Source organism: Balaenoptera ricei, chromosome 7, assembly GCF_028023285.1.
Source record: "Balaenoptera ricei isolate mBalRic1 chromosome 7, mBalRic1.hap2, whole genome shotgun sequence".
NCBI lineage: Eukaryota > Metazoa > Chordata > Mammalia > Artiodactyla > Balaenopteridae > Balaenoptera > Balaenoptera ricei.
This window is the reverse complement of record NC_082645.1, coordinates 1,513,443-2,631,736: the sequence shown is the minus strand read 5'-3', so window position 1 is coordinate 2,631,736 and position 1,118,294 is coordinate 1,513,443. Positions and strand designations below refer to the sequence as shown.

Below are 1,118,294 nucleotides of genomic sequence, written 5' to 3'. Positions count from 1 at the left end.
TGTACAGGAGGACCTGGTGGGCACTGGGAATGGAATCCCTTGCAAGCAATGATTTCACTTTGATGGGTAAATTAATGATGAATATAGCCATGACTATGACAACCATGTAAGCAATTATAATGTATAAAGGCAATATGAAAGAGTGGTATTTACTAGGTCAGAGCTATATAAATTCCAGGTAATAGCATAGAACGGGAATTGAACTTTCCCTAGATAGTCATCCAAAATAGACACCCATCCAACCCCAGGTCAAAGGAAAATTTGGCTAAGCTCACTAAGTGCACTGAGCTTCAAACGATACACCAGAACTCATTTATTGAAGTGCACTCGCAACTGACCCTACGTTAGACTCTTGACTAGATTTTCTGGTAAAAAGATCATAATCAAAATTCAAATATACAATTCTAATATTTTTATGAAATAACTTAAAAATTATTTTAAGGAATCTAAACACTGACTTGCACAAACTAAACTGCAGGCAAAAATCTCAGTTTACAGATAGCACTTACACTTTGAGGTAACATAAATTGGCAAATAAATCATTTATTGTCAGATCTTAATCTCTGCTCCATGTTACCAGGATATCTAGTTCAATTTGTTTCAGCAAATATTTACTGAGCATATAATACAGTCATCTTTTATGGTGAGAGAATAGTCCTATATCTTTTAAAACATTATCATTTGAAATAATTTTACATTTACAGAAAATCTGAAGAATTCTAATTTGTCTTCTCCTTCTTTTCTTACTCAGTCTGCTTAATAGTTTATCAATTCAATTTTACTGTTTTTGTTGCTGCTGTTTTCTCCCAAAGAATCAGCTTTGGGTTTCATGAAATTTTTTCTATTGTTTATCTGTTTTCAATTTTATCAATTTCTACTCTTTCACTTATTATTTCCTTCCTTCTGCTTGCTTTGGGTTTACTTTGTTTTTCTTCTCTAATTTCTTAAAATAGAAGTTTAGATTACCAGTTAGAGACCTTTCTTCTTTTCTAATATAAGCATGCAATGCTATAAAATTTCCTCTAAGTACTGACTTAGCTGCATCCCACAAATTTTTATATGTTGGATTTTCATTTAATTTCAAATTATTTTTAAATTTCTATTGAGATTTCCTCTTTAATACATTTGTCATTCAGAAATGTGTTAAATTTCCAAATATTTAAGAATTTTTCAAATACCTTTCTGCTATTGATATCTAGTTTAATTCTGTAATGGTCCAAGAGCCTACTTTCATGATTTCTATTCTTTTTAACTTTGTTAAGATTTGTTTTATGGCCTCAGATATGGTCTACATTGGTGAATTTTTTATGTGCACTTGAAAAGAATGTGTGGTCTAGAATGGTTGCTGGGTGGAATAGTCTGTAAATGTCAATTAGGTCAAGATTCAGAGTGTTATTCACTCTGTCATTCACTCTAGTGTTATTCAGAGTTTATATTCTTACTGCCCATCTGCTTGCTCTACTAAATACTCAGAATGTTAAAATCTCCAATTATTATTGTAAATTTGTCTACTTCTCCCTTCATTTCTATCAGTTTTTGCTTCATTTATTTTGAAGCTCTGTGGCTAGGTACATACACATTTATAACTATTATGTCTTCCTGGATGGTCAACCCTTTTATCTTTTTGCAATATCCCTCATTATCCCTGATAATACCCCTTGCCTGAAACCTACGTTGTTTAATATAGCTACTCCAACTTTTTTTATGGTTGGTGTTTACATAGCATATATTTTTTGATTCTTTTATTTTTAATTTATTGATGTCTCTATATTTAAAGTGGGTTTCTGGTAGACAGCATAGTTAGGTCTTGATTTCTTATTAATTCTGACAATCTGTGTTTTAACTGGTTTGTTTAAACTGATCACATTTAATGTGATTATTAACATGGTTGGATTAAAATCTACCACCTTGCTAACCTAGGATAAGAAGATACTTTTTTTTTTTTTTTTTGGCAGGATCTTAGTTCCCTGACCAGGGATCGAACCCCTGCAGTGAAAGCGCGGGGTCCTAACCACTGGACAGCCAGGGAATTGCCAAGAAGATACATTATTAATAAAGTATTTAAAGTATATAAATGGAGTGTATATGTCACTTTACAGTTGTGTCTGTGCTGTCTTGGGAATTAAGGAGTGATTTGACATGATAATCTGGCTAATTCACACACACACACACACACACACACACACAACAACAACAACAATTATGGAATGATTAAGCTTCAGGAAGTTGAGAGTAGGGCAGATGTTGATTTATGCAGATTGATCATTTAAGTAGATCAAACCCTGAGGACAATTATTCAGAATCAGTTTTAATCTGGTTAAAGATTATTTTCCTTTTCCTTTTTCCAAATGGGAGAAATTTTCCAGATGCAAGTAGAACAATTAAACAAGGTTTAATGCTGCCTTTTGCCTTCCATGAATCCTGTGGGGAGGAGCCAGGGAGGATCCCTACCCCAAGACAGAGTAGAAATCTCAGCTCTTGCCACTTTGGAAGAGGGAGCCATGCCAGTAGTCTATGGGGCCCTGAGACACTCTGGATCAGGAGAGATGAGGAATTCTTCAGCAGGTTCCAGTGGTGCAGGAGCAAAGACATGACCAGTCTACCCCAGAGAGACAGAAAGAGAGAGAAAGAAGAAAGCCAGAGAGGTCTTTCTATAGTGCTGTATTAGTTTCCTACTGCTGCCATAACAAATTACCACAAACTCAGTGGCTAGAAACAACACAAATTTATTACCTTGTAGTTCTGTAGGTTAGAAGTCCGTCATGCTTCTCACTAGGCTAAAGGCAAGGTGTCAGCAGATTGTGTTCCTTTCTTAACGCCCTAGAAAGGAACCCATTTTCTTGCCTTTTCCAGCATCTTGAGGCCACCCCATTTCTTGGGTCATGACCCTCTTCCATCTTTAAACCAGCAGCACTGTATCTCTCTGACCATTCTCCCACAGTCACATCTTCTGCTTCCTTCCAGTTCTAAGAACCCTGTGGTTACATTTTCCTCCTTCACTTTTAAGGGTCATGGGGATTGTATTAGCAATCACACCAGATGCCCATGCATCCAGAAAATTCAGAATAATCACCCTATGTCAAAGTTTTAATTTAATCACATCTGCAAGGTGCTTTTTGCCATGTAAGGTAACATATTCACAAGCTCTGGGAATTAGGACGCAAACATCTTTTGGGGGCCATTATTCTGCCTAGTACAGGGGTTAACTGGAATGTACTTTAGTCATGGCTATTACTAAGATGGTCATCTTCCATGGGGCCAAGCCACCTATGCATGAGTGAGCAACCAGTCCTTTCAAATTATATCATGGAAAACCAGCCACCCCTTACAATGTATATACAACACCTGCACTTAAATACAAACTACCAGGCTCAAATACTTCCTTAGGACTTTCTTGCTTAAAACTTATGTGAACAGCTTTAAATAGAGCTGTGCCTATTTAGAGAGCTGTCTGAGGTCCAAAGAGGGAAAGGCTCATGACAAAATGGCCTTTGCTAGAAGGACCTGCTGATATCATTTGCAAATGAAATGTAAGAAGAAAAGGGAAATAATTGTCTATCTCAGTGTTTCTTTACAGCTGGGGTCTATGAAGCAAAAGCCCTTTGAGATGCAACACACACACACACACACACACACACCCCACCCCCAAAGGCACACAGGATTCTGTGATCATTCAAGGAAATGCTGAATATTATCCACCTCTCAAGGATTCTCAATGCATGTTAATATTTTAAAGCTCTGAGGAAATATGTGTGTGATCAATCTTCAGCTTCTTGAAAAATATAAAGGGAGCTTCCAACTTTAACTTGACCTCTGTTTGGCCCTGTGGTGCCCTTACTGGTCCCATACCCTCATGGGTGAGAACAGTTTCCCATCTGCTTCCAGAATTCCTTTCTGCTGAGCTTTAGGGCAGACTGCAATAAGCTTGAAGGCTTCTATAAGAGTAGTCTCCAAATTTGTTCTGATCTGATTATCTACTTCCTCAGTAAAATTTTATATATCTATACACAGACATTCAAAATTTAATGTGTAAAATTTTTACATGTATTACTGTACTAATATATACCCACATCAAATAGGTAATTATAACAAAAATCACATAAGAATCATAAGAATTATCTTATATATTTTGATAATTATGGTTGCTTTATATCACCAATAGTTAATACCTCAAGAGAAAGTATACATTTGGGGTTAGGGTTGTCTTTACTAAACCTGGATGTAAATTCATTCTATCAGCTAGTTTTCTTGCAAATGATTTTCAATGCTTTGTCCCATTTCTTATCAGATCTTACAAGATTATTTTTCCTTCGCAATATCATTGAAGAAGTACTCATCCTAGAAGTAGAAGTATCAGCTGTTCTATTTTCTTGGACCTGATTAGGCTTGCTTTTATCATCTTGGATCTATGATAGGTTCATATGCTGGTTTGTTTTATGTGGTTGTGTTGCAGAACTCATTTCAACCCATTTGCCCATTTGGTGAAGATCAGTTTAGTTAAAGAGAGATAACGTGTAATTGTAGTGAACCCAGCCTGTGTAACATGGTATGCTGAAACCAAGTGTGGGCACTACAGATAAGCCCTCTTAGCTGTGGAACACCCTCCTTCATTCAGCACCTTGCCTGACTAAGAGAGCAGAGGACCTGCTGACATATAGCCCAAATCTATGTATCTATATACATGACATTAGTAAAGATTAATTCCTTTCTCCCACTTTTAGTAAAAATCAATAAAAGTTTGAACATTTTCCTCCTAAACCTTATTGGATTGTCTTGCTTACCCTCCAGGTGTTCTCCCCATATGCCATGACTACCCTTCTTTCCAAAACTGTGGCTGTGAATTTAGGGAGGTCAGAGTTTAATTCCAGATCTGCTGTTCTAACCCATTTCAGAGTTTCAAGGACAAAGTGCTCAGGAGTGCCCAGTAGCACTCTTGGGAGGACAAACACTGGATTTTTGTTTGGGGAGATCAGTCTCAGGCAGATGGGGACAGGCCTGCCCTGAGAGAGACTGATCTCCTTCCATGAGGGCTGGTGGACCACAGGCTTAATGGTTAACTGGATGTGCCAGGAGAGGAAAAAGGCCAGGAACTGTTGCAGGGAAGCTCTCTTCCCCAGGCAGTAGGTCTCACCTGGAAGAACACCCATTAGAGTAACATTCTTGGTCTTCCTTGGGGAGACAGAGTGAATTGTTGGATGGATATTTTCGAGCACGGAAGCTGGGTGTATGGAACTCAGCCCTTTCCCTTCTCTTGAGCATCTCCTTGGCCTGCACGTGGGACACTTGTGGGAGACAGACTCTACCCCTACCGGGGAGGCCTATGGGTCCTTGGGGTTGCCTCTGAGTGTGCACCCATTGTTGCCACATACCTAGGTCACATTCTTACAGATATTTCAATCCCTATGTGACTAGCTTCTTTGTTTACCTCTAAGTGGTTCCAAACTGGGTCAGGAAAACGAAATACTGGAAAACTGTGGGATCTGGTGCAAAGTTACTTTAACTCATTGAGTCTCTGTTTCTATGACACAAAATGATGCTAGTAACATCTGCCTTTTAGGTATTGCCTAGCCCACACCTTAACACCTATTGGCTATTTATTACATGCAGGCATGTGCTAGGTCCTTTTGTTACATTCCCTCATATAATCTTCACAATAACTACATAAGGTAGGAATTATTATTATCCTTATTTTAAGATGAGGACACTGATACTTAGAATGTGAACAAGATAACATGGACCATACCCTTAAGAGACTTACATTCTAACATACAAGCAAAGAAAGTATTCAGAACCTACAGCCCAGGTCTTGATTCCTTTTCCGAAGAGCGAACCAAATAGAAATGACAGAGGTTGAACCAAAAGTCAGCGATCTACCACCAGCCAATTTTTCTTATTCTCTAGTGGTTCTTGGGGTTCAGAGTCCTAAAGCCCTAGTCCCCCACCCCCAAACCTCTTTTTTGTAGCTAATGTGCTTCAAATGGCAAGTTATGGCCCATCAGTGAGTCATGAAATTAATTTGTGGTTCATGACCAACATTTTTTCTAAGGGAAGAGGAGGGCCGGGGAGAGTAGGGGAGGAAAGAGGAGGGAATAGCTTAGAAAAGGAAGTATCAGAGTGTACACCACATAAGGACCATATTATATTGTTTAGTGAAATGATTGCTGTGCGTGTGTGTGTGTGTGTGTGTGTTGCATGTACATGCTAGGTTGCAATGTCAAGTGTATTTTCTTACTGTGGATCATGACCCAAAATATTTTGAATTCTGTTTCCATCTTATTTGGCTTATAACAAGCTTGTTTTCATGGTGTTAAGGTTGGTTCTAACCTTGCTTAATGTTCTCCTTCTTCCCCTATGTTTCTAGGCTGCCTCTGGAAGAGAAAGGTGAAAGGGGCCCTGTGTGCATAAGATAGTAGAGAGAAGGAATGTGGCAGAAAGTGGAGATGGAAATGGAAGAGGTGAGTGGGGCCAGTCAGGCAGTCCTGGAATGACGTGTGTGGATTTTGTTCTTAAGTGTAAAGGAAAGCCTTGGAGGGCTTTTGATTTAGGGAAGTGATACAATTCCATTTATATCATAAAAAGAACCCTGTAATTATTGGGTAGAGAGTGAACAGTAGGAGGCCAGAGCAGAAAGAAATAAGAGACCAGTGGCATGTTCTAAGACAGTAGTCATCATTGAAATGAACAGGAGAGTATCGAGGCTTACGTGCCAGTCAGGATTTGCCCAGAGAATTAGAACTACTAGGAAATATACATGATAAGGATTGTACCTTACACAGCGGGGCAGCCAGTTACACAGACTATGTGGGCTGTTGTTTTGTGCCTGGTGCTAGAGCCCGAAGACCACAGGGAAGGGAAACAGCACAGGAAGTGTGGGAAGTAAGAACAGGTGGGAACCTGGGAGGCTGAGCTGGATGTCACCAGAAAAGACTGCCCCCTGCACTGGCTCTCACCACCTCCAGGCCTTCAACTTCAATGATGGCTCATTCCTGAGTGAAAAGCTGGCACCCGTCAAGGTGCTAAGATGTACCTAGTCCTGGATTCAGAGAGGCTGAAGTGAAAGATCAGAAGCAGCCGGAGGCCACCCCACACCAACTAGGTGTCACAGCAGATAAGCAACCACACAGGCGAGATGCAATAGCCTTTGTACACCACACCCTACCCTCTAAGCGTAAAAAATACCACCCCTTCAATCCCTCTTCCAACTCATGTGAAGTATGTTTCTTGAGGCCTGTGCCTAGTATGTGGATATGTTCACATGCTTGGAAGCTCCCTGACCCCTATTGATTAGGGATTTTTATAGAGGTTTCATTAGGTAGGCATGATTGATTAAATCATTGGCCATTGGTGGTTGAATTCACCCTCCAGCCCCTTTCCTCTTCCTGGAGGTCCAAGCGTAGGGCTAGAAATTTCAACTTTCTAATCACGGCTTGGTATTTTCTGAAACTATGTTGCCCCCCACTTCTACCCCCTTACCTCCCAACCCAGTCAACCTCCTACCATGAATAATCTCATTAGCATAAAAAAGACACTTTTATCACTCAGGAGATTCCAAGGGTTTTAGGAGCTCTGTGCCAGGAACTGAGCAGAAAGTTGAAAAAAAAAATTTTTTTTTATACTACAGGGTGTAAAGGTGTTATGACTAGGGGAGAAGACCCCAGAGCACGCAGTACTGCCCACAGTGCAAGGAGAGGGGGCAGAGGAAGCGTGCCACAGTACAAGCTGCTGGAGAGCTTGAGGACCATGGAATCCTGCCAGCAAGTACTAGAAAGGCAAAGGGGATGACTGATAGGTGAATGCAAAAGGACATTCTACCAAAGGTTGCCTAGAATGGAAAAGTTTGAAGGATTCAAATCCCTTCTTGAGCAATAATTAGCCATGTGTTCTACAACACATCAGAACTGAGCAGAGCAGAAATGAGAATTCCATGCATGTAAAACATCCCAAGTCTTTCAGGGAATAAAATATTTGAATCCTGTGTGCATTTCCTCAAAAGCAAGGAGCTTATTTTGGCTATTATCACTCTGAAGTGTAAATAATTAATATAAGCATTTATTTAAAAACTATACCAGAGGTCAGTGGACATCATGAGTCAAAGATGTGAGGAGTGTGCATGTATATATGTAGGAATGATACAGAAACAGAGAATGGTTATCTGGAATTAAAAATTGTAGAGAGTTTGGCATTTTCTAACTGATGGCGTTCCTGGGAGCTAGAACACTCTGCAGCTACTTGGGTGAGTGATACGGACAATTATCTTGAACTGAGTAACTAATTAGGGACTTTCATTTCAAATGCTATACAGCCATGAAGGCACTCCAGGAGAGCAAGGAAAAAAATTTTTCTTTTTTTTTTTTGCCTGTCCTCCAGACTCTGAGTAATAAGTGATAATGTCTAATGATGAAAACAAAAATGTTTTTAAAAGATGACACAAAGGAACTCAATAATATACAGACGATGTATTAGCTATTATTAAGTGAAAAGAAAAATGTTTCTTAGTTTTAGGTAAACATTTTTTCCTTGGGGACCAAGTGTTTGGGGTATTCTTGTGCTTTGTGCCCTACTTGGACCATGGTGGGCTTCACAAGCATAGGCAGGGGGTTGCCTGATTTGAGACATTCCAAGAAGTGTCACCTTCCCAAAATGTCTTTCCCAACCATCACTTAAAATTCACTTATCACCTTCTACTATCATCTCTAGGCCTATATAGATATATATATATATTTTTTAATTTATTTATTTATTTTTGGCTGTGTTGGGTCTCTGTTTCTGTGCGAGAGCTTTCTCTAGTTGCGGTGAGCGGGGGCCACTCTTCATCGCGGTGCGCGGGCCTCTCTCTGTCGCGGCCTCTCTTGTTGCAGAGCACAAGCTCCGGACGCACAGGCTCAGTAGTTGTGGCTCACGGGCCTAGTTGCTCCGCGGCACGTGGGATCTTCCCAGACCAGGGCTCGAACCCGTGTCCCCTGCATTGGCAGGCAGATTCTCAACCACTGCGCCACCAGGGAAGCCCTCTAGGCCTATATTTAAAATGCAAATACCTGTGGGACACAGCCACTTTTCAGGCCCCTCAGACTAATTACTACTAAAGAAGTGATTGGATGCCTTCCAGAGAAAGACGAGGGCCTCTTGGAACCTTTGATTATGGATTAAAAAACTAATCTGCTGAAACAAATGTAAGTCCTGATTCTTCTGCTCTGTTTCTTCCCTCTCCCAGGCTGAATCTGCCAAATATTCTTCATCACTGACTCTATCTTCACGCCTAGTTTCAGTTCTGCCTCCCTCTTCATCCCTGATCCTGACCTTGAGCCTGGTGAAATTGCTCCATGCCCTCAGGATCTCCTCCCAGATTTATATTCCTCTTGCAAGTCTATCAGTGGCTCAATTTTGTTTTCTTTCATGTACTCATAGGAAGGAGGGAACACTGGCCACATGTGACCGCATGAAGAGTTTTAGAACCTACACAAAGTAAATAAGGCTGGATCAAGAAATAAAAAAGATGTAGAGGATCGGAAATGTCTATGCGTTGCACCACACAGACCTGCAGAGGCACTCCCATTATGTTAATTTCTCATTATACAATATGGAGTTTTGCCTTAACATAGAAATAATACCAATAATGTCACAGGGTCTGCTTTCATGGGAAATGGAGTTGTCAGGAATTGGGTCACTACACTGTCCAATTCCCGGGGTGTCATTTTCATCACAGTTTAGGTGAGTGGTGCCCCTGGAGTTGCACAGGGCATAGCCTGTGTAGCTATACACAGCAACCATGACCAAGGGGATAAGACACCCATTTTATTTTTTTTGAATTTTTATTTATTTATTCGGTTGCACTGGGTCTTAGTTGAGGCTGGCGGGCTCCTTAGTTGTGGCTCGCTGACTCCTTAGTTGTGGCATGCATATGGGATCTACTTCCTTGACCAGGGATCGAACTCAGGCCCCCTGTATTGGGAGCGTGGAGTCCTTTTTTTATTTTTTATTTTTTTTCACACACACACACTGTATTTTATTTTTACAAAAGATAAATAGACTGACACCAAGCATTGTACATGGATGACCACAACAAAAGCAACAATGATTGCAATTACCAAACATGAAACACACTCATACTATGTCATAATATTGACATTCAGTCCAGTAATCCTCCACTGTAACAGCTCCTTTACTTTGCAGTGAAAATTGATTTGTATATTCTTTGCCTCTGAGTCCTTGTGGGATTTTTTTTTTTTTTTTAATTCAGACAGAAAGTCACAAAAATTATACTCATCCTCATCAGTTCCCTCAGTCCCATGTAATTAATTTTTTTTTTCATCTTGATCTTTTGTTAGCACTTTTATGAGTTCATCAGTTTTTCATTAGAGTTCTGAAAATGCTTGTTCATTCAGTTCAGCAGTACAGTCAGTTACCAGAAACCTGTACTTGTCAGAGTCTTTTCCATGAGGGAGCGTGGAGTCTTAACCACTGTGCCACCAGGGAAGTCCCAAGACATCCATTTTAGATGTAAATTTTATTAAGTTTTGAATCAAAAGACACAAGTAAAACTCATCCTCATATTCCGTCTAAAACTAAAGCGGCTTAGTGTCAGCTATAAGAGAGTGCCCCTTTCTAAACAACTAGCTGATTAACTCCAGGGATTTAGCCTGGTTCTGTCACAACTACCTTGTAAGATATGGAACACATTGCACATTCACTATATTCTGTTGATGAAAAATGTCTTAGAACTTCTGATGATTATTTAATCCCAATCTACCATCCAGTTGATCTCAGAGAGATGAAATGGCTTGCCTAACGTCACAATATTTAATAACTATGTCGGAACAAGAAGCCAGGTTGCCAGCACTCTGAAGTCATTCCTACTAGATACTAAAGTCTTTGAGGTCAGCTGACCACTTCTTTATTTTTGTTCTTCCAGGAAAAAGTGCAGTTGTTAAAGCTGCTAAGTAAATAAGAATAATATAAGAGAATGCGCAAAAGCACTTGCAAAGAATTAAATTATAAGCATGTATAGAGAATGTGCTAAAGCACTTGCAAAGAATTAAATCATAAGCATAAGATTACTATGTTGGGCATTATTGTGATGATCGGGCTCTGGTAGAAGTCCACCCCTTACTGGATATGTAACCATAAGCAAGTTACTTAAACTCGATGCTTCAGTTTCTTCATATGTAAGAGAGGATAATAATAGAAGCTTAGAACAGAATAGAAGCACTTAAAATAGAATCTTGTGTGCTCTACACATACAATCAGTGCTGGTTATTATCATTACTTTCCAAACATTAAGATGGTCTACAGAAAAGCCTAAGAGCTATTTGCATAAGAAAGAATGTGGTCACTACTGTATGGTCCCACCTTATAGGTAAGTAATTTTATTTACTGAAATGGATTCAAATCTTGCTTCAATTCAAACAACTATTTCTTTAAGCATGTACCACTGAGCAACCACTCAGCAAACTCACCGTTTAATAGGGGAGACAAAGAACTTATACACGGTAAATGCATCAACAGACATGAGCATAAGGGCATGTGACACAGAAGAGGGGCTACCTCACCCTAAAGTCAAGACTGGTGATATTGTAATTAATAATATGAAATATATATTTGGGCTTCTTGCACATTCCTAGCACAGAACTCCTAAAACCCTTGGCATTTGCTGAGTGATAAGGACAATAAAGGTGTATCGTTCCATTAATAGGTGACTTTTGGAAGGCACCTAAGGATAAGGGTAGGTTTCCAGAGGAACCAACCATGTTATTAGAGGGTTAGAACTTCCAGTTCCACCCCTACTGACTCCTTGGAGGGGACAGGGTCTGGAGATTGAATCAATCATCAGTAGCTGATAATTTAATCAAGTATGCCTATGTAATAAAGCCTCCATAAAAATCCAAGGGATGGGGGTTTGGAGAACTTCTGGGTTGATGAACACTTGGAGATTTGGGGAGAATGGTGTATTCAGAGAGGGCATGGAAGCTCTGTGCCCTTTCCTCATACCTTGCCCTATGCATTTCTTCCATCTGGCTCTTTCTGAGTTATATCCTTTTATAACAAACCAGTAATCTAGTAAGTAAAAGACTTTTCTGAGTTCTGTGAGCTGCTTTAGCAAATTAATCAAACCCAAGGAAAGGGGGTCATTGGAACCTCCCATCTGTAGCCAGTCAGTCAGAAGCACAGGTGACAACCTGGACTTACAATTGGCATCTGAAGGAAGGGGCACCCCCTTGTAGGACTGAGCCCTTAACCTGTGGGATCTAATGCTATCTCCATGTAGATAGTGTCAGAATTGAGTAGTGTTATAGGACACCAAGGTGGTGTCCAAGAATTTCTTGGTGTGAAGAAACAACCGCCCTCTCCCACACTGGAACTGGGTGCAGAATACATACACAGCCTAGTCCTACAAACAGCATAATTAAATTTACAAATCCACACTGCTACCTTTCCATGATTTTACATTCAAAAGTCAGCTGTGGTAAGGGCCTTATAGCTAACTATGCTTAGTTGTTTCTTTCACGTTCATGTTATTTTTGTAGGGGAGGAAAATGTTTTCCTTCCTCCATTCTAGGTTCTTTGGTTGGTCTAATAATTAATATGACATAAGAAAGATTAACAGGAGAATTAAACATATTTAATTTTGTACATACGGGAGTCTGTAAAAATATGAGACTCAAAGAAGTGACCAAAGCAGGTAGTATTTATACCTTTTAGACAAGAAAATAATAAATTTATGAAGAATTGACAAGACAAAGGGGTTTGGGCTTGGGATAGCAAATCAGTGAAGAAGTAACAAGGTTTGTTTATACAGCCTTCTTGGCCATAAATTGCCTATCTCTGGTGATAAGGATGCCTTCTACCTTCCTGATGTAGGGAGGGTACCTTTCATATGGAAGATGTATTTCCTGCTTTCAGGAGGACAAATGAGGCCAGAGTGTTCTTCTTGCACTGACTGTGTCTTAAGTAACTTTAATTCAAAAAAGTCAATATGCCAAAGTGACATATTTGGGGATGGCATATTCTGCTCCCCTTCATTTTGTTTGTTTAAAACCTTCCTTTCAGAGCAGAAAAAAAAAGAATAAAGAAAAGTGAAGATAGATTAAAGGACTTATGGGACAACATGAAATGGACTAACATTCATATCATAGGGCACCCAGAAGGAGAAGAGAGAGGGAAGGGGACAGAAATCTTATTTGAAGAAATAATGGCTGAAAACTTCTCTAACCTGAAGAAGGAAACAGACATCCAGATCCAGGAAGCCCAAAGAGTTCCAAATAAGAGGACCCCAAAGAGACCTACACCAGGACACATTACAATTAAAATGTCAAAAGTTAAAGACAAGGAGAGATAATTAAAAGAGGCAAGCTAAAAACAACTTCTTATGTACAAGGGAATCCCCATAAGACTAGCAGCAGATTTTTCACCAGAAACTTTGATGGACAAAAAGGAGCAATACAGAATGTTCAAACTGCTAACAGAAAGAAACTTCCAACCAAGAATACTCTACCTGGCAAAGTTATTACTCAAAAGTGAAGGAGAGATAAAGAGTTTTCCAGACAAGCAAAAGCTAAAGGAGTTCATCACCCCTAAATCGTCCTTACAAGAAACGTTAAAGGGGTTTCTTTAAGATAAAAAGAAAGGGTGCTAACTAGTAACAAGAATACATATGAAAAAACAAATCTCACTGGGAAGCTAAAAATATAGTAAATGTATTGAACCAGTCATTTATAAAGCTAGTAAGAAGGTTAAAAGACACAAGTAGTAAAAATAATTTGATTACAATAATTAGTTAAGAGATACACGAGAAAGAAGATGTAAAATGTGGCATCAAAAATATAAAAGGTGGGGTGGAAAGTGATAATGTTGAGCTTTACAATGGGATAAAACTTAAGTTGAAATAGACTGTTATAAACATAAGTTGTTGTATGTAAGCTCCTTGGTAACCACAAAGCAAAACCCTTTAGTAAATACACAAAAGATAAAGAGAAAGGAATATAACCATACCACTAAAGAAAGTCATCAAACCACAAAGGAAAAGAGCAAAAGAAGAAGAGAGGAACAAAGAGGTACTACAAAAACATCCAGAAAACAATTAACAAAATGGCAATAATCATATACCTATCAAGAATTATTTTAAATGTAAATGGACTAAATTCTCCAATCAAAAGACAGAGAGTGGCTGCATAAGTAAAAAAATAACAAGACCCATCTATATGAGGCCTATAAGAGACTCACTTTAGATAGACGGACATACACAAACTGAAAGCAAATGGATGAAAAAAGATATTCCATGCAAATGTAAACCAAAAGAAATTGGAGTAGCTATACTTATATCAGACATAATACACTTTAAAACAAAGACTGTAATAAGAGACAAAGAAGGGTCTTTGTCTCTTATTACCCATGGAACATTTTCCAACCTAGATCATATGTTATTAAGCCAGAAAATGAGTCTTAATAAATTTAAAGTGTTGAAATCAAATCAAGCATCTTTTCCAACTGCAATGGTATGAAACTAGAAATTAATTACACAAAGAAAACTGAAAAATTCACAAATATGAAAGATTAAACAACATGCTACTGAAAAACCAATAGGTCAAAGAAGAAATCAACAGAGAAATAAAAATTTGAGACAAATGAAAATGGAAATGTAACATACCACAGTTTATGGGATGCAGCAAAAGTAGTTCTAAGATGGAAGTTCATAGTGATAAATGCCTACCTCAAGAAACAAGAAAAGTTTAAAATAAATGACCTAACTTTACACCTCAAGGAACTAGAAAAAGAAGAACAAAGCCCAAAGTTAGTAGATGGAAGGAAATAACAAAGATTAGGGCAGAAATAAATAAAATAGAGACTAAGAAGACAATAAAAAGATCAATGGAGGTAAGAGCTGATTCTTTGAAAAGGTAAATAAAGTTAACAAATTTTAGCTGTACTCACCTAGAGAAAAAGAGAGAAGACTCAAATAAATAAAATCACAAATGAAAGAGGAGCTATTACAACTGATACCACAGAAATACAAAAGAGACCATTAAAAACAATTATACACTAAACAATTGGACAACCTATAAGAAATGGACAAGTCCTTAGAAACATACAACTTACTGAGACTGAGCCAAGATAAAATAGATAGTATAAATAGACCAATTAGTAGTAAGGAGATTGAATTAGTAAACAAAAACCTCTCAAAAAAGAAAAGTCCAGTATCAGACAGCTTTACTGGTAAATTCTACAGACATTCAAAGAAGAATTAATACCAATCCTTCTCAAACTCTTCCAAACAACAGAAGAGGAGGGAATTCTTCCAAACTCATTTTATGTAGTCAACATTACCCTGATACCAAAACCAGACAAGGATATCACGAGGAAAGAAAATTACAGGCCAATAACCCTAATCAACACAGAAGCAAAAATTCTCAATAAACTATTAGCAAATTGAATTCAGAAATACATTAAAAGGATCATATACCATAATCAAGTGGGATTTATTCCAGGAATGTAAGGCTGCAAGTCTGCAAACCAGTCAAGGTGATATATCACATTAACAAAATTAATGATAAAAATTATATGATCATCTCTGGGCTTCCCTGGTGGCGCAGTGGTTAAGAATCTGCCTGCCAATGCAGGGGACATGGGTTCGAGCCCTGGTCCGGGAAGATCCCACATGCCGCGGAGCAACTAAGCCCGTGCACCACAACTACTGAGCCTGCGCTCTAGAGCCCGCAAGCCACAACTACTGAAGCCTGTGTGCCACAACTACTGAAGCCCGCGCGCCTAGAGCCTGTGCTCTGCAACAAGAGAAGCCACCACAACGAGAAGCCTGCGCCCCGCAACAAAGAGTAGCCCCGGCTCACTGCAACTAGAGAAAGCCCGTGTGCAGCAGCAAAGACACAATGCAGCCAAAAATTAAATAAATGAATAAATAAATAAATTTATAAAAAAAAAAATTATATGATCATCTCAATAGATGCCAAAAAAAAAAGCATTTGACAAAATTCAACATCCATTTATGATAAAAAAAAATTCTCAACAAAATGGGTATAGAGGGAATGTACCTCAAAATAATAAAGGCCATATATGATAAGTCCACAGTTAACATCATACTCAATGGTGAAAAGTTGAAAGCTTTTCCTCTAAGATTAGGAACAAGACAAGGATGCCCACTCTTGCCACTGTTATTCAACATAGTATTGGAAATCCTAGACAGAGCAATTAGGCAAGAAAAAGAAATAAAAGACATTGAAATTGGAAGGAAAGAAGCAAAACTGTCACTATTTGCAGATGACATATTATATATGGAAAACCCTGAAGATTCCATTAAAAAATTGTTATAATTAATAGACAAACTCAGTAGAGTTACAGAATACAGAGTCAATACATAAATATCTGTTGAATTTCTATACACTAATAATGAATTATCAGAAAGAGAAATTAAGAAAACAATACCATTTAAACTTGCACTGAAAAGAATAAAATACCTAAGAATAAATTTAACCAAGGAGATGAAAGACCCATGTAATGAAAACTATCAGATATTAATGAAAGGAATTGAAGACACAAGTAAAACAAAAGATATTTTGTGCTCATGGATTGGAAGAATTAATCTGTTAAAATGACCATATGACCCAAAGCAATCTACAGATTCAATGCAATACCTATCAAAATTTCAACGGCATTTTCCACAGAAATAGAACAAACAATCCTAAAATTTGCATAAAACCATAAAAGACCCCGAATATCCAAAGCAATCTTAAGAAAGAAGAACAAAACTGGAGGCATTACTCTCCATGATTTCAAACTATATTACAAAGCTAAGTGATTAAAGTAGTATGGTATTGGCATAAAAAACAGACACATAGATCAGTGGAACAGAATAAAGAATCCAGAATTAATCCCCCAAATATATGTAAGTTAATTGAATATATACATAATAAGAACATGCAATGGGAAAAGGACAGACTCTTCAATAAATGGTGTTGGGAAAATTGGACAGCCACATGCAAAATAATGAAACTGTACCTCTATCTTATAGCATACAAAAAAATCACTCAAAGTGGATCAAAGACCTGAACGTAAGACCTGAAACCATAAAACCCTTAGAAGAAAACTTAGGTGGTAAGCTCCTTGACATAGGTCTTGGTGATGATTTTTTGAGTCTGACACCAAAAGTAAAAGCAACAGAAGGAAAAATAAACAAACATCAAACTAAAGGCTTCTACACAGCAAAGAACATCATCAACAAAATGAAATGTAACCTACTGAATGGGAAAAATATTTGTACATCATATATCTGATAAGAATAATAAAGAACTCATACAACTCAATAGCAAAAAACAAACAATCTGATTAAAAAAATGGACAGAAGATCTGAATAGACATTTTTCTAAAGAAGACATACATATTGCCAACAGGTACATGAAAAGATGCTCTACATCATTAATCATGAGGGAAATGCAAATTAAAACCACAATGAGATATCACCTCATACCTGTCAGTTGGCTGTTATCAAAAAGACAAGAAATAAAAAGTGTCGGCAAGGATGTGGAGAAAAGGGAACACTTGTGCACTGTTGGTGGGAATGTAAATTGGTGCAGCCACTATGGAAAACAGTACAGCACGTCCCCTACAGACAAACGAGTTCCATTCTGAGAACACGTTCGTAAGTCCAATTTGTTCGTAAGTCCCACAAAGTTAGTCTAGCTACCCAACAAACACAATTGGCTATATGGTACTGTACTGTAATAGGTTTATAATACTTTTCACACAAATAATGCATAAAAAACAAACAAACAAAAAATAAAGAAAGCATTTTTAACCTTACAATGCAGTACCTTAAAAAGTACAGTAGGACATTACAGCAGCTGGCATACAGGAGCTGGCATCGAGTGAACAGGCAAGAAAAGTTACTGACTGGAGGAGGGAGAGGAGGTGGGAGATGGTAGATCTGAAGGATCATCAGCAATAGGAGACAGAGGGCAAGCTGCACATGACAATGTATGCCAGTCACATGAACTAACTTACGTGATTGGACACGAGAATGCAAGTTCGCATCTTTGAAAGTTCACAACTTGAAGGTTCGTATGTAGGGGCTTACTGTATGGAGTTTCCTCAAAAAATTAAAAAATAGAATTACCATATGATCTAGCAATTCCACTTCTGGCTATTTGTCCAAAGAAAACAACAATACTAATTTGAAGACATATATGCACCCCCATATTCACTGCAGCACTATTTACAATAACCAAGCTATGGAAGTAAACTAAGTGTTCATCAATGGATGGATGGATAAAGAAGATGTGGTATACGTATGGTATATATATTCATTGGAACATTATTCAGACATAAAAAGAAACCTTGCCATTTGTGAGTGACAACAAAGATGGACCTTGAGGGCATTATGTTAAGTGAAATGAGTCAAACACAAAAATACAAATACCATATGATCTCTTTTACATATGGAATGTAAAAAAAAAACAAGACAAAAACTAAGCTCATAGCTCATAGATACAGAGAACAGATTGGTGGTTGCCAGAAGCGTAAATAGGGGTAAGAGAAATGAGTAAACTGTTCTGTTTTGTTTTGTTTTCAGTTTAAATACATTGAAAAAAATTAAACTTTTTCTCTCCATGAGTAGCCTCAGGGTTGAATAAAACAATAGCTTTATCTTTCCTATGATTCTTTAGAATTTTAGTAGTTAGTTATCTATTTCTTAAAAAGCATTCTGAGTCCTCCCTGAATGACTCTACTCTGTTAAAGAACCCTTGAGTGGAGAATTTCAGAAACTATAGCTTGGAATTATTGAACACATTTCCCCCCAGTATATAGCATCTGAAATTGCACCATGCATCTCCTGCAGCTAAACAAATATTCAATTCAGCAGGTATTTTCTTAGAGCTCATAAGACATTGTACTAGGTATCATGGAGCTAGCAAGATGGGGAAGGTCCATTTAAGGAACACGCAGAGTGGTTGAGGATATTGGGGGTGAAAATTTAACAGTTAACAAGGCAGAATGGGCTACGAACAGCAAGAGAAGTTCTACCAAGATTTGCAATCATGGAGGAAGTATGATTTATTCTTAGAGGATCAGAGGGAGTTTCAGGGAGATGGGGCTTTGGAGCCACCTTGAAGAGTAGGAAGGGTTTTGACAGATGGAGAAGGGAAGGAAAAGGCATTGCTGGCATTGCTGATAAAGGGAGCCATGTGCACAATGGCTTAGAGAGTGGATGAAAGGGAAAGTTGAGTAGTTCCACCTACTAGGTTAACTCAGTGCACAGAAGTGGAGCTGGAGCTTGGAAAGGTAACTGAGGCTCCGTTATGAAGCACCTTGAGAGCTTCACCCTATTCAGTAGGTCCTGAAAAGTTGTTACAAATGTTGAGAATAACAGAATCACCTGAGAAGTCTTATACATTTGTGGTTCTGAGGGTGGAAGCTGCAATCAAACAGACCTCACCTTGAACTCAGTTCCTCTGCTAGGTATTTAACTTAAGTCTTTATTTCTTCACCTGCAGAAGGGAATAATGGCACCTAATCACAGCGTTGTTAGGAGATGTAATTGAGATGAGACATGAGATAAGAAATTAACACAGTGGCTCCTATAGGATAAATTTTCAATAGATGCTGAGGAGGAAAAGGACTACTCTCATGACAAAAGAAGAGGAGGAGGACAAAAAGACAAAAGTTTACTGACAACAAAGATAATGTTTAAATTCATTTTTATATCGCAACACCTAGCCTAAAGCCTGGCACATTGCAGGCACTCCAACTGTTGAATTAAACTTCAGAACAAATTTATCCCAGGGAACTGTGGTATATTTTTCTTATATCTTCACCAGCCTTGGGGGAATGAGAGAAAAACAAATGTAGGGTGTCAGAAGCAGCCCGAAGAAGAAAAATGTAGGCTAGATAATTTGGGGTGCTTACTAGAAAAACACTAGGATGAGAATAATTACGCCAACGAAATTTATCATCTTTCTGTCACAACTGGGAGAAAAATGCCAAAGTCAGTGAAAACCACAGAGCTGAAATGGAAAACCTGGCACCCTTGAAAGGTAACTGAGTTTTCTTACTGGGTTCCCTCTCATTAGATTTGATGCGATTGTTTTAAAATGTCAAAACATAACGGCAAGTATGTACTTCAATATAACTTGGATGCAGTAATCAAAAGGGCATTTCAAATTCGCTGTACAATTACAGTCCCATTAAATCTAAGTTAACTGCCCATTTGAGTCACTAAATCTAATCTGTTACCTTGCAACATACATGCAGCGAGTTTCCATCATGACGGAATCATAACCAGATTTCGCTCATGGCTCTGGGAAAAGTTCTGCAATAACATTTTAACAAGGGCTGGATGATGCATACATGCAATAACAATCTGCCTTCAGATTCAGATGGGAGTCCAGTGCTCATATTAACACATCAGTCATGGAAAACAGGCAGGACCACTTGATTCATGCAAGCAACAGGCAGTCTGATGCATGCTGCTTGCTCTTCCTACTTAATCATGACAAGGGGAAATTCCAAAGCATCGCATGTCTTTGCACTAAAAACCCAACTTCAAGGCTCTCCCATTTTGTTGTGGACAACTTCTGAGGGATCAGCCAAGATGATCCCTGGTTTGTATTCCCCCCACCCAACACAATGCAAAAACTTCAAAAGAGTCCAAAACGGGGCTGGCCTCACAGCATTCAAAACGTTGTGCATAAGGGTCTTAAGAGGAAATAGCTTTGAAAAGACAGCCATCAAGTGCTCCTGGGGCAGGCAAGAGAAAGAAAAGATCCCTCAGGAGGCAGCTGGCGCATCCAGCTGCTGAGGGAAGCCACATGATGGATGGCTTCCACTGGGGACAATGGACGGCCATGAGGGACAGGTCTTTGTTTCGGGGTTCCTGCACCCTCTCCTTTGACCTGCCCCACTGACCTGTGTGCTTGTGCACATGGCAGGGACGCCCTGGTCCTCTGCAAGTTAAGGCCCAGCACGATCACTCCTGCAAAGGGCCTGCTGCCTGCAGCTCCCTGCTCCCCCAGCCCCCATTTCCACACAGTCTGGCCAGATGGTGACAGGGTTGGAGGTGGAATCCTGGACTCCGAAGGACAAGGCTTCCAATGTGCAAATTCGTTCCAGGATTAGCACAAATCAATTGCACAGAAAGATGAAGAGCTGGGGGACGGGGGTGGGCACTTGTTTTTCTCAGAAGGGGACAGCAAGTAAGCAATCACACCCAGGTGGTGACTTAAGGCATAATTAATTTGTGTTCCCAGGGATATTTTCCAATTCAAAGTAGAAAGAGGGCAGTTCTAAGAATCTGATGAAATTCAGCATATTCCTCCCGCAGCTGTAGATTTCTGGTCAGCTTTGTGGGTGTGAAGGGCAGGCCTGAGCCCATGGTGTCACTACACGCGTCACCCACTCTGGCCTCCAGATCCTCGTCCATAAAACATGTTAATATGTCCTACCGTGCCTGGTCACAAGAGCCTTACCAGAACACGTGAACTCAAAAATGCAGTGGAGAAAGAAAAATACTGCGTGACCTCACTTAAATGTGGAATCTAAAAAAGTTGAATTCATAGAAACAGAGAGTAGAGGTTTTTCTGTTTTGTTTTGTCTTATTTTATGGAAAATGTCAATAACTTATTTTATTATTATTAATATAAGCATCTGATGGTAAAGAAATGAAGGTAATTTTACAAACTGAGAATTTTGGCAAGTACATGAAATTTCCGTTTTACTGTAGTTTTATATCACATTAGTTCAAATGCATTTCTCTACAACTACTCCAAAATAGCTCTTCTGGAATTATTTCGGTCATCCTTAACATGAAACTTTTACCAAAGACTTTGAATCTAAAACAAACATATAAAATTTCAAATTAGCAACTTTTAAGTATGAATGGGATAAGAAATAAAGTCATCAGATGATGGCTGGGGCTGTTAGTTTCCAACAAGACACTGTTGAAATGTTTCTTTTTCTGATACATCAGGTATAAATCAGAACCTTTAAAAAATAAGGGCAGAACCAAAGTACAATAAAGAAGCCTCTGCAGCTTAAGCTCTCTGTTTGGGGGAAATGAGGAGACATTGGTCAAAGGTACAAAGCTGCAGTTATGTAGAATGAATACTTTCTAGAGATCTAATCTATAGCATGATGACTATAGTTAACAATACCAAACTGCACACTAGAAATTTGCTTAGAGAGTAAATTTCAGGTGTTCTCACTAAAAAATAAAAAGATACTTATGTGAGAGATGGCTATGTTAATTAGCTTAACTATAATAATCATTTCACAGTGTGTGTGTGTGTATATATATATATATATACATAAATATCACGGTGTACACATTAAAAATACACAATTTTTATTTTAAAATTTTAAATGGAATTAAATATTTAATTTTTAATTAGAAAATTACTGCATCCTTTTAAAAAGTTTTTATTGGATTATAATTCATTTACAATGTTGTGTTAGTTTCAGGTGTACAGTACCACATCTTCTTTATTCATTCATCTGGAACACTTAGTTTGCTTCCATATCTTGGCTATTGTAAATAATGCTGCTATGAACATTGGGGTGCATGTATCTTTTTGAATTACTGTAGTGTTTTTGTTTTTTTCAGATACAGACCAGGATTAGAACTGCTGGGTCATATGGTAGTTCTATTTTTAGTTTTTTGAGAAACAACCATACTGTTTTTCACAGTGGCTACACCAATTTACATTCCTACCAACAGAGTAGGAGGGTTCCCTCTTCTCCACATCCCCAGCAATATTTATAATTTGTGTTCTTTTTGATGATAGCCATTCTGGCAGGTGTGAGGTGATATCTCATTGTGGTTTTGATTTGCATTTCCCTGATGATCAGCCATGTTGAGCATCTTTTCATGTGCCTGTTGGCCATCTGCATTTCCTCTTTGGAAAAATGTCTATTCAGTTCCTCTGCTCATTTTTTAATCAAGTTGTTTGTTTTTTGATATTGAGTTGTATGAGCTATTTATCTATTTTGAGTATTAACCCCTTATTAGTCGTATTATTTGCAAATATTTTCTCCCATTATGTAGGTTGTCTTTTTGTTTTATCGGTAGTTTCCTTGGCTAAGCAAAAGCTTTTAAGTCTAATTAAGTCCCATTTGTTGGGGGGAGGTGCAATACAGAGGTAGGGGATTAAGAGGTACAAACTATTAGGTATAAATAAGCTACAAGGATATATTGTACAACACAGGGAATTTAGCAAATATTTTATAATAACCATAAATCGAGCATAACCTTTTAAAATTGTGAATCATTATACTGTACGCCTATAATTTATATAATATACATCAACTATACTTCAATTAAAAATGCTAAATAAGTAAATAAAGTAAAGGTAAGTGAGCGAGAAAGCAATGTAAAAACACAAGAGGGGGGCTTCCCTGGTGGCACAGTGGTTGAGAATCTGCCTGCCAATGCAGGGGACACAGGTTCGAGCCCTGGTCTGGGAAGATCCCACATGCCACGGAGCAGCTAGGCCCGTGAGCCACAATTACTGAGCCTGCGCGTCTGGAGCCTGTGCTCCGCAACAGGAGAGGCCACGATAGTGAGAGGCCCGCGCATCGCGATGAAGAGTGGCCCCCACTTGCCGCAACTAGAGAAAGCCCTTGCACAGAAACGAAGACCCAACACAGCCATAAAATAAAAATAAATAAATAAATAAGCAAATACGGTTAAAAAAAAAACAAACAAGAGGGACTCATCTAATGACTTCCCAAAATATCATAATCATTTGTGAACACCCAAGTCTGGTGATAATAATAGCTACAATTTACTACACACCTACTTTGTGGAAGGAAACATGGAAGCACTGAAATAAGCATCACTAAGCCTCACAACCCTGCCACAGAGCATTCTCATTAACCGAGTCAGGCAGCTCATAAGCAGGTGAGCTAGGTTTGAACTTAGTTCTTCTGCTGGAAAGCCTGTACTCCTTTTGCAGTGAGTGTCATCTGTGTCGGGCTCCAGAGCCCCCAAGGCTGTCCTGGAGCTCAAGTTCAGGTCTACACGGAGCACAAGGGTCTTTCGGCCCTCAGCACCTGAGCGGTGTCATGTCCCCACCAACAAACCTCCACGTTGACAAAGACTCCTCCTCCCGGGCTCCACACCTTCTTCTCAGTGACTTTGAATCACTCGTCACAGATGTGCCCTCTCTACTCGAAGTTTCCGTGTAAAAACCTAAAAGCACACATATCCTCCCTCCCTACCCTACCTGCCCAGCCAGCATATCCCATGAGTCAGCCCCACCCAGTCACTCAGGTGGAAACTCAACATCATGCCTTGCTCTTGTCGATGAAAATAATCGATGAACGATCAATAATAAGAATAGAAGAGTTTTGGTTGAGCCAAACTGAAGACTAGCCCAGAAGCCTGTTTCCCAGATGACTGTGAGAAACACCTCCGGAGAAGTAGGGTTTTCAGCACAGTTTTATATCTTGTCAAGAACGAAGAATATTAAAGTCAGGGATCCATTTCTTCAAGGTTCTGAAAAAACAGAACAGAACGTACACGTCCAGCATGTACAGTATGTCCTTGGCACCTGGGAAGGGAGTCTTATCATCAAAGGAGTCCCAGCACTGGTGTCCCAGAAGGAGGGGCATTTCATCTTTATTTTTAACATGGACATTATTTCTGGCCAGTGTGCCCTTTTTTTTTAATAATTAAAGCAGATGTACAACGTATGTGTGATAGGCCACAAACAGGCTGTTTTAGTTACCATCAAATTCAAGTTAACTCATGTACGAGCCAGAATGACTTTGCTATATCTCAATATGTGAAAATTCCTTTTATCACTCTTCTCTCACCTTCTTCCACCTCCACTCCTGCAGCCCCACCCTGGTTTAGGCCTTTAGTACGTTCCATCTGTATAGATACCACAATTTCCCATCCTATCTCTCCTAGAAATAGGTCTGCCATCACTTCCTGAAGTACAGCTAGGACCCTATCCTTACCTTGCTCAGAAAACAGTCACTCTCTGTTATCTCCACAATAAACGTAAACTCTTTCATAAACATTCAAAATCCTCCTTGATTTGATATCAACCTACATTCTGAGATGACACCCCCAGGTTTCTCCATCACATACATTAATCTACTATCAGAACCAGCCAGTCAGAAATTGACTGGGCGGGATTTGCTAGGGCGAGGACTAGATACCAGACAGATATTCCATAGCTGAGGGGGTCTGGCAGCTGTGACTGCAGACATCTGGGCTGGCACGTGGCCTAGAGCAGGTAGAGGGGTCTTACCAAAGAAGTCATACCAGGTACAAGACCCACATTCCATATCCACAAAAAACAAGGTACATTCCCAGGTCTTGGGAAACTTGTACACCAGACAGGATACAAGCCAGACAGAGGGGAATGAGACAGCAGCACGAGACAGGAATTGCCTTTCAAGGTAGGAGCTGAAGCACAAAGAACCAGGTAAGAGCTCGGGTATTCAAACAAGAATAACAGAGCAGAGCAGAGAAGAAGCAGGAGCAAGAAAGGCAGATGCAGGGCTGTTGGATAGCTTGCTTGGGTACACTGCATTTTTCTTAACTTAGCAGTATGGTGTCCACAGCTTTGTACTAGAGTGTTTTGTTTTTTTAATTACATAGGTGTAAGTTACCGTGGTAAATTAGAGGCATAATCAACCTCCCTTCCCCACATCAGAGATGAAGGATTTGTGACAGGAGAGGCACAAGCTGAGACAGCAGTGGTGGAGTCTTCCCATGATGTGTGGAAAATAGTTTATCCTGCTTTTTGTTGCCACCATGATGGAAAATTTGAGAAATGTACTATGTCCCCGAAAAAAAGCGAACCAAAAAGCCAGTTTCACAATTTGTGTAGCTGAGTTCATTCATTATTGTGTTTCATGGTTTCTGAGGTTCCTGGCAATTATTTTTTTTATTTTGTCCTAGTGTTGGGATGTTATATTTTGATATGGGGTTGGGGGAGTAGAGGAGGAAAACTGTAAACTGGGGAAAGAAACTGGGTGATTTGTACCTCTTCCCTCCCCATCCCACACTATGTGACTGATAAAACAGTCATTCTCATTTTGGAATTTGGTTTCAGTCACTCTCAACAAATTCTTTTGTCATTGTCATAAGCCTCAGAGTTACAGAGCCCTGCAGGCATAGTTACACACATGTTTCTGGGCTTGGGGTATCAGAGCCGACTGTTTTGTTTGATATTCTAGCATCTAGCTTCAGTAACACTGGGTAAGCCGATAGAGGCAAAACCACCTCTAACAGAACTGATGCCTGAAAAAGACTTAATTCTCTATGGATGTGATACAAGCACTCCAACATGGCCACAAAGAAGGAGACGGCTTCTGCCTTTTTGCAGAACTGATGTAAATTAGAACATTTCCTGAGACAGATCAGCCTAGAGTAAGTTTCCAGTTGACTTGCCATTTAACCGGGGGACAAGCTCCCACATCACAATGCAGTGCAGAGGAAAACCCCTTGTAATTTCTATCGGGTTTCCACATTTTTTCGTTCATGGCGTGGAAAATTGTCCGTGTGTGGCTCAAAGTTTAAGTAGGCTGGTGGGAATCCGTCCAAAGCTCGACCCGGCACATAGCTGGAGCTTAACAAATATCTGTTGATTACCACTGTGAAAATTGAATGGTCCTTCTGGTCACCCTACCCTCAAATACCCAGCAGATGCTTTCGAAATTTCAGCCACTCCAGCAGCTGCAGGAATCCCCCTATATGTAGATTCTCCTGCCAGATGGCCATGAATGTAAAACAATAGTTTGGGTCCATTTTCAAGAATTTTGAAAAAATAAATGAAGGCTTCTATTTTATGCTTTCAACATATATTTATTGTTTGGAATTTATCAGGCTTCGTGGCCTCCATCATTATTTAAACAGCCTTCCTATATTTGGAGAATGTGCTCCCTTATGAGCCCTGGCTCCCCACGGTGGAAACTAGAAATACTTGTCTTTTCCAGCCTTGGATTTCAAAAATCAGAGATTTGATTCACAAGAGATGTTGACGTCAAGGGAAGCGAAGAGGGCAGAACTGGGAGGAATGCTTTTCCAGCCAGCGGTGGTTGGGGAAATAATGCTGATAAGCGGCAGCAGTGGCAGAAGCCCTTGTCCTCCGCCAGGCTGGGATCTGAGGTATTTGTGCCCAGTGGTGGAAGCAGGGTCTTTACTGACCAGCCTCATGCGGTTGGGGGGAGGGGGTAGACATTGATCCTGACCAAGTGGTCTCCGATGATTATGCTGGTCCTTCCACAGACTCTGTGAACACTTGAACTAATATATTTCATTTATATATATTCTGTTTTAAGTAAAGGAGGTTCAGATGCTACCAGCTAAGAATGCTGGCTGCTGTGTTCGCACATTGCTAAATGCCATAGTAGGTGTGGGGATGCAAAGACAAGTAAGACGTGAACGCAGCTTCTAAGATTCCATGGCCTGGAGAGGGGAACAGGCTGAAGCCCATCGATGGGATACAGTGCGATCAGAGCTATGAAGTGGGCACACGAGTAGACCTGGGTGCGGAGGGCAGAAGGAAGGGAGAGCCTGCACGGAGAGTGCACGCCCCTCTGCGCCCGGGCAATGGACACTGATCGCTCCGCCCCCGGACCCTCCGGCCATGCCTGGACAGAGGGCTCCGCCCACCCCTGAAGTCTGGCTTGCTGATACGGCGATGCTGTTACCTAGTAGGGCTCAAAAATCGCACAGCTGCAAGCCCAGCCCGGCAATGCTGAAGTGCAGCCTCACCCACTGGGCTCCCGTGTCCTCCCCTCCCCTCTGTCTATCTTGCTGTTAACTGGATCTGGGACTTAGACTTCCCTCGTGTCATAGACAAGCTATGGCCATGAGGACCGACGCAGCCACCGGGAGCTCTGGTAGCTCAGGGGGGCGGAGTGTGCAGGGAAAGTGGAATTCCTCGGCACCACCAGTTCTGAACGCCAGAGGAGCAAGCCCGAGTTTGAATCCTTTGGCAGAAAGGAGCCTAGATTGTTGCTTGGTAGTGGGACCAGCCCCTGAAGGCACCACCCTTTCAACTCCTTATTCTCAAAGTCTGACCATCAATGCTGCAGTCGTGTTTTATTCTGCTTCCTTTAACATCTCTGTATGAGCATCTTAAACTCAGAGTCTCATGGGTTTTGTGGTCAGCACAGTAAGGAGGCAGGAGATAGCCAATAGCGGGCAGCCAGGGCGGAAGCTCAAATCATAGGCAGAGCAGGAAAGGTGGGTGTCAAGGGGCTGGGCAGAGAAGTGGAGGAAGCTGCAAGGCTGTGAGCCGGTGTGGTCCCCAGGCTGGGGTACACTCCCATCACCTGTGCAGCCTCTCATCTCTGCTTCCTCCCTCTCCCCAGCTCTGATTCGCCTCTGTGCTGCCCTCAGGTGCACATCCCATCCGGGCCTGAGGAGGGAGCTGTCGGCATGTTCCATCAAAGCACAGGAATCACCCGGCCGCCCACCCGGGAAGCCTGGCTCCGCCCATGAATTGACCTCCCGGCAGGCAATAGTTTCGCCTAAAGCACAACTGAACCGCTTTGTTCACTGTACCCAGCAACCCTCACCGGCAACAGCCTCCTAACGGTGACCGGTCCCCTAGTGTGCCTCTCCTAGCCAGGGCCTTTCTGCGGTGTGGTCCCTCCCAGGCCAGACATCAGGTTCCTTTAGGTTGTGTACACATCTGAGGGGGAAATAATCACAGCACAGCGACAACATTTCATCATTTCCCTTTCACTTCTCTTCCCATCCCTTCTTGCATCAGAGAAGCCTTCTCAGCTCGAGGCTGGTGTGGCTTGAAGGTTTCCACCACTTTTACTAACTTCCCTGTGTAACAAGACAACCAGTCGCAAGCTCGGGCAGCAACAGCTAGCCGAAAGCCATAATGTTGTTTTGTTTTCACTGTATTTCTACAATGCATACAAAGATATATATGTATCCATATATATGCTTTACTACTACCTATTTGCATTCAGGCTAATAATATTGACATTAATTTCCCTTCTAATTTTTAAATACCTTTTTTAAAAATAAATGAATGTAACCTAGAAAAAGTGAGTAAAATTTTAAAAAATGATAAGGACCTAGACACGGCAGAAATTGTGCCAGCCCCCAAACAACTGAAGTTTGGAGATCATGTCTCTAAGATATGGCCCTCCATCCTGTTCCCTTTTCTCCCGCTCAGGCTCAGCTCCTGGGGGGTTCCCATCACGGGCAGTCAGCCAAAGCTGGGGCACTTGAAGTCATTGGCATTTGATTCTTTGCCCTTTTTAAATTGTTTTCTTCTCTGTTTGTCTTTCACCCCATTTCCCCATTAGGGGGTGAGTTCCTTGAGGGCAAAGACAATGTCAGCACTTTCTTTCCAACTGGCTTGCAGCTGAGAGTCGTGGTATTAGGCGCACAGTGGGCGTTCAATAAACGCCGCTGCTCTGCATTTAACACTCAGGCAAAAACAACACTCACACTGGAAAAATAGGTCATCTCTTTGGCAAATGCAACAGGATTCACCAGGACAGACTCAGTGAACGCTGTAAATGAACAACAACAAACAAGAAACTCAGCCTCTTGGAAAAATCACATCTTTGTTGTGAAGATGCCAGAATGTCTGAAAATGGCTAAAACCTGGGGATTTTCCATAGATTAGTCATGTGGTTTAAATAATTAGAACTGAAGGCCTATGGGTATGAGATTGCCCCCAGTGAAACCTGAGCGGGTTCCAGGCGAAGTTTAGTCATATGTAAAGAGGAGAAGTACCTCATACTGACAGCAAGGAATTAAAAGAAGGGAGAAATCAAGAAGGGACCTGCAGCCTGGAGAGGAGAGAAAAGCCATGTTACATGGGCTGGGCCTAGAGAGAGGTGTGCAGAAAACTCAGGCAATGTGCTGAATATATTTGCAATTTTACAGAAAGAGTCCAGCCTAGATCACAGGCATTTGGGGTATGTGTTTTAATAACATTCTAAGTGAAAGCCGTCTCTCTGGTAACAGAATTTCTTTCCATTTTTATGAAGTCAAAGATGAAAAATAAGCTAAAGCAAAGGAATCTAATTTCCTATAATAAGGTTTTGTTTTGAGTCACTTATAAATGCGCAATCACGGGGCCTTAGACACCAGAAGGCATATGTTGATCATGGAAATGAAATAAGAAAAATAAAATCTAAGAAACCCACTCATAAATATTGACCTTTCCCCACCTCCACCTCTCACCTACAACTCCACACGTGTGCCCACACACACACTCACACACCCGGGGAGAAATAACAACACTGGCTTTCAGAGGCTATGTGAGACAGACTGTGAACGGACCTGTTCCCTAGATAGAACACATTTGTTCAATAAATTCATCACCTCTGGGTGGAAGTCCATGGAATTCAACACTGCTGCCAAACACACCCAAACTTAGAAGTGGTCAGGGATACCACGTGGTCCCGAGTAGCCCACTGGAGGCTGAGAGTCGTCAGGGGCCCCTTGAAGAGGGCCAGCAGAATTGTACACTATACCCTTTCTCAACCAGGTCAAACTCATCTTTCATCAGCGAAAGATTATGGTCTTATTGCAGGCTCCGAAGTCAGTGACACACCTTCTCAACGTCTATTCCATTTTGGCAGTTTCACCCAAGCCATGTACCTTGTAGCCATTTTAGCATATGCTTTGTCCGGAATATTGCCTACAAATGCTCGTGAATCTTTAGTTTCATCAATTCTCCCCAGTTTTTCTTGTTCCTGAAAGAGCAAAGGTGTGACCCCCACTTCCCATTTATCTGTATTTGGAATTGTTATCGTGAGCTATGAGCCAATGCCATCCCTCCCTTTGTTGCTCTCATTTTTGCATCTCTTTTAGACTTCCAGTCTCCCTGTTTCCAGGACATGAAACTAATTGCATCCTTATCCTATGAAGTCACATGCCTTCCTCTATACTAACTGCCAATCAGTCCTCCCTGCACCAGGACTAAATATCAGTTATGCAGATTGTGTCAGATCTGTGGTCCCACAGAGCGTCTTCTAGTTTTCCCTCGTTCTCTTGGCTAGACAACCTCTCCCTCTTCGACTGTCCCTCCATCGTTCTAGAGGTTCTCCTGCACCCAAACTTTGGACATGGTTCGTACACACATGAGGGAAACTTATCCTTGACCCCAGAAGCCTAGACTAAGTCTTTATAACTTTTTCTACTTTTCCCTGAATATACTCTTTTTGGTTTTTTTTTTTTCCTACGTGGGCCAATATTCATCCAGAACCACTTATTCAAATAAGAAGAACTGTCAATGGTGACTTAAAAACAATTTTTTTTGGAATCCAACTGCCCCTGGGAAAGAGTCACTGGAAGCTCTGAACAGAATATCAATATTGTTGTGTGTGTACATTCATGTTTATATGCATAGAGTGCCATAGAAATCATGGGAGTTAGCAGTCAACCAGACCTGGATTTGAATCCTAGCCCCACCAAGAACCTCAGGTACCATCATTGACCCTTATAAGTTTCAATTACCCGACCTGAAAAGAACAACAGAGATAATAGGAGCTACTTCAGTAAGTTGGTACAAGAATTAAATGAAATAAGGTCCTTTGCACAATATCTGGATCATATAAGCTTTCAATAAATGCGAGCAAAATGTAGAAATGATCATTTTATTGGTAGTAGTAGTAGTATTGCAATGACTAGTAGTAATTATGTCTAGTATTAAAGTAGTATTGCTATCATTTGAATTCAGAAGACCTGGTTTCCAAACTAGGTCAGAATTTCATGTCCTCCTCTGCAATAGCGATCAAGGATTAAGAATGTGAATTCAAATCCTAACTCCTCTGACTTCTTCATTTATTAGTTACACAGTGTAGAGCAAGTTACTCAATTGCTATGAGACTCAGCTTCTTCATCTGTAAAGTGCAGGTGATAATAGCAACTACTCCAAAGGGCCATTGTCATTATTAAATGAGTCGATGCATGTAAAATGTTTCAGAGTGCTTGGCACCTAGTAAGTACTCAAGAAATGTTTCTAAAATCTGCAATAGGGTATATTGACATCACCACGCAGGTTATGAAGAAGATTTGAGGTAATGCATGAAAAGCACCCATCCCATGACACTGTCTGGTTGGTATAAGTGATTCTTAAGCCAGGTTGTAGTTTAGGATTACCTGGAGAGACCTTTTTTTTCTTTTTATAAATTTATCTACTTATTTATTTTGGCTGCATTGGGTCTTCGTTGCAGCGCGTGGGCTTCCTCTAGTTGCGGAGAGTGGGGGCTACTCTTCGTTGTGGTGCGTGGGCTTCTCATTGCCATGGCTTCTCTTGTTGCGGAGCACGGGCTCTAGGAGCACAGGTTTCAGTAGCTGTGGCACGTGGGCTCAGTAGTTGTGGCTCGGGGGCTCTAGAGCGCAGGCTCGGTAGTTGTGGCACACGGGCTTAGGTGCTCCGCGGCATGTGGGATCTTCCTGGAGCAGGGCTTGAACCCGTGTCCCCTGCACTGGCAGGCAGATTCTTAACCACTGCGCCATCAGGGAAGTCCCTACCTGGAGATTTTTTTTTTTTCAATTTATTTAAGATAGATTCTTTTTTCTTTACTATACTTATTGATTTTTTTAAATATCTTTATTGGAGTATAATGGCTTTACAATGTTGTGTTAGTTTCTGCTGTATAACAAAGTGAATCAGCTATATGTAAACATATATTCCCATATCCCCTCCCTCTTGCATCTCCCTCCCACCCTCCTTATCCCACCCCTCTAGGTGGTCACAAAGCACCTAGCTGATCTCCCTGTGCTATGCGGCTGCTTCCCACTAGCTATCTATTTTACATTTGGTAGTGTATATATGTCAATGCTAGTCTCTCACTTCGTCCCAGCTTACCCTTCCCCCTCCCCGTGTCCTCAAGTCCTTTCTCTACGTCTGCGTCTTTATTCCTGTCCTGCCGCTATGCTCATCAGAACCTTTTTTTTTTTAGATTCCATATATATGTTAGCATATGATATTTGTTTTTCTCTTTCTGACTTACTTCACTCTGTATGACAGACTCTAGGTCCATCCACCTCACTACAAATAACTCAATTTTGTTTCTTTCTATGGCTGAGTAATATTCCATTGTATATATGTGCCACATCTTCTTTATCCATTCATCTGTCGATGGACACTTAGGTTGCTTCCATGTCCTGGCTATTGTAAATAGAGCTACAATAAACATTGTGGTACATGTCTCTTTTTGAATTATGGCTGTCTCAGAGTATATGCCCAGGAGTGGGATTGCTGGGTCATATGGTAGTTCTATTTTTAGTTTTTTAAGGAAACTCCATACTGTTCTCCATAGTGGCTGTAACAATTTACATTCCCACCAGCAGTGCAAGAGGGTTCCCTTTTCTCCACAACCTCTCCAGCATTTGTTGTTTGTAGATTTTCTGATGATGCCCATTCTGACTGGTGTGAGGTGATACCTCATTGTAGTTTTGATTTGCATTTCTCTAATGATTAGTGATGTTGAGCATCCTTTCATGTTTTTGTTGGCAATTTGTATATCTTCTTTGGAGCAATGTCTGTTTAGGTCTTCTGCCCATTTTCGGATTGCCTACCTGGAGATATTTTAATAAAACGAATGCATCTGTCTCACCCCAGACCAATTACACCAGTAATCTCTAGGAGCGGGGCCAGGGCATTTTCAAAACTCCTCCATATGATTTTAATGTGCAGCTAGGTTGAAAAATCCCTTGCCTAGCAACAAAGATAACTCGCTAAAAGATAGTCATTTTTACTCTCCATCTATATACACACATATCCAAACCCACACAAAAAAAAAGGAAGAAAAAAATGTTCCCTGATTTATAAAAAGATTAAGCACTTTATCAAAAACATTCTGAAATTATGCTGTCTACATCCATGCTCCAAACTACCAAATATTCATTTACTAAACAGGAGACAGCTGCCAGAGAACAGTGAGAAGCTGATAGACATGAGAGAAAGCCTTAGTAGCCAAGGCCAGACTATAGAGTTACACAATGCCTTGTACATTGGCAGGGCTCAACGGCTGTTTGCTGAACTGAGTTGATACTATGATGTAAGTCAATGGGAAAAGACTGATTAATAAATGACACTAAGGCTTAAGGCAAGATACACACATGCATGTATACATACACAGTCACACATACACACACACGCACATACACTTCTCGCTGCCCCTCTTCCCCTTACTGGAATTCTGCCCCCTCTGAACCCTTCTCAGTGACTCTAAACAGTATCACTATTGCCGCACAAATAATATGGGGGAGAAGTCATACTCTACCTTACATTTATAAGCCTTTATGCCTATTTATTATTATTTAACATAATCTTCTTCCACAAAACACTATAAAAATTGATGCTCTTAGAAATGAAAACTTATGTCCACACAAAACCATGAATACACATGTTCATAACAACATTATGCATAACAGCCAAAAAGTGAAAACGATCCAAACGTCCATCTACCGATAAACAAAATGTGGTATATCCATACCATGGAATGCTGTTGGGCAATAGAAATGAAGTGCTGATATATGCTACAATGTGAATGAACTTCAAAAACATTCTAAGTGAATGAAGTCACGCACAAAAGACCACGTATCCTGTGATCCCCTTTACCTGCAGCGTCCAGAGTAGGCAAATTCATAGGGACCAATAGCAGATGAGTGGTTGCCTAGGGCTGGGGCTGGGAGGCGGGGTGCATGGAGGAATGCGGGCGAGTGGGAACGGGGAGTGACTGCTAAGTATGGGGTTTCTTTTGGAGGTGATGAAAATGTTCCAGAATTAAATAGTGGTGATGGTTACACAACTCTATACGAAAAATCATTGAATTGTGCACTTAAACAGGTGAATTTTATGTCATGTAAATTAATCTTACTAAAGCTGTTAGGAAAATTGATATTCTTAAAGATGACTGTGATCTACCAAAAAAATAGCTTAAAAATTTTCGTACATTTTAGCAAAGAAGGCTGAATAATATATATTTTAGGAAAAGTCATTTAATACTTGAGCCTTTTAAGTTATGCGGACATTTGTTAACGTAGTCAATCTCATTTCCCAACAACACTAGATGAATGAGGCTGGTGGACATGGATTTTGCAGAGCAGTGGGTCCCTTGCAGCTTCACCCTGTTCCCACAGGAGGAAACTTGGGTGTGGAGGTCCTTGCCCCCGCATTATTTCTCAAGAACGTCCAGCCTGCTAGAATTCTCTGGCTTCCACTGGGCCAGCCTGGGAGTCAACTGTACCCTCCCTTGTGGGCAGAGGTGAGTCCCAGGAGGCCCTGCATACTGGTTGGTTCCATTAGGCTCAGTGCTCTTTAGCTGACCTGCTAATGCTATTTAAAATATCTCTTAGGAGAGTCTATTATGTTACCAATCCAGGAGCCATTTACTTCTCCCCTGGTTTACAGAATCTCAGTTTTGTTTACATTGCAAAGTGCACAATCTCAAGGGATAACTTGTATTTGCTTTTAAGTCAATCATGGTAATCCATTTCTTTGTTAGTGAGTGGTCTAGTGGTGGGCAAGATGTCCAGGTCTGGCAAATAAGGCGAAGTCCACCTGAGGGTATGTTGGAAATATATATTCCTTGATTATAAAAAAATTTAAAAATTAAAAAAATATATATATGGATGTTCAAAGATAGGTCAGCCTCTTTGCTGTCTTCCTGGAGTGTGATTGTGTGTAGATATCTTGAGATCAAGATGGGGAGGCATTTCTTAAATGTAGAGGTTGGAAAAGCAGAAGAAGGGCAAGAGCCTGGATCCATTGTGAGATCACCAACTTGTTGAATCAACTTTGAAACCACCTACCTTCTAACTTTCCATTATGTAAAATAAATATATTACTTAATCCACCATTACTTGAGTGTTCATTACATGCAATCAAAATGATGTTAACTGGAACATCTGCCAACCTAAAGATTCATAGTTCTTTCTAGACCTGGGCTTTCTGATAGCATCAGTCAGAATTTGGTTTGACTATATACAAGTACAGTTTAAACAAGAAGAAGTCAAAGAAGTTCAGAGGTAGGAATTCCAGGGCTAGCATGATGGTTCCACAGCCATCACGGATTCAGGTTTCTTCTATCAATCTGCATTATCATCCTTAAGCTGCCATCCTCAAGATCACCTCATGGTCCAAGGTGGCTGCTGAAGCTCCAGCCTTCACATTCACATTCCAGGACAAAGGAAAGGAAAAGTGTGGAAGGACAATAAGGGAGAATACCCTAGAACTGAATCTCCCATAAGGAATACCTCAGAAGTGCAATATGACACTGTTTATACCTCATTGACTAGAACTAGGTCATGTCATCTCATCTTATTGCAAAGAAGGCTGGGAAATGTCTTCTAGCTGGGTACCTTGTTGTGGGGTCCTATTTTTAGAAAGAAGCATAAAGTGGGTATTGCAAAGACAATGAGAAATCTCTGATACATAGAGGATAAGTCCTTGATTAATCTCAGTACACTCTTCCATTAACCAAAGGTAACAGAAGATGCTTTATGCAAAGTCTCTCCAAAGAAGTTAGGGTGGTAGACAGTAAAGTCAGCACATCAGATGTCTTCAGTGTGATAAGACATGTGTTTTTTAAGATGACACTTTGAAAATGGGTAATATATATTTAAATGAAATCAAATCAAATTCCTGGGTTACAGGGAACTCAGATTATTATTACTATTATTTTATTTTTTTGACCGCACCACACGGCTTGTGGGATCTTAGTTCCCTGACCAGGGACTGAACCCGGGCCCCTGGCAGTGAAAGTGTGGAGTCCTAACCACTGGACTGCCAGGAATTCCTAGAACTCAGATTAAATACCGTGAATTGCTGGATCACTAATGGCACCCAGGTTGTCCCAGAAGATTCTGGAACTACCCAAGAACAGGTGTAACTTAAGACAGGGCAACCATAAAGCAGAAAGAAATAGCACTGGATACTGCAACTATAACTAACCAAAGTAGCCATTTTTAAACTTTAATTTTAAAAAATTTAGCTAATGGGAAACAACTAGTATACTGACTTTTGTGCCAATGAAACTTATTCTGAGGGAAAACTTAGGATAAAATACCTTCTGCTACCTGTAGTTAATTAAAGAATATTCTTTTACTGCCCCTTTATGTGTAAACCCCATTGGTTTCTCAAATCTGTGGTAACAAGGAAAAAACATATGGAATAAATTGGATTCTGGAACTGATAAAAGACTGTGATATTAAGTTCTAATTTCAAATATCATTGCTCATCAAAACAGACCGACTTCTCTCCCTGATTAACTTTATATAAAAGAAATGTTATACATTCGAACTTACAAAATAAATTTATGCTGATAGACTGCGGCATTGTCTATTCAATATCATGGAATCCCAAATAAGATTTAATTCGAAGACAATTCTGCTCCTTAAAAAATATTTGGAGGCAAATTGCAAAAATTGTTTGAAAGCTACTATCTCATTCTAAAAGTGAAAGTCAGTCCAAATGTGGTTTGTACTTCTCTTCTGACTTCCAAACCAAAAACATTAAAAATAAGCATCACAAATCTTATAATTGGATGAAAACTTTACCCCCAGCCATATCCTAATTTATGACTGGATATGAATGCATCTCAGACCATATGCTTGGCTTATACATCCGACCCTCACAAATCACCAGCATTGCACAATTTCAGGCTGAATTGATAACAGGCATTTTTTCTTTAATTCCCCAAGCAAACACCCCAAGGAAGCAGATGTGTGTGTTTAAATCCATGACCATCATCTCTCCTCCTAATTCCATCTACCAGGCTGGCTGTGCCCTGGGCAGCATCTTTGCAGGCCTTTCTCCCGGGCTTTGCAGATACGGCCTCTTGGACGCTGTTCCTTCTTAACTTTCCCGTTCCCATGCCTATTACTCACTATCTTACTGTTTGATGACGGCTAAAGCTTCTCATGCCGCCTGATGCCCCAGGAATGTTACTGCGTCACAAGATTCAGAAAAGTTGCTTCCGTGCAGACACAGAACCCAACTTCTCCCTGTGGTTTTCAGTCCTGCTCTGTGAAGCTGCCTCAGAGGTTGCTGTAAACTGGGAGGCCCTCCCCTCTCCCACAGAAGTGCCTCTTGGATTTGTCTCATAAAATGTCATCTGAACCAAAGCTCCCCGTTTATCTGTAAGACCTTTGGAACCCACAGCTTCCCTCAGCAACGGCCTGAGGGAGGACAAAGTGCTTGCTTTTCCTGTTCTACAGAAAGCCCCCAGCACTTCTGCTACACCGCCAGCTGTGGGAAGCAACAAGACCCTCTTTCTGTCCTAGAACAAGAGGGGCCACCTGTTTCTCATCTTCTGAATTTGAAAGAATAAGCCTGTGTTCACATAGTCCATAACCCAGTGGTTACTTTTATGGACTTGGAATTATATTCCAAAGCTGTCTTTAATCTTTTTAACTGCAGATTATTTTTCAAAAATCCATTCTCAGGGGAAAACCCCTTGATCATTCCAGCTGCATCTCTCGTGACTCTCTGGGACTCGGAAACACCTACCTCACGGAATGGCATCAGCAGCCAGCTGTGGTCCCAGCACACTGGCCCTTCTGCTGCCTTTGGTGGCATCCCGGCCCAGCAGCACATTGCCCTGTACTCCCTCCCACATGTGAACTTCAGCAGTCCATGCTTCGCTTTAAAGACCTTCCGTGCCTCTTCACTTCCCAGGGAAGCAGCCAGATAGCCTAGCAATGGAGGACCTGAACCCTGGCATCAGACTGCCTGAGATTTTGCCACTTACCTGCTGTGTGATCTCGAGCAAATCGCTTAATGTTGCTAAACCTCAGCTGCGTCAGCGACAAAGCACAGATTGAAAATATCTCCTACTTCTTCATGGGGTGCTGTGAGAAGAAAGCATAGGAGAAGGCTCAGCCTGAGTCTAGCAATGCTTGGTCCACATTAGCTAATGTCACCAATGACATTAGTGTCTGTGCCTCTGCTAAAACACAGCTACCCAGAATCAAGGACCAGCTGGCTCACAGCAGTGTCTAATACTGAACAAACGGATGGATAGATCCGTGCAGTCTGGACTCTCCCAGTGAGCAGGAACCACCAGAAAGTGCAGGGGCTTGGCTGCCTGAGGGATCTGCCTCCACGTCCTGGTTCCCTCTGTTCCAATCGCCTGGGATGGCATCTTGTCTGCCTGAGATGATAACTGATGAACATAATCCATTGCGTGGTGACTATGAGGGTGGAATGGGGTCTCTCTGGAGTGTCAGAGTGGACTTGAGTGGGTCTCCTTCTCCTCAGGGAAGGTTACCTGGAGTGCAGGGAGCTGGGCCCAGCTCCCTTTGGGGTCCAGTAAACACAGGCTGCTTTGGGAAGGAAGCAGATGTGCTCCTAGCATAACACAGCCTGGGCTACAGTTCTCGGGAAACAGTGTTCAAACTATGTAAATGGGGTCTGTGGAAGAAAGTCATCTTTGAGTTGTGAGGTTTGCTGCCTTTTAAACATGTCAGCCAAGAACAAGCTGCAGCCAGTGTGGAAGTTCTCTTTGCGGCCCTCCCCATCCCCCAGATAACCAGCGCTCACGTTCTCCCCTCCCAGACCCCAAGATGGGAGATCCTAAAACAGTGCGTTGCCGTCCACACCCCATGGCAGCAGAAACTGCGAGAAGAGATGCCTCAGCCGTAAGTGGATAGCCAAGGCCAAGAAAAGTGTCAGATGCAAGAGAGGATGTGGAACTTGCTGGTCTGTGAGGGAGGGTAGATGGTCCCAGAAATCCAGTGGAGAGCTCTGGAGAGGGAGGGTTAAGTAAAGAGGAATGTGGGGAAGGGGCTGTGACAGCTATGGAGGTGTCCCTAAAATCCTTTCAAGAAGAATTGCTGTCCAGCTGTGAGAAGAGCAGTTAGCTGATGGCCTCCAGCTTTTAGCACCTTCAGGATTTCTGTCAGCTCTTTTGCTGAGGCCACACTCTTCCTGGGCATCCGCCAGCCAGTGACAGGGAGGGAATCTGACCATTTCGGCCCGAAGCAGGACTATACTGGGGCGGGCATCTTTGTTCCAAAGCTCTCTGTTGCATTGGCTGAGATTGGTCATCTCTCCCTGTGCCATCTTGCTCTTCTTTGCCCTTCCATCTTTCACAGATTTACTCCTTCCCCTTCCCTGCCCCCCTGCCCCAATCTCTTGTGCTCCTAACTCAGTCTCAGCATGGGCCTTCTGGAGGATCCAACTGACTTAGAAAGGAAGAGGGATCATTAGAAAAGGATAGAAGATGCTCCTGGAAGGCCCTTGAGAAGACCAGAGAGCACGGGCCCCCTAGAGCAGGTAGGTTCTGCTTCTCTGTTCTGGGCAAGGCACATAGGTGGCCAGATTTGGAGATTAGGGCCCAATGCTTAACTATAAATACCCTTCACACCCCACCATGGTTTTTTTTTTTTCTTGAACATATTGTGTGAAGCCCTGGGCAGAGAACCACTGAAATCTTCTGGTGTGTTGTTGGCACCAGGGAACAGCAGGGGAAGAGATGCCTACCACAATGTCACTGACAGGCAGAGAAGTATCACAGCTGAGAACTACAGGTTGTCAAGAGCATCCCCTCCCTGGAGAGATGGTACAATGCCAGTTTTATCAGCTCTGGTGGTGCCTCACCCTAGTAATAGCTAGAGACTCAATGGAGAGAAAAGGATAAGAGCTAGTTCAGAATGCCCACAATGTAAAGTGTATAGTTCAGTGCCCTGCAAACAACAGATGTTCAAAAATTTGTAGTGTCTTTTATCTTATCCATAAATTGACCTGACCCTATTTTTTTCCAAGTTAATCTCCTAACCTATGTTTGAGTTAGGTTCTCCTGCATGTAACAGGACTCCATATAACAGTGTCTTAATATAAAAGTTTATTTTCTTACTCTCATAAAAGAAGTCTAGAATTGGTATGGTAGCTCCATGGTCAGCAGGGCCCCAGGCACTGTATGCCTTTTTACTCTGTAATCTTTACCTTATAGTTGCCAATTTCAAGATGACCTCGTGGTCATAAGATGGCCACTATAGCTCCAGCCATCACATCAATGTTTTAAACAGCAGAAGCATAAAAAAGACAACACAACAACAAAAAAAGTTTACATTTACAACTGCATCAGGACCTTTTAAAGATCTATGCTGGGAGTACCAGTCTCCCCCAAAGACTTACAGTTACACATCACGGGCCATTTTTGCTGCAAAACATGCCGGGAAATGTAGTTTTACAAATGGCCATATTACTATATCCAATAAAGTGGGGATTTTCCTACGAAGGAAAAGGGAAAGGATAGTAATGTGTAGGCCACTAGCAGTCCCAGCACACTTGCCTTTAAGCTGCTTTTCTCGCAGATCCTCACGCAGAACAAGTCATCCCGACCTCAGAACTGCATAGTGACTCCTGCACCATCTTCTCCAACTGCCCAAATCCGATCCCCCCATCCAAGGTTCCCGGCATGTCTCCCTTTCTCCATGAAGCCATTCCTGACCACCCGAGCGCAGTGACCTCCCCTTCTCTTATTGAGAAGTTATTCAGTTGGTTATTATTTAACTTTTTCTTTATTAGTCGTATACCACCAATGAGAATATGATCATCTAAAAACCAAAACTAGTAGACTAGCATTATCTCTCAAATCAGTAGCACAGTGTTAAGTCATAAATGTAGCTGCTGCATGAACCATGTGCTGGATTCATTTAATTATAAAGTATTTCCCATTTCTTCTAAATAAAGTTTGGATTATTTTTTCCTTGCATTGCAATCAAATGACAGTTTCTTTATCTTCATGGAGTTTCATGAAGTCTTTCTACTGTTTATTCCCGTTCATTTGGCATTTCATCTCACCCAGGGACTTGGTGTAATATATAGCCTGGAGCTTATACTGTATGAAGTACATACTCTCCATCTAAGCAGCTGCCCTGATCAGACAGATTTCTAACCTTGGAGCAGGAGATGGGGAGGCCCTCTTCTTGTGCCTAACACTGCTAACTACCTACCCCATAGCTCTTCCTTTTCCACATTAATAGTACTCTGATTTGAAGTAGAGGTAGGATGGAAGGCAGTGATGTTCCCTGCTAAAAAAACCTACTTTCTCACCCCTTGCAGCCATAGGTAGCCATGTGACAGAGCTCTAGCCAATGAGATGGATAGGTGGCCATATGACACAGCCCTAGCCAATGAGATGGATAGGTGGCCATATGACACAGCTCTAGCCAATGAGATGGATGGGGGGCCATATGACACAGCCCTAGCCAATGAGATGGATGGGGGGCCATATGACACAGCTCTAGCCAATGAGATGGATGGGGGGCCATATGACACAGCCCTAGCCAATGAGATAGATAGGTGGCCATATGACACAGCTCTAGCCAATGAGATAGATAGGTGGCCATATGACACAGCTCTAGCCAATGAGATAGATAGGTGGCCATATGACACAGCTCTAGCCAATGAGATGGATGGGGGGACATATGACACAGCCCTAGCCAATGAGATAGATAGGTGGCCATATGACACAGCTCTAGCCAATGAGATGGATGGGGGGCCATATGACACAGCTCTAGCCAATGAGATGGATGGGGGGCCATATGACACAGCCCTAGCCAATGAGATGGATGGGGGGCCATATGACACAGCTCTAGCCAATGAGATACAAATAGGAACTGTTAGATAATGCCTCTGTGAAAGCTCTTTTAACTCCTTGGCACTGACATTTTTGCCTTTCACTCTTCCTTTCCTCCCTGACTGGAACAGAGACAAATGTAGGTGGTAAAGCAACCATCCTGGAACCACGAAATAAGCATAAGGACAAAAACCACGTGGTAAGAATGGATGAACAGAAAATTAGTAACTGGTCCCTGCTGGCACAGTGGAGCTGCAGTCCTGGACTGGCTACCTTTTGACTTCACTTCATGTAATAGAAATTAACTCCCTCACGAAGTTGAGCAACTCTTGCTCGGGTCCCTGTAACCCTCAGCAGAAAGCAATCCAAGGGAGTACCCCACGGAGAGGGGTGTCCCAGCAGCTAAATGTTCTACTTAAGCAAGAAGTCGCTTTTGGACTGGGGCACCCTCCTGGCCCGGAACTGTGTATGTAGATTTCCCAGAGCTCTGCTCCTTTCATTGGACTTTGTGGCTGCGTTGCTGCCAGACCTCTCTCAGACACTGTAATTTCTGTGCTCTTCAGTTTGGCATAATGGACAATAGGTCTTCAACAATAGTTGCCCAAAATGTCATCAACTTGCACGTTTTCATAAAATCTTTTAAGTCAATGGAGGGAGAACAGTAAACCATGCATCATTCAGAATGTAACGAAGGGAAAGCTGCTGAAAACGAGATGCCATCCTAATTACTTCCTATTTATCAAGACTCACATTTTCAACCTTGGTGTGACATACTTTTGAAAGTGGCTCTCTTTCATCACGTTTTTGTTTTTGTTTTTGTTTTGCAGTGTAATTGCTTTACAATGGTGTGTTAGTTTCTGCTGTATAACAAAGTGAATCAGCTATGCATATACATATATCCCCATATCTCCTCTTGCGTCTCCCTCCCACCCTCCCTATCCCACCCCTCTACGTGGTCACAAAGCACCGAGCTGATCTCTGTGCTACGCAGCTGCTTCCCACTAGCTATCTATTTTACATTTGGTAGTGTATATATGTCCATGCCATTCTCTCACTTCGTCTCATCTTACCCTTCCTCCTCCCCGTGTCTTCAAGTCCATTCTCTACATCTGCGTCTTTACTCCTGTCCTGCCCCTAGGTTCTTCAGAACCATTTTTTTTTTATATTCCATATATATGTGCTAGCATACGGTATTTGTTTTTCTCTTTCTGACTTACTTCACTCTGTATGACAGTCTCTAGGTCCATCCACCTCACTACAAATAACTCAATTTCATTTCTTTTTATGGCTGAGTAATATTCCATTGTATGTATGTGCCACATCTTCTTTATCCATTCATCTGTCGATGGACACTTAGGTTGTTTCCATGTCCTGGCTATTGTAAATAGTGTTGCAATGAACATTGTGGTACATGACTCTTTTTGAATTATGGTTTTCTCAGGGTATATGCCCAGTAGTGGGATTGCTGGGTCGTATGATACTTCTGTTTTTAGTTTTTTAAGGAACCTCCATACTGTTCTCCTTAGTGTCTGTATCAATTTATATTCCCACCAACAGTGCAAAAGGGTTCCCTTTTCTCCACACCCTCTCCAGCATTTATTGTTTGTAGATTTTTTGATGATGGCCATTCTGACTGGTGATACCTCATTGTAGTTTTGATTTGCATTTCTCTAATGATTAGTGATGTTGAGCATCCTTTCATGTGTTTGTTGGCAATCTGTATATCTTCTTTGGAGAAATGTCTATTTAGGTCTTCTGCCCATTTTTGGATTGGGTTGTTTGTGTTCTTTTTTTTTTTTTTAATTTTTATTTATTTATTTATTTATTTATGGCTGTGTTGGGTCTTCGTTTCTGTGCAAGGGCTTTCTCTAGTTGCGGCAAGCTGGGGCCACTCTTCGTCGCGGTGCACGGGCCTCTCACTATCGCAGTCTCTCTTGTTGCGGAGCACAGGCTCCAGATGCGCAGGCTCAGCAATTGTGGCTCACGGGCCTAGTTGCTCCGTGGCATGTGGGATCTTCCCAGACCAGGGCTCGAACCCATGTCCCCTGCATTGGCAGGCAGATTCTCAACCACTGCGCCACCAGGGAAGCCCCGTTGTTTGTTTTCTTGATATTGAGCTGCATGAGCTGCTTGTAAATTTTGGAGATTTATTCTTTGTCAGTTGCTTCATTTGTAAACATTTTCTCCCATTCTGAGGGTTGTCTTTTCATCTTGTTTATGGTTTCCTTTGCTGTGCAAAAGCTTTGAAGTTTCATTAGGTCCCATTTGTTTATTTTTGTTTTTATTTCCATTTCTCTAGGAGGTGGGTCAAAAAGGATCTTGCTGTGATTTATGTCATAGAGTGTTCTGCCTATGTTTTCCTTTAAGAGTTTTATAGTGTCTGGTCTTACATTTAGGTCTCTAATCCATTTTGAGTTTATTTTTGTGTATGGTGTTAGGGAGTGTTCTAATTTCATTCTTTTACATGTAGCTGTCCAGTTTTCCCAGCACCACTTATTGAAGAGACTGTCTTTTCTCCATTGTGTATTCTTGCCTCCTTTGTCAAAGATAAGGTGACCATACGTGCATGGGTTTATCTCTGGGCTTTCTATCCTGTTCCACTGATCTATATTTCTGTTTTCATCACATGTTATTTAATCCAGTTCTGGTCAGAATACAGCATACATCTTTCAGCCTCACTCAATTCTGAGAAATATTCTTTTTCTTAATCATTGTAAGGCAGTGCTAAGAAGACAGAGTTGGTCCTTCAACTATCAGAGAAATTCAACTCTTCCTTAATCGCCTCCCTGACCAGACCTGATGGGGTGACCAATCAGGGGTCTCCATTTGCCTGGGACTCAGAGGTTGTCAGAAGGCAAAAAGTTGCCAGGAAAGTCCCAGAGATGGGTTACTCACCTTGCCATTCCAAGCCTCTCAACAAAAGCCAGAGAGCAAGCAAAAAGGGTCATGCCCCTCTTAACTGCAATTCACCCTTTGGGCCCTTATTCTCAACATCTGTGAAAGTCATTTAAGGGGCATTTTTAACAAGCCCAGATGTCTGTTTTATCACTCATGTTCCAGGTACTAGTCTAGGCCCAGGGGATATAATGGCGAATAAGGGAGATGAGATCCTTGCCTTCCTGCAGTATCAGTTTTACTAGGGAAGAATGATAATAAACAAGGAAAAAATAAATAAACAAGATAACTCCAGAGTGAGAAGAGTGATGAAGAAACACTTGAACAGGAGAGGGACGTGCTGAAGAAGGCCCACCACCCTCAGCCTTGCTCTGGCTCTCAAATCCCTGGCCCTCCCCATGGTAGGTAGAGAAAGGAGGGTTAGGAGAATTCTGTGGGCCATGAGGACACACCCACTCTGGAGCCTACACCCTCTCTCCCTTCTAGACTGCATTCCAGGGACTTGGGAACCCCAATGCCCTGCCCACATGGCCCAAGCCTGCCTCTAGGGTCTGCCCCACGTGGTGAATCACTCCGAAGGTGGGTGCACCCCTAAGCCTGAGGAGTAGCCGGGGGCATGTGGAGGTGGAGGGAGTGGAGGGCCCTCGTAGTGTGGGACAGGGTTGGAGATGGAAGGAAAACCGGGGTGGCCTTTGGTCATGGGTCAGGGACTGGTTCTCCTTGTGCTGCCATGTTCTGACACAAAACCCCAATGAATCTGAAATTTCTAAACGTGAACCTGGCCCTCCTGCTTTGTCAGAGTATGAAGTTAGAATCTATTTTATTTAACAGTTTTGTAGCTTGCTACATACATCTATATATCAATATGTGTATGTACACCTACATGTAAACACACCCGCACACCTTAGAACAAAATGGTTAACACTTGATTCTGTGGTCATCCTCTAGCCTCAGGGATGCCTGAGGATCTGACCCTTAGTCAACATTACATCAGGGAATCGTTTGGGAGAATCCCTCTACTGGACCCAAGGGGAAGGAGAACCCAGCAGAGGACAGCGCACCATCCCAAGCGCCTGTACCTCATTATTGAGATTTTATTGGGACCTAAGGGGCTGCTATTCATGAGCTACAGCTGCAAGAGAGGAGGGTTTAGCCACCCGCCCCTGTGGATCCCTGCGTGGGTCCTGGAAAGGAGACTTTCAGAGGGAGATTTGCACGAAGGAAGTTTCTGGAGGCGGGCTCCCAGGATCGACACCTGTGAGGGAGTGAAAGCTAGGGGATAGGAAGGGGGAGAAAGTGAATTGCAATTTATTTGCAAAGGAGGCCTTGGCTGATCTCCTGGGAAGGGAGGTATGGCTATCCAGGGATTTCCCGTGCTGGGGTGACACCCGAAAGAGACTCAGCTGTAAGCCATCAGTGGCCAACATCCCCAGGATAAATGGAGAGGGGGGAAAATAAGCGCCTTGGTTCTCAAGTGAGGGATCTGGGCAGAGCTCCTCAAAAGCCCCCACAGGGGGATACATGATTAGCTACTTATAAAGCTAAAGGGACCCCAAGCTTATGGCTTTTCGTAGCTGAGGTCAGCCCTACCTTCGCAGGCCTGCTTTTTGTGACCACACACAGCATGCTGTGTTATTGCTTGTCCTCGATGCCCATAAAGCCAACTGAGGCTCGTGAGTTTGAATAGCAGTCTGAACCCAAGGCCACTGCTGCTGGCCCACCCTCAAGAACATCATGGGACTCTATCTGTACTCACACTCCAGGCCCAGAGAGCACAGCTCCGACCTGGACAGAGAAACATTCAATAGGGAGGGCTCTGTACGTCTCTCTGTGGAGGTTATAATAAGCGATATATTCAAATATTGCTTAAACAGGTCACAGAAAACATTTACCGTACAGAAAAGATTGCTAAATTTGACTTCAGAGCTTCTGTTTATCAAAAGATATTATTAAGAGAGTGAAAAGACAAGCTACAGACTAGAAGGAGATATTTGCAATACACATGTCTGAAAAAGAACTCATATCCAAAGTGTGTGTGTGTGTGTGTGTGTGTGTGTGTGTGTGTGTATATATATATATATATATATATATATATATATATATATATATAAAACTTCTAGATGTCAATGAGAAAAATACAGGCAATCAAATATTTTTTAAGTGGCAGAAAACTTGATCAATACTTCACCAAAGAGGCTATCTTAATGATCAATAAGCATATTAAATGTTGCTCAACATTATTAGTCATTAGAAAAATGCATATTAAAACGATGATGAGACACCACCATCCACCTGCAAGAATGGCTAAAATTAACCAGTCAATACCAAGTGTTGGCAAGGATGGCTCTTGTACGTGGATCAGAGCTCTCACACTCTGCTGCTGGGAGGGTACATTGGTACAACCACTTTGGAGAAACTGGCAGTATCTCCTAAAGCTAAACCAACCCCTTTCCCTATGGCCCAATAATTCCACTCTTGGGCATATACCCAACTGCTATAGTCTGTCTATAGCAGTGTTCGTCATAATAACCAGAAACTAGAAGCAAATGTCTTTCAACAGTAGAATGGATAAATAAACTCTAGTTTGTTCACACAATGGAATACTATGTAGCAAAAGCAACCAACTGCTGGTATAAGGAACAACATGGAAAAATCTCATAGATGCTAAGTTGAGCGTAAGAAGCCTGACCCAAAGAGTACATGTGGGATTGCATTTATATGACGTTCAAAAACAGGTCTATGGTGATAGAGCTTGAAATGCTTTTATACCTCGAGGAAGGGGACAGATATTGACTAGCCGGAGTACTGGGGTGCCTTCTGCGGGCCTGGAAATGCCTTATATCTTGATCAGGGTGGTTGTTTTATGGGTATATACACGTGTAAAAATTCACTGAGGTGTACACTTATAATTTGAACCTTTAGTGTATGATGTTATACCTCAAAAAAAGTGAGTTGCTTTTAATAGTAATAATGACAATGGGAAGGGGGAAGAAAGGGAAGGGGAGAGAAAAAGAGGAGGAGGAAAAGGAAAAGGAAGAAGAGATGGAAGAAGAAAACCACCAGCTTCAAGAGGGAACAGAAAGTATCAGGCAGAGGGAACAGAAAGTATCACGCTCCTGATGCAAGAACAAGTTTGGCATCACTGGTAACAGGAAGGCCAGCCTGTGGTGCACAAAGAAAGGAATGGTACCCGAAGAAGCTGGGAGAGGAGGCAGGGCTGCTCAAGTAGGGCCTGCAGTTAGGGAAGAGTCTGGATTTTCATCTAAGGGCAGTGGGTGGCATTTGGCCCTTTGTAAGCAGCAGGATGGAGGCAGGGAGCACATTATCTGCTTCATGGGCTTTTTCTAAAATCACTTTGGCTGCTGGGAAAGAAAAAGGGATTTTGTTATAAGGGGCAACAGTGCACGCAAGCAGGGAGACCATTCACGAGACGATCAGAGTTAAAAGTGGCAGGAAATGCTGTTAGAGACAGACATGCTAGCAACGATCAGAAGAGGCTATTATTCATCTACCCATTGCCGGTCCAGGGCCTCCTCACTCTTCTCACCTGCCCTACAGAGAGTGGCTATAGGGGCATCTTCAACAAGCCCTCCTACCCTCTAACTACAGGTTGGCTCAGCAGACTAGAGGGGGCAGGAGGAGAATGAGGTGGGTGTGTATTTGGCTGAAGGGAACAGCCCTCTCCTACAGCTACACAATCTTAGCTCTGGAAACTTCTCCCTGTCTCATTCCTTTGGACTTGCCTACACTTCCCTTTGTTTAATTCCCCCCAATTACTTCATTTGAGTGTGCCATTTTTTTCCTGCTGAGTATGAATTCCATACAGTATTAAAACTATAGACCATTCCTAGACCCAGAGGTCAAGGATAACATATATCCTACATGCCCCTAAGAAGGCAGAGAAGGTTCTAATATATTTTCAAAGGATTTTCATCCAAAATGGAAGTGTTATGTTTGAAGGGGCCAGACTCAACTATCTGGAATATTTGCTTATAGGCAACACTTTATTCTGAAACAAGGCTGAATAAATGAGCATGTTTATATACAGTAAGTCCCCTACATATGAACCTTCAAGTTGCGAGCTTTCAAAGATGTGAATGTATGTTCGCGTGTCCAACCATGTAAGTTAGTTCACGTGTCTGGTGTACATTGTCACGTGTGTGCACCCTCTACAAGTGGTTGTGCTTTTGTGTACTTTACTGTACAGTACTGTATAGAGTACAGTAGTACAGTATCTTTATTTCAAGCCCAGGATGTCTGGAAGCAAGCGTAAAAGCAGCAGTGATGTAGCTGGTACTGTGCTGTACTTTTCAAGGTGCTATACTGTAAGATTAAAAATGTTTTCTTTATTTTTTGTGTGTGTTTTTTATCTATTATTTGTGTAAAAAGTATAACCTATTATAAACCTATTACAGTACAGTACTATTTAGCCAATTGTGTTAGTTGGGTACCTAGGCTAACTTTGTTGGACTTATGAACACATGCTTGGAACAGACCTTGTTCGTATGTAGGGGACTTACTGTACTTTTAAAGGCCTTTTATATTTTTCCTCAGTAGCACTTCTCATAACTGAAATTATTTGTACTTTTTAATGTCCATCTTCTGTATTAGACTCCAAGCTCCACGGAGAAAATCCATGGAAATTGTCCATGAAGAGTCACATTGCCCACTGTATCTTCAAGACTTGGGACAATACCTGACATAGGATTTAATAAATAAATGTTGTTGAAGGACCAAACAAGAGGATGGAGGATAAGAGGAGAGAGGAAAGAGGAAAGAATTAGAACTGGAAGATAGAGATGGGGATCCCAGCTCCGCCAATTACCATCAGCTGTGTGTTTATAGCCACCTGATTTCTCAGTGCTTCCATACGTGTCTGTACATAAGATTAGGATAAGGACTCCTTTCTGATCTAATATTTGTGAAGATCAAATGAGATAACACTTATAAAAGTAAATGAAGCAGTAAATGAAGCAGCCGTCAAATATGAGATGTTATTACTACAGTAAAAGCATCAGTAAGATGGGGCCAGACCTGTTCCCTGCTTTTTTTATGCAGCACGCATCAGCTTTTGCAGAGCATGGAAAGATATTATGATTTTTAGTTTCATTTAAGAATAATTCAGCTCAACTGGCTGCAAACCTTGAAATCTGGTAATGTGCATCTAGGTGTTAAGGAATCCAGACAGCCACGCACAAAACATGACAAGATAACATGTGCCTTATTCTCCCTGGCTCCTGAAGCAGGAAAGTGAAGAGAGAGGCCAACAGATGCAATCATTTCAGGCAGCTTCTGGAGCATAGCACCGGGGCAGCACACCTTAACCCCATCATGTCCAAAACGCCACTGGTGGGGGGCCATGTAGGAGGGGGAAGGCTGAAAAACCCAAGAAACAGTGAGTGATAAAAACAGAGGCTGACTCCAGTAATGGGGTTAAGTCTCTTTTGAGGGACTCTGAAACTAATAGTGTATCCTGATACTGTGTATGGCCATAATTCATATCTAAATAGGAGCAAGTCCTCTCGATTTTCCATAAACTCTTAAATATGAATTTCATATCTGTATTAGTCAGGGTCTCCAGAGAAACAGAAACAATGTGTGTGCATATATGTATATATACACACACATACACACATATATAGGATATATATAGGATGTATATATGTGTGTGTATGTATAATAGGATGTGTGTTTGTGTATATAAATATATATACACATATATCTATATATCTCTATATCTATCTATCTATCTACCATCTATCGACCTATGAGAGAGAGAGATTGATTTAAGAAACTGGCTCTGGGGATATATGTATACATGTAGCTGATTCACTTTGTTATACAGCAGAAACTAACACAACATTGTAAAAAAAAAAAAAAAGAAACTGGCTCATACAGTTGCGGAAGCTGGCAACTCCAAAATCTGTACGTTGGGCCAGCAGGACCAGGGAAGAGCCAAGTTACAGTTCAAGCTCTGTGGGCATGTCCTATGCCACTGCATGTTTTCTTTTCTTTTCTCTTAATTTGGAGGGAGTATTTATTTGTTTGTTTGTTTATTTATTTATTTTTGGCTGTGTTGGGTCTTTGTTGCTGCACGCGGGCTTTCTCTAGTTGCGGTGAGTGGAGGCTACTCTTCGTTGCGGTGCGCGGGCTTCTCATTTTCATGGCTTTCTCTTGTTGTGGAGCGCGGGCTCTAGGCACGCAGGCTTCAGTAGTTGTGGCACGTGGGCTCAGTAGTTGCGGCACACGGGCTCTAGAGCTCAGGCTCAGTAGTTGTGGCGCACAGGCTTAGTTCCTCCGCGGCATGTGGGATCTTCCCGGGCCAGGGCTCGAAACTGCACTGCACCTTTTCTAATGCAATCTGCTCTTGCTGGGATGTTATTTCTTCTTCCACTTATCCAAATTCTGTTTATTCTTCAAGGTACTCAAATGTGATTTTTTTAAAATAAAGTTTTCCGTAGTATCTCATTGACTCCCCCCTTTCCCTTACCCTAACCAGAATGAATTACTCCCACCTTTGGGCTCCCAGGCACCGTCCATAATCCCATGTGGAGCAATCTAAACATGGTCTGATTCATTTTATAATTTGCTGTGTGCATCTCTCTTGCTCTCCCTTCTGCCCCAAATCATAAGCTCTTTGAGAATAGAAACTTGAATTTCCTTTTTAAAAAAATTCCCAGTAGATAACACAGTATCTAGTATAGAATAGGTACATTTACTTAGCATTTATTTTTTTGCATTTATTTGGTATACAATAGATACATTTACTTTTCATATAACAGGGGCATTTTTTAGCACCAACTTGGAGCTACGCACTGTACGAATTATATATGCAATATTTCTAATCCTTACAAAAGCCTGAGAGTTAGATATTATCCCTGTTCTACAGATGAAAAGACTGAGGCTCAAAGAGGTTAACTGATTTGCCTAAGACTACCCAGTAGCCTAAATTGTAGCCCAAATCTATCTGATTCCACCATAAGCTTCAAACAATCCAATGTCATATTCATGACAAGTACAGTGCATCTTTAAAACAAAAGAGAGTACACTCAAAAGAAGAAGGGCATTTACTATTTATCACTTTACAATCTTGGGGATTAAAAAGAATCATTCTCCCTCCCTTGCCAAAATAAGTGCAAACACAGGAATACAACTTTGCTTTAAAAATTACACTAAAAGAAAAAATATTGCATTTTTTTCCTTTGTATTATTGAATAGGAAATGTTTTACGGATTAATGAAATTGAGGGATGAGTAGCTATTGAATCTAGCCATAAAAGGAGACATTCTGGATCATAAAGCATATTTTATTCGTCTTGACAGTTGTAGTTTAATTTTAAGTATTTATGACATTACTTCATAGTAAATATGTCTAATTCATGAAAACTAGGCAATATGAGAACCAACTTTGGAAATCTGCTCAAGTTTTTTGGCCATTAAAACTACGTGTAAATGGATTTGCTGCTAAGAATTATGGGTTTTATATAGTAATGACATGAAATGAAAGTTATCCGTATTCCACTCTACTATAAAGGCAGTATTTCCACAACTGCTACCATTATTACTATTACCTAGACAGCTACACTTGATTTTGTGGAAGTAAATCACCTAACATATCCTCTACTATATATCACTTGAACTGAATATGAAAAATGCCACAATGGGGATTCATTGTTATATTTAAAAAAAAAAAAACACCATTTGAACTTACTTTAAAAAAGAATCATCACGTGGTATAGATTTTGTAACCTAAAGAATTACACATTCTTATGTCAACAGTGTTTTTACTTTTAAAAGAAATAGTAGATTCTTACAGAAAATCTTTTTGGTATTGTACATCTTCTTTACATTGGGGGCCAGGGGAAGAGCCCTGGGAGTTTAAGTGATTTAAATCTTAATAAAGACCACAGCTATGACTCTACCACCAGCTGTGAGGGGACCAGGTCTCTGGGTCCAATGTACCATGACATATTTACAAAAGAAATCAGAGAACATAACCTTTGGCTTCCTTGAAAATCCTCCCATGAAAACTTTGGCTGTGATTTAGGGAGAGGCAGTGAGGAATCGTCAAAGGGGTTTCTGACCTCACTCATATTTATGAGCAGCGGTTAGTCATACAGACCCTCTGAGACGCTCCACGTTACCCGTAATTCACATCTTAGATACCAAAGAGAAGAGCCTCAGAGCACAGAAGAACTCTATTTTGAAAACAAAACAAAAATTAAAATAAGAGAAATCTTTGAGATCACTGGGGGACAGGAGAAGAATACACACAAGGGTGCTGGTGTTCCCTTTCACATCATTTCATTTGAGAGCTTTTCTGCTCTAAAGTGCCTTGGAATTTCCAGTCAAGTCTCTCCATCAGTATCTTAGGAAGGCACCAAGCTTTTCCCAGTATTTCATTATTGATTTGCAAGACAGGCAAATTTCACATCTGGGTCCCACCCAGGGATTAAGGCAGTGAAGAGCTCTCTGCTCTCATCGGAAGGTCCTGGAGGCTGTTGGGGACTGTGGACAAAACTGTCCCCATGTGCAACCTAACAGGATAGAACATAGAGGGAACAGGCAGAGGGCCAGTGTGTGCACTAGAACTGAGACGTCCTACCCAAACCACAAAGTACACCCATGACATCTTCAGCAGATATCTTCTCAAATCAAAGAAAACAATTCACTATAGCTTGTAGCTGGGCCAGAAGAACCATTTGGGCCAAGTTTCACATTCTCGAGGGGCTTTCAAATCTAGACTTTGGAAGCCATGCTCAAAAGAGGCTGTTCATGTAGTTAGCTACAGAGATACATGGATGAGATTGGAAAGTGAAGATGAGCATCATACATTTTTTTTTAATATATATATATTTTTTTATTTGGTTGTGCCTGGTCTTAGTTGCAGCTCACGGGCTCCTTAGTTGTAGCTTGCCGGCTCCTTAGTTGCAGCACATGGGCTCCTTAGTTGTGGCATGCGAACTCTTAGTTGCGGCATGCGAACTCTTAGTTGCGTCATGCATGCTGGATCTAGTTCCCTGACCAGGGATCGAACCCAGGCCCCCTGCATTGGGAGCATGGAGTCTTAACCACTGTGCCACCAGGGAAGTCCCAAGCATCATACATCTTTAATTTCTTGTCCACTGCCTGGACGACACCAGCCAACTTTAGTGAACAATGAATTGATTCATGAAATAAGTCTCATGATTATCTTTTGTGTTTAAATATTTTTAATTTTGAAATGTTAAAAATATATCATTTTTAATATCTGAATTTCTTAATGTACGAGAAACTTCAAAAGATGAGAGTTGAGAGACCAAGAAAGGCCAAGACTGGAAAAGAAAGGGGGATAGGAAGCCACTTGTACGTCTGCTCAGACACTTTCTATTAGCACAGGATGTCTTTTCTCAATGCCACAAACCCTACTCACATTTCATGAGGTCCTGCCTATCTCTGAGATGAAACTGACCTCTTCCTCCTCAGAATTCCCATAGCTCTTCAGCACCCCTTTATTCTGGCCCTTAGCTGTCTTGATCCTTCAGTTGAGTCATAGAAACTTTGACCTCCATGTTCATCCCCTTCTTGCCCAGCAAACCCCTACTCAGGTTTTAAGACTCAGCTCAGGTATCACCTCCTCCGAGAACTCTTCTAATTCCCACCTCATTTTGCCCCCCCACTCCATTCATTCCCCCCAATCTTGGTGCTCCTTTAGCATTCTGGGGACCCCTCTATCTCTGCCCCATCACAGAAGAGAGATGACCTGCTTATGAGCCAGTCTCCCCAGGTGTGATCTACTCTGAGTCAGGGATTCCATTTGAAGCATCTTTGTCTCCCAGTGGCTGGCACAGTACACAGTGCAGAGCTGGGACTCAATAACTGTTCATTGAACTTCATGAACTACTTTGAATTAGATATTCCAATTTAAGTCTTATCTCCCTTGTCAGTCTCTATGCTCCACAAGGGTGGGTAAGATGTATATCTGATCGTATGAATACCTCCAACATTTGGTGCCTAAAAAGACTTCATAAATGTTTGTCGAATGAGTGAATAAATGTATCCTGACCTGCACCTTTCATTACAAATTGCAATGTGCAGCAGAAATGAGAACATAAAAATTCCATCTGTGAAAGGATTTTTCTTATTTACAACTGGTTTTTATTTCTAAATTCACTGTCAAGAGGATACCAAAGATATCCTTTCTTTGGTTTTTGCCAGAAGGGAACATCTGCTGGGGCCTAGAAGGGAAATATACCTGTGGTTAAGGGTGGGGCAGGAACTGCAGAGCTTTCCACATGTTTTCAAGCATCTAGGGAAAGTCATCCATGAGATGGAGCCCAGGTAGAATCAACTGTCCTCCTTCATTCATTCACAGTCTGTCAATAGCATTTATTGGGCATCTTCTCTGGGCCAGGTGAGGCTCTGTGCTAGCTATCAGGGACACAAAGACGGGTAACAGACAATCCCTTGCCATCCAAGACTTCAGAGCCTAGTGGGAAATTAACCAACAATTAAAGGAACAACTCCAATTCTGCTTGCTAAGTGCTGTGTTATCAGGAAACACAGGTTATGAATGCAGCAAAGGTTAGAGTTATTTGCTCTGGAAACTTCCCTTTACTTCCTGAATGGACAGGGCTGCATGTGAGAGGGTGGGCACCAGTGGCTGTGTGAGACTGATGATGACCTTGACGGAGAAGCTGATGGCATAAGGATGGCCCTGCGGCAGGAGTGAGAAGGTTACAGGGAGCTGTCTACATGAGGATTTTGCTCTCCCATCCACTGAGTATAGACCAGGGCCTTTCAAACTTTCGTGTACATATAAATCATCTGGGAAGCCTGCTAAAAAATGCAGATTGTCTTTCCACGGGATCAAGGAAAGGGCTTGAAATTCTGCGTTTCTAGCAAGCTCCAAGTTGATCCTGAGGCTGCTGGCACGCGGACCACACTTCGAGTAGCAAGAATACAGAAGAGAGAGCAGTGGCTTTCCAAGGCTAACAGACCTAGATATCCAATCCCAACTCTAGCATTCACTATCTGCGTGAATTACTTTTGCTTCCTCATCCTTCACTTACAGCATTTGAAAAAAAAAAAAAAAAAAAAGGATAATAAAGCCCACATCTTAAGATTGCCGTGAGGATTCCATGAGAACGTTTGGAATAGGTACTCGGTAATTACTAGCTATTACTCGAAGGATTTCCATTCTTTCCTCAAACGTGTCTGGAGATGATCAGGAAAAAACATCTATGTCTCCCATACTCAAGCAGAATCCTACTTACTTTTGGTCGGTAGCCTCCGTTTTCCTCCACATGGTCCCCTTGTCTGTCTGTTAAGGATTTCCTTTTTATTCCCAACACCTCTCAATGTAATCTCAGATGCTGTTCATGAACGAGGTGGCCTGTTTATCTGGGTTATTAATGAAGTTGTTAAGTGAGGCTGGAGCGGGAAGCCGGTGGCATCCTGCGCTCTCACTCCGCAGAAATCACCACCCCCGAGCTGAGACGGCTTCCGCCACGAGTCAGTTCCTATCACCCCCGCTCAACTCAATGAATGCGAATGAATTTCATGATGCAAGTTTTATGAGATGCCACATCCAACCCTCTCGAAACCTCAAGGTCTAACACTTCGACAGCGCTTGCTTTTGTTTTCTCATCCTCCAGGTTTATCACACAAAAGATGACGCCGCTGTACCTCGCAGGAGAGGATTTTTTTTTTTCCTTTAACACCGCCACTGCTGACTCCCCATCAAGCAGTTATCTCCTCCGTGGCGAGCGGCTTGCTTTCAGCTACAGCCCTCCACCTGACAGGTGAACAGCTGGCCCTGCACATAACCTATGCCTTCTACCTCGGTAGTAAATCTGGTGGCCAGATGCCTGACACCCTGCACGTGGTTCCAGTCACCTGCAGATTCAAGCTGCCTGACCCAGGGTGGCATTCCCCCCTCCTCCTCCCACACGCAACCTCCCTCCCGCTCCACGTACAGCCATATGTGCTCCCAGAACCACAGGAACAACCTTGCTGTGATTCTCACCAGCTTGGCTTCCCAACAGAGGAACGGGCCTATTTCCTTTTGCAAAATGGAAAGAAAATTTTCCCTGCCCAGAACCTGCAGGGCTTTCCACCATTCAAATACATCGGCCTGTTAATATCATCAAATGAATATTCCCTGGGACTCTCTAAACAATTCAGTAGCAAGTGAGTCAAGAGCCATGACCTCACACTGCTGAAACACTAAGGGGATCCTACAGAAAAGATCAAAGAGATTTTAGAATCCCTATCCAGAATGTTCCACATTTGGTATCCTCTTGGCTCATTTCTTAAAGGAAGCTCATCATTATCCACAGAAGGGAGAAACTAATAGAGAGGTAGGTCATTGTGATCTTGGGTGGCTTTGGCCTGCAGCAGCTTGAAGCAGGGTTTCGGATCCCCGCCAGTGATTGAGTTCGGGTCATGGCGGTGACAGCACCGACTCCTAGCTACTAGACCAGTGGTCGGTGACAAGGCCCTGGCCCTATGGCTTTGCAGAAAAAGAATTCCCATAAAGACAGAATGTAGTGAAGCAAGTAATTTATTAAGAGAAAAAAGAGTACGTGTGGATAGACACACGGGTGGACTCAGAGAGAGGGTCACACCCTCGTGGCAGTTTGAATCACTTTTATGGGGCATTGCTTCTGGGTTTCCTTTGGCCAATCATTTCGATTTGCCTGGTTCAAAGTCCATATTTGGTATATCTCAGGATTTTCCCATGTGTGCGCACGCATCTCTTAGCCAAGATGGATTCTACCAAAGAGGCCTATGGGTAATAAGCATTAGTTGCCATCACTTAGCATCACTCCCCTTCTGACCTCCAAGGAGGCTTTCTGCACATGTGTAGTCAGGGAGGTGCCCTGACTTCCAGAATGAGGGATATGCGGTCTCTTATCTTCTATCTGGGCAGGGCCCAGCCGCCTCTCTCAATTGTCCTGTTAGCCCCATTTCAGAGTATCGGTCCACAAGGAATGAAGTCAAACCGTTTGCCCCGAGGGCCCATCTGTCTCCTGCCTCAACTGGGTTTGTAGGTTTGCTATAGCCTTCTTGAAAAAAGAATTGTATGGGATGTAGAAAAGAGGTGGGGTCTGCAAAATTGAGGCAGAAATGCAGTTTAAAAACTTGAAAAAACAAAAGAAAGGGGGGCTATTAACAAGCAGACTTATTCTTTCCCATCTGGGGAGGCAGGAATCTCAAGGCCAAAAATGCATCTTATCTTTTGCCTGAACTTCCTTCTTTTTCCTATCCTTAAATCAGGAGATACCAAAATTGGACTTTTTCTAAAAGTTGACAGTTTCTAACAGAAAGCATTTGGCTATGCCTTTTGCATTCTTACATAACATTTTCCTTCTCTCTCTCAATACACACACACACACACACGCACACACACACACTTCTGTTTTTTCACCGTCATCTATAGCCTCACTGTCCGATATGATAATAAATAGCCAAAAGTAGCTCTTTACTTTAAATTTAAATAAATTTAAATTTAAAAATGAAATTTAAATTTTCATTTAAAATTCTTTGATCACATTAGCCATATTTCAATAGCCACATGTGGCTAGTTGCTGCTGCATTTAGTAGTACAGACAGAGAATATTTCCATTATCATAGAAAGTTCTATCGGTGGGTATTGATCTATACAGTACATGTCATAGGATAAATACTCAAGAAATATGTATTCAGGGACTTCCCTGGTGACGCAGTGGTTAAGAATCCACCTGCCTGGGCTTCCCTGGTGGCGCAGTGGTTGAGAATCTGCCTGTCAATGCAGGGGACACGGGTTCGAGCCCTGGTCTGGGAAGATCCCACATGCCGCGGGGCGGCTGGGCCCGTGAGCCACAGCTACTGAGCCTGCGCGTCTGGAGCCTGTGCTCCACAACAGGAGAGGCCGCGATAGTGAGAGGCCCGCGCACCGTGATGAAGAGTGGCCCCCGCTTGCCACAACCGGAGAAAGCCCTCGCACAGAAACGAAGACCCAACACACCCAAAAATAAATAAATAAATTTATAAAAAAAAAAAAAAAAAAAGAATCCACCTGCCAGTGCCGGGAACGTGGGTTCGAGCCCTGGTCTGAGAAGATCCCACATGCCGCGGAGCAACTAAGCCCATGCGCCACAACTACTGAGCCTGCGCTCTAGAGCCCGCGAGCCACAACTACTGAAGCTCACGCACCTAGAGCCCGTGGCCCTTAACAAGAGAAGCCACCGCAGTGAGAAGCCTGCACCGCAACCAAGAGTAGCCCCCGCTCGCCGCAACTAGAGAAAGCCCGTGTGCAGCAACCAAAACCCAATGCAGCCAAAAAAAAAAAAAAAAAGAAATATGTCTTTACTAATTGGCTAAATGAATGAATAAATATGTGCTATAGTTTTTCCAAATATACTTCTTCCTCTTTCTTCAACTTCTCTAAAAATTGCCCATTTATTTAGGGATAAATGAAGTTAAATTCCCCACCTCACACCATAGCACTCATAGGCCTTATCTTATTTTGGCACACATTTCAATATTTTAAAAAGCTGCTAAAAGAAAACATAGGAAAAAATAAAAAAAGAAAACATAGGACAATTATATAAATTTGAGACGCCAAAGAGCTTTCTAATCCAGAGAGGAAAAGATGCACAGATTTGTCTGTGTATAAATTTCCAATTTCTCTGAGGTAAAAAGAACAAATAAAAAACCAACAAATACATGGGAGCTTTTTAACATACGTGACTGATAAGGGATTAAAATTCTTAATTTATAAACATTTAAAAAATCAATTCAAAAAACACCCCAGTTGAAAAATAAGAACAGCCAATTCACAATGACTACTACAAATAGCCATTTTACTCATTAAAAAAGCTGAACCTTACTACTAATCAAAGAAATGCAATTAAAACAACAATAAGATCTTCACCTATTAGTCTGTTACAGATTGAAAAATACTTTCATAATTAGCATTGGCAGGGTTGTAAGGAAACAGACACATCCAATATTGATGTTCTGAACTGGAAATTGATATGGCCTTTGGGGAGGGCACTTTGGCAGTTTCAACCAAAATTTTAAAGGTGCATACATCTTTATCAGCAATCCCATTTCTAGAAATTTATCCTACAGCAGTCCTCAGACAAATGCAGAGATTTATGTACCTAGAACTTCATTACAGCATTGTTTATAAGAGTGAAACAGATGTATCTAAAAGTCTACTCACAGATTACATGTATGTGATGGAATATTGTAAATTAGGTTTTTTTAAAGTTTTATATTACTAAAATAGTAAGTTGTTAAGTCAAAAGTACAAGATGCAAAATAATTTAAACACTACCACCCCCATGTGTATTAAATATACATATATACACAAAGAGATAGAACACCTTGAGGGCTTATCTTGTACTGATCTCTGTTCTAACTGCTTTGTATATTCACTATATACATATGGCATCTTCACAGAAACCTATGATGTAGGTAATATTATTACCTCTATTTGACAGATAAGGAAACTGAAGCATGGGGAGATTGCTAGCACAAAATCGCTTAGCTAATAAATGGCAGAATCAGGATTTGAATACAGGGAATCTAGCCACAGTCTGTCCACTTAACACTGCCAAGCAGTGTGTCCGCTGAGGGCAGTGGGCAGGATAGAGATAGAGGAAGAACTAGCGATGGAGATAGAGATAAAGAGATAGATTTCAAATTCTTAACCTTGGTTACATCTGGTGAATGGAACTGGGCAGTGACAAGTTAAAAATGAAAAGCAAGTAAGAAAGAAAAGTTTCACTTATTATAATTTTTCTAATGTTTAAATTTTTATAATAAGCATTATCACCTTTACACTAAAAATTCTAATCTGGAAAAACATTCTATCTCTTTTTCTCCAGCAGGTTTAGAAATACTGGTTTTTATAAGAATGAAAAGAATGTAAATGGGATTCATGGACATCTTGGAAATTTCACACATACCCAGTAATCTGGAGAGAAATCACTCATCTCCTGGCAAAGAAATCACTCATCTCCTGGTTTCACGAGACTAGCAGCCCCCAAGAGCACACTGGCCAAGAGCCAAGCTCTAGCAACCGCTGCCCAGTTTGGCCACGCATGTGTCCTTGTTCCTGGGTCTTGCCTTGGCCATGCTAAGCTTTGGTTTCCTTACCCACATAAAGGGAATAATGATTGGTCCTGTGCTTTGTGCAATGCTTGGCGCCTTGTTAGTCTCTCCCAGCGTTGGCTACCAGAGTCATCATTACCACGTTGAACACTCATTGCCCCTTCTTCTGGCAATTTGGAATTAAGATTGCAAATTGATCAAATCATCTGAGGCAGCCAAGAGACCAAGACAATGAAGTTGGCATGCTGAATAAGAGGTGTGAGTATAAATGAGAGACTACGGCCAAGTACCTGCTGATAAGTATTGTAGGAAGGTGTCCACTGAAAAAAAAATGCACACCGTGAGAGTTGTGAGTTAACTTTTAACTACAAATGAGGACTATAGCCCGGGAGACAGCCTTTCAGATAGCTCTGAGAAGCTGCTCTGAAGAGGTAGCAGGGGAAGGTCAGTATATCTGTGATTTTGGTGAAGGGCGGGTACATGCAATCAAGCACACATTTTTGCAGAAGGTTGCTGCTAGTCACAAGGAACAGATGTCTCCGTTAATGATTTTAGTGCTTTTCTAGATATGAAGAGAAGCAAGGATTGGGACTCATAAAATCTTCTGAAAATATCTAACTATCTGAAGGCCTGTTCTGCCAGTTTTTCCCAGAGCACAGAGGGCCACATTCCAGATCTCCACCCTGAACTCCTTTCAGGGTGTGTTCAAGGTCAGCGGCTGCAGCAGCTTGTGACCTAATCCTTGTAGAGGCAGATGGCAAGTGACAATTTTTTAAATTGGCAAAGGCTTCACTGACGAACACAGTGATTACCCACTGAAGTGCTCCAGGCATGTGAGTCCTAGAAATCCAATCTCTGCCCATCAGCTCTCAGGATGAGGGGCCACTTCTTTCAAAAAGGTGTTGTCTACCATTGCTCTCTGTTTGCTCAGTAAGGATGAAAAGTTCCCAATAACCTTATAAACCCTTCTCATTTCCAAAGTTCTTGCTCTTATTCATAGCTCCTGCCTTTCACTTATAAGGAAAAAAAATATGTATTCAGGAAGTGCTCATGGCAAAATCTATTTAAACAATAAAAAAACAACCACCAAAAAACCCAGGAACTCCTTTTAAAGACAAGGGTCCAGAATGTGCCCATCCAAGACTTAATTGCCATATGATTGAAACGTATAGTTTTGAGAATGACTCTGTCAACAAACCACACACTCTGCCCTAATATCCACTGTGCTCCACACTGCTTCTATGTATTTGCACACACACACACACAGCTTGTCTCCCACATTTTCAGACTGTTTTAAAATACAAGGTACAACCAGGTTAATGAAACATGCTTGAGGCTGTGTTCTCTTTGTTCATTAAACTGTGAAGCATTTTAAACCTACAATTAATTTCAGGTAAATTAAAGACATGACACAGCCGCGGTACTCTTGCAAAAGCATTTGTGCTAATATCTTACATTTTTTACACTAAATCACGCTGCTGAAAAGTTTAACAGACCTTCATATTTATAACTGCTTTCTAGATTCTTTTTTTTTTTGCCTACCTCAGTTGTCAAAGCATGAACGAAGCTTGATTTTGGGAAGAATTCCAATTCAGAGTTATTTTTCCATGAGGTACTTAAGTCTCCACACAGCAGCTCGTGATTATGTTGGCAGTGGCTTTGCATAACTGTTGGTTTCCTGTAGTATAAATAAGTGAACAGCTAAGAATGCTAATGTTTTGCTTTGACCAAGAAAAAGCTCTCAGTAAATGACAAGGAATTACCCTCATTGGACTACTTAAGTTTTTTTTTTTTTTTCCATCCTTTAAAGGGGTAAGTTAAACCAAAACAGTAGAGATAAGTGATCACATAATACATGCTACCACTTTAAGATCATTCTCCAAGTTAAAAAAAAATTCAAATTGTTTCATTCCCAAAGTCCTTTCTAGTTGACAAACTGAACTGGAAGAAAGGCCATGAAGATCGCTGGAAAACCCCAAGGCAGGCAGTGTCCAACTGTGGCCGAATGCAGTGCAAAGAAAGTCAGAGCCTTTGTCCTCTTGAGATTTGGACCAAAAAGCAGGAAAAAGAAGCCTGGGCTAGGAGAGAGAGGACAGACCAGGAGGTTAGGAAGGAAAGGCTGCAGAGGAGAAAGCCTGGGGAGAAAGGAGGGTGTGGATGGAAATTTGAGGAGCAGCTCCTGAGAGAGAGAGGCTTTGCTTCGTGTCAGCTGTCGTGGCATGAGATGTTATGGGTCTTGCCCAGAGCAGCGTGTCTTTTGCTTATTCCACGTCCTCCAAAATATGGACCACTAAAGTGTCCCCGACCAGTCGCATCTGTTTTTGCTCTTCCCCTCGCACACAACAATCCCACTATATGGAGCAAAAGGCAGGTACACGTCCTCCCAGGGTGCCTTGCAGCTATCCCTGCCCTCCTACCTTCTCACCTGCTCCCCTGCCTCCTACCTACCCAAGGCTCAGCCTGCCATCCAGCATGCTTCTCTCCAGGCCAGGCGGCCTGCACTCCCTTGGTGGATGAGCGGTGGCTCACATGACTGCTCTTCTGTACTTCTGTGGTTTTCGCTTGTCTGTTTCACCCACTGGAAAATGAGTTTCTCCAGTGTAGGACCAGGACTTCGATGATTTATATCCTCAGAGCCTAGCCCAGTGCTGGCATGTAGGAGACTCTTGGGAAATGTTCTTCAAAAGAAAGAACAAATTAATCAGCGAGGCTTGTGTGTTCCCCCATGGTAATTGCCCTTGTTTACGTGCTACCTGCTAATGAAAGAGTAACGTGTATTACATTAAGCAAATCATTTTAAATGATTACTTATTTTTAAATCACTGAGATAACCTGGTGATTAACTAGTGCGTATTATAACCTAATGTTATAATATAAAAAACATTACATTATACATAAAACATTATTTCTTTATATAGCATAGGTTCCCATAGATGAGTTTCACAATAAATGATATATAGTCAAAGGTCACCTCTATCTGCCATTAAAAGAACTAGTTGAACGACCACTGTTCTTTTTGCCAAGATGGTCATTTAAATTTTTTTTTTGGAATGGACATGTCAGTCATCCATAAAGGTAGAGAGAACAGTATAACGAACCCTATGAACTCATTAACCAACAATTTTCAATTCACAACTAGTTTTGCTTCATCTAATATTCTCACCAAACCCTCTGCCCTCTATTACTGTAAAACAGATTCCAGACATCATATCATTTCATCTAAAATATTTCAGTAAGTATCTCTAAAAGGACTCTTTTAAAAATATAATATCAATATCACACCTACAAATTAACAATAATGCCTAATATCAAATATTTATTCAGTGTTCAAATTTCTAATTGAAACATAAATGTTAATAATTTGTTTACAGAATCAGGATGCAAATAAGATCCATACATTATGACTGGTTGATGTTTCTTAACTTTCCTTCAATCCACAGCTCCCCTTCATCTTCTCTTTCTTCCAATTTATTTGTTGAAGAAACAAGATCACTGATTTACAGAGCTTCCCAATGTGGATTTTGCCAACTGCACTCATGCGGTGTCTTCCACCCTGATCCACTGTCCTCTGCATTTTCTGTAAATTGCTAATTGTATCAGAGGCTTGATCAGATTCAAGTCTCATCTGTTGGCAAGACTGTTTCAAAGATGGTGGTGTGTTCTTTGATCAGGAGGCACGCACTGAGTGGTTGTCTTTTTTGTGATGTTAGCAGTCACTCATGCTCAATGCGGAGATTCACACATTCATTAGTGGTTCCATCATGGTGATATTCCAATACTGCCATCTCTTCTTCACTTACTATCTGGCTACCTCTATAAATTTCCCATTATCTACTATGTATTTGATTATTTAGTGGTACAGTTTATATAGGACAGAGGACATAAATGTTTAGTACTTCCTCTTTAGAGTTCATAATAATGAATTGGTTACCTAGTGTCCTCCAATGGTGAGCAATTCATTTTCTTTTTTTTCCCCAATGCCCTTTTGAACTTGTGGATTTCATTATAATTGATGAATATCAATCTATTGCAGTTAATTTCCTTATTTGTTACTCAAATTGTTTCACCTTTGACCAGTGGAACCTGGTTAAATTTGGTCTTGAGTCCTTTTTGTTTGACCATGGACAGTAGCCCATGACAGTTGTTTTAAGACAAATTAAAACATCCACAGAATAACGAGAATTTTATGCTGATAAGCACCTCTCTTCTCTTGCAGATGGCAGCCTATCTAGCAAAATGCCACACTACCCACTGAACTATGCTTGCTTCAGAGATCCATTGAGGAAAGCTCCAGGGAAAAGACTGGGACTCAGGGGCTAGAGCCATGACCTTTTATCTTGCAGATTTTTCTCCAAGCACTCAAGAAATAGTAGGGTTTTTATTATTATCATTAACTCTTATGAGACTTACATAACCGTTCTCTGGAGACCACAAAGCTCCATTTGACTTAATAACTAGATTGCAAGAGTATATAATTGCAGCAGTCAATTTTGTTGTTTTTTGTTTTGTTTTTTTTCAGTTGCCAGTAGTGTTGCCATTTATTTTGTTTGGAAAATGAACATTTATTTTAATGTAGATTAGAATTAATTTTCATTTCTGTTTTAGTCATCCATAAAGCCAAGTACGAAATATAGTAACAAAAACACAGTATCTCAATCTCATATAATCTATCTCAAGCAGATGCTATTTATTTAAGTATATTTTCGTTAGCATTGCCATTGGAACATAAGTCTGCCAAGACATAATTTTCCTCAAAATTTCATCATGGTTATTTCAAAACACCAAAGTTAAAAATAACTGCTATTTTTTGTATTCATTTAGACCTCACTGAATCCACATATCCATACTGACTATATGTAAATACATATATATATAATAAAAATCTGAAAAAGAAATAGACACACAAAATTGAAGATGTAGAGCAAAAGGTAAATTTAGTTCTGAGTCCTGCTCAATGTAAAATTTGAGCAACAAGGTTTTATTCTCTTCCTGTAAGCTTTTTTTTTTTTAAACATCTTTATTGGAGTATAATTGCTTTACAATGTTGTGTTAGCTTCTGCTGTATAACAAAGTGAATCAGCTATATGCATACGTATATCCCCATATCCCCTCCCTCTTGCATCTCCCTCCCACCCTCCCTATCCCACCCCTCTAGGTGGACACAAAGCACCGAGCTCCCTGTGCTATGCGGCTGCTTCTCACTAGCTATCTATTTTACATTTGGCAGTGTTTATATGTCCATGACACTTTCTCACTTCATCCCAGCTTACCCTTCCCCCCACCTGTGTCCTCAAGTCCATTCTCTATGCCTGCGTCTTTATTCCTGTTGCAGCAGTCAATTTTGTAATGATTCCTTCTAGAAATAAAAATAAATATAACGTAGGTAACCCCCAAGTTCCAAATAGCAAACAGGCTTAACTGAGAGGAACCCGTGGTCTTGATTTCCCTTTGCCTCCTTCCATCTCGCAGTGAGCAGTCTTCCCATCTCAGGGGCATGGCCCAGACGTCAGGGGCACAGCAACGAGACAGTCACAAGAGGACCAGGAAGGCACTAGGCCACCCCTGGTAAATATGCAATATCCATTCCTGGAAAAGTTTATAAACCATGGAGAGAAATATATGTGTTGGCTAACTTAGAGTGGGTTATAATCTGACATAACAGAGTGGGTAGATCAATGTGGATGTTTCTTCTAACTAACGTGGGACTAACGAACGTTCATTCTCTGGTCAGTTAAGCAGAAAGCACAAATATATGATTATTCTGTTTCCTATAGGTCACTAAGCATTTTCACTGTCTCATTCTTACCCCCACTTTCCTCACCATTTTTTCTCACCTGCATTCATTCACTCATTCATTCATTCATGTGATAACTAGTGATTGAACAGCTTCTATGTGCCAGGAGCTGGGGATACGCCATGATGAACAGAACAGAAAGCAAGATGTCTGCTTTCTTTCTGTTTGGAGGAAATAGTCAAAATACAAGTAAAAAACTCAACAAGATAGTTTAGATAATGACATGTGCTATGAAAGAGTAAAAGAAAATGAAGTGAGAGAGAGTCACCATGGGAAGGCCTAAAATGGCTGATTGGAGAAGGTTGCAGGTAAACTAGAATAGGGATTAGTAACTTTTTCTGTAAATTGCCAGAATCGATATTTTAGGCTTTATGGGCTATATAATAGCAGCTACTCAGCTCTGCCATTGCAGCATGAAAGCAGCCATAGATAATATGTGAGTGAATGGGTATGGCTGTGTTCCAATAAAACTTTATTTACAAACACAGGTGGATTTGGCCTGTGGGCTGTAGTTCGCTGACCACTGAACTAAAAAATCTGTTTCACTGATGACTTGATGGTCCTCCACAAGAGGTTCAGTTGTCTTTCCTGAATAACAGGCATACCCAAGCCAACCTATTATTTTAACCACCTTGCAGAGAAAGTTGGAGGTCTCAAACTCCACAGCCTTACTTGGCTCTAGTCTCACTACCCAAGTGTATAATAACTGAGGATTTAAGATAGTACCCTTAGGAAAAGAAAGGGGATAATTACAGCTTGACTTGAGCTCTTTATTGCAATGATTGAAGTACACCCCTTTAGGAAGCCTAGACGTTCCACCCAGTGTGTGCCCCTGTTCAGCAATACCTTATCCAAAGTCTTCTGGAACTCCTAATAGTTGAGGTCCACTGTCTCATAACCCTCTGCTTTCCACATTATCTCCTTCATTCTCTCTCTCCTTTTTTCCCACCACATTTGTCAAACTTACCCTTATGAAACCACAACGGCTAGTTTTTGTCAGTTCATATTTCTACAGATGTTTTGTGATCTCATTGCTTCTTAACGTCTCTCAGATCTGCCTACCTCTGAGGTTACGCTGGACGGTCTATAATTTCTCATCCCCTACCACTCTAAATGGGTCCCTAGCTAGGCAACAGCCCCCTTCCGGGAGGTCAGCCAGAGAAAGTCATACATATTGTAAACATGCTGCGAGCTATTCAACAATAACATTCAGTGGAGTTTGCTTTAGTTTGGAGGCCAAAGGGATTTGGTGGAAAAAAAGTCAACTGCTAAAGAAAACTAGAGCCACACTTTTGGCATCTAGAAAAGGAAGAAAAGATATCCTTCCCATCTAGTTCATTGAGGTCACCAGAATAAGAAAAAAGATATTATATGGGGTTGCCTGTACTTTCATTGTGATTTCACTCTTCTTGTTATTAAACGACAGTGACAAATCCAAGTTCAGCAGCGCCCTGACCCAGAAGTACAGGTTTACCTGCAAGAGGAACCACCTGCCCAGTCTTGGTGAATGGAGCTACCACATCTACACAAACTCGGATGGAAATGTGCAAAATCCAGGGCTGAGGGAACACGTACTGCCTAGGGATTACGCCATCTGTTCACTCCTGCTCACTATTTCTCATTGTCTTTTTTTTTTTAATTTAATTTTTATTTTATATTGGAGTAGAGTTGACTTACAATGTTGTGTTAGTTTCAGGTTTACAGCAAAGTAATTCAGTTATACGTATATATATATCCATTCTTTTTCAGATTCTTTCCCCATATAGCTTATTACATAACTCTGTGACACTAACCAAACAATACCCAGTGGCTCCTGAAATTTGCATCAGATCTCCTTGCTCTTACGACCCTGGTTCTGACCTTCACTTCTGATCCTATATGACACAGTTGTGGGCAAGGGATCCTCTCACTTTCCAACGCAACCTTGCAGAGCTGGCCAGCCAGGCTAGCCCCATCCAGTCTCCTTTGTAGAGATTGGAGGGGTGGGAAAATCAGTTACCAGAAGTTGAAACAGAGGGGCACAGGGATGAGTGGAAACGTGAGACCATAAGTGAACCCAATTTTAGAAGGTCGCATCAGGGCCAGAGCTGAAGGCTGGTGCCATTTCAAAGGACATCATTAAAATGGGTTAGAAGTCTGCTCTGGGGCTGGTCTAGGGCAGATAAAACCTGAAGAGACTGGATATCATTACTGGAAAACCAACCACAGGGACGTGGTGGCAGCAAGGTAAAAAAGGAATCATCACCTGAACTGAGTGTAGACAAACCCAGAGGTGTTGAAATGGAGCTCCTTCCATTGGCTGGATCCACAGCCAGGAAGGGGTCCTTGTGGATGCAGTACAGCAGGGAACACTTTGGACATGGTCTTCAGTTGTCCTTGGCCTTCTAGCCCAATGATCAAAAATCTTCTTGTTTCAGCTGCATGAAAATGTTTGAAGTCAAAAGCGTTTTGTCCATGCATTTTGGCCAAAGCATTCAACAGAAAGTAGCACCACCTCCCGTCCCTGCCCAAGATGAAGCCGGTGAGGAGGTGGTACTAGGAGGAGGGGAGGGAAGAGTGGAGGCAGCCCCTCAACTGCCTCCAGTGCTATCCTAGACCATCGCAGTTTTCTCTTTAAGAAAGAAAGCATTTCTTTCCCAGAGCAGGAGGAATGTGGGGTGGAGAGTCTCTGTCAGGGGAGCGTGTGAAATACATGACTTCACTGTGGAGACAAAGAGCTGTGTTGAGTCATTAGCATTCTGGTCCCATGTCCACCTCGTGGTGTTGCAAGCTGGCTGGTGGGGCTTGAAAGGATAGTCCAGAGTCAAGAAAGCAGTGTTGACAAGTTCACACCAAAACAGAGCCCACAAACGCTGGCCCACACCATTGAGCAACAATGACGAAAGGTGCCTGTACTCCATGATCTAAAATACAATGACTGTACCTACCTATTTTGGGGGGACTTGGTAAAAATCAGGTTGTTTATTGTTAGCAGCAAATAGAGGGGTGGTGAAGCCTAGAACAAGGCCCAGCTGTGTAAATCAAAAGCATGATTCTCTACTCAGCAGTTAGGCTTGGTCACGTGATAGAGATGAGCCATGTTCCAGAAAAGAACTTCATTGTTCATATTAGCCCTGGGTGGCCAGACATCTTTCTCTTCCTATAGGTAACTGGAACACCCTTAGCACAGGTAAGCACCCTCTACCTCCAGGACAGCAGGAGGACGCTAGCAGGGTGGGGCTGGGCATAGACCAATGTATTGATGTTTGGGAAACCCTCCCTTTTTGCTCAAAACTCTATGTTTTTACTGAGCCTGCGCTCTAGAGCCCGCGAGCCACAGCTGCTGAGCCTGTGAGCCACAACTACTGAAGCCCGCATGCCTAGAGCCCGTGCTCTGCAACAAGAGAAGCCACTGCAATGAGAAGCCCGTGCACTGCAAAGAAGAGTAGCCCCCGCTCACCATAACTAAAGTCCGCGTGCAGCAACGAAGATCCAACGCAGCCAAAAATTTTAAAAATAAATAAATTTAAAAAAAAAATCTATGTTTTAAGAACAATCTGAAAGTCAGAGTTGAGAGTTTCAGAGTTGATGATTTTTTTTAAATCGTCAGCCACAGTATTCTAGAGTGCCCTTTAGAAATGACTTTAATCAGCAGAATTTCCAGCAGCAGGAAAGTCATGAATTTAATTTAAAAAATTAGAACTAGAAAGCACTTTAGAGATAACTGAGACCAGCTTTAGGTCTATAAAGAGACTGGGGGAAAGAATGGCTAGAAGACTAGTGTCTGACTGCTAGTTACTGAAAGAATGGAAATTAAAAAGCAGGTCTCGGGCTTCCCTGGTGGCACAGTGGTTGAGAGTCTGCCTGCCGGTGCAGGGGACACGGGTTCGAGCCCTGGTCTGGGAAGATCCCACATGCCACGGAGCAGCTGGGCCCGTGAGCCGCAATTGCTGAGCCTGCGCGCCTGGAACCTGTGCTCCGCAACAAGAGAGGCCGCGACAGTGGGAGACCCACGCACCGCGATGAAGAGTGGCCCCCGCTTGCCACAACTAGAGGAAGCCCTCACACAGAAATGAAGACCTAACACAGCCATAAATAAATAAATAAATAAATTAAAAAAAAAAAAAAAAAAAGCAGGTCTCAGTACACCCAGGTTCCAAGATATTCTGCTGGCTTCTGCATTTTCTCAGGGAAAAAAAAAAGCAACCCTGAGCTCTTCCTCACTCACAAAAAAAGAGAGATTGGTACGGCAGAAAGAGCATGGCCTAAAAATTCAGCCTATGGAGTCCAAGACCCAACTCTGGCACCAGGCTGGATGACTTGATGGGCCAGGTAATATCAGCCATCTCCACGGCTGCGGTCAGAAGTCCCTTGGGCAGCTGCAGAGAGCCCTGGATCCTTTCCCTAGCTCCAGATATTACAGGCATGCGACTCTCCCCAGAAGAGCAATAGAACACCCATGGTGTGCTTGGCTAACAGACTCACTTCGAGTTCTTTTCCTCACTCTGTCCAAATAAAGGCAACCGTTCTCTGCCCATCTTTTGTCAATAGCATTTTTGTGCTATCATCCCCAGGGTCACTGGTTGCTTGTTCTTGGACTGCTTTCTGGGAAGCTTTTTACTGCCATGCTGAGCCTCTGCAGTGAGCTTAGAAGAGCCTCAATCACGCACGATGCCTCAGAGAGAACAAGAAGAAAAGCAAGAAGGAAAAAACAAAAAAAGAATTGCAATATTAAGCTGGTCTATCCGGAAATACATAGTGGCAAAACCAGGCAAATGGAATTGTGCCTTCCTTTGCCTCTGATATCTTCCCAGGAAGGCAGAAAAGAATGGGTCAAAAGCTCAAATCTTTGTTGGCTGAGACAAAAGAGTGAGTCTTTGGATTTAAATTCCTCTCTTTTTGCCATAAATTCAACTCAACCAATATCCAGTGAATGGCTTCTCTAAGCTAAGCTAGGCATTGTGCTGGGGGTGAAAAGAGAGGCAAAAGTGAGGAAGTTCCGCCTCTCCCCCAACCTTCAAGGAGATTGTGGCTGGTGAGACTGAAAGGAGATGAGAACACGATAGCAACCTAAAAACCATAACACCAAGCAGAATATAAATAATTCGTTTAGTCATCAGAACAGTTGTTCATTCTAAAGACATGTATTTGAGTATCTATTGTGTGTCAGGGGAAAATGCTCAGCCCTGGGAATTTAAAGAATAAATAAGCCAGGATCTCAGCTTTCTAGGAATTCATAGCCCCACTGAGGATATGTGTATGTCTGGTGCCATGAGACAGAGTCACAGGAATTCAGAGCAAGGATAACTTTCATTATGAGGTGATCACTCCAGGCCCCAAAGCAGAGGTGACACTTAAGGGAGGGCTTGTGCATTTCCTGTCCCAGACTTGGAATCAGCCATGTCTCCAAGAACATCTAAAAGCAGAGGTTTAGAGGACGGGTGGCCCAGGTGAATACATAGCATGAACCACAGCACAGAGGTGGGGAAATAGGAGACAGAAACATGAAACAGCTAGTGAGTCGGTTTGGCTGGTACGTGGCAGGGTACACAGGGGAGAAGCAGGGTTACAGCTAGGAGCTCAGGTTGGACCAGGCTGGGAAGGACGTTGGAATGCCCAGTTAGTGGATCTGATGGATCAGGGAGCCTCGTGAAATGGACACATGGAAGCAAGACACGACTAGTTCTGGGATGCAGGAGGATCTGGCAGCAGAAATGCAGCATAGTTGCGAAGTACACAGCAATCAGAAGTCGGTGGGTCAAGTTTGCCATAGCAGCTGAGATTAAAAGTCATGGACAACCCTAGTATCAATACATTTCCCACTACAAGAAACCAGGAGTCCTCAGGGATGTGGCTGGTTCCAAGTCTGGGGCAGGAGATTTACAGGATGGGTCTGGGGTACCTTATTATGTCAAATAACAAACAAGCTATCAAAGATGACTGGGTTGTATAAAGAGAACTCACGGGCTTCCCTGGTGGCGCAGTGGTTGAGAGTCTGCCTGCCAATGCAAGGGAACACGGGTTCGAGCCCTGGTCTGGGAAGATCCCACATGCTGCGGAGCAACTGGGCCCGTGAGCCACAACTACTGAGCCTGCGCGTCTGGAGCCTGTGCTCCGCAACAGGAGAGGCCGCGATAGTGAGAGGCCCGCGCACCGCGATGAAGAGCGGCCCCCGCTCGCCGCAACTAGAGAAAGCCCTCGCACAGAAACGAAGACCCAACACAGCCAAAAATAAATAAATAAATTAATTAATTAAAAAAAAAAAAAAAAAAAAGAACTCACAGCCAAGTTGAAGAAGCTACCACAAGCCAAACACAGAGCAATTTGAGCAGCCAATCAGAATCATAACTGAAGGGTAGTGAAACACATCACAGGTATTAAATCCACAATATCATAATGATATTTAAAAGAAAAACATTAACTGGTCGCTATTTGAAGATACTGGGAAACCAACCAGTAACTAAGGGAAAGAATCATGCATTGATCCTGTCTTTCCTCCATGAAATGTACCACTGGGAACCCACATGTTAAATGAAGGAAAGGTTATCTTCACAGAAGTATTTCTGCTGATAAATGAATAAGGAATGACAGGATTCAGAATATCACCCTTTTGCCATTTCTTATGAATGAACGCTCCTGAGTATCAATGATGTTAAAAGAGAGGCAAGTAGAAATTATGTACCTCCCATGCCGCTCTGAGGGAATCTTGTCAAAAATAATTTAATCTGTAGATCTACCAATCAATTCATAAGAAAATCAAGAGACAGAGGAACATTTCTAACGACATCACAGGGATACAATTAGCAAGATCCAGACCGTAGTAAAAATCTAAAGACAAAAGCCTTGGTTTCTTCAACAAATAAATTGCAAGGGAAAGAAAAAAATGGATGCAGAACCTATAGATTAAGAGAAATTTTAAAAAGTTATTGACCAGTCACAAATGTGCACTTTATATGGATTCTGGTAGAAACAAACTGAAAAATAAAACCATGTATGGTGTTTGAGTATATGATAAGGAACTATTGTTAATTTCTTTTTTGAGCTGTAATTAATAGGTTGCAGCTATGTTTCTTTAACATTCCTTATCTTTTAGGAGTGTTTGTGGATAAAATGAGATAATAATGTGTGAGACCCTTCATTATAATACAGATGGGAAGGATCTAGGTGAGAATACAGAGTTGATTATTGTTGAAACTGTGATGGGTGCATCAGAGGTTATTAGAGTATCTATTTTTGTATGCGTTTTAAATGTTTCATAAGAAAAGGTTAATAATAAAATCAAACCAATAATAAAGATGGAGGACTGAATAAGTAACTGGGGAAAGAGAGGCAAAGACAAAGGGCAGAGACATATCTCTGTAGGTCTGCAAGGAAACCCAGCCCAGGCAGAGTGCCTATAGCTGGGGAGGTGCTCAGGTCTTGACAGCTCTTGGTTGTTTCTCTTCTCTTGTCTTGGCTCAGGCTCTCCTTTGTTTGGACTTTCCTAGCTCTTTTTGAAAATACTCTCACCTGTGATATTCTGATCAAGCCTCACCTCCTCCTTGTATCTTTTTCTGAGCTCCAACCCCTCCCCAGGCATATCGGGCACTCCTTCCTCTGAGCCCTGCCCACACTCACCAAAGTCTCCCACCACCACGTCTCTCTCTCCCTAGCCCAAAGACTGTGTCAGATGCAGTTTTGCACTCTCATGCCTAGCAAAATGCTTGTCACACAATAGACACTGAAATAGTTGAATGAACCATGAGTGGATGACTCAGAACTTCAGGTGATCAGTGCAAGGGTGATGCCATTTGCAGAGGTAAGGAGACATGAGAAGTTCGATTGGAAGGTGGATTTTGTTTCAGATATTCTGAGTCTAAAACTCAAAGAACTTGAACTCAAAAGAAAAGTTGGACTCAGAACTACACATTGGAAGCCCCCTTCACAGAGATGAGAGTATACGCCATTGGAGAGGATTGACCTGTAAGGTGAGAGGAGCATTCGATGACAAGGCTGTTGAGGACAGACTTGGGAGCTGAGGACACAACAAAGGAAAAGCATGTTAAAAAGAAAAAAAAGAAAAGAAAAGCGTGATCCAAAATTTTTTAAAAGGAGTTGGGGCATAGAATGGAATTCCAATTGGATACTCAGAAGGATGAAGCCCTGTAGGCAGACAGAGCTACTCCAGAAGAGGAAGCACTCAGAGTCCGACAAGGAAGCGATTCTGGCAAAGAAGAGGAATAAGTGAAAATAGGCAGGAGGCTAGAAACCAAATCTGAAGGTCAATGGAGATGGAAGTTCTTAAAAATGAAAGTGTAACTGTGGTTCCCTTTTCATAAAGCTGGTGATAAAGAGATAGAAACTGGTAGTGGCAACATAGAAGGACATTTTTTTTTTTACATTGCAAGAAAGAAGAGACTATGATGCAAAACATCCCTGGGGGAGACGTGATGAACTCCTGACTTCCAACCTCTGAATGTTTGTTCTTGTTTTACTCCTGTGTCTGATGAAGATAGCAAAATGTTATTATTACTGGTTCTTAGAGCCATGAGCAAAACTACACAAAAAGAGATGACATGTATGCAGCAATTACTGTTGCCAGGTTGTTCTAAGTGATTTACTTACATCAGACCATTGAACACTCCCAGCCCAACCCTATGGGTGTGACATTGGTACTATCATCCCATTTTACAGATGAAGAACCCAAGGCACCAAGAGGTTAGGTAACTTGAGCAGGGTCAGCTTGTGAGAGGGAGATCTGGAACTTGAACCTGATGATCTGGCTTCAGAGACTACTCTTAACCACCACAACCTATGGCCTTTTAGGCGAGGCGAGGCGAGGTAAGTTTTATTATAACCCTTTTATAGAAGAGAAAACCAGTTCAGTGAATACAAGTAACTTGCCAACGCATCAGAGGCAAAGCCAAGATTCAAATTCACATCTTCCTGTGCCAAGTCCAGGATTCTTTCCACTACCTACTGTTACCTCTTCTTAGGAAAGGAGACGAGATGCTATCTATGAAAAGTGAGAAAAGCTTCCAGGGGAACTGGGCATCTGTAGAGAATTTTTAAAAAGAAAAAGGCTTGAAAGAGCTTTTGTGAATAATGTGATAATGAATCATTCATACATACAATTTCAATGCATATACTATAACCAAAAAAGCAAATTCCAACAGAAAGGAAGAAGAACTATCAATAAATACCTGTTGAATACATGAATGAATGGCTAAAACTGATAGAGACACACCTCCTCCTCTATCCATTGGCCTCCAAAACATCACCCCAAATAAACTGTATCAATAGAAATGACAGCTAGCATTTATTGAAGCTTATTATGTTCCTAGCACTGTGCCAGTGTATAATCTCATTTAATTTTCGTGACAACACTATCAAGTACTCTACTCTTATTATTACATCCAGTTTATAGAGATGGCATAGACACCTTACCTAAGGACACATGGTTAGTAAATTAGGGACAAAGATTCAGGCCCTACTTTGGAAAGCTCCAGAGTTTGTGTTCTTAATCATTAAAGATATTGGTCAGTGTTTACCCTGTCCACAAGGTTTCTAGGAGACTTGGCCCCAGCCATAGGTATTCACGTCTTAGGGCTCCTGTGGGAGACCATCTAATGCAAGCCCCTAACAGTGGCTGAAGGCTAGAGGTTGGGCATTTACCCCAAGTGTTTTCCACTAGAGGCTGAACCCCTACCTATGATTTGATGTAAAAAGATGAGCTGGAACAATCAGATTTTATCTTGCAGAAATTTAGAATTGGGTAAACAAGGCATCGAGCAGTTAGGAAGAGGAAATAAAGTCATATGAGCATGAGCAGGGTTGGACCAGAAAGCCCTGGTAGAACCATGCATGAGCCAATGGGTGGAATAAGAAGAGGAAGTCAATGAGTAAAACTAGTGGAGGGTGGAATGAATGTGCAGAAAGTAGCAGTGATGCCATAAGGAAAAGACCAAACAGCTCCTAAAAGAGTCAATAAAAAAGTAGATGTGGTACCTTATAGTCTTCCTGCCCTAGTTGCAATGAGGTCTGATGTTGTACAGTTCATTTCTCTGATAGCCAGTCTTGAAGATGGCACCCCATGATCCCCACCTCCTGGCATTCACACCTTTATGTAGCCCTCACCCACGGAGTTGGTGTGTTTAATAACAGAATATGGCAGAAGTAATAGTATATCACTTCTGGGATTAGATTATGAAAGACTATTTTTTTTATTGAGGTATAGTCGATTTACAATATTATATTAGTTTCAGGGATACAACAGTGATTCACAGTTTTCACAGATTACACTGCACTTAGTTATTATAAAATGTTATCTATATTTCCTGTGCTGTACAATACGCCCTTGTAGCTTATTTATTTTATACATAGTAGTTTGTACCTCTGAATCCCCTCTCCCCTTCCCTCTCCCCACTGCTAACCACTAGTTTGTTCCCTATGTCTGTGAATCTGTTTCTTTTTTGTTATATTCACTAGTTTGTTTTATTTTTTACATGCCACATATAAGTGATAACATATACAGTATTTGTCTTTCTCTGACTTATTTCACTAAGCATAATACTCTCCAGGTAATTCCATGTTGTTACAAATGGAAAAATTTCATTCTTTTTTATGTCTGAATAGTATTCTGTTGTATGTATATACACTACATCTTCTTTATCCATTCATTTGTTGATGGACACTTAGGTTGCTTCCGTACCTTGGCAATTGTAAACAGTGCTTCTATAAACACTAGAGTGCGTGTATCTTTTCAAATTAGTGTTTTCATTTTAAGATATATACCCAGAAGTGGGATTGCTGGATCATATGGCAGTTCTATTTTTAGTTATTTGAGGAAACTCCATACTGTTTTCCACAGCGGCTACACCAATTTACATTCCCACCAGCAGTGTGTGAGGGATCCCTTTTCTCCACGTCCTCACCAGCATTTGTTATTTGTGTTCTTTTTGATGTTAGCTATTCTGACAGGTGTGACATAATAACTCATTATGGTTTTGATTTGCGTTTCTCTGATGATTAAGGATGTTGAGCATCTTTTCATGTGCCTTTTGGCCATTTGTATGTCTTCTTTGGAAAAATGTCTATTCAGATCTTCTGCCCACTTCTTAATTAGGTTGTTTTCTTTGATACTGAGTTGTATGAGCTGTTTGTATATTTTGGATATTAACCCCTTATCAGTCATATCATTTGCAAATATTTTATCCCATTCAGTAGGTTGTCTTTTTGTTTTGTCCATGGTTTCCTTTACTGGGCAAATGCTTTTAAGTTTAATTAGATCCCATTTGTTTATTTTTGCTTCTCTTTCTTTTGCCTCAGGAGACAGGTCCAAAAACACATTGCTACAATTTATGTCAAAAATGTTCTGCCTATGTCTTTTTCTAGGAGTTCAGGACATCCCAGGGTTTGTGTCTGGCCACCAGTGGGTGATGCCAGGTCCTGGGTTCATTTCCAACCGACTGGCATGCAGGGCTGGGTTCTGGGGTTCCAGAGCTGGTGTCAGACCACTGGTGGGTGGGACTGGTTCCTGACACACCTGGCTGCAGGGTCTGGGGTATCCTGAAACTTGTGTTGGCCTGCTGGTGGGTGAGTGCAGGGCCCAGCCAGTCCCAGAGCTGGTGCTGGCCTGCTGGTGGGTGAGCTGAGTCCTGCCACTGCAAGCTGCAGGAGTGCAGATTTCCTGGGCCTGGTGTCTACCTATTGATGGGTGAGGCTGGTCCTGAGGCTAGAACAGGCTTCCTGGAGGCCAGGGCGGGGGCCAGGTGATTCTGGGGCTGGTGCCTGGCTCCTGGTGGGTGGACCTGGGTCCTGGGGTCTCTGGCTACGGGGCCCTTTGGGTCCCGGGTATAGTGCCTGCACACCAGTGTGTGGGGTCGTGTCCTTGGTCCTCTGGTGGACAATGCCATGTCCAGGGATGGCTGTGGGTTCAGGGGGTCTTAAGACAACCTATCTGCTGCTGGGTGAGGCTGTGTCCCTGCCCAGTTAGTTGTTGGCCTGAGGCGTCCCAGTCGTGGTGCCCATAGGCTGGTGGCAGAGGCAGGGCTGGGTCCTGAGGCTAATAAACTAGAGGGAGGATTCCAGAATGGTGCTGGCCAACACCAGCGTCCACATGGTAGAACAAACTCCCGCAAACGGCTGCCCCCAGTGTCTGTGTCCCCAGGGTAAGCTCCAGCTGCCTGCTGCCTCTTGCCTCTCCGGGAGACTCTCCAACATCAGCAGGTAGGTCTGACCCAGGCTCCTTTCACATTACTGTTCCTGCTCTGGGTCCCAGAGCACGTGAGATTTTGTGCGCGCCCTTTCAGAGTGGAGTCTCTCTTTTCCACAGTTCTCTATGTCTCCCGAAAGTAAGCCCCTCTGGCCTTGAATGCCAAACCTCTGGGGCCTCTTCTTCCCCTCCAGGCTGGGGAGCCTGATGTGGGGCTCAGACCCCTCACTCCTTGGGGAGAATCACTGCAATTGTAATTATTCTCCCATTTGTGGGTCACCCACCCAAGGGTATGGGCCTTGACTCTATACCCCGACTCCATTCCTCATACCCGTCTCATTGTGTTTCCTTCTTTACGTCTTTAGTTGTTGGGTTCCAGTCTTCTTCATCAATAGCTCCTCCCTAAATCGTTGTAGTTTTGGTGTGCCTGGGAGAGGAGGTGAGCTCAGGGTCTTTCTACTCCACCATCTTGGGAACTCCCCTCAAGACTATTAGGTTTTAAGACTGGGATTAGGTTGTAAAGGACTGAGGCTTCTGTCTTGGGCTTTCTTGGATCACCCACTTTGAGGGAGTCCAGCTGCCATGTCACGAGGACACTCAGGCAGCCCATGGAGAGGCTTGCCAGGAAGACCAGAGGTTTTCAGCCAGTGAGGAACTGCCAACAACCACACGAGTCAACTTGGAAGCCAATCCCACCTTGAGATGACTGCTAGACCGCAACTTTATAAGAGATCTTGAGCCAGAGCCACCCTATTAGGCTGAATTTCTGACCCACACAAACTATGATATATAAATGTTTGTAATTTTAAAATACTGAGTTTTGGAGTAATTTGTTATGTAGCAATAGATAACGAATACACTTTCTTAGCTCCTAGGAGATCTCTACTCCATGTATTACCCTATAAGCTTCTTTTCAAAAAGCACCCACTTCTTTGAAATAGTTTGAATATGACTTTTGTTTCTTCTGGCTGAAAAGACCAGACCTGAACCCAAGCCACTGCACTTGGTCCTTGGAGACAATTCTCCCTGGAGCCCTGACAACTCACCTTAACTCCTAACCCTATTTTCATCTCATCTGTTCTGCTCAAATAACTGCCTGGGTTTGGACTCCATGGGGTTCTAGGCCAGTTGCCTAACATTAACCTATTGACAGGCTGTGCTCTTGACTTCCAAGCCCCACCTAAGCTGAGCAGCTAGGTGACTCCCCTGGCCGGGCTGGATCTAAGGGTCACCTAGCTTTCCAGTCTTGTTTTTGAGTCTCACAGTACTAACTTCGAATATGTTTCTTCTTTCCACCACTGTCAAAATCTCAACACTGAGGAATACTTATACTTTAGTTCTCCACACTGACTTTCTAAAATTCACTGTCATGTTCACCATTAAATAAATCTTCCTCAGTACCTACAATATGGCAGGCATTATGCTAGTCATTGGGGATACAGAGATGAAGTAAGACACAGCCCTGGTCATCAGGGAATTTCAGTCTATTTAGAGAGATGGGTGCATAAATAAATAATAATTTAATGAGATATGAAGGTTTCCATAGACGTAGTAACATTCGAGTGGTTCAGAAAAGCTAACTAGGAATTCTCCAATTAAGGAGCATGAGAAGGGGGTTTCAGGCAAAGGGAACAGGGGAGAAAAAGTTTTGCATTTACCAATGAGTACAGGAAACTCTCCTTAGAGTATGCAGTGGCTAGTTACTTAGAAAGTAGCCATTTCATATGCATATACTTTGATCAGGTAATTCTAAAAATTTTATTTTACAGATATCTCAGAGCCTAACCAGAAATTTATCTTATGGAGAAATTCAAGATGTACATGAAGACATAGATACACAGATACTGTTGCAACATTTTTTTTTTCAACAGAGAAAAAATGGACACAACCTAAATACCCATTAGTAGTGGACTGGTAGAAATAGATTATGCACATTCCTACAATGGAATACAAGGCACCTGTTAACAGAATGAGGCAAATCTACAGGTGTAATTATAAAGTGTGTGAAACGTGCAGAGCAGTGTAAATAGTATAGTACCGATTGTGTGCGTGTTCCTGTGCTTGCATTCCTGCTTATTCATTTATTCATTCGACAAATATTTGATGAGATCCTGCACTATTCTGGAAGCTGGAGATACAGCAGTGAGCAAGACGAAATGTAGGACACAGAACTTGCCCTCTAATGCATTTTATATGCATAGACTATCTCTGCAATAACAACAAAGAACAGGTAACAGTTGCTGCCTGGGGCAGGTTCATTGCAGCCTTGAGGGTCAAGACTGTAAGTTTCACTTTCACTCTGTTTATCTTTTGGTACTATTTAAAGTTTTTACAATGTTCAAGAGCTATCTGCCCCCCCCCCAAATTTTTAATTAGAAAAAGACAATAGTCATTTCATATAAATAAGTCACTTGCATGAAATCAGATTCAATGTTGCTTCAAAGCACACTCATTCTATACTCCCTACTCATTCAATTCTTTCTACAGAGATAAACTCAAGCCAAGAAATGATCTTGGAAATATCTTTCAAACTGATGGTTTCTGGTCTGAATTTATTCTAGACAAGAGAAGGGTCAACTGTAATAAAAATGTGTGGTTTTTAAAGAAGAAATTCCTTCCTCAAGTCACAAAGAGAAATAAACGGATTTTGGGGAATAAGCTCTGAGTTGGTTACTAACACACAGTCCCTCGTGTGAAAGAAATAACATAGTTGGACATGATTAGTATCATTCGAGTACATTGCCACAACATAACTTTACAAATGATTCCCAGCAACGAGGCAGAAGGCAGAAAGAACGTGCCAAGATTCCAGTAGCAGCCCTGATGGCTGGGTGTTGCAATGGTTCTGGAAGGGGTGGGGGGCATTTGCTGAAATATTAGACATCGTGTTTTCATTCAGGTCCTATGGGAACACCCAGAGCTCCCTCCTCCAGCTGACTAGCCTGCTAACATATATTACCCTCATCCAAACCCACATAATTCACTAATAACATTGCAGGTCCAGAACTCAGTTCAGGCATGTATTTGGATTAGGCGTGATCTGTGATGACAAAGGTTTCAAGCTAAGCGCAAATAACAAGGATGAATTTATGCTGGCCAGGATGCTCACTGTGGTTATTTATCACAATTACATCACTTGGCATGGGGTGGGAAGCGAGGAGGAGGAATAAGACGCTAGTGAAAAGTGCCTCCAGATCCCTCGGATTGGTTCCAGCCGGCACAGAGGAAAGCACTGTTTGAGTGGCCCCCCTGTCCTTGTCAGGGCTCTCCTGACATCCTACATCATCCCGGCCGGTCCTGTCAGACATCTGTCTTTAAACAGAGGCTGCCATTCAGACCTGGTCAGATGAGAGTTTTGTGATACCTATCCTTGCCTCTCCAGAGCAAAATGAGGTCACTGAGTACCTGGGAGGGTCACCTCTGTGACTGGAGCAACCATCTGACCGAAGATTCCAGAATGTGAGCCTCTATCAGCCAGACTCCATTGAAACTCCCTCTGAGCTAGACTGACTTCAATGTCCCTTTTTGTTCTTTGGCACTGAGTTTTATGGGCAGCGGGTTTCCCTCCCTGCTGGAAATGAGGTGTTGTGGCCTCCCTGGGCTCACAGAAAGCTCACACTTGGCTTTCAGACAATCCTGGCAGCCACTGCCCACGACCTGGCTCAGAACTGGCTCTGCAGACTCTTTAAAATGCAACCAAAACAAGGAGACCTTAGAAGGCAATGGCTAAACATTGCGGGTTCAGTTCATCCAATGTAAAGGATGAGAGAAACATGGCAGTCAGTGTCAACTGCCTTACATGTATGCGTAATGTGCAATGACTCCAAAGGTCTGTGGCAGTTCAGACTCTTTCGCATCTTCCCCTGGGTTTCCCACAGTGCCTGAAGCACCCACAAGAGCCCTGACACCATAAGATGGACATCCTCTCTTACAGAGGAGAGACGGGTGGCCCTTGGCTGCGTCAGCCAACATTCCCAGCACAACCAGACTCAGGCTCTGAGAGGATACTGGCAGGGACAGGACGACGTACACTGTGTCACTCCTCACCGTGAGCGTGACCGTGGCTGAACAGGATGTGCAAAATATCACTTTCCCTCTCTTACAGATGAGAAGCTAAGAATAAGAGAAGATCAAAGGTTGACTCAAAGTCACAGAGTTACGACTCACAGAGGCAAGATTTGGACCTGCTCTCATGACCCCAGAGGAATGCTCCTCCCATTAGCTCCTGTGACACTCGGGTTTATAAAGCCCTTGTGTTTCTAATACACAGAGACACGTGCTCAGGAGAGAGGGCACAATGATACTCACAAACCCAGGCAATGAGTCCTTTATTTCCCCAGAATTCACTGATCAATGTGCTACCTCCATCCCACCAAGAAAAACCCAGGAAGGAAAATAAGGGAAATTTGGGGAAAAAAAGGGGATACAAAATAACTAGTGGAACAAAAGTTAGGGAAGCTAGGATGGTTTAATCCGGAAATAGAAAATGTTTCAATCATGTAGTAAGTAATTTTCAATTAAAGACTTAAGACATCTCTCACCTAAGGGTGATGGTGTACAAGTAATGAGAGTTGCCCAAAAGGTCCCTCCACTACAGATGTCTTCCTTAGAGAATCTGCCACTTGTGCCTAAAAATTCCATTTCCTGCAGCCCATGGTTGCCATTCATTTGTATCACCTTAATAACCTCTAATACAGATTAAAATCCACGATTCACATATAAAAGCAAGGCCACGCAGGCATAAGACACTGGCTAGATTTGTTTTACACAGAAAGGCAGGCAAGTCCAGTGAGACTGAGGGCATCTAGAGCAAGCAAGTGGGCAGTAGTGGGGTGACAAGGTCCTTGGCTTTTGCGGCAATAGCAAAGTGATAGTGATACCGTCAATGAGGGCAGTAGCAGGAAATTTGGTCGTCCGGGGCTAGTGTAAGCACCCCAGGGCACGTGGATACAGCATAAGTGGTGTGCGAGATGAGTATAAAGATAGAACTTTTTACTTTAATTTGTACGCATTCATTTGAATGCACATTAGAATATTTATTGAGACCAGGGCAAGCCTGTCAGTTCACAAATATTAGTGCTTACAACAAAGCTAGGTTTTTAAGAGACAATTTGATTTAAAATCGATTTGAGGGAAAATGCCAAATTACAAGGGGTCTTTCAGGCATGGCAAAAATTGTGAAGGTGGCATCAAGAGAACTGCGGTTTTGAAAACCCTGGTTTAGACGCCTTGGTATATTCTCAGCAAACACTGGGCTGAGAACCAAGCACCAATCTCTGCACCAAGCACCACTCCAGGCCAGGGGGCACCTGCCCTAGAGGAGTTCAGAGCCTAAAGGTGATGGGGCAAGTGAGACATTACTAAGGAATGCACCATGGCCCCTGCAGATGCACCAAGGCTAGGGACCAACCCAAGGAAGCTGCCTGGAAGAGGAAACATAGATGCTGAGTCCAGGAGCTTCGGTAGGCATTGGACAAGCATGGAATGAGCATGGAATCGTAGGCAGAGAATGTCTGCATCAAGCCTCGGACATCTGAAAGCGGCTTTTGCTTTCAACCTCCTCTACCTTCATGAAGAGTGGTTGGTGGAGGTGTCAGGTTGGAAGGAAGCCAAAAGTGGGAATTGACTTGCCAACCCAGGGGACCAGGTCCAGCACATACTGTTGGCCCACAGGGACCCTCTGTCAGCTGATCTAAGTCCCTGTACTGTTCTAGCCCCTGGGTCTGGGCTGTGAGCTTCCCCAGATGCTGACCTCCAGAGGCTTGACCCCCTTTCCTGCCATTCAGTGTGCTCCCCCAGAATCATCAACTCCAGCATTCCCAATGCCCCCAAGCCCCACTTCTAGGTTGCTTGTGTGTTTGATTATTCAGGCTTTTGTTCTTGACCCTGGACTGTACCACAAATCCAGCACCCTCCCCACTGCGGCTCAGAAGGGAGGTGCCAGGTCCCTTCCCTGAGCGCCTCTTAAAACCAGTGTGCTTCCCACCCATGGATAAAACCCCGCAGACTTGAACAGATAGTGGTTGATTTTCCTTTTCCAAAACGAGTGCCCTTCATTTCAGAAACCCTGAAAACTTGCACAATTAAAAAGCGAAGTTAATTAGAACACTTAAAATCCACCAGCGGCCACATTCAAAACAGCAGCAGCCAAATGTAAAGCAGCAGTCCCCGCCGCCCCGCCTCTGAAGGCTCCACTGGGCACTGCCAGCTTAAAGAGATAGGCCCCAGACAGCACCCAGGAGGCCAATAAAGGACCATGTGCAGCCTTGAGATGCTGTAGGAAACACACTGCAGTTATGGGCTGACTCACTCGGCAGTGATGTAATTGGATACCTTTAATAAGCACCCAAACACACTTTAAAAATTTACAGTCATGCCTTTCTTACGACCAACTTTCTAGATTTCTCTTTCTCCAACACTAAAAAGGAAAAAAAGAAATACAAAGTAATCATGTAGTAATAAAAAGATCGAAGAGCTTATTCAAGGATCTTCGCACCTCTTCTGCTCTTTGGTAAAAGAAAGGAGCCTTGAGCTGTGCATACTAAGTGCTCAATAAGTACAAATGTTATAAGGTTATGGATCCAAAGCATATAAAAATACTACATTTGATTCAAGGCTAAGATGAGCATTTTCCTATAGACGTTGTTAGGAGGCATTTAAATGAAGACATTGTCAATATCTATCACGGCTTTTTATAAATATGATATTCACCTTTGTTTTGCGTCCTCTTCCTCACTTTTCAGAGAGTTTTCACTTCTGTTTACCACTCCACAGCCACGTGGTCAGCAACATCAGGTAATATTCTTTCCGTTTCACAGATGAGGAAACTGAGGCCCAGAGAAGACGAGGCATCATGGTCTTGTAGCTTCTGAAACAGACGTTCCGCTGGTCTGATGGCTCCCCTCCTATACTTTCCTTCAAGTGCCTCCACCCCTGGTTTGCAATTGTGTGGAGACGCTTCATACTGATTTCCTAAATGGAAACAACCTGGAGAGGATAGAATTTGAAAAAAATTACCTTGAATCTCATTTCTAAAGAAAATCTATTTTACAAAAAGTCACTGAGCACTCCACCAATCAACTCAATATTCCATTCATACTGTGAAACTTTCCATCATTAAGCCTCTTTCCTTCTAATCAGGTCAATATGCAGCCTACAAGCAATTGATACATGCTATACTTTGCCCTAAACTGACATTTGCTTCTGTATATCTTACCAAATGACTCTTCATAGATGCGGTTTTATTTCTCCCCTTACTCTGAAAATTCTCAAAGGCAGAAATCAGAGATGCATCTTTTCTTTGTGGCTGCTTTTTCATTTCTCTGCTATTATATGTCTAATTCATTTGGCAATACTGTTGATTTATCCTTTCCATCTCTCATTGTGGTTATTTTTTCACCTGAACACAATTTTCCCTGGCAACTAACAAAATCACAATTCAATAAACAATTCCCACGTGTTCACTGAGACAAATGTAATTAAAGGTAGTATTAAAAGTTTAACCATACTTTATATTTTACAAATTACTTTCACATATGTGATCTTCTCGTTTGCAAATTCCAGGCGCTCTAACTAAAATGTCTATATCCAGAAGGGAACTCATGAAGGAAAGTAACTTTAATTTCTTAATTCATTTCAGCTATTGGGTATTAATTCAGCTATAGTGGGTATTAATCTAATCCACGCATTTTGTTGGTATCACTTAATAACATCTTGAAAAATAAGTTCAAAGTTCCATTTGCCCAGGTGAGAAGATTATATTTCAGGATTAAAAGGGGGAAGAAGGGTGCGGGAAGAAGGTGACTGCTGTTTCATTAAAAGAACTATTGCAGCAACTTCACCCTTTTCTGAGGACTTTCACCAATTTTCTGCTTGCTGGCTAATCATCTTACCAGGAATTAAGAAAACACCAAAAAGATTAAAATTGTTCCACCCACCAACTGTTTCTAAAAGCTCTTAATTTAATCCTGGGTGGTACCTTTTCACACCGAGTAATCGTGTTGAGAAACCTCTTTGTATGTTTTGTGAGCTGCTTTCATTTTTCCAAACCAATAATGAAGAATCTAAAACTATGGTCACAGCACTATCTAGTGGTGGGTATGGGTAGACCAGGAGCTTTGAATCAGGTCGCCTCCCAGCTGGCTTTTCTGCAGCTCAGCCCAGAAGCAGAAAAACTTAACTGTTCTCCTCCATTAAGATATACAATATTGTTAGGACATCCTGAACAGCAAATTCTTTTTTTTTTTGGACAAATAATTTGGATTTTATTTCAGAAGAACTAAGATTTTTTTTAACATCTTTATTGGAGTATAATTGCTTTACAATGGCATGTTAGTTTCTGCTGTATAACAAAGTGAATCAGCTATACATATACATATATCCTCATATCCCCTCCCACTTGCGTCTCCCTCCCACCCTCCCTATCCCACCCCTCTAGATGGACACAAAGCACTGAGCTGATCTGTCTGTGCTATGCAGCTGCTTCCCACTAGCTATCTATTTTACATTTGGTAGTGTATATATGTCCATGCCACTCTCTCACTTCGTCCCAGCTTACCCTTCCCCCTCCCAGTGTCCTCAAGTCCACTCTCTATGGCTGTGTCTTTATTCCTGTCCTGCCCCTAGGTTCTTCAGAACCATTTTCATTTTCTTTTTTAGATTCCATATATATGTGTTAGCATATGGTATTTGTTTTTCTCTTTCTGACTTCACTCTGTATGACAGACTCTAGGTCCATCCACCTCACTACAAATAACTCAGTTTCGTTTCTTTTTATGGCTGAGTAATATTCCATTGTATATATGTGCCACATCTTCTTTATCCATTCATCTGTCGATGGACACTTAGGTTGCGTCCATGTCCTGGCTACTGTAAATAGAGCTGCAATGAACATTTTGGTACATGACTCTTTTTGAATTATGGTTTTCTCAGGGTACATGCCCAGTAGTGGGATTGCTGGGTCATATGGTAGTTCTATTTTTAGTTTTTTAAGGAACATCCATACTGTTCTGCATAGCGGCTGTATCAATTTACACTCCCACCAACAGTGCAGGAGGGTTCCCTTTTCTCCACACCCTCTCCAGCATTTATTGTTTGTAGATTTTTTGATGATGGCCATTCTGACTGGTGTGAGGTGATACCTCATTGTAGCTTTGATTTGCATTTCTCTAATGATTAGTGATGTTGAGCATCCTTTCATGTGTTTGTTGGCAATCTGTACATCTTCTTTGGAAGAATGTCTGTGTAGGTCTTCTGCCCATTTTTGAATTGCATTGTTTGTTTTTTTGATATTGAGCTGCATGAGCTGCTTGTATATTTTGGAGATTAATCCTTTGTCAGTTGCTTTGTTTGCAAATATTTTCTCCCATTCTGAGGGTTGTCTTTTCGTCTTGTTTATGGTTTCTTTGCCATGCAAAAGCTTTTAAGTTTCATTAGGTCCCATTTGTTTATTTTTGTTTTTATTTCCATTTCTCTAGGAGGTGGATCAAAAAGGATCTTGCTGTGATTTACGTCATGGAGTCTGAAGAGCAAATTCTTAAAGACAAGAGTCTCTCCTATCAGCCCACCCCCTACTAAGGCTTTCTCTCCAATTACAGAGATAAGTCCTAACAGTATAGGTTGGGAGTTGCTCAGAAATGGACAATTAAGAATGGAGGAAGGAGAAACCAGGCCCTCACAATAAGATATGGTAAATTCATGAACAAGATAAAAACAACGTTAACCTGCTCAGTTCTTAGTAAACATGAATTGAGAGTGACGATGAAAATGATGGCGGTTTTGACAGTGATGGCTAACATTTATCGAACGCTAATCATGCACCAAGTCCTAAGTACCTGTAATAACCTGTAAATCCACCCAACAACCCTGGGCATTTCATTTCACTGATGCCGAAACGGAGGCAGAGAGAGGCTAAGTCATTTCCCCAGGGCCACACAGAGAGTAAGAGGCAGATGTAGGATTTGAACTCAAACAATTTAAATCTAGAGCATGTGCTCTTATTAATGATGTTCAAGACAAGTATAATTTTCAAATTTAGAAAAAAAGAATTACTTACTGAAGTAGCATACCACCTCTAAAGTTAGAACAGGAAGTGCAGTCCAGCAGCAACCAAGAACCACGGTATACTTTTGCAGATTTTATTCGGTTCAGGCTGGCCGCTTTCAAGTTTATCCTCTTACCACATGTGCACACATGCACACACACAGAATCATGCTGTACCAACTGAGCAGACTTGGTGTTGGAACATGGGACCGTGGGTTGACGTTGTTGGAAATGAAAGAGGTCTTGCAGGTGACTTTGGTATGGTTTGATCTCCATTTGACAGATGACAAAACAAGACAAAAAGATATGGTTATTTTTGCAAAATCAAATTTATTAAATATTTATTGAAGACTGGCCAACTACAAGGCCTCCTGACAATCATTTGGTGGGGGGAGGGCAAAGATGAACAAGTCCTGATGCTTGCCATCAAGAAAACTGTGGTCCAGCAGGAGAGAAGAGAGTTATCATATATATTATATATATAATATAATATTATCATATATTATGTTATTACATATAGTTAGTATATAACTATTGATATAATTCATGGAAGGATCTACAAAGGGCCATGGTGATAATAATACTTAATAATAATAATTACCAGTGTTGAATGTTCACTCAATGCCAGCATGTTACATATATTACAGCATTGATATGTGTAAAAAAAACTGGTATTATTATCATACCCATATTATAGACAAGGAAACAGGCTCAAAGAGGCTAAGTTGCTTCCATTCATCTACTGACAGGTAACAAGAGGCAGAGGTAAGATTTTTAACCTACCTCTAACAATCCAGCTATGTTGGATGGCAAGACTGATGGTTTCAACCTTATGAGAGAGGCACAGATTATAACACGAAAATAAAGAAGAGATAACTATCAGCTTGAGAGAGCAGGGAAGGCTGCGTGGAGGAGGGTACATTTGAGCTGGGCTGTTAAGGGTGAATAAGGTTTCAGTCAGTAAATGGGGTTCAATATATTAGTTTCTTATGGCTGCAATAACAAATTACCAAAAACTGGGTGACTTGAGACAACAGAAATTTATCTCTCAGCGTTCCAGAGGCCAGAAGTCTGCAATCAAGGTGTCAGCACAGCTGTACTCCCTCTAGATGCTTGAAAGGAGAACGCGTTCTTCGCCTTTTCCAGCTTCTGGTGGCTGTCAGCGTCCCTGGACTTGTGGTCAGCTCACTTCAATCTCCACCTTTGTGGTCACATTGCCTTCTCCCCTTCTGTTTGCCAAATCTCCCTGGGCTTCACTTTTCTAAGGACTTTTATTGGATTCAAGGCCCACCAGATAATACAGGATGATCTCCTTATCTCAAGATCATGAATTTAATTACATCTGAAATGACTCTTCTTTCAAATCAAGTAACATTCACAGATTCCAGGGATTAGGAGATGGACATATCTTTTTTTTCAGGGGGAGAGCACCATTCACTATACACAAGCAAAGGCAAGGGAGGCAAGAAAGCACAGGACAAGGCTTGGGATCCGAAAGCAATCCGACGGGGTTTCTAGCACAACTTGTAGTCAGGCAGCGTCAGTTCTCTAACTTTGTTCCTCTCCGTCAATATGGTGTCGGCTTTGGGGGATCTTTGGCCTCTCCATATAAACTTTAGAATCAGTTTGTTAATATCCACAAAATAACTTGCTGGGATTTTATTGGGATTGCGTTGCACCTATAGACTAAGTCAGAAAGAGCTGACATCTGGACAATATTGAGTCTTCCTATCTGTGAACTGACTGGGTTTCTGAAGGTGCAGTGGGAACCAAAGCGGAAAAGGCTGGGGGAGGCCAGATTTTGAGGGCCTTCCGGGAGGTGCTGAGGAGGGCACACTTTCTTCTGTGCAAGGGGAAAAACTGAAGAAATTTAGGCCAAGGAGTGACGTATTCAAGATTACGTCTGCAGTATTACGTGGGATATCCCTAGGGGAGGGGGGCCATTCAGGAAGAGGTGAAAGGGTCCAGTCCGGGTGAAACAAAGCAGCGGCCACGAGAACTAAAGGAAAGCAGAGGTGGCATCAAGATGGTAGTCATTCTGTTACCACATCTCCAGCTTCCAAGAGCAGCGATCGTCAGCAAAGCCCTCATATAGGAGGGGCAGAGAGGTCCAAGTTTACTCCCAAATGCCATTTCATTTATCCTTTCTGAGTGGAGATATATGCTCCCCTTTGTGGGAAAGCGGGAATGTTGCATTCCAACCTCATCTTTTCGAATCTGAGGGTGGGGAGTGTGTGTGGCAGGACGGGAGGTGTCTGTGTGCACAGCCGAGGAAGCCCCTTTCAGTCTGTCCCCATTATTTGAGTGCCTGGTCTGGGCTTAGCGATGTGCTATGTGCCCTGAGAAGTACCGAAGAAAAGAATAAGTCATTCTTATCCTCCGAGTATTTATAAACTCGTAACATAGGTAAAGAGGATTTACTTTCAAGGCACACTAATAAGTCAGGTGGCATGGAGTTGGGAGCCTGGGGGTGGCACCACAAAGCCCAGGACTGTATATTGCTCCACCACTGGCTGGCTGGGGCTGGCCTCACATTCCTTATTTGAAGCACAGATCTATGAATCCCTTCCTCGTAGGAGGCTTCTGAGGAGGAAAGGCAATAATTATTCGTGTATTTGGCACAATGCCTGGCACAGAGTGACCGCCCAGGAAAGCAGGGCTACCATTGAAAGTATAGGGGGAATTTATGTGAATTTGGGGGAGCTGGAGTAGTGGGGACCCCTGGCATGGGTCTGAGCTGTGCCCACAGGTAGGTGGGCTTTGGACAAGGAAAGAAAAATGAAATGATTTTTAGGTTAGGACAACCTGATTGAAGATGTATAGCTGGGGATGCAAAATATCCAGCTGTTTATGTAAAGGTTCCTACAAGAATAGCCCGTAAGCAGAATTGTAAAGGGAGCCTGTGTTGACATTGCCTCCTTTTCCTCTGGTGGGTCTTCTGTCCTTGCCGGATGGGTCAGAAGACTCCCGTTATGTCTCTCCACCCCTGCCCTGCTTGCCCAGTCTTGTGTTCGGTCTTCTTGGGACCTTTTCACCTGCTAGGAATGCTAAATTAACTCTTATTAAGATATCCATGGCTAATCCATGTAGGTGTATACATACATATATAAAAATCCATATATTACACAAATCCATATGTATTTTTATATATATTTTCAAATATAGGCATTCAAACGTACACATATGTACACAAACACACACAAACGCGTTTTCTTTTTAATGAAAGAATTTTTTTTTGCCTTAAATCAAAAGTGTGACTATAATGGTAGCAACTCCAGGTGTTTAGAGCACTCGATTTGAGCGGCCTTTGAAAATCTATTTAACATTCGACTGTATATATCTAAGGATACTCCAGTTACATCTGTAATAATCCAACTGAGGATAAGTTATTAACAGAGACATATATCAGAGACCTATTTTCCACAAAATAGTCCTCTTAGGCCTTTCAAAAAATGTCCCTGGGCTTCCCTGGTGGCGCAGTGGTTGAGAATCTGCCTGCCAGTGCAGGGGACACGGGTTCGATCCCTGGTCTGGGAAGATCCCACATGCCACAGAGCAACTGGGCCCGTGAGCCACAACTACTGAGCCTGCGCGTCTGGAGCCTGTGCTCCGCAACAAGAGAGGCCGCGATAGTGAGAGGCCCGCGCACCGCGATGAAGAGTGGCCCCCGCTTGCCACAACTAGAGAGAAAGCCCTCGCAAAGAAACGAAGACCCAACACAGCCATAAATTAAAAAAAAAAAAAAAAAAATGTCCCTGCGTAGTGAGAGACTTGAGTTCTGGTCTGAATCCTGCCTCTGGGTAGCATTGTGAAAATCCCTTGCCTTGGCGTCCTTGCCTTTTACCGTCTTCTCTGACTGGCAATGCCCTTTGTGCTGGATATCTCAATGTGCCCATCAGATCCACTCTTCCACGTCTCTGCCATTTTCCTTGCCCGGGCAGGCTGATTACATGCACTGAACCAAATGGTCTCCTTGCTCTCTGGATTCCAGCTGGGTTTGGGTCATGGGAGCCTTGGCAGGAGAGCAGAAGGGGAAGAGAGAGAAAGGTCAGGGCAACTAACTACCCCCCTGCTCTTGCCCGGAAGAGTCACCATAAGCAGAGTCCCACCTCCCAACCTACAGAGGGTAACAGCTTGGGGAATCCTCTCTGTCTCTGTCTCTCCACCTTCAGCCACAGCTGACTGGACCAAGTGTGGTCACCCAACAGACTCTCCCATCGCAGGCTGGCTGGTTACCTATGACTTGCAGGGCCTGATTCCAGCAGATGAGCCCAGCTAAGCCGATTCTTCTCTTAGGAACTGACAGAGTCCACAGGGCAGCAAGCTGTGATAAGCAACCAATGGAAGTCATGAGGCAAACGTGGGGAAATATTTAAGGCCATGTGCAAATACATGTTAGGAGGCAGCTATGGGGAGAAAGGAGAGAAATCAACAAATGCACAGAGAAGCACAGATTAGCTGGGAGAGAAAGGCACTCCTCCCCAGGGCTGCCTCAGTTTCTTAATTCTCATGGCATTTCACCTTCATGAAGCCCAGATAGAAACTGTTACTGAACTTGAACACCCATGAGACCACTGCATCTGTACAAAGACATCATTTTCCTTGAACCAACCTGAGTGCCTACCACGTGTCAGGTACTGTACTAGGCCCTGAAAATAGGGGTGAACAAATCAGACAAGGTCCCTGCCCGTAGGAGGCCTACCTCTTGTGAGTTGTTGGTGACAAAATGGTGTGGGACAAGGTAGTCTGTCCCGAAATGTAAAACCTGAGTTTAATTCTGAGGCAACATTAGAAACAGATTGAAAGACATTCTATACAACAAATTCCCTGTGTTCCTCAACTTGTCAAGATCATCAAAGATGGAATAAGTATTCCATGTTAAATAAGACTAAGGAAATATGACAACAAGGAGATATCACCTCATGCCCATTAGGCTGGCTATTATCAAAAAGATTAGATATAACAAGTGTTTCAAGGATGTGGAGAAAACAGAACCCTTGTGTACTATTGGTGGGAATGTAAATAGGTGAGGCTGCTATGTAATATAGTATGGAGGTGCCTCAGAAAATTAAGAATAAGAATTACCATATCATCCAGCAATTCCACTTCTGGATAGTTATCCAAAGAAAACAAAAACACTAATTCAAAAAGATATATGCACCCCTGTGCATATATTTATTGAAGCGTTATTTACAATAGCCAAGATATAGAAACAACCTAAGTGCCCATCAACAGATGAATAGATAAAGAAGATGTGATCTATATACACAATGGAATACTACTTAGCCATAAAAAGATGAAATCTTGCCCTTTTAGAAACATGGGTGGATCTTGAGAGTATCATGCTCAGTGAAGTAAGTCAGACGGAGAAAGACAAATACTGTATGATTTCATTCATAGGTGGAATAAAATAAATAAATAAAGCAAAACAAACAAAAACAAACACGTAAATACAGAGAACAGAGTAGTGGTTACCAGAGGGGAAGGGGGTGGGAGAAGGGTGAAATGGGTAAAGGAGGTCAGCTGTAATGTGACGGATGGAAACTAAACTTTCGGTGGTGAGCATACTGTGGTATATACAAAAATCAAAATATAATGTACATGTGAAACCAGTGTTACCTCAAAGAAAAGGAAAGAAAAGAAATATGACAACAAAATGCAAAGTGTGACCCTGAATTGAATCCTGCACGAGAAAACAATTTTTTTTCTCTTTGCTCAAAGGATACTTGGGACACTTACAGACGAGGAAAATGAGACCTAAAATACTTATGTAAAGACATGGGACCAGGTCCCAGATAAGCTGCTTCTCATGTCCACGAGCTTTCGAGTCCATCTGACTGTCTCCCAATAACTCTAAGTTTTGTTTCTAGTTTCATTATTATTTCTGTATTATCATCAGCTCACCCAAAGATGATCTGTAGAAATAAAATCTCATCAATGACTCTCCCTCTGGTCTCAGGTCTTCTGATGCCCAGGGAAAATTCTGGGCTGCTCAATATCCTTATCACAGAGCTAAACCTGGTAAGTTGGATGAATTTCCCATTTCTGTTCAAATCCACTGTCTGACGATGTTTCAAAAATAAAAACTCAGGCGATCAGTGGTTATATTGTGGCAGTAGCAGTTCTGGCTGAAAGGTCTATATTTTTGGGTTTAAAAGTATTTCAAGGGGCAGCGAATATTTTGAAAATTCTGGGAAACTGGAGAAGAGGTCTAGGTAACAAATGTCTATTCAGGAACTGAGTAGAAAGCCCAGATAGATGGCTTAGATTTGGTGCCCAGTAAAGATAAAGGAATAAAAGAAAAACCTTTAGCTTTCATTAGGCATGCATGATACAGTCATCTGCATTTTTCATGGCACCATGTCATGTGGAGCTTGTGCACCTAGGAACCTTGCCCTTGCTTTGCAGGATTCTATGGGAATTGAGATTTGATCAAGACTGCCTGTACTTAATAATATTTAAAAATAAATGCTCAATTCTGAAACGGGGCCTTAGTGCAAATTCTCCTCAGGGAATTTCAAAGGAAACCCAAATCATGTCTACAAGGCCCTAAATCACCTGGCTTTTGCCCACCTTCAGACCTCATCTCTGTCCCTTCCCTTTTTTACTCAGCTAGCCCCAGGACATTTGCACATGCTATTCTCTCTGCCTAGAGTCCTTTCTCCCCTGATCTTCACAAAGCTGACTCCTTTTAAGCATTGAAGCGTCAGCTGCAAGTTGAATTCTTCAGAGATCTCTTCCTTGACCAGTCAACCTAAATTAGCCCTCCACCACCCTATCACTCTGGGGTCCACTAACCTGATGTGTTTCATACACAAGCCTTATCACCGTTTGAGACTCTCTTATCAATAAATATGTTCACATGTTAATGGTTTGCTTCTTTCATTGGAATGTAAGCTCCAAAGAGCAAAGAATTTGTCTGACTTGTCCTCATTCTATCCTGACTGCCTAGATCAGCGGTTCCCAACCTTTTTGGCACCAGGGACTGGTTTCGTGGAAGACAATTTTCCACAGACTTGGCGGGGGTGTGGGTCAGGTGGTAATGCGAGCGATGGGGAGTGCTGGGGAGCGGCAGATAAAGCTTTGCTTGCTCGCTGCCACTCACCTCCTGCTGTGCGGCCCGGTTCCTAATGGGCTGCAGATCGGCAGGGGACCTCTGGCCTAGATCATCTGCTGACACAAAATTGGACATGCAGTAATTATTGTGGAATGAATTAATAAATGTGGACAGGGGCCAGATCTTCTAAGGACTTGCAGTCATGGTTTGGAGTTTATGCCAACCAATTAAATGATAAACAATCATGTATGAGTTCCCTAACTGGGCTTTCTTAGCCCAATCATGTCAATTCCAGGCCAGGGATCACCAGCCCAATCACCAGTTCTCAACCTTGGCTACGCTTTGAAATCAGCTGGGCCAAGGGGACAACTTTTTAAAAATCCTGCTGTCTGGGCCCCAACCCCCAGGAATTCTGATTTAATGGGTCTAGGCTGAGGCTGGGACATGAGAGCTTTAATGATCCTCAATACTCAGCCAAAATTAAAACCCACTGGTTTCAGTGGTACTGAAAGTATAGTGGGGATTCCAAAAATGCTTTTTGTCTCATTGAGTGTGGCTGATTTGAGCGTTTGGCTCCATTTTGACACTGCCTGACACGTAGTAGGTGCTCAATCATATTTGTTAACTGGCTTTCTAGTAAATATTTGATGAGTGAGTGAGTGAATGAATAATTGAAATTAAACTAAAGCCTATAGGAGATTAGCAAAGGCAGAGGTCAGCATGGATGGAAGGAGTTAGATGATGCTCTGTAACAGGCAGTGGGTAGGAACATGGCCTGACGTCCACTTCTCTTTGCTATAAAGTATTCCAGAATCCTGGAATATCCAGGCTGGAATGGGCCATGGAAAACATCCAATACAGTGGTTCATAATATTATTCTGGTCACAGACCCTTTAGAATTGGGTGAAAGTTTTGGACACTCTCCCTCCAAAAAATACATCCAACATCCATACTTATGAATCCAATTTGAGTGGGTTCAACAAGCTCCTAGACAAGGGTTCCCTAGCTAAAATCTTAACATCCAGTTCAAATTCCCCATTAGTAGAAAATGAAATGGAGACCCAGAGGGGGCGAGTGGCCTGCTGGAGACACAGCCAACACAAGGACAGCAGCTGGTTGGAACCTAGTTCCCACAGCAGTGAAACTAGTTGCCAATCTCAACTTGACGGACCCGCTGAGGACAAAGTTAAGAGGATGAACTTGTAACTAATTATTTTGTGTTTCCTCCTCCTTTCCCCTGATGTCTCAAATTTCACACGCCATAAAATTCCAACAGCTAATCTAATGCCATAGCTGTGCCACGTCATTAAAAAGTGGAAACTGAAATTCTAGAGCAACCAAGTCTTACAAATCTACCATGTCTTCACGCCAATCTCTGAAAATAGAGCAGTGGAAAATGGCCTCAAATAAAGCCAAGAAACCCTGAAATGAGCACCAGCTTGTGACTGGTCCCTAGAGCAGCCAACTCAACCAGTACACATCTGTGAACACACATAGCTAAGCTGATGAAGAATTCCATCATTCCAGATGTCAGGGTAAGCGACACCAAGAAGAGTCCTGGCAGACAGCTGGATAGCATCTGAATAAGATGTGAGCTCAGAAAGTAAGAGAAACAACCAAGATCAAATTGTTCATGGATCTTAGGAGTATGTTAAGAACACAGTGTCTCCTTGCCCTGGCTGGGAGTGGGTTTTCAAAGGTGTGTGGCAGAGCACAAGTGCTTAAGGATGGTTGCCAGCGCCTGAGGAAGACTTATTGAGGCCAGCCTCAATGAAGTCATTCTCAGTTCTATTTTAGGAAAGGACATGAATGCAACATACTGTCAATATTTCAAAGGATCCGGGAGTGAATCATCTAATATCTGTGTCTTTCTCCTTCTCCCTTGTTCTGCTACTTTTCTAGGGAGTCATCCTTGTTACCAGCACCTCCTCAGAGGCCAAGGAAAAGAACAAAACCCTAATTAATCACTAGGTTATGTGTAACAACCATGGGGAAAGAGCTGGTGACTTTGTCCAAAATAGCACTTGAGAATGTCACCTAAGCATGTCTTCTCCTAGTTACTAAGATGTCTTCTTAACCCTCTAGGTACAGCATTAAGACTCAAAATACAAAATGAAATGGTCAGACCTGTGGTCCATCCTGCACAAGAAAGGATCCATGGTACATTATGAAGGAATATGGCAGATGCCCTACTGATAAACTTCTCCTCCCAAACTCTCCTCACAACTCCATCATGCCATGAGTCTTAGATGTAAGATCTTTATTTACCATCCCCAAAACTTAAAAAAAATTTTTTTTTATTTTCAGTAAATTGTTTTCAATATGTGTACCTTTTGAATAATTAGTTCCACAAATTTGTTTCCCTGTCTCCTGTTTCCTTAATCCTGTGAAACTTGGGATTGGATTAATTAATACAACATAGTACTTAATACACTAGTGAACCCAATATAACATTAGGTGACTTGCAGCCACTCCACAGGGTAGACTGTGTGTCTGAGATTACATGTAAGTATACCCTTCATTTAAAATAGCTGAGCTCCTAAGCATGACACTTAGACAAAGTGTGTAGTATGTCATGAGTTTTAAGTACGAAAACTGTTTCTGTCAACCTGTTGAGGTATATAGACCAAACATGTTCATCCACTATGAGTATTGAGAGATCATGCAAAGATTCAAGAAGGAGAACAAGTGTGAGGGATGCTTGGTTAAGTGGAAAACCAGCAAATGTGAGTTTCAATCCACACTGTCTCTCTCAGCACCAAAACCTTATCCCATAACTTGGTAAATCTGTGGCACTTTATTAAGAGATGTTAAACAGTGAGCCTCCCCTGGTTTCTAAGGTTTCATTAATCACCTACCATGGTCAGAGGCAACCTCTCTCTAAAGGTTTAAGGCATCCAGGGAAATCCCGGCTTTGTAAACACTTGCTAAGGCTTTGGGGCCAGAGCATCAGCGTGATCTCTACCTGGTAAGCTGCGTAGGCAAGTGGGGCACGAGAAGGGGCTGTTCTACCTAAGCTAGAGGCAGGCGCCAGCTTCCACAGGTTACTCCACGCCTCCTTACCTCTGGGCTCCACCCCAGTTCGTTTTCAGCTTTGCAAAGGTAGATCATTGTTCCAGCGACATCAGAATGCACCCCAGGAAGAGAATTCCAAGAAAGCATGTGCCTAAGAGGGTCAGTCTTAAAAGTCCTCATCACAAGAAAAAACAATTGTAACTGCGCGTGGAGACGGATCTTAACTAGACTTACTGTGATGATCATTTCACGATATATACAAATTTCAAATCATTATGTTATACACCCGAAACTAATACAATTATATATGTCAATTATATGTCAATTTCTAAAAAAAAAAAAAAAAACCATTTGTCCCTCATCATTTCATGTAGATTTCCTTTCTTTCTCCTCCTCCTCCTAGAAGTTATTCCCCTAAAGAGATGTAACCTCATACACACCCCTGAGCTTGCAATTTGTTCTTAACCCGTATCAGAGCCCCTCTCCATGATGGAGCTTCTGGAAATGGGTTTCACCAATAATGACACTCCATATAAAGATTTGCAGTAGTGACTGGAGACAATAAAATTCGGTTCCCCCCAAACCTGAGTAGTAACTTCGCTTTTAAACCAACCCTCGTACATAAAACAATTGGTAGGTAGTGTAGAGCTTCCTGAGAACTATTGCTTTCCACGTACAGCCAAGTGATGATCCTTCTGGAAGGCACAGCAGAAAAAAACAAATCAGCAAACTAGCCACAATCATAGATTCCTCACATCCCTGCAAATTGACATCTAGCCCTCAGGCTGAGAAACATTCTGCAGAAGAGCAGCCGTTCTTATAATCTTCTTTGCAGAAAGAGTTCAGTTCATGCACAAAAGATAACAGGTGGGCATTTTCACTCTAATTTTCTCATTCATGGGAGACAGTTTCAAAACCCTTCTTGACCAAAGTGTTTCATCCTGATATTTATCTGATGTGAATGTCAGGAATAGATTAATTAACGTAGGAACCTCAAGGAGACCTCAAGGGACAACAGTATCTGAAATATCTGAGGCTCCCGCTGGCCACCCTGCCTGGTAAGGGTGCTGACGGCTCTGTTAGCGACAAGCATCATTAGACATTCCCTGTACACTTTGAATCATTTTCATTCAGGCAGAGGGAGAGGGCCTTTCAGAAGGACAGACCACTGATCCCCTGTAATTTAAAGGAGAGAGACACATTATGCAGCTCTCTCATTTGAATTATGACTCAGAGATAAGCATTTCCTCTCTGCGATAAGAGTGGAGGCCCATAATAGCCACAGAACTGTTTTCCTGAAAGAGCTCTCATTTGCATGCTTAGCAGCTGCTAGGAGAGACGTAAGCAGCTGGCTGTGGTCTAAAGTGAGCTGGACCCGCAAGCGTAAAGGGAAGACTTGGAGGTGCGGTCACTGGGGAAGCTGGCCACTGATGAGACGCCAACATCAGTTACGCTGTCAATCTCCACTAGTTCCAGGATCCTGCTGAGACCCAAATGAAGCCAGACTGGGAACATTGTTAAGCATGCCATCTGAGAGGGAGAGTCACAAATGGCGGCCGTTTAGGGGGACAACTTTTTCCTACTTGAAAACCAGAGCAGCCAGTGGAAAGGGAATTATTTTGTAATGACATCAGCTACGTGTAGACTTCAGACTTGAAAACAGAGTAGCTCTCTCACTCGTGTGTCCAGCCAGGACGTCAGAGTGAGTCCTGTGTACTCAGGTGCAGAGTGTCCCGAGAGAGCCTGAGGGCATGAGGGACCCAAGACACCCAGCATCACAGCTGCGTCGCTACCGTGAGTCCAATGTTGCCTTTTCTTCCTTTTTCTCCTGTCTGCCCTCCAGTGGGAAAAGGGCAGGATAGACCCCTGACCAAATAAAAAAGGGCAAGTGTGGACATTCAAGGAGTGAAGAGCCTGCCAAAATACTGGCTAGGAGGGTACTGGTCAGAGATGGGCTCATGGGAAATAAAAACACCAAAAGAACAAAGGGGTCATTATATAAAAATATCAAAATTCCTAAAACATATTAATGGAAAAGGTTTAGAATTATAAAGTAATCATGCATTATTCTACACAGTGGTTCCAAACCGATAGCTAGGTACTTTATGGTTTTACAAAGTGCTACAACATTAGTTATCCTATTTGATTCTCATAACAAAGGTCTATGTGAGAAGACAGTTGCGATGGTTAATTTCATGTGTCAACTTGACTGGGCCACAGGGTGCCCAGATATTTGGTCAAACATTATTCTGGGTGTTTCTTTCGGAGTGTTTTTGTCTGAGATTAACATTTACATTGGTAGACTGAGTAAAGCAGATTGCTCTCCCTAATGTGGGTGGGCCTCAACCAATCTGTTGAAGGCCTGAATAGAACAAAAATCCTACCTTGAATAAGAGAGTATACCTCCTGCCTGCCTGCTTTCAAACTGAGACATTGACTTTTTCCTGCCTCCAGATTTGGACTGAGACGTTGATCCTTCCTGGGTCTTGAACCTGCCGGGCTTCAGAATGAAACTACACCATCAGTTCACCTGGGTCTCCAGCTTGCTGTCTCACACTGAAGGCCTTGGGACTTGACATCCTCTATAACTGTATGAGCCAATTCCTTACACTATGACATATTATACAACCAATAGGATGTACTATATATATGTGTATGTGTATATGTATATATATGTACTATAGATGTGTATATATAATACATCATATTGGCTCTCTTTCTCTGAAGAACCCTGATGAATACAATAATATCACCACCATTTTATAAATAAATAAACTGAGCTCTAGAGAGATTTAATGACCATCACAAGGTCACAGGAGAGTTGACAGCAAAGAAGAGCTTGAACTCTGGTCTTCTAACTTGAAGCTCTGTCGACTTGTTCTTCCCTGCAGCTGGGATAAGATCATGGCTAAATATAGAATCCATAGCTTTATTTATTAATCAATAGACTTTACTTTTTGAAACAGTTTTAGATTTACAGAGGAATTGATCAGATAGTAATGAGAGTTCCCATCTACCTCTCACACCCAGTTTCCCCCATTATTAACATCTTACATTAGTATCTTACATGTGCTACAACTAATGAAGTAATAGTAACTTGTTGTTATTATTACCTAAAGTCCATACTTTATTCAAATTCCTTAGTTTTACCTACTGTGTTTTTTCTGTTCTTGGATCCCATCTAGGACACCACAATACATTTAGTCATTGTCTTATCCCTTAGGCTCCTTTAGACTGACAGTTTCTCAGACTATCCTTGTTTTAGATGACTTTGACAATTTTAGAAGTACCGGTCAGGGATTTTGTAGGATGTCTCTGGTGTTTCCTCATGATGAGATCGAGGTAATGGGTTTGAGGGAGGAAGATCACAGAGGTAAAGTGCCACTTTCAGCACATCGTATCGAGTGTGCATACTATCAACATGAGCTATACTGTTGATGTTGACCTTGATCACCTGGCTGAGGTAGTACTTGTCAGGTTTCTACACTGTAAAGTAACTCTTTTTTTCCCCCTCTTCCCGTACCGTATTCTTTGGAAGGAAGTCGCTAAGCACAATTAAGGAGTGGGGAGCTATGCTCCTATAGGGTGGAATATCTACATAATTTATTTGGAATTCTTATGCTCAGGAGAATGGTCTCTTCTCCCCATTTATTAATGCATCAGTGATTTGGGGGTGCATGGATATATATACATTATATATACATTATAGTATATAATATATATATTGTACTTTGGTTTTTGAGCCAATGTTACTTTATTTGGTCACTCAAATTGTTCTGGCTTTGGCCATTGGGAGCTCTTTCAGTTCCCTCCTGGGTCCCTTTAACATACTCCACAAATGGTACCCCAACAATGAGTTAACATTTTGTTTGGCTTTTACTTGTGCACGTCCTTACTTTCTGGCACTACAAGATGTTTCCAGTTCATTTGGATATTTCCCGTCCCAGTCCTAGAATCAGCCATTTCTCCAAGGAGCCCTGGTTCCTCTTACTGGAGAATGATATTAGAAACCAAAATCTGGGCACTTGGTGTGCTCATGGCTACTGGCCTTCTTAGAGGACAGAGCAAAGAAATATATGTGCATTTACTACTATGTACAAACATTTCTATATGTAAATATCTATAGCTACATCAAGTTAAACATTAGTTAAACATTAGTTCTAACTGATATCTCCAACTCTAATCTACATGGATTATTCTTCTTTTAAATTTTTAATAAGATATAATTGACAGGACTTCCCTGGTGGCGCAATGGTTGGAAATCTGCCTGCCAATGTGAGGGACACAGGTTTGAACCCTGGTCCGGGAAAATCCCACATGCAGTGGAGCAGCTAAGCCCATGCGCCACAACTACTGAGCCTGCGCTCTAGAGCCCACAAGCCACAACTACTGAAGCCCGCACGCCCTAGAGCCCACACGCCACAACTACTGAGCCCATGTGCCACAAATACTGAAGCATGCATGCTCTAGGGCCCATGTGCCACAACTACTGAGCCCACATGCTGCAACTACTGAAGCCTGTGTGCCTAGAGCCCATGCTCCGCAACAAGAGAAGCCACTGCAACGAGAAGCCCGCACACCACAACGAAGAGTAGCCCCAGCTCACCACAACTAGAGAAAGCCTGCAAGCAGCAACAAAGACCCAACACAGCCAAAAAAAAAAGATATAATTGACATATAACATTACCTTATTTTCAAGCGTACAACATAATGATTTGATATTTCTATATATTATGAAATGATCATCACAATAAATCCAGGTAACATCCATCACCACACAGTTACAATTTTTCTCTTGTGATGAGAACTTTTAAGATCCACTCTATTAGGTACTTTCAAATACACAATACAGTATTGTTAACTATGGTCACTTTGCTGTACATTATATCCCCAGGATTTATTTATTTTATAACCAGAATTTTGTACCTTTGGATCACCCCACATGGATCATTCTAACCTTCCCCACCCTTGTTTAGCTGTAAATTCCCATTCCAACAGTGAGAAACCTTGATCCCACCATCCACCATCCATTTTGCTTAATTGTTCCACTCCACTATACATGTATAGCAGTATCAGAATTGTTAACCTGTACCCTTGTGGAAAACAGCTTTATCAACTAGAATACATCTCTTATGTGCAGTTCCTTTTGCCTTTAGTCTTACAGACTCCATTGATTTCCAAAGTTTCTTAGTTCAGCATCTTCCCCCCATCCCCTTCAGTGAGTTGTTTCATATATTTGTAATATAATTACATTGTCTTTTATAGGATACATTCTTTCCTGGAATCCTCTAACATCCTGAACTAGTTTTAAATTTGTGTACATTATGGTTCACTCTTGTGCTGTAGATTTCTTTGGGTTTTGACAAATGCGTCATGTCGTATGCAATATTACAGTATCCTGCAGAACGTATCAACACCTTAAAATAGGTACTTCTTGCCTTCCTGGCTTGTCTTGCCCCCTGCTCCAGACTTGGAAGCCAGCAGTAGAGAGGAGAGACTGGATAAGAAGTTTACTATTCTCCCCATAACCTCCTTCCTTACCCACTGGGTGAGATATTTGGCCACTCTTGGGTTGGCCTGGGCTTGGGAGAAAAGGAAGGAACACAGTCTTCCGTGACCAGCACAGTTGTGATGGACATTGAGCCTTCTGGATGTGTCCCATTGCAAAAGTGCCAGCTCTCCCATGAGATACCGGGAAGGGTCTTCAGAGAACCAGTTCCATGCTGGGGGTGGGGTCCTCCTACCTGCTGTTCCCCTGCCACAAATGATGTCTCTTCCAACTGTCCACTTCTGATGCGCCCTCAGCTCTTGGTTTTCTAGGGTTCTTCTTCCTAGTGGGAGTTACCATACCCTTCCAAATGGTCCTCTTGAGTAGGATAAGAAGACAGATACCTGCTTCTTTTTCAAAGAATCCACAGTAGACCTACAGGAAATACATATGCACACAGCCTTGCGCACACCCCCCAAGACTGCAGGATGTTTCCAAGACCACCTTGACTTCGAGTTCACGTGGTACAACTCTAAGCTTTCCTGGGTATGAGTTAGATGCCTCACAGGTTATATAAGTTAGATGCCCTCATATCCCCTACTTCCAAGGGATGTACAGAAAGCTCTCTAATTGGTTTTCTTAAAGTTTGACCTAAGGTGAGGGAAATCTCCACATCCATCCCTGACTAACCTCCTCCCCTCCCCAGTCAAGATGCAGACAACATACAAGGCACATGGCCGGCTCCCTCCTCGGGAGGTCCTCGCTCCCCTTGCAGAGCCTGGAGGTGGGTGATGAGCTAATGGCAGCAGAAACTCCTTTCATGATCTCAGTGACATGGGTATCTCTCATCCCCAAACAGCCACTCTCCAAACCTCAGAAGTCAGACAAGAAGAAAAGGTGAGGAGAAGCCAAAAAAGACACCGAAGTGGAGGAGTGGTTTTCCCCTAAAGAATTGAATATTCTTACCATCAAGCTTCCTAGAAAGAAGTCCACCTTATGGCAGGACATAAAGACTCCTGTATGGGACTTCGATTCAGGGGAGAGGAAATCTTTTCTGTGTTCTCTGGTCTTCAGGGCTGTTGCGACCAGAACTTTGAAGTGCAGACACCACAGAGCGCTCCCAGGGAAGGGGCGAGCTGGGCCCTAATGTAGGATGCAGGGTGGCAGCCCGGCCGAGGAGGGCCCAGCTCCTTCGAGGGAAAGGTAGTTTGTGTTTAGGGACCCTCAGAGCGACGCTCATCTGATAAGAGCTCCTAGTTCTTACTGAGGGGAATGACCCTTCTCGTATACCTAAACCTCTAACTTGTTATCAAAAGGAGCCTGGCCTTGGCTGTGCAGTGGGGAATCCAAAGACCTGTCCCTCACTTGGAAAGGAGCAGTAACAGGGAGAGAAATGACCCCTCTCTGCCCACTGCCTCCATCTGAGGCAGGATTGGTGGTGGCAGCAGAGGGCACCAGCAGAGACATGGCCGGGCAGCAGGATGGGGAGGCGGGAGTGGAAGACACAAGCTGGCAGTGACCAGGTAACAAGTTCCCTTGAGACAACACCAGGAATGGCTTTCAGTCACAGGCTGGGGAGATGCAGGCTGGAGGTCAGTCTCCATCTGGGTACGATGAGTGGAATTGTAGCCTTGTTTAGAAACAAGTGCAGGGAGTCTCAGACCTACCAGTTATAGCAACAAAGCCATCAAGAACTTTAGGCCAGAGACCAAAGCTCTGTGGCCTCTATTAACCTTGCAAAAGTGAAATTGCTGTTGTCTTCTGGCTGTCTTCTCTATGATGATCAGCAGCAAACTCTTAAAGCAAAAAGGGTTTCTGAGTTTGTCTTTGGGGCAGCAAAACAAGCTGGAAGGAAAATTAAGGAGACAGACATCTCTGTCAATCAGTCTTTCAGGGAAAAGGATTCCAAGGTATAGGGAAGGTGCTGGTTTCATCAGAGAAGAGGGGAAAGTGGTTGTCCTTAAGACAGAAAAGAGAACAAGAAGAGGGGTCTGGACCTGAGAAGGCCCCTATCTCCTTCAAGAAGGATTTTTTTTTTAAGAACACCCTCACTGTGGAGAAAATGGAAACCTCCTACACTTTTGGTAGGAATGTAAATTTGTACAACCACTATGGCGAAAAGTATGGAGGTTCCTTTAAAAACTAAAAAGGTAGGGGCAAGATGGCGGAAGAGTAAGACGCAGAGATCACCTTCCTTCCCACAGATACAGTAGAAATACATCTACACGTGGAACTGCTCCTACAGAACACCCACTGAACGCTGGCAGAAGACGTCAGACCTCCCAAAAGGCAAGAAAATCCCCACGTACTTGGGTAGGGCAAAAGAAAAAAGAAATAACAGAGACAAAAGAATAGGGACGGGACCTGCGCCAGTGGGAGGGAGCCGTGAAGGAGGAAAGGTTTCCAGGCACTAGGAGCCCCTTTGCGGGCAGAGACTGCGGGTGGCAGAGGGGGGAAGCTTCGGAGCCGCGGAGGAGAGCGCAGCCACAGGGGTGCGGAGGGCAAAGCGGAGAGACTCCCGCACAGAGGCTCGGCGCCAACCAGCACTCACCAGCCCGAGAGGCTTGTCTGCTCACTCGCCGGGGCGGGCGGGGGCTGGGAGCTGAGGCTCGGGCTTTGGTGCTAGCCGGGAGGGAGTCCGGGAAAAAGTCTGCAGCAGCCGAAGAGGCAAAAGACTTTTTCTTGCCTCTTTGTTTCGCGGCGCGCAAGGAGAGGGGATTCAGAGCGCCGCCTAGACGAGCTCCAGAGGCGGGCGCGAGCCGCGGCTAACAGCGCGGACCCCAGAGACGGGCGCGAGCTGCGGCCATCAGCGCGGACCCCAGAGACTGGTAGGAGACGCTAAGGCTGCTGCTGCCACCACCAAGAAGCCTGTGTGTGAGCACAGGTCACTCTCCACACCGCCCCTCCCGGGAGCCGGTGCAGTTCGCCACTGCCAGCCTCCCGTGATCCGGGGACAACTTCCCGGGGAGAACGCACAGCGCACCTCAGGCTGCTGCAACGTCACGACGCCTCTGACGCCGCAGGCTCGCCCCGCCTCCTCCGTACCCCTCCCTCCCCGCGGCCTGAGTGAGCCAGAGCCCCCGAAGCAGCTGCGCCTTTAACCCCATTCTGTCTGGGCGGGGAACAGACGCCCTCAGGCGACCTACACGCAGAGGCGGGTCCAAATCCAAAGCTGAACCCCGGGAGCTGTGCAAACAAAGAAGAGAAAGGGAAATCTCTCCCAGCAGCCTCAGGAGCAGCGGATTAAAACTCCACAATCAACTTGATGTGCCTGCATCTGTGGAATTGCTGAATAGACAACGAATCATCCCAAATTCAGGAGTGGACTTTGGGAGCAGGATATATTAATTTTTCCCCTTTTCCTTTTTTTGTGAGTGTATATGTGTATGCTTCTGGGTGAGATTTTGTCTGTATAGCTTTGCTTTCACCATCAGTCCTAGGGTTAGGTCCGTCCATTTTTTTTTTTTTTTACTTAAAAAAAATTTTTTTTTCCTAATATATGCTTTCTTAATAATTTTTTCCGTATTTTCTATTTTTAGAAATTAAAAAATTTTTTAATAAGTTTTTTCATATTTTTTATTTTAAAAAATTAAAATTTTTTTTCTTAATAAATTTTTTTCTTAAAAATTTTTTTCTTATTTTTTACTATAAAAAATTAATAAATCTATTTTTAAAAATTAAAAAAAATTTTTTTCTGAATACATTTACTCTTAATAATTTTTTTTTCTTATTTTTTATTATAATAGCTTAATTTTATTTTATTTTATCCTCTTTTTATCTTTCTATTTTTTTCTCCCTTATATTCTGAGCTGTGTGGATGAAAGGCTCTTGGTGCTCCAGCCAGGCATCAGGGCTGTGCCTCTGAGGTGGGAGAGCCAACTTCAGGACACTGGTCCACAAAAGACCTACCAGCTCCACGTAATACCAAATGGCAAAAATCTCTCAGAGATCTCCATCTCAACATCAAGACCCAGCTTCACTCAACGACCAGCAAGCTACAGTGCTGGACACCCTATGCCAAACAACTAGCAAGACAGGAACACAGCCCCATCCATTAGCAGGGAGGCTGCCTAAAATCATAAGGCCACAGACACCCCAAAACACACCACCAGATGTGGACGTGCCCACCAGAAAGACAAGATTCAACCTCATCCACCAGAACACAGGCAATAGTCCCCTCCACCAGGAAGCCTACACAACCCACTGAACCAACCTTACCCACTGGGGACAGATACCAAAAACAACGGGAACTACGAACCTGCAGCCTGTGAAAAGGAGACCCCAAACACAGTAAGATAAGCAAAATGAGACGACAGAAAAACACACAGCAGATGAAGGAGCAGGGTCAAAACACACCAGACCTAACAAATGAAGAGGAAATAGGTAGTCTACCTGAAAAAGAATTCAGAATAATGATAGTAAGGATGATCCAAAATCTTGGAAATAGAATAGACAAAATGCAAGAAACATTTAACAAGGACGTAGAAGAACTAAAGAGGAACCAAGCAACGATGAAAAACACAATAAATGAAATTAAAAATACTCTAGATGGGATCAATAGCAGAATAACTGAGGCAGAAGAAAGGATAAGTGACCTGGAAGATAAAATGGTGGAAATAACTACTGCAGAGCAGGATAAAGAAAAAAGAATGAAAAGAACTGAGGACAGTCTCAGAGACCTCTGGGACAACATTAAACGCACCAACATTCGAATTATAGGGGTCCCAGAAGAAGAAGAGAAAAAGAAAGGGACTGAGAAAATATTTGAAGAGATTATAGTTGAAAACTTCCCTAATATGGGAAAGGAAATAGTTAATCAAGTCCAGGAAGCACAGAGAGTCCCATACAGGATAAACCCAAGGAGAAACACGCCAAGACACATATTAATCAAAATGTCAAAAATTAAATATAAAGAAAACATATTAAAAGCAGCAAGGGAAAAACAACAAATAACACACAAGGGAATCCCCATAAGGTTAACAGCTGATCTTTCAGCAGAAACTCTGCAAGCCAGAAGGGAGTGGCAGGATATACTTAAAGTGATGAAGGAGAAAAACCTACAACCAAGGTTACTCTACCCAGCAAGGATCTCATTCAGATGTGATGGAGAAATTAAAACCTTTACAGACAAGCAAAAGCTGAGAGAGTTCAGCACCACCAAACCAACTTTACAACAAATGCTAAAGGAACTTCTCTAGGCAAGAAACACAAGAGAAGGAAAACACCTACAATAACAAACCCAAAACATTTAAGAAAATGGGAATGGGAACATACATATCGATAATTACCTTGAATGTAAATGGATTAAATGCTCCCACCAAAAGACACAGACTGGCTGAATGGATACAAAAACAAGACCCATATATATGCTGTCTACAAGAGACCCACTTCAGACCTAGAGACACATACAGACTGAAAGTGAGGGGATGGAAAAAGATATTCCATGCAAATGGAAATCAAAAGAAAGCTGGAGTAGCAATTCTCATATCAGACAAAATAGACTTTAAAATAAAGAATATTATAAGAGACAAAGAAGGACACTATATAATGATCAAGGGATCGATCCAAGAGGAAGGTATAACAATTGTAAATATTTATGCACCCAACATAGGAGCACCTCAATACATAAGGCAAATACTAACAGCCATAAAAGGGGAAATCGACAGCAACACAATCATAGTAGGGGACTTTAACACCCCACTTTCACCAATGGACAGATCATCCAAAATGAAAATAAATAAGGAAACACAACCTTTAAATGATACATTAAACAAGATGGACTTAATTGATATTTATAGGACATTCCACCCAAAAACAACAGAATACACATTTTTCTCAAGTGCGCATGGAACATTCTCCAGGATAGATCATATCTTGGGTCACAAATCAAGCCTTGGTAAATTTAAGAAAATTGAAATCGTATCAAGTATCTTTTCCGACCACAACGCTATGAGACTAGATATCAATTACAGGAAAAGATGTGCAAAAAATACAAACACATGGAGGCTACACAATACACTACTTAATAACGAAGTGATCACTGGAGAAATCAAAGGGGAAATCAAAAAATACCTAGAAACAAATGACAATGGAGATACGACGACCCAAAACCTATGGGACGCAGCAAAAGCAGTGCTAAGAGGGAAGTTTATAGCAATACAAGCCTACCTCAAGAAACAGGAAACATCTCGAATAAACAACCTAACCTTGCACCTAAAGCAATTAGAGAAAGAAGAACAAAAAAACCCCAAAGCTAGCAGAAGGAAAGAAATCATAAAGATCAGGTCAGAAATAAATGAAAAAGAAATGAAGGAAACAATAGCAAAAATCAATAAAACTAAAAGCTGGTTCTTTGAGAAGATAAACAAAATTGATAAACCATTAGCCAGACTCACCAACAAAAAAAGGGAGAAGACTCAAATCAATAGAATTAGACATGAAAAAGGAGAAGTAACCACTGACACTGCAGAAATACAAAAGATCATGAGAGATTACTACAAGCAACTCTATGCTAATAAAATGGACAACCTGGAAGAAATGGACAGATTCTTAGAAATGCACAAACTGCCGAGACTGAACCAGGAAGAAATAGAAAATATGAACAGACCAATCACAAGCACTGAAATTGAAACTGTGATTAAAAACCTTCCAACAAACAAAAGCCCAGGACCAGATGGCTTCACAGGTGAATTCTATCAAACATTTAGAGAAGAGCTAACACCTATCCTTCTCAAACTCTTCCAAAATATTGCAGAGGGAGGAACACTCCCAAACTCATTCTACAAGGCCACCATCACCCTGATACCAAAACCAGACAAAGATGTCACAAAGAAAGAAAACTACAGGCCAATATCACTGATGAACATAGATGCAAAAATCCTCAACAAAATACTCGCAAACAGAATCCAACAGCACATTAAAAGGATCATACACCATGATCAAGTGGGGTTTATCCCAGGAATGCAAGGATTCTTCAATATACGTAAATCAATCAATGTGATACACCATATTAACAAATTGAAGGAGAAAAACCATATGATCATCTCAGTAGATGCAGAGAAAGCTTTCGACAAAATTCAACACCCATTTATGATAAAAGCCCTGCAGAAAGTAGGCATAGAGGGAACTTTCCTCAACATAATAAAGGCCATATATGACAAACCCACAGCCAACATTGTCCTCAATGGTGAAAAACTGAAACCATTTCCACTAAGATCAGGAACAAGACAAGGTTGCCCACTCTCACCACTATTATTCAACATAGTTTTGGAAGTGTTAGCCACAGCAATCAGAGAAGAAAAAGAAATAAAAGGAATCCAAATCGGAAAAGAAGAAGTAAAGCTGTCACTGTTTGCAGATGACATGATACTATACATAGAGAATCCTAAAGATGCTACCAGAAAACTCCTAGAGCTAATCAATGAATTTGGTAAAGTAGCAGGATACAAAATTAATGTACAGAAATCTCTTGCATTTCTATACACTAATGACGAAAAATCTGAAAGTGAAATTAAGAAAACACTCCCGTTTACCATTGCAACAAAAAGAATAAAATATCTAGGAATAAACCTACCTAAGGAGACAAAAGACCTGTATGCAGAAAATTATAAGACACTGATGAAAGAAATTAAAGATGATACAAATAGATGGAAAGATATACCATGTTCCTGGATTGGAAGAATCAACATTGTGAAAATGACTCTACTACCCAAAGCAATCTACAGATTCAATGCAATCCCTATCAAACTACCACTGGCATTTTTCACAGAACTAGAACAAAAAATTTCACAATTTGTATGGAAACACAAAAGACCCCGAATAGCCAAAGCAATCTTGAGAACGAAAAATGGAGCTGGGGGAATCAGGCTCCCTGACTTCAGACTATATTACAAAGCTACAGTAATCAAGACAGTTTGGTACTGGCACAAAAACAGAAATATTGATCAATGGAACAGGATAGAAAGCCCAGAGATAAACCCACGCACATATGGTCACCTTATCTTTGATTAAGGAGGCAAGCATATACAGTGGAGAAAAGACAGCCTCTTCAATAAGTGGTGCTGGGAAAATTGGACAGGTACATGTAAAAGTATGAAATTAGAACACTCCCTGACACCATGCACAAAAATAAACTCAAAATGGATTAAAGACCTAAGTGTAAGACCAGACACTATCAAACTCTTAGAGGAAAACATAGGCAGAACACTCTATGACATACATCACAGCAAGATTCTTTTTGACCCAGCTCCCAGAGAAATGGAAATAAGAACACAAATAAACAAATGGGACCTAATGAAACTTAAAAGCTTTTGCACAGCAAAGGAAACCATAAACAAGACCAAAAGACAACCATCAGAATGGGAGAAAATATTTGCAAATGAAGCAACTGACAAAGGATTAATCTCCAAGATTTACAAGCAGCTCATGCAGCTCAATAACAAAAAAACGAACAACCCAATCCAAAAATGGGCAGAAGACCTAAATAGACATTTCTCCAAAGAAGATATACAGATGGCCTACAGACACATGAAAGAATGCTCAACATCATTAATCATTAGAGAAATGCAAATCAAAACTACAATGAGATATCATCTCACACCGGTCAGAATGGCCATCATCAAAAAATCTAGAAACAATAAATGCTGGAGAGGGTGTGGAGGAAAGGGAACTCTCTTGCACTGTTGGTGGGAATGTAAATTGATACAGCCACTATGGAGAACAGTATGGAGGTTCCTTAAAAAACTACAAATAGAACTACCATACGACCCAGCAATCCCACTACTGGGCATATACCCTGAGAAAACCATAGTTCAAAAAGAGTCATGTACCAAAATGTTCATTGCAGCTCTATTTACAATAGCCAGGACATGGAAGCAACCTAAGTGTCCATCGACAGATGAATGGATAAAGAAGATGTGGCACATATATACAATGGAATATTACTCAGCCATAAAAAGAAATGAAATGGAGGTATTTGTAATGAGGTGGATGGAGTTAGAGTCTGTCATACAGAGTGAAGTAAGTCAGAAAGAGAAAAACAAATACAGTATGCTAACACATATATACGGAATCTAAGGAAAAAAAAAAAAAAAAGGCCATGAAGAACCTAGTGGCAAGACGGGAATAAAGACACAGACCTACTAGAGAATGGACTTGAGGATATGGGGAGGGGGTGGGGTGAGATGTGACAGGGTGAGAGAGTGTCATGGACATATATACACTACCAAATGTAAAATAGATAGCTAGTGGGAAGCAGTCGCATAGCACAGGGAGATCAGCTCGGTGCTTTGTGACCACCTAGAGGGGTGGGATGGGGAGGGTGGGAGGGAGGGAGATGCAAGAGGGAAGAGATATGGGAACATATTGTATATGTATAACTGATTAACTTTGTTATAAAGCAGAAGCTAACACACCATTGTAAGGCAATTATACTTCAATAAAGATTAAAAAAAAAAAAAAAACTAAAAATAAAACAACTATATGATCCAGCAATCCCAGCCCTGGACATATATATATCCAGAGAAAACCAAAATTTGAAAATATACATGCACCCTAATGTTCACTGAAGCACTATTTACAATAACCAAGACATGGAAGCAACCTAAATGTCCATCAAGAGATGAATGGATAAAGTAGATGTGATACATATATGCAATGGAATATTACTCAGCCATACAAAGAATGAAATAATGTCATTTGCAGCAACATGGATTGACCTAGAGATTATCATACTAAGTGAAGTAAGCCAGACAGAGAAAGACAAATATCATATGATATCACTTATAATTGGAATCTAAAATATGAACTTATTTACAAAACAGAAATAGACCCATAGACATAGAAAACAAACTTATGGTTACCAAAGGGGAAAGTGTGGGGAGGGATAAATTAGGAGTTTGGGATTAACATATACACACTACTGTATATAAAATAGATAAACAACAAGGACCTCCTTGTCCCTCCAAGCACAGGGAACTATACTCAATATTTTGTAATAACCTATAAGGGAAAAGAATCTGAAATATATATATATATATATATATATATAACTGAATCACTGTATTGTACACCTGAAACTAGCACAACATTGTAAATCAACTATACTTCAATTAAAAAAAAAAAAAAAGAACAATTTCACTCCCCACAAAAAAATCTGGGTTTTACAATCTGGCACTCCAGATTTAGCCACCTACCTCTGAGGCTTATTAGCTAGATGTCTTTGGGCAATTTGTCTTTGATCCTCAGTTTCCTCACCTTTAAAATGCAGCAAACACTGTGTCTACCTACCATTGGAGTATTGCAGAAATTAACTGAGACAAAACATGTAAAATACTTGGAACAGAGTAAGCACTCAATAAAAGGTAATTTTTAAAAAATGTTTTATTCTATTCAATATGCCCTAGGGATGACACTTACTTCCAGACAGATGCTCTTAATGAAGATCTGAGATATCAAGAAAGAGTTAAGCTTTAAAAGTTTGGCACTTGAAGTCTTCAGCAGTTTTCCAGAAAATTCATCTATTTAGAAGGTTTTTTAAATGACCATGAGCTCTTTGACAGCCTTCTCATCAAGAATTAGGGTCCCCATCCCCCTCTCCAGTGTCTTCTCAGGATTATAACTGCTTCCACAAATAGAGTATGACAGAAGTCATGCTCTAAGACTTGGATTGGGTCATCAAAACCTGTGAAGTTTACACCTACTTCTCTTGGGATGCTCTCTCTGGGGGAAGTCAGTGCCAGAAAAATCTGGAAATCTAGCTGTTCTGAAACCCCCATTCTGAGAGGTCACATTGTAGACCATCAATCAACAGCCATGGCTGAATGACCAGCCCACAGACAGCATTAAATGCCACCCTGTGATTGAGTCATCTTGGACACCCAGCCCCGTTGAGCCTTCAGATGACAGCAACTTCAGCCAACCTCTGTTGACAACCACATGAGAGGTCCCAAGTGAGAGCTTCTAAGCCAGAAATGCCTTGAATTTCTGACTCATAATTTGGTGAGCAAAGTAAAATGGTTGCCAGTTTACATCACTAAGTTTTGAGATAATTTTTAGACAAGCAATAGCAGCAAGAACCCTTGTGCGGAACACCCCATTATCCAATGATGGATAGACTTGATGTGACAGTAGTCTCATCAGACTGTAATGAAAATCCACTGACAAGATTAAGAACCCCACAAACACAGTGTTTCCAGATTCTTCCCAAGTTTCCCTAATGCCTATTTGGTCAGTGCAATCAGAACCCTAAAATTAAAACAAGCATCATTCTCTCCCTATTTCTGCTACCTGCCTGATCAGTTTGATGTTAATGAACAGTAATTCTGTGTTCCTTATGTTTCTCCCAGTGCGATGAACGGCTCTCATCCTGCAAAGCTGGACAGAGCACCGGTGTCCACTGCAGGTGGGACTGTAGTCAGCATGAGAGTCACAGACTGGCGGTCACAGCCCTTCCTTCATCAACGCGGCAGCCCCTCTGTCAGCGTCTGTCTGAGTGGAAAATAGACCATTGTTGGTGGAATTTGTGAACCACCAATTTGTCCGTAGGCACACCTTTGAAGGGAGGAGGGTGAGGGTGGAGAGAAGAAATATAAATCCTATTTTTTAATCCTCTGGGGTTGAATGTATGTTTCACTACTCTTAAGATTTTTGAGAGATAGAGCATGCCTGAGAAAAATACTATGACAAAGGGAGGCTGTACAAATTTGTTTCCATAGCAACTTCTCCGATGAGAGTAACGGTTCTACTCAGCCTAGAGGGGAAAGTAGTAAGACTAAAATATGCTCAAAACACTTTCATGATTTCATTTTTTTCCTTAAGTATTTAATTGTATGAAACTTGCCTGTTGCACATATTATAACTCTTACCAGTAGAGAGTGTTTCCCCGGGATCCCATTTCTGAGGAACTCATGAAATGCAGAACTACACTCTGATACATAATGACATATTGCACCCTATGAAAAGAAAAGAGTATAAAATGTATAATGTAAGTGAATCTTAGAGAGTCCAGCTCCAGGACCTAAAGTGATTCGTCCAATGTCATTCTTGATTGACTACTTGAAAGTTTACTTTGTACTCACTTTACTTACCTGAAAATGGGTCCACTGATGTCTTCCTATTTCATAGGGCTGTTGTGAAGATTGAGACAAAGTATATAAAACTTTTTGTGCCCATGTAAAATACAGAAGTAGTAGTAATAGTAGCAGCAACAGTACTAACAGTAGAAGGAAAAGTAATATCATTTTAAATACTGACAGAACTAGAAGCCACGTCTCCTGAGTATACCACTGGGTTTTTTCTACCATCCCACCTATATTGGAGTCAGATCCTCTTAATGAAGATTTAATCGCACAGAATACATCCAACCAAAGACTTTGTTTCCTCCCAGTCAGACCCAGTCAGGGCTTAGATAATGTAACAAAAGTTATAGGACTCAAAGTGTAGCGAGGTATCAACCCCATCTCCTGCAATTTGTTGGTTCTCAGAGTCTGCTCTATTGTTAGCAGTAATTATCTCTACTCATAGGGCATTTTAAACACTACAGTTGTTATGACCCAAGGAATGACAAATGGATTGGGACAAAAAAGAGAGAGAAGGTGAATTCCAATGAGGAAGAACAAGAAGTTGAGAAAGGATACTTTTGGCCAACACTGAAGACCTAAACTTTATATTTAAAGTAATTTTAAAATAAATAAATAAATAGATATATTTCAAATAAAATTTTTTTGTCTTAGGTTTTTATACTACAATAAATACAATATTGGGCTTCAAAGTACTCACCATGGTAGGCTGTGGTTTGAGGGTCAAACATTTTAGCGCTTGTACCTTGAAACTGACTTCAGAACTAGAAGTTAAGTTCTGTAATGTTAAAGTTTAGAACTCTTAATGACCAAAATTGTGTTCTCTCTCCTATTCCCCCAAATCATTCACCAAATGTGTCTACGAATTGCTTTCAGTTGTTTCCAAAAATCACAGTCGCCCTCCAAGGATAAAAAGTCATCACCACTGAAGATAAGTAAAAACATGTGCTCTGAATGCAGTTAATTCCTACGGGAGCTTGAACCGCCCAAGGCAATAAAGATATTGCAGGAATAAATCCAAGATGATTACTTTGAAGTAGAGAAAAACCTGGACTAAAAGTCCTAGTATATTTGCTTTAAAAAGTTAATTATACTACTTTGTAGTTAAAACTTGACTCATTCACTTACTTATCAAGTTGTTCATTCAACAAATGCTAATTTTCACCCCTGCTATATAGGTACTGGATTATTAAGCTAAATATAAGACAGTCTTATCTATATGCTTTCCAAACTTGAATTTCTATCCCCAAACTTTCCTTGTTTTTAGGCCCATATGTGTCTTCTGGAGCCTCCACCTTGATGTTCCATAGATTCTTCAGATTTTACATACGAAAAAAGCTTCTTTTTGTTTTTCCAGTTAACCACCAGTACACTAACCTGTTCTTACCAATAGGAAATCCAGACGTTCCTTCTTAAGACCCACATTTACTATGATTCTTTGATATCCTAGACCTTTTTTCAGACGCAAGGGGTCCATGTGACTTCCAAAAGCCAAATAGAGAGAGAACTAACTGTGAGGTGCAATTTGCCCACTGACACCATCACCTCAAATATAGTCACAGAATGAGTGCTGGGCCCATACAGGTCAGTGGTGACTTTGAGTGATGCTCTTGGACACCTAGACCATGTTCTATGCACCAAGGTGATGTTCCTGGCTTAGGTTAGAGTTACAGCTTGCTTTGCTGTACCCTCCCCTGCTCACCAAGTTTCTAAAGCAGGACACCACCCCAGCATGGCCTGCCAAGGTCTACTGGCCTCAGCTACACTCTGGTTCCCTCTCATGTACACCCTTAGGGGGCCCAGACTTCCCTTCTCTTGTGGTGTTTCTCTGTGCTGTGCTGTCTTTGAGTCTTTTACCTCTCTCTCCTTTGTATTAGAAGAGGGTCTGAAAAATGCTAGTATATCAGTACTCTGACCGACACACTTTAACACTGCAATGAATAAAGTCTAATCCCTATCATCAAGAAACCCAGAGTTTAGAGGACACCACTGACAATCAAAACGACAGGTGAACATGCCAGGTGCTTCAGCAAATAAGGGGTTGTGAGAATCAGAGGAAGGATATCTACTAGGATTTCTACCATTGAAGAATTTTCCGGAGGCCTGACTCTATATTGCTCTTTTTTTGGTTCAGACCTTTAGGCTTGTGGTCTTTGAACAAGGCAGTTTTAGGAAAATATTCTGATACATTAGAGTATTTCTCTAAGCCAGCAAACTTATAGAGATCCCTGCAGCGTCCGAAGAGAAAAAACCGGCTGCTGTCACCTTGCTCTTCCTTTTTCTGGAGCCCTCAGTGTTCCCATTTCTAGTTCTGTTCTTTCCTCTGTGAAATAATTTAATCCTACACGTGCAAAAATGACTTGTCAAAAACCTAGCACGGGTAGGGCTGAGAGCTGCTGTGGGGGATTATATACAAGAAGAGGAGCTACCAGTTATATACAGTGAGTGGATTAAAATTTCTGTAGCCTCCAATAAAGATGTTAAAAAAATTTAAAAATAAATTTAAAAAATTTCTGCAGCCATAAGCAGCCTCTGAATCAGCAAATTCTGAATGATCAGCTGTCAGGTGGCGGAACGCTGGTGAACTGCGGGAGCACAGACATCTGCAAAACTGACTCCTATCTGGGTAGACACCAACGTTGATACCACGTTAGAAAGGAAAGCACTCATTTTGTTTATTTTGATCTCCATGTGCTGAGCTTTACTCCTTGGGTCACAATCAGATTTTTAGAACATGAGTAGCTTAGGCTTAACACACACGCACAAATACACAAGGATCTCTCCCTCACCACCTTCCGAGATTCCAGAAGACCCCGTTCAGTATCTTTAGGAAGGTAGGAAACAGCAGCCTCCATTCACCCAGCCACAAGAAGGGAAGCTCAGTACAAAACTACCATGTCCCAGGTAGCTGTTACGGTTTGGGAAATGTTGTAGGGATAAGAAAGGTGGGGGAAGAGGGAAGATGGGCAATCAGAGTGAAGAGTCAACTCAAGAATGACCATGGGGCTTCCCTGGTGGCGCAGTGGTTGAGAATCTGCCTGCCAATGCAGGGGACACGGGTTCAAGCCCTGGTCTGGGAGGATCCCACATGCCGCAGAGCAACTGGGCCCGTGAGCCACAACTACTGAGCCTGCACGTCTGGAGCCTGTGCTCCGCAACAAGAGAGGCCACGATAGTGAGAGGCCCGCGCACCGCGATGAAGAGTGGCCCCCGCTTGCCACAACTAGAGAAAGCCCTCACACAGAAACGAAGATCCAACACAGCCAAAAATAAATAAATAAATTAATTAATTAAAAAAAAAAAAGAATGACCATAAGTTGGAAACACAGGTGGCCCATGGAGGCATGTCTCTTAGGAGACAATTACAAGTGCCCTTGACCAGAAACACTACAAAACAACTGGATGGTTGAAGAGGGCACATGGAGAAATCATTTCATGAGGATTAAGAAATAAAAACACTTGTCTACAAAACCAGTACAGGGAAACTCATAAGCCATTGTATCCACTATTTCATTGCCATGGTTTGGAATATCAAATTACATAGCCAGTCACACAGGAGGACCTTGAAGAAACAGTGAAACATATATGTAAGCTTTCATGACAGGGAGCAGACAGGTAAGAATTGGAACTAGAACACAGGGCAGAGATGGAGGTAATCCTAGGTGGGTCAACTCTCATTAGGTCATTTATTCATGCAACAAACATTTACCAATGTCTTATTATGTTCCAGGCATCACACATGGGAAAATGGAGATGAACAAAGCCCTCAAAGGAGGTATGGGTGTGTGTGTGTGTGTGTGTGTGTGTGAATGTGCACATGCTTGACTGTATAGACCCACAGACAACCGTATTACAAGGTGAAGGTGCCCTGACATGAGAATACACCGAGAGCAAAGGCCTCAAAGATGAAGAAACAATGAATTCTGCCTTGAGAAGAGGAAAGAGCCACCAGCCTGAATGTTGTTGAGAAAAAAAGTGGCTTCAGTGCTGGGAAGTTAGGGACATTGGACTGAGAAGACCAAACCCACTTTGCAATCATGGGACAGTCCCTTGATGTGTGTCCTCAGCCCCCTCCCCCCACACAGAAAAAGCCTTTTTTCTTGACAGATTTTCAACCAGAAACACATTTGCCAGCCCCTACCTTTATGTTCAGAGCTCTGCCTTCCAGGTGCAACAAGGTAGAAAACCTCAGGCTGCTGGAGGATGGAGAAGCCCCAGGGAAAGCGGTGCAATGGCCACCGAAGTTGCCCGGCCATCAGTCTGTGGGCAGGCCGTGGAGCCCCCTGTTCTGGGAACCCCATGCTGTGATGGTTTCCAGGCTCTTGGTCTCTGTTTTCACCCTGCTCCTCAGCCTCTATAGGCTGCTCTCCAGTTTGCTGTTTACACAGACTTTGAACAGCTGAACGCACTGAACCTAGCTAACGCACTCTGACTTTTGGTTACTTACTCCTCTCCTGACTGACTATTACCTAGAACCAAGGGGCTCCCTTCCAGCATCCCAGTAGTTCCCTTTGCTGGTGGCTAAACACAGCTATGCTTGATAAGGAAGATGAGTCTTCTGGGAACACAATAGGAGAGGTTTTATTTTTATTTAAAAAATTTTTTTAACATCTTTATTGGAATATAATTGCTTTCCAATGTTGTGTTAGTTTCTGCTGTATAACAAAGTGAATCAGCTATATGTATGCCTATATCCACATATCCCTTCCCTCCCACCCTCCCTATCCCACTTCTCTATGTGGTCATGAAGCACCCAGCTGATCTCCCTATGCTATGCAGCTGCTTCCCACTAGCTATCTATTTTACATTTGGTAATGTATGTATGTCAGTGCTACTCTCTCACTTCGTCCCAGCTTACCCTTCCCCCTCTCCATGTCCTCAAGTCCTTTCTCTACATCTGCGTCTTTATTAATAGGAGAGGTTTTATGCCGGTTGCTTTCCACTAATCCTCCAGAATCTGCACCAGACTCTGTACCCCAGGGGCTGACTTTACTGACCACATTAATGGGTTATTTTGTCTTCTGATTCCACTGGGTTTGATCAGCTTGGAGGTGAGGGCTGGAAATCAGAGCCTTTCCTCAGGTTGCCTGAGTCTCTCTTCCAAGGCCACAGTGCTGTTAAGCATTCCTCTGCAAGTAGCTGTGCTTTAGGATCTGGGAGAAGCTCCCTCCCTTTTTTTTTTTTTTAAATTTATTTATTTATTTATGGCTGTGTTGGGTCTTCGTTTCTGTGCGAGGGCTTTCTCTAGTTGCGGCAAGCAGGGGCCACTCTCCATCGCGGTGCGCGGGTCTCTCACTGTCGCGGCCTCTCTTGTTGCGGAGCACAGGCTCCAGACGTGCAGGCTCAGTAGTTGTGGCTCACGGGCCCAGCTGCTCCGCGGCATGTGGGATCTTCCCAGACCAGGGCTCGAACCCGTGTCCCCTGCATTAGCAGGCAGATTCTCAACCACTGCGCCACCAGGGAAGCCCAGCTCCCTCCCTTTGTTCCTTCCAGGTAGGAGTGGTAAGGCTGTTGCTAGTGTGGATGAAAAACGTTTCCTGCCATATCAGTAAACAAGGATGTTGTAACCATCAAGCCACCCCCAACTGTGCACTCTGAGGGGATTCAAGATGGAGAAAAACAGGATATTTGCCCTAGATAGTTAAAATGCATAACAAAGGAATGATTTCAATGAGTCCAGGCTCTTGCATCTTCTCATACATAGAAGAGCAATAAATTCATTAACCTGAGATGTCTGCTTTTCTTTCATTAGCAATAATCTTTCGATGTTCAACTACCTGGGTTTTTTGTTCAACCTCCGATGTATCCTGCTCCTCCCTGACCTCTTCGGAGCAGTTTCTCAGAGCGATCTCAGAGGCTGTCTCCCGGGCTTAAGTCCTCAGGAAGTCCACCAAATAAAACATATGTAATTCTCAACTTTTAGGTTGTACATTTTTTTTTCAGTCAACAGTAGTCCCAGGTTATACCTTGTTAATGTCCTTCGGCCCCACCTACACCTTTGAAAACAATACCCCTATGTGTAAACTCTCCACTTATCACCTAGCTTGGAGGGTGAGGTGTCTCACAGGGAAAGATGGTCTCCCTCTCTGCCCAGGATTCACTTACTCCACAAATCCTTACTGAGCCTAGTAAGGACTGCACTGGGATCTGGTAGTGAACAGAACCCCCAAATGTCTTGCATTCATGGGTTTCACATCTAACAGAGGGAGACAAACACTCCCTCCAAAGTATAAGATACACCATGTTAGATGGTGGTGCACGCTATGGAGAGGGGGACCAAAGGCAAAGGAAAGGAGGACGGAGAGCACTAGGGGTTCAATTGGATACACTGTACCCAAGGAAGGACTGGTGTATTTGTGCAAGGCATGGCTATCAGGCTACACAAGAACAAGGGAAATCCCAGCTTCAACAATGTGAGAAAACTTTTTATAAGAAGATTTTGGCTAACTGGTTGAAGGCAACAAGCAAGGATTTAACAAGCCATGAATTTAACGAGAACCAAGATAAAAGAATATTAAAATTAGTGAGGATAAATATTTAATAAAAAATTTTAAGTATTTTAAGAATTTTACTTCCCTGCATTTGTATCCCACCCAAAACAGCACTTTACCTCAATAAGATATCTGGATAACAGGAAAATGTTATTTCAAGAGGGTGAGGCTTGATGCTGTTATTTCAAGCAATAACTCAGGGCAAAATGGGTTTTTTTTTTCCCTAATAATATTTTTCTCCTGATGAACTCTTTCCCTCCTCTCCATTTAAGAAGATACAGTCTGTCCTGGGTTCACTGCTTCAAGGGTAGTAACGTGCCAGGAAGGAAGTGATTAGTGGATCTTAGAGGATTTGGACCACAAACAGGATGTAGTGGAGAAGTGCTCCCCCCAATGCTTCCAGGCACCGGGCAAGGGAGAGAAGGAGTGAAGAAAGAGGGCGGGGAGGGTGTGGTGAACCGGACAGCTAGGCCCTATGAGGGAGCAAATGACCCTCAGCTGCACCCAATCATGCAGAAACCAGAGCCGCCAGAAAACAGTCTTCATATGAAATCAAGTAATTTTCAGATGCTCGACCTAATTAAAAATTTTGTGTTCAACACTAGGCCAGCTAAACAATCTGTCTGTGGACTGCCTTTGTTTTCTGGCCAGATGTAGCTTGTTTACCAAAAGTTTGCCACCTCTTCTTTAAAGAGAGACAAAACCCACACTGTTGCATGGAGATGTAAAACCCTTCTTTGCCCCCGGTCCACCAGCACAAATAAAAACACTGTGCAAGAGGTGTTTGCCGAAGGAAGCCTGGGATGTGAGGGGCTGCAGTTTAGAACAGAAAAGGTGTAGGACTGTAAAAAGAGCCATCCTTTGAACAACACAGTGGACACAAAACTCAGAGTCCAATGGGAAAGCCAAAGCAACACTCACATCTAAAATCCACGATTGCAAAGTGAGTTTGGTCTTCTCAGTCCAATGTCCCTAACTTCCCAGCACTGAAGTCACTTTTTTTCTCAACAACATTCAGGCTGGTGGCTCTTTCCTCTTCTCAAGGCAGAATTCATTGTTTCTTCATCTTTGAGACCTTTGCTCTCAGTGTATTCTCATGTCAGGGCACCTTCACCTTGTAATAGAATCGGTTGTCCGTGGGTCTATACAGCCAAGCATGTGCACATTCACACACATACACACACACACACACACACACACACACACACCCATACCTCCTTTGAGGGCTTTGTTCATCTCCATTTTCCCATGCGTGATGCCTGGAACATAATAAGACATTGGTAAATGTTTGTTGCATGAATAAATGACCTAATGAGAGTTGACCCACCTAGGATTACCTCCATCTCTGCCCTGTGTTCTAGTTCCAATTCTTACCTGTCTGCTCCCTGTCATGAAAGCTTACATATATGTTTCACTGTTTCTTCAAGGTCCTCCTGTGTGACTGGCTATGTAATTTGATATTCCAAACCATGGCAATGAAATAGTGGATACAATGGCTTATGAGTTTCCCTGTACTGGTTTTGTAGACAAGTGTTTTTGTTTCTTAATCCACATGAAAAGCAAAGCAAAAAAGGGACATTTCATAAGGGAAGCAAAAAGAAAAAAAAAGACAAGAAAGAAAAGGGAAGCAAAATATGGAAATAAGAAAGGGAAGCAAAAAAGGTGAAACAATGAAGCAAAGGGAAGCCAGAGAAGAGAAGCAAGTTGGGGAGGAAGAAAAGGGAAGTGAGGAAAGAGCAGTGAAAACTACAGGCAAGGAGAATGAAATCGGGAAGTAAAAAGGGAAGAAAGAAATGATAAGAAAGAAAATGGAAGTGAGAAAGAGGAAGCCAGAAAAGGGAAGGAAGAAGGGAGAAGCGAGAAAAGAGAGAAAACAAAGCTACAAAGGAAAGCAAATAGGGAAGTAAGGAACAAAATCAAGAAAAGAGAAGCAAAAGGGGGTAAGAAAGATAAGGGAAGGGAAAAATGGAAGCAGAAAAAGGGAAGAAAAATAAGGAAGTAAGTGAAGGAAGTGAGAAGAGGAAAGCAAGAAAAGAGAAGTGAGAAAAGGGAAGAGAAAAGTGAAAGCAATAAAAGCAAAACATAACAGGGAGGCAAGAGGGGAGGGGGAAGAATCTTCAATCTACAGAGCTCCCAGAATAGTAATGTTGCCCCTGGAGTCCTTTAGGAAGTGAGAAGTCCTTCAATAAGGAAAATTGACTTCCAGCAGCAGGAGTAGCTTATATGGACTGACTCAGGACCAGCCAATCAGCTTCCAAGTTTGAAATCTCTGCCCCACCTCCTACCCGCCGCCACTCCTTACATTTCACACTGAACCCTGGATCCAGGAGACAGATTTGAGAGCTTTGCTTCCTATCTTCTTCCTGGTTGATCTCACAATAAAACTCTTCTCAAAAACCGGTGCCATAGTACTGGACTCTCTGGGCCTAGGGCAGGGAGCCCTTGCCTGGTAACAGGAGAGAAGGATGAAGGAAGAGGGAGGGAGGGAGGATATTTCCACTGCCATTTGCATGCTCACTTCTAAACGAGAGTTCTCCCCAGCTTCACAAGTTCCTGGGGCCCAAACTCAACTGCACAAGAATTAGACAGAAATCAGAGAGGAAGAGAGAGTACAAGGAAAGACAAAAGTGTGCTGTTTCCGTGCCCAGGGCAGTGTATAGAGTGGGCTTGTCCTGCCTGAGGCCAAAGAGAAATCCAGTTTAGAGAAGGATTTTTGTAAGGAGAGCCAGATCTAGCAACTCCATACAGTGGAATCTTTGTTATTCACAGCATGAAAGAATGAAGGAATTTACTGTGTCCATTCATGTTTCTCCAGGCCATCAAAGCTCTGGCCCCTTCCTCCCCCAACCTCAGAGGACACAAACGGGCCCAGCTATGCTTGGCAGACTTCGAGAGAAAATCATTTGTTGTTTACTCCAAAGCTGCGGTGGCTTATGAAGAGTTTTAAGGTGTTCCTCAAGATGTAAAAGATAAGTGTGGTATTACTTTTGCCCTACTATGAAGCCCCTGGTCACCCACAACCTCTTGCATTCCCATGAAAAGAAACTAAAAACACTTTTTACACAGTGCTAGCCCCCAAAGTGCTAGTGGAGTTGAGTGGGAATGTTACTCTCTTTCTAATGTGAAGGTCTGTGTTATCGAAGGATTCCAGCTGTGGTTTCTGGTAGCCTCTGGAATGTTCTGCCTCACTGTTTTCTGAGTCTCGGGTATGAGGGTACCATCTCTACCAAGTGGAGGGAAAGCAAACACACTATCGTCTGCTCATAAAAGAAACAGAAAGTGGTGCATGAAAAACCTTATTTCTTCAGTGCAGCACGGAGAGTTTTAATGACTTTATCCCCACAGATAAATGAGGGTCGCACCCTCCCCATCACACCTGAAACCTGGCACAGAATTGGGGGCTGCAGATGTCTGCTCTAAACTGAAGCAGTGCGGGGCATGGGAAAGCCCTCAGGACTGGCACATGTTTGCCCTCTGCTTTGACAATAAGCCAAGGTCAGTGACCAGGCAAGTCACTGAACGATGGTTGTCAGTTTCTTCATGGGTGAAATCAATGAACTGATTTCATTTGGGGTCTCAACATGAAGCTGAATCTGGCCAGCAGATTTGCCATGTTTGCTGCATGCCACGTGTGCTGCATCACACAAGCTCTGCCTGGCTTGTGACATCTCCTGGGCCGGCCCATCTGAAGGTTCTTACTGAGATCATGCAGTGCTCGTTCCCCCAATTGAGAAACAAGCAGGACAGCATCATGCCATTCCCCTTCCCACCTCTGTGACCTGTTTTCCCCAGTCTCCTTTGGGCACTTCACTTCTGTTCATCTCTTATATGTTGGGGTTCCTCATCCCAGTCTACACAACACATCCTGGGTGCTTGCTTCAACTCCCAATGCTTCCAGGGCTGAGTGGTCATGACTCTTCAGCCCACATTTTACCCTTAGTCTGCTCTATTTTTTCCCCGAGCATCTTTACTTAGATGCTCCAGAAGCATCTCAATCTCAATATGTCCAAAACGAACCCACATTTTCTCTCCTTGCTCTCGACCAGCTCCACACCTAGTTGCTCTCACTCACCACTCCTCTTCCAACCTCTGAACTTTGCCATCCCATTTGCTTGGGATACCCACTTCCAAACTCCTACTCATCCTTCAAATACCAGCTTGCTTTTGTTACTGAGCCAAACTTGAGTCTGCTCACCTGTGCACAGTAAAGCCAATCTACTGACACCAGGTTGTGGTGAAGGAAAGTGCAGCCTTTATTGCAGGGCACCCAGCAATGAGTCCAGGTAGCTAGGGCTCAAAAGGCCTGAACTCCCCAACGGCTTTCAGGGAAGGGTTTATAAAGACAGGGTGAGGGAGGGGGTGGTGTGTGGGGCATGTGATCAGCTCGTGGACCGTCTTCTCATTGGTGGATAGTGAGGTAATTGGAAGACAGCATCATCAACCTTCTGCTTCCAACCGGTCTGTGGGCCACATACACTTAACTTCTTCCACCTGGTAGGAGTTTCAGTATCTGCAAAACAGCTCAAAGAATATGGCTCAGAATATTATCTATAGCCCTTGAGGAGGGACTAAAGGTCCTTGACTTTGTTTAATGGCTACACTATTATTATTTTGTCTTGCTTGACTGTTTTCCTTTCTTTCTGCATTTTCTCACTTCTCTGATAAAATTTACTTTTTGGAACTCAGGGAAGGCCTAGGAAGCTAAAGTTTTTCTACAAATAAGAGGCAAGAATAGGACATGGGGGGTGGCGGTCTGTTACAGGAAGGCCCCATAGGGTCCTACTTGGTTACATTTCCTCAAAGAAGCTCTCTCTGCCCACCAAAACTGTGCTGCTCTGGGCTGTCACGGCACCCTGGATTTCTACCTCTCTCCCACCGCCTGTCAGCACATCTGAGCAGTCATAATGTATTCATCTGTTTACCCTCAGCTCCATAAAGCAAGCTCAGCATCTTGTCACCTTTGCTTCTCCTGTATTTAACACTGTACCTGGCCCAATGGATAACTGTGGAATAAGAAAACCGAATTAAAGGCAAATACTTGTGTCTCTCTCCTAAAAAATATATAATCTACCTCTAAGGATCCTTTTCCTCATTTCTTTCTCCTAAGCTTAGCCCTCAAATCAGTGACCTGCCGTGATACTTTCTTTTCCAGTTATTACCTGGTGATGTAATTTACGCACTGAAGCAAAAACTCTTGTCTGTGTGGATGCTTTTGCATAGAAGTCACTGCCTCTGTGACAGCAGGATGACCACTAAAAAAGAAATGTTGGCCTAGTAATGGAGTAAAAGTTTACCATTTAATTCAACACTGAGTAGATCTGGTAGAATTAAATTCCATGGGAAATCAGCCCTCCCTAGATGGACAGGACTTTCCTTGCCCAGGTAACACTCATATATTTCCAGTATTACGAAAAGCGGGCCACCTTGCATGTTTGCAGAAGGTGGGCCTCCCATCTCTCTCATCTCCAGCTTCTGAGCCCTCAACATTCATTGCCACTTCAAACAAAACTGGTGTGGGCACTGTGTTCTGTGTGCGCAAGGACATATTTGCAATTCACCTGCATCTTTGACCTTGGCAACAGGGCTAGGTGGTTGAGGTGAAGATTAATGAGACAATTACTTTTACAAGGAGTATAAACAACCTGACTCAGCTGTGTGAACAACAGCCATGACATCCATTGCTCCTTAGGGTCGAGATTTTGCTCCTTGAATTCTGAGCAATGGAAAGTCAATGCAAAGTGTTCTTTGAGGTAATCACTTCTAATGGAGAAAAGTAAATTAAGATAAAGCTTGATATCAGGACAACAAACACAGTTAACATTGAAGTCTCTTGTAAAACAGAAGGGTAGAGTAGAGAAACAAGGTCTCAGCACCACCGCTCCTAGCTCTGGTGTTCGTTTAAGTCTTTTATAGTCTCGGAACCTCAGTTTCCTCATCTGCAAAATGGAAATAGTTATTCATGAAAAGGAAAAGGAAAACCAGTACTTACTATAAAAATCAGCTGCAGCCACTTTTGTATAATCAGGAATTCAAATCTGGGGTGATAGTTCTTTATTTAGGAAAATTCCTTAATAAGCTTCTTTGAGAATCAAAGGTGAGAACTTCCAGAGCATGGTCTGAAAAGAGAAGGTTAAAAAAAGTGGAAAAAGGAATTGTTCTGCAAATCAAAGTAAGAGAAAATTTAAGCCCAGAATAAAGGGGTAGAGCGTCATCAGAAAGGAAAGATGGACACCTTGTAGGCAGCGAGAAGGCTCCGACAATACGGCAGCAAGTGAATAAGAAATCCCTTGCGGTGAAAAGTGCTTAGTAGCTTTCTAGGAACAAGAACATCTGAATGGAAGTTGAAGTGCTTTTCTACCTGCGGTGTAATTACCTTCCATTTCCCCCCAAACTTCAATAAATCGGCAGTACACATCAGTCTGGTATGAGTGGTAAATTGTCAGGATGAAGAAAGGCTGTTGACAGGATGACGAGGAGCTGGCCCACAGCACTCTTGTGGGTCATACAGCCTCCTGCAGGCAGACGGCAGCAGGGTGGGCTGACCAGGGGGCTGTAAACCTCCCTCACAAGGGCCCCTTCTGAGGCAGAACTCATCTCTCAAACTCCTCGGTCCCAAGCTTGTCTCCCCTGGAAATTCATGAAACCATTGGGTGGCCCCTTCTGCACCACACAGAAAGGAGACTTGAGTCCTCTTATTTGGATGTTCAAGTGAAATGTGACCCCAGAAGCGTGGCAGACCCAGATGCATCTGGGCTTCAGAGCTGTCATAACTACCTCAGAGAGATGCAGTGAGGACCATGAAATAAAAGATGTGAAAGTAGTTGGCAAATTTTGCAATAACATACAGAGTAGGGTACTATTAGATCTGAATTATTAGATCTCTAGTCTGTGACCCTTTTCTTCCAAGCAAATGCAAAGCCACCAGATTTATAGTTCACTGGGGTTCATTAGAAAGGGTTATAGTAAGTTATATCTGACAATTGTTATGATATTCAGATAACCATACAGCTGGCTTCCAAGTATACTTTATTAATCAAATGATCAGTAAGTATTTATTGAGAGATACCATGGAGGGATGGCTACAAAAGCAGTACTAGTATATAGTCACTGAGTGCAGAGATTATAATGAAGAATTAAATCAACAGAAACTTAAAGATCAAGAAAAGAATCTATCAAATCTGGGTTCCCAGCCCAACCCTAGCATAAATTAACCATAACCTTGAACAAATCACCTAGCCTCTTTGGGCTTCTCGTCCTCGACTGGAAAATAAAAATAAATATATGGGCTCTGTCCTATCTACCTTCCTGCACTGTTAAAAGGTTAGAAAGAGTTAATACATATGAAAACGCTTTAAAAACTATGAGATACTTGGAAAAATTAGTCATCGATGTGAAGAAGTCTTTTTTGAGTGTTTATTTCTTTGTCTGTTGTATACCTGTTTGGTGTCAGGCAAACTCTGCATTAGGCTGATTGTTCTGCATAAAATGTCTGATGTCTTGAAAAATACTCAAAGATAAATCATTCACCCAGCATCCTCCGAAGGGGTTGGTTCTGCTCCCTCCCATATGCTGGAAAACAGAAGGGCAGAGGGCAGCCTAGAGGGAGAAGTGATTCAGCTCAGGATCACCTCTGATTGTTTTTATGTGGATAAGAACAGGAAGAGAATACAAAATACCAGAAAACAGTAACTGCGTGGGTTAGCATAACGAGATCGTGAGTCCCTTTTTTATGTCTTCAATGTTTCCTTTTTGCAGCTGTAACAGTCTTGGGCCACATATAAAAATAAGGAAGAAAAATATATACTCTTTGTAACCCTTTTCAGTCTACAGAGCATTTCCACATATAGCAATTCGATTCTCACTACCACTCTGAGAAGCCAAGAGGGTGCTGTTAATGACAGCATTTTACAGTTGAGGAAACTGAGGCTTGGAGAGAGAACACAGGCTGCAGAATCAATATATTCTTTCCTTTACTGGGCTCTACCTCCCAGAAGAAAGAAAACGCTGCTCCAGGGAGGAACTAAGAGGAGAGGCAGGATCAAGCAAAGGGTTCATCAGAAGACTATTCTAGAAAGAACCAAGGTGAGGCTGTGACTCAAGACAAGATGGCTTCAGGCTCTGAAAGCAGTGGTGAAGATGGCCAGAGACATGTAAGATGATGTTGACCTTGCCTTTGAGAAGCAGTCTTTGTCTATTCATGAATGCAAAAGGGAGAGACCCTTTGTACGCCCTCAAGAGGAGAAACCAAGCCTCAGCACAAACAGACGTGGTAGGGGTGGGTGGACCACTGGGCTTTCCCAGGTAAACATTCCTGGAAGTCATGAGACTTTTTATTGTAATTTTGTAACCACGCAGAACTCTATGGGGCCTTCCCAGAACAGACCCCCTCCACCCATGTCCTCTGCCTGCCTCCTGTCTGTGAAAAACTTTAGCCTCCTAGGCCTTTCCTCAGCTCCAAAGAACAAATTTAATCAGAGAAGTGAGAAATGCAGATAGAAAGGAAAACCGTCAAGCAAGACAAAATGATAATAGTTTAGCCATTATACAAAGTCAAGGACCTTTAGTTCCTCCTCAAGGGCTATAGATAATATTCTCAGTCATGTCCTTTGAGCTGTTTTACAGATACTGAAACTCCCACCAGGTGGGAGAAGTTAACTGTATGCTCCCCACAAGCACGCAGACACCAGACCATTTGGAAGCAGAAGGTTGATGATGCTGACTCCCAATTACCTCACCACCAACCAATCAGAAGAATGTCCACGAGCTGATCACACGCCCCACAAACCCCCTCCCTCACCCCGTCTTTACAAACCTTTCCCTGAAAGCTTTTGGGGAATTGGGTCTTTTAAGCACTAGCTACGTGGACTCCTTGCCGGGTGCCCTGCAATAAACGCTGCACCGTCCTTCACCACAACCAAGCGTCAGTAGATTGGCTTTACTGTGCACGGGTGAGCAGATCCACGTTTGGTTTGATGACCTTAAAAGCAGTCAAGATTTTATAGACGAGAGTATCATCCTGGAAAAGTTATTTCCAGCCAATAATATTAACAAACAGCACCTTGGGGACAGCAGTTCTGCATGGCAGCTGAACGCTGTGTCCAGGCTGGGAGTGGGTCCTGGCCTGAGGACACGAAGAGCCTGGGACGTTACTGAGAAGCCAGACACTGAGCTAAGCCAGAGGTGCCAACTGTAGCCCCAGACCAAACCCGACCCTTGGATGTGCTATACGGAGTCCTTCCAGTTGTTAGCAGTGGCAGTGTTATTTCAACAGGAATTAGTTGCCAACATTTGCAGATTGTAGAATTTAACGCAAAAATCTAGGTTTCCAGCTTCTCTTGCAAATATCGAATGTTCTGGCTCCCTGGGCCCAGAATGCTTAGAAGAGGGCAGTTTGCCAGAGCCTTCGACCAGCACTCTCTGCTTCTCCCCAGGCACGCCCAGCCCAGGGCCTTCTTGTACTTTGTCTGGAGGGCCCCGTATGCAGTTAAGTTCGGGACCCCTCCTCTAGTGCTGAAACACAGACTTGGAGGGCGAGCCCAGACAGACCTGAGGCAGCTCCAACAGCCTAAGGGGGAGACAGCCAGGACACTTGCTCTGGTGTGTGTTGCTCAGACTCTGTTTTCTCGGGTCCTCGCCGGCCCTCCTGCCAGAGACACCCAGACAGAGAGGTTGACCGTCTCCCACCCTGAGGAGAAGCAGAGGCCAAGGCTGAGCAATGACACAGGAGTGCGGTTGGAACGGTGACCAAGAGACCCCCGGCAGAACAGATGGGCAGCCAGGGTCAGAAGCCGTCAAGAAGACACAAGAGGGCTTCTCTGGTGGCGCAGTGGTTAAGAATCTGCCTGCCAATGCAGGGGACACGGGTTCGAGCCCTGGTCCGGGAAGATCCCACATGCTGCGGAGCAACTAAGCCCGTGCGTCACAACTGCTGAGCCTGCGCTCTAGAGCCCGCGAGCCACAACTACTGAGCCCGTGTGACACAACTACTGAAGCCCACGTGCCTAGAGCCCGTGCTCCACAACAAGAGAAGCCACCACCATGAGAAGCCCGCGCACCGCAACAGAGTAGCCTCCGCTCGCCACAACTAGAGAAAGCCTACGTGCAACAACAAAGACCCAACGCAGCCAAAAATAAATAAATAAAATAAATAAATTAAAAAAAAAAAAGAAGCCACAAGAAGCAGCTGTGAGGGCTCAGAGCGGGAGGTCTGGGGTAAATCCCCTCAACCTGGGTGATTCACAGCCCTCCAGCATGGGGGCGCTTCCACGCATAAGACCAAAACTGGAGGTCTCTGAGTCCAGTGCTGACGGAGGGGAGGGAGGGGAAGGCTTTTCACCGGCCTGCTGCCTCCATCAGACTCAGCTCCGTGCCTGTCACACTGAAGACCCGAAATCTAAGTTATCTGAGATATGCATGACTGGATCAAGTCTGCATCTCAGAGGTTACTGGTAGGAGTGCACATTGGTACAACTTCCGGAGAGAGCAACTGGCCATAGCTAGCAAAACCGCTGAAGAATATAGACCTGCCCCATCGATCCCACTTCTTGGAATTTACTTTATAGACATACCTGCACAGGTACAAGATGACATGAGGTTATCCATTGCAGTTTTGTTTATACCAAAGATTGGAAATAATCCAACGTTTCTTAAGCGAAGACTAGTTAAATAGTTTATGGTTAAATCATTTGAATAGCTAACGACTAGTGAAATACCTAAAACAGCCAAAGAATGGAATACTGGGCAACCATTTTATTAAAAAAGAAGAAAAATATGGTGTTTTCTATGTACTAATATGGAAAATTTTCCAAAACCTGAAATGAAAAGAAGCGATGTACCAAACAGTCTGTGGAGTATATTACCTTTTCTGTGTGAAAGCAGGGAAGATAAAAATCTGTATTCATGTTTGCTCCATGTGCTTTCCAAACTCCCCTTCCCCCCCGCCCCACACACACTAAAAAACGATACAAATGGTTACCTATTTGGGACAGTGTGGGAAGATGAGGCAGATGGGGGATAAAGGCAGGGTGGAAGAAACCCTTTTCACAGTCACCTTTATTGTTCTGCATTTTGAACCAAGCGGACATGGTACCATTTAAAACAATCATTTCTTTTTAAATGTCAGGTCAGGAGGCGGAGGCATCAGTGGGCCTGGGTGTGAGAACAGCATGGGTAGAAGTGGGGAGCCCTGAAGGCTGACAGTACAGGATGCCGTATTCTCCTGAGACCTCATGGTCTCACACGTAAGAACCGTGAAATGTGCCGCCTAACACACAGCCCCAGTTCACTTGGAGGAGCCTGAGGGACAGGGGAGAGCCCAGAAGCAAATGTAACAAATTCCTTTAGGACACCCCTATCCCTCAGGGCTTGGAATATTTACACAAATAATTCCATTGAATTTGAGGGAAGCAAAAGATGTAGCATTGAAGGTATCGTGTTTGTGCATAAATATAATGTCGATATGTGACTTTTTTAAAGATAATTTCAAAGACATTTCTCACCTTGTGACCCTCCTTGTCCCTGGGACTTCCAGACCATGGGTCTCGGTGCTTCAGGGTGGGCTCCCAACAGAACAAAGTCACGTTGGATTTTGGTTTGGCAAGAAGCTGGAAAGCCAGCATTATTCAAAAAGAAAGACATATCTAGATGTTTTCAGCCTATCAGGAATGAAGACTGGAAGACCCAGATGATAGAATTTCTTCCGTGGTTGTGGGAAGGAAGAGAGAGAGACAAGGGTGGCGAAGTATCTTCATTTTTGATACTTCTCTGGAAGTTGCAGGCAGCCTGGAAACCTCCAGATGGGTGTAGAGGACACAGGGAGCAAGACGTGACAGCCAGTGGCAGCTCCTACAGGTGCAGTGGAAGAAGCATCCAAAAGAAGTCCCCTGTTATGGTCTGAATTGTGTTCCCCCCATAAATTCAGATGCTGAAGCCCTAACCGCCAATGTGACAGTATTTGGAATTAGGACCTTTAAGGGGGTAATTAAGCTCACTCCCAGAGTCCTTAAAAGAAGAGGAAGAGACCTCAGGGATGTACACACACAGAAAAGAGGTCATATGAGGACACAGTGAGAAGGTGGCCATCTGCAAGCCAAGGAGAGAGGTCTCACCAGGAACCAACCCTACCAGCACCTTGATCTTGGACTTCCAGCCTCCAGAACTCTGAAGAAATAAATGTCTGCCATTTAAGCCACTCAGTCTGAGGAATTTTGTTATGGCAGCCTGAGCTGACTAAGACACCCCCAGTAGCCCCTCAGACCACTGTTGGATGGGCTGCCCACCACTGACAGCAGGAGTTGGCTTCCTGTGTCTTTCTGAGGCCCTAGTGGGGGTCTTGGAGATGCTGCAAGCCCAGATGGCCCAGCAGAAGGCTGGGGTCCCTAAAGATGTGTTGGAGCTTTGAAAACAGATGCAAAAGGTGGGAGCCAATGACTGCAGCATGAACACCAGCCCATCAACCCATCTGGACAACCTCAACAGTTCCTTGTCGGTGGTACCAGCCCCACACATGCCAGTCCTGCCTCACTGTACCAGAGACCAGGGAGCCCCCTAGAGGATGCCCTGTGGATGCAAAAGTACCCATCTTCCCTCCACTGCCCTCAGGTCACCTAAGCCACACCCCTCTCTCCATATACCCAAAGGCCATGTGGGTCAAGGGAAGGGAAGAAGGTGGGGAGGGGCAGGAAAGGAAAGGCAACATTTACCCCACAGAAACAAAGTTACCTGGAGAGACTGTTCAAACTGTCAGCTCAGAATAAGACTACCAGGTTAGACTAAATTGAGTCCCTTCTGGGCTCCCCACCTCCCATAGGGAGGGGCCTCATAGGGAAATCCTATCAGTAACGGGCAGAATAAGGAAAACACATTTTTCTGCATCCCCGAGTGTGCTAAGAGTCATCCAATAAATATCTTTATGAGTACATACATCTATGTGTGTGTGTGCATGCACATATTTTATATAAGACCATCTAGTGCCTTACAACTGGGCGCTCCATTCAAAGGAAGGATTAAATGCTACCTAAATTTTAGAAAAAAATGTCTCCCTGATTAAGAATTGCCCTGGGAAGCCTCTGATAGCACTTTTCCATGTTATGTTCAAAGCATTGACCCTCTGGTCACATGTCTGATAAAATACAGCCCGAGGATACACTCACCCTTCCAACCTGGCGACACTACCCCTCTTATCTCCATGGACACCTTTCCTGACCCTTAACAGTGGAAAATCTCATTCCCTTGGGGCTACCCTGCCCATACACTGAAGACAAATGAATGGGATTCCTTATCTTACTTACGGTTTACCTTTCCCACAGCACGCTACACTATTGCTGGATACAAAGAACCTGATGGCTCAGGAACCTCACAGCAGGTCAACAGTAACAAAGCGGAGAAAGCAGATTGGGTGTTTAGATCCCCCCATGTTGCCATTTCTTTTGGTTTTGCTTTTTCAAAGCAACTGCGTGCGGTAAAACATGCAATCCAAAACAAAACAAAATAGAAAGGTCTTTTTAAAAAAGATTTTTGTCGTTTAAGGTCTCAGCAAGTATTTATGGGCCCCTCTATCAAATAGGGGAGGCAGACAACCCCAGAGTCCCAGGCACCTCGGCAGGGTCTGGCCCCGGCTCAGACCTCAGGAGGACACCTGTGTCCTCTGAAGGGGTCAGTTCCCAGTAAGCACAGTGGGAAATTCACAAGGTACCAGAAACTAGAGAGGTCCTAGCGTGGGAACTGAGGGGGAGGGTCAAAGCCAGGAGACAGTAATAGGAGAAAGGACGATGGGGTAAAAAACAAATGAGCTGCTAAAAAGCAAGGGGAAATAAATGTGGTGTAGGGAGGGAAGAGGGCACAAAGCAGGTCAAGATGAGTTCCGGATGAATTTCAAAAGCCCCGGCATGTGGTCTTTCTGCTTTGTTTTTGCCTGGGTTGGTTCTTCTCCCTGTACCGGGACAGGACCTTCCAGCGACTTTACAGTCTAGGGGGACACAGAGTGTAGACGTATAGGATGCAAGCTTGCTATGGGGACTTCCCTGGCCATCCAATGGACTCCGCGCTTCCAGTGCAGGGGGCACGGGTTCGATCCCTGGTCGGGGAACAAAGATCCCGCATGCCACACGGTGCGTCCAATAAGTAAGTAAGTAAGTAAATAAATAAATAAATAAAAGCTTGCTATGCAAGGCAACCTCTCAAGAGTACCAGGAAAGGGGCAGGGATGATGATTTACAGGTACCCAGAAGGGAGGAGCATCGCACTAGGGGTTGCAGGGAAGGCGTCAGGACTGTGAGACTTGGGCAAGGCTGGAGAGGTGGGAACCAGTAGGCACATTGCAACGCTGCTTCTCGTTCCTGACCCAGAGAGGCCGTGAGGCCCTTCTCCTTGACCTCAGTCAAGCTCAGAACACCCAGATCCTCTGACATCCCTCCCACGAACGCTCCAAACCTGCCCTGCCCAATAAAGTAGCTACCAGCCACATGTGCTGCTGAAATTGACATTTTAATAATTAAAATTAAACTAAAAATTAAGTTCTACATGTGGCTAGTTGCTAACGATTGGACAGCACAGAGAGTGAACATTGCTGTCACCACAGAAAGTTCTATTGGACGGGCTGATCCAAAAAAATACTTAGCAGGCGATAGCGATCCTGTAACTATCAGTTTGGGCTCAAAGAATATGGGAATTCGGGGTTGGGAAAATATAAAAGTCATTTTAATCTGAAAAATCTTAAAGTAAATATTTTAGATTACTGAGTAATTCACCTAAAGGATTATCTCAAGAAATTTCAAGGCCAGAACTCATGTATTAGCAAATGCAGGTAGTACTTAAGATTCCCACAAAACATAAAAAGCATTTCATTGATCTTCCTTGATTCTTTCCTACTAATATATATGACACATATGGGAAAATAATCATGCTCCGAATGGTTTACCGGAATCACAAAAATAGCATCCCAATCACCAGGGACATTTTGAAAATATATGCTTTTTTTCGTCTCTGCCCACACAGTCATGTTGTGTAAAGAACACAGCTGTTCATTTGTAAATGATTTGCAGTGTTTGGGTGACCTCGGGGGTGGTCTGCAGACACCATCCCCATTAGCAACCCTAAACGTTTTGATAGGTAACTGAGCGGGTTCATGCTTAAAGCAGACAGGGCCATCCTTTAGCCTCAAATAAGGACCTAGAATGCACCTGTCACATTTTGCATTCATAAATCAGCCAAAAAGGTTTCAAAACTTCCACCTGAGAGTTGGCAAAATATGTCATGGAGAATGATGAATGATCACATGACGGCTCTGAAAGCCACCTGCAGCTCACCAGCAGCCTCAGAAATCAGCTCTTCATAGAACAGCCCCGTTGATCTCAGATCAAAGAAGAAAAAGCAGAGGAAAAAATCCAGACAAATCTTTCACTCGATTGTCTGCTGACTTCCTCTTAAAAAAAAAAAAAAAAAACCACAATAATTTCCCCAATGTCACTGTGGCAATATATTATGTCCTCAGTCTCTTTCCGGACTCTCCTCTAGTCCTTCAATCATTCCGTCTCTGAGTAGTATGTGTTTCTTCCATGAATGAAATGATTTATCTTTTTGAATATGATTCTTTCCCTTTGTCATGAAGATATAGAATAGTGATGGATTCTCAACTCTGGGGTGGGGTCTGGGTTGGCGGGTTCTTTTTTGTTGTTGTAGTTCCCCAGAGGAAAAAAACAGTAAAAAAATAAAAATAAAAAAATAATGGAGACATTCATTTGGATTTTCCTACAGGATGGTAGTTATTATTAGTAGCTCACACTTATTTTTTTTTTAATTAATTCATTTATTTATTTATTTTTGGCTGTGTTGGGTCTTCGTTTCTGTGCCAGGGCTTTCTCTAGTTGCAGCGAGCGGGGGCCACTCTTCATCGCGGTGCGTGGGCCTCTCACTGTTGCGGCCTCTCTTGTTGCGGAGCACAGGCTCCAGACGTGCAGGCTCAGTAGTTGTGGCTCACGGGCTTAGTCGCTCCGCGGCATGTGGGACCTTCCCAGACCAGGGCTCGAACCCGTGTTCCCCACATTGGCAGGCAGACTCTCCACCACTGCGCCACCAGGGAAGGGAAGCCCGCTCACACTTATTGTTTACCATGCGCTGGCACTGGGCTGAGCACATCCCCGTGTGTTCTTATTTGATCTTCATAACAAAGCCAGGAGGAGATGCCATTTGGAGAAGGAGCCTGAGGCTTAGTGGGATGAAATACCAAAAGCCATACAAAGGGCAGAGCTGAGACTCAAACCAGGTCTATTGCATGCCACGCCTGGCCTGCCGTCAGTGAAGCTGGGAGATATCCTCCCAGAGAAGAGGAAGGGGAAAAGAATAAACGGAATGTAAACCACGCTGGATGTTCCCAGGAAGGTGCTGAGAGTACGCCTGGCAAGGGGACTGGAGAACTGAGACTAGCCACCTTTCCGTGTCAGCAGCGATGATGCCCATAGCTTCGGGGGTTTTCCTATCATTACATCATTTATCAAGTAGTTCACCTTTGGATTAACCCTTTTCTCTTTCTCTGTGGCATACAGAAATCCAAAAGGATTTTGTATTGTTTGGAAGGCAACAGACAGGAGAGAAAGAAAAATGTTGCCCTTCTCTGCTGGGATTTCATAGAGGGAGGGTGGGCCCCATGCCAGGGTCTACAAGAGAAAATAGGAGTGGACCCCTCAGAAGGGCCTGAGGGGCAAGGGAAGCTGTGTGGACTCTTACTTCCCCGTGATCCATCTCTGGGCAGAGCGGGTTTACCGAAGTGCCCGTCGATGTCTTATAGATCAAATTTCCTTTGGTGGATGGGTTCATCTCCTCATCTAACTTGTTCATGCCTGGAATGCCACTACAAAGGCTTTCCATTTAGTTTAAGACTTTACTTCCTATGAAAATGAAAATGTGATAGAGTCGAAAGATTTTAGGCCAGGAATAGTAAAAATTCTCTCTGATAAGCACTATGTCCGTGGAGAGAAAGATATGGAATAAAGCCAACCTGGGTACACATTTTGGCTCCACCACTTAACCAATGTGTGATTTGGGGCAGGTTATTTAGACTTTCAGGGCTTCAGGGCTCTCTCTCATCTGTAGCTGGAGATTCTACCCACACTTCATTTTATGGTGAGAATTAATGACCTGACATATTGAAAACACCTGGTCCACAGTAGGTGCTCTTATTGTTTTGGTAGGAGAAGAAACATGCAGTAATTGAAACCTACCATGTACCATATCCTCTCACAGAAGTTTTCTCCTTTAATTTCCACAACCCATTTTGCTAGGAAGGGTGCAGGATTAGAGAGGTTGGATGATTTGCCTAGGATCGTATAGTTAATCGGTGATGGAACCAAAATTCAAACCCCTATTTTGACCGTCAGTTGGATGTTCCTTCTACTTCAGCACATGATCTCTCAAGAAGGAAAAAGTAAAGGTGAAGGAGAGGTCCTTGCCTTAATCTTATCACACTACGCCACATCGGCAGCCATCTTCCCTGCCGCTGTGCAGAACGGATGCTGCTGGAAAACATTAGGATAAAGTCCCTTTGTCACGCTGCAGACTGGATGCCCTCTTAGTGTCTCTGCATCGTGTGGAACCTCTGCTCCATGCCAAGCGAACAGTATCGAGCACATTATTACAGGATAATGAGCAGATCCATGAAGCAAGCATCAGAACAAATTGGGCCTGGTTTGCTATAGATTCAAGTTTTCTGGCTGAGCAACCTGTGAATTGAATTAAAATAAAGATATGTGACATTTGTGGCTTCTTTTGGTCTTGGACATGGATGCGTTCTTTAACATCCTTTTCTGAGCATTCAGGGTCATGAACCAAAGAGCTGAAGTGCCCAGTGAACATTGCAAGGACCTTTCCTACTGACATAAGGGGGTAAAAGGGAGCCGGAGGACACTGATAGAGGAGAGGGAGAAGGGAATTAATGTTCATTTGATGCCAACCAGATGCTAGGCACGGCATTAGGCACTTCTTGTCTTTTATTTTATGATACCTTCTGCAGTAATTTTTATTATGCCCTTTTTACACAGCAAGTTAAAACACTGGTATTTATAATTTAGCCTTTGCACTTGTCAAGAGTCCACTTTTGTCAAATATAGAGGGGACTCAGAATGACTTTTAGCTGGGATTCGGACAGGTCTGACGACCTGGCAAGGGAGGCCTGCTGGAGTCTTTTTGCAAAAGTCTGAGGAGCCTTTTGGAAGAGAAGTCACACTAAGGGAGTCGAGGAAGAAAAGACACATGTTCGCTGAGTAGGTAAGATCCGTTCCTCACCTCTTTTGAATTAAAGGAACACAGATATTGGTAGGAGAATCAATACATCTAGCTGAACGTTTGTTTCCCCAGCTTTCCTTGAAGGTAGGAGGGGTCACATTCCTGAGTTCTGGCAAATAAGACACAAAGAGAAATCTACACAAAGGTTCAGGGAGCTTCCACTTTTCAAATGAAAAGGGAGCCATGGAGGTCATACCACCCTTCTCTCTTCCGTGTTCATTCTGTCTTAAATATGGATGTGATGTCTGGAGTGGCAGCAGCCACCTTATGACCATGAGGCAACAGTATGAAGGAAGAAGAATAAGCAACACCACGGGGTTGGCAGAGAAGTTGGACTGACATGATTACTCTCCTCATCTGCACCAACAACCACCTACCTACAGAATCCTTGTTATATGACAAGATTACATGTCCATTGGTTTAAGCCTCTCTTGTTGGATTTTTTCTAGTACCTAAAGCCAAACATATTTATAACTGATATACCCAGTAATAAAGCCTTCCTTGGATGGGGAAGGAGGTTCTCATTCAACATGGGTCTGTTGCTTTGATTTGTCTCCCTTTCCACACTGGACCATTGTCAAAGTATGGAGGCAAGCAGGGAACCCATAGAAAAAAATCAAGTTAACAGAGCTCCTCCCCTGCAAACTCTGTACCCCTCTAACAATCTAGCTTAAACGGGAAAGATATGTTATGAGTTAAAGCTCTTTAGGTTTAAAGTGATGGAAATGTACACAGACTGGTTTGAGCAAAATGAGGAACCAATTGTCTCAAGTAACTATTAATCTGGGGGTATTCAGGCTTCAGGCACTTGTGGATCCAGGGGCTCACACAAAGTCATCAGACCTGGCTTTGCCTCGATTTCTCTGCTTCACTCTACTGTGTGTTGGCATCTCTCTCAGAAAGGCTCTCTCTTCATGGCAGCCTGTTAATTCCATTCTTACAAATCCAGCAGACAGGAAATGCATCCTTCCTGGTCCTGCCACAAAAAGTTGAGCTTCATTTGCTTGGTCCTGTGACCTCCACATACCCAGAACTGGGGCAAGAGGGAAAATCAGGCCTACCCAAATGACATGGACTGATTATGGGTATTGGGGTGGTCTTTCATGGAAAATTTATTCCTAAAAGGCATAAGCGATTCTTGACAGGCAAAAGCAAAGCCATCCCAGCCCTATTACTTAGTATTAAAAGTTGGACACCAGGAAACCCCATAATTCAGCTATGGTGGGAACAGTGACGCTCCCTGAATACACAAACACCAGAAAATTCTAAGACAGATACCTCAGACAATAGCGGTGTCAGAAATAAGGTTTTAGGGGGAGCTCATGCAAGACACTGCCCAGGGTCATCACCATAGTCTGATCTCTTAAATCAGTAGATAGCGTCTAAAGCCTGAGTTGTCAGGGTTATCTGTTATTATAGTTCATTTGTCCCCAAAGTTCGGTAAAAACAATAAATTAAACCATCCTCCAACAACTCTAAGTGCCCATCATATGGAGGGTAATTAGTGGGCTAGCTAATTGTGAAGGAATCAAAGACCAGAAGATATACAAGCCTTCAAAGATTTTACAAATGTGTTTATTCAAACCTGGCTAATAATGCAAAGCAGAATATGCAAAGAACCGGTACTAGTTGTACAGAAAAAGAAAAATTAATGAAGGCTGAGCACATCAAGGAAGAATTCATCAAGAAAGAATGAATATCCAGGATGTGGAAAGAGATATTCCCTGGCTATGAAAAGACTAATGCTCTTTAAATCAAGATTTCTCTCTTGCAACTTTCCCAACATCTCAAGCCAGGAGTTCAAAGGCCATGTTTGACTTTCCAAAATTTACCTGCTCCTCAAGATTGACCCAAGGGAAGGCAGGTGGGAGTGGTCTTAGGGGGATTCTGCAGAGACTGAGCTAACTGCAGTGGGTGGGCTGAGATGGTCCCTCCAGGGCAGGTACAAAGACCCAAAGGTCACTCAGGGAGCAAACACAGAGCCAGTTCACAGACCGTCCCACTCTCATCTGATGTGATCAAATAAACTGCAGCTGTGGGAGAGGGCGGGGCCGTGTCAAGGGCACATGGGTCAAGGGGTGAGCAGGTGGTCTTCTTAGGATGGAGCATGCTTTTCTACTGAGGGAAAGAGTCCACATGAGAGGCAGATGTGTGTACACAGAGGGATAATTAATTAAAGCAGGATTCCTAAGGAGGTTGGAGGTTCCACCCAGATCCCAGAGGAGGACTGACCTCAGACAAAGGAGGGGATGTGTGAATAACTCTCTTGGAACAGAAAAGCAGCTTGGCTTGGCCCACTCAGAGACTCAGGGGTCAGGTATGAGACTTCCAAAGCCAAGCAGACTTGCGCTCAACTCCCAGGTTATCCCTTCGAAGCTGGGTAACCTTGAGCTCCATTTCTGCATCCAAAAAATAAGAATTTCATACTTCCATCAGAGAGTGTCTTAAAGGCTATATGAAATAATGTACACAAAAGGCTCAGCCTAATACAGAAGATTCTAATGTAACCCCTAAGACACATGTATAGAGTGTCACACTCAGTAGCAATGAAAAAGAATGAGGTAGATCTTTACATGCAAGAATGAAAAGATCTGCAAGACATACTTCAGAGTTTTTTAAACAGGAAATTACAAAGTAAAATATATAGTAGGATAATATTTACTTTTGAAAATTCATGTAACTGCAGTGGATTGAAAAGCATGATATATGGATTAAATCCCTGAGCTCATCATGATACAAAAAGAAATCTAATATAATAAGAAAACTTTCAAGGATACGAGGGAACCAACTCATTATTTTGAAAATAGGCAATTAAAGGATAAAATCAAACATTACTTCTTCGAATTCTCTATACAAATTGTACTTCAAAGTTACTAAATAGTTGATAAGGAAGGTTTCCCAGGATATTTGGGCTAATAAAAAGCGAAAATGAAATTTGAATATCACCATTTGGCAACCCCCAATGAATTAATATACCCAAGTATTGAGCGTCAGTGGACGCCAACATCACAAAGAGAAAAACAACCAGAAATTTAGCAATTTCTGATGGAAGAACGCAACACCTCTTATGAAGGAGTCTTGCCAAAAATCAAATCTGAATCAGATCCCGCAACTACCAATTTATAGGAAAAACAAGGACAGGGGAACATGTTAAATAAGATCAACGGAATGCCAGCATTCAAATCCAGACTGTGGAAAACTCTCAAGAAAGCAGACTCATTTCTCAAAAACAAAACAAAAACTGCAATGAGAAAGAAAAGAAAGGGAATCTAAAGATTAAAAGGGATTTTAAAAGTCACCTCATTGATATATGTGGATCATATATGAATCCTGATGTTAAAAAACACTGGTGAAATTTTCATGCAAACTGAATGTGTAAAATACTTAAGCACTGTTATTAATTTTTTAGTGCCTCTCTGGGTTTAGGATCCCTGGACCCAAACTCTGAGACAAGAATTCACAGGCCAGTGCTTTACTAAGGAGGTGTCCCCAGGAAAACCTGGTAAGAGAGCCAGGGCGGAAGATAGGGGAAGAGAAGTCGGGCAAGGGTGCAATTTTTTTTTTTTAATTATTTATTTTATTATTATTATTATTATTTTTGGCTCTGTTGGGTCTCCGTTTCTGTGCAAGGGCTTCCTCCAGCTGCGGCAAACGGGAGCCACTCTTCATCGCGGTGCGCGGGGCTCTCACTATCGCGGCCTCTCTTGTTGCGGAGCACAGGCTCCAGACGCGCAGGCTCAGCAGTTGTGGCTCACGGGCCCAGTTGCTCCACAGCATGTGGGATCTTCCCAGACCAGGGCTCGAACCCGTGTCCCCTGCACTAGCAGGCAGATTCTCAACCACTGCGCCACCAGGGAAGCCCAAGGGTGCAATTTAAGGCTAAGTCCTAGTCTCAGCCTGATTCTGTAGGGAGCTCTGGGATGGATATTACACTATAGAGTTTGTCCCACTGTCAGACAAGGGAGCTGGGCTTTCATAGCCAGGCACCAGTCACTGGCTGTGGGAAGAGGGTGGGATAGAAGGTACTTCCAGCTCTTGGTGGTCCTGGGATGGCGACATGCTCTACATCACCCCTTCAGGAGGGCACAGTCTTAATCTAAATGTGGGAAGGCCTGGTAGCAATTTCCCCAAAGCCTAGGGCCCTTTATGCAAATCAGCCCCTGGAGCAAGCCAGGAGTGTCCCAAGCTCCCTGAAGCACTTATGCAAATTTGTAGCTAAAACTGACATTTCCTTAAGCATGTTTAATAAAAATCTTTCTAAAATATATCACCTCACAGAACTAAGGTCAATGAAGAAAGTATACTGAATATAATTTAAACTTTTTTGAATGGCTTAAGGTGACCTAAAATAGGTCCCACAGAATACAAGTTCCAAAGGATGCCTAAGGAGCCACACAGAGAGGGCTCTCTGACGGACGAAGTCAGTCCGGGAGAAAAGAACTCAAAGTTAAGCAGGTGCCTCTACTCCAGGACTTCCTGGAGCTGTTACCATGCTGATGAGCAGAATAGATCTCCCAAAGGCAAGGATTTCTCAAACCAATAATGTATGTCATCAATTCCAAGTTGGATATATTTTTCTATTTTAATGTCTCTGAAATCCAGGTGCATCTTACAATGGATCTTAAGAAATAGAGATGAGTAACTATGAAACTAAAAGTTTTCAGTATACGGTCCAGCTCCTCTTGCCCCAGGTCCAAGTCCCTCTTACACAAGCTCAACGGGAACAGAAAGGGAACTAAAAGGACTACTATGTGCCCACTGAAGGCCTACTATGTGCCTGGCATCGTGTTGGGTTTTCCTAGTAGCTTCTACCAGACACAGAGGGGCTGATCTCTGCTCACCATAACGAATTTAGAGTTTTGTCGAATCAATCAGTGCCAGACATGGGATGAAAGTCTTAGTCAGGCATGCCACCACGTGCTTGGATAACAGGCAACTCCAGCCCAGAGGCTCCTGCTAGAACAGGGCCTTCACTGAAAGGCGGGCTCACACCGAAAACCCATCCGAGGGGCTCCAGGCAACCTCTCAGCTGGGTCCACGCAGCTTATGACTCTATACCAAAGTCGTCAGTGGTTTTGACTTCTGCCACCTTGTCAACTGTCCGTTTTCCTTCTGGATACCTTTTGTTCTGCTTCACAATTCATTGTTTTTCATCTGCCATCGGGCTGAGTCTGATAACCAAAGCTGCTAGAAGAGAGTATAAACTGCGACTCAAAAGATTCTGAGTAAAGTTCCGAGGTCATGATGAGAGGGTTCTAGACCTGCTTGGGCCTCGCAGGGTGGTCAGTGGGAAGGGAGAGTTTGGGATGGTGGAGTGGAAGCCAGGAGAGCCGATCTTGCTTTCAGGCTGAACCCTGAGGAATTGTCCATTCGCAGTGGTCACCCAAAGGGGTATCATGGAGTTGGTGTTAGTTCCGACAGATGTTTTTCTATGAGGAGCTCCTCCCTGGGGGTGGGGCTCAGGGGTAGGATAATCCAGACAATAGGGAATTCCTGAGGGCTTTCTGGGAGGCGCAGCAGGTTCTGAGGGATCAAGGACCCGGAGTCAGCCCATCGCTTTGGTGACCGAGGTGGAGAGTGTAAGGTGCCTCAGGCTGGGGGTCGGAGCAGAGAGCTGGGCCCTGCAGGGTGTCAGGCTAAGCAGGAGAGACAGAAACCACATCTTGTGGTCTGGGCCAGCTCGATTGCCACTCAGCGAGAATCACACAAGATTCAGGGTCTCTTCCACGTGAAAGTGGCAATCCCAAAGGCCCGTGGGAGCCAGCCAAGTGCCCTGGGGCTCAGGCAAGGGATCAGACCACGGGGAATGGCTGAGATAGTGCAGGCAACTCCCACCAATTACCCCCAGGGCATCCCGATTTGAATTTTTAAAATACATTCCGTCAGACACACAGAGCTCCTCTGGGGGCCAGCACTGCCTGAGGAAGGCAGGTTGCAGTATCCTCCAACCCCCAAGCACACCACACACCCCCCCCCAGCCTGTCCCCCACCCCAGGGTGACAGGAGGCCTCGCAGGAGAGAGCCACGGCCCTCACTGGGGTCCTTCTGTGCTCACCGTCTTTGGGTCTGATCCAAATGGCCAGCCTGAGGCTGACATTAGTGACAGGGACATTCCTGCTTAAAGTTCTCCAGGGACCCAACAACTCCTTCGCTTGAGGCCTGACCTGGGCCCAAGGACACCCAGGTGCCCTTAGATGAGGAGGGTGACGACAGCTGCAAGTCCCCATGGCTCTCCGATCAGTCTCACGTGGTAAGTCAGGAGGCCAACCTGTGATGCTCTGATCTCACCTGGACTTCTGGTTTCAAGTTTCTCTGGAAGAATCATCTCTGGAGTCGAAGTGACAGGGAGATAAGACGAGGTTGAGGTTTGATCAAGTCATCTGACCCTCGTCAGACTGGCAGAACTCCCTTCCAAAAGCTTTATTAAAACTCCCTCTTTCCTGCCCTTCTTCTTTCATTGAAAGACAGCACATGGACATGTATCCTCACCCACTCCTCCTCTATGTGTGCAGCTGGGGAAACCAGGGCTCCCCTCCAGTATCCTCCACTTGCGCTGTACAGAGACCCCTGACGGTGGGCCCCCTCCCCTAATCTTACCTCCTGCATGGCTATTACACTCCTATCCCCCCTCAGAATCAGAAGCCAACCCTTCAGTGAGAACACAGCCGGTACACCAGCATATTGGGTCAGCATTCACCTATTTAGTTAGGAAACAACTTACACTGCCCTTGCCACGTGCCAGGCTCTGGTCTAAGTACCAAACGTTAACCTATTTAATCCTCACAATAACTCTATGAGGTAGGTACAATTATTATCACCGATTTACAAATGAGGAAACTGAGGCACAAAGAGGTAAAGTGATCTGTCCAAATTTCCCCAGAAACTAAATCTTACATGCTGTTTGTCCTCATTAAGTATTGACCAGATTGAAATCTTACATATATGTACATGTGCGTGTGCGTGTATATGTGTAAGATGAGAGAGAGAGCTCAGATATGGTGTGCACATAACTGCTCCTTCATTATTCTAAACAGAACTTAGGTTGTGCACAGAGCTTCTCGTTGACAAGCAACGTCCAAGTGCATGCCCATATCTCTTCTTGAGGTCTTGCTCTTTTAAGAAGGGTCTCTATGTCTTGAGTAAGGGTTTGCTTAAGGTAGGAGACCAATCAGGTGACATATTGAGGGTTCTCTAAAAAGATATTTATTGAAATTACACGTTGTACCAAGCATATGCTAAATAAATACTTTATCTACATTCCTTTATTTAAACCCTCAGCAAACCAGTGATATAAATTTTTTTTTTATTGTGCCATTTTAGAGTTGACGAAACTGAGATTTATGGAGATCAAGTGACTTGCCCAGGGTCCTATAAACATGGTCTTTCTGACTGCAGACCCCAGGTTCTTAGCCCTTCATGTTAGATGGTGAGGTGGTAAAGGATTGGACTTTATTGAAACTGAGAATAGGGGGTTATTACCCCTATGGTATATTTGTTAAATGTACCTATCAAATTGGCCAAGATAAAGAAAATAATTCTCAGCTATTGGGGTGAGTTTGGGAAAATAGTTACTCAAATACCTCTTGGTAGTAAGTAAATTGGTATACACTTTCTGGAGTACAATTCAACTCAAAAGTTCTTAAAAAGTAACTGTGCTTTAATTCTGTAATCTCATTTCTAGGCATTTTGCCTAAGAATATAATTGGACAATTATACAGACATATGTTTATTATAGAAGTTATTACAATAGCAAAAATCTGGGAAAATCAACCAACGATAGGAAATTGCTTAAACAATGTAAGGCATGACACAATACTTATGCACCCATGGAAAGTGCTGCCATAAACCAATATACTGACAAAGAATGACACACATGATTTTCTTAGGTTGAAATATGCAGGTATGGCCCCCAAATAATTTTTTTCGTGAAAACAGTCCAGAAGCAATCCACCCAAAATGTTAGTAACAGTTATTTCTGATTAGTGAGATTTTAAATAAATGTTTCTCTCTTGATTAGCTGTATTTTCTCCTATAAAATAATAATTGTGCAATTTTCTAAAAAAGCAAAATACGTTTTTAAAAGGGAGTCCTAGAGCATAGAAAGAGGGGGTCACTGGCGTGATCTTGAGGGGTAAGCAGCAAGCCTTGTGTCCTGAGTCTCACCAGGAAATGCCACCACCCATGGCAACTAATGGCCACCAAGACCAGTCATGACCTGGAAGTCAAAATGGTTTGAGAAAGATAAAATAATCAACCCAGGAACCATAAAAATCCTTGATAGTCAACTAATTATAAAAGCAAATTTGGCAGGAATTATTTGAGAGGAAGCTTCTCCCCTCTCACTCCCCTAAATTGATTCTAAAGCAATAACTGCCCCTCCTGCAGAGTGATCTGAGCCAGGGGGTCCCAGCTGAGAGGGAAGGGGATGGACCATAAACAATGTCGCCTGCATGATATTAGGCCAGAGAAGCAGCACCCACGATGCGCAGGCCAGTGGGAGCCACCCCCTGCCTTCACCAGTCAGCCTGGGTTCTTAGGTGACTCCAACCTCCGTGAGCCGCCCACAGCCCTACGCCACCCCCTTGGGAGCCCCAGAGAGTATTCGCCACCTGGGATGCTTGGGGGCTAGATTCCAGGTACGCCAAGATCTTCAAGAGCTTTCAGGGAAAGGGTTCATTTCATCTCTAGCTGATGGAAATGTGAATTATGACGGCTTTTTTGTAAAGCTATCTGGAAACATCTATCAAAATTAACTGCATTAACATATCCCCCAGCCCAGCAGTTTTACTCCTGGAATCCATCCCACAGAAACAACAGCACCAGTTCAGGAAAATTCATCTCAGGGGGTCAGGTACAGTGCAGTATAGTCATATTCCTAAGTTCCAGATGTTGCTGGCCCTAGGATATCGAATAAAGTGATGATAAAAAATTACAAAATGTGTGTGGAAGGAAATAATTTCACGCTGGAAGGCAGGAAGGCAGGAGGTAGACCCACCCAGGACGGGAAGCCCCATGGAATATGGGCTCAAGGAGCATGACCCAATCCCAGTCTAGGGGTAGGAGGGATGGCGTTTGAAATTGTACCCCAGATCTGTTTTAATCAGGTATGGTGAGACATGCAGACAAACGGCTGTCATGGAGAAAGAAGCTTTTATACTCATAGTTCCCTAGAAACAAGAGATAGAGCATGCCAGGCTGGGCCACTCAGCGAAGCACCAGGGCCAGTCACGAGGCAGAGAGAGTGGAGAGAAGATGTGGGCAAGAGCCTTCATTGTGGTTTCCGTGGGAAGGAACTGGTAAATGTGGTAAACATCCAAGGATTGGCTGGCTTGAATGCTTTGGGCAGGCTGCGGGACATAGAGTCTGTCCCTAGTTGCCTAGTCCTTGGCTGGTATGTGATTAGGGCCAGAGGCTAGTGGCCAGAGCATAAAAGCCTGATGGAGGGGGTGGTGGGGTGTGGGTTCTGGATTGATTGGTTTGCATATGAAAGGTGAACTTCTAGGCAGGTGCCTTAGTGTCTCTAGGGATTTGCTAATCCTGGGAAGGCAGTCTCTCCAGAGTCCTCAAGCTCCCAGATGTCAAAACAAAGCACTCTTAACACAGTTGGCCAGGCCCTAGCCATCAATAGTTCAGATTCCCCCGCCTACATCCAGAGAACTAGGTAAACCAACCAACCAGGCTGCAGGGTCAGAGTCATTGCCAGGTCCCCGTCCTACAGGGACCAACACTCAAGGGGAGAGGAAACCAGAATTGATGGCTTGCTGGCTTCTGAAGTATCAGATTATACCTGGGAAACTCAGAGGCCCACAGAGGAGACTCAGACTGTGTCAGGAACCTTAACCTCTAGATTTGGGAATCTGACCAAATTTCAAGGCCCTGCATGCCAGACAGAGGCCCCGCATGGGACGTGCTGCCATTTGCCCTCAGGTCTGTATTTCTCTCTGGGTAACGTTCTGCAGAGAGAAACTGAAGCCTGATGAGTAACTGAGGGCCCCAGGGGGAAAAGGAAGCCAGTGAGAGACAGAGAGAGAGATTCTTTCCTCCTCTTGTGCCAAGATGAAATTCCAAGTGCTTGGGTGGCCTTGGAGACTCAGGGGTAGGTCAGGTAATGAAGCCTGCTCTGAATGGGCAGTCTGACTTCTAACGCCCTGTGCACATATGAAAAAGGAGTGGGTCTTTGCTTCCACCCAGGACCACGCGCCGGCACTCCTCTCCCTCACAATCTAGGTGAACCCGCCTTTCTGGTGGGTAACACCTGCTCCCTCACTTCAATTATTTCCTTAACAGTGGCAGTGAATATTGCTTTTACTTTAAAAGAAAAATCAGATTGGATTATATCCACTCGTCCGAGAATTTCATAGAAGGCGTTTGTCTTCATCCCTGGCAAAAGCTGGATCCTACTTTAAAAGCACTTGTAATACTTGCATAGTCACCGCTATTGATCTGCCTCTGCTACGTGATAGGCAGTTGTGATGGTCAGGAAAAGAATGGGAATGGCCCCTTTGGGCCCGCTAATGTTCTTATTTAGTAAGCACAAAAATCTCTTAACTGTGAGGGCTGCACTCTGTGTCTCCTCAGGTAGACGGTGTCTCCATCTGCCACCTAACAGACCACCAGATTGTCGCCCTCAGCACAGAGAGCTGCTGGGGACAGACCCTGGGCACAGTCTGAGGCAACACTAGGAGCCCCTTGGCCGTGGAAAATCTCTTGATCTTCCTGGGTTTTGCCCAAAAAGGCTGGGAGTTTCCAGGTCAGACTGCCCTCCCCACTGTCATCTAAGGAGGTGCCTTATGATTCCAGGTGGTCTTTGGCAGCCTGCCTTAACATGTCTGTGCTGAGATTCCCACTGTTTTCTTGCCCCTTCCTGCCACCTCTCTCTCCAGAACACTCTGTGCCCATTACTTGCCCATCAGAAGAGTTATCTTTCTCCATATGTCATTTATGCATACCCCATGCCTTAAATGGCACAGATATGTAGCCCTTGCCTATTATTATCTAATGCAATGCGCTGATACCCATCAATCAGCCTCTCTTCTCCTCAAACGGGACAACGAGAGAGAAAACACAGTCCCGGATGATTAATAATAATACAGGATATCCACCCCGGGAGGCAGAGCCCAGCTCTGGGGTCCTCCCCACCCTATTAGACTCTGAGAGTCAGCTTTAAAAAGAGTCTCATAGGGCTACATTTCTCAGACTTTAAAGCACATACACAGCCCCTGGGGTTCTTGTTAAAATGCAGATTCTGATGCAATAGTTTCCAAAATGGTGCATGTCTAACAAGCTCCCTGGTGATGTCGATGCTGCTGGTTCGTGGACCACACTTTGAGTAGCGAGGGCACAGGGAACGTACAACTCTGCGCTTCCAGCGCATGGATCCAGGTGCGGGCTCACTAAGGCAAACGGCCGTAAAGGGAGACACTTTAAAAGTGCTCTGTTTGTTTCCGAACTGGACCGCTTTCAAGATCTCTAAGTTTCCACATGGCTTCAAGGTGCTATCATTTTGATAATATATATAAACACATCCTCTAAAAAAAAATTCTTGTACCCATGCCAGATTCAAAATGCATTTAATAGGGAGAAATAAAAACATTGGAAGGAGGGGGCGTTCACTTTGGGCCCCCCGGGCAAATCCCCAGAGACTCAAGGCTGCAGATAAAATTGATTTGTGGATGTGGAAATTGAACCTGAAAGGGCTCCAGAAATAAGGGCAGGTGACTGACATCACCTAACAGCTCAGCTTCGGGGCTGACACAGGCCCTGCCTTGTGCTGCTTGTGGCTGGCTGCTCTCAACTTAATGGCAGGGAGAGCAAATGGTGAGGGGTCACCTGTAGTTTTGCAGATAGCCATTTTGGTGGGCAAACAATGTAATTTGACCCCCCCAAAAAATGTTTGGAGTTGGGTTTTAGTTTTGTTTTTTTCTCTTTTTTCCTCCAGTTTTGCCTCAAGAAGAAACCCCTGGGACGTGATACTTGTTTCCTGTCCTGTGGCTTTTGTAGCTCGTGGACCTCCCACTCCTCTTTGGATAGACTAAATATTTAGGTTACACATGATGAGATCCCCCGGGAGAGTTCACTGAGGGGTCCACCTCCTCACAGAATGAAGTTGGTTGTTTTGTTTCTTTCTGACTATCCAGAAGCCAACCTCTCCATTTTCAGAATCCAGCCTCACCTTTAAACGGTCTGCCCCCTTCCCAAACACTTCTCAGGTCACGAGATCAATTCTCAGAGGGCTGCACGTCTCGGACACCTCAGAACCAGGCCAGAGGTTCCTGAATAGACAGAGAATATTTAAATCCCGGCAGTGCTAGGTCTGTACTGAGATTCTTCCCCTTTGACAGGCACCTAAGCTGTTGGTCGGGTTCACTTTAATCCAGTTTAGCTCTCTCTGCAACTGATTCTAAGCTATCTGGTGCCATCTCCTGGAAAACTGCAAACATGGAGAAAGGGCAGATTTCCCACACAAATCCCAGTGAAGAAGAGAATATTTCAGGTCATTTGATGATTGTTGCTGTAATATTATAGTGCCTGTATTTCTACCTCTAGGAATGAACTTTATGTGCTAGATTTTTTTTTTGTGGTGCTAGATTTTTTTTTTAATTGAAATATAGTTGATTTACAATGTCATGTTAGTTTCAGGTATAAAGCACAGTGATTCAGTTATACGTATATATTTTTTTCTCCTATAGGTTATTAAAAATATTGAGTATAGTTCCCTGTGCTATACAGTAGGTCCTTGTTTGTTATCTATTTTATACATAGTAGTAGGTATGTGTTAATCCCAACTTCCTAATTTTTAATATCCTTGAGGCTGGTCAAGTACACAAGTCTTTTTAGAAGAAACATAGTTTACTTGTATAAAACTGATGAGTTCTGAGAGATAGTTAATGCCCTTAGAGTGGTTTTTGTAGATATGAAACAATTGGTGAGAAATTGAATTCGTTCCTCTTGTTATAATATTGAAATTAAGTCTGCTTAATGTATCAAGCCATAGCCATTATTTTATAGATGTGTATCCATCAATAAACATTTGTGATACTTGAACAAAGAAACCTACTCCTCTTTGCATGGAAAGGGTTAGCAGTGCCTTGTAGGGTTTGCATAGTGTGGTGGGAAGCACACAAGATGAGAAGCAGCTGAACTCAGCCCAACCACCCTGGTGTCCCAGGGCCAGCTGCTAAACCTAGTGTCCTCCGTTGTGCAAGGGCAATGACCAACTGCCTTGGAGGGTTGTTACCTGGATTAAACGTGTTAATGAGTATAGAGCTCCTGGATGGAATTGACCCCAAAGATGGGATAAAATCAATTATATGACTCTGTCATTCATGATTTTATTAAATTCGGTCTAAAATCTGGTTGCCATGAGGCTTGCACCACCTCAGAAACGACTAAGTTCTTTAACTACACATGTGGTTCACTTGCTTTTTTCTGTCCTGTAATTGTATCTCTACAGTATAAAGGATTTTCTCTCCACCCATATTCTAACCCCAATCTATGACTGTAGTAAAGACAGATAATGGTTCAACTGTCTCTAGATTGATCTATCCTATTTTGCATTTGCCCAGAGGCTGGGAAGTAAAAAGCACCACCTGGACATTTTCCATTCTTAACTGATACCCTAGGGATGTAAATGTCCTACTGGCCACTTGGAGGTCATACGGTATAGAAAGAACCTTTATTGCCTGGAGCCATCCACTCAGATACTCAGGGAGCTGTCAGTTTACAGGAGTTTGAGCTCTCAGATGAAGTATGATAAGAGTGGCAAGGTCATGAGAGGCCCAAAGATGCTGGTTCCAGCTTCTGTCACTACCTGACTGTATGACTTGGGCCTCTGAGCCTACCCAGTGTTCCTTAACCTATACCACGTAGGCAGCTATGAGTCTACTTGTGCCTGCACCCACCCTGCCCCCACTCCAAAAGTTACTAGAGTGACTATATAAGCCAGAAACAGTAAACCAAAGCTCAAAGATGCATGGCAAGTTTATATATCCCTTTCAAAAACATAACTAATTTTCTCAGCCACCTTTGCCTTTAGGAGTAAGTATGAAACACAAAGCTGGCCAATGAGAAGCAAGAGGAAGTTCATGGGTGAGCAATCTGGGAAAACTCCATTAAAGGAGAGCTCAACCAGCTGGCATATTCCTTCCACCCCTTGCCCATTGTCTTCTTCCTGCCAGGAATGCAAATAAGATGGCTGGAGGATGGCAATCATCTTGTGGCCATGAGACAAGCATGTACTAAGGATGACGGAGCAGAAAGGTTGTAGAATCTGCTGGGTCTCTGATTACATTATGGAGTTGCCCTTCCGGTCCTGGACTGACTATATCCAGACTTCACCTTATATGAGAAAAATAAAACCCTTCATTGGAATAAGCCATTATCTTTTTAACATCTGATATTTGCTGCTGAATGTAAGTCCTAAGTGATACAGGACAATTATTATTGAATAACTGAAACTGAGCAGGGCCCTGTGGGGCTCCTGGTCAAGGAATCCCTTCAAACAGTTGCTAATCAGGGAAGGGAGGGGATGCAGAGCCAAGGGAGGAATGGCTAAGAAACAACAGTGCAGCCCTGGGACAGGGTCCTGATTCTGCCTCAAGGGATACACATAACAATATCTTTGAGCTCTTTTACAGAACTAAGACCCCCAACAAATGGAAGATGTTAGCATTCTTCATTCCAGATTAAAGGAACCAGAGAAGCTCATTAGGAGGAGATCACCTGAGGCCAGATTAAAGGAGTGCAGGCCCTGCACACCCCCTAACCTATCAATAACCCCACCCTTGAACTATTGCTGTAAAACTCCTCACCACATCCCCCCAGGTTGGGACACACAGTTTTTGAGGGGCATGAGCCCACTGTGTCCCCCTTTGCCTGGCAAAGCAATAAAGCTATTCTTTTCTACTTCACCCGAAACTCTGTCTCTGAGATTTGTTTCGGCACCAGTGCATAAAGGCCGAGATTTCGGCATCATTAGCAGCTGCCTAGTCAGTCATGGAGGAAGGAAAGATTTTTTTTTTTTCTCATTTTCTTAATCAGTACAATTGCAGGTAGTCACTAAGAGTGTTTGGCACTAAAGAGGCACTCAGTTTTTGCCTACCAATTCTAAACCCACACAGAGAGTTCATGAGTTGTTTGGCTAAAACCTACATTTTATTACTTGGTTGCAATTTCAACCTTGCAGTTCCTAAGTTTGAATCTCGACAATTGAGTGAGATAAAATACGTAAAAAGATTAGGACAGAACATGGCACATAGCAGTTAGTACTGTGAATACTTCTGAAAACCTGACCTCTAAATCTGTAGTAAAGTGCCTTATATAACAGTCCCAATGGAGATGTGTTCCTGAAATCCTAACTCTTTATATATTACTAAGAATTATGGGTTTACTCGATTCTTTAAACTATAGTACAAGTAATAAGCAGATTAATAAAAATGTTATGTATTATAAAGTGCATACTAATAAAAGAAAATGAAATTCAGAAAGTTATGTATGTATCTGGGAACTGCACAGCCCCAGTGTGACAAATGCAGTCTCATGGGGAGAAGGTGTTGGCTATCATTTAATGATAGGTAATCATGGGGCTCAAGTTAGACTCTGTCAAAGCATGGTCCCCAGTAAGAGTGTGAAGTTGTCCTTGGTGACTTTACACCCGAATGCATTGTTCTTTTCTCAAGAGTCAAATGGCTCAGTAACACATACTTCCAATAAAGGCAAGGTTTATCCACAATGACGGCAAGCTGGGAGGGTTGATACCAGGCCTGTGGATCCTTGGGGCGCTGCGGAATCCAAACACAGCTTGCTGGTCAACACTGGCTCCCTCCTTAAACCTTTTACCCTTGTAGGTTTCTGCAGTGTTTGAATCTGTCGCATCAACCAGGTCTGGTTCCAGATATTTTTGTTCGTGGTTCTTTTCTTGGTGCTTAGAGATGATTGAAGAGTCTCTCTAATTTCTCCAAGTAAAGAACTGCTTATAGAATATTACACTTCAGAGCTGTGCTACTGAATGACATTGCTAGGTCTAGAGAACAACTTTGCCTGTCTTTTAAAATCCAACTTGATCCTCTACCTATTTCTTTGACGCAGGCTCAGGCCCTTAACTTATACATTTCTTTGGTCAGTAATTGTAGATTAAAATAATTTACTGGAACACGAAATAAATACCAGAAAGAGAGGCTACAGAGGCATTAACAGCCCTCTTTGTGGAATACACTCAACTCAAGAGACTGAGGGTATGGGAGTTCCCTGGTGGCCTAGTGGTTAGGATTCCAGGCTTTCACTCCCATGGCCCGGGTTCAATCCCTGGTCAAGGACCTGAGATCCCACAAACCACACAGTGGCCAAAAAAAAAAAGAGAGTGAGGGTAGAGGGCTCATTAGTTAAGAGTGTGCAAAACAGTTGCCATTCTCACTTTTTAAAATGTTATTTTGTTGAAGTAGAGCTGATTTACAATGTTGTGTTAATTTCTGCTGTACAGCAAAGTACTCCCCCTCGTCAACTACAAGTCTGTTCTCTATGTCTACACTCTCACTTTTTTTTAAGTGAAAATATACAAAGACACATTGGGGAAAATATGCAACGGTAAACTACAAAGGATTTTTCATGCACACACACATACACACATGTTTTTGCTAGGAAAATAAGTTCAGAGACAAATAACATAATAAACTAGCACCGCGTAGATTCCATTAAATGGAATATATGGGTACTGACTCCAAAAAATTATTCAGTCCTCTGTCTTCTTAACAAATAAGCTGTATATTCTTTCTTTCAAAAACATTTGTTAAAATTTTGCCTTATTCTATGCCCGGTCTTAGAAACTAGAAGTAAAAGATGAATAAAACATAAATGGTAAATTTAAGGGAGAGTGGCATAGCACAGTAGTTAAGATTCTGGAGCCAGACTGCCTAGTTATGAATACCAGCTCTGTCACTTATGAGATCTGTGGTCATGAGCAATTATATAACCTCCCTGTGACTCAGTCTTCTCATCTACAAAATGGGCATAATAATAATACCTACTCCACAGTGTTGTTATGAAGATTAAATGAGGAGAGTGAGATCATCAACATGGCGAAATAAAAGCTTTCTACCATCTTCCCCTCAACGAACACCAATTTTGACAATCACCTATGGACAAGAGGGGCTTTGCAGAAGTCTGGGATTCCAGCAGAGAAGTTCCAGCACACTGTTGGAGCAAAAACAAAAACAAACAAACAAAAAAACAAAATCTAAGATGGGACACATTGAAGAGAATAAGAGGAACTGTTTCACTTCACCAGTGTCACCCCTTCCCCCAAGATGGCACAGCTCAGTGTCAAGAGAGACCTTCTCAGCCCATGACTGCTCCCATGGGGAAAATGAGAGCGTGTAAGCGAGCTCCCAACTTCTACAGCGGAGCAGGTCACTGCCAAAGGGGTGCATTTGTTTCTCACCCCGTTCGGAAGGCTAAATCGTGAACTGCATGACTGGTGAGCAGCTAAGACATCAGCAGCCAGAGCTCAGAACAGAACTCATCAAAGGGGCACAGATCCTACTGACACATCAGAGGCTCCCCTGGGAGGCCCCTCATGAGCCACGGGGGATGCCTCACCTGTGAATCTCCCCAACACTCTGCATGCGTTACCCACAAACCCCTCACCCCATCCCCGGCCACATACCTGACAGAGGCAAGAGTGCACCTTTGCAAACAGCTTAGTTAGCACATGCGGAAAGCCGGCCTGCCTCTGCGGGACTGAAGATGGTCCTATCACTGAATCTACAGGGTGAGAAGGAGTTCTCCAGGGAGGCAAAGGAGGAAGGAGAGGCTCTGTAACATCCAGACATCTAAGTTGCCCTTCTTAGTTGGTCTGGTGTCTTCCCAGCCCTCCTGGAAGAGACAAGCCCCAGAGCAAGAAGTGCCCCTTGGCTCTGTATAGAGTTTGTCATACAGAGTGAAGTAAGTCAGAAAGAGAAAAACAAATACTGTACGCTAACACATATATATGGAATCTAAAAAAAGTGGTTCTGAAGAACCTAGGGGCAGGACAGGAATAAAGATGCAGACGTAGAGAATGGACTTGAGGACACGGGGAGGGGGGAAGGGTAAGCTGGGACGAAGTGAGAGAGTGGCATGGACATATATACACTACCAAACGTAAAATAGATAGCTAGTGGGAAGCAGCCGCATAGCACAGGAAGATCAGCTCGGTGCTTTGTGACTACCTAGAGGGGTGGGATAGGGAGGGTGGGAGGGAGACGCAAGAGGGAGGGGATATGGGGATATATGTATATGTATAGCTGATTCACTTTGTTATAAAGCAGAAACTAACACACCATTGTAAAGCAATTATACTCCAATAAAGATGTTAAAAAAAAAAAAAAAAAAGAAGTGCCCCTTGGCTGGGCTGCAAAAGGTGTGCTCAGGTGTTTTACTTTGAAAACCTGATCCCTGATTCGTCAGTCCTTGGATAATTGGTCAGCTTCACGCATGACCATCGTGATTGGGCCAATGCAAACCAGCTGCAGCGGTGCTGCCCCAGTGTTTCCTTGCGGAGCCATCAGAACATTGAAGAGATGAAGAGGAGAGCAGCGTGGGGAAGGGGCAGGGCAGAGGCGGCTCTCTGTAGATTCCAGCCTTCCTCCCTCCGCTGTCTCCGAAGAGCTCCCTCCCAAAGAACCCAAGCCCAGCCTGAAAGACAACCAAGTCCAATTTGTACGGGACGGTAGGGACCAGAAACCTCTCCTTTCCCCTACATCTTCCTAGCTGTGTGGCTGTGTGGAGAGAATTTTCAGGAGCAAGCAATAAAAGCAGGATCTCACTCCTGAATCCTCACAGGTAAGAAGACTCTAGCCTTCTTCCTTTACAGCTGATTTTTCAAAACAAGAACTCTTGTGGGCAACCTCCATCACATTCCCTATTCCGGGTCTGACTTTACCACCTACCATCTTTCTTTTTTATACCAAGTGGCTTCCTCTCCATCCCTACACCAATTAATCAATGTCCCAAAGGGGATATGGGGGCAAAGATGAGTAAGTATTTTAAAAAAAAGCCTGATTATGATTGCTTGGTCTCATTTCCCAAAGACTAGTTCCCAGAGCTCAGCAGTTGACACCCATTAGAAAGAAGTGATACCGGATGAATTTCAACATGTTCATCTGGAATTCAGTAATTATATAGCTACAAGATGATACCTGCTAACTGTACTTAAGGAGCATTTTACCTCAGGCACTAGAGATTTAGAGGATTCCCACATACCCACAAGTAGAGGAGTTGTTTAATAGCCAGCCTTATTCACGGGGTTCCCCAGATACATGCACACTATCTTCTGTACAGCCCTGGAATAGCCACTTTTTGCTTGTTTGTTTAACCAAGCCAAAGAGTCCTAGAGAAACAGGCATGCCCCCCCTTTCCTCGACTCTGTTCTGGAAACTGGAGAAGCGCCCTAGGCACAGCTGATGCCCATTCTGTTCCATTAGAATCTGTCTCATCAGCAGAGCTTGACAACAATAATTCCGAGTCTTGTGGTTCAGAAAAATGTGGTCCCCAGACAAGCAACATCAACATTACCTGGACGGGACCTGATAGATATACAGATTCATGGGCCCCACCCCAGACCTACTGAATTACAGGTAAAGTCCAGGAATCTGGATTTTAATAAGTCCACCATGTGATTCTAAGATGCTTGCTCAAGTTTGAGAACCACTGTTGCAGTCTTGGCTGTAAAGGACCAAATCCTACATCTGTTAAGCTTTGTGGGCCATAAATTCCTGTCACAACTATTCACCTCTGCCATTGTACTGTGAAAACAGCCATGAACATGTGTAAGATGGAGGAGCTTGACTTTTTTTTTTTTTTTTAGTAATTTAGGGAGATGCTTTTTTTAAAATAAATTTTTATTTATTTTTGGCTGCATTGGGTATTCGTTGCTGCGTGTGGGCTTTCTCTAACTGCGGTGAGAGGGGGCAACTCTTCGTTGCGGTGCGCAGGCTTCTCATTGCAGTGGCTTCTCTTGTTGCGGAGCACGGACTCTAGGTGCACGGCCTTCAGTAGTTGCGGCACGTGGGCTCAGCAGTTGTGGCTTGCGAGCTGTAGAGCGCAGGCTCAGTAGTTGTGGCGCACGGGCTTAGTTGCTCCGCGGCATGTGGGATCTTCCTGGACCAGGGCTTGAACCTGTGTCCCCTCCATTGGCAGGTGGATTCTTAATTCACTGCGCCACCAGGGAAGTCTGCTTGACTGTGTTTTAATGAAACTTTATTTACAGAAAATAATCAGGAGGCCAGATCTGGTCCCAGGGAGGTAGGGAGACAAGGTTAGTCCTCCAACCTACTAGATCCTGATACACCCCTGAGAGTTTTATAGGATGCTTTATCAGTCAGAATTTTGATTTCATCCATGTTTCTGATCCTGGGTTCTTTTGAAGTCCTTATTGTTTGTGGATTTTTTTTTTTTGAAATTTACCCACAGTAAAAAAGAAAAAGTACAACTATACAGTAAAGTACAAAGCATTGGGTCTTTTCTAGAGGTCTGGGAAGTATGTAGTAGCCCCATTTCACAGTGAGGGACTGAGGTGCAGATGGGACACATTCAGGCCCTGCCATGCTGTGCAGTTTCTTGAGCACAGAGACCCCATTTCCATCACACACAATAGGAACAGTGCCTTTGGGATCTGTGAACAGGGACCTAGACATAGGATTACATTTAACGACACTGCTCATCCCCGTCAAGCCTCCTCTAGAAACCCAGTTTCGCGGTCCGTCATGTACATAGCTACGCTATGCTACTTCCTCTTATTCGGGGCCACACAAACAAGAAACAATACAAATAGACAAAGTAGTTAATTATTGGTTCATGTATGTCTCTAGACTTTATCAATAAAAGATCCATCCGGAGATCGGACTCTGTTTACCAAGCAGCTCGTACACTTTCTTCACCATGAGCAAAAGAGAAATATTTTTCAGCAGGATAGGGATAGGTTTGGTCCAACCAGGGTGGCATCTAGTTCTCATCTTGAACAGTTTTGGTGAATATGATTCCTCCAAAATTAGGTGGGGGAGTGGAGAATACAGGAAAGGCTCCAGGCCAGAAACACAATTATCAAGAAAATTATAAACTGATGTGCCTGGGCTACTATACGAAAAGCACAGGCAGATAACCTACCGATGGTGGGAAAAGTGTGAAAAGACTTGTAATGTTTTCTCATTGATTTTTTTATTAGAATGAGCCAGGATATCTGACAGTCACAGACAGCCTCCAGATTTCATTGGCTTCATGCAACAAAGGATTTGGGGTGATACAGGTGGCTCTTTAAGGCAGCTTGCCTCACGGTGCAGCTCAGGGTCCAGGTCGTTTTGATCTTGCAGCTCTGCCCCTAAAACAGAGCCTCCTGCAGGATCACGTGCCTTCGGGAAGACAGAGAGAGCTGTGAGGGTTTTCCACTGCCTCTACTCACAGGTCACCCAGGACTAAGCTCAGGGTGCTGCCCAACTACAGGGGGCCTGTCGTCCATATGCCTGGAAGCGGAGGAAAACCCGACTGATACTAGTGTGATACCGGGACTCAGGATGTCTGCCGCATTACATGGTGTATCTCTCTATAGCACCAAAGGGAGGTTAGCTAATACAAGAGCCATGTGCAGCTTAGAGGACTGAACGAGGAGTGTATTTTAATAGCCCTGACATATCGTGTACACTAATAAGCGATGGCATTCTTAAACACCTATTAAACACAGATCCCTGGTGTCACAATTCCCAGCACAGGCTGATTCAGGTTTTATTGTCGGGCTCAGGTCCACTGATGTATACAGACAGAAAGGGTGCCCTGAAAGAGAGCAGACAGAGAATGAACACCATTAGAAACAAACACAGAAATGGAAACAAAGGCCAGACAGGTTGTGAAGTGCCTGCTGGGTCTGTCTTATCTCTTTCCATGTTCTTTGCTCTGTCCTTTCAGATAGGACACACCTACCCTCTAGATCCTCTTGCTTTATCCCACTTCAATAAATCAGGCTGAAAGATGATATTGGGTAAAATCCTGAAAGCTAAGGGCCCAGGACTCCTCTTCCTGTGCCCACCCACCCCTCATCTGTTCAGCACATGGTTCTCCCGCTAATAAATATCATTGTCTGAGAACCTATTTTGTGCCCAGTGATAGGAGCTTTATATGTATTATCTTAATAGCACAACAGTCCTATGAGGAAGATTCTGTTGTACCCATTTTGCAGATCAGAAACTGAGAATGAGCTGAGTTAAGTAATTCCTATACAAGGTTGCACATTTAACAAATGGCAAAACTGAGAACTACGCTCAAGTCTGATGACTCCAAGGCCAGGCTACATTACACCTGTTGTGCTATGTTGTCTTCATAACCGTTGCCTTTGTTTTCATTTATCAAACATTCAGAGAGTACCTACGGTGTGTCCTGCACTTTGACAAGGATCAACAAGGCAGAGAGACATGCCCTCCAGCCGTTGACAGTCTAAATCGATGCCACAAGTGTGGTGGTAAAGACGTGCTCAGGAAGCCCAGAAGCAAAAGCTGTAATCTGTCTAGAGAGGATGGAGAAGATTCCAGAGAAGAGGTAAGATTGACTGTTCTAAGGAGGAAAACTTGGGAGGGGGGTTGGGGAGCAGTAAGAGGGATATTTTCCACTAGGCACTCTCTTGTGCAATTTTTTTTTTAATATAATCAGCACATCATTTCTTTCTTTCTTTTTTTTTTTTTTAAGCCTGCATTTTATTTATTTATTTATTTTTGCCGTGTTGGGTCTTCGTTTCTGTGCGAGGGCTTGCTCTAGTTGCGGCAAGCGGGGGCCACTCTTCATCGCGGTGCGCGGGCCTCTCACTGTCGCGGCCTCTCTAGTTGCGGAGCACAGGCTCCAGACGCGCAGGCTCAGTAGTTGTGGTGCACGGGCCCAGTTGCTCCGCGACATGTGGGATCTTCCCAGACCAGGGCTCGAACCCACGTCCCCTGCATTGGCAGGCAGATTCTCAACCACTGTGCCACCAGGGAAGCCCTGTCTTGTGCATTTTGACATCAGGATCCCAATGGGAAAACACAAGGCCTGTGGAAGTGGAGATTGATGGGTTCCTAGCGGACATTGATCACATGCGCTCCTGGCCTGTCCATGGTCACCACCATACCACATCACACTCTGAGCAGCCCTTGGTTTCAGGCCAGCAAGACCAGCTGTTTAGAGTTTGTTCAGGATAAAATCTTCACACAAGTGCCCATGAAGAGGATGTGGCCAACACCACTGAGAATTGACTAGAACAGGCCCTGGGCCATGAGCCAGGAGCTCCCAGGTGAAATCGATCCATAGTAGTCTCCCCTCAAGTAGAGAAGGGCTGGCTCTAAAGACAGAGGAATAATGTGCTATGGTCTCAAGGTGTGGTACCCAGACAAACAGCAGCAGCGTCACCTGGAAAGCTGTTAGAAATGCAAATTCTCAGGATCCCCTCCAGACCTAGTGAATCAGAAACTCTATGTCAGTTTTTAATCTGTGGAGAAATTCCAGTCTATAAATTCTATTTCTTTCCCTAAAAGACTCTTGGGAACTTGAAGGGCCTACTGGGGTTGGTCATTAAACCCTTGTATGTGCCTATCCTCCCTGCCCCACTTTTTCCAGGACCAGCCTAAGGCGCCTCTTGAGAACCACAGATTCTCAATGCCGTCAGGGAAGCCAGCACATGGCATAGAACAATGTGAGAGAGAGCAAAAGCAGGAATGTTGGAAGTATTGACATGTAGAGTAAAGGGTGGTTTGTTTGGGGGAGAGGCTGGAAGGAGGTGAGTGAGCCCTGGATCTTGAAAGGGTGGAAGAAGGGGTACCGTGGAGCAGAAACTAGAAGAACACTTATGAATAGTGCCACAAGAGCACGACCATGCCCTGGGCATTGTCATAGGTGCCAAGAGGAGGGACAGGAGACAGAGCAAACAGGAAGCCCTCACCAGGGAGCAATTAGACCATAGCACCTTAATTTTGCATACTATTGTTGGAGCATCTACTCTGTGCCAGACACTCTGGCACAGGGTAGACCTGTGGACCCTGCAGCCATACTGCCCGGGTTTGAATCCCCACTTGGGGTGACGCTCAGCCAGCGGGACCTGTATAGCCACACCAGCTTTGTTTACAGGTAGCATCTGTTCTGAGTTGTCACAGCCTTGCCTCTGATTGGCCAGTGTCTGGACCATCCTAGTTGTTACGTCTTTTGAATATCACCCATGTTGTCACTTTCTGCAGAGTTGAATTTAAGTTATTAAGCATCTCCACACCTCGATTTCCTCATCTGTACCACAGGAATAGTAACATTACTTACCTCAAGTGTTAGGAGGAGTAAATGAGTCAACAGAAGGACTGTGCTTAGAATGATGACTGGTGCATAAATTCTCAAGAAATATTAGCTGTGATAATTCTTCTCTCCCAAAGTATGAACAGTGCCTGAGCAAAGGCCAGCCTCTCAGAGTTAAAATGTCCCGAGTGGCCTGAGTTGCTAAACGCAGAAGCTTGTTTCTTATAGGATATAAGTCCAGGGCTCGACACCCACCCAGCTCAGAGCAGGAAGAGGCAACTTGCTCGGTGGAGAGGGCTAGTGTGGCGGGGACATGACACCATCGCCTGTCTGCAGCTAGAGCAGGACCATTGCACACATAGACGAACTTGCTCCCCTCCGGAACATGCAGATCTTCTGGCCCAAATGTTGGAATAGACCCTTGGAGTCCATTCAAATGTGGAGAAATATTGAGATCCAATCAAAACCGCTCCAGCCTGTTGGCTCTTATTTTTGATAGGCAGGATAAGCAAACTCTGCCTAAATAAGAACTGGTAATAAATATTCTCTTTTCCTGCTTTTCTAATTCTTCCAAGTCAAATGCTCCAAGTCTAAATGTCTCACGGGGCATCTCTGAAGGTTTTCTGAAGTGTTTATTTGGCGAATAACAAAAATTCTTTATGTTATACAGACCTTTCACGTATATGTGATGTTCACAATCCAGCTGAGAGAAAAGCAGGACAACCGGCCTTAACTTCAGCCTAGATGGTTGGAGACTGAGGCCCAGTGAGTGTAGGTGGCTTGTCTGGAGGCTTATGGACATTTATGGTGGGGCAAAGGGCAGGAAACCATCACTCTAGAAATCTACAGCCTTTCCTATTCATTGGCTAATTGGAGCCCTCTTTTGGAACACTACTCCCCAAACTCTCACCCACCTCAGCTTATTTTGAAGATGCCCACATGCACAGACACACACATACATCAATAACAACCATTTGGCTTCAGGTGAGAAAGGAAGTGGCTCATCCTGGCAAAGACTGGAGACCCCTGGCCATTCACCTTCCACCACCACTTCCCTTCAGCACAAACCACTGAAAGCTGGTTCTATACATGTGCTCATGCTTTCTGGACACAAAAGAGAGAGTTAGGTACATATCTCCTGCATCCTAAAATAGGCATTTGAGGATGGGGCAGAATGAAATGTTGTTTTATTCCTAAGTATTTTATTGTTTTGATGCGATTTTAAAAGGGATTGTTTACATTCCCTTTCTGATATTTCATTGTTAGTGTGAAGAAGTGCAACTGATTTCTGCATGTTAATCTTGTATTCTGCTACCTTGCTGAATTTGTTTATCGGTTCTAGTAGTTTTTGTGTGGATTCTTTAGGGGAAATATTGTTTTAAATATTTAAAAGAACTACATATATCTCTATAGAGAGACAGTCAACTTCATACACAAAAAGCATGATATGCAAGTATTAAAATGTGAGAGAAATTGAAGTGGTAACTTGCGCCTTTTCCAGCAGACCTGGCAGGAAGTCATCACTTGCAACCATGGAGAAAAAGAACTATACAAAATAGCCTATATCATGTCATAGGTACAAACATGCAATATATTCAATATATATTTGCAGTTTCCAACTACCAAAATAATCTTCATATCCTTACAGAAGTATAATAAATAAACAAATAAAAGAAACCTTCCTTTCCATCATGAGAAACCGTGAAATCAGCTGAAATGCACCCAAGTAGTTTAATCCTATAACATTCTTCTAAATTTGGGCCCAAGAGGCACTGCCACAATTTTGTTAGTCAATTAGACAACGATTTCATGAGAGGTGCCTCATATGCATATCTATATATTGGTTCTTCTGTACTGGAGGCAAGGAGGGAAGGACCCAAACAAGGAGACAGCACGGTGCCTCTCCAGGAGCCATCTAATCAGGCATCCTATGACGATCCTTGTTCCTATGACGATGACACAGGAACAAGGAATATGAAGGACAATCCATTCTTCCTTCCAAATACATCCAACTCCTTTTTGGTCTTCTGACACTAATGAGAACCCTAATGCAGACCCTCCATCAGCCTTTCCTCCTATCCTGGCCAGCTGCCAGCCTTTCCTCTTGGGTTCCCTTGAATGGACCTTGGTCAGGTTAATTTTTCTAAACCAGGCACAAGCAAACCAGTGGTGGCAGCCTAGCTTCTCAGCCACAAGGAGTCACTGCACACTCTGGCCCCTCACCAGCCATTGCTCCCGAGCCGAATCTGCCACTGCAGCCGGAACAGCTTTGATGTGGCCACTCTCTCCACTTTAATCCACCTAAGAATCCCTTCCCCTCCTCCGCACCTTTTCCAAGTGCTTGGAAATCTAACTCAAATCCCATCACTTCCACAAAGTCTTCCTCGACTCCTCTAGTCTGTAGGGTTCTCCGTTTCCAAATTCTAACAGCAATAGAATTTGCTGTGGCTCTCTGTGCCACCAGGTGGAGAAAAAAAAATGATGCAAAAAGTGAAGCCACTGGACAGAGAGAAGCTGAGACAGGAGGGGTGTTTTATGCACAAGGCTAAGAATCTTTCCATCCTTTCTGAACTTAGGCAAGGGATAAATAATTTTTTATACCCTTCCAACCAGAATGGCCAAAATAAAAACCGTTTTAAAAAAAGACATACTAACGTTGGCAACAGTATTAAGCAAATGGAACATCATTTACTACTAATAGGAGGGTAAATTGGTCAATCACTTTGGGGAAATACTAGTAACCACTACAGTTTAGCATAAGCTTAATCCATGAGCCAGCAATTCCAACAAAATAAGTGCACATATGCACCAGGAGAGATGCACTGAAATGTGCACAGCTGCACTAATTGTAATAGCCAAATACTAGAAACAACCCAATTGTTCATCAACCGTAGAAGGAATAAATAACGTCAATGAATAAATACAATGACTTAAAATATAGCAAAGTGAATGAATGAACTCAGCCATGTACAACAACACAGATAAATCTCACAAAGACAGTTGAAGGAAAGACGCCAATCACAAAAGAAACAAGGTAATGGTTAGAAAGGAACACAAAGAGTTTTCTGAGATTCCGGTAACGTTCTGTTAAATGATGTGGTTACATAGATGTGTTTATTTTGTGGAAATCAATCAAGCTGTACACTGCTGATAAGTGCAATTTCTCTTATACATGTTATACATAAATTACATTTAAAGTGTGTGTGTATGTGTGTGTGTGTGTGTGTATGTGTGTGTGTCTCTCTGTGTGTGTGTCTCTCTGTGTATATGTGTGTGTGTGTGTGTGTCTCTCTGTGTATATGTGTCTGTGTGTGTGTGTGTGTGTGTGTGTGTGTGTGTGTGTGTGTAAAAGGGAGACAGACAGAGGTGCTCCTGACTGCAGAGCAGGAAGGGAAGGAAATAGCCCAGAGACCATATATAATACCTGTAAGCACTGAGGGCTAGCTTCACGGTGTGGGAGCTTTGCAGTTGCACCAGGCCTTGTATAGACAGGGTCCCAAACTTGGATCAATGCTATGCTGTCACTGTCTTACAATTCTTAATAACTTTGGAAACAAGGACCTGCATTTTCCCTTCAGCCTAGGCTCTGCAGATTATATAGCCAATGCTGAGTACAGGTTTATTGTCAGCTCCCAGTATGCAGAATCCATAATTCCTCTAGCAGATATGAGAGAAATTCACTGAATTGAATAGACTCAACCTCGGAAGCACTTTTGGATGCCTGTTCAAGGAAACTGGAACTGAAGCCGCCTTCCTTACTATAAAGTCCTAGAGAAGCCAGTTGATTTCAAAGCCCACAGTAGGTCTAAAGGGGATGGGGAAAGGAGAGGTAGAGGAAGCTGCTACCCTCTGAGTCCTGAGTTAGTTCCTAAATGAATCAGGAAAACCACTTGGTTCAGAGGAGGGTATTATTTCCTCATGCAGCTGGTACCTCATCCCATCAAGGACCAGACTGATAAGTTTGAGAACCACTGGGCCTGCTTGTCTCAGCCCCCCTTCTCTCCTCCAGCGAATGAGCTGTCCTTGGGGAGCGGGTAGTTTCTGGAACTGCTCCAGAGCACGGTCTTTCCAGCATGTGTGTGTGGCAGGGTACGAGCATACCTAGTTCTGGAGGCATTAACAGACCAAAGCTGTGCCCTCCATCCTGGCTTCTATCTGCCTCTCCTTTGTCTTCGTTCTCAAATCATTCAGAACCTGGGCAGGGAAAGGGGAGCCGACCAGGTTTCGAACCTTCTAGAAAATAACTGTGCATTGCCTTCTCTTTAAAACATGGCGGTAGAACTCTTGTGCAAGAGCCACCTACAAAGCGTTCCATGGCCGCATCCACGCTATAAAGGCCAGCCCCCAAGCTGCCCTTCGTGTGGTTGGCTTTTAGGCAGGAGGCCCTGCATCTCAGATAAAACAGCCCCTTGTCACCGGACAGCCAGACCACCAAAATTACTGACTCTGCTTCAGTCCTGGGTATCCAAATAGGTGGGCTTCTCACCCTGAAATCATTTTCTGCTGAATTAAATCCAATTCCATACCCTGGGTTCTACAGCTGATACCACAGCCTGCCCATCGCCTCTATTTTCTGCCTGAATTTTGCTCACAGTTCATCTGCTGAAAACCCAGGAGATTTTCAGGGGTTATTTCACATGAAAGGAAGAGCTCTCTGATTTTTAACTGAGATTAGATAAAATTCCCAGGGTACCCCTCAGTCAAACAACCGCTCCTGCTGACTCCAGGTAACCAGTCTGGTGGTGGCACTCAATTTCAGTTAGCCCCACGGACACCTTTTCTTCTCATGTGACTGTAGCAATAATAACTTTTTTTCTTTATCTGCTATCAGCCTACAGAGTTCCAAATTTTTGCGACTCATCTTTGGAGAAACCGTCTCTTGGTGGCTCATTCTATCCATAGGATCTTTCACTTGAATAATTTCACAGCACCTGCATTTATTCATTCATTTATTCATTCGTTATCTGCTTATTCTGCAACACAGAACTCAGTGGACATTTATTCCCCTTACCCTACTATCCCTTCACATTCTTTTCTTTATGTTCATCAATGCCTGGCTCATGGTACCCTTCCAAAGATGTCTTCCTTGATTAAGTCCATCCTCCTCTGACCAGAGTCCTCTGATCTTATCTCTTTCTTCTGTGTCCACTCAGTATTAACTGCTAAGTCTGACCCAAACTTCCCAATACTAACTCTCATAGCTCCCCATACATATTTCTTAAACCCAAGTAAAGTCTGATGATTTTCAAATGAGGAGGAAGATGATTGGCAGCGAATCAGAGTCTAAAGGGAGGGTCCTTAAATGTCCTTTGTATTTTATAAAAAGCATGTCCAATATTACACTGTATTTCAAATAATAAATATTTGTATCAATTTTTAATATAAACTACATGAAGTATATCTCAATAAAATATCCCTGATCTGGGGGAATACAATGAAAATATAGTGATTCTCAATGGGGACTTGTCCCTGTAGGGAATGATCAGACCCTGAGCCAGGAGAAGGCAAGGTTTTTCTGTCAATCTTCCCTAGAAGTACCAGATTCATCTCTATCCCTAGAACAAGGGACGTGTTTCATAAGCCTTTGTTCAAACTCTTTTCCCTACCTGGAGTGCCCTTCCCTCCTCTCTATGAAATCCCTTCTATACTTGATGAGCTATTACAAATATCACTTCATACTCTAAGCCTTTCTTGGTTCTACCAAGTGGTCTTTCCTTCTTCTGAATGCCCTGTAAGAGGCCTTATCTATGACACTAATTGCACTGTGGCAAATACAATATTAACACATTTTTATCCACCCATCCTCCTGACAGTAAGCTCCCTGAGGGTAGGAATCATGCACAGTATGATTTTTTTTTTTCCAGGAGATGGTGAGTTTTATTTTGTCTTGTCTGGATAGAGATTTGATTTGCTCTCGAATGTTCCAGGGTGGTGAGAGACTAGGAGAAAGCACAGAATGCAGAGGTCTATTCGGTGTAATCTTCTCCCTCATTTTCATCTTCACCATCAATGGCAAGAGCAGCATACTTGCTTGCAGAACTGAATTTAGAGGCTGGATTTTCTTCAGCTTTCTTTGGCTCAGGTGCAGACCTGGAGTCCTGATGCTTTTTGCCATTTTTCCTGTCTGACTCCTTGCAGTGGTCTTTGCTCCCTCCATCTCCCGGACCACGGCTGGAATTTCCACTTTGGCCTTCTGGGGCACTCAACCCATCTACTTTATTTTCATCTGCTTTCCTTACTGGTCCTTCCTCAGATGGTTGAGCTGGAACTACTTTCCCTCCACCACTTGTAGGGGACTGCTGCTCTGTGTCTGAACTCTGAGATCGAGCAGGAGGGTTAGAACTTCGTTTCACACAAGCATTCTCCTTTGGTGGAGGGGCTGGCATTACCTTTAGAGGCAGTTCAGGTTTGGGAGGCTTAGAGGCTGGAGACTGACAGTCTTCTTCTTTACTGGGTGTTTCATATTCTAGCGACTTCTCACTCTCTCTCCTTCGTGCATCCTGGTCTGACTTAGTTCTTCCAGATGTGGCTGAGGTCCCAGTCTGTGATGACTCACTTCCTGCCCTCGACCCTTCCCGTTCCTGAGTTTCTTCACTTCGCCAGCTTGGGTGTCTCTCCCGAGGCCGTCGTTCTAGCTTTGGCTCATCCAGCTGACGCTGCAGTTTCTCCTGTTCCTTCTGTAGCTGCTCTTCTATTTCTCGTTCTCTAGCAGCTGTGTCAACAGGCTTTGCTCCTCCAAAGATAGAGGCTGCCCGACGGCACTGGGAGGTGCTAGCAGAGGAATCATCTTCCTTAGGAGCACTCCGAGGCTTTGGGTTCAGTTTGGGTCCTTGCGGGGGACCTCTATCATCACACCTATAACCATCCCAAGAGTAATCATCTCTGGAGCTCCATGACCGGTCATCTTGTCATCATATCTGTCTTCATAGGGTCCCTGCCTCCTCTGTAGTCGTCATCCCTATGGTACCCACTACCAAATGCTCTTCTGCCACTGCCTATCCTGGAATCGTAGCCTCTATCATAGTCTCTGCTGCCTTGGTCATCAGAGCGATCTCGGCCCCTGTATCCATCCATGTCCCCGCGTGGGCCATCACGGTAACTGTCCCGATACTCATCACGATATCGGTCTGAATCATAACGATCTCGATACTTGTCTCCAAAGCTATCATCAGCTCTTCTAGGTGGGTAGTCATCAAAGCTGTCTGTAGCAGGACGGGCCCTCCAATCTGTATCTGTTTTGTCAGAATCCCGATTTCTATCTCTGCCAAAAGAACGATCATCCTGTCTTTATCCTGTGCTTGATCAGCAACGTCCACTCGAATTCTCCTGTTACCTAGAGACTCTTCATTGGGGCTCGGGGCATTGAGCAAGGAATCCAGGTCCTCAAACTCAGCGTAACCAAAACCTTTCAACCTCTCAGGATTGCTGGGTTCACGTTATAAACACACTGCACTGATATTTAAACCTCTGAAGGAATTCTAAAGAATTCCTTCATGGAGTCTTCTATCACATCACAGGGCAGGTTCCCTAGGAAAGCAGTGTAGGTGGCGATTTGGGAAGACGGCTCCAGTGGATATTGGATTCCTGAACAGCCCGTGGAGCAGTGGGCAGGATGGAACGGTCAATTGGAGGTCATCATCATTACTATGCCAAGTGGTTGAAACATCTCCTTCTAGGTCATCTGTTTCATCAGCCCAGCTGACTGGTTTGGGGACATAGGTGTTTCCTCCAGCAGTCCCTCCATCTTCAGGACGTCTGTTAGGGAGATAGTCTTCCCCTTCTTAGTCTTCATTTTTGCTGAGGCCGCCATGTTGGGAGAGGGAGAGAGAACGCAAAGGCCACAGTATGATTTTTATTCCAGAACCCTAAGATACATCAAATATCACTTCATTCGTTCTCTAAACCAAATTAAATTAGTTCTAAGCTCTATTACCTAGCCGGAGAAACATTAAATTTCAGCCTTTGGTGAGCTTCCTTCTCCCATCTGCCCTCCTACCATCACCACGAGACTATACAATATTGAGTATACAAGGGAGCATATTACATGAGCAGGGTGCCCTCCTTTGAGTAGGGTGGTGTCAGCTTTGGTGCTCACTGCCAAAGCCCACGTGGTCAAGTTGAAGCAGGTGGCTCCACCACCTCTTGCCTATTTCCAAAGTCCAGTCTAAGGCCCATTCTCAGCAAGATCTTCCCAACCTTTCTATCAGGACAGATCTCTGTCTCTTCTGAACCCCATCTCTTGACCCCCCATTTGATGTTGACTGCATTCTAGTATATGCCTTGGCATCTGTTTTGTACACACTTACTCCCTCCAATTTGCCCCGTCCCTAGTCTTCCCCTAGTCTTCCGAGGAAGAAATCATCGTAGTCACATTCGCCTCTTGTACTAGTAGCTAATGTAGTGCCTCAAATACTAAGGTATTGAGTGAACGGTTAATCTTCTGCTCTTTCATCTTCAGTCCCAGGAGACACTTCCTGAGACATAGGACCCATCCTGTAGAACTCAGCCCAGACATTCCTTCCTCAGTAAATTTCTTTACCTTTCACCACAGTTATTTGTGTCATTATGTAATCCTGTTTGTACCACTAGATTGTATATTCCATGAGGGCAAGAACAACATCTATTTTTTTTTAAAATTAATTTATTTATTTAGTTTTTGGCTGTGTTGGGTCTTCGCTTCTGTGCGAGGGCTCCCTCCAGTTGTGGCAAGCGGGGGCCACTCCTCACCGCGGTGCGCGGGTCTCTCACTGTCGCGGCCTCTCTTGTTGCGGAGCACAGGCTCCAGACGCGCAGGCTCAGTAGTTGTGGCTCACGGGCCCAGTCGCTCCGCGGCATGTGGGATCCTCCCAGACCAGGGCTCGAACCCGTGTCCCCTGCACTGGCAGGCAGACTCTCAACCGCTGCGCCACCAGGGAAGCCCTATTTTTAAAAATTTTTTAAATTGAAGTATACTTGATTTACAATATCATGTAAGTTTCAGGTGTACAGCACAGCAATTCAGTTTTATATATATGTATATCTATATCTTTATCTATCTATGTATCTATGTATCTATGTATCTATCTATATATTCTTTTTCAGATTATTTCCCCTTATAAGTTAATACATAATATTAAGTATACTTCCTTATGCTATACAGTAGGTCCTTGTTGGTTATCTATTTATACATAGTAGTGTGTATATGTTAATCCTAGCCTCCTAATTTATCCCTCCCACCACCCCCTTTCCCCTTTGGTAACCATAAGTTTCTTTTCTGTGTCTGTGAGTCTCTCTGTTTTTGAAATAAGTTCATTTGTGTCTTTTTTTTCTTAGATTCCACATATAAGCGATATCATATGATATTTGTCTTTCTCTTTCTGACTTAAACTTCACTTAGTATAATAATCTCTAGGTCCACCCATATTGCTGCAAATGGCATTATTTCACTCTTTTTTATGACTGAGTAATATTCCATTGTGTGTGTGTGTGTGTGTGTGTGTGTGTGTGGTGTGTGTATACATGCCACATCTTCTTTATCCATTCATCTCTTGATGGACACTTAGGTTGCTTCCATGTCTTAGCTATTGTAAATAGTGCTGCAATGAACATCGTGGTGCATGCATCCTTTCAAATTATGGTTTTCTCCAGATATATGCCTAGGAGTGGGATTGCTGGGTCATATGGTAGCTCTATTTTTAGATTTTTAAGGAACTTCCATACTGTTCTCCATAGTGGCTGTACCAATTTACATTCCCACCAACAGTGTAGGAGGATTCCTTTTTCTTCACACTCTCTTCAGTATTTATTATTTGTAGAATTTTTGATGATGGCCATTCTGACTGGTGTGAGGTGATACCTCATTGTAGTTTTGATTTGCATTTCTCTAATAATTAGAGATGTTGAACATCTTTTCATGTGCCTTTTGGCCATCTGTATGGCTTCTTTGGAGAAATGTCTGTTTAGGTCTTCTGCTCATTTTTTGGTTTGGCTGTTCGTTTTTTTGATATTGAGCTGCATGAGCTGTTTGTAAATTCTGGAGATTAATCTCTTGTCAGTTGCACTGTTTGCAAATATTTTTCCCATTGTATGGGTTGTCTTTTCATTTTGTTTATGGTTTCCTTTGCTGTGCAGAAGATTTTGAGTTTACTTAGGTCCCATTTATTTATTTTTGTTTTTATTTCCATTACTCTAGGAGACAAATCCAAAAAGATTTTGCTGAAATTTATGTCAAAGAATGTTCTGCCTATGTTTTCCTCTAAGAGTTTTATAGTATACAGTCTTACATTTAGGTCTTTAATACATTTTGAGTTTACTTTTGTGTATGGTGTTAAAGAATTTCATTCTTTTACATGTAGCTGTCCAGTTTCCCCAGCACCATTTATTGAAGAGACTGCCTTTTCTCCATTGTAGAGTCTCGCCTCCTTTGTCTTAGATTAATTGACCATAAGTGTGTGGGTTTATTTCTGGGCTTTCTATCCTGTTCCACTGATCTATATTTCTGTTTTTTGTGCCAGTGCCATACTGTTTTGATTACTGTAGCTTTGAAGTCAGGGAGCTTGATTCCTCCAGCTCCATTCTTCTTTCTCAGGATTGTTTTGGCTATTTGGGGTCTTTTCTGTTTCCATACCAATTTTGAAATTATTTTTTCTAGTTCTGTGAAAAATGCCATTGGTATTTTGATAGGAATTACATTGACTCTGTAGATTGACTTGGGTAGTATACTCATTTTGACAATATTGATTCTTCCAATCCAAAAGCATGGTATATCTTTCCATTTGTTTCTGTCATCTTCAATTTCTTTCATCACTGTCTTATAGTTTTCAGAGTACAGGTCTTTTGCCTCCTTAGGTAGATTTATTCCTATGTTTTTCTCTTTTTTTTTGGATGTGATGGTAAATGGGATTGTTTCCTTAATTTCCCTTTCTGATCTTTCATTGTTAGTGTACAGAAATGCAACAGATTTCTGTGTATTAATTTTGTATCCTGCAACTTTACCAAATTCATTGATGAGCTCTAGTAGTTTTCTGGTAGCATCTTTAGGATTTTCTATGTATAGTATCATGTCATTGAACAGCATCCTTTTTGCTCACTATATTCCCTACCTAGAGTCCTGATACCCAGCAGCCAGTCAAATAAATATTGACTTACATAATAAACACCTCCTCCTCCAACCATCAGCTCTTCCAGCTGGGCTTGTGTTTCTGACACACCAGGATATGTTGAAGCTGTGGGGTAACGATTCTCCTCTAAGGTTAAAGCAGAGGCCCCTCACCATGAGGACCTCCCTTGAGAAGCAAAGAGTGAGAATCCAGAACCCTCACCCATCTCTAAGCCATGTTTCACCATCTCTGCCTCACTTTCATGCCTCCAGTCCTGTTCAGAAAACTCCTTACCACTTTCAACTTTTCCTTCTTCACAGTAGAGATTCATCCAAACCTGAGCAGAGATGAAAATTCCCTCAAATAGCCAAATAAAAGCCTTTTAGGGGTCTTTCAGGCCATTCTTTAGATACTATTTTCTACCAGTAGAATGTGCAGCAATGGGGATTTTAACATGTCTGGTTGGAAATAGCAAAGGATTCAATTAACTTAATGTGCTGGGCGCTCAAGATCTGACATTGTGTAATTCTTAGTGACAGTGACATCGATGGCATTGTAGACTAGCTTAGGAGACTGCAAGGAACATGCTCCCCAGTGCTGATGGATGAAATCATATTTTAACTATTTCAAGTTTATTTTTATTTATTTTTTAAATTAATTAATTTATTTATTTATTTTACAGTAGGTCCTTGTTGGTCATCTATTTTAAGCATAGCTGTGTGTACATGTCAATCCCAAACTTGTGATTGCTGGGGGCTGGGGAGGGGAAGGTGGGAGGGAGGGATGGATTGGGAGTTGGGGATTGACATGTAACTATTTCAGGTTTAAATGGGCCTCTTCTAGTGGAGTCTAGATCTGTACTTTCCCATACAGTAGCTACTAGTATGGGCACCTGTGGCTATTTATATTTAAATTCAATAAAAATTTAAATTTCTCAGTCTCACTAGTCACACTTCAAGTGCTCAATAGCCACATGTGGCCCATGGCTACCATATTGAACAGCGCTACGTTACATTCCTATCAATACAGAAAGATCTATGGAACAGCATCACCCTAGATTCCTTGAACACACACCAAGGTGAAACATCGTCTCAGCAAGATGACTTGCACTTAGATAGGAAATGTTCAATAAACATCCACTCTCTTTACTACACACCAGATTCTGTTGTACACGCTTCACACACAGCCCATCATTAGATGGTCACAATTAGGGATATATGTAGTATATTATTATCCCCTGAACTAGTTTGCTGGTGCTGCCATTGCAAAATATTGCACACTTGGTGGCTGCATTTGATAGAAAATAGAAGACCAGAAAAATGAGCCAGATGAATGACTCTACTTACCTACTTCCTTTTTTTTCCTCTTTGCCCTCCTGACCATTTTGGTATAAAAGTCTCACAATGGGATGGGTTATAACTCCGAACTCAGAGAGATGGTAATGTGGGTAATAAATCCTGCCCAGGACCACGCCTGAGAAGACAGCCTCCCAGGCTGAGAATGAGCAGGGCCAACTCACTGCAGCATCTGGCTCAGATTGGTACAATTCAGGAATGTCACCATCACCCAATGGGATTTTTGCATTGTAATATGCTAATGACCAAGCCAGTATGCTGGGCAGGGAGTAAAAAGCACCAATTCTCCTCCACAAAAATAAAAATGACATGCGGCCAGCTCTCTGTTAACCACAGAAACTGGAGCAATAAGAGCAGAGGCAATTGCAGTTCACAGATAATTCCAAAGCTTTTCTCTAGCAAGTGACAGCAAGTGATCTCATTTTCAGAGGCTTCAAGGACAATTCTAATGTAATAAACAGAGAGACAAATTGTGTGAATGCAACACACACATACACACAGAGCTTGACGTGGGAGAAACGGAAGGGAACCAGAGACCAGATGCCCATTCAGGCTTGACATGTTCCTGCTGAACCCTTAGACTTTGTGTTCATAAACTCACCACTCATTCAGGACCTTTGGGCTTAATGCAAATTAATTAAACTGTCAGGTAGCTCATTTTATCATCATCGAGGTTTTAAAATAATTAAGAGTGAAGGCAACTGATTAAAGCCTTTCCAGGCTGCTGTAGCAGTTTATGAATTATAAAAGTTCCATATTAATGTGACTCCTCTGTGACTGCAGATTAGCTGGGGGATATTCATTAAGATGGAATAAAAAGGCAACAGGAGCTATGACATCCTTTGTTTCATGTTCCCTGACAGCTTTCCAGGGCACTCAGTGTGAAGGCATGAAAATAATACACTGTATTTCTATAGCATTTTACAAATAGGATAATATCGTTTATCCCATTTGATCTCCCCATTAGTCTTATGAGCTTGGCAAGGTTGGTGTTATTCTCTTTGTTTTACATGAAAAGAAACTAAAACTCAAAGAAGTTTAGTGCCTCGCACAGATAATAAGAGAGGAAACGTAGTCAAATACCCAGGCCTGCTAACTCCCAATCCAGTGGTCTTCCAGTATGCCATTGTGTCTCTCTTTCTTAAGAACCATGCTTCTCCAAAAACAGTCCCTCCATCCTCCTGTCTTAGGTGTCTGAAATTTCCAATGAGAAAGATTCATTACTTTCGTTTAAAGCAAGGATTCCCACATTAAAATAGAGGAGAAGAATTTTCACTGAGAGGTGGAAGAATAGAAGTGTTTTTCCTGTACTCTCTCCTTATGAATTGAGTAAAACTAAAAAAAGAAACAAAAGATAGAGCAATAACACCATTTTAAATAAAGTAAGGAAACAATTGTGTGCCCAAAGCATAAAGAAAGCAAACACTGCAAGATCTGAGTCTAGTCGAGGGAGTATGGTGAGAGTCAACTCATCTACCTCGGACTTCATGGAAGATGCAGATTTTCCCAAAGTCAAGTGTCACTAAGAAAGAAAGAACATCAATCTTCCATAAACACTTCCACAGATTTTTTTAAATGGGGAGTGCTTCCTAAATCATTTTTCGATGCCAGTATAACTTTGGTACCAAAACCTGATAAGGGACATTACAAGAAAGGAAAGTTACATACCAAACATGAATTCATGATTCATACACATGAATCCCAAACACAATACCAGGATTTAAAAATACTAAACAAAATATTATTAAAAAAAACCCAGCAATATATAGAGAAAGATAATACATTGTGAAAAAGTTGAGTTAATTCCAGAAATACAAGGGAGGTTTGAGTTTTGAAGCTCAAAGTTATTTGTTCCATTTACAGAAAAAGAAAAAGTACATGATTTTATTCAATAGGTGTAGAAAAAAGATTGATAAAATTTAATACTTATTTATAATAAAATCTTAGAACACTAAGAATAGAAGTGAACTTCCTAATCTGATAAATGAGGTCTACAATAATCTAAAAGCATATGTCATGTTTAATAGTGAAATAGTGGACACCTTCTCTCTAAATTGAGAATGAAACAATAATGGAACTTATTAATTTCTATTCAACATTGTACTGGAGGTCCTATCCAGTCTAATAAGGTAAGGGGAAAAAAGATTAAAAGTAGGGAAAACTGCCATAATTTGCGCAAGAGATAATTGTGTGCACAGAAACACAAACTATAGACAAAGTATTAGATTAAGAAGTGGGCTTAGCAATTATGCTGGACAAAAGGTAAATACACAAAAACAATTGTATTTCTACATACTAGGAAAAAAGAATTAGAAAATAAAAAAGTTTATACTATTTCTAATAACATTAAAAAATCAAAAGCCTAGGAAATAAATCTGACAGAGGATATGCAAGCTATCTACACAGAAAACTCTAAATCATTATTGAGAGAAATTAAATAAGACAACAGTATATACCATGTTCCTGAATTGGAAGTTTCAGTATTATAATTGTTTCAATTCTCCCCAAATTGATCTATAAATTCAACACAGTTCCAAACAACATCTCAGCAGGATATGTGTGTGGATGTGTGTGTGTGTAATTTGACAAAATACAAATTGATATGGCAGTGTAGAGTACCAAGAATATTCAAGACAAATTCAAAGATTTCTAAAAGATGTCAGGACTCATAATAAAGCTGTAGTAATTAAGTCAGTGTGGTACTGATGCAAGAAAACTGGATAGAAATTGGAAAATGGAACTGGATAGAAAGCCCAGAAAGAGACCCTTGCAGTATGAACACTTGATTTATGGCAAGTGTGGTATGGAAAGCAGCAGGGAAAAGACAGTCTTCTCATTAAGTATTGCTGATCAGTTAGATATCCATATGTAAAGAAACAAAACCCAATTCCTACCTAGTACCATGCAAAATAATCAATTTCAGATGAGTTGTTTATCTAAATGTGAAATATAAAACAATCTTCTACAAGATAAAAATAGTAGAATATCTTTATGACCTTGGAGCAGGCAAAGATTTCTGAAAAGAGCACAAAATGTACTAACCATAAAGGAAAAGATAATAAATTAGACTAAATTAAAAATAGCTGTTCACGAAAAGACTTCATTATGAGTGCAAAAAAACAAGCCACAAAATGGGAGATCTTACACTACATGTAACTAAAAGAGACACATATCCAGACTATATAAAGAAAGCCTACCAATAAATAAGAAAAAGCCACCAACTCAATATAGAAACTGCCAAGATACTCGACTGGGCACTTCACAAAAAGAATATTTACATGGCCAATAAACATATGAAAATGTTCCCATTTGCATACCTTCTTGGGTGTACGAAAAGATGCTCAAAATCACTAATCATCAGGGAAATGCAAATCAAAACCACAATGAGCTATCACTTCACACCTGTTAGGATGGCTATTATATATATATACTTTTTATATATGTAAAATTTATTTTATATATTTATATATTAAAGTGGATTTTTGTGTATATATATCTGTATATATATATTTGCGTGTATACATATTATACATATATATATTCGTTTATATATAAAATAAGTTTTGGTGAGGATATAGAGAAATTGCAACTCCTGTATGCTGCTGGTGGGAATGTGCATACAGCGGTGTGACCACTACAGAAATAATATGGAAGTTCCTCAAAAAATTAAAAATAGACTTACCATATGATGCAGCAATTCCACTTCTGTATATTTACCCCCCAAAATTAAAATCAGTATCTCAAAGAGATATGTGCACTCCCATGTTCATTGCAGCATTATTCATAATAGCCAAGATGTAGAAACAATCTAAACGTCCATTGACAGATGAGTAGATAAAGAAAGTGTAGCATATACATACAATAGAGTATTATTCGGTCTTTAAAAAGAAGGAAATCCTGCCATATGTAGCAACATGGATTAAACATTCAGGACCTCATGCTAAGTGAAGTAAGCCAGTCACAGAAGACCCGATATTGCATGATTCCACTTTTATATTTAAAATAGTCTGACTCTTAGAAGCAGAGAGTACGATGGTGATTGCCAGTGTCTGGTTGGGGGGGGGGGGGTAGGGGGATGGGAAGTTGCTGTTCAAAAAGTATAAAGTTTCAGTTACGCAAGATAAAGAAGTTCTAGGGCTCTTCTATACAACATTGTGCCTATAGTTAACAACACTGCACTGTACATTTAAAACATTGAGGGTAGATCTCAAATTAAGTGTTCTTACCACAATTTTTTTTCTAGAACACTGTATCTGTTCTTTTTTTAATTAATTAACTTATTTATTTATTTATTTATTTTTGGCTGCGTTGGGTCTTCGTTGCTGTGTGCGGGCTTTCTCTAGTTGCGGCGAGCTGGGGCTACTCTTCGTTGCGGTGCAGTGGCTTCTCATTGTGGTGGTTCCTCTTTGTTGCGGAGCGTGGGCTCTAGGCACACGGCTTCAGGAGTTGTGGCACAAGGGCTCAGTAGTTGTGGCCCACGGGCTCTAGAGCACAGGCTCAGCAGTTGTGGTGCACAGGCTTAGTTGCTCCGAGGCACGTGGGATCTTCCCGGACCAGGGCTCGAACCCATGTCCGCTGCATTGGCAGGCGGATTCTTAACCACTGCGCCACCAGAGAAGTTGCTTACCACAATTTTTCTAAAAAAGGAAAAGAAAGGAAAATATGTCCAAACTCATTAAGAGAAATGCATATTAAAGCTACAGTAAGATACCACTGTAGAACATTTAACATGCCTGAATTTGAATTTAAAAGTCTGACAAAACCAAGTTTAACAAGAATGTAAAGCAACTGAAACTCTCACATGCTGCTAATAGGAGCATAAATTTGTACAAGCACTTTAGGAAATTGTATGGCAGTATCCACTAAATTTAAACATATGCATAGTCAATGACCCAGCAATTCCTATATACATGTCCAAAAAATGATTTAATTTTTAAAAAATCTTTTAAAGTTAAAATAAAAATAAAAAATAGAGAAATTCATGCCCACGTGCACCAAAAGTTATGTGCAGCAAAGGTCACAGCATCATTATTCATAGTAGCCCCCGAACAGGTAGCAAGCCAAATGTTCATCACAGCGGAAAAATTTTAAAAATACTTTTATGGTGTATGTATACAATGAATTCAATACAGCAAAAAATGCTTAACTATAGCTGCATGTACCAACATGAATGAATCTCACATACATGGTATTGTGCAAAAGAGGTCAGAAAGGAAAGAATATATGATGTATAATTCCATTTATAAGATTTCAAAAATGAGTGAAACTAATCTATGGTGTTAGAAGTCAGCTAGTTACATTTAGGGAAGGTAGTAAGGTTATGGAATGGGCTGATATACAAATTGTACCTTTAGGATCCTGGAAATACTCTTTCTCTTGACCTGGTTCACAGTTAAACGGGTGTGTTCATTTTGTATACTTAGGGTTGGTGATGTTTTCTGAGTGTGTTATACTTCAATAAAAAAAATACAGTTCACTACCATAAAAGTCATAGCCAATGTCCATGACATTAAAGTCATTAATCCTTCAATTAAAGATCCAGGGTCAGAGACAGTCATAGAAAAGATAATTCTTTAGAAGGGCTAGGAGAGAGGAATCTGAAAGAGAAACCCTGCCAATAAACTATTCCTGTTCTTTCTATATTTAATATAAATTCTTAAGATATAATTGACATACCCTTAAAATTCACCCTTTTAAAGTATGCAATTCAGTGAGTTTTTGTATGTTCATAAAACTGTGTGACTATCAAGCTATCTAATTCCAGAACATTTTCTTCACCCCAAAAAGAAAGCCCATGCCCATTATCGGTCACACCCTACCCCCAGCCCTTGACAACCACTAATCTGTCTTCTGTCTCTTTAGATCTGCCTAGTCTGGACATTTCATATAAATGTATTTATATATTATGTGACATTTTGTGTCTGGCTTCTTTCACTTAGTATACTGTTTCCAAGGTTCATTAATGTTATAGGATCAGTCGGTACTTGATCCTTCTTATGGCTGAAAAATATTCCATTGTATGGCTATACTACATTTTTTAATCTATTCACTAGTTGATAGACATCTGATTTGCTTCCACTTTTTGCCTATTATGTATAATGCTGCTATGAACAGTTTATATGTGGATACATGTTCTGAATTCTCTTGGGTATCCACTTAGGAGTTGAACCGCTAGATCATATGACAACCCTACATTTAGCATTTTGAAGAGCTGCCAAACTGCTTTCCAAAAATCTGCACCATTTTACATTCGCAGCAGAAATGTATGAGGGTTCCAGTTTCTCCACTTCCTAGCTAACATGTGTTATTTTCTGTCTTTTTTATTCTAGCCATCCTAGTTTGTGTGAAATGGTATCTCATTTTGGTTTTATTGGCATTTCCCTAATGACTGATAATGTTCAACATCTTTTCATGTGTTTATTGATTGAATATCTTCTTTAGAGAAATGTCTATTCAAATCCTTTGCTCATTTTTACAGTAATTAGATTATTTGTCTCTTTATTTTTGAGCTATAAAATATCTTTATATATTCTGTACCTAAGTCCAGTATCAGATGTATGATTGGTAAATATGTTCTCCCATTCTGTGGGATATTTTCACTTTCTTAATGGAATCCTTTGAAACACAAAAGCTTTTAATTTTGATGAAATTCCATTGATCTATTTTTTATTTTGTTGCTTGTGCTTTGTGTCATATCTAAGAAACCATTACATGATTCAAGCTCACAAAGATTTATTCCTGTGTTTTCCTCTAAGAGTTTTATAGTTTTAGCTCCTACATTTAGCTCTATGATCTATTTTGAGTTAATTTTTGTATCTAATATGACACAGGGATCCAAATTCATTCTTTTGCATGAGGCTATCCAGTTGTCCCAGCACCATTTGTTAAAAAGACTATTCTTTCCTCATTAAATTGTCTTGGCACCCTTGTCAAAAATCAGCTTACTGTAAATGTAAGTCTTTATTTCTGGAGTCTCTCAATTATTTTACGTTGATCTACATGTCTACCTTACATCTGTACCACATCGTCTGGATTACTGTTGTCTTGTCCTAAGTTTTTAAATTGGAAGATGTGAGTCCTCCAACTTTTTTTCCTAAATTGTTTTGTCTATTCTGAGTCCCTTCCTTGCATTTCCATAGGATTTTCATGATTCTCTTGTCAGTTTCTGAAGAAAAAGTTGGTTGGGGTCTTGATAGGGATTGCACTGAATCTGTAGATCAGTTTGGGGAGATTTAAACTTAACAATACTAAGTTTTCCAATTTATGAGCACAAGATGTCTTCCCATTTACTTATGTCTTTAAATTTATTTCACTGAAGTTTTATAGTTTTCAGTGTACAATGTTTACATGTCTTTTGTTAAATTTATTCCTAAGTACTTTACTCTTTTTGATGCTGTAGTAAGTAGAATTGTTTTCTTAATTTCATTTTAAGATTGTTCATTACCAGTATATAGAATTACAATTGAATAATGTTCATATATCCTGCAACTTTGCTGAAGAAATCAGCTCTAATTATTTTTTTGTGTGGACTTCTTAAGATTTCATATATATATATGAATCATATCATCTGCAAAAAGAGAGGTTTTGTTCCCTTTCTAATCTGCAGGTCTTATATTTCTTTTTCTTGTCTAATTGGCCTGATTAGAACCTTCAGTGCAATGTTGAATAGAAGTGATGAGCATAGACTTCCTTGTCTTGTTCTTTATCTCAGGGGGAATGATTTTAGTTTTTAAACATTAGGTATGCTACTGGCTGTAGGGTTTTCATAGATGCCCTTTTTCAGGTTGAAAATTTCCCTTGTATCCCTAGTTTATTGAGTGTTTTTAACATAAAGGAGTGTTAATTTTGTCAGACACTTTTTCTGCATCTATTGAGAGGATCATGTAGTTTTATCCTTTATTCTATTTTTTTTTTATCCTTTATTCTATTAATGTTGTATTATATTGATTAATTTTTGTATTTTGAACAAACCTTACATTTCTGGGAAACATACCATTTGGTCATGGTGTATAATCTTTTTTATATTGCTGGATCAGTTTGGTAGTATTCTGTAGAGGATTTTTAGTCTATTATCATAAGGGATATTAAGCTATAGTTTTCTTATGCTGTCTTTGACTTGTTTTAGAATGAGTTGAGAAGTGTTTCTTCCTCTTATATTTTTCGGAAGACTTTGTGAAAAATTTGCATTAATTGTCTTTTAAGTGTTTGGTAGAATTCACCAGTGAAGCCTGGTCCTGGGATTTTTCTTTGGGGAATTTTTTGATTCCAAGTTTAACCTCGTTATTTGTTATAGGTCTACTAAGCTGTTCTATTTCTTCTTGAGTCATTTTTGGTAGTTTTTTTCTTTCTAGGAATTTGCCATTTCATCATAGTTTTCTAATTTGTTGGCATGGAATTGTTGATGGCCTTATAATCCTTTTTCTTTCTGTAAGATCAGTAATGAAGTCTCCTCTTTCAATCCTGATTGTATTAATTGAGTCTTCTCTCTCTTTTTCTTCATCTGTCAAGCTAAAACCTTGTCAATTTTGTTGATCTTTTCAAAGAACCACTGGAGTAAGCAAAAAGGAAGATTTATTTACCCACATTGCAAAACTTCCCATGTAGAGAGGTTCCAAGTAGGTTAATTCAGCAGCTGTGATGTCACAGAGGATCCAGGTCACTTCCACGTGTCCGCCCGGTGATTCACATGTTGGGCTGGCCCTTGCTTGCCCTCTCCCCATGGCTGCCACATCTACAGGCATCCATGTAGATGTGATCGTGTCCAATAGAAGAGTAAAAAAACCAAAATATTTTTCAAGACTCTCCTGCAGACCCTCTTCCACATTTCATTGCCAGAACTGAGTCCAAATCCAGTCTCTAACAAGTTGAATGGGACTATCATGATGGGTACAGGTTAATTAGAACACAAAGAAGAGGGTGAGACCTGAACAAAATTATAGCAAGAAAGAAGGGACTCAGTAGATACTGCCTGAATTTGAAACAGGTAGTTAAACAAATGTACTGACTCTAATTCCTAACAGTTTTTTTATAATTTTCTTTATGAATATTTTAATGTTTAAATTTTTTGAGAAACTGATATCTCTTCTGCTGGAAGACACTTTTAGCTAAAGTTCAGCAATTATTTGAGATTCTTTTTCTATATTCATATTGATAACCATACTTTATATTTTACTAATGCGCATACCATAATACCATACCATAATATGCATACCGAACCAAGTTTCTAAGAAAAAAAACAACAAAGGTAGCCATCTTTACTAAAACATAAATAATCCAAGGAGCAGTTATATTATGTAAATGTATACTGCCTATAATTAGTATTCATGTTGTTATCAGCCATCAATACCTTTGTCAGAATTAGACCAGATTAGCTTATCTGTCACATTGGAAAGCAAAATGGAGCACAGTTGGAAAAGAAAAAATTAGTTCAGAAAGTTTATAGACCAGGAAAAGATGTTGTGTTTGTGGAGCGGCGAGGGAGCAGTTCTCAGACATCAGGACGATTCTCGGAGCTGTGCAAGAAGGGCCCGCAAGGGCCGGACAGATGATTTTCCTGTGCCTCTTCCTTCTAAATGCACAGAAAGTCTCCTATGAAACACTTGAGGTCTCAACCACAATATCTATTTAATATGGACAGTATGGCCTCGGACCAGAAGTTGATGATACAAAGATGAATATGACTCAGTTCCTGCCCTCAAGCACTCACAGTCTAATGGGAAAAATGAACTCATCAAAAGCAATCTCGAGTGCAACAACAGAGGTGCAATTGTATGAGTTACAGCAGTTGCCCAGAGGGGGCAATGATTAATTCAGTTTCGAAAGGCAGAGACAACTCTATAGAGAAAAATTAAAATCAAAGGATGCATTTGAGTTCACCAAGTGTATGGCAGAAGAAAAGGCTTTCCAGAAACTGAGAACAGAGCTTGGAAGCAGCATGGCATGCTTGGGGAGCTGCAAGACATGTGATGTTGATGCATCGTGGTGGTGGAGGGAGATAAAGGCAGAGCGGGGAGATGGACTAGACCTTGGAGTGCCTTCCTTGCCTTACTAGGAAGAGTGAGGCTTATCCTATGGAGCGTGGGAGCCACTGCAAGTTTTTAAGTGAAGAAATGCAGATGCATTCTTAGAAAAGAGACCCTTGGTGGTTCTCTGGAGAACACATTGGAGCAGGTCAAGACGGGAGGCCAAAGATACATTAGGAGGAGGATGCAGGTAATAGGTCTTGGAGCCTGGCTAGGGAAGTGACAATAAGAAGAGACAGAAGCAAGGAAACAGTCATTGACTGTCTATGAAGGTTGATGGAGAGAAAACAGTAAAATAAGACATGCAGGTCTCTGGCTTGAGCAACTAGATAGGTCCATGCAGGAAGTAAGTTCAGCCCAAGGCAGGTTGACCTCAAGATGTCAGTGGGACAAGCCAGTGACAATGCACATCAGGCAGCTGGACATAGGTCTCATCCAAAAATATGAATTTAGGAGACTTGGGGTAGCATCTCCTAAAACTACAGGGGAAGGTCATGTTGCCTGGGGAGAGAAGAGGAAGTGTGAAGGGAAAATAGAGGGGCCTCCACAATTCAGAAAGGAGTGAGTCAGTCCCCAAAAGAGACTGAATAGCAACAATCGGAGAGGTAGGAGGGGAGACAAGAAAAATCAGTGCATCCAAATCTAAAGGTTGAAAAAATTATTTGAAGGGAATAATGATCTCTGTAAAAAAAAAAAAAAAAAAAAAAATTAAAGAGGAAGAAGAACAGAAGGAAGAGGAGGAAACACGTTCATGCATCATTGGCAGAGAATGAAGTTCAGTGTCCAGAACTCTGCCACTGGTTTCTCTGTCTTTTCTCCAGGGAAGCATGGAGGTTGTCAGATGAGGCCCAGGTCTCCAGGGTCCTGGATGAGGAAGCAGCAGAAGGCTGTGCTACTTCTAGGGACCCTTCCACCCCACCCACCTGGCTAGAACAGGGCAGCTTTCCTGGTCAACTTGGTGGAGGAAGTACAATCCCATACGGAGATTTCTGCAACTAAATATTAGGGACTTGTCAACCTACTAATGTTTCTGCCTCATGTATGGTCCTTTTCCTCCATCTGACATCATGAGAGGGAGAAACCTGGGGCTATCATGGAGGCAACTGAAGAGAAGCCCAAGTCATTGCCTTCACTTTTTTTTTTTTTTTTTTTTTTGCCGTGTGGCATGGGGGATCTTAGTTCCCCAACCAGGGATAGAACCTGTGCCCCCTGCAGTGGAAGTGTGAAGCCCTAACCACTGGACCTCCCGGGAAGTCCCAGCCATTGCCTTCATATTGATTTCACTCAGATGTGGGCGCCCTGTGAACTAAAGATGGAAGATTCCTGTAGCCCAAAGCCCAGCCTCTTACCCCGCTTCCTCTGTAGTGTGAAGCGGACAAGTCCGTTTTGAGACACACACACACGTACACAGCCTGTAAACACAGTGAGGATACTATCTTGATCAACTTCTTGGGGAACAGGAAGAAAAATAGACTTTTACGAAGAGCCACCTCAGTGCCAGGTTAAAGCTACGTGCCCGTGAGCTCCTTATGTGGCCCCTGAGGTGTGTGGTTTCCTGCCCATTCAGATGTGCATCCTTCCTAAGACCACTTAACTCTTAGTAAAGGGCAGAGACAGGGTTTGGTACCATGTCTGCATGACCCAAAGCCCATGGTTTTTCCCTATCTGAAGAGTCAGTTTCTATTCTTTTTTTTTTTTCCTTTTTTTAATGGCTCCTTATTCTTCAGGTTCCAATATGCAGATGAGCTTTAGATAAGAAATACATGTGTTCCTATAACGTTGTATACAAACTGAGATTTTGTAGCTCAGATCATATTTCCAGTATCTTAAATTGCATGACAAATCCTCTTTCTACATCAAAGAACCCTTTCATAGAGCAAAGAGTCAGTCCCAAATTTATCTCCAGTTTCGTGTGTCAAGTTTCCTTCAAGTGCAGCTTGCCGCTGCCACTCAAGAAACTGTGCACCCCAAAAAAGCATCACGTCTGAAGTCACACTTTGTTTTCAGTGAGAGCAAGGAGGCAGTGCTGGGGAATTGTCAGGGCAGCTCCTGGACTGAGACCCGAGTGTTCCCCGCTGGTGCCTGCAAACACCCTTCTCCTTATAGAGGTGCCGGTGAGACCCCAGTCCCTCCTTCCGAGCCTACAGTGTCCGGTGTAACAGACTTCTGTTCCTACACATTGTTGGAATCTTTGGAGGACGCACACAGAGACTGGGTTAGGGCAGAGTTGCCCCCTCCTTCCTGTCACGTGAACCTCTCAAGCAGAGAGAGGTGTGGGGGGGAACTGAGATGCATCTCTTGACGCTTCAGTCAAACTACAACTCCTCAGCCCATTCTTAGCTTCTTAAGTCTGTAGGCCAATTCCTCCTTCCCTTTCCCCACCCCACTGCCCAGGAATTGAATCGGTGAATTTGGGGGTATGTGTGGACAGTTACTACCATGCCCTCCCTCTTTCTGTATCTGTCCTGAATTTATGAAGAAGTGCGTACAAATCCCTTTATGCCCGAACGCGCTGAGCCTGAGGTCACCTGGGCAGAGATGCTGTGCTCTTAGCTTGGACTGAAGCTCTGACAGCAGGCCCGTCTTTCGTTCTGGGCATCTGTGTCATCCAGCAAATGTTTCCAGGCTTCTCCGGGACCCCGTTATGCTTGCCCTTCCCAGCACTTAGAGTTAGGCATGGCCATGTGACTTGCTTTGGTCAATAAAATGTGAGCAGCAGGGACGTGGGTCGTCTCTAGGTGGAAGCTTTAGGGGCCAGGGTGATGGTGGACACAAGCATTCAGAGAAACCTGCTGTCAGCCTGGGTCCCTAAGAGATGGTACTGAACAGAGCCCCGGCCAAACGCCAGTGGACGTGAAGCAAAAGAAGCCCAGGATGCTGTGGGAGTCCTTGGGAGAACATCTCAAGGAATGGGAGGCTGGCTGGGGAAGCCTTCCTAGACGAGGTTGTGCTGATACTGGGTAAGAGTGGAGAACGAGCAGGTGGTAGCAGGGCAAAGGGGCTGGTGGTGTGGAGGGGAAACGAGGCATTGCAGGAAGAGGAAACAGCATGTGTGAAGACCCAGATCAACAGCCAGAGGAGTGAGGAGGGAAGGAGGGACGGAGAGAGGGGAAGGGAATAGAGCCATCAGCAAAGGCCTGGCTTACCTAAGAGCTCCTTCTCTCCTGGTAGACTTTGGTACCAGCCTAACTCCAACCAGAGAAAAGGAAAACAGAGAAGGGGTGGGGGGGGGGAAAGTGCTGGGCTGGCCAAAGAGTTCGTTCGGTTAATGAATACGTTGTTCAATAAAGTTCTTGAGGAAAATGAAAAAATGCGTCTTTTGTTTTTACTTAGAACGGAATGAACTTTTTGGCCAACCCAATATAACAGAGGAGAATGAGACAAACAGAAAAGCAGATTTAAGGAAAAGAGAACTAGAAAAGAACAGGAAGCCAGGAAATTCAGACTAGAGGAGAAAATAAGAAAGAAGATGCAGTGAGTGGGATAAATGGCCCCAAAGATGTCAAGTTCTCAACCCTGAACTTGTAAATGTGACACTGTTGGGGGAAAGGGTCTTTGCAGATGTGCTTCAGCTACTGATTTTGAGATGAGGAGATGGCCCTGGATTATCTGACGGGCCCTAAACGCCATCAAACGTGTCCTTATAAGAGACAGGCAAGAAGAAGACCTCAGAAGAGAAAGACATATGACCACAGAGGCAGAGATTGGAGGGACGCGGCCACCAGCTAAGAAACACCTGGTGCCCCCAGAAGCTGGAAGAGGCAAGGAACGGCTTCTGCCCTAGAGACTCTGGAGGGACACAGCCCTGTGGACTCCTTGATTTCGGACTTCTAGCCCCTAGATCAGCAAAGGAAGCCATTTCTGTTGCTCTAAGCCACCCGGCTTGTGGCAATTGGTCCTCACAGCCACAGGAAACTAGTGTACAAGATGACAGGACATCTCCTCATTCTGTTTGGCAGGTCCTCCCCTACTTGTCTTAAGTAAACAGCTGCCTCAGCCTCCGGCACAGCCATCAAGCATGCCTGTACTTTCCTGTCTCAGGGATTCACTAACATACCCCACTCTTCTCCCTTCCTTCCATCCAGCCGGGCTTCACCCCAGCGCTCACTTTCCCTTCCCCCTTTCCCCCTTGCCCCTCCTCCCCCAGCCTCTGTGCCAGATAGAACTACCATTTTTTTTAATTTGTATACAATTTTAAAGGTTACTTTGCATTTACAGTTATTACAAAATATTGGCTATATTCCCCGTATTGCACAATACATCCTTGAGCCTACCTTATTCACAATAATTTGTAACTCCGACTCTCCCACCTCTGTATTGATTGCCCCCCACTGGTAACCACTAGTTTATTCTCTGTATCTGTGAGTCTGCTTCTTTTATGTTATATTCACTAGTTTGTTGTGTATTTTAGGTTCCACATATAAGCAATAGCATATAATATTGCTCTTTCTCTGACTTGTTTCACTTAGCATAATGCCCTCCAAGTCCATCCATGTTGCTGCAAATGACAAAATTTCATTCTTTTTTATGGCTGAGTAGTATTCCATTGTATGTGTTGGATATATATATATACTACACCTTCTTTATCCATTCATCTGTCGATGGACATTTAGGTTGTTTCCATGTCTTGGCTATTGTCAATAGTGCTGCAATGAACATTGGGGTGCATGCATCTTTTCAAACTAGTGTTTTTGGTTTTTTCGGAGATGTACCCAAGAGTGGGATTGCTGGGTCGTATGGTAGTTCTATTTTTAGTTTTTTGAGAAACCTCCATACCGTTTTCCACAGCAGCTGCACCAATTTACATTCTGACCAACAGTGAACAAAGATTCCCTTTCCTCCACATCCTCGCCAACATTTGTTATTTGTGTAGAACTACTATGTCACTGGCTGTGTTTCTCCACTCACTTAGATGGTTCTCAGCTCTTAAGAGGCAAAGAACCTATAGCCACCTCCAAGCATTTCGTTTAGTGCCAGACTCAACACACGGATTTGAATGCATAAAAGGTCATTGATAAATATTTGCTAATTGACTGATAATTTGGACTTGGTTATTATTACTGTAGCAACCATTTATGTAGTGCCTATTATGTTCTAGGCGCTGAATAATAGGAATAATGGCCATTATAATAAGGGAGCTGTTATCATGTGCCAGTTACTGTGATATGCACTGGAAATATATTATTTATTTAATCCTCACCACCATATTATTATTATCCCCTTTTTACCCGTGAGTAAGCCAGGCCAAGAGAGGTTAAGTAATTTGCTTAATGTCACCCAGCTAGCAAGCCTCAGAGCTGGAGTTCAAGCCCAAACCTGACAGACCCTCAAAAGTATGCTTTCAGTAGGGTCTTTTGGGAAAAAAAATCCAAACTGTTCTAGACGGCCATTTCCTTTGCCACTGTCTTAAGGTGCCTCAGTTTCTCAAACATTTGGCCTGTTCCTTAAACAATGTGCGTCCACGTTTACCGGTCACAATTCCAAGGCCTGAAATTAACCTAATTGGCCACTAGGTGGCACCAAAAAAGTATGTCTGAGACACAAAAGCCAGCAAGCAAGGGCTGTTTCCTGCTCTGAGGTGTTTCTGCAGGTGAGCTGTGTGCAAACAGGGAAGCAAAGCTTCCTTCCCAGAAGGAAATAAGCCAAGAGCCAAAGAAACAGATTGGAAAACACGTTTCCTCAGGTGTCAAATGCTGATGGGAAAAGGTAGCAGCAAATCCTCATGTTTGTATTTCAGTGAAAAATCATCATCCTTAGAAAAGCAGACTATCTGAATACACGCGTTTACCAGGAACACACAGAAATCCCCATGGGTGCTCCAAGAATAGAAAAATTATAGGCGCAGTCACCAGGAGTGAGGATGTCCAAACACCTTAACAAGTCCTTGTTGAAACAGCAGCTCTTAAATGAATCAACTGCCTGTTAGCCAAAAATGCAGAGCAACAGCCATAGATACACTATGATTAACATCACGCGCAGAGCAAAGGAAATTTTGAAAATATTTCATTGAGCATCTCAGAGGAGTCCCAGATATTCTTCCCCATGAATGAGGACATTGTCAAATTATTTATCTAGAGGCAGCTGCGCGTCCTCTGAGCTGTAAACTGCCTAGAGGTTGCTATGCGGTTAATAGGGAGAATGATAGCTCATGGGGCAGCACAGCATCCCTGACCTCAGGGCCCTGCTGGAGGCCTGGCTTTCGTGCCAGAGCCACGTCCTGCGCCACTGTTACTGGGTGTGGTTCACAAAGTGCTTCCTATCTGTGAATAGTTTGCTACCAGGCCACAAGGAGATAAGCACAGAGGGTGAGAGGAAGCATTAGAAACTGGTGAGGCAATTTCGACCTTGCCATGACATCCCAGGCTGGGATCAGTGGCACGAATTTGGACCAGTCGGGATGTTACAAACTTGCTGGCGAGTCACTTGTGGCAAGAGATACGAATGGGTCCTGTGCAGTAAACACACTTATTGATGGGAAACAAGATTGGAAATGAACTGGCCCCCATCGCAGGTAGTTTGAGAAGCATTGTCCCAAGGCAGATATCTCCTGCCGTGTTCACCCAGTGCCCCTGGCTTGAGAGTCAAAGGTTGCTAGCTGGGAGGTGATCTAGGGCAGGGCCTGTGAAGTTGGGGGGTACTAATCCAATCTCCTTTATTATCAGCTGTGTGGCATTAAGAACATTATCTAAACTTCTGGATCTTTAGTTTCCTTCACACGAAAATGGGGCTAATAACATACACTTTACAGAGTGGTCATGAGAATATAAAACAAGATAGATGTGGTGAGACTGTGAACACTTGGATGGTTCTTATACCTTTCCCTATCTATCTATCTATCTGTCTGTCTATCTTTCCATCATCTATTTGTCAGAAGATAGATATCTATTTTTTCTCTCTGTCTCTGCAAATAATATCATTTATCCATTTGAAGAGTTTTTGAAAATGGAGCCCTCTCAGTCCTGTTGGCCTAAAACAAACAGATTGCCAGGTGTTTCTCCAGCTAAGATGGGTTTATTCAGGATTAGCAGAGAATTGCAATTCAGGGTCTGCAACAAAGGCAAGCCACATGCAAGTCTTAATGCAACAAGAGAAGCAGAACTCTTTTATAGAAGAGAGAAAGGAAGTTGGGGGGACTATAGTAAACATAGAATCCATGACTTTTCACTGGCCAAGTTGTTGCCAGGAAAGAAGATGAGTCTTTCTTCTTCCAGTTGGGCTCTGTTATCATTGCAGGGCATGAGGGCTCTCCCTTCTGGTCTCCCAACTCTATTTTTCTAAATATCTTTATTGGAGTATAATTGCTATACAATGTTGTGTTAGTATCTGCTGTATAACAAAGTGAATCAGCTATACATATACATGTATCCCCATATCTCCTCCCTCTTGTATCTCCCCTCCCACCCTCTCTATCCCTCCCCTCTAGGTGGTCACAAAGCACCGAGCTGATCTCCCTGTGCTATGCGGCTGCTTCCCACTAGCTATCTATTTTACATTTGGTAGTGTATATATGTCCATGCCACTCTCTCACTTCGTCCCAGCTTCCCCTTCCCCCCCGTGTCCTCAAGTCCATTCTCTAAGTTTGTGTCTTTATTCCTGCCCTGCCACTAGGTTCATCAGTTAGGTGTTTTTAGATTCCATATATGTGCTTTAGCATATGGTATTTGTTTTTCTCTTTCTGACTTACTTCACTCTGTATGACAGACTCTATGTCCATTCACCTCCTTACAGATAACTCAATTTCATTCCTTTTTATGGCTGAGTAATGTTCCATTGTATGTATGTGCCACATCTTCTCTATCCATTCATCTGTCGATGGACACTTAGGTTGCTTCCATGTCCTGGCTATTGGAAATAGAGCTGCAATGAACATCGTGGTACATGACTCTTTTTGAATTATGGTTTTCTCAGGGTATATGCCCAGTAGTGGGATTGCTGGGTCATATGGTAGTTCTATTTTTAGTTTGTTAAAGAACCTCCATACTGTTCTCCATAGTGGTTGTACCAATTTACATTCCCACCAACAGTGCAGGACGGTTCCCTTTTCTCCACACCCTCTACAGCATTTATTGTTTGTAGATTTTCTGATGATGCCCATTCTGACTGGTGTGAGGTGATACCGCACTGTGGTTTTGATTTGCATTTCTCTAATGATTAGTGATGTTGAGCATTTTTTCCTGTGTTTGTTGGCAATCTATATGTCTACTTTGGAGAAATGTCTATTTAGGTCTTCCGCCCATTTTTGGATTGGGTTTTTTTGTTTTTTTGATATTGAGCTGCATGAGCTGCTTGTATATTTTGGAGATTAATCCTTTGTCAGTTGCTTTGTTTGCAAATATTTTCTCCCATTCTGAGGGTTGTCTTTTGGTCTTGTTTACGGTTTCCTTTGCTGTGCAAAAGCGTTTAAGTTTCATTAGGTCCCATTTGTTTATTTTTTATCTTATTTCCATTACTCTAGGAGGTGGGTCAAAAAGGATCTTGCTGTGATTTTTGTCAAAGAGTGTTCTGCCTATGTTTTCCTCTAAGAGTTTTACAGTGTCTGGTCTTACATTTAGGTCTTTAATCCATTTTGAGTTTATTTTTGTGTATGCTGTTAGGAAATGTTCTAATTTCACTCTTTTACATGTAGCTGTCCAGTTTTCCCAGCACCACTTATTGAAGAGACTGTCTTTTCTCCATTGTATATTCTTGCTTCCTTTGTCAAGGATAAGGTGACCAATATGTGCGTGGGTTTATCTCTGGGCTTTCTATCCTGTTCCATTGATCTATATTTCTGTTTTTGTGCCAGTACCATAATGTCTCGATTACTATAGCTTTGTAGTATACTCTGAAGTCAGGAAGCCTGATTCCTCCAGCTCCATTTTTCTTTTCTCAAGATTGCTTTGGCTATTCAGGGTCTTTTGTGTTTCCATACATAATTGTGAAATTTTTTGTTCTTGTTCTGTGAAAAATGCCATTGGTAGTTTGATAGGCATTGCGTTGAATCTGTCGATTGCTTTGGGTAGTATAGTCATTTTCACAATATTGATTCTTCCAATCCAAGAACATGGTATATCTTTCCATCTGTTTGTATTGTCTTTGATTTCTTTCATCAGTGTCTTATAGTTTTCTGCATACAGGTCTTTTGTCTCCTTAGGTAAGTTTATTCCTAGGTATTTTATTCTTTTTGTTGCAATGGTAAATGGGAGTGTTTACTTAATTTCTCTTTCTTATTTTTCATTGTTAGTGTATAGGAAGGCAAGAGATGTCTGTGCCTTAATTCTGTATTCTGCTACTTTACCAAATTCATTGATTAGGTCTAGTAGTTTTCTGGTGGCATATTTAGGATTTTCTATGTATAGTATCATGTCATCTGCAAACAGTGACAGTTTTACTTCTTCTTTTCCAGTTTGGATTCCTTTTATTTCTTTTTCTTCTCTGATTGCCATGGCTAAATCTTCCAAAACTATGCTGAATAATAGTGGTTAGAGTGGCACCCATGTCTTATTCCTGATCTTAGAGGAAGTGCTTTCAGTTTTTCACCATTGAGAATGATGTTTGCTGTGGGTTTGTCATATATAGATTTTATTATTCTCAACACAGTAAAAGTGGGCATGGGTAGGTTCCCTCTATGCCCACTTTCTGAGTGTTTTTATCATAAATGGGTGTCGAATTTTGTCAAATATTTTTCTGCATCTATAGAGATGATCATATGGTTTTTATCCTTCAATTTGCTAATATGCTGTATCACATTGATTGATATGCATATACTGGAGAATCCTTGCATTCCTGGGATAAACCTCATTTGATCATGGTGTATGATCCTTTTAATGTGTTGTTGGATTCTGTTGGCTAGTATTTTGTTGAGGATTTTTGCATCTATATTCATCAGTGATATTGGCCTGTAGTTTTCTTTTTTTGTGACATCTTTGTCTGATTTTGGTATCAGGGTGATGGTGGCCTCGTAGAATGAGTTTGGGAGTGTTCCTCCCTCTGGTATATTTGGGAAGCGTTTGAGAAGGATAGGTGTTAGCTCTTCTTTTAGTGTTTGATAGAATTCGCATGTGAAGCCATCTGGCCACGGGCTTTTGTTTGTTCGAAGATTTTTAATCACAGTTTCAATTTCAGTGCTTATGACTCATCTCTTCATATTTTCTATTTCTTCCTGGTTCAGTCTTGGAAGGTTGTACTTTTCTAAGAATTTGTCCATTTCTTCCAGGTTTTCCATTTTATTGGCATATAGTTGCTTGTAGTAGTCTCTCATGATTCTTTGTATTTCTGCAATGTCAGTTGTTACTTCTCCTTTTTCATTTCTAATTCTGTTGACTTGAGTCTTCTCCCTTTTTTTCCTGATGAGGCTGGCTAATGCTTTATCAATTTTGTTTTTCTTCTCAAAGAACCAGCTTTTAGTTTTATTGATCTTTGCTATTTTTTACTTCATTTCTTTTTCATTTATTTCTGATCTGATCTTTATGATTTCTTTCCTCCTGCTAACTTGGGGTTTTTTTGTTCTTCTTTCTCTAATTGTTTTAAGTATAAGGTTAGGTTATTTATTTGAGATGTTTCTTGTTTCTTGACGTAGGATTGTATTGCTATAAACTTCCCTCTTAGAACTGCTTTTGCTTCATTCCATAGGTTTTGGGTCATCGTGTTTTCATTGTCATTTGTTTCTAGGTATTTTTTAATTTCTTCTTTGATTTCTTCAGTGATCTCTTGGTTATTTAGAAGCATTTAGCCTCCATGTGTTCATATTTTTTACACTTTTTTTCCCTGTAATTGATATCTAGTCTCATAGCATTTTGGTCAGAAAAGATATTTGATACAATTTCATTTTTCTTAAATTTACCAAGGCTTGATTTGTGACCCAAGATGTGATCTATCCTGGAGAATGTTCCATGAGCACTTGATAAGAATGTGTATTCTGTTGTTTTTGGATGGAATGTCCTATAAATATCAATTAAGTCCATCTGGTCTAGTGTGTCATTTAAAGCTTGCGTTTCCTTGTTTATTTTCTGTTTGGATGATCTGTCCATTGGTGAAAGTGGGATGTTAAAGTCCCCTACTATGATTGTGTTACTGTCGATTTCCCCTTTTATGGCTGTTAGCGTATGCCTTATGTATTGAGGTGCTCCTATGTTCTGTGCATAGATATTTACAACTGTTATATCTTCTTCTTGGATAGATCCCTTGATCATTATGTAGTGTCCTTCCTTGTCTCTTGTAATAGTCTTTATTTTAAAGTCTATTTTCTCTGATATGAGTATTGCTACTCCAACTTTCTTTTGATTTCCATTTGCATGGAATGTCTTTTTCCATCCCCTCACTTTCATTCTCTATGTGTCCCTAGGTCTGAAGTGGGTCTCTTAGAGACAGCATATATACGGGTCTTGTTTATATATCCATTCAGCCAGTCCGTGTCTTTTGGATGGGGCATTTAATCCATTTATATTTAAGGTAATTATTGATATGTATGTTCTTATTACCAATTTATTAATTGTTTTGGGTTTGTCTTTGTCTTTTCCTTCTGTTGTGTTTCCTGCCTAAAGAAGTTCCTTTAGCATTTGTGGTAAAGCTGGTTTGGTGGTGCTGAATTCTCTTAACTTTTGCTTTCTGTAAAGCTTTCGATTTCTCTATCGAATCTGAATGCGATCCTTGCTGGGTAGAGTAATCTTGGTTGTAGTTTTTTCCCTTTAATCACTTTAAATGTATCCTACCACTCCCTTCTGGCCTGTGGAGTTTCTGTTGAAAGATCAGCTGTTAACCTTATGGGGATTCCCTTGTATGTTATTTGTTGCTTTTCCCTTGCCTCTTTTAATATTTTTTCTTTGTGTTTAATTTTTTTAGTTTGATTAATATGTGTCTTGGCGTGTTTCTCCTTGGCTTTATCCTGTATGGGACTCTCTGCACTTCCTGGACTTGATTGACTATTTCCTTTCCCATGTTGTGGAAGTTTTCAACTATAATCTCTTCAAATGTTTTCTCAGAACTTTTTTTTTTTCTTCTTCTTCTTGGACACCTGTAATTTGAATGTTGGTGTGCTTAATGTTGTCCCAGAGGTCTCTGAGACTGTCCTCCATTCTTTTCATTCTTTTTTTTTTATTATGCTCTGTGGCAGTTATTTCCACCATTCCATCTTCCAGCTCACCTATCTGTTCTTCTGTCTCAGTTATTCTGCTATTGATTTCTTCTAGAGTATTTTTAATTTCAGTTATTGTGTTGTTCATTACTGTTTGTCTGCTCTTTAGTTCTTCTCCGTCCTTGTTAAACGTTTCTTTTATTTTCTCTATTCTATTTCCAAGATTTGGGATCATCTTTACTATAATTACTGTGATTTCTTTTTCAGGTAGTTTGCCTAAATAGGCCTTCTCATTTTGTCTAATTTACAGTATTTGAGGTCTCCTTTCCCCAGGCTGCAGGGTTGTAGTTCCCCTTGCTTCTGTTCTCTGACCCCGGGGTGAGGTTGGTCCAGTGACTTGAGTAGACTTCCTGATGAGAGGGACTGGTGCCTGCTTTCTGGTGGGTGGAGCTGAGTCTTTTCCATCTGATGAGCAGGGCCATGTCAGGTGGTGTGTTTTGGTTTGTGTTCCTGTCCTGTTTGTTGTTTGATGTGAGGTGTCCAGCGCTGGGACCTGCTGGCAGTTGGGTGTATCTGCGTCTTGGATTCAGACAGAGGTCTCCATGAGAGCTCTCGGTGACTAATCTTCACTGGGGTCAGGAATTCTCTAGTGGTCCAGCGTCCTGGAATCAATGCTCCCACCCCAGAGCCACAGGCCCGACTTCTGGTCGAGGGACTAAGACCCCTCAAGTTGCCAACACGGCAAAAAGGGATTAAAAACAAAAAAACTAACAAAACCCCAGATGGATGGTAAAAAGTAAAATCAAACAAACAGAAGCAGAGACAAGAATGCATGCACACACACAAAAGAAGCAAAAAAGGAACTAAACAAATCAAAAAGCAAGAGAACAACCAGACAAACAAATGATCGAACTCAAACAATTAAAAAGAACACTGACAAAAACACAAAACCAAAAGACAAAACCAAAGCAGAGTGCCAACTGAAGAATGAAGCAAAGAAACAAAACAAACTGGCAAAAAAGATTGAAAAAAAAGAAAAAGGGGAAAGAAGACAGAACAACATAAAAGCAATGTAGAAATAGAAATATAAAAAAAATAGAAAATATATTAAATTTAAAAAAGACAAACAAAACCCCAGAGAAATGGTAAAAACAAAATCAAACAAACAAAAACAGAAACAAGGAACCACACACACATGTAAAAGAAACAAAAACAGAGCCAAATAAAACAAAAAGCAAGAGAACAACCAGACAAATAGAAGAACTCAAAAATGAAATCAAACAATTAGGATTAAAACTAACAAAAAAGAGGGCAGAGAGTAGAAGCAAGAAGAACTACAATCCTGCAGCCTGTGGAACAAAAACCACATTCACAGAAAGATAAACAAAATGAAAAGGCAGAGAGCTATATACCAGAAGGAACAAGATAAAACCCCAGAAAAACAATTAAATGAAATTGAAATAGGCAACATTCCAGAAAAAGAATTAGGAATAATGACAGTGAGGATGATCCAGGACCTCGGAAAAAGAATGGAGGCAAATTTCGAGAAGATGCAAGAAATGTTTAACAAAGACCTAGAAGAATTAAAGAACAAACAAACAGAGATGAACAATACAATAACTAAAATGAAAAATACGCTAGTAGGAATCAATAGAAGAATAACTGATGCAGAAGAACGGATAAGTGACCTGGAAGACAGAATGGTGGAATTCACTGCCATGGAACAGAATAAGGAAAAAAGAATGAAAAGAAGTGAAGATAACCTAAGAGACATCTGGGACATTAAACGCACCAACATTCGCATTATAGGGTTCCCAGAAGGAGAAGAGAGAGAGAAAGGACCTGAGAAAATATTTGAAGAGATTATAGTTGAAAACTTCCTTAACATGGGAAAGGAAATAGCCACCCAAGGCCAGGAAACACAGAGAGTCCCAGGCAGGATAAACTCAAGGAGAAACACGCTTAGACACATAGTAAGCAAACTGACAAAAAATTAAAGACAAAGAAAAATTATTAAAAGCAACATGGGAAAAATGACAACTAACACAGACGGGAACTCCCGTAAAGTTAACAGTTGATTTCTTGGCATAAATTCTGCAAACTAGAAGAGAATGGCATGATATATTTAAAGTGATGAAAGGGAAGAACTTACAACCAAGATTACTCTACCCAGTAAGGATCTTATTCAGATTCCACGGAGAAATGCTTTAGAGACAAGCAAAAGCTAAGATAATACAGCACCACCAAACCAGCTCTACAACAAATGCTAAAGGAACTTCTCTAAGTGGGAAATACAAGAGACAAAAAGGACCTACAAAAACAAACCCAAAACAATTAAGAAAATTGTAATAGGAACATACATATCGATAATTACCTTAAATGTGAATGGATTAAATTCTTCAACCAAAAGTCACAGAGTCACTGAATGGATACAAAAACAAGACCCATATATATGTTGTCTGCAGGAGACCCACTTCAGACCTAGGGACATAGGCAAATTGAATGTGAGGGGATGGAAAAAGATATTCCATACAAATGGAAATCAAAATAAAGCTGGAGTAGCAATACTCATATCAGATAAAATAGACTTTAAAATAAGGAATGTTATAAGAGACAAGGAAGGACACTACATAATGACCAAGGGATCAATCCAAGAAGAAGATATAACAATTATTAATATATATGCACCCAACATAGGAGCACCTCAATGTGTAAGGCAAATGCTAACAGCTATAAAAGATGAAATCGACAGTAATACCATAGTAGTGGGGGACTTTAACACCTCACTTACACCAGTGGACAGATCATCCAGACAGGAAATTAATAAGGAAACACAAGTTTTAAATGACACAATAGACCAGATAGATTTAATTGATATTTATAGGACATTGCATCTGAAACCAGAAGATTACACATTCTTCTCAAGTGCACACGGGACATTCTCCAGGATAGATCACATCTTGGGTCACAAATCAAGCCTTGGTAAATATAAGAAAATTGAAATCATATCAAACATCTTTTCCAACCACAACGTTATGAGATTAGAAATCAATTACAGGGAAAAGAACGTAAAAAACACAAACACATGGAGGCTAAGCAATATGTTACTAAATAACCAAGAGATCACTGAAGAAATCAAAAAGGAAATCAAAAGATACCTAGAAACAAATGACAACAAAAACACAATGATCCAAAACCTGTGGGATGCGGCAAAAGTAGTTCTAGGAGGGAAGTTTATAGCAATACAATCCTACCTCGAGAAAGAAGAAAAATCTCAAATAATCAATCTAACCTTACACCTAAATGAACTAGAGAAAGAAGAACAAACACAACCCAAAGTTAGTAGAAGGAGAGAAATCATAAAAATCAGACCAGAAATAAGTGAAATAGAAACAAAGAAAACCATAGCAAAGATCAATAATACTAAATCTGGTTCTTTCAGAAGATAAAATTGATAAACCTTTTGCCAGACTCATCAAGAAAAAGAGGGAGAGGACTCAAATCAATAAAATTAGAAATGAAAAAGGAGAAGTTACAACGGCCACCACAGAAATACAAAGGATCATAGAGACTACTACAAGCAACTCCATGCCAATAAAATGGACAACCTGGAAGAAATGGACAAATTCTTAGAAAGCTATAGCCTTCCAAGACTGAACCAGGAAGAAATAGATAATGTGAACAGACCAATCACAAGTAATGAAATTGAAACTGTGATTAAAAATCTTCCAACAAACAAAAGCCCAGGAATAGATGGCTTCACAGGTGAATTCTACCAAACATTTAGAGAAGAGCTAACACCCATCATTCTCAAACTCTTCCAAAAAATTGCAGAGGAAGGAACACTCCCAAACACCGTCTACGAGGCCACCATCATTCTGATACCAAAATCAGACAACGATATTACAAAAAAAGAAAATTACAGACCAATATCACTGATGAATATAGATGCAAAAATCCTCAACAAAATACTAGCAAACAGAATCCAACAACACATTAAAAGGCTCATACACCATGATGAAGTGGAATTTATCCCAGGGATGCAAGGATTCTTCAATATACACAAAGCAATCAATGTGATACACCATATTAGCAACTTGAAGGATGAAAACCATATAATCATCTCAATAGATGCAGAAAAAGCTTTTGACAAAATTCAACACCTATTTAATGATAAAAACTCTCCAGAAAGTGGGCATAGAGGGAAGCTACCTCAACATAATAAAGCCCATATATGAAAAACCCACAGCAAACAACATTCTCAATGGTGAAAAACTGAAAGCCTTTCCTCTAAGATCAGGAACAAGACAAGATGTCCACTCTCACCACTATTATTCAACATAGTTTTGGAAGTCCTAGTCACGGCAATCAGAGAAGAAAAAGAAATAAACGGAATACAATTGGAAAAGAAGAAGGAAAACTGTCACTGTTTGCAGATGACATGATACTATACATAGAGAATCCTAAAGATGCCACCAGAAAACTACTAGAGTTAATCAGTGAATTTGGTAGTTTCAGGATACAAAATTAATGCACAGAAATCACTTGCATTCCTATACGCTAACAATGAAAGATCAGAAAGAGAAATTATGGAAACAATCCCATTTACCATTGCAATGAAAAGAATAAAATAGCTAGCAGTAAACCTACCTATGGAGGTAAAAGACCTGTACTGAGAAAACTATAAGACACTGATGAAAGCAATCAAAGATGACACAAAAAGATGGAGAGCTATACCATGTTCTTGGATTGGAAGAATCATTATTGTGAAAATGACTATGCTACCCAAAGCAATCTACAGATTCAGTGTAATCCCTATCAAATTACGAATGGCATTTTTTTAACAGAAATACAACACAAAATCTTAAAATTTGTATGGAGACACAAAACACCCTGAATAGCCAAAGCAATCTTGAGGGGAAAAAAGGAGCTGGAGGAATCAGACTCCCTGACTTCAGACTACACTACACAGCTACAGGAATCAAGATAATATGGTACTGGCACAAAAACAGAAATATAGATCAATGGAACAGGATAGAAAGCCCAGAGATAAACCCACCCACCTATGGTCAACTAATCTATGACAAAGGAGGCACAAATATACAGTGGAGAAAAGACAGTCTCTTCAGTACATGGTGCTGGGAAAACTGGGCAGCTACATGTATAAGAATGAAGTTAGAATACTCCCTAACACCATACACAAAAATAAACTCAAGATGGATTAAAGACCTAAATGCAAGACCAGACACTACAAAACTATTAGGGGAAAACATAGGAAGAACACTTTGACATAAATCACAGCAAGATCTTTTTTGATCCACCTCCTAGAGTAATGGAAATAAAACAAAAAATAAACAAATGAGACCTAATGAAACTTAAAAGCTTTTGCACAGCAAAAGAAACCGTAAACAAGACGAAAAGACAACCTTCAGAATGGGAGAAAATATTTGCAAATGAATCAACGGACAAAGGATTCATCTCCAAAATATATAAACAACTCATGCAGCTCAATATTAAAAAAACCAACAACCCAATCAAAAAATGGGCAGAAGACCTAAATAGACATTTCTCCAAAGAAGACATACAGATTGCCAACAAACACATGAAAGGATGCTCAACATCACTAATCATTAGAGAAATGAAAATCAAAACTACAATGAGGTATCACCTCACACCAGTTAGAATGGGCATCATCAGAAAATCTACAAACAACAAATGCTTGGGAGGGTGTGGAGAAAAAGGGAACCCTCCTGCACTGTTGGTGGGAATGTAAATTGATACAGCCACTATGGAGAAGAGTATGGAGGTTCCTTAAAAAACTAAAAATAGAATTATCATATGACCCAGCAATTCTACTACTGGTCATATACCCAGAGAAAATCATAATTAAAAAAGACACAGGCACCCCAATGGTCATTGCAGCACTATTTACAATAGCCAGGTCATGGAAGCAACCTAAATGCCCACTGACAGGCGAATGGATAAAGAAGATGTGGTACATGTATACAATGGAATATTACTCAGCCATAAAAAGGAAAGAAACTGGGTCATTTGTAGAGACATGGATGGACATAGAGACTGTCATTACAGAGTGAAGTAGGTCAGAAAGAGAAAAACAAATATCGTATATTAATGCATATATGTGGAATCTAGAAAATGGTACAGATGATCCAGTTTGCAAGGAAGAAATAGAGACACAGATGTAGAGAACAAACGTATGGACACCAAAGGGGGAATGTGGCAGGGGAGGGTAGTGGTGGTGTGATGAATTGGGAGATTGGGATTGACATATATACACTAATATGTATAAAATAGGTAACTAATAAGAACCTGCTGTATAAAAAAATAAATAAAATAAAATTCAAAAATTCAAAAAATAATATTATAAAAAAATAAATAAAAACCTGCTATATAACAATTAAAATTAAATTTAAAAAATAAGCAGGATAAGATCCTCCCTGTTGTAAATTAATCAATGATTGAGTCTACATATTTATAATAAAGGTGACAAAAACAGTGAAAAAAAACTCACAAAAAGACATAACCTAAAAACAAAACCAAAGCAGTGTGTGAACTGAAGAATAAAGCAAGGAAAGAGACTAAATCAATAAAAATGATTTTAAAAAATAATAAAGCAAAATAAAAGTGAAAAAAAAACAGGACAACAGTAAATCAAAATAGAAATGGAAATATTTTTAAAAAAAGAAAAATATATTAAGGAAAAAGAAGAAAAAAATAAAGGAAAAGAACACAGAACAACAGAAAAGCAAAGTAAAAATAGAAATATATAAAAAAATAAAAATTAAAAATATGTTATAATACGTGGAGATCCCAAAAGGCTAAATTTTTTTAAAATATTGAAACAACAACAAACAAACAAAAAAGAAGAACAAACAAAAAAAGCCAGAGTCAACAACAGAATGAATCAAAACATAATAAAATTAATAGTAATAATTATGTTTCCCTGGGGTCTACACTGTAAGTGTCCTTGCACACGCCGTTAGCCACAGCCTTCCTCTGCCTCCCCAGGAGACCCTCCTCTGCCTCTGGGCTGGTCTCTGGACCTGCTGTGGGCCCTGTGGTGAACACTCAGACTCTGATCTGGCCCAGTTCCTGTGTGTGCTGCCCCCAAAGTCCACAGCTGCCAGAGCTAGACTGTTTTCATTTGTGGGAACACTCACTGTGTACTCAGATATTCCATAGACACAGGGTCTACCTAGCTGATCATGGGGATTTAATCTGCAGCTTGTACAGCTGATGGAAAGATTTTCAATCTTCTTCCTTAGTCACCCCGTCTCTGGGGTTCAGCTTTGGGTTTTTTTTTTTGTTGTGTTTTCTTTTTCAATTAATTAAGTTATTTATTTTTGGCTGTGTTGGGTCTTCGTTTCTGTACGAGGGCTTTCTCTAGTTGTGGCAAGCGGGGGCCACTCTTCATCACGTTGCGCAGGCTTCTCACTATCACAGCCTCTCTTGTTGTGGAGCACAGGCTCCAGATGCGCAGGCTCAGTAGTTGTGGCTCACGGGCCTAGTCACTCTGCGGCATGTGGGATCTTCCCAGACCAGGGCTCGAACCCGTGTCCCCTGCATTGGCAGGCAGATTCTCAACCACTGTGCCACCAGGGAAGCCCTCAGCTTTGGTTTTATCCCCACCTCTGCGTGTGGTCCACCCACAGGAGTCTGGTCCTGAGGCTGCCTTGGAGCTCTTGGGTCTGCCCTTGTGAGGACTGGGCACAGAGGTGGTATGACTGGATCATGGGAGTCCTGGTAGCGCCAAATGCACAGGGAAGTGGTGGCCACAGGCGCAAGAGATATGGCCCTAGTGAGGGCCTTTTCTGGCGCCCAGCAACAGGCACGTGAGGGCCAGCTCTGATGGGGGCATTTTCTTATTGCTCGGAAGCTGGCGCATGAGAGCCAGCCCTGAGCAGGCTTCTTTTATTGTTGTCGGCAGGCGCCAGCACGTGGGGAGAGAGAGATTACAGTAGCGGCTCCTCCCCCTGTGTGTGACTCAGCAGTAGCGCCCTGCTTCCATGGCAGTCCAGTCTTCCTCTGTAGCATTCCCTGCTGTGGATTTCCTCCCTCCTGTCTCCTCGGTCCATCTCCCCACAGCCAATAGCAGTTCTCGCTCTGGGCCTGTTCTCCAATCCCCATGCACCAGCTCCCCGCCCCCTTGAACACCGGTGAACACACGTCCCCGTCCGGGGCATGTAGGGCCATAGTACGGACCATCTGTGTATTTCTCCCTCTGTCCTGTCTGCCACAGATTGGCCGCTTCACCCTCTTCTGACAGCCTCAAATGCTTCCCTTCTGTCTCAGTCAATTTCCCAGTCAGAGAGGGGGTTTCCCCAAATTCAGGAACCTCTCCTCTGCTTCAGCTCCCCTGCACCGGGGTGCAGGTCCCGTCCTCCTTCCTCTCCTCCTCCTTCTCCCTTCTTTTTTCCATCCTACCCAGTTATGCAGGGGTCTTTATAGTCCTTTCTGTTGTCCAAGGTCTTCTGCTAGTTTTCAGCTGGTGTTCTGTGAGAATTGTTGCATCTATAGATGTATTCCTGATGCATCCATGGAGAGAGATGAACTCCACGTCCACCTACTCCTCCACCATCTTAAATCTCTATCTCCCAACTGCATTTAATTGAGGTTTCTGTTTATTATTTTTTATATTTCCCCCTTTTGATCACGATTTTTCTCTGAAAGCATCACTGATCAAGAGTCAGGTTTTGTAGTTTCAGCAGCTTTTTGTCCCTCAGTGTCAGAAAGGATCTTTCTTAAGTATAGTGTCCATGTCAGAGGAAAAGCACGCAGATTGGAAACCTACTGAGATCACATTTGAGTAAAAAAGAGGGGTAGGAGGGAGAGCTCTCAGGATCTTTTTAATATAAAGTCCATATATTATCAAGATAATAGATATTGGAGATGATCTGAAGCAATATGTCATCATCAAAGATGTGGAGATAAACTTTCAACAGGCCTGGTCCTGGTCTCTTAGGAAAGCTGTCTTAACAGATGTTATCTGCTTCAACTCTAGGAAATCTTTACTTTTAGGTCACCAGATGATGTGCAGGTCCAGTCAGCGTTTGGTGTTTTCTTTAGGTGTGTCATGTAAATCCAAGAGTCTATTCCTTCGAGTTTGTTGATGCAAGGATTTGTTTGCGGAACCTGAAAGGGGCCTCTCCAGTGAGGTTGAAGAGAATACTTCTGGAGGTATCTTCTGCAGTGGATGAAATTTCCAGGTTGCAAGTTGTGATGCTTAAGGTCTTCATCTCCTGAGAGTGCACTGTGAAAAGATTGCTCTATCAAAATATGGTTATTTTCAATGGAAACAATTAGACCTTTGAAATATTGGAGCATCTCTTCTTTTATCAGTTGTAGGTCAAAAAAAAGCAGGAGCCAAGTCCATTGGATGCCCTGTGACTATCTCAAAGGGTGAGAGTTTATGAGTTCCAAAAGGGGTGAATCTGAGATTAAGAAGGACTAACAACAATTCTTTTGGCCAAGGTATTTGGAGGACCTCTACAAATTTTGCCAGTTGAGTCTTAACAATGCCATTAGTGCATTCAATTAAACCAGAGGATTGCGGGTGGTAAGAGCAGTGAAAGTGTTGTAAAACTGGCCAAACAGCACAGATTTGTCAAAATATTTGGCCAGTAAAATGAGTTCCTTGATCACCATGAAGTTCAAGGGGGAGGTCCACACACATAGAGATAATCTTTTCTAAAAGGACTTTGACCACAGAACAGGCAGTAGCCTGTCTGCAAGGGAAGACTTCAGTCCAGTGTGAAAACATACAGACCATGACTAAAACATATCTATATCCACAAGATGGAGAAAGTTGTATGAAATCCATTTTCCAGAACTTGCATGGTCCATTATACAGTTTAAAACATCTGGGAGCAGTAAGAACAGTCTTCCCTGGGTTGTACTTCAAACAACTGGGACAAGTGTGGTAGCACTTTCACAGTCTTGTTTATGTTTCTCTACCATATTGATTCAAGAAGGCTGTCACTGTGTCAGTAAACCAATGGTTTATTGTATGTATAGTGGTGAGGAGTGGGGATTTTAGGCCTGGGTTGTTATTTGGTCCAAATCAGAGCTTTATTTTTTTATCAAACCAACAATTGTTGAATTTCCAATCTTGTTTTTCCTTTTCTGAGGTCAATTGTTGGGCTTCTCTAGCCAGTTTTTCTAAGTTATCATTTGGGGAAATATCCCTTTGGACCATGGCAGAGGTTTGGCTGCTGTTGGTACTTTTAAGGGCAGCATTCTTTGCAGAAATATCAGCAAGTTGATTTCCCTTATCATCCAGAGAGTCAAGTTTAGGATGCTCTGCAAACTTTATAACAGCTAAAGTGGCAGGTAGAAGTATTGCATCCTATAATTTGTGAACATAGGAACCATTTTTAATTTTATTTCTGCTGGAAGTAAGGAAGCCATGTTGCTTCTACAACATTCCAACACCCTGAGCTACTCCAAAAGTACACTACTATCAGTATAAATATTGCCAGTTTTGTCCTTGTTTAAAGTACAGACCCATGTAAGAGGGTATCATTCAGCCTGTTAAGCTGCAATAGCCATATGTAAAGATACTGCCTCAACAACATCAAAAGTAGCATACCCAGCACAATATTTGCCATTGTCACCTTTTAAATAAGCACCATCAGCAAACCATGAGAAGTCAGCCTTACCCAAATGAATTTCATGTAGATCATCACAAGGAGTCAGGAGATGGTCTATCAGCATTAAGCAATCATGAGGGACTTTGTTGGTGAGAGAGGGGAGAAGAATAGCAAGGTTTAAGATCACTACAATATAAAAGAGTTATGTGGAGAGTAGTTAACAAAAGGAGTTCCTAGGAGGTGAGGTGGCTGGCTGAGAAATGTTGAATGTGATGAGAATTCAAGAGAACTTCTACTGCATGGGGCACAAATAATGGTTAAAGGAGAACCCACAATAATTTTCTCAGTGGCCTTAACCAAAAGTGCAGTAATGACTCTAAGGAAAGGGGTGTATCCCCATGGAACAGGGTCCATTTGCTGGCTATAATACCCTCTGGGTCAATGGTGGTCCCTGTGCTTTTTGGTGAGTACCCCAAGGGCATTCCCTTGCTTTTCATATACAAAAAGGAGAAAGGAAATCTGGTAATTTGGATGTCCAAGGGCACATAAGTTAATGAAACTCTCCCTTTAAGGCTTTGAAGGCAAAGTCATCCTGGTCTTCCCGTAAAATTGCTTTTGGCTTGTTATTGTTGAGTAAAACATATAGAGGTTTGGGCATAAGAGAGATGTTTGGAATCCAATTTCAGCAACAACCAAGTAGCCTGAGAAAACCTTGCAGTTGGCCCTTAGTTTTGGGTTTGGGGAAACTTAGGATACCATGAAGTCTCTGTGGATTTGGTGTAGCCCTTGTTGTAATATCAGATGCCCTAAATGTTGAACCTGGGTTTGGGCAAACTGCAATTTTTCTTTGGCGACCTTATGTCTCTTTAAGGCTGTAAGATTTAGCTTTGGATGCTGTCTTCCCATGAGGAGGTTTGAGAAAGAGAGCAAAGAAGCAAATCATCCACATATTGCAAGAAAGTAGACCGTCTAGGGAACTTTATCTCATCCAGCTCAGCGTTCAGGATTTGCAAGAAATAAGAAAGACTCTCAGTAAAACCCTGAGGCATTACTGACCAGGTGAATTATTTTTCTTCCCAAGTGAAGGCCAAACGGTATTGGCTGGCTTCATCAACTAGAATACTAAAGAATACACTGCATAAATCAATTACAGCAACAATTTTATTTCTGGTGAGAATGGATGTTAGTAATGTATGAGGGTTAGAAGCAAAAGGGTGTTGAAGGATAATAATACTGTTCATTGCTGGGAGGTCCTGGACAAACCACCTTCTGCCCTTAGGTTTTCTCACTGGTGAAATGGGGGTGTTTCAGGAGCTAGTACAGGGATAATGAGACCTTGAGCCTGTAATCTTCTATTATGGGCTTTATGCCTTGAAGGGCTTCTTTACTTATAGGATACTGATTAATTCTGGAAAGAGGTTTTGAGAGATCTATTTGAATCTTAACAGGAGGTACACTGTGAATTCTGCCAATATCATTTGGAGATTTTGCCCATAAGGAGGGTGGTAGCTGATTCAGTAGGGACAAATGATCAGTGTTTCCAGAATCAGTTCTAGTACCATCAGTGACAGAACAAATAAAATATGTCAAAGAGTCATTTAGTTCACCTGGTTGGTTACTTTGATGACTATTGTCAAATTCTAGAATTATTTCTCCCTTTTGGGTAAAAGTTCAACGTGATACTTCTCTAAGAAGTCTTAGCCTAATAAATGGGTAGGAACAGAGCAACTAAGAAGAAAAGAATGTATATCTCGCAAAGAGCCTAAACAAAAGGGAATAGGTTCAGAGACAGGAACCTCTTGATGTTTGTTAGTGTTTCCCCAATATTTGAACTGTTTTAGTAGTCCAAGGCAGGGGCTGTTTTATAGTAGTGGGGTTGAGCACTGAGAGTATGACTCCAGTGTCATTTAGGACTGGAAGAGATTCATCCCCAATCTGGAGAAATGTTTCTCCAAGCCAATTAAGAGGGAGGATTGGTAAGAGCCCCTGTAGTTCCTCAGAGCCCTGTCATTGAGAATTAGAGGGCATTGGAAAGGCTGATTAGAGAACTGAAGGCACCTAAAACACTTAAATGTGTAACAATCTCTTTGTCAATGTCTTGGCTGTCTGCAATAATATCAGAAACTCGAAGGGTTTGGGTTTTGTTTAGGAGCCTTCATTTGCTGGAGTTGAAGATTAAGAATTTTGGCAGTTTTCCTTTTTGGTGACTCTTGTAGAGTGTGAGAGAGCTGGTTTGCCAGATTCACTAAATCTAGAATGGACATAGTTTCCCATCCCATTCTGGCTTTTTTACTAGAAGGGAAAGGTCCCAGTTCAGCCCATTAACATAGAGTTAAAAGCTTCCCTGGGTGAAATCAACATCTGAAGGAAGACTAGAATTTTCTTTAAAATCGATCTAAAGTTAATTGTAATAGTCATAATTGGATTCATTAGATCTTTGTGTGTAAAGCTGAATTTTGTTCCAATCAACAGGCTTTGGAAAGGCCCTAGGAATTACTGTACTTAATGAAGTCACCTAGCAATTGTTTGAGGCTGATGAAGTTAGTGGGCTGGTTTCCCAATTGTAATTCTAGAGAACTTTCAGGATTTTCCCAATTTGCTGTTTTCATCCAATGCTGGGTCTGGCCTTCACCAACAAGCATAATGAACTAGCTGACATAAGCCAAAGAAACTATATTGATACGTTTGAATGACTATATTAATTCCTCAGCAAATGTGAGGATTTTCAGTTATTTTGGGGATAATCTTTGTGGGTCACAGTTCAGCTTTAGTCCAGGGAATATAAGAAATTAAGGATTTAGACTCTGGATCCTCAGAAGGCTTAATTTTAAAGGGACAAGTCTGACAAGGTCAGAGAAAAAGAGAATGGGGAGAGTTTCAGAGAAAAGAGAGTTTAGCGAGAGAATTAGTATGGGGGAACTGAGGGTATAGAGGAGTCAAAGTCAGGGTAGAAAGGAAAGAAGGAGATGGTGCCAGAGGCAGAGCCTGAGACAAAGAAGCCAAGGAAGAAGAGCCTGAGGCTTTGAAAGCCATTTTTTTCTTTCCTTAATCCTTTGTTTGCCTCAATTAATCTTAAAATCTTATGTTGCAGAAAGGCAATTTTAGGTTCCTCATAACATTTGAAAGCCTCAAAATACCAATCCAAATAAGCATTCCACTCAGTTCTGAAAAAAAATGTGAGCTATTGTAGTCCAATTCAATCTTAAGAAAATTAAGTTGGGGATTTCAAAAGTTCCCCATAATGGCCATTGATACTCTAAATTGCCTTTGGTTAGGTCAGTCCAATTAGTTAGAAATGTGCATGAGGAAGAATCGTGGTTTTTAAACATAAAATCAGCTGGAGTCCCTGGTGGGAGTGTTCCCTAAAATATTTAGATAACTAGGATCTTATTTCTCAGAGGTTTTTCTCTAGAGTAGAAGAACCATGTTCAAACAGCTTACAGTACAAACAGTCAATTCAAACAGCTTGCAAGCTAATACCATCCAGTTCTAAGGAGACAGCTTGGTCTGGGAGGAGCCAGACCAAAAGTTTTTTCAGCCAGTTTCCAGGGAGCAGTCCCTATTCCAAAGGAATGGGCTAATAGCCGAACAGGCACAGTTTCACTGAAACAGCCTCTGTTCCTAGAGGAATCAGCAGAAAGCATCTCAGCCAGCTTCAGTTGAAACAGTCTGATCTTAAGATCAAAATTATAGAGGAGACCTACAAGATGGCAGAGGAGTAAGACCTGGAGATCACCTCCCTCCCCACAAATACATCAAAGTACATCTGCATGTGGAACAACTCCTACAGAAAACATATTGAATGCTGGCAGAAGACCTCAGACTTCCCAAAAGGCAAGAAACTCCCCATGTACCTGGGTAGGGCAAAAGAAAAAAGGAAAAACAGAGACGAAAGAATAGGGACGGGACCTGCACCTCTGGGAGGGAGCTGTGAAGGAGGAAAAGTTTCCACACACTAGGAAGCCCCTTCAGTGGCGGAGACAGGGGGTGGTGGGGGGAAGGTTTGGAGCCATGGAGGAGAGCGCAGCAACAGGGGTGCAGAGGGCAAAGTGGAGAGATTCCCACCCAGAGGATCAGTGTCAGCCAGTACTTACCAACCTGAGATGCTTGTCTGCTCACCCGCCAGGGTGGGTTGGGGCTGGGAGCTGAGGCTCGGGCTTCAGAGGTCAGATCCCAGGGAGAGGACGGGTTGGCGGCGTGAACACAGCCTGAAGGGGGCTAGTGCGTCACAGCTAGCCAGGAGGGAGTCCAGGAAAAAGTCTGCAGCTGCCGAAGAGGCAAGAGACCATTGTTTCAGGGTGCATGAGGAGAGGGGATTCAGAGCACCGCCTAAACGAGCTCCAGAGATAGGAGCGAGCCACAGCTATCAGCTCGGACCCCAGAGATGGGCATGAACCGCTAACACTGCTGCCGCTGCCAACAAGAATCCTGTGTGCAAGCACAGGTCACTATCCACACCCACCCCAGGAGCCTGTGCCGCACGCCACTGCCAGGGTCCCATGATCCAGGGCCAACTTCCCTGGGAGAACACATGGCATGCTTCAGGCTGTTGCAATGTCACATGAGCCTCTGCCACCGCAGGCTCACCCTGCAATCCAATTATGACTACTGTACCCCTCCCTCTCCCTGGCCTGAGTGAGCAAGATAGCCCTAATCAGCTGCTGCTTTAGCCTCCTCGTGTCTGGGCGGGGAAGAGATGCCTGAGGGCGACCTACACGGAGAGGCAGGGCCAAAACCAAAGCTGAACCCCAGGAGCTGTGCGAACAAAGAAGAGAAATGGAAATTTCTCTGTGCAGCCTCAGGAGCAGCAGATTAAATCCGCAGTCAACTTGATAAACGCTGCATCTGTGGAATACCTGAATAGACAATGAATGTTCCCAAAACTGAGGCAGTGGACTTTGGGAGCAACTGTAGACTTGGGGTTTGCTTTCTGCGTCTGATTTGTTTTTGGTTTTACGTTTATCTTAGTTTAGTTTTTAGTGCTTGTTATCATTGGTGGATTTGTTTATTGGTTTGGTTACTCTCTTCTCTTTCTTTTAATTTTAAAAATTTTAAATTTATTTTCTTATTTAATTATTATTATTATTATTTTCTCTTTTTTCTCTTTTTGTGAGTGCGTATGTGTATGATTCTTTGTGTTATTGTCTCTGTTTAGGTTTGCTTTTACCATTTGTCCTAGGGTTCTGTCTGTTCTTTTTCTTTGTTTGTTTGTTTTCTTCTTTTTTTATCAGTGTGTGTGTGTATGTTTCTTTGTGTGATTTTGCTGTTTAGTTTTGCTTTTACCATTCGGTTTGGGGTTCTATCTGTTTTGTTTTTTTTTTTTCTTCCAAGTCGTGTGCCTGGCAGGGTCTTGGTGCTCCAGCGGGGTACTGGGCCTGAGCCTCCAAAATGGGAGAGCGAGTCCAGGACATTGGACTACCAGAGACTTCCTGGCCCCATGAAATATCAATTGGCGAGAGCTCACCCAGAGATCTCCATTTCAACACTAAGACCCAGCTCCACCCAACAGCCAGCAAGCTCCAGTGCTGGACACCCTATGACAAACAACTAGCAAGACAGGAACACAACCCACCCATTAGCAGACAAGCTGCCTAAAATCATACTAAGTTCACAGACACCCCAAAACACACCACCGGATGCAGCCCTGCCCACCAAAAGCACAAGATTCAACCCCACCCACCAGAGCACAGGCACCAGTCCCCTCCAACAGCAAACCTACAAAACCCACTGAACCAGCCATAGCCACTGGGGGCAGACACCAAAAATAATGGGAACTATGAACCTGCAGCCTGTGAAAAGGAGACCCCAAACACAGTTAGTTAAACAAAATGAGAAGACAGAGAAATACGCAGCAGATGAAGGAGCAAGGTAAAAACCCACCAGACCAAACAAATGAAGAGGAAATAGGCAGTCTACCAGAAAAAGAATTCAGAGTAATGATAGTAAAGATGATCCAAAATCTTGGAAATAGAATGGAGAAAATACAAGAAACGTTTAACAAGGCACTAGAAGAACTAAAGAGCAAACAAACAACGATGAAAAACACAATAAATGAAATTAAAAATATGCTAGAAAGAATCAAGCAGAATAACTGAGGCAGAAGAATGGATACGTGACCTGGAAGATAAAATAGTGGAAATAACTACTGCGGAGCAGAATAAAGAAAAAAGAATGAAAAGAATTGAGAAGAATCTCGGAGACCTCTCAGACAAAATTTAAAGCACCAGGATTCTAATTATAGGGGTCCCAGAAGAAGAAGAGAAAAAAAAGGGACTGAGAAAATATTTAAAGAGATTATGGTTGAAATCTTCTCTAATATGGGAAAGGAAATAATCAAGTGCAGGAAGTGCAGAGAGTTCCATACAGGATAAATCCAAGGAAAAACATGCCAAGACACATATTAATCAAACTATCAAAAATTAAATACAAAGTAAAAATATTGAAAGCAGCAAGGGAAAAGCAACAAATAACATACAAGGGAATCCCCATAAGGTTAACAGCTGATCTTTCAGCAGAAACTCTGCAAGCCAGAAGGGAGTGGCAGGACATATTTAAAGCAATGAAAGGGAAGAACCTACAACCAAGATTACTCTACCCAGCAAGGATCTCATTCAGATTCAACAGAGAAATCAAAAGCTTTACAGACAAGCAAAAACTAAGAGAATTCAGCACCAAACCAGCTCTACAACAAATGTCAAAGGAACTTCTCTAAATGGTAAATACAAGGGAAGAAAAGGACCTACAAAAACAAACCCCAAACAATTAAGAAAATGGTAATAGGAACATACATATCGATAATTACCTTAAATGTGAATGGATTAAATGCCCCAACCAAAAGACACAGGCTCACTGAATGGATACAAAAACAAGACCTGTATATATGCTGTCTACAAGAGACCCACTTCAGACCTAGGGACACGTACAGACTGAAAGTGAGGGGATGGAAAAAGATATTCCATGCAAATGGAAATCAAAAGAAATCTAGAGTAGCAATTCTCCAATCAGACAAAATAGACTTTAAAAATAAAGACTATTATAAGAGACAAAGAAGGACACTACATAATGATCAAAGGATCAATCCAAGAAGAAGATATAACAATTGTAAATATTTATGCACCCAACATAGGAGCACCTCAATACATAAGGCAAATGCTAACAGCCATGAAAGGGGAAATCGATAGTAACACAATAATAGTAAGTGAATTTAACACCACACTTTCACCAATGGACAGATCAACCGAAATGTAAATAAATAAGGAAACACAAGCTTTAAATGATACATTAAACAACATGGACTTAATTGATATTTATAGGACATTCCATCCAAAAACAACAGAATACACTTTCTTCTCAAGTGCTCATGGAACATTCTCCAGGATAGATCATATCTTGGGTCATAAATCAATCCTTGGGAAATTTAAGAAAATTGAAATCGTATCAAGTATCTTTTCTGACCACAACACTGTGAGACTAGATATCAATTGCAGGAAAAGATCTGTAAAAAATACAAACACATGGAGACTAAACAATACACTACTAAATAACCAAGGGATCACTGAGGAAATCAAAGAGGAATTCAAAAAATACCTAGAACACAACGACCCAAAACCTATGAGATGCAGCAAAAGCAGTTCTAAGAGAGAAGTTTATAGCAATGCAATCCTACCTCAAGAAACAAGAAACATCTCAAATAAACAACTTAACCTTACACCTAAAGCAATTAGAGAAAGCAGAACAAAAAAACCCCCAAAGTTAGCAGATGGAAAGAAATCATAAAGAGCAGATCAGAAATAAATGAAAAAGAAATGAAGTAAAAAATAGCAAAGATCAGTAAAACTAAAAGCTGGTTCTTTGAGAAGATAAACAAAATTAATAAACCATTAGCCAGACTCACCAACAAAAAAACGGAGAAGACTCAAATGAACAGAATTAGAAACGAAAAAGGAGAAGTAACAACTGACATTGCAGAAATACAAAGGATCATGAGAGATTACTACAAGCAACTATATGCTAATAAAATGGAAAACCTGGAAGAAATGGACAAATTCTTAGAAAAGCACAACCTTCTGAGACCGAACCAGGAAGAAATAGAAAATATAAACAGACCAATCACAAGCACTGAAATTGAAACTGTGATTAAAAATCTTCCAACAAACAAAAGCCCAGGACCAGATGGCTTCATAGGCGAATTCTATCAAATATTTAGGGAAGAGCTAACACCTATCATTCTCAAACTCTTCCAAAATATAGCAGAGGGAAAAAGACACCCAAACTCATTCTACAAGGCCACCATCACTCTGATACCAAAACCAGACAAAGATGTCACAAAAAAAAGAAAACTACAGGCCAATATCACTGATGAACATAGATGCAAAAATCCTCAACAAAATACTAGCAAACAGAATCCAACAGCACATTAAAAGGATCATACACCATGATCAAATGAGGTTTATCCCAGGAATGCAAGGATTCTTCAATATACGCAAATCAGTCAGTGTGATCAACCATATTAACAAACTGAAGGAGAAAAACCATATGATCATCTCAATAGACGCAGAAAAAGCTTTTGACAAAATTCAACACCCATTTATGATAAAAACCCTCTAGAAAGTAGGCACACAGGGAACTTATCTCAATATAATAAAGGCCATATATGACAAACCCACAGCAAACATCATTCTCAATGGTAAAAAACTGAAACCATTTCCACTAAGATCAGGAACAAGACAAGGTTGCCCTCTCTCACCACTATTATTCAACATAGTTTTGGAAGTTTTAGCCATAGCAATCAGGGAAGAAAAAGAAATAAAAGGAATCCAAATTGGAAAAGAAGAAGTAAAGCTGCCACTGTTTGCAGATGACATGATACTATACATAGAGAATCCTAAAGATGGTACAAGAAAACTACTAGAGCTAATCAATGAATTTGGTAAAGTAGCAGAATACAAAATTAATGCACAGACATCTCTTGCATTTGTATACAGTAATGATGAAAAATCTGAAAGAGAAATTAATGAAACACTCCCATTTACCATTGCAACAAGAAGAATAAAATACCTAGGAATAAACCTACCTGAGGAGACCAAAGACCTGTATGCAGAAAACTAAAAGACACTGATGAAAGAAATCAAAGACGATACAAAGAGATGGAAAGATAAACCATGTTCTTGGATTGGAAGAATCAATATTGTGAAAATGACTATACTACCCAAAGCAATCGACAGATTCAACGCAATGCCTATCAAACTACCAATGGCATTTTTCCCAGAACTAGAACAAAAAATTTCACAATTATGTATGGAAACACCAAAGACCCCGAATAGCCAAAGCAATCTTGAGAAAAGAAAAATGGAGCTGGAGGAATCAGGCTCCCTGACTTCAGACTATACTACAAAGCTATAGTAATCAAGACATTATGGTACTGGCACAAAAACAGAAATATCGATCAATGGAACAGGATAGAAAGCCCAGAGATAAACCCATGCACATATGGTCACCTTATCTTTGACAAAGGAGGCAAGAATATACAATGGAGAAAAGACAGTCTCTTCAATAAGTGGTGCTGGGAAAACTGGACAGCTGCATGTAAAAGAATGAAATTAGAACACTCACTAACACCATACACAAAAATAAATTCAAAATGGATTAAAGACCTAAATATAAGGCCAGACACTATAAAATTCTTAGAGGAAAACATAGGCAGAACACTCTATGACATAAACCACAGCAAGGTCCTTTTTGACCCACCTCCTAGAGAAATGGAAATAAAAACAAAAATAAACAAATGGGACCTAATGAAACTTAAAAGCTTTTGCAAAGAAAAGGAAACTGTAAACAAGACGAAAAGACAACCTCAGAATGGGAGAAAACCTTTGCAAACAAAGCAACTGACAAAGGATTAATCTCCAAAATATACAAGCAGCTCATGCAGCTCAATATCAAAAAAACAAACAACCCAATCCAAAAATGGGCAGAAGACCTAAATAGACATTTCTCCAAAGAAGATATACAGATTGCCAACAAACACATGAAAGGATGCTCAACATGACTAATCATTAGAGACAAATCAAAACTACAATGAGGTGTCACTTCACACCGGTCAGAATGGCCATCATCAAAAAATCTACAAACAATAAATGCTGGAGAGGGTGTAGAGAAAAGAGAACCCTCTCGTACTGTTGATGGGAATGTAAATTGATATAGCCACTATGGAGGACAGTATGGAGGTTCCTTAACAAACTAGAAATAGAACTACCCTATGACCCAGCAATCCAATTACTGGCTATATACCCTGAGACTACCATAATTCAAAAAGAGTCATGTACCACAATGTTCATTGTAGCTCTGTTTACAATAGCCAGGACATGGAAGCAACCTAAGTGTTCATCGACAGATGAATGGATAAAGAAGATGTGGCACATATATACAACGGAATATTACTCAGGCATAAAAGAAATGAAACTGAGTTATTTGTAGTGAGGTGAATGGACATAGAGTCTGTCATACAGAGTGAAGTAAGTCAGAAAGAGAAAAACAAATACCATATGCTAACACATATATACGGAATGTTAAAAGAAAAAAGTGATTCTGATGAACCTTGGGGCAAGACAAGTTTAAATACAGACGTAGAGAATGGACTTGAGGACCCGGGAAGGGGGAAGGGTAAGCTGGGACAAAGTGAGAGAGTAGCAAGGACATATATACACTACCAAATGTAAAATAGATAGGTAGTGAGGAGCAGCTGCATAGCACAGGGAGATCAGCTCGGTGCTTTGTGACCTTCTAGAGGGGTTGGATAGGGAGCATGGGAAGAACACGCAAGAGCGAGGGTATATGGGGATATATGTATACATATAGCTGATTCACTTTGGTATACAGCAGAAACTAACACGCCATTGTAAAGCAATTATACTCCAATAAAGATGTTTAAAAAAATATCAAAGGTATATGCAAAACAGAAATAGACTCACAGATATAGAAAGCAATCTAGTGGTTACCAAAGGGGAGAAGGACTAAGGAGAGACAAGTTAGGAGTATGGGATTAAGAGATACAAACTACTGTGTGTAAAACAGATAACCAACAAGGATATGTTTTACAGCACAGGGGATTATAGACATTTTCTTGTAATAACTTTTAATGGAGTATAATCTGTAAAAATACTGACTCACTGTGCTATACAACTGAAACTAATATAATATCATAAATCAACTATACTTTAATATAGAAAAAGGTTTTCTTTTCACACTGAACTGCCAAACGTGTACTCGCCTACAGAACAAGGCCTTAACCAGAAAAATGAAACCTTAAAGTAGATCCCAAATAAAGCCTGGAGAGTTTCAAACACAAAGAGGGAATGAGCTCAGATTCAGGGGAAACAGGGGATTCATCTTCCAAGTCCAGGGTTGAAGAGAAAAGTAATGAGCAACACTGAGCTAAACTGTGGGTACAGCACCTGTTTGCTCACCAGCCCCAGAGCCTTCAGCAGTGTCTGTGCTTCGCGCGCAGACCATCAACATGTTGACCCAGAAGCAAATAGACTGCCAAATGTTTCTCTGGCTAAGATGGGTTTTTCCGGGTTCAGCAGAGAATTGCGATTTGGAGTCTGCAGTCCTGATGAGCCCCATGCAAATCCCCCCACGGCGAGGGGAGAAGCATGCTTTTATAAAGAGGAAAAGGGAGTTGGGAGGGCTCCAGTGAACGGAGAGTTCATGGCTTTTCATTGGCTGGGTCTTTGCCAGGGAAGAAGGGGTGTCTTTGTTCTTCCTGTCGAGCTCTGCTGTCCTCGCAGGACGTGAGAGCTCTGCATTCTGCTCTCCTGACTCTATTCAACTGAAGTTCCTGTTGATTAATTTACAGCCCCGGTCCTCAAGAAAACAGTGTTATCAATACTGTCTTGGGGGTTCATTAGTACCAAGGCTGTGGATTTACACAGTCATCTTTTTCCCTTGTAAAGAAAAGAGAGAATTATAGATGAATGGACAGAAAAGAGAAAAGAGAAGACCTGGGGATGAGGAATTGCGTGAAAAGCGAAGGCAGGATTCTCTTGAATGGAAGGACAAAAGAAACTCTTGAGACCTGACACAGAAGAGGTGAAGGATGGGGAGGCCTGGGGAGCAGCAACTCGATGCTGATTCTGGAGGAAGGTTCCAGAAGAGGGGCTCACTGTCTAGGAAGAGCAGAAAGGGTGCACTGAGCCTAGAGCTCCAGGGGCAGGCTGGTGGAGTTCTCAGAACCACACGTGAGCACACCTCATCCAGTGACCACCTGGGTAAGTGAGGTCCATCTGGGACACATCACCTTGATGTTTCCATCTTATCCTGTCGTACAAAAAATAATATCTCAACATCTGCTAAGTGCCACATACTGTTCCAACACTCCCTTCTCAGGGAATCCACCCTCCTGGGACTGTTAGTTAGCACATAAAAAAATCCTAATTAGGCATGCACGCCCCAGAGCTCTGTGGCAGCTCTCCCAATCTGGCTATTTTGATCTCTGCTAGAGGGCTTACAGAGTAGCATCAGGGATATCAAAAGTCATGTCTCATTGGTGCAATAAGTGGCGTTCAGTATATGTAGAAAGGATATAAATATTGCACAGGCATGCATGCCCTTGTATGAACAGGAAGATAAGAATTTAGTGAACCCAGCAGCCTAAACCCTCTCAAGTGGGACACAAGGCTTAGGACTCCCATTTGATCCTTGTTCAGATCCTGAGAAGGGGATTCCAAGAGGACAGTTAAGGTGTCTTGCCTCTCTTGTCTAGAATATGATCTCCTCTACCTCCAGTTGAAGCTTTGTGCAAGAAACTTTGGAAGCATATGGGCAAACTGAGGGCTAGGGCTTCCACAAGCCTGCAGAGCAAGCTTGGATAACAGTTTTTGTGCTTGCTTGCTGCTCAGTATTTGTATAGGTGGCAGAATTCCTCCTGAGACCTGCTTCCCTTGTAGCGTACTACCTGGTGGCAAGGTGGTGGGAAGGAGACTGTGGAAATAAATGGAGACCACCCATGGGAGAGAACACAGAGGTTCTTTATTCAGAGCTTGCTCCAGCAAGAGGGTCCACCACCATCACTAGCATTAGCCAGTGGAGGAGTGGGAAAGCTTTACAGTGAGAGAAAGGGAAGGCTTCAGGTTGTTGGCATGAAGAAGCTGGAGATGGGATAACTAGAGGCCAGGGGTCTCATGTGATTGGCTTGAGGGATGTGTTCGGCTTTCTCTGGCTGGTCCTGAGTTTGAAATGGGGCCAAAAAAAATAAGGAAGTTGGCGGTCACTGACCAACCAGACCATTCTGGACTCGTTGCTATAGAGGTTGTGCACCAGAGTTGTATCGTCATATGGGGCCTGGCCATTGTGCACTGTGTGTCCTGCCTGGCAGGGTCTGTAGACCTCACGGACCTCTAGCAGTGAGATGTTAGGCATGTCTGCGCTAAACAGCCTTGCAACTGCGAAGGGCCCAATGGTCTTAGGTCTGTTTGCAGCAGGCAGACACACACACAGGCTCAGTAAAAGTCTGGCATATCTTGTAGGCAATGTTGGCTCAGCTCCTCATACTTTTACCTGGATCAGCTAAAGTAAACACGTCTTACCCCTCTGAGCCGATGTGGTGCTTAATAATACCTAATCCACAGCTAAAGCTCTGGGTACAGTGCCTGACACATAGTAAGCACTCAGGAAAACATTGCTGTTTTTGTAAGAAGAGGTAGCATTTTGCCAAGGAGGTAGGATCTATACCAGTGCCTCTCAACCAGGAGCAACTTTGCTCCCCGGGAACATTTGATGATGACTGGAGACACTGTTGATCGTCACAACAGGGGTAGGGGATGTTATTGGCAGGGTTGCCGCCAAACATCCTGCAATACACAGGACAGCTCCACAACAGAGAATTCTCCAGCCCAAATGTCAGTCACGCCATGGACGCCTATCCATGGAGAAAAATGGAGGAGGTGCTGATAATAGAGGGGTGTCTGGTGGTAGAACAACAGTGTTCAAGAGAGTGAACTCTGCACTGAGTGTGGCTGGGACCCTGTTTCTGCCACTTCCTGGCGACCATAGACAAGTGGCTTGACTCCTCTAACTGGGGTACCTCCACTGTAGGATTTATTGTGAACCAACCCAAGCCGATTTCATCTTGCACGTTTCTTGGGTTCTTTTAGGGAGATGCGGGTAACCAAAGAGGGTTGAGGTAGGGAAGAGTTGGCCAACTTCTCCTCTACAAGCTAACCACCAGGTTAAGAAGGAAGGAAATTTCAAAATTCTGCCATACATATAGGCATTTATTAGCAAGCAAACCCAAAAGACCCATAGTGCCTGCCTGTAAGTTCCACGAAGTTCTCAGTCCCTTCATGTTCCCACCCCCATTTGTATGGGAGGTTCCCTCAGAGCAGACACATGGTGACTGCCGAGGCAGGGATTCTGTTCATGTTATAATTGGCATCAGGCTCCAGAATCTTCTTCCTTGCTTATTCTGGACACCAGACAGATTAGGGAGATAACCCTCTTGAGTTATTCTAAGGATTCAGGCTGTAGGTCTTTCTGGTTTTTTATACCCAACTCATGCAAAGGTAGAGAGCATTTCTAAAATATTTTATCCAGCCCAAATATCTTGAAGATTTTTATTTCCTCATTGAAACGCATGTCTAACAGATGCCATGTTATTTAAGAAGCCACTAATTTCACCAGTAAGGAAACATTTCTGACATTCTCTGAGTTAATAGGCAACACATCTGATCTTGATGGGGATGCAGATACAGAAGCCTGCATTAGCCCGGGGAGAGGCCTCCTGGGTAGAATGTTCGCAGACCACTCCTGGACATTCAGCCCACGTTGCAATACCAGCTGCACCCGGATGACTACTTAACTGCAATCACACACACACACACACACACACACACACACACACACACACACACAAAGAAACATTGTCTGGCTCAAAGGTTTCAAGTAAATCACAGACAACTTAGGAGAGCGCAGAGAGATAACATTTGCAAAGCGTTTAGCACTCTCCTGGAGTATTAGTCAATATGCAAATATGTTTGCTATTCATGTAATCATTTTCAAAAGCCTTCTTCAGCTCCTTGAGGAAAGGGAGGAGAGTTTTAAGCTCTAAGGGTGGGACAGGAGAGGCAGGTTATGGTACTTGTTAAGCAACTCCAGGCACGTCGCGTGCTTTGTGGCATTTAACTAGCACAGCCACCTGGCCAGGTGGCTTGATTGTCACTGTTTCCCATAAGAGGAAACCGCAGCTCAGATGGCACAGGCCACAAAACCAGCAAGTGTCAGAGCCAAGACCAAAACTCTCTTGGATGGGAAAGTCTGCCGCCCCAGAATTACACTTTGAACCCTCAGTAATAAAGAGATGTTGAAATTCAGAAGGATCAGGAAGATAAAGCCAAAGGCATAGGAGGCAAGTGGGAATTACACAAAATCACTGCTGGAGGCTGCCAGCCAGCTCACCACAGGGGACGAGGGACCTGGTCTGACAAAGAGAGGGCTCAGTGGGTATTAATTAGCCAACCCAGGGGTTGTCATGGCATGGGTTCTCCCAGAAGCAGAACTTGAAGCAAAGATTTGGTGCAAGTGACAAAACACCAGTGAGAGAGTGGTGGGCAGGCAACAGGCCAGGGAAGGGGAAGAGGTGGACCTTTGTAACCACACCAGTCAGCACTGACTTGGGGCCACAGCTCCCAGGCAGGCCTTAAGCTCTGCAAGCTCTTCTGGCCCTTCTGGTTCTCCCGGGGGTGACGGCTCCCGTGTGCGTGGGTCATCCTCTGAACGCTCAGAGAAGCTGGGGGATGGAAACACAGAGCAAGGAAAAGGAGTCCCAGAGGCTCGGGCAGGGCACCAGCAGCATGCACCGTGGTGGTCATCCCCAGCATCTAAAGGGGTTTATCCTGCAAAATCCAGTACAAGTCTAGATCCTTCCGTGGCCCAGATGGCCTCCTGACTGGCCCTGCCTATAGCCACGTAACTCGGTCCTCCTCCTCTTGCCTCCCCCATCCTGCTCATCTTGCTCTAGGCACGCTGGTCTCCCACTGTCCTTCAGAGACACCAGCCTCACCCCAGCCTCAGACCTGTGCAGGTCTCTGTTCAGGACTCATTTTCCTAGAGAACAGTCTTACTGTCCCCAGGCCTTGCCCCAGGTGACGTCTCCTCCAGGAGACCTGATCACCCTTTATAAAGTAGTACCCTTGCCCTCTCCCCTTTCCCCTGCATCCTCCTCCCCATCACCATCTGACACTACGCCGCATGTGTATTTCTTTGTTAACCTGTTTGTCGCCTGCCTAACGACAGAGACATGTAAGCTCCATGAGGGCAGGACTTCTTCCTGCTTTGATCACTGCTCCTTCTTCAATGTCTAAAACAGTACCTAGTACAGTCAATAAGCACTTGTGAATGAATGAATGAATAAAATGAATGAAAGAACAAATGAATAAGGCAGCATTACCAGAAGTCGGTCCAAAGACCACCTAGGTCAGAATTCCTCAGGGGAACTTATTATAAATGCAGATTCCTGAGTGGTTCCCTGATGGGTAAGGAGAGGAATTCTTAAGCTTCCCTTGGGAGGCTTGACTGCCACACGGCTCTGCAGAGTTCTCCAGAAGAAAGTGCCAAGTGGGATGGAGGGAGTAACTCCTTGGCGACCTGGGGAGGCTGGACACTTGACACCAGGGTCCTAGCCTTCCGTCTCCCTCCCCGCAGGTTCCCAGAACCCAAGCCCAGCCAGGAAGCAGCAGAGCCGTCCAACTCAAGTGATACCTGTCAGATTCAAGGGATATTCAAGGATACATTTAGAAAATGTAGCTATTAGGGCATTCATGGCAGACAGGTTATTAGAGGACCCTCACTGCTTTTCAGACACCATCTAGGCCTTCTTGATTCTCTGACCTCCGGGAAAGGAGAGTCCCCAATACGGACTGAGATTCAGGCTTGGAGTCAAGTTATTTTTGTGATGAATAATTGGAAACAGCAACTTGATGTTTTAGTTGTTTTTACAACTTTAAAGTGGATAAGTTATCAATAATTATATCATCTTAGCCTTCTTCAATATGAATCCTTTCATTTATTTCTCAGTTTTAATATCTTAGTTTTACTCAATATTAAATCTAAATTATATTTAAATACTCCTGAAACTCATATTAACATGTGTATTTGAATTGAACGATGAAATCAGACTAGTTCCGTCTCCAGAATCAGATTTAATTTGATTGAGAGAAAAAAAATCAATGGAGAGGGCTTTTTAACCTCAGATTCCTGGGCCCCATCCCAGGGCCACTGAATCAGAATCTCTGGTGGTAGCACCCTGGAATTTGCATTCTTCCCAGGATCCACACAGAATTCCAGTACCTTCTACAAAGGTCAAGAATCCCTATGATATCTGCTCTCAGGATGAGTGGGAATGTTAGAATAAGCAGAGGGGGAGAGGTCAGAGATAGGCCCCGCCACCCCAATGCTCCTGGATACTTGGTAAGGGACATTGTGATTTAAAGCCTACCTCCCTTTCTCTGAGACATTGAAGTGGCTGTGTTCCCTTCTGGCCAAGAAGACCCTATCTCTAGAGGCCTGCTGAAGGGGTCAGCAGCTATGTAAATGAAGTGGGGGGAGGCAGGCTTGACTTCACAAGGAAAGAAGAAGAGACAGGAAACAGGAAGAAAATGATAGAACTGCCAAATAACAAAGGTTAATATTAACTTTTGATAAGACTGATGTCACTCAAAGGTTAATATTAACTTTTGATAAGAATGATGTCACTCAAGGTTTCTTTAAGATGCAGTGGAAAGAGTAAAGAAAAGAGAGAAGCGTATTCTTTGAAAGCAGGCAGCCCAAGAGCTGGATCCAGAGAACATCTGTGTGGCTTAAGGGATGTGTTGTGTGACACATCACTTAAGGGATGCTTAAGAGACGCATCACGTGGCTGTGATACGCTCGAGCCCTTCGCTCAGCCACTTATTTGCTCTGTTTCTCTGGGAGTATCATCTCCACTCTTGTGCCTAGGGTTCCTCCTCTGTAAAAGGTGCAACCTTACCCCTGTGCTTCCCCTGAATATTTGGAAGGGTACTATCTGAGAGAGTGGAGTAGAGTCCACTACCTGAGAATTCTTACCGTGGACCAACCTGCCTATACCTGTGCTCCAAAGGATGGAGCAGGACCACCTCTGCCTGAGGTCTGTTTCCCATTGCTTGACCATGGCAGGTACATGACCACCGAGACTTTGGTCCTTCTCTTTTTACCTGGACCAGTTTTCTCTGCACCTTCATGTTGATTTGCAGTTTTGGTTTTGGCTTTGGTTTTGCCTGGACCACTCTTTCTTTTCATCTCCACATGCTGCCTGCTCACCATTCAGATCTCAGCTTAACTATCATCTCTTCAGAGACCTTCCCAAGCCCTCGATCCAGTATCGCTCCCCCCAACTCTCATCCCCAGGCCCTCTCCAGTACATTAGTACATTATCCTCTTGTGTCTTCATCTTAGAACTCATCACTCTCAGAACTCATCTGGTTTGTCCATTTCTTCACCAGTTTATTGACTGTCATATGAATTCCTTGAGGTCAGGGGCCTTCTTTTCCCATGAGCACATTCTCTGAAATACAGTAGGTGCCCATAAGTCTCCATAGAATGAATGAAGGCGTGTACGTGTCCCTCTCGTTGCCTCTCAGTCCACCTCCTCTCGGTTCCACCAGTTCTCCCTTTTGTGTCTTTTGGTCTCTTTATCTCTGCCCTTCCTCCAGGCCTTCATCTCTTCCTCTAGACCCCGACTCTGTGTCAGTTTCCCCCAGGTGGCACTGGAGAAGAAGGTTTCAGGTCCTCCCAGTCTTTCTGGAGGATATTAGGTTGAATCATCCAGCCTCAGTGGGAACCTTCAAAGACAAATCAACCTTTGTCTGGCTAATGTTGCTAAAAGTATAGCTCCAATGCATTCTTATGTTCATATTTTTTCATCTCATCGAAGATGCTCTTCTGGCCACACTATTGAGGAAGGGAGAGGATGGTGGGGGGGCACGGGGGTGGAAGGAGAAAACTCCATCCTGCCACATTATCTGACAGGCATTGGTGATGATGTATGAGAACAAAAAGTGAAAAGTCACCCAAGGAATCGAGATAGGAGAAAAATAAGATTGCCTTCAGACAGGCAAACAGGAAACCAGCCAACCTTGGATCAGGGCTATAAGCCGGAGCAACTCTCGGGTGGAGGCACTAGCATAGCTAAAGGAAGACTCTCTTCCTTGACAGAGGGGTGCATCAGTCCTCGAATTAGAGCAAATGTTTATTTAGCCTTGATACTGGCCAAACACCCTGCTGAGAGATTCCCCTGCATTATCTCCTGTAATCCCCCCAACAGCCCTTTCCTTTGCTTCCATTGGTCTTATCATCAAAAGTAGATTACTGAGACTCATGGGAACAGAAACTATGTCTTTTGTTTCTCATAATTCTTTTGCTTAATATGTGGTCCAAACATCACAGCACAGAACACAATATTGAGAGGAGCAACCAACGTTGTTTGATAGATTCATCCTCTAGCCAGGTGTTTTCCTGCCTTTTGAAAATAGCCTCCCCTCTTAGCTTCTATATCTACAGCAACTACATAGCCTATTCCTTGCCCTTAACCTTAGATTCTCCTGTTCTCTCTGAGAGGAATGCCTCTTTCTTCTTTCTTTGACAGACATCACTTATTTTAAAGGAATATAGCTTCATGGCCAGGCAAATGGACCTTCGAAAATAGGAGACCCATGTTTGAATTCAGGTGCTGTCATGATATAGCCATGTGGCATTGGGCAAGTTAACCCTTTTTTGTCTGTTTCCCTTCAGTGAAATGGGTCTAAGAATAGCTAATCCTAAAATTATTATGAGTTATTGTAAAGAGTTAATTATTGTAATAGAGTTAAAATGTAATTAAAGGCAAAGCACAATACCTGGGAGGGGAAGTCAAGCTGGAGAGAATATTTGAGGAAGAAGATAAGATAGTAAGTGCTGACAAAATGATAGCTGGTAGGTTTTTTGTTGTCGTTGTTTTGGTTTGGTTTGGTTTTTTTGGCTGCATGCAAAAGAAATTGCATTTGGCTAACTTAAGCCAAAAAAAAAAAAAAAAAAGGGAATTTATAAAGATGCTGGGGCACTGGCTCAAAGAGTAATCAGAACAATCAACCTTGGGAAGGATGTAACTATAGGGATTTCAACTGTTGAAATTCATTTAAGAGACTTATTCTGGGTTTCGCACTGGGATGATTTAGCTCCAGATGCTTTCCATTCTGATCCTGGTCTCAGTTCATTTAAAATTCAAATTCCAGGATAGGAAATCTGGATCCTGTCTTCTCTTTGGGGAGGAAGTAAGGTAAGCACAGTGATTGACAGTCACCAAGAGAATATAGAATGGGGCAGGGGTTGAAATCTCTCTCGGTTTCCTATTGTTACTGTAACAAATTACCACATACTTAGCGGCTTAAAATACCCCACATTTATCATTTTACAGGTCTGAAGATCAGAAGTCCAAAATCTGTCTCAATGAGCTAAAATGAAGGTATCAGCAGTGCTGAGTCCCTGCCAACTGCTATGATGGTCTTACACTACATAAGGTAATCACAGAATGACTCTCCCTTCACCTTTGCCCTATAAAGTAACCTGATCAATGGAGTGATAATCTATCATATTCACAGGTCCTGCCTACACGCAAGGGGAGGGGTTTATACACACCACCTTTGTGTCTAAAATGTACCTTTTAATAAGTAAGGTGAGGATAAACAGGTAAACAGGTTGTAATACAGCATAGGAGGCATTGGCACAAAAGGTGTGTATGAGACCTATGGGCAATTAGGAGTAAAATTGAAGAAGGAGGAGAAAAATGGAGTTGAGAAAGGAGGTGAATTATGAGCTGAGATTTGATGGATGAGAATTAGTCCTTAATGGGAGCTTCACATGTAAAGCAAATTCATGTTTCTGAGTTAAAGACTAAAGCTTTAATCTAGACCACAGCTGAATTCGAAAAGAGCCAGAAATTAAATCCAGGCAGAATTAATCATTTAATCAGTCAGTCAGGCTACCTTGACTTGCTTTGGTGATTTAAGAGGGCTTAGACAATGCATCTGGATCCCATTTCTAAAGTCTGCTGCATCTCGAAATTGTCCTTATCTTAGGATTACTAAGACTTTTCAGCATCTTTTTGCTAAAAAATATGCCATAAAGGAGCAGGCATTTGTGGAGTTGCTACAGAAAAAATAGTCATAATATTGTCTAAATAGTACGGTAGTTGAATTCACCAATCACAGTTGCCCTGGGCTTATTAGTTTCTTTTTCATCTTACACCACAATGTAGAACTGCAGGATGGCGTGAAATGTGAAAAAGAGAGAAGGGAGGGAGGAAAGATTATTAAAGGAAGCACAAGATTGAAAGGGAGCAAGTAGAAAGCAGTGCATGAAATTCCAGCTGGCTGGCAGTGAGTGATCACAGCTTCGTTTGTGGTCAAAATGGGGGAGGTGGGAGGGGTGGGTGTCCTAGTCCCAAGAAATTCCTTTTTCATCACTTGTAGGGTTGGCCCAGCCCAGAGTTAACTAAGCCTGAAAACTTTGAGAATTCAAAGGTCTTTTTTCTTATTTGTAAATTTTTATCCAAGTAGTACATGTACATATTTTTAAAAATCAGGCTTTACAGTGGGATTGGTGATGAAAGACAACATCCCTGTCCCATACCCTCCCCACACCCCTGTTTTCAGTTGTTTGGGTAGTTCCTGTCCTACCTACACACAAAAAAATGTGTTTATATCACTCTTGCTTTATGTGCTAATCTGAGAGCTCTCCTGACCCTCTTTAGTAGATACAGGTTTAGCTCACCTGTAACAATCATCCCAACCCCTAACCTCAGTAAAGTTTTATCGCCATATGTACTTCCTCTATTGATTATTTTTGTCACTTTTAATGATATTCCATAACCTTTATGTCTTGTCCCATTGTCCATAAACAATAATACCTCTTGACATTCTCCCTTGCATTGGAAGGATTTTTTTAACAGGTATGTCTACATAGTTACACAGGTTGTTAATAGATGGGCCATTAACAAGGTGTTTTATGTATTAATAAGTTTAAGAAATCCTGGGTCAATAAATAGAACAAGTTTCTCTACAGTGGATCATCTCAGTAGCTTTGATGTGCAAATATATGCTGTGAAGCTTCAAAAGGGCATGTGATGTGTAGCACTTCCCAAACTTTTAATCATAGAAACTTTTTTTTTTCATGGAACATCTATCAGTATGGTGGGGAAATGCTTATAAAAAGGTAGTGGTGGCAATCTCCTGTTTGATGCAAAATAGGGATGATCTGCTCACATGTTGAACACTTGCTACCTGCTGATACTATTCTAAGTGTGAGTACATAGCACCCTGTGAGCTCTGTACTAACAGTACCTCTATTTTACAAAGTGGGAGTCTGAGGCATAGACATGGCCAATCGTTTGTCCAATACCCCACAGCTAGTTAACTGGTAGAGTCAGGGTTCAAACTAAGGTTTCAAGTTTAGAAGTCCACAACTACGCTATCCTGTCTCCCCCATGGACAGACATTGCAGCCTGAAATGAGAGCAGTGTAAAAGGACTTTTTTAATATGGTTATGTTACAGAGTCCAAGCTAGTACTGCTCACTGCCCGACAGGACAGTAAATCAAAAGACAAAGTGCTGGAGCAAGGAAAAGCTATTTTGTTTAAAAAGCCAGTAGTCTGAGAAGATGGTGGACTAATGTCCCAAAGGACCATCTTACCCGAGTTAGAATTCAGGCTTCTTTTCTACTAAAAGGGGAAGGGGTGTGGCTGGCTGTTGCAGACTTCTTGGTGCTGGAATCCTTTGTTCTTGCAGCTGTCGGCCTAGGTCTCCTCACAATGTTCCTGTAATGTTCCAAGACAATTGCTATTTTCTGTTCTGCAACTTTTTGTCTCTGTATGAATGGAAAATTGTTATACATTTAAAGGCTAAGACTAGAAGGCAGAGCATTGAGATATTTCAAGCTATAGGCGATATTCTTTTACAAAGGTGCAGAGCCAGCGTGACTAAGCACAGGCAACAGAGCACAAGGGTTAGAGCTAAAGGAAGAGACCCAACATGGTGTCAGTTTTGTTCTTCTCTGTTACAGTTAGGCGTTTAACTAGACTTAGTCATTTCTGTAGTCACTATGCTGTCTTACCTCTGTAGAGCAGTTTATAATACACCAATAGCACTTACATTCGTTATCTCATTTGAGTCTCACCCAACCCTGCCTGACAGTGGAGCTGATGAAGGTACAGAGGTTGAGTGTGCTGGTCAACTGAACATAGCTAATCAAGGACTAAAATAACCAGGGGTTTGCCTTATTACTGGCTATATCCCAGTGAGTAGGCTTTCCAGATTTCACAAACAAAAATATAGGACTCCCAGTAAAGTTAGAATTTCAAATAGAAAGTAATTTTTTTTAGTAGGAGTTTGTTTCTGCAGTGTTGAGACATATTTATATGAAAACATTATCCATTCCTTACCTGCTATTTTTGTCAGCGTTTTACCTGGCAACCTTCCAAGTGAGAACGAAGCTCAGAATGCAGGGTTAAGTGAGAGAAAAGCAGGGGAGCCTGGGCGGCCTGGAAACAGTGTGGGACCTCTTCTGTCTCTGAGCTCCCCAATCGGGGTGTGCCAATGGTTGAAGGTGGACTTTGAGATACCAATTCCCTCAGCCCTCTGCACATCCAAGGAAGCCAGGAGTGCCAGAAACACAAGGCCAGGCACTTCTAGTCACGAAACGCTTCTAGGGCTCCTTGAAGGGGGATGCAGGCATGGTGAGGTCTAATGGTGGGCACACGGTTTTCTCAGGTGGCATCCAGAGTGGTTCCATCTGGACCTCTACATCAGCAGCCAGCTGCAAAGCACTCAGCTGCCCATCATGACCAAGAGACCCATGGACCCACTAGAGTTCATATTCCAAATGCCCACAGAACAGGGCTCATAGGCCAAGGTGCAGCTTGTTGGCATGAAGGTAGCCAAGGGGCCCTGGAAGGCACTGGGTAGTGTAGCTCCACACCTCTATTTCACACAGATTAGAAAGTGTTGCTTCGTGGCTGATGTGCTCTTAGTAGCAATCCAGATAGCTTCCCGGTGAAGGCTTTGCCATGCATGTTTTGTAAATTGGAGCCTCACTGTTATTTTCAAACACTTCATATGCCAAAAATAGTTTGCATTTGAACTCTGGTTGCATTATTACAAAATAAAATTTAACATACCATTTGTCAATAGAAGAAAAGGAAGCACTATTAAGGTTTTCAAACATAACTTTAACTCTTGCACATGTTTGAATGGTCATAAAAAATGGTTTCCAATATTTTATCACCTCTGTGTGAAACTCTATTTTCAATGGTCGTGATGCGAATTTGACGAGGGCCCATTAAAAAGCTAGTTAGGATATGCTTGCAACCATTTCAGCATAAAACTCGATAGAAAAAGCTATGGTGACTTCCCCTTCCACTTGGGATGAGGAAAGTCACGAGAGAACATCGCTCTTACCCTGACAACAAGAACAAGCCAGATATCTACAAAATCGTAGTTTTTTAAAGCCTGTGCAAGTGTTCAGGTCGTAAAGAAACTTAATGAACCCAAATCCAAAAAGCAACAACATTCTCCTTGAGAGCGGCTTTTATCCTTGGCAGCACTGTGAATGGAAGAGGAAGTTGATGAGAAAAACAGCTGACTCTTTAGTGCATTTTTTGAAATTGAAGTATAGTTGATTTACAATGTTGTGTTAGTTTCAGGTGTACAACAGAGTGATTCAGATATATATATTCTTTTTCAGATTTTTTCCCATATAGGTTATTACAAGATATTGAGTATAGTTCCCTATGCTATACAGTAGGACCTTATTGTTGATCTATTTTATATAGCAGTTTGTATCTGCTAATCCCGAACTCCGAACTTATCCCTCCCTCCCCCGCTTCCCCCTTTGGTAACCATAAGTTTGTTTTCTATGTCTGTGAGTCTATCTCTGTTTTGTAAATAAGTTCATTTGTACCATATTTTTAGATTCCACATGTAAGTGACACCATAAGATATTTGTCTTTCTCCATCTGACTGACTTAGTATGATAATCCATCCATGTTGCTGCAAATGGCATTATTTCATTCTCTTTTTATGGCTGAGCAATATTCCATTGTATATATGTACCACATCTTCTTCTTTTTTTTAATTAATTGTTATTGGAGTATAGTTGATTTACAATGTTGTGTTAGTTTCTGCTCTACAGCAAATGGATCAGTTATACATATACATATATCCACTCTCTTTTAGATTCTTTTCCCATATAAGTCATTACAGAGAATTGAGTAGAGTTCCCTGTGCTATACAGTAGGTCCTTACTAGTTATCTATTTTATATATAGTAGTGTGTATATGTCAATCCCAATCTCCCAGTTTATCCACCCCCCCCAATGCCTTTCCCCCTTGGTTACCATAAGTTTGTTTTCTACATCTGTGACTCTATTTCTGTTTCGTAAATAGGTTCATTTGTACCACATTTTTAGATTCCACATATAAGCAATATCATATATTTGTTTTTGTCTGACTTAACTTCACTCAGTATGACAATCTCTAGGTCCATCCATGTCACTGCAAATGGCATTATTTTGTTCTTTTTTATGGCTGAGTAATATTCATTGTATATATGTAATATTCAATGTATATATGTATCACATCTTCTTTATCCATTCATCCATCGATGGACATTTAGGCTGCTTCCATGTCCTGGCTATTGTAAATAGTGCTGCAATGAATATTGGGGTGCATGTATCTTTCTGAATTATGGTTTGCTCAGGTATATGCCCAGGAGTGGGATTGCTGGATCATATAGTAGCTCTATATTTAGTTTTTCAAGGAACCTCTATACTGTTCTCCATAGTGGCTGTACCAGTTTCCATTCCCACCAACAGTGTAGGAGGATTCCCTTTTCTTCATACCCTCTCCAGCATTTATTGTTTTTGTAGATTTTTTTGATGATGCCCATTCTAACTGGTGTGAGGTGATACCTCACTGTAGTTTTGATTTGCATTTCTCTAATAATTAGTGATGTTGAGCATCTTTTTATGTGCTTTTTGGCCAAAAATAAACAAATGGGACCTAATTAAACTTAAAAGCTTTTGCACAGCAAAGAAAACCATAAATAAAATGAATAGACAACCCACAGAACACAAGAAAATATTTGCAAATGAAGCGACCAACAAGGGATTAATCTCCAAAATATACAAACTGCTCATGCAGCTCAATATCAAAAAAACAAACAACCCAATCAAAAAATGGGCAGAAGATCCAAATAGACATTTCTCCAGAGAAGACATACAGATATACCACATCTTCTTTATCCATTCATCTGTTGATGGACATTTAGGTTGCTTCTGTGTCTTGGCTATTGTAAGTAATGCTGCTATGAATATTGGGGTGCGTTGTATTTAGTGCAATTTTAAATGGGTTTATATCTTCAGGAGCTCAGACACAGAGGGGTCTGCCCCTATCCACCAAGTCCTTCTGCAAGTCTTCACTGAATGCCCACCAGACAGATTGGGGTATGGCAAGATTGCTGAGACACCCCCAATGCACAGGTGTGTGGAGACTGCAGAGTCTGAGCAGGAGAACTTAGGGAACTCCCCCAGCTCTAAGATCCTGGTGCTGATTTTGAGGCAGTAGCTGTCTACTCCTGGGAGAGGAGCTGGAGAGCTGAGGAAAGCACCCCTCTCTTTCCCCATGTGCAGGTGGGCGGAGCCTGCTGGAGTCCAAGGAGAGCTGAAAGAAATGCCACAGACACTTAAGGACCTTACCTTACCAGGTTCGGTCCTTCTCCCTACTGGGGGAGGAGCTGGAGAGCTGAGGAAGACCCCCAAACATCAGTGCATAGGGCCAGCCGGAGTCCAAGGGCAGAACAGCAGTATTGAGAGAAACCCCCAGGCCTAACACGGAGTACAAGGCAGGGGCCATGGGCAGTTGGGAGGCAGGCAGAAGACAAAGCACACAGAGGCTGCTAAAGTTAAGGGCAGGAAAGAAGAAGTGATAAAATCCCCCCAGGCACTTATATTCCAAGTTCTGCTAAAGGAAAGGTTCTGATTCCTCCGTCAAATAATGTGAAGCACACAGTGAACTAAATCTAACTCAAGCAGCAAAACTTTCAGACCTGGATCAATGACAAACTAGATTGTCTCAAAACTTCTCCCTAACAGTCTGCCAGGCAAAAAAGTCTACCATTTTCTAGATATCATTATTGTTTTCTTCAAACTCTAATATTCACTGATAATTTATCATGTCTGAATTCGGTCAAAATCAAGTTACAAGACACATGGAAAAGTAAGTCTTCCTTAAACAGAAAACAGTAAATAGAACCACACCTAGTAAATAGCATTGCTGTCGGAATTATCAGACAGGCATTTAAAAATAATAATAATAAATATATATAATGAAAAATATATAGATATATATGTAGAAAAATATAGAAATATATAGAAAAAGTGAACATGTTTGAACAGATGGACAATTTCATAGCCACATGGAAATGCTAGAAACAAAAAATATATCAGAGATAAAGACTTATTTCAATGAGTTTATTAGCAGACTGGACACAGCAGAAAAAGGAATCAGAGAAATTGAAAACAGTCAGACAGTTCATTTTCAAGAGATATCTGAAACTCTGCATTCAAGATATCTGACACATATATACACACACACATACACACACACACACACACACACCTGGGATATATATAATGTCCAAATAAACATGTAATTTGTGTCCCACGAGAAATATTTGAATGGCCTAGAATCTTTTTAAATACATGAGAGACATCAACCCATGATTCAATAAGCTCAGCAAACCCAAAGAAAGATAAATACAAAGAAATACTAACAAAAGCACCCTTAGAAACATCATAGTCAAACTGCTGAAAAGCAAACATAAAGAGAAAATCTTAAAAGCTGCCAGAGAAAATAAGACACATTACGTAAAGGGGAACAACAATAGAAATCATAGCTTCTCACTGGAAACAATGGAGACCAGAAGACAGTGGGATGACATCTTTAAGGTACTGAAAGGAGAAAAAAAATCAATCTAGAATTCTAGGTCTAGTGGAAATATTTCATGAAAATTAAGGAAGGCAAAATAAAGATATTTTCAAAAAGGTAAAAGTGAAGGAAATTGTATCAAACAGACCTCTACTATAAGGAATACTAAAATAAATTATTTTAGCTGAATAAAGATAATACTAGATAGAGACCCAGTTCTCTGTGAAGGAAGAGAAAACATGTCAGTAAATATAAAGGACATAGAAAACACACACACATACACACACACACATAAATATACACAATGTAAAGACAACATTTTAAAGTAAAAATAATAACATCGTAATGTGAGGTTCTGGCATATTTAGAAGTAAAATATATAAGAAGAGCACAAAGTGAGAGAATAGTAATTAAAATATATTATTTTAAGATTCTTACATTGTTTGTGAAGTGGTAGAATAATTTTTCATTGTAGATGTGACAAGTTAGAAATCATATTGTAACCTCTAGATCAACCACTAAAAAAATAATAATGAGAGACATAACTAATGATAATAACTACCATGGAAAATAAAAATAAAATAAATACCTAAAAATACTTAATTCACACACACACAAAAAAAGGCAGAAAAGGAGGAACCTATTTGCAGGGCAGGAAAAGGGATGCAGACGTAGAGAACGGACTTGTAGACATGGTGGGGAAGGGGAGGGTGGGACGAAATGAGAGAGTAGCATTGACATATATACACTACCACGTGTAAAAGAGATAGTTAGTGGGAAGCTGCTGTATAGTGCAGGGAACTCAGCTCGGTACTCTGTGATGACCTAGAGGGGTGGGATGGGGGGGTGGGAGGGAGGATCAAGGGGAAGGGGAGATATATATATATATATCTGATTCACTTTGTTGTACAGCAGAAACTAACACAACACTGTAAAGCAATTATACTCCAATTTAAAAAAATGGAACAAAATGAAAACAAGGAGCAGATGGAACAATATAAATCAAATATCACTATGGTAAATTAAAATTCACATATATCAATAAATGCATATGGACTAAAGAGCCAAATTAAAAGCCAGAGATCGTCAGACTGGCTAAAAATAAACAAGACCAAAGTGTATGTTGTTGACAAGAAATACACTTTGAATGTAAAGACACAGAAAATTTGAAAGTAAAAGAGTGGAAAATGAAAAAGGATATACCACACAAATGCTAATAATTAAAATCTACCATTACTATATTTTATGACAAAAGTAGACTTCAATATAAAGAGTGTTACTAGGATAGAGAGGCATTTCATAACGATAAAAGGGTTAGGTGATCAAGAGAATATAATAATTTTAACTGCAACAGAACTAAAAAATAGTATATATGGATCCACAATTTTTGTTGAAGAATTTAACACTTATCTCTCAGGACAACTAGACAAAAAAATTAACAAAGACATGGAAGATATAACTCGACTTAACAGTTACAGAACACTACACCCAATAATAGAGTGCACATGAAAAATTCATCAAGATAGACTATTTTCTTGGCCATAAAATGTCTCCGTAGATTTCAAAAGTCAAAATCATACAGAGTACAGTCTCCAGCTGCAATAGTGTTAAATTAGAAATCAACAGCAATAAAATATTACAATAGAATTTTCCACAATGATGAAAATGTTCTGTATCTGTACTGCCCAATAAGGTGGTCACTATCCATGTGTGACTACTGAGCCCTTGAAATTTGGCTAGAGTGACTTAGCAACTGAATTTTTTATCTTAATTCATTCAATTAATTTAAATTTAAATATCCATATATGACCAGTGGCTACTGTATTGGATAGTACAAATCTAGAAAATTTTCAAATATTTGGAAATTATACAACACATTTCTGATAACAAATGGGTTTTTAAAAATCAGCAAAATAAACTGGAAAATATTTTGAACAGAAATATAGTGAAACACACAATTTCAAATTTTATGGAACACAGATAAAGCAGTTCTTAGAGGAAACTTCCTAGTTTTAAATGTCTATATTAAGAAAGAGTACAGATGTAAGATCAATGACCCAAGCTTCTGCTTTAAGAAGCTAAAAAAGGTGGAGCATTAATCCAAAGCACATAAGTAAAAGAAAATAAAAACTAGAGCAAAATCAAGGAAATATAAAACAAGTAATAGCAAAAAAATCAACAAATGTAGAATTTTTGAAAAGATCAATGAGTGATAAATATCGAGCATGAAAAAAAACACACACACACATACACATATCAACAATGAAGGAAGCAGCAAAATTACAGATCCTCCAGACATTAAATGATAATAAGAGAATATTATGAACAGCTTCATACTAGTAATTTGATAACTCAAATGATATAAACATATTCCTTGAAAAGCATAATTGACACAACAAAAAAGAAAATCCTAGATCCGTTAAAGAAATTGAACATGTCAATTAAAATTTTTCTACAAAAACCCCAGTCTTTATGAATATAAATGCAAAAATCCTTAACAAAATATTAGCATATTGAATTCAGATATATATATATATATAATATAAAACATACATATATATGTATAAAAAGAATAATCCATCCTGACATGGTGGAGTTTATCCCAGGAGTGTAAGATTGTTTAAGCCTCGGAGAATCAATCTAATTAACCATATTAACAGATTAAAGGGAAAAAAATCATATGATTCTGTTAATGAATTCAGAAAATCATTTAACAAAATTCAGCACTATTTCACATCATAAAAAATATCTTAAACTCAGAATCAATGTAAATTTCCCAACCTAGTAAAAGTCATCCATGAATAACCTATTACTAATATCAATGAATTTTAAATGCTTTCCTCCTAAGACTGGGAACAAGATAAGAATGTTCATTGTCACTACTTATCCTTTATCACAGATTTACTAGAGGTCCTACCCAGCACAGTAAGACCACTAAAAAATGAAAAGCATGAAGTTTATAAAGGCAGAAGTCTTTTTTCCTAGATAGAATAATTTTGTACACAGAATATACTGAAGTATGTACAAAGACTAGAACTAATAAGTAAAATTTAACAAAGATACAGAATACAAAGTCAATATGTAAAATCAAATGTTTTTTCTATATACTGGCAATGAACAACTGAAAACTTAAAAGAAAACACCATCTTATAATAGCACCCCAAAACATAAAACACTTAAGAATCAGTTTAACAAAAGATAAATCAACTATATGTCAATAAAAAATTAAAAAAAAATTTTTTTAAAGATACACAATACTTTTATACTGTAAACTAAACATCATTGCTAAGAGAAATTAAAGACATAAATGGGAAAATATACCATGTTCATGAATTGGAAGACTCAGTGTGTTACTATGGGAATTCTACACAAACGCCCTAGTGTCAGTGCTATCCCAGCCAAAATAACAGCAGACTGTGTGTAGAAATTGACAAGTTGATTCTAAAACTTTAGAGAAAAAACAAAGGATTAGAATAGTCAAAGCAAGTTTGAAAAAGAAAAAACAAATTTGGAGGACTTAACCTCACTTCAGTACTTCCTTTTAAGCTACATTAATCAAAATAGTGTGATATTGGTAAAAGATAGACAAATAGATTCCTGGAATTAAACAGAGAGTTCAGAAAATAACCCACACCTGTATAGTAAAATGATTTTTCAACAAGGGCACCTGAGAAATTCAGAGAGAAAAGAAAAGTATCATTAAAAAAAATGATGGAGGTACAACTGGATATCCATATACAGGTACAACAGGATATCCATATACATATATACCTTGGAGATATTGCAGGTTTGGTTCCAGACCACTGCAATAAAGTGAATATCCCAATACTGCAGTAAAGCAAGTCACACAAAATTTTTGGCTTCCTAGTGCCTATAATAGTTATGTTTATACTAGACTGTAGTCTATTAAGTGCGAAATAGCATCATGTCTTATAAAACAATGCACATACCCTAATTTAAAAATATTGCTAAAAATAATGCTGACCAGCATCTGAGACTTAAGGGAGATTTTTGTTTGTGTAGGTCTTGCCCCAATGTTGATAGCTGTTAACTGACCAGGGTAGTGGTTGCTGAAGGCTGGGGTGGCCATGGCAAAATAAGACAACCATGAAGTTTGTCACATAGACTGACTCTTCCTGTCATTAATAACTTCTCTGCAGCACGCAATGCTGTTTGTTAGCATTTTACCCACAGTAGAACTTCTTTCAAAATTGGAGTCGATCCTCTCAGACCCTGCTGCTGTTTATCAACTAAGTTTATGTCATATTCTAAATCCTTTGTTGTCATTTCAACCATCTTCATATCTTCACCAGGAGTATTGATAGATTCCACCTCAAGAAACCACTTTCATTGCTCATCCATAAGAAAGCAACTCCTAATCCATTAAAGTATTATCATGAGATTGCAGCAATTCAGTCACATCTTCAGGCTCCACTTTTAATTTTAGTTCTCTTGCTATTTCCACCACATCTGCAGTTAATTCCTCCAGTGAAGTCTTGAGCCCCTCCAAGTCATCTATGAGGGTTGAAGTCAACTTACTCCAAATGCCTGTGAATGTTGATATTTTGACTTCTTCCTATGAATAACAAATGTTCTTAGTGGCATCTAGAATTGTGCATCCTTTCCAGAAGTATTTTAATTTACTTTGCCCAAATCTGTCACTATCTATGGCAATGATAACCTTACAAAATGTATTTCTTAAATAATAAGACTTGAAAGTCGAAATTACTCCTTGATCCATGGGCTCTAGAATGGATGTTGTGTTAGCAGGCATGAAAACAACATGAATCCTGTTGTACATCTCCATTTGAGCTCTTGGGTGACCAGGTGCGTTGTCAATGAGCAGTAGTACTTTGAAAGGAATCTTTTTTCTGAGCAGTAGGTCTCAATAGTGGGTTTAAAATATCCAGTAAACTATGTTGTAAGTAGATGTGCTATCATCCAGGCTTTGTTGATCCATTTATAGAGCACAGGCAGAGTAGATTTAGTGCAATTCTGAAGGGTCGTAGGATTTTCAGAATGGTAAATAAACATTGGCTTCAGTTTAAAGTCACCAGCTGCGTTAGTCCCTAACAAGAGAGTCAGGTTGTTCTCTGAAGCGCTGAAGCCAGGCATTGACTTCTCCTCTCTAGCTATGAAAGTCTTAGATGGTATCTTCTTCCAACACAAGGCTGTTTTGTCTACATTGAAAATCTGCTGTTTAGTGTAGCCACCCTCGTTAACTCTCTTAGCCAGATCTTCTGGATAACTTGCTGCAGCTTCTACATCAGCACTTGCTGCTTCACCTTGTACTTTTATGTGTGGAGATGGCTTCTTTCCTTAAACCTTATGAACCAACCTCTGCTAGCTTTAAACTTTTCTTCTGCAGCTTCCTCGCCTCTCTCAGCCTTCATAGAACTCAAGAGAGTTAGGGCTTTGCTCTGGATTAGCCTTTGGCTTAAAAGAATGTTGTGGCTGGTTTGAATTTCTATCCAGACCACTAAAACTTTCTCACAACAGCAGTAAGGCTGTTTTGCTTTCTTGTCATTTGTGTGTTCAGTGGAGTAGTGCTTTTAATTTCTTCAAGAACTTTTCCTTTGCATTCACAAATTAGCTAAGTGTTTGGTGCAAGAGGCCTAGCTTTTGGCCTATCTCAGCTTTTGGCTTGCCTACCTCACTAAGTTTAATCCTTTCTAGCTTTTGATTTAAACTGAGAGATGCGTTCCTTTTGCTTGAACACTTAGAGGCCATTGTGGGGTTATTAGTTGGCCTAATTTCAATATTGTTGTGTCTCAGGGAATAGGGAGGCCCAAGGAGAGGGAGAGAAACAGGGGAACAGCCGATCAGTGGGGCAGTCAGAACACACACAGCATTTATCAATTAAGTTCACTGTCTTATATGAGCCTGGTTCATGGTGCCCCCAAACAATTACAATTGTAACACCAAAGATCACTGCTCACAGATCACCATAACTATAACAATAAGAAAAAGATTGAAATATCATGAGAATTACCAAAATGTGACACAGAGACATGAAGCAAGCAAATATCCAGTAAACTACATTGAAAATATGGCACTGATAGATTTGCTCGATGCAGGGTTACCACAAACATTCAATTTGTAAAAAAAAAAAAAAAAAAAAAAAAAAAAAAGCAATATCTCCAAACATAATAAAGTGAAGCACAATAAAACGAGGTACACCTGTAACAAATTACCAATACATGCAACAAACTGAATGAATCTTAAAAATATTGTGCTTAATAAATGCAGCCAGACACAAAAGAGTGTATAAAGTATTATTCCTTTTATATGAAGTCCTTTCCACAATATTAGATACCAGATCAAGGAGCTGCTTCTAGGGCCAGGCATTGACTGATTGCAGGCACAAAGAAACTTCTTAAGGCAAAAAGATGTTCTGTATCTTGATTGGGGGCAGGGGTAGTATTTGTACACTTGTCAAAACTGATCAAAGGTGTATTAAAATCTGTGCATTTCAGTGATCGTAAGTTAAGCTTAAATAAACTTTTCCAATAAATACTGAAGCTGTGTTTGCAAAAGCAGGCTTAAGTTTCTCAAAAAATCCAAAAGTTTTAATTTGTAAGGGTAGTACAAATTCAGTATTTAATATCTTCTACTATATATATTTTATTTTTCTTATTATATATATTTTCTCACCAAGCCTTATCGAAGTGTTTCAGAAGACTCTTGTTTCAAGGTGCTATGTGAAACAAGAGAAGACTCTTGTTTCAAGGTATCTAAGTGCCTCAGAAGCACCTTGTTTCAAGGTGCTATGCAAATATTATGCTTTTCCACATGTGCCACAATATGAAAGTGCTGGGAAGTGCCGGTCTACGTGGAGTTGAAGCAGGGAGGATGGATGGAGAGAGAGACAGGTTTGGGAAGCAGGATGCAGAAAAGTGGAAGGGATGTCTATGTCATAGTGTTACTGTAAGGGTTAAAATGAAATGGAGTCTGTGAAAGTAAAATGAGATCATGCCTCTAATGTTTTTAGATTCTAAAGCAGATGCTTGATAAATATTATTTCCTCTCCCCTCTTGGGCACTGTTATTTGGGGGAGGTGTAGATTTTGTCTCTCTCTATGGAAACCTACAGGTTCTACTTGAGGAGACATTTTTTCACACCTTTGTTTCCTATAGTAAAGGTTGGAATAATCAAGGGATCCAGTTTTGGCTGCTCTTCCGAAATGAGCTAATTTATAAAAAAAGGAAGATTCTGAGTCTTCATAGTTATGGCCTTAAACTGTATGCAAATCAGGGATTCAGAATTCATTAATTGATCTTTGTGCAATCATGTGAGCTGTGGAAAGGGCAGTATTCCTACAAAATTAAATACTTTGTCATAATTAAGATGACAGTAGGGAGTTTTTCAGAAATACAAAAAGAATTTTTTTCTAGACAATAGGCAAATACTTAATTTGAAATACCAAAGTTAGAAATTCATTTACTTACTGAGATAACAAGTGTTCAAGAAGAATTTTTTTCAAGTTTCTTCAAACAGTCCTTATGACTTAATCTCTCAAATTAATTTAGAACGAGTATGTCACCATTTGATGAAAACGTCTTTCAAGGCAGTTTTAAGCCAGGAAAATCTAAATCAAGGGTTATTTTCTAAACTGTGCTACTGATTTAGACTTTGGGTATTTATCAAAACAATCCCCTGGGTGTTGTTTCATGCTTTGAACAGGAGGCCTGGAAAGCCTCCAGGGTGGAGGTGGTGTTTGTTTTGTCTGTTTTTGCTTGTGATGTATTCTCTATTTCTCCAACCTTTGACATTAATGATCTCAAAAAAATTGGAAGACATATTCAGAGCACTCACGATACATCCCAGCAAACACATTTCTGCAGTTCCCTTTCACAGCCCTCCTTCTTCTTATTTTACAGATGGCGGAGTCAGGGAGCAAGGCAGGGTAGTTGATCTATCTACTTACCCAGGGTCCCCAGCTGATAGAAGACTGAGCTGGGGTTAAGTCTCCCGCCCTCTCTATTGCCCCATGGTTCCCGACATCCCACTCCGCCCCTGTGCGCCCTGTATTCCGGGAGGGAATCTGAAGAAGAGAGGCCATCGTGATAGCAGAACCCACCCCTACGCCCCTGCAAGGCTTCTTTAGGAGCTTGTGCCAGGCGGGGAGACCTCAGAGCACTGTGGCTGAAGGCACGGGCTCCCAGCAGGGCTCTCCTGGGTGGTCTCTCTGCCCACCCCCCAACAATAGCATCCCGGGGATGTTTGGTTTTTCCTACCTGTGCGCACTTAAGGGAACTTCTGGTCCAGGACGCCTGCTGCCCTGGACCCGCCATGCCCCTCACAGCGCCACACCCTCCCCAAGGTGACACTAGCGTCAGACAACCGCTTGTTTCCCTGCCTGCCAAGGAGTGTGAGGAGGAGACTCCGCCACTTGGGTGTAAGCATGAGCGTGGTTCACGCAGCACAAGCAGTGCGCTTGAGAAAAGGCGTGCACTCAACGCTCCTTGCAAAGCCATGAAACACCCCGCCTTTCATTCCCTCCTCAAGAGCCTTCTGGAACTATTTCTATTTTAATTCGTTTAAATCATTTTTCTGATAAGCTAAGTCTAATGTCTCAGTGAACTCAGGAATTAGTGAACTTGGTTAACTTTTGAGAAAGACAAGAGACCAACAGATTTTGCTTTTTAACCTTGGGGTTGAGAGTGTGTTGGCCATTTAAAAGCTCACATCTTCCCTACACTGTAGCTTTTCATTTACCCCTGATCACTGGTTTTACAAAATAGAAAATAGGGATGAGGAAGCAACTTCCCTCCCTGGGCAACATTACCGGCATTGAGACTACTTACCTATACTTTTCCAATAGCTTAATATTTATCTGCAGTTATCTGAGACGTAGTGATGAAAGCCTCTAGGACACCCTGGACTTTTGCGTCACCGTTTATTAAGTACCAAGCACTTTACATACATTTCCTTAATGATTACACTATAATATAGATATCATTTTCCCATTTTCCCAATAAGGAAAGCGAGACTCAGAGAGGTTAAACAATAACGAAGGCAACAGTGATGAGAGTTAACATTCAGTGAGAACCCACTAGGTAATGAGTACGGTGCAAAGTGCTCTGTACATACTTTATAAACATCATTGCTCTCGTTTCCTCTTTACAACAACCCAGCGAGTTTGCTACTATTATTATGTCTGTTTCACAGATGGGAAAGAGAGGTTAGAGAGGGCAAGGAACTTGCCCGAGGTCACATAATTGGTGACAGGGCAGGGCCAGGCCTGGACTCATAATTGGTCAGTGGCAGGGCCAGGCCTGGAACATGGGTCAGATTGACATCAAAGTCCCTAATGAACCACTCCACTCAATAGGCCTCCTTCTCTGGAGTTCTAACTCCAACCCAAGTCTGCCTAACTCCAAAGCAGATAGACTTTCCACTGCCATGTTTCCTAGCAATAAATACCGATCACAGGGAGTTACACAGATGGTTTGAACAGTGCAACTAATTCCATCCAAACTGTCCTTTCATAACCCCATTTGGACAATACCTTTCAGGGTTAGGAGCACACATGTGAAGTTGGTCAGACCCATTCCTACACTGTCTCTTATTGGCTGAGTGACCTTGTAGATGTTACTCAACCTCTCTGAGCCTCTACTCCTGACTCCTTGAATGGGAAAATAATAGTACCCACCTTGGAATATTGTTGTAGGAATTAGATGAGAAAGTGTTGGGAAAATCGTGGAATTTGGTAAATGATTATAAACAATCACTACTATTATAAGATATTACTCTACATATCCAGTAAAGAGAAAATATACCCAGAAGTATGTTTAGGAACAAAATATCACCCATGTTTTCCATCATAATTTTGCCATTATCTAACTGGGTGACCTTGAATACGTTACATAAAGTCTCTTGACTTCAGTTTATTCACGGATAGGAACAAAGAGTGAGATGATTTTTAAGTTATCTTCGAAGACTAATACTTGATAATTCTATGAATGTATATGAAACTGCTTTGTAATTTTAAAATTACTATAAAATGTTCTGCATTATTATCACCAGAATCCCCTTCCTTATAATGGGAAAGGGAAGAGTGGAACTGATATCTATTGGCAAGCACTGCACTAACTCTTCTATGTGTATTATTCCATTTCTCCCTCACATTCCTCCCAAGGGGTTGGTATTTTATTTTATTTTTTTATAAACATCTTTTGAAAATATGTATTTTATTCATTTAAACACATATATTGGCACAGGTAGAAAAAACGTCAGTACAGATGAAATAAGTTTTTTTAAGTGCATTTTTAAAAATTTTTTTTCTCTTTTTTTAATTGAAGTTTAGTTGATTTACAATGTTGTGTTAGTTTCAGGTGTACAGCAAACTGATTCAGTTATTTTATTTATAAATATATATATATATATATATATATATATATATATATATATATATATATATATTTCAGATTCTTTTCCCTTATAGGTTATTACAAAATATTGACTATAGTTCCCTGTGCTCTAGAGTAGGTCCTTGTTGGTTATCCATTTTATACATAGTAGTGTGTATAGTGTGTATGTGTTAAGGGGTTGGTAGTTTAAAACAGATGTTACAGAAGCATCTGAGGTTTGGAGAGATAAAATGACTTGCCTCAGTTTGCAGAGTTAGACAAGAGGGGTAGCTCTTAAGTTCACATCTGTCTAAATCCTCTTTTTCAGCCCTGGAAATGGCCTCTGAAGGTTCACCAAGCTCAGGAGGGATTTCAGGATCCAGGAGGAAGGATATATCTGTGCCCTAAGCAGGTCCTCGCTGTGGGCAGGGGTTTTTAGGCCTTGCCCCTTTCCGTGTGTCTGGGTCATGGGGACTGAGGGAACCACTGGGGAAGGAAAAAGGATACAGGAATTACAAGGTGCCCCTACCTACTGCTGGGTAACCAAATGCAGACCACTAGCTTCAGTAAGCAGGAACACCCCTACAAAAAGGAGAGAAAAATATTCTTTGAAAGAATTTGCTATTTCCCCTCAAAACAGGGACATTGTCATTTAGGAAAAAATTTTTTAATTTAATTTATAATTTATACTGTTTCCATTTTGAATTCTATATGGAGAATACCATAATTTTTTTAATTTATAATTTACGTATTATATGAAGGTAGGGCACTGTAAAGTTTTTTAAAATGGATTTTTTTTTAAATCAGTTTTAAGCTCAAAGCAAAATTGAGCAGAAGATGCAGAGTGTTCCCATGTACCCCTTGTCACCACACATACACAGACTTACCCGTTATCAACATCTGCACCAAAGCGGTACATTTGTTACAATCGATGAACCTACACTGACACATCATCTTCAACCAAAATTCATAGTTTACGTTAGGGTTCACTCTCGGTGTTGTACATTCTATGAGTTTGGACAAATGTAGAATAACATGTATCACCATTATAGTATCACACAAAGTAGTTTCACTGCCCTAAACATCCTCTGTGTTTCACCTATTCATCCCTCCCTCCCACCCCAGAACCCCTTCTAACCACTGATCTTTTCACTCTCCCCATAGTTTTTGACCTTTTCCAGAATGACCTGTAGTTGGGATCATATACTATGTAGTCTTTACAGATGGCTTCCTTCACTTAGTAATGCACATTTAAGGTTCCTCCATGTCTTTTTATGGCTCGATAGCCATTTCTTTTTAACACTGAATAATATTCTATTGTCTGGATGTATCACAGTTTATCCCTTCACCTACTGAAGGACATCTTGGTTGCTTCCAAGTTTTGGCAATTATGAGCAAACATCCATGTGCAGGTTTTGGTGTGGACATAAGTTTTCTACTCTTTTGGTTAAGTACCAAGGAGCGCGATTGCTGGATTGTATGGTAAGAGTACATTTAGTTTTGTAAGAAATTGCCAAACTGTCTTCCAAAGTGGCTGCATCACTTCACACTCCCATCAGCAATGAATGAGAGTTCCTGTTGTTCCACTTCGCTGTCAGCATTTGGTATTCTCAGTGTTCTGGATTTTGGGCATTCTACTGGGTGTGTAGTGGTATCTCACTGTTGTGTTAATTTGCCATTCCCTAATGACTTAAGCTGTGGAGCGTCTTTTCATATGCTTATTTGCCGTCTGTATATCTTCTTTGGTGAGGTATCTGCTAAGGTCTTTTACCCATTTTAATTGGTTGGTTTGTTTTCTTATTGTTGAGTTTTCAGAGTTCTTTGTGTATTTTGGATTACAGTTTTATCAGATCTGTGTTTGGCCAATATTTTCTCCCAGTCTGTGGTTTATCTTCTCATTCTCTTGACACTATAAGTTTTTCAGTTCTTAAACCATTTAAGGTTATAGCCCAGACTTAACACCATCTTCACTCTGTCTGAATATAGGAAACTGCAGGACGTTATTGCTAACACTGATGCCTTCCAGCCCCCAAATACCAAAAGTGTTAACAAGAAAAATTTCCTGAAGTCTAGATCCTGTGCCAAGATCTACCAAGTGCTAATAATCCACACAGATGGCCATGGCCTCTTATCTTAAATGTGCTTATGAAAGAGCCTTGGGAACACTGTATGAGCAGACTGCTGACTCACAAAGCACAGAATCCTGCTATAGAATTACCATCACATTGTATCAGGGGCTTAATCTGAGCCTTAGACCTGACAGTGACTGTTTCTAGAATTATAGGTTAGGAGACCCTGAGGATCAAATCTGTTTGGCAAATAAGCATTTATTATTATTTCATTCCAATATTTATCAGGTGACCGTTTTGTTTATGACACACATGAGTTATAAAGACATATAAATTTCTCCAGGTAATTATTATCTTGTAGATGCTATATGGCATGTATATAAATTTAAATTGCCTTTCTGGTGAGAGAGGCAATAAATCTTGAGAATCACTGTGGTTAACTGTATCCATAAAGTCTTAGATTAGGGAGAGAACTTAAAGTTCATCTCATTTAATCTTCTTCCCAATGCAAGAATCAGAAAAGCCTAGACAGGAATTCTGGTTTCAAATTGACTGGCTTTGTGAGCATAAGCAAGTTATTTGATATCCTTGGGACCTTGCTTTTTTCTTCTGTAAAATGAGTATCCTAGACTTCTGGTTGGACATGGCTGATGGAACACACATGTTTGTCTCCATTCCCTCTTGAAACTCTCATAAAATTGCAGCAAAGAATTATTTTACCCATAAGAAACAAGAGAATGAGAGAGGTAAAAATCATGGGCAAAAATGCTTATAAGCAGAAAGAAGCCAACTTCTTTCAGGGAAAAAAGCCAATTCACAACCCGAAGAATCTCAAGAGAGTTTCAGGAATTGGCAGGGACATGGCACTGCTAAGGATGGGGGAATGGGACAGGATAGGAAATAGAAAAATTGGTAAGGAAGCAGATAAAGTCCTGGGTTCCCCTTCCAGTCACATGTAGTCTGATCTTCCTTCATAGCAGCTGAAGATTGGGGGAGAAATTGATCCAAGGGACTCAGAGATGCCAGGAATAGCAAAAGATAGGCTGCTAACACTAAAAACAAGGGGATTGGGCAAAAAGTCTACTTTGGGGATAGTGAAGTCCCCAAGGCCCCTGTGTTAATCAAAACAAATGCCCCCTCCCCCAAAACTGTCCATATCCTAATCCTCAGAACCTATGAATGTGTTACATTACATGGCAAAGACAAATTAAGGTACTAGACGGAACTAAGGTAGTTAATAAGTTGACTTTATAACAGGAAGATTATGCTGGATTATTTAGTGAGCCCAATATAATCACAAGCATCCTTAAAACTGAAAGAAGGAGGCAGAGTGTCACTCAGGGGAAGATGTGACTACAGAAGAAAAGCACAGTGATGCAGGTTTGCTGGCTTTGAAGATAGATGAAGAGGGCCACGAGCCAAGGAATGTGGGTGGCCTCTAGGAGCTAGAAGAGGCAAGGAAATGGATTCTGCTCTAGGGCATCCAGAAAACACAGCTGACACCTTGATTTTAGCCCAGCGTGACCTGTGTCAGACTTCTGTTCTACAGAACTGTAAAATAGTAAGTCTGTTGTTTGAGCCACCATGTTTATGGTCATTTGTTACAGCAGCAACAGAAAACTAATCCATCCCCTCAGGAAGCAATAGTATAGTACACGCACGTCATTTAGAAATACAGTATAGATTCCAGAAGAAACAGCTAGAAAAACTGAACATGGCTGGGGAGAGGGAGTTGGTGGTGGGGTAGAGTAGATAAGGGGTCTGCATGTTTTCATTGTAAGTCTTGTAAAAGCGTGTAACCTTTAAAATTATGCTGCAATATTATGGTAAAAAATACAACTAAAAAAACACTAAGTTTCTTAGAAGATTGTTCTAATTGTTCATGTTCTGAACAATTGAATTAACCAGTTATGACCCAGCCATTCTGTAACACACAAGATTGCTCTATGTCACATTATTCTATTATGTGTTTTTCACTTTACTTTAAACCTCTCTCTTATCATTTAAATAGTCAATGTTGGGACTTCCCTGGCGGTTCAGTGGTTAAGACTTCGCCTTCCAATGCAGGGGGTGCAGGTTCGATCCCTGGTCAGGAACTAAGATGCCACATGCCTCGGCCAAAAAGCCAAAACATGAAACAAAAACAATATTGTAACAAATTCAATAAAGACTTAAAAAAAATACATTTAAATAAATAAACAGTCAATGTTATATGCTTAAAGTGTAAATATTTGCATCATCATATGTGTGAAATCATTAAACATATGATGTTTACATGAGTGCAACAGTATTTCTTTTACAGTTTTATCATTTGACTAGCGGGGCATCCCATGTTCTCTTGATTCCTGCCATGTTCAGCCCCTTATTATCATGACCAGCATGTAGTCTTTGGAATAAATCTCAGCATTCTGAAGATTTTCAGTATAAAAGATGGGTTTTAGAGTACAGCTGAAACCGTATTGAAGAGTTTCTTGTTGTAAACCATAGGAAGTCCAACAAAGTATCTGTAACAGAAATGAAATTTATTTCTATTTTTCTACTATTTTTAGTAGAAAAACAATTTGCTATTGGGACTTGAAAGAACCCCTTCCAGAATGATAAACTCTAAATTCAGGTTACTTCTGTAAGGTGAGGGTCGTGGAGGAAAAAGGGAGATTCCTATGTGTTGACTACACAACTGTTCCTTTGCTCTGTTTGTAGTATTGGCTGACGTATTTTTTAAGAGGCTGCTTTCTCATTCATCTCTATTATATACTTAAAAAGTAACTTGTATGAAATAAATATAAGTGATGACAGTGGTACCTTGATGAATATATCTTACGGTAAAATTAACATCCTGCCTTCATTTGATTGCTTTCTGAGATAGTGGCCACTATTGGCGATGGCAATATTCACCTGCCCACAAACACGTATCATCCACACATGCATGGACATCTATCTTGAACACATGTCACAGTGTATTTGTGATGACTTGCTTCACTTGTGTTAAGGAAACATCTTAAAATGCTCCTGAGGTCACTAGTTTCTGTGTGAAGCCATACTACGTGGTCAGTTCACTTACTGCAGCCAGTTGTAAAGGCACCAACCTGAATTTCAGCTATGAGATCTTTCAGTAAAGAAATATGATATATTTTTACAAGAAATTCTATTTCTATGTACTTTAACCCAGATGAAAGAAAGATGATTATTTTAATTATTACTAGTCTGTGGGGAGTTGGAAACGAACTTAATATTATGCTGTCACTAAAGCAAATTAAAGGGTTTTTTCCTTTAGCTGATATTATAAATACCAACATTTGTCCTAAGTATGTTTTGAAAAGAAATTTTACAAATTGCAATATTTCCCTTTTGTATAGCTGTGAATGAATGATTTAACTTAATCTCATTTCTACTCTGATTTCAAACCCTTCTTACATACTTTGATTAAATAATTTATCCAAATGAGAACTGGTCCCTTTAATTCCATTTTTGTATCCCTCATAAGCACATGTTCCTTTGTTAGGCCAACTCAAACACCTGGTGCTGAATATTTAATTTGAAGAGAATCTCCAGCATCTGGCATTAACTGTCAGTCTCTCTGCATCTGGCTTAGCTAGGATTTTTGTATATTTATGTTTAGTCTTTTCACTGACATTTTATAAAGAAAAGAATGTGGGACAAACTAGGAAAAGAGAAAGAGTAAAAGGAAAGCAACACTGATGTGTCATAGCAGAATTTTTAGGGTACCTGGTAAAAAAATAAATGCAAAATTGAATAGATGGTTATAGAAAGTGGGTTTTTTTTTAACATCTTTATTGGAGTATAATTGCTTTACAATGGCATGTTAGTTTCTGCTTTATAACAAAGTGAATCAGCTATACATATACATATATCCTCATATCTCCTCCCTCTTGTGTCTCCCTCCCACCGTCCCTATCCCACCCCTCTAGCTGCTCTCCCTGTGCTATGCGGCTGCTTCCCACTAGCTCTCTATTTTACATTTGGTAGTGTATATATGTCCATGCCACTCTCTCACTTCGTCCCAGCTTACCCTTCCCCCTCCCAGTGTCCTCAAGTCCATTCTCTATGTCTGCGTCTTTATTCCTGTCCTGCCCCTAGGTTCTTCAGAACCTGTTTTGTTTTTTGTTTTTTTTTTTTTAAATTCCATATATATGTGTTAGCATACGGTATTTGTTTTTCTCTTTCTGACTTTCTTCACTCTGTATGACAGACTCTAGGTCCATCCACCTCACTACAAATAATCCAATTTCATATCTTTTTATGGCTGAGTAATATTGCATTGTATATATGTACCACATCTTCTTTGTCCATTCATCTGTCGATGGACACTTAGGTTGCTTCCATGTCCTGGCTATTGTAAATAGAGCTGCAGTGAACATCGTGGTACATGACTCTTTTTGAATTATGGTTTTCTCAGGGTATATTTCTGAGTATTGCTGTCTGAGTATAGGAAACTGCAGGACATTATTGCTAACACTGATGCCTTCCAGCCCCCAAATACCAAAAGTGTTAACAAGAAAAATTTCCTGAAGTCTAGATCCTGTGCCAAGATCTACCAAGTGCTTATAATCCACACAGATGGCCATGGCCTCTTATCTTAAATGTGCTTATGAAAGAGCCCTGGGAACACTGTATGAGCTGACTGCTGACTCACAAAGCACAGAATCCTGCTATAGAATTACTATCACATTGTATCAGGGGCTTAATCTGAGCCTTAGACCTGACAGTGAGTGTGTCTAGAATTATAGGTTAGGAGACCCTGAGGATCAAATCTGTTTGGCAAATAAGCATTTATTATTATTTCATTCCAATATTTATCAGGTGACCATTATGTTTATGACACACATGAGTTATAAAGACATATAAATTTCTCCAGGTAATTATTATGTTGTAGATGCTATATGGCATGTATATAAATTTAAATTGCCTTTCTGGTGAGAGAGGCAATAAATCTTGAGAATCACTGTGGTTAACAGTGTCCATAAAAAAGTGAAAACTATTTTTAGTTTTTTAAGGAACCTCCATACTGTTCTCCATAGTGACTGTATCAATTTACATTCCCACCAACAGTGCAAGAAGGTTCCCTTTTCTCCACACCCTCTCCAGCATTTATTGTTTGTAGATTTTTTGACGATGGCCATTCTGACTGGTGTGAGGTGATACCTCATTGTAGTTTTGATTTGCATTTCTCCAATGATTAGTGATGTTTCGCATCCTTTCATGTGTTTGTTGGCAATCTGTATATCTTCTTTGGAGAAATGTCTATTTAGGTCTTCTGCCCATTTTTGGATTAGGTTGTTTGTTTTTTTGATATTGAGCTACATGAGCTGCTTGTGTGTTTTGGAGATTAATCCTTTGTCAGTTGCTTCATTTGCAAATATCTTCTCCCATTCTGAGGGTTGTCTCTTTGTCTTGTTTATGTTTTCCTTTGCTGTGCAAAAGCTTTTAAGTTTCATTAGGTCCCATTTGTTTATTTTTGTTTTTATTTCCATTTCTCTAGGAGGTGGGTCAAAAAGGATCTTGCTGTGATTTATGTCATAGAGTGTTCTGCCTATGTGTTCCTCTAAGAGTTTGATAGTGTCTGGCCTTACATTTAGGTCTTTAATCCACTTTGAGTTTATTTTTGTGTATGGTGTTAGGGAGTGTTCTAGTTTCATTCTTTTACATGTAGCTGTCCAGTTTTCCCAGCACCACTTATTGAAGAGGCTGTCTTTTCTCCATTGTATATTCTTTCCTCCTTTATCAAAAATAAGGTTACCATATAGAAAGTGTTTTAAAGCTCAAAAATATATTTTAGAATTTAGTGTGATAGATAAAATTTCCTTATTGTCTAAAGAGTATGGTAGGTTGGGTTAGTTATCAAATTTAGGTTATCTTCCAAAGGAAATGATCCATTTCCAGTCCGATGTTAAGCAGTGGTGGTTTTTGGAATTTTCATGGAGCAGATAATATTAAAGATTTGGGGATGACAAGCAGTAGTTAAGTAGAAGGTGTAACTCTTTATCTTACCCACCTATGAAAGACAAAGCATTTGAGCTTCACAACTAGGGAACATTAGGACAACAAATGTCAGTTTTCCTACTATAGAATAAATGAAAGGCCATTATCCACTACGTCCTGAAGACACTACAGGGAGGTTATTGGGTAAACATACTGAATTAATCATAATCGAAATGAAAGTGCTATATCTTGTCCATATTTAAAAATCTGATAGGTCACCATTTGCTGTAGACGTGAGTCAAAATCAAGAACTATTTATTAACTTAAAATATCCATGAAATGATAAACTTACAAATACTTATGACAAAGATTGACACTATAGTGTAATCCTACACATTATCTTTTGCATTTAAAAATTATCAAAATATTGCCCTATGCACAATATTTGGTGAGTTTTTTTAAATGGATATGGAATACCTATTTTGTATGATCGTTACAAAGATTAAATCAGTAAATTTATATAAAGCATATGTTAAGCACTGCTCTTCACACATAAAAGCCTTCAACAAATTATAGCTATTAGTTACTACCTATTTGTCAAATTACCAAATAAGTGAATATCCAAGTTCCTATCCAACCTTCCCATTGATGGAGACCTTGATCCTTCATTAGGTCATTCATTCCATTGCTGGATAACTCCAAAGCTTAGAAAGACCATCTTTACATTGATTCAAAATCTTCATTTCCACTTTCTACTCTTGGTACCAGTTTTGTCCCTTGAAGCAAATAGAACATCTACTGTGCCTTCCACATGGCAGCCCTTTAAACTTTTCTACATAGCTGCATCCTCCTCCTCCAAGACTTCTCCCTCTTGACAGTCATCTTTAGAAAGTTAAACCTAGAAATGACCACAACAGTCTATACTAGTGTGGCCAAGGCAGAGCTTAGATTAGGGCTACCTAGAGATTTAATATATTATGATTATCGCACCCTTACTTCAGGCACTAGAGTTGGAGCTTAAGTTTGTGTATTATTACTTGGGACATTTTGTATTGCAGATGACAGAAACTTAATTAGCTTGAGTTAAAAAAATAATTTATCAGGTTCTGTTAGGTTATTACAATAGAATAACACTGAGAGAGGATGAATGGAGCTGAGCCATAGGCACAACTGACCCAAGGAACCCAAATTTAGACAGAAGTTTCTTTTGCCATCTCTCATGTGGTGTTCTCTCCATGGACCAGATTCCTCTGCTGTCCCAGTGGTGGAGACATGGCTGCCTACAGATCCAGACCTTTACCTCTTAGAACCCAGGGTTTCAAAGAGAGACTGGCTCACCGTTCTGTAATTTCAAAATAATCATGTTTTTAAATGAACATGAACTAATCATTATTAACTCAGAACTTAGAGATGGATTCTTGTTCTTGAGTCACATGTCCATTCCTGGAACCTTTAACAATGGGCAGGGAACCAGGTCATGTTGTGATTTAAGTACTTTCATTGCAAGCATTTGGATTCAGTGAAGGGGCAACTTGTAGAAAAGATATGCTGTACAGACAGTCCTGCAAGTGTTTACTAGAGAATACATTGTTTTAGGTTTCATTTTTTGACTAGCAGTTAATTAAATCACCTTTTCCATTTGTATTTGACCTGATGTAAAGTTTCACGTGTCCCATTCTGTAGTTGTTGATATTGGCTTTCTGAACCTATGACATCATTTGTACTGACTGAATTTCAACACACCTTTGCAGCCTATTGAAATTTTGTATTAGAAATTTTTATCCAACGTACCTTACTAATGTATTGCAATTGTCTGATTTCGTAACTTCGCAAGTAGATAATAAAATGGAAGAGTTACAGACAGAACCTTGCTGCAGTCCATTAGAAACTTCTTTCAAGGTTGACATGGGTCCATTAATCAATGCCTTTTGTATACCATCATTCAACCAACAATGGTGTCTTAGAAATGAGTCTTTCCAGAAGCCCACAGATGTAAATGTCAGAGTCGTTGAGGTTAGAAGACTCATCATCTCTTCATCTCACAGGAGAAAACTACTTGAGGAGCAGTGTTCCTGCAACAACAAAAAAGAGAAATTCTTAAACAGTGACCTAAAATGCCAATTTTCCCCCTCAAAGAAGAGGTGGTGCCTGAAATACTTTGTGGCATTGTACAGATCATTATCTCAACAAATCATTTTTCTAGTGAAAAGAGAACTCAGAAAGAAATTTCCAAGAAATGCAGTTCTGACAGGAAGGACAAAGGCTCTAAACGCCCTAGATGGAAGAGGTTGGGGCAGGAGCCTTGGGTAGGATGTCCAGGTGCTGGCCACAGGATAGGTACTAATCTAAGCCGTCTCCACCCTGTGTTCTAAGATATTCTCAGCACTCAGATGCAAAGTCATGCTTGAAAAGCTCTGATTTCCCTGAACATTTGCTCAACAGACTTGGCTGATACCATCTTATTTTCTGGGTACTTCTCAGTTTTTAACTGGTGTGTCAAATTGTGTTATCAGTGGAGTGAATGAAATTTGCCATCCATAAACAGTTACCTTCAACCCACTTTTGATGTGAAACCTTCAATTTCTTCATTTACCCTTCCCCATTCAACAGGTATTAATCAAGCATTTAAAATGTGTCAAGCTCTGAAAAAATAAATAAATAAAATAAAATAAAATAAAATAAAATAAAATGTGTCAAGCTCTGGGGATAACTCAGTTCTCAAAACAGACACAGTCCCTGACTTCATGGAACTTAAAAACCCTCTTCTTAAGCCAAACAAGTCTGCTCACTGACCAGTGAAACTTCCAGCACTTTTCTACCCCCCAACCCAGAGTTCTCTCCTCTCCATGGTCTCCTGTTTAAATCCAGTCTCAAAGGGTACCCCTACCAACACAAGGCTCCCAAATCAACCCAGCCTGAAGTGCTCTTTCTGCTGTCTGAGTTCTTGTAACTGGATTGCTTGTACAATGGACAGCTATTGGCTACATTTGATGAAAGAAGTGAGCTTTAGAGTGGGATAGATCTATGTTCAGATCCCACCTTAGTGGCTTACAAGATCGTTTAGTCATAGGTTATTTAATAGTTCTCAGCCACATCCATAAATCGAGGATAATGCCAATTTCATAGAGAAATAATTGATTCCACATGACCTGTTTTTATCCAATCATCCATTTCTCTACCTGTGGTGTGCAGATAAGAGAATAGGACTTGGAGCTAGAACATCAATGCTTCTAACACTCCTTGGCTCTGATCCCTTGGAAATATCACCCAATATATGTGAGTCTGTTTCCTGAGAAGCAAACTAGGGATAATAATTTTTACTTCAAAAGGTTGTTATGAAAAGGAATGAAGTTAATGTATAGAACAGAAATTTATGAGCTAGAAAGCACAGAACACATGGCAGACTCTATCCTGATGACTATTATGTAGGTTTCCTAACCGTAACTAGGTTATCAAACCAATTGGGTCCGTGAACCTATCTCCTATTTCTCTCTTGGACCTCTCCTTTTCCTACAGTACACAGAGACAGTCAGCAATCCTGATAAGTGGGCACACAGACACATGCGTGCACACACACACACACACACACACACACACCTGTTCATGTTCTGTTTTAAAGCTTTTTATAAAATATATTATACACACAAAAAGTGTGCAAATCTTAACATCACTTGATAAATTTTTATAAAGTTCGTAAGCAGTCACCCAGCTCAACTCATGAAACATTACCAGAAACCCAGAAGCCTCTTCCGCAGTACTCCACACCCCCCCAAAGCTAGCCACCATTCTGATTTCCATAACCAATGGAGTCATACAATATGAACTCTTATGTGTCAGGCTTATTTATCTCAACGTTAAGTATGGAGATTCACTCCTTTATTATTGAAATATATTTGACATATAACATGCAAATGTAAGGTGTACAACATGTTAATTTGATACATTTATATATTGTAATATAATTGCCATTATAGTGATAATCAGCACCTCTGTCACAGCACATAATTATCATTTATTTGTAGTAGTTGGAATAAGTTTTATTCTCTTAGCAAGTTTGATGATTATAATATGATATTGTTTTCTATATTCACTATACTGTGCATTAGAGCTCTAGGACTTATTTACTACTCTGCAAGTTTATACCCTTAAACAACCTCTGTCCTATCCCTCTACCCCCTTCCCCTAGAAACCACCATTTTACTCTTTGTTTTTGAGTCTGACTTTTTCAGATTCAACATATGAGTGACATCATACATATTTATCTTTCTCTGACTTACCTCACTTAGCGTGATATCCTCATGTCTATCCATGTTGTAACAAATGGCAGGATGTCCTTCCTTCTTATGACTGAATCATATTTTATATATATATATGTATATATATGTATGTGTGTATATATATATATATATATATATATATATATATATATATATATATACACACATACATATATACATATACACAAACCACACCTTTTCATCCATTCATCCATTGATGGCACTTAGGTTGGTTCCATATCTTGGCTATCGTGAATAATGCTGCAATGAACATGGGAGTGCAGATATCTCTTCGATATCCTCTTTTCATTTCCTTTGGGTATATACCCAGAATTGGAATTGCTCGATCATATGGTAGCTCTCTCTGTTTTTTGTTTTTTGTTTTTTTTTACTGAAGTATAGTTGATTTACAATGTCATGTTACTTTCAGGTGTACAACAAAGTGATTCAGTTATTATATATACATACATATTCTTTTTCAAATTCTTTTCCCTTATAGGTTATTACAAGATATTGAGTATAGTTCCCCATGCTATGCAGCAGGTCCTTGTTGCTATCTATTTTATGCCTAGTAGTATGTGTATGTTAATCCCAACCTCCTAATTTATCCCTTCCCTCCCCTTTCCCCTTTGATAACCATAAGTCTGTTTTCTATGTCTGTGAGTCTACTTCTGTTTTGTAAATAAGTTCACTTGTATCTTTTTTTTAGGTTCTACGTATAAGTGATATCATATGATATTTGTCTTTCTCTGTCTGGCTTACTTCACTTAGTATGATAATCTCTAGGTCCATCCATATTGCTGCAAATTATTTTGTTCTTTTTTATGGCTGAGTAATATTCCACTGTATATATATATACCACATCTTCTTTATCCATTCAACTGTCAATGGACATTGAGGTTTTTTCCATGTCTTGGCTATTGTAAACAGCACTGCAGTGAATATTGGAGATTCATGTATCTTTTCAAATTACACATTTCTCCAGATATATGCCCAGGAGTCGAATTGCAGGGTTATATGGTAAATCTATTTTTAGATTTTTAAGGAGCCTCCATACTGTTCCCCATAGTGGCTGTACCGATTTACATTCCGACCAACAGTTTAGGAAGGTTCTTTTTTCTCCACACGCTCTCCAGCATTTGATATTTGTAGACTTTTTGATGATGGCCGTTCTGACTGGTGTGAGGTGATACCTCATTGTACTTTTGATTTGCCTTTCTCTAATAATTTGTGATGTTGAGCATCTTTTCATATGCCTTTTGGCCATCTGTATGTCTTTTTTGGGGAAATATCTTTTTTTCTTTTTAGTTATCTATTTTATACATATTAGTGTATATATGTCAATCTCAATCTCCCAATTATTCCCACCACTGCACCCTAATTTCCCCCTTGGTGTCCATACGTTTGTTCTCTACATCAGTGTCTCTATTTCTGCCTTGCAAACTGGTTCATCTGAACCATTTTTCTAGATTCTACATATATGCGTTAATATACGATATTCATTTTTCCCTTTCTGACTTATTTCACTCTGTATGGCAGTCTCTAGGTCCAACCACATCTCTACAGATGACCCAATTTCATTCCTTTTTATGGTTGAGCAATATTCCATTGTATATATGTACCACATCTTCTTTATCCTTTTGTCTGTCAATGGGCATTTAGGTTGCTTCCGTGACCTGGCTATTGTAAATAGTGCTGCAATGAACACTGGGGTGCATGTGTCTTTTTGAATTATGGTTTTCTCTGGGTATATGCCCAGTAGTGGGATTGCTGGGTAATATGGTAATTCTATTTTTAGTTTTTTTAAGGAACCTCCATACTGTTCTCCGTAGTGGCGGTATAAATTTACATTCCCACCAACAGTGCAGGAGGGTTCCCTTTTCTCCACACCCTCTCCAGCATTTGTTGTTTGTAGATTTTCTGATGATGCCCCTTCTAACCAGTTTGAGGTGATACCTCATTGTAGTTTTGATTTGCATTTCCCTAGTAATTAGTGAAATGCTTTTAAATAATCAGTGAGCAGCTTTTCACGTGCCTCTTGGCCATCTGTATATCTTCTTTGGAGAAATGTCTATTTAGGTCTTCTGCCCATTTTTTGATTGGATTGTTTGTTTTTTTAATATTGAGCTGCATGAGCTGTTTATATATTTTGGAGATTAATCCTTTGTCTGTTGATTCATTTGCAAATATTTTCTCCCATTCTGAGGGTTGTCTTTTTGTCTTGTTTACAGTTTCCTTTGCTGTGCAAAAGCTTTTAAGTTTCATTAGGTCCCATTTGTTTATTTTTGTTTTTATTTCCATTACTCTAGGAGGTGGATCAAAAAGGATCTGGCTGTAAGTTTTGTCACAGTGTTCTGCCTATGTTTTCCTCTAAGAGTTTTATAGTATCCAGTCTTACATTGAGGTCTTTAATCCATTTTGAGTTTATTTTTGTATATGGTGTTAAAGAATGTTCTAATTTCATTCTTTTACATGTAGCTGTCCAGTTTTTCCAGCACCACTTATTGAAGGGACTCTCTTTTCTCCATTGTATATTCTTGCCTCCACTGTCATAGATTAATTGACCATAGGTGCATGGGTTCATTTCTGGGCTTTTTATCCTATTCCATTGATCTAAATGTCTGTTTTTGTACCAGTACCATACTGTTTTGATTATTGTAGCTTTGTAGTATAGTCTGAAGTCAGGGAGCCTGATTCCTCCAGCTCTGTTTTTCTTTCTCAAGATTGCCTTAGCTATTTGTGATCTTTTGTGTTTCCATACTTTTAAGTTTTTGAGAAAGCTTCTTATCATTTTCATAATGGTTGAACCAATTTACATTCATACCAACAATGTTCAAGGGTTGCAATTTCTCTACATCCTCACCAATACTTGTTATCTCTGGTCTCCTTGATGATAGCCATTCTAAAAATTTTCAGGTGCTATTTCATGGTTTTGATTTGCATATTTCTGATGGTTATTAATATTCAGCATCTTTTTATGTACCTGTTGGCCCTTTGGATTTCTTCTTTGTAAAAATGTCTATTTAATTCCTCTGCCCATTTTTTAATCAGATTTTTAAATTGAGTTGCATGAGTTTTTGTATATTTTGAATATTAACTCCTTATCCAATATATGGTTAGTAAAATTTTTCTCCATTCTGTAAGCTTCTGTTTTTTGTGTTTTTTTTTATTTGTTTCTCTTGCTGTTTTGAAGCTTTTAAGTTTAATGCAGTCCCATTTGTTGATTCTTCTTTTGGAGCTTATGATTTTGGTGTCATAGCCAAAAAATCATTGTCAAGACCAATGTTAAGGAGCTTCTTATCTATGTTTTCTTCTAGGAATTTTATGTTATCAGGTCTTACGCTTAAGTCTTTGATCAATTTTGAGTTAACTTTTGTGGAGTGGTATAAGAAAGGGATCCAATTTCATTTTCATGCATGTGTTTCTCCAGTTTTCCCAGCACCATTTAGTTACTTATTTTTCTCTTTTAAAGTATGATTATTTTATTATTTTTATTTTTATTGAAGTATTGCTGTACAATATTATATAAGTTACATGTGCAGTATAGTGATTCACAATTTTAAAAGTTATATTCCTTTTATAGTTATTATAAAACATTGTCTATATTTCCTGTGTTGTACAATATATCCTTGTATACCAACACCATTTACTGAAGAGATTATCCTTTCCCTATTGGGTATTCTTGACAAATATTAGTTTACCACATATGCAGGGGTTTAATTATGGGCTCTCTCCCTCTTTTCTGTCTCATTAGTCTATGTGTCTATTTTTACACCAGTATTGTACTGTTCTGATTACTATAGCTTTGTGATATAGTTTGAATTCAGGAAGTGTAATACTCTAGCTTTGTTCTTCTTTCTCAGGACTGTTTGGACTACTCTGAATCTTTTGTGGTTTTATACAAATTTTAGGATTGTTTTTTCTATTTCTGTGAAGAATGCCATTAGACTTTTGATTTTGATTGTGTTGACTCTGTAGATGGCTTTGAGTAGTATGGACATTTTAACAATATTAATTCTTCCAATCCATGAACGTGGGATGTACTTTCACTTGTATGTGTCTTCTTCTATTTGTTTCAACAATGTTTTATAGTTTTCTTCATACATATCTTTCACTTCTTTGGTTAAATTTGTTCCTAGGTATTCCATTCTTTTTGATTGTATGGTGAATAGTATAGTTTACTTTATTTCTTATTCAGATGTTTCACTATTAGTGTATAGAAATACAACTGATTTCTGTACCTTAATTTTGTATCCTGCAACTTTTCTGGATTTGTTGATTAGTTCCAACATTTTGGGTTGAGTCTTTGGAATTTTCTATATACAAAATCATATCATCTACAAATAACAAAAATTTTACTTCTTTCTTTCCAGTTTAGGTGCCTTTTATTTCTTTGTCTTGACTTATTTCTCTAGCTAGGACTTCCAGTACTGTACTGAATAAGAGTGGTGAGAATGGGCATCCTTGTCTCGTTCCTGATCTTAGAGGGAAAGCTTTCAATTTTTTTTACCATTGAGCATGTTAGCTGTGAGTTGGTTATACATGGCCTCTATTATGTTGAGGTGTGTTCCTACTATACCCAATCTGTTGAGGGTTTTTTTTTTTTTTTATCATGAAATGATGTTGTATTTTGTCAAGTACTTTTGCTGCATCTGTTGAGATGGTCATGTGGTTTTTATCTTTCATTCTGCCAGTGTGATATATTACATTTATTGATTTGCATATGTTGAAACATCTTTGAATCCCGGGAATAAATCCCACTTGGTAATGGTGTACAATCCTTTTAATGTGTTGCTGAATTTGGTTTGCTAGAATTTTTTTGAGAATTTTCAGATCTATATTCATCAGGGATATTGGTCCATAGTTTTCTTTTATTGTAGTGTCTTTATCTGGTTTTGGTATCAGGGTAATGCTGGCCTGGTAGAGTGAATTTGGAAACGTTCCCCTACACTTCAATTTTTGGGAAGAGTTTGAGAAGAACTGGCATTAATTCGTTTTTCAATGCTTGGTGGAATTTGTCAGTGAAGCCATCTCATCCTGGGGTTTTCTGTGCTGGGAGGTTTTTGATTACTGATTTAATCTTTTTACTTGTTACTGGTCTGTTCAGATTTTCTATTTCTTTCTGATTCAATCTTGGTAGGTTGTGTGTTTCTAGGAAAATGCCATTTCATCTAGGTTATCTAATGTGTTGATATATAATTGTCCATAGCAGTCTCTTATGAGCCTATGCATTTTTGTAGTATTAGTTGTAATGTCTCTTCTTTCATTTCTAATTTTATTCATTTGAATCTTCTTGCCTTTTATCTCAGTCTAGCTAAAGGTTTGTCAATTTTCTTTATCATTTCAAAAAACCAGTCTAAGTTTTCTTGATCCTTTCTTTTGTTTTTCTGGTCTCTATTTCATTTATTTCTATTCTTCTCTTTATTATTTTCTTCCTTCTGCTAATTTTGGGCTTAATTTGTTTCCCTTTTTCAAGTTCCTCGAGGTATAAAGTTAGGTTTCTTATGTGAGATTTTTCTAATTTCTTAATATGCAGTTATCACTATAAACTTTCCTCTCAGAACTAGTTTTGCAGCATCCCATAGAATTTGATATGTTGTGTTTCCATTTTCATTTGTTGTTCATATGTTGTGTTTCAAGATAATTTTTTATTTCCCTTTGATTTCTTCTTTGACCCATTGGTTGTTCAGAAGTGTTTTTTTTTTCCCCCCCATATATGAGTAGATTTTCCAGGGTTCCTTTTGTTATTGATTTCTAGTTTCATACCATTGTGGTAGGGAAAAAATGCTTGATTTCAGTCTTCTTGAATTTATTGAGACTTGTTTCTGTGGTCTAACATTCTCTATCCTGGAGAATGTTTTGTGTGCACTTGAGAAGAATGTGTATCCTGTTGCTGTTGGATGGAATGTTTTATATATATATATATATATATATATATATATATATATATATATATATATATATATATATATCTGTTAAGTCCATTTGGTTTAAAGTAGGTTCAATTCCAACATTTCCTTGTTGATGTTCTGTCTAAATGATCTATCCATTGCTGACAGTGGGGTATTGAAGGCCCCTACTATTATTGTGTTGTTGTATTTCTCCCTTCAGATCTGTTAGTATTTGCTTAATAGATTCAGGTGCTCCAATCTTGGGTGCATGTATATCTATGATTATTATATCTTATTAATGTATTAATTCCTTTATCATTATATAATGACCTTCTATGCTTCTTGTTACCATTTTTGGCCTAAGGTCTATTCTGTGTCATATAAGTATGGCTATCCCTGCTTTTGTTTGGTTTCCTCTTGCATAGAGTGTCTTCTTTCATCCCATTCACTTTGTTTCTGTGTGTGTCCTTAGAGCTGAAATGAGTCTCCTGTAAGCAGCATATAGTTGAGTCTTGTTTTTATGCATCCTTTCTGTGCCTTTTAATTGGCAAATTCAATCCATTTACATTTAGGGTGATTATTGATACATAAGGACTTACTACTGCCATCTTATTGTTTGCCTTCTGTTTGTTCTGTATCTCCATTGTTTCTTTTTCCCTTTGGTAAGCTCAGTCTCCCCTTATTTTATGTTTCATAAATATATTCTAGAGTTTTGCTTTGTAGTTACTATGAGGCTTACATAAAACATCTTGTAGATAAAACAGTCTATTTTATAAAGATATCAACTTATCTTCATTCACCTATAAAAGCTCCACTCTTTTACTCATTCCCTTTCATACCTTTGAGATCACAATTTACCTCTTTTTATGTTGTGTAGTCGTTAACAAATTATAGTACCCATAGTTATTTTTAATACTCTTTTCTTTAATCTTTATACTATAGTTAAGTGGTTAACACACCATTCTAATATAGAGTTACAGTTTTCTAATTCTGACTATCTATTTTCACCTACACCAGTGTTGTGTACCTTCACATATTCTCATGTTGCCAGTTAGTCTCTTTTCATTTCAGCTTGAAGAACTTCTTTCAATATTTCTTGTGAGGAAGGTCTAGTGGTGGTGAACTTCCTCAGTTTTGCGGGGGGGGGGGGTTGTTTTTTGTTAGTTTGTTTTTTGAGAGGGGAAAGCATTTATATCTCCTTCATAACTGAAGGATAACTTTGCTGAAATTATTCTTGGCTGACAAATTTTATCTTTCAACACTTTGAATATATCATTCTACTCTCTGCCGTCCTGTAGAGTTTTAGCTGAGAGATCTACTGGTAGCCAGACAGAGGTTCCTTTGTAGGTTACTTTCTTTTTTTCTCTGGCTACATTTAAGATTCTTTATTTAGTATTGATTTTAACAGTTTCACTGTAATGTGTCTTGGAGATCTCTTTGCATTGAAATAGTCAGGTGTTCTATTAGCTTCATGGAATTTTATGTCCAAGTCTTTCCCCAGGTTTGGGAAGTTCTCGCTATTATTTCTTGAAATATACTCTCTGCCCCCCTCTTCCCTCTCTTCTTCTGGTATGCCGATTATCCTTATATTTGCCTTTCTGATTAAATCCAATAGATCTTGTAGGGTTTCTTCACTTTTAAAAAGTCTTAGATCTCTTTCCTTTTCTAATTGAATTACTTCTATATTTCTATCCTACAAGTCATTTATCCTTTCTTCCACCTGGTCTGCCCTGTTGCCAATGCCCTCTGTTGCATTCCTCATCTCATTCATTGAATTCTTCAGGTCCAGAATTTCTGTTTGATTATTTTGTTTTAATTTCAGCCTCTTTGGTAAAGGACTCCTTCTGTTCATTAACAGGGATAGCTGGGCAGTCACTCACCACTTTTGTTCTCCACCTCCTCCATAGGAATGGTCACTTCTTTCCTCTTCCTGTGCTGGAGAAGTCTCCACTGCTGCCATCAAAAGCCTAGCCCTTTGCAGTATCACCTTGATGAGGGGGGCCACCTTGCCAAGTTCCTTCCTCTCCTCTGCATTCAAACTCGTCTCTGTCCCTCTCCAGTGGCATGCTGGACTCTACCCCTTAGGCAGCCTGGACTTCCACAAATTCTCTCTCATCCATGGGTATCTGCCTAGTTGTACACTCTTCAGGTTTCCTTTTTCCCAGGAAATAGGGGTGGGGCAGGCTTGCTGACTTGCTTGAATCCTCAGCCCTTTCTAAGGTTTTGCTTTTTTTTTTTTCCAGATGCATAGGTGGGCTAGAAACCTGTTGAGTGCCTTGGTGTAATCTGCAGAGGCACCTTTGTTCAGTCATGGATGTCTAATTAGTCTCCTTTAAAAAGGAGAAAAGAGGGGTAACTTATGCCTCTAGGAGTGATGCTGATGTCACTCCTAGAGATTCACTCTTTGTTGCATGTAGCAGTGGGTCATTATTATCATTGCTCTATAGTATTTATTGTATAAATATACAAAAAATTATTTATACATTCAACCGTTGATAAACGGTCATTCATTAACCATTGACGAACCGTTGATGAACATATTATTCCAGTTCAGAGCTATTTCAAATAGTACAATAAACATTCTTGTACATTTTGGGGTGCCCTGTGTTTGTATTTCTACTGAGTGAATACCTAGGAGTGGAAGTACTGGCTTATAAGATACGCATACATTTAGCTTTAGTGGAGACTGTCAAACATTTTTCCAAAGTGATTGTACAAATTTATACTTAATTTGCCAGCAGTGAATGAGAGTTCAGTTGCTGTACTCCCTTGCTAAGATTTGGTCATGTCTGTCTTTGCTTTGGCTCTTCCATTGAAAGTGTAGTGGTGTTATATTGTCATTTTAATTTGCATATCTTGATGATTGATGAGGCTAAACATGTTTCATATGTTTATTGGCCATTTGGCTATCCTCTTTGATTAAGTGACTATTTAAGTGATTTGCCTGTTTTTATATTGGGTTAACTGTTTCTTAATGGTTTTTAGTTCTTTATGTATTCTGGATATGAGTCTTTTTATATGAATTACCAACATATTCAATGTTGTGTGGCTTGGGTTTTCATTCTCTTCATGGTGTCTTTTGAGGAATAGGAATTTCCTAATTTTAATGTAGTCTGAATTATTGTCTTATGATTAGCATATTCTATATTCTATTTAAGAAAACTTTGCCTACCTGAGTTAATAAAGATATCTTCTGACTTTTTTCTAAAAGCTTTTGTTTAACTTTTGCATATATAAGTCTACAATCCACCTGGAATTTATTTGTGTAAGGTGACAATAAAGATTAATTATTCCCACTTGGATATCCAAATAACCAAATAGCACCATTTATTAAAAAGAGCATTATTTCTACACTATACCACAGTGTCACCCCTGCCGAACATGAAGTAGTTCTGTAGATGTGGGACTCTTTTCTATTCTATTAAGTTTTTAATCTATTCTTATGCAAACTTCAATCTTTATAATTGTCCTGAAACCTGATAGTATAAGTCCTCCAGCTTTTTTCTTTTTATTAATGATCTCCTTGACTGTTTTTGACCTCTTGCATTCTTATATGAATTTTAAAATCAGCTTGTCAATTTCTACACAAACCTACTGAAAACACCATTAGTTAGAATGGTGTTTAATCTGAAGATTAATTTGGGAAAAATTTACATCCTAACAGTTTTAATTCTTCCAATCCATGAAGATGGGGAAAAACAACTTCTCTATTTATTAAGGCTTTTGAAATTTCTTTTGGCAAAGTTTTATAGTTTTCATTGTAGAGGTCTTGATCATTTATCATCAAATACATTCCTAGATTTGAAGCATTTTATGCTAATATAAATTTTATCTCTTTTACTTTAATTTCATTTGCAACTTTTTTGCTGCTGGTGTATAAAAATATAATTGATTTCATACACTGACCTTGGATCCAATAACCTGGATAATAAACTTATTAATTCTAGTTGTTTATCTCTAGATGTTTTTTAAGATTTTCTATGTACACAATCATATTTTCTATCAATAATGACAGTTTTATTTTGTCTTTTTCTAAAGCTTATGATTTTTGTTTCTTTTTATTGCCTTATTGCATTGATTAAGATCTTCATTTTTGTTTTAATAGAAATAGTGTTAGTAGAATCCATATAGTGCCCCCAACCTCAGGAAGAAAGTTTTCAGTAATTGACCATTAAATTGACTTCTCTTTTTGACTTGCTAGGAGTCTTTACTGTAAATCAATATTGTGTTTTATCAAAAGTTTTTTCTCAGTTATTAAGATCATCATTTTATTTATCTCCATTTTCTGTGAATACATTGAATTATATGGACTATTAATGGTAAACTCTTGCTAACATTCCTAGGATAAACTTCATTTAATTGTGATGCATTACCTATTTCACATATTACTGAATTCCATTTTCAAATATATTATTTAGATTTTTTACATATATGTTCCTGCTACATATTGGTCTGTAATTTTTCCTTTCTTATAATTTTCATAACTATTTGGCTGTCAAGGTTATGCTGACCCCATAGAAATACTGAAAAGGGTAACTTCTTTTTCTGTTTTCTGGAAGAGTATATATAAAATTGAAGTTACTACTTTCTTTACTATTTGCTAGAATTCACCAAAGACACCATCTGGGCCAGGAGTATATTTTATGGAGAGGTTTAAAGTAAAACATTTGATCTCTTTAGTAGATATACGATATTCTGATTATTCTTTCTTTTTGTCAGTTTTGGTACGTTATATTCTTCAAGGAATTTATTTCACTTAAATGGGCATAAAGTTATTTATAATGTCTCTTTTTAATTAATTAAGCTATTTATTTATTTTTTGGCTGCGTTGGGTCTCCGTTGCTGCGTACAGGTGTTCTCTAGTTGCTGCAAGTGTGGGTTACTCTTTGTTTTGGGGCACAGGGTTCTCATTGCAGTGGCTTCTCTTGTTGCGGAGCACAGGCTCTAGGCACGTGGGCTTCAGTAGTTGTGGCATGCGGGCTCAGTAGTTGTGGCTTGTGGGCTCTAGAGTGCAGGCTCAGTAGTTGTGGCACACAGGCTTAGTTGCTCCGTAGCATGTGGGATCCTCCTGGGCCAGGGCTCAAACCCATGTCCCCTGCTTGGCAGGTGGATTCTTAACCACTGTGCCACCAGGGAAATCCCTGCATATTTCTTTTTGTTGTTCTCTTAACATTTTTGTTAATATATGGTATAAAGCAGCACTGCCTAATAGAAATGTAATGTAAGCCACATACGTGATTTAAAATGTTCTATTAGCTACACTCAGAAAGTAAAAAGAAACGAGTATTATTAATTTTAATCATATAATTTATTTAACCCAGTATCCAAAACATAGGCAGATTTTGCTTTGCATGGCTCCAACATGCATTAATTTTAGTTATCACCATCTAATTTAATAAAACTAGTCTTCCAATAGCATGGTTCAAATCTCAATTGTTCTGGTATAATAACTGTGAGTAATTGCATAAAGTACAAAATTCACTGCTAGACTTTCAGTCCACGAATGACTATGGAAACAACAGGTGGACATCATTATCGGTGACCAGTCAAAGCATTTCTTTCAAAGCCCACTGGTGATTGGTCAGTGCACAACTGATATTCAGTTCATGCATAGACAGCGAAGTGTGTAATTGTGTTGCCTCCTTGTCTCTTAGTGTTAAATCCACATGACACTTATAAAAATGGATAATCTAAAGAGGGAACTGGCCAACGAGGTGAGAGATCAGCAAAGACATTCTCAAAAGATATTGTTGGAAGTGAAAGCAGGTGTGATTACAAGATGAACAACTGTGGAGACATTGACCCTTCTCCTGTTCAAGAGACTCTAGATGAATAGCCTCAGAAACTTAGTGAAGGTAAACTTACTGACAGAAATGAGGAATGTGGTTGTGACAAAAAGGATGCAGACGACTCAGAAGAAGTGACACCAGCAATAAAATTTCACATTAAAGAAACTTTCAGAGATATTTCATGACATTGGGAAAGCAATGGATAAAATGCTGGGAACTGATTTCAGAAAGGAACATGATAATTCACCAAGGCTCATAAAAGATGCTCGTCCATATTACAAGTTATATAACAAGAAGGCGGCAGGCCCTGTTCAACCTACTCTTGATATGTTTATTATGAAAAAAACCTTTTTTCTCAGTGTTCCTAATATTTTAAATTAGTGGGTACCAAATAAATTAGTTTTACCACTTTTTAAATTTTTGCATACATTTATAACTGACAGCAAGAATTTTCATTGTTTGGACACAAAATTCTAAAGGTCACATATCTCATAGCATTGTGGTCAGAAAAGATGCTTGATATGACTTCAATTTTCTTAAATTTACTGAGGCTTGATTTATGGCCCAAGATATGATCTATCCTGGAGAATGTTCCACATGCACTTGAGAAGAAAGTGTATTCTGCTGCTTTCGATGGAACATTCTATAAATATCAACTAAGTCCATCTGGTCTAATGTGTCATTTAAGGCCTCTGTTTCTTTATTGATTTTCTGTCTGGATGATCTGTCCATTGGTGTAAGTGGGGTATTAGAGTCCCCCACTATTATTATGTTACTGTTGATTTCGCCTTTTATCGTTGTTAACATTTGCCTTACATATTGAGGTGCTCCTATGTTGTGTGCATAGATATTTACAGTTGTTGTATCTTCTTCTTGGATTGATCCCTTGATCATTATGTAGTGTCCTTCCTTGTCTCTTGTAACAGTCTTTACTTTAAAGTCTATTTTGTCTGATATGAGTATTGCTACTCCAGCTTTCTTTTGATTTCCATTTGCATGGAATAACTTTTTCCATCCCATCATTTCCAGTCTGTATGTGTCCCTAGATCTGAAGTGGGTCTCTTGTAGAGAGCATATATACAGGTCTTGTTTTTGTATCCATTCAGCCAGTCTGTGTCTTTTGATTGAAGCATTTAATCCATTTTCATTTAAGGTAATTATCAATATGTACGTTTGTATTGCCATTTTCTTAATTGTTTTGGATTTGTTTTCGTAGGTCTTTTTTCATCCCTTCCTCTTTTGTTCTCTTGTGATTTGATGGCTATCTTTTGTGTTGTTTCTGGATTGCCTTTTCTTTTTTGTGTGTGTTTCTATCATAGTTTTTTGGTTTGCAGTTCCCATTAGGTTTTGATATAGCAGTCTATATACATACCAGGTTGTTTTAAGTTGCTGGTCTTTTAATTTCAATCGCATCTCCCATTTCCTGCATTTGTATTCTCCTCTTCTCACAGTTGCTGGTTTTGATATCATATTTGTGTGTGGATGATTTCCTACTTTTACTGTATATTTGCCTTTATTGGTGAGCTTTCCCATTTGTGATTTCCTTGTTTCTAGTTGTGGCCTCTTTTTTTTTTTTTTTTTTTTTCTGCCTAGAGAAGTTCCTTTATCATTTGTTGTAAAGCTGGTTTGGTGGTGCTGAATTCTCTTAGCTTTGCTTCTGTAAAGCTTTTGATTTCTCTGTCGAATCTGAATGAGAGCCTTGCTGGGTAGAGTATTCTTGGTTGTAGGATTTTCCCTTTCATCACTTTAAATAGATCATGCCACTCCCTTCTGGCTTGCAGAGTTTCTGCTGAAAAGTCAGCCGATAACCTTATGGGAGTTCCCTTGTATATTATTTGTTGCTTTTCCCTTGTTGCTTTTAATATTTTTTCTTTGTATTTAATATTTGTCAGTTTGATTACTATGTGTCTTGGCATGTTCCTCCTTGGGTTTATCCTGTATCGGACTCTCAGCGCTTCCTGGACTGGAGTGAGTGTTTCCTTTCTCATGCTAAATATGTGGAATGCTTCATGAATTTGCATATCATCTTTGCACAGGGCCAATGCTAATCTTCTCTCTATCATTCTAGTTTTAGTATATGTGCTGCCAAAGTGAGCACTAAAGGTCACATAATAATCATAATTTCCCCCCATTGATTATTGTAATCATTTGTGTAGTTTTGGCTTACAAAGTCACTTTTATGGTTCTGCACTGTCTTGCAAAGCAAGGACTGCCTATATTATCATTTCAACATACAATCAATGTAAAATTTTGGGATATATTACATTCTTGTTTTCATACTAAGTCTTCAAACTACCATGATGTGTATTTTACACTTACAGAACTGCTCAATTTAGATCCGCCACATTCCAAGTGCTCAGTAGCCACATAGACTAGTGACTACAGCATTTGGCAGCACAAATCTGGAGTGTCCTTTCTTTTTAAACCAGAATTGAACAGTGTTGGCATTGGTGGGAATATGAGTAACTGACTGGAAACTTTCTGTCCAAACAAATCAAGGCTTGAGGTGGGGAACAATGCAGAATACACTTTCTCCCTCAGAGGTAGCAAAGATACTGTTGTTACTTCAGCTCCCTCTGGAGAAAATAAGCCTTGAATTATTCTCAGAAACTCACTGGAATCAGCCTTGTTGGAACAGTAAGGGTAAAGGAGAAAGAATGAGTCTTCCAGGGAAAATACTGGCTCCTTCATGCCCCATTTGAGCTGAAATAGCTTGGCTCATATTAGCTCTGGGGTGATTTGTAAGAGCTTTTGGGTTAACACATTATCTCTGAAAGATCACCTAGAGTCTGAGGGCCTCTGAACAGTGGGCAATCTGCTTGGAGTTTTGAAAATACTTTTGCAAGTTAGTGGAATCAGCAAACTATTTATTTGATTTCTTCCTCAGCCTCACATTCTGGGAATTCCCGGGGGCCTAATAGGAATAGCAGCAACACCTGCTTGGTTGTCAGTTTGCAGGCATCTTTCTTCCTAACACTCGGCAAATGACTACCCTGCCTATTGTCCTAATATTGCTAGATTTTTCTTGGGTGAACAAGATTATAGCATTGATTCCTCTTTCTTATCCCAGCTCTCCCTGAAAGTTGGCCCATAAATATTTGTAAACAGTTAACATCTGAAGTTAGATGAGGGGTGTGTGTGGGTGTATGTGGGTGTGTGCACGTGCACACCTTCAGGCTACTACACTTTCTAACAAATGACTCATTCATTAGGAAAAGAATATAGCAAAGCAGTTAGAAGCACAGTCTTTGAAGACAGACCAAAGTGAGCTCACCTTTCAATGCTATCACTTCCTAGCTATGTAATCTTAATATATCTTACTTAATATTTTTGTGCCTCAGCTTCCTCATCTATAAAATGGGAATAATAGTACCACCAACTTCATACAGTTGATATAGAAACTAAATGAGATCAGGCATGGAAAGTGTTAGTCAATGGCTGCCACACTCTAAATGCTAAAATAATAACCAACCTTCATTGTTGGTGTTATTATTACATCATTATTTTACTGTTACTGTTATTATCACTCATAGAACTTTTGCTTTAAAGGAACAAAACAAAACAAAAACACATTAAAAAAAGAGAAAAAGAATCCAACTTCACAAGTTGCATTATGAAGTAAAGATTTCCTTGGGCAAAGGGCATCTTGGCAAAAGACCGTACACCCCAACAGTCTGCAAAACTTCTCAAAAATCCTCTTCGCCATCGTATCTTCTGATATTCCCTCCTTCAGGGCAAATTCCTCTGCCTCTCCTCAAAGCTCCAGCTTGTACCTGCATCTTCTTCACTCCTCTACTTCCCTCATTTTGACTGCAGCCTCTCACCTCTTTTTATGTTTATTTCACTTACTCTTTGGCTCACTGATGCATTCATATGGTACAAAGTTGTAAAGACAGAGAAAGGTAGCAATAATATATCTTTCTCCCATCTCTATTCCCTGCAATCCCGATCCCCAGAGGCAACCACCATAACCAAGGGTATTCTATTCATAGACAGCAAATACACTTGGAGACTGGACGCTGCTAGTACCTCAGAAGTTACCTCATCCTCTGTAGCAGCAACACTCTTTTCATCGGATGGATCAACCATAATTTATCTAATTCCCTATAGAAAGACACTTGAATTGTTTCAATATTTTATTATCATAAATAATGCTGCAATAACTAATTACATATATAATTTTACCCATCTATAAGATAAGTTCCTAGAAATTTAATCACTGGATCCAAGGGTAGGTACATTTTAAATCTACATTTTTGTAGATTTGGCCAAATTACCCTCCATGAAGGTTTTGCTAATTTATACTCTTGTTAGTAAAGTAAGAGAGTGTCAGTTTCCCCACACCCTCAGCCCACGTAAGTTGTTTTAAATTGTATGACCTTTCCCATGCCTTTTCTTAGGCAGAATAATCTTAGCTTGTTCAGTACTACATCTCCAGCCATTTATCCTTATGGAAAAATGTTTTTATCTCTTCTACGTTTTCCCCCAGTGGAATCTTTGCAATCCACCTATGGCATCCAGACTGTCTTCTATCTATAACCTTGAGCCCCCAACCCTTCTTTTTCTCCTCTGTGCTTTTGAGGATCTCCTCCACATTATGCCCTGGGACCGATATTATCTGGGTCTCTCTGCTTAGTGCTGGGAAACCTCTAATTGTCCTGGGAGCAAATGGCTTGGATCACCCCCCATTGGGAGTCCAATGCCTTGGACTCCCACCCCCCACCCAGAGTCTGAAGCATCTGTCAAGGGAGGTAGACATCCTTCACCAAACCATTGCCTTGGCGATTTAGCCAGATACTTAGTCATGACTTAATCATGGCATATGTCTACATGGGAATACCATATATCCCTGAAAAATGAATGAACAATGGCATCAACACAGATGGTTCTCAGAGACATATGCCAAGCATAAAAGCAAGTCACAGAAAATACATGCAGCATAATACCATGTCTATTAAGTTCTAAAGTGAGCAAACCAAATGATGTCATATTTATTAATATATACATGCATGGTAAAACTATACAAATTATAAGAATAAATAAATACAAATTATAAATAGAAATTCAGGATCATGGTATCCTGAGATCAAGGGGATGGGGCAGGATGATGTGATCAGGGAGGGGCACACAGGAGCCTCAACAGTGTAGGGGATGTCCTCCTGCTTAAGTTACATGGTGGGGTCCTGGGTGTTCATTTTATCCCTCTTCCTAATAACTTCTATGCTACTCATTCTTTCACTTATATTACTAGTTTGTAATAACTTTTAATAGAAAGCTACAAAAGAAGTATAAACTGCAAAGATGGTCTGGTATATTAAGTGAGGAAAAACAGACAACAAAACAGTGTGTACATCATGACCCTGCCTTGACAAGACACATACACACCCACACTAAAATTCTAGCTAGATATTGACCAAAACGCGATTAAGAGGTGTGTGGGTTGTGGAATTATAATTTTTAAAAACTTTTCTTATTTTTCTGATATGTATTTCCCAATTTTTCAACAATGAACTTTTTTTTATAATAAGAAAATATTTGGAAATATTTTTTTAAATAAATAAATAAATTTATTTTTTAAAAAGTTTATCTTCAAACTGTCTGCAACCTAGCTTCTTTTTTTTTTTAACAGATCTTTATTGGAGTATAATTGCTTCACTGTGTTTGTTTCTGTTGTATACCAAAATGAATTAGCCATATGCATACATATGTCCCCATATCCCCTCCCTTTTGAACCTCCCTCCCATCCTCCCTATCCCACCCCTCTACGTCATCGCAAAGCACCGAGCTGATCTCCCTGTGCTATGTTGCTGCTTCCCACTAGCTAAATATTTTACATTCGGTAGTGTATATATGTCGATGCTACTCTCACTTCACCTCAGCTTCACCCTCCTACCCCGTGTCCTCAAGTCCATTCTCTATGTCTGCGTCTTTATTGCTGCCCTGCAAGTTCGTCAGTACCTTTTTTTTTTTTTTTTGGTTCCGTATATATACGTTAGCATATGGTATTTGTTTTTCTCTTTCTGACTTATTTCCTTAACCTAATGTACTAAGTGCCACTACCAAGGAGTTAATAATAGTTAACACTTGCCGAGCTTACTCTATGCCAGGTTCTGTGTCAAGTGCACTACAATCATCTTCTTATTCAGTCCTCCTGAAAAAGTCTGTGTGATTGGCAGTAGTAGCCCCATTCCACAGAGGAGAACCCAAAAGGCCTAAGAGGTTAGGTAGCTAGCTCACAATCACAAAGCCAGTCAGTGGCAGAGCCAGGACTCAGCTCAGTCTGTGTTCCTGTCAGGCACATGCACCTAGTGAAGCTGCCAGGCACCCTGCCCTGGCCCAGGGAAGCCCAGCGAGCTATACAGTGTCAACAAGTGTGAAGGGTCTGGGACTTCGCCTTACATTTCAAGCTAATAAGTTAGTCTGTTACTTTTTCACAGATGCTGGCAGAAGACACAAGACTCCTGGGTCAGAGACAAAAGTCACAGTCAGGAAAGCGTGAGCATTCTGTTCGTTTGTGTCTGTCTCCACCCCCAGGTTCCCCAGCACACACAGGTGGGCCAAAGGAATGTCTGCACACATAGTGGGTGGTGTTGCAAGAAAAGAGCACTGAATTTGGGGGATTTGCCACCTTTATAGCAAATGGAAGCAAGCCTGCTCTTTGTGGGAGAGGTTACCTCATCCCTCAGGTTGCTCAGTGCAAACACAATCCTGAAAAGCATGTCAAGAAAAGATCAGTCAGGGCCTTGAGTCCTTGGCGTATCCAGCAAGAGTGTGCGGGGACCATGCAGATTGTTCCCTGACATCCACTCAAGACTCATCATGCCGCAAGTCACAGAAACCCAGCTTAAGTTTGTTTAAACAAAACAACAAAAAAAGAGGACATACAAAAAATATATCGACTCACAAAATTCCTCTCTCTCTCCTTTTTTCTCTCTGATCTCCTTTCCTCTACGTTGTCTCCACTCACTAACAGTCACTCCCCTTGAAATCGTAAGAGGGCTGCCTATAGCACCAACCCCAGAACAGAACATGCTTTTTCCAACCCTTCTAAGGGAAGTCCGGGAATCAAGTCTCGATGGCTATGTTTGGCCTGGGTTGGGTCACATGTCCCTCCTAAACCAATCACTGGGTCCAGGTGATACAGTGCTCTGATGGCTCATACCTAGGTCCCATGCCCTCTTCCAGAGCCAATGGTGGGAGCAGTCCCACCTGATCATGTGGACCAAGAGTGCGATTTTCCCCCTAGAAAGTCAGAGCGCTGTAAACAGAAAACAAAGGAGTGAATACTCAGCAGGCGAAATACACATTGTGCCCAGGAATGGATTATCTCTAAAACATCGCATATAACAAGCAGTAACCTAAGCCAGTTGGGCTGACAAGATGAAATGTAAGCTATTCCAGTAAGATTCGTGTAGTTCCGTATAACTCAGTGGTATTTCTGCAGAAATGGGGCCCGACTGCTGGTACTCCCTCTGACTTCTGACATTTGAGGCAGTTATCAGAAGGTTGGAGCAGCTTGCCTGCACCCAAATGCAGTGTGAGTGGGGATTTGCCAGTACAGAAGGGAAAAGAAAAAGAACAGGGAAACTGTTTCAAGCTGATTGGTTCATAATTGATTTCAATGCCCTCTTTCAGTTTGAAGTGTCTTTTCTTCTAAAGTCTCCTAAAATTAAGAACCAGGAATAATGTTCCAATGTGATGACACCCAAGGGAAAGAATCAGAGGAAAATGATCTAGGTGCCCAGGGTTGCTTTTGTTAGAATACAATATTTGAGATGAGAAGGGAGTTTACCCTCATAGTGGCTTAGGGATCCTCAGTTACAGGTAGCAGAATCAAAAAGATTGCACTGCTCCCAAGGTTTGGGCTAAGTTGAGACTTTTCAGGAGAAAAGGTTGTTGTCCAATTTCTCCTTCATGGCTACCTCCACCACCACTCCCTTCCATTTTCAATAAAGTAGCACCTGAATTGGTTGTAACTGTCAATGATGGCTGATGAGAATCACTGACTCAGAGCTCCCCCCATCACAGAAGTGATGGAGACTAAAGATGTCACTCACAGGCAGTCCCTCCTAGCAAAGATGCCCTTAGTAAAGGCCTATGCAGTGGAGGCTAGGGCAGAATATGCGTGTGTATATGAGACACACACACACGTGTGTGTATATGAGAATATGTGTGTGTGTATATACAGTGTGGACACCCAAAAAGCAGGTGTTGCTTTGATCTAAAGTCAATAGCAGAACAACCCTGCTTTCTCTTCTCTACCACGCGATGCTATTTCTCCAACTTCTGCCAACCCACGAAGTGAAAATGCAAATATTGTCATTCCAAGAAAATGAACTTTGGTAATTAAAGAAAATGCCTTGGATAGAGAAAGTCCATCACAGACCTCAAAAGCCATTATTGCCTGTTCACCGATCTGCGTCTTCCCTCCTTCCCGTCTCACCACCTGAAACCTAATTAACAGAATCCATGCCATTATGCCCAGCTCTAATTGATTATCATGGATGCCCATTCCAAAGAAATTCTCATCCTAGAGCAAGAGTTACTGGAGGGCAAGGACCATGTACTACTTAACTATTGCTCTATAATGAATACCCCCCAAACTTAGCTGTTTAAAACAGAAAACATTTACTATTTCATAGTTTCTGAGGGTCAGGAATCCAGGTGGCTTCTCTAGGTGTCCCTGCCTCAGGGCCCCTCCCAAGGCTGCAATCAAGGGGTCAACAAGGGCTGACTCATCTGAAGGTCCAACATGGGAAGAGACCAAGCTCCCCTACCTGTCTGTTGGCAGGACTCAGGTCCTCACTGGCTGTTGGCCAGAGACATCAGTGCCTTTCTGCATGGATCTATTCATGGGGTAGCTCACAACGTGGCAGCTGGCTTCCTTCAGAATGAGCCAGAAGAGAGAATGAGAGAATGAACAAGATAGAAATTATAGTCTTGTTGTAACCTAATATCGGAAATGGCATCCCATCACTTTTGCAATATTCTATTTGCTAAAAGTGAGTCACTAGGTCTGGCCCGCACCTAAATGGATAGGATTCACAAGGTCATACATATCAAGAGAGCTTGGAGATTGCCCAAGGAGATAGGGATTACCTGGGCTTTCCTAGAGGCTTCCTTCCACCAATCATACCTCAGTCACAGGGGTGTGCCCTGCACCTAATACAGGGCCAGGCAAATGGTAGGCTCAATTATACTTGTTGCACCAGAATTAATCCCACCCAAAGGACTCACGGTAAGTAGAGTAGGATATATACAGGGAATCAACAAAGAATGGTGTGGTGGGTATGAATTTCATTCCACCAACTCAAATATGTAAGAATTAGAGAATTTTCTTTAACTCAACTTAAATTTTATCTGAGCCCTCATCCTGCCAGGATGGCAAAGATGTAATCTCAGATCGTGGGGATCCACTTCTCCTTTGTCCAGGGTGTTTTTTTTTATTCAAGAGAGATTACTTCGTGCCAAGGCCATGAGCATGGGGGTAGAGGGGGGCATCTCCTGGTGCTTGAGTCACAGGTGTTGGGCCGAAATGTGCTTCACCCCACTTGGTCCTCAGTCACCTGTCCACGTTCTGAGATTCTTGTGCATGTGGCCCCTTTGGGGCTGTACTTCTCTCTTCTATATTTGACCCATTGTGAAGTTTCTGAGCCAGAATGAGACACAAGATTCTCAGCCAGGCTTTCTGTGGTCCATCTTGTGAGATATCCTGCTCAAACATAACCAATCTAGGCACTTGCAGCCTCCAGGACTATGGCCATGGAGGAAGGTTGAAGAACCCCCCTGCTTTCCAGCTTCCCCAAAATTTCTGTGGCTGCATGGCCTCCCAAACCCTGCCTTTGAAGTAAGGTGCACAATGGCCCTCTCAGACCTGTTGATTTTCTGCTCTTGACTCTTCCCTCTGAGCCTAAACCTCAGCCCAGAGGACCCTTTTGTAGCTGAAGGTAGGAGAGTAGGGGAAAGAACCTCTTCTCTGTTGACCTTGGGCATTTTCCCTCAGAGGCATTCCCACTTCCTCCATCTTCATGCTTTCCTATTATCCCCCAACCCTACCCAGGGCACCTTACCCACTCTTGCTCATGGGTCAGGCTTCAGATACATGAAGCCAGTGACTGGCAGGCTAGCCTTCACTTTCAAGCTGCCCCCGAGGCAATGAACACAGAATGCAATCTGGCTTGTACAGAAGGGGGGAAAGAGAGAAAAGAAGGGGAAATTACAGGGATTTTTTTATTAGTGAATCTTTCAAAATATGTTATTTTCCACAAAGCCAAATAGTTTGCACCAATCCAGAAGCCTAGAAAATGTTCGTTGATACTGAAAAAGAAAATACAGGGATCCAAGGGGCACACGGAGTTAAAACAATATCAGTTACATGGGCAAGTGGGAAGTTAGAGGGAGAAAAAGTGTATGCTCTTCTCTCTGGTAGATGACATTCTCTCTCCTAGCTGTCTTGGTCTCACTTCATATGGGCCTCTGGCCCACAGCCTTTGGCCACTCCTGCCATCAGAAAGAAGCTCCTGGGGACTGGTATCTCCTGAGCCTTCCGTGATTGGGCACACTCCTGAGAATGTGCACAGCCCCCTCATTCCAGAGGAAGGGAAACCCACATAGACCTATGACTCTCTGGAAATAGATGGCCCTCTAGAAGAGTCTGGGAATCTCATGAAGTAGAGGTACATTATTATTAATGTGGAAATAGTGCACTATGATAAAAACAATCCTTAAATTATTAACTACTCTCTTCAAGTTTCTCCTTAATTCTCACATCCAAAAGTTAGCTGTTACTAATTTTATAACTGATAAAGAAACGGAGACCAGCAAGACAGGGATCTGAGACTTGAGCTTAAATATTCTTATTCTAAAATCAGTGACCTTTCAATTAAAATATGGCAAAATGAATCTTTCCAAGTAAAAGAGAATAAAAAGTCAAACGTCCTTCTGGGCAGTTGTAAGCAATCAATGTACATCATTCTTTTTCTTCAGTAGAGCTCCTTGACTCAAAAAAAAAAAAAAAAAAGGAAAGAAATTTTTTCATTTCTTCACTTTGTTCCAAATATAAAGAAAAATGGTAGCAGCAGGAAAGATAAGAATGTTCTCATGAGATTTGTTTGCTTGTTTTCTATTTTTATAAAGACTGGTAATTGGAGGTATCAAAGCAAAAATGTTAAGGTGTCTTTGTGGCTGATTCGTTCTTCTGAGCATTACTGCCAATTAGCTCAATTGTTAGCTCATTTTGGGAGCAAGGATTCCAAAGCCAGGTGAGGCAATCAGCATGGTCGGCCTGAGACAGCAGGGGCAGCAACTCAGTATGGGATTTCCTTCCCCCACAAGAAAATCAAGTCATCACAAGCACTGGGTTGATTGTGGGCTAATTGGCATTGTTACTTAGTTCTCAAGGGCCAGTACTGGCCAAGCTTCCTTCTTCTGTGGCTGAGGCATTCTGTGCAGAAAGATGGAATGCTGCCTAAGAAGGACTTCTATGTTGACCAGAGGTTCTCAAAATGGGAGTCATTTTGCATATGGTACAAAGACCCCATAATTACACCATACATTGACTGAAGGCAGAGTATTTCACATCTCTCCACATTATGCCTTATGATTTCTGAATTATATATAGATGTTATTATGAACTGATAAAATACAAATTCACATAAAATCATTATCAAATTCATAATAGTTTTCGGCCTTATGTACTTAGGCAATACACGGTTACTATTAATTTTAAAAGTACAATTTTTATCCTTTGAGCCGTCAACAGTAATGTTTTGCATTATAGAGGGATCTTGATGCTCAAAACTGTTGGGAATCATTGAGGAAAGTTACCCAGGTGACCCATTCTCACATTTTGAAAGCAAAAGGATGAACACTGATCCTAGAATACTCCCCAAGCTGATCTATATATTAATACAATCCCTATCAAAAATCCCAGCTGGCTTTTTTTTTTTGCAGAAATTTAAAAATTATCTTAAAATTCATACATAAATGCAAAGAATCCACAATAGCTGAAACAATCTTGAAACAGAAGAATAAAGTTGGAGGACTCACACTTCTCAATTACAAAACCTATTTCAAAACTTCAGTAATGAAGACAGTATGGTACAAACATAAGGATAGACATATAGATCAATGGAATAGAACTGAGAATCAAGGAATAGACCCTCACATTTACAGTTGATTGACTTTCAACAAAGATGTAAAGACAATTCAATAGGGAAGGAATAATCTTTTCAACAAACAGTGTCACATGCAAAAGATTGAACTTGGGCCCCAACTTCACACTATATACAAAAATTAACTCAAAATGGATGATAGACCTAAATGTAAAAGCTAAAGCTATAACACTCTTAGAAAAAATGTGGGAATAAATCTTTGTGACATTGGATTAGGCAACGGTTTCTTAAGTTTGGCACCAAAAGCACAAGTGACAAAAGAAACTTCTAAGGATATCATCAAAAAAGTGAAAAGACAGCCCACAGAATGGGAGAACATATTTGCAAATCATATATCTGATAAGTGACTAGGATGAAGAATATGTGAAGAACCCTTACAATGCAACAATAAAAAGACAAATAACCCAATTTTAAAATGGGCAAAGAATGTGATAGACATCTCTCCAAAGAAAGTGTACAAATGGCCAGTTGTCACCTGAAAATTTCAACATCATTCATCACGAGGGAAAATCACAATAAGATACCACTTCATACCCAGTAGGATGGCTAGAATCAAAAAGACGGACAGGGCTTCCCTGGTGGTGCAGTGGTTAAGAATCTGCCTGCCAATGCAAGGGACATGGGTTCGAGCCCTGGCCCGGGAAGATCCCACACGCCGCAGAGCAACTAAGCCCGTGCGCCACAACTACTGAGCCTGTGCTCTTGAGCCCGCAAGCCACAACTACTGAAACCCACGCACCTAGAGCCCGTGCTCCACAACAAGAGAAGCTACCGCAATGAGAAGCCCGCACACCGCAACAATGAGTAGCTCCCGCTCATCGCAAGTAGAGAAAGCCCATGAGCAACAAAGAAAACCCAACACAGCCAAAAATAAAAACGAATAAATAAATAAATTTATAAAAAAAAAAAGACGGATAATAACAAGCGTTAGCAAGAATGTGGAGAAATAGGAAACTTCATACATTGCTGCTAGGGTTGTAAAACAGTGTATTTGCTTTGTGAAACAGTTCACTACTTCCTCAAAATGTTAAACATATAGTTATTGTATAATATGACCCAGCAATTCCATGCCTAGTTATATACCCAAGAGGACTGAAAACCTATGTCCACACAAAACCTGTACACAAATGTTCATAGCAGCATTACCAATAACAGCCCAAAAGTGGAGACAACCCAAATGTCCATCAACTGATGAATAAGAAAAATGTGGTATATCCACACAATGGAATATTATTTGGCAATAAAAAGAAATGGAGTACTGATCCATGCTGCAACATGGATGAAGCTGGGAAACAGTATATTCAGTGAAAGATGACAGTAACAAAAGGCCACATATTCCATTATTCCATTTATATGAAATGTCAGGAATGGGCATATCCATAGAGATAGATATTAAATTAGTGGTTGCCAGGGGCTAGGGGGTTGGCTGCTAACAAACACAGGGTTTCTCCTGGGGTGATGAAAATGTTCTGAAACTCAATAGTGGTGACAGTTGCAATAACTCTGTAAATATGCCCCAAATCACTGAATTGTACAGAGGTGGGCAAACATCTTCTGTAAAGGGCCAGATAGTAAATATCATAGGCTTTGTGGGCCATATGATCTTTGTTACAACTACTCAACTCTGCCATTATAGAGGGAAAGTAGCCATAGGCCATATGTAACTGAGTGTGCATGGTTGTGTTCTAATAAAACTTTATTTACAAAAACAGGCAGCAGTCCACAGCCCTCAGATGTAGTTTGCCAATCCTTACTCTAGACAGTGAGGTATTTGAATTGGGTCATGCTTCATTCGTCTTTGTGTCCTCTGAGGGCCTCGCCAGTATGTGGTACTCAACATATTCTTAATCAAGCTAACAGGAATTCCCTTGCACCATCTTCTTTCCATGGACAAAAGGAGTTGCTAGCATTTCTTATCTCTCTTGGCTTCTGGTAGCATGTGAGGCTGTAGTGACCAGATACCCTCTGGTTGGCTATGGAAGAAGTCCTGTAGCTTGAAGACATCTGGGCCTAAGAGTGAAAAGAAAGGGATGGAAATAGGATAAGAGCAAGTGCCAACCAAATGATGAAGATTAAAATACGGAACCCACTGAACACTTGAGTTGCCTCACCTAGAGCCTTCCTGGAATAGCAGCACTCATCAGAGGAAAGAACTCTGACCTAAGTGTCCCAAGAACTGCCCTGCTTCCAGCTGCAAACTTAGTGCAGACCCTTGCATTTCTAATATATCTACCACACCAAGTGGAGGTAGAGTCTGTGGTTCTCTTCTGAGAAAGGACCTTGGCCTATTGTTCTAAACCTCATTAAGGCTCTGTCACAGTCTCTACCTAGGAAGCCCACCTGCAACATTCATCCATCTTCTCCAAGGGCGGGGGGGGGGGGGAGGGGGAGGGCGGTAAATGCGTTACAACATTTACCATCCTGACTTAACGGGGTCGCTTCAAATTGTGCACATCCCAAAAATATTTGCTCTAGCACAGGCTCAGAAGAGAGATGGAGCAATGAGGCTGTGTTCCATTAAGGGCAGTGAGAGAAAGTAGGGCACGTTTTCCCTCTCTAGGTTTTCCCAGTGATGAATAATGGGGATGCTCCATTGATCACTGCTGTCCCTCTGCGTTCACAGGTCTCAGCTTTCCCCAAACAACACAGCCTTGCTGATCTGTCTTTGGGATCAGTAATAAGGATCTTTCTTTGGGAAGACACCCCAGAGTGAGTAATAAGGACAAGCTTTGCGTTGTCACCCAGTAGTGGGGCTAGATACTAGTCATCCCCATCCTCTGATTTATTTAGAGTTTAATGACCTCAGCACAGTGGCTTATTATAGATACAGTCAAAGCTGAAGACAATTACAGATATATAACTACTAATTTCTATAGCAGCATCTTACAGTTGTTTGGTACTCAGGTAGAGAATATGTTGGGGAAACATTAGGGAATGTAATAGGTTCTTCTCTGTAGCAGAACATGTCAGATGGAAATGGTGTTATAAGCTGTACTTCTATTTTTGCACAAGGCTATTGTACACATTTGTATGTCTAGAAAACCAGAATATGATATTTGGAAGATACAGTTATTCAACATATTGATGTGTGTCTTTTCTTGCCTTTTTAAAGTTTCAGGTACCAGAGGGAAAAGTCAGCAGGTGTGTTAGGCATTGAGCAAGAAGGGATAGGAGAAGTGTTTATATCTGGTGTCCTTCTCAAAGCCCTTGGTAGTAACGATAAATGGGTATTGCCCACTTGGGTCACAAGATGACAATTGGAACCAAAAGGTCTGTCTTAGTTCAAGATGAACACACATAACGCATAATAATTCTGTAATTCTGTAATTCATGGCTGTAATGCACTAAAATTACCAGCCTGGCTCCCTGCTGCATCCTAGTGCATTTCAGAAATTGGTACTGAGGGGATCAGGTAGGGAGAAAGTACGGAGACAAGGATAGAGCCTCCCCATTGAAGATGGAAAGTGTTTGCAAACATTTTTATTTACAGAATTTCCAGCTTGCAGTAAGCACCCGTGTCATTTTGTGCATTTTAATTCCATAAATTAAAAAGAAAAAGCACAAGCCTGTATTGTTAATGCACTTTCAGCTATAAGTAACTGAACTTACTGAAAAGCTCTCACAAAAAGTTAAGTGATTATTTTTTGCTATTGAGCTCCATGGACGGAAGACCTAAATAGACATTTCACCAAGGAAGACATACACATGGCCAAGAGGCACATGAAAAGATACTCAACATCACTAATTATTAGAGAGATGCAAATCAAAACTACAATGAGGTGTCACCTCATGCCAGTCAGAATGGCCATTATCAAAAAATCTAGAAACAAAAAATGCTGGAGAGGGTGTGATGAAAAGGGAAACCTCCTGCACTGTTTGTGGGAATGTAAATTGATACAACCACTATGGAGAACAGTATGGAGTTTCCTTGGTTGCTTGCAGGTTGCGTGGTTGTTCTCTTCCCACACCTCTCACCCCCCACCCCACCAGCTCTAGGGCCAATTCTGACCTGAGATGGGAGCTCTGTATGTAGGAGGCCACCTGTATTGGTTACCCATTGCTGTATAACAAAGGGCCCCAAACTTAGTGGCCTAAAGCAACAATCACTTGATTTGCTCACAATGCTATGAGTCAGGAAATTGGGTGGACACAATGGAGAAGACTCATTTCTGCTCCATGAAAACTGGGGCTTCATTTGGGGGACTGGCCAATCTGGGGACTTAAATGGCTACCTTGGGCTTCCTCACAGCATGGTGGCCTCAGAGTTCAAAGACGGAGCATTCTAAGAGCGTAGATTCGATGTACAAGTGCTTATCAGTCCTCTCATTTATCACACTTGTTGACATCTCATTGGCCAAAACAATTTACCTGGCTGAGCCCAGAGTCACATGGGAGGGACCACACAAGAGTATGAACATTGAGAGACATGGCTTACTGGGGGCCATGAGTGTAACAGTTACCACATCAACAATCTGGCTCATCCTTGAGTCCTGTTCAGCCCTGATCCTGTGCCCCAGTTCTGACCATTGTGCTTCTGTTTTCTCCAGTGAATTATTACCTTTAGCAGCTTTCTCTATACCCACAACTTGAGCCACAGACAACCTATCAAAAGCAGCCATACCTATGTTCTCTTCAGCTCAGGAATTTTTCCAGACTCTACCTCTTTCATTTTTCTTTGAAGATCTTTTCTCTCATCTGCTCCTCTTCTCTTCTATCTATAAATGTTACCATATCCACCTTCTCTACCTAGCCTCTTTCAAATGATAACTACTACTTAGGACAAGCTGATTGATTTTTATTATTGGGTTTCAACACATATGCTACCCCTGAGACTGCCTCTTTTATTTCTATGCACCAGAGACTACCTATCAGTGATGCCTACCTGGGACCCCATCTGGGCTTCTGGGTCCAGCACCTTAGACCCTGCTTGGCTGAGGGTAGTGCTCAAATATCTACATTTGCCTCATGACCCTGAGTCTTTGACCTGGAACTCACTTAGGACCCCAGTTCCTCTGGGACTGTCGGCTCCCTCTTCTCTCTCTATAGGACTTGATTCCCATCCTGAAGCCCAGCCCAGAAGTTGAGACTTCGCTATTGGCTGACACACTTCCATGACACTCACAGCTACCTATCTTCTAAGATGCCCAACATCCCCAGGTACAGGGATCCCTGTCACTTTACACTGCCTGCCCAGAAGGACATCCCTGCTGCTTCATGTATGAACAGCACACTTGAACCAGCTCAAGCAGGAGATGAGGATTTTGGGGGCTCAGAAATAATAGATGCCAGGACTGGAACATAGTCAGGACCTACTTTCTAGTCCTGCCTCCCACCATTGCTGTCTTTAAATCTTGGCTTCACCTTCACTCTCTAAAGACAGTTTTCTCTAATGGCAGGAACCAAGGCCACCAGCAACCCTGGCATCTCTAGTGGGTATGAATTTCAACACCCAAATTAAAATTCCTTCTCTTAAAGGGAACCGTCTTGCACTGTTGATGGGAGTGTAAATCGATACAGCCACTATGGAGAACAGTATGGAGGTTCCTCAAAAAATTAAAAATAGAACTACCATATGACCCAGCAATCCCGCTCCTGGGCATATACCCTGAGAAAACCATAATTCAAAAAGAGTTATGTACCACAATGTTCATTGCAGCTCTATTTACAATAGCCAGGACATGGAACCAACCTAAATGTCCATCGACAGATGAATGGATAAAGATGTGGCACATGTATACAATGGAATATTACTCAGCCATAAAAAGAAATGAAATTGAGCTATTTGTAGTGAGGTGGATGGACCTAGAGTCTGTTATACAGCGTGAAGTAAGTCAGAAAGAGAAAAACAAATACCGTATGCTAACACTTATATATGGACTCTAAAAAAAAAAGTGGTTCTGATGAACCTAGGGGCAGGACAGGAATAAAGACACAGACGTAGAGAATGGACTTGAGGACATGGCGGGGGGGAAGTGTAAGCTGGGATGAAGTGAGAGAGTAGCATTGACATATATACACTACCAAATGTAAAATAGATAGCTAGTGGGAAGCAGCCGCATAGCACAAGGAGATCAGCTCGGTGCTTTGTGACCACCTAGAGGGAGGGGATATGGGGATATATGTATACATATATCTGATTCACTTTGGTATACAGCAGAAACTAACACAACATTGTAAAGCAATTACACTCCAATAAAGATGTTAAAAAAAAAAACACTAAATTGCATTACAAAAGGTCAGTATAGTGATTGCCTTCGGGAAGGAGGGGAGGGGTGGCAGGTGGGTAGAACATAAGGATGACTGGCTGTGTTCTAGGTCTTGTTGAATACACAGGTTTTTTTCCTTTGTGATAATTCATAAAAATGTAGGTTTACATTTTGTACGTTTTCTATTTGTGTTATACTTCAATAAAGGGTTAAAAAAATGGAGACTACAAGCTTATAAAAAAATTCCTTCTCTTTTTCTCAGCAATAGAGGAGAAATATGGAGGTTTATAGCTTCCTTTAATTTTATTTTTTTAATTGAAGTATAATTGATTTACAAATGTGTTAATTTCAGGTGTACAGCAAAGTGATTCATACACACACACACACACATATATATATACACTCTTTTTCAGATTCTTTTCCATTATAGGTTATTACAAGATATTGAGTATAGTTCCCTGTGCTTATACAGTAGGTCCTTGTTGTTTATGTATTTTATATATAGTAGTTTATATCTGCTAAATCCAAACTTCTAATTTATCCCTTCCCCTACCTCTTTCCCTGTTGGTAACCATAAGTTTGTTTTCTATGTCTGTGAGTCTATTTCTGTTTTGTAAATAAGTTCATTTGTATCGTTTTTTTAGATTCCACATAGAAGTGATATCATATGATATTTGTCTTTCTCTGACTTACTTCACTTAGCATGATAATCTCTAGGTGCATCCACGTTGTTGCAAATGGCATTATTTCATTCTTTTTTATGGCTGAGTAATATTCCATTGTGTATATATACACACCACATCTTCTTTATCCATTCATCTGTTGAGGAACATTTAGGTTGCTTCTATGTCTTGGCTATTGTAAATAGTTATAGCTTCTTTGAAAGCATGTATTTTTGATTCTCTTCCCACCCTGTTTCGGCCTGTAGAGGAAGAGACTAGGAGCAGGAATGGAGAATAAGCAGGTCAAGCACACAGGACCCCCCAGGATCTGGGGAGTCTGCAGAGTGTTCCCAGGTGGGGCCAAGTCCCATGAAGCTGCCCCACCTTTGAGTGGCTTGGGAGAAGCTTTTACACACTTGGTTAGGTGTATAAATCCAAAAACCTCTATGCAAGACCTTAGGAGTCAGATGAGTTTTAGAACTTCTCAGATTTTAAAAACATAATACAGGGTATATATATAATGTATTATGTATCACTGCCAGTGGAGTGTGGAGCGGCACTCCATCATCAAACTCATTCATTTTTTTATGGTAAAATGTTTGAATATTCACACTTTCAAGGTAATCATGTTAATATAAGTTTTCTTGTTAGTTCAGGTCAGGTCAGACTTTGCCACTAAATGCATAATGTAAAACCTTTTGGTTTTCAGAGTAGGAGGATTTCAGGATAAGAGATAAGAGATGGTGGAGCTATAGCAAGGATGTGGAAAAAGATCACTAAAAACTGGATACTGGCTTCCCATGTCAGAGACCATCTCTGATGGGAGCTGGGGGTCTGTGATTGGTTGAACATGTGTCACGTGCCTGATCCTATGTCCCACACCCCTACCCCACCATGCCTACCCAGCCATGCCTCCACCATCAGGAACACCACAAAGCACCCCTTCCCCAGGATTTCCTTCTCACTCCTACCATCTGCCCAAAAACTTACTTTCAACAAGGAGGATATAAAAAAAGCAAAAAAGGAGGATACATTTACAGTAGATTTTCTACCTTCCAGTAGGAGACCATCAATGCCACTCCCATCTGATCCTACATTCCTGTTTCCCTAAGCCACCACACGATTCCACAATCCCAGGTCTTTCTTCTTCACCTGGACTCTCACCCCCGTAAAGTACAAAATATCCCCTAATCAAATCCAGTTTCCTGTTTCTTCAAACTCTTTCATTGTGCCCTCTGAAACTCATGGTCCATCATCAGCAAAATCACTTCCATCCTTAACAGCTGAATGTTTCCTTCTTGTAGCCCTGGCTGAAGCCAGGCTCTTCCCTGAGGACTTTCCCCCACCCCTGCAGCCCTCTCAAGTCCTAGATTTATCACATTTCTCTCCAACCACTGAGCCTGTAAGTGGGAAACGTGTCCTCCTTCCTCTTCATTGCAACTTTCAGAGCTTCATTCCTCCTGTACACACACACACACACACACACACACACACACACACACACACACACAACTTCTTTGAAGCTTATGCACCATATGGTACCATCTTATCAGAGCCATGTGAAGGTCTTTGCTTCCCTCTCTCTCTCCCTCTAATACTCTTTGTACAACACTTGATAATTTCAGTATTCACATAGATGATACCTCAAGACTTTTACCTCCCAGTTTCGCCAACTTCTCATCTCCACTTATTTTGTCCTCCCTACTTCTGCTCACCCCCCCCCTTTATTCTTTATCATTACTGTTTACCACACCCTTCCACAATCTATATTTTGAGTAGCCCATTCTCAAACACACTCTTTTATCTCGAGCTTATTCCCTCTCTACTCCAGTATCACTGATTCTTTGACCACATTAGGATCACAAACCCTGCCATCATTTCACTGTCCACTCGTATCTGAAGCTCCCTCATTAGATTCCATGGTCCGTTATTAGAATCATTCCTTCCCAGACACAGTCGACTCCTTTGCTCCTCTCTTGCTGTGTCATACTCACTTGGCAGCTCCATACCAACACCGCTGAAAGTGGTCAGAGAAAAGCAGACAACTAGGATGACTTGTCCCCATTTAGTCACTCCAGTGAGCCTGTGGTGCTGGTCGTCACGCCTTCCACGTTCCCTGAGTCAATTCACTCCCCCATTGCATGATGAGTAATTCACACCACCTTCTCTTCTCTCAAGCTGCCCACCTCCTTCCCATCCCTAGTCTCAGCTGAAGACCTCACCTTTCATTTCACTGAGAAAATAGAAATAAGAGAACTTTCATGTGCCGCCATCTGCTTTTCTCACACTCTTGGGCTCATACCCATTTTTCCTTCATTCTATGTGGTCTTTCATGTCGGCTTTTCTTGGGTGTTTAATTCAGTCTCCTCCTCTGATCAACATTCCTGTCTCACTTTCTTACCACCCTGAGTTCCACCACAGTCACCTCAAAATGGTAACCTCAGCCCCCAAGACCACCTAACTTGTTTCTCAGATTTCCAACTCTAGATTCCCAGTATGAAAAACCTGATTGGCCGGGCTTGGGTCAGGTGGTCACCTCCAGTCCATTCAGCTGTGGCCATGGAGGAGGGGTTACACTGCACAGGAAGCTTTTATAAAGAGACTTTGCTCTGAGAAGGGGATAAAGGGTGATACAAAATAGAGGACAGCGAACAGTCAAAAACAAACAGGGGCTTCTCTGGTGGCACAGTGGTTAGGAATCCGCCTGCCAATGCAGGGGACACGGGTTCGTGCCCCGGTCCAGGAAGATCCCACATGCCGCGGAGCAACTAATCCCGTGCACCACAACTACTGAGCCTGCGCCTCTGGAGCCTGTGCTCCGCAACAAGAGAGGCCGCAATAGTGAGAGGCCCGCGCACCGCGATGAAGAGCGGCCCCCGCTTGCCGCAACTAGAGAAAGCCCTCGCACAGAAACGAAGACCCTACACAGCCATAAATTAATTAATTAATTAATTAATTAAAAAACAAACAAACAAACAAAACAGAAAACCCTCCAAAAGTCTATCTTCCACTAGGGGAAGAAACCAAAAACCAAAAACAGGGTATTAAAAAATTCAGACAACAACTATTGGGTGTAAGATAGGCTCAAGGATGTACTGTACAACACGGGGAATATAGCCAATATTTTGTAATAACTGTAAATGGAAAGTAACCTTTAAAATTCTATAGAAATAAAATTTTTTTCTAATTCAGACAACAAAGCCTTACAGAAACTACTGAGAAAGAAGAGAGATATCATTATACGAGGAATCTGAGAAAAGCATAGCTATAATGGAACATGTATTTCACTCTGCATCCCATAGACTGTAAATGTTCCAGAGCCCAGAACTGGCCCTGCTGATCTTTACAGCCCTGTATGTAACATGGTCCCCAGCATTCAGTATTTGCTGCATTGAATAGAATCCCCTGGTAGATAATGAGGGGAAAAAATGACAGCGTGATGGGCACTGCAATTCTCCTCCTCTATAGATATTCAAGTTTTCCTGGAGAGTCAAATTTTTCTCAAACACTGACTATTGTACGGGATTGTGATGAGAAGTCTTTATTTAGGTGACATTTGGTCATATGCCAGACAATGGCCTCATCTAAAGCTTTGCAAAAGATTCAGAAATGCCCTTCAACTATCTTGTCTGTTTCTTATATTATCCTGCTTTAAAAGCCAAGGGCATAACGCTCCATCATAACTCCAGGATGGTATTTCCATGGAGAGATGAGCTAGTCTGGCAGACTGAGCTGCTTGCTGACCAAACACAGGGACAGAGCTGAGAAAACCTGGAGATGTGGCTCTGAGCTCTGAGTGGAGGACTGAGAGGCAAAGAGGTGCATCAAAATCACCTGAATTTTTCAAGTTATGAATCCACCCTCCACAATGATTCTCATGTTACCTGGAAACCTGGGAGTCGGGGTAGGGAGGGATCAGAAAAAAATACTACGATGTATATTTTGAAAAATAGAGCTCCCTTTCCTTTTTCCTCCCTGTCACTCTCTTGAATATCAGTAAACTAGAGGTATGCATTTGTGTTTAATGTCTCTCTCAAATCTCAGCATACATTTTATGTATGCATCTATGTATGTATTTATATGCCATCTCATTCCAGAAAGGATGGCAGATGGCTTACAAGGATATATCAAATACAAGAAAAGGAGCATAAAAAATAGAAACAAAATGCCAAAGAGAAAAAAAAAAGTTGGAAATGTAAATGCGAGTAGTCCTGAGGTCACTTTCACAAAGTTCAGCTGGCTTCCGTTCAAGAGAGGCTGAGCTCACAGAGAGGAGACACAGGACAATGCAGGCTGGGCGTTCAGGGAGTGCACGAGCCTTAGGCACCAGATCATCAGCTGGAAAAGCTGATCATCTGTTACCAAGATGGTGACCTGGACTCTTGGGTTCTCACAGAATGGAAGTACTCCCACCTAAAAGGGGAGTGGAGAGCAAAGGTCCTGTTTTCTAAAACCAGGGGTGTTTCAGGGTCCCCAGGAGAAAGCCTAAGCAGGATAGCACTTGGAATTTAAGAACTTAGCAGGCAAGGTCAAGGATTGTTATTAGGTCTTATTCCTGCCTCTCCTAACCAGAGAGATGCTCCACGTCGAGGCGTCTGGAATTCAGTCTTTTATACTCAGGTTCCACCTTGACCAGTGGCCAAATTACAGATTTAATGTCTAGGTCTTCCTAATCCTGATTCTAGTTGATTAATTCTGTCTTCCTACGCATACAACAAATTTATACTTGGAACATGACCAAGCATTTATATAAGATCCCATGATAGGACTGAAAACGTGTGGAGCAGTCGACGGGGTGGTGGCATTTAGGTGAAGGAGAGCAAAAGATCAATTAATTCCATCCCCAGATAATAATGACAGCTAATATTACTGAGGGCTTTTTAAGTGCTGGAGGTTTTAAATGCATTATCTCATTTAAGCATTTCAAAGACCACCTTAGGAGTACTCATATTATCCTTCTTACTTTATAGATGGGGAAATGGAGGTTCAGAGAGATTAAGTGTGTCCCACAGGACAGTTCAGCTTTTAAGCTGTTGAAACAGGATTCAAGTCTAGCAGTCAACCTGGTCAAACAAGACTACAGAGGAAAGGTATGAGGTGATGTGTAGTCTATAGTTCATGGAACCCAGGCAGAAGAAAATCGGCCTTGAGCTATTCCCTGAAGCTCAGGGGACTCAACCTTTCTGGATCAGTGAAAGAGCAGAGGTCCATGGAAAAATGTTTCTCCAATTCCCCTTCCCAATACTGAGTCATCAATTATGCCAAAGAAAAATTTCTGCTAATAGTTTAGCAGTCATTCCAGTTTGTCTTGGCTAATGGTGGAAGGTAGGGAGGGTAGAGGTGGGGCAAACAAGATATAGGGTATCAGAGAGTCATACCATCTAATCCAGAACTTTTCAATAGTTTTTTTTAACCCATAGCACCATTTGATGAAAATTCCCATCATCATCCTAAAGAATTATTAATGTGTAAAAGAGTCTATTTCCTTTGACATAGCCCTCCTAGCCAAGGAGATTATATTGAGCTTTACTTTTCCTAGTTAGAATTATAAGAATACATGCTTTGAAGCACTCCATGACCCTGGGTTTTTCTTCTATGTGACCTTAGCCAAGTTACTTGTACCACCCCCTGTTTATAAAATTAAGTTTCTTTCAAGATTATTTTTTAAATTAGGCAGGACAGTACCAAGTGCTCAGTACTCTGTGGACTGTAGTTGCCCTTCTTCCCCCATACTCAAGCCCATGTTTATTGGATGACTACTGAAAACTGATCAGTCTTCTAAGCACTAGGAAACAGATTGTTAAAATCGACAGTGAAAACACTAATTTGAAAAGATAAATGAACCCCAATGTTCATAGCAGCATTATTTACAATAGTCAAGATATGGAAGCAGTCTAAGTGTCCATCAATAGATAAATGGATAAAGAAGAAGTGATTATATATATATATATATATATATATATATATATATATATACGCGCGCACACACACACACACACACACACATATGGAATATTATTCAACCATATAAAAAGAATGAAATTCTGCCATTTGCAGCAACGTGGGTGGACCTCGAGAGTACTGTGCTTAGTGAAATAAGTCAGACAGAGAAAGACAAATACTCAGTTACCACTCACATGTGGAATCTAAAAAATAAAATAAACAAATGTATATAACAAAAAAATCAACAGCAATATCAGTGAATGAGGCAAATCTGCAAGTCACTCATTGGCCAAACAGCATTTGCACTGAGGTTTGCACAAAATAAACCAGTCATGGGTATGTTTTAATACTCCAGAAACAGCACCTTCTAATTCGCTCTGTGATTTCAGTCCTTCAGATAGTTTTCTTCAGGAATTGCATATGGGTATGAAAGGGTTAATTTGCTGATTACACAAAATTCAGGATTTAGAAGAAGAAATTAACAAATTAAAAGCAAAAAAGCTCTCAAACACTATTCAAGCAAAAAAGATGAGAATGGGATTTACTTGCATGCTTAGGCCTAATGATAAGAATAGATACCAAGTATTTATTTCATGCCTATTATGTGCCAAGCTCTTTGCAGTATCTCTAATCATCACAACTTCCATGAAGCAGCACCCCATTCAAAGAGGAAGAAACTGTAGTTTGGGCACTTTTCCTTCCAAAAAGAAGGAACAGGGATAGAATCCAGGTGACAGTAGCATCCTTTCCCAATTCAGTTGTCAGCTTACCTCATTACTAACCGCCAAGAATAAGCTGACAATGCAAAGGTAAGTTAATTAAGGGAAAAGTTAGCTGCCTTGCTAATTAGGAGGTGTGCCTTACCAGTCTCTTCGGGAACCTACAGAATGTACATCATGAAATAAATAGTGACCAATGAGGTCATCAGATCTTGTAGATTCTCTATCTTAGCTTTCTCCTCCACTGCCTCTCCATTCCTGTCATAGTTCAGGTAGGAGAAATGTAAACTTGGATCAGGCCAAACTTATTGATAAGGACTCTAAATTGGTTAATTCTACGTTGTAATTTGACCATGGGGTGCCCAGACATTTGGTAAAATATTATACTGGGTATTTCTATGAAGGTGTTTTTGGATGAGATTAACATTTTTTATGTTATTTTCAGTAGACTGAGTAAAGCAGATTGCCCTTCCTAATGTGGCCTCATCCAATTAGTTGAAGGCCTGAAGAGAACAAAAATGCTGAACCAAGTAGGGGAGAGCTCTCATGCTTGATGACCTTCAAACTGGGACATTGACTTTTTCCTGCCTTTGGCTTGAACTGAAACATCAGCTCTTCCTGGGTCTCAAACCTACCCTCCTTCACACTGGAACTACCCCATCAGCCCTCCTGGGTCTCCAGCTGACCAACTCACCCTGCAGACTTGGGACTCACCTCACAAATCTTGCCTTGCAGATCTTGGAATTAACCTGCATAATCATGTGAGCCATTTCCTTATAATAAATCACACATACACACACACACGCACCTGATTGGTTCTGTTTCTCTTGAGAACTTTAACTAATACAGTATTACTGAGCAGAGAATCCATAATTAAGGATTAGCTCAAGGAGGTTAGAACAGCACTCACATTTTGCTTGACTGGTTGACGGAACTTTGTATCCAAAGGTGGTCTACGGTAAATGAAGATGAAATGCCGAAACTTCCTTGCTGAGATTGGAATGCTAGAATGGAATGCTTACATAATATCGGCTCATCCATTCTAGAAGGGTCCAGAGGACACACCTTTCACTAAGGCTGTATCCAGCATCCTTGAAGAGATTTGCAATTGCTCTTCTCTGTAGATCAGATATTACAGTGGGACCTGTGACTCAGTTGTGATTCCTAAATGCAATAGGAATGATAGGATTCTGGAGTGGCACAGAAGAGTCCAAGCAGTAATCAAAATAGTCCGACTCACAGAGATCTTTGGCACTGACTAGCTGATCATGCTGTCCCTATAACTAAAATAGTTGGACAGTATATTAAAGCCTTATTTTATCTGTATAATCATCAAAGCTCTAAGTCTAGTGAACAGAACTCTGACTTAAGTTACCAAACTAGAAAGTCGCAGCCTCTCAATCCATCTCTAGACTTAAGCCAGTTCACCAACCCAGACTCAGTGGGTCCTTGAAGAAGAAGCCTGCCACACTGTCAAAAATGTATCTTTTTTATTGAAGTATAGTTGATTTACAATGTTGTGTTAATTTCTGCTGTACAGCAAAGTGATTCAGTTACACACACATATATATATTCTTTTTCATGTTCTTTTCCATTATGGTTTATCACAGGATATTGAATATAGTTCCCTGTGCTATACAATAGGACCTTGTTGTTTATCCATCCTATATATAATAGTTTGTACCTGCTAATCCCAAACTCCCAATCCTTCCCTCTCCCACCCCCCTCCCCCTTGGTAACCACAAGTCTGTTCTCTATGACTGAGAGTCTGTTTCTGTTTTGTAGATAGGTTCATTTGTGTCATATTTTAGGTTTCACATATAAGTGATATCATATGGTGTTTGTCTTTCTCTTTCTGACTTACTTCTCTTAGTATGATAATCTCTAGGTCCATCCATGTTGCTACAAATGGCATTATTTCATTCTTTTTCATGGCTGAGTAATATTCCAGTGTGTGTGTGTGTGTGTGTGTGTGTGTGTGCGCGCGCGCGCGTACGTATATATATATATATATATATATATACACACACACACCACATCTTTATCCATTCATCTGTCAATGGACATTTAGGTTGGTTCCCTGTCTTGGTTATTGTAAATAGTACTGCTATGAACATTGGGGTGCATGTATCTTCCTGAATTGTGATTTTGTCTGGGTATATGCCCAGGAGTGGGATTGCTGGATCATATGCCAACTCTATTTTTAGCTTTTTGAGGAACCTTCATACTGGTCTCCACCGTGGCTGCAGCAATTTACATTCCCACCAACAGTGTAAGAGGGTTCCCTTTTCTCCACCCTCTCTCCAGCATCAGAAATGTACCTTGTTTATCTCCCTCCCAGCCTTCTCCCCAAAGACCTGTGACTATTTACCAGGGTGGCTGTGACTGGGGAAGGAGACACCATCAGACTTTTCAGGGATTCTGGGACACTGGGTCTGGATTGGCACAAATTCCTAAAAAGTCTAAAATGTCACTGTGACCCACCAGTCAGAGTAGAGGTTATGAAGGTGAAATGACTGATGGGGTTCTGGTTCAGTTTCACTTCATAGTGGCCTAGTGGGTTCCTGAAATCATCCTGTGGTTATTTGCCCAGTTCTGGACTGCATAGTTGGAATAGACATACTCAGCAGAATACCTAATCTGTAGAATGAGGGTTCTTATGGTAGGAAAGGCTAAGGGAAACCACTAGTACTCTCTATACCCAGGAAAATCATAAACCAAAGGCAGTACCACATTTCAGAAGAGATTGTGGAGATTGCTGTTACTATCAAGGACTTGAATGCAGGGACGGTGATTACTACCACATCCCACACAGCTAGCCTGTAATCGTTGGCCTGTGTAGACAACAGATGCAGCTTAGATTATCTTGCACTTGATCAGGTGGTAAATTCAATTACATCTGCTCTTCCAGATGTGGTTTTTTTTGTTGTTGGAGCAAATCAACATATCCCCTGGTGCCTGGTATGCGGCTATTGGTCTGTCAAATGCCCTTTCTTCCATATCTATTAATAAGATCATCAGAAGTAGTTTTCTTTCAGCTGGGAAAGTCAGCAATACACCTTCACTGTTCTATTTCAGGGCTGTAGGAACTCTCCTGTCCTGTCCCTTAATCTCATCCACAGGGACATGACCACCTTTCCATCCCATGGGATACTGTGCTTGTCCATTACATGGTTGATATTACACTGATTGGACCTGGTGAGCAACCACGTTTAGGCACACTGAGATAGTATTTAACTAAGGTAAGGGAAATAAATTCCACAAAAACCTTAATGAAATTTCATTGTCTGAGGCATGTTGAGATATCTCTTCCAATATGAAGGACAAGTTGCTATATCTGTCCCATCCTGCGTAGTGGGTCTCTGGATTTTGGAGGCAACACATACCCATTTACCAAGTGATTCAAGAAGCTGCCTATTTTGAGTGGGTCCCAGAGCAAGAGAAGGTTTTGAAACAGGTCTGCTGTGCAAGTTGCTCTGACACTTGGACCGCAAAACCCACAGATCCAATCACACTTGAAGTGTCAGTGGCTGATAGGCATGATGTATGGAGGCTTTGGAAGGCACTTGTATGTGAATCACAGGGCAGAATCTTAGGATGTGGGAGCAAAGCAATGCCATCCTCTGCAAATAGCTACTTTCCTTTGAGAAGCAGCAAGAGCTTTGGGCTTTCTACTGGGTCTTGGTGGAAACGAAATGCTTGGCCATAGGACACCACATTATTATGTGACTTGAGCTACACGTCACGCACTGGGAGTTGTCTGACCCACAGCAGTACCCCATCATCAAATGGAAGTGGTACATGTGAGATCAGAGTTGAGCAGGTTTGAAGATACAAGTTACATGAAGAAGTAGATCAGATCCCCACGGCTCCTATATCTGCTCATCACTTTCTCTCTTTTAACCCACACCTATGGCTTCACGGGGAATTCCCTAAAACCAATTGATTGAGGAGAAGGAAGAAGAACCTTTGGGTATGGTTTACAGTTTATTCTTTACCTGAAAGCAGGTGGCTACATCATTACAGCCTTACTCCAGGATGAGCCAGAAGGACAGTGGAAAGGGGAAATATTCTCAGTGGGTAGATTTTGGAACAGGGTACTTGATTGTTCATTTTGCCTGGAAGGAGAAATGACCAGAAATATGTACCTAAGCTGCTATGGTCTGTAGCTAATATCTGGGCTTAGAAGGAAAAAGACTGGAAAATTAATGGTAAGGAGGTATGGGGGAGAAGTACATGGATAGGCCTCTCCAAATGGGACTGGGGTGTGAATATATTAATGCTTCATACATAAATGTTCACTAAAGGATGAGCTCTTCAGTGGAGAAATTTAATAATCAAGTAGATAGGATGACCCGTTTTGTGGATACCATTTAGCCTCTTTCCCCAGCCACTCCTGTCATTGGCCAATGGACTCATGAACAATGTGATCATGTAACTCAGGAAAAGGGACTCCTCTTCACCAAGGCTGATGTGGTCTCAGCTACTGCTGAGTGTCCAATCTGCCAATAGCAAAGACCAACACTGAGCCAGTAATATGGTGCCATTTCTCAGGAGGACCGGGCAGCAGGTTAATTACTTTGGACTACTTCCATTATGGATGAGAGAGTATTTTGTTCTTAGCCACTTACTCTGGATATGGATTTGTCTTTCCTGCCTGCAAGTCTTCTGCCAAAACTACCATCAGTGGACTTACAGAATGCCTTATCCACCTTCGTGGTATTCCAAAGAGCGTCACTATTTTTTTTTATTGAAGTATAGTTGATTTACTATATTGTATTGTATATTAAGGTATACATAATAGGTTTTTTTTGCAGATTATATCCCACTATAGGTTAATACAAGATATTGGATTTAATTTCCTGTGTATACCGTAAATTTTTACTGCTTATCTATTTTATGTATAGTAGTTATATCTGTTAATCCCATACCCGTAATTTGTCCCTCACCCTACTCCCTCTCCCCTTTGGTAACCATAATTTTGTTTTCTAGTCTGTTTCTATTGTGTATATAGATTCATTTATATTATTTTTTTAGATTCCACATATAAGTGATATCATACAGTATTTGTCTTTGTCTGACTTATTTCACTAAGCATAATATTCTCTATAATATCCATGTTACTGCAAGTGGCAATGTTTCATTATTTTTATGGCTGAGTAATATTCCTTCGAATATATATGTATACCACATCTTCTTAAACCAATCGACTGTCGATGGGCACTTGGGTTCCTTCCATGTCTTGGCTATTGTAAATAATGCTGCTATGAATATTAAGGTGCATGTACCTTTTCAAATTAGAGTTTTTGTTTTTTTCTACCCAGGAGTAGAATTGCTGGATCATAGGGTAGTTCTATTTTTAGTTTTTTAAGGAACCGCCATACTCTTTTCCATGGTGGCTGTAACAATTTACATTCCTACCAACAGTGTACAAAGGTTCCCTTTTCTCCATACCCTCTCCAGGACTTGTTATTTGTAGACTTTTTGATGATGGCCATTGTGAATAGGATGAGGTGATACCTCATTGTAGTTTTGATTTGCATTTCTCTAATAATTAGTTATGTTGAGCATCTTTCATGTGTCTGTTTGCCTTTCTATATGTCTTCTTTGGAAAAATGTCTATTTAGATCTTATGCCATTTTTTGATTGGGTTGTTTGGTTTTTTTGGATATTGATTTGTATGAGCTGCCAAACAGCCCCACTTCTAACTAAGGAACTCACTTCATAGAAAATGGAAGTGCAGGTAGTGAGATTGGTTCAAGATGGCAGAGTAGAAAGACATGTGCTCACTCCCTCTTGTGAGAGCACAGGAATCACAACTAACTGCTGAACAATCATTGACAGGAAGACACTGGAACTCACCAAAAAAGATACCCCACATCCAAAGACAAAGGAGAAGCCACAATGAGACAGTAGGAGGGGTGCAATCACAGTAAAATCAAATCCCATAACGGCTGGGTAGGTGACTCACAAACTGGAGAGGAAGTCCACCCACTGGAGTGAAGGTTCTGAGTCCCACACCAGGCTTCCCAACCTGGGGGTCCAGCAATGGAGGAGGAATTCGCAGAGAATAAGAATTTGGAGGTTAGTGGGATTTGATTGCAGGACTTTGACAGGACTGGGGGAAACAGAGACTCCACTCTTGGAGGGCACACACCAAGTAGTGTGTGCACCAGGACCCAGGGGGAAGGAGCAGTGACCCCATAGGAGGCTAAACCAGACCTACCTGCTAGTGTTGGAGGGTCTCCTGCAGAGATGGGGGGCAGCTGTGGCTCACTGTGGGAACAAGGACCCTGGAAGCAGAAGTTCTGGGAAGTACTCCTTGGTGTGAGCCGTCCCAGAGTCTGCCATTAGCCACACTGAAGAGCCTGTAGGCTCCAGTGCTGGGGTGCCTCAGGCCAAACAACCAACAAGGAGGGAACTCAGCCCCACCCATCAGCAGACAAGCAGATTAAAGTTTTACTGAGCTCTGCCCACCAGAGCAACAGCCAGCTCTACCCACCATCAGTCCCTCCCATCAGGAAGCTTGCACAAGCCTCTTAGATAGCCTCAGCCACCAGAGGGCAGGCAGCAGAAGCAAAAAGAACTACAATCCTGCAGCCTGTGGAACGAAAACCACGTTCACAGAAAGATAGACAAAATGAAAAGGCAGAGAACTATGTACCAGATGAAGGAACACGATAAAACCCCAGAAAAACAACTAAATGAAGTGGAGATAGGCAACCTTCCAGAAAAAGAATTCAGAATAATGATAGTGAAGATGATCCAGGACCTCGGAAAAAGAATGGAGGTGAAGATCAAGAAGATGCAAGAAATGTTTAACAATGACCTAGAAGAATTAAAGAACAAACACCTAGAAGAATTAAAGAACGAACAGAGATGAACAATACAATAACTAAAATGAAAAAATACACTAGAAGGAATCAATAGCAGAATAACTGGGGTAGAAGAATGGATACGTGACCTGGAAGACAGAATGGTGGAATTCACCGCTGCGGAACAGAATAAAGAGAAAATAATGAAAAGAAATGAAGACAGCCTAAGAGACCTCTGGGACGACATTAAATGCACCAACATTTGCATTATAGGGGTCCCAGAAGGAGAAGAGAGAGAGAAAGGACCCGAGAAAATATTTGAAGAGATATAGTCGAAAACTTCCCTAACATGGGAAAGGAAATAGCCAACCAAGTCCAGGAAGCGCAGAGAGTCCCATACAGGATAAATCCAAGGAGAAACATGCCAAGACACATGGTAATCAAATTGACAAAAATTAAAGACAAAGAAAAATTATTAAAAGCAACAAGGGGAAAATGACAAATAACATACAAGAGAACTTCCATAAGTTTAACAGCTGATTTTTCAGCAGAAACTCTACAAGCCAGAAGGGAGTGGCACAATATATTTAAAGTGATGAAAAGGAAGAACCTACAACCAAGATTACTCTACCCGGCAAGGATCTCATTCAGATTCAACAGAGAAATCAAAAGCTTTACAGACAAGCAAAAACTAAGAGAATTCAGCACCAAACCAGCTCTACAACAAACATTAAAGGAACTTCTCTAAGTGGGAAACACAAGGAAAGAAAAGGACCTACAAAAACAAACCCAAAACAATTAAGAAAATGGTAATAGGAACATACGTATCAATAATTACCTTAAATGTGAATGGATTAAATGCCCCAACCAAAAGACACAGGCTCGCTGAATGGATACAAAAACAAGACCCGTATATATGCTGTCTACAAGAGACCCACTTCAGACCTAGGGACACATACAGACTGAAAGTGAGGGGATGGAAAAAAGATACTCCATGCAAAAGGAAATCAAAAGAAAGCCAGAGTAGCAATACTGATATCAGATAAAATAGACTTTAAAACAAAGAATGTTACAAAAGACAAGGAAGGACACTACATAATGATCAAGGGATCAATCCAAGAAGATATAACAATTATAAATATATATGCACCCAACATAGGAGCACTCAATACATAAGGTAAATGCTAACAGCTATGAAAGAGGAAATCGACAGTAACACAATAATAGTGGGGGACTTTAACACCTCACTTACACCAATGGACAGATCATCCAGACAGAAAATTAATAACGAAACAGAAGCTTTAAATGACACAATAGACCAGATAGATTTAATTGATATTTATAGGACATTCCATCCAAAAACAGCAGATTACACTTTCTTCTCAAGTGCGCACGGAACATTCTCCAGGATAGATCACATCTTGGGTCACAAATCAAGCCTTGGTAAATTTAAGAAAATTGAAATCATATCAGACATCTTTTTCGACCACAATGCTATGAAATTAGCATTAATTAGATTAATTAGCTTAGAAATTAATTACAGGGAAAAAACATAAAAAACACAAACACATGGAGGCTAAACAATACGTTACTAAATAACCAAGAGATCACTGAAGAAATCAAAGAGGAAATCAAAAAATACCTAGAGACAAATGACAATGAAAACATGATGATCCAATCCTATGGGATGTTGCAAAAGCAGTTCTAAGAGGGAAGTTTATAGCTATACAAGCCTACCTCAAGAAACAAGAAAAATCTCAAGTAAACAATCTAACCTTACACCTAAAGGAACTAGAGAAAGAAGAACAAACAAAAGCCAAAGTTAGTAGAAGGAAAGAAATCATAAAGATCAGAGCAGAAATAAATGAATAGAAACAAAGAAAACAATAACAAAGATCAATAAGACTAAGAGTTGGTTCTTTGAGAAGGTAAACAAAATTGATAAACCTTAGCCAGACTCATCAAGAAAAAGAGGGAAAGGACTCAAATCAATAAAATTAGAAATTTAAAAGGAGAAGTTACAATGGACACTGCAGAAATGCAAAGCATCATAAGAGACTACTACAAGCAACTCTATGCCAATAAAATGGACAACTTGGAAGAAATGGACAAATTCTTAGAAAAGTATAACCTTCCAAGCCTGAACCAGGAAGAAATAGAAAATATAAACAGATCAATCACAAGTAATGAAAGTGAAACTGTGATCAAAAATCTTCCAACAAACAAAAACCCAGCACCAGACGGCTTCACAAGTGAATTCTATCAAACATTTAGAGAAGAGCTAACACCCATCCTTCTCAAACTCTTCCAAAAAATTGTAGAGGAAGGAACATTCCCAAACTCATGCTATGAGGCCACCATCACCCTGATACCAAAACCAGACAAAGACACTACAAAAAAAGAAAATTACATTCCAATATCACTGATGAACATAGACGCAAAAATCCTCAACAAAATACTAGCAAACAGAATCCAACAACACATTAAAAGGATCATACACCATGATCAAGTGGGATTTATCCCAGGGATGCAAGGATTTTTCAATATACACAAAGCAGTCAATGTGACACACCATATTAACAAATTGAAGAATAAAAACCATATGATCATCTCAGTAGAAGCAAAAAAAGCTTTTGACAAAATTCAACACTCATTTATGATAAAAACTCTCCAGAAAGTGGGCATAGAGGGAACGTACCTCAACATAATAAAGGTCATATATGACAAACCCACAGCAAACATCATTCTCGATGGTGAAAAACTGAAAGCATTTCCTCTAAGATCAGGAAAAAGGCAAGGATGTCCACTCTTGCCACTATTATTCAACATAGTTTTGGAAGTCCTAGTCATGGCAATCAGAGAAGAAAAAGAAATAAAAGGAATACAAGTTGGAAAAGAAGAAGTAAAACTGCCACTGTTTGCAGATGACATGATACTATATAGAGAGAATCCTAAAGACGCCACCAGAAAGCTACTAGAGCTAATTAGTGAATTTGGTAAAGTTGCAGGATACAAAATTAATGCACAGAAATCTCTTGCATTCCTATACACTAACAGCAGAAGATCAGAATGAGAAATTATGGAAAGAATCCCATTCACCATTGCAACAAAAAGAATAAAATTCCTAGGAATAAACCTACCTAAGGAGGTCAAAGACCTGTACTCAGAAAACTATAAGACACTGATGAAAGAAATTAAAGATGATACCAACAGCTGGAGAGATATACCATGTTTTTGGATTGGAAGAATCAGTATTGTGAAAATGACTATACTACCCAAAGCAATCTACAGATTCAATGCAATCCCTGTCAAATTACCAATGGCCTTTTTTAGAAAACTAGAACAAAAAATCTTAAAATTTTTATGGAGACACAAAAGACCCTGAATAGCCAAAGCAATCTTGAGGGACAAAAACGGAGCTGGAAGAATCAGACTCTCTGACTTCAGACTATACTACAAAGCTACAGTAATCAAGACAATAATGTACTGGCACAAAACAGAAATATAGATCAATGGAACAGGATGGAAAGCCCAGAGATAAACCCACGCACCTATGGTCAACTAATCTATGACAAAGGAGGCACGAATATACAATGGAGAAAAGACAGTTTCTTCAGTATGTGGTGCTGGGAAAACTGGGCAGCTACATGTAAAAGAATGAAGTTAGAACACTCCCTAACACCATATACAAAAATAAACTCAAAATGGATTAAAGACCTAAATGCAAGATTGGACACTATAAAACTCTTAGAGGAAAACATAGGAAGAACACTCTTTGACATAAATCACAGCAAGATCTTTTTTGATCCATCTCCTAGAGTAATGGAAATAAAAACAAAAATAAACAAATGGGACCTAATGAAACTTATAAACTTTTGCACAGCAAAGGAAACTGTAAACAGACGAAAAGACAACCCTCAGAATGGGAGAAAATATTTGCAAATTAATCAACGGATAAAGGATTGATCTCCAAAATATATAAACAACTCATGCAGCTCAGTATTAAAAAAACAAACAACCCACTCAGAAAATGGGCAGAAGACCTAAATAGACATTTCTCCAAAGAAGACATACAGATGGCCAAGAGGCACATGAAAAGCTGCACAACATCACTAATCATTCGAGAAATACAAATCAAAACTACAGTGAGGTATCACCTCACACCGGTCAGAATGGGCATGATCAGAAAATCTACAAACAACAAATGCTGGAGAGGGTATGGAGAAAAGGGAACCCTCCTGCACTGTTGGTGGGAATGTAAATTGATACAGCCACTATGGAGAACAGTATGGAGGTTCCTTAAAAAACTAAAAATAGAATTACCATATGACCCAGCAATCCCACTACTGAGCATATACCCAGAGAAAACCGTAATTCAAAAAGACACATGCACCCGAATGTTCATTACAGCACTATTTACAATAGCCAGGTCATGGAAGTAACCTAAATGCCCATTGACAGACGAATGAATAAAGAAGATGTGGTACATATATACAATGGAATATTGCTCAGCCATAAAAAGGAATGAAATTGGGTCATTTGTAGAGACGTGGTTGGACCTAGAGACTGCCATACAGAGTGAAGTAAGTCAGAAAGGGAAAAATGAATATCGTATATTAATGCCTATATGTGGAATCTAGAAAAATGGTACAGATGAACCGGTTTGCAAGGCAGAAATAGAGACATTGATGTAGAGAACAAATGTATGGACACCAAGGGGGAAATTAGGGGGGCGGTGGTGGGAATAATTGGGAGATTGAGATTGATATATATACACTAATATGTATAAAATAGATAACTAATTAAAAAAAGAAAATGGAAATACAGAAATGAGCCCATGTTCATGGAATTCATGGGTTCTGCTGGTCCTATGATGTACCCATCATCCTGCAGCAGCTAGCTTGGCAGGATCATGGAATAGCCTTTTGAAGGCTCGGTTACAGCAATAGGTATATGTTAAAATATTGGAGGGATGAAAAAATCTTCTATAGGATTGAGTATATGCTCTAAATCAGCATATTGTGCTATTTCTCTCATAACCCAGATTCACAGGTTTGGGAATCAAGGGCTGGAGATGGGAGTGACACCACTCACTATAACCTCTAGTGATCCACTGGTAAAATTTTGCTTTCTGTCCCCTCAACTTTAGATTCTGCTAAGCTAGAGGTCTAGTTCAAAGGGAGAAATGCTTCCACTAGCAGCACAAGAATGATTCCACTGAACTGGAATTTGAGGCTGCCATCTGGCCATATTGGGCTCCTTGTTCCAGTGAATCAACAGGCAGAAAAGGGGGTAATTACTGTACAGTTTGGTGTAACTGAGCCTGCTTATCAAGGGGAAATTGAGTTGCTACTCCACAAGAAGGGTAGGGAAGAGTATGTCTGGATTGTAGATCTTCTGGGCCACTTCTTCATATTCCCATGCTCTTGGATTAAATTCAGCAATCCAATTCAGGCAGGACTACTAATGGCCCAGACCCTTTAGCAATAAAATTTAGGAAACCTACTAGCAAAGAACCATGACAAGCTGAGGTTCTGGTTGAAGACAAAGAAAATATGGAATGGGTAGTGGAAGGAGGTAGTTGTGAAAACGAGCTGCAATTCTGAGCAGTTGCATAGAGGACTAGAATATTTATGAATATTTATTCCTTATTTTGATCTGAATGTTTATATGCATATTAACTGAATATTTTTCTTTCCCTCTCTCTTCCCCTTATCATCTTACATCAGATGTCTTGCTAGAGATTAATTTTAAATCTCAGTATTTAAGGTAGAGGATATAGAAGCAGGTGTGTGACTCTCCTGGAGGAAGAATGAACATTACCCAAAGACAAAAAAGGACTTTATATTGTGTTTTGGAGAAAGGGTTGGAGTGTTTCTGTTTGCACACTAAATAGTTGTACTGTGGGAGGTGGGAGGATGGCTTTGCTACTGTCTTTATTTGGAGATTTAATGTGGTTTCAGGAGTGTGTATGAGTGCCAAGTGGTCAGGAAGAAGACTACAGTATATGTGTGATGTGTCAATGTGGTTAGGCTGAACTCCATTTGCTAGATTCCATTTCTGGTTCGGTATTTCTGGGTGGAATGGGACACAAGAGATATTCTTGTGGGAGATTCGAAGGGGGTTGGTGGAAGTGTCGCGGCAGGTGTTGTGTAGCTCACACATGTTCTCATTTACCTGCTGGATCATATCTTTGGTGTGAGGGAGGAGTCAGGACCAAAACTGCTCTGCCTTCCCCTGGATCCTTCTTCAGCTTGTGCAGCTCCTGGGCCAGGTGTGTGTTTCACACCTTGATGAAGAGCCTCAGCCTCTGCCGGTACATACCACCCAGGCCAGAGGCAGCAAGAACTGACATGGACTTCAGTTCATCCTCGTGGGCCCCCACTCATCCTGTGGGTTCCAGCTTGTCCTTTGCTCTCTTCTACTTTACCGTCACATACATGTGTATAGAATGTGTTTCAGAAATTTGACCTTACCACTAAATAGTGGGAACTGTCTCTCTCTCTCTAAATAATATAATAATATAATATAATATAATATAATATAATATAATATTATTAACCAACAACATATATATATATGATATGTTCCAGGGATTTGATGTTACCAATAATAAGAACTCTCTGTGTAAATATATAATATAAAAACATTATATTGTATATAATATACATAAATAATTTGTTGCAGGGATTTGGCAGTGAATCTGCTTCTCTGATTGAATCCTGACACATATGTTACCAAAGCAAACTTGGGTCCACTTGACCTGTTGAAGTAAAGCCAATCTACTGACACCAGGTTCTGGTAAAGGAAAGTGTAGCATTTATTGCAAGGCCAAGCAAGGAGCATGGGCAACTAATGCTCAAAAGGCCTAAACTCCCCCTCTTATGAAAAGATTTTTTAAAGACAGTTTGAGGGAGAGGGTTATGGGGTGTGTGATAAACCTGTAGACATTCTTCTGATTGGCTGGTGACGAGGTAATTGGGAGTCAACATCAGCAACTTTCTGGTTCCAACCAGTCTATGGTCTATGTTCTTGTTGTCAGCATGCTGTTAACTTCCTCCATCTGGTGGGGGTTTCAGTATCTGCAAAACAGCTCAAGGATATGACTCAGAATATTATCTATAGCCATTGAGGAGGAACTAAAGACCCTTGACTTTGTTTAATGGCTAAACTATTATTATTTTATCTTGCTTACCTGTTGGCCTTTGTTTCTGTATTTTCTCACTTCTCTGACTAAATTTGTTCTTTGGAAGTCAGGGAAAGCCTAGGAGGCTAAAGTTTTTCTAGAAACAAGAGGCCGGCAGAGGACATGGTGGGAGGTCTGTCCTGGCAAAGTCCCATAGGGTCCTGCTCGGTTACAGAAACATAGGTCTAGCTCAAAGGATTAGAGACTCGTGACTGCCAGGCACACACCCTGTGAGAGTCTGAAGAGCTCCCACCCTGGGCAACAGCCATCCATCATAAAACTCCAGCCCTGTGTCTGAAGGAGAAGTCTTTGTGCCTTCATGGCTTCTTCTGTTCCTTCTAGGCTCATCCTTTTCCCCGTTGCACCATCTCAGGGAGGGGTTTATGACAGGGATTATCCCAGAGCAAGAAATAGTGGGAGAAATGGCTGCCAAGACCCTTGAACTGTGTCCCAGGCCTGGAATAATCACATCAGCTGTGGTCCTCAAGGACCCAAGATTCCTCCCTTATGTCTCTGCATCTTGGGAGGATGTGATCTCCTGCTCATTCCCAGTGAACTGTGAACCCTCTCCAGCCTTTCACCAAGAAGCACATATTCCTGTCGTGTGAAATTGCACGTATTTCTGCTCTCTTCCAAGAAAGGTCTGCGACCTCCCTATCAAAAGCCATCAGCCCTTCCATCCATTGTCTTGAGAGCTTTCTCTCCAAATCCTGTGCCTTCTCCACACAAGCAGTGGACCTGATTTTCCAGGAGGGCTGATAACATTGTCCTCCACCTTTAATCATCCTGATAACTTCAGAAGTTCCTATCCCAAAGCTGCTTGTTCCAGCGGAGCTCAGGAACAGAGATGCAGCTAGAAGGTTTCCACTTGAGGGACCGAAGCATGAAAAAGGATTTATCCCCAACCCCCTGACCCTGGATGTTCACAGGAATGAATGATAGCAGCCCTCTCTCTCTCCAGTACATTTCTGCTTTTCTGAATTTCTCAAAACTTTTCCTTTCTCTGGGAAAATGCCACCCTGAGCATGACCTGAGGTCCCCAGGGCTCAGCGATCCACAGTGAAGACAGCACTCAACCACAAAGGGTCCTTGAAACACTGGTGGAAGTGAGGGGTGAAGTCAAGGAGTCAAGGTGAGACCAACGTCAGGAGCCCTATTTGGAGACTGAATCCTTGATACTGACTTGCTTAATATACAAGTGCCATTAAAAATACCCTTACCTCCCATAGACAAAGAAGTGTATATTAGGGTGTTCATCTCAGTATTCTTTAGAATACTGAAAATGCCAAACAATGGGGAAATTCAATAATAGAATCTTGAGTAGCTAGGAAAAATCATGTGTTCACTTTTTTTCTTTAGTATAAAAGGAGAAGTGGCCACAAAATGCTAAATCTTTTTTAAGAGCAAGTGGAAGAATGATATAAACCCATTTGTTTATTTTCTTTAAACTTTAAATTACTGACTATGCCTGGAAAAAAAAGAAGTCTCAAGCTGTTGGCAGTGATTTCTTTTAAGGAGTGGATTTGGGGAAGAGAACATTTCTCTTTCCTACTAAATATAATTCTGAATCCTTGGGTTTACTTGCAATAATTATTTTTTTGTAATTAAAAAATGAGGATTAAAAATTGTTTTTGAACATTGATGAATGACAGAAATGTTTATAATACAAGGTTAATTTTTAAAAGTAGGACACATAATATGTAAAGGCTAAAACCCCATAAAATATCCCCCCGACACACACACACACAAAAGAGGCAGAAAAAGACACTGAAAGGAAGAAAATAATTCAACATGCAAATGTAGGTAATTTCTGGGTAGGAAGGTTGTATGTCCTTCAGGATACGTTTTGTGTTCTGAAAACTTTAAAATGCAAGTTAATCTTTTAAATCAGAAAAAAATAGACATGATTATTTTTTATAGCCAGCCTTATCTTAATTTCCTGTGAAGTGTTAGGCCAGGGCAGCTGTGTAAGGGCTCACATTTCCTTATTTTTTTTCCCAAACCGAAATTCTTTGGGGAGAATTCTTCTCATGGATGCTGCAGTAGCTTGTGTTCCTGTGGAGAGAATTAAGGAACAAAACTTGGAAGTGTCCTGCCCAGGAGACAGCTCTGCAGGCCACCTGGGCTTTGACCAGCACGACCACTCCTGGTGTCACCCACGGACACCTCCTCCACCTTATGGATTAACATGTTATTAATTCGCCTCCTTCCTAGGAAAACGTTTTTGGTACCCAATTCTCTAATTCATATCTGCTGTCAAACACCATTCCCAGGACTTCCCTGGAGGTCCAGTGGTTAAGACTCCACACTCCCAATGCAGGGGGCCCAGGTTCGATCGCTGGTCAGGGAACTAGATCCCACTTGCACGCCGCAACTAAAGAGCCCTCATGCTGCAACTAAGACCCGGTGCAGCCAAATAAATACATAAATATTTTTTAAAAAAACCACACACACATACACCATTCCCTTCATTTTACAAACAATAAAAATGACTTGGAGAGTATTTAACTCACTGCCAAAAGGACCACTTCAATAGCAGGGCCAGAACCAGATGTGCAACTCAATCAATCTCACATTTATTAAAGCACCTAGTGTGTGTCACGCATTGTTGACAATGAGGATATAAAAACCTCATTGGCGTAATCCTTGTCCTTTGGGTGCTCATAACAGGCAGGTTGGAGAAGCAAAAGGGGGCCAGGGAAAAGCAAGGAATGGGTATAAAATGAATAGAAGTCACAAGCAGTGATGGTAATAAGCAAAGGAAAAACCCGTGGCCATCGCCATAGAGACAGGGAAAAAATGTAGGACAGCGACAGTGGAGAGAGGCAGGGTCTAAGCCTGTCTGTGTTCTAAGAGCAGTGGTGCCCCGGGTGTGGTCTCCAGACCAGCAGCAGCATCTCCTGAGGCCTTATCAGACATTCACATTCACGGACCCCATCCCGGACCTCCTGGGAATCAGAAACCCTGGAGGCGGGGCCCAGCCATCTGCATTTTTCCCCCTTTTTCACCCACCTCAGCCCAGCTCCCACCTCCACCACCGTGTGACTCTGACACCTGCTGAAGCCTGAGGACCCCTGATTGAAAGTTCAGTGAGGGGCAGATTCTAAATAACTCAGGAAGGCTAATGCACAGCAGAAAACCTGGCACAGATGAGTTACCTGTTGTCTCCTGGAAAGACCAGAAAAGATGCCCCTGATGGAGGTGCTCCCAAGATAAGCCCCCAAAATGCCCTCTTCCGGTTGCAGATGGAGATCTGGGACTGTTTATGACATGCTACTTCCAAAAGTAAGCTAAATGCCTATGCATGCAACTCTGAGGTATAGCTCTCTCGCCTGTATTTCAGCCATGTCTGGGAGGGCTGAATGAGAGAAAAATCACACAACAGCCAAATGCCATGAATCCAGAGAATCATGTAAATTTGCACCTGCGCAGGTGGTAGCATGTGATAAGGGCTTCATCATAAATTTGAACACAATACAGCTGAGTACAGAGGCAACCATCCCTGCTGACTGCAGATAGTAAAGGAAGGCTTTACCCAACAGACGACGTTCAGTGTGGAGTTGAATCACCGGTAGAATTTTACCAGGTAGAGAAAAGAGCTGGAACAAAGGTTGGGGGGGTCATGAAGGCCTCCTGCGAGGGAGACAAGGATGGGGCAGTGGATTACAACGAGCCCCAGGGCCAGGCTGAAGAAGATGAATGTTCTTCTGTGGAAAGTGGAGACCCTTAGGGACAGAGAGATGGTGTGAGGAAACAGACACATAGAAAGACCACTTGGTATGGGTGGGAAGAACTGACTGGAGAGGGGGTCAGTTAAGTGAGATTCTGGGTGATTTTTATTTTTAGTTATTTGTCCTTTTTCCTACCATGAATGTATTTTACTCACTACTTCCTTTGGAATTAAGAAGTATGGCCGTGAAGAGAAAGAGTAACCCAGGACGGGAAAGCCCTGGAGACCCAGACTTAAAAACAAGAGCAGTGATCAAGCCTATGTGTAGAAGGGTTAGCACTGGCAAAAAAGAGGGGCCATTTGTCCTTTGAGATCAGAAAGAAGGGGATAAAAGTGCATGAAATATCAATTTTTGAAGCAGAACAGAGTTGAGATCATTGGTAGCAGAGGCCTCTATTTCCTTAGTCATGAGACAGCAACACCATCGCCCGAGAACACAGGGTTTGGGCTGGGGGTGGGAGCTTGAGGAGAGGTGCAAAGGTTTGGAACAAAAACAGCTAACACCTCTACAGTGCGTGTTTTGTGTCAGGCACTGTCCTCAGTATTTTATGTATATTGACTCATTTAATCCTCCCCACAGCTCCAGGAGGGAGACACTATCATCATCATACCCATTTTACAGAAGAGAAAACTGAGGCTCAGACAGGTTACAGTCATGTAGGAGGTAAGTGACAAAGTGAGGATTTGAACCCAGGGGGTCACCAACCAACGTCAGGATTTAGAGAAGGAATACCCCGGGAATGACTGAAGGACCAGAAAGTCGTTTTGAAATCTCAGCTGAGTTGAAAAACCATGCTTTTGCCATGGAGCCAATTGGAAAGTCCTGCTTTTGCCCACTCCTGCAGAGAGGACCTTAGAAGAGCTATCGTAGGTTCTCTGAAGGAAAGACTTGTAGGGCTGCCCTCAAAACGTTGCCGTGAGTTGCATTCACAGGAGGTGACGTGGCTCTCAGGTTGCGTGAGAAAGCCTCCGTTGGAGCTTTCCCATGGAAAACGCCAACTGCTGGCCAGCAGACGCCCTGCTGAGCCCAGGCCACCCGTGTCCTGGTGACTCAGGGAAGCGACAGCGGGAAGAGGGCCGCTTCCCAGCCACCGCGACTTTGCCTCCTCTGACTGTGGAATTGTAAGTTCTTCAAGTATTTGGGGGAAGAGCAATTGCCAACTAAGGATCTAAAAATAGTTAAAGCAAACACAAAGACAGAATGTGAAAATCAGATTATTTGGGCAGCCAAGCCAAACTTAGAAAAACTACAAGATGGTAGGAGAGCAAGGAAACAGAACTGCAACCTCCCTCCCCAGTGACAGTTACACCCCTCGTTGTTGTCGGTTACCTTAGCAGTGCTCTCTCCCTCCGCTGTTCCTTCCCGGTAGAAACCATGCCAGGTCACCTGCACTGCACATCAAAGCATTCAAATCAGATAAGCAAACCGCCCTGTCTACTACTGTGCTCACATCAAAGAAAATCGAAACCCTGGGGCAGCAAGAGGGTCCCCACGCCCTTCTCTACCATCAGTGGGATGGACCTGCCTTATGCACAGGGGAGGTAAATTGCAAAACCTTGTGTTTCCAAAAAAATGCCCAACTCCCACGCAACATTTTGAGACCCTCACAGGAGACCCAGTTAAGATTTGGGTCGGTTCAGATACATCTGGCTGTCACATCAGAGAACCCCCCTAAACAGTGATCTCATCCATCAGGGTGTATATATTTTTGTAATGTAACAAGACAATGGGGCAAGCTAATTCCAGGGTCAATCTGTGTTGTCAGTACATCAGTCAGTGCCACTGGGGGAGCCGTCCTCAGTGTCTGCCTTCCTAGCTATGTAGAGAGAGGCTTGCTTTGTGCTCAGGCTGACGTCTTAATGCCCTGCCCATTAAGACAGTAATGTGTTTTCCAGCTGCTAGTCTTTCTTGCCTTTTCTATCTTCTGGAGACCACCTGCATTCCTTGGCTCGTGACCTCTTCCTCCATCTTCAGAGCACATCACTGCAACCTCCACCATCACATCCCTCACCCTCTTCTCTGACCCTCTTGCCTACCTCTTTATAAAGACCCTTCTGGTTACATTGGGCCCACCTGGACCATCCAGGACAATCTCCCCATCTCAAGATCCTTAATTTATTCACAACAAAGTCCCTATTGCCATGTAAGGTAACATAGTCATAGGTTCTAAGGGCTAGGTTGTGGTCATCCTTAAGGGACCATTATTCAGCCTACCACAGGGCCTCTCTTTGGTGATATCCTCTATGCTCTCACTCACTCTAAGGAGACAAGCCATTCTTCCTAAAGATTTAGTCAGATAATTCTAGAAATTTCCACATGTGTTCCTCAGACAGCCCTTTCGGCTACCCCTGGCAGTTTGGCTACCCCATGACAGGTGTGATGAGGTTAATTGTGACCCTTTAATTTGGGCCACCATGGTGATGCTTCTTGATGGTGTGTGTTAGTTAAGCGTTTTTCAAAAGAAATAGAAGCAAAAGGAGATTACATTTAGGTATAGATATAGGTATACACAAAGGGATTTATTATAAGGAGCTGGCTCACACAACTATGGAGTCTGAAAAGCCCAAAATCTGCAGAGCCCATGTCCCAGTTTGTGTCCAAAAGCCAGAAGCTACTATAGAACCTGGAAGAGCTGATGTCCCAGTTTGAAAGGCACCAGGAAGCAGAATTCTCTCTCGCTCGGGGAGGGTCAGCATTTTTGTTTGATTCAGGCCTTCAACTGATTGGCTGAGGCCCACCCACATTAGGAAGAGCAATCTGCTTTTTTTCAGTCTCCCGATGTAAATGTTAATCTCCTCCAAAAAAACCCTGAAAGAAACACCCAGGGTAACGTTTGATGAAATGTCTGGACCCCCCGTGGCCTAGACATGTTGGCACCTAAAACTAAGTATCCCCCAGTGCCAGTGGCAGAGGTGGCACCTGTGCTGCTTATGCCTGCTGGGGTGGGTGTCCCCCAGTGCTGACGCAGCCGCGGGTGCCACTACAGTCTGCAGCAGGGGTGCCCAGAGGCCACCAGCACCCAGCACCGTGACCCACATCACACAGCCGGCACACCGCCTAGAACTAATGGGGCTGCTGCAAGTCAGCTTGAGGCTTCCACAGAGAAGGCAGGAACGTAACTCGTGAGGCTGGCGCGAAACCCTGTATGTTGGCTGCCTCTTCTCATGGAAGAGAGTGTACCCCACCTCACCTTCATCCTCTTACTCACCCTTTGAACCAAACTATGACCTTTAACCTTCTCTTCCCTTCCACTGAGCTCCTTCCCCACAAACTCCTTTATTTTTTCAGATAAATATCACCCCCCCACCCAGGGCTTCTCACACCAGCTACCCCACCATCAGCTCTCCACGTGATCAGGCAAGGCTGAACCCTAAGATAAACACAATTCAAAATTTCAACCAGACTGAGAAACCTGCTGAAGCTCTCAAAGGCTTCAAGACAAAAGGAATGTGCTGCCAGCAGAGTAGAGTATCTGGGAGCGGAGACGAGTGGAAAGCTGGAGGGCAGTGGGATGGAAACGGGGGCCCCAAGTCACAACAGATACGCCCTGTCCCACCTCTTGGCCGAATGGTTTCCCTGAGAACAATCCATTTTACCTACCCTGCCACCCAGAGAACCTGTCGGCGGGCAGACTTTCTGATCTTGAGCTGCCCTCAAACATGAAGATCCTCCAGCCAGGGCTCCCCTCCCTCCCCCTTGGTGGAGGGCAAACAGCTAAGTAAAAGAGTGGCTCTCCTCTGCCTGACCTATCAGCCCGCCCAGATGATCCTGGCAGACACAGACTTGCCAGGACCGTAGGAAAAAGCATACATATTTCATGGAAACCTAATCTAGTTAAGGGCGTGGAGGTTGGAAAAGGAAAAAAAGCCCTAGGGAGTGTCTCCCTCCTGGCTGGGCAGGTGGGACCAGCGCAGTGCAGCTGGTGCTCCGAAAGCTGAGAGCTCAAAGGTCCCAGGAGTGAAGCTGATCTTAGGCCTGGCCTGCAGAAGTAGGGGTGGGGCAGCAGAGCCAATGAGCAGGCTTCAGGTCTGGGGAGCACAAGCTGCTCAGGGGGCCTTGGCAGAAACCTTTCAGCCGGCTCAGGGAAAGGGCTAACTTCCAGCCCTGCCCCAAACAGGCCGCTGTGCATCTTGTTTCCCAAAGGTTGGCCACAAGCACCCTTGGCTCACAGCAGAACAAGGTAGCAGCTAAGAGCACAGGTTTAAAAATCAGCTGGTTCTGAGTCTCAAGTCCTGTTTGGCCCTTCTTAGGAAGAAGATGTGAAGCCGGTCACTTTACCCCTCAGAGTTATGCTTCTTTGTCTATAAAGACCTGTCTCATATGGGATTTCATTACAGCATCACTAACAACTCCACACTGTCATTAGAGACCCAGATTTCTCTTTCTACTGTGTCTCCCTGGTACAAGGCTTCCGTTCTCAGGGTTACCTAATGGCCCAAGATGCCCTTGGAGCTTCCTAATTACAGTACAGGCTGGAAGGGAGAGAAAAGTCAAAATGGCAAAAGAAAAGGAAAAAAAAAAAAGCCTCTTCTGGTTCAATCAACTCCTCTTTAGCAGCCTGTCCTGCCCACACGACATGCATTTACACTTCTCTTTCAAGGAGGAGAGCTTGGTCTCGTGACCAAGCTGTAAGGTACAAGGGCACCAGGGAAATCTTCTTTTATGTGCTTTTCTTAAACTAGGCTCATTGCTCATCACCCTAAATAAAATGGGGCTCCTGTCCCTAAGGAGGAAGGAGAATGAACATTGAGGGAGGTAACCAACCGTTGCCACAAAAGCCCGCATCCCCCTGAGCCCCCTTCGAGGTCAGTCCCACCACAGGCATCCCGCTTTCTTCTCTGAGTGAGGACCTGGGTCAGGCGTCCAGAGAGCAGGACTGGGACCAGGGCACAGAAGTTAAGGAGGCCCTCTCTCTCGGGTTTGTGCAAGTGCCGAAGCGCCACTTGTGTGAACCTGGGGTTGAGAGCCTCCTTAAATTTCGCATCCTAGGCACCTCGCAGGCCTCATCCTAGTCCCAGCTCTACCTTCGAGTTTCCAGCTGCAAACGTCCAGCCCTTTTTTCTCCTCACCATGTTGTGTGGGACAATGTCTTCCTGTTAGATCTGGTTTTCTAAGATGGGCAAACCTTCTATGTGAGCCTCAGAATTCCGATCAGTTGGGGCTTCTCAGAGACCTCAGACCTCTTCAGACCCTCTGGAACACGCAGATCTCACCATCACAGCCACGTCCCCGTCACCCCTAGAGAGCAGAGAGACACATCAGGATGGTCAGGCTGGACGCGACCTCACCAGGAAGGGCGAAGCCACTCAGCCCCACGGCACAGCTTCCCCTTGCGTTGGATTTTGGAACTGCTGCAGAAGACTTGGAAGAAGCAAGGGCTGCAGCTGGCGCCATCCCCCCACCTCCACCTCTACTTTGGGTTCTAAGAAAACACCAACCGCACTAACGGTAGCATTTTGCAAACCAGCTGGCCTGAAACAAGTTTGGATACGTGTGGGTTCCATACACCATGGGTTAATTTCCAGTCCAATTATAATAATGGTAATAATTGGCCACACTCAGGGAGCTGGCAATTACCCCAATTTTTAACTTGCATCACTAAGGCAAATGGTTTTATGTACAGCTGGTTCCAAGAAGGCTGAGTCTTCTCCAGCTGGGAAAATTATGTACCGGAGTCACTGCCCATGCCTCTTTTCCCTGATGTTCTTCTTCCAATATGGCATCACCTGCAAATCCCAGGCTCATGAGACCATCAACCTGTCTCTTCCTTCTTGCCCTTCCTGCCCAGCTGGCTCTCCAAACCAGCAGAGATCTGATTTATCCTCTTCCCATCCATCAGTGGACGCCCAGTGGCTCTTGAACCGTGAGCCCCACTCAGGCCCCTATCCTAACCCCATCATTCCCAAAAGAAATATTTATTCCTAGTTTTGTTTTGACAACGCCCTTTCCGAACGCTGGCGTGGGCTTCCTGGCTCTGAGTATTTTTCTGATGTCATCATGGACTTGAACTCCTCACTCACAACCTTGGCCAAGAGAGGGGAGGTGTTAGCAGAACACCAGGAGGACCACACCTACTGGGAAGCAGGAGGGAGGGAAGAGGGCAAAGGAAACTCTCCCACAGCTCTCATCTCTTGTCCCATGGATGAGAAGGACGAGGTCTAGAGAGTGTCTTGTGAAAGGCTTGGAAGGATCCCAGGGCAGACGAAAACCTCTGGGGGACCGTGACCCCTGCTCTGCGCCGTCTCTTTCTGTGGTGCTTGCCTCTATCTCTTATCTCCCTTTCTTCACCACAGAGATTGTGTATTTCGCCTTTATCACCTAGGACAGTTTCTGACACTGTCTGTACCTAGTATTTGTTAAATGCACGAATGCCATTGGGCACTCTATAGCCTGGATATGTTCAGACCTCACCAACCAGGGGTTCAAATAAAGTCACATTAATATCAATCATGTGCCACTTATATGTGGAATCTAAAAAATGATACACATGAACTTGTTTACAGAACAGAAACAGACTCCCATAGAAATCAAGCTTACGGTTACCGAAGGGAAAGGGGGTGGGGGAGGGATAAATTAGGAGGTTGGGATTAACATACGCGCTACTGTATATAAAAGAGATAAACAACAAGGCCCTACTGTATAGCACAGGGAACTATATTCAATATCTTATAATAACCTATAATGGAAAAGAATCTGAAAAAGAATATAGATATAGATATAGGTATAGATATAGATATAGATATAGGTATAGGTATAGATATAGATATAGATATAAGTATAGATATAGGTATAGATATAGACATAGGTATAGATATAGATATAGATATAGATGACTGAATCACTTTGCTGTACACCAGAAACTAACACAACCTTGTAAACCAACTGTACTTCAATTTAAAAACTCAATCATATATCATATATTAGATATATGATATCAAGGAGCCTATGGTCAAATTTTCCTCTGAACAGTTTCCTCATTGGGTTATTGCAAATGGTTAAATGAAAGGACAGAGCCAGCCCTAGGGTGAGAAAAGGAAGACACCCAACTTGGGTACAAAATTTAAGGGGACACACAAAATCTCAGTAGTCAGATAAGTAATATTTTAAGGCAATTGTGTTAGTTTCTGAACAGTTTCCTCATTGGGTTATTGCAAATGGTTAAATGAAAGGACAGAGCCAGCCCTAGGGTGAGAAAAGGAAGACACCCAACTTGGGTACAAAATTTAAGGGGACACACAAAATCTCAGTAGTCAGATAAGTAATATTTTAAGGCAATTGTGTTAGTTTCCTAGGGCTGCCGTAACAAAGTACTACAAACTGAGTGGCTCAAAACAACAGAAATTTATTCTGTCAGAGTTCTGGGCGCTAGAAGTCAGAAATCAAGGTGTCAGCAGGACCATGCTTTCCCTAAAGGCTCTAGGGACGAACCTTTCCTTGCCTCTTCTTAGCTTCTGCTGGTTGCCAGCAATCTTCAGCCTCCCTTGGCTTGTAGCTGCATCCTCCCAGCCTCTGCCTTCACATGGCTGTCTTCCCTTTGTGTCTCTGTGTGTCACACAGATGTGGTGACCTTCTCATAAGGACACCAGTCGTTGGCCCTAGAGGCTGCTCTAATCTAGTATGAGCTTATCGTAACTAATTACATCTGCACAGACCCCACGTATTTCCAAATAAGGTCACATTCTGAGGCTCTGAATTTGAAGGGGACACTCTTCAACCCAAGCAGTATTTTTTAGATCAAAATTCATGCAAAAAATCCAAGAAGAACGAAATTTCAAAATTCTAAATACAGGATCCGCCCCTGCACTCGCACAGGGCACTTCATTCGCCTCCCCTAGGCCCAGCCCTTATGAGATCATCTCTGTAAAAAGCCTCCAGAACAAGGTCAGGGAGCCAGAAAGACACGCTCGACATTGATTTCTTCTACCACTTCGCTCTGTACATGTTCTCGGGAGGAAATATCATCTGTTGCTGGGATGTGACCTCTCAGGTGTCAAGGTGCACAAGCATGGTTGAAAATATTTCTGTTCCCTCTTGCACCCACCGTCCATACTGACAAGACTCCATTCTTTTTTTTTTCTTTTCCATTATGGTTTATGAGAAGATACTGAATATAGTTCCCCGTGCTATACAGTAGGACCTTGTTTATCTACTTTATGTATGGTAGTATATATCTGCTTATCCCAAACTCCTAATTTATCCCTCTCCCTGCCTTTTCCCTTTGGTAACCATAAGTTTGTTTTCTGTCTGTGGGTCTACTCTATCTTGTAGATAAGTTCATTTGCATCATTTTTTTAGATTCCACATATCAGTGATAGCATATATTTGTCTTTCTCTGTATGACTGACTTCACCTAGTATGATAATCTCTAGGTCCATCTATGTTGCTGCAAATGGCATGATTTCATTCTTTTTTTATGGCTGGCCATCCTCAGTGCAAGAAAGGCATTCAGGAGAGAGGCAGAAACCATCCTTCATGCCACATGGGATCTAATTATTGCCAGTGATTGTCAGCGAGAAGGAGCACCTACGGAGGCAAGAAGAACTTCCCCAAGGCTCAGGCCTGCAAGGACTCCTAGGAAAGCAGACCCAAGTTTGCATAGCAGCCTCTCGCTATCATTCTGGTAGCTTGTACAGCACACTTGGAAAGGTTTCCAGAATTTCCAGAGAAGCCTACCCACCCCTTTACCGAAAACCACACAACCTCTGCTTGGACATTGGGTTCTCAGCAAGGGAACATGAGAAATAGCACAGCCTGGGCTGCAGTGATTCAAAAAGTAGGTCATAAATATCCTTGAATCGAATTACTGGGGCTAATGTCTGGCAGCGGCCGCCAGAGCAAGCAGGTTCTATGTGGTTTATTTTTCTTTCCTTTCTGGAATTGCTGAGATGAAAGTGCTGAAATCTTCATTACTTTCACTCCAAAAAAAAAAAAAGAAAAAGAAAAAAACGAAATGGCAGAGAATTCCGTGTTTTTAATATCTATGGATTTTTTCGTATTGATACATTACACAATTCCATGTGCTTTCTGTATGTAATTTCCATGAAATCAAACTGATGAGGTTGATATGGAATCACCCCTGTTTTCAAAATGAGAAAAGTCTCAGGCATCTGACTCACCCCATGTGTCTAAGTGTGGTGCCAGGGTTTGCAGCTAGGATGTAGACATTCCTTCAAACGCTGGAATCCTCCGCCTGGTTCACAGACTACATGCAAAGTAACAGTTCGGATAGATGCATGACCCTACAGATGGCTGTTCTTCTGCAGAGTTCAAAGACAGAAACAAAATTGCTCTACATCACAAGCATGTGAAATGGGCATACTGTCACCCACGTGATTCCACTTCTAGGGATTTGCAATACCCATCTTTGGTGCTTCAGCGCAAGGAGCGCCTTCTGGACCTCTCACCTCTTTGCCCTGGTCCTCCTCCCCCTGCGAGAATCCACTCCTACTTATGGGCACGTTCTTCTCACCGCCCTGGGTCCTAGGCCTGCCACCCAGACTCCAGACCCCCAAAGGAAGCCAGCAATCTGTAACCATCCGAACAACGCAAAGAGGCACTTTTCACTGCCATTTATTTCCTCCTTGTCTCAAACTTTGGCTCCACTGAAGGAATTCGTTCTTGCCTTTGCATCATCAAAGGCCCATTGAAATGTTTCTTTTATCTCAGTTAAAAAAAAAAAATTTCTCCCTCAAATGAATTTTGCTACCTCACCCTAGAGAAACCAAGACAAACTGCCAATAGCTTTTAAAACAGCAATTTTTTTCCTTCCCACTACACATGTAATTGAATTCCTCAGAGCCATTAAAAGTCATGTCGTAGAAAAGTATTTAATGACATGGAAACAGTGTTCATGATATATGGTTAAGTGACAAAAAAAAAAAAGACCTATCCAAAAGTTCGTGCAGTAGAATCCAGATTACAGGAAAGTGATGTGTATATTTGATTAGGAGAAGAGTGTAAGATTTGGAAACATATTGTGTTTTTCCATCTTGCCTTGCTACATCCATCTGCCTCAGGGCAAGGCATGATAACAGATACCAAGGGAAAGAATGACTGTTAAGCTTTTGACATTCAAAATAGGATTTTACCCCTGAGATGGGCTTGAGAGCTGGGAACTAGTTAAAAAGGACCATTGTACATATCAGTGGCTTTGCATAAGGGATTAGAGGGAAGGGAAATGGAGGCAGAGCGGGGGAGAAGCTGTCTTCCCTGGGCTCAGGGGACCGGACCGAGGGCAGACAGACCCTTACCCTGGTCTCTCCTTGGAGAGGGCAAGTCCATGGTACAAGACAAGTCCATGGCGCAGGACTGATAAGGCAGAGAGACACAGCTGAGCAGAGCAAGTGTCCCTGTGGGGCACGAGTCAAGACGTGGACAGTTGACAGCATGGGTGGATCAAGCCGGTCAAGAGTAAATAAGAAGAAATGGCAGAAACTCAGGGGTCTGCAGCAACTGCAGGAGCCGTGGAAGGACCTAGATTGCAGAGGGAGGCCCCTGGCCCCCGACCAAGTTGAGAAAGAATAGGACGCATGTCAGCAGTCACATGGCAGGGGCAAATGCCAGTAGGATGTCCAGTGATGGGACTAGGCCAGCTGTCTCTCAGCACCAGCAGTCAGCACACGGGGAACCCAAGCACAGGGTCGGGGGTCCCTCTGGCCATGGGGACAGCGGGGCTTAAGCCCCGTGTTCCCAAATGCCACTTAGAGAAGAGCTGGCTGAGGCGGGCAGGGAAAGAATCTAAAAGACTCAGCAACTGTCCCAAGGAGATGAAGTTAAGCTTAAAGAGACCATATCAGTTACCGATTTGGACTAAGTTTAAACTCCAATGAGCTAAATGGAGAGTATTTTCTAGCAATTCCGTATAGTGATAGTGTGGGGTAGGGGGCAGAATGGGGCAGAGGATCAGACTAGTTATAGATATAGTAGTTCTGAGGCTTCAGTGTACATTAGAGTCACCTGAACGGCTGGTTAAATCACACATCACTGGGCCCTCCCCCAGAGCTTCTGACTCCCATGAAGTCTGAGATGGGGCCTCAGAATCTGCATTTCTAAGAACTTCCCAAATAATGTCGATGTTAGTAGTCCTGGAAGGCCATCTTGAGAACCACTCTTCTAGAGGGTTAAGGAACACCATGGTCTGAGCACAGCTAAAGGTAGTGATGTTGAGGCTTCTCTCCGTCTGTCAGTCTGTCTGTCTGTCTGTCTGTCTGTCTATCTAGCCATCTCTGACCGGAGGTACGTATACCAAATGGCAGTTGTGATTATAACTAGGTTGTAAGATTATAGATAGTTTATATTTTTTACTTCATGCATTCTGAACTTTTCTAGTTACCTAAAACGAGCACGTATTTCTCTTGAAATCTGAAAAAAATGCATGTCAAAAGTCTTATTCAAAAGATAAAGAGACTTGCCGGTGGGGTCTGTCTAATATAATCCTAGAAAAATGAGACTGACCAAGGGGCGGAGCGCTCACTCTTCCTTCCAGGCCTGGGCTGGCCCTTCCCTTCCCAGAACCCTGTGCTATAGACACTTCACAGCAAAAAGCAATCTATTTATAAGACAAAGGAAGCAGCCACCAAATAGGTGTGATTCATTCGAGGCGTAAAGCAAATCCCCCAGGTCCTTAAATATCCCCCTCACCCACCTGCTATGGTCCTGGACATTGCTCAGGAGACTGTTTGCTAAAGGACTTTGGAAGATGTGCGTCATCACCGTTACCTGGTAGGGCTCAGCGTTCACTTTCCAACCAGGAAAGCTGTGATCTAATACAACGCCTAGATTGACCTCAGGTCACTAGGGGACTACAGGAGTCTAAGAGGACAGGTGATAGATCAGTTTTGCTGGCAGGTTCGGTATCAAAAGTTCCGGGGCACACCACCCAGCCTGGAGGAAACAGTGGGCAGCTGTGGGCATCCAGGGGTCATGCAGAGAAGGAGCTAAAGGCCATCTTGCACAAATGACATTAAGGCTGAGAAGCTCCCACCTCCGCGTGGCAACAGGGCTGCCTGCTGGGGTTGCACTGGGGCGCCCAGCTGGAGCTGCCCTGCCTCGGGACGGCTAACGTGCACAGAGGCTTTGCAGTGAAGCTGCTGCGAGGGCCAGATGGCCTCTACAGGTGGAGATAATACATCTCACACACGGTTACGTTTTAAAAGCAGTTGGACTGTTTGTGGAAAATTGTCCTTTGCATGTCTCGGGACATCTTATTTTCCAAAGGCAAAATTTTTTGGACAAGGAGAGGTGCCGGAGGCCCGAATCTGGCTCATGATGAAAATGGCAGAATGTATGGCAATTCTCTTTTAAAAGAAATCTCAGTTCTCATGGGACCCGGTTTGCTTCCTGCAAGCACTGCCGCCCCATCTTGTTTCCAGTCCCCGGCCTTCTTTATAAAAATGGCTCAAATACAGACTTCTTAATCTCTGCTTCAGGGCTGTCCCAGCTTAGACGCTAAGCAGGCTGACTTAGAGCTCTGAGCAGACCAAAAAGATCAATTTAGTTACGGCGTTAGACTCCGTCTTCTTTGGCCGTAACACCCTGCTGGTGTTATTCCCCTCTCCGCTCAGGGAACCAATCCTTCAGCAGCAACAGTAACAAGCTGTGGAGCGGTTCTCTCGGATTTCGCCACAGAGCTGACGATCCCCGGCCTGTGTACAGAAGGTGACAGGGACGCAGATGGCCAGCTAACCACAAGGTATTTGTCCTTTCCTGTGTTATTCTCCCTGCTTGGCTGTGAGCTCCTTGAGGGCAGAAATGTCTGACTCCTCACTGTGACCGTGAATACCTAGCACTGCGCCTGGTGTATGGTCGGTTCATTCCTGTTTGTTGAATGAATGAAGGATTCAGTTAATAGATAACAATTAAAGTGGCACCCGTGTAGAACAAGCGTTTACTATGTGTTCAGCACTACACTAAACAACTTACATTTTATCATCCCATTTAATCCTTCTAACAAATCATTTTACAGATAAGAAATGGGGAGGGGGAGACTAACTGGGAAAAGAAAGAGGAAAGAGGGCAGAAGGATGATGGGAGGGCAGGGAGGGCGGCTGAGGGAGGAGGGGAAAGGGGGAGGGGGAGGGGGATGGAAGGCGAGTGGAAAGAAAAGGGGGCGGGATAGGATCACGAGGGGAAAGGGGGAGGGGAGGGGACTCGAGAGGAGGTGAGATGGAGAAAGAGTGAAGGAGGGAGAGCTTTAGAGAGAGAGCAACTGCCACCTGCAAGTAGCTTTGCCCCAGGGGAAGCCCGGGTCCAGCGGAAGTACCAAGGGGATTTGGGTTGAGCCAGCAGCGCACACCATCCTGAGGGCTTGACCACAGATGCCTGATGCGATGCCAGAACAGCAGGCAGCAGCAAGATCTGACAAGAGGGACCTGCCAGATGCCAGGCCCTGGCAGGAAGACTCTCCCCGCAGGCCAGATTTGAGAACCAAGCGGGCAGGCTCAGTTCAAGTCTGTCGGCAAGTAGTGAAGCCGGACACGCTGGATTAGAAACCAGAGACTGTAGAGACTGGACTGTAATCCAAGGTTACAAAAGAGATTTAGGCCCAGAGCACAAGGCAGGAATCCAGATACAGAACAGAAGCACAGGAGAGGCCAGGCAAGACGCCTCGGGTCAGATAGGACAGTGTTTGCATATTTGTTTGTTTTTAAAGTAAAATTACTTCATTGTTTTAGGGAATAAACATGTGGTCATTATAACATAAAATTAAGCAATACGAAAAGGAACAGAGGTCAAAGAATAAAACATTAAATTGGATTAGCGAGGAATAAGCTTTATTCCCGTTAGATGGATGTCATTTCAGACAACTCTAAGCACATATACAGACAGAGACATAGATAAATAGGTGCATGGACACACAGATGGACACTTGAACACACAGGTAGATATTCACTAAATGTTACTTTTAAAGTATGAAAGTTAATTTTACTTGATTTTACTTAGATTTTCTTAAATTTAAATCTTACTTAAATTTGCACCCCGAATTCATACTTCGTCATGTTTTGAAAAACTTCAAGCCAAAAATAGTGTTTCAAATCATCCCAGACTGTGGTATTGCCTTAGGACACAGAGTAGAAATAAACACAGTTGCTCTCTGGAGGACCCACTCATCCCAGAATCCTGAGAATTCCTACAGATCAAGTTCCAAGGACGATGAGCAGCTTAGAATCTAATGTCACAAAACACACAAGAACACAAGTCACCAGATCTGAGAATAAGCCAAAACAAGAGAGAGGGCTGAAGCAACATGAAATAATTCAGACATTAGAATTATCAGACACATAATTTAAAATTGCATTTAACATGCTTAAAGAAACCGAAGGGACACTTGAGAAATGATCAAGGAACTAGAAATATAAAGTGTACCGAAACAGATTTCAAGAAGAACCAAACAGAACTTCTAGAAATGTAAGACTTCCCTGGTGGTCCAGTGGTTAAGACTCCACACGTCCCACTGCAGGGTTCGATCCCTGCTCAGGGAACTAAGATCTGCATGCCATGGGGTGCGGCCAAAAAATAAAATAAATAAATAAAATAAAATATTGTGATCATTAAAAAAAAAGAACTTCTAGAAATGAAAAAAATCTAATAATTGGAATTAAAACTTTGATGGGGGGCTTCCCTGGTGGCGCAGTGGTTGAGAATCTGCCTGCTAATGCAGGGGACACGGGTTCGAGCCCTGGTCTGGGAAGATCCCACATGCCGCAGAGCAACTAGGCCCGTGAGCCACAATTACTGAGCCTGCGCGTCTGGAGCCTGTGCTCCGCAACAAGAGAGGCCACGACAGTGAGAGGCCCGCGCACCGTGATGAAGAGTGGCCCCCGCTGGCCGCAACTAGAGAAAGCCCTCACACAGAAACGAAGACCCAACACAGCCATAAATAAATAAATTTAAAAACAAACAAAAACAAAAAAACAAACAAACAAAAAACTTTGATGACTGGCTACAAAACAGATCAGTCACAGCTGAAGAGAGACATAGTGAACCAGAAGTGAGAATTGGAGGGATTATCCAAGATTAAACAGACACAAAGAGATGGAAAAACAACAACAAAAAAAAGGTATTAAAGATAAAGTAGAAAGGTACAACATATGTATTGTTAGAATTCCAGAAAGAGCAGAAGAAAAATGAGGCAGAAGCAATCTTTGAGGAAATAAGAGCTCAACATTTTTTAAAAGTGATAAATTACTCTTATGCACAGATTTAAAAAGAAGAAAGAGGACAGATAAAGAGAAATATATCCTGAGATGCATCATAATCAAACTGGGAAATACCAAAACCAAAAAGCAGATCATACAAGTAGCCAGGAAGAAAACACAGATGAATTTCAAAGGAACAAAAATTAAGTCTGACATAAAAATTAACTCTCAACATAAACCACAGTATATAGTAGGATGATATCTTGGATAATAGAAATCAGCACTTACATGGTATCTATAATGCACCTAAGAATGTCCTAAAGGCTTTTCTTGCTTTAACAACCCATTCACTCCTCAAAATCACAAGGATGTAGGTACTGATATTACTCTCATTTTACACGCAAGAAAACTGAAGTAGAAATCTTTTTTTTTTTTTTTTTTTGGCTGTGTTGGGTCTTCGTTGCCGCGCGCAAGCTTTCTCTAGTTGTGGCGAGCGGGGCTACTCTTCGTTGCAGTGTGCGGGCTTCTCACTGTGGTGGCTTCTCTTGTTGCAGAGCATGGGCTCTAGGCACGCGGGCTCGGTAGTTGTGGCGCACAGGCTTAGTTGCTCCGTGGCATGTGGGATCCTCCTGGACCAGGGCTCGAACCCATGTCATCTGCATTGGCAGGCGGATTCTTAACCACTGCGCCACCAGGGAAGCCCTGAAGTAGAAATCTTAACATGTTCACACAGCTAGTAAATGTCAGAGTTAGAGCTCAAGTCAAGTTAGCCTTGTTTCTGAGACTATATCCTTGACCACTATATTCAATTAATTCTCTGTGCTGAGAGAAATAACTGTCAGCCTGAATTTTTTAACTGTGAAGGTATCTTTCTATAATGAGGTCATAGGGAGTTTCCTATTCTGGTAATGGCAGACTATATAATTCAATTAAAATTTTGAGGCTATAATTTAAAACCTTCCCACAAGGAAAACTCCAGGCCCACATGGCTTCCCTAACAAATTCTACCAAATATTTAATAAAAAATTAAGCCAATCTTACACAAACTCTACCAAAGTAAAGAAAACAAGAGGATATCCCAAATTTATTTTTCCAGACAAACATAATCCTGATACCCAAATCTGGCAAGAACATTACAAGAAAGCAAAATTATAAGTCAATCTCACTCATGAACATCGATGTAAAAAATCTTAACTAAAATATTAGCAAACCAAATCCACCAGGGCACTTTGGAAAAACATGTTCAATTAAAAATGCATTTATCCTATGACCTGGCAATCACAATTCTGGGAATTTGCTTCACAGATTTAATTGCCCTCCTATAAAATGATAGTGTTCACATATAGAGTATTTATTGCATCATTGTTTGTATTAGGAAAAGACTGGAGACAACCCAAGTTGTCAACAATAAAGGGCTCATTAAATAAATTACTATACATCCAGACAGTGGAATATTATGCAGCTATATAAATGAATAATGACAATCTCTATGTATTGATATGAATCATTTCTAAGGTATATTGTCAAATTTAAAAAATCAAAATACAGGAGAGTTTTACAGTATGCTGGCAGTTGTATGAGAAGGTAGAAAAATAAGAATTTATATTGATAGCTGTTTGTATGAATACTAAGAAATACTAGAAGATTACAAAAATCTTCTGTTTGGAGATGTGTGTAAGGAGGTGGGTTGTAGTCAGTGACAGGAGAAGAATTTTTATTGAACTTCCCCTTTTATATTGTGTTTTGACTTTTTGAACCATGGGCTATATTATAAAAACCAAGTAAATATCAAAGAACAGTAGTTTCTTATGGGGAGAAAATAAAACAAAATTACAATAAAAATACATGACAAAAACTGCATATAAGGAAAGAAGGACATGATTGGAATTGATGTTTACTGTTTGAGATGTTGAGCAAACATCCTGGGTAACTTCAGAAATATAATAAGTTAAGCACTAATGTTACAATTCTAGGCTAATGACTAAAAGAATAGAAGTAGTAGTGTATAACTTCTGAATCCATAGACCAAAAAAATAGATTAAAAAAATATTTAATCTCTCCAGAAGAGGAGATGAGAGAAAAATCACAATGAAAAATTCACAACAAATAGAACACACAACATAAGATGGTGGAAATAAATCTAAATACACAAGTAATAACAATATACATATAAATATATTGCTCATTAATGCTCAAAGAGTATCAGAATTTTTAAAAATCCAATTATATGCTGTTTATAAGAGCATGTAAATAAAATGAATAAGGATATTAAAAGGTTGAAAAAAAAAAAAAGAAAAGAATAGAATGGAAAAGCTATCCCAGGTAAATATTAACCAAAATAAAGCTACTGAAGTTATATTAAGTCAGAAAAATCAATTTTAAAGCATAAAGCCTACCTGGAAGTTTAAATTATATAATATTTGATATGATTGATTTAATTGATGTAATATTTCTCTAATAACATAGTCTCAAAAAAATATAAAGCAAAATTTGACAGAACTGCTAAGAGATATAAATGTATGTCTCACAATCATAGTGGGAAATTTTAACATACCTATCTCAGAAATTCATTGTTTCAAGCAGATTAAAAAATAAATAAGTAAGGATATAAACAATTTGAACAACATAATAAACAATTTTGACCTAATAACATATATGTAACTCTGGACCAATAATAAAAGAGAACATATGAGCAAACATTAAGTATTTGTAAGAATGTCATTTGTAAGAATGACATTGATATTTCTACTGGGCCATAAAATAAATCTCAGTAAATTTCAAACAACTGGTAGCATCAGACTATCTTTTTTTACTACTAGGCTACTAATAGAGAAATTCACAACTAAAAACACGTATTACATTATAACGTCTAAAGAAAATTAATTCTAATCTTACCCAAACTATTAAAAGATTATAAAATAAAAATAATACATGCCAACTCATACTATGAGGCAAACATAACCTTGATTCAAAACCATAGCAAGGACATTATGAGAAAATAATATTTCAGTTCAACCTCACTCATGAACATAAATTCAAAACCCCTACACTAAGTATCATGCTCTTTCTATTGGCAGAGCAAGGGGATAGCAGTCAAAGTGGTGGAGCTACTGAGGTCAGAATAGGCACAGAGGCAGCAGTGGTCCAAGGAAGAAGTTCCCCAGAGCACCTGCTCATCACTAGAGGGCTTCAGCTCTGTTTTGCAAGAGTTCTGAGTCTAGGCACAAAATCCAACTCTCACGTGTGTGTTGGGGGCTGTGGAGGGGAGTCCTCACCTTTCTAATATAAAATCAAAGGGGCTATAATATCTTTGAGTCACACTTTCTTTACCTCAGAAATTTGTAGGTATAATTTCACTGTGTTCTTGCATGTGTTGTTCCACTAGTCTTTTGTGGTTTTTCCCCCACCGTGGCCTCTCCATTCATCTCTTAATCAACTGGATTTTATCACAAAGTAGTTATTGTTTTACTTACTTCCAGAATGGCTCATATGTACTTATTCCCTGATTCTTTAATGTTTGTTAATTGCTAAGTGTTTTTTTTTCATATTTTCCCTCAAGTGATTGTAGGTATTGCTCCATTGAATGTTGGTATAGAAAGTGTAAAGATAACCTGATTCTTTTTCAAAAGATATTTTTATTCATGGTGACCTAAAGAAGGTTATCTTTTTCCTTCCCCAATAAGCTTAAAAGGATACAACCCAGAGTCTACCATCTGGACCAATGGTTTTGTACAACACAGATTATTTTTTTATATCAAACTCAAGTATTCTTTTCTGGGAAGTTTTTCTTCTATTAAATCTTTTAATAAATGTTCTATTCTACTTGCTGGGCTATCTACTTCATGTTTATCAACATTTGATTATTATTCTCTCTCTTCCATAGTTGTTATCTTCTCTTTCTCTAATTCCTTTAGTCTCTTTCTAAATCATTTATATTTGTTGAAATTATCTCTAGCTTTTCCTGGATTTCCATGATTACATTTCCAACCACGATTATTCTATTCCTTCCTGTTTCTAAATTATTTATTACTTCTGTAGTGATAGTGCTTTATTCTTAATTTTCATTCCTTAGCTTTGCAACTGCATATCCATCTCATTTAGATATTTTATCATCTAATTTCAGAACTCTTCTAAATATTGCATTCAAATTCTCATTAAATTGTTGTATAGAATGAAATATTTGCAGAGAATTTTCTTCTGTTCCTTAGGTTATTTTTTTTTCCAGAATGGCATCTTCAGCTGTCAGCTGCATTCTATATTCCTTTCACTTATTGTTATAATTTCTATTAATACTATTATTTTGGTTGCTATAGTACATAGACCTAAGTGCCACACAGTTTCTCTAGATCTTGTTCATACTTAAGAGGGAAGTTCTGTCCTCTAATGGAAGGTAGATGAATTCTCCTTGACTCCTTCCCACTTGATATCGGTTTCCTACTACTCCATATGAACTGAGTATAAAATTTGATTCACTTGAAGACAGAGGAAGATTTCAGCTTGGGCTGTATGCAATCTTTGTTGGAAAACTTGGCTCTGACCTGTCTCATGTGAGTTTAATGTCCTGTTAAAGGGTTCCACTTAATATAGTGGGAAGTATTAGTGCTGCACTTCAACTTTGGATTATTTGCTTAATTCGGTGTGATTCCCTGGAGACTATATGTCATATAAGACTGTCAGTTCCAGTTGTGTACTTCTTCTTTTTACCCATCTCTTCCCAGCAGGTATTCTTACTTCCCTAGGTAGAAAAGATCCCAAGCTTCCTTTTCAACTTTTATTCTTTTCCCTTACTTATTAGAAGATATTTGCAAAAATTCTCAGGACTTTGTTAAAATTCTTTTTTTCATAACCTACTTCTAAGAAGTAGGAAAAAGAAGCATTTGTCTTCTTGATCAGAAGATTAGAAGGTTATGATGAGGTTGTATTTATCTGTTTATTTGGTTGCTATTTGTTTTAGTTTGGGTTTTGTTTTTGTTGCTTTTATTTTATTAGACATAGAGGGAAATAAACTCTATGCTCCAACTTCATTCCACTACATTTATCTGGAAACTAGATGGATACAGACTGACGTGAAGAGATAAGCTTTTGAATAAAAAAGCAGGTTATGAAACAATTGTTTTATTTTTATTAAAATACATATTTGATCAATGTGTGTATATGTATCTATATCTATACTGAAGCCTAAAGATATAGATATAGATGTATAGATAGATAAATAAAACTATAATATATAAATTTTATATAAAAATTCGTAAGGGTATGTCAACTGAAAAAAATGCCCAACCAAAAATTGTGCATTATGTTTTATTCAGGAACCTTACGGAGGACTATAGCCTTGGAGGCAGCCTCTCAGATGCTCTTGAAGAACGTTCCAAAGAGGTAAGGGAGGAACCAAGATATATAGGAGTTTTTGCTGAAAAGGGAAATGTAGCCGAACATCAAAAGAGTACACTAATCATAAAACAGACACCTCAAGTTAATGATTTTAGTGCTTTTCTATGTATGGGAGATGCAGGAGTCTGGGCTCATTGAAATTATTCCTTTGATGTGCATTTTATCTATCTAGGGCCAGTATCCTGTTTTCTCCATCCTGAATTCCCCTCAGGACGCACTGGGGGAGGGGGGGGGGGTTGCAGTGGCTGATGGCTTGATGTTGCGCAGCATTCTTTGTCCACAGGTATATACCAAAATGTTAATACTCATCTTCTCTAAATAGTTTTCATTTTCTTCTTATACCTGTCTACATGTCATAAAATTTCCATAATACAAGTGTATTGCTTTTTTTTTCAAAAGCATGCTATTGTTTCATTTTTTCCTTGGTTTTATTTATAGCCTGTCTTTTTCCCAAATGTATTTGACATGGTTTTCAGCAGAAGAAATATACAGTGAGGTTAATGAAATAGGGATGAAGGGAAAAACAAAGAAAGCAAATAAGGAAAAGGAGGGATGAACAAAGGAGCTGCAAAAATGATCTGATTCTGTCCTGAAATAAAATGTTACATGTCCACCCTGGAAGGGCCCTAAGACCTCTTATTTGAGTCAGTGGGATCCAGTTAGGAAAGGAGAGTCAAACAAAGGAATGAAGCAGAGACCTATACCTGCCCTTAAGCTGAGTGGTTCTCTCCCCACATAGCCCAACAGAAAGCAGAATATGCAGCCATGGTCATAAAGGAAGAAGCTGCTCCTTACACCTAGCACCAGCCCAGCCAAGGCCATCAAGAAATATATATGGGCCTTCCCTGGTGGCACAGTGGTTAAGAATCCGCCTGCCAATGCAGGGGACACGGGTTCGAGCCCTGGTCCAGGAAGATCCCACCTGCCGTGGAACAACTAAGCCCATGTGCCACAACTACTGAGCCTGCACTCTAGAGCCTGTGAGCCACAACTACTGAGCCCGAGTGTCACAACTACTGAAGCCCACGCACCTAGAGCCCGTGCTCTGCAACAAGAGAAGCCACCCAATGAGAAGCCCATGCACTGCAACAAAGAGTAGCCCCGCTTGCCTCAACTAGAGAAAAGCCTGCGCACAGCAACAAACACCCAACGCACCCAAACATAAAAATAAATAAATAAATATTGAAAAAAAAAAAGAAAGAAATATATATGAATGTGCTTACAGGGTTATTTCAACAAATCAACATTTGGACTATTAAATGGGACATTCAAATTGAAAGCTAACATGGGGACAATTCAGAAATTGGCTAATTGTTCTCTTCTGCAGGAATAACACCTTCACATGACTGTTCGTAATGTTTCAGGAGATTATTATCTAGGCATGTGGGTTGGGCAGGCAACGCAGCTGTCCTTCCCACCTCCACACACACCTGGACTGTTCTTTTGTTTGATGCTGCCTCGTTTTTGTTAAGTGTGGTAGGGTGCATTTTATTACCTACCACGCACCCAGCCGCCCCAATCCTAATGCCTCTCCATTGTCTACAGGATGAAATACAACTTCCACAAATTGATATTCAAAGCTCTCAACAATCAGACACACCGTCCATCTAAATTATTTCCAACTCAAATGAGCAAAGATTTACTCAGCCTAGTAGATGGAGGTATATAACCGCATAAGCTTCCCCTAAAATCTGACTGCCTAGTAAGAGAGAGAGATATATAAACAAATATTAATAATACAATGTAATATTGGAATAATTCATTCCTCTGTGTAGGATGAAGGGGCTTTTAGGAAAACCTAAGATGGCTGAGAGTCATCTGAGCTGGGTCTTGGAGTAGGAAGAGGAATTTTGCCAGCTAAGGGAGGGGTTTCCAGGGAGCATGAGAAAGAATACAAAGGTGTAAATGTACTTTTTTTTAGAGAGCAAAGAACAATCCAGAGATGCTAAAGTATAACCAAGCTATTTCACTGCAAAAACTCCAGTGACGTTGCATTTTATAGGATGCCACTTATATAGAATTCCATATGATTGGCACCCAGAAGCTGCACAGCATTAGTTGGTCCCCAAGCATCTAAGTGGGAGGACTGGACATGTGACTGGAAAGGTAGGTTTGGGCTAGGTTATAAAGGACTTTGTAGTCTAAAGAATTTATTCTTTATTCTGTGGGAATTCCTGATAGCTCTCTTAATTCCCACAGAAGAAAGTGTAAGTTCTTTAGAATTCAAAGTTCCTCATAACCGAGCCCAAAGTCTTAGAGTTATTCAGTCTTGCTTAATGCTTCAAAATGATATTTATTTTAAAAGATCACTGTTAAAGTAGTAAGGAAAATATTGTGTGTGTGTGTGTGTGTGTGTGTGTGTGTGTGTGTGTGTGTTTCTACACAGAGAGAGAGAGAGAGAGACACCAGAGTTCAGTCAGGAGGCTGTTACAATAGTTTTGGCCAGTGGTTCTTAAGGCCTTGATTGGAGCAGTGGCAGCGGAATCAAGGGAATGTATTTGTGAGAATTTCAGAGACAGACTCCAGTGAAATTAGTAACTCATTGCTGGGACAGTGAGAGAGAAGGAGAAATCAACAAGTCCAGGTGTTAGGTGGCTGGGTGGGTGGGAATGGTATTCACCAAGACAGGAAATTCCAGGTAGGAGCTGGTCTATGGGGAAAGATGATGAGTCCTCTGCAAATGTAAGAGGGTAATGGAACATTAGGATAACTAGAGATAAAAGTCGGGGATTCATTAGCATAGTCCTGGCTCAAAATAAAGAATTGAGAATTAACAACAGGACGATACTAGTTGAAAGTCATGGGACTAGGTTTCTAGCTTTCAGTTCTGATGGAGACAATTGTAGTGGATCGTCACACTCCCTGTAATAACTAAAAAATAGTGGGTACATTTAAAAGATGTACTTTTTTTTTTTTAACTTTGGGTTTGTTTATTTATTTATTTATTTATTCATTTATGGCTGTGTTGTGTCTTCGTTTCTGTGCGAGGGCTTTCTCTATTTGCGGCAAGCGGGGGCCACTCTTCATCGCGGTGCGCGGGCCTCTCACTGTCGCGGCCTCTCTTGTTGCGGAGCGCAGGCTCAGCAATTGTGGCCCACGGGCCCAGTTGCTCTGCGGCATGCGGGATCTTCCCAGACCAGGGCTCGAACCCGTGTCCCCCTGCATCGGCAGGCAGACTCTCAACCACTGCGCCACCAGGGAAGCCCAAGATGTACATTTTTAAAGGACATCAGAAATTTGGGAAAGCAAAGATGTCTAAGGGAACAAAGTGCCAGCAAAGGATGGGACCTCCACAGATGAGAAGAGATTAGGTATTGCTTTCTTCCCTCCAGGTGTCCGCTGAGTCTTGATACAAGGGTATGGAGAATCCAGCTTGTTGTAGGCAGAGACTTTACAGGGATAAGGAGAAACCAGTGGAGTTTACAACAACCTGTGGGTTGGCAAGAGAGACTGGGATCTGTTAGAGCTTTTAATGCAGAGCTAGCTCTCCATGTCCACCAATTCTCCCCATGTCACATTTTCTGGGTGTGCAGTAACAGCAGGGAGGGAAGCTCGAGCCAGGCTGGAGGGCAGAGAGAGACAGCCACAGTCACCAGGGCTCAGGGTCCAGAGTCCTGCTAGAGGCAAGGACCTATAACACATATAGGATGACACTTTGACCCTATGTCTCACCACATGCAAAAAATAATTCATAGATATATGAAATGTGAAAGCTGAAATTATTTTTTTTAATTGATAAATTGGACTTGGTCAAAATAAAAAAACTTTTACTCATGACAAGACATCATTTAGAGAATTAAAAGAGAAGCTGGGAGAAAATATTCACCATCTATATATCTGACATAACTTGTATACGATAATATGTAAAGAACTAGAAATCAAGAAGAAAAGCCAAACTATCCAATTAAAAAAGAAACAAGCAAAAGACCCAAGAAGCATTTCACAAATGAAGATATCCAAATGACCATGCAAAGATGCTTAAAATAATTAATCATCAGGGAAATGCAAAGGAAAACCACAAAGAGATACTACTGTTTAATCACCAGAATAAGCTAAAATGAAAAATTGACAATGGCAAGGCTAGGTGAGGATGTGGCACAACTGGAATTTTCATAAATAGCTGCTATGCGTTTAAAATGATAGAACTTTTTTTGGAAAACTATTTAGTACTTTCAAAAAAAAATGTAAGCATAAGCTTTCTTTAGCAATTCTACTCCAAGCTAATTACCCAAGATATATAAAACTGTATATCCACAAAAGGCTTGTAAAAGGTTTTTCATAACAATTTTATTCACAGTAGCCAAAAACTTAAAACATTCTCCATCAACAGGAAAATGGATAAAAATAATTGTGGTGCATTCATACAATAGAGTACTAAACAACAGTGGAAAAAAAGAGTGAACTACAGATATACACAACATGAAAGAATCTCAACAAATTATGTTAAATGAGAGAAGTAAGATGTAAAAGAGTACCATCTGCATGATTCCATTTATATGTGACCCAAGAACACAAAAAACTAATATATTGTGATGGAAGAATAGTGGTTCCCCTGAGGTGGGGGGGTGGGAGTGGGCATTGACTGGGAGAACTTCTTGAGTGGATGGAAATATTCTAGATTTTGACCTTGTCATATGGGTATATGAATATGCAAAAAAAAATTATCAAACAAACTTACGTTTACCAAAGGGGAAAGGGGAGAGGGGAGGGATAAATTTGGAGTATGGGATTAACAGATACAAGCTACTGCACATAAAATAGATAAGCAACAAGGATTTACTGTATAGCACTGGGAACTATACTCAATATCGTGTAATAACCTATGATAGAAAAGAAAAAGAGTCAGAATATATATATACATATATAACTGAATCACTTTGCTGTAAGCTGACACTAACACAATGTTGTAAATCAACTATACTTCAGTTTAAAAAATTCATCAAGCTGTACACTTAGGATTCATGCATTTTTCTGCATATAAATTATACCTTTAGGTGAAATACTCTTAAAAGACTATAGTATCACCTATGCAATATTCTGGCAGAGAATAAATAACCTCAATCTAATCATAAGGAAATAGCAGATGAATACAAAATGATGCGCTTTCTATTTTAAAAATGTTAATGTCATAAAGGACAAAGAAAGGCTGTGGAAACATTCCAGATTAAAGAAAGCTATGGAAATATGACAACTAAATGCAATCCCTGGCCCTAGATTGAATCCTGTACTGAGAGGGAAGAAGGCTGTAAAGAATATCATCAGGACAACTGGAAAACTAGACTGTAGACAGTAAGTTAGGTAAGAGTGTCGTATCAGTATAAATTTATGAAGTTGACAACTATACTGCAGTGATATAAGACAATGTCCCTATTCTTAGACATACACACTAAAGAATTTAGAGGGAAAGGGCCATGATGTATATGACCTGCCTTCAAACATTTCAAAGAGAGAGAGCAAAAGAAAAGCAAATGAGATAAGATGAATCTATGTGGGTTTTCTTTTCATGGTACTATTTTGATTTTTCAAATGTTTTTGAAATTATTTCCAAATAAAAAGCTTTTTTAAATGAAAACATTTTTAAAGAAGCCCATAGGGGAAAAAAGTAGACTATAGAATACTGTGTATTCATCCCACGTTGTTAACAAAAGTTATTTCTGGAGGGTGGGATTATATGGCAATAGGGGCTAAACATTAACTTTTTCTGTATTATTTGAAATTTTCATACTTTTAATATTATCAGGGGAAAAGTTATTTCAATTTTTTTTAAAGTACAGAATGACAATTGAAATGTGATTTGACTCATTTTATCTGGCAACTCAGGCTTGGAGCAAAAGCCAAAACTTAAAACACCTAAGTCCTATTTATCCTTTAAGACAGCTCAATTTCACCTCTTCTAGAAAGCCTTTAGTTTTAGGAAGGGTTCTTTTAGTTGCAAGTGACACAAACCCAACCCAACCAATAAATACCAGTGGTAAATATGTCAGCTGTGAAATACAAGGAAGGCTTGAACAGACAATACAAGGGAGAAACTACAGCTGGGCAGCAGGAACAGCAGGAACCATGGCATGAAAAGCACCAGCCTCTCCATCTCTTTCATTTAGGCTCCATTCTATCTCACTACAGCCCATTTTTTTCCACATGTCAAGAAACATGCTGCCTACAGCTCCTTGAAACTATTCCTCTTAAAATGCACACTCAGAAAGAAATAGAAACTTTCAATTTTAGTGTGAAATATTCCAGGGAAGGAAGCAGATTGGCCAGGGTTGGTCAGATTCCTTCTCTAGACCAATCAGCTGTGACCAGAGGATACTGACCAACTTGAATGATGTCCCACCATTGGACCAAGAGTTGAAATTTTATATGAACATGGGAACTCCATCATGAAGGATATAATGCTGTACTCTCCATAATTCTTAGTTTCTAGCTCTCCTATCTTCTAGTGTTATGGCTATTTGTGTCATCAGTAGACGTAAGTTCCTTAGGGATAAGAACCATGTCCCTTTCTCTGTAGATATTTTCTAAATTGATGGCACATGTTTCCCATATAATAGATGAATTATAAATTCCAAGAGGAAAGAGATGTTATCCATCATTTTCACTGAAAATTGAACCATGTCTGGCACATGGTAGACAATAAATATTTGTTGTGCAAAGGAATAATATATGTTCACTCTAAATAGGATAGATGAATGGATGGCTGGATCAGTGGGTGGATGGATGGATGGATGGATGGATGGATGGGCTGACAGATGGGCGTTGGATAGAGAGATATGTAGGTTTTCCTCTAGCAAAGATAAATGTGTCCTCTGGGGAAACCAAGGTATGCTTTTTGGGCCTGAATTGGAGGAGCTGAGTGTGGCCATTGGCAAGTACAGTTAATTAACACTTGAAATGATCAGGCTTCTGGTCTTGGCTTCATTACCTGCAACCTGGGCAATGCAGCCTTAGGACTATGCGTGAAATGGAGGCTCACTCAGTCTTCAAAAACTTTTCTCTGAAAAATGAAAAGATATCTGAAAACCCAGCTGAGAAGCATTGATGCCCATATAAAGTCAATCAACAAATCCTTAGATACCTGCTGTAGACCAGGCACTATTCAAATTCTGGGGGCCTGGGAGAGAACAAGGCAGAAATAAAAGTCCTATTGCTGTGAAAGCAAAGTACAGTTGTTACCAAGGTATATAATAGTAGATCTAACCTAGCTTTGGGGTCAGGAAGGCTCCCTGGAGGAACTGATATTTCAGGCTCACACTGGAAATAAGTAGAAGTTAACTAAGTAAAGAGCCAAGAGAGAGGGAAGTGTTCCAGGCAGAGGGTAGAAAAGCCCACAGCTTGAACTTAAGAGGAACTGAAAAATAATTACGTGTATCAAGACTTATCTGTAAGGATGATCATTAGAGTAACATTTATGAGAATGAAAAATGAAAAATAACCCATGTGTCCAATAACAGGGGAATAATTAAATAAGCTGTGATACAGAGGATTTTTAGGTCAGCGAAGAAAGTCTATATGATATTATAATGATGAATACATGTCGGTGTTCTGACATGTATTTGTCTAAATCCATAGAAAGTGCACCACTGAGTCAGCCCTAACGTAATCTATGGACTCTGAGTGATTACCGTGTATCAGTGTAGGCTCATCAACTGTAACAAATGTACCACCCGGGTGGGCGATTTGATAATGGTAGAGGCTACGCATGTGTAGGGACAGGAGGTATGTAGGAAATCTCTCAATTTTGCTGTGAACCTAAAACTGCTCTTAAAAAAAAAGTCTTAAATAAATCAGCTATCCTATCCATGCAATAGAATCCAACAAACCATTAAAAATAACTCGACAAATGACAATGCTCAAGATATATCGTTTAGTTTAAAAAACCATACAAGGGCGTGCAATCAATATGATCCGAATTTTGCTCTATCTATATTTTATTTTACGTATGCGTTGCTTGTCCAGGCCTATTACCCTATAATCCTACCTGTAGTCATATCTGGGTAGTAGAATACAGGTGATTATTTTCTACTTTGTGCTTTTCAGTATCTTTCAAATTTAAAAAAAATGAACATGCACTTCTTTTGTTGTGGAAAAAAATGATACAGTAGGATCAGGCTTGCTTTTTAAGGCCCCAGGCTGTGTTGCTAAGCAAAGCTGCCTTCCTTGGGTCCCTCTGGTGCCACCTTCCACAGGAGGCCCCAGCTCAGAGCTGCCTGGGGAGTTGACGTTCCTGCCCCTGCCTCCTCCTGTGTGGGTGTTTTCCTCCCGCACGAGGGTTTCTTTTATCTTCAATACACAAGTGCTACTGCTCTGAAAATGACCTCGCTCGATGAAAGCTTCATGAAGGGGCTTGACTGCAATAGGAACACAAGGGATAGAGCCAAGCTGCTCTAAGCCAGGAGTCTGGGAAAAGCTGCTCACCCCTGTGGCTGCAGCACCAAGGTGTACCTGGGTCTCTGTTTGCTGAGGAATAGGGGCTGCTGCTTCTCTGCTGCCCACTGCCACCTCCCCACGCAGTGCAGAAGTGGCCCCCTCCACCCCGAAACAATGGGCTCCTTCCAAGGTGGAAGATTCCACGAGTGAAGCGGGAAGAGGGGAAGGGGATGCTTCTGAAAGTGAGGGCATCCATGTCTCATTTCAAGCACTTGGTCTCAGCCTTGGCCCCTACTTTGGAATCACTTGCAGAGCTTTCAAAACCACTGATGCCTGTGGACCACGACCAGAGGTCCCGATTTAATCTATCTGAGCTGTGACCTGGGCTTGGGGATCTGGTGCTCTTTTCATCTTCTTTTCCAAGCTTAATGCCTGCATTGCATTTTCCCCCTTGAGCTATTCCCTAATAAGAAGGCCCTTCCCACATCACCATCCTGACAGGCTCTCTCTCCTTTCCAACGTTTTTAAGCCAATTCTGAAATTCCATTTCCTGGAGGAACTTCCAGTTCTGCTGCGAAGGCTGTGTGGTCTAAAGGCAAGTCTCTTAACCCCTGTGAGCCTCATTTCTTCACTCACACAGACCTGGTTTACAGTTCTGCCAACACTTAGGGAACCATCCTCATGGCGCCCCGTCCCTGAAACACCAGCAGCTGCCAAACTGCAACCCCCTCCTCAGTGGTCTGACTTTCGGCTCCTCCAAGCTTCTAAGAGTTAATAATTCCAACCCCTTCTCTTTGTTCCCCCAGTTCTAGAGGTCAAAGCTGCTTCCTGCAATTGCTGCATCCTTGATACCTTGATACTGAGCAGGCATCCGCAAACCTTTCTGGCCAAGGGCTGGATAGTAAATATTTTAGGCTTTGCAGGCCATATGGTCTCTGTTGAGCCTATTTCATTCTGCCATTATAGCACAAAGCAGCCATAAACAATACGTAAGTGAGCATGGCTGTGTTCCAATAAAACTTTATTTACAAAAACAGGCAGCTGGTCAGATTTGGCCCACAGGTTGCAGTTTGCAGACCTCTGCCTTATTCTCTTTTTACCCTTTCAGTTACCAAGTTGACAACTTTATACCTAGTTAGCAATTCTTTATATAAAATTGACTTCATTCGAATAACTTGTTATTTCTGTCTCCTAACTGGACTAGACCTCACACAATTTCTCTGATTTTTTTTTTTTTTCATTATTAGGCGGGTGAAAAATTTAAAGTATTCTCTACAACACTACCACATTGTCTGAACTTTTTAATAAGCATTTTCTCTCTTGGAGAAATTTGACCCTAAAAATGTGTTCTCCTTTAATAAGCACTTAGTACTATGCTTTAGCAGAAAGGGATTATTTATATGTTAAATATCTCATTTCATTTAAATTTTCACTCTGAGGAGGGAACAGTTGTATTCTTCTCAGAAATATCACTGCTTATTCCATCTTGAATTTTTGCTCTGATTCTGGTAAATTTGTGTTTCAAATATATCTGTGTAGAAGAAGAAGCAAAAGAATAAGAACTGCACTGCCAAACCCAGGGTAGTTGTGAATGACAAATTAAATAATGGATAGAAAAAATGCTTTGAGCAGTTAAAAGTGCTGCACAGATATGAGGAGGTGGAAGAAATCACAAAACCCTTTCAGCATTCCTAATAAAGGCTCTCAGTGTACCTCAGGGAAATATTTAATCTACTCATTTCCTGGTTTTTAAGTGCATTTCTCTTACAAGTGGACGTTCTTTGTATATTCTTCCTTGTCACCTGCACTGTGTGTGTACAAGGTGACAGGCAGAGGCCACGTCTTCACCCTCAGCAGGACAGAGCCATGGGTGGCTGAGCTCTTGGCAAATGTCTTAGGATTAAGAGTTGGCTGGACATGGGGGTCCTCGAGGTCCCCCAAGAGAATGCACTGACATGGAAGCAAGGCATAACAGGGTAATCTTTGCTAGAAACTACCTGGGGAAGAAGAAAATTTACATTACACTCTACAGCAGAGTTCTTAGTCTAGGACCTGTGACCTTGGTTAGACAAAAATACTGAAGTTAAGCTTTTCCTTCCCTTATGAATATCTGCAACACTGTTAGCAATCCCTGTGACTTTCTCACTAACAGAAATCCCAGGCATTTTCATATCACATTATAGTTGTTGTATCTGGAAATATATCCTACGCTCACCACTACTTCAAAATCTTTGGTGGTTATTAGACCCATCGCTAGATCTTTTTATGTAAAGTGTTAACAACCAGGCTCATAGGTTACCATATTGGAAATTTGTTTCTTTGTCTATATTTTGATATAATTGGTTTCCTTTGTAATCCTATATATCTTATTTTGGGCATTTAAAGAGATCTGTAGGCTTAACCAGACTGCCCAAGGGGTGCATGGCACATGGAAGGTTAAGAACCCTCACTCTAGGATAACAGATATGTTCTCCTAAGATGTTTTGTTCTTATTTTTGCATCTGCATCTATGTCTTGAGCCTCACTGGTTCTTCTCTCTTCACTCCCAGACACTTATACACACTCACCCCAACTTCAGAGTCCTCACGCCACTCAACTATACAGGACAACTCACCTCAGCAAACTTGTCAGGGTACTCAGCAAAATGAGGGTCTCTCCAGGTATAAAGCCCCCCTTCCTATGAAGGCAATTCACAGGTTATGTTTTTTCCCTTGAAGAAGACCTTGGGGTCTTAGCCACTACTTCATAGGCTTATCAAATTGCTCTCCTCAAGAGTAATTCTGATTATTGTAGAAAATAAGTCCTCAGACTCCAGGCTTTGAGGAAGACCTTATTGTTTACCAATAGTCATCATACAGGAAGAAATGAGGGAAACACACACATGACACAAAGTTTCTACAACACTCAACCCAGTTCCTTGACTGACCTTTCTAGGCTTACAAATTAAATCTACAAAAGAAATAATGGATTATTTCAGGTACATTAAATAAGAAGCAAACTGATCATGGCAAAATATTGCAACATGGTGAGGTATTCTATGCAGTTCTCTTAAACTAGAGCCTGGGTTAGCAATTTCTAGAGCCATTTGTAAAGCATACTTATAACTGACTTTTGAAATGGGTCACACTATTTGTTCAGGAGAACTAAAACATAAGGTTCGTATTTGTTTTCCAAGGTCTAAACTAGCAGTCTCTGTGACATGCAGCTTTATTATTGGGGGATGAAGAGGGAGGGAAGATTTCTTCTGTAAAATGATGTCTTTCCATTTTACTGTACTAAGGTTACTATGCTTGCTATGAATAACATGGGAAATGTCACTTGGTAACTATCAGGTCAAGGAATTGCAGGGCAGGGAGAGAACAGTCTTTCCTGGCAAGTAGCAACAACCTACAAAAGCAAGCATAGACTGCTGAGAATAATACAGACCATATTAAAACCCATATGGGCCTCTCAACCCATAATATGAGACCTGAGATATTTAGGTACACTCCTAAATATCTTTGTACATTCCATTGAGACTTTCTTACAATTTTCACTACATTTATAGTGCATGCCAGAAAACAATACCTCTTGCTATTGTACTTATCCTTGAAAGATGTTTTCACTGGATACAGAATTTTAAGTTGGCAGTTGTTTTCTTTAATCACATTGAGGATATAGTTTTCTGGCTTCCGTGTTCTGTTGAGAAGTCAAGTATCAAACATTAACTCCTTTGGTGGTCATCTGTCATTTCTCTTGACCTGCTTTTGAGATATTCTCTTTGCCATTAGTTTTCTATAGATGTGGATTTCTTTTCTTTTTCCTTTCTTTTCTTTGTAATCTTCCTTGGAATTTCTTATACTTCTTGAATCTGTGGATTGGTATCTTTCACCAGTTGGACAATATCAAAAAAAGATCTCCTATAACATTGCCTCTATCCCATTCCCTATCTCCTCTCTTTCTGAAATTCCAGTTATATGTATATTAGGCCTTATCACTCTATTCTCCATGTCTCCTAATTGCTTTTTTATATTATCTACCTCTTGGTTTCTTTATGCTCCCTTTTGTATTTTTCTCTCACTTAGATTTTGGCCTGAAAATTACTTACATTCTTGTAAGCCCTTCAATGGTTTTGAGAAGATTTTAAAACTGTGTTTTGTACAGCATTTCCGGTAGTTTTCATTAGTATGGTTATTTTGTATACTTAGTCCACCATATTCACAGAAGCTGATGTCTGTGGTTAGAATTTGATGATTAAGGCTGTTCTTACATGTTGGAAAATTTGTCCCATTAAATCAGAAACTTGGCCTAGGTGATTTTGGGGGATCATAAAATATGTAAATATTTTTGATTTTGTGCATGGACTTATTTCTGAGCTCTCTCTTCTATTCCATTGGTCTTTGTGTCTGTTTTTATGACAGTACCATACAGTTTTGATTACTATTTTTGTTGTATTTGAAATTAGGAAATGAGATGCCTCCAGCTTTGTCCTTTCTCAGGATTGTTTTGAATATTTGGGTTCTTTTGTGGTTCCATACAAATTTTAAGATTGCTTTTTCTATTTCTATGAAAAATGCTATGGGAATTTTGAGAAGGATTGCATTGAAACTATAGGTAGCATTGAGTTGAATCCATATTTAAAAACATTAATACTTCTGATCCATGAACATGGGATATCTTTCCAATTATTTGTGTCTTCTTCAATTTCTTTCATCAGTGTTTTAGAGTTTTCAGTATACAAATCTCTCACCCCTTTGGTTAAATTTATTCCTAATTATTTCATTGTTTTGAATATATTGTAAATAGAATTATCTTCTTTATTTCTCTATCAGATATTTCATTTTTAGTGCATAGAAATGCAACTTATTTTTGTATGTTGGTTTTGTATCCTGCAACTTTACTGAATTTATTAGTTCTAACAGTTTTTTTGTGGAGTCTTTAGGATTACCTATACGTAAGATCATGTCATCTGCAAACACAGATCATTTTACTTCTTCCCTTCCAGTCTGGATGCTTTTATTTCTTCTTCTTGACTAATTGCTCTAGCTAGGACTTCCAAAGTTGACTATGATGTTAACAATGGACTTGTCATATAGGCCTTTATTATGTTGAGGTACATTTCTTCTATACCCAATTTGTTGAGAACTTTCTTTCATGAAAGAGTGTTGGATTTTGTCAGACACTTTTACTGCATCTATTGAGAGGATAATATATTTGTATCCTTTATTCTATTGAAGTGGTATATCATATTTGTTGATTTGTGTGTGTTGAGCCATCCTTGCATCCCAAGGATAAATCCCAATTGATGTGTGGTGTATAATCTTTTTAATGTGATGTTAAATTGGTTTGCTAGGTTTTAGTGATAATTTTTGCACCAGTATTCGTCAGGGATATTGGTCTGTAGTTTTCTTTTCTTGTAGTGTCCTTAATCTGAATTTGGTATCCAGGTAATGCTGGCCTCATAAAATGAATTTGGGAATGTCCCCTCCTCTTCAGTTTTTTGGAAGAGTTTGAGAAGAATTCATATTAATTCTTCTTTAAAATTCTGGTAGAATTCACCACTGAAACCATCTGGTCCTCGGCTTTTCTCTGTTGGGAGGTTTTTGATTACTGATTCAATTTCCTTACTTGTTTTTGGTCTATTTAGATCTTCTATTTCTTCATGATTCAGTCTTTGTAGGTGGTATGTTTCTAGGAATTTATCCATTTCTTCTAGGTTTTTCAATTTGGTGGAGTATAATAGTTCATAGTAGCTTCTTACAATCCTTTGTATTACTGTGGTGTCAGTTGTAATGTCTCTTCTTTCATTTATAATGTTTATTTGAGTCCTCTCTCCTTTTTTCTTGGTTAGTCTACTAAAGGTGTGTCAATTTTGTTTACTTTTTCAAAAGTCAACTCTTAGTTTCACTGATTTTTTTCTATTCTCTTTCTAGTTTCCTTTTTATTTATTTCTGCTATAATCTTTATTATTACCTTCTTTCTACCCACTTTGGCTTATTTCAGTCTTCTTTTTTCAGTTCCTTGAAGTGTAAAGTTAGATCATTTGTCTGAGATTTTTCTTTTTTCTTAAGGTAGGCATTTATCACTATAAATTTCCCTATTAGAACTGCTTTTGGCTGCATCCTGTAAGTTTTGGTATATTGTGTTTTCATTTTCAGTTGTCTCAAGATACTCTCTGATTTTCCTTTTGATATCATTTCTTTGACCGATTGGTTGTTAAGGAGTGTGCTGTTTAATTTCCATGTATTTGTGAATTTTTCAGTTTTCCTTCTGCTATTGATTTCTAGTTTCATAATATTGTGGTTGGGAAAAATACTAGATATGATTTCAATCTTCTTAGATTTGTTAAGATTTCTTCATGACCCATCATATAATCAGTCCTGGAGAATGTTCTGTGTGTGCTTGAGAAGAATGTGCATTCTGGTGCTGTTGGATGTGATGTTCCGTGTGTCTGTTAAGTCTATTTGGTCTATAATATTATTCAGGTCTACTGTTTCCTTATTAATTTTCTGTCTAAATGATCTATTCAGTGTTGACAGTGGGATATTGAATCCATACTATTATTGTATTGCTGTCTATTTCTCCCTTCACTTCCGTTAATATTTACTTTAAACAGATCCTCCACTGTTAGGTGCATATATATTTACAATTGTTGTATCTTTTTAATGAATTGATCCCTTTATCACTCTATAATGACCTTCTTTGTCTCTTATGACAAATTTTGACTGAAAGTTTATTTTATTTGATATACAGTTGTTATACTCCTGCTCTCTTTTGGTTACCATTGCATGGAATATCTTTTTCCATCTTTTCACTTTTAGCCTATTTCTGTCCTTAAACCTAAATTGACTAAGTTATAAACAGCATATTTTTGGATCTTGTTTTATTATCCATTCAACCACTTTGCATCTTTTTATCAGAGAATTTAGTTCACTTATGTTTAAAGTAATTATTGAAAGGTGAGAGCTTACCATTGCCATTTCATTAATCATTTTCTGTCTTTTTTTTTTTTTAGTTTCTTTGTTCCTTTAGTCCTCTTTTACTGTCTTCCTGTGTGATATATTTTTGTAGTGGTATGCTTTAACTCCTTTCTCTTTATCTTTTTGTATCAACTATAATTTCTGTCTCTGTGGTTAACATAAGGTTTATATAAAATATTTTATAGATATAACAGTCTGTTTTTAAGCTGATAACAATTTGCCTTTGATCACGTAAAAAACTCTACACTTTTACTTTTCTTTCCCCTACATTTTATGCTACTGATGTCACACTCCACATCTTATTATATTGTGTATCCAATAATGAATTATTGTAGCTATAGTTATTTTTAGTGTTATTGTTTTTTAACTTTTATACTAAAGATAAAAGTAATTTATACACAGCTATTACAGTATTAGGGCATTCTGATTTTCACTGTATATCTACCATTACCTTTTATATGTTTTCATGTTGTTACTTATCATCCTTTCATTTCAACTTGAAGAACTCCCTTTAGCATTTCTTGTAAAGAAGATCTAATGGTGATGAACTCCCTTAGCTTTTGTTTGTCTGAAAATGTCTTTATCTCTCCTTCATCTCTAAGGGACCATTTCGCTGGGTATAGTATCCTTGGTTGACGGCTTTTTTTTTTCTTTCAGCACTTTCAGTATATTGTCCCACTCCTTCCTGGCCTGCAGAGTTTCTGCAGAGAAATCTGCTGCTGCTTTTATGGTGGGGGAGTGGAGGCTTCCCTTTTATGTGATAAGTCATTTTTTTCTTGCTGCTTTCAGAATCCTCTCCTTGTCTTCAGCTTTTAACATTTTGATTATAATGTGTCTCATAGTAATCTTTGTGATCTTAGTTGGGGTCCTTTGAACTTCCTCTACTTGGAGGTCCATATCTCTCCCAAGATTTGGAAAGTTTTCAGCTATTAGTTTTTTAAATGAGCTTTCTGCTGCCTTTTCTCTCTCCACTCCTTCCAGGACTCCCATTATGTGAACGTTCCTTCACTTGATGGTGTTGCATAATTCACATAGGTTTTCTTCACTCTTTTTTATTCTTTTAGTTCCTTTAACTGGTTGTTTTCAAGTGATCTCTCTTCAAGTTCACTGATTCTGTCTTCTCTATGATCATGTCTGTTGTTGAAGCTCTCCACTGAATTTTTCAGTTCTATTGTTGTATTCTTAGTGCTAAGATATTTGTTTGGGTCTTTTGTATGGTTTCTGTTTCTTTCTTAAACTTCTCATTTTCATGATGCATTGCTTTCCTAATTTCCTTTAGTTGTCTGTGTTCTCTTGTGTTTCATTCAGTTTCTTTAAGATGATTGCTTTGAATTCTCTGTCAGGCAAATCATAGATATCCATTTCTTTGTGGTCAGTTACCAGAACTTTATTAATTTTCTCTGGTGGAGTCATATGTGCCTGATTCTTCATGATCTATGTTGACTTGCATGGATGTCTGTGCATTTAGGGAACAAACACCTCTTCCATTCTTTATAGACTGGTTTCACCAGATAAAGACCTTCTCCTGTCTGTTCCCTGAGCTGACGGGATTACCTTTGGAATTGCGGTCATGCTGTGCTGGAACGAGTTATGAGGTTGTTACTGGGTCTGCAGTAGGGTCCACAGTTGGTCAGCTTGTTACCAGGAGCTCAGGTGGTCATAAATCCTATCTGGTCCCTGTTTCCAGTACATTGTTCAGTAGGGTGACACTGGGCCAAGTGTCCACTTTAGAGTTCTCAGTCAGTAAGCCTATTACCATGTGCATGGTGGGTGTGGCTCTGACCAAGCTCTTGAGAGGGCTACAGCCTGGTCACTGGATGAGTCCCTGAGTGGGCAAGACTGGCCTTGTACCATGGCTGGGAAGGAATGGAACCAACCCCCTGGGCTGTTTCAGGTTCCACAGCCATGACTGAGGTCTGCAGACCTGACTCTGGAGGTACAGATATGGATGGATATGCCTCCGTCATGTTCCTGGTTAGGCCGGACTGGTCCTTGACCATGGCTGGAGGAGCTGGAGCCCATTGTTGGGCCCCTTTCCAGATCTCCTGGTACAGATGTGAGTATCTCCTTCCTGGTCTCTTTGCCAGCAGGACAGCACATGGACTGCAGCTAGAACGGGCTGGAACAGAACATACGGCCCTTCAAGGATTTCCAGGGACACAGATGGAAGTGTCTCCCACTGGTCCCCTGGGCCAGCAGTACTGCTCATGGACTGTAGCTAAGAGGGACTGGATTGAGGATAGGGCCCTTTGAGGATCTCCAGGAGCACAGACAGGATTGTCTCCTCCTGAGTCCCTGGGCTGGCAAGTCTGGGGAAGACTGTGGTTGTGATGGAGCTGGAGCTAAGCATGGGGCCCTACAGGATCTCTGGGGATGCAAACAGCAGAGTCTTTTGCTGGGTCCCTGTGCCAGCAGGATTATTCACAGACTATGTTTGGAAGGGGCTGGAATTGAGTATAGGGCCCTTTGAGAATCTCCAGGGTTGCAGAGGACAGTCTCTTTTGCTGAGACCCTGGACCCTCCGGACTACTGGCAGACTGTGGTTGTAAGGAAGCTGGAGCTGTATAGAGGGCCCTTTCATGGTCCCCAGGGGTGCAGATCAGAGCATCTCCTTTCGGTCCCTGTGCCAGCAAGACTGTTTGTGGACTGCAGCCGGGATGGGGTGGAGCCCATTTATAGTGCCCTTTCTGGATCCACAATCTGACTGAGTTTGGCAGGCTTACATTCAGGGACTCCCAGACCACAGCTGAGTGGGGCCACAGCCAGATCATGGGCCACTTTGGTGTCCACAGCTGGGACTGAGGTCTGTATGCCTATTACCCAATGCACAGGTGGGCGTGTCATATCCCAGATGCTTGACAGGACCAAGCCAAACAGAGCTGTAGCCAAGTCCTCAGGGATTCAGAGTTACTCTGTGTTTGTAGCACAGTTAGTGAGTCAGCCGCCTGGTTGCAGGCCTGTCTTCTTAAAATGGTTTTCCTTGATCTGGGACTACACTAAATTTCCATAATCTCCCACCTGGATCCCAAAGCTCCCAGCAAGGCACTTTTGGGATGGATGCCAAATTATTGTTGTTGAGGGGGGGATACATGTGAGAGATGCCTTATTTAGTCATCTTGCTGATGTCGCTCCCCTTAATTTGTATTCTGATATATCCCAGCACTCTCCGTATTAGAGTCCTCACTTAATAAATATTGTTGAATTTTAAAGTCACCTATCATTCTGTATTCTGTGCATGTTTAAAGTACTTATCTAATGTTTGATTTAGTCTCATTGTTGCCATTTATTTTTCAATTAGAAAGTGTTGACATTCTAATAGATGGTAGTTCTAAGTTCTTACAAGAGAATAGCTTTGCATTCAGTGCATTAGAATGTTATTTTTCTTTATTTTAGTCTTTTACCTTAAATAATATACTCTTCTAAAAAGGAAGCACATTTTTCTGATTTGTATTAAACATAATGAAAAGCTTTTCCCAATATAGATACTTTTTTCCTTGTAAAAAAATAAAAATAAAGAGAGTAGCTTTGACTACTAATATTTTCTTGGTGGCAATATTCAGCTAAGAGAGTAGGGTAGAAATCATTTTTGTCACACCACTTTAAGATATATGTAGAAAGTCATGTATAAGAGTTTTGTTTTCACCTCTGGGCCATGTGCAATGATAAAGTGCATGGTTATAGCTGAAGATTCATAAACAGAAGATCTAGATTAAGGATACCAACTGTGCTTTCTGTTATTCAGTTTCTAGTAATATTAGAACTTACATGTTTTTACATATTTAGCTATTTACTTTATTGAATCCTGATCTGATATTGGAACTTTTTATGTTGTCTTTATATATTTTCTGAACTAGAAGATTTTCTTCCTCTTACAATGATCAGTAAATGTTCCCTTAATTACATAAAAATTATATCATATACTGTTATACCAAAGTTTATAGCATATAAATCTAAATCATTCTCCCAATTACTGTTATTTTGGACCAATACCATTAAAATATTTACTTTTTTCCCAGGAAATTTTATATATAGTCCCTAACATCTTGGAAATCTATGTGATACCAAAAAATGATATATGCAAACATAAGTTCATATGGTTATTATGATGGCATTATTTCTTATAATATATGTGTTATTATGAATCTTACTTTTAATTAAAAACAAGCCCAGTATGAAATGCCAGTTTCTGAGAGGTCTTTATATAAACACAAATGTTCATTACTCTAATATCACACATAAATTCAAATTTTTCAAAGCAAATTAAGAATATTAGAAAATAGAACAAACAATCCTAAAATTTTTACAAAACTACAAAAGACCCTGAATAGTCAAAGCAATCTTGAGAAAGATGTACAGAGCTGGAGGCAACACACTCCCTGATTACAGAGCTATAGTAATCAAAACAGTATGGTATTGGCATGAAAACAAACACCTAGATTAATGGAACAAAATAGAGAACTGAGAAATAAAGTCACTCATTTATGGTCAATTAATCTATAACACAGGAGCCAAGAATACACAATGGGGAAAGAACAGTCTCTTCAATAAATGGTGTTGGGAAAACTGGACCATTATCTTACATTGTATACAAAAACTAAAAATGAGTTAAAGACTTGAACATAGGACCTGAAACCATAAACCTCCTAGAAAAACATAGGTGGTAAGCTACTTGACATCAGTCTTGGCAATGATTTTTTAGATCTGACTCCAAAAGCAAAAGCAACAAAAACAAAAATAAACAAGCAGGACTACATCAAACTAAAAAGTTTCCACACAGCAAAGGAAACCATTAACAAAGGCAACTTACCAAGTGGGAGAAAATACTTGCAATTCATATATTTCATATGGGATTAATATTCAAAATACATAAAAGCTCATATAACTCAATAGAAAAAAACAAACAAGCAATCCAGTTTAAAAATATGTAGAGGATCTTTTTTTTAATAAATTTATTTATTTTATTTTATTTATTTTTGGCTGCTTTGGTTCTTCTTTGCTGTGTGCAGCTTTCTCTAGTTGCAGTGAGTGGGGGCTACTCTGGTGCGGTGCGCAGGCTTCTCATTGCAGTGACTTCTATTGTTGCAGAGCACGGGCTCTAGGCATGTGGGCTTCAGTAGTTGTGGCGTGCAGGCTCAGTAGTTGTGGCTCGCAGGCTCAGTAGTTGTGGCTCGCAGGCTCTAGAGCACAGGCTCAGTAGTTGTGGCACATGGGCTTAGTTGCTCCATGGCATGTGGGATCTTCCTGGGCCAGGGCTCAAACCCGTGTCCCCTGTATTGGCAGGCAGATTCTTAACCACTGCGCCACCAGGGAAGCCCTATGTAGAGGATTTGAATGGACTTTTTTCCAAAGAAGACATGCAGGTAGCCAACAGGTACATGAAAAGGTGCTCAACATCACTAGTCATCAGGAAATGCAAATCAACACCACAATGAGATATCACCTCCCACCTGTTAGAATAGGTATTACCAAAAAGACAAGAAATAACAAGTGTTGGTGAGGATATGGAGAAAAGGGAACTCTTGTGCTCTGTTTGTGGGAATGTAAATTGTTGCAGCCACTATGGAAAACAGGATGGAGTTTCCTCAAAAGATTAAAAATAAACTACCATTTGATCCAGCAATTCCACTCCTGGGTATTTTTCTGAAGACAATGAAAACACTAACTCGAAATGATACGTGCACCCACATGTTTATTTTAGCATTATTTACAATAGCCAAGATATGGAAGCAACCAAAGTGTCCATCGATAGATGAGTGGAAAAAGAAAATTATATATCTATATAATATAAATATATAATTCATATATATTATATATGTATAATTCAGCCATAAAAGAAGAAGGAAGTCTTGCCATTTGTGACAACATGGATTGACCTTGAGGGCATTATGCTAAGTGAAATAGGACAGAGAAAGACAAATACTAATCTCTCTTATATGCGGAAGCAAAAAAAAAATAAAATTCCAAGATAATAAATACAGAAAACAGATTGGTAGTTGCCAGAGGTGAGGGCAGGGTGAGAGAAATGCGTGAAAGGGGTCAAAAGGTACCAACTTCCAGCTATTAAATAAAAATAAGTCATGGGGATACAATGTACAGCATGGTGGCCGTAATTAATACTGTATCGCATATTTGAAAGTTGCTAAGAGAGTTCATCTTAAAAGTTCTCATCACAAGGAAAACAATTGTAACTCTGTGTGGTAACAGATGTTAACTAGACTTATTGTGGTGGTCATTTCACAATACATACCAATATCAAATCATTATGTCGTATACCTGAAGCTAAGATGATGTTAAATGTCAATTATATCTCAACTTTTAAAAAAGAATCTTAAAAAATATAACCAAGTTTAACCAGGTAAAATACATTTTATAATAAACAGATGTTAGAAAAATGTGACAGGTATTATACTTTAAAATTTTACTCAGAGCAAGAGAAAGAACTACATATACACAAAACCCAGTTGTTTAACAGGAAATGCACAAAACCAATAGAGGAAAGTTTTAAAACATTCCTGAAGGGCACAATAGCAAAAGATTGGAAACAAGCAGGGTCCAGCAATAAGAGATCAGTTGAATAGACCATGGTAGAGCCACGCAATGGAGTACCATACAGCTGAAAAAAAGAATGCAGAGGCTCTCTATGTAGGACAAAGAAAGATCTACAGGTTATATAGAAATGACGAAAGCAAAGTGTCTAACACTGCCTTTATTATGCTACTTTTTATATGAGAAAAAGCACAGAAATAAGAATAAATATCCATACTTGCTTATATTTTTCAAAAACAAACACTTGGAATGTAATCAGGAAATTAATATAAATGGTTACCTCTGGGGAACAGGCTGGATGGAATGAATGGAAAAAGGGTGAATGTAAACACTTTAGTGCATACCTTTTTGTACTGTTCCAATTTTATTGAATCATGAAACTATATTGCCTATTGAAATAAAATAAAAATTTTCCTCTATGGAGAAAAGCAACAAATCATATTCTTAATATTGAAGCAAAATGTTAAATTTCCCATTTTCATTATATAAATATGTTTAAGCACCTTTTGAAGCTTAAAAGGGATATTATACAAAGGTATCTATATTTTTAAAATATGCTTAAGAAAAACAAGAACTACAAAAGACTTTTTAAACCAAAAAATCAGCCCCACATATTCCCTTTTTCTAGAACCGGGACTTTTTATTCCTTGGCTTGTGTTCTCTTGTTAGCAGATAAAAGTTTTTGAGCTTAAGACTATGGTAGAAAAATAGAAGTCTTGTTTTTAAAGCAGTTTAATTCATAATTTTTAGTTGTATACAAAGAAATTCACGTATTTTTCCTGGTTATAAAAATACACAGAGTTTAGGAAACCTCCAAACAGAGTACTTACGGCTTTATCAATGGAGGCTTTACACTTTCAATCAAGTTTTTTTTTTTTTAATTTTATTTATTTATTTATATATGGCTGTGTTGGGTCTTCGTTTCTGTGCGAGGGCTTTCTCTAGTTGTGGCAAGCGGGGGCCACTCTTCATCGCGGTGCGCGGGCCTCTCATTATCGCGGCCTCTCTTGTTGCGGAGCACAGGCTCCAGACGCGCAGGCTCAGTAGTTGTGGCTCACGGGCCCAGTTGCTCCTCGGCATGTGGGATCTTCCCAGACCAGGGCTAGAACCCGTGTCACCTGCATTGGCAGGCAGATTCTTAACCACTGCGCCACCAGGGAAGCCCTCAATCAAGTATTTTTTAACTGTTTGCTTGGACAGAATGTTCTAAGTTGTCAGTCATTATTGAGACTTTGCAATCACAAAACACCATTTTTATTCAAAAATATCTGTTTGTTTTGCTGAATGTTCTTGTCTTTGGCTAATATGCTCTGATGCAGTATGTTCCATAAGTGGTCAGTCACAGGAGATTATGAGGCTGAACTTGTGCCACTGACCTAGTGATTGGTTATATGTCACTCTTGTGAAGTTTGTGGGGTTTGTATGTGACCACACTGATGGGTATGCGGTCTCTTGCCTAGCATTGTTCCAACTCTATTTCAATCTGGGGGCCTTCACCCAACCCATGGAATTGTTCCAAAATGGAATATTTACAGTAAGACCATGGAAAGAAAGCTCACCATCATCAAGGGGGCCATACACACAGCCCAGCACTGACTTATTTTCCAACACAGCTGCTGGATTTAGGGAACTGGTTTCTAAACCTTCTGCTGGGGTTTTAGGCACAGAGAATGCAGATGGCAGGAGGAAAGGTCTTTCTAGCAGATATAGCAACTGCAGTGGTGAGCACAGTAAAGATGGTTAATAATCCAATGGGAATACGGAAACTCAGCATTTTCCAGGGCATGTCTCAAGTCCTGAACTCACATGACCTGTGGCTCCAAAGAGTTCTTCACCACTTCTTTGCAGGCTTCACATGGTCTTCACTCAGTAGATGCCACAAGGTAACCCCTTTCCCTCTAGACTAGGGATCAGCAAAAGTTTTCTATAAAGGACCAGATAGTAAATTTTAGGCTTTGTGGGTCATACTGTCTCTGTTGTAACTTCTCAACTCTGCCACAGACAACACACCATAAAATGGGCATGGCATGTTCCAGTAAAACTTTATGGACAATGAAATTTGAATCGCATAATTTTCACACTTAATGAAACAGTCGTCCTTATTTTTTTCTTTCAACCATTTAAAAGTATAAAAACCATTCTTAGCTTGTAGACCATACAAAAACAGATGGCAGGCCTGATTTGGCCTGTGGGTCAGAGTTGGCCAACCGCTGTTCTAGAGGAAAACAGCTGGAACGTAAGTTGGAACCAGCCTAGGCCGTCCCTTTACAATTTCACATGGGCTGAGCTCTCTGGACATGAACATACATGTTCACATGAACATACAATGAACATACATGTTCATTATGATAACTGGGGAGGTCTCAGGCCATTTAAGGTCTTCACCGAAAAGTCAACTTAATTCTTGCTTAATGTCATAATCTACCTTGTCAAAGCTTTTCAAGCTTATGGGTTCTGTGGTTAGAATTTAATGTTTGGGGCTTTACATAAAAGTTGGAAAATTTATCCCATAAAACTGGAAACTTAATCTGAGTGTATATTGAGGAATGTGTTTTTGGAGCAAAGTTTTGGCAAAGTCATACGTGTGCTTTCCTTTACGACAGTGGTTCTCAAAATGTGGTCACAAGATTGATAACACCAGCATCACCCGGGAACTCGTTAGAAATGCAGGTTCTTAGGCGCCACCACAGAACTATTGAATGAGGAACTGGAAGTGTGGCCCAGAAACCTGCATTTTTTTAAGTTGAAGTATAGTGCTGTACAATATTATATGTTACAGGTGTACAATATAGTGAGTCATAATTTTTAAAGGTTATACTCCATTTATAGTTATAAAATACTGGCTATATTCTCTGTGTTGTACAATATATCCTTGCAGCTTTTTTTATACCTAATAGTTTGTACCTCTTACCACCCTACCCCTATACTGTCCTTCCCGCCTTTCCCTCTCTCCACTGGTAACACTAGTTTGTTCTCTGTATCTGTGAGTCTGCTTCTTTTTTGTATATTCACCAGTTTGTTGCATTTTTTAGATCCCACATATAAGTGACATTCTATAGTATTTGTCTTTGTCTGATTTATATCACTTAGCATTATGCCCTCCAAGACTATCGATGTTGCTGCAAATGGCAAAATTTCATTCTTTTTTACGGCTGAGTAATATTCCATTGTATATATATACCACACCTTCTTTATCCATTCATCTGTTGTTGGGCACTTAGGTTGCTTCTGTGTCTTGGCAATTGTAAATAATGCTGCTATGAGCATTAGGGTGCATGTATCTTTCTGAATTAGTGTTTCCGGGTTTTTTTTCGGGTATATACCCAGGAGTGGAATTCTGGGTCATATGGCAGTTCTATTTTTAGTTTTTTGAGAAACCTCCATACTGTTTTCTTCAGTGGCTGTGATACTGCCCAGGGTTCTTGGCCTTCCCTTAATCAATAAAAATTGATAAGAGGTCAAACAAGGATTTACTGGGGCTCCTGCAGCCGTAGGAGGGAGTGAAAACAAGTAACAGGTTCCCTTGCTCACTCCCTGAGGGGGGCTGAACTGGTTCCTTATATGGGGTGAGGGGAGGGGCGGGACCACGGGTCAGGCCAGAGGGGTGGCTTAGGGGGTTTGTCCACCCGTTTGGTGGTGTTGAGTGCAGAGGGCATGTGCAATACCCTGTTTTTGCTCCTGACACCCTGTTTTTGCTCCCAGATCTTCAGAAGTGGCAGTTGGGGTTTTTTTTTGTCTTTTTGTATCTTGTTGTCCAGAACTTACCCCAACTGCCCATGCACACAGTTATTTTTAGTCGCTTATAGTTTCTTTCTATTCTGTTGCTTGAGGAGATGTTTGTGCAGGTGCAAGCACTGCAGCAAAGGGTCCCAGGTCCCAGGTCCCAGCCTGTCTCAGCTGCACCAATTTACATTCCCACCAACACTGTATGAGGGTTCCCTTTTCTCCACATCCTCACCAATGTTTGTTATTTGTGTTCTTTTTTATAATATCCATTCCTCACAGGTGTGAGGTGATATCTCATTGTGGTTTTGATTTGCATTTCCCTGATGATTAGCAATGTTGAGCATATTTTGGCCATCTGCATTTCCTCTTTGGAAAAAATGTCTACTCAGTTCTTCTGCCCATTTTTTAATCAGGTTGTTTGTTTTTTTGTTGTTGAGTTGTATGAGCTGTTTATATATGGTGGATATTAATCCCTTATCAGTCATATCATTTGCAAATATCTTCTCCCATTCAGTAGGCTGTCTTTTTGTTTTGTCTATGGTTTCCTTTGCTGTGCAAAAGCTTTTACATTTAATTAAGTTCCATTTGTTTATTTTTGCTTTTATTTCCTTTACTTTAGGAGACAGATTCAAAAAAATATTGCTGTGATTTATGTCAAAGAGTATTCTGCCTATGTTTTCCCCTAGGAGTTTTACAGTATCTGGTCTTACATTTAGGTCTTTAATCCATTTTGAGTTTTGAGTTGTTAGAGAATGTTCCAATTTCATTCTTTTATGTGTAGCTGTCCAGTTTTCCCAGCACCACTGATTGAAGGGACTGTCTTTTCTCCATTGTATATTCTTGCCTCCTTTTTTGTAGATTAATTGACCATAAGTGTGTGGGTTTATTTCTGGATTCTCTATCCTGTTCCATTGATCTATATTTCTGTTTTTGTGCCAGTACCACCCTGTTTTGATTATTATAGTTTTACGGTATAGTCTGAAGTCAGGGAGTCTGATTCCTCCAGCTCTGTTCTTCTTTCTCAAGACTGTTTTGGCTATTCAGGGTCTTTTGTGTTTCCATACAAATTTTGAAATTATTTCTTCTAGTTCTGTGAAAATTGCCATTGGTATTTTGATAGGAATTGCATTGAATCTGTAGATTGCCTTGGGTAGTATGGTCATTTTAACAATGTTGATTCTTCCAGTCCAAGAACACAGTATATCTTTCCATCTGTTTGTGTCATCTTCAGCTTCTTTCATCAGTATCTTTTAGTTTTCTGAGTACAAATCTTTTGCCTCCTTAAGTAGGTTTATTCCTAGGTATTTAATTCTTTTTTGATGTGGTGATAATTGGGATTGTTTCCTTAATTTCTCTTTCTGATAGTTGTTAGTGTACTGAAACCATTGTTGTTATTGTTCTAACAAGCCCTCCAAGTGGTCCTCATGCATACCAAAGTCTGGAAACTACTCTAGGGAAACTACTCTAGGGAAACTACTACCAAGGGAAACTACTCTAGGGAAACTACTACCAAAGGAAACTACTCTAGGGAAACTACTACCAAGGGAAACTACTACTCTAGGGAAACTACTACCAAGGGAAACTACTCTAGGGAAACTACTACCAAGGGAAACTACTACTCTAGGGAAACTACTACCAAGGGAAAATCCTTGGACCCTCCAGAAAATAAGCATATTGTTACTAGGACTTGGGGTTACCACTTGATGGGAGACTGTTGATACATTTAATTTGCTAGTGGATAGAAGGCATCCAGTTCCCAGTCAAGTCCTGGATGGTTCCTGGACCAACTACCCTATACTATAAGCAGAGAGCACACACAATGACAAGCTGCTCTGTTGAATAATCCAGGCGCACAAGGCAGTTCTGATTTGTTGTGTTCCCTCGACTTTCCTGGGTGTCCCCTCCAACTGATATATTGACTGGTAGAGGGGACTTAGGAGTTATGGGATGACTGTACAGATGTAAACAGGTTGTAAAAAGTGTGAAGGAGGCAAGCTGCTGTTTTCCTGTTGGCTTTTTTCTAATCAGGGGCCTCATTCTTTAAGTCACATAGTTGTTTTATGGTTGGTAAGTGGCAAGAGGAAATAGATGGTCTTTGAGAGAAGCAACTTCAGTGGCTGCAACAGCTCAAGCAATTCCCTGACTAATCCCATCGATGTAATTGATGTGAGCTATTAGTCATGGTAGAAAAGGTAAAAGGTTAGGAATAGGAATATACTGGAGAGGAAAAATAATGCTTTGGCCAGGTGAAACAGTAGAGACCTGAGTTGGGATCCTGGAGAGGATGGTATTAGAATTGGGTACTATGGGATGAACAGGGCTGACATACACGTTAAGGTGGCAAAGGTTCTCAACAAAGCAATAGACTTGTCTGTCAACAGAGTTAAAATTCCCTGACCTCTTTCTTCACTAGGTGTCTAGTGAACTCTGGATTAGAAGTAAGACATTCTGTTTAAGGAGGTTATTAATGAAGCCCTCAAAACTTCTCCTTATTTTAAACACAGATTTTAGGGCATCAAAGTGGCCACATAGGAAATTTGACTTTAGTTTTAGCAGAAGGTACTCTAAGCTGATTCCCCATCTCATTAGGGTAGCTGCCCACAGATAGATGGGACTTCTGCAAGGGTCAGTCCCAAATGATACAGTGCTTGTGACTTAGTCATTGTGTTTTCCACTCAAGATTGTCCAGATAAGAAGATCTGGTGCAAAGTACAGTACATTGCTGTACTTAATTTACAAAGTAAATCTCAATTCAGTACACACACAGGTCAAGGAGGAAGGTATGTTCCTTCATGAAGGGTTATGGGGTGATATGAAGTCATTTAGTAAGGTGATGGCTGATTGCTCTTCTTCAGTTCTTAGAGCAACAGTCATTCAACCAGACAGTGGACAGAACAAACAAATGACAACATTGAATAAGTAGCCCACGTGAAGAAAGCTGAATATGTCTGTGATGGGATGTGGGATTCGTAGGTGAAAGAGGGGAAAGTGTTGTTAGGAGTGGTTGAGGCGGGCTGACAGGACACCCTAAGTCCTGTTTAAATATAAGGGGAATGTGAAAATCTCAGAGGTTTTCTAAGACATTGGTTTTTCCAACGTCCTGGAGTTTTATATAGTAGCAATTTGTTAGATAGGATTTAGGGAGGGGTTACCTTTAAGGAATGAGTTTATGATCCATTGCTTTTGTAAACTTTTAACTTGGAGGAACTTAAAATCAGCTTCCTCCCTTTCTTTAGGTTTTGAATCTTATTGTGCCCATGGATGGCTGCTCAGATGAGTTCATTAGTCAGTCTTGGCTTCTCACTGAGAGCTGCTTTTTTGATTTCTTCAGATACCTCAGATAACTGTCTATCCATAGACAAAAATTTGGAGAACGCCCCCCAAGGACCTTCAAAATTCTCTACCACAGAAAACTGCCTGCAGAATTTCTGTTCAAGCATAAGACTAAGATAAGCAAATCCCGTCCGTAATGCTTGCCAGGGCCTGGGGTAGAAGTACAAATGGACATTCACATAACCATTTCTACCCATGTTTAAAAGTTATAAATCAAGCTAGCAAATTATTAAAGAAAAGATGTTCTATCATCCTACCTAGAAAAAGATACTTTCCTAATAACTTGGAAGCCCATATTCAAGTTAAAATTCTCCGACTACTTAGAGTTCCATATCAAAGATGGAGACATGGAGAGAGTCAGTCTCAGCTCGAGCCTTACTCTTCTCAGCCCTGCTCTGTTGCATATTTCCAGGGACTGCTCCACCATACATGTGGACACCCCAGCCTACTGGCTAAGCTCTAGCCTTATACTTGCAAAGAGTATTCCCCTTCTCCCTACACATTCACTGTGGGCCTAGGCAAATTAATATCAATGGCACAGTCAAGAGCAAACCCAGGAGAGAGGCTGTGCAGGTTCCGGAAACAGTCTTGGGACCATCTGTGAAAGGAATTCTGGGGTTCCAGCACCCAGAACACAATCTAGAAGATAGTGGTGGTAAAGGTGGTGTAGAGTCTTGGAGGGCAATTAGGGTGACCGAACTGGTTTACCTAGATCTGTCCTGCTGTTAGCGCTGAAAGTCCCATGTCCTGGGAAACCTTTCTCCAGGATGTTAAAAAGTCCCACTTTTCCATTTTGCATCAATAGGTTAAAGGAAAAGTGCAAAATCCATATGACAGCCCCCAAAATACAGGCTGAAAGAATTACTGTTTTTAGTGTCATACAGATATGATGTAGATTATCCAACTTCCATAGTCATTCTCACTGGCTTTTTTTCCCCTGGTTGAAAAAAAGACTTTCCAGAAGTGATTATAAGAACGTTGTGGGCATTTGTCTGACTTCTGTTTTTTATTCCTTTCATTTTTAGATAATTATCTCTAATATAAAACTAATGGGCATACTTTTCTTGTGTCATACATTAATTCTTTTCATCCCAAGTTAGCCTATCACAGAGCTAAGGAATTTTAAAAGAGTCTAAAAGTTCTTCAGATTGGGAGACAAACATGTGGCTGGTCAGCTCCAGGAGGAATCAACATTCACCCTTGTGGAGGCTCAAAGCTACTGCCGGAAACATTTTGACTTCCTCCTAAGTAAGATCTGCTACATCAAAAAGCTTTCAAGCTTTGTTGTGCGTCTTCCCAGTTCCTCTCTGATGTTTTGACCATGGCTACAATTTCAGACCCAGTCTGGGAGACACAGGGTCTTGTGGGACAAGACAATAGATGGATTTTGACAAAGGGATTCTTGGGGTATAAGTTGATCTACAGAATTATCAATGTCAAAATAACATGTATTCAGTGGAAGCCTCTACATCTGTGTAATATACACCCAGGAAGGACTCTTACTCATTCACTGTGAAAAATAAGGCTTCCTAGGGTGAAAAGCCCAGTATTTTAGATTCCTTTTGTCTAGATATTATCCCCTAAGGGTCTTGGGGAATAATGGCCAGAAGGTCTTCAGCTCTTATCAAGTTGCAGAAGCCAGGAAAGAAACCCATACCCTGGTGGGGCTTTGGGAATAAACACACGGGAAGGCTTTTTCAGGTACCTGAGAAGCCTTCTCTTTGCCTGTCGATTCATGTTTTGCACACTGTCCAGAGTATTTGTGTGGGAGACACTCAAGAATTTTGCTTCTCATACAGGATTCTCTTTCTGCTTCCATCTTACCTGTATTTGCTCAAGATAAATATTGCTCAGGTTTTTCCTACACTATGGCCTTCAAAAGGAAAGCATAATTTCTAGTTCTCCCTCTTACATATGTTTCATATTCTAACAAACTTCCTAGACCAGGCAGTCTGATGGTTTAGCATGAACTGAGCGGTAATGGGAATCTCTTTTTCAACCTTGGACCAAGCAGTGTTTCATGGTCAATTGATTTAGACCAGGGATGAAAACAGGGCGGTCAAATGTTTTACGGGGTCTTATAGAAAAGATACCATAGGTAGAAGTAGGTGACACAGAGAATAGAAAGACAAGGGCAGCCTAGGTTTATGACCAGAAGTTGAAATGACAAAGCATTTCAGACTGAAGCCACTTGAGTCAGAGATAGCTGCATTGGCCCCAGATGGCAAAGGGAAGTCAAAAGCAGGAACTGAAAATCAGACAGCAGGAGGCCTGCCCTTGGTCCTCATGGTACCAACCTCTTCGCTGGCCTCTGGGGCCACAAGACGACAGATCCTGCCTACTATGACAAATCGATGGGGAAAAATACCAGCGCTTCCTATTTCTGAGTATGCTCTGTCATTCACTGAAATCAGCAAGCAGAGCAAGAAAGAAGGGAGCACATATTTCCGAAAAGCAAGTGCTTTAAATCTCCCACCTTAATAATACCTTAAAGCAGAGGTCAGCAAACTTTCTCTATGAAGGGCCGGATAGGAAATATGTTAAGCTTTCTGGGCCATACCTTTCTCCATCACAACTGCTTAACGCTGCTGCTGCAGTGAAGTGACAGAACAGCCATAGCATGAGCGGGGCTGGGTTCCAAAAAAACTATTTGTGGAAACTGAAATTTGCGTTTCATATAATTTTCACAAGTCAGGGAAATGTATTCTTCTTTTGATTTTTTTCAACATTAAAAAGCCTAAAAGCCATTGTCACTGAATAGTACACTTTAAAATGGTTAATGGTTCATTTTATGGTACGTGAATTTCAACTCAATAAAAAAAAAAATTAAGCCATTTTGGTTTGTGCGCTACACAAAAACCAACAGCAGGCCAGATTTGGCCGAAGGGCTATTGTTTGTCAACCTTTGCCTTAAAGGTACAAACATTATTTAAGATACCCTTATGTGGAGCTAAATTGATACTTAATATATTATTTTATTTAAGGTCCACTAAAAGTGTACCGCAAAGTGATTCAGTTCTATATATATGTGTGTGTATATATATACATATTTATTTATATATATATTCATTTGTAGATTCTTTTCCATTTTAGGTTATTACAAGACACTGAGTATTGTTCCCTGTGCTACACAGTAGGTCCTTTTTGGTTATCTATTTTATATACGGTAGTGTATATATTTTATTTAAGATCAACTAAGTAAGCTATGTGTAATAATTGACATTTTTCTGAGATGGAGAAACCAAGGTACACATATATCATTAATCTTCCCCAAATTAGATCCCATGACAGTGACAGTATCAGGATTTGAATCCTAGGTCTTTCCGTGTACCCTTCCTTCATGAAAATGATAAAAGCCAGCAGACACGGAGTATTCAACACGTGCCAGGCACTGCTCTAAGTGCTCTAGATCAGTACTTCTGAATCGGGCCATGTCTGGGAGTGTCTGGAGACATGGCTGGTTGTCACGGTGTGGGGGAAGAGTGCTTGTGGCATGTGGCAGGTAGAGACCAGGAATGCATACTCCTGCAATGTAGAGAACAGTGCCCCACAGCAAAGAATTACCCAGCCCAAAATGTCTATGGTGCCGACGTTCGGAGACCCTACTCTAGGTGTATTATCTCCTTTAATCACCACAACAACCCTAAGAGGTGCCATTATTATACCCCATTTAACAGATGAGGAAACTGAAGTCTGGAGGAGTTAAGTAACACACCCAATGTCACCCAGCCAGAAATCTGGGCTCAAACCCAGGCAAACTGGCACCACCAGACCCTACTTCAGAGTAACTACTGCAGTTTGTAACAGTACATTCATTCATGGGGTTATTTTATTAATCCACCCACTAGACTAAAAGGAACATGACCATATTGGTCTCTTCTTACTATTGTATCCTCTGTACCCAGTCTAGGGCCTGCTCCATGGTAGATACTCAGTGAATCAATGAATGAATGAACATACACCTTATACATAAGAGACTCCAGAACCCCTGCTTTTACCATCAGTGAAACTTTCCATTCCTCTCCCTACAGAGGGATAGATGATAGATAGATAGATAGATAGATAGACAGACAGATAGATAGAGATATATAGATCACACACACACATACATTTACTTAAATGAAATCTTCAGAAAACTGAAAGTCATCCTTTTCCATTCCAGAACTCTTTTCAAATCTTACCGCACACAGTTCTTAAACATGGAGCTGAATAATTAAACTCAAACATTTACTTTGTGCTTTTAAACTCACAGAGGACTTTCTATCTGTATCATCTTGTCTTCACAAGAAACCTGGGCTCTGCTACACGAATGTGAAACTGGGTTTCTGAGAGGGACAGTCACTTGCTAAAGGTCACATGGCTGTTACGTGGTGGGATTGGGCCTGACCCCTGGTCTTCGGGGTCGTGTTCTCCTTTGCTTTCCACTTAGGCCTGCTGCTGCCTTCCAGCATTAACCTCGCCTGGAGAACTCAGGGTCTCCTTCTGCCGATGGGTTGCCCTGCATGGGGTCCAGTGGGCTTCAAAGAAGTGTCGAGTGGTTATACCCCCATCTGGCCCCAGGTGTGGAGTTCTCTGTGCAGATGCATTTATCATGTCTAATGTCTCAGTTTCTTCTTCCTTTGCTGTCTTTTTTTTTTTTAACTTTTTATTTTACATTGGAGTATAATTGATTAACAATGTTGTGATAGTTTCAGGTGTACAGCGAAGTGATTCAGTTATACATGTACATGTATCTATTCTTTTTCAAATTCTTTTCCCATTTAGGTTGTTACATAATATTGAGCAGAGTTCCCTGTGCTGTACAGTAGGTCCCTGTTGGTTACCCATTTTAAATATGGCAGTGTGAACATGTCAGTCCCCAACTCCCCCAGTTATCCCTCCCCCGCATCCCACCCTTCCACCCTGGTAACCATAAGTTCATTCTCTAAGTCTGTGAGTCTGTAAGTTCATTTCCATCATTTCTTTTTAGGCCTTGCTGTCTTTAGCAATCTCCCCTCATGCACACACTTTGTATTAGCCAAGCTTCTCCAGAGAAATAGAACCAATGGGATATATATATATATATATATATATGGAGAGATTTATTAGTAGGGATTGGCTCACATGTGGATGGAGGCTGAGAATTCCCATGATCTGCTGTTTGTAACCTAGAGAGCCAGGAAAGCCAGGGTGTAATTCCAATCTGAGTCCAAAGGTCTGAGAACCAGAGGAGCCAATGGTGTAATTCCCAGTCCAAGGGCAGGAGATAGCTATCCTTGCTCAGTCAAGCAGGCAGGAAGCAAAAGGGGGGCCAGTCCCTCCTTCCTCCACCTTTTGCTCCAGGCAGGCCCTCACACTGGGGAGGGCAATCTATTTCCCTGAGTCCACGGATTCAAATATTAATCTCCTGTGGAAACACCCTCACAGACACACCCAGAAATAATGTTTAATCTGACCATCCCTTGGCCTAGTCAAGTCAACACATCAAATTAACCATCACACATCCTACGCCCTTCCGCTTTGCTGCTTCTAATCTGCTTCCAGACCGAAAGTCAGCTATTTGGACTGATCAGAATATATCTATACTAATACAAGAATTAGCAGGCTCTGAGTGAGGGCCTGAGAGGTGGTCTTTCAAGTAAGGAGTAAGAGCTTTCCTGTCTGGTCTTCGGTTGGCTGTCATGTAGCTGAACGTACAGGATGAAGATGGCAAACTCAGTGATCTACACGCTGGGTCAGGAGGTCGATGCCACCCTTGATGGAGCTTGGCAGGGCTTCCTAGGTTTGCCACTAGAAAATGCAGCTAAACAATTTGTAGCCTGGAGTTTCTACAAATGATAGACTAAGGCTTAGAGACAGGAAGTCGTCAGGTCAGCTCTTGAGTCAAGGTCAAATGTTTATCCAGGCCATGCTCTCTGCAGCCTTGGGCGGCCACGGGAGCAGAGCGCCATCTCCATTGTTGCCCCAAAAGAACCCAGGACTTCTGCTGCCTTCTACAGGGTGGGTCTCCCAGCCCGGCTAGATTTAAAAAGACTTCCTTGTACCTGAAGAACTGGATTTAACAGACTATCGGCTATAGACTAGTGAATAGTAAAAGCAGCAATAATAATCACTGGCATTAATTGAAGGATGCAGTTAAGCCCTTTATGTGCATATTTGCATCTGATCTGGAGTTACAGTTAGTAGCTCAGTCATTCAAACCTAAGCCCCGGACTATGTGGATTCTATATCGATTCTTCTTAGGGAGACCTCTGCCTCCACATGGTGATCTTCCTGACTAAGTAGACTCCCTCCCTCTTGTGAATCTGCCAGAACTTTCTTCCTGCCTCTGCCTTCTGCCCTAAACCTGGCTCTGCCTTGTAACGGGGCTACTTGTGATCTTGAGCGTTTCAAAGCACAGGTATAAAACCAACTAAAGTGTACTGAAATAGTTGTTGGATCTTGATCAGCATTAAAAAAAATAAGAATACTAAATAGAATGGAATGGAATAGAATAGAATAGGAGTATAATAGAATATCAGTCTCAGGTAGAAAGAACAAGCAGTGCCCCATGACATTTTTGTATCAGTGGTGGGTGCATGTATGTACACACATGAACATGTTGGGTTCAACATAAAAGATACTTCTTATGGGGAGTTGTTGTTTAATGGGTATAGAGTGTCAGCTTTGCCAGACAAAAAGAGTTCTGAAGATGTGTTGCACAGCAATGTGAATGTGCTTAACGTAACTGAGCTCCACACTTCAAAATCGTGAAGACGGTTAATTTTCTGTTATGTGTCTTTTACCACAATTAAATATAAAAATTTTAAAGATAGTTCTTACTGTGACTCAGGGCCCCAGAATCTGTTGGGAGTGAGCCTTGGCCTTCCCAGTCCTGGGGGAGCTTCCGGAAGGCAGCACCTTCATTCCTCCCAGGACAGGCTTCCAGTGACTGCCTTCCTGCCTGCAAAGCCAAGAAGGGGCAGCAAGGCTGTGCCTACCGGGTGCCTGGGGGCTCTCGTGGGAACTAGAACCACACGTGAAACCAGAGAGCGAACGTACCTGCCCCCAGTGAAGTAGTATTTTCTTTATCCTGCCACTAACGGGAAAGTGTTCCTTCACAGAGGCCCAGGCAAGCCTCGAAAGATTGGAGACGGGGACGGTGTTCTGACATCATGATGCATGATTCTAGAAAATAATATCCCCCACTGGTGCACGGATAATTGTTCTATTTAGGGAGACATTCTACCTTATTAATGTGGACTAGAGAGATTGTACTATCCGAGAGGTTTAGTATAGGCATGCCTCATTTTAATTGCACTTTGCTTTATGGTATTTTTTACAAGTTGAAGGTTTATGGCAACCTGCTTTGTCCAGAGGAGGGTTAGCATTTTTTAGCAATAAAGTTTTTTAAATTAAGGGTGTGTGTATATATATATATATGTATATATATTTAGACATAATGTTGTTGCACACTTAACAGACTACAGTATGGTCTAAACATAACTTTTAATATGAACTGGGAAACCAAAAAATTTGCGTGACTCACTTCATTGCGATCTTTACTTTATTGCAGTGGTCTGGGACTGAACCCGTAATATCTCTGAGGTGTGTCTATATATGACTTTGGGAATTGTGTCAGTCGTTATCCCCAGGACAACAAAAAAAATATGTGGTGTGAATAAATCTCATATTGGCAGGAAGAGCTCAGAAGAGACCAATGCAACTGCCGAGGCTCACTGAGGACTGTCCCGCCGTGTCTAGTGCCGGGGATGGCTGTCTCCAGAGGGCAGGAGGGGTTGGCTGGGGAGGATGGAGGGAAGTGAAATCAGACAAGACCAGCCCTCTGGGGTCTCTTTCCTGAGGATGTGAGGGTTTGAAAGGGCTTCTCCCCAGGGCTTGTGCATTGCACACCTCCAGGGGACGCTGTTTCTACCACGCTGTAAGTAAATGTACATGGTAGCCCCTGATTCTCTTTCAAGGAGGCCGACCCGAGGGGAGGGAAGAAGGCCAGGGACTGGGGCACAGCATGTCTATGAAGGGGTAACTGTGCTTTTCTCTTGGTCACCATAGGTGGTAATATAAAGTTCAGTTTTTTTCATGGTTGCCTCCTGTGTCTGCATCCCCTTTCCCTACCTCTCCCCACCCTTCAGTGAAAGCAGACCCTCCCACACGGCCTTTGGAGAGGTGGCTGTTAGAAGCACAGGAAGGAAGGATGCTCTGCCCATGCTCGTGCCCTCACGCCCAGGGCAGTGGTACCGATGGCGGTAGGGATGCAGGGGTCCAGGGGCTACTGAAGCGCCATGTGGTCAGGGAAGAGGTCGGTGGCTGTGCTGGGGTGGGAAGGAGAGTCTCCGACTTCACAGAGGAACAGCTCAGGGAGCACATTCGAGACAAGCTTCCTCCTCCCAAATATTCCAGACTAACGGCTTACAGGGAGAGGTGAATGCTTGCGCTACACGTGTCTTTTGGGCCCAAGGGGAGTGAATTTGCGGTTCTCACGTTTCAGAACTGTGAAAATTCTTTCTGGCTTCGGACCTGAGGAATCTTTTACCTGTTTTGTTTTGTTTTGCTTTTTAAACTTTTTCTCTATTAAAGAGAAGGGTACTTTAAAAAAAAAAAAAGCTGTAATCTTGTAAATCCGAAGAAAAATAATTTTTGCAGCTGTTTTCTCTGGGAAACATAATTACTTCCTGTTCCTACTTCATGCCTTCCCTCTTTCATTCGTGTATTCATTGAGAAAGACTCCTACTAGCTGCTCCCTTGCTGGACCCACTGAGCGCTGGAAACCAACCATGGCAGCCCAGATTCCTTCGTGGGCATTGCTGACAATCTACGCAGGAGGGGCCCAATAAAAGCAAACACTCTGAAAGCAGCCCCCCAGGAGCGAGAGCTGGTCTCCCTTGCAGGAAGTCTCTCCATGGAGAGAGGGTCACAATGAATGAGAATAGAAGCTCCCCAGGGATTTCTGATAAGCCCACCTGCAGGAGTGTATTCCCCATCCCCGGCCACTGATGACACCTTCAGCATGGAAGGACCCCAACCCCAATCCTTTGAAGGAAGTGACATTTTAACGGTCTTAAAAGGTGAAGATGTTTCTCCTGTAAAGAAGGCAAGGAACGGTGGCCCGGGCAAAGGGACCAGCGTATACTAAGGGACAGAGACTTGGGAAAGTGTGAGCATTTAGGAATCTTCTAGAAAGGTACCCAGTGGGGACACAGGTAGGAGTGATGGCAAAACAGACTGAGCAGGGAAGGCCAGCTTGGATCCAGGCTTGAAAAGCTAAGGAATCCGTTCAGCTCTAAACTGGTTTTTCTGTATTTGTGGCAAGCTAATTTCCTCCTGTTTGGATAATATTAAGTATTCAGCTGTGAGAGAGGCAGGCGGGGAAAGCTTTCAACAAAGCCAAAAGAAACCCACACCTTGACGATTCACTCTGCTAATCTGATAAGCACGAAATTAATTTCCATATTAACGCATTATGTGGAGATAAGACACAGCAACACGAATTACAAAAGACACGTAAGGCTCTTATTAAATTTCCGAGGAATGCAGCGTGTGAATTAGTCTGAAGCCCAGGCAACCTAATGCAAGAGAGCTTTGCAGGGAGCAGCTGTACAGAGATGCATTACCTGGAGACATAGGTTTGGCTCTGGAACTGATGTTTTCTTTCCCTCTGTGAATGAAGCAAGATAAGACACGTCTCTTACAAAATGCAACCATTTCTGACACTCTTTCCTCCCTGATTCTCCCCACCCCACCAAGCGCTGCCAGGCACCCAAACAAGCTCTCAGCACGGGCCCGAGAGTTCATTATCCAGCCACGTGGGCCTCTCCAAGCTGGGCCCCGGCGACCCTTATGGATGAATGGTGCAAATCAAGAGAAAAATGCCAGTTCCTGATCCTCTCAGGCTTGGCTCTGTGGTCTGTCCATCCAGCTTTGGATGATGAACTGATGAATTAATTCCGCATGTGGCTGAAGGCACAGAGGCACCATGGCCACTGGGCCTAATCCTAATGCATTTTTAAAAAAATAGATCTTTATTAGAGTATAATTGCTTTACAATACTGTGCTAGTTTCTGTTGTACACCAAAGTGAATCAGCCCTATGCATACACATGTCCCCATATCCCCTCCCTCTTTTGTCTCCCTCCCACCCTCCCTATCCCACCCCTCTAGGTCATCGCAAAGCACCGAGCTGACCTTCCCGTGCTATGAGGCTGCTTCCCACCAGCCGGCTATTTTACATCCGGTAGTGTGTATATATGTCGATGCTACTCTCACTTCGCCTCAGCTTCGCCCTCCCACCCCGTGTCCTCAAGTCCGTTTCCTGTGTCTTCCTCTTTATTCCTGCCCTGCCACTAGGTCCATCAGTACCTTTTTTTTAGATTCCAAATATATGCGTTAGCATACGGTATTTGTTTTTCTCTTTCTGACTTACTTCACTCTGTATGACAGACTCTAGGTCCATCCACCTCACTACAAATAACTCAATTTCGTCTTTTCATGGCTGAGTAATATTCCATCGTATACATGTGCCACATCTTCTTTATCCATTCATGTGTCGATGGACACTTAGGTTGCTTCCATGTCCTGGCTATTGTAAATAGAGCTGCAGTGAACATTGAGGAGCACGTATCTTCTCGAATTAGAGTTTTCTCCAGATATACAGGCACGTTTTTTAAATTTATTTTATTGAAGTATAGTTGGTTTATAATGTTGTGTGAATTTCTGCTGTATAGCAAAGTAATGCAGTTATACATATATATACATTCTTTTTCATATTCTTTTCCATTATGGTTTATCACAGGATATTGAATATAGTTCCCTGTGCTATACAGTAAGACCTTGTTGTTTATCCATTCTGTATATAATAGTTTGCGTCTGCGAATCCCAAACTCCCAAACCATCCCTCCCCAACACCCCCTCCCCCTTGGCAACCATAGGTCAGTTCTCTGTATTTGTAAGTACAGACATGTGTTTTTAAAAGCATGTCCTCCATGACTAAAAAACCTAAGGACTTTCTACCGAATGCAAATTCATCATGTGCCTGACACAGTGAGGCCAAACAATACTGCAATGCGGGAGTTTGGAGCAGAGAAAGGTTTATTGCAGAGCCATGAACGGAGAAAGGTGGCTCATGTCCCCAAATACCCCGAAATCCCCGAAGGGTTTCAGCAAAGCATTTTTAAAGGCAAAGTGAGGAAAGGGGGGGGGGAGGGTCTCAGGGTATGTGATCAACTCGTGCACAGTTCTCTGATTGGTTGACGGTGAGGTAACAGGGTAGTTAACATGATTAATCTTTAGGCACCAGTAGGTCTGGGGGCTTCGTGCTCATGATCATCAAGTAGTTAATTTCTTCCATTTGGTGGTGGTTTTTAGCATCTGAAAAACTCAGGAAATATGCGTGAGATACGCTAGAGGAGAGGATGTGGGGGAGGGGGGGGGGGTCTGTCCCGGGGAAAGCCCCATAGGGTCCTGCTCGGTTACAGACTGATCAGCATTCTTTAAGCCAAAGCCTTGAAAAACATCTGCTACAGCACCTGTTTTCTGTTCTGGTTAACTCTCCCAGTGAGTCTCAGCTACCTCAGGGGCTATCATCCACTGGGTCTGACCAGCTCCTTCATTTCACAGATGAAAAACCCGAAGCCTCGAGAAGTATGGATAAAAAGCTTGTGCAGGTTGCCCAGAGACTGGCTGATTTAATATAATATCGATAAAAGCAGACAACGCCAAGTTATAAACAGACACCTGGCCTGTGGTTTGCAGAGCATCTTGTCCTGTTCCTAGAGCCTAGAGTCCTGGGAGCAGACGCCACAAGCAGTGCCTGGGACCCCTGCCCAGTGGAACAATATCAGGGATGGTCCCTTTCCAGCCCACAGGCTCCAGCCAAGAGCCACCAGCGACGCGGTCCTGCAGGCTGTCCAAGGCGGTCTCCTGGGAAAGGGTCCTGAAAGCAGGAGCTGTCCGCAACTCACTCAAGAATTGAGCATTTTCAGTTTTGAAACTAACTGGCATTCCAGGGTACTGTCACCTATAAATCAAATGTCACCTTAAAAAGAGAAAGAAACCAATCAACTAAGTGGAGACAGCTGCCTCCCATCACAATGTCATGCCGTAAAAGGTCCATTTCTTCTCTGAGTTCTGATTTTCTCCCAGAAAAAGGAATGTTTTTACAGCTACAAGATGCAAGTACAAACCAAAACTGCTGCTGATTCAAAATGTATATTAGTGGTGTTTAGCGTCCTATAAAATAGCAATGGCTTCTATTGCATATTTCAAATTCCAAAGCCATAAGGAGGACAGTGTGAGGTTTTATCTATGCACATTTTGAAGGCGTATATAGTTTTAAATTTTTAATTGCGGTATACCTTATCTACAACCAAGTGTACAAAGCTGATTACTTTTTATATATTATAAACCTGGTAACCACCACACTAACCAAGGTGGAGAACATTTCCAGTGCCCCCAAAAGGTTCCTAGGGTGCACAAATATGTACATAACATTTAAAGATTATGCAAGTTGAAGCCTCCAGACTCCCCCGCTTGAGGTGACCAGATTATCCCAAATGTGGGATGGGTCCCCGCGGGTAGCCAGCGGAGATGGCAGGAAAGATTTCTCCTAAAGGCAGGTGCAAGACATTCAGGCACGTAATTTCAGAACTCCCCACCAATCACCTTCTCCAAGCAGCCCCATGCCCTTGAGAACATTTTCCTGACAAAGTAAAAGAATCCTTAAGGCAAGGAAAAAGGGTATGGGGGCTGGGTGAGGATGGCAATGAATGTGAGGTTTAAGGAAAACCCAGATATGAGGGAGAAGAGAAAGATAACAGTGAAACTAAAGAGGTTTGACTCGTAAATTACAGTTTTCAATAAAGCATATACAAGCTTGTTTAATAGCCCCTGAGTGGTGGAAGCATTGAGGCTGAAAAAAGATGCTGCTACTGCTTTTAAATCCCTAAACTGATATTTGCAGGGAGCTGCCTTTTCTCTCTCCTTGATTGTGGAATCAAGCACCAAGTATCAGCTTTCACTCTGTTTTTTTCCAGTGGGAAATTTTCTTCCACCCTAAAGTCAGGATTTAATAACACACAAGGCTGCTGTCAACCTGGGATTTGGGATCTGATTTCACCAACCTTCTTCTTTCTAGGTCACATTTAAAAATCTTTTGTACTTAGAATCTTCTACCCAGAAGGTTTCCTCTGTCAGGGGCATGACAGCCCACTCTTCAAGTTAGAAACTTTCCTCTATCTTCCAAAATCCAATTTCCAGTCCTAAAAAAGAGTTCCACGGCTTCCCCCACCTCCCAAAAGCACAGCCTTGTGTCCTGACCATGTGTTACCCGGGGTCTGGTTCGCTGATGAACTGAGGACAGTTTTAAATACGACACTTGAAACTGTGGGCCGGATTGAGGCCTTTAGAATCAGATGGGCTTAGGACCCCCATGTGGTGACCTTTGACCGGAGGAAGAAAGAAGGTAATAAATAGAAGGCATCATTTTTCAGAGCCTCCAACTCATCCTCTGTAATCTATAAGCCCCTTAACTGCCTTTGCCATCTAGCATAAGTGAGAATTTTGAGGAAATACCAAATCCCAATGAGCTCAGGACTTTATTTTTCTTTCCCTACAAGTTGGGGTTTGATTCTTCTGGTTTCAACAAGGCTGGAAGACTGTGTGTATGTGTAGCAGGAATCCCAGTTGAGCTCAAATCAAAGGTCAGCCCCTGCTATAGAACTAGCGGGGTCTTATCATACCTTGGAATTTCTATTTATCTTGAGCTGGTATGTAGACAGGGATTTGTTTCCTGGCTTCAGGAAGGAGGGAGGAAGGAGGGAGTGCACAGATATTTAGACCCAGGAATCCTACCTTGGCTTGAAGGTCTACTTTTTTCCCCACCATTTATACCCCCCTCCTTACAATGTCATCTGATTACAATATATAAATATCACAAGTTCATTGTAAATAATACCAACAACTTATAAAAATAGAATACTTTTAAAATATAAAAATGTAATAAAATATATGCAACAATCCTAAATAACCAACACTAATATTTTGGTGACCATTTTTGCAAGCATCTCTTTATGCACACATGCACATATCTATGTAATTTTATAAAAATAGGATCTTACGTAAATGATCATTTTTCCTGTGGACACCTTTCCCCACCTCTCTCTGTCCTCACCCATATCAGCAGCCCATATCCATCTCCATTTTCCCCAATTAATCCATCTGTCTTAGCCAGAAAGCAGAGCCTGAGACAAGGATTTACATGCAAGTAGTTTATTTGAGGCAGTGAGGCAAGTAGTTTATTTGAACAGGAGCGAGGGAGTGGAAAGAGCAAAGCAGGGAAGGAAGAAAAGCCAGTACAAGCGTGCTTTACTGGACTGACCACGGCCATGGGCAACTGGGGCTCCATCTCCCAGGGACCCTCTAAGGGGCTGTGTGGAATATACCTCAGAATTGTCCACCTGTGGGAGGGAAGATGCAAGCACTTATTTATTCACTAGCTTCTGTCACCCACTGGTTAAGGATTGCCCCATGGAGTATTAATTCCCTCTTATTTCTAGATTATGCATGAGTAAGCAGCTGCCAGACGGGTTTAGCAGGCATCTCATCAAGTGGCTTCAGAGAGGCCTCCAGACAGAAAGTGAGAAATGACGTTCAGCTGAGAGAAGGTGGTGGAAGGTTATACCGGTGTGAAGCTGGTCACTGCAGCAATGGACACGATAAAAGGTAGGTTGAAGGGATACAAGGCATGAGGAGTGACCAATACAGTTCCTTCCTTACACCACTTGAATCCACTCATGCCCTTCCTGGAGTCTACTTAGTCACAGGGTCTTTCTTTTTTCATTGTTACACTTGACATACAATATTATATTAGTTTCAGGTGTACAGCATAGTGATTCAATATTTTTGTACATTATAAAATAGTCACTACAGCAGGGCAAAAGCTATTAAGGACACAAATCGTATTCTGGCCATTGATTCAGTGCATGTAACACTCCTGAAAGCTACATTCTGACACCACCGAGTGTTGTGCCCGAGACAACATCTTACAGGAATCTTTACTAAATCCTTCATCCTTCTTCTTTGCTGTCAACTTCCAGGTGCTGTGCCATATGGTAGAACCAGTTGATGCCTGTAGCCATACATCCAAATGGCACACGTCTTTCACTATAAAATGGGTCTCTTATCTGAGACAATGTACTATAGGCTCTATGCCGGTAAATCAGGCATTCTGTAGACCCTTGGATGGTGATGTTGACAGCCTGGGAGCAGAATCTCATATCCAGAGTAGGTGTCAATTCCTATAAGAACAAATTGCTGCCCCATCAGGGTGAAGAAATTTACCTGCCACCAGGTGGCTGGTTGGTCTCCTTGAGTGATGTTATCCCATTGAGAGCTTGGCTGTGGTTTCTTTGGCTGGAAATCTAGGCATTCATCCGTGGCAATGGCTAGATGGACCCTGATGAGAAGAAGCTCATGCTGTTGGGCCCAGTTATATAGGCTTGATCTCGGTTCCTATCGCATTCAGGGGACTATTGAATAAAACCTGGGTGTCCAAGGAGAGAGGCTGTTATCCACACAAAAGGATGTCCTCTGTGGTAGATGCTTTCTGGTGAGAATGAACATGAGACACAGAGATCTTATACGCTGTGCCCACTTCCACGGACGCAAATGCCTCATCTCCTAACTTCCTCAACTCTCATCTGCTAATCTTGCTCCCTCGGGCCCCTAGCCACTCAGCCAAGCCCCTTCGCCCTGCCAGCAGTCTATGTATAAGCCATCCTTCAGGCCATCTCTGCCTCCATGCAAATTAAGTCATCAGTGTACGGCTGCAGCTCCTCCCACAAAGAGTATTTCTTTTCTCACGGTCCCACAGGGCCCCCTTGGGCGGGGCTGCAGTGCTGAGGGGTCCGTCAACATTCTGAGCTTATCCATCTATGAACAATCTCCAAGTTCTTTCCCCCTGTGTCAGCTGGTCATAAGCCCCGCCGCTACCTGCAACCTCAAGGCTGCAGCTATTAAGCTGAGGCAATGGTACAACAGAGGCAGGTGGCATGAGAATCAGGGCTACCTATTCCTGTCACTTATTTGTGCCCTTGGTGCCTCTTCACGTGCAGTCCAAACATCTACCGTTCCTTTTAGCCATATCTCTGTGGTTGTGTCTGTCCAATCTTAGGATTTGGTGCAGGCCATAATGCCCAACTTTTGATTGGCAGCTCAGGTCGCATAGTCCCTTGACGGTTCATGACAGGTGGTCAGTGTCATAGAAAGTAGCATACATCTGCTTTTCGAATGGTGAGCTAATCTCTGCTGCAGAACGCATGACCTTGCTCTCCGTCCCTAGGGTTCTGTGCTGTGATTTTCCCATTCAGGTTTTCCAAGGACTCCACACAACATCCTTATCTACCATAGATACTTCTCACACTGGTGGATTTGCCAAGTCTTATGACTCAAGCGGCAGGACAGCCCACCCCAAAGCCTAGACATGCTGCAGAGCCTTCTCAGAACAGACAGGATTCTGAGTCACCCAATCAAAGGGCAAGAGCCATATTCCCAGATGTGTTCAGGGCAGCCTCCAAAATTGAAAGAGGTACAACAAGTATAATGTCTCTTACCTGGTAGTAGGAGGTAGAAGAAAAAAAATAAGTTGTCCTTTGCAACTTATTGGGACTGTCCTTGCATACCTCTTGTCATCGGGGCCACCAAACACATCATCAGTGTGCCGGACGCCAGCAGTTGTTACAAGCCTGCTTCCCACCAGCAACACGGTCCTTATCACTGTCTGACTGGTGAATGAACCAATTCTACAATCCCAGCAGAGGTTCTGCTTTCTAGGGTCACTTCTGCAACCAAGTGTCTTAGCCTAGACTTTCCCCAGAAAGCAGAGCCTGAGACCAGGGTTTACGCGCAAGAAACTTACTTGGGGAAATGATCCTAGGGAACAGGAATGGGGGCCTGGGAAGAGTGAGACAGTGAAGGAAGGAAAACCAGTCCTTCGGTTATTGAGCTTGCCCCAGCTGTGGGCAACTGGGGCTAGATCCCCCCGGGAAACTGTTGATTTCGGTGGCTGCAGTAACAGAACACCACAAACAACGGAAATGTATTCTTTCACAGTTCTGTGGGGTAAAAATCTGAAATCAAGGTGTCAGCAGGACCATCCCCGCTGAAGTTTCTAGAGAAGAATCTTTCTTTGCCTGTCCCAGCCTCTGGGGGGTTGTTGGCATTTTTTGGCTGTGGCTGGGCCTCCCTCTGCTGTGTCTTCGCATCACCTTCTCCTCTGTGTCTGTCTTTCCTTCTGTCTCTCTCAAATTTTCCTCTGCCTTGCTCTTAAAAAGACACTTGTCATTGGAATTAGAGCCCACTTAGATAAACCAGGATATTCTCCTCATCTTAAAATCCATAATTTAATCACATCTGCAATGACCCTTTTTCCAAACAAAATAACATTCATAGAGTCTAGAGATTTGACATGGATCTCCGGGCAGGTCATTATTCGGCCAAGCACAGACATCTGAGGAGTTCCATAGAAGGCACCTCAGAATTGCCCACCTCTGGGAAGGAAGAGGAGAAGATTAATCCACCACCTCCAAGCCCCACTGGTCAAGGGTTGCCACATAGGTGTTAACCACGTGGAACTTCCAGGTTGTGTAGGCATGTGTGAAGGTCAGGTGGATCCAGCAGGCATCCCACACAGTGGCCCCAGAAATCCCAAGTGGCAGAAGCAGAGGTGAAGGGAGGTGTTGTCAAGTTACACCTGCTGAAGCTGGTAGCTCCAGCAAAGTTTGGCGTAAAAGGTGGACCAGCACACAGGCAACAAAAGAAGGAAATAAGCAAATGGGACAACATCAAAAGTAAAAACTTTTGTGCATCAAAAAGGTAAACTACGGAGTGAAAATGCAGCCCACAAAATGGAACAAAACATTTACAAATCATATATCTGATAAGGAGTTAATATCCAGAATATATAAAGAACTCCTACAACTCAACAAGAACAAAAAAGAAACAAACAACCAGATGAAAAAAATGGGCAAAGGGCTTGAATAGACATTTCCCCAAAGAAGATACACAGATGGCCAATAAGCACATGAAAATGCACTCAACATCACTAATTATTAGGGAAACGCAAGTCAAGATCACAATGAGATAACATCTCCCACCGATTAGGATGGTTACTATCAAAAACAAAACCAAAAAAAACAAATAAGTGTTGGCAACGATGTGGAGAAATTGGAACTCTTGTGCACTGTAGGTGGAAACATAAAACAATTCAGTCACTATGGAAAACAGTGTGGCAGTTTCTCAAAAAATTAAAAATAGAACTACCGTATGATCTAGCAATACTACATCTGGGTATACACCCAAGAGAACTGAAAGCTGGGTCTCAGAGATGTTTGTATACCCATGTTCAGAACAGCATTATTCTCTATAGCCAAAAGATAGAAGTAGCCCATGTGACAATTAACAGACAAATGGATAAACAAAATGTGCTCTATACAGATAACAGAATATTATTTGGCCTGAAAAAGGAAAGAAATTCTGACATATGCTACAACATGGATGAACCTTGAGGACATTATGCTAAGTGAAATAAGCCAATCACAAAAGAACAAATACTGTATGGTTCCACTTGTAAATGGTACCTAGAGTAGTCAAATTCATAGGCAGAAAGTAGAAGAGTGGTTACCAGGGCTGGGGAGGAGGAACAGGGAGTTATTGTTTAATGGGTTTGGAGTTTTAGTTGGAGAGATGTGAACTTTCTGGAGATGGATGGTGGTGCTGGTTGCACAACACGGTGAATATACATGGTGCCACTGAACTGTACACTTGAAACTATACACTGAACTATACACTTGGTTAAGATGGTAAATTGTATGTTGTGTGTATTTTGCAACAATTAAAAAAAATTTTTAATACATTTTTTTAAAGGTGGACTGAAAAGGTATGAGTTGGGGCACAAGAGGTGTCTGATACCTTTATAACAACCTAGGTTATGTCCTGTTTCTTAATATTAATAAAATCTTATAAATAACTCCTTTACATATGCACATACACTAAAACATACAGAGTTACAGTGTACCTTATGGTACAAATAATGTACAATACACTGTACGTTATTTCTACAGGTTCCATTGTTATACAGGTTTTCATTGTTGTACAAAAACGTTTCTACCTCTTTTGTTTGCAACTCAAATCCTTCCAAGTCATCTGAAATAGTTCTAGTTCATTCTTTCTAATGTCTGCCTGTAATTTCACAGTATGGGTATATCACGATTTATTCAGGCAATTTCTTTTCTTGATGGGAAATCAGTTTATTTCCCGTTCTTCGGTACTAAAACACATCTGCCATGCACATTCTTCTGCCTATTTCTGATGGCCTGTTATTGAGCTCTGTGAACAGAGGCGTTCAAAGCTGAAAGTCATAAGGACTTTGTGAGACTGGATACAAGCATTGATGCTTCAGGGCCTCCAGGATAAGATGGAGGGGCTCACCCTGCAGCCTCATTCATCATCTGAAGACACAGGTGGTTAAGAGTTCAAGGACTGGCTTGCCAAGCAGAGCGCATTCTTGCACACATTTCCCAGCAGCAGAAGAAGGCCATGAGCACAAGGGAGGCACCTCTGGAGACTCCCCCAAGTCACTGCGGGAGACTCAGCCCAAGCTTTGAGTTTCCACAATCCCCCCACGATTATTTGTACCATCAGGTTGTTTACGGCTTGGGGACCTCTGGGTTGAACAAAGAAAAACTCCCATATTCTTTTTCAAGGTAAAGTTGATGGACATCTTTGCTCTGAGAAATTCCAGAGATGATGGACTCTTGAAATGATCATGGGGTGTTGCACCTTGCAGAGCAAGCTGGAGAATTGCATAAGCAGCTTTATTTCTCCTCAACAGTAAAAGTAAAGTAAATCTGGCAGATGACACTGGGGCTATGAATGGCAAGTGTCAAAGATGATAAAAGATTCCGTAAAGCATGTGGTATGCATAAGAGAGAGAGAGAAGAATTCAGAGCCTTTATTCATTTTCCTTCCCTCTCCTTGAACCTTAATTCTCCACTTTATGATCATCCATTTAATATTCAATTCTCCATGCGGGACTTCCAGTGGAAGAACTATGTTCAGATGACCCTGCCCAGGGACCTACTTCACCCAAGCACATCAATCTCCTGGATTTATTCTTAAGCTCACAATATATTTAAGTAGCCAGTAGAAGAATGGCCAAGTGTCCACTCTGGGGACACCGTCTAGATTATTGCTAAGTCATTTACATAAGAATTTCCATGGATCTGTATGCTGTTTCCACCTGGTTCTACTCTTCTTATGCATTCAGACATAATTCCAACATCTTAGATATCTTTAAAACTCAGAGGGTGGAGAAAACGACAAGACAGAGCAAGAGAAAGAAAAATAATTGATTTCTGAAATGGCCCCGGATTTCCTGCCCCACCATCTGCTATCTTTGCTGTCTCCACCTTTTGACCTGAAGCTCGCATTCGATCCCAGGGCTCTGTGGTATTTACAGGATAAAGTCCGGTCTCCCCTGCCAGGGTTTCAAGCCCAGCCTCATCCTCATTCTCCACTTTGATTTCCTGCTGTCCCCACCCCCAAGTACAAAGTCACCTTGGCCACTCCCCAAGCCTCCTCCTGTTATTTCCCACTGTAAGCATTTCCTGTGTCTGAGTTTCATACTTGCTATTCCCCCCTCTGATGTTGTCTGCTCTCTGCCAATCAAGGCTCCCCTTCCTGCCGAATCCAGCTCAAGTCCCACCTCCTCTAAGAATGTTTCCAAGAATGTAAGCTCCTCATGAAGAGGGATGTTTTCACCTCTTTTGTTCACTGATGTATTCCCACAGAGCTTGACATGTAGTTGCTGCTAAATAAATATTTGCTAAATGGATGAAAAGGTAAGTTTACTCCTGACCAGACCGTCTTACCACCGGCCAACTATGAGCACATTTGTCTCTCTTAACGACCTGTGCTTAGATCCTTTGTCATACTTGGCCTCACCTGAGCAGGCAACGGCTGCACGTTTTATCATTTCATCTTCCTTCTATTTGGAATGATCCCAAAGGGTAAGCATCTCTTCCAACTCACCTTGCCTGTCATTTACTCTCCCATCACTCAGTCCTGCTGTTGGCTGCGTACTCTTCAATTCTGTGGCATCCACGGTGTAATAAATATATATGTTAATTTTCATCCTCTACCACCTCCAGGGACAGATTAGTTAGTTCGAAATCTCTAATCAGGCATCCGCACACCATGAGCCTTCAACTAACTACCGTTATAGCCAATCAACACTGGAGGGTTTCCTGAGAGCTTAAATGACGCTAGAGAGTATTTTTCATCACTGAAATGCAGAGCGTTCAAGGCGTGGGGACTGCCTACAGATGTGGTCAGACACTTCTGTCATTGCTCAAACAGCACTGGCGTCTCTCTCTTGGAAAAGTGCATCCGCTTCCTAACTCGATTCCCTGACCCCCACTCTCCTGTGTAGTTTTCAAGGAGACCAGCCAACTCCAATCCAGTCTTTTTTTAATTTTATTGAAGTATGGTTGATTTACAATGTTGTGTTTAATTTCTGCTGTACAGCAAAGTGATTCAGTTACACATGTATGTATTGTTTTTCATTATGGTTTATCACAGGATATTGAATAGAGTTCCCTGTGCTATATAGTAGGACCTTGTTGTTTTTCCATTCTATTATAATAGTTTGCATCTGCTAATCCCAAACTCCCAATCCTTCCCTCCCCCACCCCTCCTCCCCCTTGGCAGTCACAAGTCTGTTCTCTATGTCTGAGTCTGTTTATGTTTCATAGATGTGTTCATTTGTGTCGTATTTTAGATTCCACATATAAGTGAAATCATATGGTATTTGTCTTTCTCTGTCTGACTTACCTCGCTTAGTATAATAATCTCTAGGTCTATCCATATTGCTGCAAATGGCATTATTTCATTCTGTTTTATGGCTTCGTAATATTCCATTGTGTATATATACCACATCTTCTTTATCCATTCATCTGTCAATGGACATTTAGGTTGTTTCCATGTCTTGACTATTGTGAATAGTGCTGCTATGAACACAAGGGTTCAGGTATCTTCTCGAATTACAGTTTTGTCTGAATATATGCCTAGGAGTGGGATTGCTGGATCATATGGTAGTTCTATTTTTAATTTTTTTAGGAACCTCCATACTGTTTTCCATCGTGGCTGCACCAATTTACATTCCAGTCTTAACCATGGAAAGTGACATTTCCGAAACATGAAGCTAACTGTTGTTCACTGTCTCTCTTGAAGCTCTTCTGTGGCATCTGTGTCATGCACAGCAGCTGAAGAGTTTCCAGGCCACTGAGGACCCCTCCCTGCATACCTCTCTAGCCTTATGTCCCAACACCCACTCCCCACTTGACCTCCCCCCAACACACACACACACACACACACACACACACACACACACACACACACACACACCCGTTTTGTTCTGCTGTTAGGCAGCTCACACTGCCGGGTGAACCAAGTATGGGGACTCAAACAAATGCAATTTCCCACTTTATCTGCATTTGCTGAATGAGAAATGGTGAGTTTATCTATAAGCCTCTGTGAGGCACCTCATCTATAAAGCAGAAAGAATTCTCTCACCGCTAATTCTTCACTGCAGAGGTTTCAATGAATCCATTGAGGATTCTATAATTCTCATTTCTTAAAGGTTGGGAAATAAGGTGACAAACAAAAAAAAGAACCGTCAAGCAGAGAGAAAAAGTTAAGGACTAACGCTGTGCATCTTTGCTTTGATGTGAATTCCTTTTTTAATTTTTATAAAATTTTCAAAGGTTACTTTCCATTTACAGTTATTACAAAATATTGGCCATATTCCCATGTTGTACAATACATCTCTGAGCCTATTTTATACCCAGTAGTTTGTACCTCCCACTCCCCCAATCTTATATTGCCCCTCCTTCCCCTCTCCCCATTGGTAACCACTAGTTCATCCTCTATATCTGTGTCTGCTTCTTTTTTGTTATATTCACTAGTTTGTTGTATTTTTAAGCTTCCACGTGTAAGTGATATCATACAATATTTGATACTTTCTCTGTCTGACTTATTTCACTTAGAATAAGTGAGCCCTCCGAGTCCATTCATGTTGCTGCAATGTGAATTCTTTTTGATCTTGGGGTGCAGAATAATATACGGGTCGGGAGATGAACTCTGAAGCTATATTGTTTGAGGTCAAATCCCGGCTTCATCACACACTTCCTGTGAGACCTCTGGCGAGTTATTCAATCTCTTGTTGACTCAATTTCTGAATCTGTCAAATGACAGCAAGAACAGCATCTATTTCTCTGGATTTTTCAGAAAATTAAATAAATACCCGCAAAGTACTTAACAATGCCCAGCACACAGTGAGGACTCAACAAAGCCTTTTGTATTGTAGTCGCCTAATATATATAATCCAAAGATCACTGCATTGTTACCTTAACGGTTATTATCAATATCATGGGTGATGAGGGTGATGGAGGGTGATTGAAAGAGCACTGTCTTTGAGACAAGTTTCTAGGCTCAGCTCTGCCGTTTACTAACCGTGTGACATTTTGCTAAGCCTCTTCCTAACTCTGGTACTTGATTTTCTCAATGAGAGTGTTGAATGAAACAGTGCTCTTCAGATTTTAGCAGTGGAACCCTCTTTCTCATGATACCCTTTTCTGCGACTGCCAATATAGAAGACAGATAAAAATGATGCTTCTTTCTCTGGGCTATCCCTGCCCAAACCCTCTGAGATATATTTGGGCTACCCTAGGGTTCCTAGGTGAGAACACTAGATTCTATGACTGTTATGGGTCTTTGACTTGTCAGTGACTTTCCCTTTCAAAAGCACATTCAGAAGTTCTGGCCTCATAGGAAATACTCAATAAGGATTGACTATTATTGTTGGAGTTGTTGATGATGAGGAGGATGGAAGCATAGCCATGCTTGACACCCTGACTGGCCACTTCATTCATGCATACAGTAACAAATATTTTTTGGAGAACCTACTATGTGCTTAGGTGCTGGACTGGTGCCAGTCATTTGAAGCATGTCATCATTCTAATACAAGGACAATAAATTCTCTCCTTGGCCCAGTTGCCATCATATGTTGGTAATGAACCTAACACAGTGACAGGCATCTTTGGGGACCCAGGCTCATTCCACAGCCACTTCACTAACTGTTCTAAAGCAAAACCAGTCTCTGCCAACTAGTCATTTCCTTTTCCAAGATTAACGTTGTAGGCGGTAACACTGAGTAAATACCCTGTGTTGTCAACCAAGGAATGTCCTAGATGACTCAGTCTGAGATGAATAAGTCAACTCTGGGTGCCCAAGAGAGCATAAAGAAATACCTTCCTCCTGGGGAGATGACCCCCTCTGGTTGCTCATATACATCTGGGAACTGAGAAGAGAAAATCAATGACACCCTTAGAAGGGGGTTTCATGAGAGGGAACAGAAATCCCTTTGGCCATCATGGTGGTTGTCATGAATAGCGAGAGATTTCTGGAGAGAAGGTTAAATCTTTGGGTCCTAATTTCCAGCCATGCCCGCACACTTGGAGTTTCTCCCTTCATTTCCAACCTTGTAGGATTGGATGGTGGTTTGTTAAGAAAGCCAGTGAGGTTTCCTTACAGGTGTTCCCCTCGCCAGATGTCACCCTGTACTCCTCTACAACTGCTGTCTTCTCTCCATCTGCTTCTACATCGGTCTGTGCCCTTTCCTTTGTGTTCTTCAAAGAACTGGTCCTTGCAGAGGCAGGTGGGGCAAGGGCATTGGCTGGTTGACCCCACAGAGAAAAAGCAGATTGGGTTCTCTCCAAAGTTCACTTTTAGGAGATTGCTAGGTAGTGAATGGTACCCACCCTCCTCACCACCCACCCCCCCCCCAACTCAAATTCATTTGTTGAAGCCCTAACCCCCAATATGACTGTATTTGGAGATGGAGCCTTTAGGAGGTAACTAAGGTTGAATGAGGTCAGAAGGGTGGGACTGTAATCTGATAGGATTAGTGCCCTTAGAAAAAGAGACGCAGAGAGCTTGCTCTCTCCACACGTGAGCTCAGAGGAAAGGCCATATGAGGACACAGCAAGAAAGCTGTTGTCCACCAAGACAGGAAGAGAAGTCTCACCAGAGTTCACCCTGCCAGCACCTTGATCTTGGACTTTCCAGCCTCCAGAACTGTGAGAAGATAAGGTTTAAGCCACACAGTTTGTGGTGTATTGTATGGCAGCCCAAGCTAAGACAGAGATGTTTGTGTGGTTTAAGGGGATGTCTCACTAAGACTTTGGGCTGCTGAGCTGGCTGAGGAAATGTATCGGGGCATTTTATTAATCCCTAGACACAGACTTTATGCTGGCAATCAGAACCGACTCCATTCCACTCTATAAGTCTCTGGAAGCAGTGGAATCCTCTCTGGCAATGTGTTTGGTCTTTTGCAATGTGTCAAACAGAGCTTTGAAAGCCTCTAGGAAACTAGGCTTTTGAACACCTGGCTTAGTGTATGAATGACTCCCAGGGAGGGTTTGTGCTGTATCCCTACTGACTAACTCAGAGCCTGCCCCAGGCTCCTTCACGCTGCAGGGGTTGGGGACAGGTAGTGCTAGAAATACAGTTTCCAGTCCAAAAGAAACCACATTTAAAAATATATAGTAATGCATGCATATAGATAATCTGTTACAACAGTAATACATGCTTATTGTAGAAGAATTGAAAAATTTATTAAAATATGAAGAAAAAATATTAAATCACTCATAATTCCACTTCCTAGATGCATTTCCTTCTGGTCACTTAGTTGTGTGTGTGACTTTTTAGCAGAATTGGGATCATACCATATATAGTCATATATCCTCCATTATAGTACTTTATATCATGGGCATTTTGTCAAATCATTAAGTTTTCTCTTTAAAAAAGATTATTTTAGTGGCATTTTTAATGCATGATTTTTACCTAAGCCTATACTTTTATTAATATAAAAATGCTAAGGGGGAAAGGGGGAAAAGGATGATTATAGCATTATTTCCTCATGCACTACACTCCTTAGCAGTGACTGCCAGATACTAGCATGGGCTACCAAGAGAAACTGTAGAATCTTTTTTCTCTAGAAGAATTCAAGGATAGAAGAGTCCCATCCAGCCGGGGTGGCTTCAACAGGTGCTGAAGCAGACGGTCAGTGCAATTTTTTCAAAGCATCAGGCATGTCAGTCATTTGGGGTCATACTTAGTCACTTCAGTTTTTCACTCTTATCCTCACCCTGTTGTCCAGACTCAGCTTAGAATGCTGACAAGCAGACAAATGCAATGGTCTCTTTCCTGCAGGTGGGTGCCTACCATCCTAGGTTGTGGAATCCAACTCTTTCCAGCTCCCGGGTTAGGAAACTGAGGTCTAGAGAGCCGAGGTTGAGCGAGCGAGTGATGGGTGGCACCGAGAGGAGAACTCAGGCCCTGCCCGGATGCCTGCTCGCTGTCTCAGTCTATTCGGCGCTGTAATAAAATACCACAGACCGCGTGGCTTGTGAACAACAGATATGTCTTTCTCACATTTCTGGAGACTGGGAAGTTCAAGAGAAAGGCACCAGCAGATCTGGTGTCTGGTGAGGACCCTCTTCCTTGTTCCCACATGGCTGTCTTCTCATTGTGTCCTCACTTGTCAGAAGGACTGAGGGAGTTTCCCCGCGGCCTCTTTTACAAGGGTGCTAATCCCATTTATCAGGGCTCCACACTCATGACCTAATCACCTCCCAAAGGCCCCACCCCCCTAACACCATCACACTGGGGGTTAGGTTTTAACATATATAACATAGATTTGGGAGGGACACAAACATTCAGTCTATAGCACTCTCTTTCTCATATTTTTATTATAATGAAGTTTTTTCGGCATATAAAAAAATATGGGAAAATAAGACAAATACCTTGCAGCCACTACCCAACTTCAGAAAAGAATAAAAATAGAAATGAAGCCCCCTGCCCTTCTTCCCACCTCACCCCCAAGTGGTGACCACTGTCCTGAATATGTTGTTCTTTGTCCCCATGAGGATCTTCATGCCTTTGCTACTATAATCTATTATGGTATATTTTCTCCATATTTTAAACTCTATATTCTTGCTGTCGTACTTTGGGACCCTTCTGCAACTTTGTCTCATCCAGCATTTTTTAAAATGTACCCATGTCTTCACCTCTGTAGTGTTCTATATTATGAATATTCCATAATATTTTTACCTATCTTCAGGCTTGTGAACATTTAGGACACTTCCACCATCACTGCGGTACAGTCATGAACATTCATGCACAGGTCTCCTGATACTTCCAGCACCTTCCCCACCAAGCTAAGTAACCTGTGATAGTAGCTGCTCCCCAAATACGTGTAGATTCTAGTTACACGCCACTGTGCACCATTCTCTTGTAACTAAATGCCTATCGTGTCATCCTGGGGAGGGTGGAAAGGAAAGAGAGCAATAATGCAATGGATGAGTTGGACCCAAGACAACTTGGCAGGTGGAGATACATGTAAGGAATACCCTGCTAAAGAGTAGAATAGGGAAAAGAAGCCTCGGGGAAAACTGGCCCTGACCCCACCCTATGACCAATTCTCAAATTCCTGCCCTGGTGGAGCTCTAAGGCCTCTAATGAGATGTGGAGGTCATATATTCAGGTATTTATTGATTGGGAAGCAGTTGACTCTGACTCTGTCTTTTTTTTTTTAAATAAATTTATTTATCTATTTTTGGCTCTGTTGGGTCTTCGTTGCTGCACGTGGGCTTTCTCTAGTTGCAGCGAGCGGGGGCTACTCTTCGTTGCAGTGCGCGGCCTTCTCATTGCGGTGGCTTCTCTTGTTGCGGAGCACGGGCTCTAGGCGCACGGGCTTCAGTAGTTGTGGCGCGTGGGCTCAGTAGTTGTGGCACACGGGCTTAGTTGCTCCGCGGCATGTGGGATCTTCCCGGACCAGGGCTCGAACCCCTGTCCCCTGCATTGGCAGGTGGATTCTTAACCACTGTGCCACCAGGGAAGTCCCTGACTCTGTCTTTTTGATCATTAAGATTAAAATGTTATGGATATGAAAGTTCTTCAAACACATTTGACTAATTCTCTGGACCCGGAATAGTTGTTGTTGTTGTTGTTGTTCTTCCCATCATTGTCTCTGAGTTTTTTTTAATAGCTCTTTTTTTTTTTTTTTAAATAATTATTTATTTATTTATTTATTTATTTATTTATGGCTGTGTTGGGTCTTCGTTTCTGTGCGAGGGCTTTCTCCAGTTGCGGCGAGCGGGGGCCACTCTTCATCGCGGTGCGCGGGCCTCTCACTATCGCGGCGTCTCTTGTTGCGGAGCACAGGCTCCAGACGCGCAGGCTCAGTAGTTGTGGCTCAAGGGCCCAACTGCTCCGCGGTATGTGGGATCTTCCCAGACCAGGGCTCGAACCCGTGTCCCCTGCATTAGCAGGCAGACTCTCAACCACTGCGCCACCAGGGAAGCCCTTAATAGCTCTTTTTAAGAGACTGCTCTAGAAGACTTCAAGCAACACTGTCAAGTAACATTTATTCATTTGAAATTCTACCCTCCCTTTCTGTTTTTAAGACGCTCAGAAAAAGTTACACATTTATCCTTCCAATTTGGTCAGCTTTAGCAAGTGCTAAGATTTTTGCCCTGAGTTTTGAGTTTTTAATAAAGCTGAAATGAAAACTACTCCTTTGACCCAGCTACAAAGGCTATTCCTTTACATGATGGCCTTCACCCGCATCAGAATCAAGCTTATTAGTCAATGATCTGCCACAGAGAATGAAATTCTCTAAATCTCAGTGAAGCCATGTTTATCTTTGGACCTTCTTTACTAAAAGAGAGAAGGATTTAGACACAAAGAGAACAGATAGTTGAAATCTAGGCTCTTTTGCTTCCCAGAATGTGCTTGTTCCAAAGTAGGTCAGACTGTGTTGCTATAAATCTTAACAATTCTCTTTAATTCTTTCACTGGGTACACTTGGGGGCTTAGAGGGAGGGGAACGCATCCAATTTATTAAAGAAAAATCGCCCTAGAAAAAGAAAAGCTCCTAAAGGGCTGATGATCTCCATTTCTACCCCCAATGAGTTCATCATCATGAAACTTGTTATCAAAAGAAGAATGGGAGGTGAGGTAATTATTATACAACGGACACTTCAGTAGCCTGCCATGGTTGACCGCAAACATTCAGTCTCCCTCCTGGTTGTCTGAGAAGGAGGCTGACACAGCTCCAGAGAAAGGCCAAGCTCCTGGAAGAGGAACCTGGAATGAACCTCACCTCTCAGCTTTACATTCCTCCCCGGAAAGCCCAGAGAAGGGCTTTTCACACTGAGGAATCAGCAGAAACTTGCTAGAAGGCAGAGAGTTCGATGGAAGTTTGTGACTGATGGGACCATACTGAAAGCTTTCATAATCTATGTGTGCATAGTTTTCCTGAATCCAAATCCTTTCTTTTCTTTGGCCTCTAACTTATATTCCTACCTTAAGCACGGAGTGGTACCCTTGTTCCCAAGAGCAACCTTGCCAGAAAGTAAATAGTACAATTTTGCCACTTAATCAAAAGGTTGCCAGTTTAATTTTTTTTCAATTATGTGTTTGTAACTTCAAAAACTTTTAAACTCCGTTTCGAAACCATTACAGGCCCGCAAAATCTGCAGGGTTTTTAGGGACTTTTAAAGGACCTCTAATTTATTCTCTTACCACATCTGAGTCTCTGCAAGAAATTCTAGAAAAATGACTCCTCATTAAGCTCTCCTGGAAAAAATTTTCCAGTGTTCCCCAATTAACCAATCTAGGACAACACAGTTACCACCAACAAATTATTTTTCCTATGATTCTAAAAGCTAGAGGTCCTTTTTAATCTTCACTGGGAAAGGATATTATTCGTGTATTATTATATTTGATGTCTCTAAAGTTACTTTCTTAATTGTCTTCATCGTCTGTTGCCTAAGAAACAATGTCAAAACTCAGTGGCATAACAAAAGCACTGATTTCTTGCTCAGGCATTTGTGGATTGTGAGAGATTTGACTCAGCTAGGTTTACCTCAGCTAGGTTGGCATCAAGCCATGGCTGGGACCAGGGCTACTCTATTCGGTCCTTATTCTCCTCAGATCAGTGGTATCCTGAAGCTGCCTTCCCTTGGGGAAAAGTAGGAGCACAGAGAACCGGCCCAACCCCACTGATGGCTTGAAAGTCTGTGCTCACTTCCCATCACTAACGTTCCTTTGTCCAAAGCAAATCACACAGCCAAACCCAACATCAGTGGAGCCAAAAAATCACTCCAGCTCTCATGGTAGGAACTGCAGACTCACGTGATGAAGGGTGTGGATTGGAGGACAAGTGGGAAACATAATATGATCATCTTGATCTTTTCTATTTTAAACTAAAGCAGTAGTCCATAACCCTTTTGGGAACCTTAGGAGACCCCACAGAGAAACTGATGAAACTTCTAGGTTTGAATGCTGGCTTTTCCACTGACTGGCTGGGTAAACTTGGGGAGATTATTGAACTTCTTCAGACCCCAGTTCCTGAATATATAAGATGGAAGGGCAAATTTACTTTTTTAAAAATTGAAATATAGTTGAATATTGTGTTAGTTTCAGGTGTACAACAAAGTGATTTGGTTATATATATATATGTATACATACATATCTATTTATAAATATGCATATATTAATATATATTTTTTTTAAAATTCTTTTCCATTACAGTTTATGACAAGATATTCAACCTAGTTCTCTGTGCTGTACAGTAAATCCTTGTTGTTTATCTATTTTACACATCATAGTGTGCATCTGTTAATTCCACACTCCCAAATCATCCCCCCACCTCTTTCCCCTTTGGTAACCATAAGGCTCTTCTCTATGTCTGAGTCTGTTTCTGTTTTGTCAATAAGTTCATTTGCACTATTTTTTTAGAGTCCACATATGTGATATCATATGATATTTGTTTTTCTCTGTCTGACTTCCTTCACTTAGCAAGATAATCTCTAGGTCCATCCATGTTGCTGCAAATGGCAATATGTCATTCTTGTTTGTGGCTGAGTAATATTCCATTGTATAAATGTATCACATCTTCTTCATCCATTCATCTGTCAGTGGACCTTTATATGACTGTTGAGATGACTAAATGAGATAGTATACATGTGAGGCTTAGCATAATGCAATGCCCAGAGTGAAATATGTTCAATAAATAGTAGCTGTTACTACTGGGTCATTCATTCAATAGACATTTACAGAGAGTTTATTACATGCCAGGCATTTTGTTAGGCTGTGGCGATGCAAAGATAAATGACACAATCCCTGAAGGTGAGAGTATTAACCATGCTTGAAACAAGTTGACAGTCAATAGAGGTGCCTGGGGAAGAGGCACCTAACCCAACCTGGAGCACCAGGAAAAGCTTCCTGGGAGAGATGAGACCTAAATAGAGTCTTAGAAAAATGAATGGCAATTTTCCAGAGAGGTGGGGAAGAGGGTACAGGGAGATTCCAGACAGAGGAATAGCCCCAAAGAATCTGGTGTTCGCAGAGGGCCGACTCATTCAGTGGGTCTGTAGGGAAGAGGGAGAGAAACTGGAGGAGTATGGTTAGAACAGGAGACAAGTTCAGTTATCATAAATTTGCTTTCCTCAGAAGTTAGATTACACCCCAAATTAGCCATCCAGTAGTGTTGCGATTGGAAGCATTCATTGAATGACACCTCCTGCAATTTACATTAATGCTACGTGGTCTCATTTAAACCCCTGTGACCTGGTACAGAGAGAGGTCTGGAGTCAGCTGCAAGAGAGATCTTCAGGCACAGTGGCTGGGAGGGAAAGAAGACCTTGGCTGCATCTTCAATCCCATGCAATTCAGCAAGGGTTCAGTGGACCGTCCTTCTGTCGCCAGCATTCTACTTGGCACTGGGATGGGTGGTTGGAGTGGGGTGAAAAGTGTGAACAGATATGAGCTCCGCTTCTAGAGTTTCCAAAGCCAAGGGTTGGATTCCAGCTAAAGGGTACCCAGAGTGTGTCGCTTAGAATTGTTCTGGCTGTCACAGGTATCTCATTCCCTCATCCCCCAACCTGTTCCATCTCAGGCCACCACCCCCTCTGGGGGTCATGCTTCCTGTTTCAGTAAGCAGGGATCACCTCTACCGAGCAGGATGGGCAAGAAATGCTTTTCTGGGTTGCATCCAACGCTGGCCCGGCTTCCTCTCCGCACTCCCCACAGTTTTCCTGGGGAAAGAAGATGGAGTCAGCTGGGGGAGGGTTGAGAAAAAAAGAGAGGCTTGGACTCATTAAGTGTTGCCCTTCCTCTGGGAGAAAAATAAACAGCCTGTGAAGCCCCATTCTGTAGCTCATGAGCACTGAAAATAGGGATTTTTAAAAGCTGATTCTAGGAATGAATTAGTAATGAGTTTCTGCTGAATCTTTTAAAGTTGTACTAGTCTCACCATTCAGCAGTCATTACCCCCTTCTGATGAATCCACAAGCTTTAGTTTTGTAATTTGCAAGGAATTCAGAGCTTCAGGAGAGACTCTGTGTCATGTGTGAGTGAATCCTTCAGGCCAAGGTGGCTCTTTCTGAAGAGTGGATAAGCACCGCCCCCTCTAGAGCTCTCCAGCTCCTGGGGACCCCTCAGCATCCTCTCCTGACTCCACCTTGCTAGATCCTCCCAACCTTCAGGCCAAAGCCTGGTCTGCTTCTGCCACCTGAGTTTACGCAGTACTTTCTTACCATGACTTTCTTTCCAACACTTAGTACCCAGACCTCTAAGCAAATGCTCCAGTCATGTCCTCTTATGAGTATTGAGCACTGTTTAATTTCATTTCTCCCCAAGACATTGGAAGCCAAAGGTCAGAGACTCCTTCTCAAACCTTCCTGCTGCCCCAGCTCAGAGCCAGTGGGTGGAATTTGCTTTCTTTTGATCTTCATTTGTGAATGACGATGATGTAGCTGACCCCCTCCAGGATGGCCCTGGAGGCAGGTCCTGCCCTAACCTGAGTCAAGCAGGATCTGATTTTCTAATTCTATTCACTTCCTGTTGCAACTGTAACAACTTACCACAAACTTGGTGGTCGAAAACAACCCAAATGGATCATTTTACAGTTCTGGAGAGCAGACATCCAAAGTGGATCTCACTGGGTTAATATCAAGGTGTCAGCAAGGCTGTGTTCTTTTCTGGAGAGTCTAGAGGAGAACCTTTCTCCTTGCCTTTTCCGCCTTCTAGAGGCTGCCCACCTTCCTGGGCTCATGGCCCCTTCCTTCACCTTCAAAGCCACCAATGGTTGTTTGAGTCCTTCTCAGACTGCATCTCCCTGACACTGACTCTTCTGCCTCCCTCTTCCATATTTAAGGACCGTGTGGTGACACTGGCCCACGTGGACAAGCCAGGATCATGTCCTTTTCTTCAGGTCAGCTGGTTGAGAGCCTTAATTCCACCTGCGCCCTTCATTCCCTCTTGCCACGTACATAACATATTCACAGGTCCCTGGGATTAAGACAAGGACGTGTTTGGGGGCTGTGATTCTGACAACCACATGAATCAAGGTGAAGGAGATGTGCAAGACCAACGTTTCCCAAGCTCCGTCAGTGGGATACACACAGTCAGAGACAGTCACCTGGGTGAAATGCTTCCAAATAGGAAGGGCAGAGGAAATAGCTCAAAGCGGCATTTCATTTCCTTCACTCAACGTCTTTTATCCTCTCTCCGTATTTCAAGTTGCCAAAGAGGTGAGGGCCTTTGTCTTTGTTTACGCCTGTCGCTCTGACACGCTAATGACAGAGAGCTTCTCCAGCCTTGAAAGAGTGGGGAGGACCGATGAGACGGTAGATAAAGCCTGCCTTTCTTCCATCTGCTACAGGCCTATCAGAGCTGTCGTTGAACCTTGCTCAGCGGAGGTTTTCCTTATCTATTCCACGAGGCTGAGGCTATCTGCTTCCCTCTCTGTAATTAGTCGCGTACTTAAGCTTCTGCTGCTACTGCATTATGTTATTATGTTTGGGTTTTTTTTTAAGTATGATGTACACCTCCCCTGTTGGAATCAAGACTTCCTCAGACAATGGTACATACTTTCAGATTGATTGTTTCCTTCTGCCCCGCCCGTGCCTGAGAGCCAGCACTTAATTGATGCTTGAGCGGACAGAGCTCTGGCTGGTTAAGGAATTTCTGGGGGATGTTTGGCGTCTTTGAGTGGCAGGCGAGGCCACAAGCATGCTCTTACCTCTTAGGGAGGAGGACTTGCACTAAATAGGAAATCATCTGCCATCGATTCTGAGAGCCTATGCAAGCTGCTGGGCTTTAAAATCCAGGACAGGATGGAAGTGTTGCCAGTCGTCTAAAACAGGAGAGACCAGAAGGGGAAAAGGAGATCTTAACTTTTTGTGTGTAGTTCTCACCATTTTGTCCTTAAAGAGGGAAAAGCTGGCGGTGGGAGCCAAGCAGAGGGATGGCCAGGCCCTCACCTTAGAGGCAGGGGGGAAGAAGGCGCTGGGAGTGTCACGGCCGTGTGCTTGGTAGTTGATGAAAGAGTGAACAGGTGAAAGAAGAGAGCAGCAACTCCCCTGGCCTACTTTGTCTGGTGTCATGTGCTCTTGTGAAAACTTTTTTCATCATAGTTCTAACAACTATGATATCAACAAATTACCTGGCTGGCAAAAATACTGAAAAAGCACTTAGAAAGCATGCTTAGGGAAACAACTGCCCCCCAGAATGCTGCCCTAGCCCCAATCTCTACTTCTGGGTACTGGAGGGTGAAAAAGGGGTCAGAGCACGTGGCCTGAGGGTCTCCAAGAGGGACATCCACTTACCGTGCTGGGAGCCATACTTCCTGCCGGGACAGTATTTGTCTGGGTGGGTCTGTGTGGGAGAGTTTGACATGGGAGCTGCCCTTGGTCCCCTGCCAGGATCCTGCTGCCCTGCCAATTTTTTTTTTTTTTTTTTTTTTTTTTTGGTGGAAAGTCAAGGGAAACCCAAATTGGGTATTCAGAACTCACCTGTCATTAGACTTAAACAAAAGCAGACACTGGGTGTGGTCGTGGTTTCTATCAGTGAGGTATTTTATTTTTGAGTATATAACACAGTCACATGCTGTAAAATTTTAAAGGAACAAAAGGCTACACACCCCTGACTCCAGGCACCTAATTACTTCACTGGAAAAGACTAATGCAATTAATTTCTTAAATATCCTGCCAGGAATATTTAACGCATATATGAGCAAACACGTATAAGTATTCTCTCCCCTCCCTTTTCAATTTTATTTTTAAATTTTTGAACTTTTAAAAAATAGACTATATTTTAGAGCAGTTTTAGGTTTACAGCAAAATTGAAAGGTACAGAGATCTCGCATATGACCCCCTGCACCCACACATGCACTGCCTCCCCCATTATCAACACCTTCCACCAGAGTTGGTACATTTGTGTCAACTGATGAACCTACATTGACACATCATTTATCACCTAAAGATCATAGTTTACATTAGGGTTCACTCTTGGTGTTGTACATTCTGTGGGTTTTGACAAATGCATAATGTCACGTATCCTTCTTTATAGTATCACACAGAACAGTTTCACTCACCGAAAACTCCTCTGTGCTCACCCTGTTCATCATTCCATAGTTTGACCTTTTCCAGAACGTCACATAGCTGGCATCATATAGTATGTAGCCTTTTCAGATTGGCTTCTTTCACTTAGTAATATGCATTTGATTCCTCCATGTTTTTTTTTTAAATTGAAGTATAGTTAATTTACAATGTTGTGTTAGTTTCAAGTGTACAGCAAGGTGATTCAGTTATACATATATACATACATATTCTTTTTCAGCTTCGTTTCCATTATAGGTTATTACAAGATAGTGAGTGTAGTTCCCTTTGCTATACAGTAGGTCCTTGTTGTTTACCAGTTTTATATATCGTAGTGTGTATATGGTAAACCCAAAGTCCTAATTTATCTCTCTCCCTCCTCCCCACGCTATCCCCTTTGGTAACCATGTTTGTTTCTACGTTTGTGAATATATTTCTGTTTTGTAAATAAGTTCATTTGTATCATTTTTTTAGATTACTCACAAATGAGTAATATCATATGATCTTTGTCTTTCTCTGTCTGACTTACTTCACTTAGTATGATAATCTCTAGGTCCATCCATGTTGCTGCAAATGGCATTATTCCATTCCTTTTTGTGGCTGAGTAATATTCCATTGTATAGAAATGTACCACATCTTCTTTATCCGTTCACCTGTGGATGGACACTTAGGTTGCTTCCATGTCTTGGCCATTGTAAATAGAGCTGCCATGAACATTGGGGTGCATGTATCTTTTCACTACGTAATATTCCATTGTCTGGATGTACCACAATTTACTTATCCATTCACCTACTGAAGTACATCCCAGTTGCTTCCAAGTATTGGCAGTTATGAATAAAGCTGCTGTAAACATCTGTGTGCAGGTCCTTGTGTGGACATAAGGTTTCAGCTCACTTGGGTAAATACCATTTGCTGGATTGAATGATCTCCCTTCCCTTTTTACCCAAACAGTAGCATTCCATACACAGTGTACTGCATCTTGCTTTTTTCATTTATATTTTGGAGATCACTCCATATCAATTCCAATGAATTCTTAAAGGCAGTTTTAAAAAATGCATGGAAAGCATCATGCATCTAAACTTATGACAACCCGGACACTTTTCTCTTTGGTGGCCTTCTTATGAGACATGATCATGGAAGATGAAAATTCCTGTTGAGGGAAAAAACATGGTGTTAATAGTTCATCAGTCTTAAACAGGGGCGGGGGGGGAGGAATCTTTCTGGAAGTAGGGACACCGTCATGGGGCACACAGAATAGTAGCAGGATTTGGTAAAAAGAACACAGGATCTGGAGAAGCTCGTTCAGACTCCGGCTCCCTCTCTTACCAGCTGTGTGGCTTTAGACAAGTCATTCAAGGCGTACAGTCCTCCGTTTCCTCATCTATAAAATAAAGCCAATAAAAATGGTTTTCTCACGGGTTTGGGGAAGCATCAAATGAGATAACACATGAGAGAGGGCTTTATAAGATGCTGAATGCTGGATGGTTCTATTCATTCTTTCAGCAATATTTGCCCAATGCCCGCTGTGCATTACCCAGGGAAACTGGATGGAAAGATGGCAAATTCCCTGGCACCCCTGGAGCTTATGTTCACATGGTGTGGGGCGAGTGAACAAACAAAAGATTTGGATGTGTAGTGCTATGAAGGAAATAAAATGTGGAGACCTGGTGGTGAGTGGATGGATGGCGTGCCCAAGTGAGATGGGAAGTCAGAAAAGCGGCCTGTTCAGGGGCTCCCTATAGAGCCATGCCCCCCAGGCAAGGAAGGAAGGATGTGGAGGCGTGTGTAAACCCTCTGTGCCCGTGCAGTGCCGGGGCAGTGCTGGCCTCGGGGAGGAAGGATGTTAGAGGAGCAGCTCGTTTTCTCTTTTTTCAGACTGCAGGTCCTCCCCCTGGTGCTCCTCTGGCGTGAGGTATGTCTGATGTTGGTGGCGCCAAGCAGGGCAGCAGAGGGTAGTGTTAACACCACCCTAGCCCGTGCACGGGTCTGGAAAGGAGCCCAGGAGGAGAGCCTGTCCAGCTACGTGCCTTCCTTCCGTACTGCCTCTGCAGCTGGGCTAAGCTGCTTGTTTGTTGGTTTGTTGTTTGAACTGTAGAACTTTTTTCTGCTAACACTGCAGAGCAGTGCATTTGTGTATACATGTGTTTGTGAGATGATGTGCATTTAAAACGGAAGCAACACACTTTTATATAAATGTATAAACTTACATGGTATTTCTAAGCTCTTGCTGTATTTCTACGTGCAGTGGGAGCAAAACAGCTTCTCAGATTCACCCTCCATTCGAAAGAGAGACTTGAAACATCCCCAGGGGAGGCAAGAGAGGGCCTGGTATGTTCCATGCTGGAGAAAGCTAATCCAAGGGAGATTCGACTTACCTACATTTCTATCCCGAAATGCTGAGTCTCCCAGCCTAAATCCAAGTGATTCCCAGGCAACCTTGTGAATAATAATAGTAATAACCATCCTCTATTGAAGACATAGTATATGCAAGGTACGCAAGCTAAGTATATTCCAGATATTTCTAATTCTTACAACTAAACTGCAAGTTTGGTACTTCTGTGGTAGGTCTCAGGAACTGGTAGGCAGGGGGGAAATCAAAAGGAGAATCTGTACTATCCTCCGAGGAAGACTCAATTTCAATAAATGTATGCAATTTGACTAGAGACACAAGCTAGTCAATAGCAGAGCTGGGATCCCAACACAGCTGTGTCTGATCCTAGATCCAGCATCTCTCAACCTGTAGCACTCCATTCAGGCCCCTGCTCCCCCCTACAAGGCATCACAATCCTCAGGTTGCTGGTCTGCTTCTCAGTCCTCACTAAAGACCACCAGGCAGATCAAGTTTACTAGGCAGTGTCTGTACTCGGGCTGCTGGTGTTGAGGAGTCCTGAGTGAGCTCTGACTGCTGTCTGTAGCACGCAGGTAGGCCTGGCGATATCTCTCTCGCTATCTCATCTGGGCTCCTGCCTCTGCCTGCCTTCCACTGACCAGCCTTCCACGATGGGAGACCAGGATAGAACTCCATCCTGAGCTTTTCTTCTTCACTAACCATTTATCAAAAGTAGCAGTCCCCTACAGAGAACAACTAGTGGTTACCAGTAAGGGGGTACGGGCAATGTAGGGGTGGAGGGGGTGGGAGATACAAACAACTGGGTGTAAGATAAGCTCAAGGACTGTACAACGCGAGAAATATAGCCAATAGTTTGTAATAACCGTAAATGGAAAGCAACCTTTAAAAATTGTATAAAAAATAGGACTTCTCTGGTGGCGCAGTGGTTAAGAATCCGCCTGCCAATGCAGGGGACACGGGTTCGAGCCCTGGTCCAGGAAGGTCCCACGTGCTGTGGAGCAACTAAGCCCATGAGCCGCAACTGCTGAAGCTCGCGCGCCTAGAGCCCGTGCTCCGCAGCAAAGAGTAGCCCCCGCTCTCTGCAACTAGAGAAGATCCCACGTGCAGCAATGAAGACCCAATGCAGTCAAAAATAAATAAATACATTTTAAAAGAATTGTATAAAAATAAAAAATTAAACTAAAAAAACTAAAAATTTAAAAATCTAACCTAATCCCCAAAGTAGATTAGTGGTTGCCTAGGGCTGGGCCAGTGGGAGGAATGAGGTGTGACCATTAATGATTGCAGGGCTTCTTTTTGAGGTGATGCAAATGTTCTGGAATGAGTGGTGATGGCGGCACAGCATTGTGATTGTACGAAAACCCACTGCGTTGTGCACCTTAAATTGGGGGATGGTCTGGTTATGTCAAATACACTACAGGAAAGCTATTAAAAAATATCCTTACCTGTATCGTCCCCCTTCTCTTTATGGCCACTGGGTGATCAGCTGTGGTGAGTTTTAAATATGCCTACAAATCTTTGATACTCTTGCATTCAAGAGATGGAGCTTAATTACCCACCCCTGGAGTACGGCCTGGACTTAGTGACTATATCCCAAGGAATGGGGTATGCCAGAAGTGAGAGAGCATACCTTCTGAGACTAGGTCATAAAAGGCATTGTAGCTTCCTCCTTGCTCTCGGTCTCGGATCACTCACTCTTGAGGGGAAGCCAGCAGCCGTGTTGTGAGGATATTCGTACAGCCCCGTAGAGAAGCACGTGTGGTAAGGAACTGAGCCCCCCTGGCAAGAGCCCCATGAGTGAGCCATCCTTGAAGCGTGCAAGGCTTCAGATGACTGCGGCTCCAGCCCAAATCTTACCCACATTCTCCTGAGAGACCCTGAGCCAGAACTGCCAGCTAAGCCATTCCCAAATGTCTGACCCACACAAACTGTGACATCATTTTTACTTAGTCTTAAGCCACTGAGTTTTGGGATAATCCGTCTTATAGGAATAGGTGACATTAGATACAGAAGAATATATTATTAGATAATTCATTAGATTATATTGGCTAGCCATTAGCCAAGCTGAGCTAAAATTTGGACAAACACTGTTGGGTTAATGCTTTATCCTCCCTAAATAACACCTTTCTATTTTAACAGAAGAACCCTGAAGGCCCAGTGCCCCAATTCAAAAGCCCTGGGACAATGGAGAACATTTCAGGCTTGGTGGCAGGCCTGTAGGGAGGTTATTTTTGGTCTAGGGCTGGGGAGTTGATGTCACTTTCTAATCATTGCGTGCAGCCCTCTGCCTGTTCTTCCTAGGGGCGTCTCTACCCATTCCTCAGGAGGCCCAGAGAGACAACTCCTGTCAGAGGCAACGTGGGCACGGACTCAATAACGCCACCACTGTCCAAGTGACAGCAAAATGCTCCTCTCTCTCCAGGGCTCTCGTGCCCCTTTCTTTTCAAGGCATCGCTCTTTTGACTGTTATCTCGTCTCCTGTGAATAAAGGTCAGGCGTTCTCTCCTCTATCTCCTTCACTGAGGGGGTCTTTCCATTCCAGGTAAGTTCTGTCTTTGCCGCCTGCTGACTTTTTCCTCTCTTTTTTTTTTTTTTCTTCATTTCTTCTGTCTCCTTTGACATTTGTTGCTGCTACAGTCCTTTGGAAATCCTGGAATTCCACTCACAATGGATGAAAAGCTGGGGATTGGAGTGGAAAAGGCCTGGAGTCCACAGCAATTATTTCAGTGCTTTTGTGTTTACCTGAAACAGAAAAGTGCCCGCACACACACAGCAAACCACCACCAAAGCAACAAAGGGCAGTGTAAGGGCTCACCCAAGAACCCCTTGCCATGTTCAGACCTGGGAGGGGGCTGACTGATTCGAGTCACATCCTTCCTCCTCCCACCCAGACTGAGTGTTATTATGGGGTAACAGAAACCAAAACTGTTCAGAGAGGGTTAATAATAACCTCACCGGCACGCAGGATCTCCTTCGCGATCATCTCTACCTTCCAGTGTTCCTTCTCCCCATCTACTTTGCCTGTGTCCAAGGAGTTTCTCTATCTTTCACCAATCGTATCAACACTTGCTTAGTATCCTGGTGTTAACTCCAAGTTTTCAGTTTTGTGGTTTCATTGCTATACCTTTTTTGGAAACCAGGAACCATATTATAGTCCCAGGATTCCCGTATTGGGCTCTGGGGTGCCTCAGAGCACGTAGGGAACTCTCAGGGGAACCCAGGATATGTTACATTTTTTGAGGGAAAGGCAGCAGTCCTTGACGTTAAGGGACACCAGCCTGAGATAGCTCACAGCTCAGCCTTCCACCCAACTCGTTCTTTTTGATAACATTATGACTTTGCCAAGCTGGGTTTAGGGTGGTATCGATGATGAAAAGGAAATATCACCCAAATTCAAGGTGAAGCAGAAAATGAGGTGGCAGAGTCCAATCTGATTTCAAGTTTTGAGAAACTCTGCCGTGTCCAACAGGTACATGTATCCTGTTCATAATTAATCGTGATCTTTTAAGAATAGAATGGAAACATGCATTTTTCTTTTATGTGTATTTTTTTGAGCGGCAATAATTGTTAGGACATAAATACCTATTCAACTGCTTAAACCCAACTACTTAATACATGGAATTGTTAGATATTTCCTTTGGCCTCAGGGCACCATGAAAAAGTAACTCACATGCCGAGAGAGCAGAGAAGTGAGAAAGTTTGGGAATCTCTGATGAGGTTCGCTGTGACCTGGCCCGGCCCATCCATCTCTGACATTCCCCAGCTCCCTCATCCTGTGGCTTCCCGGAGTGCACTGGCTGCTATTCCCCAGACCTGCCGTGCTTCCTGCCTCAGGACTTTACACATGACCTGCTCTCTGTGGGGATGGCCCTCTCCTCCCTCCTGTCTTCAATGTATCCTCTCACTTCCCCTGTATTTGCAACAGTAAGAGCACCTATCACATTGTATTGCATTTTCTTGCCTGCATATTTGTTTCCCCACTAGACAGTGAGTTCTTGAGAGCAGAGAACAGGTCTTGCTCACCCAGCATTAGTTGATGGAAGGAAAAGGGGTAAGCATGTTACTGGAAACTTTGTTGAGAATCCTGCTGGCTAGACGCTGCCTCTTACCCTCTCCTCCACAGACATTACTATTATCACTAGCCTTAGCTGCATTGTCTGTACTGCAAGTACAGGGGACAACCATGGATCAACTGGCCTTCCTTCCCTCTGAACATATTCCTTTGATAGAAGGCTTTCTATGGACTAGGACATGGAGATTTTGCTTGGGATGCTCTGGCCTCATTTTAGGATATGTACGTGCTGGGGCTGCACCGGGGATGGGGGTTCTAGAGTGGAATGCCAGGCCAGGCATATCTGGTTGTAAGCAACAGAGATTCCAGGTCCCTCAAGGAAGGAAGAAAGTTTGTTTGTTTGTTTTTTTGTTGTTTTGTTTTTGTTGTTGTTTTGTTTTTTGGTTTGGTTCGGTTGGAATCATAGTCTTGTGTTTGTTCTTATGTTAGCCCAGGAACAGCAACAGCACCAGGATCCTGAGGCAACTGGGCTTCCAGAGTCAGGAGCTCAGGGTTTGCTCTCAATCCAAAGCAACACCAGCGCCTAGATCATGCTGAGCCTTACTTAGGGCTCCATCATCAGTGTGACAAGCTTTCTTTCTCCTCTCTCCAAGCCTGTCTCTACTGTGCTCACATTGCCAACTAACCACCTTTCTGCTTTCAGCTGCGTTTCAAAGTCCAAAGAGAGGAAATCTGATTGGTCCAGCTGATCAGCGAAGTCTCTGTTTGAACAGAGATTTTGCAGAGCCTGTGAGCTGGTTGTGCTTAGATCAGGTGTCTACTTCTTATCCTGTCTGCCGAGGTTAGGAGGAAAAGAGGCTCAGAGGGCACCAGCATGATGATTCACTGGAAGGAGGTCCCTAAGGGAGCTGTGAGTGCAACAGATAGCCTGAGAATTTACCTCTCTGGTCCCTGAGGTCTTTCCAGTTGTGTGGCATTAACTAGTTGTTTTCTCAACAACATTGTTTGTTTCAGGATTTGTATTCACCATCCTGTAATTGGCAGTTATGGTCTATGCCCTGATAATGCTCAGACACCCAGCCACGGAGTCATCAGTATCAAGCACAATCATTTAATGTTTAACATACTAATAAGGTGACTCTGTTTTCTTGAGCAAATCTCTTTCTCTCTTGTGCGCTCAGTTGAATTACCTGTGAAGGTGAGCATAAATAGGCCTTACCTGCCCAAAGAGAGGGCAGAGACCAGCTCACCTCTTAAGGTACTCTCTCACACCAAGAGTCCAAGACTCTACAGTGATTTATGAACTTGAAGTTTCTAGGCCACTGAAGCGGGATCTATGTGCAAGATGAATGGATCGATAAGCTGGGAAAAGAACTTCTTAATTTGAGCAATGAAACTCATTAAATAAAGGAAACCCTTTTAATTGGTATGTCTGAATAATTGAGGACTCAGTTCTTTGTCCTTGGCCTGAAAAGGTAGGTATTTTGCATGAGTGTAGACCAGGCCTGAATCTTCAATGAGAGCCTTGCAGGATCCAGGCACATTGCCAAGGCTGACTTTGAACCTGAATAATGAACTTTTCCATACCTCTCCGCTGAGACTGTGGTCTAAACCACATGATGGTCCTCGCCACTGTGTTCTTTGATGTTTTGCATTGTTTACCCACGAACTTCACTTTCTTCTGAACTACTCTCTCTTAGACCTTCTACTTCTCCCCTTTGCAGCTTTTAAGCCCTGTCCTGGCTGGCTCTTTTGACTACACTTGTGTGCATATTTAAGCCAAGTCCGAAAAGTAAATCACCATCTTTGGACCCTGCATGATCTTCTAACTCTCTCTCCATCCCTTACACCCAAGCTTCAGGAAAAAGTGATCTGACCTGTTTTAACCAGGGTGACTAGTAGTCACCTAATCTCCATCTAGGACACACCCTCTTTGGGTCTGAAGTAGCCAATCCAGTCCATAGCCTCTAACCTCAACCTCATCTTCCTCCCTCCTCTCTGGTACCACTGGTTCCCAAAGTTCCCTGGGAGGGCTCGTTCAAACAAAGCTTGCGGGGCTCCACCTCGGAGGTTCTGACTTAGTAGATCTGGTTCGGGGCTCTAGAAAATGCCTTTCTAACAAGGTTCCTGGTGATGCCAAAGCTGCTGGTCTTCAGGCCAAGTGTTGAGAAACATTACTGGTGATGATTTTGCTCCCCTCCCCAATCCCACCCTGACCTTTGGCAATGTCTTAAGACACTTTTGGTTGTCATAACTCGGGAGAGGCAGGATGTGGTACCGGAATCTAGTGGGTAAAGACCTGTGATGATGCTAAACATCCTAAAATGTCTGGGACAGCCACACGCTTCCTCCTAACAAAGAATTGTCTGGCTAAAAATATTCATGGTGCTGAGGAAGCCTTGAGAAATGCTGCTCTAGAGACTGTCTGTGGCTGGCTAGTCTCTGATCACTCCCTCTCCACTCATCCAATCCATCACTACAGCCCTTTGGGTCCACCTCCTGTATACGTCTCATCTGTCTTTGCCTCTTTTTTTTTTCTTTGGCCATGTGGCGACATGCGTGAGCTTATTTCCCAGACCAGGGATCGAACCCCTTGCAATGGAAGTATGGAGTCAACCACTGCACCATCAGGGAAGTCCCTGTCTTTGCCTCTTCGTTTCTGCCATCCCTCCTTATTTCAGACTCATCATCTCCCATATGGATTACTTACTGCAGTAGCTTCTTTTGTTGTGATCAATATTTTATTGTGTATATTTCCTAGTAAGTTTTTTTAATACAATTTTTAAAGGTTACACTCCATTCACAGTTATTACAAAATAGTGGGTATATTCCCCATGTTGCACAATACATTCGTGTAGCCTATCTTTCACTCGATAGTTTGTACCTTCCACTCCTCCACCTCTATATTTCTCCTCCCCACCCCTCCACTGTAACCACTAGTTTGTTCTCTATATCTGTGTGTCTGCTTCTTTTTTGTTATATTCACTAGTTTGTTTATTTTTTAGGTACCACATATAAGTGATATCATACAGTATTTGTCTTTCTCTGTCTGACTTATGTCACTTAGCATAATGCCCTCCGATTCCATCCGTGGTGCTGTAAATGGTGAAATTTCTATCCTTTGAAATTTTCATTCTTTTCAAAGTTTTTTTTTCAATCTTTCAATTGAAAGTTAGAGATATTTCGAAGAACAGGGAGTGCTGAATGAATAAAGCACCACATTGGAACCCTAAACCAATTTTTGCCCTCCTCTCTGACCTTGAGCGGGTTTGATCACCACTCTGGATCTTAGATTTTTACCCATAAAATAAGAGATTAGATAACTTCTAAGGTCCCTTCTTACTCAAATATTCTGATATTATGTAGTGGGGTAGGGGGAATTCATCCCAAGAATTACCCTCTTTTTGTCTATAAAAGAGATCTTGTTCACAAAGACCCTACCATACTCAGCAGAATTATCCCTTTAACACCAGCTGGTTTTTTGTCCTAAATAAATGGAGAAGTCACAGAGGAGAAAACAGTGCAGAGGGAAAGTCTCCAGAAATAGCCTTTCTTTTCAAGCTGGAGTCAGGCAAGAACCTTAAGCAGACTGGAGATGTCTACTTTGCTTTTGGGAGATGCCAAAGTTGTCTCTTCAATCAAAGAGGAATTTAAGAGGAGCACAAAAATTCTTTAATGTTCTCTGAGCTGCTCTCTGGCCCGGACCCAGGAAACATTGTTATTGTAACTGAGACATTGGGACATTTGGCAGTGTTATGTTCTTATTTGGCCCAGTGCAACTCTTTATTTATTAAAGCCTTGGGGCCCTTCAGGCCATGGTTCAGTGTATTAATTTATGTAGTGTGCCTCCCTAGAGAGAAGAACAATTTGAATACCCCCAGCTTCACTATGACCCAGTTTGCCAGCAAGATATTAACTCTGAAGCTTTTTCTTTTCTCTTCTTTCTTATTATGGCTATAAAAGTTATAAGAGGCCCGCACTTGGCAAAAAGTCAAGATCGAACATCCCACCCTTCCCGTTTCAAATGCCCCTCTCTTTCTTCACTATCCCAATGTGAATTGGACTCCCATTTTAATTCAATCAGTTGTACATTAATTCAACAAACCCAGTATTTCCCGAGGGCTAATTATATGCAAGCCATATGCTAGCATGAATTAAATAAGACCCTGTCTTCAAGGGGCTAAGAATGTACTGCAGAGACAGACATGGAGAAGACCTCTTCAGGAGAGCATGACAGGTGCAGAACTAGACGTAAGTACCAGGGGTTGTGGAGGAAGGAGTGGGCATCCCTGCCCGAAAGGCACAGGGAGGGGAGCTTTCTAAGAAGGGTGCTTTGACTTGGATCCTGAAAGATGGTTAAGAGTTTGCCAGATTGGCTGAGTGCGTGTCTCAGCCTGGGTCAAAGCATGATTGGGTGAAATAACATTCTACGCTTGGGGAACTTCAAATAATTTCAGTTGGCTCAAGCATGGAATGTGTGAGAATAAGTTCAGAGGTGAGAAAGGGGCCAGATCATGGTGGGCCTTGTTCTTGGAAAATAATTTAAGCCATTGTCCTTCCCAAGAGTGTTTGGAGAATGGATTCCTGAAAACCAAAATGTCTTCTGAGGTCCTAAAATAAATTTTAATTATGTCAACGAGAGTCCCAACAGAAAACAGTGAGCACTCTTACATTAGGATAATTTAAAGATAGGGCATATCATTTCAAAATATTCATATTAATAATATTTTATCCATACCCATTTAACCTAGGGAAGGTTAAGTATCTTTTCTCATTTGACAATGTTTTCCATGCAACTCAACAATCGTAGCATATCAAATAAACCTAATTATTTTCAGCACCTCTCTTTTTACAAGGTGAAAGAACAAATTGCTTGTGATTTTCTGGGGGCCCTCTGGGAGATCTTAAAGACAGCCTTGAAAGTAAAAGATATCATTTAGGATTCAATTTAGGAAAGGCAAAATATCAAAAGTTGTCAGGAGATTTGAATACTGGTTAAAATAGGATCGTAGGTTACCGAGAATAATACTTGGCTACTCATTTAATCAAAGTGACAGCAACAGATTTAAAAAGGAAACATAGGTGGTACAGTGGTGGTCAAGAACCCTAACTTAGCTCTTTCAAAAGTGAGAAAACTTTGTTCTCTTAAATAATCAAGGACATGACAAAGTCAACATCAAGAGTAGGAAATTGTTCTTATGATATACAGAATCTTTGTTATCTAGGCAGACCACACAGAAGGTAAGAATAACCTTTTACAAGCTCTTGTCAAGAGCAGACCAATCATCTCAGAAAATTTTGTCATTTTAATCAAGAGAAAACCAAATTCTAGTTTTGTATCAGTACAGCAATTGACACTAAAACTTCTTTTTGGAAAATTTTATAAATAAGCCATAAACCTTAGCCTCCTTTGACTGTGACAAGTAAAATTCCCTTTCTGCAAACTTTCTACAACTTTTCATAACTATTCAGGTTTCATCCTAAACTCTCCTATTTCTTAATCTTGAACCATCAGTCATTTTACTTTAGGACAAAACTACTCTCCTTTTTTCTTAACAAAAACACATCCCCTTTAGTGTAATTTCTCAAAGTGGCCCAAAATGAACAAATTTATTAACAGACCCAAAGCTATAGCCTCTGTATCATGTGGGAACTTCAGGAATATTCAATCTGTGTAAGTGCTTATTTATCTCTAAGCCAATCAGAATGGAGCTCTTTTAAGAGATTTTATAATCTAATTTGTTAATACCACCTGGATATAGAAATTTATTATAAACTTATAGACATATACTTACAGATACAGATAGAGTGTTTATAGCTTCAATTTTAAAGTTTCAGCCATGGGTCAAGCATAAACACAGAAATACAAAACTCACTGGTTCATTTCAAAGAGCTGTTCTCATTAGGTACAAATTCTTAATCGATTTGAGGTCAAAATAGACAAATTGACCCACAAACAAAGAAGGATAACAAGCTGGAGTATCTGTCCTCTCTCACCCAGCAGAGAAAAGATCTCTATAAAGCTTCAATCCATTTACAGAGACCACAAACGGTCAGATCATAAAATCAGAAGAAGCTGGCACTAGAAATCAAGCAAGAATCAAAATCAAATCTTTACTGTGCTATCAATGGGCAAGAGTCTGGAACACAGGACCAAGAGTCTGACACACCATTGGGCCACCCAGTTGCCAGTCCCATGACCAGGGTGAGGTAAAGGAGGATCTGAAGGGAGAGGCCCGGTCTAATCTGAGTCATGAGAGCAAACTGTCAAAGACAAAATGTCCTGTACAATTAAGAGGATGGTTTTATTCAGGCCATTGCAGTAAGGAGAACATCCATGAATGAAGACTCTCAAAGAAAAGGAAGGAGATCTGGGATTTTATTGAATCAGTTAAATGAGGGACATTTGAGGCCCAGTGGAGATAGGTCTTATCTATGTTGCCTTTAGCTGTTTCCTGGAACACAAAAGGATGGGGGATTTCAGAAAACAAAAGGAAAGGAGGAGGGGTAACTAGGAGGTTGGGATTAACATATACACACTGCGATGTATAAAATAGATAACCAACAAGGACCTACTGTATAGCACAGGGAATGCTGCTCAATATTCTGTAATAACCTAAATGGGAAAAGAATCTGAAAAAGAATAGATATAAATATATGTATAACTGAATCACTTTGCTATACACCTGAAACTAACACAACCTTGTAAATCAACTCTAGTTCAATTTAAAAAAAAAGAATAGGAGGATTTCTTAACTGCTGCTGTTTTCCTGGAGTCCAGGGCTTGGGTCAAGTTTAAAATGGTGAGGGCTTATCAAGCAACTAAATGGAAGCTCTGGTTATTATTGTCATTTTAGTGGCTTTTGACACTGGCATCATACCACACTGATCATTGTAATCCGTTGTAAGATGAATCATAAGAATGTTTTTTACTACATCTAAGTCAAACGCTGATATTTGAAAGGTGATTTATCTTTGAAAATATCACTTCAGACAGAGTCAGTGACCTTCCTGTTCACTTGCTGGGCCACAGGGAAGGGAGTAACTTGTGCCAGAACATCTTCAGACAATGCCGCAGCTCAGGGCACTGAGAGTTGGTCAGCCTGGGGAGAGTGTGGAGTGAGGAGGGCCAGGGAATGTTGAGGCTGGAGAGATAGCCAAGGACAAGACAAGGAGGGCCCTCTCACTACGTAGAACTCAATCTGGCAGGGGGATGTAAAGGGTTTGGAATCAGGGGTGTGAGACCATCTTGCTAAGAGTCTGAGCCTTGGTGCCAAACTCTCTGGGTTTGGATCCAGATTTTGCCACTAAATGGCTCTGTGATCTTGAGCACGTTAGCTAACCTCGGTTTTCTTCAATTGTAAAGTGATGCTAATAGCACCCATTTCAGAGGAATTGTGTGATTTAATAGATGTAAAGCCCCAAGAATGATGTCTGGTGTATAGAATTAGCTCTGATGATTGCTAGACCTTCCACTGTTACTGTTATTTTTTAGGCTCTCCTTGGCTAAGTGTTGCTTTCTGGGAGCACCGACACGAGTGGACCTCCCATGCTCCCCTACAGGAGTGGCCCAATGGCACCAATCCAGTTGGAAGTTGTGAGGGTGAGTAAGGGAGGTCTTGACTTGATACTGCATCTGCATAGCTATTTAAGCCAGAGTGACTAGTGAACTGATCAAATCAAACAGTGAGGTTTTGGAGACTGGGTTGTGGGTAAAGTCCTGCCAATGTCACCCTCCTTGTCTGTGTAAGGGGTGGGGTGGAGGGGCGTAGGAAGCAAACGTGACTAAGGGCTGTGGAGATGGTTTGCACCATATGACTCCAGGAAGGTTCCTTTTACATCAGTATCTCCCCCCAGTGTCCCTGTTTAAACTTCTGCTACAGTGAAAGTGGGAAACTCAGTAAAATGGGCAGGGAGAAGCACCAAGGCCCTAAATATGTCTGAGGCTTGGAATGCGCAGAAAGTCGTAAAGCAAAAGCAAAACGTTGAGTATGTTTATCAAAACATATGATGTGTTTCCTAAAATATGGGAAATTCAAAGAAGAACCAACATCTCAGCCTCCTTATAAGGATGGATACGCAAAAGTCGCTTTTAAGATTCTTGTCTGACACAGAGATTTTTCCAACCTTCACAGCAATGCCAACTGGATTTACTTCTAGTTCCCAGCCCAGGTGAGCTGGTGAATTAGTCTGGAGCATAAGGTCTCTCCAATTGCCGTGCAAGGGCCTGCTGACTGCAGACAAGGGCCACCAGAACGGCTCAAAGCCAATTCTGTCCCCCACCTCACTCAAGAATGACACTGCTTGGGGGCTTCCCTGGTGGCGCAGTGGTTAAGAATCCGCCTGCTAATGCAGGGGACACAGGTTCTAGCCCTGGTCCGGGAAGATCCCACATGCCGCGGAGGAGCTAAGCCCGTGCCCCACAACTACTGAGCCTGCGCTGTAGAGCCCACGAGCTGCAACTACTGAGCCCGTGCACCACAGCTACTGAAGCCTGTGCACCTAGAGCCCGTGCTCCGCTACAAGAGAAGCCACCGCAATGAGAAGCCCGCGTGCCGCAACAAATAGTAGCCCCCGCTCGCCGCAACTAGAGAAAGCCCGTAAGCAGCAACAAAGATCCAACACAGCCAAAAATAATAAATTAAATAAATAAATTTTTTGAAAAAAGAATGACATTGTTCGGGCGCTGGCATGGTCTGAGAGAAGGGCGGCAGGGACCACCACCATCTTTTGAAGTTATCCACACAAAACACCCATTCTTTTCTTATTATCGGCATGCACTATAATTTGTAGCCTGAAGCATTAGGATGAAATATCCACACACACACACTGCCCCCCAGCTCCTGCAGCTGGATAGAGGACAAAGAAAAACACAGAAACGAACACGCATGGCAGAAACAGCCACAGAAAAATGCCTGTTTCCAAATTAATGTGGGTAGTGTTACCATTTGCTTTGCTGCCATGTCAAACTTTGCTTCCAGGGGCAAAAAGGTTTTGCACAAATAGACTGTTAGTACTGAGGGGAATTGAAGTTTCCTCAATCACTATGCGAGCCATGGCCTTCAGAGCTTTTGACCATGACCCAGTGTAAAAACTACCATTTCTATTATGACTCAATGCACACATCCAGAACTGAAGCAAGATCTCCATGGTGTAAATACTCCACCAGGGCTCATTACTAGTTGTCACCGGATGTCACTGAACCACTGGATGTGGAGTTGGGAAGAGATGTACGCAATCTGCTCTCAGCACACAATGGCTACACACACACAACAGCACCATCAGTTAAGACTGCCAAATTAGGGTTGCAGAGAACTCTTTGGGAAATGCTTTCTAACTTGCAAAGTTTGTAGAACAAGGAAAAGAGTCAATGTGCATTACCTGAAGGTGTTCTTTACAGAATTTTTAGGCCTTTAGGAAACCAGTTTCAGTAAACACCCTCCCTCATAATTTAATCTGTTGGGAGATGCTCCAAGAAAGGTGGTCCCTCTGGTTTAAATCACTGCCTTCTCCAATTTTTCTCTGATTCCTCTTTGCTTCGGCCCACATGACATTTTCTTTGGAAGCAGTTTTTACAAAGCACTAAAAAAATTGTTTGATACTCTATAAAATGAAGTCTCTGTGTGTGTGTGTGTGTGTGTGTGTGTGTGTGTGTGTGTGTGTTAAAATACACGACTCTAGGTATTCTGAACAATTGGATGGGCGTTGGTAGTTTTTCCTTAGGCCTTAAAGTTATTGTGGAAACAAAAGAATCGTTATTTGCTGCTTAACGAATCCCCCTGCGGTCAATGGCGTTCAACGATAAGCATTTATGTCTCACATTTGAGGGTTAGCTGAGAAACTATCCGCTCTTCACTGGGCTTATTCTCTTGTCTGTGGAGCAGTGGACGCTCTTCTCTAAGCTGAGTTTGGCTGGGGCAGCCTTGCTCCACACATCCCTCATCTATCTCACGGGACCACTGGGCTAAACTGATGGAAACATTCCTTCTCATAGCAATGGCAAGAGCTCAAAGACAGTAGAAAATCTGAAAGACCATTTGAGGGCATCACTTGCCTCTTTCTATTAGCCAAAGCAAGTCACAGGGCCAAGCTCAAGAGTCCAAGGGTGAAGAGGGCACCCCCCCTCCCAGAGAGAGGGCACTGCCCAGTTCCAAGGAGGGGTGAAGAACTGGGGCCTGGGATAGGCTGAAAAAAAGCACCACAAAGATGTTACATCCTAGTCTCTGGAACCTTTGAATATTACCTCATATGGCAAAAGGGACTTTACAGATGTGATTAAGGATTTTGAGATGGAGAGATTATCACGGATTTGCCGAATGTAACCTCAAGGGTCCAATGTAAGAGCGAGGCAAGAGATTAGAGTTAGAAGAAGGATGAGGGACAATGGTAGCAGAGGGAGGAAAGGAGCCAAGGACGGAAGACAACTTCCAGAAGCTGGAAAGGGCAAGGAAACAGAATGTCCTCTAAAGCCTCCAGAAGAAATGCAGCCCGTCAACACCTTGATTTTAGACTTCTAACCTCCAAACTGTAAGAGAATAAATTTGTGTTGTTTTAAGCCACGACGTTTGTGGTAATTTGTTAGAGCAGCAATTGAAAACCAGTACAGATTTTGGTATCTGGGTGTGAGGTGCTGCTGTAACAAATACCTAAAAATGTGGAAGTGACTTTGGAATTGGATAACTGGTGGATTATGGAAGAAGTTTAAGATTGCCTTGAATACACTGTTAGTAGAAATATAGATGTTAAAGACTACTGGTGAGGGCTTGGGAGGAAATGAGGAATATCTTATTAGAAATTGGAGGAAAGAGGATTCTTGCTATCTAGTGGCAGAAAGGTTAGCTGAACTGTGTCCTCTATTTACATGGAAAGAAGAATTTGGCAGTGATGAGCTTAGATATTTAACTGAAGAGATTTCCAAGCAAAGCGGTGAAGGTGCCACATGGCTTATTCTTTTTTTTTTTTTTTTTGGCAGTATTTTAAGTTTTATTTATTTATTTATTTATTTACTTACTTTTGGCTGTGTTGGGTCTTTGTTTCTGTGCAAGGGCTTTCTCTAGTTGCGGCCAGTGGGGGCCACTCTTCATCGCGGTGCGCGGGCCTCTCACTATCGCGGCCTCTCTTCTTGCGGAGAACAGGCTCCAGACGCACAGGCTCAGCAATTGTGGCTCACGGGCCTAGTTGCTCCGCGGCATGTGGGATCTTCCCTGATCAGGGCTCGAACCCGTGTCCCCTGCATTGGCAGGCAGATTCTCAACCACTGAGCCACCAGGGAAGCCCCCACACGGCTTATTCTTATTGCTTGTAGTAAAATGCAAGAGGAAAGAGATAAATTGATAAAAGTACGATTAAGCAAATAGAGCCAGGACTAAGTGACTTTTGGAAATTCTCAGCCTGTCCAGGTTTTGGCTAAAAGTAGGAGATTCACTGTCAGGAAAGCATGCGTTGGAGAGAAAGCCAAGGATGTGGCTTTTGCTAGAGCCTGGGAATAATACATAGTTATATATATAATATATAATATAATATGTGTGTATTTCAGTATTCCATCACACAGTGGGTTCTTTGACGAGATTACGCATGTGGCTTATCAAACTCCTCAGCCAGCCACCTCATAGACTTATCCGGGGAAAGTCTGTGCAGAAACCTCTTGTCTGATGGAGGAAATCTCTGTGATACGGGACTTGTTGAACTGATAATATTCAAAGAGATTCTGAACTTTGAGTTGATGCTGTAATAAGTTGAGATGTTGGGGAGTGTTGGAAAAGGGTGAATGTATTTTTTTTTAATTAATTAATTAATTAATTTATGGCTGTGTTGGGTCTTCGTTTCTGTGCGAGGGCTTTCTCTAGTTGCCGTGAGCGGGGGCCACTCTTCATCGCGGTGCGCGGGCCTCTCACTGTCGCGGCCTCTCTTGTTGCGGAGCACAGGCTCCAGACACGCAGGCTCAGTAGCTGTGGCTCACGGGCCTAGTCGCTCTGCGGCATGTGGGATCTTTCCAGACCAGGGCTCGAACCCGTGTCCCCTGCATTGGCAGGCAGATTCTCAACCACTGTGCCACCAGGGAAGCCCCAGGGTGAATGTATTTTGATGTGGGATGCATGTAAATCTTTGGGGTCCAGAAGGCAGACTGTGGTGAGCTGAGTAAGGATCCCTCAAAGATGTTCACAGCCTAATCTCTGGAACCTGTGACTCTTACCTTATATGGCAAAAGGGACTTTGCGGCTATGACTATTAAGGATCGTTAGGTGGGATGATCATCCTGTATTATCTAAATGGTCCCTACATATAATCACAGGGTTCTTCTAAGACAGAGGCAGTGAGAAAGTGATGTGATGACAGAAGCAGAGATTGGAGTTACGTAGCCAGTGGCTAAGGGACACTGCGGCCTCTAGAAGCTAGAAGAAGCAAGGAATAGATTCTCTCTTAGATCCTCCAGAAGGAACCAACTCTGCTGACACCTTGATTTTATCCCCTTAATACTCGTTTTGAACTTCTGACCTCCAGGACTGTATACGATAATACCTTTGTATTATTTTAAGCCACCAAGTTTGAGGTAATTTGTTACAGCAGCAACTGGAAACTAATAAAGCACCATTAATACAATCATATATAGGAAGAAACCTAACTCCCCTGTTTTTACATATAATGTCATCTTAAGCATTATTATTATTTTTAAAATATCCTCTCTCATTTTAAGGTATGCAGTTTGTGAACATTGACATTCTCAAGTGTGATTTGACTTCATGCTGGGACCAACTTGTCTTCCAAGAGAAGGCATCTTTCCTTTAAAAATGAAAGTGACTAATAGGATCTGAAATACAGAAACTTCCTTTGTAAGCAAAGGAAACTAAAGAGTTTAAGTTTAAAAGTTAAAGTTAAAAATTATCTGTGATGGAACAACAATCATTAATGTAGGAGTGCTAGGAGTCACTGAGGATTACATAGTGGATAATTCCCAAGCCATTAAAGGTAGATCAGGTCCTGGGCAGGAAAAAATTCATTTGTTTATTTCACAGAGAGCTGCTCCGAGACTGAATCCCATGGGTCTCAGCTTTATAAGGTTTACATACACAATTGTTATTTTGCTGCTTATAATTTTCAATTTGAATAGGTCAGGAAATGTGGTTTATCTGTAGTAACTTAAGTATCCCCTTTAGCCTTTAGTGTGCTCTTTTTTTTTTCAGTGTTCATTTTATTTTATTTTTTATTTTTTTAACATCTTTATTGGAGTATAATTGCCTTGCAATGGTGTGTTAGTTTCTGCTTTATAACAAAGCGAATCAGCTATACATATACATATGTTCCCATATCTTCAGAGTGGTTTCTGATCTTCATTTCTTCTTGGGGTAGGCAACACAGCATAGTAGAAAGATTCTGGGCTCTGGAGTCCAGAAAACTTTCCATTTAATCCTGACTGACTCTACTCAGTAGTGCCTTCTGGTGGACATGTTACCTAACTTTTCAGAGTCTTGTCTTCTTCTTCTATAAAATGGGTATAGTAAAATCTGCTCCATGAGTTGTTATAAAGATTAACATAATTCACATAGAACTTGATAAGCGATGCTGAGAAACAATGGACTTGGCTGTGTGGACAGAGTTGTGTTTTCTGAGTTTATAACTGAGCAATTATCTGAAGTATGGTACATGGGACAAACATGGAAAGAAATGAAGAACATTTAGTAACACCAGCAGACACTGTTGCATTTTTGTGAATTAATCCCAAACATCTTTCTTCCTTGAATCTAACACTATTGTTCACAAGTGATGGAAATGCTGAAAATGAGTCACTATTCACCAGGTAAGCCTGGCCTTGACCATCAGCTGCCAGGGCTTTCACTATTGAAACCCCACTGTGTTATTTTCTTCCTCTGCAATTTTGTAATCAGTTCTGTCTTGATAGGACATGATGAAATATACAACTCCATCCTAGTAAGCATCTTTACTTCTACAAGCAGTGTCCTTTAGCAATTATTATTATAATTTACAATCTTAACTCTGTAAGAAAAACAATTGGGATAGTATAATTTCCCTCAAAGGCATTGCAAATACATTATTCATACAAATAAATAGAATCTATGTAATACAAATATATATTATATAAATACATATGATGTGTGTACATATGAATATCACATCCTTATACTTTCTCCATATACACATACAGTTTTGTATAAAAAATATCCTGAAATAATAACCATCTGTAATATCCTCTATAGCAGTGGGTCCACAGAGTTTCAATGATTGATGTCTTTCAGAAATCTCTAGGCAACCAGGTGGTACAATTATTAACCACCCGCAGGAACTTGGCTTCAAAGCGAATCTATTAGGATCAGAATCTGTACCATCCATATCCAAAGCACAGAAAGTCCTGGCCACCAGATGTCACCATTCTTCTATCTCCCTCCCAGTGCCCAAAGAGGGAGAGAGATGTTATTTTTCTTCCAAGGGACTGAGGGAAATACGTGCCTCCCAACATTCCTGGCATTTCACCTAAAAGTCTTATTAAGAGGAATCATCCTGTCCATGCACATTTCCTTGCGGTTCTTGATCGTTACCTGGACAGTTCCTGACAGCTGAGGATCTAAGTGGCTGATAATTTGCGGCTCATCTGGTCAGGAATTATTAGAGCCATTGCCTCCAGCTTGAAGTTAAAGGTAGGACTGACCTAATGTGCCTAGAGCCTAGAGTAACTCAGTAGAAGAGGCGCTACAGGGTGTGTTCTGCTAAGATCCTGGAGACGGGAGACCTACCCAACCAGCTGGGTGGCCCTGAGAGCTTACTTACAAAGTGAAGGACTTGGACTAAGTCATTTCCAGGGTCTAAGAATTCCATGATCTTCAGTTTTTAAACGCCTCTGCTGGGAAGGGTGGGCAGCAGAGTAGGGTGATCTGAGTTTAAGAAAGAAGACCCCAGGGGGGACAGTGAAATGGGGGTGGAGAAATTCTGCAGGGAAGGTAAGGGAAATTTGAACATAAACCTTCATACAGTGACTTGATGTAGTGACTGGTTACAGGGCTTGGAACTTGATGGGGTTTTGAACCTTGTCATTTCCACCCCTAGGTAGTTCACCAGGTCACTCTCATTCCATTCCAGATACTATACTTAACAAGGATCTGTAATGCTTAGTGTTGTAAATGTACAGCATTCTCTCTCCTGGGGCTTGGTTGGATTTAATATGTGGTGTCAGTCAATGTTCTTTGTGATGCCTTCAGGGCATGGGATGTGTTTTATTTCTTTCTGAATTTACAACAGTACAGTGTTCAGCTAGCCAGTCCAGAGTGTTCATAAAATCCGGGGGCGGGAGTGGGAAAGAGAAAGAGAAATGGAATTCATTTATTGAGCGCCTACTATGTGCCAGGTATTGCTAAGTACTTTACATATATTTTATTTCATCTTCAGAATAACCTCAAGAAGGCCCATTTATTATGTTCGTAGATAAAGAAGTTGAATTCAAATGGTTAAGTGGGTTGCTCAAGGTCACAGCAACCAAGTGGCAGAAACATATACTGCTTCATAAAGCCCATTCTACAAAGATGGAAACTGAGGCTCAGGGCATTGATTCAAGCTGCCCGTCCTGTAGCTGGTTGAGTCCATAATCTCCCGTCACTGGGCTTAACTGCTGGAAGGCCCCTGGTGCTGAGAGGCCTGGACTGCACCTCTCTGGAGGATGCATTGTCACATCAGCATTTGCACATTTGCCCCTGACCTTGCTAGAATATTATTTGTGGCCGCGAAGTGTCTCCCTTGCTCCCTTCGGGCTGCGGAATTGAGAGGTTGGTAAAGTCCTCTCCGACAGGGTTGGGAGTTTGCAGACGGCCCCTGAGAGGCTGGGGCGTTCCGAATTGGCTGAGCGCTCGGCGGGGAGGGCGGGGAGTTTGCCGAACGTCCCCGGCCGGAATCCCTGCCTTAGAGAGCTGCGAGCCCAGAAGCGGGGAGAAGTTGGAGAGGTCGGGAGGGGAGGGTAGGAAGAATTTGAAGCCAGACCCCCGCCCTGGTCAGCTGAGCCCCCGAGGAGCGTCTCTGCAGTGTTCAGGCCGAGTGTGGACGCGCCGCGCGCGGCCCCGCCGGGGCTGAGAGTTTGCAGACCGTCCCTGCCGCGGCCCGCTCGGCGGCGGCCCTGCGGCTCCCGCGGCTGCCGCGGCGGCCCCGGGCTCGATCCAGCCCAGGTAGCCCCGCCGCAGGCTCGGGGTGCCGCCACCCCGTGCCCCGCGGAGCCTTGGGCCCCCCCCCCCCCCCCCGGGGACGGCAGCTGGCAGGCACTCCCGGCTGCTGCTGCTGCTGCTGCTGCTGCTCAACAAGGAGGTGAGAGCCAGTGGGTCGGGGCGATCGCGTCGAAGCTTTCCATCTCCACGGGGAGATGAACGCAGAGGGGACCGCGGAGGGCGCGGGGAGCTGGGCGCGGGAGGCGAGGGGAAGAGTCTGCTCCGTGGGCTGCGCGGCTGGGGGCTTCCGCCCGCCGCCCCTCCGCCGCCTGCGTGGGTGCCCCGGCCGCTCTGAGAGAGCCGGGAGTGCAGCCGGGGACGCGCCTGGAGGCGCCCGCCTGCCCGGGGCAACCCCTTCCCAGAGGAGACTGCAGGCCCCCATGGCCCCTGGGAAGTGGGGGGGTTTGGGCTTTTCAAGGGACTGTCCGGAGGAGGCTTTGGTTGCGCGGGCTGGAGGCGAGCGGCCAGGGATGGTAGAGGGGCGCTCGGACCGCGGAGGAGCCTGGTGGGGTCACGCTGCGGGTGTGGGCCGGGCTGGGGTCCCCGGGACCTGGGCGCGCAGGGCGGACTCAGCCACCGGCCAGTGGGGAGGAACAACAAGGGAGGCTGGCTCCCGGCCCCGGGGGAAGGGGGATGCGGCGGGCGGGCGCTCTGGTCCTGGGGACCAGGGAAGCCCGGGGGTGCCCCCCACCCCTAAGGGACCTCCGTGGGCCCACGATCCCGCCGGCGCGCTCCGGAGGCTGCCTGGCCGGAGAGGCTGCGGGGAGCGCAGAGCCCACACCCGCGCACATAATCCCCGAGAGCATGCTCAGTGCAGCCCTGGGAACTTCCTGCCGAGTCGCGAGCCGCCCCGGCCCCCTCCTGGCCCCCTCCCGGCCCGCGGCTGGCAAACTTGGGGGCGCGGCGCCCGCCAGTCGCCCTTTCGCGTTCCCCCGGCCCTTGCCTCGCCTTTGCCCGGCTCCTAGCGCTGCTCTCGCCGGTCGCCCCCGCGGCCGAGAATGGGGGCGTGGACGTTGCCCCCAGCTTCCCGAGGTCAGGTCCGAGGCCCGGTGGCCAGAGGCCTGGCGGTGAGGCCGCTTGACGCGGGGACCGGCTCGCGATGCGCTCGCCGCGCGCACAGACCGGGCGCCGTGAGCAGACCGGGTGGAAGGGGGTGTGTGAGCCCGGGGACGTTCGCGCACACCCTCGCTGTCACACACAATGCCGTGGTTTCGTAGCTGCCGCGCGGAAGAGGGAAGAGGTGGCGCTTGCATTGCCCGGCCGCGTTTGGAGCGCCAACAGGGTGCTGGGCGCTTGGGGGCTGCGGTAACCTGGAGACGCATAAGGTTTTCAGAGATGCCGGAGTCGAGGTCTGTGGCCCGGTACTCCTGACACAGACTGCCAGGCCCGGCCCAGGGCGGACGCCGCTGTCTGCACCAGGCTCTGGCGGCACAGTTAGGGAAGGCTGGGCACTTCTGGGGCTGTGAAGTTGGGGAGGGGAAAGCTGAGGTTTGTGCGGGGTTCCCGTGGCGTGACAGCACTGCACCTGTAAACAACTCAGATCCAAGTGTAGACGTAGGATCTCATTTTCCAGAGAGGCAAGTGGGAAGCTGGTGCGCCCCGCCCCCCGTTCATTGTCAGGACCTGAGGGACTTGGTGGGTTTTTACTCCGAGAGACACACCCCCTACCGCCCACCTCCCCCCACCCCCTCCCCAGTTTAGCTACCCACATCCTGAGCCTTGACTCAGGATCAGAACTTCCTTGTCTTTGATTGGAGAAAATCACCAAACTGTTTTTCATGATGGGCACACCATCACAGATCTTTCTTAGTAAATAAATGTTCGTACCACCTTCCCCCTGCCCTCCAAACCACAGATTGTTTTTGCTGTTATTGTTCAGGGCTGAGATAGGCTCCCTCAAATTTGTTTGGCTTGGTTAGGATTAGAGCAAAGCTCTCCTTTTTAGAGGCCTTTTTAGTTTCTCCAGTTACCAACTTGATGTCCATGCGGTCAACTTGAAGAGGAGAGGCCCTGAGCAAGGAGGTGATGGCAGAGGGGGAAGAGGGTGACTTTGTTGCCTCTTGGAGGGACGGGGGAAGAGGAGAAGGATGGTGCTCTGCCCGATCCCTGACCCTGGCAGAGCTGGGTGCCTGGACAGAGGTTTGGGCTTTTCTTTTCTTCCCCTCCTGTGTTCCAGCCCGCCTTCCTGAGTTTGGGATACTCGTGACTACAGTCACTGGAAGAAAGGAGTCTGCAGTCCTGGTTTGGGGCTTTGCAGGGTTCACACCTACACAAGCAGCTGCAGGTTGATTTTAAGGTGACTGTAGTGGCGGGAGGGCTGGTGGCTCTGCTCAGATCTGCCAGTTGCATCTGTGTTCCAGCGTCGTGGGCCTCTGAATCGCCTCAGCAGTGCGCGTTTCAAGTGCTTTGTGTTTGGAAGTGTGAATATAGTACTCATGTATATATATTCACACATCCGTATATACGTTTTTATAAAGAAGCATGTGCATATGTATGTGCATATGCAGTGTTCTTTGGTAGCATCTTGGAGCTGGAAGGGACCTCAGGAGATCACAAGAATTCAAATTTGCTACCTTCCCATTCAGTTTTCTCCGTTTAAGAATAACCAGCCAGCCTTCTGCCCAGCTGGCCTCCAAAAGCATTGCAACACCAGAGTCCCCCTGTGATCCTAGCCGAGGTGGGGGGGGGGGGACGCCTTTGGTTCCTCCACTGAGAAGTGAGCCTCGTCACCATCATTCTAGATGTCACTCTGATATTTGACGTGACTTTTCCTAATGTTCCATGTGGTTCGGGATCTAAGTCACTGCAGAGTCACTCTCAGGTTGATTTTGGGGGGGGGGGGGGGGACAGACAGTGCCCAGTGTTCCCTGCAGAGATGTCTGGAAAAGTGCCCAGAGCAGTTTTCCCAAGTCTTGGTTGGGTTGGAAAGTTCCAGTCCTTTTGCACTCTGGTCCTCCAGGCAGGTAGTTGCTCTGCTCCTTCCCTAGAGGCCTAAAGAGCAGTGAGGACTCTTATTCCGTCCTCTTTGTGTGTCTTGGCTTACTGGCTGTAGGAGGGTGGCGTGGTGGTTGGAGGTGGCGTTCTGTGCTGATGTTGTCACAGTAGCTCTCAGGAAAGCCCGTGCTGTCAGGAGCGTTATCTCTGGGGGTTTGTTATGGGGGATGTCAAAGTTTGGGGAAGGGTACCGATAATCAGGTGACACCAGGTGTCAGCCAAAACTAACAGATAGTTTTGGCTGAAGGAGGGTGTGTGTGTTTCAGAATCTAGGTACTTTAGGGAATTCCCTGGCTGTCCAGTGGTTAGGGCTGCGCGCTCTCACCCCGAGGGTCCGGGTTTGATCCCTGGTCGGGGAACTAAAATCCAGCAAAAAAAAAAAAAAGATACAGAATCTAGGTACTTTAAAAAAAGAGAGGTAATACCTTTATATTTGGGGGGAGAGTGCCAGGTGGGTGACAGTGGAGAGGTTTGGGTCAGAAATAAATTTGGTACTTGCCAGGGCACGTTTTACTAGGCTGCCTTTAAAGTTCATAATTGCTTTGAAGTATAGAGTCACTCTTAATAGCCAGAAGATGGCTTCACTTCAAAAAAATTGTTTTTTAAATTGAAGTGTAGTTGATTTACAAGGTTGTGTCAATCTCTGCTGTACAGCAACGTGACTCAGTTATACACATATAGACATTCCTTTTTTATATTCTTTTCTGTTATGGTTTATCCCAGGATATTGAATAAATGGCTAAACTTTTCAATTCCTGTTTGAAATTGAGTCAAGATCTCCCTTACCCCCTCTTCTTAAAGTGGCTAATCTAAGCCATGTCCCCATACTATGTCACATCCTGGGTCAACACGAAAAGTCCAAGCATAGTTGTGACCTCAGTGCCAGCTGTGGGTTCTCACGGGGTGTTCATCAGGCAACCACCTTGAGCCATACATGGTGGGCGCTGGTGCTGCGTATGAAGACGTCCGTCCTCCTTCAAAATTACCTTCTCACTTTTAATTCATCTCACCTTCTCTTTCAGTACATTAAGGCAAATTAATAGCTCTCGGAAAGCTGCCAAAATGGGTCCCAGGAACCTTAGTACTGTAACCACGTTCTCAGCTGGAAGAGTTGGGGCTCCATCTCTGTTTGCCCACTTGGACTGTTGTATTTATGTGTTTGTTTTTTCATTTCCACAACTAAGTGCCTCCTTCCCCGACTTTGTCATATCTGGAAAGCTGTATGTGTGCATGGGAAAGGTTGGAGGAATCACTTTATTTCTTGAAAATCCCACCGCTCTCTTGTGTGAACACCTAACCTTCTGGAAAGAGAATAGGGGCCTTCCTCTCCGGGCCCTTTGTCCAGCCTCACAAATCTGGACACGCAAGAGGGATAAGCTATCTGGGCTGGGCTTGAGGGGGGCGGGGTGCAGTTCTCCCTGTAAATGGGCACCCCCAGCAGTTAACGCCTGCTGGACCTTGACCCCAGCTGGGGCGGTTACCTAGGATGGCTAAGGAGTATTTCTCCACCCTGTTGCTCCTGAACTCAGGAGCGAGGTGTATGCAAGTACTTCGTTAGCTGTAAGAGTTAAGTACCGGTGTTTGCAACTGATTTACTTTTTCAAAAATGTCAGCATTTCAGCGTTATCCGTAGAAGAATAACAGCCTCACTGATTTGCACCCTCTGTGATTTGGGGGAGACGGCCCCTGAGGGCAAGGGTACCGCCCACTGACTCCTGCCTCAGCTCCGCCCACCGACTCCTGCTTAAGCGCCACTCCTTAGGGCTGCGTTCTCGGCACAGCCGGCTTCTAAGGCCTGGCATGCTGGTAAGATGCTTTTTCTAATATCCCACACAGAACAGTCCTCCACTGTGATAGTTCTGGATCTCTTTCATGTCTCCGTCCACCCATGGGAGTGTGTTATGTTGGTGATCAGCGAAGATGGTATGTCTGGGTGGAGAAATGTTGAGAGCAAGTGGGCGAGGAAACTCGGAGCGATGGTGATGAAAAATGTATCTTCTAGAGGTGACACGATTGCAAAGGCTTCTTTCCTATCCCATTTACTCCTGGCTACAACGCCGAGGTGGATGGTGTTGTTATTCCCAGTTTCTACAGTAGGGAGACTGAGGAATTGGGAGGTTGTGAAAGCTGGCCAGGGTCGCGCACAGCTAGCCGCTTGCGGCAGGGTAAGGATCCGAACCCGGGTGGTCTAGGTCCCGAGCCCGCGTTCGCTGGGCTGTGCTTAGTTGTTTAGGCTAGCAAGCTCACCCTGTACTGGCCAGCGCTGGCTTTCCAACCAAAGCCAAGAGGAGTCTTAGGCACTCAGGGGTTGGAAGGGACCTCAGGGAGATCTCCCTGCGTCCTTTCTCTTTTTAGCTGCGGTCCTGGAGGTGCAGGGAGGTAGAAGGACTTGCTCGAAGTCCCCCTGGCTGACAGCGGTGGCCACGCTGGGCCTTGGTCCCTCAGGGACAGTGGCAACAACTGATAACAGATGTGTGCCTGCCTTGTTTAGAGAAATGACCCAGGAAGAGAATGCGATGGTCATTTGGCATCTGTCCCACCCACTCCCAGAACCCTGTGTGCTCACACCCAGCCTCACCCTGCAATCTGGTGGGGAACAGGTGGGTGTGCCCCACTCCTTCCTCCAGCCCCAAATGGGAGGATCTAAGCAACTTACGTGCCTTCACATGAGATGCTCCCTTGCTCATGTCACCTTTTAAGTTTGACATCTTCGGAATTTAGCCTGGGATGGATTTTACATTTCACTCTTAAATATTCATTTTCTCTCTCTCTCTCTGTCTCTCTGTGTCTGTCTCTGCAGCTGTGTCTTACAGCTCCTGGCCCCTCTCAGTGTTGATTTCCACCCTTTAGGAGCATGGGGTGGGCTGGGGGTAACCTGGCAGAGGAGTCAGGGCTATTTCTCAACATTTCCAAAGAAGGGCCTGTGAAGACATTCCCTTGGTGTCTGTGGGATCCTAGAAAGAGAGCTAAGGCCCTGCAAAATATTCCTCTGACCACCGGGATTTTCGTGCTTCGTGGAATTTTCCCATCTGGCGTGCCAACAAGCACCATTTCCTTTCATTTTATTCCTTACATATGACCGGGCTTGCAGCAGACATGACATTGCTCTCACCTGTTCCTGATTCTGAACAATTTCTGGTTAATACATAGTCCCTAGCTGCTCAAAGGTTTAAAGTCTAGGCCTGGTTCGGGCCCACACAGAAGAGTTAAGTTCAGTTATAAAGCAGTATGCAAATGAAGAACACATTAATTCAGCCCATATGACCGCTTTGGGCTTCAGTTCTTATGTTGGAAAGTAGGAGGGGATTGAACGAGCTCCAACGTTCTGTTCAGTCCTAAAGTTGTATAATCTTACACATGTGGCAAAGGAAGTGTAGAATAAAGAAATAAAATTCCCGTATTGAATAAAAAAGATTGAGGAAAAACTCAAGTTGTTTTTGCCTTTGCTGGCAGAATCTTCAGTAGACAGTTGAAATGCTTACCTAAGAAGAACCAGCCCTTTATGATCACTATCTTTTGGGTTGTGTGTTTTTGTATGTTCAGAAATAAGAGGCCACGGTCCGTCCTTCTCAGCCTAGAAATAACCAGCTTAGCCAGCTTCCCCTAGTGAAGCTATTTTTTTTTTTTCCCCCCTTGGGAAATTGAGATTCAAAGAGCAGAAGAGGACCAAGCTCACAGAGTTCTGTGGTTCTGTGGCACAGCGCCCGGGGGAAAGTGGCTAAGAATTTGCACTGCCACAAGCTGGACCAAATTCTGTTTATATACCTTCATCGCTGCTTCCCTTTGAAACAACTGTGTTGAAAGAATAGAGACTTTGATATCAGTCTCCTTGCAGCTGCTTTTTTTTGGGGCCGTCTTGTTATTTTCAACTCTGATTTTTTTATTTACTAGTGTTCATTCCACTGAGGAGTTTTCTAAATGACCAATTCTTTCTCTTACCCATCTTGTTTAGGAAAGCACTGTCTTTGCCTCTTGCTAAGTATGATCTTTCTGTTTTCCTTCCATACTTTTCTTAGTATTTCTGTTTGTATACTTCCCTTACCCCATCTCCTAGAATTTTTCAAAGCCACCAAGGTTAGAGGCAGCCCTGAGTGGGGACTTGGAGCGGAAGGGATGCTTTCCTCCATCTCCCTCCCCAATAATGTTCATCATATGAGGAGTCCCAGTCTGATGTGAGATCCTTGCAAACATAGCTTCCAGCCCCTCTGTCCATAGGGATGGCCTACCTTCTTTAACAGAGTTCTCAGCTGTGGCGACTAGTAATGGTCCATTTCCCCCTCCTCCCCTTCTGTGATGCCTAACTATTGTGCTTGCTAGATTTAAAGGTGACATTATGTGGGTAATCTTGCACGGTACATAATTTAGTACAGGCAAATGTTATCAACTTCCTTCTATATTTCACCATTCCTTATTTCCTATTCTGATGGGAGCTCCAGAGAGGGAGAGTTTTTTTTCCCCCAGGTTGGTTAAAAACTTACATCTGGCTCCAGGGGTTTCGCAGCAAGGAGTCTGGAGCTCTGTAGGTGTGATCGGAAGCCGCATTGCCTTGCACAGGGCCCGACACGAGAGCCACGTGATCAGCTGGGCAGCATGGCGTCATGCGTTAGCTCCCGCTCCGGCAGGTGAGGCCTCTCCGCAGTTAGAGGGCTGTCCTCAGGCAGGTCAGTTCAGCGCTGGGGGATTCTGGTTTCTCATCCATCAAATGAGGCATCTCTTAGTGTCTCCTGCAGCTGTGGGATTCTGCTAGTGTGACTTCCGGGCTGAACCCAGCACACTCATCTACTGTAGTTTCTTTAATCTGTCCTTAAGAATATTCTTAGATGTATTCCTAATTCTGGGGTCCTCTTTGTGCCGGTTTGGAGTTCTGTTTTTCAAATCAATCAGTGGACTTTTTGTATACTTTTTTCTCCCTCACTGTGAGCATTATTTGTGGGCTCAGGAAGCCCAACAAATTGAGACTTTGTGTGCATGTGTATGTGTGTGTGTGTGTGTGTGTGTGTGTGTTCATGTCCACACACCACTAGGGCTTGTTACCTTATTGTCCTATTATCTATAAACAGAAGTGGAAGTGATCAGAGTTGGAGCTGCGTATCTCTGGAATAGCCGTCAGTTAAATGAAACCTGTAGAAAGTTTCTGTGGAAGTATTTTTAAAATATGGCTTTTCCCCTAGTGCATGCTTGTCAGCTATAGCCAGGGGATCCTTGGAGATTGTATGGATAAATAATGATTTTTTTGTATTTCCTTGTAGCCTGCAGTGAAGTGTTTTCCTTGATAACGAGTTGCTTATTCTGTCATACTGCCTTTTCTTTCATTGCCCTTGTAACCAGAATCAGATACAGCTTTCCGATTCTGATGCCATGCCTGATTAGTGTTCTCCAAGTTCCATAGTTTCTTCCTCCTGGTTCAGTGGCCTCAAGAGAGACTTTTCTATTTCCTCGTTGTCAGCCTTTGTATAAAGATGACAAGTTACATCATCTTTCTGTTACTGCTTTAACAAATAACAACAGACTGGGTGGCTTAAAGCAACACAAATTTACTGTCTTATTATGTTATGTTGTAGGTCAGAGGTCCAACACGGGTCTTACTGGCTAAAATCAAGTTGTCCATTCCTTCTGGAAGCTTTAGGGGAGAATCCTTTGCCTTGCCGCTTTATCTTCTAGTGGCTACCCACATTCACAGGCTCCTGCCCGTCCCTCCAGCGTCAAAACCAGCGACGTTGGGCTGACTCCTTGTCCCTCTGCCATCAGGCTGGGACCACAGCTAGGAAAGATTCTCTGATTTTAAGGATCTATGTGATTAGATTGGTCCACCCAGATAATCCAGGATAATCTCATCTCAAGGTCTGTAACTTCATCACACCTGTCCTGTATTCACAGGCTTCAGGGATTAGAATGTGGACATCCTTGGGGGCCATTTTTCTGCTGCCACAGTCCCCAAAACTCTTTGTAAAGAAATGGTTTTCTAGTCTTTATGTAAAGGAACTGTACTTTTCTGTCAAGAAACTTTACTTCTCAGGAAATTTTCCTATTGCCTTGTTCCTCATCTTTTTGAATATATTTAAGTTAACTATTTGCAAACAGTGTCTAAGATTTGAGATCTGAGGTGGCCAGACATTGAACTACACACATTTTGTGTTCCGGCTGATGTTATGTTAGTAGTCCTATTTTTATGATGAGGAAACTGAGGTGCAAAGGAGACCTGCCCAGGGTCATGTAGCCAGAAGTGGCAGAGCCAGGCTGCAGAACTGGATCTCATTGATTCCAAAGCCTATGTTCTTTTCACTCTGCCTTCCTGCCTTAGAAGTGATAATGGAAAACCAAAATGAGAAATGGTAATGAGAAAGCTTAAAATAATGTAAAATCTCTCTGCTTCTGACGAGGTGATGACAAACAGTAAATAATGTCTGTGGCAGATTGATTGCACTAATGGCCCCAATTAATGGCCTCCATGTATCCACACTCTTTGCCTTGTAACTTACTAGTCCCCATCCCTCCCCTTCCCCACTACTGGCCACGTGACTGCTTTGGCTCCTGGGATGTTAGCAGATGCCATATAAACAGAGTTTAAGAGCCTACGAGTTTCTGATTCACCTTTTTACACAGCTAGGTGTGCTCGCTCAGATCCCTGCCACCCCCATGAAAGTGTGCCCGGGCTAGTCTAAGGGAGGGACTGACAGATGCAGGGGAATGAGCCAAGTTGTGTCAGCTGAGGCTCTCCTGGACTAGCTAGCCCCCAGCTGAACTTCGGGCTGCTCGAAGTCTCCTGAGCATATCTTGCCAAGATTATTTAAGCCTGTCCTAGGTCATCAGAACCAGCCAGCCAGCTGACCTGTAGAGTTGTGGAAAGCTTCGATGATTATTTTAAGCCACAGAGTTCTGGGGAAGTTTGTTATGCAGCCATTGCTAACTGATACACAGCTCAGATCAGATATTTGCATAGCATAAGAAGCAGTTTTAGCGTCCTTTTGAAGGTCATTTTGGACTACTTGTAACTAATTCATATTCTTTTTTCAAATTTTAATATATTTAAAAATATTCTTTTAAGATTATACGTTAGGCTTAAGAACTTGCCCATAATATCTACCCTTTTTTCTTTCTTTTTTTTTAAACATGAAAGTCCTGTAAACTCTTATCAGTTTCAGTCAGAAGAAGACTTGTTTTTTTCTTCTCAAACTATTTATCATTTCTAATATGGTGGCCTTTGACCCTCAACCTACAGTAAGAAATACATATTGACCAGAACTCACATATACATGTGTGTATAGCAGCAAGAAAACTTTCATGAGACAGAACCTACCCTTCTACCTCTCATGGCCTCTGATGTTTTCTGCTCTTTCATTTGCTGAAAAAATGCTGGTCAGGAGTCAGCGTTGTGGCCTGCAGCCCATTTTGTAAATAAGGTTTGGTTGGAACGCAAAGATTGTTTATGGCTGCTTTCAAGTTACAATGGCAGAGTCAAGCAGTTGTGACAGAGATATCTGGCCTGCAAAGCCTAAGGTATTTCCTGCTCTTGAAGACAAAGTTTTCTGACCCTTGTCCTGAATTGGTTTCATAACCCATTGGTGAGTTGTGATCCTCTATTTAGAAGACACACCTTTCAAGGGACTATTAGCTCTCCTGATAACTCTTCTGGAAATTACACTAAACAAATCCGGCAGATATGAAAACTAACCCTCGTCCTGTGTTACACTCAAACTCTCTGGTTTATTCACTTAGATTCAACAATTAAGTTTTTGCTATTTAACGTTTTACCTGATTGGCTTATATAGGAAACTTTTCAAGCATTTCGAAAGTGTTTCATTATAAGCATGCTCCCCGCCCCTCCCCGCTTTCTAATTTAAATGAGGCTTTCTTGTGGAAAGTAGCTGGCATTAAAATGGACACAAATTCTATTCAAGTGCTAGTTATTTATTCATTAGATTCCAGCAGTGCCTTTTTTTGTGATATAATGGAGTCCATTAGTGGAAGAGGTTGAAAAACAGTCATCTTGGGTTCTTTTAGAACACCTTTCTGGCAACTGGTCCTTATTGTCACATTTCTGAATTAGGGTGATATTAATTCTGAGTATAATAAAATTTAGAGACATTAAATCATGGGCTTATGGAGTTGGAAAGTCTCTGGAAAAAATTTTTTTTTCTTTTTACTCAGATATCTAATTGGGCCCTTAAAGGCTAAATTTCTCCGATATCTAAATTTCCCAAGCCTGCCAGGGGAGGACAACATTATTATTTATGTCGTGTGGCTAATGAGACTGATGAGAAACAGCTGAGACAGAAAAGGCTTCAGCATGATCTGGATCTGTCTTTCTAGAATCTGCAATGCCAGATGAAGAATGGGCACTGGCCCATTTATTTACTGGCAGTGAGAACAGAGTCAAAACCAAATGAGCTTCAAGTACAGCATGGGGAGCTTTGGTAAAAGTCTGAGCAGTGTCCCCCAAATAAAGTAGGTTCTTTGAAAAAGTAGAATAGGTTCTTCTAAACATTTTTGATGTGAGCTGCCCTCCTTAGTTCAGGTGGGTGGCCTTCCCAGCAGGTGATTGGACGTGTGTAATGAATAAGGACTCTTTTGGGTGCTGGCAACACAAACCCGCTGGAGCTTGCTTCAGCACAAGTGGAGAATTCACGTCAGGGCTACAGGAGCAGAGCTGTGAGCTGCCAGCAGCCTGGGATCAAAGCTCTGGGGACCCCAGGGACCCCCTTGCTTCCTTGCTGCCTCCATCTGCCTCACTGCTTAATTCTCTTCCCTGCCTAGCTCTGCTTTTTGTGTCCCAGGGGCAGAACTCTGGGTAAGGGCGCTTGTTGCTGGGTAAGCCACTCAGCAAGACTGATCTTTCTCTTATTATGCAAATGCAAGTTTCCTGGGGAGTGTCCCCTGAGTGGTCCAGCTTGACGTCACCCAGATGTGGGCAGAGCGTGGGTACTGCAATGTGGATTTTGGCTAGCTCTAGGGAGTTTATTGGGGGCATTTTAGAAATTTAGGGGACAGTTTTGGTTGTCAGTGAGTGAGGTGTGCTACTACCATTTACTGGATGGGGACCAGGGATGCCAACATCTGTGACGGATAGAATAGTCTTACATCCCCATGTGTGTCCTGTGTCTCACTATGAGACTATTACCATGGCTGTTGCCCCAGAATCATACCCCTGCCCCTCCCTTGAATAGAAACCAAATCTGATCTAAGTTTCAGGTGGAAGCGGCAAAGAGAAAAAAAAAAAGTGTTGGTTAGAATCAACTAGGCCCAAGATGACAGAAGATTTGCCTTCCTGTAGACCTTGAGCCTCATTATATGCTCACTGTAATATATTAACATGCTAAATGACACACACACAGGCGCCATGACACTTGACGATTGCCATGACAGCCACTGGAAAAGCCCATGCAATGACTGAAAAGGAGAGTTGGTACAGTTCCAGGTCCAAACCACACCCCTCTTCTCAGATAACTCATGAATATTTCTCCCACTGTTTCCAAATCCCAATCTTTAATCTCCACCCTCCTATATATTTGTTGTCTCTGCCGGAATCAGGTTGATTTGAGAACTAGGTTCCCGCTTCTCCAGTCTTTGGCTACTGAATACAGCTAGTGCTGTTGCAGTCTCAGCATTGGTTTAGTTATTGGCTGCTCGAATCCGAACTGAAAAAGAGCATCCTTGGTGAAGACGAGAGGGGCTTTGCCTGGCGCCGGTCTGGTGGGCCAATTTGGTAACAAGATGATTGTGGATGACAAAACCCATTTATTGCCTGAACCTAGAGACCTAACTTATACATGAAGGGTATTTTGCATGTTTAAAATAAACGTTGACTTTTCCAATCAATGAAGAAAGATTGTGCTTTGTTTTATTGGGAAATTTACCAAGAGGTGTTTGCCATTTTGGAAAAACATCCCCCCCCCATGACATCACCATATCACCTGTGGCAGTCCACACTTGTAACTCACCTGTTTTTTGATTTTATGTAAAGTACAAGCATCTAACAACTTCTTAAGCCTTCTAGATTGGTCTGGCCCAACTAATTGCATATTGAAATACATGTTCAGTTTGTTATAAATTATTTTCCTTTTATTCTCATTTATATTACTATTAAAGCAATAAATACATATGTTTGAAAATGTGTTTAGGAAGGTTATCTAAGAATTTGATTTCAGGGAGTAAAGGGGTGTTAGAGGTTTGCCGTAAGCCTTGAACTCTGGGGCTAATAACATTTAGAACACAGCACTTGGGGAAATGATTTGCAAAGTAATCCCCCCACCCATGAGTCAACTGAATTAAATAACTCTTAACACTAACCATTTAAAAAATAGAAAACTATAGCCCACACATTGGGTACAACTGATGGAGAAAAAGGGAGTGGAGTTGTTGGCCCATTCTGCTTCTTCCATGGGAGGCCGACTGTCCTTGTGGTAGATCCTCCCTGCTCCCTCGTAAGTGGTTGATTCTACTGCCGGGTTCCCGCTCTGTTGTGGGTCTCATGATTCTGGAAAAGCCGTAAGAGTAGGGGATGAAATCAGATTATCTCATGAGTTTCATGTGAACTACTGCAGCCCTCTTTGCAGAGGTTCAAGGGGATCTGTGAGCTTGGCATGGGAAAATATTACACCTTGATTTTCACTCACCTCTAACCAAAATTGAGCAATCCCTTAACTTTTGGATGTTGGCCACAAACCACAGTAATATTAGCATTGTCTGTGACTTTGTCACCAATAGGAAGCCCATATTTTCATATCACATTTCAGATGGCTAACAGATAATCTTGAAATGTCATGTTCATTATGACTTAGAAATTATGGTGGTTATTACATGCTGCTGGATAGTGTTATTTAATGTATTAATAAACGAGCATATGTGTGGGGTTTTTTTTAGTAATTTTATTTATTTATTTATTTATTTATTGGCTGCGTTGGGTCTTCGTTGCTGCACGCGGGCTTTCTCTCTAGTTGCGGTGAGCGGGAGCTACTCTTCGTTGCGGTGCACAGGCCTCCCATTGCCCCTCTTGTTGCGGAGCACGGGCTCTAGGTACCCGGGCTTCAGTAGTTGTGGCGCATGGGCTTAGTTGCTCCGCGGCATGTGGGATCTTCCTGGACCAGGGCTCGAACCCGTGTCCCCTGCATTGGCAGGCGGGTTCTTAACCACTGTGCCACCGTGGAAGTCCCAAGCATATGTTTTATTATGTCACAATTTTAAAAGTTTTTGGTAACCATATTTAAATATAATTGACTTCCTCTGTAATACTATGTATTTTATTTTATGCATTTCAAACGTTTGGAGAAGGGGTACCATCTCACCTATCCGCCAAGGGGTGGGTGGTACAGAAATCGTGGAGTAGAATTGGGGAGCGCTCTGGACACTACACACTGCACTGCTGCACTGTCTCTTCCATTCATTGGGGAGTTGACCACCTCGTGACTTCAGCCTTTCCCCAAGGCTGCCAGGTATGGTTGTAGAGGGGACGTGAGCTTATCTCCAGTTGGCTCATTTTCTTCTTAGACCTGGTCAAAGAATTGTGCTTGATTTACCCTTGGGTCATTCTTTTATCATACACTAGGAGGCAAGTTTGTCAGAACAGTCCTCCCGGCAAGGCTTGTATTGATCACTACAAGGTACAAGATGCATTTAAAGCCAAACGTACTGATTATCTGAATCCTTAATAGAAGTGTGGTTTCTGGTTCAGCTTTTCAAGTGGAGAAAAACCACAGACATTCTGCAGGAGAAGCCCCTATGTACAGCCCAACTTCTGTTTTCCTCTTGGTGTGCTTCAAAGTGATAGAATCACAGCACGGCCCTATGAAGTACCCCATTGCCCAAGAAATATGTTGCGTAAACGGCTGCCGGGGTGTTTTCTAATTTGCGGGGGAAGGGGCATTTCTCAGGAAGTAGGGTTTGGGGTGGAGGTAGACAGCTTCCTAAGGGGTGCCCTTTGTCCTGGTTGCTACCTTGCTGCCCAGTGAGTCCACACTAGAGGCTGTGCCCCGATCCAATCTATGACTGGATTTCTGGGAGTGGCGTCAGCCTTTTTCTGTTTCTGGAAACTTCTGTTGAGAGGAAGTGACTTTGCCACAGAGTAGCCTACTGCACCGTTCCTCGAGTCATTGCTGTGCTGCCCTGTGCATCTTTTTCCTCTCACAGCTTCTAAATCTATATTTAGAGCATGAAAATGCTGACCATTTCCTTTCTAATTCTTTAGAAGTTGAGCATGGGAAGGATCTTCACGCATCCAATACTACTAATACCTTGGGCAATCATATGAAATAATAATGGGAATCATATTGTTTCCTTCTTTGTTTCAGAAAATATTATAAGATTGGAATCGAATAGTTTCAAATGTTGTGCCTTCATTTTTCTGTGGGTTTAGTTATTGATCCAATTTCTCATTGAGTCAAAGCCACTCCCTTAAAGAAATAGGAGCAGCCCCATTACAAGATATTGTTACGTCTCATGTCAGACTAAAGAGAGCATAGGTGTCTTTAACAAGCTTGTCAATGAAGTGATAGCATTTCTCTCTCTCTTTTTGTGAAAGAGAACAGCAAATTCCGTTGCTTCCTGAGATGATGACGCTGTCACAGATTCATGTGCAAGATTGTGGGTACTATTTGGCCTAATTCTTATTTATTTATTTATGTTTTGGCCGCGCCATGGGGCATGTGGAATCTTAGCTCCTCGACTAGGGATGGAACCCGCGCCCCCTGCATTGGAAGCCCAGAGTCTTAACCACTAAACCACCAGGGAAGTCCCTGGCCTAATTTTTTAAATGAGATACCTCAGATCCTTTTATTGAGGAACTATCCTATCATTGGATCGGTAAGGCCGGTTTTTTTTTGGCTAGAGAAAGCAAGAAATTCACCAGATTCATTGGCTGAGGGGTAGGGCTTTCACTCAGTTTGAAGGATCTCTTATCCCTCCCCCACTTCTGGTTTTGAGCCACATGCACTTGGCCTCCTTTTCATACAGGTCTGGTTTGGGGTGAATTTTGATCTTAACCCTACCTTTGTGGAAAGAGTAAATGAAGTCCAGAAGATCTAGAGTACAGGAGTTAAAATATCCATAAGCGATTCACTTCCTGGTCAGAGTTGGTGGAATTAATTGTGCAGCTGCTGGACACAGATGCCGTTACTGTTTTATAGATCTTTTCACAATGAAAAATGGAAAATACAGGTCCCGCCTTCAAACTGACAATCTAAAGACCTCACATACAGAGTAATGCTTTCCCTGGAAAGTGGACCTCTTGAGCACGTAGCTGGTGTTCATGGGAGTGCTGGGTACTCCTGGGAACCAAGCCTTGAGCACACTGTCTAATTTCATGCTTATGACAGCCCTGTAAATTAGAATCCCTTGTCTTCGTTCAACACATGTAAAACCACAGTATGGGGAAGTTAAGTGTCCTGCCTGCAGTGACTCACGTAAATATAAGGTGATCATATAATTTATCATCTAAACCTGAACACTTTTGTGACTGAAAGGGGTGCTGTTAAATTAATGAGGAAGCTGGGATAACAGCCATAAACAGAGACGTATCGTCCCCCTACTAATCAGGTGCAGATTGGGGGTTTAATTCAGGTCTGATTCCCCAGGCTGCCTGCTCTCCTTTAGATGCATTAAATTGGGCTGCCTCATCTACAAATGAGTTGTTAAGGCACATATTGAATGAACTTCTGAAGGTGAGTTCTGCGCTAGGTAGAGAGCCAAAGAGAAATTCCCCTTAGGCTAGGTAAAAGTTCCCTTTGGCAAGAAAAAGGTCTACTAGAGATCGTCTTTCATACAAAAATGTAGAAAGGGTTTTGTTGGGAAGGCAGATGGTTTTTCTCTTCTGAAAAAAAATGGTTTTCCATTTTTTTGTTGTTGAAAAGAATGGGTCTGCTGTAGCCTTTCCAAGAAAGATAAAGGAAGACTCATAACATCGCATATGCAGGGCAAACATCTTCGTGGCCAGTGGCTATTGCCATACAGGGTAATATAATGAATTCTTCAATAGTAAGGTGTGGAGATGAAATTTACTACCCCTGTTTTTAGCACTCTGTCCATGACTGTTATTATCAAGGCAGATCTGTGTGGTATAATCATTACCGTGAGATGTTAAGATAAATTCCCAGCACTTGAATATATTGCACTCCCAGGATTGGATACCCCGGCTAGTGACCAGCCTCTGTGCCGCTGTGAGCCTCAGACACACGTGTGTGAACACACCCAGCAGAGGTGCAGACACAAAGGTAGGTGAAGCTCAAGGTACTTATAACTGATACTATAGCCCAACCACGGAAAGTAATAAAGAACATCACATAACACTCCAGGAGTTATTTTTTCTGTGTCACGTTCTCTTGCCACCTTCCAGGCCAGTTGAGGTGTGAAAGGAAGAGTTTCCTAGCAGAGCAGGTTCTGTAAATCCCACAGCCTCTAAAAACGTCCTGCTGGATTGCCACTTGTCATCAAGTCAGCAGTGCCAAAGAATGGCATGTCATTCAAAGGCCACTGCTGGGAACCAGAGCACGCTGGCGGATGGGTAAGAGTTATGTGTTTGGCTGGAAACATGTGATCTGGCTTTCAGATGAGAGCTGTTATTGGGCCTTCATTGCTGCACCCAGGTCCCTGGAGGATCTGCCTTCTGAAACTTGGAGCATCCAAAAAAGACTGATTCCCAGAGAAGGCACAATGAAACTTTCTGGAGATGGAGGAGAAGACTTCCCCCATCCAGTGGGAGCAGGAGAGGGACTGGGGGGGCCGGGGATTGCACCTGCGCCTGTGATATGTTTGAGCTGCTCCCTGAGGAAGACCACGATCTCTGGTGGCCTTTTTGAAGGGCCGGATTTCCCGCTGGAAATAAGAGAACCACAGGCCACGAGACAGAGAGAAAAAGAAAACGGGCTTGGAGGAGAGGTGTGAGAAGGGGAAGCAGGGAGATAAAAGAGGCGACCTAGGTGGTGAGCCGCAGCCTTTCTGCTGTGGATCTGTCTCAGGTGACAAGACCGTCTCGGGTGACAAGAGCCTTCTTGGAATAGGGCAGGAGACGTCAGCTGGGAAGTCAGGAGATCTGGGGGCTGGTGCTTTCCTCCTGCTAACTCACTTGGTGAGCCTCCATCTCTTCCGCAGAATTGGGCGAGTCGGGTCAAATGTTACGCACATGACTTCCAGCTCTGTGAGTCTTTGAGGCTGAACCATCTTTGCAGGGCTCACCAGCGTGGCCCAGTGGATACTTCCTGAGCACCTGTGTGTCAGGCATAGGGACACAAAAAGCGAATGCATCACGTGGCCCTACATCTAGGGTGGGGCCCTGTCCTAAGTGCCCCTGGTGCCCCATCAACAAGGAGAACAGCTAACTCTTAGAAAACATTTGTTATGTGCCAGGCAGGGTTATGGTTACTTCCCATTGATTTACATCTGTTAGCTCTTTTAATCCTCCCAACAACCCTATGAGGTGGGTATGACTGTTCTAATTTTCGAGGCACCGAAAAATGAAGTAATTTGTCCCAGGTTTCCCAGCTAACAAGTGGTGGAATCGGGATTTGAACCCAGGGAGCCTGGCTCTAGAGCTCACACCGTGCAGCTGCTGTGTGTGTGTGTGTGTGGGCAGGGGGAGTAGCTGTCACATGTTCTTATTGTTTCCATTGCTGGACTGTCAGCTGCCCAAGGGCAGTAACCATGTCTGTCTTGTTAACTGTTGTATTCCTAGTGCCTGGCCCAACACAGGCTCTTGAGGCATTTTTGTTGGATGGATGGATTGGATGAATGGATGATGGCTGGCTGGATGGACGGATCATTGGATGGATGGATAGATGGATTAATGGATAGATGGGTGGATGGTTGGATGGATGGATGGATGGATGGATGAGATAAACAAGGTCTTTGGGGAGTTTAAGGAGGAAAACAGACCCATAAACACCTAATGTCAGTCGCTGTCAGGCAGGAGGGGTACTTAGTCCAATCTGAGGCATCAGCGGAGCCTTCCTTGAGGGGGTGATGCCTGAACTGAGCCTTGAAAGATGTGCAGAATTTGGGAGAATCCGGTGGGAAAGGCATGCCAAGCAGGGAGCCGTGTGAACTAACTGTAGCATTGCCCCAGCAGTCAGCTATTCCTAGAGCATAGAGGGTGAGGCGGGGGCTGATGGAGATGGGGCGAGGTCAGGAGAAGCCCTCCCGGGAAAGGCGTTTGTGCTCGCTCCTGAGAACAGTGGAGAGAGAGCTCTTGAAAGGGTTTGAGCAGGGGAGTGACCCGGGCAGCTTTGGATTTTTGACGGGGTGTTCTGGCTGTAGTGTAAAGGGTGGAAGGAACACGAATGAGATTAGGCAAGGGAGAGGCTACTGCAGGGGTCCCAGCAAGAGATCTCGGGACGCTGGGGTGGGGGAGGGGGTAGAGGTGGCTAGAGGGGTAGGGGAAGAGGGGGACCCTTAACTTTGGGCATGTTGAGCTCAAGGGTCCTAGGGCTGCTGATGGGCAACACAGATGCTCCCCCGTGAATGCAAAGGTAGCTTGACCTGGAGGGGAAGGATGGGGTAGATGGGAGTTTGGGCGGTGCCTGCATCAGGTGGTGGATAAAGAAGGAGAGTGGATGATATCATCCCCAAAACAGTGTTACCCTGAGAGAGCCAGTCCCTGGAAGCGGAGCCCAAAAGAAGCCCCGGAAGAACAGCCAGAGAGGCCTGGGTCCTGCCGGAGTAGAGCAGGGCGTGGGTTTTATGGAACTGGTCATCCTCAATGGAGTGATAACATTCTTTGAGCCCTGACAGTGTGCCTGGCACACGGACAAGCACTGGGGGTGCTTTTACTCAGTTGTTCTTTATAAAACCCCTATGAGGAAAGTGTTATTCTGATCCCCATTTTACAGAGGAGGAAAGCGAGGGACAGAGTGTTAATCACAGTTAACCCAAGGTCACGTGCGTCGCAGGACCAGAGCGTCCTGGCGAGATGAAGCTCCCTAGGTTTGTGTGTGTGTGTGCACGTGTGTGTTTTGTCAATACGGTAAATCTCTGAAGACTTCTGCAAATCCTGAATCAGAGCCTGAGAAAAGAAGGAGGGTGTTGGAGCTGTCTTGAGGGCGTAGAGGAGGTCGGGTTAAGGTGGGTGGGTGTTTTGTTTTTGAAAGGATGAGAGACAGAGCCAGCTCGGAAGGAGATTTTGAAGATAGAGGCGGGAGAGGGCCTGGGGTCTGAGGGCCGGTGTGTAAGGTGATAGATGACAAGCACAGAGAAGAGAGAGGCCTTGGAGGAGGAGAAGGAGGAGGAGGTGGCTGGAGGGAAGAAAGCAGGAGGGTCGGAGCTGTTGTCAGAATTGGAGGGGGGTCGTAGGGGTCCATTGGTAGGAAATATCCAGAATAGGTAAATCCAGAGACAGAAAGCAGGTTAGTGGCTGCCAGGGGCCGGGGGGACGGGCAGAATGGGGAGGGCTGCTGAATGGGTTCGGGGTTTCTTTCCAGGGGTGATAAAAACGTTTTGGAACTGGACAGAGGTGCTGGTTGCACAATATTGTGAATGTACCAAATGTCACTGAATTGGACATTTTTAATGGTTAATTCAAAGTTACATGAGTCTTACCTCAATAAAAAAAAAAAAAAATTGGAAGAGGGAGAAGTGAGAGGGGAGAAAGTGGGTCACATCCAACGACCACGATTTTCTGGCCCCTGCTTGCTCCCTGTTATGTAACAGCTTTATTATCATCTCCCAACAGCTGATGTCGATTTGTTTACTAGGACGTAAAAGAGGGCTGTGAGATCCCATCCTGTCTCTAGTACTGGTGCTCAGTGAATGTTGGAATGAACCAAAGAATGGTGGCGGGGATGGATGGGATGGAAGGTCCGGTGGGCTTTGGGATATTGGGTGTAGAAGGGGCTGCCGGTTTGGAATCGTTGGCTGAGGATAAAGGGAAATGGAGCTGAGGATCAGGAAAAGCCTGGGATCCTGATGGTCAAAGGCCTGCAGGAGCTGAGGACACAAAGGCACCTGGGAACGTCTGCTTTCCCTGGTTCTGCTGAGTGCAGAAGAAGAGGCAGGCTGTGAGGTTGAGTTTGTTGCTGTAAGTTGGGGATTTTGCTGGGTGATTGCAGTGGAAAGACAAGGATTTAGGGGAGAAGAGGGCATTGGTGATAAATAGTTCAGGGAGGTAAGGGAATCTGGGAGGGGTCGGCTCTGGACCTGGAGAAAGTGATCCCAGGCCTCTTAAGACGTGAGAGCAGGTCATGATTGTTGGGAGTGGAGACCGGGACAGCTGACCCGAACAAGAAGAGGTCAGGGGTGTGGATCACGTGGAGTGAAGATGACGGTCACTGGGCTCCAAGGGGTCACGGTGTTGCAGGCCCAGTGCAGTGATTTCCAAGACTTGGTACTCAGGATAACCTTTTGGGATATGGGAAGAAAATATGAAAACTTCATTTTTTTCCCATAAAAGTTAAGCACTTATGTTTTAGTAATATTTACACGTTTATTATTTTTAAATAAATGAACATGTATTAGGGGTGCACGCTCACTTTTTACTAATGGGATGTGTGGCCAAAATAGTTGTGAAGAACTTATTTACAAAACGAACAGACTCACAGACTTCGAAAACAAACTTATGGTTACCAAAGGGGAAAGGGGGGGGAGGGATAAATTAAGAGTTTGGGATTAACATATACGCACTACTATATATAAAATAATCAACAAGGTCCTACTGTATAGCACAGGGAGCTCTACTTAGTATTCTGTAATAACCTATATGGGAAAAGAATCTGAAAAAGAATAAATATATGTATGTATATGTATAACTTAATCACTTTGCTCTACACCTGAAACCAACACAACAATGAATTGATACATCAACTACACTCTAATATAAAATGAAAATTAAGTTTAAAAAAACCAAACAACAAAAAACCAATAGTTGTGAAAGCGACTGGTTTGGGAGGTTGGCAGGCCTGGGATGACATCTTTCGGAGTGACGTCACGTGGGACACCAGGCCACATGGCTTGCTGAAACAGAAGCCCCGTGTCTCCTGTGTCTGTCACCATCGCCTGGTTGACCAAATAAGGGTATCTTCCAGAAAGGGCATGAGGTTTCCTTGCAGTCACTGGCTCTGTGCAAACCCATTATGCACTGTGGATCACCTTTTAAAATTGATCACAGACCATTTGCCGAAGAATATTCCTTGTAGAACCTGAATACCCATCAATGTCGGTTGTTTCTGGAATCCATCCCCAACCTCCAACCCAGTTTTTTTTTTTGAAGGTTGAACCTTTTTCTTCTGACTTCCTGGATATTCATTAATATTCCCCCCCCTCCCCTCAAGAGATTATGACCTAGGGGAGTGTTTTTAGGAACCTGGGATAATGTTTTCCTGAATCTTGCAATCTGAATTGAAAGGAACTCAAGATCTGAGGAGTCAGGGGCAGGAGAAATAGAGTGTGGTCCTGAGCAAAGGCAATCTGGCTTCCAGTTAGTTCTGACTGCTGTTATGAGCTGTGTGCTTCTGGGCAAGTTGCTTAACTTCTCTGACAGCTGCTTTCATTTTAAAGTTGGAGAGGTGATTTTCTATCTGATAAGGTTATGGGAAAAATTAAAGGAGTTGATGACACACGTGGAAGCCCCTTAAACTTGCTGGGACTCAATAAACGCCAGTTCTTCCTCCCCCTGGACACCCGTTGTCCCACCCACAGTCTCCGCCTATGCTCGCCTCTTGTACATTTCCGCCCTGGTGGAGGAGACAGATAAGAACAAAGGGTGAATCGCTAAGACTTCCTGTTGGCCTGGTTTAAAGGTATCCTTGACATTGCTTCTCTTTGCCTGGAGATCTCTTCCGTGGATTTCTTTCCCTAGCCTCTGTTCTGTTTCAAGGAGAGTTTGGGGCATCTTAAGTTCTGTTAAGGTGATTGGCTAATGTTGAAACAACTCGTTAATTATGAGCCTCCCTCACCCCACGAAATGCCTTCATGAGGAACTGATTACTGATTTCATAGGAGGCAGAAAACAAAATAATGCCACCTTCCCCCACCACCCGCATTTCAGATATTAAGTCAAAGGAAAGAGTTCTGAGAGCATTTCAAATCAAAATGTTTTAGTAGGGGTATTTCAAAAGCCCTTTTGTGGTTATAGAGTGGGAACCTTCTTATTTGAAAATGATGATGTTGGTGGCCTGGCGACCCTCCCCAGCCTGTTTCGACATTACAGAGGCCAGGCTTCCGGGACTGCTGGGTGCCCGTCTCCTTGGCTGGGTTTCTGTCACCTTTGGGTACTGGCCGCTGCTTCTTAGACGGCCTGCATGCTGGGTCTGACCATGCCATTCTCTCCTGCATTTAATCTGAGTGCTGTATACTTCGTGAATGGAAGAATGGAAGACTGGAAGAAGTTTTAAAAGTCATTCTTTAATTTTTTTTTTTTTTTCTTTGCTGCACCACACAGCATGTGGGATCTTAGTTCCCTGACCAGGGATCTAACCCGCGCCCCCTGCAGTGGAATCTCGGAATCCCAACCACTGGACCGCCAGGGAAGTCCCTAAAAGTCATTCTTTAGAAAAGTATAGCTATGAAGAAAAATAGGCCTTTTAATTACTTAACTCAGCCTGTTGCTAGGATACGTGGGTGTGGTAATCCCTCCCCACCCCAGGAAAATATTTTATTGTTTAGTTAAAAATGACTACCTTTTAATTTACAACGGGAGTGTCAACACAGATGTTAATGTATTTGGGGCTTTATATTTTTTAAGTTAATTAATTAATTTTGGCTGCGTTGGGTCTTGGTTGCTGCGTGCAGACTTTCTCTAGTTGCGGCGAGCAGGGGCTACTCTTTGTTGCCGTGCGTGGGCTTCTCATTGTGGTGGCTTCTCGTTGCGGAGCACGGGCTCCAGGCGCGAGGACTTCAGTAGTTGTGGCGTGTGGGCTTCAGTAGTTGTGACACGTGGGCTCACGGGCTCGAGAGCGCAAGCTCAGTATTTGTGGCTCACGGGCTTAGTTGCTCCACAGCATGTGGGATCTTCCCAGACCAGGGGTCGAACCCGTGTCCCCTGCATGGGTAAGCGGATTCTTAACCACTGAGCCACCAGGGAAGTCCCTGGGGCTTTCTTTTCCGCTTTCTTTTTTTCTTCCTGAGAGAGTGATTTTATAACATCAGGCTCTGTTGTGAAGTTCCTAATCCTTTTATTTCCATGTTACAAGGTGGGATAGTAGTGCTGCATGGATGTGAGCATTAGGACTGATTCAGAAAAAGAGACCAGTGCTGTGCCTGCAGTATAAGAGCCATTCAATACGTGGCAGATGCCATTTTAAATTCAGATTAAAGAAAAAAAGGGTTCAGGTTCTATGCAGGCAGCGTAGCACGGTATGAAAAAGAACCTATTGATTAAACACTTAGAAAGTTTCCAGAAACCTCCTTTTAAATCCCAAGATATTGGCCCTCCTGTGATGGATGTCTTGAGGCAGATAAAACAGTTGAGTCTTTTGAGTGGAAGGAACAGGGATCCTTTCACACGAAGTGGTACTTGAAAAATATTACTGTAATTAAAATATACGGTGTGGTTAGTTTTCAGGAAATGTACATTTTTCATGTCTTGAAGGAGGCTTACCGAGTTACTTAAAAAAAAAAATAAAAAAGAAACAGCCTCTACTGGAAATTAGCACGTGATAGGGTTGAAGTTGTTTTTTTCCCCTTCCTTTCTGTCTGAGATCTTACACCTAGTGGTAATACTGATGCTGGGATGGGCGAGTCCTAGAGCTCTGTCCCCTCACAGCACCCTCTTCTCCTCCCTGTCTACCTGGGAATCTGTGAGCTTGAATGGGAAAAACATTCCATCTTTATGTACAATGAATTCTAACTGAAATTTGGCATCTTCTTCAATTACGAACCTAGGCAACAAACCAAAGTAGCGTTAGAGGTATCCCGATCTCGTCATCCATAAATCCACATCACATTACCCCTGTTGTGGATACCTCTAAATGTTATTCATGCATATCACTACTTCACAATGATGCCAGATCCCAGAGCTACTTTTCAATCTTGTTACTTGGTGTATTAATAAAGAAACGCTCATATCACCTATCACAATTTAAAAACATTGTGATGACTAAATCTAAGTATAATTTGTTTGCTTTGAAATGTTTTATTTTACGCGTTTAAAAACATTATTCGGAGAAGTCCAGAGGCATCACTTGATTGCCACTGGGATCCATGACATACAAAAGGTTAAGACCCTACGCTTTGTGATTTAAATTTTATACTAAGGAACTGGGGCTGACTGAAGGACTCTTAACCCTGGCTCCCCACAAGAATTACCTGGGAGCTTCAAGACCCCTGGTTCCCCGGGCCATATGCCAGACTAATTAAGTTAGAATTTCTGGGGATAGGATCTTGGTGATTACAGGTGATCCCAATGTGTAGCTGAGGTTGAAGACCACTGGTCTGTATGTTCAGATAAACTAGCCTACTTCCCTCTTTCCCTCCATTCTGATTCTTTAAATAAGAACTTGAGTTTCATGCTCACAGTAGAAAATTCAAACTGTACAGAGAGCCCAGCTCGCTCACCTTTCTAGAGGTAACTGTTGTTGACAGTTTTTGTGCATAAACAATCATTATAGACACACACACATCCACACATATACCCACAATGGTATATACTATACATGTTACATCATACAGACATAGAAGTTTTTTCACTAATAGAGGGAGAGCTTTCCAAACTAATTTTGAGCTAAGTTGGTCCTTGAGACTAAATTCTTTTTCTTTGGTGTTTTTCGATTTGCCTACAACTGGGGAACCTGATCCCTCAAGGCCCAGTTCAGGAGTAGTTTGGAGACCATGAATCCTGATTTCCCTCTTTTAAGAACGAGTGGGACCGACAAGAAAGAGTAGCATTGGGGTCGGGTCCATGTGGGGTGTGGGACTTGGGGCAAGCCGCTTAGCCATGCACACGTCTTTGAATCTGTTTGCTCATCTGTCAGAGGGAGACAAAGAAGGCTTCCTCCCAGGACTGCTGTGAAATGTGTACAAGCTCAGTGACAGCTAGCGATGATCATGACCCTCATTGCAGATTGTATTCCCCAAAGGAGCTTGGCATGGTCCTTGGGCCCCTCAGAGTTCTTTTTTCTATTAGTATGCAGAAAACACGGGGTAAGTAAAAAAAAAAAAAGCCCTGTGCAACTACTACAGACAGAGTCTAGAGGCCCTAAAGCACACTTTGGGATAGCCATCGTCTGGCTGGATTAGGAGTTGGGTTCAAGGCCACACTGATTGATGATGAATTAACCTTATTAGCTCTTCTCAGCCGAGTACTTATACTACCAGCTTAACACACTCTTAGAAATGCTCCTCCAAGCTTATTGACCCACATCTTTGCATTTCATCTCACTTGCAAAAGCAGTTAACGTTTAGAGTGAGAGCCAGTATCAGAGCACATGGCCAGAAACAGAATGCACCCCAGATGGTTTGAATGAAGACTAATGAAAGGAACGGTTACAGAGGTGCTGGTCAGGCACCATGAAGCACCCAGGGACTAAACAACAGTGGGACACCATTATCACTGCTAGGGCTAAGGGGGCAAGGGAAGAAGTAGAGTTACTGGAGCCCAGTGGGATCTGGAACTGGAGAAGGACTGCCAAGCAGGAGCTGAATTCAAGAGGAATCTGCCCCAAGATGGGGCATCCAAGGAGGGATGGAGCTGCGAAGAAATACCCTGCCCTCTCTCCTGTGTTCTCCAGTCCTCTGCTGGGCCTCTGCTGGGCTGAACCAGTGGGAAGCCAGCAGCCAATGGAGCCCCAGTGACTGTGAGACATCAGAAGTCAGTGAACCGCCTGCCAGTGGGCTGAGCACTTAGATGGGGCCCAGTACATGGTTGTTCCCTTCCCCTCACCTCCTAGGATGTGGACGGCAGCTGTTCGCCCTTGTCTTAAAGAAACGCCAGCAAGACTATTCAGGCAGACAGAAAAGGAGGGAGCGCTTCACCTACTAAAAAACAAACCCTCGAGTCAAGATCTGTCATATATATTTTCTGAGCCCTGGCTCTCTTGGTGTCTGTGCAGAGAAGCTACCCATGTATGTTGTCCCTTAGTTCACCGCTGCCACCGGGCAGGCAATAACACCAAAAACATGGAGGTCCAGTTGAGGAGATGTTAATTTTAATTCGGAAACTCCCTCTCTTTTTTCCTCTCACACACATGCCTGGAGATTTCCAGTCGTAGATTTCATCTCTGGCAGCTAGGAGACCACACTGGTGCCAGAGTAGCCTCGCCAGCCGTTCTGCAGGTCGGCCTCTCAGAGCTCAAGAGAAGGCCAGGCTGCTTCCATCGTTAGAGCCTCCCGATATATTTGAAAAGTGGGAAAATGCATATTAGGATTAGAAACACCCTAGGGAATCTTAAATGTTCATATGAGAGAACTGCATGTTTTTAACGCAAAGAAACATAATATGACCTAATCACGCTTTTCACAAGATAATTATAGGAGTTACAAAACTATGGAGATAGAGCACACTCTAAGTGGTGTGATCTGGTAATGGGATATCAGTTCAAAGTTATATGATGAATGTCTTCTGTTTCAACCCCATCGCTGTGTCTCTCTGAGGCTCTGTGACTCCCTGGGAGAAAGTATCATATGTCTGGGTCTGAGGCTGTGGTGACTTGAGCTCTTGCCCAGTCTACACCCCATCCCTCCATGTTCTGTGTGCTTTGATTCCCTTGGCCTCTCTGTGCCTTCTGAGACCCAGGTTTAGAAAGTATGTCTGTGTTCTGCGTAATTGTCGGGCTGATAGAACATGAGTATGGGAGCCTTGCGGGAACCTCGGAGCAGTGGATTAGCTCACCACTGGGGGACACTTCATCCTTCTGTCTCCAGATGTTGACTTTTGTAGATCCCTGCTAGTCCGTAGAGACTTCACCGAAGGAGAAGAAAGGAAGCAGATGTGAAATCAATGTCTTCTTCATTTTTAAAAATAATAAACTGTTTGTTGAAAGATTTGGGGACCAGAGACTTGGGCTGGTGAACATGGTGAACTCTGTTTTATCTCCCAAGTTACAAGCAAACGTGATTGAGACTACCTTAGTTTTAAAAGAAAAGTCGGGATCATTCTCAGACTTCAGCCATCTGTAGGGCAGCGGTTTGCCAATTTCAGTTGTATAAGAAAGGACCAAAGGAGCTTGTTAAAAAGGCAGACCTCAGCCCCCCAACCCTGTCCCAAGACACAGAGTCCGCCTTTGTAGCCAACTCCCCACATGGTTCAAGAAACACGGCTTAGGAAACACTGAAACATTCCTTAAGATTTTTTTATTCTTGAGATATAATTGACAGACAGCACTGTATAAGTTTAAGGTGTACAGCGTAATGATTTGACTTACATTCATCATGAAGTGATGACCACAATAAGTTTAGTGGACATCCATCATCTCGTATAGGTACGAGATTAAAGAAATAGAAAGAAATTATTTTCCTTGTGATGAGAACCCTTAGGATTTACTTTCTTAACTTTCAAATATAACATAAATGTAACAGCAGTATTAATTACATTTATCATGGTGTATATTACATGCCTTGTACTTATTTATCTTATACCTGGAAATTTGTACCTTTTGACTGCCTTCATCCTATTTCCCACCCCCCATCCTTGCCTCCCCCTTATGCCTTTTTTAAGGTATTGATGTTTGATCTGGAGATCTTTGGGGGTTTTTTTGTTTTTTGTTTTTTAAATCAGAATTGTAAAATTCCTCTGGACCTTCTTCCAGACTGTATTTTTTCGTTTTGTTTGTTTTAACCCCTGTACTTCAGGCAGCCTGTCATTGGCAGGACAGACGCATCAGAAGTAAATTCCCTGGAAGGGGATCCTGCTGTCACATGGTGGGAGATGCAGTCATGCTTGAAAACAAAGAAATAAAAGCCTCCATCGAACTCGGTGGTCTCCCTGAAGAGGTTGGAAAAGTAATCCAGTGGTATGTGTTGGTTTCAAGCCTGGGTTGTTATTAATGCTGTCACAAATGATAATACTTTTCCATTGACAGGCCTGCCGTCTCGGAGGAGTTTTATGTGTCGCGTACTGGATCCTGCTGGGTCATTAAGCCACTCACTTGGCATCTTATAGGCCGCTGAGGACCATCAGCTTGGAGGCGGCGCTGCATTTCCCCCAGAGCGCGCTGCGTGGCGTGTTGACTGTTGCTTATGGTTCCCTGGGAAGGGAGGCTCCCCAGGGCCTCATGCTGTTGGGGTCCAGGCCCAGGGAGGTGGGGTCCTCCTTCCCACCCTGCCCCTTTATCTTTCTTACAGCATCAGAGGCTTCTTGGCCCCTTCACGTGGGGCAAGGGCAGGGCTGTAGCTCTTTTGTTGTTGTCGTTGGTGTTTTTCTTTTGGCTGCGCCACGAGGCACGTGGAATCATAGCTCCCCAACCAGGGATCCAGCCGGCGCCCCCTGCAGTGGGAGCGCGGAGTCGTAGCCACTGGAACGCCAGGGAGGTCCCTGCTGCTCTTTTTTTTTTTTAACATCTCTATTGGAGTATAATTGCTTTGCAATATTGTGTTAGTTTCTGCTTTATAACAAAGTGAATCAGCCATGCATACACATATATCCCCATATCTCCTCCCTCTTGCGTCTCCCTCCCACCCCTCCCTATCCCACCCCCCTAGGTGGTCACAAAGCACTGAGCTGATCTCCCTGTGCTATGCGGCTGTTTCCCACTAGCTATCTGTTTTACATTTGGTAGTGTATGTATGTCCATGCCACTCTCTCACTTCATCCCAGCTTACCCTTCCCCCCTCCCCGTGTCCTCAAGTCCATTCTCTATGTCTGCATCTTTATTCCTGTCCTGCCCCTAGGTTCTTCAGAACCATTTTTTTTTTTAGATTCCATATATATGTGTTAGCGTACAGTATTTGTTTTTCTCTTTCTGACTTACTTCACTGTGTATGACAGACTCTAGGTCCATCCACCTCACTACAAATAACTCAATTTTGTTTCTTTTTACGGCTGAGTAATATTCCATTGTATACATGTGCCACATCTTCTTTATCCGTTCATCTGTCGATGGACACTTAGGTTGCTTCCATGTCCTGGCTATTGTAAATAGAGCTGCAGTGAACATTGTGGTACATGACTCTTTTTGAATTATGGTTTTCTCAGGGTATATGCCCAGTAGTTAACAGCTCTCTCTTTTTAAGGTTCACTATCCTGTAGGGAAAAAATACACGAGCCCTGCAAAACAAGAGGCAGTTAGTTGAATACTTTTGTAAGCAAGAGAAAGATGTTGCATTTTTCACTCCCCAGGCTTTAATAGTTTCAGTGTACAAAACAGAGACTTTGTACCTCATTCAGGCAGCCAGTGCAAGGAAGAAGAATATGGGACAGAGGAATGGTGGGTGGGGCATGGATGGTTATGCCAGAGAGGGCTTCAGAAGGACAGCTTGCCCACTTCTGATAGCCTTCCAAGACAGAGCCCTTCAGAGCTCTGAAATCCATGTTGCCTTTTCACAAATGTACTGAGTGAGGCTGTGACTGATTTACAGAAGGGAACGTGCCCAGCCTCTCCTGTAGAGGCCCAGTGGACTCCACAGCTGGCCTGTCCAAGCTACGTCCAGACCTGCAGGTCAGAGGGCAGAAGCCAGGCTTATCTTGGGGAAATGGCAGGCCAGTGGTGTCCAGACTTGATCTGTCGGGGACAGGAAACCCAGTGGCTCTGGTGGTCTGGCCCACTGCCAACACAGATCTCAGTCAGTGGCTTTGAGTCTCAGGCTCTGTCAGATGACGGGGTGAAGCCTCACACCCTCACCCACCCCTTTAAAGTCGGGTAACACTGACCACACCCCTCAGACTCTAAATCGAACCCAAGGAAATGGTTGAATACTGGCTTCCCCAAGGTCCACGCCATTTTACCTAGTCATAGGCGGGACTTTTCAGGAAACAAGCCACCCTGAGCGATGTGCTATCATACTTTCCCTGATGAACTTCGAGGCAATCAAGGTAATTAAAGAAAACTCTGCTTGTTCAAATGCGAGCGGGAAGCCTCTCTTTACCTCTTAAGTTTGAGTCGGGTCCTTGTTTACGTGAGGGTACTGTGTGAGGTTTCTTGGCCATTGGTGACCTTTGTGGGTGGATGACGACATCCATTCTGAACAAGGAACAGACTTTTTCCTCAAAATGCTAACGTTTAAGATACAAGTGAACTTATTTACAAAACAGAAACAGACTCACAGACATAGAAAACAAACTTATGGTTACCAAGGAGAAAGGGGTGGGAGGGATAAATTAGGAGTTTGGGATTAAAAGATTCACACTACTATATATAAAATAGATAAAAAAACAAGGACCTACTGTATAGCACAGGGAACTATATTCAATATCTTGTAATGGAAAAGAATCTGAAAAAGAATATATATGTATAAATGAACCACTTTACTGTACACCAGAAACTAACACAGCATTGTCAATGAGCTCTACTTCAATAAAACATTAAAAAAGAAAAGAAAAGAATGACAGTGGCTCGGGCTGAAGAGGCCAAGTGCTGTTTCTGTCACGATGCCAGCCCTGTATCTTGGGTTCACCTCCCAGGACAAGGAGCTCTCTCCTCAGCCCTTACGCTGATTCTCTGACGGAAGGTGCAGGGGGTGGGTTAGAATGCACTGACTTGTGTTCAGGAGTTTGGGGACTTGGTGAGCACCCCTGAGAGAGACCATTCTTTCTCTGCACCCAGACATTTCTCTCGCCTGGACATCTTTGCTGCCACTACCCTGGCCCGGCTGTTACCGACAAGGGTTCTTGGCCCTCCTTAATCAATAGAAATTGATCAGAGGCCAGACAAGAAACTCAGGCAAGGCTTTACTGGGGCCCCTGGGGAGCGAGAACAAACAACAGGTTCCCTTGCTCGCTTCCTGAGCGGGAGTGGGCTTGTTCCTTACATGGGGTGAGGGGAGGGGTGTGTCCAGGGGTTGGGCCGGAGAGGGGTTTAGGTGCTTTGCCTACCCCTTGTTGTGTGCAGGGGGCATGCGTAGTACCCTGCTTTTGCTCCAGGCTCTTCAAAGGTGGCAGTTGGGTTTTTTGGTCTCTTTGTGTCTTTTGTCCAGAATTTGCCCCAACTGTGCATGCATGCGCTTATTTTTAGTCCCATATAGTTTCTTTGTATCCTGTTGCTTGAGGAGAGGTGGGTCCAGGTGCCAGCACTGCAGCAAAGGGTCCTGGGTCCCAGCCTGTCACACAGCTGCTGCCATTTCTTGCCTGGACCATGCAGTGGCCTCTGCCTGCATCGTCTCTTCCCTATCGGTGCAGCACCTTCAGCAAGCTTTTGAAAATGCAAACCAGATCACTGCCATCAGTCTTTTCCTGCCGAGAGGCCGTGTGGCGAGGTGATCCAGAGCTTGGGATCTGAAGTTGGTCCGACCGGGTTCAAATCCTTCACTAGCTGGGTGACTTGGGGCCCCTTAGCTTCTGTCCTCATCTGTAAAATGGAGATGATGATGTTAATAGAACCTACTCATGAGTTGTTGTAAGGATTACATTTCTACCTGGAACATTTAGACCACTGCTGAATACATGTTAGTTATTATGTTTGTTGTCAATGTTCTGCCTAAAATTCATGGGCCTCCTAAGCCTAGACTCAGACACAGACTTCTAACCAAGCTTGTGAGGTGCAGCACGATCCAAAGCTGGGCAACTTCTCTTATCTCCCAAGGACTCCTCCTGCCTCCTCCTGTTTTCTACCCACCCTAGCTTCTTTCAGCATCTCCAAAGCACCACACTGTCTCCTGCCCCAGGGCCTTGGCACAAGCTTTTCCTCTACTGCGCATGTTTGCCTCCTTGCCTCTTTGCCTGGCCGACTCCTGCTCTTCCTCTGTATCTTGGTCTAAGTGTCCCGTCCTCAGGGACCCCTCCCTCAACCACTGAGGTGGAAGGAGACCCCTGTCATTCTGTGCTGCGGCACCCCCATTTTTGTTTTCTTTCATAGTCTTTGCCACAGTTGGTAATTTTCCGTTCATCTGTAGGTTTGCTCGATTGGTATCTTCAAGCTCTCCTCCCTTTAAGCGCCGTGAAGCCAAGGATGGGCCCACAGCATGTGGCACAAGCCTGCCCTGCACTGGCCTGTGCTGCTCCCTGACTGTGATGAATGAATACTGGTAACCCAGTCGGGCTTGTCAGCTCCTGCCCTGGGCCCACAGTCGGTGTATGTACGACCTTGTGTTTATCTCTGCAGACAGAGACCTTTCCGAACACGTTTCTAGGTCGTAGGTCAGCCATGGAGGAGGTGCAGGGGATACAGAGTTTAATGGTTCTCAAACTGTAGCGGGCATCAGAAACACCTGGAGGGCTTGTTAACATGATTGTTGGCCCGTCCCCAGAATTTGATTCTGTAGGCCTGGGCTGGGGCCTGGGAATTTGCGTCTCTTACAAGCTCCCAGGTGAGGCTGCCGGTTTGGGGACCCCACTTTGAGAACCACTGAGAGAGGTGTACAGATAGCAAAGCAACCAGCCATCACAGTGCTCAGAGACCTGCTGGCTCATGGAGTGCCGCCAAGGAAATAAAGGCTGGGAGAAGAGTGAACCGGGCGGCTTGCTGTGGGCCACGCAGGTGGGGCTGTCCCGGTTCCTGTCCCACTTCTGTGTGTAGTTGTGGGTGAGGTCGTTAACGACTTCACGGTGGGAGAATCTCTTCTACCTGCTTCTTTTGCTGCTGAATTGGTAGAATCTAGGGGCTAGAAAGGTTGGAGGTACAGGATCCCGCAGGAGAGGAATGTTTTCAAGGAGCTCATTGTAATCATGTTGTGAAGGCCCCAGAGCGGGGATCCCGGTGGTTTGATGGAAGGTGGATTCAGGACAATCGTTGACGGCAGCTGCTTCTCCTGCCCGTTCCTCTATAGGAAAGCTCCTGGTAGAGAACTCTTTAGTGGGCCCCCTTGCTGACCGAGAGCCACAGGGAGCTCTTAGGTTTACCTAGTGGCCCTAGGCAGGTGGGCATCACCCAGAGGCCTGATCCCCTCTTTCCCATCACAGCCGCCACGATACTTTCATGGATCTCAGGAGCTTTTCATGGCCCCTGGAGGCTCCTCATCCCTCCATGACAGGGAGGGAGACGGTGTTGCTGGACCGTGACCTTTGGAGTCAGACGCCCCCAGGTTTGCTGTTGCTTCCGGTAGCATGCCTTTGGGTAACTTGCTTCTGCTTGGGTTTTCCTGTCCTGTAAGACAGGGATGATGGTATCCAGGGGAGCTTATGGTGTAGGGGTCGAGTTGAAAAGTCAAACAGTGGCATCAAATTGAAAAGCCTTGCTAGCGTTCAACTGTTGTGACCCCCAGCAAGTGATTGGATCTTATTAAGCCTCAGCCTCCTCGTTTATCATATGGCGATTAGAATGGTACTCACCTCGTAGGGGTCTTGGGAAGATAGAATATTTGTGACAACCGGTGGATTCCAAATAAAGTCTGTAGTTTCGTTAATGGTGTTGTGCTGATGTTAATTTCCTGGTTTTGACAAATGTATCATGGTTGTGTAAGAGGTTAGCATTCAGGAAGCTGGGTGAACAGATACAGGGACTCTGTACTATCTTTGCCACTTTTCAGTAAATTGAAAGTTATTCCAAAATGAAAAGTATATTTTTTAAAAACGTTGGTGAAGTAGTTATGGTGCTTGAGATTTAGTAAGCCCTCAGTACATGGTGGCGGTTACCATTACTACTAAGACAACTACAGTTACTACTTCTGATACCTTGCAGCGTCATGGTAACTCATGTGTGTGTCTAGCTGACCACTCTACAAATGGTATGTTAGTTTCCTATTGCTTCTGTAACGAGTCGATACAAAATTGGTGGCTTAACACAGATTTGTTCTGGAGATCAGAAGTCCAAAAGAGGTCTCACTGGGCTAAAATCAAGATGTCGGCAGGATTGCATTATTTCTGGATGCTGTAAGGGAGACTCTGTTTCCTGGACTTTTCCAGTTTCTAGAGGCGGCCGTGTGTTCCTTGGCTCACGGGGCTCCCTCCCCTCTGTCTTCAAAGCAAGTGATCACATCACTGTGGCTTCTGATTCTGGGATTCCATGTTTCTCTGACTGACATTCCTGCTGCTCGGTTATAAGAACCCTTCTGATTACCTTGGGTCCACCTGGATAATCCAGGATAATCTTCCCAGCTCAAGATTATTAACTTAATCAGATCAGCCAAGGCCCTTTTGCCACGTAAAGCAACATTCCCAGGTTCTGGGAGTTGGGACAAGGACATCTTTGGAGGCCATTATTTTGCCCACCGCAAGTGCTAAGGTATCTTCCTTCTCCTTTTCTCACCTGCCTGTGTTCCCCTTCCCCTCTACAGCCTGTAGGTGGAAGGAACCTGTTGTCTGATTTCCTTGGGTGGAGCTTATGCCCACGGGGCAGAGAGAGGGCAGCTCTCAGCTATTTCCCTTGCAGGGCTGAGCTCCACGTGGGTGGCTGCTGAGGGTTCAGCCTGTGGCTTGGGGTCTAGCACATGTGTGTGATGTGCAACTGGGTGCCATGTTGCTGAGTGGTAATGGACTTTGATTCTTCAGTTGTGGGCTTGGTACTTCGGGCACCAAAATGGTGACCCCAGCTCTCTCTCGGTTAGCAAACTGTGCTGACGTGCTCACTGTTGAGTCTGAAGGCTGATTACATCTGACCCCTTATGAACACTCTCTGTGGGTCATAGATGATCCTGGATGCCATACTCCCTTAGTTCTTTGTTCAAGGCCTTATTTCCGCCCCTTCTCTTCCTCTTTACCTGCCCATCTCTGTCTAAATCTGGACTGCCGAGCACGGCAGCCACTGGCCACGTGTGGCTTTTGAGCACTTGAAGTGCAGCTAATCTGAATTGAGACATGCTGTCAATACACACTGACATTTGGAGACTTAGTGTGAAGAAAAGAATGTAAAAGACTTCGTTAATGGTATTGAAATGCCGATTACATGTTTTACAGTAATATTTTGGATATATTGGGTTAAACTACATTATTGAAATTAATTTCACCTGTTTCTTTGTTTTTTTTTTGGCTGTGCTGCGCAGCACGCGGGATCTTAGTTCCCCGACCAGGGATCCAACCCCCGCCCCCTGCAGTGGAAGCGCAGAGTCTTAACCACTGGACCACCAGGGAAGTCCCTCACCTGTTTCTTCTTAATGTGGTTACTAGACCATTTAAGATGATATATGTGACTTGCATTGTTTTTCTTTTGGAGAGTGCTGGTCTAAATCCTACTCATCATGTGAGTTTGTGTGTATGAGCGTGTGTATGTGAGTGTGTGTGTGTGTGTGTGTGTGAAGGGTCTTTTTATTCCTGTCACTGTGATATGTAAAAGGCTTCTCCAGGATTTCTCTTTCTCTCTTTCCCTCCCTTGTCTGCGTTTGTCTTTTTCTCTTTTTCTCTCTCTCCCCTCCTTTTGCAACTAGCTTGCTGAATGAATCTCTGGGAATGTTAAATCCTTTGAAGCACGATGAGGTCGCTCAGTAGAGAAGGCAGTGCGTGCTTTACCCCAGCCCATACAGCTGGGAAGTTCATCACTGTCTCCATCTCCCCACCTTACTCTTTACGCCTGAGAAGTTTTCAGATTGTTTGGGTTTATTTTTTTATTTTTAATAAAGTTATTTTATTTTATTATTTATTTTTGGCTGCATTGGGTCTTCTTTGTGGTACGTGGGCTTCTCATTGCGGTGGCTTCTCTTGTTGCGGAGCACGGGCGCTAGGCGCGCAGGCTTCGGTAGTTGTGGCTCGCGGGCTCTAGAGCGCAGGCTCAGTAGTCGTGGCGCACGGGCTTAATTGCTCCGCGGCATGTGGAATCTTCCCGGACCAGGGCTCGAACCCGTATCACCTGCATTGGCAGGCGGATTCTTAACCACTGCGCCACCAGGGAAGCCCGTCTCTGGTTTTATCTCTGTTGGGGATGGTGGCACATCTTTTTAACAGCCCCCGAGGGGAGTCTAAAATCCCTTTCCCAACTCTGCCTTGAAAACTGCCGCTCTGGGGAAGGGGGGTGGTCCAGGGGTTCCTAAGTGGCATCAGAGTCACCTGGGGAGTGAAATGCAGATTCCTGAGCTCTGCACGCTGGTGTTGCCAGGAATGAGGCTGGGTGTACATCAAACAAGTCAGTGGACTCGTTGGCCTGACTTGGGTGACAGTGCAGCCTGGCCTGCAGCGTAAGCCTCAATATTCATGTCTGCAAAGTGCCGTCTGGCTTGCCCGAGCCTCTTGGGAGAGATGCTGATGAGGCGGTGGGTACAGCTGGGGGTGGATGCAACTGGTCCTCCCTGCTCCCCTCCCCCAGCACACAGCAGCTGATGATGGTGAGTTGGGCTTATAAGAGGTCATCCTTTCCTCCAATGAAGAGGCAGTGAGAGAACGGATGGTGGAGAGTGGCTGGAAGGTACGTGGCCCATCCAGAGGTTACAAGAAGAGAGCTGTGTGGTTAGTTGGGTCCGCATCATGGCACCACCGCCTGTCAGCTGTGTGACTCGGTGCCTGTTATTTTAACTCTCTGAGCCTCCGTTCCTTCATCTGCAAACAGGGGGTGGTTGTAAAAGTCACCGGTCCTGGAGCTTGTGGCTGGTTGCGGAGCGGTGGGTAATGCTGGCCGCCTCTGCTGTGTTATCTGATACCTTCTGGTGATTGAAGAGTTTAACCACGTCTGCCAGCCCCCGGGGCAGGTTTGGGCGAGGGGAAACCTGAGGGACACCTGGAGGAGGTAGTGGAGCTGAGGAAGGTCGAGGTGGAGAGCCGCTCGGAGGATTCGCGGATGGTCGGTGAGTCTGCAGCTCTTTAGGGACGCGCAGGCCCTTGTGAAGCACGGCTCCCTCGCCCTGGAGGCCGCCAAGCCTCGCCCCCCGCCCCCCGCCCCCCCCCCCCCCCCCCGTGTCTGCATGCCGCCAAGCCTGCCCCCGCCTGTGTCGGGGAGAATGGCTGTCCTTGGACCAGCTGACTGAGCGGGCCTGGGGTAAGAGCCTGTGAGCCTGAGCGAGCCCGGGGCATCGAGGGGTCGGCTGGGCTGGACTGAGCTGAGCTGGGTGCTCTGGGAAGGAAAGGAAGTCCTCTTTCAGCTCTGGAGATGACCATCGCAGGGAAGACGCATATTTCTGGTGGGAACCTGCTTAACCCAGTAACTCCTGTAACCCCTGAATGCTGCCTCCTTGCCCTTCCTCTCCCCTCCGGCCCTGGGGGGATCGGCGCTTGGGCCTCCTGGGCCCCCGGCCTGGAGCTAGGGGGAGGCAGCCATCAGGACCCTCAGGGCCCCCAGGGCCCCGTGGAAGGGGAGAGGGGACGCACCAGGCCTCTGTAATGCTCCAACGCCCACTCTTGAGTTTCCGGAAACTTGCAAATTGATCTGAAAGAGTGGAGTTTCTTTTTCTTTCCAATGAGAGTGTGATCCTGGCTGGGGACTTCCTTTCTGGGGTTGCAAGGGTTTCAGCCACTTGTTTGAATATTCAGACTTGTGGGTTTTTCTCTCCCCTAGCGCTTGGGGCTCTTGTTTGGTTAGAATGATTTCAGTCATAGGTTTGTTTTGGAAAAGTAGCTAATTGTCCTAGTGTATTTTCCTTTCAGGAATGGCCTTGCTAGTGTTAAGTGTCAGTCTGAGTAGATGTGAATATTTGGAGATGGGGACTTGATGGAAGTGAGAACGCACGTGATTTGCCTTAAGGCAGTGGGTCTCCTTGCAGCGCCGGGTGGAATTTTCTGGCATTCACTGTGTGAGGACTCTGGCTGATGACCCCGGGGATGGGGGTTGGCAGCTGAAATTTTTGTCGAAGCCGAGTTTCCGAGTTTGTGCGCACAGCGCGCGGTGAGGCCAAACAAACCGAATCGTGGTTGTCTGGAGGGGAGAAATGTGGACTGCAGAGCCCAGCAAGGAGAACGGGACAGCTGGTGCTCAAGGACCCGAACCCCCCGATGGTTTTTGGGGAAGAGTTTGTATGGGCACAGTTTGGGCTGAGGGCTTCCTCTGATCGCTTGTTGCAGGGGGAACGGGGTGGTGTTCAGGTATCTCCGTCATCAGCCATCTGGTTCCAGCCGGTCTGGGGTCCACGTGCTTTTGCTCAGCCTGAAGTTACCTTCCTCCACCTGGGTGGGGGGCCCTGGTTCCTGTAGACGAACTCAGAGATTCAGATCAAATTATTACGCACATCCCCCCGGAGGAACCAGAACCGGGCCCCATCCTGCACTATTGTTTGACCGCCTTTCCTTTGTTTCCTGTATTCCCTCACTCCCTAATTAGTAACTGTTTGACTCAGAACTCAGAAAAGGTCTGGGAGGCCGAAGCCTTTTTCCTGCAAACAAGAAACGGGGCACACGGCAAGGCTTTTGTGCCCAAGAGCACCCCACAGGGTCCTGCTCTGTTTCAGAATGGCCGGGGCCTGGTTTATGGACTTAAACAATGTGACTGGAAGGGGGTGACAGTGATGGGGGAGGATACAGAGGTGTTTTTTTTTCCTTTTCAGTTATGTTTTGACTGAATTAAAATCATATTTAATAAACGGCACAGAGTGAATTGCTGACTAGGTACGGGGAACTTCAGGTACATTCCCTTGTATAATTCTTAGACTAGCCCTTTAAGGTTGATTGCCAACCCCAGTTTACAGATGAAGATACTAAAGCTGAGTGGTGAAATAATTTCCCCAAGTTTCCACAGCTGGGATCTGAACTGAGTTGGGATTTGAACGCAGGTTTCTTTTGTTCCCATGACCGTGTTATTTCTACTATGCTCCACGTCCCCTTAAGGAGATTTACTAATAACGGCAGAAAGAGAGAGGGTAAAGGTAACCCTTGAATGGCTGCTGTGTGCTAGGCCCTATGCTAAGTGCTTTACCTTTGTCTCCAGGCCACATTGCCTGGGGTCAGGGAGCGTGGGTGGGGGATTGGTACTCTTATGACCTTGGTTTCACAAAAGACACTACTGAGGCTTAGAGGTGTTAAGTGCCTTTCCTGATAAATGGTGGAGCTGGAATCACAAGGCGGAGTCTGGAGCCTCCATGGGCTCGCAGTGAGCAAACTGGATGTGGAAGGGGTCTTCATGGTCTGAGAACCCACTGTCGAAATAATGAACTTACCAGCATGGATAGCAGCTGTTTTCAGTGGATTAGCAAATACTTGCAGAGCGTTGCTTCTGTGTAAGAGTCTGGCTCTGAAACGCTATTCAGAGATACGGGGAAGTGTAGGACGTCCCCTGTTCTTGAGGAGATGACTGGTTATTAGTGTTACCACACCCAAAAGGGGATGGGCATTTCAGGCCTGGGAAGGTTTCCCAGAGCAGATGTTGTCGGTGTTACGGAGGGTAAGTTGGATGTATTGGGGGCAGGGAAGACCTGAAGACAAGAGGGAGAAAAAGTAGACAAGCTGGCTTGAGCAGAGCCATCCATCCTAATACAGGAGAGCCTCAAGGCCAGGGTTTTTTTTTTTTTTTTTTAAAATAGGGAGCACTTTCTTTTTTTTCAAATTTTATTTATTTATTTATTTTATTTATGGCTGTGTTGGGTCTTCGTTTCTGTGCGAGGGCTTTCTCTAGTTGTGGCAAGCGGGGGCCCCTCTTCATCGCGGTGCGCGGGCCTCTCACTACCGCGGCCTCTCTTGTTGCGGAGCACAGGCTCCAGACGCGCAGGCTCAGTAGTTGTGGCTCACGGGCCTAGTCGCTCCGCGGCATGTGGGATCTTCCCAGACCAGGGCTCGAACCCGTGTCCCCTGCCTTGGCAGGCAGATTCTCAACCACTGCACCACCAGGGAAGCCCAAGGCCAGGGTTTTTGATCTTAGAGATGGTGGCACCTGACCCACCTTATTGATGTGGAGAGGCCTGGCCTGGGGGTTGCTTCCCAAGGCTCACCTGGCAGGTGGTCAGGAAAGGATTGGGAGGTGGAGGGATGAGGCTAGAGAAAGGTTCCCCAGGTTACAAAGCTGTTGTGAGCTACTGGGCAGGAAAGGGTTAATGCTGGACCTCTCCTTAGAGTTAGTGATTCCATTGGCTGTGGTCCTTAAGCAAAGGTGAGTAATGCCGAGAAGAGAGGCAGAAGTTGGCCTTACTCGTGTGATGGAGTTGGGAGTTCAGAGATGACTTTCATAGGCTCTGAGAGGAACATGTTAGTTTACCATTACCTTCCCCCAACCGAGGATGAATTGATTTGCATTTTTATTCGAAAACTCTCCTCCTCGATTTCTTGTCTTAGCTTTACAAAGTTCCCATCCATTGCTGTGGTCAGAGAGACCCAGGTCTGACCTGTATGCTGATTTGAGTCTGGGACTCTCAAGGGGCTACTGTAATTACCTAAAGGAGTTGGCAGTGGAGGTGGCATTCAGTTGTCGGTCTACCACTTTATAGACCAATATTGGCAGCCATGAAGTCTGGCTTATCTTGGCCGTGGAGTTCAATCTTAGGGGCCTGGTGCATAGACAGCAGTGGGGAGGGAGGAAGGAGAAAGCAGTGAAGAATGGAGAGAGAGAGAGAAGAAATGCCTCGTGTAGGGCACTTGCAGGTTGGAACAATCGAAGGTCAGATCAGTGACCTTGCCTCTTTATCGCTCTGTGTGTCCCACCCAGGGCTGTTCTAATCCAGCAGTAACCAACACTGTATTTTAGGATCCTCCCCCAAAGTGGAGCTATACCCAGAGTTTCTGAAGTTTTTTAATTCCTGGAAGTCTTTTAAGTAACTCCTTCCAGGTCAGGTGTCACTGAGGGGACTGAGGCTCTCTTTTCTAGCCTACTGTCAGGCTGTCATTGTCACCAAAAGCCTGTCTCATTGTTGATTCTCCAGCTTTTAATGAAGCAATTGAGAGTGATTGGTGGGAAATACCAATCTGATTGAAAGGTGATTTTCTTGCATTGATTTACTTAATAGTTAGAAACAAGAGACCAAACGCAGGGACCTTGTCTTGCCCAGGAGGAATAGCGGAGAGGGCTTTGTTGAGGAAGAGCCTGGGGATGCCCCTTTGTGGGTGGCCATGCGTGTGTCTGTGTGATTGTTCCTGGTGAATCCCGACCTGTGGTTCCATAGGGTGGTTATTCCCGAATGGGAGGCCTTATTACGATGATTGTTTCCTAGCACCTCTAGTTTCTGACACTTTGTGTTGTATGAGGTCGGTCTGCTTGCTTTATAAGTTTATCCAGTGACCTAACTTCTCAAGGAGTGTTATTCCTGAAAGATGACATCTGAAGACACGTAGGTATGGCCTCAGTTAGCCTAGTGAAGCCCTTAATTAGTTCTGTGAAGAGGTTGTGTCCTTCTGTACAGTGTCAGAAGGATTTCAGATGAAAAGATGCTGTCCTGAAGTATCTCTACCCCTGTGCTGTCCAGTAGAACTTTCTGCCACGATGGGGATGTTCTGTATCTCTGCTGTCCAACATGGTAGCCACTAGCCACATGAAGTTATGGAGTACTTGAAATGTGCCTAGTGTGTCTGAGGAACTGAGTTGTTAATTTCATTTACTTGTAACTTAAATAGCCACATGTAGCAAGTGGCTACTACTATATTGATGATGCTCTAGACAATGGCCAGAGATGACGGATGGCCGTGTTTAAAACTTAGATATAGGTCTTATTTGGGCAGGCTTGTTTGTGAGGGGAGATGTAAGGTACAGGGTACTCTAGTGGACGTTAGAAAGTCTAAGAGATAGCATAGAATTGTGGAATTTTATTTAGATGTTGGACTTCAAAAATCTAAAAAAATGATACAGATGAACTTAGTTACAAAACAGAAGCACTCACAGACTTAGAGAATGAACTTTTGGTTATCAGGGGGAAAGGGTGGGTGGGGGAGAGGGATAGACTGGGAGTTTGGGATTGACATGTACACACTGCTATGTATAAAATAGATAACCCACAAGGACCCACTGTATAGCACAGGGAACTCTGCTCAATATTCCGTAATAATCTAAATAGGAAAAGAACTTGAAAAAGAATGGATACTTGTATGGGTATAACTTGCTGTACACCTGTAACTAACACATCATTGTTAATCAGCTATACTCCAGTATAAAAGAAAAAATGTTGGACTTCAAAGAAGACTTGGGTCATTGGAGCTGGAGTAGGCAGGGAAGTTTCTTAGAGGAGAATGGCATGCCCGTAGCTTTCAGGTCTTCTGGAATAATTTCCACACAGCCGTAAACGTTCTCTTCACTCATGCGCCCAGGGAAGCAGTATGGTATGGAAGACTCCAGGCTTAGGAGCCTGACAGATCTGTGTGAAGATGGGGTTCACTTATGCAAGATATTTAGGTTTCTAAGCCTCCGTTTCTTGATCTGTAAAATGTGTGTGATAGGACCTCCAAGAGCTCTTGTTAGGTTGGATAACTTATATAGAGTTCCTAGTGTCTTGGCACATAGCAGGTTCTCAATGAATGTAGGTGGTGTTATTGGAAATAGGATTAGCATATATACACAAAGGTCCCTGACTATTGAAAAGTGCATGATGCGATTGAGTTTATACTCCTTTTCTTTATATCCTTTGATGAAGGAGATCTGTCTCTTCACACGTTGAGCTAGGAGTCCTGAGACTGTCACAGAGAGAGTGGGGGGAAGGCAAGAAGGCTGTGAAGAGGCTAAGTAATACACAGAGGGACCCTTGCAGAATTGAGAACTATAGTGTGATAAATAAATCCGTCGCTGCAGTCACTGGTAAGGGCACAAGTTTATCAGTGTGTCTTGCAATCTTCAGAGTTCCAACTTTCATTCTCCTCCCCTCCCAGAAGAGTATTAACTGGAGTTTACAGCTTAAACACTCTCTGGGGTTCTGGGCATTTATTTGCATGGCACCTTGGACACCTCCTGGAGATGATTCCATTGTCATTTCCTTATCTGGGTTCTCTGTTTACTTCAACACTTGAGGTTGATTTAGTATCTTACAAGAACCAAACATTGTCTTGCAGACATCATTAATCTTGCCTTTCTTACCCGGCCTAAGTGTGAAATTAATCAAAAAGGAAAGGGAAATTAATAATATGTTGGTAGTCACAATTCATCAGGAGACCTCACAGCAGGTATGAAATTAACTTCGAATTAATACACACTTCAACAAATTAAAGGTATAGGGAAGGGTTATTTATTATTTAGGAAATGCCCCTTAATGCTTCCCGCTTTGATAATTAGTTAGATGATGGGTGGTGTCTGGTGATAAGACCCATTCAGTTTTGTGAGGTCGCCTTGGGACCCATGGAAAGCAGCAAATCAACGTTCTTTTTTCATGTTTCACTTAGATAAATGAGACCAAGCCAGATGGTTAATACATACTTGTTTCCTGTCAGTTGAAAAGGTTTGCCCAAACACTTGCAGTTTTGATCTCTATTTACAATAAACTAAATTTGATCCCGGGTTCTGTGTTTCCTTGTTATGACATGCAGTAGGATCAGTTTCAAAGGATACATTATTATGCACACATTGTGGAAAAGAATGGAGCGTTATAATTATAACTCTCTGCTACAGCTTTCACCGAGGTTGATAAAGGACAGGCTTTTGTTACTGAATTGTTCCTATAATTACATCAGAACTAACAGGCATCAGTCACCTTCCATTAGGGGTGGGAGAGAAGGAACCTTACTTATTTAAGTGATCACATAAGGTGCCGAATGAATCATCCTCAGCCTCATCGTGAGGAATTAAAAATAGAAAGGAGCAGTTGACATCATCCTATAGCAGGTTTTTAAGGAACAGAAAAATGCCAGATAGTTTTTTAAGGAAAAGAGCTGCCTGAAGTGATGTCCCAGGCCACATGTGAATAGCCTATTGGCAGCAGTTCTCAGACTTGAGACTACATCCCAGACTCCTGGGGGGCTTGTTCAGATAGATGGCCGGACCCCAGCCAAGTTTCTGATTCGGTAGGTGTGCGGTGGGGTCTGAGATTTTCGCATTCCCAACTTCACCAGGTGCTGCTGCTGCTGCTTCCGGGGCTGTACGTCGAGAGCCATTAGGCTAGGGGAGAGAAACAGGTGTAACTCGGATGGTTCCAAAACCAGAATTTTAAGATTAATTCCCTGGTGGCTGTTAAAAATAATTTTGATGAAAATACTGAGTTTTGTTTGGGGTTATGTGCCAGTTTTGTAAAGGGGATCTGCTCTTTGTGATGTTGTCAATGAATGTTAAAAATAGTTGCAAACCTTGGTAAGTGGTCTCCTGGCCCGTGTCTTGGTAAAAATCTTGGGTAAACTTGTTCGGCTACAAGTATTCTCTCTGTAATCCAAGTTAGTGATGAATTCGGAAGTCGCAAGGAATGCAATTATTTTTTCTTATTTGTAAATCGAGCACTTTACCTAGGGACCATCTGTAGAACGGTCACGTTAAGTAAGGGTATTGCAGGGCCCAAGGCACTAAATCATTGTTAATTGTCACACCTGCCTGACTAAATAGCTGTTAGCAAAATCAAAATGTAATGCATCGGGCACTACCAGGCTGTGGTTCCAGGTTTCTGACCGGTTCTAGAACTGCCCTTTTATTATCCTATTAGTTTATTATCCTCTTATAAGAGTAACAACCACAGTAATAATAATTGCTAACATTTGTAGAGGGTTCGCTGCCTCTCTGATGAGGCAGCGCTGCTTTTTAGGCGCAATAGTTTGTGAATCCCCCCCATCCTTTCTGACTGAGGCGCTGTGGTTATCTCTCCTTCAGACACAAGGAGACAGAGGCGTGGAGAGGCACTGGCTTTGTGAGGTTGGGCCTCTGCCTTTGAGTCCGGGCAGTGTGAGCCATGTGAGGCAAATTTAGATTGGAGTCTGTTTTGGGAAGCTCTCAGTGGAGCCTTGATGAAAGACCTCACCGAAATGGAAAGATGCTAGCAAGTTTGAAATGTGATGAAACCAAACGTATCAGGTCAAAATTGTAGAAGTCCTGATGTCAAGGACCACTCTAGATCTTTGTAACTGGGCAAAATTGTGCTGTGCGGTAAATTTAGCCTCTCTGCCCAACCTAAGGTGAAAGCCATATGAAGCCACTCTTGTAATAATGGGCCTTTTTTTCTCTGTGACTGTCTGATGTTCCTTAAGGAAGATTGAATGACTTAAATCTTATAATGATAGGGAACTATACTCAATATTTTGTAATAACCTATAAGGGAAGAGAATCTGAAGAAGAAAAAAAAAATATATATATATATAATATATATAGAAATATATATTAAATTGAATCGTGCTGTACACCTGAAACTAACACGATATTGTAAAATCAATTATACTTAAATTAAAAAAATAAAAATAAAAAGAATTAAAGGAAAAATTTAAAAAACGCTTATAACGATGGTCATGATTTGTTTCTAATGTGTAAGCATTCAGTGGTCTTATCGTTGGAAATCTTTTTTCTAGGCATGAAGATATTTTAAGCAGAGCCATAAACTCCCTTCAACTATTTGCTCACATGAATCAATGTAGGGACAGCTTTGGTGTTCACAATGAGCCACCTTTGCTTAGGCTGTGGAAAGAAGAGAGGGAAAGCCTGCTTTGAGTTGTATTCCCGGTCACATAAAGATTCTGAGATTCTCTATTTGGAGAGACATTGTCCATAGGGAATAAGAGGATGGAACAGTTGAGTGTAAAATTGAAAAGGGATCAACCCAACAGATGACGGTGCTGAAGGGCATTAGGGACAAAGAGGTGTGAGACCCACCAGTCTGGAATTGACCTCCATTATCCTGTGTCATCAGATGCAGAGTAGGTGCTGCAGAGGTGGTCCTTGAACAAGCTGCGTTTATCATGGCTCACCTTTAGAGATGCTTTGAATGGGGAAGGGGCGATAGGCAAGATACTCAGATGCAGATTTCTGATAGAATGCCGCTCTAGAGGGCAGAGCTCATCAAGTAGATTATTTTGTTTGTGGGTCATTTATAATATATTTTATCCGAAATATAAAATGAAAGGGGTATAGGTTGGTTGAAAATGGGATTCCAGTTTTTCCTAGCTACTCTCTATCTCCAATGATTGCTACCTTATTCTTTCTAGATTGAATTGCATTCCCATGATCTCTATTTACAAGTGCTTTCACAAGTTTAGGTATAATTAAGGGAGGAAAATCAAAGCATAAGCCCAGGAAGAGATTGAGGGAGCCTATTAATACCTAGAAAAGATACTTTGGGTAAAATCTTGATGAAAGCCGTGGAGTGGTGCTGGTTTTGAAAATTAGGAAGGAGAAAGGACTTCCTTCAACATTTTCTTTATCTATAGACGCAGCTAGAAATGGCTATAAACTTTAATCTTATATACTTGGCTCTGCAGGAAATGCTATTTAAGATTAGTTGAACATTAAAGCTTTGCTGAGGATAAAAGGGAATGGCCTTTGGGTTTCTTGGTGACCACGAATTTTGCTAATGTATAGAGCCAAGCATAATGCAGTAGTTTTCGTATGACTCAGGGAATAGCTTGTCTGATTCTTAAAGTGAAGTCGAGATTGAGTTCTTAATTAGTATGAGTATTATTAAAGAAAATCCAGATTTGAAGGCGTTGGGGGAGGTAAAGGGTAATGAACTTTTCTCTTCCTTTTGGCACATCATGAACATTTTGACTTATGAATCATACCAATCTCACTACTGGTACGATTCATTAAGTCACCATGGCCTGTGCACTTGATCGCAGTATTCAAAGGCAAATTGCCATGTAATATACCAAATTAGGTGTTTATGAAAACATACAGAAAAGAGTTAAGGCGCTGAAAGTAAGTTGATATTATTTCGGTCGGAGGCACATGGGTGTTCATTTTGTTAGCTGATACTGCTTACATGAGAATGTGTTTTTGATGTTGACCAAGATGCTTAGGACTGTTTTCTTGAAATGTATCTTGGTGCTGCTTACAGGAGTTAGTAGCTTTTTCTGTATCATGATAACCCATTCCTTCACCTCAAAGCTATCTCAGAATGAAGCTGGTACAAAAGGGGCCCCGTGGTCACCAGCATTGATTCAGTTCCTTCCAGCCTTCTACCCTTCCTTAGCAAGCATTTCAGGCCAGACTGTTTCATGGAGATGGTGGATTTGGAATGACAGCAGGTTGAATCTGCTCTTGTATGTTGCCCCAGTGCACCAACCCTCTGCTTTGTTCAGAGACTGTTGACACAGACAAAAATGTTAGTGCTGTGAAGGGTAGTTATATGCTGCAGACCATATAAAGAGAGAATCATCTTTGTCTTAAAAAAACAAAACTCTTTTCAGACATTTTCCAGCAGAATATGGTACATGTTCTTCCATGAGGGTCTTAAGTAAAAAGTAGACCAGTTGGCTAGTCTTAGAAGACTTCTGGGCAGTTAGCTTGAAGATGGGTCTGTTGAGCATGGTCTTTATTCTTTTTCTCTCCCTCTCCTTCCCTCCCTCTCTCTCCTTCCCTCCCTCTCTATTGAGCTCTCTTTCAGTGTTATAATTCTCTGCTGATAAATTCCACGAATATCAGAAACACACTGTATGTATCCGTTAAAGGACATGTTTTCCCCCTTTTGTTTTTCTGTAAAGGAGTTTTATAGAGGGAAAATATTAGTGATATCAGAAGCACATAGTAGGTATATTTCTAAAATGGCTTTTTACTGCTTTTCTGGTTTTATTCAAGGTGAAGCAGGTACAAGTAATGTGTTATATTTAAATGAACAGGCTTGCAATTCAACTGGCTTTATCTCGTATTGCAGACTCCTTGGTTTTTTGTCGTAGAGCTATGTATTTTTTAAATCATGTGTATACACCTACTTGAGACTGTGTGTATAAATTAATGTAGTCTAGTCCGGAAAGCATTAGGATTGGTAAAAGCTTTGGTTTAATGCCTCCTGAGACTTGGAACAAAGAGAGGTTTTGTGGAGATGCTCCATCTTTGCCAAATGTAGCCTTACTCCTGTTGAACTAATAATGGCTGGATTTGGATACTAACAAGTGAGATAATGTAATTTTTTAGATAAATGCCTCTGGGTGTTGAAGTGATAGGGAACGCTCACCTAGCTATTTTTCGGTATTTATCTTAAAAGGCAGTCGGGTTCCGAAATGTGAGAGGCCTAGTTCGCAGAAGCTCTTTGTCAGCCTGTCTGTTTGCAATGGATCAAGTTCTTAAAGAGGAGAAACTTAAAAATGTCTTTGTCCTTGTGATTGCAGGAGTGATTGCTGCTCTATAGTAGACATTGGAGGCGGATCCATCAGGCCATGTAAGTACCATAGTAAGCACATATTTACCTGGCTAAGCACAGACCCGGGATATTTGCCCTTAGGGGGAGAGGACCTAGGATTTGAGTCAGACATTAGCATTTGGAACCATCAAAATGCACCACAGCCCCAAAGGGCCAGGGGGTTGCCCTTCTAGTGCAACTCAATCCCAAGGAGACGTACGTCTCTGGCTATTTGGTTAAGACCTGGTGGAATTGATCTTTTGGGTTAACTGGGCAAGAATGTTTTGTCTGCCTCGAATTAGTAAAGTGACTGGAGCAGAAGGTCATTTATTACTTAGTCATTATCAAACGCAAATGTATTGGGCTGGATTACGGCCTGATACTCTTAGGTGGAAGGGCTGGCCTCTTCAGACACAGAGGATCATGGTGTGAACATAAATTAGCGAAGCCAATGAAGTGGAGAGTGTGACTCAGAATGACTGCACAATCTCTGAACTGTGTCTGTATCAAGGAATTGTTCATGGAGTACATTTTCCTAAGCCCCCAGTTATGAACATATTTTACGGAGGAAGCACTTTGCTGAGTACTTCCTTGTTCTAACTGTATGAATAGTCCTGAGTGCTTAAAACCACTGTCTAAGCTACCTTTGAGAGTCACCTTGGTAAATCAGACATTCAGCTTGGGAGCAGAATTTTTGGATTTTACAGGCTAATAGGATTTGGGTGTCAAGGTTATGGGGCCAGCAGAATGAAACATGAAACATTCATAATTCTTGTTTCTCTTATGTGTGTGGATCTTTGAACAAACTTTGTCCCTAACAACATCACAGGAAAATCCACTCCAGCAACTGACAAGCAGATGAATGTCTGATGTGAATAAAAGCCTTAGTTAGAACTCAAATTATGTGACCATGTGACTTTTATCAGAGGCTTCTCTCTAGCTGTCACCTTGAAAGTTTGTCCCGCTGGGAGAAATCAGAGAAACAAGAAGTGTCTCCGTCAGAACCTCAAAGAGGTTTTGCGTCTCTAAAGACATAGGGTTTTGTCTAAGACAGAACAAGCATATTTAATCCCTCTTACACATCCTCCTACCTCCACATCACACACATGACTGAAAGGGAGTGGTTTTCAGTTCAGGGACCGGACAAGTAAACCATCTATCTTCAAGGGTCTGTTCTGAAACTAGTGAAGTGCCGACAGATAAGGAAGTCCGTTCACTGCCCTCCAAGAGGTGCCAGGCATGGCAGCTAGGGCTGTAGCAGGCTGGCATCGTGGAGACTAGGAGCTGGGTCTGCGCTCCCTGATACCCAGGTGCAGTGGCTTATGCTCTGGGAAGGATGTGCATCTTTCTGCCTCTCCTCTGCTGTGATTTTTTTTTTTTTTTCTTTTTTTCCTGCACTGTGTGGGGTTGACAGTCTTCGTGGAGCAGGCAGACGTGTTGGCATCATGTGGCACTCCTGGGCTGTGTCTACCTGCCACCAGATATGGTGCCTCCTTCCCCCTCCAGTGTGCTAATACCTAGCTGCCTTTGGAAGGGCCTCTTGGCTCCTTTCAGAATAACTACTGAAAGAGCAGCTGTCTGTCAGCCTCCTCCAGAGCCGTGGAATTGGGCTGCTGTCAACCTGTTGGAGGAGTTCCCAACGCAGCAGACTGGCTGTCACTGACATTTATAACTTGAAAGCCGTATCACAGATGAGTTTGCGTGTCTTACCATCTTTTAAATTAGCCTTCAGATTATAAAGCACACTCTCCACACTTTGACAACGCCCAGGACTTTGGAGGTGGTTGGGTCTTCCTGAAGGTGGAGAAGCAGTCACCCTTCTCCCCTGGCCATTTTGTAAAACCGTCTTTCTTCTGATTCAACGGGAAAGAAGTTGTCCCAGCTTTAGGCTTGGGTTTACGTGTAACCATGAGTCAGTTTAGATCAGGGAAATGTTGGCTTCTGGAAACAAATGACCCTAACTCTGCCACCGAGTCTGTGGTAAGAAAGGGTGTTGCTGGGAAATGCGTGTCGGAAAATGTTTCTCACATAGGTTGGTAGATCCTGTACCTGGTTTTTTTATGCCTTAGTTTCTCAAAGAACCATCTCTGACCTTCATTTCTGGAGACCTGACCAGAAGAGAAGGATGCAGTATTGATAAAAATGGAAGTTAAAACCATAGGCACTCCAGTAGATCTCGTGAACACACACTGCCAGAGGAGAAGGCTAAGGCCAGGAGGGCAGCAGAAGGCATGTTACTCGCTGTGGGTCTGTCTAGACTGTACCTTCCTTGAGCACGAGGGTTGGCCTTATTCCTTTTCACACCACCAGTGGCGAGTACAGAACCTGGCATGTGGCAGCAGGATGAGCCGAACCAATGAGCGTCAAAAAGAAACAGGTGTTAGGTAGGAAAAATTTGGTTTCATTTTCTTTTTATCCCGCTCATGCAGGCGTTGAAATATAGTCATCAGCAAATCCAGATGACGGAGTTTCAAGTTCATGGCGTTCTCCTGTTGGCATCAAAGATGAGTAATCTTGGAAGAGGTGTAACAGAAATGGGGGCTTAGGTGGCAAGTCTTGGATGCAGTTAAGATGAAAACAGCCTCCACTGTCCGTGCTCACATTTCTTTCTGTGGTTCCCAGGATGTTAGTCACGTCTTGGGAAATGTCGGTGCCTGACCTTGGCTGTGTGCTGTGCAGCCGCGTCCACTGCATGGCCTGTCTGGAGTGGGGCAGGGACAGGCTCTTGAGCCAGCCTGGTGGTGGCCGCAGGATCTGGGAAGAGAGTCAGCTGAGGATGCTTGTCACCTTCCCGGCCCTTTGCCCGTGGTGCACGTTGGATCTCCATCTCGGCCCTCCTTCTCAAAGTCTGTGTAGGCAGCTGCCCCTCATTGATAGCTGGGCACGTTGGATTAACCCCGCCGCCCTGTTGGCCCCAGGGAAAGGTGGGGTGCAGGGCAGGGGTCAGGGCTGGGGCTGCCCCTTGTCAGCAGGCCAGACGTGGAACAGCAGAGCAGTTGTCTTCCCAAGGCATGCCTGGTTTGGACTGGATCTAATCAGAATTCCCGGTTTGTGGCAAGACGTTTCAAAACAGCGTCATGTGTCTGTTCTCTGGCTATACTTGAAAAAAAAATACTGAAAAATGTTTAAATATTTAAAATACCCAGACAAGTGCGGAGACTTAGTGGAATACTTGCTCATTTACATCCCCCTCGAGCCCCTGCCTTTCTGATCTCGTGGATGACACGTCTTAGTAACTGTGAAAGGTGCCGATGTTGGCGTCTGTTAAAATTACCATCCTTTTGTCCCTGGAAAGTCTAAAAAACGTGGCCTGCCTGGGACGGAGACCTACAGCAAGCCCCGCGGTACCCACGCTCCGGGGAGGGTTGGCGCTGCCTGGCTCCGCCCTTTCCCGTGGTTTCGTTCGTTACGTCCCTGCCCCGTCATTGTCGTCTAGACGGTTTCTCTTCATTCACTTTCAAGGAGGTGTATGTGTTTAAATCCTTCTCTCCAAGTCGTCCTCCTCCACTAGTTCAGGGCTGCCTTGTAATGGGCAGTTCCGTGGGTCCTGCTGGACAGAGCTAATGCCGTCTCCACGTCCCCTTCCCTTCCCGTAATACTTCACCATACCTGATGCCGCACACGTGACTCAGTCTGTCCATAACCTCTCCTTTCTCCCCAAGCCGGCGTGGCATCTCTCCACGTACGGCGACCTCCCTGGAGGAGACAGGCGAAGGCTCCTTTACTTTGCGTCTCAGGTTTAGGTGATGGATAGAGAGCTTCTGTTGGGCAGGCTGAGGCTCTCCCTCGGGTTAATTAACGTGGGTAAGGGCCACGGACGGTTTTTTTCTTCTTTTACCGTGATGGCTTTCTGGGACCGGAGTCCTGTGTTATTTTAGCTGTGTGGATGGATGACTGATCAATTTTTTTTAAAGGGAACTCTATTTATTTATTTATTTTTGGCTGTGTTCCTGTGCTAGGGCTTTCTCTAGTTGCGGCAAGTGGGGGCCGCTCCTCATCGCGATGCGCGGGCCTCTCACTATCGCGGCCTCTCTTGTCGCGGAGCACAGGCTCCAGACGCGCAGGCTCAGCAGTTGTGGCTCACGGGCCTAATTGCTCCGCGGCATGTGGGATCTCCCCTGATCAGGGCTCGAACCCGTGTCCCCTGCATTGGCAGGCAGACTCTCAACCACTGCGCCACCAGGGAAGCCCTGACTGATCACTTTCAACTCTTCCTTTTGGTGTGAGCTCAGGGTGGCTCACGGGAGTCAGTGCCCACTGCGCGTGCATTGCAGGGGCTACTGGAAAGCTTACCACCACCCATTTAAAGGGAGATGCCTCCTGGAAAGGAAGGGTGAAAGGTAGAGGAGAGCCTGGGTGAGGGTGAGGCAGGAAGGATTGAGGAAGGGGGTGCGGTGACCATGGGAATTTGGTTGAAGAGTTTGGGGTGCCTGCAGAAATGGAACCGTTTTTTAAAATTCTAAACCATCATGGTCTGGTACCATCAAAATAAATTGCTAGAAAAAGTGAGATTAAAGAAAGAAGGAAGTGGTCCCCTGCGCACATGGCGCTGCGAGTGGCGCGGAGCGTGCGGGCCGCGGTCTGCAGCCGGCGCGCCATCTCTGCGCCCAACGCGCCCTGCCCGCCGCGGCCCTGGGGACTGCGGGCGGGCGCCATCCGGGCGCTGCGCACCGGACCCGCTCTGCTGTCGGGTCGTAAATTCACAGACAGACATGAATGGGTAACAACAGAAAACGGTGTTGGAACAGTGGGAATCAGCAATTTGGCACAGGAAACTTTGGGAGATGTTGTTCACTGTAGTCTGCCTGAAGTTGGGACAAAATTGAACAGACGAGGAATTTGGTGCTTTGGAAAGTGTGAAAGCTGCTAGTGAACTCTATTCTCCTCTATCAGGAGAAGTAACTGAAATTAATGAAGCTCTAGCAGAAAATCCAGGACTTGTCAACCAATCTTGCTATGAAGATGGTGGGCTGATCAAGATGACATTCAGTAACCCTTCAGAACTGGATGAACTAATGAGTGAAGAAGCATATGAGAAATACATAAAATCTATTGAGGAGTGAAAATGGAACCCCTCAATAAACTAGTTTGAAACAACTTAATCCAAAAAAAAAAAAAAAAAAAAGAAGGCAGTGTAAAATACTAGCCTTCAATTTTATTATGAGATTCAAAGACATAGAGTCACCCTGTCCACTGGCTGTAAAAGTTAAAAGGACACTTACCCTCAGTTTTGGTACCTAGCTCTTCAAAGACCAGAAACACTTGGTGGACCGGCCCCCCTCTGTGGATGCGCCCACCCGCTTTGAGTAGTAGCACCGACCTGGGAGATGGGGGTCTCGGCTCTGTTTCTGCTGGAGGGCCCACCCTGACCTCTCTGAATCCTGGTTTTTATGCTGCAAAGTGAAAGTGTTATTGGTCTGTCTGCAGGGCACTGTTCTACCCGACAGGAGATGGGGAACCAGGAACAGTGCCCATTCCTGTGTTCCTCACCCAAATGGTGATCTCTCTTTTTAGAGATCCGTCTGGAAGGGACCTGCTGGGGGGTTATTTCATATACGCCTTTGGCCACCTTGACCAGATGTCTGCCCAGCTCATTTGAAAGGCACATGTCCTGCGTTTGTGACCTTCTGTAACAGAAGGACCTCTCTGTGTGTGTGTGTCTATACGTATAGTCATTTTATACCCAGTGCAAGTTTCTTTTTCCTAGTTCAACGTTTTAGGCTGGTGGAGGTGGGGAAATTACCCCTTTTAAGAAGTCATTTAGCATAATAAATGCCGGAGAGGGTTTGGAGAAAAGGGAACCCTCTTGCACTGTTGGTGTAATGTAAATAATAATGTAATGTAATAATTTACTGTAATGAGACAGTAAATGTTGGTGGAATGTAAATTGATACAGCCACTATGGAGAACAGTATGGAGGTTCCTTAAAAAACTAAAAATAGTTACTGTGTGATCCAGCTATCCCACTCTTGGGCATATATCTGGAAAAACTCGAATTTGAAAAGATGTATGCACCCCAATGTTCATAGCAGCACTATTTACAATAGCCAAGACATGAAGCAACCTAAATGTCCATCAACACATGAATGGATAAAGATGTGGTACATATATACAACAGAATATCACTCAGCCATAAAAAAGAATGAGGGCTTTCCTGTTGGCGCAGTGGTTGAGAATCTGCCTGCTAATGCAGGGGACACAGGTTCGAGCCCTGATCTGGGAAGATCCCACATGCCGCGGAGCAACTAGGCCCGTGAGCCACAACTGCTGAGCCTGCGCGTCTGGAGCCTGTGCTCCGCAACAAGAGAGGCCGCGATAGAGGCCTGCGCACCGCGATGAAGAGTGGCCCCTGCTTGCCGCAACTAGAGAAAGCCCTCGCACAGAAACGAAGACCCAACACAGCCAAAAAAAAAAAAAAAGATCAATAAAACTAAAAGCTGGTTCTTTAAAAAAAAAAAAAAAAAGAATGAAATAATACCATTTGTAGCAATATGGATGGACCTAGAGATTATCATACTAAGTCAAGTAAGTCAGACAAAGGCAAATATTATATCACTTCTACGTGGAATCTAGAAAATAGTACAAATGAGCTTATTTACGAAACAGACTCACAGACATAGGAAACAAACTTATGGTTACCAAAGGAGAGTGGTGAGGGATAAACTGGGAGTATGGGATTAACAGATACATACTACTATATATAAAATAAACAACAAGGATTTACTGTATAGCACAGGAAACAATATTCAATATCTTGTAATAACCCAAAATGGAGAAGAATCAGAGAATAAAGAATATAGATATATACATATATATGTATAACTGAATCACTGCTGTACACCCGAAACTATTACAATATTTTAAATCAACTCTACTTCAATAAAAAAAAAAAGTCATTTGGCGACCAAGGCTAAATAGGCCCTGACTTTGTGAACCCCTGCCCTCCAGGATCACCCTGCAGTGGTGTTCATTCTAGCCCCCTGGAAGGGAGCACAGACGCAGGTCCCCTGGCCTCACCTTGCTGGGACACGTCATCCAGCTGTGCGTCTAGGGAGGAGAAGAGAACAGGCATTCAGTGAGTAGCGAATGTTGCCCACAGGCCCCCTTTCTCCTGCTTCTCTGATTCACTTATCAGAATCTTGTTCACTCTTGCATTCTTTTATCCACGTGAACTTGTTTACTCCTCTTTTATGCCTGTTCGTGATTATGGTCAGGCGTTGCATTTTTATGCCCTGAGTGAGAAACAATGGGAAGAGAAGATTGGAAATTGCCTCAGAATTAATGGACATTGATTATACTGGCTGCTGTCAGCGGCAGCCGTGGCTAGTGCTGACCATGAGAGGAAATTGGCCATGTGCCATCGGCCGCATTTGGATCTTTTTTTTTTTTTTTTTAAATCAAGGTATGTATGGGGGGAGAGTACTGCTTAGTCTTTTGAAAGTAAATAGCACTTAAGCAGAAGGAGACTGTTGGAGCAGGGGCAACCAGTAACCCATGTTGAAAGGGGGAGGTAACGTACTTGATAAAAAGCTGAAGTAGCTCTAATAGTTTCGTAAGTGCACTTTCTTCCGGCAGCAGTGAATTAAAAGAAAGCAAACCAAAGCACCTTTATTTGTCCTCAATCCAGAGAGTCTAAATGTGAGGTGAGATTGTGGGAAGGACAGGGGTGTGTGTGTGTGTGTGTGTGTGTGTGTGTGTGTGTGTGTGTAGTGGGACTGGTCTCGGCAGGAGAGTTGCAGGTTTAGCATCCTTCTGGAGACATGTGTGGTATCATGTCAGTCAGGATAACTGGACTAGGCATTGTGACCAGAGGACCTACGACAGAAAACTGGGTTTGTAGGTGACGGAAGAGGTGACATTGATGTACCACAGAGCATGTGGCAACCCAGAGATCTGCAGCCACCAGAAGAAATCCACCCCGAGGGCTGCGGGGGGCATGGGAGTTGGAAGTGTTACCAGAAACGGGAAGTAGAACCCTTTGGAAAGGGCTGCATCCCTGGAGGAGATGCTGGTGGGTGGATGGAAAGGGGATGAGAGACCCCGGCCTCTTCCCTGCGCCTGTCCTCCCAGCTGCTGCTGGTGTCTCCCGCAGGCCAACCCTACCTGGGAGCCAGTTGGTGAGGGAGTTGGGGAAATGTCGTTTCCTACCAGACGTTGCAAAAAGGACAAAGCATCCAGAGAATGTATGTGAGAGCGGAAAGGTAGATGGCTGGCCTGGGGAGTGTAATCTTTTGGTGGAGAGAAAGATAAATAGGTTAAGTGGAAGACTGCTTTAGGGAAGAAATTTCCTGAGTTTTGGTTTTTGATTTCTTGATTCTATGCCATACTCCCTCGTCTGTGGTTCTCTACCACCATCTATCTTCTTTTTTCACAGTTTTGTGAAGCCTTTTACACTATGTGATATGTTACGGACATATTTGACTCCCCAGTAATAATGAACATCTGTGGAGTGCTTCCTATACATGGGGAAGTTCTCAGCGCTTTATCTGTATTCGTTCATGGAATCATCAAAGCTACTTCGTGAGTCTGGTACAGTTGATCCTCATTATTTGCAAATTCTGTATGTGCAAATCTGCCTCCTTGTTAAAACTTATTTGTATAACGCTCAAATCAGTAGTTGTAGCACCGTGCGACCCTTTGTAGACACACACAGTGGAGGAAAATTTGAGTTACTGACGTGCATGTTCCCAGCTCAGGTAGGAGATGCTCTGCCTTCTTGTTTCAGGTCTCCTACTATAACTAGGTGTCCTCTTCGTGGTCTCATTAGTGCAACTCTTCGCATTTTTGAGCTTTTTTTTTTTTTAAATTAATTCATTATTTATTTATTTATTTAATTTTGGCTGTGTTGGGACTTCGTTTCTGTGCGAGGGCTTTCTCTAGTTGCGGTGAGCGGGGGCCGCTCTTCATCGCGGTGCGTGGGCCTCTCATTATCGCGGCCTCTCTTGTTGCGGAGCACAGGCTCCAGATGCGCAGGCTCAGTAGTTGTGGCTCATGGGCCCAGTTGCTCCGCGGCATGTGGGATCCTCCCAGACCAGGGCTCGAACCCGTGTCCCCTGCATTGGCAGGCGGAGTCTCCACCATTGCACCACTGGGGAAGCCCCTGAGCTTTTTTTTTTTTTTCTGGTTGGTGATTTTGTTGTTTAAATGGCCCCCAAGCGTAGTGCTGGAATTACGTCGAGAGTTCCGAAGTGCTGGAAGGCTGTGCTGTGCCTTAGGTAGAAAACAGGTGTGTTAGATAAGCTTCTTCAAGCATGAGTTATAGTGCTGTTGGCTGTGAGTTCAATATTGATGAATCAACCGCATCTATTAAATAAGGTGTCTTAAAACAGAAGCACATAAAACATGGTTATGTATTTTTAAAAATTTATTTCTGATTTTTAAAAAAATTTAATAGGTGACAGCGAATGTTTTATGTTTTTATTTATTTATTTATTGGTCACGAGACACGTGGGATCTTCGTTCCCGACCAGGGATTGAACCCTTGTCCCCTGCAGTGGAAGCGCAGAGTCTTAACCACTGGACCGCCAGGGAAGTCCCCATGGTTACGTGTTGATCAGTGGACAAAAATGTTCTGACTAGAGGCTCACAGGAACCTAAGCCTGTATTCCCTTCCTCTAGGATCACTGGTTTAATATTTGCCAAGTCCGTGTTCACAGAGATTTTGTAAAGTATCACTACCGCAAATAATGGGCACCGACGGTGCCACTGTTATCCCCAGTATGTAGATGGAGACTGAAGCATGTAGAAGTCAAAAAAGTTGCCCAGCATCACCCAGTGGGATGAGAACCCAGGCAGTCTGGCTTCCCTGCCCTTTGCTACGCTTTCACATGTTTCCTACTCTTTTCCACCTTTTGAATCTGCTGTTCATGCTGTTGGAACCAACCCTGGGGCTGTTTTCAGTGATAAAACTCCTATTGGTAAAGCCAGCAGTTACCTCTGGCTGAGACTCGTGATGTGTGTAATTCTACAATCAAGGTAATAACATTTGACACCTGGATGAAAACCTTCACTTAGTTCGAGTGAGTTAGTTCTCAAGGCAGCTCTTAGAAGCACACATCACCTTCCATTTCGTAAATAAAAGCTGGCATCTTGGGAGGTTGTGATTTGGTCAGAGCCCCAGGGTGAGAAAGTGGTAGAACAGAGACTCAAATCCAGGTTTCCTGTCCCTGAATCCCCGGCTCTTTTTTTTGCAATATCCAGGCTGCCTCTCCCAGGCTCTCTGGGGACACTATGCTTACCTTGCTGCTGCTGTTCTGATTTGCCGCTTCCATGCTGCTTTGACCCGGAGGAACCACAGCAAGTTAGAATCGTGTGTAAAAGAAGTGATTCGGGGTTGGAGGCATGTCCGGAAATACTTCCTTTACAGTGGTCATTTATGCCCGTGTTTATAGAATATCTCTCTTGGGCTGGAATGGCCTTTTGGGAAAGATGTTTGTTTTGTTTCTGTTCATTAGGTAAATATTTGAAAATAAAGGAAAAATAATTTGAGAGGGCTGCTGGCATTGTTTTCAGTGGCACACCCTCTCTTTGTGTATTTAATTAAATGTGTGTTTGAATAAGAAATAGACGCACTTGCTAAGAATGAAAAGGGAGCTCTAAAAACAAACCACGTCTCCCTTCCCTGGGGCGAGCCCTGGGCCTGATTTCCCGTGTGCCGTCCCAAGGTGTTCTAACCTCCGCCCGAGGGACTCTGAGGTGGCGGTGAAGGGGGACCTTTGTCACATCTTGGTTCAAGGGTATGGGAGTGTGTTACTGGCCTGTGTATGCAGTGGATAGAGTCCAGGCAGGCAGATTAACATCCTGTAACATACAGGATGGTCCCACAGCAAGGAATTAGCCTCGCCAAATAGCCAACGGTGCTGACATTGAGAAACCCTGCTTTACCCTCACTGTAAACTGCGAGGGCTGTCTTAATGTGCGCAACACAAAAGCTTTTGTGTCTGAACTTGGACGTTTATTTTGTGTCTTCAGAGGCCTTCTGTCTGCAGGGTTCTTTTGCTTTTGGCTGTGTGCAGCTGCGTCCCATGGGTGGAGCCGTGGGCGCGGTCCCCCGCAGGTGGGGCTGTCAGGCGGGGCAGCCTTTACAGAGGCTAAAACCAGTACAGCTGACTTCAGCCGGTCTGCATTTTGTTACCACCACGTGTGGGCAAATCTAAACAGAAGCCACTGATAACATAGTTTCCGGGAAAAACTCTTTTGCTTCTCTAAATTCTGAATAGTTGCTGCTGTTAATAATTATATATACCTATGTGTAAGTATATATTTATTTACGCACATCAGATTAGCACACTTTAAAAAATGTTCCCTTTAATAAACATTGTATTGTACATGGAAATCAATTTGGGCAACTCTGTTACACAGTTGGCCCTGATACACGTGGACCCAGTGATACCCGTTGATTTGAGAGTTAAGTTCCTAGCAGTTCGGCCATGCTGGAGCTGCTTTAGGAGTGCTTCATGCCTTTCGTCCTTATGGTACAACATGTTCTTATGTTTAAACAGAGCTTTGAGATAAACAGTGATAGTGCAGTTGACGATGAACAAATGGAAATTGAGTTTCTTCACTTCTGTCACTGTGTGACCATTTGGAATTTTTATTTATTTGTTTGGCTGCGTTGGGTCTTCGTTGCTGTGCGCGGGTTTTCTCTAGCTGCGGCGAGCGGGGGCTACTCTTCGTTGTGGTGCGTGGGCTTCTCATTGCGGTGGCTTTTCTTGTTGCGGAGCACGGGCTCTAGAGCGCGGGCTCAGTAGTTGTGGCGCACGGGCTTAGTAGTTGTGGCGCATGGGCTTAGTTGCTCCGTGGCATGTGGGACCTTCCCGGACCAGGGCTCAAACCCGTATCCCCTGCATTGGCAGGCGGATTCTTAACCACTGCGCCACCAGGGAAGTCCCTGGAGTTTTTAATATGTGCTTAAAATTTAAAACAGTGAGAGAGTGAGAACTCCTAGGTGTCATAGTGCTGGGTAAGTGCATATTTTAGTTCATGGAAGAAATGTTTTGCTGCATTTTAGAAGTCACTTTAAAATTGATCTTCTTTTTAAATGGCCATCATCAGAAAATCTACAAACAATAAATGCTGGAGAGGGTGTGGAGAAAAGGGAACCCTCTTGCACTGTTAGTGGGAATGTAAATTGATACAGCCACTATGGAGAACAGTATGGAGGTTCCTTAAAAAACTAAAAACAGAACTACCATATGATCCAGCAATCCCACTACTGGGCATATAGCCTAAGAAAACCATAATTCAAAAAGAGTCATGTACCACAATGTTCATTGCAACACTATTTACAGTAGCCAGGACATGGAAGCAACCTAAGTGTCCATCGACAGATGAATGGATAAAGAAGATGTGGCACATATACACAATGCAATATTTCTCAGCCATAAAAAGAAACGAAATTGAGTTATTTGTAGTGAGGTAGATGGACCTAGAGTCTGTCATACAGAGTGAAGTAATTCAGAAAGAGAAAAACAAATACCGTATGCTAACACATATATATATGGAATCTCAAAAAACAAACACAAAAAAAGGTTCTAAGGAGCCTAGGGGCAGGACAGGGATAAAGACGCAGACGTAGAGAATGGATTTGAGGACACGGGGAGGGGGAAGTGTAAGCTGGGACGAAGTGAGAGAGTAGCACTGACATATATACATTACCAAATGTCAAATAGATAGCTAGTGGGAAGCAGCTGCATAGCACAGCGAGATCAGCTTATGCTTTGTGACCACCTAGAGGGGTGGGAGGGAGATGCAAGAGGGAGGGGATATGGGGATATATGTATACATATAGCTGATTCACTTTGTTATACAGCAGAAACAAACACACCATTGTAAAGCAGCTATACTCTAATAAAGATGTTATAAATAAATACGACCTTTTTAAATGGTTATATTAAAACGAAATGATTCAAGAATAGAATGATGATTATTGCATGATTGTTGCTGGAAGTAGTTGTGTTGTATGGAGGAGGGGATGTTAAATACTGATTCACGCTGGGTGTTCCCCATGCTGCGCACGTGACCGTCAGGATGGTTAGTATCTACTTATTTTTTGTTGAAGTAATGTTGGTTTATAACATTATGTAAGTTTCATGTATACAACATTATATCTTTACTTCTATATGCCCTATAGGCTGCTCACAATCCAAAGTTTAGTTTCCATCCATCATCAAACAGTTGGTCCCTTTTACCCGTTTTGCCCCACCCCTTCTCGTCTGGCAACCACTGCTCTGTTCTCTGTATCTACCTGTTTTTGTTGGTTGTTCATTTATTTTGTTTTCTTGTTCGTGTTTTTTTTAGATTCCACATATGAGTGATATCATACAGTATTTATCTTTCTCTGTCTTATTTCACTTAGCATGAGACCTTCAAGGTCAATTCATAGTGTTGCAAGTGGCAAGACTTCATCTTTTTATGGCCAAGTAATATTCCATTGTGTATATATAGACACACCACATCTTCTTTATCCATTCATCCATTGACGGGCCCTTAGGTTGTTTCCATATCTTGGCAATTGTAAATAAGGCCGCAATGAACATATGGCTGAGATCTTTCAGAAAAATGAATGAAAGAGAATGAAAGCATGTCCAGTAAAGCAGATCAGTATTTCTGTTGATCTGATTTCTGTCCATGTGAAACCCATGTTCTTTCAAATGCCACATAGAATTGAAGTACTGACCTGTTAGGGTCTTCATAAGAGTAGACAAATAATTGTCCTCTACCCTAATATTTTAAACTTCAACTGAATTTTACGTAAAGAACAGTTACACATGGTTCGTGTACAGCATGGTGAATTATCACAGCCATTTGTACCCAGATCAAGAAGTAAACAATGCCCAGTACCGGGCGGCTCCCCTGTGCCTCCTTGTAATCAAGATCTGCATTCACCCCCATCCCAAGCATAAGCACCAACCTGACTTCTCAGCAAGATTAGTTTTGCCTGTTTTGGGATGTTAAGTGATGGAATTCATTATACACTGCATACAGTGAAGACTAATTTTTAACCCATCTCTCAGTTTTGATTCTGACTGGAAACATTTGAAACATTCCAAAATGTGGCAGTTAAACATCTTGGCAACTCGCAGCGTTAGATGAAGAAAAATCCCAGTCTATTTCATGTGTGGCTTCGCTAATAGAAACATTGGCCTTCAAGGCAGTAACATTTAATGTGCTTGCTTCTATAATAAAAAACGTAACCAACCTAATTATGATCTCACTTGTTGGGCTTTAGAATTTCATTTGGAAGGCAGATAGTCGTGTAGAAATTAAATTGGAGTTTGTGTTTGTATCGAAGCAATCAAGTTCATTTGAAGCTAGCGTAGCTGATAGGCTTAAAATGTGGTCAATAAACAGGATATATGACATAGGCGCTTTTAACTGGATTTGGGTTGGAAACCATAACATTGCAGTGCCATCTCATTGCATCAGTTTATTATTACAGGGTACCGTTTTCTGAGTAGTAAGTGTGTCTAGTCTCTAGGGACAGAATGGATGGGATGTTTAATAGTTGAATTTTGGACTACGGGGGATCTGAAATTGCCCTTCATGTTATGGGGAAATTCAGTCCTCAGTTTGAAGGCCTTTGGGAATGTTGAACTGTTAAATTAATATAAAATATTATTTGGAAAAAATAGCCTTCCTTGCGGCCATTGTCCATGGTGAGAATATGTACACTCACTCTTCTCTGGATCTGTCAGAGGTTGGCTCCTTCACCACGAGCTTGGTGGCCAAGTTGGGAGGCTGGTGTGGCTCGTACCGAGGTGTGATGTGGCAGCAGGCCACACGGGACGTGAAGAGCATTTGTCACGCAGCTTCTGTTGGTCCCAGCAGAGATGAAAATGAGCAGTTCTAGCAGAATTACTAAGTCAGGACGGTTTGTCTCTGGGAAGCTGCTTTTTGCTCACTTGATTTTTGGGGTTTGTGAAAAAACATTCTTCTTTTTCTCCCCCCGCCCCCGCCGCCTTAGTAGTTTCTAGCCATCTTCTCTAATTAAAACAGGGAAGAATCTTCTGTGCCTTATTTTTTTGAAACTTGTTTGTATCCAGTTACTAAATCTAAATCTTGCCCGTCTTTTGCATTTTCAAGCCTCTGAGGCAGGAGAGGCAGTGCTTGCAAATAAAAACCATTTCGGGGTATTATATCTGAGATGGGAATCAGACCACGCCCTTCTTGGGATGCAGGCTGTTCAAAATTACTCAACTACAGGGGAGCCCTAAGTCCTGCTGTACTGTCCAGGTCCCTGGTCACCTTGACTTGCAGTCCAAGACTCATCTTGGCCCCCTGCCTCCCCTTCTGTTCCAGGCGGGCAGGGCAACAGTGCCCTTGACTGTCGCTGGTCACTGGTACCTCTGCTTCACGCACAGGCTCCCACCCCACGCTGGGGATGTCTTCCTCCACCATCTTCTTTTCGTCTTTCAGGACTCCTTCCAGGGTTTCCTTTTTCAGAGAAGCCTTTCTTCATCCTCCTGGATAGGATGTGATGGGTTTCTTCTGTATTCTTGTGATTATCCTGTGTCTATTATGTACTCTTGCTTTTGTACACTGGCAGCCAGAACAGTGCCCTGCATGTAGTAGGTGCTCAACAAACACTTGTTGAATCAGTGGGTAGATTCCACTTTTACGTTGTAGTCTAATGATCCATTGATGTGTGTGTCTCCCCGCTACAGTTTGCGGGCCAGGATCATGCCTCTTCATCGTCACATACTCAGTCCCTGACAGAAGTACTCAAAAATGTTTGAATGGCAGGGAGGAAAGGCCGGTGTGGCGGGGAGAGCATTTTAGAGACGCGGGAGAGTTTTTCTTGCACCTCAGTCGTTTGTATTGTCTTGAGTGTATGGGCAGAACCTCTTGTGCCTTTGTGATCAGGTGCAAGGGAATCCCATAATGCTCTGGGGCAAGAACTATACCCTCAAACTCCCCCATCCCCCTGCCTTGTTTTTCTTTTTGATTGATTGATTGATTGGCTGCGTTGGGTCTTCGTTGCTGTGCGCGGGCTTTCTCTAGTTGTGGCGAGCGGGGGCTCCTCTTCGTTGTGGTGCGTGGGCTTCTCATTGCAGTGGCTTCTCTTGTTGTGGAGCACGGGCTCTAGGCGCACGGGCTTCAGCAGTTGTGGCACGCGGGCTCAGTAGTTGTGGCTCGCGGGCTCTAGAGCGCAGGCTCAGCAGTTGTGGCGCACGGGCTTAGTTGCTCTGTGGCATGTGGGATCTTCTTGGACCAGGGCTCGAACCCATGTCCCCTGCATTCGCAGGTGGATTCTTAACCACCATGTCACCAGGGAAGTTCCCCTGCCTTGTTATTCAAATGGGAATGCCTCTGCATATTGGAAAGTGTTGGTGAAAGTGTTCATCTCTCAGGAAATGCCCGACGATGATGTCGATTACCCTGCTGATTGCTAATGCAGGAAAACATCAGGAAAAAAGAAAAACTTTAAAAACAGTGGCTTATGTAAAGGCAGCATTAATTATCATCCCTTAAAGGAAATAACTGTCATATTTACATGATGACTGTAAAGGCTCTATGTGTTGCATATCTTATTTCTACAGTAATTTTGGTATAAGCGCTTACCTGGATTCAGGTACTCAGCCCCTAGAATCATATCATAGTGGTGTTTTTTCAGTTCCCAGAAAAAGAGATTAAGTGATAGGATAGAGCTTTCCCAAATTTGAGTCTTTTTTCCCCCTAACCTGCTCAGATCTCTGGCAATCACTTATTTACCAGTAAGTGCCATGGGTGGTGAAAAGAATAACCAAGGAAAAAACATTCTGTAGGAAAGCAGGGAGATGTGACTCTTTAATATTTTCTGCATTCTTCTGAGATGCCGAGGCCTCTGCCCACAACATGTACCCTTTCCTGCCAGTCGGATTGTTCCTGGTTCAGAAGAAGGGCGTCCAAGGGATCCCCTGGTGTCCCAGAGCCCAGGACATTGGGAGTTCTGCTGCTTCACACATTTGGGGACCCCTGGATTACAAACAGAGGCACGTTGCCTGAGGCCCATGGCTTACAGGGTGTGGCTCCCTGCTGCCAACCTGGGGGAAAGAAAATGAGAGAGAAGACTGATTCCTAAACACATTCCTAACCCTGCTTCTCCCCAAACTGGAGAATTGAGCAGATCATCGTATATGGTCCAGGCAAAGCCCGTTATGACCTATCGATCGATCGATCGATCTATCTATTTATCGGCGTCACGCTGCATGCGGGATCTTAGTTCCCCGACCAGGGAATCAAACCCACACCCCCTGCATTGGCAGTGTGGAGTCTTAACCACTGGACCACCAGGGATGTCCCAAAGCCCGTTAGGACTTTGGCTGGAATGTGTAGGCCTGTTGTGGAGTGATAGTTACTCTGCATGTGGCACCCTGCGCTGGCCTGAGGACATGGCAGAGTTGCTCAGTCTCCCGGGCAGAAAGAACACAGGTGAGGACCAAGCAGCCCTAGGACAGCCACTGCCATCAAGAAAGTTCCCCTGGCTGGAAGCTCTTGTCTGTAGAGGCTGCCCATCTCTGTTATGCTGTGACACAATGCCACCTGAGAGGGACCTTCTCCCTCCCAGGGCTAAGGCCGGTAAGCTCTGTCAGTCACCGTGAGCTTGTCCTCCGTGTCACTGCCCTTGTCCAGAGAAAGAGAAAAGTTGGCTTTGACCGCCGTGAAAGTATTGAAGGCAGCCTTAGGGGTGAGATTTCAGGCAAGGGTGCGGGTATCCTCTCCCTCCCTCTACCCCACCCCCCCTTCAAGGAAGGAACCCCATGTCCCACTCAAGCCTGAATTCCACTAGGGGGGCTAAGTGCTCCCTCCGCCGGACCAGGGAGGGATGTTTGTGCCCAGACCTGAATGGTGGTGGAGTCAAGGTGGTATCCAGGCTGAGGTGCCTGAGGCAGGAGCACGTGTGGCCCAGCGGGAAGGCTGTGTGGCCAGGGGGAAGGGAGCAAGGTGCTGAGTTTGGAGGGCAGGTAGTGCTGGAACATGAAGAACCTCGTTGGGCGTGGTGCGGAGTTAACGGTTTTATTCTGATTGGGATGGATGTGTGGAGAGTTTTGAGCAGGGACGTGACCTGATCGGATTTCTGTTTTACAAAGGTCATTTAGCTTGTGTGGAGAACTGGCTGTAAGGAAGCCTAGAGGTCAGGTAGGAAAGACAGTTGTCCAGTGTAAGGTGATGGAGGCATAGACTCAGGGGAGGGGAGGGAGACGGTGATAGGGGATTGGATACCTCAGTTCAGAATGATCTGGTGCCTCTCTGTCTTCATCTCCCACCCTTTTCCCATGTTGATTTCACTCCAGAAACACACATCTTCTTGTTAGTCCCCCAGATCTACACTCGCTCTATTTTTAACATCACTGATCATTTCCCCAAATTATGCATACGTACACGTGCAGTGCACGCACACACTTGTCCCTTCTCTGACTTTCTCTCCTGCTGCCATGTAAGTGCCCTGAGGGCAAGCAGAAACTTTCTCAGATTTATTGCTGAGTCCCAAGTGCCTAGCATGCTCAAAAGAGTTATTAAAAGCGGACGTGAAATGGAAGGACAGCCAGCTGATGACCTTATTACGTCGTTTATATTTGAAAAATCACCACCATGACCGCTGAGGTTTTAATTGCAGTACTAAGAACACTGAGAACATCAACCTGTACTGCTAATTTATTAAAAGTGAAGAAGTACCTATGTAGCACTTTTGAGTTTAAATAATTGGGGAAAAAAGAAGTGAGAAGGGATTCGTGTCACCCGTGGAGACGTTCTGCCTGCGGTGAGGGAGATGATAATGAAAAGGAACAACTTTGAATCTATTCATTTATTGCAGGGAAATTTATCACTTTCATTTACATCTAGAACCATCCAGCTGTTAATTTGTGTTTTTGTTGGAAAAGACTTTCAGGAAAATAGTTAATCTTCCCCAGTGCTGTAGTGTTCTCAAAATTGGCTTTCCTGAGCTACAGTCAAAACCGGATAAATCTATCATCAGAAAGCACGCAGTCTTCTCCAAGGAACTCAGCATGTGGCCATTCTAAGGATGGAGAATGGGAGCCAGTGGGGATGGGGAAGGGTAGTGACCTGTGGGCCCTTGGAGGGGTTGGCGGCCAGCAGTCACGCCTTTTCCTCTGGACTTGTGGCTAAGGGGCGGCTTCAGAGACAGAGGAACATGCTTTGAATCCTGGCACCTTGACCGTGTGACCTTGCCACGTGAGCTCGCCATGTGACCTCAGGCAAATTCCTTAACCGCTCTGTGCTTTCATTTATAAAGGGGATAGTAACAGTACTCACCCTGTGAGGTTGCTATGAGGAGTGAGTGAGTTAATACACGTAGAAGGTCTTAGAACCATGTCTGAGATAGCAATTATTCAAAACATTTTAGCTGTTACTAGTATTGAATGGGGGAAATTTTCTTTTTTGTGTGTGGTATTGAAATATAGTTTATTTACAATGTTGTGTTAGTTTCTGGTATACAGCAAAGTGACTCAGTTATATATACATATATATGTTCTTTTTCATATTTTTTTATTATGATTTATTACAGGATATTGAATATAGTTCCCTGTACTACACAGTAGGACCTTGTTGCTTTATCTATTTTATAGGTAGTAGTGTAGGTCTGCTAATCCCAAACTCCTAATTTATTCCTCCCCCATCCCTTTTCCCCTTTGGTAAACGTAAGTTTGTTTTCTATGTCTGTGAATCTGCTTTGTAAAAAAAAAAAAAGTTCATTTGTATCATATTTTAGATTCCACATATAAGGGATATCACATGATATTTCTCTTTCTCTTTCTGGCTTAATTCACTTGGTATGATAATATCTAGGTCCATCCATGCTGCTGCAAATGGCAATATTTGAATTGGGGGAAAATTTCTAGTCATTAACATTTGGCGTGAATTTTAGCAGATAAAAGCTATGTTATATGGACCTGAGTATTGAACCAGTGTGCGGCACTTGAGTCAGCTGGGAATCTGTGTCCGGGAGAGTGTTCTAACACCAGCTGGTGGACTGCAGTACAGTTGTGATGCTAGCCTCCTGGAGTTGGTGCAGATCCCATACGTGAAAGGGTCTGGTCCCAACAAGATTGCCCCCACTTCAGATGCCAACTGCAAATGGGGTCCCCAGGCCACTAACACTTCTGACTGGCTACAAATCTGGGGGGCACCCATGACTCCCTCAGGCTCGATAATTCTCTAGAATGACTCACAACTAAGGAAAGTGCTATACTTATGATTATAGTTTAATTTTAAAGTATATAGATCAGGGCCATCCCAATAGACATAGGTGAGGTCTGAGAGGATTCCAAATGCTGAGCTTCCATGCCCTCTCCCTGTGGGATTGGAGTGTGTCACCTTCCTGGCACATCATTGTATTCAACAGCCAGGAAGCGCCACTGAGCCTGGTGTCCAGAGATTTTATTGGGGCTTCATTATGGTGGCATGATTGATTGAATCATTGGCCGTGTGGATGGACTCAGTCTCCAGCCTCCTTCCTCTTCCCAGGATTGGGCTGCCTCAAAGCCCCACCCCTCTAATCGCGTGGTTGGTCTTACTGGTGATCAGCCCCCAATCTGAGTCTTCTCATTTTACATGATCTCAGGTGTGACTCAAGGGGCTCATGAATAATAAAGACCCTTCTGTTACTCGGGAAGTTCCAAGGATTTATAGTCTCCCTTTCAGGAACCAGGGACAAAGACCAGTCAGATTCTTTATTGCACAAGGAGGGGATTATATTTGAGTTAGCGAAATACAAGGTGGTGGCCTGGGGAGTGAGCCGAGCCCTTGTCTTGGTGTTGCCCCTCTAATCCTGTGTCTGTCAGGTTGGGTTTATGGTTACGCAGTAGCCTGTGATTAGCCTTGATAGCTCTAGCTTTCCTTTCTTTAGAATAGCTTTATATAGTCTCATGGTGACTAAGCTGTCCTTGGGGATCTTATAGTGACCTTCTATTAAATAAGTCACAAAGACAGCATTTCTGAATTTGAGTCTTTTTAAAACTATTCTGTGATGCTATGTGAACACAGTGAGTCACTGAGTGGTCAGAAGCTGTCTTTCTGGCTCCCAGAGGTACCCTTCTCAACAAGCGTACCCCAAATCTGGCTTTTGGATGGGCAGTCTTTCTGCGTCTGATGTTCTTGGCCACTGAAAACCTGAGTTCTGCTGACCCACAGGCTCGTGGGAAGACCTTTCTCGTGGTTGTGTTTGTTTATGCTCAGTAGTCATTAGGGAATGCTCACCTCGTTTCCCCATTCGTTCTTTGATTCTTGTACAGGTGTGGTTTTTATAGTACATTCCTTGGAGTCTGTTTTTCCTTTGCTATTCAAAGTGCTCACTTATGTGAACATCAGTACCAGTCCTTCCCTGCAATTAAAGATTGTTTCTAGAAGCATTTTCATCTCTTCTTGAGCATTTGTATCCCCTCTCAACGTCTGCTGGGTGGCATTACCCAGAAAGGCTTATGAGGATCTGATGAGGGGCCCAGATGGCTGAAGCGCCCTAACTATTGTCATCTTCCCACCTGAAACTCTGTACCCATTAAAGAACAACCCCTGCTTCCTCCTACCCGCCCCACCCCCACCCCCCGCCAACCCCTGGCAACCACCGTTTTTCTTTCTGTCTCTTTGCCTTTGCCTATTTTAGGTACTTCACATCAGTGGAATCATATGATACTTGTCCTTTTGTGACTGACTTCTTTTATTTAGCCTAATGTCTTCAAGGTTCATCCATATTGTAGCATGTGCCAGAATTTTCCTCCTATTTAAGGCTAAATAATATTCCATTGTGTATGTATACCATATTTTGTTTATCCATTCCTCTGTCGATGGACATTTGAGTTGCTTCCACCGTTTGGTTTTGTGAACATAGGTGTTCAAGTATCTGTTCCAGTTCTTTCAGTACTTTAGGCTATCTCTATACCAAGAAATGGAATTATTGGGTCCCTAATCCTTTATTACACAAGGAAACAAATAAGCCACTTCCTTTTATGTGATTAGTGTGACCAGGCAAATAGTTACATGCCAAAGTAATAAACCCAGGTCACTTGCTGATGAGTGAGCCAATGGGAAGTTAATAGTCTGCTTTCAGATTTGGTTTGCTAGAGTAGACGACTGTGTACATCACTTATGGGATGACCCACCATTGGTGATATTCAACGTGTAAATAAAGGTCAGGGTGTGATAAAGGGCAGGTTGTGTTTCCAGTGATCTCTCCACTGGATGTTAATCTTATTCCCTCTCTCCTTCTTCCTGATAGTTCCCCATGTGGTTGTATGGTCTAGTGGTCAAGAGCCTGGACTCTGGAAACAGATTACATGGGTTCAAACTTTAGCTCCTCCAGTTACCACACGGACAGAGGACCTCACCTTCCTGTGCCTCCTTTTCCCCATCCATACAATGGGGGTAAGAATATAGCCCTACTTCACAAATGTAAATCTCTTAGAACAGTGACTGGTACATAGTAAGTGCCTGGTGAATGTCATGGTTGAATTATTATTATTATTCCTATTATTATTAGCAGTGGTCATGTGCACCTGTCTGATTGGCAAATCATTTTTCAAGTGACAATAAAATATAGATAATAAAAACTTTGGTAAGAACATAGGGTATAGGAGTATTCTTTTTTTTTTAATATATATTTTTTTAATTTATTATTTTATTTTTGGCTGCTTTTTGGGTCTTCATTGCTGCACGCAGGCTTTCTCTAGTTGCAGTGAGCGGGGACTACTCTTTGTTGTGGTGCGTGGGCTTCTCACTGCGGTGGCTTCTCTTGTTGCAGAGCACAGGCTCTAGGCGTGCAGGCTTCAGTAGTTGTGGCATGTGGGTTCAGTAGTTGTGGCTCGGGGGCTCTAGAGCGCAGGCTCAGTAGTTGTGGTGCACGGGCTTAGTTGCTCCACGGCATGTGGGATCTTCCCGGACCAGGGCTCGAGCCCATGTCCCCTGCATTGGCAGGCGGATTCTCAACCACTGCGCCACCGGGGAAGCCCTATAGGAGCATTCTTATACCTTGCTAATAGGGAACATAAGTTGGCATAACTTTTCTGAAAGAAAATGTAGGAATATTACTACATCAAAAGCCTAAAAATCTTCTTATTTGATCTGGTCATTCCTTTATTGTAAGCAAATATCTGAAATCGCAAAGGTAAGAGTGAGGAACAGTTCATTGTTGTGTTCTTTTCTAATAGAGAAAAATTGGGAGAAAAATAAATGCCTAATACTGTGGAGATTATTTAAGTAAAACATGGTGAAATAGTGGAGTACTATTTAGCTTTTAAACTGTGGTGGAAAGATATTTATTATCATGAGAAAACATTTAAAATGTGTTATTAAGATATAAAAGCAGACTCTGAGAAAGCAAATATGATATCTTTGTGATACATATATGTGTATATCCACACTGCGTGTGTGTGTGTGTGTGTGTGTGTGTGTGTGTGTGTGTATGAAATATACCAAAATCTTAGCAGTGTGAGTGGTGGAATGATGACATTTTTAAAATTTATTTGTGATTTTCTGGTTATTTGGCACTGAACAAATTTTTGGCGTTGGACAAGCATTATGTTTCTATTGGAGAAAAAGGTAGGAGCTTCACTTGGAAAAAGAAGATTCTGGTTGGTTATGTGAGGCTCAAAGAGCCTCAGAGGGGGGACGCTGCAGGGTGGCCGGTGTGATAGGGGTTCCCACACCCAGTGACTGGCTGTCTTGTCCCCTGGTGGCTGGCCTTGTGCCCAGGCTGAGGGGCCCCCAGAGCCCCGCCTTGAATGTGAGCCCCTCCAGGTCTTCTGGTATCAGTGGATGCAGGGCCATCTCCCCTCCCTTACGCGCCCAGAGTCCTCGTGGTTTCTTAAGGAGTCTCTAGCTGAGACGCTGTGGGGTTTGCTGGGATTCCTGAACGTTTGGGAAGAGGGCGTTATTTAATCAAGCTCAATGAAAGCTGGCTTCTGCCGTATCCCATTTTTGGATCCCATTTTCCAGTCTCGTTAAGTCTTTCTGGTATGTCTAATGCAGGCATTTATGTCCTTGTAGTTTTGTGCATAAAAGGGTAAAAATAAACTTGCTCGCTTCTCAGCATTGATCCTAAGCAACATATCTTCCGCTGGACATGGGTGCCAGATGGCGTGGCACCTCCTACCGGCTTAATGAATAGGCATTTGCTGGGGACCTTGACTTGCTCTTGAATCCTTCTGTGCACCTTAAACACGCAACTCTGCCAGTGGCAATTTGCATTTGTTTTTTTTTGTTTGTTTTTTTTTCTCCTCTCTTTGGATTTTTTTAGGAAGGAGAAGGAGGTGACGCTATCTGTCTGGAATAACTTCCCATGAGTCGAGTTAGTTTTATTGCTAGTGTTGTATAGATATGTCTCCCTAAATAAACACACATTGTGCCAACTTCTGGGAAAAGTACATTTCTTCTCAGAGCTGTCTGCAAGTGTAGCTTAAAATACAGTTTTATTGCTTTCGGTGGGATAGAATGCCTGCAGGTGTTAGTGTGAAGGGGCTAGGAAAACGATGCTGGTGGCTGTGATACCACTTTCCTTTTGGTGTTGCACATCCGTTCTCTGTCACTCATTCCTGCTACAACCTTGGGTGGTAATAAGGAGGCAGGTTGTAGAATATTAACTCTTTAAAAAAATTTTTATTGCAGTATGGTTGATCTACAATATCGTGTTAGTTTCAGGTGTACAGCACAGTGATTCAGTCACATATATATCTATATCTATCTATATCTATATATATATATACTGCTTTTCAAATTCCTTTCCTTTATAGGTTATTACAAAATATTGAGTAGAGTTCCCTGTGCTATACAGTAGATCCTTGTTGGTTATCTATTTTATATACAGTAGTGTGTATATGTAGAAATATTACCTCTGAAGTCCACCCAGTGATCAGTCAACAGCTTGAAAAGGATGAGATGTCTATCTGGGCGCTGTGCAGTAATACATTTTTTTTTTAAATTAATTTATTTATTTTTAGCTGTGTTGGGTCTTTGTTTCTATGCGAGGGCTTTCTCTAATTGCGGCGAGCAGGGGCCAGTCTTCATTGCGGTGCGTGGGCCTCTCACTATCGCGGCCTCTCTTGTTGCGGAGCACAGACTCCAGACGCGCAGGCTCAGTAGTTGTGGCTCACGGGCCCAGTTGCTCCACGGCATGTGGGATCTTCCCAGACCAGGGCTCGAACCCGTGTCCCCTGCATTGGCAGGCAGATTCTCAACCAGTGCGCCACCAGGGAAGTCCAATTTTTTTTTTTTTTTTTTTAATGTTTTTGTATGGCGAAGCAGACAATGGTCAGAACCAGCTAAGAGACTTTTTTTGTTTGTTTTTTAATTTATTTTGGCTGTGTTGGGTCTTCGTTGCTGCGCGCCAGCTTTCTCTAGTTGCGGCAAGTGGGGGCTACTCTTTGTTCCCATGTGCAGGCTTCTCATTGCAGTGGCTTCTCTTGTTGTGGAGCACGGGCTCTAGGCTCATGGGCTTCAGTAGTTGCAGCACGCGGGGTTGGTAGTTGTGGCTCGCGGGCTCTAGAGCGCAGGCTCAGTAGTTGTGGCCCATGGGCTTAGTTGCTCCGTGGCATGGGGGATCTCTCCGGACCAGGGCTCTAACCCGTGTCCCCTGCATTGGCAGGCGGATTCTTAACCACTGCGCCACCAGGGAAGTCGCAGTAATAAATGTTTGAATTAATCGAATCTTTGGCTCACAGGCTGTGCAAGAAATGGTGGGGGCATGTTTAGAATCCAAGAGATTTGGTCCTGCCCGCATGAATTCCTTCCCTTCCCCAGGAGGTGTAGGTCCCTCAGGCGACATATGGTGGACACAGTTTTGCTCTGATTGTTTAAGTAGGTTCTGAGATCCTGCCTCCTTCACCAGCCCTTCTAGTGGTAGGAGTGTTCCTCTGTGCTGCCCTTACTTTCTGCACTGGTGACGGCCCTGGTGGGATGTCTTCTGGCGTTTATGCCTCTCCACGATATTAGATGGTATTTTGTGGTTCAAATGGTCCATACAACCCCAAGACCCTCGCTTCGGGAAGCCAAGAGAGCGGTGAAGTTGGGAGCTCTTTTACCAATATCCAGAAGCCTTTTCTCCCTGATCTGAGTGACTTGCTCAGGTTCTTAACGTCCACCAGCATTTTATTAGTGGCTGAGGCTTTGAAGGTCACATATCTATTTTATTTTCATGGTCTCTGACCTCAAATGTCCCCAGAATACAGTTGGCGTTGGGGTCATGCATAATGGAGTTTGTCCACCTCCAGGACAAACACTGTTTGGAATATTCTTGTCAACTGTTTGGGTTCACTTCTCACCCACCTGAGAGGGTGACCTGAATCTGAATTAGAAGTCATTATACTAGAATTGAATCTTTGTTCGTCTTCAACAAATGTAATACCCTCAATATTTTTAAACTTGATTTAGAAAAAAGTTTCAAGGATGAATTTCCTGTTCTGGAGAAGGATTCGTCTTTTCGAAGGTTCTGAAAGAGTCTTTTGGTTTTAGTCTGGGCATTGTCTGTAACTTTGTACATTTTATCCACTTAGGTTAGAGTGTAATTTTCTAGAAGTTACCCTAGAAATTACAGAGGGAAGAAAGATTCAAATAAACATTTAATCACTGAGTCAGAAATGTCCCATAGTACCCTGTTTCTATCTCCAATATGGGATGAAGCATGTAGTTTTATAATTTATGTATGTAGGCCCCTTTGTTTCCTTCACTAACTGTGAGCTCCTTTGGAATGGGTTTCCTTTAGCCTCACTCATTTTTGAATTCCTAGTAAATACCTACTGCATTAAGTGAATCTCATTGTAAAATTTGCCTGGAGCCTTTTTAATGTCTATAATCTTTGTTGTATTTGATGCCTGGCGTTTGTGTGTGTTTTTTGGGAAGAACTTCTGGATGGGCTGGGTGATCTCCTTTCCCTGAGTTGGTTTTCTTTGTGTAGATTGTATTAAGGAGTAGTCTTTGTTCTTTGTGCTGTGCTGGAGAACCCTGGGTTAGATCGTTAAGGACTGGAGAGTCTAGGCGTTGCTATGCCCATAACTGGCTTGTGTTCTCCAGCAGGTCACTTAATATATCTGGGCATCTAGAACAGATGGTCTTGAAGGTCCCTCAACCATTAAAGTGCTGTGAGCTTCAGAATAAGATAGACCTTCTTTATTTTTGGGAACTCCAGGGTAAAAGGCTTAGATCATCCCTATGGAATTAAAAGTAACTCTCCCCCAGCTTATCATTTGAGGTGGGTCCCCTTAGGCTCCTGTTCTATACTCTGGACATGGTATTCTTTGATAGTTGAATTTTCTCATGGCCCGTATTGTTCTTTAACCTTTTGTTAGACATTTGTTTAGTCCCCGAGCCAAGCTATAAGCAAGCAGCAGAAGTGGAAATTTCCACTGAGTGTAGAATTGGTCCAGATTTGCCTTGTGCTTGGGAATTGTGACCCATGACCTATCCTTGGTGTTTGTGAAAATATTGTTTCCTTTATCTTTGAAAAGAGAGATTTTAGGCTGTTGCTTCCGGTGCGCAAGTACTAGCATGGGATGTGTGTATAATTTTTTCCTTCAGATCTTTAGGTAAAAACAAATCTATATAGTATCTAAGGGAACTTTTAAAAATATTGTTTAATGTGTGTATGTTTTTGACTCAATGTAGGATCTGTTTTCAAAGCAAAACGATCATTTAAAAAATATGACTGCTCAGACTTCTTAGTGAGCTAGCTGTTTTTCTAAGGTGCAAAATTGTCTTTCCATTAAATGCAACTTTTAATAAATGATAGTTGATGCTCATAAGTGCCATGGATCTTTAACTCCGCCTTTATCCTTAAAATCTGAGTCTCCTATCTTAACAGACTAAGGTATAATAGTTTAAGGGGAATATTTGTGGTTATTTGATTTACATGGAGATATCCTTAAAGTATAGGCTCTGCTTTTGAATTTTCGACAATTTTGAAATTACTCTCAAGATAGCATTGACACAATTCATTCAACAGTTTCATTCATTAGTTCACCAGACATTCATTGCGTTCTTACTATGCCAGGTACTGAGATGCATGCAGTGGAGAGCGGTGGTGATCAGGGTTACGAAGATGAATAAGCTATTCAGCTGTTCTTGGCATCAAGAACCCAGCAGACTCAAAGATTAACAAGCATATATACTACAATATACTCCAGTCCGTTTCTAAAAAAGTCCCCTAAGCCCTTAGGAGTTGGGACATTTTTACATTTGAATTTGGCTATGATGTTGAGGAATCTTCTAGGTCAGGAAGGGCCTTCCAGGCAGAGGGAACAGCATTAGCATTGGAGAAGTGATAGTAGACTTGTTCCAGAAACTGTGAATTGTTTACATGGTAATTACTGGTAGAAGTTTCACTTCAAAAGGTAGATTGAGGGCTTCCCTGGTGGCGCAGTGGTTGAGAATCTGGCTGCCAGTGCAGAAGACACGGGTTCAAGCCCTGGTCTGGGAAGATCCCACATGCCGCGGAGCAACTAGGCCCGTGAGCCACAGCTACTGAGCCTGCGCGTCTGGAGCTTGTGCTCCGCAACAAGAGAGGCCGCGATAGTGAGAAGCCCGCGCACCGCAATGAAGAGTGGCCCCCGCTTGCCGCAACTAGAGAAAGCCCTCGCACAGAAACGAAGACCCAACACAGCCAAAAATAAATTTAAATAAATAAATAAATAAATAAATAAAAAGGTAGATTGAGGCGTTGGTTGGCCTAAAGACAAAAGCTTGTATTTTCAGACAGGTCTAGCACTTAAGGTTTGATGCTTGGGATTAAGGGGAGATTTTTGAGTCTCCTGACGTAACTTGCTATCCTTTGGAGCCGAAGGAGATAATATCTGCCATATTGATAGGCTAAGGAGGAAAAAGAAGTATGAAAGGATTGCTTCTCGAGGCCTAGTTTTGATAGCCCACGTAGGAAAGAAAACCCTTGTATTAGGATACACGTGCAGTTGCTCTAACAGAAACCCAAGACAGTAGTGACTTAAACAACCTAGAGTGTTTAGTTTTCTTTCATGTTCAAGTTGGCTAGAATGGCACTTCTCTTCTGCTAAAGGCTCAGGGCCTGGGGTCCTTCCATTGGGTTGCGTCTCCCACACATTTCTTCAACTCTTACCCCACTGGGCAGAATTTGATGACACTGCCACCTTACTGCAGGAGATGCTTGTGCTCTGCTCAGTTTCTGTTTCTGTGGAAGGAGTGGAGAATGGTTTTGGCGGAACAAAACCAATTGCAATCCATCACAGCCCAATTTGGACCTTGTCCTCTGCAGCTGAAACCACTGGCAACTACAAATAAATGGTTCTTTAAACCCTGAGTCATCAAGAAGGGTAATGGTTCTTTAAACCCTGAGTCATCACGAAGGGTAGGCACGGCGTACTTTCTCAGAGTGCTTCACACTGAAAAATGAAGACAGGTTTTACTCCCTCTGTCTGCGTCTTCAGACTCCCTGAACGCGCGAGCTGGCCTCCAGCTGCCCTCCGCGAGCTTCAGCCTCACGGGCAATACAAATGCCTGGGCGGACATGCACACTGCATGCTCTCAAGGTCTGTCCAGCTCTGACGATTTCTAGCATTCCAACCCAGCATTCTTCAGAACTGCCAAGCTACGGGCAGCAATGCCCAGGAAGTTTTCTGGAGGACTCCTTTTGCTCCGGAGTCCAGCTGGATGGGAGGCTGGACTGTCTTGGGCCATCTGGACTCTCTCCAAGGTGGCTGAGTTAATGAGATCTCTTGGGCATTCCAGTAGAAAGCAGCCTGTGGACCTGGAGTTCGCTTGGTGTGGGTGAGTGTAGTCAACTCATCCTTGCTCATGCTTCCTATAGCAGCTGCTCCCAAACCTGCCTCGTGATCAAAATCACCTGAAGGAGGGGCTGGTTAAATTTGTGGTTCCTGCGATCCACCATAGTAGACAAGCTCCAGCAGGTTCTTAGGGTGGTACTCAAGAATGGACATTCAAGCAATACCTCTTCCATGTGGGTTTGATGGTGGCCCAGGTTTGGGACCCAGTGCTTTGTAACCTGTTACTACTTAACAACTCTAGGTAACTGCATCTCATTTACCCGTCCATGAAGGGGTTTATATTACAGCTTGACTTGTAAGTGCTAAGTGCTGGGCTGTTTTTGACGCTCAGTAAGTATCAAAGAGACAAAAGTTTATTTTCTGAATGAATGGTATTTGTGGGCAGCTCCCAGGCTCCCTTGAAATGTATTCTCGTGGCATATTAAGTTGTTTTAAAACATTTTGGTTAACAGAAGGTAAAAATGAGCACACCAGGAAATGTTGCATGTGTACCATTTCAGGGAAATGAAATACTTTCAGATCTTCCAAAATTGGCGATAGATTGGAAAGTAAACATTGAACTCCATTCTGGAATTTTTAGACTAAGCCAGTGTTTGGTAGGGAAATCTTTTCCACGTAATTTGGCTAGATTCTGAGAGTACCGAATTTCCTTCCTTTCTTAACTGCACTTCTTTGCCTCCCATCCTCCACCTCTTGTGGGAAGACAGTATGTTTTCCTGTTTCCTGGTAGGACTCAGAAGCTTGTGTATCCCATGAGACAAAATCTCATGGGTTGGGGCTGGATTCTTGGAGGGAGTCAGGGCCAAGTGTCTGAAGCTGTGTGACCAGCTGTTGACAGAAACCCAGTTTCCCCTTTGTGCCACCTGTAGACTGTCGGGCTGGTCTCTGATGGAAGCTGGCATTTCAGGGCTGGCTGCAGCTGTATTTTGTTTGCTTGCTCTGTTTTCATTTTCTAAAGCCAGTAGCCTGTACCTCTTTGTTCCATTCACTCTGTGGGGCTGGAGGATGAAATCTCTGTTGAGAAAAACATGATGACTTTTACCCTGTTGTGCGTGCTGGTCCTACAACTCTTTCATGTCATTGTTCTGTGATTTTTTTTCCAACTGTTTCATTCATTCTGTGGTTTTGTTCCCTTAGTCATTCAGGATTTTCTTCTTAGGGTTTACCTGGAATCCTTCCCTTTTTCTTCTCCCTTATTATTTGAACTTGCAACTTTGGGAAGGTGACCCAAAAAATCCTTTGCTTCGGGAATGGCTCTGCATAATGGCTGGTATCCGTTGTTGCTCGTTGGTCCTGCTGGTTTGAGGGAAGTAGGTATTGATTGGGTAGCTACTGGGTGCTGTTTTTGTTGAAGGGGAGCAGATGGCAGAATTGAACATCCTTGCCCACAAGGAACTTCCGTAGTTTGGCAAACATAACACTTCATGCGTAATTAAAGCCATTGACTAGAAGTATGTTTCTGGAATACCTGAGAGTTTGTTTTTTCTCTGTCTTAGGCCAAGTTCTCTGAAACTAAGAGCTGATTACATAGGACTTTGCAGGTAGCAATAAGCCTTTTATCTGGACAAAGATGAGTATTTCAGCTGACACTCCCGCCCTCCTCAGTAAAGGCTGAGAAAGTCACAACTTTGGGGAAGTGTTCCAGAAATATGTGGGTGACTGACCTTGGTAAGGACACTGCTGATAGTCATGCTTGAAGGGTTTCAACAGATTTTCTGCCAAGGGAATGCAGCTTTCAGCCTGAATGCTTCAGACAGGGCTGTCTGAAGGTCCCCTGACATCGGCTTCCTTTGTGAGTTCTTCTGGAAATTTCTCTCATCTCTGCAGTGATGCTGCCTTGGCAGGGACACAGCTGTTCTTCCTGGACCAGGGCGGTTGTTGCCAATTAGTGGTACCACTGGTCTCTTTTTCTTCTCTATTTAGCCACTCTTTGTCCTTCCCCCGCTAAATGTAATCAGATAAACCCAGTTTGGTACAGGTCAAATGTCTTTCAGTGTCATCTCTGTTGGCTGTTAGCCTTTCTACACGTATTTATTCATTGAGGGAATAGTTGAGCACTCACTATGTGCTAGGCCCTGTTCTCATCACCAAGGACGGGGGCGGGAAATATGGAGTGGGATGAAATGAGGTTGGTGAGGTGGCAGGAGGCCAGGTTGAGATAGACCTGGCATACAGCCAGGGTAAGGAGTTGCGAATTTCCCTGCAGTGTAATGGGAATCATTGGAATAAAGAGGACAGCCCTCCTAAGGAAAGCTGTACCAGTGGCCTCACATTTCCATCAGGGCCAGTATTCTGGGTTACTTACTTGCATGTGGACATTGAGACCTAAGTGCCAGGTTATACATTTCATTTCCTTTCTAGAAGGGACATGCCATGCCATCCTCACTGCCTTAATAGATTGATCCTACACAACCGAGGGCTTTATCTGCCACAGCAGAATCTGTACTTTGTGATTATATTGGCTCGTGGAGGTGCCGTGGGAAGGAAAGTTCGGGCCACTCTAACTGCCTGTCTGTCCCTGTGTTGATATTAACTAATATTCTTCCCTGAGTCGCCGGTGGAGGGAGAGAAAAGAGGAATTGAATAAAGTATGCCTGGAGCAAATCATCGTTATCCACATTCTGAGAGCTATGGCTGGCTTTCTGTCCCTGCCTTTCCCTTTTCTGTCCCCATTTGGGGCTGTGCCTCAAGTTTTCTATCTCCTCCTCTGCTGTTCCTGTAAATTATCACCAGGTCTCATAAAGACGTAAAGGTCATGTGTGATATATATAGCATAATAAAATGCACATCCGTGGACTTTAAGTCACGTCAGTACCTGAGTTTCCCATAAGCTACTTTGGATTTTGAACACAAAAAATGGGTTTATTCTTCAGTTTGGGGGAGCTCGTCTGTTGTATTTATTTGTTTAGCTACCTTTATTAAAGACCTGTCTCGTGTCTGATCTTACTCATGGTGCTGTTTCTGAAAAATGGAGAGGCTGTGATCTTTGCCTTCCTGAAGCCTCTCTGACATAGTTGGGGCAATGGGTACAGTGAGGTCTTAAGTGATAATGTAAAGGCAGGTCCAGGGGTCAGTGTGGGTCACAAAGATGTGTCTTTTGGGGGCACCAAAGAGGGGCTTGTGTTCTCTTCTGAGATGATGGAGTGGGGTAGGAGATTGTAGTCCTCTCTTAGGCTTTGGCCATAATCAGCAAATTATTTTCCTCTGTCTCTTCTATTTGAAAAGCCTCTTTCTTTTCATATTCTATGTTAGGGAACCAGCAGATAGGAGGGAAGATGGGATGATGGGGAGGGAGGGGGGAAGAGTAGACAGGTAAATGCCCCTTCGAAGCCTCCGGAGGCCACTCGGAAAAGAAGTCACCATCTTCTGCCGTGTCCACTCAACCTGTGACAGCTCCGGTCAGGGTGAAACAATTTTTATGATTTGTCTTCAGATTCTTGTCTCCCCTCGCCTTCAGGGTGACCTGTGCTTGTCAGATCCCTCGAGACGGGTGTTATTGTCTAGTGAGGTAACAGCTGCACGATGCTAATGAGAAAACAGAATGGTTGGTCGCGCGGTGGCCTTGGTGGCGGCCAGGCGCCAGCATCTTTATCTGCCTGACACAGTGCTCAGGAGGCCGTGCTCCCCATGCCAAGCGCCTGCTTTTTTTTTTTTTTTTTTTTCTTTTTATTAATATGAGAACAGTGACTGTTCATTCCCCCGTGAAGCCGCCCGTGAGTTCTCAGGCTTAAACCGCTCTGTGCTAATACGTAGCTTCTTGTCTGTAGTGCAAGCTGTCAGGGTTTGGTACCGTTGCTAAATTAATTATTTTCCTTTCTATGATACAGTAGTTGATTGATACTAATGAATATATGCAACCGGTTTCATCATCATTATTACTGTTGTTGCTACTGTTGTCATTATGATTATTATTGAATACCTTTGAAAGCACCCAACCCAAGGACCTGGACTTGCCAGGAACTCTCATCTCTCTGTTCCTCTCTTCTCCCATCCCTGGCCTCCTGCCCCAGCGACCACGTGCCAGAATTTCATGTTTATTGTTTTCTCATACAGCTTGTCTGCCTTGTGGCTGGCCCAGGGCTCAGTTCCTGGATAGAGGTGCTCTAGGTATCTGCTCTGGCTGCCAGCCCCTGTAGCCCAGCTCACTGTTTTTTTTTCTTTTCTTTTTTGTATGTGCGTGAGTGGATGGGTGGGAAATGTCCTTCGGGACCTCCCCTACTTGTGAGATTAGCAGCAACGTCTCAGAGAGTACATTTTAGCCAGGTTCTTCTTTAGTCCAACTTTATCCTATAAGGCCCATGGTCTCCTTTCTAACAATTATTTTGTCATGCTCTCTTTTCCACGTGGAATGCAAGTCATAGATAATAGAACCTACCGGCACACATAATTGGAAGAAAAAAATCAATGCAATTTCCTAGCTAATGTGAAAGAGAAATGAAAGTAATGCATAATCAAGTAGGTATTTTACTATCTAAATGCTTGGGCCCGACTGTACTAACAAGACGAAATGATGTCATCAGATCCCTGTACGTACTGGTAAAATCACCAGTAAATGTAACAGCTCCAAATACGGGGTTGATTTGGTGACTCATATTCCAGAAGTGGTTTTGTCGTCAGTGATATGATTTTTTTTTTTTTTTATGCTTAGTAGCTTGTGGTAAAGTTGAGAACAAAACAAAGTATATTGTTGGTTCATTGTACCTGATATTTGTGTACTGGGAGAATTTAGAAAATGTTGAAACCATGCAAAAAGTAGTTTGTCCCCATCTGGGCTCCTGACCAGTACAGTGGGTCTTAATCTCCACAGCAAGTCAGAATCCCCTGCGCTGCTTGTTTATAATGCAGATTTCTGGGCTCTAACCCTGGTGGTTCAGCAGGTATGGGGGCAGGACCCTGGAATCTGCATTTTTTTAAGGAACATATCAGGTCATTTCAATGCAGTTATCAGTCCTGGGACAAGCTTTGAGACACGTTATTTGAAACTCAGTCTTTATTTGCCTTGAGGGCTCTCCAAGGGATGTCCTAGGGGTAGGAACACTCAGAGCCTACTTGCTTTAATATGTTAAGAACAACCGGTCTTCCAAGTACGCTAAGGATTTGTCACAGGAGGAATGATCAGATTTTTGGTGAGTCCTATAAGGTACATTTCTAGCTCCATGATTCTTTTTTTTTTAAATTTATTTTATTGAAGTATAGTTGATTTACAAAGCTGTGTTAATTTCTGCTGTACGACAAAGTGATTCATACACACACACACACACACACACACACACACACACACATTCTTTTTCATATTCTTTTCCATATGGTTTATCACAGGGTATTGAATAGAGTTCCCTGTGCTAGACAGTATCTAGCTCCATGATTCTTGCATTGAAAAAAAATGCATTTTCAAAAAGCTCAGGTGATGGAGACGTTCTAAAACTCGAGAGTTACCCAGGGTTCCATGAGACTTGAAAGTATGAGGAGGCCAAGTGGTGTTACGGAAAAGAGTAGGGGCTGATCTGGCCTTTCCTCAGCTCTTTGCTTCTGGTAACTGTAGGTAAATCTCACTCCCTCTCTTCAGAGCCACCTGGGCGGTGTAATGGACCCCTTCCTCCATTACAGTATTGAAAATTACATTTTATTGATTGCATCCAGGGGGAATCGTATGCACTTTTTTTCTTCTTCTTTTAAAAAAATGAAAGCGTTTTCGTGGCCCCCTAAGAGTTCCACAGGCCCTCCATGCCGTACGTGCCACGCCTCCTGGATAAACCGGCCTTGCGCCTTTCTGAACATCTTTTTCTTCCCCTGAAAAGGGAGGTTGTAGTTCCTCTGCAGGCAAGTTGTAGGCATTAGATCCAATTTGAGCAAAACCTTCTAACACGTTTACTACCTGGCACAAATTGGAGTTGTTGTATACCGGCCAAGAGGAAGCATTCCACCTAAGAGCGAGCCTTTTGTACAGGCATTTCAGAGAGGATCAGGCGTGTCCTTCCACTGCTTAATTTTTCTTAATGAGTCATGTTGTTTACGCAGGGATTTGTTTCCCTCCTAATCTTCATTCTCGCTCAGTCCTCATTTCACATGTCCTCGTGATTCCCGCCATCCGCTGGGTTTGACACTCCTCCCACCCTTTGGGGAGGACCCTGTGGTCAGGACTCATGTTTTAAAAGAGCATGAATGGAGATGCATTTGGTCTTACTACTGTTGGGAGGATTTCCTCATCTCAGTACTAGAACTTCTAATTTCTGCCCGAGTGCGCTCATTCTATACCCAGGCCAGGGAGATGGCCTCACAGGAAGAAGAATTGAGAGACTCGAAAGAAAGCTTTGTTGTTAGCGAGTATCATGGTGCCCTGAGCTCTATGAAGAAGCAGAAACAATATAAAATGGAAGGTCAGGGAGCCAGCTAGCTGGTAGGAAGGAAAGAATGGGACACACCCAAAGAGAGCGGAGGAACCCGGGGAGGGTACGGGAATGATGTGCAGGGGGGCGGATCTTGTTGCTTTTCCTCTTGGAACCCAGGAAATAATTCTTCCTCCAAGCCAAGGCGACTGGATAAATTGGGAGTTTGGGATTAACATATACACACTACTGTATATAAAATAGATAACCAGCAGGACTACTGTATAGCACAGGGAACTATATTCAATATCTTGTAATAACCTATAATGGAAAAGAATCTGAAAAAGAAAAAAGAAATATATATATGTCTGAATCACTTTGCTGTATACCTGAAACTAACACAGCATTGTAAATCAACTATACTTCAATTAAAAAAGAAAGGGAAAAGAAGTAAAACAAAACAAACAGAAAACACAGAGACTAAGATAATACCTTTTAAGATGATTTGCTATTGCCCTTGGATTGTAAAGCCCTCAGCGGCTTGTGACCAAGTATTGATTGAGCCCCCGAGACGTGCCAGGCACTGGGGAGACCGTGGTAAAGAGGCTTGCCCTCTGTGAGCGTGCACTCCCTCAGAAGGGCATTACGCCTGCATCAACAAACCACGAAGACCTTTTCAGGTATTCCTAAGTGTTCTGAAGAAGACAAAGTAGGGGGGCAGTAGGAAAGCGGGTGACTGAGGGGTCACTTTCGCGGTGCTCCGGTATTAAACGTTTGAGGCGAGGCCTCGGGGATGGAAGAGGACAGTCACACATAGATCTGGAGGAGGCACGCACGTTCACAGGTGAGGGGCAGCAAGCGCCAAGGCTCTGCGGTGGGATAAGCCTAGCATGTTCCAGGCGAGGACAGAGGCCAGCGTGTGTGTGTGCTAGCAAAGGGGAAGAGAGGCTGAGGGCTAGGCGGTGGCCAGAGCGCATCATAGATCATGGTCAAGTGTAAGTTTGTGTGTAGCTGGAAGGGCCTGGGTAGTTTCACAGTGGGGAGTGGATTTGATTTCTACTTTAGAAAGATGACCAACCGCCTGTGGAGCGTTACGGTCTGGTTGGAGGCAAAAGGACCATCTGGTAGCCATAGTCTGGTTGGGAAGTGAGGGGAGCTTGGACTGGATTGAGAAATAGTCAGATTTGGCATAAATATTGGAGGCAGAGCTGATGGACTTGCTGGGGGATTAAATACGAGGGGTGGTGGAGGGTATGAAGAGAGTGTGAATGTGAGGGCTGTGGACTTCGTTGGAGCTCTGGGTGGATGGTGGTGCCATTTACCGAGTGGATGGGTGCATTTGTATGAGATCAGCAGCTCTGTTTGGGGGCTGGCTAAATTGGGAGGATTTCCTAAACATTCAATTGGAGTAGGCACTTGGACGTTGGGATCTGGAGCTTGCTCAGGGGAGGGGTCAAGGCTGGGTGTATGGATCTGAGATTGTGGGCCAGGATACTCACTAAGGGAGAGAGCGCAGAGAGGAGAAGGCGGGGGACGGAACCTATGGGTGTCCCAATGTGGTGAGTTCTGGGAGAGGAGTCCGCCCGGGAATTGCTGCAGTGTCCTGAAGGCAGATCAGTGAGGAGGGAGCAGTTCGATTAATAGAAATCCCTCCAGAGATGACAGCAAGTCAGCAGTATAACATGCCCTGAGAAAGAACAGTGATGAATGGGTGCTTGAAAGTGTGATGTTTTGGCCCTGGGATGATACGGAAACTATCAGAAGAGGCTGTTCCTAATTGAGGAATATGGTCCTTTAGGGTCTGACACTGTCTTATATTTGTGGTAGGGATTATGGGCTTTGTGAGCAAAACCCTTTGACATTTGTGGATGGAGCGTATTCATTATATGAAGAGGAATTCCCTGAAATGAATGTCAGTTCTTTTTTAGCCCCTAAGCTTTGCTTTATGAATTACCATAAAGTTTATTTAAGAAACTTGTGGTGGTTAAGAGGAGAGAAGGGTGATTTCTGAAGATTCTATTGGCCACCTACTTCAGAATCTTGGCATTCTTTCACATCTAGTGGGGGAAGAGGGGTGTCATCATTAGATACAAAGGCCCCGCAGGATGCTGATGTGACTAGTAGGGACGGGCTAGCTCCTTCCTCTTACCCACGCTGTCTCCTGATTTGTAACCCACATTTGGGAGATAGGGGGCATATTAGTCTCCTATTGCTGCTGTAACAAATGACCACACTCCGTGGCCAAAAACAACACACATTCATCTTACGGTTCTGGAGGTCAGAAGTCTGTGGTAGGCTGAATAATGCGCTCCACAGATTTCAAGCTCTTGACTCCTAGACCTTGTAAAGGGTACCTTATATGGAAAAAGAGACTTTGCAGATGTAAGTTAAGCATCTTGACGTGGGGAGGCTATCCTGGCTTATCAAGATGGGCCCTAAATGCCATCACAAATACCCTTATCACAGAGAGGCAGAGGAAAATTACACAGAGACAGGAGAGGAGAAGGCAGAGTGACCATGGAGGTGGAGACTGGCCTGATGCAGCCACAAGCCAAGGAATGTCCACAGCCACCGGAAGCTGGAGGAGCCAAGGAATGGATTGTCTCCTAGGCTGGTGGGGAGGGCAGAGCACAGGCCTGCTGACACCTTGATTTCCACCCAGTGAGACTGATTTTGGACTTCAGGACTCTAGTACTGTGAAAGAGTAAATTTCTGTTGTTTTTAGCTACTAAATTTGTGGTAATTTGTGGTAATTTGTTACAGCAGCAATAGGAAACTAATAGAGTCTCACTGGGCTAAAATCACAGCCAGCAGGGCTGCGTTCTTTTCTGGAGGGTCCAGGGGAGAATGTCGACTTGCCTTTTCCAGCTTCTAGGGGCTGCCCGCAGTCCTTACCTGGTGGCCCCCTTCCATCTTCAAAGCCAGTCTGTCTTGACACTTCTTAGACATTGACCCTGTGACATTGACAAGGGTCCACGTGTGAGGACCCTTGTGGACGCACCTGCGTAACCCAGCCTAATCTTCTTAAGGTCATCTGATTAGCAACCTTAGTTCTAGATGCAACCGTATATTTTTAACTGAAGTATAGTTGACTGAAAATATTAGTTTGAGGTGTACAGCGTAGTGATTCGATATTTTTATAGATAATACACCATCCAAAGTTGTTATCATATTGACTATGTTCCCTGTACATTATATTCCTGTGACTTATTTATTTTATAACTGATAGTTGGTACCTCTTAATCCTCTTCCCCTAATTCACCCATCCCCCCACGCTCCATGTGCAACTTTAATTCCCCTTCCCATGTGAGGCAACATAGTCACAGGTTCTGGGGATTAGGACAGGAACATTTTTTGCTGGGGGTCGGAGCATCCTTCTGCCTAGCACAGTGGGCAGTTACTTAAGAAAAGTATATAAGGTGAAGAGATAGGTCTTCTCTGGGAAACTTAACTTGCCCATCTGGGCAAGCTCCTCCTTCGGCTCCCTGAGCCCGCCAGACTTTTATGTTTTAGCCTCCAGATCAAGCTTGCCTTTTCGAGGCACATGGCAAACCCCAGGATAATACTAACAGGTTAAAAAAAAGATAGTTGCTTACCAGAGGTACTGGTCATTTGCTTCTGCTAGGCTCAAAAGTGATCTTGAGAGCCCAGTAATGAATGACCTTGGAACATTCTGCCTTCCTGGGAATATTGGGCACGGTTGGCATTGAGACCCCAGGCCTCAGTGATATGTACTAGTTGGTGTGGTACCACCCAGCAGACCTCAGGGGGTCAGTGCCTGCAGGCTTGGCAGAATGACTTTCCACAGCTCAGGGAGGTTTTAAGGAGGTTTAAGCTTTTACTCTATTGCCCTCTTGGTGTGTGTGTCAAAACTCAGTAAAGGTGCATGAGATTCAGCCTGACAGTAACCACACCTTATTTGAAGGGAAAAAGCCCTTGTGTTCTATTTCTAAAAGATTTTGCATTTGTCACCCTGTCCTAACCCTGTCAGCCTTGTTGCTGTCATTCTAGCGAGGGCTGCCGGGGTGGGGGTGGGGGAAGGGAGGGGGAGGGTCCCCAAGGACACAACACAGCCAGGAAGCCTGTAGAACCAGAGCTTTCTGAATCTTGGCAAGACCTTTTCTTTTTAAAGCAGACCAGTATTTTCCAAACTTCATGCACGGTTTTTACCATCTTCCTGTTACCACCTGTACTAGTTACTTAACATTTTTTCTTCAAACTTATTTTAATAAGAATGACTATTATTTTATTTATATATAATAAATTTATCATTTATTTTAATTTGGTCTCATCCTAACTGACAACATATACAAACGTACAGATTTGGTGTGTGTGTACATGTTGAAATAATTACTGAACTGGTTAGAATCAAGAGTGTGTTTGGATATTATGTGTGCCGGAGCGTAAATGTCCCCCACTCAGAAAAAAACTGTATCAGACCATGCTGACTCCCCCGGACGTTTCGCACCCTAGGGAGATAAAGTCATCAGCCAGACTTCTGTTAGCTTTAGCGGCTATGAGGGTGGCTGGTTAGCTATTTAGGAACATTGCAAGTAGAATTCCTGTCTACCAGGGAGTGGACAAGCTGATATTCTCAGCAAGCAAAAGAGTGTAGTTTCTTACACTAGTATTTGCAATATAAATAACACAGAGATGTATATAACCCTCCCGCCCCACAACCTTCATCTTTGTCCCACTTGGGGATAAAAGCTAAGGAAGAACTTACAGTATGTCTATATGAAATGTCTAAGGAAACAAGGTCGAAACAGGGCCTTCACCAGACCATGAAACTCAACATCCAAGTGAAGCAAAACTGTAATAAACATAACTCTCTATATCTATTTGACCTTTCTTGACTGGGCTTTAAACTTTTTAAAATTTTTATACAATATTCTTTGTTTTAATAAAACTTGATCTCACTTTCAGCCTCTGGGGAAAATGAAAGCATGGAATAATAAAGAAAATCAAATCAGTAAGGAAAGGCCCCACGGTTGTGATCAGTGTCAGATTTTCTGAGTATCTTGAGAGCAGCGTTGCCAGGCGGTCTCTGTGCCATTGGCATGAAGGCCATGCGCACGGAAAGACCAAGGCCTGTTCTGCACTTGTGTGTCGCCAGCAGCCACTTGTCTTCCTCTTCTCTTGCTTTTGCATCTCTTTGGGGGTCAGGGGGGTTGTATATGGGGTTGGCTTCTTTGTACAACAACATAAAACACCTTAAAATGATTACCTTGCTTCCTGGGCCTCCTCTCATCCAGTTTTGAGAGAATGTAAAATCAGAATTCTCTGGAAATTTGGAGCATCTCCAATTTCCCCCCCAAAACAAGGATTTCGTTTTACATGGAAAATCACGGGGAAGACTTGAATTTCCCCTGTACTTGCATTCTGTCCCTCCTCTTCATCGTCTTCTCATTCTTCTCCAGAAATACTCCTTTTATTGTTCCATTGTGATACATCAAACCGGGGAGAAGGCAGATGTCAGGAAGACCTTGAGACGTGCACGTCTCTGGGGCGATGGTGGTGAACGAATCAGCCTGAGTGCTGAGCCTCACTGGGCGAGGAAGGCCCGACTTGAGGAAGTCGATGCAGGTGCAGAATGTTTGGCTCGTCTTCTCCTTGACATTGAGATCTCTTCTGCTCTTTGGAAGAGCCCTGTGTGGACAAGCCTTTGGAATACGTGCACTTTATTTTCAGAGGGCCATTGCCGCCGACTTGGGTAAAAGCATGACTTTGTATATACCTCATCGCCTCATTTTCCTAGAGGAAAGAAAACGAGGCAGGTGACAGGCTGGCAGCAAATTGGACTCTCGGGTTGAAACCGCAGGTTGATAAATAGGTGGTCCTGATGGTGAGGCGCCATCTTGTCTGATCAGGGATTGGGCTGGCTTTGGAAACATCAGAGAGGTTCAGGCGGTGAGAGTTGGGCCTGTGTCCTTTGAAATCTTGAACTCGAAGATGGAGAGGGTCAATGCCGGTTCCGGCGGTGCCCTAAAGGCTGGCCGCCTTCCACTTGTCATTCTGATCTACTTCATGAAGGAATGGGTGAGGAGGACCCCGTTAGAATCTTCACCAATTAGAACTGCCAGGAAACCTGAGTCAGCGTTCTGTCCAATCTTTAACAAGCTTAGGCACGTGGGGTGAAAGAATTTGCCCTAGGGCACACAACCAGCTAGCGCCTAAGGGTAGGTACCTTTCCCAGAGCAGCCAGTCGTCAGGAGCCTTAGCTCCACCTACCGACCAACCAGCGTTGGGTAGAGTCATTGAGGCAAGCTGGGTCTTAAAAAAAAAAAAAAAAACCGGCACCCTTGATTTCAATTTAACTTTTTATTGGCATATAATATGCTTGCAGGAAGGTACCCGTGACAAGCGTACAGCTTGACAGATTGGCACAAAGTGCTCACAGCCCCCTAAGCAGCCAGACGGGCAGACAGAACATTGCCAGCAATTCAGAAACCCTTTCGGCTCCCTTCTGGTCATCCCTGCCCGCACTACCCTTCCCACCACCGTCCTGACCTTTACTATCCCTGATCGCTTTGGTCTGCTTCTGCGTACTCCATGTGAATGAACTCGTCGAGTGTGTACTCTCTTGTGTTTTGCTTCTTTTGCTCAGTATGATGTTATGAAGTTCGTATTATTGTGTATATTTGTAGACCATCTGTTCTCATTGCGGTCGAGTCTTCCGTTGTGTGGATATGCTGCCATTTATTGGTCCGTTCTACCGTAGACGGGCATCTGGATAGTTCCCAGTTTGGGGCTGTTCTGAATGGTGCTTCTGGAAACACTCTAGTATCTGGCTCTTGGTGAACATAGGCCCACACTGCAGTTGAGTATATACTTAGAAGTGGAATTTCTGGGTCACAGGGAGTATGCATACTCAGTTGTATGAGAAAACTGCCAGTTTTCCTGGTCGTACCAGCTTGTATTTACCTTCTACCATCAGTGTGTGAGAGCTACCCTCCCCTCACATCCTCAGTTCACTGACTATTTCCTGTCCTTTTCACCTTAGCGACGCTGGTGGGTGTGTCCTGGTACTATGTTGTGGTTTTAACATCATCCTTTATATTTGATTCCAAAGGACTTGGTTATGTGCTTCTGTTGTGTGCTTATAATGGACTTTGTAATCTTTACTGTTTTTAAATGCTGACCTTAGGCGGGCATAATTAAGTTTTCAAAGGGCTGATGTTTTCTAACGGACCCCACCATCTCTCAGCTGTTCTGCAGGGGAGAAGCTTGTGAAGTTGGTGTCTTGTACTGAATACCATTCTGCTCTCACCATTTGTTTGGTTTGTTGCCGTGAGATCAGCAGAAAAAAGGAACAAGGTCCAAATCAGGCTGGCTTAATTTGGTCTAGCTGAATTTATTAGTACTCACCCTGGGCATTTATAGTTCTACCCAGGGGACTCAGCGGGTTAAAGATGGATAAGTCTGAAGCTTGTTGATGTCCGGGTCCAATGAGACCAAACTTGATTTTCAGGTTTTTAGTGGGAAATTCCCCTGTTGCATGCAACCCAATACACTTCCAGGATGGAAGGATTACAATGAAGGAAAATGAAGATGAATTAGCTCAAAACCCCTTGACAACCTGAAAGCACACCGTGGTGTTACTTCCTAGAATGGAGTCCAAGTTTTTCTGTTCTTTGAGGCAATTTCATGATCTAAAGAATGTACCGTGAAGATCCTGAAGGGAAATTCAAGATTGACTAGGAAATAGTGCTGGTACATGAAGCCTGTTAGACACCCAGGTCGCCTTACATAAGTGGGTGATCTGAGTCATTCTCCAGCTCTTTTCCTGAGAGTTTCACACCCAGCATAGGAAGGTGATTAATGAAGACAGATTTGGCATCGTTTTTTATGCTGCTACTTTTTGCCGTTACTGCTCTGTCTGGGGACCATCTCGGGTGCTCAGGGAATGAGGGAGGTGGGAGCGGGGGAGTGAGGTCTCCAGACGGGAGGCACCATCCATCTTGTACTTGACAGTTGAGGGCCAGCTGAATAGATCAGAGCCCTCGTCTGTACATGACAGGAGTCTTGCTTAGCACAGGGATGCCTTTGCCAGAAAATAAAGCCACTGTGGACTTGGTAGAAGACCGACTTCAGTAGGATAACGGGATGCTGTTTGCCAGGACCCCAGTGGCTTGTTTTCTCATTAGCTGTTCTGTGGATTGTTCAGGAGGTTGTTGTGATCCTTTCTAGTAAGAGACATGTCTCTGGAGGTTGGTAAGAGCCTCAGGGGCCCCATGTTGATCATACCCAACGTGGTGTTGGCTAAAAGTTGAATGAATGTCTATGTTTTGGGGATCTGACTTTCAGGACTTCATGCTTTTACAGATGTGACATTATATTGGGCAGAAGGGGATGAGTATGGCCCAAAGGAGTGCGTGCGTGTGTGTGTGTGTGTGTGTGTGTGTGTGTGTGTGTGTAGGGTACCAACTGGGTTGTCGTAGCTGCAAGGAAAGAAAGCAATCATTTGTGAGCACTGAGAGCTGCTCAGGACTATGCCAAGCCTTTGGATTTTCATGTCATAGCATCTTATTCAATCTCATTTCTCCTCCAATTTACGTATGTGAAACTGAGGTTTGCAGGCCTTGAGAATTTGCTAGAGTTCCCTGGGAAAGTGTAAGGGAAAGTGGGTGTGGGTACCTAAAAACTGAACCGAAAGCCACTTTCCAGAGGAAATGCATCATGGAGAGATGCTGCATTTGCCACCGAAGAAGCCGTCACCCTCCACAAGGACATTAATTAAAGTTCTTCATTTCAGAAATGGGGCTGAGATTACAGGCTTCCTTCAGCACCCCTGGGACAACTACCATGGCAGGTTTGGTTACTAGGACTTTCCCATTTTAGATGGCAGGCCCTGGGGCTCACCGCCTGCTGTGGATTTCTGACTTTTATAGCCAGAAGGAGTAAGGCTGGGCCCTTATGTAACCTCTTGCTTAGAGAAGAGGGCCTCTTAAGTCCATCAGACTGGAGTTCCCTGGGGACAGAAGACACGTCTTTCGTTTTCCTCGATGCTGAGCACGTAACTAGGCAATATGTTGACTGAAGGGGGAAAAACATGGAACGTCGAAGGAAAAAAAATGAATTATAACTTAGGGCAAGGCCTAAAAACATTTTTCTTTCTCAAAAGGATTGGACATGTTCCCTGGAAATGGTGGTTTAGATTCACTGGGAGCTGGTTTCCAGGCAGGTGGTGTGAGTGAAGGGGGTGGGTTATACAGGTGATGAATAGCTGCTGGCTGTTACTATTATTATTGGCTTCCAGGAGGTGGAATAGGAAGTGGGAGCTTGGTCCTCCTCTGCCCCTTTCTCTCCTCAGATGATCAAAATGCACAGGGGGAGTGTTACAGATGAGGGTGATGATGCATCCGCACCTAACTTCAAGTAAATCCCTTGGAAAGTTCAGAAATATTCTGTTCAAAATTTTATTCAAATCCCTTACAACAGGGTTTCTCTCCAGATATGAGCGTGACTGTAAAGACTGTTATGAAATCAGCCTTTTATAAAAATGTAAGAAACATTGGGAAACATTTAAGTGCACATGAATAAAGCTCTCGTTTTATTCTCTCAAACAAGCAAGCAAACAAAAAAATACCTTACAACAGATCATGAGATGCCTCCTAACATGTGACCACAATCTGCTTAAGAACTTGGGTGCTCAGTAAGGCACAGGACAGACACTCTTCACTGCCCTAAGTTAGACTGTTCGTTCATCAGCAGTTAGCCGTTGCCACGCCAACATGACAAGCTACACCAACACTTAGTGGCTTAAATCAGTAAGTCTTAAGTAAGTGGCTTAAGACGGTAAGTGTTCCTGGGTCTCAGGTCACTTGGGTGGTGGTTCTGGTCTCAGCTGGGTTCACTCATGCGATTAGGGGGTAGTCTGCTGTTCTTAGCTGGCTTCTCATGTGTTTGGGGGGTTGGCTGGCTGAGTCTGTTCCAGGATGGTCTCAGCTGGGACTGAACTGACCAGCGTGGCCTCCTTAATCAATAGAAATTGATCAGAGGCCAGACAAGAAATTCAGGCAAGGCTTTACTGGGGCCCCTGCTGCAGCAGCAGGGAGAGAAAACAAGTAACGTGTTCCCTCCCTCACTTGCTCCCCGGGGGAGGGGGCGGGGCGAGCTGGTCCCTTATATGCGGTGAGGGTAGGGGTGTGTCCAGGGCTCGGGCCGGAGGCGGGGCTTAGGTGGTCTGCCCACCCCTTCGGTGGTGCTGTGCGCAGAGGGCGTGCGCAGTACCCTGCTTTTGTTCCTGACCCCCTGCTTTTGCTCATGGCTCTTCAGAAGCGGCAGCTGGGTGATTTGGTCTTTGTATCTTGTTGTCCATGATTTGCCTCAACTGCGCATGCACACAGTTACTTTTAGTCCCTTATATTTTCTTTGTATTTTGTTGCTGGAGGAGACGTTTGTCCTGGTGCAAGCACTGCAGCGAAGGGTCCCAGGACCCAGCTTGTCTCAGGACAGCTGGGTTCCCTTCCACATGGCCTGTCCTCCTGCAGCAGGCTGACCGAGGTTATTTATGTGGTTCTAAGAGGGTAAGCAGAGGCATGCAATGAATGCCTTTTGAGGCTCAGGTTCAGAACTGGCACTCCTGACTTCCACCGCATTTATCAGCCAGAGCAAGGTGCAGGATGGGTCCAGATTCAAGGGGTAAGGATAGACACTCGTCTTGATGAGAGTTGCTGTGGAGTCTCATTGCAAGGTGCGTGGATAAGGGAGACCATTAATTAGGGCCATCAATGCCATTCATCTACCACATTCATTCTTTTATTCATTCATCCCATAATCCTTCTTGTGGTCCCTTAAGCCATCCTTTGCTCTCTTGTTCCATTCTTCATTAATGAAAGCTCAAGAAAGACTGTACCATTTACTGTGCATAGTCTCTGAGGAAGCCACCAAGATAAGCGAAGTATGAGCCCACCCTGCAGAAGTTCATAACCAAAGGGGTGGGGGAGATGCGCATGAAGGCGGCCAATTGGAGCAGCCCAGCAAAGTTTGTGTGCAAAGTGGGCATTGACCTCCAAGGAAGGGGTGAACCAAGTCTGTGGGTGGAGAGGTTTCCCAGAATAGGAACTGAGTCACCCAGGAACTGGGAGCAGGAAATGGCTGGAGGGAAGCGGAAGCAGGTGGCAGGACCTTTAGTAGCTTCTTCTGGAAGGCTTGGGTCACTGTTGGGTTGAAGTGACCGGAGATCAGGTGGGCCAGGTGGACCCCACTGCCAGGAGGGCTCAGGGGCTCAGCCATTCCTGACGGCCAAAGGACTCATTCCAGTGACTCATGCACTTGAAGGAACAGACAGTGTGATTATTGCAGGCTGATGCCTTTCCCTCACCAGAAGGAGGAAGGCAGGCAAGTGTGGTTCTGTGGATTCCAAACTGTGTGCTGAGGGGCCCTGGGATTCCTGGAGAAAGTCATGAGGGCACCATGGGGATATTGTGCAATGTTGAGGAAAACAGCTCTCTCTGCCAGATAGCACTTTAACTACGACCGTGAAGTTCTTTGGCCCTAACTCTTTGGTAAATGGAGCTTTTCTGAGTTACTTCTTTTGGCTGAAGGGTATCATGAAAAAATTACTGAAACTCTAAGGGCACAGTAAGGTGAGAAAGTTTGAGTTTGGGAACCGCTGATGAAATTATTAAGGGTCTTGGGTTCGAATGCTACCCCTGCTTCTTATGAGAGGTGTGACCTCAGGCAAGCGAGTTACTTTCTCACACTTGTTTCCTCATCTGTAAAGTGGGGATGGTACTTCCCCCCTAGGGTGATTGAGAGGAATAAATGAGTTTGTATAAGGAAAGGGCTGTAAGTGGAGCCTGGCAGTGGGTAAACACGAGTTGGTTAGCTGCTTTTTTTTTTTTTTCTTTTTTTTGGCCACGCTGCTAGGCTTGCAGGATCTTAGTTCCCCAACCAGGGATCGAACCCGCGCCGCCTGCAGTGGAAGCGTGGAGCCCTAACCACTGGACTGCCAGGGAAGTTCCTAGCTGCCTTATCACAGTGACTCATTCAGCACTGCCCCCGTAACTGGGCTGTTGGCGGGTCCGTTGTCTTTTTTTGTGAGGGTAACACAAGCACAGCACGGGTACCCCTGTTGGAAGGAAGGTCTGCAGAGAAGTTCACAAGCCTTTGAGTGGCCAGTGGGACTTTCTGTTCTGCGTGAAACTACAGGCTGCGGTGGGCAGTGCTGTGTATCTTTACAGTCGGCCACGGGATCCTCGTTCTCCCCCAGCCTCTCATTTCTGGAAACTTTCCTTTCCAGACGCGGCTCTGTTTCAAAGTCGTGTTCTTGGGCACCGCCATTCATAGCCTGTCTCTTTCCTGCATCCCCACCTCTACCCCCTGTGAAATGACCTGTCTCCGCAGTCAATGGCTCAGATGAAAGAGCATAAGAGGGTGTCTCTGGCTTGTCGTTTCCTGCATGAATGGAAAGGAGCCGGACGGCCTGTGTGATGTGGCGGTGGGAGGTGCTCCTGCAGGTGCCTGCAAACCCCTCCACGCGCCAGGTGGGCTTTCGTTTGTAATTTTAAGCTGATTTGTGATGGCTTAGGCTGCTCCTTGTGCCCTCCTTCTTTTTTTCTTAAGAGGGCATTGGATTGCATTGGGTGAGATTCTCCGCTGGGGTGTGTGTGTGTGTGTGTGTGTGTGTGTGTGTGTGTGTGTGTGTGTGTGTGAGAGATGCTGCCATGTTTTATTTGCTGCAGCAGCAGTGTGTCCACATTCCTCCTCATCCCTCTCTCTCCTTCAGTCTATTCTGTTCTTTCCACTTTCATCATCCAGGGAACTTTTTTTTTTCTCCTCTGCGTAAATGTCACTCCGACTCCTCTCTCTGACTTGTAGCTGGAAGTTGGCTGTGTCCTCATTTCTCATTCTCATCCTGCTCTTTTTGGATTCTGCCAAATCTCTTTTGCATTTGTTTTTCACCTCCGCACTCTAGGCTGTCAGCAGTTCAGTGAGCCCTTTCCAAGCTCATTTTTTCCCCATTTGCTTTTTAATTAGTTTTCCTCTCCTGCTTCTCCTCTGGTCCCCTCCGTCCTGCAGTCCTTCTGTGGATAAACAGAACAAGTCCCACCATCTCTTGCGGGCTTTTAAGAAAATGTGGGTCAGAGCAGTGTCCATCACGGTTATTGTTTCTAGGCTTGTGGCTTTGTCTTGAAATGTGCGATTTTATTCATTTGTCATCTCGCTCTGCAATGAGGCGTGTAACCTGTTTGCAGGCGTTTTACGATCTGCAGTAAGTTTCCAGAGGCAGGGACTTGGTATCTCCCATGGAGTATTTGTTGAAAAGGATTCGTATTTTTAAAAATAAAGCGTTCCAAGTAAGTGTTACCCTGTGTCTTTAAAGTACCTCTTCCAGAAGACAGGGAGCAGGCTTCCTTTCATAGCTTCAGGCACTGTCTATGAAACCCTTTAAATGTTAAATAACCTTTAGTGTCTGTGTATTTGCGGGGCAAAGAGTGTTCATAGCTTTTATCAGATGCCCCTTGGAGTCTGTGCCCCCCTCAGTATTCGGACCCCCTGCCTAGGTTATTTAGAAAGCCTAAAGAGATTGGAAATTATAATGTGCGATATGGAAGAAAAGGCTAGAGGCTGCGGGAGCATGTAGGAACCTGTTTCCAATGAGGAGAAAGCCCGCAGCAGGCCCCCAGAGGTGCATAACCCAGGCGGCCATGGCTGTGACAACCACATAGGGAGTGCTCATGAAGGCACTTGCTATTTGTTTTTGAGAGTTTTCCCCGTGTACTGATTCTCTCTCTCTCCCTTTTTTTTTTTTTTTTTAATTGGAGTATAGTTGCTTTACACTGTTGTGTTAGCTTCTGCTGTACAGCAAAGTGAATCAGCCATACCTATACATATATCCCCTCTTTTCTGGATTTCCTTCCCATTTAGGTCACCACAGGGCACCAAGTAGAGTTCCCTGTGCTATACAATAGCTCCTCATTAGCTATCTGTTTTATACATAGTAGTGTGTATATGTCAATCCCAATCTCCCAGTTCATCCCCCACCTCCGCTTCCCCTTTGGTATCTATACGGTTGTTCTCTACGACTGTATCTCTATTTCTGCTTTGCAAGTAAGTTCATCTATACTATTTTTCTAGATTCCACCTATATGCGTTAATATACAATATTTCTTTTTCTCTTTCTGACTTACTTTCCCCCCCCCCCGTACTAATTCTTACCCCTTAGGATTGACTGCTGATAGATTGTTAGAGCTTGAATGGAATAAAAGGAAAAGGTTGTTGCCTTAGGAATATCCCATCTAAAGCACGTCACATCAGTGCTATCCTATGCTGCAAGTCAGCCCAGCTCCTTAGAGCATGGCGTAGGCTGCAAGGAACCAAGGTGATTACGGTCCCCGTTGGAGCTCCTAGATCCTTGCTGCTCAGAGGGGCTCCGCAAACTGGCAGTGTCGGCAACAGCTGGGAGCTTATTAGAAGTGCAGACTCGTGCGACTATAGATTATCATACTAAGTGAAGTAAGTCAGGAAGAGAAAGACAAATACCATATGATATCCCTTATATGTGGAATCTAAAATATGACACAAACAAACTTATCTATGAAACAGGAACAGACTCACAGGCATAGAGAACAGACTTGTGGTTGCCAAGGGGGAGGAGGGCTGTGGGAGGGGTGGGCTGGGAGTTTGGGATGAGCAGATGCAAACTATTTTATACAGATAAACAGCGGGGTCTTACCGTATAGCACAGGGAACTATACTCAGTATCCTGGGATAAACCATAATGGAAAAGAATGAGAAAAAGAATGCATATATGTGTATAACTGAGTCACTTTGCTGTACAGCAGAAATTAACACAACATTGTACATCAGCTGTACTTCAATTAAAAAAAAAAAAGACGTGCAGACTCTTGAGGCCCACAGACTCAGAATCTATAGAATAACCAGAGTCCCAGGTGATTCATAGGCACATGAATGTTCAAGGAGCAAAGCTCTAAGCTCAGCCTGTTCCCATGAGCAGCAGTCAGATCTCTCTGAGGCATTGTGTCATGGGCATGGCCCGTCCACGGGTTAGATTCAGTTCTGATTTCCTATCACTTTTATGGTAAATGCTAATACAAAGTGGTTTATATATATATCTGTATGTGATTTAGTTTGGCACCTTGCTGTGAGTGTTAACAGGCAAATGTGTGGATCAAAAAAAGAATCCTTTTTGACTATCTACTTGAGGTCTGGGGATGGGAAGATACCATCATGCAACCACCATAGAAGATGCTGAGGATTCAAGCAGTAAGACACTGGTTCGGCCTTTGAGGAGTCTGGTCCAGGGAGATAAACATTAAAAGGGTCATTTCATCTCGTAGTGTATCTTGTGATTGCATAAGGTACCAGAGGAAAGAGCAGGTAGTTTTTTGTCCTACTGCTGGCATGTCACCAGTATCAGTATACATTGATAGGTGGACAACCCTATATGATAAAGTCATTTTTAGACCTTTGCCAGAATTTGACCTCTTCTGGGAGCTGCCCTGATGCCTCTTCAAACTGTGAATGGGTAGCACCTTTTGTGTTTTCAAGCAAGTAGCTTAAATAGACATTTGTTCAGTTACCAGTCAGCTGCTGTGTAGCCCGAGAGAGAATGTTTGTCCTTGAGAGCTTGTTCTGTGCTCTGCCCCTTGGCTAAGAGTCCCTGCTTCCTATTACATGGAATGACTTCCCGCTATGACTTTTTGTCTTTGTGATCTCACATTGAAAGCATGTTATGTTTAAACTTAATGCTTTTCCTTCCAAATTGCCTAGATGAAGCATGGTCACTAATCCCTGTAGCTGAAATAACCCATTTGAAGATTTAGGAGGTAGATGTTGGCTCTTTCTCTCTCTCTTTTTTTTTCTTTTTAAGTGAAAGTGAGTTTATATAGAGAGATACACATTCCACAGACAGAGTGTGGACCATCTCCAAAGGCTAGAGAGGCCCTGAGAGAAACACGTTCCATAGACTGTGGACCATCTCCGAAGGCTGGAGAGGCCCTGAGAGGAACTCATTCCATAGAATGTGGACCATCTCAGAAGGTTGCAGGGGCCTTGAGAGAAAGATACTCCACAGACAGAGTGTGGACCATCTCCAAAGGTTAGAGAGGCCTTGGCTCTCCTGATGCAAGGTTCTTAAGAGTTGCAGAAGAGAGAAGCAATGACCCTATAATATATGTACTTTCTATTGACAGATGTGGAACAAAAACTGTATCTGGGAAACCAGAGAGTGTTTGCTATCAAGCTCTTTTTTTTTTTTTTTTTTTTTTTTAACTAGAAACTCTTTTTCCATAGCCTGACTTGCTTTTCCACACTGTTTTGGAATCACATAAACTTGGGACGAGATTCTGTAGTTGCTTCCTAGCTGTGTGAGCTTTGGAAGGGCAGTTAGCTGATTCTCTGAACCTCATATGCAAAGTGGGGAGCAAATATTTCCAAAGGGTAAGAATGGAATGAGGTGGTGTATGCAGAGGGTCTAGTAGAGTATTTGATACCGAGTGCCTAGCACCCAGCAGGCATAGTTGCTGGGCACTGTGCCCTTGGCACTATGTTGAAATATGCTTACGAAGAAAAATAACACATGACCTGCTATCCTTGGAGCTTGTAGTCCTTTAGTACGTGACTGTATAAAATGCTAGGCAGGTGGCAGATATGTAAAGCAGCCTGCGTAGTTTCCATGGAATATTGGATGGACATGCTCAACACTTCATTCCTGCCAAGTTCCTCCCACAGGAAAGGGTTCACTGTGACCAGATAGTCCCATTTTTTTCAGGAGATGCCAGAAATTTAGAGTTTTCTATGAAATCCCCCTGTTTCCCAAATGCTGTTAAGTCATTAAAAAAAAAACCTCCTTGACCTGATTTCTAGTCTACCATCAAATAACAGTAAGGGTATATATCCTTATCAACGCATGTAATTTTGATGTTCTGCCCTCTCTGGCCCATCACTTTACCACAAAGCAGAGCCCCTATCCTCCACCCCATCTTGTTTCCTACTAACAGGGCACACGCCTGGAGTCTCCATCCCAGGGCCTTGCCTACACTCTCTTCCTTGTGAGTCGTGGGCTGCAGTGGTAAGAAACTTGACCATGGAATGGCTACTTGTCTGTGAAACAAAACCGTTTAAAAGTCTCATACTGGATTGAGCTCTGGGTATGGTCTTTCCACCTCTCTGTCCTAATTGCTGCTTCCCCTTGAACTCCAAAATGAAAACCTGAAGTAGTAAGTTTGAAAGAGGAGCTCTTCTTGACAGGACCTTTATATTCATTCTCTGCAGGGTTCAGCATTTATGAGCACTCAAGTTCTGAGCTACAAGTGTTGCCCAAAACAGACAATAAAATAGTACCTCTCAGAAAACATTGGTACCAACCTCTTTGTTAGTCTGGCTTTTTTATAGGCTGGGTTCTGGAAAAGCTGTACTCTCACCCATACCTACTTACTTTGAATTACATCGTATGGTTCCTGGGGTAGACTTGGCAGAGATGGTGTCCTTGAGAAGGCCCTTGGCTTAGTCTAGAACCCTCTTTAACTGCGATCTATCTTCAGCCTTTCATACAGCCTCAGACTGTCCTGGTTCATCAAGGGTGGGAGGCGTTGTATTCTTCGGTCTGTTCCGTGGGCTTTGGAGTGGCAGGTCTGGTGCTAACGGTTGTGTTGCGTATGGCTGTGGAGTGTGACAGGTGAAAATGAGCCATGTTTCTTTTACCTAGACTAGGGCCCAGTTGTGGAGCTTTTCACTCACCTGCCAGCCATTAGAGAGACAGAACACAGGCTGGCGTAAAAGCTCAAGGCAGGGAAGAATTGGATCCAGAAAATACCAGGCTCAGGATGGTGATGTCTAAGCAAGAATATGAGCACAAAATTGGAAGGATTTATGGAGGGAGTAATGTTAAGAGAGGAAAGGACTGGCGTATTCTTAGTCGCTGTTTCAGTCAGAATGTAATCAGCAGTCAGACGGTACAGAATTGGTGCGGGGTGAGTCACAGATGCCTGTGACACCTGTTGTTACAACCTTGTGTTTGTGAGAGTGTGTGTGTGTGTTTAGGAGGGTAGGAAGAGAACAGGAGTGAAGTGGAAGGTAAGAAGGGTATTCCTTTGAAGGGGAAGGTGAAGGGGAAGGTGAGGATCCATAGGAAAGTTGAGGAGGATTCGTAGTACTATAAATTGATAAACACTCAGGGTCAGCCTTTGACAAATTATAGGGTAAGAAAAGCCCCAATTAGACTCCTCGTTTTCAGTTTTGGTGAAAGTTGCCTCAGGTTGTCCAGCCAGAGGGTACAACACAAATGTCTTTCTCTGGATATATATATCTGGCATTTCTCAAATGTATTTCACTGTACCACTTGTGCCATTGTTGGCTTGTGGCCTCTCAACTTCAAATCTGTCCCTTTTGCCTGCTCTGTAAAACTGGATCTGGGCCGCTTCAATTTTTTTCCTTGGCAGATCGCACAATGTTAAGCTTTGCCAGTAGAGGGCACTGGGGAGACTTTGTAGGAGGAAAGGGTTTCGCTCCTGATTCTTTGTGCTTTCTGGGGGGCTCCTCCAGAGTGTGTGTCTTCTCCAGTGTTGGCTCCTGTGTCATGTGGCAGCCAAGAGCGCACGGTGGCCAGCAGCTTCCCGGGCACCCTCTTGGTGATGTGTAGCAGATTGCCTGCAGTGGGATACCTCCCTGTGAGCAGCTTTCCTTGGCACAGTAGAGGATGCATTTCTAGAAAATTTGGCCAACTGGCACCACAGTGGCTTCTGTGCCATCTAGAGAGTCAAAGCTGTGCCCTCTCCAACAATCAGGGTCTCCACCCTGGGGTGGGTGCTGCCTCCTCCTTGGCTGTTCCTTATAGCTCGTCTTCCTATATGCTTTAGCATCCCTTGTATTACTGCTTACTCGTCAATCTCTTGTTACCCTAACCCTGGTTGTAGTTAACTATTGTTTATATTAAGCTTTTCCTGTTAATGTTACTGTGTGATTTCCATCTCCTGATTGGATTGACTGATACTAGACACCTTTTAAAGTACTGTCAAGAAAATTGTTGACTCTGAAGTAGGCAAAAAAGATTATTTAGTGTCCAGTGCACCCTTCTGGGTCATCTGTGCCTTTCATTTTCTTTGAACTGTTGTACTAATGTGGCAAGTTATAGAAAAATGATAGCAGTGGAAGTGATTCTTATTCATAGAAATACAAATTAATTTTGTCCAGTGGAGGTACTATTGATTGCTCTCAAGAAACCAGTTTTATATATACTAACAAATTTATTTCAACACTCCTGATGTGTTCTGTGTGTGTTCTTTGTAATCTCTTTTGAATCTGTTGTAATATCCTTCTGGTTCCCTCTTTAATTAATGAGCTAAGTAAAATCTTTGATATCTGTTCATTTTATATTTGTAAGAGTCATGGTTTGGTCTGTAGAAAAATCATAACAATATAATACTTTAAGGAGCTCATGAGATATGCCCACTTATATTAAAAAAATCATGCAAAATGGTGATATGAATTGCTTGATTCAGAAACATTTTTAATATTTTATAACTGGACAAATAGAGAAGTAAACTCTATTTGAAAGAACAAATAAGTATTACAGTTATGTTTTGACATAGAAGATAAAGATTCATAACATAGCGGACCGGGGCGGCGGGCAGCCAGGGTCCGTCAGTCCTCCTGCCGCTCCCCAGGCCACGCCCGTGCTCGCCGGTTCCCTCGTCGGGGGTCCGGGGCCCCTCCCATGGGACCGGTGCCAGGGGGTCCTCGAGTCCCCTCCAGGGGAACCAGAAGAGACTCCCACGGGGGTCCCGGAGTGGCCACAGGTCCGCTTCCATGGGGGCTGGAACCAGAGGAACCAGAGGAGGCCATGGGTGGGCTCCCAAGGGGACCTGGGTGACCAGTGTTCACTCCCATGTGTACCACCACCAGGGATTTCTGACGTCTCTTGAAAATGAGAGATCTGGCAACAGGCCACCATTCACACCACTTCAGAGACCCCTTTCACAGATGGCTGCCTGTATGAAGGCCCCCAGTGACTCATCTGGGATTGTTCTCCACACATGCACCCGGCCCCCAACACTCTCTGTCCCTTCTGTACTGACCCCATTCTGTTTTATGATCAGGGAGTGGTCAGCCCCAGTCCTCACCTGGGTCCTGAGCTCACTCACAGCTGTAACCTCCGCTTGCTGGGGACGATGTCCTGCACTGGGAAGGCGCTCAATAGATGTTTGTTGAAAAACCAGTGAATTTGGGGGAAAAAAAAAGATTCATAACATAGCCACAGCATGGGAAAAAAATATTTGCAAATCATATATCTGATAAGGGACTTCTATTTAGAATATGTTAAAACCTCTTTCCAACTCAGTAATAAAAAGACAACCCAATTAAAAAATGAGCCAAGAATCTGAATAGATAACTCCCCCCAAAGAAATACAGATAGCCAATAAGTACATGACAATGTTCTCACCATCATTAGTCATCAGGGAAATGCAAATCAGAGCCATAGTGAGATACCACTTTACACCTACTAGGATGACTACAATAATAATAATAAAAAAAACACAGATGATAACAAGTGTTGGCGAAGATATGAAGAAATGAGAAGCTTCATACACTACTGTTGGGAATGTAAAATGGTACAGCCACTGTAGACAGCATTTTAACAGTTCTTCAAAATGTTAAACGTAGAGTTACCATATGACCCAGGAATCCTACACCTAGATATAAACCCAAGAGAAATGAAAACATGTGTCCACACAAAAAGTTGGACATGAATGTTTATATAGCAGCTTTATTCACAGTAGCCATCAATTGATGAATAGATGAAATCTGATCTCTCCATACAGTGGAATATTAAGCCACTAACAGAATGAAGTACTGATACATGTTATAACCAGGATGAACCTTGAAAGCATGGTGCTAAGTGAAAGATGACAGTCACAAGAGACCACGTAGTATAGGATTCTACTTACATGAACCATCCACAGTAGGCACATCTATGGAGACAGAAAGTGGATTCGTGATTTCCTGGGGGCGGGAGGTGGGGGAGGATGGAGGACTAGGAGTCGATAAGTAAAGGGTTTTCTTTTTAGGATGATGGAGATGTTCTAAAATTGATTGTTGTGATAGTTGCACAACACTATGGACATTCTAAAAACCTTTGAATTGCACACTTTGAAAGAATGAATTGTATGGTATATGAATTGTAGCTCAATAAAGCTGTTACCAAAAAAAGGTGACCTAGACAAATGATCATCAGATAAACCGAACTCCTCAGTGGTGGGTGGTGATGCCACCTGTGTGTGAACATACAGATCCACTGTCCACAGGTCAGAAGATCTTCATGGGCTTTTCTCTTTGTATGTCCTCTCACACAGAACTTTCCTTTTTAATTTGGAGCACCATTTCTTTAAGGAAGATTATTGCAAAATGAACTGAATAGCTGCATGATTTCTTAACAGGATGTTCCTCCCCTCCCCATCCCCCCAACTTTGGAAGCAGTTTGGAGAACCAATGCTTTATTGGAACCTTTATTTCTCCTGGTTTTCTATCACTACTTAAGTGTTTAAAGTCTTATTTTGTATCTTTTCCTGTCAAGGTCTTGTGATAGTGGCTGCTGAAGGAGTCTGTAAATTTGTAAATTATTTAATTTACAAATGATACAAAGCCAAAATGATACCTAGAGCTTTTTTTTTTTTTTTTTTATAAATTTATTTATTTATTTTTGGCTATGTTGGGCCTTCGTTTCTGTGTGAGGGCTTTCTCTACTTGCGGCGAGCGGGGGCCACTTTTCATCGCGGTGCGCGGGCCTCTCACTGTCGCGACCTCTCTTGTTGCGGAGCACAGGCTCCAGACGCGCAGGCTCAGTAATTGTGGCTCACGGGCCCAGCTGCTCCACGGCATGTGGGATCTTCCCAGACCAGGGCTCGAACCCGTGTCCCCTGCATTAGCAGGCAGATTCTCAACCACTGCGCCACCAGGGAAGCCCAATACCTAGAGCTTTGATTGACAGAAACAATTCAAAGAAAAACCAGTGGGATAGAACAATGGACCAAAAGTAACAATATAAAATGTCTTGGGAATACAGTCTCCCCTTATCTGCAGTTTTGCCCTCTGCAGTTTCACTTACCTTCGGTCAACCACAGTATGAAAATATTAAATGGAAAATTCCGGAAGTAACAATTCACAAGTTTTAAATTGTGCGCCATTCTGAATAGCAGTGATGAAATCTTGCACCATCCCACTCCATCCTGCTCAGATGTGAATCAGCTCTTTGTCCAGTGTATCTGCCCTTTAGTCACATAGTAGCCATCTCAGTTTTCAGATCAACAGCTGTGATATTGCAGGGCTTGTGTTCAAGTCACCCTTATTTTACTTAATAATGGCCCCAAAGCGCAGGAGTGGTGATGCTGGCAATTCACATATACCAAAGAGAAGCTGTAAAGTGATTTTTCTTTTTTATAAATTTATTTATTTTATTTATTTATTTTTGGCTGTGTTGGGTCTTCGTTGCTGCACACGGGCTTTCTCTAGTTGCGGTGAGCGGGGGCTGCTCTTCATTGCGGTGCGCGGGCTTCTCATTTCGGTGGCTTCTCTTGTTGTAGAGCACGGGCTCTTGGCGCGCGGGCTTAAGTAGTTGTGGCTCGCGGGCTCTAGGGCTCAGGCTCAGTAGTTGTGGCGCACGGGCTTAGTTGCTCCGCGGCATGTGAGATCTTCCCGGACCAGGGCTCGAACCCGTGTCCCCTGCACTGGCAGGCGGATTCTCAACCACTGAGCCGCCACGGAAACCCTAAAGTGATTTCTTTAAGTGAAAACGTGAAAGCTCTCAACTTAATGAGGTTGCTAAGATATACAGTAAAAACGAATCTTCTGTGAAACTGTGAAGAAGAAGAAAGAAATTTGTGCTAGTTTTGCTGTTGCCCCTCAGACTGCAAAACTTAACAGCCACAGTGCATGGTGTTTAGTTAACAAGGAAAAGGCATTAAATTTCTACAATAAGATATTCTGAGAGACCACATTCACATAATTTTTATTACAGTATATTGTTAGAATTGTTGTATTTTATTATTAGTTATTGTTAATCTCTTTCTGTGCCTAATTTATAAATTAAGCTTTATCACAGGTAGGTATGTATAGGAAAAACATAACATATATAGGGTTTGGTACTATCCACGGTTTCAGGCATCCACTGGGGGTCTTGGAACATATCCGCCAAGGATAAGGGGGGGGCACTGTAAATAGGAAGTCTTGCACGTGGGTGCAAAACAGTCGATTACACCAACCCAGAGTGGAGAAGACCTTGCTTGACGGTCATTCCAATTAGAAATAAAGCCATTGTGGTTTCAATTGGGTTACGGTGGGGAGGAAGGTTAAATAAGAACCAAAGATTGCTGTGGCTTCCAGAAAGCTAACCCTGAAGTTTTGGTCAGACCCCAGGTCATCACTTAATGACTGAATGGCCCAGGGCAGGCTGCGTAACCTCACCAAATCTCAGTTTCCTCATCTGTACAATGGGGATAGTAGTATAGACCTTACAGGATTGTTGTGAAGATCAGCCAGGTTAATGTTTGTGAAGCCTTAAAGCTGTGCCTGGCACCTAGTAGGCACTATATGATGGTGACACAGATGATGGTTCTAGAAATAGGGATTCTAGGTTAAGGAAGAGACGGTGCCAGTATGTGGCAAGAATCAGATCCCACTGGGAACATGGGGATCTGGTTAACAGAATCATCGACTTACAGGGAGTGTAGGTAGAGGGTGGCCCTGCTGGGGGAGGGGCTGGGAGATGTCAGCGCAGTTTAGCAAATAATTATTGAGTATCTTCTGTGGGAAAACTATGTTAGATGTGCTGGGGATAAAGCCCTCACATCACACGTATAATGTGGAAGGAACTAGGGTTCACAGGAAGGGCAGCCTGGGTTAGGACAGAGAAGTAATAAGAGCATTTCTGTACTTGTATCTCTCAGTCTTGGGTTCTTCTTCTGTAAAATAGATATTATACTGGCTGTGAGAATTAAGGTTTGCATAAAGTTCCTAGTTGGTTCATAGCAAACACTCAAGAAATAGTACTTATTATATAGCATAATAATATAATCAGGAATAATTCAAATACAAAAGTAACCATGCACAGATATTTCATAAAAGTTATGAGAGAAACAGAAGGGAGGGATCCTGTATGCTTAGGGCCTGACAAGGCAATGTTTCATCTGAAAATGGCCTTTCAGTAGATAAAGACTGGGGTGGAGGATGGGGGATATGGTGAAGAGACTAATTTCTGATCATCAATGATACTGAAAAGATTCCTTTAGGTATAGAGAAGGTAATAGGAGGTAACTATTTTTTTTAATTTATTTTTTTATTGAAGTATAGTTGATTTACAATGATGTGTTAGTTTCAGGTGTACAGCAGAGGTAACTATTTTTGAGGTCTCTTCTACTTCTTATGATTCTTCGTAGTTTATTCTTGGAACATTCCTTTTGTTGAAGGGGTTCCTGGAGTTTTAATTCTCTACCCCAAAGCATTTCTAAGTGAAACTTTGGGGGGCTGTGGCAGTCTACCCGGGGAAATGTTTGTCCAGGGACCCTCTTCCTATTCCCAATAACCTGTACTCCTACAAGTAAGAAAAAGACGTGAAAACATTTGTTGTAGGATATTCAATTTTGAAAAAAAAAAAGTTTTAAGTCAGGTTTCCTGTGGTGGTTAGTTCTTTTTATAGGAATGTTAGAATCCAAGCACCTCTAGATCCTGTGGGGCACGACAGCTTGGTTGGGTAGCTCTTTTCCAAATGGAGGTACATAAGGTTAAATGCCCGGGTGTGTAGTTGGCTGTGAGAATGATCTGACCAGGATCAAGTGGCTGAACAACGTCAGACGAGGAAGAGGGGATTCCTCCACTAGAGGAAGAAGGTACATAATCCTGTTGCCCTGTAGAACCTTCAGGCAGCCTTCCTGATCCTCTCTTACACACCGGCTCCTCCATTGTCCTGTCTTGGCGGATGACATACCACGTTGCCTCAGCTGCCCGAGATGAGAGTCCAGTGGTCATCGGGACTCCTCCCTCCATCCCCTCCACTTAGTCATTGTTCCTTGTCCTGCTTATTTGACCTCTTAAATGCTTCTACCAACCACGACTGCCACTACCCTGTGGAGGCCTTGATCTGCCTCAGTCCTCACCCAGAGCTGCGGGAGCCTCCTGGGCTCTGGCCATGGCCTCTTCACATCTGCCACACAGCAGCCAAGATCAAATATGACGGTCTCTCCACTCTTAAAGTCTCCAGTGATTTACATCGTTTGGGGTTCTCATTGAACAGGGGAGGTTTTCCGGAAACATCTGCAGACCTTTTTCAAAGTGTTTGGGTGTAGGTCCTATCCTGGACCCATAAATAGAAAGGGGGCATTCAGAATGGGGTTTGGGCTTCTGTATTATGAAAAATCTCCCCAAACAGGAAGAAACCCAATAAGTAATGCTTTAAAAGGCAACTCTTTTGTTTTGAAATAATTATTTCACAGGAAGTTGCAAAAAAGAGTACAGAGAGTTTCACGAACCCAGCTTCCCCCAGTGGTGTCGTTTTGTATGCTCTAGTACCAGGACATTGACTACAGACCTAAGTAATGCTTTTGAATGCCCATTTCTCTTGCCAGGTTAGAATGTCACACTTCCTGTTACACGGACTCTTGGGTTATTTCTTGACTTTATCGGGATACGTTTTAATTTAGGATTGGCATGGACAGTCTTGAGTCTGTGAGAGTTGAGGGTCATGGCGGTGGTGTTTGTTGTATGTGAGTGTCTGTAAGAGTTTGATAGCTGCCACATGTTTATCCTTGCAAAGTGGATTATACCTCCAAAGAGCTTGCCAAGAATAAATTTGAGCAGTGTAATTCTATCTGGTGACCTAAGGTCATAACTTTGTTATGTAAAAAGTCGGAACTGCCACAACAGGTTTTATGCTAGGAGAATAATGCAGACAGTTCTTGAATCTAAGATACAGTTTGCTTAAAATGATGTCCATGTGAATTGTTTCCCAAGCATGTGTACATCTTGCTTTGTTTTATCTTGTTTAGGTGGTAAAACGTAAGGGCACAGGGCTTGTTTGGTCTTGTTTTGGTCGTAATTCTAAACTACAGCATCTACAAGGGAATGGCTCTAGATCGTGAATCAGAAAGTGGAGTTTTGCGCTGAGAAATGGAGTTGTAATGAATTACTATAGGTTATAATGAATTCGGGGAACGGATTTCAGACTTTAAGTGCTGACCTAGGAAATTCTTTGAAGCAGTGATCTTTACCAACATCGGGAATCGGGCTTGGTGACAGAGCTCTGCTGTCTTGCCCATCAACCCTGACGGACGAGCTAGAAAAATCCTTTGTGTCAGTTGTGGTGACATTTTGCTGACACTTGCCTCTGTTTTCTGTGTCTCGCACAGATTTGCTTGCATCTTTTGAGAAAGGCAACTGAGGGGCAGTAAGAAAACCACTGTCTGATTCGGAATAAGACTAGGTTAGCGGAGGCCGGTTGTATGTTTTGAAATCAGGCAGTAGGGGGAGATCTCCCACCTGACTAGCAAAGGCCTCTGGGGTGCCTTACAGGACCAGGCACTGGACTAGGCCCTTTGCAAATGAAAACCCTGCAAGGTAGACATTTTATAGACGAGGAAGCTGCGTCTCCATTTCTGTAACTTCCCGAAGGGAGCGGGCTCAGGGGCAGTTCACGTCAGTGCTGAGATTGGAATCTGGCTCTCGCTGCCACACCAGACTGCTCCTCCATCCATGCAAGACACTCGGCGTTCAGCTCCGACCCTCTTGAGTGATTCCCAAGAGAGGATTGCAGAGGCTGACTCCTTTCACGGCTGAGAGGCTGCCTTCTGAGTGGAGAATTCAGAACATACTAGATGCCACGTCCTTGATGATGGGTAATAACCTCACTAGGGTAGGAAGGAGACTTTGTGGTACGAGGAGAGAAAAGAGCAGCCAGCTGAAAGTTACTCATCTAGTTCATTTCTTCATGTTTCTCATGCTTGCTGTCAGTGAAGCGGTGAAGTGGTCATTGCGGGCTGAGAAGGAAGCTCCAGTGAATAGTCAAGACCTTGGGTTCTTCAGAGAGATTCCCAGAGCAGTGATGCCTGTATTTTCCAAGGACGAGACCAGCAGGCATCTTTATTGACCAAGGAGTCATAAGGACTTTTCCCAACAAATATCAGGCACTTAACTTGCAGGATCTGAATTCCTTCCTTCAGGGAGTTTGAATCTTAACAGGGAGCAAACCTTGACGCTAGAATGTGTATACGTATCAACAGTTCCAGTTGATGGGGGTGCCTTCCAAAGGAACAGCCGTGTGGCTCTGTCCTTCATCCAGGATGATCAACAATCCCGCTTTGCCCGGGTTTCCCAGGACAGGGGACGTCCAGTGCTAATACCAGGGTGGAGTTGGTCACCCCACCTTCAACAGTCTTTGTGGTCCTGGGCAGGTCACTTAGACTTTCTGGATCCTGGGGTCTGCATCTCTCTTTCTAGATGGCTTTTAAACGCCCTTCCAGTTTCTTAGGATTGGCAGTTAGGTATGACTAATTCCCAAGCCTGTGTTGGGGAGAGCATGTGGGCTAAAGCTAGAGCTCTGAAGCCTTTGAGAATGATGATCAGAAATTAGTATCTGGTTGAGAACAATACCGGCTACTGTTTAGAAAGTTAAGAATGGTTAGGCAGTTAGGATAAAGTAACAGGTACCTGTAATGAGGTGGCCTGAGCAGGTGAGCAAGACTGTGAACTCCTTTGAACTTGGGCCCACCTGGAACTTAACAACAACAACAACAGAACGAAATTTGTGCAGACATTGATAAATACAGAGATTTGTCCCAAGATTCTGGGCTTTCTGGTTCTCTGGAAAGACTGAAAGATTTGGCCAACCCCAGACTGTCTACCCTCAAGCTGTCCCATGTCTGGAGCTGCAGAGTGGCTGCTGCTTCTAGATGGGTCTCTGGGGCTTCCCTGGTGGCGCAGTGGTTGAGAATCTGCCTGCCAATGCAGGGGACACGGGTTCGAGCCCTGGTCTGGGAAGATCCCACATGCCGCGGAGCAACTAGGCCCGTGAGCCACAACTACTGAGCCTGCGCGACTGGAGCCTGTGCTCCGCAACAAGAGAGAGGCCGCAATAGTGAGAGGCCCACGCACCATGATGAAGAGTGGCCCCCGCTCGCCGCAACTAGAGAAAGCCCTCGCACAGAAACGAAGACACAACACAGCCAAAAATAAATAAATAAATAAATAAGGAGATGGGTCTCTGGTCTATCACGGCCCCCGTTTTCCCTCACCTACCACCCTCACCCCTCAGACTTGTTTTCCCCCCATTTTTCTCTCTGCGCACTTCAATTATCTGTCTGATAAGGTGGACACTTCAGCTCAATAGCGCTTAGAATTTGAGGGCACGCTTAACGTTGCATTGGTTTCCTGGCCTTACCCAGGCCAGTTGACTCATCATCTTGGGGGAGGGTGGTGGGCTGACATTTGTGTTTAAAAGGTCTCCCCAGGTGATTCTGACGCACAGTGAGGGTTGAGAACCAGTGCCTTAGCTTGATCCTGGGGTAGGTTTTGGTGGGGAGAAGCACCGTGGGGCAGAGGAAATGAGGAAACAGTTCACCTGCCCCATGGGTTGGGGCCGTCACAACGTGAGCGCAATGTGAACTGAGCTCACTGGAAAAAAATCAGGGAAGTTTTTTCAAAGCAAACATCCCGATGGCGTGTTCACGGCACATTTTGCCAAGGTATTAATAAACTCTCCCCAGGTCCTGCTGCACTGCTGCAGGCATTTAAATCATTATAATAATGATCATAGTATTTTGCACAGTGATTATAAAAGTATTTTTTAATGGGCTTGTAAACCTAGTGGTCGTGAGAGGCAAGTGACATAAATTTAGTGTATTCGTTCGAGGCAAGGGATAAGATGGAGGGGGCACACTTAAAATGAACTTCGGTGGTTTTCCATTTTGCATAATGGCTTCATTCATGTATAATTCCCTCACGGTAAATCAGTTTCTGTCATCTGACGCCAACCTGCCCCTCCCTCTCCTGCCAGGATTGCATTCTAGGCTATGAGAGTGGTCATCCTGAATTATCAAAACATTTGAGTAGCTGGTCAATAAAAGTCTGTTCTCATCTGAATCTTAAAATGGAAGGGACTTAGATACCACCTATTTCTGTGGCTTCCTTTTAAGGGCAGACAGAACCAAATTGAGATGTTAAGTGACTCATTCAAAACTCTGTCCCTGGGGCTTCCCTGGTGGCGCAGTGGTTGAGAATCTGCCTGCTAATGCAGGGGACACGGGTTCGAGCCCTGGTCTGGGAAGATCCCACATGCCGCAGAGCAGCTAGGCCCGTGAGCCACAACTACTGAGCCTGCGCGTCTGGAGCCTGTGCTCCGCAACAAGAGAGGCCGCAATAGTGAGAGGCCCGTGCGCCGCGATGAAGAGTGGCCCCCACTTGCCACAACTCGAGAAAGCCCTCGCACAGAAACGAAGATCCAACACAGCCAAAAATAAATAAAAAATAAATAAAACTCTGTCCCGAGTCCTGGAACTCTGTGCCTTACGGTCTCCTTCCTCTGGTTTACAGCTACTCTGCCCAGGTCCCCAGGACTGCAGAGAAACTGGGTGTCTCTCTTGCTGTGTACCCTTCCTCAAGCTTGCAGCTTGCAGTCAGTAGCTTACAGAACTTTTATTCATCCTTTATCCCCCGATGTCTAGCCTGGAGCCTGGCATTAGTTGGAGCTTAAAAAATGAGGGAAAATGAAGGGAAGAGACCCAGTTTACATCACAGGGTCTCTGAAACCTCTGGGGGGCTTCTCTCCATCTCCTGAGTCTCTGGGACCCCCTGGTGTGGTGCCCTGGAGAGAGCCCTGAGTTCGCGTGTTCTGCACGGCTGTGTGGGAGGGTTGGTGGAGGTGGCACTCGTCTCTAAGGGCAGGGACCATCTCTTGAACCTTCGGTGTCTTCTCCACAACGTGTGGAAGCACAGGGGGCACGCAGCGTGCTGCTTCTGTGCATGTCTGTCTGACGGGGGTCTCTGTGCTCTAGTCAGTTTCTCTGGTTTCGTTCTGTAGAAAATACTCGAAAATGCCGCCTTAACATCGCTTTGATGGAATTGCATGAGAAAAAATACATAGTAAGAGTGTAATCTCGTTCTAAACTGGTAACATGTGTTAGCAATCTGCCATTTTCCTCAGGATAGCCTCTGCAGTGTAAGGTGTGTGTGTGTTTTTACGCCCTTGCCATATACTTGGATGCCCAGCTCTAATATTTGTAATTATTTTGCTGATCACATACATTTTAGTTGTGCCTCCTCATAACCTTTGAAATGAAGTCTCCACCGTGAGGCTCCACACTCAGCCCATTCTGGGTTCTCCTCCCTGTCGTGAGAGACAAGACACCTCGTAGCAGAGATGCTTTGCTGGGTGGGAGTTGGGTCGGGATAGGAGTGGGTGTTTGCCGGATCACCTGGGAAGTTGTTTTCTTTTCTAATCCCCAAATTGAAGCCCAACTCAGGATGACTAAAGCACACTTAGGGGAGGAGGATGAGGGAGAGCTCTGCCCAGGGCTAAATGTTTTGAAAATTTTCCAGATGATTATTATATATCTCCCCAGCTCCTCATTTGAAAAGAGCTGCCTTACAGGGTTGCCTTGAAATTGGAGGAAAACCCTAACACTCGGTGGAAAGCAGCTGATATTTATTAAGTGCTTATTGTCATGGGCCCAGCAAGTGATTTAATCCCTTTGGTTTTTTGCAGACTCACTCCGTTTATTCATCAGTGAGCTGCCTTCGAGGTGTGAGGCTCTCTGATAGATGCTGAGGCATCTGAGAGCCGTGGTTAAGCCTGATGGCTGGGGCCTTCAACAGCTCTGCCACCTGGTAGCTGTGTGGCCTCGAACAGATTGCTTGGTCATTCATACCTCAGTTTCCCCCCGCTCTAAATGGGGACCTCATCAGCTGAGAGGATGTGTGCTACAGTGATAACGGCCAGCTCTTACTGCAGTGAGGATGAGGACAGCCCTGCCTTTAGAGAGTGGATAGTTGGGTAGCAACCAGGGTCCAGCAGGGAAGCACCGTGGTCAGCACATGTGACATTTGACCCCGTCTGTGCTTTTCACATCTCACCATACAGTCTTCCCTCCCTCTGCACCCCCCATCCGTGCCTCATTTATCTATAAATGAGAAGCTCAGCTATATGAATTTATCGAGAAATATCCCAGAATTCTGTATCACATCTTGTTAATGAGTGACGTGGTGCAGTGTCATTATTGTGAAGGTCAGTTTTGGTCAGAATTGTAGAGTGGCGCTCCCAGGCCCTCCTGAGAGGCTGCTGGCACTTATACCAAATGGCCCTAAACTATGGTCCTTTTCTACAGTTACTTTCTGTGCTGTCATCTTCATTCACGCCCTCCTGACTTCTAAAATTCCTGATCTCTCACCACTAGAGTAGAACCAAAGGTCACCAGGAGAAACCAAATGACTAGACTTGTTACATCAATATGCTTGGCTTTATGCAAACAACTTAGGACACAGTCTGAGAGTTCTTGAGGAGAGACTGTTGTATCCTTCTGACCTACCCTCTGTCTCCCTTTTCTACTTTTAAGGATCCTTTGATGACAGTGAGCCCACCGGGATAAGCCAGGATCATCTCCCTATTTTAAGGTCATCTGATTAGCAACCTTAATTCTATCCGATACCATAATCCCCCTTTGCCATGTAATGTAACAGGTTCTGGGGATGAGAATGTGGACATATTTGGAGGACCATTATTCTATGTGCTATAGTTGTTTTGTTCCTTTTTGTTTAATTAATTACTTACAGTATGTTTCAAAAAGGATTAAAATATGTAATACAGGAAGATAAAAATACGTTTAAAATTAAGGGGAGGGACTTCCCTGGTGGCGCAGTGGTTGGGAATCCGCCTGCCAGTGCAGGGGACACGGGTTCGAGCCCTGGTCCGGGAGGATCCCACATGCCGCAGAGCAACTAAGCCCGTGTGCCACAACTCCTGAACCTGCGCTCTAGAGCCCGTGAGCCACAACTACTGAGCCCGCGTGCCACAACTACTGAAGCCCGTGCACTTAGAGCCCATGCTCCGCAGCAAGAGAAGCCACCGCAATGAGAAGCCCGCACACCGCAACAAAGGGTAGCCCCCGCTCGCTGCAACTAGAGAAAGCCTGCACATGGCAACGAAGACCCAACACAGCCAAAAATAAAAAAAATTAAAAATAAAAAAATTAAGGGGAAACAGATGAGGCAGGGAGAAAATAAGAGGAAATTTAGAGTCAGGAATGAGGTTTAAACACAAAATAGACACCAATTTACTTCCTGGAAGGGGACCGTGATTTTGGCTTTTCCTAGCCACTCTCTTGAAGGGGGAAGCAATGTCAGTTACCTTTTACCGTGTCATTGAGTAAGATCCAACCAGTTGTCTAGATGCCCAGATGATACTAAGATGAAAGAGAACTTTCTTCTCTTGGTCCTTCTGAATACAAGAAGAATAATGAGGAAAACCTTTGCCAGGTTTACAGTAAACCCAGAGATATGTTTTATCTGGCCGTTTCCTTTTTTACTGCTTTCTATTTTAGGTCAAATATATACATTGCTTTGAAGATTTCTTCCAAGACATGTCATCTGGGGTCAGGCCGAATCCAGAGGTTGGAAATGTCTAGAGCAGCAGTTGCCGTGTGATGGTTCTCATGCCCTGGGCTTTCATTCTGAATGGCGGTGATGTCCTTTTCACCATTTCTATTTTTCAAAGTCATTAAATACAATAGATATTTACATATATGATCTCCGATCCCACTTGAAGATGGAAGAGTTTGAAAGCCTGCCAGCATTTATCAAGAGCTTGCGTTGTGGTTAGTAGTTCTGGACCAGCAACCCAGGAAGTTTTGGGAAATGATATGTTATAAAAATATTTCTGTATATCCCCAATGGACTGTTGGTTACAGACACGATGCATTAGGAACACTCAGGGCAAAGTATAAATTATTGAGCATTTTACTGATAATTCTGCCGATTTTCCTCCAGATTATCTTCCCTTCTAGCCAAAAGTTGGATTCATCTGATCAGAAATCTTTTGGCATATCTTACAGTATTTTTTAAAAAATCAATATTTAGAGAAAATATTTTGACTGTGATAGTCATTTTGTTTTTTAATTTATTAGAATTAAAGACTCATACACCTGCAATGTGTTATTTGTGGAGAAATGCTTTCAAATAGCTGCCGGAAACCACCTGTCTCATCCTGATACTTAGAAACAAAACATGGAAAACTTAGAAAATAAACTTATGGGGGATTGGAGATGCCAGTTAATCACACCCTTCCTCCCTTCTCGGTTCTGAAGTAGAGAGAATAGTAGAAGCCAGATGAAGATTACAGAACCAGCTTTATTAGAGTGAAGCTGAGTTGGAAGATGGGTCTTGGGTGCAAGACTTCTGAGCCATCCTAGATAGAAATGTACACAGTTGCCCTGGTGATTGCCAGGAAGCCTTGGGTGGACTCAGCTGGGTAAGGGAGCCCCGCCTCTTTGACTCCTGCGGGCAGGGAAAGGGGGAGTGCACCTCCTGAGGGCAGGAAACCCAGCAGGCATGCCCCACCTCCCCTCACCACGGCTGAGATGCTGTCCTTCCTCCCCAAGAAGACCTGTGAACACTGATGAAAGAGCAGTTATAGTCTCCTCTGTGGTTCTTCCTGGGAAATGGAGCACACGTTCTGCATGAAAATGTGTCCAGAGGAAGTAAAGAGTCCTCCCTTTTATAAACCATTTGATTTGTTGTTTTTAAATTCAGATACAAGAAATCCAAACATTGGGCTGTTTCCTGTCTAGTTTTGATGCTGGGGCCGGTAATTAGATTGCTCTCTGGTTTTGAATAGACGTTGGGTCCCCACACAACATGTATACTAATAAGACTGTAATTGTGAAATTGATTTTGTTGACCAGTCATACTTGTTTCTTACCTAATTAGATGCTGTGTGTTACACGCTAAATGGGTAAAAGGTAATTTGTCATTAATCATTTTGCACATGAACAGAAGATGGTATCAAAATGAATGAACTTCATAAACTGTAATATCTTGTTTCAAAAATGAAATAGGAATTAAGAAAGGATTAGAAAGTTCCTAAGGTATGTGTGCCTATGCGTATGTGTGTGAGAGAAAGAAAGACTGTTAAAGGAGCTTGTTTGTTACAAAAGGTTGGGCAAAGTCGATGTAGAACAGTAGATGGATTAAGTCATCCTTCAAATAGTTTCTTTCAGAAAGAACTGAAGTCATCTTTCAAAAATAGTTTCTTTCAGCAAAGCTTTGAAAGGCTTTCAGTGGCCATAAAGTCAGTTAGTTATATGCCCTGGAAGATATCAGAATTAGAGGCATTTCTAGAAACTTAAATATTGGTTCACATCATCTTAGGCAAAATTAAGGCCCTGATAAGGATGCTTACCTGAGTTGAAGGTTGTTTCACTTTGAAGTCATGTAGGACAGTAGTCAGGACCCTTAAGCAGGTTTTCTAAACTGAGCCACTTGAGCAATTAAAAGACAACAAAAGCCCAGTAACCCCCTGATGATGCCTAACTTTGAGCAGCACAGAGTATATGATGGGTAGCTGCATAGAGTGATTCGTTGTATAGAGTTATTTGCTATATCGGAGTTAAAGTCGGAAGACATGGATCCAAACGGTGTCTTGGATTTTAGCAAAATGGATCAAAATCCTGCAGTTAGAAAGCATGGCCGGTTGTCTTATAAGCACTCCTAATTCACAGTGATAAAACCCTGCCATCTGCAGATGTCATTCTCGTCTCAGCGGGATGCATCCTACAGTAACTCTAAGAGTGTCTATAAGACAGCCGGTCTTCCTGACATGCCTCCAGTTTATTCCGAAGTAATACCAAATCATTAAGTTCTTTGCACATTAGGAAAAGGAGAAGAATTGTGCCATATTCTCCATCACCCCCACTGGAGATTAGTGTCCGATTGGCCCTCATTCTTAGTATTCTGGATGAGATAAAAAACAATGCGTCTCAAAACTTGAACGTGCAAACAAATACCTGAGGATCGTGTTCTAAATACCAGTTCTGATTCGGTTGGTCTGGGATTGGGCCTGAGATTTCTAACAGTCTTTCAGTTCATTTCAGTGCTGCTGGTCTGCAGGCCAGGTTTTGAGTAGCAAGGTTATAGAGGCGCTGGTTACTAGATGCATTGGTAGACACTGAGGCCATTAGTTGAGCCTCAGCTAATCTCTCATCTTTGGAGCCAAGTGCCAAGGAGAGGTTAATAAAAGCCCTAACAGTCCAACAAGTCCTTCCATGGCGTAGAGGTCTAACAGGGCTCTGTAGTGGACTAGCTCTTCCTGAAAGACTGCCTCCTTGGGCAGGGCTTCTTGGGCATTCATTGGTCTGAGAAGACCAGCACATGAGTCTTTAAGGAGAAAACCAGAGTGCCTTGCATGTAGATTGTCTAATAAGCCAGTTCGACTGCGTTTGTCCAGAGTAGAGAGTTTATCATTTTAAATACTGGGGTAGACCATGTTTTGGATCCCACTAGATAGGATCCATAGACATGATAGAAAGGACATCTTTCCAAGAATGTAATAGTTTTCATGTCTGCCTATGTATTCAATAAAAATACCCCTGCTCGGGCCTCACCTCAGACCAAGTTAATCAGTCAGAATCTTCAGGTGTGGGACCTGGCAGCTGTCTTTTTTTTTTTTTTTAAAAAAGAAGGAGCCCAGGTGATTCTTAAGTGTATCACGGTTGAGAGGCCTGGATTTAGGCAATCCTTAACTCTGAGGGCAGGGAGCTCGCCTCAGAGATATTAATCTTGAGATATTAATCATTTGTGTACTCCTATGGCTTGTGACCAGGTATTGGCAGTATTGGTAGAGTTGACCTTCATTTATAAATTAAGGGACAAGTAAGCATCTGATGGTTGAGTTCCTCCCTAAGAAAATTCAGACTTGGGGCATTTATGACCCAGGTTCTGCCAGAGCCTGGGCTTTGCGTTCCATGGGGATTTGCTATAACCCCGTTTTAGAAGTGATGGGAAATTCATTAAACCATTTACGTTTGATAAGCCTCTGAGGGGCCGCTTCTGCTGATGGTGTGTGCATGTTCGCGTGTGTGTGCTCATCTTCTCACTCACCAGCTAGTTTTTATTTTATTTATTTATTGGCTGCGTTGGGTCTTCGTTGCCGCGTGCAGGCTTTCTCCAGTTGCGGCGAGCGGGGGCTACTCTTCGTTGTGGTGCGCGGGCTTCTCATTGCAGTGGCTTCTCTTGCAGAGCACGGGCTCTAGGCGTGTGGGCTTCAGTAGTTGTGGCTCGCAGGCTCAGTAGTTGTGGCTCGTGGGCTCTAGAGCGCAGGCTCAGTAGTTGTGGCTCGTGGGCTCTAGAGCGCAGGCTCAGTAGTTGTGACGCACAGGCTTAGTTGCTCCGCGGCATGTGGGATCTTCCCGGACCAGGGCTCGAACCCATGTCCCCTGCATTGGCAGGCGGATTCCCAACCACTGCGCCACCAGGGGAGTCCCCGCCAGCTCGTTTTTAAAAACTTTTAACCTGCTGGTCTTTATCAGATCTTGTGCTTGGAAGGCTGTCCCATTCCTGCAGACAGTACCAACCCCAGCATGTGCTCCTCTCCAGGTGGAAGAGTGGGGTCCTGGGGTGACTGACTTGTAGGGTTCAGGGAGCACTTGTTGAATAATGAGCTTTATCTTCAGGGCATTGTCCTACTTTTTGGAAGTAATTTTGATGATTTTTGTGACTCTGGTTTTCTTTGTTACTGGGGCCATCTGGAGCCTGTTGTCATTTGTGGGTGTTTTCTACATATAAGGAGTTGCCAGAAGTCTGATCCTCAGAGGAAAAAGGTGCATTTTGTACTTACCATAAAATTCCTTTGTGGCTTTACTGTCCTTTGGCTCTGAGTGGAAGCACATCTTGGAGTTTTTCATCCAACATCAAGGAGACCTACCTAACAAATTTACACACCATGTGATCTTTTCACAGACCATTCCTTTTTTCTTCCTAGAGAGTCATTATCGACCTGTCACAATGTGTGTTCATGGTTTCCTGGGCTGGAAGCCAGATGACAATCTTTTTCTATTTAAGACTGTCTGATGTAGCATCATCCAGCTTTTGTCTTCTCAAAGCCTTCTTCCCTGTACCTTGATTTGTAGACTAGGATCTTTGTGGAGTGGAGCGTCAAGGCCATATACTAATTAGTACATGGGGGCATAGCCAGCCCAGGCATGAACTCCTTGGCGCGTGCCAGGATAGTGTTGGCACTGAAGGATGTGGGAGAAAATGAGACTCACCTGTCAGTCAGCTTGGGACAGCGTCAGGAATCTTTATTCCTGACGCCCCTCTCGTCTCTCTGTGGCCTCTGGTCTTAGCTCAGGGCTCTGAGCCTGCACGTCTTCAGGGCTGGTGACTGGCTCCTGAGTTTACTTGGTTTGCTTCTCCTTGCCCTGCGATCTAGTCCAATGGGCTGGCCTTCCCTGAGCCTCATCCTATGGGGTGGATAAGGTCCTGCTGATGGGCTAAAGCAGTGGTTATCAACCTGGGTGCTTTTATCCTTTAGGGAACACTTGACAATGTCAGGAGACATTTACGTTGTCACAGTTGGTGGTGGCGGGTTCTAATGGCATCTGTCTCTGAAGGCGTGTGGTAGCTAGAGGACAGGGGTGCTGCCTAACGTCCTACCACACGCAGGACAGCCCCCTGGGACAAAGGATGCTCTGGCCTCAAATGTCAATTGTGCCAAGAATCGAGACACCCTGGATTAAATGGATTTATTTCATTTTTCAGGGACCCGTGCTTTTTGTTTTGGTTTAGTCGACGTTTTCAGAATTCTTAGAGTTGCTGTGGTTTCATTTTTTTTGTTGATGGGAAATTCTGTCAACTGTGAACAACCTGTGAGCCTGGTAAATGAAACTTACAGAACATGGGAAGATTCTTATCCAGAAGTGACAGCTTCCTTCTCACTCCTTTGTCACCTTTCTCTTTTGTCCACCTGCCAATAAGGTGCACGCCTCCTGCCTGAGAGGCAGAGTCAGAATACAGTTCATCCATGTGTGTTTCCAGCTGTTTTCCCTGCCCCTCTGCTCCCCCTAGTGGTCATGGCCACACGCACAGTGACCCGAGGACAGTTGGGAGGGAGTTGAGGGTGGGATGGAATAGGGGGGGCGGGAAGGAAGGCCTGTTCTGGATACAGAGTCGTTAGCCTTATTGCAGTGTTTGAAAATTTATTTAGCTGTTGATGCCAGTTATGGAGCCCTGAACTACACTTGGAAAGCAGGGTGACTGCAAGGAGGTCCTGCTTCAGCTGGGCAGGGCTGGCTGTTTCCCTTCCCCGCCCACACCAAGAATGCAAGTGCAGCCTAATAAATGCAGGCTGGGCACAGGACTGTCTTGGTTTGATCACTTCAAAGGTAAAAGGGATGAACCGACGACCCAGAAACCCCACTACTGGGCAGATACCCAGAGAAAACCGTAATTCAAAAAGACACATGCACCCAAATGTTCATTGCAGCACTATTTACAATAGCCAGGGCACGCAAGCAACCTAAATGCCCATCAACAGACGAATGGATAAAGAAGATGTGGTACATATATACAATGGAATATTACTCAGCCATAAAAAGGAACGAAATTGGTCATTTGTAGAGACGTGGATGGATCTAGAGACTGTCATACAGAGTGAAGTAAGTCAGAAAGAGAAAAACAAATATCGTATATTAACGCATATATGTGGAACCTAGAAAAATGGTACAGATGAACTGGTTTGCAGGGCAGAAGTTGAGACACAGATGTAGAGAACAAACGTATGGACACCAAGGGGGGAACAGTGGAGGTGGTGGTGGTGTGATGAATTGGGAGATTGGGATTGACATGTATACACTGATGTGTATAAAATGGATGACTAATAAGAACCTGCTGTATAAAAAAATAAATAAATTTCAAAAAAGAAAAGAAAAGAAAAGAAAAGGGATGGGGCGTGTAAGACCCAGGCATCAGAAAGCAGCCCCCCGCCCCCCCCCCCGGGTCTTGAGAATAGCAAAGGTGTGTTGTTTTAGCGGGTGTCTTTTGGTTAGTGACTCAAGATAAGACTTGTTTAGCTGGTTCTAAAAAGAACAGGCTGTTTTTTCACTTCGAATGTGTTTTTCCTGTTTATAAAGGCCCAGAATTTGTCAGAGAACCGAGTCAGGAAAGTGGAAGAGAAGGGGCCCGTCCATACGTGTTCCAGCAGTATCCCCACCACCGCTGGTTCCTGGGCTCCTTTGCGCCGCAGGCTGGGAGGAGAGCTCATGGCTAGCACAGCTGTCAGGGACTCACGCCTCGGATGGGGGCTGCTGCCGAGCGGGTCGGGGGGCTGCTGCCGAACGGGTCTGGGGGCTGCTGCCGAGCGGGTCTGACGGCTGCTGCCGAGTGGGTCTGACGGCTGCTGCCGAGCGGGTCGGGGGGCTGCTGCCGAGCGGGTCGGGGGGCTGCTGCCGAGCGGGTCTGACGGCTGCCGCCGAGCGGGTCGGGGGGCTGCCGCCGAGCGGGTCGGGGGGCTGCCGCCGAGCGGGTCCGGGGGCTGCTGCCGAGCGGGTCTGACGGCTGCTGCCGAGCGGGTCTGAGCGCTGGCTTCAGTTTGGTGGCACCGAGCCGTCCAGGGAGTGAGCATCTAGCCTCTAGCATCTTCCCAGGAATTTGGGCTTATTTCGGAAGAAAAGGCTGCTTTGCTTGTCCTTCCCTCCTGCTCAGTTTCTCCTTTTAACAACAGAAGACACCATATTTAGAGCAAGACTCCCCACCCCAGCCTAGGCCATCTGCCTGCCTTGCACCAGTAGTTCCGTGAATGTATGTTTTTCTTCCTTTCGTCTGCTGATTCTCCCAGCTCCTCGAGGTTGATGGGACATCGCAGTAGACTCACGGTTCCTTACTGTCACCAGACTGTGGTTCTGTTTGGTGTTTCATATTGATAAGTCGCTTCCATTTTGAGCTTCTGCAGGCAGCTGAGAGACGCAGCTTGGTGTGGTGGAGCCCATATCGGATCAGGAAGCAGGACTTGAGTTACGGTTTGATTCTGACTCTAGTTGGAAAACATAACGTTTCCTTCTCTGTGAATCAAGAGTTTGTACTTGGTTACTTTGTTCCTAAGCAAGATCTCATGTAGTGTCCCAGTCTGCATGAAGGTACTTTATACATTTTAATTTATCCTACTTCCTTTTAAAGTCGATGACGAGGCCAGTGAGCTGCTCTGGTGAGCAGAGTCGGGAGTGGTGAGATGGTGTGCACGCACGTCAAGGTTAGCACACAGTTGATTTCTGTGCCGCATTTTGGTTGCAAAATAGTGGAAGTCCAGATTCACCCTGATAGCAGATGTTAATGGCTAGTGTTTTTGTTTTAACACAGTGTTCCAAGCACTCTTAAGTTGCTCTTAATGTAAATTTGTGCTGAGGCTGGAAAGAGAAGTAGTAGGAAATTGTTTCAGAGTTGAGTCATTAGCATTCTCTAAAGACTGTTATTGCTACTTATAATTAGGAGTGATCAGACAAATGTCTTTGAAACTTACAGTTTATGACTGACCCTCATCTAGCATTTAATCAGGGTCTCATAGTGTTTGCTGCCGTGCCGTTTTACATGAGTAGATATGTGGACCTGAATTTTATAAAACAAATAAGCAAACAAGACCACTGCCAAGCATTAATTTTCCCGAGCAAATTAGCGTAGGATTTCAAAGTTCAAACTCCACCTACAGAGGTATGTGGAAGTTGTGTTGAGAATCTCTATAGTATAAGACTTTTCCTAACCAGTTGTTTTAAGAGAAGATACTTTAAACAACGGAAACAAAATTCAAAGTAAAACATTTGTGGAACCTCGGAAACGTCTCTGGGGACCCTGAAGTCCTTCGGAACACAGTTCGAAAACCAGTAACTAGGATCAGTCACCCCCCTATTCATCTAGCTTAACAATGTTCTGTGGTTCTCCAACTTTCCCCATTTTACTTAGGCAGAACCTGAGACAGACTTGCCTAGGATCCCGCCGATGCTGATGGGCGGGACTAGCTGTGGATCAGAGGTTTCCAGGCCTTGGATGCAGGAGTTCATTCAGTTCCCCCTCATCACCCTTCTCATCTTTTCCTGTCACCATCTCGGATACCCAGTGATGAAACCAACAGCCTCCTCCAGAGTTCCCCTCAACTTGTTTCCCCTCTCATCCCTTGTCTTGGACATCATTTTGGTCCCACAGTCACTGCGCCTTCTAGAATTATCTTCTGAAGCTGTTTTTCCTTTTTTTTTTTTTTTTTCCCCTTTTAGTACCCATCTACCACCATCTCCCCTTTAGTTTAACCCCATCTAGTCAAGGGCATAATGATCCTTCACTGCGATGTGACAGATCTTAGGGTTAAAAACTCCCAAAAGGTGAGGTTAACTTACAGTCTCGGGGTGCCTGGCTTCTCTGTGGCTCACACCAGGAGGTGGCCCTGGAGGTCACGGCTCATTGGTGTTTCATCATCTCATCCCCATCAGCCTGTTTTCTCATCTGGCAAACACATAATGACCGTCCCCGGTGTACAAGGCAGTCCCATTCCTGGCACTTCCTGTCTTTAGAGAGCTTACGGAGAAGTGAAAGAAGAGATCGTCCGACAGAGCAAGTAGGTAAGCTCTTGAGGAGGAGCACGCACTGCTGGGAGAGCCCCAAGCAGGATGAGCCCTCCTCAGTCCAGGGAACCAGGGGAGGCGTTAGGCAGGATGTGGGGTTCAGTTGTGAGACGGGTGGGGTTTCCAAGGCAACGTGGATGAGCACAGCAGACTCAGGATTTCTTTCTTTCTTTTTTTATAGTTTAACGTATTTTAATAGCAAACTTACAGGAACAGCACAGAAGACGGACAACATTCAAAATATGTACCTGCATGTAGGACACCTCAGTTAGAAAACTATAGTGAATGGATGGAATCCACTGTATGATAAAAACGCTACAAACACCATTTAGTTTCAGTCAATAAGAAATTTACCTGTTTTAAAAAAAAATCCAAATGCTGGCACTGTCCAGAAAAATTTAACAGGTTTATTTATCATTGTTATAAGGTTGAACTGCTGAAACTTGTTCGCGGAAACATTTTGACTTGCATTAATGCTTCATGTCCCTGCATTGATATTAAAAATTCACACACACATGAAAATGGAAAAACTACCAGTACCTGATTTCTGTCGCCCCCTGTTTTTCCACTTACAGTCATATACTTAGGTACCTTTTGACCCCGTGGGAAAAAAATATTTAACGTTCAGAACTACCAATAGCAGGAAGAAGAGAATATATTTTTTTTAAAGAATGAAATGTTTCCCGTCTGAGTGGATCCTTAAGCACGTTCTCCATGTATGCGGCGCGCTAGCTGGATGTCTTTTGGCATAATTGTTGCACATTTGGCATGGATAGCTCCGAGGTTGGTGTCTTCAAAAAGGCCAGCCAGAGAGGCCTCGCCGGCCTCCTGCAAAGCACCAAGCGCTGTTCTCTGGAAGCGCAGACCTGCTTTGAAGTCCTGAGCAACTTCCCGCGCCAGACGCTGGAAGGGGAGTTTGCGAATCAGCAGGGCCTGTAATGGTGAGGTTTCTTCACCCCTCCAGTAGAGGGCGCACTCTTGCGAGCGGCTTTCGTACCCAGTTGCTTCCTCGGTGCTTTACCACCGGTGGATGTGCGGGCAGTCGGCTCTGTACGAGCCATGGTGTATAGAGACCTCCTCCCTTACCCTCTTCCCCTTCGGCTGGAGCTCGGCGAGCTAGACTAGGCGGCGCCGGCGTTGGAGAGCGACCACCGCACGGCGGCGGCTGCGAACGCAATTCGGATTTCTTGAATGTTGCTGCCCAGGGTGAGGCGAGAGGTAGGCCCTGACAGCCACCATCTAAAGACAGTTGGGAAGATGGGGTGGTCCGTAGTAGGACAGCAGAGGTGTGTGAATGACTAAGTTCAAGCAGTGCTACCCATGGGAATGTGGGACCGGCAGGCTGTGTCGAGATTGTCCTGTGGAAAGTGAGGAAAAGATCACATCTCTCCGGTTGGGGCTGACATCGCTCCTGAAGGGACGGGCATTTCCAGCCTCATCCATCCTCCGATGACACAGGTCCTGATGTAAGAAGTGGTCCTCCAAGGATGGTGGATGGGCCTCTGAAGGAACTTCTTCACTGCTTCATCAGTCCGGCTTTGACCCCGTTGGTATGGGGCTGTTTTTGAGAGCATCCCCAAGTGGTTTGAGAAATTGGCATCTGGCAGGCAAAGCAGGTCTTGCCTCAGAGGGTGGCCCGGGAGGTTGATCCGGAGCTGGGAAGGGCAGCTGTGTCTGGTAAACGGGGTGGCACATTTCTCTGCGTAATTTCCTTCTGGTGCTGGGCCTGTGGTCAGCCGTTAGTAAGGGCACAACCTTACCTCGGCTGTGCTGTGGGCAGTGGGGGAAGGGTGGCTTCTCGCTGGGGCCACAGTGCGCCCCCAAGGCTTATCTGCCTGTGTCCAAGTTCAGCTTCTCCTCCTACCCCAACTTGGGAGGTGGGCTTGCTTGCTTGCTTTTTTTTTCATAACAGCTTTATTGAGATATGTTTCACATATCATCCAAGTCTCCCATTTAAAGTATATAATTCAGTGTTGTTGTTTTTTTTTTTTTTAGAATATCCACAGAATTGTGCGTCCATCACCACAGTCCATTTTAGAACATTTTCATTACCACCCAGAATAAACCTGGCAGGCCTTAGTTGTCACCTCCCAGTTCTCCCATCCTCTCAAGCCCTAAGAAACTACTCTTGTTAAGTTCTACTTCTAGAGATGTGCCTATTCGAGACATTTCGTATAAATGGAATCATACAATATGTGGTGTTTTGTGACTGCCTTTTTGCCTTTTTTCACTTAGCATGATGTTTCCAGGGACCGTCCATGTTGTAGCATGTATCAGTGCTTCATTTCTTTTTTTTTGACGAATAGAACTCCGTTGTATGGGTTTGCCCCATTTTGGTCATCTACTTGTCAGTTGATGACCATTTGGGTTGTTTCATTTTTTGTCTATTATGAATAATGTTGCTGTGAACGTTCATGTATAAGTTCTTGTGTGGACACATGCTTTTATTTCTTTCGGGAGAATTCCTAGGAGTGGAGTTAGCTGGGTCATATGATAACTGTCTGTTTAATCATTTGAGGAAGTGCCAGACGGTTGTCCACACCGGCTGCACCATTGTACAGTCCCACCCACAGGATATATAGGGTTCTCATGTCTCTGTATCCTCACCAACACTTGTTCTTATCTGTCTTGTTTGATTATAGCCATCCTGATGGATGGGAATTGGTATCTCTTTGTGCTTCTGATTTGCGTTTCCCTAATGGCTAATGATGTTGAGTGTCTTTTCATATACTTTTATTTTTGAAATTAAGATGCATTTCCTTGCCCCAGATCTTTGATCACATTTTGTTGAGGAGTGAATGGGAAGGGAGGAAGTGCTCGCTGCTCACAAGTACAAGAATAGAGGAGATGCATATTAGGGTGGTTAGTGGCCGTGATGAATCTAGAAGCTTAACATATTAGGAACAGACTCGGTACAAACTTCTTTCTGGACGAGGATAGATGAAGCCATGGCCCTGGGCTGTCACTACTCTGGTTGGCAACAAGACCTTTTGAGATATACTGTGTAGCCCTTTTTGTGCCTTACTGAATCCAGTTTGGGAGAGGATCCAGCTGTTTGTTAGGAGATCAGGAGGCAGGCAGATTTTTAGCCCGACTGACAACATTTTGATGGCTATTGTTCTGTGGCCTCTTGATTAATATCATGGCCATGACTGATAATTATCATTAAGTCCCTTCATGGCACCAACACCCTCTGGTATGGATTACTGTCCTATTATTGTCCTGTTACTGTTGCAGTTAGGGATGTCTCCCTAATGATGATTTTGAAAAGTCTTTTTAAATTCTTTCTTTCTAGTAGGAATTGTAGAGATGGATTCCAATTTAATTCTGTGTGTGTGTGCTGATATAGATGCTGTTATTTCAAACTCTGGATTCCATTGGAGAAAGGAATATTTCTGGCAGTTCTGTAGTCACTTAATATCTGGGCCCTCAATAGTCAGAACTGTGCTCTGAACTTAGAGATTTTCACTCCAAATTTTTATGTCTCTGAGCTGGAAAAATTTAACCACGACTGGGTTTCTTGACCATCCTTTTGCCCCTCAAATGCACCACCTGGGTGGTCCTGACTGTCCCCAAGGCCAAGGCAGAGAAGTGCGCCACCTTGTACTGGGTCCTTGCTCAGTTCTTGAGCCTGGTCTTCCCTTTGCTTAAACTTTGCAGCCTTGAGCAGCTTCTTCAGGGGGGTTCATCGAGGAAGCGGAGCAGGGCTTCCTGTCTGAAAGCTGACAGGTAATTCCTGTCTGCACATGCGGCTGTCTCCTAAAATAACAAAAGAAAATTACCAGAGACTGTCTTTCTTGGTACAGCACCTCGTTTAATTGCTCTGGGAAAATCCCTTCAGCCCTGGGGTGACATCAGCTAACTGGTGTGGGTTATCGAAAAGGAAGTGCAGACATTTCCTGGGGAACTAAGGGCAGCGCCGGTTAGAGGGGTGGCTTTTAAAGCGTCAGCCCCTTGAGGGTGGGAGCACTGTCTTGTTCCCAGTTCAGTCCCCAGGGCCTGATGACAACAAGTGGGTCCTTGCTCAGTGTATCCTTGTAGAAGGAGTGGATGGCAGGTGCCTTTTATCTGGTCCACGTTAGAGGGGCTGAATGAGGTGCCACAGTGCCTGGGTGACAAGCTCATTCAGTCCACAGGTATTTTATTTGTGCCCCTTGGGCCACTTTCTGTCTCTGAGAACATAAGCGGGGGAGTCTCTTAAAGGATGTCATGGATCCTACACAGAAACTGGTAAAAAAAGCAAGGTAGACAGACAAGTGTTTTACAACTTCAGACTGGGGAGGAACATCACAGTGGAGAGTAATGGGCAAGAGGAACTTATGTGCTAAAGGGGGGCTAGAGGGAGCCCCCGCCGCATTGATTGCCAGTGCGGTGGCGTGGCATCGTGACGGCATCCGTCTGCCTGCATCCAGGGCTCTCAAACTTGAGTGGTCATCAAAATCGCCTGGACGGGCTTCCCTGGTGGCACAGTGGTTAAGAATCCACCTGCCAATGCAGGGGACACGGGTTCGAGCCCTGGTCCCGGAGGATCCCACATGCAGCGGAGCAACTAAGCCCGTGTGCCACAACTACTGAGCCTGTGCCCTAGAGCCCGCGAACCACAACTACTGAGCCCACGTGCCACAACTACTGAGCCCACGTGCCACAACTACTGAAGTCTGTGCGCCTAGCGCCCGTGCTCTGCAACAAGAGAAGCCACCACAATGAGAAGCACATGCACCGCAACTAAGAGCAGCCCCGGCTCGCCACAACTAGAGAAAGCCCGCGCGCAGCAACGAAGACCCAACACAGCCAAAAAAAACAACAACAAAAAATCGCCTGGACGGCTGATTGAAACACAGGATGCTGGACACCCCTCCCCGCCACCGCCCCCAGTTGCTGATTCAGTTGGTCTGGGGTGGGGCCTGAGGATGGGCATCTCTCACTGATGCTCCCCGCTGTTGCTGAGTTAGGGACCCACTTTGAGAACCGCCGGCCTAGGATTCAGCAGTTGGTAAACTTTTTCTGTTAAGGGCCAAGAGTGAATGTTCCAGGCGTTTGAGCTACGTAAGATTTCAGTCACATATTCTTTGTTGCTTTTCACAGCCCTTTAAGCATGTACAGACCATTCTTGGTCATAAAGAAACTGGGGAGGAAGGATGGCCTAGGAAGGCAGGGTGTGGTTTACTGACTCCTGGGCTGGCTTATCCCTAGATTATTCCTCCTCTGCCACGTAGCTGGCTGACCTTTGCCAAGTTAATCTCCCTGTGTCCTTGTTTTTTCATCTATAAAACAGACATGATAGTATTAATAGTTCTTACCGTATAGGGCTCTTTCAAGAATTCAATGAACTAAGGCACAGACAGCATCTATCACAGTGCCTGGGACATGACTAGAATTTATTTATCATTTACTATCAGCAGAGGTACCACCAGGTACTGATGCCTCTGTTGATAGGCGAGGAAACGAGTGAGAGAGGAAGACCAACACAGATCCGCTGCACTGCAGACGCTGAAAGCTAATTGTCCCAGGATCCCATTGTCATTTCTTCTTAGGCTGCTTAGGAAGAAGAATCCTTTGATCTGAAACATAGGCACACTCTGAATACATCCTGGGTTAGTTCCTCGTAGGAGGTCATGCTCAGCCTTTGCTTAAAAAACGGTGCCATTTGTTGTCCAGCCCGTGCTGGTACCAGGTAGGATCTGGCTGCATTCGTATCGAAACGATGGCTTTTAACCTCGCATTTTGTCCCATGGTGTGAGTGAAAATGAGAACCACAGAAAAGCAGGCCATCGTGTGCCCCGCATTTCCTGTGCTGAAGTGTGCAAGTGAGGAGTGCGGTGCAGCTTTCACTCGTGGTAGCTAGCACGGAAAGACGGCTGGGTACCCCTGGCATAGCCTCTCTGTGCTGGGGCGAGGCCACCTGGTGGCCCCGAGGCATTCAGCTCAGCTGTGGACACTGCTACTGAAAGCTGGCCGTGCTTAAGTAATACGGGGGGCTCTCTCCCCTTTCCTTGTCTGATTACCCGCCGGGGGCATCCACTTTCTGGCTCACCTCTCCAGCTGCGGGCTCTAATCCCTGCTAGAGCACATAATGATGACTTTGTAAGTTCAAGTTTCAGAGGCACAGACGTGCCCCGTGGTGATAGGACTCCACCCTCCACTTGGGTTTTTGCTGACATTCAGTGAAATCTCCTTCCATCTCCTCCCCACCTTGCAGAACAAGCTTCCTGTTTTGAACTTGGTCCAGACTGGAACAGCCCCGCTACACCTGTGAACACGTGCAGGCACACATTTCCCCCCTCCGTATTTGCACAGCTTTTCGTCACCCAGCCAGATTTCCCCTCTCCGTTTACAGATCCCGAATCATAACATAAGATAGGGAACTGGCGGATTAAGAAAAAAGGAAGTTCACATTTTAGAGCTATTTGGGTGAAAACAAGGCTCTGGTTTATTTCACTGTGTTTTGCCACAACGACTCTGCTAACTTTCCCCCTTCTTCACAGCAGGATGGAAACGAGGAAAGGAAATCGGCTGACGCAGGAGCCCGAGTGAGACGAAGAAACCCACAAGCCCAGCCTACACCATGAACTTGTGTCTCCTTTCCACACTGTAAGAGCCCAGGGCAGGTGAAGTTGCCGGAGAGCAATGGCTCTCTTTACTCCGTGGAAGCTGTCCTCTCAGAAGCTGGGCTTTTTCCTCGTGACTTTTGGCTTTATCTGGGGTATGATGCTCTTGCATTTTACCATCCAGCAGAGGACTCAGCCCGAGAGCAGCTCCATGCTTCGGGAACAGATCCTGGACCTCAGCAAGAGGTACATCAAGGCGCTGGCAGAAGAAAACAGAAATGTGGTGGATGGGCCCTACGCGGGGGTCATGACAGCTTACGGTAAGCGCTGCAGTGCCGGGGCGCCTCCGTCGAGCGTGGCTTTGCCTCCAAGGGACCCCAGAGGCTCTCAGACTTGGTCATGGATTGAGTATATCCCTCACCACTACCTTCATGGCGATAAACTGCACACACAGGGACGCTTTTAGAAAGTTAAAGCTACGCCCTTTGGGAGATTCTGACCTCTTGTACACGCTGACACTTTAGCGCCAGGAGCAGTGGGGCTTCCCGGTTAGCGCTCTGTTGGTTGTATCTGCAGCTGCCTCCTCCTCCTTGCTGGACGGCATGATCTCATCTGGGGGCATGATCAGGGAATGCAGAAAAATCTTCTCATTATCATTCCCTAAACAAACCTTAATTAGGGCTGGTGGGGGTGAGGTAAGGAGGGTGGGGAAGAATGTTCTACGGCCGCCAAGAAACTCAGAGCCGAACGCGTGCCTCTCTCTGGCCAGTAATGCAGGGACATCAGGGCTTACGTGCTGACTGATAGCTTTAACCTTTGGCTTCCTCAGAGTTTACCGCTGTTGTGTCTTGCTCTTGTGTCCGGTTGCCCTCGCTTTGAAAGAAATCTTTCTGTACTCGTTGCTTTTTTTGTCAGGTGCTTGAAATCCGTTTTGAAATGAGGTTGAGTGAAAAAAAATACACATATGGAGTATTACTTATTTTTCTTTCAGCAAAAGTTAGACTTAATATAGAAAAGTTGGAAGCTGTAGACAAGCAAAAAAAAAAAAAGAAGAAAAAGGAAAATCACATATAGATCTACTACTGTAGAAAGTGATCACAATTAACATCTCAGTGTCTATCTTTCTGCTATATATGTGTATACACACAAACATATGTATATATATGTTTGTGTAAATAAAATATTTACAAAAACACACACACACAAATACAAAACGAAAATTGCAAATGAAATTTGGATCAGACTGTATTTTGGAGAATCCAAGTCCCAGCCCTCCTGTGGTCACCGAGTATTGGAGTGGACTTGATCCACAGAAGATGACCTCGGTTACTGTGCAGTGACAGTTCTGGTCATTGAATGGAGACTTCAGTGGCCTCAGGGTTTGAGATCTGAGGTATACTATAAATCAGATAGAAGAGTGGAGCTGGGCGAGGTGGGAAAGTTCGATGTTCTACTTTGTGACCCATTCAAGGTCTTTGAAGTATGTAGAGGTCAAATGATGATTCCTGAAAATGTGTAGCCACAGGTTGAAGCTTGAGTTTAAACATAGGAAATCATGCTCAATGTTACATATACATTTTTTCTTTTCAAAAGGATCCAGGAAACTTGGTTATTTTTAAATTATATATATATATATATATAATTAATTAATTTAATTTTATAAATATATAGATATAAAAATTATATACATATATATTTTTTTTGGTAAGGAGGAAATGGTTGCTTTTAACATACAATGTGGACATTCTTTTTCGGTGCCTACTATTTGAATGATCACACAGTCTGCTTTTAATCTATTCCTTCAAGATTTGTAAGGCACTGGTTTTTAATATGTCTAAATAAAATGTCACCTTTTTCGATCTAACAGATCAAAAAATGAGACTTCTTTGAGAGCTGACCTTGAAAAACAGCTAGGTAGTTTTTCAGAGGGTGCGTTTTAAATTACTCATTGACTTCGATCTTCTGTAATAATTCCCAAATATTATAGGTAAACTGCCAGAAAAAGACAAAGCAAATTGTCATCGTTGGTGTTACCAGTGGGTTACAAGTAAATGTCACAAGTGAAACAGATGCCGTTTTTCAGTTTCTGGTTCAGTGCATTCCACGTTACACATTTGGAGGGAAAGAGGTCTAGTCCTGTAGTAACTTCCTCCTTCTGTTTATCTCAGTCTCTCTCAAACCTTTACCGTGGGAAGTAAGAAGCCACATGAATGGTAAATTTATAGACTTTATTTTTTCTAGTTGTTTCGACCGGTTTTATTTCTTGTGTACTGCTAAGCATCTCACAGGGTGGGTTTCCTCCACACTCTAAAGAGCAATGATCTGGTGGTGTTAGCTTTTCAGCCTGACCGAGACAGTATGTTTTTTAGAAAGATACCAAAAACCCCAGAGTAGTCTGTTAGAATATGAACCACTGTATATGCTTGTAATCATAGGACTTTGGAGCTCAGAGAAACTACAGAAATTTATTTCAACTTCCTCCGTTTACAGACGAACCTTAGCAAAATAATTCTTCTCCTCAAAAACAACAAAGAAACAACCAAACGGCCCCATTGGCAAGTCTAACGTATTTTTCTCTTTCATCTAATCAACTCGACATGCCAATCAAAGTGGTCTTTGGAGCTGAGTTTCGGGAATTTAATTGGACTGTGCATTAGTGCTTGAGGTTTGGGGATCATCATGCGAGGAAATCTTACCCAGACATAGGTTCTCATCTCAGCACTATTGATGTTTGGAGCCGGATAATTCTGTGTGTGGGGGACTGCTTGTACCTTGTAGGACGTTTAGCGGCATCTCTGGTGTCTCTACCCACTAGATGCCAGTAGCATCAAAAACGTCTCCGGGCTTGGGGGGCAAAACTTCCCTCCTCCCCACCTTGGAGAACCACTGCACGAAGCCTGGAAACAGCAAACCCCATCTAACAGCATCTTCTTATGGGAAGTCCTTAAGCAGATAACTGGACTTTATTGTTTAAGATTTGCCAGGCTAGTTCTCCCTGGTTCTCAGCTCTGGGTATCAACAACTGGGATTGAGCCAGATGGTATAGTCCAGAGCCAGTCCTGGAAAGCTGGAGAGCCGTTCTGATGATGTGTGCTTCCCCTGGAATCCATCACTAGCAGTCGTGGGCATGTCAATTGCCAGGCAGCGCTGGTGGGTGCCGTTATGTGTCAGATGGAGGTATGGAGACTGCCGGATGTACAGTGGTTTAGCTGGGCTGGTGGAGTGGGGATGAGGATGCGTGAGCCATTGGTTTGCAGTCTCTTTTTTCTGCCACAGATGCAGCCCAGGTACAGAGCACTGCCTGGATGTCTGCTGTGGAACAGTGAAGAGCTAACCCTCTGTGGCTGGGACCTGTGTCTGGTTTGAATGAATCCAGTTAATAGACCAAAAAAAAAAAAAAAAAAAACCTCTTCCTTCTCCCATCCCATATTGGTATAATCAGAGGCTCTTAATGTGCTACAAATTTGTCTTAAGTAGCTAGCTGTGGCAGGTGTTTGAAGAATCGTAGTAGCTGATTTTAGTTTAAAATTCCTGACTTGAGATGCTAGAGCAGAAGTGTTCCGCAAACCATGACCTGTGGGTCATATTTGGAGCTCTGCCTGTCTGTGTAAATAAAGTTTCATTGAAACACAAACACTGCCATTTGTTTATAACAACTGTAACGACAGAGAAACGTGACAGTACCAGTATTTATTTCACATAACGTCTAAAGTGTGCTGACTCTATCTTTCAGTAGTCTCCATAGTTCATTCTAGAACACTCGTGCGATCGTGTCCCTCCTTGACTCAACAATTTCCCAGGACTCCCATGGCCTTGGGCCGGATCCTCCTGTTTTCATATGGGTTTGGAACCCAGCACCCCGTTGTTTATGTGTTGTCTGTGGCTGCTTTTGTGCTACGATCCCAGAGCTGGGTAGTTGCTGCGGAGAGTGCAAAGCCTAAGATGTTTACTGTCTGGTCCTTTGCCAAAAATGTTTGTCAGTCTCTGACATGCAGCTGCTGTTGGTTGTTCGTTTGACTAGTCCTTAAACAACAGTAGAAGAACTTTCAAATGGCATCCCCCCCCCCCCCCCCATCCTCGTTCTGGTGATTTGAAGAGAGACTCCTGACTTTCTTTTGGGATATGGTCATTCAGAAGTAGTGCCTGGAAGATAGCCCGGGCAGCCCGTGTGAAACAGTCGCAGCATTCATTCCTGGGGTCTGGAGGGCGTTCTGGGTGCTTCTCTGTCACTGGGGAGAGGACCACGTGGAGCCAGAGCCGTCTGTAGCTCAGCCTCTGCTGCATCTCCCAGGCCCGCGTGGCAGGGCCATGCCTGTCTGTGATTTCTCGGGAGTTGCGTCACGAATGGTGTCACTCGCCGAGTCAATGCTGTGCTTGTTTCTAGGGTGAATTGATCTCTGTCTCCGACGGCCTGACCCAAATTCTGATGCCCAGGGATCACCTCTTATCTAACAGGCCAGGCCTGGTCCACTTGTGTTCTCAGAGTAGCAGGAATAGAAATCTAGGGTGATGAGAGACACCCCTCCCCCACCCAGGGGTACATCCACACCTTATTAACCTTGACTCTTCTCACCTACTTGATTCTCTGGGCGCTGGGACGCTCTGCCCTGGAGTGGTCACCAGCTCAGGCTGAAGCAGCTATGAGCCCTCAGCTTCTCTGCCAGCCCCCCACCCATATTCTGTTTCCCTGCTGCCTGCTTCCCCCTTGGCCTCCAGGTGTGTACACCTGCTCTGCCTTACCTCCTGTCTCCTGGTTCCCTGAGCTCCTTGGGCCTAGACTGTCCCCGGGATTGGCTCTTATCCTTCCAGCCTGGCACTTCGGGTGATGTCTGTGCCATGGGCTGGTGTCTGTCAGTGCTGTCGATGTTTTGTGTGCGCAGCTGGGGAAAGACTGACAGGGTCCCTGCTCTCACGGAGGCTGCACTCATTTGGGGGGAGAAATGATAAACAAGAGAATGACAGATAGCAGTAAATTCCAGGAAGAAAAATGACCCAGGGAGATGGGGTTTTTTAAAAAGTACTTGAGGAGCTACTTTGGAGGAGAAGGTCAAAGAAGGCCTCTCCCAGGAGGTGTCTTTTATTTTTTATTTATTTTATTTATTTTTGGCTGCGTCGGGTCTTCGTTGCTGCACGCGGGCTTTTCTCTAGTTGCGGCGAGCGGGGGCTATTCTTCGTTGCGGTGCGCGGGCTTCTCATTGCGGTGGCTTCTCTTGTTGCGGAGCACGGGCTCTAGGCGTGTGGGCTTCAGTAGTTGTGGCACATGGGCTCAGTAGTTGTGGCTCGCGGACCCTGGAGTGCAGGCTCAGTAGTTGTGGCGCACGGGCTTAGCTGCTCCGCGGCCTGTGGGATCTTCCCGGACCAGGGCTCAAACCCGTGTCCCCTGCACTGGCAGGTGGATTCTTAACCACTGCGCCAGCAGGGAAGCCCAGGGAGGTGTGTTTTAGCCCAAGTGATGCCGAGGAGCTGCCGGGTGGGGTGGGAGGCGGGAGGTTGAGGTGAAGCGGGGTGTGTGCCAGGTCCTAAGGCCTCACGCGCACTCCAAGAGCAGAGCAGAGGCTGCTGCAGCTGGAACAAGGTGAGCACAGGGCAGCGCGGGCGGTGCTGATGTGGGAGGATCAGGAAGAGGCCCTGAAGGCTGTGGTCTCCGTGTGGTGGAAGCGGGGGGTGGGGGGGGAGGGGATGAGGAAGACGAATGCTCTTGCAAGGGGGCCTGGCCTGGCTTGCCCCTGCCTGGCGCCGGCCGTGACCCTGACCTGTTGTCCACTGTCACCTCCACAGGGAGGTCAAGAGGAAGGAAGTTCTTTCTGTTTCCTTAAGGACGTGGGGTGGAGAACCAGGGGGTAGTTTTTGGTTGCTGGCGAGGGGGCAGTGGAGCGGTAACGGCTTTGGGCTTCTGTGGCCCTTGTCGGCCTGGCGATGTCCATTTCCAAGACATAAACACCGTTTAGGGTTTGTTCAAAAGTTGGTTCAAAAGCCAGTGGGGGGCCCCTCACTGTCATGCTGGCGTGGCTGCCTGAGGCTGCTCCAAAAATGTAGCCCCCATCCTGCGTGGCAGACCTAGGTAACGATCTGAGAGTCGGACAAGAGCTTGTCCGTGTGTTTCATTCCACCTCTCCTATGAAAAAGAAGAAAACACTTAACGTTGGATAAGCCTGTGAAGGTTTATTGTTTAAAGTTTTTCTTTTTGCCTCTGTTCCTCCAAATCTGATCAAGGGACTGTTTTTTGGAGGGCTGGGTGATGTGGAAAACCACCATCGCCTAAGCAGAAGTTCTCTGCCCTTGAGGGAAATACACTGTTCTTGGAGCGCAACAGGGGAAAAAAGAGCTGGGCGCTTTCTGTGGTGTGTCTCAGGAGGTTACTTGGTTACCCTACAGTGACGTGGCTGGTGTGATTCCGGAAAGGGCTCTCTGCTTTCCAAAGCTTGGACCTAAAAACGGGCCTCTTTGGGGCTTGGGGCTTTTCCAGTGATCCTGCGGTAGAAGACCAGCCCACCCAGCATCCCCATCAGAGCCAGGCCAAGTTCACGGGCACGCCCAGCCCAGTTTGGATGTCTGAGGAGGACCTCGGGTGTGTGTGAGACAGGAGTGCAATCAGAATCTGGGTCTCCGGGAGGAACTGGAGGCTCTCGCTTGTACCCCCTTTTGTCCTCAAGCCCTTTCCTTGCACGCCATACCACTGCTTCCGGTCCTGGCGGGAGGAGGGGATACAGGTGTAAAGGGATTTGCCTCAGAGTCCTGCCCTGACGTAGGTCCCTCATCTTCCCTGTAGCTCCTCCCCTTCCCAGCCGCGTCCTGGCGCTCCTTCTGCCAGAACTGCTTGGGCAGAGCTCACGGCCACCCTGAAGAGCTGGCCCCCCTCCTCGTGCTGCCTGGCAGTGCAGCTGTCTTCTGGGACCAGCTTTTGGAGGATGGCTGGGCATCTTCCTGCCTCTGAGCTCTGCATTTGCTGTTCCCTCCGCCTGCATGCCCTTCCTCCAGAGAGATCCCTCCCTCCTCTCCTTCGGGTCCCTATCAGAAGTAGGGCCGCACCCCTACTTCATTCTCATTCTTCATGACGCTTAAACTACCTGTCATGACTCAGTCACTGTCTTATCGTCTCTCTCCCCCATTAGAATGTAAGCCCCCAGAGAGCAGGAAGTCCTGCCTCTTTTGTTCCCTGCTGTGCCCCCAGGGCCTTAGCACGTGCCTGGCACGTAGTAGGAACCATGAGTGAATAGCAGCAGTGTCCCTTCCACCCTGACTCTGTCTAGTACAGTTACAGCTGAGGCTAATTTGAAAATCCCAGTGGGAACTTGCTGGCGGTCCAGTGGTTAGGGCTCTGCGCTTCCACTGCAAGGGGCTCAGGTTCGATCCCTGGTCGGGGAACTAAGATCCTGCAAGCCGAGGGGTGCGGCCAAAAAAAACAAAAAGAAAATCACAGTAACACAGTAATGTTTTTAGTGAGACAGGAAACAAGAAGAGATTCCCTATGGACTTGGTGTCCAGGCGGCTCCAAGTAGCTATTATGCACGATCCTGACTTGGGAACCGTTGTTTCTTCTGGAAAGCAGCTGGCGCGTGTTTAGTTGTGGCTTGTGGAAGGTCTCCTTACTAGATGTGTGACCTTGGGCAAGTCACTGATGTTTTAAAAGACTGCCTCCTCTTTTGTCCAAGAGAGGATATAATATCACTGACCTCATAGGCTTGTTGACCTCATAGGATTGCATGTGACCGAGCTTATCAAAGCACTTAGATTGGTAACATGCGTTCGTTATTATGAGTTATCGCTAACCCTGGCCTACCCGGACCCGCAGTAGTTAACCACCCAACCAGAATTGTCCATGTAGAGCTGACATTGTTTATTCATTTGAACACGGGGCTTCAGGAACCTGTTTATGTAGCGGTTTTTAGGGTTTACAGGGGACGGGGCCCGACCAGACAGGAGAAGAAATAAGCTGTGAACTGGAGGAAAGCAGGCTTGCCACCCCCTGCTAATAAAACAAGATGCCCGAGGCTTGTCCACCAGCATCCCCTGGGCTGCTGTGACAGCACCGATGCTGGCCTCCACCCCAGCCAGGGCTGAGACCTGCTGCTCTGAACTCGAGGGGGAGGTGCTGTGGCTCTTCCCTGGGTCCCTTCCCAAAGGTGTGTTAGCTCCACGGAGTGACTTCGGCATCCTAGAAACGGGACATGTGGTTGTCATCGTCTTCCTGTTCAGAAGATGAAGCTTTTCCTTTGTGGTGTGGGGTAAGTGGGGCGTGGCCGAGCTCCCTTCGTCTCTGAAGTGGGCACCACTGGGGCCCGGTTTCTGGTGTGGGTGGTGAGCAGGGAGCGCTGTGCTACGGCTGCCCTTCCCCGACAGGGAAGATGCCCTGGAGTCAGTGGGGACGACGGGTGACAGTGGACTTGACCTTTCAGATCCTGAGTCCTTTCCTGCACAGAGGGCTACGTTGGCTTGAGTCCTATTCCATGCAGCTGGCGAAGTGTTCGGAAAATGGAGAGAACAGCCCAAGAGCTCCATTCTGGATGTTTACAAATTCCGTAAAGCAGCTACTCTCCTCCGCAGGCCTAGATAGGATTCTGTCTCGGATTCTGCTGCCTTAGAAGTTCCTTGAAATACTAGTGACCCTTCCCCCAGCACAGGAATAGCATTCACTTCGAGGTACAAGTTCAAGTCAAAGCTTAATTCCGTACCGCTAACCCCAGAGAGCACGGCAGTCAGTGATACCGAGCCTCTGAGCTGCTCTTTCACTGGGTGATGACTGTTCCCTTGGTGACCTGGACGGCCTGTGACAGCTGCAGGGGGAAGGGCATATTTGTGAGTTTAGGAGCCGGTGAGTCGTCCACCGGGGGGCTTGAAGAACCCAGCTGAGATGAGGCAGTGAGGGTCGGTGACTGAGATGCTTCTTGGGAGGGGGGAGGGGACATCAGGGTACCTGTGGCCAGTATCCTTGAGTTCCGAGGGTAGAATACACAGTACTGATTGCATTTTCAGGTAGCATTTCGTGCCTTTGTGATTGTCAGAGTGATGTGAACGTTTATAGAAAATTCAGAGCTTCTGGAATATGAGGCTGTCGAAAACCTGGGACCCTCCAGGCACTTTTCCTGGGCTGGCTTCTTTTCTCTCCCCATGTGAAAGGAAAAAACAATTCATTTTCAATTCCAGCAGCTGTTTGAGTCACTGTTTCAAAGCTGTTCAACACACGATAAAAGATACTGTCCATAAAACGCACAAGGGCAGAGATGATCCCAAGCCCAGCTTTGCATTCTTACAAATAAAGAATAAGAGATAAAATACTCTTTACCCCCAAACCAGATAAATTTGATTTCTCTCCATCCTTTATTTAAATGCAGATATATATGTGCGTATGCTTATTTTTAAAAACTGGAATATTTTACGTAGAGCTTTTTGAACTCATCTTTGTTTTATTTCCCCATCCATTTAATTTTTTTAATGGCCATACGCTTCTCCTTTTTTCATCCAACCATTCAATAAACATTTATTGAGCTCCTGAGGTCAATAGCTTGTGGCAGTAAACAGAGATGACAGAGCACACCTGCTCTCTGCCCTATCTGGCCTCCAATCTAGCGATTTATTCCATTTTAGGAATAGATGGACACCATCTAGTGTAACCGTTTTGTTGGGTATTTGGGTAGTGTCCACTGCTTATCTATAATAAATAGCACTGTCCTCTTTTATAACTAACACTGTCTCGAGTGTCCTTGTCCATAATGAATGGACTGTATTTTGGTCATTACTCTAACCGTATTATCTTTCTGGGGAAAGGTCACTTTAAAATTAATTTTCAAACATGTAACTGATGCAACTTGACATTCCTGGCAGTCAGTGGGAATGAGAGGTTGGGGTTAATTCTTTTTTCATTAGCGCCTTCCTTTCTCATTAGCGCCTTCCTTTCTCATTAGCGCCCTGTCTTTTGCTGGCTTCTCTGGAGCAGCAAGTGAATCTGCTCTGTGGTCCTGCTGATCGAGCTCTGCTCTGGGCTGGGGGGCCAGGAAACACGGCCATGGTAGAGAAGGGTGTGCATTCGGAACAAGCACAGATGTAAATGATCTCTGGCAGTTCCGCCGTAAGTCCTTGCTTATTGCCCAGTTGGTTCTGTGCCAGTGAATCGTGGCGGCTGCATCTTAAATGTAGTTCCCGATTGTGTGTGCCCAGAATCCTGGACATGCAGGTTCTGCAAGTTCCGATTGAGCAGCTTGAGGATGGGACCTGGTACCTCTGACTCCACAGCCAAGCCTGATGGGACAGCAGGCTGGAGAACCAGTGCTTTGGGAAGCGTGTCCCAGGGGGAATGGGGTGGGACCAGCCTTGAGGCACTGGCCTCAAGCACTGGCCTTTCTCAGTTGACTTGCTGATCTGGGCAATCAGGGTTTACCTACCACCCAGTCTCACAGTTTTAGCTGACAGACTTATAAACTGACAGATCTTTTTCCACCAGCAGGACCCCCTTTCTACTGATATTTCATCTCCTTGGACTCCAGCTACGGGGGAAGGTGTAGCTGGCAGTGATATCTCCTTGACTGTCCTGCTCAAGGATGTGGCAGCAATTTCCAGCCCCTCTTATCGTTAATGTCATGGCTTTCAGGAAATGAAAATTTACAGAAGCTGCCAGAGCACCTGTTCTGAGATTGTGTTGATCTCACCCTTTATCAGAGAACTCCTGGCATGATAGAAACGAAAGCTTCCTTTCCCCAGAGGGACATTTTAAATGTTTTCACCTACTTTGATCTCATCTTTATCACGTACAGTAAGTTTTCGGAATGCAGAATTGCAGTAGTAATGTTGGGATTAAATTTTTATTACTGAGGCTTTGAAGCACAAACAAAATTTTAAAAGCCCGTTAGTAATTGGGAATTGTAATCCTGCTGAGGATACAGTTTATGGCTGTAATAACTGTAAAACACAATGATAAATATGCAAATATTATACTAGAATTTGGAGGAATGTTTTCACCTTCATTTCTTTATTAAACTGTATAGAAATTATTCTTGGGTGTTCAGTCTTATCAAATATATGGGTTAACATTAAGACGAAAACATACAAAGATACTCTGGTATTAGTTTAAAATTGCAATAAAACTCTTGACAATTTTTGCAGGTTTAGCTGTGAAATACAAAGGTGAGAAACAATTTCATCACTTAGAAACGTATAGTTTATTAAGCCTTCTTTGTGGGAAGACTAAATGTAGTTCGTTAGTTGTTGGTTCATTTATTCATTCACTTATTCATTTAGGTAACACACACTTACTGATTAATGTGTCAGGCACTGTGCCAGTTGGTAAGGATACAAAGATGGGCTTGGGATCATCTTTGCCCTTGTGTGTTTTATTGACACAGTATCTTTTATCTTGTGTTGGACTGCCTTGAAATTGTGACTCAAATAGCTGCTTGAGTTGAAAATGAACTTTTTTTTTTCCCCCCCACATTGGAAGAGAAAACATACCTACCCAGGTAAAGTGTCTAGAGAGGCCAAGGTTTTTGATAGTCTTATATTGCATTTTCATTTTAAGGGAGACAATATAGAAAGATAAGTTCTTCATTATGTTGTAGTGTTGGAGCTGCTCATGGCACAGGGGTATCGCGAGTCTTGAGGGCGCTTGGGATATGGTTTAACAGAAACACATGGCAGAAGTTCAGGAGTTAATCCCTGCTAAGTGTGTTCAGAAGTAGCAAGTCAGAGATGCTTGCTGGCCGGCAGGTCCATAGTGGTCCTCAAGAGGCATTGTAGCATAGTGGGTAAGAGCTGTTGGGTCTGGAACCCGATTATCTGGGTTTGGACACTGGATCTGCAGACACATGGGACAAACTAGTTAACCCCTCTGTACTGTGGTTTACTCATTTGTAAAATGGAGATGGGAACGACAACACGTTTCTCATATTGTCTTGGCAGGCTCAAGTGAGTTAATCCATGTGAAGTGCTTAGGACAGTAGCTGACACGTAGGGCTCAATAAATAGTGATACTGGTGGTGCTGGTGGAGGAGGAGCCATGGCAACAATGCAGTAATAATAGTAGCAATAGTAGTAGCAGCAGCAGTAGCGACCTTAGTGACAGTAGCAGCAGTAGTAGTATTGGGGCAGTAGTGGTGATGGTGACCATCAACATCTTATCACCATCATGAATTCTTTTATTCGTACCATGTCACAGTCACAAAAGGTCCATCTATGTGGGGGGGTCAACAAGAGGGGGTCACATTTATTGATGGACTGTATTTTGAGAATCAAGGAAGAATGTCTTCTTAATGCTGATGTGACAACTTTGTATTCTACCTAGGGTGTGTGCCATCCGTGACTATCACCAAAAGTTGTGGGTTGGGGGACCCTGTCCGGTAGTCCTGTTACCTGTTAACAAAAAGGCAAAAGGTTACCAGCCCTTAAGAGACCTGCAGCATGGGCTAGGCTGCTGTCCGCTCCCACCTCCCCTCATTGTACTTGCCATCATATTTGTAGCGGTGCCACCATGGAAGTCACACAGAATGCCAGTTTAATGACTGTGTTCTCACACTTCATTCCCTCTCCCGTAACCCTTCTGTCCAGATTCTCTCCGGACATCTCCACAGAAGGGCAGCGGGGAAGACAAGGGTTGGGGGAGTGTGCTTAATTCAGTGAATCTCAAATGGAGTGCAGTCTGGAGACATGGGCTATGTCTGGAGACATTTCTGATGGTCACATGGGGGGATTGCTACTGTCATTTAGTGGCTGGAGTCCAGGGATGCTGCCAAACACCTTAAATGCATAAGACAGCCTCTCGCATCCCCTGCCCCCCCCCCCCCCCCCCGGCAAAGAATGATGTGGTCCCAAGTGTCAACTGTGTCAAAGTTGAGAAACCCTGAGTTAACCCAAACTGGAGGGTCAGGGCCTCTGCATCTGGCTAATGACAGTTGCTGGGAAGAGTTAAATGCCGTTTTTGCACGTGGACTCCTTGGCAGATAATTCAGGCTCTGGGCAAAGAGGCTGGAGATGGGGGAGATTGGTATCATTTATCTGAGGAGTGGTTTCTTTACAGTGAATACAGCCCCCGAGTGGCACCATTGCCCCCATCTGTGTGACTGTCCTCTGGCAATCTTCAGAGCTCTGGAGAAGGGGTCAGTGCTTTAGATTCAGCGTAAGAGCAGAGCTGGTGGCTGACTCCTGCTATCTGCGCCAGCTAATGATGTGTCGCGGACAGGCTGTGAGTCATGCTGACTGTGGGACTGCAGCCCCCGGAGGGGAATGATCTCATGACCCTTTGGATAAAACGGTAAAGCTTTGCATCACTCAGGAAGAGATTTCTCTAGGAAGGATGAGAACATTTTCCAAAGGTTTTATTTTTTATTTATCTATGTAACAGACAGTTATGTAGTGTTTATTGTGTGCCAGGCAGTGTTCAAAACATTTTATAAATATTAACTCATTAAGTCCTCATTGCAACCCCAAAGAGGTAGGCTTATGCTTTCAACTCCTGCAAATAAGGATGCAAAAATGGAGAGTGAGGGCTCAAACCTAGGAAGTGATTAAGAGTCTAATAAGCCCTTGATCGTTATGCTGTGGATGAAAGTCGCTGAATGTCATGCTTGGTTTCTTTTTTCAGCCCGGCTCTTGACTTCTGGCTGGCCACACTGAGATGTCAGGGAATTAGGCAGACCTGAGTCGAGTCTGCATTGCGATTTTGTATCTCTTTAACCATGAGCATATTACTTTCTGTCCGTGAATCTCAGTTTTCTCTTCTGTAAAATGAAGTCATACCTGCTTCATGGAGAATGTGAAGATAAATGGAATTCCTTATATATGTGCATGGCACGTGGTAGGCATTCAGGAACTTAGTTCCCTTCTAACCTTCTTTGTTATAATCATATTTTTAGCCAATTGCTCTAATGTCATGGCCAGCTTGTCTTACTACCTGTGGGTAAGTTACACACTGAAGAGCAAAAAATAGACCTGGTCGGATGTTTGTTACAGTGAGTGAATGAACAATCTGCTACAGATCTCAACGTGGTGAAGAAGTCTGATGTTTGGTGTTGGGTGTGGTGGAACGACTGAGATTATGCTAATAAGCACATAGAACCAGACTTTCAGGATGAAGATGTGGGTTCTGTTTCTGTTCGTAGTTTTTAGTCAGCTTCAGTGAAGCTGTCTGTAAACCACCAAGAATGCAAAATTCCATGTCAATTACACACACACACCTTTGTTTCTGTTCAGATGAGTGTCTCTCTTGACCTGGCAAAATAGAAGGCCTGCATGCCTGTTGGTGGAGAGGGTCATGGGCTGTGCTCTGGGGTTGGTGGATTGATCCAGTGTGTGTTTCTTTCCTGGCTGGATCAGAGCACCTGTTCGGCGCGAGCGTGCTCTGTTCCCAGCAGAATGGAAGGTGACAACTTCCCATTTGTCTCAGTTCAGGACTTTTCTGCATCCTGCTGCCTACACTATGTCCTACTCCCCTGGCCCACTCCCAATTCATAAGTGAGTCTGAATTCTGTTCACATAGATGGCTATCCTGTGGTCCTCCTGCTTTCCTCACATGTACAAGTCAGACTATCTTTCTTTGATTATGAGTTTCCAGAGGAGAGGGGGCTAACTTAATTTCTCTCTGTGTGTGTAGAATACCTTGTATACAAACTTAGTAAATACTTACATAGGCATGAAGATAATGTGTCTGTAATTTATCCAGAGAGAAGAACACTTCTCTATAACCCACAGCCAGATACGTAAGAAAGAGAATCAACTCTTAAATGTAAGCACCAGAAAAGAATAGTCCCAGCGTCTAGAACAATGCCTGGCACATAGTAGTTGTTTAATAAATATGTCTTGAATGAAGGAATGAATCTGGTCTTTATTTTAAGTGTCTTCCTAAATTGCATTATAGTTAACTCTGGGTTATCCAGCATGTCTGGAATCTGGAACCGTAGCTTTTATTAAGTATTACCATATGTAACCAACAGCAGTAAAGACTTTGCAAAAAATTTGGACATGCGAGAGTCCACAGCACTAAAAAAACTAACAATGAGGGGCTTCCTTGGTGGCGCAGTGGTTGAGAATCTGCCTGCCAATGCAGGGGACACGGGTTCGAGCCCTGGTCTGGGAAGATCCCACATGCCGCGGAGCAACTGGGCCCGTGAGCCACGACTACTGAGCCTGCGCGTCTGGAGCCTGTGCTCTGCGACAGGAGAGGCCGCGATAGTGAGAGGTCCGCGCACCGCGATGAAGAGTGGCCCCCGCTCGCCGCAACTAGAGAAAGCCCTCGCACAGAAACGAAGACCCAACACAGCCAAATAAATAAATAAATAAATAAAATAAATTTATTTAAAAAAAAAAAAAAACTAACAATGAACTTGATCCGGAAGTTACTTCAGGGCCTTGCTACACTTTGGGCTTGTCATTCTATGTGTCAGTAACCACTATGCTAGAACGAGGAAGAATTTAACAGAGTGGTTTGGTAGGATGCAGAGTAACAGGGAGTTTTCTCTCTCAGCCTAGTAGCCAGGAATAATTTTAATGTTACTTACTGCGAAAGTTGTCTTACAGAGCGAACTGATTTGTTTTGTACTCTTTGGGCCACTTGAACGTGGCCTCTGTAATCTCTAAGAGGTGGTTTGTTAGGACAGGTCTTCAAGTGGTACTTTTTGATTTGCCACCTTTTGTTCTTCATGTCAGAGAGAGAAGCAAAGGGAGGGTAAGCGTGTGCGCGCCAGGTAAATGTGCGGGGACCAAAGGATTTTTAAACTATGTACGTTTTCTTTTACAGATTTGAAGAAGACTCTTGCTGTGTTGTTGGATAACATTTTGCAGCGCATTGGCAAGTTAGAGTCAAAGGTGGACAACCTCGTAATCAATGGCACAGGGACAAACTTGACCAACTCCACCACAGCTGTTCCCAGCTTGGTAGCACTTGAGAAAATTAATGTGGCAGGTAAGGACCGCAATTCTATGCCCTGACATGAAGTCAAAGCCTGCTTCGAACTGGGAAGAGAATACAGGAGCACAGCGTTCTTATTGGCATAAGATAAATCCCGTAAACTCGGTATGGCCCCTGTAAAGCTAATTTTAAATTTATTTTTGAATAACACGTTCAAATGCTTTTATAGTCTCTTCATGATGTGTAATATCTGGTGGTCTCCATGGCATATTTCCCATAATGAGCTCCTGGAATTACTTTAATGAGAAGATTCACAGCAGGGATAAATGAAATACAGAGGTGATCTGGGAAGCTCATGCCAATGAGGGTTCCTTCCCCTCCCCATATTTATCAGACAATTTCAAAAGTCTATTTCACATAATAGATTCTCTCCTCCCTGCTGTTAAAGAAGAACCAACATGGCAGAAAGTGCCTCCTTTGTGTATCTGGGGAAATAGAAATTCTAGAAATGGCCCTTGGGGAATAAATGGTCCATGCCTGATCTTGGCCTGATTCTGTAGCCACTTGTGGACACCGGGATGCGATTTGTCTGTCCCCTTCTTGAAACTGGACCCTTGGATGAAAGAAGAGAAATGGATTTTAAAACAAACCGCAAATCATACACAGCACGTATTGTCCACAGCTCACATTGGACCCCCATTGCACTGCCCTGGCACCGGCCTCTGGGCCTTTGTGGTTGAGCCAGGCCTTGACCTTGTTAGGGTGACCACTGTCGTTTCCTAGGGACCCAGGACAAAGCAAGAGCTCAAGAATAAGGATTAGGATTAGGTGTTTTGGGTGGATGGCTGTGAATGAGTTGTCTATACTCCTGGTGGGTGGTATGCAAACTCTAGTTAATGGATAAAATAAGTAGCTGGGTTACTTTTGAAATTTTAAAAACCGACTTGAGTACCCTTTTTGGCTTTTCTTTCCCTCTTTCTTATAGGAAATTCACAGCCTTAAGTAGGAGAGAGGTTCTTTTCCTTTCCCACCTCCCAGTGTCAAAACGTTTAATTGTTTCACATTAGGCAAGCTTGTTGTATTATGTTTCTGCTGTGTTCTTTGCCCTTTAGCAAGTTTTAAATTGCAAAATATATTTTTAATAATCCAAAGTATCCCACCAAACAGATATTAAAAATAACTTTTAATTACAACACAGAGGCAGTGTCATCTAGGCCATAAATCCTGTCTTCCCTTGCAGTTTCCAACAGCTTCTGTAATTAGACAAGAAAACCTCCCACTGTGTTGAGCTACTGATTAATAAATGGAACCCATGCCTCTGCAGCCTCCACCCCTCCACCCCTGTTCCCAGTAGGAGATGCTGTGGAGAAGGTCCTGTCTGATTTCATGGCAGCTCCGCAGGACCCTATATCGGGGGCCTGGTGAGGATTGCTCTGCCTCTAACACTGCTGACTCCCACCGCCTCTGTCCTGTAGGGCCTGTGTCGACATGTCTGCTGTCGTTCTCTTCCCGATAAGGGATCTCGCTGCCTCTGACTGTCCGGTTTGTGTGCCGGGCTCACAGGGAGAGTTGGTGCCTGAGCTCCAAGTCTCAGGGTACAAAATTGTGGAATGAAATGGAAAGCAGGTCGTGACTACTTATTTCAAGTGGGATCCCAGCCCTGTGTATGGAGCTAGTTTACTTGGCTAACACATTATCTCTGAGCACATTCTGTAAGTCATTGGCTCTGACTAGGGCTCCTTTAGAGGTGCCACTGGTACTGTGTTTTTACTGATGCTTATAGAACCAGAGTATTTTGTTTTGTTTCCTTTTTGGAAAAAGGAAGCAAATTTAAAGTTATGCCTTTGATAATTAACCTCATTCTTACTCGTTTGCATCTCTCGTGTGTGACACACTCCATACCTCCGAGATTTTTACTTGGCCAATTAGTAAAATAATACACATGCTTAGAGCGACCATAATTTATGTTATTCTAAGTGGGGGTGACTGTGGAAGGCTTCTGACATAGTCAGAAGGTAAACTTTGAATGTGGGTAGGATTGAGGCGATTGAGTAAGAGACACAGGCTAGAAATGGACTGTGACACAGATAAAAAGTTGTTAGTTTCCTCTCCTTCCTTCCAACTAGCAACCATTCAGTAAATACCAGTGCAGTTCCTGAGCCTTGGAGGCACGTGATTTTATTGACTCTTCTCAGCATCTCAGAGAAGCGGTTTCACACAGGTTTTGTGACTTTTAACTATTTGGGATGGGGTGGGGCTTTGTTGCTGAGCTCAGCTGAAGACCTCCTCATGCCTAGTAGAGAAGACATTGTGTTTGCTCCTTCTTTCTTACTTCCACTTATAAATCATCCCAAATGGGTGAGCCTAGAAAAAAACGTGGAACCATTTTCTTAGATGTTCCTAAAGAGCTGACAGTTTCCTGGACTATTTAATATCCTGTCTAATAAGGAAGTTCTTTATGACTGAGGGTCTGTTTCTTTGGCTGACCTGTGTGTTAGAAAACAAAACAACTTGTCCCTCTGTGCGTGTGTGTGCATATGCATTCCCTTCCCAGACGCTGCTGCGTTAGCCACAGTGGCTATAGATGTGGAATGAAGAATGCGGGCATCCTCCTTTATTTCCCCCAGAGGTTGGAGGGTCCTTTATATCTTGTCAGATAACCCACATATTTTTTTTTTTTTTTTTTGCCAGGTCTATAGATTAGGGTGCCAAAAAGAAGGACAAGCACGTAAGTTCCTAGTCCTAGCTCATGGTCGAGCCCTCATGGCTTTTCTGTCCTCTTCCTGATCCATGGCTGTTCTGGCAGTGCTCACACCCCTCCTGTCATAGCAGGAGTGGCTCTTGAGCTGTGAGAGAGATCGTTTTTGTAGGGTTCCAATCCTAGTTGCGTGAAGCTTTTCTTTCTTCCCTTCTGCATTAAGACATGTGGTAATTGCTCAGAAATGTTCTCCCTGGTGTGACTTTACTGCTTACTCTGGTGTCTTATTGCTCATGGATAAATCTTCTGGTTGGCTATAAACTGCATCTAAGTTGGGTACCATAGCAGTTGAAGAAGAATTCTCTAAATTTATTTTCTTTTTAGGGATGTGTGTGTGTGTGTGTGTGTGTGTCTGTGTCCCCTTTTTCTTTCTCTGTTTAGCTGTGTTCTATGTGGCTTTTATTCAAAATGGCTTGTCTTACCAAATTTATTTTTACTCTTGGGCTTTTTGATTATGTGAAAATGAATGTTCCCCTAGATAAATTTAGGTGGAAATGAACTTTATGAAAATCAAGAATCAGATTGAACTGCATTTTTTTTTTAAACATCTTTCTTGGAGTATAATTGCTTTGCAACGTTGTGTTAGTTTCTGCTGTATAACAAAGTGAATCAGCTATATGTATACATACATCCCCATATCCCCTCCCTCTTGCGACTCCCTCCCACCCTCCCTATCCTACCTCTCTAGGTGGTCACAAAACACCGAGCTGATCTACCTGTGCTATGCAGCTGCTTCCCACTAGCTAGCTATTTTACATTTGGTAGGGTATATATGTCCATGCTACTCTCTCACTTCGTCCCAGCTTACCCTTCCACCTCCCCGTGTCCTCAGGTCCATTCTCTACATCTGCATCTTTATTCCTGTCCTGCCCCTAGGTTCTTCAGAACCATTTATTTATTTATTTATTTATTTATTTATTTATTTATTTATTTATTAGATACTATATATGTGTTAGTATATGGTATTTGTTTTTCTCTTTCTGACTTACTTCACTCTGTATGACAGACTCTAGGTCCATCCACCTCACTACAAATAACTCAATTTCGTTTCTTTTTATGGCTGAGTAATATTCCGTTGTATATACGTGCCACATCTTCTTTATCCATTCATCTGTCGATGGACACTTAGGTTGCTTCCATGTCCTGGCTATTGTAAATAGTGCTTCAATGAACATTGTGGTACATGTCTTTTTTTGAATTATGGTTTTCTAAGGGTATATGCTCAGTAGTGGGATTGCTGGGTCATATACTGGTTCTATTTTTAGTTTCTTAAGGAACCTCCATACTGTTCTCCATAGTGGCTGTATCAATTTACATTCCCACCGACAGTGCAAGAGTGTTCCCTTTTCTCCACACCCTCTCCAGCATTTATTGTTTGTAGATTTTTTGATGATGACCATTCTGACTGGTGTGAGGTGATACCTCATTGTAGTTTTGATTTGTATTTCTCTAATGATTAGTGATGTTGAGCATCCTTTCATGTGTTTGTTGGCAATCTGTACATCTTCTTTGGAGGAATGTCTATTTAGGTCTTCAGCCCATTTTTGGATTAGATTGTTTGTTTTTTTGATATTGAGCTGCATGAGCTGCTTGTATATTTTGAAGATTAATCCTTTGTCAGTTGCTTCGTTTGCAAATATTTTCTCCCATTCTGAGGGTTGTCTTTTCGTCTTGTTTATGGTTTCCTTTGCTGTGCAAAAGCTTTTAAGTTTCCTTAGGTCCCATTTGTTTATTTTTGTTTTTATTTCCATTTCTCTAGGAGGTGGAAAGAGGATCTTGCTGTGATTTATGTCAAAGAGTGTTCTTCCTATGTTTTCCTCTAAGAGTTTTATAGCGTCTGGCCTTACATTTAGGTCTTTAATCCATTTTGAATTTATTTTTGTGTATGGTGTTAGGAAGTGTTCTAATTTCATTCTTGTACATGTAGCTGACCAGTTTTCCCAGCACCACTTACTGAAGAGGCTGTCTTTTCTCCATTGTATATTCTTACCTCCTTTATCAAAGATAAGGTGACCATATGTGTGTGGGTTTATCTCTGGGCTTTCTATCCTTTTCCATTGATGTATGTTTCTGTTTTTGTGCCAGTACCATATTGTCTTGATTACTGTAGCTTTGTAGTATAGTCTGAAGTCTGGGAGCCTGATTCCTCCAGCTCCGTTTTTATTTCTCAAGATTGCTTTGGCTATGGGGTGTTTTGTGTTTCCATACAGATTGTGAAATTTTTTGTTCTACTTCTGTGAAAAATGCCTTTGGTAGTTTGATAGGGATTGCATTGAATCTGTAGATTGCTTTGAGTAGTATAGTCATTTTCACAATGTTGATTCTTCCAATCCAAGAACATGGTATATCTCTCCATCTGTTTGTATCATCTTTAATTTCTTTCATCAGTGTCTTATAGTTTTCTGCATACAGTTCTTTTGTCTCCTTAGATAGGTTTATTCCTAGGTATTTTATTCTTTTTGTTGCAGTGGTAAATGGGAGTGTTTCCTTAATTTCTCTTTAAGATTTTTCATCATTAGTGTATAGGAATGCAAGAGATTTCTGTGCATTAATTTTGTATCCTGCTACTTTACCAAATTCATTAATGAGCTCTAGTAGTTTTCTGGTAGCATCTTTAGGATTCTCTATGTATAATATCATGTCATCTGCAAACAGTTGACAGTTTTACTTCTTCTTTTCCAATTTGGATTCATTTTATTTCTTTTTCTTCTCTGATTGCTGTGGCTAAAACTTCCAAAACTATGTTGAATAACAGCAGTGAGAGTGGGCAACCTTGTCTTGTTCTTGATCTTAGAGGAAATGGTTTCAGTTTTTCACCATTGAGAACGATGTTGGCTGTGGGTTTGTCATATATGGCCTTTGTTATGTTAAGGTAGGTTCCCTCTATGCCTACTTTCTGGAGAGTTTTTATAATAAATGGGTATTGAGTTTTGTCGAAAGCTTTTTTTCATCTATTGAGATGATCATATGGTTATTCTCCTTCAGTTTGTTAATATGGTGTATCACGTTGATTGATTTGCGTATATTGAAGAATCCTTGCATCTCTGGGATAAACCCCACTTGATCATGGTGTATGATCCTTTTAATGTGCTGTTGGATTCTGTTTGCTAGTGTTTTGTTGAGGATTTTTGCATCTATGTTCATCAGTGATATTGGCCTGTCACTTTCTTTTTGTGTGACATCTTTGGTTTTGGTATCAGGGTGATGGTGGCCTCGTAGAACGAGTTTGGGAGTGTTCCTCCCTCTGCTGTAGTTTGGAAGAGTTGGGAAGGATAGGTGTTAGCTCTTCTCTAAATGTTTGATAGAATTTGCCTGTGAAGCCATCTGGCCACGGGCTTTTGTTTGTTGGAAGATTTTTAATCACAGTTTCAATTTCAGTGCTTGTGATTGGTCTGTTTATATTATCTATTTCTTCCTAGTTCAGTCTCAGAAGGTTGTGCGTTTCTAAGAATTTGTCCATTTCTTCCAGGTTGTCCATTCTATTGGCATATAGTTGCTTGTAGTAATCTCTCATGATCCTTTGTATTTCTGCAGTGTCAGTTGTTACTTCTCCTTTTTCATTCTAATTGTGTGGATTTGAGTCTTCTCCCTTTTTTTTCTTGATGAGTCTGGCTAATGGTTTATCAATTTTGTTTATCTTCTCAGAGAACCAGCTTTTAGTTTTATTGATCTTTGCTGTTGTTTCCTTCATTTATTTTTCATTTATTTCTGATCTGAGCTTTATGATTTCTTTCCTTCTGCTAACTTTGGGGTTTTTTTGTTCTTCTTTCTCTAATTGCTTTAGGTATAAGGTTAGGTTGTTTATTTGAGGTGTTTCTTGTTTCTTGAGGTAGGATTGTGTTGCTATAAACTTCTCTCTTTGAACTGCTTTTGCTGCATCCCATAGGTTTTGGGTTGTCGTGTTTTCATTGTCATTTGTTTCTAGGTAGTTTTTGATTTCCTCTTTGATTTCTTCAGTGATCTCTTGTTTATTTAGTAACATATTGTTTAGCCTCCATGTGTTTGCAGTTCTTACAGTGTTTTTCCTGTAATTGATATCTAGTCTCATAGTGTTGTGGTTGGAAAAGATACTTGAAACGATTTCAGTTTTTCAAAATATCCAAGGCTTGATTTGTGACCCAATGAACTGCATTTCTGAGCTCTGTTTATCTTACTGAAGAGGACAGTGAATCAAAGAAATGAAAAAATAGATTGAAAAAAACAAAAACCACCTTTCAACCAATTATGATTTCTCCAGGTTTAATCCTTGAAGGGACTTGAGTGTGCCTTTGTCAAAATTATTTATTTTCAGAATGATACTTTGATTTTTTTGAAAGACCGATTCTGCTTTTCTCTAGAGTTGTGATCTTAAATTATGAAGTGGAGTGAGTAGGATGGGGTCTGTACTTCTTGGCCGTGTACTGACATGGGGGAAAGGTAAAAAGCTACAGGTGTGTGATGTGACAGTGCTGGCCTTCTGAGGACTGTCAGTGTCTGCTTTTATCCTCGTTTTGTCCACAGTGTGTTGTTCAGAGCATGGCTGTTGAAGGTGTTTAATAAATACTGTCCACATGGGTTGGATTATGCTGGGGGTGGGTGGCATTTGGTTTCACTTCTACAAGGGTTTCTCCTTGTTGCTCCTCTTTTCCATTTATATGTATGAGGATTTGCTTGGTAGTGGGACTTGGCATTCCTGTTCCTTTCTCGGACTTGAGCAGCAGACACTGCCTAAGAAATACGAGTCCGTTTTTGTCGGTCATGACTTAGCTTCCCATGGATGACTTGGTGCTGTGGAGCCTTCCTAGAATGTGATGGTTCCAACTCTAGATTGTAATATTTGGGGGGAATGGGGATATTGTGCAGCTCTCTGTGGTGTGGGGGAGGGGAGGGAGGAACGTGGGCACACGCGTGTTTGCAAATTTATTCATTTATACTCTCAAGAACTTGTTGTTGTCGTTCAGCAGCAGCTGAATAACTGGCCAACGCTGATGGTTCACTACAAGGCTGAACATCATGATAGCATCCCCTTCTGTTTTGATTGCTCACAATTGCAAGGTGAATTGGGAAACACGGTCACAAAATCGAAAATGCAGGCACAACCCAAGAGGATGCTTTCTGTTATTGAGTTCAAATTGAACATTAGGCAGCCCTGCATTTTCCACACGTCAGTTTCAGCGTGCAACACATTCTAGTATTTGGGGTTGAAGTGTAGTGTATTTGAACTTGGGTGTTGTTCTCAGTAAAAGAACCATAATTGTTATTCTTAGCATTGGAAAATTGATAATGAAAAATGTCCCTGCGGAGTTCCAGGGCCTGTATTTGGAAGTGCAGTTTCCCCCCTTTGGTGCTGCTAATGGACCTTGCAATGAAGTTGCACCTGTGCTGTTCCCTTGGTTGTGTCCTCAAGTTATCAGATGTGTTGGTGTAGCACCTGAAGTGTCCCAGCCCCACCCAAGCAGAAGCTTAGCAGGTGACTTTCCCAGGATCAGGTATTGGCCTGTCAGTGGCACCCCAGATGCTGCCTGAGAGACAGGAGTGAGGTGAGACTGCAGGGGGCTTTTTTTTTCTTTTTTTTAATCTAAGCAAGAAACAAATGAGTTCCTTCTATGTATGTGTCCCTTTCTGTTTCATTCTTTGCAAAGGCAGCAATAAGTATTTGGCTGCTTGTGAGAAACAGTGCCTTTGCTATCTTCACAGAAAATGTATGCCATTGTTGGTGTGGTTTTCACTTTGTGTGGTCAAGGGCACTTTTATTTTTATCACAAAGAAGGAGGAAGAGGAAGAAAATACGGTTCAGAGGAGTGGTGCTGACCTGTGTGCCTGGGTATTTATAGCACTGAATCTCAACTGCCTGCAATTTTGCCACCCAGGCAACGCTTGGCAATATCTGGAGACATTTTTTGGTTGTCACAACTGAGGAGGTGCTAGGGACATGTACTAGATAGAGGCCAGGGTTGCTGCTAAACAGCTTTCAGCGCACAGGCCAGCCCCACAGCAGAGAATTATCTAGCCCCAGATGTCAATTGTGCAGTGGTTCAGAAACCCTGATCTATAAGGTATTGTTGGAAACTGGTTTTCCCACTTACGATCAGTGCAGAATGATGTTTGAGACACTGAGGCTTCCTGAGCAGCCAGTTTCCTTCCACTTTCTGAGCAAGGCTGTTTGCAGACCTCCCAATCCTCACCACTTCTGGCTTTGCAACTGGTCTTTGAAAGCTTTAAGAGATTTTATAAACTCCCAGAACACTCTTCTGCAGTTCTGACCTTAAGAAACCTCTTTCCTGGACACAAACCAGTAAAATTTTGGCAATCTGCATTTTACTCTGGCTTGTATAGAAGGTAATTATTTCTTTTCATGAAAGAGCCACTAATTCAGAATAATGATGGCAAAGTAGTTGGAGAGAGTGGATTTAAATTACCAGAATGTTTTAGAAGAAATTCCATTTTATTAATTTTTAAGCAGAGTATATAATTATCAAGATATGAGCAAGTAAATTAAATAAGTTAAGGAAAATGAGAGGTCCCCAAAGATCTACTTCACAGCGTGAAATGCCCTCCAGACCTTATCTGGAGCAACATAAAAGGAGATGAGACTGGAAAAAGGTGGATTGGGGGATCTGTGAAGAGTTTTCAATGTAATACTAAGGAGTTTCTATTTTGTCCTGTAGGCAGTGACAGCTGATGAGGGTTTGAAGCAGGAGGATGATTAGATGAGGTCTGTATTTTCACAGAATAATGGCCATGTGGACGCAGGATGCTTGCGAAGGGGCCAGATGAGAGTGTAGTTGACTCGTGTAGAAGGATTGCAAGACATGTGCGTGAGGCCAGGGAGAAGGGGAGGTTTGAGACCCACATGGGTGGAGCTCACGTGACGGGGATGCTGGTGGACCATGGGAGGGGGCCAGGGAGGAGCCGTCATATGATTCCCAAGGATGGAGCTTGAAGGATGACTGGGGTGGTGCATTTATGGAGGAAACAAGCCAGCAAAGGCAGGAGTTGGGGAGGACAGAAGCCATGTGTTAATGTGGATTTAGGGAGTGTAAATTGCCTTGCCGCAAGTCATTTGTTTAGGGATACCAGTTTAAAGGAAGTTGGAACATTGATTCTCAGGAGATGAGGGACAGTGAAAGGCACTGTTTGTAGAGCCATGCTGCCCAGGTTCAAACCCCGGCTCCACCACTTCATACCTGTGTGACTTTGGGTGTGTTTCTTTTTCTTTTAAATGAAAGCTTCTTTCTTTCTTTATTCATTTTTGGCTGTGTTGGGTCTTCGTTTCTGTGCGAGGGCTTTTTCTAGTTGCGGCAAGTGGGGGCCACTCTTCATCGCGGTGCGCGGGCCTCTCATTATCGTGGCCTCTCTTGTTGCGGAGCACAGGCTCCAGACGCGCAGGCTCAGTAATTGTGGCTCATGGGCCTAGTTGCTCCGCGGCCTGTGGGATCTTCCCAGACCAGGGCTCGAACCCGTGTCCCCTGCATTGGCAGGCAGATTCTCAACCACTGCGCCACCAGGGAAACCCATGACCTTGGGTGTGTTTCTTAACCTTTCAATGCCTGCGTTGCCTCTTCTGTGAAATGGGGGAGATAATAGTAGTGCCCATTTCATGGGGGTTGTTTATGAGGATTAAGTGAGATCAGTGTACTACGTAGAAACGTGCCTGGTGCAAAGTCAGCACTAAATGAGCATTTGTTAATTACAGTTTAAAGGCTACACATTTAGAATATTGATATAAGAATGAAAATTGGATTGACTAATTATTAGTTATTAATATTTATATGCAATATAATATTGACTAGGTATTGATATCATCATGGTGAAACTAATAACTAATATTTGTATAGTGCTTTATGGATTAGAAAATATTTTCATACATGTGTATTACTTCTTTTGAGTGCCTTAACTTGAAGTTCCCAAATTGACCTTTTTGTCAGTACATGGAGACCTTTATTATCAATACTTAGAGGCTTAATGGGAATTCCACGTATTTGTCAGTAATCTCTTGGTTGCAAGAGGCAAAAATACTCAAACAGAAATGGAATTTGGGGCCCATGTAATTGGAGAGTTCAGAAGATGAGGCTGAGCTCGTATTGCTAGATACAGACACAGGAACCGTCTCCAACAACCTCAGCGGTACTGCCGTCGGCATTGGCTTCATTCTTAGGCCATCTTCCCAGGGTGGTGGCAGAAGTGGCCGCAGGAGGCTCTGGGTTTCTGGCAACACTCTTTGGGAGCGTTCTGTTGGCTTGGCTTGGTTTGGCTTGCAGTGTGTGCCTCTCCATAACCCAGTGACATTGCCCAGCGACCTCCTGATTGGCTAGGCCTGCATCACGTTGGTCACCCCGAGATTTCATGATGGGGGAGGGTCCCTAAAGAGATTCCAAGCAAGCAGATAAAAGAGATAAAGGGATCAGAGACCCTCATCACGTTATGGTTTGGATTTCCAGAGTCGTCCTAAGCCTGACTCCCAACTTTTCTTTCCAGGAGAGTTCACAGAGGGCAAAGCTTCTGGAATGCTAACCTTTCTGCCCCCATTTTAAATGCTGCTGTGGTTGAGTGTGGCCCAGCCCTGCCAGGAACTAGCCCAGCCCACAGCATGCTGTTCATGTGTGCCCTGATACATTGCCATGTTTTTGTCCTCAGCCTGGAATGCCCTCCATTTTTCTGGCTTACCCTTATTTATCATCTGTTCCAAGACTCACCTGAAGTACTCTCTCCAATAAGAAGCCTTCCTTGATGTCCTTCGAGCCCCAGAGGTTTCTGGTGCCCTTGCTTTATGTTCCCATGACTGCTGTGTGCATCTTTGGACCTTTCACAGCCAGGCTCCAAGCTCTTCAAAGGCATGGACCAAGTACCCTGCATTTTTCTTTTCATCCCAATACCTAGCTGGGAGCCTGGCAAGTAGCAGGTTCTCCGTAAGTGTTTGTCCAGCTGAACGCGTGCTTCCCTCTCCTGGCCACACACCAGCTCAGCCACTGCCCTGAAGCTTCTAGCACCACAGCCACATGCTCAGTTCTGAATTGCAGTGTCTGCTGCTCGCCGGCTTTGGCAGTCTCCTAAATATTTTAGGAATGCCTGAAAGCACCTAGAAAGTTGACTGCTACGTTGATCAAAAGGGAAATGCTTTTTTTTTTTGCTTTCCTACGCTTTCTGAAAACTAAGATTCCATAAAAAGATAATTTACTTTGTTATTTCTTCATGGTTAATTATAAAAACGAAAGTAGGATTAAAAAAAAATTCTCACCAGCTACGCTCTATTAGGGATTGCTCTGAATGAAGGGTTCTTGCGGAAAAGAGGCAGGGGCCCACCAATCTCAGTGCCTTTGGACTCATTACTGGTCCTTCAAGGAATACGTGGCTGTTTTCATTTGAAAAAGTAAGAGTGAGTGTCCCTCTAGGGGGTGCTGTTCTTCCCCAGCTGTTTGAGGGGAAACATCGGGAAGAACAGCAGCCTTTAGGAATGTGCATGGTGGTATTGGCCTTGGGAACCTGTGTGGGCTTTACTGTTACTTGTGAAAATGCCTCCACGCGGGGTGCTTCTGTGGATCGGAGATAGGACACGCTGAAATTAGACGTGTTTGTTTTAATCAGAAGGCGACAGATCCCACTTGCTCTAATTGGGCTTAATGAGGTAAGTGTATACAGTTGTGCTATCAGCTTGCATATGCTTTCCTGATAGACGTTCCCTTGTCTTTGCCGTTTCATCCTCTCCCTGTTTGCACTGACACGTTATTTCAATAGAAGCATTCTAGAGCCTGAGATTTTAAAAATTCAGAAATATTTTAGAATGAAAGCTGTTTGGATGGAAGCAGGGGACTGTCTGTGTCTCCACGTTGTTGAAAAGGATTCTTAGGTTCAGAGGCTTTTGGGGTTTTGAGGGATTTTCCTTTAAGTTGTGCTTTTGGCTTTGCATGTCCCTAGCTTCTAAAATTAGGCGGCCTCAATGAAAATCAGTTGCTAGTTTGGTTTTCCCATCCTCACTGGATCTCAGAAAAAGAAGAGATGGAGCATATGAGGTAAAGGTGGTCTGAAGTTCTTGGCTGAGTTTAGAAATGAAGGAAAGGGGTGTCCAATTCGATAACATGAGGAAGAGAGTTTGAGCTGCCCCCCAGTTCGGCCTGCAGACATCACCTCCTGGTGGTCTCCTTTGTCTGTCCCTCCTTTGCTTTTGGACATCAGGCACATCTCATGTGCGTGATCACACAGCCCCCAAGTCCATTTGTGTCAGACTGAAGGCCTGTAGCATCAGCAGGGCCAGCTGCAGGGCTCCCGTTGGGGGTCGACAGAGGGTTTAAGCTGCATTTTGATGTGCCTTGTCAGAGGTGACCAGCTACGCTCTGAACTGCTTTTTTTTTTTTTTTTTAATTTATTTTATTGCAGTTATAGTTGATTTGCAGTATTGTGTTAATTTCTGCTGTACAGCGAAGTGATTCAGTTAGACGTATATGTACATTCTTTTTCATATTCTTTTCCATTATGGTTTATCACAGGATACTGAATATAGTTCCCTGTGCTCTGCAGTAGGACCTTGTTGTTCATCCATCCTCTATATAATAGTTTGCATCTGCTAATGCCAAACTCCCAATCCTTCCCTCCCTCTCCCTTCCTCCCCCTTGACAACCACAAGTCTTGAACTGCTTTGAAGCTGTCTTGATGTTTCATGTTGGGGAACTTTTCAAGTCAACCTCTACAGTGGGGACTTTCTCTCTACTTGGAGGCAGCTGGAGATGGGCTCTTGAAACGGAAGAACCACAGTGAACATCAAGTGAAGGGCTTGAGCTAATGCTTGCCCTGTCCGGCGGGTGTGATCTACCAGCAGCCATAGGTTCTGGCTCAGACTCTGAGCCCTGACTGCCGGGCTCAAAGCCCAGCTCCGCCCCCTTCTAGCCGCGTGTCCTTGGAGAAACCCAGTCAGTTTTCTCATCAGTACACTGGGATTAAAGTGCCTGGGCTCTGGTGCTGTGGTGCGGACTGTGAATTAATTTTTTGTGGAAAACAAAAAATAAGAGCTCAGTAAGTTTTGGCCACTGGGACATGCACTTCTTAAGGATGCAGCTCAGGCTTCGACCCGTGGCCAGGCGTGTAGCAGGTGGTCAGTGCTTGTGAGTGTGTAAACTACCCGGTTCTGGTGCTGTGTTTCCTAGAGGAGACTGGACCTGGGGAAAGGGACTCCTGGAAGCTCTTGGCACTCACTCTTAGACCACTGGTATCAGGTAATCTTCAGCAGAACTCCCAGCCCCCCTTACTTACCCGCTGTTGGCGTTTTCTCGCTATCGCTGAGCCTCAGCTTCATTGTGCAAGAGAGATAGTGACACCAGCGTTCTCCCCACGAGCTGTGAGGATGTATGAGATAAAGGTGTGCTGAGAGCCTGACACCATGTCTTGTCGCCACATACCTGCAGACCCCGCCCTTTGTGGTTAGTACCCTGTTAGAAGGGAGGGGCCCGAAGATAATACCGCCAGCACTGATGTGCCCTTTAAACACCCAGCACCGCCTGGATGGTGCCAGGCCTTGTGTCAGGCGGTGGGGATGCAGCCAGGTCGGAAGCTCGGGCTCCTGCTGGGAAGGTAGGGCTCGCCGTGTAGCGGAGGAGAAGGAAGCCAGGATCAGCAATGCTCACAGTACCTTCCTTGACCTTCAACCGAGAGCTTCTTTCACTCTAGTCTGGGAGGACCTGTTGGCTTTGCCTGGGAAATGACCTTCAAACTCTATAGCCATCTGGGGATAGGGCTTGGAATAACCTACAGGATTTGGCACAGAAGGAATGTCCACTGTCACGCGGTGAATGTCATATGGCCTTTGTGACAGCAAACTCGAGCATTCTGGAAACTGTGCCTGACCCCTCGCTATGCCATCTCCCTCCAAAGCAGGGCGGGGAATTCCTGTGCTGTAGAGGTCAGCTCTCAAGGGAAGGCAATCATTAACCTGTCTAAACTTTATGCTAATAGAACTTTCTCAATAATTGCTCTCATTAGGTATTAGGTTAATAGGAGCAGTACACATTACAGCGAGATGAGCTGAAGGACAGAGTAAATATTTAAGACTTTATTTCAAGGTGCAGTTGGCTTGGGGTAAAGAGAAGATGAGTAAAAGCTGGATCTGATGGTATCTGAGATGGAAACACAGTGGACCACTTGGCTGCAGCTCCGGTGGTTTCTCTTCAGTGGCGCTTCTGAGCTGAGCTCCGGGGCGGCCGATGGGTATCCTCTAGGGGACTGTTATGAGCTCCGTTCTCTCCTTCCATTTCTGGCCCCCGTGAGACGGAGTAACATGGTGACGAGGAGAAACTGCCTAACTGCCTTCCCTGTACTTCCAGGAACGCTGGGAGGACTCGGCAGAGGCTCCGGCACACATGGCTGGGCCAGGTGGGGGGACCGCTGTTCACTGAAGGCAGAGGGCCATTAGCAGCAGCCGAGTTGGCCAGCAAAGCCTGTGATGAGTGCCTGCCCGTGGCTGGCCGTGCTGACCTGTCATCTGAGGGCACCAGGGGATTCATTTAGCGTGGTTTTCATGCCTCCAGGCTACCAGGGACCAAAAGCAGCCATAATCTCCATCTTTGAGTTTATGTAATAATAGGTAGTATTCTCTAAAGGAAATGCTTTGTAAATAGAACTTTACTTCTGTATTACAAAAAAGGATAAAATTTGACTGCTAAAAATTTAGAAATTACAGCTAAGCACAAAGATGAAAATACAAAGCAGCAGTTATTCTGTCACCCAGAGAGTGATTGATTTGCTGCTTTCCTACCAGATACTGTAAACATGTGTTCTGTGCCAGGTACTTTCTAGGTGCTGGAGATAGAGGGGTGAGCAAATGCAAGTGTCTTCTTTCATGGAGATTACAGCCCAGCAGTGAAAGCAGATAATCAACAAATACCCATAGTACATGCCCAGTGGTGATAAATGCTATAGGAAAGAGCGAAGCAGAATGAGGAGATAGCAGGGAAGGGGGGGACTGCTTCAGGTTTGGGTGGGTTGTCAGGGAAAACCTCTCTGAAGAAGTGACATTGATGGAGACCCAAATGGGTGAGGAAGGGAGCCATGAGGCCACCTGGGGAAGGTTGGTCCACACACGGGGGTCACTGGCACATTCTTCCTGGGTGTATTCAAGAAACACTATTGTGCCCTTTTAATCTTTTACTGCAGGAGGTGGTCTATTAAAACCCCAAAAGAGAACATTTACTACCAAACGATATCACTTGTGATTGATGCTAGACTCAGGCTGGGTATTTGAGAGGTGGTATCGGAACCACGGCCAGGTGTTGTGTTCATGCAGCGGTTCGGTGTGTGATGATCCTCAGGGTGTATGGCAGCCAAGAGCGCAGGCTCTGTGCTCAGGCTGCTGGCATTTGAGTCTGACTTCCACCAGCCCTGTGGCTCTGGCTGAGTCATTTAGAGAGACCAAGTCTCAGTTTCCTCATCTGTACTGCAGAAATTAGTTCATGGGGACATTGTGAGGACCTCGTGAGAAAGTGTGTACGAAGGGCTGGGAAACAGAAAGTGCTCAGAAAATACTGGCGATTATTATAACGATCAAAAAGTGGTTTTGGCAAATGGTAGGTGACTTTGTTCCATAGACGTTTCAGCCAAATTTAACAAGCTTCAAAAATTGTATTAAAGGGTCGGGGAGGGATGGATTGGGAGTTTGGGATTAGCAGATGCAAACTATGATTTTATAGAATGTATAAACAACAAGGTCTTACTGTATAGCACAGGGAACTATATTCAATATCCTGTGATAAACCATAATGGAAAAGAGTATGAAAAAGGATGTATATACATGTATAACTGAATCACTTTGCTGTACAGTAGAAATTAACACAAATTGTAAATCAGCTATACTTTGATGAAATACATTTTTTAAAAATTGTATTTAAGTCACCAAAGTAAGGGCAAATTCTATTCTCTTGCCAAGTAGGCTAAATATAATCAAGTGTTTAGCAGAAGGGTCACACATTTGGGGTAGGGTTGGGCTTTGGGTCATGAAGTGGAGATCAACTTCTTGTCTGTTTTTGCCTATCTCTCTCCAGATTTAAAACCATTGTTGAAGAATGTAGTGTTTGTTTTTTAGAAGCCATTTCAGATTTGGGGATGTGGGTCTGTGACAGCGAGTCTTCAGAAGGCCACAGTGAAATCATCCTTGGTCCTATATGGTATTTGTGTGGCTTGATCTACATTGGGTTCATGCTTTCAGCTTAATGCTTCCTGAAAGATGGTACTTGGATTAGAAGTCATCAGGGTTTATCTGGGTCCAAGATGCAGATTTTCTCACTGTTTCAGTCATCTCCTCTGCTTCCCTTGACTCAAGATGAAATCTTGGACACACGGAGTCATGAGGTGAAAGTCTGGCCCTGCTTCCCAGGCTGCACAAGAAACTCTTCTACAGATGACATCCAGTCTCTGCCTACTCTGTCCTTGGTCTCCAAAGGAGAGAATCGCACGGATTCTCCCGGCCACTGGGTTCTCTCTGTGTGATATCAGGGATGCAAAGACATGGGCATCAGTGCAGGAAGGTTTCTGAGAATACGTGACCGGCTAGTGATTGACTGGCTGGCATTTAGAAGATTTCTGAGTGTAAGCTGGCCACAAGTTGAGGAATGCCAGGCTTGGAACTGTGTGCCATGGTGAAGGAGTATAGGACCAGGGATGCAGGAGGTCTGGGTTCTAGACCTACTGCTATCAGAACTAACTGTGAGATCATCTGATTTTTCTGTTTCTTCTTTCATAGCCAGATTTTCATGGACTTTCAGCAGTAGAAGAGACTTGGATGTTCTAACCTTTCCCCCAAATTGAGACTGCAGCCTTCTGAAATCCTTGGTGGATGATCTTCTAGCCTAGATCTTATACAATGTCAATGGACCTCATAGTCTATATAAGGGGGTTAGCAGACTATGGCCCATTGGCCACATCTGGCCAACCAGGTGTTTTTTAAATAAAGTGTTGGAATCCAGTTATTTCCATATATGGCTGCTTTTGTGCTACAAATATAGAATTGAGAAGTTGTGGTGGAGGCCATGTGATCCGCAGAGCTGAAAATATTTACTGTCTAGCTCTTTACAGAAGAAGCTTGTTGCCCATTGCTCTAAATGAATGGTGTTCCCTGGAGTGCCACCTGTGCCCCATGAGCTCTGGCCCTGGTAGGGCTCAACCACCGTAGAAGATAACCAGCCGGGCTTGGGGCAGTTCTAGTTTGGTATTTTCACTTGCTGATCTTGGCTTCGCCTTCTAGAACAACTCCTGTTCTTTGGAGACTTGTGTCATGTGTCTGCAGAGTGTTCCTTTTTCAGGCAGTACATCCTCACCGTCTCAGCTCTGTCACCAGTCCGTTCCTGGTGTGTGGTGTCTCCATCCCTTGCCCCTGCCCCAGTGCCCTCCTCTGAGCATGCTGCAGTTTGCCAAGACTCTCCACTTACGGTGGGATGCCGGAGCTGTGTTCATTCCTCCAGAAAGTAGCTGAGTAGTGTGGAGCTTGGAAGAAAAGAGGGACCTTACCCTCCTATTGACTCTTTACAGTTTTTGTTGTCTTCTGAATTATTAGTTTTTTCTTCCAGGTGGGTCATCAGTATTTCCACTTTGGCTTTCAGTCAGTGAGTTGAAGAGCAGAGGCATGGCGATATAGCGTTAGAGGCAACTTCTGGGTTGACGTGGGTCCATTGATCAATATCGTTCTGGTGTAATTGCTGGACCAGGTACAAATACAACTAGTTAGCCAGTCACTTTCCAATCTTATTCACAAGGCTATCAGTAAAAGACTAACGTCAAGATGTCATGTCTGAGGACATTTCACCCTTCCCTCCTTTCCTGATCTGGTACCCCTTTAAAAAGGGAGAGGGAGAGAGTTGTTGATAATGATAGTTTAGTTGGTATTCTAATTACTCTTAAGTCATCTGTATAGTAATCTTTTCTAGAATTTTGCCAGGAATGAACAGGACGCTTATTCTTACTTTTTATAATCTTATTTCTCTACCACATTGGAATGGAGGAAACATTTGCCCATCTCTGGTCTTCTCAACAGTTTCTTGATAATGGTGCCAATTTTCCCCATCTTTCAAACCTACATCATACTTATACTTTGACACCCTACAGATTTTGGCGATAGAAACTACAAGCAGAGTCACTGAAAACACTATTAAAAATATTTAAAGCCCTGATGAAAATAATCACCAAGGTATGCCTTGTGTGGATATAACACCCTGACCTTGGTAAAGGTCAGTCTAACTAATAATGCTCTGATTGATTTAATTTCCAAAGGTATAGCTTTTTGTTATTCACCCTGCACATCTCTTGTACCTCTTGAACCTTCATTTGTGATTTGTAAAAAGAGCTCACAAATCCTTTGCAAGTTGATCAAGTTCCCTTGGAGATAGCCACTTTCTTAATAAAGGATGAAGTTGTAAAAATTTGACACAGTGAGCTAGTCACTGCTGTGTAGCTCTTTGAGATCAGCCTGTCCCTTTGCCCGTTCTCAAACTGAGCACACATGGCCCATAGTTAAGTCTGGGAGAAGGAGTCGGTGAGTGGATGAGTATGTACTTTCTATTAGTGACTATGGCTAAACAGATTTAATTTGTGAGGTGTTTATAAAATAGAACAAAAAAAAATAGCCACCATATATTGATGGATTACTATGTCCCAGACACAAATAATCATTTTAAAGTACTTTACTAGTTCTTTTCTCAGAGCAAACCTGCAAAATAATGATCCCAATTTAATAGACAAGGAATAGCAGGGTAGGAGAGAGTGTATAATCTGCCCACATTGGTGAAAGCCTGAGCGGGGACTCAGATCCTGGTTGGCTTGGATCTAAACTTCACATCCAGAGATGCTGCCCCACAGCTGGGACAATAGAATTTCACTGACCCTCAAGCCAAAAGGTCACACCAAGGGTGTTTTAAAAGATGAGACCAGTTTAAGGCTCAGCAATGGAAGGTAATCGAAGAGACAGGACCTGTTTTGGCGATTCCAATGTGACTGTGTTTCAGGCACCAGACGTACTTTATTTTGTGGGTTTTGATTTTTTATTTTTGTCTTTTTGCCATTGTGCATTGATTACCCTTTTATTTTTTTCTTAACCATTAAGTATTTCAAATGAGGTCGTTTTCTCTAGAGAAATGCCAAGAATTGTTTTCCAATTTTTATATTTTTTTCCTGCTTTATAAACTAAAAACACTGTAAAAGTGTTTGACCAAGTGATACAAATTCACTGTAGGAAATTTAGAAGATATGGAAAAGTATAAATAAGAAATAAAAACGACCTGTAATCCTACTATCTAGAGCACATAGCTGTTAACATATACTTGCTTTTTTCTTTTTTCTATGCATATGAAAACTATCCTTGTACTCTGTATAGTTTCTAAATCCTGATTTTTAAAGGAGCATTCTATCATGTTTTTATTATTCTTCGAAAGCTTGATTATTTAAATAACAACATAATATTTCATTATTCTTATTTCATTAACTAAATCCCTAATATTTTCTATTATGAAAGAAATAATAGACCCCCCCCCCTTTTTTTTTCTATTAAGAGGATTGTTGCAGTGAACATAGATCTTTGCACATCTCATTATTCTCCTGGGAGAGTTTCTTAGCTCTCAAATGGCTAGGCCTAAAGTGTAAGCCTTTTCTTATGTTTAATTTTTATTTTTATCAAATTAGGCCATGCATCTAATTTTAAAAGTCAAATAATACAAGACTTCTACAGAACCAGTCGCCTGTCCTGTATTTATTCATTTTTCCCTCCCCCTGACAAATGTAAATACCTTTAACTCTATTTTGTTGTTTCTTCCAATATATATCTTCATATTTCTCATTAACACATATATGCTGCTTTTCCTTATCTTGTAGTTTTCAACGTTATCTACTGGTTTTCTGTTGTGGAAGATGGGAATATAGCTTTCCGACACTACATACCACCGTGGCCAGGAACCCCTTCCACACACACTTCTCTCCCCATCCTCTAGAATCCTCCTGTCCTGATTTTTTTTTTTTTTTTTTAGAGTTAAATCAGCTGTCAGTGCTTAAGCTATAAAGATACTGATTAGCTCTCCAGTAAAGTGGTATGATACTGAATTGCCTTCCTGATACATCTTTTTGTTTTTCCCAGTTAATAATTTACTTTTTATATTTGTTTCGTTTTAATAGGTACAGTAAATATTTACTAATTACTTTCAGGGTCCTGGGAATACATCATTGAACAAAACAAGCAAAAATTGTTGCCCTCATCAAAATTCAGCCCTAAACTTTCCATCAGAATCCCTCTTAGTTTGGCCAGCAGATCAGATAGTGTCTTGGATGAATTTTTATTTAGCAGCTTTCTTCCTGGAGTCTCCTGCCCTCCTGTTGCAGTCTGGCCTGGTCTTTCTGGGCCTCCTATTCAGTTGTTTTCTTGGGGCTGCCTTATTTCTAACACCCTGGGGAAGACTCTTTCCCTGTCTTTTGTGCTGGGTCTTCTATTTCCTGGATTCAGTGTCTTTTTAAAATTGGTTTATTACCTCATCCAGGTAAAGCTCAACTTCAGGTAGTTTACCGAGGAGAAGAGGGTACATAGGGAGAAAATTTTTGACTGTTGGAAAATATCTTTTTTAATTGACATATAATTGACATATAATTAACATTAGTTTCAAGTGTACAGTGTAACGATTTGCTATTTGCATATATTGCATAATGATCACCACAGTAAGTCTCAGTAAATGGAAAATATCTTCCTTGTACCTTGAATGATAAATTAGTTGAATGTAAAATTAGTTGAATATAAGATTCTAACTTTGAAAATTATTTTTCTTAAAAATTTGAAGACCTTGTTCGTTTGTGTTATTTTTGAGAAGTCTGGTGGCATTCTCATACCTGGGTGTGACCTGTGGCCCCTCTGGAAGCTTGTAGGATTAGCTTTCTGCCCTGTTCTCTGCATTTCCTATGCCTGGTGTGGGCTGTATTTCATCATGATTCCGACTCTTTCCATTGGGATATTTATGTTTTTCTTGTTTGGGAACTTTTCTTAAACTATTATATTTATAGCCCCTCTTCTTCCCTGCCCCCCTGCCCAGCTCCCCATTTTCCCCTACTTTTTCTTCTAGAACATTAGTTGGAATTTGCACTTGTGGTTGATTTCCCCTCTCCTCACTACTAATTTTTCTCTCCTATTATCCTTCTGTTCATCTTTTTGCTCTATTTTCTGGAAGATTTCCTCAACTTTATATCCAGCTCCTTTACTAAATGTGTTAATTCTTCTATTTCAGTCTTTGTTTCCAAGAGTGCTTGTTCTCTCAAGGTTCCTCTTTTTTTAAAAAAAAAAATAGCATCCTGTTCTTGTTCTGGTTTCCTGAATCAATATATTTCTTGGTATCTGTCAGATATTTATTATATTTTAAAAATATTGTTAAATCATTTTCTGTTTTCTGTGTAATCTCTATTTCCTCTGAGTTCTTTTTCTGTCCCTTTCTCTCTTTCTATTTATGAGTTTGTTTGGGTTTCTTTCACATTAGAATGTTTTCTCAAATGTCAGGTAACCTGTGCATGTTTTTTCATGCTGGAGGGGGAAGCTATGGGGACCCCAGGGCTTGCTGATGGATGAGGATTGACAGCTGCTGGACCCCTCACAGGAACTATAGAGGACATTACAAGACAACCCCAGGCAACTGGATTGGTCTTTTCTGTCTCTGGTTAGTTTCCTCAGAGATGAATCCTTCAGTGCCCAGGAGACCAAAAGCATCACTGCTAAAACTCTGTTGCAGAGCTGGAGACTGGGGCCTTTTAAAACTTGGAGTAGGGCCTTTATCCCCACTTCTCTACCCTTTCTGCTGTTCTAGATCCAGAACCATTTTTGGTTCCAGGGAGTAAACCATTGCTGTTTCTGACTGGAAATCTCTAGTATAAGCATCTGAAGTATAGCCATTACAAATTACACTCTCACCAATAATGTCTGAATATTCCTGTTTTACATTCTCTGTCTAAATACTTGGTATTTTCCTTTAAAAACAAAAAACTTTGCCAGCATAATAAATAGAAAATGATATTTTACATGTGTTTCTCTGAGACGTTGGATGTTTTCCATATGTTTCATGAGACTTGTATATTTCATGTATATCCTGTTCATGTCCTTTTTTGGTTTTATTCTCTTGAGCATTCGCTGAAGTTTGAATCCTGGTGTCTGGAAGTGAAGGCCTCCTTTATATTTGTTGGCTTTGTGTGATTCTGTCTCCCTGACATGGCACTAGTAGTCTCCTGTGAGGATAGAGGGACCTGAAATGCTCTATATGCGTTTCTTATCAGATAGGTCAACACCAGTTCAACTAAAAACCTAAATGGCCATCCAAGACCGGTTTCTGCCTCTCACAAGTTCTGTATATAAATTAGACCAGTGGTCAGCAAATGATGGCCTGTGGGGCAAAATCTAGCCCACGTCCTGTTATGTAAATAAAGTTTTACTGGAACACAGTCATGCTTATTTGTTTACATGTTGCCTATGGCTACTTTCTTGCTGCTTTCATAGCAGAAGTTGAGAAGTTGTGACAGAGACCATTAAAGTCTAGAATATTTATGATCTGGCTCTTTAAAAAAAAGTTCACAAACCCTTGAACTAGATGTTTGTTGGTTGCTTCGTACCATATAAGTATTTGCAAAGGCTCAGGAAGGTGGATGGTTCCTTGTTCTTATGAATAAAAACTAATAAGTGTGATTGTCATGCCTTCTGCAAAAACTAATAAATAAGATGACAGTGGCAGTCATCTTTCTTCAAATGGTGTATGTGAGTGAAATACCTGGTCCGTCCACCCTTCTGTGAATTTCCCAGATAACTGGTTTCCAGGAATATTGCTTTTTTTTTTTCTTTATTGAAGCATAGTTGATTTGCAATGTTGTGTTAGTTTCAGGTATATAGCAAAGTGATTCAGTTACATGTATACATATATATACACACACATATATGTATATATATATGTTCTTATTCAGATTCTTTTCCAATATAGGTTATTACAAGATGTTGAATATAGTTCCCTGTGCTATACAGTAGGTCCTTGTTGTTTATTTTATATATAGTAATGTGTATCTGTTAATCCCAAACTCCTAATTTATCCTCCCCCTTTCCCCTTTGGTAACCATAAGTTTGTTTTCTATGTCTATGAGTCTGTTTTGTAAATAAGTTCATTTTATCATTTTTTAAAGATTCCACAAGTAAGTGATATCGTATAGTATTTGTCTTTCTCTTTCTGACTTACTCCACTTAGTATGATAATCTCCATCCATGTTGCTGTAAATGGCATTATTTCATTCTTTTTCATGGCTGTGTAATATTCCATCGTATATATGTACTACATCTTCTTTATCCATTTATCTGTTGATGGACATTTGGGTTGCTTCCATGTCTGTGCTATTGTAAATAGTGCTAATGTGAACATTGGGGTGCATGTATTTTTTCAAATTCGAGTTTTCATCTTTTCTGGATATATGCCCAGGAATGGGATTGGTGGGTCATATGGTAGTTCTATTTTTAGTTTTTTAAGGAACCTGCATACTGTTCTCTGTAGTGGCTGCACCAATTTACATTCCCACCAACAGTGCAGGAGGGTTCCAGGAATATTGCTTTTGTAGCCACATGCTACCTGAAAGCCACCCCACTTCCCTTTCCACTCTTCTCTCCCACTCCCCGTGCCTTCTGGAAATATCAGATGTACAACATGGGCTTAACCTGCTCAAACCTCGTTTTGTCTCTGTTTTCAAAGCATTGCAAAGACAACCAGGAGACAGATGGATGCCAGTGGTTAGCATGTGGAAGCCGAAAGCCTGTCCATATGTTTGAACCACCAGTCTTTTTTGGACGTCCTTCATCTCTCTCGTCTGCAGGGCCCCAGTGTTCCTCCTGTGACTTCTCCACATCTGCCCCTGTGGCTGTCACCTCCAGCCACTTCTCCAGGGCTGTGCTTGCACCGGGGGCTGAGCGTCCCATGTGGCGGGCCCCCCGCTGCACGGCCTGTGCTCGGTGGGACTGCTCTTCTGCAGTGCGCCCCACCTCTCCCTCTCTGACTTTGGGCGGAGTGTTACTGCTGGGCTCTGTGCACTGGGAGACCTCCTCTCTCTTCCTGGGTACTGATGACCCCTCTGTGGGTCTTCCAGAGTCCCTGCCAACGACAGCGCCTGGGTGGTGGCCCGGACACAAGGCTGCCAGCTGCTGCTTCCCGCCCACAGTCTTGCACGTTACGTGAGGCAGGGCATCTTGGCAGCAGTGCCCTGTGTGTTACGCGTGTATAGAGCTGACAGACTTGGGTATGGTGTAGGGCTGTCTATGCAGAAAGGATTCACATTGTGCTCCCGAGGCTGTTCTCCTTAGAAAGGCCTGCTTGCAAGGTTGGCCCACGGCTGGCATCTGGGGACTTTGGATTTCGGGAGGGTTCTTACCATGTCCTGATAGGAGTGGCTCTCTGTGCCTAAATGACCTGTGCAAACAATGTGGTTTTAGCCAAACACCTGCTTCCCTTCTGGGAGTTTCAAGTCTTGGCTCCTGCTAGGCGGAGGGTCCCTGTGTGACCAGCCCCCAATAAAAACCCAGGGCATCGAGTCTCTAACGAGCTAGACAACATTTCACACGTGTTGTCACAACTTGTGGCTGGAGGAATCAAGTGAATCTTGTGTGACTCCACCAGGAGAGGACTCGTAAGCTTGTGCCTAGTTTCCTTTGACTCAGCCCCCTGCGCTCTTTCCCTTTGCTGGTTTTGCTTTCGCTGTAATAGATGTTAGCTGTGTCTTCCTAGCGAATCGCCAAACTTGGGAGCGGTCCTGGCTACTGACCCCCGACAAAAGGGCTTATTCTCAGGGCTGGCTCTCAAAACGTTCGGAACCTTGCAGGCTATGCAAATTCAAGACAGGCTATCTGGTGTCGGATCATTCTACACACGTATTCTCATGTTTGCCCACTCTTTCAGAAAGCATACACTTGAACCAATGAGGTGAAACCGAGAAGAGCTGTTCCCACCAGCTTTATCTTGGCCCCTTGATGCACTGTAGCGTGTTCTGAGCTTCGGCTCTTATCGTGTCTAGCAGCAGCTGTCTCCTTTGTATTTCTCTGATTGTGTTGCCTTGGTGTTTTTCTGAGGGTTGTGTGGGTGATTGAAGCAGCTGACAGAGATCAATTCTACTTACAGTGCAATAAATATGGGGGCCGGTGGTTTGCTCACCCCCCCTCCTCTGTCACACTCTTCCTTCCTGTGTTCACCCCACACACGAACGAGGCATCCCTTCCTGTCTTAGTCATGTCATGTTGGGTTTGTACTGATTTCTCTCCCTCTCTCCCTCCCTCCCTCCCTCTCTATCTCTCTCTCTCTCTCCCTCCCTCTCTCTCCCTCTCTCTCCCTCTCCCTCTCTCTCTCTCTCTCTCTCTCTCTCTCTCTCTCACACACACACACACACACACACACACACACACACACACACACACACACACACACACGGTATTGGCCAAAAAGTTCGTTCGGGTTTTCCCATAACATCCTATGAAAAACCCGAACGAACATTTTGGCCAAACCAATAAATTGTTTTTTAAAACCTCTCCCGATCACCCTTCGGTTTTCCACTGGGCATGCATCCGCTGTGGCTGGTTTTGCATCGAAAGGGGTGCCCCCCCCCCGAAAATGGGCACCAGCGGGCTGGTCATGCATAGTCAATCACTGTGACAGAGGGATTTGCTGATTCTGTGGCTTTTTCCCTAATTAGTATCTGTTGCCAGCAGAGAAAAATGTACTAGAGAGACCAAACTGCAAAGCAAAACCAGTTTCTTCAGCACTTTACAGTGGTGGTAGAAAAGCATATCAGAGAACACTTCATCAGTGGAACCAAGCAGGGCGAGACCAGTTCACGGTTAGATTGGGTACGTGGAGTCTGAAAATTAATTAGGTAACTCAGTAAGTGTTTGTGCAGCCTCTTCTAGGTGCTGGGACATAACACAAAATGAAATGAACAGGAACCTCCCTTCAGGGAACTTACATTCTAGCAAGGGAGGCAGGCAGTAGATGAACAAGTTTGCATATAATAATGTCAAGTAGTGGTAAGTGTGATAAAAAATATAAAGCAAGTTTAAGAGAGAGAAAATGACCTGAGGCTGGTTGAGAGTGTATTTAGATTGGGTGGGGAAGGCCTCTGAGCCAAAATCTGAATGAAGTGAGGGAGCCACTCCTCACTGCCTGGAAGGGCATTGGAGACGGAGGAAACAGCAGGGAGAGAGTCTAGGAGTCGGGACGTTCCTTAACATTTCTGTAGGTCCAGGAGAGGCCAGTGCGGCCGCAGGGCAGTGAGTGAGTAAGGGGGAGAGAGATACAGGCTGAGGTTTGAGAGCCCTGCAGGCCAAATTAGGGTCGTTCACTGGCTGCTGGGAGCACATATTGATGCTAATTGTGATAGCAGCTGCTCTGATTACTTGTCTAGTCCATTGTTCCTAACAGCTTATAAAACTTGGGCCCTGCTAGAATCTGTGGATGTTCTGTATTTGGTGGTTGCTCAGGCTTCATTAAGCACGGTGCTTTGTCTCTGCCTGTTTATCAGCAGTCATAGAGTTTGCTGCATTCTGGGACCTTCCATGACTGTTTATCTAGAAGGTTCCCCTCTCAAATTCATTCACCCAGCAGGCTGGGTCAGGCCAGGCTGGGTTGACGTACATACATATCATCTTTTTTTGTCTGGAGTTTGACATTTTTAATATGTTGAAAGGGTTGGGCCCCCTTAGAATGAATGAGTAGAATGGAAACCTTCCACTACCTCGGCAGGGAAACACGGCCTCATTTAGTGACGAGTTTTCGGATCGTGCCTGTATCTTCAGAACAGGGTGTACCTCAGGAAGCAGTCCTAGACTATTCCTCCTAGTTCTCGTTTGGAGGACAGCAGGGAGGAGTGTCCTTTGCTCGAGATCTCCCACTCTTAACCAGAACATCCGCGACCCGACTCCAAGCTCCTTTCTAGTCCGTCATCTTGTATCCGGTCACAGGAGAGTTTGCTTCTCTTGCCAGCTCTGCTAGATGGAGTTTTAACTCGAGGATAAGCCAGATTCTGCTTTGTTTATTTTTGGAGTTAGATGATCTGGGTTCTCTCTAAGGTCTTCCAGCTACAAAATTCTGTGATTTTAATAGAATTTAGGTTTATCCCCTCCCACCCCCCTACCCCGACCATTCCAGGATCCCAGATATCACTTAGTGTTTTTTTCCCCCATTAGGATCTATTTTCCTCATTATTCTTGGCCTTGGACCATAGCTGGTGGCTGAATTTCTCTTTGGAGTTTCCATGGGCAACTCTAGTACTCACTGGTTGTGCTGTAGGCTCTCCATGCCATGCAGGGGGTCTTTATCAAATCATACGACCCCCTGTTCTTGCAGCTCTTTGAAAAGCCACTGCAGTTGGCCCAGATACCTAAGTTGATAAAAACAGGCAGGTACCTGGAAGGCTGTGTTTCAAGGTGGGTTCCCCAAATAGCTTTCAGATGAGAGGTCGTGAGTCTCCAGTCACCCCTTCCCAGATAGGTGCCTGACTCAGGGCAAACCCACTGTTGTCACTGGTAAAAATAGCAAGCAAGCATGTCTCCAGGGTAGCTCAGGTCGTTAGCAAACCTTCACACAGGAGAGGTAGCCTCTTCTCATTTAATTACAATTCATTTTGGGTACCACTGTGCACCCTGGTCTCTCCTGCCTGTTCTTATAACGTGTATATGATAATAAGTGTTACTATTCATTGAGTGGAAAATATGGAAATTGAAAATAGCTGGTAGATTCATTAAATTGCAAATGAATCCATTATCAGCGGACACTTGGTTCCAAGCACTAGGCTGGTTACTTGTGCTGTGATTTTAGGATAATAAGTATTAATATGTGGGGAAATTACACAAGCCTGTAGATGTTGATGCGAGTAAGTAAGTGCTCTGCTCCCTTCTTTTTCTTCCCTCTTCTTCCACATATCTACCCTTTTCTTCCTCCTTCCCTTCCTCTTTTTATTTCTCCTTCTCTCTCCTCCTTTCAACTGAAGAAGAGCCAAGCTGGAAAAGTGTCTATTTTGATAGCGGCTGAGCCCTTGGAAGCCAGAGTGGGCTGACACGGGGCTATGCAGCTACTCCCAGGTCTGTGATCGTGGCTTTGCTGTAATGAGGTGAGGTCCCTTCTCGCCGTACTCTCTGTCCCTTCTCACACATGATGCCACGAGTGAGAAAGATGGTGGGGAGGTGGGAGGGTTGGACCACACGCTCTGGCAGATAACTCACTCCCTTTGTTGCCCTCCCGGATTCCTGCCTGCTTGTTCTCTGGGTGTTTCAATGTCCAAATGGATGGAAGGTACATCTAGCAGGGACTAGTCCTTGGACTGCTTCACACAGCATTTCCCATCCAGCAAAGAGATCCTATGCATTTTTCTGGTGGCCGCAATCCTTTTGCCTCTGAGTGAGGGACACTCAGAGGAGAGAGATGAAATTGTGTTCTGCCTTCTTTCATGGTGGCTGGTCTGCACTATTTCAGGCCGTGGTTAAGGGCTGCACCCACTGTCTAGCCCCATAGACCTTAAAAGTAGTGGGAAGATCTCCATGCTGGCAGTAAAGTTACTGTCTTCATTTTAATTTTTTCATTTGTAGTTTCATCTGTTTCCAAGTCTTAACATAGAGTCTCAACATAAGGATTTTATTGGGACGCTGAGTGACTGCCTGAGAAACCACTAGGATGGAGTACTCAGGGTAGGATACTCATATTTCTGAGACAACTTAGAAATATATAGTCTAACAGAGGACTTTTAGCCCACGTACATCCCACTGCAGGTCAGCTTCTATGTAAACGGATTGTAGTCCTGCATGCTGAGGGCTGTGGTTTTATAAAAGGCAGGTCCAGACGTATAGTTATGGGTGCCCATACATTGATTGACATTTGGTGGCTCTTAGGGTCTTTGAAGATGCCAGAAAAGAACAATTGGAGACTTGGAGTGGCCAGAAAATGTAGAAATTATGGATATAAGTTGAATATAGTCATAGGAGAGCCAGACTGTGCCAGAAGTATCCGCTGGAGTCTTGCGGGACGGGGGGGTGGGGATGGAGGTCAGTGGGCCCAAGTCAATTACATGGCTCTCTTCAGTCAGGCAGAGAAGATGCAGTCATTTGGGGATCCTCTTTCAGTAATTTCCAAACATGAGAGCTATGAAATAGAATGTAATTGGAAAGAAATCTTCATGGCGTTGAAAATATTTGTCCCTCTGTTGGCCTTCTCTTTTATTCTCACTCTTCTCCGCCTTAATTTTGGCAGGTAGTTTTATGATCATTTTACCAAGGGTATTCATTCCATTTTGATACATCACATAGATTCTCTCCAAGGATTATTGGAGCAGCAGTAGTGGCCTGATAGTGGTTCGTTGATGATGTCACTGGCTTCAACCAAACAGGAAAGGGCTGTTCAGAGTTTCTGCTGGAAGCATCAGGATGGCTGTTTGGGCAGCTTTGAGGCCCAGCAGAGTAGTTTCAGGAAGCTTGAGTTACACCAAGGTACTGTTTGTCTTTCAGCTCAGTCTCTTAACCTTAATGCAACAAATATTCCTCTGTCTTAATGTAAGTTCTGCCTCAGGATAGGGGGCATGGTTAGATGGTTTTACAGCATCCTCTCCAAATCATAGAAATCTATGGGTTTATGGTTTGTAGTGGGACCCAAAAATGACTGCAAGTAATTTGGGAGGTAGAAAGTAAACTGAAATCCTTTGGAGGTGAAGAATGGTTCATCTAGTAGTATTTGGCACCCTCAAGCACACGTGTTTGTTCTTATTTGAATTTTGACTCTTTGGTCAAAGAAATACTGTGTTCTTGGCCATTTAGGCAAAGAGGTGGGGTGGAGGAAAAAAGTGTGGGGAACAGACTAAATTCATTTAAATTTTGTGTAGCATGGTAGGCAGAGCCAATTGTATTTGAGTTGCTGTGTTTTTCACACATCTTTGTTTCTGGGAATCGGGGATGGACACCTGGTACTCAAAAAACCGTACACAATTTAAAACCATATATAACTGGCTGAACCTGAGAGTCATTTTCTGGAATTTGTGGGCACTAAATAAACACCAAATATTAAATTACTTGGTTTGGTATTGAGGGAGAGTCTGGCTCATTGAGTTTTTCTGAATTTCCTGTTCTTAATATCCTTGGCTTCAAATTTTTATTGGTAGAAGTTTAAATGTTCTTTTTTATTTCTTCTTCTTTGTAGCATAGGACTAGAACTTAAGGTTCTTTTGCTTCCCCTTTCTTTTTGCATTGTTTCTCCCTTTCATCATTTGGAGTTAATTTTAATACTTGAAAGAGAAACCCACTTTTCTTATTCCTTACAGAGTATATACGAGAGACAGTCAAAAATAGAGAATCTTTTTACAACTGACCTTATTCTGCAGATGTTGTAATCTATTTCATGTAACCTCTCTTTCTTCTGTCATTTTACTTTGCTAAAATAGATTTGCTATTTGATGAGGAAAAGAAAACAAAAATCTGTATTCAAATGATAAGAGCTGTAGAATCCAGAAAAGGGAAGATAGATGAAAGTTGATTTCCCAAACTAGTTAATAGGAAGAAATTACACTTTTATATTGCATAATATTTGTAGTTCTTTCTGAAGACACAATGTGTATTGGGGTCAGAACTTCCAATATGGTGGAAGGTGTAGCTTGGCAGATCCTCTCTTAAAAAAAGCAATAATAAAACTGGACAAACTTGTCAAATATAATCATTTCACGGCTTTGGAAACTGGCAAAAGGCATACATCAATTTGAGAAGCAATTACTCGTGGGAAACTCGAATTTTGCATTAGAACAATGGGAGTTGATAGCCTTTTGCCTGGAGTTGCTGCTCTTTTCTACCCCAGCTCAGCCTACCAGGGAAAGGCAGTGTGAGAAAACCAACAGCTTGATTGATAGAGAGGGGGTTGACTTGATTTGGAGCAGAGCAGAGAAAAATCCCATGTCCAGTCAGTAACAGTAGTGATCTTGGCAAAGGAATGGGAGCGCCACTGACTCAGCTGGATGGAGGTTGCTTCCTGGGTTGGACCAAGCAGTGAACCAGAGGACTAGCCAGATATGGAGATCTGGGAAATAAGACAGTCATAAGAAGATTTTATGAGCTTTCCACAAATCTGCTCAGGAGAGACCAGAGAGGGCTCAAGCTGCCTACTCATCCTTAGCTGACCATAAACCTGTGTGCACGTACAGAGGAAACACAAGGGGATGTGGCAGAAAATAAAAGCCTGGATGGATTTAAATACAGCTGAATATGGAATGCCCTACCGACAGACCAGTCTCTGAACAATGTTTGGCTGACTACTAAGCTGTGCAGACACGGGGTGATCCCTAGGGCTCTAGGCTTAAAAAATAAAAACCAGATATTAAAAAACAAAAACACCTGAGCAGGAACATCAGAGCCAAATACCAAGGAGGAAACAGATTCCAGATTAAGCCTAGGCAAATTGCTAAACAAACGAAATATTAGCAACAACAACTCCCAGCAGGGGTGAGGTAGGGGGGTGGACAGAATCCGGAGCTGCTACAACATATATCCAAAATATCGAGCTGTGCAAAGAAACAGGAAGTGAGACTATACTTAGGGAGGGAAAAGCAGTTAATAGAGACTCTCTGTTAGTGGGCATAGATCTTGAACTTATCAGAAAAAGACTTCAAAGCAGTTGTTATAAGAACTAAAGGAAACCACATTTTAAAAATTAAAGGAGGGGTTTCCCTGGTGGCGCAGTGGTTAAGAATCCACCTGCCAATGCAGGGGACACGGGTTCGAGCCCTGGTCCGAGAAGATCCCACATGCCGTGGAGCAACTAAGTCCATGCACTACAACTACTGAGCCTGCGCTCTAGAGCTCGCAAGCCACAACTACTGAGCCCATGTGCCACAACTGCTGAAGCCCACGCGCCTAGAGCACGTGCTTCGCAAGAAGAGAAGCCACTGCAATGAGAAGCCCACAAACCGCAACAAAGAGTAGCCCCCCGCCGCAACTAGAGAAAGCCTGCGTGCAGCAACGGAGACCCAACACAGCCAAAAATAAATAAATAAGATAAATAAATTTTTTAAAAAATTAAAGGAAAGCATGATGACAGTAACTCATAAATTAGAATCACAACAAAGGGAAAAACTATAAAAAAGAACCAAATGGAAGTTCTGGAGTTTTAACGTGAAATAACTGAAATGAAAAATTCACCAAAGGGACTCATGACAATATTTGAGACGTCAAAAGAAATAATTAGTGGACCTGAAGATAGGTAAATAGAAATTATCCAATCTGAAGAACAAAGTATAAAAGAATGATGAAAAGTAGTCTCAGAGACCTGTCTGAAATCAAGCATACTAATATATGTTTAATAGGAGCCCCAACAGGAGAGAGAGGAAAAGAGGTCAGAAACAACATTTGAAGAAATAATGGCTGGTAGTGAGGTGGATGGACCTAGAGTCTGTCATACAGAGTGAAGTAAGTCAGAAAGAGAAAAACAAATACCGTATGCTAACACATATATATGGAATCTAAAAAAAAAAAAAGATCATGAAGAACCTAGGGGCAGGATGGGAATAAAGACGCAGACCTACTAGAGAATGGACTTGAGGACACGGGGAGGGGGAAGGGTAAACTGGGACAAAGTGAGAGAGTGGCATGGACATATATATACTACCAAACGTAAAATAGCTAGTGGGAAGCAGCCGCATAGCACAGGGAGATCAGCTCGGTGCTTTGTGACTACCTAGAGGGGTGGAATAGGGAGGGTGGGAGGGAGGGAGACACAAGAGGGAAGAGATATGGGGATATAAGTATATGTATAGCTGATTCACTTTGTTATAAAGCAGAAACTAGCACACCATTGTAAAGCAATTATACTCCAATAAAGATGTTAAAAAAAAAATAATGGCTGAAAACTTCCAGAAATTGATAAAGAACATTAATCTAGTGACCAAGATGCTCAGTGAACCCAAAATAGTATAGACACAAAGAGATTCACACGTAGACAAATCATAGGCAAACTGTTGGAAAACAAAGAGAAATTTTTGAAAGCATTAAGTGGAAAATAACTCATACATCAGAAACAGTGGCACTATTGAAGACACGGTTGAACAGAGTGCTGAAAGAGAAAAACTAGCAATTAATTCTCTTTCCAGCAAAACTGTCCTTCAAAATGAAGACATCCCCAGACAAATAAAGACTCAGATTTGTTGCTAAGACCTGCCTTACAAGAAAAGCTAAAGTTGTCCTTTATGCTAAAAGGAAATGACACCACATGGTAACTTGAATCTACACAAAGACATGAAGAACACCAGAGAAAGTAAATGTGTGGGTAAATATGATAGATTTACCTATAGATAGATATAGGTATGTTTTTTTCTTTTCTTCAAGATTTTATAAAATAATTATAATATTGTTTATAACATATGTTAATGTGATTTATAAGTTTGAATCCTTATATTTGGAAAGAAGGAAGGTTCCAATCAATAACTTTATGCCTCTATACCAAGAAATGAGAAAAAGAAGAGCAAAGTAAACCCAAAGCAAGCAGGAATCAAGAAATACTAAAGATTAGAGTAAAAGTCAGTGAAATAGAAATCAAAGCAATAGAGGAAATCAGTGAAACCAAAAGTTGGTTCTTTGGAAAGATCAAGAAAATTGACAAATCCTTAGCTAGACTGATGAAAAATAAAAGAGTAATGTATTAATAAATTACCAAAATCATAAATGAGAAAAGGAACATCACTAATGACCTCACAGAAATTAGAAAGGTTATAAGGAAATACTATGAATAAGTTTATGCCATCAAATTTGACAATTTTGATGAAATTGGACAAATTCCTAGAAAGATACAAGTAATCCATACTGGCTCAGAATCAGCTGACTAGCTCTGTAACAAATGAGGAAGTTGAGTTAGTACTTAAAGCTCTTCACACAAAGAGAATTACAGGCTCATATGGTTCATTGGTGAATTCTATCAATATTCAAAGAGGAAATAATACCAATCCTTCACAAACTATTCCATAAAATGTAGGAGGAAGGAATACCTCCCAACACATTCTATCAGTCCAGTGTTACCCAGACACTAAAGATTAGACAAAGATATCACAAATAAACCAACTACAAATCATGAATTCCTATGAACACAGGCACAAAAATTCTTAAAATTCTAGGAACCCAAATCTAGCAATATATAAAAAGGATTATATATCATGACTTATTGGAATGTTAACCCAGGAATGCAAGGTTGGTTTAATACTCAGAGATTATTAATATAATACACCATATTAATAGAACAAAGGTCAGAGATTACATATCATCTTAATAGATGCAGAAAAACATTTGAGAAAATCTGACTGATTCATGAAAAAATTCTCAACAAACTAGGGAAAAACCCACAGGTAACATCTTAATAGAAAAGAACTGAATGCTTTTCCCCGAAGATCAGGAAAAAGGCAAGATTGTCTACTCCTGTCACTTCTATTCAACAATATATTGTTAATTGTTGAAGCTAAGTGATGGGTAGTAAAGGTTTATTGTATCATTCTTTCTACTGTTGTGTATATTTCAAATTTTTTTCTAATAGAAACATAAAAAAATAACCTAGGTTATATAAAAAAAAAAACTTTTAAGTCCTTAAGTCTATTGTGTTTTCTGTTTATCCAAATTGTAAGGTAATGTAAGCAATTTTTTTCTTTTGGAGTATGAATGTGTATATCTTTGTGTTAACACTGAATTCCTTGTATAAATAATATAATTGAAAATTTAGAGTTAGAACATTATTTCTATTTGTAGAAAGTCATGTCAATTTATTTTTTTTTCCAGCCCTAAGAATGATCAGATAATTGGAGGAGCTATTTATAATGGGAACTGGACATATAAATCAAATTCTCTTGTTACAAATCCTTGTTTATCAAAAATTAATGTCAACTAAATATAGTTTTCAAGTTTCCAGGTGCTGGAAGCTATTTTCAGTATGACATAAATCAGGACCACAGATGATTTTGGGTAGTCCCTTAGAGCCTCTTTGGATGTTATTGGAAGTATACCAAAGAACTGAATCTAGGCTGGGGATGGGGGAAGGGATGGCTTTTCTTGGTGGTAGTGGTGGTGATGGTGGTCGAGTGTATATGTGTGCCTGGGGGCTGTTTGTGTTGGTTGGCTGGGGCCATGGGTTGGAATTGGGGCTCGTTGGGTGTAATGTGTAAAGCTGAGATGATTTCACAGCAACAAACATGAAGGCAGGTGAAGACTCTGACTTCCTTCTGAATGAAGAAGGCAACAGAAGAACAGAAGAAGAAAGTGACATTTAGCAAAAGATTTTTCCTCTTTCCTCTGAAAGAGTGATGTCTTTGTTTGAGAATAATATTTTTGCTTAGGTCTTTCTGACAGCACTCTTCCATCTTGCCCAGAAACACATGAGCTTATCATTTTTTCTTCTCCCCTAAGGTTCATAGCTGACCTTTCCAAGTAGCAACACTACCATCACCATCTCTAATTCATAAAACCTGTATCAATTGTGTGAGCCCTTGTTGTTCTCTTGTTCTGGAAAATAGTAAAAGAAGCTGATACATAGTCACTGACATTGCAGAAGTTAGTCTTACTGACTTTACAGTATTTTGGGGCTGTGCACACACAAACACACCCCAATTAGAGGACAAAACGAACACAAGACTGAGTTGTAGACTGTGCAATATAGAGTAAATATTTTACTGACATTCACGAGCAGCCTAAGGTATCTCTTTGAGTGGAAGTACTTTGCAGGTAAGGGAGAGTTTGAGCTCGACCTGCAGGCTGGCTAAGATTTTGAAAGCTACTTGCCTGAACTTCATACATTGAATAAATGGAAACAGGATTTACATTTAAGGTTTTGTAGCTCTTTGATTTTTAAAATCGAGTATGTCTGCATCAGGATCTTCTTTATTTCAGCAAGATGAACGTCAAGTGTTGGTAAGGGTAGGTACACCCTCTGTTCTGATTCCATAGTGGGAGGACCCAGACAAACAGCAATACCTAAAAGAACTCCTGGAAGTTCTCTTCCTGTCTTATCTAGTATTTAGATAATATTTAGATAAATATCAAGTATTTTTCCCATCTCATCTTTTATTCCTCAAGAACTTCAGACTTGATATGTACAGTCTCCAGCCCAAAAAAAAAAAAAGTTTTCACTTCAAAGCTGTCTTTCTTTAATCCCAAAGGCCTCCTTGGGCAATGTCCCCTTCCTGTGGCAACCGCTCACCCCTGGAACACATAAACTTCGCTTCTTCCCAATGGGCTGCTCCCTGGTTTTCTCCTTACCTTGCACTGAACTTGCCTGGAACTCTGTGAATCCCTCCAAGCTCATATCCTGCAGTTTTTGTCAGATAGTTATAGAAATCATTAGTGGTTACTAGTTGATCTGCAGTTCTGTGGCACAAGTTACTATTAAGTTAGTTTCTGTGTTCTAGTGAACAGAATGGAAGTTGAGTGAGATTCATTCCTTACAGTACTGGTTGTTCGCTATAACTTTTGCAAGAAGCAACCCTTCTCCAGTCCTTTGGTTTATTACCTTTGCATGATGCTGAAGAATGAAAAATTCCTAATCACTCCTCCCGTTTCCCTCTCTTAGACCATCTTCCCTTCTCAGTACTTATTTAGAAGCTTATTTTGACAGGCAGAACATCACATATTACAAATAGGCTGAGCAATCAGGGTTGCATATTGCAAATTGAAGTCAAGTGATTTCTGTCAAAGGCTGCAGACAGGAGTGAAATCACAGCCTTTCTTCTGCTGAGTGTCTTTAGGCTGATTATTTCCTGGGACTGGTGACTCTCTTCACTCTTCACATGTGCCAGATACATTTTAGAGCTAAGGATATTATTTAAACCCCTGTTTCAGCTTCAAGCCAAGCACTATAAATACACAGTTAACTAGTCTACTGCAAATAAGGGACACCGAGATGCAGTCAGTTACCGAAAAAAACACTTTCCCAACAGATTGTGTTTAACTCCGAGACTGTAATTTCTAGAAGAAAGGTTAAACGTCAGTTCTCTCTGTGCTTTTGTAACCAACCCAAATGAGGGAGCCCCTATCGTGGCCAGCCATGGTGAAACGTGTAATATTAGAGGCCATGGAAGGCACTGTTATTTTGAGATGCATATGAGCTGATTGGAGAGTACATCTTTTCCTCTGAAGGTGGTTGCAAAGGATTAATAAATGGAGATTGGCAAAGGAAAATAGTGTTCCTTCATCTGTGTTCCTAATCATAGAGGAAGCATACATTTTTAAAAGGAACTTAGCTTAATTTTTATGTGAGAGCAAAATTACATATGATGCAAGACACAGATCTTAAGTGTACCATCTGAGTTTTAATAAATGTGTACATCCATAAAACCAGCACTGCAGGCGAGATACCGAACATATTCTCACCCCAAATGTTCCCTCACGCCTCCTTCCATTTAATCTCCCTCCCCTACAGGCGACCATTGTTCTGATTTCTATCGTCATAGATTAATTTTGCCTATTCTTGAGCATCATAAAACTGGAATAATACAGTATAAACATACTTTGTGTCTGGCTTCTTTCTCTCAGGATAATATTTTTGGATTCATCCATGGTGTTGCATTTATCAGTTCTTTTTTTAATCACCAGATGATTTTCTATTTTATGAGTATAAACATAATTGATAATATCTATTTTCCTGATAACGGACATATGAGTAATTTCCAGTTTTGGACTATTACAAATACTGCTGGAAATACATGAGCCCATCATTTTTCCTAAATAGTAAACCCTATTGCCATAAGTTGTTCACATTCTCTTATGCTCTGAATATCTATAGGATTTGTAGGGACAGTCCTCTTTTAATTCATAATATTGCTCATTTAAATTTTCTCTTTTTGATCACTCTTGCTAGGAATTCTGAATTTTATTCATCTTTCCAAAGAACCAAATTTGGCTTTATTTATCTCTCAGTCAGGATTAAATCAGAAGCAGAACCACTGGGGGTATTTGTGTGTGTGTGTGTGCGTGCACACACAAGCATGTGCTTACATGCATGCGTGTGTATTAAGGGATTTGTTGAAGGGTTTTGACCTTACACAGTTGTGGGAGCTGGTTTAACAGTTTCTGTAAGGTATTGTCTTTGTGTTTGACACTGGAGCTTGAAATCCATAAGTCAGACAGCCAGGAAGGGGAGATGAATGTTAAGTAGAGAATAATAATGTGCTGGAATCCACAAGTATGAGCTGGAGCCCATGTTGACAGAGTGACACCCATTGTCTTTCCTGCCTCTGACCTTGAGATGTGATGTTCTGCAGAAGGTTGGGCCCTTTGTCTTGAAACGAAAGAGACTTGGTGGAAGCAAATCATCACTATTCCACCTCCTAGATACCCCCCAAAATTCTCTAAGTAGTAAGACTGACCGAAGGACTCTGTAAGAAAGGGATTGCCAAACTATTTATGGAAAGCACCAGATAGTAAATATTTTAGCTTTGTGATGATCTCTGTTGCAGCTATTTAACTCTGAGGTTGTAGTGCAAAAGCAGCCATAGACAATACGTAAATGAATGGCATGGCTGTATTCCAGTAAAGTTTATTTACAGAAGTAAGCAGTGGACCAGATTTGACCTCTAAGCTGTAGTTTGCTGTACCCTGTTCTAGAGATTTCAATATACCTTCTTAACTTACCACAGTCTACTTAGGGGTTAACATTACAAACTTCATGTTTAATTCTGTTAATCCTGCATGTTTATCCTGTGTACTGTTGTTGTTAAATATCTTACATCTACGTGTATTTTAAACCTCACTATACCCTACTATGATTTTTGCGTTAGACAGTCAATTGACAAAGAAATTAAGGGAAGGAAGAAACAATAGTCTTCCGTACTTACCCACATATTAACATTTCTGATGATTTTCATTCTTTTCTGTAGTTCCAAGTTTCCATCTGATGGCATTTCCCTTTCAGTGCAAATAACTACTTTTGTTTATTTCTTGCCATGCAGGTCTGCAAGTGGTGAATTTTCTCATTATTTGTCTTGAAATGGCTTTTTTGGGGACCAGCATTTTTCAAGGACAAAGATACAGCTATCTGGTAGAGAATGCTAGGTTGACAGTAGTTTTCTTTCAGCACTTTAAAAATACTATTTCCTTGTTTTTTAGCCTCCATCCTTTTCTGATGAGAAGTCAGGTGACATTTCTATCTTTGGGCTCTCTTATATAATGTGTCTCATTTTTCTCTGGCTGCTTTCAACATTTCCTCGTCATCTTTGGCTTTTAGCATTTTGATGATGGTAAATGTAATTGTCTTTGTATTTATCTTACTTGTAATTCATTGAGATATTGGACCTGAAGTTAATGTTTTTCACCAGACTTGGAAAGTGTTCAGCTATTATTTCTTCAAGTATTTTTTTCCCCATTTTTTCTCTTTTCTACCTCTAGGTATCCATTTATACAGAGTTTGGCCTACCTGAGGTTGTCTCACAGGTCACTGAGGCTCTGCTCTATTTTTCTCTCTAATCTTTCTTGTCTCTGTTTTTCAAATTGAATAATTTTATTTTTTCAAGTTCATTGATCCTTTCTTTTGCCACCTTCAAACTGTCATTAATTCCATTTGTTGACTTTTCATTTTATTTCCAGAATTTCTACTTTTAAAAAAAGTGTCCATTTCTGTGTCTTCAGTCATATTTATAATAGCTACTTTAAATTCTTTGTCAATTCCAATGTTTCATCATCTTGGAATATGTTTTTGCTGACTGCTTTTCTTGACTCTGGTCCACATTTTCCTGTTTTTCCACATGTCTAGTAATTGTCTGTTATATATTGGGCATTATAATATGTTGTTGAGTGTATGTATTCCGTTATCATCCTCTGAAGAGTTGATCTTTTGTTCTAGCAAGCAGTTAATTTACTAACTTACCACCTTGAGCCTAAGAAGTCTTGATTTTGTGGTTTGTTGGGTGTGTCTGTTTCAGTTTTTGCCTTAGTCTTAGGAAGTCTTAAGTCCTGGTCCTGATGCAAGGCCTTTCTGTGATTTCGATGGAAAGCTTGAAATGTTGGCCAAACCCCTCTGATTGGTCAAGATTGAAACTCTCATTACCCCACAGTGAACAGCAGCTGAACCTCTGAACACCTTTAGAGCTTTCCTTGGAGTCTTCCCTACAAAGGCTTGGTTATGGAGTCATTCAAGGATTTTAAGGTAGTTTATATGCAGATTTGGGGGCTCCCCTTCTTTGGTTCCCTCTTTATGGGAGTACCCTACCTCAGTTTCTTGTCATCCTGATGGCCCAAATTTCATCCTAAGACTGTAGTCTTTTGCTTACCTTCTAGTGATCTCCCACCACCCAGAGAGTCCCCTCAAGGGCAAAGCCATTTAATGTGGGTCTTATTCATTGTAGTTTCTTTCTTTTAAAGTTCAAACTCCTTCTCGTTTTGCCCCTTTTCCTTACTCTTCATTCTCTTATAAGTATCAATATCTGTGGGAAGATTATTCCAATATAAGCTTCTCTGCCATTGCCAATATATATCAATAATTTCTCAGCTTTGCTTTATAAAGAATTCCAAGTTAAATTGACCACACAGTTCTTACACAAGTAGTGCAGTTCAGGAGTCTGCCCTGGCCAACAAACAATCTGAGTTATTTCTTATCACTGCTCTGACTTTCTCCTGCCTTTTGGTATATATGCCGGCTCTCTCTTGCTTTCAACACAATAACCACCATTTCTAGGTTGGCAAGGAGAGTGTATTTTTTAATGAGGGCTCTCCCTCTCCTGGACACCATGGCTAGAGAGTGAGTGGGTGAGTGCAATTTGCCCTGGATACTGGCACAGTGACATGGGTCTTCAGGTGAAGACCTCCAGGTGGTAATCCCACTGCCAGAGGACCAGTGCTATCGAAGAACTGACTCAAAAACCAACTTCCCATCTGAGAGCAGATTACTTCCTGAAACAGATTCCTAGGCAGTTGAAAACCTTTGTTTTTCATACTGGAAAGAACTTGTGTTCACATATTTACTAACATTTCCTATTGAATAGATGAATAGCATTCCAGGGTAAGACATACGTTTAAGTATATGCACATTACTCTCTCAACCTCACAAGCTAAGTATCATTGTCCAAATTTACATGGTCTTAAGCAGACATGTTTCCTTTCCACAGGAAGAAGAACCTGCTAAGGGCTGAGAGAGATAAAAGGAATTAAGTTATAAGATAACCTGGTTTTTGAGAGACATCACTAGCCAAGGACGTATCTAGCAGGCGTAGCATGTATGCGTTACGCCAGTGGGCTTGCAGATTTCATGAAACTCTGGATAAATCAAATGGAACTAAAAATTAAGTAGCTCTCAGCCTTTCTTCAAACTTGTACCCAAGCGTTTGATGTACTTGGGGGTGTTCTCAATATTGTAGGCCTTAAGCTTCCTTTTTTGTTGTTGTGTTTTATTCTCACTCTGCTTCTTTTTGTAGTACCAAAAACTTATTATCAGGGTGTCGTCTTAATTCTAAATTAACTTACAGTTTATTTTTCCATGCTAAAAAGGGAGGAGGGAGACTAACCAAGCAACCAAAACAAAATGAAAAACTCAGTTCACATGAGTGAGTGAAAACAAAAATTAATCTCAATCTCCCACTGGAAGAATAATCAAAGTACTTCCTCAGTGCCTGTAGACGTCTTGATGTCTAATCAGAATCCCTGTCCTTCACCAACAGCGACAAAAAAGTTTGTGACAGGTGATCGAAAAGGGGCATCATCCTCATGCCACAATGAAGACCTAGTGCGGCCAACATTAAATAAATAATGTATTTAAAATGTATGTATGTATGTTGTGGGGAATTCGCTGGCGGTCCAGTGATTAGGACTTGGCTTTTTCACTGCTGTGGCCCAGGTTCAGTCCCTGGTCAGGGAACTAAGATCCTAAAAGCCGTGCAGCCAAAAAAAAAAAAAAAAAAAATGCGGAGGACATTGTATGATGGGGAGAGAAAACACCTATTTCTGGCAGTTTGTACAATCAAAATAGCCTAGGGATATAGCCAGTCTCCTACAGTTACTAACTCTGCATTGCTTGCTTTTCTTCTTCAGTTTCAACAAAGAAATACAAACAGTTGTTCATAAACTGGGTATATATTTCTTTTCCTTTTAATTAATTAATTAATTTTATTTATTTTTGGCTGCGTTAGGTCTTTGTTGCTGCGCGCGGGCTTTTCTCTAGTTGCAGCGAGCAAGGGCTACTCCTCGTTGCGGTGCATGGGCTTCTCATTGCGGTGGCTTCTCTTGTTGCGGAGCACGGGCTCTAGGCACTCGGGCTTCAATAGTTGTGGCTCGCGGGCTTAGTTGCTCCGTGGCTTGTGGGATCTTCCCGGACCAGGGCTCGAACCCGTGTCCTCTGCATTGGAGGTGGATTCTTAACCACTGCGTCACCAGGGAAGTCCCTCTTTCTTTTTCTTAACAAAATCCAAATCCCAAGCACTTTGACAGTTTGATAAGAATAGTCAGAAATGGGTGAGCTGTGCTTAACTCAACCACGTTTTAGAAGAAAAATTGAACCATTTGTTGTTGGAGGGGAGGAGGGAGACGTGTGTGCTCCAAGTTCCAGGGGAAGTGGCTGTTACAGTATGATAGCTGCAGTAAACTGCGTGCGAAAAGAGGGAAGTTATGAAGGGCCCTCTCTTGTTTATTGGGAAAGGAGAACAGGTGTGAAAATCGCTTTAGGCTCCCAACTTGAGAATATGATGTCGTTTTGCAAGTATAATCTTGAATTTTTAATGTCCGCCATCTACTTCCCAGTATATTTTCTTAAATCTAAATTGACAGCTGAGGATGCATTAAAACCTGTCCATACTATATCTTATTTGTTTTATTTGAATGTCTGTATCAATTTTTATTTACTTTTTTATTGGCGTATAGTTGATTTATAACTATATATATTCTTCTTCAGATTCTCTTCCCTTATAGGTTATTACAAAATATTGAGTAGAGTTCCCAGTGCTATACAGTAGTTCTTGTTGGTTATCTGGTTTTCATACAGTAGTGTGTATTATGTTAATCCCAAACTCCTAATTGTTCCCCCCCCTTCCCCTTTGGTAGCCATAAGTTTGTTTTCTATGTCTGTTTTGGAAATAAGTTCTTTTGTGTCTTTCTTTCTTTCTTTCTTTCTTTTTTTTTTTTTTAGATTCTACATATAAGCGATATCATATGATATTTATCTGTCTCTGTCTGGCTTACTTCACTTAGTATGATAATCTCTAGGTTCGTCTTTGTTGCTGCAAATGGCATATATCTTATTTTTTTTAAATATTAAAAACTTTTTAAAACTTTTTTTCTGGAAATACGATACCATTATAACTTTTTATTTTGTTTTTGATGCATAAAACTAGCATTCTCCCAATTTAGGGACTGTTATGTCCATTTATTATAACTGGATACATAACATAATAGCCACTTGGAATGTTTTATGTCCCTTACAATGTTACTTAAAATGCTGAAGAACATTTTGTTGTAGAAGAAATGATAACAGAAATTAAGTATGAACCTATATCAATAGAATAGGAATATAGCAGTAGAATATATATATATATATCAATAGAATATATCAATAGAATATGGGAGAATATATCTCCCATACAGATGAATACATGTAGATTTATGCATGAAAAGAACTCTGATTCCCTAAATCATATTGCACACGCAGTTTTATCTTCCAACCCCAGAGCTATTACAATATACAGCAGATGCCTTTGTGCTATTCAGTTAAAAAGACTTGAACTTTTTTCCTTCCATAAATTCAAAGCATTTTAGTCACCGGCTGTATCTCACACTCTGTCCAGTGCTGTGGCATAAAATGAATCAAAGATGGGTAACACACACACACAGATATACGGACAGTAGGACAAGTATGTTGAACAAATAGACAAATTGAGTGAATGAGAGCTAGTGTGTAATATTTCAGTGTGACATAGGCATCTCTCTTTCTTACAGCTTTATCTCCCTCAGCATTTCTTATTTGACTTTGAAGGCTGAGGGTGACATGAGGCAATAAATGAGTGCCAGGTGTGGTACCTGGCACAGAAAGGGTAATTCAGATGTTGGAAAGTTTTACTGACTCCATCTACTGCATGAAGAAATAGGCTCAGGAAGGTCCAGTAACCTGCCCACGTTGTCCCCTGGTAAGCAGCAGAGAGAGAATCCCAGTTGAGATCTCTTAGACACCCGTGCTCTTTCCAGCACATAATCTTTTTTTTTTTTTTTTTTTTTGGGATGGGAAGAAGTAAAAATATACTTACTTTCAGTTTACATGATCTTGTATATAAGAAATACACCCCCGACACACAATTAGAACTAATAAATGAATTCAGAAACATTTCAGGAAACATGATCAATGTAAAAAATCAGTTATATTTCTGTACACTAGTAATTAACAATCCAAAAATAAATTAATAACTTACCATAACATCAAAAAGAATAAAATACTTAGCAATAAATTTAAGCAAAGAAATCCAGCGCATAACGTGTACTCACCTTTTCTCCTGTTTCCACTGCTGGCGTGGAATGTGGTCAGGAACTCAGATTCCAGGGCACGGACGGCTGCTTTCTCTTGGAGCATTTTACAGTGTCAGTTCCAGGAGCAGGTTGCTTCATAATGAGCAGGCAGGTAGCATGGTGGCCGAGGAGGGAAGATGGCATTTCATGAGAGGATTCATCTACTATTTGAAGCACGGACGGTTTTCCTTTGTTTTATTGAGATAGAATCAACATACAGTGCTATGTCCGTTTAAGGTGTACAGCATAATGACTTGACTTACATATATTGTGAAATGATTGCCACAGTAAGTTTAGTTCACATCCATCCATCATCTCAAATAGATATAAAAAAAAGGGCAGGGATGACGAAAATGGTTTTTTTCTTGTCATGAGAAGTTTTAGGATCTCCCTTAGCAACTTTGAGATAAACCATACAGCAGTGTTAACTACAGTCAGAAGACAGATTTTTATAGTTTTACAACTTTAGAGGTTTATGCCGTGCCATGTTAGAAATACATTTGAAAATTTGAGAAGAATTTACCTATTACTTGCCAAGTAGGCATCAGTGAGAGCTTAATTAAATGTAAGTGGATGAAAAAGGGCATTAGAAGCTGCTGTAAATCAAAGAAGGGGTTAAGCATTCATAGTTATCTTTAGAGAACCCGTGTTGGAAACATAACGTGGGCTTCCTTACTGGTGAAAGCTTTCTGCTCCTTGACAATTTACAACTTTAGGTATAAACTCTATTCAACTGAAAAGACTTGATGCATCAGTATCTTTGGAAGTCCACAGGGTCAAATTTTCATCCTCATAATGTAGCTGTCGCTCTCCTTTTCCTTGGATTTCACGTTTTTTGTTTTTTGTTTTTTAATTTTATTTATTTATCTATTTATGGCTGTGTTGGGTCCTCGTTTCTGTGCGAGGGCTTTCTCCAGTCGCGGCGAGCGGGGGCCACTCTTCATCGCGGTGCGCGGGCCTCTCGCTGTCGCGGCCTCTCTTGTCGCGGAGCACAGGCTCCAGGTGCGCGGGCTTCAGTAGTTGTGGCTCACGGGCCTAGTTGCTCCGCGGCATGTGGGATCTTCCCAGACCAGGGCTCGAACCCGTGTGCCCTGCATTGGCAGGCAGACTCTCAACCGCTGCGCCACCAGGGAAGCCCGGATTTCACGTCTTTCAGCAGGTTGCTTCTCTCCTCAAAGACTCTGTTTCTTCCCCAGTGCCATAGCACCCAGCTCCCCGAGTGTATGCAGTGACCTTCGTACTCCCGCAGTGGGTAATGGTGTTCTCTGCCTGGAATTTGCAGTTCTCCAGGGTGCGGTGTCAGCTAACCTTTCCAAGCTGTTTCCTCCTGCCCTGCTCTGAGTCTGCTGCTTTAGCCACACTGATCCTCTCCCCTCTCCCCTCTCCCCTCTCCCCTCTCCCCTCTCCCACACCCGCTCAGACATTGATGTTTGGTTGCTCTTACCCACTGGGGGTAGATTTCCTTTCTCAGAAGGACACTCGGGGTTAAAACATAGGATAAAAGATCTGTTTTCCATCTCTGGCCTCAAAAACGATTCTGTACCTACTATTAGCAATCATTACCCCCCTGTCAACCTCCCTTTCCCCCAGCCCGAAGCAGCCACTAACGTACTTTCTGTCTCTATGGATTTGCCTGTTCTGAACATTTCATATAATATGTGGTCTTTTGTGACTGGCTCCTTTCACTTAGCTTAATTTCTTCAAGGTTTATCCATGTTGTGGGATGAATCAGTACTTCATTCCCAGTATGGCTGAATAATACCCCATTGTGTGGATGTACCACATTTTGTCTATCCATTCATCCACTGATGAACATTTGGATTGTTTCCAGTGTTCAACTTTTGGCTTTCATGAATAATGCTGCCATGAACTTTTGTGTGGGTCTAGGTTTTCATTTGTCTTGGGTGTCTACCTAGGAGTGGGATTGCTGGGTCAAAGGGTAACTCTATGTTTAACTTGTTAAGGAACTGCTAGACTGTTTTCCAAAATAGCTGCATTATTTTCTGTTCCTACCAGCAGTGCTTGAGGGTTCTGATTTCTCTACATTCTTGCCAACACTTGTTATGACCTGAATTTTTGATTATAGCCATTTCAGTGGATGAAGTGATATCTCATGGTGGTTTTGATTTGCGTTTCCCTGATTGCTAATGATGATGAACTTTTTTTTTTCATGTCACTGTCAGGTGTTTAACCCCAGCTGTTTTCTGCCCACTACACATATGTGTTCCTAAGTGTGTGATGACCAACCTTTTCTGCCTGAATATTCTAAGGAATGTGACATGCTTGTATCAGTAGCAGTACCTGGGGGCCTATCAGAATGGACGGGGTGTGTGTGTGTGTGTGTGCGCGCGCGTGCATGTGTGCGCGCACGCTTCTGTATGTGTGTGTACACAACATTCTTACAGACCCTGCCCCTCCTACTGAGAATCCCTTTTAATTAGTTAATTTTATTTTATTTTACTGAAGTATATATAGTTGATTTACAATGTTGTGTTTCAGGTGTACAGCACAGTGATTCAGTTTTTGATATATGTATGTATATATATGTATATATATTCTTTTCCCTTATAGATTATTACAAAATATTGAGTATAGTTCCCTGTGCCATACAATAGTTCCTTATTGGTTATCTATTTTATGTATAGTAGTGTGTATATAGTAATCCCAATCTCCTAATTTATCCCTCCCCCGCTTTCCCCTTTGGTAACCGTAAGTTTGTTTTCTAAGTCTGTGAGTCTATTTCTGTTTTGTAAATAAATGCATTTGTATCCTTTTTTATTTAGATTCCATATATAAGCGATATCATATCAATATGATATTTATCTTGCTCTATCTGGCTTACTTCACTTAGTATGATAATTTCTAGGTCCATTCATGTTGGTGCAGATGGCATGATTTCATGCTTTTTTATGGCTGAGGAATAGTCCATTGTATATATGTACCACATCTTCTTTATCCATTCATCTGTCGATGGACATTTAGGTCACTTCCATGTCTTGGCTGTTGTAAATAGTGCTGCAGTGAACACTGGGGTGCATGTATCTTTTTGAATTAGAGTTTTATTTGGATAAAGGCCCAGGAGTGGGATTGTAGGACCATATGGTAGCTCTATTTTTAGTTTTCTGAGGAACCTCCATACTGTTCTCCATAGTGGCTGCACCAGTTTACATTCCCACCAACAGTGTAGGAGGGTTCCTTCCTCTCCACACCCTCTCCAGAATTTATTCTTTGTAGACATTTTAATGATGGCCATTCTGACTGGAGTGAGGTGATACCACATTGTACTGAGAATCTTAATCCTAGATCTTCTTTTTAGTTCTGTTTTACCAATGAAAGGTAAAACGGTATTAATGTTAGCTTCAAAGCTTAATTAGGTGGAAACTCTGCAAAAATAAATAAATAAACAAATGACCTAGGGTATAACAGAAGAAAGCATAAATAATCTAGGATTATTTGGCTGTTACTGTGGTTTGAAATTTTTGACATTGATTATACTTGGCAATGTGTTTGCTTAGTCCTCACAACTTCCTTTTTTTTACACATTAATGCCGTCCTTGAAAAGCTGTGCACGATTGAACATCTGTTCATTGAATATGATTTTCCTGTTGACTTCCATTATGCCTATAGCTCATAGGCTCATGGGCAATACTGTAGCTCCAGGTTTTTAGCAAGTCCCTGAGGCCCTTGGAGTGCTTATTCAGAGACAAGTAAAAACTGATCATTTTATTCTTCAGGGTTGACTCTTCGGATTTCTGGTGTAGAATGTGAATATGGTGATGATGGTGGTCGTGTGCCTTTTAATACCTAGAGCCAGAGTAGTGGAAACGGTCTTGACCCAGAAGACAGAAGCCTGGGTTGAACGTGCAGAATGTGTTGTGCATGAGAGGTAACTAGTGAATTTTATTAAACCACTGAATGCAGAAGGCAGTTCATCTCTCTAGGCCTTATTATGAATCAGGAAAAGTCAACAGCTTACTAATACGGCTTCAGAAGTCCTCTGCAGTTCTGAAATTCTTCGGTACAGTGATTGCATTTCTAGCTTCTTACGTTGAAAAACAAAACAAAACCAACAAAATGCAAACAACTCTTTTCACGGTGCCCGGTGTCCATCCCTGGGAGTCTGTGTGTCGTGCCCATTACCCATCATGACTCCCCAGCTCCTTCAGTGGGCAGAGAGCTTCCTGTTCCTGTGGGCCCTGGGTCTGGAATATGTGTACATGATTCAGTTATGGAAATTAAATCACTTTTTCATAATGCAAATGTAAAGTGGCCCTAAATGAATATTTGCCAAGCTGAGAATGACTGGTGAGGTCATTTGTAATGGGAGATTGTATTTCACCATGGCTGATTTCTGGCCGATTTATTGCTGGTAACTCCTGACGCGAGGCCGGCTGACGGAGGCGCTGGCAAGAGCGTGGTCTCCAGGCTGAGCACAGAGATGAAGTCAGCTCCCGGCTGGTGCAATGCTCACGTGGGCACCCTGCAGGGGCCATCTGATAACTGGGGCCGCATGTTCCTATCGGGTGTTCGGAGAGAAACACTACTTTGTCCTACACACAAAACAGAATTGCTGGAGACCCTTTATCTTTTGAGAGGAAATATGCTTGGGGTACCTTTGGGCCGAATCGAGCCCTCACTCATGAAGATGGTTATCTTAGCTGCTGGCAAAGGAACTGGACTAGGAGATTGAACTCGGTTTCCTAAAACTTCCGGGGGTAGACAGATGGTCACGTTTTTTGAGATACCTGAGAGATTTTTAAACTTCCTTTTTCATCTTCCGTTAAAATAGCAATGGTGAAGAAATCGGACACCCTTAACCTATCTGATGCCTGTTCAGTTCTAGATAAAAAATTAATGGCACTGTGTTTTACAAGTTCTTAAAAAGAAGTGCCATTTCAAACACGTCGTCTTTGCGATAATTAATATTCAGACACGTCGTTTTTGCTGTAATTAATATTCAGACACGTCATCTTTGCTATGATTAATATTCAGACACGTCGTCTTTGCTGTAATTAATATTCAGAAAAGTGAGCCTTGCCAAAGGAGGCTGTCTTGGGAGGGTCAACTTTCATTCTAAAATAACTATCTTCTGTGTAGGGTTCAACAAAACACCTCTCCCCCTCTCCACCGCCTCCCCCTTGGCTCCCACTACCCCCCACACACACACATCCCCTCCCCTCCATGTCCTCACTTTATCATCACCACCCGGGAGCATGTAGCCGAGTTTCTTACAGGTGGTGCCACCCACGAGTATTTATAGAATCGGATTAAGGGTGACACCTGGCTGCCAGCCTTGTTTGTTGTGAGCCTCTTTTTATAACCATATTTCTGGAGCTCATTTGTTCAGCAAAGTCGGGAAAGGTTATCATTAACTTGAAATAAGTTTGTAGTAGGTGAGCGTTTTATGATGGTGCATAGTTGATAGTTGATGACTTTAAAAACACGACAGCATCTCCATGTATGTGTATTGAACTTGGCAGCTAAAACTAAAGGTATCCTTGTACGGTACCCAGTGGATCTTGTGTTTGATTTGTAAACGCATCAGGACAGTTAACATATGACTCATTAAGATCATATCTCACAAAACTGCAAGCCTCTCTTCTTAAATACTAATAAGGTATGAATATCAGTCATTCACATGGGGGAGAGGCCACTTCCTCCCTCCCTGCATTGGCAATGAGTCTTCTTTCACTGCTCCTCCTTCTGACATTTTTCCTTGTGTGGAACCCAGATTCCTTTGGCTTGTTTAGTGTGTGGTCCGGAACTCTTGAGTTTCTGGTTCAGAGATTCCCAGTGAGGACCGCCCACCCCCTTTCTTCCGTGGCTCTTTCTTCCTGCGCTTCTCTGGAACTGGGGCTCTTCATCCCTTTGTTACATTTGTTCATTTGTCTAAAAAAATACAATGGAGTTGCCAGGGTGCCAGGCAGTAGGTTGGGTGCTGGGCCGCAGCCCCGAGGGTGGGTGTCCCGCCTTCCAGGAGGCTATACACCCGAGGAGGGGGCTCCGCTGACATGTGCCTTGCTTTGCTGTAGGTGGTCCCTCCCCCTAGCCCTGGGGAGCTCCTCCAGGGTATGGACCATGTCTTTCAAGGGTGCAGCTGTGACATCGCAGCACATGGCAAGCAGCAGGTTTTGACAGATGTTCCAAGCGGCTGTGGGCTGAGTTTGGAGGTAGCCGCTGAGCATTTTGAAGCGTCTCCTTTCCAAACTATAAAATGAGGTAATTGTCTTCCCTGCTCAGGAGGATGTGGTGAGTATGAAATGTGGTAATGTGTGTGCCAGCACTTTAGAAAGGCTGGTACTGTATCAAGGGAGGCCATGATTGTCCACCTCTGTTTCCTCTGTCACCCTTTTCAATTCTCACAGGCCCTTTGAGACTGTCTTTACCATTTACTTCTGCCCTGTTCTCTCCCACTTTCCTTCCTTCCTTGGGCAGAGGAAACCATGAGTTAAAAACATCTGTGTGCCTGGTTCCATATCTCTTTGTCTCTGTCACTTCCAGATATGTATTTGAAATGCCGTTGTGTCTCTCTCAATCTGTGTATGCACGTTAGGACCGTCGGTGAGAATGTGGCTCTCCGCTTGATGGGAACACGCTGCTCTGGGTGTGTTTATGGCATCTTTCATCACTTCTCCTGCTGTACATGTGCTCTTCCTGAGTTGTAAGCATTTTTGATAATAAGAAAAATGTTCTCTTAGATTAAACCTAATATTTGACCTCCTACTACCCTGATAAAACAACGGAAGTTTTTGCACCTAGGGTACCCTGCCTTTTTTTTCTAATACCTGGTTGACGGTACCATAGAATCAGTTCAGAGGTGAAGTTTTCAGTGCAAGATGCTACTTGGGCTGGTGTATGAGGGTAAGAGATGAAACTGAATCCTAAACAGTAGTAAGAGCTGAACTTCTTTGCTTACATTAACATCTTTTTTTTCCTTTGCCCTTTCACCGTTAATTAAAAAAGATGACCTGTGTGAGAGGGTGGGGTGAACAGCAGGGAGAGCCTTCTAGGAATGTATCTTGGCAGAATCCTGACACCTTTTGTGCGGAGGGGCCTCATTAAGCTAAGTGTCCCCTGAAAAGCAGTCACGTTAACCTCTTTTGGTCTGAATTTTTGTGGTTTTTTTAACCAACCTTAGGTTGGAGGCTCTTGCAAAGGTAGAAATGTCTTCTGTGGACACAAAGGAATGAAAACATGATTCATTGAGTTTTTGTCATTGTGATGGAAACAAGACAGAGAGCTGTCCTGTGGGGTGTGCTGAAACTCCTCAGGGCCTGGGAGGTAAGGGAGGGTCTTGCTCAGGTTACTTACTGGGGGTTGGATTCTGTGAGCAGCTCAGCCCCATGGCACTTCCTGTGTCTCCCTTTCGCAGATCCCTTCCACCCCAGAGCCTCAAGTCATCGAACTACACTTTTGGAAGACGCTGTCTATTCACACCCATCACTGTGTAACAAAATAATGAGAAAATTCCTCATAAGATCATGGAAATGCAGAGGAGCCCCTGTTGGATTAGCTGACACACTGCCGCTTGGAAGAGGAGTAAAATAAGCTGGTCTAGCAGGGGTCTCAGCTCAGTCTCATTCTCCCTGAGCCCAAGGGTCAGTCCGGGGATGGTGGGGAGGCAGGCAGAGCATGCGTATGTTTATTCAGCCCAGCAGCACTCACTGAGTGTCTGGTGATGGAGCAGAAAGACATAACCTTCCCACCTCCTAGGAGGGGAGGTGAACAAGAGAACAGGATTGCTCGCTGTGGTGGGAGGGCCAGGAGCCGGAGGGCAGCTCTCAGCCCTGACTCAGTCCTGACTCAGCATGGGGATGGAGAAGGATCAGGGCTGTCTTCAGGTGGGGATGCTCGAGCTAGGTCTTAAAGGAGGAGGGGCTTTAAATGGGTGGAGGGAACCAGGATGGGTGACAGCAGGAAGGGCACTCCGGACAGGGGAGTGCCTGCAGATGTCCTTTAAAAAGTCAGTTCGGCGGGTCTTTGCAGAAGCGAGGATCCTCATTTGGGGAGTCTCTTAGCATGGCCCACACCGGGGTCTGTGCCTGTTTTTGTAAATAAAGTTTTATTGGAACACAGCCACACCCATCCTCCCCCTGTTGTCTCTGGCTGCTTTCCTGCTACATCCCAGACAGAGACCATGTGGCCTGCCCAGCCTAAAATATTTATTGTCCAGCCCTTTACGGAAAAAAGTTTGCTGACTCTTAGCATAACATTTTTTTATTTCCTGAAACTCTTAAATGAAGAGGACCCACACTGCCAGCCACTAGGGTTTGCCTGCAGCCTTCACGGACCTGCTGCTTTATTTTAACACTCGGCGATTTCTCTTCGTCCCGCACTGCCATACCTCCAGCTCACCTTATTTCAATAACTTCTGGCTCTGAACATCTGGAACTAGAATAATACCTCGTGTGTGTAAAGAAAGGGGGGTAATTTACCCCTGAGTATCTCAGATGTCTGATTGATTATCCCAACCCTCGGCTGTTTTCGACTCTGCTTAATTTCTCAGAACCTCTGCTGCGTCTTACTTGCTTAAGTAGTAAACAAAATTGGAATTTAAAATAGTGATAGGAGCAGTAGTCATTGGAAAGCATTTCTCTTCTTTGGTGAGGGACCACGTCTGTCAGTGGATTCTGGAGCTGGCTGTCCCCGTACACATGAGAGAGAAGGGGAGCTTTAGGGAGAGCCACCATTCAAGCCTGCATTTATTTTAAAAACAAAGAGAATGCATTTCCAGAAGCACATGCGTTTGAAATATTGCTTTCCTGGGTATAGTGAGTGAAAGTTGTGTGGAATTATACAGCAAATGCCAACTTTTAAGCACCCGCCATGGTCTGTGGTATCATATGATGGGAGTGCCAGACCAGGCTTTTTACAAACGTTAACTTATTTAATAAGACCTGGATGAACTAGAGATGCAGTTATTCCGATTTTACAGATGGGGAAACAAAGCCTCCAACAAACTAAGTGTCTTCCATGTTAACAACTAACTGACACTGCCTCCGACCTATGATAAGGAGGATATTGATTTTACACTCTAGTTATCCTTAGGTTGATATTGTAGTTTGGGATCTAATTTCCGATCAGTACTTCGTATAGGAAACTGTCAGCAGTGAGTAATTGGGACATTTTCCAAGCATGTCCAGAAAATATAGTTGGTCCAAAAACAGAAGCGTGTAGGTTTAGGGTTGTCTGCCTTTCCAGCTGAAATGATCGTTCCTAAACAGAAAACTGATCGTAACTATCTTCTCCTTAAAACTTTTCAGTGCTCCGCCAACCAGGCCCTTAGTACAAAGACCAGAGTCTTTATTTTGGTGCTTGAGGCCCTTCTGGTTGGGCCCTGCCTCTCACTACCTCATACTAATTCACTCCAGTCAGACCAGGTCCTGCATTTGGATGTTTCCCTGAACACCATCTCTACCTTGTCCGTCTACCTGGCTCACTCCTTCCTGTTCACATCTCAGCTGAGATGTCACTGGATCCAGGCAAGCCGGGTGTCCTTCCCTTGCCCCGCCCTAACATAAGGCCTTTTACACTGCTGTTCAGTTGTTTACTGGTTTGTCTGTTGTCCATCACTAAAGCTTCTGGGAGGCATTCTTTTTAGTTTAGACTCTGTAGTTACAAGGAATAGGAATCTACTCAAGCTTGCTAATACAAAGGGAGTTTGTTGGGAGGAAATATTGGAAGAATAAGGAGATCTTGGTGGAAATTTAAGAACTGGCTCTGTAAGAAGCTGCACCTTGCAGATGCATCTTGTGGCTTTCTGCTCCTCTGTACGTGGTTTTCTTCGCCTTTCTCTCTCCTGTGGGCTGCCTCAGCTCAAGCGCATGTCTGTTTTGTTTTATTGAAGTATAGTTGATTTACAGTGTTGTGTTAGTTTCAGGTGTACAGCGAAGTAGTTTCGGTTATTTACACACACACACACACACACACACACACACACACACACACACATCTATTTTCTTCAGATTCTTTTCCCTTATAGGTTATTACAAAATATTGAGTATAATTCCCAGTGCTATATAGCAGGTCCTTATCGTTTATCTCTTTTATATATAGTAGTGTGTATCTGTTAATCCCAGACTCCTAATTGATCCCCCCCCTTCCCCTTTGGTAGCCATAGGTTTGTTTTCTATGTCTGTGAGTCTGTTTCTGTTTTGGAAATAAGTTCATTTGTACCACTTTTTTAGATTCCATAAGAGATAAGCACACGTGTTCATGAAGCTGCTCATGGCCTCAGTGTGTCCTCATGGCCTAGCCTGGCCTCGCCGGCCCGGTGACCCTCCTAATCTCATGGCTTCATTTCCTGCCCCCCACTCGTATGGTTTCTCAGTTTCCCAGTTGCAGATTTTCAGGCAAGCACTCTGGTTGGCCCGGCTCACCCTTTGCGGCTGGGCCATGCATGTCACAGGTCTCTGGCCGTCCTGGAGGTGGGCTGTGGTTGGGTCAGGTCCTCCCTGCAGAGCAGTCAGAACTGTCGTCCGCTGGAGGGGCTCCCAGGATGGACTTCTCTTTTCCTTTTCTCTCTCTGACCCTCCCTTGCCATAAACTTGATAGTATCCTTTGTTCTTTTTCCTCCTTTTCAGATATCATTAATGGAGCTCAAGAAAAATGCGTATTGCCTCCTATGGATGGCTACCCCCACTGCGAGGGGAAAATCAAGGTAAGGCGGGAGGGATGTCCGTTCTTCCCCGTCCTCCTCAATCTGCATGAACAGCCCCTTGCTTCCCCTCCCCTCCCTTCTTCTCCCCAGCGATACAGATGGGCAAGCGAGCCCTTTAAGGGAGTCATTTAAGGGGCGCCTCAGTCCTGCCAGTTAGGGGCTGTGGCCATGACAACCCTTCCCTGCTTATGCCAGCTCTGTGGGGTTAGTCAACAGCGACTAAGTGGTCAGACTGAAAGGGCTGGGCCATTGTAGGCACCTGCGGTGGCTTTGAAGCTGTCACTACCACCCCCTTCCCATCCTCCGGCAGGTGATCCTTCAAGGGCCCAAGACAAGGGGCTGCCATTATTGAGTACCCACCTTCCCTCTCCCCCAGGCCTCTGCTGTGAGGTCTCCAGACTGAGATTCAAATGTCACGTTTGCATGTGCAGTCCAGTACCCAGACACTCTTGGCCACTCTTTGTCTCTTAACATTTTTTTTTTCATCCCATTTATACGGCCAGCCCTTGGGGAGACCACTCCCCTTCTCAGTAGTTTGCAGAGGAAAGTTACTGTTCAAGTGTCACGCCGGATGGGGAGACCAAACCACAGAGCACTTACCTGGCCTCCATTTGGGACCCACCACACGCCCAGCTCCTGCCCCCGTCCGTGCGCTCTCTTCCGGGCACCGTGCTGAGGCTTGTGAAACTGTAGTTTTCCGGGCAGGGGACCCTGATGCCGGGGTTCATTAGGCACTTGCTCTTGATAAAACGCCCCTTTTGCCGTTGCTTCTCCTGGGCTGCACTGCAGGGTGTGTCTCGTGGCCTCTGTCCCCTCCAAAGGCCTCTGCTAAGGCCCAGCTCGAGCCACGATCGTCCAAGAGCTGAGCGTCTGTGTCCTGACCTCAGCTCAGGGACCCTGAGCCTCAGGCTTGAGCCACGCCCCTCCCGCTCGGTGCCCTCGGCTTCTCTGGGGGCAGGTGTGCCCGGCCGCAGAGATCAGGTGTTCATCAGTGCTCTCCCCTTCTCTGGTTGTTGCAGTGGATGAGAGACATGTGGCGCTCGGACCCCTGCTACGCAGAATACGGAGTGGATGGGTCCGCCTGCTCTTTTTTTATTTACCTCAGTGAGGTGAGGAGCTTCTCGTGGCTTTGCGGGGTGGGGGTGGGTGGTCTGGCCTGTAGCTGAGCCTGGAATTTGAAAGGCTGAAAAACGTGTATCGTTTTCACGCGAAGGGCCTATGATTTCCTTCTGCATTACTCTCCTCTGTCCCCAAGTAACGTGACTTTTTTTTTTTTCCCCCCTTGAGGGAAAAATAGTCTGAGTTCACTATTTAATTTTTTTCCCAATTAAAAAAAAAAACGGTAGTAAAATACACCTAACAAAAAAACGTAGTAAAACTTAACCATAAAAGTGTAAAGTTCAGTGGCATTAAAGTCCATTCACACTGCGACCATCACCACCATCCATCCATCCATCTCCAGAATGCTTCATCTTGCCAACCTGAGACTCTGTTCCCGTTAAACAGTAACTCCACGTTCCCTCCCTTCTCCTGGCCCCGGCAAACACCCTTCTGCTTTCTGCCTCTGCCTCTGACTACTCCAAGCACTCCTTTAAGTGAAATGTACAGTATTTGTCTTTTTGTGATGGACTGATTTCATTTTGCATAGTGTACTCAAGGTTCATCCATGTTGTACGTGTGTCAGTAGGTCCTTCCTTTGTAAGGCTTAATAATATGTTCCGTTGTGTGTATAGACCACATTTTGTTACCCATTCATCTGTCAAATGGACCCTTGGATTGCTTCCACCTTTCAGCTATTGTGAATAATGCTGTTATGAACGTAGGTGTACACATAACTCTTTGAGACTCTGCTTTCAATTCTTTTGGATATAGATCCAGAAGCAGAGTTGCTGGATTATATGGTAATTATATTTTTAATTTTTTGAGGAACCACCAAACAGTTTTCCACAGCGGCTGCACCATTTTACATTCCCACCAACAGTGCACAAGCGTTCTAACCTCTCCACATCCTCGCCAGCACTTGTTATTTTCTGGGGTTTAAAAATTTTTTTTTTTAGTGGCCATCTGAATGGGTTTGAGGGGGTATCTCACTCCGGTTGTGGTTTGCATTTCCTTAATGATTAGTGATGTTGAGCATATTTTCATATGCTTATTGGCTGAGTTACCTATTTACTTACAGGCTGAATTATTTACTTTTACTTTTTTTCCCCTTTTTATCTGAACTTCATTTTCGTTTGTACCCTTGAATTTAAATAGCAGCTTTTTTTTCTTTTTTTTTTTTTAAGGGCTACAGGGCATTTTACAGACCACATGGAATTTATTACATGCTTTAGCGATCTCCATTTCACCTTTAGAAAGGTTGAGGGGATAGGGTGGGGTTAAGACTTTATCCAGCACCAATTACTCGGAGAGAACTGAGTAGGGAAATGAAAACTCACTGGCTCCTCACCTCCCCAGCCCCCTTATGGGCAGGGGCAGCAGGCCTAGGGGCTTGTGAAACGGACGCTGGCTAATTTCTGAGAATGTGCACTTGGCAGGCTCTTGACTGCCTTTTTTTTTTTTTTTAATTCGCGCCCCCTGGTTTGGGTACTCTTGCTGTTTAACCAGTAGTTGAATAACAGCTCCCTGGTGATGCCATGCAGAAAGGAGAATTCCTCCATTTTGAAGCTAAATGAAATGTTTTTGCCGTAGTTTCCCTTGTGGGATTCAGGTACCTCTTCTCTCTGGTATAAGGTGACAGGGACAGTTTTGGGGATGGAGGCCAAGCCAGTATTGCTATAGGGCATGTGGCCCTGGAATCTGCGGGGTTTGTCCCTCTTGTGCACCCTTACTTCTATTTCTTCTGTAAGATCCAGTCAGACTTTTTTTTGCCAAGGTTGCTCCATGGCCACCCCAGGGCCATCATGGGAACCATCAGAGTTAATGACAGTTAAAATGCCTCTTGGAAATGAAAAGCACTGAGAGTTGGGTGTGTGGTGTTCCTCATTAGGAGGCTGCTGGCAAATTGACTTTGTAGCTTGTATTTGAGTGTGTTTGGAGCTTGGGTGGCCTGGGGCCGGCCTCCTCATTTTCTTTTCCAGAGGAGTAGGGCCTGGGGCTAGGGGTGACCTTCACTCCAGTGAGAAGTCAATTAGAGGCACCTTTCCTGCCCTGAGGAAAAAGTTCCTCGTTTAGTTCAATTTTCAAAAGTTTTCTTCCCATTTCCATTGGATAGAATTTAGCCAGAGTCTAACCGGGCTCCCTGATTGACAAGCTGAGCTAATTTCACACCTTCCAGCATCTCGGGGAGGACTGCCGAGGTGAAGGGAGAGGAAGAGGATTTGACGTGCTCACTCCAGCCTGGGTCTTCATCTCCCAAGCCAGAGCTGGGGAGGTGTGGGAGAATGGTCCAGGTGGAGAGGGGCTGTAATTATATATGACCTGGTTCGCTTCCTTTGCAACTGCCGCCCTACCCCTACCGACAGGGAAGGAAGGACCTAGTTAAGATGAGAGGAAAGGGAGATTCTGGTGGAGGTAAACTGAGAGGAGTGTGGGATAGATGGGGCTGCATGAAGATGTGATGGATCATGTAGACTTAATATTGGAGCCTGGGTGTTTCATTGCAGAACCTTTAACTATTTTTTCTCCTTTCGGGATGTGGAAGGGTGCTTCATTTGCCTGTTCTACTCTCTTCTTATGCAAATGATCAGACTTTTCTTTTTGCTCCACTGAACTCAGTTCAGTGAGCACTTACTGAACATCTATTGTATTCATTGATTGTCAACAATTACTGAGGACTCATTTGCTTGGCACCACGGTATGCATTCATTATCTTTCAAGTCTAATGGAAGAGGAAGCATGGATACAGGTAATTAAGCCAGGAAGGGGTCCTGGGAAAGAACTAGGAACTTCTTTTTCAAAGTTTTAATCTGAAAACTACCTTGAAACTCTGGCCTTTTAAAAAATTTTTCCATTTTATCAAAGCATCTTAATAGGGACCCTGTAATAGAGGAAAATTTAACCAACATGGCCACTTTAATAGGCAGTACTGCCTTAGAGCCTCATAGCTGACTTCAGCTTCTGTTTCTAATGCTTTCTAAACGCTGTGCTCTTGGAAAAGTTGCCCTGTTTGTGCCTCAGGTTCTTCCTTTATCATGTTTTAATTTTGTTTTTAAAGGATCCGACCATGAGAATTCCTGAGCCTATATGGGAGCATGCTTAGAGTAGAACCTGGCAAATAAATGATACTCAATTTGTAGAACTGACACTTTTATGATAGGTTTGTGGGTTTTTTTTTTGTTTTGTTTTGTTTTGTTTTACTTCTTTGGGGGGAGTGGTTATTTATTTATTTATTTTTATTGAAGTAAAGTTGATTTACCATGTTGTGTTAGTTTCAGGTGTACAGCGAAATGATTCAATTGTATATAGTTATATATTCTTTTCCAGATTTCTTTTCCCATGTAGGTTATTACAAAATATTAAGTATAGTTCCCTGTGCTATACCGTAGGTCCTTGTTGATTATCTATTTTATACATAGTAGTATGAATATGTTAATCCCAAATTCCTTATTTATTCCTCCCCCTCAGCTTTCCCCTTTGGTTACCATAAGTTTGTTTTCTGTGTCTATTCATGATAGGTTTTTGATATTGCCATTATCTGAGTACAGTTGTGGGGTGTCACTTAGCCTGTGACATTTTATGTGGGACCTTGATTCTGTCTTAGAATGGGAATCAATTTCTGGTTCTCATTCACCAGTCTCATTTAATTTTAGATCCCTAGGCCTCTGGTAACATAGAAATTCAGCTGTTCCCCTTGACTTCCTTTCTCAGGATGTGCAACTTGTTCACAGTTAAATCGTGAACCAGATGCATGGAACAGTAGGGCCCCTCTGCCGTTGCTAACGTGAAATTATTAGAGATGTTTCCTAAAGCCAGTTAATTGTGTTCTAGTAGTCTGTAAATCCTGGACAACATCTGTGGCTTTGTGGTGATGTATTTTGTCTAGTTTTTTTTTTCGTCCTGCTTTCTTGAAACTTTCCGTCTTTTGTTACTTCATTTAACCTGTATCATATGCCAGGTTACTCTTGCAATTGGTAAAATGATTGAGAGAGACATCTTCATTTGATTTGTCTACTTGATCAGTGGATGTACTGGTGACTTTCTTTTCTTAATCCTGACTGAAGAGCCAATTCTTGTTTCCATCTACGTTTAAGTGCAGAGCTTTGACAGATATAAAAGAGGACATGAAGTAAGATGTCTCCTGTATAGTCAGTCACCTGTTGAACTGAGGCATTTAGATTTGGACCTATCTTAGGAGATAGCGCTCTTCCTGCATTTTTCTTTCCCCCAGTTGTCTCAGTGTGCCAACTCTGCTGAATTATGGGAGTATAAATTTCTGCTTTTACCTTCACCAACTTGTAGTCTAACCAGCCTTTTATGGGAAATCCCAGGAGGTAAAGCCATCAGTGTTTCCCCTTCCATTATCCCCACGGATGTTTGTCATATGTCTGATGCTGTATTAGGGACTGGGTGTGATGCTAAAAGTCTCGTCATTGCCCTTGTTGAGTGGCAGACAATAAGAATGAAACATGGCTGAGCTGCACTGTGTGCCTGACACCTCAAATACACGGCGTCATTTCAACCTCTCCCCAGCTCTGAGTAGTAGAGAGCCGCATCCTAGAGGCTCCGAGAGGTTAAGTTGCTTTAGTGCTTCTGCATCGACCATTCCTGTTGCCCTTTCACGTCAAACAAAAGCCGAACTCAAGTGAAGTCGTTTGTCACCATTGCCTTTGAATTCAGTTCTATGCTCAAATCCACCTGTGTTTGAAATATGGCTCTAAGTTAGCTGGTTTCCATTAATCAGTCTTCATTGCTAGTTTTGAATACTCATAATTTTGATCCTTTATCCCCCCCCCCCCCCACAAAAAAAAAGAAACAGTGCCAATCCTCCTGAACATGTAACTCATGGAGACCAAGTACTTAGCCATTGCAAGTGGTGAGGGTTGAAAGAATGATGCGTTAAGCAGCCTTGCATTTCCAGATCATCGAGCAGTTCATTTTCTGTGTCTGTTTTTGTGAGCCATGTAACTAACTACTCCCGTTATAGACACAAGACCCTATAAAGTAATTACTCTAAATGTCATTGTTTCAGGTATTATTAACTTAGCCCTCTGCAGAGCCTTTTACTGCTCTCAGCTTTTACAAAATTGAGAATAAATTTCTTTACCTCTATTGATATTACGTTGATAGATGGTGCTGATATATTTGACTCCCACACATTTTTGCTATTTACACAATTATTCTAGCAACTAGCAACCATCATACCCTGCCAGACTTCTTAATTTGTTTGTACTGTTTTTTTTAAGCACTTGTGTTGCCATTGGAAGTATAGTTGCTCTGAAATAATCCAATTGCTCAGTGATTGATTGCTAGATCTTAGGATGTGTACAAGCTGTTGCTTCTAATGCCAATTTGGACTGGTTGAGTGAGTGTGTATGTGTGTGTGTGGGTGCGCCTGCCTGTGTGTGTGACTCCCTCATAAAGGAACAAAAGAAGCAATTTCATGCCTTACTCATGAATCTGTTTCTTATATTTCAGAAACAACAGGCATAAAGGTCTCTTCCTCTTTCTGTTCGCCCTTGGCAATATGTAAAACTAATATTGGCTGAGCGTGCTATTAACCTTGAGTTTAAATTCAGCGTACTTAATCCCTTGATTAATGCCAAGATTAATGTCCAGCAGCAAAGGTTGAAAGCTTAAATGTTTGTGAATGTGAGCATGAAATGAAATCCTAATAACCAGTACAATGATTTGGATTTATGGGCTGTGTTGGCTGCTAAAGATATCTTGGAAATGGTGTTGCACAAACTAATTTGTCAAAGTGGGCAGCAGTAAAGAATTGACTGTTTAGGTTGCAGGAAGAAATCCAAATGAGAAAATATAACTAACATTTGGGACAAGTCAGGGAGTACTTTAAAAATGCCACTAGACTGTTGCCTGAGAATACCCACACACACCTTTCAAATGTCTAGCCCTTGACGTAGGAAATTCTCTTTCTGTGAGATAATATTTTTTTGGCGGTACAGGAGGTGACAGATTTATGATCGTGTTCTTTGCACTTCTTGAATTCAGCCTTTACTTTTATCTTTTTCCATCTATGTGTTTTCGTGGCTCTTATTACCTAAATTCTAAGACATATTTAGAAAAAGGATTTTTTTTAAACAATCCCAAGTTTACAGAACAGCATTTGTCATCAGCCTGATTGATCTCTCAATTTCCCCCAACCTCTTCCTTCTCCCAAGTTCATCCTCTTAGTGACATCCTCTTTGTCCATAGTTTCATATACTACAACATTTAGTTTTATATCTTTTTATTTCTTTTTTTTTCCACATACTACAACATATAGATTGAGATTTCTTACTCTGACCTCTACCTTAAACAAAAATTTAAGGGTAAATGGCAGGATTTGCCAAACCCCAAACCAACACCTCTTTGCTGCTTGGAATACATGTGGCAGACTGGGGCTTTGATGCCGTCATCTCCAATTTGTTTTTTTACAAACTTTTAAATATTGTCTCTGATCATTTATTTCTATTATATACCAATAAAATATTTGTAAAGTTTTATGTTTTAAACTGTTTTTAATTTGGAAAATTTCAAGCATATGTAAAAGAGATGGGTGTAAGGGACCCCCATGTGCCCATGACTCATATTCAATAATTGTCAATTCGTGGCCAATCTCATTCATTGACACCTCTCCCGGTTCATTATTTTGAAGCAAATCCCGAAGATCTCATCATCTGTGAATGTTTCACTATGTACCTTTAAAAGAGGCTCTTTTAAAACATATAACTCCTAATACCATTCCATATTTTAAAAATTACGGAATTACTTAATATCATCAAATATCAGGTTAGTATTCACATTTCTTGTAAATTAAAGTTTATTTATTTGAACAGAGTTTCAAGCAAGGACCATAAATTACCATTGTTGGTGTCTCTTAAGTCCCTTTAATTTAGGTTTCCTTTCACCTCTTATTTTTTTCCTCTTGTGATTTTTCACTGAAGAAACTTTATTTGCCTTAGAAGAGTTTGTTGTCCTCTGAATTTTGACGATTATATCCCCGTGTTGTTGTATAACCTGGTTCCCTGCCCCTTGTACTTCCTGTAAATTGATAGTAGAGCTGAGGCTTGATCAGAGTCAGGCTTAATATTTTTTTCAAAACTGTTTCATGGGTGGTATTAAATACGTCTATTAAGAGGCACATAAATGCCTGGTTCTCTCTGTTTTGGGGATGTTAGCAGCCATTGATTATCACTGCCTGGGTTCATCAGGGATTCCTTTTTAATATATCAGGAATACTCTGTGTAGAGAAATGAGTCCTCATCTGATATTTGGTTACCCTGCGGAACAGTTCATAAGAGAAGTCTTGAGTTCTCTGTTGATTTCCTAGCATCTTCCATTGGTGACTAGTAGTTTGTTTGCTTGCTTGTTTGTATGCCTGTTGGTTTTTACCATCATTATGAACTCATTGATTGAAACATATTTGATATGTTTGATCCATTCCAATTATTTTCTTACTAGTTCTCATATTATACCTTCTTTGACCAGTGGGGGCCAATTCACATTGTCTTCTGAGTCGTTTTGACATAACCTAGGAGTTTTTAATAGTTTTGATCTCGTCTGGTATGACAAGAGCTTCCAGGTTCATCTTATATAATTTCTGCCCTAGACCTAGAATCAGCCTTTTCTCTAAGTACCCTTGGTTCCTCTTAGTGGGAAATGACACTCAGAGACCATCATCTGGGTACCAGGGGATTTCATTGCTATTGGTTTTTTCTGGGTGCTGGGGATATATGACAGTGCACAAAAAGACAAACATTTCTTAAAGTTATGTTTTGTAGGAGGAGACAGGCAACAAAAAGTAAAATACATATCTTTTAGATTACAATAGAGCTATGGAGAAAAATGAAACTGAGAGGGGGCTCATGAATGCTCATGAGAAGTGATGGTGTCAGCTTTAGACAGCGTGTTCAGAATATGCCCTACTGAGCAGATGAGAGGAGGACATGTGAGCACCAAATTAGAGGTGAGAGAGTAAGAGGTGCAGATGTCTGGCACAAGTATTTAACAGGCAGGGGGAACAATTCAGTGCAAAGGTCCTGGGGTGACCATCAATATCCAACGTTAAGAGCAAGTACGTGGAAAGTCATCTCCAGAGAGATTTTTTGTCTGTTTTGTTCACAGGAATAATAGTGCCTGGCACACATATTTATTGAATGAATAACTCTATTTAAAGCATTTTTTAAAATAGTCAATAGCTTTTTTGTCTCTTTGTTCTAAGTGGGTGACTTCCCCAGCTATCATCTTTCTAATCTTGAAGAAACATTATTGTAAAATTTGTAACATTAAAATCTGCTAAGAACATTAAGTTTGAGACATGAAGCAAGGGCATTTTGAGCACTTATTAACAATTTTAATATAATGCTCTCTAATATTTTATCTATAAGGGAATGCAAGGGATCAGTTTAGACTATTAGACTGGAATGAGCCAATTATATTGGAAGGCACAGTTTTCTCGCCCAGCTTTTATTCTTATTGTCACTCTGCATTATTTGCCTGGATCTACGCTTCTGGCAAAATTGCACATTACCACAAAAGAGGAACTCTGTCCTTGGTCACTGGAATGTGACTACCTTTATAAATGGGGTGACTGTGGCTCTTGTGTCCTCAGTGTGGATGCAGGCCCAGTGAGGCTGGTTCTTCCACTGTGCAACGTAAGAAGCATCTCTCTGTATTATATATGTGATTCACGACGGAGGAATTCGTTTGCTGCCTCTCCTGTGTAAAGGAAATTGACAGGTCTCGTCCCATAGAGATTTGGGATGGACTTTTGAAACTCTGACATCCTGTCATTAGAACCCCACTGGTTTGTGGTATGTTGAAAACTTACAGCAATTTCTCTTGAAGTCCTGCCCCTTCCCTAACATCCTGAGTAGCCCTGTCTCGGATCTCCCCAGCCCTCGGGTCTCTCTTGCACACGATCACTCCCATACTGTCTGTGATATTCCTGCCACCCCTCCCGTGGTAGGGGGCAGCATTACATATTATAGAAAATACATGGATAGATTGGGAGTTTGGGGTTGACATGTACAAACTGCTATATTTAAAATAAAATGCCTTACATGGAAAAAAGAAAATACATGGGCCTGATTGCCTATCTGGATCCAACTCCTACCTGTGTGGCCTAGAACATTCCCTTGACTTTTCAGACTGGTTTCTCCCCACTGAAGTCAAGGTAAAGCCTGCCCTGCTTCCCTCAGGGTATTTTGAAAGGTTCTAATGAAACGATGAAAATAGGTAAGTGTCACTTAAATGGAAAAGAGTATCCTTATCATGAATATCTTAAGTACTCAAGCCATGTCTTTGATTTTTTTTGTTTACTGTGTAACAAGGAACGATTGAGGACCTGCTGTGTGCCAGGGCTTCCACTGGGGCTGAGGAAACAGGCCAGCTGAAGTTCCTGTCCTCAAGGAGCTTACGTTCGGATGGGGCAGCAAATAGTAGTCAACCCATGGGTCAGATAATTTCCACATGTGGTAGGTGTGCCGAGGAAAAACAGAGTAAGGAGGTAGAGTGGCCAGGGAAGCAGGCCAGGGAAGGCTTCTCAGAGGAAAAGTTGGAGCGTAGTGCGGCAGGGAGGGAGGGAGGGAGGCATGGGAACTCTGGAAGGAAGAGTGCTTCAGGTAGAGAGAGAGCAGATGCAGAAGCGCTGAGGTATGGGGTTACCAGGTAAAATACAAGATGCCCAATGATAATGAACTTCAGCGAAAGAGTGTTCTATTTAATTTTTTTTTAAAATTTATTTATTTATTTACATTTATTTTTGGCTGTGTTGGGTCTTCATTTCTGTGCGAGGGCTCTCTCCAGTTGCGGCGAGCGGGGGCCACTCTTCATCGCGGTGCGCGGGCCTCTCACCGTCGCGGCCTCTCCCGTTGCGGGGCACAGGCTCCAGACGCGCAGGCTCAGTAGTTGTGGCTCACGGGCCTAGTTGCTCCGCGGCATGTGGGATCCTCCCAGACCAGGGCTCGAACCTGTGTCCCTTGCATTGGCAGGCAGATTCTTAACCACTGCGCCATCAGGGAAGCCCCTATTTAATTTTTAACTGCGACTATATGACAAATACTGCATGCAACATACCAAAAAGAAAAATCATCCTTTGTCTGAAACTCAAATTTAACTGAGCATCTTTTCCCCTCCCCTCACAAACCTGGCGACCCTCCCGAGGTAAGAATGAGCCTGGCGTGTGTTTGGACTTGGAAGGGAGTTCTTTGGGGGGATGGGGGTAGTGGGGCAGGCAGCGTAAGGTTGAGGATAAATTCTGGGTTTTATTCTGAGGGCGAGGAGAAGCCACTGAAGGGTCTGAGTTAGCGTAGGATGTAATCCACTTTGGGCTTTGAAACAATCACCCCTGCTGTGCGCGGAAGAGACATCAGGGGCGAGGGCTGCAGGCAGGGAGTTACCGTCACTTTCATGGCCCTTCCAGCACGGCCCTGCAATAGGAGCAGAGCAAACCCTTTCGGAAGGATTTTGTAGAGAAGATCTAGGCAATCATACTCTCATATCAAAGGCTGACTGTGCTCGTGGGACTGCAGGAGCCGCACGTCTGGCTTCTCTGCTAAGTGTACGGCCCTGGGCAGAACAGACAGCACTTCCGTCCCCAGCTGTGGGGCTGCCCTGCACCTCTGTCTTCACGTGTCACGATGAGCCTTGCCCAGAGGATTACGTGGAGACCGAAGGACATGACGTGTGTGAAGCGCTTTTCCTAGCGCTTGGCTCCTGGCGTACTGTCGCCTTTCTTCTTCGTCTCCTACCCACCCCACAGGCACAGCCTTTCCTAATAAGCAATTTGGCCCAAATACTCATCATCTCAGGTGTTTGATGGAGAGGATGAGCCCAGATAGCAGAACCACTCACATGTGTGGCATCCTTTACCATGTGCATTTCCTGTTCAAAACTTTAGACAGGGGAGTAGGTCAGGGAAGGGAGTGGAGTGGGGTAAAGAAGTCTTTTTTAAAAGCATGCCCCTTAATGAGTAACTACATTTGATCTGTCATCAGTTCAACAAATATGTGTGGATGTATATATGTGTGTATCATCAGTGGATCAAATGAATAGATATAGTCAGTGGTATCCTTTTGGTATGTAACCAACTAGCCTGACAGGAGGATGTCCAATCATCTTTTTCAGATCTTATAGCTAATAGAATTATTAAGAGGTCACCCAAGCCAGCACCTTCATTTTGTAGATGAGAAAACTTGAAAGTCAAATAGTTTAAGGCTATCCCCCTAGTTGTTTGTGGAGTTGGGCATAGAATTCATTTTGGTGGATTCCACATTCGGCAACTCTCGTATCCTTGCCCTTCACTGAGCTTGGCCCTTAAGGTGGCTCTGACGTGTCCTGGTCCAGGAGCCGACAGATCTCAGTCATCACACAGCCCTGCTGCTCACTAGTGAGTGGACCTCGGCAAGATCTCAGCCCCTTTAAGCCTTGCTTTCCTCACTTGTAACCTGGCAATGGAACCCACGTCATAGGGCACTTCAGGGGATTAAATGATGGGATGCAGTCAAGTTCATTTGTTTTTTTCCCTGAACTGTAAACCTTCAATAAATGACTGTATGCTTATATAATGTAATGCCTTTAAAACTTATTTGATTAAGAAATGTTCATTTAAAAGAAAAAAGTCATAATATGAAGATTCACATAAAGAAGAAAATGCAAACACCCATGACACCAGTATCCAGAGATAACCTCAGACTTTTTTTATGCATTTTGCTCATTTAGTTTTGATTGCACTTACTCTAGGAGAAAAACAGCATGAAATTCTATATGTCAGTGATCCATTAAAGCAAAACCTTTCTCATTAAGCATGAGAGAAGAGGCCATAACGGAGTCTGATTATTATTCTTTCAAAAACACAGAACGTTACTACAGAGAGTTAGGCCAGTTACGCCAAAGTACACACATACATACGTTAAGTCTCCTACTCATTTTTGCTATAATTTTATTACTTCTTTTCCCCCTTTAAATTCCAACTCGAGCTGTAGGAATCTCTATAAGCAGTTTCTTTTTTCTTAAATGTAATGAATTGTCCATCCTACGGAACTTGAAAGTAAGTATGACCTACCTGAGGTCTGTTTAGGAACTTTGCTTTGATTCACACTGTATGTGATGAAGCTGCAAAACCTTCTCAGGTCAAAGAAGTTTAAATCATTGGGAGGAGGAATGTCAAAAATAAAATTGGTTAATTTTAGATCTCCTTGCTCAAGAAAAGTGATTCATTGTGCCCTCTCTGTGGAAGATGACTTAATGTTCCAAAGGTCTAGCCTGGCTGGTCTTTTCTGTTTCTGCTGCCTCTTCATTTTGTAGCCTGAGTCTAGTGCACTAAAAAGATTAGTTCCTGTAGAAGTTTTGCCTTCAAATCGAAGGTTAATAGAGTCATGGTTCTGTTCCTCTATCGATTGTTGTGTGTGTGTTGCCGTGAACTCAGACGGTTTTCAATTTTTAGACTTACTGTGGTGATTTGTGGACTCTTTTAAGGCTGTCCAGTCCCTTCCCTGGCAGAGGGCTTGATGGAGGACTTGCCAGCTTGCAGGAGTCGGGTAGAGGTCAGGGTAGACAGTGGGAGGGTCCAGTGCCACAGATCCTGTCCCAAGGAGAGCACCAAGGTCACAGCTGGAAAAAAGCATAGCCAAGGCAGTAGATGAAGGGAGATGACCACAGGCAGACATAGGACACTAGGGTTCTGAGAGCCAGGAAAAGAGATGGTAAGAATGAGTTGAAATAGAAGAGCTTCCAGATCAGGAAGACAGTGGGCTCATTCTGGGGTCCAGCTTTCTTGGTAGGATGCTGTGCTGGGCGGTTATACTCACTGAAGGAGCCAAGGTAGATCAGACAAAACAGTTAGGGACGAGGAGGTTGAATTATTGGCCCTGAGCAAGATTTTCCCTGAGTGTTATTAATGATGTCCTTATTTAGGAAAATGTTGCTCATCTGAGGGCTGTTTGTTTCAGTACGTGGAAGTATTGCCGGTGCTGGCTTTCTTCCAATCCTGGTAATCCTCTGAGGTTTCAGAAAGAAATGTGTTTGTTTTTTGTTTTTCCCCCCTCTCCCTGTGGAGTAATTGGTTTATGTATAATTGAATTATTTTGTTAACCAGTTATCCTATCACTGTGTACAAAAACAGCCACCCTAAGAACCCACTGTACTCCTGTGTCAAGATGTTCAGAATTGGTTTTTCCTCCATTATGAGTGAATATGTAACGGTAAGATTTCTTGCTAAAAGCTAAAATAGGCAGACTCCATTTCCCATTCTTTCAGGGATGCCCTTGAAATCTTGCCCAGTATTATCCAGTGACTTAACGTAAGAAGAACTGAGATAAAGATCAGTTTCAAAGAGGAATTAAAGTCTTGAGTATTCTGTCGGGAAGTCGTATTTTAGAAGATCACCTTGAACTGTATTTTCATGAGAGTACATTTCAGAAGATTCTTCTAAGGGCAGAGGGGAGTGAATGTACTCTCCTTTATCTGACCTCACTAATGTCTCTCCTTTTGGTTGATTTTCTTTATTCATAGTCGTGTTTCATCTTTCCCTATCATGCTCTTCATGAGGACATGTTTTATCCTGACATGCTGCTCTGTACATTTTGTTATTTATTTAGTGTGGGGTTGACTACAGATCTATATCCTGCTTTCTCATCCTCATGCATTTTTCTGTGCAGTGGAAGGTCTCACAGTCAGGTCTACAATCCATTTGAAGCCTTCATGTTACAAATATGCTTTAAAGCACTGTCTTATTGAGTCCATTTACAAAAATTTAATTTGAATTAAATCATTCAGTCCGGCCTGAGAACACAAGGCACACATGTGTGCAGTGCTGCTGGGACCAGCCGAGGCTTCATCCCCCTTGAGGCTTCTTTTCTGCTGGTTCTCCCTCACTTTTCTCATTTGTATTAATAGAGTGCTTTTCCTTGGTGATTTTGCCTTTCATGGTGATATTGCTGTATAAGGGCTCAGTATTTAGACATAGGCATTCCAGGCAAGTTAGTATTTTCTTTTTTTTTATGAGTAAAAACCACAGCAACTTTTCTTATGAGGAGTCCTTTTGAGTCTCTGAAGTCATTCACAAATATGGTCAAGTCTGATTTCACTCCACAAAAAGAAAAGAGAATATCGTGTACTTTTCCTATCCAGGAATTCCACCCTCCCCCAAGCTTTTGCCCTCTGCTTGTTACTTTCAGATCATTTGCGGTGGCAGAGGGCTTTCTGCAGATTGCCCAATTATTTCGGGTCCTAGTCAAGCAATCACCTTGCTTTCAGAGATATTTCTAGAGTAGTGAAACTGCTTTGTTTCTTTGAAAACTCACCGGGAGCTGGAGAGCCAACCAGCTTGTGTGACTGTGCATTGCTGACCCACTGACCTCACACACATCCCTGCCTCCCCCGTGACCCTCCAAGGATGCCCCCCGCCCTCTTGCACTCTTCATTTTTATAGGTCCACCTGGCCACAGAAACATTATTTTCAGCACCTGTTTATTAGCCATCTTTAATAACCTCATATATTAATAAATGGGTGACGTGCTATCTTGGAATTATATGGCCAGTTTTGGCAAAGAGGTCAGACATCAGTATCGCTCAGTGCATTTTTCATTTACTAGAAAGTGTGAATTTGCCTAATTTTCTTTGGTAACCTTTGTCGAAGTCATTCCTGTAAAATCTGGCACTTACCCTTTCTTTTTCCTCCTCCCCCAGCTCTCTAAACTCCGGTGCATTGACAGAACAGTCCATCTTCCAGAATGGCTCTCACAAGATTGCTGAAGGATTTTGTTTTTTTCTTTCATCTCTCTTTCCAATAGGTTTTATCACCCTGTTCCTTGAGTTAGTGTGAAGTGAACAGCCAGAAAATGAGGGGAAGCGTTGATCAGTTAGCCTTAAACTCTCAGTTGCATTCCTAATTTGGAGATACATGATGGAGTTCTGTGGCTCAGATGCCTTGACGTTTCCTTGCTCACCACACCACAGCAGATAACAAGTCATTCCCGTCCTCTTGCTAAATAGTACAGAGGCACCTTTGCATTCTCATTCTCTGGCAGCAGTGTTCAAGTCTTTTAACTTTCTGCTGTAAGACCCCCCTCTCCTTCTGTGTAGAAGTTCAAGGATTAAATGATTAAGGAATCAGTCACTGTGAAGTCTTTGAAGGACAGATGTGAAGTGTCATGATACGCTCCTTGGGACCTTGGCTGATTACTGTTTCATCTGAGAGGGGCCCTGCCTCTGGATTGCCAGCTAGAAGTGTGGGAATCTGACCGATAATAGTAATAACCCACTTAACCCACTTCCTGTGTACCAGGAACTGTGCTTGGAGCTTTGCACAGACATTAATTCATTTACAGATGCACCAGCATACTTAGTGTCTCCGATTTCTATTTTTCAGGTTGAAAATTGGTGTCCTCATTTACCTTGGAGAGCAAAAAATCCCTACGAAGAAGCTGATCGTAATTCATTGGTAAGTGATTTTGGAAACCTCTCCCTAGGCTTGTGATTTGAGTATGATGCCAAGTGATACATGAGGAGTCTTCTGCCAGCTGTAATCTGAAATAACGGTAAACCGAAGAACTTCTACCCCCAGCCCTGTGGAAGTCTGAGTGACCAAATCAGTCAACCAGTTAGCATATGTTTATTTATTGAGCAGTTTCTCTGAGGGTTCCTACGTGATAGGCTACTGATACGAATAAGACCTGGTGCCAGACGTGGAGGCGCCCAGTGATTTAATAATGAGGGTGATGGTTGTAAATAATGGCTGTGTCAACACTGAAACACAGGCCCGTGGAAATTAATAAAGAAGTGGCGATCTCAGCCTGCATGGGTCAGGAAAGCATGTAAAGAGATGACGACCTTGGAGTTGAATTTAAAGCGATGAATGAGGTTATACCAGGTCAAGGAGAGAAAGATGTCTCTGATGGCAGGGGGAAAGGTGCCTGTACAAGAGCCCGGCATTTTCAGGGAGTAGAGTCTGGTTCAGTGGGACAAGGCCATAGGGGTTTGGATGAGCTGGAATGAAGACGAAATGGGAAAGGTAGGTAGGGGCTGTGAAAAGCTTTGTATTAAAAGCTCAAGTCTTTATTCTTCACCCCAGGGATCAGCTAATTTTTTTCTGTGACAGGCCAGGTAGTAAATATTTTCATCTTTCTGACCTGTGGCACAGGGCAGCCCTAGGCAATGTGTAAATGTGTGGACGTGACTGTGTTCTGTTAAAACTTTACATAGAAAAACAGGCAGCGAGGGGGATTTGGTCCAAGAGCCAGAGTTTGCTTAGCCTTGCTTAGACCGTGGGATTCTTGGGAAACTGTTGAGTCAAGGACATGGTCAGATGAGTGTTAGAATGAACTATGGTAACTGCTGAAAGATGGATTTAGTGAATGTTTTATTTAGATGTTATATGAAAAAAATACTAGTGTTATTATTTTTCTCTGTTATTTCAATTGCTGGCTGCATCCAGCTATCTTAGAAAAATAGTCTTCCTGACTTTTAAGTTATTTTGGCTTGAATTTTTTTTTTTTTAATTTTTGGCTGTGTTGGGTCTTTGTTGCTGCATGAGGGCTTTCTCTAGTTGCAGCGAGCGGGGGCTACTCTTCGTTGCGGTGCACGGGCTTCTCATTGCGGTGGCTTCTCTTGTTGCGGAGCACGGGCTCTAGGCATGCGGGCTTCAGTAGTTGTGGCACGCAGGGTCAGTAGTTGTGGCTCGGGGGCTCTAGAGTGCAGGCTCAGTAGTTGTGGTGCACGGGCTTAGTTGCTCCACAGCATGTGGGATCTTCCCGGACCGGGGCTCGAACCCATGTCCCCTGCATTGGTAGGAGGATTCTTAACCACTGCACCACCAGGGAAGCCCTTTTGGCTTGAATTTGAAATTTTATTCAGTTACTATAGGAAAATGGTATTCCTGGCTTTTAAATTCCTTAGAAAATAATAAACTTTTGTTTGTTTGGATTGGGACAAAACTAGAGGATGAGCATTTATTTCCCTACTTAACTTTGCAGACAGAATGAGGCTTTTTGGCGGCCTACACAATGGCAGTTAAGAATTGACTTCAGTTTTCCCAGGAGTCCGCTACCCTGCAGTAGATCAAGGGGCCAATAAATTCGGGTGCAGAGAATTTCGAGGTGTATCAAGCACATTCACTGTAAAATATGCATTTTTGACATAGCTCAGGGCTTTGCAAGTCTGTGCTGCCTTTCTCCACTTCTGATTTTTTAATGATGTCCCTTATAGCAGAGCAGCAGTCAAGAGGCCTTTGTCTCAATTGGCAGTCCTGGGACCTTCAAGCAAAGCTGTTCAGCAGACCAGACTTTTGAAGCCCTGTGTTTAATTGACCATCTCTTTCAAGTTTTCAAATGTCACATCATGAAAACCATTATGCTTCTGGACTTCTTATCTATCTTCTACTCATTTTTATTAAATTTCTGTTTCTAGGCAGAAATTCGTACGGATTTTAATATTCTCTACAGTATGATGAAAAAGCATGAAGAATTCCGATGGATGAGACTACGGATCCGGCGAATGGCTGATGCGTGGATCCAGGCAATCAAGTCCCTGGCAGAGAAGCAGAATCTTGAAAAGAGAAAGCGGAAGAAAGTGAGTTTCTGATTAATTCACTTCAGTTGGATGCCAGTTTTCTTGAAAATTTGATTTTCATGGAGACAAGACTAAGAGAAATGTCATGTCTCAAATGATACTCCCTCAGGGTGAATCTGTGCAGTCTCTTCTTGTACAGCCATTTTTTGGGCTGTCCTTTTCCCCAGTTACAATAATTATACTTAGCAGGAACTGGCACACATGTTTTCTTGGGTGAAGCCAGGCAGAATGTCTGCTTGTAAGATTTTGCTATGAACCCTCTGACTCTGTCTCAGTGGCATCAGGAAATTTAATTCTCTCTTCTTTACCCGAATACAATCTTGAAGAACTTCCTGTTTACATCATCATGACAATTTCATATTCTTGGTATTTGTCAGCTCTGGGATTTGGGCAACTAACTGGTGAGTTTCATTGCTGTTCTGTTTGGTGGTGCTTCTGCTTATGTTCTTGAGAGAGAGATACTATAAATTAAACTTGAGCCAATTTGTTTTGAAGTTCATGAGGAGATGCTTGGGAAACCTCTGTAATATCCCTGAGCATGAAGATCTTATACCCTATTAGTTATACATCAAGTGGCCATGACTTTAGATTAACTATTCTGATGAAGAATAAACGAGAAAAGTAAACAATCTGTTCCCATATCTAAAAATAAATGAAAAATGAGTTTGGTATTCCTAATTTGACTAATTTGATACCTTTGGGGCAAAAATCCAGATACACTTGCAGAACCCCAAGTCACAGTTTAATGAGTCAGTTTTGCTTAGATCCCTTGAGTTTATGAGACAGCAGGACCAGACATCCTGGCATCAGATAGTCTTCCAGGAAAGAGCATGTGGTCATAGATCCAGGTGAGCTATGAAAAGAAAGAGTAATTTCTGTATAATCCTCTGCAGTTATCTCCAGGATATATTGTTACATGAAGACATGGTAGGTGGAGAATAGTGAACATTATTTTTAAAAGGAAGAAGGAATTTATCTATATATCTGTATCTACACCTACATGTGTACCTATAGATATATACATACACACACATATATACACATATATAATGTATATATGATATACATATATGCTTCTTGCTCAGATTTTTTAAATGGAAGAGCAAAGCGTGCAATTAAAAATAAAGGAGACGGATGGTGGTAATGGTTGCACGACAATGTGAATGTATTTAATGCCACTGAACTGTACACTTAAAAATGGTTAAAATCGTAAAGCTTATGTATGTTTTATCACAATAAAAGAAGGTCTAATAAGGGGAGTCAGGGGGTATTGTGGAGGCAAGAAGTATAGAAACTAGACTTCTATGAATACATCTTGCTTTGTAGATTTGACACTGGAATCATTTTACTTAAGTGCAAAACAATTTAATTACAAAAAAAATCATAAGGAAAAAATAAAGCAAATGAACTGACCACGTGTCCACTTTTACTCTAAGCACACAGAGAAGGGCTATTCTTAGTGACTTCAGAGCACAATACTTTGAACGTTTCTGATGGCATATCACAAATGATAAAAAAAAAAACTGCAAAAATATCTTAAAACAATTTTTCTAATCCTGTAAGAGGTGGTGGTGTTGATATTCTCCTTCCAAATCCATTATGTGTATTGGAATAAAGCAAATTAGCAATTATGTTAGTGTCCCAGAGAAGTGGAATTTTCAATGTGGGAGAGAGGAAGTAACAGATGTGAGATGGATAATGTTATAAAAATGGATAAAGCTGCTGTAATCCTGGGTTTGAATTGGAAAAACCGGTGTGAACTCATGATTATTTTTATTCTTGAGGAAAAATAAATTTTCTAGCTATGTCCACTGAAAAGGCCTATAAACAGTGATCATCTAGAGTATGCTAGGCGCCAGACTTTGATCTTTAAATACCATTTTCACTAAATGGTCTAAAAGGTTCTTGGAAAAATGGCTGATTAAGGCCTGAGACAGATGTTGTACAAGATGAGCTTGGAACGCCTTGTCGTGTCAGAGAGCAAAGAAACTATCAAAGACTACTAGGATTTTGTCAAAAAACTTAGAAGCCAACTTTAATAGTCTCCCGTTGCCCAAGATGGCACAATTTGGTAATCAGTAAGAATAATAACTGCAGTTATTGAAACACATCAAATATACTTATATTCATGATTTTATCATGATATATATATATATATATATTTAAAATCCTCATTGGTCATCATTAGAGTACGCTAAAGAACAAATTAGTTATTTTGAAAACTGTTAAGTAAAAGGAAAGAATCAAGTATTTACCAGGTTTTTTCTATGTACGCTGTCCTTCGTGAGGGGTAGTTTCTCTTCATAGAAGTATTATAGCTAATAAATGCAGAAGGAATGATAGAATATCACCATTTGCAACCCCTAATGGATTATTGCATCTAGTTAGTGATCATCAGTAGCTGCTAACATCACAAAACAGAAACACCCAGATTTTGTTCTCACCACTGGAAGTACACGGCACCACCTGTGAAGTAGTATTGCCTCAAAAATCAAATACAAATTTGATCATGGCTGCAGATCTGATTACTAATTTACCATAAACACAAGGGACAGAAGAATCTGTTACACAGTCAGCAAGATCTAGAGTGTGAGAGACTCTATTGCAAATACAACCCAATTTCTTTGACAAATAAATTACAAGCCTCTATCCCCCCAAAAAAGGATAATTGGGCACCACTGTAGGTTAAAGAAGAGATGGATGAGACATTACAATTTGTGCACTTTATTTGACTTCTGACTCAACCAACTGCTCTTGAAAAAAATAAGTGACAATTGAGCAAGTGTATAGACTAGCTGGATATTGGACGATACTAAGGATTTAATAGCTATGTTAGGGGCATTGGGGTGATGTTACGGTTACGTTTTTTAAGTGAAAGTTTGTTTCTTTTAGAAATTCCAACTGAACTATTTACAGATGAAAGGACGGGCTGTCTAGGATTTGCTTCAAGATAAGCTAGAGGGGTTGGGAGAAAATGAGGGATGTACATTAAATAAGACTTGTCAGGAGTTAATTGTTGAAGTTAATAATTGTTGAGTACAGTGGAATTGACTATATTGTCATGTCTGTTTTTGTTAGTGTTTGAAATTTTCCGTGTTAAAAGCTTAAGGATATTCCAGCTGTGGAAGAAAAGCCCAATATAGTTAAAAGATATTTTATTGTCCTACTTGATTCTCCTTTAATTCCAATTTTCCAAATGTACCCCACTTTTGGAAAGCAGGATTATCTGTCCCTACCTCACACTCATAGCCATACCAAATGCAGTAATGACTTTATTTCTGTAAAACAACAATGAAAAATCATTTCCTTCCTTTCTCTGTACCTTCTAGAAAAATTGTTTACCCCATGTTGAGATTTCATTAGAACGTAAACATGACTTTGGAATTGGTGGTGGCTTTTTGGTAGGTTACTGTGGAGTTTGTACTTTGTCCAACCGGAATCAGTATGTGCCTCTTCTTTTTTTTTTTTTTTTTTTTTTTTCAGGTCCTTGTTCACCTGGGCCTCCTGACTAAGGAATCTGGATTTAAGATTGCAGAGACAGCTTTCAGTGGTGGCCCTCTTGGTGAATTAGTTCAGTGGAGTGATTTAATTACATCTCTGTACTTACTGGGCCATGACATTAGGATTTCAGCTTCACTGGCGGAGCTCAAGGAGTAAGGAGATTATTTTTCAATTTTAAAATCAGAATACAAGAAAGAAATTGTAAACTCTTAAAGCCCTCTATTGGTGTGTAACTTCTTGTGGAGGAAAATGAAAGTGATAATTCACGAAACAGGAGATAAGAAGATTATTTTCAGAAGCTAAATACATACACTGTGAAAAGGCTAATATGTTTTCGTTGTAGCTGCAGGCTCCAGAGGCTTGATAAATGAATGCCAGAAAATTCAAACTAAGGAGCTTATTCTTTGCTGTCACAGGTGCTTCCAGCATCTGCAGCAGGAAACATTATTGACTGTCCTAATTCCCTGTCTCTTGCTGAAACTCATACCCTTCCCTACTCAACAGCAAGCTTTCTAAATCTTCAAACGGGGCAGGTTCCTGTTTGCAATTTAATTTGGATAGAATGAGTTTCTTGAAAGCCCTGATCCAATCCTATTTCAGTTAGCCCACTTTCAACTCTGCCTGGGTTTTTTGGTTTCACTGAAATGTGCTTCTAGCTCAAGCCCTCTCTTAATCCCTTTTAGATTGACACAACTGGCTAAACAGAAATGCTTAGAGCCCCTTCCCTCCTTTTTGGATAACTGCCCATGGAGACTGTCTACCCAAGTTAACATCTAGCAATATGTCAACTGTTCCAAGAGAAATGGCTTGAAGGAATATTCTAGAAATGGAAGAGGTGTTAAGACAATGTATGTCTCACCCTGCTCCTACTTTATTGTCTAAAACATTGATGCCCAGAGAGGTCACTTGTGTTAAGTCTGAGGTCCACATCGGATTAGATGCGGTATTGGGGTGAAAGCAGTATTATCCGTAAAATAATGTCAGCTCTCTTTTGTTAAATGGTTTCCATACGCTGAAACCATGAGCCGGGCTTTAGTTACAGTGGTAGTTTCAACAGTTATGACAACCATAACACTGATGATGCCTATTAAGAGCTAACATTTGGGGGTTTTCCTTGGTGGTCCAGTGGGTAAGATTCCACGCTTCCAACGCAGGGGACCCGGCTTCGATCCCTGGTTGGGGAACTAGAACCCGCATGCATGCCGCAACTAAGAGTCTGCATGCCGCAACTAAGAATCCTGCATGCTTCAACGAAGATCCCATGTGTTGCAACTAAGACCCGCAGCAGCCAAAATAAATAAATAGTAAAAAAAAAAAAAAAAAAGCTACCATTTGTTGAGCGCTTCCCATGCACCAGTTACTAAGTGTTTTACATGTTTTATGTTATTTAGTCCTTAGTGCAAACCTGGAAGTAGGCACTGTTGCCTTCTGCATTTTAAAGATGAGGAAACTGAAATTCAAACCAAAAAAGATTTCCTCAAAGTCCCATGGAGAGTACGTGGCGGAGCCAGGATTTGATCCCTCAGTCTGCCTGACGTCAAAGCCTGTGCTCTTGACCACCGAACCACAGTGCTCCTTTCAGAACTCGATAAACCTGAGGTCTTCGGAGCCCTTCACCACTTTTGTCCCTTTAACCGCTGCCTCCTGTTGCCTTCCTCCTGCTTTTTTTAAAACACTCTGGGGAGCACAGAGTATGAAGTGGGTACCTTCGTACATTGAGCGTTCATTCCTTCAGCGCTCTCTGTGGGCTGCTTCTTGGTACGGGACATACGGAGATGGCCAGTGTGTGGCCAAGGAGATGCCCGCCTTTTGATAATTGCCACTAATACGTTGCACAATATTGACACTAAGTGCAGTGTGATTAGTTCTGATTGAGGTGAGGGTGCTCAGCACAGGGAGGGCAGAATCCGTGACTTTTGCTCACCACTGTGTATTGAGCACCTAGAACAGTGCCTGGCACACAGTGGGTGCCCATAACTATTTACTGAACAAATGAGTGAAGGCATGCATGAATGAGTGGGGGGTGAAGAAATGGAGGATAATGGGAGCTCTGGCGATAGGCGCTCCCCAGGGAGCTCCGAAAAGGCGTATTAGGGATCTACCAGGCAGAGACTTAATTTGCTGGTCAAGAAGATTAGGGAGGTCTTTAAGCCCTGGTGACAGGGCCAGATGTGTTTTATTTGAGCAGATACTTGTGGAAGCAACATGGAGCAGTGGTTCCCAAACATGCCTGCACATTAGAATCACCTGGGGATCTTTTTAGGCTCCCTAAGCCCAGACCATATCCCAGACTAATTAAATGACAACCTATGGGGGTAGGACTCAGGCATAAGTATCTGTTGATGCTTCCAGGTGATTCCAAAGTGCAGGCAAGTTTGGGAACCACTGAATACAGGGAGGACCAGGAGTCAGTGACGATGGCTGAGCAGGCCAAATGCGGTCCTCTGCGTTTTTTGTTAATCAAGTATCACGGGCCCAAAGCCACACCCGTGGCTGCTTTCCTTCTCCAAGAGCAGAGCTGAATAGCTGTGACGGAGAATGTGTGGCCTTCAGAGATGCAAGTGTTTACTATCTGGGCCTTTAAAGAAAAAATTTTCAAATCCTTGGGAAGAAATTGGTTATATGGAATCTACCTCTTTCAGAAACCCAGTGGAGAAGAGGGTGCCTGGAGCAGAGTCAGTATGGAGCTCTAGGGCAGAGGCCTATTGATGACTCTTGCCCTTTGGAGTACGGTGTCCATAATCTGGTGAAGGACTGTTACGGGGTGTGAGCAGGGATACAAAGACCAATGATGACTGATTTCTGGGTGAATGGCAGTATGGGTAGCACTTATTTGCCCCACCCATGTGATATTGATGTACGAGCAAGCATGTTGGCTCTGAGTACAAGGGTGGGTTTGGATGGGTGGGTGGATGGAAGGAAGGATAATGAAAAAGTATAAACCATAGTGCCAGTTCTGTAATATAGTCTAGTCAGAAGGAAAAATTAGACACAAAAGAAATTTGCAAACAGTACAGGACAGTACAGAAACAAGTTTATATTGTAGAGGCTAGAAATGGAAGACATTTAGGAGGTCAGTAAGGGCTGTATGATAAGAACAGTCTCTTTGGGAGAAACTAATAGGTACTGAGTATCTAGTATACATAGGTACTTTCCACTGAATACCTAATTTAACTACTTGAAGAGTTCCTGAGAGGTTGCTGTCCTACCATCTTCTCTGTATCCAATCCTGTTTGGTGTGTGTGTGTGTTGTTTTTTTTTAAGTGAGGAAAGATTCAGAGAAGTTAAGTAACTTTCTAAGATCTCACAGCTGCTAGACAGTGGAGTGTGATTTAATTAGTCTGGAATATGGTCTGGGCTTGGGAAGTTGGAAAATATCCCCAGGTGATTCTAATGTGCAGGCATGTTTGGGAACCACTGCTTCATGTTGCTTCTACAATTATCTCTTTAAATAAAACACATCTGGCCCTGTCACCAGTACTTAAAGACCTCCCTAATCTTCTTGACCAGCAAATTAAATGGAGACAGATTGAGACCCAGATCTCCCTTGGTTTCCAAGGCTGTGTTTGTATACAACCATTTGCTTTTGCAAGAGTCAGAATTGAGGCTTTGGATGGACGTGATGAGTGGGTAGAATTTGGATAGGCAGCTGATTGGGAAGGGCCATGCCGTCCTCCCTGATAAGGATTCTTGGGATGTTTATTTACCTATTAAAGTTGCTAAGTGCAGTACCTTGCAGTAAATTATTTTTGGTTTTTTTTTCCTCTCTTCTGTCCTTTCTCTAGAATAATGAAGAAGGTTGTAGGAAACCGATCTGGCTGCCCAACTGTAGGAGACAGAATTGTTGAGCTCATTTATATTGATATTGTAGGACTCGCTCAATTCAAGAAAACTCTCGGACCATCCTGGGTTCATTACCAGTAAGTGCTACATACTGTTCTTAAGTTTTAGAGCTTTTTATTTCTTTAACAAGGGTTACATGGTTGCTGGTAGAAAAAGCTTATCAAATATTATCTTTTTTTTTCTTTTTTTATAATTGTCTCTATTTTTAACATCTTTATTGGAGTATAATTGCTTTACAACAGTGTGTTAGTTTCTACTGTATAACAAAGTGAAAGAGCTATACACATACATATATCCCCATATCTCCTCCCTCTTGTGTCTCCCTCCCACCCTCCCTGTCCCACCCCTCTAGGTGGTCACAAAGCACGGAGCTGATCCCCCTGTGCTATGCGGCTGCTTCCCTGTGTAGAGCGTTTCTCATTCCTAATTGAAGTTCAGATTCTCCTCGGTGCCTTTTGACTTTCAAGGGCTGTTCATTATTTTCATTGATTTCTTTTAAAAATAGAAAATAAGTATCCAACCTCCTTTTTACCTTCCCTAACACTTAGCTTGCCTCTGTCAGTCTGCCTACACTAATCTCATCTGTTTAGTCAAATAATGATTTTGATAAACTATGGACAGGGTCATTCCTTGTGTTCCTTAGGTTTGAGTTGATGACTTATTTCTCTGTCCCTTTCCCCCATCGGTATTCTTGTCATTCTTAGAAGAGAAATCTGGGCGTAGCTTATCTGAATGCTGGGGTCTTGTACTTTTAAAGATAAGCCTCATGCTTAGTATCACCAGAGTGCATGTGTTACTCTGTGTACAGTTTTTATTACTTAGTAGAAGATCTCACTCTTTCCCTCTTGTGGGTTTGAGACCATGGTTTAGTAATTGAAACAGTTTTACATGGTACACAAGCATGACACTAAATAACATTGAATTATATAATGAAATTTACTAATTTTTTCAATTTCCTTTCAATCTTTCTAAAAAAGGCTTAGTTTGATACTACTGTATCTCCAACACTACTTTTAACACTTGCATGAGAGTAGCTATAAGTCTCAACGTTCAGCAGGCAAAAAAAATACCTAGTTTGAGTTTAGTAATTCTTATTAAAGAAGAGTAATATGGAGGATTGATCAAGATGGCCCAGTAGGACGATGTGGGACTTGCCTCCCCCTGTGTACACATCCAGAATACATCTAACTGTGGAACAATTCTCATTGAAAACCAACTGGAAACTGGCAGAAAGGCTCCTGTACAACCAAGACCGTAAGAAAGATTCACATGTAATCGGGTAGGAAGGGAAGAAAAGGGATCAGGGAGGGACCCCTGGGAGGGGACTCAGAGATTGCACAAGTGGAGACCTGCCCTGGGAAGTGAGCGGTGAGAGCCACAGATTGGGCACCTGAGTCGTGGGGTTATACACAGGGGAAACAAGCCCCCTTGTTAGGTTGGAGGACCACTGACACCAACAGGAGAGCTGTGGAAGGCCTAGACCCTGCTTGTGAGGAGCATGTGTGCCCTGGCTTGCCCCTGAGGCAGGCCAGAGAGGACGGACAGAGGTTTCCTGCAACTGCCTCAGCACGTGCCAGCCCTAGCCCAGCAAATGCTCTAGCCCCACTTACTCCATGTCACAAGATGGCACTGGAGCTGGGGTGGCCACAACGAGAGAGAGAAGACTGTGGGACACAGAGGCGACCTGGTCCCAGGATGGAGCCTGGGCAGTGGGGGAGGCAGTGGCCATTGTTGGCACTTACTCAAGCAGTGCATCAGAAGCAGCCCAGACCTCTGATGGCAGCCACTCAACCACAACTCACCCTGCGATACATGCTGAGAGGTCACGCAGGCTCCAACTGCCAAGGGTGCCGCAGCAAAGCAGGGATGGAGGAGATTGGGGGCGGTGAATGACTGTGAGGGGCAAAGGGTACTTGGACCCGAGGTTGCATCTGAGCAGAGCGAGGGAAACAGTTGTTGGTGCCTGTACAGACAGTGCACTGGAGACAGCTCAGATCTCTGTGGTCAAGCTACACAAGCTGAGAGCCTGCACCCTCTGCCCCTGCTTCAGCACTCCCTCACCCTCTGGGGTAAGGGTCCCAGTGCTGGGAGAAGGGAAAGCACACACTTAAAGGAGCAGAGCCAGCTTGGGCCTGAACCTCAGGGCTTCTACTTCAGCAACTTGGTATCAGACTCCACCCCTGATAGGGAGGTGATGGCCACCGAGCAGAGAGGAAGCCCCACCTCACACCCGCCTTCAGCTCTGGCCCCTTCATCTCCAGCCCCACCCATACCAAGGTGATAGCTGCCAGCAAACCCTGAAGAAAGGGTGACTTGCATTCACATCAAATCCAGCTCTCCCACCAAAGGCACTGGGCACATGCAGTCTGTATAGGGGTACTCCCATGTAAGAACACCCCTTCAAGACTGCGGTAGGTAACTTTTTCACGTAAATTCACAGAGGCAGAGAAAGTTTAGCAAAATGAAAAGGCAGAGGAAGTGGTCTCAATCGAAAGAACAGGAGAAAACCCCTGAAAAAATAATGAAACAGAAATAAACAAATTACTGGATAAAGAATTCAAAGCATTGGTAATAAGAATGTTAGCTGAACTAGAGTAAAGAGTAGATGAACACAGTTAGAGTTTTAACCAGGAACTAGAAAGTATAAAAAAGACCCAATCAAAAATGAAGAATTCAATAAGTGAAATTTAAAAAAAAGACACACTAGAAGGGATGAATAATAGACTAAGTGATATAGAAGTACACCTAAGTCGTCTGGAAGACAGAATAATGGAAATTGCCCAATCAGAGCAGCAAAAAGAAAAACAAATTTAAAAAAATGAGAACAGTTTAAGGCATCTCTGGGATTACATTAAGTCTACCAACATTCACATTATAGGTGTCTCAAAGGGGGAGAGAAAAGGAGATCTAAAATGTATTTGAGGAAATTATGGCTGAAAACATTCCAAATCTGAAGAAGGAAACAGATATCCATGTACAGGAAGCACAAAGGGTCCCAATCAAGATGAACCCAAACAGACCCACATCAAGACATATCATAATTAAAATGACAAAAGTTAAAGAGAGAATTCTAAAGGCAGCAAGAGAAAAATAAGTCATACAGTGGAACCCCATAAGGCTATCTGCTGATTTTTCTGCAGAAACTTTGCAAGCCAGAAGGGAGTGGCATGATATATTCAAAGTGCTGAAAGGGAAGAACCTGCAACCTAGGATATGCTACCCAACAAGATTATCACTTAGAATAGGAGCGATAAAGAGCTCAGACAAGCAAAAACTAAGAGTTCATCAATACTGAACCAACCCTAAAAGAAATGTTAAAAGGTCTTTGCTAAGTGGAAAAAAAGTAAGAATCTATAGGAAAGGGAAAATCCCACTGGGGAAGCCACATATATAGTAAGGACTAAAGATCAACCAGTTAAATAAGCCAGTATGAAGATTAAAAGACAAAAAAATTATAAAAGCAACTATAGCTATAATAATAAGGGGAGAAGCATGAAGATTAAAATATGACATCAAAAACACAAAATGTGGCAGAGGGGAGTAAAAAATACAGATCTTTTAGAATGAGTTTGAACTTAAATGAATACCAATTTAAAACAAGTAGGTATAGTTACAGGTCAACATAGAACCCCATGGTAATCACAAATCCAAAACCTACAATAGATACACAAAACATATAAAGAAAGGAACAGAAGCATACTACTAAAGAAAATCATCAAACCACAAGGGAAGAAACAAAAAGAAGAAGAACAGAGAACTACAAAAAAACAACCAGAAAACAAGTAATAAAATGGCAGTAAGTACATATCTATCGATAATTACTTTAAATATCGTTGCACTAAATGCTCCAATCAAAACACATAGGGTGGCTGATTGGATTTAAAAAAGATCCATCTAAATGCTGCCTACAAGATACTCACTTTAAAGCTAAAGACACACACAGACTGAAAGTGAGGGGATGGAAAAAGATATTTCATGCAAACAGAAATGGCAAGAACTTGGAGTAGCAATATTCATATCAGACAAAATAGACTTTTAAAACAAAGCCTATAATAAAAGAAAAAGAAGAGCATTATATAATGATAAAGGGATCAATACAAGAAGAAGGTAGTACACCGGTTAACATGTATGCATCCAGTACAGGACCACCCAAATACATAAAGCAAATACTAACAGACATAAAGGGAGAAATTGACAATAATAGTAGGGGACTTTAACACCCCACTTACATCAATGGACAGATCATCCAGACCAAAAATCAGTAAGGCAACAGTGATCTTAAATGACACAATAGAGCAGTTGGGCTTAATAGATATCTACAGGTCATCACATCTGAAAACAGCAGAATACACATTCTTTTCAAGTGTACATGGAACATCTCCAGGATAAATCACATGCTAGGCCACAAAACAAGTCTCAACAAGTTCAAGAGGATAGAAATTATATCAAGCATTTTTTCTGACCCCAACGGTATGAAACTAGAAATCAATTGCAGAAAGAAAAATGGAAAAGAACAAACACAGGAGACTAAACAACATGCTACTAAAAAAACCAATGGATCAAAGAAAAAAAGAGGAAGTCAGAAAATACCTTGAGACAAATGAAAATGGAAATACAGTCTCTAAAATGTATGGGATGCAGCAAAAGCAGTTCAAAGAGGGAAGTTTATGGTGATACGAGCCTTCCTCAAGAAACAAGAAAATTCTCAAACAACCTCACTTACCACCTAAAAGAATTAGAAAAAGGAGAACAAAACCCAAAGTCAGCAGAAGTTGGGAAATAATAAAGATCAGAGAGGAAATAAATAGAGACCAAAACAATAGAAAAGATCAATGAAACCAAGAGCTAGTTTTTTGAAAAGTTAAATAAAATTGATAAACCTTTATCCAGCCTCACCAAGAAGAAAAGAGAGAGGACCCAAATAAACAAAAGAAGAAATGAAAGAGGAGGAATAACCAGTACAGCAGGGATCCAAAAAATCCTAAGAGTACTATGAACAGTTAAATGCCAACAAAGTGAACAACCTATAAGAAATGGACACATTTCTAGAAACATACAACACGCCAAGACTAAATCAAGAAGAAACAGACCATTTGAACAGACCGATCACTAGTAGTGAAATTGAATTTGTAAAACAAAACAAAAAAAAAACTCCCAGCAAACAAAAGTCTAGGGCTAGGCAGCCTCACAGGGGAATTCTACCAAACACATAAAGAAAAACTAATACTTACCCTTCTCAAACTATTTAAAAAAAAAAAATTGAAGAGGAGGGAACACTCCCAAATTCATTCTATAATTCCACCATTACCCTGATACAAAAACCAGAAAAGACACTACAAAAAAAGAAAATCACAGGCCAATACCTTTGATGAATATAGATGCAAAAATCCTCAACAGTATATTAGCAAACCAAATCCAACATTATATAAAAAGAATCATACACCATGATCAAGTGAGATTTATTCCAGGGACACAAGGATGGTTCAATCAATATTCACAAATCATTCAATGTGATATATACCACATTAACAAACAAAAGGATAAAAATCACATGATCATCTCACTAGACGTAGAAAAAGCAGTTGACAAAACAACATCCATTTATGGTAAAAACGCTCATCAAATTGGTTATAGATGTAACATATCTCAGCATAATAAAGGCCATTTATGACAAACCCACAGCTAACATCATACTCAGTGTTGAAAAGGTGAAAGCCTTTCCTCTAAATTTAGGAACTAGACAAGGATGCCTCCTCTCGCCACTTCAATTTAACGTAGTATTAGAAGTCCTAGCCACAATAGTCAGACAAAAAAAAGAAATAAAAGAAATCCAAAAATAGTCAGACAAAAAAAAGAAATAAAAAGCATCCAAACTGGAAGGAAATAAGTAAATCTGTCCCTATTTGCAGATGACATAATACTTTATGTAGAAAACCCTTAAATCTCCACCAAAAAACTATTAGAGCTAATAAATTCAGAGAAGTTTTAGGATATAGGATCAATATACAGAAATCTGTTGCTTTTCTATACATTAATAATGAACTATCAGAAAGAGTAAAAAAAAACAATCCTGTTTAAAATCGCTTCGAAAAGTATAAAATTCCTAGGGATAAACTTAACCAAGGAGGTGAAAAACCTATACTCTGAAAACTGTAAAACATTGATGAAGGAAAATGAAGATGATACAAAGAAATGGAAAGATACCCTGAGCTCTTGGATTGGAAGAATTAATATTTTTAACATGGCCATGCCACTCAAAGCAATCTACAGATTTAATGTGATCCCTGTCAAAATACCCATAACATTTTTCACAGAACTAGAACAAATATTCCTAAAATTTATATGGAACCACAAAAGACCCTGAATTCCCAAGCAGTCCGAGGAAAAAGAATAAAGCTGGAGGTATTTCGCTTCCTGACTTCATTCAGCGTATACCACGGATCCCTGACCCCCAGGCTGCAGACCAGTCCTGGTCTGCAACCTGCTAGGAACCAGGCCACACAGCAGGAGGTGAGCGGCAGGCAGGTGAGTGAGTGAAGCTTCATCTGCCACTCCCATCACTTGCATTATAGCCTGAACCATCCCCATCCCTGATCTGTGGGAAAATTGTCTTCCACGAAACCAGTCCCTGGTGTCAAAAAGGTTGGGGACCGCTGGTCTATACTACAAAGCTTTAGTAACCCAAACAGCATGGTGGGAAAGTAAATTGGTGTAGCTGCTATGAAAACAGTATGAAGGTTCCTCAAAAAACTAAAAAAGAACTACCATATGACGTAGCAATTCCACTGCTGTGGTGTATATCCAAAAAAGTTGAAAACACTAATTCAGAAAGATATGTGCACCCCAGTGTTCATATCAGCACATTTTCAATAACCAAGGTATGGAAACAACCCAAGGGTCCTTCAATAGACAAATTGAAAAGAAGAAGTGGCATATATATACAGTGGAATACTACTCAATGATAAAAAAAAGAATGAAATTCTTCCATTTGCAGCAATATCAATGGACCTAGAGGATATTATGCTTACTGAAATAAGTCAGACAGAGAAAGACACATGTGGTATGATATCACTTATATGCCAAATCTAAAAAATAAAATGAATGTATTCAGCAAAACAGAAACAGACTCACAGATACAGAAAACAAACTAGTGGTTACCAGTGGGGAGAGGAAAGGGACATGGGGCAAGATAGGGGTATTGTATTGAGATACAAATGACTATGTATAAAATAGATAAGCACAGGGAATTATAGGCATTATTTTGTAGTAACTTTTAACAGAGTATAGTCTAAAAAAATAATCACAAAAAAAGGGAAGAAGAGTAATATGCTTTTTTGTGTCTTCCATTTATTACAGTTGATACTGCCTTTTATTTGTATAAAAGTTTCCAATAAATTTTAAAAGGTGAATGCATTTAACTAAACATCATAATTATTTAATAGTGTCAATGGTCATGAATTTGGGTAAAAATCATGAAATTACTACCAGCTTTACCAACTGGTAGTATATATTGACCTACATTTTGAATCACCTTCCTAAGAGAGCACTCTGAAATCTTTCAGTTAGTACAACTTGGAAATCCCTTCATATGTTTCTTTTCTATCGTTATTCTGTAAAGAGATGTTTTGATGTGTTCTTTAACTTAACCAATAAATGCATCCTTAATGGCCTGACCTAGGTTTCTCCATTTCAGGTTAGTTTATAGTTTAGTATAGTTTATTATTAACTTTAATGTCCAAGGTTATTCCAGATTGGAAGTCCTTTAGAATTGAAAGAAATGAAAATTCATAATATTGTTAAAGTGGCCATAATACCCAAAGCAATCTACAGATTTAATTTGATCCGTATGAAATTACCCATGACATTTTTCACATTACTAGAACAAATAATCCTAGAATTTATATGGAGCCATAAAAGACCCAGAATTGTCAAAACAATCCTAAGGAAAAAGAACAAAGCAGGAGGCATAACCCTCCCAGACTTCAGACAATACTACAGGGCTACAGTAATCAAAACAACATGGTATTGGCACAAAAACAGACATATGGATCAATGGAACAGAACCGAGAGCCCAGAAATAAACCCGCACACCTACGGTCAATTAATCTTCAACAAAGGAGGCAAGAATCTACAGTGGGGAAAAGACAGTCTCTTCAGCAAGTGGTGTTGGAAAAGTTGGACAGCTGCATGTAAATCGGTGAAGCTAGAACACACCCTCACACCATACACAAAAATAAACTCAAAGCGGCTTAAAGGATTAAATACAAGGCACGATACCATTAAACTCTTGGAAGAGAACATAGGCAAAACATTCTCTGACATAAATTGTAGCAATGTTTTCTTAGGTCAGTCTCCCAAGGCAATAGAAATAAAAGCAAAAATAAACAAATGCAACCTAATTAAACTTATAAGCTTTTGCCCAGCAAGGGAAACCATAAACAAAATGAAAAGACAGCCTACAGACCGGGAGAAAATACTTGCAAATGATGTGTTCAATAAGGGATTAATCTAACAACCCAATCAAAAAATGGGCAAAAGACCTGAATAGACATTTCTCCAAAGAAGACATACAGATGGCCAGTAGGCACCTGAAAGGATGCTCAACATCACTAATTATTAGAGAAATGCAAATGAAAACAACAGTGAGGTACCACCTCACACCAGTCAGAACGGCCATCGTTAAAAAGTCTATAAATAACAAATGCTGGAGAGGGTGTGGAGAAAAGGGAACCCTCTTACACTGAGGGTGGGAATGTAATTTAGTGCAGCCACTATGGAGAACGGTATGGAGATTCCTCAGAAAACTAAAACTAGATTTGCCACATGATCCGACAGTCCCACTCCTGGGCATATATCCGGACAAAACTCTTAATTCAAAAAGATACCTGCACCCCTATGTTCATAGCAGCACTATTTGCAATAGCCAAGACATGGAAACAACCTAAATGTCCATCGACGTATGAATGGATAAAGAAGATGTGGTATATACTTACAATGGAATATTACTCAGCCATGAAAAAGAATGAAATACAGTAAGTCCCCTACATACCAACGAGTTCCATTCCGAGAGCGCATTCGTAAGTCCGATTTGTTCATAAGTCCAACAAAGTTAGCCTAGGTACCCAACTAACTCAATCGGCTATATAGTACTGTACTGTAATAGGTTTATAATATGTTCTCATCTTTGAAAGTTTGCAACTTGAAGGTTTGTATGTTGGGCACTTAATGGTAATGCATTTCGCAGCTATATGGATGGACCTAGAGATTATCATCAAATCTAAGCAAAGTAAGTGAGAAAGAGAAAGACAAATACCATATGATATCACTTATATGTGGAATCTAAAATATGACACGGGGGCTTCCCTGGTGGCGCAGTGGTTAGGAATCCACCTGCCAATGCTGGGGACACGGGTTTGAGCCTTGGTCCAGGAAGATCCCACATGCCACAGAGCAACTAAGCCCGTGTGCCACAACTACTGAGCCTGCGCTCTAGAGCCCGCGAGCCACAACTACTGAGCCAGCATGCCACAACTACTGAAGCCCGCGTGCCTAGAGCCCATGCTCCGCAACAAGAGAAGCCACGACAATGAGAAGCCTGCACACCACAACAAAGAGTAGCCCCCGCTTGCCACAACTAGAGAAAGCCTGTGCACAGCAATGAAGACCCAATGCAGCCAAAAATAAGTTAATTTTTAAAAATTAATTAATTAATTAAAATATGATACAAATGAACTTATCTACAAAACAGACTTACAGACATAGAGAACACACTTGTGGTTGCTGGGGGTTGGGGGTGAGGGTGGGGGAGGGATGGACTGGCGGTTTGGGATGAGCAGATGCAAACTATTATATACAGAATGGGTAAACAACAGGTCCTATTTTATAGCACAGGAACGTATATTCAATATCCTGTAATAAACCATAATGGAAAAGAAAAAAATGAAAATTCAAAATATTAAGAATCTTCTCAAAAACAGAGTCAGGGGGAACACCCATTGTTGTAGAATTTCTTTGCAGTGGCAGTGATTTTCTCACTGGGCAGTGAAATGGTCTTGGGCAGAGGAAAGGGATTCATTGAGAGGAGACTACCCACTTTTCATTGCCTTTTGGATATACAGGCAGACCTCGAAGATACTGAGGGTTTGACTCCAGGCCACTACAATAAAGCGAGTATCACAGTAAAGTGAGTCACACAATATGTTTGGTTTCCCAGTGCACATAAAAGTTGTGTTTATACTATACTGTAGTCTATTGTGTGCAACAGCATTATGTATTAAATATATATATACACCTTTATTTATTTATTTATTTATTTATTTATTTATTTATTGGCGCATAATTGCTTTACAATGTTGTGTTAGTTTCTGCTGTACAATGAAGTGAATCACCTATATGTATACCTATATCCCCTCCCTCTTGGACCTCCCTCCCACCCCCCCACCCATCCCACCCATCTAGGTTGACACACAGCACCAAGCTGAGCTCCCTGTGCTATGCTGTGCTATGCAACATGTTCCCGCTAGCTATCTGTTTTACACATGGTAGTGTATTTATGTCAAACCTAATCTCCCAATTCGTCCCACCCTCCCCTTCCCCCCATGTGTCCACATGTCCGTTCTCTACATCTACATCTCTATTCCTGCCCTACAAATAGGTTCATCTGTACCATTTTTCTAGATTCCACATATATGCGTTAACATATGATATTTGTTTTTCTCTTTCTGGCTTACTTCACTCTGTATGACAGACTCTAGGTCCATCCACATCTCTACAAATGACCCAGTTTCGTTCCTTTTTATGGCTGAGTAATATTCCATTGTATAAAGGACACATGTACCCCAAAGTACATACCTTAATTTTAAAAATCCTTTCACAGGTATGAAATGCACAGTGAGAATATAATCAATAATATTGTAATATCTTTGTATGGTGACAGATGGTAACTAGACTTATGGTGATCGTTTTGTAATGTACAGAAATATGGAGTCACTATACTACGCACCAGGAACTGGCATAGTGCTATAGGTCAATTATACTTCGAAAACAAAGACAAACTCATGCAAAAAGAGATCAGATTTGTGGTTACCAGAGGCAGGGGGTTGGGGGAGGGGGAGTTGGGGGGTGGTAGTCAAAAGGTATAAACTTGCAGCTATAAGATAAGTAAGTACAACCCAAGAGTTCTTATCACAAGGAAAAAAAATTTTATTTTGTATCTATACGATGATGGTTGTTCACTAAACTTGTGGTAGTCATTCCATGTTGTATATAAATCAAATCATTATGCTGTACACCTGAAACATATTCCGTGCTGTGTGTCAATTGTATTTCAATATAAAACTGGAAAGGGAAAAAAAAGTTTATATACTTTATTGCTAAAAAATGCTAACCAACCTCTGATAATGCAGGGTTGCCACAAACCTTTAATTCGTAAAAAATGTAGTATCTGCGAAGTGCAAAAATGTGAAGCACAATAAAGTGAGGTGTGCCTGCAGTTTCTTTAAAAAGCAAGATAAAAATCCGGGTTTGGTCCAGGATAGCACTCTACCTTCTGCATCAGGTTTTTCCTGTTTTTTGGTTTGTTGGTTTTTTGAAATCTTCATGAATCATGGGCTGCCATAAATGTTCTCCACTATATGGGAGTAGCCATATTTCTTCTTGCTAATAGGCCTTGTAAATAAACAAACTTTTTTTTTCTTTTTAGCTACAGCATTAAAAAAAAGAAAGAGCTGTTTTTCTCTGGCGTTTTGTGAGTGGCAGGCGTCTGATAAATGTGCAGAAGGAACTGAGCGTCCCTAGACTTACATATTCTCATGATTAAGAAGGGCTGTTTGGATGGAAATATATTCTCAGTGGTAGCATTTAGGTCACTTAAAAAGGATGATTTTATTATTAAAATGGTCGCCATTCATTGGTATTTGGTTCTTGTTGGATGAAAAGGCATATTTTCTCTGCGGGGATTTTATGGAAGAGTGTAATGTTTTATCCCTCCTTTCTTTAATAAATCATCTGTGTTAGTGATATTAGCTGGCAGGAGGTCTGTTAGGACTTTAGTGCTGCCGTCTTTGTGGTCTGATGCAGCTAAGATCTCATCCAAAGGCCAAGCAGGTCCTCTAGAAAGTTTCTTGTCCATTTCTTTCCCTTTTAAAGATTAGAAATTGTCGGCGCTCTCTGTATTCATCTTGGGTGATGGAAGATGATAAGAATTCTGTTAAATGTAAAGTTATCATTTGGTTTTTTTATTTAGGAGCAAATCTATGAGTCCTGTTGATCTTGGAAAAATATTTATAAATTCTGTCCAATTTATATAGGGACCCAGGACATTCAATGAAACATTTATTAAATAACTACATGCGACTAGTATTCTGCTAGGTACTGCAAAACTCATATCCATTTTGCTTCCTGTGAGGCCTTTGCTGAGTATGGAGAACACACAGGAAAGTGAGATGCAGATAATCCAAGATATACCGTGTTTTACATCAAACTCCAAATTAGAAAGTAGGTCCTGACAAGGAGGTTGTGAGCGTCCATCTCGTAATAGTGTGGCTTAGTGCAGAGAGAATGTTCCAGGAATCCTTTGGCATTGCTGCAGCCAGCCCTGTTAGGAGGCCAGCTGCCTCGGGCAGTGAGGCAAATATCTTATTAAGTCATCAGTCTGTTCTTGATGCTCCAGACACACAAAAGACATTAGAGGAAGAGCATCAATACTAATGGCACACACCCAATTCCAAAACACACAGGTGTAGAAAATGACTGAACAGAGAAAACTGTAATGTTCAGGCTCCTCTGTCATAGACTGAGATCAGTCTCCTGCCTTGGGTTTATAAGACAAACCCAGATAAGCTAAAAAAAAACCAGACAACTCCCAAACCAAAGCTTCAAGTATAAGCGTGTAGAGTTATAAGTATCTCACGCAGCCCGTCATTCATTCCGTAGCCTTCCATTGAGCAGAAGCCAGCCTCACGTAGCGTACATATAGGCCCCATGTAATAAAAGTCCACGATTTCAGGAGTTAGGCTCCCGCCAGGCATCTTTACTCATCAGGGTTTCTTTTAGTTATCCAAATTTACAATAACACCAGTAAAACTCCAAGTTAAAAATAGAGTCACAAGCTAGAGACGGTCAGTCAATTACAAACAAGTGGAGGTAGCCAGAGCCTTCACGGCAAAGGTTTCTCTGATGAGGGTGGCCTGTTTCTCCCTGCTGTGCCTGCTCAGGGCGCTCTTACCTTTGAATCCCAGCTCCGTCCCCTTGTGGGAGCTGAACCTTCCCCAGCCCCAGTTGTCAGGGTGTGTCCCTCCATCCCCTCCGCCCCTCTCCTGTAGTGACCTTTGCAGCGCTCACCATCATCCCAGCTGTTTTCTTTCTTTTTTTTTTTTTATTGAAGTATAGTTGTTTTACAGTGTTGTGTTAGTGTCAGGTGTACAGCAAAGTGATTCAGTTATTTATACATATATATCTAGTCATTGTGAGAATTGAATGTTCCTTGAGAGCCACATGGGAATCCAAAAGAAGGACACTGTTTCTGTGGTCAGTTTGTATTTTACTTTGTGGTCCTGGCCCACACTCCTTCCACCTTGCCTCCCCTCTTTCTTTTCTTCCTTGTCTAGACAAATGGTGCTGATCTCTGATGTGAAAATCATCACACTAAAATGACAGTTTACTGTTGCTCTTCCTGGAAAATCCAATCTGGTGTTTGCATTCTTTTCTTCTGCAATATGCATTGATGTAAAAATAATTGGAAGATGGACTTCCTCCTAGTGGGGAAAGGAAGAAAGAAAGTGAATCAGATGCTTAAAAGTCATTGCCATCATCTGATTCTAAAATGTGGGCTCTATCTTTATTTACTTTTATGCTTATTGGTCCAGTAAGAGCCATTCAGAATTATTACTGATACATAACAACAGAAAATAGTGCTTTTCCATTGGCCAGTCATGAGTTAAATTTACATCAGTGTTTTGAGAATCAGTGATGAAATAAATGTAACCAAAATCAATAAATTCTGTTTTAGTATTGATTCCTTTCTTCCGATTGGTCATTCTTTATGTTCTCCAAAACAGTGGTCAGAAGGCTTTTTCTGTAAAAAGCCAGAGAGTAAATATTTTAGGCTTTGCTTGGCCATGTGGTCTCTGTTGCAGCTACCAAAGTCTCCTGCTACTGTGTGAAATCAGTCACAGACATACAGAAGCAACTAGGTTTGGCTAGTTCAAATAAAACTTTATTTTTGAACACTGAAAGTTGAATTCCATATAATTTTCGCATCACAAAGTATTCTCCCTTTTTTTTTTTTTTAACCATTTAAAAATGTAAAGAACATTCTTAGCTAGAAGGCCATACAAAAACAGGCAATAGACCAGGTTTGGTTGATGCTGTTCTAAGGCTTTTGTGGAATAGCCAAACAAAACATTTTCAGTGTCACTTCTTTTTGAGCTCTGGGAGAAAACAATAATGCCCTCTTACTACCAAATACATAAAAATCACCACTGCCTATTGAGTGAGATTCTAAGCTTTACCTAAAATCACGTACTGTAGTTAGTTGATGAAAATCTTGAATAATTGTTGAAGGAGAACAGGACATGCCATGTGCTCTAAGCAGAATAAGACCTCCGTCTCAGTCTGCCCAGGCTGCTGTACCAAATCATCACAGCCTGGATGGCTTATAAATAGCAGAAGTGTATTGCTCACATCTTGGGAGGCTGAAAGTGTGAGGTCGGGGTGCCAGCGTGGTCAGGTGAGGTCGCAGACTTCTCATTGTATCTTCATACGGTGGAAGGCGCTAGGGAGTTCTGTGGAATTTCTTTTATAAAAGCACTATTCCTATTTATGAGGGCTCCACCCTCATGACCTTATCACCTCCCAAAGGCCCATTTACTAATACCACCTCCTTAGGATTTCAGCGTATGAATTTGGGGGGACATAGTAACCTCTAAAAATGGTAGTTCTTTATTTCTTCCACAGTTGTTCATCAGGCACCACTGTATGCTCAGCCCAGGCTAGCGGTACAGCAGTGACCATGGCAGTCTGCAGTTCCAGCTTTTGGGAGCTTTTTATTTCGCTGGTATTTGAGCATCTTCTGTGATTAGTCAACTCATCTAAAGCAGATTGTATGAGCTGTGTGATGGCTCTGGCTCGGAAGTCCCATGTGGGGATGTTTGGTAGACATGCTAGTGTAAAACCTCTCAATTCTTGCCCAGTGGCATTCAGTTTAAAGGATTTGTCCCTCCTTGGTGGTCCCTGAGGAGGTAGAGCTTTTGTTTCTTTGAGTTTGGGGTCAAGGTTGTAGTTTTACCCATGGCGTCTTTTATCTTTCAGGTGCATGCTGCGTGTCCTGGACTCATTCGGCACAGAACCAGAGTTCAACCATGCCAACTATGCCCAGTTGAAAGGCCACAAGACCCCCTGGGGCAAGTGGAACCTGAACCCGCAGCAGTTTTACACCATGTTCCGTGAGTAGTTGTGTCTCACCTCTACTTTCTAGAACGCCGCCAAAGACAAATGGGGAGAGAAATGAGGCCACCGTGTATTTTCAGTTGTGATTCCCAGAGCCCTTAGCTGTAGACATGGGTGCTGTGGAACCTTTTTCTTGGGAATAACTGGATTTTTTTTTAAACCGGAATTGAAAGGCTATGTGAACATTTCGTAAAAAGCCTTAGAAATGTTCTGGAGAAAAATATGCAATATGAGGTATCACTGGAAACCATCTGGGAAAGGACTTTGGATGGACTTTGGCAGGCAGTAAACATGCTTCATGCGACACAGACACCGTTTAGGGTCCACTTGGTGATTCAAGAGGAATGAGGTCTTCCATGTGCATGCATTTTCCAAATAATTAAACCTTCATTACTTAAGCATCAAACTTTGTAAAGAAAAAAACATCAGTCTTTTCAAAATGGAACGATTTAAAACTGTTTCATACCTTACTGGTTTCTTAAACCTTGGGCCTAGGATGAAATCTCACCCTCTCTTGCTCACGTGGTGTCCATGTTGCCACGAGCAGTGATTATTTTGTGAAGTGATGTAGTGGACAGCCTAAAAGTTGATGAACCCGCTGGCCCCAACTGTAGCCTTTCAGCAATTTTCTGTGTTCCTTTCCCACATTCACCATTTCTTGTTGCTGCCATCAGTCTACCTGCCTGTAGCTTCATTTCATTTATAACTAGCTGAGGACTGTGAACCCAAATACCAAATCCTGTAGTATTCATGCCAAGAATGAATTTATTGTTTAAGTCCATAGACCCTGGTGATTCCCCTTAATGAGGTGAATTCCTGTTCTGGAAATGAAAGGTCCTCCGAGTTAAACAGTTCATCTGGACACTCAGAGTGCAGATTTCCATTTTCCTAAATTAGCGGAATAATTTTAATCCAGAGATTTCCATCCTAGAATTAAGATCTGCGATGCGAATCTGTTTCCTTCTTTAAGACCCAAGGCCCTCTGCCGTGCCTTTTCCCCATGTACTGACCCTTCCCCCTCACGTGCAGCCATCTGAAGGTGACCTTTTGTCGGGTCCACTAAGTGCAGCAGCGAACACATTGGACTAATCCTTGGGTGTGAAGTATGAGAAGGAAGGATGAATTAAGAAGGGCTGTGGCAGATGGGGAAGTGATTTTTAAAATCTGCTCATGTTTAAATGTTCATTTTAGCTCAGAGAGGTGTGTGAGAGTATTCTGTATGCATCTAAAACATTATTATTACCGTTCCTGGAGCTCTGTCATCCTATCGTAGCCTGTCACTGGGGCGCAGTTCAGGGGACAAACTAATATAGGGCTTGGTGACTGGCAGCATGGTGAGAGATGGGTAGAGTTACCTTCGGATTGACATTGCTGTGTAACTTTGAGGGGCTGGGATGAGGTGACACAAAATAACCTAAGAAGTGGCTTGTGTGTTACTTCACATACATAAAATGTTAGCTGTGTCCAAAATGGCCAAAACTACTTAAATGACATGGTATATCTATGCCCTCCATGGGATGGTATTTCCCTATATCTGGGGCGTAGAAATAGGAGGCTTTTCCAGAAGGAAGTTCTCTTTTAGAATGTTGGAATTCAGAGTCCAAAAAAACTTATTTTTATTCTCCATGAATGGAGGATTTCAGCAGTGTTGGTTGATTGAATTGCAATCAATTCACTGCTTACAATATAACTAAAGTTGGAAAAATAGATTAATTCTTGTTAACCTGGGAAAGGGATAGTTTCTTAACTGACTCAGAATTCAGCAGGAATCGGGGGCAAAACTGATAACATTTGTCTGCCTAAAAAAAAAAAAAAGAAACCTGTATGGCAAAATCAACAACACAAAAAAATAACACCGTAGCAAATTGTGTTGCAGAGGATTAATATCACTAATGTATAAAGAGCTTCTAAAAATTGAGAAGAAAACATTCCACAATCCAGTAGGAAATGGGCAAAAGCAGTTCGGAGAAAAAAGAAATGTATTGCCCCCAATATAGGAAAACATGTTAACCTCACTCATGATAAGAGAAATGCATTTTAAAACTGCACCAAGATCCCATGTCCCGCGTATCAGATTGGCAAAGATCTGAAAGTTTGCTAACGCAGCTCTTCCTATGGTGAGACTTAGGGAAAGCAGTGGGAATGCAGCCCAGCTGGCACTTGCCCCTGTGCAAGGGGATTTGTCACTGTCTAGCATAGCTTCCTAGGCATCGTTCCTTTGACAAGGTCATATCTAGGAATCCATCCCAAAGATAAGTGAGCAAAGGGCAAAGGTCAGACATGGTATGTGTACAAGGCCATTTATTGTGGCACTATTTGTACTAGGAAAAGACTGGCAATAACCCAGAGGTTCCTAATAGGGGACTGAGTGAATAATATGGTCTATTGATAGAGTGAAGTCATGTGTAACTGTGCAGAAGGGCTGAGGGAAGACTCCACTCTCTGGAGGGAGATGTCTAGGATATATTAAGTGATAAAAACCAAAGTGCAGGAAGGTATGTGGAGTCACTCCCTTCTATATAAGAAGGGTATGGGGGGAGGGAAGTGTGTGTACGTGTATGAGTGTGCTTGTGTTTTCAAAAGAAACAATGGAAGAATAACAAGCTAATAAAAATGATTACCACTGGAGGAGGGTTGGCAGGGACAGGGATAGAAAATAAATGTCTCTTTTTTTTTAATTGATGTATAGTTGATTTACAATGTTGTGTTAATTCCTGCTGTACAGAAAAGTGATTCAGTTATATATACATATGCATTCCTTTTTATATTCTTTCCCATTATGGTTTATTGCAGTATATTGAAAATAGTTCCCTGTGCTAGATGTCTCTTAACGTACTTTATTTTGACTTTGGAACCATGTAAGTGTTTTACATAATTTAAAAAGAAAAAAGAATTCACTAAAGATTGAAAAGAGATCAAAAAATGAAACAACAAATCTGTGTCAGGTTGGTGCTAATCTCTCACACAGATAAAATAATTGTTTCAAGTGACTTTAAAGCACAATCTTTGGACCATACAGTTGTAGTGGGGAATATTTATATTGTTATTTGAAACTATTACAGTTATACTGTAGGAACTACAGTTTGCAGTATATAGGAAGGGGGGAGTGTGTAAAGAATTTAAGTAAAGATTGTATAATACTCAGCTTGAATAGGAAATATCACTGTGAACTTACATTTTCTCTTTGAAAAGGAAATGTTTCCTAACTCTGTACTTTGAAAAGGATCAAAAGTAAAGACAATCCAGTGGCAGTGAGTATCCTTAACACTCAGATTGGGATTTCCTAAGTACCTTTCCCACTAAAGGAACCTCTTTCTAAGATAAATAGGTGATTCCAGGTCTAGGGCAGGAACCGTGAAAGATGGGACATCTTTAACGTGGAAGCAAGGAAGCTAAGAAGGACCCCTGGGGTGGAGTCAGAAGGACACAGGAGCCAAAGCTGGGGTAGTTTGAGCATCAAAAAAAAATAATGACTGCAGTGGATTGGAATCAAACCAATGGAAAGTAATCCATGAATCCAGAATGATAGTCCAAGCAAGAAAAACCCAGAAAATGAATCGATCACCTTTGCGAGTTGCTAAGACACCGACTTCATTACTCTGAAAAATAAAGGGAAAGAATCCAGCTTTGATCGTGCCTTTCTAGGACAAATTGTATTTGAAGATAATCAAATAGTTGATGAGAGAACGTTGTTAATTATGGGGAAATCAGAGCTAATAAATGCAAAAGGAATGAAAAATTAGAAAATCAGCATTTTATAACTCCTAATGAGACAGTGGAGCAAGGTGGGGACCATCAATGGTGACAAAATTCATCAAGTAACAGGGTGATGGAAAATTTCCTCGTGGCTAAGTCCGGGTCCAGTCGAACTCAGTCATTGCCACAGAATCTTCCTTCGGGTAAGTGTGACCATTCTCACGGCCTGAATGGGAAGACCATTCCTTTGAGTAGAAGATGAAAGTGTCAAAAGTGTACCTATGTCTTGTCAATTTTTAAAAAATGAAACAGATTTACTAGTGCTTAATAGATGGGCTGATAGTAATCATTACATAATTGATGTATAATGTGCACATACACTGTGGGTGTACTTGGATTGTTTCCTCTTGATGGGATGCACAAGGAAAAGCTTGGAGACCACAGAAGTAGTGTTGTACTTGTAGAATCAGGTCATCGTCAAGTCCGGCTGTCTTATTACGGGATTACCGGTGTTCTGGCAGGCGTGGAGTACAGGGAGAGGCTGGAGAAGGCTGTTTAGAAAGGGCCCAGCAGGAGGGTAAGGAAAGAGAAGAACGCACCCGCACTGTTCCTGAAGCATCTTTAGGAGTAGGGTGTTGAGACGGACACTCCTGACCAGGTTGATGCTGTTGAATATTCAGAGGGCACTTCTCACTTTAAGGCTGCTTGTATTTCTCCTCTAACTCATTTCCTCACTAAGTTGGTAGAATTTCTACAAGCTGAGAAGCCTGGCTTTTCTTCACTCTTTTGCCCCAAATCTCAGAATTTCACTAGAACTATCCTCTCCGTGTATTCTGTTTGCATTTGGGCATTTTTGTGTGTCAGCATAGACTGTTCCCAGCACCTTCCTAAGCAGCTTCTATAGGGACCAACCGAGTGGTCAGACCACAGTAAGGACATTTAACTAGATCTTTTTTTTTTTTTTTTTTTTAAACATCTTGATTGGCGTATAATTGCTTTACAATGGTGTGTTAGTTTCTGCTTTATAACAAAGTGAATCAGCTATACATATACATATGTCCCCATATCTCTTCCCTCTTGCGTCTCCCTCCCACCCTCCCTATCCCACCCCTCTAGGTGATCACACAGCACCGAGCTGATCTCCCTGTGCTATGCGGCTGCTTCCCACTAGCTATCTATTTTACGTTTGGTAGTGTATATATGTCTATGCCACTCTCTCACCCTGTCACATCTTACCCCTCTCCCTCCCCATATCCTCAAGTCCATTCTCTAGTAGGTCTGTGTCTTTATTCCTGTCTTGCCACTAGGTTCTTCATGACCTTTATTTTCCCTTAGATTCCATATATATGTGTTAGCATACTGTGTTTGTTTTTCTCTTTCTGACTTACTTCACTCTGTATGACAGACTCTAATAACTCCATCCACCTCACTACAAATACCTCCATTTCATTTCTCTTTTAACTAGATCTTTGAGTGATGGTTTTTTCCAGGAAGCTGAACTGAGAAGTGCAGTTCTTCCTCCGTCAGGGCAGGCCTCTTGTTCCTTTTCCCGCTTATCCATACTCTAGTGTGGCTTCTGAGCTGGGCACTGAGACCCTCCTCCTGCCCCAGAGCCAGCTCTGAAAAGCTCAGCATGGACCAAGCTCTTCCTCCTCAAAAACCACAGTGCCTTCCCTTTGCCCATGGGGTCAGGTCCAAAGTCCATAGCATAGCTCTCGGGCCCCCTGCCTTCTCTCCCCTACCACAGTCCTCCCCTGGCCTCCCCGACCTCACCAGATAGTCTGCTGGTCTCTGAAGGTGCCACCATGATTCCTCACCACCTTTGCCGCCTTCATATCACCCTGCTAGCAAAATTTTATTTTTCTCTTGAAGTCTCTGTTTAAATGACTTCCATCTTTCCAATCAAATTAAAAAAAGAAAAATAACCCTATTATAAAAACAGGGAAAGCCTCCCCAAGGAAAAAGGCCCCCATATCCTAATGTAAGCATTATTATCTTTTTCAGGGGTATATTTTTGCATAGTTATAACACACATACTAAAATTTTATATCTGCTTTTTTTCCATTTACTATATCAAAAAATATTTTCAAGGTTCAACTTTTAAAACCATTGTTTCCAAGGCTGTTTTTATATAGTCTATCAAGTGGACTTTGTATTTATTTGGGGTACGTTTGCTAATTCTTGTTGAGAATTAATTGTTGCTTTTTCTGGGCTTGCCAGGGACTTGACCCTATATTTAGGCATTATTTCAGTCAACAGCCTTTAATCTGCTGTGCGTACTGCTTTTTCTAAACTCCTGAAGAAGTTTAGAAAAAATAAGGTATTCTCTTATTTTTCTCAGTCCCAAACAAGGTGCATCATACCCCAGTAAAGGAATGAAAGGAATCTGCCCACACAGAAAAATCAAATAGAGAAGACATCTGCCTGTACCATTTACAAGAGAAAATAAAACCCTGAAGTTGGTGTCTTGCACCTTGAATTATCTCGTATTTGGATAGTTCTAATTATCTGCCTGGCACCCTCTTTCACAACTTCGTCAGGCTTATGTAAAAACATCAGTAGTGGGAAAACATCTTCATCTAACTGAGTTTTTTTCCTCTCTTGCCCTGAAGACTGTGGCTGAAAGCACAATAGCAGAGATTACCAGATTCCTCATTCCTAGTTTCAGGCAAGCTGCATCTCAGACTTATATTTACCTCCTGTCGTTGAAAAGTTTCCATAACGTTTATTAGTCTGTTTAGCAACCTCACTGTTCATATCACTGTAATAGAACGTTTCCTGTTTTCGAGGCAAAGTCTGTTTGTATTGGTTTATTTTTACTTAAGTAATTTTTTTAAAACCATTTTTTTTAAATGTATTTTATTTATTTATTTATTTATTTATTTATGGCTGTGTTGGGTCTTCGTTTCTGTGCGAGGGCTTTCTCTAGTTGCGGCAAGTGGGGTCCACTCTTCATCGCGGTGCGCGGGCCTCTCACTGTCGCGGCCTCTCTTGTTGCGGAGCACAGGCTCCAGATGTGCAGGCTCAGTAGCTGTGGCTCACGGGCCTAGTTGCTCCGCGGCGGTATGGGATCTTCCCAAACCAGGGCTCGAACCCGTGTCCCCTGCATTGGCAGGCAGATTCTCAACCACTGCGCCACCAGGGAAGCCCAATTTTTACTTAAGTAATTTTTTAGTCCTTTTGAGAATTTGCCTTCTGGGTGCTCATATTGTGTAATTACAGTCCGGGCGGGGAGATGCTCAGTGTTTCTCGATAACATGTAGAAATCTGGGAGCTGTGATAGAGTTGAGTGAGGAACAGATTGGGGATTCTGGAGGCATTAGAGCCTCCCTGTTTCACCTCCATCCCCTTTGCATTTGTTATACCATCTGGCCTCTGATGTTGTGCTTTCTCCCGTAGGCTTTTAGGTCTCCCAGGGTGCCAAGTTCTCTCTGACAGCCAGGCCATTGCAGGTGCTGTTCCTTTGTCCGGAAACTGTGTTCCTTGCTCCCCCTCCAGGGAGGTGTCCTGTCCTCCAAAAGCCTTCCCTCCCTGAGCCTCGCGCCCCTGCTCCTTTCCCCTCCCCCACCCCACACCTGTGTGCCTGCCCGGAGGCCACTTCGCCATCTCCATGAGCATCCTCACTGCTGAGTCCTCAGTCCCTGAAGTTGTAACATCGCTGGTGATAAATATTGGTTGAATTAAGAGTAAAGAACAAAGTAGACCCAACCACAGAATGGAGTTAATGAAAATGTAAGTAACATCGTGACACTCCTGTGCCCACAGTGACGTAGCCTCTCACTGTAGGGAAAGTTGTCACCCCAGTTGCCTCAAGGCCTGGAGTGGTCTGGCCCCGCTATCCCCCCACCCCCCTGGCCTCATCTCTTACTACATGTCCTCTTGGTCACTACTCTCTAGCCTCCTTACTGTTTTTTGGATGGGCCGGGCACACTCCTACCCGAGGACCTTTGCATCGGTTGTTCCATCCTCCAGAACATTGTTCCCTTAGACTTCCATATCCCCTCCTTCAGGTCTTTAACTCAAATGTCACTTCAGTGAGACTAAGCCTGACACCCCTCCCTTTTTTTTAAATGCAACTCCTTTCTCCCCCAACTTCTTACACCCATTCCCTGCTTTCTTTTCCTCTATAACTGTATTATCACTTAGCATTTATGCTTCAGGGACTTTTGTTTATTTTCTTTTTTTCTCTGCTGGAATCTGAGGCTAGTATTAGTAGGAGTTTTGTCTTTGTTGTTTATTGCTGAGACTCCAATACCTTGAAGAATGTCTGGCACATAGTAGGCATTCAGAAAATACTTATCGATTGAATTAAATTAAATGGAACGATAATGCCAGTTCTATTTTTAGTCCATGCAACAATGTAGGGAAGCGTAAGAAATGTACAAATCTAAGGTTACGCTGTAGCACAGGGAACTATATTCAATATCCTGTGATAAACCATAATGGAAAAGAATATTAAAAAAAAAATGTGTGTGTGTGTGTGCACATGTGTATAAACTGAATCACTTGGCTGTACAGCAGAAATTAACATTGTAAATCAACTATACTTCAATTAAAAAAAAATCTAAGAGTACAGAAGCTTCTTGAAGCCAGTGAACTCATGTTACTCTCCCTTGTCTTCCCACAGAAATTATTCACATGGTTGGGTTTTCAGGAGTTGTTCAGATCATACTGGTGGTCGTTGTCATTGACATTCTAACTCTTTGAGTTTCTCCAAGGACTTGGGGTTTGCATCCGTGTTTATTTGCGTGATCAGATGGGAATAGTGGCTTGTAGACCAAAAATTTTGCCTGACAAAACAGGAATTTTAGAAACAAGCCAGTTCCCTTTCATGCAAATGACAAACATGTTGGCTTCAGCTGAGGATCCATGGCTTCCGTGTACGACTTTATTTTCAGGGCCTGACAAGCAAAGGAGCTATTTGCGATTCAAGCAGCCTTTTTGGCCTTTCTCTTGGACCAGGAGGGCTCTTGCCTTTTACATCTGTGCTGACCAGTGAGTAACAGGATCAGCCTTGTAATTCCTTCAGTCTGAGACTCAGCCTTCAGGAGTAATGTTCTTCTAAGGGGTCCATTCCCTCCTAAATTGCTTTTTGACGCTTGAAAAATTTACTCTGGTGTGTCTTCTGTCAACAGTTCAGATGCTCATCTTTTCAACTCAGCTGTACATGATAGTTTCCCCAGCCTGTATCCCAGCCTCCTGTCTCTCTAAGAGCATCACTACCATTTGGGAAACAAAATCAATTTTGACGAAATTTGAAGCAAAACATCACTATGTGCACTTTTTTAAATCAGATGACTACTTGTGTGATGTAGCTATTTTTCAGTAGAGTTTTTTTCTGTCATGTAGGTTTCGTCATCACCAGAATCAGCATCAAAATTGTGAATGCCGTGAATGACAGCAGCCAGTATTCTTCCCTGTTTTGTTATGAAATTTTTGAAATATAAAAAAATGGAAAGAAATGTAAAATAGAAACCCAAAGCCTAGACTCCACAGTTAACAGTTTGCTTTATTTGTTCTATGACCTATCCATCTATATGTCTATCTTCTCCCCATCCATCAATCCAATTTTTTTTCCTTTTATGCATAAAAGAACACTTAACCCTTAGATGTTTCAGCATGACATCATTAACTAGAGTTCAGTATTGGTCACCAAATTGTGTTTTGTTTTGTTTTTTTATGTACAAAACTGAATTATTTTATTTGTTTAATTGTTTACTGTCTTCCTCCCTGGCTGAATATAAGCTGCATGAAGGGAGCTTCACCCATGCTTATCTTGTTCACTGGCATATCCTTAACTCCTAAGTTGTTGCCTGGCTCATAGTAAGTGCTCAGTAAACGTGCCGAACGTTGAATGAATGATGATAGTGAGAAACCTGTGATGTTAGAATTTTAAAAGCCTAGATCACTGATTTGTTTCCCTTCTTGCCAACATCTACTTTGTGACCTAGATAAAAAGATATGTTCATTTATCTATTTAATAAATATTTATTGAACATCTATACTACACCAGGCCTGAGCTAGGTTCTAGGATAGAGTGGTGAGCTGCCTTAGCTAATGATGAATCCTGAGAAGAATGGGCTTTGGTTTGGGAGCTTGTGTGCAAAGAACATGATGCTGGAAGTAATTCAGACATGACCTCTGCTGCCTAGCAACAGAGCTCTGCCTACAAAGTCAGTCACACCAGGTAATGAAGCATTCATCATTGACTTAATCAGTCGTTCATTCAAAAAATATTTTCTCAGTGCCTACTATGCTCTGGGCTCCTGGAAGTCGGAGACACATAAAACGTGGCTCAGTCCTCAAGGAGCATATGGTCATAAGTGGAGACAGTGACGTGTGATAAGGACTAACTCTTCGTGGTCTAAGAGAGCAGAAGAAGGGTACTCATCTCAGTCTTAGGGAGTCAGGGAACCCTTCAACTAAGAGGCGATGAGAGCTGAGACTTAAACGCAGGAGGAAGTGATAGACATGCCAGACACATGCCAGCATGAGATAAGATGGAAAAACACGGCATTAAAAACCCCGGGTAGGTCATGAAGAAGAGATACCCGTGGAAGGGTGTCCTGGAATGACAGGTATACTTGGGCGCTGCTTCCCCCTGAGGGAAGTGAAGCTTTTCAGCAGGAAACTGCCATAGTCACATATTTGTTTCAAAGAATACCTTGTCAGGCAACACAAAGGATGGATTGGAGTTAGGAGGCAGTGAGAACGGGACGAAGGGGCAAGGCTGGAGGTGTGGAGATACTCGGAAATCCCCTGCAGGGTTTATGCGGGTGCAGTGATGTTCGATAGTCATTGATTTAGATAGTCAAGAATTGGAAACATCCTAAAGTGGTAGGTTGTATTAGACAGGATTTCGGTCAAACTGGCTTGGTCACAAGGGTTTGTTGGCTCTTGTCACTGGGAATTGTTAAAACCGGCTTTAGGCAGAGCTGGATTCAGGGCTTGGAGGATCTCTTTACTCTCCCTATCTCGGCTTTGCATGTCTCTGGCTTGGCATCATTCTCAGGCAGGCTCTCCTCACATGGGCGCGGAGATGACGTTTGCAGCTCTAGACTTCTACCCTGCCAGCTGAGTAACCGTAGCAGCAAGATGTTGACTCCAAAAGTAGCGCGCTCACCATGGAGCAACTCCGGTAGGCGGGACTTGGATGGTAAACCCATCTTTCAAGTGAGCCTTGGTCAAGTCGAGTCCTGTGGATCATGTGCCCATCCTTGGAGGCATGGGGAGTGGGGGACATAAGAGGTCAGGATTGGCACCAGTTCAAGCCCCCCGAATGGAACAGAATTGCATGGCTGGTGTGGGAAGTGCAGTTAGTTCCACTAAGTGATGCTGGCAGACCAGAACCATGGGCATTCCATCTTGAGGGGGTGAGTCTAGGCACTGAGGTATTGTGCTGCTTTAACAAGTGGTGATGAGCCATGGTTATTACCCCAGAAAGATACCTGTAGCACTTGGTGTAAGAGAAAAAAGAAATTCACAAAAGATCCAATTTTGTAAGACCCAATTTTGGTTTGAGGATTGAAAAGGATCCATGAGTCTAGAAAAAAGGAGCCTAATAGTGGTTATTTCTAGGTGGTAAAATGATGGGCGACATCATTCTTTCTTTATACTATCTTTCTCTCTTGTCTGAAAAAAAGTTATACACTGAGAATGTGTTTCTAGTATAACTAGGAAAACCGTTTCGATTTAAAGAAAAACTTATCTATTGAAGTTTTGACAAGATTTGATGAGGCCAGAACTAGGAAAGGTGAAGAGGAGAGAAGGGGGTGATGGCTTTTGAGAAGCTGACCTCCCCTGGACTTGGTGAATTGGATGGCTGTGAGGCTGCAGAGGGAGCCCAACTGGCTCTGCAGTTTCTGCCCTTGGTGACTAGGTGGCATGGGGGTCCCCAACACTGCAGGGCCAGCCGTGGTTAAAGGCTGGCAGACATCTGTTAGAATGAATTTTGTACTTCTTAAGAGATGTTTAGAACTAACTGGTTGAAAAATCAGACCTAGGAGAATTTATGCTGTTGAAAGAAGGCTCAGTTTGACTTAATAAAAATTGTGAGTTACATTTCAAACGAGGACATTATAACTGCTTGGTAGATATAGTGTATACCTGATTTATTAAGTAGTTGGTAAGCTCCATGAAGACAGAAACTCATCTTTATGTTGTAGTTCCTCAATACCTAGCATATAAATGTGGTTCATAGAAAGAGCGCTCTGAAATGTTTGTCACTGAATGAACTATTCCAGCTAAACTAACAGTAATTCTTAAAAGAAGTCATTGCAGGAGTCAGCTCAGGAGACTCACCAACCTGATTTGGTTTGTAATCATTTGTAAATAGGTGCTTTCCAAGTACTTAAAATAATGCTTTTCTTAATAAGAAAAAAATGTCCTAAAATCCTTTAAAGATCATTACTCATGTTTAGGAAATCCCTTCCAGTTCGTACCATGTAGAAAAAATCAGCTTCCTTCCACATACATATAATATAAGTTGCTCAAGAAGCTGAGGAAAGTCCCTCTCTCTTTCACTCTCTCTCTCTCTCTCTCTCTCTCTCTCTCTCTCTCTCTCTCTCTCTCTCTCTCTCTCTCTATATATATATATATATGTGTGTGTGTGTGTGTGTGTGTGTGTGTGTGTGTGTCATGTGTATTTTGGTCTACCTTACAATATTATTTTCCTCCAAAGCATGTTTACCACTCTGGTTCACAGAGTCCAGAAAATAAAATATTTGGACTCTGAAGCTGTATATTAAAGTGCTTTAAGGAGCTTGGGCTCTGGAAACAGCTGGTCTGGCTCTGAATCCCAACGTTGCCATTTCCTGGCATGTCAACTTGGGTAGTTTAAGTAACTCTCTCTTTTCTCATCTGTACAAACATGTTGTAAGGTTGTCATGAAGATATAATGAAATGGTCACTATAAAGCACTCAGATTGTCAGTTATCTAAAAAAAATCACATTTGTTTACCACCTGGGTTGGAGTGGTTTCCAAAAGTACAAGATTTCCTGTGTCTCATTTATGATGGGATTTCTTTGATTTACCTTGAAATGTAAATACCTTCGCTTTGAATACCCTTCGCACAGCTGAAGTCTGTGTTCCCATCTAAGGCAAAACAAAAGACAAAGCTTGGCCTGAGGGTAGATCTCCACAGAAAGGTCCTTTCAGATCCATCAGCCTGTACTTTCGGCTTTTGGTTTATTATAAGCAACTTTAGGAAGGCTTGTGTTCAGACCAGGGCTCGTGATGGGGGTGACGCCAGGAAGGCACCCAGCTGCTGGCCGGCCCCTTGGGAGCGATGCACGCCTGCTCTGTGGTTACTTCCGAATCACCTGCCGGCCGAGTCTCAGCTGAGCATCCCCTCGTGTTACAGGCAGTCGGTGTCCTGTGGGTCCAGTGTGGCCGGGGAAGAGACATGCCTGGCCTGCCTGCTGCTCCTGAGATGTGGCAGTGCGTTTCTAAGTGCTACCTCCGTTTTTCCTTAAGTCTCACCTGAGCTTCTTAAACTGCTACTGCAGGTTGTTGGTCCCCAAGTTTAATACTGCAGACGAGAGAGAGAGGAGTTGAAATAAGGTGTGGGGATGAAAACTTAGAGGAGAGCTTGTATGTGTAATTTGTTCCTCATACAGTGTCCAAATAGTCAGTTTAGTACCAAATGATAGTCATAAAATGGTAAAACCTCACCATTCCCCACAAGTTTTTTATTATTTATTTCTCCCTCCCTCCCTCCTTCCCTCCCTCCCTCCCTCCTTCCCTCCCTCCCTCCCTCCTTCCCTCCCCCCTCCCTCCTTCCCTCCCCCCCTCCCTCCTTCCCTCCCCTTCCCCTTCCCCCTCCCCCTCCCCCTCCCCTCCCCTCCCCCTCCCCTCCCCTCCCCCTCCCCTCCCTCCCCCCTCCCCCTCCCCTCCCTCCCCCCTTCCCCTCCCCTCCCTCCCCCTCCCCCTCCCCTCCCTCCCCCCTCCCCCTCCCCTCCCTCCCCCCTCCCCCTCCCCTCCCTCCTCCCTCCTCCCTCCTCCCTCCTCCCTCCCTCCTCCCTCCCTCCTCCCTCCTTCCCTTCTTCCCTCCCTCCCCCCTCCTTCCCTCCCTCCCCCTCCTTCCCTCCCTCCCTCCTTCCCTTCCCCCTCCCTCCCTCCCTTCCCCCTCCCTCCTTCCTTCCTTCCCTCCTTCCTTCCTTCCCTCCTTCCTTCCTTCCTTCCTTCCATCCACGCCAGGTCTTAGTTGCAGCATGTGGAATCTAGTTCCTCACCAGGGATCGAACCCAGGCCCCCTGCATTGGGAGTGCAGAGTCTTAGCCACTGGACCACCAGGGAAGTCCCACCCCACAAGTTTTTTGAGTAGATTATTTACTGCCTCTCCCTCTCATTGTTCAAGCTGTGGGGAACCTTTGACACAAAAATATAAACAGATACGAGTTTTTTTTTCTTTTTTGGGTCTTGATGATCATTTTATTTTTGAACATACCTTAGTATATGATGTATTTTTCTAACCTGTTAAGTGTTTCAGATGCTAGATTATTTCCTTTTTTAAGACGGGCCCACCTAGAGACTAGATAACTTGAACTGCAGAAACGAGTATCTAAAGCCTGGTGCTTTAGATAAATTTTCTGAAGATAAAACCACGATTTCAGAGTTTAAAGTGTCAGATTCTATTTCAGAATTTCTACGATGAACCAGAAGTTTAAAAAAGAGATTTTTTTGAGCTGCCTTATCGACATTTCAAGTGCACGCAGGCTCTCTTCCCCTCCCCCCAGACCCCTTCAAACCCCCTTCCCTCCATCTCCTCCAAAAGGAAAAAATGAAAGCAACCATTGCATCTTGTTGGCAGTAGAACTTATTCAGTAATTTACTTTCCAGCCAACTGCAGCCATTGCCATTGCCTCTGGGCACTTGTTCAAAAATGCCGAAATGAAATAACAGATTGGCCAGACCACACACGACTCCCCAGTCACAGCCCTATTATCTCCTCGTCTGTCACCCCCATTAGGCAGCAGCCTGGGAGACGGGATGGTGGTCACGAGTACTTAGGCAGCTCGTTCACGTCCACAGCTCACGGCTCTCCGCCCGGCTTCCTGGTTCATCTTCCCGCGGGTGCATGAGTGGGGCCCGGACCTTCAGATCCCTAGAGCATCTTTAAGGGCTTCTGTCCCTGCTTCCCACCTGGGAGAGTCCTGAGAAAACCAAAACAAGACACAGGAACCAGCTTCCTCCGGTTGTCCGTTGTCGACCACCCACCGGTGAATGAATAGGGCACGGGCAGCGCTGTGTGGATTTCACTGACTATCCAGTCTCTCTCCACTTAAGTTATTTTTAGTTGTTCTATTAAGGTCAGAGTCGAGCCGAGCAGTTACTTCATTTCATATTGTGAGGCCTCTGCAGGCTTGGTCATCTCCTGCAAAGCAGATTTCTCTGGCAAGATGACTGGATAGGAGAGGAGGGTCTGTGTTTCCTTGAGAAAGACTCATTTTCTGATTGTGGCCTTCTGGTGAAATTCCTTTTTAAAATTATAGGCACAAGATGTTTGTGAAGGGTATGGGCTTGCTTTCTCCCTTGGTCAAGTGTTAAAATAGAGAAGTTTAGAACTCAAGGGAGGAGCGATCCAAAGGAAAATGCCTCTTCTCTTCCAGAGTAGTCTATCCTGGAGGCTGGACGTGGTTCCTTAGGGTGGTTGGCTTTTGTGGAGGGGGGGGTTCCCATCCCATTGAGCTTCACCTTTTATTCTGTCTTCGTCCCATCCATCCATTCAGTACACAGCCCCAGAATTACATCTGTCATTAGTGAGTGATTCTTGGAGGAGGTGCAGGGTTGGGGTTTTTCCCCCCAAATCCCCTTTTGCCCTACTGGATGGTGAACACGCAGCTGGAGTAGAGGAGAGCAGCAGGGTCCACTGGCCCTATTGAGGACCATGGATTCAGCCCTGCTCCCTACAGATTTCCGGCCACTAGTTGGTAAAACCTGGACGAGGGAGACAGTAGCCTTGGGCTGAGCAAACAGGAAGGAGGGGAGAACCCAGCTGAATGGTTTTTAAACAGATGGACTTTCCACTGAAAAAAGCAGGATTGGGCTTGGGTTAATCCATCCTGGAGAGGATTGTTCTCCGTGAAGGTTGAGCTGGGGCTGGGTGGGAGCAGGCCACCCCTCGCTCCTCCCAGGTAAGAGAACAGGGTGAAATGAAAACATCTAAATATGTTTGAGACAGCTTACATGACATTTGTAATTGTTGGTGTTTCTTCTTGCCAATTGAACCCTAACTGCCCTGTCCCGTCCTTTCCACACCAGCTCACACGCCAGACAACAGCTTCCTGGGGTTCGTGGTCGAGCAGCACCTGAACTCCAGCGATATCCACCACATTAACGAAATCAAGAGGCAGAACCAGTCCCTTGTGTACGGCAAAGTGGATAGCTTCTGGAAGGTGAGTCAGTCTGTGCGTGCCTCTCGCTCTGAAAAGAAGCTTGTTGCGTAATTTAACTTTGATCCAGGGAGTAATCAAGCCAAGTGCCCACGGCTTGACGGGGTCTGCTTAGAAGTAAAACAGAACATGCAGGGATTTGGGCTGATCGGCGTTTGGGGGTCTGATAAAGGCTGTATGTACCTGTTCATCTGTACAGTGGCTGCAGAGCGGTGGCCCTCACTCTTTGCATTTTGGAAGTGATGCATTCCGGCTCCTTTCCCATCCTCTGCTTGCTTCCAGAAGCCAGGGCCTCACAGGGGCTTGATACCTTTCTGGAGCAAAGCATTGCACAAGGAGACCCTTTGCCAAGTGACTCATTTCCTCTGCCCTCTGTGAAATGGTTTGTAAAGGGAGGCAGCTCCCTTTGCCTGGGGAGGGCAGTGGCCCTTGCATCCTCTTGGCTGTGGTCAGTGCTGTGGTCGGTACTCCGCTACGTGGGAAAGGGAGATGCCTGCCTGGGTTGGCCACAGGCAGTTTACATGGGGACATCTTGGTTGAAACAACATTCTTGGCCACAGGCTGAGCCAGGTTTTCCAAGAACACTGGACTGTTTGGAGGGCCCCTTGGTCCTCCTGGGTTATTTATTTCCAGGCCCCATCTGGGGAAGGTATGAGAGAAGAGGAACTGGATTGGGGCCTGACCTGTTGACATGGCATGCAAGTCTTTTTATAAGGAAAGTCCGCCTTAGTATGCAAATTTTGCAGTATTTTGGAGGACGTGTTTGTACAAGATGGAACAGTCTCCAGGACTTTGAAAACGTGCCTCTTCCTAAATATAAAAGTTAATCACTTTCTGGAATGCTCAGGAACTGTGCTCATGTTACCCTGTCTCCCTTACTTAGGAAGTTAGAAATCTGATCACTGAGAGAGCACACATGATGTGCAGGTGAAGGATTCCCTGTTCTTGGTTTTCTGACCCCGTGTTCAGAAAAGGGAAAACATTGCCACCCCCTTTGCAGTTCTAAAATGCTAACTATGTGGAAGGGACAACACATCAGCCTGTTTCCAGGGAAGCTGATTTATTTCCGGGGAAGCTGATTTATCTCCAGATAACTTTCTTTGCTATAAACAGCTAGAATCCTGTCTTAGTTCAGTACAGTGGTTCTCCACTGGGGACAGTTTTACCCCCCAGGGGACATCTGGCAATGTCTAGGGACAATGTTGGTTGTCATGATCGAGGGCAGGGACCCTGGCATCTACTGGGTAGAGGTCAGGCATGCTGCTAAACATCTGCTGCACAGGCCAGCCCCACAGCAGAGAATTATCTGGCCCAAAATATCAGTAGTGCCAAGCCTGAGAAACTAGGGCTGGTTAATAAGATTTATTTCCCAATGTATTATTCCACATTTTCTCCTCTCAAGTAGAATAAAATCAGTTGAGATTATAAATGGTTATTTAAGATGTTCCCATGAATTTATATATCTTTGCTTCCTTTGTGTCAGAATCAGCCCTGTGTGAACAGAGCATTTTTCAGCTGACATTCAGGTGAACTTGGGTTGAAAAGGGCACATTGGATGTTCTCATTCTCAGCTCCGTTGTAAAGAGAATGGATCATGGCGCTGGTTTTAGGAAGACTTGGGCTCTTAAAAAAAAAAAACATTGTAACTCCCTTCTCTCTCCTGTACCTGTTCAAAAAAACTAGTTTGCATGTCCACGTGGACTTGACCTTGAAATTATACACTTCTGTTTTGGACCCAAGTGCAGCTTCTTCCTAGGTGCTTCTGGCAGCTTTTTCAGTTTCCCTAGAAAAATAAAACACTAAATTGGTTCTGAAGGCGTTTTGGACAAAGTAATGCTGCCAGTAAAAGGATGATTTTCTAGATGCCAGTCAGAATCCCAAAAGTAGTAACCGTGTTGGCCCAAGTGGTTTAGGGTTGGAAATCCCTCCAAAACCCCACAGGTGACCTGACCTTCCCCATGCTGTGCATCACTCAAGTATTACCAAAGACTGAGTAAGTGGTGAGTCTACATTAGAATTTGTTTGAATACCAAAAATCTGGGGTGTTGTTTCCATTTTAATACATTATTATTACCCAGCATTCTTTGATGCGAAAGACCCCAAAAGATGAAAAATCCTGTGAAGTTTTCACATGAATTCAGGACATCATCTCAGACTTTTGAACACAGCACAGTATATGAGAGTTTAGTTTCTTTCTTCAAAACTTCCCCATCCCGTAGTACCTAGTGCATAGAAATCAGTCACGTTCAACGCTGGCTTTAGCTAGCAGGAAGGTTGGTGTATTTTTTTCCAATCTTTTGCCCCATTCTCTCCTCCCACCCCACCAGACATCCTTGGGAAGGGGAACAAGACTGTCAGTCCTGGGAGGTTTGGGATTGCAGCGGGGACACGTGGGCTGGCACAGCTTTGGACCAGATGATTTGGGCCGTCCTCCCTCACCCTCAGGTTCTAGGACTCCCTGAAATTCTGAAGACAGCTGCTATGCTATCACTCCTACTCCACTTCCTCCCCACCTGCCGAGGCACGTGATTGGGGAATGCCACCCCATGACCCTTCCACCTTTCGCTGATTGGCCCAGGGGGTTGTCCTCTGACCCAAGGCAGAAGGACATTGGTGGTTGGCTACCGTGATTCTGGCTCAGAAAGCCAAGCTAGATCGATGGGATTCTTCACTTGACATTGGAAAGTAGGAGGGCAGTGAGCCGTGGGTGCAGAAGTCAAAAGGATGTGTCCAGAGGTGCGATGAGACCCAAAAGCCTTCCAGGAGTCCAGTGATGAGGAAGCAGGACTGATTTGGAAAGGAGAGAGGGTGTTGTTGAGAGGATGATGCAGCAGAACCACAGGGAGGAGAGGTACCACCGTGAGAAATGTGGGGTGCTTTGCAGGGGCCGGGTAGGAAGGCAGACAGACAGAAACCACCCACGCAGCCTGGAGAGAAAGAAAGAGTAGTTGGGACCCTAGCCTTCCAAGTGCCTATCAAGAAATACAGTCTGTTAAATATACAGGCTAAGGAGGCGTGGGCTAACTCTTCAGCTCCCCCCACTGGCCCCCAGTTCATGGCTGAGGTACCCTGTGGTCTTGTCCTCATGTTATAATACATAGTGGAGAGGTGGCTGGGAGAGATGGGACCTCGCTGTCTGATTCCAGAACCCAAAGATGCCTGCTTAGGAAGCATCATTACCCAAGACCCTTAGCATCAAATGGGACGGCATACAGCCTGATTCCAAGTACAAATCTCTTTCTTAGCCCGATAGCCCACAGTTCTAGGTTCTCCCTGTCTACCCTGCTGCAGTCTGGTCATTGGCATCAGCTAACACATGTGTCTAGAAGGAGAGAAGTCTGTCCAGTGTGGCCAAATTCAAAGTCCTTCAACATCCTGTTACCTTAAGTCATCAGGGAGTGAAAAATTAGGCAATTTTGTAAAAATAAGGGATTTTGAAAATTGTAGAAATTAGAAGTAATTGAAATCTTGCATAACTGTATTCTTTATTTCCATGTTTCTTTAAAAAAAAGTATCCTGAGCACAACTGACTCTTCTGTTGATGGTGGGTCAGCATTTTACATATTTATGATCCCACCATGATGTTCTTATTACTTCTTCATACACACCTGCTGCTAAAGTAACTGTTCTGAAGGCCTTGCTTTGAGCCCCTCCAGGGAATAAGCATAGCTGCTGAACCACAAGCTGGAGTTCCAAGGTTAGCCTGCAATTCACCAGTGTGAGAGGTAATTAACCACTTTGAGCCTTAGATGCCTGACCTGGGAAATGGGAGCAGTAACAAGTACCAGGTAGAGCGGGGCTTCTCAGCCTTCATAGTGCATAGGAGTCACCTGGGATCTTGTTAGAAGCTGCTAACTCTGATTTAGACCTTCTGGGGCGGGGCCGAGATCCCGCATTTCTTGAAAACACCCAGGTGAGGCACAGGTGATGCTGATCGAAGCACAAGGCCTTGGGATGTTTGGGCTTGTGGAGAGTGCTTGGCCCTGAGTAGCTGGCCTATCAGTGAGTAAATCATCCCTTTTTCCTCTTTACTTTGGCCTTCCTGCTCCTCCTGTGAGGCTGCCAGCTGTGATGTTACTTTTTACTCCTATAGTGCCTGATTCCAGGCACCCCCCAAGTCTCACTTCCCACTAAGCACATTTCTGTACATTTGCAAACATTGCTACTGCTAGTCTCTGGTGCCTGGCCCCTTCAAGGGGGGCAGACCTGTGGTGAGTAGTAGGCCCGGTGTCTTCCTGGTCATCTGCCATCCTGGTGTGTACAGTTGGTGCCTACTGGGCAGTAGCGTGTAGTGGTCAGGAACACAGACGTGGGTTCAAATCCTGCCTCTGCCACCTCTGCCTGATCTTGGGCAAGTTGCTTAACTTCACTTGGCCTCATTTTTCCTGGGGAAGATGGCAATAGGGTTTCTGTAGTGATTAAATGCAATAATATGTGTAAAGTGCTTAGAAAATGGCCTGGCACAGAGTGAGTCTAAATAAATGTTTGCTGCTATTATTAATATCATTATTGGGGTCAGATTGGAAACATAGTGAGAATTGATGGGGATGTGAGATTGGGGGGTGCAGGATAGAGCCTGTGGGGAACTGGCAAATACAAGCCTGCGCCCAGATATTCAGATTCCAATTTTGAAACTCTGGCCCCTGAGTGAAATCTGCCTTTGTAAATAAAGTTTTATTGGGACATAGCCACACCTGTCCATCGCCTATGGCTGCTTTTGCACTAAAGTGGCAGAGTTGTATAGTTGTGATAGACACTGTAGGACCAGCAAAGCTTAAAATGTTTATTATCTGGCTCTCTATAGAAGTTTGCTGACCCCTGAATTACACCGTGTCCCACGAAAACCAAGTCTCTCTGGGAGGACACATTTGGCCAACAGTCCCGGTTGGATCTCATCAGGGGTCTTTTTAGCTTGTTTTGGGGGTTCTTGGTTATGTTCTGTATAATTCAGGCCGATGGATAAGCAATCCATGGAAAATGAAGTGTGATTTTACTAAAATCTCTGTTACTATAAAGACAGAGGCCCCAGCCCTGGGCCTGGCACCTCTTAGTAGTAGGCAATCAACAAAGGCTACTGCTTATTCGACAACTAACGCGTTGATAATAAAAGAGAGCCTTATTAGTGCGGTGTTTACGCGTCTCTGGGCCTTTCACAGCCATCATTTAGGGAGGTGCATGATGATTCCTTCCAAGGAAGCAAGGGCAGCTGTTACCTCCTTCACCATGCTGCTTTCTAGAGGAGAAACCGACTCAAGGAGATGGAGGGACTTGGCCGAGGTTCTGCAGCCCATGGCATGACAAATCCAGAACGAGGATCAAGGTTCTGGCCCCCACCCCTCTTGGAAAGTTGCCTCCCTGCTGCCACTTGCTGGAGGGGCTGTCTACACCCCTCACGCCCACCCCCATCGGGGAGTCCATGCTTAGAGCAGGATTCAGAAGCCAGGAAGCAAGGTCTGCATGTGTGACTTAGGTGCACAGCAGGAACCCTGGACAAATACTGGTGCAACAGGTAAAACATTGCTCCCGAGTGCTCACCACACAGATGAGGAGCTCAGCAACAGCCTCGCAGCCAGTTCTGCAGAGTAAATACACCTGATTTGAGCACTTCCAAGTGTTCCTGACTCCAGACCCCAGGGTCCTGGCTTGCCCCAGTCCTAGCCTGTCCTGGCAGCAACCGAAGTCAGCTAGTCTCACCTGAATTTAGAAAATTTCTTTTTACCTAGATGACAAAGACTGTGTGTTTGTTTTTTAATTTACTTTTTTTATTAAGTATTGTTGATTTACAATGTTGTGTTAGTTTCTACTGTACAGCAAAGTGATTCAGTTATACATATACATACATTCTTTTCCATAATCTTTTCCATTATGGTTCATCACAGGATATTGAATATAGATCCCAGTTCCCTGTGCTATACAGTAGGACCTTGTTGTTTATCCATTCGATATATAGTAGTTTGTATCCGCTCTTCCCAAACTCCCAATCCATCCCTCCCCCACCCTTCTTCCCCCTTGGCAACCACAAGTCTTTTTTTTTTTTTTTTAAATTTTATCGAAGTATAGTTGACTTATACAAGTCTGTTCTTTATGAAAGATTGTGGTTTTAAAGCTTCCCCTAAAATGACACGTAGTCCCATACCCACAGTCCCCAGAACAGGGAAAAGGATGATTTATTTTTACTTGTAATATAGTTTTATTATGACATTTCAATTATTAAACAATGAAATTTCCAAACAGATATCCCACGGAACTACCTTTTTTTTTTTTTCAATAAAAATGTTACACTACTACGGTTGCTTCTCACATTCAATGTTTACCCTGTATTCAAGTTTCTGATAAATCAACTGTAAGTTGAAATTCTGTTTCTGAGACATTTCCTGGCGTACTAGGCAGTGGATTAGATAGAAAAGAGATGATATTGCATTTAGTCTTTAATAATGTTTTAAGCATCTCGATATAATTAACAACCATTCAAAACGTAAGTGCAAATGCACAAATGGAGAACAAGTTTCTAAGCCTATAATGCATCTTATAGGATATAAATCCATACAACTGCAAACAGCTATGTAATACAACCTTTCCCTTCTCTCATCTTAACTTCCTGCCCCCCGCCCCCGTTTAAGTTTGTTTGTTTATTTATTTATTTTTGGCTGCACTGGGTCTTCATTGCTGCACGTGGGCTTTCTCTAGTTGCAGCGAGCGGGGGCTCTTCTTCGTTGCGGTGCACAGGCTTCTCACTGCGGTGGCTTCTCTTGTTGCGGAGCACGGGCTCCAGGCGCGCAGGCTCAGTAATTGTAGCTCACGGGTTCCAGACGCGCAGGCTCAGTAGTTGTGGCGCACAGGCTTAGTTGCTCCGCGGCATGTGGGATCTTCCCGGACCAGCGCTCAAACCCGTGTCCCCTGCATTGGCAGGCGGATTCTTAACCACTGCACCACCAGGGAAGCCCCTTCCTACTCCTTTTAATCCATTTTCCACACAGCAGCAGCCCACGTGATCTTTTTAAAAATGTAAATGGGATTGTGTTCCTCCTTTTCTCAAACCCCTCCGATGGCTTCATTGTAAGCTTCGAGTACGTTGCGTTCCAGGTGAGATCCGGTCGGTCGGTGGGTAGAGCAGGCTCTCTGCAAGTAGGCCACATGTGCTCTGCACCCACTGCTCTCCCTCTGCTCCCCAGGCGCTGGCTACGCAAGGCCTCGGGTACCACTCCCCCACCCCGGGGGCTCAGCCTCTGCAGGCTGTTCCCTGCCCAGGCACCCTGCAGCCCTCGCCTCCTAGGGCCCCCTTGTCCCACGTGTGTGCCCTCAACCAAACGTCGCCTCTCCCCATCTGTATCACAACATCCTCTTCCTTCCTTTTATGTAATTTTAATCATTTTGTGATCATATTTATCTTTTTCTGTCAGTCTCTTCTTAATTGCTAAGAAATTAAGCGATTTGAAGACAGGAATCATTATGATTTTGTTCTACCCAGCGTGGTGCCTGGCACATGGTTGGCATGCGGTAACTAGTGGATGGATGAATCTCCTTTTGATTTCTTTGAACGCTGATTTATATGTGGAGTTTAGGGTGCGACTTGGAATGCGCTTTGCTTTGGGCGTTGCCCTGTGCTCTTGTCTGAGGGACGCTGGAAGGAGGGATTTGAAGGAAAAGGAGTGGAGCTCTGCCTGTGTCGAGAGGTTTTCAAAACCCCTGGTGAAATGAGGAGTGAGAGGACCTGGGAAGAGGCTGGGACCCGGCTCTGGGCCGGCTCTGCCGTCATCTTTGGGATTTGGTGCAGCACCTCCGTCCTCATTTTCCTCCCTTGTATGAATGAAGAAGGTATTGGTAAAAAGGAGTGAATTATTGATACACCCAACAACATGGCGAACCTCAAAATAATTACACTGAATGGAAGAACCAAACATAAAAAAGCGTCTCTACTGTATGGGTCTGTGTATACGAAACTCTAGAAAATGCAGACTAATCCATGGTGTCGGAAAGCAGATGGGTGGTTGCCTAGAGAGGGTTGAGGGAGAGGGGTGGGTATATCTGCCATCTTGATGGTGGTGATGGGTTCACATTATATCCATATGTCAACACTTATAAAATTGTACACTTTAAACGTGTGCAGTTTTTTCCTTGGAGGGCAAAGATTTGAACAGATGACCATGTGGGGGGAGGAAACAGGCTTTTGAATATGTTATTCTGTACAAGGTGCCTCAGAAACCAAGCATCTGGGAGAGAAAACGTTCATTGTTATGATGTTGCCAGAAGCCATTATATTGCCTTTAGAAAGCACATGTGGCCGTGGATGCAAGTTTAAAAAATGTGCAGTTTATTATATGCCAATTATACTTCAGTAAGGCTGTTAAAAATTAAATTAAATCAAAGTTGGCAAACAGTGGCCTGTGGGCCTATGGCCTGCAAGCTAAATATGGTTTTTACATTTTGAAAGTTATAAAAAATACAGTAAGTAAATAAGAACAAAGGAATATGTGACAGATACCTTATGTGTTCCCACAAAGTCTACAATATTTACTCTGAGTCCATTTACAGAAAAAGTTTGCTAAGCCCTGGATGAGATCAATAATTATTCACCTGTGTTCGCTGGGGCCCTGGGGACCAGCTCCTGTGGGAAATAGAGGGGCGGCTGCACGATATGGTCCCCACTTACCACAGCAGCTCTGGTTTATCTGTGGCATAGATTTGGATTTCCAGTCAAATTTCACTGGGAGAAAGGGTTCAACTGCTTTAAACAACCAAAAATAAATCTTGAAAGTCTCTAGACTAGGTGACCTCTGAGTCTGAGATAGAATCCCATACTGAAAACTGTGTCATTATCTAGCTCACTGATTTCGTTGATTTGGGCTTAAATTAATGCAAAATTGGAAATGGGAGTTGTTTGGAGAAATGCCGTTTTATTTCGTAATAGGGTTTAACTGCTCTTAGTATATTGTTTTAATGAATCGCCGAAGACCTTTTTCATTAAAGGACGTACTGAAATCCTTGAAAAGAACACATTTTTGTAAGAGGTTAAACCTTGTCATCCTGTTCTTTAAGGTACTTGGCCAGACTTTTCTTCCCAGATGAGGTAGAGATAAACCAGATACATTTAAACCTACCTTCAGTCAAATTGGCCTGTACGTTTTGAAATAACGAAATTGGGCTCCGTCTTGGTGAGATTTTTCTGGAAAATGTATTGGGATCGCAGCTTGCGGTTTTGGTTGCAACCAGAAGAGCATTCAGAAGCATCCCTGTATCTCCCCCAGTTTATTCCCCTTGGGGTCGGGGAGTCAATCAGAAAAGACCTCATCACCATCCCTGCGAGACCACACTTGCCTGGAGGCAGGACCTCCATGTCCCCGTGCAGATGTGCCCCTCCAGGGCGGCTGCTGGCCGAGCCTCAGTCCCTTGTGCATGCCGTCCTGCCTGGCTTAGCGCCTGGCCCACAATAAAGGGCAGTCACTCTGCAGAGCCTTTTCCCACGTTCAAGTACAAGCTTGGGGGTGGGGTGGGGGGAGGAGAAGGAAGAGAAACCAAATGCAAAGAGAACGTCAGGCGTGAATCAGTGGGTTTTAAGATTTTAAGGGCTGCAGTCCAAGAGACTTAAGGACTTTTCGAAAATAGCATGGGCCACGTGCTGACCGTAGCTAACCCGGTGTGGCATCTGATGTGAGCTCGTCGGTGTGTGAGGAGTGAACTTGTGTACTCGAAGCTCAGAGAGCCTTGGGTGGCCTTTTCCCCATGTCGTCGTCCTAGCGGTCTGCCCCCTGTTTCGGCCAGCTCTCCGCTGTCATCTTAAACCCACCAAGGTTTTCTTGTCGATGGTCAGAGAGAGTACATCCTCCTTGTCATCCTTCCATTTAAGCCCAGAGACACGGATTGGAGACAGTCTGGAGCAATTGGAGGAACCCTGGGTGGGAAAGCAGATGCCCAGATTCTAATTTCAGCTGCACCGCTCGCTGGCTCCTTGTCCTTGGAATTCATTTGCCCTCCGGGTCTCACTTTCCTCATCTGCAAAATGAGGTAGAGGCCTGGATATCCTTTGGTTTTGTTCCCCAGAGTTCCGTGATTCTGTAATCCGAACTCCTTGTTGGCCTCCTCTAATTCTTTCAGGAGCAAAGGCACAGGGAAGATCACCTCCAGGACAAGTTTATGGGCCGTCAGAAATAGAGCAGCGGGATAATTGGGCCAGGCCAGGCACAGAATCCATAAAACCGACTGCCTGGGGGAAAGGACGGGGTTGCTGGGACACAGCATTCGTGTGTGTAAAAGAGATTTCAGGAAGTCCTTGACGGTAAGCTTATGTGAGTCAACAGTGTGGGGAGCTGCCAAGAGTGGATAACAGACCTTCAGTGGTAAAGAATGAAGGACTGGTGTTCCCATCCATTTGAGAGCACCTAGTGGGCTCCAGGGTGTGGCAGTCACTCTGATGGGGGTTCCATCCTGGTTCTGCCCTGACCAGCTGTGTGATTGCAGGCAAGTGCCTTAGGTTCCCTGCGCCTCTCTTCTCTCATCTGTAAAATGGGTGGTAATAATAGCACCCCTCTTTAGCGTTCTTAGGAAGATCGCATGAGTTAATAAATAACAAAGCTCTTAACACAGTGCCTGGTATTCATTAGTATCTGTTAGTTTTTGCTGTTATTATTATCAGCTAGCCAAATTAGAGCCTTTTGATTGGAAGGAGTACCACGTGGGGTGACTCGGAGCATGCTTTAGGAAGACTGCTTGAAGAGACTGGCGTGTCTGGCCTGGAAACAACAAGCCTGATTGAGGCTGCAGGTGGGCGGGTGAGAACTCCAAAGGGGCGGCAAACAGATGAGGAATCAGACTGGTCCTGGATGACCCAAAAAAGGACAGTAAACGGGCTCCTCGCTGCTCATGAACTTGCCGAGCTTTCAAGGAAGATCAGGCGAAGCATAACAACCGTCAGTGCCGTCCAGAGATGAGGCAGGCCTCCTGGGAAGCCATTAACCCCCCCGCTGCTGTTGGCTGCAGGAACGTTGGCAGGGCTTTGGAGAGGTGTCCCTGGTACCAGGGGACGTCGGGCTGCCTGAAGTGTGCTGAGAGATGATGTGTTCATTGAAGGCGGGTGGAAAAGGGCAGGAGGGTGGGAGACAGGAGAAGGCACTCCAAGGAGAAAAAGCCCCCGTGGACATTTTTTTTTTTCCAGTTTATCTATTTATTTATTTATGTTTGGCTGTGTTGGGTCTTCGTTTCTGTGCGAGGGCTTTCTCTAGTTGTGGCGAGCGGGGGCCACTCTTCATCGCGGTGCGCGGGCCTCTCACTATCGCGGCCTCTCTTGTTGCGGAGCACAGGCTCCAGACGCGCAGGCTCAGTAGTTGTGGCTCAGGGGCCTAGTTGCTCCACGGCATGTGGGATCTTCCCAGACCAGGGCTCGAACCCGTGTCCCCTGCATTGGCAGGCAGATTCTCAACCACTGCGCCACCAGGGGAAGCCCCAGGACATTTTTTTTTTTTTTTTTTTTTTACTGAAGTATAGTTGATTTACTATGTTTTAGTTTCAGGTGTACAATAAAGTGATTCAGTTTTTTTATATATATATATATATATATATATATATATATATATATATATATATATACACACACACAGACATACGTATATATATGTTTCTGAAAAAGAATATATTCTTTTTCAGATTCTTTTGCCATGTAGGTTACCCCATGAACATTTTTGTGTAGCCATCACAACATTTTTTTTTTTTTTTTTTTTTTCCTGGCCGCACCGCGCACCATGCGGGATTTTAGTTCCCTGACCAGGGATTGAACCCGTGCCCCCTGCAGTGGAAGCGTGGAGCCCTAACCACTGGACCGTCAGGGAACGCCCAGCACAACACTTTTTAAATTGGGAAATTTTCCATTTGGGAAGGTTCATCTGAAAAGCCAGAATCCCCAGTTTCTCTTGAAAATGTGGGTGGTGTGGCCCGCTGGACTCTTAGCTCCTCACATGCCAAAGAGTGGCAGAGCTGAGTAGCGGCTGCCTCCACGTATGGGTTCGGGGATGTTCCAGGGGCGATAGCCCTTCTGGGTCCATCTCGAACCTCCGTGACCTGCTTGGCCCCCAGAGGTATTTCAGATTGTGACCTTGCCCTGGGGAGGCTAGGAATAAGCCACCCTTTCTGTCTCCTGCTTTCAGGGAGTAGGTTTCCTCTGAAGAGGGTGAAGTGACAGAAAAAAACGTTGAATGGAAGAATGAATTCCATGTTTCATCCGGGCCACGTCATCCTTTGAATGGCCTGTGTGGAGGTCTGCCAAGTTGTGAGGCATAAGGGGAGTTTGAGGGGAAGATGAAGGCCATTTGCAGCCTGTGCTTCCAGCAGGAAGCCCAGGTCCTTGAAATCTGTATGTTGAGGCTTTGAGCTTTTCTTCTGGTCAGAGCCCAGCCCTGATGACATACTGCCAGAGCTACCTCTGCCAAGTGGTCTTGTAGTTGAAACGGAGTTTCAACCTTTGGGTTGGCACTTGGGGCAGCTGGGAAGAATGCATGACCATCGACTGTGTATCTGGGACTCGGAGCCAGTCGGCTTACTGCTCACGTATAATGTGATAAAAGTCTTCAGGCTCCTTCCCACCCGGGAGGGAAAACCTCTCCTTTCACCCCAACTGCTAGAGCCTCTCAGGGCTACCGTCGAAGCAGCAGCTCTGTTGTAGGTCCATATGCAAGGACTTGGCCTGGTCCTCTAGGGTAGCAGTGATTTATGGGGGTGTTTTTGCTAAAATGATTTCCAGCCTCTGTTCCAAGGAAACGCAGGAAAGCTTAAGTCAGTGCTTAGAATCTAGGTCAGTGTTAACCAAACCTGCCTGATCATAAGTTCCACCTGGGAATTTGTTAAACGTCCTGATGTAAGGGGCCCTCCTCAGAATCAGAACCTCCAGGGAAAGGACCTGGGAATGCTATGTTGCTCCAGGTGATTCTTTTAAATAGGCGAGTTTGGGAAACACTGTACTGGGTAGTCAAAATTTTCCTAGATCAGTAAAACCTTAATCGCTTCCTTTCCACGCGTGGTGGACGGCTGCCATGTAGCTAAGCACCGCCTCGTGCTGTAGAAGATGTGTGTGCCCTTGTTTTACCAGGCAGTATCCTGTGCTCCTAGCCCCAGGCCCATCCCCCAGGGACCCACCCTCTTATTTCCATGGTCATAGCAAGTTGCCTAAATTAATCCGTGCAAGGGTGCCGTCACCTGGTACCAGTTCCAGTTTGAAGTCTCTCAAGAATGCTTGCCTTCTAATCCAGTAATTCAAATAAGAATTTGTAGGAGTTTGAGAAGTTACAAAGCACTTCCACATAACCTCAGTTTTACAGGCGTCAGTTTCACAGGTGATAAAGCCTCGGAAACGTTTAGAAAAAAACCAATCCACCTTAAGGTATGGATGATAGTTCTTTTGATGCCATTCCTTTTACTGCAATGTGTATACCTTGAGAGGTCATGAATGGTCCAAAAGTGTGAACGATGAATGGTGGAATTTCAGGCCTTGTCGCAGGTGGTTAGGGCGCTGTTTGAGGGCCCTAGGGGTGGAGAGTAGTTTTCTTGGTGCCCCTCCGGAGAACCACCATCCAGTTGCCTACTCTTGTCGGTGACTGGCAGCTCCCACAGAGGCATAAACAGTTGAGTGTAAATTACCACAGCTGGGAGAAGAAAACATATCAAAGTCTTGTGGGTGAAAAGAGGCCCCTCATGCCCAATAGAGGGTCCCCTCCAAAACCCAGGACCGGCTGGGGTATCAGGAGGCTGAGGCAGCCAGCGATCATCCTGAGGATCAGGTGCTTCTGGAAGGTTCCGAGTCACTGCCTGCCTGCTCTCATAACTCTGGGATGAATTCCTTTGTAGCTCTTAGTAAACACAGCTGTTGTGGTTGTAATTTGCCTCGAGGCTTTTTACTATTACTCCAACCCTAATAGTTTGGCAACCGGTATGGGAACAATGGTGCTTAGGGATGGGTGAAGAAGTTGCTGTCTGAGAGCAGAGAAGAGAGCGTCGGCTGGCTGTGGGCAGAAGCCACTGAGCGATGCCAAGCGTGTGGAAGCCGTGCTCCACGGAGAAGCAGGGTGGCCAGCAGGCCTCAGGTACCCATGTGCTTGCTGAGCAGCATGGGGCGCGGCCAGAGGACCGTGCAGAGGGGAGTTACAAAAGTGCTGGGAGGCTGTTCCTTTCAAGCGAAGAAGGGGTTAAGATCATTCTCGAAAGGAGAGAGGGACATAATGCCTGTGAATTTATAACAGTCTGAAAGGCGTGCCATTCTGAATGTGAGGCACAGATTTGTAAGAACAACTGAGATATCGTATTGATATAATGTTTCCCTCAAATAGAACATTATTTAAGGACAGCTTCTAGGAATATGGTTTCAGATGAGACTTCTAGGCATCGTTCGAGTTCTTCCAAAAGCGCAGTCACAGCTAGACGGCACACATCTGTGCTCGGCCACGCCAGGCTGAAGCTGTTTGGGCCAGGAGGACGTAGCTACCCTGTTAAACGCAGAGATCCTGAGAGCAGAGGCTGAGCGGGGCGGTGGTCCCACACACCTGCTTGCAGCATCTCAGCCCAGCTGAAGATGTGCAGTCCCAGGAGACTTGAGAGCCGTGGAGAGATTGACCAGGACGTCACCACCGTCCCCCCTCAAGGAAAGCTTCCTGGGGGGAGGAGAACTTGGATGTCTGTTTGGTTGAGGAGTACAGGTCCCTGAGGCTACCTGCCTTTGTCCTGTGAGAATGAAGTTCATTCCCCATCAGCCTTGCCAGAGACAGGCTCAGACACAGCGAAAAGAGAATGCCTTTACATGGGGTCCCTGTGGTCCGTATATCATCCCTTGTTTAGAAACTCAGCAAAGAAAGCAAACTCATGGCAGTAGAAGGAAGTAGAAGTGTGGATTTCTGGCTGTTGCTTGGAGAAAAATGCCAGCTAGATGTATTGTTTTAAAACGAAAAAAAAAAAAAAAACGAGGTTAGAAGCAACTCAGATTATAAATCTGAGTATGGTAGTCAGATAAGTGATCGAGTGTGTTGGGCTGGTGGCAGGAAGTTTGACCTCTTGCTGGTGCTGTTTACACTGCCACGGGGACCAGGTGTACGAGGTGCCTCTGTGAGTTGGCACCCAGGTGGCTTCCCAGTCCAGCTGGAATCCTCGAGGAATAATTTTTGGTAGGAGCTGAAACTGTGGACTTTACCCTGTATAACCTTCTACATCAGCACAAAGCCATGTCATTGAGACTTTGAAACAGGCCCTGCAAGGACAGAGCTGGTGGAAGGGTTTTATAGCAGAAATACAGATTGGGAGCATCATTTACAATGTACAGTGTTTCTGGAAGCAGAATTCATCATTTTATTACAGGAAGAGGTATTATGACCATTGAGAAACTGATAAACCAATTGAGAAGGTTTTTTTTTAATGTAGTTATATGTGTGCTTCTCAAATCATATTTAGCATCTATATACAATTTCATACTTAAATAAAAATCATATAAGTAGCATATGCTCATAAAATCTGGCTGTGCAGCCCTCAGTACTGAATGAGTCCATCTGTACTCAAGATAACTCGGGACTCCCTCCCCCCCCCCCCCCCCGCTCAAGAATCCTGATCCAGCCTCGGGGACAGCAGAGCTCCAGGGAACGCTGGAATTATCCCTTGTCGATTGGAATTTTTATAGCTGGCTGGCCTTTGTGTCTCCCTTCCCTGATTCTATTTAACTAGCTTGAGCTCCTTGGGGAGGTGTTGACGATAATGGCGAATATTTGAGCACTTCCTATGTTCCAGGCATGATCCTCACAACAGTTCTATCAAGTCAATACTATTATTAACCCCATTTTCGAGTGAGCAGCTGAGGCAGAGATTAAGGTCCCGCACGAACGTAGTAGGTGGCTGAGTCAAGATTTGAATTGAAGTATTGAATACTGCAGCCCCTGCACTGACCGCCTCCCAAGAAGTGGACTCTCCGTAACTTCTTCCTCTTTCTCCTGCCCATTCCCTCAAATCCCAGGAGCCTGACTATATCCACGATGGCATCGATAGATCTCAAGGAAAAGTTCTGTAGGATTCTGTGTGGAGACTTAAAATCCCATATGTAGAACTAGTGGAACTGAATGGGTGAAACCATTTGCCTCTGTCCCAAATCTAAAGGTGAAACCTGTCCATTTTCATTATATGTAAAACAATTGTTCTAGAACCAGTCATTAGAAACCTACTTGCATATCAGGACTTACGAAGACATGTCTGCTCTTGGGGAGCTTGGAGAGACAGAAATACTGACCCGGACAAGTGAAAAGTGAGGGAAATTTTAAAACGAAGTTTAGGGACTTCCCTGGTGGTGGAGTGGTTAAGAATCCGCCTGCCAATGCAGGGGACATGAGTTCGAGCCCTGGTCTGGGAGGATCCCACATGCCACAGAGCAACTAAGCCTGTGCGCCACAACTACTGAGCCTGCGCTCTAGAGCCCGTGAGCCACAACTACTGAGCCCACATGCCACAACTACTGAGCCCATGCGCCTAGAGCCCATGCTCTGCAACAAGAGAAGCCACCACAATGAGAAGCCCGTGCACCGCGACAAAGAGTAGCCCCCGCTCGCCCCAACTAGAGAAAGCCCGCGCACAGCAACGAAGACCCAATGCAGCCAAAAATAAGTAAATAATAAATTTATTTTTTTTTTTAAAGTTTAAAACTAGTTGGAAGAGTACTCCCATGAGCCCAAATGGCTTTTGAAGATGTCGGGACTTTGAGGATGAGGATGGCCTCTGTGAGGCATGAGTGATGGTCCATGTGTGGGCTGGGGGACTCCATCTGATTTCCTTAATGGAGTCACAGCTCACAGCTCAAGTGAAGGAGGGAGGGCCCTGGGTGGTAGTGGTGGGAGAGAAGGGGCCTAGGAAGCCAACAGCGCTGGCTTTCACCCAGTATCTTCGTCCTCTGTCCAGAGTGCTGGGGAGTTTCGTGCCTGCAGAGTGGGAGTCGGCAGGGGGCTCCCCCGTAGGGTCCTGCAGCTTGTCCTCAACACAACCCCAGAGGTCATGACCATGCCCATTACAGGGAATGAAGTAGAACAGTGTACAGCCCTGTTGACCCAAACCAATTGGTGACCGTTCCAGGTCCTGGAGGCCTGCCAGGGTTTGGCTGGGCCTCCAGATGGTGCCACTGAACTTGCAGTGAGTAATGTCAGACAGGCAGGACCTCTCCACCAGCTTTATAAGGCAGTACCATTGCCTGCATTTACCAGGAGGAAACTGGGTCTGGGAGACATGGAATTTGAACCCCTGCCAAAGAGAGGATACATCCAGTTCAAAGACTGACTTTCTTTTCCTTCCTCCCTCCCTCCTTCCCTCCCTCCCTCCCCCCTTCCCTCCCTTCTTCCCTCCCTCCCTCCCTCTCTCTCTTTCTTTCTTCCCTCCTTCCCTTGTTCCCTCTCTGTCTCCCTCCCCTCTTCCCCCTCCACCCTTTTCTTCCTTTGCCCCTTTTCTCGCCTTCCCCTTCTCACCTTTTCTCCTCCCCTCTTTTTTTTCTCTCTTTCTTTCCCTCCCTTTCCTCTTTATATATTTTAAAATATTTAGATCATTTGCTAGAATTGATATAGAGTGTTTGCTGGAGTTAATAATAGAGAATTTGTCTTAAATCAGACAGTGTCTTTTTATTTTCTTAACTCAGGGATGATGTTTACATGGAATAAATTGGCAGTTGGACAATTACACCAGTGGCGTTTGGTAACAACTTGAAGGAGAAGCCGAGGTGTAGCCACTTTCGTGGACAAATCCCTCACCGTTTAGACCACATAGTTAATTCCTCTTCAGTGACCCCTCAGCACAGCACATCTCCTGGTCTGATGGAGCCGTAGGAAGGAGAAAACTCTTCCTTATCCTTACCCAGTGGGTTATTGGGTGCTGCTGGAACAAGCAGGCCTCTTCCCATCCTTCAGCTGAAGCCAGGGCCCAAAATACTAGATTAACTTTGCTTACTTATATTTTGTGAGCATGTGCTGACTTGCAGGATCGTAATCCAAGGATAATGCCCCCCAAAATGGAACTCAGTTTGCAACCATTGGTAGGGTGGGTCTTCCTACCAACACCATCTGAGGTGATGTGAGTTCAGTGCACCCAGACCCCTGCTCTGCCACTAACCATCTCGGTGCTCTGACCAAATCGCTTCACTTGCTAAACCATGTTCTTATCCTTCAGATGGGCTCACAGCATCTGTTTTGGCTACTTGATGGGGTTAACAGGAGAATCAAACAATATATAGTTGAGAAAATACCTTTTAAACTATCACATGCTAACTGTTGCTTCAGACCCATTAGAAGTTCATTCAGCTGGAATGAGCAGAGTACCTCACCAGCAGTGGGTAAGACAAGAGTTTACTTTTCATCTGGGGGTCAACAGCCCAGGGCAGGGGCAATTCTCCACTTTAGGGTCACTAAAGACCCAGGCTACTTCTGTCTTTCTGCTCGACCCCCGTAGCACGCTGGCTTTTGGTCACAGAAACTCCTGCAGCTGCACGCATCCTATCTGTGGTCAAAGCAGAGAGGAGGATGATGGGGCTGGAACCAGCCACATCTGTTCCTTTATCAGAAACAGAAGCATCCCTGCTCGTTTTCCCCTGATGTGTCTCGTTATCTGACTGCAGTCACATGGCCATCCTTGGGCACAAGGGTGGCAGGGAAGGTGGAGGAATGGACGGTCGTGATCGGCTTTTCAGTCAGGATTCAAATATCCTCAAGGGTACTGGGATTCCTGTAACAAGGTAGAAGGGAAGGGAAGTGGATTTTGTGTCTGTGGCACGTTCACTTACCCCTTTCTCTTTATCAAAGTCAGATGACACTTTGGAGGTAGAACACATCGTCGGCAATATTGAGGAAGACAAAGTAAAAAATCTGTGTGCTCCGGGGCCCTTCCTCCCCTACCTGATGTGACTTGGTCATTCTGAGGGCTCCCACCGTCGAAACTGATCAAATTTTTCTTTATTCGGTCCTCTCTTCCCCACCTGTTTTCTACGCATGTTTTCTAGAGAGAATTGTTGCCAGCTGCTCTTTTACAGAGAACGGGCTGATGCTCGTACTGGCCTGATCAGCAGATGTGTCCAAGCAGGTACCACGGGCTTCATTCCAGCACAGTCCTCGACAAAACCCGTGTGGCATCTACGGCACCCAGCACACGCCTAGGTGCTTTTTCTAGCCCTCCACTCCCAACCGCACTTAGGCCTCTAGACACAGGAAGTTCCCTGGCCTTAGCAGGAAGGTAAGCCAATATGCCAGATACCTGCTTACTGATGCTCAGGTACAAATTCACCCTTTCTAATTGCTCTGTGACAGTGGATCTGGACCCTGGCAGTATTTCTCCTGTGAAACTGGCACTAGAGCATTATCACTACAGGGTGCATTAAAGACCTCGCAGGAGGGAAAGGATGTGGCATCTGGTTCTCTAGTGGCTTGTGCAGCACCCAGGTCCTAGAGCGGGACAGGGGGAGCTGGGGACCATGTGGCCGGGGCAGAGTGTGTGAGCTGGGGGAAGCAGAGCCTGTGGCAAGGTTCTCATCTTCTAAAATCAGTCTCTGTCTCTCTCTTATTTACCCTTACCAAAGTCAGATTGAACAGGCCGTTCGGCCATAGACATGTCTATAGAACCCTAGAGGCAGGACCCAGCAATGACAAGCATGGGCTTCAGACACAGACCAAGATTCGTTTCCAGGCCCTGCCACTTACTCACTGTGAGTTCTTTCACGTGACACTGAACTCATCTAAGCCTCGGTGTTCCCAACTATAAAATGGAGAGAGTAATATACAACAGACACGGTTATCTGGATTCCTTGAGATCAGCTTTTTTTTTTTTTTAAACATCTCTATTGGAGTATAATTGCTTTACAATGATGTGTTAGTTTCTGCTATATAACAAAGTGAATCGGCTGTACATATATATACATCCCCATATCTCCTCCCTCTTGCGTCTCCCTCCCACCCTCCCTATCCCACCCCTCTAGGTGGTCACACAGCACCTAGCTGATCTCCCTGTGCTATGCGGCTGCTTCCCACTAGATATCATTTGGTAGTATATATAAGTCCATGCCACTCTCTCACTTCATCCTAGCTTACCCTCCCCCCTCCCCGTGTCCTCAAGTCCATCCTCTACGTCTGTGTCTTTATTCCTGTCCTGACCCTAGGTTCTTCGGAACCATTTTTGTTTCTTTTTTTTTTTTTAGATTCCATATATATGCGTTAGCATACGGTATTTGTTTTTCTCTTTCTGACTTACTTCACTCTGTATGACAGACTCTAGGTCCATCCACCTCACTGCAAATAACTCAATTTCGTTTCTTTTTATGGCTGAGTAATATTCCATTGTATATATGTGCCACATCTTCTTTATCCATTCATCTGTCGATGGACACTTAGGTTGCTTCCATGTCCTGGCTATTGTAAATAGTGCTGCAATGAACATTGTGGTACATGACTCTTTTTGAATTATGGTTTTCTCAGGGTACATGCCCAGCAGTGGGATTGCTGGGTCATATGGTAGTTCTATTTTTAGTTTTTTAAGGGACCTCCATACTGTTCTCCATAGTGGCTGTATCAGTTTACATTCCCACCAACAGTGCAAGAGGGCTCCCTTTTCTCCACACCCTCTCCAGCATTTATTGTTTGTAGATTTTTTGATGATGGCCATTCTGACCGGTGTGAGGTGATACCTCATTGTAGTTTTGATTTGCATTTCTCTAATGATTAGTGATGTTGAGCATCCTTTCATGTGTTTGTTGGCAATCTGTATATCTTCTCTGGAGAAATGTCTGTTTAGATCTGCCCATTTTTGGATTGGGTTGTTTATTTTTTTGTTATTGAGCTGCATGAGCTGCTTGTAAATTTTGGAGATTAATCCTTTGTCAGTTGCTTCATTTGCAAATATCTTCTCTCATTCTGAGGGTTGTCTTTTCGTCTTGTTTACGGTTTCCTTTGCTGGGCAAAAGCTTTTACGTTTCATTAGGTCCCATTTGTTTATTTGTGTTTTTATTTTCATTTCTCTAGGAGGTGGGTCAAAAAGGATCTTGCTGAGATTTATGTCACAGAGTGTTCTGCCTATGTTTTCCTCTAAGAGTTTGATAGTGTCCGGCCTTACATTTAGGTCTTTAATCCATTTTGAGTTTATTTTTGTGTATAGTGTTAGGGAGTGAGATCATTTTTAGACATGAAAACATTTAGTGGAGTGCCTGGCATCTACTAGTCCCTCCGTCAGTGGTTGGGGCACTCAGGCTCTCTGTAGGTGACTGGACTGGGTGATTCCTGAGTCCTTTCCACTCTGAATCCACACTCTCGTGTGGGCCCCCCTGGCTTCAAGCCTCTTGCCTTACCTCCTCTGCGTCTCTGCCTTTCTCTCCCTTCCTCTCTCTGGTCTCTGTTCTTTCCTCTCTCCCCTGCTCATCCATCCTTTTCTCACGCTTCTCTTGATTCTTTCTCCCTATTTTTAGGTTGTTGCTGTGTGATGAATTAACAAGGGCTTGATGAAACAGTTTAGAAATATTTGCTCAGGGCCTTGCAGAAATGCCTATGCGTTTGTTCTGAATATTTTATTTTATGATGACTTGCTAGCGTTACTTGTCTCCAGGGCCAAGTGTTCCCTCTCTAGTTCTGTTCTTTCAGGAATAAGATAAGAAAGAAGCATTATTCTGGCCATGACCTGAAAGACAGATGAGTCACAGCTCAGGAATAGACACAGAGGTCTCAGTCTAAGCGGTTTCTCGTCCTTGGGAGGAAACATCTGTAACTTTTGAGGGCTCCCCTCCTCCAGCTGGATATAGAGGTCAAAGAATTACATTTCACGTAGGCAAACCAGCAGACGGGGGCAGCCTGCCAGCACCTGGAAACCCAGAGAAAGTGGTTCTGTGGGCGAGTGCTGCCTCTGATGGGATTGGGACTTGTTTTACCAACAAGCAGCTGTGGGCTGGGTGGCAGGCTGCCTGAGGACAGACACCTGTGGTCTTGTTCACATTTGAAACTCTTGAATTCTTCTTGAATCATGGGGAGTTTGAATTCATGTCTTTGGCCTGATTATAAGACTTTCTAAAATGATTGTGATTCCAGGTGCCCAGCCAGGCTCAGGCCACAGGGGGAACAAAATAATCTTTTAAGAAATGAGATGTGAACATATGGATGAGATGGGCCAGGGGAACGTGCTGTTGATTCCAGACCCTCTCAACAGCAACTCCAGCATTTTGCAGTGAAAGGGAAAAGGGGGAAATGAAAGTGCTTTGCATCTTGCAGTTGCAAGGGATTAGCCATGGGCTCTGGACTTGATCTTAACTCCATCACTTGCTCTGTGGCCCTGGGCATCTTTAAACCTCCATAAACCCAGCTTTGCCATCTGTAAAACAAGAATGACACCAACAGTGCCTGGGTCGTAGGGCTGCAGAGATGAGATCAGGAAGGTCAGGGAATGGTTCATTTAGTGTCTGCCACATGGTAAGTTTCAAGGAAGTTTTGCGGGCAGCTTCCTTTCCTCTAAGTCAAGGAAGGTGTCATTTAGACCCGGAGATTTTTTAGCACTAAGAAAGGGATTACGAGATCATTTTCTGGTCCATCCTCTCCCATATCTGTTCTTTACACAGCAAGTTTTTAAAACTTCATCTGCTAAACAGGGATCATAATACTCATCTCACAGGACTGTGGAAAGGAGTAAACTAGAAATACGCATTAGCGTAGCTGGCACATAGTAATTGCTTAGTAAATGGTAACCATTATTATCTTATGACATCACGCCAATACTCAGCATTTATGGTTGTACTTAAGTTAGCCTTTTAAGGAAAAACAGTTTTCTCTATCTGGGCTCAGCTTTAGGCCACTAAAATGTAGGTACCCCCTCCCTGGCCTTGCTTGTGCTTCAGGGAGTCTATTTAAGAAAGGGGAGGGCAGACCCCTCCCCACTCCCTCACCGCCAGCGCTGTAGCTGTCAATAAGCCACCTGTCTTCTCCAAGCTTCAGTTTCCTCATCTACCTGGCAGGCATGCTGTCAAAATCTGACGAGAGCAGAGTATAAATGTCGGTGCCTTGCCAGAGTGGAAGCCATCATTTTTGTGATTATGTCTTAATTCCATATTGCTTTCACCGCCACGCATATGGTTAGATGTTGCCATATTTAGCTGCTTTGTGTTTGCCCCACTGCAGCCAAGTGGGTTATATTCAATTTCTAACTTTCCAGAAGGCAAGAACCTTGTTTCATTCATTCATTCATTCATTCAGAATAGATGTGTCCTGTATGCCAGACAGTATTTTGAGGTCTGGTACCGCAAAAGTAAATAGGTCGTAAGCTTGCCTTCATGGGACTTATAGTCTAGTAAGGAAGAAGGCGGTGATAAACCACTAAGCAAATACATCGTATAGTAGTACGGTGAAACTTTCTATGAGCAATGATAAAATAAGGTAAGGAAACTGAGAAAGATGGGCAGAGTACTCTTTTTTTACGTACACCTGCCCCCTCCCCCAAATTCCCCTAAAGTCCTTACAACTAGAAGAGCCTGTGTCATGTTTTGTGGAAATGAGTTTTGAATTCTTCTTGAATCATGGGGAGTTTGAATTCATGTCTTTGGCCTGATTATAAGACTTTCTAAAATGATTGTGATTCCAGGTACCCAGGTAAGTGTCTGGAAAGAGTGATTGGCTTCAGAAATGCAAACGTTTTTTGAAAATCCTGCCCAGGCTCTCAAATGCATATCTTAGTCTTAGCTTCTTCAAACCTTGCAATCAACTCTTGGGAACTTGGCCTTTAGAGCTTTGTTCTGTCCATCATTGCAATTTGCTGTTCTTTAGAAGTTGATTTTTAGCTGCGTGCATTCCCTCGGCCCTGCTTAAGTATGAACATAGGTCTTTTATGGTAAAAACACATTAGAAATGTATATTTTAATGAAAACCATTATTTGCCTAATAAACGCTGGTGGTATGAAATAAGTTTAGGTTCTGGGGAGTTTAGAAGCGTCTTTATGAGCTGGCCCCATCAGTAATGGCAGCCCTGGAGTGTGGCGATGTTTCTCAGCCCCCAGTGCCGCTCTTTGAGTTACCTAGACAGCTGTCAAAAATCCCAGTGCCCAGACCAGTTAGATCAGAACCTCTGTCTGCCTGATAAAAGCTCCGCAGGTGATAACAGTGTGCGGCCAACGTTGACCACCACGACTGTGTCTCATGGGAAGGCTGAGGCTGCCAGCCAAGCCTCTTTAAAGGGTGGTTTTCAAATGTAGCAGGAACTGGGCAAAAGCAGGTACCACCCCTAGAGATCTGGCTGCAGGAAGGCTCTGCAGGGCGTGAGGATTACAGATATTCTAGGTGAGTTTGATATAGATAGTAGGGGAACCAAACTTAGATAGAGCTTTTCAGCCTCTGCCTCCCAGATGATTCTAAGGTATTCCAGAGACTTGAGGATATACTGGAAAATTGAGAGTAGAACAAAAGTTCTCTTGACCGGCCCCCACTTCTCAAAGGCCTGAGTAACCTACATCTGCCATTTCCTTGTCAAAGGTGCTGAGGCCAACAGCCCTTGGAATTTGAGGCACCCACCATTTAAATTGTGTGCATCTGAAACGTCAGGTGTGTCTGTTACCAAACCTGTTTATGCCACATACTTGTGTTGTAATTACATAATTTCATTAAATAGTATGTCAACCGATATATATGTAATTGTGAAAATTAAGAACGGTCACTTCTGTACAAACTTAGATTGTAGCTTTGGAAGGATTTGGTCAAAGTGAGTCCTCTGAAAAATGATTCTCTGTTCAATTATGGATGGTTGAAGCAATAGTAAAATAATGGGAAAATTCCTAAGAGTTTTGAGGCTGCATTTACATTGCTCTACAAGTATTTTTAAGTTTACACAACACTTTAAAGAAATGGTAGTGATTACATTATAGTTTTAAGTTAAAATAAAACATTACTGGTATATAGGTATCACTTTTCATTTTTGTCTACTTTAAAGGATTCTTTTAGCTGATCAACTACTTATTCCTCTTTTGTTAAATAAGAAACAATGAACAGTGATATCTGCTGTAAATAAGGAGAGTAGCTGTGATCAGCTATTAACATATTGATACAGCATTAATTTTCTATCTACTTTTGAACAATAGTAAATAATTTAGTGAACTTTCTATTTTTCTTATAAAACACAATACCTCTTATTTAAATCAATCACTGAAAGGAAAAATTTGTCAAGGACCTGTTACTAACCTAGCTATTGAGCTGTACTTCACTAAAAGATTTGCTTTGGAAATTGTCTTCCTGGCTGCCCCAGGCTCTTGTCAGTACTGCCGTGGTCCACTTTATCCACTTCGTATCCAGTTGTTATTTATAATACAGTGGTTAATCTCATCCTTAACACATCTCAGAGCTCTGAATCAGGGTTGGCAAACTCTGGCCCACAGGCCGCCACCTGTTTTGGTATGGCCCCTGAGCTAAGCACAGTTTTTATGTTTTTAAACGGTTGAAAAGAAATCAAAAAAGAATAGTAATTTGTGACATGTGAGAAATACATGATTTTAGGTTTCACATATAAGGCAGATCATACCGTATTTGTCTTTTTCTATCTGACTTATTATTTCACTTAGCATAATGCCCTCAAGGTTCATCCATGTTGCCACAAATGACAAGATTTCATTCTTTTTTATCGCTGAATAATATCCCATTGTATATGTATACACCACATATGTGTGTGTGTATATATATGTGTAAAGTGTGTGTGTGTGTATATACACACACACACACACAACATATTAAATATACATTCACATTGTTGTACAGCCACCATCCAGCTCCAGAACTCTTTTCATCTTGCAAAACTGAAACTCTGTACCCATTAAGCAACTCCCCATTCCTCTCTCCCTCCCAGCCCCTGGCAACCATCGTTCTACTTTCATTCTCTGAATTTGACTACTCTGTGTATCTGATATAAATGGAATCATACAGTATTTTTTTTCTTGTGACTGGCTCATTTCAGTTCACTTAATGTCCTTAAGGTTCATCCATGTTGTAGCATGTGTCAGAATGTACGTTCTTTTAAAGGCTGAATAATATTCTATTGTGTGTGTGTGTGTGTATGACATTTTCTTTATCCATTCATCCATCATTGGATACTTAAGTTGCTTCCGTGTCTTGGCTATTGTAAATAATGCTGCAATAAACATGGGAGTGCATCTGTCTTTTCAAATTAGTATTTTCATTTTCTTTGGATACATACTCAGAAGTGGAATTATTGGATCACATGGTAGTTCTGTTTTTAATTTTTGGGGGGAACTTCCATATTATTTTCCGTAATGGCTGCACCATTTACATTCCCACCAATAATGTACAAGGGTTCCCTTTCTCCACATCCTCGCCAGCACTTGTTATTTCTAGTCTTCTTGATAGTAACCATTCCAACATGTGTGAGGTGATATCTCCTTGTGGTTTAGATTTACATTTCCCTGATTATTAATGATGTAAAGCATCTTTTTTTTATGTACCTGTTGGCCATCTCTATATCTTCTTCTCTGTATCTTCTGAAAATGTTTATTCAGATCTGCCTGTATTTTAATCAGATTGTTTGAGGGTTTTTTCTATTGAGTTGTATGAGTTCTTTATATATATTGAATATTAGCTGCTTATCAGGTATATGACTTGCAGATATTGTCTCCCATTCAGTAGGTCGTCTTTTCATTCTGTTGATGGTTTCCTTTGCTGTGCAGAAGCTTTTCAGTTTGTGTAGTCCCACTTGTTCATTTTTGCTTTTGTCGCTTTTGCTTTTGGTGTCAAACTCAAGAAATCATCGCCAAGACCAATGTCAAGGAGCTTACCGCCCATGTTTTCTTCTAGTTTTATGATTTCATTTGTTATGTTCAAGTCTTTATTCAATTTTGAGTTAATTTTTGTGTGTGGTGTAAGGAAATAGTCCAGTTTCATTCTTTTGCATGTGGTTGTCCAATCTTCCCATCACCATTTATTCAAGAGACTCCTTTCCCAGTTGTATATTCTTGGCTCCTTTGTTATAAGTTAATTAACCATATAGGCATGGATTTATTTCTGGGCTCTCTATTCTGTTCCATTAATCTCCGTGTCTGTTTTTATACCAGTACCATACCGTTTTAATTATTAAAGTTTTGTAATGTAATTTGAAATCAAGAAGTGTGATACCTCCAGCTTTGTTCTTTCTCAAAATTGCTTTGGCTAATTGGGGTCTTTTATGGTTCCATACAAATTTTAGGACTATTTGTTCTATTTCTGTGGAAAAGGCCATTTAAATTTTGCTAGAGATTGCATTGAATCTATAGATTGCTTCAAGTAGTATGGACATTTTAACAATATTCTCCCAATCCATGAGCATGGAATATCTTTCAGTTTATTTGCGACTTCTTCAGTTTCTTTCATTAATGTCTTGTCATTTTCAATATACAGGTCTTTCACCTCCTTGCTTAAATTAATTCCTAAGTATTTTATTCTTTTTGATGCAATTGTAAATGGCATTATTGTCTTGATTTCTCTTTCTGATAGTTCATTATTAGTGTATAGAAGCACAACAGATTTTCGTGTATTGATTTTGTATCCTGCAACTTTACTTTTGTAAGAATTTGTAAGTAAGAATTTGTTTATTAGTTCACAAAGCCTAAAATATTTATCTGGCCCTTTAAGAAAAAAGTTGTGAACCCCTGACTCAAATGCCAGCTCTTCCCGAGTCTCTTGCCTTTTTAGCTGTCCCTCTAGGGAGCCACTGCTTCTAGTCCTACCCTTTCCCACTGTCCCTGAGGGCTTGCCTATAGCCTGGCTTTAAAGTAAATGTGTTGAATGTAACTGGGTCAGTTTTTCAAGGGTTCTCTGTTCACCTGTTTAATCCTGGCCAATCCTCTGGTGTGTAAGACCCCAAGCTCCTAGATCTTCTAAAGCACAAAATATTTGTAAAATCACATCTCAGCTTTTAAAAAAATTTAATGGGTTAATAACTACCTGATTTCTACAAATACAAATTTATTTTAAATTCCTCAATTTACTTTTGGTGCCACCATTACCTTTTTGAAGTTGTATGTACAAGCCCTTCTGCTATATCATGATATCTGTATTCCCAAGACATCTCCAACTGCGAAATCACACACTAAAAATAACAGAACTTAGGAGAAAAATAGGGTCAGACCAGTCCACTTCAAATCTAAACACTCTGAACCACAGCCCTTATAAAAAATAACACTCCTAATAAAAATTGCAGCAGGGTTGAAAAAGACACATTTAGAACCTAAAAAGTAAATACTATAATAACTACATAACTTCACCTTTAAAAAAGTCAAATCAGTATGCTTGTGCAGGAGGGGAGGTTAGGATGATTTGAGGCTACTTCCATTTCACGGAGCTCGGTAAGATGCCCAGTGATGGAAGAGACCCCCACGGGAGCACTTCCCAGACAGAGCCCACGGCCGCCCTGAGCCAGGAGGGAGAACAGGTGTGGTGCGCAGTCCTCGGTCTCTCTGTGGCTTATTGCATGCAGTTGAGTGAGTTTCTTTTGCATTCAGCTGCTGTTACTGATTCTACAGAATATTAATGTGCTGGGGAAAAAATCGCGTATGCGCCAAAGCCACTAAAGTGCTCTGTTCGCATCATTCCCTAGTTTCCCCCCATGTAGGGGCTCATTAATATTGAAGAAACATGCATTTTAGCAGAACTGACTGTACTTCCTCCTTTAGACTCTCTCACTTCTTATCTTTCTCCAAATAATGTTACGTATTAAATAGCAGTATGGGCGGGAGAATCTGAATCCCAATAACTGGCCAAAAACACAAGTGGATATCCAATGAGCATTAACAATTTCAGGTCAGCATTTATGTCAAGACAGCGTGTATATATTGCAGTATATATTAAATGCGAAGAGAATGAAGAATAAAAGGGTGACTGGAAGGTTATTAACGCCCTTCACTTCCGGCTCCCAACTGGAGAAATTCTCAGCTGCTGATTGAGTGGCATGTTCAGTTCACATGGGCTCCATCATTTGCAAATGTACATCCAACAAACTGGGAATGGAGGACAATATTGTTTTTTATTCCACCAAAATTTAAGGTGATGAGGTAAGCCTCAAAGACCAAGTTCTAGACATACGTCTATAATTTTTTTAAAGACACATACAAGGTTGGGTATTTATAAATATATATCAACACATGTATAGGGCATGACCATAAGAAAATGAAAAACCCTTAACGATATAACACTAGAGAAAGATAATAAACCCACTGGAGTTGAAGAATATTGAGCATTCTCAGGAGGAAGAAGAAATACAGAAAATTAGACTTTGATAAATGTTGTTAAAAGAAAGATAACTCTAGCATTTTTTGCTCAGGGCATATAAAATGAGGTCATTTGGTCCTACTAAAGAAAATGTGGAGCAGCTTAGCAGAAGCTGTGCTAAGCGACAGCAGTCTCGTGGAAGGTGAGATAAGGTATAAGTAGCACCTTGTTAATCAGCCAGAATCACATCGCAGTAAACACTTGGGAACATTGTAGTATGCTGGCAGAAATCCTCAAAAGGGTGTCAGAGCAAAAAATTGATGCAAAGTAAAATAATGGGTTATTTCTTTTTTCTTTTTTTTTTTTAATGTTTGAGGTGACCAAATTCATTTTTTTTTAATAAATTTATTTATTTTATTCATTTATTTTTGGCTGTGTTGGGTCTCGTTGCTGCGTGTGGGCTTTCTCTAATTGAGGCAAGAGGGGGCTGCTCTTCATTGTGGTGTGCAGGCTTCTCATTGCAGTGGCTTCTCTTGTTGAGGAGCACGGGCTCTAGGCGTGCGGGCTTCAGTAGTTGTGGCTCACAGCCTCTAAAGCGCAAGCTCAGTAGTTGTGGCACATGGGCTCAGTAGTTGTGGCTCATGGGCTCTAGAGCGCAGGCTCAGTAGTTGTGGCACACAGGCTTAGCTGCTTCGCAGCATGTGGAATCTTCCCAGACCAGGGCTCGAACCCGTGTCCCCTGCACTGGCAGGCGGATTCTTAACTACTGCACCACCGGGGAAGCCCAATAATGGGTTATTTCTAAGTGTCCAGAATTAGCTTGTGGTGGACTATAGAGAGACAGTTAAGTGTCAGGGTATGAGCAGCTGTCAGAGGTAAAATGTGAAATGTTTGAACAAGCCATTGATGGAAAATGAGAAAGGGAAGAATGACCTCAGCGGTGTTAGAAGAAATGCCATTCAAATGAGTAACTGCATAGATAAAATGTTGGCTTTAAAGTTTCGCCAGGTTGGAATGTTGCAATGGGTGGGTGTATTAACTAAATTTGGAACTGCATTCAAATGTGAATATTAGATTATACACACACCAAAAAAAATAATTTCTCAAACAAATTAAGGGTTTTGTTTTTCTCTGATTTAAGTAAGACAGGCAACTCAGGGCTGTTTTAGTGGCCTGTCATCTGGAATCCAGGCTGTTTTTGTCCTTCTACTCAGCCATCTTAGTAATGGCACCTGTCCTCAAAGTTACCTCTTGATCCAGTATGGATGCTGGAGCTCCAGCCTCAGGTCTTCAACCCACTTAGGATGCAAGAGGGAAGGATAGAGAGGGTACATCTCTGGTGAGGTAGCCCTCTTTAAAGAGTTCTCTTGAAAGTTGTACCCAGTCTTGACCTACCCCAGTTGCTAAGGAGACTGGAAAACGTGACCTTTTATCTGGAACTATTGCTGCCCTAAATAAAAGTGGAGTTCTGTTCATAAGCAGGAAGAGTGTAACCACCAGCTCTTTCTGCCACAGAGGAGATATATGCTGCACTACTGTTTGTATTAAATGAAGGGTAGGGAGGATGCCCAGGAAATATGCCTGTGTGGGACATCTCCGGATAAACAAAAGTTGGGGTAAAGATAAAAATAAAGAACGAAAAAATGTTATCACAGTAGGAGTATGTCAAAGATCACTTGGCCAGATAAAAGATATGTATGATATATTCTCTTTACTAAATAAGCTGGCACAGACACTACCTTTCATAGAGCCATGGCGAAGAGCTTTTTTCCAATCCTGATTCTGCCATGTCATTTACTAGATGACCTTAGACAGGTGTCTTGATCTCTCTAAGCCTCAGTTTGTCCATCTGTAAGGTGGCAGCAGCAGTCCCTCCCTCCTAAGGTGGTCGTGAGGATTAACTGAAAAGCTGCATAAAGAGTCCCAGTACAGGCAGAGCCCAGCACACGGGGCACCACGCCCACTAACGTGGCTGCGAGAAGTCCCATTCAGCTGAGAACAGAGCAGCTGGCAAGCTCTTGTCACCTCATGCTGGCGGGCGAGGAGGTATCACACTCATCCTGACCCAGTCCTGAATAACTCGGAGGAGTTGTTTGGTGAAAGAGAATGAGAAGGGGCAGGAATATTGGGAGGAAGGAGCCCTCTCGTAGCCACAGAGAGTTGAGTGTTCAGTGTGTACCCGAGAGCTTCAAAGCCAGAAGAAAAAATATGTCTATGAATGGAAGACTATGCCTGCAAACCCCCAAGGGAAAATGACTGATTAGGTGATTGTTGAGGAATCAGGATACTTCCCATATGTACAATTAATTCTGTGATTACGGCAATCCCAGTGATGAGAAGTTAGGAAACACCAAAATCGTTACCTTGACTTCATGGGGGTCAGAGCCTTGGATTTTGGAAGGATGCACAAAAGATGAAAAAAAGAGAGGCAAAGAACTAAAATTGTAGTAAGTTTAGAGGAGTCTAAACCTCAAAAGTTGCCACCTCTTCCCCCAAAAGTCAAGGACAGCAAAAGAGAGTGTTTGAACACTTCAGAGTGTTTGAAAGCTTTTCTCAAAATAAAACATAGTGACTCATGTATAGTTACCATGGAAAATATCTAATAAAAGAACACTACAATGAGCCCCCCATGTACCCCTCACCCAGCTTCACCAATTATCAACTCATGGCCAGTCACGTTTCATCTTTATCCCCCGTCCCCAGATTATTTTGAAGCAAATCCAAGACATCTTCTTATTTCATCCCTAAGTATTTCAGTGTGTACTTCCAAAATATAAGGACGCAAAACAATTTAACCACAATACCATTATTGCACCTAAAAATAATTACTAGTAAGTTCTTAACCTTGAATACACAGTGTGCAGATTTCTTAGATTAGTCTCATAATTTTTTCATTTTATTCAGTCAGGATGCAAATAAGATCCTCACATTGTGATTGGGTATGTTCCTCAACTCTCTTTTAATGGAAGTTTATTTGTTGAAGAAACCAGGTTATTTATCCTGCAGAGTTTCCCACAGTCTGAATTTTACTAATCGCATACCTATGGTGTGATTTGCCATGTTTCTCTCCCTACTTTATTTTCTGAAATTGGTAGATAAGATATTCCAGTTTGATCAAATTCAGGTTTGACTTTTTGCAAGGCTACTTTGGAGGTGTGGTTGGGGGTTACCATCAGGAGGTACAGAGGTCTGGTTATCTTGCTTTTCTAGATGTTCTCAACCATTAAAAATCATTGCCTAGATCCATTAGTTCATCGGTGCTTGCAGTGGTGATATTCTAATTAAGTGTCTTTACAAACTCAATTTAAATATATTGGATGTTTTTCAGTCTGTCGAAGTTATTCCTACTGATATTATATTTACTTCTAAAATTAGCCGATTTAAATTTCATAAATGCTAAGTTTGGGAACATCTGGAAACTCATCTAAGGAAAGAAACCTGGATAACATCTGCACTCAGCTGGCCCCCTCTGCCTTTTCCAGATTCGCTCCTTTTTTAAAGGAAAGCTTTCTCACTTTACAGTTTTTAAGTGGAGTTAAGCCTCAGCCCCTCTGCTGTCTCCATATGCTTTGCCAGCTGAACTTTCAGACCTACCAGTTAGACAGGTTCCCTGGTGATTAATGTTTTTCCTAGAGACCCAGAGGCCTGCAGTGGTGCACATATGGTATCTAATGGTGAGTAACTGAGTTAATGGTGTGTGAAGGTGACCTGAATAAATACGAAATGAGAACTAATGTGGAATATGGCAAGCTGCTCCTATAATAAATTTGGAATATTTCTGTTTTTGCATAAGTGGGTATTAGGTAACTCTCTTGTAGAGAAGCTATGTAGCCCTGAGCTCAGAAATTCTGTCAAGGACACAGGAGATCAAATGCCTTCTCTTTTGAACCTTTTTAATGAGGACACTCGCTTTCCCTTTTTCACATTCTGTTGGAATTTGGAAGATCACGTCATTCTCCTTTTACACTTCCTCTTTCTAAACTGAGAATTGCAAATGACCAAGACAGACGAGGCACTGGTGTGGCTTATCAGTTTATTTCCAACCCTTCCTTCTAGGAAAAATAGATGCCAGTAGAATTTGACATGCCCACTTTATTTCACTGTGGGCAAGTAGTTTATTTGCAAGCATCTGTTTAGGGCTGGATTGCTACCTGGCTTTCAATTTGCTTTTGATTGTTACAGCCATGTCAATGAAAAATAATTTGAGCATGACCTCCCCCCAAATCTACGGTTATTAATTTATTGATAAAAATGAACAATACTATAATAATGTTACGTACATTCTAAAAACCTTGAAAACTACAAACATATATTTTCTCATTTTTTTCTTACATCCCCTGGATCTCCTTGTGCATCCCACTTTGGGGTGCACTTCATCAGTTAGGTTAGGCACTGTATGAGGTTCCAGTGAAGCAGTGGTACCCTCCAGACAAGCCACACACCAAAAGCAAAATTCACCTTCACCTAATTTGTAAAATCAGGAAATACAGAAAGAAATTATTTTAGTTATTTTCAACATAAAAGTTTCTGTTGTTTTCAGAAGTGAAATTTTATTTTGAATCACTTGGCAGGGCCCCATATCCATTTCAAAGGTGGGACTTCTCGAAGGACTTGAATCTGACCCTGTTTCCACTAGTATCTGCAGGAAAGAGTGTGACGATCACCAAGGATAAAGTTAAGTCACGATAAGTATTCTAGCATATGAAAACTCAATCACACACACCCCTCCCAAAAAATCTAGCATAGTTGTCACTGATTTTTGCTAAAATAGTCAATGCAGAGTTCCTTTTTTAAAAAATTTTTATTTTATAGTTGATTAACAATGTGGTGTTAGTTTCAGGTGTACAGCAAAGTACAGCAAAGTGATTCAGTTATACATATACATGTATCTATTCTTTTTCCAATTCTTTCCCCATTTAGGTTATTACAGAATACTGAGCAGAGTTGCCTGTGCTATACAGTAGGTCCTTGTCACTAAATTATTTGGGGGCCAGGTCTCCCCTGAAGTGGGCCACTTCCCATCTCTCTACACGGTTTGTTTTGCTGGATGAACATCTCTTATTCAGTATCGGTTTTGCGAGTTCTCAGACTTGTGCTTCTCTTTGTCCTGTTTCAAACCCCAGAGGTCTTTGCTTTTTGGACTCCTGACTGTTTCATTTAGCAGATACCTACTGAGCAACTTCTGATGCTGTTGATCTACACTGGTGCTCAGAGACATATATGACTAGCTCCTTGCCTTCCCCAGAAACTGGGAATCAAGTTGGGGACGTAGACACACCATGCCCTCAAGCACTGTTTAAGGAGGTGGGACACAATATAGGGGAAAGGATGAGGGTCTGTGGGCTGGGAGACACAGTAAGTACCAGGAGAGTGGGGGAGGCAGGTGGTGCCATTAGTGATCTGCTTGAGGAAAGTGTCAAAAAGAAGGTACCATTTGAGCGCATCTGAGCCATGGGCTCAGGATGGAGGAAAGGCTTGATAAGGTTGAGAAGTCCTAAGAAAAATCCCAACCCTGGCACGGCTGTTTGTTTGCTGTTTGAGTCACTTGTCCACATCATCTCATGTAACTTTTTTGGGCCTCTCTGGAAGGGCAGGTTATCACCTGAAGAATCCAGGTTCAAGTGGGTGAAACCACTTGCCCAGGAGCACACAGCCGGTAAATGGTAGGGCCCAGGCTGAAACCCAGGCCTCCTGACCCCGGCTCTCTCACCCTTTTCCCTGTGCCTCCCTAGGGCAGGTCATGGTGAGCGTCGGTTTGGGGGCAGAGCTTCAGAACTCGCATGGTGCCTGGGAAATGTGTGAGGGGTCGGGGAAGAGGTGTGGACTGAGTGGGAGAGAGGAGGGTACACAAAGCGAGAAGGAGAGTTTCCAAAGTGATGGACAAGCTTGAGACCTTAGCTTTATATTCCCAGTGTATTTTAATTGTTTCTGTTTTCAAACTCTTCTAAATTGGACACTTTAGCTGTTTTTCTTTTCTAAATGTATTTATTTGCAGCATTTTAGATTCAAATGTGTGTGAGTAGGCTGATCCCTTTTATTTTGCTAACTTCATGTTTTCAGAAAGTCAGGAATGAAGGGAAGAAATTTCAAGAGACGTGATTTATTTCAAGGAGAGGGAAGAAGGGTATTTTTAGCTTCCCTCTTAAAATCGGTCCTTCACTTAAACACCAATGGTTAGCTGTCCTTTGAAGGGAACATTCTCTGCTGTGCCAAAATCAGAATCTTAATCTGGACTTCCCTGGTGGCGCAGTGGTTAAGAATCCGCCTGCCAATGCAGGGGACACGAGTTCGAGCCCTGATCCGGGAAGATCCCATATGCCACGGAGCAACTAAGCCCGTGCGCCACAACTACTGAGCCTGCACTCTACAGCCTGCGAGTCACAACTACTGAGCCCACGTGCCACAATTACTGAAGCCCGTGCACCGCAACAAGAGAAGCCACTGCAATGAGAAGCCCGGTCACCGCAGTGAAGAGTAGCCCCCGCTCGCCGCAACTAGAGAAAGCCCGCGTGCAGCAACAAGGACCCAACACAGCCATACATACATACATACATACATTTATTTAGTTATTTTAAAAAAAAAAAAAACTTAGTAAGTGCAGACAGGTTATGCCTGGCATTGGGAAGGTGGTTCTTGGTTTGATTGGAGCAGGGCAAGGAAAGAGCCCGAGAGAGGAGAGTCCTGGGTTTTAAATGGCCTGGTTTATCACATGTCAGGTTCCAGCCTTTACAACAAAGATGCGTTGACACTTGCTGTTCAGAGGGGAGAGATTATGCACATTATTACCAAAGGACACATCCATCATCATGAAGTCGTGGGTATTAATGCATATAGCACTGGGCTGAGTGCCTCGGAGAGGAAATTTAACAAGCACAGCCCTTGTGCAGTAGAGCTGAAGCCTGGAAATTCAAAACAGCAAAGGAAGCAAGCCTGCGAGGGCCCACCTGGAGGTGGGATCCCCTCAGTCAGGGGCCCAGCATTGAGGACAACAGACCCGTTGGTGAGTGAAGGATCTCTTCTATTCCACAGGGGGCCCTCGCACCCTCCAAGGTCAGCGGTGGGCCCTGTCTCTGCCGGGACGAAGCGCTGGGTGTTCTTTCAGAGGCCCGCAGAGAGTGGGGTGCGTGATTTTGTGTGCGTGTGTGTCGGATAATGTGGTGGGAATTATGACCCCATCACGTAATAATAAAGGAGTCTCATTTGTTTCTGCGGACGCTCCTGTGAGATAATAGGGCAGGTTTGCTCCTCCCTTATTTTACGGGCAAGAAAACTGAAGCTTGGCCACTGGCCCAAAGGTCCCACAAGAAGTTACAGAGCTGGATACAAATCCAGATTGCTTCATTCTTGACCCCAAAGTGCCTACTAAATTTTACACAAATGTGGATAGGTCCCCAAAAGGGGCCAAATAACTTCAGATCAGTGCGGGGGCTCTTCACAGGCAATTACCAATTCCCTCCTGTCCATACTCTAAGTGATGAAGCAGGGCTGGAACGGGTGGCCCAAGTCTGCCATCCATTCTGGGAGACGGGGCTTATGCCGAGTGCCAACTGCTGGTAAGAGCCCCCAAGCGTAAGGATCTTCAAAAAGCCCTCAGCCTTTTTGAAGCGGTGCTGTTCACCCGACATGTAACTGGTCCAACGATGAAAGAACTTGTTGGCACATTAAATTATATCTTATTCGGAGATGTCTCCCTCCTGTGCAGACTTTGCAGTCAAGATATGGGACAGCACCAGCGGGCACATTTGTGACCTGCCTAATCTGTTTGGCTTTCCCAGTATTCCCAAAGAGGTGCTTCTGATTATTCATTAAGGCTCCGAAGAGAAGAATACCTCCAAATACTACCGCAGAATCAAATCGTTTTATTAATTCTCCAGTAATCAGTGAAACACTAAAGGAAACTTTTCTTCAGTCCCAGACTGTGTGTTGCTGTTTCTCTACAACACGGTGGCCTGGTCTTGTGGTTTTTGTTATTCAGAATTAAATTAATGGAGCCAGTCTTGCAGCTCCCCCGACCTGACCCCCATGTTTGCAAGGTCCAAGGAGAAGCCTGTGCGTATTCAGTGTAGCCTAAATCGTGTCCTTGTGTGATTCAGCAAACGCAAGCTTCCCTTTCTCATTCCAATGTGGGAGAGGCTAGCAGGAAAGTGAGGTATGTGGGAAACCGTCCCTCTTTAGAACGAAGGATGGAGGTGTGCACTGTCCCGTAGATCTGGCTCATATACAGTTTCTCTTCCTGGTTTCCCAACAAAATAGGGCTGTCTCTGTTTATCCCGCCTCCCAGATTTCTCCATGGTCGCTGCATTGAAATGTACCCTTCAGGGTGGCCAAATGTGATTTTGGAGACAGGTGTTTTCCTTTTTTTTTTTTTTTTTTCCTGGCTGTAAGGAAATTACATGTGGAAAAGTGAGAAACTGCAGGAGAGCAGTTCCCTTTCATCCTGCCTGCATCCAGGTCAGGTGTGTGTTCTGCCAGCCACCTCGTGTGTGCTCGTTCGTACATCTTGCTTCATGTGAAAGAAACTTTTTGAAATTAACAAAAAGTGTTTCTGGATAAACTATGAGTAAAGATAGATGGACAGATACAGCTGCACTGTCCAGTAACATGACTATATGAAAGGCCCTGATTTTGGTGGAGTCAGTGACAGATCCACAGAAGCTGACACTTGAAAACAGAAAATGTCATGTTGTTTTTCGTTACTGAGAGAGACCGAAAGAGAGAGACATTTTTCCCCTTCTTGTAGAAAAAAAAATATATTAAGTGATTAAAAAGTATTAATCTAACAGTTTTTGGTTTTCATGCAGTCATGTTTTTGTTCCTTATTGACATGATTGTGTAGTTTTTATATACAAAGTTCAGAAAAGAAAATATTCACAGTCTGTGTTTCTTTTCTGTTATTATTATTTATTTCGTTTTGTCGTTATTGCTGAAAATAATCTTTGATCCAAAGGAGCGGGTATTAACAAATGATCCCCTACAGCTGTCAGGTGGCCCAGGTGCACCTTGGGTTTGCAGCTGGAGACCAGCCTCGGTCTGATTCTTTGGGGGAGGGGGAGGGGGAGAGTGAGTTATTGGAGAGGTAACCCCACCTGGAGACAAGGGGTCTGCCTTTTGGAACCCCTGACAGTTAGTCATTGCCCTCTTCAGTAGAGGGCCGCTCTCTGGAAAGGGGTCAGATGTGAGATTAACAATTAGTGCTAAACATCCAGGGACGGTGAGCTGGTGGGAAAGGGGACCTGAGCGGCTGTCAGCAGCCACTACGCCTCCTTTCCTTTGCAGACGAATGGGTGTTGCCCTTGGGAGAGCAGAGAGGCAGGTGCTTTCAGTCATAAATTTAAAAATCTTGCAACTCTTGGGCTCAAAGGACCTTCAAATCATCGGGCCCCTCATTTTACAAGGGAGGAATTTGAAGTTGCAGAAGATAAAGTAGGTTGTCCAGGGTTCTCTGGGTCATTCCAGAAGAACTAAAGCTTATACCCAGATGTCTTGCCTCGCAACACTTCACTCTGAATAGCCTTGCACAGCCCCACCCAAGACTTCCCGTTGGATAACTTGAGAAGTTCACAAGGGACAAGTCCAGGCGGCAGGGAGGAAGGTCACGTGTGGCGTTTGCAGTTGACAGCTGCCGCAGGGTGAAAGTGCGGTTAGTGAGGACGCTTTCCATCCCTGGACTTTGGCAAAGTGAGAGAACACTGAGGGAAAACGTTTGCCCACCTCCTTTTTCTCATGACTCACCGACCCAGCACCTATCTCTTCCCTCTATCTGCACTTCCCCTGCTCAGAAGCGCTTTGCCCTGTGCCTCTCGCCTTTCTGTGTTCCTGCCGTCTGATAAAGGGAGGGAAGAGAGTGATCTTGAGTCCTCTGGCCGTGGCCTTGCCACCAGTGTGCTTGGTGGAATGACAGTGTGACCCTTCCTCACTGCTCCGTGTCCCCACCTGCAGCACAAGGCCCTCTACCGCACGCTTCTTGCAGGCGTCGGTTTCCAAAGTTCAGTCATCCGCACCAAATCGTGACTTCTGTTGTATCCGTACCCCACCTGGACTAATTAACTGAATATTTTATTTTATTATTATTTTTAATTTTTTTATAAATTTATTTATTTTATTTATTTATTTTTGGCTGCGTTGGGTCTTCGTTGCTGCGCGCGGGCTTCCTCTAGTTGCGGCGAGCGGGGGCTGCTCTTCGTTGTGGTGCACGGGCTTCTCATTGCCGTGGCTTCTCTTGTTGCGGAGCACGGGCTCTAGGCACGCGGGCTTCAGTAGTTGTGGCACGCGGGCGCTAGAGCGCGGGCTTCAGTAGTTGTGGCTCATGGGCTTAGTTGCTCCGCGGCATGTGGGAACTTCCCGGACCAGGGCTCGAACCCGTGTCCCCTGCATTGGCAGGCAGATTCTTAACCACTGCACCACCAGGGAAGCCCTAACTGAATATTTTAAATGAACTCACTTTTAAAATAATTACTTTAGCTTTGTCCTAAGTGATTATTATCTATGAAATCACATGGATATGTTACTTAGGTTTTTCTAAACCACATATATATTTACAACTGTTAAAATTAAACATTTTTATCCATATTTCACCTAAAACCACCTTATATATGTAACCATTAAGTTGAAAGCGTGAGACCCCATAAAATACAAGCAAGAAAAACTCTTCTCCCTTGAACTGTACAGTCTTTTCTGCCCCTTGGATCCAATTTTGGCAGGTCCTTGTAACTCTCAAATAATAAAAAACCTTTCTGTTACTTTTAGTCCCAAGAACAATCCAAGTGCAGTAATGGAAGTATCCACTTTAGTTTAATACTTGAAACTCTGAACAGCATTTCAAGTTAAGCTCCTTCCCTCCTGCCTCTAAGTGCAGCTTCGCCTGGGAAACCTGAAGGGGAGGTGGCAGGTGTGGCATCTTTGTTTCTCCAACTTGTAGGGCACCTTCTCACCCTCCCCACCGTCTTCCTACCCCCCAAACCAGCTGCTGGTGTTCTCCCAACAGGTACAGTGGGGAGAGGGCCGATATGGGGAGAGGGCAGGTAAGCTCTTACTGGCACCGTCCGGTATGAATGCTACCTATTCCCAGCAGGTGTCTGATGCTGGACCTTCTCTCTGGCAGGACCATTGTGGGTCCTTGGGGTCCCCCCTCTTCCCACAGATCACTCATCCACAGTAATATGTTCCCTTATCACAGGCGATGCCACCTCAGACTGGTCGAGTGGCTTCCTCTTGGCACCAATTTCCGGTAGCCCACACTCCCTATGGCCCCTTGCACAGAGCCCTTCCCAGTAGGACTTAGTCTGTTGCCCTTCTGTGGGGTCCACACCTGCACCAAGAGAAACCGGCATCCATTCCTTTGAGAAATTCTGGGAGCTCTGGGAGATGCCAAAGCAGGCCCTGCTCACGATTCCTCCTTCAGGACATCCTGTTGACCCCAGGCTCCACCCATGAGGCATTGCAGGGCTTAGGTCTGGCACTGATCTGTGTGCCTCAGAAATTCCCGGGAGTGCACGTGAAGCTCTGCAAGTGGTCCCCTAGAGGCCCTTCTTACCTGGTTAGGTAGCAGAGGGGAACAGCCCACAGCTCCCCCAGGACGGCCTCCCTCCTTCCCTCTTGGGGTGTGGGGACGTGGGCTGGCTGCTCACTTTGGGGGGCACTTGGTACCCATGTTTGATTGCTGGCCTCTGGGGCCTTGGTATAAGGGGCGAAGCAAGCCCATATGCACACTGCCCCACCTTCCACGGGGGTCCTGCTGCTCTGCCGAGGTGGTGCCCAGCCCCAGTGTTCCAGAAGCCGTTCCCTGGAGACACACAGGACACTCCTGCACAGCGGCCAGGCCGCCTTTGCCATCAGACAGCATCTGATTGCGGAGCGCGGGCCAAAGCCCATCAGAATATCATCTCCTCCACTTTGTCAGGAGTGGATGAGTCTCTCGGGTCAAGTCCGTTCCATCCACAAGTCGCTGACCCTGTGGAGGTTCTATAGAAAATGCAGCTTCCGATTTGCCAGGCAACCTCTTGGTTTTCTAACCTTCCATCGTGACAGCTCTCTCTTTGTCACGGGACAGTCTGTTTCTGTGATTACTGCCCAGACGGACTGATTAGCGGAGCTCCTGAAAGAGCCTGGTTACACATTTAGGCCGCAGTGGTCTGTTTTCAACCTTTCAGCCTGTTTTCTGAGCACAGTCGCATAGTCGGCGGGGGTGGGGGGGGAGCTTTGTGGCTTTCAGGCTGGAGCAGAGTGAGGGGTAACATTATCCCTAAGTGACTGAGTCTGCATTGGTGAGGAGACAAGCCAGCTTTACAATTTGAAGACCTCCTGCCCGTCACAAAGCAGAAAGGAGGTCGTGTCAAAGAGCTTCTTGTTTTTACAAACTGGCTGGCACATCCCCAGGGCCCTTTAAAAGGCATTCGTTAAGTAGCAGAAAGCTCCAGTGCTAAGGCAGAGAGATCCCGGAAACCTGCAAGTGCTGGGAACGGGGAAGCATACTAACTCACCAACTGGTTCTGAGGGCAGGAACTGGAGGGGGGGCGCTGGGCGGTGACTCGAAGACTCTAGCCACCCCCGGACTCATCGCTAGGTTGTCCCATTTGATGGCTCAGGGCAGTATTAGCACTCTGTGTTTTAAACTGAGAGTATGTATTTCAACAGTTTTTACATACATTTCATTATTCCCATTTCTAGCCCAGCACAGATAGTCAGTGTCTAATAGAACTAGGAAGTGATATTATCCCCTGTTTGTAGATCCATCAAGTTGCAAAAACAGGGCTGATGGCTCTTTCCACATTACTCATGTATTTAGCCTCAGAAATCTCCCAGTTTCTTTATTTAGGCCAGAGACCAAAATCTTCACCTGACCAGACAGTGGAGAATAATAAGTCAAGGGCTCTTGAAGATTCTTTCCTTTTCACTCACTCTGTTCTTTTGTCCTCCGTCCCAAACACAAAGGTAGGTAGGCTCTAGAACCACTCCTGTCATACTTGAGGGCAGCCTTACATACGACTAACTATTCACCCACTGCTCTAGATGAGTTGTAATTTATACCAGGTGAGATCCAGTCAAGAATAAGTATCTATTTAAAACAGATAACCAACAAGGCCCTCCTGTATAGCACAGGGACCTCTGCTCAGTATTCTGTAATAACCTACATGGGAAAAGAATTTGAAAAAGAATAGATACATGTATATGTATAACTGAATCACTTTGCTTACACCTGAAACTAACACAACATTGTAAATCAACTATAGTCCAATATAAAATAAAAAATCTTCTAAAAAAGAGTAAGTGTGGAGCCCAATCCAGCAAAAAGAAGTAGAGTCCCTTCTTTTTATTGCCCGTGGGCCCGTAGCTGGACTGCCGGCCAGGCTGGAGATGAGAGCAAGTTTCCTCTTGTTGTTATTCCCCCTGTAATTATTAAGCACCATCTTGTCTCCTAGAGAGGTAAGGATTTAGGGGGAGGAGGAGTGAGGGGTGGGTAGGCTTTAAGAATCTTAGCTTCCTGGAGTCTTCCAGAGCCCTACGAGGCCTGAGTGGGACAGAGCAAGGACCCACACACACCCACCTTAACCTTGGGAGGTTACTTGAAATAAATGAGCCAAGGACTGCAAAGACTTGAAATTATTCTGTAATGTAAATTGTTTCTGCTTCACTGCTGAAATTCACAGAGATTTGCATTTTAGAACTTGACTTCTAATCTTGGAATAAAAGAATTTCTCATCTTTGTTGAATTTTCGACTTCAGGAGCAGGCAGGTGAGGTAGTTTCTTTTTGTCTGTCTCTTGCTCCCTCCCTTTCTTTGACCTCACAACTCAAGAGAGAACCTTATACTTGGTAGCTCTGTTGAAAGGAAGATGAATCAACCATGAAATACATCTTTTAAGGTTTGCAACTCTCTTTTTATTTTATTTTGATTCAAATACATCCTTAGGTGAAGTCACGGGCCTTAAGCTCACTTGCTGGGAGCAGGTTTTGACGTAGAAGAACTTGGCTCCTGAAACAGGGTGGGAAGGTGGGCGGGGCGACAGTAGGTGGGAGGAGCTGGGCCGTGCCTGAGACATCTTTTCCTGTAAGTGCCTTGTTGTTCGTGCGCCCTCTTAGTCTTCTTCATGCAGCCAGTGTGGGTTTACCGAGCACCTGCTCTGTGCCAGTTCTCTGCGGTCACAGAACCTACAGTGTCCTGACCTGCAGAAGTTCACAGTCCCATTGCGTGGACACATAGACTGACAGCACAGCCCAAAGGGGCCAAGCAGGAAGATACCAAGGGTACACAGGAGGTGGTAGCTAACTTCCCCTGGGTGAGCCCAGGAATGCTGACTTGTAAAGGATGAGGGGGAAGGAGTCCATTCAGGAGAGAAAAGGAAGGAGGAAAGAAGGGCGTCTCAGGGGAAGACGATGCGATGGCAGGCCAGACACGTGCGAGAGAGCAGGAGAGGTTCGGGAATATGGAGTAAGTTGTAGGGGGACCTGAAGAAAAGGAGGAGAGGGCGTGGCCGGAGGTGAAGCTGGAGAGCCTGTAGAAGCCCATGGTTGTGAAGATCCTCATGTGTGCCGTTGGGGAGGTGGTCTCTCATTGCCATGAGGAGCCTTTGAAAACTTTTTTTTTTTTTTTTTTTTTTTTTTTATAAATTTATTTATTTATTTATATTTATTTTTGGCTGTGTTGGGTCTTCGTTTCTGTGCGAGGGCTTTCTCCAGTTGTGGCAAGTGGGGGCCACTCTTCATCGCGGTGCGCGGGCCTCTCACAGTCACGGCCTCTCTCTTTGCGGAGCACAGGCTCCAGACGCGCAGGCTCAGTAGTTGTGGCTCACGGGCTTAATCGCTCCGCGGCATGTGGGATCTTCCCAGACCAGGGCTCGAACCCGTGTTTCCTGCATTGGCAGGCAGATTCTTAACCACTGCGCCACCAGGGAAGCCCTGAAAACTTTTATAGAGGGGAACTAAATCTTCAGTTTTGGAAACTGTGGCACTGGGGAGGGTGGATTGAAGGACTGAGATCCTAGAAATCGTGTCTTAGCCCAGAGCTTCTAGAAAGGGGGCCTGAGACAAAGATTGATATATTACTACTTGTTGGGGAAGGAGGTGCAAGCCCAGGCCTGTAAGGATGAAGGGAAGGGGCCAGGAGAAGTACCAGATGGATGCAGGCTGGCTCCTGCTTCACCAGAAGCCACACAGACACAGCAGCACGGGCGCTGGGCACCCTGGACCCCCTGGAAGGTTTGCAAGGAGGGACTGACTCTACCTTGGCATAGTCTGTAGAAGAGAGAAAAGAGCCTCCCTCCCGTTTCCTGCTTCTCTTTGGCCCTGGTTCACGTCACAGGGAACTGGCGTCCCATACATCTGGGGTGCTGTTTGGGGATGGAGGTCCCCCCCAACCCTTGCCCCTCATCCCTGGTGTAGCTTCTTCCCAGTCTGACAGCGGAGGGGAACCTGGCTTGTGTGAACACCAGCTGAGAAAGAGAAAGAAGAGCAGGCAGTCCGGGGAATCTGAGAAGGCTCATAAGGGGTGTCACCATTCAGACAAGAAGCGCCGCTCAGAGACAAGGACAGCGGTCCAAGCAGGAGGGGATGGATGCCAGAGTGAATGGAGGAGGCTGGAGTAGAGAAAGATGTACAAGATCTTCATTCTGTAGAGTCAACAAGCCCAGCCCCAGCCTTTCAGGGAGATACATCACAGTAGCAATCAGTAAGGGCTTCCGTGGCTAGTGTGGGGTGAGGCATACTCTATGGCCTTGTGGTTTCCTAAAGAAAATATATGATTCATCATTGTGTATTCATTCATAAAGTCATGGAATAAACCAATTCCTGTATTTGCCAGGGAAGAAGAGGAAACTACTAAGAAAATGGTTAAAAATCCATGATGCTCAAAATAAAGAATCTGATCACAAGTGTACTTGTCAGGATTCTTTCTGCTGAAATGGCAGAAGCCCAGCTTTCCCATTGATTGGGGGACTCTCAGAACCCAGGGAAGGGCAGGCATGCCCTGGGCAGAGATGTAACTGGAACAGTGGACCAATACCCTGCTGAGACATGCACCCTCTCACACTTGACCTTCTCTTTGTGACGACTTTCTTTTTCTCTGTCTGGAGCCTGACCTTCATGCAACGGGACTGATGCTGGCTTCGGCAGCCTGGTTACCCACTCACTGCTTTGGCTCTGGAGAGGGATTGGCTCTTCACACCCATTCAGCCCTTCCTGGGAAGGACGCCCACTGGCTTAGCACTTACCAGGCGCTCTCCATGGACCAACTAACTCTGTGCAGGGCAGCAGAATTATTATCTTTTAAATGGGAGGCCACAAGGTGCCATGTGGATGAGGGGAAAGAGGGTCCAGGAGAAGGGAGGTGCATATCTGCCATGGGGAGCAAGGGTGTTGATGGGGAGGAAAGTACATAATGTCCACTGCAACCCAAAGCTCAGAACGCTACCATTCGCCAAAGAGCCTTCCTGTACCCCTAATTCACCAGCTGGGAAAGAAAAGGGCTCCAGATTGTGCGGTTCTGCCTTCTACCTCTCCCCCTGCTAAGGACTCAAGCGAGTGTTGCTTTAGATTGAATTGTTTTCCTAAAGCTCTCCATTCAAGCTCTGAATATCTTACGACCAGTTCTGCAAACAAAGCTGCCGCCAGCTACACACTGAAAGCCCTGCTCCTTGGCCCCAGCATGTTCTCTCCTTTTCCGTAGCATCTTCCCATCCCCTGCCTCCTAATGAGTGTAGGTAGATTTAAATGAGTTTAGGTAGATTGAAATTGTAATCAGTTTGATGGGTTGTATTTAATGGGAATTTAAATTGCAGTGAAGACCGAGAGCATTGAGGGGCTGCAGGCTGCTAGCTGGGGCCTTTTGGAGGCACATCTCACCCCCGAGACAGGGGTGGTGGCATGCTGCGGCGTGGTGACTCCCTGCAGGCCCTTTTGGACTGTGTCTCAACAAGTGTGTAGGTGATGGGGTTTATGGTGGAGACGATTTTCTCTGACCTTGGTCTCTTAAGTCAGAGGAGGAAAGCTTTCTGGAGAGTGATATTGATCCAGTTCTTGGATCAGTGGGACCCCCAGTTCCGGGGTGTCACCTTGACCGTGGGCCTGGATGTCCAAAATCGGGAGGGGAAGGGTCCCTTTTGCACACACACCCCTCCCACTGGGGGCCTTCCCATGGGTGGGGAAAGGCAGGCCAGGACCATGATTAATTTACAAAACTGCAGCGCCTTCTTTCTTTTTTTTTTTTTTTTCTTAATTTTTATTTTATATTGGAGTATAGTTGATTCACAATGTTGTGATAGTTTCAGGTGTACAGCAAAGTGATTCAGCTATACATATACATATATCTATTCTTTTTCAGATTCTTTTCCCATATAGGTTATTACAGAATATTGAGTAGAGTTTCCTGTGCTATGTAGTAGGTCCTTGTTGGTTATCTATTTTATATATAGTAGTGTGTATATGTTAATCCCAAACTCCTAATTTATCCTTATTTCTTAAACACAAAAGATAGCATTTTCCGTTGAGGAGAGACGGAGATCCTTTGAACCTCTTCTTGGCAAAAACTAGGTCCTTCAGTGAGATGGCAGTGGTGCAAGCTTTGGTGTCATACCGCTGGTTTCTGTTCTTTCTTGATTGCATGTATTTTAATTTTTCTATTTTAATTGTGAAGTATATCAAATATGCCCACCACCCAGATGTGTAGATGTTCATATTGTCCAGTAGTTTTCTTAAGAGAAAAATGATATAGTTCAAATATCATTAAAGCTCCATCCACCTCCCCAAACCCGCCCTTCCCTCCTCAGTGATCAATAGCTGGAAGTTTGTATCTGTCATCCCCATGCATATTTTTGTAGTTAACTCCAAATGCCCATATGTAAAAATATTGTTGATATGTATATCACTGACTACTCCTGCTTTGCATGGTTAAAAAGTGACATCGAGCCATACAGATTCTTCTGCAATCCGTCCCAGCACCACTGCTCACTTGTAGAAACCACGGACTCGTTGCATCACCTTTTTGAGCTGCAGGCAGATTGTTAAGCTCTGGTTGTGTTCATCCTGGCACAGTCCAAGTGAGCGAGGATCAAAGCCTGGACAGGAGGAGACAATTTGATATTACGGAGGCAGAATCAGCAGGGCTTTGTGACTAATTTGATGTGTGGAATGCCAAGTGTGATTCTGGTACCTGGCTAGGAGACGAATGCCAATCCCTGAGATCGGGAGCCTGGGGGTAGGGTTTCTGGTCTGGGAAAGTAAGGCACTGAATGACCTGTTAAGGCGTGGAAGTGTCCGTGGCAACCCAGGAGGGGAGGTTCGGGAGGCAGTTGGATTTTGGGAAATTCAGGCAGTGGTTTGGAGCTGGCGATGCCTCTTTGGGTTCCTTTCGCATCCGGTGAGCATTCACTTTGGGAAGGAAGGGGGCGGCTCACCCTGGGGAATCGCCCTGGCCAGATTTCTTCGGAATTCTGACAAGTGGCAACGAGAGACCTGAGGTGGGATCACTTCATTGTCGTGTCATCTTGAAAGGTTAGGGTTATATCTGAAACATTTCTTTTTCCCTCTAATAACCTGTTGTGATTTCCTCCTCCATGAAATTACAGAAATCCTCTCTGAAGGGAATTTCTGCTTTCAGACTTTACCGTGCCTTCTTGTTAATAAGTTCATAGACTTTATCAGCCTTGGCATATACTTCTTTCTCTTTGCCTGAACTTGCCCCCTTGTTAAACTTCAAGGAGCCCCAACCTTTTCTGGGATGGATGGCAGGACATGTGTCTTCCCAGGCGTTTGGTGTGGGAATCCTAACCTCGAGTTTGTCTGCAGTGAGTATTCATCTCCAGGTTAGGACCTGGGTGATCATTCACTGTTCTCCTTTGTCGCTCACTGCGGATCTGGCTCAGGGGCTGTTGGTCCATCCTGACTAGTGAGCAGCTGGTTTTTCACAGGGAAATGTCTCTATTTGCTTTATTAAAGAAAAGATGCCTGCCCCCACCCCCGTCCCAGCCAAAAGCCCTGCATGACATCCTGACAGGCCTCCCTTTAGATAGGAGGGATCCACGCGGAGCAGCCCAAACAAAAGAGTTGGGGAGGAGGGGGGGAAGTTCGGGCATCTGCTATTATTCTAAGGATCCAGACAGACTCAGGCCGATGGGGTGGGACCCAGAAGCACCTCTGGGCCCTGCTTTTCTCTCCTGTCTCTCTGCTTTCCTTTCTCAGTCTCTCCTCTCTTCCTCTCCCTTCGTCCTCCACCTTTTACCTTTCTTTCCATCGCCTCTTCTAACTCTCTCCTCCCCCTCCCTCCCCCCTCATCAGTCTGTCTCCCCCTCCCCCATCTTTCTCTCTCCCTCCTCTTTCCCCCTCCCCCTCCTCTCTCCCCCTCCCCTCCTCTCTCCCCCCTCCCCTCCTCTCTCCCCCTCCCCCTCCTCTTCCCCCCTCCCCTCCTCTTTCCCCCCTCCGCCTTTCTCTCTCCTCCTCCCCCTTGCTCTCACCCTCTCCCTCCACCTCCCCCCTCCTTCTCCCCTCCTCCCTCCCCACCCCTGCGCTCTTTCTATCACACTCACAGGGGGAATGTCTAGGTCGCAGTCACTCCAGGTCCCTCTTATTACCCATTATGCATTTTTGTCTCCCCCTCCTCCTTTCAGCTCTTACCTGGTTCTCTTCTCACCCCACCCGCAAGACTGGCATCTGACTTCCCCAGAACTTGCATCTGGTCCGTAACTGCTCGGACTCCAACACCGCATGACCTTTTTGCTCCAAAACCCCAGCCGTCTGTCAGTCATCTCTCTGTGAGCAGGATTCTGAGCTCCTGAGAGAGGGTCTGACTAGCTCAGCTCATTGTCCTGAGCCCGGCCACACTGTCCCAGGCTGCCGGCCAGCTTGGGGATGGGTCCCCCTCAGGTCAGACACACCCTGGGCCGGTCAGGAGTGGCAAGGGGTGGGCAGGGTTACAGAAGCCCTTGCCTACCTACCAGGGGCTGGGGTGGAGGTAGAGCCCCTGAGAAGGGGGTTTGTGGGCTCAGGAGTAATCAGGTCCCTCTAGCACAAAACTGTGTCATAGACCCCCTCCAATTAACTCACACCAGGAAGATGATCCTAAATTTGGCTCAAGCTGAATGGGAGTCATGGTTTATAAACTGTTCCTAGTCACCTCTGCACGAATGGAAGGGTATACATCTCTGAGGTAATGAATTTAGCATCTTCCAGCCACGCCGAACGTGGCATGAAATTAGACTTTAAGTCGGAATGTTCATTTTATTCACACAGTAGGGTGCAGGGGTGGACTTGATTGATTCCAAACAAAAGAAAATCATTCAGTGCATAAAATGGAGACTGGACTGTACTGGTTTTCCAGTCATGAAGACTTTGGATACAGGACTTGAAACATGTATCCCCCAAAGTTGAGTGCTTTGTAATATTCTCACCTGCGAGATGTAGGCAGAGGGTAGACCCTGAACCGGGCTCGGGATGCCTGGAGCTGCCCTACCAGGTCAGAGTGAGGGCCCCGCGCCCCCGGAATGTTGCTGCCCCTCCTCTCTTCGGAGCCAGCTTCCCCATCATGTGCTCTGCAGCTGCTGATGCCACACCCGCGTGTCCCTTGCGGTCTTAAGTCACAAAACCGGCGATTATTACACTTCCCTGGAGTGTGTGAAAACAGGCTTCAAATGGGCAAAACCCTGTCCCACTTTTATACAACTGGAAAACATTACAGAACTTGAATCTTTCAAATGTCCAAAAAAAAAAAAACCCCAAAAGACAACCCACAAAATCCAGCTTGTGTGACTTAGTCACACGGAAACGTGAAGAGGAAGGGAAAGGGAGCTTGCTTCCTCCTTGCAGGTGGTTTTGATTTAGAAAATGTGCCTCGAAATTCAGTACCTACCAACACAGAGGAGAGGTTTTGTTTTGCTTCTAAGAAAAGTAAAACTACTCTTGAATGTTTTCAGGGCTCATCAGAGTTTCCATTTAACATTTTTTCCACTTTTGTCTACCTGGATATTCTCATTATCTCGGCATCTGCTGAGTCAATCAGGGTATACTGTGGGAAACTCTCATCTCCCCATGATCCGAATTAGGTAGGATCCAGTTCTGACAACATGAGTTAATCATCACTAGAAATACTGGCAAGAGCTGCGGATGTTTGCGTTCCTCGGGGACAGTTTAGCGTCTCCAGATAAATATTCCAATCCAACTGACTGCCTTCTCTGAGCTTTCCTTCACCAAACTTACTCCCCCATAAGGAGGACAAGCCAAAAGCAAAGTGTTGGGTCCCCGGTAATTTACAAGGCTAGGACAATACTTCAAAATACCAATACTTCAATTGGTCTCGCCATCGTTGGTATTCAGTAGTATGTCGCTATAGGATATGTTTCTTCTTGCAGAATTGTACAGTATCCATGTGACTGTTTTTACCCTCAAAATCCAGTCAGATTACTTTTCAAAGAAGTTTTAGGAATTGGGTTGCCAAATTCATGCAGTCTCCATGTTAAGAGCTCCTGTCTCTGTGGCCTCCAGCTATGAGGCAGGTTTTTATGAGAACGAAAAGAGAAATACCTTCTCCTTGTGTACCCTCTTTAGAATAAGAAGCTCTACTTGGACATCATTCACACGTACACGGAAGTTCACGCGACTGTTTACGGCTCCAGCACAAAGAACATTCCCAGTTACGTGAAAAACCACGGGATCCTCAGTGGACGGGACTTGCAGTTTCTTCTCCGAGAAACCAAGGTAAGTTTTTTGTAGTTTTGTAAAAATGCATCAGTATTCTTGTGCGGAGGTTTGTTTCTCTCGCCATTGCAAATGGGATCAGAATCTTCGGTGCTTTCTTTTCAGTGGTACCGTTGATCTTCACGTCATTGCTGGGCAGTGGTTTTCTAGACTAGCTGTAGCTTAATAGTTAGCAAATTGTGAAAGGAGGTTGCTACCATTTAGAACTTATTTACTGAGGACCTGCTTTGTGCCAAGAAGCATCAAGTGAGGGGCTGGGGACATGGTGGCAAACAGGAAAAGTAGGGTATCAGACGTTCTCAGAGAACAGCAGCTTTCCCAGCAAGCCTGGGGCACTTAACTCCTCCACCTCTCCAATCACCCCTGTTCAAGTAACCCGTCCCCCAACTAGCTTTTCATCACACCTGCTTGTTCAGAACGTTTGTACTGGACACTGGAGAAGTTCAGACAAGGGAAGAGTCCTTGGGGGCTCAGGGAGCAAGGAAGGCATCGTGAGAGCTGTGAGAGATGAAGGATGCAGGTGTGGAGGCACCTGGCATTTGGCACAGACGGCAGTGAGTCAGGTGGTGGAGGTGGAGATGACACACCCAGGAGAGTCAAGAGACCAACCCAGCGAGTCTGTGTGTCGGGAAATAGTGGAAGATAAAATTTGAGAAGGGGCTGAGGGTCTGAATGTCACAGATGTAGAATTCAGGCCACGTGGTGTGGGTAGGTGGGTAGGAGCAACTGATGGATGGTCGTTTCAGTAGCATGATGAGTGTGGTGTTTTCACATCCTGGGGGTGTCCACCCAGTGGTCTCTGCCCTTCCTATAATTCTGCCATGGACGCATCCGGTGAGGTTAGGGGACCTGCAAATAGATCAGTGTTGGGCCTTGAAGGGTTGGTTGGCACGTTGATGTATTCCTCATGTTTATTAATAAGCTCTTTTTTAAAAAAATTAAACGTATATATCTTAAAAATCTTTCCGTATCAGAAATAGCTGGGCTAAAGGATATATACATTTGTAGTTTTAAAGGTTATAGCCAAAATGGCTCCGCAGATATTATACAGTCTATCAGTCAGTGCTTGTTACCTTTCTCTCTTTATGAGTGAGGTAGAGCAGCTTTTCACATGTTTATGGCATAGATTCCTGAGTCCTGCCTCTAAATGCTACACGTTCTTTAGGTAAAATACTGCAATCCATTAAAAGGGTTATGGTATTGAACACGATAACATCACAGATATTAGACAAATATATCAGACTTCAGTAAATTATTTAGATAAGTAAAGAGGATTGCAATACATATCATGAAAATTCATGTTTATTAATAAGCTCTTATTTGTGAATTTTACAAATACGTCTCGAGCAGCTCCTATGTGCCAGGCATCATGCAAAGGATACAGGAGCAAAGAAAACAAGCACGATCCCTGCCCTGCATTATCAATAGTGAATTGTTCAGCTCTGGTCCTGACTTCATTTTCTTTGTCAAGGTAGAGGAGAGAGGCTAAGCGGATGAGTTTCTGTGGCATCGTAGCATTTCTGATCAGTGTGTGTGATACTTCAGTGTGGGAAAGCACATTCACATATGCTGTCCTGTTTACTTCTCACCACAGCCTTCAGAGGTAGGCAGGGCAGGTATTACTGTTAACTTTATTCTGAACAGGAGGAAATAGACTAGAGAGTTGGGCTTGTCCATTGTCAGTGAGGTCACCCTGGAGGTAACCCTGACTCGTGATTTTTTTATTGCAAGTGAAAGCTCTGCTAGGCCCTCGACGTACCAGCCTCATGAAAAAAACATACAAACTTAAGAACATTCAGTGGATACTCACAAGCCAAAAGAATCTGCATCTCCTTTCTGCCTCAGTTTCTCCATAGGTAAATGCATTTGATCATTTCTACCTCCCAAGTCATGTGTGTGATGCCGTGAATAAATTCACTTGATAAATTTCTCTCCCTGGCCAAAGATCTGGTTTGTTTCATTAAGATTTTATTTCCTTACAAGGTCATCTGCAGTCTGATGATGGTGGCCATCACCAGAGCTCCCCAGTTTGTACTGTTTGCTTTCCGTTCACCTTCTGTCTTAGGAGGACATTTTAGAATCATTAGAAAGTCCGGGCTCTTTAGCCGCAATGCTGTTTTTGCTTCATTTTCCTTTTCCCCGCATCAGATTGTGGGAAAAGCTCAAGCTCCTTTAAAATTACAGTTGGCAGCGCTGCTTCTCTGTCGTCACTGCCCCACACGCTTCTATTAACCCAGCTGTGCGAATGTCTTACTCAGCCTTACAGATCTTAAAAGAACACTTACTTACAGACCATCCACTTACCCTGTCAGAGAATGAGAGGTAGGCCGAAGCTAAGGTCCCTGATGTCTGGAGAACAACAGAGAAGAGGCCTGAAAGGCCCAGGCCATGAGGTCGGAGATTGCCCGAGATTACCCAAGGATTACAGCTGGAATTTTGAGTGTAAGGGTCATCTGTTTATCCTTGAAAAACTGGTGCTTTCAGAGGATGTCGCTGATCCCATTTGGTATTGCCTGTTCAGAGGACTAGAATATATGAAAGGACTCCGAGTGGAATCATGGCTGAAACGGTCGGCAAATATGATGAAAATGAGGCAGTGTGTCGCTGAGGCTCCCCTTCTACCCAGAACCCAGCACCAGGGGAATTTCCTTACAGATTGGGGCATTTGCATCCCACGCTGCCTTGGAGGAGCATTTGGAGTGAGCCCAAACGGGTACCTCCCTTTCTGACAGTGAGAGTCGAGAACAAATCTGGCTGTGGGAAAGCAGAGGAAGAAGCAGCTGCTTCTCCTGCTGTTGCCACACACCTTTTCTGCCCACAACTCTGGCCATTTCCCCCTCCAGCCCTTGGATGGGGGCATGGCGGCCCTGTTTCCCTCCCATGTCAGCTCAGCAGCTTAGCTGTGGGACTCGCCTAGAAGCCCGGGCGGGGTTGGAAGATAGGCAGTATGTACTACTGTCCCTGTTCTATTCCATCCTCGGGTCTGACCCCCCCTATCAACCGTGGCTCTTCCCACAAGCTTGGATGTGGTTGCACAAGCTCTCTCAGAACCCCAGGGCCCAAGGCAGCCACGACCAGTGGACCAGACGCTCGTGCAGTTCCATGAGAACCCAGGGGCTCTGCTTGTTCTGTTGACAGGTACCTTCTCAGGGCCTGGCTTGTAGAGGTCTTCAGATAACCGTATGAAGAATGAAGGAAGGAGTCCAGAAGAAATCCACTGGCCATCTGGGATCTTGGGGCCATGCCCCTAGGATTGATTTCTTGCTTTTCTCCTGAATAATGTGCCTAGATCTCCAAGATCTCCCCAACAAGGGACACTGTCCTTCTGATATCCCGTGCTTGCCTCTCCGTGGTGTTGCCCACATCCTCAGGCCCTGTGAGAGAGAGCCCAAGAGCGAGCTTACTGCTGGAGCAATCCGTCTTCTGTGTCTACTTCAGGTCCTGCAGTATCCAACCTCAGGCAGTCAAGCAGGTTTCGTCCTGGTGACAGGTCCCAAAAGCCATTCCCATTCCAACTAGGTGGAAAATAATTTGCATACACTTACCCATGCACACACGCTCCATCCTCCCCCCTCCCCTCCCACATATGTATATAGAATGAAGAATGTATGGACATAGGATTCATTAACCTCTCCGAATGAGGTTTCAAGAACAAAGGCACCTCCTCACACCCAAATACACACAACCCATTTATGTTATCACGGGGCACGACCATGGGGTTTCACTGCATCAGTAACGACCGTTTCTCTAACCCTTCCCTGTGTTAAGCCCTTTCCGTGAATTCTTTCTTCATCACTAAAATCCTCTGACCTCGGTACCGTTAGAACCCATCTTAACTGTGGTGGTGAGCCAGGCCTGTGATGCCTCCTCACCGTTAAGAGCTGAGGGGTAGGCCTGGTGAGCTATTGGGGTGAGAGGGGTGGTCCGGACAGCTTCTCCAAGGAGGTGCACCTGAGCTGCCTTTTCATGGTAGACATTGCATGCTGGCACAGCTGAAGATGGTCGGCATCTGCAGTTGTACATGTATCTGAATGTTCTCTTCCTCCCCACCTCCAGGGTAATATGCTTTCGCAATGCAAATTGCAATGCATTTGATTTTGTGCTGGGGCTTCCAAATGACCGAAGGGCAGGGACTTGTGATCTTGATGTTGTTGTTGGATTTTTTGTTTTGTTTCTGGAAGGCCACTTACATAGTGGGCATAGTCTGGGAGTCTACCCAGTGAGCTGGTCTCCAGGAAATGACCTTTGATTTAGTGGCCAATACTGACTAACCTGGGGTGCTTAAACGTGCTTGGCAAGTATCATTGTCTTTGTCTCCTTTGCCCTTCTAGACCTTTAGGAGACAGTCTTCAGGTAGGGTAGGTTAGGGGCTTCTGGAGCCCAGGAGAGGGCGTAGCCAAACATATATGGGAGAGATTTTGGCCACTGTTTTCTCTTCCATCAGCGTTGGGTACAAAAGGGAAGACAGATGTCCAGAGAGGGGACCTTGCCGGCTACACAAAAGCATCACCTATCAGGAAAATAGATTTTCTCCATTCCCAGCCTTGTATGGATTCTTTTTAAAGATATAAAAGGGATACCTATTATCAAAAATGTAATGATTCCCAATCATTATGTGAAGAATAAACAAGTAAGGCTTAGCCATAGCATGTGGCTCATGGGACTGACCTTTGCTTGAGGCAGTCACTGTAAACCATGTCCCCTCTCTCTTCTGATGGATGCCCCCCACCCCTGTTTTTTAATCCAGGTACTTTATGAAACACAGAGAACTCATAAATACACGTAAGCAGGTGCTGAACCTCTTGTAAAACCCCACAACCACAACTCCTGCACAGCAAACTCCAGCTAGACAACAAAAGGTCGTGTGCGTGCTGCACGTCAAGTTGAACCTGGGTTTGAACTTGGACTAGCGTTTAGCGAACATTTACTAAGTGCCAAACCTTGGAATACATCCTTTCCATGAAGTATCTCCTTGAATCCTCAGAGCAGCCCCATGAAATAAAGCACGATTACTTTCACCACTTTACACATGAAAAGACAGGTTTAGAGAGCTTGTGTTACCTTGACTAAGGCCCACAGCTAGAGAGAATGCATTATCAGTGGACCTCAGATAATCCATAGAGAGAGGCATATAACAATTTCCCACAGTTACAGAGCTAGGAAATGATGCAGCCAGGGTTGGAAACCTGGTCGGCCTGACTCCAGAGCTTGTGCTCTTAATCACCACATTGTCCTGGTCTCAGAACTACCTTTATCCACCTTTAAAGGATTCTTTGTGAACTACTCCGCTTAGGGGTTTAAAACAATTTCGTTTCTCCTTTCACACAGAGTACAAATCTGAGTGGCTTAACTAAACTCTTTGTCGACCTGTAGGGACGTCCCAATCCTAGAGCTTCATCTGTTCTCTCTTCCTTAGTGTTAGTTCAAAAGTTAAATTTTAGAGCATGTGATTTAAAGCTCTATTTAGAAACGCTCATTGATGGGGTCAGAGCTGCAGCCATGGAGATGTCTCGTCGTCTGGAAGATCCTCATTACATTCTAGGCTTCTGAAAGCCAGATGAAGCATCAATAAAATATGCTGTGTCCTCCTGAGGAGTTAAGCCTCTGCACTTGAATGCATTCTTGCAGTGTCTCTCTTGCCCCCGTGCTAAGGAAATCTGTAAGCGAGCAGAATGATGGGGGGAGTGGGGAACTAGGGGAAAAGCAATTTAGTGTGGTTAAGGTACCAGTGTGTGTGGCAAGGCCATAAGCACTCAGAAGTTCATGCAATACCCTTGGGTGGTGATAAACCCTCTCTGCCTATCCTGTTGTCATTCAAACCTCAGGTGTGCTATTTGACCTTAATACATCTGCTCCATTATAATGTCACAGGTAGTGAGTACACAGGAAGCAAGAAGGAAGGTTGCTTATTGACAGAAGTGACAAAGAACTGTCATTTTGGTGTTTCCAAGTAATGCATTTCCTGCGATCCTAATTACTGTGACGAGAAGACTCATTGCCAAGAAATTGTGTGGTATTTGCTTTAGCTTCATTCTGAAATGGTGAGGCTTTGGAGAGTTAGCCCAAAGTGTTTATGTGTACTGAGATATTCGGATGCCAGCAGGGCAGAAGAGGTGGTGCAAATTGTTATTCACATATAATTAAACCTAGGTCCCATTCAAGTCCATTAAGCAACAGCCTCAAATCCTTTTAATTAATGGGTTCAGATTGGTGGGCCTGAAGGAGCTAATTAAATTTTTTTCCCAGGATTTTCTATTTAAATAGACAACCATTGTGCTTCCTACATTTCCTCCAAAGTTATTCTTTGTAATTTAGTGTTGATGAAGGTATCAGCACTTCATGGCAGGGCCCAGTTTTCAGAGGTCAGAAAACACTGTGGGCCCCTGGTTAAACCCACGGAGACCCCTGTCTGCATCTTCCAGGATCTGGAAGCCCTGTGCTTTCCTGAGCCCAGCCACGGCCTGACAGAGGTCCTCTTTTCCCTGGAGACCCGACACCTGCTCCCCAAAATCTCCTGGGGGTGGCAGATCACAGAGATCCAAAGCCTCAAGGATAGTAACCTTGGGTTCTTCATATTTAACAAAGCTGGGATGTCTTGGGACTAGTTCTTCATGCCCTCATGGCAGATAGCTTCCAAGCTCTTCTGTTACCACATTTTCCCTCACCCCTGTGTCTCTGGTTCTTCTGCTCCAGGAGAAATGACTCAGCTAGCAGCGAGAGCTCGGCTGGCTTCTCAAAGCTTTTCCTCCATAGTTCCCTTCTCTGTGGACACCCCTGAGGGTCATCTCAAGGTTTACAGGATATGAAAGGTTATTCTTCCAAACAACAAAAAGGTTAAGTACCATGTTCTGTGCAGAAGAACATACAGTTATAGGATGGGGCATCTCTCCAGAAAACCTGAGATTTTAGTTTCTTGCCCCCAGAAAATTCCCTGCGGGGGCTTCATGACTCTCCAATATGTCTAACATGGGCCACACTGCGCGTCCAGCCCTGGAATTGAGTGCCCAGCACATAGGGTTGCATCTTCCAGTGCTGCCGGGGTTAGACTCAGGGCTGTCTAGGCAGAAGTATTCCAGATCATCATTCAATTAAAGCAGCTGCAGAGACAGGATTACTGGGGAGAGGGCCCGGGAAAGGAGGCTCAAGCATCTAGCCGTATCCGGTTCAGCAGCATCCTTCATTCTCGGGGCGTGGCCGTGTGGATGTTCCCCAACATGATGGCAGAAGGAAAGGACACCCTGGGACCCAGTTATCCTTTGCCACTTGATGTGCCTGGGGGACTGGAGAGATTTCAGGATAGGCTCCTTCATGTGGGTAGGGAGATCTCACACGTCACCAAGCCTAGACTTGGACCAAGCCCGTCAGGACCCACAGCCGCCCAGTGGTGTGAAATACCCCGAGGGGAGGGTACGCAAGGATGCCTTTCTATGAGATGATGTTTCATTTCTGGCCCCAGGAATCAATGCCACTGAACTGCAGGGAGTCCCCTTTGTCACAGCGGCTCTCAGCCGTGGTCCCGGCGAGGACTCTGACATGTGTTTTTGCTGCCATCTCTTGTCTGCCGTGGGGACAACTCGTGGTTTACTTGCTGGGGTGGGAAAGCCTTGCCCAGTTACAGCTCTACACCCTCTCCCCACATTGAGGGGAAAATAAAACCCAAGATGCTGGTGTCCCCCAGCGAAAACCCCATTATGAAAACCCATGTTTGCTGACCTACCATCATTTTAATGCAGCTCCATGTGAACTGTAATCAAACCGCCCAGCGACCTTTCTGTCCCTCTTCCCGGCATCACTGAAAGGGCCTGTTGTTCCTTTGGTTCAATGAAGAAACCTTCTGTTTAGTTAAGCAAGTGTTTTTGCAGTCATGTCTCCTGGTAAGTTACAGAAAGATTATTGTTGGGTCTTGGGTTTTGTTGTTGTTTTTATTCTTTGAATACCTCCACCTCCCTACCCCCTCAGCTGCCTGCCCTGACACTTACTGCTCTACTTTTTTACAAAGGAGGGAAATTCATAATGACCTGAGCAGCTTCCTGGGCGCTTACAGGTCCCTGGTCATGTTTTTCAGGCCCTGGTGTAAGCTGGCTTCTCATTTATCCACCCCCAACCAGGGCCTGGGAACTTTCCAGAGTCTCAGAGGCATCGGCACAGGAATGGAGCCCAGAAGAGACCCCCATGAGCCAGGGACGCCAGTCCTGATTGATGTGTTTACATGTGGTGTGCTCCTCTGTCTTACAGCTGTTTGTTGGACTTGGGTTCCCTTATGAAGGCCCGGCTCCCTTGGAGGCCATCGCAAATGGATGTGCTTTTCTGAATCCCAAGTTCAACCCACCCAAAAGCAGCAAAAACACAGACTTTTTCATTGGCAAGCCAACTCTGAGAGAGGTAAGCATCTATAAAACTCATTCTACTTTCACTCATATGAATGGTAGCTGTTTGTTGAGTGCTAGGAGCCCATTTGAACCTCCGAGCCTTGGACGGCAGGTATTGTCAACTTCATTTCACTTAGTTGGGTGGAAGGAGGATCCTTCCTTGAAGAATCATCATCCTTGAGAAAACAGACGTATCGGGGTAACTGAATAGTACGCCTGGTATTTTAGCCGACTGTCAGCAGGTGCCATCCTGAGAAGCAATCCTGCCACCGCTCGAACCATTTGCGGAAGCCTTATTTGGATTGCCTTTGGAGGTCCTCTGGAAAATCCACTTGAAAATGGTGAATCACCATTGAAGGCAGTTGGATTCTATTTGGGACAATAAACCAAAGTCATTTAGAGCGTGTGAGTGACCAGGCTGGGTGTTTCTATATCTGGTTAGAAACACGTATGTGCAAGAACCCATAAGATTGATTTCTTATTATTTCTGCACAGTTCGTAAGTGGCTCTCCAGGCTGCTTTCAAGGAAGAAGCCTCTCAGTGTCGATTTGTCCCAGTGCCCTTGTCATTTGGGACCGTCTACTGGGGAGGACACTGCTGGGTGGCCCTCCCAGGACATGTGTCTAAAGCATACATTTTTCACCTCTGCTACTTTTAAACCTTTCTGGGTCAGTTCTCCTGACCCCATTCCCCCCTTCCCCAAATAGTATATAAAACACATTTTCCATGATTATTCTTTACCTTTCAGTCAGAGAACTTACCAGTTAATAGAGTTGATCATTCTGAGAGTTCTTTGACCCTCCCCGTCACTGGTGAAAGGGCCAAAGGAGATGGAAGAAGATCAGCAAGACCACAGATTATCCTGAAAAAGATGAACCTGTGGCCCGGATAACCTCTGATGAAGGTTAACGAGGCATGTGCGTGTGTGTGTGTGTGTGTGTGTGTGCGTGGGCACGCTTGCTTTTTCCTTCTGCTAGTACTGTAAATTTGAGTTCTTCATTTTGGGGAGTGCTTTGGGGGGCGGGGGGTCATTCCTCAGCAACACTTCATGCACACAGCGTTTGGACTTCCCGTGCTGTGGGGCGGGTACCAGAACACAGATCAGGAACCTTCAGTCTGGTACCCAAGAACTTACTCTTTGCAAAGGTTTGAAAGGATGCCCCCCAGCAGTGAGAATGTCTCTCAGCTTAGGCATCTGTGCTCTAGCGTGCGGCTGACTTTGAAACTTGGGAGCTCTGGGTAGAAAGTGTGGGCTAATAAATCATGCCTGTGTTACGTTTGAATGTAGGAAATCTCTGAAGTTCTACATCTGCCTAAATTGGATAATTACTTGTAATTTTCGATGCTTTTTCCACTTTTTTGTGATAAATTATACACAGTGAGAAACGATGATTTTAACCTTTTTTGAGTGTCCAGTTCACTGGCGTTCAGTCCATTCGCAATGTTGTGCAATCATCACCACTATCCACTCTCATAGATTTATTGTTCCAAACAGAAGCTCTGTACATTAACAGTAACTCTCCATTCTCCCCTCCTCGAGCCCTGAATAGAAGAGTAGAACCACTACTCTACTTTCTGTATATAAATTTACCTATTCTAGGTGCCTGATGTAAGGTGTCGCCATACAGTGTTTGTGACCAGTATATTTCACTGAGCATGTTTTCAAGGTTCGTTCATGTTGTTACACGTGTCAGAATCTTTCCTTTTTAATGCTGAATAATATTTCATTGTATGAATAGCCCACATTTTGTTTATCCGTTCCTCTGTTCATCGACACTTGGATTGTTTCCATTTCTTGTCTATTACGAAAAATGCTGCTACGAACATGGGTGTACAAGTATCTGTTTGAGTCCTTGCTTTCAATTCTTTGTGGTATATATACCTATGAGTGGAATTGCTGGAACTTGCTTTTTATTTATTTTGAAATAATATTAGTCTTAAAGAAAAGCTGCAAAAAGAGTACAGAGTTTGGTTATATGCTTCATGCAGCTTCCGCTAATGGTAACATATTATAAAACCACAGTGTAATTGTCAAAACCAAGAAGTTAACATTGGTACCGTAATATTATCTAAGCTACAGACTTTATTTGGATTTCACCAGTTTTTCCACTAACATCCTTTTTCTGGTCCAGGCTCCCACATGGCCTTTACCTGTCATGTCTCTTTAGTCTCCTCCAATCTGTGCCAATTCTTCAGTCTTTCACTGTCATTCATGACCTTGACATTTTGAAAGAGTACCAGTCAGTTGTTCTGTACACTGTCCCTCCATTTGGATTTGACTGGTGTTTTCTCCTGATTAGTTTGAGGTTACACATTTTTGGCAAGAATCCCACAGAAGTCATGTGGCCTCAGTGTATCATGTCAGGGGGTGCATGATACCAATGTCTTATTACTTGGTGATGTAACCTTGATCACTTAGTTAAGATCGTGTTTGCCAGGTTTCTCCACCGTAAAGTTACTGTTTTTCTCTTTGTTGGGGGAAGTACTTTGAGACCATGCAAATACCCTCGTTCTCCTCCAACTTTTGCCCATTTATTTTTACCATGTATCAGTGGATCTTTCTTGCAACCATTGTTACAGTGATATTCTAATGATGATTTTTCCCTCATGATTTTTTTTTCTGGTTTCCCGTGATAATAACCATCTTAGTTAACATTTATTGGAGCACTTACTATGTGCTAAGGGCTTTTTAAAAATGGTTTTTTATTGAAGTATAGTTGATTTACAATGTTGTGTTACTTTCAGGTGTACAGCAAAGTGATTCAGTTCCATATATTTTTTTTTTCCTTTTCAGATTCTTTTCCCATATAGGTTATTACAAAATATTGAGTATAGTTCCCTGTGCTATACAGTAGGTCCTTGTTTTTTTATCCATTTTACATGCAGTAGTATGTATACATTATTCCCAAATTCCTAATTTATCCCTCTCACCACCCCACCCTTTCCCCTTTGGTAACCATAAGTTTGTTTTCTATGTCTATGAGTCTTTTTCTGTTTTGTAAATAAGTTCATTTGTATCATTTTTTTAGATTCCACATATAAGTGATATCACATGGTATTTGCCTTTCTCTGTCTGACTTACTAATGCATGAAAAGCAAAGAAACCCATCAGTTTTCTTGCTGCAGTTTCTATATACAAGACTTTGGGAAATGATTCATCAAAAGTATTTTGGACTGACTTGGTACCTTCTTGATCATTAGAATTAGATAATAATTTAAATTCTGATAATTCTGAAGATTTTGATAACACTGTATTACAACTGAGTACTTTTTCCTGAAAAAAATTGAAGACCCTCTTAAACACAATCTAACCCTTTGCCAGTGAAGGATGTAATGTTACATAGATCAGATCAGCCAGTATGAAATTGCTGAGAAAAGTATGTTCATCCTGTCGGTATGATCCTTTAGTAATTTGCTTTTTGTTGAGGTGATAGAGGGTTTTCACTTCATGGCATAAAAAGGGAATAGGTGTTGGAGCTGCCGCCCAGGCATTTGGTTCCACCTATCCTTTCAGATGGTCCCACCAGTGTTGGAATGAGACTCCAGTTAGAATGGCACTGGGGGAGGCTTTCAACAGCTGCTCAGCAAGTGACCTCCCACAGGTGACTCCATCAGTCCTGGGCTCCCGTGAGAGGGCTGGGAGGCAGAGGTCAGCTGACAGACGTTCATTGTATCCCCACAGGGCCTGTGGTACTAAGTCACTGCATTGGGGGAACTTATCAAGACACATTTCCTGTTTCCCAGGAGCTCAGATTTTGATATGGAAGTGTGATAAGAGCGATGCCTAATCAACGGGAATGCATAAGGAAATAGCTGAGTACATTAAGCGGGGGAAGTTAACTTGGAGTGGTGCCCGGTGGAGAATGTGCTGGGTTAGCTAGAAGGGGATAGTGGGGGAGCTGTGCTTTATAGGAAAAGAAGAGTTGGGTTTTGAGTTGGAGAAGCAAGAATGTTGATGCGTTGGAGGGAAAACCCCAAGCAGGTCACTTTACTTTATGCAGGAGGGCAGGTTCCATCTGATGTCCATTTCCTTCTCCGCTGGAGACGGTGCAGAGAGCAGGCTGATAGCCAGTGACAGGACACAGCTTTGAGAGGAGCCAGTGAACTTGACCTCACGGGCAGGTGGGCCGCCCCACTCTGCTCTTTCAACTCACAGAATCCCCCTGATCAAAGATGCTTTTAATTGGGAAAGAGCTATCAACACTTGTACAGATTTCTAAGGGTCAAGAATCCCTAGAAAGTATCCTTTTTTTTTTTTTTTTCCCTCAGCAAATAGAAAAATTTTAACCAAAACGTATATAATTACGTAGCTATCTTTTTGTGCCTTTGCTAATCTTTTGAGCTAAGCAACAATAGATCCATGTAAATGGGTCCATATAAATTGCATCTATGTCTCTTCTTTGCCTTCATTTGAAGAGAAGTCTAAATTTTTCTTTGTATTTAGAAAACAAAAAGCTTTGTTTTTATTTTTGCATTGGACCCATTTTTAAAACCACAGTGTACACACTCAAGAGAAGTTCCATATGCCCTTAAGTATAATGTGGTTGGTTCAAGTTACACTTTAAATGTAATATAATTTGGATTTCTATCTTTATATTAGGAAACAGATTAGTAGGTTCTTAATCATTATTCTGACATTTTGTAAACCATTCGAAATTCTCTGGCTCCAGGGTTTCCTTTTCCATAAAAAGAACTTGTGTTCTTCTTGGAGATTTAACAGCCGCTCTGAAATAACATCTCATATTTAATAAGATTTTCATTACTTTTACAGACTATACTCCAGTAAATATACTGATTGATATACGATGAAGTAGCTCAGATCAGACGGTTCTCAATAAATTAACAAGGAGGAATGGAACATCCAGAGGGGAATAATGAATCACAAAATGCCTTACTCATAAAATTAAGTAACCCTCCATAAATGTAAATGAACAAAATGACAATGGCTCAGCATTTTATATTTTCAAAGTGCTTAGAGCAACCTTGTAAATAAGCAGGGACCTTAAAAGGCAGAGGGGAGAGAGACTGCTAAATAGTGACACTGATGGCAACTTTCATTTACCCTGATTCAGTTGCAAGAATTAATTAGTTTGTTCACCAGGCCACAAAATGAAAATGGTGTGACACTTTACTCAGCTTCAGGAAAGGTCTAATACAGACATACATTCAGTCCTGGGAGTTTGTTTTAGGTTAGCCGGTTTTAAGCAAGTGATGAAAAGGCTGGTGTTTACATTGAGCTTCTTTTGGTCATTGTCTTAAGAACTCAAGAGCCTCCTTTAAAATTGTCATCTTCCTTTTTTGTCAAAAGGTAAAAAGTTGTTGAAGGATCTAGATTTGCATTTGCTCTGCTGCTTTCTAGCTGTGTGGTCTTGGGGAATTGTAAGCCCCTCTAACCCTCAGAATCCTCATCAATACACAGGAAACCTGATAAATAATGTCTGCTCAGGTGATTAGCACAGTGCCCGGCCCAACCGAGGGGCCTCACTGATACGTGCTCAATCTAAAATATGTGCTGAGAAAAAGAAAAGAATGCTCCCCCAGCTCCAGGAGCCTGCGGGCACTCTTCTTCTATCCCTGACCACACAGCTGAGCAAAAGAAAGAGGGTAAATGTCAGAAGCATGGGGGAGCTGCAGGCCAGCGAGGGGCGTGACTCTGGCAGAAGAGGCAGGAGCAAAGTCCTAGGATACCTGCACCTCAGAATTGCCTGATTTCCACGAGTGGGGGCCAGAGAAGGCTCAGCGTGGAGGCACAGTCATTTATCTTCTGGGTTTCCCCCCTGAGTAATGCACGCCCACCACTGGTGTGGTAAGACACAAAGAACGGTGGCCAAGAGCAAACTGGAGAGGTGCCAGTTGAATCACCCAGTTCTCTGAGTATATTGGGATCTGAAGAAAAAAAAGAGAGCCAGCTTGGCCTCAACCCTTCTGGACCCAACACCTTCTTTTATTCGAAGTGTATTACAACATCTACTTTTCACTCCTGAAATGAAAAATATACTCTGCTAACATATGCAATTTTAAAAAAGAATGATTCTCTAACTCTAATATGAAAGAGAAGTAAAAGGAAAATACTTTGCTATAAGGTAATAGATATTTTGTGTATATGTAGTCCGGAAATACTGTATCATACCCATGAACCACACTAGAAGGCATCATGGTGTCTCATTCCTCCTTACAATGAATATGTTTGTATTTAAGAAGAATAAAACATTGAGCTGAATCTGGTCAGCCCTTTTTACTTATAATTGACATTAAAGAAAGAGAAGCTAAATCAAAAGGTGCCTACATGTAGACACACAAATATACGCGATTGGCATTACTGTGACAGCTTCAAACACAGACTGGTTTGGGTATGTTGTACTGGAGACCCAGATCCTCTGCGTGGCATTGACTTTGCTGCCATGATTTTTCTGAAATGATAACGGCTTATTGGTGAAATTCCCAATAAAACGTCCCTTGATTTACATGGCAATTATGTTTCTGGAAAACTCAATGTATATTCAGACTGTGCCAAAGAGTCGGATTCTGTGAACCCACCTGAGAGCTTGGCGGGGCGTGTGAAAGCCTGTGGGGAGTGGGCAGCTCTGCCCTGGGCAGGACGGGCACACACATCTCAAGGCGTCTGGCATCCCTGGTCCTCAGCCAGGGGCTAGGGCAGCACCCGCCAACTTTGAGAACTGAAAATGCACCAGAATGCTTTCTTTTTACCACAACCTTAAAAGGATACAAGAATAAAAGTGGGAATACGTTTGCGGGGTAAATTTAGCTGTCTTTAAAAAACGGATTCTTCCAGAACTGAGAATTGCCAATATTCCTCTGGGTTTCTTTGACCACCCTTTGTTTTTAAAATAAAACCTCCTTTAAAACAAAAGCTGCCTTTCCTTGCTTTTCTGATCACACATGGCCTTTATGACTCTTAAGGCTCTAGTGTTATGCTAATTATTATTCCAAAATTCTCTCTTTTTCTAGTAGCATTATTTCCCTTTCTATCACCTTTCATATGTGCCATTACGTATCCTTCTATGACTTTAAAGCCTATGACAATTTTATTGTAATTTCCTTGTATTTACCTGTCTATCCTAACCAGTATTTTATAACAGATGCTAGTTTGATCTAGGTGATTTTCAGGGCTGGGATATGACTGAGGGTAAATATTCATTATTTCTTGGTGTGATTTGGGGGGTTGAAGCCATCTGTAACAGCCTCCATGTCACCTGGTTATGACATTCTAACTCTTTTTTCAAAGTGGGACTCAAGGTGAGGAGCCATCACCGGACCTGACCCTGTGGATGTCATGGTCTCACGCAGGGCCATGGCCCACCGGCTGCCCTCCTGGGACCCCTAGACTCCCAGGAACCCCTCCAAAGTGCCCAAGATCCCAGCTCAAAGGGTCTAAGACAGCGTAGCCTGGCCGTGTGTCTTTTAAAACATCCCACATGAACCTGATGGGCACCCATGGGCACTGCCGGTGTTTCCAGCCGGGCACACTTTACAGCCTCCAGTGTCCTTACCTGTGCCCGTCAGCGCTGTGCGTGCTTATCCAGATGGTCCTGACAGTAGACGTCCTGCTGGTCAAAAAAAAGGAAAGAAAGAAGGCTGTGGGACCCTCCCTCTTTTATTGTTATCTGCTTACGGGGTGCTTAGGAGGTTTCGATCGTCAGGGGTCAAAAACAAAAAATGACATTACCTACGCAAGTAGAACTCGGAACCATAAAAAGCATAACGCTTCACCTAGCACAGAAGGTTGAAAAATGAAAAAAGTCAGTGTTCGTGAGACTGAGGTGTTCTGTTTTTCCTTTTCCAGCTGACCTCCCAGCATCCTTATGCCGAAGTTTTCATCGGCCAGCCACACGTCTGGACTGTTGACCTCGATCATCAGGAGGAGGTGGAGGACGCCGTGAAAGCAATTTTAAGTCACAAGGTTACTTCTTTTATTCCATTTTCCCCCATTTGTGATGTGAACGCGGGATCATGTGGAAAGCATCACAGGCCCTTCGTTCGAGTAATTAGAATGTTTCCATGTCAGCTTGACTCTGAAATTAGAAAATGGCCCAGCTGTAGGACTGGCCTGGGGATTTTTGTGGAGGTTCTGTGAAATGGAATTAGAGCTGGTGTCCAGATGTGTGCATGGATTCTGCAGACCCTTTCGACATGGCTCCTGGGTCCCAGACACAGCAGTAGAAACTTGAATTCTACTTGTGTCAGTGACCTCATTATGTAGCTCTCCCAAAGATCAGAAAAGATAGACCCGCTCCCCTGCAAAAAAAAAAAAAAGTGAGAAGGAAAAGGACTACTTAAGGAAATACTGGGAAATGTTTTTTATAACATCTGTTTATTTGGCTTTTCTACCTAAATATCTTATAAAATTTTGTATAAGTAACTAACATCTCTGGACTCTCCAGAACAATTCAGCAGACATGTATTAAGTACCTACTGTATGCAGAGCGCCCTCTGAACCACTGTCAGGGACGCTCACTTCCATAAGCATAAACGAGGCTGACTCCCTGCCTGTAGGAAACTTACCACCCTGTAGGGATGGGTCAAGTTATCGTCTCTCCCAACCCCGGGACTGCCTTGGATTCTACCAGTAAACCCTGCCCTCTGTCTTCCTCCTATCAGAGCAGCGATTACTCTGTTATAATTTTTTAAGAGAAGCAGTATAGGTGTGGTTGTGAGGACAGGCTAGAATCAGACAGCTTGGGTTGAGGTCTAGCAGTGTCCCCTCGGGCAGTTACTTAACCTCTGAGGCTCAGTTTCCTCATCCCTGATGTAGGCTAATTTCACCTACTTTACAGGTACTTGAGAGGATCCAATGAGATAATGAATACAAAGTGCTTAAGTGCAGTGTCGATCTCATAATAAATGTCTAGTCAGGAGTATTAAGTCAGTATTACATATATAATAATGTAATATTCTTTTTTACTGAAGTATTGTTGATTTACAGTGTTGTGTTAGTTTCCAGTGTACAGTAAAGTGATTCCGTTATACATGTATATACATTCTTTTACATATTCTTTTTCCATTATGGTTTATTACAGGATATTGAATATAGTTCCTTGTACTATACAGTAGGACCTTGTTGTTTATCCATCCTATAGATAATAGCTTGCATCTGCTAATCCCAAACTCCCAATCCAACCCTCTCCTGCCCCCTCACCCCCTTGGCAACCACAAATCTGTCCTCTATATCTGTGAGTCTGTTTCTGTTTCGTAGATAAGTTCATTTGTGTCGTATTTTAGATTCCACAAATAAGTGATATCATATATGTCTTTGACTTGCTTCACTTAGTATGATAATCTCTAGGTCCATCCATGTAGCTGCAAATGGTATTATTTCATTTTTTATGGCTGAGTAATATTCCAGTGTGTGTGTGTGTGTGTGTGTGTGTGTGTGTGTGTGTGTCGATGGACTGTCGATTCATCTGTCGATGGACTGTTATTTCCATGTCTTGGCTAATGTAATACTATAACATTCTTACTTTTGTTAGTGATAGTCTGGATTTCCACTAGACTGTAAGCAACATGGGCAGGAACTATATCTGTCTCACTGCTGTGTTCTCAGGACCCAGCATAGCGATGTACCTAACGGATGATGGGAGGCATGGAGGGAGCGATGAATAGATGTATGCAAATCAGCACACTAAGGCAGTGTATGTTCAGTGCCAAGACCAACATGCCAGAGATGGAGGAGTGTCTGTCTTCTCTAGTTGATTTACAATGTTGTGTTAGTTTCTGGTGTACAACAAAAATGATTCAGATATGTATACATATGTGTATGTATATATATGAATATATATACTCTTTTTCATTTTCTTTTCCATTATGGTTTAATTACAGGATATTGAATATAGTTCCCTGTGCTATACAGTAGGTCCTTGTTGTTTATCTGCTTTATACACGGTAGTTTGTATCTGCTCATCCCAAAGTCTTAATTTATCCCTCCCCGCTCCTTTCCCCTCTGGTAACCGTAAGTTTGTCTTCTATTTCTGTCTTCTCTGCTCCTTATAAGGACATCTGGAGAATGCAGCATTGAGTTAAGTCTCAGAGCATGAGTAGCAATCTGCAAAGTTAAACTGAGAAGTGAGCCCAGAAAGACACGAGTTAGAGGAACAGTGAGAGTCAAGGGGAAGAGGCTAGAAAGGCGTGTATCCCAGGAGGAGTTGCCAGTTGGCCCATATAAAGGGCCGTCTTTCCCCTTTGGGGAATAAAGTGAGGCCCTCCCAACTGCCAGTTTCAGCTTGCTGAGCACATCTCCTGGGGAACAAGAGTACGCCAGTGTGTTATCCGTATCCCTTTAGAGCAGGTCTCGTTATTGAGCTTTGAGGTAGCTGCTCAGAGCTTCCCATCAGCGGCGTGCACAATCTCATCCCAGTCTCAAGTTTAGGGCAGAAGTCCCCCAGACCTCTGGTGGCCAAGCCAAGAGATGAAGTGCCGAGTGAGTGTGGTACTGCTGGCCACCTCAAGTACCTGCTGCACGTCTGCAGTTTCCCACCAGAGGATCCTTCTTGCAGAGATGGAAGGCTCTTCTTTCTTCAGTCTCAGAGTCCCCTAGGGTATTAGCTTCTAAAGCTGCCATAACAAAGAACTGCAAAGTGGTGGTTGAAACAACAGAAATTTATTCTCTCACAGTTCTGGAGGCTGCATTTAAAATTAAGATGTCGGCATCTGAAATTAAGATGTCGACAGGGCCACGTTCCCTCTGACGCCTCTCATGGAGGGTCCTTCCTCGCCTCTTCCACCTTCTGGTGGCCCCAGGTATTCCTTGGGTTGCAGCTGCAACACTTTCATCTCTGCTGTCATATGGTGTTCTCCGTGTGTGTGTCTTTCTGTTTTCTCCACTTCTCATAGAGACATCAGTCATGTTGGATTAGGGCCCACCCTAAATCACTATGACCTCTTCTTATCTTGATTCCATCTGCAAAGACCTTATTTCCAAATAGGGTCCCATTCATAGGTACTGGGGGTTAGGACTTCAACATATCTTTTGGCGGGGGGGGACAGAGTTCAACCCACAACACTTAGTTAAGTGTGCATGCTTTTGAAGAGGAGTAATTTGAAAGCTAATGTACAGGCAGAAAATCTTGGATCATAGAGTCCAAAAGTTTTTAGATAATAGATCCCTTTTGTCAAACAAAAATCTCGTGGGAATGCCTGACACATAAAGCACTAAGTGGGTGCTGAGTTCTGTCCACTCCTACATGAGGCTCTGTTCACTTCATGGAACATCTGCCGCCCCCCTTTTTAAAACCCTGACCATCCCTTTCCCTAAAACCATTTAAGGCCACTTAAGGGGGGAAAAAGAAGTAATTATAATAATAGGTCATATGTAGGGAGAAGCTCTTTTTATACCTCCAGAATCTCTTTCTGTGCATCTTTATGAGCCTTATCTCATTTAATCCTTCTGCAGATAAGAAAATTAAGGTTTAAAGAAATTAAGTAATTTACATAAACTCACACAACTCCTAAGTAGTAGAACCTGGATTGAAACTAGTATTTTTGACTAGTTTATTAAGAAAAACAGCATTAAATGAAGTAAAGGGAAAGACGAGAGTGAGAGAGAAAGTAAGGAATGAGATTAATACAAAGACTATTATCATTATAATCCTTATGCTTGTTATAAATGGGTCAGAAATTTGGTGCCAAGCTTTCTCATATTTAATTACAAGATTTTAAATTACATGACACTCAAAAAAGCAAGAAAACGTGACCCATCATTAAGAGAGGACACCATCAATAAAACCAAACTCAGAGATGGCTCAGATGTAGGAATTACCATACAGCAAATTTTAAATGCTGAGATAAATGTATTAAAAGGTTTGTTGGGGACTTCCCTGGTGGTCCAGTGGCTAAGACTCCGTGCTCCCAATGCAGGGGACCTGGGTTCGATCCCTGGTCAGGAAACTAGATCCCACGTGCATGCCGCAACTAAGAGTTCACATGCCGCAACTAAGGAACCTGCGTGCCGCAATTAAGGAGCCTGCATGCTGCAACTAAGGAGCCCACGTGCTGCAACTAAGGAGCCCGTGAGCCGCAACTTAGGAACCTGCCTGCCACAACTAAGACCCCATGCAGCCAAATTAATTAATTAATTTTTTTTAAAAAAAGCTTTGATGAAAAAGGTGGACAACATATGTGAATAGATGGGGGATTTCAGCAGAGAGATGGGAACTTTTTTTAAAAGCCAAATGAAAAAATGCTAGACCTGAGAAGTACAGTATCAGAAATTAACTCTTTCAGTGGGCTTATCAGCAGACTATACACAGCAGAGGAAAATAATCAGTGAACTTTAAGGACTTATCAATAGAAATGATTGAAATAGAGAAAAAAGAACAAGATAAAAAAGAGCATATGAGATCTCTGGAACAATATCAAGCAGCCTAATTTATGTGTAATTAGAATCTCAGAGGAGAGACTGGCCAGAAGAAATATTTGTGAAAAGATAATGGCTAAGAATTTTCTAAAATTAATGAATAACATCAACCTACAGATCCTCGGAGCTCAGTGAAGGCCAAGCAGGATAAATATTGAGAAAAACACACTTAAGATACATCATAGCTGAACTGCCAAAAACAAAAGATAAGGAAAATAATCTTGAAAGCAGCCAGAGAAAATTTTATTACATTCAGGGGAGTAACAGTATGAAAGACCACCAACACCCCATCAGAAATAATGGAGACCATAAAAGGGTCTGCAGGAGCCAGAGTGTGTAGGGCCTCTAAATAGGCCACAATAGGGATTCTGGATTTTATTCTGAGTATGATGGGTAGCTTTGAGCAGGGGAATGACATGACCTATTTTACATTTGAAATCATCAAGAGAAATTCCAGGAAATGTCTGACTTAAAGTTCTGTGCTTAGTAGATAGAGGAGATAAGACTCAACCCCTGGACTTCTGGTACCTTCTAAGACCATCTGTCATTGAATGATGCCAAGCCACCTGTCAGGTGGGACCGTGCAGAGGTTAACTGATATCAGAGAGCAGTTCCCTGTAGAAGTCGTACTCTGAGTTAGAACGCTGAGCAATACTAGACACAGGAGATCCCACAGGAAGGGAGGTGAAGAGGAGAAAACGGAGGAAAAGATGGGGGATAGGGAAGGTTTCCAAGGTCAGCAGGGACTGCATACCTACAGGCGTCCTTCCTATGGCCATATGAGTAACAGTCCTTTGTCCACCAGCAAGATGGCCAAGCACATTCCCCCCTGCTTCTCCGTAACTGACCCCACTTGGGATTCTCAGTGACTGGTGTGGTTTCAACATTCCCTTTCATTCATCCCCCAAAAGACCTTGACTTGTTCCTGAAGGACGGTTCTGCAGAAAACTGTCATGCACGCGCGCGCGCGCGCGCACACACACACACACACACACACACACACACACACACACACACACACACAATCTGTGCAGCAGATCCGACATCAGAGGCTAGCCAGTGCCCAGTATTCCTAAAGCCAGGGCTCTGGGGAGCTTTCCCACACAGAGGGCCCTGCTTCTGTACACAGCAGGGTGGCTAGTGGAACTCACGGGCAGAGGTGGCTTAAGAATACAATTTCTTTTTTTTTTTTTTTTTTGCTTTTCCTTTATAGGAAAATTGGCTCCTTATCTTTTAAAACAGTGAACTGGCCACAAAGCAGTTAATGAGTCACATCCCCTTTGGTTAAACTGGGTTTGGTTGGTAGGAGGACACAGGAAGAGCCATTTTTCTGTGTTTATTGCATAAGCCCTTTGAATTAATGCACTTTCATTTCTAATGGATACCCTTTAGAATATGTTGTAGGAATGACCCTTGAGTATTCAGTATGCTTCCCACCATATAACTGGATCTGTCGGTCATGTGACAGATGGCCCACCGATGTTTATTTACCTCACTCTAGAAATCCTACTTATCCCCTTATAAATGAGCCCAATATGGAAGTCCTCTATTGTACATTTTTTGTTGTTGTTCTTATTCCTTCATATCTTTTCCCACAAACATGGGAAGAGACATATCTCTAGACAGTTAGAGAAAGCTTCTGGAATCACTCACAAGGTGATTAAATAAATATTCTTTAAAAGAAAAAGTCTACATTTGGTGTAAAGGACTGTGTTTGGGTTAGAGAAGGCACAGCAAGTGCAAAAGCTTGAGATGAGAAGACGCAAGCTTGGAAGACGTAAGTCAGTTAAAGCATTTTGAGCTCTTCTGAGATAAACTATCTAGGAACAAAAGGACCTCAGCTCATGCAGAATAGTCCTACCCTGATATTACAGTACTTATGGCTCAGCCTCTTTTGGCTCTCTCTGGATGGATGTGGGCAGGGATGGCTGAGGTACAGCCTGTGTGATGTGTCATCTAACTGTGCATTCGAAGACATGTTATGAAATTACTAATCATGGTTGAAGAAGATTTCAAATGTAATGTGTGGATCAACACACACAGAAAACGGGAGAAGCTGCCTTGAGGACAGCTACTTGGCTACCCCCGGGAGGGTGTCTTCTCTGTCAATTGTCCCATTTTCAGCAGGCCTCAACTCACAGATGTTTTGTCCAGGTCTCCACCCTGTAGATTTGAGATAGGCTGAGTGTAGACTTAAGAGGGAGGTGGTGAATGTGCTGATAAGTGCTACTGGGCTTTCTGGAGCTGTAACAAACTGGATTGCTGGCCATTTTCTCCCAAGTGAAATTTCCATTTCAGATTAATAATGCCAGCCGGCTGCTCCTGAAGACGCAGGCCTCATAGTGTCGGCACAGGCACTGCAGAGCTCCAACCCGCATTTCTTCCCCTTCCATCAGGTGTCACAGTATTGATCAGATTGCCTCCCCTACCCCAGGGAAGCACCTTCTATGTTGCTTGCTACCCTCAAGTAAAGCCTAGGCTCCTTAGAGTAGAAATCACAAGTCTTTTGTGGAAATCCAGTGAACCTCTTCCTAGCCTGTCTCACCAGCTTCCATGATCCTAGTTCTGTCCTCCTGCTGTCCTTCTTTCATGTCTAATCTCCCACTAATGCTCCCCACTGGAACATCTTCTGCATCTTGGCCCTCCTCAGTCTTGGCTTGCTGGAGTCATAGCTGACCTTAAAAGCCCAGCATGAGCAGAAGTTGGCTTTGACCTTCTAGCTTCCTGGGACCCTCTAGCTGAACTCTCTGGGACACTTCATCACTCTGTTTTTGCACCATGAGTTCTTTGGGAACGTGCTCACCTACTAATGCAAAACAACGCTTTTGTCACTGTCATGGGTCCTGAAACCACTCATCATGTGCCTTTCTAAGGTCAGGGAGCATGCATTCATTCACCAGATGTTTGCTGGTTCCAACGTGTGCCGCCCCACTCAGCACCGGGATGCAGGTGACCCAGCAGCCATGGACCCTGCCCCATGGAGCTTACCTTCTAACCTTTTGTTGAGTGCCTACTGTATGTTAGACACCGAACTAAGCCCTTTTTTTCCCCCCGTAATCTTTACCACACGTTCCAAGAAATGGGTTTTTCTTATCACCATTTTACACATGAAGGATCTGGGGCTCAGAGATGGTAGGTAATTTGCTCAGGGTCCCACAGCTGATAAGGAGCATAATGAGGTTGTGAAGCCAGGTGTGCTGACTTCCAAGTTCATAGTCTTAGCCCCTCCCAAGGATCCCTGCAGGTGTTGGCACCTGAGTGTGAGTGACTCAGTGGAGGACTGGGTAAGTGTTGCGTGTCCTGTGTCTTCCTCTTTCATGATACCATGTTCTGTTTCTGCAGATTGAGCCGTACATGCCATATGAATTCACATGCGAGGGGATGCTACAGAGAATCAACGCTTTCATCGAAAAACAAGTAAGGCTCTTCAGAAGTCTGTCTGTCCTTGCTGTGTCCTACCTCCTGCTACGCCAGAGGACTCTCATGAACGGTTAAGAGTTTACCATGTTTCTGTGCTTATTTTCCTCATTTGGAGGACTCTACAAGCTACAGAATGGCTTCTTGAAATTCTAAATTATGAACTGTCAAGGTCACCCCAGGGAGTCAGTCTGTCCTTAGGGTAAAAATGTTCTTTATGATGGTGGAAGGTCAAATGGAAACTTAAGGGAGAGACTGGATGGTTGAGATGAAAACATCCTTCACCGTCAGACCTGTGCCCTGCCTGGGTTCTAGGGACCTTACAAAGACTTGGGTGGGGAGGGAACAGAGAGATGGTTCCATATCTGTTTGGTAATTCCAAATATGTTCGGACTCTTCAGTGGTTTTCAAACGTTTTTAAAAATAGGACCCGTTTTCAAATGAAACTTCACGTGAAATCCAAGTATATGAAACAGATAAAAGCAGAAGTTCACTTCCAAAGCAGAGGAGGGTTCCAAGGGTCCCACCCCGCCGAACAGAGTTGGGAAACTATGTCTTGTGCTCGTAGAAGTAAAGGTCAAAAGTGTCATTGCTGTCATTTTAAAACATTTTCATTCCGTAGGCTTCAAAAGCAACACAGAGCCAGAAATAGGCAGACTGAGCATCCCCCTGGGTAGGGGAGTATGAACTCCCTGACCAGATGCCAGAAATAAGGGGCTCCTCTTAAAAGACAAAGCAGAGCGTCTCGGGGCAGTCATGAGATCTTGACACAATAGGGGGTGAGGACTCTGAAGGCTGAAAGTAGAAATGGCATGTTGAAAGTGGAAGCAGGTGCAGACTGTAGACCAAGGCAGGTTTCAAAGGAAAGATTTGAGGCCACAGACCGTGGTGAGCCGCAGACAGCCCTGAGTGCAGCCGCTGCACGGGCCGAGCCAGAGGCAGAGGCTTCAGGGTGCCGGGTCTGATGTTCTGAATTTTTGTTAGTGGCAAGAAGGGGGTGCAGTGCAACCAGCCGCCTGGGTTCCAGCCCCTCCGCCAAGACTTTCTGGTTGTATGACTTGGATGTGTTAGTTTCCTCCCCTGCAAACTGAGGATAATAATAGAACCTCATGGGGCTGATGTGAGGATTAAATGAGCTAGTACATATGAAGTGCTTAGAAAAGGGCTAACACGTACTGCTCAGTAAAGGCACACTAGTGATGTTACTATATTATACATTATTATATTCTTGTGTATTATTATATAACATAATATATGCTACCGTATTAGACTTTACCACAAGAGCTGAGCATTTGAATCACTATCTCAGTCACTCTTCACATGACACCCAACTTAAGAGTGACAGTATCATCATCCTAACTTGAGCAGCCCTTTACGTACAGACTTTATGGCAACACGTCCCAATGCCTCATCTCATTTACCCTCACAGTAATCCTGGGAGGTGACAGTCATCACCCCGTTCTCTGGATAACGGGAACAGAGAGTCTTAGTCGCAGGGCTTAGTCATGGAATCAGGGTTTGACGCTGGTTTGGTCTGAGCCCAGGCCTGCGCCACCAGCGTTGCTGTGGCCCCGGGTGATGGCACTTTTCCCAGAGCTATACTTCCCATCTTCTTTGATCTCAAGGAGCTGCTGGCCCTTCCTGAAGGTGCAGACAGGGCAGCTGTGGCCTCTGACAGTGAGATTTAACACATCACTGTGTAGTTAGCTTTAACTGCCCTCCGAGGAGGCCAGGATCCTACTAGGATCCCTGCAGCTGCTTACGGAACCCACTTCCGCCTTTCCTGTCTCCACTTCCTCTCAGGGAAAATGGTTGCTCACCACCAGGTGTAAAAAGACTTCTTAAATTTTATATTAGAGTATAGTTGATTTAGAATGTTGTGTACAACCTAAATCAATCAGGTGTACAGCAGAATGATTTCGTTTTACATGTACATATGTCCATTCTTTTTCAGATCCTTTTCCCATGTAGGTTATTATAGAATATTGAGTAGAGTTCCCTGTGCTATACAGTAGGTCCTTGTTGATTATCTATTTTATATATAGTAGTGTGTGTGTATTAATCCCAAACTCCTAATTTATCCCTTCCCGGACCGTTCCCCTTTAGTAACCGTAAGTTTGTTTCCTATGTCTGTGAATCTGTTTCTGTTTTGTAAATAAGTTTATTTGTATCATTTTTTTAGATTCCACATATAAGCGATATCATATGATACTTGAAAAGACTCTATCACATTTATTTGAAGACTGTCTTTCTTTCTTCCCTAAGATTCTTGAATCCCAGCCAGTCCTTAGAAGTTCTCATGTGGCCTGTTCTCTGTGAATATTACTAGGTTTCCTTTCAAACAGGAAGATCCCGTTCCCTAAATAGACCTTGTCAAAAGCTCCGTGATTCGGGGCCACACCCAGCTTGTTCCCCTTGACATCCAAGTGCCTAGCCCTCTGCCTGGCACAGAGTAGGTGCACAAAAGCCGAAGACATGAATAAATGAATGAGAAGGGGAGTGAGAGTGTGTGCTTTTTTTTCCCTATGTGCCAAGAACCCGGAGGCTCATCTTGGCCTTTATGGAGAGCATGCTAGTAAAATTGTCTTCTGGAAAACATGCTCGTAAAACTGCCCTTTCACATTACCTCCTTGGTAGAGATTTTTTCCTGCAGAGCTCTGCGGTTCACAGAAATCCAGGGATTTCTTTTTTGCCTGCTGTTGTTTATTCATTCATCCGCTCTGAAAATATTTGTCAGCTGGAGGGGGCTGTAGACAGCGCTGGGAGTTGGGCAAGAAGAGGTGTCAAGGGATGAGGCCCTATATCCTCGGGTAGCTTCAAGGTCAAGTTCACAGGCGATGCCGCTGCAGTTGGTTACACCTGTCATAGTGACTACCCAGGTGCTTTGGGATCACGTAACTCAGATGCAGGGTGGGGATGGGGGAGGGGAGCGAGCGTCTGTCCGGAAGCAGTTTGCGGGAACTGAGTCCTAAAGGCAAAGTCGTGGTACAGACAGGTCGCGATGCAAAGGCCTGGGGGTGAAAAAGAGAAATGGTGGTGAATTATTGGAAGTTTGGCTGTGACTGAAGAGAGAGACGATGTGAGAGAAGAGGTTGGAGGAGGAGACACATCATGAAAAGGTGCTGTGGCTCAGCTGAAGAATTCAGAATTTGTTTCTGGGACAAGAGGCTAAAGAAAGGTTTTAACCCAGCAATAGGGCAGTGATGCTCTCAGATTGGTGTTTTAGAAAAGTCATTCTAGGAATCTTATGTTTGGGGCATTTCTTACTCAACATTCTCTCAGTGCTGCTAAATGAGCAATAGAGGGGCCTATTTTGAGTTTATCCCAGGCCTCTGGGGAGGGTTTTGTCAGAGCCATAATGTTCCCCCAAAGCAGAGGGAAATTAGGAAGCCAAGACCCCACTGGTTCACAGATTGGGTCTTCTGCCTCTAACGATTAGCCCCAGGCTCTAGTGTTTTAGAGCTTGGGGTGTTCATTATTTTTGCAGCCAAAAGAATATCTTCAAAGAGCAATGAGGGGAGAGAGCGGTGTTCCTGGTATGAACAGGAAAGCCCCAAGCTCCGAAGGGGTGGTGGGAGCATACACTTCTCATCTCTTAAACTGTAGGAGCACCACAGCCCTAATTAGGCTGATCTCTGCCTTCAGAGTCCTCCATGCGATCTGCTAGGGGAATAAGGAAACTTTTATCCCAGAACCCTTTCAAGGTTGTCCATCAAGCTCACCCCAGGCAACAGGAGCCAGAGGAAGCCAATTGACAGCAGTTGAGAAAGCCCCAGGTTTCAACATATACTCTGTACAGAGTGGTTGACAGCAGGTTGACCTACCCTACCAGCCCAGGCAGCACCAATGGGAACAAATCCTGGCTTTAGGAAAACCACTTGCATCTTCCCTTAATGCCCCCTCTCCCTTTACTGTGCTAAAAATGTTGATTTGGATTGCACATTCTTTTTTTTTTTAAATAAATTTATTTATTTATTTATTTATGGCTGCACTGGGTCTTCGTTGCTGTGCACGGGCTTTCTCTAGTTGCAGTGAGAGGGGGCTACTCTTCGTTGTGTGTGGACTTCTCATTGCAGTGGCTTCTCTTGTTGTGGAGCACGGGCTCTAGGCGCACAGGCTTCAGTAGTTGTGGCACCTGGCTCAGTAGTTGTGGCTCGCGGGCTCTAGAGCACAGGCTCAGTAGTTGTGGCGCACAGGCTTAGTTACTCTGAGGCATGTGGGATCTTCCCGGACCAGGGCTCGAATCTGTGTCCCCTGCGTTGGCAGGTGGATTCTTAACCACTGCGCCACCAGGGAAGCCTTGCACGCTGTTTTATATCAGCTCTCCAAAAGAGGCACTCTCTCCAGCAGTGGGAGTGTGTGCCAAGAAGAAAAATCCTTGTAATCTAAGATCAAGAGCACTATTCTTCCCTAACCTGAGTGTGTCCAGGCCTGTCACGGTTCTCCTTGTGCATTTCTTGGGAAAGACTCAGGTCTTTGCCTCAGGCTAGAGGGTAGAGCAAGTTCTTGGCGATGTTGAGATTGCTTTCTGAAAACCGTGCACGTGCTCTTCAGCCCTATTTTCTACTTTCTGTAACGACCCTGCAAATACTCTACAAGATGACTGTGCTCATATTATCTTGCAAGGAGCTGTGTCATTTATGTGAAAAGCACTCTGGAGATACGGAGGGGAGAAAAGAGTTAGCTCCAAGAGCCTCAGTGGAATCAGCTTCAGCGCCTGGGAAATCCAGCTCATCGGGGCCCATCCTGAACTCCGTGGGGCATGTTCAAGCCTGGCAGTGAAGCTGGTTGGCAGGGTAGGGGGGATGGTGGAGGTGCCAGCTTGCAGGGGAAGAGGAAAAGGCATAGAAACAGGGAGAAAGTTGGCAGTCACTTAGGAATGTTTCCTCTTTTGAAAACTCAGTGGTTGCTGTTTGCCCAGCCATTGCTGAACCCAGAGGGGCTGGGTAGGTAATGATTTCATTGCTGGGCCCTGCAGTTTGACAGCCAGTTTCACATCCTGGCTCCGCCCCCCTGTCTCGGTGACCTCCGTCAAGTTTCTAATCTCTCTGTGCTGTTTCCTCTTCTGTGCAATGGGGATAATACTACCTACCCCATAGGGCTGGTGGAGGAATCAGTAGATGAATACATGTTTAAGACAAAGAACAGTGCTTGGCACAGAGTAGGTCCTCTGAAAGCCTTAACTACTTGCTGCTGCAGGAGCCCAGAAACCAATTGAGGTGTAGTTTTTTAAACAGCTTCATTGAGGTGTAATTTACAGACCCTAAAATTCACTCCACGTAAGGGTACAATTCAATGATTTTTTTTTTTAGTAAATTGATAGACTTGAGCAATTACCACCACAATCTAGTTTTATAACATTTCCATCACCCTGAAAAGCTCTTTTGTGCCTATATGCAGTCAGTCTTGGCTTGCTCCCCCAGCCCCAGGAAAACACTGATCTGTGTTCTGTCTCTAGATTTTCCCTTCCTGGAGATTTCTCAGCTTAATGTTTGTGAGGTTCATGCACGTTGTAGCATGTGTCGGTACTTCATTCTTTTTTCACTGCTGAATAGTATTCCATTGTATGGATAGACCACAGTTTGTTGATCCATTCTCCAGTTGGGTCATTTCCTCCTTTTAGCTGTCGTGAAAAGTGGAGTGTTATCTTGAACATTCGCATGCGTGTGGACGTTTGTTTTTGTTTCTCCCGATAGACTCCCAGTCGTAGAAGAATTTGAAATGTGGGAGGTTTATGTCTAACTCTTTCCAGAGTGAGCTGGTTGGCTCGTTGATCTGCAGTGTAAAGATCATTGTAGAGATTAGTCACCACAACTCAGCTTCACAGCCACCCTCTCTGTTGCCCTTGTGGAAATGTAAATTCCCGCCCACTGCTGGGAATCAGCCCCAGGGGCCACCCGTGGACAGAGTTCACTCCTTTTGAGGCCAGCACAGGCTGAGAATGGCGGGTACCAGCAGGCAACTGAAACGTGTTTAATCCAGTCAGTCACAATGTATTGAACACTTTTTCTGTGCTTGGCCCTGGATTTCCCAGCTATAAGATAGCTAGCTGAACTTGGCCCAAACCCCAATGTCATGGCCTTGAACCTACACCACCACCCCCTTTTCTTTTCTTTTCTTTTTTTTTTTTTTGCAAATTCCTGACCTTACTTCCTTTAGATCCTGCCCCCAGACCTGTATCTGAGCCTGTCTTCTTGGTTCCAGACAATGTGCGTTTCTGCAGAAATCTACTTGCACCTGATATGTCATGGACGTAGTAACTCAAAGGTTTGGGCAGACCTCCACTCTGGGGGTGGGGGGGTTTGTGGAAAAGATCCCATCACGTACCACCGAGAGGGAGGGACAAGCCAGCCCGCCCACCTGGTGCTCCTCTCCTAGGCAGCAGCCTGCCTCTTCCCCCTACCCAGTCTTCTCCAGCTCTTTTGGTATTTGATAAATAACGTTTTCTCCATGCTGCTACTTAGCCTTTGTTATAAAGACAGCATCCTTACTTCTTTTTCACAGTACATTGTGTTCATTGGTTCCGAACATTACTTTTTCTCATAAATTTGTTGATTAATAAACCTTTCTTCTTATAGTTACTCTAGGAAAATTTCATAGTCAAGCAAATTTAGGGAAATTTGGTGACTGGTTGAAATAATTATTAGAGAGGAATGCAGATGTTCTGTGTTGTAAGTGGGCTTGTTAACCAGATTGGAAATTACTATTTATGTCTCTTCTGGTTGTATAAAGCTTCTGGGTTAGAATATTATCCTTTTCTACTTCTACTATCAAAGCCCCATGATGCCAGAACCATTCAATGCAGTGAAACAGTTCTTTATTGAGCACCAGTTATCTGCAAAGCACCATGTTTATGATAAGCCACTAACTCGTATTTAGCCTACAAAACCCAGCCCAGAAGTCCCTATTTCCTGGAAGCCTTCTCTGATTGCTACCCCTACCCTCCTTCCCTTCCCCAGAGTTAATTCTCTTTCTCCTCTCAGTGGCCTTTACATCCTGTTTGGACATCTGTTTTGTACTGTTCTGTAATTTTTTAAATGCCAGCCTCTCTTGCTAGATGGAGTCTTTGAACCCGGAGACTCTGTCTCATCCACGTTCTTATTTCCAGCACCCAGCATAGGCTTTAATGATCATTTGTCAAGTTTTGAATGGATGCATGAGAAAACCTTCAAAGCCACCCTATGACATGAGCATTTCATGGAGGTTCATTGGACAAAGATGTGGGTCTGGCCTGAGGCCGTTGCCTCTCTCCCCACTGTGGCGTGGCTTCCCGTCTCTCTGCTTCTGCTTCTTCTCCTGCCCTCCGTTCTCAGCTCAGTCACTCCTCTGCCCAGAACTCTCCAGTAGCTTCTATCTCACTCCAAGGAAAAGCGCCAAGGCTTTGCATGGGCCCCCAAAGCTCTGGGTACTCTGACCCCCGGGACCTCCCAGACCCCATCTCCTCCCATGTCCGGCCCCAGCATGCACACACTGCTCAAGCTGCTTGCAACTCCCTGCTCCTCCTGGAGCCTGCTAGAAGCTTCGTCGTCAGAGCCTCCGATCTTGGTTTGCCTCTGCCTATTATGTCCTTCCCACATACTTGCCTGGCTCACGCCTTTACTTCCTCGGGTCTTTTCTCGAATGTCACCTTCTCAGTGATGACTTATCTGAATACCCTCTTCCCCAACAGTCCCGATTCCTTTTCCTCACTTCATTCTCATTTAGAGCAATTATCACCTTTAATATGTTACATATAATTGATTTACATTGTTTCTCTGTCTCCCTCACTGAAAATAAGCTCTATAAAGGCAGGTGTTTTGTTTTTGGTTCCTTTTTTTTTTTTTTTTTTTTTTTTCACCAAGTCACCCCCAAGGCCTAGAAGGGCCAACCCATGGTGTTATAGTTATCAGGCATTTTTCTGAGCACTTTACACATTATAATTAATTTAATCCCCTCGACAGCTCTATGAGGTGGCAGTTGATGTATTCTTCCTTTCACAGTTGAGGAAACTGAGGCAAAGAACAATTCTGGAGCTAGCCAGGAGCACTCAGCTGCTAGATGGAGAGGCTGTGATTCAAACCATAGCAGTTCGAGCTCCAAACCCTTATGCTTTTCTGCGTCTTAGCAAGTATTTTATTGAATGGACAAATGAATGAGTGAGCGAGCAAACAAGGAGACAAGGCATGTCGGCATTGCCCTGACAGCCGGTGCTGAGGTTGAGTGAAACAGAGGACCTCCAGCTTTCCGCGAGCAGCCAGCGGGGCTGGCACCTGGGGGTGAGAAGAGGCTTATGACGGGCTGCTGTGTCAGTTGTGCCCCTCAAGCAACTGGGCAAAGGGATGGCCCTTGTGGGTGATTGTCATATATAATCCAGGCAACTCAACTTTTCCCTCTGGACCCTGGCAGCAAATAATGGTCTACCTTGGAATATTATCTTTAACATCTATAGGTGCCTTCTTAAGAGTCACCTCTTTTTTTTTTTTATCTCACAGGAGTTACATAAGGACAAGTGATAGTTTCTCCATTTTAGATGTGAAAGTGGACAGAGAGAGCTTGAGGGGCGTCTATAAAGTCTCCTAGCTGGGGGTCAGAATCATGACTCAGATCCCCACTCCCTCCTGCCTTACCTGGTGTCATACTGACTAAGGACACCTTCAGGCCTCCATCTGTTCAATTTTATCACCTTCAGGCTTTCCAGATGGTTCACCAAGCCTTAAGAAGGGCCTGCTGCTCTTTTCACCATTTCTTTTTTTTTTTTTTAATTTATTTTATTGAAGTTTCGTTGATTTACATTGTTGTGTTAGTTTCTGGTGTACAGCAAAGTGATTCAGTTATACATACATATAATAGTCTGCATCTGCTAATCCCAAGCTCCCAATCCATCCTTCTTCCGCCCACCTCCCCCTTGGCGACCACCAGTCTACTCTATGTCTGTGAGTCTGTTTCTGTTTCATAGATAAGTTCATCTGTGTCATATTTTAGATTACACACATAAATGGTATCATATGGTTTTTGTCTTTGTCTGACTTACTTCACTTAGTATGAGAACCTCTAGGTCCATCCATATTGTTACAAATGGCATTATTTCATTCTTTTTCGTGGCTGAGTAGTATTCCTATATCTGTATCCATATCTACCTATCTATCTACCAACCACAATTTCTTTATCCATTCATCTGTCGATGGACACTTAGGTTGCTTCCATGTCTTGGCTATTGTAAATAGTGCCGCTGTGAACATTGGGGTGCATATATGTTTTTGAATTAGAGTTTTCTCCAGATATATGCCCAGGAATGGGATTGCTGGATCGTATGGCAACTCTAGTTTTTTGAATAACCTCCATACTGTTTTTCATAATGGCTGCACCAGTATACATTCTCACCAACATATTTTCACTACTTCTGATCCTACTGGCCCCTGAAACAGAGTACTGAGAGGATGCCAGACCAGCCCCCGGTGAGCCACAAGCAAGAGTGACCGGGGCCTAAGAGTTCATGTGTAATTGAGCTGAGCTCACCTGATGAAGGGAACCTCAGAGAGGGCGCCTGCAACAGTTTATTGAAATGAGCAGGTGGGGCAGATCTGCCCCGCAGCGTAGCTTTGAGGCACTTGCCCTCCTGCAGACCTCGCAGAGCCATCCTGCCCTGCTCAGGATGAGGCGGAGGGCTCCATCTACCCAGGGCTGCCCCTGCTTCTACAGATGCCAGTGCGGCAGCGCCTCCAAACCCCAATGCAGGGCGCAGGCAGCGCCTCTGCAGAGGGACAAGAGGAGGGCGATGAGCGTTAGGGGAGCCCCTGCTGTCTGCAGCCTTCAGCTCAGCTCCGTCACCCACAGTCTGTGAGCATCGCTCTCTACAGACAAGCCACGGAGGCAGGACCGGACCGAGCAGTATACCCAGAGCCCCGCCCTGGTGAGGCCAAGCCTCACATCCGGGTCTCAGACTTGAAGTGCCTTCCTTGGCCGCATCACCTCCTATTCTAACGTGGCAGAATCTTCCTCCTCGTTCTGGTTTTACCCCTCGGACTACTTCACATGACCACACAAGGCTCACGATAAATAAGAAGCCAAGTTTCGTAAGAGTCTGCCAAACTCAACAGGTGTAGAGATGCTACCCTCGGTGCTAACTGCCTGTAGATGTCATGTAAGGAGAGACATTCTGCAGTGTTCTCACCAGGCTATAAAAGCCAGAGTTGGAGCCTTCAGCCATCATGGCTGTGCAACGATCTAGATTTCCCCCACACAGTCACACAGTAGCCTTTGTGTCCACTGGATCTTGACTCTCTTTGTTGTAATGCTTAAAGGCTGTAGAGGTTTTCAGATTTCTCCTAAGGGGTTATAGGCAAAGTTGCTTGCAGTAGCCAGCCAGGAAAACTAACAAAAAAAACAAACAAGAAAAAAACACTTAACCTTTTCCAAATATCCACGCACCCGCTCAGCTTTGATCAGCAATAACTATGTTGATCGTTGTGTGTTTTCCTACCAGTTTGATGGACAGAGTACCAAAGGCCAGCCAGTACGTTTCCATGTGCTGCCAGGTTAGAGAGCAGTGGCCGCCAGTGAACACTCAGGGTTCCCACTCAGGGTGCCCCGGGTCTGCAGTCATGCTGTCACCCTTAGTAACGGTGTCTAGACCCAAGTTATTTCGCTGCCCGCGCCTTAGCAAGTCCGTGGCTTATGCTCAAGATCATCATGAATCTGAGGAGTCAGAGGACGTCTTCCTGCCCAGGGAGTGGCCTGCCTGTGGTCACGCCCAGGGCTGTGGGATAGGGAAGACTGCTTACTCTGTCACTTGCAAAAGAGTAAACTGGATCCTATTATCTTTAAATAATCCAGTGCGTTTCTATCATCTCTGAATTATTAGACCCTTCTGGAATCTTTTGTTTTCAGCTGATACGAATCCAGGCTCTAGGTTTCCCGACTACGTGCAGTGAAGGATTTGTTAGTTAACCTTTGAGCCTAACCACTCAGGTTCAAGCACGTGCATCCCTGCATCGCAGGATCGAGTGAGGTGGGGAACGATGGCGGGTTCTCCTTACTGGTGGGGTCTCAAGCACCGATTTGAGGAGACTGGAGTAGAAGCCTACCTGCCGTTTACCTTCCTTAACGTGTAACAGCGTCACCTCCTTCAGAAAGGAGGTGGAGAGAGGCAGAAGCCATAGGAAATCATCAGTATCATTGTCTGCATTTTTCTAAGGAGGAAGCTGAGGTTTAAAAGAGAAAAATGCGAGCAGCCCAGAAGGGCCCCCCACAGATGCAGCTCTGGTCTGCGTTCTGGGGCTGCACCCACCTCACTGCTCAGGGACCCAGCAGGGCCCGGCCCTCCTGCAATTCTCCACGTGACCGACGGGGGGTATGGAACCTTCCCCTGCCAGCACCGGTTCTGAAAGCCTGATGTGATTAATCAGCCCCTCATCCATGCAGAGGAGAGAAAGTAGGCAGGAGGAAAGAGAGAATATTCCAGAAGGACATACATTTAAAAGTAAATTTCCTGACCATTCCTGACCCTGGTACCCGTTTCCCCTCCTCAGTGGCACCAGAGATATTCTTGCAGGAACACAGGCGTGATTGTTTAGTCTATACGTATCAACACAAATGGAAACACACTATACACCAGCCTTCAACCTGTTTCTTTTCTTTCTCAGTATGTCCTGGGGATGTTTCCATGTCAGCACATTGGAACCTGTTGCATTTTTTGGTATTCTTTGTATCTAATCAGTTACCTGTTCAAATACAGCCTTTAGGTTGTTTCAAGTCTTTTGCTTCTCTTCTAACAATACTGCTGGGATTCCTGTGTCCTGTGTAGGTTTCTTTGCCCAATGTGTCCCATACGTCTGGGGTGAATTCCTACAAGTGGGATTCAGAGCCCAGGATCCGAACCCTAACCACTGGGTACCCCTGAGGGCTAGCCCCCCCCCCCAAAAAGTTACACAAACATGGCTCTTCAGGGGTCCTGCCCTGACGTCATCTTCTGCAGGTTGGGCAGCCCAGGGATTCAGAAGAATTTTACTAGGGTTCCATCAACATCGTGCAAGCAGAGCAAGCTCTGGTTGCCAGTGGTGCATGAGTTTCCACCCTCAGGACCTATTCAGGGTCGCTCCGAGCACAGCTGAGATGAAAGCTGGGGTCCCAGGGCAGAGAGAGTTCCCACTCCTCACCTGCCCTTTCCCTGGTCCCACTTCGTCTTTCTCCTCAACACTCAGCTTCATAACTAGGCTGCCCGTTCACCATGCTGCACAGGTTACTTCCTGGTCCTCCCCGCCCGTGACTTCCTTGGATGTGTTAATTTCCTGCGCACCCTCTAGATCCTAGGAATGACCACCCAGCCCCATCCTGAGCATGCCCCCACCTTCCATGCCTCGGGGCACCCCTCCTTGCATAGGGTACCAGCTTACTTGACCTCCTATCACACATCCTCAGGCTGTTTCTCTAGCCGTTGAATTTGTGTGTTACAGTTGTTTTCAACCAACAAGCACTGAGCCTCTGTCAAGACCACGACCCCGCAATAGGTTCTATCCCAGATGCCTGCAGACTCCTTGCTGTGCTCCTTTGCTTCCCACAGTTGAAACCAGCACTCACACAACAGTGTCATATTAGGTAACCGCCAAATTAGGTAGACACTGAAAATGTCTTTGGAATTAGGGCGGAGGGAATAGAACAGCTGGTGAAGGTGGATCTGGAGATGGGCTTTCAAGCGTGGAGGCTTTAGCTCGATTGCATCATTGTAGGTGGCGTTACAAGTGAATAGCCCCCGTTACTGGCAGACACAGTGCTGTGCACAGAAAGCTGGTAGGTAGAGGTGAAGACCGAGGCCAAGACCGTGTGCTAGCTGAGCCGGGTTCCAACCCAAGTCTGTCTGGTCTTGCCTCCTGCCCCTCACTGCTCTCCCGTGACCAGGTGCCCGCCCCCCTTGTTGGGACTCGTTGGCAGACTGGGGACCCCCCACTTGCATCCCTGGTCCCTTGGCTGATGGTTTCTTTGTCATTCTAGGACTTCTGCCATGGGCAAGTGATGTGGCCGCCCCTGAGTGCCCTGCAGGTAAAGCTTGCTGAGCCCGGGCAGTCCTGCAAGCAGGTGTGTCAGGAGAAACAGCTTATCTGCGAGCCTTCCTTCTTCCAGCATCTCAACAAGGACAAGGACTTGCTGAAGTAAGTGCTGGAGCCCGGGAGAGGCGGCTCAGCCTCCAGCTCGCCTCTGGGTTAGAGCTGGGTTGAGAGGGATAAGGTTTTCCTTTCTAGGCTCGTGGGCTGTTGGAATAAGATGTGGAAAAGGTTATAGCATGACCCCACCGCCCCCCTCCACCCAGAGAAAGTTGGCCCAGTGCTTTTATTGTTAAGTAGATGAGGTCACCTGGCCTGCTGATATATTTAGAACTCGAATAGGGGTGTTTTGTTTGCATAAATAACGGGAAGTCGGGGCTTGGAGATGGCGGGAGGTGTTCAGTTTGCTAATTGGTACCCAAGGAGCCGAGATGGACACAGAACCACAAGCACGGACGGACCCGCCCCTGAGGTCCCCTGGCTGTAGCCAGGTCCCCAGAGTCAGGGAGTCTGGAAGGAATGAAAAATATGGGCAGGGAGCTAGCACAGAACTGCCCGCAGCAAATTTCCCTGCCTCCTTCCCCTCCTGCAGCCCCATCTCCTTTTGCACTCTATTCCAGCCCCTTTGAGGGTGTGAGCAGGCCTGGCTTTGCCGGGTCCCTGAGCAGGGGTGCGGGTGCAGAACTGGGATCACAGGCCAGAGTGAACCAGGAGAGACCTTCTCTGTTGCTGGGCTTTCTTTTCTCGTGCTGCTTGTGTTACTTGCGGTCACACCATTCATTTCCCTTTGCAGTGGCATTTTGAGTTTGGTGTTTGCACTTTCCAGATTTCCATATGAAGTTTCTTCTGGCCTCTGACTCATGCCCCCTGTCAGTGCTGAACCTGTGCCCTGATATTTATCACACCCTCCCTGGGCCACAACCTGGTTAATTACCTGTCACCTCCTCCCCACCTTAAGAACTCTAATGTGGTGTTTTCCCCTGAGGGATTTGCTATCTCAACCCCAGATACTCCGCAGAGCTGTGGTTCTGCCCCAGTCTTGAAGAGGATGTTTAAGGAACAGAGTGGGGACTTCCCTGGAAGTCCAACGGTTAGGACTCCACGCTTCCACTGCCGGGGGGGGGGGGCACAGGTTCGATCCCTGGTCAGGGAACTAAGATCCTGCCTGCCATACCCCCCCACCCAAAAAGATAATAGTAATAATAATAATAAGGCACAGAGTGGACTCAGGGCTCGAGGCTTGCCGGTCCCTGTTGTGGCTTCACGCCCTTTTAGAGCATGGTTGGCCGCTGTGCTTATCCGTGCCCAGTGGTCTGAGCTGGCCCGATCCTGCCTGTAAGTCTTATTACCTTCAAGCGTGCTATAAAACCCTTTTTAGAGAGAGAGCGTGGTCTCTAGCATCGCGCCTACGGGGATGCTCTCCTGAGTAGGGCTGTGGGCGATGCTGTTTTTTCTCGTTCTTTTTACGGGAAGACCTGGATCACAGGTGGCCTCGATTCCACCGTCAGGATAAAGGCCAGGCCAGCGGAGTCGGGTGGCGGCCCGCTCTGCAGCCAGTGAAGCCCCGTGAGAGGGAGTACTGGTCTGACGTCTATGGAAGGCCTCTGATGGTGCCAGAAGCTTCCATCTCCAGAGCACGTATCCCAAATTCTAGGTCCGGGGGGAGCTTGCCACTCGCCCCTTTTGCAGACGGCTCCCATAGCAAAGTGGCTTCCTGGGAACCCCGAGTGTCTCCCTCTGTTTGATCGGAAGTCTGGATGCACTGGGGGCAGACTGCAGACCGTCTACACAGAACTGTCTCCGTGCAGCCCCTGCCCCAGCTCTGGAGGAGGGAACCCGGATGGGACCCTCCCAGCACCGGCCTTCTGGCCAGGCCGGAGGCGGGGCTCGCGGGGCTCGCTCTCAGAGAGCACGGGGCCCGCCACAGCCCGCCCGTCTGCAGGGCCCAGGGCTAGGTCCCGCGGAGGCACAGGGCGGGGAGCCAAGGCACCAGTTTCCTCTGTCCCCATCAGTGCCCTCACCTGTGAGATGGGGACATCCCGGGTAATGGTGAGAGAATATGCAGCTGGTGCTGCAGGCAGAGCAGAAAAGCCCTGGCTTGCAGAGCGCTTGGGCAGTGGGGCAGGCCCGAGGCCACCAGGCTGAGACCAGAAACGCCAGTGCCCTGCCACCTCCCTGCCCAGCCCCCGTCTACCAAGCTGAGCCCAGAGACCAGAAGGCCTTGGTGCCGGGCGGTCCTGCGCCAGGCCCTGTGCCGTGGGATTACTAAACGGCCCCTCCCACGCCATCCCCTGTAGAGCCGCCCGACGTTAGTTTTCTGCGCGCAAGAGCCCTGGTGAATGCCTTGCCTCTGCATTTGTGAATACCGCTAACGTCGCGAAGCCCCGGCGCCCCGGCGCGTCTGTTGAAACCTCTTCAGTGAGGCGCTCCTGGCTTCTCCGTGTTCGTGGCCGGGTAGCAGCGAGCTGCCGCTTTTTCTTCTCCGGCTTGGGGCCTGGCTCTGAGTTTAAGCTCCTCTCCGTCTTTGGGTGTCCCCGGCCTGTCCTCGCTATGCAGTGTGACTTGATGTGACTTAAGCAGAGCCCTTTGGAGCGTCCCGTGCTGTCGTCTTGAATCGGGGAGTCAGGCAGGGCGTGGTGGGTGGGAGTGATGGCGAGGCGACCACAAACTCCCGTGCACGGAGCATGCATGATTCGGGTGGGACCCAACCTGACCCGGACCAGGGCCGGAGGGGCCGGAGGACAGAGGCCCCAGGAAGAGCCGGAGTCCGGGCTGCTGGGACCCAGGGCGGGCGCACCTCGGCTTCCGAAATAGGAACGTGCGTTAGCGGCAGGCTTCCTTCTCAATGTTGCGACTTTTACAAGTTGTATCTTCTAAAATATTAATTGATTGAGTGTGGAGTGGCCTGCTCTGTGAGCACGTGGGCACCTTCGGAGCAGGGAGGTGGCCCTGAGTCAGAGTGGTGCCGAGGGAGCTCGGGGCGACGTGGTGGATACGGGGCGGGGCCAAGGAGGATGGGGCGGGGGGACGGAGTAAGAGCTGCCGGTGGGCCCTGCTTCCGTCCCTTCATCCTGAGTGGGTCTGCGTCGGGGCAGGGGTGGGCGGCTTCTCTCCGCTCAGGAAATAGGCAGCCCCACGGGAAGGGGGGCTTGGCCCTTCTCTTCTTCTTCAAGAGCTATAAACTCTACACTAAGGGCAGAGGGGCCTCGGAAGCCCCAGCTCCCATCCTGTGAGAGAAGCCATTGAGGCCAGCCGGAGAGAGGTGAGGACCACAGGGGCCCACAGAAAGGAAACAGCACACTGGGCCACAGGTCTGAGCGGGGAGTGTGTGTGTGTACGCGCGCGCATGTGTGTGCGTGTGCACACGCGTGTGTGTGTGCGCACGCGTGTGTGCGACGCAGACATCCCCGGAACAGAGAGGCAGAAACAGCGACACGCACGCCCCGAAGAGGCGAGGGACCACGGCGGAGCTTGAGGATGCGCTCCAGCCATCGGGAAGGTCTCCTCGGCAGCACCTGAGGACTGTGGCTCACTAGCTCAGCAAGGATGCTGGAGGGGCCTTCCCGACCGCCCGGGGCTTGTGGGACGGAGACCTGCAGCTAACAGAAGGGAAAGCTCTCCGGGGTAGGGGGTTGGGTCACACCCATGGGTGGCTCCGGCGCCCCCCAGCTGAACCTCTGGGGAGCTGCCTGGGGACAGGTCCCCTGTGGCTCCGGGGACCACCTGCTGCTTGAGTGCTTCGTGGTCATCTCTGGGCATCGGCCTGGCCGCTGCTGTTGCAGCCTCGTGGTCATGGGCGCACGTGCTCGCACCCCAGGAGGCTGGGCCTGGAGTCTGAGTCCAGGAGACCAGGGGCAGGAGCAGGAGGGTTTCTTCCTGGCTCCTGACGATTCTCCCCCTTGCCTCGGGGTCTGAGATGAGTGGTGGAGATTTCCACGCTCCTGAGGAGCAATGTACCAGGCAGATGGCTTGAGTTAAGACACAGCAGCTGCTGTAATTCACCTAAATAAATAAATAGCATAAGCATAAATCTGGATCCCAGTGCCACGTTCCATATGGCCACTTTTCATGCACAGTGGAGCTCTGGAGACCCCTTTTTGTGTTGGCCAGGAGGAGTGTCCTGTGAAGGAGCTGGCAGCCCCTGCCTCTGACTCAGGTTTCCTTTAGGAAACCCGTAAGACCTCCACGCCCTGCCCTCGCCATGCCCTCTGGGTGCCTCCGTCTCCCAGCTGGCTTACCTAACGTCAAGGGGTATCGGGCCACTTAGAGAAGTCACAGAGCTCCCTGGTGACTGCAGCAGCAAGATGGGCCGGTGCTGCCCTCCTGGTGCCCAGGCAGCCGCAGAGAGCTCACCAGAAGCCCCAGCAGGTGCGCTGGGAACCACCAGATTAACACTGGCAGGAGGGCGGGTGGGTCCCGGCAGTTAGTTGGCGGGAGGAAGGGAAAAGAGGGTGCAGGAGTAATGGGGGCGCCAGATGCTCTTCCCCCAACACTTGGAGGCTTTCCAGAGGCAGCAGGAAACCTCAGGTTCCACATCCAGATCCCCTCCCTATCAGCAAGAATCAAGACTTCCGTGAACAAAGCAAAATAGAGATGGTTGGCAAGTGTGTAAATTCACACTGTTGGGCAAGGGAGGAAGGTGGCATAGCCCAGCCAGCGTCTTCCGGGGCCAGGTGATGATGGTAATCATGATAGTTCTCGTGTGTTGAGTACTTCCCAGAGCTAGACTCTGACAGCTTCTCTATAAGCATTAATTTAATCCCTGGACCTTCCCTGTGAGGTAAGGCTTCTTTATCCCCATTTCACAGAAGAGGAAACTGAGCCACAGAGAGGCTCAGTCATTGGTGCAGGGCCACACAGCTTATAAGAGATGAAGCCAGGACTCAAACCCAGATCTGTCTGGCCCTCCTTTACCACCTTCTCTGAACTGGTCCCCACCAGGCATGTGGGGTACAGGTAGGACCCAGGTACCCCAGGTAAGAGGAGAACTTATGTGGCTCTTCTTTGAAATGAGGCCAACACTGTTGGAAACAGAAACATCCGGTTCTCCTTCGCACCCCCCCCCCCCCAGGCAGTGGTCCCAGGCTGAGAAAGCAAAGCCACAGCGGTCTCCAGCCCACAGACAATTCACCTGTTGGGAGACTATGGCACAGGAGCAAGAACACAGACCTGGATGATTCAGTCCCTGCTCTGCGCACCCAGAAACCTCAAGCTGGGACAGGGCTGGGGCGGGGGTGTTACTATTGCCACCGTCATCCAAGGTCCAGTGACTCAGGTCCAGGACGGCACCTTCCCCAGGAGACCGTCTGACTGCTCTCCAGTGGGACTAAGGCCACATAACAGGGGTATCTTAAGCCATTAATTGAGAAAATTAAACTAGTTTTTAAAAACACGTAAATAATGCGTATCTTTCCCCCAGTCTCACTCCTCAGAAGTAAACATTGTTAAGTCTTTAGTGTGTAGTCTTTCATGACTTCTCTCCTCCCCCTCTCTCCCCACCTCCCCCTCTCTCTCTTTCTCTCCCTCCCCTCTCTCTCTCTCCCCCTCCCCTCTCTCTCTCTCTCCCTCCCCTCTCTCTCCCTCTCTCTCCCCTCTCTCTTCCTCTCTCCCTCCCCTCTCCCTCTCCTTTCTCTCTCCCTCCCCCTCTCTCCCTCTGTCTCTCTCTCTCTCCCTCTCCCTCCTCTCTCCCTCTCCTCTCTCCCTCTGTCTCTCTCTCTCTCTCCCTCCCCCTCCCCTCTCTCCCTCTGTCTCTCTCTCTCCCTCCCCTCTCCCTCTCCTCTCTCCCTCTGTCTCTCTCTCTCTCTCTCTCCCCCTCTCCCTCCCCTCTCTCCCTCCCCTCTCTCCCTTCCCCTCCCCCTCCCCTCTCTCCCTCTCCCTCCTCTCTCTCCCTCTCCCTCTCTCCCTCCTCTCTCCCTCCCCTCTCTCTCTCTCCCTCCCCTCTCTCTCTCTCCCTCCCCTCTCTCCTCTCCCTCCCCTCTCTCTCTCTCCCTCCCCTCTCTCTCTCTCCCTCCCCTCTCTCCCTCTCCCTCCCCTCTCTCTCTCTCCCTCTCCCTCTCTCTCTCTCTCCCTCCCCTCTCTCTCTCCCTCCCCTCTCTCTCTCTCCCTCCCCTCTCTCCCTCTCCCTCCCCTCTCTCTCTCTCTCCCTCTCTCCCTCTCCCTCCTCTCTCCCTCCCCTCTCTCTCTCCCCCTCCCCTCTCTCCCTCTCCCTCCCCTCTCTCTCTCCCTCTCTCCCTCCTCTCTCCCTCCCCTCTCTCTCTCTCCCTCTCCCTCTCTCCCTCTCCCTCCTCTCTCCCTCCCCTCTCTCTCTCTCCCTCTCCCTCCCCTCTCTCCCTCTCCCTCTCTCCCTCCTCTCTCCCTCCCCTCTCTCTCTCTCCCTCTCCCTCTCTCCCTCTCCCTCCTCTCCCCCTCCCCTCTCTCTCTCTCCCTCCCCTCTCTCTCTCTCCCTCCCCTCTCTCCCTCTCCCTCCCCTCTCTCTCTCTCCCTCTCCCTCTCTCTCTCTCTCCCTCCCCTCTCTCTCTCTCTCCCTCCCCTCTCTCTCTCTCCCTCCCCTCTCTCCCTCTCCCTCCCCTCTCTCTCTCTCTCTCCCTCTCTCCCTCTCCCTCCTCTCTCCCTCCCCTCTCTCTCTCCCTCTCTCCCTCCTCTCTCCCTCCCCTCTCTCTCTCTCCCTCTCCCTCTCTCCCTCTCCCTCCTCTCTCCCTCCCCTCTCTCTCTCTCCCTCTCCCTCCCCTCTCTCCCTCTCCCTCTCTCCCTCCTCTCTCCCTCCCCTCTCTCTCTCCCTCTCCCTCTCTCCCTCTCCCTCCTCTCCCCCTCCCCTCTCTCTCTCTCCCTCCCCTCTCTCTCTCTCCCTCCCCTCTCTCCCTCTCCCTCCCTTCTCTCTCTCTCCCTCCCCTCTCTCCCCCTCTCTCCTGAGGACAGCTCTCACGCTAATGCTCGCATTTCCACCTCTCCTCTGTCAAGGGCTGCATGTAACTCTGATGGTACAGATGAGCCGTAGTTGACTCAGCCATTTCCCACTTGCTGAGTATTCAGGTTATTTCCAGTTTGTCTCCATTACAGACAGTGCTTCGCTAAGCAGCCTTGAACACATAGCCCCACACACATGTCCAGGCACACGCATGCCTTTCTCGAGCCTGGATTTCCCGAGGTGAGAATGGCTGGGTCAGAGGCTGGCTGACATTTCATTTCTACTGCAGGATGCCCGAACAAGCTCCCCACGCCTGGGACGAGGACGACCCCTGCATCTCTAACCCCTTTCTCTCCCCCGCAAGGTACGAGGTGACCTGCCAAAGCTCAGAGGTGGCCAAGGACATCGTGGTGCCCTCCTTCGACCCCAAGAGCAAGCACTGTGTGTTTCAAGGTGACCTCCTGCTGTTCAGCTGTGCCGGCGCCCACCCCAGGCACCGGAGGATCTGCCCCTGCCGGGACTTCATCAAGGGCCAGGTGGCCCTCTGTAAAGACTGTCTCTAGCAGCCTCCGGCTCGGCCCCGCACGCACTCTCCTGGGGAAGACGGTGGCTCCAGCCCCATCGGGGCAAGGCCGGTGGGCAGAAATCATCCAGGGACTCTCGCCAGAGCCTGAACTCTTTTGGCGGGAGGCCTCGATTTGGTGTTGGTCCCGCTGCGGTCGGAGCATCTCAGCGGAGTTCTCACCAAAACAAAACGAGAGTCGGCATCAGGCCGGGCGCCCGGCTTCTCCTGGCACAAATTCGTTTTTAATTTTGGAGGAGCTACTGCAGGGAGACTGTCTGTGCAGCTGCTCCGGGGTAGAAAGAGAATCTCAAGGTTCCTTTAAATGAAACAAAACCAGAGGAGGATTTGGGCTAGTTGGAAAGAACTTCGTATGGGAACATTCCTAAACCCATTAACTTATTTATTTGGGTGGGAGGGAGGGAGGGGGAGCTGGGGAGGGCAGAGAGGGATTGATCACGTGTCTTGTAGCTTCTTCGATTTTCCACTGTTGGCCGTCCACCTTCACTATAATATTACTTCTGTCTGCTTTGGGCAGGGTGCGCTGTGGGGTTGATGGCATGCTTAGGGGCAGCTATGGGGACCTAGCTCCTCAAAGTGGATGGTGGCAGAACAGAACAAATCTTGTGCGCTTGCCAGACGGCAGCTAGGGGACAGGCTCGGAGGCCGTGCTCTTTCCCCCTTAAGAGAGTTGTCCTCGAGCTGAGATTTGGACGGGAGTGAAGCTGGTCCCTAAGAACCAGTGGTGCCACCGGAGCTGGGTTCTAGACGGATGGGCTTGTGTTGTATTCCCTCTAATGTCTGATGTCACTGGAGTCCAGGGAACGGGGCTCTTGGTGAACTTGATGCTGGCTCGGGGAGCAAGGGCAGGCCAGGGTGCATGTGCACTGTCCTGGCCACACTCACCTATGAGTGTGGGTGCGGCGTGCAAGGGGTAGGAATCTGATGCTGGCTTTTACTCCAGGCACAAGTATTTGTGGGGAGCGGGGGCGGGTGAGCCGCTTGGCAGGTCGGACCAAACCGTGGAGTCTCCCCCTCCTCTGCTTTTGTGTGAGTTCCCCCGGTCCTGCACACCTCCACCCCGTGCTTCAGTGCTGTGCGTGTAAGCGTGTGTGTCTCCTGCGATGCCCTGGCATCTCCGTACTGGTAAGAGTGAGCCCTCTTCTCTGTCTGGCGGAATGTCCCGCTTATGAGCTGTCCCGTGATCCGTCCAGCACTCACTCATGCTTCTGAGTGCCTTGATCGCCGAGCAGAGCAGCTGGGCAAGGCTAATGGCCTGGGTGGGCCTTCGGGACGTGAGGTTAAAGTGAGAATTCTGCTTTCTGAGGACCAGATGGAGTGTGGAGACTTGAGTTATGGGAAGTTAGATTCCGCCTGCTTCTGGATTCTTCTTGGGTGTAAAATTAATGTCAAGTGCACGGCCAGCCTTTTTTTCGAAGACCCTCTGTGGGTCTTCATTGCACCTCCCATCTCAGAGGATGGAGGGACGGAGGAAGGGCAGCAGCGTCCCCCCGACCCCATAGGTGGCCCACGTGTGCCAGGGAGAACGCTGGCGGGGAGGTCGCTCTGCCCTGACCGTGATGCAGGGGCCTGCCCGTCACAACCTGGCTGAGAACAGCAACAAGGATGGAGGGTGCGAGGGCCTGAGTGCTTTGAAGCTTTGCAAGGGTGGTTTCCTGCAGTGGGAGGAAACAACTGCCATCCCTGCTGTGGGGAACTGCTTTTCCCTACAGATGGGACTCCTGGCTGCAGCCTCGCTGGTGGCAATTTGCTTGAGGGCCCAGACCTGCGATTCCTGGGCCGGTGCTGCCCTCTTCTGGGCTCTTCTGGGAGTTTCCAGTGCTGAGGACGTGCGTGCCGGTGTTTGACCAGCAGGGGGAGCCGGCGGGCCGAGACGAGTTTCCCACTCTGCCAGATTAAGCCATTTTGCAAGAGAGCTGTTAACAGCCAGCGCAGGAACTCTGAAAGCAAGGAAGTTGGAAAGCCCTGTTCTCAGAAAGATGCTGTGCCGGGCTTGTGTTCCAGAAGCTGCAGGGATTGTTTGCTGCCTGCCCCTGAGCTCAGGGACTCTCCGCCTTCTGGAGAATTCCTCTTCTCCACGTCAGGACTCTCAGGTCAGGCAGCCAGGAGAGCACCTCCCCCATTTGAAGATTCCTCCGGCTTCCCCCCATTTCCAGTCATGGAAGTAAGCCAGAGCTCTCTGCCCGCAGGGCAGCTGCTCCTGGGGCAAAGAAACCCGCACTCCAGTTCTTGAGGGCATTATGAACAGAGGCGGCGACACTGAATGTATACTGGCTCTCAGGCCTCCACACACGTGGCCCAAGTCTGGTCAGCGACCCAAGAGGACATTGGGATAGGGACCTCCATCTGCCCTGCGCAGGAAGGGGTGCGATTCCTGCCTGCCCTGGGAGGGGAAGGCGCCTCTCAGAGTGTGGGCTGGGAGCCTTCGATGGTTTTGCCAATGCCGATCTTAATAGAATCCTAAACCAATTAATTGGTAATTGATGACAATTCCACAGGGAGAGAAATCCCCAATCAGGATTAGTGTCTTGTGCTCTGAGCATCTCTCATCTCTTGCCTGGTCTTTAGTTTTCGTACATTTTTTTCCTAAAAGATTTGGGATTTTTTTTTTTTTCTCCTCCACTGTGATCCTAAGTTCTTAAAAAAAAAAACTCGAGGGAAAACATTTAATTTATTAAAGGAGAGAAAGCTTTCCTTTGAAATGTAAAGACTTTCGGGAGGAAAAGTTCCTGAAAGGGGAAACACTTCTCACGCCACTAAACACCTCATTTATTTCTTGTATGTAATTCGATTTGCACACGTACAATTGGAGAAGCTTTTTGCATTCTTGCTTAGATTGTGTTTTGTCACTGCTTATAGTTTACTTTTTGTGTGTTTTGCTGTATGTTTGGAGATATTTCTTTGGTGATATTTATTTTTTCTCTGAGGTGCCTTTTCACTTTTCTTTCGGGTTGGTTTTTGGAATGTGGGGTTGGTTTTGGAATCTGGGTTTTGTTGAAGGAAGCTAGCAGACTCCCCCAGCTTGGAGATAGGACGTGCCCTGGCATCACTGCAGGCAACTCAGGCTGGGCGCCGGAAATGCCCTCCAAGCCCCCCTGGGCCATAGTCTAGGGGCACATCCACCCCCATGAAGCCATGAGAACCCCCAAGAAAAGGTCTGACTTCCTCCAGACCAGCCCATACCTTCCCAGGCTGCTCGGCCAGGTCTTCGGGTTTGTCTGGGGACTGCTGGTTGACACGTGCCACCCCGGGAGCTTGGTGAGGTCTGGCCGCAGCAGAAGACCAGCCCTGTCTGAGGGGTTACACTGAAGGGAAGCAGGCCCTGCTGAGCTCATGGAAGCACTGGCCCAAAACCACTTCATCTGCTTAGCAGGTTGAAGGGGAAGAAATACACACCCCCTTTTTTTGTTTCTTTGGCAAACGTGGGGTTCAATAAAAGTGACTACTCAGCTTCCCGGTAAGCTCACTTTGGGGCGCCCCAGCGCAGCTCACTGGTAGTGAAGCCACGAGTGTGACCGGGTAGACAGAAACTGTTCTGTTTATGGGTGGATTTGTGCTTTTTAGACCAGACCAAGGCAGGCCACCGCGTTCTCTGAGGTGGTTTACCTAGATTGTGTATTTAATGGGGACATTACCACCCTGTCCCATGCCCCCCCCCCCAATTCTTGATTTAAAAAAAAAGGTCTGTTAACGACAGGCTCTGTTGTGTTACTCTCCCAAGCCTGGAATGTTTTATTTATTGAAAAATATTTTCATTTCCACACTGGCTTCATTCTAACCCCATCCATCCCTATGGGGCTGCAGAGCACCTTATGTGAAGAGATGGATGGATGTAGAGAGATTCAGACTTCTTTAGGAAGGTAGGAATTTCCTAAAGCGGAGGGCGGGTTCCTTTCCTTCTTGTGGGCTTCAACAAAAAAATGGAAAACCAAGTTTTTATAGCAAAAGGCCAAATTAGCTGTCTAGTGTCCGATGCAGAAAAAAACTACCCTAGCTTTCTTAGCACTTAGGGTTTTTGTGAGGATTCAGTTTAGCAGTGAATTAGCAGTGTTTAGCAGTGTCTGGCATATAGTAAGCCCTAGTAAATGTTAAATATTGTTGTTATTTGCCTTTCATAAAATCCAGAAAAAAAGAGCTGAGCTCACTTCCTATCATTGATTCAAAAGTAGTACCTACAGGAGAATATTCCAGGTTGATGGAATGTTGTAGGATGTAGTGGTGGACGATACCTGAGTCCTGTATCCACCCTGCTGGTTAAAATGCACTGACTGGAAAATATGCCTGACTTCAGCCCCAGATGGAACTGGGCCGCAAGAATTAGCAAACTGAACATAAGAGGGTGACCTCTGGCCACATGCTGGACCGCACCCCACTCTTATCTTCTGGACCCTTCCAGGGTTTTTCTTTGCAGAACTCGGTGAGCTGGAAATTAAAATGAATTCTCTGACAGACTGTCTCCTTAAAGTTACCCATCTTCCTCTGAAATGCAATGATAGAGGCGTTTCTGTTTTTTATTGAAGGGGAAAGGAATGACCAATTGAACTTAATCGCTCCCCAGGAAGCCCCTTTTGGCGCCCCCTGCTGGCCAGGGTGGCTCCTCCACTGTCCAGTCCAAGAGGATCAGACTCCCAGGCTGGTTAGTTGTCACGTTTCTGTCACATTAAAGGTTATTCTATGGGGGTGGCGGGGGCGTCTTCAGAGCTCCAGGAGGCTGCTCAGGGCTTAATGATGTTTTCCGAGATCACCTGAATGTCAGTTTTTTTGTTTTTTTTGGGGGGGGGGTGGGCGGTGGTGGTTTCAGCCTCTTGCTTCCCTAGATAGGTTTAGAGTTTTATCTCCTGTCCTATCTTGGCCCTATTCTGCATAGATTGCATTTGTGGAAAATGGAGGAATGTGTTGGAGTCCGGTGTCTTTTTCAGATCCTTTGGATTCTCTTCAGCTGAATCAGCAGTCATTTAAGATTGGAATTTACCTTCTTCAAAGCATCATTTCCTCTATTTTTCCCAGATCTTGTGGAGACTTCAGATTAACCCCCAGGCCCCTGCATCCGGTGAGGCACGGCAGAGGGACGCAAGGGCAGCCGTGCGCTTGTGCGGCGGGCAGGGCCCCGTCTGGGTCCGTGGGGGGCAAGGGTGGTGGTCCTGGAGGCTCGGAGCCGTTGCGGCGCTGGAGGGCTCCCTGGGCCAGCCGGCCCTGCCACAGCTGAGATGGAACAGATGTCGGACGCCTTCGCTCACCGGCCTGCCCGGGTATGAACAGGACGAACAAGAGCGGAACAGTCTATGCCAAAGGAGATGGTGACGTCCCTTCTGCTGTAGTTGCTGTCACAGCCTTGATGTCTGTAAGCTAATGGCCATTCGCGTCTGTGTCTTCAGCCAGCTCCTGGTACAACCATTTTCTACTGTTCACTTCTGGGGTTAAGTAGTGCAGGATTCTGCAGATAAGGTGTTGCTGTCAAATGTACTGTACCGGCGTAGAGGGCACTGCTTTGTTTTCCACTGTTGTAGAGAAAACTAGGGAGAACTTTATTTTTCAATAAACTTTTCTTGTGTGACAGATGGAAGTGATTTGGGGGCGGGGCGGGTGGGTACCAGGGCGCCAGCAGGACCCCGTCCAGCTGCATCCCCCGGCGGTGGCAGCCGCTGACTGCGTTTCACCGTTCGCAGGTACGCTGCCGAAAATGCTGATAGGAAGGTAGGTTTAAGGGATTGGGGGGCTCACTGTGGAACACCCTTTCCCTTGTATCACACCCGCCAGTACTAATTGCACAGCACTCTCCCTGCCCTCCGCTCACCTAGAAGGGAATTGCGTTTGCAAGTAGACTGTTGTTTTGTTTGTTTTGTAGGTAACTGTACTACGTCAGATGTTTAAAAATCTTTAAGGATGTGCTAGCAAGATAGATAGCCCTTAAGAGGCTATCGGAGGGCTTATTAGACCTGGAACATGTTTCCCCACTTCAGGAAGAGCACTTTGGGCTCAGTGTGGTCCGTGAGCACTCGGTTAGGCACAGGCCCTGGGAACAAGGAAGTTCAAGTTCATGCTCCCACCAGGGGCTTGTTGTGGGGATGGTGGAGGGCCGTGATGCAGCCTCCCCGTAGCTGGTGAACCTTCTGGTCGCCGCCCGGAGCAGAGACACCATGGGAGACAGCCGACATGTTTGATGGGATACACGTCCCCAAGAAAGGTGAGCATAACTTGAGTGCCTAAGTTTGGGGGATGCCACAGCATAGCTGCCACAATGGGAACTGTACTAAACAGTAAATACAGGGAGAAAACCCGCAGAAAAGAAACCTATTGAATATTGCGTTTCCCAGACCTGGACAGTGTCCATCTTTTCTGTGCAACATGGTAACTAACAAACAGCCCACAGAACATGCCTCAAAATGCTGTTGGCTTAATGGGATGCTTTCAGCATGCCTTTCTCTCCAAGGTCAGTGACCTCTTAGAAGGGACCGCACCACCTTCCCCTCCCCAGCCTGAGGTAGCTGGGGGGCGGGGCACAGCCATCCCTGGGGGGCGGGGGGTCAGCTCCAGGCAACACCACATGGACGTATGTGGCTACTCTCTTTCCCTCCCTGAGCGGGGTGTGAGCCTGACCCCCCACCCGACACCCCATCCCTCACCCACAGCAGTGCCAACCTTCACCATCACCTCCCCATACCATACAAAACAGGTCAAGGTCTTTATTGGTCACCGTCGCCCGGAAAAGCAGCAGTGCTAGAGGTACAGAATGTTGCGTGTGGGGAGACCTTTTTTTTTTTTTTTTTGAGACCGTTTTTTTTGTGTGTGTCTTTTTAACAGAATCGATGCCTAACGCTGCATAAACCGAGAACAGCTTGTTCCTTACAACGTGAACAGACTGTAATGTACCATTACCACTTCACACAGCATATAGATAGATACATATATATGGATAGATTAGATTATATAATTATTTATTACAAATAAACTGTAGTTTCACATCTCTCCAAAAGGGATCCTGTGTTTACACGTACGTTCGGGTTCTGAATGTACAGGAAAGGGTCAGGGGCTGAGTTCGACCATGCAAAAGCTCACACATCTATCACTAAGCACTTTAAAAATAGAATGGTCTCCTCCTTTAGAACAAATCTGGTGTTTAGATTGAGGATTAGTAAAACAGTATGAAATGAATGAAATACACGGACAGAAATTAATTAGGAAGTGATAAAGGGGTGAGGGACCAAAGGGTACGGTCTTCTCTTTTAAAATCTGCCAGGAGACTCCGGGCCCACGCGGAGGACCCAGGAGGTGGGTCTGGGGAGCTGCTATCCCTTGGAGGCTGGGAGCACCACAGAGGCATTCCACCAAGCAGACTTCGTATCCGCCCCACACGAACCTCTTTACTGCAGAAGATGGAAAAGGTCAGTCCTCCCGCCGGAGACGGGGCCCTGCTCCGTGCTCATTGTCCTACGGTGTTCGGCGGGGGCAGCGGAGGGGGGGGGAGCGGTGCAGTCCGACCTGCGGGGGAGACCTGGTTCCCGTGAGCACAAAGGAATTGAATGTTCAGTTAAACAGCAGTACCGTCCGCCTGCATGGAAAGCTCTCGTGCTCCTGACAGTCTTCATGCAGATGTAGGGCAGCCGGCCCCCTTCACTCGAACATCTCGTAGTGGCGCGTCTGCCTCACCCTGGGCACCATGTCGATGAGGAGCCTGAGAAGAGAAAGGCCGGTCACCCCCACACAGACCCTCCGCAGCCCTGGGCTTGAGCTCTTGGGAAACAGATGGGGGCTTTCTGTTTTTTAGAAGTATAATTCACGTACTATAGAATTCCTGCAGTTCGGCGGTTTTTAGTACAGGCAACCATCACGCGCACCTAATTCCAGCACATTTTCATCGTCCCCCCAAAAGAAACACCATGCCCACTAGCGGTCACTCCCCACCCCATCTCCCCCTGACAACCACTAACCTACTCAATCTCCATGGCTTTGCCTACTGGGGATAGTTCCTATAAGTGGAATCATTCAAGATGTAGCCTCTGGTAACTGGTTTCTTTCACTGGGTGTGTTTTCGAGGTTCATCCATCTATCAGTAGCATGAATCATCGGTATTCTTTTTGTGGCTGAATAAATACTCCACTGCATAGCTCTACCACATTTTATTTATCCATTGTTAATGGACATTTGGGTTCTTTAAAACCTGCATACGTTGGGCATACGAGTTGTCTCTACTTGTTGCCCACTGTGAATAATGCCACTGTGAATGTTCATGCAGAGGTGTTTGCGTGGATGTGTGTTTTCGTTTCGCTGGAGTATATGCCAAAGGGTGGGACTGCTGGGCCAAATGGTTGGCAGCTCCGTGTTTAACATTTTGAGGAACTGCTAAGCTATCCCCAAAGCGGCTGAACAATTTACATTCCCACGGGCAAGAGACGGAGGTTCTGATTTCTCCACATTCTCACCAACTCTTACTGTCTCTCTCTTTTATTAGAGCCATTGTAGTGGGAGAGAGGAAGCATGTTAACATTTAAAAGCTCAGCGCCTTTGAGAAACTGTTCTCTTTTCAAAGGCCGACTCCAGCCTAGATGCTGGATGCAGAGCCAGCGGTGCCTGCTGGCACTTCTTCAGTGAGAGGCCTCAGGCTGGGCTAGAACCCAACGCCTGGGGTGGCTTTTTCTACATGCAGCCCTTCTGCACTCTAAGTAAAAAGTTCTCTAAGTAAGTGTGAGGTCCCGGCATCTGTAGCAGGTGGCAGAGGGGGCTTGAAGGGTGAGGACACCCCACAAACGCCTCCCTGGTGCATCATTACGACCCTCACCATAAAGAAAGGGGCACAAATCTTCAGGCACGAAGGGTTAAAGGGAGGACCATTCAGTGAACTATAAAGACAGCAGACAAAAGCGGACCTTTTGTGACTGAAAGCCTAGGCCCCTGGTCCAAGTCCTTGCCTCACTTCTGTCCCAGCCACCAGAGTATGTGACAGCTGCAGGGGGCTTTTCCAAGTCTCCTGACCTCCCCCGGGGGCGGGAGGGTCACAGGTACTAGACATGATCGTCAGGGGTGGGGGATATAGCACCCGTGGCCGCCCGGAGAGCAAAGAGGAAAGAGCACTTACTTGACCCCGTAGGCAAATATGGTGAGGCCAATCAGCACGCCGATGCTGCCGTCCAGGTACCAGACCGCCGAGTTGTGCTTGAACACCTCGGCGCTCAGAAGAATGGAGAAGCCCATCACGGCCCCCACGAGGGAGTTAAACCCTGGAAGAGAAGCAGAGAGGGGCTGAGGGCAGTGCCCGGTGAACTTGCTTAGCCACCAGGGAAACTACCAAAATGCCAGGCATGCCTCTGCATCCCGGAACGTGTGCTGGAAGGGATGTTCCAGAAGCACTTCTCGGGTGATTGACAGCCACCCACATGGCTTGACAAGTCTCTGCTCACATGTCACCAGGGACCTCCCTGGATGGAGCTGTCACCCTCACCGTCCAGCCCCTGCCAGCCACCATGCCCACGTGACAGCCTGTGTACGGTTCCTGTCGGCTTCCTCCCACGCCCTAGGAACACAGGTCTCCAGGGGGGCAGGGGCACCAGGCCTGCCAAACGCACAGGGGACACTCAATACTCAGGGACTCACATCTGTCCAGTGTCTGCTGGGCAAGTACACAGCTGGGATCCTCTCAACTCTGTGAAGTCCGATCATCACCCTCGTTTCACCAATGAGAAAACGAAGTTGAGCAGAGTGAGTGAGGTTTAGTAAACTGACCGGGTTACACAGATCGAGAGGGGCAGGGCTGGGATTCCACCTGAACCCACGTTCTTTCTCTGCCGTGTCTCCCAAGTCACCCAAGGATGTTTCACTCTCCAGGAAGGAAAGGCGAAGACTAGGGTTAGCTACCTGGCTGCAGAAAGGGCAATCCAGCCAGAACTGGAGCTAACAGACGTTGATCACCGTCTCCTTTCACACACGTCACCTCAGTGGGTCCCCACGACTGAGGCATCGCACTTCCAGCCTACCTGTGCGTTTTCCAAGGCCACACGGGAAGGGAATGGTTTAGAGGGGCTCCTGGGGTCTCGCCGTGCTGTGAGCCACAAGACTCCTCGCCTGCCCCAGCATAACCTGAGAGCAGCTGCAGGCCCACGCCGGCCGGTGGTCCCCTGGCAGCTGCCCATGCAGGCAGGCCAGTCACCTCTCCGACAGCAGGCCTGCTCCGTTCCCTGGCAATTCCCCCGGGGTAAAGGTGCCATGCTCCTGCTGAATAACCTTAAATGCATTCACTGTGGGCTGCACCACCGCGGGGTTGTGTGGGGTGTTGTAAATGAAGTGCAGGGGGAGAGGAAGAAGAGTGTAGGGTAGAGATGACTTAGGCCAAGCCCTGTCTCGGGATCCACGGGGTAGACCTCACCAGGCTGCGCCTCAACAATGGGACCGAGATGAAGCCGGGCCTGCAAGGACATCTCTGATTGCCTGTTGCATCACACCCTCTCCTCTCCCCTCCAATCTCTGTCATCTCCCCACGCGCCAGGTCTCAGCTGAGGACTCGGCCTTGTACTTCTTAGAGCACACAGGTTCAGACACCTTCGGACATCTTCCCCACGCCAAGGCCACCGCCCGCCTATGCCTGCTGCCCTCACGTACTCAGCTGCTTCTCCAGTTACTGCCATTCCTGTGTGAGACTGGCGCCTTCATCCCAGTTCACTGGAGGGCTTTGCTCTTGGATTTCTTCTCCCGCTCCTGGGTCACTCCCACTGGGATAAGTCTTAGCCTCATCACCCACCTGCACCTCCTTCCTTGACCCACCGCGATCCCCATTCACTACCGCCCTTCGCAAAACTCCCCGGAGAGCTGGCTACCCCATCACGCCTCCCGTTCTCTCTTCACCCCGTCCCACTCAGGTCCCTCCCTCCCCCCAGCGCTGCCCCGGTCCTGGATGGCTCCCGGCTGCCACAGGCCATGGTCCACGCCTCGTCCTCAGCGTACGCCCTCCTAATAAGAACACGTCTCTCCAGCCTCAAGGGGACGCTGCGCTCTGCTGCTTTCCCTCTGTGCACTCCCGCGGTTCCTTCTCAGTCCCCTTTGCTAGACCCTCCTCCTCGTCCCCATCTGCATGCCTGGCTTAGTCCCCCGAGCACTTCCTCCGCCTGTGTTCTCCGGCCAGGTTCTCACCTCCACCCCATAAGCCAGCATCTCCCTAGCTCTCTTTCGTCCTGACCTTTCCCCTCAGCTGCAGACATATTAGCATCTCAAACTGAACACGCTCAGAGCAAAAACTGCTGCCTCCCCACGACTCGCCCTCCGGCCACCCTCTCCGTAATCAGCGCCCCCCGCCACCTAGCTGCTGCAGCCAAACATCTAGGAGCCCAGGCTGGACTTTTCTCACGTCCCACATCTCAGCCACCCATCAAGTCATTCTTGCCGACTGTTACCCCCCAAACCCGCCCCCCAGTCTGCCGCCTTCCCGCTCCCCCTCCTGCCCACCTCCCCCATCCTCGCCGTGATTCCCCTCGCGGCAGCCAGACTGACCTCTGCAGCGAACAGCAGCCAAAGCCCTCCAGCGGAAAAGCCGCCCAGTTCTGAAAACCATCCAGACTCTTCACGGCGGGCGAGTCCTGCGGTGACCAGCGCCCCCCTCCTCGGACGCACCAGGCCCGCCGATCCGCTCCTCGTCCCCGCTCCGGCCACACCGCCGCCTGCAGCCGCCAGCCCCGGCCGGACCCCTCCTCCTGGGGCCTCCCACGCCGCCTCCCCAGCCTGAACCCAGAGCCCCTAAGGCGGCTCCTCCGTCCCCCAGCCACACCCTCCTACCGGCGCGCCCTTGCGGCTCTGCTCTCTGTTACATGACATTTTTACCGTTTTTCTTTTTGCAGACATCCCTCTCTTTCCCACCAGAAATGTCGGCGAAAGGACAGGAGTTTTGTGTCTCTCCTTGCTGTGCTCCAACTCCCAGAACAGGGGCTGGCGCTTCTCGGGGACTCGATCGATTGCTGCACTAAATACTGAGCTAACAGATGGAGGGAGGGGGGAGGGGAAGGCACGGACATGGCCTTAGTCAGGGACTCCTACCAGCCGGTCTGGGCCGTCCCGAGGGAGAGATGAAGCCACCCCTGCCCAGGCTCTGGGGGCCTCCCTGCCGAGGCGGGCCTGCGGCTAGAGCTCTGGGGAGACAGCCCCCCGAGAGGCGGAGGATCTACCCCTGAACTTCAGGGTGTGGTCGGGGGCCCCCTGGAGCGCCAACCTTCCCCACTCACGTTCACACCTGGCGGAGCCTTCCAACCCAGTTTCACCTCGATACAGGTGACAAGGGTTAGCAAAGGCAAACCCCTCCACCTCCCTGCCACGGGGGACCATATCCTCCAGAGGCCAGTCCAGGGAACTGGGTGGAGAGGGGCCGGGACTTGCTGGGAGCCTGTGGCAGGTGAGGGCTATTCCAGGCGGGGCCTCCACCTGCCCTGCCGTGTCTACCTGGGGATCCCGGCCCACCGTCCGCAGGGAGCACTTCTACCCCTCCCCCAAGGCCTCCACTGCAGACAGCAGACCTGACAAAGCGCTCTCTGGGTGCCCCGGGGGTAGCGGGAGGGCAGGGCTGGCATCAGCTTCACCTGAGATGTGTCCCACCAGTGCCAGATCCCAAGGCCAAATCTCTAAGCCTTCCACCTTCGACCGACGGGAGACAGGCGCCCTTCCCCATGCTACGTCCTGCCCTCCCCTTCTCAGGGCCGCCCGGGGACAAGGCTGCAACCCAGGCCCCTGGGGTGTTAGTTTCCGTGGCTCCTCCAGGCTCACTCACCTCTAGACGATGGGGAAAAGCACCCAGCGTGCTCCCCACCTCTGTTCTCCATGCGGCTCATGTAGCTGACTCCACTCCGCCCTTCTGTCACCGCAGGGTCTCTCCCAGCTCCTCGCACGCAGAGCGCTTTGGAACTCCCCCCTCTCTGTCCTGCCCATGGTTTTGGCCTCTGCATATCACACCCTCAATTCTGCTTCCATCTCTCCCCAAGGAGTGGGACAGCGGGTCCACTCTGAGACGGGGGAGGCCGTATTTCTCTCCTGTCTTCTGATACATCAGGATCATCAAGATATTTCCCCTCTCCCATTAGAAGAGGCTGGCATTTACCCTCTTGCGTCTGGCTGTCCCTTGAATCTCCCTGTTCTTTTTAACAAATGGAATCAGACCAGTCCTCTTAAAAAAAGTCTCTGCAGCCCACGTCATTTCTCAGAAGGCCACCAAAAGCGTCCACAGAGACCACTACTCTGTCAAGGGGCTACCTGGACTGGGGTTTACCTCTCAGGCATTAAGTTGGGGGAATTTTGTTTTGGGGGGCGGCTAGAGGAAAAAGGCAGAGACGAGCTGGAGATGGCTGCTGCCCCAGGGCAGACTGGAATCCTTCACTCCTCTTTCTCCATCTTTATCGTGGGTACCAGTGGGCCCCCGGAGCCCTCAGAGAAGCCCGGAGGAGCTCAGAAAGGCTGCAGAGGGTGGGAGGGTCCCCCAGACAGCCACAAGTCCACTCGCTCCACCAAGTCACCCGGCTCTGCCAGCCAAGGACCCACCAGCCTCCCCTTTCGACAGTGGGGGGACCCACCCACCCCATGCGGACTCCGGATGGTTCACAGCTGATGGAACTTTCACCCTGTTCACCCATACCTTCCAGGAGTCTCTGACCTGCTCCGCTCTGCCCACCTGTGGTTATGACGGAGCCTGACATTTCAGCTGCACTTCTTATGAGCCTGTGCGAGGACACTGGAACCAGCACACCCGGACTGGGGGACGATTCCGTACCCACCCTGCCGCATCCTTCAGAATTTTAGAGGCTTCCTAGCGGCAGCTACTCCCCAGGAAGGACACTGAGCCCACAGGCCACCCATCTTCCTAGCGAGGCACACAAGGCCCCATCGGTCACTCACCTCTGGGCCGCTGTCCCCACCCCACCCAGGCCCATACGCTTGTTCCATCTGCCTGTTAAAACCAGGGCTCTTGCCAAAAATAAACGCTGTCATCATCTTAGAAAACAAAATAATGTCTGAGGCGATCTTGATTAGAGGCTCTAACAGTCTGGCTTTGATGACTAGATAAGAATCTGTATAATTAAGCACATATTAATTTTATGCAGGAAATTCTGATTCAAAGTTGTTCATGTACTTGAAAACCACCACAGACTCTTGGTACTTTAGAACAGTCAACCCAGGCCCCTCAACTCGGGTTTCCAGCTGTCCTGCGGGCAGCGCTGGGGCCCGGCTGCTGGCCCCTCGTTCAGAACTCCCCCCAGGTACCTTTCCACAGTCTTCCTCTGTCTGATCTGTAGTATTAACTTGCTGCACAAAATCCTTTTGCCTTAAATGATACAAAGCCAGCTTCAGCCTAGTCCTATAGCAATGACCGCATGCTGACTAAACATCCAAAGCAAGAAAACCAGCCAGGCATGATGTCCCGCGCTGCGCAGCACAGCGTGGGGAAGGAAGTCTGGAATTTACCCGCACCCTGTCGCCCCCATTCCCCTGAAGATCTGCCTCCTGACTGTAAGGGCACGGCCCAGGGACAAAGGAGCAGTACTTCCATCCCGCTCTTGAACCACGGAGAGGGGTCATTACAAAGAGAAGTGGACGGTGTAAGTGAAAACTGTTCCACCAACAGGGCGGAGCAGCCTGGCCCGGTCCACACACAGCTCCAGCTTAGCAACCAGCCGCCTCGCCAGGTGACAGGTGAGACCCGCCCGCCCTCCCTCCCTCCCAGCACCAGAAGCAATTGGCTGGTCTTGGAGAGAAAGCACTTGGCCTGGCCCCCTGCCCTGGGCCAGAGCAACAGTAACGGCAGGCGTGGCTCCTGAAGCCCAGCCGGCCCCCCGACCTCCCCACGTGAGGGAAGAACAGGGAGGAGATACTTACAGATGGTTCCCTAGTTCTGCTAATCAATGAATGAGGAAAATCGGGATCCCAGACAAGGCAATTAGCAGGAGGCTGTAATTACTGCCACCTATTTAGCTGACACTCCCACCGAGGGGGGGACTGCAGTGTGACAACCACGCCTCCTGATGGCCGGGGTGGGGGGGGCCCTCATGGGTGACAGGCTAGGGGACCGGGGTGCTGCCTCAGCTCTTTGCAATAGCGCCCTCTGTCTTGCTCTGCCTGTCTCTCCTCAACCTCCACAGCCAATTCATCCCCGAGCCCTGCCCATGTTATAAATATCGCCGACCCTTCCTCCATTCCCCCATATCCGCCCCCCGCGCCAGGCCACCACCCCGTGAGCTCCCCAGAGACCTCTCCCCTCCCCCCTGAGGCCTCTCCGCTCTGTTCTCTACCTTGATGGCCACAAGTCTCTTTTAAAAATATCCATCATGTCACCTCGTCTGTTTAAACATTTAGCAGAACATCCAAAATCCCACACTTGACCTAACGTCCTGAATGGTCCGCCCTCGCCCACTCGTCGGGGCCCCTCATCCTGCCCTCCTTCCTCTCGCCCCGCAGATGCCCCAGGCTCCCTCCCAACTCGGCTCCCTCTGCCTGAGGAGTGCCTGCCCCCGGCTCTCCGCCTGTCGGTGGAACAGTTTTCACTTAAACCATCCACTTCTCTTTGTAATGACCCCTCTCCCCGGGTCAAGAGTAGGACGGAAGTACTGCATATTCATGTGGATGGTTCTGTATGTGCAAATGATGACATCAGGGGTTATTTCATTAGAAACACACACACTTCTCACCAGGGGCTTCTCTTACGCCATATAAAATGGTGGGACGTTAGGACAAGTGAAGCCTAAATAGAAACAGCATCTGGAACGCCTATAAAGCGTTCGGTGAAGTCACCAGTCGAGGGAGGGGCACCCACTGTTCTGAGAAGAAGGGGGTCAAGCCCCGTGGTCACGGGTAGGGAGTGGACAGGGCCTCCTGCCTGGGTCCACATTCAGGCTCCCGGCCCAGTGTCTCGGCTGCAGTCATCTGAATACAGAAAGTGCTGATATCTGTAAGTCAGAGGGGCTCTCTGACTTAAGGGATCAACTCAGGGCAGACAGAGGAGCGCCTGCTGGGTACTCACCACCCAGAGCCCCGAAAACTGCACTGACTGGTGCAGCTCCGCCCAGGCCTGCCTTCCCGTCCCTCGTGTGCAAGGTAAAGAGACTTGGAAAGGAAGGAACAGAACGCGTCGCTGGAGATTCAAGGTCCAGCCGGACCTCTGCTCTGTTCAGGCCTGAAGGGTGCAGGCAGAGCTGTGCCCCTCAGAGCAACAGAGAAGAACCTCGAAGGTGGCTGGAGAACCCACACCCGGCCTCCTGGTTAACGCTCTCAGCACAAGGCCGCCTGTGCTCTCATTCCTAAAGAAAGGAGGATTCCACAGCCAAAGGAGGCGTTTTCCTTTCCAGCTTAAAAAACACCAGACCACAAAAATCACAGGGAGTGAACACTTCTCCCGCCATCCTGGAAGCATCACTTTGACCTCCCGCCCGCCTGCCCCACCGTGCAAAAGCCCAGCTCCGCACACGGCAGGGCACCAGCACAGGATGAGGAGTCCACGCCCATAGCGCGTCACCATGCTCGTCACTTGGGAGAGAAGGGCCCTCTGAGCGCCATCCGCCCCGTGCTCAACGCATGACAGCTACCCACACGTGACCGCACCCACGTATTGCACACAAGAGAGAATTCTGAGAATCTGAGGAGCGGGGAGAGGTTCTTTCCTTAAAAAAGAAATCATGGGAATTCCCTGGCGGTCCAGTGGTTAGGACGCAGCACTTTCACTGCCGGGGCCCGGGTTCAATCCCTAGTTGGGGAACTAAGATCTCACAGGCTGTGCAGCGCAGCTGGAAAAAAAAAGAGAGAGAGAGAGAGAGAGAGAGAGAGAGGGAGGGAGGGAGGGGGGGGGGGGAGAGAGAGAGAGAGAGAGGAGAGAGAGAGGAGAGAGAGAGAGAGAGAGGAGAGAGAGAGAGAGAGAGAGAGAGAGAGAGAGAGAGAGGAGAGAGAGGAGAGAGAGAGAGAGAGAGAGAGAGAGAGAGAGAGAGAGAGAGAGAGAGAGAGAGAGAGAGAGAGAGAGAGACCTCCCTGGTGGCGCAGTGGTTGAGAATCTGCCTGCCAATGCAGGGGACACGGGTTCGAGCCCTGGTCTGGGAAGATCCCACATGCCGCAGAGCAACTGGGCCCGTGTGCCACAACTACTGAGCCTGCGTGTCTGGAGCCTGTGCTCCGCAACAAGAGAGGCCACGATAGTGAGAGGCCCGCGCACCGCGATGAAGAGTGGACCCCACTTGCTGCAACTAGAGAAAGCCCTCGCACAGAAACGAAGACCCAACACAGCCATAAATAAATAAATAAATAAATAAATTTAAAAAAAAAAAGAAAGAGAGAGGGAGAGAGAGAGAGAAAGAAAGGAAGAAAGAAAGACCTAACGACCTCTGCTCTACTTTGTGCAGGCACACCCACCAACCCACCAGCTTTTACCCTTGGACCTCCCACCCCAGGGCACAGGGGCTCCCATCTCTACTCCCGACCCCCAGAAACTTCACACGCTCCAGGATAAAGAAAAAGAAGACAGACAGGCAGTGGTGTCCATCACGTTTCTAGTTTACATGCCAGCACTAGTTGGCAAAAACGGAAACGTGCTTTTCCTACTGTCACACATCCTCCTCTGTCAGCCCAAAGGCCACGCAGGACACAGAGGGACACTTCCGCCTGGTTTGGGTCTTGAGCAGAGAACACACGGCTCATTGCCCTGGCGAAGCCCTGGTCACTGCAACTTCAACTCCCAGGTAAGCGTTCCACTAGCTGGAGGGGGAAATGGGCGTGGAGCGTTCACCAAGGAAACCTGCATAGAATCCAGGGGAGACATTTACTTTTTATGTGGAGCAACGCACCTCAAATGCAAGGCTCTGGGAAGCCCTTTGTGCTCCATGACTGAGAGCCTGGGGAGCCGTGAGCCGCCCTGGCGGGAGGTCCCGGTGGAGGTGCTTCAGGAAGAGTGTATTCAATTCCTAGGGCACGAGACATCCGCCCTGATAGGAAACCCTGAGAATCATTAAACAGCCTGGGGGGAGGGGAGGACAGTGAGGAACAGATTCCAAATTGTTGAGCTCTTCTGCAAGACGAGCAGCTAAAAGTGACCCAAGCAGCATCTTCCCTCACTGTGAGCTCAGCCCCTAGACACCCTGGCCTTACTCACCATCGGTTATGAGGGCTCTGCTGGTCAGAACCTTCCCCAGCATAAACTTCAGCACAGCCAGGACGCTGCAAAGGATCCCACTTAAAATGGAGACGCTGAACAGGAAATCATCCTAGAAGAGAAAGTTCCAGATTTCAACAGTTCAGCTCAGGCTAGAGCAGATTGCAAACCACTGGCCTTTGTTCCCAGAACAAATCATCAGCGGAGCATGCTGCCACCAGGTGGGGTATATTGCTTGTTTTTATACCTCAGTTACCTGTGTCACTGGGAATCGAAAACGATGATCAAAAACGAATAATCCAGACTTATATTTCCTTAGAAACCAATTACATACTTCTTTCCCTGTAGGAGATTCCCCTTCCCGCTAACCTGCCAAAATGGTTGGCAATCACTGATCAATAACGGAGTTGGTCAAATGCTAAAAATAGTGACTTCTATGTAGAGTTTTCCATGGATAAGTCAAAAAGCAGCTGACTGCAAAGTCTGGAACATGTAAGTAGACCACTGGCCTAAGAACAGAGCCAGCTGAACTTGCCCATGGGGTCCATTATGGCTGAAGCTACTTATAACCGTATTTTTTCCTTAACTTCGCACAAGCAACTGGAAGTTCAAATATAGCCTTCAAGGTGGGAAAAGGTTATCTAAAAATATAGTCTGCTACTGATGTTATCTTAGCACTTCCTATAAGTTGTTAGCTTACCTTTGCAAGCAAATGCATGAGTCACATATGCAAAAGCGAGTAGCCCTGTCTCTATCTCCTGACAGCAGGGCCCACAGGGCCTCTCAGCTTCGGGCTCCAGGCATCACTCCCATGAAACACAGCCTCCAGATTCCCCAATATTAAAATGCCACTGCCAGCAGATATCCCATAAAGCATCACATATACTCAATGAAATAGGATTCCTTAAGCTGTTTATTAGTCAAATAACAGAAAGCTGGGAAGACAGCCTGTTTCCCTGGGTTCAAAACTCAGCAAAGTGATCTGAAAACTCACCTTGCTGGAAACAGGGTATCTGCAAAGCATCAAAGCATCTCCCCCAAGGGAACTAAGATCCCACATGGCGCACGGTGCAGCAAAAAAACAAAAACAAAAAGCACCTCCTCCACAACACTGATCAATGGTGGTTGGTTTTAACAGATGTCCACAAATCCTGTGCTACTCCCTCCCCAAAAAGGCACAGCTTAATTCCCGCCTCCACTGAGCGTCGACTGGACTCATGACTCGTAGCTAACAAACAGAATACGGAAAAGAGGAAGATAGTGACTTTACAGGGGGGAAACCCAGTAAGTGATCAAGACGAGCATGACCACGCATAAGTGATCCTGCTATCATGTGCCTCCGGATAGGATGGGACGTGAAGAAGAAGGCCTCTGGGTGTCCTAATCCATAACCTCATTTGAATCATGAAAAACCATCAAACAAACCCATGTTGAGGACAGTCTACAAAACACCTGAGCACTACTTTTCATACATGTCAAGGTCATGAAATTTCAAGGTTGTGAAAGACAAGGAACCACCGAGAAATTGTCACAGATTGGAGGCTAAGGAGATTTGAGGACGAAATGCCACAGAAACAGAAAAGGTCATTACATGGGAAAGCCGGAGAAATCAGCGCAGAGGCTGGAGTTGTGTTAATAGTGTTGTCATCCCCTAGTTTGGATAATGGCACCCTGGTTATCTACGTGAGACGTTAACCTTAGGGGAGGCTGGAGGAAGGGGATATGGGACCCCTCTGTAATGTCTTTGTAACTGATATATAAATCTGAAATTATTTCAAATTTTGAAGTTTTTAAAAATAATCACCTCACTGAAGTTTCACTTCCTCAAATGACCAGTAAGGACTGTGCCAAACCTGGCCTCTGGACGGATCCCCAGTCCAGGCTGTGCATAAGGTTAATGCACCAGGGGCCACGGGGGCGTGCAGTGGGGTAGGACCCCCAAATCCAAGCTCTCTTCGTGCAGAAACTCAGTCTAATTATGGGAGAGGGTGCCCATAAGAAAAAAACATGATTAAGGAATCACGTACCAACATAGACCCAGATGCAGATAAGATTCAAAAAGCCTAAGTTGGTGGTACTTCCCTGGTGGCGCAGTGGCTAAGACTCCGCGCTCCCAATGCAGGGGGCCTGGGTTCGATCCCTGGTCAGGGAACTAGATCCCACATACATGCCACAACTAAGAGTTCGCATGCCGCAACTTAGGAGCCCGCCTGCAGCAACTAAGAACCGGTGCAACCAAATTAATTAATTAATTAATTAATTAATTAATTAATTAATTATTTAAAAAACCTAAGTTGGGAGACTGAGGCAGTCCATTAAGTACTGTGAGGCCCCAGATTGAGAAGGTGAATTCTCACTTTGCTCACCCCATGCCTAAAGCCTTTCTGGCTTCACCCGATCTGTTGGCAAAGCCCTCACCCCTACATGTTCGGAGACAGAGAAAGGCTGTGTTCACCCCATCCAGGTCCCAGGGAGCTGGGGGTTGAGGTTCCGCTCCCACCCCCAGATGCACCTTGAGAAGAGCCAGCATGGCTTTGCTGGTCCTCCCCTGGGTCTGCTAACCCGGGGAGCAAACTGCTGAACGGGGGCTTGGCTGACAAAGGGCAGTGATACGCCAGCAGATCTTTGCTCAAACCTAGACTTCATTGCTTACTGGGGAAACAAACCCAAGCTCTCAAGTCTCAATTCTCTCTTCCATAAAGAGCAGTGTGATACCCACAGCCCCCGGCAGGCAGCTGATGTGCAATAAAATGTAGCGACTGTTATTAAAGGCCCCAAACGCATTACCCACACACTCACTTATTCCACCAAACCGCCACGCTAGGTGCTAATGGTGAGCCCCAAAGTATGGTAAGCATCGCTATAAAAGAAACATTGGGAATTTATTACCTAGAAAGAAGCACACATGGCGCAATGTAAAGAAACGTAAGAGAAACTACGATTGGGGTCCACAGTGGCTTATCGAGGGTGAAGGGGTGTTTGAAACCCATGGCCTGGAATCCTGGAGGAACAGGAGATGGGGTTTGTGATGTGATAAAGTATAATAGAAGCATTGTATGATAATTAAAGGCACCGGAGCAGAAGCCTCGCTTAGTAACTGTGTGACTCTGGGCAAGTCACAGACCCTCCCCCCCTCTCCTCCTCCGTTTGCGCATCTGTAAAATGCAAAAAAAGAAGAGACCTGCCACCCCTGGTGGCTGTGTAGTGTATCCACAGGGGTCAGCAGGAACTATGTTTCCTGGAATTCCCTTGCTAGGTGTTTCCAAGTCACACTCGGCCACCAGAGACATCTGCGTGAGATTCAGAAGGTGGAGGTGAAGTGGCGGCCCCTCGTCCCGAAGGCAGGTACAGGGCACCAGGTGCTGCCGTGCACGTGTTGTTGACCCACTGGGTCAGCCTGGGGGTGGGGTAGAAGCCAGGCCCTCAGCTCTGCCAGCTCCCCCTGGATCCCCTCCTCCAGCTTCTCTGAGCCCTGAGCCAGCCATGTGTGCAGCTTCATGACACAGGCTTCCTCTGCAGGTCACCCGTGTCACTGAGGCCGAGACCGGGAGGGTCACATGTGGCTTCAGGCCACCTTCAGGGTCCCAAGTTGTCCTGCTGTGTGTCCCTCCTGCCAGGGAGCCCTGCCGACTTCAGGCCCAGATTCCGGAGCAGCAGCTCCCGTCATCCTGCACGGCCCCATCCCTGCAACAAAGCCCTGTCCTGACCACTTAGAGAGGTTCCGCTACGCTGCTTGAGCCTCACCTACTACTCCATAAGGATGTTCCAAAGTGCTCCAACGGTGCCTGGCACAGAGTAAATGATATATTTAAATATGCAGAAGCCAACGTGCAAAACTCAGGTTTTTCCTATCTGTGGATTATTCCTAGCAACCACAGTCTGCTCCCAGGATCAGCTCTGAAGGAACATTTGCCTTCCCCAAGTCTGGGAAAACAGAGACCGTGGCCACCTTGAAGCCTCATCCAGGCTTTGTTCGCCATTTCTGTGCTGATCGGCTTCAGAAAAAATAAACCCTGAAGAAGGACCCACGGAGGACCTGGGCTGGCACAGACCCGCCAGTGCCCTTGCCCAAAAACAGCTTTCAACATCCTAGAACTCGCTGTGATTTTCCCACCCAGAGTGCACCTGGCTCTCCTCTCTCCACACAGCCACCACATCTATTGTTAGCATGAGCATAATGTCACAGAGAAGTAGTCATCAGCCTGCTCAAGACATCAGTCCTTACTATGGACTGTTTGTGTCCTACCCAAATGCATTATGTTGAAGTCCTAACCCTCACTGTGATGGTATTTGGAGATGGAGATGAGGGAGGGGGCCCTCATGGTGGTATTAGTGCCCTTATAGCGAGAGGAATAGATTTCTCTCTCTCTCTCTCTCCACCTACACACATTGAGGAAAGGTCAGGTGACGTCACGGTGAGAAGGCAGCTGTCTGACCCAAGGACAGATCCCTCACCAGACACTGACTCTGCTGGCACCTTGATCTTGGAGTTGCGGTCTCCAGAAACATGACAAATAAAAGCCACCCAGTCTATGGTGTTTTGTTATGGCATCCTGAGCTAAGACAGTCCTGAGTGTAATACAAGGAGTTTCTGAGAGGATTCCTTCCCGAGAGTCAGAGCAGACCTGGCTGAGGATGAGAAATTGCAACCCGAGTAGGTATGCACCACCGGTAGCTTCTCTCAAAGTGCAGCCACACCTGTCATATCCCACATAATCCTCACAGCCCGGTCAAGCAGGCATCTGAAAGGTGGAGAAACAGATGCACAGAGGTTAAATGACTTGCCCAGGGTCACTCAGCTAATGGCAGGACCTAGATTTGTTCCCGGCTGTAATCTGTACCAGGATGCCTCAACCATGGCCTCCTAAACAGCTCTAACATTGCTGAATGTGAACCCTGTAAAAACAGAGGGACAGGCATTTCCTCCTTAGGTATTCTGTTTCCACTGTTACCTATGCTGGGCCCCTGTGAGTTCTCACAGCTGGATCTTTATTGAATGGATAGAAGATCAGGGCAAAAAGGTTAAGACAACTAGCCACTCACTCAGAAGCCCAGGATAACTGCATATTAAAGGTAAATGCTTAAGTAAATCACGTCCATTCTGGCAAGCTTCTTTATGACCTTGTAGAGGTGAAGGCCTTTATAACCATCACAAAGCCATAAAAGACTGATATATTTGACTACATGGAAAACTAAAACATATGAAGAGGATAGGTTATATACAAATACAAACTAGGAAAAATGTTATCACAAAGGGTTCGTCTCCCTAATACAGAGAGCTCTTAGAAATCCAAAAGAAAAAGATTAAAAAACTAATAGAAAATGGGCAAGGGACATGGGCAAAAATAAAACAAATTTTAAACATTTGAAAGATGCTTAAGCACACTCATAAAAGAAACAAAAACCAAAATTACACCAAGAGGGACTTCCCTGGTGGCGCAGTGGTTAAGAATCCGCCTGCCAATGTAGGGGACACGGGTTCGAGCCCTGGTCCGGGAAGATCCCACATGCGGAGCAACTAAGCCCGTGCGCCACAACTACTGAGCCTGCGTTCTAGAGCCCACGCACCACAACTACTAAACCCGCACACCACAACTACTGAAGCCCGCGTGCCTAGAGCCCGTGCTGCGCAACAAGAGAAGCCACCGCCATGAGAAGCCCGTGCACCGCAATGAAGAGTAGTCCCCACTCGCCGCAACTAGAGAAAGCCCATGTGCAGCAACAAAGACCCAACACAGTCAAAAATAAATAAATTTATTTTTAAAAAAAAAGACACCAAGATACCATTTTTCCTCAAACCAAAAGTATTAAAAACTTTCACTCCTTGAAAGACACCATCAAAGTAATGAAGGAAAGTCACAGACCAGGGAAAAAAAATTTGCAAACACATTTGTTAAAGGATTTCTATCCAAAATATATTAAGCATTTCTACAACTCAATAAGAAGAAAAAAGATGACTCAATTTTTTCTTTAATGAGCAAAAGATTTGAACAAACACTTCACCAAAGAAGATACATGACTAGCAAATAAGCACATGAAAAGATAGCCAACATCATTAGTCAACAGGGAAATGTAAACCAAAACCACTATGAGATATTGCTACATACCCATTAGAATCAGTAAAACTAAAGAGAGAATACAGATTACGGTAAGGAGTTGGAACAACTGGAATTCTCCTGTACTGCGGGAATGAATATAAAATGGTACAGCCACTTTGTAAAAGAGACCAGCCAGTCTTTAGAAAGCTAAATATGGACTTACCATAGGACCCAGAAATTCTACTTCTTGGTATTTATCCAAGAGAAACAAAGCATAAGTCCACACAAAACCCTGCACACCACTGTTCTTACCTACCATTTTCATAGCAACAAAAAACTGGAAACAGCCTAAATGTCCAACAAGTGGCGGATAAATTAACTGTGAAACAGCCATGTGATGGAATACTACTCAGCAATGAAAAAGAGTGAACTAGTGCTGCATTCAGCAAGAACATGGCTGCACTTGAAAAGCATCATGCTGAGTGAAAGAAAGCAGACACAAGAGACTCAACAGTTCGTGATTTCATTTCTATTACATTCTAGAAAGGAAAACCATGCTGACAGAAAGCAGATCAGCTGGTGGGGGAGAAGAGGTCATCGATAACTGCAAAAGCGCATGATGGAACTTTTTTGGAGAGACAGAAATATTCTCTGTCTTCAATGTGGTGGTAGTTCTGTATAAACATCTATCAAAACCCAACAAATTGTATGGGTGGAATTTTACTGCATGTACATTAACATCTCAATAAAGCTAATTTTTTAATTTATTTTTTATTTTTTTAATTTTTTAAAGTCTTTATTGAATTTGTTACAATATTGCTTCTGTTTTATGTTTTTGGTTTTTTGGCCACAAGGCACGTGGGATCTTAGCTCCCCGACCAGGGATCGAACGTGCACCCCCTTCACTGGTAGGCGAAGTCTTAAACCACTGGACCACCAGGGAAGCCCCAAAGCTAACTTTTTTAAAAAAATCAATTTATCTCAGGGAATCCCGAGGTGATGACCCCTAATATTTACCTAACTCAGCTTATGCACATTATTTCAAGGGACTTAATGTCCATTGTCATACTGTGAGGCAGAGGACAGAGATCACAGCATGGTCATTATAAATATTAGATCAGAGGCTTGACAGGTCAGTGGTGGAACATGGACCCAGGTGGGCTGCCTTCGAGTCTCATGAATTTCCTCTACTGCTGTATTTCCACTGTCTGGGTGGATAAACACTTCCTTAACATCTCAAGTTTTTCCTCTTCTATTAAGCATTTCTTGACAACGCTTCCACTCCATGCCTCCCTGAACCACGTTCTTTCTCCTGGTTCTGATACCCGCCCTTCCTTCACTTCTCCCTCTCCTGTGAGCTCACTGAGAGGAGAGGTCCTTTCTCATCCACTATGCCCAATGCAATAAAAAACATCTGTGATACGGAATGCTACACGGCACAGAGAGACACCAAAATCATAATCAGCAAAGTCTTTCACAGGCAGTTTTAATGGATGCTGCAGAAATGTTTATCCACATAGCTGTCCGTCACCTTGACCCTCTGTGGAAGTAGGGAGCTTAAGGTTAAAAATCCAACTGGGTAAATGCATTCCTAGGGTGGTGGGGAAGGGGAGGGGAGAGGGTTAAGCTGGCTGGTTTTCTCATGATCAAATGGGATGCTGGAATGTACCCTGGAGTGGGAAGAAACACCACCCCAGAGACAGTTCTTGAGCACCCCCTGTGTCCCTGGACTTCTGGACGGAAGCAGGACATCAGTGCAGCAAGGCCGATATTCTGCCACGCCAGGAGGATCCTGGGTTGACAGATCCTCACAGCCACACTCACGCTCCAAGATGCCACACATGAGCTGGGTCTGAACACACCCCTCTGCTCCCTGCAGCCAGGGCTGTGGGCCACGAGGGCTCGACTGTGACTGCCCTCCCCATTCCCATCTCCAGGGCTGCTGAGCGCCTCCTGTCCTTCTGGGCAATAGCCCGTGACCCCCAGCCCAAACTTTAGGACAGCTGAGGAGAAGCCCCCTCAGCCTGCTCTCAACACGGCCTCTACCTTCCAGACAGCATAGGATGAAGGCCAAAGGTCAGTCCATCTAAGTGGCATGTCTTTTCCAAGAGCCAGTAATGCCTTAACTCTGTAATGTTTTAACTTTGTTGATCCCAAAATGTGAGAAGCAACACCTTTACTCAGTGGAATAAATCACTTAAGAGAGAAATTCCAGGAACCTGATAGACCCCTGGGGTATAAAAAGTTCTCCACCCTGGGGCTTCCCTGGTGGCGCAGTGGTTGAGAGTCTGCCTGCCAATGCACGGGACACGGGTTCGAGCCCTGGTCTGGGAAGATCCCACATGCCGCAGAGCAGCTGGGCCCGTGAGCCACAATTACTGAGCCTGCGCGTCTGGAGCCTGTGCTCCGCAACAAGAGAGGCCGCGATAGTGAGAGGCCTATGCACCGCGATGAGGAGTGGTCCCCGCTTGCCACAACTAGAGAAAGCCCTCGCACAGAAACAAAGACCCAACACAGCTATAAATAAATAAATATTAAAAAAAAAAAAAATCACAACCCTAAGAGGTACAGAAAATATTTAAAAAAAAAAAAAAAGCTCTCCACCCCAAATTCTCTGGTCTGTGCCAAGACTAGTCCTGTCTCACCTAAGAGATCAGGTCGTGGAGACACGCCCCCCTCCCCAGGCCCCCAGCATCACCCCCACCAGCCCCCCAAATCTGGCCCAGCACCAGACAAGAGAGAGCATACCTTCTGTATAAACATGAAGTGATCTTAATTAAAATCATAGAGTATTGGAACTATAAAAGAGCCCAGAGATCATGTAACCCATGCTGCAGGTGGGGAAACTGAGGCTCAGGAAGAGCAGGTGGCTCCCCAAAGACAGCAGAGGCTCCCACCCATTCTCCACCTCCTCCTGAGCAGCCTGGCACCACCAACCCCTTCTAATTCTCTAAGCCCCGGCTGGAATGTGGTGAAAGCCACAGGGCTAATTTTAGGATTCAAAGGCAATCAGGGCAGAGCTGATAAAACCGGATCCAGGGAGGATCCTTGTGCTGACATGGGACATTGGTTCTTGTACACTAGCTCAGGAGACCTCGGTCAGCCAGATCTGGGCCTCGCTCAGCTTTTTCCCAGGAGGATGTAGGGCCCCTGTACTGTCCCACACACAGTCTGGTGACCTGGAAGATGAGGGTAACTGTGACGTGATGGTCACATAAGGTCATAAGATGATGATCTTTTCCAGCTCCTCTCAGTGAAGCCAAACCCAACTAGACTCACTGGATGAAGCCGACCCTTCTGCCCTCACCTTACCACTCTCCCCTTCCCTCACTCGGCCCCAGCCTTCTCCCTGCTCCTCAAACACGTTGAGCATGCTCCTGCCTCAGGGCCTTTGCACATGCTGTTTCTACTCACTCCCTTACCTCTGTCGTATCACTGCTCAAATATCACCTTCTCACTGAGACGGTGCCTGACTAAAAATCCTTCCCCTATAGTCTGATTTTTTTTTTTTTAATAGCGCTTTTCACATTCAAACACATATTGGCTCTTTAAATTTAAAATTACAGTAAGTCCCCTACATACGAACCTTCAAGTCACAAACTTTCAAAGATGCAAACCTGGAGCTTACTAATGAAGACCTGATGGCCCTGGAGGCCCAGAGAAAGGATGAAGAGAGACAAGAAGAAAAAGAAATAACTGAAGAACCGAAGAGATACATGACGCAGGAAATGGCAAGGGGATTTTCTTTGAGGAGGCACCGTTAGTTTCTGAGGCACAGGACCCGAACGTAGAACGGTACACGAAGGTTGCAGCAGCCGTTCAGAATGCAATCCAGTGTTACTGTGTCATCTATGATGAGAAAAAAAGAGCTGCTGCCCAGATATCACTGGATCGTTTTTTCAAGAGGGTAGATAGAATTGAATCCAGCAAGGAACCAGAACCCGTGCCATCAACATCAGGCGTGAGTGAAACTGCAGCTTGCCCTCCATCTCCTGTTGCTGATGATCCTTCAGCTCTACCATCTCCCACCTCCTCTCCCTCCTCCAGTCAGTAACTCTTCTTGCCTGTTCACTCAGTGCCAGCCCCTGTATGCCAGCTGTTGTACTGTACTGCTGTACTTTTCAAGGTACTGTACTGTAAGATTAAAAATGTTTTATTTATTGTGTTTGTTTTTTATGTATTATTTGTGTGAAAAGTATTATAAACCTTTTCAGTACACTACTATATAGACAATTGTGTTAGTTGGGTACCTAGGATAACTTTGTCGGACTTATGAACAAAGTGGACTTGCGAACACCCTCTTGGAATGGAACTCGTTCGTATGTAGGGGACTTACTGTAATAAAACTGAAAACTCATTTGACTAGCTACATTTCAAGTGCTCAAAAGCTATACATGGCTATTGGCTGTCATACTGGAGAGTGCAGATTTAGAACACTTCCAGCACCACAGAAAGCTTTGTTGGATAGTGCTGATTTATAAACAGGGTGAACTGAACTGAACTGGAATATAGTAGTAAGTGGCTAGCAAGTGGTCTAGACAAGGAGCAAATAGAGATTATGACCTGGCAAATGGTCAAAAAGTAGCCAAGGAGACCATACCTCGAGTTCAGCCATCACAGGGCTACAGTTTATCACAACTGACTCCCTGTCTCCAAAAGGCACCTAGGGATTCGATTTTGACTTAATTGTTATATACTTTTTATTGAGGTGTAATTAACATGATAAAATGTGCAAATTTAGACATTCAATTTGATGAATTCCGTCAATGGTAACACCCATTTAAACAACCCCCCAAACAAAATAGAGGACATTTCCAGTACCCTAGAAAGTTCCTTCATGTCCCTTTCTCCACCCCCTGCAACCACTTTCTGACTTCAATCATCAGAGATTTAGTCTATTCTTGCATTCTGTATAAATGGAATCTATAGTATGAGTTGTTTTCTCTGCTTCTTTTGTCAAAATGTTTTTGAGACGCGTCCCTGTTGTTGTAGGTATCAACAGTGCGTTCTGCATTGTTGAGTCTTATTCTGGTGATCATTTTCACATGAAAGGTTTTTATAATAATTCAATCTATATGCCCCCTGTTGACACCAGGTTTTTTTCTTTAGGTTCCCAATGAAGATAGACGATTGTTGACGCAAGGAACAAGCAAAGACATAGGAAGGAGGCTGATGGGGTCTGACCCTCTCCCCTCACATAGGAGACCACCTGCCACCATGAGAACTGAACCTTCGGGTCAAAATATCAGGGTGGCATGAGCTCAGGTGGAGAACTGCTAGAGGCACCTCTTCCATCAGCATCTGAGAGCAGCCTCCAAAAAGGTCAGTCCCACTACTGACCAAGATCATGGCTGCCAGGATGTCCCAATGCAACTTTCCAACCCCTTCACAAGTGGCTGGGCTAAAATAGAACCTCACCCACTCTCCTTGCATGTTTGTGTTCCCCAAAATGTCCTATTTGAAGCACTAATCCCCAGTGTGATGGTGTTTAGAGGTGGGGCCTTTGGGAGGTAATTAGGTCATGAGGGTGGGGCCTTCATGATGGGATTAGTGCCCTTGTAAGGACAGACACAAGAGAAAGGCTCTCTCTCTTTCTTTGCCACGTGAGGACACCGCAAGAAGGGTGGCCCTCTGTGAGCCAGGAAGAGAGCTCTCGCCAGACACCAAATCTGCTAACACCTTGTTCTCAGACTCTCCAGCCTCCAGAACTGTGAGAAACAAATGTTTGCTGGTAAAGTCACCGAGTCTACGATATTTTGTTACAGCAGCCAGAACGGACTAAGGCACCCCTACCATCTCTCCCACCAATACCCTGTACATCAAAATAGAAGTGGGGGGTGTGAATTAACACCTGTAAATCCAACTCATCTTCTGACGGATCACATAAAACGGATGATCCCTGTTTCTGGCTGGCCAGCTGCCAGCAGCAGTTTCTAACATTGCAACACTGAGTTTCTCGGTGCCCCCTGCCAACACCCCCATTTTCCCATACAGCTTCATCTTAAAGCATTCTGACTCACGGTGCTGCTCACAGAAAAATCTTTGGTAGCACTGACTTTTCTGCAGTGCCACTTGTCACCTCCTTTACTAAGCTTATTCCTTATCATAGGTGACACTATTGGTGGCAATTCCAGGTCCCAGGGAGCTGTGGCCACTAACAGCAGCCAGAGGTCACATCTGAACATACAACCTGACCATTCCCCCAGAGACCAACACTCTCCCTTTTCATAAGCTGTGAGACAGCTTGTGGGGGAATGTGGAGGCTCGCTCACTCGCTACGTCTGCAAAAAAAATTCTAAAAAGGCGTCCTTTGCTTTCCTAATGAGGACAAATTCCAAACCATTCTGACACTACATGTTATAGAATTACCCAGGGAAATGCGAATGCTGGCTGAATAAGAAATGTGGATCGATTTATGACCCCACGTGAAATGAAGAGTCACTCTCAGCCTCAGATCTTTTCATCACCCCCTTCCCCGCCCCACACCCGCAGATGAGAAAAGCTGGCAGATGTGGAGGAAATGACACCGAGCAGGAGCCCGCAATTTCCCCTGGTTATTAAATTATACAGACAAATTGCCATGGAGTCACATTAAGTGACTTCACAATTTTTAAATTAGCATCGAACCATTCTGATGCTGGGAGGGTCAAGAGTTGGTGTTTAGATAAACAGGTTTAGTAGCCAGGAGGTTCTGTAGCTGGTGGACATCGGGGTCAGTGGCGGGACTTACAGGCAGACTGGGAGCCCCAGTCCCTAGTGATTCTTGGCCGCACTGGCCAACTTGACCCTGGAGTCCCTGCAAAGTCTTGTGGAGGAAGCAGATGCCCAGCTCCACAGGCGCCAGGACGCTGAGGCAGGAAGGGTCACGGGATGCAGGAGAGGAGGGGCAGGCAGCATCAAGCTGAGGCACTACGACGGCCTCGGTGACAAGAAGGGGTTTGAAGTGCTTGGCTGCCACTCCCAGACACAGCCTGGCTTCTAAGCGAAGCCTCCGCCTGATTGCTCTGTTCTCATACAAGACAGGAGCGCAAGGCTCATTGGGGCACTAGCACTCTAATCTCTGGACGCGGCCACGGAACCTAAGAGGAGCCATCCTGCTCGGCTCACACACCTTCCTGCCATGTGACCACCGGGTATTTAAAGAAAGTAACACCTCCGGGGTTCCCTAAAACCAGGACCAAGCATAATGTCCCCTCAGCTAAACCCTCACGACACAGAAGCCCTGCCATCCTTGAAAAGCTCTGTGCTGTAAAGGAAGTAGAGCCTTCTGGCTGGCTGCTCTTCCTCCCTTTGTTGATATGAATATCATGCCAATGAATGTCACACCAACACTCCAGTATCACACTAGAGAGTTCCTTAAATAACACGTAATACAAGCAGATGCTATTATTAATGCCCATTAGAGATGACGCTCTTTTCCAAAGGCTTAATAAACAATTTCATTTTATTTTAAACTTAGCCGTCAGAAGATACCTGCTAGGTAGAAACTATGACCCCAAACTGAAAGGTTAAAGTAATGCCCCTATGATCCGGTCACACAGCTAGTCGGTGACATTGAAGGTATTCAAACCCCCATCCACCGAAAATCTACTGCCCTTCATACCTGAAGAAATGCCCTTCATGCCTCTAATGTAACCTGATGGCCTTGAATTTCAAGTTTGGCTAAATAAAAGCAAAAGAACAAATAATTCACAATGCCATGAACACTGCTTCATATATTTGAAAATGCCTTAAAAATCAGAAGGGATTCTAATTAAAGATGGTGAAATGAACACACATAGTCAGCTTTTGTAAGGCCATTAAATGGCAGCACAGGTTTTTTTTTTTTTTAAAGGCATGAACCCACAAGGACAAAGAAAACAAGAGAAGGACAACAGCCACAAAAGTGTGTGAACTGGGAAAGCAGGCAGAAGGGTGGTAGCTGCCTTAAAGGTACAGGGAGTGGTAGAATCTAGGGCAGAGGGGGCGGTCAAGAAGCAAGATGTCTGAACTCCCAAAGGCTTGGGAATCAAAGTCACTAGGCACTCCTAGAAGACTGATGAATGAGGATTCATTGACAATGTCCTTAAGAGGACCCAACCCCCTCCCCCACTGCCCAGAGGGTGTTGGCACTGTTCCCCAGCAGGAGAGAAAGCAAATTCACTGCAGAGAGCAAAATAAAGGGTCTCTGCACTGAGCACACCAGGGTCAGCTGAGGGCGGGATTACCACATTGAAAAGATGGAGTTGAGGGAGTTTACCTACTGCCCTGGGAAGCTGACTAGCCCAGGAGGACAGAGAAAATGGCTTTAAGGGCATAAAATATACAATAGACTTATAAAGGAAACCAATTATATTAGCAGACACTTAATAAGATATAAAACAAACACTGTGCTTTAATAATACAAGTGCTTCTAAATTAATGTATTAAATAGCAAAATCTAATAGCAGATCTAATAAGTACAGTAATTTTAAGTTGTGATAAGCACAAAAGATATTTTGAAATATCTGCCAAAACCAATCTTAGATAAAAAACAAATCTGATTTTTATTGGTGACAAAGTCACAACTACGCTAATATTACAACTGTGGCTTGTTGCCTAATTTTATGATGGAAGAAAATGCTAAACTTCAGATAGCGGTTAAATGAAAATAAAAACACAACTTCTTTCTAATTAGAGTTCATGGATCCCCTAAATTCCATCCGTGGACTCAAATACCAGGTTATAAACCCCTGTCCTTGAATTAAAACCACATATGACAAGACTCACCCACACACAGTCATAAGTATACTCTTCTTAAGTATAATCAGACAGCCAATAATCACTAGAATTTGGGGAAGCCATTTGTGAACAGAAGAAAACTGTTAAAAATTATTGTTACTGTCATCAGAGATAGGAGACACTGCACCTGTCATACAAGAAAAGGATGCTTTGAAAAGAACATATAAATTTAAAAGTTCTTAGAACTTAAAAGTATAATAACAGAAATTAACAGCTTAACAAAAGCATCAGAAGATAAGGTTGAGGGAATCTCTCAGGAAGTAGAACAAAAACACACAAAAAATAAAAAATACGAGACAAAGAAGAGGAAATTAGAAAACAAGTCCAACATTTGAAGTAATAGGAAGCCTAAAAATACAGAACAGAGAAAACAATAGCAAAAAAAAAAAAAAATCATTAATAATAAAATAATTTTTAAAAATCTCCCAGGACTGAAGGATGAGTTACAGAATTAAAGGGTCTGAGTGCCTAGCACAATACATGAAAAAAAAAAATCCTCACCAAGGCTAATACTAACTGTAAACTTTCAGAACGCTGAGGACAAACAGAAGATCTTACAAGCTTACAGAGAGGAAAAACAGTGCTGTGGGAAAAAAGGGGGGTTGGATAATTTGTTATTACAATAGCATTAAACTTCTCAAAAGCAACACTTAGAAATTAAAAGACAGTGGATTCGTGCCTTCAAAATTCTAAGAGTAAACACAGGATAACTACCAAATAAACTGCGAGGATAGAATACCAACATTTTCAGACATTCAAAGTCTAAAAAAAAAAATTAAAAAATTCCTTCCCTGTATCTGTTCTTAGGAAGCTACTGCAGGATGTGCTCCTCCAAAACAATGGAGTAAACCATGAAAGATGACAACATGGGATTCAATAAGAAACAACCCAAGAGAAAAGTAAAATGAATCTCCAGGATTACAATAAATGGATCCCAAGATGGCAACTGTGGAGCGGACCCAGAGTGTGCGTGTGTGTGTATGTGTGTATGTGTGTGTGTGTGCGTGTGTGTGTGTAATTTATATTACATATTCATTTATTAGTATCAGGGAACACAAAATGTAATGCACTAAAGGGAAAAACAAATCACTCAAGACTACGGGGCTCAGCTACTAATAACGTTTACCATCATAATAATAACAATGTTGAATATCGATCCAACAAAAATAACAATGTAAATATACTGGGTAGTTATTGGGCAATGGCGATGGTTAAAGGGACACCCAGCGTGGGAAGTAAAGAAATCATGACTATAACTGAGAAAGCAAGAAGGAGCAACATATGCACGTTAGAGATGTGGAAGTTGAAAGGAGTTATAAATGGTTGCCTCTGGGAAGGGGGCTATTTTTTATGAGTCCTACAGAATAATTAACCATTTAGGTTATAAACACATACAGCTTGGATAAAAATTAAAACTCAATGTAAAGAAAATATTTCAGAGCAGTAATTTCTGAGTGTATTAGCCAGAGAAAGAGAACTAATAGGAGATAGATATTAAGAGATGTATTGCCAAAGCTACAATGAGGTATCACTTCACACGGGTCAGAATGGCCATCATCAAAGTCTACAAATAATAAATGCTGGGGAGGCAGTGGAGAAAAGGGAACCTTCCTACACTGTTGGTAAACTGGTGCAGCCACTGTGGAAAAACAGTATGGAGGTTACTCAAAAAACTAAAAGTAGAATTGCCATATGATCTAGCAATCCCACTCCTGGGATATATCCAGAAAAGACAAAAACTCTAATTTGAAAAGACACATGCACCCCAATGTTTACAGCAGCACTATTTACAATAGTCAAGACATGGAAGCAACCAAAGTATCCATCGACAGATGAATGGATAAGGAAATGTAGCATGTATATGTATGTGTGTGCATATATACATACACACACACACATACACACACACACACACACACACACACACACACACACACAATGGAATATTACTCAGCAATAAAAAGGAATGAAATAATGCCATTTGCAGCAGAGTGGATGGACCTACAGATTACCATACTAAGTGAAGTAAGTCAGACAGAGAAAGACAAATATTATATATTATCAATTATATGTGGAATCTAAAAAATAATACAAATGAATTTACTTACAAACAGACAGAAAACAAACTTTTGATTACCAAAGGGGAAAGGATGGGGGAGGGAGGAGGGATAAATAGGAGTTTGGGATTTAAAAAAAGAAAGAGATGTATTGCAAGGAATTGGCTTATGTGATTACAGGGCTGGCTAGGCAAGTCCCAGATCCACAGGGCCAAGCAGAAGGGGAGGCTGGGACTCTAAGGCAGAATTTCTTCTTCCTCAGGGAAGCCTCAGCTTTGCTCTTTTTTTTTTTAATGATTTTTTTTGAGGTGGACTATTTTTGAAGTCTTTATTGAATTTGTTACAATATTGCTTCTGTTTTACGTTTTGGTTTTTTGGCCGCAAGGCATGTGGGATCTTAGCTCCCTGACCAAGGATCGAACCCACACCCCCTGAATTGGAAGGCGAAGTCTTAACCACTGGACCGCCAGGGAAGAAGTTCCATCAGAATTGCTCTTAATGCCTTTCAACTGACTGGATCAAACCCACCCAGACTATCAAGGAGAATCCCCTTAAAGTCAACTGATAATAGGTGTTAATCGCATCCACAAAATTCCTTCACAGCAACACCTACATGAATGTTTGATTGAACGACTGGGGACTACAGCCTCACCAGCTGACACATGAAATTGACCATCACACTAGGTAACACACTCACGCTCCGGACCAGGTCCATCAGATGGTCACCCTAAGAGCACTCATTGGTGGGCAACCACTAAAGAATCTGAATTGTTCCTCACACTTATAAATGCTGGGGCTACAGCAGAGGTTGTTACTGGCACAGTTTACACAGGAGAGCGTGGTTTATGCCAGAATCTGAAAGCTTCTTAACACCTAAAAGAGACAATGTGGAAAAGTGCCACACACAGCACCCTTCCGAGCAAACTGACTTTGCTAGGTCCTCACATACATGAATATTTTGTCTCTCTCATAGTTTGAGAACAAAACAGAAGAAAAATGATATGCCAAAAGCAAAAACTAAAAAGGAAAACTAAACAAACATGAAACTCACTTACCCGCCCCCTAAAACTGAGTGTGAACAAAATAAAGATGAGAGCTTAATGAACTAGAAAGAAAATCAACTTGATCTACAGAATCAGAAGCAGGTTTTTTAAAAAGATAAATAGAACTTTTGGCAAGCTAGCTTCAGAGACAAAAAGAGCATCAATAAACACTAGCAATAAAAGAGTGCACATAAGTACTGATGAATTAGAGATTTTTAAATCATATGAGAGTAATATGAACAGCTTTAATACAATAAATTTGAAAGCCTAAATAAAATGGGCAACTTTCTAGAAAAACAAATTTTGAAAAATGTTCCAAAAACATAAACTATAAAATATTTGAGATGGTGAGAAAAAAGCCTCAATAATAATAATGATGATCATAATAATAGAAGCAGCAAACACCTATTGTAGGACTAAGTGCTGGACACTTTTTAAAATGCTTTTCATGTGCATTAACCGAGTTAAGCGTTACAACTCTATGAGCAAGGCACTAATGTTATGTTTATTTTACACATGAGAAAACTGGAACCAAAGAGGTGAAGTAACTGGTCCCAGTGCCACAGCTAACTCATGCAGGCAGTCTGGCCCCAGAGTTCACCATTTTAACAGACAACATCCTTCACTGTCTCTCCAAAGGGCAGCAGCCCCAAGTTTGAGTTCTATTAAAACTTAAATGAACAAGTAATTCCTACATTATAACCAGTATTCCAAAGCACAGAAAAAGAAGAAAAGCTTACATAACCCATTACATGCGATACACAAGGACAGGGGCTTTAGACCAATGTCACTTATGAGCATAGATGCAAAAATCCTAAATGACATAGTAAGTGTAAACCAGCAATGGATTAAAATAATAATACTATCTGGCCAAGCAGGGTTTATTTGAAAATGCAAGGATGACTTAATATTAGACTATTGATTAATTAAAATATGAACATGTTAAAGAAAAGAAATATCTCAGAGTACACATAAAAATTACTCAAAATTCCACACATATTTGTGATTAAAAAAAAAAATCCTCCTAGCAAAAAAGAAATGGAGCCATCACTCCAAAATCAGCAGCAAACCATTCAATATTGTACTAAAGATCTTAGCTAAGAAACAAGACAAGAAAAAAAGAAAAATGTTACAGTGGGAAGGGAGAAACTGTCATTATATATCCTGTTACAATTGGAAGGGAGAAACTGTCATTATATAATATATCCAAAATAATCAACTGAAAAACAAAGCTAATTTTTACAAATCGGCAAGGTTACAGGCTAACAAAATCAATATCCAAATGTCATTACCTCTTTTATTCAGTAATAATTTAGAAAATGAAATATATATAAAGCAACAGAACTCAGAAACTATATGGGAATAGCCCTAACAAAAATGTCTAAGGTCCGTATGGAGAAGATTATAAAACTTCACTACAGGACATAAAGGAAAACCCGAATGGAGAAAGATGAAATGGAGGGGAGGATTAAATAGCTTAAAAAAGCCAGTTCTCTCAAAATTAATGAACTGAAAGCAACTCACACAATACTTCCAGAGGATTTTTCATTACACTTGTCAAACTGACTTTGAAATTCATATGAAGTACTAGAAATGCAACATTAGTCAAAAACACTTTGAGGGCTTCCCTGGTGGCGCAGTGGTTGAGAATCTGCCTGCCGATGCAGGGGACACGGGTTCGAGCCCTGGTCTGGGAAGATCCCACATGCCACGGAGCAACTAGGCCCGTGAGCCACAACTACTGAGCCTGCGCGTCTGGAGCCTGTGCTCCACAACAGGAGAGGCCGCGATAGTGAGAGGCCCGCGCACCGCGATGAAGAGTGGCCCCCGCTTGCCACAACTAGAGAAAGCCCTCGCACAGAAACGAAGACCCAACACAGCCAAAAATAAATAATAAATAAATAATAAATAAGTTAAAAAAAAAAAAAAATTAAAAAAAAAAAAACACTTTGAAAACCCTACAAAAGAGGGTGACCAAATGTTAAGACTTACTGTAATTAGAGAAATTCTAAAAGTATGACACTAGAACGGAATGAACCAAAAGATCCACGGAACAGAACCTCAAGTACAAAGGCAGCCACGCACCCATGGGAATTTGGCGTATGATGGTTGTAGCCTTTGAAATGGTAATGGAAAGTAGTATAATCACCTGAGGGCGGGGAAAAAAATCAACAAAATTGGATGTCTACCTTATACCAAACACACAAATAAATTCTAGACGAACTAAAGGTCTAATTTTAAAGTCTAATTTCTTACATGCATGAAAAGAAAATAAGAAGATAAAGGCATATATCTTTATGGCATCAGGGTGGTAAGGTATTCTTTTTTTTTTTTTTTTTAAGCAAAATGTAAGTTTTATTACCATTAAAGTTGATGTTGAAGAACATGGCTTAGATGTACTGCAAAACTGGTTTCTAAAATCTGATCTCCATAAATAGACCGACAGGAAAAGCACAGGTCTTCCCAGGGGAGGAAGAGCCTTTGTATCAAATGAGCAAAGGTTAAGAGAATTTGTGCTCTCTGCAGACAGACAGATCTCAAAGAGAGATAGAGAGAGGCCCTTCTCCCCAGTACACCAATCAGATAAGAAAGCAACTTCTTCCCTGGGGAAGAGTGAATGAAAGGGCAGAGACAGGCCAAGATTATTTTAATAGATGATTCTTTCATATGAAAGGAAATAGTAGGAATGAGAAATAACCATTTATCCTAAAAAAAAAACCTAATGCAGACTCTCAGTTTGTGTTACTGGAGGATTATGCATAAACCAATGGATGGATGGATGGATTTGTTTATTTACTCATTCATGCATTCATTTATTCACATTCATGCACTATTATTATCTAATTCACAGGAGTAAAAGCACTCTTAACCCCTTACCTTCTCCAGTGAAACACAACCACCACAACCCCTTTAAAGGAAAGGATTGATAAATTTCATTACACCAAAATGGAAGGCGGGGGCAAGGGGTTACTTCTAAAATTATTTGCAACTTGTATACGACAAGACTGATACTCAGAACATATAAAAAACTCCTAAGAACCAATAAGAAAAAGACAACAACAGAGAAATGGGCAAAGTAGCAGCTTATAAAAGAGGAAACACAAACGACAAAATAAACAATTTTTTAAGCATAATCAACTTCACCAAAAATCAAGGGAAAGCAAACTAAAATGAAATACCGTTTCTCACCCATTAGACTGAAAAACTGTGATAAGTTTGAAGATATCAAATATGGTGACATTCTGAGAACGTAAACTGGTACAGCCACAGTGAAGGGCAAATTGGCAGTATTTATTAAAACACGTGCACCCTCTACTATCCAAAAATTCCTCTCCAAGACATTACCCTCAGGAAACACCATCTGCCCACACTACATATTACCATGATAGTACAACAAGGTTCATTCTAACAGTTTTGATATAGTGAAAAAGCTGGAAACAACCCAATGTCCATCAACGGGAGAGGGGTTAAAGGTACATGAATTTATATGATGGGCAATTAACATCATAAATAGTCTAGATTTAAACAACATGTTGATTTTAAAAGTTGCAGTGTGATATATAAAATATCCATCTATGTAATAACACATACAATATTGGATTTCCTATGGATATAAATATGCATCACAAAAATTTAGGGTGATGGTCAAAGGAGCCATATATATGGGCTGCCTCACCTGTGCATCACCTATTCACATAGGTCACTAGCACCACAGCACAAAGAGAGGGCTCTAGGCTATAAATGGGAAGGGGGTTGGGGTGCATTTGGAATAAGCCCTCCTTGCAAGCGATGTTTCTCCCACAGGGGTGAAAAAAGTCCACAGCAAGGTCCCAGGCAATCTCTGTTTGGAGTTCCTTGAAAGATGAGCTACTCTTGGTTACAATCTTTTCCTAAGAGCGGTTCTAGCCTGTCACCTGGTAGGGCCAATGGCCTCATGCATGCAACACATTTATTGAGTTTCTGCTACATGCCAAACCCTCTTAGGTGCTGGGAGAACAGCAAGGCTAAGTCCTCAAACAGTCTACAGTCTACTCAGGGAGACGAGTAGACAGGAAATTACACTGCGGTGTGACCAGCAGTCAGCAGGAGGTGCCATGGGAGCACAGAGGACGGGCACCTATATTGGGTCTGGGTGGCATTGGGGCTATTCTAGATGGGATTCGGGTGGGGATGAGGAGGGGGTTAGTTACAATAGGAGGACAGCAGGCAGACCTTGTGCAACACTAACTTTCACCAATGCTGTTTCTCACTAGCAGGAGGGGGGAATCGTGGACAACCACAGCTCTCAACAGTGAGAGCTTTAACTCAGCTGTTTCCTCTTATAACCCTCTCCGCATATACCCTCCCTCTTCGAAAAGCCACCACACAGAAAATAAAGGAGAAAGTCCAGGGTCCCTCCTAAAGCAGCTGACCTTCACGAGCGCCCACAGTCAGCCTAGCTCTCGTGTTCTACCTCTGTTCGGAAAGTGCTTTAGGGTAAAGATACCTATATTGAGTCCATGTAGGCTCGGATGATAAGAGAGCCCACTTCCATAGGATTACTTAAGAAATAAGAATTTTTACCCAGTGCGCCCCCAACTATTTCCCAGTATCATCTGTTTCCCTAACAATCCAGTAACACGTATGGTTTTGTCACCAAATACTCACATTCTAGTCACAGGCAGACTATTGCAAAGTACTAGCACCGCTCCTGTGATAGGGGAATGGAGCACAAGTAATTTACAGGAGGAGCTCTCATCACTGAAGCAACTTAGTCCGAAACGCTCTGCTGTACTAGGATGTACTGTGTGCACCAGATACACAGGTGTACTTCAGTCAACGCTTGAGAAATAAAAAGGCATTCAGTATGGTTCTCTCCATTAGCTAAACAACAAACAGAAGAACAGAAATGTTATGAGGACTGTTGTCCATGTTATACTTAGGGAAGTGAATGAAAAAAATAACTACCTTAAAATGTTAAACAAACACCTTTTGAAAAAAAAATACTGCTTTCTTCCTTCCAAAGATAATAAAGCTCTCAAAACCTCACAGAGAGAAAAAAGTGCTAAGTTAGAGCGATAAATTCTCTCATTCTCATACCAAGACATTAAATAAGTTTCCCAAGGTCAAGAATAGACACATTTGAATAGCAGCATATTCGACCTTGACCCAGCAACGCCCATCTTTGATAAACACCCATATCTTTAAATACACAGACGTTCCTAGGACATAGAGAGGAATGAGCACGTTTCCCTCTCTCCCTGCCTTCCTTTCTCTTCTCCAGTTTTGGTACCATAACCCAGCAGCCCCCTAAGACAGGTTTTTGGTAGCAGGTGTCATGCTGGAATCTTCAAGGCCACAGGGAAGATGTCAGGGGTGGGCAGAGGAGTTCACGCCCATTGAGTTGAGTGTGGGAAATGCTAGATGTGGAGTTTAATTCAGAATCTTCTGTGAGAATAAGTCTCTGGGCTATATTTTCTCATCTTGGAAACTGAACCAGTTGCATTAGTTTTTCTTAAAAGCTGACTTTTGGGTCTCAAACCCTGTGGTACTTCAGGAGACAATCCATGGAACAGAAGGAGCCCTCTTGACCAGTCAAGGACCTGGTTCCATTTGCCATGGGTTTCTCTGACAGTGGATCTTATACAGTTATTTTATTTTTCTATCTGAGGTTTTGTTTCCTTGTTATAAAATGGCAGTGGGTCTGACGTCTCTGCCTATTTCGGAAATACTGCGAAGGTCTAATGAGCCTCAAGCTAAATAATAGCCCTTTTTTGAAGCAGAAAACACAAAGAGGCATGATAGAAATAGAGCAACATGGCAGACCGATCACAGACATATCATATTCTGATTAAAATCCTAGGCTTACACAGCAAGGAAAGGAGAACCAATCAGAGCCCCTTCAGAGCAATTTCCCAGGTAACACCTGAACTGACAAACAAATCATACTGTATGCAAGGAACTGAAAGGACAGACCACCCACACTTTCAGGTTTAAAACGGTTAATACTCTCAAGAGGCAGAGCCACCAGCAGGCACTTCAGGGGTGTTTCTGGCAACTGCATGAGATCAGTCATATTTCAGCAAAAGCTCCTCTTACTATGTACCTCTGATGACAGCTGTCATATTTAGCCTATTTACACTTTCCCCTCTTATCATACACTTTTTCTTCATGTTATTGACTATAGTATAACTTTTAGCAGTACTGTCCACATCTCAGGTACTGAATGTGTGGGTTACACTGAGAAAACTAAACCCTCACTTCACAGCATCTTAAAATATTTATCCTATTATAATAGATCTGAGCAGGATTCCTATCTGGTGTAGCAATGTGAGGTCATTTGTGGCCAAGCATAGCATCTGGATGTATTGATACTTGAACTGTACATATTTAAAGTAGACAGCTTAATCAGCATTAATATATATATATATATTTTTTTTACTATTTATTTATTTCTTTAGGCTCCTCCAGGTCTTAGTTGCAGCACGTGGGATCCTTTCTTAGTCGCAGCATGCAGGCTCTCAGTTGCGGCATGCAGACTCTTAGTTGTGACATGCATGCAGGATCTAGTTCCCCAACCGGGGATTGAACCTGGGTCCCCTGCATTGGGATCATGGAGCCTTACCCACTGGACCACCATGAAAGTCCCAGTGTTGACTTTTTTTATGCCTATGAAACCACCACCAAAAGCGAGAGGATATTTCCATCACCCTCAATAGTTTCCTTGTGACTCTTTAATAATCCCTCCCCCGCCTCTAACACCACATCCTCTGGCAACCACTATCTGCCTTCTGTCACTAGAGACTAGATTGCACCTAAAATTTTATGTAAGTGGAATGATACAGGCATACCTCCTTTTACTGTGCTTCACAGATACTGTATTTTCTATAAATTGAAGGTTTGTGGCAACCCTGCATCGAGCAGGTCTATCAGTGCCATTTTCCAATAGCGTTTGCTCACTCTGTGTCTCTCTGTCACATTTCGGTAATTCTCACTCTATTTCAAACTTTTTCGTTATAATTATATTTGCTGTGGTGATCTGTGAACAGTGATCTTTGATGTTACCCACAACTCGATGAAGACTCAAGATGATGGTTAGTATTTTCAGCAATAAAGTATTTTTAAAAATGAAGGTATATACATTGCTTTTTTAGATACAATGTTACTGCACACTTACTACAGTATACTATAAATGTAACTTTTCTATGTACTGGGAAACCTACAAATCTACATGCCTCACTTTATTGAGATATTCTCTATATTGTGATGGTCTGGAGCCAAATCCACAACATCTCCAAGATATGCCCGCATATTATATATTTCCTTCTTTTTTTTAAAAAAAGCTATGTGTTTGCACATAGCTTTTTTTAAAATTTATTTATTTATTTATTTATTTATTTTTGGCTGCTTTGGGTCTTCATTTCTCTAGTTGTGGAGAACAGGGGCTACTCTTTGTTGTGGTGCGCAGGTTTCTCATTGCACTGGCTTCTCTTGTTGTGGAACACCAGCTCTAGGCGTGCAGGCTCAGTAGTTGTGGCTCGTGGGCTCTAGAGCTCAGGCTCAGTGGTTGTGGCGCACGGGCTTAGTTGCTCCACAGCATGTGGGACCCTCCCGGACCAGGGCTTGAACTCGCATCCCCTGCATTGGCAGGCGGATTCTTAACCACTGTGCCACCAGGGAAGTCCCTAGTATATGTTTCCTTTTGCTTTGCGTCTGGAACCCACCTTAATTATTCTGAGTTTCATCCATGTTGTTGCATGAGTCAGTGGTGCTTTTTTATGGCTGAGTAGTATTCCATTGTATGGATGTACCACAATTTCACCTATTGATAGACATTTGGATTCTTTCCAGTTTTTGATATTAGAAATAAAAATGCAATAAACGTTTGTGTAAGGGTCTTTGCACATATGTATATGTTCATTTCTCTTGGGTAAATACCTGGTCCTGGAATGGCTAGGTCATATGGTAGACAGATGTTTAACTTTTTTTTTTAATTAATTAATTTATTTATTTTTGGCTGTGTTGGGTCTTCGTTTCTGTGTGAGGGCTTTCTCTCTAGTTGCGGCAAGTGGGGGCCACTCTTCATCGCGGTGCGCGGGCCTCTCACTGTCACGGCCTCTCTTGTTGCGGAGCACAGGCTCCAGATGCGCAGGCTCAGTAGTTGTGGCTCACGGGGCTAGTTGCTCCACGGCATGTGGGATCTTCCCAGACAAGGGCTCGAACCCGTGTCCCCTGAATTGGCAGGCAGATTCTCAACCACTGCGCCACCAGGGAAGCCCAGATGTTTAACTTTTTAACGAACCTCTGAACTCTTTTCTAAAGTAGATGAACCATTTTACTCTCTAATCATCAATGTATGTGAGCCCTAGACGCTCCACGTACTTTTGTTTTTTCAATTTTAGACATTCAAATGGGTATGTAGTGGTATCTTATGGTGGTTTTAATTTGTAATTCCTTGGTGACTAATAATGTTGAGCAATTTTTCACGTGCTTATTGGCTATTCATTTATCTGTTCTTTTGGGAATTGTCTGGTAAATCTTATGCCTATTCTCTTATTGGATTGTTTGTCTTCTTATTAAACTGTTCTTTATACATTCTGGAGGCAAGTCTTTTGTCTGATCTGTGTGTGTTGTCTGTGCGGTCTTGTCATTTTCTTATTGGTGTCTTGGAAGAGCAAAGGCTTTTTACTTTAATGAAGTCCAATTTTCTATTTTTTTTTTTTATGTTATGGTTCAAGCTTTTAGTGCCATATCTAAGACACTTCGCCTATCCCAACATTGCAAAGATTTTCTCTTTTGTTTTCCTTTAGAAGTTTTAGGGGTTTAGATTTTACATTGAGGTTTATGATCCATTTTGAGGTAATTTTTGTATAAAGGTGAATGTCCATTTTTGTCCATAAAGCTTTCCAGTTGCTCCAGCACCATTTGTGGAAAAGAGACTTTTCTTTCCTCCATTGAATTGCCCTGGCACCTTCGTTGAAAGCCAGTTGACCAGATATGTATGCATCTATTTCTGGGCTCTATTCTCCTTGAGCTCACTTGAGCCAATAATAACCCACTCTGATCCGTGCTCAGTTCTCTTCTGTTTAGAAGCCGGTAGGCCTGTGGCTTTAGGATGAATGAAGAGGTCAGTCTTGCTGCAGTGATGGAATTATTCTGTCTAAAGTAACAAGAGTGGGACACCACTGATGGTCTAACAGCAGGAATTTCTGCCTTTCTTTGTGCAGTGCTGGGGAGATGTTGGCAGGGCGGATTGATGGTGAGGAACTTGACTGTGTGCAGCTGTTTGTTTTTAAAGTATTTGTCAATGCGACTCCCAAATTAAATTCAGAGTTATGCTCGAGAGCGTGTCATATGGGAAGACGAATCTATCGCTGATGGCGGATCCAGGAATTATAGGTTATTGCACAAGAAGGCGTCCACAGCATTACCCAACCTGAGCTGAAAATAGGTTCCTTGAAGGCATTTCCTGGATGGTTCAATACAGCCTAAGCTTCCAGAACTAAAGGCATCAGAAGGTCCACCAACTTCCTTAGAAATTTCTTCTCTGGTCCAACAACAATAGCATTAGCCAGCATTCATTCAACAGTTATGCACTAAGCACATCACCTGCATCTTTTTATTCTGTTTGTTAACAATCTTACAGAGAAGACTGTTAAGATTGTCTTCTTATTATTTCCATTTTACAAACAAAGAGGCTGAGGCAGAGAAGGCTGAGCCACGTGCTGTAATTTCCTCTAGTTAGGAAGGGGTAAGAGTTGGGCGCTGTCTCCCTGACTTCAGCTCCAACGTCTTTAACCACAAGGTGACACTGCCTCAGAGCACTCAGTACAAGAGCCTTGAGAATCTCGCTCCCATGGATGAGGCACTTGCCTCAGAATATCTGAGGCTGACGAGCTGACTGGGTGGGTAGCATCTCGGTGAAACTGCTCACCCAGCCCCTAACCTTCACTGCTGGCCCCAACATCCTCCATCAGGTCCTCCTGTTAACCAGCTCCTACCTCCAAAGGGATGCCATGCAGAATGGACCTGAAAGACCACTGGGGCAGGCTGAGGGAAGGCAAGCTTTGAACCTGAGGTGACAAGAGGAATGGGAAGGAAGGGATAAGCATCTTTGAGAGCAGCAGAGACTAAAGGGGGGGAAGGAAGGACTTGAAGGGAAACGCCTGAGGAGGAGGTGGCAGGCAGGGAGTGACGGAAGGTAACAGAAAGAGAAGGAATGAGGGTAGAGGCGAGATTTCCAAGGAGGTGGGCAAGAAGGGAGCTCAGAGGGTTAACTGTGGGAAGGAGAGGCCCTGAGTGAGAGGGAAGGATGAAAGGGAGGGGCAAATGGTCCCCTGTACTGAAAACAGGGGTGTGGGGATGGGGCAGGCTGGGCCGTCCCCATCTTCTCCACAAGGTAAAGACGCACCAAGGGCCAGATAAGAAGCAGCTAAAGAACATAAGTAACTCCTACCCACCTACAAGAGAGACTGAACACTAAACACTTGGCAAACACAAAAGTCTACAAATCCAAGAATCGTCGTCACTTCCGTAGGAAGATCCTGAGGGAAAGTTCTCGGCTGTGGACTTGTGAGTATTACCCTGAAATATCTGTTACAAGAGTTTTCTCTCTAGCTTTGCTCCTAACAGTGGGATCTCATTGGAGGCTCTTGCAGGAACACCACTGACCTCCCCCAGCTCTGCAGAGCCAGCCCACCCTTGGAGCACAGGAGACTCGCAGCAACATTGTGTGAAGACATGCACCCATGAAAGCAGGCAACCACCCCGCCAGAAGCCACCTTCATGTCCCACGAGGACTGGAAATGAAACAGAGCTCATGACTGGGGGCCTGAAAGAAAACGAGCAATTGTGAGGGGCTCCCTTTTATTGGTGGAAGCCCCCTTGTTCTGGTGGGTGGGATGGAATCTCAGGGAAGAACTTAGCAGGGAGAGAGACAAGGGGAAGTCTGAAGGCAACCTCGCTACTCAAGGAAGAAGAATAAAAATGATGTTGAGCCGTCACTCCTGACCCACAACACAGAGCTATTTTTCCTTTCTTCCTTTTGCCTCCTTCTCCCTTACGTTTTTCTCTCTCTATTCCTTCCTCTTACCCAGACATGCTGGTGTCAACAGAGAACAAAGGCACGAAAAACAAAACAGGCTCACAAGGACCCCACGGCTCCTGTAGCTCCTCTGTCCTCGAGAGCCCCCTCCTCCCCGGGTTCCCCCCACCACCCCCTGCCCACTCATCCTCCGGATGTCACGTGGAGGGAGCGCTCCTCCAGGAAGGCCCCAACACGCCTCCCCCATGCCAGGCTTGATATGAAAGTCTTCTCTGTTCTCATGCGATCGTCTCTACCACAACCCTCATCACCCGAACCAAATGTATCGGTTTCTGGGTCTCTCCCCAGCTGTGAGATCCCTGGGAGCAAAAGCCAGCTCCTATGAGAAGTCAAGGACTTTGCAGGGAAATGAAAAACTTTAGCCGTTGGTGCTGGTTGACTTTGAATCCCCAGTGCCTAGACAGGGGGTGCAGGGATCAGGAGGCATTCACATGGTAGCAACTGTGATTATTATCAGCATGTGGCCATAGGTTATTCACTGCCAATCGGGAACCATGCATGATTTTAATTATAATTGTTATCACTATTAGTGCACATGACTTAAGGAGGTTAGACCCAGACACTGGTTAAGAGCTCAAGGTAAAGAAGTCACAGTCTACTAACAGAGGAGCTAATGAGCTGGTCGAACACAACAGGACACAGAGAGAAAGCACGTGGGAAAGGACGGGACCTCTCGGGCTCTGGGATCAGAAACTATACTTTCTTCTTTTGTAAAGTACACGACGGTTGACAGAGCCTTTGCACGTTCATCACATCATTTAATTCTCACAACTTCTGTTGTGGAGTAGGGGGCATGGCGCCCATTTACAAAGAGGAAACACAGAGGGGAAACACAATCTGCTGGAAGCCACACGGCCAATGAGCGGTGAGTTAGGCTTAGAGGACAAGCCTTCCGACAGCGCGCCGTTTCCCCGAAACGGAGTGGCCCAGAGTCGGCTACTGCAAGCTGAAGCCAGAGAGAGAACAGCACTAGTTCCAGCCAGCCAGAGGGAGGGGGACCAGGAGGCCCGAAAGAGGGATGGAGGGGCCCGTCTGAAATGAACGCAGGCCACAAGTTGGAACTTTGATGAGCAGGTCAGAAACATTAAACATCAGACGGTTAAGAGCAGCAGCCGCCATGGCAGCACTGTCTTCTCATGACGATTATCTTAAACAAACGGCTCACTTGAGCCATACCATAAACCTCTGACGGAAGTACTGTCCCCACTGTGCGTATTAGGAAGCCCAGGGCAGGGGGATGGAGCGACTTGCCTGCGGCGGTCACGTGGGTACGAGGGGCGGGGAGGGCGTGGGGGCGTGGTCACACCTCCGAGAGCTCAGCCCCCGCCACGCCCACATCCCTCCCACACGCTAAGCAGCTTCCCTAAAGCACCTTCTTCCGCGGGATTCCATGTAACCCCTGAGTCCCCTCAATTCATACTTGGCCTACTTCTCCATTGCTTCTTGGTTCACCTGCCTGCAGGCTTTTCAAGAGACAAAGTAAGGGGAGCACACCCTGGTCAGCGGCACAGGGTGCAGGGGGCCCGCATGGTGAGGGCAGCAGTGGAAGCCAGAAAAGCCAGGGATGGGACCAGCCGGGGGTCTGGGCACCCCAATCTGAAGATAAGAAGACAGAAAAGGAAAAACAAAACAAAAAAACAAATTAAAAAAGAAGAAGAAGAAGAAAGAAGACAGGGCTTCCCTGGTGGCTCAGTGGTTGAGAATCCGCCTGCCAATGCAGGGGACAAGGGTTCAAGCCCTGGTCCGGGAAGATCCCACATGCCACGGAGCAGCTAAGCCCGTGCGCCACAACTACTGAGCCTGCGCTCTAGAGCCCACGAGCCACAACTACTGAGCCCACGCACTGTAACTACTGAAGCCCACGTGCCTAGAGCCCGTGCTCCACAACAAGAGAAGCCACTGCAATGAGAAGCCCGCACACTGCAACAAAGAGTAGCCCCTGCTCGCCGCAACTAGAGAAAGCCCACGCGCAGCGACGAAGACCCAACACAGCCAAAAATAACTAAAATAAATAAATTAATTAATTAATTAATTTTAAAAAAAAAAGAAGAAGAAGAAAGAAGACAGAAGTCCCGGACCTGAAAAGCCAATGAACAGCAGGAACATGTAAGCTCACAGTTACCAGGAGCCAGGACAGCCCCAGATGGGGAGACAAGGGCTCAAATCCAGGTGCTGCCACCAGCCAGCCGATGACCTCGGGAAGATCACTTCAGCTTTCCGAGCCCCCATATGCCACCATAACAGAGAAGCATACCACCTGTCCCCGCCTACCAAAGCAGGCTGTGGCAGGTGTAAAAACAGCAAGACGATGATACTCCTTTCAAAGCAGCCCCAGACATAAGGCCAGACTATCACCACCGCATCTGTGGCACCACCCATGCTCCCCAACTTCTAGAACCGTAGTTCATGCAGAGTTTCTGAGAAGGTTCTTTTGGAATCTGTTTTATCAATGATCCTACACGACCCCATGCAGGTCGCGAGGGAGCAGATTTAAGCCATTTGCTCCTGAAGCCCTCACAGCAGACGCTGCAGACTCCTGTCTGGGGGTCCCCTGAGAGCATAGCTGGCCAGACTCCTCCAGCATGAGGCCACTGAGGGGCAGGCGACATGACGGCTCAGAGCCAGCTGACTTCACAGGTGGGAAATTCCTAATGGCATAGCTTTCTTATTCAAAACTCACCCATTCTTACAATTACTCACACTCTGAGAATTGTGCAGGTGACATTAAAAAGAAAGTTGCCGAGGACACTTCCCTGGTGGTGCAGTGGTTAAGAATCCGCCTGCCAATGCAGGGGACACGAGTTCGAGCCCTGGTCCGGGAAGATCCCACATGCCGCGGAGCAACTAAGCCTGTGCGCCACAACTACTGAGCCTGCGCTCTAGAGCCCATGAGCCACAACTAGTGAGCCCACGCGCCACAACTACTGAAGCCCGTGCACCTAGAGCCCGTGCTCCACAACAAGAGAAGCCACTGCAATGAGAAGCCCGCGCACCGCAACAAAGAGCAGTCCTCACTCGCCACAACTAGAGAAAGCCCGCGTGCAGTAAAAGAGACCCAACGCAGCCAAAAATAAAATATAATAAAACCTTTAAAAAAAAAGAAAAAGAAAAAGAAAAAAGAAAGCCGCCGGGGCGAAGGGTGGGAGCAGGATGGACCTGGGGCAGGGAAAACACTGCTTCAGACAAACCCACAGTAACAACTTGATGGAAATCATATATCAAAAGGCAATTCTGCAGATGAGGGCAAGAGTGAATCTGTAACTTGGACCTAAAATTCAGAACATCAAGGCCATAAACACCAGTCTCCCTGGTTTCTACCGCCACAGGCCAGGAGCAGCCAAGAGGCACGGGCTGTATTTGGCCTGCGGGAAACTGACTCCCAACCAGGGTTCCCAAAATTTAATTAGTTGCCCATTTATTTCACATTAAACATAGGTTTCCATGGCAATTCTGCTAAGGGGCCGACCCTTCCTCTGCGCACACACTGTCTGGATGCCACAGACCCAGGCAGTTTCTCCTGTTTTCGGGACTGGCTTCTGTGAGCATCTGAGTTTGTGGCTGCTAATTCAGATGAGACATTGTGGACGGACGCTCATCTTGAATGACTGCAGGCCAGGGGTTTGGGCTCCCCAAACTTCTAGAGCAGAGAGTAGGAACCCAAAGACTCGGGATTGAAATGCTGTCAGATAACACCTGGCCCCATGTGCCACTCAGCTGATCAGAAGCCCTCCCCTCTGGAAACAGGAGATCACAGGCCTTTGTTACCTTTCTGTAACTCTGAAGGCTTAACAAACAAAATAAAACAAAACAACAAACCACCTTACATCTTTCCTTAGAGTTCTGATGAGATGACCATAAACAGGTGTGATTTTTAAATCGCACACCAGGACTAATAAAAGATGCAGTGGGTGTGAGCCCTCCCGGGACAGGGCCAGTCTCGGTACAATCACGGAGCTCTTCACCCTCTCCCGTCCCAGCCAGGGTGGGCATCAGACATTATACCTTGATGTGGAACTTAACTTGGTGAGCTTCTTCCCTTAAGAGTGTATGCACTGTAAGATATAAGACTGTTCCCAGTTAAAAATGGTTCCACTTTCAAGACAAGAACAAGGAGGGCCACGAACAAGGGTCCATGAGCGCAGCTACCTATTCCACATCAAGTGAGCCGTGCTACACATTAACTTTTAATGTCTAAATAAATGAATGCATCAACTAGCCCAGGGCTGAAAATTCCCACCAATAAACATTTCTTAGAGTGGAGTCAGATTTCCATCCCTTATAAAATGCAAAGATGTTATCTGACTGACATCTTAATCAATAGCGCTTAATACTTCTATGTCTACATTTTACCTAAGCTTCTGATTCTGATGGCATGGAACACAGGGTAGCCAGTCTGATGGAGGAAAAGGATGGAAAAGTCCAGGATCCCAGGCAACCAGGAAGATCAAGGTGAGACAAGCACAATGTGAGAGGAAGCACACGGAGTATAAGACATGGGATTGTTTGTTTGAGCTAGCTCTGCTGAAGAAGACCAAATCCATAGGTAGGTACACTCCTACCCTGCTCTCTGTCTTTCCTCCGTGTCGTGGAGATATTAGAGAACATGTTCCTTGCCAGCTGCGATGATAAATAATGGTTAACGTCCACGGGAGTTACTAAAGGAATGGCTCTAATGTCTGTTTCAAGTTGGCGGGGGTGGGCATACAGTACAACTTAGAGCAGTCACCTTAATAGCTCTACTAAATGCAGTGCAATGCCCCACTTCATTTTCATCTTCCCTACACACACACACGCACACACACAAATGCAATACGTTACTCCCAAAAGATTAACATGTATTTTTCTAAAAGTGAAATTAAAGGTCTCATAATTTAGCCCTTTTATAAGATGGTGCACATAGCCCAGCTCAAACCAAATCACATCCTAAAAGAAGAGCCCATAATTTTGTATTACATCACTATGCAACTTACATACAGGTACACTTCATTTCATTCCATTTTTTTTTTTTTTTTTACAAATTGAAAGTTTGTGGCAACCCTGTGTTGAGCAAGTCTATCGGCACCATTTTTCCAACAGCATTTCCTCATTTCGTGTCCCTGTGTCACATTTTGTTAATTCTTGCAATATTTCAAACTTTTTCATGATTGTTATACTTGTTATGGTGATATGTAATGAGTGATCTTTGTTACTATTGCAGAAAGATTAAGACTTGCTGAAGGCTCAGATGATAGTTCATGTTTTTTTCAATAAAGTATTTTTTAATCAAGGTATGTACTTTTTTTTTTTAGACATAATGCTATTGAGTACTTAATAGACTACAGCATAGTGTAAACATAACTTCTACGTGCACTGGGAAACCAAAAAATCTGTGGGATTTGCTTTATTGCATTATTTGCTGTACTGCGGTGATCTGGCACCGAACCCACGATATCTCTGAGGTATGTCTGTACAGTGAAGCATTGTAATGGCAGCATCTTAATCTCCTGGTAGGTAAATCAGCTGCCTTCTAACATGAAGGTAGCCTGATAGGAGAGTGTAAAAATATTCCTTATCACAGCATTCATAAGGGGCGGGGGAAAAAAAAAGAATCAGAGTGCCAAAAAAAAGAATCTGGGTGCCTCTCACCCAGAAAACAAGGCAGTCAAAAACACACTTTAATATGAAATTGTGTCCCCCAGTTTTTGCATCTGAATGTCAGTTGTGTCAGAAAGCCTAATGTGAACAGATTTATATACTGAATTGAGGTACAAAGGAAAAAAATAAGTCTTATTATAATAGTGATTGAATGGACACAGAACAACAGATGGGAACAACACAGATCGGATCGCTCTGCTATATAAAAATCACTCCATTTCTCTTAACATAAAAGACTTTAAAAGTAGTCAAAAGATCTAAGAAGAGGGACACACAACCCAGTACCAGCTCAACTGCCTTTTTATCTTGCCCAGTGCTTCTCTCCACCAAGTCATTCACATTCTACAGTGAGTTCTTCTGAACTCCTAAATATTGTATGTTTTCTCTCCACCTGCCCAACTTCCCCCAGTACATCTGGGGTGGGAGGTAACACAGGAGGCTGGTACGGTCAGGAAAGAATCTTAAGACAAAAGAAGAACCTTACCACTTCCGGGAGCAGCTTAGTCGAGAGGTCATGGATGGCTTTGACCACTATGCATACGGATGACAGAAGGAATATCACCCCCAAGATGACACAGGCTCTGCAAAGAAACAGAACATTGGGACTCTTTACTGGGAGAACTCCACCCTGTTGATTTACACAATGACAGTGACAGTGACACAGCCCGAGGCACTGGGATCCACCGTAATTCGCCACACTCCCACCATGACCACCCCTAGTCTCAGAACTGATACAGAATCCTCTCCAGAAGAATACAGTTCAGAGATGTATCACCAAAATCAGTCCCGTGGGAAAGGGGCCCACCATGGTACAAGACCTCACAGCATCCCACGAATGCTGGTGTGGGAGGGTCTTCAAGGCCATGAAATCCTTCCCCCTTGCCTGGCAACACAATATTTCACTCCTCCTCCAGCTGGAGGGTGCAGAGTTTAATAGCAAAGAGTGGAGGCTTTGGAGGGGGTGGGGGAGGGATGGATTGGGAGTGTGGGATTAGCAGATGCAAACTATTATAATACAGAATGGATAAACAACCAGGTCCTACTGTAGAGCACACGGAACCATATTCAATATCCTGGGATAATCCTTAATGGAAAGTAATATGAAAAATTTTATATATAACTGAATCACTTTGCTGTATAGCAGATATTAACAACATTGAAAATCAACTATACTTCAGTAAAATAAATTTTTAAAAAAGAGAGTGGAGGCTCTGGCACGAGACATCCCAAGCTCTACCATTTAACCTGTTGGTTGATCTTGGTCAAGCTACCAAACTTCTTTTAGCCTCATTTTCCTCACCTGTCAAATGGGAATACTATTTCCTACCTGAAGATGAAATGAGGTAATTGCACAGAGCACAAAAAAGTTACCCATTAATGTTGGCTTAAGCAAAGTAACTGAAAAGCCCACCCTGGATGTCTCTTGATGATATGACAGGATAGACACCTTTGGATTTTCCCAAAGATAAAAAGAAGAAATAATTTGGTAACGACAAAAGAAGAGTATTCATGGCAGGATGGAGCGATTCTTTTAAAAGAAACGAGAGGAGAGAAGGAAGGATGAGGTCAGCCAAGACAGCCGGCACGGGGGAGGAGGAGCGAGTTAGGGATGAGGCCAAGGGTAAAGCCAGAGGACACCGAGACAAGGGTTGGGGGTGGGAGCTGGGAGGACGTCTACGGGCTCGGGATGCATCAGCTCTCTCTGGCAACGCAGACACAACGCACAGGAGAAAGACAGACAGAAAATGAAAGTAAGCCTGAGGAAATGATGATAGTAATACAATGGTCAAAATACCAAACGAAAAGGAAAAGAGAGAGAAAAGAGAAACAAATACAAGAATGACTGCAGTCAGCCCTAGATCATTCCTGTCCCAACATGAGGTCACCATCATTTGGCAGCCTTCTCAGCCCTCTTCCCCGGCTAACAGATAAAATCATTTTTCATTACCCACCTTGGATTCCCTTCTCTGCACTAACGGAATGGCCCAAAGTGGCACCTACGTAGTAATCCTAGCCAACCCCAAACCTAAAGGTCAGAAATAAGCATGTAAACAGGCTGCTTGCGGTCTACTCAGTAGGCTTCTAATTAACACGTTAGGTGTAGGTTTTATTCTTTCAAAAACACAGAGACAGAAAGAAAGGATCATTGCGGGCTGGGGTGAAACACAAAAGAACATAGAGATGTAGGAAACGTAACGCACAGGCTGGGGCTCTTGGTACAGGCTTGAGCAAAAGGAAATCCTGGCCCTGTAAACCAAAAGGATAATCTCTCCTGGGTGCCATACATCCCCATAAGGAGCCAGGGGAAAAACATGCACTCACGGGGGAAAAAGATAAAGCAGGCCCAAAGCACACAGGGACGCAGCAGCAGGAGCGAAGAAGGCTAACGCAGGCAATGTGCCGGGCCTGGTCACCACAGTCCTGGCAGGGTGCTGGGGGCAGAGGGGCCACAGCCGAGAGGACAGTCATGCAGGATGAGGTGGCTTACTGGAGGGCCCTTTAACTGATGAGATACTGGGGCAGGACCAGGGATCCCAGGGCTTGGGGGAATCAAAGCTCCCAAAGCAACTGGCCCGAGGCCCAGCTGTGCCACAGGGAAGATGGCTATGGGCCCGCTGTGCCTGGCACTTGAAGCAACCATTTCTTCAAGCAAATGGGACCGTGAGAGGTGCCATTTCAGGAAAAGAGCCTAAAAGTCAGGCCTCCATTCAAAAAGCTCCTGAGTGACTAGCAGAGACGCTCTCTGATTCATCCTTTCAGATAAATTCAACCCCCGACTTAGCTTCTCAGCCCCAACGGCAACTTACACTCCACTGGGGAATTTTTTGGAACAGTGGCCCAAGGACAGCTCCTTGGGTCAATTTCATCAGAATCTCTGGGGGTGAACCCAGGCATCTGTATTTGTTTAAAAGCTCCCCAGAAACAGAACTAGACCCACAGACATAGAAGACAAACTTATGGTTACCAAAGGGGAAAGGGATGGGGAGGGATAAATTAGGAGTTTAGAATTAACATACACACACTATTATATATAAAAATAGATAACCAGCAAGGACCTACTATATAGCACAGGGAACTATACTCAATATTTTATAATAACCTATAAGGGAAAAGAATCTGAAAAAGAATATTATATATATGCATATGTACGTGTGTGTGTGTGTGTGTGTGTGTGTGTGTATCTGAATCTCTTAGCTGTACACCTGAAACTAACACAACATTGTAAATCAACTCTACTTCAATTTAAAAAAAGTAAAAGCTCCCCAGGCAATTCCCTGAAGAATGTCTCACCCAGGACTAGACCCAGGGGAGGCCATGTCCTTAGGGAGCTTCCACTGTGGGGTAAAAATCCATCACTCTCTGGACAGAGGGAGCACTCACCCCAGGTGCTGAGGAAGGAAGGGTCTAATGGTCCCTCAGAGACCTGCAGTACATCTGTTACTTGATCAGCCCTTTCTCCCTGAGACGTGAATAGCGCAACCACCACTTGGGTGCTAGACCTTCTACAATTTATCACCACATCCCCAAGAAGCCTCCATCTCCATAATCCTCTTAGGGGGACAGACACAGATGTCTGAGCTGCTTCCTGACAGGGAATAGCGACGCTACAGGACTCTCTGTTTCTCCTGATCACTGCAGGCATACCTTGATAATGCACAAAAGGTGGATTTGGATTTTGATGGATTTTGTTAAGGAGACAGGTATGCAGTGGTCTCCTTACATAATATCTTGCTTATACATTTTTAATCAAAACTACCTACCAATCCCTTAAGGGCGAGAACCATATTTTTATATCTCAGTATCTACAGCAGCACGCAACAGCTGCCCCTTCATGCATCTGTAGAGTGGATGTAATCATTAACTGATTACGTAATCACTAGCTGACTTGTAAGTTCCCCCCCCCCTAGAGTTTAAAGGGGCATCACCCGCCTACCAGTGGGCTTGGGAAGAGGAAAGGGACTCCTAACACTTGAGCCAAAATGCCTATGGAATAGCCCACACTGTAAAACAACTCTGAAATGTAATGAAAAAATCCAAAGAAATGGATGATTTGGTTTATTCACGTTGAATTTTACAGATCTGTCGTCATATTTTCTTCACAAATATACCTATGAATATGCTCAAAATGTTTCAAAAACCTATCTTCATCTTCTTCTAAATGTGTTGCAAATTCAAAAGCCCACAGTCACCCTTCCATCAGCACTGCTGGAAGCCTGTGTGTCAGAGCTCCCCCAGAGCTGAAAGCAGCTATTATGAGCAGAGGGTGTGATGCTATTTTTTAACGTGTTATTAATAATATATTGTGTTTACACAGCAGCTTTCTCCTCAGGTGCTGAGGTGCACATCGGCTCATAAATGCCCCGGTGGCCACTCACCAGACCTGGGTTTTGGTTTTTCTGTTATTTTATGGATTGGGAGCTGGGGGGTGGCGAGAGTTGTGTTTCGTAAACACAAGGAGTCGAAATGGGAAAGTTGAGGATTTGGGAGGCTTGCCCCAAGTCACCGCAGAAGTTTGAAGTCCACCCAGAAATAAAAGCCGGGTCTCCTGCCGCCCTCCCAGTGTCCAGCCACCCGAAGGCTCTGGCCATTCACGTGACATCCTCACCCCACCACTGCCCTGGGGCTGCAGTCGTCTCCGGGATGCAGGGAAGATTTGGGTCAGGAGCAAATACTGCAAATATGGCGGCTTCTGAATCGGCAAGTGTGGGCTGTTTCCTGGTTTGGGGGGAGACGGACGGGGGGCCGGGGGAGAGAGGGGGAGGGGAATTGGTCCATCAGCGCACCTTGGCCGTCACCTGGAGAGGCTAGCCTGGCACATGAAGAGGGCAGTGTGCCCGCAGAGCCAGGTCACCGCAGTGAAGGCAGACTTCTCCTCCCTCCAGCCCAAATCCCACAGCAGGAAAACACTGATTCAGAAAGAGGCAAATGATGGCTTTTACAATCTGTTTTTTGGATTGTTTTTTTAATCCACGCACTGGCTTATTAAGAGATCTCCAATCCTTACCAGATATTTGCCTTTCCTATTGTGATTTTCCCTTTCCTAGATACAAACAACTATATGTAAAATAGATAAACAGCAAGGATTTACTGTATAGCACAGGGAATTATACCCAATATCTTGTAATAACCTTTAATGGAACATAATCTACCAAAAAAAAAAAAAAAAACCCAATTCACTATGCTGTACATCTGAAACAAACACAATATTGTAAATCAACTATACTTCAGTTAAAAAAAAAAAAAAACTTTGGGAGGAGGGATAAATTGGGAGATTGGGATTGACATATACACACTACTATATATAAAACAGAGAAATTATACTCCAATAAAGATGTTTAAAAAAAAAAAAACATGATCAAAATTAAAATAAATAAAACCAGTTATTTCAAAGTTTAAAAAAAACAAAAACAAACAAACAAACAGAAAACTAGAACTTCCCTGGTGGCGCAGCGGTTAAGAATCTGCCTGCCAATGCAGGGGACACGGGTTCGAGCCCTGGTCCGGGAAGACCCCACATGCCACGGAGCAACTAAGCCTGTGCGCCACAACTACTGAGCCTGTGCTCTAGAGCCTATGAGCCACAACCACTGAGCCCACGTGCTGCAACTACTGAAGCCCACATGCCTAGACCTCGTGCTCCCCAACAAGAGAAGCCACCACAATGAGAAGCCCGCACACCTCAATGAAGAGTAGCCCCAGCTCGCCACAACTAGAGAAAGCTTGAGTGCAGCAACAAAGACCCAACACAGCCAAAAAAAAAAAAGAAAATAGATAACTAATAAGGACCTACTGTGTAGCACAGAGAACTCTACTCAATAGTCTGTAATGGCCTATATGGGAAAAGAATCTAAAAAAAGAGTGGATATATGTATATGTATAACCGATTCACTTTGCTGTATACCTGAAACTAACACAACATTGTAAATCAACTACATTATACTCAAATAAAAATTTAAAAAATAAAAAATAAAAAAATAAAATTTAATTAAAAAAAAAAGAAAGAGGCAAATGAACTACCGCCCCCTTTCAACACAATCTCCCAACCAACCCAGACTGAAGCTGCATTTAAATTCCCACAGGACCAGTGGTTGTCAAAGCGTGGTCCATGAACTAGCAATGTCCACATCACCTGGGGACTTGTTAGAAAGGAAAATGTCAGAGGCCACCCCAGACACACTGAATCAGAAACTCTGCAGATGGGACCCAGCAATGTTTTAATATGTCCTTCTGACGCTCACTGAAGTTTGAGAACCACGGTAGTATTAGTCTTGCCAAAGACACATTTAATATCTAAAAGAAGACTAGTAAAATCCAAAGAAATGGTTAAAGTCACTAGCACATTTTTTTTCTTCTCCAAAAGACTGCCAAGTTCTCAGTGTTCAGCATTGTAAATCTACGAATCACCCTGCAGTCAGCATTAATTTTTGCCTCTGAAGTTGTAAGGGCAAAACCTGTTGGCAGACACTCTCACATCCAAAGGAGAGAAGGTTGGAAGTTTGGCCCCTGGTCAACTGCAGGTTTAAAGGCCTGTGGTTCACATGAATAAAGCCTGGATCTTATCATACCCATTCTAAATTATTTTCCAAAAAGAAGCTTCTTCTAACCATCCCCTAATTTACAAAAGACCTAAGACACAATAGCTCTGGCACTTAACCAATTCAATCTACAGCTTAAAGTGTAATGTTTTATTTATCATCTGTCACCATAGTCTCCAAAGCACGTGTAATCTGGGTTGTCGTCCAGTCAAATGTGAAATAATGAAAAATGAAAGACAGTCAAGCGGCGAGTACACATAGTACTTAGGGGTGCACGATTTCTGATGCTGTTTGTTCTAGCTAGTCCTCTTTCACTCCACATAGTCTGCCATTTTAAATAAAGCCACGAACAAAACCAGCTAGGAGGCAGGATAAAGGGAAGGAGACAGGGTGCCAAGCGTGCCGTGAGCCATTTCTCCTTCTCTGTAACCGCCATGCCAAACAGCCACCATTTTATTCAAGACTCCCTGCTCCTTCACTAATTACCACCAGCCACCTCCTCTCCCACCTCAGGACTTCCCGCCCCTCCTCTTCCCGTTCCTACTCATCTTACCTACTTGACCCGCCCAGGCTCTAAGACTCCATCTCCTCTCTCCACCCACATCCCCATCTCTCTTCTCTCTCGATTTTTAAAAAGTATTTATTTACTTATTTATTTAGGCTGTGCCGGGTCTTAGTTGCGGCATGCGGGATCCTTGTTGCAGCACGTGGGATCTTTAGTTGCGGCATGCACACGGGATCTAGTTCCCCGACCAGGGTTCGAACCCGGGCCCCCTGCACTGGGACCGCGGAGGCTTACCCAGTGGACCACCAGGGAAGTCTCTCTCTTCTCTCTTTAGCTTCAACCTCATCCACCTGCTGCTTTGTGAACAGGATGTGGTGAGGGGGAGGATGGCTTGGACCAGGGACCGTCACTCAACCAGAGCTCTCCAGGCACGGGGTCAAACCCTGTCCATGGTTAGACTGTCCATCTCCTCAACATGTAAACCACTAAGAACCTCTCCTTACTCAACAAATGGCCCTTTGCTTTTACACCTAACAATACACAAGATGACTAATCCCATCCAAGTGAAATCTCATTTAGACAGAACTTTCTTCCTGGCTTCAACTTTAGGGACAAAAGTCAACATGGGGGAATTTGTTAAAGGATTAGATTCTAGAGCAGCGCAATCCAATACAATTTTCTGTGATGATGGAGGTGTTCCATTCTGTGCTGTCCAAGGCGGTAGCCACTAGCCATATGTGGCTACTGAGCACTTCAAAGGTGCCTAATACAACTGAGGAAATGAAGTTTTCATTTTAACTACTTTTTAAATTAATTAAAATTTTAATTTATTTAATTTTAATTAATTAAAGTTTAAGTGACCACATGTGGTTAGTGACTGCCATATTGGACAGTGGAGCTCTAATGGTTGGGTTGAAAATATAGAAGTTCACCCAGAACTTTAAATTTTTTAAATATATAAATTTGTATAGATAGATAGAGAGAGAGAGAGACAAAGAGAGAGACCCAGAAGCTGCTCATCTCAACCAGGTAAGTTTATAAAGTAGGCCAGCAGGAACTGCTCTAGGAAACCTTGCAAAGGGGCATCATGCCTTTGGTACCTCTCTTCAATCAGCGTATCATTTCCCTCCCTCCAGTAAACCCCCAGCTCCCAGGTTTACATTTCAAGTCTCACTCTTGTTCTCATCTAATGTCAACCAGTCACAGCACATCTACTGCTCCAGCAGGCTAACTGCATTCATTCACATTTCAAGGTCTACACGCCAAGGCTAAGGCAAACAAAATCTATTCCCAGCCTCCCGAGAGCACAAATCTGGGATGGGAAACCTGAAAATCATTACTGGACAGTCACTAGTTGTGAATGTGAGAAGAGATAATGGACAAGGAACAAAAAGAAGAAAAGGGTCAAAGGGATGAAACAGAACCTGGGGACCGAGTGGGAAGGAGGGATGGTTCACTGGTGTGACAGTTAATCTGGGTCTAGAAGACTGGACAGGAGTCATCAAGCAGAGAAGCCGGAAGGCTGTGGAGGGCGCTCCAGGCAGAGGGAACTTCATAAGCAAAAATGTGAAGACGTAACCCTGGGAGGTCCTGCTTCCATGGTAATTCAGAGTGGAGATGCGGTTCCTGGAGCATGTGGCTAGGGGGGCAGCAGTGCCAGACCACACGAAGGGCCCTCTGTGTCCTGGAAGTCCCCTCGAGATGGAGGGCACAACACCCACGATATGCACAACGTTTTCTCTGCATCTACTGAGACGATCCTGTGGTTTTTATCTTGTCTTCTGTTTATGTGATGTACCACATTGATTGATTTGCATATGTTGAACCATGCTTGTGAACTTGGGATGAATCCCACTTGGTCGTGGTGTATGATCTTTTTTATATTGTTGGATTCAGTTTGCTAATATTTTGTTGAGGATTTTTGCATCTACATTCATCAAAGATATTGGCCTGTAATTTTCTTTTTTTGCTGGTACCTTTGTCTGGTTTTGGTATCAGGGTGATGGTGGCTTCACAGAATGTCTTTGGGAGTGTTCCCTCCTCTTCAGTTTTTTGGAAGAGTTTGAGAACGTGATATTTACAACGGATCTTAGATGGTACAAGGACCAGCGCATTGTATTTAATAGTTATTTATTTTTATGTACATTAGAAAAACTGATTTTCACCCCATGCCTGCAAGGATATTATTGCCTAGGGGAAAAAAGTCAAATATGATTATATTTAAATAAATGTTAAGTAAGCAATAGCATAGGTGGTACGTACGATAGGGCAAAAATCATCCAGGCGGAACACACGTCTGAGGCTGAGAAAGCCTGCAGGGGCGACAGGAAGTTATTAAACTGTTTTAAGCAAGAGAGGCCCATGATGTGATCTCGGCTTTACCAAGACCCTCTGACTGGGCTTAGAGTTTGGCAGGGTTGAAGGGAAGGAAACTAGAGGCAAGGGAATCAGCGGGGAGACAATGCTAGTAGCCTAGAAAACAAGTGACGACCCCCTGCAGAGGAGCCCCGACAGTCAGACAGAGGGATCAATCGGGAAAGACCTTACGGAGGCAGAGTGGATGGAACACGGTAACTGACTAGAGAGCAGAGAAGGATGCCAGGAAAACCCTGATTTCCCTTTCCTAGAGGAAAGAGGTAGTGGCACATCCAAAAGTAGGAGGAATGCGCCTGGAGTGGGGAGCTGGTAGTGAGTTTAGTCCAGGACTCGCGAAGCTTGAGAAGCCACGTCCAGACAGCCAGATACACGGACCTTAGCTGAAGCGGCATCACCTGAGCCTGGCCGCCCAGGGCCATTTTCCTGGGCCCCTCGGTCTCACGATGCTGTTTCTGGGGTGTAGAGAGTTGCAAGGAGACAAAGGAACAGGGCACGGCCATTCTAATGATTGCCAGACCCCACCGAGTCTGGTGCAAGGGGGGGTGCGTGCTGAGACCCACGAGCCCCCGGCTCCTTTGATCCACCAACAAATACCGATTGACGTCTACTGTGTCCCGGTACAAGGATTCAGCAGCCAGCGAAAAAGCATGTGAATAACTACCTGTTCTCTTGGAGCTTACACGAGAGAGACAGACAATAAGCATGTGAACGAATAAGCACAGTCTACATAGAAACATAAAGCAGCACAAAGGAGAACAACGGGAGTGTATTTTATATACAGTCGTCCCACTTCTCTCTAAGGAGGGGGCGTTTAACCACAGACCTAAGAGATGGGACATGTGCTGTGCAGCTACCTGCGGACCAACACTCTAGACAGAGGGAACAGAGAGCAAAGGCACCTACGCAGGAGGTGAGACACAAAGACACGAGCACATCCATTTTGGAAAAGGACCAGGATATGGCCTTGGGCAAAACAGGCCTTGGAAGCTAAAGAACAAAGGCCCTGGAGGCCAGAGTCCCAGAGACAAAAACCAGACTGGCAGGAATAAAAGATTAGGTTTACCTCTGTTATACTAAAGAGTGTACCTAGTTGCCACAAGACAAGAAGCTCAACTATAAATTTTAACCGCACCTGTTCTGGCGCTTTCTTGCAGAAAATTCTCCTGCACTCCTTTCCCCTCACAGAAGTGCTCCCTGTTCCCGACAGCCACCATGGACCCATCTGCTGCTGATGAAAGAAGTTGGACAATTTCTGGAAATTATCAGTGATCATGAGGCAAACCCTCCGTTTTGTTATAAAAGCAACTTGTCCCTTCTACTCAGGGAGCTGGCACTTTTTTTTCTTGCTTTCTCCCTTGTGCACAAGCTCTCTCTTTTAATAAAAAAAGCTTTGCTTGCCTAAGAGTCTTGTGGAAGATATTCGTTTCTATGGCATTGCTGTTTCAGCATCTGGAAAGAGCCCTGTAACAGAGGGAACCCAGCATATTCAATGAACAGCGATGGGGCCCACAAGGCTGGAACGCAGTGACCATGCAGGACCTTAACGGTCATGCTAAGGACTTGGTCATGCTAAGGACAGGAAACCAACAATGGATTAAGCAGAGAAATGACTCACAGGTAAACAGGATCACTCCAGCTGCTCTGCTGAGAAGAGACCAAAGAGGGACACTGGTGGAAGCTGGGTGGCCAGAGAGAAGGTAATGTTGCCAGAACAGGTACCAGATCCTTGCTCAAAACCCATCAGCTCCCACCTTTAACAGGAATTAACACAAATCTTTAAGAGATAAAAAAGGAAGCTAAAGGAAGAGAAAAACAAAAGGGGAACCAGCTGGAACCAAGATGGCAACTAATCCGACCTCCAACCATCTCATTCTATGCTGATTTTACTGCATTAGCATATTAAACGACACACCTACCTGCGGCCATGACCGGAAGTCAAGGACCAAAAGAGGATAAACAGAGGGTGGCACCCCACTCCCTCAGAAAGCCGCGCCCCTTCCCCAATAGACTAATGCATATGCCTCCCCATCATTAGCTTCACTCCCCCCTCCCTTTGTCTCTACTCTAAAATCAAATCCCTCTCAGCACGTTGATTTGTGAACTAAGTTCCCACTTCTCCACTCTCTAGCCACTGAATAAAGCCTGCACTGCTTCAATCTCAGCTTTGCTTTTATTTTTGGCTGCACACACTCAAACAGAAAAGGAACCTTCCTTGCAGCCCTGGTAGGGCTATGGTCCAAGCAGGGTCCACAGGGCTTAATTCGGTAACAGTAACAGCAATGATCCTGGAAAGAGATGATGCTAGAATAGGGCGGGAGAAGTGGAGGTGGGGAGAGGCGGCTCGTTCCTACCAGTTCTTGTGAGATTCAAGGCAGATTTGCTGATACTCACTGTTTTCAGCCTAGGGAAGTACAAAGTGAACTGATGGGTTTTAGGGAGATTTAAAAAGGACATTCAGGGTAATACTTGTTTCTCAGGAGAATAAGAAATCTTACCACTTAAGCAAACTGGTTACTCAGAGTGAACCATTTAAGTATATTTAAGTCCATTTTATATTTAAAATTATATTTAGTGTCAATTATCTGTGCACCAATTTCAATTTTCTCTTAAACAAAAAAATTTTTTTAATGTTTAAAAAACGTTTAACTGCTTGTGTATGCATAAAATATATGCAGGGAGATACGCAAAGGGTGACGACAGCCTCTACAGAAAACACGTGGGGAACAGCAGCTTGCTTTTCCCTATATACCCTAGCATGCATTTTATGTATTTTGCAAACAACGTGCATGCACCACCTATTAAAATAAATACTACATCAATTTGAGATTGAGGGAAATATTTAGTGAGGGTCGACCAGATGCCAAGAAACCTGTGATGCACTAGATAAAATGACAAATAAGACATAGTCCGTTTCCTCAAAGAGTAGAGAAAGGGGGCATTTAAATCACAGGAATATTCCTAGAGAAGCTGAGATTTAAGTTGACTTTGAAAGAACCAAAAGAAGTTAGCTGGATAGAAGAGTATGTTTCCAGGAGAGTATATCCAGAGGCCTATCAGAATCCACTCATTCAACACATCTCCCCTGCAAAGCTACTTTGTGCCAGCCACCATTCTAGGGAGCAGGCCATGCGGATATATGGGGCAAGAACCTTCCAGGCAGGGGGAGGAGCAAGGCTCTAAGCAGAAGTCTGCTTGACCTGATGCAAGAACATCAAGGCAGCCAGTGGGATGAAGATGAAGGAGGAAAATGGTAGCTGAAGGCAGAGGGTAAAGGTCACGTCAAGTCTTACAGCCACTATAAGGATTTAGACATTTATAAAGATGGGAAGCCACCGGAAGCTCTGACTTGGGGATGACATGATGTCACATGTTTTAACAGGATCGCGCTGCTTAACAGAGAAAGAAGCAGGGCGAGCAGTTAGAAGGCCATTGTAATACTCGGGTGAGAGAGTGACAAATGATGGTGTCTTGGGTCAGGACTGAAGCACTGAAGAGGTGAGTGTCGGATATATTCTGATTTCAAGTTTTGGTCTGTTCAGGATCTATTCTGAAGGTACAGTTGACAAGTAGCATGAAATAAACAAGACTCAAGAGTGATTCGAGGTTTTTGACCTGAAGAAAGGGAGGGATGGAGTTGCCATTTCCTGAGATGGGGCAGACTGCAGGAAAAGCAGGGTTTGGGGGGGGGGGCAGGGGGGTGATCAGGAATTGGGTTTTGGACACGCTGTTCAGGATGTCTGTTAGACACCCAAGTGGAGGTGCTGGGAAGGCAGTTGGAGACAGGAGTTTAGTTTCAAAGAAAAGTCCAAGTCAGGACATATACTGGGGGTCATCACACAGACTGTACTTAAAGCCTTGAAAGTGGACGAGATCATTTGCTCAAGTATCACAAGTCCCTCAGTAAGACTGGAGTGAAGGTTCCATGAGGAATCCTGGCCAGGAAGCACGGGAGAGAAGTGGGCAAGGGCCAATGCTGAAGAACCTCACAGACTAAGTGTAGTTGTCTAAACTTTCTTATGAAAATCATGCAGAGCCCGAGGGCTTTAAAAATGGAGTAAGATGATTAGATTTGCATTTTCAACAGCTGACTCAGTCAACAGCCTCTAGGAACATCTGCTGGGTCAGACCTGCATCTGTTCCCCATTTCAGGCCCCGCTCTCCTCAAAGGGAAGTCTGACCATCATTGGACCTGACCTTGGACCAAGGCACTCAACCCAAGCTTGTGCTAATTAGATATTCTTTTCCTGGTCTTTGAATCCAAGATGAATGATAACAAGGACTGAACACAGAGATGATTCATCCCTCAGCAGGGATGGCTGAAAGGCTGAGCTCAGCTGAGACTCTGGACCAGTGTGGTTAACCAATGTCCCTCAGGATAGTCAGGCTTCCTTCCTACATGGCGGCTGACTTCCCCCAGAGCAAGCATTCCCTGAGAGTCAGGTAGAAGTCTCCAGGCTTGGAAACCTGACAGCATCCTTCCAGAACATTCTGTTGGTTATGAGTCATAGGCCTGCTGAAATTAAAGGGAGGGGAAAGAGACATCATCTCTTATAGGGGAATGACAGGGCAAGATTAAAGAATGTCACATACTTGGTTAGCAAATCCTTTGTGTCTGGAGACTCTCTTCATGCTAGGGTCAAAGCAGTTCACACAGAGAGCCAGGCTCTGTACTGCAGCGGACAAGAGGATGGATGGATGTCAGAAGAAAACAAGGAAGCCAACTCCTAGTAGGTAGATCACATCATTGTTCACAGCAGTTTGATCTCAGTTACGCATTCCTGCCCTTGCCATGTGCTTCTCAGCACCTCTGTGTAGGGGAAGTGTGCATCCTATCCACTTTCAGGCTTGGCCATGTGACTTGTTTGGGCCAGTGGAATGTGAGTGCAGATGACGTACAACACATACAATGCATCTGCTCAGGTGCTCAGAGAGGAGCCACTCCTTCAGCCCAAGACCTGGAAAGAGAATTCAGGTGGAACAAGGCCACTGCCAAGCCTCGGCTTAAATGGAAAATGACTGAGAAATTCATGTTTATGGTTTGAGTCATTTAGATGTGGGTGTTGTTTGTTATTGCAGCAAAACTGACAGATATGAGGTTCTCAAAAGATAAACCTCTTATGGCAGTGGCAGCAAAAGGCTGTCTCAAAAAAGCAGCCCTGGAATTGGAGCAGGGCATTGGCTGATTGAGGATCACTGTAGAACACATGTCTGATGACAGCTTGCTTATGGCAGAGAGGAAGCACCTCAAGTTTCAGTCCATCCCGTAAAGCAGGCAATCCTGGTCTCACTGATATGCAAAGAAAACCACTTCTTGAATGAATATTCTGACTGAATCACAAAGGTATACAAGAATGGAAGCCTCCTTGATCTCTGGCACTCCCGTCTCTGCGTTCCAGGCACCAGGCACCAACTCCACTCTTCTGTCTCTGTGGGAAATGAAAGGCTCTGAGCCTTCAGGACACATGCTTATTGGCATGACTGGGTTAATTGAATCTTCTTTCTTTTCATCCCTACAAAAATACTGTATCATTTCCTTGGTAACCTATTCTCCAGTGTTTCTAACCTTCTGATTACTGTATTCAAATTAATTGGCTTAAATTGTTCATTCTCTTTGATCCGCTTCTGGGAATCTACCCCTGAAGAAAAAGCTTTCTGCAGAAGAATGTCTGCATTCTTCATTGATAGCATTATTTATATTTAAAAATAGGGAAGTTAATTGTGCCAGAAAAGGAGGGTTTAAGTAACAGTGATGTATCAGTTCACAAGACTATTAACTGCTATTTAAAGCTGTGTTTGTCTGCAACATAAAAGTGATATGTCTTACCAACAGGTAAAACATTAAGTGAAAAAAGCAATATATAAAATTGTATGTATGCAGATTAGAAATATGTAAAAATAAATCTCAACCCCAGGTAAAAAAATTTAGCAGGAAACACACTGAAAAGTAACAGTGGTGACAACATGGACTTTTTTCTCCTTCTACTTTTCTGTATGTTGTACTTTTATAATGAAAAGAAAATTTCTAAAAATGCCTTCTCCAGCTGTATCATTTTTTAACATTTCTTTTTACTGTATCTTCATAAGACCTCAAATGCTGGTCTCTATCAAGTCTCAAACTTGATGACGTAAACTGATCAGGTTTTCACTGAGCATCTACTCTGTGTCCTGCAAGGTGAGGGGGGCACAGGTAGAAGGCATGCTTCTTGGTGGGTTTCAGCACTCTTACGTCACCAATACAGTAAGCTTCCACCTGAGCTCTACAGATCGTGTCCCCTTTTCCAAAACTCAGTTTACTTATAAGTAAAATAGGGATGATAAAAATACTACTTCCTTTCCAAAATTGTTTTGAACATAAATAAGACGATGGTTAAAATGCTATGTGTTATTACAAAGACACTGAACAGACGTAAAGTAATAAAAATGACATTTAATCCTATGTCATTTTCTTCCATATCTGGGACCCACTATTTAGCATGTCCAGTCTGAAGCAGAGTCTTAGGGCCAAGCCCTATGGGTATGAATTCCCTGGGGCAAACACCCCTTGGCATGCGGCTAAGAGTCTGTGGCTTACAGAGAACTTCCAGGGACTTGACTTCTTATCAGGGCCGCCATCTGATAAGTTAGAAGGGCTGAGAGAGCAGGATTCAGGCAAAGAGAGAGCTAGGGAAGACCTTGTGACCTGCCCAGGGTTATAAAGCTAGTCAGTAGTGAACTTGGAGTTCAACTCCAAATCTAAAGCTTGAAACATAGACAAGCTAGAGTTTTATTTATTTGGATGTTCTGTCCATTTTAACACACACAATTTTTGCACACACTTTTGTGTACAGAATTTTCTAACTTAAACAGCAGTACTGCTGGAGTCACTGAGTTGGGGTTACAGCTCATGAGTCCTGGGTTCTAGAACCATCCTTGTCGTGAACTTGGGGAAAAACAGCAGAATAGTATAATAGAACTTCTCTAGACCTCAGCTTCCTCATTTGAAAATTAGCAACTTTGATTTAATCACCAAGGTCCTGACACTCTAAAATTCAAGTCTCAAGGTAGCAGTGGGAATTCTGACTCATTAAAGATTTTTAGTTTAAATCAACAGGTTTGAGGCACAGATTTACTTGCAGAGCTGAGATGTAAGAACTGAACAGTAGGTATTATTTACCTACTGGCAAGTTAGGAGAAAAAAAATATGAGCTTCCCACTGAGCGATGTATAAATTACAGGCTTCCTTTCATACACTACTACAGAGCTGTCAGACGGCAAGAAAGATTCACCACGTTTTTGGCGGGCTCTTACTTATTTCTGCAACTTCTCTGTGACCTACACACTCTACTCTTTTGAAAGGCTGACATTTCCCAGAGTAAGAGAGAAAAAAATAGATAACACAGAAAGAGAGCACTTTAAAACACAATGTTATTCATCTATCGAGTTGGGCAACTCGTTTTCTAAACAGAACGACAGTTTTAAATTATTTGAATAATATGAATATGCTGTAGCCTCACTATATTATAGCTTGGGAAAAGCACATTAATGAGTAATCCTAAAAGCCTTCACCTGGAGGAGCTAGGTCCTGAAAATTCTGGAACTCTAAGTTACACTGATTTCTCTCATTGAGAGTCACAAAATGCTGACGCTTCCCTATGAAATACTACAGATCTGCCTACAAATAGGCTACGGATTGGGTCCCAAAATCAGCTGTGTAAGCTAAAAACATCACCAATCACACCATCTTAAGAGAGAAATGCTCCCACATCCATTATCATCCTGCCCGTTTTAGGAATGGAGAAATTAAGGAATCTATATGTAACACGCTGCAGTGCCGAATAAATACAAGGACGCGGCAGAGTTAAACAGGTGGGGTTTTTTTAACCACTGGCGGGTGGGCGGGGTGCACGGATGTCACCGGAAAGACTGCAGGGGGTTGGGAGGTATAGCAGGTGTCTCGAGAGCCACACCACATCCCCTCGGCCAGCTCAGAGTAGGGGTGCAGCCGAGGTGAAGGCTCTGGGTTCCGCGACAGACTCCCAGCTCAGCACCCATCCCGGTGGCCTGGTGTGCATTTCTCAGAGGCCGGGGGAGAATCCTGCGCCTACTACAGAAGCGACCAAACCCCACACCTCTTTATCTGCTTTTCCTCCCCCGCTAACTCGCCCCTCTCCCTCACTCCTGCCTTCTGGGATCAAGACTCACTGCCCAATCATCCACCTGCAGACAGGTCCTTGCTCGAGGCCCTGATCTGAGGCAGGAGGAGTTCCAGGAAGAATTTAAAGGAAGGACAGTCGTGGTATATAGTCAAAACAAAGAGAAAGCAAGATAACTTGGAGATGACATGGTTGAACTCAGTGTCTGACCACAAACATCCATGTGAACAACCAAACAGACTCAGGACAGCCACTTGGACATTCTCCTGGTTTTGCAGATTAAATCTGTGCAAGGCCCCCAGAATTGGGCCACTCTCCCAGGCTCAAATGTCCAACCAAAAGCAACAGTCTTGGGCACAATTGTTGTAGGAGCCTGTAATTCCCTACTACCCTGTAAGAGACTCACAGATGCAAAAGCGAGTCTATGAATAAACCAAGCCAAGGAAATGGGATCAGAGAGTCAAAGAAAGTGAGACTTTGCCCCTTCAAATCATTACATATTTTGCCTCTGAAGTCCAGTGATTTTCCCCTCTTGGCGGGGATGCGGGGGGAAAGTGCTGTCCACAGACATAGACCATAAAAGGAGGTCTTGCTGAGTCAGGGCTGAGGTCTGTGCCGCAAGTCGGCACCGAGAACAAAGCTGTATCTGGGCATACGGACTAGGAGGGCAGCGGGGAGTGTGCAGCAGAGAGAGACGTGAGCCGCCTGTGGCCAGAGGAACACAGCACGTTTGGCCAGTGGACCCTCTGAAGGCTGGCACCGTCCAGGATGGAGGGGAGGACCTGCGTGTTGAGTCATCTGGAAAAGCTCAGTCAGAAAGGCAGAGATCTGATTCCAAAAAAGAAAGAAAGAAAAAGAAAAAGAAAGGCAGAGAAGGAGAGTGGAGGGAGCAATCGCAATCTTAAAACACAAACATGGGGGCTTCCCTGGTGGCGCAGTGGTTGAGAATCTGCCTGCAAATGCAGGGGACACGGGTTCGAGCCCTGGTCTGGGAAGATCCCACATGCCGCGGAGCAACTAGGCCCGTGAGCCACAACTACTGAGCCTGCGCGTCTGGAGCCTGTGCTCCGCAACAAGAGAGGCCGCGATAGTGAGAGGCCCGCGCACCGCAATGAAGAGTGGCCCCCGCTTGCCACAACTGGAGAAAGCCCTCGCACAGAAACGAAGACTCAACGCAACCATAAATAAATAAATAAAAATTAAAAAAAAAAAAAAACACAAATATGCCTGCAGAGGGAGGGGGTAGCTACAGGGAGAGAGGCAGGTGTAGACAGTTACGCACCAGACAAACGGCATTCAGGGTCACATTTCGGGGCACGAAGGACCATCGTCCCTCGTTACCTGCAGGGCATTGGTTCCAGGACCTCTGCAGATACCAAAATCCATGGATGCTCAAGTCCTTTATAGAAAATGGTGTAGTACAGTCGGCCCTCTGTAGCCGAGGATGCAGAACCTGTGGACACAGAACCTGTGGACACAGAACCTGTGGATACCGAGGGCCGACTGCAGAGGCCAAGATAGTTCACATTACCAGTCCCACCCTCAATATTCATCTGGAAACCAAACTCTCGTGCCAGTATGAGGATGAGGGGCGGGACATCCCTGGCGGTCCAGGGGTTAGGACTCCAAGCTTCCACTGCAGAGAGCACGGGTTCGATCCCCGGTCGGGGAACTAAGATCCCACATGCCACGTGGCAAGGCCAAAAAAAAAAAAAAAAAATAAGGGTGAGCGGCATCAAGAAAACCTTGTTATAATTTCACTAACTGTACATACTACCAAAAGGAGGGAGGGACCAGTTTAACAAGACCACCTGTGTTTGATACGTCCACACGTTCCTCCAAATAATCAACTCAATGTCCTAAAAATGACTGATTTGTCAACTCATTAATTAAGGATGTAGACACCTCTCAGAAGGAATCATACACAAGTTCTGAGAAATCCATCCGAATGCCCCAATTATTGGCAACAACAGTGAAAGCTCTAGTTGAACCTTCATTCTTTTTTTGTTTTTCTCTTTTACTTGTTTTTAAATTCTTTTCTTTTTTCTATTTCTTTGGGTTTTAACATTTTTTTTTGTTTTTTCTTGGGGGGTATTACCCAAGAAATAATACTGGGTAATACCTCATCCATCAGTATTACTGAGGTATTACCAATAATACTGGTAATACCTCATCCATCAGTATTACTGAGGTATTACCAATAATACTGGTAATACCTCATCCATCAGTATTACTAGAAGCGCTCGGTATGGCCACCCACCCCGCTGCTTCTCACCCCATTCTGGGTCTTCATTTCTCCAAAGCATGATCTGAAGCTCTTATTACACCTAACATTCCATGGCCCACCCCACATCTGTAGAAAATCTCTCCAGTGGGATGGGCACAGACTCTGGGGTCTTTATAAGCTCCACTGATGATTCCTGAGCGCCCTGAAGTCTAAGAACCAGATACTGTACTTCGATAGCTTTTGTCCAAGCCTGTTACTGAGGCCAAATGCTGGGGGCTTGTTTCCCACAGAGGGCAGAGACCAGCTCTGCTACATAAAGACAGGGAGATTCCCCTGAAGAGAAAACAGAACTTAACAAAACAAAATGCTGGCTCAATGAATCAGACAAAAGGAAAGTGTTTGAATTGGTATCCCCTCCTACAGGAAGCCAGCTCCTTAAAAAAGGAAATGCGTTTCACCTAAATGGATTAGTCTCCTAAGCTATTTTGGCACTAACAGTGTCGCAAGCTAGGGCTTCATGGATGCGTGCATTAGATAATCTGTCCCTCCAAAGCCCCACAACCAGAAATTACGAGGGCCTGTTTGTGAATAATTCACTGTGCCTGAGTCGGGGGACTCAGATCTAACAGAGACTTTTATCAATCTGCCTTTATTTTGCCAACGACAGAAAGAGCCTTGTAGGGACAGACTGCCAGCCACGTGGGATGAACAATCATGGGAGCAGTAAAGAGGAAAGTCATTTATTATTCCCGCCATAATTATTCAACCTACCGCTGCAAGTACCCCATTTTGCTCTAATATGCCTAACCAATGGTTTTGAATTAAACTGCCACTGCTTTTTTTAAGCAAGGGGGTAAGAAAGATGGAATCCCATGCATGTTGAAAGAAAAATGCCACGTGGCTCTGAGCAGCCCCTGCAATGCTCATTCCCTTCCTAATTACCAGCCCATTGGTTTCCTGACAGATGGAAAAGAATGACACCGCCCCTAATGGAGCCTATATAATGAGGCCCTGGGTAATCACAACATCCATTCAATCTGCACCATTAATGCCAGAGGTGGTTCAACCGAATTAGAAAATTAGGGTCTTGTAGATAAAGACTGATGCATGTGTACACAGTAATTCTATTAACCGTTAACATGCTTTGTGTAAAAAAGGCTTGCAATTCAAAACCATGAAAGAGATATGTAATTTGCACCCCTGGCTGAATTAATAGCTTGTCACTGGGTGTGTAGGTCGGGGTGGGAGTGTGTGTGCTGTGGCTGGACCGCTCCGACACCGCGGAATAAAAACATCACCAGCCAGTCAATTAAGGGAATTATTCATGGGCTTGTTGAAAGGTCACATGCCAAGAACTTCCTTTAACAGAAAGGAGCTGAGATGTGACATTCAAAAAAATTTCTTTTAAACTCAGAGATGATTGGAATTGGGAACAAGCAAAATTTCACGTAGAAATATATATAAAGCTATTACTGACATCTTTCAAAATCCATTATTTAAAAGATTATTCAGGCATTTGTGGGCCCCACCCCCAGGTCCCCCAACTTCTCGGGCACCTACTGCTTCATCACCATTCTTTCATCTCCCTGTGCCTTCTGCAAAAGAGCTGGTATTTCATTCATCTTGCTGTGAATCTATGGCCTCTGCCAGGCACTTAGAATCGTCTAGATGCAGGTAAATGGTCTTTCTCCTGTTCAGAGGAGGAAAACTTCCATGAAAGAAAGAAACGTGAAGAAGGGAGACGGGCCCTTACGTCCCAGCTCAGTAAGTCCTCTCACTCCAGGGATTTCACCCACACCCCACCCCACGTGGGGCGACAGCTGGCATGGTCTAGAGACGTTTCTGGTTGTCCTACCTGGGTGGGTGGGTGGCTGTTCGTAGCATCTGGTGAGTAGAGGCCAGGGATGCGGCTAAACAACCTACAGTGCCCAGGACTGCCCCACAATACAGAATTCACCTGACTCAAAACGTCAACAGAGCGGAGGTGGAGATGCCCTGTCCTACTCCAATATTTTCAAGCCTTGCCGCCCAAAGTGTGGCTCCTGGACCAGCAGCATTGACCTGGGAGCTCTTTCCAGACCTCCTGAACCAGCATCTGCATTTTCACCTCCCAGAGCATTTGTAAGGATATTAACACCTGAGCCGCACGCGCTTCGAACAATGGTTCTCAAAGTTGGCTGCTCCCTGGAATCACAGGGTCGCACGCTGCATGGATCCCACCCGCAGACATCCAGGTGTGACTGGTCTGGGGAGCGGCCTGAGCAGCAAGGCTTTTAAAAGCTCCTGAGGTGATTCTGATATGCAGCCAGGTGTGAGAACCACCGTCTTCCAATATGGTAAATCAGGGCTACTCAAAGTGTGGTCCCCAGACGAGCAGCAAGAGCACCACCTGGGAACTTGTTAGAAATGCAGATTCCCAGCTTCATTCCCTCTCCTGATCAGAGGGTCTGGGTGGGCCCAGCAGCGTGAGCTCTCACCAGTCCTCGGGGCCACTGGAGTGCCTGAGTATGAACAGCACTGCAGTAAATGGCACGCCCCCAGCCACCCAGCAGTTTCTGATCATTGGGAATTATACCGCTGTGTTCTTCCACATATTACAAAATCACTCACTGAGCAGCCTTGTGAGGCCCTGGTTTCCTTTGTTGTGGCCCTGCACGTGTTGCAGGAAAGTGTGCCCGATGGGATGGACAGTGTGTTTTTGAGACTGACTTCTGGGGTAAAGGTGTATGTACAGACAGTTTGGAACCATGCAAATGAACTTTGACCTCCAACTTTGTACTTAGGGAAGGATCCACTGAAATCTGCCTTCTGCATGGGCCCAACACACCTGAGAGCAAGGTGGGACCACGTGCAAATCGCGGCAAAACCTGCCCCGGCCCCTGGTCAGACTTCAAGGGGGCCTCTTCGCCTAATCAACCTCCCAGAGCCGGTGGGTGTATGGAGTCCAGAAAAGCTTTCCAGAGGAGGGTGAGCCTTTCAGGGCAGCAAGGTGAGGGTAAGTGGAGCGAGGAGGCGGCAGGCTTCTCATGAGAACAAGCAGGTAGGCAGAGGCGTTTAAACGGCAAAACAAATTCACCCATCAGCCTAGGGGAGGGGATTCTTACACAGAGTGTGCTGGAGAGATGGTTTGGGCCAGGTCTCTTCGGGTACCAGCCACAATTCTGGGCACAGAGCTTTCATAGTTAGATCTGCTCTGCCTACAGTAGGTCAAAAAACATGGTGACGTCCACTCTTTGCAATTAACACTCTTTTTCTGAAGCCAGTAGGAAGGAAGGCATTTTTTTCTTCTGTTTAAAGAAAGAAAAGGGAAGGGATGCTTCAGGACACATTTAGCATGACAACAGAATTTTATAAAACTACCTAAGATTTGTAAACTATTTTAAGGAAAAGCTACTGAAATCAAAAGTCTATCAGGCAGGAGCTGAATTAAACTCCACGCCACAACTATGCTAGACAACCTGACTGCCTGACGTGAGCCTTTGTGTGATTCATGCAGCCTCTCCATCTAGGTCAGCGGTCCCCAACCTTTCTGGCACCAGAGACCAGTTTGGTGGAAGACAGTGTTTCCACGGACAGGGAGGGATGTTTCAGGCAGTAATGCGAGCGATGGGGAGCGGCAGACGAAGCTTTGCTTGCCCGCCCGCCGCTCACCTCCTGCTGTGCGCCCCGCTACAGCTGGGGACCCCAGATCTAGGTTACCTGCTTCTAAAAGCAGAGCCCACACTGCTTTAGAAACGGCAGTGAAAACAGCCCACCACTGCAGTGTGCTCATAGGTCCTGTAGGAAATCACTTCCAAACATTATTGTTTCTAAAGTTCTATGTCTGCTTTTGTCCTAACTGGGCCATTAGAAATTATTCTGAGAAGGACATGGTAAACACTCATCCTCCATGGCTTGTCTTTTACCAACTCCAATCAGATTTTCACTGGGAAAACCCAATAACAAAAACGTACATAAAATACCTCTACATGACAGCAAGGTCCAGTGTGCCCCAGTGGAGACAGAAGAACAGACAGAGGCTTCCATCACTTACCGTCTCAGCCTTGTCCCCGGAATCAAGTCCTTATAAAAATGCCTCACCTCAAAACAAAACAGGGGCAAATAACTGGTTTTCTAGAGTGCTATCAGTTTTAAGTATATCTCCTATACTCCTCATCTCCTTTCCAATCATAACAGACCATTTTCATACATGACTAAGAGCTAAAACCAGGAATAAATCTCATATCCTTGGTCATTAAGACATTGTCTCACTTTCATTCTCTCGTTCTCACTTCCCCTGGCTCCTCTACAAATCTCTACATATGCATGTATACACGCGTATGTGTGTCTACATATATGTGTCATATGCATGTGTGTGCATGTGCACCTATGGATGTATAGATATACATACACTAGGGAGAGAGATGGACAGACAAGGAGGGAGGGGAGAGAACTTTAGAAAGTCTGTAAAGAAACTTTAGAGAGACTTGTAAAAGACTTCAGAAAAGTCACAGAAAATGTTCCAGAGGGAAATAAAACAAACTCATCAAAGGATGCTTGCTCAAAAAAAGTCCCAGAGTCTCAAATCCTGCTATGATACAGCCTGAGGATGGGAGTACAGACCCACAGGTATGGCAGGAAGTCTTCAACGGACAGGGGCTTTATAATTTCCAGAGAAGCATGTGGCAATGAGACCAACATCTCAGGGGCTTTCCAATTCCTGCCTTTCCCAAGTCCTGAGCAAGGCTACCAGAGTCACCCGTGCTAATCGAGGGAGTTGTTCTGGTCCTGGCTGAAACCAGGAGCACTGGCTTGGAAAACATCAAGACTGAAGGAAAAGATGTCCATAAATCCATCATCGTGACAGCATGGGAAACTCTCGGATGGGGTGACATTTAAGAGGAACATAAGAAAATACTCAGTCAATTAATTAGTCAAAGACACAACCAAATGAACAGTGCAAACATGTATATGAGATATACGTCCCCAAATGGGCTGAGCCTTGAAAACATCTTTTTGATATTTAAGGCAAAACCAAAACCTTTCAAGTGTTATTCAGAGAAGAATGCTCAGGCGGGCTCGAACCCAAGAAAATGGTCCAGAGGAGACAAAGAAAAGACAGAACAAGCACCACTCCCTCTTCATTTGCATCCTGACCTTCCATGTAGACAAGGCACAGAAAAGGAAATTCATGAAGAAGACACAGAAATGCAACCAGAGAGACTTGAAGAAAAGCTCCCGGTCATGCTAACAGCCTCCAGGTCCCAAACCCCATCATCCCAAATACTGAAGGATCATTCAACGTTATGGAAAATTTGCTGGTAGTCTTTGAAAAAAAATCAGGGCAGACAGAAAACATTTCTAAAGGTCTGAAAATAAGTCTTAACATTTTAAAATAGATCTTAGAAATTAAAGATTGATGGAAGCTCTACTTCAAACCCTTAGTTGACTTATTCAACAGATTTATTGGAAACATTCCAAAATGAACAAGATTTTGTCCACCTAAATTGCACTGGCCTAACTTCATTTCCTTCATAGATGGCTTTAGTTAGGTGAACTAAACTCTGGTTTGGGTAACCCTTCAGGAAAATCTTGATTAGCCAAACGCAATCGATTTGGAATGAGGTACCTAGCACCGTGTCTTAAAAAAACATTTGTAAAGCAAACAAAGTTGTAACGGACACTATTGTGCCTCTTAAATTGTCTTTTTATATATACATATATATATATATACATATATATATTTTGGGGGGGGCTGCATTGGGTCTTCATTGCTGCACACAGGCTTTTCCCTAGTTGCATTGAGCGGTGGCTTCTCTTGTTGCAGAGCACGGGCTCTAGGCACATGGGCTTCAGTAGCTGTGGCACACAGGCTCAGTAGTTGTGGCTCGCAGGCTCTAGAGCTCAGGCTCAGTAGTTGTGGCGCACGGGCTCAGTAGTTGTGGCGAACGGGCTTAGTTGCTCCACGGCATGTGGGATCTTCCCATACCAGGGCTCGAACCCGCGTCCCCTGCATTGGCAGGCGGATTCTTAACCACTGCGCCACCAGGGAAGTCCTAAATTGTTCATTTTTAAAATGAAAAACTCCAGTGCCAGTTGGAATATAAATTGTCATAACTTTCTCAGAGGACAATACAGTCATATGTATCACATCTCTGACTAGAAATTTCATTTCAAGGAATTTTCTTCATAAAAAATAATCAAATACAGGCAAGAATGTACAAGGTTCTTTGTTGTTGGATTATAATAGAAAAAGAAAAACAAGTATTTAATCAAATGGGAATGGTTACTGATGGTGCATCCATAAGACACAACACTGACACTTAAAATGAAATATCAAAATTTTTAATGACAGAGAAACACTCACTCTAGGAAGTTAGGTGGGGGAGAAAGGAGGATGTACAACGAACACAGAGCATTAACTTAATTTTTAAAAAAAATACCCACAAACCTATGAATGGGTATAAAAGAGATGGAAAGAAAGTTAACCATATTCTCTGGGTGGAGGGATGAGGGGTGATTTTTATTTTTATACTTTGAGATTTTTTTCAACTTTAAAATAATAAATATATACTAGTTGAAAGTCATAAAAACACTATTTTTTTTTTTTACAATTGGCTTTCTAAAATATTAAAATGGTAAGTTACGAATATCCAAGCAGGGGCTTCAGGGAGCCCATTCAGTGTTGTAATGGAAATGCAATAGGGAAGATTTCAACACAAGGGAAAAGATGGCATCACGAGCTCCAAGGCCACTTCCAATCTAGTGGCCTGTCCAGGCCTTCACAAGAAAATTATAATCATGCAAGTGAGGAAGTTCCCATGTCCCCATCTGAATACCAAAGCAAAAGGAAGACGGGTCTCAAACTCTAAGAAGAGATATGTAGGGAGCTGAAGCAGGGGCAGTACCTACTCTTCCCCATAAAGTTCTTCCTACAAATGCCGCTGTTTCTTCAGATGCCCAAGACACAGCCCCTCCATCCATGTGGACTCCTCTCCGGGTTCTACTCTCTAAGAGGCAGGAGAAAAAAGACTGACTTCCCAATATAACATGGGTCCCCATGAAATGCAAAAAGTGTCTTCCTCAATAAATCTACCCAAATCCTTTTTATTCTATAAAAAGAAAAAAACATGAATTACTACTTTAAGGCTGTTTCTTTAACTCAATAACACATGCCCTCTTTTGGAACTAAACCTAATATCCTGGGCTTCCCTCTGGGATTGAAGGCGGAATAAATCAAAGCAATTATTTCTGGAAAGTAGCTAATGTGCAAATATATGTTCTCCCAGAGTACAATTTCCCAGCACACATGCGCGTGCACACACACCCTCCCTTTGAAATGGGCCAAACTAACATTATAAAGCTTAGGCCCCAAAGAGAAACTGATGGACATACTTTGTCACATTTCCTCAACTGTGCTTTGATTCCTTCTGGCCTGAGCTCTGATGACTTTTATCAGCTTCTATCACTGTCTGACACTGATGTGGAGAAGGGAGTGATAACGTCTACATTGGTTCCGCTTTGCCCTTTAAAAGCAAACAAACAAAAAAGCCCCCTTGTGAAAGGCCATTGAAATATGTACTTGGGCTACGATCCTAAGCCCATCCGCCTTCCCATGAAGGCGCCCACCACCTCCCTGCTGGTGACTGGACACACAGAGGCAGTGGATGGAGGCCAGCCTCATGTCCGAACCACACGCAGCAAGCCCCAAGTGCCGTGCAGTTCCTCTCCAAACATCTCGGCAAGACTAGCCTTCCTGGATCATCACATCAGGGGGGCTGGGTCCAGCCACACACGCGGAAGACGTCCCTTTAAGTCATTGCTTTCTCCCCAGCCCTTGCATCAGCCAAATCCTTCTCCCTAAGCTCTTTGCTTTTAATAGGATGTGGTATTTGCAAGACATAGACTCGATAGTAAGGAAGCGTGTATTTGATCCTGACCGGGACCTCCAACAATCACATTTCAGGAAATGCAGAATCGCTGGTTAATTATGTGACGGGCCGACCCAGCTTTGTGTAGTCGACTGTTTGCAAGCCTGGCCCCGGCTTTGGTTACTCTTGATATTTGGGAAAGCAACCTCTTTCAGACCTGCAGCTGGGCCCGCACAGTGAAGGACGCCTGGGGAATCCTGCCGGCTTGACGTGCATATAAAGTAGGTAAGATTATCATCCCCTGCATATGTTCCTCATTCTCCTGTGCATTTGTGGCTGGCAGCGTTTCCAATCACAGTGGTCACCCCACGAACCACGAAGGTTACAGATCAGGGGCAAACCACAGCCCCGCCGTACTTGGAGACTGACAGGTCTCCTGTGTAAGGCACGCTCTTGCCAACAAGTCAGCTGTCACCCGCATTCAGAATACAGACTGGGCTAGGATGAACTACACGATTTTTTTAAATTCACAGTTTGTCTCTCATTAAAAAAGAAAAAAAAAAAGGGACCCCATATTTCCAACACAGGGCCTAAAGGAATACACAAAGAGGTGTGTACAGACTCACACACAAGGAGTAGACGGCATGACAGTTTACAACAGAAAAGCTGGAGCAACTCACATTTCCTAATAGGAGACTGCAAAATCAATTCTGGTTTAGCCAACAGCAGAACTCCATGAGGCCATTAAAAAGAATGGGTTAGATCCATAGGTAGGAGATTTTGAAATGTCCTTGGGTCTTATGTTGGAAAAAGACGTAGGTTCCAGAACAATATATACAGAAAGATCCTATTTTCATGTACACGTAGTCGTGTGTGTATAAAGCATATGGGTGGTGTATTATATTGTATTTACATAGAAAATATTCTGGAAATACATACACCCAACTGTTCATTGTGATTCTCTTTTATGGGAGAGAGAGAAAAGGATGAGGGTAAGTATGAATGAGATCAAACTTTCACTTTAAATTTTATATTAATTGAAATGTATTTGTTCTACAAATATGTACAACTATAATCAGTGAAATGAATAAAAATATATTCATTTTTAAAGAAACAACGTACAGCTTCACACATTTACAAGAACGGCAGAATTCCCTTATGACAAACCACCTGAGCTCTCTGACGTTAATTATACAATCAGATTACTTCACCCCCCCTGACTTGCCCAAGGATTCCCACTGTTCTGATAATCAAAATTCCTCCCAAGGGTCCCAAAGCCCTGGCCACCTCCCAGCTTCATCTCCCCTTTGCCCCCCCCCACTAACTGGGTCCAGCCATAAGAACCTATTTTTCTGACCTTTAAACACACCAGGCTGGTTCCCACCAACCGCTCTGCCCAAGGATGCTTTTCCTCCCAGCCCCTTCCTGCCATCTGAAATATCAGTTCTGGAACCTTCTTTGACCCCCAACTTCAGAGAAGCCCTCCACACATCCTCTGTTACGTTGCCTGGTTGATTTTCTTCACAGCTCTTCCTTCTCTCTACAATCATATTATGCTCTGTCTCCTCCTGTTAGGTCCATGAGAGTGGAGGCTTGTTTGTCTGTTTCCTGGTGTCTCCATAAGTACCTGGCACCTGGTGGGCACTCAACAATTCACTGCTGAATCAACGAGTACATATCAGAGTCGGGTGTTAGAAAATGCGACTCCTGATAGGAATCTGATCGGGAAAGCTAGACTTGCTTCAAAACAAAGTTTAGCTCCTCACATATGAGGAAAATAAAGAAATACACAGATACATACACACATACATAATAAAGTTTAGCTCCTCGCAATTGACAAAACACCTATCCGACCAGAAACCGGATGCCTAGATCATCATTCATCACCCAGAAATGCAGATGAGCTACAGAATTCAAAAGAAGGACCAGGTTTAGATTCACCTATACTTCATGGAAGTCCCTTGAGATGTATTTATCCATAAATCTTTCCTACATTCGCACACGTCAGGAAAGAGTCCCTCCGTGATCACCTTTCCTGAGTTGTTGATCCCGACAGCCATAGGAACCCTGAGGAAGAGCAGGTATTTAGCCAGACGGGTCTTAACTGGAGCCAACAAAATGCTTACTCAGAGTAGGGGTTAAAAAGGGGCGCCATGTTTGCAATACGTAAACATGTCACTTTCCAAACTTCCATCTATTCTTTCAGACAGGACTTGTCAACAGTCTCCGTACTGCTACTATATTTTTGAAGGGCACTCAATTTCAGACTCCTGAAAGTACATGTCTTCACATCCAAAGAACTGCACCTCAGAGAACCCGGCTTTCCCACGATCTCAGCCTCAGTCACCTTCGGAGAGGACAAGGATTTGAACTTTGATTTAAAAGCAGGTAAGGTCAGGCTTGTTTGTAGGGGAAGTCCACGCCACTGATGTATCTTTCACACAGGTTGTCTCATTAAAAGTACACGCTCAGCGGCTTCCCTGGTGGCGCAGTGGTTGAGAATCTGCCTGCCAATGCAGGGGACGCGGGTTCGAGCCCTGGTCTGGGAAGATCCCACATGCCGCGGAGCAACTAGGCCCGAGAGCCACAACTACTGAGCCTGCGCGTCTGGAGCCTGTGCTCCGCAACAAGAGAGGCTGCGATAGTGAGAGGCCTGCGCACCGCGATGAAGAGGGGCCCCCGCTCACCGCAACTAGAGAAAGCCCTCGCACAGAAACAAAGACCCAACACAGCCAAAAATGAATGAATAAATAAATAAATAAATGAATGAATGAATGAATAAAAAGTGTAATTCTTAAAAAAAAAAAAAAAAAAAAAAAAAGAAGTACACGCTCAGAAAGGGCAAATGATTTCTTGGTTGAAAATGCCAAGGAACAAATTTTAGTGGGTGCTCACACCCACACTAAAGGACCCCTTTGGAGCAACACAGTAGCAAATAGAGAAACACGGCAACTTTGCGGGTTCTCAGAGTCGCCCTTGGAAAGCTATGGGGGCGTGGTGGGTATTAACCCTGCCATTTAAAGCTTGGAGCAAGTTTTCTGTACATATACTAAATCTTCTCAGAGATTTTCCCCTCTAGTGCCCTGTATTTAAGACTTTAACTAAAGGGGGAAGGGGCAAATGGGAAGTTGCTTAGCAACAGGCAAAAATTTTGTTAGCAAGATGCCAAAGTCCTAGAGATTCTGCTGTACAACGACTGTAACAATGTATAGTAACAATGCTGTTTCTTAGACTTAAACATTTGTTAAGGTGGATCTCACCTTAAGTGTTCTTACTACAATAAAATAAAAATTGTTTTAAAGAATTTAAGTTTAGTAGTTTAATTGTATTTAAGAATACCTATTTTTATACATATAAACTTTTATATATTTGCTTATATATTATGTATACATGTATGTGTGTGTATATATTTACACACGTATAAACACACAAACGTGCAACCCTTTTCAGCTCTTCAGAACACACTCTTTTTTTTGTCCCTTACCTGGTACCTCCAAGGCAGTGTTAATCTTTACCGAATAGAGGAGGAAATAAAAGCCAAGGGTAAGTTACATTATATGTAGCAAAAGCAGACCTAAAACATGGATCTTTTGGCCTCTCAAATTGGAAAGATGACTTCTTTCTGGGCTGCAGGGAAAATGAAAGGAGATCCGTTCACCAACCCCTTCCAGCTCGCTGTGAAGCCCTGAGACGTCCTTGTGAGCGATGACTAAGGTTTGGAGCTACACCCAGCTGTTCTCTCCTGATTCCTGCTTACTTCTGAGGCCAAGTCACGCCGGGTCATCAGCACACAATGAATCCACGGGGCTTCCCAGCTGAACAGGATCTACACGGTGCCATCTCGAAAGGAAGGCAACACCAGGCTTTGGAGTCCAGCAGGGCTTGGTGCAAATCGCCAGCATAAATCCCAGCGCTCCAACTCTGGGCAAGCCACTGTGTCTCCTTAAGCCTCCATTTCCTCAGCTATAAAATTGGAACAGTGACACCTGCATCTCATAGGATTGTTCTGAGGATTCAAGGAGACGTATCAGAGAAAGTACTTGGCACAGCACCCAAAGCATGGTACGAAAATCAGTAATTAAGACTGTCTTTAGAGTTAAACTTTTAGATCAAAACCTAGCAGGTCAGAATAGGAACTCTATGAAAATCCCTTGGCTCCCTGGCCCTGGTTCCCTGCCAGACTATAAAATCCACAGCTGTATGTTTAGGGCCTACAGGCACTCAGAAAATATGGAATTAAAAAAAAAAAAAAAAAGAATGGGAAGTCTCCATTGCTAGAAGACGGTGATACTATCAACATAACATAAGAAAAATCTCATAAAGCAGAAAGGGGTTGGTCAGTTAGGGAAACACACAAAAGAAAATTAATCATAAAGACAAATATGATAAATCCCTCCAGAGTATGCTTCCCAAAGGAGACAGACTCTGAGGCAGTATCCTGGTATCAAAGGTAGTTCCTTTTAGTCCTGAGCAGTATGTCTGCTATACAAATGGATATATCAGGCTCTCAGAGCCTGAATCCACAAAACACTGCATTCACGTAACCCCTGTTTGTTCCAATGCCCGGGATTTCTACATGGGTCTACTTACAAGGATAGAGATGGAACAAACCACGTGAATACCCAGACAAGGTCTTATAATGGAGATACCTTGCATCCACTGATAAACTGGCATCCTGTTTTTACAGTCAGGTCTATAAGCTTGATTAATCTGAGTACGCTGTCCTTGTGCCATTAACACCAAGCCTCAGCCTATAAGGCCAAAAGCCAGACTCTGCAGAGCCAGAAGAAAGCCAGGAGGACATCGTCAGTGGGATGGAGGGCCTCTTGGAGGCCACTTTGTCCAGACACAAGCCACTTTACTAGCCAGGGTAGCGCAAAGGGGTAGACCCTTCTGAAGGGTCTGTGGGAATCAAGACCGGGAGCAAAACAAGGGAAGAGAAAGGTGATTTTTCCAAAGCATATGAACCCTCCAGTATAAATCAAAACCACAAAGGTACTACTCACACTCACTAGGGTGGCTAGAATCAAACAGACAGGTAATAACGAGTGTTGGCAGGAACATGGAGGAATTAGAACCCTCGTAAATTGCTGGTGGGAATGTAAAATTGTGCAGCAACTTTGGAAAACAGTTTGACATTTCCTCAAATATTAGACATAGAGTTACCATACAACATAGCAATTCCACTCCTAGGTATAAATCCCCCCAAATGAAAACATATTTCCACACAAACACTTGCACGGAAATGTTCACAGCAGCATTATTCACAACAGCCAAACAGGAAAACAACCCATATGTCCATCAACTGATGAAGGGATAAATTAAATGTGGCACATCCATACAATGGGATATTACACAGCAATAAAGAGATAGGAAACACTGATATCTACTATGAAGGGGAGAAATGTTGAAAACATTAAACTAAGTGACGGACTAAGGAAAAGAAGAAAACATGCCAAGTAAAGGACCACACAGTGTATGATTCCACTTACATGAGAGGTCATGGATAGGCAAAACCACAGGACAGACAGGAGATTCGTGGTTGCCGAGGACTAGGAAGAGGGAAAAGGGACTGGGAGGGTTTGGAACAGTGAAATTGAAAGAGAGTGAGGCTTCTTTTTGTGGTGACAAAAATGTCCTAAAATTGATTGTGGCAACAGATGCACAACTGTGAACATACTAAAAGCCATTGATGTGTATGTACGCTTTCAGTGCATAAACAGTATGCTATGTGAATTATAATTTAATCTATTTTTATATTTTTATTGAAGTATAGTTGCTATAAAATATTATACAGTTACAGGTATATAATATAGTGATTCACAATTTTTAAAGGTTATGCTCCATTTATAATTATAAAATATTGGCTATAATCTCCATGTTGTACAACATATCCTTGTAGCTTATATTTCTTTTTCTTTTTTTTGTAATTTATTACCGTATAGTTGATTTACAATGCTGTGTTAATTTCTGCTGTATAGCAAAGTGCTTCAGTTACACAAATATATATACTTTTTCATATTCTTTTCCATTATGGTTTATTACAGGATATTGAATATAGTTCCCTGTGCTATACAGTAGGACCTTGTTGTTTACCTTGTAGCTTATTTTATACCCAAGAGTCTGTATCGTTTACTCCCCACCCCTGTATCGCCCCCCTTCTCTCTCCCCGCTGGTAACCACTAGTTTGTTCTCTAGATCTGTGAGTCTGCTTCAATAAAGCTATTTTTTAAAACACATACCTATCTCTATTTCATCTGGAAAGCCTACTGTTAAAAATAACCCCCATTTGGGACTTCCCTGGTGGTCCAGTGGGCAAGACTCTGCGCTCCCAATGAAGGGGGCCCGGGTTCCATCCCTGGTCGGGGAACTAGATCCCGCATGCATGCCACAACAAAGGGTCCACATGCCACAACCAGGACCCAGCGCAGCCAAAATAAATGAGTGAATAAATAAATAAATAAATATTTTTAAAAATAAAAAAATAAAAATAACCCCCATTTATCCAACACCTACTACACGTAACAAGCAACACTGTGACAAGAAACTTACTTATATTATCTCATTTGTTTTTCATAACAATTTTATGAGGTAGGTAGAAACTATTCCCCAAAAAAACCAAGAAACAAAAAACCAACTTAAGTATCCCTCTAGGTGCCTTCTATTTAGTGATATGAATATGCTGAATCAGCCAGAGATGCTTGTAAAACCCATGCTGACTAAAAGCTCAAAGGGTGCATCTATTTAGAGAAAGGCAGGAGACAGGGGAGAAAAACGTCACCAGAGTTCTCATCAAGGCGATTTCATGACCACCCATAGGAAGGCTACAGGCACTGTGGTGGGTCGCTTCATCAAGGAAGTCAGCGTCCGTAAGAGCACCGGGTGGCACTGATGGTAAGCGCAGCAGCACCCATGGGCAGGAAGTGAAAACAGAGGGGAGGGGAGAGCTTTAGCCTGTGTTCCGACACCGGCTTGCCCTTTCTATTCCCCCAATGGGAAAAAAGGATGGCTGAGAGGATTACAAAAATCACACATGTACCTTGTAAAATATTTTTCCAAAAATCACAAAGTAGGGCTTCCCTGGTGGCGCAGTGGTTGAGAGTCTGCCTGCCAATGCAGGAGACACGGGTTCGCGCCCTGGTCTGGGAAGATCCCACATGCCGTGGAGCAGCTGGGCCCGTGAGCCACAATTACTGAGCCTGCGCGTCTGGAGCCTGTGCTCCGCAACAAGAGAGGCCGCGATAGTGAGAGGCCCGCGCACCGCGATGAAGAGTGGCCCCCGCTTGCCACAACCAGAGAAAGCCCTTGCACAGAAACGAAGATCCAACACAGCCATAAATAAATAAATAAATAAATAAATAAATAAAAAATTAAAAAAAAAAAAATCAGAAAGTATAAAGAAGAAAGTCACCACCAGCTATAACTAGCAGCAACATTTTGGCATTAATTAGTCATTAGTGGCAAGTACTATGCAAAACTGAATTTAAAATGTTCGATAGGAGACTGAAGGGAGAAGGAATATGCCCTGAAAATTCTGACTGTGAACCTTCAAAAAACAACTATGAAGGAACCAAGCCCACAGATTTCCTCTGAAAATAGGACCCCTCAGAGAAGGGAAAGTACCTGCCAATGTCTCCCAATGACAAAGGTGGTCACAAAGAGAAGGGCCTCAGACTTCCCTGGTGGCACAGTTGTTAAGAATCTGCCTGCCAAGGCAGGGGACATGGGTTCGATCCCTGGGCCGGGAGGATCCCACATGCCGTGGAGCAACTAAGCCTGCATGCCACAACTACTGAGCCTGCGCTCTAGAGCCCGCGAGCCACAACTACTGAAGCCTGTGCGCCTAGAGCCCCTGCTCCGCAACAAGAGAAGCCACCGCAGTGAGAAGCCTGCACACCACAACGAAGAGGAGCCCCCGCTCGCCGCAACTAGAGAAAGCCTGTGTGCAGCAACGAAGACCCGGTGCAGCCAAAAATAAATTAATGATTTAGTTATTTTTTTAAAAAAGAGAGAAGGGCCTCGTTCTCAACTGCCTCAAATCTCCCCACTTCAGACTTCCCTGGTGGCGCAGTGGTTAAGAATCCGCCTGCCAGTGCAGGGGACACGGGTTCAAGCCCTGGTCCGGGAAGATCCCACATGCCGCGGAGCAACTAAGCCTGTGCGCCACAACTACTGAGCCTGCGCTCTAGAGCCCATGAGCCACAACTACTGAAGCCCGCGTGCCTAGAGCCCATGCTCTGCAACAAAGAGAAGCCACCGCAATAAGAAGCCCCCACTCGCTGCAACTAGAGACAGCCCGCGCGCAGCAACGAAGACCCAACGCAGCCCAAAAATAAATAACTAAATAAATTTATATATATATAAAAAAATCTCCCCACTTCAAAGAGGGCTTCAGAACTAAGTCTGCTCACCTCAAAGCACAGGCAGTGGTTTAGACTACTGCAGCCCAGAGTGGCAGATGGAAAGATGACGGTCAATGGGACATCCAAACCCAAATTCCCAAAGGGTGACCATCTTCAGGGTGAACCTGACCAGCCGGTGTTCTTGGAGAGAGAATGCTCTCCACTCAGCAAATGTCCCACACTGCAGCTGGTGCCAGAGGAGAGGCCACAGCCATGGACAAACTCGGGCTCCTGTTCCTTGACGGCAAAGCCCTCAGCCCAGGATCCAGCAGGCCCTAGCCAGCTGCCAGCTTGGCCTGAAAACAGGAACCAAAGTTGCAAAGAGCATGGAAGAAATCCAGGCTGCAGCTAAGACAAATGATCCTCATTTGCAAGGCCTTTGAGACATCGCAGGGCTGCAGTGCTTGTCACAGCAGCCATTGCCAGGCGACCCGGGACATGACCACCAGCTCCTGGGAAGACCAACCCTGCCCCTAGACTGCCCCGAGGTGGCCCAGGCAGTTTATCCTTGTGTGGCCAGCTGCCAACCACCTCCCCACTGTACACAGAACCAAAGCCCAGGACTGCACTTCAAGTTGAATACCGTATAGTTCTTAATTCCACTTTCCCTCTCCCTCCAATCAATTTTGGGTTGCAGCTAATTGCTAGAAAGGGGCATTTCCAGGGGTGGGAAGGACAAAAAAGTGGTAAAACCAAGACACACAAATGGTCGTTTGGAGAGGCAGTGTTACATCATGGTTACAAGCAAATTTCCAGGCAAGCAAGACCTAGGTTCAAACCCCAGTTGTATCCATTTACCAGCCATGAGCCTTCAGCAGCAATATTTACCTTCTCTACCAAGTGTTAAATACTGCTACCTAATGCACAGCCCCGCACACCAGGTACAGAGCAGGTGCTCAGTAAATATTTATCATCTTAATAAAGGTTATGAAAATTTACATAAGATGAAGGGGTTCAATAGTTCAATCGTTCATTCTGCAACTCGTTAACCGGCACCTACTAAACGCCAGGCATTATTCTAGGGGTTGAAAAGAATATGACAGGCAAGGAATACCCATGCTTTTTTGAGCGTAAGATCTTGTGAGGGCGATGGGCAATAAACAAATATACCAATACATCAATTAAATACAGGTAATTAGATCTATGAAAGAAAAAAATATGGCACTGCAAAAAAAAAAGAATTATGGGGGGATGGGGGTTGGGCAGAGCAGGAAGGAAGTTGTACTTCCTTAGTCACCAAAGTTCTACCAGCTAGAGTCTGGGCAACGTCCCAAAATGGAAATAAAAGACTTCTCATCCGATTTGAAATTCTGGCAACCCATTTCCCAAAAGAAATACAAGTGCCAAAAACACATATGCGAAAATGCTCAGCTAGACTGGCAACTAACATTTCTTTAAATGTGTGTTAACACAGAGAATTCAATTTTCCACCTGGACAAAGGGCTGTGATCAAAATGAATGATAACACTTAGTGCGGGCAAAAGTGAGTAAACATACATCCTCACCTCTGCCAGTGGGAATGTAAATCAGTATGACCTTTTTTGGAGCACAGTTTGACACCAGGCATCAGTTATAAGTTAGCATATTATTTGACTCAGACTTCTAGTAATTTATCCTAAAGAAATAAGAGGACAAGCATTAAAATATAAATGTGTCAGGTAGTTATTTCAGGTTGTTTCTAACTTCAGGACACTGAAAACAACCCATGTCTTCAGTAGAAAATTGCTTAAACAAAATATGTTAAATCCATACATAGAATACCACATAGCTATCAAAAAATAACATATCTCTGTCCTAAGATGGGGTGATATTCAAAACGTGCTGGTAGCAGAGAAAACCCAGTTTTCAAAAGGGTATATATAGATCATCTCTATTTATGTGGAAAAAAAGGATGTATATGGAACTATGCACATGTGCTCATGTATACACACACACACACACACACAAGCTATAAATCAAAATGTTAGCTCGGGGAGGTCCTATATCAAGTGAGTTTTACTGTAGTCTTTGGGCCACTAGGAATTGCCCCAACCTTTTACAACCTTTGTCTCGATCCAAAATGGGGGATGGAGGAGGGGCATGGGATGAAATCAGGAAGTCAAGGAATAATCTTTTATCACCTCACTACACTACTACCCCATGTCTCAAGATCAAAAGCAACTTTCTACGTATGCCAAAGCATGTATTTGAGTTTTTCCAATTTTTCTTTGCAGAGTCTTTTATTCCACGTTCTTGAAAGCAAAATAGAACAGTAGAGCAGACAATGAGAAACTATCGCAGTACTGGCTAATAAAAAACATTTTCAAAACTCTAGGGATGGAAAAGAAGTGGCCTGACATTTTTGGAGCGTATATTGATGTTACATTCAATATCATGTTCAATCTTCACCTCAGTGCCCTTTGGTAGCTATCATGGCCCTCCCCACTTTCACACATGAGAAAACTGAAGTTTCAAAAGACCAATAAACCACTGAAGGTCACGGAGCAAGCGAGTGCAGGTCTGACAGAGAATTCTGCTCCGGGACAGTATTAGTTTCCTGTGCTGCTATAACAAAGCACCACAAATTGGGGGTCTTAAAACAACAGCAATTTATTGTCTCACAGTTTTGGGGTCTCAAAGTCTGAAATGGAGGTGTTGGCAGGCTCACACTGCCTCTGAAACCTACAGGGCAGAAGCCTTCCTTGTCACTTCTAGCTGCTGGGATTTACCAACAATCCTTGCATTCTTTGGCTTACATACAGCCCATACATCACTCTGAATTCTGCCCCCATTGTCACATGGTCATTTTCTCCTTGAGTGCCTCTGTCTCTGTGTGTCTCCTCTTCTTACAAAGACCCCAGTCGTACTGGATTAGGACTTCATCTAACTTGGTGACACCTGCAAAGATCCTATTTCCCAATAAGGTATCATTCTGCGGCACAGGGGGTTAGAATTTCAAGATCTTCTGGTGAGACACAATTCAACTGGTAACAGGGACCAAGCCTACCCTCCTTCCTCGAATACATCCTGCCCACCGCATCACAACCCATTAATATCATGTCTGTGTCTGGCGGCTTTCATATGTTCGTTTCCTGACAGTGGAAGGCAACTCCCTTCTGCCTTCAGGCAAGACTAAATCTAAACTATTCCAGGCAGATGAGCTCAGGATAGCAGCTCATGTCCTGCTATCAAGGCTCTACCTTCTGCATTAGCTCTCATCGGGCATGGAGGTCATCTCGGAAGTTATTTATTCTTCTAGTTCAAGGTCTGCGCTTGAGCTAAAACACACTCAAGAGCTTTGTAAAGTTAAGAGCGCTAGACAAATGTGGAGGAAATGCAATTCACCTTCCCAGAGCCCTCAGTTTAAGGGTAGATGGAATGCTCCCTGAGAAGCGGGGCAGGTGGGTGGAGGGACGCGGTACTATTTTAATACGTTCTTGGTATAACTCTTTGCCTTTGCAGTTCACTTAGACCAGACGCCAAAAGCAAATCACCAACCCATCCTCTCCTGACTGCAGCAGTTTTCTTTTTCAATTTCTGGCTTGGTTTCAAAACCAGCAAGGGGGCTACCAAAACCAGGAATCAAAAGACTATCAGAAGGAAAAAAACAAATATGGTATATTAACGCATATATGTGGAACCTAGAAAAATGGTACAGATGAACCGGTTTGCAGGGCAGAAACAGAGACACAGATGTAGAGAACAAACGTATGGACACCAAGGGGGCAAAGTGGCAGGGGCAGTGGGGTGGTGGTGGGATGAACTGGGAGATTGGGATTGACATGTATACACTAATATGTATAAAACAGATAATAAGAACCTGCTGTATAAAAAAATAAATAAAATTCAAAAATTAAAAAAAAAAAAAAAAAGAAAGACTATCAAGCTATCCTGTCAACTGGTAGTTTTCAGGCAAGCAAATTGGAAAAGGAAACAGGGCAAATACCCTGCCTGGGTGAGAACCAGCGTGCTCCACCTTTTTCACACGAGAAGACACACAAAGGATTCCCATCTCTCTAAGAATATTCCTCTGTACCTCTCACATTCGCTTTCCGATATGCTGCAGAGCATAACGCCATTTGGAGGTACATCTGGCACAAGAGAACAACCTCCCAGGCTGCGTTTTTGCCTCAATGTGGCAGAATTAGAAGCCTGTAAAGGTGCACAGCCTCCCATCTGCTTCCGCCTCTCCATCTCAGGGAGCTGAAGGACGGATGGCCCAAACAGACAGCTGGCACTGGGGAGCCTTCGGGGGGCCACCCACCTGTGCCGCAATCATATGCAAAACGTCACAGGCCCCCAGTGAGCACCCAGCTGTACCTTCTGAGGCAAGCATCCTGCTGGCCCTCCGCAGCTGACGGCAGCGGGAGGCTGCGGTACTTCCTGTGGCCTTACATGGTACCCGGGGCTGAGAACAGCTAAGACAGGCGTGAAATTCTCTGTGTCTTTCGACCTTGCCAAATTCCTCTTACACTAATTTCTCCCACGCCCTCTGCCTCCAGCATCTCCTTCCCCCTTTCTCTCATTTCCAAGTCCCCTGGACTGTAATTTATTAACAACTTTGTCTGTTTTTTAAAATATAGATTAAAAATGATCAAAGTAGCTCAAGAGGCTTTGTCCAATATGGTAGCCCCTAGCCACCCGTGTGACTATATAAATTTAAATTAATTAAAATCAAATAAAGTTAAAAATCCAGATCCTTGGTCATCCTAGCCACATGTCAAGGGCTCAAGGGCCACGTGTGGCTAATAGCTACCGTATTGGACAGAGAACATGTCCATTATCACAGAGACTTCAATGCACAGCTCTGGTCTAAAGGATATAAAGTGTCTCCCCTCTTTCTCTGTCCCCAGTCCCCCTCCCAGAGGCGACCCTGCTGCTGGTCTCCTTTGTATGCTTGCGGAGATTTTTTTTCATATGTCCAAACAGTGTGTGGTTTTAACAAAAGAGGTTTGCATCCACAAAGAGAAAAGAATCTAAATAGGATTTGGCTCCAGGCTTTCCTCACTTAATGAACCTCGGAGATCACAATATAAGTGTACAAAGCGTGCTTCATTCTTTTGTGTGGTCTCATAGCAATCCACTATCGCCAGGACAACCGTCACCACCCCACCCTTATAACCGCACTCCTCCGTGTCTCCCTGCTCCCTTGCCCCCAAACACTCCCATCCTACTCCCAGTCTCCACATTCCCAGACTTTTCTGCCTCTTCCCCTCACCTCTTGCCCTAATAAAACCAGGTTGAGACAAAGAAAGACAAATATCATATGTTATCACTCATATGTGGAATCTAATTTTTAAAAATGATACAAATGAACTTATTTACAAAACAGAAACAGACTCACAGATTTAGAAAGCAAGCTTATGGTTACCAAAGGGAAAAGGTGGGGGGGAGGTGAGGAGGGATCAATTAGGAGCTTGGGATTAACACACACACACGCTACTATCTATAAAATAGAGAACCAACAAGGACCTACTGTATAGCACATGCAACTCTACTCAATATTCTGTAATAACCTATATGGGAAGAGAATCTGAAAAAGAATGAATATATGTACATGTATGACTGAATCACGGTGCTGTACACCTGAAACTAACACAACATTGTAAATCAACTATGCTCCAATAAAATTTTTTAAAAAAACCAAAAACCCTAGCTGTTCCCTAAGGAAGCTGCCTTCCCTACCTTTGCAGTGGAGACAGCGTTTCTCTCTCATCCACAGTCTCAAAGCCTGTCTTCCTTCTGGTGAATTCCAAACCACTTCTCTGGCTCTCTCCGCCAACACTCCCAGTTGCCCTCAGACTAAACCACCCAGGACCCCTCCCCGTGGTTCTCCCCCTACCCGTTCACTGATGACAACAGCACCTGCTTTGCTGCCTTCATCCCCTGCCTGACTTCTGCAAACACCCCTGGATCCCAGACGGAGCATCCAGCCAACACCTGGCCTCACAGCCGGCCCTGACTTTTTGTCCTCACCCTACCTCAGCCACCCACTCCCACCCGAAATCCACACCAATAAATGAACCACCTGTGAAATCCTGGTTCTTAGCATCCCACCGTCAAGTCAGTGCCCCACACCAACAACTGCCAACCAAAGCAGGATTTCTAACCCAACGTGACTATTCACTAACCTTGCTATGGTCCTCCCAGCCCTCACCCAGCTGGATATCCTAGTGTATCTTAGAATCCCCCCCTTACAAACAAATGACTCCCTTGCCGCTCCTTCTAACACAGTCACCTGTTGAAAACCGTTGCCACATGTAAGCTCAACGGTCCACCTTCCCCACATATATATTTCCTACCACAGGAAGGTGATGTAAATATGGAGCTTTTCAAAATAGATAACTAGCTGGTGGAATTACAAAATGAAGCAACTGCTATGGAGAAAAGTATGGAGATTCCTCAAAACATTAAAAATCATCCTGGGACTTCCCTGGCCATCCAGTGATTAAGGCTCCGCGCTTCCACTGCAGGGGAGGTGGGTTCGATCCCTGGTCAGGGAACTAGATCAGGAAGGAAGGAAGGAAGGAAGGGAGGGAGGGAGGGAGGGAGGGAGGGAGGAAGGAAGGAAGGAAGGAAGGAAGGAAGGAAGGAACAGTCCTACCACCTGACCCACCAATCCCACTGCTGGGTGTATTTCCAAAAGAACTGAAAGCAGGGTCATGAAGAGAGATGTGTATACATGCATATTCAAAGCACCATTATTCACAATGGCTGATGTGAAACAACCCAAATGTCTATCAATAGATGAATGGAATCACAAAACGTGGTCTATACATACAACGGAATATTACTCAGTCTTAAAAAGGAAGGAAATTTTGACACATGCTACGACATGGATGAACCTTGAGGACACTACGCTAAGTGAAACAAGCCAGTCACAAAAGGGCAAATACCGTATGATTCCATTTACATGAGGGACCTAGGGTCGTCCAATTCATAGAGACAGAAGGTAGAGTGGTTGCTACCAAGGGCTAAGGGAGGGGTAATAGGGAGTTGTTTAATGAGTATAGAGTCTCAATTTGCAAGATGAAAAACCCCTGGAGCTCTGTTCCAGTAACAGCAGAAGGTGATCGGTCACATGGAGCTTTTGTCCTTGGACAACAAAACTACAAATAGTGGGATTAAGAATTACCAGAAGACAGTTCAGGCCAAGTTTTGACCATTCTTTACAGTACTTTGCTTATCTGCTTAAAGAATCAGCCATGACTCCATGAAAGAAATAGGCTTTTTGTGACCTTTTGCTGTTGTCTTTTAATTTACAAACAGTTTTGGTTAATCTAAGTGACTACATGACTTTGGAATTTTGCATGAGGTATTCTGTCGTCTATTTCTTGAAATGTATTTATTGTTTAGTTGCTCTGTGGAAAATGAGGAAGCGTAGGTTTATAATTGTTCAATTCTTATTGCCATCCTCTAGTCAAATATGTCTTTACATTGTTTAAAAATACCGAAGTGTTCCACCGTCTGTCTCTATGAATTTGACGACCCACAGCAACGTGAATACACTTAACACTACTGAACTATAAACTTACAATATTTAAGATGGTAAATAGGATATGTTTTTTAGCACAATAAAAAAGTGTGAAACAAAGCAAAGCTTATTAGAGCTCTGCTCTGTGATGGTGGTGAAGGCATGCTCTCTCCCTCTGAGCATCAAACACCCGTCACACCCACTGTCATCAGGCAGCAAGGCTGAGGAGGGAAAATTAGAAGAGTTAACTAAGAACTAGTTGGGTATTTCCCCATTCTCTCACACCTTATTCTCCAGCAACTAACTGAAAACCAACGGCTTTTCTGGCTATGCCCCTCATAATTCATTCATGCTCATTAATATGCAAACATCAGTTTCTCAGCTGGCAGTGATTTCATGAATTTTTAATTTACATGAGATGAGCCAGAGATTAAAACTTTAAACTAAGCCAACGATACAGGCGATTGAGTGTTATTTTAATCCCTAGATTAAGAATCTCCAAATGAATCCATGGGCATCATCATGTTGAACAATCATCTGGGAATTATCAAAGCAAATCTGTGAGTTTCTGCCTTATGGGTATTAATAAAGACACACATTTTTTAAGGGTACTTGTTTGGGGATCATTAAAAACAGTGAAACCAATGACATTTCTTGTCATCAACCTTAATGTTGGAAAAACTCCAGGCCACCTGGCAAATGCTCACAGAGATCCCAACACTATAGAAAAGCCACAATAATTTGAGGCTTTGTGACTAATATGTAAGAGATTCATTTTAGCATAAAGGAAATCAGATTAAAAAAGCAAATTAGAAGAGAGAAATTGAGAAACACTGAATTCAATTCCTTCTAGAATTGCAAATCAAATTCTGGGTTATTAACTCCAAAATAAGAGAAGGCAGAGGGAAGAGCTTTCTCTTCTGAGGGCAAGGCCCAATAGAAATATAATAGAAGCCCCATATGTCATTTTAAATTTCTAAAAGCCATATTAAAAATGTAAACAGAAGCAAGTAAAATTAATTGTAATAGCTTATTTAACCCAATACATCCAAAATATTCTTATATAAACATGTAATCAATATTGTTTTTAAATTATTAATAAAATGTTTATACTCTATTTTTCTTACTATGTCTTTGGAATCTGGTGTGTATTTTACAGTTACAACACCTCTCAGGACCAGCCACATATAAATGCTAAAATAGCCTCTAGTGGCTGCCATATTGGATAGCGCAACTATAAATCCAAAGAATATGTGTTCTTCTGATAGCACAGGGACCAGCTCTTGAAAGTCGAGTATATGTCTGTACTGCACTCTCCAGATTGTTCTCACTGTATTCCTCAAATACCAGCCAGCAACAGCCTGGGTAGATGCATTCGCTGCTCCTTCGGCTACACCAGTGTTAATTCAACTTCGATCATTATAATACCGTCATTTGAAATTCTACAAAATCAGTTTACTACTATTGTTTCTTAAATTTTTCAACCAATAAGTTGACTCACTTTTTCAAAAATTAACCTTATCCTAAAGAATATCATCTGTGATATCACAGACTTGATACTATAATTATATTTGTTACAAGAGCTAATGCACATTAAAATACACAGTTAACACTTAAAAGAAGCTTTTGTGCTCTATCTAAAGCCAACAACTAAACTAAAATTTGCTCTCATTCTCGAATCCGTTTTGGCATCATCTTTCAAGCTTTCCATCTGGCACATGCAACCTCAGACATATTACTATCTGAGTCCCCTGACACTCAACATTTGTATGTCTGAGTGTGACACAACATCCCCCATCAAGAATACCTTCTGTCTGGGCACCGCAACAAAGCACAGGGCATTTACTCATTTGTATTCAACTGTCCAAACGCTGCAGAGGTGGAGTAAAGCTGCTGCTCTAATGACCAGTGATGGCTCAGTCCCAGGGGAGCCCCCTTTATAATTAATAACAATGGCAGCTACGGCTTACTGAACTACAGGCCAAACACTGCTCTAAGTTAATATTTATAACATAATATTATATTACATCGTATATGTGATGATTATCTCACTCACATAATCGTCACAATAATCCTATGAGGAGGTACTGTTATTTCCCCTTTTTTCTAGGTAAGGAAACAAGGCATAGACCAGTTAGGATAGCTTCCCATGGTCACAGAGCTGCCAAGTTGTGGAGCTGAGATTCAAAGCCAACAAATCTGACTTTGGAACCTGGGGATTACCAAGAGAATAAAAAAACAGAAATCGGAAAGACACATGTTTTATGGTCACAAACACAAGTACCTCAAAGACAAAATCGTCACCCACAAGATGTAGAGACTGGGGCAAGCAATATCCTCTAATACAGAGAGGGACAGAAGACAAGTAGAATAATTTAGAATGCCTTCAAGATGTCTTCTGTAGGGAGGGTGGGAGGGAGGGAGATGCAAGAGGGAAGAGATATGGGAACATATGTATATGTATAACTGATTCACTTTGTTATAAAGCAGAAACTAACACACCATTGTAAAGCAATTATACTCCAATAAAGATGTTTAAAAATCAAAAAAAAAAAAAAAAAAAAGATGTCTTCTGTAAATTACAGCGGAGAACTCATCTTACTTAAAAAGAAAGGAGGGCTTCCCTGGTGGCGCAGTGGTTGAGAATCTGCCTGCTAATGCAGGGGACACAGGTTCGAGCCCTGATCCGGGAAGATCCCACATGCCGCGGAGCAACTGGGCCCGTGAGCCACAACTACTGAGCTTGCGCGTCTGGAGCCTGTGCTCCGCAACAAGAGAGGCCGTGACAGTGAGAGGTCCGCGCACCGCAATGAAGAGTGGCCCCCGCTTGCCACAACTAGAGAAAGCCCTCGCACAGAAACGAAGACCCACCACAGCCATAAATAAATAAATTAATTAAAAAATAAAAAAATAATTAAAAAAAAAAAAAGGAAAAGAAAAAGCATAAAAATTCAAGGGAGCAAAGATTCCAGTAACACAAATTGAGAGAGGATGGAAGGATGGGTGGATTGGTAGATGGATTTGAAACAGGAGGGAAGGGGACAGGGCACAACCTTTAAAAGAATGACACAGCCGTTGAGGATATGACAAAAACCTTGAGCCTTATTATACACTCACTGTATACATCAGCACGCTAAGAGACACACCCACCAGAGCCATGACGGTTCTGAGGCTAACCATAAAAGGTCAAAAAGTGGGCGGTGGCCCAATTAGTGGAAATCCCTGCCCCTTCTCCAAGATAGCTGGAGTAATCCTCCCACTCTTTAGTCTATGAAATTACCCAGCCCATAGAAACTAACCACCCCATAAGTCAGGGCCTCTCGTCTTTTGAGACAGACCACATTCTGTCTGTGGAACGTGTATCTCTCTAAATAAATACCTATCGCTTTGTCTCTCACTGAATTCTTTCTGTGCCGAGACATAAAGAACTTGAGCTTCAGTAAGTCCTGAGGCCAGGTGTGTGATTTCAATGAAAAGACAGTGGGTTCAAGTCCCAGACTGGGGTTTGACTGGGTTTGGGTCCTGGCCTGGGGGTTCAAGCCCCAATCTGAGTTGTGCAGTTTTGGATTGATCCACGGATAGATGAATGGATGGACAGACAAAATGAGCGTACAAAAATTCACTCCAGACTCAAGTGCATAGAACGGGGAGAATTACAAAGGGACATCCCATCTCTCTGACCATCCCAGAAGGGGCCTATCGTATAGCTGATATCACACCAGCCAGTCTCAAAGGCAACTTGGGGAACTTATTCTCATCACCGGGACCAAAGCTACAGCGTGAGCTGTGCTGACAGCCTAATTACATGCCCCTCATTCGCGAGGGCTCTGCAGTCGGCAAGAAGACAAAAATCCACTTACATGTATTCCCTATGGGCAGAGTGTACAGCGGCCGCGTTGCTGTAACGCCACAGGACGATCGCAGATGACAGGACGTCGAGGATGGCATCAAACTAGGAGAAGGAGACACGGTATCAGTGGTTTTCCAGAGTTAATAGGGCACAACTGTGAAGACACGAGGTAACCGTTCTGTGACTCAGAACATCTGAGCCAGTGACCTCAGAGCAAACAGGCTTCACATCGTTACAATGCTGGTCATTCGTCATCCTCAAGGTGAATCCTGGGAATTCTGAGCCAGGGCACCCAACACGCCTGCCTGGTGCCAGGGTCACGGCTCCCCCTGGTCCCTCGCTCCTGGGGCCTGAGAAACCACACTCTGGTGTGCTGGGCTCTGCTCCCGGGGCCTCTGGCTCCCAGCCCTCTGGAGACGCGGGCAGGGTGATGACACACGTGAAACTGATTTCCCCAGGGCAGGCACAAGATAATTTCAGCATGTTCCTGCCCATCCCAAGCAGAAGATTCAGGCCAAGGACTCTGTGTTTCTGGCTCTCAGTGGGACTGTTCTATTGATACCTGGGGTCCAGGGGTCCAGAGGGTGGGGTCACCCAGGGGGCTCCGGGAAGTCTGCCAACACCGTGAAATTGGATGCAAAATTTAATGCTTTTGTTCAAATGAACGAGTGAATGCATAAGAGAGAGAGAGAGACGTTAAGAGAGGAGGGGAAAGAGACAGGAGTATGAGAGAGGTGGGCAGGGGGGCAGGGGGGTGGGGTGGAGTGAGTGTGTGTACGGGGCATTTGGGCACTTTTCTGGAGAGACAGTCCACACTTTTCAAAAGATTCTGAAAAGAATCTGCAAGCCTCACAACACTGAGGGTGTGTGTTCCTGTTCCTGCCCACAACAAAGGGAAGAAGTAGGTTTGGGAACAGGAACACACACCCTCAGGTACAGGAAGGCCTGAAGCTATGCAGGAGGGCTGTTTCAAGGAGCTTTCTCTGCATGAGTCACCACACCGCACTTCTCATCTGGAAAATTACAAGCACTAGCACTCTCTTAAAGGGATGTGGGAAGACTTCACTCAAGTTTTCAGCATCTGAGACTGATTTTCTCTAACCAACTCCCATCAGGAAGCAGGCAGGAAGGGCTGGTTATCCCTAGCCTGGCTACGGACTGACGTCCCAGCGCCAGCAGCCCCGATCTTAACTCCCAACACCTCTGCCCACACCAGCAAATGCTTCATTCAACTCCAGTGTGTGCCCATTTTCAAACCTAAAACCTTGGGGGGTTGGGGGGAAGGGCTAAAACCCTATAAGACATCCTTCTCAACCAGCTGCAGAAAACATGGTGGCCCTGATCTCTTGTTGAGAATTAGACAGTGTCACTGCAGTTTACTTCTATTAAATTATAACTGTTTGTAGAAGCCACTTCCATAAAAGGCGTGGTTGTCATGCTCTCTCTCATCTGCTAACCACCCTCTTAATTAAGAGCCCAGTGTGAGATTTGCAGGCTCAGGAGAAACGTGCAAAACTTCATAAAAGTACATTTCAGGTTACTTACTGCAAACCCAAAAGCAGAGGCGCTGTACCTCATAACGGAGACAGCTAAAAAGAAAGAAAATATTATTCAGAATATTTTAAGACCTCATAGATATTTTCTCTCATTTGTGAGACTATTCATATATTTGATATGGCCTTTTACACATCAATGGAAAAGTTCTAAGAGAAGGAAATTAAAAATTAACTGTACTTGTCAAATCAGAGAATTTTAAAAATTCAAGAGCGATGTGAAAAGTGTCCAGACTTCACCTGCAACACCCTCTCTTCCCAGTGTGCCCTGAAACAGCAAAGGGCCAGCTTCAGAATGAAAATGCTCAAGCAGTTGTCAATCAAATGACAGCTGAGGCCCTGAGAATTTAACAACTGGGAATAGAGAGCTGGGAACCATATTAAACTTTGAAAGTGAAACTGTAACCATCCAAACTGTTCCCATAATAAGGTAATTAGTGGTGGTAACTACATGCACACACCATTGCTGGAATGGTTGGAAAAAAATCTCTTGCCCACCAGAGCTTAAAATCCAGTGTGGACCTCATGAAAACTGTCTAGAAAAAGAAAGAACAAATTATCTTAAACAAGAGATGTCTACAAAAGTAGGTGTTACAGTTATAATTAAAACACATTTCATCCATATTCAAAAATCAGTCGACCTTTTGGGGGGCAAGTTGATTGGGTAGCACTTTTGTCTAATTCTGTGATCTGTTCTGTGCCAAAGCCATGTCCAGCTTCAAAGACAGTTCTCAACTTGACTTAATAAGGCAGGTCTCCATGCAAAAGCCATATGAAACAAGCATATGTCCACTCACTAATAAAGAATGAAACCCAACCCAGGGGGTCAGCAAGGCTTTGAAGTGGATTGTTCTGGGCACAGATGTTACAAGCACTCCCTCAAGGAGTAAGGGAGGCATGGAGGCAGGGCATGGAGGTCAATACCCCTTTGGACTCCCACTCGACTCAGCACATGTCCCTTCTCTGGGAGCTGCTCTCTGTCTTATCCATATGGACCCCGGGCGGCCAGATTGTGCTTTGTACCCCTGCCCGCAGCCAGCAGGGGGTCATCTGACCCAGTGCAACCCAAGCATATTTCATTTTCTATGAATTAAGAATTCCTCTGTGTAGCAGAAATACAACGGATTTTATTGCTCTAAAGGATGTAGCTGATAACTATACTAGAACTTATTTCTCCCAATTCTGACCAAGTTCCTGGTAGAACTAATCTACTATGTCAATGTACCTATCTTCTTTGCCTGGCAACAGTTTGATGGATTTTTGAATGTTATAAGCAACCAACTACTGGCTTGATTTTTATAGATAATTGCAACACAAGATTGGCAAGTGTTCTAATCAAGTTTCAAACCTAAAAAAAAAAAAAAAAAGAATTGAGACAGAGAGAGAGTCTAGCCGGTCAATTCATGCTGTTGGAATTGAAACACCAGAGCTAGGGCTGGCCACACTGTTTGCTACACAGACCGAGGAGCAGAGACAAGCTCTTACAGGGGTAAGCACAGCACTGGGGCAAGAGAGAACCGCTAGCTTCTCGAAGGTTCCCAGCCTTTCCAGAGACTCAGCCACATTTGGGTCCTCGGGCTATGTGAGGTGCGTGCAAGCCATTACACTGCTGGCCTTCTGTGTTTGTGACACGAGCTGCTCCTGTCACCCCTGCTGTCACTCTTACTGGCACGGGGAGAAGGGCAAAGCCAGCCGTGTGCAGTGACCGACTGCAGCTTTCAAGGGCAACGTGGGTGTGATGGTGCAAAGGGGCACTGGACCTTCCCAAAGAACTCAACTTCCGGCCAGGTTGGCATGTGCAAAAAAAAAAAAGGCAGCAGACCCCTCGCCAGGTCTGAAGTGCCCTGTAAGACACTGATCCTGCCTCGCAGTAAGTGCTCAGTAACTGTGAATGAAGCTTAATAAAATTTCATAGAAATGAATGGAAATGAGTATCTGGCTTGTTTCCTTTACAGTCTGTTTTTAGGATATCTTAGTTGTGTGCTTTTTGTGGGTGACTTCTTTACCAGTAACGGAAACCTTATTAACTCTTACTAGCATCTTGCTCAATATATACCTCAGATGAAGAGCTGCCCGGGCGGGATCCCCCTCTCCGTCTCCGCCTGCGCTGTCTGGACAGGGCAGCACGGAATGGACCACACAGCTGGAAAAGCCCTCCACTAGCCTTCACAGGAGACCTCCTGCTTCCCAAGCAGTAAACCATCGCTGTAAAACGTTTTAATCAAGTTATGCAGTAATACCAGGCATTTGTAGAGTGGGCTACAGATTGCACGTACTCTCAGAACTATACTGGAAAGTTCTGCTTGTGCGACTTGAGCCTGCCCAGTGGATGAACACCTGAGAGCACAAGTGGAATCTTCATATTGTTCTATCCCAGACACACCAAGGAAAACTGCAGCAGGAGGGCTCCAGGCTCACCTAGAGTCCTGAAGAGAAGGGAGGCATTCCCATGTCTCATTTACTTCTAAATTGGCTCCATCTAATTTCCTTGATGCGATGGAAAGGGGGAAAGGCTGAATATTGCATGGGGAATCGAGGGAGCACTGAAGGGCCCTCCACTTGGGCACAGCTGTGGCAGCTTCCCTGTGGGAGCGACTCCCCAGCTCTCGCGAAGACAGAACAGCAAACAGTCATTAGCACGGGACCCAAATGGAAGAGGTCAGCCCAACTTTTAGGAATTTCTGAAGAGTAGATGACTGTATTTTCCTTGGCCCTAACTTGACATGACACATCCTAATTCTGGGATAAGAAGGGACTCAAAGGAAAGGGTCGGATTGGTTTAGACAGCCAATACTCCCACAGAAAGAGAGCCAACTGTGGGGTTTCCATGAGGGCGTTTCCAACTTCCCTCGTGCTAAGGATGAGTTCCACTTGAAGAGATCCTGGGCCAAGATGACCCACCAAGGCAGAGATTACAGGGCAGGTGCCCCTGGAGCTCACACGTACTTGGCTGAGGGGAGCTGGGAAGCCAGCAAAGGTCCAACAAAAGTCCAGCGGTGCCTTTAAGGCAGGTGCTAGATTCAACACTGGACAACAGAGAAGAAAGGGCCATTTCGACCTCAGACCAGTATGCTGCAAGCTGGCAAGGTCCAATCCCATTGCAAGGGTGGAGGTCTCCTAGGAAGGCTGCTCTGGGTCAAGGCAGAGGCCCAGCTGAAGATAATGAAATCTCTGTGGCCCTCAGCACGCAGTGTGAGGCTGTTTAACACATACCACAGCTGCTCCTGGATGGAGCACCTGAAACCCAGCAGGCCCCTGCGGGGCTCCTGGGCACAAAAGCCTTTCTGGGTCCCCCATTTCTTGTTTGCAGGAAACAGGCTTCATTCAGCCTCCATGACCTTCCCTGAGTTCCAAAGGGCAGGTTCAAACAGTGCTAATCAGGAAAGGGAGGAGAGGTGGAGACAAGGGAAGAGCAGCCCAGAAACAATAGCGCAGACTCCCACTATGGGGACTTTGGGGCTGGTAGATGCAAGCTATTACATTTAGGATGGATAAACAACAAGGTCCTACTGTCTAGCACGGGGAACTATATCCAGTCTCCTAGGATAAACCATCTTGGAAAAGAATATTAAAAAAAGAATGTCTATATATATATGTATAACTGAGTCACTTTGCTGTACAGCAGAAATGAACACAACATTATAAATCAACTCTACTTCAATAAAAAATTTAAAAAAGAAACAATAGTGCAGCCTTGGGGCAGGGTCCTGGCTCTCCCTCAAGGGATACACAGAACAATATCTTTAAGCTGTTTTGCAGGTACTGAAACCCCCAGCAGGTGGGAGAAGTTAACTGTATGCGGCCCCCAAGCACGCAGACCCCAGACCGGTTGGAACCAAAAGGTTGATGATGCTGACTCCCGACTACCTCACCTCCAACCAATCAGAAGAACGCTCACGAGCTGACCAGGCCCTCCTCTTTCAACCATTACTATAAAACTCCTCACTGCCCCCTCCAAGTGGGGACACATAGTTTTGAGGGCATTAGCCTGCAGTGGCCCAAGCTATTCTTTTCTACTTTACCCAAAACTCTGTCTCTGAGATTCAATTCGGGACCGGTGTACAGAGGCCGAATTTCGGCTACACGCCCAACCATCAGCAGCCTCCAGGTTCATCTGGATACCACTGGTAGCAGTGGGAAAATCAGGGACATTTTCAGGAATGTTTCTGCTCCTCACATTCAGAACTTGTCTCTAACACTCATCACTGAACCACGCACTCAAGGAGGTGGTACAGCCTACAGGCCAGTGAGTCTCATTCCCCAGGGAGCTGAGGCCTTGGCTTCCCTCCTCTCATTCCCTCACCCCGACCCCGACCCCGTCTTCAGAGTGGAAGTAGGCTGCCATCTGATTAGGCTGGCCTAGCACACCCAAAAATGCACGCTTAGCAACTGGGCTCCTCGCACTTTCCCTGCTGTCTTGCGTCTTGTTTTTTATATACTAAGACACAGAGTTCTTAAGGTGTTCCTAAGTCAAATGAAGATCTATAGTTTGGGGCCTGCCCAGCAACCGTTCCCCATTCGGGTAGAAGGGCCCTGAGTCTCCTCTGGGAAAAGTATATCCCCTACCCCCAGACTATGGGGTTTGAGTGGGACGGCATTGGGACCCCCACTCTAGTCTATCCCTGTCCCGAGGCCAAAGTTAATGATTCAGAGATGGCACAATTCAATTTGAGCCAGTGACGACGAGTCCTGAGTTTCTGCTGAAAATATTGGGAAGAGGATGTCTTTCTAAGAGGGGACAGTAGAGCCAGCAGCAAGAAAACAGGAGCTGCCAGTAGCAATTCTGCCCTAAGTGAGGGGAGGCTGCCTTAGGATGAAGCCAATGTGGAGGAAAGCAGTCATTAAGAGAGACACAAATCAAACCCCTGGTGACAAGGACTGAACCTCTGGAATCAGCCCTACCTGAAGTCTACCCCTATATTTTTCAAATATCAATACATTGGTCAATAACTTCCAATAATTTTTCTGCCAGTCTGAGTTGCGTTTGTATCACTGGCAGCCAAATGAGTCTTAATACACCTTGAGCCAGTCATCCCTTTTCCAAGAATCTCTTTTAATGCCTAAGAAATGGACAAACACCTTCTACACAAAAGCTTCACAATAGGTTTGCATGATTTATAATAGCAATTATATAAAACTGGTTGCAATTTAAATATCCAGCAGTAGGGTAGTGATTAAAGAACGGTCCATTTAAAGAATAAGCTATACATAGCTGTTCAAAAATGTTTACCAAGAGAGCTATTGGCTAACGCTGATATTAGCAAACTAGATAGAATAATAGTATTGACGATAAACAGCTGGTGCATTTGGTGCCACCAGGACCGGGTGCCACGGGAAAGGATGGGTCTAGGTCAGGAGGGGTTCTGCCTGGTACAGGTGCAAACTGAATGGAGAGGTCAGAAGATGCTTCACTGAGAAGGTGAGACTGGAGCAAAGGTCTGGAGGAGGTGAGGAAGTGAGCAGTGCAATCATCTGGAGGAAGAAACTTCCAGATAATGGGAGGAGTCAGTTGCAAAGGCCCTGAGGTGGGACACCTGGCACCTATGAGGTCATTCTGTCCAAGACAAAAGGGAGTAAGCGGGAAGTGATGTGAGATAATAGATTTCCTTACCGTTTGAGCAAAAAAATTAGGTAGAAAAGGGCAAGAGACAAGACGATATATGTGATACAGCACAACTACACTTTAAAAATGCATTGAAAACAACTTTTTAAAAATCCCTCAAATGATAACAGTGGTTAATCTTTGGTGGGTTGGAATATTTGAGGGCTGTTTGAGTGGATTTCTTTCCTTTCTCCTTTTTTGTATTTCCTACGTTTTCCACAACCATCATATATGACCATTCAAGTTAGAAAAAGAAATCCATTTTATTTGGGGGAAAAATTATCCGACTTGTAACAACGTAGTCAAAGATGTAAATCAGCACAGCAGAAATCAGATTTATGACGCACATCCGAGAGCAGGCGGCACTGTGAGCGCACGAATGCTTCTGGCTACGAGGAACGCGTACTACCATACACATCTTTATTACGTCTCCATTTCTGAAATCCATCTCCCGAGGCCAAATCACCTACAGGAGCAGCTTGCAAATGCCCCCAAAGAGTGCTCAGAAGCATGGTGCAGGCAGACAGGCCAGGGACACAAGCAAAATGTCACTTCCCGTCTAAGGGACCTCCAGCCTCCGCGGTTTTTGCGTGTCCTACACTCCACTTTCACTGACACGTCAAGGGGATAATAACAGCTACACTCCCGGAAGCACACATACAACAGAAGTCCTAAGTAAATATTTATACAGGTCTGGTTGAAGACCAGAACTTCTTTAAGTCCCATTCACGCCAGAAATCACTTCAGCTGGAAACTCCAATTCAAACAGAAGGACAGCTGGAAAATGGAGCAGACCCAGGCAACCCATTGTTCGGGCAAAGCCACATGCAAATCCCGCAGCTGAGTAAGCAGCAGGCTTGCAGAGGTGCAGACAAAGTGCCCTGGAAATGCACAGGGAGGTCCTGGAAATGCACAGGGAGGTGAGAGAGCCAGCGATGCAACTGAGGGTCAAGGCCGAGAGCCCCTCAAGGATGAAATAAAGAATGCCATTTCAGCTGCAGGCGAAATTTATCCAACAATGAGGACCCATCTGTCATTCTCACCGAAGTCAGGCAATAATTGTCTTGAGCCTTAGCACTCTTTAGCAATACCCCAGGTCCCATAACACCTCCCAGTTGCTAAATTATGTGCCCAGTAAAGCTCCGTTAATAAATCAATCCCACTTTAATTAGACCACCTCTGTCCCCCAGACGCCTAGCAACCACCTCACCCACAGCTACGGAGCTACCGCGATTTGCGAACCCATCCTTCCATCATCCACCTTCATTCATCATGCTGGCTGCAACCCAGGCAGCAGCAGGAGTCAAAATTAATAGACTGATGTTCTGACCCACTTCAAGAGAACCTCCAACAGCTTCCAGACGCTCCCTCCCACTCAAACAAGAATATAACGTACCAAAAAATGAGTGACAGGATGCTGAATTCAGTCATCGCTGAAGGAGGAGGGTAAAGCAGTTAGAAAAATAAATCAGCAGAACTGCTTAGCCCGTTCAACTACTCGTCTTCAGCGGCAGCACAGTGACGACTTTGTATTGTAAGAGGGTACGGAAAACCCCGAACGAACTTTTTGGCCAGCCCAATATTTTGGTCTGTCTAGACCATAATTTGCAAAAGGGCACCTGAGGATGTAATTCAGAAGATTTTGTTTGACCTATACAGTATTATTCAAGCATCAGAACTGGCTACCAACATTTTTAAGTCAGGAAAACCTGAGATCTGCCGGTGCTGGGCAGTCCCTTTCAGCGGTGCAGTGCTGTGTTTGGGCGGGGCGTGTTCTTGGCCAGTTGCCTTTCCTGCAGCATTGGACCCAGCTGGCCTCGCTCACCCGCCCGGCCCCTCTGGGTATCCAGCTGACCCGGCAGGCTTGAGGGTATAGCCCTGAGCAGCTTAAGGGAAAGGACAGTAGTTTCACCTCTGTGTCTGCAGTTCCCAGCAAAATCCCTGCTAAATATTCATTTTACTGCATGAACAGTAGCCTCCAACGTTTCCACTGTCAGGCCTGGCTCTCAGCAAATTACAGAAAGCTGTACGGTGGGTGGGTCAGTTCTCAAAGCCAACACCATTCTTTCAGAGATTCATCTTCCCTAGAACCTGAGAAGCAGTCATTAGCCCAGGCAGGCTATGGGCACTGCCCACCCACCCTCCAGGGCTCTGCCTGTCTGCAGACAGGGAAGCTCTTGCCAAGACCTCAGGGATGATTATGAAGGTTTCTCTTTCTTTCACATGACCAAGAGGCAGGTCATGTACAAAAAAGTGGCCATAAAGTCCCTTCCACCATCCCACACCCACAATAACCTGTGTGACCCAAAGCAAGGACAGTCATGAAGAGGTTCAAAAATATTGTCCTTGAGCTACTGCAATGGGGCGAGGAGCATCATTTGATGGTGACCTGGGGAGCTTTGCAATGAAAGATGAATTTGCATTCAGGTTTATAACAGGAAGCAATTCCCAAGGTGTCTCGCCTGAACTCCCCACATCCTCCCAACCGTCCCCCTGCTTTCTCAACATGCAGCCAGAGTGGTTCTAGCTGTCCCACTCCCACGAAAGGCCCAGGTCCTTATGATGGAGGAGGCCCCACGCACTGACCTCCTCCATTAGAGCCGCACCTGTTCACTGACCTCCCCTCAGCCAGGCATGCTCTGCTAGTCTGTGTTCTACCTCATTCTTCCACCTGGAGCATTCTTACCACAGAATCCGACTGGCTCACTCCCTCATTGCCTTCAGGTCTCTGTTCAAAGCTCACCTCGTAGGCCTATCCTGGCAACGCTACTTAATACTGCAACCTTCCCCTTACCATGCTCTAGGGTTCCTTTATCCAGAGCACATACATCTTCTACCACACCATCCCACTTATCTATGAACATTGTATACCATTTGCCCCACTTCACACATTAGAATGTAAGCACTACAAAGGCCATAGGCTTTTCTGTTTTGTTCCTCAGTGTCTCTCATATGCCTAAATCAATGCCTGAACACACAAAAGCCCTCAGCTTGATTGATTGATTGATTCATTGACTGATTGAAACGATGCCTACTGCTTAGCTTCAACCTGCAGTGAACAAAGTCTTCGGGGAGAAAACAGACAGGACTGGGGTTCAACATGCACCGAGAGGCCCAGATGCGTGACCAGGCAGCCATTCCCTGAGCACATGGGAGTGGCAGCCAGCACTCTGCAAGGCATCAAAGAGAAAGCAGCCTCTGTAAGGCCCATTCTTTTAAAGAGAACTTGGAGCATCTGCAAATGACAAAGACCTGGAACTATGGGAAGAGCCAGAACGGCCTTGAACCCAGAAAGCCAAGAGCCAGCACAGAATAAATAGTACATGAAAAAAGAAAGTCAGAATGAGAACAACCCAGGGAGAGTCTCCACCCTGGACCAGGGCACCTCACTCCTTCCAACACACGCCAGACGTTCATTCGCTCTGCTTCAATGAGTGTAACATGAAATGCACCCACCCCCACTCCAGAGCAGGAAATCAGCGTTCCTGGAACATGAATGGGACAACTGCCACTTAACAGGGAAAGACGGGATTTCGAGAGGCTCTCAAGGGTCCCAAGGCACAGGAGGCACCAGTTCAGGGATGAAAAGCCAAGAGCCCAGCTTTTCATGCCAGAGTTTCTTCAGCAACACAGCACACTTTCACTTCGCTTCTTCTACAAACAGGGAATAAAGAGGGGGAAGAGCTGCTGGAAGCAGGGTTACCCAACTTTGATGATCGTTTAGGGACTGTCATCAGTGGAGTAAACGATCCACCCTCACTTGTTCTTACAATCATTCCAAAGACCTCACTCGCCAGAACTAAGGGGAGGAGAAAGGTTCTTGCTGAACGTCAACTGACTTAAATATAATTTTATTCCTCCCTGTACTTTGGTTACTGTGAGCACAGCTCTATTGCCTATGGGTGGCTTGGCCAGGGGTCCTCAGACGACACTCGGCCCTGTCTTGCAACCCTCTCCAGACGAACACGAGGAGCCTGAGCTCCCCAATCATTCTTTCGTTCAATAAACAAATGCTTATTGAGCATCTACTATGTGCCACACACTGCTGTGATGAGCTGGGGATACAGGCATGACTTGCCCTGCGATTTGATGAAATATGCCTCTAAAAGCCCTAACTATCCCTTAATCATAGAACGCTGCTACTTTTGCCTCATAAATAAAGCATTCACTGAACAGAAATCAGAGATGGGGGAATTTTGTAAAACAGAACCTCACAGTTTGTTATCTCTAGCCTTCTGTTCTGAGTGTGGTTGTTCTGTTCTGAGTGTGGGAAAAACTAATGAAAAATGTGTAAGAGCTCTACCTAGAAAAATAATAAAACATTGTTGAGAGAAATTAAAAAAGACTAAAGATATGGAAGGATGTACCATGTTCATGGATTAGAAGACTCACAACTGGCAATCAAAATTCTAGCAGGTTTTTTGTGAGAGAATTGATCAGATGATTCTAAAGTTTAAATAGAAAGTGAAGAGTCAAAATAGGCAAGACAGTCCTGAACAACACAAACACTGGAAGATAGTCACTACCAGATATCGAGATTTATTTCAAAGCTATAATAATTAAGATAGAATAGTATTGACACGAGGGTAAACAGAAAGACCACAAAACAAAAAAAGAACCACACATATATGGTCACTTGATTTACAACAAAGATACTCCTGAAGTACACTGGGGGTAAAAAACATCTTTTCAATAAATGGTGCTGGGCCGCTGACCCTACCTTACACCATACACAAAACACAATTGTAGATGAGCTGTAGATATAAATATGCTAAGTAAATGACAACATAGGAGATATGTGAAATATAATATGGGAGAATATTTTCATAATCTTACAGGAAATACAAGATTTCTTAAACAGGACTTAAATATACTCATCATAAAGGGAAAGATCAGTAAATTAAACTACATTAAAAGACCTCATTAAAAGAGCAAAACAGCAAGCCACAGAGCAGCAGAAGGTATCTGCAATACTTATAACTACTAGCAGACTTCTATCCAAAATATGTGAATTCTTACAAATCAATAAGAAAGAGAAAAACAACTCAATAGGAAAATGGGAAAAAGACTTAACAAGTTCCTCATGAAAGATGATAGACAAATGACCAAGAAACATATGAAAATATGCTCACCTTCATTAGTCACCAGGAAAAATAAAATTAAAACCCACAAAGAAATACCACTACACAAGAAAAAAAAAGGCCGACCATTTCAAATGTTAGCAAGGATGTGATATAACTGGAACTCTTAAAAACTGCTGGTGGAAGTGTAAACTGGTACAAACACTTAAGAAAACTGATTGCCAGTATCTATAAAAGCTAGTCATACTCTATGACTCAGCCATTCCACTACTATACACCCAAGAGAAATGCATACATATATATGGATACCAAAAGATGCTTACAAAAATGTTGACAGCAGCAGTGTTCCTAATTGTCAAAACTGTAAACAATCCAAATGTTCAGCAGTAGAAGGTATAAATTGGTGGTACAGTAAGTTCCCTACCTACAAACAAATTCCATTCCGAGAGTGCAATCGTTAAGTCCAATTTGTTCGTAAGTCCAACAAAGTTAGCCTAGGTACCCAACTAACACAATCGGCTGAATAGTACTGTACTGTAATAGGTTTATAATACTTTTTACACAAATAATACATAAAAAACAAACACAAAAAATAAACATTTTTAATCTTACAGTACAGTACCTTGAAAAGTACAGTAGTAGACTACAACAGCTGGCATACAGAGGCTGGCATCGAGTGAACAGGCAAGAAGAGTTACTGACTGGAGGAGGGAGAGGAGGTGGGGAGGTGGTAGAGCTGAAGGATCATCGCAATAGGAGATGGAGGGCAAGCTGCGCGTGACAATGTACGCCAGACATGTGAACTAACTTACGTGATTGGACATGTGAACACACGTTTGCATCCTTGAAAGTTTGCAACTTGAAGGTTCATATGTAGGGGAATTACTGTACTTGTACTGACATAAGTGCAGGAAGAATACACTTAAGAGTGTTTATTACAGATGTAAGACAGCAAAACATTAACCACTTAGGTATCCATTTAGAAGGTAGTGATTTAGTAAATTACTGCACACTCATTCCATGAGATGATATAATTAAGCTCTTTGAAAAAGATTTGTAATGCTGCAAAATGTATTGAGTGAATAAAGCAAGGTAATTAATAGATTGTGCATGTATGTACAGAAATAAATGCATACACAGGCAGATAAAATTTCAGAGAAGTTACACAGCTGCGGATGATGATGACGACCTCAGAAGGGGACCGGGAGTGTGAAGTTTAAAGGATGCTCTCATTCCACTGTACATCCTTTTGTATGCTTTGGGTCCCTTACTCTGCATATGTACCTGCATCTATTTCCAAGGTGGAGATAGAGGTTCACGCGCCACAACCAGAGAAAGAAAGCTAACCACTTTTGATACAGCCACTGCCAACCAATTATTATGTAGTTGCTTGCCATCGTACACTTAAACTGGATTTAGCCAAAAAGGGCTTGTGCAGATGGAGATTAGAGTTGCTGGCCTTTAACTTTTTAGACTCCCTGGGCTTACTTTCCAGTTAAGAATCACCTAGGGAATTCCCTGGCGGTCCAGTGGTTAGGACTCCGCGCTTTCACTGCCAAGGGCCCGGGTTTGATCTCTGGTCGGGGAACCAGGGTCCCACAAGCCGCACAGCGCAGCCCAAAAAAGAAAAGAAAAAGAAAAAATAAATCACCTAGATCCACTATTTGTCAATATCCACAAAGTAAAATTAAAGGTTAGAGACTGCCCAAAATTAATGGCCCCAAGATAGCACTTTTCTCCATTGCAACAAATCATTTCCTTCCTAGTTGGGGATGGTGGTGATGGGAAATCAAGAGGAGGAGGAACAAATGCAGACATCCTCAGTGATACAACTGTCCTGGACACTCACTTTGTCTCCTAGACATGAAGGTCAGAGAATGTATTTTGCAGTGGCTAAAAAGGTCAGGTCTCCACTTGGCTACATTGCTCCCTCTGTAGGGAGCTTTACATAAGAAAACTTACGTGTTTTCTTATGTAAAGGTCACCGTCACACCTGAAGTAGTTCATTGCATAAGCTTAGCATTCTTATCACTTAAAAAAATAAAATGTGATCCAAATAAGATTAATCATAGAATAAGGCAATTTACTCAACAAATATAATTCACCTTACAATATTTGAAAGCATGTGTTAACTGCTATATTTTGGGGTGTCCCAGGTCTATTATGTTTCAGTAAAATATTGTCAGCTTTCACTAACCTTGAGCATGAGTCATCATGGCCTGCAGAAAGGTAGAAACAAGAATAAAGGAAAGAAATCTTAAGTTCAGTTTCTAAGTCAACAAAGGCATCAGCTATGCATGTTCCCTGTGAGCACTGTAAAGTGTGGAGAGTACAACAGCAAAGAAAAGACATCAGCAGACCCATCACACAATCAATACAACTCCACAGGAGAAGCCTAGGCTCAGTCGCAAGAACAAATATGGATGATACAACCCTCGAACGTGAATTATAGACACTCCATGGTGTCACTAAGCCAAAGACCCATAGTGCCTGAGACAAACAGCCTGAACTGAGCTCCGGTAGAATTTTATACGTGAGAGCTGTGTTTTTGGCATTTTACATGAACCGGAACAATCTCCCAATGATACTGAGCTAGAAATCAAAGAGGAATCAGTGCTTATGCCCCTAAAAGAAAGTATAACTAAGGAGTCTTGGTTTTTCTTGATCCTATGACAATAATTCTTCCCTGATAGGACCAGCTTTATTTACACTCAGTGCTGATAAATAACTCATAACTACGTATCAGGACAGTGAATGAAACTCTTAACCATGGTTGGCCCATCTACCTCAGGGTTTTTCTAAATGAATTCCTTAGGCTCTATAGGTTTACAACCTTTAGGGATCACACAGGGTCTCCCACTCTACTCCTACCCCCTTTCCATCAGAGCAATTTCCTTTTTACCTTGATTAAGAACTAGGGTTCTGTCAAAATTTAGCTGCAAAGAGTTAATTAAAAAGAACACTTGAAAAACACATATATAAAGGCTCCCTATGCACATTAATAAGGGGGGTGGTTGTTCACACTACACACTGTCCTTTGTAGGTAGGACTCGTGTTCTAGCCAATGCCCAGCCCCTGGCACAAATCAAGTCCCTAATACAACTTTTTTTTTTAATAAATTTATTTATTTTTGGCTGCATTGGATCTTTGTTGTTGCACACGGACTTTCTCCAATTGCGGTGAGTGGGGGCTACTCTTCGTTTCAGTGCGCGGTCCTCACATTGCAGTGGCTTCTCCTGTTGCGGAGCACGGGCTCTAGGCCCGTGGGCTTCAGCAGTTGTAGCACTAGGGCTCAGCACTTGTGGCTCGGGGGCTCTAGAGCACAGGCTCAGCAGTTGTGGCACATGGGCCTAGCTGCTCCATGGCATGTGGGATCTTCCCGGACTAGGACTCAAAACCGTGTCCCCTGCATTGGCAGGCAGATTCTTAACCACTGTGCCACCCGGGAAGCCCCCCTAATACAATTATTATGCATCAGGGAACATAAGGCCATATTCTGTTCCCATACTCAGAGATGGTCCTCGAAGATGTCCACCAACTACCACCAACCAAGGGGACCCACAATACGCAACTTTGTGGACACCATGGAACTTTTTTCTGGGATCCACATATCCTAGACAGTTATTTTTGCTCATTCTGCTTTCCTGTTCAGGTATAAGAAATCTTTTCTTTTGGGGGGTCCTGCCCCTTTCCAGTGGGGGTAATTGATACTAAGATGGCCCTGCCTTCGGAGATAATTCAAGGCCACCACAAATTGAAGAGTCAACCTGAGAATGAGGCTGACACAGAAAAAAGGAGAGAGAAGGAAGGAGGTGGGTGGCAGGAGAGACACAGAATTCTGACATCACTTGAGGCCATGGATCCAGCCAATTGCACTCAGTAATATGTTCTCATTTATTGTGCTTAAATTAACATGAGGCATCTCTATTGCTTGTAACCTGAACACTCTTGACGGCTACAACACATGAATGTCTTTTTCAATCAGAACACTCAATGCTAAACAAAACTCCCCCACTCAAGTTGGCTTCACGTCAAAGATAAATTAAGAACCAATGCACGCGAGGATCTCTGCAAACAATAAGCTGCTCTCAAATTATAAATAGCCTCAGTCTTAAGAATCCAATTACATCCAATTTGACAACAAAGGATGCACCAATATGTAAAACACACAGCTAATAGGATAATGGCTGAAATGGTATTGCCTAGTTACCGTCTCACTTTGTAGTGATCCTTTCTCACTGGCATTTATTTTCTAACCAACTAGGCTATGGTCTAACCACAGAACAGGGGGATTTCTGACAACTCACCGCCACTTGCCTCTGCCATGACCTTTACCCACTACCAAGTTCAGCGGTGGGGAAAGCCTAAGGTATGGATACTATTTTTACCCCGACAAAAAAAAAATCCAAAAAATTCTACTGTATAGATTTTCCAACTTTTAGATTACCTACATCAGCAGCCCTGGTGACTCACCAGAAGGGCTCACAGCAATCAACATTTAGTCACAGCCACAGCCAAGACTAATTACAGCAAAAGGATACAAAGCCAAATCAGCAAAGGGAAAAGGTGCTCCGAGCGAAGGCCAGAGGAGACCAGACACAAGCTTCCAAGAGTCCTCTCCCAGGGCGGTAGAGAAGGATGTGCTTAATTCCTCCCGCAATAAGTTGGGACAACACGGATAAAGTGTTGCGTCCCAGAGAAGCTCATTAGAGACTGAGCAGCTGGGGGAGGGGGGCCACGGGGCTTGTCTTATATGTACCTTCTATCCAGCAGGTACTAAAACCCCAGACTCCCAGAAGGCAAGCAGGTGCTCAGCATAAACCACACTGTTTCTACAGACAGTTTAGGCTCAGTGAGCCCCTCTGATCATTGAAAGTGTCATATCCATGCTTCACTAGTCAAGTCCCCACATGCTACCCAAAGGCCAGCCTTGCAAGCAGGCTTTTCTAGGATAGCAGCTGCCCACCTGATAGGTTATCGGTTTCTAGACAGGACCAAAGCTTAATTTCTCACATCAGAGTGAGACCGGAGCCCTGAGACACAAAGTGGCTTGCCCAAAAGCACAGAGCAAAGCTAGAACTGGCACCCAGGTCTCCAGATCCCCAGAGAGAGGAAAGTACAGTCAGCCCCACCCTCAGCCTCCAGACACATATCTTCCAAAGAGGTTCACTTCAGAGCAGAGACTGCAAATGAAGAAATTGCAAGGACAGCTTTGATTCTCCAGCCATAAATTCTCCATGGCAACATTAATTATATCCATCACTTTGCAAGTTTCACTGATGGAATAAATAAAATTTTTTAATATTCTACCACTAACCCTCCTCTTAGAAAAAGATACCTCTCTGACTCAATTTAATTATATTTGAAAATACCAAGCTCATTATCACTTTAATTAAAATCTTACATTTTCACTTAAAGCTGGAAGAGTCCTTAGAGATGGTCCGTCTAGTCCAACGTCTTTATTTAACAGAAAAAGCACTGGGGTCCAGGGAGGGAAGCAAGTTTACTGAGGCCCCATCATCAGTGTGTCTAAAAGCTGGGACAAGAACCCTCTTCTCCCGACTTTAGGTCACGTGCCCTTCTAGTGCCCCTTGATATCCTATCAGCCCAGGCTCATATCTCAGAAGACCATATACGTTTATTATAGGCCCTTAAGTACTTAATGATCTGAAATAAAGTCTTCTCCATGACCTGTGCAAGGAGATCTGTATAGCCCTGCAAAGAGCCAATATTCCTCAAATTAGAAATAAATTTTAATAAAAATCACTGCTGCACTGGAGGATATCTGATATGACATTTAGATGCTGTTTATATGTATCCCTTTGTAAATATTCATGATTACCCAGAAGTACAACACAGTGCTGAATCTGCAAAGATTCAACATGCCTAAGACATCCACTGCCCACAAAGGCAGCCACTGGACTGACCACCAAGGGGCCTTCCACTTCCTAACTCTTGAGCAAGCTGTGTGCTGATGAAAGAATGTCAAGGGGATTTTTGTGGCCAGAGGAAACAGAGATTTCAGGCTCCCCAGCACGTTATCATTATTATACTACAGGAAGAGAGCCACAAAGGCACACGAAGACAGAAAACGGGTCATTTCTCTACAGAACAGATTCTCATCGTGTGCATCAAACAACTGGGAGACTCAAATGATGACAATGTTTCCGTATTCTAATGTGAAATACACGTCAAATTTTTCTTAAAAAAACTGATGGATAGAAGGGGCTCAGTCTAGGAAGTGACATTCAAGGTGTGTCAGAAGAGTGTAAACCCAGCGCTTCTCACCTGGGGGCACTACTGCTCGCCCCCGCCCCAGGGGACATTTGGCAATGTCTGGAGACATTGACGTCACAGCTCGGGAGGGGGGTTACTCCTGGCATCTTGTGAGCAGAGGCTGGGAATGCTGCTAAACATCCTACAATGCACAGGACAGACCACACACACACACACACACACACACACACACACAACACAAAAATTATCCAGGGCAAAATATGGATAGTGCCGAGGCTGGGAAACACTGCTCTAAAGAGATAAAGGCCAATTTGCAGTTCTTGAGAATGTGTACATAGATCGATTCTGAGAATTCTGTACTGCTTTAGCGTCAAGCAGGATGATATTTAAAGATAATTTCCAACATTAAAACAGAATTTAAAACCTAACTTAATGAACCAGAGGATTCCAGTTGCCGTAAATATTTAGATAGAGTTTTAGTCTGTTTATTTCACTGTTTTAAGGCTTGTGTCCTTTCATTCTGCAAAACTTGGAATGTTGTTTGGTAGAATTTGGTCATTATACTTGGGACGACAGTTGCAGCTCTGCTTCCATTATTAGAACTCAGGGAGTTAAGACCCTCGGGTGAACTTGGAGAGGGACCACAGCCAAGAGCTCGCCCAGGCAGCCATCATCTGTTCCACGGCCTGCGTGCCAGAGCCTCCGGCTACCACCCAGCAGTTTGTAATTTTAATTACTTTTCTAAGGGTTTAGAATAAAATTTTCTAAACCACTATGAAAACACTGGTAAATCAAGAAAGCAATTAGGAGTGCGAAATAAAATGCACATTGCCAAGCAGTCAAAAAGCAGCAGATCCTGGTATCTTAGGAGACAGAGTGGGTGAATACAATAAAAATAAATAAGATCTGCATATTGTGTGCTTATAGGGGAAAAAAAAATGGTCAAGCATTAAGAGAGTAAAACAGAGCCAGGGTACCGACTATATAAATCCCAAAGACCTAGGAAGGTGTGTTCAAATGTCCCCTCCCCAAAGTTACTTAGTAGTTGTCAAGGCCTTTCGGTGTTCTTTAAACTTGCACCAAGAAAACACCAATTTGGATGAAGAAATTACCTGAAGACCAAATGGTAGGGTAAACTCATTCACAGGAGGTGTTGTGCTTGCAGGTTTCCCAGCTACAAGATGGGAAGAGACTGCATGATGGCTCACATTGATGCAAAGCCCTGTACAGCTGTGCAGGCTGTAGACTGCACAAGGGCTTCCTGCCAAGGGGTCCAGTGAGGGCCAGGGGACCAGCCAAGCTGAGCACCCTGGGGTGGGGGCTGCAGCCACAATCAGAAAAGAGGGCCTTTTCCTAATATGCTCAAAGGTGTCCCACGGCCTGGCGGTAATTAGGCCATATGGTAGAGAAGAAGGTAGGAACCGTTTGCTGAGCAAGGCCAGCCCGGACCTGCCGGGCTCCGGGGAGAAAGGGGGCAATGTAGGGATCCTAAGCATATAGCATGGAAGGCCAGACAGAGGGGAGGGGAGGAAGAGTCATGACCTCTTTGGTCCTGTTGGAGTTTTCTTCAGCATAGCTTGAGTGGGAAGAATGAAGAGGAAGGAAATGATCAAAAAGCACACGTGGGCTTCCCTGGTGGTGCAGTGGTTGAGAGTCCGCTTGCCAATGCAGGGGACACGGGTTCGAGCCCTGGTCTGGGAAGATCCCACATGCCGCGGAGCAACTAGGCCCGTGAGCCACAATTACTGAGCCTGCGTGTCTGGAGCCTGTGCTCCGCAACAAGAGAGGCCGTGACAGTGAGAGGCCCGCCCACCGCGATGAAGAGTGGCCCCCGCTTGCCGCAACTAGAGAAAGCCCTCGCACAGAAACGAAGACCCAACACAGCCAAAAATAAATAAATTAATTAATTAATTAATTTTAAAAAAAGAAAAGCACATGTAGTAACAGCTGGGATAACTTTATACAGATGATCGGCCTTGATTTCCACCTACACAATGGGACCTGGTTAAGCAGTCTGGAAACGAATCCATCTAAACCACAGTCAGACCCCCATCCCTGACTCCCCACCATTTCTGCTTATGTTCTTCCAGAAGCCCAGGCTGAGAACTGCCTCCTAGGGTGTCAGACAATTCCCTAGGGGTAATGCTCACACCTGCCTTTATTTCAGCTCCACACACTTTGCCTGAGGGTCTACCATGTGTGCAGGGTTGTGAAACCAGGGTCCTCCTGAGTAGGAAAGCCTTTCCGTGTCCCCTGTTTCTTGTTTGTAGGGAAAAGGCCTCAGCCTCCTAGACCTTCCCTGAGTTCCAAAGGGCAGAGTCAAACAGTTACTAATTAGGGAAGTGAAGGAACGCAGAAACAAAGGAAAGGCAGTCAAACAATAGTGTAGTGATAAAGCAGGGTCCTAGTTTCTCCTCAAGGGACGTACGTAACAGTCTGATACACATCTTAGAGTTGTTCTCCCCACAACCCAGGCAGAGGACGGCAACTTCAGGCTGAGCACAAGATTCCTGGAGCACCGCCCTGTTCCCTCACCACCAGAAATCAGAAGAAAGTCACACACCCTGCAGCCCTCACCCCAAATTTTGCTTATGAACTCTTCCCTGAAAATGATAGGGGAGTTCAGGTCCTTTGAGTGTAAGCCACCCATTCTCCTTGCTTGGCCCTGCAATAAACCTTGCTCTGCTCCAAACTCCAACGTTTCAGTTTGTTTGGCCTCACTGTGCATCAGGCACAAGGACTTAAGCCCAACAATAGTTGCAGGCACAGAAGTGAACAGAAAAATCCCTGCCCCCCGGCCTCACAGTTTGGTAGCGGAGACAGACACACAGGCAGTGTTTTCAGCATCTTTCCTAGCTCCAAGCCATCCCTCTGTGCCACCCTCTAATGACATAGGTCTCTCATTACAGGGAACCGTGCGCAGCCTCTAGGAAGGCAGCCGTGCAGCGTGTCCAACTGGGCTGGGAGAGAACACAAAAGATTTCACAGACAAGCTGAGTTCTATTTTAAGTTAGGCAGGATTTCAACAGGTGATGAACATTCTACATCACCACAAGGCACATTTTGGGGAGACAACCTCCGAGCAGTACTGAGTCCCCAGGAGAGGCACTGAAACAGAGCAGGACCCTGTGGGGCTCCTGGGCACAGAAGCTTTTCTGTCCCCGGTTTCTTCTTTGTAGGGAACAGCCTCCAGCCTCCGTGACCTTCCCTGAGTTCCAAAGGGCAGATTAGAACAGTTGCTAATCAGGGAAGGGAGGGGATGCAGAAACAGGGGAGGGGCAGCCAAGAAACAATAGTGCAGCCTCAAGGGATACATATAACAGTCTCTTTGATCTCTTTACAGAACTAAAACCCCCAACAAATGGAAGGTGTTAGTATTCCTCATTCCAGATTAAAGGAACCAGAGAAACTCATGAAGATTAGGAGACTTCCCTGGTGGTGCAGTGGTTAAGAATCCGCCTGCCAAGGCAGGGGACACGGGTTCCAGCCCTGGTCCGGGAAAATCCCACATGCTGCGGAGCAACTAAGCTTGTGTGCCACGATTACTGAGCCCGCGTGCCTAAAGCCCGTGCTTCGCAACAGAAGAAACCACCACAGTGAGAAGCCGGCACACCACGATGAAGAGTAGCCCCCGCTCGCCGCAACTAGAGAAAAGCCCACGCACAGCAACGAAGAGCCAACGAAACCAAGATAAATAAATTAATTTATAAAAAAAAGATTAGGAGACCGCCTGCTGAGACCAGATTAGAGACATGCAGGCCCTGCACACACCCTAATCTTATCAGCAACCCCAGCCTTGAAACATTGCTATAAAACTCACCAAATTCTCCCGGGTTGGGGGACACAGTTCTCAAGGGCATGAGCCCACAGTATCTCCCTTTGCCTAGCAAAGCAATAAAGCTATTCTTTTCTAATTTACTCAAAGCTCTGTCTCTGAGATTCGATTCAGCACAGATGCACAAGGGCGGAGCTTTCGGCATCAGCACTAGGCTTGTGGAGGGCCCGGGGGTACCTATGGAAGAGGAGTTCTCCACGGAAAGAAGGTTGAGGAAGGACCCTGGGGACTGCCTATGCTTAAGAGTTGGGCAAAGATGGAAGAGTCAGTGAAAAAAGAAAAGGAGCCACGGGGAGGAGAAAAATGAGGGCTGGGAGGTTTAGTGCCTTAAGTGCTTAAGGGAAGGGCTGGCGGGGCGGGAGCATCTACAGGATCCACAGGTGGACAGGCCCCCGAGGAAAGGACACTTGACTGGTCAGCTGAGCAGGTGAAATGGAGACAAGGGACACAAAGGAAGAATAGAGGGAGTATGAGGGTTGTGAAAACTCTTGGGGCTCTTAAAAAGGAGGTCACAAAATATTAGGTGAGGGATTATGACCTGCCTGTGAAATTCTACAAAGTGGTTTTAGTCATGAAGGGTCTGTTGCTGTTATATTTCTCACTAAGCCCTAAATTGGGAACCCAATTAGGGCCACTGGTGTTCACGTTTTCGGGAAAAGCTGCACACCCGGTTATAAGGGCCTGACCCCAGAGGAGCCTAATTCTAGCTTGCAAAGCAGCTCTCCCAATACAAAAGGCCACCCATTATGCGGCAGTGAGAATTTTAAGCTTGAACAAATGGCCCAGCAGGATTCCTTACCAATCTGGCTGAATGCCTCTCAGAGGCCGAGGTTTTCTTTTTTAGGAGAGAAAGGTCTCCCACACAAGCCAGCAGGAGCCAGCAGGAGCGCGAGATAATGGCCGAGCCTTGCCTGAGCCTCTCTGCTTACAAAGCTGAGGGTTTAGGGCTGGCAGGGGACATGGCTCTCCCCACATCTAATGCATCTGCAAACATTTCAAACACTCTTTGCAAACAGGTCCACCTCCGTTCTTCTGATGCACAGGGTTCCTTTCTCCCGGTTATAAACGCTAAGGATAGGAGGTAGGGACAACCCTTTAAAGTCTCCTAAATGGACTTATCATTAAACAAAGATACTAATACATCCTCCCTGCTGATATGCTGCAGAGCCAGCACTTTCTAAATCTTGCAGATACCTTTATCTGTGCGCTGTCACAGCCCATCCAAACCAGTTTGCTTGTTCTGACTTCTCCAGCCTGGAAACTCTCGGCAGCTGCAACTATCTTATTCCCATTTGTAAGCCCCTCCTCCAACCTCACCCCAGTGCCAAGCAAAGAGGCTGACCCAAAACAGGCACCCTTCCTGAAGTTAATGAAGGCAGCAGCCTTTTTTTTTTTTTTTTTAGCCTTTCAGCTACACAGACATATACGTGTCATATACAAGAAACAAGCAGGACCCTAAGGGGTCCTCCCTGTACAAGTCCTTCCTTTGTCCCCTGTTTTTTGTTGGTAGGATAGGCTTCATTCACCCTCCTTGACCTTCCCTGAGTTCCAAAGGGCAGATTCAAACAGATGCTAATCAGGGAAGAGAGGGAATGCAGAAACAAGGGAGGAGCAGTCAAGAAACAAAAGTGCAGCCTTGGGGCAGGGTCCTGGTTCCTCCTCGAGGAATATACAGAACTGTATCTTTAGTTCTGCAGGAACTAAGGCCCTCACCCAGGTGGAGGACGGCAACTTCAGGCTGAGCACAAGATTCCTGGAGTACCGCCCTGCTACCTCACCACCAACCAATCAGAAGAAAGTCACACACCCTGCAGCCCTCACCCCAAATTCCGTCTACAATACACATACACACGCATATGCACCACACATTACAATACACCATGCACAGAAAGATATGTATACGCATGGACTCTAAGTCAACTCCCCTTGAGAAATGAAATATGTGTTCTTCCTCTATGGGAACCACACCCTCTCTCTTCTGGATGGTCCTTTCCCTGCCTCAAGAATCCCTTCTATCAACCAAGGTCCCAGCAGGGAACAGAAGTCACCCCAAATGGCGCAAATCAACAGACCTTACCTTGCAGGGTTAAGGGAGCAAAATTAAGATGGTGAGTCACCCAGGCATGTAACATTCAGAAGCCGGTTCCACTCCTAAGGCTGGAGTGACAAGGGGAGGGGACGGTGTCCCCAGATCCAGCAGGAGCCTGGAGCCCAGCAAGAGGTGCCACTCCTGAAAGAAGTCCCTGTGGGGCCCCTGTTCCAGAGGCTCAGAGCCAGGACGGAGGGAGCAGGGAAGCGTCCCAACCTCCCTCTCTACCTGCCATCACCCGCAGGAAGCTCCCAGGTGCCCAGGCCACACCCACACCAGCTGGGAGGCATTTCCCTGCTCTCCCCCACCTGCCACTGTGAGCCTGGGGCCCACAGGATATTTACGTCTATTCTAAATGAGGGGAAATTATGGCTGAATGACTCCTTTAATTTTCCAATTTTCCTACTTTTGATAATACAGTTATATTAGCTTCAAAATTTTAAAATAAGAGAAGGGATGGTTTTCAAATGAGATATTCAATGTTCTGGCAGGTTTGTTAATCCAAGTTCATGTGCCCAAAGCACAGTGAAGCCAAACCAACTGCAAGGTCGGAGTTTGGAGCAGAGAAAAGTTTACTGCGAGGCAAGGAGAGGAAGTGGCTCATGCCCTGAAAATCCTCGAGCTCCCCGAAGGGTTTCGGCAAAGCATTTTTACAGGCCAGGAGAGGGCGGATCGTGTGTGATCAGCTCATGCACGATTCTCTGACTGGCTGATGGTGAGGCAGCAGGGGTTAATATTATCAGTCCTTAGGCTCCAGGAGGCCTGGGGCTATGTGCTCAAGGTCTTCAAGTAGTTCTTCCATTTGGGGGAGGAGGGAGGTTGGTTCACATCAGCAAAACAACTCAGGAAATTTGCATCAAATACTATTATCTAGGTACTTCGGAGAGTAGCTAAAGCAGAGGATATGCGGGAAGGCCTGTCCTGGGAAGGCCCCATAGGGTCCTGCTCCATTACAGGTTTACATTAAAAGTCTTAATCACAGGACTTAACTAGAAAAAAAAGTTCACATATAGATTCTGCTCACACTTTTGTGTTCTGGATTTGCCCATTTCAAAATGATCACTCTCACCAAAGTCAAACAGGAGAACCCAGACAGACCCACCTAAGGGAAGAGCAGAACATTTTGGTTATGTTAATGCCTCCACTGCACTGATATAGCCTTTCTGGAACCAGAAATGTAATGGGTGACATTCATGTCAGCCAATTATATTTCCATCTTGCTACACAAGTGAATAGTCAAGCATCCTGGTTAGGTTACCAAGGCTGTTGCCCCAGAATCATATCCTTACCCCTTCCTGGAATGGAAAATAACTGCTCTTATCTGAGTTTCAGGCTCAATTACAAAAGGAGGAAGCTGCAAAGAGAAACACAAAAACTGGTTTAGAACCTACTAGGCCCAGGATGGCAGAAGACCTGACCTCCAGGGGACCTTGAGCTTCATTATACACTCATTATAATACATTAGCATATGCTAAAGGACACACCCACCAACACCAGGACAGTTGATGGCCACCATGACAACAACAGGAAGAGCCTATATAAGGACTGAAAAGGAGTGTTGCCTCAGTTCTGGATCCAAACCACACCCCTGTCATCAAAGAATTCATGAATATTCTTTCTTCTCTTTACTCAATTCCCTCCCTTTTACCTGGACCCTCCTATACATATGGTGTCTCATCCCAAATCGGGTTGAGAAGTTGATTTGCAGATTAAGTTCCTGCTTCTCCATTCTTTGGCCATTGAATAAAACCTTGCGCTCCTTATTGGCTGTGCAAATTCAAGCAGAAAAAGAACCTTCCCGACTGAGGCAAGGGGCCTCTGCCTGGGCTAGGACCCTGGCACGGGTCCAGGTGACCAATTTGCTAACAGTTACATTTTGCATGTGTAATGTTGCATGCAGCTATTTTGAGAAGATTAATTTGGTAACAAACTGCAAAAGGCATCAGATAACACACATGGTACACTTAATATGAAAAACACTCTACACATCCAAAGTGATACTAATATGCCGTGGTGATTACTCCCCTTTCATCTTATCCCAGGAATCTGACAAACAACCTAGACAAGGTAATTCTGATCATGTGAAACCTCGTGGCCTAAGTGGATATATAAATAACTCTGTGTGTGTGTGTGTGTGTGTGTGTGTGTGTGTGTGTGTGTGTGTGTCTCCACGTACATGTGCATATATATAAAGCAACAATTTTTTTATAGCTCAGCCAAGTGGCACCTGACAACATTCTCAGGAAAGAGAGAGGTAAAAGAAGACTACTCTATTCCCCAACAAATAAACTTACTATTATACATTCCCTCCATCCCCAAATTCCATACCACAGAGTTACAAACCTCTATCCTGAACCCATCCAGTATTTAAATGGACAATCACAAAAACAAATAGGATGGTTCAATTATTCCTACAGGAGATCAAAGGAAGGAGCAGAAGTTTCCAGCAGGTAGAACACCTGGAAGGAGTCCACCGAAAGGGCAGGATGGCACCAAGCCCTCCTGTACTGGGGAGAGAGTCTGGTCCATCCACGCCCCACCCCACTTTTCTACAGCAACCCCAGACCCTGTAACTGCTTCCCTGCAACCCCCAGCTCACCCAAGTCCATTCAAGGGGGTGCTATTATATCTACAAAAGGGAAACTATTCCCATAAGGGCTTTCAATACAAAGATTACTGGTAAAATTTCCAGTTCGTTGAAACATATATAATATATATATATATATATAGCGGACACAGAATTCTTTTTCAGAACTCTGTTTTTCTCACATTACAAAACAAAATGGATTTTAAAAAAACACACCACCATAAACCATAATACCTTGTAGGTATTTACCTACAAGTAGGACATTGATGCTATAACTGACTCTGAAAATTTTTCAGGATGATTCATTCCTCCTTATTTTCTTTCTAAGTAAATTTGAAGTTTCTGTCACTAAGTACTTCTTTCCCCCTAATTGCTCCCTTACAAGGAAGGACAAATGCTCTTTTAGGGGTAGTGAAGTTGGCTACACGAGGCATTGAGACAGATTTGGATTTGAATCCAGTTATGACCCTACATCAGCCATAAGTCAGGGCAAATTGTTTAATGTTTCTAAACCTCAGTTTTCACGTCTGAAAAGTTAGATACTAACTCATAAAGTTGTGAAAATTAGAAGGAACGTATGTAAAATATCAGTAAACAATTTATTTCTCACTGCATGGGCATTTCTTGCTAAAAAAAAAAAAAACAAAAACCTAATTCTTGGCTCTTGGTTAATGGTAAGGATTTCTTTTCTTACATACAACATGAAAGATCATATGTGATACCAAATTGAAAAATCTAGTCTTACAAAAACAAAGTCACAGGAAACAAAAAGTACCTTATGTATCAAAGATTGATTATTAAACCAGGGAAGATTTGGCACTTAAAAGAAATCTAAACCCCAGGCTTTCATCAAGAGCTTCAATAAGCAAAGCAGAAGTATTTTACTTCTGCAATTACATGTTAATAAAGGAATTCTCTTAAACTTAGAAGATGAATTTTCATGGCACTTTAAATGCTGCTGTCTGGACCTCAATGACTTTTATAGTGAGGCAAACAAAGGTGAAACGAGTTAGAATTCATTAAAGGTTGCAAATTAATTAGCCTGTCTCAATCCCATGAGCCAACAGCCATCAATTTAAGAGACATAACACCATACAATGGATTTTAATTAGGAGAGTTACTAAACTGTGTAAGAACCAAAACCTGATTGTTAAGCCCAATTAAGCAGGTTGATGGAACAGACTATGTGATGCTGTAAAGTTCTCCTTTTGCAAGAGAAGAGTAAAACAAAATCCTGTTCAGGAGCTCACCAGCTTCCCCTCAAAATATATAATAATATACATGTAATAAAATTCATTCATTCATTCATTGTGCAAAGGATGTCAGTCTTTGGGACAACAAGAAATGAATCTGGAACTGGGTCCAAGACTAATGCATTTATAAGTCAACAACCTTGGGACACAGGCAAGATGTGAATACGGGTTCTGGCTCAATCTGGCTCTGGCCGACCAACCTCTCCAGGTAAGGTTTCATAAGATGACGACTGAGGCTCAATTCAGTTCCAAGATGCTATAATGAAGACAAACTTCGTGACTATTGCAGATACTGGTGGGAACAGAGTCAGGGCAAGGAGATGACATTCAGGGTCAGAGACACATTGGGCAAATCGGGCAGAAAAGAACTTGGAGTCCAGAAGGTACCAGCAGTATCCTGAGACAGCACTTCCAGTTAGCCCTGCTCTTTCTTTCCCTTTTTTTTTTTTGTTTGTGAAAACCAAGCTTCTGTCGCCTAGAGTAGCTCTTTGAAAAATAACTCACCAGCCTTTTTCCTCTTAAAAAGTCAATTACTTTTTAAAAAATTAACTAGAAAATACATACCACAGAAACAATCTTCACACCCTCTTCCAAGTGTCTACATGCAAATAGCCTTAACAACACATCATGCTTGTCTCTTTCAGAAAATATCTGAAATTCTCTACTTCCCTTTGGTGAGAAAAATTGAATGTCAACATTCACATTCATTCCAGAACTAGGTCCATTTTCATCCAAATATAAAATAGCGGCTACCATCCCACTCTGGCTGCTTTGCTGTATGGACTCTCCCCCATCACACCCCACAATGATCCCATCACTACAGGAGCTTAGAACATTCTTCACACTCTTTGGGGTGGGGAGATTTTCTTATAACCTTGATGCAGGGATTCTACTTTTAGTTTCCCCATCCTTTCCCATCGTACATATCAGCACATATACACTAATTATTCCATATCAGCCATGAAGAAAACATCTTTACATGAAGCACTAGAACCAAAAAGGCAACTATCCCTCCTACCTCTGGGCTACTGATTCTCCATTTTAAATATTCAGTGGCTCAAAATACGGCTACCTATAAATTGAGGAGTTTTCCCTTCCAAATGGTGTCATGAAGCTCTGTCACCCTAAGTGTGGGCAGAAATATCAAGAGATACCTTGATCAAAACTGCTTGGGTTTACACACACACACACACATACATACCCCAAACAGCAGAGGCCCATGACAGAGTACAAGAAATGCAAGAGCTTGAGGAAACTTTCAGAGGGTTTCCTGGAAAGTATGATCATTTCAAAAAGGTAAGAAAGAAAGAAAGCTGTGTACTATGGAAAGATGCCTTCTGAGAAAAGAACTAAAGAGGGGGCAGACAAATGATCCAGCAACCCCACTCCTGGGCATGTATCCAGAGAAAACTCTAATCAAAAAGATACCTGCACCCCCAGTGTTCACTGCAGCACTATTTACAATAGCCAAGACATGGAAGCGACCTAAATGTCCATCAACAGAGGAGAGGAATGGATAAAGAAATGTGGTACATTGGGGGCTTCCCTGGTGGCGCAGTGGTTGGGAATCTGCCTGCTAATGCAGGGAACACGGGTTCGAGCCCTGGTCTGGGAAGATCTCACATCCCGCGGAGCAACTAGGCCCGTGAGCCACAACTACTGAGCCTGCACGTCTGGAGCCTGTGCCCTGCAACGGGAGGGGCCGCGATAGTGAAAGGCTCGCGCACCGCGATGAGGAGTGGCCCCCGCTTGCCACAACTAGAGAAAGCCCTCGCACAGAAACGAAGACCCAACACAGCCATAAATAAATAAATTAATTAATTAAATAAAGTAGCTATAAAAAAAAAAAAGAAAGAAATGTGGTACATAAATACAATGGAATATTACTTGCCATAAAAAGCATGAAATAATGCCATTTGCAGCAACATGGCTGGACCTAGAGATTATCATATTAAGTGAAGTAAGTCAAAAACAAATATCATATGATATCACTTCTATGTGAAATCTTAAAAAATGATACAAGTGAACTTATTTATGAAACAAACAGACTCACAGACTTTGAAAACAAACTTATGGTTACCAAAGGGGTGGGGGGGATTAACATATACACACTATTATACATAAAATAGATAAACAACAAGGTCCTACTGTGTAGCACAGGGAACTCTATGCAATATCCCGTAATAAACCATAATGGGAAAGAATATGAAAAAATATATGTCTGAATCACTTTGCTGTACACCAGAAACTAACACAGCATGGTAAATCAACTATACGTCAATAACAAAAATAAATTAAGAGAGGGCAGAGGCTAGGGCAGGGACAGGTAAGTTTTACAAATGCATACGCACCTAGACTAATCGGAAACCCCAACTCAGGTCAGTCCTGCCTCTAGAACAACCAGCTGCATAGAACCAGTTAGTCATGATAAATGCTCAGTCTCTGGGAGAAGGAAGAAAAGATAACCTTGCATCCAATTTTATGGCAACATTAAGTCACTGGCAACTGAAGAAGAGGAGATGGTGCTGTCACAGGTGCTTCTCCACTCTGAGAGGAGAAGAGGCTGAAGGCAGAGGAAGCGCTTCTGGGGATTCAAGGAGCCTAAATTCTCTTACTGGCAACGAGCAGAAAAGAATCCACCTGCTGGAACACGCCCCACATGCTTCCTAAGACATCTCTACGCTACCTCCTGTAACAATGGCACTAAAACGTACTTCTCAATTTTAGGAGGCATCTCTGCACAACGATTGTTTGGAAAAAAAGAATATATTGGGATAATTTCATTTTCACTTACTCATGTGGAAAGGGAAACTTTGGCTCTCCCTTGGAATGTTACTGTCGGCATAGCAGTTACTTGGAACTCAGCGGTCTGGATTTGAATACTCATCCCACCCCTGCTAAGGATGGAAAACTGAGCCAGTTCTTTCACGTCACTGTGCCTGGGTTTCTTTGCCTATAAAATGGGAATAATAATCTCTACCTCATGGAGTTGCCGTGTATTGAAGGAGTTGATACACGTAAAGCATTCAGAGCGCAGAGTAAACACCTACCAGCACGGAAGCTTTTATTAAGTAGCTCTCGTCATCATCACCCTCTGGACACTCATATTTGTCACTTAGTGATAAAACTTTCAGAGGACAAAAATCTGATAAGAAGCTCCTACAGACTGAAGGAAAAAAAAATCAATCAAACCAAATCCAGGGCTAAGGAGGCCCCCATGGAGAAGGCCACAGGCCCTCAGAAGTGGGAGGTCGTGTGTCTGCAATTGAGGTAGAATTCCAGGGCCGAGAAGGGAGCTAGAGCCAATGGAATTCCTGGAAAAGGGCCTCACCACACCCATGGGCGTTACCTTCAACCCACGCTCTCCAACTTTAGCAGGCTCCTACTCTACGCTCAGATTCTCATACGACGTCATACTCCCCCACCTCCCATCCCCCATGCCTGCTCAGGCCACACTGGCTGCCCAGCTGTTCTGGTAAGCCTACTCCCCTGCTCAGGACCCGCTGTCTTGTCCATCCCTCGGTGTGGAATGCGCCTCCCCAGACACCTGCATGCTTATTCCCTCACATCCTCCGCGCATCTGTGACCTTCTCAGTGAGGCTTTCTCTCCTTACATTATTTAACAAGGAACTGCTATTTTGTTCTCTGGTCCCTTTCCATTTTCACCTTTCTCCATAGCACTACTAACAACGGAATACGTATGTTATTTCTTTTGAGCCCCATAAGGACCGGGATTTCTGTTCACGGATCTAGAACGGCACCTGGCACACAGTAGGTGCTAAATAAATGGGCTACGAGATTGCCGCTCAGGAAATGTAAGCTATTGTTAGAAATAAAGGTTAAAAGATAAAACAGATGCACCACTAAACTCTCCTTGCTCTTCAGGTAGAATCACATTTTTGGAGGCCTTAATGATATCCAAGTAAAATTTCTCAGCTGTCGCCAGGAGCAAGGTTGAGAAACAATGCAAACCCTTAAAATCAAAAGCATAAACATAGAATCCTGCCAAGAGAGGGTTGGATCAGAAAAAGGCATCAGCCTTGAACAAAAACCACAAACTCACCACCCAGTCATGGTGTTCAAAGTAGCATCTGCAAGGGCATGTATTCATTGAGCCCTTCCAAGGTCATGGAACAAACACCCAGAGAGTGTAGAGTAGGGTTGCCAAGTGGTCTACACAACCCCTTCACTGTCACCCATGTGAAAATCATAGGTGGAAAATTCCTCCCACAAACTGAGTTTCAAGCAAGATACAATCCTCAAAGTTTATTTGGAAGGCAACGTACCCAGAACCATGAATTTGTTGACCATTTCATTCTAGAAGACCTCTCTGAAACTGCTTGTAAAAAGTAGTCCAAAAACACAGGATGAAGACCCAAGAGTCTTGCTAAGGAAAGAAGAAAGCAACCCGTATTGGATTCATACTTGAAAGTTTGTCAAAACCATCTACAAGGTGAAAGTATCAACAACGTGCCCAGACACTGAGCGTGGCCTGAAAACATAGGGAAGCTGTAACTTCCATTTACAGCTAAGGAAGTTCAGGCCACCAAAGGCCATGACTTGTCCAGAACCACAGAGCTGGTAAACTGCAGAGCTCAAGGCCCAGTTCTGGACCCCAACTGCACACACTGACCCCACAGATGCTCCATGGCCAAGACACTTTATGGACACCTGGATGTTCTTTAGGAACTTAAAGGACAGGCCCCAAAATTGCATGCTCTGCCTGCAGACATTTTCATTCTATTATAACCACATCACATGTAGAGGCATTTGTTAAACTTATACATTTAATTTCTACCCCCACCCCTCCCCAGAAACAGGAGTAGAAAGAGAGAGCAATCTCACTCTCTTAACCTAATCCATTTCCGGGTGATGGCTGCAAATAGAATCATCTGTAAAACTCTTATAATCTCACCTCCACTTCCTAGCTGGGCAATTTTGGCCACGTTACTTAATCTCTCTGTTCCTCCATTTCCTCTTAGAGGGTTGACATGAGAATCAAATAAGTTAATACAATAAAGTGCTTAGAACAGAGCCTGGCATAGTCAATGCTCAATAAATGTTAACTATTATTATCGTTAATATTTCTTATAAACATGATGTAAAATTGGGATATTCCATTCATTAAGAGTAACCATGAGGGCTTCCCTGGTGGCACAGTGGTTGGGAGTCTGCCTGCCAATGCAGGGGACACGGGTTCGAGCCCTGGTCTGGGAAGATCCCACATGCCATGGAGCGACTAGGCCCGTGAGCCACAACTGCTGAGCCTGCGCGTCTGGAGCCTGTGCTCCGCAACAAGAGAGGCCGCGATAGTGAGAGGCCCACGCACCGCGATGAAGAGTGGCCCCCACTTGCCGCAACTAGAGAAAGCCCTAGCACAGAAACGAAGACCCAATGCAGCCATAAGTAAATAAGTAAATAAATACTTAAAAAAAAAAAAAAGATCTACCCCACTTTTATAAAAAAAAAAAAAAAAGTAACCATGAAAAGAAAGGAATAGCTGCTTTTTCATTCATTAAATATAAATAAAGCCAAAATTTTAGTATAGACACCTTATCATCAATGTTCCTCCTGGGGAGGACTTTTATATTAGCACAAAAGACTTTTTGAAATAAGAGCGCAATGAATTCTGTAATGAAGAGCAAGCAAGGCTCTGAGGACCTCCAAACAATGTTCAAAGTTTGGGCCGTCAGCTGTAAAAACTTCCCCAGCTGGGTCAAGGTACATAAATGCCGCAGAAGGTCTTTGGATGATACTTGTTGCAGAAAGGGCTGTTTCCAGGGCGACTTCCTGTGCTTTGGGAATCCCTTAGTTTCAGGCCAAGCTTGTATTCATGTGCCCAGGCTGCCATGACAAAGCACCACAGACTGGGTGGCTCAGCCAACAAAAATGTATTGTCTCACATTTCTGGAGGCTAGACGTCTTAGATCAGGGTGTCGGGAGGGTTGGTTCTTTCTGAGAGCTGCAAGAGGTAACAGGCTCCAGGCCTCTCTCCTAGCTTCTGGTGGATTGCTGGCAATCTTCGTCTTGTTTTGCCCTCTGCTACTTTACCCCAATTCTCTGCCTTCATCTTCACATGGCATTCTCCCTGTGTGTGTCTATGTCCCAATTTCTCCTTTTTAGAAGGACACCAGTTATATTGGATTAGGGGCCCACCCTATTCCAGTATGACCTCATCTTAACTAATTACAGCTGCTTGATGACACTTCCAAATATGGTCACGTTCTGAGGTACTGGGGGTTAGGTCTTCAACATATGAATTTTGGGAAACGCATGTCAACCCGTAACAGCTGTTGACAGAGTCCGGGCCTGTCCAGCGGGACTGCTGCTGCAGGCCCCGACAGAAGACGGCGGTAAGTCCCAGTGCCGGCTGTTACCGAAGGCTTTACTTAACCATAGGAATCTAACAAAATGCCAGGGGTTATTATACCAAGCCATCTTAAGTCAAGCATCACCTACGTTTAATCCACCAGAGAAATCCAAAAGGATCCATTTATCCTTTCCACACCTATGAACAGTGGACAGAGGGGCACTTTTCTTCCCCATGAGACTTGGGCAAAATGAAAAGGTGGGAAAACAAGGGTTTAAAAAGGGTCCATTTTTGATTTAATACCTAATTCCAGAGTCCTGAAAACCCATGGTCTTTAAAGTTCTGCATAAGGCACAGTCCCCAGGGCCAGGCTTTCCACATGTCCAGGCATATATGTCCCTGCCAAAGGCCAACGAAGACACAAAAGAGACAGGAACTCGTAGGCAGATCAAGTATCAAGGGCATTGAGAAACTCTGTCACCTGACCGTTTTAATTCTGGAATACTAAGACTCTGAATAGGACAGCAGTTGCTTAAGCAAAGTGGCACAAATGCTACCCCAGGGGTAGCTGGCTGGTGGGATTCCTTTCCTTGGTAACAAAGATTCAGTTAAGCCACATGATGTCAAAAACAGAAAAGGCTCCAGAGACCTCCTTGGCACTGATGAAGAGGTATTCAAACACATAACAAGAAGGGATGCATTTCAAATCCAATTACTACAGAGTGTTTACATTTAATTTACTTTTAGGAGGAAAGCAGCTTCATCGTGTTCCCTGTTGTGTTACAAGAAAAAAATAACCCTGTCGGTTTACAGTGTCTGTAAATCGCCACATCCAAAGGGAAGTAAAACGTTACAGAAGCCCAGAAAAAAAAATTGGACCAGAATCCCTTCAACGTCAGGTAGATTTGTACCCAACTTATAACATCTCCCTAAGCCCAAGTCCACTTACCTTGGGGTCCTAGATGAACACTTCTGGAAACAAGAGAATTCATCCGGTGAATATGAGGACTGTTGTCTTTCCATAAACCCTACTACATGTAGAGCTGAGAAGAACCTGGAGAATCAGTCAGCCCACAGGCCTGGAAAGCTGTTAAGTTGTTAATGGAGTTAAAAAACCATTCTCTGGCAACTCCAAGAGAAAAGAGTGAATGAGAGAACAAGAAAGGAGGGGGGAAGAGAGAAGGATTCTGCAATGAAGGCATCTGCCCCCATAGCCAACCTACGCCAATCACATCCCATCACAGCATCATTTGGGCCAGAGAAGCAAAGCCAAACAAAGAAGACAATTATCACCTTGGGGTCCAATCTACAGTCCCTAAATCAGATGAAACTGAAGTGGCATTGTATCTGAGAGGGAAGACAAGGCCATCCCAGGACACAGGGAAGAGGGTGCTCAACCAGCACGTGCCAGCAACCAAGGCTACACCACAGAAGGAGAGTCTTCAATCTAGTAGGCATTCATTAGATGCCTACTGTGTGCAAAAGACATATAACCAGATGGGGTGGTGGAGAACCTATCCATGTGCATACTCCAGGATATACACATGGACCCTGATGCCTAGAAACTCATCAGTAAGGCAAATGTATCATGACGTAAAGTTTGCCTGTCCTAAGAGTCCAAAAGGCCATAAGATTTATTGCTTGCTGATGGCAGAATCAAGGAGGGCTGCATGGAATAGGTGACATTTGAGCTAGTATCTCAGGGTAGCAATCAGATATGCAAAAAATTGGGAGAGCAGGAGGCCGTTCCCGGTGGAGGGCAGAGGACCAGTTAGACTGAAGGGTAGGGTAGGGTTCATCAAAGGCCTTAAACAGCAGACTAAGGAGCATGGGCTTTATTTAGTAGGAACTGGGGGCCGTTGAACGTTAGCGGGAAATACGAGATGTGCTAATATCCAGGAACCCCCCAGGATGGATTGGACAAGACAAAGGTTGAAAGCAGAATATAATCATGAGGCTATCACAATGGTTTGCGCACAAGGTCTTGATATCCAGAAGCGAGAGGCGGTAGAAAGAGCAGGGACTCGGGTGAGCTCTGATGTACAGACAGAACACACAGGACCTGGACACTGAAAAGGGGAGGCGAGGATGAAAGAAGAGGCCAACTCTTAGAGAAGGATGAGCCACTCAACACTCACTGAGTGCCTACCGCATGCAGTGCACTGGCAATGCAGATATGACTAACACACCCCCAAACACTCAAGAAACCCCAGAGAGGTAGAGAATCACAAACCGCGTTACTAATGGCAACAGCTATATGGTTTGCACTTTTAGGATAAAGAGACTTGCTCTTATTCATCAGTCACTTAGACTTTAAATTCCCATCATCTTTCAGGCTTTCTCCTACCCTCCAGTCCCAAGCCCCTCTGATTCTTATTTCTTCCAAGAGTTGCTGATGAACTACACCTAATCCAATCCTATGAAGTTTAAGGTTGAGGTCCTCATTTTCAGACAAGGACCGAGTGGAGATACAGAAAGGGTAAGTAACTTGCCCAAGGACACACAGCCAGTGGCCAGACCAGCTCATCTGTCTCTAACCCTGTGTTCTTACCTGCCTCCCTCCCTCCCTGAAGTCTTCCAGCCAACCCTCCCCCTCGCTCTCAGAGTCCCCAACTCAGCCTGTCCGCTGTCACTTGGCATCTGTGACTACGCCCAATTACACACCTCTGGTCTGGCTTCTGCCAGTTCTTGCCCAGTGCTTCCAAAACCCAGATCTGCATCACACCACTTCCGTCTACAAAGGTTCATAGCTCGCCGGTGTCTACCAAATAAAGCTCCAATTCCACAGCCTGACATTCTGGGACTCCCACTGCCGGTGAAATGCCACCCTTTACATATGTGGCTGCCTCCCACTTGGCTTTTAGGAACAATGACAATGTTATGTTTTCCTGTAGCCTTCACAACCCAGAAATGTGCACACATAAGACAGGCATGACACAGATATTATATATCCTTGGAAATGAGAGAAGACCAATGTTGTAATAATCATCTACTCGGCTTCCAAAGCTCAGGCTCCAGGGGCTTCTGCTTCGCTGGGAATAAAGATATGAAGCTTTTAGGAAGACGAGACACTACGTGATGAATACCTGCGTTGCGTGGTACAGATTAAGCTCCTATGAGCTCAGAGAAGGGAGAAATCCATGCGAGCGGACAGGACCTGCCATCAGGGCTCGACTAGCACTTGAGCTCACCTTTAGAGGCGAGGGCAGAATTGAGACACATGGAGAAGAGAAAGACAGGCGCCCTCAGCTTCTCAGAGGACACAAGAATCCCCTAAAAGTTCCGTTGTGATTCTAAATGCATTCACTTAAGATGACATGAGGAACCCCCTTTGTGCAGCGCTGAGCCTGACGGCCAGTGAAGAAACCACACACCACACCACACCTTCCCCCAGAGACCGACGGTTGAGAAGAGCAGCCCAAGCAGAAGCAGACAGTCTCCTTGCCCTCTGCCCTTAGCATCTCCTAGGAACTGAGCAGACCCAGTCACCACCAAGCTCTTCCAAAGACACGTGCCCCGGTGCTGTCTGCAGTCCTTTTTGGAGGAGATCGCCTAATAAACCCTCCGATGAAAAGACCTGTATGTGCAGACCTCAGGTGGTGAGAACAGAGCCCAGCAGGGAGGGGGCCGGGGAGGAGGGAAGGGGGTGGGAGGTAAGCCAAGCCCGAAACTGACTGTTAGTCACTGCTTCTCCAATCTGGGCCCAGGCCGTTCAGATCGCCTACAACTGCAGGGTTGATAGTTTCTAGTGACTAAGAGCGTGATTCATAAAAAATTGAAGGTAACTCTGGCTCCGGGATTTTTTCATATGCAGAGGTTTAACTCAGGAAGCTGCTAGCTGCCTTGCAGTGATTAACCCCTACGGAGGCTGGTCCGCCACGACCACTATGCAGGCTTTCCCGATCCAGAGCGGGAGGGTCCTTTAATCAAGTCTTCACGTTCTCTCGGTGGAGAAATTTAAAGGCTGTGGGCCACTACTTATATGAAGATGCAAAGGGGAAAATCCACTTATAGATGCAGCCCTTGAACAGTGGGAGACCTGTGGATGGCAGAAGACCCGTGCCATCTAGCTCACTCCAGAACACTCTGGTTTCTCTTCAGACCACATAAATCTTTCGCCTTTTACTAGCTCACTCCAGAAACACTTTTAAGTGGCGTCATTCCAATTTATAGAAAATGAAGGAAGGAAGGGAGGGGGGAGGGAGAGAGGGAAATATTGAACATTAAGGTAGCCTAAAGGTTGTCTGTTTCATCACCAGGCTTATTTTATTCCGTTATACGTGGACTTTGATTTTACCGAGCGTTTCAGATGAACGTGATGCATTCTAACTAGGTGGTAATTACATCCCATAACTTATTAAATAAGAAATCCCATTTCAAAAAAAAAGTCATTACCACTAAAAATAAAAATGGAAGCTAGCTATTTATATGCTGCCTGTCACCGTGCCCTCTCAAACACACAGCAGGATGAAAACAAAGACATATGTGGTGCAAAAAGTTACTCTCCCCATTGCAAGAGCCGACGATGCAGCAGAACTGTAAATCAGGGAGGCACACCCACAGGCAGAAATCCTGCTTGCTGAGTTCGTTACTTTAGGTTCATTTCCTTCTACTAGTTTGGATGATCAGCAAGTAAATATCATTTCATCAAGCACACAGCGTGCCAAATTCAGAAGAGAGCATGGTGGCCAATTCTCTGAATCCCATAGAATCTGCAGACTATAAACTCTACAGCACGACATGGAGCATGGGCTCAAGATCAGTCGGTAGGTCAGTCTGTCTGTCTGTCTGTCTCTCTCTCTGAGAGAATCAGAGAGAATGGTTTTGTAGCAAGGTAATGGCTTTCACTGAACCAAAAAAAAAAAAAAAAAAAAGATGGAAAATATACTTCCAGGCAGTTTGATGCATGTTCTGACTTACAGTATGTACAAGCAGACGATCAATTATACACCGAGCATAACCTCTCTTAATTGACCTCCACTTATGCACCAGCCAGATTAGCGGCCGCTAGTACTTCTGTAAAACACCCAGGGATCTGGGATGTTCTCCCTGGATGCCCGCTCCATTCCAATTTCACCAGTTTTTAGCCAGGAAAGAGTGTTGCCTGCTCCCAAACCTGCTTATGCCAGTTGAATTTGTTAATACAATCACATAATACTAAATATTTATAGTAATCATAAGAGCTAGCACAGGGACTTCCCTGGTGGCGCACTGGATAAGACTCCGAGCTCTCTATGCAGGGGGCCCAGGTTCGATCCCTGGTCAGGGAACTAGATCCCACATGCATGCCGCAACTAAGAGTTCGCATGTCACAACTAAGGAGCCCACGTGCTGCAACTAAGGAGGCAGCGAGCTGCAACTAAGAAGCCCACGAGCCGCAACTAAGGAGCCCACGAGCCGCAACTAAGGAGCCCGCCTGCCACAACTAAGACCCAGTGCAACCAAACAAATAAATAAATACAGTTTTTCTTTTAAAAAAAGAGCTAATACATACTATGTCCCAGGAGTTGCTCTAAGAACTTCATTGGTATTAATTGATATAATTCTCTCAGCAATCCTGTGCAATATGTCTGATCATTAGGCTTATTTTATCAGTGAAAAAACTGAGGCCACAACCCAGCTTCAAGCTCACAGTAGCAAAGCTCAGATAGAACCTGGGCAGTCTGGCTCTACAGCCCATGCTTTTAACTACTAGGCTTGGCTACACAAGTATTAGGTAGATTGATATTCATGAGGACAAAAAAAAAAAATAGTAGTTTTTATAAATTGGATTAAATGCTTTAGAAAGACTTATTATAGCCATTTTGTTGAAAAATAATCAACTTGACACCAGGTATGGGCAAGATAATTGTGAAAGAGTGGGAGGAAAAAAAAAATCATAAAAAATGTAGAATCCTGGGCTTGGATGACTTGACACGTCTGGATGTGTTTGTGCTTGTTCTGCTTTAACCCCAGGCAACTGGATGTTCTCGATACGGTTTATGACAAGCTCAATTCAGAACTCCTGGCACTGAATCTATATTCAAAGGAAGGATCTACATGTTGTAGGTGTAGACACATAAACTTTATAAAGTTAAAATTAACACTAAAGGTATCTGTGTTCCCAGGTTTACCCTACTTTTTTATTAACCAAAACACCTAATCCTAACCATATCCAGTTAAGAGGCTTCTGCTGTGTGTACGAGTGTTTACGTCTACACACCACCCACACACACATCCAGAGCTATCCAGAGCCTCGAAATTGAAAATGCTCTCAAACAAACCTACTGTTGCCCCCAGTGGACATCAAGCTCCTTGAGAGCAGCTGCTTTGCTCTCTTCTGTATCCCCGGAGCCTAGGAAATGGCCCACGTGCAGCTATAATATGGGCTAGGTGGGACTTGGTCTAGATGAGCAAAATAGCACAGGGAATTGAAATGGTAACGAAGGTGAATGTGGTTTTTATATGTGACTTAATTGGGTTAATTGTTTTATATGACTTAATTCTTCACTTGTCTCTGATCCAGGAGGGTAATAAGCAAACAATGGCATAAAATATGATGTATGCAGAGGACTAAAAATGTTGTGTAATGGAAGAGAAGGGAAAGGAATCAATTAATACTTGCCTACAAAGGACCAGATGCTTCCAGATGCATTTTCATTTTAAAACACAAAAATCTGTAAAGCAGTTCTTATCCCTTTTAAGAGTTTTATCTACTGACCTAATGGTCCCTTGCTTTACTCCCTTTTTAAGACTTGGCTTGTTAGTTAACACAGTAAAAATTTTTATCTAGCGTGACTGAAGAATGGGATGAACAGTTTGCAGCCACTCACAGGTGTCTTCTTCATAAATGGCTAAGGAATGGAGTGTCAGTAAGTATCTGCTGAATAATTCAAATAAATGAGATATACTTAGAAACTATACTCATCTAAGTTACTTCTTCGGAAGGTTTCTCAGACAGAGGGGCATGGCACACAGGCAAGAAGCATTAGCCAGCAGTTCAGAAGACCTAAACATGACCTCAACAACTCAACAGCATGTGACAGCCTCTCAGGGCCCCAGTTCCCTCATCCATGAGAAGGACTTGAAGGCAATCTTAGGCCTAAGTCCACCATATTCTGAGTGACCCCAGGCAAGTCATGGCCAGGGCTACAATATGACTTTTACGAGTCCTGGTCGCTTTTGCCCCTTCCTCCAGTAATTACATATTAATTAACTATATAGCGAGTACCTATTAATTACATACTATATTTTATTGTATTTCACAACTTTGTAGATGAGTATGCTATTAAATATTAAAACTTTTTCTTCAACCTAAAAGTTCTGAGTTTTCTCTACTGATTTTAAAACAAACTAAAATATTTTCATGGGTGCAGTACAAAAGTATCTTAGGCCCTCAAGACTGCCTGGTACAGAGGACAAGTCAACCTAAACCTATCCACAGGAACAAGGAACACCCGGCAGCCCCCCACACACACCCCCTCCCCTGCAAAGCAGACCATGTACAAGAGCTGTGTTCATACAGCGGCAATCACAGCATCATGACACTGCAGGAAGATGCACGTGGCTACGTGTGCAGAGGGGCAGGAGAAGGCAAGGCCAGAGCCCTCAAAGCTGAGAGGCCAGTGATGCAGAAACCAACCAAACAGTGTAGGTAACTAAACCGTGAGCACGCCAGGGAACAGATGCCACAGCAACTGCAAAGACAACGCTGCTGGACTTGACCGTCAACCGTACCCTCCTTGTGCTCCTACCTGCTAAACTGGTTCCAAGATTTTCTGGTCTAAGCTACTCAATGCAATTCACTCAACAAATATTTATAGAGTGCTTACTATATGCCAGACACTGTCCAAGACACTTGATCTCCTCAGTCAGGAAATGAAAACCAAGATCCCTGCCCTGGGGCTAATATTCTTCTGGGACAACAGCCTATAAAAAATAAGTATAATAAACAAGTATATTGTACATCCAAAGGTATAAGAGATATAAAGAAAGAGGTAGGGGGACCTCCCTGGCGGTCCAGTGGTTAAAGACTTCGCCTTCCAATGCAGGGGGTGCAGGTTTGATCCCTGGTTGGGGAGTTAAGATCCCACATGCCTTGTGGCCAAAAAGCCAAAACATAAAACAGAAGCAATATTGTAGCAAATTCAATAAAGACTTTAAAAATGGTCCACATTATAAAAAAAAAATCTTTAAAAAAAAAAAAGAAAAGAAAGAGGTCGGGCAGAGTAAGGAGAATCGGGAATTCTAAGTGGGGCGGGTGTTACAGTATTAAATAGAGAGGACAAAGCAATCCTCACTAAGAAGGTGAAGTTTCAACAGAGACATGAAGGCAGTGACACAAATACCTGGAGGAAAAGCATTCCAGCAAGAGGCGACAGCTTGAGCAAAGGCCTGGAGATAGGAATGTCCCTCTCTGACTCCCAGAGTTGGCCTTAAAGGATAAAATTCTGTTACCAGCAGCTGAAAGCAATCTCTCGTGTAGATGGAGGAAGGGAGTATTTAAGACCTACAGTTGACCCTTGAACAACACGGGTCTCAACTGTGTGGGTCCACGTGTACACAGATTTTTTTTTTCGATAGTAAATACTATAGCATCACACCATCCGAGACTGGTTGCATCCAAGGATGTGGAACCTTGGATAGAGAAGAACCGTGGATACAGAAGAACCGCATACACAGAGGGTGGACCGTAAGTTATACACGGATTTTCAACGGCTTGGAGAGTCAGCGCCCTGACCCCCGTGTTACTCAAGGATTAACTGTAATTCAAACAAGTAGAGTCTGAAATGTCCACTAATAAATTCAACATGTGGACCTTGTAACTAGAGAGAGAGGTGAAGGCTGTGGGTATGCCTTTGGTATTGTAGCAGAGAAGGGTTAAATGCTCACCAATTCCATTTCCCAGTCTTGGCTTTCCTGTGCAATTACGTAGAGATCGTGTGACACAGTTCCAGGCAAAAGGGTATGAGTGAAAGTTAATTATGCTGCTTCCAGACCTGGCCATACACCCCTGTAATCCTGTCCATGCTCTCTCTTCCCCTTCCACAGCAACAGCAGTGACCATTGTAAAGACGGCAGCATGATAAGATAAAGGGCTCTCAGATTCCCAAGTCACTGCTTTGAGGACTGTTGCCAAGGAAGGCGGCGCTACCCGCAGAGTATGTGGTATGAGTGAGAAACTAAGATTTAATTGTGTCAAGCCCCGGAGATTTCTAGGGTTGTAATTAAAGCAACTAGTTTGAATTGCCCTGACTAAGGCAACAGACACAGCTACAGAGCAGACACTTAAAATGGAAAGGACCAGCATCCTCTTTTGAAAAGGGTGCATGAAGATCTCCTGATTTCCAAGGACAAAGGACACTAACCACCGAACTGGAATGTCTAAATTATCTCATCTTTTCCTCCTTGAAACTGTCTTCCTTAGGCTTCTAGAACCCAGTTCTTCCCTGGTTTTCTGCTTGTCTCACTAGCTATTCAACTGACACACCTTCTTTCTGGGGATCCCATTCGCTCTCAAAGTTTTAACTCCCGCTTTCACAGTCATGAGTGTACCTATATCTGTAGTCCTCATCTATCTCTTGAGCTGTAATCCCTATTAGACACATCTGTCTTATGGAGTGGCATGGTTAATTTTATGTACCAACTTTATCGGGTCACAGAGAGACCAGATATTAGGCTAACATTATTTCTGGGTGTGTCTGCGAGGATGTTCCTGGATGAGATTAGCATTTGAATCAGTAGACTGAGTAAAGCAGACTGTTCTCTCCAATGTGGGTGGGCATAATCCAATCCACTGTGGGCCTGAGTAGAACAAAAAGGGAGAGAAAAAGAGAACTTGCCACTCTGCCTGACTTCAGAGCTGGGACACTGTGTACTCCTGCCCTCAGACTGAGATTTACACCACTGGTGCATCTGGTTTTCAGACTCAGACTGAACTATACCACCTCTTTCCTGGGCCTCCAGCTTGGGGATTTCTCAGTCTCCATAAGCACATGAGCCAGTTACTGATAATAAATATTGTGAGGGAGTGAGTGAGTGTGTGTGTGTGTGTGTGTGTGTGTGTGTGTGTGTCTCCCATTGGTTCTGTTTCTCTGGAGAACCCTACCTAATATATGGGCTATGGGCATTGTAAACAAACTGTACTCTAGCACAGATGTATCTTGCTGTCCCATTTATACATTATCGTTCTGGTCACCTGAACTACAAACTCAGAGTCACTCTCGACTCTCACTTTTCTTTCCCAGCCCCATATCCAACATTAAGTCATTTCAACCTTCTCTCTTTCTGCTGGAAGAGATCACCCAGAAAATTTCCCTCCTAGGCAGAGGAGTCTGGGCAGATTTTACCTTTTAACAAGGCTTTTGCCCTTTCGTTACCAGACTCTCCTCTAAATTAGTTCAAGTTCAAAGGCCCTTAATGTTATTATAAAAGATGATGGAATTTCATTAAGGTTTGGATTTGGCCCTAAAGGGGTCCCAAATCTTGAACTGAAGATCATGAGAGATTTTAGCAAAGTAATTTAAGACAGTGAGTGAATACATCCCATACATTCCCAGATGCCCTAGTAAAGAAGCCCCACAAAAGAAGGGGTCTTCCGGCCCTCTGCCCAGGGCTAGGTGAGGTTACTGTGGCATCTTCTGGAAACCACTAATACAGTTGCTGTCCTTTCCCTGACCAAAGAAAGCCAAGTAGCACCCCTCAGGATTCCAGGTCACTGGGACCACACATACACATGCCTGTGCGCGCACGCACACACACACACACACACACACACACACCTGACCTCAGCACACACTGGGTCCTGCCTGGCAGAGTGACAACTGTAACCCTTAACCCTCCCTGGGCTGAAGACTCTCTCCTTGTCCCCTGGGACCGGCCGTACAGGAGACATTCCTACAGCTAGCACTGTTTCACTCCTATCAGGCCAATCTATGTACTGACTTCATCAATAGGAAGAGAGAAGCTTTGTTTCAACTTTCAAACTCTGTAGTTCGTCTGCGGACAGCCTAACCACTCCACATCCCTCTCACAGGTCCTCTCTCTCTCCAAACCCACTGCATCAGTTCAGATTCATTCTCTCAGATTCATTTCTCTATCCCCTGGACGATTGCAATAACCTCCTAACTGGTTCCAACCTAGGTCCCGTTCCTTCACTACGCTGTCAGAGTGGTTTCTGACAGACACATCTGATGCTAGCTCTCTTACTTTAAACCATCCACGACAGATACCAGAGTGCCCAAGGGGGTACGCACAAGGGTGGTCACTGTGGCGCTGCTTATAACACAGGAAAGACTCGGGGAGTGGGCAGGGTTCATCCATGGGGAATGTGGTTCAAACAATTGTTACAGCTACATACAGAATATTACCCAGCAGGTAAACACAACAGCTGGGTTTGTATGTAGCAACAAAGAAAGATGAACTAGACACACTGTTCACGAAAAAGCAAGCTTCAGAACTTGAAATGTATCCTTAGCAGTTACTGAAAAATAAAACCCTCAAAGTAATGCAAGATATTTTCTCTCAGTACATATGTGTGTAAAGGGATATAAAGGGACCTGAAAGGTCACTCCCCAAAATGGTAAAAGTTCTGGGGCAGGGGGACAAAGAAAAGGATTGGGGGAGGGACTGCCCTCATGAGTATTCAAAACTTGTATCTGCAAGTATTCACAGACTGCATTTTAATTTAAAATGTTAATTAAATTCAAATGAAAAGATAATATCTCAAATGTTTTTAAAACCTCCCTGCATCAATAAGAAAAAAAAGCAACTGGGACTTTCCTGGTGGCACAGGGGTTAGGAATCCGCCTTCCAATGCAGGGGACACGGGTTCGAGCCCTGGTCCAGGAAGATTCCACATGCTGCAGAGCAACTAAGCCCGTGCGCCACAACTACAGAGCCTGCGCTCTAGAGCCCGCGAGCCACAACTACTGAAGCCCGCGTGCCTAGAGCCTGTGCTCCGCAACGAGAAGCCACCGCAATACGAAGCCTGAGCACCGCAACGAAGAGTAGCCCCCGCTCAATGCAACTAGAGAAAGCCCGCACGCAGCAACAGAGACCCAATGCAGCCAAAAATAAATAAATAAATATATTTGAAGGAAAAAAACAAAAGCAACCCAATAAGAAAATGGACAAACGATAGGCACTTGACAGCAGAAATCATTGGTCAACATACATAGGAAAATGTCCTCAATGTCACTAATGAAAGGGACATCTACTAAAATATTAAATGCCTATTTTTCACCTATCAGTTTGGCAGTTTCTTTTGGCTCCAACCACCTTGGAGAGACATTCTGAATGAGCTTGATCTTGGGCTTGGCAATTTCCCCTTTGTGTTCCCTCTTACAAAAGTTTACTGGAACACGAAAGAATGAAGAAACATGGACAAGGATGTTTGCTGCTATGTGTTCACAGTGGTGAAAATCTGACAACCTTAATGCCCATCGATAGGAAAGTGGTTAAACAAAATACAGGACGCTGATATAATGAAGTGCCATGGGTCTGAGAAAGAATGAGGCAGATCCAAACACGCTGACGTGTAAAGATGACAGCAATGTATTAAGTGAAAGCAGCAAATTTTATATTTATAAAAGTCTGCGAAAAGAAACAGGCACCCCAATGTTCACTGCAGCACTATTTACTATAGCCAGGACGTGGAAGCACCCTAAATGTCCATCAACAGAGGAATGAATAAAGAAGATGTGGTACATATATGCAATGGAATATTAGCCATAAAAAAGAACAAAATAATGCCATTTGTAGCAACATGGATGGACCTAGACATTGTCATACGGAGTGAAGTAAGTTAGACACAGAAAGACAAATATCATATGATACCGCTTATATGTGGAATCTAAAAAAAAAGGGGGGGCACAAATGAACTTATTTACAAAACAGAAGTAGAGTCACAGATATAGAAAACAAATATGGTTACCAGGGGATAAGTGTCAGGGAGGGATAAATTGGGAGATTGGGATTGACATATACACACTACTATATGTAAAACAGATAACTAATAAGAACCTACTGTATAGCATGGGGAACTCTACTCAGTACTCTGTAATGACCTATATGGGAAAAGAATCTAAAAATGAGTGGATAAATGTACATGTATAACTGTACAGGAGAAACTAACACAACACTGTAAATCAACTATACTCCAGTAAAGATTTAAAAAAAAACATCTGGGGCACACACAAACTGGTAACAGAAGTCACCCCTGGGGTGATTTTGTGGGAAAGGAAATTCACTTTTCCTTTTAAATGCTTGAATACTACAGACGGGAGCTGTTTGTTTTATAGAAGGGGATATAGTGAGAATGGGTTATTTGGTGCAAAAGTTAAATTGGAAACGTGTATTTTTTTTTTTTTTTTTTTTTTTTTTTTTTTAGTTAAGGCTCACGGGCCCAGTTGCTCCGCGGCATGTGGGATCCTCCCAGACCAGGGCTCGAACCCGCGTCCCCTGCACCGGCAGGCGGATTCTCAACCACTGCGCCACCAGGGAAGCCCCGAAACGTGTATTTTTAAAGTCACTGCTCTAAGGGTAAATTACAAATTTCTAAACACAGAATGTAATGTCTTTATCTGGCCCCCCCAAACCCCTCCAGGGTCAACTTCCAACACTTGCCCTCATGAATCCCGTGCTCTAACACTAAAACTGCCGCTCTCAGAAAATGTCATGTTCTTTCCTCTGCTCACAATGAATGTTTTCTTCCCTGCTCTTGCCACAAGCAAATCCCTGGGCATCCCCTGGCCCAAAGTCCCCTCCTCTGTGAGTCTCTCCTGACCAGGCCTGCAGAACCATCACTCCCCTCAAAGTCTCTCTGGAAGAGTGGGGCTGGGAGACCAGTGGCTCCAGGGAGGCGACGGCTGTGTCTGTGTGTCGTCGTATCCCCAGGACCAAGCAGAGTGTCAGACACAGTGTGGATGAGTGAACAGAAGGCAGAGCTCTGGGGACGAGCCAGTGGCAGGCAGGAAAAATAAAATCAAGAGGGTAAGTGACACGCAAACGACACAAAGTATCTACCAGTCAGGAAAGGGTAGCCAACAGCACCGAACACCACAGAAAATTCAAGGAAGACTAAGATTAATGGCGGGGCGGGGGGGCGGTGGCGGCGGGAATGTTTAGATTTGGTAAACTTCAGTTCGGTGAAAAGCAGTTTCACTAGAACAGTGAAGAAGTGACTTATGGGTAAATAGGCTTGAACGTGGCGAGGCAGCGAGGATGGAGAGTACAGACCTCTGGGCACTCTGGTGTTGAAAAGAGCACGGCAGGTTTTATGGGCTGCCGGGAGGCTGGCAGTGTCTGCAGGGGACAGGGAAGGAGAAAGCAGAGAGAGAAAACCCAAGATGCTGGGTGTGGGGAGGCAAAGGAACTGAAGATCCCGCAGGAAGCGGAAAGGGGAGGAGGGGGTAAACAAAATCGGCCAAAGCACCAGTGTTTACAAGAACAAGGAGGTCCCGCTACCTATGGGGGAAGGGGGGGAAAGGCTGCTGAAAACAAAACTAGCCCAGGATGGACCTTCATGTCCTGAATCGAGGCAGAGCCAGGCTTTCTGCTCTGCTGAGCGTACAGGTGAGACAGGAAGGGGGCAGGGCACAACCTTTAAAAGAATGACAGCCATTGAGGACACGACATAAACTGGTTAGAACCAATTAGGTCCAAGATGGCAGATGAGTCAACTTCCACTAGACCTTGAGCCTCAGTATACGCTCACTGTAATAATACATCAGCATGCTAAATGACACACCCACCAGTGCCATGACAGTTCCAAGGCTGACCATAAAAGGTGAAAAGTGGGCAGGGGCACAACTCCTGGAGATCCCCGCCCCTTCCCCAAAATAGTTGGAATAATCCTCCCACTCATTAACCTATGAAATTACCCAGCCCATAAAAACTAACCACCCCATATTTTGGGGCTTCTTGCCTTTTGAGATGGCCCACACTCTGTCTATGAAGTATGCAGCTCTCTGAATAAACCTTCTTTCACTTTACTATGGCTCACTCTTGAATTCTTTCCTGCCCAAAGCCAAGAAGTCACAGTTGGTGGCCATCCCAGGGACTTGCCTGAGACCTGGGATGTGACCACCCTCTCACGCCTCACACTCTTTCCTGCAACACAGGAGGCCTGAGGAGGGCAGACTCTCAGAGCTGGGACCATCGCCAGCTGTGGTCTGGCCCTCGTGCCTTCCAAGGACAGAGCTCTTCCTTTTTAACTCAATAATTCTCAAACTTCAGAGTACATCAGTCACCTGCAAGGCTTGTGAAAAGAGATTGCTGGGGCCCACCCCTGAGCTTCTGATCCATTGGGTCTGGGGTAGAGGTCCAAGGATACACATTTTGAATGAATTTCCAGGTGATGCTGATGTTGCTGATCTGGGAACCACACTTTGAGAACCTCTGCTTTAAATTCATCCTCCTGAACAAGGTATTTGCCCTCAAAAGTTCACACGCATGTTGACAGCATCATCTTTGAAAGACCCCCAGGATGCCCACAGGGTTTGATTCTCAGCCCTGGCTGCACATCAGTTGCCTCACTGCCAAACCTGAGTCCATGTGCCTGACGCACAGTGAGGCCAAACAAACCGAAACATCAGAGTCTGGAGCAGAGAAAGGTTTATTTATTGCAAGGGCCAAGCAAGGAGAATGGGCAGCTCGTTCTCAAAGGCTCGAGCTCTCCAACGGTTTTCAGGGAAGAGTCATAATAGGCAACATTTGGGGTGGGGGCTGCAGGGTGTGTGACTTTCTCCTGATTGGTTGGTGGTGAGGTAACAGGACAGTGCTCCAGGAATCTTGTGCACAGCCTGAAGGTGCCGTCCTCCACCTGGGTGGGGGGTCTTAGTTCCAACAAAACAACTCTAAGATGTGTACAGACTGCTAAGTACATCCCTTGGGGAGGAACGAGGACTCTGCCTTATCACTGTACTATTGTCTCTTGACTGCCTTTCCTTTGTTTCTGCATTCCCTCACTTTCCTAATTAGTAACTGTTGAATCTGCCCTTTGGAACTCAGGGAAGGACGAGGAGGCTGAAGCCTTTTCCCTACAAACAAGAATCAGGGGATACAGAAAGTTTCTTGTACCCAAGAAGGCCCCACAAGGGTCTTGCTCGGTTTCAATCTGGGAGTTTTACAAAAGATACCCACGCCTGGGTCTCACCCCTAGAAATTCTCTGTGGGAGGGGCCGAGAAGTATTTTTTTTAAGCTCCCCTGGTGAATGCGATGAGCAGCAGGATTGAGAAGCACAGCTTTAGGGAATTTTGGGGAGGAATGTGGAGTGTGTGGAAAGACCCTAGGGCTGGGGGTAATTACTACAGATTAGGCAGACTCCTTAAATCCAAAGAGCTTCTTTACCAAGACTGTAATTTCAACTCCCAAACTATCTTCTTTTTTTTTTTTTTATAATTTATTTTCTTTATTTATTTTTGGCTGCTTTGGTTCTTTCTTGCTATGCGCGGGGTTTCTCTAGTTGCAGCAAGCAGGGGCTACTCTTCGTTGTGGTGCGCGGGCTTCTCATTGCAGTGACTTCTCTTGTTTCAGAGCTCGGGCTCTAGGCACGTGGGCTTCAGTAGTTGTGGCACGTGGGCTCAGTAGTCGTGCCTTGTGGGCTCTAGAGCGCAGGCTCAGTAGTTATGGCACATGGGCTTAGTTGCTCCACGGCATGTGGGATCTTCCCGGACCAGGGCTCGAACCCATGTCCCCTGCACTGGCAGGCGGATTCCCAACCACTGCACCACCAGGGAAGCCCCCAAACTATCTTCTGCAAGAGGCAGGTCAGCAATGTTCAAATAACTAGCTCACAGGATGTTGTACACACAGCGGACAAATAAGATATAATTAAAAACAGATGCTTTTTACTCAAGCATTTTGAAAAATCAAACAAAAAAATAAAATTTAGGGGAGTGATAAATTGGGAGTTTGGGATTGACATATACACACTACTATATTTAAAATAGATAACCAACAAGGACCTACTGTATAGCACAGGGAACTCTCTGCTCAATATTCTGCAACAACCTAAATGGGAAAAGAATTTGAAAAAGAATAGATACATGTATATGTATAACTGAATCACTCTGCTCTACACCTGCAACTAACACAACATCATTAATCAAGTATACTCCAATATAACATAAAATAAAAAAATAACAACTCAAAAAAGTTTAACAGGCAAATAGGTACTCTGTGGCCAAACAGGTACCCTTCATTAAAACACACACAAACACGCACGCATGTGCACACGTGCACACACCTGTAATTTCTAAGCAACAGAATCCAGGCTATCCCAGCATGGCAAGGACCAGGATCACTCACCCATACTTGGGCTTCACCTAAGTTTCCCACACATTCATTCAACATTTACTGAAAGGCTGCTAGGTTCCCAGGCACAGTGCTACGGATGCAAAAATTAATAAGATGGAGAAATACAGTCCTTACCCATAAGGGACTGACAGGCTAGAGAGAAGAGACAAGTACCTAAATAAACCAAAAGTAAAATGAAGTATTAAAGGTGCTGTGGCAACTATTTTTACAGGGTACAGTGAAGCCATAAATGAAAGTGAGGTGTACTTAACTAGGGGAGCAGGGATTAGTAAGTATGATCCACAGAGGTACAGACAATCGACTGACTCTTGAAATATTCAGAGGTATTTACTGGGGGTGAAGTAGGGACAATAAAAAGGAAGGGAATTTCAGAGAGTGAGGAGCAAAAGAACAAAGACAGGCCAAAAATAATATGAATTCCATTATTTTCCAGAAAACAATGCTGGACTCAACCCACTTAACACATTTCTGTAATCTGAAGGAGACCTGGCACCCTGGACCCTTCATACTTTCAACTTATACCAAGGCTTTCCAGAGAGATAAGCCAACCACCAGAAACCACCTGCAGACCTCTGTCTGACTGCCAGGGCAGACAGTAAAGAGCACAGTATCACCTCGGAGGGAACGGATCTAAACAATAGGCACCTGCAGAAAAGTCATCCAAACAGCAAACATAACAATAGGCTCATGAATGAACCCAGAAGTCTGCCTGAAAACAGTGAAATATCTGCTAAACAAGCCCCACCAAATGGAGAGTGTCCCAGGAAGAGTATTAAAAAACAAAAGAGAAAATATACCGAACACTTATATTACTCAGGCACCATGAAGCTCAAGGAAAAGGCAAAATCATTGGTATCAACCAAAACTAAGTGCTGGTTTTAGCATCACCACATCAATTGTAACTAGACTGCTTAGTATCTAAGACTCAACTTCCTTATCTGAAAAATGGAGATACACCACCTTCTTCAGAGAGTTTTCAAGATGACTAAGTGAGGAAGTGTATTTCAAGAGCTTGTGCAAAATGCCCAGGAACTAATGAAAATGTTGATCATAATAATAAGTATGCCAAAATAATAAGTTGATAACATTGTGTATGTTTCTCAATACCTCTCAAGAAATATGCACAGTACAGAAGAAGCTCTAGAAGATGATGCACTGTTTTGCACTAACTATAATCTCCTTCACTAGAAGACCTCTGAAAACCTGACAATTCCAATGAAACAATTAACATGGAAAGCTGAGTTTTGGTAAATTCAAGGATGAATAAGCCCTATGAAACTCCCATGGGAAATAAAGCTTTTTTTAAACAGCTTTATTGAGATATCATTCATGCATTTTAAGTATACATTTCAGCGGTTTTTAGTATATTGACAAAATTGTGCAACCATCACCACAGTTTTAGCAGACTTTCATCACCCTCAAAAAAAACCCTGTACCCATTAATAGTCACTATCTATTCTTCCCAAGCACCTCATCCTAATCCACAAATCTACTTTCTGTACCTATTCCATTTCATATAAATGAGGTCGCACAATATGTGGTCTTTCATTTAGCATGTTTTCAAGTTTCATCCACGTTGTTGCCTGTACCAGTACTGCATTCCTTTTTACTGCCAAATAATTTCCCATTGAATAAGTACAGCACATTTTATTTATCCATTCATTGGATGATGAACATTTGGGTTGCTACTACTTTTTAGCTATTGTGACTGTGTTACTAAGATCATTCCTGTACAAGTCTTTGTGTATGTAGATGCATGTTTTCATTTCTCTTGGGTATACACCTAGCAGTGGAATTGCCAGATCATATGGTAACTCTATGTTTAACATATTGAGGAACTGCTAAATTTTTCCAAAACAGCTGCACCATTGTACATTCCCACATCAGGTTCTAATTTCTCCACATCCTCCCAACACGTATTATTGTCTGTCTTATTGATTATAGCCATACTGGTGGGTGTGAACTATTATCTCATTGTGGTTTTGATTTACATTTCCCTAATGACTAATGACATGACATTGAACGTCTTTTCATGTGTTTACTGGCCCTTTGTATATCATGTTTGGAGGAATATCTTCTCACGTTCTTTGCCTACTTTTTAAATGAGCTGTCCTTTTGTTGTTGACATAAGATTTCTTTATATATTCTGTATACCATTGCCTTATCAGATACATGACTTGCAAATATTTTCTCCCATTATGTAGGTCATCTTTTCACTTTCTTGATGGTATTGTTTGCAATACAAAAGTTTTGATTTTGGAAAAGTTCAATTTATTTATATTTTTTCTTTTGTCCCTTGTGCTTTTGCAGTCATACTTATGAAGGCTTTCCCTAACCTAAGTTCACAAAGGTTTACTCTATTTTCCTCCTAAGAGTTTTACAATTTTAGCTCTTACATTTATGTCTATGATCCATTTTGAGGTAATTTTTGTATATGGTGTGAGAAAGGGGCTCCAGCATTAATCCACCATTTCTTAGATGGATATCCAGTTGTTCCAAAACCATTTGTTGACATGATTATTCTTTCCCCATTGAATTGTCTTAGCACCCTTGCAAAAAATCAATTGATGTAAATGTAAGGGTCTATTTCTAGAATCTCAATTCCATTCCATTGATCTATGTATCTATCCTTATGCCAATACCACACTGTCTTGAATACTACAGTTTTGTGGTTAGTTTTGGAATTGAGAAGAATTAGTCCGTGAAATTTCTTCTTTTCAAGATTGTTTTGTCAATTCTGGGTTCTTTGCATTTCCACAGGAATTTCAGAATAAGCTTGTCAATTTCTGAAAAACAGGGAGCTGGAATTTCAATAGGAATTGCGTTAAATCTGTACATCAATTTGGGGAGTAATCTTAACAATATTGTGTTCTGACCCATGAACATGGATGTATTTCCATTTACTTGGGTCTTCTTTATTTTCTTTCAACAATGTTTTGTAGTTTCAAGATTCAAGTTTTGTACTTCTTTTTCCCAAGGAAAAAATTTCCTAAGGAATAAAATTTATTCCTAAGTATTTGATTTGCTTTGATGCTATTGTAAGTGGAATTGTTTTCTTAACTTCCTTCCCGAACTTTTCATTGCTATTACATAAAACGTAATTGATTCTGTATATTTATTTTGTTTGTATCCTGCAACCTTGCTGAACTCATTTATTAGTTCTAATAGCTTTTTATAGAATTCTTCTTATTTTCTATATGGAAGGCTATGTCACCTGCAAATAGAGTTTTACTTCTTCCTTTCCAATCTGGATACATATATTTCTTCTTCTAGCCTGATTACCCTAACTAAAACCCCCAGTACAATATTGAATAGAAATGGTGAGAGTAGATAACCCGATCTTAAGGGAAAAGCATTCAGTCTTTCATCATTAAGTATGATGTTAAGCTGTAGGTTTTTCATAGACGTTCTTTATCAGATTTAGGACATTCCTTTCTATTCCTAGTTTGTTGAGTATTTTGATCCCGAAAGGGTAGATTTTGTGAAATGTTTCTTCTGTGTCTATTCAGATGATTGTGTGGCTTTTGTCATTTGTTTTATTAATATGAGGTATTACATCAATTGATTTTCAGATGTTAAACTAACCTTGCATGCTGGGATAAATCCCACTGGTTATTGAGTATAATGTTTTACATATTGATGGATTCAGTTTGCCAGTATATAGCCTACATTTTAACTTTGAAAATAAAATAATCCTGCCTCCTTGGGAAATGATCTTTGGAATCTCTGTCAAAAACAGAACACTGCACTGAAGAGTGAACAACTTGTCTTAGAAATGTAAAAATAATATTGCTTGTGTTAGGCAATTAATTTGTGCAATGCCTCAGAATTTTAAAGCTCACACTAGCCTCAGCATTTTACCCTAAACTATCTTCAATGATCAACTAACAAATTACTAAAAAATTAGCATTAATTACATTATTATATTATTTATCTAAATGGCATTGTTAAACTGCATTATAACTTGTATTTTCTTCTGTAAATTCTATTGAAACTCAAAGTATAGTTGTATACTGAAGTATTAATGTCTGCAGCAAATTAACCTAGGCTAATTTTAATACTATTTAAGTCTCTCTTATTTAACCTCCATCAATGATGTCATATCTTTACAGATTATCTTACTAGAAAAATAAACACAAAAGAGATTTTTTTTCTCTTTCTCTAAATAAGAATTACCCTATGACAGTAGAATAAGCATCATGGAGGGTCCCATCAACACTGGGTGATACACTCACTTTGAGTTGATCTTACTAAATGATCACAATATATAGAATCGGGAATGCCAGACTGAGGTTCATTATAAACCTTGTTTCTCTTCCACTAGACTTACACACATACTCCACCATGCCTTACATATTCTAGACATTTAAATTCATAGGCATGACTTCTGGTAATAAAGGAAAGAAGAGGTCAATAAATCCTTTCTCTAAAATACAACACCATAAGTGGATAAAACTGTCAAAACAATCATTTCAGGTCTCTGGAAAATAACGAAAGGCATACGATATACTGAGATGCATATGTTCACAAAACACTGCTCAACTTTGGGTGGGTAGAGTGGGACTCTGTGACACTCTTGCCTGGAGCTACCACCATCCCCTAGCCCAGCTCAATGAAAAGGATGGTTATACAAGGGCAGAGCTGGATGTGAAAACTGGTAGCACCACTGCCAGAAAGGGCTGACTTACTTTGGACCAGAGGGTGGAAAACTATGCCCATCTCTCCTAGCCTGGGGTTGCAATCCTGGGGTATGCAGGATACTGAAGAACTAGCCAAAAATTTAACAGGACCTGTCTGTGCAGGACTTTCAGAATGGTGGAATGAGGACCTATGACAAAAAGGAAAAACAATGTTGTCACAATCAACTTTTTCAGAACTCTGGAAATTAACCAAAGACTTGAAACAATTCAAGGAGCATTTATTATTTATGAAGAGGTTGAACCTCAGTAACGTCAGTAGGCTCGGGGAGTTTTAACTCAAACTACTCTCACCCACCTCTCTCCAACTCCATACTAACTTTGAAAACCAGCAGCTCTACAGCCACCAGAAGGAGTAGACTGGGCTTGGGGCTCCTTAAAAAGCCACATCCCCGGGGTTCCCTGGTGGCGCAGTGGTTGAGAATCTGCCTGCCAATGCAGGGGACATGGGTTCGAGCCCTGGTCTGGGAAGATTCCACATGCCACGGAGCAACTAGGCCCGTCTACCACAACTACCGAGCCTGCACTCCAGAGCCCGCGAACCACAACTACTGAGCCTGCACGTCTGGAGCCTGTGTCCTGCAACAAGAGAGGCCACGACAGCGAAAGGCCCGCACTCTGCGATGAAGAGTGGCCCCCACTTGCCACAACTAGAGAAAGCCCTCGCACAGAAACGAAGACCCAACACAGCCATAAATGAATTAATTAATTAATTAATTTAAAAAAAAAAAAGCCACATCCCCAAAGTATATGCCTTTCACCCATGTCTCATCATATCTCTAGCACTAAACAGAGTTCTGGACACAGACTGGGTATTCAGTGTATTTCTGTATACTATATTCTTGCAATGTACAATCGTAAAATGGTATGAAGAAGACAATCCCATTCACAATGGCTTGAAAAGAATGAAATACTTAGGAACAATATTAACAAAAGAAGTACAAGATTTGTACAATAGAAACTACAAACATTACTGAAAGTAAAGACCTAAATAAAAGGAAAGGGCTTCCCTAGTGGCGCAGTAGTTGGGAATCTGCCTGCCAATGCATGGGACATGGGTTCGAGCCCTGGTCCGGGAAGATCCCACATGCCATGGAGCAACTAAGCCCGTCTACCACAACTACCGAGCCTGCACTCCAGAGCCCACGAACCACAACTACTGAGCCTGCATGCCACAACTACTGAAGCCCGAGCTCTGCAACAAGAGAAGCCACCACAATGAGAAGCCCGCACACTGCAACGAAGAGTAGCCCCCGCTCGCCACAACTACAGAAAGCTGCACACAGCAATGAAGACCCAATGCAGCCAAAAATAAATAAATAAATTTATAAAAAACAAACAAATAAATAAATAAATGGAAACATGTTCTACTATGATATCCAGTAATGTCAAGATGGCAATTCTCCAAAAATTGATCTATAGATTCAATAGAAACACTATCAAAATCCAAGCATTTTTTTTAAGAAATGGGCAAGCTGATCATGACATTTATATAGAAATTCAAAGGACCTAGAAAAGTCAAAATAATTGTTTAAAAGACATACAAACTTGGAAGACTTACACTTTCCTTTTTCAGCAGCATAAAACTACAGTAATCAACAGTGTGGTATTAGCATAAAGCAGACACAATTACTAATCAAAAATAACCAAGAGTCCAGGAAAAAAACCTTACGTTAATGGTGAATTAATTTTTTTTTTTTAAACAGATGTAACTTTATTTATTTATTTATTTTTGGGTGTGTTGGGTCTTCGTTTCTGTGCGCGGGCTCTCTCCAGTTGCGGCAAGCGGGGGCCACTCCTCATCGCGGTGCGCGGGCCTCTCACTGTCGCGGCCTCTTGTTGCGGAGCACAGGCTCCAGACGCGCAGGCTCAGTAGTTGTGGCTCACGGGCCCATTTGCTCCGTGGCATGTGGGATCCTCCCATACCAGGGCTCGAACCCATGTCCCCTGCACTGGCAGGCAGATTCTCAACCACTGCGCCACCAGGGAAGCCCGTGAATTAATTTTTTGACGAAGGTGTCAATGCAATTCAGTGGGGGAATATGTCGATCTTTTCAACAATGGCACTGGGAAACTAAGTATCTATTTACAAAAGAAGAAAAATGAATTTAGACCCTTACCCTCATACCATATACAAAAAAGAAATTAATTAAAATGAGAGACATGAAAAAGGAGAAGTAACAACTGACACTGCAGAAATACAAAGGATCATGAGAGATTACTACAAGCAACTCTATGCCAACAAAATGGACAACCTGGAAGAAATGGACAAATTCTTAAAAATGCACAACCTTCTGAGACTGAACCAGGAAGAAACAGAAAATATGAACAGACCAATCACAAGCACTGAAATTGAAACTGTGATTAAAAATCTTCCAACAAACAGAAGCCCAGGACCAGATGGCTTCATAGGCGAATTCCATCAAATATTTAGAGAAGAGCTAACACCTATCCTTCTCAAACTCTTCAAAAATATAGCAGAGGGAGGAACACTCCCAAACTCATTCTACGAGGCCACCATCACCCTGATACCAAAACCAAAGATGTCACAAAGAAAGAAAACGACAGGCCAATATCACTGATGAACAAAGATGCAAAAATCCACAACCAAATACTAGCAAACAGAATCCAACAGCACATTAGAAGGATCATACACCATGATCAAGTGGGGTTTATCCCAGGAATGCAAGGATTCTTCAATATACGTAAATCAATCAATGTGATACACCATATTAACAAATTGAAGGAGAAAAACCATATGATCATCTCAATAGATGCAGAGAAAGCTTTTGACAAAATTCAACACCCATTTATGATAAAAACCCTGCAGAAAGGAGGTATAGAGGGAACTTTCCTCAACATAATAAAGGCCATATATGACAATCCCACAGCCAACATCATCCTCAATGGTGAAAAACTGAAACCATTTCCACTAAGATCAGGAACAAGACAAGGTTGCCCACGCTCACCACTGTTATTCACCATAGCTTTGGAAGTTTTAGCCACAGCAATCAGAGAAGAAAAAGAAATAAAAGGAATCCAAATCGGAAAAGAAGAAGTAAAACTGTCACTCTTTGCAGATGACATGATACTATACATAGAGAATCCTAAAGATGCTACCAGAAAACTACTAGAGCTAATCAATGAATTTGGTAAAGTAGCAGGATACAAAATTAACACACAGAAATCTCTAGCATTCCTATACACTAATGATGAAAAATCTGAAAGTGAAATTAAGAAAACACTCCCATTTACCACTGTAACAAAAAGAATAAAATATCTAGGAATAAACCTACCTAAGGAGACAAAAGACCTGTATACAGAAAATTATAAGACACTGATGAAAGAAATTAAAGATGATACAAATAGATGGAGAGATATACCATGTTCTTGGATTGGAAGAATCAACATTGTGAAAATGACTCTACTACCCAAAGCAATCTACAGATTCAATGCAATCCCTATCAAACTACCAAGAGCATTTTTCACAGAACTAGAACAAAAAATTTCACAATTTGTATGGAAACGCAAAAGACCCCAAATAGCCAAGGCAATTTTAAGAAAGAAAAACGGAGCTGGAGGAATCAGGCTCCCTGACTTCAGACTATACTACAAAGCTACAATAATCAAGACAGTATGGTACTGGAAAAAAACAGAAATATAGATCAATGGAACAGGATAGAAAGCCCAGAGATAAACCCACGCACATATGGTCACCTTATCTTTGATAAAGGAGGCAAGAATATACAGTGGAGAAAAGACAACCTCTTCAATAAGTGATGCTGGGAAAACTGGACAGCTACATGTAAAAGTATGAAATTAGAACACTCCCTAACACCATACACAAAAATAAACTCAAAATGGATTAAAGACCTAAATGTAAGGCCAGACACTATCAAACTCTGAGAGGAAAACATAGGCAGAACACTCTATGACATAAATCACAGCAAGATCCTTTTTGACCCACCTCCTAGAGAAATGGAAATAAAAACAAAAATAAACAAATGGGACCTAATGAAACTTCAAAGCTTTTGCACAGCAAAGGAAACCATAAACAAGACCAAAAGACAACCCTCAGAATGGGAGAAAATATTTGCAAATGAAGCAACTGGCAAAGGATTAATCTCCAAAATTTACAAGCAGCTCATGCAGCTCAATATCAAAAAAACAAACAACCCAATCCAAAAATGGGCAGAAGACCTAAATAGACATTTCTCCAAGGAAGATATACAGATTGCCAAGAAACACATGAAAGAATGCTCAGCATCATTAATCATTAGAGAAATGCAAGTCAAAACTACAATGAGATATCATCTCACACCGGTCAGAATGGCCATCATCAAAAAATCTACAAACAATAAATGCTGGAGAGGGTGTGGAGAAAAGGAAACTCTCTTGCACTATTGGTGGGAATGTAAATTGATACAGCCACTATGGAGAACAGTATGGAGGTTCCTTAAAATACTAAACATAGAACTACCATACGACCCAGCAATCCCACTACTGGGCATATACCCTGAGAAAACCATAATTCAAAAAGAGTCATGTACTAAAATGTTCATTGCAGCTCTATTTACAATAGCCAGGACATGGAAGCAACCTAAGTGTCCATCAACAGATGAATGGATAAAGAAGATGTGGCACATATATACAATGGAATATTACTCAGCCATAAAAAGAAACGAAATTGAGTTATTTGTAGTGAGGTGGATGGACCTAGAGTCTGTCATACAGAGTGAAGTAAGTCAGAAAGAGAAAAACAAATACAGTATGCTAACACATATATATGGAATCTAAGAAGAAAAAAAAAAAAGGTCATGAAGAACCTAGGGGCAAGACGGGAATAAAGACACAGACCTACTAGAGAATGGACTTGAGGATATGGGGAGGGGGAAGTGTAAGCTGTGACAAAATGAGAGAGTGGGGCATGGACATATATACACTACCAAATGTAAAATAGATAGCTAGTGGGAAGCAGCCGCATAGCACAGGGAGATCAGCTCGGTGCTTTGTGACCACCTAGAGGGGTGGGATAGGGAAGGTGGGAGGGAGATGCAAGAGGGAAGAGATATGGGAACATATGTATATGTATAACTGATTCACTTTGTTATAAAGTAGAAACTAACACATCATTGTAAAGCAATTATACTCCAATAAAGATGTTAAATAAATAAATAAATAAATAAATAAATAAATAAAATAAAATAAAATAAAATGAGAGACACTGCTTTGGGAAAGATCCCCAGTGTTCTCCTTCCTTGCTGAAAGTAATAAATCCTTCCTTCTCCTGGAAAAAAAAATTAACTAAAATGGACAATTGACTAAAATAGATGTAAGAGTCAAAACTATAAAACTTGTGGAGGGAAATGTAGGAGAAAATCTTTATGACCTTGGATTGAGTGTCAAGATTTCTTAAATATGACACCAAAAGCACAATCCATGAAAGAAAAATTTGATAAACCAGATATGATCAAAATTTAAACCTTCTGCACTTCAAAAGATACCATTAAGAAAATAAAAAGAGCAGCCAATACTGGGAAAAAATACTTGCAAATCATTTTTCTGAAAAATGACTTATATCCAAAATGTATGTATGTGTATGTATGGGTGTGTATGTATGTATGTGTGTGTGTATATATATATATATATATATATATATATATATATATATATATATATACACACACACACATATTATGCAATAATAAGTCAAACATCTCAATTAAAAAAACAGGCAAATGGGGCTTCCCTGGTGGTACAGTGGTTGAGAGTCTGCCTGCCAATGCAAGGGACACGGGTTCAAGCCCTGGTCTGGGAAGATCCCACATGCCACGTGCGGAGCAACTAGGCCCGTGAGCCACAACTACTGAGCCTGCGCGTCTGGAGCCTGTGCTCCGCAACAAGAGAGGCTGAGACAGTGAGAGGCCCGCGCACCGCGATGAAGAGTGGCCCCCACTTGCTGCAACTAGAGAATGCCCTCTCACAGAAACGAGGACCCAACACAGACTAAAATAAAGTAAAATAAATAAATAAATAAACAGGCAAATGATTTGAATCAATATTTAACAAAGAAATAGCTTAAAAGTACACGAAAAGATGTTCAAACAACATCAGTCATTAGGAAAATACAAATTAAAACAACAATGAGATACTACTACATACCCATTCTAATGGCTATAATCAAAAAAACAAACAATGACAAATGTTAGCAGAAGATTTAGAAAATGTGACTCTCATATACTGCTGGTAGGAATGTAAAATGGTACAGCCACTCTGGAAACCAGTTTAAGTTTCTTAAAAGGTTAAACATAGAGTTACCATACAATCAAGTAATTCAACTCCTAAGAATATAACCAAGAGAAATGAAAACATACACAAAGAAATGAAAACCTTCACAATATGAAAATACTCACAGCCACATTATTCATAAAAACTCCAAACTGGAAGCAATCTGAATGCCCATTAACCAAATGGATAAACTAAATGTGGTATATATGTACAATGGAATATTATTCAACAATTAAAAAGAACTACCCCTCACATGTACCGTCAACTAATATTTGACAAAGGAGCCAAGAACACTCAATGAGGAAAAGATAGTCTTTTTAACAAATGGTGTTTGGAAGAGACTGCTATCTTATACCACTCAAAATTAACAAAAATTAACTTAAAATAAAGACCTGATACCATAAAATTCCTAGAAGAAAACAAAGGCAGGAAGCTCCTTGCCATTGGTCTTGGCAATAATTTTTTGGATATAATACAAAAAGCACAAGCAACAAGAGCAAAAATCAACAAATTGGACTACATCACACTAGAAAGCTCCTGCACAGCAGAAGAAACAATAAACAAAATGAAAAAGCAACCCACAGATGGGAGAAAATATTTGCAAACCAAATATCAATAAGCCGTTAATATCCAAAATATATAAATAATTCATATAACTCAATAACAATCTGATTTTTTTAAATGAGCAGATTAACTATACATACATAGTCCCAAAGAAGACATCCAAATGGCCAAAAGGTACAGGAAAAGATGATCGACATAACTAATCACCAGGGAAATGCAAATCAAAACCACCATGAGATATCACCTCACACCTGTTAAAATGGCTATTATCAAGAAGACAAGCAATAACAAGTGTTGACAAGGATGTGGAGAAAAGGGAACCCTTGTTCACTGTTGGTAGGAATGTAAATTGGTTCAGCCACTGTGGAACACAGTATGGAAGTTCCTCAAAAAATTTAAAATAGAGCCACCACATGATCCAGCAATCCCACTTCTGGGTGTATATACAAGGAAATGAAAACAGGATATGGAAAAGATATGTGAACTCCCATGTTTTCTATAGCATTGTTCACAATAGCCAAGATATGGAAACAAGTGTGCATCAATGGATTAATGGATAAAGAAGACATGGTACATATATGCAGTGGAATATTATTCAGCCATGAGAAGGAAATTCTGCCGTTTGCAACAGGAAGAATGGACCTTGAGGGCATTATGTTAAGTGAGATTAAGTCAGAAAGACAAATACTGTATGAGATCACTATATGAATATTCACAGTATGAATCTAAAAAAAGCCGAACTCATAAAAACAGAACAGAACAGAATGGTGGTTACCAGGGGCTGGGGAGGTGGGGAACTGGGAGATGGTGTTACTACAAACTTGCAACTAGTAGATAAATAAGTCCTGGAGATCTAATGCACAAAAAAGAAGTAATAACTATGCAACATAGAGGTGTTAGCTAACACTACAATGGTAATCATATTGCAGTATGATTATATCTATTATATATGTATATATGCATATATTTATTATTTATATATTTTAACATTTATATATTATATATGCAATATATAAATGTATCAAATCAGCATGTTGTACACCTTAAACCTACACAATATTATATATGTCAATTATATTTCAATTAAATAAAATGAATAAAATACTGACACCTGCTACAACATGGATGAAACGCAAAACCATTATGTTAGATGAAAGGAGCAAAACACAAAAGACTGCGTGTTGCATGGTTCCATTTACATGAAATTTCCAGGAAAGGCAAATTTATAGAAACAGAAAGATCTGCGGTTACTTGGGGCTGGGAACAAGTACTGAATGCAAACAGGCATTAGGGAACTTTGGGGGGCGATGAAGTGTTTTACAACTGGATCACGGCTGCATAACTTGATAATTTTACAACTGGCAGATCTTCTATGTAAATTATACCTCAATAAAAATCATAGCTTGGACGGCACAGCAAATAAGTTTGTTTTCCATCCTTACACTGCCTCTGTCACTCCCACAGCAGGGAATCAATGGCTTCACTCCCTAACAGGGAGAACGCTAATTGCTGGAATGAAACTTGCCAAGAAGATCTTTTTGCTAAATTACAGCAAAGGCTAGTCTATGCATCACCAACAGCCTGTGGTGAAACTGGTACTAAAGCATTTGGCTTCCAAGTGCATAAGACACCAAGAGAGTGTGGTCTGTCCTTCTGTATTGGGGTAAATGATACTGGTTTCTACTCACTCCGCTGACTTAACGTGAATTCCCAGCAGGAAGTATTATGAGAAGAAAACTCCAGATGCAGATGTTTAAGTTACGGTGTATGTTGAATTTTATTATATTAAAATCAATCTTAAGTCCTGAAAAACTATCAGCCTGCTTGCTGAATGGGGCACTGGTTACACAGAAGCACAGGGGGACCCTTGGGGTATTTTAATATTAAACAAAATCTACTCTCACCACAAGAAGAAAGCAGAAAGAAAGAAGGCAGAAGCAGAGAGGTGGTATCTAAAACACAAATGAGCAAGAATGTTCTCTGACCTCTGACCCATGCATCAATTTCCTAAGAAGGATTTTCAATGGATCACACCATTTCTTCCCTCCCATCCTACTTTCTATCCCTCTTCTGAAGATTTCTGATGAAAGTGAAAAAGAATAGGAGAAAGAGAAAAAATAAAGGGGCGGAACTTCATCTTCGCATCAACACTGGCTTTGTGTGTTCTTTTTCCTACGTAACAATGCAGACCCCAGACAAATTCTGATGATAGCCACTCAACTAAGTCTACGTACCCAAGAGTATATTATCACCCTTCCATATCCATGGGCTCTGCACCTGCAGATTCAACCAAACTTTGATCAAAAATATTCCCAAAAAAAGAAAAACTTCCAGAAAGTTCCAAAAAGCAAAACTTGAATTTGCTGTGCTGGCAACTATTTACATAGCATTTACATTGTAGTTTAACTATTTCATAGCACTTAGATTGAATTAGGTATCATAAGTAATCTAGAGGTGATGAAAGTATAAGGGAGGATGTGTGTAGGTTATATGCAAATACTGTCATTTTATAAGGGACTTGAGCATCTGGGGATTTTGGTATCTGCAGGGGGTGGGTGGTGCGCACATCTGGAACCAACCCCTGTGGATACCAAGGGATGACCATATTAAATTCATCTTGTGAGTTCCATTTACACTTTGTCAAAGCAGCACTCGCATCTGAGGACTAGATTCAACTAAGAATTCTAGAATGTTAGACATGGAAAGACCAGAGAGTTCACAACATCCAAAATTCCCTATTTTATTAAAGGAATATAGGCATATGGGGCCCAGAGAGGTGAAGCAAGTTTCACAAGGTTCAGTAAGCAACAGGCCTATAGCAAGAATTCTGACCTTCTGGCTCTGAGTTTAGTGCTCTTTTCATTATTCCATGCTTCACTTTTACAACAAAAAAAGAGAAGACCATCCAAGACCAAAAGACAACTGACAGTAATATGACTACTTGCTGTTGTCAGTGAACACAAACATGCCACTCCACAAATGTAGTTTCTTAATCAATATCAAGGCATTAAAGTACAGAAATCACTGAATGAAGATGACGGACAATCCCTAGTCTATATATTATTTCCATGAATGCTCAGCAACTAGAACCCCCAGGCACCACTATCCTTCATCTCCATAATTTGGGGCCAGCACATAAAGGCAAGTCTGGAAATAAATACTTGTATTCGGCTAACACTGGAGAGATGATCATTGCCGAAAACCATCATCAGGTAGAGGAGTCACATAGAAAAAAGGATCAAGTACACATAGAAGTTTCTCTACTTTCCTTTAAAAAAAAAAAAAAAAAAGCACTGCTATAATTAAAGAAATCAATACACATTCACTGCCAAAAGATGACTACACAAAAGAGCATAGCCAAGAAGATAGAAATCACCACTAACCTCACCACCTAGAATCGGTCACCAATCTTTTTTCTGCCAAGAACTACAGAGAGCTATTTCTTGATGGAACTCAGCTGCACATACATATTTTCCTTCAGCGGAGGGGAAGGGCGGCTCTGTGATCACAAGCTACATGCAGTTCTGGGCCAGAGTCACAGAACACTATAGGGGAAATGAACTTTCAGGGAAATCGGGAGGTTAGAAGCAGAGATACCTGGAGAGTGATCCTGACTTTACTTTCCTAAGCTTTGCTGATGCTAAGCTTAGCTCAAAAGCCAAATAGAAAAGGGAACCCTCCTACACTGTTGATGGGACTGTAAATTGGTGCAGCCACTACGGAGAACAGTATGGAGGTTCCTTAAAAAATTAAAACAGAGCTACCGTATGATCCAACAATCCCACTCCCGGGCATATATCCGGAGAAAACCGTAATTCGAAAAGATACATGCACCCCTATGTTCACTGAAGCACTATTTACAATAGCCAGGACATGGAAGCAACCTAAATGTCCATCAACGGATGAATGGAGAAAGACGATATGGTACATATATATGATGGAACATTACTTAGCCATAAAAAAGAAGGAAATAATGCCGTTTGCAGCAACATGAATGGACCTAGAGACTGTCATACTGAGTGAGGTAAGTCAGACAAATATCATTTATTGCTTACATGTGGAATCAAAAAAAAATGGTAAAAATGAACTTATTTATAAAAGAGAAATAGAGTCACAGATGTAGAAAACAAACCTACGGGTACCAGGGAGAAAAGGGAGGGGAGGATAAATTGGGAGATTGGGATTGACATATACACACTACTATATATAAAATAGATAACTAATAAGAACCTACTGTATAGCACAGGGAACTCTACTCAATACTCTGTAATGAACTATATGGGAAAAGAATCTAAAACAGAGTAGATAGATAGATAGATAGATAGATAGATAGATAGATAGATAGATAGATGTATAACTGATTCACTTTGTTGTACAGCAGAAACTAACACAACATTGTAAATCAACTATACTCCAATAAAAATTCACTTAAAAAAAGCTTTGCGTTAAAAAAAAATTTTTTTTTAAATTTTTAAAATAAAGCCGAATAGGTCCCGAATGGCTGAGAATATCACCCATTGAAAAATAGATCATTTCATATGTCATTCCTGAACAGTGATACAAAAGAAGACTGTGACACAGGACAAAATTCAGCCTCAACTTTTCTAATCTGGCAACTTTAGGCTTTTGGCAGACAGGGTCAACAGCTTATCAGAGAGTCTGTCGCAGGGGGAGCACTTCACCTCACCAACCACCTCACTGAGATAGATGACATCCTGTCTCCCCATACCACGTGCAGTATGTGAGCTTTCCCCTACAGTACTGCTTTCCTATTGCTGATGTAACAAATTACTACAAATTTAGTGCCTGAAAACAACAGAAAATTTATTGTTTTACAGTTCTAGAGGTCAAAAGTCCATAATCAGTCTCACTGGGCAACTAAGTGAGCAAAAATCACGGTGTTGGCAGGGCTGCATTCCATTTGGAGGCTCTAGAATCTGTCTCCTTGCCTTTCCAGCTTCTAAAGGCTGCCTGCATTCCTTGGCTCCTGGCTCCACATCACTCTGGCCTCTGCTTCTATCATAACATCACCTTCTCTGACTTTGACCCTCCATCCGCCCTCATAGGAGCTTTGTGATCCATTAGACCCACTCAGAAAATCCAGGATAATCTTCCCATCTCAATATCCTTAACTTAATCACACCTAATTCTGCAGAGTCCCTTTGGCCATGTGCAGTAACATATACACAGGTTCCAGGGATGAACATCTTTGGCAGGGTGGTGGGGGAAGGCGGTGGTTATTCTGTCTACCACAGCTAGTAATAAAACACTCTTCAGGAACGTGAATTTTAATGTATGTGTAGTGTTCCCTCTTATGGGTAAGTCACATACTCTCCTATGGTCTCTGTTAGGTTGTTTCTAAATATTTTGTTGTTATGCTGAAATAGATACATTAATGGGGCTGAATGTTTGTGTTCCCCCCTAAATTCTTATTTTGAAATCCTAACCCTCAGCGTGATAGTATGAGCAGGTGGGACCTTTGGCGGTAATTAGGTCATGAGGGTGGAGCCCTCAGGAATGGAATTAGTGCCCTTATAAGAAGAGACATAGGAGCTTGTGTCTCCCTGCTCTCCACCATGTGAAGATACAATAAGAAGTTGACTGTTTGCAACCACGAAGAGGACCCTGACCAGAACCCAACCATCCTACACCCTGATGTCAGACTTCCAGCCTCCAGAACTGTGAGAAATAAATTTCTGTTATTGATAAGCCACCCAGTCTATGGTATTTTGTTACAACAGCCCAAGCTAAAACTCACACGATACTATGTAAATCACCCAGCGCTCCTGTGGTTATTTTCAGATCTAAGAATCTCTAAGGCCCTGATTAAGACTCTTGAGACAAGCTTGCAAACTTCCCTCTGGAAAAGCTTTTCATTTACATGCTCAGCAGCAGCATATTAGAGTGCCCATTTCACACCACTCTTGCCATCATGAAATATTATCATTTTATTCAATCATCGCCAACTTGGTTGGAAATGTTAGCTTAATGTTTACATTAGTATTTCTTTTCTTTCCAGTGACACTGTGTTCTAGATGTTATATTAACTAGTAACCTGTATTTCTTCCTTTGAAATTGTCTGGCCATGTCCTTTGCCCATTTTCCAATATAATAGGACTTTACTTGTTATGCTTTTGAAAATGTCTTTAAGATTGTTAAATGTTTAATATCATCTCTTATAAATGTATTTTACAAATATGTAGTTCTTCATCTTCTTTTTGAATTGTATTTATGGATGTTTGGGACTAAATAGTTAAATCCTCATTTTAAAAAATGTGTTTAATCATCAGGCTTTTCCCTTTGGTACGTTATTTTCCCTTATGTTGACTTCCTTTGTTGCTTATAACTGGAGTATAACAGAACACTGAACTGCAGGTAGAAAATGTTATATATTTGAGTTTTACTTAATATAAAAATATTCTCATACTAAAATCAGATAAAAACCATTTAAGAATAAGACAACTTATTTTTTACAGTAAATTATTAAAATCAGGGTCAGCAAACTATGGTCTGCTACTTATTTTTTATGGCCCATGAGCTGTTTGGGGTTGGCAGGGGGAAGAAAGAAGGATATACAACAGAGACAGTACAGCCCACAAAGCCTAAAGTATTTGCTACCTGGTCCTTTACAGACAAAGCAATTCATCTGAAATGTACTTTAGTGTATTTGGGGGGAAATACAAACCTACTCTTTTTCAAAGAAATTTAACCAACTGCCCCGACATAATTCTATCCTTCTATTCCTTGAATTTGATATGCCACTTCAACTCAAAAAGGAAATAGAAACAGCCAGTATACATATAAAAAATGTACAATCTCTCTAATCACAGTGAATTCCAAATTAAACAGACATGTGTCACGATTGGCTTGGGAAAGATCACAAAGTTTTAGAATATAAAACACTGAAGAGGATGTGGGGAAATGCCAACACTGATTTTTTTGGTGGGAGTGTGAGAGCAATCTTCTTGGGGACAATTTACGAAACAGTCAAAAGTTGAATTCTATAGGCTCTTTGTCTCAACAATTTAAATTTTATGAATTTATAATACAAAAATGCTCACAGAAGTTCTTGAGACAGTATGTATACAGCTACTTATTGAAGTGTTCTTTATACATAATACTTACAAAACGCTAGAAAATTCCTAAATGCCTCTTTGTGTGGAATAGGGTTAACTCAGTAGACCTGTACTGATCAAACCCTGCACATTGCCAAGAAAGGCCCATCTTCAGGACTGGCTCTTGACTAGCTCTGGGAAGATGAGCTCTGAGCCCTTGGAATATTCTGCCTGACAAGAGGGTTTTTGTATGCCTGAGGTACCAGTTTCATCAGATGGTTTGTGCTAATATGATACATGGTTGACAACTGCTTTTGCTCTGAAGGGCTGGAGTGTGGTGAGCTGAGGCCAGTCACACAGGCAGTGCATGCCTACATGCTGACTCCCAATAAATATCCTGGACTTGGTGAGCTTCCCTGCTTGGCAACACTTCACATGTGTTGTCACACATCATTGTTGGAAGAATTAAGTACATCCATGTGACTCCACTGGGAGAACATCTGGAAGCTTACACCTGGTTTCTCTTGGCTTCACCCCATCACCATGTGACTCTTCCCTTGCTGATTTCCGTTTGTATCCTTTCACTGTAACATCTTTTCTGAGTCTTGTGAGCCCTTCTAGTGAACCATCAAGCCTGAGGATGGTCTTGAAAACCCCCAACACACCAACAGGACTTTTGAGAAATTGATGCAATGGAACAGTATACAGCCATTAAAAGGAATGAAACATACATATGTGTATGAGTATCCACTCATAGTAGATGCCTACAACAAATATCAGTTAATTGCACAATATGATGGGTATGACCTTACATTTTTAAAAGCTAACTTTTATTGAACATTCATGATGTGTGCCAGGCTTTATCTAAGTGTTTTGCATATATTATGCCATTCGATCCTCACAAAAACCCTGTAAGTACTTTTATTATCATCACTTTAAAGATAAGAAAAACTGAGGCACACAGAGTTTTAATAACACATCCAGTATTTGAAACCAGGCTATCTTACATCAAAAGCCAACATTCTTAACCTATACACCATGCTGCCTCCCTCCCAAAATGTGTGCATATCTGTAGATACATTTGTAATATACATCAAGATATATATATTAATAATCTCTTCTTCTTAGGAGTGAGATTACAGGAAGAAAAGGTATTACTTTTATTTTGAACTTTCATATGTATTGTGTTTTTAATGTAAAAGCATCTATTAACATTATAATAATTTTGGGTACGTAGGAGGTCTGCCTTATGCCCAGTTTTTATAGACACATGGGGGGTGGAGGGGTGGCTGTTTCTGGTCTTTCTGTTCTCTTTCACTGATCAGGCCTTGCACCATTCTGTTTTATTTTAAGGTCTAATTCATTGTAATTCTGATTATACTAGTCCTTCCTCACCAATCTCTGTCCAAACTCTGGGTTATTTCTGCATAGTTACTTTTCTAAATAAACTTCAGTATCACTCTATCAAGTTCTCCAATAAAACTCCATTGGTACATCAATTAGAGTTATGTGCATGGATTTCACACAGGAACAAAGCCTTATTAATAAAGAGAACAGCAATTCCGAATTTCTGATTCCAAGGGGGGCTGGCTCAAAGTTGACAGCTGCTGCTTGTGAAGAAAGGGTTTGATGGACAAGCTGATCAGTGATGACTGGGCATTCCAGGTGGACAAATAAACTAATGCGAACAGCTACATCTAAACACCAATGAGCTACTTTTCTAATTAGAGGATATGCTGAATTATACATCAGTATCAATATTCACAGGCCCTCTGAGGACCTCGTCAGTAGCAACTGAATTCAATCATGCAACCTACGTTCTATGTGCCTACTGTGTGTCAGGATTGTTCACGGTGCTTAACTGAGTAATATCTTATAAAACTAAGTCACATCTGTCACTTAGTTGCTGTGTGATCTTAGGCAAGTTACCTAACCTCCCTGATCCTATTTTTCTCATCTGTAAAGTGAGAATAATAATCATACACGTTTGGGAATTACCATGAGGATCAAATGAGACAACACATGATAAGTTTCTAGAACACAGTAGGTACCCAAGAAAGGGAAACTATCATCACTCCTAATGCACCTGCCACGCAATCAGCCCATTTCAAAAAGAAAGGGAAAAAACCCTCTAAATAATATTCCTTTCATTTCCAGCACTTTCAAGTAGCGATGTCTTAACAGATCTGAATTTCCTTTATAAGGTCCCTCATCTCCAATGCAGCGCTGTGCAGAGAATAAGAGATGCTGGAAGAGAGGGAAACACCTGATACTGGAACGTGACAGAAAGGCACAAGCAAATAACCAAGATAAGGGCACAACTGACAAAGCCATCTCCACACACGCGCATCCATTGTGCTCTTGGAGAGCTGAATGCCGACCCCAAGAGTGCGGTAAGAAATAAGACGTTTCTGAGGGACCGAACGGGGGTCTGAGGGCCAGGCCCCCCTCCCCCCTGACCAGGACGCGTAAGCTTGCACACGGTCACCATGGCAACCCTCCATCAGAAGACATACCACCTCCAGTCTGTGAAGCAGGCAGCCTGTCCTCTTCAGCGCTGTCCAATGTCTAGAATGCTTTTTGAAACTAATTTTTTTTACAACTGCGCTCTGTACGGGAGATGTGTGAGGCGAAGAGGGGGAGGTCTGGTTGTTAATCTGTGGCTCGGCAGATTAAACAAAAACCCACCATAAACACACACAACACTGAGCTAAGACAGGCTATGCTAATGAAAGAAGGAAAACATTTTGACAACCTCACTCAGCTAAGTGTCAAAAACTTGAGAAAAAGAAAAATTGGTTGAAAAGGGAAAATCAACAACCAAGTACAAACAAGAGCCTAAAAGGAATGGATTAAAGGCAGCCCAGAGCCTCTTCAAGGCATGGAGAAGGACATCCCGATAAAAAGGAAAAAGCAGACCCAAAAGAGGTTTATCAGTTCTCTTCCAGAGATAAATCAAGGTGGGCATTGAGGTTCTGACTGTCACAGGCAGGTGAGATGGGTCAGAAATAAACACAGCTGGTTCAGTAATCACAGCGAACAATAAAGGACAATAAAACATGTGGGCGGGCATGTATGCTTAAAACCTTACAGACACAGCACACAGCACATAAGCCAGCACCTGCGTGGCCATCACCTCTTACCAGTTTCCACAGAACTTCCACCCACTCATGAGTAAAAAATTCCAGAAACACAGGTAACCTGGACAGCCAGGTCATCTTTCTCTGACAGAACATCTCACCATACACTTAACCAACATGAAAGTAGAAAGGGGCTCATGCCCCCCTCTCTAAATTAAAAGGTGCCCGTGGTTCTGTAGCCTCTCTCACTGGAGCAGCATTCAGAGGCCTTTTAGCTCGACTTACGCCCCAGCGTGGGACGTGGACATTTTAGTCCTGGCAGCGAAAGCAAATAGCACGAGGATGCTGCACATAGCGAAGGACGATTTTAAAGTCTTTCCGGCAACAAAAAGGAATCAAATACAAGACAATGTCTTTCAACCCAGCCAGTGAAAGAGAATGGCAGCAGGGAAACATGAGGAAAATTCTTTTCCCTGACCTGTTTCTCTTAGGCCAATGAAGGAATGCATCTGCAGTCCTTGCACAGGTCTGTTGGATGATGGGCAAAAGCACCGAGCGGCAGACACTCCTCAGGCTCCTCCGAGATCCCTTCTCCTTTAACCCTTGCCATGAGAGCCCCACTTCCGGTAGGACAGCAATATCCTGGTTCAGGCTGTCCGATTCCCAGCGTCCTTTGCAACTAGAGGCGGCCACGTGAACCAGAACCAGCCAATCAGACAGTTACAGAAAGATAGAGAAGATGAAAAGGCAGAGGGCTATGTACCAGATGAAGGAACAAGAAAAAACCCCAGAAAAACAACTAAATGAAGTGGAGATAGGCAACCTTCCAGAAAAAGAATTCAGAATAATGATAGTGAAGATGATCCAGGACCTTGGAATAAGAATGGAGGCAAAAATTGAGAAGATGCAAGAAATGATTAACAAAGACCTAGAAGAATTAAAGAACAAACAAACAGAGATGACCAATACAATAACTGAAATGAAAACTACACTAGAAGGAATCAATAGCAGAATAACTGAGGCAGAAGAACGGATAAGTGACCTGGAAGACAGAATGATGGAATTCACTGCTGCGGAACAGACTAAAGAAAAAAGAATGAAAAGAAATGAAGACAGCCTAAGAGACCTCTGGGATAACATTAAACGCAACAACATTCGCATTATAGGGGTCCCAGAAGGAGAAGAGAGAGAGAAAGGACCAGAGAAAATATTTGAAGAGATTATAGTCGAAAACTTCCCTAACATGGGAAAGGAAATAGCCACCCAAGTCCAGGAAGCGCAGAGAGTCCCATACAGGATAAACCCAAGGAGAAACACGCCGAGACACATAGTAATCAAAGTGGCAAAAATTAAAGACAAAGAAAAATTATTGAAAGCAGCAAGGGAAAAACGACAAATAACATACAAGGGAACTCCCATAAGGTTAACAGCTGATTTCTCAGCAGAAACTCTGCAAGCCAGAAGGGAGTGGCATGATATACTTAAAGTGATGAAAGGGAAGAACCTACAACCAAGATTACTCTACCCGGCAAGGATCTCATTTAGATTTGATGGAGAAATCAAAAGCTTTACAGACAAGCAAAAGCTAAGAGAATTCAGCACCACCAAACCAGCTCTACAACAAATGCTAAAGGAACTTCTCTAAGTGGGAAACACAAGAGAAGAAAAGGACCTACAAAAACAAACCCAAAACAATTAAGAAAATGGTCATAGGAACATACATATCGATAATTACCTTAAACGTGAATGGATTAAATGCCCCAACCAAAAGACATAGACTGGCTGAATGGATACAAAAACAAGACCCATATATATGCTGTCTACAAGAGACCCACTTTAGACCTAGGGACACATACAGACTGAAAGTGATGGGATGGAAAAAGATATTCCATGCAAATGGAAATCAAAAGAAAGCTGGAGTAGCTATACTCATATCAGATAAAATAGACTTTAAATTAAAGAATGTTACAAGAGACAAGGAAGGACACTACATAATGATAAAGGGATCAATCCAAGAAGAAGATATAACAATTATAAATATATATGCACCCAACATAGGAGCACCCCAATACATAAGGCAACTGCTAACAGCTATAAAAGAGGAAATCGACAGTAACACAATAATAGTGGGGGACTTTAACACCTCACTTACACCAATGGACAGATCATCCAAAATGAAAATAAATAAGGAAACAGAAGCTTTAAATGACACAATAGACCAGATAGATTTAATTGATATATATCGGACATTCCATCCAAAAACAGCAGATTACACGTTCTTCTCAAGTGCGCACGGAACATTCTCCAAGATAGATCACATCTTGGGTCACAAATCAAGCCTCAGTAAATTTAAGAAAATTGAAATCATATCAAGCATCTTTTCTGACCACAACGCTATGAGATTAGAAATGAATTACAGGGAAAAAAACGTAAAAAGGACAAACACATGGAGGCTAAACAATACGTTACTAAATAACCAAGAGATCACTGAAGAAATCAAAGAGGAAATCAAAAAATACCTAGAGACAAATGACAATGAAAACACGACGACCCAAAACCTATGGGATGCAGCAAAAGCAGTTCTAAGAGGGAAGTTTATAGCTATACAAGCCTACCTAAAGAAACAAGAAAAAGCTCAAGTAAACAATCTAACCTTACACTTAAAGAAACTAGAGAAAGAAGAACAAACAAAACCCAAAGTTAGCAGAAGGAAAGAAATCATAAAGATCAGAGCAGAAATAAATGAAATAGAAACAAAGAAAACAATAGCAAAGATCAATAAAACTAAAAGTTGGTTCTTTGAGAAGATAAACAAAATTGATAAACCATTAGCCAGACTCATCAAGAAAAAGAGGGAGAGGACTCAAATCAATAAAATCAGAGATGAAAGAGGAGAAGTTACAACAGACACTGCAGAGATACAAAGCATCCTAAGAGACTACTACAAGCAACTTTATGCCAATAAAATGGACAACCTGGAAGAAATGGACAAATTCTTAGAAAGGTATAACCTTCCAAGACTGAACCAGGAAGAAACAGAAAATATGAACAGACCAATCACAAGTAATGAAATTGAAACTGTGATTAAAAATCTTCCAACAAACAAAAGTCCAGGACCAGATGGCTTCACAGGTGAATTCTATCAAACATTTAGAGAAGAGCTAACACCCATCCTTCTCAAACTCTTCCAAAAAATTGCAGAGGAAGGAACACTCCCAAACTCATTCTATGAGGCCACCATCACCCTGATACCAAAACCAGACAAAGACACTACAAAAAAAGAAAATTACAGACCAATATCACTGATGAATATAGATGCAAAAATCCTGAACAAAATACTAGCAAACAGAATCCAACAACACATTAAAAGGATCATACACCACGATCAAGTGGGATTTATCCCAGGGATGCAAGGATTCTTCAATATACGCAAATCAATCAATGTGATACACCATATTAACAAATTGAAGAATAAAAACCATATGATCATCTCAATAGATGCAGAAAAAGCTTTTGACAAAATTCAACACCCATTTCTGATAAAAACTCTCCAGAAAGTGGGCATAGAGGGAACCTACCTCAACATAATAAAGGCCATATATGACAAACCCACAGCAAACATCATTCTCAATGGTGAAAAACTGAAAGCATTTCCTCTAAGATCAGGAACGAGACAAGGATGTCCACTCTCACCACTATTATTCAACATAGTTTTGGAAGTCCTAGCCACGGCAATCAGAGAAGAAAAAGAAATAAAAGGAATACAAATTGGAAAAGAAGAAGTAAAACTGTCACTGTTTGCGGATGACATGATACTATACATAGAGAATCCTAAAACTGCCACCAGAAAACTGCTAGAGCTAATTAATGAATATGGTAAAGTTGCAGGATACAAAATTAATGCACAGAAATCTCTTGCATTCCTATACACTAATGATGAAAAATCTGAAAGAGAAATTATGGAAACACTCCCATTTACCATTGCAACAAAAAGAATAAAATACCTAGGAATAAACCTACCTAGGGAGACAAAAGACCTGTATGCAGAAAACTATAAGACACTGATGAAAGAAATTAAAGATGATACCAACAGATGGAGAGATATACCATGTTTTTGGATTGGAAGAATCAACATTGTGAAAATGAGTATACTACCCAAAGCAATCTACAGATTCAATGCAATCCCTATCAAATTACCAATGGCATTTTTTACGGAGCTAGAACAAATCATCTTAAAATTTGTATGGAGACACAAAAGACCCCGAATAGGCAAAGCAGTCTTGAGGCAAAAAAATGGAGCTGGAGGAATCAGACTCCCTGACTTCAGACTATACTACAAAGCTACAGTAATCAAGACAATATGGTACTGGCACAAAAACAGAAACATAGATCAATGGAACAAGATAGAAAGCCCAGAGATTAACCCACGCACCTATGGTCAACTAATCTATGACAAGGGAGGCAAAGATATACAATGGAGAAAAGACAGTCTCTTCAATAAGTGGTGCTGGGAAAACTGGACAGCTACATGTAAAAGAATGAAATTAGAATACTCCCTAACACCATACACAAAAATAAACTCAAAATGGATTAGAGACCTAAATATAAGACTGGACACTATAAAACTCTTAGAGGAAAACATAGGAAGAACACTCTTTGACATAAATCACAGCAAGATCTTTTTTGATCCACCTCCTAGAGTAATGGAAATAAAAACAAAAATAAACAAGTGGGACCTAATGAAACTTCAAAGCTTTTGCACAGCAAAGGAAACCATAAACAAGATGAAAAGACAACCCTCAGAATGGGAGAAAATATTTGCAAATGAATCAACGGACAAAGGATTAATCTCCAAAATATATAAACAGCTCATTCAGCTCAATATCAAAGAAACAAACACCCCAATCCAAAAATGGGCAGAAGACCTAAATAGACATTTCTCCAAAGAAGACATACAGATGGCCACGAAGCACATGAAAAGATGCTCAACATCACTAATTATTAGAGAAATGCAAATCAAAACTACAATGAGGTATCACCTCACTCCTGTTAGAATGGGCATCATCAGAAAATCTACAAACAACAAATGCTGGAGAGGGTGTGGTGAAAAGGGAACCCTCTTGCACTGTTGGTGGGAATGTAAATTGATACAGCCACTATGGAGAACAATATGGAGGTTCCTTAAAAAACTAAAAATAGAATTACCATATGACCCAGCAATCCCACTACTGGGCATATACCCAGAGAAAACCGTAATTCAAAAAGACACATGCACCCGAATGTTCATTGCAGCACTATTTACAATAGCCAGGTCATGGAAGCAACCTAAATGCCCATCAACAGACGAATGGATAAAGAAGTTGTGGTACATATATACAATGGAATATTACTCAGCCATAAAAAGGAACGAAATTGAGTCATTTGTTGAGACGTGGATGGATCTAGAGACTGTCATACAGAGTGAAGTAAGTCAGAAAGAGAAAAACAAATATCGTATATTAATGCATGTATGCGGAACCTAGAAAAATGGTACAGATGAGCCAGTTTGCAGGGCAGAAGTTGAGACACAGATGTAGAGAATGGACATATGGACACCAAGGGGGGAAAACTGCGGTGGGGTGGGGATGGTGGTGTGCTGAATTGGGCGATTGGGATTGACATGTATACACTGATGTGTATAAAACTGATGCCTAATAAGAACCTGCAGTATAAAAAAACAAACAAAACAACTAATACTAAACTTTCATTGGGTTATTTGTATGGAAACATGTTATTATAAATGTTTCAGACATTACATGAAATTTCTAAAAATCTTAAAAAAAAAAAAAAAAAAAAAAAAAAAAAGAACCAGCCAATCAGGCGTGAGCAGAGCACGCTCAGACCTTTTTCCCTCTTCTGTCTGCCAGGCACGAGGGATGCCAAGCCTGAAGGTGAAACAACGATCCTATGAACATGACAATGAAACTCTCATACTACTAAGGATGGAGAAGCAAAAGCTAGAAGGTCTGGGCCGCTGGCAGTATTCTGAACTGCCTTCCTCTGGATTCAAATGAGGAGAACAAACTCCCATTCGGCTAAGTCACCCTAGTCAGGTTTTGTACAAGTCCTCCTACGCTGCAGGAATTCTGCTGGAATCGTGGAGCTGGAGTTCTCTCTCGCTGTCATCAGTTAATGGCACTGCGGTATAAATAAGTGTGAATGCCAAATCATCTAATCCTATTTAATGAGTAAATACTTTCATTTTCATTCCAATATATGTCAATTATTTCTATATTTTTGCCAATCAATGCAACAGTGCCAACTTCACACTAAGTTCTTAGAATCCAGTTCTGAGTTCATTCCAAAACAGTGATTCTCCATAAATTAAATTCCATTTTCTCCTCTTGTACCTGGTACCATTTCCAAAGCTCATCTATGGAGAGACGGATGGAGAAAGGGAAGAAGCAAGAGTAAACGATCTTGTCTTCCCAACCTGCTCCAAACACATCCATGGTAAGAGGGGACCCCCTTTGGTGTCTGCAATTGGCAAGAAGCACAAACTGGGTTCCTGGCATCCTAAGGGAACGAACACGGTACACGGGCAGGACCAGCCTTTGTATACAAGACCAGCCCTCCTGCCTCCACACCAGCTTTATTTCTTTTGTGGACTCTGGTGTGTTTAACAAGACAAACTCTCCATACTGTAAAGCACCATTAACTGGGTGCATTTACTGGTCCCAAGAAATGGCAAATAGTCCCACCTTCAAACTGCCCAGGTCCCACCGTCATCAGGCTTCAGGAACTTCCCCAGCCAACACCTGTAAATGTGGTACTTAGGGGATTAAGAGGGAAAAAAGTTTCACTTTTAATTCCTCCAGTTATTTAAAGCCTGTGTTCAGCCCACGTACATGTGGTTTCTAATTCTTCTGAACTTCTTCCCTACAAATTCTTTCAAATGTTCTAATAATAAGATAGAAACCTGGAGAATTACTGACCCTATGTGATGAAGGTGGATATGATTTTAAATTATGTACATTTTGAACCTCCATAATGATGTTAATTATCCCCATTTGCTTAAACACTAAGAAAATGAAAACAATCTTACATCTCAGAACACCTCTTAGAAAAAGAATAAGTCACTGACTAAATTATAATTAAAATATCAGATTTGTAATACTCATTCAATTTAATTAAAATAAGATTTTGAGTCATAGTGTACTCTACCTTAGGGTTTCCCAACCTCAACATTATTGACATTTTGGACCAAATAATTGTATGTTGGGTGCTGTCTTGTGCAGCAAGGAAGTTTAGCAATATCCCCGGGTAGGGACTACCAAAAATGTCTCCAGATATTGCCAAATGTCCCCTGGGAAACAAAATCACCCCCTGGTACTGCTGCTCTACCAGAAGAGGATCTTTATCCACACCCAGTTTACAGATGAGAAAATTGAAGCCCAGAAAGGCCAAGAGGCATGCTCAATGCCATAGAGCTGAATGAGAGGCCAAAACAGGGCACATGCCATGGGAGTTGCTCCTCGGTTCTCTGTGTTCCGTCACACTGAACTGGCTCGTGTTGGGGCTTAAACTGAAGACGACAATATTTTAAAACTTAAAATAAATGTTACCAAAGGCATATTTTGAAGAACTTAATAGTATATTAGGGATACAGAAATGAAAACCTGTTAAATTTCATGGCCAACCATATGACTTTTCTCCTATGCTCCCATTCGGACTGATTTAACAAATATTTATTAAGCATTTTTGAGGCATCTTCAACATTAGTTAAGCAGAGAAGAGTCCCTGCTTCAGTGCATTAGCAGTGCAATGAACTGACAGTCAGACAAGTCCACCAGTCACCATGGCACAAGTTCCGTAAGAACAAGTTCCATAAGAAAGTTTCCAACAAAGCAATATGGAGGCTTGGAAGGAAGAAAACTCACATTAGTTTGAAAATCAAAGAAACACAGAAGAAACAGCAACTGAGATGGGCTTTGCAGATGGGAAAGGCATTCTAGGAAGAAGGAATAGCATAGAGGTGGGAGGTAAGGAACCACTTATTAGGACCACTGAGCTGCCTAACTGCTAAGGAACCACTGAGCTCCTAGGCAGGACAGTGATATAAATGATGCTGCACTTCCAGGAAATTATTTCACTATAACTGCATAAATAAATCAGGGAAGGGATGGGCTGGAATGCCATCATCACCTACTGCGTTGAGAAGCCTTCTGCACCACGAGGCAGTCTGTCATTCCTGGACCAGAACACTAAGGACAAATAGAAAGAGGCTATTACCAGTGTAAGCAAAAGGCATTGTGAGGGTTAGCCTGGGGTTGACGTAGCAGGAATGGGACACGCTGGGACAAACACACAAGATGATGCAGACACAAGAAGCTCTGAGGGAAAAGGAGAAACCTAGCCATTACCTTTGGAATCTCAGCGAGTGGAAGAACAATACTGCCATGAACAGAAGCCCTGGGGTCAGAGGCAGAACTGATCCTGGGGGAGAAAATGAGTTTGCAATCTCAAGGGGACACGTGACGGAAGTCCAATAAGACATTAGAGAGAAGGGGATGGAGGACCAGGACCAAGATTTAGTTCACAAAGAAGGTTCCAGGTTTGGCGTTTTCCATAGAATGTTGGCTCTTCAAGCTTTAATCATGGATAAGTCCTTAAAGAAGGGTGAGAAAGAAGAATCTCTTATTTTTGATTGAAGTATAGTTGATTTACAATGCCGTGTTAGTTCCAGGTGTATAGCACAGTGATTCAGTTATATATATACATACATATATAATATGTATTATATATATATGTATGTGTGTGTGTGTGTGTATATATATATATATATATACACACACCCTTTTTCTGATTCTTTTCCCTTATAGGTTATTGCAAAATATTGAGTATAGCTCCCTGTGCTATATAGGCCCTTGTTTGTTATCTATTTTATATATAGTAGTGTGTATCTGTTAATACTAAACTCCTAATTTCTCTCTCCCCTTCCTTCCCCTTTGTTTTCTCTGTCTGTGAGTCTTTTTCTGTTTTGTAAATTGAGTTCATTTATCATTTTTTTAGATTCCACATATAAGTGATACCATATGATATTTGTCTTTCTCTGACTTACTTCACTTAATATGATAATCTCTAGGTCCATCCATGTTGCTGCAAATGGCATTATTTCATTCTTTTTTATGGCTGAGTAGTGTGTGTGTGTGTGTGTGTGTGTATACACACACACACACACACACACATATACATATATATACATATACCACATCTTCTATATCCATTCATCTGTCAATGGACATTTAGGTTGTTTCCATGTCTTGGCTACTGTAAATAGTGCTGCAATGAACACTGGGGTGCATGTGTCTTTTCAAATTATACTTTTCTCCAGATATATGCCCAGGAGTGGGATTGCTAGATCATGTGGCAGCTCTAGTTTTAGTTTTTTGAGGAGCCTCCATACTGTTCTCCACAGCAGCTGCACCAATTTATATTCCCACCAACAGCATGGGAAGGTTCCTTTGAAAAAGAAGAATCTTAAAGGATGCCTAGGTTCCAGATGCAAAAGTAAGAGGAAGGGTAAGGGAAAGAAGCCGGGAAGGAATTTCTATCTCTGGGTGGAAGAAGTAAGGGAACCAACAGTAGGCAGAAGTTCAAATGCACCAGAAAGATGAAGAACGACAAGCTGGAACACAAGCCTGTGGGGCCTCGGGCTGAGTTTGGGTTTAATGAGGCAGGAGGTAAGACACTGCTCTCTGCAGTCAGACAGACCTTAGACCTTGATGCATATCCCAGCTTTGGCCCTTGCCCATCATGCCCTGCGGCAAGTTACTAAATAGCTCTGTGCCCCTTTTTCCCCAGTAAAATGAAGATAACACCATTCTCTACACTGGAGCTGCGGGAGGTTAAGCATGGAAAGCACTCAGCCTAGTGCCTGGTCCCTCGTCAACAGCACAGCTATTCAGCACCTCCTCCTGCCCCTCCTCCATGGGCACCAAGAAGGCCAGTGACTTAGTCCCCCCTCGGCACGGACAGCCAGGGGAGGGAAGCGCTGAGAAGGGCAGGTCTGCGCTCTACCAGCCAGTGGTATCTGCTGTATGGTTGACTATGTGTCATGACCCGGACACAGGAGAAGAACCAACCAAGAAGAAAACACGATCGTGGGGTGGGGAGAGGGAATGGGTGACAATTTAACATGATACAGCAGGGAATCAACAAACTTTTTCTGAAAAGTGCCAGAGAGTAACAATTTTAGGGTTTGAGGGCCACATAGGCTTCGTCACAACTACTCAACTCTACCTTTGTACCGGGAAAGCAGCCACAGACGATCCGTAAATGAATGGGTACGGCTGTGTCCCAATAAAGCTTTATTCACAGAAACAGGCTGTGGCTGGCCTCTAGGCCATAGTTTGCTGACCCCGGTGATAAAAGATGGCAAACGTTTTTAAACCTCTAACTCCAGCTGCTAGGTTTAGAGAAGGTAACAGAGATATGAGAAACATATATTGAGACAAGTAAGACCAAATTTTAAAGTACCCCAGCCAGCAGAATTCCAAGTGTGACAACTGGCTTCACAAATTTAGTGTTTCTTTGTTCTTGGGGAGGACAAAAAGATTGGCTGAAAAACATGAAAAGCTCTCAAGGAAAATAGTAAGTTAGAGAAACACATAAGGAAAAACATTTATGAAAGCCCATCTACATTGCACATTGAGAGAATTACGGTCTCCAATTCCTTGCTAAGCTTCCTGGGCTGATCTGGAAAATATAAATACTACCACCTTATTTCCTGGTGACAGGGACTTGCACTCACTGCTCAGTGGAGGGCTCTACCAGCCCTTAGTTCAGTGCATCCCTGAGCCTCCCCCATCCCCCCACCTACACTCTAGAAATACCTTTGCTAATGTCATTTGCTAAAGGAGCAGAATTCACTTCAGCCCTCTCTATCCCTTTCTCATCACCCATCAGTTCAGGTACCCTTTGAGGCAATTCAGAGTGACAAAATCTTGCAAAAAAGAAGTCAAGACCATTGGACTGAGGAATATTACTCTACTTAGAGGGACCAGACCAAACATTCAACACTGCAAGAGACCTGGGAAATCTCGTCACATGGCAGAGGGAATACAAAGATGAATTACTCTGGTCTTCTCAGCATGTCCTTAGCAGGGGAGATAAGACAAGGGAAAAAAAGAGATAAATGTGGAAAAGAAAGAGATAAATGTGAAAACCCAGATACATAAAAGGCTCAGAGCTTCAGAGAGCAGAGTGTGATAACCTACAGTCAGGAGTGAGGAGAGATGAAGATCTCAGCCCATCTTGAAGGGTGGGTAGGGTCTGCAAAGGCAGATATTAGGAAGGGTTTTCCAGGTGGAAAAGACCAAGATGGAACAGGTGCACACTTAGGTCAGCAGAGGCCAAAGAAAGGACACCTTGGGTTGACATTCAGAGGGGAGAGAACAGATTGGTTGTGCCAGTTGTTAAGACCCCCCAAACCTCCATATCAGAAGCTATCTGGCTGCCACCCTGGCCCACCCGCTCCTGCCTTAGGCAACTCTGCCAGCATCACCCTGGCCACCCAAGCTGTCCTCCTCCCCAGTCCCCCCATGGACTTCCCACATGTCCCCACAACCCAGTTACTAAACTGAGAACACGCTGCAGCAAGATCCGGTGTCCAGCGCCCATTCTGTTAGGGCTGTGCCCACGCCACACCCACCAGACCACCAGGAGTGAGAGGTCTGTGCCTTTCTTCACTGGGCTCAGGCTGGCTAACGAAGACCGTGTAAAGGAAAGGAGTAAAAACGAGGCTGGCAACACACACTGCACCATATCTAAAGGCGCTTTCATAGAAAGCTGGTTCAGAAATTCAGACTTGCTTCTCTATTCCATAAGAAGTGCCTACAAGGTTTTGCTTATTTATTAACTAAGTTTTCTTTAGGAAAAATGTAATACATACACACAATCAAAACATAAACTGTACACAACAGTGTTGGGTAACCTTCCACAAATATTTTATGAATATTCAAGAGTGTGTATAAACTCATCCTGCTTTTCTTTTTTTAACACAAACAGAAATATATTAATATATACACTATCATGTTCCTTACCCTTTTTTTCAACTGACCAATGTATCTTGGAGTTTGTTACATGTCAGCAAATATTATTATTTCAATATTATTAATCACCGCAAGGTATTCTATTCGCTATATGGCTCTACCTTTATTAATTTAAGCAGTGATCTATTGATAGACAGAGGTTATTACCCACTTTTGCTGTTACAAACATGACAGCCAACACCATGGAGTGTCAGTCTTTACGTGCACACATCTATGTAAATTCACGAGAGATATTCTAGCAGAGGTGGAAATGCTGGGTCAAAGAGCATGTATGGACCACTGTAGGTTCCTAAGTGAGTGGGAGAGGCAAGAAAACAAAGGGGGACAAGATTAGAGGCATTTGTGTGTCAAGGTGGGAAATCTGGACAGAAGAGAAAAAAGGATTCAGGGAAGGGAGATGATGGAGAAAACTAGCTGGGAGGCGGTAGTGATATACAGGTGAGAGGACGTGACTGAGGGCAAGGAGAGAAGGAAAGAAGGGATGCAATGTACAACATCATAAATATAATTAACACTGCTGTATGTTATATATGAAAGGTGTTAAGATAACAAACCCTTAGAGTTCTCATCACAGAAAAAAAAAATTTTTTTCTATTTAAGTTTGCACCTATACGAGATGATGGATGTTCACTACACTTATTGTGGTCATCACTTCATGAGGTATGTAAATCAAATCATTACGCCGCACACCTTAAACTTATACAGTGCTGTCTGTCAATTATATCTCAATAAAACTGGAATTTTAAAAAGAATATGTAACCAAAAATTGTAAAGGAAAAAGTATTTCAGGCAGTTAACAAAGATGAAATGTTATATTTGGGGATTTTGTGATGTTTGTCTGCTTATAAAAATTTCTAATTTGTTGTGATTTTTTTCTCATTCTAAATAAATACTCACATGTATTAAAATTAAAAATTGAAAAAAAAAAAAAGAAGAAGAAGAGAGGGAAAGGGATTTCAGGACCAATGCAGGAGGACATGGGTACCAAACAAAACCCTCCATGTGGGGTCCACTGTCCTACATGAAGGACACATGGTAATATGGAGACTCTATGGCACGACCAGGTGGACTTTATTAACTGTGGCTGGAAATTTCTCACCAAGCTCAGGAGAGGAGAGAGGAATGGAAACAGGGATTAGGGATTTAGGCTACCCATAGAGGTGGCTGGGATCAGACAGATCCACCCAGGGAGAGAAGGGCACAGAGTGCCCAGTATCACCTCTCTTGGATCACCAACATTTAGGAAGCCAGGACAAGGCAATCAGACAGAGAGAGCAGGGACAAAAAGCGTAATGGTGTGTCACGAAAGCCAACAGGGGGCGAGTCAAGTAGAAAGTAGCCTGGAGGGAGAGAGAAGCCCACAGCAGAGGAGTAAAGGGATGATCTGGCATCCTGGCCCAGTCTTCAATACAAATGGGAGACACCAAAGGAACTCAAGGAAGCAAGGCAGAAGCTGCATTCAACCAAGCTGGCACTGAGCAGAATGGACCCAGGGTTCAAGAGGAGCAGTAAAATGAGATTTTTCTTAGCAAAAGAGGAAGAGAGTTCAGAGTTCACAAGCCAAAGAGAAGGTTTTCAGTGAAAAGAGCAGAGAACTGAAGAAAAGACAGAGGAGGTAACTGACATGCAAAATCTCCGGACTATTGGCCCCAAATGCCTCATTATCATGACTGACAAGAGTCCGATCATCTGAAAATCAGCCCACTGTCACACTGCTTAAACACTGCCATGGTTCCTTTTATTTTTGGTTCCTGGTTTCAACTCCAATTTCCCATTTTCTGGTAGCCTTTGCTTCCCTTGGAGATGCTGTGAGCTGCTAACCCCCAGTGGTGTTTCTCCATCAAGAGAAGCTTCTAAGAGGCTCACCGCAAAATGTCACTGACACAAGCTGCCATCTGAATGTGCCATATTTGTGTATAATCTTGTCCACGGAGGACTCTTTTTGTCTAGTTATAGCAAACCGTCTGCGAAATCTGAAATAAAGATCTAGAAAATGTCACAAAAACAAGCAGCAATGCAAAAGATGGCATACAACTCTTCTCAAGGCTTAGGGTATTAGATACTTTCCAAACTACTGTTGGAAATGAAATGAAAATTATTTTTTCTGAATATGCCCCATATTTCCCAGGGAAGGAAAACATTAATGTCTCTTTGATTCATTCCTTTACTATCAAGTCAGTAACATCATTAAATTCAGCAAATTACTTCTTTCAAATATTTAATCATCTTCTTACTTCTCTCACAAATAGTGCCTACAATTCAAATTTCATTAAAAGAACCAGTTTTCTCAGGTTGTAGTTTATCTAAGAATTTGGGTCTCTTTACTGACACTTCTATTTATTAGTAATATAGCTTCAATTTTTAAAGTACCAGTTCTGCAACCAGTACTTAGGCAAAGGTTAAAACTCAAGCCAATAAAATGGGACATGAAATGCAAAATCAAAAGGTAAAATTATAAATAGACCCAAAGGCAGAAAAAGGAAGGATGAACAATTCTTTCAGAAAACTGGGTAAAGATGGCAGAGCTTAAGGACCAGCACTCCCTCCCTTCAATAATACCTAATAAAATGATGAAAAACAGAAGCCCAAAAAGGCAATAAAAGAGAAAAAGAAAAAGAGAAAATTCTCAAAAAGGAAGCATACTGTTTCATTTCAGTATGGCAACATATTGAAAGTTCTTACCAACACCAATCAATTTAGAGAGAAGCAAGATGAGGAAATGGATAACAGCCTAGAAGTATCAAGCAAAATGGCATTAGCAGGGATGAGTTTTAACCATCACTGTAGTATCTCTAGATCTTAGTGGAAGTCAGGGAAACTGCCAGAGCTTGTTATTTGGGAAGTTCCATGTGAACTGGGAAAATGCTTCCAAGCCTGAGTATACCCCGACCTCATGGGAACAAACATATTCCTAACTCTGACGGGGTAAACCCTGGTTTAAGACCTTTAACCAAATCTCAGAAGAGAAAGCACAGCTTAGTTCATTGAAAAAGGCTGCAACCAGCTTTAGCCAAGCTCCATCCCCAATCCCTTTTGCCTACTATGCATCTTCAGGGCACAGAAAACTTGAAGACAATACTCAGTGTCCTCAAACGGTAGCTCAGAGAAGAAGCCAAGCAAGTATCATTTAAAATGGAAAGGATGTCCTGAAGAAATAGCTTCAGTTTATTTAAACAAAAAATAGGTCTATGGATTTCCCTGGTAGTCCAGTGGTTAAGACTCCATGCTCCCAATGCAGGGGGCCCGGATTCGATCACTGGTCAGGGAACTAGATCCCACGTGCCGCAACTAAAAGATCCCGCATGCTGCATGTTGCAGCGAAGATCCCACAGGCCACAACTAAGACCCAGTGCAGCCAAATAAATAAATAAATATTTAGAAAAACAACAACAAAAAATAGGTCTAGATAGACTTACCCACGCTAAGCCAAGTGACACAGCAAACAGCAAGCAAATGTGCAAACATACTACAAATTCGAAAAAGAAAGCTTCATAGCATTGTTTAGGAAGTTTATGAAGGACACAGTCAGAAAAAAAAAAAATAACTGGAAAAACCAAAGGAAATTGCCCCGAGTGCAAATGCTCAGTAGTAATCAAAGTTGATATAAGGATAGTTAAATAAACAATGGTACAGAACATAAAGTACAAAAATAGACCCACACATATATGGTCAACTGATTCTCAACAGAGGTGCCAAGGTATTTCAAGGGCAAACGGCAAATCATTTTAACAAATGCTGCTGGAATAAATGAATATTCAATTGAAAGAAAAAAATGGACTCTGACTTCTACCTCACACCACACATAAAAATTAACTTGAAATAGACTGTAGACATAAACATAAAGGTTACTATAAAACTCCTATATGAAAACATGAGAAAATACCTTTGCAAAGTGAGGATAGGCAAAGATTTCTTAAATGTAACACAGAAAGCAGTATCATTTTAAAAACTGAAAAATTAAATTTTAAAACTTCTGTTCAGAAAAAGATATGATCAAGAAAATTAAGAAAATAAAAAGGCAAGCAGCAGACTGAGGGAGAAAATATGGTGCATATATGTGTGTGTGTGTGTCTGTGTGTGTGTGTGTGTGTGGTGTATATATATGAATGAAACTACTAAAAATATATATATAGACATATCATCAAAAACAATAGTTAAATTAAAATGGAATACTAAAAATTATTCAAATAACTCAAAAAGGGCAGAAAAGAAGAAATACAGGAACAAAAAGCAGAGGGAACAAACAGAAAACAAATAATCAAATGGTATGCTTAAAGGAAAGTATATCAATAATTACATTAAATGTGAATGGTCTAAACACCAATTAAAAAACAGATAATCAGAACTGAATTTTTAAAATAACCCAATTATCTGATACCTACATAAAGTTCACTTCAAATACACTTATATCAAAAAGTTAAAAGTGGGACTTTCCTGGTGGTCCAGTGGTTAAGACTCCAAGCTTCCAACACAGGGGGCGCGGGTTTGATCCCTGGTAGGGGAACTAAGATCCCACATGCCATGCAGTGCAGCCAAAATAATAATAATAGTAAGTTAAAAGGAAACAGTCAAAGAGATATGCCAGTAAACATGAATCAAAAATAAGCTGGAGTAGATATATTAATATCAGATAAAGTAGATTTCAGAACAAAGACAACAACCAAGCATAAGGAGGGACATTATGTAATGGCAAATGGGTCAAATCATCAAGAAAAAATAACATCCTAAATGCACATGCACCTAACAATAGAGATTCAAAACACATGAAAGAGGAACTGAAAGGAGAAATAGACAAATCCACAATTATAGATGAATACTTCAATACTAATCTCGCATTAACAGATAAAACTAGTTAAATCAGCAATGAAGTAGAAACTGGATAACACTAGCATCCAACTGGAACTAACTGACATTTATAAAATGCTCTACCCTCACAACAGGAGAATAAGTATTCACTTCAAGTGCACACAGAACATTCACTAAGATAGACCATATTCTAGGTCATAAAACAAATCTTAATAATAAAAAATACTTGAAATCATAAAAAGTATATTCTCTGACCATAACAGGATTAAATTAGAAATCAATAACAGAAAAATGACCAAAAACACTTTAAAAATTTATAATTTAAATAATACAATTCAAAATAATCCATGAGTTAAACAGTATGTCTCAAAAGAAATTGCAAAATATTTTTAACTGAAAAAAAATAAAACTACAATATGTCAAAATTTATGGGATGCAGACAAAGCAGTGATTCAAGGAACATTTAGATTATTAAATGCTTATATCAGAAAAGAAGGAAGATCTCAAATGAATATCCTTAGTTTCCACCTTTTAAAACTAGAAATAGAAGAGCAAAATAAGCAAGGCAAGCAGTAGGAAGGAAATAATAAAGATCAAATATCAATGAAATTGGGCTTCCCTGGTGGCGCAGTGGTTAAGAATCCACCTGCCAATGCAGGAGACATGGATTCGAACCCTGGTCCAGGAAGATCCCACAGGCCGCAGAGCAACTAAGCCCATGCGCCGCAACTACTGAGCCTGTGCCCTAGAGCCTTTGAGCCACAGCTACTGAAGCCCACACGCCTAGAGCCCATGCTCCGCAACACGGGAAGCCAGCACACGAGAAGCCTGCGCACAGCAACGAAGATCTAACGCAACCAAAAATAAATAGATTAAAAAAAAAATTAATGAAATTGAAAGCAAAGAAATGAAAGAGGAAAAAAAAATAAAACTAAAAGTTACTTCTTTGAAAAATAAAATTTATAAACCTCTAGCAAGATTGACCAAAAAAGAGAGAAGACACAAATTACCAATATCAGAAATGAAAGAGGAGACATCACTATAGACTCCACTGACATTAAAAGAATAAAGGAATATAAAAATCACAAAAAACTCTATGCACATGATTCTGTCAGTTTTGATTAAATTGATCAATTTCTAATAAACTACCAAAACTCACTCAAAATGAAAAACATAAGCTGAATAGCCCTACAACTATTAAATTGAATCTGTAATTAAAAATCCTTCTGAAGATTAAATCTCCAGATCCAGATAATTTCACTAGCAAAGTCTACCAAAATTGGAAGAAATAACTCCAATTCCACACAGAGTCTTCTAGAAAATAAAAGAAGAGGGACTACTTCTCAACTTTTTCATAACCAAAGAAAGTATAAAAAGAGAAAACTATTATACAGACCAATAACCCTCATGAACATAGATGAAAAAATTCTCAACAAAATACTGGTTTTTAAAAGTTTAGTTATATAAAACAGAATACTACATCATGGACAAGTGAGGTTTATCCCAGGAATGTAAGACTGCTTCCATATTCAAAAATTGACAAATGTAATCCAACACATTGACAGTATAAAGAAAAAAAAATCAAGATCATATCAATTGATAATTCTGAAAATTCAATATCCATTCATGTCAAAAACTCTCAGCAAACTACAAATAGAAGGGAATATTTACTCTCAACACCAATATTCAACATTATACTATAAGTCTTAACCAGTGTAACAAGGCAAGAAAAAGAAATAAAAGGCAAATAGATTGGAAAGAAAGAAAGAAAACGGTCTCCTTGCAGATGACATTGTCTACATAGAAAAATCTCAAAGAATCTACAAAACAGGGGGGAAAACAACCTCATATAACTAATAAGTAAGGTTAGCAAGGATATGGGATATAAGATCAACACACAAAAATCAACCATATTTTTATACACTGACAATGTATAACTGGAAACAACTTTTTTAATATTTACAATAGCTCCAAAAAATTAAATATAGGTAAATCTAATAAAACACGTACAGTAGCAGTATGTGAAAACTACAAAACACTGACAAAAGAGGTCAAAAAAGAACTAAATAAATGGAGAGACATTCTATATTTATGAACTGAAAGACTAAACATAGTAAAAATGCAAATTCCTCACAAATTGATTTGTACATTTAACATTATTCCAGTCAAATTTCAGCAGGATTTTTTTTCTAGACATAGACAAGCTGATTCTAAAATTCATTTAGAAAAGCAAAGGAGATAGCTAAAACAATTTAGAGAGAAAAATACAACGTTAAAAGAATTGCAGAATTCAGCTTATCAAAGATGGCGGAGTAGAAGGACGTGCTCTCACTCCCTCTTGCGAGAACACCAAAATCACAACTAGCTGCTGGACAATCATCGGCAGGAAGACACTGGAACTCACCAAAAAAGATACCGCACATCCAAAGACAAAGGAGAAGCCACAATGAGACGGTAGGAGGGGTGCAATCAGAGTAAAATCAAATCCCATAACTGGTGGGTGGGTGACTCACAGACTGGCGAACACTTATACCACAGAAGTCCACCCACTGGAGTGAAGGTTCTGAGCCCCACGTCAGACTTCCCAACCTGGGGGTCTGGCAACGGGAGGAGGAATTCATAGAGAATCAGACTTTGAAGCCTAGTGGGTATTGATTGCAGGACTTCGACAGGACTGGGGGAAACAGAGACCCCACTCTTGGAGGATGCACACAAAATAGTGTGCGCATCGGGACCCAGGGGAAGGAGCAGTGACCCCAGGGGACACTGAACCAGACCTACCTGCTAGTGTTGGAAGGTCTCCTGCAGAGGCAGGGGGTGGCTCTGTTTCACTGTGGGGACAAGGACACTGGCAGCAGAAGTTCTGGGAAGTACTCCTTGGTGTGAGCCCTCCCAGAGTCTGTCATTAGCCCCACCAAAGAGCCCAGGTAGGTTCCAGTGTTGGGTTGCCTCAGGCAAAACAACCAACAGGGAGGGAACCCAGCCCCACCCATAAACAGTCAAGTGGATTAAAGTTTTATTGAGCTCTGACCACCACAGCAACAGTCAGCTCTACCCACCACCAGAGCCTCCCATCAAGCCTCTTAGATAGCTTCAACCACCAGAGGGCAGACAGCAGAAGCAAGAAAAACTATAATCCTGCAGCCTGTGGAACAAAAACCACATTCACAGAAAGATAGACAAGATGAAAAGGCAGAGGGCTATGTACCAGATGAAGGAACAAGATAAAACCCCAGAAAAACAACTAAATGAAGTAGAGATAGGCAACCTTCCAGAAAAAGAATTCAGAATAATGATAGTGAAGATGATCCAGGACCTCAGAATAAGAATGGAGGCAAAGATCGAGAAGATGCAAGAAATGTTTAACAAAGACCTAGAAGAATTAAAGAACAAACAAACAGAGATGAACAATACAATAACTGAAATGAAAACTACACTAGAAGGAATCAATAGCAGAATAACTGAGGCAGAAGAACGGATAACTGACCTGGAAGACAGAGTGGTGGAATTCACTGCCACGGAACAGAATAAAGAAAAAAGAATGAAAAGAAATGAAGACAGCATAAGAGACCGCTGGGACAACATTAAATGCAACAACATTCGCATTACAGGGGTCCCAGAAGGAGAAGAGAGAGAGAAAGGACCAGAGAAAATATTTGAAGAGATTATAGTCGAAAACTTCCCTAACATGGGAAAGGAAATAGCCACCCAAGTCCAGGAAGCGCAGAGAGTCCCACACAGGATAAACCCAAGGAGAAACACGCCGAGACACATAGTAATCAAAGTGGCAAAAATTAAAGACAAAGAAAAATTATTGAAAGCAGCAAGGGAAAAATGACAAATAACGTACAAGGGAACTCCCATAAGGTTAACAGCTGATTTCTCAGCAGAAACTCTACAAGCCAGAAAGGAGTGGCATGATATACTTAAACTGACGAAAGGGAAGAACCTACAACCAAGATTACTCTACCCGGCAAGGATCTCATTCAGATTCGATGGAGAAATCAAAAGCTTTACAGACAAGCAAAAGCTAAGAGAATTCAGCACCACCAAACCAGCTCTACAACAAATGCTAAAGGAACTTCTCTAAGTGGGAAACACAAGAGAAGAGAAGGACCTACAAAAACAAACCCAAAACAATTAAGAAAATGGTCATAGGAACATACATATCGATAATTACCTTAAACGTGAGTGGGTTAAATGCTCCAACAAAAGACACAGGCTTGCTGAATGGATACAAAAACAAGACCCATCTATATGCTGTCTACAAGAGACCCACTTTAGACCTAGGGACACATACAGACCGAAAGTGAGGGGATGGAAAAAGATATTCCATGCAAATGGAAATCAAAAGAAAGCTGGAGTAGCTATACTCATATCAGATAAAATAGACTTTAAAATAAAGAATGTTACAAGAGACAAGGAAGGACACTACATAATTATCAAGGGATCAATCCAAGAAGAAGATATAACAATTATAAATATATCTGCACCCCACATAGGAGCACCTCAATACATAAGGCAACTGCTAACAGCTCTAAAAGAGGAAATCGACAGTAACACAATAATAGTGGGGGACGTTAACACCTCACTTACACCAATGGACAGATCATCCAAACAGAAAATTAGTAAGGAAACACAAGCTTTAAATGACACAATAGACCAGATAGATTTAATTGATATTTATAGGACATTCCATCCAAAAACAGCAAATTACACTTTCTTCCCAAGTGCACATTGAACAATCTCCAGGATAGATCACATCTTGGGGCACAAATCAAGCCTCAGTAAATTTAAGAAAACTGAAATCATATCAAGCATCTTTTCTGACCACAACGCCATGAGATTAGAAATCAATTACAGGGGAAAAAATGTAAAAAACACAAACACATTGAGGCTAAACAATACAATACTAAATAACCAAGAGATCACTAAAGAAATCAAAGAGAAAATCAAAAAATACCGAGAGACAATGACAATGAAAATACGACGACCCAAAACCCATGGGATGCAGCAAAAGCAGTTCTAAGAGGGAAGTTTATAGCTATACAAGCCTACCTCAAGAAACAAGAAAAATCTCAAATAAACAATCTAACCTTACACCTAAAGGAACTAGAGAAAGAAGAACAAACAAAACCCAAAGTTAGTAAAAGGAAAGAAATCATAAAGATCAGAGCAGAAATAAATGAAATAGAAACAAAGAAAACAATAGCAAAGATCAATAAAATTAAAAGCTGGTTCTTTGAGAAGATAAACAAAATTGATAAACCATTAGCCAGACTCATCAAGAAAAAGAGGGAGAGGACTCAAATCAATAAAATTAGAAATGAAAAAGGAGACGTTACAACAGACACCGCAGAAATACAAAGCATCCTAAGAGACTACTACAAGCAACTCTATGACAATAAAATGGACAACCTGGAAGAAATGGACAAATTCTTAGAAAGGTATAACCTTCCAAGACTGAACCAGGAAGAAATAGAAAATATGAACAGACCAATCACAAGTAATGAAAATGAAACTGTGACTAAAAATCTTCCAACAAACAAAAGTCCAGGACCAGATGGCTTCACAGGTGAATTCTATCAAACATTTAGAGAAGAGCTAACACCCATCCTTCTCAAACTCTTCCAAAAAATTGCAGAGGAAGGAACACTCCCAAACTCATTCTATGAGGCCACCATCACCCTGATACCAAAACCAGACAAAGATACTACAAAAAAAAAAATTACAGACCAATGTCACTGATGAATATACATGCAAAAATCCTCCACAAAATACTGGCAATCAGAATCCCACAACACCTTAAAAGGATCATACACCATGATCAAGTGGGATTTATCCCAGGGATGCAAGGATTCTTCAATATATGCAAATCAATCAATGTGATACACCGTATTAACAAACTGAAGAAGAAAAACCATATGATCATCTCAACCGATGCAGAAAAAGCTTTTGACAAAATTCAACACCCATTTATGATAAAAACTCTCCAGAAAGTGCACATAGAGGGAACCTATCTCAACATAATAAAGGCCATATACAACAAACCCACAGCAAACATCATTCTCAATGGTGAAAAACTGAAAACATTTCCTCTAAGATCTGGAAATAGACAAGGATGTCTACTCCCGCCACTATTATTCAACATAGTTTTGGAAGTCCTAGCCATGGCAATCAGAGAAGAAAAAGAAATAAAAGGAATACAAATTGGAAAAGAAGAAGTAAAACTGTCACTGTTTGCAGATGACATGATATTATACATAGAGAATCCTAAAGATGCCACCAGAAAGCTACTAGAGCTAATCAATGAATTTGGTAAAGTAGCAGGATACAAAATTAATGCACAGAAATCTCTTGCATTCCTATACACTAATGATGAAAAATCTGAAAGAGAAATTAAGGAAACACTCCCATTTACCATTGCAACAAAAAGAAGAAAATACCTAGGAATAAACTACATAGGGAGACAGAAGACCTGTATGCAGAAAACTATAAGACACTGATGAAAGAAATGAAAGATGATGCAAACAGATGGAGAGATATACCATGTTCTTGGATTGGAAGAATCAATATTGTGAAAATGACTATACTACCCAAAACAATCTACAAATTCAATGCAGTCCCTATCAAATTACCAATGGCATTTTTTACAGAACTAGAACAAAAAAATCTTAAAATTTGTATGGAGACACAAAAGACCCCGAATAGCCAAAGCAGTCTTGAGGGGAAAAAAACGGAGCCAGAGGAATCAGACTCCCTGACTTCAGACTATACTACAAAGCTACAGTCATCAAGACAACATGGTACTGGCACAAAAACAGAAATATAGATCAATGGAACAGAAAGAAAGCCCAGAGATAAACCCACGCAACTAGAACTCTTATAAGTGCAGAAATGCAAAATAATTGAACCGCTCTGGAAAACAGTTTGACAGGTTCTTAGAAAGTTAAAGATAAATTTGCCATATGGCCCAACAATCCTGTTCCTAAGCATTTACACTCTTGCAGACTACAGCCCTCAGGCCAAATCCAGCAGTGGTCCAAACTCAACCAGACTCATTTGTTTTCATATTGTTTATGGCTGTTTCCTGCAACAAGAGTGGAGCTGAATACTTGCAACAGAGACCATACAGCATACAAAGCCAAAAATATTTACTATCTGGCCCTTTACAGAAAAAGTTTGCCAACATCTGCCGTAGAGTAAAGAAAACTCGGATTGACACAAAAACCCTGTAAACAAATGTTCAGAGCAGCTCTATTCATAATCGTCAAAAACTGGAACCAATACAAATGTCTGTTCTTCAACAGGTTAATGGATAAATGAGCTGTGTTACATCCATACAATGGTATGCTAACCAATAATAAATAAGAACAGACTGTTGACACACACAATTTGGATGAATCTCAAAGACATTAAGCTGAGTGAAAGAAGCCAGTCTCAAATGGTTACATACTGTACAATTCTATTGTATGACATCCTCAAAAAGACAAAGCTATGGTGACAAAGAACAGATTAGTGGTTGCCAGGGTTTAGGTGTGAGGGGTAAGTGCAAAGGGACTTTTTTGGTGGGTAATAAAACTGTTCTGTATCCTAATTATAGTGGTGATTACAGAAATCTATACATGTGTTAAAAGTCACAGTACTATACAGGAATTCCCTGGTGGTCCAGTGATTAGGACTTGGCACTTCTACTGCAAGGGGCCACAGGTTCGATTCCTGGTCCCACATGTGGTGCGGCACAGCCAGAAAAAAAAAAAAAAAAAGTCATAGTACTATATATACCGAAAACAAAGCCAATTTTATTCTATGTTAATTTAGAAAGTAAAGTTTAAAAATAGTAAGTTTTGCTTCTAATATTATGATTCTCCTATATAAGATGTTTATTCACTTCTAGTATCTGAAGGTTAATATACGTAACATAGTCTCAATGTGTAAACATACAGAACAGCTTCTTTGTTGTTCATTTGTCTGTTTTCAGCATCAACCCCTTATTCTGCTTCTTCCAATTAAATGAAAAGCCTGAGCCCATAGAAGGAGCCCGGGGACTCAAACACACTGTGGTTGGATTCATGAAGAAGCCACACAAGGAACTGTTCCAGGAGACCCTAGGATAACTCATACTTACAAACAATTCATCCTCACAATATTCACCCACCTAGAGTTGTGTAATTGCTAGAGGCAAATCAGCTAAAGTTTATTCCCAGTTTGGGTACTTACTTCCAGTTTCTCAGGAAGTTCTGTCAACACAGACAAAAGGAATGGTGCAAATGTCCAACTTGAAAAGGAAAAGGAAGATGTTGGACTTGTCTCAGAAAAACCAGACCTGCCTTCAGTTAGCTGTGTGTTCTTGGCCAAGTCACTTAACTGTTTCATGCCTCAATTGCCTCATTTGTGAAAGGAAGATGTCCCCTCAATATCCTTTACATTCTCTTCCAACACAAATTGAGTTTATATTATTATTATCCATTAACTCACTCATTAGTTAAAATGTCTCGGAAGTACATTTATTAAGCAGTAAAAAGTAAACTGATAAAGAGGAAGCATTTATGCACAAAATGAAGTCATGAAAGATAGTCTTTTTATGAAATTTAAACAGGAAAACTCTTAATTTCCCCCCAGCATCCATCATCTCTCAAACAGAGCTAGAAACTAATGGTCTTTGAATGTTCTACCAGCTTCTAAAATCACCTATGAAGGATTCTCTTCAACAATTCCTGAGCACTCATGTACAGTGGGAATTATATTTAGACGCTCATTCTATCTGGATTAAACAGTCAAGTTCAATGTAAATGGTGGAGGTGATAGACAAGGTCTCCTGGCACAACTGATAGAAGGATTTATGTTCTCTGTACCCCACAGATATTAAAAAAAAATAGCCAACACCTCAAAAACAGATTGCCCACCACCAGTTTTGAGTATTTGGAAAACCTAGCTGAGGAGTAGAGAAGACACATATTAAGGATGTGAAGAAGAACCACCATCCAGCTTGCAACAGTAAAAATCATTGCATTTACATTTCTATTTCAATTGCACGCTCAAAAACATAAAAAGAAAAGACAACAACCCCACACAAACTTATAACTAGTCAATATGCGTAAGCATTGCTACTTCTAATTATAATAGGCTCTCTGAAATGGGTCGCATGATTCATGGTGCCAAGAACTTGCTTCCTGCCAACAGTATTAAACTGTGATATTTCTTATATCCATTCAGCCCTTGTTAATATGGCACATAAATGATTCACTTCAACCAGAAGTAAACACTTCCTCAGGATATTACTACAGTTGACGGCTCCTGGCTAAAAACTTGTATGGTGTTGTGGAATCATTTCAACTACTAAAGAATTGTTATGTATCCATTTATTTGCAGTGGGAAAAAATGAAATAGAAAAAAAGAACTGAATGTCAGAACTCTGGAGACGTAGTCCTCTACCTAAGATATATCAAGAGAAAAGTTTAACACACTTGGGTCTATCAAAGTAAAAAAGTTTGTGCAACAAAATAATAGGCAAAAGGGTTGATGACAATATTTACATGAAATATAACAAAGTATGACATCTATAATACATAAAATTCTCAAACTCATTAAAAAATCAAAGCTTCAAGAAATAAACGAGCAAAATATATATGCACAATTCATAGAAAAGGAAATAAACGCTTGAAATGTTCAGTCTCAACTAATCCTCAAAACTTGAAGGATTCTCATGCTTAGTAGAACACAGATACTCCCCTCTGTACCCCTCTCATGCCCAGTACTCAGGACCAATACCAGTGACCAATACACCCTCAAAGTCCTAGTTGCATTGGAAATGTTTACAATCCCTTCTGCAAACAACAGTGCAATGTAACCCACTGAAGCATTCTCTATAGTAGTGAAAAGGTGGAAGTTAGGAGCATTACAACTGTTTAGGTAATGTATTGGCTGAAAGAGGTCAATCTTAAACAATAACTATGAAAGAGAAACATGGATAAGTGTGTATAATGATTAAAAACTTGCAAGTACACTGAATTTACATTAACATATGGGTGCATATTTTCATAACAAAAATTTGAAACCATCTGAATGTCAACCAATACTGGAATGGGTGAAATAAATAAGTTATTGCTATAGGACACTATGCAGCCATGATAAAGGATGCAGTAGGTCTGTATGTGATAGCACGCAAAGATGTCCACAATATATTATTGAGAGAAAAAAAGGAAGGTGTAGAGCAATATGCACAGTATGATCATATTTTTGCGTTAAAAAAAAAACCCTACACTATATTGTATATGATTTATTATGTATATATATGCATTACAAATCTGGAGTTATATATTTCAAACATTAACACTTAAAAAGTGTGCTTAGACCCTTTAATTTTTAACTTACTCCCTTCTCTACCATATATATATTTAATAACTTAAATTACTTTTAAATTTTAAAAAATCAATTGTTTGTATATTCAAAAATCAAACTGAAATGAAGAAAACATTAAGACAATGTTGAAGCAGTGAGATTATAGGTGATGACACAAATCAAGATTGAAAGGTTTATTTCTAAGTAAAAGCTTGTTTTAGAAACAAGTAGCTATAACGGGTAGGAATGAGAATCAAATATTTTACTGCAACTTTTATTCATCGGCACGCTGGTCATAGCCAACCACATGCAGATTCCTATAGACTTCAGGAAGCTTCTGTGATGTGTGGGTGAGAGCCTGTGAGGACACAAAGCAATGGCCCCAAAGCATGAGCAGCCCTTGCAGAAAGAAAACCGCTAAGAAAAAAATTCAGCCACGTTCACTGTTCCAACCTAACAGCTCTAAGGTCACAGAAACCCAGTTTTCAATTCAGGGTTCTATTCATGCCAAAGAGCAAAAGAAACATGAAAGGCCTTTATGTACTTTTGTTTAAATGATAAGTTCTTCCCTTGCCTCCTCCCCCACATGACACAGAAAGGTAGACAATGTTTTTCAGACAATAAATCTGAAAAACTATATATTTTTAATGTTTTTCAGAACAAATATCCTGGCCTTGTTCTGAGTATTGATATGAGCAAAACAACTGTCATATTAAAGGAGGAAAAGCAGAATGCATCTTCCAAAGCAACAGATAACATAAAAATCACTTACGTTTTTACAAAGCTCTGGTTTGCAAAGAAACTTAAGATACTTCAAAAAGAATGAGGACAACAGCCTTTAAAGTCTGAGAGTTGAAAAAACAGAACTACCATATGACCCAGCAATCCCACTACTGAGCATATACCCTGAGAAAACCATAATTCAAAAAGAGTCATGTACCACAGTGTTCACTGCAGCTCTATTTACAATAGCCAGGACATGGAAGCAACCTAAGTGTCCATCGACAGATGAATGGATAAAGAAGATGTGGAACATATATACAATGGAGTATTACTCAGCCATAAAAAGAAACGAAATTGAGTTATTTGTAATGAGGTGGATGGACCTAGAGTCTGTCATACAGAGTGAAGTAAGTCAGAAAGAGAAAAACAAATACCAGATGCTAACGCACATGTATGGAATCTAAAAAAACAGTACTGATGAACCTAGTGGCAGGGCAGGAATAAAGACCCAGATGTAGAAAACGGACTTGGGGTCATGGGGGTGGGGGGGAGAAAGCTGGGACGAAGTGAGAGAGTGGCATGGACATATACACAGTACCAAATGTAAAATAGATAGCTAGTGGGAAGCAGCCACATAGCACAGGGAGATCAGCTCGGTGCTTTGTGACCACCTAGAGGGGTGGGACGGGGAGGGTGGGAGGGAGACGCAAGAGGGAGGGGATATGGGGATATATGTATATGTATAGCTGATTCACTTTGTTGTACAGCAGAAACTAACACAACATTGTAAAGCAATTATACTCCAATAAAGATATAAAAAATAAAATAAAGTCTGAGAGTTGAGACGACGATGAAGGTCCCCCCGCCTCCCGGCCATACTGAGCACAGACCCTGTAAAGAACCTCTCAGGACACAGCACGGGTGACTCAAGCAGATCAGGGCTTGCCACCATCCACGCCACGCCACGCCACGCCAGGAACAGTCGGGACAGGCAGGGAACCTGCTCCTTGGCTGGGACGCACCATCTCCTGCAGGCATGTTAGCTAATTCACTCCACAAACATTTGCCAAGTGCCTTCTATTTGTTCTAAGCTTTGAGGGTGCCCTGGTGAGAGAGAAAGATAAGTCCCTGCCACTAAGCTGACATTCAAGCAAGGGAAAAAAATAGTTAAAAAGTCAACAAAGACAAGAAAAAACCTTCGGGTAATGTCCAACTTATGAAGAAAACAAAACAGGGCAATTTGATGAAGTAATACGGGCTGGAGGGGGCTTCCTTAGATGAGCGTCAGGGCAGGCTTCTCTGCAGAGGGGATTTTGGAGGAGTCTGGGCGTGTTGGAGGACCAAGGAAGGTGGTAGTAGTCAGAGGGGAATGAGTCATAGGAAGGGTCCCTATGAGGTCGGAAGGTCAGGCAGGGTCAGACCACGGCAGACCTAGAGGTGAGAAGGAAGAGTTTAGATTTTTATATAAGAGCAATAGAGAAGCAAAGGAAGATTTTAAAGTAAGAGAGTGGGAAGATTTAGTTTATAATTCAAAAAAAAATGATCTATCTGCTAGGGTAGGTGGGAGGTAAGCCATTTTAGAGGGAACTGGAAGCAGGGCTTAGGAAGCCACTGGAACGGTACCTGCAAAGCAGAAGAGATGTTTGAGGACTGGGCAGACTGGGGGCATTCTGGATGACTGGATGCAGGGAGAAGAAAAAGGGGTAAATCAAGAATGTCACAGGTAGAATTTCAGATTACTTTGAAAGGAACTGTTTTTGTTTAAGCAAAACACATTGTTTTAAACAAAAACAATTCCTTTCCTGATCCCCGAATCATCCTTGAAGACATCTCTCTGTAGTGGTACTGATTTGCCTGAGCATCCAAATGAGGTCCACCTGCTAAGCCACGACCAGGGTTTGAAGTCAGCCACCTGAAGTCTACCATGGGACCAGTGTACAGCAGACAGAAGCAAGAGAAACCAGGCCATGAGACAAATCTAAACTGGACCCTCACCAGGCCTGCACTTTAAACACCTGAGCCAGGTAGTCAGCTGGGTGCCCACTGGTATTGCTGGAGACCTCCAAAACAGCCTCCCAGTGGCTTAGTGTTTGTGTGCATGAGAGAGACAGAGAAAGAAAGAGTATTTTCCTGATAGTTCAGAAATGAGTGCTCGCTTCGGCAGCACATGGAACCCTCTTGCACTGTTGGTGGGAATGTAAATTGATACAGCCACTATGGAGAACAGTATGGAGGTTACTTAAAAACTAAAAATAGAACTACCATACGACCCAGCAATCCCACTACTGGGCATATACCCTGAGAAAACCACAATTCAAAAAGAGTCATGTACCAAAATGTTCATTGCAGCTCTATTTACAATAGCCAGGACATGGAAGCAACCTAAGTGTCCATCATCGCATGAATGGATAAAGAAGATGTGGCACATGTATACAATGGAATATTACTCAGCCATAAAAAGAAACGAAATTGAGTTATTTGCAGTGAGGTGGATGGACCTAGAGTTTGTCATACAGAGTGAAGTAAGTCAGAAAGAGAAAAAGAAATACCGTATGCTAACACATAAATATGGAATCTAAGGAAAAAAAAAAAAAAGGTCATGAAGAACCTAGGGGCAAGAGGGGAATAAAGATGCAGACCTACTAGAGAATGGACCTGAGGATATGGGGAGGGGGAAGGGTAAGCTGGGACAAAGTAAGAGAGTGGCATGGACATATATACTCTACCAAACGTAAAACAGATAGCTAGTGGGAAGCAACCGCATAGCACAGGGAGATCAGCTCGGTGCTTTGTGACCACCTGGAGGGGTGGGATGGGGAGGGTGGGAGGGAGGGAGATGCAAGAGGGAAGAGATATGGGAACATATGTATATGTATAACTGATTCACTTTGTTATAGAGCAGAAACTAACACACCATTGTAAAGCAATTATACTCCAATAAAGATGTTAAAAAATAAAGAAAAAAAAGAGAAAGAAAGAAAGAAATGAAAGGTGACCCTGGGAAGAAGTACTTTCACGTCTCAAGGCATCATTCTCACAACGTATTTATTCACAGGGTAACTTCCTTGCTTTAACTGGCAGATGAAATCCGCAGCCATCTTCATGTTCCGGAACAACGGCTTCACCCGACAGCACAGCATCATCCCTACGTGTTCTTCACATCTTGCCAGCACTACATGAAGCTCATGCAACGAGATCTGAAGGCTTAACTTCGCAGCTCCTTAATTTTTCAGGTGAGACACAGCAACATTTGCTAAGTTTCAAGAGGCTTATGATGACCTCAGGGAGACATTCACAATATAGAACCCATGTAAATTCTATAGAATCAAGACTAATTTAACTTCTTTTCATTCAGACATTAAGCAAATGTGTGCACAGCTCACAAACTTCCACAGTCTTGAAAAAAACATTTTGCCAATCCAAGATTAGGAGCTTGAAGGCTCCGCATATTTCCTGGATAATTGTGTGATTTTAAAAAGGGTGTTTGTTTGTTTGTTTGTTTTTAATAGAGTCAGAATTGGAAATGAGTACCAAAATTTTACAGTCTTTCAAGGAAATATTCTTGGGTTTACTACTTTCTTTTTTTTTCCAGTGTTTTAAGATTTTTAATTTGAATTTGAAATGAAATACAATTATTCATTCAACAAATTGGAAAATATTAAAACAATTGACATTATCTAGAGTGGGGAAAGAAATAAGAAAGTTTTCTACACTGCTGCTGTGACAGTAAATCATCACAACCTTTTAGGAAAGGCATTTCCTGTTAAAATTTTTTAAAAGGGGGGCATAAAACCGTGACAGAAGTTTCACCTTGAGGAATCCATACTACAGGAGCAAAGGGATTAGTAGCTAAGGATATGCTTCAGTAGCAAAAGGTATGTTGTATATCACAGCACTGGAAGGCAATCGCAACAAAACCAATCTGAATTGGAGACCATCTGAATGTCTGTTAACAGGGAAATGATTGACTGAATTATGGTATTTCCAGTTCTATGGCTCATTCATTCACTTACCTATATATTTTTCCAGGCAGGCATTGTTTTACTGTACGCCAGGCATTGTTCTAGATACTGGGGGTAAGGAAGTGAATAACACAGATTTGATCCCTTTATCATGAAGCTTACATTCGTGTGTGTGTGTGTGTGTGTGTGTGTGTGTGTGTGTGTGTGTGTAGCAAGGGAGAGACAAAAATGATAAATTATAATAATAATTACAACAGCCACAATAAAACAAGTCAATTCACCTTTAGAATAATCGCCTGTTTCTAGAGGCAGTTACCTTGAGTTTTTCATTGAAAAAATTACATCCAGATTTTTATTCTGCTCTGAAATCTTTGTGTCCTGATTAGTTGCTCCTGGTGTGTCCTCTCATTGTAGCTTGGAAATTTTTAATAGCGCTTACCCTACTTTATTTTTATGGTTTTTAAGTGAAACTTCAGACTTCATGTGGATTTCCCTAGTGTTTCCACCAATGTTCTTTTCTCTTTTCCAGGATCCCATGCAGGATGCCACATGGCATCTATTTCTATTTTTCCTAGATTTATTGAGATAGAGTTGAAATATAACAATTGTATAAGTTTAAGGTGTATGATGTAATGATGTGATACAGGTATATAGTATGAAGTGATTGCCACAATTAGGTTAGTTAACACCTCTGTCAGCTCACATGATTACCATTTCGCTGCTGTTGTTATGGCAAGAATATTAGCCTCTATGCTTATAGCGTCTAGTATACAACACAGTAGCTTAGGTCTTATTCCTCTTATAGCTCCATCGCTGTAGTGGGCTTACCACTTTCATTCAGTCCCTTTCTACCCTGGGAACCAATGTGCAAACATATGGTATAGTTTCTCCTTCTTTACTGAATGTCAGTAAAGAAGGAGAAACTAGAGCCAGTTCAAATATCTATCTAAGATACATAAAGATACATTTTTATGTTCATACATAAAAATGCAAAGAAAGGTATAATAAAAGGACCAAAAGGATATATGCCAAACTCATAAAAGTGGGTATCTTTAGATACATTGGAGGCAAGGCCAGAAAGGGGATACTGATGAAAAACAACCTTATGTGTAATGTTCTGTTCATAAGATAATTTCTCATATAATTTCAATCCCTGTATGCATACAGAGAAAAGACTAGCTGTAAATATAATTAAAATGTTAATAGTGACTCATTCTGGGATTTGAGAGGTGAATAATTATTATACTCCTCCTTTATATTTATCTCCTGGGAAAGAAGACATGAAGGGAGAGAAGGCATAATTTATTTGTTTTAATCCCTTGGCACCACTGACCTAAAATCCACCAGAACTCCCAAGACTTATCACGTCATGGGCTTCAAAAGAATGAGGAAGAACAAGGGGCTTTCCAAGACCTCTCATTACACTTTATACCTAATAACCAAGTTACCGTTTCTCGGTGCCACGCTTGGCAGACTTGGGGGCCTGGCGGTGACAGTATCCTCCCAGCCACCACTGATAGCACGGCTTGAAGCAGGCACCCACCGCAGGCCAATCAGACCGTCTGGCCGCGAAACCCTGAATTGGGTCTGTAGGACTCTTCCATCTCTTTGTGTGACCAACCCTTTCTCGTAGGCAGCCATACTTCACCCTGTGGCCTAGGGAGTGAAGAAAGCTCAGCTGCAGCGCAAGAAGAATTAAACAGACCCAGAGAGAGGCACAGAGGTAGGAAATGATGGCTGGGGTCCCAGCAGGTTTCTAGGGCCTGGTGACAGTCCCGGCTCTGAGTTCCAGGCCCCCTTCCTGTACGAATAAGCCTTAGGAATAAGCCCTGATTTTGGGTGAAGACAGCTCAGGCTGGTTTCTGTTCCTTAGAAACTTGTTAGTTCTGATATTTCAAAGCCTGCGGGGTGGCCCTGAGGTTCTTGGTCTGGCTAGTGAAGCAGACGCATGGGACACAATTCAGCAGAGGCCCCAGAAGCTCAACAAATTCAAAATTCCTCATTAACTTCTTGCTACTTCCTAAAAAGTCAAAGATAATAAGCTCTGGGGGAGGCCCTGGCTTGGCTGTGTGGACCAGTGCTGCACCGTGTTCTGGGATAGATCTGGAAAGTGACAGCTTAGAAGCTGTGGTCAAGTGCTCTAAACATGTGCATCGCACGGTGCTTTCTGCCTGAGCGCCCCTGCTATGGTGTCAGTCTGAAGCATCATCAAGAGGACTGCGCTGATCTTCTTTACGTCGGGCAGGGATGTTGGATGCTCTCCGCACACACCCTCCGGCATCTTCCTACACCTTCCTCCCGCCCTGCAAGGTAGGAATCGCCTCCATCCCACAGGTGAGAGGGGGACATGAGGTGATGGTAGGCAACAGGCCCAGGCTGCCCAGCTAGTAGGTGGCAAAACCAGGACACTCAACATCAGAGTCCTGCCCTTTCCACCACACTGGCTCCTTCTCAGATGCTCCAGAGGCCACTCTGACAGGTAAACACCCAACCTGGCCAACTTGCTGACTCTCAGTAACCCTACAGGCATGGTCTGAAGGGCCCAAACAATGTCATCTTCCCCATTTGGGGGCTGTGACTCTCCTCTTTTCCCATCTGTATCATGGCATTTTTATCTACACCATGTGCCCCTCTCCTGATTCGTAAGTTCCTGGTCTGGAATGCTCAGACCAGCTTCCCTAGCAAGCAGCAAAGCCAGGCTTTCATCATGGCTAGTGCATACTGGCTCTTGTTACCAGTTACATCCTTGTGGAAATCAATAAGGAGCAGCACAAGATGCTCGGAGCTCTGACTGCCCTTTCCGCAGCCCCTGACTCAGCACAGTTTCCAATTACAGGCGGAGCTGAGTGAGCTCAATGTCAACTTCAGCACCCAACCAAATCATCTGGAGGACTTCTTAAAACATAGACCATTGGGCCCACCCCTAGAGTTTCTGATTCTATAGGTCTGGGGTGGGTCAAAGAATTTCCATTTCTAACAAGTTCCCAGTGTGATAGGCTGAAGTATGCACCACCCCCCCACCCCCAAATATATGCAGGTCCTCATCCCTGGAACCTGTAAATGTTACCTTATATGGCAATAGGGACTTTGCAGATGTGATTCAGTTAAGGATCTTGAGATGGAAAATTATTCTGGATTGTCTGGTGGGTCAAAAATGTAGTGTCGGGCTTCCCTGGTGGCGCAGTGGTTGAGAATCTGCCTGCCAATGCAGGGGACACGGGTTCGAGCCCTGGTCTGGGAAGATCCCACATGCCGCAGAGCGACTAGGCCCGTGAGCCACAATTGCTGAGCCTGCGCGTCTGGAGCCTGTGCTCCGCAACAAGAGAGGCCAATAGTGAAAGGCCCGCGCACCGCGATGAAGAGCGGCCCCCACTTGCCACAACTAGAGAAAGCCCTCGCACAGAAACGAAGACCCAACACAGCCATAAATAAATAAATAAATAAAATTAAAAAAAAAAAAATGTAGTGTCAAGGGTCTTTATGAGAGGCAAGCTTGGGAACAGTCAATGACAGAAGAGGAGAAGGCAGTGTGACAACAAGAAGCAGAAACTGGAGTGATGTGGCCACAAGCCAAGGAATGCTGGCAGCCAGCACAAGCTGGAAGAGGCAAGAACGGATTCTCCACAGGATCTTAATTTTAGCATCACAAGACTCAGCTCAGACTCCTGGCCCCCAGACTGTAAGAGAATACATTTCTGGTTTTTTTAAGCCACTAAATTTTGGTAGTTTGTAACAACAGACATGGGAAACCAATACAGCAGTGACGCTGATATCGCTGGTGGGGATCCACACTTTGAGAACTCTGCACTCTACCCATCCCCGGCCACACCTAATGCCATTTTGAGGAACGGTCGTTCCCCTGGAAGATACGATGATTCTGAACAGTGTGAGTACTACAAGGTGAGTACACATCGCACCCACCCCCTCCCTTGTCTTTAACGCTTAGAGAAGGAGAGAGCACAGCACAGTGGTTACAGAGCCCAGTTCAATACCTGGCTCCACCACTCACTGGCCCTGTGGTCCAGCCACCCCCTGAACCTCTCCATGCCTTGGTTTCTGCATCTGTAACTTGGTGACACCACCACCAGCCTCTGTCGAGTATCAAGGCACTATCGAGAGCATTCAACGAGATGATGTGGGTTAAGTTCTGCTCCGCTGATAAAAAGTATTCATCAAACATCTACTACCGTTATTATTTTTGTGACTTGAAACTCCTTTTAAAGTAGCTGAGTGGATATGCCCTACTCTGATCAACAGAAGCCTCCTTCTTGACAATATGTTTACTAACACATCCGTAAGCAGCTCCCTCTAAGACCTGACCATGTTGTCTGTAAATTATTAGAAATAGTAACAAAAAAGAGTAAGAAGCTTTTTAAGAACCATATCCTCTACTCTGCCCATCCAGCTCCTCCATCTCTCCAGCCTAATTTCCCATCGTCATTCTCACCCACACAGACCATCTACTCCAAACTTACTAAACGACTTCCTCAGAGTCCGCTCTTGTTTCTGCCTCCCGCTATGCTACTTCTTCGGCCTTGAAAGCCGTTCCCCGGTGCTCACCTTCTCCACCTTCAGCACAGCCATGATAGGCTGAACTTCTGCAGGGAGGACCCCTCCACATTCCTGCCTCGGGGTGGGTGGTATAAGCCTGGCTCTCCATGTTCTGGAATAAGTGGAAGAATGCAACTTAGCAGCTTCACCATCCAGAGGGTAGACTTTCACTTAAGCCTACAAACAGGGACTCTGGAAGCAGACTGCCTAGGTTCAAAACCCTGTTCCCATCTCTTCCTCATTTTATGACCTCAGATGATTTACTCCAGTTCTTCACCTATAAAAAGGAGATTACAGGGACTTCCCTGGTGGCGCAGTGATTAAGAATCCACCTGCCAATGCAGGGGACACATGTTCGAGCCCTGGTCCAGGAAGATCCCACGTGCCACGGAGCAGCTAAGCCCGTGCACCACAACTACTGAGCCTGCACTCTAAAGCCACAAGCCACTACTGAGCCCGCGTGCCACAACTACGGAAGCCCAAGCGCCTAGAGCCCATGCCGTGCTCCGCAACAAGAGAAGCCACTGCAAGGAGAAGCCCGCGCACCGCCACGAAGAGTAGCCCCCGCTCGCTGCAGCTAGAGAAAGCCCGCACACAGCAATGAAGACCCAACGCAGCCAAAAATTTTAAAAGACTTTTTAATTTTTTAAAAAAAGGAGATTATAATAGGGACTTCCCTGGCAGTCCAGTGGTTAGGACTCCGCATTCTCACTGTCGAGGGCCTGGGTTCAATTCCTGGTCGGGGAACTAAGATCCCACAAGCTGCGCAGCACAGACAAAAAAAAAAAAAAAAAAAAGATTACAGTAGCATCTGGCTGAATGGATAAAGGTGTGGTAATACACACACACACACACACACACACACACACACACACACACACATACAATGGAATACTACTCAGCCATAAAAAAGAATGAAATAATGCCATTTGCAGCAACATGGATGGACCTAGAGATTATCATACTAAGCAAAATAAGCCAGAGAAAGACAAATACCATATGATATCTTTATATGTGGAAGCTAAAATATGCAAATGAACTTATTTACAAAACAGAAACAGACTCACAGACATAGGGAACAAAGTTGTGGTTACCAAAGGGGAAAAATTAGGAGTGGGGGAGGGATAAATTAGGAGTTTGGGATTAACAGATACAAACTACTATATATAAAAGAGATAAACAACAAAATTGATACGAGTTCCCTGTATAGCACAAGGAACTATATTCAATATCCTGTAATAAACCATAATGGACAACAATATGAAAAAGTATATATATATATATATATATATATATATACATACACACACACACACACACACACAGAAAGATACATTAGATAGATAGATTAACAGTATCTGTCTACCACATAAAGATTTTATGTGGATTAAAGGAGAGAACCCACATAACAAATGATGTCCAGCATATAGTAAGTGTCCCGTAAATGTAAGCTGCTACCAGGACTTAGGTAATCTAACTGTTCCCTTTCAGAGATGTCACCCTTGGAGGCTATATTCTTTTCTATCAAAGCTTCCATCCTCAGGACATCACTGAAGCCCTTCCATGATGCTGTCCCTTTCTGACTCAGAGGATAAGCCTCGCTAGGGAACTCCATTCAGCACGCATGATGGCCCCTTGTTTATCCCAGCAGGAGTAGGACCTAGTGCTTGAACATCCTTATTCGCCCATTCGGCTCAGAGGGTCTAATGATACCCTAAATCAAACCCACACCCAGCGAAGTGCTCCCTCTGAGAATAATCAAAAATCATATTGTGGCAGAAGTTGCTGGTCATCCTCTGATATTTATTCCCTCCTCCTTCTTCTTCTGTGGCAGTAGAAGCCCAGTTTGTAGCTGGGCACATGGTATCCAGAAGAAGACTTTATTTCGTGTTCCCTGAAGCTAGGAATGGTGGCATGAGGAAGTTCTGGCCAGTGAGGCCTGAATGTGGCCTGCATCTTGTGGTGTTTCCCCTGCAGAGAAAGGATAAACCTTCTCCTCTCTCATCTCCTTTGCCACTGATTGGCACATGGACATGAAACACAGAACGTGGAAACCTCTTCTCATGTGGATGCGATCAACAGGCTAGAGAAAGCAGAGCAGAAAGAAAGGAAACGGCTTCTCTGATACCACAGAGCCACCGTAGCAGCCCTGGATTGCTTACGCCTCGGCAGTGTGTTTAAGCCACGACGATCTGGACTATCTCTTATAGCAACCGAACCTACAGGCCAACTAATTCGGACATGTAACAACTTCTAAGGGTATCTGCAAAGGAAAAGTTTAAAATACATTTTCAGCAAGGAAAACATTCTGTGAAATTTCCCGAAGTGACTCCTTAGAAGGGAACAGTCAGTCAGTTGGAGTATTAGAGTGTTATTTGTTTAATGAGTCACACACTGGATAGTTAATCATTACATCTCCTGAGATGGGGAAGAAAAACCAATCCAATAGTCTAAATCCGACAATATCACCCAAACGCATTCAGTGACATTTACAATGTTTTCTTCCAACAAATTTTTGGAACTACACAGCTGGAACAATATGGACCATTCTAATGGGCAAAGCTCTGGACCAGCTGCTGGGAGATCTGGGCTGTAGGTCCAGCCCTGCCCCGGGCAGCAAGACCCACTGGGTCTCACTTCCTACATCTGTAAAACACTGAGGCTGAGAGATTCAGAGGGGCCAGAGACCGAAACTCTACAACCAAAGGAAGAAATGGCCCAACAGTAGCCACTGGAAGGAGAAACAAAACTAGTAAGGACGCAAAATGAAAACCCTGAACCCAAAAAAACAGTCCATCAAATCTATAAGCCACTGCCATGTTACCATTCAAACCCAGTCAGCACACAACCCTCTTCTGGAACAAGCCGAGAATTCCCGTGTGTGCGCTCACTACTGGCCGCATCTTCCTCTCACTGAGGTAACTGGTGGTGGGGGGGATATGGGGTGTGGTCTACAAAGTCTCTTGATCATTGGCATTAACATTTTCCCAGACACTCAGACCCCAAATTCAAGTCCCCAAACCCAGATAGCAGGTCCTCATTTTTTTTTTTTTTTTTTTTTTTTGGTTTGGTCGTTTCTACCATTTCTGGTTCCCCTTTCACTAGGTGTAAAGAATGCAGAGGTTGTTCCCAAAAAAGAGGACGGGGGAGGCCTTCTGGTGCCCTTTCTCCTCTTCAGACCCTATCGTGGACTTACATATGGTAAACACATAGTTCATTTACTTTAAACAAATGACTGATCTCCCAAGAACCCAACCACAAAATAAGTTACAAAGGTGGTTGGATGTTTACATAATTTTCCTTTGGAAGCAAAATGAGCCCGTGTTTGTTTCACACTTGGGAAACCAAACACCACCACGTGTGGCCACTTGTCCTCTTCAGTTACTAAACAACGTCATTTCCTACGGGAACTCTTACACCAAGGGATGCACCAGTTCAGGCCTCCAGCATGTGCTCCATGAAAGAGACCGCTACCACGGAGGGAACGAAACAAGAGGCCATGGCGCCCAGGGCCACTTCCCAACCACAGCAGCGTCCTGCGCGAGCAGAGCCTCCAGCTACCCGCCCTCACTTCTGAAGAACAGGATGGGAAGTGAATGAAAAGTCTTCTGATCACTTCCAGGATATGCTGACTCTATAAGGACCGAAGTCCCTCCCCAAAGCTAACACTAACCCCTTCTGATGCCCATTCGTGTGTTCCTGAGCTGCTTCTTCCCCTTGCAAACTCCCTCCTACCTTGGTCAATGGCCTACAGAGTCTTTTGAGGTCTAGTCCTATCCTCCAATCACATGGAAAAGGAAAAACAAGAGTCAAGAGCCCTGACCACCTCCAAGTCCCTTTCTTTTTGCTTTCACTTCTCATCACTTCCAGATGGAAGAAAGAAACCAGATCTCTAATGAAGATTCTCTAATTCTCCAATTCCAAAGCTCATCAGCTCTGACAAGTCAGCTTCCAAAGAAATTCCCTGTCCCGGGGTGCGGCGGATTGGGTTTGCAAAGATGATTACACCAGTAACTTTCCCAACCCATGTGTGCATCTCACAATTTAACACTGACACTCACCACCAAGAGGTGGGTCTACCTTCCCTTCCCTTGAACCTGGGCAGAATTTTGTAACTTCTTCAACTGAGAGAATGTAGCACAGCTTCTGAAGCTACATCATACAAGGCGAACCGGCTTCCACGTCTTTCTCTCTTCGGACACATACCTTCAGAGCCCTGAGCCAACATAGAAGAATTCCGGTGACCCTAATGCCACCATCCTGGAGAGAGAACATGGACAGACTACACGGGGATAGAGAGAGCTGTCCAAGGAGCCGCATCTGTGCCAGCCCCCAGATGTTCAAGGGTCCCCTCACCAGGCCCCAGATGTGTGGGTAAACAAGCCTTTGACATGACCCAAACCATTCTCTGATGGCAACCCCGCCAGGGACCCTGGTCCCGAACCACACAGCTGAGCGGCTCCCAAATTCCTGACCTACAGAAACCATGAGATAATAAGGATTATTGTTGGTTTTAAGCCATTACCTTTCTATGCGCATAGTGACTGGACCCAGGATCTTTAGTAGCCCCGTCTCCCAAGATAGCAATTTGTCACCTCTGGGGTAGGCTTAGAACATCTTGTCAGTGTTCAATTTCACAACTCAACCTCTGGTAGGCCACATGGCACTTTTTAAAAATGCGTTTAAATTTTTACTTCAAGATGTTAAGAATTTCACAATACCTCTTTCAGGGTTCCTTGAGACACCTCGAGGCATCTCGAACGGGGGTTAGGCAATCCCCACAGCTAGAAGGGAAGGGCCCTCCTGTGTTCCCCAAGGGCAGATCCAGAGCAGGGGCCCCGCAGAGCTGGGCAAAATGTGGGCCTCCCCACTGCCTCTCAAGCATTCTCGCCCTTAACCATCCTTCCTCCACGACGACAGCTACACAGAGCAGGCCCCTGACAGCCAGGAATCAGGCTCACTTGCTACTAACAAACAAACCAAAAAAAGGGACTGGTGACACTCACTGAATTGCCTAGAGCTGCTAGACTCCAGTGGCTTTGGGCAGCGGCGGCAAATGACACGTAAGGGGAAAAAAGGCTTATTGATGAGCCCAGGCACAGGCTGGGAAGGAGGGGGAGGGGCATGTCCTGGGAGCGGGGAGCTTCCCTTTCAGAAAACCAAAGGCCTTTTAACTGAGTTCAGCTAGAATGTGAGATCACCTGTAACAAGAAACCTTTCCACAAAGAGCCAATCACTTGACATGAATGTCCTTGATTTTAAAGGACTTTGAAACCAACACCGTGTTAGGTGCCTGCATAAACGAAACCTGTCTGGAATATTCTGGCTCGTTTCTTTTCTTTCAAGCGCTGATCCCTTCCTCCTCATGGATGGTTCATCTTCATCCAGCGACTCAGTCCCTGTCTAATGAATATCAGCAACCCTCACCGCAGGAAAACGCACAACACCTAAAATTTCACATACAAGGTTAGGTGGGACAAGGAACCCCCTGGTGTCCTTCCATTAACCTAGGATAAGGAGCCCTGATCCACAAGGTCAAGTCCCATGTCATAAGCTCACACCAGCACTTGCTGGTCTGCCTCTGATGAACCTACATTTCCAACGGTCTCTCACCTTGTACTCAAAAGACGCACAGACCCTCCATAAGCCCACATTCTGAGTCCCCTTCTCCTTTCAATGTTATAACCCCCTGAAAAAGCAAAAACTGTGCCATTACTTTCTGTATCCCTAGGACCTAGTGCGCCGACTAGGAAATGGGTTAAACAAAATAAGCAAAGTTTACTCTAAGCTAGCAGTTTGTCTTAAATCGTATGGTAGACAGAATAATGCCCCCCAAAGATGTCCACGTCCTGATCCCCAGAACCTGTTAAGACGTGACCTTAATGGCAAAAGGGATTGTGCAGATGTGATTAAATTAAGGATCTTGAGGTGCGGAGATTATCCTGGAAAGCCGGGTGGACCCAACGTCATCACAAGAGTCTTTATAAGGGAAACTGGGAGAATGTGACAACAGAAGCAGAAGTTGAAGCAATGTGATTGCTGGATGAATAAAGACCCCATACCAAGAAATGAGGAAACTTCTAGAAACTGGAAAAGGCAAGAAAACAGCCCTAGGGAGACCCAGAGCCACCAGAAGGAGTACAGCCTTGCCCACTCATTGATTTTAGCCCACTGAGGTTGACTTCAGACTTCTGACCTCAAGAAATGTAAGATAATAACTTTGTGTGGTTTTTAAGCCACTAGGTTTGTAGTTGTTTGTTTGTTACAGCAGCAATAGGAAACTAGCACAAATTACTATACACGACTATATTGTTGTATATTCTCATTACATCACTGTTTAGAATTCTAAAACTGTGTTCCTAAAAATCCATCAATAGGGGACTGGCTAATGAAGTACCTCACATCCATTAGGAAGGAAAAGGTTGTTATTTCTCTTTTGATCATTTATATGTTCATACAAACATACACTTTTGTCCAGGGCATATATTCTTCCATATTTGGGGTACATTTTTCTGTACATAAATCAGATCGTACTATACATACTACTCTCTAACCTGCCTTTTTCACTTTATATATTACATCACAGGTATCATCCCAATTAATACAAAAGTATCTCTCCCTTATCTGAGGGACATCTCTGATGACAGGATTAAGCATCGGCTTTTACTTTCTATGTACTAATCATATTTTATCATATCTATTATCAAAAAGAAATACATGAATAAATTTCCATTTGAGGGAGACATTCTCAAAGGTTCATGTCAAAATTTCATTTTGATCATCACACAAAGGAAAAAGTCAGACCAAATATTTTAATATAATTTAATGAAACACATTATTCCACTACTTTTCTTATTAATAGAAAAATAATGAACCAATGAAAGAAATCTGAACCATGCAGATATGAAGAGAATTATATCTGGGTTTCAACTTTAGCCACTTGTACCACCTGAGGTTTTCCCAAACCCTGTATTATTTCCACAATTTCCAGTGTGGCTGGCTGTCTAATTACTAATCTCCCTGAGAGATGTTGACAAACTAACACAGGGGAACAGCAGTCAGATACGTAGCACTGATTTCTCAGGGGACCGGTATGCACAGTTCATAATGGGGAGGATATGAATAATTCAGATATTTCCTGTCTGGAAAAAATGACTTTTAGATACCTAAGCCCAAATCAGATTGAATTAATTAGAGAAGATGAATAAGAAGGAAAGTAGATTCTGTTCCCCAGCTTCACAAGTCACAGTTGGAAATTTTATCTAGAGTCACAATAGGGCAGCCTCCTCGGGAGAGAACAGCACTCATTAACTAATCTGGTCTTGGGATCTGGGAATCAAATTGTCTTCTTTTTCAAAAGCAAAAAGGCCAGGCAAAAGCAATCACTGATAATTAGCAGACATTCCACAGAGCACAGCTCCCCAGAAAGAGAAGACCCCTCAGGTCTTTAGCCCCCAAATGCTAAAGACATGTCAATCAGATGCTTTCAGGCAGAAGGAATGTGAGAGCGCAGCAGAGACCCAGGGCATCAGTTCTCCTGACCGCCCCACCCTCATCCCATCAATACAATTCTCCGAAACCCAGCTTGTAATTCAATTGCCAGGAGGAAAGCTGACTTCTGTGGGATACAAGGTACAGTGGAGCAGGGCTGGTGAGTGTTGTGATGGCTCTCTGGAAGGAAAAAGAGCCCTGACTTGCAGCATTTGCCAATTTCCACGGTGCACATAACACCCGCCATTGCCGATTTCAAGCTACCAACTTGACGTCACCAACTTACGAAAATCCTGAAAATTTAGCAATTGGCTCTCACAAGCCAGCGGACTCCATTGAGTAGCTCTCCACTCATTATCAAAAAAAAAAAAAAAAAAAAAAAGAAAAGAAAATTAAAAGTAATCGCTCATATCCAGATGCCTAAATCTCCACTCATTCTTATGGGTAAAGAATTGGTTTTTTGGGTTCTCTCTTTAAGGGGCATGTCTTTGCAATGGGTTTTATTAACTGCATTGTTTAGTACCGCTGTGGACATGTATACATTATTTTTTTCAAAGTGTTATTGAGACATAATTTACACACCATATAATTGACTGATTTAAAGTATACAAGTCAATCATTGTTAGCTGCACGACTAATGGAGTTGCACAACCTTCACCACATTTAATGTTAGAACGCTGTCATCACACGGAAAAGAAACTCCTTATCCTCTAGAAGCCGCCTCTCACTTTCCCCAGACACTCCCAGCCTTAGGCAACCATTAGTCTACTTTTCGGCCCCTGTACATTTGCCTATTCTGGGTATCTCACATATATGAAAATCATGTAATTTTGTATATATATTTTTAAACATAAAAACATTTGAGATGAACAGACCATAATGAACTAGTGCTGCATGAGGTAGTGCTACGTGGAAAAATTAACCACCCTCACTGTTCTCTTGTGGAACCAACTGATAAGACACCATAAATAGGGCAGGAAAAACTAGAGGAGAGTCTGACACATCCGTATTTTCTGTCAGCAATCTTCCTTCTACAGACACAGCCACCAAGGAGGAAGATATAAAATACCATGAACATGTACACATCCCATTAGTGTAACTTGTGATGCTCCAGAATCAAAGCTGGGGACCCCGCTCGTCTGTCTTCCTCCCTCCCATCGTAGCCTTGACCACGTAGAGGAAGGATGCCTTTGAAGATGTGCCAGGATCCTCGCACGGCAGGACGGAGGCTGCAGCAGAAGCGTCAGGCCTGCGGGACCCCTGTGATGGGGCTATTTTTAAAGGCGTCTCCCAAGTTTCAGCAGCTGATCTTGTCGTGCCCTTCTCTCAGCGAAAACCCACTCCTTGTAAGAGAAGCGCTACAGACAAAAAGCCTACTGCAAAATCCATGTAGGAAAAGGCACAGGGAAGACAGAAAATAAAGGTGCCAGTAGCCTTTTAAAACAAAGGAACCACCAGCTTTCAGCATCCTTGTTTTTTTAAACCATACCATGGTTTACACTCTTATAAGCAAAAGAAAAACCTCACCTCAGGGCAGGGGTGGCATAGGAGGGAAATAGTTTCAATCTCCAAAATGTCTGTTTATAATAAAGTCACCCCAAACCGCAGAATACAAAACTATATTTATAATATGACCACAGCTATATGATTCTTAAAAGAGATTAAGAAAGTTGCAGGGGTGAACAAAGAATATTAAAATGGCTGTCCCTGGGATATGGGAGAACGGAAGACCATTTCCCAATTTTTTGTTCCAGGTGATGTGTTACCTTTATAATATTACTTGGTAATAAATACCAAGTAATCTTTATCTTTTTAACTTAAACATACCCACGTGTCACCCGTTCATAATGAAACGGACAGCAGTTCTTCCCACGTTGCTGGACACGTCGGCAAGAACGAGTAAGGTCATTATTCTCCTGGTAGGGTTTAACAGTCAGGAGAAACTCTGGCCGTGAAAAGCTCCCCCGCCTTCCAGAAAACTCGCCTGCAGCCAAACCAGGAAAACAGTGGGTTCAGGGCTGCCCCAGCAGGACCTGCAGCGCCCTCCCTGTCGGGGTTGCTTTCTGTTTCTGGTCTCAGGAAAACGAAGTGATTCTGCTGTCTCAGTTCCAAAAGGCACATCTTCTAGAACTGCACCGGGCCGTTGAAAATCATCTTTAACACATCTGCCCTTCCCCGGTCCACTAGCAAACAGCCAGGAGTAAGGAGAGCTGCACAGAGGCTCTGAGGTTTCACGTCCACGGGCTACACCAGGGCAGGGAGAAATCCCGCTGTTCTAGAAGCTTAGCGGGCGTCAGTTGAGGCTCGCGGCCAAAACAGTACAAAGGTGTGCCCTGCCTCATTCCCAGGCCCTCGAGGTCAGCAGAGGAATGTGTTACTCTCTTTGGCTGCCTTTTCAGGCTTCATGGGTGCCAAATGGTTCCAGAAAAGAAAAGGAGGAAGAGGTTTTTTCCTTTTTGTAAGTAACATGGCATCGTGGGGACTGCTCATGTTTACAACTAGGTCTTTCTCACTAGAATGACCTCCTGCAGGAAAATCCAGGATCATCTCTATCTTTCTCAGCTTTTCCCTTCATGTCACCCAGTGGGGGGGGGGGGGGGGGGGGCGGGCATCGAGGTCAGAGCAGCAGTTCTGGAACCTTCAGAACTGGGTTCGCACCCAGCCTCTGCTACTCACAAGCCACATTATCCTGGGAAGCTCCCTCCCATCCCACACCTGTAAAACCAGAACCACGGCAGGTACACGGGGCCGCAAGTGCCCGAAGCAGTCACAGCCCTGGCACATTCACTGAGGCAATCCAATGGTTGCTGTTTGGCATACGTTATTATTTTTCCAGGTGATCAATAAATGCCTGCTGAATACATTAATCTTTCAAGTTACTGGTTTTTAATTGCTTTAAAATGAATTTTTATTGAGCTGTTTGTTCCCCTCTAACTACAAGTAGATAAGCCACGTTTTAACGAGGTCACTGTATTTGAGAACAACTGTTACTTCAACAGCTGACATGTCAGTCTTTCACCAAGTGAAAAAGAAAAACAAAGGACTTCTACACAGAGGTGACGATCATCATATTTAACAACTAACAGAGCTCTGGCCCCCATCAGCCATGAAGGACAGCGTCTGTTCCCGCGCTAGGGTTGGTCCTTGAGGCCCACGCCAGACATCAGCCTTTTCAGCTGCTGGTTAGTGGGTATGTCCACAGGATCTCAGTAGGAGGTAGGGGTGGATGCAAGGGTTGAGGCAGGGAGATCGGGCCCATGGCTGACTAGCAAGTGGTGTTTTAACAACGAGCAGAGCCGTCCTGGTAGGGACCACTGACCCCCAGTCCTTTGGTTAATGCACATGCGTATATGACTCTACGTGCATGTCTCACTTGTTTGTACCGTATGTTGCATATGTGTATAAGACTATACATGTAGCCTCTTCTGTTTGGTCCACCAACTTAGGACAAATTCATTCATTTTCGATCATACATCATAACACTCGAAGAGGTCTTCTCCACTTCGGGCAAGAGGGCATTTCAAGTAGGTGACACGTGTGCCATCACCCCAATCCACCCCGTACACTTTACTCATTTTCATACCTGCCAGGCCCCTGTGAAAATTTACATTTAGAAAGAACAATTTCACCCAAGTGATTCGGGTTGGAAGGAAGACCGAGTGAGAAGCTGCAAAATGACTCCAGAACTTACCAGGGCTTTCTAAGGCATTTTGATTCGTACGCCTGTCTTGGAAAGCGCCAACGCTGGGGATCACTATCCTTATTGTACAGATGGTCAAAGAGGCTCAGAGAGACTCAATAACTCACACAAGGTTACAGAGCTAGTAAGGGGTGCCCCATCTAGAAGGGAGCTTCCTAACCCCAGACGCTGGTCCCCAGCCCCTACCGCCACCCCACAACTGAGCGATGCCACGGGGAGGGACTCATCCACGTGGTCCTCACCCACTCTGCTCAGCGTCCCGCTGCCCTAACGACTGCACCCTATGCCTGCCAGGATAAACCTAACTTACTCCTTAAACACCACTTCCTCCTAAAATACTAAGGAACCAGCGAAGCCACAAAATAGGCACAGAAATATCTCAGGTTCTGTGACTCTGTGCCACGTGGCACAATGGCTGGCGAAGGAGGTTGGCGGTTTAGAGGGCTCTTAACCACGTAGACGGTTGCATGGGAAAATAAGTTTTTCTATGTGAGGTTCTGGAGCAAAAAAAAAAAAGTTAATGAGACCTTAAAAGAATTTTTAATCATTTTCTAAATGATTCATTACTGTTTGCATGGAATTTTCATTTAAATGGATGTTTATCCTCAAGGGAGAGATAAAAGGATTAAATTAAAAGACTAAATCAAAGAGCAGATTTAACTCACAAAGAAGAAACCTAAAAAAACTAGCCTTTAACTGGTTGAAGAGATTCATTGATGGTTGCTAAATATAGGGGATGGTGAAACTGATGAAGAGCAAAACATCTGCATGGTCTCCAACTGTCCCCCCCATAGGTAGATTATTGGAAAATAAATAAATAATGGACAACCCTTTACCTGGGAAAATTAACATCATGAAGATGGGCATCCTATGCCTCCCGACACAATAGTCTAAGAAGGTAGTACTGTAGCCTGGGATACATAACATGAATGTATGTATGAACCAGCAAACACAAGTTGATTAACATGCTATAAAGTAATTGGCTTGTATTCTTCAAAAGTGTCAAGGTAGTGAAAGACAAAGGCTAAGGAACTACTCCAGATTAAAGGAGATTAAAGAGATATGAGAACTAAGTGAAAAACATAATCCTGGACTGGATTCTGTACTAGAGAAAAAAATGTTAAAAAAAATTAAAATTATTTTTTGGGACAAATGACAACATGGGGATTATAGACTGTAGATTGTACTAATGTTAAATTTCCTGAATATAACAGTACTACAGTTGTAAAAGTACTGCAGTTCTTAAAAAAATACACACTGAGGTATGAAGATAAAGAGACATGATGTATACAACCTATTCTCAGATGTATCAGAAGAGATAATAATATGCAATGTGTGTGTGTCTGCGTGTGTATGGAGAAATAAATAAAGCAATGCAGCAATTTTTTTAAATTGGTGAATGTGCATCAGGAGTAGTTCTCTGTATTATTCTTGCAACTTTTTGGCAAACCTGAAACTATTTCAAAGTGTTGATAAATCATCGAAAATGAGAGCAGACATGTGCCACAACTACTGAGCCTGCGCTCTAGAGCTCATGTGCCACAACTACTGAGCCCGCATGCCACAACTACTGAAGCCCGCGCACCTAGAACCCGTGCTCTGCAACAAGAGAAGCCACTGCAATGAGAAGCCTGCGCACCACAATGAAGAGTAGCCTCCACTCACCGCAACTAGAGAAAGCCCACGCACAGCAACGAAGACCCAAGGCAGCCAAAAATTTTTAAATTAATTAATTAATTAAAAAAAAAAAAAAGAAAATGAGAGCAGAGGGGGTGGGCGAAATGGGTGAAGAGAGTCAAAGGCACAAAGTTCCAGTTATAAAATAAATAAGTCAGGGGGATGTAATGTACAGCATGGTGACTATAGTTAATAATACTGTATTGTATATTTGAAAGCTGCTAAAAAAAGTGAATCTTGAAAGTCCTTGTCACAGGAAAAAAAATTGTAACTAAGTGTGGTGACGGATGTTAACTAGATTTCTTGTGGTGATCATTTCTCAATGAATACCTACCTACGTTGTACACCTGAAACTAATACATTACATGTCAATTATACTTCAATAAAAAAATAAATTAGAGCAGAAAAAAAAACTAGCCTTTAAAGTCGCTGGTCACATTTTTAAATTTTATTTATTTATTTTTATTTTGGCTGCGTTGGGTCTTCGCTGCTGCAAGCAGGCTTTCACTAGTTGCGGCAAGCAGGGGCTACTCTTCGTTGCAGTGTGTGGGCTTCTCATTGCGGTGGCTTCTCTTTTTGCACTTGTGGAGCACGGGCTATATATAGGCGTGTGAGCTTCAGTAGTTGTGGCACATGGGCTCAGTAGTTGTGGCTTGCAGGCTCTAGAGCACAGGCTCAGTAGTTGTGGCGCACGGGCTTAGTTGCTCCGCAGCATGTGGGATCTTCCCAGACCAGGGCTCAAACCCGTGTCCCCTGCATTGGCAGGCAGATTCTTAACCACTGCGCCACCAGGGAAGTCCAATCACTGGTCACATTTAACCATATGTCCACCTCCCACAAATTTTTCACTTTTTCATTAACTAAATCACCAAAACTTGTACTTCTCCACTGGTATTGTATTCCCAAAGGCTTGTTAAGGACTGAATTACAGAGCGAGTTTCCCATCAATCCTTCTGACAGCAATCTGTATGCTGGAGAGTTACCTACCCGCTGCCCATTGTCCATTTCAGAAACGTAGGGATGGCCTCCCGTCCCTGCTCAGAGAATCAGAGGTTTCAGGCAGGCAGGGCTTATCATCAAGGCATGTAGAGAAAGGATGACCATCGCCCTGGAGCTGGAGGTCCCGGATTGGAACCCAGCTCCATCACATGTGGGTGGTAGGACCTTGAGTGCACTGTTAACCTCTCCATGCTTCTGTTTCTACATAGAGTTGTTGCGAGGATCACACGACAACATGAGAAGGGCTTAGAAGACAGCCTGGCATACAGTAAGTGCTCAATAAAGATTAGCTTTATAGTGATTACTGCTACAACTGCCGTGAACTATTTAATAAAAAAATAGAACTGAATAAAATCAGTTAAACAGGGTGCTTTGGATAATGTGAGATGGAGACTGAATAGTAAAGGTTTAAACTTTAAAACCACTTAGATCAACTGCCTGAGATCCTCGGGTGGTTTAAGGGCACCTGGACAGCTACCCTAAGTTCCTCAGTCATCCTCTTCTGTCCATCCAGCACATCGTACGTGCACACTGAGGCCCCTCCTCTCTCGCCCAAGTGTCCACCGCAGCCAGCGAGAAGGGCGCCGTCCTCCACCCGCACCCAGGCCACGTGGCCGCCTCTGACATGCACATCGGCTCGTGCCACACTCTTAGCTGACCTCCTTCGGTGACCCTGCTCAGTACTAGATAGAGCCTCAGCTCCCCGCCAGGAAAGCCAGCCCTGCATCCCCTGCCCTGCGTCCCCAGCCCCCCACCTTCCTCAGCTTAGCATCTTGTAGCTCCTACCACACAGCCCATCCATGCGCTCTTGCCAAAGCGATCTAACCACCTGCAATGCCCCGAAGGCACTAGGGTTTTGAGGAACTCTGCCTCCCCGCTCCACACACACACACACACACACACACACACACACACACACACACACTCCTAACCAAGGAGGACCAGAAGAGCCCATCTGGAAACCCCACTATCCAGCCTCCATGACTGGACCGAGGCATCATGCTTTCCCTAAGCAGAGCATCCCCACGGCACACAGCACACCCTCGCTTTACGAGTCCTCCTGCCTGCCTTCCACGGGATGAACCCGGTGTGCACCACAGAGACCTCAGTCAGGGGTCTGTGGAATGGACGGATGGACAGGTCATCAACAAGCACCTTCTTCCTCTAGGAACAAAACAGCCTAATGTCCATATGTGGCCAATATAGTTTTCATAGGCCCCAAAGTACCCTCATGGTAGGCGTACTTTCATAAATATAAATTAGGAACCCAGATATAAAGGGAACTTTTAAAAGAATAATTAAAAAGCTAGTAGTTGGGGTGGGCGGACACATGTTACATATGAAAAACAACCTTACTTGATCAAATACTTATTTAAGGGATGTCTGAGAAAACGAATACAGAAGACTCTGGATGCGATTAATCCAAAGGATGCCCCTTGGCCATGCAATCCTTTTCAACCAGGCTTCCTCATCTGAACCACAGAGCCCAGAAAATGGTGGGCGTGAGTTTTCTCACTCATGGTGCATGGCTACTACTATTCTAGACGCATGAGACAGGCATTGATTCATCGCATATGGATTCATTGCATATTAATTCACTGCACCCTTCTTCAGGCAGGAGGGCTTCATCCTCTTGCAGAGCCTATGCTGAGAAAGGCTGGAGGAGGGTGACTTTCTTGTTAATTTCTTTTTGTTTTCCTCTGTCGCTTCACAGAGCTGAAAACTTCTCTTCCTATTTGTGAAGGCCCAGATCACACTCAGCTCATTTTGGGGGGTAAAGCCATGTCCCAGTCAGCTGACCATGTCATGTCTCAGCATCATCCACAGTACATCACGGGGAATGGTATCCATCCCTTTAGGAGAGGCATTTGGGAATAAAATCAGTGGGAAAGTGGGCCCAAGCCCTCAGAACCACAGACTGTGGGAGCTGGAGGAGCCTCGAGAGAGTTCTTCACTCTCAGATCTTACAAAAGAGTATGGAAGCCAGGGCTCCAGGAACGGCAATGACTTCCGGAGTCCCAAAGCTGGGAGCCCAAGCCTCCTGACTTCCCAATCCATACTCATTCCACTACACTCAACTCTGATTTCAAACCAAGCTCATTGGTTAAGCTCTAAACAATGAGAACATCTTTTCTAATAGAGTAAACATCAGGGGGAATTACAAAGTCTCAATCACTTGACACTAGAGCCTACATGTCTGCTTATTAAATGTTCTGCAACTCTACTGATCAAGTGTCCTGCTCATTTCCGGACATGCTGAATGGCAGGCGAAGGTCTTACTAACTCAGTCCTGTGTCCCCAGCACAGCCCCTGGCTTCTACCATTTGGTAGACACGGGGTCGGGGGAGCGATACAGTTTATCAGACTATGCTATGAAACCAAATATGGCCAGTAACAGGTGAAACGAGGGCACTAAAGTGACTTGATCAGCAATTCCCTAAACTTGACGTATCAACACTAAGATCCTCACCACTGGGAACACAGGAGGAACCCTTTTTGTACACTATGCCGTTGGTTTCGAGTGGTCTCTGAAGAGTTCAGTTTAACTCACGGTAAATTTAGAGCAGTAAAATGGGCAATTTATTAGCAATGTCTGATGACAATCATTGCCACTTGTGTGTGCTCTAACATCCTAAGCGGTGGCCAATACTCACCACAACCCTGAGGTAAGTACTGTTGTTTTGCTTTACAGGTGGGGAAAGCAAGACATAGAAAAGTTCAACACGTAGTCCCAGGTCACAGAAAGAACAAGCAGCTCTTGGTCTTCACCTTGTTATACACACACCCTATCCATTTATTCTCTTAACAAACGTTGAACTGAGCATCTTCCATTTACTAGTAACTGAAAGGATCTGTCAATTACAAGCCTTACCTTCTAGGGGCTCCTCTAGTGAGGGTTATAGACACACCCAACTGCAAGACAAAATGAAATGAGCACCAAGTAAAACCATAAGCAGCAGCGCTGTAGAAGCATGAGTGGGCAGAAGTACGGTAATTAATTCTGATCATGAGCATGAGCGAAGGCTCAGGCAGGGCCTTGAAGGAGTGGAAAATTCTCTCATGGCTAGGGACAATGGGAAGCCCTTCTGAGAGAAGCCCTCGGGGCCAAGCCATTGGCTGGTGAAGCTGGACTCCAAAGGTACCAACAAAGGGCACGAGAACAAAATGGTGCCCTACAACCCCAGTGTTCTGGAGACACAGAGAGACACCATAAGAGCAGAATGAATTAGCTCCCAAGATCAAGGTCCACAGAAAACATGGCACTCCAGTACACACGAAACTAACACAACACTGTCAATCAACTACACTTCAACTAAAAAAACAAACAAACAAAAAAACATAGCACTCCAACAATGTCCAGTCTCTCCAATCTAACTCTCAATCTTTGTGTCCTTACCTCACTGATGTCATAACTAAAATAAAACAGGAGCTGCTTCTTCAGACCTTCCCTTAGGTTCTGAGTTGACAAAATAATTGGCTGAATGTGTGCCCACTCAAAAGTCAAACACAGTGTTATGTTTAAAGATCCTGGTTGAGTCAGTTCCTGAAGCCACTCATCACATCTTAGAGAGTCTGACCCTCAAAAATAACTGTTTCCAAAATTCCCATCTAATTACCCTAGACTTCCACTATAAACCTACCACTGAGGGCTCTCTTCCTCTACACAAATCATTGAAACATCCTGAATAACATATAAATTTCTAGTCCAGGAAGACCTCTGGGTAGTGTCAACTGAAAAAAAAATGCACAACCTAAAAGTTGAGTTATGTTTTATTCGGTGGACAAAACTGAGGACTTAAGTCCAGGACACGGCAACTCAGACAACCCTGAGGGACTGCTCTGAAGATGCAAGGGGGGAGCCAGGATATGTAGGAGTTTTTGTAACAAAGACCACATAGTCGGAACATCAGAAGATTACTGTTAATTAAAGAAAACCAGACATCTCAAGTTAAGGAATTTAGCACCTTCCTATGTATGGGAAGATGCAAGAGTCTGGGGTCACTGAAATCACTCCTTTGATGTGCACCTCAGCTCTTGGGGACCAGTATCCTGTGCTTCTCATCCTGAGTCTCCTCAGGGTGCATCACTGGGGATGGCTACAGCAACTGACCGCTAGATGGCGGGCATCCTGTCTCCATACCAAGTTCCCTCAGGGCTCACCCGTCAGGGCAGCTGTAATGTGATGGCTTGATGGCTGTAACATCCTTTGTTTACTGATATGGCAGGCAACATTTTTTTCTTTCACAGTAGGTAGAAAACAACAAATCAACAGCCTATCAGTAACTAGAAGTTTTTATCAGGAGCAATTTTTGGGGAACAATTTTGCTCTTTGCTAAAATTAGCAATTCAGAATGCTAGGAATATCGAATTATAGAAATGAATTATTTATGAATAATGAAGTAGAATTTGGCATCATGTTACACCTATATGAGTTATAAAATCAGGAGTTTTCCAGAAAAGTCACTGTAAGGTCCAGCAGTAGCTTAATTGGATCTGGAGCCCACCCCACCGCCCAACCACAGGCCCCACTTTCAACCTCTGTCCATCAGCATTTCATGCAATCACTATAAAACTATTGTAAAAGGAACATGGCAGAATGAAATACAGTCAAAAAAAGGAAAGGACTCTCTGTCTACAAATCAATCACAAGATCATTAAACCCGCTTTCTGAAACTACCACCTTATACATTCTTGAACATGATCATATTCTCCATTACCTATTCAGGGAGAGCAGATAGGTTTTGTAATCATTTGGACTTTTTCATTACAAGAGATGGAAAATCCAAACCACACTGGCCTAAGCAAAAAGGAGATGTACTGGCTCATGTTACAAAAAGAAAATCTAGAGCAAAACTAACGTTAGGTATGGCTTGAGCCAAGGACCCTACCATCCTGTATACCCATCTGTCCTGTTCAGAGAAATGGCTGCCACGGGTCCTGGTATCATGCCCACAATCAAGCCAGGAGGAAAGGAATACCATCTGGGTCCTTCTTGGCCTTTTTATCAGGAAAGTAAAAACTCTCCCTAAACCCAGCACCAGCCTGATAAACCTCTGCTCATATGTCACTTGCCAGAAGTTTTACATAGACACCCCAGACTGCAGAATCTGGGGAAGAGAAAGCATAAAGTACTCAGCCTCTAAAGCAAGTGGAGGAATGGAGAAGAGGTTGTGAACGGGGGTTTGGAAGCCTGCCACCAGGCTCAGCGAAAGCAGATGTACAGCCCCAAAAGCAATTGGTACACATTAGAACAGGACAGTGGCTGCTCCAAGACGTAGGTCTCCAGTTAAAAGGAAGAACTGGTAGATTATCTGACAGTCTATCTCTGAGCTGTTTTTCACATATTATAGAGTTGTTAGAAAGCAAGGGAAGGGACTTCCCTGGTGGCACACTGGTTGGGAATCCACCTGCCAATGCAAGGGACATGGGTTTGAGCCCTGGTCCAGGAAGATCCCACATGCCGCAGAGCAACTAAGCCCGTGCGCCACAACTACTGAGCCTGAGCTCTGAAGTCCGCGAGCCACAACTACTGAGTCGGTGTGCCACAACTACTGAAGCCTGAGTCCCTAGAGTCTGTGCTCAGCAACAAGAGAAGCCAACACATTGAGAAGCCCATGTACCGCAACGAAAAGTAGCCCCTGCTCGCCGCAACTAGAGAAAGCCCAACGCAGCCAAAAATAAATAAATGAATAATAAATGAATTTATTAAATAAAAAGAAAAAGAATGCAAGGGAAGGACTTCCCTGGTGGCGCAGTGGTTGAGAATCTGCCTGCCACTGCAGGGAACATGGGTTCGAGCCCTGGTCCAGGAAGATCCCACATGCCACGGAGCAACTAAGTCCATGTGCCACAACTACTGAGCCTGCGCTCTAGAGCCCGCACGCCACAACTACTGAAGCCTGTGCACCTAAAGCCCATGCTCCGCAACAAGAGAAGCCACCGCAACGAGAAGCCCGCACACCGCAATGAAGAGTAGCCCCTGCTCGCCGCAACTAAAGTCTGCGCACAGCAACAAAGACCCAACGCAGCCAAAAATAAATAAATAAAACCAGAAAAATAAAATAAAAATAAATCCCTCCCTTTTTTAAAAACAAAAAAGAAAGCAAGGGAAGACTTGACCAGAGGTTAAAGAAAACTCATCAACCAAATATTTTTAAAAGGCAATTAGTGACTTTAGGAGCAACAAAAATTGTAGAGAAAAGGAGATATAATCCTAGCATGCTACTCAGCTCATCTGTGTACAATTTTTACGTAGTCAAAATTATAAATATACTTAATACATATTTAACCAAAATTTTTAATTCTGGGAAAACAGGGGCGATGAAAGTGAAAAGTTATGAAGGGTCAGAGATTTTACCTGACTTACAAACTAACAAGTTAGCCTGCCACGGTTGCTGGCAGAAGGCATGAGACTTTGGGTCAGAGAAAAAGGACAATTTATTACTCACAGCAATAGCACTAGCCAGGGTGTCATTTTTGCTTTGATTCTCAAAGCCTCCATTCCCCTGGCCACCCACAGAGGCCTTGGTGATACACACACCACGGGTTGTGTTGCAGGAGAGGAACCCCAAGCTTCGAGAAGCTAAACCTTTCCTCATGGGCAGCAGGCAGGCCTGCTCTTCACTCTGGAAGAAAACACTCTCGCTCCTTCCCAGGCTGTAAGCAAAGCTGCCCTCTGCTCTGGAGGAGATACGATCTCTAGCTTGCAAGGCTAGTCACTATACAAATACCTTTGAAGAGAGAATCTGAAACAAGGGGAGTTGGTACGTCTGCTTGCAACACATGCAGAAACACGAGAGACCCAGGAAGAACTATCTCCCAATGGGGAAGAAAGTTAAAACCTCCGCCACCTAAAACAAGTTAATAGAAATGCCAAAAAGTGATGACTTTTGGAAACACAGGGTTTACAGTAAAGCACAGAAGAATCATTGGGAAGTGGATGCCTCTGGGATAAGACGCAGCTATGTGAGGTGGAAGGAGGGGAGAGGACAAAAGGGAACAGTTTTTTGTTATTGACTTTAACACTATTTGACTTAAATCAGGAGCATGTATCGTTTCAAGAAATAAAATTCATCTTAAAATATGTAAAAATTTAAAAACAAAACACAATCACTGGGAATTCCCTGGCGGTCCAGAGGTTAGGATTCCGTGCTTTCACTGCTGAGGGCCTGGATTCAATGCCTGGTCTGGTAACTAAGATCCTGCAAGCTGCGTGGCACAACCAAATAAATAAGTAAAATAAGAGGGGGAAAAAAACCACAACCACTGTGTATTCATTTTTGGATACAGTTTCAACTGCAGACCAGAGACCTCTCTAAACGTCATGCAGCGTGACAAACTGCGTACAGCAGGGTTGGCAGTACTCGATCTTAAATGATGTTCAACTGTGAAATCCATGATCCAGCTGACAGGGAAAGCTATTCCAAGTGGAGAGTCAAATTCTTTGTAAATCACACATGCCATGATCAACATTTACATACCCCGTGTTATTTTACCAATGGATCCATGGTAAAAAGCAGAACTAGTTTATCAACCAAATAATGACTACCAAACTATGAGCCAAGTCCCATGGGATGGTACAAAGAAGTATGGAAACAGTTCCCAAACTCAAGGAGCTTAATCCTTGGTTGCCAACACCACCCACCAACTCTGATTAGCAAGCAGAGAAGGGATTTGTCCTGGAAGGGTTGTCATCTCCAACGCTGGAGGGAATCTTAAAGGGCAGTCCCACCAGACTCACAACCCCATGCAGGGACTTCTCACTGGTTTAGCTTTGGTTACGTGCCTCAGCCTTGGGAAAGCAAGTTTCTTCCAGAGCCCTTCTTGTCCCATCAAGATACAAATGCTGAGTCTCCAAACCCAAGAGGGGGATTGAGAGGCCGGAAAATAACACAAAAGGAATGTCACAACAGTAGATACACGGAGCGCACCACGAAAAACAGCAATCAACCAATGACAACAGGAAAATTTTAAAATCTCTGGTCCCTATTAATTTCCTCTTTATATAAATTCCTATATACTCCCAGTCTATGTGAATGTATTAATCCTTAAAATATGCTTAAATAGGTAAAAATAATTACATCATTTATCACTTGGAGTTTGAGGAGGAAATAATTTTAGTTCTCCCATCACCCAAATCCCTCAGCTATAACTGTTTCTCCACTAGTAGTAGTCACAGACACTCTCTCCACTTCTTTCCGGGGAAGCAATCGATGTTTGGCAACAATGGAAAAACCGACCTTCAGTTTTCATCAAAGTGTTAACCCTACTCAGATACCTCCTAATACTGAACAATGGAGTGTCTATCTCCCAGGGCACAGACAGACACACACTCCTGAGACCGATACTGTCCAAGATGGGAGCCACGAGCCACGTGTAACTACTGAGTACATGAGAGGTGGCTCGTCCAAATCGAAATGTGCTGTAAGTACAAAACACACCCTGGATTTCAAAGATTCAGTGTGGGGCTTCCCTGGTGGCACAGTGGTTAAGAATCCACCTGCCACCAGGAAGAAACAGAAAATATGAACAGACCAATCACAAGTAATAAAATTGAAAACTGTGATTAAAATACATTATCCTGTGTGTTTACCACAGGATACTGAATACAGTTTCCTGTGCTATACAGTAGGACCGTGTTGTTTAGCCATTCTATATAAATATAACAGTTTGCATCTGCTAATCCCAAACTCCCAATCCATCCCCTCTCCCCCTTGGCAACCACAAGTCTGTTCTCTATGTCTGTGAGTCTGTTTCTGTTTCGTAGATAAGTTTCATTTGTGTCATATTTCAGATTCCACAGATAAGTGATATATGGTATTTGTCTTTCTCTGTCTGACTTACTTCATTTAGTATGATAATCTCTATGTCCATCCATGTTGCTGCAAACGTCATTATTTCATTCTTTTTTATGGCTGAGTAATATTCCATTGTACATATGCACCACATCTTCTTTATCCATTCATCTGTTGATAGATATTTGGGTTGTTTCCATGTCTTGGCTATTCTGAATAGTGCTACAATGAACATATGGGTGCATATATCTTTTTGAATTATAGTTTTCTCTGGATATATGCCAGGAGTGGGGTTGCTGGATCATATGGCAACTCTATTTTTAGTTTTTTGAGGAACCTCCATACTGTTTTTTCATAGTGGCTGCACCAATTTACATTCTCCTGGGAAATTTTTAATTGCATATGTGGCTTGTATTTGTGGCTCAAATCCTATTTTGTTTCTATTAGACAGTGCTGCTCAAGACACACGGTTCATCCAGCTCACATCCCCAAATAATCATTGCTATAACATCCCCTCCAAGCTACCCCTTCCTAAAAGGCCTGACGCCACTCAAGAGAGACCTGGGCTTTCCGAGAGACCTGCCCCAGGGCTGGAACAAAGAGAGGTGGGGGAAATAAAGATGGAGCCCTGAATAACGACTCTCAGAGACAACTTACTTCTCAATGTTTTCAACAAACCCTGACCGCCCAGCTACCGGCTCCAGGCAGGCAGTGTCGCAGGTGCTGGCGACACCCAGCAGAAGAGAAGAGGCGCCTGCGGCCGAGGTGCTCGCAGTGTGATGGAGATGGGGCAGACACCCTGACAACCAAGAGGGACACATTAGGGTGCCGGTCTGTGCAAAGGGCAGTGAGGACCCAGGGTGACACTTCGGGGAGAGCAGGGGAGCGGCTGAAACGCCTGGTGAATGTCAAGGATGGGTGGGGTGAAGCCCCCACACACCCCCTGCTGCCGCCTCTGCAGAGCAGCCCCTGGGACCCACCCGCTGAGCAGGGCAGCCCCTGCCGCCCTGGACGAGGCACACGTTCGCTAAGCGTGTCTTGTTTAGGCACCAGATGTAAAGAGGCCACAGTGGCCTCACTGCAAGCCCTGTTCTCCAATCTGAGTTTCTCAGCAAGACGGGTGACACTCTGCCCTCCATCTGTTTCACTTCTCTCTATCCTTCTCTCAACCGGCTCTGAACTTGGGCAGAAAAAATGGATGTCATTCATTGGACCTCCAAAAAAACCTCTAACCACACACACACACACACACACACACACACACACACACATACACACACAACCTTTTCGTATAACCCCGATGTGACCCCAAGTTTCTCCAACAGACGGTTCCTCTCCTTCTCCTATACCCACACCCATCTTTTGGCAGCCTGCCTTCCGGGCCTACCTCTCTGACATAATGTTCTCTGTGAGGTCACTAGTGACTTCCTGAATACCAAATCCAATGACAATCTCCTCAACCTTGAGGCAATGTAACATTGCTGGACAAAACCTCACTGTTTTTTGTTGGGGTTTTTTTTGCCATGCTGCGCAGCTTGTGGGATCTTCGTTCCCCGACCAGGGATTAAAGCCAGGCCACGGCAGTGAAAGCACAGAGTCCTAACCAATGAACTGTCAGGGAACTCCCACAACCTCACTTGGTAAAGTGCTTTATTTGGCTTCCGTATCCTTGTACAATTCTTGTTTCCTGTGATAGGCTGAAAAATCTCCCCCCACCCCCTGAAAAAGATATCCACATCCTAATACCTGGAACCTGTGAATATTACCCTATATAGAAACGGGGGGGGAGGGGGCGGGTCTTATCCAAGTGGGCCCTAAATGCCATGACAAGTGTCCTTCTAAGAGAGAGGGAGAGGGAGATTTGACACACGTCTACAGAAAAGAAGGTGATGTGAAGACAGAACAGAGGGAGATTTGAAGACCTGGCCTTGGAGGTTGGAGTGATGCAGCAATAAGCCAAGCAATGCCGGCAGCCCCCAGAAATTACAAGAGTCAAAGAACAGGTTCTTGCATGGAGGCCCTGAGGGAGCATGGCCCTACTGATAATTGATTTCCATCTAAGGATACTGATCTTGGACTTCTGGCCTTCAGAACCGTCAAAGAATAAATTCCTAGTGTTTTAAGCCATCCAGTTTATAGTATTGACTTGGCCAAAAAGTTCGTTCCATATGGTCTTACAGGAAAAACCGAACGAAGTTTTTGGCCAACTCAATACTTTGTTACAGCAGCCACAGGAAACTAATACATTCCACTCAGATTTTTCTGACTGCCGAGTCTTCTGCTAATGCCTTATTGTCTTCCCCTGCAAAAGGAGTCATTCTCCAAATTCTGTCCTCTGCCCTCTCCCCTCCTTCGTCAGCTCAGGCTACCATAACATAATACCACAGACTGAATGGCTTAAACAACAAGAATTTACTTCTCACAGTTCTTTCTGGAGACTGGTAGTCCAAGATCAAGGTGCCAGCAGGGCCAGGTCCTGGTGAGACCTCTCTTTGGGCTGCCATTGGCCACCTTCTTGCTATGTCCTCACATGGCCTTCTTTCCTTGGTGCATGTGGGTGAAGAAAGAGAGAGAACAAGCTCCCTGGTGCCTCTTCCTCTTCTTTTAAGGGCACTAATCCCATCATGAGGGTCCCACCCACCTGACCTCATCTAAACCTAATCACCTCCCAAAAAAGCCCCATTCCAAATATCATCACATGTGGGGGGTCAGGGTTTCAACATATGATTTGGGGGGACACAGTTCAGTCCCCAGCACCTCCTCTCTCATCATGATCCTATGCTGTGTTACCCACTCCCCTGCCCTGATGCAAGCACCCCCAAAGTCCATCTCTCTGTCTGTACCTACCTCACTCTCCAGGCCCACATTTCCCACTGACCAACAGCTGTTTCCTTCTCCAAGTACCACCAGGAGCTAAATTCAGTATCTCTCAACTGATGTCATCTCCTGCCTCTGCTCAGTGTCACCCTCATCACTGTTACCAGAACCATCTTTTTTTTTCTCTAATCCCTTATTTCTGAGAAATTCTGCCATTCCTCCCGTCCTCTGTGAGCATCAGCAGGTAACAGTATGGCCCCTGCCTGAAGAGCAATGAATAAAAAATAAAATAAATTTTAAAAAATTAACTCTAGCAATTTTAGATGACCCAAAACTGAACCAGAGCCTACAGATGATGAATCTTCTACACTTTACCTGCATAAATGTGAATGAGTGTGAATTCTGCATCTTCAGAGGTAATCACTGATAACTGGTCTCTGTTGATGACATAACCTAGAGGACACTCTTCACCTCTGGGCATCACTTTAAACAGGACACCTATCACCTGTAAGTCCGGACAAGGTTGGCCAAGACAGTGGGCTCCAAAATCTACCTCACACAGGAAAAGCGGAAGAGTCCGGGATGCTCAGTCTTTAGAAGAGGTGACAAGTCAACAGGATAAGCTCACACTGAAGTTCTGCCATGTGGAAACAGAGATTCATCCTGTGGTTAACAACACAGACTCTACAGTGAAGCTGATCAGGATGTGAATACAATATCTATCTCTTATTAGCTCCAGGACCTCCAGAAAGTTCCATGACTTCTCTGAGACTTAAAAATCCCTGTCTACAAAGGGGGGAATGATAAAACTACCTCAGAGCACTGTTGTAAAAATCAAGTATAATCATGTATGTAAAGCATTTACCACAGTGGCCAGTATATATGTACTTGATAAAATGTTAGCTAGGAAAATAATAAATAAGAAGCAGTAGTTAGAAAAACAGGACTTCCCTGGTGGCACAGTGAGGAACCCACCTGCAACTGCGGGGGACACGGGTTCGAGCCCTGGTCCGGGAAGATCCCACATGCCATGGAGCAACTAAGCCCGTGCGCCACAGCTACTGAGCCTGCACGCTAGAGCCTGTGAGCCACAACTACTGAGCTGGCGTGCCACAACTAGTGAAGCCCGTGCGCCTAGAGACTGCTCCGCAACAAGAGAAGCCACCGCAATGAGAAACCCACACACAGCAACGAAGAGTAGCCCCGGCTCACTGCAACTAGAGACAGCCCACATGCGGCAATGAAGACCCAACGCAGCCAAAAATTAACTAATTAAAAAAAGAAAAACAGATATTTCATCTGACCATGAAAAAAAACTTTTTTTTTTAATTTTTTAAATTTATTTTTAATTTTTGGCCACAGGACACAGCATGCAGGATCTTAGTTCCCTGCCCAGGGATCGAATCCACGCCCCCGGCAGTGCAGTGGAAGCACAGAATCTTAACCACTGGATCACCAGGGAAGTCCCAAAACTTTCTGAAGTTAGGATTGGGCAACATAAACCGGGTCTCACTAAATTACTAGAATCTCAATAGTAGATGTATTCAAACAAAGCCTGGAGGAACATTAGAATTTACCTAAAGAGAGTAAAGAATCGCCATGATGGCAACTTAGACATGGTGGTATGTGGAAAGAGGGACCTTCCCTCTGCCCTATGGAGTGGGCACTATTGGAGAACTGAAGGTCTAGTGTCCTTAGCATGGTGACTTCATCACTTAAAGGTAATGAAATCTACTTGCAACTAAGAACTTATTCTTATTTCACCAGAAATTGTGTCTGTCCCTGCTTAGAACAAAAAAATAGCCATCTTTTGTATAAAAATCATTCCCTAAGAATGCTCTCTTTATGGGACATGTAAAGTTTAAGCCTCTGCTTTCAGGAGACTGGTACATCAATTACTCTGTGCTAAATATCTCTTCAGTTCTGATACCATATTTCCTCATTCACAGTAAAGAATAACCTGGGATTAGATCCAAATGCTCACAAAATGACTACATATACACACTACTCTTTTTCAAAAAAAAATCAAGAAGTCTCCATTTTGGAAATGTACTGCATCAAATAAACAAACTTCACTTGTCATCTAAAAATGCTACAATGTTTCTAAATGCAATTAACAGGAATGCCAGAAATTTCCCTGAATTAAAAAAAAAATGTATTATGGATAAGGTACCCAGGTAAGAAATATAAACTCCAAGATTTTCTGGTAAGATAGAAATGGTAGTTAAGTGGAACGTTTTGTTTTTTTTTTTAATCTCCCTGAATTCCCCCATAAAAACATCAGAGAAACTAGGATAGAAAAACCAAAAACTCAAACATTTACAACAAAACTAGGTGGAAGGCATTTACAGAAAACATAAAATATGAGCACTGACCTTCATACTATCAGCAGTAATCAGGAAGAAACAGAAGGGAAAACCCCAAAATCAACAGATAATCACCAGAATGAGTAGTAGGTCAATCTGAGAAAGGCAGCCCAAACTGAGAGAAAGCCTTACAAGTTCCAACTCATGAGCAAGGAACAGCAATAAGGTCTGTTAAGGCTGTGTGTGCTGAACTAACAAGGTAAACCTCTTTTTTAGGACAGAGTTCCACACTGAGAAAAAATTACTAGAAGCAGAATCCAAACAAAATAGACCAGAAACAACTGGGGCAAAGGAAAGTTCCATCATAATGAAAAATGAGGAACAGTCACAAAACCAAAGAACAGGAGGCAGACCCAAAGAAGGAGGCCATATTTTTTTAATCACTTTATGAAAAAAAAAAAAGACTGCTAGAAGCTCTCATGCTCAAAAAGCTCTCCAGACTTACCCTTCCTCATAGAAGTAGAGGAAGACTTGTTTCATTTAAACATGAGTCACAGGGGACTTCCCTAGTGGCGCAATGGTTAAGAATCCGCCTGCCTATGCAGGAGACACAGATTCGAGCCCTGGTCCGGGAAGATCCCACGTGCTGCGGATCAACTAAGCCCGTGCGCCACAACTACTGAGCTCACGTATCGCAACTACTGAAGCCTGCATGCCTAGAGCCTGTGCTCCACAACAAGAGAAGCCACTGCAATAAGAAGCCCACAAACCACAATGAAGAGTAGCCCCTGCTCGCAGCAACTAGAGAAAGCCCACATGCAGTAACAAAGACTCAAAACAGCCATAAATGAATAAATAAACAAATTAATTTTTAAAATAAATAAATAAACATGAGTCACAGAAAAAGATTGCACCAAAATATCATTCAATTAAATAAAAGAATGAGAAGCAGGAAAATGTCCCTTTACATGGTGAGCACACACACACCAGAAAAACATGCTCACTAAACTGATGCAAACTCTAGCATAGCATCTAAAAAGGAACACAGAGAAATAAAGAAAGTGACACATGTATGGAAATATATGTATATATAAACCAGAATGTAAAACTTCAGAAACATTTCATTGGAGAACTAAAACATTTGAAAAACACAGATGAGAGAACTCAGCAAAGGTTTAAAACCAAAACAAAATTTTCATTTCAGCAATGAAGAGAACACTAGAAAGACCACAAGAGCAAAAGAAAATAGTAATACTATTTTCTAGAAAATGGAAAGAAGGAAAATCTTTAAACTTGAAAAGAAATGAAAGATAAAAAGATCTGAGGAAAATTAACAGATACAGATGGCAGGAAAAGAAGATCCAACACGATCAGGAAACTTACACAAGCCTCTTAGATAGCCTCATCCACCTCATCCACAGAGGGCAGACAGCAGAAGCAAGAAGAACTACAATCCTGCAGCCTGTGGAACAAAAACCACATTCACAGAAAGATAGACAAGATGAAAAGGCAAAGGGCTATGTACCAGTTGAAGGAACAAGATAAAACCCCAGAAAAACAACTAAATGAAGTGGAGATAGGCAACCTTCCAGAAAAAGAATTCAGAATAATGATAGTGAAGATGATCCAGGACCTCGGAAAAAGAATGGAGGCAAAGATCGAGAAGATGCAAGAAATGTTTAACAAAGACCTAGAAGAATTAAAGAACAAACAAACAGAGATGAACAATACGATAACTGAAATGAAAACTACACTAGAAGGAATCAATAGCAGAATAACTGAGGCAGAAGAACGGATAACTGACCTGGAAGACAGAGTGGTGGAATTCACTGCCACGGAACAGAATAAAGAAAAAAGAATGAAAAGAAATGAAAACAGCCTAAGAGACCTCTGGGACAAAATTAATAGCAACAACATTCGCATTATAGGGGTCCCAGAAGGAGAAGAGAGAGAGAACGGACCTGAGAAAATATTTGAAGAGATTATAGTCAAAAAATTCCCTAACATGGGAAAGGAAGTAGCCACCCAAATCCAGGAAGCGCAGCGAGTCCCATATAGGATAAAACCAAGGAGAAACACGCCGAGACACATAGTAATCAAATTGGCAAAAATTAAAGACAAAGAAAAATTATGGAAAGCAGCAAGGGAAAAATGACAAATAACATACAAGGGAACTCCCATAAGGTTAACAGCTGACTTCTCAGCAGAAACTCTACAAGCCAGAAGGGAGTGGCATGATATACTTAAAGTGATGAAAGGGAAGAATGTACAACCAAGATTACTCTACCTGGCAAGGATCTCATTCATATTCGATGGAGAAATCAAGAGCTTTACACAGAAGCAAAAGCTAAGAGAATTCAGCATCACCAAACCAGCTCTACAGCAAAGGCTAAAGAAATTTCTCTAAGTGGGAAACACAAGAGAAAAGGACCTACAAAAACAAACCCAAAACAATTAAGAAAATGGTCATAAGAACATACATATCAATAACTACCTTAAATGTGAATGGATTAAATGCTCCAACCAAAAGACACATGCTTGCTGAATGGATACAAAACAAGACCCATATATATGCTGTCTACAAGAGACCCACTTTAGACCTAGGGACACATACAGACTGAAAGTGAGGGGATGGAAAAAGATATTCCATGCAAATGGAAATCAAAAGAAAGCTGGAGTAGCAATACTCATATCAGATAAAGTAGACTCTAAAACAAAGAATGTTACAAGAGACAAGGAAGGACACTACATAAATGATCAAGGGATCAATCCAAGAAGAAGATATAACAATTATAAATATATATGCACCCAACATAGGAGCACCTCAATACATAAGGCAACTGCTAACAGCTATAAAAGAGGAAATCGACAGTAACACAATAGTGGGGGACTTTAACACCTCACTTACACCAATGGATAGATCATCCAAACAGAAAATTAATAAGGAAACACAAGCTTTAAATGACACAATAGACCAGATAGATTTAATTGATATTTATAGGACATTCCATCCAAAAACAGCAGATTACACTTTCTTCTCAAGTGCACATGGAACATTTTCCAGGATAGATCACATCTTGGGGCACAAATCAAGCCTCAGTAAACTTAAGAAAATTGAAATCATACCAAGCATCTTTTCCAACCACAATGCTATGAGATTAGAAATGAATTACAGGGGGAAAAAACGTAAAAAACACAAACACATGGAGGCTAAACAATACGTTACTAAATAACCAAGAGATCACTGAAGAAATCAAAGAGGAAATCAAAAAATACCTAGAGACAAATGACAATGAAAACACGATGATCCAAAACCTATGGGATGCAGCAAAAGCAGTTCTAAGAGGGAAGTTTATAGCTATACAAGCCTACCTCAAGAGACAAGAGAAATCTCAAATAAACAATCTAATCTTACACCTAAAGGAACTAGAGAAAGAAGAACAAACAAAACCCAAAGTTAGCAGAAGGAAAGAAGTCATAAAGATGAGTCCAGAAATAAATGAAACAGAAACAGAGAAAACGATAGCAAAGATCAATAAAACTAAAAGCTGGTTCTTTGAGAAGATAAACAAAATTGATAAACCATTAGCCAGACTCATCAAGAAAAAGAGGGAGAGGACTCAAATCAATAAAATTAGAAATGAAAATGGAGAAGTTACACCAGACACCTCAGAAATACAAAGCATCCTGAGAGACTACTACAAGCAACTCTATGTCATTAAAATGGACAACCTGGAAGAAATGGACAAATTCTTAGAAAGGTATAACCTTCCAAGACTGAACCAGGAAGAAATAGAAAATATGAACAGACCAATCACAAGTAATGAAATTGAAACTGTGATTAAAAATCTTCCAACAAACAAAAGTCCAGGACCACACGGCTTCACGGGTGAATTCTATCAAACATTTAGAGAAGAGCTAACACCCATCCTTCTCAAACTCTTCCAAAAAACTGCAGAGGAAGGAACACTCCCAAACTCATTCTATGAGGCCACCATCACCCTGATACCAAAACCAGACAAAGATGCTACAAAAAAAGAAAATTACAGACCAATATCACTGATGAATATAGATGCAAATATACTCAACAAAATACTAGCAAACAGAATCCAACAACACATTAAAAGGATCATACACCATGATCAAGTGGGATTTATCCCAGGGATGCAAGGATTCCTCAATATACGCACATCAGCTGTTAACCTTATGGGAGTTCCCTTGTATGTTGTCATTTTTCCCTTGCTGCTTTCAATAATTTTTCTTCATCATTAATTTTTGCCAACTTGGTTACTATGTGTCTCGGCGTGTTTCTCCTTGGGTTTATATCCTGTATGGGACTCTCTGTGCTTCCTGGACTTGGGTGGCTATTTCCTTTCCCATGTTAGGGAAGTTTTTGACTATAATCTCATCAAATATTTTCTCGGGTCTTTTCTCTCTCTCTTCTCCTTCTGGGACCCCTATAATGCCAATGTTGTTGCGTTTAATGTTGTCCCAGAGGTCTCTTAGGCTGTTTTCATTTCTTTTCATTCTTTTTTCTTTATTCTGTTCCGCAGCAGTGAATTCCACCACTCTGTCTTCCAGGTCAGTTATCCGTTCTTCTGCCTCAGTTATTCTGCTATTGATTCCTTCTAGTGTAGTTTTCATTTCAGTTATTGTATTGTTCATCTCTGTTTGTTTGTTCTTTAATTCTTCTAGGTCTTTGTTAAACATTTCTTGCATCTTCTCGATCTTTGCCTCCATTCTTTTTCCGAGGTCCTGGATCATCTTCACTATCATTATTCTGAATTCTTTTTCTGGAAGGTTGCCTATCTCCACTTCATTTAGTTGTTTTTCTGGGGTTTTATCTTGTTCCTTCAACTGGTACATAGCCCTTTGCCTTTTCATCTTGTCTATCTTTCTGTGAATGTGGTTTTTGTTCCACAGGCTGCAGGATTGTAGTTCTTCTTGCTTCTGCTGTCTGCCCTCTGGTGGATAAGGCTATCTAAGAGGCTTGTGCAAGTTTCCTGATGGGAGGGACTGGTGGCGGGTAGAGCTGACTGTTGCTCTTTGATTTTTGTACATTAAACTTCTATCCATCCACATCAACTTTGCTGAAATTTCTCATTTCTTCTAACAGTGTCTGCAGACTCCCTTATCTTTTCTATGTAGAGCAGACTATATTATCCATGAGTAATGCTGGTTTCTTTTTTTCCCCCTCTCCAATCAATATGTGTACTTTTATTTCTTTTCCTTGCCTTATTGCACTTGGCTGGGACATCAAGAATAATGTTAAGGAGAAGGGATAATAGCAGCATCCTTATCTTCATTCCAGATTTTACGGAACTGCTTCCAATATTTACCACTTATAACTGTTGACATTTTAAGTTAGATACCCTTTATCAGGCTAAAACAATTCCCTTCTTTGCTAAAAGTTTTTATCTTGCCTTGAATTCTATCAAATGCTTTTTGTATATCTACTGAGAGATGCTATGACTTCTCCTCCTAATTTATAAACATGGTGAATTACATAATAACTGTTCTAACTACACCATCCTTGCGTTCCAAAATTAACACAATATGGTAATGATGGTTATTTACTGTTTTGTTATATAAACACAGAGAGATTCAGCTTGCTATTATCTTATTTAAGATTTTCACATCTATATTCATGAGTGATACTTATCTATAAATCCTTCTCTATCGTCTTTGGTTTTTGGTATCAAGCTAGTACTACTCTCAAAAGGACATGAGAGGACTCCTGGCGGTGCAGTGGTTAAGACTCCAATGTAGGGGGCCCAGGTTCAATCCCTGGTTGGGAAACTAAGATCCCATCCACTGTGCGGTGCAGCCAAATAAATAAATAAATTTTTAAAAATGATATGGGAAGCTTTCCTTCTTTTTCAGTGAAACAGAATACATGAGTGGGATTATCTAATCCTTGAATATTCATAAAAACACCTTTAAAACCATGTTGTCCTAGATCAGAGTTTCTCAACCGTGGACTATTGATATTTTGGGTCAGATAATTCTTTGTCTGGTGTGGGACTATCCTATGCATTGTGGAATGTTTAGCAGTATCCCTGGCCTCTGCCAGCCAGATGCCAGTAGCACTCCTAACCCCAGTTATGACAACCAAATATGTCTCCTGACGTTGCCAAAAGTCCCTTGGGAATGGAGGGGGCAGGGAGTTAGGTGCAAAATCATACCTGGATGAGAACCAATGGCCTAGATTAACTTCTTTAATTTAAATCAGGCATACTTGGTCATTTTTTCCTTTGAGTCCATCATGACAGATTATGATTCTAGGAAACCATGCATTTCACCTAAGCTTTCAAATTTATGGGCATAAAACTGTAAATAATAGTCTCATTACCTAAATTTTTCTTTATTACTAATTATTATTCTTCATTTAACTTCTAAGTACTTTTCACTCATTCCTTTTCTGTTATGATCAGTCTTACCGGAGCTAAGCCTATTTTATTAGTCTTAAACAGCTTTTAGTTTTATTGATTCTACTGTATCTTTTTCTCTTTCATTAATTTGTACTCTTAAATGTACTGTTTTCTTCCTTCCACCTATTTTGGATTTACTGCTTTTCCCTTTCTTAGTCTCTTGTTTTAGATAGTTTTGCTCATCAATTTTTAGTGTCTATTTCCTTTAAGTTCTAAATATTTTTAAATATTTAATATCTCCCCACCTTGAGATACTCAGAAAGGTGTTAATTTCCCACATATGTCATGATATACAGAAGTATTTTAACTATACTTGATTCCAAATGTTCATTGCACTGTGGATAGAGAACACTGTAAAATATAGATTCTTAGTAATTGGATGAGACTTCCTTTGTGACTATGGAAGTGGTCACATTTAAAAATGTTCCATAACATTAAACAGACTTGTTGGATGCATGGTTCTATATTGACCCATTGGGTCAGTGTTCTTTAAACTGAAAGTTACAACTCACTGGTGGCACACAAAATCAATTTGTTAGGTTGTGACCAGCATTTTTTCAAATGAAAGAGAAATGTTCAAGTGCACTTTTTTTTTCTAATTTTAAAATCTCTGACATGAAGTCATTCACACATGGTCAGTAAGATATAGTTCAATGACAGCATTTTTAAATTTTCCTAGTAGCACAAAAAAAAACCATGGTGTGTATTATAATTAAATGTGCTTAGATATGATGACATGTAGTATGTATATAAAACATAAGTTCAGATATACTAGGTGACGTGCATTTTTTACTACAGATAGTAGTCAAAAATGTTTGAAAACCACTTAATTCCATAATTCAAATATTTGATGTCTTCACTAGTTTTTTGTCTTTTCATTTGTCAACAAGTAAAAGAGGTACAATAAAGTCTACCATTATGATTATGATTTATCAATATCTACCTATAATTCCATCAATTTTGGTAGGGGCTTTGGAGCTTTGTTTGGTATATACAAATTCACAAGTCTTTTGTCTTCTGGGTGAACTGAACCTTTGTTTATATAGTAACACCCTTTATACCTAATAATGTACTTTGTCTTCAAGCCTCTATTTTCTCTGATTAATACAGCAACAAAAACCTTTTGTTCCTATTTGCCAGACATATTTTCTATCCCTATACTTAAGCCATTCTGTGACCTTATGTTTTAAGTTTATCTCTTACTAACAGTATACAGCTAGATTTTTAAAATCCAAGCTATCTGACTTTTACCTAATGGATTTAATCCATTTATATTTTTAAAATTACTCAAATGTTTGGATTTGTTTCTACTTTTTGCCCTTTCTATGCTTTTTCTGTGCCATTTTTTTTTTTCACTTCTCCTACTGCCTACTAAATAAGGTAAGTTTTTAATTCTTTTTCCCCTGTAATGGTTTGAAACGTATGTACTCCACTCCTTCCATCAATTCCAAAACAGCCTCAGACACTTCTAAAAACACTGACTATTCTCTATTTCCTCTTTTTTCTACTTTTGGAATCCTTATTCATTTATTTTAGAAATTTTCCTAACTTCCATGTCTCTTAGAAAATATGAAAGAGAAGAATCACTTTGTGCTACATTCTGGGTAAGTTCCTCAGACTATATTTTGGTTCACTATTTCTCATTGGTTTCTGATTCACTTAGTATATTTTTCACTATAAATTGCTGTATTTGACACTTCCCGGGAAATATGGCAGGATGGTTCCTCACATTTACTTTTGCTTCCTCTAAAAAACTCACTAAACTAAAAGTAGAGGTATTTAAAAAAAAAAAAAAAAAAAAAAAAAGACAATCCCATTAGAAAAAGAAAATGAAAGAGGCAGCAAAAAGTATTTTTAGATGCTAGAAAACATATGGGCAAGTAGTAATTGATTTAACAGACTCCAGAAAGCAAATTCCTAAGACAGCTGTGTGAAAGCAAAAAGGCAACCCAATTTACACTCAGGGCACTGAAGAAGAAAAAAAAAACAATTGGTAGCACAGGGTAACAAAGAGAAGACTGAAAACAGAAGGACTGGTTCAAAGTCTATTTAAAAACCACTCCTCCAGATTTCCTCCCCAACTTCTATCAGACACTAGAGGTTTATTCTTTGAAGAAGGTGCAACAGTCTCTTGGAGGAACACCAGACTCAGCTAAAGGTGGGAAAACCAAACTGAACTCTAAACCGGCAGACCAAGTTAAGAATTCCAAATAGAATGCTGAGATCTCAATCTTTCTCCTCAACTTAGCTCTCAAAATTCACGCAGTCAGGTATCTACCCTCCAGGCAGATCAGAAAGCCCTTCTCTGGGCAACTTGGGAAGTCCAAGAGGAAAGATCAGGAAGTATTAAACTGGAATCCACCCAACAAAACAGTCCAACCCACAGGGAAGTCCATCTACATGTTCAGAACTCTAGTCAGCTCTTATTATTTTTTTATTTTATTTTTTTAACATCTTTATTGGAGTATAATTGCTTTACAATGGTGTATTCTAGTCAGCTTTTAAACACCCACTCTTTTTGCCTCTCTTTTTTTTTCCATTATGTTTTATCACAGGATATTGAATATAATTCCCTGTACTATACAGTAGGCCCTTGTTGTTTATCCATTCTCTATATAACAGTTTGTATCTGCTAATCCCAAACTCCCAATCCATCCCTCCCCCACACTCCCTTCCCCCTTGGCAACCACAAGTCTATTCTCTACGTCTGTGAGTCTGTTTCTGTTTCGTATGTAAGTTCATTTGTGTCATATTTTAGATCCCACATATAAGTGATATCATATGGTATTTGTCTTTCTCTGTTTGACTTAGTTCACTTAGTATGATAATCTCTAGGTCTATCCATGTTGCTGCAAATGGCATTATTTCCTTCTTTTTATGGTTGAGTAGTATTCCATTGTGTATATATGTGCCACATCTTCTTTATCCATTCATCTGTTGATGGACATTTAGGTTGTTTCCATGTCTTGACTATTGTAAATAGTGCTGCTATGAACATAGGCGTAAACACCCACTCTTTTTTTTTTTTTTTTAACACCCACTCTTAATATGAGCAGACTATCAAGGATCACCACTCACAGGATTCCTCACGTGAGCCATGAACCCAAGGCAAGCAGGAAAAAAAATGCACCTTGGAGGAAGACAACACAAGAACCAGAAAAAGATTTTTTTTAACTATCATTAATACTTGCTCAGAAAGATAAGAAAAGGTCTATGGAAAAGATCAACAAAACAAGAATTGGATGATTTTTTAAAAGGCACAATCAGACAATTAAAAATAAACTTGACAGTAGGAACGAAAAGCTCAATAGAAACGTAGGAGTATAAAGTGGAGGAAATTTCCCAGAATGTAGAGCAAAAAGACAGAAAAAGATAAATGGCAAATAAAAAAAAAAATAGAAAGCAAGGGCATACATTCATGAAAAAGACCCTACTGCAGCCAGTCTCATACAAAGGATTATGATTTAGAAAGGTTTAGGACTTAAATAGTAACCCTAGAAATAAGAACTTCAAAACTCTTAAGGAACATTATTTCCTACCGAGAATTTTCTATTAAGGCATCAGTCAAGTGTCAGGATATATTAATGACATTTCAGGCTTGAAAGCTTCCCTTCCCTTGTGCCCCTTCCCAGGTAGAGGAGTTAAAAAGAAGATAAGGGTGTCAATCAGAGAAGAGAAAAACGTGGTATCCAGGAAACGGGGAACTCAGCAGAGGAGAAAAATACAGGGAATGACCAAATCCCTGGTGAAGGGTGATCCTAGGATGCAGCTGGGCACCTAATAGAAAGGGCAACCAAACAGATTAGAGGATGTCAAATGGCTCCAAGAGAGATTTCTTCAAGATGAAACTGACAGAATTATCAGTGTATCTGAAAATATTACGGAGAAGCTGAGGTTGGAATAAAAATGCTGAATTAGAGTTTAATAAGAAATAGATGCAGAGAAAAGTAAACATAAGACTAAACAAAACAGATATTAAAACCAAGAGAAAATAAAAAATGGTGCAGGAAAGTAATCATTCTTCACCATATAGCTCAGTGAGCAAGATTTATGTAGTCATAATAATGCAAACCATAACTATTATGCAAGGATGGAAATTCAAAAAGTCAGCATGTTTGTGTGGGACCAGGAGGAGGGTAAAGAGTAAATTATCTTCTTCCATGGTGGGAAGTCAACAAATAATGCCTAAATGACAAAAATTCAAGAGCTGGCATTAGAAGCCTGTTATTTATACAGATATAAGTAAATGCAAGGATCAACTAACTAGAGAGGCAAAGTGATTGCCAGGATGGGGACAAGGAGGAAATAGAGAGGAGAGAGAGTGGGGGACTGTTATAGTTCTTAAATTTTTAAAAACTACATCCATGTTATGGCTTCCATAAAAACAACAAAAATATATATTTCTTTGGTTATTTTCCATTTGGTCTTTTCAGTGTCTTTTTCCTTTCGTGTGTTTGATTCCTTTTTGATTGTCTACTCATTAAATATACCCATTTTACAGATTTTGTCAAGTAATTCTCTTCTCTGGAAATGGGAGTTCTAATCACATGCTGGCTGACATAGTCATGGTGGATCCTTTCTCAGGAGCTTCCTATTGTTGGATTATGAGCTCATCTTCGGTGGAGTGTCATCCATGGGACGCTGCTGGGACTTAGCTGAGGTTCTACACTTGCTTCTTTCAGGCACTCCAGGGATATTTCTGACCTAGAGCCACATCTATGTTAATATCTCAGCTTGAGGGTTCCTAGGCTACTCGGGCAGGATAAACTCCTAAAGCAGATGCCATGGTGTAGCCCCTGGATCCTCCCTCGGGACCTGAGCATTCATTCCTCAAGCCACCAGGAATGAGGGCTGCTGACGGCTCACAGTGACATCCCTCTCCTGGAACCAACCTCTACTGAAGGAAGCTGCCTCTCCCAAGGTTACACTTTTCCGTGGGGCACCTCACACCAATGACTGCTCTAACAACCTTGCTTCAGTTAGACAATTCTGAAGGGCCATTCCAGCTTCTAAGTCTCTGTGGGACAAGCCTCTGAGGTAACAGCATCGAAGTTCAACTTCTCCCTCTGCCCAGTCTTGATTCCCTTGCTCCCTTTCAGGTATTATTCCTTAGAGCCTCTCCCAGCCTCCACTCCCAATACGCCTCTTGCAGTAAATCTCAGAGTCTCAGGGCCTATTTCTTAGGAAATCAACCTATGAAAATTCCAAACACAAACTTGCACAAGGTAATCCCGTGGTTATAAGTTCTAGTGGAACACTCCCCAACCCTCACCAAGCTAAGCTGAGTCAGATAAGCTTCCTCATTGTCTTCCTAGGCTGGTGAGTGGGTTTATTCTGGTCCATCCTTTCACTGAAGGTAAAAGTCCTCTAGCCCCTACTATTTGCTCTGACATCTGCGGAGTTCCCCTTCCCATTAGGCTGGAGCTCTTCAAGGGGAACAAGAGACTGTCCCACTTCCTTTTTTTTTTTTTTTAATTTTTTTTTATACAGCAGGTTCTTATTAGTTATCTATTTTATACATATTAGTGTATACACGTCAATCCCAATTGCCCAAGTCATCCCACCATCACCACCCCTCCCCCCCACCTTCCCCCCCTTGGTGTCCATACGTTTGTTCTCTACATCTATGTCTCTATTTCTGCCTTGCAAACCGGTTCATCTGTACCATTTTTCTAGATTCCACATATATATGTTAATATATGATATTTGTTTCTCTCTTTCTGACTTACTTCACTCTGTACGACAGTCTCTAGGTCCATGTCCCACTTCCTAACGTTCTCTGTCGTAACTAGCACAGCAGACAGGCAACAGAAATTCACTAAGGACTGAATGAACACATCCACCAGCTGGAAGGAAGGATGAGCTGATAGGCATGGGAGAGTTGGCAGAGAGTGAGGAACAGGTCCCTTCACTGGGGGAAGGAGGGTTCTCTCCCACACTCTGGCATCATCTTCGGCCCTCAGGATGGGACACCAGGAAATAACCTCTTGTCAAGAAGTTTGCCAGACATTCGTCTTCAAGAGGCAATTCCCAGAGGACCAAATCACAGCCCTGGAGTACAAGCAGACCAGAAAACCCCTTCTTGTCCAACCGGCTAACAAATATGCCTGGAAAGAGACTGAGAGGCAATAGGAAAAGCCCTCAGGAATTTCCCACAGGGCGCTGGCCCGTTTCCTAGCAGAGCCCAGGCGCAAGCAAGGAGGGGCAAAGACCCGGCGAGCCTAATGAGATGAGCCCAGCCGGGGCTCACTGCCCAGCTCCCCTGAGCCACTGCCACCGCTGTGTGACAAAGACACCCCCGTGCAAATGCACCGTGGCCACACTTTTAATTCAAGGCTGTGTGCAGAATGCAGGGAGAAGGCAGGCAGAACAAGCGAGCAGCTGCTAAGACCCCTCCTCCACTGCGGCTGCAAACAGCAGCTCATGCTAAGCGTGGAGACTCAGGAAGATGCGCTCTCCTGACAGCCACAAGCGAGTCCGGTCAAAAGAACCCTGGATCCTTCGGTCCAAGAGGAGGCAGAGGGAGAGGGGAGGGCGGGAGAGTGGAATGAGGGGGAGGGGGCGAGAAGGGGCCTGCATGCCCCAGCCCCCATACCCACAAAGGTGAAGCCGGCTTTCCCCCTTGTTTCCGTTCACTTGAAAACGCTGCCGTGCCTTTTTCGGAGCTCTTTACCTGCAAATGTACATCCTCGACCAGCTGCAGCCACGATGGCCTCAGCAGGAAGATGTCAAAATTACTCCAGTCCAACCAATATCTGAGCGCCAACTGTGTTAGGGGCTGAGAAAGCAGACTGGAGAGGACGGCGCCCTGCCCGTGAGGGGGATGTATCAGTGCACAGAGCGACAACGATTGGGTGTCACGTTCCTGACTGCTGGGTGTCACGTTCCTGACTGCTGGGTGCCCACGCGGCTATGGGCAAAAGGGGCATTTCAGACAGCCCGGAGGGTCAGGGTATGCTTCCTGGAAGAGGGGATCTTTCATCTCAGTTTTGGGGGAGAAATACAATTTAGCAAGAAAACAAAGCGGGGGGTCAGGAACAAAGGGCATCTGAGGCCAAGGGCAGAGCAGGTGCATGGGTATGAGAGCGCAGGGTTGGATGCAGCATTTGGGGAACTACAAGGAGTGTTTGTGGGCTGGCATGGCTGGGAGATGGGAGGAGCCGAGTACAGCCAGGAAGGAGGGGCCAAGGTCAGGAGGAGACTCTAGGTAAGCAAAGGGGTGGGACTAAAATACTACTAAGCATCCATGAGGCATCACTGAGCCAGCATGGGGGAGGGGACCAGGCAGCAACCTGTGAGGACACGACCTCGAGGATGTGAAGGAGGAACCCGGAGGCAGGGCGTGTTGTCAGGATGAGGCGCCCAAACTGCCTTTCAGCCTGTTCCTCCCTCCTGGTTTCCACCTCTCAGAATCAGCATCCCCGGTTATCGTTCGCCCGGCACGCTCCCGGGTAGCAAGTTATCCCACTCAGCACGCCCAGGATGTGGCTCACAAGCTTCCTGCCCACATCCTGTCCGCACCGTGTCACCCGGCTCAGCAGCCCAGGCAGGCCGTGGTTGGGAAGTTGTTCCGGAAAACTCTCCACCTCGAATCGACTTCACACTACGCTAGGGAAACAGCAGCTTGGGAAGAGGCCGGGCTCTTTGAAAGACCAGCAAGAATAAGACGCCATATCTAACCTAAGTACCAACGGGGAGCGTGCACGGCACCACATCTGGGCTTCCCGTGCCCAGAGAATGTCTAGAAGAAAATACAAGACACGGGCAACAAACATCGTCCGGGAGGCGCAGGAACAGGGAGAGAGGTTAGGATGGGAAAGAGACTGGCACCGTGCCTCTGGCCTCACGAATTTTTATAATGTGCACATACTTCTTTTATCAATAGAAATAAAAAAGAACAGCAAACGACACGAAGGATCATTCTATGAGCAGAATAAAAACCGAGTGCTGAAGTCTTTGGTTCAGGGAAACAGTTCAGGGGCTGAGTCTTAAGGACACAGGCAGGAGAGCCGAGGGCCTCACAGGCGGCGTCATCCAACGGAGGTGGGGACACAAAGGGGAAAACTGGGATGAAGAAAATACACCGTGTGATGGGTAAAACTACTCTGGGGGATGAGTCCTGGTGACTGGGGAGGCCCCCCTGAGGATTCAGCCACGTGGAGATCCATGGGAAGATGAGCTTTGCTGAAGGATGCCCACCCCCATCCTGAGGAGAAGGTGGGGTGTCTGAGAAAGTGGGGCAAGGGTCAGATCGGGACGCACGTTTTAGGCCGCTGTAAATTTTTTTTTGGCCACGCCGCGGGTCATATGGGATCTTAGTTCCCCGACTGTCCTCCTGCATTGGAAGCAGAGTCTTAACCACTGGACCGCCGGGAAAGTCCCACCACTAGAACTATTTAGACGCTACTCTTAGGGCACCAGAAAGCCACTGGAAGATCTTCTGTCTTCTTTCCCACCTCACAAATGTGTCACTTGAGAGATACCTAAAAAAGTTCCCAGACATATTTTGCTGAGTTTATAGAAGAATCTGTAATTTCATTTCACTTATCTCTCAACTCTTGGACTCACAAATTAAAAATAAAAAGAATAAGTACACTTATTCTACCATTTTTAAGGGTCAACAGTTTATATGAAAATCAGATATATTATTTTAAAACTCCCAAATATAAAATCACTCCTTTCAGAAATTTTTCTAATTCTTAAATCTACTGATTCACAAAATTTTTGAGTGAGCTTTTTCTGAGAAGATCTTGGTTTGGAGTACTTTTTTTTTTAAAGTAGAACTGTGTATCTTAGGAAAAGTTTTCTCCTGAGAATGTTTCAAATATATCTTCATTTCTCACAGAACATGTATTGAGTGCCTAAAAATTAACTTGCACTCATTCAAAGCTCAGAAAGAGTTAGAATGCATTTTCCTAAATCATTCTAACAAAGACATCAATGATGTCAAAACCCTGAATTCTGAAACAGAACTTCTGTTCTCTTTCTAGCCTCATTATTAAAACAGATTTTTTTTAAGGTTTGTTCATAACAGGATTGCCATTTTCCATGCTGCCTACCGATTATAAACAGAAGTAATTCTAAAGCCAAACTAGAGCTGTCTCTGAAATATTCAAGATGCATTACCATCTGGTTTTATATCAGCATTTGAGCAGGTCCAAAAAATCACTACATTACCAAGTATTATCAAAAATAGTTCATTTCCCTTTCAAAGCACATATTCCTCTCAAAATACTTTCAAGTCACAAACTTTAAAAATTCACCTAATTTTTCAAACTACACCAGACACATGAATGTCAACCATAGTTACATTTGTAAGTGATTTGTCACAGATCACTCAGTAATACTGACCAAAGCTAGTTTCATCTAATGGTCTTATGGAAAGTACTAATTTGGGAAACATGGCATACCTGATTACTCGGAAGCATATAGGAAGTAAAGGGTAATAGTCTTTATTTGCAATGTACACACTATGTAAAACTACACATCTTTCCAGCCCTGAGAAAAGAGGTGTCCCCCAAACTTATATATATCCAGCAGCCTCATTTCCAAACACAAAAGAGACAATAGCCTTTCTCCAGAGGATGCTCAGCTAAAAATCAGCATCTACGAGTAAAGAGAAAATGGCAGGTGGGGAGATAAAGATGGGTTTCTAACTGAACCTGCAGATACAGCTCCAAGACAGGGCCCTTAGCAAGAGAACGGCTGTCGGATTTTCCAGCTGTCTCGACAAGATTTCAATTGTTCATAAAATAAATGAGACCTAAGCCTGGTATCTAAACAAATGTTTAGATGAAATTTATTTCTAAGAAATCTTTTCCTTCCACCTAACCGAAAAAATGCTTTTTAAAATCTCTCTCAGTTCATTCATTCAACAACTTTGAGTACTGATTCCACGTAAAGATGTTCTTCCTGCTCCCAAAGAGTTTACCATCCAGTAGTGGCAAGAAGGCATGACAATACACACAGTCTTCTACTCTTCACCATGATTATCACCCCCTGGCAACACACACACACACACACACACACACACACACACACGCGCGTGCATGCGCGCGGGCACACACTCCGACCACTTCTCTGCCATCTCAAAGCACTGCATTCTATAGCAATTCTCTTCAAAATGCTAACTGGTTCAACCTGACCACTTCACAGGATAAAACGGGGGTTCGCCAAGCCAGACCATATTCCATTTTATCCCATCTCTCTGTCAACCACCTCCTTGGAGAAGAAGACTGGGGGCTCCTTCTGACACTTTTCTAAAAATACTTTTACTGCACTTTCTGAAACGTACCATTTCCCTTGAAATACTAATTTACACAACTTCAAAAGTCAGCTTATATTGCTTAATCTCTACTGATTTTCTCTCCCTTCAAAACTATGAAAAGGATTGAGCGAAGGCCTGTCAACATGTAAACGATGCCTTAAATTTTTTTTAATATTTCATGTTACAAAATAAACTTAGGAAACTAAAGAGTAAAACCAGCAGCGCTAACAACACAGCCACAGGCCACCTCAAGGGTCTAAAGTACGAAACACAGACAGGTGCACATACACTGCAGCTACTCTGTAGTTAAAGCGGGAAAAAATATAGTTTATCTTCTACATGTTTTGGTTTCACTGGACCAGAACAAGTTGAAAGCAACTTGGGAACAAATTGAATGTACCATAGAAAGCAACAAAGATCATATCATGTATATGTCAATGCCAACGTTTTATAGGCAAGAACTTACAGGAGTTAAATTGTTTGCTTGCCATAAAAAAGTGGTAAGATCGTTCTGAAAAGAAACAGAACGCTTCTCACAAAGCAATATTCGAATTCCATATGCATTATGCAACAGTCTTTTCCTATTATAAGAAATGGAACAAAGTTTTTATGATAATCCAACTGATCAGACATAATACGGGAAACCAAAATTTCCTCCTAATTTGTTCTTATTCTGAGATTAAAGACATCAAATGTAGGACTCTTCTCCCAAAGGAAAGACTTGCTCAGTATTTCTTCACATTCAGGTCCTCATTCAAACACCCACATTACAGAGTCGTTAACATCTCTATCAGGCACACAGCCACGCATCTGAGTAACTATTATTCTGTTTGTAAATCACCTCTCCTTTCCTGGCGTTCCTCTTTCTTTCCATATGTAAATTATGGTGTCAGATTCGGACCCCACCACCAGCCACCGTGACCAAATTATCCTCCAGGGACATCAATCGGGCTCGTTATTCTTGTTTCAGCATTTAAAAAAAAAAAAAAGGAGGAGTAGCTATTTTCAGGAATCAGAATTCCTTTTTTTTTTTATACATCTTTATTGGAGTGTAATTGCTTTACAATGTTGTGTTAGTTTCTGCTGTATAACAAAGTGAATCAGCTATACGTATACATATATCCCCATATCCCCTCCCTCTCGCATCTCCCTCCCACCCTCCCTATCCCACCCCTCTAGGTGGTCACAAAGCACCGAGCTGATCTCCCTGTGCTATGCGGCTGCTTCCCACTAGCTATCTATTTTACATTTGGTCGTGTATATATGTCCATGCCACTCTCTCACTTCGTCCCAGCTTACCCTTCCCAGAATTCCTCTTGATCAGATGTCTGGCTCACTGGTAAATGTTTCTACCCTGAAATGCATTATCCTTGGCTGCTAAATGTGTGGCTTTAAAAAAACAAAAAACAAAAAAACAAAACAAAACAAAAAGCCAAGACATGGTACAGCGTTTCCAATATAAATTGCTTCCAGGAAAATATGCTGAGTTTTGCGGGGAGCACTCGGTCAAATTCTAATATTCCCTCTTGGGAGCCAACACCAACTTCCAGCAGCAGCTCTAACTGTGCAGAACGGAATTTCAAACACACACAGGCCAGCATCTTCCGGCGGACACAGCCCTTTCTTCTCCTACTCTGTGGGGTGTCACATGAGACACCTCGTACGATACTCATCACTTAGAATATAGATCTTTGTTAAAGTCATAAATTAATCACGAAATGCACAAAATACATTCTTTTCCCTAGCATTAAAGAAAATAAATAAATAACACTGTGGTTTCCAGCAAGGTTGAGCTGAAGCTGAATGTCACTGCTTAAGCTTGTGAATCACTGCACGATTAAGAATAAACACCACACACACATCTCTATAGGCTGCAAATGTTAGCAGAGAACAACGCATGTCATGGGGCTTCCTAACACGGACAAAGGATCATCCATGGGCAGAAAGTGTTCAGTTGTCTTAGTTCTTCTTGATTATAATAAATATTTCTGCTTCCGTGGCCACTGAAAACTTGAGAGAGGACCCTCCCATTCTCCTTTCATTAAAATGTACGGATGATTTTATTCTAAACCTTACGCAGATACAATCGGGGGAACGATTGCACTCATCTGGTGGCATGAAGCTCAAAATACGAATCTCAAGCATGTATATTTGTCACATGTCAGCCCAGGCTGAAGGCATCCACCAAGAGAATATTTTCACTATTCAGCTGGCAGCCAGAATCTACTGCCACGAACCCGCATACTGATGAGAGCCAAAGCTCCCGGTCCCGTTCTCCATTTCTTCTTCTTAACCACCTCTTGCCTCTGCAGAGCAGAGAAGCCATTTTGCTAATTTATAAGCATCCTGACTATGCAACCACTGAAAAAAATTTACTCATCAATGATAGCTAAAAGCAAAAGCACATCCCATAGGAGTGAGAGAATAAAACAGGCAACACCGGCACATACGTCGATCAGCAAGACTCCGGATACTCACTAAAGGCAGCCACTGCCAGGGCCAGTGTGACAATAATGGAGAACCAGGAGACCCACAACGCCTTCTTTCTGTAGTTCTGGGCTTCGTGGGGTTTTAGCCGAGTGCTGCTTTCTAGTAAGCCTGACAAAAACAAGGAGAAAAGGAAGTTAGGCATTTCCTTATTAAGAAACCCACAACTAGAGCTATTCTTTCTTAGCCAAGGATTGCAAACTGACAGCCCGCGGGCCAAGATGTGGGGTTTTTTCATTGAAATATAGTTGATCTACAACACTGTGTTAGTTTCAGGTGTACAGCAAAGTGATTCAGTTATCCAAGAGGTGTTTTAACATTTAGGAGAGTCGCATGGAAATCAAGCTTTCTGGCCTCTCTTGAAAGATCTCGGGTTCTGGCAATATCTGGCTCGTGTTTCCGCAGGGTAATGGCAGCTGTCTTCTTTGTAAAGTACCTACCACGTCCTGACCTGACATATGACCCCAGCCATCGCCCTGCCCCTGTGGCTCACTGGCTCACATAGGTGCTGCTCCTTCTAACGAGAATTTTTCGTTAGAAAAATAGCACAGATAGCCCACATCTGGCTGGGCATTTGTGCTCCTCGGCGTGGCACTGATTTGCATTGCTCCATCAGCATGGCCCTAACCGGCGGACCGGGTTTCGGAGTTGTGGAATACAAATGCCTCCATGCCTCCCCTCAACAGTTAACAGAAGGAGGACCATTTCTCTTTAACCACAACCAGCAGCCACCAGGCCTAAATTACACGCCACGTTTTCTTCCCTCCTCTTTCTGCTCTATAGTATCTATTCCTTTGTATCAGTCAAATGTCAAAAAATTCTCACAGTATTGCAGCGGGGTAAACCCGCTAAAACTGGAGGTCACTTCCCAGGTGGGTCACGTGTAAGAAAGGTTTGATTTCGTCTCCTATGCTTTCAACACTGAGAGTCCTCAACAGCAACAGAAATTCAGGACGACTCTGAGGCAGTGCCCAAGCTTCTGCAGCCATGGGTTGAAGACTAAAACATCTCCAGCATGATCTTGATTTATATTCTTTCTTCTCCTTTGTAAAGAGATCATACACGGCATCTCTTAGTTGCATGAAGAACCAAACTCTCAGCCCGGCATTCTACATAAACAGGACAACATCTCTGGCCAAACAACCCATAATACACCTTTCAGAGGTGGGGCACCCTCATCACAACAGCTCCAAATGATGAAGGAATTGGCAGTCAGAGCTTAAGCACCCACCTGTAAAATAAGGCACAGTGTGCGACAAATCACACCTAAGCACTGTGGAAAAGGCATCTTCCCGTTAGACTGACTGGGTACCACATTAAGCCTCTGGTTGCCAAAAACTGCATCCTGTTCAAAAATTATAACAAGGACCCTGTTAAAACTTCCCAATTCCATTAACTACCCAGATTCAAACACCCTTAAGAAGGCCTAAGTAAACAGGAAATGTGGAGAAGCCTGCTTACTGAGTCCAGTGTACAGCCGCAGATTTTTTTTTTTAATAAATTTATTTTATTTTATTTTCTATTTTATTTTTGGCTGTGTTGGGTCTTCGTTGCTGCACGCGGGCTTTCTCTAGTTGTGGTGGGTGGGGGCTACTCTTCGCTGCGGTGCGCAGGCTTCTCAATGCAGTGGCTTCTCTTGTTGTGGAGCATGGGCTCTAGGCACACGGGCTTCAGTAGTTGTGGCACGTGGGCTCAGTAGTTGTGGCTTGCAGGCTCTAGGGTGCAGGTTCAGTAGTTGTGGCACACGGGCTTAGTTGCTCCACGGCATGTGGGATCTTCCCGGACCAGGGCTCGAACCCGTGTCCGCTGAATTGGCAGGATTCTCAACCACTGCGCCACCAGGGAAGGCCCCACAGATTTTTTAATCATTGAAACCTGTAGACTTATTTACAACCAAAAGGTAGATAAATTTGCAAAAGGTAGGTAATAAACTCCATCTCCATCACCTCACTGTAAAAATCTCCCCAAACCTTCCTTTAAAAATGCACTTGGATGGAAAAAAGAAAAACCTTCTCTCTTATCAAATTGTGCCCTGGGTACAAGTGATTTCAAACTGTCCCTTTGTCTGCTTCCCTAGCTGCTGAAAAACACCCCATTCTAATTTTCAACTGTGATCACCCTCGACTCCAGTTAAAGCCACAACCTAGAAGAAGCAGGTCCCAGTGACTCCCAATAATTTATTTCCCTTTGCCCAAATGATATGGAAATCTTTCTTTCATCCTGGCCAATTGATTTTCAAGAGGAGTGAAGCTGTAACACTTAAGTACTGACTCAAATAAGCAGTTCATTTGCTGGGTACTTTGACAGCAACCATCTTGAGAGGTTATCCACTGGGGCTACAAACGAGGTTTCTTCTAGAAGTAGATTTAATTTCCTAAGAAAAACAACAAGGATCTGGGTTTTCAATTCCAACACATGACATTTATTTTCCCTACCAAAGCCAGCTGTTTCCAACAGTATGACTGGAGCTGACCGCACAGACCAATCATGTGCCTCGCCCCAGAGTGGGCCAGCACTCCCCTTGGAGGGAGTCTGGAATGCCAGCTCACCTGGGCTGCACTGCCCTGCTAAGGTGGCAGTTGAATCCTCTGATCAACAGGACTGGTAGTTCTTCCCCAGATCTGATCCTGTATGTGCTTCCCCAGGAGATACTTCAAACTTTAAACACTGGAGTAAATTGGAAGACTGTCCAAGAAGGGAAGAACTTTCCCATTTCTATCCAACCTTCTGTTTCCTGCTAGTTTTCCTTCCTAAAAATAGAGCCAATACCAAGAATGGAAAACTTCCCACTCCTCAGAGGGTGTGGGGTATAATGACCTATGAGGACCCAGCTCATAAATGAATGGTGCCACCACCTCCGCCCCGTGTTAGCTGCACGCACACGTGCAAGCCACAGAGATGTGCTGAGAATTCCTGAAGCTTTCAGGAAGCTGTGTGTCAAAGGTAGAAGAAAAGCAGCGCAGCCTACAGAAGCCAAGGCAGGCCTCAGATTTGCACACAGGGCTGGATCCTTCCTACCCATAGCTGGCCTCCACATTCAAATTTTTAATCTCACTTGAATTTCACCTATTGGTAATTTGGGCCTGGCAACAGTAAGCATAAGGGTTGTATTAATGAAGGACTGATACCTTATTTGGGGTGGAGGAGATGCAAATATATGCAGGGAGATTGAAGCCATCAGTCATTTCCATGCTAGTATGAATTAGTTCCAATTGCTTTCTCCTAAGAGTTAGTCACGCTTGGATTCTCTGAAGGAAGGGGTATATTCATTAGATGGGAAGGTAGTAGGAAATGCTGAAGCATGTAACACTCTAGGGCCCTAAGGCTTGGGGCAGAATGATGGGGAAACACCTGTGGGGAGAAGAGTGGGTATTAAAAGGTAGGGCGTGGAAATGCGTAAGACAAACTTGGCCTATGTTTTGTTTTAGTCCCTAAAGGTCTTGGACCACAAAGCTCTTGCTCCCTGAACTACAAGGCTCAGTAACTGCAGTGTCATTTGGCTGATATATGAGCTCATTAGGGTTCTGGGAACCAGCCCACATCACTTCTAAGGAAAAAATACCTCTCAAGCCTCCAAACACTAGATTTTTATAAAGCAAGCCTTTGATCAAAGTTAAATGGAGCCTGTCACAGGGTCCTGATAGCTCAGAAGGAATTTAGGGCAAGAGAGAAGGCCCAGTATAGGTACAAATCCAGCTGCCCACCCACCACAAACACACATACCCATTGGTAGGTATTTAGGCCTCGAAGAAAGCAAGCCAGGCATGATGTAGAGATACACATCAGGCAACTGCTGACGCCTCCTCCTCCCCAAATCCTCTCACCATTAGGAAAAAGGTAGCAGCAATTGAACAGTTCCCAAGGGACACAAAAAATCGATATTGGAAAGATGCAGCCCCGTTAAGAAAAAATAACACAAACACAAAATATTATAAGAAACCTCCTTAGTTAAGCTTCTGATTTATTTAATAAAAATGACTCATTCAGCATTAACTCTTTGCTGCCAGGAATGGGTCAAATAGAAGAATGTCACACTGACTTTCAGCTTTCAATGCCACATGGCGCTGGGTTCTTTGGGGGACAGGGTTCATCTTAACAGAGAGGCAGTGTGCGACATGCAGCGCTTTCACACAGTGACAGTTTATGAACAGTGAATGCTTTCATGCTATAACATAATGGAAAATGAAATTCAGTTGACCAGTGAAAAATAACCTAAAGAATAAATTCAGAAGGGCTTTTTACACTTGAGCATGAGCTACAAAATGACACTAAATATTAACTGGCCCTAGCACTTTTTTCCCTCCTATCATTTTGTGAGGCGGGGAGAAATAGGCCAGCTTTTACAGATGACCTGCAATGCTACAAAAATAAGCCCAGCCTAGAGTTCGGTCTTTCTTCAGTGCAAAAATTTTATAATCCTACAACATTAGTTACAGTGGGAAAGGTAATTAACACGACCTACACTAAAAATAACAGGTTTTGCTGGGTGCTTGTGATGTCACCCACCATCAGCTGGAAAATGATAATCGAGTTAGGTGAGAACAGGAGGAGAAACTGCAACACAGGCGCGGAACTCGTTGCACCTGGAGGGGCTCCAGTTCTCACCCGGGCATCCCTGCCGACTCTCTGGGAATTGCCGTTTGCATGCTTCACATGCTACAGTTCAAAATTTCTAAGAGGAAAGAAGAGATCGTGCATCCGAACACTAAACCGGAATAAAAATGTACAGGAGATACTAAGAATAGGACAGAAACCTGCGAAGACTGAAATATACAAGTCCGCCGCAGCCAACAAAATAAGGCTTCCAAGAACAGGGGGTGGAGGTGGCGATGGGCCGGCTCCCCCTGAAGGGCCGGCTGTCAGAATCCCGTTTCGGCCACTAACCGGGTGTAGGAAAGCCATTGAGTCTTCTTGAGGGGGCCGATTTGGATTTCGATTCAGCAAGAAGCAGAGAAGGTACCGACGTGGCTACGAAGAGGGCCCCCTCTGAGCCAAAAGGAAACGAGAGAGGGAGAAAAAGAGGAATGTAGAGAGACACGGCAATGAATAGGGTAGTCTCTCCCATTTCTTATGGGCAACTCAAAGGCGGCATCAGCTGTCGGTCGGAGGGTCGGGTTTGGCCTCCCCGGAAAGGGACGTTTGCAGGCTTCCAGGCCAGTGTCTGGGGAAGGATTCTGAAGGGGCTAGGGATGGGCGCTCCGGGAACCATCAGGTTCCAGTGGCATCCATCCAGGATTGGTGGCCCAAATCCAAGTGTCCCAGGCCTCTCCCCCCACCGGCAGACAGCGGGGCAGTGACCCACGGTAAACTGGGTCCCCTGTAAATGAGAGTCGGGAGTCACCCGACTCCCGTTCGCCGGGGCGGTCGCCGAGGGACTCCTCAAGGCTAAATCCGCAGAGGGAAGTTCTCCCGGGGAGCCGGCGGGGGCCGCAGGGGGCTCGGGAAGGAGGATGCACCGAGCTCAGGACCCTCCCAACTGAGCGGGACACGCAGTCCCCGGGAGCGCTCGGCTCCGAAAGCAAAGGAAAAAAAAAAAAAAATCACACACACACACACACACACACACGCCTCCTGCAAACTTTTCCAGTGGGCGCCGGAGGGACCAGGGCTGGCCGAGAGGAGGGCGCGGGCCCCGGCGGGGTCGCCCAGGAGGCAGCACGGTTCGCGGTTCCGGCGGAGTCTCGGCGGCCCCGGCGGCGCCGGCCGAGGGAGGTGGGGCTGCCGCCCTCTGCTCTCCGCGCCTTCGCGGGAAGTCCCGGCTCCGCGCCCCCGCGCGCGCCGAGGCGCCGAGCCCCGCGCCCGGCCCCACCCGCCGGCGGGGAGAGGCGGGCCCGGAGCAGCGGCTCCTCAGCGCGCCCGCCGGGCGGGAGGAAGGGGCCGGGCCGGGGGAAGGGGCCCGGGGCGGCGCGCGCTCACCTCGATCCTCCAGCCCGTCGCTGAACTGGCCGCTCTCGCTGATCCGCAGCTGCCGCTCCTCCTCGGGCTGCGGCGGCTCGCGCGCGGGGGAGCTCAGCGGGCCCGGCCCGGGGGCGGCGGCCAAGGGCGCGTGGACCCGGGGCGGTGGCGGGACGGCGGGGCCCGGGGGGCTGCGGCGCTCGCTGCCCACGGCCGGCTCCATGGCGCGCGGCGGCGACGACGAGCGCGGCGGGGACTCGAGTCAGAAGTGCGAGGCGCAGCGGCTGGGAACAGGCGGAGGGACGCACCGACCGCGCGGAGAGGGAGGGCGGGCGCCGCGGAGTGGAGGTGCGGCGGCGGCAGGGGGCGGGGGGTGCGGGCGCGGCGCGGCTCGCGTGGCCGGTGGCAGAGCCTGGAGCCCAGTAGTCGGCGCCGCGCTCCGCCCCCGGGGGCAGGTGCGTGCGGCAGGGACCCGCCCCGAGGCACGGGCGCCGGAGCCGGCGCTCCGAGGCCGGTGGGAAGGGAGGGATGCGGCCGGGCCTGATACCCGGAGGCTCGGCGGTGTGGGAGGACGACTGGGAGAGCCGTGACTAGCAGGCGACCGGGGCAGGGCCCGGTGAGGGTGTGACGGGAGACCTGCCCCACTCGTGCCGCGGGATGGTGACCAGAGGAGACCGCCCCACCCCCCACCCCGACCCCGGACTCCACTCCTTTACCGTCCGAGAAGCCTGCGGCCGCGCTTGGGTAGAAAAGCCATCAGCGCCCTAATTGGGCATCTTTCTCCTCTGGAGTCGCACAGGCTTCAGACACTGTGGAGGGTCTCCTGCCTGGGCTGCCATTCTCACCGCCCATCCCGGGGAAACGAGGTTCACCTGCCCCCAAGCCCATCCGTGTCGGGCCTTCTTCTAGGAGCTTCGATTGCCCTCCAGCACCAACTTAAGGGGACCGGGTATCTTAGGAGCACAGGGCGTTCTAGAAGATGTTTGGACCCTACCCCGCCCCCCTTGCGACTGCCCCTGGGCCTTGGTCCCAGCCGGTCCCCCACCAGCTCTCTACTCCCCCTCTGAGTAGCCGAGTCTTGCCCGTACTTCAGGCCTCCGATGGAAGCCTCCCTCCTACACGAAGCCCTCCCCTGGCTTTCTTGGCGCGGCCAACTGTCCCCACCTCTGAGCGCGCGGAGCTCGTCCCTTTGCGCCGTCGGGCTCATCTCCGCAGCGAGGCGGCGAATTCGTCCACTCCGGGACCCACGCCCGGCGGTGTAGCTCGGAGAGGTGCCGAGGGGGGATAGGCCATTTGTCAGATTCAGCTTGAATGTAATAGCAACATCCAAATTCACGAACCTAGATTTCACCTTCCTATGTATAATCAGTCTTCAGATTTAACGAGTTCTCTAAAATGCCAATTCCTCGTTTAAAGCCTGCCTACTGTGGGGAACGGCACCCTGTTTTCTGAAGAGTAACCCGTTTCCTTTCTCATTCTCGCTTTGCCTGCGATGGAAATCGGAACGGGATTTAAATGCCTTTGTCGTGCAGTGGAAACAGCACCAGCACTGGGAAGAGGGTCTCATTTTATTTTGTTGCTGTTGTAGGGTTGGAATGAGAATATCTGAGTTGACCTTGGCCAGCTCACTTTACCTTTTGGACCACTCATCTAACTACAAGCGGAAAGAGTTGGGACTAGGGCGTTTCAAAGGCCCCTTCTTGCTAGGAAGGGAGGGAGGAAAGGAAGGGGGAAAAAGCAAAGAAAAACGCTATGATTCTTTGGACAAAAAACAACGAAAATTTTTACCCACTGGTCTTGGTTCTCTCTTCTGAGGTAGACAGCCTTCGGGTATTTGCAGACAGCCCAACACACACACCTCTGTTACTCTCTCCCACCCAGACTGTTTTCCTCCAGGTTTTCGCATTTAATCCGTCAATGGCTCTCAAACATAAGAATCACCTGGGGAGTTTACAAACAAAAATACCCAGGACTCAGCTGCTGCTAGAGATTCTAATATCACAGGTGATAAGGTGGGTATTTTTTAAAGCTCCCTTCCCATTCCTTTTTTTTTTAAACGTTTTTATTGGAGTATAATTGTTTTACAGTGGTGTGTTAGTCCCTCCCCATTCTTAAATCATCTGGGGAAGCTTTTTTTTTTAATTTATTTAAATGCTGATTCCTTGTTCTTTGAGATTCTGATTCAGTAAATCTGGGATCTGGCAGAGGCTCTTCATTTGAATAACACACACATTCTGATATAGATTGATTGCTCTAGGACCACCTTTGAGATTCTCACTACCTAACTACCCTCCACAATCTGAACTTTTCTCTCTCTCTCTCCTCTCTCTATTCCTCTCACACAAGCACCCAAGGTCTGTGTTCTCTCAAAGGATAAAGTATTATTGTTCTTTCCTCTGGTTCCTCAGTTGGTTCTCTAGGCCATCACATCGCAACTGTGAATGTGCAGTTGAACACCTGGGATTCTTGTTAAAATGCATATTCTAACTCTGTGGGTCTAGGGTAAAAGCTAAGATTTCTAACAAACCTCCAGGCGCTGCTGATGCCGCTAGTCTGAAGACCACGCTCTGAGACGTAAGGGTCTAGGAGTTATTTATTATTCATGGGATAAATATATTTTCCTTCAAGTACCAGCTGCCCTGGCTCAATAAGCCAATCTTGTCTCCTCCAGAAAGATTTCTCTGACTCCGGCTCTCCCCGGGCTCTCCTTTTTGTGAGCTCTAAGTGTTTAATAATTCACTCCTTGTTTCATGTTGGAGGCAGGGAATGTGGTGCTTGCCTGATTCCCATCTTCACTCACCCGCATCTATCTGGGGGAACACAGTGTTCCCCCAATCTCTGCTGTTGGGGAGATAATATTATCTTACATTCTGGAGGAGGTACTGTGTGCTAGGCACCTTGCTAAGTGTTTTACGTGCATTGTCTCCATCCCTTAACCACTGCTATCCTCATTTTACAAAGGAAGAAATCAAGGCAAGTCCCCTGTTACGCCGTCTAGCACCTCAGCCCACAGCAGTACCGCCCCCTAGGGGGCGTTTTGGAAATTTGCATGTGCTTTGATTGTTTCTCACAATGATGAGAAGGGGGCAGTGGCATTTAACGGGAGATGGAGGAGGACGCAGGAAGTGCCTCCAGGGCAGGATTTTGCAGCACAGGGGTTGTTTGTGTGTCAGACTGGACATTTGGGGCGGTTAAAATGTGCTTCTAATTACATTAGAACTTTAACTGTTTTCCATATAGACAAAATATTTTTTTGCACCATTTGAGTACACACTGGATTTTCTGTAAATGCAACTACTGCATAAATCTAGGAGAGATTGTACTTTGTTCACTGTTTTGGAAAATCAAGACAGTGACACCAGTTCCACCCATGGCAATCAATACATCAGCACCTGTCAAATGTATAACTGTCACAGGCCCAGTAATTCCAAATGTGTATATGAGTATTTTTTATTTAGCTCTTACTTCAAAATGTCAAAAATAAAGAAAAAGTGTCAGTAATATTCCAGAGTCTTGTCTTATTGCTCTTGAATTATAAATGGGTACAAGTATCTGACTATTTTATGATTTCTGATACAGATCTGAGCATTTATAGAAGCAACTACATATTAAATATTTATTGTTTTACTCCTCCTTCATTATATCGTTAGGTCATCATATTGATGTTTAAACTATGTGTGTAGGTACTAATAATGCATTCTATTTCATGATCACAATAGTGAATAGTACCAAATAACTTACAGTAATATAATAATTGTTATGAAAAGGGAGCCTTAACTGTCACAGCCAAGAGGAGCCTAGAGAGACATGACAATTAAATGTAAAATATCCTGGATGGGATGCTGGAACAGAAAAAGAACATTAGGTTAAAATTTAAAACATCTGAACAATTGGGGCCTTAGTAATAATAATGTATCAATTATAATTCATTAATGGAAGCAATGTACCATACTAACATAAGATGTCAATAATAGGGGAAACTGGGTGCAGGGTATATTGCAACTTTCTATACTATCTTCTCAATTTTTCTGCAATCTAAAACTGTCCGAAAAAATAAAGTCTACTTTTAAAGAAGTAAAATTAAGTGGGGGAGATGGGAAGGCTTGAGTAGAGGTAGACATCCTAACCTTAAATTTTGCCCATTGCAGAAGAGAAACCATGGAAAGACAAAGTACATGGGGTCTTTAATAATACTTTAAAGTTACTTGGAAACTTTAATATGGTCATCAGGAGTACAATGTTCATGAATAATGGTTAGAAAGAATATGACATAGAATTAAACTGAGTCACAATTTTCAGCCTATTCCACTGGCTTTTACTGGAACTTGTTAGTATATTTAAGGATTTAGGAACTTTTGTGAATTTCGTGAAATCTCAAATTCTTAAATCAGGGGGCTTCCACCAGGACACTTTAGAAAGTCACATTTGGGTAAGAGCACATGAACATGTAACCTGACTATTGAAAGACCACAAATTGAGTGGTGTCTTTTTTTTTGCTATTTATTCCCCTTTACATCTTCAGTATAGGCATGCCTTCTTTTATTGTGCTTTGCTTTACTATACTTTGCAGGTTGCATTTTTTAACAAATTGAAGGTTTGAGGCAACCCCACATCCAGCAAATCTATTGACATCATTTTTCCAAAAGCATTTGCTCACTATGCGTCTCACATTTTGGTAATTCTCACGATATTTCAAACTTTTTAAATGATTATTATATTTGTTATGATCTGTGGTCAGTGATCTTTGATGTTACTATTGTAATTGTTTTGGGGCTCCACAAACCGTGCCCATAAAAGATGGTGAACTTAATCGATAAATGCTGTGTGTGTTCTGACTGCTCCACCACCAGCCGTTAGGCCAGTTAATAACCCTACATTGGAAAAAAAATAAAAATAAAAATAACCCTACATTGGCATCTAAGTATTCAGGTAAAAGGAAGAGTCACACCTCTCTCACTTTAAGGCAAAAACTAGAAGTGACTAAGCTTAGTGAGGAAGGCATGTCAAAAGCTGAGATAGGCCTCTTTGCCCTAAATAGTTAGCCTTGTTGCAAATGAAAAGGAAAAGTTCTTGAAGGAACTTAACAGTGTTACTCCAGTGAACACATGAATGATAAGAAAGCAGAACAGGCTTACTGCTGATATGAAAAAAGTTTTAGTGGTCTGGATAGAAAATCAAACCAAACACAACATTCCCTTAAGCCAAAGCCCCATCCAGGACAAGGCCCTAACTCTCTTCAGTGCAGTGAAGGTTGAGAGAGATGGGGAAGCCGCATAAGAAAAGTCTGAAGCCAGCAAAGGATAGTTCATGATGTTTAAGAAAAGAAACCATCTCCATAATATAAAAGTACAAGGTGAAGCAGCAAGTGCTGAAGCTGCAACCAGTTATCCAGAAGACTAGCTAAAGTAAGTAATGAAGGTAGCTGCACTAAATAACAGATGTTCAATGTAGATGAAACAGCCTCCTATTGGAAGAAGATACCATCTAGGACTCCCATAGCTAGAGAGGAGAAGTCGATGCCTGGCCTCAAAGCTTCAAACGACAGGCTGACTCTTGTTAGGGGCCAATGCAGCTGGTGACTTTAAACTGAAGCCAATGCTCATTCACCATTCTGAAAATCTTAGGGCCCTTAACAATTATGCTAAATCTTCTCTGTCTGTGCTCTACAAATGGAACAACAAAGCCTGGATGACAGCACATCTGTTCACAACATGGTTTACTGAATATTTTAAGCCCACTGTTGAGATCTACTGCTCAGAAAAAAAGATTCCTCTCAAGATATTACTGCTCATTGACAATACACCTGGTCACCCAAGAGCCCTGATGGAGATGCACAATGCAATTCATGTTGTTTTCATGCCTGCTAACACAACATCCATTCTGTAACCCATGGATCAGTGGGGAATTTCAAATTTCAAGCCTTATTATTTCAGAAATACATTTCGTAAGGCTATAGCTGCCATAGACAGTGATTCCTCTGATGGATCTGGGCAAAGTCAATTGAAAACCTTCTGGAAAGGATTCACCATTCTAGATGTCATTAATAACATTTGTGATTTATGAGAAGAGGTCAAAATATCAACATTAATAGGAGCTTGGAAGAAGTCAATTCCAACCCTCAAGGATGGCTTGGAGGGGTTCAAGACTTCAGTGGTGGAAGCAACTGCAGACGTAGTAAAAACAGCAAGAGAACTAGAAGTGGAGACCAAAGATGTGACAGAATTGCTGCAATCTCATGATAAAACTTTAACGGATAAAGATTTGCTTCTTTTGGATGAGCAAAGAAGTGGAATGGAATCTACTCCTGGTGAAGATATTATGAAGATTGTTGACAACAAAAGTTTTGAATATGACATCAACTTAGTTGATAAAGCAGCAGCAGGGTTTGAGAGCACTGACTCCAATTTTGAAAGAAGTTCTACTGTGGGTAAAATGCTATCAAACGGCATTTCATGCTACAGAGAAATCATTCGTGAAAGGAAGAGTCAATCCGTGCAGTAAACCTCATTGTTGTCTTATTTTAAGAAACTGCTACAGCCACCTCAGCCTTCAGCAACCATCACCCTGATCAGTCAGCAGCCAACAACATCAAGGCAAGACCCTCCACCAGCAAAAAGATTACGACACGCTGAAGGCTCAGATGACAGCTAGAACTTTTTAGCAATATTTTTTGAGATATGTACATTGCTTTTTAGACATAATGCTATTGTACCTTAGACTACAGTACAGTGTAAGCATAACTTTTATATGCACTGGGAAACCAAAAAAATTGTGGGACTCTATTATGACATTCGCTTTATTGCAGTGGTCTGGAACCGAACCTGCAGTATCTCCAAGGTAGGCATTTACAAATGTCTCCAGATCCCTAATCCTAGGAATATATGCAAGAAAGAGAAGAAAGGACAAGAAGCCCAAAGAAACAAAGCAGGCAGTAAGAGCCTCAGCAGGAATACAAGTCCGCAGTTACCTCTGGTAGAGCCACCTGCTAAGAGTCATGAGTCCTAAGGACACCACATGTAAGAGTCATCTTAGTCCTCACAACCTTATAAAGCAGGTAGTATCAGTACCTCCATCTTAGGGATAGAGAAACTGAAACACAGGTTAAGTACCATTGCTAAGGAACCCATGAGTGGAGCTCCCTGAGCCTTGCTCTTAACCAATACACTGCATGGCTACAGAAGAATCTAAAGATGACCAGAGCTTGGCTTCTACACTTGACTCCCTACGTTGGATTGCACACTAAAGTATACTTGTCTTACTTTGTTACATGGGTGGACTTTGGAAAACCAAATAAAAACATATTATCATCTTTTGCAAGTCTTGAAGAAACATAAGAGACACTTAGAGCTAACTAGTGCACCCTTGAAGGAGTGAACCCCAGGCCTGGGGCTGGGTGAGCTTTCCCATGATGGGGTGTCTAAACGGGCTGCCAAAGTCAACCCAGAACAGCAGGAAGGGCCCTAAGACCTTTTCTTGGAAAGTGGGAAGTATGTGTGTGCATACATGCCTGCTAGTGTGAGTGTTAAATAATAAACTCCCTTTACCACAAAAAAAATTTGTAAATGAGGGCGAGACTATGGAACATTTAGAGAAATACCATATTAGTGATAAGCATTAGTAAGAGGCTTTGTGTGCAAAATACCCTAATACAAGACATACCAAAAGAATCGTTCAGTGCCATCTCTGCTTTTAAGGGACTCAAGGATGGTGTAGTTCTGCATCCCAGCCTTTGTCACGTGCTCTCCAGCAGCGCGTCTCAGCTCTACCTGCGTGTTATAATCACCAGGGCTAGGGTGACCGACTTGTCCTGATTTGCCGAGGGTGTTCCTGATTTTAGCGCTGAAAGTTCTAAATCCTGAAAAAAAAATCCCAGTCCCATGAAAATTGGGACAGTAGGGATGCTTGTTAGGATCCTGATGCCCAAACCAACTCCCGGATCAATTGCAGCGGAACCCCCGAGTGTTTTTGGAAGACCCCCCAGGTGATTCCAATGTGCAGCCAAGCTTGAGAAAGCGCTGCTCCAGGACAGTTCTGCTCAACTTGGAATGTGCACAAGAACCTCCTGGGGATCTTATAAGATGTAGATTTCAATTCAGTAGGCCTGGTGTGGGGCGCAATTTTCTGCATTTCTAACCAGCTCCCAGGTGATGCCAGTGCTGGTATTCGGCCCACCCTCTGAGTGGCAAAGGTCTGGAATACACGAGCAGTAGGTTTGGTTTCTACTTCGAAAGAATCTACAACATAGTCAGGACGGGGAGAAATATGGGGACAAAATGGACAAAAGGGAAAAATCAAATAAGCAACATGTAAGTAATTAGGAATGCAATACAGAGAGGGAGCAGGATCTCGGGCACGCTACCCTCTGGGATTCCTCAGTGCTCAACACACACAGCGGGCATCCAACACAGAGAAAAGGGCAATCTGGAACAGCTTCGTGGGGGTGAGTGCCAACAGTGATTTGCAGTTACAGGGGGGAGCATCCCAGGACAGGGCAATGAGGGGCATGAGGATTCTGTGATAAAATTAGCCAAAGCTCGGCAGAAATGACAAGATCCACAATTCTCTCCATATAATGCTTACCTAGGGGAAGAAGGGGATTGGGATGGGAGTGGGATGGGGCATGTTAAAAGAGGCTTCTGGGGTGGCTGGGGAAGTCCTAGTTTTTGACCTGGGGAGCATTTGTTTTATAATAATTTGTTAAGCCATACATTTGATTTGTGTGGTCTGCAACGTCTGTGTTTTATTTTGCAATAAAATATTTATAAAAAGTCTATCCAGAATAACCATCTATATTGTGAGGGATAGATGATACTGTGGCTAAAGCAGTTTTTCCTGAACCCAGGCAGAGGTTGCCAGGGGACACGGAGCAGGACTAATGAGTCATCTCGGCTCAACGGGCTGTCAAAGACAGGGAGGAGTAGGGCATTAAAAAGAATGCAGTACAAAGTTAGCTGAATCTGATATGGGAAAATGGAGTCATATAAACTCAAAAAACCTGTTGCATTTTCCCCTGCTCATGTAAAAAAAAGTTTATGGCATCTACTCTCCCCTGATTCTCCTCTCACCTCCCCAGAGCCCTCAGAGCCCTAAATCCAACTCCATATCCAGCTGAGTAACCCTCCCAAACTCAATCGGTCCCTAAGCAAAACACATTATCTTTCACCCCCAAACCTGTGCATCTTCAGTCTTCCTTTATTGGAGAATTACAGCTCCATCCATTGTCATCTCGTGCCAGGATCTTAGAAATACCTCCTCTTGACTTCACTCTTTCTCACCCCTACAAGCAGCAGGTGATTGTTGACTGACCTCTGTTGAGTCCACCTTCTTGACATCCCGTATATCATCCCCACCTTTTCAACCAGGCTCCTATTGTTTTATTTGCAAACCTCCACCAACTTTTGCCTGGACTGTTGCAGTGGTCTCCTGGCCAGTCTGTTTTCCTCTTGTCCAGCTCCCTCCATCCTCTGTTATAGTTCTTCTTCCAAGAAGTCACTCTGACCATGTTGCTCCTCTGTTTGCTATTGTTTATAGAATAAAGGCTTTAAAAATCTGTTAGGTTGGGGCTTCCCTGGTGGCGCAGTGGTTGAGAATCTGCCTGCCAATGCAGGGGACACGGGTTCGAGCCCTGGTCTGGGAAGATCCCACATGCCGCAGAGCAACTAGGCCCGTGAGCCACAACTACTGAGCCTGCACGTCTGGAGCCTGTGCTCCGCAACAAGAGAGGCTGCGATAATGAGAGGCCCGCACACGGCAATGAAGAGTGGCCCCCGCTTGCCGCAACTAGAGAAAGCCCTCGCACAGAAACGAAGACCCAACACAGCCAAAAATAAATTTAATTAATTAATTAATTAAAAAAAAAATCTGTTAGGTTGGTAGGGAAAGCCCTCTTCATCTATGTCCCGATGTCCTTCTCTTCTACTGAAATGACCCTCCCCATTCCTCCAGCCCCTGTCTCTCCAACTGGGCAAAATCTCTTTTGTCCCCCAAACTTGTCTGGATAATTCATTCACACCTCTGTGCTTTTGCCTTTGCTATTCTCTCTTCCTGGAAGAACCTTCCAGACTCTCCCTTAATCCCAGCCAAATGCCGGCACACCCAGTACCTTCTGTTCTTTCAAGAGTTCCATTCTCTGAAAGTCTTTCCTAATACACCCACCAGCTAAGGGGTTCTGGTCTTTCCCACTGTTTCCCTCCCACTATTCATACCTTATACATACTTCTGTTATAGCCCGAATCACACTTTATTTCTCTAATTTTGTTTATATACGGACTTCTTTCTACCTGATGGGAAATGTCTCAAGGCAAGAACGCAGTTTATTTATCCTAGTGTTTTAGGCATTTACCACAATGCATGCAGAGTTAAAAAAAAAAAAAAGTGTTGAAGGAATAAATGAATAAACTCAGCTACACCCATATCAAGCCTTAGATAACTGAGTTGACCAGATAGATCATTTATGACTAATTTCATAGCCAGCTACTGAAGCAGTACCCAGAAATTACACCTCCCTCATAGCCCCTTCCTCAGTAGGAAGAGAAAGAGAAATCCAGGTTCTAGCTTTTAAACTACTAAAATGGGGAAACTTTCAGGGGGAAAAAAATGTATAAATTGTACTGTCCCTTTAAAGATGGCAGACACCCACTCCCACCCATCTCTCAATGGCAGACGCTGCTGAGATTACGTGGTTTTAAACATGACAGACCCTCGTCCCAAAAGCCCATACTGTTTTTATGTATTGGGTTGGCCAAAAAGTTCGTTCGGGTTTTTCCGTAGGATGTTACGGAAAAATCCAAATGAACTTTTTGGCCAACCCAAATAAAACTTTTACTGAGGTTTAACATACATGTAGAAGAGTACACACATCCTAAGGTTAAAGCTCGATTTTCACAAAGTGAACTCCCACATGGAACCAATTCAATAAACAGAATATTATCAGCCCACCAAATCTCCTCTGTTGTCCCCTGTCAGTCCCTGATCCCCCACACCCCCAAGGGTAGATTGAAATAATTCCAACATGGTTTGGACACAAACTATTTTGTGAAGAGTTTATATCTTTATGTATTTTATATAATTAAAAATCAGTTTTTAATTATAAAAGAAAATAACATAGGCTCATTGTAAGCAGTGAAAACTAAATAGAAGTGTAAAATCACATCCTGGGTTCCCCCCAGTTACCAAGTTCCTTCACCGCTCTGCCTTCACCCTTGCTTTCCCACTGCCTGGAATGCCCGTCCATCTGGCTAGTGCCTTCAGTTCAGTGGTGACGTGGTCTAGGAAACCTTCTCTGACACCCTCCCATGCCCAGGCTGGGAGACGAGCCTCCTTTTCAGAAGCCCACCAGTGCCCGCCTCTATCAGAGCAGGTATGACACTGTATTGTAATTGCCACTTATCTGTCTCTTTCACCTGACTGCATCCATCTTTCCTCCCCGCCTCTCTGGGTCCCAACACAGTGCGCAGGTACACAGGAGGGCTTGGTGAACATTTGTTGAATAAACGAATGAATGAATGAATACCTTGCCCTCTCACAGCTGTGCCCAGTGCCTGCTGTCTCGTTACCAACCACAAACAGGCTTGTCTCCCTCAGATCTGAAGTCCCTCCTTACTGCTGCTTCCACAACTACTTAAATCCCAGACTATTTGCACCAGGGCTCATCCAGCCCAGAACTAGGAGTGAGAACAGGTAACAGAATCATAGTTACTCTGGGCCAAGCATTTTCCAGTCTTTAGTACTCATGACAGCAATACAAAGTCATTCTTATCATTCCCATTTTACAGCGGAGGAAACAGAGGCTCAGAGAGGTTGAAAGTGACTTTCCCAGAATCGTACAGATGGGAGTGACTGAGCCAGGAATGGAACCACAGAATCTGGCTCCACAAGCTCCAGCCCTTCCAGCTGGGCCATGTGCACATCCATTGAAAGGAGAGGCAGCTGTGTGGGTGGGAAGGAGGAACAGCTGCCCAAGACTCACGCTGACTAAGTGACTCAGTTCCCATTCCCACGAAGGGGCCATGGGCAGTGCCCCAATTCTATAGCCATCAGCGTTTCTGCCACTGGTCATAGTGTACCCAAATGACCTGTCTGTAATGTCACCTCCATCAAATATATTTAGAATGTGCAGTCCATGTACAACCCGTGTCTAGAATAGTATCTAGTATAAGGTAGATGCTTAATAAATATTTGTTGGTTTAATAAGAAAGAGTGAATAAACAACAATCACCCTATTAAAAGTACTCAGTGTAGTTTTTCTCTGTATTGTGCAGGATTTTAACATTTTATTTTATTTTTTTATCTCCCAGGGTTTTCTTTGTTTTTTTTCTTTTTGGTCACACCACACGGTATGTGAGATCTTAGCTCCCCGACCAGGCATCGAACCTGTACCCTCTGCAGTGGAAGTGTGGAGTCTTAACCACTGGACCACCAGGGAAGACCCTGTGCAGGATTTTAGAAGCCAATTTTCCAAGGAACCCATATACAAGGGCTGAAATTTTTGTTCTTCTCTCTCCTCCATGATATGTTCTTCCCCTTTTCTCATGTAGAGACTGAAAATTATAAGTACTTATTGGGTAGAAATGCACATTAAGATCTTCTGATAAAGAGCCCCTTAACAGGTGAAAAATGTCCTGATGTTACTTTAATTCCAAAATAGTCGTCCCGACGGCACTACCTCATGAGATCATGAGGTTCTGTAGCTGTTTATAAACTTGAAAATTGGCTCTAATTCATCACCATGAGCTGTTGCTCGTCACCTTGACTCTGACTTTCAAGTTCCGAGTCTGACCTTGAGCTCTCATCTCGTGATGCCAACACCACTGAAACAGGCTCAAATTGTTCTGTATCCAAATACAATATAAGCAAGAAAGACCTCTTCTAAGACTCTTTCATCTAATGGAAATGAAGAGACACGTGACTGGGTTTTAGTTCACCTCGGCCATAGAAGTGTGTCCTTACATCTCACTAGACCGTGATTTCTTAATGTCTGTAAAAGACATAGATACTTATTCTGTCTAGCCCAAAAGAAAGCCAGGATAATGACTGTGGAATGAGAAAGAGAGTTAGATGGGGCCACGGAGGTCATCTAAGTTTGCCCGAGGCTCCACGTTACAGATGAGGAACTTGAGACGAGCATTACATTAGTTTCCTATTGTTACCGTAACAAATTATCACAAACTTGGTGGCCTAAAACAATACAAATGTATTCTTGTGTATTTCTGGGAGTCAGAAGCCTGAAATGAGTCTGAGGGGCTAAAACCAACATGTCAGCAGGCCTGGTTCCTTCTGGAGGCTCCAGGGAATAATCCATTCCTTGCCTCTTCCAGCTTCTACAAGATGCCAGCACTGCTTGGCTCCCCCCTCCGCTTCACCCCAGTCTCTGCTTCCATGGTCACATCACCTTCTTCTCTCTGATTCTGATCCTCCTGCCTCCCTCTTATAAGGACCTCTGTGATCACTTTGAGCCCGCTGAATACTCCAGGATAATCTCCCTTAGCCAAGATCCTTCATTGAATCACATCAGCAAAATGCCTTTCACCACGTGAGGTAACATTCGAAGGTTCCAGAGATTAGGAGATGGATATCTCTGGGGCCATCATCCAGGCTACAGAATGGGGTAAAGAGATCTGCTTAAGTTGACACCATGAGGAAGAAGCCAGGACGGATGGTAGATACACAGCTGCTCCTGTGTATCTACCATCTGGGTGTCTGCTGAGGCCTGTCATCCAAGATTATGTAAAATTGAATCCAGCCCCCATCCCAGGTTTTGTGAGAAGTTAAACGTGCTCTGTTTAACTTCTGATGGGCTAGCTCCTCCATCGTATCTTCTCAAGGTCATCTCTCCCCACACTCTCTGAGTTCCTGCCACCACTGAATTCCTAATCCTACATGCATTTGAACTCCTACAGCCATTCTCTTCTCTTGGCTCCTTGTCTTCTCCCATTCTGCACTGATCCAGTTCTGGGACTCAGCCCCTTTCCTTGATTTACCTGAAACCACTCAAAGAGGCAATTACTGTCACTCATGCATATGTTCATTCATTCATTCATTCAGGGTTGTCCAGAGGGACTGAGTCCCAGTTACCCTTAGAAGTAACTGACTTGCTAACACACCACGTATTTATTTCTATCCCTTCTCTTTCTCACTTTCATACCCCACTATCAGCATTTCTCAAGATTACTTCCCAAATGAATTACTTGCACGCAAATTCTCACTGTAGGGTCTGCAACTGGAGCAACTCAAACCAAGGCAGTAGGCAAAATCAGTCCATTAGAATAAGCAACATCAACAAGGAGATGGTCTCCAAAAAGAACCTGTGATCATGCACTTGTACTTCCAGGAAGGGGGTAGGACCCCACAGCGCCTTTAGTCAGAGATATCCTTACATGTGAAAACAGAAGGTTCTGGAGAGATGCTTTTTTTTTCCATTCTCACCAAAAAATGCCTCCTACACCCATCACTCCCTGAAGTCTTTTAATGGGAAATGGTGTTTTGTTTTGTTTTGTTTTTATAGATTACTGTGGTTTAAATTTATTTATTATACTTATTTATTTTTGGCTGCATTGGGTCTTCATTGCTGTGCATGGGCTTTTCTCTAGTTGTGGCGAGCGGGGGCTACTCTTGGTTGCGGTGCATGGGCTTCTCATTGCGGTGGCTTCTCTTCTTGCGGAGCATGGGCTCTAGGCGCGTGGGCTGCAGTAGTTGTGGTGCGCAGGCTCAGTAGTTGTGGCTCATGGGCTCAGTAGTTGTGGCACACGGGCTTAAATGCTCTGCAGCATGTGGGATCATCCCGGACCAGGGCTCAAACCCATGTCCCCTGAATTGGCAGGCAGATTCTTAACCACTACGCCACCAGGGAAGCCCGAAACAGTATTCTTTTTATTACCCAAATATATATCTAGCTTCCAAAATCTCCCAGAGAAGACTATGCAGTATCTCATTTCACACGAAGCCATAGTTAAGGGATATTCGATCCCTTCCTGAGAAGAGACTTTACTGCAGGGCGGGGTGTGGACACATGAGATGCAGTCAGGCGAAGCAGAGGAAGAGGACAAAGAGGGAAGCCGGTGTGCACTTGCCCTCACTGCCCAGAACCAGCACTGGAGTGGCTCACATCTGCAAGAACTGTGATAAGAACTCCCAGCCCCACCCTGAGTAGATTCCTAAACTTTCCCTGGAGTTGAGTAAACATAGTAGGGAAAATCACAGTAGGACAGAGAGTCCCATGAGGACACCCTGCTTTGTGGGGGTTAAGCAAAGGCCAAAAATATCTCTGGGACTTGCCTTTTAACAACTTCTTTTCCCGACTTCAGCTCCAGATCTTCACCTGCTGAAAAGACCTGGGGGAGGGTTTCCCTGGTGGTGCAGCAGTTAAGAATCCGCCTGCCAGTGCAGGGGACATGGGTATGAGCTCTGGCCTGGGAAGGTCCCACATGCGGCGGAGTAGCTAAGCCCGTGCGCCACAACTACTGAGCCTGCGCTCTAGAGCCTGCGAGCCACAACTACTGAAGCCCGCACGCCTAGAGCCCGTGCTCCGCAACAAGAGAAGCCACTGCAATGAGAAGCCCGCGCACCTCAACCAAGAGTAGCCATAAATAAAAAGACCTGGGGGAGCTGGCTCTGCGGAGGGATTTCTAGCTGAATGGGACCCTGTAGACCTAGTTATATCTTCTGAGCTCCTTTCCAGCTGATTTGCATCCTGGTCATTCTCTACCCAGGTGCAAGGGCTGGTAATTCCAGCTTTTCCAGGGAATAAAGGGAACAGGACCCAGAGTCAGGAAAAGTGATTTCTGGTACTAATTCTCACCTTCTGATGACCGAGCTGCTGATATGCCCTTGGAGAATCTAGCCTGTCCCCTGTGATCCTTCCTCCTGCAAGTGACATCTAGCTGTGCTCAGTGTTGATCAGAACATTTTCAGGCGCAACAGACAGAAAGCGATGAAAGGCGCACCTTGGGTTGTGTAAGAGGGAAGGACAGGACGCCTCGGCGTGACAGATCCAGGACTGCTTCCATGTTGTCAGGGCCACTGTTTTCTCTCTCGCCACCTCTTAGTGCTGGGTGCTGGCTTAGTGTCCATGACCTCAGAAGCGCTTTTTCCACATAGCAGGGAGTGTGGCCACTCACAGCCCCAGGTTCAAATCCTTCCAGCATCTCAGAGGCAGGAGGCTGTCTTTTTCCTTGGTTTCTACAGAACAGTCCCAGGAAGGGCACTGATTGGCCTGGCTTGGTCATGTGCTCACTTCTGAACCAGTCTCTGCACCCAGCTGCGTCGCGTGCCCACATGTGGCTGAAGTCAGGCCAGGTGGCGGGGCACAAGGTGTGTTATCAGCGGAAGGGGCACGAGGAAAATCATGCCAGGCAACCAAAATCCATGGCTACCTCGGCCCCCAGCTTGCCTGCGTGTGTCTGATAGCCATGGTCCACGGTGGATGATGGGGGACAAGGATGAAACAGAAGCCAGGGAAAGGATGAAAATAAGAAAGAGTGAACCCAGAGGGTGAAGAGCCCGTAAAGGTGAAAATACTCCTCTTATCCTTGGGAAGCAGTAGTTTCAAACAGGAGAGACCTCGCCTCCCTGGGCAGGGAGTCCGGAGTCACATCACGCCTCCAGAAGCAACTCGGAGTGCCTTTAGTGGGGACAGTACCTCCACGATCTCACTCTGAAAAAATACAGATGGTCGTTGTGGACTCACAGGGCTTGTCTGAGGTCCTATAGAAGCAAGGCCTGAGATGGGGATTGGTAGGAGCGTTCTCGGGAGAAGAGAAATGAGGGAAGCCGGAGAGGACAGAGGAAAAAGCCAAGACAGATGTGGTGCAGCTGAGGTCTAACCTCAGCCCGATCCCGCAGGGAGCTCTATAGCTCTAATGGCACCAGAGTTGTCTGGCCTTGAGACAAGGGACTAGGCTTTTGCACCCCATATCTGTCAGTCATTGGCTGGGGGTCACCTCCGCAGGGAAAGCAGTCATTTCTAGGCAGCCCAGGGCTCAGAAGGAGGAAACAGCTGAGAGCCGTGAGCAGCCAGCACTCACAGTTGCTGGGGGAAGTGTGGCCAATCAAAGGGGATTGGGTGGGCCCCCTAGAGGGCTGCTGGAAGGTAATGTATTTCAAGCGCCCATCAGAATGCTGGGAGTTATCACCATCATTTTACCTGTGTTGTACAAAGGTAATGGTAAACGTTACATAACGCATGGTTCTCTGCCAGATGCTGCGCTCAATAATGTAAGCATGCGTAGGCAGTAGGAGTCTAGACAGACATAGGTTCATATCTTGTTCCAGCACTGCCGTGGACTAGTTTTGTGATTTGGGGTGCATAATTTAACCCCTTTGAGCCTGAAAGGGTTCCTGAACCCAATTCCAACGTGTGTGCATGTGTGTATGTGTGTGTGTGTGTCTGTAGGCTTCCCACACCAACAAACTCAATTCTGACACTATCTACCAACAAACTCAATTCTGACACTATCTACCCGGAGATAGAATCGGATTCCACAGGTAAAGGGTTCAGTCCCACAAGACTGCCCTTCACCTCAGATGCCAGTCGTAAGCCAAGATTGTTACCTGTGCTTCTGACCGACTGGCTCTAAATCAGAGGTCCCCATGACCCCCTCCTTGGGTTTGATTAATTTGCTAGAAGAGCTCACAGAACTCAGGAAAACCCATTTACTCACTAGATTGTCAATTTCTTACAAAGGATATCAAAGGATACGAATCAGCAGCCAGATGAAGAGATACATGGGGTGAGGGCCCCAACAAGGAGCTTCTGTTCTTGGGAAGCTTGGAGCCTGGCTCAGTGGCATGTGGAAGTGTCTGGTTCACCAATGTAGCTCTCCAAAATCCCTCCTTTTTTGGTTTTTATGGAGGCTTCATTACATAGGCATGATTGATTAACTCATTGGCCACTGGGGATTGAATCAACCTCCAGCTCCTCTCCCTTCCCTGGGAATCAGGGAGTGGGACTGAAAATTCCAACCCTCTATTCCTGTTTGGTTGCCCTGGCAACCAGCCCCCATTCTTACTTAGATGCTTTACAGAAGTCACCTCATTAACATAAACCCAGCTATGGTGGAAAGGGCTTGTTATGGATAACAAGACACCCATTTCACCTTCCTGGCTCTGAAGCAGTTTTTGGGTTTTTTTGTTTTGCTTTGTTTTTTGTTTTTGTTTTGTTTGTTTTGTTTTGTTTCAGGAATTTTTGTTTTTTTTTTTAAACATCTTTACTGAAGTATAATTGCCTTACAATGGTGTGTTAGTTTCTGCTCTATAACAAAGTGAATCAGTTATACATATACATATGTTCCCATATCTCTTCCCTCTTGCATCTCCCTCCCTCCCACCCTCCCCCTCCCACCCCTCCAGGTGGTCACAAAGCACCGAGCTGATCTCCCTGTGCTATGCGGTTGCTTCCCACTAGCTATCTATTTTACGTTTGGTAGAGTATATATGTCCATGCCACTCTCTTTGTCCCAGCTTACCCTTCCCCCTCCCCATATCCTCAAGTCCATTCTCTAGTAGGTCTGTGTCTTTATTCCCGTCTTGCCACTAGGTTCTTCATGACCTTTTTTTTTTTTTCCTTAGATTCCATATGTATGTGTTAGCATACTGTATTTGTTTTTCTCTTTCTGACTTCCTTCACTCTGTATGGCAGACTCTAACTCCATCCACCTCACTACAGATAACTCAATTTCGTTTCTTTTTATGGCTGAGTAATACAAAGACGATGTGAAAGCACAGCCTGAGCCTGTCTGGGGGTGGAAAGTGCGGGACTTGGTAGCGGTTTCTCTGGTCCATGCAGATCACTGCTCGGAACCAAGGGGACTCAACCTTAAGCTTCCACGAAGACTTGTCAGCCTGAGGTCACTACCTCTCACTTGGTGGATCAGCTTTTCCTGCCTGTAACCAAAGAGGATGTATGTCCTGGTACAGATTAGCTCAGGCTCTGCCGTCAGGCAAACCCAGGGTGTGCCCTTGCTCTCTGCACCCTAACAGCTGTGTGCCTATGAACACGGCCTCGCTGAGTTTCATTTCCTTCTCAGTTAATAGAGGAAAATAATATCTGCATCTAGGGTTATGGTAGAGAATTAAATGATATTTGTAAACACTTAAATCAGTGCCTGCTCCCAAAGAGCAGCTACTATTGTTGTTATGGATGTTTATTTGTTCAACTAATATTTACTGATGCCCTATTAAGTGTCAGTACTGTTCTTGGTAGTGGGAAGATTTTGGCAGGAAAAAACATGAGGTTTCTGCTCTTTGGGAGCTTCCAGTGAGAAGGGACGGTTAACAAATAACCAAGAAAAACCCCAGGGTGTGGGATGAATGGGAGATTGGGATTGACATATATATACTATTGATACTAAATAGTATCAATGTATAAAATAGATAACTAATGAGTATAAAATAGATAACTAATGAGTATAAAATAGATAACTAATGAGAACCTACTGCACAGCACAGGGAACTCTACTCAATGCTCTGTGGTGACCTAAATGGGAAGGAAATCCAAAAAAGAGGGGAATATATGTATATGTACAGCGGATTCACTTTGCTGTACAGCAGAAACTAACACAACATTGTAAAGCAACTATACTCCAATAAAAATTAATTAAAAAAAAAGAAAAACCCCAGAGTGGTTAAGTGTTATGCAGGGAATTAAAATAGGATATGTGATAACACTGAGCCAGATCCTTTAGTCTAGACTCTACTTTAGAAAGGCCTCTCTGAGGAAGTGAGGTTCAGGCTGAGATCTGAAAAACAGGATGGCACCAATGAGGCAATGATGTGGGGAAAGGAGATTCCAGGCCCAGAAAGCAGCTAGTGCAAAGGTCCAGAGATGAAAACGAGTTGTGCGTGATTAGAGCAAGGTCAGAACGTTTGAGGGATGCACAAAACTCAGGTAGCTGGAGTATAGTGAGAGAGGGTGGTGGACAGGTGAGAGGTGAGTTTGGGACAGTAGACAGAAGGGACCATTTAGGATTTTTCTAAGTCAGGTGAGGAGGTTGGGTCTTAATCTAAATGGAATAGAAAGCAACAGGATTTTAAGCCAAAAAGAGACATAATGTGAAATAAGCTTTTAAAAGTTCACCTGGATAATTTCATCCAGTATTTAAAGAAGTAATAATACATCCTATATATATTTCAGAAAATTGAGGATGCAGGAACACTCCCCAGTTCATTAGATGAGGCTGGTATTATCCTAACAACAAAGCCAGACAGATATAAGAACACTAAAGACATGAATATCGATGCAAAAATTCTTAACAGAATGTTAGCGATCTGAATCCAGCAACATGTCTTTAGTGACTTTTTCTCTGATCCTCTAGCTGTGGCCTTCCAGACCTCCCTCTTCCAGCTTCACCCAAGGTCTAATTCCAATATTAGGCCTATTCAATCTCGAATACATGTAAAAAATGCATTTGACAAAATGCGACACCATTCCTGATAAAAGCTCTCAACGAAATAGGAAAAGAAGGGAACTTCCTCAGTCTAAAAAGGGGTATCTGTGAAAAATCTACAGCTAACTTCATACTTAATATGAAACACTGATTGGTTTAACCCTGAGATCAGGAAGAAGGCGAAGATGCCCCCTCTCATCAGGCCTATTCAGTATTGTACTAGAGGTTCTAGTCAATGCAATAAGGCAACAAAAAGAGATAAAACACATCCAAATTGGAAAGAACGAAGTAAAAAACCGTCTTTATTTACAAATGACATGAAAATCCTAAGGAACCTATCAAAAAACAAACATACAGGCAAACAAACCCAAACTACTATGACTAATAAATTCAATGACTAACAATCCAATTTTTAAATGAGCAAAGGATTTGAATAGACATTTCACCAAAAACGACTTCCAAATGGCTATTAAGCACATGAAAAATGCTTAACATCACAAGGAATTAGAGAAACGCAAATTAAAACGAAAATGAGATACTACACACCTACTAGAAGTATCAAAAAGACTGACGATACCGAATGTTGGCAAAGATATAGAGCCACTGGAACCCTCAAACACTGCTGGTGGGAACAAAATAGTACAGACACTTTAGAAAATATTTTGGCAGTTTCATAAAAAGTAAATAATGCACTTACCACACAACCCAGTAATTCCACTCCTAGACATCTACCCAAGAGAAGTGAAACATAGATCCACATGAAGTCTTGCATGGAAATTTTTATAATAGTATTATTCATAATAGCCAAAAATAGAATAATCAAAATGTTCATCAACTAGTGAATAAATAATCAAAATTTGGTGTATTCATACAATGGACTGCTATTGAGTGATAAAAATGTTGCTACATGCTACAACATGGATGAGTCTCAAATACATTTTACTGCTCCCTTGCTCTCCCCCTCTCCCTCCCTCCCTCTGCATTTGCACAAAGAAGAGGTCATATGAGCACACAGCAAGACAGTGGCCACCTACAAACCAGGAAGAGGCATCTCACCAAAAATCCACCATGCTGGCACCCTGCTCTGAAAAGTTGGACAAAAACAACTACGTGTAGTATGATTCCATTTATTTGAAATTTTCAGAAAAGGCACATCTATAGAGGCAGAAAACGGATTGGTGGTTGCCTGGGGCTGGGGATGGGAGCTGATATTGACTACAAACAGGGGGTAAATTCTGTTTGAGGGGAGATGGAAATATTCTAAAACTAGACTGTGGTGAAGGTTGTATAACCCCACACATTTACTAAAAACAGTTGAATGATATATTTACAACAGGTAAAATTTACTGAGGTAACATGTACCTCAATAAATCTGTTTTTGAAATTTGCATAACTATGTGGAGAATGGATTGCAGCAGATAAGAGTCAAAGAAAGGAGATCAGTCAGCAGGCTATTGCATTGGTCCAAGGTGAAGGTGATGGTGGTTTGAACCAACATGGCGGCAGTGGAGATGGTAAGAACTAGTGGGATTCTGGACACACTGTGCTTGTGGAATTGACAAGATTGTTGGTGGCTTAAACATGCAGTAAGGAAAGAGAAGGACAGAGAGGAATTTTGGTGGTGGTGATAGTTGTGGTTGTATTTTGCAGTTCAATTCTGAGGGATCCCTAGCACCAATGCTGAGGGTTCTGGCCTGTGTGTAAGTGGGGAGATGGAGTGGCTGGGGGCAGAGGAGGGAGACTTTTTTTTAAAGTGCAGATTCTTGGGGTCCAATTCTTCAGAATCAGAATTGCTTAAGCTTGGTCCCTGTAATCTGCATTTAAAAAAATTCCCTCAGGTGACTGAGAAGCACTGCAGGGTTTGTAAACTCACCTGTTGCAGGCATTATTATTCCTCCCCCCCCCCCCCACCATGGGGTGCACATTGTTTATTTTATTCCTTTCTTTGAGGTCACAACTTTGTTAACTTTTAATTCAAGAAAGTGTCTGGGGCTTCCCTGGTGGCGCAGTGGTTGAGAATCTGCCTGACCATGCAGGGAACACGGGTTCGAGCCCTGCTCTGGGAAGATCCCACATGCCGCGGAGCAACTGGGCCCGTGAGCCACAACTACTGAGCCTGCGCGTCTGGAGCCTGTGCTCCGCAACAAGAGAGGCTGCGATAGTGAGAGGCCCGCGCACCGCGATGAAGAGTGGCCCCCGCTTGCCGCAACTAGAGAAAGCCCTCGCACAGAAACGAGGACCCAGCACAGCCAAAAATAAATTAATTAATTAAAAAATAAAATAACAAATATTCAAGTACAATTGGTGTCTAAAAAAAAAAAAAAAAAAAGCATTCCCCCACCCTTGGTATCTAATCAAGTTCCTTTCTGAAAAAAAAAAAAGAAAGTGTCTGAAAAATAAGGACTACGGTTATTAATTAATCCTACTAAGAAGTCTTGTTCCTATGGATTGATTTGGAAACCTGTAATACGAGAGACAAATTTACTAACCCTCCCCCCAAACATGACTTAAATCAACTATACTCCAATAGAAAATAAAAATATTTTAAATAAATACAGGCATTATTTTTAAAGTGTTAGAGTGCTTGACTTTGGTTATTGGTTCTTATAAACTTGTCCAGTGACCCTCTTTAATGTCATGAGCACAGGTGTCCTGTTCCCATTCATAGTTCTTCAACCCTGGGAACACCAAGATTAAAAGTCCAGCGTTCAAAAAAAAAAAAGAGACTTCTCTGGTGGTCCAGTGGTTAAGACTCCAAGCTTCCACTTCAGGGGGGCATGGGTTCAATCCCTGGTCGGGGAACTAAGATCGCACATGCTGCGCGATGCGGCCAAAAAAAAAAAAAGTCCAGCATTCTCCCTGAGCTCTGTTCTTTCTCCCTTGAATTCTGTTTGCCCAGAGTGGAGAGCACCACTCCCGAGGTGGGGTATGGCTTTGGAGGAGACAGACTAACCAGGGCTGTTGTCTGCGGTTGCCCGTGCCGTGCCCTCTCACTGGGGAATATTTTGAAGTGATCTAACCACAACTCTCAGACGAACCACAGAAACTATGTAGATTCAGTAAATTCACAAGCATTCCCCCTAACCCTCTAAATTAGTCTTCCTCCTTTCTCTCTCTCCTTCTTCTTAAGACCATTGACAGAAGATTTGTGAAGCCTGAGCTTGAATCCTCGTACACTAGCTAATGAGCTATGTGGCCTCATTCTAGTTCTGGGACTCAATGAGCTTATTTGTAAAGGAAGAATGGAACAAAGTGAGTGGTTCTTAACCCTGGCTGCATGTTAAAAGCACTGGAGGAGTGTTTAAAAATTGCTAATGTCCTGGCAACACCCCCAGACAATTGCATCAGAATCTCTGGGTGGTCGGATGCAGGCATCAGTATTGTTAGAAGATCCCCAAGGTGATTCCAATTGCAGCCAAGGCTCAGAATCATTGATCTGTGTAATCATTAAGGGTTCTTGAAGCTCTTTCTCTGATCTATATTTTCCTTGGCTTCCACAACACCCTCCCCCATGATTACCACTACAAGGCCAGGGTGAGTGGGGATGGTGTATTACAGTCTGTGACTGGCCAGTACCCAGGGGGTGAATCCACTCAGTCTGACAAGGACCATATCTGGCCTGGCCGCTGAAGAACCGGTGAGTATTTGAAGGCGTGTTCTTGAGCAGGTAAGCAAAAACCAACTTCCCTGGTTGCATTTAAGACCTTCCATTGGTATCCCCTAAATTAAGAAAAACTACCATTTTATGGGGAGCAGGAGTTGCCTCTCCTAAAGACATTGCCCAGAAGCCTCCAAGCGCTACAGACAGGCAATGATGGGTTAGAAGTGAGTCAAGGGGGAGGGCACAGTGGCTTTGCAAAGCAGAGACTATTTTTAAACATTAATTTGACTTTTTGAATTGATCAGATGTCCACATTAGGCAACAGAATCCTGGGAAATTTGTTAATTGTATGGAAATGTTTAGACATCTTATTTTTCTACGGATTTAGAAATTACCCATTATTCTTTATGGTATAAATAATTCCAAAATCTGTAAAACAAAGAATGTAAAGACAAGAAAGTTTGAAAGTTTCAAACTGCCTTCTTCCAGAATTCAATTCCACTGAATTCCCTGGCGGTTCAGTGGTTAAGACTCCGCACTTTCACTGCTGAGAGCTGGCTGGGGAACTAAGATCCCACAAGCCACGTGGCATGGCCAAATAAATAAATAAATAAATAAATAAATAACAAATCGTCTTCGTCCCATTTTAGCCACAGTAATTCTAAGCCCCCTGTGATGTTTCCCATCTCAGCACCCAGCACCATCTAAAAACCCTGGGGCATCCTCAACTCTGCTCTTCCATGCCTACATGCCTAGGGCATCAGCAAATCCCACTGGCAAATCTTCATAACATAGCCCTAGTCTAACCTTTTCTTACCACTCTTTTTTTTTTTTTTAATTTATTTAATTTATTTATTTTTGGCTGCTTTGGGTCTTTGTTGCTGTGCACAGGCTTTCTCTAGTTGCAGCGAGCAGGGGCTACTCTTCGTTGTGGCACGCGGGCTTCTCATTGCGGTGGCTTCTCTTGTTGCAGAGCACGGGCTCTAAGCACGCGGGCTTCAGTAGTTGTGGCACGCGGGCTCAGTAGTTGTGGCTCGCGGGCTCTAGAGTGCAGGCTCAGTAGCTGTGGTGCACGGGCTTAGTTGCTCCGTGGCAATGTGGGATCTTCCCGGGCCAGGGCTTGAACCCGTGTCCCTTGCATTGGCAGGTGGATTCTTAACCACTGCGCCATCAGGGAAGCCCATTACCACTCTTTTTTAAGCCACATTTATCTCTTTCTTGGGTCTGGCTTCAACACCTGTTTGCCTTGTGACCCATAAAAGGAGGCGGCTGGCCTAGCTAACCTCTGAGGTCCCTGCTAGACCCAAGAGTCTAGACAGTCTAACCCACAGGAAGGCGTGGACGCTGAGTAACCACTCACTATGCATCAGGTGCTCTCCTTTTGCTATTCGTTTCATCCTCATACCAACCCAGTGAGGCAGGTATCATTATCCCCCCTTTGAAGAGACGAGGCACCTGAGACTCAGATGCTTCTGGCTGCCAACCCAGGGCCCCCACCACTTGCTTCCTTGTTAACCAAGCCTGATTTTTGTCAGGGGTGGCAATGAGCCCAGCTCCTAGTGAGTCAGCAAGTCAAGATTTAGTCAAAGCCAGTTTTGGTGACCATGCTCTGCTTTACTTGTAGTTAGTACACATGCGGGCATGAGAGATACAAGGGGAAGGCAGTTGGGGCGTCCTGGGAAAGTATTTTCTCCCTCATGAGAGAAAAAAGAGCAGAAGAGATAGCTCTTTATGCCTCGTTCCTGCTGTTTCCGGCTTTGGATGTTATCAGGAGAGCAGGAAAAGCTGGCGGCTTTGTCAGGCTATGGCAGTTGTGAGGTGGGGGGATGGGATGTGTCTGAGGATGCAGGAGGAAAGGATGGGAAGTTTGGTCCTTGATGGTCTCATTGAGCCTGGTACTGCCTACCTCTGGGCTTCTTCTCCAGCAAACCACAAATGTCCTTATGAATGAAGGCAGGCTAGTCGAGAATCCTGTCACATGGTACCCAACGCACACTGACACATAAATAACTTGCCAAGGACACGCAGCTAGGAAGTTGCAGCACCAGGCTGCAAAGCCAGGTCTGTCTGTCTGCCTGTCTGCAAAGCCAAAGCGGACAGGCTCTCACCTCTGCCCCGGCCCCACTTTAATTCCAACTCTGCACCTCTGAGAGAGGATGGGCTTGAACAAGCATGCAAGGGCTTCCCAGCCGCAGCTGATGCTGGACCCAGATCTCAGCAAAGCTGCTCCTCTCACCCTTCTGGGCGGACACTTCCTGAAGGTCGGCCCTGTGGGAGTCAGGGTGCCCCCTCAGTGTTGTGGAGACTGTTGTCAAGGGCCGTCATAATAAACAACAAGACTCGTCACTCATCTGCCTTCGTGGCACCCCCTTCGTTTCACTGTGCTTATGCCTGGAGCTTGATACGCTCCACTCGCCTGTTTTCTGGAATTGGGGCTCAACAGGTAGGCCCTTCCCCCAAACCGGCATGTTGGCATCAGGGGGCCTCAGAAATCAAGCTACTCACCTTGTACTGGACTCAGAGGGCTCAGGGGAGGATGATTGGAATGTCCTCTCTCCCTACTCCTGGCCTAACCCTGCACCCCAATAGGCTGGCCTACAGGTGTTGAAGCAAATAGATCTGAGGGCTGCCAAAAGATTCGGCCACCTTCACATGTCTGTCCCACTGACCTGCTCCAGCGTGAGAAATCCCTACCCTTAGTCCTGGGATATAGTAGTATTTCCAGATTGTACCTTTCACAAAACAAACACATTACTTAATAGGGATAGCAAATCAGTTTCCTTGCTATACATGAGACTTTTACATGTTGCTTCCATTTATATGGAGATAAAACCTACCTCTGTTTGAAACTGCATACTTTTAACATGTGATTTCTTGTTATCTCTTTCTCTTTCTCGATAGTCTGTAAGCTCTATGAGTGTGAGGGGGCTTATATTTTTTTTACTTGCTGTTGTAGTCTGAGCAGCTAGTGTGGTGCCTGGCATTTGATAGGTAGTTAATAAATATATACAGAAAGAATAAATGAATTGCAGTATAATGGAGAGGGAAAGGAAGGTAAAGAAGTGGAGACAAGCGTAACAACTCTTTTAAGGAGATTGGCTGAGAGGAGAGAGAATGGGTGTGGTTAAAGGAGGACACAAAGGGCAGGGAGATTGTTAATAGGACAGGCAGGAGAAAGGGATGGGAGAGAAGTAGGATTTTCAAGTCAGCGCTGTCCACTGCCAACCCCAGGTGCCATCGTTTACATGGCATTACATGTGGATGACACCTGTTATGGCTGTGTGATGCAGTGGTCCAGTTGCATATAAGAAAGAAGTGATCATTGATGGAGAGTAAGATAGGGCCGGGATCTAGAGCATAGGTTGCGGTACTCATCCTTTGAGATTGGATAGAGGAATATATTAGGGGTAAAGTGGGAGGCAGGAAATAAGGACAGTTTTTGCCCAACGACCTAATTTTTTGGTCACCTAGGAGATGAAGCCATCCCACTATGAGAGAGCTAGACTGTGTGAAAGGCTTAAGGAAAGTGATGAGGGTTTGGAAGGGAAGAGAGAGTTGACTAAAGACAAGTAAAAGGTCTGGCAGAAACAGAGGACCCTGGCAGATCTGGGATCATCAAAGAGAAAGAAAAGGAGGCTGGGAAACACAGCGGGGGAAGAGCCGAAGGCTGGAAGGGTGTCTTCCATGCACAGCCTCTGACCCACAAATGGTGACAAAACTACTTTTATGTAAGTTGTCAGGACTCAGAAAGCATTGTCCTATTGGAACTACTGTTTACAGTGATTCAGTTCTCCAGCCAGCAACCTGCCAAAGCCCATTTATTCTTCAAAGTCCCTGAGGTCGTGAGCTAATGCTATATTAATACTTCAATATCACCTCCCATGATTACTAATTAACAACCTTTTAAGGGAAAAGGTATTCCAAGTTACAGATCGGTAGAACTGGAACACTTTTGCCCACCACCATCCATCTCTGAGTCTCTCCCCCAGCATCCCTGCCCAACACGTGGTAAGAGACTTGGTCAGCCTTCGGAGCCAGCCCCTTTGGTGGAACCAAGCCTCTATGTACCGAGAACTTGTTAGTTGCATTCATTGAACCAGGCACTGGACCTGTATGCACTTGTAAAGGGACCAAGAGCTCCCTCAGGAGTTCTGAATTGCACACTACTGGCAGTGCCATCGCTCAGGCTTGGGGGAGGGCAGCGTTTAAGAAGGGCACTTTCTCAGACAAATCTCTCTTTGATGGAGAGGTCATTACTATGTCATAACACTTGACCATTGAAAGGGCCTTTAGACTTTGATCCAGCAGTTCTATTTCTAGAAATCTACCTGGTTGAAATACCAGCACAAAGGTGCAAAGATAATGCTCACAGCTGTTCACTGCAGTATTATTTGTAATTAATAAAAGCTGGAGGGCTTCCCTGGTGGCGCAGTGGTTAAGAATCCACCTGCCAATGCAGGGGACACGGGTTCGAGCCCTGGTCTGGGATGATCCCACATGCCGCAGAGCAATTAAGCCTGTGTGCCACAACTACTGAGCCTGTGCTCTAGAGCTCGCGAGCCACAACTACTGAAGCCCGTGTGCCTAGAGCCCGTGCTCCGCAACAAGAGAAGCCACCGCAATGAGAAGCCCACGCACCGCAATGAAGAGTAGCCCCCCGCTCGCCGCAACTAGAGAAAAGCCCGCGTGCAGCAATGAAGACCCAACGCAGCCAAAAATAAATAAATAAATATTTAAAAATAAAAAAATAATTTTAAAAAAGCTGGAAACATGCAAATATTCGTCAACGGGGGAAAATGAGTAAATTAATTTTGGTAACCTTGTCCCACTGCATAGTGGCCCATGATGTGACCCTTAAAAGAATAAGATAGGGCTTCCCTCGTGGCGCAGTGGTTGAGAATCTGCCTGCCAATGCAGGGGACACGGGTTCGAGCCCTGGTCTGGGAAGATCCCACATGCGGCGGAGCGACTAGGCCCGTGAGCCACAATTGCTGAGCCTGCGCGTCTGGAGCCTGTGCTCCGCAACAAGAGAGGCCGCGATAGTGAGAGGCCCGCGCACCGCGATGAGGAGTGGCCCCCACTTGCCGCAACTAGAGAAAGCCCTCGCACAGAAACGAAGACCCAGCACAGCCATAAATAAATAAATAAATAAAATTTAAAAAAAAAAAAAAAGAATAAGATCTGCATGTATTAACACGGTATATAATCGATATATTCATGATACATAATTGATGAAAAAAGTGGGTTTGAAACAGTATGTGTGATAGGAAATTAGATATAGCTACATAACAAAATATACATATATTAAAATGTATGTATGTATACATGATCACAAAAGTACATATTAAGAAATACCATGTAGGATGAGCCTCTAATTATTAATAATGGTTACCTCCAGGGGAAGGACTAGAGGAGGAGAAATGGAACTTCCATACTTTCTACATTACAGAATTGCCAGAACTTTTTACAATGAGCATGAATTACTTCTATATTAAAATAGCTTTTGAACTAATTTTTACAGATATTAGACATTGTAAATATGTTAGTGCACCATAAATTAATCTATAAATAGATTGTTCTCCCAATGAAAATTCCACAGGGTCTTTTTTTGGAATCTCACAAGCTGATTCTAAAGTTCATATGGAAAAATAAACATACTAGAATAACCAAAAATTTTCTGAAAAGGAAAAGAAATGAGAGGAGACAAACCCTAGCAGGTATTCAAATGCACTGTCCAAACTACAATAATTAATAGACTCAGCTGGAGAGTAACCCGTGAATAGACAGGCAGATCAATTCAACACAAAAGAGCCCAGAAATAGACACAAATGCTTGTGGAAAATTTTTATGGGATAAAGGTGTCCCTTCAAACCAGTGGGGAAGAACAAGTCCTTCAGTAAACAGTATTGGAACAACTGGGTTGCCAGCTTGGGAGAAAAAAGAACTGAATCCCTCATTCGATCCCTACACCTAATAAATTCCAGGTGACTCTAGATAAACGTTAAAGAGAAAAACTATAAAAGTACTAGAAAAAAGTATGAGCGAATATGAGCATATTTTATAATAAAGGAATGGAGAGTAGGACTCAGACATCTTCGGGGGCCACTACTCTGCCTGCCCCAAAAGGTACCACTGAGCTGGTGCCTCTTCTACCCCGGGCACTGAGGACACACCAGGACAGCAGCCACACAGCCCTTGCCTCATAGAGTTCCTATTCCAGCTGCGGGCGTTACAGAGCCCAAGCTCATTCTGCTCACTGCATGACAGGCCCGTAAATTGGGAGACAAGCTGTTGCAACAAGGAATAACGCTTTTAATCGGAAAGCTAGCAGACCGAGAAAACACACTAGCGTCTCAAAAAAACCATCTTCCCTCAGTCCGAATTCCGGGCTCCTTTTATACAGAAGAGCGGAAGGGGGCGGGGCCACTGCAGCACCGACCAATGGCTGAGCGGAGCTGCTACAGCTCGCGCCTGCCCCGCCCCTATTACAGGGGGAGGGAGGCAATAAACGAAAACACAAATAAAATAAATCATGTTAGATGGTGATTAGTTCTATGGAGAGGTACAGAGCAGGAAAGGAGGCAAAGCTCGTGAGTTGAGGCTGAGTGAAGGGATTTAGAGCCAGGAAGCCCTCACTGGGAAGGGGACACTGGTCTGGAGGAAGAAAGGGAGCAGCTGTGAAGACACCTGGGGGGAAGAGCATTCCAGGTAGAGGGGACAGCAAGTGCAAAGGCCTTGAGGCTGGAGTGCATCTGATGCATTCACAGGGCAGAAGGTGACAAGTGGGGCTGGCGGAGGGTAAGAGAGATGGTAGGGAAAAAGGCCAGAGAGAGTTGGGAGGAGGTCTTTTCCTTGGAGTGAGACAGAGCCTCTGGAGGAATCTGAGCAGAGGCTAACAAGATCTGCCTTCCTAAAATTCTGTTCAAATGCAAGGGAGGAAGTCAGGAGGTTATCGCGGTAATCACGGTAGAAAGTGATAACGTGGTTCACGGTACTAGCAGTGGAGGTGAAGAGGAGTAATTTGATTTTATGATTTGACAGGATATGACATACAGCCAGAGCTACAGATTGTAGGATGCGAGAGAAACTGATAAGTCAAGAACGACCCTAAGGGTTTTGGTCTGAGCAGTTGGAAAGATGGAACTGCCATCACTGGAGAAAGAGGTTCAAGAGAGAAGTGGATTTGGGGGCGATAATTAGTTCATTTTGGGAAATGTTAATTTTGAGATTCTATGTTAGTGTTAATAAATGTTCATAAAATGTTAATTTTGAGACATCCAGTAGAGCTGCCAAATGGGCATTGTAAATCCAAATCTTGACTTCAGGAAAGAGGGCTAGAGATAAAAATTGGGAGTCAGAGAAATGGCATTTAAAAACGTGAGATTGAACAATGGGTCACCCGTTGGCAAAGGCAAGGTTTGGATCCAGATCTTGGTCCTGCCTTTGTACATTGAAGATTTGAGGTGGAGAACTAGCTGTATTCCTTATCCTTTGTTTCGTTTAGAGAGCAGTTAATTTCTATTTTTCTTTTTTTAGTAGGGAAGTATTTCATGTTCAATTTAGAGACCAGACACCAGATAATAAACACCAAAAATGTAAATGACCTATAATCTCATTAAGCATAATCGCTTTTAGCCATTTGATATATTTCCTTTCAGACTCTTGCTAATGTATATATTTTGTATGTCACACAAAGCCCAAAAAGTATTAGTTGGTTTTGCCTTTTTATAAAAAAAAATATGAGAAGGGAAATGCGGGGCCCCTTGAGAGACTCACCTGGTGAATATCCATCCATGAAAATATCATCACTCTCTCCAAGGCAGGCTTTCTGCCCAAGATGCCTCGTTTTGCACAAGTATGGTCAGCGCCTCCCCTTGGGCTGTGCGGCCACTCGGCTCTGCCATCTGCTGAGCAGATGAGGAGCCTGGCTTTCTGACGTGTACCTGTGGCACCTGGTGGATAAACACATAAATGGGTGCTTGGCTGGTGTGACTGTCTTGTGTATAACAGGCCTCACCACCATGGAGCTTCCACCCGTAGTTGGGTAAGTGAGAGGCTCGTTCTGCGGCAGCAGGAAATTTACTTCCTTACACAACTGTGAGGTTCAGGAAAGGGTATTCAGCAGCGGTTTCACAGTGGAGAGAGAAAACCCTTGGGAATTCATTTTTTCTTTTCAGCTCCCAGAACATCTCATTCAGAGAGGAACTGTCATCTTTCTATTCCTGACCTAGTACTAAGGCTCAGAACCAGTGACCTGCCTGCATTTTGCCTGAATTTCTTGCAAACTGAGGCCAAAGAAAGAGCAGCTGCTCTATAAATACTGATTTGTGAAGGGAGTACAGGGTGAGGGGCAAAATCTGGCCCCTCTCCTGCTCCCGCACACACACCTTCCCCACTCCACGCCCCACCCTTCCAGCTGCTCCCACCAGGACAAGGGGAAACCGTGACATGACCATAGGGGCCCCAGAGTCAGGATTTTTATCACCATGGCGATCAGTCACCTCTTACAACAATGCCCGTAAGACACAGCCTCACGCACCCCTGCCAGAGCCTGACATGATGTGCTGATAAAAGCATAGATTTTTTTTAAAATATTCTCTTTTTTTCTTTTTCCACGCTGTGTGGCATATGGGATCTTAGTTCCCCGACCAGGGATCAAACCCGTGCCCCCTACATTGGTAGGGTGGAGTCTTAACCACTGGACCACCAGGGAAGTCCTATTCTTGCTTTTTGACCAAGTAATCCTACTTTTATATATATATATAAATTTATGTATTTATTTTTGGCTGCGTTGGGTCTTCATTGCTGCGGGAGGGCTGGGCTTTCTCTAGTTGCAGTGAGCGGGGGCTACTCTTCATTGCGGCACGCGGGCTTCTCATTGCGGTAGCTTCATCTTGTTGCGGAGCACGGGCTCTAGGAGAGCAGTTGCGGCTCGTGGGCTCTAGAGCACAGGCTCAGTAGTTGTGGTGCACAGGCTTAGTTGCTCCACGGCATGTGGGATCTTCCCAGACCAGGGCTCGAACCCGTGTCCCCTGCATTGGCAGGTGGATTCTTAACCACTGCACCACCAGGGAAGTCCCCAAACCACAGATTTTAGAGGCAGCACACCTGGGCTCAAATCCCACCTTGATCAAGTTACTTAATCCCAGACTTGGTTTTCACACCTGCAAAATGGGGATGATAATACCCACCTGTCAAGTCTGTGGGGCAAGACTAAATAAAATGTCTGCAGATCCCCTGGTCCATAGTAGGTCACAGCAAATGTTATTTCCTGCTCCTGTTCATGGAGACCAGCCTTGTTGACGTGGATTCCCTCTCTGCATGCTCCTTCTGGAGACCTCAGAAGGTCATCTGGCGATACACTTCTCCTTTAGCATCTTCAATAGTGCTCTAGAGAGGGAATCACAAGTCATTACCTTGACATTTGCAGTTGATAACTAAAATAGATGTGAGGTGAAGTGCTAAGACTGAAAGTCACAGTTCAGGGCCTGAAGAGGGCTCAAAATGAAAATGACCTAGGGGAAGAAGTTCATTTGGGAAAATGTGAGTAACTCTCTTCGGAGGGAAGTGTAGCCGCTCTCCCAAGTTGCCTCAACAGCACCAGTCAGTGAGGAAGGAGGAGTGTGGCCAGCCTGGGTATTGAAAAGTTGTTCCTGTCCCGGGGTCTGAGGGGTCTCGAAGGGTGAGAACCGCTGAGGCCTCCAGAAGAATCACGTGTGTGGGTCCCGAGAGGAATGCCTGAGCCCCACTATTATGAATGGCTTCATCAGGTAATCTCACTGTCATTTCAGAGTCCTCCCAGAGGAAATGGGAGGCAGGAGATAAGCCATCTCATCCTTTTCCACCTAGGTGTCGTTAGAAGATACACAGTGGAGAGCAGTAGGGAATATAAAAGCAATTTCAACTTAAAGTCAGAGCTTCTAGTTTCAAGATAATTTCTACAAATGAGTATTAAATACAATGTGACAGGTGGGATAAAGGCCAACTCCTCAACATGGCCTGCTATGCCCTGCGTCCCTCCTATGTCTGCCCCCTACCAGCTGCCCAGAACCTTATTCACATCCTAGAACATGTGTCTCTCACACTTGTGCACCTCCACAAAAGCCCTTCATTCCTCCTGATCTCAGCTCCAGGGGTGAATACCGGTTGTGTCCAAGGCCAATCCCAGTGGTCCCATTGCCATGCTGGTCATTGGTTTGGGTGTGAGCTTGTAACACAGATCTGGCAAAGAGATGGAAGGGAAATGTGCTGGGGGAAGAGGGGATTCTGGGAAAAGTTTTCCCACTAATTAAATTTTATCTTTTTTTTTTTTTTTTTGGCCACACTGCGGACTTGTGGGATCTTAGTTCCCTCACCAGGGATTGAACCTAGGCCCTCAGCAGTGAGAGTGTGGAGCCCTAACTACTGGACCGCCAGGGAATTCCCTTTTCCCACTAATTAAACAAAAAAGAACATTAAACAAAAAGCTCCTCTCATTCTGCCAGACATTGTCATGTCTGTGTGTGAAGCCTGGAACCATGGCAGCCACTTTGTGACAGGGAGGGAGCTAAGCTGATATAATGAGGACCACAAAGTGGAAAGATGGAAAGAATCTGCGGTTTTGACAACATTGTTTGAGCCAATGGACTACTCAGCCATGGCAGCTGTTCTACCTCAAGACTTCTTGCTAAGTGAGGTAATACATTTTTCTTATAGTTGTAGCCACTTGAGGTTTTCTGCTCATTGCCACCAGAAGTGTCCTAACTGATACAAGACTTGAAGTCAATTTTCAATGTTCTAATTTAATCATATAAATAGTCACAAGGCTAAATCATCTTTCTCTGAATCTTCTAGATTGTTTTGTGATGGGTTGGGGAAAATTGAGGGCACCATGAAGGAGGAGAAGCACAGTCTTTCTTGGCTGTCCATAAACTGAGACTAGCATGTGCCTGAATGATTGTTTGTTCCTGCGGAGATGGGTAGTTACTTTTCTACATTTTACTAGGAAGTGTGTATGTATGTGTTTTAAAAATGAAGATGCACTTGGACAATTTTAAAAGATAAGGACATGAGGGAAAAGCTAAAGGAGCTTTTTTTTGTGAGAGGTTTAATGGAAGTCTATACTTGGAGAGTCAAGGCCTTTTTTCTACCATGCACAAGAGCACCTGGCCAACGGGGTGAGTGGACACAAAAATCCAACCCACTCCTGGCACAGGCTGCATCTACCTGAAGGAAGGGGTGCATTTTTTCTAATCTGCACAAAGGTACCATAAGGGCTAGTGGTAGTCTTACGGGCAATACTGTTTCAAGGCCGGTAACAAAGTGTGGCATAGAGGTCATGAAGCAGATAAGAGGATCTATGTCCATATTTTGCCCACAACTGCTCTAGAAGTCCAGGAAGTGGACTTCAGCAATAGCAGGAGAGAGCTACTTGGAACAGATGTTCTTGAAACCTTCAGGAGCATACCACTGTGTCTGAAAATTGCTTTAAATATTTCATCACTGACCAGGTGTGATTACGTGTGCTAGTTAGTTCAAGCATCATCTCTAAGTATGTCAGTTGTCCAAAGTAAGAATATGTGTTCCAGGGGTGATCAGTTGGCCTTACATCAAAAGAGCCATAACAGTGTTTCTGATATCAGTCTTTCCTTCAGTGCTTTGCTAACTGGAACAGTGAATGTCAGAAATTGCTTTTTTTTTTTTATAACTTTTTTTTTTTTTTTTTTTTTGGCTGCATTGGGTCTTCATTGCTGCGTGCAGGCTTTCTCTAGTTGTGGCGAGCGGGGGCTACTCTTTGTTGCGGTGCGCGGGCTTCTCATTGCGGTGGCTTCTCTTGTTGCGGAGCACGGGCTCTAGGTGCGCGGGCTTCAGTAGTTGTGGCTCGCGGGCTCTAGAGCGCAGTGGGCTTCCGTAGTTGTGGCTTGTGGGCTCTAGAGCGCAGCCTCAGTAGTTGTGGCGCACGGGCTTAGTTGCTCCACAGCATGTTGGATCTTCCCGGACCAGGGCTCGAACCCGTGTCCCCTGCATTGGCAGGTGGACTCTTAACCACTACACCACCAGGGAAGTCCAGAAATTGCTTTTCAATGATGAAATTAGCAACTTGTTGACTAACATGATTCATGCTTAGAAATGCATTCTCATTTGGTAAAAGAAATGATATTTAAGATATGTAGGCTGGACATAAATTTTAGAGACATTTCCCACTCTTTATAGTCAGGAAGAAAGAATCTTGCACCCTGAGGAAGGATTGTTCCTAAATGGTCCCGTATCCAGCCATTGTTTCTGAGGATTCCTGGTTGCCAAAGCCCACTCTAACCTGAACTGAATCCAGCCTCTGGAATGCTGGAGTCATCAGGGCAAATTTAATGGCAGGGAGCTGGAACTTCATTGAAATTACAGAAGAGGTTTTAGGACCATTTTGGTCCCTGCTGCTTGCTAATAAATGTTCCTGTAATAAGTATCAGCAGGGGTGGCAGAGTTTGGTCTGAGACTTGTTTTTATTATGAGAAGATTGTGGAGGTCCACTGAAATCTCCCCAAACCATCCCTGAGGTTAGTTTTCAACAGGGCACCATCCTCAATGGCAATACACAGTGAGGTTCCTTTAGAAAGTTTTCTTTTTATATTTATTTATTATTTAATTTATTTTGGCTGTGCCGGGTCTTAGTTGTGGCATGCAGGATCTTCATCGAGGCATGTGAACTTCTTAGTTACGGCATGCATGCAGGATCTAGTTCCCTGACCAGGGATCGAACCCGGCCCCCCTGCATTGGGAGCATGGAGTCTTACCCACTGGACCACCGGGGAAGTCCCCCTTTAGGAAGTTTTGAGAGCAGTGGATTTTGTCCTGGGGGAGCCAGAACATGAGGGACAGACGTGGTGAATGGAAGAGAAATAACATGGTGATGCTGCATGATCATCTAGTGGACAAACAGATTTCTAAGCACTCATGAGGCACACCTTTAGAAACTTCCAGAAATAAATAGAAACTAAGAGCTGCTGATATCTCACAGTACAGCTGGCTAAGGCTCAAACAATCTTAGTTTGGGCATTAAAAGCAAATGTAACTTCATGTCCTACCTACATACTGGAAAAGTCTAAAATACTAGTTACATCCAGTGAAACTAAGCATGATTATATACAATACAGCATTTAAAGTGTGTAATGGTTGCAGGTATAAGCCATCCTGGAAAAAAAAAACAGTTGGAAAAATCCAAGAGCAGAGGTCTTGGTCCAAGTTATGGCTTCTGTGAGGTTTAATAGGGACTTAGTCCCTTTTCCTCTACTGGGCTCGTTAAGAAGTTTTATCTACTACTTCTGGTGATTTTAGGTGCTATCTTCCTGGGAAGGGGAGGAGAGGAGTGGGGTGGTAAAGCTTGTTGTGTCAAAGGCTTGTCATGGGGACCCTCTAGCTGGTAGTTTGAAATGACAATTATGGAGAAAACTGGGACATTTGGGGGCTCCTGGATTTCCATGTTACCTTACGAGGCCATTTTGATGGGGCGACTGTTCAGGAGCACGGGTACTGCACGGAATGAGAACATTCACACAGGCCTTTGGGGGGCTCAACCACAGATTGACAGGAGATCCCTAGTTGCCTGCGCCATGGAAGGCAAAACGGAACATTGGACAAGTCAACTCACCAATAGGTATTGAGCTCTTGTTAAGTGCCAAGCACTGTGGCAGTCACTGTGACCCAGTCCTGCTATGAATAGTCTTGTTAATAGCAAAGGCAAAACAAAACATGTTAGGAGTTGTAAATCAAGTGGGGAACAAAAACTGATGCCTTCAGTGTTTTTCATTCTAGCCAATTTGTTTGCACCAATAAGTAGAACAACCTCGAGCTTAATGCTTACTTCTCCTGAGCCTTGATGTACCCTCAATTCCCTCTTCCTCCCTTCCTTTCTTCTCCCCAGTAATGAAGAATTTTTGAGCATCTAATGTGTTTCAGACACTCATGCTAGATTCTGAGCATACAGAGATAAAAACACAAGTTATGGCCCTTACGGAACTCATGATCTCGTGTGTGTGTGTGTGTGTGTGTCTGTCTGTCTGTCTGTGGGAGGGCGGTGGTAGAAAGAAATAGATAAACAGACCATTAAAACACAACTTGATAGGGAATTCCCTGGTGGTCTAGTGGTTAGGATTCTGCGCTTTCACTGCCGAGGGCATAGGTTCGATACCTGGTCAGGGAATTAAGATCCCACGTGCATGGCGCAGCCAATAAAAACAAAAAACAAAGAAAAACTTGATAAATACTAGAATAGTGAGGCCTCAGGTAGCTCAGAGGAGACATATCAAACTCAGAAAATTTATGTCAAAGCTATAAACAAGCTCCCTGGAGGTGACGCCACTTGAGCTAGGTCTTAAAGGACAAGTGGCCAGGGTGGAGGAGAGGGATGAAAGGCCTTCAGGTCAGCTGGCAGCATGTGCAGTACGTGTTGTTGTGACTGCAGGAGGCCGAGGAGGGGCTCCAGGGAATTCAGCTTTCGGCAGCCGGGACACAGGATGCACCGGGGAAAGGATGGCAGCAGAGCAAGCTGGACTTTGGGCTGAGCCCGGATCACAGAAGAAACAACTCAATCCTGAAGGTGACAGAAAGTCAAGGGATTTAAAACACAGAAGGAACAAAATATATTTTTGTTAGAGGAGGTCGAGGACAGACTGCAGTAGAGAAGAAAGACAGAGACAGGGGGACTTCCCTGGTGGTCCAGCGGTAAAGATTCCGCCTTTCAACACAGGGGACGCAGGTTCCATCCCTGGTCGGGGAACAAAGATCCCACATGCCGCGGGGCAACTAAGCCCGAGCGCCACAACTACTGAGCTCACATGGCTCAACAAGAGAGCCCACGTGCTGCAAACTACAGAGCCCACGTGCCCTGGAGCCCGAGTGCCACAACTAGAGAGAAACGCGAGCAGACGGCGCGCCGTAACAAAGATCCCGCGCACCACAACGAAAGATCCCGCACGTCTCAAGGAAGCTCCCACATGCCGCAACAAACACCCGATGCAGCCCCCCCCCCAAAAAAAAAGAAAAGCAAGAGATAGGGTTGTGACGGTTGTTCACGGTGTAATTTTTAAAAGAGCCCTTTCAGGTGTATTTATCCATAACATCAGTCTACTCCTATAAGTAGTCTATAATTAATATTTTTAAGTTGAAGTCTCATTATTCTCTAGTACTGGTACCTGAATCAAGGAATGTTACTTGTCATTCCCGGGGAATCATGTTGCTGGGCGACTCTCCATCCGTTGCTTCAACAATTCTTCAATGGTTCTTTGCTTCAGAGAGAAGGCAACACTACTGGGGTCAAAGAAATCATAGCTCAGCTTTAATTGTCAAACTGATTTGAAGGCCACGGTGAAGACAATCATATTGAAAGCTGGGTTTTACTGAGTGACAAAGGTATTTTCTAAATTCTGAAATTTTCCCTTTAAATAAGAAGTAAAGTTTGGATTATAGAGAAGGGAAGAACTTGGATAAGGGCAAAACATTTGAAAGAGGAAAGGGAGAGGGGGTGAAAGGTCAGATACAAATGTCTTGCTTGTCTTGTGGGGTGGAAACTTCCAGAAGGGGTGTAAGGAACCCATTGTTACATTTTGAGAGACCTGAGAACACTGGGGTTTTATGTCAGAGGAGACCGCAGGGCATTCAAATAAGTCCCACATTGGGCAATGGCCCTGCATTGATGCCTGTAAGGAGTGATAGAGCAGCTTCATTCAAGAGGAGTTAGTGGTCCCAGTGGACCCCAGTCTACATGTCACATGCGGAGGCTTGAGGAGGACCCATAAGCACCAGTAGTGGATGAGAGAATGCTAAGAAAACTGGTAGACCAGAGGAAGGCTGGGAATCAGGAGGAGGAGGTCACAGAACATAGGGTCTCGTGACTAAAGGCTGTATCAGGAAACTTCGGCTTTAGCAGTGATTCCCAGAATTCCAGCCGGGACCCACTACTCCTCAGCATCAGGGGTACAGTTGGCCCAGTGACCCTGTAGGATGAGGGCCATCTCGTGGAAGGCAGGGGAAACCCAAAGCCCCCCCATCCCCTGCACCCAAGTGCCCAAGGAGGAGGGAGATACAGCCCTGAGGCAGGAAGTGAATTTGAATCCACTATTTACCCCCAGGTGACAATTTTAAACTGGAAGAGACTGAGTTAAATTAAAAAAAAAATTTTAGGTGTCTTCCTCAGCATGAGCAAGAAGGGCATTGGTCTCAAGCAGGATGGGCTCAGTTCATGAATATAAGGTTACTTGGGTTTTTTTTGCATCTGAGTTGTAGTGTGTAAACTTCTATTCTGCTTTACCTGTGTATATCTCACACACACACACACAAACACACAAACACACATGTTTATGAATTCCTTCTCTAACAAAAATCATCATGTCAAAAAATATGCTCCAAAATAGCAGACAACAGAAGATCCTAGGGAAGGTTGGCTTTCAAATGAAAAGGCTGAGGATTCTTTTACTTTACAGTAGGGGAGGCAACAGAGTGCAATGGTTAAGACCATGGAGCCCGATGTGTAGTCTTCAAACCCGGGTTCCACTTGGGCAAGTCCTTCATATCTCAGTGCCTCAGCTTCCTCCTCCGGAAAATGGAAATAATAATCACACCCACTTCATAGGCTTGATATGAATACTAACCGAGTTTTATCTGGAAAGCATTTGGAACAGCTCCTGGCATACGAGTGGTGCCCTCTTAGTGTTTAACAAACAGACTCTGGTCTCAGGATCTCAAACTCTTGAGGGACTTGTGATTGAAGGCAGGGTCACATGTGAGATGGTGATTTAGAATAACAAATGTCAGCTTTTTATCCAGACTTCTGAATCTGGGCAGTTCCTTTGGCCATAGCCCTTCTTTCCCCCTAACTCTGTCTATTCAGTGGATATAAGATTGTTTTGTCTGTTTCTGACACTAAAGGACTGTGAAAATTAATGAGGACGATGTCTGTGAAGTGCTTTGACTTTTTTAAAGGAAAACTGAATAAAAAACAAAAGATAAGAAAAATTTTGAGGCACTTTTTCACCGTCTTTAACATTCAACTGTTTCATCATTGTTGTCTTTCTTCTAGGGCTCTCTATCTACTTGCCAGCTGAAAAAAGAGAGAAAGAATAGCAATCAGAAATACAATATGTTTCATGAAATGTTTGGCATTTAAATCTCTCATAAAATATAGAGCTGAATGGCCTACAGTATATTTTAGATATATTTGCTGGTAGACTTTTAAAAAATTTCATCACCGTGGTAGCATTTAACACACAAGAAGGAATTTCTCTTAGACCTGAATCCAGAAAATTAATCTAACACCTGTTTAAAAATAGAGACGGTTACTTTCTGCTATGTCCTTTTCTCTATTTTTAAAAGCCCACTACTTGTTCATTCGCCTTCCCCAGATGTTAGCTGGGAAATGGAAATCTTTTTTTAAAGCCTAGCTAGAAGAACTCACAGATACACAAAAGTGTTGATAGCACCATAGGTGCAACTTACATCAAAATCCCACAGAATTCAAAATTTTAAGGATCTGTTGTTGCCACTTCATCTTCCATTATTAAATGCATAGAAATCACAAGGTGTGTACCTGTGAGAATTTCGTGAATTAACAAACATCTATAATGTAGAACTAATGCGGGTGACATTTAGGTTTTGAGGCAGAGCTAAATTCAGGTTTTTCAAAGCTTGGTCAGCTGTTCAATACAGATATTGTTTTTAATCTAGTGCTATGATCACTTCATCACATAAGCATGTTTCTTGAAATGGCAGGAAACTTGAGGTTTGAGATATTTTTAGAAGGCGTAGTTCCTATAATCCTCCTAGATGCAAATATGAATTACACTCAGCTGGATCCACCACCATGATCTAAAGCAATGTTTTTCAAACTGGGTCATGGCCCATTCACAGGCCCTGAAATCACCTTATGAATCAAAACCAGCATTAAAAAAATTAGAAGATAACAGAAAACATAACATCATAGTAGTAGTACATCTTATGGGGAAAGAGAAAGCTTTGTTTCTGTGTGTGTGTGTGTGTGTGTGTGTGTGTGTGTGTGTTGGGTTATGATACACAGTGTTTCTCGGGGTGAGCCAATAAAATATATTTGAAAGCTGCTGATCTAAGATTACTGTATGCATACTTCTTAGCCAATATAAACTACTAGTAAGAGGAAATCAGTACACACCTAATGGAAAAATAATTTTTCAATGAATTTCATAGACCTTGAAATTATTCACAGCCTCTAAACCAGTTATTGCACCTCTGGATATTCATCTTAAGGAAATAATCCAAAATTCAGACAAAGATTATTACATAGAAATATTCACTGCACTGTTATTCATTGTACTGGAAACCCCTAACAGCTTAAGTGCTCAATAACATAGTAATAGTTAAGTCAATTTAGAATATGAAAACTAGTTGAGTATGGCATCATCATTAAAGGCAACATTTTCAGAGGATTTATAGTGATGTGGGGAATGCTTACAATATTAAATAAAAAAGGATTCAAACTTGCTTATACTCTATAATCTTAAGAACTGCAAAACTTGTTAGAAGAAAAATGCTAAAATAGTGGTTTTCTGAGTTGAGTTATGGATAATTTTCATTCTGTTTTTCTATATTTTTCAAGTTAACTACAGTGCACGTATATCATATCTATTGTCTAAGGGAAAACACGTGTTTCTTTAAAAACAAGTTCCCCCTTCCCAGGATAATAGTGTGTGTTCTTATCAGCCAAGTAGCAGTGCTTTTGCAAGGATGCTACCTTGGTTGACTCCCCTGTTGGTCCAGAGAGAGTAATATTTCCCTTCTTTCACATGTACATTCATAGTGTAATACTTTGAAGATTCCAGTTCACACTATTCCTGGGAGATTAGTGCCTGCCCATGGGTGATCTTCCTTTTCTCAAGACCAGCACGTCAGTTTCCTATCCTTGCTATAACAGATTACCATCAACCTGGCAGCTTAAAACAACACAAACTTCTTTTCTTACAGTTCTGGAGGTCGGGAATCCAAGATGGTTCTCACTGGGCTAAAATCAAGGTATCACCTGGCCTGAGGTCCTTCTGGAGATTCTAGGGGAGAACCTGTTTCCTTGCCTTTTCCAGCTTTTACAAGCCACCAGCATTCATGGCCCCTTCCTCCATCTTCAAGCCAGTGGCATAGCATCTTGAACTCTCTCTCTCCCTGCTTCCATCTTCACATTGCCCTCTCCTCCAACTCTGACCCTCCTGCCTCCCTTTTAACAAAGACCTTTGAGATTACACTGGGCCTGCCTTGACAATCCAGGGTAACTCACTATTGCAATATCCTTAATTTAGTGATATCTGCCAAGTCCCGTTTGCCATGTAGTAACTTATTCACAGGTTTTGGGGATTAGGACATGGACATTTTTAGGGAGACCATTATTCTTTCTACCATCACCAGGTTTGACAAAACAGCTTAAAACAGGGGCAGGATGGGGGGAGGATCATCTCTCTTGCATTACAGATAGAGTGGCTTGAAAACTGCACTGTGCCCAGGTAGCTGCCCCAGTTGTGTATGGACCCATGATTTTCCCCCAGAGGACAACATCCATTAATAACAGGATCTGTCACTCAGTCACTGGCAATAGCCAAAGGTTAGCCAAAGAAGAGATGGTTTCCAGCTTTACTGTTACTATGCAAGTCTAAGCATCTCAGAAATGTAGACAAGGTGCAAAAGTACACATAAATAGATGCTAAAGGACCTGCAGGGTTTTTTTCCTTTCTTGTAGTTGATTTCTAATCTCACAGCATTGTGGTCAGAAAGATGCTTGATATGATTTTAATTTTCTTACATTTACTGAGGCTATTTTTGTGGTCCACCATGTGATCCATCCTGGAGAATGTTCCATGTGCACTTGAGAAGAATGTGTATTCTGCTACTTTCATATGGAATATTCTATAAATATCAATTAATTCCATCTGCTCTAATGTGTCATTTAAGACCTCAAAATGGGTTAAAGACCTAAATGTAAGGCTGGATACTATAAAACTCTTGGAGCAAAACACAGGCAGAACACACTTTGACATAAATTGCAGCAATATCTTTTTGGATCCACCTCCTAGAGTAACACAAATAAAAACAAAAATAAACAATCATGATTCCCTTCTATCATTGTCTCTTAGGCTATTGCTATGTAGATGACAGATGAGCCAGAAAAGGGAGATTATGAGCTCAAAAAATTCAGAGGTTATTCTAACTCACTTCTGTTTTTATTTTAGAACTTTTAAAGTTCCTCAAGTAATACCACATTGTAAAAAATGTTAGAAAATACAATTAAGCAGTAATAAAAGGAGTGTTGTTTGTATGTCACGTCTGGTTCTTCAAAGCTGAATACAGGGACTTCCCTGGTGGTCCAGTGGTAAAGAATCTGCCTTACAATGCAGGGGACTCGGGTTGGATTCCTGGTCAGGGAACAAAGATCCCACGTGCTGCAGGGCAACTAAGCCCGCGCACCACAAATACTGAGCTCCCGCGGCCTCAACTAGTGCCCGCGTGCCACAAACTACAGAGCCCACGTGCTCTGGAGCCTGTGTGCCACAACTAGAGAAGAGAAAACTGGCATGCCACAACTAGAGAGAAGCCTGCACACCACAACAAAGAGTCCGTGCACCGCAATGAAAGATCCCGCATGCCTCAAGGAAGATCCCACGTGCTGCAACTAAGACCCAACACAGCCAAAAATAATTTTAAAAAAAAAAGCTGAATACAAAACAACTAGGTGCCAGGGTTTTTAAAATTTATTTATTTATTTTATTTTTTTAACATCTTTATTGGAGTATAACTGCTTTACAATGGTGTGTTAGTTTCTGCTTTATAACAAAGTGAATCAGTTATACATATACATATATCCCCCAGGGTTTTATTTTTTAAAAGACCTTTTAACTGAGTTGTGGATTTAGAAGATTAAAATTCATTTAAACAACTGAAGTAAACTTCAAAGCAATAAAAACATTTGGTTATGAGCTTAACTATCTTCATACATACTGCTTTTGGTTTCTTTTAAATGCAATAGTGTATTATTTTTTTTAGAAAAATAGTGTATGAGATTAATGTAGAGTCTCAGTTTTCTCCAGGTTTGAGCAGACCCCTTTGTCCCCCAGCTTTTCTTTCATAGCGTCCAGTTCGTGTTTTTCCTGCTTTCCTTCGAAGCTGACAGATGAAATAAAATGCCAGCATTCACAAGCCAAGGAGCATTTTCTTTTAATTCCCCTTTGTGGACAATGAAGATATGGGACTCTTTCACGTCTGTCTCTTCATTTCCTTTAAACGTTTTCTTCTCAACCTATTACCCTACCTGAAATATTCCAGCCTCCCCACCATGTGCCTAATTTCTGTCCATCCCCTCAAAGCTTGGCTCAAATACTACTGACAAGCTACCCCAAGTCTGGTACTTACTCACCAGTGTGTTTATGAAGCATTTGCGTGGAGCCTGGCATTTTCGTCATCGTTTCCAGCTACGCGAACCTCCTCTGACAGAGGTTAGGTAACTGTCCCAGTCTCCCAGGGTGCTCAGCAACATCCTGGACACTCCAGCCAAGTCTTCTGACCCTTTCCCAGGTCTTGAGTCACCGCCCCCTGCTGCCTCTGGTGCCCATCATATGCCCAAAATAGATCTTTACATTTGATGATGGGATTAACCTTTCAGATGTCTGTATCTTTTCACCCTAGACACATTATAAACTGTGTGAAGGTGAACATCACATTTATTCATGAAACAATACAGCAAATGTATGTTGAGCTCCTACTCTTTGCTGGGTACTATGCTAAGGGCCAGAAATGCTACGATAAATTAAGACAATTGTACCTGTAAAGTTCTTAGAGTCTGGTGAAGAACAGAGAAGTAAACCAGCAGTGACATGGCCATGTGAAAAGTGTCCTAAAATAGAAACAGGTGAGGGTGGCCCAGACAGCCTAGGGGTCAGGAAAGCCTTTCCAAAGGAAAAGTCCTCCGGTACTCTGGTCCCTGGCGGTCCAGAGGTTAAGACTCCGCACTTCCACTGCAGGGGGCACGGGTTTGATCCCTGGTTGGGGAACTGAGGTCCCACATGCCTCGCGGCCAAAAAAATGCGAAGGAAAAGTCCTTCAACTGAAGCTTGAAAGGCAAGGGAAGCAGGAGGGAGAATTCATATATATTCAGCAGGCACTAAGTGCTCAGCACGAACCAGGTGTCACTCATATATTACCTCATTGAACCCTCACAGCAACCCTAGGAAATATGTGGTGAGAGCAGAAGACACCAGACAGGTATGGTTCATTACTGTTTCACCATCTATTACTAATACCAGCAAACTCTCATGCAGCACTTCTAATGTGCTGGCACTATTCCAGATAGTTCACATATGTTACTCATTTAATGATTACAACAACACTGAAAGGTAAGTACTCTAGTTACTTTATTTTACAAATCAGCAAAGTAAGCACAGAGAGGTTAAGTAACTCGCCCACAGTCACACAGCGAGTAAGTGGGCGAGCTGGATTTAAACCAGGCAGTCAGGCTGCAGTCTGTGCTCATAATCACCGCACTATGCAAATTCTACCAGATTATTTTTTCATCCCTTGAATATTTTTATTGGCAAAAGTAAAGGCTTACTAGAAAAGCCAACAATTTAAAATGTGTAAAATGTAAGTCACTTCTTCACACTTCCCCTGATTCCAATGCCAGTATTACTGGTGAGTTTTGAAGCTAGGTATAACTATCCCCATTTTACAGATAGGAAAAGTGAGTCTCAGAAATGTTAACTCGCCTGGGGTCACAGAGTTAGCAGCTGGACATCTGGGATTCAGCACCTTTCTGGCTCTACCTTCTGGGTGGGAACTACCAGGCAAGCTGGGGAGTCTGGCGAAAACCCCCAGAGCTGACGACAAGCACATACTTTGCCAGCAAAATCAAGAAGAGCTGCACCTGCCATGCTGATGAAACTGGGCTTTTCTTGTTGGTGATGTGCGAGGGGACACATGACACTACTGGCCTTTTAGGAAGTTCTCTCTGGTGACAGCGTGGAGGGCGGAACGTCAGAAACCAGAACCTGGAATGAGGCAGTGGTGAGGACTGACACATACTCAGGATACTGGTGGGATGGGGTGATGGAACTTCATAACAGATTTGTTATGGGGATGGAGGGAAAAGGACATGTCTGTTGTGCGTCCCTGGCTTCTGGCCTGGGTAACAAGGGGCGGGGGAGTGGGCACCTGTGCCATCCCCAGAGGTAGGGAGGAAACTTTCTTCCCATTTGGAGTTTGTTTGTGTCAGGAAGTTGATTCATGGTAAAATTTCAACATTTGTTCTAGACCAGAAAAACCAAAAAACAAAAACCTTTTGTCTTTGTTATACTGATTATAGAACAGCTAGAAAATGTACTTTCTTGGAAGTAGCCTCTCAAGTGTTCTCGGAACTCCTTCAGATAGTTCAAGCCTTCTGAAGTTACTTTCCTGCTACTTTCTTTCTCTAGCTCCTCAGGGGAAAAGTCTGCCACGCCTGAAATCTTCCACCCGTTGAGATTTCCTATCAACCCAATTTCTCCATCAGTGAACCGAATTCTGGGAGACGGTTTACCAGCTGCACACGGCAACGACCCATCTCCCTGGCCAGCAGCAGCAACCTCAACAGCTGCACCAGAAAGTTAGAAAGACCACAGCGTGGCAAAAGTGAGCAGGTTTGCTAGTGGGAGGCCAGGACTGGGCAAAGTTGCAGGAGTAATAGGTCTTTGTCTCAGCCTTGAAGATCCTGACTAAGACATAGAACTGACTAAGTCAAGGGGACCCACTAGAGGGCTAATCCTGCAGAACTCTCTGTAACTCAAGAGTCAGCAAGCAGACACACTGCGGTATCTACTCTGGGGTTTCCAGATAATTTTTTCTTCTTTTGTAGAATTAAACAGCACAGGTCTACCCTGCTAAGTCTGTTCCTGACAGTTTTCTGGACTCCATGAGGATGCTGATAGCAGCCAAGTAACTACTGACCAGCTAAATGATCTCAAAATCCAACAAATGATAAACACAAGGAAGACAGCTGGGGGTGTTCAGTGTAGTCTTTGAGCCTGAAGGAAGTCACTTCAGTGCAAAACTATAGGGTAGTAAGGGTGATGCCATACTATTTTATGTTCAGTATCATCATTTTACCTGGCAGTGAAGCAAAATATTTATCCAAAAAGTTTCCCCCCAGATGGCTAGAAATTTTAATTTGTGTGCTCAGTGCATACACTTCAGGTCCTTGGAAAACTCACTCCTCATGTGCTGTGAATAGATAATGGGAACTTGTCTGACTCACCACCCTCTCCCAGTTCTGATGGCCCAGGGAGAGACCACCCACCTGAAACTGCAGGGAAATGCCCTTAGGGCAGAACAGGAGGGTGGGCTGGCCCAGGCCCTACCTAATAGTATGCAGAGGAGGGGATGGGCGCAGGGAGGCGGGCAGTACCTCCCATGGTGCCTTGTGGGCTCCTTGAGAGAACTGAGGTGCTCGGAACTGGGGGTCCACAATGCCGACCCCAACCTGGCTAGTCACTAGAACATCTCTGCCCTGCCCTCCCCTCCCTCGGGCGAGTCCATGTTTCTGTCCCTCTAAGTCTGCCCTTGATACTCATTTATCCCATTCCACTTGAATAAATATCACACCGAGGATGGTTTCTCAGACCTGCCCTTGACAGAAGAGGCAAACCACACCAGGAGTTCCGGACTCATGTTCCTCTACTGGCCAGTAGGTAGAGTAAATGTGTGAAGCAGTCAGCTGTAAACAGCTGGAAGCGGGGGAAACGGGGCAAGCTCCAGAGGGCACTCCTGTAATCCCAATCATTCCCTCTCAAAGTTTTTTCCTTTGTGTCACCATTCTGGTCAAACAAAAGACAGCTGATCCTCACTATTGGAGGATTCTGAATTTGCCAATTTGCCTATTCACTAAAATGTATTTGTAACCCCAAAAGCAATACAGCTGTCCTTCAGGAGTCATGGCGGATTGGTTCAAGGACACCCCAGCAGATACCAAATTCCACAGACGCTCAGATCCCTTTTATAAAACGGTGCAGTGTTTGCGTGTAACCTACCCACATCCTTCTGTATACTTTAAATCATCTCTATGGGACTTCCCTGGTGGTCCCTGGAGTCTTCCCTAAGACTCCGCGCCTCCAATGCAGGGGGCCCAGATTCCATCCCTGGTCAGGGAACTAGATCCCACATGCCACAGCTAAGACTTGGTGCAGCCGAATAAATAAATAAATAAAATACTTTAAAAAATAAATAAAAATAAATAATCTCTAGATTGCTTATAATACCTAATACACTGTAAATACTATGTAAATAGTTGCAAGCAAATTCAACTTTTGCTTTTTGGAACTTTCTGGATTTGTTTTTTGTATTTTTCGCTACACTGTTGGTTGAACCTCTGGTTACAGAGGGCCAGCTGTACTTGCAGCACTTTTGTAGTCACTTGCGGACATGCACAGAGCGGCGGGAAATTCGACTCTCCAGGCACACAGCTGAGGTTAAACAATCTGATATTCTGCCTTCTTGTTTCAGCTCTCATACTGTAAACAGCATCACCTCCACAGTCTATTTAGGGACACGTTTTTTAATTTTTTGAGCTTTTCGTTGGTGATTTTGCTGTTTAAAATGACCCCCAAGCATAGTGCTGAAGTGCTGTCTTTTCCTAAACTCAAAAAGGCCTTATGTGCCTTATGGAGAAAAATAAGTGTGTTAGATAAGCTTCATTCAGGCATGAGTTTAATGCCGTTGGCCATGAGTTCAATGTTAATGAATCAACAATATACATTAAATAAGGTGTCTTTAAACAGAAACACACATAAAACAAGGCTATGGTATTCATCGCTGATGAAAATGTTGTGACCAGAGGCACGCAGGAAACCAACCCTGCATCTCCCCTAGGAGTAATGATTCGGTATTTGCTGCAACTTTATAACTACCAACAATGGTGAATCATCTGTCTCTGAAACCCCTCATTTGGCTGTCAGTTTGGGAGCCCTCATTTGATGATCTTGTCTTAGTTCTCAAAGTTCTCAGAGTTTTCTGTCAAGGGACTTCTGAGATATGGTGGGTTATCGCTTGGGACTCATAGTAATGTACTGGAGTTTGTGTATGATTTTTTAATTAAGTGAAACGAGTATATTTCTATAACGATATCACACTTGAGAATGCTTTCTAGAATGGGAGGATATACCAGTCACAGCCTCCACAGCCCCCCACTGGCCAAATCCAACTGGAAGCCAGCTGACAAAGGAGACTGGGGTCAACCTCTGGGGTGCAGAGGGGACAAAGAATGGGTGTAAGGGAGGGGCAAATGGAGAATTAAATCCACACAGGGAGCCCAGATTTAATCAGGCAGTCCCATTATTAATACACAGATACTAAATGCTCTGAAGGAAAAGAGCTCGACGTTCTGACAGCTTAGGACACAGGACCATGACCTGGACAGGGAGTGAGGGAAGTCTCCCCAGACGGGAAGCCTGAGCTGAGCCCTGGAAGATGAGTAAGAGAGCAGCATCCCTATTAGAGGGAAGAGCATGTACAAAGGCACTGAGAAGGAAGGGGGCAGGATGTTCCCCGGGAGCTGTTAATAAGAATGTAAAATCAATAGTGTTTTGAGAGGCAATTTGGAAGTTGCTATCATATATATTTTTTGGTTTTTTTGTTTTTTGTGTCTTTTTTTTTGGCCATGCCATGTGGCCTGCAGGATCTTAGTTCCCTAGCCAGGGATCAAACTCATGTCCCCTGCAGTGGAAGCATGCAGTCCTAACCACTGGACTGCCAGGGAAGTCCCAGGAAGTTGCTATAATATTTTAGATGTGCATATGCTCCTCAACCCAGCAAACCTGTTTTAGGTCCCTAGCATAGAAAAACTACTTGCACCTGGGCACAAGGCAGCATTAACCTGATGCTGAAGACAGCAGTGCTTACTATGACAAAACTCTGGAAACAGCCCTAAGTGTCCATGAATAAGACAATGGTAAGATAAATTATAGAACATCCATTTTACAAAATACCGGACATCAATTATAAAGGATGAAGTAGGGGAATTCCCTGGCAGTCCTGTGGTTAGGACTCCGAGCTCTCAATGCCAAGGGCCCAGGTTCAGTCCCTGGTCAGGGAACTAAGATTCCCACAAGCCACACAGTGAACCCAAAAAATAAAATAAAGTCCAACCTTTTAATAAATAAATAAATAAATAAATTATTTTTTTAAAAAAATGAAGTAGGCAAAGATATGGTAGCTTGGAAATATCTAGAAGATTTAGTGGTTAGGGAGAAGAAGAAGGTTATTGGCAATTCTGTTCCAGAAGGTGTCCCAGAGTCCATCACCCCCATGGTTTGGCCCCTGAGTGAAGGCACTTGCAAACAAGGGTTAATCCTTCCTTGGCGTGCTTTCCAAAAACTAAAGTGGAAGGCTCTTTCATGAGTGAAATTTTCATTGCTTTCATGACTAGTCAGGAAGATCCACTGAGGTATACACTAGGGGGGCCTGACATTGTATTTATTTTTCTATTAATAAATCTGGTCTTCTCTTGAGGCACCAAGGTAAGCTTGATTAAAGTTCTCTTTCAAATGATCCCCGAGTGGGAGCTTTCTTGCCTGTAATTCAAAGTCTAGTGCAGCTCCTTGTCAAATGGTTGCCAGGAGATAGCAGAAGAGCCAACTCCCCATCTCCTCTGCCATGGCAACGCGCCATTATTTCCCAATCCGTCTTCTTTCTGCGGGAGTCTAGATTTCTGAGGGTAGTATGCTACCCTTGATTGTTTAGTTAATCTTGCAGAAAGAACCCTTCTAACCTTCCTTCTGCACAAAGAGACCTCCTCATGTGGAAACAGCCTGCCACTGATTTTTCCTTTGTGATCTTGCACTGTAGCTGCCATCATTCTTTCCTATCCTCCCAAGGCTTCAGTGAGACACTTCTGGAAACAGAAATAAACTTTGAACCCTTACAATAGCTCACTTAATTGGTGGCTTCTCAAATAGAAGGCAAGATCTTCATAAGTTTTTCCTAACCTACGAACAGAAAGTATATTGAACATGCGTTGATGGAGATGGGGCCCACTGAGTGCCTCAGTTTCTCCATCTGTAAAATGGGGATGTAGCCCCTTGTAGGTTCCTGTGAGGATTAAATGAGTGAGTGTATGTAAGGCTCTTAGAACAGTGCCTAGGACATAGCAGGTGCTCAGTAAACATTAGCTATTATTATCATTATAAGTAAGATTGACTCCCATCTGTTTTGACCAGGAACTTTAATCAAATTTACAGAAAAAAGAACTAAATATAAATTGTTAGTCAGGACTGCCTCATTTGTAAGTGACCACAGGTATATCTCGTTATTGCACTTCGCTTTATTGCACTTGGCTGATACTGTGTTGTTTTTTTTTTTACAAATTGAAGGTTTGTGTCAACCCTGTGTTATCACATGATGGTTAGCACCTTTTAGTAATAAGGTATTTTTTAATTGAGGTATGTACATTCTTTTTAGACGTAATGCAATTGCATACTCAACAGACTACAGTATAGTGTAAACGTAACTTTATGTGCACTGGGAAGCCAAAAAATTTGCGTGACTCACTTTATCATGATACTCGCTTTGTTGCCGTGGTCTGGAAATGAACCCGTAGTATCTCCGTAGTTCGCCTGTACTCAAGTTGGCCTATGTGAAAAAGGTGTCAGACTGGCTCCAAGCTGGGTTGTCTTCAGGCAGAGCTGGCTCTGAGGCTTAAAGAAAATCTTCAGGATTCGCTCTCTCTCCCCATCACTTGTGTCTGTTTTTCCCTATTGGCTTTACTTCCGATTCTCACACCTCCACACCGTCCTCCTCATAACTGGCCATCCCAGTGGAAGGAGGGCTTCCCTTTCCCAAAATGTCCTGCAAGGATTTCAGGATGGGTGTCACTGGAATAACTGACATCATATGCCCATCTCGGAGCCAACCCTATGGACGGAGGGGATGGGCTGCACCGATCAGCCCAGAACAGGGTCTCAGCTCCACCCTGGAGCTGGAGGCTGGAGGAGGTGGATGGAGGGGGTCTGGGGACCCGGGGTCAGCCCAACCCAAACCATATCAACTGAGGGTGGGGTGAGGCTTGAACCTCCAAAGGGAAGTCAGAGTGCTATTACCGGAAAAGGGGAAGGGGTGCTGGGCAGGCAGAACCACATGTGCGTGATGCATCATCACTTCTAGTTCACTTCTCATTTATGTTGATGGACAGAGGAACATGCTACATAGTTTAAACATAGTGGTTTTTAACAAGAGATGAACTGAATTATTTATGGTTTATGAAAAATTCACATGTCCAGGCCCCAACTAGAGAAATTCTGATTCAGTAATCCTGGAGTGAGGACCAGGCACTTGCATTTTTTAAAAACTTCCCAGGTCAGTGTGATGTAATGTGTAATGTAGTAAATATATAAGTGCTCTTTTGTGTTCCTGATTTCTTATTTGACAAAGGTTATATACACATCTCGGACTTCTAATCCCATGTCCATGAATCTGAAGGAAGATAAAATACCATAAAGAAAGATGAAATACTTAAGATTGCTTTTTCCTTATGCTTGGACTGCACCTTCTAGAGTGATCAATCACAGCCCTTATCACACTCATTCATTCACTCATTCATTCATTTATTCCTCTCTTACTTCGTGCTTGGTGTGAGGGGTAAAGTGATTAAAATACCGCTTCCTGCCCTGAGAAGCTCCTAGATTACTGGAGAGAGAGAAAGAAGAACCCAGACATTGACAAGACAAGACAATACGGGCTGCGATGTATAATGCTGGCATGGGGTGGTATGGGACAAAGGAAACTGTTGTGTGTGGGGACTGCTGTTTGTCCATCAGTATCTCCCCACGAGATTCTAAGTCCCTTGTGGACAGAGATGGTGTATTCTCATCTTAACTTTCTCTCAGGTCCAAGGGAGGTTGGGGGTTGGGGGGGAGTGATGTTGAATCAAATCCAGGTGTTGGTGGAGTCTAAAGCTGATATTTTAAAGGCTCTCTTTAAGAAAAATATAGAATTACAAATACACAATTAGATATAAAGGTGACTATTTCTTTAGAATGACAAAAGAAATCAGAACAAACTCCTGGAGCCTTGGAGGCTGCTGACTTTTTATTTAGTATGAGGCCTCTTTAGACAAGTTATCGAAAGTGCTTGCAGAGAAATACTTGTAATTGCTAACTGGTTCTGCTTCCCTGTGCAGAACACTTTACAACTTCTGGCAGCAATGAGCACCCAGGGGCCTATATGAGGGAGGGGTTTTCAGGCTTCGGTTTCAGCAGCTTCAGGGTAAACCCACTTCTGCTGGAGTGTACCTTCCGCCGCTCCCTCCCTATGGGGTTGCCTCGGCTTGGCCGGGCTCTCCATGGAGGGTCACAACTCCACACAGATCTGCTTCTGGCTTCTGGGAACCACTCCCTCCCCATGTCCCTTCAGGCCTGGGAGAGGTAGCTGCACCCCACTGTTTCTAGCCTTGGGGTACTGCACCAGCCAAGCAGCTTCCCTACCCCCTGCCTACAACTGTGTAAATAGTTTCTTAATCAAAGTCTCTTGAAATTTCTAATTGGAATGTACCACCAGTTTCTGCCAGGACCCTTGATTGATGCAGAAGAGAAAATGTGTTCATTTATTATGGCCCATGGGTAAGCAGTCTCTAAGTACTATGACATTATGCACACTGTTGTATTAGGCACCCCATATTCTGCATATGATGTCATTATTATGAGTATATACACTATTCCTGGCTCCTTTTAACTCACTAACGTGAGAGTCCATCATTTCTATTCCTCCAGAGACAGATACCAATGCCGATAGAGATTTAAAATCTAAGACAGAAAAGAAGCACGTCAGGCCTTTTCACTGCAGTAATTCTATCGAAGGCCTGAGGGCGGTGAGCTATCTCCCTCCAGTCCCTATAGGTGAGCCCCAAAGCCAAATGGGGACCAGTGGCAACCCAGGTCACCTACAGCTCAGGGGCTTGGGCTGCTCAGAGGGCAAGTGAGGTCTCATCCTGGCGGCTTACGGGCAGACATTAGTGAGACCGATACCCATTTCTCTGTCACATGCTGCCCTTAGCAAAGCAACCAGAGACATTTTCAACAAAGAATTTGATTTAGGGTTGGCAAAACGGGATGTGAAAACAAACTCACTCAGGAAAGTGAAGGAAACCTTAAAGAATACAAATGGGTCTGACCTTCACAGAAAGTCAGAAACACTGGTTACATTTTGGTAACAGAAATTAATGACTAGATTTGTCAGCCAATATTTGATATTAATTTCTCAACAAACACAGGAAAAAATGATCAAATGAAGATTGCTTGCAAACAGGAGTGTTTAAACCTTGACATAATGTTGACTGTGATTTTGCCGGGCTTGCCATCCCTGGATGACTGCCTTTGGTTTTGAGGGTTGGACTGACACATTGGCCAGATGACCACTGACAGTGCCAACTCAAAGCTGAGAAGGAGTAAGTTTGTGTGGGCAGTTGCACATCAGTATCAATGATACACAGGATTTGGAGTTTCAGTCTGTCAGAAGTATGTGAAGACCCTGATACCCAGTTGGACCCATCAGGCCCCAGCTGAATTCCATTTGCTACTGTAGCTAAATATCCATTGATCCCACTGCTTCCTTTTCTAGAGAATTCAACAACTATACTTCAATTGGAACACATCCCACTCAGACCCTGAGGCCGGGTATGAAATCTCACTGGCAGATCTGGCGTTGGAGGCTGGGTATGGAGAGCAGAAGATTTGGCCTTATTTTATTTCCAGTTCAGTTTTTCCCAAGAGGGTGATAAAATCAAGGGATTTTCAGAAAAAGAATATATTTAGACAATTACTTGCCTGCTAGTTTCTGGTTGAACTGATTGCTCAGTTACCAATGCAGTCAACTATGTACTATTTAAATGTATTTATCTGTGAAAGGCTGCCCACCGATAATGAAATTGACCTTATTACAGCTGTTCTTCACTGCTCTAACTCTGCCCTGACTTTCTGGGTAAGGGTTCTATTACCTATCTTGTAGTGTATCAGTGATTCTCAAACTTTTTGGTCTCAGGACCTCTTTATACACTTAAAAATCATTGAGGACCCCAAAGAATTTTTGTTTCTATGGTTAGATCTGTGAATATTTACCAATTCACATAAATATAACAAGAATTCCATTTCATGTTAATGTAACATTTTATGAAAAATAACCATATTTTCCAAAACTGAGAGGGAGAGAGGGTTAATTTTTCAAATCTCTTCAGTACATGGCTTAGTAGAACACTGCTGGATTTTACATCTGCTTGTGCACTAAATTTGTTGTAATAATACACAGTTTTGGTTGAAGGATATGAAGATTATCTGGGCTCACACAGATACACAGCTGGAAAAGAGAGGACTAACAGCATTTAGTTATTAGTAGCATTTAGTTATTTAGTTATTATTTACTAATAGCATTTTCAGATGATTTCGGATATTCTACTTTAGTACTGCACTAAAACTTGACAACTGGTACATTCTTAAAAGTTAGCTGCAGTGGTACAGAATCTGACACCACATCAGTGACTTTCTCGTACTCTGGTACATAAAAACTCATTGGCCTATCTTGCATTTGGAATGATTTTGTAACGGCATTTTCCAATACCTGGAAAATACTGGTTCTCTGAATTATGCAGATCTCTAAATGTTGACAAAATTCATTACACAATATTTAAACAGTCACATTCATTAATATCACCATTAACCTCATCAGGAAAGATGTTAAGTAGCGGGAAGCTACTGAATTCATGGATGTGGATGCAAGTTTTCCAAAGTTCTAATTTTGGAAAGCTTGAAAGCTAGAATTTTATCACTGGCAAAAAATATTGCTGGTTGTTTACTTTAAAGTAACAAATCCATTTTGTTAATTTTCAAGAAACTGTCTGTCAGATATCCAAGTCTCAATAGCCATAGTTTCTCTGACAATTATTCTTTCTAGTAAAAATGGTATTTCATGAGAAAGGTGGCTAGTTTAACTCATAACTCAAATAATTACCCAAGTGCTTTCCTCAAGATATACAGCCACAGATCTTTATGCAGATATTCTATTTTACTACTCAGATTATTAAAAAGATATATAGTCAAGAGTTGAGGTTTAATAAAATTAATAATTTCTACTGCTTTATTGAGGACATTCTTAAGTTAAACTGGCCTTTTTTTTTTTTTTTTTAAACGGCAAGTGTTTAACGGTGAAAATACAGTAACTGTTAGTGCAATTCTTTGCCATTGCTTTGATTCCTGCTAAGGCCTTAGCAGCTCTATTTGTCATTGCTTTGGCACTATCAGTGCATATTAACTGAGTTCCTCACTATCTGTGTGTTCTTAGCTTTAATCCAGTCTGTTCTTTGATCCGTGGACTCAGTGACACAAGCGTGGAAAAAGTGGGACAGACTATTTGCATGTTCAGACTATTTTGCATGTTATGCATGTTAAGTTGAAACTGAAAAATTGAAAATCTGTTTTTTTTAGATATAGGCAGATGCACTTTCTTCACTGAGAGATAAAACATATGTTTTGAATATTAACAGATTGTTTTACTGATTCACAAAATTTGACAAAATAATGGCTCAAGAGTTCACAGTGGTCTTTACCACTATTCTCTGTCCAACGAGACAAGATTTCTCCCAACTGGGATATAGATACCCTTTTTAAAAAATAATAATAATGCCTTTTTTTGCAAATGCTTTATATTTTTTCTAAGAATTTCATTCATTCTTTCATACATTATAACTTAAATATAAATATAAAATATAAAACAATTATAAAGAAGGTCTACTCTGTGACCAAACAGTAGCAAGCATAGTTAGAGACTAAAGAGTTGAACCCAAAGCACCTCCATTCTTATATTCTAGTTGGGGAGAGGAACAAGGAAACAGCAAACTATATAACTTTCCGCAGGAAATTACTCCATCTTGACTCCTAACATCCCGTGCTGTAAGTAGTTGTGGTAGGCAGAATAATGGCTCCCCAAAGAAGTCTATATCCTAATCCCCCAAATCTGAGATTATGTTACCTTACACGGCAAAAGGTGATTAAGTTAAGGTTCCTGAGATGGGAAATCATCCTGGATTATCTGGGTGATGTAATCACACAGGTCCATATAAGAGGGAGACAGGAGAGTCAGAAGAAGAAGATGTGACAGATGGAAGCAGAGGTTGGAGTAATGCAGGACCATAGGCCAAGGAATGTGGGAACAAATTCTTTGCCATAGCCTCCAGAAGGAATGCAACCCAGCCAATGCTCCATTTTAGCTCAGAGACCCATCTTGCACTTCTGACCTCTAGAACTGTGAGATAATAAATTTGTCTTGTTCAAAGCAACTAAGTTTGTGGTAACTTACTACAGCAGCAGGAAACTAATATAGTTGGGCATCATTATTGGTCCCATTTAACAGATGAAAAAAATGAGTGAAATGTTCACATAACTTCAACCACATATATTCCGGAGGGAGTGCAAAACTGTAAAACCCCAACAGAAGACACTTTGACATTAACTATCAAAATTACCAATGCATTTACTCCACTTAGCCTAATCCTACAGATATACCTAGCTGCATGAAATGGCACATGCTCAAGTTCATTCACAGCAGCATTGTTCGTTAGAGCAAAATACCAGAAACAATTCAATTAACAGAATAGAAAGCCCAGAAATAGACCCACACACCTACAGTCAATTAATATTCAACAAAAGAGGCAAGAATATACAATGGAGAAAAGACAGTCTCTTTGGCAAGTGGTATTGGGAAAGCTGGACAGCTGCATGTAAACCGATGAAGTTAGAACACTCCCTCACACCATACACAAAAATAAACTCAAAATGGCTTAAAACTTAAATATAAGACAGGATGCCACAAAGCTTCTAGAAGAGAACATAGGCAAAACATTCTCTGACATAAATCGTAGCAATGTTTTCTTAGGTCAGTCTCCCAAGGCAATAGAAATGAAAGCAAAAATAAACAAATGGGAGAATTCCCTGGCAGTCCAGTGGTTAGGACTCCATGCTTTCACTGCCGAGGGCCTGGATATGATCCCTGGTTGGGGAACTAAGATCCTGCAAGCCGCCTGGCACAGCAAAAAATAAAATAAAATAAAAATAAAATAACAGGGACTTTCCTGGCAGTCCAGTGCTAAGACTCTGTGTTCCCAGTGCAGGGGGCACGGGTTCGATCCCTGGTCGGGGAAATAAGATCCTGCATACCGCACGACGAGGCCAAAAAAAAAAGGCGGGGGGGCAACCTAATCAAACTTATAAGCTTTTGCATAGCAAAGGAAACCAGCAACAAAACACAAAGACAACCTATGGACTGGGAGAAAATATTTGCAAGTGATGCGACCTACAAGGGCTTAATTTCCAAAATATACAAACAGCTCATACAACTCAATAACAAAACAAACAACCCAATTAAAAAATGGGCAGAAGATCTAAATAGACATTTCTCCAAAGAAGACATACAGATGGCCAACAGGCACATGAAAAGATGCTCAATATCACTAATTATCAGAGAAATGCAAATCAAAACTACAGTGAGGTACCACTTCACACCAGTCAGAATGGTCATCATTAAAATGTCTACAAATAATAAATGCTGGAGAAGGAGTGGAGGAAAAGGGAACCCTCCCACACTGTTGGTGGGGATGTAAATTGGTGCAGCCACTATGGAAAACAATATGGAGGTTCCTTAAAAAACTAAAAATAGAGCTGCTACATGATCCTGCAATCCCACTCCTGGGCATATATCCGGACAAAACTCTAGTTTGAAAAGATACATGCACCCCTGTTTTCATAGCAACACTACTGACAATAGCCAAGACATGGAAGCAACCTAAATGTCCATTGACAGATGAATGGATAAAGAAGATGTGGTATATATATACAATGGAATACTACTCAGCCATAAAAAGAATGAAATAATGCCATTTGCAGCAACATGGATGGACCTAGAGATTATCATACTAAATGATGTAAGTAAGACAGAGAAAGACAAGTATCATATGGTATCACGTATATGTGGAATCTAAAATATGATACAAATGAACTTATCTACAAAACAGAAACGGACTCATGACACAGGAAACAAACTTATGGTTACCAAAAGGGAAGGTGGGGGAGGGATAAATTAGGAGTTTAGGATTAACAGATACAAACTATTATATATAAAATAGATAAACAACAAGGTCCTACTATATAGCATGGGGAACTATATTCAGTATCTTGCAATAACCTATAATGAAAAAGAATATATATATATACACACACACATATATATAAATCACTTCGCTATACACCAGAAACTAACACAACATTGTAAATCAACTATACTTCAATTAAAAAAAAAAAGACAATCCAATTGTCTATCTCTAGGGGAGTAACAAAATAAACTTCACAGTGGGATAGTATGTAGCTTTGGAAAAGAATGAGGAAGCTCTCCACATACTGATGTGGAAAGGTCTCCGAGATAAATTGTTAAGTGAAAAAAGCATATATAGTGTGCTACCTTTTGTGTATGAAAAGGGAGAAAATAAGAATATATATTTTAACTTGCTTATTTTTGAATAAAGAAATACTGGAAGGACACATCAAAAACTAACAAAAGTGGTTACCTACAGAAGACAGGGCTGTGTGGAATGAGGTGGATGGGCAGAGGGGTGGGAGAAAGATTTTTCTTTCCTTTTCATATCTGATTTTCTAACTATGTGAATGTGCTACTCTATTTTTTTCTAACTGATTTTTTAAAAATATCTATTTATTTATTTATTTGGTTGCGTCAGGTCTCAGTTGCCGCGTGCGGGATCTTCGTTGCGGCATGCGGGGTCTTTAGTTGAAACATGTGAACTTCTTAGTTGCAGCATGTGGGATCTAGTCCCCTGACCAGGGAACAAACCCAGGCCCCCCGCACTGGGAGCCCGGAGTCTTAGCCACTGGACCACCAGGGAAGTCCCTCTAATTAATTTTGAAATGAGTTAAAAAAACTTGCTGGTCTAAGGCTGCAGAATCAATTGTAACAGTAAAAGTAACAACAACATAGTGGCAGCAGCTACCCCTTATGAGCCAGGCACTTTCAGATCTTTCTTATTAAATCTTTACAATACCCATGTCAGGCAGGGATCATTATCCTATTTATAGATGAAGAAACTGAAGCTCATAGAGGTTGAGACGTGCTTGAGATCACCCAGCTTGTAAGCAGGAGAGTTGACCTCCCAGCTTGGGTCTCCCTGACTCCAAAGCCCACGCTCTTGGCCACCAGGCTGCCGTGCCTAGAAACCACGTCTTCAACTTCTAGCATTAGTGCTCTAAATATGACAACACAGCATGTCACATACAGGTTGTTGACACGTTAGAGAGAGAGCCAAACGGGCTAAGTGAAGTATGAGCATTTAGCCTTTTTCTGCCAGGCTCTTCTGTGAGGCTTTGGAGAACTTAATTTGGGGACAATTCATTGTTGTTTGTTTTTGGGGGTTTTTTTTGGCCACGCCACGTGCCATGCGGGATCTTAGTTCCCCAATCAGGGATCGAACCCATGCCCCCTGCAGTGGAAGCTTGGAGTCTTAACACTGGACCGCCAGGGAAGTCCCTCATTGTTTTTGTTGTTGTATTTTGCTTTTGTTTTTTTTTCCATAATGTTTTATTTTCTTTTATTTTTGTATACAGCAGGTTCTTATTAGTCATCAATTTTATACACATCAGTGTATACATGTCAATCCCAATCTCCCAATTCAGCACACCACCATCCCCACCCCCCCGCCGCTTTCCCTCCTTGGTGGCCATACGTTTTTTCTCTACTTCTGTGTCTCAATTTCTGCTCTGCAAACCGGTTCATCTGTACCATTTTCTAGGTTCCACATATATGCATTAATATACAATATTTGCTTTTCTCTTTCTGACTTACTTCACTCTGTATGACAGTCTCTAGATCCATCCACGTCTCAACAAATGACCCAATTTCGTTCCTTTTTATGGCTGAGTAATATTGCATTGCATATATGTACCACATCTTCTTTATCCATTCGTCTGTCGATGGGCATTTAGGTTGCTTCCATGACCTGGCTATTGTAAATAGTGCTGCAATGAACATTGGGGTGCATGTGTCTTTTTGAATTATGGTTTTCTCTGGGTATCTGCCCAGTACTGGGATTGCTGGGTCATATGGTAATTCTAGTTTTAGTTTTTTAAGGAACCTCCATACTGTTCTCCATAGTGGCATCTCCATCTGTTGGTATCATCTTTAATGTCTTTCAACAGTATCTTATAGTTTTCTGCATACAGGTCTTTTGTCTCCCTAGGTAGGTTTATTCCTAGGTATTTTATTCTTTTTGTTGCAGTGGTAAATGGGAGTGTTTCCTTAATTTCTCTTTCAGATTTTTCATCATTAGTGTATAGGAATGCAAGCAATTTCTGTGCATTAATTTTGTACCCTGTAACTTTACCAAATTCATTGATTAGCTCTAGTAGTTTTCTGGTGGCACCTTTAGGATTCTCTATGTATAGTATGTCATCTACAAACAGTGACAGTTTTACTTCTGCATTTCCAATTTGTATTCCTTTTATTTCTTTTTCTTCTCTGATTGCCGTGGCTAGGACTTCCAAAACTGCTGAATAATAGTGGTGAGAGTGGACATCCTTGTCTTGTTCCTGATCTTAGAGGAAATGCTTTCAGTTGTTCACCATTGAGAATGATGTTTGCTGTGGGTTTGTCATATATGGCCTTTATTATGTGGAGGTAGGTTCCCTCTATGCCCACTTTCTGGAGAGTTTTTATCATAAATGGGTGTTGAATTTCATCAAAAGCTTTTTCTGCATCTATTAAGATGATCATATGGTTTTTACTCTTCAATTTGTTAATATGGTGTATCACATTGATTGATTTGTGTATAATGAAGAATCCTTGCATCCCTGGGATAAATCCCACTTGATCGTGGTGTATGATCCTTTTAATGTGTTGTTGGATTCTGTTTGCTAGTATTTTGTGGAGGATTTTTACATCTTTATTCATCAGTGATATTGGTCTGTAATTTTCTTTTTTTGTAGTATCTTTGCCTGGTTTTGGTATCTGGGTGATGGTGGCCTCAAAGAATGAGTTTGGGAGTGTTCCTTCCTCTGCAACTTTTGGAAGAGTTTGAGAAGGATGGGTGTTAGCTCTTCTCTAAATGTTTGATAGAATTCACCTGTGAAGCCATTTGGTCCTGGACTTTTGTTTGTTGGAAGATTTTTAGTCACAGTTTCAATTTCATTACTTGTGATTGGTCTGTTCATATTTTCTATTTCTTCCTGGTTCAGTCTTGGAAGGTTATACCTTTCTAAGAATTTGTCCATTTCTTCCAGGTTGTCCCTTTTATTGGCATAGAGTTGCTTGTAGTAGTCTCTTAGGATGCTTTGTATTTCTGCGGTGTCTGTTGTAACTTCTTCTTTTTCATTTCTAATTTTATTGATTTGAGTCCTCTCCCTCTTTTTCTTGATGAGTCTGGCTAATGGTTTATCAATTTTGTTTATCTTCTCAAAGAACCATCTTTTAGTTTTATTGATCTTTGCTATAGTTTTCTTTGTTTCTATGTCATTTATTTCTGCTCTGATCTTTATGATTTCTTTCCTTCTGCTAACTTTGGGTTTTGTTTGTTCTTCTTTCTCTAGTTCCTTTAGGTGTAACGTTAGATTGTTTATTTGAGATTTTTCTTGTTTCTTGAGGTAGGCTTGTATAGCTATAAACTTCCCTCTTAGAACTGCTTTTGCTGCATCCCATAGGTTTTGGGTCGTCGTGTTTTCATTGTCATTTGTCTCTAGGTATTTTTTGAATTCCTCAGTGATCTCTTGGTTATTTAGTAGTGTATTGTTTAGCCTCAATGTGTTTGTGTTTTTTACGTTTTTTTCCCTGTAATTCATTTCTAATCTCATAGCATTGTGGTCGGAAAAGATGCTTGATATGATTTCAATTTTCTTAAATTTACTGAGGCTTGATTTGTGACCCAAGATGTGATCTATCCTGGAGAATGTTCCATGCGCACTTGAGTAGAAAGTATAATCTGCTGTTTTTGGATGGAATGTCCTATAAATATCAATTAAATCTATCTGGTCTATTGTGTCATTTAAAGCTTCTGTTTCCTTATTAATTTTCTGTTTGGATGATCTGTCCATTGGTGTAACTGAAGTGTTAAAGTCCCTCACTATTATTGTGTTATTGTCGATTTCCTCTTTTATAGTTGTTAGCAGTTGCCTTATATATTGAGGTGCTCTTACGTTGGGTGCATATATATTTATGATTGTTATATCTTCTTCTTGGATTGATCCCTTGATCATTATGTAGTGTCCTTCCTTGTCTCTTGTAACATTCTTTATTTTAAAGTCTATTTTATCTGATATGAGTATTGCTACTCCAGCTTTTTTTTGATTTCCATTTGCATGGAATATCTTTTTCCATCCCCTCACTTTCAGTCTGAATGTGTCCCTAGGTCTGAAGTGGGTCTCTTGTATACAGCATATATATGGGTCTTGTTTTTGTATCCATTCAGCAAGTCTGTGTCTTTTGGTTGGAGCATTTAATCCATTCACGTTTAAGGTAATTATCAATATGTATGTTCCTGTTACCATTTTCTTAATTGTTTTGTGTTTGTTTTTGTAGGTCCTTTTCTTCTCTTGTGTTTCCCACTTAGAGCAGTGCCTTTAGCATTTGTTGTAGAGCTGGTTTGGTGGTACTGAATTCTGTTTGCTTTTGCTTGTCTGTAAAGCTCTTGATTTCTCCATCGAATCTGAATGAGATCCTTGCTGGGTAGAGTAATCTTGGTTGTAGCTTCTTCCCTTTCATCACTTTCAGTATATCATGCCACTCCCTTCTGGCTTGTAGAGTTTCTGCTGAGAAATCAGCTGTTAACCTTATGGGAGTTCCCTTGTATGTTATTTGTAGTTTTTCCCTTGTTGCTTTCAATAATTTTTCTTTGTCATTAATTTTTGCCAATTTGATTACTATGTGTCTCGGCGTGTTTCTCCTTGGGTTTATCCTGCATGGGACTCTCTGTGCTTCCTGGACTTGGGTGGCTATTTCCTTTCCCATGTTAGGGAAGTTTTCGACTATAATCTCTTCAAATATTTTCTCTGGTCCTTTCTCTCTCTCTTCTCCTTCTGGGACCCCTATAATGCGAATGTTGTTGCATTTAATGTTGTCCCAGAGGTCTCTTAGGCTGTCTTCATCTCTTTTCATTCTTTTTTCTTTATTCTGTTCTGCAGCAGTGAATTCCACCACTCTGTCTTCCAGGTCAGTTATCCGTTCTTCTGCCTCAGTTATTCTGCTATTGATTCCTTCTAGTGTAGTTTTCATTTCAGTTATTGTATTGTTCATCTCTGTTTGTTTGTTCTTTAATTCTTCTAGGTCTCTGTTAAACATTTCTTGCATCTTCTCGATCTTTGCCTCCATTCTTTTTCCGAGGTCCTGGATCACCTTCACTATCATTATTCTGAATTCTTTTTCTGGAAGGTTGCCTATCTCCACTTCATTTAGTTGTTTTTCTGGGGTTTTATCTTGTTCCTTCATCTGGTACATAGCCCTCTGCCTTTTCATCTTGTCTATCTTTCTGTGAATGTGGTTTTTGTTACACAGGCTGCAGGATTGTAGGTCTTCTTGCTTCTGTTGTCTGCCCTCTGGTGGATGAGGCTATCTATGAGGCTTGTGCAAGTTTCCTGATGGGAGTGACTGGTGGTGGGTAGAGCTGGATGTTGCTGTGGTGGACAGAGCTCGGTAAAACTTTAATCCACTTGACTGCTGATGGGTGGGGCTGGGTTCCCTCCCTGTTGGTTGTTTGGCCTGAGGCGACCCAACACTTGAGCCAACCAGGCTCTTGGTGGGCCTAATGGCGAACTCTGGGAGGGCTCACGCCAAGGAGTACTTCCCAGAAGTTCTGCTGCCAGTGTCCTTGTCCTCACGGTGAGAAAAAGCCATCCCCCGCCTCTGCAGGAGACCCTCCAACACTAGCAGGTAGGTCTGGTTCAGTCTCCTATGGGGTCACTGTTCCTTCCCCTGGGTCCTGATGCACACACTACTCTGTGTGTGCCCTCCAAGAGTGGAGTCTTTGTTTCCCCCAATCCTGTAGTCAAATCCCACTAACCTTCAAAGTCTGATTCTCTAGGAATTCCTCCTCCCGTTGCCGGACCCCCAGGTTCGGAAGCCTGACATGGGGCTCAGAACCTTTACTCCAGTGGGTTCACGTCTGTGGTATAAGTGTTCTCCAGTTTATGAGTTACCCACCCAGCAGTTATGGGATTTGATTTTACTGTGATTGCGCCCCTCCTACCATCTCATTGTGGCTTCTCCTTTGTCTTTGGATGTGTGGTATCTTTTTTGGTGAGTTCCAGTGTCTTCCCGTTGATGATTGTTCAGCAGGTAGTTGTGATTCCAGTGTTCTCGCAAGAGGGAGTGAGAGCACGTCCTTCTACTCCGCCATCTTGAACCAATCTCCCTCACTGTTTTTTAAATCTGTAAAATTAGATAGTCAAAGCAGTTTCATCAGTATTTGCTCCATGGAATTATATCAACAGGTTCTTCCTTCCTGCTCCAGGCCAAGATCTGAGTCCTGGCCTCTTGAGTTCTCCACATACCCTCCAGGTCTGTGTCTAACATTTACAGGGTCTTTGGCGAGGATATAAGTGGAGACCTATGTACCGCAATTATGAATATTTATAAGTACAAGCCAACCTAAGAAGCTGTCAGGTAGAATCTATTCTATCCAACCTACCTTTAGGAATACTCCCTCAGAACCATGTGGAAGACCAAGTTTGAAGTTAAATTTCTTGGGTGCTTAGAAATTCTGTGCCCGATTGTGATATTGCAGAGAGTTCTGGTCCCCAGTCCATGAACCATTCTCTTTCTCTTCTTACCTCTAGGTCCCCTCATGGCCTCAAACTCCCAGCCCACATGTCCAAGCTCCATCTGCACACCTCCAAATAGCCACCCCTTGGCCATATTTTGGGCCTAGGGGCATGCATGCAGTGACACATTCTGGGCTCCTCAAGACTGAGGACAAGACCCACCCAGACCCGAGAAGCAGGCTCAGAGCCCTTGGGAATTCCAGGGCCATGTCTAAATGGTGAGAAGGAGGCCTACAGGTGGGCATTGTCCATTCGTCTCCGGGAGTCCTCACCCTGTGGGGAGGGCTGAGGCCAAAGGAGAGGCAGGAGCCCAAGTCCACTAAAGCATGGAGCCCAGAGAAGGGACCCTCTTTCTCAAGCCCAAAAGAACTATTGCCTGCCCCTAGAAGTGTTCACAGAAGCAAACCTAGGACATGGACAAAATTCAGAATGCAGGCCCAATCAGTCACTTACTGAACAGAAGAGAGCAGTAAGGAGAAAGAACCACAGGGTCCATGGTAAACCCATGTGTTAGACAAGCAAACAGTGGGGGGAAAGCAACTAAGCAGACCCCAAATTCCAGCACAGTGGGGATGTTTTGGACATGACTAGGCTCGAATTCAAAACATGAGCAGTTGAGCAACAATGAAAATTTACCACTTTCTTTTTGGTTGTTAACGTTGTCAGAACATTTAAGCCCTGCATACACATTCTTCACCTTAGAAATCATTTACTCCTGGTATGAAAGTCCATGCCCAAGTTGTTTGGACTCTGTTAAGTAAAAGGAACCGAATGTCCCTCAGGTTCCTAAAGTAATGGGGGTTTGTCCCAAGGTTGTGATGGGACAGACTATTACCTTAAGTGGATCTCTAAACCTTCCCCCCTCCAACCACCACGCACGAGTCCCGCTGGCCTGCTTATGCTGGTCCCCACCCCTGTATTGCTAAATCAGATTTTGGGGATTTTGAAGTGCAGAATTGGGAGAAAAGGAAAAGAAAGAGAAAAACTAGAAATCCAAAGGCTGGGGCTGGGGCAGACTTGGGGCTTTATGTGGGAAAAGTGTACTTTAAAAATTTAATTGGGAGTTTGGGATTGACATGTGCACACCGCAATATTTAAAACAGATAACCAACAAGGACCTACTGTATAGCACAGGGAACTCTGTTCATTACTCTGCAATAACCTAAATGGGAAAAGAATTTGAAAAAGAATAGATACATGTATATGTATAACTGAATCACTCTGCTGTACACCTGAAATTAACACATTGTTAATCTACTATGCTCCAATATAAAATGAAAATTTTTAAAAAATTGTAAGATGTTTTTATTTTGGTCTATATGTCCACTTCATGGTGTTTGAGATCTACAAGTTGGAGACCCAGATTACCTTGAAATTAATTTAATTGCTGGGACACGCTTTGTTGGTAGTGACTTGGTTATGTGATGAGATACCATGGGAGAAGGCTTTACAAGCTTACAGGTGTATGTGGGAATAAGGATGTGAGAATCTCACAGGGATGTGTGAACACCTATATTAACACATCCATGGTGATCAGAACATAATGCAACAGCTTTAGAGGTGGTTCAGGATCAAAAGCAGCTTCAACAACTGTCATCAACCATTATATAGGGTTTCCCTGGTGGTGCAGTGGTTAAGAATCCGCCTGCCAATGCGGGGGACAAGGGTTCGAGCCCTGGTCTGGGAAGACCCCACATGCCGCGGAGCAACTAAGCCCGTGTGCCACAACTTCTGAGCCTGCGCTCTAGAGCCTGCGAGCCACAACTACTGAGCCCGCGTGCCACAACTACTGAAACCTGCGCACCTAGAGCCTGTGCTCCACAACAAGAGAAGCCACCACAATGAGAAGCCCATGCACCGCAACAAAGAGTAGACCCCACTCGCCACAACTAGAGAAAACCTGCGTGCAGCAACGAAGACCCAATGCAGTCAAAAATAAATTAAAAAAAAAAAAACACCATTATATAACTCTGTATATCCATGCCTTGTCTTTAATCACCCGTGCCTCTACCATCCAACCAGCCAGGGTTTTCCTCAATCCCTGGCTCCGATGGTCTCATGCCCTCTGTGTGCTGGTCTCTTTCTGTGTGTCTTTTTTAGTTCCAGCTGCTGGTTGATCACTAGGGCAGTTTGCAAAGCTTCTAGTTCTCTCTCTTTCTAAACAAATAAGATTGTGTTTACCTGCTCCACTAGAAGTTATGTGGGGCCATATGATTTTCTTTGGTCAGTGCAGTTGAGTAGAAGTGACACATGTCACTTCCAGGGGAGACTTTAAGAGCCCGGGTGTGCTTCACCACGCACTCCCTGTGTCTTCTGCTGTGGTGGCCAGGATGTTCCAGACAGTGGCTGCTCCATCCATCAGTCTGGGTCTCGGAGTGAAGAAGCTGACATTGACATTGGAAGCTGAGCACCCAGACAACCCACAACAAACACGTGGCCCAAACAAGAAATAAACCTTTGTTTCCTTCAACCACTGAGATCCAGGGCTTGTTTGTTACTGCAGCAGAAGCTAACCCAATAATTCTCAGAGTGTGTTCCCGGAATCAAAATCAGCAGTATCACCCAGAAATTTGTTAGAAATGCAAATTCTTGGGTTCCAGCCCAGACCTACTGAATCAGAAACTCTGAAGTGAGGACCAGCCATCTGTGTTTTAATAAGTCCTGCAAATTATTCTAATGCTCACTGAAGTTTGAGCACCACTGACATAACCTATCCCGATTGATTCTGCTTCCACTCTCAAACATCTGGTGCTCTGTATCCAGAAATAAAATGCACACAGAGAGAATCTGTCTGGTCTAGTTCAATCATCATCACCCTACTGGGCAGAACTCTTGTACCGCAGTACCTTATAGGCCACTGTACAGACTATAAACTGATTGTCTTGGGCTGTGTGTCTCCCTCATGTTCAGTCAGCCCTGTCACCAGGGCACATAGTTTGGAGGGGGGCAGAAAGGGTCACTGACACAGAGCATGGCTACACCTCCCTGTATAACCACCAAGAATTGCTCACTCAGCATCAGTCAAGGTTATGGTAGTTCAGAGAGGCTATAGATGCAGTGTAAATGTTCTCCTCAATAAATTATAACAAATATAGAACATAGGACAACAAAATAGAAGACTTCAAAGAAGCTGTGATGGGTTCTACTAACCTGTCTTAACAATCATTTCCCATTCTCTTCTTTCCTGTTTTAGTTTGCCTTCTGCCAACCTCAGCTTCCAGAGCTTTGCCGCTTGAACATTTTAAGGTTTAGCACAGTGTTTCTGAATCTTGGTGCACATTAGAATCACCTGAGGAACTTTTTAAAACTACCAGACCTTTTAATTCTGAATCTGGTTTGGGGATGGGGGAGGGAGGGTGTGTGTATGCCAGATTCAGCAAGTAAAAAATACAGGATGCATAGTTAAATTTGAATTTCAGATAAATAATGAATTTTTTAGTATAAGTATGCCCCATGCAATATTTGAGAAATACTTATAATAAAAATATTATTCACTGTTTATAAATTCAAATTTAATTAGGCCTCCCTGGACAGGGCAAGCAGGGACAAGGGCAAGGGTTGCGGGGAGGTAGGTCAATATTTTTAACGTTCCCCTAGTGATTACCACTTGGGGGTTAAGACTGAGAGTCTCTAGTCTTTCCCAATCCATCCTCAACCCCACGGGATAAAAGTTATTCTTTTCTATCATCAGAGCTCCGAGTACGTCTAGAGTGGAATTCATTCTTTTCTAAACGCACTTCAGGTGATGGATTTCACATGCATTCATTTCTGCTTCTCCCCTCCATAGCACTGTAAAAGCGTGCAACGACTGACAGCCCTAGCATTGTCATTATGAGTGAATAACACATAATCCCCCATTACGTAAATGCCTACCACCTCATTTCCGAATTAGGCATCAATTATGGCAATTGTGAATGAAGAGACTTAGAGAGGAGAGCTGATCTCTGATTCAAAGTCACAGAGAAAAAAAATATGAATAAAATTCAAGTGTACCACTAGTTTTTAGGGTGACACTCATAAATCTAATTTAGTGTGAGCCAATCATTCTTCCTGAGTTCCACTAGGCATAGCTCTCTATGAATGTAGAATCTTATTAGGTTACTCTGATCTGGCAAAAGCTAATGCAATCAGAAGAGATCCTGAATTGAATCTTAATTCTTGGTTTCTGCAGTAGATTTAAAAAATAGTTCAGGGGGCAACTGGAGTAGAATATACATCACTGTGGGATTATTGACAAATAGGTAAGGTAAATCATGCCTAGGTTATCAGAGTGAGATGAGAGCGTTGATAAAACTGCTTAGAAGAATTTCCTGGTGGTCCAGTGGTTAGGACTCACTGCAGGGGGCACGGGTTCAACCCCTGGTCGGGGAACGAAGATCCCACATGCTGCAAGGCACAGCCAAAAAAAAAACTGCTTAGAGAAGACAAACCATTGTGATTCATGGTGAAAAATGACATTAGGTATGGTGACTTTTGAGAACACTGACAATGCAACACATCATAAATTCCTTTAAAATATATTTTTATAAACATTTCCAATGATCAGAGTATTGTAACTTCATTATGAAATATTTTGAAAATACAGAGATTAAAAAAATAATTCAGACTCTCACTACTCTAATAGAACCACTGTGTGCATTTATAGCTGCATTTTGTCCTAGACTAAAAATTCCTTTGTGTGTTTTCAAGTGGTTTTCCATTAAACATTCTTAAAGTCCAACTACACTGTAGCCCTGATGTTGCTGTTCATCACCTAGCAAGCAACTCAAATGCCATTGTAAAGCTGTTCCTTTCTTTCCTTTCTTCCTTTTCTTTTTAAACTTCTAACACTGACTCAGTAGATTACCTCACTTCCCACCTCAGAAAGACCATAGGTATTAGCCCTTGATGGTTGAGGTTTCATCTGACACATCATGGCCCCATGTATCACTTCATCTCTCCCTTCACTCTCAAAAAAGACAGGTGATCGCTCCTCTCCAAAGCTAACCCTCTACCTATACTCTGGTCTTCATCACTTCCTGTCCCCACTGAGCTAACCCTCCACCTAAACTTTGGTCTCCACTGCTCCAGGCTTCCTCAGGTGGCTCACATCCATTGATAATATGGCCTATATATCGTGGAATTATCAACCCCAACTTCCACCCCAAAACTTCCCTGCCCATATAATAACACCTGGAATTCCAAGTGGAGCTTGCAAAAATTTCCAGTGTGCCATTGTATAAATGCATGCAAAATGTAAGTTTCTCTACCTTTCTATAATCTCTCTCAACTGTTAATACAAATCCTTATGTCATCAGATGGCAGAAACTTAATCACAGTTATTTCAGGTTTTCCCTTACCCACACATTTTCCTTGAGGTTTTGTCTGAATTCTGGAGGGCTTATGTGTTGACAGTAATATGAAAAACAATGACTAACCCTTATATACTGCTTACATTATGCTAGGCATAATTTTATATGCCTTCCATGTCTTATCTCATTTGATCCTTAAAACAGACTAAGGTAGGTTTTGGGTTTTTGTTTTTTTTGTTTTTTTCTTATGGCCAAGCCCAGGCAGTGGGTTCTTAGTTCCCCAAGCTGGGATCGAACCCAGACCCCATGAGTGAAAGTGCAGAGTCCTAACCACTGAACCGCCAGGGAATTCCCCCAAGGTAGGTTTTATTATTCCCCTATTTTACATATGGGGAGATGAGTACATAGAGAAGTAAGTAATTTGCTCAGGGAAATAAAGTCCATAAATTTATGCTATAGTCTGTGCTCTAAACCATTATCCCAGACCCTCCTTACTCTCTTGTGGAGCCCAAGGCACTAGCAGGCAGAGGTGGCATTACCAAACTGAACTTGGGTCTGCTCACCTGCCATGCAGCAAAGCCAATCTACTGACACTGGGTTGTGGTAAAGGAAAGTACAGCATTTATTTTAGGGCACCAAGCAAGGAGAATGGGCAGCTAATGCTCAAAAGACCTGAACTCCCTGATGGCTTTCAGGGAAGAGTTTTTAAAGGCAAAATTAGGGGCAAGAGTTGACTTTCTTCT

At 43.3% G+C, this 1,118,294-nt stretch overlaps 3 protein-coding genes, 1 long non-coding RNA gene, 1 other non-coding gene and 3 pseudogenes across 11 annotated transcripts in view; 3 read left to right on the top strand and 5 right to left on the bottom strand.

Moving 5' to 3' along the window:
• Nucleotides 1-172,044: 172,044 nt before the first annotated feature.
• On the bottom strand, nt 172,045-174,005 carry LOC132368437 (eukaryotic translation initiation factor 4B-like; annotated as a pseudogene).
• A 101,643-nt stretch (nt 174,006-275,648) lies between these two features.
• Nucleotides 275,649-275,755, bottom strand: LOC132369443 (U6 spliceosomal RNA). The gene has a single exon (XR_009504416.1). It is a non-coding gene; the product is annotated as a U6 spliceosomal RNA (small nuclear RNA).
• Nucleotides 275,756-424,611: 148,856 nt separating this feature from the next.
• On the top strand, nt 424,612-788,086 carry MGAT5 (alpha-1,6-mannosylglycoprotein 6-beta-N-acetylglucosaminyltransferase). Of its 7 annotated transcripts, none has more exons than XM_059927611.1 (18): nt 424,612-424,748; nt 473,562-473,611; nt 557,722-558,101; nt 573,500-573,664; nt 629,397-629,473; nt 630,493-630,582; nt 645,945-646,016; nt 647,981-648,142; nt 651,626-651,795; nt 655,429-655,563; nt 670,796-670,929; nt 686,892-687,025; nt 737,724-737,873; nt 746,109-746,255; nt 754,047-754,163; nt 761,955-762,029; nt 774,996-775,153; nt 782,314-782,899. In XM_059927611.1, exons 3-18 carry the CDS (start codon nt 557,861-557,863, stop codon nt 782,510-782,512), a joined length of 2,226 nt encoding a protein of 741 aa, XP_059783594.1. In that variant the 5' UTR covers nt 424,612-424,748; nt 473,562-473,611; nt 557,722-557,860; the 3' UTR covers nt 782,513-782,899. The 7 variants fall into 7 exon arrangements, with proteins under 7 accessions (XP_059783594.1, XP_059783592.1, XP_059783596.1 ...); XM_059927609.1 differs by having other exon boundaries at nt 557,719-558,101; XM_059927612.1 differs by lacking the exon at nt 782,314-782,899 and adding an exon at nt 787,540-788,086 and having other exon boundaries at nt 424,615-424,748; nt 557,719-558,101.
• On the top strand, nt 478,116-478,635 carry LOC132368436 (glycine cleavage system H protein, mitochondrial-like; annotated as a pseudogene).
• LOC132368435 (histone H3.3-like) lies at nt 551,933-552,294 on the bottom strand (annotated as a pseudogene).
• Nucleotides 788,087-789,450: 1,364 nt separating the features above from the next.
• Nucleotides 789,451-1,045,769, bottom strand: TMEM163 (transmembrane protein 163). The gene is made up of 8 exons (XM_059927621.1): nt 1,045,458-1,045,769; nt 1,039,533-1,039,652; nt 884,112-884,155; nt 882,577-882,668; nt 835,720-835,816; nt 800,621-800,732; nt 791,606-791,747; nt 789,451-790,204 (listed from the first exon to the last, which is right to left on the bottom strand). The coding sequence occupies exons 1-8, from the start codon at nt 1,045,657-1,045,659 to the stop codon at nt 790,144-790,146; spliced, it is 870 nt and encodes a 289-aa protein (XP_059783604.1). The 5' UTR covers nt 1,045,660-1,045,769; the 3' UTR covers nt 789,451-790,143.
• Nucleotides 1,045,770-1,085,878: 40,109 nt separating this feature from the next.
• LOC132368868 (uncharacterized) overlaps nt 1,085,879-1,118,294 on the bottom strand; it is a 124,665-nt gene continuing 92,249 nt past the window's right edge. Inside the window, exons 4-5 of the long non-coding RNA XR_009504169.1 lie at nt 1,111,687-1,111,868; nt 1,085,879-1,086,486 (exon numbers count right to left, since the gene is read on the bottom strand). This is a non-coding gene — a long non-coding RNA (uncharacterized LOC132368868). The remainder of the gene's footprint in view (nt 1,086,487-1,111,686; nt 1,111,869-1,118,294) is intronic.
• The window catches only part of ACMSD (aminocarboxymuconate semialdehyde decarboxylase), a 98,250-nt gene continuing 91,178 nt past the window's right edge, over nt 1,111,223-1,118,294 (top strand). Inside the window, exon 1 of the mRNA XM_059927619.1 lies at nt 1,111,223-1,111,370. The gene's annotated coding sequence lies outside the window, so the exon portion shown is untranslated. The remainder of the gene's footprint in view (nt 1,111,371-1,118,294) is intronic.

Excerpts from the sequence above, each read along its gene's own strand:
- TMEM163 (XM_059927621.1), bottom strand. The coding sequence starts at position 1,045,659 with ATGGAGCCGGCCGTGGGCAGCGAGCGCCGCAGCCCCCCGGGCCCCGCC. Across the intron at positions 882,669-884,111 it reads CCTCTGCTTTTGGGTTTGCA|TTTGATGCCATCCTCGACGT; the intron begins GTAAGTAACCTG and ends TCCTTCTCCTAG. Across the intron at positions 800,733-835,719 it reads CTAAGCTGCTCCCGGAAGTG|GATGATTTCCTGTTCAGCGT; the intron begins GTAAGGTTCTTC and ends TTTCTCTTCTAG.
- MGAT5 (XM_059927612.1), top strand. The coding sequence starts at position 557,861 with ATGGCTCTCTTTACTCCGTGGAAGCTGTCCTCTCAGAAGCTGGGCTTT. Across the intron at positions 646,017-647,980 it reads AAGCTGATCGTAATTCATTG|GCAGAAATTCGTACGGATTT; the intron begins GTAAGTGATTTT and ends TTCTGTTTCTAG. Across the intron at positions 687,026-737,723 it reads AAGTGGATAGCTTCTGGAAG|AATAAGAAGCTCTACTTGGA; the intron begins GTGAGTCAGTCT and ends TACCCTCTTTAG.